The 1153433-nt window shown below is 39.1% G+C and overlaps 3 protein-coding genes and 1 pseudogene across 9 annotated transcripts; 3 read left to right on the forward strand and 1 right to left on the reverse strand.

The window, feature by feature from the left end:
• Window positions 1-170054: 170054 nt before the first annotated feature.
• LSAMP (limbic system associated membrane protein) lies at window positions 170055-810997 on the forward strand. Of its 6 annotated transcripts, none has more exons than XM_081086904.1 (9): window positions 170055-170722; window positions 502241-502473; window positions 581907-582032; window positions 764812-764946; window positions 775380-775500; window positions 775992-776140; window positions 783524-783559; window positions 802728-802760; window positions 808702-810997. In XM_081086904.1, exons 1-9 carry the CDS (start codon window positions 170568-170570, stop codon window positions 808797-808799), a joined length of 1086 nt encoding a protein of 361 aa, XP_080943030.1. In that variant the 5' UTR covers window positions 170055-170567; the 3' UTR covers window positions 808800-810997. The 6 variants fall into 6 exon arrangements, with proteins under 6 accessions (XP_080943030.1, XP_080943035.1, XP_080943031.1 ...); XM_081086909.1 differs by lacking the exon at window positions 802728-802760 and adding an exon at window positions 789376-789446 and having other exon boundaries at window positions 808702-808802; XM_081086905.1 differs by lacking the exon at window positions 802728-802760 and having other exon boundaries at window positions 808702-810923.
• LOC308516119 (selenoprotein K-like) lies at window positions 380737-381012 on the forward strand (annotated as a pseudogene). Its single transcript has one exon. The product of its transcript is annotated as a selenoprotein K-like (transcript).
• Window positions 810998-857836: 46839 nt separating the features above from the next.
• Window positions 857837-858268, forward strand: LOC308516538 (large ribosomal subunit protein eL21-like; the record flags this gene model as incomplete). The annotated part of the gene is made up of 1 exon (XM_081087554.1): window positions 857837-858268. One exon carries the CDS (start codon window positions 857837-857839, stop codon window positions 858266-858268), a length of 432 nt encoding a protein of 143 aa, XP_080943680.1.
• A 19526-nt stretch (window positions 858269-877794) lies between these two features.
• On the reverse strand, window positions 877795-979337 carry GAP43 (growth associated protein 43). Its single transcript, XM_081087099.1, has 3 exons — window positions 978885-979337; window positions 918263-918872; window positions 877795-878422 (listed from the first exon to the last, which is right to left on the reverse strand). Exons 1-3 carry the CDS (start codon window positions 978912-978914, stop codon window positions 878334-878336), a joined length of 729 nt encoding a protein of 242 aa, XP_080943225.1. The 5' UTR covers window positions 978915-979337; the 3' UTR covers window positions 877795-878333.
• Between the last annotated feature and the right edge of the window lie 174096 nt (window positions 979338-1153433).

Here is a 1153433-nt window from a genome sequence, read left to right on the forward strand (position 1 = left end):
GATGAGCACTTTTGCTTTTCTTACTCCTTTACCTTCCTTTGTGAACTGCTTTTTCAGGTATTGTGTTTATTTTGACAATGAGTGGCTTGGTTTTGTATTGTTTATTTGTGGAAGATTTTTATGTGTTTTTCTCAAAAAGTGCTGTTTTCACATATATATATATATATATATATATATATATATATATATATATATATATATATATTGCAAACATTTTTTCCCAGTGTGTAGTTTGCTTATTTCATTTCCTTAATGGAATCTTTTGATGAGCATAAATTTTTACTTTTGATGAAATCCAATTAATCATTTTCTTTTCAGATCAGTCCTTTGTGTCCTGCTTAATATATTTTGTAAAGCTATTCTCTATTTTCTTCTAGAAGTTTTACAATATTAGTTTTTACATTTAGGTTTATGATGTATTTCTAATTATTTTTTATATATAAAATGAAGCAGGGATGGAATAGTTTGTCTTTTTCATGTAGCGATTCATATGTTACAGAGACTTTTCTTTCTCAATTGTATTGGTTCAGTGGCTTAATTGAATATCAATTGACTGTATATGCCTTACAGTTTTAAAAGATTACTGGTTCCTATGTTGATAACATACCATGGAAGGTGCTAAAATGGAGGAAGCAAACTGTTAAAAGACTATTGAAATCATTCAACTGATGGACTTGGACAACATTAGCAGCAGATCTAATTTTGGACATGTTTTGACAGTAAACAAGGAAGATTTGTTACTAGATTAGATGTGGTTTATAAGGGAAGAGGAGACATCAGGCATGGCTCCAAATTGTCTGGCTTGAATGACTAGTAGAAAGATGGAGAGATAGAATTTCTATTTACTAAAATGAGAAATACTGTGAAAATAGCTTTGCATGACAAAGTCTGCAGATATACAGACATGCCTATCGATCGCCAAATGGAAATGTTCACAGATGTGAACAATTGTCATTAATTTTATTTTTGAGAAGCCATTTGTGATTTCTCAAGGGTATTTATGGGAATCTAAATCCCTATATCCAACTGTCTACTAGACATTTTTACCTGGGATGCACTCAAGACCTCTATGTTTAAAATTACATTTAACAACTCACCCTACCCTTGCTTTCTACAATTTTTTTAATGGCTGGATGATGTTCAAATTAAACAAAAACTTTGGAGTCCTTCCAGATGCTTTCCCCTCACTTACATTATATCTAAGTCTTATCATTTGCCAAGTCCTAGCAACCTGTATATTAAAAGTATACACAAAAGGTGACCTTTCATTTATATCTTCTTTATAGGTCTTGTATAAGCACTTTTGAGACCATATTGATAAATATTCTCACTAATTTCAACCCCCTTGTTTTTGCTTACTAAGATAATCTGGCTCCACTGAAGAATAGTAAATGCAGCACATGTTGGTTAGAAGTTTTGTTCTATCTCTTTCCACCTGTATTACTTCAGACAAATGAGGAACCATCTCTGTAAAATGAAGATAACATTGGCAATAACCTCAAAAAATTGTTGGGTAGATTAAATTTGTTAAAAAGTATAAAGTGCTTAGTTCTTGGAATAGGGCACTCAGAGTATGTTAGCTGTTAAGCTCATATTTTATTATTTCTAATCATGAAACATCATCACCCTACCCCCCACAACACCTCCACCCCCTTAAGCTCAGCTGTATCATTTCCCACTTGGAATACCTATTGCACTCTCTGCCTGTTTTCCCTGTGACCAAGTGGCAACTATGTTGGTGATCATTTTTCTCTAAAATGGGAACCTGTTCAATTTATCTACAACATAAAAATTATGCAATAACTCAAAATTTGCCTACATGATAAATTTAAATACACAGTGTGTGCCATTTATAATATTATCTTGCTATCCTTCTCTCTCCCCAGTCCCCAATTTATCCCTTTCTAGTCTTGACTCAAGAAAACATTTATTGATTTTATACATTTGTTTATGCATGAGCCTGTTTAGCTACTGGACTGCTCTCTCACTAAGGACAGATGAAGTATCTTTCCATCAATGGGACAACAACACGAAGCACAGTTTCTGACACATGATAGATGAGCCATGATATTTTTCAGTAAATAAAAGCTTATATAGATTGTCTGTAATTTTTAAGAGGCTGAAATGCAAGGCTAAAACATATTCTATTTTTTCTTCCAAAATCTTCTTTGAATACAACTTTTTCCATATTCTTAGACTAAGCAAACTTAGCCCACAGAAATAATTTGCCCATAATGCTAATTCATCCAGGACTGAAATAATTTGTTTTAAGGCAGATCAGAAATATAATTTTACTTATCTATAAAATAATTCTTTTTAGCCCAATTATCTCATGTCTAAACAATAGAGAGGGTTGGCATTTTAAGTGTCAGAAAAGAAAGCTGTCTTCCTCAGTGATCTTTGTAACCTTGCTAAGAATTCAAAATCTAGCAGGAAGATAGACATATAAACAAATGATCATCTTATATAATAAAAGCCTAATATGCTAAGTGTCCGGTCGTCTGGTCATCCATTAAACCAGTGGCTCTCAACCTTCCTAATGCTGTGACCCTTTAATACAGTTCCTCATGTTGTGGTGACCCCCAATTTCATTGTTACAAATTGAACATAATTAAAGTATAGTGATGAATTACAAAAAAAATATGTAATTATATATGTGTTTTCCGATGGTCTTAGGCGACCCCTGTGAAAGGGTGGTTCAACTCCCAAAGGGGTCGTGACCCACAGGTTGAGAACTGCTACATTAAACCAATAAAGCATAATATGCTAATGATATGCCAAGGCCACTCAACCACTCTCTATGGTGTGCACTGACCACCAGGTGACAGAAGCTCTGACCAGAAGGTTAGCTTGCTGCTGGTGTCGAGCTGATCAGGATTGACCAAGAGGGGCCAACCATGCCCTGGAGCCCTCCCACAGTCCTTCCCGAGCTGGCCAACCTCCTGCACCCCTCCCTGGTCCAATCATGCACCAGCAGGATCCCTTGGCATGGCCTGCACCCTCTCTCAATCCAGGACCCTTTGAGGGATGTCAGAGAGCTGGTTTCAGCCTGATCCCGCAGGCCAGGTCAAGGGACCGCACTGGTGCACGAATTCGTGTACTGGGCCTCTAGTCATACAATAAGAAAGAGAACAGACAATGTCATTAGGTTCTCATTGCCTAAAATAGTGCCTTGTAGAGAATAGGTATTTGCTAGGTGAATGTAAAGGAGGCTGATATAAACCTGACAATAATGAAGTTTAATAAATGGCCACTTTCACTTTCTCCTAATGTGTGAGAATTCAATGTGTATAAGCCGTGTGTGTGTGTGTGTGTGTGTGTGTGTGTGTGTGTGTGTATCATTAGGACTTCTACCAGGTCTTTCATAAAGGACCTTACTATCTTTATTGAGGGATTAGGGGATCTTCATGTTATACTAGTAATGTTTTGCTGAGTCTCTGTCTGGATTTGGGGGACAAAAGACTATGAAGAGAAAAAAAAAACTTTCTTTCATTGGTTTTGTTTTAGTATTCTCATAGATAACCACTACCATCTGTTCAAACTACACCAGCTTTAAGTACTAGACCCTGTCTTATGGCCTTTAATTCCATCTGTTTCACCTTCATGAAATTACTTTCCCTGCTCCTCATCTACCAAAATCATACTTGCCTCTTAATACCCAACTCAAAAGCTCCTTCTACCATGAAGTCTAGTAGATCTCACCCTCCTTCAACATCAACAGCACTGTCTTTTTGGTTCCATCCATAGCACTTGATACCAGCTGTTTTAAATTCCATAGTTTGAACACATATCGTATCTATTCCAATGTGGAGAACTCTCAGTAGTGCAAGAGGCATGCACTTTGAGTCATGCAGATTGTTGGCCCCAATCTTGGTTTGGGGAAGCTTATATAATTTACTTGAAACTCATTTTGGTCATCTGTAAAGTGGAGAGAATAACATACAGGAATAAATCAAATAGTATCTATAAAGATAACATTAAGATGCTCAATAACCCACACTATTCTACCATAGCTTTTTTGTATGACTGTAAACTTCTCGATTCTTCTTTTTCTTAAAGTCTAGAACAGTACAAAACAAAGTATTTGTATAACATTCTTTAATAAACTTATTTTTAGATTTACAGAAAAACTGTGAAGATAGTCCATAAAGTTCCCATTTGCCTTGCACTACATGTCCCATTTTGATTCCACTATACCTCTGTAGTGGTTTGAGAATTTTTAACCTGTACACCCAAGGGAAGCAACTTTATCAACTTTCAAAATTATGTAGATCAGCACCTTTCCCTCCACCCTCTTCAGTGAGGTTGTTTCATACATTTGTTATACAGTTAGATGTATCTTTTCACATTCTTTATTCCATCGGGGAGCCTCAACCTCATAAATGATTTTTAAAAATATGCATAGATAATGTTCACTTTTTTTTTTTGCTTTAAAGTTCTATGAGTTTTAACAAATTCATAGTATTATGTATCCACTGAACCACACAGAGTAAGTTCACTACCCTAAAAAAAAACGTTGTTTCATCTAATCACCACCCCCCCATCCCTGAATCCATGGAAACCACTGATTTTTTTTACTGTCTCTATAGTTTTGCCTTTTTCAGAATGTTATATAATTGGTATCAGACAAGCTTCTTTCACTTAGCAATATGCATTTAAGATTCACTCAGGTCTTTTCATTGTTTGATCACATTTCTTTATATTGCTGGATACTATCCCCTTGTGTGGCTATACCACAGTTAATTTATTCACTTACTGAACTAGCCTCTTGCTGCTTCTAGTTTTTGGCACATTCGTTTTTGATCAGTATAAGAATGGAGTATGGGATTGAATGAACAAAATAAGTCTTTAGCCTTAAAGATTTAGAAAAGGGAAAGAACCTAACCTATTTCTTTCATTTTAACCTCAGATTCTCTGATATCTCTTTCTACTTTACCAATCCCATGCTCACTTAATTGGGAATTTATTTCCAATTGCTTGTCACTGGGGAGTATAGCTTTTGAAGAAAAAAAAGAAGAATATGCAGAATTATTATATACTAGAGGCCCCGTGCACGAATTCGTGCACCAGTGGGGTCCCTCGTCCTGGCCTGTGGGATCGTGCCAAAACTGGCTCTCGGACATTCCCTGAGGGGTCCCAGATTGCAAGAGGGTTCAGGCCAGGCTGAGGAACCCTACTGGTGCATGATGGGGGCCAGGGAGGAACTCAGGAGGTTGGCCAGCTGGGGAGGGACCACAGGAGGACTCCAGGGCGTGTCTGGCCCATCTCGCGCAGTCCAGATCGGCCAGACCCCAGCAGCAAGCTAACCTACCAGTCAGAGCTTCTGCCCCCTGGTAATCAGTACACATCATAGTGAACAGTTGAGCTGCCTTAGCATATCATTAACATATTACACTTTGATTGGTTGAATGGGCAATCAGATGATTGGACACTTAGCATATTAGGTTTTTATTATATAGGACTAGAGGCCCAGTACACAAAAATTTGTGCACTCGGGGGGGTCCCTCAGCCCGGCCTGTGCCCTCTCACAGTCTGGAACCCCTCGGGGGATGACCATATGCTGGCTGAGGCCTGCTCCCCAGAAGATTGGGCCTAAGCTGGCAATCAGACATTACTCTGGCAGCCCAGCAGCCCTTGGGGGATGTCCACTTGCCAGCGGGGGGGCAGGCCTAAGCTGCAGTCGAACATCCTTAGCACGGCTGAGGAGGCAGGAGAGGCTCCCACCACCACTGCTGTACTGGCAGCCATCAGCCTTCCTTGTGGCTGAGCAGAGCACCTCCATGTGTGAGCTCACTGACCACCAGAGGGCAGCTCCTGCATTGAGCATCTGCCCCCTGGTGGTCAGTGTGTGTCATAGTGACCAGTCATTCCCATTCTTGCTGCTGTTAGGGTCAGTTTGCATATTATCCTTTTACTATATAGGATAGAGGCCTGGTGCACGGGAGGGGGCTGGCTGGTTTGCCCTGAATGGTGTCACGGATCAGGGTGGGGGTCCTGCTTGGGTGCCTGGACTGCCTGGATGAAGGGCCGATGGCTTTTTTAAGGCTGCCCGCACTCCCTTCAGGGTGGGGGTCCCCACTGGGGTGCCTGGCCAGCCTGGGTGAGGGGCTGATGGCTGTGTGCAGCTGGTCACACACCCTCAGGATGGGGGTTCCCACTGGGGTGCTTGGCCAGCCTGGATGAGGGGCTGAGGGCTGTTTTCAGGTGGGCCAAGCCTGCAACTGAAGCTCCTAGTCTCTCCTGTTTTTCTTTTTTTTTTTTCTTTTTTATTCTGGGATTTATTTACCTTCTGTAATTGAAACTTTGTTCCAGCTCCAGCTCCGAGGCCGGCTGGCTGAAAGCAAGTATCTAGGGTTTGTTTAGCTTCTATAATTGAAACATTGTTTCTTAGAGTGTAGCCTAGAGCTGGGCCGCGCAGGTGGGGAATGTTGGCTTCCTCCAACTCTGGGGCAACCAAGCCTCATGTTCGCTTCAGCTGCATGGCTGCCGGCTGCCATCTTGGCTGGCAGTTAATTTACATATCACCCTGATTAGCCAATGGGAAGCATAGTGGAGGTATGGTTAATTAACATGTTTGTCTATTATTAGATAGGACTAGAAGCCCGGTGCACAAAAATTTCTGCACTCGGGGAGGGGATCCCTCAGCCTGGCCTGTGCCCTCTCGCAGTCTGGGATCCCTTGGGGATGACCACTTGCAGGATTAGGCCTGCTCCCCGGGGTATTGGGCCTAAGATGGCAATCAGATATCCCTCTGGCAGCCCAGCAGCCCTCGGGGGATGTCCACTTGCCAGTGAAGAGCAGACCTAAGCTGCAGTCGGACATCCTTAGCGCTGCTGAGGAGGTGGGAGAGGCTCCCACCACCAGTGCTGTACTGCAGCCATCAGCCTGTCTTGTGGCTGAGCAGAGCTCCTCCATGTGGGAGCTCACTGACCACCAGAGGGCAGCTCCTGCATTGAACGTCTGCCCCCTGGTGGTCAGTGTGTGTCATAGTGACCAGTCATTCCCAGTCTTTCTGTTGTTAGGGTCAGTTTGCATATTACCCTTTTACTATATAGAAGAGAGGCCTGGTGCACGAGTGGGGGCTGGCTAGTTTGCCCTGAAGGGTGTCCCAGATCAGGGTTGGGGTCCTGCTTCGGTGCCTGGCCAGCCTGGATGATGGGCTGATGGCTGTTTTCAGGCTGGTCACACCCCCTTCAGGGTGGGCGCCCCCACTGGGGTGCCTGGCCAGCCTGGATGAGGGGCTTATGGCTGTTTGCAGCTGATCACACCCCCTTTAGGGTGGGGGTCCCCACTGGGGTGCCTGGCCAGTCTGGGTGAGGGGCTGAGGGCCGATTTCAGGCTGGTGGGTGACTGAAGCTCTCCTTTTTTTTCTTTTTCTTTTTTATTCTGAGATTTATTTACCTTCTATGGCTGTCACTGGAGCTGAGAGCCGTCTTTAGCTCTGAGGCCAGCTCCAGCTTGAGGCCTCGGCTGCTGAAAGTGGTATCTGGGTTTGTTTGTCTTCTACAATTGCAACATTGTTTCTTAGAGTGCAGCTCAGAGCCCAGAAGTGGCAGGCAGGGAATTTTGGCTTCCTCCATCGCCAGGGCAACCAAGCCTCCTGTTTTCTTCAGCTTTCTGGCTGCCACCCGCCATCTTGGTTGGCAGTTAATTTGCATATCGCCCTGATTAACCAATGGGAAGTGTGTTAGAGGTACGGTTAATTACCCTATTTGTCTTTTATTAGATTAGATAGCCTGAAACTAATCAGAAATCCAAGAACAAAGGAGGCTGCATTACCATAGTCTTTGCCCCAAAGAATGTATGGATAAAGACATAAAAGCAAAAACAAGCCAAACATGTAGCCATCACAAATAATTGCAAAATGATTTCAACTATTATATTCTTATTTAGGCGACATATAGTTCCCCATTTATGGGCCAAGACTTTAAGGTATAGAAGTTGATAGGTACAGAGAAGATAAAATACCTAGAGATGATAATTAGATGTAAGCATTTGTTTTTAACAGCAGGTTGATGGAAACTACATATGCTATACTATTTTTTTTTAATAGAATCTGTACTCAGGGAGCCTCAAAACCTCTCCAGATTGAAATGCAACATCCCTTACATCTTAGAAGCAGAATTTATTTGGGGCAGCATTTCAGAAGCAGGAAAGAAAACACGCCATCCTCACTGAAGCATGCCAATTCTAAGGCTGATTCACATTCCAAATTGAGTTGTTTTGCCTTTCTTAGCTTTCCCTTGAATCTGTTTCCAACCTATAATCTGTAGACAACTGTTCGCCCACATACCTGTGGTTAGGGCATTGTGAGACAGCTTTGCCTTTATTCTATATTAAATGTAAAAATTACTTTAATGCAGCACTGAGCTAAAAATGCTGTAGGCACTCCAGAAAATAAAAGCAGAAACTTCTAACTTAATGGTCCCGTAGAAGAAAAATCTCAGCTTCATTGTGTATCCTATGCACATCACAATGCACAGTTGACGTGAAGCTGAAAGGTAAATAAGATAAACCACTTTCATCCCAACACTTATTAAGAAGGATTAGAAAAATATATCAAGGGCAAACCAGTTCTTACTTTCCCCCCTGTTTTGCTCTTGTGTGTCTCTCTGGGCAGGGCGTTCTTAAGTCATATTTCTGAGATGAGCACAGAAGTAGGGCAGAGAAGATAATCAAGCTCAAATGTACAACCTAGTTGAATGTATCTTTTCAATCATAGAAACTATCAATCTAATTTTGCACTGAAATAGTTTAATATTTTTGTGTTTCTTTTAATTGTAGAAGGGTGTTTATTTAATCAATAGTTATTTCTCAAAAGTCCACTTTGGCCATGGAATGCTGATAAATTTTGAACAGACTCCAAAATTTCAAGGAGGTAGGTCAGATTTATTACCTACTTGGAGAAAATAGACTTCAACTCATAAGATATGAATAATAAAGCGGGATATGATTAAGTACCTGATAAGTGGTACAGACCAGTTGTTACCACGAAAGAAATACTTGTGGAATTGCATGAGAAAATTCCAGTATCTCCTGGGGCTATCAGCACAGTCAGAGTTCTATACGCACTCAGAAAAAGATAAGAGAGAGAACATCATGGAACCATAGTATTTAAGAAAGACATTTTTTTAAAAAAAGGCAACAAAACTAAGGTATTGATTAGTTTGTTTTCCTACATAACAAACCACGCCAAGACTTAATGATTTAAAACAACTAATTTATTTAGTTCATGATTTTGTGGATGCCTGGATAGTTTTAGTCCAGTCTTCCTGCTTCTGCTCATTTTCATGTGTCTGGGGTTTCTGGGCAGCTGTTGGTTTGGCTGATGGCTGGTAATTAAGGATGGCCTCATTCCATGCCTGGTGATTTTCCAATGTCAGCTAGAGTGGTCCTTCATCATGCTAGTTTAGGGTCATTAACTTGTTGTTCTCAGAGTTCCAAGTGCAGTAAGTGTGGGCAAGTTCTAGTGGGAAACCATTTTTTTTATTTGCCAAAAGAGTTTTTATTCTGTATTTGTAACCTTATTTTTATTGTTGATACTATTACAAATGTCTCCACCCCCCCCCCAAGCCCCTTTGTCCACCTCTACCCAGCCCTACCCACCTTCCCTCTGTTGTCTGTGTCTGTGGGTTATCGGTTAACCCCTAGAGTGCCCATGAGCGCGCTCCTCCCGTCTTTCACCAAAAGTGTCGGGAACTCTATCGCGCTCCTCCTGCAGTGTCACTATTAGATGCTAGTAGTTTACTCTTTATTGACAGATGGCACCTAAGTGCAGATTACTTATGATGCCGAATGTTTGTAGTTCTAAAATTGACCACTGGCATTTATCTGCCTAATTTTTTACAGGCACTATGATATTATAAAGTTTACTCAGATTTTGTAGCCCTAAAGCTTCGAAATGGCATCCAGTTCTAAGTCTGCTCTTATTAGTGATGATGATATTGCTAAATATGTCAATTTTTGCTGTGAAGATGACGATTTTGTGGAAGATATTGGAGAAGGGTGTCCCTCTATTTTAACAGTATATGTTTTTTTCAAAATTTTTTTACTAGTATTTTATAATACAATCAGCAAACAATATATGTCAAAGATGAAAACAAATGTAGTAAAGGTTTCCTTAAGTTTTTGAATATGAGCTTTATTTACTTGTGATTCATAATTTTTTTCCTAAACTGCTATAAAATCAGCAAAAATGCCTTGGCAATTTTAGCATAGTTCCTAGGATATTGGTTGGCACTCAAAGGGTTAATCATGTGTGTTCTTTGGCTAATCCCTTCACCTTCTTTCATCCAGTTCCCCCTCAACATACACACACACACAGCCATCAGTCTATTCTATGAATCCATGATTATTTTGCTCATTGTTTTATTTTATTCATTAAATTCCACATATAAGTGAGATCATATAGTACTTGTCTTTATCTGACTGGCTTATTTCACTTAGCATAATAATCTCCAGGTCCATCTATGCTACCACAAAAGGTTAAGATTGCATTCTTTTTTATGTCTGTGTAGCATTCCATTTTGTAAATGTACCACAGCTTTATTATCCACTTACCTATTGATGGGTACTTGGTCTTCTTCCAGACCTTGGCTATTATAATGCTACAGTGAACATAGGGGTGCATATATTCTTTCAAATTAGTGTTTTGAATTTTTTCAGATAAATTCCTAGAAGTGGAATTGTTGGCAGTTCCATTTTTAATTTTTTGAGGAAACTCCATACTGTTTTCCACAGTGACTGCACCAGTCTGCATTCCCAACAACAATACACAAGGGTTCCCTTTTCTCCACATTCTCACCAAGACTTGTTGTTTGTTGATTTATTGGTGGTAGCCATTCTGATAGGTGTGAGGTGATATCTCATTATGGTTTTAATTTGAATCTCTCTGATGATTAGTGACATTGAGCATTTTTTCATATGTCTCTTGACCATCTGTATGTCCTCTTTGAAAAAGTATCTATGCAGGTCCTTTGACCATTTCTTAATTGGATTGTTTGTCTTCCTGGTGTTAAGTTGTATAAGTTCTTTACATATTTTGGAAATTATCCCCATATCAGATGTATCATTGGCAAATATGCTCATTTTTATTTTTATTAACTTTATTGGGGTGACATCAGTTAATAAGAATATATAGGTTTCAAGCATAGACTTCTATGGTATATGATCTGTATATTGCATTGTGTGCCAAGCTCCAGAAATCAAATAATTTTCTATCATCATATATTTGGCTCCCTTTATCCTTTATTGCACCTCACCTTCCTTCTCTCTGGTAACCACTATACTGTTGTTTGTGTTTATGAGTTTCAATTTTATAACACACATATGAGTAAAACCATCTGGTTTTTAGCTTTTTATAAGTTATTTTGTTAAGTATAATATTCTAAAGGTCCATCCATATTGTCCCATATATTTTCTTATGGCTGGGTAGTATTCCATATTATATATGTATCACAACTCCATTATTCAATTATCTGTCAAAGGACACTTTGTCTTCATGTCTTGACCACCATGGATAATGCTGCAGTGCACATAGGGATGCATATATCTTTGCAAATCAATGTTTTCAAGTTATTTGAATAAATACCCAAAAGAGGGATTGCTGGGTCATATGGTGACTCTATTGTTAATTTTTTGAGGACCTGCCATACTGTTTTCCATAGTGGCTGTACCAGTATACATTCCTACCAGCAGTGAATGAGAGTTTATTTTTTTCCACAACTTCTCCAATATTTGTTATTACTTGTCCTGTTGATAACAGCCATTCTAACAGGTGGTATCTCGTTATAGCTTTCATTTGCATTTCCCTAATAGCTAGTAAAATTGAGCAACTATTCATATATCTGTTTGCCATTTGAAAAACCACTTTTAAAGTCTCCACTTGTCATATTGCCAAAGCCAGTCACAAGACAAAGTGAAGAAATAGATGCCACATTTTGACTGGAGAATGTAAAAATTCACATCACAAGGTAGTATTTACGTGAGGATTGAAAAAGTATGGCCAATTTATTAATATATTACAGTTATGAAGCAATAAGCAAAGATGTAGTTTTGGTGGAATAGGGTTCATGTTGAAATGAAATGAAAAAATATTGTTGGATGACCTCAAATGAACCACTGCAGGAATTTTGCCAATAGAAAGAAGAGATTATTAAATTATCATCTTAAGGACGGTTTGGAAGAAAGAGAATCTAGAGAAACATTCATGTTTGTGAAAGCAGCTAGCAATATTTGGTACCTAACAGGTGCTCACTATATGATTTCTATATCTTAATCAAAATCCAGATCTGAAGTAATAGGACATACACTGTAGTAAGCTATAAATGCAAAAGAGTGGCATATCTGCCCTGGCAGGTTTTTCTCAGTGGATAGAGCGTCGGCCTGGGGACTGAAAGGTCCCAGGCTCGATTCCGGTCAAGGGCATGTACCTTAGTTGTGGGCACATACCCAGTGGGGAGTGTACAGGAGGCAGTTGATCAATGTTTCTCTCTCATTGATGTTTCTAATTCTCTATCCCTCTCCCTTCCTCTTTGTAAAAAATCAATAAAATATATTTTTTTAAAAAAAGAGTGGCATATCTGAGATGTAATTTTGAATGAATTATTAGTATGCCTTGATTACTGATGGGTTTGGGGGTTAGGGGAGATAAGTAGAGGAAATAAAAAAGATAGCTTCAAGGTTTCAGTCCTTGGTGAGAGGAAGACTGGTAATGCCTTAACAGATACGAAGAAGGAAGGAAGAATTAACTTAAGTAAGGTTTTGTTTGGACACATTAAACTTTCATGGATAGCAACATATCTCATTGATTATGATCAGTGGAGCATTGGAAATATGGGTGTGAAGCTTGAATAAGAGTCAGGAATCTACACTAATAAAAGACAAACATGCAAATTGACCATACCTTTGCTATGCCTTAAGCCACAGCCACCAGCCAATCAGAGTGACAATATGCAAATTAACCCAACCAAGATGGCGGCCGGCAGCCACAGAGCTGAAGCGAGCAGGAGGCTTGGTTGCTCCAGTGATGGAGGAAGCCAAGATTCCCAGCCGGCTCTGAATTCCATGCAAAGCAACAAAGTTTCAATTATAGAAGGTAAATAAACCCCAGATACCTGCTTTCAGCTGGCCGAGGCCACGGAGCTGGAGTGAGCAGGAGGCCCGTCCTGGCCAGCAATGAGTTCCACTCCAGGCTACAAAGTTTCAATTATAGAAGGTAAATAAATCCCAGAGTAAAAAAAAAAAAAAAAGGAGAGGCTGGGAGCTTCATCACCAGGGGGGCTTGGTGAGCCTGAAAATGGCCCTCAGCCCCTCACCCAGACTGGCCAGGCACCCCAGTGGGGACCCCCCACCCTAAAGAGGGTGTGGCCAGCCTGAAAACAGCCATCAGCCCCTCACCCAGGCTGGCAAAACCTCCATGGGGTGAGGGTCCCCACTCAGGGGGGCTTGACCAGCCTGCAAACAGCCATCAGCCCCTCATCCAGGCTGGCCAGGCACCCAAGCAGGACCCCCACCCATGCACCAGGCCGCTATCCTATATAATAAAAGGGTAATATGCAAACTGACTCTAACAGCAGAACAACTTGGAATGACTGGTCACTATGACACACACTGACCACCAGGGGGCAGATGCTCAATGCAGGAGCTGCCCTCTGGTGGTCAGTGCGCTCCCACAGGGGGAGCTCTGCTCAGCCACAAGCCAGGCTAATGGCTGCCAGTACAATGGTGGTGGTGGGAGCCTCTCCCGCCTCCTCAGCAGCGCTAAGGATGTCTGACTGCAGCTTAGGCCTGCTCCCCGCTAGCAAGTGGACATCCCCTGAGGGCTCCTGGGCTGCCAGAGGAATGTCTGACTGCCAGCTTAGGCCCAATCCCCCAGGGAGCAGTCCTAAGCCAGAAGGTGGTCATCCCTGGAGGGGTCCCAGACTGCGAGAGGGCACAGGCCGGGCTGAGGGACCCCCCCACAACCGAGTGCACAAATTTTTGTGCACGGGGCCTCTAGTCCTACATAATAAAAGGCTAATATGCAAATTGTCCCCAGGAGTGGGAGTTCAACTGACCAGGAGTTAGATGTGTGCTGACCACCAGGGGGCAGCATGGAACATGGTGAGCAGCTGCAATGCAGCACTGGCAGTGGGTGGGAGTGGAGGTGCTGCCAGCCCTGATGGGCCCTGATGAGAGCGGGACCACAGTGGAATGGTAGAGCAAGTGAGTGGGCGGTACCAGGACAAGGCAGGTAAGAAGGGAGGCCCTGGCCTGCAGCCAGCAGCTGCTAGAGACCCTGCCCTTGCATGAATATGCGCACTGGGCCTCTAGTGTATAATTAAATAGAAATTATTGTCTATCGTCCACATAGAGATGATCTGGCAATATGATAATTGGATGAATTGCCTGAGACGGGGGTAGACAGATAGACATATATGGACATTAAAGAATGATCACTAGAGAATGAAACCAGAAAAGAATTTAAAAAAAAAAAAAAAAAAGAGCAGAGGACGAGTGATCAAAAGACTGGGGAGTGGGAGGTGGGGAATAAGGAAGGTTTTTAAAACAATTCCCTGAGTTTTTATCAGGAATATTAGAAAAGAGAAATTAGATGTTGTTTCATAGAAACAATAACGAACAAAAGTTAGCATAAGGCTGACAGCAATGCAGAGGAGCAGTCTATAAAGATAACTGAGGTGCAACTCTCAGTTGCAAATACCTCCCCTGGGTAAATGGGAAGATCTAATCTCTAAACTTTCTGGGTTTGGGTTCATCAGCCAGACTCACCATTAGAAACAGAGCAGTTGGACAATGAAGGTAAGAAGATTCTCTGACCTGGGCAGATACATGGGCAGAGTCAATATTTTTTTTCATTCATTTTGTTCTTCTCATTTCTGCTTTTGAAAATGATGCAAAGTTTGTTATTTCCCACTGTTGGATGTTTGTCCAGTGTTTGCTCAGCCACTCATTGATTATGAGATACAAAGTTGGTGGAAATAGACACCTCACCAGAGATCACTGGTTACTTTGTGGTCATTATTCATAGGATCCCCTAGAGTTGTGTAGCATAAAATGTCTGTAACCATTTGTGACGGCTTAGGGTGAAAAAGAAACACCTTTGCATGCTTTACACTCTCATGTGGAGGAAGACAGAAAGAAAAAAACACTGCAATTGCAAAATCCCAAAATATTTCATAGAAAGACCAAAGGAATCAGTGACCAGAGAGAACTGTGCAGGAGATTCTGAGACATTTTGTTTGGAGGACAGTGATTAGACAAGATCCTCTGAAATAGAGTCCCTGTTAGAGATAATGGCAAAAAACCAAAATTCCGGAGTGTATAGTTTGGATATTATCCCTATGTTGTATAGAAATTTGAGGGATAGGAATGTGTTCAGAAGAATTCAGAGTGAAAGGAAGCAGTTAGGGGATTCTTTCAGTTAGAATAATTCATTTTGCTTTTTATCTTAAGAATTATGTATATGTAAAACAGCATAAACTCCTTTGATCTGCTTGGCTAAGGTAAATATTCTGGGATAAAGAAAATCTATGTGATATTCCTTTCACATTTATTTTACAATTTATTTCTGGATTCCTAGGGACATTGCAAATTGAATACTTTTCACTTGAATCCTGATTTTTCAATTCTTGTAATATAAGAAAACTTACATACGTACATTGAATAAAACTCAACAGTTATTGAAAATGAATTTACAGGCATCAATGCCAAGCATGTTGTCCTAGTATATTATTTTTCTTATTCTTCTCTTTAAATTAAATGATGTAAGTTAAGACTGTCATAATCTTGTTGACTTGTTTAATTTGATAAGGAGAATTGTCAAATTGATATGAAGGAATTGATGGCTAATCAGTTTAATAGCAATCATTACTGAACATATTTATGGGAATCTAATTACTATACAGTAATGTCATGTCAAGTGTGAAAAAACATTAAAATATACTAGGATGTGTCAACAAGCAATGTCAGAAAGTGCAATGGACTATAAACCCATTAAACTTTTATATTTTTAAACACTTTACTTGGACAAATCATGAAACCTCAGTGATAACTTGCAAAATATTCAAATCAGTAATATTGCACATCCAAGCAAGCCATGACACATTCTTGGCCTGTTTGTACATTCACTATATTCAGCACAACTTACCATTGGGATGCTGTTATTGAGTTCAGATTTTAGCTTTTTTTCTGAAATTCCGGTGATGATCTTAGGCAGGTGGTGAAAACTACATTGTCTGTTTAAGCAATTCCATATAGATCTCGCCTATTTCCTCACAGTATTTTGTACTTTATAATTCAGCTTATTTTAGTGGATATGCTTGCCTTAGAAAATGGGAACATGATGTATGAGACAATGGGAAGCCAAATATTAATGTTAGTTCAGAGCTCTGTGGCGTGATTAGCATGGTCAGGAAAGATTGGGTCTGAGTTAGGAGATGAAATGGGGGCTTTGTGAGCAATGAGGGGAAGGAGAAAGTGCCTAAAAAATGTGAGAGGCATGTAAAGAGAATTATGCTTATTTCAGAGTTCTAAAATCATTTTAGAATCAGAGAAAACAAACAAATTGATGATAGGAAGTTAACACTTAATAACAGATGTTTTTACAGCTGCCAATTATATCCATCTTTCTCACTACATCTCAGACACAGACACATACACCTAACAGGAAATGAAAAAAAATTCTTCCACCCTTCTAGATTCTTCTGTCTGGTTTAAGAATTAAATTGGCATGAGACAGATTAACAGGAGGAAATCAAATTTAATTTTGTACCAATGGTGGTCTCATAGATATGGATCCTGAAGAAATGACAAAGCAGGTAGATTTCGTAATTTTTAGACAAAGAAAGAATAACTTTGTTAGGCTTGGATACTAATTAGTAAATAATCCAAGCAGAGTTTATTTACACAACCTGTCAGCCCTGAATTTCCTATGTCAGCTAATCAGGATGACACTTTACCTCCTGGTGCAGCAAGGCTTCCTTTCACAGGGGAGATTTATGTCCCACTTTCAGGAAGACAGAGAGCAAGGTCAGAGTGTCCTTCTTGCACAGCCAGTTTCTTAAGCACCTTTAATTCAAACTAATCAATATGCTAAAGTGGCATATTTTAGGATGGCAAATTTTGCTTCCCTTCAATCCAAACTTTGAGACTTCCCAAAGAAGTTGAGATGGTAGACTGTGACATCTCACTGAACCAGTCTCTTAGTCTGGATGATAGGTAAGTTCAGGTAAAAGGTTGTGTCTCACTTCAGAAGATGACAATGCTGGAGGGCTCACAAAGCTAGACCTATGATGCAAGCAATTGGGTATAAGGCATTTCTAGGAACACAAAAGAAAATCAATGATTAATGATTTTGATTTGAGCAAATTACAAGTCAGTTTCTGAGTTCTGAGGGTAGCCTGTGGAAAAGAGTTATAGATGTCAGGATCAAAGTATCCTCTGCACTTGGTCCCAGATGATGTTATCCGTGTTCAGAAAAACTCTGAGAGGCCCACACAAGAGACCCAAATTGTCTACACATGGAATGTTGATGTGATTTCTCTGAAGTTTATAGTAAGTCATCTAGCTTCAGTTTGCAGAGTGTCAGGAAAAAGGTCTGTTTTAGTTCTCAAAGATTTCAGATCAGAAGTGGGGGGAGAAAATTGGAAATATTAATTTGGAGAGTTGTATATGCACATGTACTTTCCATTCAAAGGCTTGGCAATAAAACCAGTGTTTCCAATTGGGTCCTGTTACAAGAAGAACATTCTCATTGAACTTCTGTAAATAGTGACAATATTGCCATGGAAATAAGAATACTGAGTTCCTAAATTCTGGAAGGATTAGGAAGGAAGAACAAGATAGATAAATGTCTCCATTCTGTTTACACATGTATAATTTACCAAATAGTTATAATAATAGTTAGCTTAAGAGGAAAGACTTTCTTATATCTGGAAATAAAAAAAAATAAAGAACCAGCAATATTTCAAATAAAAATTTATAAAGTTATAATCATCTTGATCAGTTCATTCAACCCTATGGTTTTAGTTTTTGTTAATCTTGATCTCTTTGCTAATGGTTTATGAATCTAGTTTTCTCTTGAGTTATTGTAAATTCTTATCCAGTCAGTGAAATGATCTGAAAGTTATCAGAAACCTATATTTCTCAGAAGTATTTTTTGAATTTCCTTGAAGATGAAGTATTTTTACATGAACATTTTTTTTTTTGCAAAGCATCACATTAAAACAATAAATCTTTCAATGACAAAAGACTTTAAAATACCCATTGTTAAAGATCTGATGAGAGTTCATTATAATGCAAATAACAGAAATTTGATTCTTTTGGGGATATACAACATTATAAAAATTAACTGGAACTTTGGTAATATTACATATCAGATTTTTGGAAATTGCATACAATTTCTGGATCACTATGTTAATAACATGCATGTATACAAATATAATGCAATTATTATTCCTCATTTAACAATGCTTTTCATTAATTTTAACATATCAAGGAATCCCAATTAGTTTAATATCTCTTTTTATAAGGAGAGAGAGCAAATCTTTGAGATACTTAGGGGCACTCTGGAAAATGTCAAAGTTAGTTTGAGGTTAAAAAGACTATGTAGGGTTTGATTTGGGGAAGTTTGTCAAAATATTAAAAGGTTTTAAAACACTTGGTCAGGTCGGATCATAGGTGATTGTGAAACAATACTTATTTATTTAATCATGGTGACTACTAGAAACTTCACAGGCAAATATTGAAGGATACATAGGTATAAAAAAAAAAAATCAAAGACCTGATGAAAGACAAAATTATTTTGGTAAAACACAAAATCTTTGCTTTCTCTGCAAACTATCCAAATGGCAAGGAAAACCCTTCATAATTTTATTAATAGTCCAAGATAGCTTTGTCTTTTAATGGAGAGAGAAAACCAAATTCTAATTTTGCAGCAACTTACTCTTGATATTGAAATTCATTCACTCAATTCAGTTCGTTCCAATCTTAGCCAGCTTGACTACACATTAATGTTTTTTCAAACTTCCCTTTTTTTCAAAACTGTTACAAGTATCTTTTTACATTCAGGTATTGTCATGTTTTTTCTCTGTCCTATTCTGCCTCTCTTTAGAATAAAATTACTTTGTTTTTCCTAAACAAAATGTATTTCTATTTCTTATACCCTCTTTTATTGAAAACTCACATCCTACTTATCTTGCATTCTTTATTTCTGGTAGCTTTAATCACATATATTAGTTAGAATTCTTAACCCTTAGAAACATTCATTTCTAGTGGAAACTCAGAAGTACTAGTATGCAATTGTGAACTGTCTGTTATATCAGTGTCCTTTAGATTAACATATTTATGAGTACATATAATTACTAAACTGTATGCTTCCTCTTGGTATCATTTTTCAGTGTTACACAAGACAAGTTTATTGACATACCCAAGTTTATTAACACATCCTCTCTAGTAAGAGGTCAAAAGTAAAAATAATACTTTTCTAGCAATTAGTGTTTCAGTGTTTTATCTTATTTGGAAATGATCCAGACATTTAATGAATTCCCATCATTTAATTTAACTGAACAAAATGTTAAGGGAGGAAGTTACCCAAGAGGTTTGGAAAATTATTTTTAAGTAGACATATTGTTGAAACAATCATTACTGAGAACTTTATTTAAAACTTTTTTGTCCCAACTACATCTATTAACTTGTTCCCAACAGCCAGTTCTAGATTAAATGCAAAGATTTCAATAGACATTAGACAACATCAGCCATCATCTTCAGTTATTTTTTGGACTGACAGATTTTGCAACAGAGACAAATGAGCTTATTTGACTAATATGCCCAGGTAGAATAAAAGTTATGTATCTGCATTATATTTCATTCAATTACTCTGAAGACATGCCTACAAACTTAAGCTACAGTTGATTTTTGGAAGTACATGAGGGTTAGGGGCACCAACCACCTGCACAGATGAAAATCCATATATAACTTCAATTGGCCCTCCACAAACAGGGATTCCCAACCACAGTTTGAAAATACAGCTGACCCTTGAACAATGCGGGTTTGAACTGTGTGGGTCCACTTAAACACAATTTTAAAAAATCTACATATAAGCAGAAATGCACAAATCAATCCTGCATTGTTCAAGGGTCAACTGTAGTTTTTATTCACCGAAAATTGTCCTAGATAACGTGAACTTGAAAATATTCCATTCATATGTGCTTATTTTAAGCTAATTAAAGATCTGTAACAAATTAATTTTTATAATATCATCTGGAGTTAGAAAAGTGACATAGCTGCAATGTATCTACATAGACATACATATGGAAAAACACAGAAATCTTATTTCTATTTTAAAACAATATAAAATTCACTAATTTATAAATAACAGTAGAAATAAATTAAGTTTATTCAAATAGCTAAAGCTTTTACTATTTATTGAAAAGACTTTTTAAGATTTGTATTTGTCCCTGGAAGTAATCTTAAGGAGGTCTACAGTTTGGACAAGGCATTTCTTTTAGCAGTTTGTATATTAAAAGAACCTCTTTCCATTTTTTTTCTTTAAGTCTCAGGCAATTGTGAGCTAGGGTGTTTGTATTTCAAAGACATGGAGAGATTTATATTTTCTCAGTGTTTTGTGGTACATCAGAAGAAGTCCAGTGTAATTATTATTTCAATTTTTCTTTTTTTAAGTTCAGGACAACTTATACTTCCAATGTTTTGATTTGTATAATATCTTCAAATGTCTGAAGGCACATAGGAAGTGGTCTGAGTAATTTTTAGTTACTTTCAGAGTCATGCTTTTATTTTTCTAAAGATTCAAGTTGCTAATCAAGAATTGTTGACTCTAACTCTTTTTTCTTCCTGCATTCCTGCAAGCTAGCTTCAAAAAATTGGGTAGCTGCAAAGTCCATTGCATAGGAAGGCCTGAAGCTGGCAAAGCCTGCTTAGACGGCCTAGCAAATCGAACGTTATTGTTCGTCCCTGGTGCTTTTGCTGAATTTATTTTCCGGCTTTTAGCATTTCCATGCGTAACTTTGAGCCTAGAGATTAGGCTGGAGTGGTTTGTGTAAATCTTAGAGGGAAAGAGGAGTTACAGCAGGCACCTGGGTGTTTAAGGGATTTCCTAGGAAAGATGGAGGAATTTCAGGGTTTAAGAGAATTGGCTGAGGAGGTGGAGCTGGGTTTTGACAGGGACAGGGGTTAGACCAGGGGCCCAGTGATCCTAAAGTAAGGGGCACAGAGTTGGGGATAAAGGGATGTCCAAAAGGGAGGAGAAGAGAGGTTTACATTAGATGTGAACTTTAATTTTGTTTGAAGTTTAATTTCTGAAAATTTAGGAAGGTTCCTAAGGGACTCCCTAAAAGCTAGCTGCTGTATTTCTTTGTATCCTTTTCAAAAATGGGTCTTTCTATGGGTACAATAAATGAATTATTTAGGATGAGAGCTCTCAAAAACTTTTTTTCAATTTAGAAGTTTTCCCAATTCAAAGAATCTATCCTCTGGCCATTGATGAATAGGATTGCCTTAATAGTAACTAAAGCCAAGAAGTGTTTTTTATGGCTTTAAGCATGGACACAAGAGGGATCCACAAAGAAAGTGAAACAACAACAAAAAGAGAGAAATCCTCAAAAGATCCAAAAGATTAACTCCCAATGTTAGTCTAAGAAAGCTAAGGCTTTCCTTGCACAGGTGGTGAGGGTGGTATAGTAGAAATGGTGTCTCCAGTTCCTCATGGGAAAGTGGGATGCCTCCAGCCACAAGCCTGCTGATCTGTGACACTGGGCAGTCAATACAGACATGGGGCATTGCCAGTACTAACAGAGCACTGAAAGCTGAGATGACAAAGGCTCCTTAGGGACTAGGATCCCTTATGACAGAGTTCCCTAGAGCTATCATAGCTGGACAGAGTACTACATGACTGTGTGTCTCAAACCCCAGACTAAATATTTGACTGGCTACCAATCTCCACCCCTGTAAGTGCATCTTCCAGATGGAGGAGACCAGAGAGAATATTCTCACTGGTCACAAAGCCAAGATCTCAGAACACAGAACAAAACAAAAGGAAAACCCTCATCTACTTTTTTTTTTTATTATTACTAGAGGCCCGACACACGAAATTCATGTGTGGGTATGGTCCCTAGGCCTGGCCTGAAATCAGGGCCAACTTCCCCGAGTGCCCACAGCCAGCCCTGCCTTTGCCGCCACCCACCCCCGGTTCCTCCTTCGCTTTCAGACGATTGGTGCCTGATGACCGGGGGAAGGGACCAAGAGGTTGGCCATTCTCGCCTGCTCGCCACGGGTTGCCCTCTGTGTGTGGGGTGACCAGTAGGCCAGGGGACTTGGCCTGGCCCTGCCCGCATACCCTGCCACCCACCCCGGTTCCCTGTTCACCATCGGGTAATCAGAGCCTGCTGACCAGGGAAAGGGACCGAGAGGTGGTTAGTGCGCCTCATAGTGACTGGTCAAGCGGTCGTTCTGGTCATTTCACTGTTAGGGTCAATTTGCATATTACCCTTTTATTATGTAGGACTAGAGGCCCGTTGCAGGAATATTCCTGCAAGATTAGGGCTTCCTGTGGCTGGAGCAAAGAGAGAAGGGAGCGAAACTCACTGAGGCGGGCTTCGCTCCTGCTTCAAGCCCCCGCAGCTGGTCTTGCCCTCCCGCTCCAAGCCGCTGCCCCTTATGCTCCCAGCCACAGTGGTTGGGCTTGCCCTCCCGATACCAGTCCCTGGGGCTGGGCTTGCCCTCCTGCACTCATCCCCTGCGGCTGGGCTTGCCATTCCAATCCCAGTGGCTTGGGCTGGGCTTGCCCTCCCGCTCCCAGCCACTGGAGCTGGGCTTGCCCTCCCGCTCCCAGCCACTGGAGCTGGGCTTGCCCTCCCACTCCCAGCCACTGGAGCTGGGCTTGCCCTCCCCCTCCCATCCACTTGAGCTGGGCTTGCCCTCCCACCCCCATCCACTGGAGCTGGGCTTGCCCTCCCCCTCCCATCCACTGGAGCTGGGCTTGCCCTCCCCCTCCCATCCACTGGAGCTGGGCTTGCCCTCCCCCTCCCATCCACTGGAGCTGGGCTTGCCCTCCCCCTCCCATCCACTGGAGCTGGGCTTGCCCTCCCCCTCCCATCCACTTGAGCTGGGCTTGCCCTCCCCCTCCCATCCACTGGAGCTGGGCTTGCCCTCCCCCTCCCATCCACTGGAGCTGGGCTTGCCCTCCCCCTCCCATCCACTGGGGCTGGGCTTGCCCTCCCCCTCCCATCCACTGGGGCTGGGCTTGCCCTCCCCCTCCCATCCACTGGGGCTGGGCTTGCCCTCCCATTCCCATCCACTGGAGCTGGGCTTGCCCTCCCCCTCCCATCCACTGGAGCTGGGCTTGCCCTCCCCCTCCCATCCACTGGGGCTGGGCTTGCCCTCCCCCTCCCATCCACTGGAGCTGGGCTTGCCCTCCCACTCCCAGCCACTGGAGCTGGGCTTGCCCTCCCCCTCCCATCCACTGGAGCTGGGCTTGCCCTCCCCCTCCCATCCACTGGAGCTGGGCTTGCCCTCCCCCTCCCATCCACTGGAGCTGGGCTTGCCCTCCCACTCCAATCCACTGGAGCTGGGCTTGCCCTCCCACCCCCATCCACTGGAGCTGGGCTTGCCCTCCCACTCCGAGCCTCTGGGGCTGGGCTTGCCCTCCCCCTCCCATCCACTGGAGCTGGGCTTGCCCTCCCCCTCCCATCCACTGGAGCTGGGCTTGCCCTCCCCCTTCCATCCACTGGAGCTGGGCTTGCCCTCCCACTCCCAGCCGCTGGGGCTGGGCTTGCCCTCCCCCTCCCATCCACTGGAGCTGGGCTTGCCCTCCCCCTCCCATCCACTGGAGCTGGGCTTGCCCTCCCGCTCCCATCCACTGGAGCTGGGCTTGCCCTCCCACTCCCATCCACTGGAGCTGGGCTTGCCCTCCCACCCCCATCCACTGGAGCTGGGCTTGCCCTCCCCCTCCCATCCACTGGAGCTGGGCTTGCCCTCCCCCTCCCATCCACTGGGGCTGGGCTTGCCCTCCCCCTCCCATCCACTGGGGCTGGGCTTGCCCTCCCCCTCCCATCCACTGGGGCTGGGCTTGCCCTCCCCCTCCCATCCACTGGAGCTGGGCTTGCCCTCCCACTCCCAGCCACTGGGGCTGGGCTTGCCCTCCCACTCCCAGCCACTGGAGCTGGGCTTGCCCTCCCCCTCCCATCCACTGGAGCTGGGCTTGCCCTCCCCCTCCCATCCACTGGAGCTGGGCTTGCCCTCCCCCTCCCATCCACTGGAGCTGGGCTTGCCCTCCCCCTCCCATCCACTGGAGCTGGGCTTGCCCTCCCCCTCCCATCCACTGGAGCTGGGCTTGCCCTCCCGCTCCCAGCCACTGCCCCTTCCTCTCCAAGCTGCTGCCCCTCTCGCTCCCAGCTGCTGCCCCTTCCCCTCCAAGCTGCTGCCCCTCCGGCTCACAGCGGCTGCGGCTCCGTTTCTGTCCTCGTGGCCTCTACTTGGCTCCCTTCTGTACCGCCTGGCCTCCATGTTGTCATCAGTCTTCACTCGCAGCTGGTATATGCAAATTAACCGCCGTCTTTTAGCTTCTATAATTGAAACATTGTATCTTTTGGAGCTGTTGCTTCAGGAGCTTAGAGGCCGGCAGCGGCAGGCAGGGAACGTTGGAGTCCTCCGTCACTGAAGCAAGCAAGCCTCCTATTCACTTTAAGCTGCCTGGCTGCCCCCTGCCATCTTAGCTGGCAGTTAATTTGCATATCGCCATGATTAGCCAATGGGAAGGGTAGCAGTCGTACGCTAATTACCGTGTTTCTCTTTTATTAGATAGGATAGAGGCCATGTGCATGAGTGGGGGGCCAGCCAGAGAGCCCTGATAGGGGCCCCAGATCAGGGCAGGGGTCCCTGCTGGGGATCGGGGCCTCCTGGGCAAGGGGCCATGGGCAGTTTGCAGGCCAACCATGCCCCCAATCAGGGTGGGTCCCCACTTGGGGGTCCCCACTTGGGGCAGGGGCCGGCCAGAGCGAAGGGCCATGGTCATTCTGGTCTCTGGTCATTCTGGTTGTTCCACCGTTTCGGTCATTGGGCTTTTATTATATAGGATTGTTTAAAGTATTACATATGTCTCCTTTTTCCCCCATTGACTCCTCCCTGGACAAGCCCCCACCACCCCAGTGTCCCTGTCCATGTGTCATGCTAATATGCATGCATGCCGGTCCTTTGGTTGATCTCTTACACTTCTCCCCCACCTTCCCGTGCCTTCCCTCTGAGGTTTAACAGGCCTTTTGTTGTTTCTGTCTCTGGATCTATTTTTGTTCATCAGTTTATGTTATTCATTATATTCCACAAATATAATGTGGTAATATCATGTGGTATTTGTCTTTCTCTGACTGGCTTATTTCGCTTAGCATAATGGTCTCCAGGTCCATTCATGCTGTTGCAATTGGTAAAAGTTCCTTTTTTTTATAGCAGCATAGTATTCCATTCTGTAGATGTATCACTGTGTTTTAATCCACTCACCTGCTGATGGGCACTTAGGCTTCCAAATCTTAGCTATTGTAAATTGTGCTGCTATGAACATATCATCTACTTTTTACATAAGGGATCTACAGCCAAGTTTGTCTAAAACAGTGGTTCTCACCTTGGCTGCACATTAGAATCACCTGGGAATCTTTTTAAAATCCTGATTTCTGGGCCTCATCCTCCGGAAATTCCGTTTCTTTGTTATGGGATAGGGCCACAACATTCGTGACAAAGAAACTGGTCTAAACAGAGGTCGATCTTGGTGAGAATCATTAACCCATCAGCCTGTGAGGCCAAATCGAGGGGCAGGCTATGCCTGCATTCTTACTCTATGATTTTTCCCCTATGAAAAGTAATTCAACACAGAGAGAAAGAAAAACAGTGCCTATCTCTGGGAGAAAAACATATCTGCAAAAACTGGAAGTTCTCATTTACCAAGTTTACCAGTTCCACAAATATTTTGTGCAGTTAATCTAAGTTTAGAAAGATATAAAAAAGAACTTCTTACCACTTTCACTTCCTCTGGACCCACATACAGAAATCAGGGATGCAGATGTCATAATAATCCTTACCTACCGCCAGTGTGTGTGTGTGTGTGTGTGTGTGTGTGTGTGTGTGTGTGTCTGAGATCCCAGGACCCCTTTCTCTGCAGCAGTCCCAACAGCAAGCAATTTGAAGCCAGCAAAGATCCAGCTGACAATACTAACTGCCAAGAGGAAAACAAATCTTTATTTAACACTTCTAGGTTCTTCTGACTGGTTTAAGAATTACATTATTAAATTAACATGAGACAGACCAACAGGAAAAAGTCAAGTTTCATTTCATATGTATGGAGGTCCCATAAATATGGGACTTAAAGAATGACCAAAGCAACAGCTTTGATACTTTGTAGACAAAGAAATAATAACTTTATTAGGCACAGGCAGTAATTAGTTAAAAATCCAAGCATAATTCGTTCACACAGCCTTCTGGGCCCCGAATTTCCTGTCTCTGGCAATAAGGATGACTCTTTACCTCCTGGTGAGCAAGGGTTCCTTTCACAGGGAGACTTATGCCCTGCTTTCAGGAAGACAGAAAGGAGGGTCAGAGCGTCCTCTTGCACAGGCTGTTTCTCAAGCACCTTCAATTTACAATAATCAGAATGCCAACATGGAAAATTTGGGAATTGCAAATTTTGTTTCCATACACACCCCACATGCTGTGAGCATGTTCACACTCAAAGACACACACACTCACAGATACACACACATCCTCTTTTATTTTGTGGAGAGAGACAATAACATAAGCATTATTGCTACCCTTATCTCTTCCCTACTTCTTTCCCTGAATGCTTCTGCTGAGCTTTTATTAAAAACTCCATTCCAAAAGCCAGGTCATCAGTTAGAAGGAAAAATATTATTCTGCTGTTAAATGAAATCCTTTGTCTCCAATTTGGAATCAAAGGTGAAATAGGAAATAAAAGCCATCTGGGTTGGCTTTTTTTTTTTTTTCCATTATTTTTTTCCCCCGACAGTCTCTGAAACTTATGGACAAGAGCTCTTGCATCTTGTGGACTTTTATTTCACATCTATTTGTTATTGGTTGGGTATCCTCTGTGTCCCCACATGTTGCTGGTGGAGGTGGGATTCTTGGGGTGCCGTGGGAATATGAATTTCCTGAGGCCCCCAGGTGATTAGGTATCGTGGAAAGTTTTATTGGTGGTGTAGCATTAAGGGAGTTCCCCTCCTAGGTCCCATCTCCCTCTGATCCGCCATGGAAAAAGTCCTATCTTGTCTTTAGCAGGACCCAGTTCCCACTCCATATCCAAGTTCAGTCTAGTCCAGCATCTGGCTAGCTTAGCTTGTGTTCCCAGCTGCAGTGTGTGAGGTCCGCATGACCCACGGCCACATGGCAGGCTAGCAAAGGTCATGGAGCAAGTGAGGGCAAGAAAGCAAGGGCAAAGCAAGAGGACCAAGAGAGCAAGAGTTTCTTTGTCTGGGGATTTGAACAAGGAGCTCATCCAATGAATCCTTCAGGACTTTGCACATTTGCAGTGGCTCCACCTCCTCTAGTCCATTTTCCCTTTCCTAGGTTAGACTGATAGACAAGCACCTTCTCTATGTCACCCCAACCTCACTGTGCATGCATTCATTTCCCACTTTGTTGGACCCCATTCCACAATGATCTTTTGGAAATGAGCTGGTGATCCCTGTGGGGTGTGTGAAACTGCAGCTACCAGATGAAGATGCCTAGATGACCATACTTATAATAGCTGCCCCCCCCTTTACTTTCTCCCCATTATTAGTGTGAATAACTAGCTAGTTAAAATGGTAACATATTCTTTTCATAGTTTCTATAATAGATATGATATTTCTGTATTTTCTCACCTTAATTAAAACAGTCCTTAGAAACTGGGAGGAGGAGTAAGGGAAAGGTAAACGAGTTAATTTTAGTCAGAGAATAAATTTAAAAAAAGAGACCAAGACTTGGCAAGGGAGGCAAAAATCAGAATGCCTGGGGCTGGGAAAGCCAGAAGGAAATAAATTACAAAGGTTTATAAGCCTTAGGCTAAAAGTACAGGAAATCTCTGATACAGGTTTTCTGGTTTTACGTCTTGGCTGCTTGAGAACAACCTCTTGATGGATTGATTGTTGTGACAATTGCACCCATAATACAAAGCTCTTCTTTCCCCAGTGTGAGCATGCTAGGGCCACGGGTTCACAAATGCTGGGGATTGCTGGCTCACAGTCAAAGTTAAATTCCCTTTTGCGCCTGAAGAATTAAAATGTACACCATCCCCACCTGTATACCCCTTTTGTTATTTTTGTTTTGTTTTGAGAAAAAATATACAATTGTGTATCTATGTGCTCATCTGGACTATCACCTAAGAGTTTAGCTTAGCATGTATTCCCTCAATGCTGAAACACTTCCAGATTTAGGCTTACTGTAGGGATGAGGACATATTTTTCAATTCTGTTAAACCACTTGAAAAAAGAAAAAGTCATACACAAAACAAATAAGGAAGAAAAAAACACAAGGAAGGAGTAGTGAGAGAGCAATCACACCAAGTTGGCAGTGGATGGTGTCTTGACATTTACAGTTACTGGACAAACACAAAAGTGATAATGTTTTATATCTACAGAATTTTCTTACATCAAGTATCTGCAATGGTATCCAAATTACTATTACTGCTAAAATATGGAATCGGATAAATGAAGAGAAAAGAAAAGAATTCTGCTAAGTACAAAGAAAATGTGTTCTGGAGACTGAAGGATATTCTAAGTAATATTTTTCCCACTATTTTATACATACAAAATGAAGAGCTAAAGCAGCTGGATATTGAAAGCAGTTGGTGAAAAAAAGCTCTGAATCATCCATGCTAACTCTGTAATAAACCAGATTCTCTAGAAAATCATTCTTTTCTTCCTTCTACTTTACCCTAAAGATGATCTGATTCTTGTGTTTTGTCCATTTAATAAGATAAACAGCTTATCGGAGGGAAACAAGCTGACCTTAAAATTTTAGGCTTGTTGAAAACAATCTCCGCTGAGAGGAGCTACTGCTATCTCTCAGACCACAAGTAGAACACGAAATCCATACGGCTCATTAAAATCCTAGACTTCTCTAGCCCCATCTATAATGATGATAAGTAGTAATCAATGTAATTGCAATGTATACTTAATGACTTCATATATCAACGCATGCACACATGTTGTTTAGTTTGGAAAGGTTGGAAATATTTCAAGATTTCAAGACTGTGCAGATGTCTAAAGATTTCAGAGTGCATCATGGTTTCTGTTACACAATGTAATTGAAATGGGTGATGATCTAGATAAGAGAGGAAGAGCTGCTATTGGAACTTTTCCCCCCATTGTGGGCTTTTTGGGCTTTAGCAGCCCAACACTATCAGCCCCCAATGTGATACCCAAAGATAGTGAACATAAGCCAGACCACTACCTAGTATTAACGCCCAGAGATGATACAACCAGCAAATGTTTCCTTCTGGGAGGCCTCTGAGAATCTCAATTACTCTTAATCAAGAGAGAAGTCAGTCAGGCTTGAAGTAAGGGGCTTGCATTTAAAATCAGCAGAGAGGGGAAAGGTGATGAACAGATGAAGTTTCTTGGCTTGTCAGGCCTGCTGAAAACTATTATTGTCAAACCTGCCTCTTCTCCTCCACTCCCCCGCCCCCCCTTCTCCTTTATGGTATTGCTAAGAATTACAATCAGATCCATTTTTCTTCATCTTCCTGCACGAGCATGAGGTTCCTTATTTATGTTCTTTAATGTTAATCCAATTAGTTATTTTTTTAGGACAGAATTATGGAGAAACTCCTGTATCTCTCCACATTCAGAATCGAAACCCTGGGGTTGCTTCACGGGGAAAAGAAAAGAAGGAATATCTACAGCTCTGTCTGCTGCCAAATAACTTAATGAGAAATTGCAGGCAACCACCTTTAATTGAGTTTCAGCTTGTTTCACATATAGAGGAGTCTAGTGGCCACAAGGGAATTATATACGAACACATGGTCCTTCATGGCTACGGAGGCCAGTGAAGTGGAGAAGAGAAGAGTATTCACAGAGATTTCTCCATGCCTCCTTAGAAGGGGTCAGAAACACTGGAGCTTGTTACCAGGATGCATTTGACAGTCCAGCTAGCCAAATGCTACTCATTCTTTAAACATAGCTCCCCTAGTGGTTGTAGTAAGAAAGTGTATAAACATTCTGAGTAAATAATTGCTCCCTTAGCTTCAAAGACCAGCTGTCCAGCTTCAACATATTTAGATATTTTTGGCCAAGTAGAGTTATTATAGATTATGTTCTGGGATTCTAAAAATATTTTATATTAACTATGGTAAATACACATAACATAGAATTAACCATTTTGAAGTATATAGTTCAGTATGTTAAATATGTTCACACTGGTGTGCAACAGCTCTCCAGAACTTCTTAATCTTCAAAACTGAAACCCTGGATCTGCTGAACAACACCCCCCCCCCCCTCCATTTCTCTCCCTCTCTCACACCCCTGACAGCTACCACTCTATTTTCTGTTTCTATGAATTGGACTAAGTTAGGTACCTCATAAAAGTTGCATCAAACAATATTTGTCTATGTTTTGTAGTTTTATTTAAGTAGTTGATAGGTTGTTAATACTAGATGAACATTAATTCCACAAAAAGGACTTATTCTGTTCTAGCAAATATAGGAAGCCCTAAGAAATAAGTTTCCACCATGGTGAAACATAAAATCTAGTGGCAGAAACTGATATTTGAACAGTGACTACAGTGCTATGTAATATGCACATAACAGAAATATGTGCATATAGTAATATTTCTTCAATTAGTAATCTTGTTTTGCCAAAATATTTTCACCATGTTTACAGATCAGAAATTTTCTTCTTGCATTTCTGTATTCTCACTATAGGTCTTATTCCCTGAAAACTAAAATAATTTTTAAATCCTTCTATTAAATGTCCAAGATTGTTTTTTATCCACACTTTGTGTATTGAATAATAGGATCTTAAGTCATGAGTATTGTTTGTTACTTTTAAAAAATATATATCTTTATTGATTTCAGAGAGGAAGGGAGAGGGAGAGATAGAAACATCAATGTTGAGAGAGAATCATTGATCGTCTGCCTCCTGCACATCCCCTACTGGGGATCAAGCCCGCAACCCTGGCATGTCCCCTTGACCAGGATCGAACCTGACCCCTCAGCCTGCAGGTTGATGCTCTATCCACCGAGCCAAATCACCTAGGGCTGTTTGTTACTTTTTATTCCCTCCTTTCTCTATGAACTCTGTAGTTTTCTATTATTTCTGACATTGTATGAGAAGTCTCCTTCATCCTTTTAAGATTTAATGCATTTTGCCAAGCAAAAGAAATTCTTCCCTACTCTGTGAGATGTAGAATATACTTTCTAGAAATCCACATTGTTGGTATTAAAAGCTGCTATTTGATTTTTTTTTTCTTTGAAACACCCATAATGTAATATTCAGTTTGACTATCTACATTCAAAAATATATTCCAAAACAATAATTTTAAAATGTAGAAAAAAATCTACTTACATCAATAATTGCTACTCAAGTTTTGAAAGCATAGAATTGAGAATCTTGAAGGTACCCTAAATATCATTGGCATCAATGCTCTCATTTTGAAAATAGGGAAAATAAGTCCTGGAAATAGAAAATGACTTGTCCAAGGTCAGAGTTGCTAAAGATACATTCCAGGTGTCTCTGACTCAACCATTTGTTCCAACATGAATTAACAGAGTGGGTAGCAAACGGATTTGATGAGTCTTGAGAGGCACAGTATCACTCTTAGATGAGTGCTCTGGGAAAATAATAAAACTCTCACTGAGTCTTTTCAATCCATATAAAGGCACTTCTACACATGACAGTGTTCATATCTTCCTCCTAATGTCTGCAATAAGAAACCTTTAATTTATTAGTGCCTATAAATATTCCTTAATGTGATGTGGCTCATGGGAAGTAGCTGCTTCTTCAATTGCTATAGAAAGAGACATATAATGTCTTTATTTTAAGTAATACAGATTTTTTTACCCCTATTGTCTAATGTCCTTTTTCTAAAACACTATGAATCTCCTTTACTCATTCATTAAATCATTAATTCATTCATTCTACAAAAGATCATTTTGCTCCTAATGCTTCCAAGACATTTTGTTTTGCACTGGGCATAAAATAGTAAGATAGACTTGATTTCTGCCTTCATACCTCTGCCTTCAGAACCGTCTAGCAAGATTATTATTTGTTGTTGTTTTTTCCACTTGTATTGTTTTTTCTAGGAGACCTTAGGAATACTTTGCTTTTAAATAAATATGGTGGTAGATGAATATACCTCAGGCTTTTCTCCTATTCCCATGCATAATTCGGACACCTCATGCAAGAAAACTTATATGATAGAGACTCTCAATGACACTGAAATGATGAATTCCTTGCCCATTCCCTAAAATTTTACATTGAAGCAAAGTTCTCTATCCTTAAAACTACAAGGGTGAATTTTGAGGGTCAACTCTTTGTTGTTGTTTTGTTTTTTTCTCCTTGTTCACTAGTGGAGTGCTTATTCATTCAATAATCCATAAACTAGTTGCACAGTCTGTAGATAGTAACATGTCTGTGTAATTAAATATTATGAATCCATAGCACCTAAAACAGTGCCTAGAACATAGTAAATGTCTTTTAAAATACTGTAGAATAAGTGAAAAGAAAAAGGAATGAATGAGCTTCAGGGAACTACTAATTGTGCAGTGGCTGATCATTTTTCTTCCTTATTTGTAGACCTGCCATTAACCTGAAAAGGATTAGTAATTAGCTCTAATTTGCATGAATGTAGCCACAGTTATATATAGCCTTGGTAAGGAACAAAAACGGTTTTATGGAGTCTTTCCTGCAATATCCAGTTATGTTTTACCCACATCCTTTACTCAGCCTCAATTTTGGAGGTGGTTGCCATCTGGAAGTCCTGACATGCGCCCCACCTGATGGAGCCCACCTGGTTGCATGGCAGGAACCTGATTTGGGGCTAAGGCAAGAATTAGCAAGGGGAGCTCTTCTAATATAGCTCCTCCCCACAGCCTAGTACAGGCGGCCAGTTTGTGCTTCATTTCTCTGCCTGGCTGATGAACTATTTTAGAAAAGATATGAGGCAGTGAATTAAAAAATGCATTAGATTTTTTTCATTTAGTAATTACTGCACTGCAGCAAACAGAGCTGGGTCTGAGTGAATGCTGACATCTAATTTTCAGGTTTTGAATTGCTCGGAGAAAAGCAGATCTCTCTGTTTTCGTCTACTAACTTTTCACTGAGGTAATTATGCAGAACAGAGCATGGTCCTGGGCAATGTTTAACTCAGGCAGGTCAGAACTAGACAGAAAATGGATCCTTGGTTCCAGGATAATTAAAGACCCATGATTTTGGAGAAGCAGTGACTGTGATGTCATTGAACAGACACACTCTTGCAGGGCATTGCATGCTTGAAAGTTGTGTGTTTTTTACTATTTCCGATCATTTATAAACTGTCATCACAATTTGGAAGCAAAGTATCTTTTCTCTGTCTCTTTGTCCCATTGTTGGGGGTGCAATTCTATCTACACGAGCAAGATTGTGCTTTATGGACATTCTGTTGATTTTCTTTATTTGCAAATGGATGTATGTATGCATGTATTACAATAGCTTGTATTCCTTGGGTCCCAAATGAACCAAGAAATTAGGGAAATGGAAATCTAAATGGAAAATAGCATAGAATCATGAAATCAAAATTTTAGGAGCATAAAGAACTTCGAAGATCATATTTTAAAGCATTTTCATACACAGAAAAGAGGTGAACTGAGAGTTTGAGGGAATAGTCCACATGATACTGCCATCAGTAGAGACATTAGCCACCCCATTCAAGGGCCTGCAGGGTCATTCTCATTTCAGATCAGCTGGTGACAATTTCAGGGATTCCTATGGCCAACCTCAAGTTTGATAATTTGCCAGAATGATTCTCAGAACTCAGGAAAGTGTTATACTGATGATTGCAGTTTTTTGTTTGTTTGGTAGCAAAATAATATAAACTAGAACTACCCAAAGGAAGAGATGCATAGGGATAAATATGGGAGGTTTCAAAATGTGAGCTTTCCATTATCCTCAGGGACATGTTATCCTCTTAGCATCAATACACAGCAATGCATGGAGTATTGCCAACCAGGGAAGTTCACCCACGCTCTGGTGTCTAAACTTTACTGAGTTTTAAAAACATAGGAATGATTATCGCCTATATGGTTGAACAAAGTCTTCAGTTGCCCACTCTGACACTCTGAGCACCAACCCTTTAATCACATGATTGGTCTTTCTGGAGTGGCTAACCCTTATCTTGGTCATCTTGCTAGCTTTAGCATGAATTTTCTAGGGACCCACCATGAGTCACCTTGTTAGCATAAATTATCAGGTGTGGTTGAAGGGCCTATCATGAATAACAAAGATACTCTTATCACTCAAGAAATTCCATGTGTTTAGAGGTTACCTCTCACATATATTAGAGGAAAGAACTGGATATCAGGAAAATATTTCCTAGATCCTTGTTCAGAATTATTTTTTTCCACTAACCAAAAGGCTTACTAAAACATGAAATCTACTGTATAGCAGCTGTCATAGTAAAATATCTTGAAAAATACCAAATTTATAAGGCAATGTAAGGGTGACTATTGATTTTAGACCTGAAGGCTTACTCTGCATATATGATCTTCTCCAGGTGAGGGTGGGAGCCTAATAAATCAGAACAAATCTGATACTAAAGAGAAAGGGGTTAAGGATGGAGAAAGAGAAGGTTCTATAGAAAGAAGAGGGGCTTTCTTCTTAGGGACTCAAGGGGAACAACTCAGCATTATTGTTTGGATGGAGATTAAACAAAAAGAGAGTGGTGGGGAAAATTAGAGAAAGCTATTGCTTTAATTACACTAGGAAGATATTGAGCACATGTAGTTGACCATAAAACTAAAAAGTAGCATATAGTCTGCTTATCTAATTATTAAGAATATAATCTACAAATATATTAGAGCTGAATAACTGGACAAAGATTTCAGAATTTAAAAATAGGTCACTAAGAACTTTCTTCATCTTGTGTTTTTATCTATGTAATATAGACAATAGGTACTCACAAAAATGCTTGCATAATACCAGGATATCTTTTGTCTTATTCACAAGTAGGTTATTATAGAAGCTTACATATCACATGCTAAATTTTATGTAATAAATAAAGGTAAATAAGAAAATATGCATGCATCTGCTTACTTTTACAAGAGAAATGTAGTAGTAAGCCAAATAACTAAATAAATTGTTTATATCTACAAAGCAAGGGAAAATGTTTATATATACAAAGAGAGAGAATGTGATACTGCTCTGACTATAAGTTTTGGTACAGTTTTGACTTTTGGAGTTTGTTAATGTTCTACAAATTCAAAAATAAAAATTAAATCAATAAAAGTAGAAACAAAAAAATGATAACTGGCTACAGCCAGAAACAAACTACCCCAGCCATCTTTTAAATGAAGAACATAATCACACTTAAAGGAAAAAACAAAGAACTAAACAAAATATTTTAATATAAGTATATACTTATTAAAATATAATTGATATTCAATAAAATTCATCAGCTTTAATATCTACACTATCTTTTTTATCTTTATTGCTGAAAGTATTACAGATGTCTCCTCTTCTTCTCCACTGACCCTCTCTCCATCCCACTCCTACCCCATCTCCACCCCCCGCCCCCAGGCCTTCACTGAACTATTATCTGTGCCCATGGGTTATGCATATATATAATAATAAAAGCATAATATGCTAATTAGACCAGACAGGCGAATGACCTTCTGGGCGTCATTCTGGACATCCACTGCAGCCGGGGTAAGGCAGAGGCGGTTAGGGGCAATCAGGCAGGCAGGCGAGCAGTTGGGGGTGATCAGGCAGGCAGGCAGGCAGACAGAGTGGTTAGAGGTGATCAGGTAGGGAGGGAGAGTGGTTAGGGGCAATCAGACAGGCAGGCAAGCAGTTAGGGGTGATCAAGCAGGAAGGCAGAGTGGTTTGGGGTGATCAGGCAGACAGGCAGAGTAGTTAGGGGTGATCAGGCAGGCAGGCAGGCGATTGGTTAGGAGCCAGCAGTCCCGGATTGCAAGAGGAATGTCTGACTGCCAGTTGAAACCAGCAGTCGAACATCCCCCGTAGGGTCCTGGATTGAGAGAGGGTGCAGGCCGGGCTGAGAGACCCCCCTTCTCCCATCCACGGATTTCATGCACTGGGCCTCTAGTATGCATATAAGTTCTTTGGGATAATCTACAGTTATCTTTTAAACACAGTTCCTTGAGGCAAAACTGTAAACAAATATTGAACTTTGTTTACCCTTTTGTTTGTTTGGTGGTTGTTTTTAGTAGTGGTGTGAGGTAACAATTCTGAAAGTACTTTGTGTTCATTGCAGGGCTGAACAAATGGGTAAATTCAGTCATGTTGGAGGAAGCCAAGGTTTTTACTGTGATAAAAGGGAATGTGGAAGAGAGAAGGCAAAGGTTAGGCTGGAGTTGGAGATACCAGTAGGAACACATATTTCCTATTTCCATGAAAAGTGTAAGAAGTAATGACACTGCAGGAATAATGAGCATATTTTAAACCTAGATATTGGTTTCTAAACTGAACCAGGACTAATTGAAGATATCACCGAATCCAGGGCTGAAGTAGGAAGGTATAAAATGAGCCCAGAACATCTTACTGTTTTGAAATTACTAAAAAAAAAGGGGGGGGGGTATTTTAAAAAGACAGAGGAGCCAGCTTGAAGGAACTATTATTTTATGTATCTGGGACAATTTCAGCACCCAAAATTAAGAAGCATAATGGATTAGAACAGAGTGAATAAAATAAGAATTCATGAATGGATACTTATATGTAATAGATAAGCAAACAATTGAATACATGGAAAATAAAGGAAAGCCTTTCTAACATGCCAACTGATAAATGTGGAGAAAATAGGGAATTTGGAAAAACACTGTTTTCAAACATGACAAAACAAATTGTTTTAGGCAAGAATCACCAATAGATAGTAAATGTAGGGAGAAAGTTTGGTGAGAAACAGAATATTTGCATATCACAAATTGTTTTCTCACAGATTGCTTATTCCTTTCAAAAGGAAAATAGTTACTATACACTGGAAAAATTAGACAGCACTTTGACAAAATTAACATCAAATGAGGGCAGATGGAAACAGCGCCTTTAGATATGATGCCCTAAGAAAGACACATCACTTATGTAGTACTGCATGAGGCATCTATTACCTGAATGGAATTTAGAGAAAATATAAGATGTGACAGCAAAATTCAATAAATAACTGTGAACTTCTAGTTCTTATACTGCTGGGGAAAATACTATAAAAGGTATAATTGGGGCATTAAAAATGGAATATAGACTGTAGATTAAATAAACATTGAATTATTGTTATATTCTATGAATTTGAGATATATGTGCAAATTTAATATACATATGACATATATTAACACTACATTACAGTTGACCCTTGGACAACACAGGGAGAAGATAACTCACCCCTCCCCTGTGCAGTCAAAAATTTGGCTGTAACTTTTACTCCTCTAAAGCTTATCTACAGTAGTCCCTGGTAGCTGTGGGATCCATTCCAGTATCACCCAGATCCCAAAATGTGTGGCTATGTAAGTCCCTTAAATGAAATATTGTAGAACAAAGCCTAAAGTTGGCCTCTACATCTGTGGATTCCCAACCACAAATCAAAATACTATTTTTCTTTTGTGGTGCTTGGATTTCTGGATGTGAATCTGGGTATAGGGAGGGCCAGCTATACATTTATGGGGGGAAAAATTCACGTATAAGTGAACCTGCACAGTTTAAACCCATGGTTTTAGAGTGTCAACTGTAATTAAATAGAGAGAGAAAAGATGGAAAAGTAGTAAAAATTGGTAAAACTGGGAAAGGGTATACAAAAGTTATCTATATTAACTTTTCAAACAGTTTTAAATTATTTTAAAATAATACTTTTAAAAAATAAAAGGCCTAAATTTGCAAGGAATGAATCCCTAAATTCTTGACTATGGCTTGGTAGAAAGGGAATTTCTTATTTCATTATCTCAAAGATCCCTTTTTAAATAAACCCCTTAAACATATTTCCTTTTTGGCATATAATCCAAGGGAGAGCACAAGTGGTCATGTGCACAAATTCTTCACAGGCCTGGGCAGATTCCTAGGTCATTTCTTCTTCCAGAGGCCCTTTCCTCTTTCAGTTCCAAGTTTTCACTCCATGTAAGCAACTACATGGCTCTCTCAGCCTCCAAGTGCCCCACCACCACCACCACCATGTAATAGGAATGCACTTTATATCGTGTATAGCTGTTGAGGACTAACAAACCTAACCCACCTCACATATGTGATGCCACCAGCAGCTAAGAGAACTTCAGTGAAATCCTTTGACTCTCCCACAATCTTTGAGAGGTAGATAGGAGCAAATGTCACCCACCTCATCAAACAAAAGAACGGATGTTTGATGTATCATATAAACCCAGGAAAGCCTTCTCTTCAGCAAAAAACAAAAACAAAACATTTCACCTATTTGACAACAATGTTTTGCTTTGAAATAACATTGTGAAGTTATAAGATAAAATAAAATTTGAAGTAAATAATTAAACATATAATTATCAAGCATCCATCTTAGGTCACCATCAATTGAATGCCCTATGGCACCTTTCAGAGACTTTGTGTGACCATATGATCTCCAAGTGTATGATGCTCGTATGTGTGTGTGTGTGTGTGTGTGTGTGTGTATTTTAATTTCCCTGCTAATTTAAGAAAGATGATGAGATTATCAACTAGATCATTGCTTTGGGTTTTGCAGGTTAGATGTTACTAAATGCTGCATAACTGTAGAGCCAAGAGGAACTTGAGACATTGCCACATTGGATAGGTTTTATTCCAACAGGATGTTTTTCACATGAAGATTACAGTCTTCCTTATTATTATTCTAGAGATCTAGGAAGCAGTGGGAACATGATAAAGGAAGGCAGTCATCACCAATTTCAATTGGTGTATTCAGTAATATCAAACTTCATTTTTTTCCAATATATCTCACTATCGGTCTCAAGCATTGTTTGCGCGAGTGTTTTGATTCTTCATTTTGTTCATAATTTCTTAATAATGTTGACTTTTTTTTCCTCTTTAAATTTCTTTTTATACCCTTTCTTTAGCCTGATTCAGCAGCCACACACTGCTTTCTTCTCAAATGCTTAGCAAATTCTTTGAGCCTCTGTATCTCCCTTTACTTTCCTGTGCATTTGCCTTTCCTCCTTCAAATTAAAGACTGAATCTTTACATTGGACCCTAAGGTCTAGTCTTTCTTCCTCAACCAACAATTACCAGGTATAACAAGAATTCTGTGATGGTGCAGTAACTTCAAGGTCTTTATTTCAAAAGTTGTTAAGAATAGTTATCTTTTAAAAATATATTTTATTGATTTTTTACAGAGAGAAAGGGAAAAGGAGAGTGAAAGGGAGAGGGAGTTAGAAACATCAATGAGAGAGAAACATCGATCAGCTGCTTCCTGCACACTCCCTACTAGGGATGTGCCCGCAACCAAAGTACATTCCCTTGACCGGAATCAAACCTGGGACCCTTCATTCCACAGGCTGATGCTCTATCCACTGAGCCAAACCAGTTAGGGCAAGAATAGTTATCTTGACACGGCATTAATATTATAGTCCTTAAACATGTCCCTCCATTTTATTGTAAATTCATTTATTTTGTGGCCAAAATTTTTATATTGAGATTTATTAAATATGTGACTATGGAAGTCATTTAATGGTGCTCAATTTTTAATTTCCTTTTTAAGAATATATTTTTATTCATTTCAGAGAAGAAGGGAGAGTGAGGGAGAGATAGAAACATCACTGATGAGAGAGGCTCATTGACTGGCTGCCTCCTGCATGCCCCCAACTGGGGATCAGGTCCACAACCCTGGCATGTGCCCTGAATGGGAATCAAACTGTGACCTTTCGGCTCATAGGTCGAAGCTCAACCCCTGGGCCACACCAGCAGGGTGCTAATATCTCTTTAATGAAATGCACTGCTTCCTAATTTGCAAGACACCTTCACATACAAGATGCCATTGGGTGATTACAGTTATTCTGTGAGCCAATAATACTTGCTCAAGTTCATTCAGCTTTAAATGGTCAAAGCTGATTTTAAAATAAATCCCTGAGCCTAAAGAGTGGGCACTTATTGGGAGGAAGGAGACATGGGAAAGCAGAAATAATGACCTAGAGGCCAATTAAGTGGTAAGGGAATTCAGTCTAGGGTCACCATTTTTTATAGATAATCTATAAAATAATGTCTCACGCATGAGTAATAAAATGGTCAATCCATTTTGTGTATTAATTAAATTGTCACTAATCTAATACCTTACATTCTGTTCGAAAAACCATGACAAAGATTCATAGCCAAATTGTGTTCCAAATTAGACTCACACACCACTCATTCAGTGATGCAGAGAATCTGCTATGTTCCATTTTAGACTTACTAGTCTGACATGCATCCAGTCCTAGGGGACAACATGGGCCCTCTTTAACAGATACACAATTGCATAAATACTTCACCCAGGAATGGAAGAAGGATCTACTGCCCACTTCAAATGGCACGGAGATCTGGGGTGGCATCAGCAGCATAAATGTATAATGAATGTGTTTCTGTGTAGTGCATGGAGTACTCTTAATAAGCCCTGTAAGTTGTTAAGCATTCAAGCTGGGATTTGGCTCATGCTCTGGAACACTCCTTCTCCGGCACAACTGTGTTCTCTCTCAGTATAGGAATAGGGCCAAGTGGACCAGAAGTAGCACTAAATAGACTGAAGGGAGAAACGTCTGCAACAGAGATATGTTCCTGCATATTGCACCTATGTTTTCTTCATTCTTATCACTCACCTTCAGACAGTATCTCTTTTATTCAAGACATGTGACTCTATATGACAGATACTATCCTTGACTGCCTCCTATGCCTTCAGGTCAATGCCAGACACAAAGGTTACTGACTTACAAAGGAAAGCTCATATTTTGCTCTGCCTCAGACTAAATACAGAACTGGAATGGCTCCTTGAGCTGCCTTTGTGTTTTTCTTAACCCGAGTTAATCTGAGGCACTGTACAATTGTTGAAGTCTGAAGTCAATCTTTGGTTTCTGCCTCTCTATTTCCTGTTTCTCTTGTTTAGCCTTTCTACTATTGTTTAGGATCTACACTGTGCAAGGCACAGTGAAGTAGGTTAAAGAAGACACCAAGAGTTATAAGACACTGCCCTTCTCTAAAGAAACTTCCATCACTGAAATAGCTAATGGGACTATTACTTCTGACATAAAAGTACCTAAGGAGGGCCAATTTATGATGGGGGGGGGGGGATTCTCCAAATTATATATAGCTGAGGGTCAACAAGCCTGCCTAGGAGAGATATGAGCACTCTCTAAATAAGGAAATGGCCATAATGCATGGCCTCTGGTGGTTTGTCTTTGCAAGAGCCACTGGGTGGACACATCATACTGACTATCCTTAGAGCATCACTCACTGTCTCTGGGGAAAGCACAGATACTCTAAATTAGGAATCATGACTTAACCCTAGCTTACAATAATTGCTCTCTAATATCTGTAGATAATTTGGATCACAAATGCTAGAAAATTCTAACAATAATGTGCTGTACCTCAGTTTTATTTATTTGAACATTTATGCATCCTGGCTCTCTAAACTGCTTCCCAGAATTCAATAATGTAGTTAACTTCTCCAATAACAAATAATGGCCCAAAAGTAAAGAAACTGAGAAATAGGGAGCATGTTTTTCAGCACAAGTTATAAATGAGCTGGACAGTCAATAGTGTTTTCTGTATTGCTCTAGTGAGCAGGGGTTCACATACAGAATAGGTCACAGTGTTGAAAAGTAAGAGCATAAAACCACCAAGACTCATAGAGGGTAAACTCCCAGGGCTCTAAATGAGAAGCTTGTTCTCCACCTGTTATACATGAACACACACGTGCATCTCTACCTAGATTTCAACCCTCTTATTGCAGGCTATCTTATATGCAACTTACATCTTACATTACCTGAAGGTTTAGAGCAGGCAAAATTCTCCACTGCTAGCATTGAATTCTGGGCTACATTCTCATGGCTTTTCCTCTTTGACCCAGGTGCAGTGTCTTATAAAAACAAAACAAAACAAAACAAAACAAAACAAAACAAAACAAAAACAAAAACTTCCTCTGGAATCAGAAAACTTGAGCTTTAGCCTTGACTTAGCTATTTCTTATTAGCTCTGTGTCATTTAAAACATTACTTATCCTCTCTGGTCCTTAGTTTTCTTTATTAAAAAAAAAAAAAAAAGAAGTTAACAATAGCTTGCAAATCCTATATAGTAAAGGGCTAATATGCAAATTGTCCCCACGGGCAGGAGTTCAACTGACTGGGAGTTAGATGTGTGCTGTCTACCAGGGGACGGCAAAGAACATGGCAGGCACTGGCAGTGTGGCACTGGCAGCAGGTGGCTGTAGAGGCACTGCCGACCCCGATGAGAGCAGGACTGTGGCGGGATGGTGGAGCAGGTGAGCGGGCAGCACCAGGCCAAGGTGGGTGCGAGTGGGGGCCCCGATCGCTCCACTGGTCACCCCACAGATCCGCCCTGATCACTGGCCAGGCCTAGGGACCCTACCTGTGTAAGGACTTCATGCACCGGGCCCTCTAGTATTAAATAAACAATTTGTAAGAGTGCAATGCATATCTGAAAACTACAACTCAAATGTTCATGTAATTTGGAATGCGTTTAAGTTGAATGGAATTTAGAGGCTGTTTTTCTGATTATGTTGGCTAATGTGGAAGCTGTCACATAGTGATTAGAGACTTGAGTGGTGCCCATACAAAGTAAGATAGGAAGAGAAGCCCATGTATCAGTTCCATGTGTTTAGCTGCAAATAACAAAAAATTGTGTAATGATTTTTAAAATAAGAGTTTGCTCTTCTCATAATCAAGAAGCCTAGATGTAGGAGACTATGGCTCTTAATTTAGTATCTATTTCATTGTTGCCAAGACCAAAGTATCTGTAATGTTCTTGGGATTTATTTTATGGTTGTAGGCTGATGGCCTCAATTTCTGATTTTGGGTTCTATTCAAGTCAGAAAGAAGAGTGGGAATATAACAGCCAGAAATATTCTCTTTCATCAATAAAGCAAAAGCCTTCCCAGGCACCACCAGAAAATACTCACTTCCGTGTCATTGACTAGAAGGAAGGTGTTTTAGCTACCTCTTAGTGCAAAGGGACTGCAAAGAGTAAGGTTTATCTAAGCACAATGACACTCTGGACCCAACTGGGGTCTTTTAGCAAGAAAGAGAGAGAGAAAGAAAATTGGACAGATGACTCACAAAATCTGTCAAAAATTAAACCTCAATGAAATAATTTAAAATTGAATTATTTTTCCCAATCAGGCACCAATATTTTCTTTACATTGAGACTTCAATCACCAACATCAGGTGTATGTGTGAAACATTTATATTTATCCAAATATGCCACTTCTCAAATATAATGACTGCATTTGGTGTTAAATTAACTTTTCTAATTAGTTACTCTAATTGGGGAACATTTAGCTTCTTGGAACAGAAACTATCCTATGTTTTTTCCTAATATGTTTGTAATCACAGAAATAAGCAAATAGCAAGAGCCAGATCAGCAAGACATTGACTTGTGCACAGATCTAAGTTTACCAATAGCAGCTAATTAGTAGTTGTATCTAGATAAATTATAAATGGTAATAACATGGCAAATTAGCAACTGTGACTTCCATGTAGGCAGTTGATCTTAGTTGCATCTGTAAATATGGCAAGAACCAGTATTGTGTTTCTTACATGTTTGAAGAGAAAGATCCATGCTAATGTGTATACATAAAAATGTTCTGCACATTTGATGATTGTAATATAGTTATGCCTTTTACATCTCAGAGCATTTACCCATGAGTTTGACAGTTTCTATGTGTATTCATAGAGGTAAATGCAATAGTATCCATGCGGTAGGTATACATGCAATGCTTGTGTGATAAGGATTCTGCTTTATTTATATTTCTTAAAAAATTATTTTGGGGAAGAGCTTGTATTCAAAGGAGAGGACAACTGGGATGGTGGTGGGGGTGTAGAGAGACATTTGGAACAGGAAAACCATCTACCTATATTTTCCAAAGATCTAGTCTGTAGTTCTTCAGTTCCATTCTTCATCAGTCTTCTACACAGGTATAGAATGATAGGAGTAACACTAAATGCAGCTTGAGCTTTGGAATTACAAAGAAGTTAGACTACAATATGCATACTTCTAGAGTTCTTGATAAGGAACATAGATATGCATGGCCCTACCCAAAATATTTAGGTATTCATTTATGAATATCTAAATACTATATGAAAATGGAGGAATCTCTTAGCAATTTCATTCTTAAAAAGGAAAAAAATGTTAAAATTTTATCAAAGCTGAAGGCATCTAATATTATAGCAACTTTAATTTTTCATCCAAATCATCAACACCAAAGCACCATCTGACTTGAGTTGGCCTAATATATTTTGATTGAAATCATATCCTCTATTGGATTCTGTGGAAAGCCCTTATTAGATTCCTTATAGAGTTCTGTAGAACATCATCAATCAGAAACCCATGGAATAACAGAATGGTTACTTTACAGTTTACTCCATGACTTTTTCCCTAAATTCAAATTGTAGGAAAGTGGAAGTACTAATTCACTTCTAAAAGTCCAGAGACCTTTAGAAGATCTGGAAAACTACAGCTCTCCTATAAGCTTAGTTGTCCCAAGAATCTGGCCAAGGCTACTTGATGGGTTTCTGTTCAGCACTGTTGATGCCCAGCCTGAATTGTCCCCATAATCAGCAAAGTGGAGCAATGACACAATAGACTCATTGGCATGCTAGTACTTACACCACTGCACTGCAAGCCACCAGAAGCTTGGAGGACAACACCAGACACATTCGCTGGGCAGCTGGAAAACTTTCAGCTAAATAAGATTATGAAGAGCATTATAAACTCTGGAGACTTTTCACCAGGGGAGTCTGTAAACAAAAGACCTCTTTGGTAGTGTCCATGTTCCCTAACATGAAAACAAGCAAACTGCTTCAATGCAAAACTGAAGAAAATGGAGGTTATACACTAATCTTCTATATTAATAAAAGGCCTGTGGTCATGATGCCATAACACGGGACGACCAAACAACTGGTCACCAGGCGGTCCAGAGACCAGAACACCGCGGCCCCAGCAGGGACATGCACCCTGATCGGGGGCATGTCTGGACTGCAAACTGCCGGTGCCCCAAGCCCAGGCTGGCCTCGCCCCCCAGTGGAGACCCGCACCCCAATTGGGGGCGTGTCTGGCCTGCAAACTGCTGGCACCCCAAGAAAAAAAGGAGAGGTTCAGAGCCTCAGTTGCCCGCCAGCCTGAAAACAGCCATCATCCCCTCACCCAGGCTGGCCAGGCACCCCAGTGGGGACCCCCACCCTGAAGCAACAAGATGGCAGCTAATTTGCATATGGAAGGCAGGCAGCAGCAGCAAGGCTGTCGTGGTCCAGGATGGATCTGTGACCCTGCTGGGCGGGGGCGGCAGCTCACACAGGGGCGGATCGGCTGGGGTTGGGCAGGGCAGGATGCCTGGCTTCCGCCCAGCCCCAGTCACTCTGGGCAGGTAGCAGCGCAGAGAGCCTCTGGACAGGGGAGGCAGGGCGGGGGAGGGCGGCCTGTACTCCCCACATGGTGGTGGTGACAGCTGCAGAGCCTGCAGGCTGAGCTGAAGTAGCGCCTGCAGGCCATCAGTGCCCAGGAGTGGCTGCGCAAGATCCGCCTCCTGGCCCAGAAGGTGCAAGATCGCAGGGACAGCCACTGTGGTGGGCCAGACTGACGTCCTCCTGGCCGCACAACGGGGGTTTGTGGATCTGCAAAGCCAGAGGCCTCGGTGTGCACATCGCCCCCCCCCCCCTAGCGTGCGCACATCCCCCAGCACACTGTCAACCTCCCGCGCCTGAAACAGTTGCAAAACAAGGCATGCACAAGTTCCTCCCGCCTCTCCACCACACTTCCATCAACCCAGCATGCCTAACACCCCCACAGGATGTGCACACATCCCCTCTGATGCGCTCACGTCCTTTGGAGAGTGTCTGGGTGTTCTGGGTGCTGAGGGTGGGCCCCTGTGAGATGACAGTGAGAGGGCGGAGTGGTGATGCCCTGTTCCCATGGAGGCCAGTGCAGCTACGAGATCACCTCTGGGGGGTTAATGCAGGTGCTGAGGCAGGAGCAGATGCAGACAGACACACCTGGTGGGCGCGGGTGGCCCTCTCTGAGGTGCCTTTGGTCAGTGTTCAAGATCAAGAACCCAGAGGCAGAGAGGAATTCCGTCCTCTCAGTGAAACAGTGGGATAGTCGGGGCGACTGTAGAGGAGGAATGTGCACTTTGGGTGCCAGCACCCATGAGCAAAGGCTGCCCTGACTGAGCCTCGCTTGCTTGGGGCCTAGCGCACTCTTGCCGGGCAGCGGGTGATAGGACGTGCTTTTCTGAATTAATGAGAGAAAACGTTGATTCTCCTGCTGCCCACGAAGGTGGAAAGTGAAGTGGGGAGACATGTGGGGAGTGAGCGAGGTTCCCTGTCTTGGGGGTTCCAAATCTGCTGTTGGTTTCCTTCACTGCTGACTACAGATATACAGGGTGTCCCCCAAAATGTATACACACTTTGAATACCTACTAATTCTAATGGTTTGAAGCATAAGAAAGAAACAACAATGGAGCTGTTATCTGTTAAAAGTGTGGGCACAAACAGGTAGTTGGACATTCCCTGAGGGGTCTCAGATTGGAGAGGGTGAAGGCCAGACTGAGGAGCCCACCCCCACCCCAGTGCACGAATTTCATGCACTGGGCTGCTAGAATATATATAAAAGCCTAAGCAGCCCTTACTACCAAATGACTGGAACGACCAGTTGACCAGTTGCTTTGACATGCACTCACCACCAGGGGGCAGGCACTCAATGCAGGAGCTACCCACTGGTGGTCAATGTGCTCCCACAGCCAACCTCCCACAGTCCTTCTCTCCAGCTGGCTGGCCAACCTCATGTGACCCCTCCCCACTCCACCAGCCAGCCAAATTCCTGCAGTCCCTCCCCCTGGGCCCTAATGGGGTTCTGGCTGGCCAACCTCCTGGGTTTTTCAACCTGGCCAGCTGGCCCCCCAATAGACCTCGATCGCCAGCCAGGCTGAGGGACCCCACCCATGCACAAATTCATGCACCGGGTCTCTAGTCTAATATAGGACATGATTTCAATATAGGACATGCCTAAGAGAAAACAGATACAAAGCATAGTTTCTATTTGAAATATGAAACCAGGATGAATGCTGGACAGTGGTAAATTGAATGACCATGACCAGTAAAATAAAATGTAATTTCTTTGCCTGTCAATCATCTCTTTCTTTGAGGAATAATCATGTTTTGTTTTCTTATAACTTAAATTAACCTTATAGACACAGCAGAAGGTATCTGACTCAGAACTCTCCAATTAGCACATCTCACCCCTATGCTGACCACAATGATTGTTTCAGGAGTGGCCATGTGATCCTACCTGATGACTCGGAGTCTTCACATTGCCATTTATAGACTATGGGGGTGAAAATGCTTCCCAGAACTTCATGTAACAAACTTTTTCTCTCTGTGGAAAGAAAATGTGTTTGAGAATGAAATCTGTGAAGAAAAAAAACAAAGCTGAGAGATGGAGGGAGGGAAAGAGGAATAAAAGGAAGTGGAGCTGCTGAGGGAGGGGGAGAGAGAGAGAGAGAGAGAGAGAGAGAGAGAGAGAGAGAGAGAGAGAGAGAGATCATTGGAGGAGATGGACCCAGCTGTAGTTGATCCTAGATCTACCTTTGGACTTTTATTGCCAATACTTTTTCTTTTTTCTTTTTCTTAAGCTAGTTTGAGTTGGTATTCTTTCATTTGAAGTTTTGAGTATAATGTGTAGGCAAATAAACAAATTTAAATTATAATGAATTCCAGAAACTAGCTTTCTTTTAAAAGGTTTTTAGAATACAGCCCAAATGTGATCATACAGCAAAACAAACCAGAAGCTGGTTTAGCGGTGGCCTGGCTGTGTTATCAGTGGGTTATGGAGTGTGGACCTCCTAATACCGTCCCACCTAGCTCTTTAAGTGATCTCATCACTATTATTCCAAGTCAGGCCTGCATCAGTCTTTACATCAGTAGCACCATGCTCTAAGAAACAGACAGGAAAACACTTTTCACAATGATTTGAACTCAGAGCATAGGATACTGGTAACACAGACTGAGGAATACTCAGCAGGATTGAGTAGCACTATGTTTGTAGCTAGAGGGTGGAATTAATTTTGCTAGAAATCCTGAAAATTGAAGTTACTATTATAAAAAAAAATCAATGAGCATGAGTTCAGTGCTCACAATATATATCCTGCACTAACATTTTGCAGTGCCTCTTGGTCTAAGGCAGGAAATGGCCCTTTGTTTATCTAAGAACTACAGTTTGGGGGGAGTAGAGTTTTGCTTAGGGGCCTAAAGTTTAATCTTATACTATTGCTTCTCTACCCACAACCATTTAACCATAAGCAACACCGGGTATAATGACTTATGTATAAACAGCATGAGATAAATGGGAACCTTGGATTGTGAATATAAAACAAAGCCTAAGGAAAAACAAATCTACTTAGTTGAAGAAAAGATGACTAGCAGTGATTATCTGTCAAAGCTTTTAACTAAAAAGCTCCAAGGCAAAAAGGAAAGGGACATTGCAGACCAGAGGATAAAATCGACTCCAGACCAGGTCGTTTTGCACCTAGCCAGTTCACATATAGTAGTCCACTGTTGTTGTTGTTGTTGTTTTTTTCCTCTTAATAAGAATGTTGTGGGGCTCATCTGGAGACCAGAGTCTTGTACACATTGGCTTTTTAACAGCTCCATGAGGGAATTGATCACAGATACTCTCTGGTTGTAACCTCAGAGCATGGGGTGGGCTTAGTTAAGTGCACTCACTGTCAATATTTCCCCTCCATACATAATGCAGAGCATACGCTCCAAATGCTAACCGGGTAATTTGGAGTTCAATATTTAGGAGAGTGAGAGAAGGAAAATCTCACATCATGCTTTATAACTGTTGTTGTTTAACACTTAGATCAAGAGCTTTACAGCAATTACAACTTTGGTGCATTTTACTTTTGCAGGAGTGGCTAGAGGTGATTTATTTCTATTAAAGTTTATTCTCCATGGAAAAGGTAGTAGATGTCAATGGCTAATGCATTAAAAAGTGTCATACTCTGCATGGTTGTTGTGAAGTTAGGGCTGATGGGAACTGAGAGTGCCTGTAGGTCCCTAAGCAGATCATATTGTCACGTTTTTATTTTTATTTTATTTTTATCACTAGAGGTCTGGTGCATGAAATTTGTGCACAGGTAGGGTCCCTAGGCCTGGTCAGTGATCAGGGCCGATCTGTGGGGTGACTGGCAGGGTGATTGGGGGCCCCTGCTGGCACCCGCCATAGGTCGCCTGGGACCTGCAGGCTGGGGGCAGCTCCTGCATTTAGTGTCTGCCTCTTGGTGGTCAGTGCACATCATAGCAACCGGTCATTCCACCAGGCATTTCTGCTGTTCGGTCTATTTGCATATTAGGCTTTTATTACCTAGACTAGAGGCCCGGTACACAAAAATTTGTGCACTCGGGGGGAAGGGTGGTCCCTCAGCCAGGCCTGTGCCCTCTCGCACTCTGGGACCCCTCAGGAGATAACGACCTGCTGGCTTAGGCCTGCTCCCGGGTGGCAGAGGGCAGGCCCAATCCTTAGGTGCAGCCCCTGGTCGGGCTCAGAGCAGGGCCGATTGGGGAGTTGGGGCGCCTTCCCCTGTCATGCACAGAGCAGGGCGATCGGGAGGTTTTGATGCCACCCTCAGTCACGCTCAGGGTAGGGCCAATTGGGGGGTTGGGGTACCATCCCCTGTCACACTCAAGGCAGGGTCAATGGGGAGGTTGCGGCGCCACCCCTTGTCATGCACAGAGCAGGGTCAATCAGGGGGTTGGGGCACTGCCCTCTGTCACTCACAGAGCAGGGCCAATCATGGGGGTTGGAGCTCCATACCCTGTCACGCACAGAGCAGGGCCCATCAGGGGGTTGGGGTGCCGCCCTCTATCACCCACAGAGCAGGGCCGAACAGGGGGTTGGGGTGCCGCCACTGTCACACTCAGGGCAGGGCCCATGGCGGGGGGGGAGGGGGCGGGTTGGGGTGCCACACCCTGTCACACGCAGAGCAGGGCCGATCAGGGGGTTGGGGCGCCGCACCCTGTCACACACAGAGCCGCAAGGTGATCAGGGGGTTGGGGAGCTCCCCCCTATCAGGCACAGAGCAGGGCTGATCAGGGGGTTGGGGTGCCTTCCCCTGTCACAAACAGAGCAGGGTGAATAGGGAGGTTGTGGCCCTGCCCCTGTCACACACAGAGCCACAGGGCGATCAGGGGGTTTGGGCGCTGCCCCCTGTCATGCTGATCCCAGTGCCGGGAGGCCTCGCAGCTCTGCTGATCCCGGTGCTGGGAGGCATATTACCCTTTTACTATATAGGGTAGAGGCCTGGTGCATAGGTGGGGCTGGCTGGTTTGCCCTGAAGGGTGTACTGGATCATGATGGGGGTCCCCACTGGGGTGCCTGGCCAGCCTGGATGAGGGGATGATGGCTGTTTGCAGCGGGTCACACACACTTCAGGGTGGGGGTCCCCACTGGGGTGCCTGGCCAGTCTGGGTGAGGGGCTGAGGGCTGTTTTCAGGCTGGCGGGTGACTGAAGTTCCCAACTGCTCCTTTTTTTCTTTTTTTCTTTTTTTATTCTGGGCCAGCTTTAGCTTTGAGGCTTGGCTTCAGCTCTTAGGCCTCCGCTGCTGAAAGTAGGTTTCTGGCCTTTGCTTACAATGTTGTGATCCTGCTGGCTGAAACCCGGCAGACTAAAGCAGGTTTCTGGGGTTTTGTTTAGCTTCTATATTTGTTACATAGTTGCTTAGAGTTGCAGCTCAGAGGCCTGCAGCGGCAGGCAGGGAACGTTGGAGTCCTCCGTCACTGAAGCAAGCAAGCCTCATGTTAGTTTCAAGCTGCCTGGCTGCTGGCCGCCATCTTGGCTGGCAGTTAATTTGCATATTGCCCTGATTAGCCAATGGGAAGGGTAGCGGTCGTATGCCAATTACCATGTTTCTCTTTCATTAGCTAGGACTAGAGGCACAGTGCATGAATTCGTGCACCAGTGGGGTCCCTCGGCCTGGCCTGCAGGATCGGGCCCAAGCCGGCAGTCCAACATCGCCTGAGGGGTCCCAGATTGTGAGAGGGTGCAGGCCAGGCAGAGGGACCCCACTGGTGCACTATTGGGGACAGAGAGTGATGCATGCAGGAGGTTGTCCAGTCAAGTAGGGACCACAGGAGGGCTCCAGGGCATGTCCAGCCCAACTCGTTCAGTCCCGACCCGCCAGACCCCTGCAGCAAGCTAACCTACTGGTTGGAGCGTCTGCCCCCTGATGGTCAGTGCATGTCACAGTGACCAGTCGACCAGTCAACTGTCTGCCCCCCTGGTGGTCAGTGCATGTCATAGCGAGTGGTTGAGTGTCCTTAGCATATTATTAGCATATTACACTTTGATTGGCTGAATGGCCGACCGGTTGACCGGACACTTAGCATATTATGCTTTTATTATATAGATAATTTATAAACACATATATTCTTTGCATGTATAGCAGAAAGGACTCAGAGTTTAGCAGGCTAGTTTGATAGCTATAATATATTCAACACTTCTCAGGAGATTGGGGGCTCAATTAGGAGATTATAACTGAAGTGAGTTTCATGAGTTAGGACATCACCTTATTGGTTCCCAGAGTCATTAAAACTTTGTCTGCCCTAGTTTTGAGGGTTCTTTCCAAAGGGAAGCTGGTGGTGCTATTGGTGAACCAGCATCATGCTTAGGGGGGCCCGTTTGTACTCCAGGGGCCCTTGTCTCTAGGGCAGCTCCCAGGAACCAGAAAGCCAGGGATTCAAGAGCAATAGGGTTATCTCAGCACAAAGGCCCAGAGGTGTGGAGAGGACTCATTCTTTGTTTAGAATAAATGTAATTTGACCTCTGCAGGACATTTTTCAGGACTTTATTTTGTCTAGTAATGCTCAATTAGTTTGAAATCTAACATTTAAAACAGCAATTGGGCTGGCTGGAGTGACTCAGTTGGTTGGGGTACGCCCTATGCATTGAAAGGTTGCTGGTTTGATTCCCAGTTGGGGCACATACTTACATACTTGCATTGTGGGTTAGATCCCCGTTCAGGGCACCTACGGGAGGCAAAAGATAGATGATTTTTTTCTCTCACCTCTCTCTCTCTCTCTCTCTCTCTCTCTCTCTCTCTCTCCCCCCCCCCCACCCCGGCCTACCCTCAGGTGAGGATTTAAAAAAAACAAAAAAACACAGCAGTTGGATAGTCCCAAAGATTTGGGTGTTTTGCAAACTCTATGAGTCAAGAATTATTCTGACATATTTCAGCCAATCTACTATTCTAGTTTCACAGAGGCTTTGCCACAATAAGCCAAGTATAACTGTAAATTCACTATTTAAAGCAGCTGTGAAGTATTCATTTCTCCATCTCCAACTTGTCCTTTTGAGGAGAGAGAGCATAGAGGAAAGAGTCTGGATGTGGGATTAGGAGTCAGAAACACTGAATTCAGTCCCTGTGAGTTCAGGCATCGGGTATAATGACCCATCACTTAGTTTTCTGAGTCTTAGTTTCCCTTTCTAATGAAAAATAAGAAAAGTTTGCATTTGATCTCATACTAAGTGTCAGGCACTGCAACGGTGAAATCTTCTGGCTTCATCTTATTTTGTCACAGCTTGTGAGGTAGGCATTGTCATTGTTCCTGCATTAATGAGGGGACAGAGAGGCAGAGGTTAGATTTGCTGTGTGAAATCACAAAGGTAGAAAGTGGTGCCACCAGGATTTAAACCCGGGAAAATTTGGCTCTAGAGACGTTTTTGCTAACCATTACACTCTAGTGCTGACACTACTAATTTCTTTACTAGGGTGGCCATAAGCATACAATTAAAAGTGTACCTGAAAGCATATTATAAACTGGAAGGTGATTCATAGATATACTAATATACCTTTGAAGTCAAATTTAAAAGTCTCATGCTTCCCACTCCTCATTGATCTGTGTTTCCCATCATGCCTGATCTCCTATTGCAGTGACTCACTCCAGATGTTTCTGCCTGCCCATTAATTCATTCCTGTCCCTGTCTCTGAGTTCTACTCCTCGTTGAAGCCAGCAAAGTGTTTTCTATGTTTAGTATATTAAAAGTCCATGATATAGTACATGTATTATTTTTCAGGTTAATATGAACTCCTATTTTTATAATGTCTGATAGCATCTCTCCAATACCTAAAAACAGTGTATTTTTAAAATTATATAACATGAAAAGCTTAAGCGGGGAGCTTCCCATGGAGAAGTTAATTCTGTGAGTCAAGACATCTCTGGGCCTGGCCAACAGGCCACTTGCATCTAAATTATCCAGATGTGTGATCAAAATTCAAACTCCCAAGCCCCACTTAGAGATTCTGATTCCGTTGCTTCAACAGAACCTTAGTTGAATCATGAATACATTATAGCTTGAGGCTCTTTGCTCTGGATTTAATTCTAGATCCCATTCTGTAAACTCTTCCAGATAGTGTTATATACTAGTAGGTATTTCATATGAGCAGCGTTAGGGCCAGTTTGCTCAGAAGAGTGTTGGCTATGAAGGATGAGTGTAATAACATCAATTGGAGAAAGGTTGTTTGCATCTTTCCTGAAGGAGTAGATTTGTGAAACATATAGAATGATCTGCTCATTAAAAAGCGTCTTTCCTCATGGAGAGACAAAGGACATTTTCATGTCTTGGTTTACATAACACCTTCCCTGGAATCAACTGGCAATGCAAACAAAGCCAGCTGCTCACTTAGCTGCAATTTTGTGGACTTTTTTTTTTTTTTTTTTGGACGTCTAGTTGATTCACTTGCAACTTTGTTTCAAATTATTTTTCTTTTCCCTGGAAAAATTTTCATAAATGTGCAGATATTTATTTTTAAAAGTCTGCTTTTCCCTTGTCCCTATGAGAGATGAGAGATGAAAGAAGCCTTCTTCTAGATCTGACCAAATTTCAAATGAGCAGGAGGAAAGGGCTCATTGGAGTAGTCTGTCTCTGACATGGTACTGACTTGTAACACAGGAGCTTTTCCTGTGACTGAAAGGACAGGGGGAAAAATCAACCATCCTAGGAACATTGGGGTCTACCTAACCATGCACGCTAAGCAGCCAGAAAAATCTCAAGTCTTTCATTTCAGAGGTGCTGGAAAACTTTCAAGTGCAAATGCCAGAAAGCTTGGGACCCCAGTTGAAAGAGAGAAGTATGTTTTGTTTGTTTGTTTGTTTCCCAAAAAAGAAGAGTGTCTTCTGAAATCAACACTTGTTCTTTTTTTTTTTTTTTTTTGAGTGTGTGTGTGTGGGAGGGTAGTTTCAATTTAGGGGTATTTGAAGCCAAGACAGAATATATGAAGTTGACTGTGACACGGGAAAGCACTCTCATTCCCCAGGGTCTGTCAGTCATCATATTCCATGCCCATTCTCTCCTGGCTGTAGAAATTGGCCCCAGGGTGCAGTATTTGACACAAAAAGCTTCAGTCTCAGAATATTCCTCTCAATCCAATTTTCCTTAAAATTGGTCTGGCTATTAAGTTAGAAGACAGCAAATATAACCTTAGTGAGGGAGATACATTCACAGGGACATCTGCCACTCAAAGCAGCCATGTTTCCATAGGCAAGTCTGTCGTCCATAAAGTGCTAAAATGTTTGCATCCACAGAAGAGCACAGGAAACAGCAACTTTTGGGGACTGTTTGGAGATGAGGTCATGAAATTCTCTGTACATTCCTTTGTTTGAACAAATTGGGCACTGCTCCCTGGGGACCCCATTCATAGAATTTTAAAGTTTTCACTGTTACAAGGGAAAGGGAATGATCTTGTGGTTCAGTGGCTACATTAGTAAATCATTTATTTACAGAGGCTTACTACAAAAAAACCCCTTAAACCACATAAAATATAAAGAGTGTGAAATGTTTCTCACCTTTTGGAAATTTGTGTGTAGACTTGATCCTCTGCTAATGGATGCACTTGGGCAGCTTTGGGGTTTTAGCAGCTCTTCCACCTTCTTGCGCGCACACACACACACACACACACACACACACGGAGGGACTGCTCTCCAGCGTGGCCAGTGTTCTGAGTGAAATCAGGAAGTCTTCAGGAACACATTTCCAATAGAAATCAGTTAGTAAAATGTAAATGTTCGCCAAATTTCTGAGAGTGACCTTAGGAATGGCTCTGGGAAAACAATTTTCCATGATCTGACAGAGGCCCTAGTCTTCTAAGTTCACCATTTAATTGCTAGTATGTTATTAGGATGTTTGCTATCTAATTTTTCTCCATTTGGGTTACAGAGGTATTTAAGATTGTATTACTCCAAAATATGCCGATGACATTTCATTGCATGGTTAGTGGGTTGTTTCCAAATTTTGCGCATGTAGGACCTGGTGTCGCTCTGTTAACCGTCCCTTAACACCAGGAATCGGTGGCAGGGCTCATATCTAAATGAGATTTCAGAAAGAACTTTTCATTCAACTAAGATTTAGGGGATATCTAAAGTATGTCAAGACCTAAATCAACAAAACTCCTCTTCTCATGGTGCTTGCATTCTAGTTGAAGGAGAAAGAAAATAATCAATTAAACTAACAAATGTTCAGTGTACCACAGGGTGATGTGGAGGAAAAATATATTGGGCATGAGAAGTAATGATGTGGAAGAGAGCGAGTAGGGCCATATTACTGTATTTCATCAAACCAAAGACATGAGCAATTGCAAATGTGCCCCTATATTTATCTAACTAAAAGGAAAACAAAAGCTTCCAGTTATAATAATAAGATGTCATCAATTGTAAGATGCATCCAGTTCTTAGAGATGTTAAAAATTTTAAAAGGGGGAATTTTAAATCAAAGCAATTGTTGGCATTATGGGTTGTCAGGAAATGCTTTGCTAAGAAACTGATATTTAAACAGAGACCCAAGGGAACAGAGGGTTGGAGATGTGTGGCTATTGGAGGAAGAGCATTTAAACAGAAAAACAGCAAGGGCAAAGGTCCTTTGAATGCACATGTTTAGGGAACAAGTAGGCTGTTGTGACGGGAGGGGTACAGGGAAGGAGTAGACCCGTTGGGCCTTCTAGGCCAACATAAGAAATTTAGATTTTTACTCTGAGTGAGAAGGGGGCCAGAGGAGGTTTTGAGCAGAGGAGAGATTCAATATGATTTAGGATGTCAAAGCATTACTCTGGTGGCTCTTCAATTGGTGGGGAATTAACCATAAAGTAGAAACGGTAAGAGCAGGTCACCAGTAGGAAGCTATTAAAATTATTCACACAAGAGAGGATGGTGGCTTTGACCAATTGGTAGAGTGCTGTAGTGAAGATGAGGAGTGGTCAGCTTCTTGGTGTATTTCAAAGTGATACTTCTTGGAAACAAGAAGCTGTATATAACCCAATTTTTTATAAAGACTATACTATTCTCTGGGGATGCTAATTATGTTTGTAATACAGTCGAGCTGGTATCTAAGGGCATTTCTTAGATAAAAAAGAAAAAAAAATGATGGCAAGTGTTAGGAAGGAGTGGAATTTATAAGCCAGAAGTTGTTTATATCCAGGCCCTTTGGTGGAGGAGCTCAGAGGGATTGCCCATCTGGTCATAGATACGAGTGTAAAAGAATGGATTAAGAGCAGAATTTCTCTGCAGAGTGAGAACAACCCTTGTGCCTAAGTAGTGAATGTACTGCAGAAACAAGGAACCAGTTGAAATTGAATGAGGAAAAGTCCTGGGAATCTCTGAACCAACATTTTTATCCAGCCAATTTGAATATCCCAGTCCACACTGTTTTATGAATTCTGTACATGGCAAATGAATCTTTTTATCTATTTTATGATGTATTTAAAGAGAGTGTTGGTTAGTATAATTTAAGCTTTTATTACTGAAAAGTAAAGGGTAATGGAATTTAAGTGAACAAATGTAATTTTGGGGTTTACGTACCTGGGCTTGAATGTCAGGCTGCAACCTCTTGTTTACCTGAACTTGGGAAATTATTTAACTTCTTTGAATTCACAGTGCCAACAGCTGAAAAATTAGTCTAATAATAATAATAATAATAATAATGCCTTCCTCATAAAATTGTTGAGAGGATTAAAGGAGATTACATAGTTTTGGCATCTAGCACAATTAGTGGCACATAGTAAGTTTTCAATAAATATCTATCGTCATTATTTGTACCGTAAAGGTATACGAATACAAAGAACATAATGTCCTGGAGACCAACACGGTGGCAGCAGTCATCCTCATGGTTGGAGGACCAAAGGCAATATTCTAACTCCAAAGGGAGCAGATGATGATGAACTCCCGAGATGGCTCTTTCCCTGCTTGGGTTTTCTTCCTCTTATCATACAATGACTTACTGGCTCTCCTTAACCTGGGGATCTCCCTTGAGTTCTGAAGCTCATTAGGATCTCAGTGTTAGCTGCTAAGAGTCACTGAATTAATTAGGTAAGCAAGTGTTAACCTAGAGAAATAATAGAATACCCGCTACTGAGCGGCCCTGTGGGGACTTCTGTGCTGGTCACCTAGGGATCATCCTTTGTTATAATTGTGCATAGTTGTTGGACATTTCAGAGCAGTCCTGCTGAATTAAGCTGTGGTAAATTTGTTGAACGAAAGTCTTTGAATTCAGTGGTGTCCCTCCTGTTCTGCCTTTGACTCCCTTTCTCCTTCTGTTTCCTGCCTGAAGCATCATCTAGTTCCTCTCTTGCCTCTCTCCCTTTCATTCCCCATCTGTCTGTCTCTCACTTTTCCCCATATTACTTTGTCTCCGTACCTTCCTGTGGCACCTTTCACCAGAGATCCTCAGAGCTCAGCACAGTTGTTACTTAGTAGGCTTTGTAGAGCATTCTATCATTGTTTTCGTCAAAGCACCAATTAACTCCCCGCTGCCCTTCACCAACCTGTAGCAAGCACCATGCTGTTTCTGGTTAGTTTAAGGCAGCAGGGAGCTAATTGTTCCTCTAGTCAGTATAGTGGTAAACCCTTTTTGTGATGCTTACAGGTTCACACCCTGCTCTTGAAAGAACCTATTTTTACTAACGTCCTGGCTGATTACCACCCTGCCTGTAATCCACTCTCATGGCAGGAAAGGTGCTGTCAAGGCAGCTTCAGGCAGAGCGGGATAATGCAGAGCTTTTGACACATTCCGTGTGAGCTCTGGCTTCCTTAAGTAATGGAGACAGTCTGCATCATTATTTTTAAGGAGAAAGATGTCACTGTGTGGCTGAGTTTGTGTTCACTAATGTGTAGATTTGGGAGGCCATCATTTTCTATTTTCCTCGCATGCATTGTCAAGAGATGGATAGAGCAGAGCGGACCCTGCCTCACATTCATGCTACAGGGCCTTGAAAAATGTAGGCATCTTACCAAGGCTACAATTTACAAACAGTGTGCTCGTACTCACCTAGGCGGTAGTTAACACTGCACGCATTGTGAATGTGTATTAGAAATATTCATGAGAAATGCGAAGTACAGGCACCACATAGTTCAAAAAAATCTCTGCAATACCTGTGGGGAAAAAAAACCTGCATGTTCTTGTTATTATGGAAGCAAGTATCCACAGTAAAAATGTTATCTTGTTCCACAAAGCCCAATTATTGATTAGCGCCTGTACAGCTGGCTCTACCTGTACAGCAAACATCCTATGATATTGCTGGCAATAAAAAAGAGAGATTTGCGTAACAGTACACAGTATACTGCGGATGTGCAATAAATATTAAGCTACTATTACCTCAGTAATTGAGAGATAAAAGAAAATACTGTAGAATTGATTTACTGACACTATTTATGAGTATGATGATTCTTTTAGATGAATCACAACACGCATGTACAATTCTTTTCCTTTTTTACCTGGCTCTCCTTTTCTTCTACCTCCTTATTCCCTTCACCCTCCTTCTAGCCAACCTTCACCTCGTTTTCTAACAGCTGTCTTTTTCCCTTGGTTCTTTAATATTTCTTGCATATTAAGTTATTTCAAATAGCTACTTCAGAATTGTCTTAATTATTTCTATTCAATTGCTTCAATTCTCTATCTCTCTCATATATATCTCCATCTCTAATCCACAGCCTGTGCTTTAGTGTAAGGTTTCATTTACTTTCATTCCTTGACCTCAGACTCTCCTACATACATTCATTCTGCATACAGCTTCCACACAATCTTTTCTTTCCCTTCCTATTCTCACCCTCCAGCATGCTTCCTGGATGCCTAATGAGTCACACTTTAGCTCCAAGCCCAGAATTGAAGACTCCCTGTCATCTGCCCACACCATTCTTTCCCACTGGCATCACTTGATACCCTTGCTTTTGGCCTACTCCTATTCCTGTTTCCTCACACCCCTCAGAGTGTGGCCTCTGTTCCTTCTGGTTGCTTTGGAACACTTGCAGGTTGTCCTGCCAGCACCCCACCAATGCTTGGGCTTCCCTTCCTTATGAGGGCTCAAAACTCTCACCTTCCTGGAGGTGTTTCTAGAGATTGTCATATATCTTCATATGTGTTCCTCTACTTTGCATTATTTTACTTTACTTATGTATCAACATCGATGGCAGCCAGCTTCCATTTGTTGCTTTTACAGCAGTATTTCTTAAGGAGTTTCATGCATCCATTTCTTTGTTCCTATTAAAGTATAAACTACAGCCCTTGCTGGTGTGGCTCTGTTGGTTGAACATCGTCCTGTGCACCCAAAGGTCTCCAATTTGATTCTCAGTCAGGGTACATGCCCGGCTGTGGGCTCCATCCCCAATAGGGGGCATGTAGAAGGCAGCCCATAGATATTTCTCTTTAACATTGATGTTTCTTTCTCTCTCTACCTCTCACTTCCTCTCTCTCTAAAATCAATTAAAAACATATTTCAAAAATTAAAGTATAAACTAGAGCTTATCACTTACCACATTTACAGAATAGTTTATTTGTTGTTATGCCTGGTATAGAATTATATACATAATGGCCACCAGATGAATGTTTCATAAGTAGTTTTTTATTGTTTCAAGTATTACATATGTCTCATTTTCCCCCCATCAATCCCTCTCTGGCCATTCCCACCCCCCAGGACAAACGCCCACTGGCCCAGTGTCTGTGTCCATTGGTTATGCTCATATGCATGTATACAAGTCCTTTGGTTGATCTATTACCACCCCCAAACCTCCTCTCCTTCCCTCTGAGGTTTGATAATTCCCTGTTTCTCTGTCTGTGGATCGATTTTGGTTCCTCAGTTTATGTTGTTCATTATATTGCACAAAGGAGTGAGATCATGTGAAATTTATCTTTCTCCGACTGGCTTATTTCACTTAGCATAATGCTCTCCAGGTCCATCCATGCTGTTGCAAAAGGTAAAAGTTCCTTCTTTTTTTTGTAGCAGCATAGTAGTATTTCATTGTGTAGATGTACCACCATTTTTTAATCCACTCATCAGCTGATGGGAACTTAGGCTGTTTCCAAATCTTAGCTATTATAAATTGTGCTGCTATGAACATAGGGGCACATATATCCTTTCTGATTACAGTTTCTATTTTCTTGGGATATATTCTTAGAAGGGGTCTTACTGGGTCAAATGGGAGTTCCAATCTTAACTTTTTGAGGAAACTCCATACTCTTCTCCACAGTGACTACACCAGTCTGCATTCCCACCAGCAGTGCATGAGGGTTCCTTTTTCCCCACAAACTCACCAGCACTTGTCCTTTGTTGATTTGTTGATGATAGCCATTCTGACAGGTGTGAGATGGTACCTCATTATCATTTTGATTTGCATCTCTCGGATGATTAGTTTCTTTGAGCATGTTTTCATGTGTATCTTGGCCTTCTGTATGTCTTCTTTTTCAAAGTGTCCATTTAGGTCCTTTGCCCATTTTTTTTTTAATTGGATTGTTTATCTTCCTTTTGTTAAGTTGTATGAGTTCCCTATAAATTTTGGAGATTAAACCCTTATTGGAGATAACTTTGGTAAATATGTTCTCCCATGTAGTGCGCTTTCTTGTTGTTTTGTTGATGGTTTCTTTTGCTATTTTCTCACGTTCTAATTCTATATTTCTTGTGTTGCTGTTCCTTTTTAAGTACATGTAAAAAAAAATCTCCCAACCTAGATTATAAACCCACTAAAATGATAGCTTTTAACTTTTTGTAAAATGCTACAGTCAATGAGTAATCGAAATTATCTTGACATACTCTCATAATGGAAAATTTAATTATTTTAAAAAATTATTTATTTGAAAAGGTTTATCTCTTTTTTGCTACTGCTACTGTAATTCATCTTGCTGTACTTCCCAATTTGTTTGCTATTAATGTTATCTTAAAGGAAAGTCACAAGCTTCTTGGGGGTAGGGTTTATTTCTATATCTGTGTCTTTATAGTGCACAAAACTGAAAAAGTTGAGCTGAAAAAGTAGTAGGTTCTAAGTCATAATTTGCTAATTGACCTTAAAAGAGACGAGACTCATGTAAAACACTTATTAGAGTAAAATCCTGGTGTGCAATAATTGCTAAAGGGTATTTGCTATTATATTTTGCCCTTAAACGCTATCATCCAGTCTCATAGTTTTCAATTTAACTCTAATCTTTGATGACTAGAATAATCAGATTCCACTTTGAAGCTTTTTTAATGAATGCATATTATAAAAATATAACAGTTCTAACAGTGTCTCATGCTTCCTTTTTTATACTCAGGTATTACTGATAGAGCCTGTTAATATAAACAGGTCCAAGATACTAGTTTATAAGATAACAAAAACGAGTAACAAGGTCAAATAAGTTATTCAGAGAATACACAGAATCTGCACCTATAAAGTGCAAGTGTAGCTAGTGTTTAAATTGTCACTGCAGTATTCTGAGCTCTTGACAAGAGGGTGTGTATAAATGGTCATTGGCATTTTTGAGATGATAGTTTTGGAGAGAGGTGCTTTGTTAGAGTTATCTTTGGAAAATTATAACTTGAACTTATGCACTCATGACAATCTACCCTCAGCCAGAATCCCTTCCTCCTCTCATAACCATCTCAAGCCTCCAACCTAGGCAAACTCTTATATTTCAAAACTCAACTCAGGTGACGATTTCCAATTCTCTGTCCATCCACTTTTACTTCTACCTCCATAAAATTAATCAGTTCTCAATGCTCCTTTCACACTCATTTTCCTACCATTGTATTTACTACCTGTGTTCTAATATATTTGTTTGCATACCCTTCTTCTTTTGGCTCAGTTACTTTATGAATTGGGCTTTGATAAGCATCTATCCCAGATTCCAAGCCTAGTTCTAGCACACTTTAATCATGCAAACATTTTCTGTTTGTTTAAGTTTGTTTACTGATTTTATCAAATTTAAAGTCATTAAATTTTTTTAGAGTTGTTCAGTGAGAAATTAAATAAAGAGTACCAAGATCATAAATTCAATATTGACCATAAAAACTCATAATAAATTTTAAAAGAAAATGAAAACATATAAAGCAAAGATCCTTAAATCAAGCATGTCTTCTGGAAGAGACATGTAGAACTCTCTAGTAATGAGCATTGATGGTCTTTGCAAAGACTTGATGCAAAACAGAAAAATCTTCAGCTCTGTTTTCTCACAGAAAGCTAGAAACTTAAAAGCAGAAGTCACAGAGGGCTGAACTAGCAGAGAGTGTCTGGGTAGGGAGCAGGAAAGAATATACTTTAGGATCAGGTGGACTTGGTTTCTAATTCCAGCCCAGCAACTTGTCATGTGATTTTACGCAATTAATATAGCCTTTCTTAGCCTCAGTTTCCTTTTGTGGAAAATGAAACCACCCTGTGAGGGCTGCTATGAGGCTATAATACCCCAGGTTTAAATGCTTGGCCCAAGTTACTGCTGAATAAATGTTAGCTATCACCATCATTAGAGTAAGTAAGATTCAGGTTTATTAGTGGAAGCAATGCAGTAACATGACCATTATCTTAGCCATTTAATTTAGCGAAATTCTTGAGGACTAAATCCATTGAACTTTGTTAAAAGATAATCACAGAGAAGGTGCTACAAGAAATGTTAGTACCAGATATTCCTATGCACACTTGATATTCATATACTTATATACTTCATTTTCTCACTGTGTGCCAATTTATTGTGTGTAATTTGTACTTTTAGAAACATAGTATTTTTAGTACAGAAAAATAATTGTCATGCACATTCACTCAATAGTACGAATAATAATGAACTGTTTTTGAAACAATATAGAATTTAAATGTTTTCAGTGTTGAGTTTTAAATAATCAAGTATTTCATAAGGTTTTAGATTCATAGTTCATTAAATATATTAAAATATTAAATTTCAGCAATACCAACTTTTCATTTCCAATGGATAAGCATGAAGAACTACTTCTATATGAACAGATACATAACTCGATCCAGTTCTGTATACATGATTAAAATTTGAACCCTCTGTCAAGATTTTGACCACTTTGAATGCCCCCTCTTTAAGTTGATAAGAATCCTGAATTGTGACCACAGCTTTAGAAAGCATTAAACTTAAGATAGGTTTTCATTCTTCCCTTTCCTTAACCTGTCTCCTAGAAAGCCTGTCTATATAAAAGCCTAAGCGACTGTCTCATCCAAAACAACTGAACAGGCTGTGTGGGGTGATGAGGCTGCCAGGGGGGCTAGTGAGGGATGACCAAATGACCAAATAGCAGGCTGCATGGGGCAACCAGGCTGGCGGGGGGGGGGGGCAGTTGGGAGCAACCAGGCTGGCGGGGGGGGGGGGGGCGGGCAGTTGGGGGTGATCAGGCCAGCAGGCAGAGGCAGTTAGGGGTGATCAGGCCAGCAGGGGGGCAGTTAGGAGCCAGAGGTCCAGGATTGTGAGAGGGATGTTGGACTGCTGGTTTAGGCCCGATCCCCAGGATCGAGCCTAAACCGGTAGTCGGACATCTCCCGTGGGGTCCTGGATTGGAGAGGGTGCAGGCTGGGCTGAGGGGACCCCCCGGCCCATGCACAAATTTTGTGTGCTGAGCCTATAGTAAAGATATAAGAATGGTGCTTTGAAAGTCCAAGAGTTTTAGCATATTGGGAAAATTGAATCTTTATTTTAACTTTTCATAACAAGGTTATTTTTAAGGCAGATACATGCAAAAAAAAAAAATGAAAGACCACCAACTTACACCATACACAAACATAAACTCAAAATGGATAAAGGACTTAAACATAAGATGGCAAACCATAAGAATCCTAGAAGAAGCCATAGGCAGCAAAATAGCAGACATGTTTCATACCAATACTGCTTGTAGGGTAATGGAAAATAAGGAGAAAAAAAATGGGACTACATCAAAATTAAAAGCTTCTGCACAGAGAAAGAAGCTATCAACAAAACAATAAGAAAGCCCACTGCATGGGAGAACATATTTGCCAATGCTATCTCTGATAAGAGTTTAATCTCCAAATTTATAGGGAACTCATACAACTTAACAAAAGGAAAGTAAGCAATCCAATAAAAAAAAGGGGGAGCAACAGACCTAAATAGACACTTTTTGAAAGAGGACATACAGAAGGCCAGGAGACACATAATCAACGGACACGTGCTGGTGAGGAAGCAGAGAAAAAGGAACCCTGCTGCACTGCTGGTGGGAATGCAGACTGGTGCAGCCATTGTGGAAAACAGTATTTAAATTCTTTCTCAAAAAATTAAAAATGGAACTCCCATTTGACCCAGTGATCCCACTTCTAGGAATATATCCGAAGAAACCAGAAACAACAATCAGGAAGAATATATGCACCTCTTTGTTCATAGCAGCACAATTTACCATAGCTGAGATTTGGAAAAAGCCTAAGTGCCCATCAGCGGATGAGTGGATTAGAAAACTGTGGTACATCTACACAATGGAATGCTACGCTGCTGTAAAAAAAGAAGGAACTCTTGCCATTTGCAACAGCATGGATGCAACTGGAGAGCATTATGCTAAGTGAAATAAGCCAGTCAGAGAAAGATAAATACCACATGATCTCACTCATTTGTGCATTATAATGAACAACATAACTGAGGAACCAAAATAGAACCAGAGTCATAGAAGCAGCGAACAGACTGTCAAACCTATGAGGTAAGGCAGGGGTGAGGAGGTAAGAGATCAACCAAAGGACTTGTATGCATGCATATGAGCAAAACCAATGGACACAGACGGGGGAGTGAGGGCATGTACTGAAGGGGTGGAGGGGGGAGGTGGCGGCCGGAGAGAGGTCAATGGGGAAAAAAGAAGACATATGTAATACTTTAAAATGGTATTGTAAAATGGTTTAATTAGCAATCCTATCAATAAGATCAAGGAATTAGCAACCTAACAAAAGCAAAAGCAAAATTCTTGCATCTTTCTTCATTTTACATTTCCACTAGAGCAAGAAGGTTGAACACTCCAAGCCTTATGTATGGAGATCTTCCTCCACACATGTGAGAATGAAATCTTACACTGTTCTCACTTTAGCCAGGCAATATTCTTTTGACATAAGGTTATTGCATGGGTGTTTCTTCATAGCAACCCTCTATTAAGGATTTTCCATTTTCAGAAAAATCGGAATGTAGCGTTTTAGTAACTTTCTAAAACTCATGGGAGAGAGAGCCACAGGAAGTTTCAGAAAGTAAATTGATACATTGTAAGTTTTCCAGTAGTTAGATAAGAGGTAAGTTTTAAAAAGTGAAGGAAATCTGTGCCCACATATAGTATAAGGATTAGGAAATATTTGAAAACTTAACCCACCCCCCTTAATAATGTACTCCTTTGTGGACACATGCATTTGTAGAGCCATTCATTTCTCTTCTTCATCCTCCCCCACCCTTTCTCTATTACAAAGGGTCTCCAAACAAAGTTTCCCCATAAAAACATGGCCTTGTCCCTCACACTCTTCCCCTGCTTATATACACACTGCCTTAGTTTGACAGCTAAATCAATTAATCATTACCAGGCTCCTCCTGGCACTGACACAGAAGCCCTTTCAGTTGGCAGAAGACAAAAAATACATAAAAAAGGGAAGAAATGTTTTACTAGAATAATACTTCACTTGCCTCCATTTATTAATAGAATAAACTAATAAGATTTCCAACTAACTAAAATTTTCCACTAGCGTAAAAACTATAAAACTTTCTTAAAATATTCAATACAGTACTGCCTTCTATTTCTATCTAATATAGTGCCCATGTTGAAAGAGTCCAAAGCAATTTAATGATATAAACAATGAACACTAACTATTCCTCATCCATCCTTTTCTATATAATCTTCGTTGCATATGACAGACTCTGTTGGGATTCAGAAATAGAAATAGCTCCTATGTTTCCTATTCTAGTTTTCTTAAGATCAATGCTGCTTCATGACTCACTTTGAAACTCACCAGAGACAATGTCCCTTTCTTAGGAGCAAAAAATAAATCCTCCCATGAGAAGTTATGAAGAACATCTACTAAGGTTCCAACTTTCTCCAATACCTAGGTGGATCTTGAAAGCCCCACATAGTTATAGGTACTGGGTAGTCTTGAGATGGATTTCATCTGCCAGAAATTTCCTGAATTAAAGGCCATGATGACAGACTGCCTTCATAATGGAAGAAGTTATAAATGGACAGATTCTTTTAGCGTGGGATTTGGGTGGGCCACCAGGTTCAATATGAACTGCTCTCAGATCCAGCAAGTAGTACATAGCAACTTTGATATTTCCCCCTAAATCAGCACTTAATGTGCATTTCTATATCCTTAATGGACCAAAATAGATATCAGCATTCTTATAATATATATCAGAGTTTTCATATTTCTTTACTTCTGAGGTAGCAGAGGTTTTAGGGATGAGGAAAAAACTGGGGCACTGCTTGCCTCATTTGATACTATTCCTGAATGCCATCACCATGGAAGCCCTTCTGATATTCTTACAGTTTGGAACTCCTGGGACTGACGCTTTGTATTTCTCTCCTTTGTCCTGAAGCAAAAACAGTCATATTCCATACAACTTTAGAGCGAAAATGCCCCTAACAAACAAAGTTTGCAATTGCATAGTTTGTATGTGTGTGATTTATTTTCCAAATTAGGTTAGAGGTGTCTCTAACAGTATGGAAAAGAAGGGTAGATAAAGATGCAATAAAAGTTAATTTAGAATGTTAATTAGACCTTCACTTAGGTCTAATGCTCATTTGGATGCTCTATTTAGGGTTAGTTTCTAGTTTTAAAGTATTTTTTTTTATCGAAGAACATAGAATGTAGTGCAAATATTACCTAAATCTCTGAATACTCAAAGTAAAACAACTAGAAAATCAGGCAACATTATTTATTGAAAAATGAAGATTTTGTTTTATCAGTTTGAATTCAGAACAAGAAAAACATTGATATTTTATAATTACACTCACAAAGTCAACACTTGGATTATAAACCTTAATTAAAGAATTTCATGTGATCATAAGATTCTGCTGCAGGAAATGTTGAAGTTATCAATTCTGTTCTTTATGGAAAGAAAAACTAAAATAGTCTCCTAAGGAGCTGCATGAGGGAAAAGTTCATCCCTCCACCCCCCTGTCAGGTAATCCAGTGAAGCTGAGATTGCACCTGCTTAGTCCTTAATTGCACCAGGATACTGGCTAAAATTGTGCTCCCTGCTGTGAGGCTTTCCAAACCATTTCTAAATTCTGTTCTTTCTCTTTCCTTGAAACCCACCTCCTGCCCTTTCTTTTGACTTGTCAAATAATGCGTGTTGATGAATACAAAGGAAATGCCTATGTAAGGATGTAGGGAAGGTGGTGACTAAGCTTTTTAATTCAATTTCTAATTTTTAAAAATATTTTTGGTGTGCCCTGGCTGGTTTTGCTTAGTGGTTAGAGTGTTAGCCCATAGACCAAAAGGTTGCAGGTTAGATTCCTGGTCAAACAAGGCCACTTACCTTATACCTCATTTGCAGATTTGATCCCATGACCCTGGTCAGGTGCCTGTGGGAGGCAAAAGATGGATGTCTCTCTCTTTCTCTCTCTCTCTCCCCCTCCTCCCTCCCATCCACTCTCTCTCTAAAAATCAATGGAAAAAATATCCTTGGGTGAAAATTTAAAATGATATATTTTTGGTGCAAACTCTTCCTTCTTAACCACATCTCTTTCTTTAGCTACAGAACTCTAGTGGATTTGAGCACAAGATTTCTATACATCACTGAAGCCCTCTACCAAAGTGTACAGGAAGGATGGTCCCAGACACTCTCTGACCACTGCGGAAAAGTTACAGTCTCTCAGGAATGCCATAGTATTTTCTGAAAATCCCCAAAATTTGAAAAGGAAAAATAAAATCCATTAAAGAATCACTGGGAGATGTTGACATTATTCTAGATAGATCTGCTGATAAATATGTGACATGTTTGAGAATTTCAGTTCACTGAAGTCATTATTTGCCTTATGTCTTAGATAAATGTACATGATTTATGTATTTGAGACATAAAAAACAAAACATCTCTCTTGTTTTTGCCTCAAAATTTTAATTTGGTTTGCACCCTACCTTTCCTCCTTTGGGTTTTTGTGCATTTCAGATATAAATATACATTTCAAATATAAATAGCAGAGAGATGTTTTAAAAACTAATTTATTTCATATCATTAGTTCATGAAATACTTCTGCAGTAGATCTATCTCTTTGATAACTTGTGATTAATTTTGTTCTACTCTACAATAATTTTAAAATATCCACAATACCGCTCTCAAAAATTATTATTTAATTTGAGTTGTTTTGACTTCATTTTTTACCCACTATGTCTAATCCACCCACAACTGCTGCCACTTCTTTGCCTATTCCATCCTTTTCATTTCTGCCTCCAGAAATGAACTCTTGCAATGGCTCCCAACCCCTTGTCTCTCTTTTCAATGTGGCCTTCAGTCTATCCCGCTCCCCACAGTTAAATGGCATTTAAAAAACACATTTCAATGATAATTCACCCATTCTTTAAGCTTTTCAGTAGACCCTTGTTTTGGTGGAATGCTTGGACCTGATATGTAAGACCCAAATTTATCTGACCACAGACTATTTTTCCAGTCATTCATTCTGTTATTTTCTCACATGAGTCCTCCTTCCATGACAGAGCACTTTACAAACCATCTACTGAACATTCAGTCCTTACCTCCTGCCTTTTGGAGTCTGCTCATGGTGTGCTCGGGGTTTGAATTCCTTGTCTTTTCCCCTTTCCTTGTAAATATGTGAGCCCCTCTTCCTCTTCCGTGAAGCCTGCTTTACCAGACTTCTCAAAGTCCCATAAACTCATGCCTTTATCATCCATACTGTCATTTGATTATTTTCTCTCTTGGATTATTACATATTTACCCTATGTACCATCTAAACTGAAAACTCCTCATCATCTCCATTTCCTTTGAATTCCCAAATCAACTAGCATAATCATGGGGGGCGGGCAATGGAGGGAATGCACAGATGAAAAGAGATTATTAGAAAAGATTTAGTAATGAGATACTGTTATTTACATTAAAACTGCATTTAAAGTTCAAAAAACTACATTTATTGTTTAGATGTAAAATACTAAAACAATACAGCAGCAGCATTAAAGGTAAGCATTTCGATCATTTGTAGTTGAAGGATAAATACGTTTATAATGGTTTATATCTGTACATTTTTGTTAAATATGACAATATTTAATAAATTGTAATACTATGTTTAAACTCTCCAAAGTCATACTCCAATAACTGCTTTCTATCATTTCTTTACTTGGTCCATTTCTGGACCATTTCAAGTATAATGGTAGTAAATTACTTTGGTCTGATTACTTTATGCCCTCCCATCCTTGGACTACTTTAGCCCTCATTCCCATTCTATTCTATTATACAGCTTGCAAGTCCTAGATCCTCTCTTGGTCTCCAAACCTATGTGAAGGTAAATATTTTTTTTTTTTGCCAGAGAAGACCAGAATGCATAAAAGTCACTTGTGCATTAATGTCTAGATTGGAAAAGAGAAAGGCTGGTATTTTAATCCTACCTGCACAGATATGATTAAAGAGTAATTTTCCAGGTTTACAATGGAGCATATGGTAGGAATGTATAATGGTACTGCCACAGTAGAATATGATTAAACATAGAATTACATATGGCTCAGTAATTCCAACCCTGGGATTCTAACCAAAATAATTGAAAATAAATATTTAAACAAAAAAACTTATACATGAATGCTTATAGCAGCACTATTTTCAGTATCCATCAATGGATGAATATATAAACAAGATGTCTTCTATTTATCCATACAATGAATATTATCCTATATTATGAGAGAGGTATGATAATTAGCCTGGATATGCTAATTAGTCATGACCAGTATGCAAATTGACCATCACTCCAACACAATTAATAAGAGAGGGATATGCTAATTAGCCATGGTCAGTATGGAAATTGACCATCACTCCAACACACAAGATGGCTGCCCTCATGTGGTCAAAGATGGCCACCCCCATGTGGTCACAAGATTGTCAGCAGGGATGGGCAGTTAGTTGGAACCAGGCCTGCAGGGGAGGGCAGTTAGGAGTGACCAGGCCTGCAGAGAAGGGCAGTTGTGGGCAACCGGGCCAGCAGGGTAGGGCCGTTGGCAGGGACCAGGCCTGCAGGGGAGGGCAGTTGGGGGCGACCAGACTGGCAGGGGAGGGCAGTTGGGGGTGATTGGGCCAATGGGGGAGGGCAGGGGGACAGTTAGGTGTCAATCGGGCTGGCAGGGGGGCGGTTAGGGCAGGGATGGGCAAACTTTTTGACTTGAGGGCCACAATGGGTTCTTAAACTGGACTGGAGGGCCAGAACAAAAGCATGGATGGAGTGTTTGTGTGAACTAATATAAATTCAAAGTAAACATCATTACATAAAAGGGTACGGTGTTTTTTGTTTTTTTTGTTTGTTTGTTTGTTTTATTCATTTCAAACGGGCTAGATCCAGCCCGCGGGCCGTAGTTTGCCCACAGCTGGGTTAGGGGGTGATCAGGCTGGCAGGCAGAAGTGGTTAGGGGCAATCAGGTAGGCAGGCAAGAGAGTGGTTGGGAGCTAGCAGTCCTGGATTATGAAAGGGATGTCCAACTGCCCTAAATGGGCAGTCAGACATTCCTAGAGGGGTCCCAGATTGGAGAAGGTGCAGGCTGGGCTGAGGGACACTCCCCACTCCAGTGCACAAATTTTGTGCACTGGGCCTCTAGTTAGTACATAAAAAAAAAAAAAAAACAATGAAATGCTGATTGACACATTTTACAGCATAAATGACCCTTTCAAACATGCAAAATGAGAAAAGCCAGGCACAAAATAACGTGTTATGTAATTCAATTTGTATGGAATATCAAGAATAGTCAGTACTATAGAGACAACAATTTGATTAGTAATTGCTTAATGTTGGGGCCAGTGCTACATAAGGGCACAGGGTTTATCTCAAAAATGTTCTAAGATTGGTGATGATTGCATGCATTTATGCATATACTAAAACCACTGAATTGTATATTTTAACCGGAAGGATTGTGTGATATATATTGTATATTATATGTATAGAACAATTTAAAAATTGAAGTTAGAACAAATTATTTTCTATTTAGATAAATGGCTATTTACATTGAGACATTTACTCATCAATAATGGTGTAAATTAAAAGACACATGCGCGCGCGCGCACACACACACACACACACACACACACACAAGCAAGTTTCAATACTGTCTCCTGACATCCTCATCCCATTGAAAAGGAAGTGGAGGAGCCCTCACCTTAACTGACATTAGGGTTATAGTTCCTATCTAGTCCAGGGCAGCACATGCTAATATTAAGAAAGCCAAGAATCCTCAGAGAGAAATCTTTGGACTGCAAGTCAGAGGAAAGACAGGAAGTCTGTAAGGTTGCAGGCAGGTAGAGCAGCATTAGCATGGTCCAGGTGTGCATCTATTCACCTCATATTTTACTGGAGAGAAACCGTCAGATCTACCCATTGTTATAGGGTTAGCAGAGTATAGTCTGATTTTGATTGCCAGGGGACAGCACTTGACTCTTAAGCAACCTAGTCACTTGGAGGTTGACCAGACGTTTAGAGGTGCTGCATGCTCAGGACTCTGAAGATTATGACACCCTAAGTAAAAAACGCTCTAACCCTTTAAAAACACATAGCTTTAGTGCCTAAATTTGAATTATTGCATTGCTTTTTATTCCAGCTGAAACTTCACTAGCTAGATTTATATCTAGCATTTATAGTTTTTATTTCACAGAATGACATAGTGATCAACTAAGAAAGTTACATTACACATGGTGTTTACTTAAGAAGATAAGGCCCCAGATTGGGCCAGTTTCAGGACCTATTGACCAAAGCATTGAAATATTGCCCCACACTTCTGGTTTCTGCCCCTGAATGATCACATTTGACCAGTGAGCAGGATGGTGTTCTACAAGTGTATTTCAGATGACCAGGAAAGATGCCATCAGTGATATCTGGGGATGCGACTATTGCCTGAACCTTTTTTCCTTTGATTCCATTCCCAAACATGAAAAATAAGGAAATTATAAATGTAAACACCACATGTCATTTGTGGCAAATCATTCCCACCCACCAGAAGAGACATTCTTCAAAAACACAAGTTCTCCACATTATGCTATTTTTAATTAAAGGATTTAGAAAAGGATGATACTTAAGAGTTCTAGATGCTGATTTATTTTGGTGTTTTCCCACTATTGTTTAATAAATAGAAGGGTTAGTAAAAAGGCCAATTAAGCTTAACTTTAGTAAAATATAGCCCACAAGTGAAACGACTTCCCTTCTCCTTCCACCCACCTAAGTCAGAGTAAAAATATTAGCACACTACAGGAGGCTTCTGGGTTAATACAAGAATCCCATATACCCTTTCCAATGTTAAAAGTAAATATTTTAATAATGCAACCAAAATATGTCATGTGAGTTTTAAACTAATGCTATATTATTTGTGATTCTGATAGCATCTATATATGTCTACATCTTCCAGATGAAAAATAGGGGCAAATATATACACAGCATAGTTGGTACCAACCACTGCCTTGCTCACAAATAGTTTCTATTAGAAAATTTTAAAAACCATATACACACATATGGTACAATTTTAAAAATCTTCCTCACCTCTAAGATTCCATGACTCTCTTTACTCTTGATATATTCAATATAATGCAAATGCAGAGCTGGCAGATGCTGGTCATTAGCCACAGTTTCCCAAATATACCCCTCCTGATACTTCTACATACTACACTATAGAATATTTTGTGTGTGTGTGCGCGCATGTTTCTTGGCAGTCATAGCATATGACAGTGCAAAAAGTGCTGATCTGACAAATGCCTTTATATTTCTCTTGGGCAATATTAAAAATAAAAGCAGATACGTGCCCACATACATGCTCCTTCAATTTTCTGTCTCCTTCTCCACACTCTGTGCACTATTGAGTGGTGTCTTTGATTAGAGTACATGAACCAGAAAAGAATAATGGGCTCTTGCTGAAGGGAGGAATAGCTCATTGATAACTCTTGGGTTGTTTGCTCACTTACCTGGAAATGGCTCAAAGTATCTCAGTATTAAAAGGAATGTTGGAATTTTTTCTTGTGCTTCCGTAGCTAGGAGTTAGAGAATATCAGGTTTCTATAATCATCATAAGTAAAACTGTTGGAGCTTGCCCAATGTTGAAGTTGAGATTAAATCAAGTCCCAGCATAATTATCCATGGTCAGCTCACTGAGAAATAGGCCACCGGGATGAGAGTTATATTGGATCTTTTATCATTTTACCCTTTTCTCATTGTTAGGTTTGGACATTTATATATCAGCCCATTCACTGCTGACTTTTTTCAGGAGTAAGTAAGCTGTTAGTGGTCTCTTATAAGAGAAATTTGTTATTCATTTTATCTTATCAAAGTTCCCCCTCCCACGCTAATCTCAAAGAGTGAATTAATTCTTCATTTCTATTCACTGTGAAAGGCAATATAACATTAAGCTGTGTTTTCACAAGAGAATAAAATCATTCTCTATGGGGGCAGTAGTAGGGCACTGTGCATCATTTTGTCCTATAAAAAGGAGTATGCTGGGCTCAGAAAAGGACAGAAACAGTTATGAATGGGCAACACTACCAGATTGGTCATGTAAACTAAGTCTTTATCATAAATAGAGTATTTTTCTAGGGTGAGGGGAATTATATGAGTACTTGAAGTGTATGTTTTTAATTTTCTGAACTTGGAGGTGAGAATTAAGCCTAGAAAATATCGGTGTAGATTATACTTGATATTTACAAAATAAACGTGCATGATTTGATATTGTGGGCAGTTCACCCAACACTTCTTTTTTTAAACTTCTTTATTAAGTTATTACATATGTGTCCTTATCCCCACATTACCCCCCACCACCCCCACTCATGCCCTCACCCCCTCCCCCGGTAGTCTGTGTCCATTGGTTAGGCTTATATGCATGCATACAAGTCCTTTGGTTGATCTCTCCCCTTTACCCCCACCCTCCCCTACCTTCCCTCTAAGGTTTGATGGTCTGATCAATGCTTCTCTGTTTCTGGATCTGTTTTTGTTCATCAGTTTATGTTGTTCATTATATTCCATAAATGAGTGTGATCATGTGATATTTATCTTCCTCTGACTGGCTTATTTCACTTAGCATAATGCTCTCCAGTTCCATCCATGATGTTGCAAATGGTAAGAACTCCTTCTTTACCACAGCATAGTATTCCATTGTGTAGATGTACCGCAGTTTTTTAATCCACTCATACTTACCTGGCAGGGGAGATACCATGATCACCCAACACTTCTTTCCCTCTCTGCCACACCTCCTATCAATAGTAATGTACACAGTCTAGCCATTGTGGCTCAGTTGGTTGAGCATTGACTAGGAAACTGGAGGCCATGGTTTGATTCTGGTCAGGACACATGCCTGGATTGCAGGCTTGATCCCCAGTGTGGGGCGTGCAGGAGGCAGCCAATCAGTGATTCTCTCTCATCATTGATGTTTCTATTTCCCTCTTTCTTCCTCTCTGAAATCAAAAAAATATATTTTAAAAAATAATGGACACAATAGAATGCTTAGATTATTAGTGTGCATTCTTGGATTGCAGACATTAATTTGGTGTCATTGACTCTGGGATCTAAATACCTTTGAGGTCAGAACCATAGATGTCCACTAAGTGGCCAACTCTTGGAGAGCAGGGAGCTTTCTTTGCCTTCCTATCATGCAGAACACAAATGAATTTAGTGAAATTAAATTGATTTAATGAAATTAAAGGGAATTTATGAGTTCTTTCATTTTCCTTCTTATACCTCCTTTTTCTTTCACCTCAGGGTGAAATTCAAATGTCATTTTGTGATGGAAATGTGACTGGATTATTATGTAAACTTCAATGGGTTACTTAGCTGGGAAGATGAAGTGTCAGCCATGTACACATTAGCTCAAAATAGCGGGTTATATTTCTAATAAGAAAGCCCCTAAAGCAGTGGTTCTCAACCTTCCTAATGCCGCGACCATTTAATACAGTTCCTCATGTTGTGGTGACCCCCAACCATAAAATTATTTTCGTTGCTACTTCATAACTGTAATTTTGCTACTGTTATGAATCATAATGTAAATATCTGATATTCAGGATGTATTTTCATTGTTACAAATTGAACATAGTGATTAATCACAAAAACAATATATAATTATATATGTGTTTTCCGATGGTCTTAGGCGACCCCTGTGAAAGGGTCGTTCGACCCCCAAAGGGGTTGGGACCCACAGGTTGAGAACCGCTGCCCTAAAGAGTAGAGCAAAAATATAATGATCTTAGGCTACTGCAGTGATGACTGAAGCAGCTGTCAGGCAAAGGGAATGGAGAGAGAAAGGGAAAATATGAAGGCCTTGGATGACCATTGATATAAAGCCTGGCTGCAAAGGGCACAGGGAAAACAGATGTGACCTACTTTTTAATTATTCTTTAGGTGGACATCCTTGGACTTAATTTTGGGAATATAGAAATTGGAATCTTTTATTATCAAGTTTTTTATGGTGAATATTGGGGTAAAAACAGAGAAAAACTATTTTATAGATGTATATATACACATGCATATATAGAGAACACACGCATGTAATATATAGAATTTATATACAAATGCATATGTAACGAGTGGTTCAAAAGATTTTTCTTTGAATAGGTAAGAATTTTACTAAAATGAATAATAATGTGAAAAGAAACAATTCTTGATTAGACAATGATTTTCTATAGAGAAACAAAGTAACTCACGATCAAAATCAGACATTTAAAGCCAGATACTCCATAAGCATAGCTAAATAAGCAAATCAACCAGTTAAACATTTTTTATTCTTGGAGTTTGGGGTTCTCAATAGACCTTGAGACTTTCACAGGAAAATAAAAGTCTTAGTTTTTAGTTTTGCTGCCAATTACTTGCCATTCTAACCTCAGAAGAAGAGCCCAAGCTTATTTCCACATTTTCATTAGAATCATATGTAGGAATATATCTGTTACATAAACATGTATCAAGTGCTTACTATGGGCAGGGAACTAAATGCTACACATAAGTTGCATACATTTTCTGCCCTCCAAAACCTCATAGTATTGGGAAGTAGATTTGTAAACACATATATAAAATAAGTAATAACAGTAAGCATATATGCCATGCTTGCTGTATGCCAGACCCTGTTCTATGCACTATCTATCTATCCTCATTTAATCCTCAGAGAAGAGTTATGGGGAAAGGCAGATCATCATATCATTTCACAGATATGAAATTTAGGCATAGAGAGATTAAGTTAATCTGTCCAAGGTCACATAACTATCAAATGGCAGTCAGAATTTGCATCTAGGCAGTTTAGCTCCTGAGTTTGTTACTTTAACCACAGTTCTATAATAGATAACACATTGATACAATGGGGATATAAATGAGGGAAGTTGTTGAGGGTAAGAAAAGGTGTCATAAAGAGAGCTTAATCAGAATTGATTCTTTGAAAATATGCAAGAACTAGAGGCCTGGTGCACAAAAATTTGTGCACTCAGGGGAGTGGTGTCCCTCAGCCTTGCCTGCACCCTCTCACAGCCCGGAACCTATTGAGGATGTCCACCTGTCAGCTTAGGCCTGCTTCCTAGGGGAGCAGGCCTAAGCTGGCAGTCAGACATCACTCTGGCAGCCCAGGAGCCCTCAGGAGATGTCCAACTGATGGCTTAGGCCTGGCCTGTAGCTGAGTGGAGGTCCCTCTGTGGGAGCACACTGACCACCAGGAGGCAGCTCCTGCATTGAGCATCTGCCCCCTGGTGGTCAGTGCACATCATAGCGACTGGTCAGTCCAGTCATTCTGCCACCATTAGAATCAATTTTCATATTACCCTTTTATTATATAGGATGAGTGTGGGGCATGGAGGACAAGAGTCAGGGATTTACTTTCATGGTAGACTCATTTTTGTTAATGACTTCTTGTGTTACTAAACAAGGTTTCTGTACAACAGATTTGGCTACTTCCATTCAATCAACTGCTTCAATTAAGAATAGGGGAAAAAATTGGTTTTCCTATTACACCACACTTCAATAAATTGAATAGTGTGATGAAGTGAGGAAATAGATAACCTGGTTGGTCAATTGCATAAGATGGGGAGAGGTAGGGCATCACTGACTTGATGTAATATAGAAGTGATAAGAAAACATCTACTTGATCTAGAGTATTTCAACTACCAGCCCACTTATGCATTGGTGTCATAGTATTTAAGGCAGCGGATGTTATCTGGAAGGAATAAGTCCTTTGATGGCTATGAACACCACATTGCCTTTACTAGTTCCCTAGCAGAGAGAAAGAAGCCTGAATTCTAGGCAGGTGAGGCAGACAGAAGACAAATAGGTTATGACTGGAAGAATTTGGAGAGATGAAGAAAACTAGGAAGAATGGCTCATGTCTCAGGGGCTGTATCAGTCTAAGATAGGCAGTGGTGCCCAGGGCAGAGGGAGCATGGTCAAGGGCAATACTGAAAGCTCATCTGTATAACCAAAGGTGGCACTCTAACACCCAGGAATATTTACCTTGGAAACACAGTTCCAGGGAGAAAGGGGTAACTTTTCCTTTCCTGTGAATGGGGAGCTGGGACATTCATCTACATCCTGAAGAGGTGAAATGGGGTGGAAACAAACAAATCGTTGGGAACAAATTTCATATTGAATGATTATATGTGTAGTACAGAGGTAAGAGACTGTTAGAGCTTAGAGATAATTCGATTTTATGAGTGGCAGGTTTGAAATCCAAGATTATTCTTGTAAGTTCAGTCATTCCTCCCAATTATGGCATAACTGGCACACCTTTGCAGTACTTGATGCAGGCATTATCCTGCAAATTCTGATAATCTTCCTAAGAACACAATGCACCTAGTAGGTGTCAACCTAAACAAAAGGAGGTAAACCGAGGGAAGCTCAAAAAAACCAGAATCAAATATTGAGTTTATTCTGTAATAGCAGAGGGATTGAAATTTGGGAAATGTATGCTGTAGTGAACTGCAGGTGAGTCTAATGTGGGTTTGGGTGGGCTGGGGAACGTTCTGACAGAGTCCAAGTGGTAAGCACATTGACTTGAGGATGGGGAGAGATTCTTAGTGGATGCTCATTGGTCAGGAGATATCTTGTGTTCTGTAAATAAGGCATTTAGTGGAAATCGGTTTCTTGGTTCTTAAATTCCATTCTTCTGAGGTGCTTGCATGAGATTCTTCATTTCCTGTCCTCCATTTCCATTTTAAATTGAAATTCACACAGGAACATGCTGACTCTGGTTAAAATAGGTGCCTCAATACTCCTCCTCTTTTCTATGAAGAATGATTTTTCCGTTTCATCGCTTTGCTTCTTCTCAAAGATATGCAGCTGGACCCAGAGGAGATATATGGCAAGGGTGCCAGGCTTTCGAAATAAATATAGAGGATGTCCAGTTAAATTTGAATCTAGGATAATGTTACACATTTTGGTAGAAGTACTAGGTGTACCGTTTAATAATGCGGATTTTGTAATCAAAGAAAACACGATAATTTCAAGAGAAACATCAAAAATGCTTTATTCAAAATAATATCCGTCGCTAGCTACACATGTCCCCAATCTTTCAGGTAATTTTTGGATACTGTCCCAATAGAACTTTTCTTGTTTTGAGGCAAACCATTCAGAGATCCAATTTTCCACTTCATACGTTTTGAAGTGCTGCTCAGAAAGTGCGTGTGCCATCCATCATAACAAGTGGTAATCTGAAGAAGTAAGGTCTGTGAATACAGCGGTGGGTTAATACTTCCCAGGAAAGATCTTTTAACGTATCTTTAACTGATTTTGAAGTGTGTGATGGTGCATTATTATGAAGGAAAATTCCTTTGTAGTGTGTTCTGGCACATTCTGGTCATTTCACGATCAAAGTGTGGTTCAAATTGGTTATTTGTTGCCAGTAGTGATCAGTATTAATGGTTTCACCTGGTTTTAGAACAGGGTATTAGAACAGTTTTTAAAGGACCCCTTGAATGCTACTTTGCCCAGATAGAGTCAATATTTATTGAGGCCCTTCAATTTGCAGGCATTCTACCACTCAGTTCATTAGAACAGGGTTTTAGAACAGGGTATTAATACCAGGGTATTAGAAATTACACCCACCATACCTTCCTGATCCCACCAAACACAGAGCATTGTCTTCTTTCCGAAGAGATTTGGCCTTGCAGTCAATGTTGATGGTGACCTGGGTCAACCCATGATTTTGTGCATTAGGGATTCTCAAAATAAATCCACTTTTCATCGCTAGTCACAATTCGATGCAAAAAAAAAAAAAAAAAAAAAAAAAGACTTTCTTTCCTGCCCTTGAGGCAACATTTTACTGAAGACTTTTCGGTTTTCCATTTGTCTTTCATTCAGCTGATGTGGAACCCATTTTCCTTCCTTTAAAATCTTTTCCATTGCTTGTAAATGATTGAAAATTGTTTGCTGAGGAACGTTGAATCTTTCTGCAAGTTGTTTTTGAGTTTGACATTCATCTTCATCCAATAATGCTTGTCATTGTGGGTCTTCACACTTTTTCGGTTGACCTGGACGTTCTTTGTCTTTCACGTTGAAATCATCACTTTTAAAGCGTTTAAATCAGTGTTCACAAGTGTCTTGAGAGGGAGCATTTCACCATAAGCTTCCTGAAGTATACAATAACTTTTTCTTAAAAATAAAGCAATGAATTAAAACTTCCCACAAATGCTCTTTTTTTGGCATGAAATTTGACATTCTTAAGCATAAAAATATCTATGATGTTAACACCTTCAGAAAATTTGAGATAGGAAGTTTGGAAGCTTGCTGTCAATACAACAAAATAGCATACATATCAAATTGCATATATATCAACATATATGTTACTCCATCTATTGAAAAAAATCCGCATTATTAACTGGTATACCTAGTATATCCCAAGTTGTACTTGGGATATATCTATACTAAAAATTATTTGTTAATTATCTAAAATTCATATGGAACTGTATGGCCCATATTTTACCTGGCAGCACTATGTGTAGCAGAATGGAAAGAACATAGGTCTTGGTAAGAGGAATTCAAATCCTAACTCTGCTACTTAAAAGATGTGTGCCTGTAAGTGATTTAGTTAGTCTCTCTGAGGCAGTTTCCTTCTTTTAACAGGGTTGGTGAGAAGATGAAATAAGATAATATATGAACTGAGTGGTAGAATGCCTGCAAATTGAAGGGCCTCAATAAATATTGACTCTATCTGGGCAAAGTAGCATTCAAGGGGTCCTTTAAAAACTGATAACAGTTATTGATGATGAAGTTTAACTTCTCAACTTCTGACAAGGTGTTGTTTTTTAGTTTTTTTGTTTTGTTTTTGTTTTTGTCTCGCTGCATGATTAGTATCTAACTTACATGTAAATTTCAATATATTTTTAATTTCTGAAGGACTTAGAGGGTAAACTTTGTATGTGAACTCTTTCAAAAAATCTAATTGAAAGTAATCAGCACTGAGGTTCTTTTCAAATTCATCCTCTAAAAATGTGCTCTTGCATGCCTGTTCGATTCCCAAAGCTCGATAGTCCCTGTGCCCATCACCACTTTCTTTTTCTGTCCGACTAGTGCATGTGAATACTGCAACTGCAATGCCCTGCCAGGGAGTTCTCAGGTTCTGCCTCTCTGTCTCTGGCCTGTGTCTCTTTGTCACTGTTTATTTCTCTTTCTCTCTTACACACACACACACACACACACACACACACACACACACACACACACTCACCTGTCTTTGCCTGGGAGAAAAGAGCCCATTTGTCCATCTCAAAGAGAATAGGGTAGGTGTTCTAGAGATTTTTAAAAAAATGTATTTTCTATTTAGAGAGGAAGAAGGAGGAAGAGAGATAACCCCCAAGAAAGTCAAACTATCTATTTATTTAGTTATGTGTTTGGGGTTGCGTTTTGCATTAATCGCCACCACACACAGGAGCTCTGCAATTTATTATTGGTGATAAGTGTGGACAGTAGCTATTATTTTCTCGCCCTGTTCTAAAATGTGGCATAGTGGGACATTTAGATTTATGGAACATGCATTATTCAAAACTCCAGGTCTGGGATGGCTCAGCAGGAAGAATCCAACTATTTCATAAGCTTTTCTCAAAATTCTTCCTCACTTGCTTTCCTCGTTTCCATACCAGGGTATTAGAAATTACTCAAAATGTAGACCTGGGAGAATTCATCATGGAAATTTGTCAGTACAGTATCTTTCACAAACAGGAACAAATAGGAAGCCCCTATTCTATAAAATCTACTGAAAAGCCCTTGAGGAACAATAGATTTTCATTGCAGTAATGAGATGAGCACCTAATTCTCTAAAATTCCTAGAGGTGTTAAAAGATCCAAATTTGAGTGTGCCAGGAGCTAGGAATTGTTTGTCATCAATCTTTTCTTTTCACTCAATATTCTAGAGTTTCAAAAATATGCAACATTCTTGAAATGAAGAAAAGCAAATTAGCAATCTGAGAGGAGTATACAATAAAAAAAAATCTTGGATAAAAATATTTAGAAGATAAGTGCATGTATAGTATCCTGTATATATTAACACTAATATATATATAATGTGAATGAATTTGCAAATATAAACAATTTGGAATTGTCCCAGTGCGATAGTGGTAATCATCATTGTATGTGTATAATTTTGTGAGAGGAGAGGCCCTATATATGTGAACTATGTATAATTAAAGATATTCAACTTGTTGGGAATAAGAAATCTGTCTGTAAATGACTCTGTACTAATAGTGTAAGCTCTCACAATGATGAGTTGGGAATCCCACCAATGGGAGAAGTCTGAAAATGGCATTTGATGCCATGGTAATCCACAAAGAATCAATAGGGTAATGTAATTCTTGGCTATAAACAATACAGAAAAATGGGAGATAGTATAGAGATATGCTTAGTAACCTGAGCTCAAGATAGCTGCTCTATAGTACTGAGCCTATTTGACAAGATTCCTCTAGCTTTCAAAAGGTTCGCTCTCTGCTTGACTTTCTTCAGATTTGTGAGACTATGAATTTCTTAAGGTCAGGAACCATATTTCACATTCTATGGCTCCTAAATACTTAATTTGTGCTATCATCCATGCTCATTATGTATGACAAATAACCATTCATAGACACCTAGTATATGTCAGCCACCAAGCTATATCTGCCTATCTAATGCTTATCTGTCTATCATCTATTTATCTATCTATCTATCTATCTATCTATCTATCTATCATCATCTATCTTTTTCTTTCACCAAGATCTTAGTGAATTCTTATAACACCTTGAAAAAGTTTTCTATTAATATCCCCACTTTTACAGATACTGAAAGTGTGGGAAAAAGTTTGGTTGCTGAATTCCTAATTAATTTCTCAATATTGAGATAAGAGTCAATGAGGCTTTGGTCCTCTGAAACCAGCAATTACCTGTGAGTTAATGCATGTTTTGTTACAATTCTTTCTGGGCCCAACCCAGCAGTGAAAGTACTACCTAATGGGTTCAGGCTGAATCCAAGTTCTGCCATGTGAACTGGACCCCTTCAGGCCGACTGCATAGTATTTAAAACCTGGGAACTAGACGGCTTAGGATTGAGATCCAGTTATGCCATTTACTAGAATATGACTTTGAGCAAGTTACTCAAATGGGAGTAGTGATGGTATGTATCTGAGTCATCATGGGTTTGCTGTAAGGATAGTGAATAGCTATGTAGTACTTAAAGCAGTGCCTGACTCACAGTGAGTTCTGTGTGTTAACTGTTTTAATACTTCAAAAATATATTCTCCACCCTGGACAGTTTTTCCCAGTAGTTAGAGCATTGGCCCAAGGACCAAAGGGTTGCAGGTTTGATTGCCAGCCAACTGCACATACCTCAGTTGCAAGTTAAATCCCTGGCCCTGGTCTGGGCACAAGCAGGAGGCAACCAATCGATGTGTCTCTCTTTACCCTCTTCCTTCCTTTCCATCTCTCTACAATATCAATGGGAATAATATCCTGGGGAGAGGATATATATATATATATATATATATATATATATATATATATATATATGTATTCCATGAGGAATAAGTAGGAACCTTTACACAAGTGCATGGGGGCACCCAGGGCTTGTAAATTGGGATGGACAGATAAGATATAACCTTGCTTTTCCACTCCAGGTCAGTTCAAAATTATCTAGGGAAACAGGAATGACAATTCAGGCCATTTGAATATCTTGTGATTCTAATTGGGGAGAATGAGGACATGCTATCAGTCAGTTATAAAACAGAATCCAAGGTGACCTCTAAAGTGACAATCTTCTGAAAAGAGCCTCTTCAGAGAGTGGTAATTTTGTCCTTTCTCAGCTTATCACATTGCAGAATATTCTGGTAACCGAAGCTAGAAACAGCTTCAAAATAGAACCCCTTTCTTTTTGTTCTTGTTTACTTGTTTGGTGTGTATGGTTGGGTGGTTTGGGATAAGATAGGACTGATAAAACTAAGATATGGTACACTACAGTAGTCAGCCCTTATCCTGGGAGGATACATTCCAAGACCCCCAGTGGATGCCTGAAACCAAGGATGGTATTGAACTCTATGGTTTTTTTCTATACATACATACCTGTGACAAAATTTAATTATAAATTAGGTGCAGCAAGAGATTAATTAATAATAAAATAGAACAAGTATAACAATATACTACAATAATAGTTATGTAAATGTTGTCACCCTCACTCAAAACACTATTTTACTATACTCATTCTTTTGCTGATGATGATGTGAGATAACACAATGTCACATGATAAGGCAAAGTGAGATGAATGACATAGGCTTTGTGGCCCAGTGTTAGGCTCCTATAAGAGTTACTTGAACACAAGCTCTACAATGCCACAAGAGTTGACCTGATAATCAAGACAGCTCTTAAGTGACTAATGAACAGATAGCCTACATGGTATGAATATGTTGGATGACTCACATACTGGGCAGGAAAGAATTGGATGATATGATATTTCATCATGCTACTCAGAAGGGCACACAATTTAAAATATGTATTGTTTATTTCTGGAATTTCCCATTTACTATTTTCTAGTGATGGTTGATCACAGGTAACTGGAACTGTGGAAAGTGAAACTGTGGATAAGGGGGGCTACTGTATCTTTTCCACTCAAATGTGTAGTGATTGGTTTAGTTTCTATATTTATTTTATTTACACTCACCTTTTTTTTTCATCCTTATTTCATTGTTTTATTATTGTTTGTTTACAACCTTCAGCTTACTAACAATTATTATGAGGCTTTAATAAAATGTATAAAAATAATTGCTACGGCTTTCTATTTAATCATGATTATTTACCTTCTTTTGAAAACCGTAGCTAATTAATGACCACATGCGTTCAATAGTTTTTATTTATTTATTTATTTATTTATTTATTTATTTATTTATCTTGTGAACCTATATTTGAGACATGTCTTTAGTTCTCTCTCATTATTTCTCTCTTTTCAATTAAAACTAGAAGGGGTATTTTAGAATGAAGAGTTGTAATACAACCCCTAGCAAGGTAAATAATTTAAAGAAATAATAATAACAACAACAGCTAGCATCTATTGTGTCTTTCCAATGTGTCTGTTATTTAGCTTGTTTTCTAAGCACTTTAAATATATCAAATCATTTAATACTCTCAACACCATTTACTGAAGCCCAGAAAGGCTGAGTAACTTGCTCCAGGTCTTTCAGTTAGTTACTGATAGAGCTGGGATTCAAATCCAGAGAGTCTGAATTTAGAGTCTAGGCTTTTAACCATTTGCAGACCCCAGCACTCAATTTATTTTTGTATGATGGAGTTGAGAGTATATTCTTCACATAGCTATCTTAGAGTAATATGAGAAAAATTATTATTTTTCCACTGTGGAGAAGTGGATCACTCAACACTATTCTAACTGTGTTGATAGATTATTGAGTCCCAGAGAAATGTTTCTATGATAAATTTTTAAGGGCTCTATTTATAATCATGTCAAAATTATAATAATTTTGCCATAACTGATTTTTTTCAATGAATAACACATGGTAAAGCCAAAATACTTGGACATTAATATAATTTTTATTATGGCTTCTCTTGGGTCTATGTAATTGTTAATCTTGGATTTATTTTTTTTTACTCCAATTCAGAAATGCCTATCAGGGTTTTCTGTATAAAGTAGGTACTCAAGAGTATTTTCAGGAATGAGTAAATTGCATAAATGACAGATAAATTATTGAACGTTTCCTGTGAATATATACAGGTTTAGAGTCTTACCCTCTGCTCCTTCAGACATTGAAATTGTTGTTGCAACATTGATTTTATCATGTGTATACATTTAGTTTAGCAAAATTAAAAAAATTCTTTGTAATTGATAGATGTAGATTCAAAGCCCATGGGTGCCAACTGGGTAACTGTAGATTATCAATCTCCATGAGACTCAGTTTTCTCATCTCCTCTTCATGAATGGTCACTGTAATTACTCTAAGCGGTTGCTGTAAGAATTAAGTGAAATAACCCATGTAAACTTCTCAATACATTACCCACACATAGTTGGCATGACATTAACACTATTTAAACTACTCTTGAGCAATAGTAATAATAACTGCTTTCAGATACTGTTGCTTAATCTTTTCCCTCATAGTAAATATACTCTTTTTTTTAAAAAAATTGAAAATGAAACTTTTAATACGTTCTTGAGAGTGGGTGTCCATTGGTACAGGCACACCTGAATTAGCTGGCACAGGCAATATTTATCCTTTGCATAAGAGTCCCTCCTCCAGTTCCTCACTGGCTGAGTACTATGGAGTTTGCATTTTATCCCCTATGTCGCCTAGGTCTTATTGTCTCCTATTGGGTTATTTAAAAAAAATGGGCTGAGACCTTTTCTAGTTGTCTCCACCTCCCTTTGTCTAGGGGAATCTTCCTGGGTAAATATACTCTAAAAAATAGATTTCTGTTAACTATATTTGCCCAATGTTAACCTTAAGTATTTTCTCTGATATGGCCTTCTGTTGATATATGCATCAGTTCATTGATCATAAGCTTCTTGTAGAAAATGCAGTTCTGGCCCTGACCAGTTTGGCTCAGTGGATAGAGCGACAGCCTACGGACTCAAGGGTCCCAGGTTCGATTCTAGTCAAGGGCATGTACCTTGGTTGCGGGCACATCCCCAGTGGGGAGTGTGCAGGAGGCAGCTGATCGATGTTCCTCTCTCATCGATGTTTCTAACTCTCTATCCCTCTTCCTTCCACTCTGTAAAAAAAATCAATAAAATACATTAAAAAAAAAAAAGAAAATGCAGTTCTGAGTGCCATTAGGTTTATAATGTATGTGTTTATTTTTGCTGATTAAGAGCCGAAAAATGGTAGAACACATATGCTATGTGGGAATATGTTTTCCTTGTTCCTATGGATTCCCATGAAATATCTGGTGCCATGAAAGATCTGTTCCCATTGAGCCCATGCTGTTTTTGTGAACCCCAGCCTTGCTCCTTTGAGGCTGAAGGGCTGACAGCCTCCTTCTAGTACTTGCATAGTGACACATAATGCATGCCCAACCTGCCAGTCTGAATGTGCATAGCTGACATTCTGGCATGTTCATGTGTGTACTCTAGCCAGTCCTCTAAATCCTGCAGGCACCTCTCAGCACAGCTATTGAGTAATCTGTGAAGAACTGTGAGTCAGAATTAGGTGGGCAAAAGCAAAAGGGGTATGGGGCAAAGGAGCAATCATCGGGGTCTTATTTCTGATATTTAGGCTTCAGATTTCAGGAAACTGCAAGACACACCTGGGTTCCAATGATGATTTTCCATTCCCAAATATATCACTAAAATATTTGGGTCAAAATAATCATAAAAATATGGAAACAGAGTTTGCAATGAATGGAGTGGAAGCAAGAATAGAATGTATGTTGGACTCCTATAATGGTCTGGATAATAAGCAAGGCATCTGTATATGCATTATCTCATTTAAATCTCACAACAGTACTGCAAGGCAGGTAGCGTTTGATGCATTTAGGATATGAAGATTCTGGCCCAAAGTTCATGTAGTTGAAATCCTCCCACCCCCAAATACTACCAATTCTAAAACCCACAAGTGTTTTAATGCAGAACACTGCTTCCACAGGACTTGTGTGGATAAGGGTGTGTGCCAACATTTAAGGATTTAATTTCTCTTTTGGGAAGGCCCAGTAAGAAACTATACATTTCTATTATATAGATGGTTCTAAGATCTCAGTAGAACGAGGTTACCATTACAGTCCTCAAGAAAAAGGGATTGATCTCTGAGTCATGATGAAAGAGAAAGGAAAGGGTTGAGCAGTGGATGGGGAAGAAATTGGGTCCACTTGACCGTGTATTGAAAATTCTCACCTTGAAGTTGTCCCAAGTCTGCCTGAATAACGAGGGCTGTCATGAAGGAGACTGATAAAGACTGAATGTCTGACACTGACAACAGTAACATTTCATCATTGGTAAAAATGTTCCACAAGGGGCTGATAATACACCCAGGCATCATGCATGACTTATTCACATAATGGCAGTGGCTCCCACTCAGAATAGCTTCAGAAGACAATGGAATGTGGGCTGGCAAAGCGTTTCTGCTCCATCAGCAAAGGCATCTTTGTCCAACAGAGAAGCTAACGAAATAGCACTACTTGAACCCTGTCTTTTTTGTGTGTCAAAAAGGTGGAAAGATGAAAGGTTAAGTCAAGATTTAATGGCCCCAGGTACTTTTATGTGAAATATGGAATTTAGTGGTTCTTCTATATATTGGTACATGAAATAGACTTTTTACAAAGGCAAGAAGATAAAGGTCATTTGGTGTTCTGGAACTGATTGTACAGTGGGGATCCACTTACATCTCAGGCCATGTGTAGTATCCTTTGAACATTAGCATAACCACCCATGGATTTCGTAGAGTTCAAGTATGCAATGTGATCGACATGTTACCAGAAGAGTTTGATTTACTTTAAACACTGTGTAAAAGTCACAAAGGAAGACAGTGGCTTAGCTTTATTTAATTTCTGAGTGCACCTAAATAATCAGACAGAGATTGGTTGGAAATGAAAATTGGTACAATCATTTTGAAAACCAGTTAAATATACTTACTAAAATTTAAAATGTGGTTTCTTTGGTTCAGCAATTCCTACTATACAACATATACACAGGAATAGTCATACAAGTACCCAAAGACATACCTAAAGATAGTCATTCCAGCATTCATCACAATGGCAAAAATTTGTAAACCATCTCAATAAGAGATGAATTAGATACATTTTGGAAGATACATATGTTAAACTATTAAACATTGGATAAAGAGTAAGATAGATCTGTGTTCAGGTAAAGACACATCTCTAAAACACAATCATGTAAACTATATACATGTAAAAATAGATATGTATTTATTTTATAATAAAAATATATATGTATTTATGGAAAACTAAAAAGTAAACAAAGGAAAAAGAGCAAAAACCCAGGCCTGGGAAAGCTTTAAAAGCTACTGGTTGTGACAGAAGTACATGGACAATACTGCGAAGGTCTCCAGTGTGTACTAAAGAAAACACCATAAAACTCAAAAGCACAGGTCAAAAATACCTACAATTTAGAGTTACTTGATATTTCCTAGTTCTCCCTAAATAATTCTGAGTGTCTTCATATTTCTCTGTCATTTTCCTATGTTTCTTACTGACTGGTGTTCATAACTGGCTCTTAAACGGACAGAGAACAAGCAGAAAAATTTCATATACAAATAGAGTAAAACTCAAAGTTACCAGAGGTTTTGATGTCTGTAGCCCAGATGTTGAGGGAGGAAAGGGTTGATGTCATTTCACATTTATAGATAAATTAAGAAGAATTGTGTTCTCAGTAATGTCTATGTATGAGCTGAGGGATGGCCAAGGTTGTTGAAAGAAATTTTAAGAATTAGTGAGAAGGCCCCTGGCTGGGTGGCTTAGGTGGTTGGAGTGTCAGCCAGTATACCAAAAGGCAGCAGGTTTGATTGCGGGTCAGACCACATACCTAGGTTGTGGGTTCCATCCCAAATTGGGGAGCATAGAGGAAGCAACTGATGGATGTTTCTCTTTCACATTGATGTTTCCCTCTCTCTTTCTTCCTCTCTTTCCAACATTAATAAAAAAACACATCTTTGGGTGGGGATTAAAAAAAAGAATTAGAAGAAATAAATATTTTGATTATTATTATTTTTAAGAGGTTAACTATAAAGAATTATCTGGTTAGAAACTGAAATTTGCTTGCATTTTTTATTATAAAAAATATATTTGGTTTCTAAAAATGAAAATGATGCCAGACCATTTTGGGAGAGTTTTTGCATAGATTATTTCTTGAGAGTATTGAACTTATTCAGAAAATTGTGAGTATATTTTAACTTAGCAGAAATTAATAGATAAAGAAAGATAATATTGATTCTGAATTCATATGGACAACTTGAGCTATAATATTTTTAATTTATTTTTAATATGTTTTATTGATTTTTACAGAAAGGAAGAGAGAGGGATAGAGAGTTAGAAACATCCATGAGAGAGAAACATCAATCAGCTGCCTCCTGCATACCCCCTATTGGGGATCGAGCCCACAGCCAAGGTGCATGCCCTTGACCAGAATTAAACCCAGGGCCCTTCAGTCCACAGGCTGACACTCTATCCACTGAGCCAAATTGGTTAGGGCTACATAATTTATTTTAAGTAAGTTGTACATATTTAAGATTTACAATTTCTTGGTTTTGGGCATATGTATACACTCACAAAACTATCACTAAAATCAAGATAAATGACATGCCTGTTTGAAATGTATTCCTCTCTTCACCCTCATCCTTAGGCAACCACTGATCTTCCTTCTACCAATATATATTAATTTGTATTTTTTAGAATCTTATCTGAATAGAGACACCCAACATGTAGTATTCTTTTTTGTCCAATGAACATAATGATTTTGAGATTCATTCATGTTTTTGTGTATATCAATAACTTCTTTGTTTTTATTGCTGAGTGGTATTTCATGTACAGATATAACCTGTTTATTTGGTCACCAATAGGTGGAAACTTGGGTTGATTCCAGTTTTAAGCTATTACAAACATAGCTGCTATGAACATTTCTGTATAAGGCTTTATGTGGACATATTTTTTTCATTTCTTTGGGGTAAAATACCTATGTGTTGAATGGAAGGATCATAAGGCAAGCAGATGTTTAACTTTTTTAGAAACTTTTAGAGCATTATTCAAAGTGGTTGTAGCATTTTACATTTCTACCACCAGCATATGAAAATCCCAGTTGTTCCACAACCAATTCAATAGTTGTGGAGTGGCATCTCATTGTGGTTTTAATTTGCATTTCTCTGATTACTAATGATGTTAAGCAAAATTTTAGGTTTTTAATGGACATGTTCAAACCTTTTGTCTACTATTTTGTGTATCTAATTATTAATGAATTGTAAAATTGCTTCATATATTCTATAAACTAGTTATTTGCCTGATATATTTTCTCCCAATCTTCTGCAGTTTGCATTTTCTTTCTTTTAATGGGATTTTTTAAAGGCTATAAGTTTCTAATTTCAATGAAGTCCAGTTTAACAAAATTTATTTTATGTCTTGTGCTTTTTGTGTCCTATGTAAGATATATTTAATTGCTCCAAGGTTATAAAGCTTATTGCTTTTGTTTCCATATAAAGGATTTATTGTTTTAGGTTTTACATTTAGGGTTATGATCCATTTCAAGTTAATTTTTATAGATGGTGTGAAGTAAGAATTAATGTTATTTTTTTATATAGATAGTTGTTCCATAAAAATTTGTTGAAAAAATGTTTTTTCCCCCTATTGAGTTTCTTTGGCATCTTTGTGAAAAATAATTTTATCATATATACATATCAGCCTACTTTGAGTTAATATTGCACTACTTCATATAAAATGAAGAAATTTCATCACCATAAAGAATAAATGTCCATCTCTCACCCTTGCTGTCTTTTATTTTATAGTAGTTATATCTTTTATATCTATATACATTGAAAACACTACCAATGTTATGATTTTTGTTTTGAGCAGTCATATGTATTTGAATAACATAAATTAAATATAATATTTTATTTCTTGTCACATACTTACCATTTCCGATGCTTTTCATTTGTTCCTCTCACATCATTTGCCTTCAGATTGAAAAACTTTCATTAGCATGTAAGTATTTTCATTGTACAAAATTTCAAAACGTTAAATTGACAGGTTTAAAAAATATTTTTTCAATATATTAATAAAGTTTTTTCTTCTAGCTTCTATTTGTTAAAAGTTTATTTGGCCCTGGCCAGTGTGGTTCAGTTGGTTGGGCACCATCCCTTGCACCAAAAGGTTTCCGGTTAGATTATTGTCAGGGCACATGCCTAGGTCATGGGTTCAATCCCTGGCAGGAGGCATGCATGAAGCAACAGATTAATGTTTCTGTATCACATCAATATTTTTCTTTCTTTCACTCTTTCTTCCTTTCTCTTTAAAAATTAATTTTTAAATACATCAATTTTGTTTATGTAATGTACCGTGTTAATTGATTTGCAGATATTGTACCAACCTTGCATTCCAGGACTAAATCCCCATTGATCATGGTGTATGATCTTTTTAATGTATTGCTGTATCTAATTTGCTAATATTTCAGTGAAAATTTTAGCATTTATGCTCATTAGGATATTGGCCTATAATTTTATTTTTTTGTAGTGTCTTTATCTGGGTTTGGAATTAGCTTCATAAAATGAGCTTGGGAGTTTTCCCTCCTCTTAAATTTTGTGGAAGAGTTTTAGAAGGATATGTGTTAGTTTATTTTTGAATGTTTGGTAAAATTCTCCTGTGAAACCATCAGTCCAGGACTTTTGTTTGTTGGAAGTTTGATATTACTGCTTCAATTTTATTAGTTGTAATCAGTCTGTTTAGATTTTCTGTTTCTTCTTGATTCAGTTTTGGGAGATTGTAGTTTGTAGGAATTTATCCATTTCTTTCAGATTATCTAATTTGTTGGGATATAGTTGTTCATAATATAAGTCAGTCAGAGAAAAATGAATGCCATATGATTTCATTTACATGTAGAATCTAAAGAGCAATATGAACAAACAAACACACAGAAACAAACTCAGAGATACAGAGAGTGAAATGATGCCTGCCAGAGGAGAGGGAGGTTAGGGGACTGGGTGAAAAAAGTAAAGGAATTGAGAAATACAGATTTATAGTTACAAAATAGTTATGTAGATATAAAATACAGCATAGGAAATATATTCAATAATATAATACCTATGTATGGTGTCAGGTAGATACTGGTACTATCAAGGGGAAATCTTTGCAAAGTATATGATTGTCTAATCACTATGATCTTTACCAGAAACTAATACAAAACAATATTAAATGTAAAATGTAATTGATTTTTTAAATTAATAAAATAAAAATTTAAAAAAACATTAAATCTGTGGTTACTGGAAATATTGTGCCTCTATAGATAATATGCAAATTGTCTTTAGTTACTTTTAAGATATTATTAGCTGCGATTTTCATCAGTTTAATTATGATGTGCCTAGACATGATTTTCTTTGATTTTCTTATGTGGGGTTAATGAGCTACCTGAACTTACAAATTTATGGCTTTCACAAGTTGGGAAGGCTTGGGCCATTATTAATTTAAAAAATACAATTGTACCCCAATTTCTTTGTACTCTTCTGACTCCAATTACATTTTTGACCTTTTGATAGTGTCCTACCAAGTTTTAAATCTCTGTTCATTGTTTAAAGCTATTTATCTTTCTGCCTATATTAATTTCTATTGATCTATTTTTAACTTCACTGACACTTCTTTTGACTGACACTCCTCTTGAGAATGTCAGATTTTTCTAGTAATTTACAATTTGAGTAATTTTTAATGTGGTGTGTAAAGTTGAGTCTTCTAATCTTCTAGAGAATGTTGAAGTTTTTGTTTTTGCAGCGATTTAAATGAAGACTATAAATTTGATTTTATTTTCAGTGAGATGCTGTTCATATTTCAGTTTAGTTATCTCAGTCTTTTCTATGTTGTATCATATTCCACCCATGTGTGGTTCATGGTCTAGGCTAAGATTTGTATGGGTTTCTGTACAGTATTTGAGGGTCCCCTTTTGCTATTCTAATCCTTCCAGTATTTTCCCCTTATCTCTAGCAGCTGCTCAGGTTCTTGCTGTGGTTTCTCTGGCACTTCTGGTTCCTTATCACACTGTTAATCATGCCCCTCTCCATATGAGACCTGTTCTTGAGGCAGTGCTATGGGGAAAAAACACCAAAAAAGAATGGAAAACTCATCCCATGCAGATGCCTTTCCAAAGTTTGTTTCTGTTTCTTGTTCACTTTCTGGCTGCTTTTGTGCAGCTTTTTTTTTTCTTTTTTTTTTTCTTCTAAAATAGATGGGGTTATTTTATTTTGTTTTATCAAATGTTTTTAGTGGTGATGACTGGGATCATGCATACCATCGTTAAATCTGTTTTACAATTCATTAGTTTGTGATACTGAGTATATTGCCTAACCTTTGCAACCCTTGATTTTATCACTTGTAAAATAGAGATAACAAATTCATCCTTTATGAGGATTAAAAGAGACAGTATTTATAACTACCTCACAGAGTCTGGCACATCATTTTCTTCTCCTTCTCCTTGAATATGAGGTCTATAAAAGGCTATTTCCTTGAGTTAAACTGAAATTCCTAATTGAATCTCTGGAGAGAGCTGAACTGCTTAGATCCCTTCCCAATTAGCCTTCACCTTTCTAAGTCAGGACTGGCATGGACTTTCTGAGGAAAACTGCTCTCTTCTGCACGAACATCCTTAATCTTGATTTTGCTATCTTTGTACTGAAAATAAGCAAGAAACAAAAAACAAATTAGACTTGCAAAGCATGTAAGGAACCATTTAGTTCAGTCCTCACAGAGGGAATTTTTAACTTGGTCAAAGTCACAAATTGATAGGTAGCTGTGGAGCTTAATTTCTCCGTCCAACTCCAACTCCTTTGCCCTTTTTGAAAACTGGTATTTATATACCATTTTGATATCTCAAAAGGAGGCCACTATTTTTACTCTAGGTCTAAAAATGTTAAGAGCTCTTTCTTAAATTTTATCCAGGGATCCCAGAAGCCAAACAAACGTGTCAAACTCAGGGTAAGTGTTCTGCTCAATGTGCATACACAAAAATGTAGCCAAAAAAAACCCTGAAAGTATGCCTAAAAACTGTTGTTTTAAAGTGTGTTGATTTCAGAATGTGTATTTTACTTCTGGAGACACAGTGAACACTCCTTGTATGGGGAGGACGTGGTTCTTTCCTACATGCCCAGAAGTAATACTGGTGAGTTCTATCAGCATAGTTCAGTGGTTGAGCATTGACCTATGAACCAAGAAGTCACAGTTCAATTCCCAGTCAGGGCACATGCCCAAGTTGTGGGCTGGATCTGGCCCCCAGTGTGAGGCACACAGGAGGTAGCTGATTAATGAGTCTCTCTCATCATTGATGTTTCCATCTCTCCCTTCCTCTCTCTTCCTCTCTGAAATCAATAAATATCCTATATAATAAAAAGCTAATATGAAAATTGACCTAACCGCAGAACAACCGGTCACTATGATGTGCACTGACCACCATGGGGCAGATGCTCAATGCAGGAGCTGCCCCCTGGTGGTCAGTGCACTCCCACAGGGGAGCACCACTCAGCCAGAAGCCCTGAGCTGGGCTCAGGGCTGGTGAGTGCAGCAGTGGTGGTAGGACCCTTTCCGCCTCCAGAGCAGTGCTAAGGACCCCTCTGGGGATGTCTGCTTGCCAAACATTCCCTGAGGGCGCAGGCTGGGCTGAGGGACACCCCTCCTCCCCCCAGTTCACGAATGTCATGCACTGGGCCTCTAGTATATTGTATTTTTTTAAAAAAAGTGACACTGGTGAGACAGAGTTACTTTTATTACAGTGCTGCACCATGGGCTGTACCATGGTTTGAGTTCTTGACATTACCAATCTTGGATCTCAGCAAAGACTCTAAATAAAGATTCTAAATGTAATGTTAGCTGAATGTATAATAGAGAGGTTTTTCCAAGTGTCACGTGAGAGACTTGTTAGGGAGAATGGTTTGTGGTGAGGCTGAGGGATCTGTGGTAGCTGTGTTTTCATTTTTGTGGAGACGAGTTCTTATATGTGCACCAGCCACACAGAAGTTGAAAGGGGGTTACCTATTAGTATTGTGGCAGGACCATATCATTTTGAACAGTCACAGGTAGCCCGGTTCAACCACAGGTAGTAAATATTCCTGCTTTAAATAATGCCTTTCCAAATTTTGGCCTGACAAAAATAACATCTGATGCTGTATACATAACAATGCAGGTCACATACCATTTTTCTAAAAATTCTAGGTCTGGTGCTACTCTTGTTATTCTTGTGTCTTTGTTTGTCATTCTCCCAGATAGTTTGTAAGCTACTTGAAGGTAGAAATCCTGAATTGTTCATCTTTGTATCCTCAGAGTATAATTTAATGCCTGGCAAAATCTAAGCTCTCATGTTTTTTTGAATGAATCTAAAGACTACAACTTAAGACAAATTAGCCAGCACTCCCTAGAGTAAGACTGGACTGTGGATATCTAATTTATTATTCATGTTTAAAATACCTACATAATTTTATATACTATCTGGTTACAAATATCAAGAAGGAAATAAAAGTAAGGCAACTTTTAGTAGTCTCCTTCTTGGAAGATATTGATAAGATTATACAGGTCTTTATAGATTTTATTTGATTGAATTATATCACTTCCTCTAGTCTCTTTAGGAGATAAAAGTAGTTACCATTTTTGTATTTTGCCAACCACTGTATCTGAGTGCCAGTAATGTTGCCTGACACTTAGTAGGTATTTAATATATAATTATTTAATTAATCACTGAGCTTCTTTTACTGGTTTATACCCAGTCTCATTCTAAAACTTAGACTGTGGACAGAGGATGATGTATAAAACAACATATTTGGTGACTTTGATCAGGTAATATCTGTCACCTATGATCATGATGGCTTCTCCCAATTGCATTTGAGGGTGGGAAAGAACATTCTTTAGTCCAGGTGCAGAAAGCTGAAAGCAAAGCTCCCTCCTGTTTATTCTGGATTCGCCATAATTTAGGATTAGGATTAGTCCATCTTTGGTCACTTAACTATCATTGCATTTTCAACTCAGTCCTCACCCACCTTTATCACTTTGGTTTTACTCCTCAGAGGTAGGCTGCTCATCAGCTACTGGGTTACAGTTTTGGATGGCATGCTGCTTCCAAGTCTCTTCATACATTTGGTGTTACATATTTTCCTTGTAAATTTATCTTTTAGAATACAATTTGTTAGCATAACCCCTGTCAAGGTAAGCAGCCTTTCCTTTTTTTTCTCCTGGAGGAAGAAAAGAAATAAGGAAAAGGATGACATGCTGACACATTGAATACTTAAGCCAGACACATCATTAATGAACCTGGACATTTTTGATCAGGAGTCTGATGGATCGTGCTAGAGCATTGTGTGTTTGCTGCCTTTGGACACAACTAGTTGTCACAACTCTAAGTATCTTCTATACATTTCTGGCAAGTAATTATGCTAACTTTTTATATACCACTGTTTCTTTGGCCATCCACTAATTATTCAGTAAAAATGAAAAACAAAATTCCAGAAAAATAAGAGTTAACAAAGAATTGAATGAAGTGAAAGGTTCAGGCAATGCTTAGACAACTGAAAATAAGCATATTGTGCCATAGTTAGTCTAGTTATTTAAATTATTTGACAGCTTGTTAAGGGGACCATAGTCTAGCTGTGATTAATTGTTGGGTTATCACTTGTTAATATGACATGATAAAAATAAAAATAATGAATTATTCTACCACAAATTAGTTATGTCATATAGTCATAGCAAAAACTTGCATTTGTAGGCTCAAAATGAAATATATTGCTGAATAAGGGTGACTAATCAGTAAAAACCTTCTGTGTGGAAAACTCAGCATTTCTCCACACCTACCTTCCTCTCAACTCTCCCTTTCCTATCAACCCTCCTTTTAACATATCTGAATGTGTGCTATCTTTGGTAGATACTAAAGCTGTCAGTTTCTTTGTGAATGATAAATACTATAGCTAAATGATAATGAAGAAACAACAGTTGCCTCTAATTTAGGTAAGGCAATATCATTATGGATCTTACAAAAGGATAAATTTAAAGAACATAGGTCACAGTTGGAGAGTAGGTGAACTATTAGAGAGGATTTTATTAATAATATGCAGCCACTGAAAACTCACTTTGTGCTAAACTCATTAATAAGCCCTCTTTATGCCATTTCTTCTTTAATCCTTACAATAATTTTGACATGAGAACTATAATTATGTATTCTTTACAAATGAGGGAATTGAGGCAGTGATTAGTTGCCACAGAATAAATGGTATAGTTAGAATTTTTACTCAGGCACTATATTCCAAACCAATAGTCTCAAAGACCCCTAATACATAGGTAGCCAGGTGAATGTGGCTCAGTACAAAATGAGAGAGGAGCAAGAACAACCTAAAATGCTTCAGAAACTGAGTGTATGGATAGAAAGATGTTGGGGTCCAACACTTTCAGAATTTCCAACATTATCAAAGAAAGAATTTCCCAGGAACCCAAAGACCATGAATATTGGATCAGGAATGGCTTAACTCTAGGCATCTAAGTCAGATATTCAAGAAAACCTTATAAACCAACTAAATAAAAATATAATACCTGTACCATCTTAGTTAGTGTCTTATGAATGATTTCCTAGATGTCTTAGCAATTTAATAATAGTTCCTTTATTGAGACCAGGCCTGTTAATTGCTCAACACTGACTTGTTTCTGAGTTGCAGACTCACTTCTAGTTTTGTTTAGTAAGAAAACTAGGAATCAGAGCTAGCCATCCAAACCATGCATACTGAACATGGAGCAGCATGCTTTTCATTAAATTTGCTCCAAAGACTGTTTTTATCTCAACTTTAATTTGTTCATATTGGTAAGAAAAGAACAACAAAAACAAAAAGTTTTCTTTTGCTACATAACCCAGGAAGCTGTAGAGATAAGGAAGAACATGATTTGTGGTTTTGTTTTTTGGTTGTTTTTTGGTTGTTGTTGTTGTTTTTAAATATATTTTATTGATTTTTTACAGAGAGGAAGGGAGAGGGATAGCGAGTTAGAAACATCGATGGGAGAGAAACATTGATCAGCTGCCTCCTGCACACCTCCTACTAGGGATGTGCTGACAACCAAGGTACATGCCCTTGACCAGAATCGAACCTGGGACCCCTCAGTCCGCAGGCCAATGCTCTATCCACCAAGCCAAACCGGTTAGGGCATGATTTGTGTTTTTGAATAGAAAAGTATTGATCAATGAGTAGAAACTATTTTCATATCAATGGATGGGAAAAATAGTTTAATTTATGTGTTGTGACTTTTACAGATATTTTATAGGAAAAAGAAAAGATTGAGAATTGCTAAATGTGCTTTTCTGGGGGGGATATTTGTAATGCATATCTGCCTATATAAAACCCTAATATGCAAATCAACCAAACAGTGGAACGACCAGCAGAACAATTGGTTGCTATGACACACACTGACCACCAGGGGACAGATGCTCAAAGCAAGAGCTGCCCCCAGCCCACAAGCCCTGACCTGCGGCAGCGGCAAGGGGTGGGGCTGGTGAGCAGGAGGTGCTGGTCACCCCACAAATTGGCCCTGATCACCGGCCAGTCCTAGGGACCCTACCCATGCATGAATTTCATGAACCAGGCCTCTAGTTTACATATAAACATTCTTAGAACTCCTTCAGTAAAGAAATCCTATCAATGTTGTTTAAACCTCTGTTTCCCAACCATATTTGACCCATAGAACCTATTTTTTTTAGAGAATACCTTTTAATATCTAATTGGTGAAATATTTCTATGGTTAATAACATCATTTTAGAGATGAAGAAATTAAGAGGTAATTTATTTTATTTTTTAATATTTATTGTTGAGAGTAGTAAGAGGTAATGATACAGATATAGATAGATATGGATGATATAGATATAGAAATAGAAATTTAGATATATAGATATAGATTATATAGATAGATATAGATATTAACATAGATGTAAATAAAATATTTATTGAATCCTCACCATGTACAGGCAGTTTTCTAGGTTCTTGGTAGTGACAAGGATCACAGCCATTATAGAGGCTGACATTTTCGGGTTATTTTTTTTGCCAGTATTGGCAGAACAGAACAACTTTATTGATAATCAAATAACTTAAGTCTGTGGCTTTCAGAGTCTTCCCAAGAATCAAACTGATATTTCAAAGTGATGAAAAACTGAAGGGAACATATGATATCTTTCAAATCCAAGACTAAAGATTTAATGAAGGCTATATCAGAATGAGATATGATTCAGATACCAAATTACATCTGTTGAGTCCAGCACAGCCTAATATATCACAGCCACATTTAATAAATATTTATCTTATTTTAATCGCCCTTTAGTGTGTTCAGTGTTTTCAGCTCTCTAAATGTTTCACTTCAATGTTTATTAGATAAGACTTCCATTTCTAAAGTAATCTATACATGCTTGTTTTATTTTTATAATTTGAATTTACTTCGCTCACTTCTGTAAGATTTAATTAAGGTTAACTTTAATCTCTAATTTTAAAATATAAATTCTTACATTTACACAATTAAATCATTATACATAATTTTGATATTGATATTCATTAGTGCAATATCAAATTGCAGACATGGCATTTATTATTGCTAGATTCAGAAGTTCTTAAAGATGAAGTGATTTTGTGGTAATTATGTCTCCCAATTAATATATATATATATATATATATATATATATATATATATCATTCAGAAAAAATATAATCAAGAGTGATATTTTCTTTATGCATTTGACATAATTCTCAGATTTTAATTAGTACATTGCAAATGAAAACACTACACAATTTCAAGGTATGTCATCTATCTAGGAATCTAAGTAAAGAGCATATTAAAGTTTGGGTTCTTAGGCACTTTTGAAATATAATCTGGTTGAGGATTTTATTGTTACTATATTGTAATAAAATGTGCTGGGTTTTCTTTATTTCTGGAGCACTGATTTGTGTTGGGAATATCTAGGAAATGAGTAGCTATTGTGAAGTGAAACCAGAGTACTGCAAATCATAGCCCAGAACAAATTCTGAATCAACTTCAGAGCGAGGCAGTTTCGAATAAGACTTAATAAATATGTGTTAAATAAGTGAATGAATGAATTGTTTAGCCAATGAATGCAGTAGAGAACCCTGGCACCTTTAATAACATTCTCCAGTCTTCCAGAATTGTGTTTACAAAGTTCAGAATTACAAATTTAGGATTCGGGATTCATTTGTTACTTGAACTGCTTGGTTCAGAGAAAAGTAGCTAATGATTTTGAGAGACACTTTGTTGTAACTACGGCCCAGAAAACAGGCATTTCCATTCCAGAAGCATTGCCTGAGAAGATCTCACAAATGCCATTTCATCCATTCAAGCATTGTTCTAAATGCTGTGAATAAAACAAACAAATTCCTGCCTTAAAGAGTTTATGGACTTTAAATAAAATGTCATGCAGTACAAAATTTATATGAATAAAAATAAAGTGGGATAAAGGGATAAGATGGAGAAGGGGCAACATATCTAAAATAAGATGTTCAGGAAAGGTCTTTTTGATAAGTTATATGAGTTACGATCTGAAGAAAGTAAAGAAGCAAATCATTTAAGATACCAGGGAAGTTTTCCAGAGGGGAAAATAATGGGACAAACTACTTTGAGACAGAAGGCAAAGACTAGCAAAGAGCTCCATGTGTCTGGGAGATAGTAAGTGAAAGAAAATTAATAGGGATGAGGTCAGAGAGAGGTAGCAAGAGGTGGATAATGTGGGATTCATCTGAAATGGGAAATCATTGGGTTGTTTTAAACACAATGTGAAGACCTGACATATTTTAAAAATATTATTCTCTTTGTTGAGTAGAGAACAGATCCTGGACTAATGACTCTGTTGTGAGAGGAGAGATGCCAGTTGGGATCATTACAACAATCCAGAAAAATAAGATAATGTATGGTATTTGTAAGACATGGTCAGTTTTGGGGATATATTTTAAGAGAAAAGACAACATGATCTATTGATGGGTTGAATGTAGGGTGTAAAAGAAAGATGGTGACAGTAGAATTACTCCATAGGTTTTAACATAAGCAACTAGAACAATGGAGTATTGTTTACTGAAAAAGAAAAGAAAAAAGAAGATTCAGGTTGAGTGGTGGCATGGTGGCAGGGTTTGAAATAAAAAGTTCTGTTTGAGATATAGTCCTTTTCAAATGCCTGTTAGACAACCATGTAGAAATATCAGTTGGGAAGCTATAAGATTATGGATAAAGAAAAAGGTGTTTTGTAGTGATGTGTATTTTAGATGTACTAGATAGCACTTAAAGCCTGAAGATCGATGAGATTGCCTGAGAATTAAAATAGAAGAACATAAATACAGAGAATAGACTGATGGTTGCCAGAGGGGAGAGGGGCTGGGGACTAGCTGAAAAATGTGAAGGGATTAGAAGTACAGATTAGTAGTTACCAAATAGTCATGGGGATAAAAAGTGCAGCATAGGAAATACAGTCAATAATATTGTAGTAACTATGTATGGCACCAGGTGGGTACTGAAAATATCAGGGGGATACTTTGTAAAGTATATGATTGTCTAACCACAATGCAGTACACCTGAAGCTAATCCTATATGATAAAGAGCTAATATGCTAATTAGACTGAAGAGCCAAACGACCTTCCAGATGACCTTCTGGATGAAGCTGGGGCTGCAAGGGCTGGCCAAGGCAGCTGGGGCTGCAAGGACCAAGCCCCTTGCACAAATTTTGTGTATCAGGCCTCTAGTATAAAATAATATTGAATGTAAACTCTAATTGAAAAATAATAATAAAAATCAAAGAGAGAAGTACTTCAAGACTAGGTCTTAGGTCATGAAGTAATTAGTATAACTTATATAATAAAAAGCTAATATGCAAATTGTCCCCTCAACTGGGAGTTTGGGAGCTCAACCAGGAGTTCCACCAGTGGGCGGGGCTAGCCAGTCAACTGATAGGAGGTGGGGCTGGGTGGCCAATCACATGTGGCCCCTCCCCCTGGCCAGCCCAGCCAGATCAGGACCCCCATCAGGGCAGGCTGGCAGGACCCCACCTGTGCACGAATTCATGCACCAGGCCTCTAGTGTATAATAATGAAATTTAATTAACATGAAATTATTAGAACTATAACAAAAGCAGTGAACACTAGAGAAACAAAATATAAACTTTTTTATTTTGAGAACCAAATCACAATCAATCCAGTGATATAATACTTTTTTCCCAAAGGAAGGCATTGGAATTAACTATCACCTTTCAAGGCCCGACTGAGCCAATTCGTCTATTACCTCTGTTTCCTTGGAACTCCTACCTATACAAGATCCTTCTAAATTTTCCCTTGCATTTTCATTCCAAGAAGTGTTAAGAACTTGAGAACACTGGGTCCAAAATTAAATATGAGGTAGCCCTTCACACAGCCTATCAGTCCTAGTTAAGACTGAGGAACATGGCCCTTGATTGAGCCTCCTCTTGAGTAGGTAAGAGACTTGACTGCTGCAGAGTCAAGGCTCCACAGCATCTTCTTCATAAGCAGGGAAAGCCTGCCTTTGGATACTTAAAAGGGAGAAACAAGTATTTGTCGTTTCTCCTCTGCTCCTGCAGGATAGGAGACTATGGAAATCACATAGAGCCCAAGGTATTAGTTCTAACTATACCTTGGCTTTACTAAAAAGAACACACAAAAAGTAAGCTGTCAGAATTGAGTTGACTATAGGGAAGACTGACTTGACAACAAGGGCTGTTACCAAGCTGAATTACATCATCATTTTCTAAAAATGTTAACAACTTTAAGAGGTTGTAAGCCTCCAGTTTTTTGTTGTTTTTTTTTTTTTCCTACAAGGCTTTCAAAATCACAAGTAATTCTATTCTAGCAGTGTTTTCGGTATAATTTGGATGGAAGGGAAGTGGCCATTCTAAATTAATATCTTCCAAGGTCTCATCTACTACATGATTTTATTATTTTGTTTCCTTGAGCAGTTTAACCTCATTTACCTTCGATGTGGCAGAAGCTTTTTCCCCTTTCATCATATTTTCCAGATGAATGCGCAACCATTAGAGAGACGCATGGTGTATAAGGAATAAGAATAAGGAGTGGAAAACAGAGCCAAGAAAGTACACAAGAGAATAAACCAGGCTAAACAAATAGATTTTGTTTTATGTTATGAAAATCAAACAGCTTTCTCTTTATCATAGTAGGTGAGGAGAATAGGGATCTCAGTGGGAAATTACATGTCCCCTTCTAAATCAAGACAGAATTAGCTATACTCATTTTTTACAGTATAAAAGGAAAATAAAGTTACAATTGCTAAGGTACTTAGGACCAAACTATACAAATGTTACACATTAAAACCTTGGAAGTATATTCAGAATGTAGTAGAATGTCTCACAGTGCATTATTGATGAGACAGCATGCTGCTCTATTTGATTGTGAGTCATAAAAGAATAGCGTAGTCAAAAACATATGTATTGTTGAGAAAATATTTCATTATGTGAGACGAATGGAAATGGCTAAACAAGTATTATTTTCCAGAAATTCAGATAGTTTGCACCTAAAATTTATGATATTTAGTGGCAAAAACACTTCACTGAGGCAGATTTCCATTGTTGCTCACCCTGGCAGTTTATGGTTTTATTGGTTAAAAGTAACGAGCTAGTTTAACCCTCTGTGTTTTTCTTCCTTTAAAGAAGATTCTTTTTGTCAGACTCTCTAAGAAGGTTTCTCTGCCCATTATTTATTGCATTCCTGTTCCTCTAAGAACTTACAAAGGACATATAAAAAAATCCTATGTGTGTTACACCTCATTCAATGTTATTGATAGATCATCCTGATGTACAATTGCCAATACCAACATTTTAGAATTTATGAAATGTACCAAGGAATTATATTCCTGTCCTACAACTAATAATTAACGTTAACTGACACAACATACTATCTTTTATTGCCGGGGTCCAACCCCAGCAGGTCCAGGGGTCCCCAAAGGTGTGGACGGAGTCGGCGAAGAAGGAATGACACGGAGATAGCGTTCAGTTGATCAGCAGCCTAGCCAGGATCTCTAGCCAGGATCTCCAGCTAAGTTCTGGTCTGGATCTCCAGAGAGGTTCTGCTTAGGATCTCCAGCCACGTTCTGTGTCCATGTTGTCTTGCTAGGTTCTCCAGCCAGGTTCTCCAGGTTCTCCAGCCAGGTTCTGTAGCCATGTTCCCTCGCTAGGTTCTCCAGCCAGGTTCTGTCCAGGTTCTCCAGCCAGGTTCAGTCACCAGGTTCTAGTCAGGTTCAGTCCAGGATCTTTTTCCATGTTCTCTCCAGCGAAGTTCTTCTGTCTGTAGGTTCTGTGTAGGTTCTGTCTGTGTAGGTTCTGTCTTCTTCTGTCTCCTGAGTTCTGTCTCTCTTCTCTCTGTCTCTCTTCTCTCTTCTCTCTCTCTCTCTCTCTCTCTCTCTCTCTCTCTCTCTCTCTCTCTCTCTCTCCTAAGTTCTGTCTGCTGTTGTCTTGTTTCAACTTTATTTATACCAGTTGATTCCAATCCTATCAATCTCTATTCCAAAGGTTAGGGCGTTTCTTATCTCCATTCCAGGGAGTAAAGATTATGTAGCTTAAGCATGATTGTTTGTAGTTGAAGTGATTAACTACCCGCCTGGCACTTAGTTAAGGAGTTTCATCCCCTCCCTGACTTCAGGGAAAAATTCCTACCTGGGGAAACAACCTTTCTAGGAGAGGCATCCCCTCCCTGACGTCAGGGAAAAATTCCTACCTGGGGAAACAACCTTTCTTGGAGAGGTGACCTTGGTTAAAACACACAGCGCTAAGGGGAGCAAACATATTAAGAACAGTATGCCATATATGCCAGGTCCTTTGAAACAGCAAGGATGGACCGGCTCCGGGCATTTTATCTTTTTCTCTGTGTATCTATAACATAGCCAGAAAGTATTCTGAACATAGAGTGGGGTTGTTTAAAGTCTTCAAAACAGATTAACTTTCTAGTTTCATCTTCATACTTTTGCATAAGCCCTGAACAATGAAATTGGAAACAGTAGCCTCTTGGAATCATCAAAGAATCATCATGTAGAGCAGGGGTAGGCAATGCCTGGCTTGCAGGCTGCATAAGGCCTTAGAAATCATTTGGTCTGGCCCTGTCAAGGATTTGGGGGTGAGTTAATTAAATGTTTGACCAAATATAGAAGGTTAATTTTTAAGTTGGTAATTTTGTATGTCCCATGAATGATGTTATAAATATCCAAATGGCCCTTTGCAGAAAAAGGTTCCCCACCCCTAATGTAGAGGCTGATTTTTGGACAACATTATGGGTGGAAGAGGAATAGTTTCAAAAAAGAAAAAAGTTTACCAGCCTCTTCCACCTTCCCTATCTACCTATCTATCTATCTATCTAGCATCATCTAGCTAGCTAGCTATCTCTAGGTATCATCGATTTATATATCTAGCTATCATCTACCTATATGTAAAGTGTAGTATGTACATAAGTTTGGAAAACCCCAAAATAGGCATTATATTTGGTACCAGGTCTCTAGCTGTAGGGGAACTGAATTTCTGCAAATTCCATCACAGGGAGGAGAGAAAAGGAGAGAGAGAGAGAGAGAGAGAGAGAGAGAGAGAGAGAGAGAGAGAGAAGAGTGGGGAGAATGTTAGGTAAAGAGATTATTTTAGTTTTTCTTCAGCATCCTTACTCCTTGGTAGGCCTCTGATACTAATATCAAAAATATGTCACATAACTCAGAGATGTAAAGCTCCTTAGAAGTCATGAAGAGGTTACATTTTACAGATGAAGAATCTACAGCCTGGACAGTTTAGGTGCTACCATCCATTAATGGCAGAGCCTGCACCTTTTGCTCACCTTTCCTGATCTTCAATCAATCACAGTACTTTCCCTCTACCCTTGCTTAAATCTAAAAGTTATTCCTCTATTAAGAGAAAGATAAGTAAAATGTAAATGACTATAAAATACAGAAATATTAAAAGGGAGGGAAATAGAAGGGCAAGAACATATACAGTTTAAAAGTTATCAAGTTTTGATTATTTTTTCTATATTTAATATTTTAACTCTTTTATGAAGAAAAGGAAGATGAAAAAAAGTAAGTTTGGTATAATTAATAAATTGAACTTATTTATCAACAGTTATAAGATATATTGCCTATCACAGAATATTTTGAAAACAAGTTGAAATTCCTTTGAAAAGTAATTGAAAAAGCCACTTAGTAAGCTAAGGTTAATGCAGTAATACCTATGACTTCATGATTACCGTCAGTGTGGGAGTCCTTCAACAACCACATGAAGATGGGGTAGTCTTCTCTGAATATTGAATACATGCTATTTACATTAACTTGCACCAAACAGAAAGTTTCCTGATCCTATGTAATGAAAAAATGTCCCGTTTTTCATCTACTAAAATCACCTTGTAGCCAAGGTTGAAATGCCTTCTGAAGTGCCCAACATAGTAATTGACATTTAGCCAGTCTTAAAATCATGACTATGGAATGACTTGACTTTTTTTATATAAAATAATAAGAATTTTCCTCCCCAGCTCCCATACTCTATTAGCATAGGAACCTCCAAAGAGCCAAACCCGTGTCTGCCTGTGGTTCCTTGTGGAGCAAATTCTTTCATAGCATTGTATACATCCTAATCAGGGATGGAACCTGCAATCTAAGTATGTGCCCTGATCAGAAATCGAATCCACAACTTTTGATGTATGAAATGACACTCCAATCAATTTAGCCACCCAGCACAGTCACTTTCTTTTTTAATGTCATACTTGGTTTTTCCTGATACAGCGATGTTTATCCTTTGCATAATTAATTATTTTATTGTTGTTGTTCTTGTTTTGTTTTGCTTAATAACTCAAGACACTTATCAACAGAGAAATGATGTCCTAAAATATACTACATAAAAGAGAGGTAGAAGATTCCTCCCATGTGTCTGATTTTCACTTCTTAATTCCATTTGAGTAGTAGACTGTTAGGATACAGTCCCACAGTTCTCATGGACTTTAGAAAAATGTTTCTCTTAATTGGTCTCTGGAGCTTTAACTTTCATTAACTATTAAATAAACTTTTTTTATTGGAAAGAGACCTAGAAACAAAGTGCAATATTGGCCCCTTCAATAATGTTAATCATGTTAACATCAAGCCCGTTCCAACTGGACCTGTCACTGGATAATCAGACACTAATGATGAGCTAAGGAATGATGTAGGCAAGTAGGAAAAAAATTACCTACATTAAATGTCTTGATGAATCTGGTATATGGCAAATGAAGTAGAAAAATCCATAGCAATAACTTGGGAGACACACAAATATCCCAAAGAGAGGATGATAAGCTCATTGCGGGCATTAAGTTATTGGTATTCTTTCTGATTCTCTTAGTAATGAACTAAGTTCACTTACTCAGTAAGAATGCAATAAATGCGAAGAGGGGACTGATGGGAATCCTGTAGGATTAAGTCTTTCTCAGTAGATGAACAATGAAAATTAAAATCGTTATTTCAAGTCCTATGTAAACGTTGTTGAACACTTCACCTATTCCCTTTCCATGACTTTGATTGTCTTGCCTGTTTAATTGTAAGAGAAAGTAAATAATCACTAACTTTTCTAGTCTTTAATGATTCGAAGTTGGGTAAATTGAGCAATTTTAAATTTGCCTTCATGTAGAATATGCCCTCTTAGGTATCCATTACAAAACAAGAAAAATATAACATAAAGGATGATAATATGAAATATATTTAAAATCATAATATACATCTACTAAAAAGTAAAAAGATAAACTTCTATTTAGTCACTGGTCTAACCTATTTCATTGTACTGTCAGATGAGTTACACTGTATACATTTCATTGACATCCACAGTTAGCAGTTCAGTAAAGTTTTAGTCACCCCATAGAAACATTCATTTTAAGGCATCTGCTCCCAAGTTCTTGCTTTTATAATCGAGAAATGAACACAGATATTTATTTTCTGGAGAGTCCCTCACTCAGTTTACTCCCAACTTTTACTTGAATTCTTAACAACTACCAGGTGTCAGACACTATGTCTTAGCCACAGTTGGGAATTACAAAGATCTGTTCATTCATCAATAAATGTTTAAGTATCTCTCATGTGTAATTTGCCAGGGTCAAATATGAGAAATGAAAGTCACTACTGTCAAGTAGCTTGTAAATCAAGTTGAAGAAAAACAAATGCACTAAGAAATGTGGCACACGGCAACATGGGACAAACATTATTCAAATGTTATAATCAACAAATCTCAAAAAAACCTGAGAGGGCAATCACCTCTAGCTGAAGGGAGTCCTAAAGGAAATGGCACTTAAGCTGTGTTGTAAAGAAAGTGAACAAATTGAACAGATATGGATGTGGGAAACAGAAATTGTCATTCAGGTTGAAGGAATGGTATGAGCAAAGAGATGGACGTGTAGAATGTAAGTGTGTATTAATAGAGCCGAATGTATTAAGAAAATGTGGCAAAGATGAAAGTGTATTAATGAGTCAGTCTGTATGTAGGAAAAGGGTAAGAGAGAAACTGAGAGAAGCATAAGGTAGGGCCAGATTACAGAGGACCTGGGATAGCAGGCTTAAGTGTGTGATCATCCAGGGGCAATGAAAGCTAATAGAAGATTTTTTGAGCAAGGGATTTAATTTCCTAGATTCATTTGGCAGCATTTGTTACCAGAGAAAGTAAGGGGGGATGAAATGCTGTGCAGAGGACTGGCTGACATGCTGACTAAGTAGTAACGAGCAAAGCTAAAAACCTCAGCAGCATAGAGGAGACAATTAGAGACAATTGCAAAATTATAGACAATATCAAAATAGAAGTTGGTTCAGGTGAGTGATCCCAAGAACCCTTATTTTATCCATTTTATATTCATTTATTTGTGCTATCATGTGTGAGGAGAGGTAGAGAAAATGTGGCAACAGAGCCCGTGAGATAAGAAAAAATGTATCCAATGATTGCAGGAAATTTTATACCTAGTTAAAAAATGTCTCACCAAAAATATTCAATTTTCTAATTTTTAAAAATCTTTTTGATATAATTTTTGCTGGATTTAATGTTGCCAGTTATATGCATATTTGTATATATAGAGATGCATATATATTTTAGATGCCCAGTGCACAAATTCATGCACCAGTGGGGTCCCTCGGCCTGGTCTGTGGGATCAGGCCGAAACTGGCTTTCCAACATCCCCCAAGAGGTCCCAGATTGTGAGAGGGTGCAGGCCAGGCCGAGGGGCCCCACTGGTGCACAATCGGAGCCAGGGAGGACACAGGAGGTTGGCCAGCCAGGGAAGGACTGTGGGAGTGCTCCAGGGCATGTCTGGCCCATCTTGCTCAGTCCCAGTTGGCCAGACCCCAGCAGCAAGATAACCTACCAGTTGGAGCGTCTGCCCCTGGTGGTGAGTGCACGTCATAGCAACTGGCCGACTAGTCAACTGTCTGTTACCTGGTGATCAGTGCACACCATAGAGACTGGTCGACCAGTCGACTATCTGCTCCCTGGTGGTCAGTGCACGTAATAGCGAGTAGTTGAGCAGCCTTAGCATATCATTAACATATTACACCTTGATTGACCCGATGACTGGACACTTTGCATATTAGGCTTTTATTATATATCCCCTATATAATAAAGAGGCAATATGCAAATTGACCATCACACCCTCACACAAGATGCCGCACCCATGTGGTCACAAGATGGCCACCCACATGTCACCACAAGATGGTCGCCACAAGATGTCCAGCAGGGGAGGGCAATTATGGACAATCAGGCCATCAGGGGAGGGCAGTTAGGGGTGACCAGGCCAGCAGGGGAGGGCAGTTGGGGGAGACTGGGCTGGCAGGGGAGGGCAGTTGGGAGCAATCAGGCTGGCAGGGGAGCAGTTAGGCATTGATCAGGCTGGCAGGGTAGTGATTAGGGGATGATCAGGCTGGCAGGCAGAACCAGTTAGGGGCAATCAGGCAGGCAGGCAGGCAAGCGCTGGGAGCCAGCAGTCCTGGATTGTGAGAGGGATGTCCGGCAGTTGGACATCCCCCAAGGGGTCCCAAATTGGAGAGGGTGCAGGCTGGGCTGAGGGATCCCCCGTATATGAATTTTGTGCACTGGGCCTCTAATATATATATATATATAGGTTATATGCATATATATGTACTAGAGGCCTGACGCATGAAATTCATGCAAGAGTAGGCCTTCCTTCTCCTGGATGCCAGCACCAGCTTCCCTCTAGCACCCAGGACCCAGGCTTTCCTGTGGCTACCAGCAGGCACCTGGGACCTGGGCTTCCCTCCGGCCCTGGCTTCATCCAGAAGGATGTCCAGTCTAATTAGCATATTACCCTTTTATTATTATAGATATGCACACATACTTGGGACTCTAATGAATTTGCTCGTGCTACTAAATTTTTTCTGTTTCTAAGTGTCTTTGTCAGTTTAGGCTGCTATAACAAAACAACATAGTCTAGGTGGCATATGAAAAGAGAAATTTATTTCTCACAATTCTGGAGGCTGGAGGTCCTCAATCAGGGTGCCAGTATGGGTGGGTTCTGGTGAAGGCTCCTTCTTGGTTGCAGACTGCTAACTTCTCCTTGTGTCCTCACATGACAGAAAGAGTTTCCTTGGACCCTTTTTATAAGGGTATTATTCTCATTCATGAGGTCTGCACCCTCAAAACCCAATTACCTCTAAAGACCCCACCTCCTAGTACTATCACATAGCAGATTGTGCTTTCAACATATACATTTGAGGGAGATGTGAGTCTATAGCAGTGTTGAAGGGGGGAAAAGTTTTTATTCTTGTGAACAACTGTGTTAATTCTACTGCATATTATGATCTTAGGGATTTGATTGTTGATTTAAATAGTGATGATTGAAAGTGTATAGCTAGATCTGTGTTTGTTACAGGAGTGTTAGACTTCATTAAGTAGCACCTAAATCAAGCATGTCAAACTCATAGCCCCTGGCCTGCATGTCTTGTTTATTTGGCCTGTGTTAGCCTTTGAGTTTGACATGCTTGACCTAAATCAACCTCAATTGTTTGTGATACATTAGTTCTTCAATGAAACTGGTACAGTTCTAGTTGAAGATTGTCTATAAATCACCAACTTTATAGTCTTAATCAGTCTCTCCATCTTCAAGACTTATCCCTCTTTCTCCCCTCTTCTTAAACCCCATCAGTTCATTTGTGGCACATCTTAATGCCTATTATAGAGAGAAAGTGTCAGTTTATGGTACCCAGGCTTTAACGGTGGAAAAATGGGGGTTGCTTCTTCTTCCCGGGGCCTTGTGCTCAGCAATGTCTTCTTTATCCATGACTTTCACCCTCTTTCAGAAGACTTCTCATTGTTTTCAGTAAGTTTTAGAAATGTTCAGACACCTGCTTTCCTTGATTCTTTGGGTACTTTCTGCCCAGATTAAATGTCCCTCCTTCTTATGGATAATACTATGCCTGACTTTTGATCCCTGTGTATATCCTAAATACTTCTTTTACTTAGAACTAAGGCTCCATTGTCATTTTCTGCTATTTTAAATGGACTAACTTCCTTTTTTGAGGGTAAGTCTGCCTCATATCATTTTACTTTATTCTCAACCCCATTCCAGTTACTAAGTTCCTAGCCAATGTAAGAATTTGACTCTTAAGAACTCTAGGCCCTCCAAAGAACTGAAAAGCCAGAACCACATTCTAAAATGTGGCAAGTGGAGTAATAACTGATCTCAATATTAAAGTTAATTGATTTGATATGCCTTTGTGATGAGGTAGCAGGGGGTGATTGCTCTTTTTCTTAGTTGATTTACCTAACTGCTGGTGGTGCTGGTCCTACTCTATTGGGTAGCCAGGGGAATATATCTCTGATTCTTTTATAAGAGCCCTGTGATCTTCATGATGGATCAACTTCCTTTCTTGAGGTTACATGTGCTTCACATCATCTTCCTTTATTCCCACCCCCTCCCCTGCTCCCATTACCGATTTTCTATACAGTGCAATAATAATTTGACTTCTAAGAATCATATATTAAAGCCACATGCATAACTAATGTGTGGTGCCTGCCCTCAAGATACTTATAATTTAGTGGGAGGAATCACTGTATATTTACAATTATTGGTTTAATATCTTTCTGACGATCATGTTTTAATGTACTATCTGAATAGCCCTTATATTCTTCTTCATTTGCAGAGAAGAAATGATTGACATTTTTTATCTAACTAATCATTAGCTCTTTCTTGGCTCAGGTTACCAGCTCCTAATACTTCTCATTCTCTTTGGTGAATCTGCCCTTAATTAGCCCTAGAAGTATGACTACCTAGCATCCTATAAAAATATATACAATTTCAAAATTATTTTATACCTAAACTCTAGGTCCTTGAGAAATAACAACAGCAATTTTTTTTTATGTAAAGAAAAGAAAGGTCATAAACCAAAGAATCCTGGCATTACCAACCAAACTTTAATATGCTTATATTTTAAAGTAATCACTAGTCACCTTTGAAGGAAGAGAGAACAAATGTAATAACATGAAGTTGAACCAATAATAAAAAGGCATTGATATTTCTAATAGTTTTAAAATATTGTTCCTTTTCTACTATAGTCAAAATGCTCAGCCCTAGCTGGTTTGGCTCAGTGGATAGAGCATCAGCCTGCGGACTGAAGGGTCCCAGGGAAGTCAAGGGCACATGCCCAAGCTGTGGGCTCGGTCCCCAGTGGGGGTTGTGCAGGAGGCAGCCCATCGATAATTCTCTCTCATCATTGATGTTTCTATCTCTCTCTCCCTTTCCCTTCCTCTCTGAAATCAATAAAAATTTATATATATATATATATATATATATATATTTCACTTATTGCCCATCAAAACAGCCTTAAAAATATGAAGTTTTATTTTTCATTTGTCATTTCTAACCCAGAGTTAAAAGTCCTTTGTTCTATCCTTTCAAGGACTGCTTTTATTTTCTGTTTTAATTTCAATATTGTATTTCCTTTCTAAACATATTATGAGAGGCCATAAGGCACCAACATCTTTTATGTAAATCAAGTAGAAATGTACAAAGTGTCTGTGTTTGGTTGGTTTTATTTTCAAAAGTTTACTCATATGTGCTCCCAGCTGCGAACAGTCTACACATGCAGATGCTTGAAACGTACGTAGTTCTTTGGCCCTGGCATCCCCACTCCAGTAGGCACGTTTGTTACCTTAGAATGCAGAGGCCAAGTGTCTCTATTTATGTTTAACAATGAGTTACCACAAGGTGGCATTCTCTCAGAACACAATATTGCTCCTGCACTTCAAAACTGCATTTTGAAGATTTGATATGTCTTAAGTTACAGTAAGGAATCAATGCAAACATTTGTTGTTTTTGTCGCTTTGGACATCTTACTGATTTTTTTTTCCACTTAAGTTCTTAGTACGCAGATACTTTAGTACGAGCATTTTATTATTATTTAGAGTTCACTCATTGGATTTAAAATTCCATAGATAAGCCCCTACCCCATATCCTATCCACAACTAATGTTTCTCTATGCTTAAAGTATTTTAAAGCTCTATTTTTTGATCCCAACACCTATAAAATAACTCTTAGATGATTTATCCACAAAATACATAATAAAGTATGGTGGTTAAGATCATGGTTTTGGGGAACAGACAGATTGGAGGAGAAGCTCACCACTACCCTCTATAACATATGTGACCTTAAGCAATTTATTTGACCTCTTGGTATTCTTCCTGGATAACACTGCCTCACATGTTTACTATTTATATCAATATAGATAATGCTTGTAGAACACTTAGTACAGGGCCTGCTACATGTTAGGTGCTCAATACATAATAAGTATGCTTATTAATTGCAGCCAGCATCATAGTCCCAAAATATGCTCCCCACAGCCCTCCTTACTACTTGAAATCTTTCCTTTATAATAACTCTTAGACTTAACACATTGCCTGTAGAGAAGCATTGACTACAATATCACTTAATTAGCATGGTTTAATTTGCCAAAAGAGCTGATTTTACCTCACTATCTAGCATGGCCACAAAGAAATGAAAAGCAGAGAAACATTTTGATAAAATGATGAGGTTGAAAGGATGTAGAAAGTCTACATCCTGGAGTGAGAATAGAACAGGACTTGGAGGCAGCATAGCAATTGAATTCTGGAAACCCAGCAAGACCAGGGTGACCTGGAGTGTAGACTTACTTTTCTTCCTATTTTCTATACTCTTTAACTCTCCTGAAATTCAAATAGTAGTGCCTAATCCAAACTACTTTCATATGAAACATAGGAAACCTGATATTTCTAACTTACAGTGACATTTACTCAATGTATTGATGACAATAATCACTTTGAATACATGTAAATATGTATACATTACTATGTTAATGTAAATATATATTATTTTCATTTTATAGATAAGTAAAGTTAGGGGATTACCTACCAAGTTCCCATAAGTAGTAAAATTTGTTTAACTAGGTCTTAAAATTAGAAATACTTAATTCAAATTCCAGCTCAGCCATGTACCTGCAATATAATCCAGGGACAGTGAAGGTGAGCTTCACTGATCTTTTACTGTAAAAAGTCAATTGCATATTTTCTCCCTTGCAGGGTTTTTATGAAACTGTGCATATGAAAGTATAAGATTGCATGTAGAAATATGTAGCACAGTGCATGACATATTGTGCTTGTTCAACCAATGCCAGATTCCATCTGTCTGATGCTAAATGCCATGTTCTTCTTGCTATCCCATGGGAAGATGCGCCATTATTGCATCATTTGTATTTTTAAGTGGAGAAAACAGTTGGTTCTCTTGCATCCTCACCCAAACACTAGCCTTTCCCTCTGTGGACCCATTCATCATCCTACTCTCATTTATTGATTATTTTGCTTGTTACCAAACTGGATTACATTTTTTCCCTTCAGCGTTTTTTTCTTTTTCCCCCAGTAAAAATACTTAGCATTTTTGCCCAGCCAGCATGGCTCAGTGGTTGAGTGTCAACCTATGAACCAGGAAGTCCTGGTTTGAGCAGATGCATAAGTTGTGGGCTCAAACCCCAGAGTGGGGCATGCAGAAGACAGGATAATCTCTCATCATTGATGTTTCTAACCCTCTCTCCCTCTTCCTCTCCTTGAAATCACTACAAATATATGAGCATGAAAAGATCCTGACTTTCAAAGTCTAGGTCTTCTAATCACTACCAGAATGTTTGGCTACTGTTATGCACTCTCTATACAAAGCTGGCCCTTCTTGCAAATGTCAGAAGAAATAGACAATCCCAATGAATGTCATGCTTTCTACATTTGTTAAGAAATATCACCCAACTAAAGGGGTGTATGTAATATGTATGGCATGTTACTTTACTAGCAGGTGCATAATTTCAATAGTTTAACACAATAGACATGCCTGGATGGGTATTAAGTTGAGCAGAAAAAATCTACCCTTAGTGGTCATGAAGGGACCAGGTCCTTCCATATTGCTCTGCTATCCCACAGAGCCTTGTCATAATAGATATCCAGCCATATAAATAGTAAAAAGCAATCATGTAGGAGACACACCCCATTTTATAATAGCCTTGGTTTGTCAGTGACCCATATAACATTTGCTCATATCAATTGGCAACACATAGAGAACTAGTTACAGACACACCTAGCTAGAAGGGGAGGTTCCTAGTTACAATCCTATTACTAGAGGAGAAAACAAAAGAATTCAGTGGACAGTGAAAGATCACTGCTACCATGGTCTTTTCAATTGTATTTTTCTTTACTCTAAAACAATAACTTCCTACTCCATTGATACTTATCTCATTCGGTTGAAGAATCCCTCAAGTGATAGTAATTTAAATGCTGTCTGTTTCTAAATGGATAACCTACTATTTGGGAGTGTATATGGCATTAGTTGTAGAAGGGGCAGGGGGTGATCTTTCTTAATGTAGTTTTAAATAACAGACTCAATATAGTGCAGTGCCAGCAAAGTAGTCAATTAAAGTCACATTATTAAAATAAAAATTAATGTTCTGTTGCTGAACTACTTGCCTGAATGCACCAATTAAAAGTTTTCTTATCTCCCGACCCCCTCTCAAATCTTTTTGGGAGAAACATGTACACACAAACAACTTTCAGACTAAATAACTTGAGTCTAAAGATGAATTTTTGTCCCTGAAATAATAAAATCTTACAATTGCCTATAGCATTTGAGTCATGTGTAACGTAAAAATAAATTAAAAACCACATAATACAATTATTTTATTAAAACAAGCATAGCATATATCTTTTTGAACTTTGAAATTTTAAAGCTTATTTAATGATATCTTCCTTCTCTTCCTCTCGCTTCTTAAAATGATTGGAGAAGTCATAGGAACAGATGGAAATTAGGGGTGTGTGTGGGGGGGGGGGGGAGGAAGCAGTCAGGATAATGACCATGGAAAACCTTAGCTTTAGCAAGGTGTAGCTTCTGATGTTAAATACGCCAGTTGTTTGTTTGTTTGTTTTTTTCCTCCTTCAAGTAGCCCATAGATCAGGAAAGACATCATTCTGTGCCCTAGTGACAAATACAAGACTTCCATGCTAGACGTGCTAGATAAAACTTGCATGTTCTGTTCAACAACTATCAAACCATTTCTTTTCTCCATTAACCCCTTATTAAAAGTCATTCTCTTATAAAAATAAATATGGGCCCTGGCTGGTTTGGCTCAGTGGATAGAGTGTCAGTCTGCAGACCGAAGGGTCCCAGGTTCGATTCTGGTCAAGGGCACATGCCGGCGTTGCAGGTTCGATCCCCAATATGGGGGTGCAGGAGGCAGCTGATCAATGATTCTCTTATCACTGATGTTTCTATCTCTCTACCTTCCTCTCTGAAATTATACACACACACACACACACACACACACACACACATACACACACACACATAAGTGGACTTAGGTGAAAAAAGCAAGTGTATCCAAGACTACAAACACAGCACATAAAGTGGTATACGCATCCCAGTGTCCGCACAGGAGACAAAGAGTATATAGGACATAGTTCTTCTAAAATCTCCTGGCTCAAGGCGGCGGGTGCAAAGGCTCTGGGCTGCACGGTGGCCTCCAGCCAGCACTATGCTGGCAGCCCGCCCCCTCCTGTGGCTTGCGGGCAGTACCAGTTCCCCAGGCCAGGGCACTCCAGAAGCCCTAGCCTTAGTGGGTCTTTTATAAAGATTTCTATCAGAATGACCCACCCTGTGAGTCTGGATGGGGCGGTGGAGTGCTTCCAGGGGACAGAAGGCGGTGTCCACCTCGCCCCTGCCACCCCCTGCATTCGGAACCAATCTGGAGGTGGCCGTCAGGGCTCCAAAGGGACTGAAGAGTGGCTGAGTGTCCCTGCTGCCTGACCTCCTAGTCCGACTGGAACCTGAGAAGGGGCAGCACCTCCACACACTGGTTGAAAAGCTAGCCCCCAGGTGGTCAGGGCTCCTGCTGCGGAGGAAGAACCGCTCAGGGCACTGCAGCCAGGAGAGGTGGGAGCAGAGGAAGTTCCTCGCAGCGCGCAGGCCCACGTGGGGCCTGAGGAAATCCCCGCGCAGCAGGGCCTGCTGGGGGCAGGGCTCTGCTTCTGAGCATCCTCTCACCGAAGCTCGCGGGTTCACGCGCTCCTGCCGCTCCGCATTGCCTGCTTCTCACAGTCCGTGTCCTTCATTTCTGGGTCTTGCCCACCAGCCTGAGTGAGTGCCCACATTCTGGAAGAGGGACAGCTTGAAGCGGATCCGCAGATGGGCCTTGTGTGCGTCCCAGAGCTTCACGTCCTTCTCGGGGTCTCAGACCTCCACCCACAGAATAAGGGCCAGCAGGCTGTTCGTGGGCTTGTCCCTGCCTGTAGAGCATGGGAATGAACTCCACAGTCAGGCGAAGGCCCGGCGACTTGAACATCTACCCAATGAAGCCCAGCGGGGAGAACTCCAGGACCATCCGGGCCGCTGAGGGCCGCTGGGAAGCGAGGATTTTCCTAGAACTCGGCATTGGCGCAAGCGCTGGCCTCCAGCTGCAGGTAATAGAGGCCTTTGGGCTGCACAGCCATCCTGCGGAAGCAGTAATCAAGGCTCCTTTGTCCTTTCCTACTATTTTAAATTTTTCTTTCCACTTTGTTTTACAGGCTATTTCATATCTAGGGTCCCTTGAGGTCACATAGATAAATGTGCTCTATCAGTCCCCATTCACCTCTTGAGAACGCTGTTGGTGTGGGTGTGATTTAGCATTCATTCATCTCAAGGCGGTTTGTTTCTCTAAGAAATATAGGACCTTGTGTATTATGCTATGTGAAAAAGCCAATCAAAGAAAGACAAATATCATACGATTTCACTCATGTGTGGAATCCAAAGAACAAAATAAAACAAAATTGAAACAGACTTATATAGAACAGACTGGTGGTTGCCAGAGGGGAGAGGGGTTGTGAGGCTGGGTAGAAAAGATGAAAGGATTAAGAAGTACAAATTGGTAGTCACAAAAATAGTCACAGGGATGTAAAATACAGCATAGGGACGACAGTGTAGAGACAATGATATTGTAAGAACTGTGTACAATGCCAGATGGCACTGGAAATATCAGGGCGGGAGACCACTTTGTAAAGTATATAATTGTCAAACCACTATGCTGTACACCTGAAACTAATACAAAAAGTATTAATGTAAACTCTCACTCAGTGGTTCTCAACCTTGGCTACACATTAGAATCACCTGGGAATCCTTTTAAAATCCTGATTTCTGGACCTCATCCTCCAGAAATTGTTTCTTTGTTTTGGGGTGGGGCCACAACATTAGTAACAAAGAAACAATTTCCAGAGGATGAGGCCCAGAAATCAGAATTTTAAAAAGATTCTCAGGTGATTCTAATGTGCAGCCACGGTTGAGAACCACTGCTCTAACAGGAAAAAAGAAAGAAATATAGGATCTTGTGAAGCAACAAGTTTTCCAGTTTAATCCAGTTTACATATCCCTATCTTCCTTGAACCAGTTATCTTTCAGTAAGTTAGCCTTTCATTCTAATGGAAAATTCTTCCAAGTTTATCTGTACAGCTTTGGATTCAGGTGAACATTGATTGTACCTCCACTATTGCATAGCAATGGGAATAACTATAGAGTTGCAAACTAGTCCTCACGTGTGTGCGTTTTCGCATGCATATTGATACATGCTTGTGAACTGCACCTAAATTAAATCTCTCTTGTTTTAAGGGAATCTAGGCCCTTCAAAAACACAAATGGCCAGAATGATAACTGAACTGTTTTTAAAATGTGGCAAGCTAAATCATAACTAATCTCAATTTCTAAATTAATCCCAATTGATTTAACTTTGTGATAGGGTAGCAGGGGTTAAAAAAGTACTTACTAATCTTTTTTTTAATGGAATATTCAGACAGCTAACAGGAATAGGCTTTTTTCATATCAGGGTTTAGGAAAAAATCAGTACCCTCGTAGGAAATTTTGTCTGGAAAGAGCCAATGTCATTATTCACAAACACAGGTGAAACATATACATGCACAACATGCATACAAATACACACATGAACACAAATACACCTGCATACAAAGGCACACCAGACATCCATACACTCCAATTAAAAAGAAAATGGAAAAGAAAATTAAACACAAGAAGAGGGATCTATGGGTAGTCTTGAGGCCACCATCTGAGCTACTTCAGTCTTCTAAACTTTTAAAATTGGGCAAATATCTGTTGGATGGTGGTTTTCAGTGAGGCTACAGTCCCTCATTCTATGAAACATGTGCATTTGTTGCAGAAGTGGTAAGCTCAAGAGCCATAAAGATTTGCATGGGTTTATGGCTTGAAATGCTTGCAAGACACCTAATTTAGGGAAAGACTTAATTGTCTTCAGAAACCCTACCCGTGGTCCTATGGTTAACCACTCATCTTACATGAAGACACACTCTCTGTCATCTCTGCAAAAGTAACATGCATCTGATCCTAATGAGTCTCAATTCATATTCTCTGTATCTGTTTCTTGATATGCTTATCAAGAGCAGGTTCCTTGACACTGGAAGGCATTTCGTGATGAAGTCCCCATCCAGCCATTTCAAGGAGCAACCTTCTTTGTTACAGAAAGCCACTAGGCCACTAGAAACCAGGAATGCTTTCTGGCCAGACTCCCTATACCACAGGACACTGCTCAGTCCCTAAACAAACTCACCCATTCCAGATGACTGTCACCAATAACATTCAGTTTCTCCATTTGACCATTTGTGAATAGTTAAATGATGCCTTTCTCAGGGGGTGGCTCAATTATTTAACTCAAAATTAATGAAATTACCTTGCGTTAACACAACTTATCCTTTCTAGTTAATGGACTTTAAAAAGAAAATATTCCAAGTGACGCTTTATTTTTTAATGTGGTTCCTACTGTAGATGAACAATAATTTTTTTTTTTAAGGCTGTATGAACAGATTGCCCTCCCAGTGGAAATGAACTCCAAAATATCAGGGAGAGAGATGACCTAGAATCTTGAAAAGCTGAAACATTCCCAAGAGGAGGCAGCCTCTTCGGTGTTTTTCTTCCCAACTTTGCATAGCTTCTCATCCCTGAGAAGTGCACAGTATTGAAATAGGTCAGCATGTGGAGAGATATTAAAGAGGTGTTATCTGCCCTCTGAGTCATGTCACTCAGTGCTTTATGTTCCCCTAGATTCTAGGGCCTAGAAAGTGAGGAAATGCAAGTGAGGAAACGCAAGACTTCATTAGAGCAAATGAGAGCCAAATTTACAAGCATGTTTTGACTCTCTTGTGATGGATTCTGCCTGGAGCTCAGATTCAGCTTGAGAGAATAACAGAAGATGGGGCTGGGGAATGGCAAGGGGGAATCAGCATGCACCCTCTATTTCAGATTGTTTGTTATTCACCTGTGCCTCAGATGTCTGTTTCTTCATTATACATAATAGTTGGGTAAGTGTTGCCTGGGATAAAAATCAAGCCTGAGTTATACAGGTACTGCTTTCGAAGAGTTGACAGGAAGGTACAAGGGGAAATGTTAATGTCCACATTTAATTTGGAAAACAAAACAAAACACACACAAAAGAATGGATGCTAGTTGTGGATATATCTGAGCTTCTGGCATTTTTACAAGGGCTTACAGTATCAGGCAGTGTTTATGAATCATCTTATGTAATTCTCACAAAAATCCAGTAAGATGAGTATATACTTGGTTCCATTTTGCAGATGAGGAAGCTGGAGTTAATGAGCTCAATCAAGGCTGCATACTTCCAGTATCCAGTCTCTTCAGACTTTTAGGTGTTTTGCACACAGTTGCCAGAGAATTTTCTTAATATTGCTTTGATCTGTATGTAACTCCTCATTGACTTTTGCAGTGATCTCCACTATGTACATAATAGAGCTCAGCGATAGATTTAAGACCCTAAAGTCAGAGCCCCACTCTGCTGTTTTATTGGCCTCTGCTCTTTTATAGGAACCAGCAGCTTTTGCCTTCTTCTCTTGCTACTTGACTTAAACGTTTCAGCCTTTGTTACCATTTTGCGAACTCCTTGATTTCTGTAATTCTTCCTGCCACAGGGAAGAAAGGTCATTCAGTGTGTCTGAGTCTCTGCCATGGCACCTGCCATTTGTTTGGATATTTTTTTACCAGGCTGTCTTTCTCCTTTGACATCCGTATCTGTACCAGCTGTCTAGAAGGCATCTTCTCAACCTGGCTGCCTATGTTAGTTTGCCAGGGCCACTGTAACGAAGTACCACAAACTGAGTGGCTTAAACAACAGAAATATGTTGTCTTGAGGTTCTAGAGGATAGAAGTCTGAGATCAAGATATCAGCAGTGTTGGTTCCTTGTAATGGCTGTGAGGAAGAATCTGTCCCATGCCTCTCCTCTAGCATCTGGTGCTTTGCTGCTAATCTTAAGCATGCATTAACTTGTAGAAGCTTCGCCTGGACCACTGCCTTCATCTTCACCAGGTGTTCTCCCTGTGTGCATGTCTGTTCTAAATCCCCCCTTTTATAAGGACATCAGTCATAATGAATTAGGGCCCACTGTAGTGACGTCATCTTAACTAATTACATCTGTAGTGACCTTATTCACAAATGAGGTCACATCAGAGATACTGAGGTTTAGGACTTCAATATGAATTTCAGGGATCACATTTCCACCCATAATACTGCCTACTATGGTGCCCTCTATTTACTTTGCAGCCACTGAGTCCTACAGTCTTTTTTTTAAAATCTCTTTATTTATTTTATTTTTTAAAAATATATTTTATTGATTTTTTACAGAGTGGGAGAGACATAGAGAGTTAGAAACATCAATGAGAGAGAAACATCGATCAGCTGCCTCCTGCACACTCCCTACTGGGGATGTGCCGCAACCAAGGTATGTGCCCTTGACCGGAATCGAACCTGGAACCTTTCAGTCCGCAGGCCAACGCTCTATCCACTGAGCCAAACCGGTTTCGGCTAAATCTCTATTTATTGATTTTAGAGAGAAAGGGAGGAAAACAATTTGTTGTTCCACTTAAAGGGATTCATTCGTTGATTCTTGTATGTGCCCTGACCGGAGATCAAACCTGCAACCTTGATGTATTGGGATATATGCCAGATGCTCTAACCAACTGAGCTACCTGGCCAGGTAGCTTACATTCTCTTACCTTTGTTTTTGTAGGCAGCATCTGGTAAACTCTGAATCATAGTAGGAATTGGGGAAATAAAAGCAGTTAGAAAATATCCTAGGGTTAGTAAATCTGATAGTCCTCATGCAAGAAACTGCTTTATAGCTCAGGACCTAGCAAGAAACGGAGAGAGAGAATTCCTAGTCATAGTATTTGGAAAGGGATATTTAAAAAAAATATTTTAAATGATGAACTTGACCCATGAAGCACTATGGCTATGTCTGCAAAGGCACAGTGTAATCATATAGAATGAAGTATGGCTGACTAGAAGAGCTGGAGCCAAGGAAAATGTCATTAAGTCCTTCCAAATGTCATTAAGACTGTTTTTTGGAACAAATCAGGTGGATTAAATGTTTCCTTCCGGCATCTGGAACAAAAGTGCAAAATAAAGCTTATTAGTGTCTCTTTGAGTTACCATGTAATTCTACAAACACATTGCTTTACCCACATAACCCATCATAGGGCATTTACAATAACATTAGGACTTCATATGGCTACAAGTTCGGCCTGCTAGAACAATGAGATATTTTTAGCTTTCATCAGATGTCAGTGTGACTGTGTTTTAAGAATCACCTTGTCCTTTTACATTTCAAACCACTTTTAAAGGTTAAAAAGAGAAAAACCTATTTTTGAACCAAGATTTAAAAATAAACATTTTAAAAGATTGTTTTGTAGTTTTATAGCTAAGTTGTACAAATCTGCTGTAATCCCTATTCCAAAAGGAAATTTATTCAGTATTTACTAGTAAGTAAAAAGAAAGAGAGTGGATATTTTAAAATGCCAAAGGAATAAAAAATGGAGGAGAAAATGAGAGCTTGTCTCCAAGGATTGGAAAGTAAAAGTCAAAGTTTGTAGGTAATTGGTAGAGAATGAGGACTTAGACTTTTAACTACTTTTAAAATTCTAACCTTTGCTATTTTATATCTTATCTCTGTTGTTTGCTATGGAACTACAACAATACCTAACATTTTTAGGAGAGCTGATTAAAGCCAATCCTCCATATACCTGTAGACAGACACTAAAATTGTTGTTCAGAAAACTAGGAATAATTAACTTGTTTTGAACTTGATATGCAAAGTCAAGTCTATAATTTGAGATAGCCAGTCAATACCAATTATTTAGACCCCACCAACACTATTTATTGCCACAAGTACTAGTTGTTTTAATCAGAGTTGCCCAATACTTTATGGCATTAAGCTGAAGGTGGCCCACAGTGCAGTTTGGGAGATTTTGACATTTGCTGTCAGAGATTTAAGGTGTCACTAATGACAGGGACATGAAAAGTTGGCAACACAGACAGAAATAGCCAGTGGCTTCTAAGCTTTTGTGTCAAAAGAAATCAGGCTAATAATATTGGAAAAAAATAATGGGTATAAGAAGCGGATTAGGAGAAAAGGGCAGGCACATAACATAAGTAGATAAGGACAGCATGGGACCACAACAAAGGGCAGAGGGAAGCTCCACAGGATGACACAGGAAAACTGACAGAGAGCATAGGGAGTCTCCATGTCAGGACAGGACAGATGTCTCAGAATGGTAGTGTGAGGCTTTATGGAAAGAATTCAGAAATTGTTATAATTTTTAAACTTTGTATACATTCAATTAATGATGAGAAGATTAAAGGACTGTTTATAATTACATTCAAGTAACTAAATGGTTATTTTTTAAGAAAAAAAAAATTAGTGCAATGTGTTGTATTTTTCCCAAGAGGCAAGGGGGCTCTTTACAGTTTAAAATGTGTATTTGAACCCTTCTTAATAGAATACAGCAGCTATTAAAAAATATTTCAATATCAGAAGAGGAGGAAAAAAAGGAGGAGAAATTCACAATTGGTAAAATGCCAAGAGGAAGATGAAGACAAGGAGATAAAAATTATCCAAAGCCAGGATTTAGTCAGGAAAGAAAGCCTTGTCCTTAAACAGTTTTTCATAACATTTTGCTACAACTTATTATTTAAAAATAATTGCCAATTTTTAAAGGTTGTTTGGGGCAGGTTTAATATATTTTCTAACAAATGTTGTGTGTGATATTTTCCACTAAGTACTTAAAAAAACAAGTTTTTTAACCTATATTTTCCTTAAGTTTTTCATCTATAAAGGGTAGGTGATAGTAGTAATAAACTCTTGGAGTAGGTTGATGAAATGAATTATTATCATAAGGGAGCTTCAAATGTAATAAATATTCCTTTAGGAACAGGTTTAGCTGTTACTATTTGTAACAATAATATAATCATGTCTTATATGATTTAAATAAGCTAAAAATATTGTCACCTTCTTCTAAATGGGATTATTGTGTGTATGTGTGTGTGTGTGTTATCATTATTCATATATTGTATTTTTGGAAGATTCAGTGAAAATATTTTAAACCTGTGTTTTAAAAATTTCATGTAATATCTTGTCTGAAAATTGTTTTCTGTAACCTTTTTTTTTTGAATTTTAAAGGCTCCTTTAGAATATAGTTCATGTTAAAGATAGTTTAAAAGGCCTCTGTAGAAATATAATACTAAGAGTAATATAAGGTATATACACCTATGTATGTACCTTATTTGAACACAAATGTATACATACACACACACACACACAAAATTCTACCAAATACTATTTAGTAGAATACCTCACAACAAAAAATATAGGGTATTTCTAACCTTTAAGTCTTTTTTTAATCTATACTTTTTAACTTTTTTTAAAAAAATTCTCACCCAAGGATATGTTTTTCATTGATTTTAGAGAGAGTGAGAGAGAAACATTGATGTGTGAGAAAGATCAGTTGTTTGCCTCCGCACATACTACCACCAGGGATTGAACGTGCAGCCTAGGTTTGTATTTCAACCAGAATCAAACCTACAGCCGAAACTGGTTTGGCTCAGTGGATAGAGCGTCGGCCTGCGGACTGAAGGGTCCCAGGTTCAATTCCTGTCAAGGGCATGTACCTGGGTTGCGGCACGTCCCCAGTGGGGGGTGTGCAGGAGGCGGCTGATCAATGTTTCTCTCTCGTCGATGTTTCTAACTCTCTATCTCTCTCCCTTCCTCTCTGTAAAAAATCAATAAAATATATATTAAAAAAAAAAAAAGAATCAAACCTGCAACCTTTTTGGTGTATTGGAAGTTGCTCCCACCAACCAAACCAAAGGGCCAGGGTTTAATCTTTTTAAAAAACTTCTCTTTGAGCCCTGCTGGTGGGGCTCACTTGGTTGAGTGACATCCTGAGCACTGCAGCAAGGTTTCCAGTTAGATTCCTGGGCAGGGCACATGCTTGAGTTTCGAGTTTCAACCCTGTCGGGCTGCATGCAGGAGGCAGCCAATTGATGTTTCTCTCTCACATTGATGTTTCTCTCTCTGTCTCTCCCTCTTCCTTCCTCTCTCTAAAATCAGTAAAATATATTAAAAATAACCTATTTAGCAGTATAGGGGAATATCCACTCTTTTGATTAGCAAAATCCATTATTTTTGTTGTGCCCAAACAATTTTGAGATAGTATTTTTGAGTCTGAGCCCTTCCAAGACAAGATATATGTGTTACTCATCCAGTATAGTCCCTGGATCATAGTATAGCACTAAATATATATGATTAAATAAATAAATGAATCAATCAATAAATCAATAAATGAATGCATGAATGAGAGAATGAAAGACAACATGTTAGAAACAGAAGAAAAGAAATAGACTAATGACCATACCTGTCCTTCCTTCCCCGCCAGGTTTTTTGTTTTGTTTTATTTTTTTGCTACTTAGGGAGATGCATTTTTAGAATACTGAGAAACTATCTTAAGCAAGAAAGATGTTAAACAGAATACTGAAGTGGTAGCTTAAATTTAGGCAGAAAGTAGGAGTACTTTGATACCTGAATCCAAGGGTCACTGTATAGCAAATCTAAGCACACACAGACCAAATTGAAAAGGTTGTTAGAGGACTTAATAAAGAACAATTTTTAAAATGTTTCTTATGCACGGCACTCTTCACTGCTGTATCTCAGCACCTAGACAGCATTTTGGATATATTATTTTAGCTTCAGTAAGTTTTTGTGTAATGAGTCCATGAATAAACTAATGATATTGGAAAAGTATTAAGAATGATGCATGCCGAAACCTGTTTGGCTCAGTGGAAAGAGCGTCGGCCTGCGGACTGAAAGGTCCCAGGTTCGATTCCGGTCAGGGGCGTGTACCTGGGTTGCGGGCATATCCCCAGTAGGAGATGTGCAGGAGGCAGCTGATCGATGTTTCTCTCTCATCGATGTTTCTAACTCTCTATCTCTCTCTCCCTTCCTCTCTGTAAAAAATCAATAAAATATATTTAAAAAAAAAAAAGAATGATGCATAAGGTTAAGGGGTTATGGGTATAGGCTGATGGAGAACAGGATTGATACAACTAAGTTTAAGACTGCACAGAAAGAAAGGAAATCTATTGGATGGATATGCAGGAAGACTGAAAAGCAGAGATGACAAATTCCAAGATAAAATGAGAAGTATGGGATCTTTGTGTAAAGATTTGGTAATGTTGAGTTTGGGTTTATTTTCTCTAATCAAAAAATGTTTAAGTAATTTGGGAGAAAGGCAAAACTCAAAAATCACAACAAAAGTAAGTTATGTATTATGTTTCTCTGCAGACCTCATAAAAGAGCAATTTACTCTTGTATATTCTCTAAATATTTACAAGAGAAAATGTTTTATGGGCATACAGATTTTAAATTCCTTCTCTGAATCTTAACTAATTCACATAAAAAAATAAGTTTCTACACTTAACTAAGAAGACCTTTCTACAGCTGGATCTTTTGGTTTGAAGATTTGAGTTCTGGGTTGGCCACTCTTTATCAAAATTAACATAATTGAAAAAAGCTATTAAAAAGGCAATCAGAGTTAAAATAAAGATAAGACTAGTCAGGTCTCAGTTACTCCAAAATCCAAAATTCCTGTCCAACCCTTAGCTTAATCTGAAAGAACTGGCTCAGTGGAAGTTCCATAAAATGGCCAGTAATGGCAGTATATTATGGTGAAGAAATTGGCGCTGTCTTCTTTCATGATGAACAATTTGCCACAAAATTTGCAGCTTTATAGTAAATAGATGATATTATTCTTAGCATATGTAATAAGAATAAAATCCAAGAATGATGTAGGACTTAAAAGGATGTTGGATAGATACATCCTTTTGTTTTGCAGATAAGTGTATTAAGGATAAATGTGTTACTCAAGGTCACAAAGCTATTTAAGGACAGACATGTGAATAAAACTCAGACTCCTCATTTCTTATGTTGCACATTTTAAATATATTATGTACTGAGAAAAAATAGTTGATTATGTTGACAGTAATAAGGTCTAAGTCTTTGAATAGCCAAAAAAGGTCATTTAGTGGATATCCTAATTTTATGAGGGCAGAGTTCATCACTATATCTCTAGTGAGGTGCACAGAATCTGGCACTTGGTAGGTGGTGTGTGTATATTTACATACAAAAAAAAGTGCACAGGTCCTAAGCATTCAATTTGGTGAATTGTACAATTGGTACACATATAACTATGTACAGAATACAAATATTCTGTATAGGTGTTCTTTGTTGGATACATGCATTAGGAAAGCTTTCTCAGTCTGTGGTTTGCCTATTCTTTTTCTTAATGATGTTATATACACTATTCCAGAAAATTCCCTTGTGCCACTTATGGTCAATCTTCCCTTTACTCTGCCTACCCATGGAGGTGACTGTGGAGAGCGGCTATAGTGATTGGACAGGTTCAAGCCTTGGACTAATGAGAGGGCACAGTCCTCTCATGGCAAAGCCACATGCAAGTCCCAGTTTGGAGGGCAAAGCCCTCCCAGCACAATTATAGCCAAAGGCTATAGATGTAAGCTTGAACCTACAGTCCAAACACATGGTCCCACGTGTCTGAGTGATGTGGGCTTGATAGAGTTCAGGCACATGTAATTGAGTAGATTAGAACATTGTTAACACCTTTATCACGCCCTTACTTTACCTCATGGAATTTGGCTATGAAATAAAGACTTGGCTTGCGGGCACTGTCGCTATCTCTCCATCAGAGAAGCAGTGTCCCACTGAAACCCAGCTTTCATTCTCTTGTCTGTCTTTTCTAAATCCTTCACCGCGTCCCCTTCAGGTTCATCCTTGGCCGTGCTGGCGCAGCACAGGTGACCACTCTTTGATATCTATCACCCATAGGTTAGTTTGTCTATTCTTAGAAGTTGTATATATAAAATAATTAAGTGAATGTATTTTTGTGGCTGGTTTCTTTTACTTATAATGTTTTTTGAAATTTAATTATCTTGTTGCCTAATATATATGAGTAGTTTTTATGTTATGGAGTAGTATTTTAGTACTTGACTATAACATATTTTATTTATTCATTCTCCCATTGATGGACACTTGTGTAATTATGAATATGAAAGTTGTTATGAACATTCTTTTACAACATTTTAGACATATTTAACACAGTTTTATGAACTTATTGGCCACTTGCATTTCTATTTTGTGAAGTATCTGTTCAAGTTAGTACCCATTTTATAGTTGGGTTGTTTGCTTTTTTGTTAATGTTTTATAGGAGTTTTCTATATAGCCTGGATATGAATTTTTTTGTCAAATATATGTATTATGAAAACTTTTATTCAATCTGTTTTTGCCTATTAATATTCTTACTAATATGTATTTTAATGAGATGTACATTTATTGATGAAGTTCTATTTTTTAAAGTCACTGATTTATAAAATCAGTTGAAAACATCTGTTTTTAAAATGGCTTAAAACACCTTTGATTATTTCTAAAGTTACAAATATATTATTTTTCTGTGCTTTACAAATTTAAGTCTAAAATTCATCTCTATTTAATATTTTATTTATGGAGTATAAGGGCTGAGGTACTCTAGCGCCATTTGTCAAAGTGACTTTTCTTTCTTCCAATGAATAAAGCTGGTGCCTTATCTGAAAGAGAGCTTCCAGAAGACTCCCTCCTTTGTGTCTTCCCCCTATCTTCTCATCAATCTATGTAATCTCAGATTCTGCCGGGCTTTTGGAATAGTGTTGTGTAGGGAAGTGTCAGCAAAGTGACCATAATCTCCTAAATCCTCAGTCTTCTTCATCAACCTCGCCCGCCTTCCATAGACTCTCCATTTCCTTCCAACCTTTCCTTCTGGACATGACTTAAAATCATCTCATGATTTAAAACACTTATTCTATTTTACTTACCCAGGTGATTTTCCTCCCCAAAGACAAATCATAGATGTATGGCAGGAATTTTTCAGTTCAGAACACATATCTGTTTTTCTCAGAAGAGAAAGTAAAAAATTTACCAGCTTAAATAACGTGGATGTTGTGTGTGCATCATTTTCAGTAACTATGGCACCACAGTCCCTGCTCCCTAATTAGGCCAACAACTAGCACTCTATTTGGGAGCTAATTTCTTTTCTTTCTCATGTTATATAAAGAAAAAAGTCCAACAACAGCTCCTTTTGAACTAAAAATCATTGTGCTGTAGTCTTAAGCCAATGAAAATTTTATTTTGGAAAGTTTGCATCAAATTTTCTAAGTTACACATGAAGGAAAGGCCATGAAAATGAAATATTTCTGACTTAGGTCTAAAAAAAATAAATCAACCTTTGGAATTCCCTTCATTCAAAAATCACTTTAAAAAGAACAACCCAAACTTTTTATGCCCTTGGATTCCCATAACAAACTAGTCATAAACTGTACTTGAAAGAATGTTAAAGTATATGAATAAACTTGCTGGTTGTATACTAGTGAATTCATAATACTAATTAGCCATCTCTTAGTTCTGCATATTATTAGCTAGGGATACACATAATATAAATAGTGGGCAATTCCACAGTAATGTTTATTTACTATCTGAGTATCTTACATTCTGGAAATCTATAATTCTTCAAATAAATAACAGAGCCACATAATAAAATTGAACTCCATGATGCATTGCATCCTTTTTCAAATTTCTGTTGAGAATAACTTAATAAATTTTATTTTAAAAGTTGGGAAAAAAATCAATTGACTTTAAAGTTTTATTGATTGATTTTAGAGGCGGGGAGAGAGAGAATAGAGAGAGAGAGAGAGAGAGAGAGAGAGAGAGAGAGAGAGAGAGAAACATGCATTTGTTGCTCCACTATTTATGTATACATTGGTTGATTCTTGTATGTGCCGTGACTGGGGATCCAACCCACAGCTCTGTTGTATTGGGACAACTCTAACCAATTGAACTACCCAGCCAGAGCAATATCAATTTTCTTTGTGACTTCTTTGATCCATGGGTTATTTACAAGTGGATTGTTAAATCAAAAATATTTTAGGATTTTTCTATCTAGCTTTTTATAAAATTAATTTCTAATTTGATACCATTGTGTTCAGAGACTATACATTATATGATTTAAATTCTTTAATATTTTGAGACATTTTTATGGCCTATTATGTAGTCTCTTTGGGTGAATGATTTAGGTGCATATACAGATACTGTATGGTTTTGTTGGGGTGGGATTACATACAGATGGTTGTTGGGTAATCTATCTATATAAAAGCCTAAGCAACCATTGCAACTGAACAGACAGCCGAACAGGCTACGTGGGGCGACAAGGCTGGCAGGGGGGTTAGTGAGGGGCAACCAAAGGACCTAGCAGCAGGCTGCAAGGGGTGACTAAGCCAGCATATGGGGGGCAGTTGGGGGTGATCAGGCTGGCAGGCAGATGTGGTTAGGGGTGATCAGGCTGGCTGGGGGCAGTTAGGGGCGATCAGGCAGGCAGGCAGGTGAGCAGTTAGGAGCCAGTGGTCCAGGATTATGAGAGGGATGTCCGACTGCCGGTTTAGGCCTGGTCTGGGCCTAAACCGGCAGTCGGACATCCCCCAAGGGGTCTTGGATTGGAGAGGGTGCAGGCTGGGCTGAGGGGACCCTCCACCCCCCATGCACGAATTTCGTGCACCGGGCCTCTAGTGCATATATAAAATCTCTGACCACATATATGGATTTGTTTACTTCTCCATTTAGTTTGTTAAATTTTAGCTCCTATATATTGAAATTCTGTTATTGGGTGCATACACATTTAGAATTATGACTTCCCTGATACTCAACTCCTTTTTAATTATGAAATGCTCCTCTATTTGTCTAGTAATATTTATTCCCTTGAAGTCAACCTAGTCTGATATTGAGATAGCTTTCCAATTTTCTAAACTTAGTATGTAAATGTTACATTTAACATAGCTAATTTTAAAAATAAAATTTCTTTATCTTAATGTTTAAGTGGCACATTTTTTATGCATTTACTTTCAACTTCTCTGTCTTTACACATAAAATCTCTAGAATTGTGTCTTTTTTCTATAACCTTTTATTTTTGACTTTTATGTGGAATGCTTAGTTTATTAATATTTAATATAATTGTTTATATAATTCTGTTTAAATATCCTGTCTTCGTATTTGGTTTTTATTTCAATTTTATTTGTCTGTTTTTCTTTCCTTCCTTTTTTTTTGAGATAAATTATATATTTTTGTATTTCATTTACTTTTTTTTAATATTTATTAGGTGTACTGGTTAATAATGTGTTTTTTGTAATCAAAGAAAACATGATAATTTCAAGAGAAACATAAAAGTGCTTTATTCAAAGTAATGTCCATCGCTAGCTACACATTTTCCCCATCTTTCAGGTAATTTGTGGATAACATTCCAATAGAACTTTTCTTGTTTTGAGGAAAACCATTCGGAGACCCAATTTTCCATGTCTTCATATGTATTGAAGTGCTGCTCAGAAAGTGTGTGTCCCATTGATCGGAACAAGTGGTAATCTGAAGAAGCAAGGTCTAGTGAATACTGCGGGTGGGTTAACAATTCCCAGGCAAGATCTTTTAATGTGCCTTGAACTGGTTTTGAAGTGTGTGGTGGTGTGTTATCATGAAGCAAAATTACTTTGCTGTGTCTTCTAACCCATTCTGGTCGTTTTACAATCAAAGTGTTGTTCAAATTGACCTGGACGTTCTTTGTCTTTCACATCGAAATCATCACTTTGAAAGCGTTTAAACCAGCGTTCACAAGTATTTTGAGATGGAGCATGCTCACCATAAGCGTCCCGAAGTACATGATAACTTTCAGCAGCACTTTTCTTCAAAATAATGAATTAAAACTTCCCGCAAATGCTCTTTTTTTTTGGCACGAAATTCGACATTTTTAAGCATAAAAGTATCTATGATGTTAACACCTTCATGAAATTTGACATATGAAGTTTTGAAGCTTGTTGTCAATACAACAAAATAGCATACATATCAAATTGCATATATATCAACATATGTGTAACTCCATCTATTGAAAAAAATCCTCATTATTAACCATTACACCTAATATATATAAATGTATATATATGATGTTTTTGTGTCATTATTTTAGTTGTTTATCTAGATCAATGTTGTCTAATATAACTTTCTTCATTAATGGGATTATTCTATATCTGCTTAATCTATTATTGTAGTTGTAGACATATGTAGAATTTGATATGTGGCTAGAAAAGCTAAAGAATTGAATCTTTAATTTTATTTATTTATTATTAATTTCTACCTAAATTTAAATACCAACATTTAGCTCATGGCTACCTATTGGGCAGTAGAGATTTAGAGATTACAATATGAATCATAGAGTCATTACAACCTACCTCCAAATAATATTATGCTATCTCACAAACGGTATACTTTTTTAGTCCTCTTCCTTTTAGGCATATTATTTCTTACATTTTAGTTTTACATATTCTATAACCCCCTCAATACATTCAACATATTGTTATTATTTTTATTTTAAATGTTCTATAGTTTTTTAAAAGAAATAACAGATAAATATAAATGTAGATATAGTATGAAAAATAATTTATAGTTTTCCAAATATTTTTTCATTTTACAGCTTTTATTCATTTCTGCAAATCTGGGGTTTTATTTGTATTATTTGTATTTGTTTTATTCATTTCTGAAGATCTGGGGTTTTATTGGTGTTCTTTCTCTTCAGCCTGAAGAACTTTTAACATGTACAGGGGTGCTGGAGGCAAATTCCTGTTCTTGTTACAGGACAGCCCCTGAATTTGAGAGGTGAAGGCTTTTCCCTTCTTCACTCTTGTGAGTCTCATAAGAAATATTTCAGATGAGTGACAGGAAGCAGTATTGTAGCAAAGCAAGTGAATTTATTAAGAAAGCAAGGCAAGCAAATTTATTAAGAATATACTTGTCATAAAACACACTAATCTGAAGACCCCATCTGGTAGAGGTTTAGAAGTTTTATTGAAGATTCTGGAATCTTCAATAGATTTTGTTTAATATAATATTCATGCCTCTGCTAAAATTCCCCATCTCTTCATTCATGTTGAATATTTTTTCTACTAGATCCTTTAGATATTTTATTACATGCATTTCATTTAAATTTTCTCACTGAGAATTATTTCTAACATTTGGACTTTTCTGTCTACAGGTTTCAAGGCTCCTTTACAGGATATCTTGGGCAATAGAGTAGATTTCAAGGCCCCCTTTTACTTTGTTGTGGCTTTCCCCAGAATCTCTGAGAACTTTTGACAATTTTTATCTTGGCAAGTCCCAAGACTGCTGACTAATTTGTTTACTGGATGAGATAAACCTCCCCTTTTTCCTCCTGTCCCCTTTCCTGTCTTAGCATCCCCAAAGTGATATTTGCCCTTGGATTTAGCTGGGGTCTTTGTTCTCTGTTTTCGCAGGCCCAGGTGATCTAAATTATGTATTCTCTGATTAGGGAGGAGAGGTATTAACCATTTTCTCTGAAGTGTCCTTGGTTGGGGAAGATAAGATCTTGAGATTCACAAGCTGGCTGCAAGCTGCCCAAACTGTTTGGCCTTGTTTAATCTTCTTGTCTCAGTTTCTCCTTCCACTTGCCCAGGAATTTTCCTAGCTTCTAACTTATCCTGCCACATTTTTATTCTCTGAAATGATTGTACATGCCCTGCCTTTTTAAAGGAGAGATGGGTAGCTAGCTAGCTAGCTAAATAGTGGGCTATTTTTAGCACTATATTATTGCTGTTTCCAAAAATATAGTGTCCAATTATTTTAGTTGGAAATCAGCCATTATGCATATAGTTGTTCCATTGCAGATAATATGGCTATGGCTATTTTTACAGACTACTTTAAAATATTTTATTTAAATTTGGTTTTCAGATATTTGACAATGAAAAAATTAGGTGTGTTTAGTTTGGTAGTACTCTGCAGGGTCTATATAATATCTTTTTTATTATTTTATATTTTTTATTGTCTAATGTTTTACATATGTCTCCTTTTCCCCAATTGACCCCCCCCCCCCCAACCATTCCCACCCCAGGCAAGCCCCCACCGCCCCAGTGTCTATGTCAATTGGTTATGCTACTATGTATGCATACAAGTCCTTTTGTTGCTCTCTAATCCCCCTCCCCTACCAGTTGTCTCTGGATCTATTCTTGTTCATCAGTTTATGTTGATCATTATATCCCACATATGAGTGAGATCGTGTGATATTTATCTTCCTCCAACTGGCTTATTTCATTTAGCATAATGCTTTCCAGTTCCATCCACGCTGTTGCAAATGGTAAAAGTTCCTTCTTTTTTATAGCAGAACAGTATTCCATTGTGTATATGTACCACAGTTTTTTAATCCACTCATAGGCTGTATCCAAATCTTAGCTATTGTAAATTGTGCTGCTATGAACATAGGGGTGCATATATCCTTTCTGATTGGTGTTTCTAATTTCTTGGGATATATTCCTAGCAGCAGGATCACTGGTCAAATGGGAGTTCCATTTTGAATTTTTTGAGGAAACTCCATACTGTCTTCCACAGTGGTTGTACCAGTTTGCATTCCCACCAGCAGTGCACGAGTGTTCCTTTTTCTCCACAACCTCGCCAGCACTGTCGTTTGTTGATTTGTTGATGATAGCCATTCTGACAGGTGTGAGATGGTACCTCATTGTTGTTTTGATTTACATCTCTTGGATGATTAGTGACTTTGACCATGTTTTCACATGTCTCTCGGCCTTCTGTATGTCCTCTTTCAAAAAGTGTCTATTTAGATCCTTTGCCCATTTTTTAATTGGATCGTTTATCTTCCTTTTGTTAAGTTGTATGAGTTCTCTGCAAATTCTGGAGATTAAACCCTTATCTGAAATAGTATTGGCAAATATGTCCTCCCATGCAGTGGGCCTTCTTGATGTTTTGTTGATGGTTTCTTTTGCTGTGCAGAAGCTTTTTATTTTGATGTAGTCCCATTTGTTTTTTTTCTCCTTGGTCTCCATTGCCCTAGGAGCTGTGTCCATAAAGATATTGCTACAACATATGCCTGCTGTTTTGCTGCCCATGGAGTCTTGAAGAATTTTTATGGATTCCCATCTTACATTTAAGTCCTTTAGCCATTTTGAGTTTGTTTTTGTGTATGGTGTAAGTTGGTGATCTAGTTTCATTTTTTTTTTTTTGCATGTATCTGACCAAATTTCCCAGCACCATTTCTTGAAGAGACTGTCTTGACTCCATTGTATGCTCTTGCATTCTTTGTCAAATATTAATTGAGCATAATGGCTTGGGTTGATTTCTGGGTTCTCTGTTCTGGTCCACTAGTCTGCTAGTATATGTCTGTTACTGTGCGTAACAGGCAGTTTTGAGAACAGTGGCTTGGTAATATAGCTTGATATCTGGTATTGTGATCCCTCCAATTTTGTTTTTCTTTCTCAGGATTGCTGTGGCTATTCGGGATCTTTTTTTTAATTCCAGATGAATTTTTGGAGAGTTTGTTCTAGATCTTTGAAATATGCTGTTGGTATTTCAATAGGGATTGCATTGAATCTGTAGATTGCTTTGGGTAATAAGGACATTTTAATGATGTTGATTCCACCAATCCATGAACATGGTATGTTCTTCCATTTGTTTATGTCTTCCTCTATCTCCTTTTTCAATGTCCTGTAGTTTTCTGATTACAGGTCTTTTATGTCCTTACTTAAGTTTATTCCTAGGCATCTTAATTTCTTTGATGCAATGGTAAATGGGATTTTTTGTTTGTTTGTTTCTCTTTCTGTGAGTTCATTATTGGTGTATTAAAAAGCCATAGATTTCTGGGTGTTAATTTTGTATCCTGCTACATTGCCAAATTCATTTATTGGGTATAGTAGCTATTTGATTGAGTCTTTGGGGTTTTTTTTATGTATAGTATCATGTCATCTGCAAATAAGGATAGTTTTACTTCTTCTTTTCCAATTTGGATGCCTTTTATTTCTTCTTCTTGTCTGATCGCTATGGTTAACACTTCCAGTACTATATCAAACAGGAGTGCCGAAAGTGGGCATCCCATCCTGTTCCTGTTCTTAGGGGAAATGAGTTTAGTTTTTGCCCATTGGGTATGATGTTGGCTGTAGGTTTGTCATATAAAGTTTTTATTATGCTGAGGTATGGTCCCTCTAGTCCCACTTTGCTCAGAGTTTTTCTCAAGAAAGGGTGTTGGATTTTGTTAATTCTTTGTCTGCATTGATTGATATGATTATGTGATTTTTCTCTCTGTTTGTTTATGTGATATATCACATTCATTGATTTGCAGATATTGTACCGTCCTTGCAATCCGGAATAAACCCCACTTGGTCATGGTGTATGATTTTTCTAATGTAATGCTGGATCCAGTTTGCTAGAATTTTGTTGAGGATTTTAGCATCTATGTTCATCAAGGATATTGGCCTGTAGTTCCCTTTTTTTTTGTGGTGTCTGGTTTTGGGATCAGGGTAATGCTGGCTTCATAGAAAGAACTTGGAAGTGTTGCTTCCTCTTGAATTTTTTGGAATAGTCTGTTGAGGATAGGTTTTAGTTCTTCTTTGAATGCTTGGTAGAACTCAACTGTAAAGCTGTCCGGACCAGGCCTTTTGTTTGCTGGAAGATTTTTTTATTGCAGCTTCAATTTCATCGGTAGTTATTGGCCTAGTCAGGTTTTTTTTATTCTTCCTCATTGAGTTTTGAGAGCTTTTATTTTTCTAAGATGTCCATTTTGTCTAGGTTGTCTATTTTGTTGGAATAGAGTTCACAGTATTTTTCATAATCCTTTGTATTTCTGTGGGATCAGTTGTTACTTCACCTCTCTCATTTCTGATTTTGTTTATTTGGGTCCTCTCTTTTTTATTCTTGGTGTGCCTGGCTAAAGGTTCATCAATCTTGTTTATCCTTTCAAAGAACCAGCTCTTGATTTTGTTGATCTTTTGTATTGTTTTTTGTTTGTTTGTTTGTTTGTTTTTTTGGTCTCTATGTCATTTATCTCCACTCTGATCTTTATTATTTCCTTCCTTCTGCTTATTCTGGGCTTTTCTTGTTGCTCTTTTTCTAACTCTTTGAGTTGTAGGATTAGATAATTTATTACCATTTTTTCTTGTTTTTTGAGGTAGGCCTGTGGACTTATGAACTTTCCTGTCAAGACTGCTTTCACTGTGTCCCATAGATTTTGGATTGTTGTGTTTTCATTGTCATTTGTTGCCATGATGCTATTTATTTCTTCTTTGATCTCTTTGGTAACCCAATCATTATTTAATAGCATGCTGTTTAGCCTCCAGATGTTTGACTTTTTTTATTGCTTTTATTGTAGTTGATTTTTAGTTTTATGCCATTGTGATCTGAGAAGATGCTTGATATGATTTCTGTCTTCTTCAATTTGAAGAGACTTTGCCTGTGTCCCAATATTTGGTCTATCTTTGGAAATGACCTATATGCACTTGAGAAGAATGTATATTCTGTGGCTTTGGGTGAAATGTTCTGAAGATATCAATTAATTCCATCTGATCTAGTGAGTCATTTAGGATTGATGTTTCTGTGCTGATTTTTTGTTTAGAGAGTTTGTCCAGTGGTGCTAGTGGGGTATTAAAGTTCCCTACTATGACTGTATTGCTGTCAATCTCTCCCTTGATATCCTCCAGAAGATTTTTTATGTACTTGGATGCTCCTGTATTGGGTGCATAGATGTTTACCAGAGTTATATCTTCTGGTTGAATTGCTCCCTTTAGTATTATGAAGTGGCCTTCCTTATCTCTGTTATGGCCTTCGCTTTGAGGTCTAATTTGTCAGATATAAGTATTGGATTTATTTTTTTATTTGCATTTGCCTGAAAAACCTTTTTCCATCCCTTCACCATCAGTCTGTGTGAGTCCTTTGTTGTGAGGTCGGTTTCCTGTAGACAGGAGATATATAGGTCATGTTTTCTTATCCACTCAGCTACCCTGTGTCTTTTGATTGGGGCATTTAATCCATTTACATTTAAAGTTATTGATAGGTACTCGTTGTCATTTTTATTATTTATGCCTGTGTTCCTTCTTCCCTCCCTATTTCTTCTTTTTACGGCAGACCCTTTAGAATTTCTTTCATTACTGATTTGGTGGTAATAAACTCCCTTAGTCCTTTTTTGTCTGTCAAGCTCCTGATTTCACCTTCAATTTTGATTGATAGCCTTCCTGGGTACAGTATTCTTGGATTCAGACCATTGCTTTGCATGACTTTGTATATTTCATTCTATTCCCTTCTGGCCTGATGTGTTTCTGTAGAAAAATCAGTCTATAGTCTGAGGGGAGATCCTTTGTATATAACTGTCTTTCTCTTTCTGGCAGCCTTTAAGATTCTTACTTTTTTGTTGGTGTTTGCCAATTTAATTATAATGTGTCTTGGTGTTGGTCTTTTGGAGTTTATCTTGTTTGGGACTCTGTGAGCTTCTTGGACTGGTGTGATTTTTTTCTTCCAGAATCAGGGAAGTTTTCTGTCAGTATTTCTTGAAACAGGTTTTCTATTCCCTGCTCAGTTTCCTCTCCTTCTGGGACCCCTATTATGAAGATATTGTTTCATTTTGTGTTGTCCCAAAGTTCCTTTAGGCTTTCCTCCTGTTTTTATTTTTTTTTTTTTTTAGATGCTTCTCTGCTTGGGGATTTTTTTCCTACCTTGTCTTCTAGCTCACTGATGTGGTCCTCTGCTTCTTCTATTCTACTGTTGATGCTTTGTATTGAGTTATTTATTGCAATGATATATATTTTTTTTTTTTCATTTCTTCTTGGTTCTTCATTTCCTCTTGGCTCTTACACATATTGTTAAATTTGTCTTCTAACCTTTTCAGAGTCCTTTGCTCTGAATTCTTTTTCTGACATATTGCTTGCCTCCATTTTGTTTACTTCCTTTCCTGGTGATTCCTCCTTTTCTTTCTTATGTGGGCTGTTTCTTTGTCTCCCCATGACCACTACTCTCAAAATGTCTGGTTATGTAGCTCTCTCTCTCCTGCACTGACTTTCTGTAGGTGATATCTGACCTTCCCATCCACAGATTGCCTCACCAGCTGTGTTTAATTTGCCAATTTCAAGTGGGTGTTTTTCGATTTAGGTGTTCCTTCTATTTGCTCTGTGAGAAGGCACAAGGCCCATCTGCATATTCGGCGCTGCTTTGTCTCCCTCTGGACAGACTTTTAAGGCACCCGTGGTCAGGGAAGCTGGAGTCCTGGTGCTCATGGGTTCGCAGATAAGACAGCTAGTCCCTGGGCGTTGTGGTTGTAGGGCCCCTGGAAGTATCCGAGGTCTCCCAGATTGAAGGCAAGGTTGGGATTCTGATCAAAGCTGGTCTCCTCTTCAAGATGACATGGCCTCTGCAGCAGAGCTGGCTGCTCCAGGAGAGATTTCAGTAGCAATTTAGGCTGCCCAGCCAGGGGACCCTAGTCCACCAATCCCAAACAGTCCTGTGGAATATAGCTGTCCCTCACTCACAAATACAGACACTCCCCACATGTCCATGCACTCTCCTTTCATTCTCTCACTCACACACTATCTTGCAGCCTGCCATCCCATCTGAAGCCATCTTGGATCTCTCTACATATAATATCTTAAACATATGTGTTAATGACTTTTAGTTATTTTGAATCATTTTCTACCATATTTCTTTTGTATTTTGTCATATTTATTTAAATGTTTTTTATATCCTATATTTTTTTTCTTTCTATACTCATGGTGGAGTTGACATTGGCCCACAGATCTCAAACACTTCACTATTATTTTTTCACTTTTATTTTTTGCTTCACTTTAGATGCCTTCTATTGACCTATCATTGAAGAAGATACTTATTCGTTTTCGATCCCAACTTGCTATTAAATCTATCTAAAGAACTCTGCTTTTATGATACTGCATTTTTTTCTAGAATCTTCAATAGATTTTATTTAGTATAATATTAATGCCTCTGCTAAAATTCCCCATCTCTTCATTCATGTTGAATATTTTTTCTACTACATCCTTTAGATATTTTATTACATGTATTTCATTTAAAGTTTCTCACTGATAATTAATTTTAGCATCTGGGCTCTTTTTGTGTCTGCTGCTTTTCATATCTCTTTCCCATCATTTACATTTTCTTGTCTCTTTGTCATGTAAATCTTATGAAACTAATTTGCATAAGAAAACAGAATAAATGGGTGTAAATAGTTTTTATTTGAAGAAAAGATCTAGGGTGGAGAGCTAAATAAATCTGATGTCTATATGAGATGTGTTTGGACTTCGTTGCAACATTGGGCTTGGGGTATGAGCATTAGTGAGATCTATAGATCTCTGTGCTTCTCAGCCCAAGTAAGCACTAGGTTGTGGTGTTCTCTTTGTTTTTTTGTTTGTTTTAAAGATATTTGCATTCATTTGAGAGAGATAGAGAGAGACAGAGAGAGAGAGAAAGAAGGAGAGGGAGAGAGAAACATCAATTGGCTGCCTCCAGCGTGCACCTCAACCAGGGATTGAACTCAAGAGGAAACCTAGCTTTGTGCTCTGAGAACTAGGACTTCTGGGTGCACAGGATGACACCCTATCAATTGAGCCACACCAGCCAGGCTCATACTAGCTTTTTAAAACACGAAGATTTCTCTGCTTATACAACCTGGCTTCCACCTCTTTTTGTTTCTGGGGAGTTTTCTCTACTCTTCTTCAGTCTCACCCAGACTTTTAAGCCTAGGAAGATTTCTCTCTTCCCAGAATGCCTTAGCACACACTCTCTCAGAACTCCTATCTGTCCTCAACTCTTAGAAGCTGAAATCCTGAGTTGAAATTGATCCCTCTCAGCATTTCTCTCCTGCCTTCAAGCATTTAGAAAACGGTCCATAAAAAGACCCAGGCTATTGGTGAGTGAATGCAGATTTATTCTGTGACTGCAGGCTCAGAATTCAAATCTTTCATGACAGCCTACACACAGGCCTTATAATTTTGTTCAAGATTCTGATGATTTTCTGTCTATGGGGATATTTTTATTTTCTGCTAGTCAGCCAGGGAGGAGAGCAGCTTTGTATATCTTTTCTCCTATGAAGTGTTCATCACTGGGATTTAGTTTATTTAAAGATTCTTTTCTGGGTCATAAGGCAGTTCCATTTTTAATTTTTTTGAGGAAATTCCATATTGCTTTTCACAGTGGCTCCACCAATTTGCATTCCCACCACAGTGCACAAGGGTTCTCTTTTCTTCACATCCTCACCAACCACCTGTTGTTTGTTGATTTATTGATGATAGCCATTCTGACAGGTATGAGGTGATACCTCATTGTGATTTCAATTTTTATTTCTCTAATGATAAGTGATGTTGAGCATCATTTCATATGTCTGTTGGCCATCTGCATGTCCTCTTTGGAGAAGTGTCTATTCAGGTCTTTGCCCATTTCTGAATTGGATTGTATGGTGTTTTGGACACTAATTTGAAAGAATACATGCAGCCCTATGTTCATTGTAGCAATGATTACAATAGCCAAGATTTGGAAGCAGCACAAGTGCCCATCAGTAGGTGAGTGGATAAAAATGATGTGATGCATTTACCCAATGGAATACTAGTTGGCCTTAAAAATGAAGAAAATCTTACCTTTAGTGACAGCATGAATGGACCTAGAAAGTATTATGTTAAGTAAAATAAGCTAGTCAGAGAAAGACATATGATTTCATTTATATGTGGAATCTAATGAACAAAATTAACTAACTAACAAAGTGGAGACAGACTCACGGATACAGAGAATAGACTGACAGCTGTCAGAGGGGAGGAGGTTGGGGACTGTATGAGAGGGGGGAAGGGATTAAACAAAGAACAAAAAAAGAAAGACTCATGGACACAGACAACAGTATGGTGATTGACAGAGGGAACGGGAAGCAAAGAGAGGAAAAGAAGGTAAAGAGGGGATAAATGATGATTGAAGGAAACTTGACATGGGGTGGTAAACACACAATACAATATACAGATAATGTATTATAAAACTGTATACCTTAAACCTGTATAATTTTACTTTTGTTGTTATTGTTAATCCTCACCCAAGAATATTTTTCCATTGATTTTTTTTAAGAGAGAGCGGAAGGGAGGGCAAGGGAAGAGAGAGAGAGAGATAGAGAGAGAGAGAGAAAGAAAGAGGACGGTGAGAGGGAAGAGAGAGAGAAACATCGATGTGAGAGAGACACATTGGTTGGTTGTCTCCCACATGCACCCTGATCAGGACCTGGGATTGAACCTGCAACCAGGTATGTATCCTTGACTGGGAATGGAACCCAAAACCCTTCCTTGCTCAAGCCAATGCTGTAACCAATAAGTGACACCAGCTGGGGCAAAACCTGTAAGTTTATAGGAAAATGTCACCCAATAAATTCAATAAATAATTTTTAAAAGGTTCTTTGCAATGTCATTGCTTTGATGGATTTGCTTGTAATGAGAGAGTTACACTCTTTTGCAACTTCCTACTTCATAACCAAAGGTGGGAGGATCACTGCATTTGTTGAAGGAGTGGAGAGAAGCAGGAAGGCATTCTCTCCCGTGTTAAGTTTTCAAATTCCAGGTGTGTTCCTAATTTGCTCCTTGCTATAATGTTGAAAAAGTTTCTTTTTTAACATCTCTGTTTCCTCAAATGTAAAAGGGGAACAATAATAATGTCTAAGTTTTAAATTTTTGTGAGGATTAAATGAGTTATAATATGTAAAGCACTTAGAATGGTGCCTAAAACATAGTTACAATTATGAATGCTTATTTTCATTTTTTATTTGGAATAGTTTTCTTCAGAAAGCATAGAGTTGTTAAAAAATCTCAGCAAGATAGAGAGAGGATCAAAATAATTACCCCAGACATTGTAGAGTGTAGAATTAAAAACCACTATCAATTATTAAAAGAAAAAGTATTTCCATAAATAGAATTAATCAACCTGAATAATTACTTTCAAGTTGTTGGTGAGTTAGGTCCTTCATCAGTGGAATTAGGTACTTAGTTGAGTGGGGGAGAAAATATACTGTTCTGTAAATGAAATAATTGAAGAGGTAATCAACCCCTTTGGCTTTGAGATATACACTATTATTACTGGTCTGTACATTTCCTGGAGTTGATGGCATTCCCTAATACAGGGCAATGCACAGCTGATACTGTTAATTTTCCCTTTTTTAAAAACACCCTGTACATATTTATCGAATACCTTTTACACATACTGTAGTTTGAGGATTACAGATTTAGTGTAAGACATTGCCCCAATCTCAGTGAGTTTGTACTTTTAGCTTTTTTATTAAATTTATTGGGGTGAAATTGGTTAATACAATTATATAGGTTTCAGGTGTACAATTTTATAATACATCATCTGTATATTGTATTGTGTGTTCACTACTCCAAGTCAAGTCTTCTCCATCACTATTAACCCTCTCTCTTTATCCTCTCCTATTGTCCCCCACTCTCCTTTCCCTCTGGTATATCACCATATAGTTGTCTGTGTCTATGATGGATTTTTTTTCTTAATATTTTTCACCTAGCCCTCTAACTCCCCTCCCCTCTGATAGCTGTCAGTCTATTCTCTGTATCTATGAGTCCCTTTCTATTTTGTTTGTTTGTTTATTAGATTCCATATATAAGTGAAATCATATGGTAATTGTCTTTCTCTGACTGGCTTATTTATGACACCCCAAACTGGCTGACTGTGCCTGGTTCGAGTCTTCTAAGATTTTCTATAAACAATAGAAATAGCTGCAGAAACCAGATGGAACATCATTATAGCCTCTAGTTTTCCCCCTTTTTATGTCTCTGTCTCTCAAAGTCTTTTCTTCTCTAAAGTCTTTTCATTTCCAAAGACTTTCTTCTTACTTGTTAATACTATTGTGACATCTTTCAAGTATCTTCCCATTTTTCCTCTCCTTCCTTGTCATATACCTCAAGCAAAAATAAATCATCATCAATCATCATCATCATCAATATAGTATTTGGAGAGATGAATGTTTGCTATTCTTCAATTAGTATATTTTCTTAGTAATAATTATTCAGGACTCCAAAACTACAGAAAAATATTAGATATGGAAAAAGGTCTTTAAAAATTATAGAAAAAAACAAACAAAAAACGTTTAAGGTGTACAATTTTATAATATATCATATAAGTTAGGCCGAGCCTGTCAAAATTGCAATCTGGAAAAACTGTGGCTCTGATCCAGGAATCCTTACAATCTGTGACATTTTCAGCTGTTTCTTAGGTCTTCCCAGGCTGTCTTGCATCTTTTTAACAATATGATCAACAGCAAGGTTAGTTTGTTAACCATTGTTGGGAATATTGAACCACCCAATTTTTCTCTCTCAGGCTCATTCTTCTCTAACACCCCCAAGCACATTTTATTCAGTCATACTCCTCACCACACCACTCCCACACTCACAGCTGAAAATAATGCAGTATTTCTATTCTGATGCCTTTTCAGGTTCTGTGATTGCTGGTTCAGGGAGGTATTTCTAGGTAAGGGGCTCTTCCAATATAAATAACGTATATGTAAGTCTGGCTTTGTTCCTAATGAGGGTGCCAAGAAACAAGTGTTTTAAGATACAGTGTGTACATTTTCTGAAGGAACAACTGAAAGTGGGGCAATCTTTATTCCCTCTCATCTGTCCCTCTGTACTTTGCGAGGCCAGGGACAGTCATCGGTCACAGGGTCTGCTCCACCCACCCACTGATGGATTGTTTCTTTTTGGCCTTGTTTTCGAGGTTGATAGTCTCTGAGATAGACAGGCAGGCAGCTGCAGAGGACAGGAGCACAGCTCTCAAATCCTTAGATAATTGCCAAAGGCAGCTGAGTTCAGGAGCGACACCTGTTAACGAGCTGCCAATTATTTATATACTTATAAATCACCTTTTAAACACTAACAAGCACTAATAAGCCTTGGCCGCTGGTTACCATGGTAACTAACCAGACCCCAAAGGGGAAGGCTACTGCTGACATATGGACTCTGGGTCAGTGGTCCAGTATCTCCTGGGACTGACATTTTTATTCCTGCACATGAAACTGTTCTGTCCAAGTACAACCTAAAATCACATGATAAAGGAGGCAGAGGGCATGATGAAATGCCTGCTTTTCCGGCTACAGCTCAGAGTGTCTAAAGGGAATAGAATTGTGCCCAACTCCCCACATGCCAGGGAACAAGCTACCCTAACTTGTTAAGTGGCAGTTCCTATGTACAGCCACGCAGCTGGTCTAGTGAGGCCACCTGCTATCATATATTTTATTCCTCAGAGCTTCCTGGGCCTCTAGGCTCACCAGCCTGAAGAGGTTTTCCTTATACATTGGGTTTGGTATTACAAATAGATAAGAAGATAAGCTACTTATGGGATGCTCAGTAATATGTAGTGAGATGCAAGGAATAGTTTCAGATGAAAAAGAACATATTTTTGCTCCCAGCAAACCGAAGGCATTTTCTCTCTTCTCTTAAAAGCACAGTGAGAAGGCAACCACCCGTGACCCAAACTCTTTTTATAGTGGAGAGAGAAAAAACACCTTCTGTCTTTAGCTGGTTTTCCAGACTAGATATAAGGAAGCTCTCACCACAAGTGGTATCGGGTATGAGATGATAGCTCAAAGAAGCTGATGGTTACAGGGCATTAGCAAGCGTAGACCTAATCAAACAATAGAGAAGTGTGATTGTAATCATTTTGTCATGACTGACCCAGAAATGGCTTTACAATGACTTCTAAAAGATACTAGTTTTCAATAGAAAATTGAATTGGTGATACCACAAAGAGGCTCCTTACCCTTCAGCAGGTGTTCAAATTGATATTGTTAACCTCCCAACTGCCTACTACAGGGAAGAGCGTGAGCTTTAGTTCAGGATTCATTAGTATCATTACCATTTATGTGTCTCCTCTCCGGTGGAGAACCAAGGAAATGGATGCAGCTCTTGGCAGATCTTCAGGTTTTGATGACAGTTATGCCAGTGGTGGGGTATATAGCACCTGCTACTTTATGGTCTTTTCTGGTCTCTGCATCTGTTAGATTATGAAAGGGGTAGATATCCAAAGGCTGCATCAGATTGATATATATATATATATATATATATATATATATATATATATATATTCCCATCTTTTATTTATTTTTAATCCTCACCTGAGTTTATGTGTTTTTTTAATTGATTTTTTTAAAGAGAGAGGATGAGAGAGAGAGAGGAGAGAGAGAGCACATTGATATAAGAGCGAAACATTGATATAAGGGAGAAGCATTGATTGGTTGCCCCCTCCCACCTGCCCAGTACACACCCCAACCAAGGATCAAACCCACAACCTTTTGGTGTATGGGACAATACTCCAACTAACTGAGCTGCCCAACCGGGGCTTCTATCTTGTATATACCTAACATTGGAGTTATGCATATGCCATTGCTAGGGAATTTGCTTTTTCTTGATACTGTTATTTTCAGTAGAGAGTGTCTACTTCATGTTTGGCTTCTACTAGTCCTTCTTTCTGTCTCCTGTGCTTGCTAGACTGAATAATTTAGATAGGCATGTAGAGTCTCCACAAAGGGACAAAGATATGGTCAAATCTTGGATAGTATATTACAGAGGGGTGTTCCCAAAATGAAATATTGTGGCATGAGTAGGGTGACTGTGTGGAAAAAAAATCAGTGGGAGGGAAAATGCAGTACTGATGAGGTCAAAAGAGGATCAGTTGTGTTGAAAACATTGTCAAAATTTAAAGGCTGCAACGAATGTCTAGATGAAAGAGCAATCAACTATGTGGATAGTGGGAAAAAGTATATGAAGGAATGTGTAACCTTTTGGTCTTGCTCCAGCCAGTTAGTAGTGAGGTTGGTAAGGTGAAGGACTAATTTGTAAGTGTATGCATGACTTATTTAATATGGCACTAAGTCATTAGAAATGTCAAGAGAAAGCACAATAATCTCCCATGCAGGTGGGAATTTAATACATTTCACCATCCAGTCCTTCTCTTCATTTGTAGTGGTCAAATGGAAAGAGCAAAGACTGGGAAACAGAACTCCAGCCCACTGGTGCTTCTAAATAGTTCTTAACCATTGCCAAGTCATTTCTCATTTCAGGGTCTTTGTTTTCATACTCCTATATTGCATTTTACTAGTATAAGGATATATCAGTTTATACCAATATAATGTATGTGTAAATCTGTGAAAACAGGATGTCTTTAAATACAATATTGTCAGTGTAGAAGATGATAATATAATAATAATAATAATAATAATAATAATAATAATCCCTCATGCCTTTTGGCAATGGACTATTATTCTCAGAATTGATGAGAAAAGGATATTTAATAAAATGCATACAGAAAACGAAAACAAGGCCACTCTTCACACATATATAAAATGCTGGAAGAAGAAAAGAAAATGGGTAGATTTTTTTAAAGGGAATAAGTAGATGCCAGCAGGATGGAAAGAGGAATTAGAAGATTTGGGTGTAGAAAAGATACTTAGCAGATGAAGACTCTGGAGACCTGGTTCTAATCCTGGCTCTGTCACTAGCTGAGTGATCTGAAAGAAGTTACTGAATCTCTCTCAGACTGGAATTTCTCACCCACTAACAGAAAGATCTTTTATCAAATGAAATTGAAAGTGGGAGTTCAGTATATAAAAGTAGCTTAAAGTTTTGCTTTTTTTAAAAAAATTAAATCTTTATTGTTCAGATTATTACAGTTGTTCCTCTTTTTTTCCCCCCAGAGGTCTCCACCCAGTTCCCACCCCACCCTCTGCCCTTACCCCTCCCACTGTCCTCATCCATAGGTGTATGATTTTTTTCCAGTCTCTTCCTGCACCCCCACACCCCTTTCCCCCCAAGAATTGTCAGTCCACTCCCTTTCCATGCCCCTGGTTCTATTATATTCACCAGTTTACTCTGTTCGTCATATTGTTTATTCACTTGATTTTTAGATTCACTTGTTGATAGATATGTGTTTGCTGTTCATAATTTTTATCTTTACCTTTTTTTTCTTTTGTTAAAATCTTTCTTGGCATTCTGTTTCCTCCCAATCTGCACTGTGGCCTTGGCCACCTGTTTAAAATTCCCGAGTTGGAGGATCATAGTTTGAAAACCAGGAAATGGATGGAATGTAATGGTCTTTCTAACAGTATCATTCTTGTTTTTGAGATTCAAAAACTAGAGTAACTTCAGTTATCATGAGAAGGGAATTAAAATAGATGTTTAAGATCAGCTCAAATGGAAAGGGTAGCTAGCTGAATGTTAACTGAGCTTATTGTTGACAGACCAAAAATAAATATCTAGATACAATAATAAAAGAAAGATGAACTCATGGGGAAGCAATGTTCCCCAAATCAATGTGATTCTAAGAAACATTTATATAAGTAGAGTAGAAAAAGGAACCATGAAAATACTCCAGGAAAATAACTTGGATCAGAAAACTGAACTCTCTACAATTCATTGATATCCAATGTAGTCTGATCAAGTTTGCAACTTGGAGGAGCAAAATGCCTCAATACATTCCTGCAAAAGGTTGTCAGGGACCTATCAAAACAAATTTTTGTTCATTCAGGCTCCTTTGTTCCATTATTTCCCCTTTTGCCCAATAATTCAGTGAAATTTCTTAGGTAAGGAAATGTCAAATGCAGTGGTCCACTCCTAACAAGAGGCAGCTGGACAGTCCAGGTTCATTCAGTCTTTTGCAACCATGAGTAAAGGAGGATTTAGGAAGTAGGAAGGGGGAGCCACCTGTCTTACTAATGAAGTCATCACTCTCTAGAGAAGATTTCTGCAAAATGCTAATATTAGCAGTGCTTTATACAAAAAAGTTTCCACAACCCTTTCCTCAGTTTCAAAATAGGATTGCTTTTGTTTGGGGTTTTGAAGCTTTTGGTAAATCCTAAACATTTTCATCTTTTCTTTAAGGCTAAAAATTCCATTTCCAATTTGAAATCTTACAGTGGCGTGTACATGCACTGCCAGATGGTCTATGGAGTTGAGAGAGGAAATGCAGAAATGGAACTGTGGGTGGGAAAATGCAGTTATACCATAGTCCTCTGACAGCACTTGTCTGAATATTGTTGATGTAGTAACAAGCCCTTGTGACTTTATATTAAAATAAATGTTTTATCTCAAAAGGAATTTTAAATATTCTGAATTTGAAAGTCTGTCAACACAAATATTTTAATGTTATAACAGCCACTTTTGCTGGTTTTCAGATCAGATGCTCTCATTAAGATTTATAAATCTGACATTTGGCTGAAATTTCACTTAATATGCCTAATGATCTTGGAAATTCAGCTTATTTAATGGCTAATATCTGAAGGATCAAGTGATAAGTAAGAGGAAATAACATTCTAAAAGTTTTGGTGCCTTTTTATCTAAGCCAGTGGTTTTCAACCTTCCTAATGCCGTGACCCTTTAATACAGTTCCTCATGTTGTGGTGACCCCCAACCACAAAATTATTTTTGTTGCTACTTCATAACTGTAATTTTGCTACTGTTATGAATTGTAATGTAAATATATGATATGCAGGATGTATTTAGGCATCCCCTGTGAAAGGGTTGTTCGACCCCCAAAAGGGTCGCGACCCACAGGTTGAGAACTGCTGATAAGCAGTTGAAGATCTCATTTCTAGCTTCTTCCCACTTTTTCTGCCCTCCCTTTTTTGTTTTTTGTCTCCCTTTGAGTTCCCTAAAAGTCCCTGTTAGTTTAAGTGGTGTGTGTGTGTGTGTGTGTGTGTGTGTGTGTGTGTGTGTGTTATGAAGAGGTGCATGTGAAGAAAATAATAGATACTGCCGTGGCCTATGTGGCTTAGTTGGTTGAGTGTCCTCCTGATCAATGTTTCTCTTTCACATCAATGTCTCTCTTTCTCTCTGTCTGTTTCTCTCTCTCTCTTCCTCTTCCTCCTTCCCACTCCCTTCCTCTCTAAAATAAATAATAATGATAATAATATAATAATAAATTTTAAAAAATAATAGGTGCTAGGCTTAGAGGTTTGGGGGAGAATATATGAGGAAGCATTTATATAATATTTTCCATCATTTTAAATTCTTTTTATGCCCAGAACTGAGCCAGACCCTGAGGTGAATAATTAGGATAAATGTGTGATATTATACCTCAAATATAGAAAGAAAATTATGTGTGTAGCACAAGTGGAGTGTGTGTGGTAAGTCTATTTATAGGTGCAGAGGAATTGTGGCCCTATGATCATATATGCTGTCCTCTAACATCATGACTCCATTCCTAGTTGGTTGCTGGTAAGAGTTAGTGCAAACCCTCTGCGATCCAACTACTGTGTGTTTCTCTAGATCTCCAGCTCATAGCCTTCTTCTAGACATACTAAACAGCTCGCAGTATCAGTTGAATAGAACAATGTATGACTTTATTCTCACTTATCCTTTTAAATTATTAAAAACAATTTAGCTCCAGCATTCCTTTAAACATAAAGCTTTTCTTGAAATCACTTACCCTGTTAAGAAATTTTGAGAACATGTAATTCATCTCACCTTTGTGCCTTCACTCTTCTTCTTGCAAATGTCTTATCCCAGCATCTCATTCTCTAGTGTGCTAATGTGTTAGTTTGGATGATATTTCCTGTTCCTCTAAACTATGAGATGGTATCAAGAATGTAGCAAGCCTGAACTTCTAGAAGGGGGCTGGCAGAGGATTAAGCTGCCTGAGGCTAAGTTAGTGTCACCAAAATGAATTTGTGGTGACATTCAAGGCTTAAAAAAAGTATAACTTTACAGAACTATTTTTCTAAGACCTTTGGGCAGATTTTAATTTGATCCAGCAACAATATCTGTGTGGCTCCAAACTTATGGGCATCTGCTAATTTTTCTAACTGCTTTAATCATGTTGGGGGCTCTGCTTTAGAATCTCTATAAATCTTTTCTTCTCACTAAGGCCTAAAGTCTTCAAATTATATACCAATTTTCAGAAAGGTCTTGAAGGATCACCTTATGGTCTCAGTTTAGCATTCCTATGTAATATTCCACCCTTTGTCTCACTTAATATATCGAAATACATAGGGGGATTTCTAGACTTCCCAGGAGTCAGTGACTTACAGAAACAATATTTGAAAATTCAATCTAAGGTCACATAAGCAAAAAGCAACTTGTGTATGTGTCTGCCTTATCCACTAGAGTGTGATATTCTTGAGAACAAGGACTTTATCTCAAAAAATTTCCCCAGCTCTTAGCATAATATTTGCCTCCTTCTTTTGTTCTTTTTGTCAAACGTAAATATTTACTGTTTTAATCTTCAAACACTCCTAATCAAGTATTCTTGGTAACTGGAAACTAAATCAGAAATTAAGGGAAAAAAATACAGAAGCAAATGCTAGGGTCACTGAAGGAAGAATGCAAAATGCAAAGTTGTAAGGAATTATGAATTTATTAGTTCATCTGGATACCGAATGGGCTGAGCCCCAAAATGGCACCAGCACCCAGAGATGGGAGTCAGAGATTTTTAAAGGATGCCAGGGAGGCTTTTTTTCTGGGCAGAGAATTCTCTGTGCAGGTCCAGATCCTGGGAATGTCCAGAGGGGAGAGGCAATGGTTTTAGCAAGTGGAATGTGGTGTAACAGAAAGGGAATGTCCATTGTGAAGTGGTCTAAAGGTGAGTTCCCAGGTGAGGGGTATAGATTCAATTATTTGATCAAACCTAGCAGTCTTCAGTATGCATATTAGATAATTTTAAAATTTTCAACTCCTTTTTTATGGTCCAGTGTAAAAAGTGAGGATGAAGGGGAAAAATGAGGTAGTCTTAAAAAGAGATTAAGGGGTGCAAATAATGGAAATTTTAGGAATGGATCCTAACTGAATATGAATCAGAACAGTAGGGAAGGTGGGAGGAAAAGTGGAAACAGAAAGAGGGAAAAGACAGAGATGTTACATGTTAAAAAATAATATAAAAAGGCAAACCCTATGTGAATGACCCCCGCCCAAACTTTCCCACCAAACTAAATATGTCATAGTTTAGACTGCAAGGTTTGGACATATAGCGTAGTTTAAATGACCTTCCACAATCTTTCATGAAAGACATAGCTGAACTCAATGGCTAGCCCTTCTTTGTCCTGTCCTCAAAGGTCTTATTCACATATTCCAAAATTGGAGCCTTCTCTGAATAATCAATGTATATTCTTACAGAAAGAGATATGATAGTTCCTATATTCCCCAGTGGCAAATCTTAAGAAAAGTGAACAGATCATTAACTGAAGCATCACCCACTTAAGAAATTTCAGATCATCTCTGATGACTTTAACAAAATAGCTCTAAATGGATGAGAAATGTTATCTTTACACAGGAAGACAGTAGATGGTTCCTATAGATCCTAAGAAGTTATTACTGTTTTTTGTTTGTTTCAGAATAAGACTTAATGGGGATGTAGGTACCAGTGCTGTTTTGTCTTTCAAGGAAGTGGTTCATTTCATCTAGGTTATTGAATTTGTGTCCATAGGCTGGTGTTGCTTCTGAAAAATAATACCTGGCCCACCCCCTCTATCTTACAAAGAACTTATTAAAGTAAGGTCCTTATGTACTTTGTAAACATTCCAGATGAATTAAAACAAAGGCAAGATGAAGCATAGAGTAAAGGCAAAATTCTTAGTTCCACTCTATACTCTGAGGGGTATGGTTTCACTCAACTGATTTAAATGAAATTGAGTCATTTCTGCAAACCCCTGTGAGCACTCATCACCATTAAGCACTGCACTAGGCACCATGCATTCAAAGGCAAATAGGCTATGGTTCCTATCCTTAAGAACTTCATGATGTCGTGATAATAGTTCATTACCAGCTCAGAGAAGTAGAAGTATTTGCAAAGAACTCTGATATATTTGACAATTGTGCTACCCAAATGACTCAAGTGCTCACAAGGAGGATAAAGCAGTGAGTACTGCATGAAATGGGCCAGGGAGAAGGAAGTGATGCTGTTTGAACTGGGTCTTGATTAAAGAGTAAGAATTTGCTGCATAAAGAAAAGTTGGAGGCAGGGAGGATGGGAAGAAGGTACGGTTAATTTCTCTGGAAAGAGACTAAGCAAAAGTATACACATACACATACCTGTGCACATAGCATGTATGGTTTGTTCCCCTATGCCTGTCAGAGTAGTTCAGATTTCTGAACTGAGAATAAGAAGTGCTTTTTCATCCTGGCATTGCTAGGATTTATTGTGTGATCTTGAGCAAGACCTCTAAAAAATCTCTGGATCTCAGTTATTCCATTGATACAATTAAGAAGCTAGACTGTATGATAGCTAGGTCTCCATCCAATGGGGCCGATGGAAATGAGAGACACAGTTAAGCCTGTTTGATCTAAAACTCATGATTTAGGGACTAAAATCATAGTTTATGAGATGCGATCTAAGCTAGCATATTTTTTATTTAATAAAGGAAAACATTTTAGACTCATTAATAGGAAAATAATTGCAAATTATGTATTTCTTTGCCATTTGCTAACAGAATTGTTAGGATATAAATTTGACATTTTTCTTTAAAAATTAATGACACCTTTCTTTTTCTAAATTTCAGATAAGAAAAGGCACTGCTAAAAGCACATTGACATACAGTACACTAAAATACTCTGTCTGGCTGGCTCTGCCTAGGGAAGTAGAGATGATAAAGAATAAGTGTCGTACATAGCCCCAAGTTCCAAGTGACAGCAAGATTTAATGACGGGAAATATGATGGAGATGTACCAAATCTTCCATTCATATCTGAATATCTGTAGGATTTGCATTTGTCAAGTATGAACACTTGAGCTCACAAACTACTTATAATACCAAAGATAGCACCAGGCACATTATCCTTCCTTCTGCAAACATCTCTCATAGAGTTGGAGCTCAAGTTTTCAATATGCAGTTCTCTGGTACGTCATTTGCCCCATCTGGAAGCACCACAAACAAAATTAAGAAGCAAACTTGAAATTTAAACTCTGCCAATTACATAGTTAAGTTGTAATTGAATTAATGAGTTATTGTATAAATTACTAACTGGTTAATAATAAGTCTTAATAAGTCACCAACTGTCCAGTTGTAGGTATATTTGTGGTAGACATATTTTTGCACATGTGTGTCTCTATGTGTTTGTATGGGGGTTGATAGTCTATATCTTTTCAAATTGCATTTATTTTTTTATTTTTTTAAAATATATTTTATTGATTTTTTACAGAGAGGAAGGGAGAGAGACAGAGAGTCAGAAACATCGATGAGAGAGAAACACCAATCAGCCGCCTCCTGCACATCTCCTACTAGGGATGTCCCCGCAACCCAGGTACATGCCCCTGACCGGAATCAAACCCGGGACCTTTCAGTCCGCAGGCCGACACTCTATCCACTGAGCCAAACCAGTTTCAGCTCAAATTGCATTTAAATGTTTCTTGGTTTTTAGCACTGAATAATATTCCAATATCTGGATATATCAGTTTATCAAGCCACCTGCTCAAGGACATTTTAGGTTGTTCTAATTTTTGACAATTATGAATAAAACTGCTACAAACATAAACAAAATAAATGTTTCTTGGTAAATGATAATTTAGTGCTGGTTATCAAAGTGATTTTTTTTTTCACTTGTAAAATGCTTGCATGATATCAGAATTTCAAACCATATTTGCAAATTGGAGTAACTACTGTGAAGTGGCATTTTAGGAAAGAGATTCCATTTCAGTTGTGTACTAGAAAAAAACAAACACATCAAACATGTATTTAAATCATTCCCTTCATAAAGGTCCATCATCTGCTAATGATGAAGTTAGTGCCTGTGATGTTAGAATTTCTCTTTGGAACATGGAAGTCCCATTATACATGTAGCAATCATCTCTCTATTCATCTGTTGATGAATCTATGGAATCATCTGTTGAATTAGTGGCAGGCCTAATGGGACTTTGGATAAGATGTAGGAGTGCATTTGGAGAGGAGACCACCCCCTTTTCCCCAGGGTGTTTATCATCTCATTGCATATATAAGGATGTCCTTTCTTTACCCTGAGTCCTAATTATTCTTTAATATTGATTAAAACCACTTAGTGATGAATATAGGCAGCGCTCTTCCTTCTATTTAAAGGTCATGAATGTCTATTATTGTTTTTATGTTTATTATCTTAATACCTGACATTTATAACATCTTTCTTCCAAAGAGCTTTCAGGAGTGCAATAAGGTGTCAAATAAAGACAAATGAATATGAAAGCACTTTGTGTTCTACAGATGAAAGGAGATTCATACTGGGCCTGCTGCTTTTCAGGAACACACTCCTTGATTCTTCCTTGTTTTCTTGTTCCAACATGGCAAACCCTACCCAAGGCGCAGTTCTTAGGTTCTGCTCAATCTCTCAGACACACACACACCCACACATACACCTACATTTCAACTCTCACCTTGACCCTGATGACTCCACAAACTTTATTTTACTACAGGTCCATATTTATAACTATCTTGTGTACATTTCTTCTTTAATATTTAAACAAATCTAACATTTCCAACATAAAGCTCATTATTTATTTATCAATAGAAAAACTATTTTATAACTTTATTTAATATTCCAAATGCATTTTGAAATGTACAGATTTTTTTAAAATGGCCTGGCCCCAGTTAGGAATAGATTAGCATAAGAAAAGGTATAAGAAGCTCAAGGGCAGAGGATTATGATGAATAATCAAATATAGTGAGCATAGCCTGAATATCTTGGACTCTGAGACTTTGAGGGTGAGATCTAGTGAGAACTAGGAAAAGCTAGTTAAGGGTTATATTAAGCAGAAATTTAGGGCAATCAAACTTCAGTAAGTAAAGTCCACTTCACCTCAGGTGTTGTGTTTATTATGTTCCAAAGTGTGTATCACATTTTTAGAGAGTGGACATTAGCAAATAATTAATGCTAATTTATTAATTAGTAATTAAAATATAAGCATCAATACTGAAAAGATCAGATGGTTTCTTTTTGAAATTTTAACTTTCTTAATTATGCACATCTGGGAAATTCATACAGATTGTGCTAATGCAGCCAAATTCATCAACAAACAATCTCTCCAGTAGCAGTAGCTAACCAAATGGCAAGGCGGATGCTTAGGAAGGATTAGTTACTCCCTCTCCCATTTCCCCAAACACTCTGCTCTGCTTTTTTAATTCTCTAATCTCTATCAGTAATTATCCACTCCTCAGAAACCCAAGGGGGATCACAAGACTCATCTTGCATATCTTTCTTTTATTCATTTCATATATTCAATCATCAATTGCATTTGACTCTTCCTTTGTATCTCTTATATACTTCTTTATCCTCACTGTGAGTTCATTATCTTTGAAGCCTGAGTTACTGAGACAATATCCTCACTCCATTTTATAAAGTGCCACACCGAATGTCACTTTCAAGAACTTGCACAAGAAAATAAAACACTCTTGTTTACTAGCATTAAGTTTAGATATCCCTTTTTGGTATTTTAAAATGCTTTATAATCCATGTCCATACTCTTCATCTATATAAGTTTTCTACTACTACCCAACATGTACCCTTTTGGTTTGGGGGCACTTTCTTCCCTGCCCAAGATGTTGCATACTAAGTCAGCATTTATCTCTCTTGTTGACCATTATAAACTTTACACTCATTCCCAACTGTTAGTATCCCAGATATCTTTAAGGTCTCCATCCCCTAGGCCTCTCCTCTCAGATGAATTCTCTTTTAAGTCACAGCTCAGCTACCATGTGGGTACTTGTACAGTTCATACTCATTGTCATTGCCCAACCATTTGCATCTCTTTCAAGGCTGTGCATTCTTTGTGAGCAGGGGTCTTTCCCTCGGCTCCTCTGTGACCTCAGTGCCTATGTGTCCTGACTGACACATAGAAGATTGAAGTGATCTCCACATACTTGCATTTCTCTGCATTTAAAGCTCTTTTCTCAAAATTTCAGACTTAATTGCATACTGGTTTTGAGTCATTCACTAATTTATTGATTTTCTTTTCCTAACAAGATTAAAATTCCTTATTACAGAGGAATATTTTTATAGAGACCATACTGAATGGTTCCCACAGATCTTACAGAGTAAGTACCCTCTTCCAAAGTAAGTGATCAGTAAATTTTTGTTATTTAATTAAATTAACAAATACTATTGCTAATAATATCACAAACCAAAATAATATAAATCAAATTGGTAGGAGTGGAAAACATTACAAATCATCACTTAATGCTGTTCCTTAATAGCAAGGTGGACACTTTTGTCTCGAGAAAAATCATCTTGCTCAGTCACCATATGTATTGAAATGGGCACCAGCATTAGATGGTCTCACATCAGCTGATGAATAAAAATGTCGTATTTTAGGAAATAATTGATCACATTGCAAGTTGTCCTTTGCTTCCTTATTTTTTTTTCCTTCTTATTGCCTACTAGAGGTCTGGCGTACAAAATTTGTGCACTTGCGGGGGAGGGGGATCTCTCAGCCTGGCCTATGCCCTCTTGCAGTCCGAGAGCTCTTGGGGGATGTCTGACTGATGGCTCAGGGCTTCTGGCTGAGCAGCACTCCCCCTGTGGGAGCACATTGAACACCAGGGGGCAGCTCCTGCATTGAGCATCTACCCCCTGGTGGTCAGTGTGCATCATAGCGACTGGTTTTTCTGCTGTTCAGTGGATTTGCTTATTAGCCTTTTATTATATAGGACTAGAGGCCCAATGCATAAAATTAATGCAAGGGGCTCAGCCCTCGCAGCTGCGGCTGCTTGCCTCGGCAGCTGCCTCGGCCCTTACAGCCCCGGCTTTGTCCAGAAGGTCATCCAAAGGATGTCCGGAAGGTCGTTTGGATGTCTGGTCTAATTAGCATATTACGCTTTTATTATTATAGATGTTGGCTCACACTTCCCTTGTTCACTTAGTGTTGTTACAATCCAAATCTTTGCACCTGGTTCTCATGTTCTCTATCCTTCTACCTCCACAAACTGACCTTATATCCAAGCTAGATATTTCCTAGATCAAAGCTCTACCTATAACCTATTTTTCCTGAATTAGTGAATAGTCCTCATATCTGGTCATTTTCATTGCTTTCAAACATCACAAAAAAGCTTGTAAAGTACTGATTCTATCCTAAAATCAATACTCTGTCATGCTTTTTGCAAGAGAAAAAGAGAACATCATTGAAGAAAAAGACTCCAATTTTGATTTTGCTATTGAAAATAATAACTGTGTAAAAGTTTTAACTGATAAATTATTGTTGGGAATATTTACTAAGTGTATTGGACATTGTCTATGTTTTGAGTTGTTAATTGTCTATATTTGTTTATGTGTGCATATATGTATTGTATAATATTTCACTATATTCTTATTTTTTACTGACCGATATGTATTTTCTGTACAAAAAGTTTTTTAGTAGGCACAATGCATTGAGTTGATGCATTGTCTTTCTTTTATGTAGCATAGACAAGTCTTAAAATTAGAGCATTTTAAGTTGAGTTTTCTTGTGTATGTGTGTCGGGGGAGGTTGGGTGGGAGGAGGTATGATTTAATGGGTTAAAATAATGTAGATTGTTTTTTTTTTTAATTTTAATTTTAGAAGTCTTAAAGTACTTTCAAAAATTTTGGCCCAAAGGTCTTTATCTCATGTCAGTAAGAAATAAAAGTTGCAAAAGGACTCTCATTTAAAAATACCATTTTTACATATTTTCCCTATTAGAAAATTACTGGGTTATACAACTCTTCTTGTATAATGTTCATTATCTCTTCAGAGGTTGGTATTTGCAAGTCACTCCCACATAAGTATAAATTATTTCAATCAGCTTTGTTTTTTTCTGCTAAAGAGAATGGGACTATCCATCATGAATGGAGATAACTGGAGAGTAGTATGTCAGGTGACTAGCCAGAGAGTTGTAGTAGACTGTCTATGGGGGCCATTAAGGAAGAAGAAAAGAGAGTGCCAGGCAGTCAGGAGGTGAGGAATTCCACTCCAGTTTTGCTGACACAATGTATAATACTCTGGCATCCCTGAAAATCATATCAAACCTTGCCTATGATTCTAGAGCTTCAGGTGATATAAGACCACAGCTATATTCAAACAGGAAATTGGGTGGTCTTTGCCTTATTATCTGTTTGTCCAACTGATATTTATTTATTTATTTATTTATTTATTTATTTATTTATTTATTTATTTATTTATTTATTACTTGCTTAAAAATTTAAACATAGCTATGGATTGTTTTGAAGCAATGTAGATTAGCCTTAGAGAAATAGGCATTTATTACTGGATATTTCTATTTGTACTATTACTCTGGCTTAAAAAATCCATGATACCTCATTGTGCAACCACCAGAGGGAGACAAGATCAGATTATATTTCTTCTTAGAACATAGTAGAATCAGTTAATTGCTATGTGCAAATATATTTTTAAAAACAAAATGAGGTTTGTATTATTGACTAATATGTCACTTGATCAATGCTATATATATATATATATATATATATATATATATATATATATATATATTGAAGTTTCAAAGAGATATGAGAGAAAGCAAAAGAAAACAGAAGGAAAACTATGGGAGAAAAATCTTGCTTCTGGGGCTTAGTTTATTGCAGAATTCAGAGAGAACATCCTCTGAAGATTGTCATATTCCTGTGACAGCTTCCTGAGCATGTCCATCTGGAGGTACAGGCTATTCGGGTACCAATTTAGGAACCAACCCAGAATTCTAAAAGTAGAATTTTCAAATTTTCTTTAAAACTAGCTTTTTAACTCTGCTTTTCCATTCCATCAGCCTGGTCTTTGAGAAAGAAAAAAAAATACATAGAGGACTGTTGTGCCCTTCCTGCTTCTTCAACTTTTATACACAGTTAATTGACAAGTCCCATCAGTCCCCCTGTGAAATTCCTCTAAGTCTTTGCCTCTTTTCTCGTTCCACTGTCATTGCGCTGTTGCCTGCCTTTGTCATCTCTTGCCTGTTCTATTTCAGAAGCATTGTAACTGGTCTTCCCTGACTTTGACTTGCCCCAGTTCATCTCCACTCCACTGCCAGTTAGTTATCTTTCTAAAACACAGGCCTGATTATGTCACTGGCTTACTAAAAACTTGTAAAAGCTCCCTTTTGCATTCAAAATAAAGCCAAACTCATTAATATGCTTGTCAAAACCCTCACTGCCCCCAACTTACAAAAAAACAGTCATTTTCCATTCTAACTTTTCCCCATCTCTACCCTCACATCCTTTTCCACAACTTACCTCCACTGCTAATATAAAGTCCCAGGAAGGAATTCATTTCTCATCATTATTAGAAAGCAGCGGTGTTCATAATCAACGATCTTTGTCCCTTTCTCATTATGTCACCAACTTTGTTAATCTTCTAATTAGTTTTGTTTTTCTTCAATTTTCTTCTAACCTTTGGTTTTTCATTGCCAAAAATAATCTCCCTAAGATGTCAGTATCTCACTTCACTATCTGAGGTACCCTCTGTGAGATGATCAGTGTGATTCTTCATGCAGGAATTTAGGATTCTCAATTATGCAGTCTCTCCTCCAACCTTCTCTCTCTCCAACCCACTGCTAGTCAGGTAAGTCTTCCTCCAGTTCCATTGTTTCAGGCTGGGTCTCATGGTTATGCTTTGCATCCTTTGCATAAGATGTTGCCTTTCTCCATTGTCCTTTTATATATCTTCTATTGGCTTCAAGAAACCTCTTTTTTTGATTACCTTTTCTAAACTACCTTTCTGTTTTGGTTCTGCTTCTTTCTAATTTAGTCCTCAATCACTCACTGACCCATCTTATTACCTGTCTCATGTGCGTTCATCTTACGCCTCCATCTTGTTTGTCAGCTCCTGTGTTCCTAAGAACAAGTACTCTGGATTTTATTATTTTGTAGTACTGCTCAGCAGCAGAGAGATTTGGGCATATGTGTTGATTAATTTTGGTACTGGTCTGTAATGAAGAGCAGGTTTGAAATTCCTGCCTCATAATTGTACAAAGATGATGTTTGGTCCCTCTTAAAGAGGGGCTTTGAATGACATATTCCTCATGAGATTTCATGAGGTCAGGGTATCAATTTTGTACCTTATTGTTTCCCCAGAGCTTAGTACGTGCCTGTCATATAATAGGTCTCAAAACTATTGATTATTTGAATGAATTGTTTTATATATGGCAACATGAGACACATTTTTAATCCTCTTTCTTTTATGTAGAGTAGACAATGCTCCTACATTCATGACTAAAAGAAAAGAAGGCTGAAAATAGGAAAGGAAGATACTTTTAAGCAGGCAAACTTCTGGACCCTTTGAGTAATACCAGGTGTACCGGTTAATAATGTGAATTTTTTTAATAGATGGAGTTACATATACTAATATATTGATATATATGCCATTTGATATGTATGCTATTTTGTTGTATTGACAGCAAGCTTCAAAACTTCATATGTCAAAATTCCTGAAGGTGTTAACATCATAGATATTTTTACGCTTAAAAATGTCAAATTTCATGCCAAAAAAGAGCATTTGTGAGAAGTTTTAATTCATTACTTTATTTTGAAGAAAAGTGCTGCTGAAAGTTATCGAATACTTCAGGAAGCTTATGGTGAACATGCTCCATCTCAAGATACTTGTGAACTCTGGTTTAAACACTTTAAAAGTGATGATTTCGATGTGAAAGACAATGTCCAGGTCAACCAAAAAAGTTTGAAGGCCAAATTTACAAGCATTATTAGATGAAGATGCATGTCAAACTCAAAAACAACTTGCAGAAAGATTAAACATTGCTCAGCAAAAAATTTTCTATCATTTACAAGCAATGGGAAAGATTTTAAAGTAAGGAAAAGGGGTTCCACATCAACTGAACAAAAGACAAATGGAAAACTGAAAAGTCATCAGTAAAATGTTGCTTCAACAGTACAAAAGAAAGACTTTTTTGCATTGAATTGTGACTAGTGATTAAAAGTGGATTTATTTTGAGAATCCCAAATGCACAAAATCATGGGTTGATCCAGGTCACCATTAACATCGACTACAAGTCCAAATTGCTTCAGAAAGAAGACAATACTCTGCGTTTGGTGGGATCAGGAAGGTGTGGTGTATTATGAGCTTCTAAAACCAGGTGAAACCTTTAATACTGATTGCTACAGCTACTGACAACAAATAATCAATTTGAACCACGCTTTGATCGTAAGACATGGCAAAGTAATTTTGCGTCATAATAACGCACCATCACACACTTCAAAACCAGTTGAAGACACGTTAAAAGATCTTGCTTGGGAAGTATTAACCCACCCACCATATTCACCAGACCTTGCTCCTTCAGATTACCACTTGTTCTGATCGATGGCACATGCACTTTCTGAGCATCACTTCAAAATGTACGAAGAAGTGGAAAATTGAGTCTCTGAATGGTTTGCCTCAAAACAAGGAAAGTTCTATTGGGACGGTATCCACAAAGTACCTGAAAGATGGGGAAATGTGTAGCTAGTAATGGACATTACTTTGAATAAAGCATTTTGATGTTTCTCTTGAAATTATTGTGTTTTCTTTGATTACAAAATCCTCATTATTAACCAGTACACCTGGTATAATGAGCTAACAATAGATTTATCCTGACACTCAATATTGTCAGTAAACCCTTGAGAAAACATATTAGTGTTATTTACATGATTTATAGCCACACGATATGTAAGTAGGCATTCTATTTAGATTTACCAGGATAGCTACTGCCTGCTAAATAAATATGTAAGAAAATATTTGGTAAATTCTAGCAATTAGTGTCTGCTCATCTTGTGAGAAACTTCTTAATATGTAACAAAGCACTTTCTTATAATTACATTTAATTAACATGTAATAAACATATTAAAGGATAAGTGAAGTTATATTTGAAGGGCACTTTATTTTTTTCTGACTATATGGTATAAATGGTGTTCTACTTGGCAATCTGTCAGCTTTAACTTGATGAGGGTTGACTTTCTACAAGGGAACACCAGTATTGAACTAATACAGTAAGAGAGAATGCTGGTATATGGAAAACACTGATCACTTGTGAGAGAGCATGGGTCTTTCCATCATAAACAAGTCTAGTTAACTCAATCATCTCTCCATTTCCATTGTTGCCTCCCCCTCTTCCAATCTAAGCCTGTTACTATGGAATGGCTAACATTTTCTTCTATTTGTCTTCTTGTTTCTACTATCATTCTACAATCTATTCTTCATGTGCTATTCAGAGCAATCTTTCTAAAATGTAAATCAGATTATCCCAATTCCTTTATTAAAGTATTTTACGTACCATTCAAGTCACTAGAATAAAATCTAAATTCCTTACTTCGGAATCTCTTCATTATGACCCCTCCCCAATTTCTAATTTCATCGGCTTTTTCCAACTACCTCCCACAACATACACACAAACTCCATTTTAGGGGTATTATTCTTGTTTAGATTCCTAGTGTATGACATACCTATTCCTGCTTCAAGGCTTTTGCACATGCTATTTCTTTGATCTGGAAAGGTCTTTTTACAGATATTTGCATGGCTGCCTTCTTAGATTTCAGAACGTATGTTTTCCTCACCACACTTCCAGTCCATTTTCTCTATATCATACACATTTTTGGCTATAACCTTTACTTTCCAAAGTAATCTTAATATTTATTTACTTGTTTTATGTCTATTTCTGCCTCAAGAATGTAAGTTCTAGCCTGGCCAGTGTGATTCAGTGATTGAGTGTCAACCTATGAACCAGGAAGTCACAAGTGGATTCCTGGTCAGGGCACATCCCCTAGTGATGGACTCAATCCCCAGTGGGGGTCCTGTAGGAGGCAACCAATCAATGATTATCTCTAATCCTTGATATTTCTATCTCTGCCTCTCCCTTCCTCTCTAAGATTAAAAAAAAAAGCCACAAAAACCTGTTTATTTGTTGTTGTTATTTTTTTTTAAGAATGTACAGTGTCTTGATTCACTACCATATCAATTAAAGTATATTGAGTGATCAACCTACATGGACATGTCAGTGTATGGAATTGTTTACTCGTCTCCACTCTTCCTCATTTCTCTTTGGCTATTTTTTTTTATGGTAGGAATTCAAGTCACTACAGCAACCATAAATAGAGGATATAGATATAATGACCTGATCACTTGCTTGTATTAACATCTTGCTGTAATGAAGATGCTATACCTCCATCTTTCCAGATGTTGCAATAGTCTACCCATATGTGAGGATTATAAAGCACAGCAACAATGTAGATGCAGCATTAGTTAGCAATGGCCATCTCCTTATACATGGTGGCAAAATTGGCAGTCTATAAAAGAGGAAGGTACAAGGGCTAATGAGTATGACGTTTAAGAAATAATAAGGTGTATATATGAGAAGAAGTCTTCAGCAGCTCAAGAATTAAAGAGCTTTTGAAAACTTGGACAGATCTAAGCACTGATACCTACCAAAACAGAATGAGTGAACAAAGAAACAGTAGACCAATATGATAACAATGAATCACAAAAGCATGAACTAAAAACAAACCATAAAAGAGCAATTTTAATTGTGCAGAACATAGATTGAGTGTTTTGCATTGCTGAGGGTTCTACAGTAAGGATTTGAACAATATTTAATTGACTTGTCACTGATAGATTTTGTTAGGCAGTGGGACACATGTGAATGAAGCTACTGTATTCAAAGGAGCCAAATTTCAAAGGAAATTCACGCAAAATAGTGCCATGCTTGTGCGCATAAACTGAGATACTTGAACATTGTTAAATTAGGATGAAATCATTGAGAATGTCATAGCAGGAATCCTGAAGAGAAGTATTAACAATTCTGTGTTTCTGGTTCATATGGAAATGCTAATACCACTTATGAAAGTAAAGTACGGGCTTGGCATTATTATGATTAAGACCTTACAACTATAGAGATGTAGAGGGGTATATTAATAATATTATAGACAAGTTTAGCATAAAATGTAAGCTGTGTAGCTAAATTAGCTGTATATTCCAGGCTGCATCTGGATTTCTTGTGAGCCTATTACCTTACAAAGCTAACAGGAGAATAAACCTTCCATGCTTCTTAGGGTGCTGAGACATTAGCCAGTCTTTGTTTTTTCCTGCAGCATTTGTCCCTGGAGAGTGCCCAAATCTTCTAAAGCCTCTTTTAGAATGGCAGTATGTTATTTTAAAGTAGTAGTTAAGATCATCTTACTTGGACAATGATGTCTGTTTCCCATGGCTAACAGCCATACTTGCCTCACAAATAACCTGAAAGTATGTTCATTTTTGCCAGCCCTCTTGGAAGAATGTCTATAGTGGTTTAAAGAAAAATAGCTTATATAAATTTCAGTAACTCACCTACTTGTTTCTTTCTCGATGTTTCTTAGGAAAGCAAACAGAGGAGTCAGTATTGGAGTGGTTTTGGGGGATGACCATTAGGATGAAATAAGTTACTCCATATATAGTGACTATTTAATTCACTAGAATTTATTAGATTCTATTAGAGGAAAGAAAACTAGGAAGGTTCCTTAAGGGACTGCAAATGGGAAGGGTCCTGGGAGGCATAAAGTTGAAGTGGAAGTCGCTATTACACCCACAAATAGATTTATTATTTTGGAAATGATGAGATAGCCATGTGAGTCACTTGGACAGTCAATCATTTCTCTATTCTTATATGTATTATAGAGTGTCCCCTCTGTGCCAACGGTTGGGTTTAAAAGTTATACGCAAAGTGCCACCTGGACGTAAATTATAAATATTAAATAATTAACTTACATAATAAACTTCATGATTTTGAAATTGTTCAGAAATCCAGTCTGAATTATGGAACAGTCTAAATTAGAGCATTTTAAAAATTTAGTCTTTTTTTGTGTGTCTTCCAGAGCACACAGTAAGTCAATTTAGTTTAATAAAAGTTGGCAGGAATTGGACTTTATTTATTGAAAGTATTAAAAAACTTTAATTACATTATTTGATTTTTTTAGACAGTATGTACTTATGATTTTATCCTCTTAGGAATGTTAGGCATGTCTATTACAATTCTGATTATAATCCTGATTAACTTAATACATCCTTTTCTCAGGATGATTGTACAGACAAGCTCCAGATCTGATTGCTTTGCTATACATTCCACATTCCCATTACTTTAGTATGAATTATTTTGTACCCTAGTATGTTAAACTTTATGCTTCATCCTAGGACCAGACAAGTCCTCCTGGAGACTTGAGATTACTGGTATACGCATTAGTCAACCACCATGCACAAATATCTCCTACAAATATTATGCTACCACCCCACCACACCTCCTCCTTGCCTGAAAAAACATCTTTCTCTCTCATTCAAAGCATAGTCCTCTGATACAAGAGGATACTCTTATTCTTGATATATCTGACCCATCCCTTCAGAGTCTCTACCGTTGGGGGTAGAAGGTCATGCCGTTCATCTAGCATCATTAATGGAAATACATGTTCCAGTAGCTCCAGTCCTTTGTGTCTTTTGTTTCTTCCTCCTGACATTGGAGAAACACCAACCTCCCAAAGAAGGTATTACATCTAAGCCTTTGTCTAAGCCAACCCTTCATCTCTCAACCTCAGAAGAAACCTATGGGTATTTTTCAAGCCTGTTGGCAGTGGTGGGTGGAGGTGGGTGCTCTTTTCCCTGCAATCTTGTCAGAGACTTATATAATTTGCATCTCCACTTGGAAGCTAATTTTCCCACTGAGATTGGGAACTACAGAATTTTTTTTTTTAATTCAGCTAACCACATAACCATTTTTTTTCTGTGGAAAAATCCATTCCAAGTTTTGACCATCTGAGTTAAAATTAGTGGTGAAACACCATTGGCATATTATCAGCCCCAATATAGAACAGCTCAGTTTATATAAATGTAATGTGTAGTACAGAGAAAAATGAACTCCATCAATCTTGAATTTTTGACAATTCTGTTCCTGATCCTTCAAATTCTTAAAAAAAAAAAAAGTATGTTTTCCTTTCTCCCCTCTCATAATCTAAAATAGTGTATCTGCCTTTCAAATTGATAAAATGTAGTAGATAAATACTTTGAATATTCTGTGGAGACAAGGCAGGTGTCAGCGTAGTAAGTGCCTCCGTATGGCTTGTATTCTAGAGGGCTTGAGAAGAATTCCTAAACATTTCAGATATCCTTGGCTAATCATTTGTGTGAATGGTGTGCATGTGTGTGTGTGTGTGTGTGTGTGTACTTGTATGTAATTGAATATTTAGGGAAAGATGTATAAGAAACTAGAAATATTTGTTGCTTCCAAACTGGAGAAATGGGTTGCCTAAAACAGTCATAGAAAAGATAATTACAGTTCACTCTATAGCATTTTGTACCACTTCATATTTTTGCATGATGTTGATGTCTTAACTATTCATATAAAATTTAAAAACAAAAGCAGAGGTCATTGGCTGGTCCATTTTGTACCCTCAGTGTCAATTCTGAGGGGGGTGTCTAATAAACACCTTGAGGCTCCCACAAGAGTGACTAATAGCTTTAGCCCCTGTGGCCTTATCACTTGGCTTGACTCTTGGAGTAGAAGGAATAACAAATGATGGGAAACTGCCTTTTACTGGAGTGCCCTATGCAGCCTTAATGTCACCCTGTAAATGACAAGCCTTTTGATACAAATTGCCTTCCTCACTTATGAACATTTCAAGAAGAAAGTGCCAGTAGGTACTTGGGTAGCCACAGCAGCATGAAGTTGAAACAATCATCCTTAATACTGTCCTTCCTGTGTGGGACTGCATGAGGGTTTCCTGGAGAGTGAGGTTGATTTAGGGATCAGGGATCAGCTGCTGAGGCTGGCCCGTGGAAAAGACAAACCAAGCATTCACACCCCAGACCACTCAATACCAGCATTGTCTCCAATCCATCTTTCATAAGGGGGCTCCAAGAGGGGGAGGGGATAAGGGAAGAAGAGAAAATAAACCTTTTTAATCCTGTGAGTGAGAAGGCAGGAGAGAGGCAAGGAGGAGCAAGCTATGAGCATGCAAAGTCAGTTGCCAGGAATGTTTAACTTGGAAATCAACTTTGGCTTTTAATTTTAGCCTCCGTTGTCAAGTTTATTCTCTGTTTTACATTCCTCATCCCATCTTTCAGCACAGGTCCCCCTCGACCCCCCATGCTTTCCTGCCCTTCTCTGTTTCACTCCCTTCCTCTGTCACGCTTTGCCTTCTCTTCTTCCCATCTTTTCCTCCTTTTCTCCCTCTCCCTCTCCTTTCCTGGACTCTTGCTCCCATTCTTTTATAGCCTGAGTCTCTCTCTCCTTGTCCCTTTCTCATGCACAGTATCTCCAAGCACCATTCCCTCTTCTTAAGGAAATCAGCCAGACCTCGAATGGAGCTGTTGTCCTGACAACCTAAAGGTGCATCAGGCTTTCATTGAGGCTGGCGCTGCTGAAGGGGGCAGTTGTGCGAAGCGAGGGGCCACGCCAAGGGGCGGGTGGTGGGAGTGACGTGGAGGGGCTGTTGAAATCGGTGGGGGTAAGGGGAGGTGCTGAGCCGAGAGAGGGAGGGACTGGAGAGAGAAACAGGAAAGGGAGGAGGGGGGAGAGAGGCTCTGGGCTGCTGCCGCTGCTGTGTGGGTTTCTTTACACTCCCTGCTGCCACCCGCCAGCCCGGGAAAGTGGGTTACAGAGGGAAGGAGCTCAACTCAGACAGACACTGGCAAAGGAGCATCCAGCCCCGAATAGACTGGAGAACACCCTCCGTTGGCAGCCTTCTCTTCATCTTTTTCTAGAGGGTTTTATATTTGTACTCTCCCTCTTTTGAAATTGTGTTCCTTTGACTTTCACCCCCTTTGCTTGGGTTTTATGAGTGCTTTGTTAAGTCTTAGAGGGAAAAGAGACTGAGCGAGGGAGAGGGACAGAGAGAGGCAAAGTGGAAAGGACCACAAACTGGCTGAGCCGTTCTGCCTTTGCTGTTGATGAAAGCCCTCCGTTGGTGAAGCCCCCTCGGCTCAGCAGCGCGCACACCCTCCAGAGTCCAGGACCCTCACCTCGCGTGGCCACCATGGTCGGCAGAGTTCAGCCTGATCGGAAACAGTTGCCGCTGGTCCTACTGAGATTGCTCTGCCTTCTTCCCACAGGACTGCCTGTTCGCAGCGTGGATTTTAATCGAGGCACGGACAACATCACCGTGAGGCAGGGGGACACGGCCATCCTCAGGTAGGGCTCTCGGGCAACTTTTCTACTGTGTGTGTGTGGTGTGTGTATGTGTATGTTGTTGTGTGCGTGCCCGTGTCTGTGTGATCTCCTTGAACTCCAGCTCCTCATGCTGCAGGCGTGTGTGTGTGTGTGTGTGTGTGTGCCTGTGTGTGTATGTCTTTCACTGACTGGCCGAGGTATCTGCCGACAAATTTCAAGGGAATTCCTTGGTCCCTACCAAGGACCAGGAGGGTTGGTTAAATGTTGTTTGGTTCTGAGGACCTTGTTTCTCTGACCAAGAAAAGGCTGGCTTCCCCTCTGGTGTTAATGACTTCTGGACAGTATTCTTGCTTTTGCAATTGCAGATGCTTTGCGCTTCAGAGTTTTGTTGGGGTTCCTTAATTGGAAAGAAGAGTTGTTGAATTATGGCTCTGAGAGAGTGGTACACAGTGCTGCATTCTCCATGGTGTGTGTGTGTGTGTGTGTGTGTGTGTGTGTGTGTGTGTGTGAATAAGCACATCAGGACTCCCCTCTGCCCAGCAGGAGTCCAATAGGAGACTTGATGTAAGCATCTTCTAATTGGCATTGAGGCAATAAATCAATCTTAGAACTTTGGTTAATTACTGAGCCTTTTCTGGAATGTGGATAGAAATCAACAAAAGAATAAAGAGAAGAACAAGAAGAAAATAATAGAACGTGCCAAATTGCAGATATTTAAGAATAGGAGTGTTAAGCACAGAGGTTAGGGGAGAATTAACCTGGCATGAAATTGATATTTCAAGTTGGTTACTGACCTCCAAGTCTTATCTCTGTGCAGCTCTACCAAACTCTGAAATATAACTTGGGATTGAAATTTGGAAAAGAAGAGTCCCAAGTCCTTAACAGTTTGACCCCTGTAAGGGACAGTGAGCTAGAGAAACTCGAATAGAACCTAACCAGAATTCTAGTTCTAAAAAGCTTCAAGCTTCTTTTCATGTATTTCTCTTCTTTCTAACCCCCTATACCTCCTGTACATACCCCTGGTCCTTTTTCCTAGCTTTCCTTGAATTTCCATCAGATTCTAATAAAAATTTTAGAAAAAGAAGAAAAAGAATGAAAAAAAAAAACAACTATTCTCCTTAGAGAGCCTTTAAAATCTCATTTCCTCCAAATAAAATGACCCAGTGTCAGTTTGTCTATCTAGCTAATGTTGCTTGTTGTGGCAACAAAAACCCCAGTATACAATAGCAAATAAACCTCTAATCTGTGTGCAAGGAGCTGATAGTGCATAAACCCTGGGGCATCAGGGAGCAGTTCTGTAGCAGAGCTGCCTACAGCAGCAAAGTTTTCTTTCCTTTTCTCAGAAATAAATTTGGTTGGCTGTCACAGTGTCCTGCTTTGGGATCTCTATCCTTGTTAGAGAGGAGTGTGTGTGTGTGTGTGTGTGTGTGTGTGTGTGTGTGTGTTGCTGCAGATGTAAAAACTCAGGAAATCCTAATGTGTAAGTACTCCTTCATTTCCTGAGCATTGGATGATTATGAATCCCAAAGATCCTACTCTCCAAAGCAGATTTTCTCTTCCAGCTCTCCAGCCTTGTAAACCTGCCTGCATGATTTATCCACATGGAGTAATAAGATTTATAGAGTAATTTATCTGTTTGCAGAGGGATTTGGACATGGTGCAGATAATGTTTTTCCAAACACATAAGCATGCTGTCTTCACGCTAGCTTTACACTCCCTGACATCATTAACCCTTTGCTAATAAAACAGTGTATAGAAATGTGTGCCATCCTAGAAATATTTTTTCACTGATTATAAGATTGAGTATGGGAAAAGTGAATACCCTGGATGTCTAAGTTTTTATTTAAATGTCCATGAACTTTGTGAGTTCTTCCTACATCAGCAACACCTATATCCTGAGCTATTGATAGCAAAGAATTAGATAAGCCTTGAAATGTTAATTCAGAAGGAAAAAAGAATTCTTATACTTCCATATACTGTATGCATAGAAGTCTGTGTCTATGAGAGCCAGTCTCACTACATACATATCTATATATAATATACACGTTGCTTTTGTGTGTCTACAGCTCAAAAGAAATGGAGGTTTTAAGCTGTACACTTTAGTAGACATTACAGTGTGAACTGGGGGAAGTGAGAAAAGAGAATAAATATAGAAGCGGTTATTCCCGAGAAAAGGGAAGATAGACTCACAGAGCATGCAAAGTAGGCACCTGTGAGAGTCCCTTGCTTCCCCAGACCTCTCACCTCATGTGCCCTCCTTTTTATTTCCCTTGCCTTGGACAAGGCTTTATTTCTGGGTTGGTGGAGCTTGATCAGAAGTAATGAGAGAGAGAGAGTTCCCTTTGTTTTTTTAGCTGACCTTCTTCTCAATCTCTTTAACTGAATCCAGTAAGCTTTGTGGGTCAGTTTCCTGGTGAAGAATGGTGCTCTTGCTTTCTGTTTACAAGTACACCCTGGGAAAGGCTTGCTTCTACTTTATTTGTGACATTTTACTGAGAGCATGCGCTTCCAGGGGAGGAGAGGAAGCAGAAATTGATTCATTGGAAGCCACAGTGGATGTTTGGCACTGTGAAAGTGAAGGGGGGAATCCTCCCTCAGTGAGTGTGTGGCTCTGAATAATCTGAAATGGCATCAGGAAGCCAGGGTGGTTGGTCATTCTGGTGGCCCAATGACAGAAGGTTGGCCAACCGTTTCCCTAAAACATTTAGCTTTACTACCTTATGTCCATGAAACGAATGTGTGGTTTGTTTTTTGTTTTTGTTTTTTTGGGTGTGTGTGTGTGTGTGTGTGTGTGTGTGTGTGTGTGTGTGTGTGAATTGATGCTCATTTTTATATAATTATGATATTTGATGTAAATATCCATCTTGCTAGGAAAATGCACACTAGTCTTGGGGTCTTGTTCTGTACCTTCTATCTTTTGGAGGGAAAACAAAAGAGTACAGAATGAAGGTAACAACACCAGATGGAAAGAGAGATACTCTCATGTATGTAAATTTAACCTTGTTGTTTCCCAGAGAAGATTGTAGAACTTTATTGGGTCCTTTATGAGATTATTTAAGAGCTGAAGGAAACCACAACACCATCCTTCATCTCAAAGGCAAAGAATCAAAGCAGTAGCACCTGGGGATACTTCCAAGGCCTTCTGAACCAGCATTTGTGTTTATATTTGTATGAGCAGTGAAGTATGTAATGCACTGATTCACAGGACTTCATTGGTGGGGAGTCTCAGGTATATTTTTTCAGAACAAAGCCCTCCTGACTCACTGCCACCCCCTATCAGTATAGGAGTCCATCAGTTACTGGATGAGATTCTACCACTAATCTTTCCAACCCTCTCTCCTTGCTCTCAGGCACCCATACAGATTCAGCTCCTGGTTTATCTTGGCAGGTTGAAACTATGTAGCTCTCTTGATAAAGGAAAAGTAGAAATAGATAATGCTCCAATCGAATCTTTAAAATTTAATTTTCAACAATCTCATACAGTATATTTTCAGTATCAACAGCATATATCTTTAAGATAATTATAAAATACTCGATCTCAATGTATTTGTTTTTAAGGTAACTTAGTCAAAATTATAAATGCATGTATATCTGAATATATAGCATAAGTACATTTATGGTAAAATGCAGGTGTTTTACACTATTGTGACGTTCAATATTTTGAATTTGAGGTATGGAAATTTTATTTATTTCACAATTCTGACTCTAGTTGATGTTTGTGGGATAGTATGATACTTCCTATGGTGATGACACTTTTCTCATTTAAATGTAAATGTACCTAATAAGTGTTAGCTGTAAGAAACTTAATATCTAAGTTTACGATAGTTAAATTTTTTAAGTTTTCAAAAATGTAGGTATTTTTCCCCTGCATGTTTCTAGGGGCAAAAGAAGAATCAACACAAAAGATGTGATTAATTGACCATAAAATGTAAACGTTTTATGCACATTTCAAGGGGAAAAAAGTGGTTTCCCTTCCATAAGTCTTCTGGAATGCCTACATTCACTAAGAAAGTGTCAACACTCAAACAAACTCCTGACGCGATATGTGGTTTTCTGTAACTTATAATTCTCTATGTGAAAACAAACTTTGTGGGCATGGGTCTATAGAGAGAACTTGGGACAATCATAAGGTTTTTTGTTTTTGTAACTACATCACTAAAGGTAATCAAAATATATTGGTTATAACTGATATTTCAAGACCCATCCATTGTCCATAAAATATTTTATTAAATATATTTGGTAAATAATGGAATATAGCATACTGTGTATTATCTAGGAATATGGCATATTATATACATGCTTTTAAAGGATGTTTAGGATGTTTATGTTCCTGTGAGTTATATCATTTGTTGTCACTTATGGCCTGAGGAACAAATGCAGGTTGTGATAATTTGTTTTTCTGTAAGTACAGAACACCTAAATACTAACACACACACACACACACACACACACACACACACACATACACATCACATATTAAGGTGATTTCTCTGTTTTATGTAATTTGACTTTGAATGAATTATTTGTAGAATTGTGGTGCAAACTATGAAAAGTGACGGACTCATCCACAAAATCAGTTGGTGAGGTTTCAACATTGTGTTTCTTTAATCTGGTTCTATATAATAGCAAACTCAGGCAAAAAAGAATTAGTGCATTTTGCTGTGGTCTCTCGGAGCTCCACGTAAAAATGTCTGTGACTCATCTGAAATGAGGTGGTCCAAATGTGTGCTGGTCCCCTCACTGTCATTACCTGAGCCTTAGAGAGCTCTTCCCTTCAGACCATTCCTGGGGGCTTACAACCATTTGCCCTGTTCTTTTCTGAGTGCCCTGCCTGTTAATTTGTAAGACTCAGAAGATGTGGACTCCATTTTGGATCTATCCTTGCATGCAACATGACTTTGAGCAAATTCCTTAGATGTTTTGAGCTTTTTAGTCTCTTTTATAAAGCACCTAAACTATCTATTTTAGTTACTCTATGGGGTTGTTTAAGGAAGCTGATAAGAAGTAAAGTAGGAAAGTTTAAGTATTAGTGGTTTTCCAACCATATGCAGCCAGTTGTTCAGACTTTAGGCACATATTTTTTTTTTTTTTTAAATCAGTGTTCTTCTTGAAGGTGTATCAAAGTTATTTGGAGTGCTTGTTAAAACAAATGTGACTTGGCTCCTATTTTCAGAGTTTCTGATTCTGTAGGTCTCTGGTAGGGCCTGAGATTTGCATTTCTAAGAAATTCTTAGATGCTGCTGATGCTGCAGGGCTGGACCTCTCAACTTGGGAACCTCTGACCCTGCTACTACAAGTATATTCTGCAGATGGGCATCTGAAGTATTTCATAGTCGCCTATTAAAATCCAAAACCTTGAGGTCTATCCAAGACCTAATAAATCAGAATCTACATTTAACAAGATCCCCAAATGAATCATAAGCACATTAAAGTTGGAGAAGTACGGCTTTAGACAGTTCACAACTATGTACATTACAGTCATCTGGGGACCTTAAAAACACTGAAGCCACACATTTTCTACTCTCAGGAATTCTGATTTAATTAGGTTAGGGCAGGGCCTGGGCATAGGTTTTTACAAAAATGATTCTGAGATGTTCACAATGTTGAGAACCACTGTGTTCTCATTGTTTGAGGAATAACAGTCCTTTGTGGGCCAGCATTTAATAGCCATGTAGTAAAAAATTGGAGTCATGTTATATGGCTTGAAATAGGTCAACAGCAAAGATGTAAAAATTCAGTTGGGAGAGAGAAAAGAGATTGTCATAGTTCTATTTTTTTACCACACGATCTCCTAACTACTTGTCATGGAAAATGGGGTGACATTATTTTAATACTAGTGGCCTGGTGCATGGATTCATGCACATTGAAAGGAAATTAGAAGAAAGATTCGTGTGGTCATTAAATTACTGCAGAAAATTACTTGTCAAAATAGTATATATAATATAGTATTATAAAATTAAAATACAAAATATTTTTATATCGCTATTTGTCCTTTCTCTATAATAGAAGTGTCAGAGATGAAAGAAAATAAGTAAAGTATATATGAAAATAATATATAAATTGATTAATAAATAAACAATATTCTGTTGATGACATCACTTTCTTTTGGCTTCAGAGGTATGTTGTGCCCATAGTTGGTCTTCAGATACATTCTGGTGTTGTGTGCAATTCGCACCAGTGAGAGCTTTATGTACATTGTGCATGCACGAGTCAATGTTTATTTTTAAATTGCCAGTGTGCGTCATATGTACTGGCCAGCCGGTTGATTGGTCGGTTGGTTGGACGGATGAACAGTTGGTTACTTAGCCTTTTATATACATAGATGGATCCAATGTAAGTAATATCTATTGAAATAACATTACATTTAATTTTTTCTCAAGTTGATTGTCTTGTGTTCTGTCTTTCATTTATATTAAGCAAGACACAAAACAGTTCTAGGTATTTTTAATGTGATCACAAGAAAACTATCTTCATTATTAACTTATGCAAACAGGCTTGTGTGCACTTCTGTTTTCATATATAATTTATAAGATAATAAATATTATAAACTATAATAACTAATATGTTTGTAGAATCCATCTCAGCTTTTACATGGTGATCAGTCTGTCACTGAAACTTAAAGACAAGTCTGTGTCATAGGTAAAAACTTTCACCAGCAGTACAGTATGTTCAGATGCTCAATAAATACACTGAAGACCAAGATCTAAATAACTTGAAATAATATGATCTATTAAATGAAAATAACTGGCAATTACTTGGCCTACTAATTAACCTACTTTATGATTAAATGAGATACTATATAGCCAAGTATTTTGTAAACTGTAAAATGCTATAAAATGTAAGCTCTTAATTAGATTATCATTATATTAGTAGTAGGGAATAACTTTTAGGAAATTAGAAATCTTTAAATAAAATGAGCTTTTAAATTTTATTTCTAGGGTCAAAATTGGTTCACTAGATGTTTATATCATTTAATTTCAAAACCTTGAAAGTCATACCTATCTTAGAATAGAGTTGAATTTTTTATCAGGAATACAGGGCAAGTGAAACCTTTTTATGGTAGGTATTCATCTGTAATCAAAGCATAATCTCAAGTTAATGAATGATTAACCTTCACACACACACATAAAAAAAAAAAAACAAACACACCAAAATATGGGCTTCAGATTTTGTTACTTACTCTGGGACAAACTTGAAGAAATTTATAGTAAGGAATGACATTGGGTATTACACAGTTCACCATTTCATTTGAAAGTGATGTAACTGAGAAGAGAAAAATGTAGTTGGTTGTCCAAAGATTTGGGTGACCATTTGAGAACTAGAATTAATATCTCCTAATTACCATTATGAACTCTGATATGATCTTCCTGGTTTTCATGCTATCCCATGATGAGCTGTTTTTAACCCAAAATGATGCTAAAAACTTCTCTCCCTCTCTTCTCTTCCTTATTTTCCCCTCCCTAATTCTCATTCCTCCCCATGATTCCCCTCCCCTTCTCTTATCTCCTCTCTGTTCTCTTTTCCTTTATCTCCCCTTCTCTTCCTCCTCCACCCTTCTTCCCACCTTCTCTCTTATCTCATGCCTTCTTCTCTCTTCTCTTTCTCATCCCAACAAATCAAAGCTGCACTTAACCTGTGGAGGACCATCTAGCTAGTGCAAGTCAAGAAGGAATTTTGCAGGAAATGCTTCACGTTTCACATATTTTCTATCTATATTAACCAAGTGGATTTTCTTTCCTTTACTTGCAGGCTCCATGTTATCATATTCTCAAAGCCATTCTTGGCAGAATCTATGCAACTTTGTCTTAAATTTTCTTTTTGCTTCTGGTATTCTGCCTATTACTCAGATTGTTATCTGAATTCTTAGCTTCCCCCCACCCCTCCGGTACTTTATTTGTGTTCCTAAATCTTACAGCCACCTTATTGTTACTTATGGCCTTCTGCCTGGGTAAGGCTCCTGCTACTTGTTCTTCTTACAGACCCTGATTTGGATGGCTGCAGGGAGATTGCAGTTCAGGTCTCTGACTTCAGTTGCAGACTAGTCTTTGCACAATCTCAGGGGTTACTCTACACCTGGTGGTCATTGTAGGTTATAGTGAAAATCCTTTGAGAAAGGTAGATTTTTCTCCCCTAATTTGCACAGAATTCACTTTAGGCTAACGGTGTCTTGTGGTGTTAAACTGGAAGGAACTGGACAGAGATCTAGACCCCTTTCCTGGAATGGTGGAGGGACTTTGTGATAAACCCTTCTGTAGGTACCTGGGGTTTTCTGGTGTGGCAGGCAGAACAAGTCTCCTGAAACTTTCTTAGCAGTTGAACGGTGGAGCCAAGGGAGATCCAATATGTTACAGCAAAAAAAGGACAGAGCACAGTAAGGGAAATAGCAGGTCGGCAACTCTCAGGGAACCCCACAGGGAGGCCTGTCAGATCTCAGTAGAGACTCAGGCACGAGGCTGAGGATTAGAGAAGGAGGAGAGTCCTTGGGACAAGGGCTGGCTTAACCAGGGCAGAACCTTCAGGAATAAGGGACTCATACCCCAGACATATTCTTAAAATAGGTAACTTAGTGAAGTATAAAGTGAATCTTGGTATCAAAACTGTTATCAACAAAGGGTGACACAGATATGAATCTCAGAGTACTAAGCTCCATCTTTTAAAACTCTTGCTGTGTACGTTCAGGATCATAAAACCTGGTCCAGCTAGGTAGGGAAAAGATGGAGGCAAAGGTCCAAAATGAAGTGAGAATTTGGCACTACCTGCTTCTCCCTGCTTTAGGTGCTTTACTGGATTACATACTTAGCCTACTTAGAACTTCCAAGATTCCATATAGTTAGCAGAACCATGGACCTGACTATCTCAGGCCTTTTGTGTTCTAATATTGATCTAGAAATGAGACCAGATCCTTCAAAGCTTCTCATCATCCACAACATAAAATCAAAGCTCCTTCTATAGGCTAATTCTTCATGACCTGCTACCTCATTGTGTTCACTAATTCAGAACCACTTACAGTTTCTGCTCATGAACATGTGAATGTTTGTACACAGTAGTGCTGGTTCTTACCTTTTTTTAAATATATATATATATATATATATATATATATATATATATATATATATATATTATTGATTTTTTTTTACAGAAAGGAATGGAAAGGGATAGAGATCTAGAAACATCGATGAGAGAGAAACATCAGTCAGCTGCCTCCTGCACACCCCCTACTGGGAATGTGCCAGCAGCCAAGGTACATGCCCTTGACTGGAATCGAACCTGGGACCCTTCAGTCCACAGGCCGATTCTCTATCCACTGAGCCAGACCAGTTAGTGATGGTTCTTACCTTTGTTCACGTTGTTCTCCCTGTGTGAAGCCTCCTTTCCTCCCTCACTAAATCCCCACCACTATACTTCTGTGCTAGGTACCTCCTTGCTGTTCCTTCCAGGTTCAAGGCTAGTTCTGGTAGTTCTAATGCTATTTCATCTAGGAAATCTTTTCTAATTCTCCCATACTGGGCTAAGTACTCTGTGTATTATTGCTGAATATATATATATATATATATATATATATATATATATATACACACTAGTGGCCCAGTGAACAAAATTTATGCACGAGGCAGGGGTTTCCCCAGTCCAGCCTGTACCCTCTCCAATCGGGGACCCGTTGGAGGATGACTGAGTGCCGGAAGATGTCTAAACTGGCAGTCAGACATCCCTCTGGTAATCTGGGACCACCGGCTCCTAACCGCTCAACTGCCTGCCTTCCTGATCGCCCCTAACTGCCTCTGTCTGCCTGCCTGATCACCCCTAATTACCTTCCCCTGCCGGCCTGATCTTGCCCCAAATTGCCCTCCCCTGCTGGCCTGGTTGCCCCAACTGCCCTCTTCTGCTGGCCAGATCTTGCCCCCAGCTGCCCTCTCCTGCTGGCCTGATCTCACCCCCAACTGTCCTCCCCTACTGGCCTGATCGCCCCTAACTGCCTCTGCCCCCATCACCATGGCTTTGTCTGAAAGGAAGTCGAACGTTTGGAAGATGGCTGGTGGACCATCTAATTAGCATATTACCCTTTTATTAGTATAGATAGATTATATAGGATAGGATTGGTTAAATGGTGGGAGGGGGGAACCCTTTTTGAACAGGAGGAGATGCTCGTGGCAGATAAAAATACATAATCCCTATATCTTGACTGATAGCCAGCCATATGCACTATACTGCCAAACTGTTCATTAAAAAAAATGAATCGCTTTCTTTCACCTTACACCAAACAGCTGTTGCCCTTAAAACCCCTTCTCAACCCCCACCTTAGGTTCTGCCTTTGCACTTCACCCAGATTCGGTTCTGAATGGTCAGTTTCTATGCCAGTCAGCATGAAAAGCTCTGCTTCTTAGGCAGCCATTGGCTCCTCACATTTCACCCAGATTTGCTTCTGATTGGTCAGTTTCTATGCCAGTCAGTATCTCCAGGCCTATCTCCAGGCCTGATCAGAGAGGTGGGGCTGATCAGCAGCCCCTGTGGAGACCTGTAGAGAAAGAGAGAGGCAAGGGCTGATCAACAGCTGCCACAGAGGCTATGGATCAGACCCTGCTTCTTTCTCCAGGCCTCTCCCTGGGCTTCATCCTCAGCCCCCTCAGCAGTCAGTGCTGGGTCACCATGGCAACCCAGTACTGACTGCAGGACTGACTTCTGGTAGGTCGAGCCTTTGGTCATTTTGGATGTTACAGACCCTGGGTTTTTATATATTAGAATAGTGAAAATAGTGAAATGATTATATATAGAGAGGTTTTATATATATCCTATATAATAAAGAGCTAATATGCAAATGGACATCATGCCCTCGTGCCCTCGCATCCTTGTGCCAGAACTGCTCAGGCACTCAACACTGGGGACAGAAGAATGGGGACTAGCCAGGCACAAATGAGCTCACAGGAGAGGAATGGGGACCAGCCAGGCTGCAGCCCGGGAGAGGGACAAGCCACCTGCCCTGCAGTCATGGGCACCAGTGCCTGTGCCTGTGCCTGTGGCCTGGGAGAGGGACAAGCTGCCTGCCCCATGGTCCCGGGTGCCTGTGGTTGTGGTCCAGGTGAAGCCGCCCGCTCTCAGTCCCCTGTGTTTGCGGCTGGCCTGGGCAAAGCTGGCCTGGGTTCTGGGTGCCTGCTGCCAGCCAGAGGGAGAGAAGTCTGGGTCCCAGGTGCCTACAACTGGTGGGAGGAGAGAATCCTGGGTCCTGGGTGCGGGTTGAGGTGGAGTCAGTTAGGGGCGATCAGGCCAGCAGGGGAGAGCGGTTGGGGATGATCAGCAGGCAGGCAAAGGTGGTTAGGGGCAATCAGGCATGCAGATAGAGGGTTTACGGACAATTAGGCATGCAGGCAGGTATGTGGTTAGGAGCCAGCAGTCCCAGATTGCGAGAAGCAGTCAGACATCCCCCGAGTGGTCCTGCATTGGAGTGGGTGCAGGCCAGGCTGAGGGGACCCGCCCCCCCCCCCCGTGCACTGGGCCTCTAATTTTATATATATATATATATATATATATATATATATATATATATATATTAGTGAAAATATTGCTACAATCAAGTTAATTAACACATCCATCACCTCAGATAGCTGCTTTTTTTTTTTTCTGTAAGTGGGTGAGAACACCCAAGATTCACTGTCCTAGCAAACTTCAAGTATATAAGACAACATAATTAACCATAGTCACCATGCTGTTCATTAGATCTCCAGAATTAGTCATTGTATAACTGAAAGTTTATATGCTATGACCACCATCTTCCCATTTCCACCCCCTTCAGTTCCTGGCAATTACCATTCTACTCTCTGTTTCTATGACTTCGACTTTTTTAGATTTCACATGTGAGATCATCAGTATTTCTTTCACTATTTAGCTTTTTTTTTTTCTTTTAGCATAATGCCTTCCAGGTTCATCCACATTGCTACAAATGACAGGGTTTTCTTATTTTTTATAGCTAAATATTATTCCATTGTGTTTCTGTGTAGGTAGGTAGGTAGATAGATAGAAATATAGATAGATAAATGGTAGATAGATAGATAGATAGATAGATAGACAGACAGATAGATAGATAGATAGATAGATAGATAGATGATAGATAGAAAGAAATATAGCTCACATTTTCTTTATCCATTTGTCCATCAGTGAATACTTGAGTTGTTTTCATATCTTGGCTATTGTGAATAACGCTACAAGGAACAGGAAATGAAGCTATCTCTTTGTGACACTGATTTTGTTTCCTTCAGATATATACCCTGAATTGGGAGAGGTGGATCATATACATACCTCAATTGAGTTTTTATTATACTTAAAAAAAATTATATCCATGCTTGTCTTACCTTAAATATACTATCAGTTCTTCAAAGGCAAGCAAGCATCTCATCTATTTACCTTTTCATCCCAGAATTTAGCTTAGTACTATAGGTGCTCAGATAAATGTTTGCTCACTGAATTGAACAGAGAGAGATAGTCATACGTAAATGAAGCGGACCAGAAATTGGCTTATAAAAGAGGAAACAAATTTGAAGACACAAGGATGAAGCAAGATATGTTAGCGGTGAAATCAGCCAGCACTGAAGTAATTATGGGTGTGTGGTTGAAGAAGGCAAAGTGGTAAAATCATAGATTGATTTTTTTTTTTTCCTGACCACTGGTGGTTGAGGGGGCTAGACCCACTTTCAACATTTTCATTTCAGCTACTCGTTACAAGCACGGATTTCCAGAGAATGAGAAAGGCAAGTGAAGGGATCTGAAAGTTTTTGTCATAGGTGCCCAAACAAAGTGTGCTCCATTCTCTGATTAGCTTTTGACAAAACTAGGAGTGACCCAGGGCACCTGAAGTGGGGCATGGCCAATGTCTGTGAAGGCTCAGCATCCCAGGTAGCTCAGCTGTGAGAGAAGGAAAGCACCTTTTAGGAGCTACAGAGGCTTTCTCCCTCTAGTGGTGGCTGTGAATTTCCAGGGGCTAAGTTAGGGATTTGGGAGTTCTGTCAAGTGTGGGATTGTTGTGCAACAAGTATATTTACTTACTAATCTGCTCTACTTTCTTGTGAAATAAATCAAGGTGCAGATTGCTTTCACTCATTTGACTTAAAATTATTATTTGTACTGACGAATGGAGCCTACCTGGGTCTTGCAGTATAGCACACATGAACCACTCCTGGAGAAATTCAAACTTGAATGTACAGTGGACTTTGTAAACTAACTCCCTAATCTCCTTCTGTATATCTTGCCATAATGCATCGGGCATTATTTATATGAGGTGATAGAAAAATCTTATAACTGAAGAAAAATGCCATCAGCTTCTCATACAATCATGCGAGACTTTTTATTCCATTGTAATTTTTTGATGATGCTTTTCTATATTGAATTTTAATACTTTGAAGTTATCTACAGTTAACAATATGCTTTCTAAAGTTGTGCTTTAATCATGCTACTATTTGCCACACTGTTGGGGACACAAGCTAAACATGAAAGTGATGCAGTTTCACACTAAGTCATGCATAGTCAAATGTCTACATGGGAAAACATTGAGACAATTAATTGGTTTTCTGATTTCTGATTTTTGTGTTGCTTCAGTTACAGCCCATTCTAGCACCTACATCAAGCTGATTTATTTTATGGGGTTTGAGTCACATATGGCTACCAATTTGTAGCTGATCTTTATCATGAGATAACAAAGGTTGCTGTAATCTTATGCATGTTCATAATGTAATTGTAAGAACATACTTTAAGATCAGCATTTTACTTTGCTGAATCATTAACTTAGCAGAAAAAATGGATTTTTCTTTGACTTCATGACCTCTATTCTTCTATATTTTTAGACTCTAATATGATAAACTAATATCTAGTATCATCACCATGACAAGGACTTCCTAAAGTCTCTATGATATCACTGGAGTAGGTAAGTTTCCACATTGAACATCAAGGGCTTTAGGCATTGGTTCCAACAAAACTATTAATGGAGTAAAACTGGGAATTATCTTCTACTCCTTCAACTCCAAAATGGGTATAATTCCTATTTACCTTTTAAACAAAGAGATGTTGGTCTGATGAAAAGACATTTTTGTGTACAGTTGTATACATCAAAAGAAATGCATGAAGTTATAAGTGGAATGATGATATGCTCTAATTGAAAAAAAAAACAAACACTCCTACATTATCTTATAAGGGTCAAGGTATAGAAACTTTTAAAATATTTTTTGCATTGATGTTTTGAACCTTGTATAGCAGTAAAATAGAACTTAAAATCCAGTTCTTCAAAAAATAAGACTAGGTACTTATGTAGAATCTGCTATATGTAAACAATTTATGTCATGAATATACATAATCTATATTGTATGGATGTGCTTGAACACAATATTTTAATATTAATTTCTCCTCCACATATTTATAATTATGTATCAAAGTGAAAGCATGTATGTCTGTTTTATATGTACATAGAAGTACATACATAAAATATGAATATCAATATAATTGTGAACTTGGGTCACAGCACACTTTATAGGAACCTAATTAATTTGATGCACCAATGATAGGAATGTTTATTGCAGAGAACCAAATTTTCGAGGTAACCAAGGATGTGGACAGATACAATGTATAAAAAGCATCACACAATGGCTTTCTTCATATGTCTTGATTAATATGTTTTATTTTTAATTAATCATTGTTGAAGTGCTAAAATAATTTTGTAAGACAGGTCAGACAGCGTTTCTTGTTTCTATTACATCTTGGCTCCAATGGAGCCCCTGAAGAGCAACATAAAATCTTCCAGCTTTTTTCATTTATTTGTAGTTTAGAATACACACTAATGCTATCTCATCTAAATTAGAAATATTTTTAAGCAGAGTAAACTTTTTGCATTTGGATCTCAATTCTAGACTGAATTTCTGTTTTCTTTCATCCTCAGATACCATGGGACCTAGTGCTTGTTAACAGGCATATTTAATCAAGATGAGAGACAGGCCACTGAAAGAGAAAAATATGAATTTTAATTAAATTTCAATTTGTTTATCAAATAAAGTGATCATAATTGTGCTTTTATACCTTTTTCAATACGTAAGATCTAAGGCATGTGAAGAAATTATTCGAGTAATAAGAACAGGTTCAGCTGTAAGATTCTTATCTGTCATCCCCAGGATACTGGAACTATTTGATAGCGTGATCTTAGAGATACTGTTGCTGACATTTGAAACCTTGTAGAAGACAGAGGCATTGCACAGTATTAGTGGCTTACAGTATCATCCTAGTTATGAATAAAAGGGGCAAACTCATACTTTATCAACAACAAGAACAAAAGCCTAAGTACTAGAACCTTTTGAAAAGTAAGGGATGATCACTAGGAGCCAACATGGGCTCTCTGGGAACAAATATAACATGGTAAATAGATTTCTTCAAAACAACCAAAATTTCACACTGGTACATCAGGGAAATGTCATGTACCCTGAGTATCTGTAGTTTGACTAGTTTCCCTTAATATACTTATTAACAGATTTTGGCTCCATAATGAGCTAGATTTTGTTTTTACTTGGTTGGATAATTAGGCCAAAGAAATAATGCTTGATAGTGGTGAAGCACTCTCTTAGTCTGTGTTTGGCCATGGTTAGTATTTGTATAAAAACTCAGGAGGCACAATTCCTACCATGTATGTGACACAAAGAAAAGAGGATTCTGTTTGTTGATAGAATTATAGGGTAAAAATGGATGAATCGATAGGGGCACAAATTGTAGCTCTCTCTCTCTCTATATATATATAAAAAAGAATGCTCTTTGTACTTCATAAGTATGTATGAAAAAAGAGAGAAAGCAAGCAAAAGCAAAGTAAACCAAAGAATATGGAGTGATTTATAATTTAAAGAGGACATGATTTAAATAAGCAAATCAGATTGAATTATTTTGAAAATGAACATTTAAATAGCATTATGGCATAATGGAAATAACAGGGCTTCTGAGCCAGGAGTCAGGGCTCAGAATACCACCTTTGCCAATTATCAGCTTTGTGAAAATGGGCCAATCACTTATCCCTGCTGGGCCTCAGATCCTTTATTTACAAAATGAATATGATGATAATATTTACCTTCTCACCTCAGGAGGTTATAATAAAATAAGAATATGTGTTTGTATGTGTGTATTTTATAAATATCATTGATATTCTGCGAGGTGGAATAGGTTTCCTTGCAAAGAAGTACATTTTTAGTCATTTTAGTAACCACTATTAGGAAATGTTATTTTAAAAACAACCTTTATGTAGTAGAAGGTTGAAATAAGTTTTCATATCTTTTCTACTAATAATAATCTATCATTCTCTGATATTCCAAATTTTCAATGTAGTTTACTTTTTGTTATGTATTTTTACATTTTTGCTGACATCCTATTATAAGTTTGCTATGAAGAATGTCATTCAGAAAGATGTTCTCTAATTATTTTTTTAGTGGGTGTTAATATTTATACCTCTATACTTTCTTTTCACTGGGGAATTTGCAAACATGTACAGAGATAGGGACTGTGTTTCTTAATATGGTCTGTTTAGGCCTTTCATCTTTCTATGCAGAACAATATAAAGACAAATATGTTCTCAGAAGGATACTTTTATACTTACCCACCTTCATAGAAATAGATAACATTGATTAGATCAAATGGTGATCTCATCTCATATCTCTAACTACTACCTCCATTACTTCAGCACACATGTTAATATAATTTTGCCTGAAATCCACCTTACAGTTCCAGGTCCCACTGATGTTCAACTCTAACTGACATCTTGTTGCTATCTGAATTTGAAATTTATGAAAACAAGATTTCTTATGTTAACCCTTAACTATTCACCTTATCTCAACCTCTTTGCAAATGGCTCAAATTGTTACCTTGCTTACTGTCTGAAATGAGTGAATCATGATGCTACCTCCAAATCCGTGCTTTCTGTTGTCTCCTTTTCTCCTCTGAGGCCTAGAACCTAGGCCTGACACCTTTCTGGCCCTGGCTCCCTCGGAGCCCTGACAGGACTCAGTCAACTCCCCAGCTCTTTGATGTAAGAACCTTCCCTCTGTTTGCTCCCACAGATTCATCAGAGATGATCTCCAGTAGAATGGGAGTGGTTAGCAGTGGCCTTGGACTTTGTCTGTAAATCTGTATTCCTAAGTTGAGGAATGCTTTGTTTATATAATTTGCTTACTTTTTATGTAACATGTCTTTTCCAGAAATAATGAAGCAAAATAATTTGAATGTCTGATTTTCTATTCTTACAATTCAGGGAACCTCTGCTGTCACTAAATATGAGGTCAGCAACATATGGCATCTATCAATGAATCTAGGCAAACCATATTTCCACCTCCTGCTGAAACTGATCTCTTTCACCAACTTCAGCATTTTTGCTTTCTTATTTTTTTTATGCATCTTATTTTATCTCTTTTTGTGAAATGATTTTAATTTACTTAAAAGTTCAACTGTTAAAATTTATAAAGAGCACAATTATCAGAGTATAAAACCAGTCTCTTTCCTGATGAGCTGACAGGTACTTAGCCAATTACCTTGTCATTGCCTTAGCAGTATTTATGGTGAAAAAAGCATTGTTGCCGAAACCGGTTTGGCTCGGTGGATAGAGCCTCGGCCTGCGGACTGAGGGGTCCCAGGATCGATTCCCGTCAAGGGCATGTACCTGAGTTGTGGGCACATCCCCAGTGGGAGATGTGCAGGAGGCAGCTGATCGATGTTTCTCTTTCATTGATTTTTCTAGCTCTCTATCTCTCTCCCTTCCTCTCTGTGAAAAATCAATAAAATATATTTAAAAAAAAAAAGCATTGTTGCACAGCTTTGTCTGTGGAACCAGGTGACTTACATACATAATGTGGCATTTTGGGTAATAGTTTTGAAAGAGCTCAAAAAGATCAAGCAAACAAAAGTGGGGATTTAAAGGGAGAAGTGAAAAGACAGAGACAGATTAGGAACAAACAGATAGGGAAGGCTTGGATGTCAGGCTTGGAGTAAAACACAGATAGCTCCATTCCAAAGTGAGTTATCTATGTGTAAAGCTGATAATATTCCCAAGAATGTTACAAATTCCTAATGGAAATCTGTGGATGCTAAAATTACAATGGAGCTTGTTAAAAGATAATGATGAGGAATCCTAGGAATTACCTAACAAAGTCCTAAATATGTCAGAGTTAATTCCATGTGGATAAAGTCTCCTTTTTCTTCAATCTTAGTCCCAAGAGACAAGGTTTAGGTAACCAGTCCCCAATTCTTTGTCTCTAGGGCAGCTACAAAATTATTACAAAAGTTCCAAACTTCTATGTGTACCTTAAGCATTGTGTGTATACATTATATCTCAAACAAAAATGAATTACTCTTTTATAAATATGTGTAGACTATTAAAATGAAAAATACATTAATTTTCTCTGAATTTATGTTAGTTTTTTTAGTGCTATTTTATCTTTTTTAATAAAGACTTCCTCAATTATGAGGAGGTAAGAAAATTTAATGATAAAAGAATTCTCTCATTTAGAAAGTTTGCAGACCATTCTAGATCAGGTAAGGGTAGGTCCAATTAAAATATAGGTAGGAAATGGTGATAAGAAGGCCAGAAGGGTAATAGACTGAGAGAGCCCTAAGTAAGTAAGTTAGACTATGATTGGAAATTCAGATGGGGAAAGATAAGGAACAAATATGAAAGGATATATGGAATAAAATAGACTTTTCAAAGTAAGATTAATTTAGTTGGTTAAATTGAGTTTGCAGGGCCATCAAGTGTTCAGATAGAGTTGCCTATTGACATGTGAATTGGAGGACCTGGTATTCAGAAAAAGATCTGAGTTCCTTAATAAACAACAAAAAAGCAGGATCATCACCTGCTTTCCTATTAGGGGATAGTTTAAGTTAGTTTACATAAAATTGCCAAGGGAAAGAGTATAACATGGATAGTGAGTATGTTTGACCCTGTGCTGGACACTCTATGGGGATAAAATAAATGTCCAAAAGAAGTAGATTTATAGTGAAACTTACACTTTGGGGCTCTTTACTCACATGGGTTACCCACTCCAAAGCTTTGTCTCTAATTTTTAATTTATCACTTTGTACTTTTTTTAAAGTAAGAATCCACACTGTGGAAATTTCAGCCCCCCACCCCAAAGAGATATCATACTTTTTCTAGTTCCTCAAGGAGCATGTATAAATGAAAAAAATAAGTAACAGTAAAAACAGTGATGATGATTAAGACAGCTTTTTAAAAATTGCTGAGGGCTGATGTGCTGCTATGGATATTTTAAACGAAAGAACTGAGTCTGAAGGGTTGTGGTGAGACTTGAATGGGAAAAGAGAGGAAAAAAATAGAAAGGCAGGCATTTCAGTAAAGAAGTGAGGGCACAATAAATAGAGTAAACTAATCCTAGGTTGTGTGCTACCAGAAAACCCCCAAGAGATCTTTGTTTTCAGACTTCCTGGCACACTTCTTTACCTCAAGGCAGATTAGCAATTATATTTACACCCCATGGCTCTGTAGACTACTTTGGCTCATCATTCTTTACCACCAGATACAGCCTTACTATGCTGTTGACAGCTCTATGTTGCTTCAAAGTTAGGAAATACAGTGATGAAGGCTCCAGGGCTCAGTGTGATAAGAGAAGACACAGGGAGATCACAGAACATATGTTCACATTTCAGATTTTGTTTCTCAATTGTACGACAGTGCTGTTACAATTATCATCATCATCATCATCATCATCTTGTTTTTCTTTTTCTTTATACTTGGTAAATTTAATGAGCTGTCTCTAAGTAATGGGACTTTATTCCCATTTCAATCACTCTATTACAAATCCTTATAAGTGCATGACTGACTTCAGTCTTTCCATGTATTGAGTTCTTACTTTATGCTATGCACTGGATTGAGCACTGATTGAACACTGAATAATATGGGGCTTACTGTCTAACCATCCATATTTCACCACTGTTTAGAAGCACAGCTTTCATCAGTTCCTTTCCTTGCTCAATAAACTCAAGGCTATGTCTCATCAGCCTCAATTTCAAAGCACCATCAGGCCCTACTGTATCTCTCTGTGATGCTTCCCCTGTCTTTTTCTCAGGAATATTTCCTGATACCTCAATGCACATATTTCACTTTTTTATATTAGCTAGAGGCCTGGTGCATGAAATTTGTGCCTGGGCGGAGGATGTCCCTCAGCCCAGCCTGCACCTTCTCCAATCTGGGACCCCTCAAGGGATGTCCGGCTGCCTAAACGAGCAGTTGGACATTCCTCTCACAATCCGGGACTGCTGGCTCCCAACCACTCGCCTACCTGCCTGCCTGATTGCCCCTAACCGCTTCTGCCTGCCAGCCTGATCACCCCCTAACCATTCCCCTGCCAGGCTGATCGATGCCTAACTGCTCCCCTGCCGGCCCAATTGCCCCTAACTGCCCTCCCCTGGCAGCCTGGTCACCCTCAACTGCCCTCCCTTGCCAGCCTAGTCACCCCTAATTGTCCTCCCCTGCAGGCCTGGTCACCCTCAACTGCCCTCCCCTGCAGGCCTGGTCCTCCCAACTGCCCTCCCCTGCAGGCCCGGTTCCCCCCAGCTGTCCTCCCCTGCAGGCCTGGGTCTCCCCCAACTACCCTTCCTTGTAGTCCTGGTCCCTCCCAACTGCCCTCCCCTGCTGTCCATCTTGTGTCCACATGGGGGCAGCCATCTTTGACCACATGGGGGTGGACATCTTGTGTTGGAATGATGGTCAATTTGCATACTACCTCTTTATTATATAGGATGTTTTATTTTCCATCAAGATGTGTGGTTTACACCCCCATCTACCTAAATTTTACTTAAGCCCTTCATCCTATAAGAAACTATTAATTGTTCCATCCTCAGTTTATTATTTTCTTTATTTATTTGTTTATTTTGAGACTTATACAAAATACCAACCAAGTTTAGTGTTTGTCTGCTAATGGTGTTGTGCTTTTTAGCTTTGTATCCTCAATTAGAATGCAAGCTGCCTAAATCATAGAATTAAGGAAGTTTGGAGACCACATGAGTATCTTGGTCTGAGTAATCTCTCCATCATTAATTATACTGAGATATTTATTCAAGTATACTGTATTTTCTGCATTTTGAAGAAGAGGAAATAAAGCTCTAGAAAAAAGTATAAATGAGTTTCCAGTGGTGAAACAACTAGTTATTAGCAGATGCTGTTCTAGTCATGCTACTTCCACAAAGCCTTGTCTTCTGTGCCCCACATGTTGCCTAGAACAGAGCTGGACAAGTAGCAGGTGCTCAGTAGTTTCTTTTATGGGTAGGTGCAGAGTGGGGTGTATTTGTTGCTGTGCTCCATTTGATGGATTATATATGGCCGAAGGTATGGAGTGACAGTAGGACATCTGTTTTCCCCTTGTCATAAGTGAAAAGGGGTGGTGAAACCTGTAGGGTCAATGAAAATACCAAATGTGAGCAATTCTTTTGAAATTATTTTCATGCCGATTGGGGGTGACAGTTGCATTACCATAGTTGATGATTTGGCAAAGCTTTTTTACTTAGACATATAGTGTCACCACCATATCGAAGTGCACAGCCCCCACAGTAGGCAATTTATGTGGCTTGGAAAACTCCACTCTGTTTTTCATTAGTGAGGTTGGCCCCTTGGGAATGGCATTTTCCAGAGTAATGCAAATAGCTCCTTTCCTACCAATAAAGCTGTGATTTACAGTATTTAATCTAGTTGAAAGGCAAAAAAAAAAAAAAAAAAAATAGAAGTCTGCATACAGGAGAAACGAAATTAGAGTTAAATGGCATACTCCTCAAAGTTTTCTTAATATGTAGAGTATTAACCTGGCACCCAGCTTTATTTGGTACATACAGAGCTCCGCCAATCAGAAGAATAGAACACTTGGCTTTCCAAGACTCTTATAGGGCATTTGACTCACTAGGTTCTGTGATTTTATTGGGCAAATAACATATTTAATCCACAATATCTCCTCTTTCGCCCTGTGTAAGACAGAGTCTCTAAGACTTAGACATATTCCTTATAATTTTTGCTCTGTCCTTTTCCAAGTTCCACTTTTCCCCACATACCGCTATACACTATATCATTCTGTGACCCCTACTTGATTATAAAACATTCAGCTTTCATTAGTAAGCGGTATCTCTCCCCTCTCCCCAGATAACTGCCCCTTGGAGAAAGTGGGGCTGTGGAAAATTATTAGTGTTTTGTCACTAGGTTAGAAATGCTGGGATGAAATTGAAATCTTTCCCCAATGAACTATAAACCTCTCTCTCTTGCTCAGCTTCAGAACTCGAGTGTGATTTAATGTTTATTCAGCACCAACAATGTACAGCCACTTCCCAAAAGCATTCTGTTTATCTAGCTCTCCAAAGTTCTAAAGACATGTCACATACTGTGCCTAATTAGTTCTTGCCAGACCCTAGTGAAGAAGGAAAGGAGGGCATGTGGATTATCCTCACCACATACCCTGGAAATAAAGCTCAGACTTTTAAACAAGGTAATTAAAGTCAGTGGCCACAGGACATGGATAGAACACGGATCCCTGATTTGTTCTGAACTAACCAATATAAAACAGTATTTTTTCCCCCTCTACTTTCCCTTTTAAATCCTCTATTTCTACCATCTGATTTAGATCCTACTTTATTCTCATCTTAAGTTTTTGAGAACACTGATTCTTTTTTATCTTGCTGTGTTCTACCCTTCTTGCAGTAGTATTGTTAACAGTCCATTCCCCTTTCCCTTTCTCCTTTCACTCACAATTGTGGAAGACATCACAAGAGGGAAATATGGTGAAGACATTAAGATGTGCTCCCTCCCTCCCTCCTAACTCCCTCCCTTCGTCCCCACCTCCCATCATTTCTGCTGCTGTGTTGTTCAGCGCAGGCCCTCTGCTGTCACTGAGGCTGTAGCTTCTTTGCTGAATCACTGCTTTGTATTCAGCCAGGGACCATAAGTATCCCCAGTGTGTTTATTTTTTTTTGGTTCCTGAGCAGAATGCTGGGTGCTTTTATTGTCCTTGTTCCTTCTGCAAAGGAGTTCAGGAGGTGGGAGACCAAGGGGGAGGAAAAGGGGGGAGGGGGAGGACTGCCAATAAAGCTTTCTCTATCCCCCAGAGGAATGTGCTCAAGCATCTTTAAGGTGGCTTCACTCAGTGTTCTACTCTCTGCTGCCCTTGCTCTTAATTGGATCTAGACTCAAATCACTTTGTTCATGGGATGGTTAAAGAAAAAGAGAGGTGGAAGTTGGCTGTGCTCTGTTCTGGCAACTAGTCCTTTCGGGATAAAAGTCTCAGATGCCTGATCTAGTGCAGGGATTCTGCTTTCCTGATCATGGGGAAGTAGCACTTCCCTTCTGCTGCCTTTTGTTTTCTTCTCAAAATGGAAGATTATTCTCCTAAAAAACATGTAAAACTAATTTGTTTAGAAAATATGGGGTCACCCATGTATTCAGCTATTTATTTATTCATATATTTGACAAATGACTTTTAAAAATGTCTTTGTGCCAGGTACTGTGCTAAGTTATGAGAATAAAATGGTAAATGAGGAAAATAAAGCACTGCCTACGTGGGGCTCACATTCCAGTTGAGAAGGAGGACATGAAACAAGTGTTTCAATACGTAAATGAGAGTTACAGCTTGTGTAGTGCTGCAATTGAAAACCAGCAGGTTGTACTAACAGAAACTATGAGTGGGGTACTTTAGGTAAAGTTTCCAGACAAGGACCCTCTGAAGAAGTGATATCGAAGCTGGAACATAAAAGCTGCTTATGCAGGTTTATCAGCACTATTTATTTATCTTTAGCAGTTTTAATGAGGTATAAGATGTAAAAATTAACCCATGTAAAATATCCAGAGTTCAAGGATTGTTAGTAAATGTACAGAGTTGTGCAACCGTCAACACAATCTAGTTTTAGAACATTTCCATCATTCCCAAACAATCCCTCAGCTTCATTTTAGTCAATTCCAGTTCCCACCCCAGACTCTGAGCAATCACCACTCTACTTTCTGTCTCTGTCTATTTGCTTTTCCTGGACATTTCATATAAATGGAATTATTCAATAGGTGGTCTTTTTACATCTGGCTTCTTTCACTTAGCAGCATGTTTCGAGGTTTATCTATATTGTAGCATATGTTAGTAGTTTGTTCTTTTTTATGACAGAATAGTATTTCATTTTATGGATATAATAAATATTATGTTTAATCATTCAACATTTAATGGACACTTTGGGGCTATTATCAGTGATGTTGCTATACATATTTCTGAACCATTCATTGTTTTAACATACATTTTTATTTATCTTCTGTAGGGACATACCTAGGATTGGAATTTTTAGATTATATGAAAAATTTATATTTAACTTCTAAATGATGCCACACTGTTTTTCAATGTAACCATACCATTTTATATTCTCACCAGCAATATATGATAGTTTCACTTTCCAATACTCTTGCCAACATTTATTGATGTTTGTCTTTTTCATTTAACAAAACATTTATTTACATTTCTCTTTTCAGGTATCCAGTAGTATCTTATTGTGGATTTAATTTGTACTTACCTAATACATAATGTTGAATATCTTCAAGTGTTTATCTGCCATTTGTATATATTTTAATAACATGTTATTTATATACTAGAGGCCCGGTGCATGAAATTCATGCACTGGGGGGTTGGGGGGGGTCCCTCAGCCCAGCCTGCCCCCTATCACAGTCCAGGAGCCCTCAGTGGATGTCCTACTGATGGCTTAGCCACAGTCTGGCAGCAGAGGCTCGGAGCAGGTGCCGTGTGTGTGTGTGTGTGTGTGTGTGTGTGAGTGTGTGTGTGTCCCCACAGGTGGCTGCCCCCAGCCATGCCACAGAGCCTCGGAGCAGGCGCCCTGTGTGTGTGTGTGTGTGTGTGTGTGTGTCCCTGCTGGGGCTTGTCCCCAGCCACGTTGGAGGCTCAGAGCAGGCACCTCGTGTGTGTGTCCACTGGGGATCTGCCCCCAGCCACACTGTGGAGGCTTGGAGCAGGCACCCCTCTGTGTTGATCTCTCAGAGTCTTGGCCGCGCCTGGATGTTGTTCTCTCCCTTGAGCAGTGGCCAGGGCAGGCTGGAAGCTTGGCTTCCTCCATCGCCAGGGGCAACCAAAGCCTTCAGCTCCGTGGCCACCGCCATCTTTGTTGAGTTAATTTGCATACTTGCCCTGATTGGCTGGTAGGTATAACGGAGTGACACCAATTTGCATGTTTCTCTTTTATTAGTGTAGATTTGGCCCCATTTTTTAATTAGAATGTCCATCTAATTATTGAATTGTAATAACTTTTTATATATTATGGATGCAAGTCTTTTTTTTTAAATATATTTTATTGATTTTTTACAGAGAGGAAGGGAGAGAGATAGAGAGTTAGAAACATCGATGAGAGAGGAACATCAATCAGCTGCCTCCTGCACATCTCCCACTGGGGATGTGCCCGCAACCCAGGTACATGCCCTTGACTGGAATCGAACCTGGGACCTTTCAGTCCGCAAGCCGACGCTCTATCCACCGAGCCAAATCGGTTTCGGCTGGATGCAAGTCTTTTATCATATATATGAGCTTACACATATTTTAATATAATTGATGGCTCATTTTTTTTATTCTGAGATATAAAAGTTTTTTTATTTTAATAAAGTTAAATTTATAAAGTTTGGCTCTTGAATTGTGCTTTTGGTTTTAAATCTAAGAACTTTTAGCCTAGCCTAAAGTTAAAAGGGTTTGTTTCAAGTTATTTTTCTAAAATGTTTATAGCTTTAGCTCTTATATTTAGGTCTGAGATTCACTTTTCATTCATTTCTGTGTGTGGTGTGAGGTGAATTCTAAATTAATTTTTAATGTGGATATATAATTGGTTCAGAACTATTGATTGAAAATAGTATCCTATCCATATAGAATTGACGTGGTACTTTTGCCAATCTATTTATTTTAAACTAGAGGCCCAGTGCACAAAATATGTGCACTGGTAGGACCTTAGCAGCTGGCAGTGGCTGGCCATGGTTGGCCAGGTACTCCCTCCTTTCTCCCGGTCCCCTGCCTCAGGCCAGGGCCTCCTTCCCTTCCCCTGTCCAGACACACCCCCTGATAGAACTCCTGGCAGAACTCCCAGTCGAGGGGACAATTTGCATACTATATTTTTATTATATAGGATTGCTTTTTTCAGGGAGGAATAATGGCCCAGGAAACTGAAATCTGCTGGTTTGTTCTTAGATAAGTCATTGCCGTAGGATACCTGAAATTTGTAGTCCTCCATCCCTGTTACTACCTATTTTTCTAAAGGATACACAAGATATGGTTATTTAGTTGAATATGTATTGTATTAGGCACAGAGGGACACAAGGACTTTTTCTTTCTCTTGAAAAGTTTTCAATGTAGGGGTGATATATATATATACCTTCCCATACCTATTAACAAGAGTAGGTACAGTGTTACTTTTAGATGTTATAAAGAGCAAAATGAAACTGTTAGAATTTTATGGCTGGTACATGAAAATTATTTTTGTAAAAGTCACTATGCTTGTTGTTTAGTAAAAGGTACTGTGGTTGTTTTAGTAGAAGGCATTATGGTTATTTAATTGTAATCCAAAGTTTAATATTTTAAATGACCAATACAAGTAGCTGAGTACTAAGAGTTATATTTATCTCCATGTTGGACAATAAGCAATGTGCCCTACCTTTTCTAGTCCAAACTGGCTCATTTTGTCTTTGTATTGTTTGCCTTCACCCTGTTCATTTATGTTCCCTTGTTTCCACTAGTCTGCCTTGCTCCTAGTGATGCCTGTTTTGGATTGCTTAATGATTAATGTTTTCTTTCTAAATAACTACCTTTGAGATCTTACTTGTCTTCATGCTTTGAATCTTGACCCAGCCTGCTCTACTTCACTCCTCTCCTATTTTCCTACTACCATTGTCTAGAACTAAAACCCAGATCACAATTTTTTTAGAAAATAAATTTAGATACTAAAACCAATACTACTTAAGACCTCATTAACTTATTCCCCAAACCTTCCATAAGTACAATAAACAATCCAATTTTTATAAGCTCCAAATAAAAGCAGTAAATGATTTATGGAATAAGCATTTAGGGAGTTTAAAAAGTGGAATCATTTGTATCTTGTATGGTCAAAGAAGGAATCAAAGATGTATGATAAGTGAAGATCCTTGAAGGATCATGAGATAAACTCTGTAGAGAGGTAGGGAGAATAGAAAGATAGGCAATTCCAAAAGTATAGTTTCATTTATCTATACATTTATTCATTCATTCATCACTAGATATAATGCTAGAGGAAAAGAATGTATAGGGTGCTTTCAGAGAATATTTATGTGTCATCTACACAGATTGGGAGACAAGTGGACATTGCTAGAAAAATGACATCAATATTGAATATTTTACATTTACGTAAGAGTTAACCAATAATGGTTAGAAGGAGGAAGGATATTTTTCAGGATAAGGAAATAATGTGTACAATGGCATAGACATTTAAAGGTGTATGGAGAATTCAGATAACTGAGAGTGGATTGGCATGGATAAAGCACAATATGAATGTGAGCATGAGCAAATGGGTACCATTGGGAGAGCTCCAGGTAATTTTAGAAAACGGTGAATGTCTGTTGGGCAGGTATAAAGATTGGATAGGTAATCAAGATAGATATATCTGGAAACATAGGATGGATCAGTTGTGAGTCACCTGGAATACAAGGTTTAGAAATCTGAGTTTAACTTTAATTCTTTCAGGTGAGGGAAATGATTTGGTAACTCACGTTGCGATAGTTGTGGTCTATGAGCTACTTTGAACGTGAGGAAAGGCTGGCAAAAGGGCCATCATCTAGAACCATTTTGCAGTACTTTGTGTTTACTAGAAAGTGATAAGCTTGAGTAGTGAGTGAAGTACTGAAATAAAAAAAAAGACAATATATTGAAGAAATTACCAACAAGCATCTGTGATTGGTTGACTGAATGTGGCATGGGCGAGTGAGGAGTCAAAGATATCATTGAAGTTTCAAGTTTTCAAAACGAAATTTTAAAAAGGGAGTGTTTTGGTGAGGAAAAGGCACTGAACTGGGTTTTTAGATTTGCAGAGTTTGGGAGACATTCAAATGCCTATGGAACATTTCTGCTAGCTCACTGAGATAAAGGACTAAATTTCATGAGTGAGATCAATGGTGAACTTTGGATTGGGAAGGTTTACATTGTAGTCAAAGGAATAGTAGTACTTTAAAATAAACATAAATGGCATAAAATGCATCTACTTTACTGTGGTCGTACAGGAAAAGGACCATGTGGAAATTCAGGTATCAGTGAGAGAGAATAAACACATTTATAAAACAAATGCTTCAAAGGTGGCACTTTTCAAGATTACATCAGTGATATGTCAAGAGAGTTTAGATTATTGAAACCATTGTGATTAGTCCCAAATGTGTTAACTCTGTCTCTGGGATTTAATATTTTCCTCTACAATGTACAAAAGTGCCACAGGTCATTTCTGTGACCCCCTCCAGCAGAAAACCCACAAGATCTACAGGACTTGGAAATCCACAAGACCTACAGGACGTGGGTCCTGGTCCTTAGAGACAAAGAGCAACACTTTGTTACTAATGGAATCTGAAAGAAATACGAAAGAACTGCACTGCCCTCTTGTCATCATTTTACTTATCATAATCAGGCCTGACAAGTGAAACAAAGAGACTCTTTCTCATAAAGCAATAGGAAACCAAGCCAGTTGATTAAAAATAAAACCAAACTCCAAAAGGCCAGATTATAAGCTAGACTCTTTTTTTCCCTTCCTTTCTCATCCTCTGGTCCTATTTCTGATTTGTGTTTTCTTGTCAGCATTTTCTCCAACGGATCGATTCCTCTTCAGCTAGCCCCAGTGATTTTAAGCAGAGAGGAACACACTCTTTTCAGGTGAGAGATAATCAAATTGAATATTACACAGCCCCTGAAGTGCAAGCAGCTGATAACAAGAGCCAAACTCAATATCCTGACAGATGTTGTCTAGGATTGATTAATTTCTGCTCTCACTCTGGTGTAGCCATCCTCCAGCATGGACAGCACAGCCCTTTGGCCCCATCCCAGATGCGTTTCCATGTGGCTGGGACTGGTTCAGAGGAACAACCCTGCTAACAGCACAATAAAATCCCTTCCTTTTGAGGAGGAGGAAATTAAACCTTAGCTTGCCTACCTCTGTTTTGCTGTTTTGAAATCCACTGTAGTGGAAGGCCAGATTCTGGGCTTCGTTTATGGAGCTCAGAGTAAAAGAATAAAGATATCTCTCCTCTTAGTTTTTTTTCTTAGCCAAATAATAATAATAATAATAATAATAATAATAATAAATAAATAATAGACCTTTGCCTCTTGAACTTCAAGAATTGAGGGATGTACATTTTTGTGGTAGAAAAAAATATGGGGGAGTTTAGAACAAATAGGATTTTAAAAGTAAAAATAGAAAAGCAAATAATTATAAGACTGTTTCCAAATTTAAGTAAGGGGAGAAAAAAGAGATTATTTCATTCTTTCACGTTTTGCCTTTTTTCCCTTCCCACTCTCTTCTGCCCTTTCTGGCTGCCGCTTCTCCCTTCCTTCTAAATCTCCTTCTTTGATTCTGTTTAACAACATGCATTATTTATTTTTAAGATACTCTCTAAATGCTAAGGACGAAAAAGTCTCTATCATCAAGGACATGCCTTAAATTAAGCAGGGGACCCAGGAGGTAAATAAATCATGAAATAGCAATGTGAAAAACCCATAGCAGAGTAGCATGCGCTATGGGAGCTGGAAGAAACCAGGAGTGCTGCATGTAAGAGCAGGCTTGTCTTGAGCTTTGAAGGGTGGCTACTCATTCAACAAAAGGGTAAGGACAGGGACATTCCAAAGAGAAGAAAGCATGTTTGGGAAGAGCATGGTGTACTAGTAACTGAGGTAGTGTGTCAGCTCTGTTCCAGCCCCACTAAGTATCAAAGCCAGCATACTCTGAAGCATGGTAGCAACCATGCTTATGTAAAAATTGCTAATTAGTATTTTAACCCTGCTGACTTGGCTTCTGTAATTACTTGCTTGATAAAATAATAAAAAAGTTATTTTGATTTTCTGAACTTATATAAGTTATCCCATTCGATCAAATACTCCATTGATTGTGGTTTGAATACCCCCATTGATAGTGATCTTACTGGTCTCTCGAAACACATTCCTCTGCACCTGGAGACCAGGACAGCACAATTACTCTAAATGGCCTCAGTGGCTCCAGATAATGTGTTTCCGTTGACTCAGTGGTCCCAAGACCCGAAACTATAATTAATCTTTGTAACTAACTTGCTCAATCTAAGCTTCTGTAACAAACTGCTTTTTGCAGACCAGGTTCCACATTCCAAACCTTGAGATGTAATCAATATTTTGTGATATTTTCCTTTATAAGTGTGATGTTTCGGCCAAAAAGGCACTACAAGATTTGGAGAGCAAATTGCCCCCTCGTAGTCCCGGATTTGAAATAAATGTGGATCCTTAATTCAACTTCTTGAGGCGTCCTTGTGTGATTCCTGGCGTACAGTCCAACAACTCTCCACCTTAAAAACTGCAGCAGGTTCACTGCCACATGACTTGATACATTTAGTCTCTTAACGCCACAGTGTTCTTGTCCCCAGTTTGATTCCATACCTCATTCTCTCTCCAAATGTAGCATCCCAAACTAGTGATCTAGTGTGCAGGATCTTCCAGCTCTGATCTGGGTGCTTCCCTAAAACCTCCTGTTTAGCAGTTACATTGCACTACAACTAAGTAAAAATCTTACTCCTTTCCTAGTCCTGGGACAAAACATGTGTAAGCACCTACTTAGGGAGGGGCCCTGCATGGTTTAGAGAGTAAACGGGTTAGGTGAAGTCCCTGGAGGAGTACAGGGAAGTGAGTTTGGAAACATAGTGAGGGCTAGCCCAGGATAGATGTTAAGAAGGAGAAGAGCTCAGAAATCTGCGGGGACTTGGTATAGAGTGCTTGGAGTAGAGGAGTTAAACAGAATAACCACAATTATGAGCTCCCTGAGACCTTTTCTGGTCCGGCTTGGGGATCCCAGCCTCAGCACAGTGCCTGGCACTGAGAAGTGCTCAATTAGTGCTTGTTGACTCAATTTATTTCAATAATTCTGACTGCAGGCAAATGGCCCAGAATCATTTCCCATACTACATTGGTTTTTACGGATCAAAGTAAAGTTTTAATCTATGGAAATAAAACCCAAGTATTCTAACGGTTTCTTTGAATTTATGTATGATTCCTGTGCTTAGAATTGCAAGAATATACAGTGAAACCTTTGTGAATGTCATTGCTTTAAGGAAAGTGTCTGAATTGGAATAAACATTTTATGTTAAAATTTACGAAAGTTGCAGAATACATTTGCCCCAGCCCTGCTCGTTTGTCTCCATCCCCCACTAGACCACCTGTCTCCCCTCTAGCTATTTCTCACTCTATCCTTTACCCAAAGCCTTGTTGTCATATTCCAGAGTCTTTCATTTGCATTCTTTGGAAGGGCCTATGTTAATTTGACATCAGCAGCATTACAATGCAGCATGAAGGGTAAGGCACTCTCAGTATTTATTATGATGCTTTGAGTTTACACTTCACCTGTGGGAAGTTTCAAATGCCCTCATCATGCCAGTCTTCAGTAATCATCTGTACACATAATTTGAGGGCATATCAGCTCTTTCTCCAAGATAGAAGAAGAACTGAAGACAACCTGGGCAATTCTTCCTGCCACAGTTCCAAAGAGAACAGTTCCCTGCCTTGATTATTTTGATATGTATATTGAAAAGCACCAAAAACCGTATTTGGATTACTTGCATTTATTATAGCAGATTTGACGCTGTCCTATGGCCCCTGTCAGGTTGGGCTGGTGTATCTATAGCTGTACGCCAGCAATATTGTGAAACAGGAAATACTTTACTCTGTCCAGCAACCATTTGGAGGCACACTTTTCTGTAAGTCTTTATTCTATCATTTATGACCTCAGGTGATCATTAGATGACCTCAAGCCACCTCTGTGAATCTCAGTTTCTTCATTTGTAAAGTAGTTGTAATAACTACGGTCAAATAAAAATGCATTTGGAATTAGATAGGGGGAGATTTTAATTAGAAAACAAGATTTTTGTAAGAGAGAGAACACTCTGATCTCAGAAATTTGCGAGTGTCTCAAAATCAAACAGAAAAAGGTTTTCTTTTATAGGGTCCTTTATGGGGACCAGAGAGAAGCAGAATCTTTGGAGGGAAAGCTGGACAAGCAAGGGGACATGACCATGAGGGTCTGACAGGAAAGTATCTCTTTGGTCAGCAGTTTCCGGGAGACACTGATCAGGAGGTATGGCTTATGTTTTTTGTTTGTTTATTTGTTTTTGGTATTTGCTTAGTCTTGGGGGTAAACTTGCTTCAGGGGCCTATAGCAAGGTGAGAAGCTTGACTAAAGTTTGATCAGAAAAAGACAAAGCAGAGGGTAAGCATTGGGCAGCTGAGAACGCTTGGTCACTACTCTTGAGGATTATTTTTTTGGAATTAAATGACAGTGTCTATGGTAAGAGTTGAGCCTAGTAATGGCAGCAGACCACAGAACGGAACTCACTGAAGTTCCATGAGCCAATAGGAAGAGTGAGTATTGAACAATGCTCACTTCATTTCTTTCTAGCATCTAAAGGCACTGTAAAGAGTCTAATCAGGCTTTACTGGGAATTAGATGAGTTTTAGCTGAAATATAATTCCCACTGAGATAAGAAGGACCCCAGGTTGAATGGTTGCTCCATCTGCTCCAAATAGTTATAAGATCTTTGAGGGTAGGCCCTTGCTTTTGATACGTGTCTGATGAATGAATGCATGCATGCATTAATTAATTAATGAATTGGCTGAAAGGTGCAAGCCAGGCAGCATTGTGATATGCTGAAGGAAGTGTGCAGTAAACCACAGGGGATTGAAATCCACTGTTCTGCCAGGTAGGTCATTTTGCTACTGAAGGAGTAGGGGGTATTATAGAGAAAGATAAAAATTCTATGGGTTTTTTTCTGTAATGAATACTTCTGCTACTTTTGCTTTCATTGTGCCTGTATCTAACAGTGATAGCAGTCCCCAGATGACCTATAAAATCCACTCTCCCAAAAACATACATTCCACAAAATGAAGATTGGCAAGATCATCTGACAATGTATAATGGTTTATTATTTTTTTTAAAAATTCCCTTTATTTTATTTCATTTTTTCCATCAGCATTTTTTCTCTCTAAAAATATAACGTACATTCCTTTATTGGACATTTTTTTTTTACCCTCGCCCCCTTCCCTACCGCCTTCCTTTACCATCTCCTTAAAATTGATTCTCAGAGACATGCATGTACTATAAAGGAACAAAAACACTAATTTCCAAAACCAGTTTCCTCAGGCTTTTTATTTTATTTTTTATTTTCTGTGAGATTAGCAAGTGACTTTTCAATTTCCTGTCCTTTCTACAGGCTGACTGGATCCACGGGTTTCTTAGTGAGGCCTTTTCTTCTTTCATTGGACTTTCTTTCTCTTGAATTTTCCTCTGTGTTCACTTACCCAGGATGCCCTGAACCACAGTTGATGTCTAAGAGTTTTTCTGTGGATACTTTGTACCAATAGTCTTCGGTGCAAAGTGGCCCCTCTGCTTGCTACATGAACATGGGAAGCAGGGGAGGGGAAAGTGCAAGACATTGGGTCTGATCCAATTCAAAGCACAACGACCTTTCTCATGGGGACTGAATTATTTGCTTCAAAGAAGGTCTAGTTTTTGAACAACCATATTAAACCTCTGCATCTTTTCTGGCAAGCAAGTAAGAGAGGAGACACGTCAACACATAGGGAGATCATTTGAATGTCTGGTATACATATTTTAAGGATTATATAGAATATCTGTAAAGAATCGGACACTGACTGATGCAGAGTAAATGAGGAAGTGTTATTTTTATTGTTGTTTTTAAATGTTATTTTATTAAGCATCAGTTTTCAGGATTTCCAAGGAAGTAATTTATTCTTTGGAAGTACCTAATCCTATATAATAAAAGGCTAATAGGTAAATCGACCTAATGGTGGAATGACCAGTCACTATGACACGCACTGACCACTAGGGGGCAGACCCTCAACACAGGTCTGCCCCCTGGTGGTCAGTATACTTCCACAGGCGGAGCACCGCTCAGCCAGAAGCCGGGCTCATGGCTGGTGAGCGCAGCAGTGGAGGTGGGAACCTCTCCCGCCTCCGTGGCAGTTGGACATCCCCCAAGGGCTCCTGGACTGCGAGAGGGCATGGGCTTAGGGACCCTCCCCCCAAGTGCATGAATTTCGTGCACTGGGCCTCTAGTGTATTATAAATGAAATTGGGAAATACGAATTTATGTATCGCTAACACTATACGATATATTTGTGTGAGTGTGTGTATGAGACTAAAAGTCTATTTTTATCTTTACAAAAAGCATGATTAATTTAAGATCATTGTATATTTTTTTTAATTAATAGCAATTATGAGATGGTCCTATGGTCACCAAAATCATTATTTCAAAGGGTAATAGATCCATCTTTTTTTCACTGTTGCATAGTATTCCATTGCATAAATGTACCTCATACCTCTTTTACCATTCATCTACTGATGGGAACTTGAGCTGTTTCCAGATCTTAGCTATTGTAAATTGTGCTTCTGTGAACATAGGGGTGCACACATTCTTTCTGATTGGTGTTTCAGGTTTCTTAGGTTATATACTTAGAACTGGGAAAACTGGGTCAAATGGCAGTCCAATTTTTAATGAAAACTTCATCCTGTTTCCCATTTTGGCTGCACCAGTGTTCATTCCCACCAGCAGTATACTAGGATTCTCTTTGCCCACATCCTCGCCAGCGCTTGTCATTTATTGATTTGTTGATAGTAGTCATTGTGATTGGTGTGAGGTGATCCCTCATTGTTATTTTAATTTGCATCTCTCTGATGATCAGTGACTTAGAGCATTGTTTCATGTCTCTTGGCCATCTGAATGTCCACTTTGGAGAATTGTCTATTTAGGTTCTTTGCCCATTTTTAAATTGGATTGTTTATCTTCCTTGTGTTAAGTTGTATGATTTTCTTACATATTTCGGATATTAACCCCTTATCGGATGTGTCATTGGCAATTATGTTCTCCCATACAATGGGCTCCCTTTTCATTTTGTTGATGGTTTATTTTGCTGCGCAGAAGCTTTTTATTTTGATGTAGTCTCATTTGTTTATTTTCTTTGTTTCCCTTGTGTTAGAAGATATATCAGCAAACATATTGCTATGAGAGATATCTGAGATTTTTCTGCTTGTGTTTTCTTCTAGGATTTTTATGTTTTCATAATTTATATTTAAGTCTTGTATCCATTTTGAGTTTATTCTGGTGTATGGTATAAGTTGGTGGTCTAGTTTCATTTGTTTGCATGTACCTGCCCAATTTTCCCAACACCATTTATTTATTGCATAAATGTTATACAGAAAGAATGGAAATTCAATTTGTGTTTTTATTCCTGTTAAAATACTGTTGTTGTTGTTTTTTATATAACAGGTTAAGAAATACTATAATACCATTATCTTTCATATGTAGCCTTTATAAATCTGTTCAATGGATTATATGAATAAGGTGAGGAGAAATAAAAGTAGAATTATGTTAAATTGTATGTCCTCTAAATAGATTACAAAAGTTTTATGCAATTAGTGATTTCTATAGATGCTACTAAACTAGGAACTTGCTGTCAGTGTTTGTTTAATTCTTGCTCAGTAGTAGATTATATTCTCATTAAAAACATGTTTCTCATTGAGACAAGTTCTTGGTTTCTCAAAACATTTCCTATTAAGGGGTAAGAGAGTTCAGCAAACTACCAGAGATGTAGAAACAGTCACCAGTAAAGGAAGTATTTGCAATGCCCTTGATGTGGGAGCCTGCAGCATTAGGATGTCTTGTCCCGAGAGAGTTCCAGGCAAGCAGAGCCAAGAGATTCCTCTGCGAAAGTGGATCTCTTTAACGGAATACAATCTACTGCCTTGCCTCCTTGTTCATTTCATGTTTTCATCTCCATTCTGGCTGCTGGGTAGTGTAATCATGTGAAAAATTGGGACTTCCAGCTATGTCCATCCAAGTCCTTCCATAGAAATAGCTCCAGGAGAAAAGATATAGTGGTAATGAGAGTTTCAGTGATATAACCTTACAGATAGCCACCTATGACACAGACAGATGGAGCTGCTGTAGGAAAAGGGGGACCAAGAAGGAAGGCCCTGTAATATAGAGAACGTCATAATAAAACATTTGCCACACATGCATGGAAGCACAAGTCAGACCACAGAAGGAAAGGCTTGAGAAAACCCCATCTCTCCTGGCAGGGTTACCCCGCTTATGGGGTGGGGAGTAAAGGGAGGAGAGCTGACCTGGATAGGGAGTCGGCACAGCATTCCCCTGATGGACCAGATGACAACCATTGTGCACTTGTCTGGTCACGTGCCATTTTGCTGTGACCTGAATTTTGCTCTGAACAGTCTTGGTCTGCAAAGCAGTGAAGGGGGGTTGTTTCAAAATAGGAGTTAGAAATAGAAAAAAGCAACGGATATTTGCACCAAAATCAGAACAAAAGTGACTAATTTGGTAAGTCTACAAAGATTTTACAAACCAGCAGACACTTTTCGAGGTGAATTCCAGCAGGTGATGGAGAAAGGTTGAACGAGCTTCTGTAACACTAATCCTTCTGCTCTGCATTGTCCTTCATCTTTGCCCAAGTCCATGGGAACATCATGGATTATATGTACGGAGACTGGAGGTCTTCGTATGACACCCCCTTATATGAGCTCCTCTCCACACTGCAACATTTTACTAAGCCTCCCTTGGTGGGGGCCTGGAGTCAAGGGTCTCACATAAACAATGGTTTTTCCTGTTTAATGCAACCGTCTATTAAGAGTGCTAGCAATCCTGTTACTTAGAGTTCTGTGGTTACTTTAGGTGCCGTGTGGAGATTTAGCAACAGAAGCCAAAGAAATTGCCTTAATGTAATGAAAATCGTGTCCCAAACATGAAAACTCAGGAATGAGTGGGAAGTGAGATTTGCCTGAGTTCCACTAAAGAGACTGCTTTTGAAAGAGGCCATTAAAAGAATCCAGGAGTCTTTACCCTGGCACCAGGCACAGTGAGAAACTCCCTGGCCGAGAAGGGAGAGTTAGTAATCTGAGCAGATACCTACTGGGAGAGCTGGCCTTAAACGCACCAATAACTATTACATTCAGTATAGTCTGTAAATAAAGTGTCTTTCTCCTTCTATTCAGCTCCTCCAAAGAATTTACAGCTCCTTAATTAGACACATGTCTGCTGTTTATTACCTTTTAAAAGGTCAAGCAGTTAATGTCCCACTGTTGAAAATTCCTAGTAATTAATAATTAACATAATAAGCACAGCTCCTCTACCTACCCCATCTTTGGTTGTCTCCCTGTATTTATACATTAGCTTGGAGTCATTAAATCCTGGCAGGAGAAGTGCCTCAGAGCTCTCCAATGGCATCCGAATAACAATGGACCTATCTCTCACCCTTCCAGTCTTTATTAGCGCTGTTTCTAAAGGATAGAATGGAAGGGGCTGATTCCACCTGTTGCCTTTACTTCTTAAGGTTACAAGGGCAGTTTCCTGTAGGTGTACATTGGAGCAGATGACTTTAACTTTCATTTTTAAAAGGGAGATGTGATGCGTGAAAACTACAGTCTCCCGCATACAAATCGTAGCATTGATTAAAAAAAAAATCTACATAAAGAGATGTTTCATCTCTCTGAGATGTTCCTCATCACTAAAGAGGAAGATCACCGAGGGCACTTTAAAGTGCCTTTGCACCATATTTGGCCTGAAAAACTATGCTTTGTCCACACCAGTCTTACATCGTGCCTGAGGTGTCCAGAGGGAATGTGCTTAAGCAAACAGCTGGTGGTTATGCTCATACTGCTCATACTGTGTCTGGTAACAATGCCAATGCTAATCTAAAGCTTTGTACTTAAAAGCCTCTGTCATCTAAGAAACTTGAAGAGCTTTGTACATGATAACTCATTAGCCCCCACCATCCCTCCTAGGTAACTACGGAGCAAACATGATCTTGGCTATACAGATAGGGAGACTGATGTGGAGGGAGGGCAAAATGCTTTTATCTATTTTTCACAATGACTCAGCAGCAGTCCTGGGAATAGAAAGTATGTCTCCTGACTGCAGTTCCTCTAGGTAGGCACTGGACCACATACTTAATGAGGAATTTTTCGTGGGAAACACTCCATTTACAACCAAAGCAAAGAAGGATTTACACTCTTATAGTCCTCGTGTCTGAGAATCAGTAAGCTAACTCACTTTTAACCTGCCAGTTGTTATGCTTTTCTGCAGTTATTATGCTCATGATGTGGTGGAAAGACCACTGACTTGGGAGTCAGATTCAGCCACTTAACTAGCTGGGAGACTTGATGCAATGTCTCTAACCTCTCTGAGCTCATAACTTGGAGAAAATGATTATCTATCACACATAGTGGTTACGAGGATTACACACCTATTTTTACTATGCCCATAGTCAAGATAATATGTTTCTCAATGTGGTGAACATAAATGTAAAGTTGGTACCAGTCAGTCAGGTGTGATTAGATTCCTCGGCAGGAAAACTCAATTTAATACTGCTTCTATCTAAAATGCCACGTATGGAAGGATGCTCAATATCCTTTCCCGTTCAGCTTTCATTTTTGGAAGTTACACACTGTAGATTTGTCCATTTCAAACACATTCTCTAGTTTAGTGAATTTCTCCCAAGGAAAAAAGCAAACATTCTTCCAGCACTTGAAGCACCAACAAATAGTATTGATAAAATGTCTCAATCATCCACTTATTAAGTTACACTAACTTTTTTTTTACCACTTTACATGTATAATACCTTTATAAATTGCATTTTCCAATTATAAACAATATATACTTATTATATGAAATGTAAATGACCCAGATATGTGTAAGAAAGGATGACATTAATCATATTTGGTGTGTGTTTCTTTAAGAGTTCTTCCAAGAAACATATTTCTTAAAGAGCCCATGCTTTGTCTCTAGTTAGTTTATAAAAAGTGTTATAACAAGAAGTTTGTGTGATGGTTACTGTTAAGGTTACCAAAGGAGGAACACACGAGGCCAAAATGGTAAAGAATTATGAATTTATTAGGTCATCTGGATACCAGATGGGCTGAGCGCCAAAATGATGTCAGCACCCAGAGATGGGAGTCAGGTTTTTAAAGGACTCTAGGCCAGCTTTTTCTGGGCAGAGAATTCTCCGTGCAGGTCTGGATTCTGGGAAAGTCCAGAGGGGAGAGATAATTGTCTTAGCAAGTGGAATGTGGTCTAAGCAAGTGGAATGTCCATTGTGAAATGGCCTAAGGGTCAGTTCCCAGGGGAAGAGGTATTGATTAAATTAACAGTTACCTCAAAGGCTACTCCTCAGTAAATTTACATCTGGCTCTGATGTTTACCTTTTTATCCACCATAGTTGATATAGTAGTATATTTTAATACTACACAAAATACAACAAAACTTGTTTAGGGTTTAATTGTGTTCTTAGATGCTCATGACTCTGCAGAGTGTCACTGGAATAGGTCCCCCTGCCTAATGATAGTCAGACCTGGAGTTAGAACACATGCCATCAGTGGCCACCAGGAAAGTTGGGTTTAGTAGGCACTGGCCTGTGGATTGCTTCTGTCATGCTCAATTTACAGATCCTATCCCACTGTTGTTCTCAGTGGTTAAGTGTCGACCCATGAACCAAGAGGTCACAAGATTGCTGCTTCCCGGTCCGGGCACATACATGCCTGGGTTGCAGGCTTGATCCCCAGTAGGGTGTGTGGAGGAGGCAGCTGACTGACGTTTCTCTCTCTCATTGATGTTTCTATCTTTTTATTCCTCTCCCTTGCTCTCTAAAATCACTAAAAAACATATTAAAAAAATGTACAAATCCTAGCATGAAGATTCATCATTTTACCTGACAGAGCAAATCAGGAATACAAATCATGCACCACAGTCATGAAGAGTGTTACCTGAACAATTAACAATATTCTGTGGTTGAACAAGCCCAGGGTTGCCTTCATAAGTCACCATTGGCTTTTGTGCAGATCCTCTGGCTAAATGCATGTCTTTCTCATAACTTAGGCATCCATTGCAAAAGCATGAAGATAGAGAATTTAATCTTGTTGTATCCTTCCTGAAAATCAAAACAAAACAACAAAACTAAGTGGCATTGAGTTCCTGAAAGGTGGATAATACCATTGAGAATAATAGTATTTAAGATTTAAAATAATCAGAATTTAGCCCTGACTGGTTTGGCTTAGTGGATAGAGCGTCGGCCTGTGGACACAAGGGCCCCAGGTTCGATTCCGGTCAAGGGTATGTACCTTGGTTGCGGGCACATCCCCAACAGGGGGTGTGCAGGAGGCAGCTGATCTATGTTTTTATCTCATTGATGTTTCTAACTCTCTCTTCCTCTCTGTAAAAAATCAATAAAATATATTTGAAAAAAATGAAATAATCAGAATTGAGATTTCACTAAGGGTCACCAGTTGCTGCATAGGTCTTTTAAATTTAACTTTAATTTCAATTTGTTTATATGTGTGCATCAAATAGCAAATCTATTTCTGCTTTGTTCCAAATGATCTTCCTTCAGTATCTGCTTCACATAGGTGTTTGATAGATGCATGGCTGGAAAGTCACATGCATAAATAATACACTGGTAGAGACAAGTAGATGGAAAATGAATAGAGAGAGAGATACATGAATGGATGATGAACTGGTGAGAATGTACTGTGTGTTCCCTTCACAGATATACTGGGCTATTTTTTATAAGCCTTCCTAAAGAACTTGAAATTTGAATTTTAAAAATCCAATTATTGAAGGTAGAAAATGAAATTTTCTCTATACTCTCACAAATGCTTTGAGAATCAAAGACAGGTGGCTTCAGTATTACTAAACAGAGCCATCACGTGTCTTTCTGTTTCTCTGTATTCTTTCCTCCCAATAATTTCTTCTACCTTTGTGTCCTCCTTTTTTACCTCTTGCTAGCCCTCATCTTTCTTTTTTTACATTTATATATTCAATTGCTCATTTTGCTAATATTTACTCTCAGTCTCCCTGTTTCTCTCTTTGTTTCCCCTATTATCAGTCAGAATATGACCAAACACTTATTTGAATTTTGTTTTTTACCATGGAAGTACAGAGTGGAAAGAGAACAGGAGAAGTAGGCCTTTAGAGAAGAAATATATGAGTGCTTTTCCAATTTCCCATTTTTCCTCTCTCTTGCAGTAATGAGCATTTTCTACCCAATTCCTAAAAGAAGAATGAGAAGAAGATGCATGGAAATGGGAAGTTAAAGTGGAATTATTTGATTTAAATATCAATACAAATTAGGAAAGGCAGGAAGCAAATGTATGTGAGCAGAGTAATAGAGTAGGCTCAGTGAGGCATAATCAAGAAAGAAATTGCCAAAAAGAGGATTCATAACAATACCATTTCTCTTGAAAGAGAGCTATGCCTCCAAGAATTTACAGCTAATAACTCTTTTATGCCATTTTTTGATTCAAGGTTATACTTTATATTTTCACCTTATATTTAGAGTGTGCTTTCCAAGGCATAGAGAGAGTTGGCTTTTTGGATGCATCTCTGTATGTTAATTTATTCTGCATTGGTATTTGTGGCCTGTATTGCTTAATGCAGTACATCCCCTGAGTCCTCCAAACCTCAAATAAATGATTATTCCAAGCAGGAAAGGATTTTGGATACTATGTTGTTTGTTGACCTTTCATTTTTTAGGCAGATGTACACTTCCAGATTTTAGCCGGGACTAAAAAAGAAATAGAAATTTAACTGCCATGAGAAAATTATGCCATTTGAATTTGCATCAAAATGAACATAATGAAAACCCAGAAATCTTATAACGTTTTTACTTGAGAGTCCAGATAATTTTCTAGGCTGAGACACCAACAATAAGCTCAGCTTTAATTGTTTCTAGTTTATGCAACTTCATGTATTTTTTTTCTTTGCTCCCCACTGTGGTTCACATAGGCAACCTTACCGAGACATCAGAGCCATGGGTTCTACTCCTTCATGTTTGATTGCTGACTGCATGATCTTGTGCACTTTTCAGCATCTGTGGATTCAGCATCTTCAGTGCAGGGGAGAAAAGGATTAACCTATACTACCACTAATGAGCCTTATAGATCTAAATATTTGAGACTCACTTTAAAATTATTTTATACTTAGCACGTTGTTGATTACAAAGCATGCTCATTTGAATGGAGTTGTTGACTTGTTCATTTGAAGTCAAGGTGCAGCACCACCTCTCCAATTATTCATCATATTGGGAACATTTCACATTGCTGATGCGTTCGTTAATATCAGTTTGTCACTCAACTAGAACATCTCAAAGAGCGGCATTTTTTACAACCCAGATAGGGGAGTCCCCACCACTGTCTGTCTTCCAGACAGTCCCCACCTATCTCCCACCCATATCAGGAAGATAAGTAAATGGCTCATCTTCCCCATACAAATAATTTAGTAGCTTGTCTGTCTAGAAGGTAATGGCATAGCATCTGCAATTTCTGCAGTTTTGATAGTGTAATATAATAGGATATAAGACACCCCCAAACTGAGACCCAGACAGCTCTGTTGTTAAGAGTGGCAAGTTATCCTGACCTACTACTCACAGAAATATTGTGGTCAGCCCCTCTCATCTATGCTAGTTCTTTGAATCTTTTTGCTTTGCCTACATCTAGGAAGTAAATATCTTATTATTTTTATTATGTAGCCCATAGATATTTCAATTTGAATAAATACTCTCTGCCTCTGAATGCCATGACTTGGAGCTCTTCATATTGCCATTTCCTATTGATTCATGTCTTTTCAATAAATTCCTGTTTGTTTTGCACAATGCTAACAAACCTGAAATACTGAATTGCAGTAGGACACCAATCTCAGATACTAGAACATTTAAAGGAGATAAACAGAATTGCCATTTGTTTGAAAGTGTATAAAGGACAAGAAGGAAATTTCTAGGAAACTATATGATTTTTATTTTTCTATAAATACTGAGCATAGCTTATGATATTTAACCCAACAAAGAAAATGTTCTCCCCTTCCTTGTAATCATATGATCTGTCCAAGGATGTCTGATAAGAAGGAAAAAAAGTATATTTTATTCAAATAAATTAGAGTATTTTGTGAGCTATAGAAATACAAAATAGTTGTGTTCACCATCATTATTATCAGCAGCGTTGTAATAATAATAAGACCATGCCTTCTTTTTTTTAAAAATATATTTTATTGATTTTTTACAGAGAGAAAGGGAGAGAGATAGAGAGTTAGAAACATCGATGAGAGAGAAACATCGATCAGCTGCCTCCTGCACATCTCCCACCGGGGATGTGCCCGCAACCCAGGTACATGCCCTTGACCGGAATCGAACCTGGGACCTTTCATTCCGCAGGCTGACGCTCTATCCACTGAGCCAAACCGGTTTCGGCCTTCTTTTTAATGTACAACTTATTTGCATTCATCCACCCATTACCCATGTATTCATCCATTAATTTTGCATATGTTCTCTGTGCATACACCCTGTAAAACACAATGCAAGGAACAAAGAACTGGTTTACAAAGATTATCTATTAAGCTAATTAGGTATAGTAATAGTTTGGCATATTTTTACTGTATTAGAAACTCCAACAGAGCAGGCATACATTAGTATTGTCTTTAACATTAAAAACAGAAGGAATTCCAGCTTTCACCATTAGATCATAAGAACTAGAGACTTACATTTAATTTTGTAAGACCCAAGTTTAAAACTTGCAATCAATATAATCATGGAACAAATAGACTATTCATATCATTCTTGCTATTAAAAATCCACAGGAACATTTCAAATGTTTCCATATATTTCTTTTTTATTTATTTAAACACGAATTAAAATTTTGGAGAAAAATACTTTCCTCTTATATCTCTTATCTTTAACATGTAAATTATTCTAAGCCAAACTTAATTTATGACACTTTTCATGTGGTTTATCAATCATGTTTGACAGACACTCACTGCATCAATCTGGAGAAAATGTGTAAAACAACAAATTCATATGTATTCAATCCATAAATTTTTGAGAGCATGAAGAATAATTTCAATTAGATTTTTAGCTGAATTTTATTAATGTGGACTTGGTTAATGCATGCTCTCCAAGTTGTAGATTGATTAGATTTGTACCAGGGGATCTTTTTTTTAATAGCCTTTGAAAAGAAACAGAATATTTCCCAGATTAATCTAACATCAGTGGTGGATATATGTGTTCAATAAACATGAATTGTAAAAGCAAACTCAGGGGTGCCTATCTGGGTGTCTAAATGCATTGATGGTGATTTTATGAAAGTAGAAATCCATTGTTCATTAATTCCAGCTCTGCAGAGTATTCTTTGCCCACCCCACTCCCAGGAGCACTGCCCACTGGCTCTGAGTGGCTGCCCTGACTCTGCTTTTGGTTTAGACTTCCTTTTTAAAGGAAAAGTTTGACTCCCCTTGTTAACTCAGCTGACTGCTCCTATTGTTATTGTTCATGCAATGATAGTTCTCCAGTCCTTATTTCTAGCTTTCCTGACAGCAGTTATTGTGATAAAAATGGTGTCTATCCTCATGGAGATTTCTTATTCGATGTTTTATGTTTCTAAAACCTTCCTAGGTTCCCATTCCTTAGATGAAATATCTCTCATCTCCCAAAGGAGCATCTTTACCTCTAGGAGCCTAGATGTTCCTCTTATAATTTCATAATAATTCACATATGCAGATAGTTAATACTTGTATGAATATTTGGAAGTAATAAAATTTTATAATGAAAATTTATCCATTGGTGTACATGTAAACAAATTATCGGTTACTTCTCATTTTTGTCTTACAAAGGAAACTCATTAGAGGCAGAGCATGAAGTGCTGGATTTTATTAATTTACCTGTTATTAATTATAGAAGTATTTATTATATTTTCATTGGGTAAGGGACATAGGAGTTACATAAAAAAGTTTTTTTAAAGGAGACACAATTTTCTCTTAGAATGATGAGTATATTTATGATATGAAAGAATAAAATCATAATTTGTAGTAATATGGAAAAGATGTTACATATATTAGGATAAGTGTAAGGAAAAATAGACACCTGACTTATTTGCTAACTTGGAAATATTTCCCATCCTTGGATAAGCAATTTAACCTGCATGGCTGCAGTCTAATTATGTATAAAATAAGGTATTTGAGCTACAATTCCTCTTGTATGCAACATTTTGCAGGTAACAGTAATCCAACTCTTAGTAGCTTAAGAAAAAAAAAATAATTGTCTCTAGGGATGTGAATGAAATGGTCTCAGGACACAATGGAATCTAAGGGTTTCTAACTTGTAAACACTCTCTGTTATTTTCTTTCCACTTGTTATTTCCACTTTTCTTGTTTTCTGGCTTCTTTCTTCAGTGCTGCTCATTGGCTTTTTCCACATATCAGAACACTGCAGGGTTGCTGGCAGCAGGGGGATATACCCATAATTAAAGTTACAACCATAAAGGAAAGGACATTTCCCATGCCAACACCATCTAGAAAATCTCTGGGAAGAAGGTTACCATTGATTACTGTTTATTGTCCAGAACACTGTCTGCAAGCCTCTTGTCCCAGCTAACTATTAAGAACACTCTCTTTTACTCTCAGAAGTCCAGTTTAGGCAATAAATTATTCAGTCACTCTACCTTAAAGGAGACTGATTGACCTGCTTTAGAATTTACTCCCTCTTTGCAATAATCACTGTGGAGTAATCAGAGGAATGAGATATAGTGATTGGTCATATCTGGATTATATCCTACTTATATCTTAACACTTAAGGCCAGAAACTTGGGCAATGTGATTGGCATTTTCTACTTGAGACACAGGTGGATGACAAGAGGGCAAGAGTGGTTTTCATCAGGGGAAAGTGTAAAGATTTACTGACTGTGTGGGTGAAACACCCATTTGACTACTATTTCATGACAGAGTGCAAGGTGAATGCAGAGAATGCTGGATAGTGGAATGATCAGCATTAGATGGGGTTTTATAACAACTAGTATTGTATAGTAGATTTATCTTTTAAAACTGCAGGTAATTATAGTGCACACTGTAAATAAATTAACTCAGTTATATAGGGAGGTTTTTTTGGGTATAGACACAGACATACTTATACATGTTCATTGCAACCTTAATTTGGTTTAATGTCCATGAATAGTAATCTATTACAAAACTAATTTAGGATCATGATTATGTTTCTATTTCTATAAGCTACTAAAAATGACTTTTTTGTTTAAACAAAGATATTAGGGGCTTTTTGGTTTGTATTTAAATATTTTTCTACTTCTAGTGATGGGGATATCAAGATAAGCTATTTTTAAGTTGAAGTGGTGTGAGTGGTACAGAGGTGTCAGTGCACACATTTTGCTTTTCCTAGCAGGCCTTTCCTCAGTCAGCAGTTCCAGAGGATGACAGTTTGCAGGAAGAGTCAAGATTTTTCGTAAATGAAAAGTGATTATTCATCAGAATAGAACTGCAAATAGTACATTAATGAGTGGATATGCTAATGTCTATTTGCTACTAGCCAAAATTTGGTTTTTAGCCCTAATAGGTGAAATCACAAATAAAAAAAGTAATTATCACTTTAAAATAACATCATATAAGATGTTTTCATAGTATATTTGGACTATGAGTCACTGATGTTCTCTATGATGAGGGAGTGAAGTGTATTATTGAAAAATGTCAGTGGTTGAATTTTAAATTTTGGTTTTCTATATTGGCCAGTAGAAACATGAAAAAAGATCCCTCATTGAGTAGCAAGTGGTTTAATTCCTTTCATTAAAAAATATGAACTCCTTAAAACATGCCAGGTGTAGTACTAGGCATGGAGGACATAAAAATAACACTAAGTCTCTGATCTCAAGGTCACAGTCTGCAGAGTGAAGAGACTTGTACAACTTAATAAATGTGCAATAATATATCTATCCGGTATTATATGGCAGAACATATGGAACCTTGATTTGGTCTGTTATCATGAATAGTGAATGAATAATTAGTATGAGCTACTGTGGGAATAGAGGAAGAGAAAACTAATTTTGCACAACGGAAGAGCCAGGAGCTGGTTAGTTAGGATTTGCAAAAGAAGATTACACATGAGCCCTAAAGGATTAGAAGAGATTATCAAGTTAGCAAAGAGGAGGAGGTTATAGGTTGTTATAAAGAAATCATTCCAGATGTAGAGCACAGTACAATAAGCTTTTACCTAATCAATATTTTCTGGATATTATATGGAAACTCTTATCGTGTGTCAAAGTACAGAGAATACTAAGTGACCACTGATTGTTTTTTTAAGCCAGTCCTTACGTTGCTCATGTCCCAGATGTCCTTCTGAAGGCCATGGTGGGCTCAGGAAAACATCAAGGACAATGCCAAATATTGACACATCTCCTGTGATGAACTAAGGCTACAGCAGAACTACAAACCTAGTGGTGGTGGCCTTCTCTTGGGGATCTATACTGAAATAGTTCTAAAGGGAGAGGGTACATGGGACACTATTTGCTTGTAGGTCTATCCCATGCACTTTGTACCTTTGCACTTAGGTGGCTACACCTGTAGGATCAAACCATTGTAGAGATTTAAAGAAAAGCAAGTAAATTATTTAAAAAGGAATAAAAAATGGATTTGCAAAACATATGTACTAGGCAGGGAGAAAATGGTGTCTAAAAGGAACAAGTTCAGAAGAGACTGAGAGTGGTGCTGATATTGGCAAGCCAGGCATAGAAGAGCACTTGACTTTTGGAATGTTTAAGGATGATGACAAATGTTGACACATCTCCAGTGGTAAACTAAGGCTGTTAGAGGAAAGGGAATTCTCATCAGAAGACTATATGCCAGCAATGCAAAGTAGGAACAACATAAATTAACCATCTCTATAGTATATGAGGGAAGCACGGAAATTCAAAAGCTCTTCTGCAATTTGTAAACGTATTAGCCTTACCTTAATCTTTAGCCTATAGATTTTCCTGAGTAGTTCAGAAAAAATGGAGCATAGAAAAAAAAATGTTTTAAGCCAGAATTCAGCCCTAATACTTTAATTATGCACCTTTTCATTGCTGTTTCATATCCTTTCTTCACTCCAGCCATCAAGGAACACATACACCTGCCACTCTAAATGCGCAGTTTCTGCTCTATCTTGCCAGTGCTTTCTGCATGCTAGTGAATGAGGCTGCGACAGAGTCTGGACATGAAATGCAATGAGACAGAATTGTTTCTCTCCATGATGCCACAGAGCACATGACTTCAATCTGCAGAGTCAATAGGGAAGACCCAAGCTCTGCAGATCCATCTCATCACTAGAAAACAGACAAAACCTGTTCTCTCACCAGTCCTCAACTGGAGTTTCACTGGATTGCCCATTGTAGTGCTGCTCATCTAAGTCTGTTTCTAACCACTCTGCCTCATGACCTTTTCTATCTTGTTCAGTGTTTTATACAGTGAGTTCCTGCCAATTTCATTTTTTTTTAACATCTTTTAAATCCATCCTCCTTCCTCTATCATCACATACTCACGCCTATGCTATTTTTGGTTTGTACCCTTGAAAGAGCCTTCAGCTATTTTCTATTCTCCACACCGCCCTCCAATCTATTATACATACTGTAGATAGGTCTGACTGAATGTGGATCCTACTTTAATTACATCTCATTGCTTTTCTTACATGATTTTAGTTGCTCACCACTATTCTTAGAATAAAATTGAAATTTCTTCCAAAGGCAAACAAACCTTTTGTAATTCAATCTACTTGAAATTCAACTACAATGACCTTCGTATGTATCTTTCAATGTGCCATTTTCTTTTCCACAGTTCTTTTTCCAAACCTTTTTCTCTTTAACCTCAACTCTTCTTTCAGCCTTTATCTAAGTTTGCATTTTCTGTGGGAATCCTTTTCTGACCCACCAGTAGGCTTGCGTAGGTAACCCTTGTATACTCAGCATTGTCTGCTGGATTTATTTCATTATGAGTCTCTTTCCAAAGATTGCCAGCTCTTTGAGAACAGAGACATTTCATTCATCTCCAGCTTCTAGTGCAGAGACTGGCACATAAAGTACTTAAAACCTGAATAGTCCTTTTATACTGAGATAATATTAAAGATGTTTAACTTCTAAACTGAAGACCTTTTCTATGACTCTAGCAATTACCAATTATTCTTCACTCTCCTTAAATATACATTTTAAAATGTCCTCCAAATGCATTAATTCTTTGAGTGATTGTCCCATGTAATCTAAGGTTTACATAGTCCAAGGGCCATCTCTTTTTTTTCCTTCATTAAAATAAACAAAAATTCTTAAAACACCGTGTCTTTCATGGAGTTTTATGCGATAAAGAGTCAATTCAGTAAAAGAGACAATGTCCATGGGCATCTTACAGCATCTTTCCTCTCATCCTCTCTTCCCTCCTCAATGAGCGTGTACTATCAACAGTAAGTCATTTTGTTACTTTTTTAAATTATATTTTTGGTCAGTGAACATCTATTGAGCAGATACTATGAACTAGGCAGTGTTATATTGATGATATAATTGTCAAGCTTAGGATTATAATGTTGTGTTATAAAGGCTAATTATATCTTTATTTTGTGTTTTAAGTTTATGGTTCACAGTTTTTTATTTGTTTTTCTGCATCAAGTTGTGAATTTTGGGATGACAGGTGTTATTTTATTTACCAGTCCTGTGTCTTCAAGTCCACTACTGGATATACAATGCTATGTGAAAGAGATAGCCAACTCTGTTCAAAGTTAACTAGTCACAGAGAAGACAGCATGAGAAAAAGTCACCAAATAGTGGATAAAGCACACAGGTTAATTACAGGGCTCATAAAAAATGTACAATGTGTGCCTAAGACCAGAAGAGTTTCAGGCCTTTCCTGGTGTTTAGTAGGTAACCAGTAGCTAAATTTGGCCTGCAGCTTACCACTCCTAGCCACGGTAGAACACATACAACTCTCCACGCCAGAGGAGAGATGTGCTTTTTTTGAGTAATGCCTTACTCTGAGATATTTTCCAAGAAATTTCTATTTTACACTGTCCTCATTTAATAAGAACTTAAGCATTTAACAGGAATATATTGCTGCCTGTTTATTCATTCATTCATGTATTCATCAAAATAATTATTGAGCACTCACTGCTTGACTGGTGATATTCTAGCAGCTGGCAATAGAGAAGTGAAAAAAAAAATGCGTACAGACCTGTCTATGTGTAGGAAGCTTATGTTCCATTGCGTGAAGACAGACAACAACAACAACAAAATAAGTAAATATCTCAGCATGTTAACTGGTTATCTGCACAATGGAGAACAAAATTTAAGAGGAAGGGAGTATCCAAAGGTGTTTTGCCAAAGGTGTATGTGGTGCAATTTACATAGAGAAAAGCACTCCAGGCTAAAGGAAGAGCAAGTGAAAAGGCTCTGGGGCAGTAACTCACCTGGAATATTCCAGGAATAGTAAGGAGGCTAGTGTGCTGGAGCAGATTGAGTGGTGGAAAGATAAGGAGATGCGGTCAAAGAGATAACAGAATGCCAGGTCTAAAAGGCTTTCTAGGTCATTGTTAAAACTTAAACATTTACCCTGTTAAAATTTTGACACTAACTCTGAAAGGTAAGGCCATTTTGGAAGATGAATGACATGATCTGACTTATGTTTTCAAAGTACCTCCTGGCTCCTATTTTGAGAATGGGTTGCATGTTGCAGGATGAAATCAAAGAGACCAATTTGTATTTTGTAATAGCATTGTAATAGGACAGAGATGATGATGGCTTGACAAAAGTGATAGCAATTGAAGTAGGAGTGATGGTATTTTGGATGTATTTTGAAGAGAGAAGTGAGATGATTCCGTGATGGATGAGACAGGGAGTGTGACAGAAAGATGAATCCAAGGTGTTTTGGCATGAACAACTGGAAGGATGGAGTTTCCAAAAATTGAGGTAGAAAAGCAATGTGATGAAGAGATTTTAGGGGGTAAAGATAGAGAAGTTTTTTTGACTATAATAAGTTTGATACTCCTATTAGACTCCCAAAGGGAGACGTTGAGTAAACAGATGTATAAATAAACATAGGATCCAGGGAGTGGTCCAGGATGGAGATCTGTTTTATACGATGGAGATATATGAGGTATTAAATATAGTAGCTGCACATGTTAGACACATGAAAGTAATTAACAGACCATGCAAAGCAGTAGTTATAGTATGTTTGCAAAGTCTAAAGTACCAAAATGAATGCTGGAGAAAATATGTGCAGTAACACCCAGAGAAGAAAGGGTCCTGAGGGAAGACAGGGAAGGGACAGGGAAGGGCTAGGGAAAGGGACAGAGAAGGGTCCCTAGAGAAGACGGGGTTTAAAGTGGTGCAGAGACATGTGTTGAATTTCAGTAATTTTAAAGGAGAGAGGTGTTCCAGACCCAGAATGGAAGGAGTGAGAACACCACAAACCTTTCAGACGCAGAGGAGAGTTCCCCACCGGTCTAGGGTTGCATGTATGGAAGTCACAGATTAGATGATAAAGGATAGAGTTGTGTAAAAACTGACATAAAGTTGATGTGGTGAACAGTATTCCTAGAAACTTTTGAGTTAGTGAATAGCATATATAATGCATTGCTTTTAGTAAATGAATCTGATGGCCACGTTGAATATATTTAGTTTTGCAAATCCAGCTTTAGTATTTTCTGCAAGATATGGCCCATCAAAACCCTGGAGACTAATCAATAAAGAAAAAAAAATCTAATTCCATAGCTTTGAAACAGACCTAACAAAGATATATAAATACTATTTATATGAAATTATGATCATGTTCCCATGTTCATACTTATGACCATTATCAATCGGATATATTAGTGCTCTGAATTTGGATAGTCTGAAACAGTATGTATCTATTGCTCTAGGCAGGCTATCTTTCAACCCTGTAAGAAAAGAGGCAAGTTTCCCCTGACTAATAAAAAACTACCCTACAGAAGGGAAAGGCAACAATAGGAACTAAAGAGGTTGAAATACGCTGAAACTCAAAACATGTTCGCCTTCCATGAAGTAGCTGCGCTTGCCCTGTTTGAGTCACACCTGAGTTTTCTAAGCAGACTGTCTAATCTGAGTCTTTCTCTGGCGAGAACACAGGGTGCAAGCCCCTTCAAAGAAGGGATTTGTGCTTGCTGGCAGCTCCCAGAGCTCTGTTCTGTCGGGTTGTTAAGATCTCTAGAGTGGCTTATGGGCTTTGTGTCATTTCTATCTGCACCCAGACAGCTGGACTTCATTTCATTTTATTTGCATTTAATAATAAGCTGCCTTTCCTTAGCTGTTAAATTGTGAATTATCAAACACTATCAAATGCTCCTTCCCATATTCCAACTACACTTACTTTGAAACAGACCCATTGGTAACATGCTGGTTCCAGAGAAAAGCTGGGCTTCATGCCCATGTATTTCAGGGTGGGAAATACTCTATTTCTTTTGGGGCCAAAATATGCCATTTCAGATCTAATGTGAACACTGGGAATAGCAGAGCAAGCTTTGTCATGGATTCATCTTTAATTATTAAAACAGGAGAGATCATTCATGACGCTATGAAGTTCTTATTTTATTTTCAGGAAAGGAAATGAACGTACAAGTCACTATATATGGAGGAGGGTAGATACTGAAGGCAAAAGAACAAAAAGCAAAATAATGATAGAAGGACTAGAACATAGTGATTGCAAAGGGGAAAAGAATTGTGGACATGAGAACAAAGGACAGAGATGTCCTGCCTGGTAGGAAGCTGGCACATAGCTCTCAATAATATTTGGAAGTAAGTGGATTTGAGATATTTTTGCTAAGTCATTTTCAGTTAATATAAATGCAACGGGGTGTTGGCAGCCACTGGGCTATGAGAGCTAATGATGAAGGAAGACATGAGGAGTGAGTGGGAAATATTTTACATATTAAAACTTGCTGAGGGATTATGTCTTCTTGCAATGTATTTAGGAGGAAAAACACATTATTTCAAAAATTGGGGAAGCTGAAATGGTGTGATGAGTTGTGAGGAAGAAAGAGTCACAACTAGAATAAAAAGTATCAAGGATCGAAGATCTCAGTGTGTGTGTGTGTGTGTGTGTGTGTGTGTGTGTGTGTGTGTGTGTGTTTCTGCCTAAAATTGTCCAGTTCTGGTATTAGAAAGTGAGCCTAATGAGGGGCTGGTCTGAGTCATGCTTTAGTGAGTCATAATTACAGCAGGCTGGCGTTGCTTACACCAGTCTGTGTGTGTGTGTGTGTTTGTGCGTGTGTAGGGGGGAGAGAGCAGGTGTGAGTTTCCAGGGGAGACTATTACTAAAGCTCCAGTTTATTGACAGAATTTGTCATGGGCCTAGGCCAGAAGGAGCAGACAGAGCACAGGATTTAGGTGCATGAATGGACTATGATTGTCATTCTCAATGCTATTATAATCATGGATGATATGACATATGTAAATTCTAATTATCATTCAGTTGTCTTTCATGCTTTGAGGAGTCTGAACCTTTTCTGGAGAAATAACCATAAGACAAAGAGTGAGAAAAAAAAAGTGAGTAGGAAGCCCTGGCCAGTGTGGCTTAGTTGGTTGGAGCATCGTCCTGTGCACCAAAAGGGGGTGGGTCTGGATATAGCAGTCGTAATCAGCTGTGGGAGTGCTTGCTGCTTGGGGCTAAAACCTCCATAATCTTCCCTTAGTAACTAAAGTGTTTATGTACCTAAAACCCTCTTTTTAATTATTTTAAATAACATTTTCACAGGATTAATAATAATTGTATTGACAGTCAATGTTTTCTAGGTTGAGAAGCCCACAGAATATCAACACAGATGATATGTTCACATCACATTAAAAGCTGGCACTATCATATCACTGGACATTTCATGGACATTCACCCTTGCTGGTCTGTTTTTCCCCTGATTATGTCATGAGAAGGACCTCCCTTGCTGAGTCTTTTCCTGTGACTCTACCATGTACTTGTAAAGCAAATGATCAAGCTTTAGCAGTACATTTGCTGGCTTTCGAGTAGTGCAATGTGAAGAGGAAGTTAAAATAAATAATAACTAAAGTGTTATCATCAGAGGGACAAAGAATGTAGAATCTGGATAAAGATACAGGCCTGTTTTAGAGACAGAAATCATGGTATTAAACAGGTATAAGTGATATGAAAGTGATTACAATGTGAATTTATCCAGAATCTCTGTAACCAAAGCAGGACCTTTTTGCCTCTCATTCTTTACTGTGGGACTGTATCTTTCCTGCTCTTTACACAACTCTCCACCACCCATTAGGACCTTTATCATCCCTTGCTTATCCTCCCACAGCTAGAAGTTGGCTAGCTTTTGGAATAGACACTAGAGAGCCTGTGTTTGCATTTTTTCCTGTATGCCATCTGTTCACAGAATGAATTACAGTTGCCTCCAGTTAAAAAGCAGATTGTCTTGGCCCAAGGTCAGAAGATAAGTCTCAGCACCCTGTTTGACTATTGAAAATCTCTTCCCCATCCCTTCAAGATGGAATGTAACATCTGCAGTTAGAACTTGTGTCCCTTGACTGGTTCCTCTGGCTATTGCTTCATAATCCTCTATTGGAAGTTCACTAAAGCACCTCTTCTTTTTCTGGTCTGGTCTCCTATTTCTTCATCTCAGTTTTATTCTATTAGGCTAATCTTAAAAAACAAACAAACAAATAAAAACAAGCCTGCTATCAGGATTGATTTATCTTTAAATGTGCCATGCTCAGAACTTTCAGAACTGTGGTCCCAATGAACATAGGGCTGGAGAAAAGAATATCCTAATATATAAAAACCCTGGGTCATAAGGACTGGTAACACCCAAGGCTCCACCAACCAGAAGTCAGCCCTGCAGTCAGTGCTGGGTTGTTAACTGCTTCTGCTGCAGGTGTGGTGCCCCAACACTCACTCCTGAGGGGGCTGCAAATCAGGGCTAGAGAGAGGCCTGAAGAGAGAAGCAGGGACTGATCTGTTGCCTCTGTGGCAGCTTTTGATCAGCACTTGCCTCTCTCTTTCTCTCCCAGTCTGGCCAGCAAAACAGCCAGGCCTCCATTTCTCTCTAGGCCTCCACCTGGGCTGCTGATCAGTCCCGCCTTTCTGATCAGGCCCCATTGATAGGCCCAAAGATGCTGACTGGCGTAGAAACTGACCAATCAGAACCAAATCTGGGTGAATGTAAGGAGCCAATGGCTGCCTAGGAGGCAGAGTTTTTGACACTGACTGGTGTAGAAACCAACCAATCAGAACCAAATTGGCCTACAGAGGAGGGCAGTTGGGGGAAAGATCAGGCCTGCAGGGGAGGGCAGTTGGGAGCAAGATCAGTCTGGCAGGGGAGGGCCATTGGGGGTGAGATCAGGCCAGCAGGAGAGGACAGTTGGGGGCGAGATCAGGCCGGCAGGGGAGGGCAGTTAGGGGCAATCAGGCTGGCAGGCAGAGGCAGTTAGGGGCAATCAGGCAGGCAGGCAGGTGAGCAGTTAGGAGCCAGTGGTTCCAGATTGCGAGAGGTATGTCCGACTGCCGGTTTAGGGCCGATCCCTATGGCAGTCGGAAATCCCCCAAGGGGTCCCAGATTGGAGAGGGTGCAGGTTGGGCTGAGGGACAGCCCCCCGAGTGCACACATTTTGTGCACTGGGCCACTAGTATATACATAAAACCCTAAGCAACCGGTCAACTGATCGACCGTTTGACCGGTTGCTATGACATGCACTCACCACCAGGGGGCAGACACTCAATGCAAGAGCTGTGAGCCCAGCTGCAGCAGCATAAGCCTCTCCTGTCTCTGGCAGCACTACCAAGCAGCAGCAGCAGCAGATGTAGCGAGGGTGGGATGAGCAGGAGCAGTGCCTGGCCTGGGCTCGGGCTCCTCCCTAGCCGCCTGCCGCTTCACACACTACTACATCCCTCGGGGGATGTCAGACTACCAGTTTTGGCCCTTCGGTAATCCAACATTCCCGAGGGGTCCTGGATTATGAGAGGGCGCAGGGCAGGCTGAGGTACCCCACCAGTGCATGAATCCATGCATGAAAATCCGTGCAATAGTAGGCCTTTCTTCCCCAAGATGCCGGCACTGACTTCTCTCCAGCACCCCAGACCTGGCCTGGTTTCCTGGTTTCCCTTGGGCCACCCGTAGGCACTGGGGTCCTGGGCTGGCTTCCCTCCAGCCGCCTGCAGGCACCCGGGACCCAGGCTGGCTTCCCTCTGGCCTGACTTCATCAGGAAGGACATCTGGTGTAATTAATATATTACCCTTTTAAATATATATATATATATATATATATATATATATATATATATATATATATATATATATATATATATATTCTATCTGATACTCTTCTCCAGAGCTTTCTGTTGGCACCTAGTAACATAATTTTCCATGTTTCAGAGCCCTTATTTTTATTTTTAACGATTTATAAAAGTAGAACAGTCCTATTGTTAGATCCAAACATTTATAGAATTATATGCTTTATGGGCAATAGGGATAGATGTAAAATGTCCATAGATGTGAAATGACAAGAGTAGGTGATTTTCAAAAGCCAAATGAAGAAAATATTCAGTATCAATTCCTTCACTTTTACCTTCAGGTGAATGCACTGGGAAGACTGTAGAGGGCTAGTGGACATGCAGACAGGCAGTGCAGATTATAACCTGATGATGGGTTAGGGTTACTGGAATGTCTGTCGAGGATCGCTGAATTCAGGAGGTAGGAAATGTATTCTCATGAAGATTTTTAAAAATCAGAACAGAACTTTCTGACTGAGTATAAGACCTAGTGGAGAATAGCCTGTCGGATATTTCTTTACTCCAAGGGCTATCTTAGCCACTATACAACACCCACTCTGTTATTAGCACTTTGCACTAGGGCATGAGGATGTTCTAACAGATCTGAATTATAAACCTGCCTCTACCACTTTACTAATCATGTTACCCTGGACCTCTCTGAGTTACTTTTCTTTCAAATGAGGAAAATAGTAAGAATTTAATAGTTTTGTAAAGGATTAAATTAAGATAGGTGATAGATAGATATAGATAGATAGATATAGAAAGATATATAGATAGATAGATGATAGATAGATGATAGATAGATGATAGATAGATAGATAGATAGATAGATAGATAGATAGATAGATAAAATATCGTAATTGCTACAGTTTCCAGCCTGGCTAAGAACTCAGTAATTGGTATCTATTTGTAGTAGTATTAGTATTAATATCAATGATTATAACATCAATGACTATAACTATTCCTTGCTTGTTTTCTTTAATTCACATTTCAAAAAGATTACTGTATAAGTACTTACTAAAATGATCCATCGCTAAGACTCTCTTATTATACAAAACACTTCCTATCATGGGCAAAACTGCGCCCCAAAGAAAACTCCTATATTGGTGACCTAATCAGTGTGACCTTATTTGAAATGAGGGTTGTTGTTTTTTTAAAGGTATAATAAAGTTAAAGTGTAGTCATAAGGGCAGTTACTAATCTAATATGGGTGTTATAAGCTGAGGAAATTTGGATACAGATATGTACAGAGGGAAGATGATGTGAAGACCCTGGGAGCAGATGGCTGTCTACAGGCCTAGGAGAGAGACCTAGAACAGACCCTTCCCTCATAGCCCTCAGAGGAACCAGCCCTGCAGGTACCTTGATCTCAGACTTGGAGACTCCAGTACTGGGAGAAAATAAATTTCTGTTGTTTAAGGCAACCAATCAGTAGTACATTGTTACAGCAGCTGTAACAAACGAATACACTCTCCCAGTTTCCAAGGCATCTGTTATTGTTTAAATAAGTTGTTCCATTCAGTGTCCCAAATAATAACTAGGCAGGGTAGATATTTAAAAAACAGACAGTCTACCATATTAAGTAAAGGCATCCCTATAACACGCAGGAAGATTGAGAGTCTCTTAACAGTCTTGAGAGACACAGCCTTAGATCCTTGTGAGTCCTTAAATGTATAAAGACAGTAGAGAATGGAATGCCCCACTGATGCAGCCTCTTGGACAGGACCAAGTTACATTTCAGATTTCTTGCACCTTTGAGAGTGCTCTAAAGGAGTGGGAACTATAAACAAATCCTTGAATGCCGAAGATCTACCTTACGTTACTGAAGCCAGTTTATGTGTATCCTACTATTTGGGACAAAGAAGTTATCTCATAGAATCACCAGGCTTTACCCCTTGCTAAGTATTAAAATGGATTTTAATCAACTTTCTCATGTAACAAATATGGAAACTGAATCCAGAAGATGGGGAATATTTTGACTGAAGTTTCACAGCTAATTTCAATTCTCCCTAATTTCAGTCTTCCTTTTTAGACTCTTAGAGAGAGAGTGAGAGAGTCATAGTAACACAGTATTTCCCCCTCCATTCTTTCTCTCTGGCTTTGTCTATTATTGTTCCTTCTTCTTGAGTTTCCTGTAAAAATAAAAAGAGATAGATTCTGACCCTGCCACTGAGTGGAGCTCAATCCAACCAGTCTTAGACACTGCTCAACTCCTAGCATCTCAGTAATTATTTTCACATATTCTGGATAGTGTTGTTTTGACACACAGGTTTTGAAAGTGGAGGGAAGGAAAGGGAGGGTTAAGGGAATTCTGCACATGCTGGACTTCTTTGAATTAGGAAAACATGATACTCATAAAATGGTGTGAGGTAAGTGTACTAGTACCTCCTAAAATATATGACTTAAAATTGAATGTGTTTTCTGTGTGGGTTGACAGGTGGTGATATGCAAGAAAAGGGGAAAAAATCACAAAACACCCCTCAATGTTACCTTTTCTCTGCTTAGGATTTTTAGATTCTTCACATGTACAGAGAACAATGTGCCATCTGTCATCAATATTGGGAATAATACAACTGATTTGTTAACTTCATTACTCTATTTATCCCACATCACCTGGGACTTCAGGTTAATGTACCTAAATATATATTTGAAATGCAGTAACTTCCAGCCCTCACTATGAATCATTCTCATCTCTGAGCTTAACACAAATAAACCAACACAGATGCCCAGCTACCACTTCTGGAAATTCTGAGTCATTTAGGCTGGAATGTGGACCATACATAAATATTTCTTTGAAATCTTACCAGGTGGTTCTAATGTACAGACTAGGGAGAGCAGCTTAACTGATTTCATAAACCAGGGCAACTGATGACTGATATGGATGAAATATGCCAGTAAGACTATTCCTCAGAATAAAGACAATGAAATGGGAAGCAACATCTTCCTGAGTGGAAACCTCAGATAGAAGCAGCCTAGGAAATACTCAGAGGAAGTCTGAAGAATGTCTGAAGCTGATGTGATTTTATGTTCTTCCAAAAATGTATGACAAGCCATTTTAATCTGAGGAAGCTGGTAGATTACTGTTATTGGTGTGAAGAGATGGACCAAATAATTCTCTAGCTCGATTTAATAAATTTCTTCCTAAGCAAGTGAAATGGATTTGTACTTCTGTAATTTAATAAAGTCCCTTTACATGGCTTGGTCTGGGGTTACTAGGTTTAGATCTCAGACGAAGGGAGGAAGTGCTAGTTAGAGTGCAGCTATTAGACACCAATGCACTAATGAGCCAACTATGGCATGTAATCAATATGTGAGAAATGGGCAATTCTCACTAATGTTCTGCTAACGTTCTCATAATGATTTGTCAAAGTACTAGAGTAATTATTGTCATGTAATTTGGTCCAAGTTCACTGGAATAATCCTGGCATTGGTGAATAAAAATACTCATTGCCAGTTTGTCACCAACTTTGGCTATATTTTTTTTACATAGAAATCCATTAGGTCATTTTCTATATACTTACATACTCTATTTTTCTTTCATTTTCTTGTTGTTGTGGTTTTTTCTAAGTTCCATGTTTCATCTTTTCTCCCTACTTTATTTATTTTTCTCTTTTTATTACAAAAAATAATGGATGGGAACTCAAGAGCCCTATGATCTAATCCTGGTTCTACTATAAAGGCAAGTCATTTCATCTCTCTGGTCTGTTTCTGTGAGTATTGGAATAAAGGAACTAGAAAAACATAATGTCCTTTCTGCTTTAAAAGATAGAATTCCAGATATCCCTTACAGGCCTGCTTTATGTTTTTGTCCATGGCATTATTTTTATCAAGTTTATTTATCACCATGATGACTCATTTTTGAGCCATGGTATCTACAAGCCATGGGGCATACATGGGTGCTTACTCATAATCCATGGCACAGGAGGTGTAGTTCACTTGCTATAGAAACTTAGAGAATGGAGGAGAAGATAGAGCTTTTAGATATGAAAACATACTTCCAAGCACAAAGCAAGGTGACACTGCCACCTTCAAACTTTCTCCTAGGGTAGTTATTCTAATGGAAGAATTTTTCATTAGTAATCTCTTAAATAATAAATTATCATAGCAATGCATTGGATCAGTATAGCATGCAGTAAAGAGCTTGATCTCTTCTCAGCTCAGTTTACAATATCCCTGTGAGATAGTTTGGGCAGATAATAATTATTTCTTCTTTGTTGATGGAAAGCAAGCAAGGGGGATTTAGTAGCATTTATAGACAGAGCAAATTTGCATTATGCATTTTCTTTCTTAAGCCATCTTTCCTACAAGATGTGTGTGTGTGTGTGTGTGTGTGTGTGTGCGCGCATTAACATTTAGCAAATGCAACTCAGCGTAGTAAGGCACCTTGCCTTTTCAACCTTGGAGTCAAATTGAGAAAGAGTACACCTTTTACTCTCAGAATAGACAAAATCCAGAACAAATAAATTTGGAAATTTTAGATTTTTTAGTTACAAATTCTTTTTTATTCTTTATTGCAACACTTTACAAATATAAAAAGGATTATTTTTCTTGAAGGTATACAAAAACAGGCCATGGGTCAGATTTTGCCCTTGGGCCATAGTTTGCCAACCTCTCCCTGCCTCAGAGTCATGTCCATGCTGTATGATGCTAAGCCACTTGGCCAGCAGGAACACTGATGTTCACATGCAGGTGCTCAAAACAAGGAACATTAACATATCATGATGCAATAAATTGACATGTGAGAGCCATCCTCTATGCTAGTCAACTTGATGACCATTGTAAACAAGACTCATTTCTTGGCAGGGAAACACTCCAATAAGCAACATGGAATCTTAAATAGCAGATTTTCAAATTCTGTCAAAATTTCATCAGAAATTTTTGCAGATAAAGGTTATTGCCCAGGTTATCTCTAGCTTATACAACTGATGTGATTTTGAAAAGCAATGCTGAAATTGAAAATTTGTGGACTAAATCTTTTTTCCCTTTATTTTCCCCCTCATATAACCAGTGGTCAATATTTTTCCCCTGGATATTACTAGTATTCCATTGTGTAAATGTACCACAACTGTTTTAATCCACTCATCTACTGATGGGCACTTGGGTTGTTTCCAGATCTTAGCTATCTATAATAATAAAAGCATAATATGCTAATTAGACCAGATGTCCTTCTGGATGACCTTCCGGACTAAGCTGGGGTTGTGAGGGAAGCCTGGGTCCCGGGTGCCTGCTGGTGGCGGGAGGGAAGCCAGGCTCTTGGGTGCCAGAGGGAAGCTGGTGCTGGCACCCAGGGGAAGGAAGATCTACTCTTTCATGAATTTCATGCATCGGGCCTCTAGTTGTAAATAACACTGCTATGAAAATAGGGGTGCATATATTCTTTCTGATTGCTATTTCGGTATTTTTAGGATATATTCCTACTTTGGTCTAAGGTCAAAGTCCTTGTTCTCTCCAAAGTGTTGTTATCACAAAAAGATAGTCCCCTATAAAGACTCCAAATGTACAGAGTTTTGCACATAGGAAAACCAGTGATTATAGAATGCTGAATCAGAAATTCTGGACATAGAAGGAATCTGCATGAAAACCACAGTTTATGACAATGCCTAACCTTCTGACCTGCATTCCCACATTTCGACGCAAGTAGCTGTCTTCCATTGTGATATTGCATCAAGTTATCCATATTTGACTATTGTCCTTACTTATAAAGATATATATAATCCCTTGTTAACCTGTTGACTACAAATCTTTTTCACTATTCTGATTGCTATGGCTTCTACCTCTGTACAGAGATTTTTTCTTCTGTACCCTCTGACTTTCTATTAAGGACTATTCTTAAATATCATTTCCAGTTGGGACACTGTTATTTCCATTCCACATGTTGACTTGATTCCAAGAGACTTTGATCTGAACAATTTTCTAAAACTCTAAGTCAAATCAGTTCTTTTCTGATTAGGACTTTTCAGTCTTCCCAAAACTTTTCAAATAAAACTCAGTTTTCAGCTTCATCCAATAAAGGCCACACATGATCTGTCCTTGTATAATTTCCAATGACATATACTCTCCTCTCCATGACTGAGATTAGCTGTACACTTTTGTTGCGATGTAAGCTCTGAATCTCTGAGTCTGGGTTCTTGTTTTTCTCACTTTCCCAGAGAGGTTACTTGGGCCACCTAATCACTTTCTAAACCAGTGGAATGCTTTAATTCTCAGCAAAACACTGAGAACATATACAGATGTATTCTTGGTTAAATCAATTAAAATGATTGTCTTTATTTATAATTACAATTACATTAAAATTTATAATCAATAATACAATTAAATTGTTCACTGATGGTTCTTTTATGTCTTTAAAATGTACGTTAAGTAATAGCATTTAGAATGTCTGCAGACAACTGCTCTTTGCAAAAAGAATTAGCTTGTTTACATCATGATAGAGCTCACTATTTTTTGGTCTAACGATCACAGATAATAAAAACAATAGACCAACCATAAGTTCTGTTACATGAGTTACTTCTACCACATATCCACTATGGGACCTTGACTAAAGTCAGTTTAATTTATCAATTTCAATTCATTCCCCTATAAGCTTAAATTGTTGCTATTTATCTTATAGCCATATATACCATACAGACTGTGGACAGGAAGCCAGAGTCAGGACAGAATATGGAGATACAGAATGGTTTCCTCTAGGCAATGGTGCCAGACAGGGGTACATTTTATCTCCATTTAATCTCTATGCAGGACATATATACAAAAAACTAGGCTAGACTACTTCAGGGAAGGAGGAATGAAAATTGGTGGAAGAAATACCAACTTAAGCTACGCAGGTGACACCATCTTACTAGTACAAAGTAGCAATGATTTGAAATGACTTCAGATAAAAGTGAATGAAGAAAGTGCTAAAGCAGGACTGCATTTAAATATGAAGCGGACAAAAATCATGACTACACAGACAATGAAGACATCAAAATTGTAAAAGATTTTGCTTACCTTGGTTCACTCATCAATTCAAATGGACACTATAGCTAAGAAATCAAAAGAAGGCTAAGACTTAGCAGCAGTGGAAAAATTAGGAAAGGTGTTCAAGAGCAAAGACGTGTCATTAGAGATTAAGGCTAAGATCATTTATACCCTCGTATCCCCAATTACCATGTGCCAATGTGAAAGTCAGAAAGTGAAGGAGGCTGATAGGAAAAAAAAAAATGATTCATTTAAAATATGGTGTTGGAGGAAAGCTCCATAGATACCCTGAACCACCAGAAAGACAAGCAAATGAGCCCTAGAGCAAATTAAGCCTAAAACATTATTGAAGGCAAAAATGACAAAACTGAAACTGTCCTATTTTGGGCACATCATGAGAAGGGAGGGTTCTTTGGAATAAACAATAATACTGGAAAAAATAGAAGGCAGCAGGAAAAGAGGAAGACCAAGTATGAGATGGTTTGATTCCAGAAAGGAAGCCATATAGTCAAGAGTCTACAGGAGCAGAGCAGAGATATGAAGACAGGATATCGCAGACATCTCTCATTCATAGGGTCACCAGGAGTCAGACGTGACTCAAGGACATTTAACACACACACCATACAGAATAGGAGAGGTGGTTTTCTATTGAAGGGATAGGGAGTTCTCATGTCAACATTAGTGCAATTTTTATAATTAGAACTGATATTTATTTTTGTAATTAGCTTAATTTCTGTTTACACCACTAGACTGTCGGTCTCTTGACATCAGGAATAGTATTTATCTTGTAAGACTATGAGTCCTCAGCATGCAATACAGTGTCCAAAACAAAAGACCATTAATAAAAATATATTGAGTTCAAAAATTGCTTATGTTCTTATGAAGATCAAATAAGATATGTGGGATAACCTTTTATGAATTCTAAAATAAATTACACTGTACAGTATTAAATTATTCTTTCCACTACTGTAAACTCTTCTCATTTTTTTCATATCCCAGAAGGAAGGCCATCACTAGGATCAGTGAGCTTTGGGAAAGTATTTTTCTGTGGAGGCTTCTATCTATGTGAATCTAAAAAGTCCTCCCCAAATTAGTGTGTCAGCACCATTCTGGTAGCCTAAGCTCTTATGATCCCTTAAAGAAATACTTAATCATACACCAGGAGCAATCAATGAACCAGGCCACCCACATGCCACTAGGCCTGGTCATGTTCTCAAGTTTACTTCATAGTCTTGAGCCTTGGAGCTCTCATTAAGGCATTTGGTTGATTCCACACAGAGTAGAGTGTCTAAAGTACTGTGAAGGTTTACTGTGGCTGGTGTTAGAGAGAGACATAGACATTTTGAGAAAGTACCCAAAGTTTAGGCCCCTCTAAGGGAACATGGACCAGGTCACAGCTCTGCTTTCTAAGGTTTGGGCTGGAAGAGCCATATTGACACCTGCAACATGTTATACTAGGAAATGTGCTAAACTGTGTTCCTGGCTTTAATTCTGCCTTCCAATTAACTGGTTATTTTCAAGCAGAGTATATTCTCTTTTTCTGTATTGGTTAAAGGGGACAGTAGTGTGTGTTTGTGTGATAGATATACATATTCTTTGTGAAGAAAAAAGAGTTCTGTGGAATTTAAATATTGTCAACAGACATGAATAAAATTAAAATAAAATAAGTGAATGGGCTATATCTTTGAAGAAAATGTGGGATATTGTCCATACATTTAATAGTGAGGTTTTGTGTGGTAGATGAAATAGTGTTTGAACTGGTAGGGTGAAGAAAGAAGATATAAAGGAAAGGTTTGAAACTGTCTTAGAAATAATACAAATATATAAGACAAATTCTGTTGATGGCTGTCTTAAAAGATGGCATTGAAGAGTTGTTTTATTTAATATCTATGGGAGATTATAGGCTATGGAAATGATGGACAATGATTGATTTGGCACTAAGTAATGGATTATATAAATATTTATAGGTTCTGTTGACCCCATGGGGGGTATCTTTGAAATGTGTTCTTATTCAGCTTCCTTTGTTTTGCCATTTGTAATAATACTTAATATGGAAATATCCAGATATAAAAATCAAAATACTGGTGTTAGTCAAATGTAAAAACTAAGGCATTTGGAGCTCTCATTAAGGCATTTGATCAGTGGTTCTCAACCTGTGGGTCGTGACCTCTTTAGCGGTTGAACGACCCTTTCACAGGGGTCACCTAAGACCATCCTGCATATCAGATATTTACATTACGATTCATAACAGTAGCAACATTACAGTTATGAAGTAGCAACGAAAATAATTCTATGGTTGGGTCACAACGTGAGGAACTGTATTTAAAAGGCCATAAGGGCCCTGACCAGTTTGGCTCAGTGGCTAGAGCATCGGCCTGTGGACTGAAGAGTCCCAGGTTCGATTCGGGTAAAGGGCATGTACCTTGGTTGCGGGCACATTCCCCAGGAGGGGGTGTGCAGGAGGCAGCTGATCGATGTTTCTCTCTCATTCATGTTTCTAACTCTCTATCCCTCTCCCTTCCTCTCTAAAAAAAAAATCAATAACATATATTTTAAAATAAATAAATAAAGGGGAATAAGGTTGAGAACCACTGCTTTGGTTGATCCCACACAGAGTAGAGGGTCTAAGGTACTGTGAAGGTTTACTGTGGCTGGTGTTAGAGAGAGACAGATATTTTGAGAAAGTACCCCAAGTTTGTCTTAGTTCTACTTAGTGAAAACTAAGTAAAACAAGCTTAAATACAGATTGACTGATAATACAGAAATGTCCTTTTTGGATCCACCCAAAGAACCATTACCAACAAAAATTAAACTATAGCTTTCATCAAGTATTTTTGAAATGAATAAAACTCCAATCCCACTATAATTTCCTAATGTAACAAGAGTTGCTGTTGTTCATGTTGTGTTTTATTTTTGAAACATCAGGTCAAGCTCTGGTGTACCCTGTGAAATTAAAATATTCTGTTATTGTAATAAGAAGGAACTTCTTTTTCATCACATATTTTATTCGAAATGAGAGAAATAAGGTTCTTGTATTTGAGAAATAGTAATTAGATGCAAGAATATCTCATCATCAGTGTTTAAAATTTATCCATCTAGTGCATGTTTTACCTTATTATGATTATATTTATCAGAATTCAAATATTATTCTTTATAAGGAAGTATAAGCTACGCAACATTTAATTGCAACAGCTTTCCGAGTGAAGGAGTGTGCTCCAAAGTTTGTTGGCAAGCATTATTCTAATTATTTTAAAGTTCTGAAGAGTAAATCCTGCTATATTAGCAGCAAAACTCCCTGAATATTAATGAACTTAGTATATTGTTGAGTCAAATAAAAATTATAAAAAGTAAATTATATTCATAGTAAAAATATACACAATAGTTGTTCTACAAAGAAAGTAGTCTGAGATGATAAGAAGTTCACATAAATGTCTACAGTTTGAAATATTTTTACTCAAAATGAGACTTTAGTGTATAGAAAAGTGTATTGCAATTTTAATCTTGAAAATGTTAGAGGATTCAGTGACTAAAGTAATATTCTGGAATGCTCTCAGAGTAAATTTGGTGATTATATTCATTTTCTTTTCAACACTTAATTTTAGGATGATCTTATGATCCTCAACTATAAAAGTTAAGACAAAGCCTCATAGAGAAGATATTGCCAATGAAATCTACCATTAAGCATTGTTGTTTTTATAAATAATAAAAATACGTGTGTACAAATAATGAAGATAAAAAGGAAAGATGCAACATTTATGTATATTATAAGAGTCACAGTATAAAATACAAATCAAATTCATTCATAGAAAACAAATCCTCATTAGTAGTAATTATCATGAGATAGTGGGACTAAGGGTTTTTATTTTCACTACTTTTATTTTTAGGTGTTTTGTGAATTTCCTAAAATTAATGAATTTATTTTCTTTAAAAAAACATCAATTTTTTAATAATGGAATTTATTTTTTTAAAAATTTTCAAATACTATCCAAATAACAAAGAGCAGCTCAAAATTGTTCAGTATAGAATGCGGTTTAGAATCCTCTTTCCCAACATTGACTGAAATACTGGTGCTTTCTTCTCTCAGTAACAATATAATGATCATAATCGAGATGACAGACAAAGAAGACAAGGTAACATATATTTGAAAAGCATAACATACATTTCTATGTGAAAAATAATTTTCACATAGATATCATCTATTTCTCATGATATGAGCTCTGTGAAGTAGATTACTTATTTAACAAAAAGAATCAGTACTTTTTTTTTTTTTTTTTTAGCTGGGCCCAAAGCAGGAGGATTATAGGAGCTAGTCAGCTGGTTGGGGAGGTATCTTGCATCTTGCATGAATATATTAATGACCATTTCCTCATTTTCAGAAGCTCCATTGGTAGCAATTTATACTCTGGGGTCCTAGAAGAGCTCAACTTTTGATATTTCAGTTTTGTCTAGAATCAATTGCATAGCCCAGAGAGAACTTGGTAGGCTGATTGGCACCAAAAACTCATCTGTAAATATACTTGTTGTCTTTAATGTGATTGCCAAGAATTTTATGATCATCCTCTGTTTTTAATTTTTTTTCTTGCTGAAATTCTGTACAATTCAGGTTAAAGAGTAAAATACAACCAGAAATCTAGTCGCTAAGGTGCAGATGAACAGAGTTTGGCTATTCTCTCTATAGCTGATTTGTTTGATGGCATGGGTTCAAACACTTAACCTCTTTGTACCTCAGTTCATCGCTAGCAAAATGAATTTAATGTTGTAATAATACTTGTCTAGCTTATTAAACCTCTTGGAAGGCCAGTGCTAAGTGTCAACTGGCATTATACCCACACATAACAAATGCCTACCAGTTTACTCAAAGCTTTTCATGAAAATAACATATCTTCAATATAAAACCAGCCTCTTATTTTATTTTATTACAACTTAATGTGGTTTTATTTAAAATGACTAGGGAACCATTGCTATCCTTAACAGAATAAAGAATTTTTATTGTAAGTGATTGTAAATGAATTCCATAGTTCAATTTCTATACTGCTGAACTGCCTCACCATATAACTTGAGCACTATATAGATGACACTTTCTTTCATATAACACATTAATGATGGAACATTGAACTAGACATTAAATGTAGGCCCCTGAAGAGGTCACTGTATAACATGTGAAAGTTCTCACTTGTATCACCAAACTATGGGTTTCGTAAGAGGTTTGCAGATACTGTCTTTGATCATATTGGTCTACTCCACCTTGAATATTCTTCTTTTATTTTTGTTTTGAGATTTTATTATTTACTTATTTATTTTATTGTTTAAAGTATTACAGATAGCAGTACATATGTCTCCTTTTCTTTTTCCCCCATTGACCTTCCTCCGGCTTCCCCTACGCCCCAGCACTTGCCCTCACCCCCGCCCCTCCAGTGTCTTATGTCCATTGGTTATGCTTATATGTATGCATATAAGTCCTTTGGTTGATCTCTTACCCCCTCAACCCTCCCCTGCCTTTCTGCTGTAGTTTGATAGTCTATTTGATGATTCTTTGCCTCTGTATCTATTTTTTTTATAAAGAATTTTATTCCAGACTTTTTAATGAAAGGATTGTTTGTAAAATGTCTTTGCCCATTAAATATTTTATCATTTTTCTATTAACTAACATATGACTCTGTATAACTGAAACTTCTGAAAATAGGGAAAAAAAAATCCCTTGCATCAAATAGTACTTGTTCTTGTTCAGGTATAATGATTAATTTCTCTTTTTTTTATTGTCTAAAGTTGTACATATGTCTTCTTTTTCCCCAGTTGACCCTCTCCCCCATCGCTTCCCTGCCCAGGCAAGCCCCCACTGCCCCAGTGTCTGTGTCCATTGGTTATGCTAATATGCATGCATATAAGCCTCTGTATCTATTTTGTTTGACATTTTATAATGTTCTTTATTGAATATCATTATCATTTTAATATATAAGAAACCAACCCAAAGTCAAGTACTTGATGAGACCTCAGTATTGACTATAGAATCTCACTTTAGAATCCTATATAATAAAAGCCTAATATGCTGTGTCCAATTGTCAGATCATCCGCTCACCAATCAAAGTGTAATATGCTAATGATATGCTTAAGGCCACTCAACTTCTCACTATGATGTGCACTGACCACCAGGGGGCAGACACTCAACACAGGAACTGCCCACTGTGGTCAGTGCACTCCCACAGGGGGAGCACCGCTCAGCCAGAAGCCAGGCTTAGGGCTGGCAGAGCACAGCATTGGTGGCGGGAGCCTCTCCCGCCTCCGTGGCAGTAGGTCATTCCCCTGAGGGCTCCTGGACTGCAAGAAGGTGCAGGCTGGGCTAAGGGACCCCCCGCCAGTGCACAAATTTTGTGCACTGGGCTTCTAGTATATGATAATTTAGATGCAGCCTATTTATCCAGACTATTGGTATCTTTTTTAAAATTATTATTAACTATGCAAAATTGTTCACAATTCTATTTAATAGAAGAAGTTGAGAAGTCTCAGAAGTTGTCTTCAATGTTTCTGAAAATATTTAGGGTGTTATTGGGGGAGGTATAGGGGAAATTGGTGTGGTTATATACTTCTGATAACTTTTGTTCCCAATTTTTAATTGTGGTAATATACTTAACATGAAATTTACCAACTTAAACATTTTTATATTTACAGTTGAGTGTATTCATGTTTGTGTACAACTATCACTGTCCATCTCCAGAACTCCTTTTATCTTGTAAAATTGAAAATGCATTATAATTAAATAATAACTCCCCATTCTTCATTTCCCCAGCTCCTGAAAACCACTATTCTTTATCCTGTCTCCATGATTTTTACTACTCTAAGTACTTAATATGAGTGGAATTATAGAATATTTGTCCTTTTGTAACTGGCTTATTTCATTTAACATAATGTCCTCAAGTTTCATCCATGTTTTAGGATATGTCCTTCCTTTATAAGGCTGAATAATATTACATTACATGTATGTATCACATTTTGCTTATTCATTCATTTGTCAGTGGATACGTAGGTTGCTTCCACATTTTAGCTATTATTATTAATGCTGCTATGAACATGAGTATGCAGTATCTCTTCAAGACCCTGTTTTTAATTTTGGGGGTATATACCCAGAAGTGGAATTATTGAATCATATGGTAATTCTATTTCTTAATTATTTTATTAAGTGCCATACCATTTCTAAAGCACCTACACCATTTTATATTCTATCAACACTGTGCAAGGGTTCCAATTTCTCCACATACTTTCCAACTCTTATTATTTTATGTTCTTTTGTTAGTAGTCATTCTAATGAGCATGAGGTGGTACCTAATTGTAGTTTTAATTTGCATTTCCATAATGATTAGTGATCTTGAGTGTATTTCCATGTGCTTATTGGTCATTTGTATGTCTTCTTTGGAGAAATATCTATTCAAGCCCTTTGCCCATTTTTGAATTGGTGGTTTATTCTGTTATTGTTATTGAGCTTTAGGAGTTCTCTACATATTCTGGATATTAATCTCTTAACAGATATTTGATTTGTAAATATTTTATCCCATTCTTTGGATTCCCCCCCCCCCAGCCTTGTTGAAATAAGTCTACCAAAAATTTGGTTGCCACCTCCAAAAAAAAAAAATGGGACGGGGAGAGAGAGAGAGAGAGAGAGAGAGAGAGAGAGAGAGAGAGAGAGAGAGAGAGAGAGACAGAGGAGAGAGATAGGAGATTTTGGATTGCTTTATTACCCTGTTGGTGCCTTTTGATGTATAAATTTTTCATGAAGTCAGTATGTCTGCTTTTTTGTTTGTTTTCCATATATGCTTGATGAATTGATCCTTTTGAACAATTTACTTTTAAAACAATTTACTCTTATTTTTCTAGTCATTATTTCACTTATCTCTATTTATTACTTACTTCTGATATTTTGGGTTTAGTTGGTTCTTCTTCTTAGTTAGGTTGTTGATTTGAGGTTTTTTTTTTAATGTAACCTTTTTATTAGATTTAAATTTATTCCTTAGTGTTGTTTTCACTGTGTCTTGTAAATTTTGTTATGTTTTGTTTTTATTTTCATTCATCTGTAAGTATTTTCTAACATTTCTTCTGATTTTTCTTTGAACCATTGACTCTTTTGACTGTTTAAGAGTGTGTTCTTTAATTTCCAAAAATTTGTGAATTTACCAGTTTTCCTTCTGTTATCCATTTCTAACTTCACCCTGGTTCCCTGTCCAGAGTAGACACTTATTTGATATCTATCTATTGAAACTTATTTTGCAGCCTAACATGTAGTCTTTCCTGAAAAAAAAAAAATCCCCTGTGTACTTGAAAAGAATGTGTATTTTCTTGTTGATAAGTGTTCCATTTATGATTGATATATCTGCTTTATAGGTTGTGTTGTTCAAGTTCTCTACTTCCTCACTTATCTTCTGCCTGGTTTTTGTACACACTATTGACAGAAAAGTATTGCAATCTCCAACTAATATTACAGAACTATCTATTTCCCCCTTTAATTCTTTCCATTTTTGCTTTATACATTTTGGTGGTCTGTTATTAGGCATATACATGTTTATAATTATTACATCATCTTGCTGTATTGAGTCTTTTATTAATATATAATGCCCTTCCCTTTGTTTTGTAACTTTTTTATTGAAAATCGATTGTCTGATATTAGTATAGCTACCTGCTCTCCTTTAGTTATAATTTGCATGAATATCCCTTTCTGTTCTTTTACTTTCAACCTATTTGTGTCTTTTGACCTAAAGCGAGTCTCTTGGAGACAGTATATAGGTGGATTATATTAACATATCCCACCAATCTCTGTCTTTTTATAGGATGGTATTTATAATTGTTGTATACAGTTTCTGTGCTAAGGATACACTTGAGGGCTAAACTTAAGTAGCCTTTAGGTCTTTTCTGAACCTACTTATTTCTGTGGGCAGGTACATTGATTCTCTAAATTTCCCCATATATGATGTTGTTTTATATATCTTATGTTCAATGCCTGGCTGCCCAAAGAGGAAAAAACAAAAAGGAAGGTGCCAACCCTTTAATTCCACTGGCATTTACTTTACACAAAGGGGAAGGAGCTTAAAATAATGGGAGGAGATGCAAGAACAATGACCACCACCTCTTTCTCTTAACATCTGTGATTAGAAGCAGTGGTCAGAGCACACATCTTCACTATTTGGAGGACAAGAGCCTTTTTATTTACCCTGGCTCCTGCAAACAATGTGCAAGCTACTCCAGGGACATGTTACACAGCTGCTTGTCTTAGGGTTGAGATGTTGAGGATGGGGAGCTACTACTGTGTTAAGAGCTAAAGTTGACTAAATTTAACTGTCTAACCTTGCCCTGGAAAGGCTTCAGCAGACACCAGAGTTCCAAATACGTACATTAGATAGATTCTGCCAGGGTGATTGTTGCCTAGCTGGGGGAAGACAGATTTCTGATTCTTCCTACTCCATCATCTTCCCAGAATTCTCGTAGTCTTCTGACAATTTTTACAATAAATATCTTCTCTTATTGAAACCTTAATTTTATAATTCTAGACTCCCCCCATTACTGCTGATGTCTTCTCTTTGCCTTGTGTTTCTTCCAAAACCTTTTCTATTCCCCAAAACACCACAACCACAAAATTATGTAAATAGAGTTTTTTAAACACTTGACATTACATTTTTCCCACTTTAATATACTTTTTTCATATTGACTTTAATAGTTCTATGTATTAGTTTGCTAGGTCTATTGTAACGAAATACCGTAGCTAGGTGGATTAATCAACTGAAAATTCTTTTCTCCCAGATCTGGAGGCTGGAAGTCTGTGAGTGAGATCAAGATGCTGGCAGGGTTGGGTTTTTCTGAGGCCTCTCTCCTTGGCTTACACATGGCTGCCTTCTTGCTGCCTCACCCCATCATTGTCCCTCTGGGTGCACATGTCCTGGTGTTTCTTCCTTATCTTATATAAGGACGGCAGTCATATTGGCTTATGGACCCACTCTAAAAGCTTTAATAGAATCACCTCTTTAAAACTTTATTCCAAAAGCAATTACACATATGAAAACATGTTTAAAGTCACTAATCATTCGAGAGATGCAAATCAAAATGATAATGAGGTACCATCTCACACCTGTCAGAATGGCTATCATCAACAAATCAACAAATGGCAGGTACTGGCAAGGATGTGGAGAAAAAGGAACCCTCATGCACTGCTGGTGGGAATGCATACTGGTGAAGCCACTGTGGAAAACGGTATGGAGTTTCCTCAAAAATTAAAAATGGAGCTCCCATTTGACCCAGTGATCCCACTTCTAGGAATATATCCCAAGAAGCCAGAAACACCAATCAGAAAGGATATATGCATTCCTATGTTCATAGCAGCACAATTTACAATAGCTAAGATTTGGAAATAACCTAAGTGCCCACCAGCAGATGAGTGGATTAAAAAACAGTGGTGCATCTACACAATGGAATACTACGCTGCTGTAAAAAAAGAGAGAACTCTCACTATTTGCAACAGCATGGATGGACCTGGAGAGCATTATGTTAAGCAAAATAAACCAGTTTGAGGAGAAAGATAAATATCATATGATCTTACTCATTTGTAGAATATAATGAACAACATAAACTGATGGACAAAAATAGATCCAGAGACATAAAAGCATCAAGCAGACTGTCCAACCTCAGAGGTAAGGCGGGGGTTGGTGGTGGTGGTTATGAGAACAACCAAAGGACTTGTATGCATGCATATAAGCATAACCCATGGACACAGACAGCATGGGGTGAGGGCATGTGCTGGGGGTTGGGAGTAGCCAGGGAAAGGCCAATGGGGGAAAAAGGAGACATATGTAATAGTTTAAACAATAAAGAATTTAAATTAATAAAAAGAAAAGAGTAAAAAAAACACACAAAAAAACAAAAACAAAAGCAGTTAGATTCTGAGGTACTGGTAGTTGGGACTCCAATGTATGGATTAAGAGTGTACACGATTCAACCTATGGATTTGGGGTGGACACAATTCAACCCATAATGATCTGTTTCCCCATGACCCCAGACTAACTTTATGTTCCTTATCTGGCCCTTTTCCTCCTGCTCTTTGCCAGTTCTGTGTGCCGCTTTATAAAACACCTTTTCATTCTAGAGCTGCTAGAGGCCGAGCCCACATTCTTATGTATTTTATTACTTCTTGGTCTCCCTCCCTTTGGGTAGACCTGCCAGGGAATACTGCCAGAAAGTTCCAGAAAGATGTCTCCCAGAATGTAAGAGCAATTCTCTCCTTGGAAAGAATGCTTCTATCAAATTGCTGCCAGGGTTGTAAATAACATTTTCCTCTGACTGCATCGTGTACATCACATTCAGCCTTTTATTAAAACGATTTGCTGCATCTGTCTGCCCCAACCTGCGGGCTGCGAGGTCTTTGTAGGCAGAAGCTATGGCTTGTTTATTGCTGTATTCCTCCCGCCCCTACCTGAAAACCTTCATCTCATAGGACCTGCCTCTTAACCTGCTTTCTTCTTTGTGCTCATGGAAAAGCTGCAAATTCCCTTACACAGCTAGTAAAATACTCTTCTTTAAAACTTCAGATAAACTTTAATACTTAAGCCTAAGCTTTGTTATTGACTTTGTTTTTAAACCCTACCTATGTGCTTCCAATTGTACACATTTCCTGGTACTTGTTTTAGGATGTTAATCTCATAGCTACCTAGGTTTTTTAAAAAATAAGCATTTTTTTTTTCTGATGCGGTAAATTTCTAGCTTATTGGCTATGAATTTGTTTTATCTTATAAAATGCTGTCTCTTTTTGAAATTTATGTAGGGAACATTTACAGCCAACACTAAGGGATTTTTTCATTTAAATAACATGTATACACATCTATAAACACACACATACACACGTGTATAGTTATATTTGTATGTATACACAAATGTATATATACATATGTATATACAATTATACACACATAAATATGTTTTCCAGAAATTGCCATTCTTACATTCTGACTTTTGTCTGTGATGATGGAGGCATTCATCAATCCTCTGAACATGAAGCCCCTCATTAATAGAAGTACTGACTTTTCACACATTCTGTCTAGGTGAAGCATTCAGTCACTAATTGTTCCTTCGCCATGCCATACTCATAGTATATGCTATCAAAGGTGCCCCATAAAATCATAAATATTGTTTTTCCTTTTGGTTTGAAGGAGCCTACTTGGCTAGCACCAGCTTTCTTCAAACTAGTTATCTTTTAGAGGAAGCTTAAACGTAGATTTAGAACGAAGCTTCTCCAAATACTATTCAGCTAACCTGGGCGTGTTTGTTTTTTTAAACAAATCTAAATTATTTTTCTTTCAATTGATCTCTTATCTAGTATCTGGATAATCACTGTCAGTTGTGGAGATTTGTCATAATTTCCCGCTCAGTCTTTTCCTGTATTTTACATATACATGTTCTGAGATAAAGGTGGGCTGCAGCAGTATTAACAAAAGTGTTAAAGTGGGGCTTACAGTAGAGTCAGCATGACTCCTGCCCCACTTTTGACAATCACCTTTTTTGGAGTTTTAAGTGCTAGGTTGCCTTGGGTCCCATTCCACTGTTGATTAGCATGGCATTAACCTGTTAGGGCACATTCTCCATCCCTCTGTACACCACTCCAGAAGAACACTGTGGCATCCCTCCGAGTCTTACCAGTGCCCTTCTCTAACTTTTAATTAAATGAGAAATATTATTACAGCATTTAAAAGAACCTATCAGGCAGCTAACATTCTCTGCCCACCTGCATCCACCAGAAGCAATTTTGCTCCCACTCGCTCACCTGCCATTCATGTCCTTAGGTTAAGAGAATTTTCATTTGTGCTTGCAGACCAGCACGTTCTGAGATGGCATACATTCAGAGTCCTTAGGCCTGGAAGGAATGTGTGGGGAAGCAGAGATAAGAGAAACAGTGAATAATTACTCTTGCTTATAAGCAGTAGATTTCATATGAAGTGAAAGGAAAGGAAAGGAAATGAATAAATGTAAGAAAGAGAAATACCCTGTTCAGAGATGAAAAAAATGTAGGTCAGAAAGAAGTACATTGGATAGGAAATGAGGAAATAAAAGGGATTCAAAAACATACAATATATTCAAGTTCATATGTCTTTGTAATGGATGGCTGCCTGATTTCTCGTTTCGCATTTTATGAAGTATTTAGCACACTCATACTCCATGCCCTGATCAAGAAATGGATCCATGACACTATTTTGAAGATGCTAGGGGTTGTGATTTATCTATTTTAAGGCTTCAGATACACACATGAAAAAAAAGAGAGGATCTTATTGGGCTATGTCCATATCTTTTACTCTTCTAAGGAAAGGATTCAATTATCTTAACATTAATCTGATCAATTGCTATTTAACAGGTTGTTGATGTCTACTGTGCCTATTAGAAGTATTTAGGTAAGGCATAGAGGAATAATTGTTTCAGGTATAAGATATTCCATCTGCCTTATTCCTAAAACTTAGTTGATTAAATCGATCCTCCCCTCTCCCTCTCCATTTATATTTTGTGAAGGGCTAGGCTCGTGGTTGACAAACTGCGGCTCGCGAGCCTCATGCGGTTCTTTGGCTCCTTAAGTGTGGCTCTTCCTAAGCCTTAGGAGTATGCTAATTAAGTTAATGACAGTGTACCTACCTATATAGTTTAAGCTTAAAAAATTTGGCTCTCAAAAGAAATTTCAATCGTTGTACTGTTGATATTTGGCTCTGTTGACTAATGAGTTTGCCGACCACTGGGCTAGGCAATGCTGATGACTGAAAATTGACTCAAGAATACAAGGTGCTGAGAGAGAGAGAGAGGAGAGAGAGAGAGAGAGAGAGAGAGAGAGAGAGAGAGAGAGAGAGAGAGAGAGAGAGAGAGAGAGAGAGACTCTCTATTCAAAAAATATTATGATATGGAAAAATAAAAAGGTTTTTGATTGGTACCTACAACTGTACCCTAATCTCAGCCATCATAATTAAGGATAAGCAGGGAGGATAACCCTTAAGAGCACAGAATTGATTTACCATTTCTGAATTCCCAGCCTTTAACACCAGTAGCTGCTCAGAAAGTGATTTATTAAATAAATAAATGAACACATGCATTGCTTCTTAGGCACTTCCTTCATGCCTTCTCAGGGACCATGTGCCTGGAATTCTTTGATGCTGTGAAGCTTTCTTCCGTTTTCCTTGACAATTTTTATTCACTCATGTAAAAATATGTGTGGGGATGATTCTGAATGACAGTTATGTTTGCAGACAAATATGAATGGCCATTTAAAGACATAAACAGTGATAAACAGTCTGAGTAGTCAGTGCCAAAAACTATCACTATGGGTAGAAAAATACACTGTTTCTCATTGCCTATCAATCCTGGTTATCACCTTCATGAAAAGTTGATGAGTCTTAGGAAGAGATGCTGTTGATAGAAGTAAGATACTGGCCTCAAGGAAATCTAGTCTCTCCAGACCTACTGCACTAGAAAGCCAAACAGGAAAAAGTTTACTTCTAGTAAAACTGCAGTTTATTGCACAGGATATTGTCTTGAAACTCCATTTTAGGATTAAACTGAAGGAGATTCTTCAGCTGTCTTCTCTGGTGTTTTACTTTCCTGTGTCCTGACTCTTCACAGTTCCACACAAAAATAACCTTTTTAGGGGCATAGATTATGCAACATTTACACAGTGTATGTACTTGGAGGCAGGTCAACCTGTTACACCTATTCTTTGTTACCAGTATAATGTGATTGATTTAGTGCAGAGTGATTCTACAGTGCTATGTTGAAGAGAAGCCAAGTCTATGCCTTTATTATTCTTGCCATTTGATGAGCTTCAGCATCTTGATCCTATTTGTTTGTATTACACCAAAAATTATATTCTTTCACCACTTGATTCAAGGAGAAATATTTACATATTGATGGATGGGTTAATTAATTGAAATATATTATACATATAGTATAATTATACCGCAGCTTAGAAAAGAGCTAAATTCAAAAGTAATACATATCATAGTTTCTGTTCTCAATAAGTTTAAAATATAATTTGGAATATAATATTTTAAAATAACTGCAATAAAAAGGCTCAAATAAGTCTAACTTCCTTTCAGAGAAGTTAGGATTTTCTTTGTTTAGTTTAGATTTTGTACATGGTGAAGATATCAAAGGAAGATAGGCAGATACTTAACTGAAACCCAAAGTTTTTAACTTGACTATTTATTTATGTCCTATAGAAACTCCAAATGCTCTGTGGTGGAGAAGGATAATTGCTAAATACATTATTCAAACCCATATTTGTTCTATTAACCATTCTTAGATTTTTATTTGTACCTATTACTATTTTTGCAAATGTTATTAAAACCAGTGGTACTTATCATTAAAATAAAATGTTTGAATATCTCACATTTTTATTTCATAGTACAAACTTTGACTCAGTAAACATTTTTTTGTATAGAAACAGGTGTGCATAAAGACAGAATGTTTTTCCTGTAATACATCATTCATATCAAACTTTAAAAAAAACATTCCAACTGGTGAATTTATTATTGTATTCTAATAATTAGCATATGTAATGGTTGTCTTTTTTTTAATTCTATGAGATGTCATTTGGCATAACAAAGCTTTTCTTCCTTGCAATGTGGGGAGGATCATAGGCTTCTTCTGTTCCATTCCCTCATGTGTTCCCTTGAAGTTATGATTAGTGCCTTGTTCCTAAGACATCTAGGCTATTGTCGCCCAACAACTCTCCTGTATTCCTATATCCTCACACATTAGCTCACTCATGAAGTCCAGGGAATGCCTACATTGAATGAAAGGGTTTGGCCTGGCAAAATCCCTTTTCCTTCATTCCTATAAAAACAAGTAGTTTCCTTTGGGAAACTGCCACTCCTGCATTCCACCTGGTGCTAGTTGGACTGTCAGCCAAGAAGGCTTCTCCACCTCGATTATTGGGACTAGGCTAACAGCTCTTCTCATCAGTTTGAATGTGGGGCACACTCATGTGAGGATGGAAGGACAGGAGACTCTCCAGGAATTCCTACCTCCAAGCTTGCTGAAACTCTCTAGTATTTTATTTTCTTAAGTCTGGCTTGTTCAACTCTTTCTTTGATTCTTTGTCTTACTTTATGAAGCCAATCTCTCCATTATTTTTCCCCCTCTGATGTTAGCCCCAGATGGAAATTTTCTGTTGCTTTCAATGAAGGGTATGAGCTGATATAAATTTGTTTTAGACTCTGTTTTCAGAATTTATTTATTATTTATTTATGTTATTAGCTTTGGAACAAGATAATTGGGCCCAATGGTTGTAAACCTTACCTAAAATCCATGCCACATATACATAAATTAGGCTTAAAACAAATCTTTCAGTTTGCAAACTTCACCATCTCTTTGAAAATTGTACACTCTATGTAAACGATTATGTTTATTATCTTGTAATGTACTGGTTGAATAATGGTTTCAAATCTCCTAGACCAGGGCTTCTGTGAATGACTTAGTTACCACTGTACATGGTTTTGGATTATCTACTTTAACTACACCCATTGTCAAGATTTGGGGTAATCTCAGCAAGATACTCGTTCTTTTTGTACTTGAAAAGGCTTTGATTCTATAAATTTTCAGGTGATTTCACAAAAGATTCATATTTGTTAAAGAGAATCTGGTAATTTACTTTTTATTTAATTTCTTTATTGATAAAGTTATTACATATGTGTCCTTATTCCCACATTACCCTCCATCCCCTCCACTCATGCCCTCACTCCCCTGTTGTCTGTGTCCATTGGTTAGGCCTATATGTTTGCATATAAGTCCGTTGGTTGATCTCTCCACCTAACTTCTTACTTTTCAGGGAAAATGTTGAAAATTATTACATTTAAGAAGCTATAATCATTTTTTCATTTTATTATATAGAGATAAATGAGTGAAATTTGCTTTATTTGATTCTAAAGTTATAGTTTCAACATTGATTCTAAAAGTTAATATTGAGGTAGTCAGACCTAGTGATCTTGTTTGGCAATTTGATGGAATTAAAAAATGTGAAGTATATTTTTATTGATTTTTAGAGAGAGAGGAAGTGTGAGAGAGAGAGAAACATTAATGTTAGAGTACAACATAACTTGGCTGCCTCCTGTAGCCCCCCTACCAGGCATCAAACCCACACCTCAGGCATGTGTGCTGACCAGGAATCAAACGTGCAACCTTTTTGTGCATAGGAAATGCCCAACCAACTGAGCCACACCAACCAGGTCCAATTTGATGATCTTGATCTAAGCTTAAGTAAGGGCCTACCTCTTGATTAGGTCCATCATTGTAAGAAACTGACTTTCTAAGAAAAACAATTTTAAAAGACCTTTTCAAATAGTATTTCATAGTCATCAGGAATGCTCATTTAAAAATTATCTTAATATGCAGAACAGACTATATGAATTATCTTGTTTTTCCTTTATTGCAGATATTATTCATATCTTAAAAGTCAGAATATATGTGCACATATAAATGTGGAAAACATATATGTGTTGAACACAAGTTATCTTTATGTAGTGGATTTCATTTTATAGAATCAATAGCGAGTAGAGTCAGCTAATTCTTTGAAAATATAAAAGATAATTACATATTATATAGAAGCAAATAACATCTATAGAGTAAGGCTGGAGAATTAGTCATGCCATTTGGATGTAAGTGTTGTGTGACTTTATACATTCAGTGTTCTCAATCCTTTTTTCCTCTAGGAAATATCACACACACACACACACACACACACACACACACACACACACGCACACCACTTTTTCTGCAACCATAGACATCCTTGATGGCTATCTCCATCTTCCCTATTGGAATTATAAAAGCACTGATGATGCCCACAGTGTTTAACTAGTCCTATTTCCTTTGAGAATACATAGGTATTAGACATATGTTTTGTGTCTCCTTTTGCAGATTCTAGGGCAACCTACAATAAAATACTGCATTTACATACAACATCCAATTTAGCTTTAAACTTGAAGAATCTCTTCAATCCCTCTGAGCTCTAAAATTTTTTATGATTATGTGATTCTAGGTATAGGGAAATATTTAAGCTTTCTCGTTTCCAAGGGAAAGCCACTGGAACTATGATTCTACAAATTCAACAAAGACTGATTCACAGGAAAACTTTTGGTAATTGGCAGAGCCATGATTCAAATCGTTGTGGAAACATTCAAGCCCGAGACAGCTAAGCCTGGTGGTAAAGGTATTTCTAAGAAGGTGGTATAAACAGGATTGCATCAAGAAAGTCTGCAGTTTGCATGGAAGCATCTAATCCCGGGAATGTCTGCTTTGGGTTTTGATCCAAGGAGAGTTTTAAAAAAGAATCAGAGATTTATGGCTGGAAGAGATAGGACAGTTACTGAAGTTCAGGATATGGGTATGGAGACAGAACAAGACTATTCTATTAGCTTAGATCCCTTTAAATGCTCCTTGATCAGTGTTAAATTTAAATACTGATATTTGAAGAATTCCAACTTCAAAGGTTAAAATAAAAGGTTGAGATGGTTCTAGCAGGGCCTGATAATAATCTTTTCAGCCAGATTCTATGAGTGATATTGTAGCTGTTATGTTCACAAAAAAATAAATCATTGAGTAGATTATTCAGTTGAGGCATTTTAGAAACTCTTTTACAATAATTTTCATGAACTCTCTTTTTATTAGATTCAACTGATTATTTCCTGAAGTGGCACTAATAATGTATAATCCAGTGTTTGTGTGAATGTGCTCATATCTATGAACTTTCAGGGGAATTACATAAATATGGACTATATGACTTTGTTACATAATATCCTGATACCTACACTTAAACACCTTTCCTCTTCTCCCATTTTTGTATTGTAACTTGGCTAGATAATAGCAGGAGATTTATACAATCTTAATTTTAGTCTAATTTTAAAGATTCATATATAACAACTCAATTAGAATTATGGGGTGTCCTATACATGCAGTGGGTTATCTGGGGGGCTGTGGAGGAGCCCAAATTAGGTGTAAAGACGTTCTCCCTGCCCTCAACTAAACTACAGTTCTGGTAAAGAAGTAAAATGTGTGATCATGAAGCAATTAAATAGCAAAATCAAGACAATTTATAATAAAGTGCTAAATTAAATATCAAGAATCATAATTATATGATTCAAACTGTAATTCTAATGGGCAGAACTAGCCAGAGTTAATTTATCATTTTGAATAATTCAGCAAGAGTAGAGGAATATAATTTATCTTTGTCTGAATTTTCTCAGTTAGGTCACCCAATCCTTATTATGACTGAGTCACATTCCCAGGAGTGTGGCATTATTAACCCTCACTCCCTTGTGGTTTGTCTACATCTCTGTTTCATGATCCTCATGTTTTTGCTTAGGTTGATCTACCTCCAGATCAACCAGAGGTAGAGCTAATCACTGCCATTTAGATGTATTTTGAAGGTAAGGGCAAGAAGAGAAAAATAAAGGTACAGAGCTGAGTTGAATGAGTTTTAGAAGGCAAACTATATTTTTATCTTTACCAGGTAGGATATGAAATTCCAAACCCTATAAAAAAGAAGCAGGCATTTCTTTGTACAAGGCAACTAATGACAATGGGATGAAACTAAGTGGCTATAAACTTATGATGAGATTTGAGTCATTCCACATTGGATCAAATAACCTATGTACATACTCTAAGACAGTGGTCGGCAAACTCATTAGTCAACAGAGCCAAATATCAACAGTACTTCTTTAAAACAGATTCGCCCAGGCCAAAAACTGACTTCTGTGCATGGGCCACGAAGTATCAATCGCACTGTATGCGCGCCCGCCCGTGGTATTTTGTGGAAGAGCCATACTCAAGGGGCCAAAGAGCCGCATGTGGCTCGCGAGCCACAGTTTGCCAACCATGGCTCTAAGAGATCCCAAGAAAGTTGTTTTACTGTGATATACAGCACACTAAAACAATTGATGCTTGTTAGAAATGGAATTTATATGAATTAAAAGAAATAAGTAATTGATATGTTTTATAATTAGTTACAAGAAAAATTTTAAAATGAAAGCATGTTTTAGAGATTAAAGAGCTAACTTTCAGTGATTTGAATGTTTTACTTTGAGGCAAACCACATTCTCTGAAGAGGGAGGTAAGGGAATTATTACTGCATCTTTTATCTAGCAGAATATTTTCATATTACAGATCAAAAATTCAAAGGCAGATTACTTAATGAGCCACCATTATTCTCAGAGCTGTCTCTGGCTGATACTGTAAACAGGACCCATTGGGCCTCTCCCCACTCCTGTCTGCACTCATGACTTCTAGGGTGCCCCTCAGTTTCTCTCTGAACTGCTCTCTGTGTGAGGCCCTTACTTTCCCACAGAAATGTTCCCATTCTAGTTGGCCCTGACTGGAAATCCCATGCTCTGGATCTGTCTTACCTTCTCCTTTCCCATCCCAGCCCTGTCATCATATACATCCCAGAACTCTATTCTCTTTAGACGCCTTGATAACCAACCCCACTCTGATGTTAAGTGCATATAAATGGAGTGATGTGTTTTATTAAAGGATCCCTTCTATTGACAACCTTAACTGTGGAAATGTCAGAGAAGTCAAGGTATTTCTAAGACAGGTGGAACTATCTCTTTCAATTTCTGGAGTAGGTGTCTGCCTTTCCTATTTGTACATATGGCCAAGTATGATTAAGCTTTTAGCTGGATTATAGAGCTAATGAAAAATCATGTCGCAATGAATGGAGAGTTTAGCTAAAATGACCTCTGACATTGTCACTGATATTTTTACACTCTGATACCTGAAAGAAGATGATATTTAGTTGTTGCTGCTATTGGTATATTTAAATAAGGAACTTATTGGTGTTTGTCCCTGAGAGGAAGTGAGATAATGCTTTTTGTTTGGCTTCTATTTAATACTATTTTTGAACAATTTTAAGAATTCCAAATTCCTTGTCAGGCAGAGCAGTCCTTTTGAAGGAAATGGTACAGGATAGCAATAATAGCTTTCACATCCTCAGCAGCAATCCAGATAAGCAGATAACAGAGCGGTTATGCTTTTATTTATTTAATTAGTACATCACTGCCATTTATTCACATGTAGTTTCCAATGGTAATGAGTAGAATATTCTTCTACTCATTGAAGTCTGTTTATTCCAAGCTGAAGCGCTCTGACTCTAGTCAGTTGAGAAAGGAAAGAGGTACATGTAATGTGAGAGGATGTATAGGTTACATATGTGCATATGCTGCCGACTCTGGACAATTCTTCAGGATGCTTTCCCGACACAGCAAGACACTCTCTGTGCAATCCCTGGCGAGGTGCGGAAGCCACTCTCCCTTTCTCAGTGATGCTGCTGAGGTGTCATTCTGTTTCTTCTCCCCTCACATGTTGAGCTTTTGATCATTTTCTTGTTTCACGGCACCTCCCCCAGAGGGTAGATTCTAGGGAAGAAACAAAAGGCAAAATTCAAACAAATCAATTGCATTGTGTGTAGGACCCAGCAGGTGTGCTGCCTTCACTGGCAATATTGCAGGTTTTTCTTACATTCTCCTCCCCCAAAACCACACTCCCCAAATCCCTCCTTCATTTGTGTGAACTGTTTCAACAGATGCTCAGGCAGTCTTCTGGGCCACAACAGGAGCCTTCTTTACAAAAAAGGATTGAGGGTGTTCTATAGGTACATCCACTGGAGATAAATTGGAATAGACTACAAAGTTGTGTGTTCTTCACCTGTATAGGCCTCAGTTACTTTACATGCCAAATCCTGGAGAGTTGAGTGATATGATACATTATATTTCTGCTTCACCTGTATTTATTGAGCACCTACCATGGGCTGTTCTAAGGAAATTGATTACTCTGATTTTGGACTATTTTGCATTTACCCATTTAATTTTCATTTTCTCTGATTTTCTTATTTGTTTTTATGTCAAAACTAACTTTTATACCAATAAAAAGTATGAAGAAGACATAAATAACCCCCCTTCTTATCTCTATCCCTTTTGAAGTAATTAAATTTAACACCTTTATATATTCTCTATTATATACTTCTTTGTGTTCATACAAAATATATAAACATATGCACCTGAAAACACATCTTTCCAAGAAAGCTGAAATATATGATCATCTACATATCTTAGACTTTCCTTTTCTACTTCTCTCACATAAATACTTCAAAGTCTACCTGCAAAAAAATCTCACATAAGTGATGGACAGCAATATTTTTCATTTTGTTTACTTCTTTATATCTATCACTCTGTCTCTCCTTCCTTCTCTAATTTGTTCCATTTCCTCACATTGCCACATTCCTCCATCCTCAGAACACAATATTTCTACTTCTACATGTCAATTTATAAAGAGGAGAAAAAAAGGTTACCTGAAATCCACGGTGTGTTGCTTGGGTTCCAGTGCGGATGGACCGTGGAGCAGTGGTCCTGTCCTCTTGGTTTTGACATTACTTGTCCTTTTAGTGCTGCACCACTTTTGTTCTTAAAGATGATTGTATGCATTATTTTTAAAATGGAGATTGTTACAATCCATGAATAAAAATAAACCTAAATATTTTATTGGGAGAGACGAGAGAGAGAGAGAGAGAGAGAGAGAGAGAGAGAGAGAGAGAGAGAGAGAAAGGGAAAGAGAAAGAGAAAAGAGAGGATGGCAGGGCTATCCTGTTATAAGTGATCAAATCCTTCATCCAGGGTTAGTGTCCTTTCTAAAGACAGGCATCGTTACTGCCTGACCATGCTAACCTGCCTATAAGTCTAAGGAGAGCCAGTATTTGTTTTCAGAAGCAATTATTTGATTGACCTACCAACTGTGAAAATGCTTCTTCAAGCTAGGGAAGAAGAGGCGAGTTCTGTATACAACAGCAAAAATGTGACCTTCGCTATCAAAGCTCATTTCATGGGGACTGAATAGAAGGAAGGATTGTTATTACTTATAACTGTTCTATGTTGTATGCATAGCTGTAAGCAAGATTAGAAAGTGTACTTGTCCTGTATTCTTCCAGTAATACTCTGTATTTTTCTTGCCATTTTAGAAAGTTGTTTTTCTGTGTTAATGTTTCATCATAAATAAGAGCATTACTTGGGTGTACAGTTTTTAAACTGTACATAAACGAGTCATTTTAATTAGTTTACTTATCAAGTCAAGAAAATGATTTTAGGGGCAGAGGGATTTGTTGTATAATTTAATGTTACTCAGTGAGTACATGAATATACATACTTAAAGGTATTGGGAGAGAGAAAGAGACACTTGTGGATATGTCAAGAGATCACTGTTTAGGGTATATGTAGAACCCCAACCAATACATAATAGGTACTTAAGGAGTATTTGTTGAATGAAATAGTAATTTCCAGGCTGACTTAAATACCTATATGACATATAGCAATACTTATAACCTCTCTGATCCTCGGTATCTTCTGCAAAAAGAAGGTGTCAAGCAATGTTCTGTATGGATCGTTTTATCTCTAAAATTCTACAAGTCATAATGATAATTAATAACAATGAAAATAACAATATGAATTAGCTCCAGAGTCCCAGAAACACTCAGGCAAACTATAGATAGTATTAAAACTCTAATAAGATTCAACCAATCCTTTAAAAATAAATAATCTATTCTGGTTTTAGGAGGGAAAACTCTTTGGGCATACATCTGCACATAAATTCAAAACTCTCAATAATAGGACATCTAACAATGCAAAGTAGCACCCATCTCCATGAAATGCTTATCTGTGGTCATATGGTATTTTTGTAATTAAAAGATAATTTTCTTTTTTCATAGGTTTTAACTGAGGTTCCAGAGTCTAACCCTTTTAGAATGTGTATTACTTTAAATAATTTACACTCAGACTTTTTGATTTGTAGAATACCTTCTGGTTTATTTTTTTGTTCCTATTCTTTTTTATTTCTTTTTTAAAATTTTTTTATTGATTAAGTTATTACATATGTGTCCTTATTTCCCACATTACCCCCATCCCCCCCACTCATGCCCTCACCACGCCCCCTGTTGTCTGTGTCCATTGGTTTCTTCCTTCCTCTCATTTCAAAATGATTCTTCCTTTAGATTATGCATGTGGCATACTATATTAATTTATTCACTAGCTATGACATTCATAGTAAAGGAATAATCTATAGGAAACAATCAATAGTTATTACCATCCCCATTCTGTTTTCTGCTCTGTTTGTTTGTTTGTTTTTTTGTTTTGTTTTGTTTTTGTCACATAATTATACCAGCTCCTCTGGGCTTAGTACCTGGACCAGCAGCTGACAGTACCATGATGAATTTCAGGTAACAATTTCTGGGTTTCATAGGCTAGGTATCTAAGTATTAACAAAACATTTTTTTTTTCTTTCTCAGATTAGTCAAAGGTAAAACAAACAAAAAAACAAACACTAAAGAACAAAACACAAAAAACAGAAGTTCTAAAAAGTAACACTATGTAGAAACTAGGGGAAAAATAAAAATATAAAATCTGAAATTATGGAAATTAATGAGATTGTGAACACAGTCTTACTACTAAATATAACTAAATATTTATCCCAGTTTGCCTGCTCCCTAGAGTCACTGGAGATATCCCATTTTAATTATTGTAATTCAAATAAGGTAGTTATTTCTCTGTTCATTTACAGGAAAGGGGAAAATTGTATACCCCAAGTCCTAACCCTTGGGATGGGTGCCTAGTTCCTCTCATTTCTCCAGGTGACCCCCTGCTCTGAGGGTCCACAGCCCTGCAGAATTACAATTTCTCCAATTTTACAATAATAAATTACCATGATGATAATCACAGCAATAGTATAAAAAGGTTGGTCTTGAGCATGTGGTTGATCTCTTACATAGCTCCATATTTCCTTTACAAACCAGTGGAATCAACCTTCTCCATGTTTTAAAGCACTGACTACTATTTGGTTTTAAATAACTTCCTCTCATCAAGCAGAGCAGGCGGATAGGTGGTAATCTCCATGAGAGCAGAAACCATGGCTATTACTTCTTTCATAGCACTTGGCACAGTGCCTAGCACAGAATTATGTGTCTGGTAGATATTTGTTAAACAAATAAAATATGTACATGCATGCATGTGCACACATACACACAGTTATTGCAATCTATTCACTCACAATCTGAGGGAACCAAAGCAACTTTTAAGAAATGTTTACAGTGAATGCTATGGAAATCAGAGGGGGGTCTAGATGAATTTAAGGAAACCAATGGATCTCTTTTTCATTGTTTCTCTGATAGAAACTTTAGAATTAGCCAGGCCTGTCTTTGAACCTTGTGTGCTAACCGGACTGTGTAAGTACATATCCTCTTAGTTTCTTCTTGTTTAACATCTGGATAATAGCACGCACCTTATATGATTGTTGTACGGATTAGATATAGTTCTGAGGTCCTGACATATTTTGTGTCTAGGCAAACAGTCATCATTTAATTGTTACGAAGTTGGCATGAGAATTATAGTTGGGGTATTCTGGGGTGGATTTTCTAGACGTTAGCATTAGTTGTGTTCAGATATGACAATTATAGGAGGTGGAATGGAAGGCAGAGATTTTTTTAGTAAGTATCATGTAGTTAACGTAGGTTTACGGGTAGAATTAAATCATCTCTGTTGAAGATTTTCATGAATTTGATTGCAAGTCCTCAATGAGCTGCAGTGTAGTATCCTATCAACCCCCACTCCACTTTGGCTATCAGTCAGTCATTCTTCATTGTCTTTAGATTTCTTGTCCCACAAGTCCTAAATGCGTAGAGAAATTCTGGGTTATTTACTTTTTCTTTTGCAATTTTAGTCTTTCTTTCACTCAAATATTTATGAATGTCTGCTGTCTGTATGTATGAAATCACAGCTGAGTCACACTGAAAGCACAAGTACAGTACTATGATCTAATACTTGGAGCCAATCCACATGGTACTACTACCTGGCATTGAGTGAGGCATGGTGGTACCACTACTCAAATGTGATCATAGGAGCCTGATAATTTTTGCTTGTTTTGGGTACCTACATGATGAGCTTGTCACTCTATAATTCAAATCTTTATATATTTTAAAATATTGCTTTTTGCAAAAGCGTTACCTTAAAATTATGGCAAGGAAAGAGTATGTAGCTTCTGTCTGACTCATAACAAGTGTTACTCTCACAGTGTCTCTACAGTGATGCTGTAATTGAAACTAGCCAGGTTTGTTTGAAGAAATCAGGTGACTGAGGAACCCCTACCTAGATGTATTTGAAACCAAAACAGACTCTGCAAGTTGGTTCATCCTACCTCTCTGTGCAGCTCATTCTGCATTTGGCTTTGGCGGTGTTGACCAGGCTGTGCCTCTTGAAAGCTGGAGAAATGTATGAGACGTGGTTAAAATAGTTCTTATGTTTGGTCACTAATAATGAACACAGAGAGTCTTGCTATCAGTAAATAAATGCGAGTGACCCGAATTTATCATAAAGACTGCCTGTGGGCAGCAGTACAGGCCATTTTATATCCAGCAAGGTGCATTTTACTGACCATGTTTGGTTAAACTGGCTGCCTCGGGTGACTATCTTGTTTCCATTACAGCACTTGTATGAGGAAATTACCTGAAACTTAAGAAGCTACTTTCTTTACTATTAGAATATCAATAACAAGTGGACCCTTGTGATTATTATATTGTTTTCACATCCCCATCCATCCCTTCAGGCCAGTCAGTGGCAAATTGAGGGTGGGTGTTTACTCTGCCTGCATTGCCTACTTTCAGGGTCACAAACCTGCTTCTCTCTCTAACTGAGGAACTCTTTAGTGACCCATGTTTCACTGTGTTTGCTCTACAGCAGATGTCTGACTCTTAAAGTTTCCCCTGAGCAAGATTTCCTGTCTTTCCAAATAGATCACAAGTAGGTGCAGGAAATTCACATTTTCTTCCCTTCCACTCCAGGGATCAGTGACGGATGGTTGTGGCAGTTTGGTTTGATTTTTTTTAGATTTCCCTTTTTTGTTTGCTAACCTTACATACTTCATCACTCATTTTGTTCCCAAATTGTGTCTCCCTGGCATTGTAAATACTTAACACATAATGGAACAACTTGTCATCTCTCACTTTCTCACATTTTCACTTTAGAAAGAATCCATCAATATTGACTCTTGAATCATGAAAATGATCCTACAGTTGCTGAATTATAGAGTCTTGGAATGTTAGCCCTGGAAGGGAGCTAGGTTATATTTCTCTTGCATCTATGTTTCCAACAGTGCATGCCCTGGCTCCTTGTAACTGCATGGAAATTTCCCCACACAGCTTCACGTTATAAAGCATGCTGTAGGCTCTTGTTGTTTGGGGTTTTAATGTAAAATTAAATAGACCCCATTCAATCTCTAAGACTATGTTGTATCTATTTTAGCTGCTCAGAATGGTATATGGGGCACTTTCAAATATTTATTTGCACTTGACACTTGAAAGCTTGGAGAATATTATTTGAAGGACACAGGGATGATCCATATCAAAACATGCTTCCCACCTACAGGACAGAGAGACTTCTTTGTGGGGAAAAAGATATCATCCCTTATGCATGAGAACTATATTAAACTGTTATCTTACAGAGAAGCATCTGGGTATAAGTTGGTTCAAATCCTCCATTTTTTCCTCTACTGTTTCACTTAAAGGGAGAAAAGTTCCTAGAGATGGATGGTCAAAAACAAGATTTGATGTGAGTTCTGGAAACAAGGGTGAGGAAACTAAATTATGACTGAAGAGCAGGGTAATCGTGATCAGTGTTAAGAAAGGCACTGACGCTACACAAAATTTAATTGTTCCCACTAACACCTCTCAACTGTTCAAGTTCCTCTACCCTGAGATTTAAGAAGAGTCTCTGTCCAATGTCTCCAATAACAACATGGCAAACTGAGAGGACTGCTATTAGGATAGCTGATGTCAGAAGGTGAGCCCCACCACTAACTATATACTAAGGCTACACCATCCATACCCTCTTAGATGTTTTTTTTTTTTTAATGGTGTTTTGATATTATTGACATTTATATAGCCCTTTCCCCTGAGGAAAATGAGACCTTTCAAATGCTGACTTAGTGCTGCCCCAGCTCTGTTTGTCATTGCTTATCCAGCCGATACATATTTTGCTTCTTTCACCTTTTCCCAAAAACACATCATTCCATTTCTTTAATCATCTCAGTGTTATTCTTTGTGCTCAGTCCAATTTCTCAACACATTTTAAATGTCGAGCGGCCTTATGCTATAGCTTAGCCATACCAAAGTCAAGGAAGTCATTTCTCTCTATTTTGCTCTGCCCTAACCTAATGGATCATTGTGCTCAGTTCAAAATAGCATTAGCCCCTTTGGCCATCATATCACACTGCAAACTGATATCTAATTTGTCCTCCATTATCAGCATCAGACTCCTTTAGTGTTACTTTTCCCTAGGTTTCTCCTGTTCATTGGATTATTTTACCCAAGATATATTTGTTTTCATATTTCTAAGCTGAATCACATTTTGTTATTTTTTACTCATATCACTGCCATCTTTGGGTTCATGTATATATCTTAGAGCTTCCATGGTACCTGCCATGCCACTTATCACCTGCAAGTTTCATTCATGAGCTATTTCTACTCTTTCCTTACTCAGGAGATTATTAACACAACAAAAATAATCCTTTTCCAGGTCATTTTTAAAGAGATTTATTAAGATCTGAGCTAAGAATACCCCAACAAGAAAAATACTCATTAGCACTATTTTTATACATAATAAAAATATTCATTCTGCTCCTTTCCGTGTTGAATTGTGTGAATTAATTGGGATAGTTTTCTTAACAAAAACTTTGAGAGTTTAATAATACATATTTTCATAGAGATAACATTTTACCTATGTATGATGTGAATAGTTAAAACAAAAATTGCTGTTGAAAGTGCTTAAATCTCATTATTTCAGTTACTTGAAGGCCATCTGGATCCCTAAAAGGATCATTTAGCTTCTCTTTCCTCCATATGCCACACAAGTAATCACATCAGTTTCTCCTCTTACAGGAGGACTGATAATGAGGTGTACAAAGCTTATCAGAAATATTTCCTTTTTATTAAATGCAAAGAGTAAAAAAATAACTTACAAATCATATTCCTAATTGTGGATATGTAGTATCACTTTTGGAGAGTCTAGACATGGAGAATTGAAAAGGGACGATGACTTGTCATAAGAATACCTAGGTTCTGGGGTTTACTGAGCAATAAGGACATTATTTTAATAGAGCCTTCTATCTGTATTTGCAGAGTCTTGTCTGTCTGCTGTGTGACAGATAAACATTGCTATTTTTAATATGAATATACAAGCAATGGTTAGTCACAAAATATTTTTCTTACATGAATACTACCATCATATGAGTGTCCGTGGTTGTTTATACATAAAAAAGTTATCACATTGGAAAATGATGGGCTCCTTGATTTGAAATAAATATTTCAAAAGTGTCTCAACTGTACAAGAAGTTTGTTAGGAAGGACCGATTTTGTAATCCTCTTTCCCACCATGAGATTTATTGCCATGACTCAGATGCATTCTGCTGATTTCCCTCAATCATAATGGGTAATTTTTTTTTTATCTCCACTGGGACATCTATGGATTTTTGATATTTAGTTACAACATGTCAATGATGAAAACAACAAAGGTAGTAGCAACAATTACTGTATTCTCACTGTATTACAGGCACTGTGCAGACACATTCCTGCACATCCCTCTTTTAATCTTTACCACAATCCTGATACATACCTTTCTATTCATTTTATATATTAGAAATCTGATCTTCTGGGAGCATGAGTAAATTATGTGAAGTCATACAGGTTTTATTTGAATGACAGGAATAATTGAATGACAAAGCCAGGACTATCAGATTCTACACTGAGTGGCCAGATTATTATGACCACCTGACATTTGTAGGCAAATTAACTATAATTTCGTGCTGAAGTTGCTAGAGGGCAAGACCATTATAAATAGGAAAGCAGGTTGTTTACCACGACAGTAGAAGTGATTTTTTTCTGAAGATATGGGTAAACAATGCGATTTAACAGCCTTTGAACATGGGAGATATATAAATTATATATATATATATATATATATATATATATATATATATATATATATATATATATATATATATACTGAGTGGCCAGATTATTATTACCACCTGACGTTTGTAGGCAAATTAGCTGTACACTGCATCGTATGGGATATGGAAGCCGAAAGCCTGTTCGAACACCTTTGCTGTCTGCAGTTACCAAGATAAAACATCTCCAATTCGCACAGGAACACAAGGATTGGACAGTTGAGCATTGGAAAAAAGTCATGTGGTCTGATGAATTATATTTCCAGTTTCATCATGCAGATGGTAGAGTGAGAATTTGGCGGAAACAGCATGAAAGCATGCACCCCACATGCATGAGTACAACCCTTCAAGCTGGTGGGGGCAGTGTTATGGTTTGAACATGTTTTTCAGGCATGACTTGGGGTCCTTTAAATTTGTGTGGGACAACGTCTAACTAGCACAACATGCCTAAGTATAGTTGCTGATCAAGTTCATCCTATCATGTTGATGGCGTATCCCAATGGAGATGGCTTCTTCTAACAAGACAATGTGCCATGCCATGGTGCTCGTATTGTGCAGGAGTGGTTTCAAGAACATGAGGGAGACTTTACCTTGCTTAGGTGGCCCCCACAATCACCAGATCTCAATCCAATTGAGCATTTGTGGGATGAAGTTAAAAGAGCCATCAGGCAGCTGGTTCCACAACCATCAAATCTCACAGAACTGGACAGTGCTATTCATCAGGCATGGTGTCAGATTCCTCTCATCACCTTTCAACATCTCGTGGAGTCAATGCCAAGAAGAATTGCCGCAGTATTGAAGTTAAAAGATGGCCCAACGAAGTACTTATGGGGTGGTCATAATAATCTGGCCACTCAGTGTATATCCCTTGCTTCTCCCACAATGCCTTGCATGATTTGTGGCCATGCTGCATATTCTACCCCACAACTTGGTCCTGTAAAACAACCCTGTCACTGTGCTCAAAACTCTATGGGTCAGTAATGTGGGCAAGGCCTGGTGAGAATAGCTTGTTTCTGCTTCATGGTAACTGAGACTTCAACTGGAAAGACCCAAAGCTGAGGTGACTCAGTAGCTTGGAGTGACTCAGCAATAATGATAGTCATATCTGGAGGCAGCTTCATACATTGATATGGACATTGATGCTGTTTCTCAGCTACAGCAATCAGCCAAATCACCTACAGTGATGCCTTCTTAGGAAACGTGGCAGCCAGAGACTTTCACTTGGTGGATCAAGGCTCTGAAGGCAAGAGTCTTAAGAAAATCAGGCAACTGTAGCTGGAGTGGCTCAATTATTTGGAGCATTGTCCTGTACTCTGAAAGGTCAGAGGTTCAATTTCCATTCAGGGAACATACCCAGGTTGTGAGTTCTATCCTGGTCGGAGTGCGTACAAGAGGCAACCAAATGCTCAATGTTTCTTTCTCACATTGATGTTCTCTCTCTCTCTCTCTCTCTCTCTCTCTCTCTCTCTCTCTCTCTCTCTCTCTCTCTCTCTCTCTCCTCTCTCCTCTCTCTCTCTCTTTCTTTTCCTTTCTCTCTAAAAACAATTTTAAAAATTAAAAAAAAATATCCTCAGGTGAATATTTAAAAAAGAAAACCAGGCAGAAGCTGTATCCTTTTTTAGTGTCACCTTCTGTATCCTCTGTTGGCCAGTTGTTCCCTAAATTAAGCCCAGGTTCAAGAGGAGGAGATATAAACCCCACTTCTCCATGGAAAAGTGACCATTTTCAGACATGTTTAAAACCTTTGTAATTCAGGTTTTGATATGTGTTCTTGAAGAACTCTGTCTTATGAACTTAATATGTGTTCTAGAAAAACTCATTCTCATGGCTTTGGTCTATTTGCTATGTTTCTCAACCATGGAAGCAAATCGCCATCATTGGGAAGCATGATAAACCTCTGAAGTTTCTCCACTCTGAAACAAAATCCCAGGGGGATGGGGAGGGTGGGGCTTGGTAATCTGTAGTATTCTCAAACTGCTGGTGATTCTTAGGCAGCCAGCCTAAACTAAGCACAAGTTTCCTTACACTGCTTTTGTAGGTGGAGATGGTCTCAGAAGCTTACAACCAGGTCCACTCTTGGTAGGGCTGTCACAGCCTGGTAAAATCCTTGTCATCCCCACCTCTTCTCCATGAAGCTTTCAAAAATACCACCTCTACATTTGCAAAAGGAATCCTGGGAGCTCCCTTCCCCACCTCATCAAGGATGGGTGACAAGACTTTAAGGAAACCTCTGCTGAAGCTATCACAGCAGGGGGCATACCAGTTTAGAGCTGTCAGTTGATAATCACTATGCTGTGAATGGTTGGGCTAGTAGCACCCAATGATTCGATTTGCATATTTATAACTTGATATGTGCACAGAAGTGCCACTTTGGGGTGCCACTCTAGCAGCTTCACACCCGTGAAAACATCTTCAAAGAGCCTCCACAGCTTCCTTCAGCACTTGTCTGAAGTTTAGAACCAGAGGGTGGCAGTCCACACATCCAGAGAAATGTCTGATACAATCTCTTAACTCTTTCTCCCCTTAGACACTGCATCTCTCAGCTGCATCAGCAACCAGGCCCCTCAGTGAGAATTCTTTCTCTTACATAAAAGAAAAAGAATACTTCTATTTTATTGCTTGGTTTCCAGTCTTCTGATTATCAGGAGTTTCACAAGCCTAATTTCCATGCATGCCGTGGCAGAGAAGGACCAGCTGGGGAGGATGAAGAGCACTGAGGAAAGAGTGCCTGGAGGAAGGACTTTCTGTAGCTTTGAGGCTGGAATGCACTGGGTAGCTATCTTGAGCAAGGGACAGGAAACTAAGGATATTGTCCTGGGATTGAACTCGAGAGACTATGATGAGAACATTGCTACACGTACCCACTGGGCAGGAAAGTCAGACTCAGCTTGCTAAGCTTACTGAGGACAGTCTTACGTCTCAGCCACTTCCTCACAGCTTCATCTGAAGAAGGCTAAAGAGATGATGACCAGTAAGGACTATGTTCCCCAAATCCTCCATAGAGGTCAGAGTCTTTGGAAAAAGTAAATAAAAGCCAATAGCGAAAGCCAATAAACGTTATATCGTGTATTTTGTAGGACTGGGATAAGGTTGTGGAGGACAGGAAGCAAATAAGCAACATGTTCAGTCCTCTTTTGTGATTTCAGACTGAGTCCAGTTATTTGTATTTTCAAAAGTGTATTTCTTGAACAGACTGTATCCCTTAGGGGTTTTATGAAAAATGATGTGTCTAGGACTGACCTTAGATCTACCGAATCAGCAACTTGGGGGATGAAACCTGGAAATCAGGATTCATAACAAGTTGCCCAGTGACTCAGATGCATACTCAAGTAAAAGAGGCATTCACCAAGATCCTGCCAATGCCAGTACTGGGGAAGCCAGGAAGAATGTTGCTGAAGTTCTCTATCAACATGCACCAGTTCTTTCTTTCTCCTTATCCCTCAAGGGGATCCATGGGCACTAGGAGAGTCTTTTGAAGTTTGATGGTGTTAAGTGGTTGACCTCTATGAAATAAAGTTTTCTTTAACATTAATTAGTCATTAGGTCAGCAAACATTCTGAAAAAAATAAAAAAGGCTACCTGCAATGCAGAATATAGTAAAAATGCCTCTATAGCTTTGAATAAAGCTTACAGATTATTTTTCTATATTGAATCCAATAAAATTGTTTGTCCAAATGGATACTAAGATTTCCCAGCAATGGAAGAGCCAGTAGAGGCTGTGTAAAATTCTAATCAATATAAAGATTAACTGTGTGATGTGTTTAATAAGTAAATAGCATACAAAGATCATGTGAGCTAACTGCCCCTTTGAACACATTTCTTGGAAGAGCGATGTAGAAAAACGAAATAGAAAGCAGTAATTTTTCATCACCTGATCTGTGCCAATCACTGTGTTAGATCATTGGCATTCAAAATTTATTTGTTTTAATGCAAGTAGTAAACTTTATATTTATATGCAATTATTTTAAATAAGTTTTAACCAGATTGTTATTGCTTATTTATTATGGATGACACTATTTGTTGCTTCACACACAGTGAAAGTAAATCACAGAAAATAAGATAGAAGTGACTGGAAAACCATGTTTTAGATATAATGGCATTTAACATTTAAAGTGAAATTAAGTGGTACATTTGTTCTGGCCCAATCTTTACCATTATATCATAAAGTCCACCCCATAATATTCAGGAAATGTATGAGCACCTGGTGTTGGCAGAATTACTGTTGAATGTTGAAAATTTGGACACTATTTTATTTGTGATTTTTTTGATAAATGAGGATGTTCATAAATAGCATCACTGAATTTTAGATTTAGCTAAAATAGTTACAGATTACATGAAGAAGCCAAAGTCTAAAAATCATATCTATTAAAATAATTCTTTTCCTGCTAACAATTTTTAGTCTTAGTCTTAAAAGAATAATCAAAAAATCAAAGAATTTCATAAAGCCAGAACAAACAACTATAGTTTTTTTTTTTTTGGTTTAACAATTTTCATAGAAAAAAAAACCCCACTAAACTAAATGTTAAAAGACATGTGTGGTGATTTCTCCACATATAGCTGATATATCTTAGGTGACTGTACTTTAGTTTCTTTAACCCTAAAATGGGGATCAAATTGGGATCAAGTTCATTTGGCTGTTGTAAGAACCAAACTAGAAAATGGACATTCAATGCTTAGCATAGAGCTTATTAAAGTTGGATACATTCTATTCTTACTGAAAACTGTTTTATAATTCATACTTTTTAGTAAGCCAAAAGTGCCTTACCCTGCACTACTCTATATTGGGTGACATTTTACTTTATTTGTAATTATGGAACCATTTGATGAAATGAAATGTTGCATTATTAAGATATGGAAATTTTAACTTATTTGCATTTATTTCTACACTAGAGGCCTGATGCACGAAATCTGTGCACTCGGGGGAGGGAGGCTTCTTCAGCTTGGCCTGTGCCCTCTCACAGTGTGGGAGCCCCGTGATTAATCACCCCAAAGAGGTAGGCCCTGCCCACCCATCTGGGGCTCCTTGATGGATTGCCCCAAAGAGGTAAGCCAGAGCCGGGGGTCCCGCCTCTGTGCCACATGGAGCTGCGGGATGCCTGGCCTTGCTGCACGGAGCCACGGGACCTACCTTTGCACCGTGCATGCAGCATCAAGCCCTCGCCCACCTGCGTGTGCACACAGTCCTGCCCACTCGCACACGCCCACTGTGCACGCAGCCTCCTGGTGATTGCTCATTGTGACGTGAGGGCGTCACGGCGTGAGGGTGTGATGACCACATAGGCTTTTATTAATAGGATATGTTAAGCTGTTGTCCTATACTGTAGAGCAAAGGAAGTTTACATTTCCATCTTAACTATTAATAATAGTATACTCTTAATTTTCTACAATAAGCATGTAAAATATATTAGTTTTTAAAAAATATATCTTAATCAGATAAAAACAGAACATCTTTGAAAAATTATAATGAGCTTATATTTATTGGCCATGTAAAATAGTATCATCACTTTTCCATTTTCTTTGGTATGTAAGTGTACAGATGGGTCTTTTTGTTGACAAGGTGGTAATGATGAAGACCCTATTTCTCTTTAGCTCTCCTCATTTGCTTTTAACCACCTTCATTTATTACTCCTGATTCCTTCATGTTCAGTATATTAAATGCAAATAGATGGTTCTGATTTTACATGATAATTCTAATAATTAATGATTATAGAAGCCAAAATATATTGCCCCTAATGTTAATCTCTGATGTGAGTTTTTCTATACATTCGGAATACAATGTGCTATTTACTGGTCACAGTAGGAACACAAATTCACCTCTTTACCTCTTCTCAATTGTATGCCTGTTAATTTAAGTCAGTGAAGAATTCTCAATCTAATTTTTCTTTAGCACTGTCAGACTTGCAGGAAACGTCTCTTAGGCCCAAAGAAGAGTAGTTGAAATTCATAATGGAAAGGGAGAGAAGGTGATGAAGGGAAATATTCTCGGCCTGGTACCTCTTTAGTGCCCAAGTGACTGTGGGAGATCACTTCCTTTGCATGATGCATCGCCACTCTTCCCTCTCTGCAGCTTTGGGAAGGAGGATGAGCACAGAGGAGCAGGACTGGGCCCTTAGGTTCTCAGCTAATGAGCATCAAGAGCACCATATTCAAAGCATTGGGAAGGAAAATGCGAGAGGAAGGGCGGTGAGGGAACTAGCACCTCAGAAATAAGGAACAGAACTGAGTGAGTAGCATACAGAGCGTGGTTGCACAGCTATTCCTCACGTGTCCAGACCTTTGTGATATTTCAGCACAAACAGGGTGAGTGCTGAACAGATATCCCCAATGAATATTACATAGATTTCAGCCTAATTCACTCTGCCTCTTAAATTTAAACAAAAAAAAAATCATTTTCAGCACTTTTTTTCTTTAACCGCTGCCACAGTCACACTCATTGCTAACTGGGTGTTAGGCAGTAGCCAGAGCATAATAAGCTGTTATTAGGGACTGACATTCTACCTGATCCTCAACTGCCTGATCAGTCAGGTGTGGGTCTAAATTTCAGTGCGCTCTTTATACACTACTTAGTTGAACAAATATTTACAAAGTGCTCTAGTATGCATTTCAAAGAATGCTGAAAGCTGAGGATATAGAAAATCAAATGGAGTTCTTGTCATGAATAACTTCAGCATCTAGTGGAAAGAAATAGCCACATTAACTTAAGCCTTGGTGTAAAAGATATTGTAGAACAGGGAATAGAGGAGCAACTAAGGCTGGAGCTTTCCAAGATAGAATCCTAGAGAAGGTAGTCTTTGGCATATGTCTAAATGAGGTGTTAAAAGAATATTCCTCATTTAGGATGAGCTAAAGTATAGAGTGAGAAACTGCTAGGGTGTTCCTCAAAAACAATGTTTTGTTCTTACTGGAAGGTAAAGTGCAGGAGCACAGGTGGGACATGTGGTGGGGAAGGTAGGCAACAGAACATGGAAGGACATGTAGGACCTTGTTACTCAGTGTTATTTACAGTCCTCCCCACTGACCTTGGCTGGAGCTTGTTGGAAATGTAACTCCTCTGGCCAGACCTACCCCATCAAAATCTGGGCTTTACAAGATCCCCAGGTGATTTGTTTGCACAATAAAGCTCAGAAAGCACTGGTGTAGTAGATATGAGCAGATGGAGGAAGACATAACTTGAAGCTGAAAGACCAGACATTTTTCTCAGCCAGTCTCTCTACTTTTTTTTCTTTTCCTCCCTCTACAATAATGGGCTCCTCAGACTAGCTTCAATTTGGGCCTTAAACTTCTGATTTCTGCTGCTTCATTTCAGTGACACCTACCCCCCTCCCCCCCGTTCCCACCCCCACACCATTGCAAACCTGGGCGTGGAAAGCCTTGGGTATGTGAGGGTAAAAGGAAGGTGGGGAGGATGCTATGGAAAATCTTGAAGGTTAATGTTAACAACTAATATTCTCTCACTGCATAATAGTTGTCAGTTTTTCACATACATGTTCTTCACATAAGCCATGTGAGATCATAATTAACTTCTTCATTTTGCAGTTGAAAATATTTGAGACAGCTAATGTCAATTGTTGAAAGTCACATGACTGAGGAAGAAGCAAAATCCAGACTAAATCAACTTTTCTGATGTGAATGAAGTTCAATGTTGCTTCCTCTTCTCTAAGTTGTCCTCTTAGCTCATGAAGCCCTGGCCTGGCTCATCCCTGTTTTTTGTTGTTGTTTTTTTCCCCTGCATTGTATTCTAGCATCATATTGGAATAGAGGCCCTAAGGACACTGAGAATCATGAGAGGCTCTGACCAGAGTTACACTAGAGCAGTGGTTCTCAACCTTCCTAATGCCGCGACCCTTTAATACAGTTCCTCATGTTGTGGTGACCCCCAATTTCATTGTTACAAATTGAACATAATTAAAGCATAGTGATTAATCACAAAAACAATATGTAATTATATATGTGTTTTCTGATGGTCTTAGGCGACCCCTGTGAAAGGGTCGTTCGACCCCCAAGGGGTCGGGACCCACAGGTTGAGAACCGCTGCACTAGAGGATGATTGTGCTCACCTGTTCAAGGGAATTGAACTTTAGTGAAATGTTAAAACAAATGTGATTCTTTCTACCCATATGCAGAACAGAGCCAGAAAAAAAATATTTAAATTAACTTTAAATTAATTCTACTTGAGAATAGGGATCAAATCCTGATTAAAGTAGCCTTGCTTTTTTTTTTTTTTCTCACTGCTCAAGAGTACAAAAGACCATGGCTTTAGGGTAAAACCACTCCATTGAATCATGGCCAGTTTAAGGTTTAGAACTCATTTAAATGACTGAATTGAAATGTCTACATAGATGATTTGATTGATTAAATTGAAATCCATCATTATATATATAGTGAAATTGGAAATACCGATTCTACTGAGAAGTGTCTGATAGTTCAAATGTAGATAGAGTAAAATTCTCCATTCCTCAACTATTCAAGCCTTTGATCATACATTGAAAATGAGGAAAAGGGGCCTGTGGGAAAAAAAAATCACGAATGTCTTTGGATATGCTTATGTTCTCTTTATTCTATTTTCTTTGAGGGCTTGGGGTCTTAAACCTCTCTTCGGTTGGTAGAGAGAAAGCAGAAAATTTTTATCATCAGAATAGAAGTGCTGCTCTGCTGTGGCAGTCCTCAAATAATACTTTGATCATCGAGGGCTCAAAATAGCTCTATATTCAGTTCTTTGGTACCTTCAGCTCAGAGGCAAATAGTGTTGCTTAAACCCTAAAACTCTGCCTCTGATCTGCATGTGAAGAGACTATAACTGATATAAACTTAGAGAGCAGACATCACAGAGAGGAAGGATAATATTGGAGAGTTGATGTTAAGAAAGTAGAAATATGGTTAAAACTTCTTTTTGTTACTATTGTATATTTGTTTTTCAGTTTTGGAAATTCTCCTATTTGAAATAAAATCTTGATTTATCTCAAGATTTGAGGGGACTCTATGCCTTCGATGAGACAAGGGCATTTGATTTTAAGGGAAATATGTGACTTTCCTTGCTTTTCCTGTCATTTATTTCATAAGCACAGGAGCACTAGTCAGACAAGGCATAAGAGTGTGACTCAAATAAGACTGGGTTAGAGCAGAAGGCAGCTGGAGGAGAAAAGTGGTGATTCCTTGTTAATATATATTTAAACTGGTTGGATTCTATGTTAACAGAGTCATCTGGGTTCAGATCTTTTAGAGATGGCCAAGAAACATCTTTAAAAAGTTGCCTTCTTGGACTATGACAGTAAGACAGGGGCTTATCAACACCTTGATAGCAGGAAAGGCTATGAAGGAGTGCAATAGAAGGGGTGTAAGGGGCCTTGGGGCCCGATCCAACCCTGGAAGGACTAAAATAAACATAATGAGTATGGCCTATGAAGAAGAAGAGGCACTTAAGAGGGAATGTAATTGACTATAAAATCTTAAATGCTGTAGGTAATGCCAAGGCACACTGGTTATCATGGGCCAGCTTAGAGAAGACAAGCTGCAGGAGAGAAACATGATTTCTCTCACCTCAAGTGAAAATACTATTCAGGGCTATGAGTATCAAACATAACTTGTAGCAAAAAGATGAATTCAAGGAAACCAAGAAAAGAACATCCAGGGGAAAACAAAGCCTTGTTTGTTGTAGTTCAGATGCCCAAGATCTCAGAATGACTAGACTATGACATTAGTGTTATTAATTAAAAAATAAGTTTTATTTATCATATACTATATAGAGCTTGCTACATAATCTAAAATTATCAAATTTGGGAAGTCTGAATCTTAAGTTAAAACTTAGGTGAATAATGTGTGGGCTACCTCTGTCTGCTTAATTTCAATGGCAAAACACATAGCTTAGAAAGACTTTTTATAGCCCAAATATTACAAGAGAGAATTAAACAGGACAAGCTGCTTCAACTCGGAGCTGAGAGAGTGGTGGTGAGAACCCCCTTGTCACAACTTTTGCAAATAAACACAATAAATCAGTTGAATCCTACACTTTGACTTTTGTGTGTAACAATTACAAAAATAGGGAGAGCCTTGGAATATCAGTTGTAGTATCACATTTTTAATTACTCTTGTTTATTCATTCATTTGTTGATTCATCAGTCATTCATATGTTTACTCATCTTATTAATAATAATTGTATGCCTACTGAAGGATCAGGGACTGTTTCTGATACTATTGTCACTACATAGACTCTATCCTTGCACTCATAGAGCTTATAGGCCGATAGAGAAAGACAGATGATTCGAAATGATAAAATTACTATGAAGGAAGAGAAGAAGATGGCATTACAGAGATTCATTCCTTAGATAAGGAGGATAGACTGTGTCATTGGGTGGTCTGGGAAGGCCTCTATGGGGTGTCATTTAAGTTGAGACCCATGATTAGAAGAAGCCAGGCTACATCAGCATTATACATTCACATAGCAGAGTATAAAGACTGTAACATTTCAGAATATGCATTTCAGGAACTAAAAAATAATTTTCTAATATGGTAAAGTTTTTCAATTTTTTAAGTTGAAGAAAATCTCTATCTATCTATCTACCTATCATTTATCTATTTGCCTAGCTCTAGCTCTAATTCTAGCTCTAGCTCTCTCAGAAGTGGAAATTTGAAACTCTTACACATGGGTCTGTGCAGGTCATATGTCTCTATCTTCTGGAGTTGAGATATTTCTTAAGCACAACAAAAGGCATGTCTAGACTCCTAGTCAGTCCCAGAGGAGTTGAAAGAATTGTCTTTAATTTTAATGCAGTGCTATGTGCATGGTTAGTTCTTCAATAAAAACTAGCTAATGTAAGGAATGGAATTTTGTTTAGTGATGGTAGTTGTTAAATATACACTTGTTGGTTAAAGAATAAAATTGAATTTAATGAGATCACATGCTGGTTTAATGATTATTTTTCAGACTCCAACATCCTTTGTTACACATTCCACAAGTAATTGCCATTCAGCTGCCTAAATCAGGTGTTAGGACATTGATGCTAAAGTGTAACCCTCAGTGGTGAGTGGTTCAAAGATGAGATTTGACTTAAAGTGACACCTCTGTCCCTATTCAAATGACACTTCCTATCTAATAATAGAGTAATATGCAAATTGACCATCACTCCAACACACAAGATGGCCACCCCCATGGACATAAGATGGCCACCACAAGATGGCCTGCAGGGAGGGCAGTTGTGGGAAATCAGGCCAGCAGAGGAGGGCAGTTGGGAGGGACCCAGGCTTGCCGGGGAGGGTAGTTAGGGGCGACCAGGCCAGCAGGGGAAGGCAGTTAAGGGCAATCGGGCCAGCAGAGGAGCAGTTAGGCGTCAATCAGGCTGGCAGGGGAGTAGTTAGGGGGTGATCAGGCTGGCAGGCAGAAGCGGTTAGGGGCAATCAGGCAGGCAGGCAGGCGAGTGGTTGGAAGCCAGCAGTCCTGGATTGTGAGAGAGATGTCTGATTGGAGAGGGTGCAGGCTGGGCTGAAGGACACAGCCCCTCCTCCTCCCCCCTCCCCACCATGCACAAATTTCATGCACCAGGCCTCTAGTAGGTAAATAAAAATATAAGGGAGAATGAACTTTTCATATAGGTTATTTTTTTTTCAATTAGATTGTAAATACATGAAGATTCAAGCCATTTATTTATGCCTCTTTAGAACTCTAGTTTTTAGGATGTTAACAAATGATAGATGCTAACTAATCTTGTGCAGTGACATGAAAAAAGGGTGGGCTTTAAAACCAGAAAAGCTGGTTTGAATCCTGGCTTTGCAGCTTGCCAGCTCTATGGGCCTGACCTGATTGATATGTTAACTGAGGCTCAGTTTTTCACCTATGGAATAAAGATCCTACTTTCAAGATGGACTTGGATATATATATATATATATATATATATATATATATATATATATATATATATATATATATATACTAATATTTAAAAACAAGAAGAAAAATAGGCAGACTGTGCCATTAAGTTCTGTGAGGGGAAGGAAGTCTGATGAAGCTGAGATAATGTTCCAATTGAGGCAGCTAAGTGGTCTCCATGCTCAGAAAGCATGATAGTATGTCCTAAGACTTTCTGAGGGCCACGATCAGTCTGCAGGTGAGTCTACATACCTGTTGGAGGAGTTAGCATCAAACTAAAAAGATGGTGGAATTGGACATTAGGTGGGAAATGATTCTGCTTGTCCAGGGACCTACAAATCTGAGACAAACAGCTCTGCCCTTTACTTGTGGTATAAATGGGGAAAGTTACCAAAGAGGAAAATAATTCATCTAGGTACAGAAATATCCAGGTCAGATGATCTGCAGATGGTAGAAAAAATAATGCTTTCTCTTCAGAGTTGGTTTATAATATTTCAATTAGGAATTTCCACCATGATGCTTACAATGAGCACAGGCCCCTCAGAAGGAAATTGTTTCATCCTGGCCTCTGCTGAGAAACTATATAATCACCAGATTTTGCCCTCCTGTCTCCTCCTCATCATCATGCTATTCTCAGTTTAACTCAACCACCATTCGTGGACTAAAGTGAGCATCTGCTAACTAGGAAAATTATACACACACACACACACACACACACACACACACACACACACACTGGCCTAAGGTATAGCCAATGTAAAGTGATAAAGTGGGCTTAAGAAATTTGCTCTGGGCTATGAATTGGGGGAGTTACTACAAAATTACAAAATGGCTTAGTTAACAAAGGAAATTGAAATGAAATCACACAGAGAGCCCATGAGTTAAGGTCATAAGAAGATGGAGTTGTAAGAAAACAAAACCTACAAAGTTGAAAAAAGGTGTGTGAAAATAAGGGAAAAGAATTCACAGTCCAGTCGCCATTAGGAAGAGAGGTGGAGATTTATAGAGAATAGCTGAGTCATATTTATGGTATATAGGTATTTACCAGTTTGTACTCTCTACAGCCTTGATTTGTTATAATTCCTGTTCTTACTGAGTTTTAAGGTTTCAGTCTTTTCTGGTTCACTGGAAAGAATATCTTTTCAGTATGACCCTATTATTTGTGATAAAAATACTCTATCAAAGTATCCAGTTAAAAACCTGTGTGAAGACTAAGCAGCAAATTTTCCTCGGCACATTCTCAATTTTAGATAGCCTGTCCCACTGTTCATGTACAACTAATAAAGTTGATTCTATTTGAGGTTTGAAAAATATGAATAGTGTACTCTTAGCTGGCCTAATCCAGTTTTCAGAGAAGAGGAGAGGGGAGAAAGAAGGGGGAAAAAAAGAAGGAAAGGAAGCAGAGAATGAGGGGACAAAAGTGGGAGGGAGCAAATAAAAGAAAAGAGACTAGAAGATGAAAAGATTGAAATATTTGGATGGGAAAAAATATAATCCAGTAAGTAGTTAGCATATTTCCCTAAGTGAGTTTTCAGTATAAGAAAGCTCATTCATCTATAATATAAAAAGCCTTTAAAGTTATCTGTCATCTAGCGAAAGAAATAAGACAGTTGATTTCAAAAATTTTTGCATGTGCAAATATTTAAGTCCTACATATTCTGAATAAGCAATATGCCTTCTAATATAACGTAACAAAAATAAACATGCTCAAATTGTGTTAAGATGGGATGATGTTTACATGTAACTTATATGCCAAAAATCTATCTTCTACTAATATGTAACTTATATACCAAAAACCTATCTACTGCTGAGCCTTCTTACAGAGCCCTAAAACATATTAATGTAAAATGTCTGGATGTCCTTGGTGGAGTTTGTATAAAGGAGGCAAGCATATTTCCATATAACAACTCAATGGAATGGTTATAGCCACTTCAATAATATAAAATAATAAAATTTATTTTTATATTGGGTCATAAAATTACAATACCAGAAGTGGCCAACAGTTTATCAGTTCTCAAAATGGCTAGTGTAGGATGCTACTGAGGAAGGTATAAAATCCCTGAAATGTGTCTAATTACCTGAAATCATACTGCCCAAGGGAAATACTCTCTTGATCCTTTCTGTTGATCAGTTTATGTTATAAACATATGGGTTGATAACACAACATTTTTTTTTGCTTCAGTAAATATTGTAACTGCAGATCTCTTTTATTGTCCTATAAATAGTATGTCTTCCCTTGAAATAGTATTGGATTTGCTATGTGTCTTCCTCAAATTATTTTCTAGTGTCATTATTTTACATATTAAGTGCACATCACTAAACCCTACATAGAATGAATAGATTTTGGAAAACAACTATAAAAATTACCTACGCATCAAAGCAGGTTAGCTTATTAAAAATAACTGGGACCAAATTCCAATTCCAAATTCTGTCTCACCACCGGCCCATCTTGTCTCAACTGGTTGGTTTTGAAGAAGGAAATATTTAGAAGCCATTTACTCTTTTCCCTTCAGGAGCTAAGAATGAGTGTGTGTGTGTGTGTGTGTGTGTGTGTGTGTGTGTGTGTGTGTGAGAGAGAGAGAGAGAGAGAGAGAGAGAGAGAGAGAGAGAGAGAGAGAGAGATCTAAAACATTAAAACCACCGTAAAAGAAAAAGTAGACTTAAATTTGAACCCAAGTTCCATCTCTTATTAGCTGTGCCATTGTAGCTAATAATCCTTCAATTCAGTGCCCTTGGCAGTAAAACACCAATAATTCATTGAGTTGTGTGAGTGGAAAGAGCCCCGGAAATCCCCCACATGGTACTTGACACATAGTAACCACCTAGTAAAGCTGAATTGCTAATAATGATCATGTCTGTTCTTTATGTAGTCACAGTGATTAAAACTGCTCCTGTAAATAGATTTCCTTTTTTAATGACTCCTTTGGAAAGAAAACCTCAAAAGGAAATCATTGAGAGAAGGAAGGGACAGGTTTGAGCCACGAAGCTCTGGCGTGAAAGCAAGTTGGAAAAAAAATGCACAACCCAGATGCCCTCACAATGATCCTGAAGGCAGGAGGAGAAAACACTGAAGGCAGATGGAGGAAAAAAATATTGAGAGTATGTTTATCCAAGTGTGGGATTCAGTTCCCTCTTTGCATATGATATGCCACTCGTGTGCTGGTACTGCCATTGTAATGAGGGCTGGGCATGGGGTGGCAAATGGGGAGAGGGAGAGAAATCCATCTGTTTTAATTTGAGATATAATTGACATATAACATTGTATTACTTTTAGACATACAACATAATATTTCGATATATGTATATATTACCAAGTGATAACCATAGTAATTTTAGTTCGTATTCAGCATCAAGAGGACAGTGGACAAATGAAGTAGAAAACAGGGTAGAGAGAGGCAGGTGAGAGTGAGGATAAAAGGCAGTTAAGCTTTGTCTTAATATTTGATTCCTGTCCTGTTCTCGGAATGATTTCTGAGCAACACATCCAGCTAGATGCCACTGCAGCCTCAGTGAACCTAGTATTTCTGGCTTGTGTCAACTGACAGGTTACTAACCTACTTGTAGAGAGGGGGGGAAGATTAACTGAAAGTACAGATTAATGCCTCACTCATGCTATGAATTATTGCTATTGTCTCCAAGGGCTGTGATATTGGAAACACAATGGAACTTTTCTTGTACCTTTATATGAAAGGCTGGTGTCTGACATCATCTGGGAAGAGTAGAAGTTGTGGGTTGCAAATATAACATATTGTTTTGCCGACATATGCAAATGTTTGGAAAGTCTTTCAAATTTAAAGGAGAACAACAACAACAAAACTCCACATAAATTGTAGTCAAAGAATAAAACAAACCATTGCTTGGTTTTCCATCTTCCTTAGGGAGCAGCTGCTGATTTCACTTTAATTTGACTGCTATTGCTTTGAGCTAAACTTTCCATTTTTATTAAAAAAAAAAAAAAAAAAACTTTGAGTCCTGAGGATTACAAGCTTCTGTGCTTTTGATTTTTAATAAAAAGCAAGCATTTACCTCTGAACAGTAGCAGCAAGAAAGGGAATTAACCCTGAGGCTGGTGAACTGACCTTTCGAGGGGTGCTGATCCAGGAGGAGACAAGGAGATTAACACACATTCCATTCCTTTCTTATGTACACACTTTCCAGCTAATACTCTTTAAAATATATATATTTAAATGGGGAAATTATTTATTTTTTAAATCTTTTTTCATTAATGCTTGTGTTTCATGAATTGGCTAGATGGATGCAGGTTCTTCTGAGTGCTATGCTGGCTTTCTGTACATAATACAAATGGTGATGGTGTCAATTTAAGGTATAGAATAGAAAGCGAAATTACATATCCATCTCTATACAGTCCTCTACTGAATGGGGAATCTGGAGTGATGCCTGACATAATGAAAATAATCACTCCAACACAGCTGACAAAATATTACTTGCAACTGGGAATATGTATACCCAAATAGCAGGGAAATCTCATTCTTTAATCTGTTCACTTATTTATAGAGGAAAGAAAGTAAAGTAAATGTAGTCTAATTTGCCCATGACTTTTTTGTAAAACAAGTTTATACCTGTGGTGTTAAATGAAGACCACAGCTTAAAGAAAAATGGTCTGTGATTCACCAATTCAGTGTAAAAATTACCATTTGCATTATTCCCCCACCTTCTCCCACTGTCGGTGCTTTATAACACTTCTAGAGGCCTGGTGGGTGGGGAATGAGTCTAGCCATCAGTCGGACATTCTTAGTGCAGCTGCGGAGGCAGGAGAGGCTACCACCACTTCAGCTGGGCTCGCCAGCCATGAGCCTGGCTTCTGGCTGAGCAGTGCTCCCCCTGTGGGAGTCCACTGACCACCAGGGGGCAGCTCCTGCATCGAGCATCTGCCCCCTGGTGATCAGTATGCGTCATAGAGACTGATCATTCTGCCCTTTGGTCTATTTGCATATTAGCCTTTTATGACTGTGGGATTGGGCCAAACAGGCTCTCCAACATCCCCCGAGGAGTCCCGGATTGCAAGATGGTGCAGGCCAGGTCAAGGGACCCCACTGGTACACGATCAGGGCCAGGGAGAGACACGGGAGGTTGGCCAGCTGGGCAACTGGCGGGAGGGCTCCAGGGCATGTCTGACCCATCTTGCTCGGTCTGGATGATCCGGACCCCAGCAGCAAGCTAACCTACCAGTTGGAGTGTCTGCCCCCTGGTGGTCAGTGCACATTATAGCAACTGGTCGACTGGTCGACTGCCCCCTGATGGTCAGTGCACATCATAGAGAGCAGTTGAGTGGCCTTAACAAATCATTAACATATTACGCTTTGATTGGTTGAATGGATGACCGGACACTTAGCATATAAGAGTTTGTGTAAGTAAAGGAACTCACCTATGTCTAGTATAGGATTAAAATTTGAGCCAGGAGCTTAGCCTTTCACTCCATTAGCTTTTTTCATTCTTCATTCTTCCTATTTCTTGTGGAAAGAGTGTCATCCTGATAGAATAAGGTTTGGAGTTCACATTTTTATTAGAAATTATTCATGGCTTTAATTCTTTCTGTCACATAGATCACTAGTCTTATAGCATTAAATTAACTCTATCATCCCCAAATGCTCTGTTCTCAGAGGAAATTTTTAAAGAAGTCTTTGTTAGAGTATCCAAATATAATGTACCTTGCATTGAGTTTTATTTTCATGATTTTTACCCTCATATGGGTATTGGCATTAATTTGATGTATACATTGGATGCTAATTGCATTATGTTTAAGTATTTTTGTTATTTAACTTTTATTATAATTTTAATTAATTAAAATTATAACCATGGGATAATAGAAACCCCTCTCAGATCTAATTAGACAACTAAAGATTATTTGTAAAGGTCAGGCTAGCAGTTGGCTGGGAAAAGCAGGAGGCTTACTGGGTAAAGAATGTCAGTGATGAGACAGAGCCTATGTAGAGTAAGAGAGTGTCAGCCTGGAAGAGCTTCTGAAATGGTCATGCCCAATCCCTTCCTTCTCCTGATGGGAAGACTAAGTGGATATTAGATTCTATGTGTACCTGTGAATTTTTATGAAATCTTTAGATGGATAATTTAATTTCTTAATATCTGGTTCATAAATCTATTATAAAAACCCCAACATTTCATTAGCATCATGTCAGTTGTCTGTATTAGGGACGCAAAGGGTTTGATGTAACTTTGCTGCCATCAGAGGTAAGAGTGAGTGTTTTATTATCAAGCTGAAAGAAGACATTTGCATTAACAGGTTAAAGGAAGAGAATTCTGTCTTCTTAAAATAAATGAATTCTTGATCCAATTGTTCACTTTCAAACCTCTTATCCTTCTGCTAATTAAAAACAAAATTGTGGACTCTATCTGCTGCCTTTATGCTGTCCTTTAACATCATGCAGACTAGACTGGGTTCTTTCTATTAGAACAGTACTCTTGAAATCACTCAAAACCCCTCTAGCCAAATTGAAATGACCTCTTCTCAACTTTCATCTTCACTGTGGTGTTAATTCTTATACTAACTACCTCATTTTTGAAGCATACTTTTTTTTTTTTTTTTTTGCCTGTCCATACTGCCCGGTCCAATTTTCTTTCAGCTCTCTTTTTATACATTCATTCAACAACCATTTATGATCATTTGCCAGGAGTTTTGCTAGACATGGAGGCTACAACCTAAAAACCATAATAAAGACAGAATCTTGTAACAAATATAAATTATGTGATACAGTATACAATCCTACTCACAAGTAATTTAAAATGATCAGTGGTTTTAGTCCAGCATCCTCTTGCTTCTCTAGGACTTATGATGGCTTTATGTTACTTGAGTTATCACATCTCAACTCTTTTTTTAAAAAAATATATTTTATTGATTTTTCAAAGAGAGGAAGGGAGAGGGATAGAAGAAACATCGATGAGAGAGAAATATTGATTAGCCGCCTCCTGCACACCCCCTACTGGGAATGTGCCTGCAACCAATGTACATGCCCTTGACCGGAATCAAACCTGGGACCCTTCAGTCTGCAGGCCGACGCTCTATCCCCTGAGCCAAACCAGTTAGGGCACATCTCAACTCTTTAACTTATGTTCAAGGCCCTGTATCGAGTTTACTTATTTTCACCTATTGGTCCTTATTTGTCACTGGATCTCACCACATAAACCATGGCCACTCTGGTCTCAGTGACTTTATTGAAGTTTCCCCCTCTATCTCAGATATCACACTAGATCTTCTTTGCAGGCAGTATTTTCTGTTTTCATTCCCCTCTCTCTAAAGACTTAGGTTCCTACTTGAATACACCAATTCCCCCACCCCTGAATGCTATTTTCAGTTTCTTAAGATGTAGTTGGAATTTCAAAATTTAGCTACTTATCATGCACCAAAGACAGTACATCAAGGACATAAATTCTGGAGTCAGCATTCATCATTTACCAATTTAGCGATGGCTCCATGCTTCTGGTTCAGCCGTGGGCAAACTACGGCCCACGGGCCGGATCCAGCCCGTTTGAAATGAATAAAACTGAAAAAAAATGACCATACCCTTTTATGTAATGATGTTTACTTTGAATTTATATTAGTTCACACAAACACTCCATCCATGCTTTTGTTCCGGCCCTCCGGTCCAGTTTAAGAACCCATTGTGGCCCTCGAGTCAAAAAGTTTGCCCACCCCTGTCTAGTTTCTCCTTGGTAAAAGGAGATACTAATACCCACCTCCTAGAGTTATGGAGATGATCAAATGAAGATATATATAGGTAGGTAGAATGATGATATATAGATACTGAAACATAGTAAACATTCAGCAAAATAGTAGATAGCATTACTTACTTTTGTAAATATATTTACTTTGGTAAGTAACTGTTATCTTAATATAGGTTTCATTTCTTTAAGCATACATTCTGAAAAGGTAGAGTTACTATATTTTATCTCTTCTGTAGCCAATGGAGAACTATCCATGGTGCTTGTCATATAATGGATACTAAATGGAAGCATAGCCTTTTCCCTTTGCACTCTATCTGCACCCCTATAGATTTCTTTCCTCTACTTATTAAAAATGTATGCCACATGCAGTTTAAAAGGCTACCTAGAAATAGTATACCCATAACTAGTATGAACCATAGGGCTTTGGACAAAAACAAGGTAGATGAGACTGGGTCCCTTTACATTGGGAGAAATATCTGATTCTTTGAAGAGGCTTTAGGAAGGAGTAGGCCTGAGAGTGGGTCTTGGAGGCTTGGTAAGTAGAATTTAGAGATGGAGATTAGGACATAGGTAAGATCATTCCAGATGGAGGGCCTGGAATGAGCAAAGTCTGGGGGCCAGAAACCCTGAAGACATATTTAGGGAACTTTCAAATAATTCTGTGTAGCTGGTGTAGCACAGTATCGGTGTGAAAATTGGGGTGAAATACTGAAATCAAGAGTCATTCTATCAAAGGGTGAATAACATTTTCATCTGATTTATATTGCTTAAATATCATTGTTTATTAGGTTAAACAAAAAATTAGAAATTGATATTACTTTCTGTTTTCTGGGAATTGTGAGATTTTTTTTAAAATGGAAAATTATTCATTCTTAGACCTTATATATATACATGTTTAAATAAGATGAGTTTCACTTTTTATAAATGTTGACAGCTCTCAAAACAGCAGTACTAATAATGGTCAAGCTAAGTTCTCAATACAGCAGCCCCAGAGGGCTTCCAGAAGCAGGCAGGGGAGCTCTGAGTAAGAAATGGCCCCTGGGCCTAACTTATCTGTTTTTGCCAGTTAAACCCAGAACTATTTTCTGGCATAGCCAGTTTCCATAGACACCATTATGAGTTTTGTTTTCCTTTTATTAAGGGAGGCTCATTTGACATTTTTCAGCATGGAAGGTGCTGGGCGGGAATTCTCTGAGGTCCCACAGCATTTTCTTTTTACCTTTATTTTAGCATTTTTCATACTGTAATATAAGTAACTGTTTATGCATTTGTCTTCCTCACCAGCCTATGAGTTCTATCAGGAGTTTCTTGAAGTATTGCCTTGTTTCAGGCATTGTTCTAAATGTTTTACATGAATAATTTATTCATTTTAATAACAATTCTCTGAGGTGGATACTATTATTAATTCAATTTTACAAATAGGGAACTTATGTATATAGAGCAGTGATTTTCAACTGGGTGCCATGGCACACTGGTGTGCCACAAGAATTTTTAAAACATGCAATATTTGACTATTTAGTCAGGGGTACTGACCTCTTTTCCCTTTGATTGTCAAATAAAAAAATGACAGCAACCCATCTGGTGTGAATGAATAGAAATTATACTTGTGTTTATTTTTTGTATATCAGCAATATATATATATATATATATATATATATATATATATATATATATATATATATTTATATATATATATATTGGTGTGCTGCAGAATTTTAGTAATTAGTTCATGGGAGCCATGAGAGGAAAAAAGGTTGAAAATCACTGATATAGAGGGTGAGGGTTAGAAAATTACTCATGTATAATTAGTAGATGTTGGAATCAATCTAATTCTAGCATCTGAACTCTTAAATATCACATCATATGAATATCTGTTGATTGAATATATGAATAAATAGAACAATGTATTATGCACATTTTGATAGAAAGAACATTGGATAAGGAACTAGTTTCAGGTCTGCTTCAAACTAGCTGGTGACCTTGGGTGATTATCTTAACTTCTCTGGGCCTCAGTTTTTCACTGGGTTATTGTGAGAATTAAGGTATGTGCTGTGCGTGAACAGGCTTAGCACAAGGTATGATACATTCTAAGTTTTTATAAATGCTAGTTTGTCTTTATTACCCTGCTTTGCCCTAAGAGACCTGTGAACCAACCTTGACTTTCTAAGGCACATGACATTCTGTCTCAATCTGCGACCAACCCCCACGTCCAGAAGGTGCTGCCCTCACTTGAACAAGGGAGAACATGGTCAGTGCCAGATGATTATTGACAGGGCAGAACTGGGTGAGGTTATTGCAGCTGCACTTCAGTGACCCATGATGGCAAGGAGCGTCACACAGGCCCCGTGTGCAGGCGCCGTGTGGTAATGCTGGGCGCAGCAATCTCAAGTCGCCCTGGATCTCTAATGTGAGTAACACATGCAATTATCTGGGCAGCAGGCTGAAATATCTCCACAGACAGCAAAGTTTCATCAGCAGAAAGGCACATTGTGTTTCATGTGACTTCAGCAGAGCACTGCCAAGTGTTATAAAGTTGTGGTGATTAATTGGAGGAAAAGTGAGAAAGTCATGAGATAACATGTTGTCCCCATGATCTGGCCTCAATGGGTTCAGCAACACTGGAGGTTCAGGTGTGCACCTGAGACTGTCAGAAAAACAAAGCAAAACAAAAAAAAACAACAACAAACACAATGTCAGTTTAACAACAGAGTCCTCACTAGAATATCTTTTCCTTCCAAAGAGTTCAGAATCTGTACTTTTGTTACTGAGTCCCTGATGTTGACCAAGACTATCCTCACTGCAAAAGGTGGGAAATCACATTTTGGAGACAATTTTGTTTGGTAACAATAACATGAGTGAAATGCATGTATTCTGTGAGTTAGGTGTGTGCCTACAGATCAAAAGACACACACACACGCACACACACACACACACACACACACACTTGCAAAGACACACATTGGGTTCTCTTTTTAGAGCACTTAAATAAAAAATTTTATTTTTCATTTATTATGGTATCATTGTGGTTTCTTTTATCTCTCCAACTGACCTCGGGTAGCTGCAAGGAATCCACTGGTATGTTTGAGCCCAGAGACCCATCCCTCTCTTTGTGAGGATTATAAGTAGCTGCTAAGCCTTGTCTGCTCTGGGGTGCGCAAGAAATGCTTGTGAGAATTGCAGATAGGTTAAATGGTGTAGCAAATGGAAGAAAAACACAAAAAAGGAAAAACAAAATGAATTATGAAAAAAAATGCAATGAGGAGAGAGAGGGAGCAAATAAAGGACTATGAGTGGAAAAGAAGGAAAGAGAAGGAGGTGAGCATTGTCAGGAGGCTTGTAAAGGCCACCAGCAGTCATTTTTGGTGCTATAGAATAGCTGACTGGATCTTAGAAATTAATGCTTGGATTTTATGCCATATCCTCTAGAGAGGTCAAATGAAAGTCCAGAGACCATCAGGGTTGCTGACCCAACATTTCAAAAAACTTTTTCAAAAAACTCTTCTCCCTTTATTGCCATCTGTACCCAACCCCTATGTAGACACATCCTTCAAGATCCGGTGCTTTTCTTTTTCTTTTTTTTAAATTCCTGCCTTTTTTGGAGCGGGGTTGGTGATGAGAGAGAAATGGGAATGTAGAGGGTGATTTAGTGTGATGAAGCAAAAGGGTTGTAAATACACAAACCTAGATCACTTTTTATCTGCTTATTGATGGAATGCCAAATGGAACTGAATCAAAAACATTATTGATTGATAGATTACATCTGTTGCTTCCCCTTTTCTGCATGGCTTGCTACTCTAGCTGAGATGAAAATTAAATGACTTGGCACCATTTACTCCTCACATAGGCATTAGTTGTTGCTCAGAGCCTTATTTCTTCCAGATTATTGAAATAGATTATTTCTTTTTTAGTTAAAAATCAAAGGTGTTTTTTAAGCAGTACTATTAATACTACTACTACCATTGCTGTTACTGCTAATACCACTATCTCTACTAGCACAACTACTAGTAATAGGTACCATATATAAAAACCCATACTGTCATGGTTTGCCTGCTTGGCACATCACCTTATTTATATTTTATAACAACCTTTGATGTATGTACAGTTACACAAGCAACTGGGGCTCACAGAAGTTTTGCAATTTGTTCAAGGTCATATGGTTACTGGTGGCAGAGCTGGAATTCAAACTTAGAAGTCTCTGGTTCTAAGTCATTGTACAGATCATTATGCAAGGAATAGGGTTGAAGCCAGAGACCGCATCCCGACCCCCAAAGGGAATATAATTAAGCCTGTTCTTTACTTTAAAATTTAGTGGATGAAAAGTCTATCAGTGTAACTGGCATTGAATATTCCAAATAGTAATTCTGAACTGATGCACCTGAATCACTTGGGGAATTTATTAAAAATATAGATTCCAAACTGCAACCAAGAAACTTTGGGTTATAACCAAGGAATCTATAATTTTAAATGAAAACAGCAACAACAACACACACACAAATTGAAAATCTTCATTGATTCCAAAGCCCAGCTAACTTTGAGAACAACTACTGTGTTATCCTCAATAGCCACGGTAATATATATATATCCCTTCTATGAGAGGGGTAACATAGATCCTACCTGAGGGAGTGGAAACTGGGGAAGGATGTTTGAGGTTGTTTAGCTGACTTTGCAATTTCCACGGTTATCTAAGTCTTAGATAGCATATCAAATTTCTAGAAAATAGTTGTCAGTAGCTTTAGATTTGCACTTACTAATTCTATAAATGATTATCCGTAACCCTTAATAGGTTGAATAGATCTTAGGTTTTAAAGGGCACTTGTACTGAGTACTTCACTACAATGATTTGATCTTCTAACCTTCCAGTTTACTGACTCTAGTAATCTAGTTATCATATGATTGAAAATAAAAAAAAAAATAATAATAATCATGTTAATTTATATTTTTCAACATTTTTGCTTAGACACTATTTGTATGTTTTTGGTCAAGTTACTTTACCTCTCTGGTCCCAAATTTCCCATGTAATGAGGGAGTTGGACTAAGTAAACTCAAAGTTGTGAAAATCCATGAAATTAAGATCTTGGGCCATCATCATCAATACTCAATTATCTTGAGACATTTTTTTTTTCTTTCCAATTGGGAAACTTCTTTATAATTCAGTAACTATAGAATCTCTACTTCAAAGGCCAGCTCTTGAATAAGTAGGATCTTGCTGGGCAGATTTCAAGCTTATGTCTGAAAAGCTGTATGTAAAGGGAGCCTAGAGGATTGACATAGTTCAGAGCATTTCTCGACTGGACAGCTGATGAGTGGGCAAAGGTTGTCTCTGCCTCTCTCCGTCAGCTTGTCACTTTAATGAATATCAGAATCACCCACATACCAAATTGGGACTCCAAGGACCTTATCTTGGCTAAGAGTGATTCCCTCCCAGAACCTGGCTGAGTTCTGAGAGAGCAGTTACAGTAGCTAAAAGTTTCACTCCCACTGCTATTGCTAGGACTTGCATTGCTGGAATTTTGTGATCTCTCTTGTCCTTGATTATAATATTGGTGAAAAACTGCCTAGAAAAGATAAAGATATTTTACATGATTTATAGTCTGAGCTTAAGATGCTCTTGACAGTATGTCTGAAGGAAAAGAAGGAATGGCTATTCCCAGCCAGGTTGAGATCTTTCCTTATCAGAAGGGTTAAAATAAATATTTCCCCCCTCTGTGCCTTCCAAGTGTTTCTCTGGTGGATAAAAGGGAAGATCTGTGTGTTGGACTGAGAGTTATGGGGAAGCACAGCCAGGGACTTTTCTCTCTGTCAGTGTGTAAGAAGTGTGAGTTTGGAGAAAAAGAGAAAGGAAGGACTTGTCGATCAGAAAGGGGGTTGTCCACAGAAAGGAGAGACACCAAAGCAAGGGGAGCCATGCCTGTCCAAACAGTATCCAAGGAAAGTTTTGGCTGGTGGACTCAGTATTCTAGCAATAAGGTCAGTTTTTCCTGTTGTCTACATTATTGGAACCAAATGCCAGTAAACATTTGTTTTGATTCTGTGCCTCCTAAACCAATTTGGATCGCAATGTTCATCTAATGGAAAAAAAGACGTTGCTCACACTGACAGTGCGTGGGAGTTTTCTCTCACATTATAAAATAATAAATTGTCATTCTTTTTTAAGTGTTCATTTGCCTAATGAGCAAGTCATCAGGCTAAATACAGTGACTGGTTAAGACTATGCTATTTAATATAGTAAGTAGCCACTATTCAGAAATAGCTATTTAAAGTTAATTAAAATTAAGTTAAATTAAAATTAAGTTCCTTAGTCATACAGAGCACATTTCAAATAATAAAAAGCCACATATGGTGAGTGGCTGCCATACTGAAGCAGTGCAGATTTTTAAGCAGTGCCATGATCACAGGCAGTTTTATTGGGCAGATCTGGCTTAGAAAGTAATTCTCAATTCCTTTGCCAGACCATCCTTGCTAAATCTGTAATAATACCTTCAGACCTAGCTGTGCCTCATTTTGTCAACCAGATAGGAATCATGTGGGCATTTTAATGTAATTGCTAATTAATGCTTTGTAAACAGAACAAGGAAGAATGTTTGTATATTTAAATATTAATGTGAATTGCAGTCCTCATTTTCAGTGTGTTCCATAGGAACTCTATTTAACAATTTTAATCTTCTCCATCTTTTCAACAACTTCTCTGTAAAATGAGGCAAAGGGAATGTTGAAAGGTTGTCCTTAATCTTGTCAAAGAATTATAGGCTCTTGCAAATTTGTAAAATATCTGATATTAAATGTCAACTTCTGAATAAGCAAAGCTTTACCAGCAAAGTAACTAATGATGATATCTTATATTTGTATGCTGCCTTTCTGAAATGCTCTCATATGCTTTCTCTGTTACTTAAAATAACCTTTCAAAGTGGATGGAGACAGGATGCATATTATCATCTGTATTTTACGTGTTCAAAGTGGTTAACTTATGTGTTCAAAGTCATATGGTTTGAGTGTCAGCAATAGAAACTGGGCTTTTAGTTCCTAAATTTATTTTTGTTTCTGTTTTACCACCTGTTCAATTCCCAGGACAAGTGTTTATTAGGAAAGGCAACAATAGCAGGAGAATAGAAATGTTGAGGATTTGGAGTCTTGAATGAAGGCAAATATTCCTCATTTTTCCTCCAGTTGAAAGAAGTACACCTGAGCCTTTGGAAATCACAGGGAAAGAAACTGCTGTCTTGTGTTTTCTTCTGCTATGCTTCACTCATGGAAAGCAGCATTAATGTATTCATTCATTTGTTCATTTATTCATCCAACATGGACTTAGCACTTCTCATATGCCAAGCACTTCGTAGGAGGTGGGGGTACCGAAAGAGCAAGACCTGTTCCTAATCTTGAGAGGCCCTCATTCTCATGGGGAAAGAGAAACACTGATTGCCATCCCGTGGTACAGATGCTATGACAGTTTGTTCTGACAGTGAAAAGGCAGGGGTGGTTAATTTTGTCATGAGAAAAGGCTTCATACTCTATGGAGGTTACCTGTGAGTTGGGCGTCAGAGGGAAAGTGGGAGCTAAGTAGAATAAAGAGCATGAGCAAAGATATGTTGATTTAAAACAAATATAAATAGTATTATTATGGTACTTGCTATGTTCCAGGCATTTTTATAAATACATTAAACATATCTTCATCCTATAACAGCACATTGAGATAGGTAGTGTTAACTGTATTTACAAATAAAGGAACTGAGACTCAGATAAGTGAAGTAATGTACTCTAGGTCACATATCTAATCAGGGTACTGTAAGGACGCCAGTGTATGCAGCCACATTCTTGCATTTGTGCTCTTAACCACATAGTGGTGATAATACTAAATAGTTAATTTTATAACCTGATTTTTCTTCCCTTTTATGGTATATCATAAGCAGTTTCCCAAGTCATTAAAATTCTCTATAAATGCTCTTTTAATAGTACAAGAACCCATCTTATTGATGTATTACAATTTGTTTAACTAGTCCTTTATTGTTGGACATTAAGTTGCCTCCAAGTTTTTACTATTTTGAATAACAATGCATGACCTGTTCTGTGAATCAGGCTTTTCTTCTCAGGCCCAGCCTAAGGGAAAAAGGCCCGTGAGATTTTCTTGGTACTGTCGCCAAGAGTAAGAGCAGTCCTTGAAGGCTAGAGCACATACTAAATGCACTCTATTTTGGATTATTTATTCCCTTTGGGAATTATCCCTCAGGTATTACACAAACCAGTTGGTTGCTTCTGAAGGCCTGGGTATTTCTAGGCCTCTGCTTCCCAGTTAGTATGTTCTAAAGGATTACAGATTAGATTTAATATTAACCTAAGAAAAAATATAATTAGGAAAGTAAATCAGCTTAAAATACAATTACAAACCCAAATAGAGGTAATCTTTGGATTATCTGCTCTTCCATATTATTTATCACATCACTCTGTCCACTTAAATAAGTGCTGGCAGTTTTTTATTGCTTTGCCCTAAGTCATACTTAGCAGAGAGAAATGTGCAATGTAATAATTTTTTTTCATCTTTTGGTAAAGATGTGTGAATTCCCCCCTCTCCCCTAAATGAATGCAGTTTAAGTTATTAAGCTTCACTAGACTATACGGATTACACATCTCTTTTTCCTTTTGGTGATGGCATCCATCTTTAGGAAGAAACCCAGAAATGCTGAGCAAAGAACATACCTCCTTCATTTCCAAAAAGGTTCATTTCCCACTTCTGCTTCAGATTGTCAATGAGCTTTCATTCAAAGGCTGCCCTGCAGGGAAGCTCATATACCCTATAATTTAAAGGGCCTCTGACGCCTCATGGGAAACTTGGTAAAACATTCTATTTAGAGGCATGCCTGCTGATAAGACATATATTTTTATAGTTATATCTCTTTACTGCGGGGACATAAAACCTGTTTTTACTCAAAATGTGCCTACTTTCAGAAAATGGAGCAAGAGAGTTGCAGAAAATAATGCTCTTGCTATTGTACATTATAACTTTTGTTTTATAGTTCTCTTCTCCAACTCATTTAATTTCCCTGCAGTTATGAGGTCTGGACAGAAGAATCTTCTGGACATTTCTTCCACAAAGCCTAGGCTATATACCCAGAAATATCGACTTTGAAAGATACTTCTGCAGCTCCCACTAACTTTTTACCAGTCAGGATGTCTTGAGTCCAAGTGCAACAGAATCATTCCTTCAATCCTTCATTTCTTTATTCCCATGGAAATAACTATACAATATACATTTCAGGAGTACTAGGTATGTGCTAGCTATTGTGCTACATGTTGCCAAGAACACACACATGAATAAAAGGTCCTGACCATGGCCTCCCCAACTCTCAGAAAATGACTTTCCTTGTAGATTTTTTTATCTGGGAACATTCTCAACTTCCTAACTTTAAACATTCTAATCTGACTATACCTTGATTCATCCCTCAACCATCAACCTCCAGTTGCAAAAGAGGGAGAAGGAAAGGTGTGGTGTGCCACCTTTGGTCTAAGGATAATGCCTTCACTTCACCGCCCTTCCCCTCTGGGTCAGGCTTCAAAGGCTCGAGGGCAAGGACTAAACCTACATTCACATACCATTGTTTCTTCAGGATCTGGCATAATTCTTGGTACGTGATAGTCTTTCAATAAATGCTGGTTGAATGGAATGGAATGAATGAATGAGTAAATAAATAAATAAATAAATAAATAAATAAGTTTCACTCAAAAGGAGCTAATGGCCTAATATGGAAGCTTACTCATGTGCTGGGCACATAATGCACACTCAAAATATTGACTGAAAAGCCCTGGCTGGTTTGGCTCAGTGGATAGACAGAAGGGTCCTGGGTTCAATTCCAGTCAAGGGCATATGCTTGGGTTGTGGGCTTGATCCCCAGTAGGGGGCATGCGGGAGGCAACTGATCAATGATTCTCTTATCATTGATGGTTCTATCTCTCTCTCTTCCTCTCCCTTCCTCTCTGAAATCAATAACAATCTATAAACAACAACAACAGAAAATATTGACTGAAGGAAAAAAAAAAGAATATGTTGTTTTAAAATACTAAAGAAATAAGTTCAATATGAGAGACAGAGAGATAATATTGTTAAGAAAATGTTCAGTTTCCCTCAAGCTGAGAGATGAGATAATTTTTTTTATTTGTTTTTACTTCAAACTATACCTACTTTCTCCTAGAAAACTATTTTTTTTCCGTTGCATTTACTAGGTGAGGTAATTTCATTTTTTAGTATCCTATTACAAAGTGGGTCTTATGAGGACACTTTTAGAATATATACAGAACTGTGATGAATATAAGTAATATAATTATTTTTTTTTGAAATTAAGAGGCATTTGTTTCATTGGGTTTTGACATCTGCACTTTCATATCAATGTTATATTTTTCTCTCCCAACCCTTCTTCTTCTCCTTTTTTTTTTTTTTTTCTGGGAACTGGTCCATACATTATTTCAACCTGAAGGAAATGAAGAATTGGAAGAAAATGGGAAATGAGACTATATTGTTTTTGAGACAGATTCTTTTTTATTTAAGGGCATCTTGGCTCAGGCTTTGGAGTTTTCTAGGACTTCTTTATCCAAGATGAAATGAGTTTTCACAAGGCAGACCATACAATGGCATGGTCCTAGATTTTAGAACTATAGATAGTTTAGAACTGTCTTTTTCTCTCACTTCTTTTCTTACCCCAAGTATTTTTTATTTTTTTTTATTTTTTATTGAACCATTTGTGTGAAAGATCTTGAACTGGAATAAAATCTGTCTGCTGTTACAATAAATACTGTGAGTATAATTGGGATATGTTATGAGGGAACTATAGTTTAGTTATGCACAAGGCTCTGCCAGCATCTATAATTCTTTGGCCCTACCATAGAAATAGGGAAGGACACTGGGGGCATAAGCAAAAGTAGGTTGTTCTATAGTTGATCTTTCACTAGAAGACAAATGATATTCCCCAAATATCAAATAAGTTGTAGATATCTGGTACCTTTTTGGTGACAAAAGCACCTAAGTCAAGCCATGGCCAGTGTGGCTAAGTTGCTTGGGCATCCTCTCATGCACTGAAGGTTGCCTGTTTGATTCCCACTCAGGGCATATGACCTGGTTGTGGGCTTAATCCCCAGTAGGGGGCGTACAGGAAGCAGCTGATTAATGTTCCTTTTTCTCATCGATTATTCTCTTTCTCTCTCCTCCACCCTCCTCTCTCTCTAAAATCAATAAAAAACATTTTTAAAAAACAACACCTGTTGAGTACTTTACCTCCTCTTCCTGATACCCCTCTATAACTCAGCTTGTGACTTTCTGCTGACTCTTCTCCAGGAGGAAATAATTTAGAAACAGAAAAATGACATTTTATTCTTTGCTTTCTATTATCTAACGTTCCCACTAATAACATCCTAACATAAATTTCTGTTCATTCTACTTCAGCATCATATTCATATCCCATTTAGGTATCATCAACACCAGTGCCTTAGATTAGGTCCTTGTCAGCAATCACCAGGGCTATTACTCAAAAGTTCCTAATGTTCTCCATACCCCAGACTTACACCAAAATTCATTTCCTCTAACTGCAGTTGAGAACTCTTTCTAAAACCTACCTCTGACCTCCTTATTCACCTTCTTAAAAGCCTTTGTTCTGTATTTATTTTGGATTATTACAAGAATATCATACTGACCCATGCTTCTCTGCCCAGTTTCCTTTCCCATCTCCACACTCTTCTCTCATACCCTGAACTTCAAAAATGTGGCTAACTTATTTCTTCAGGGACGCCATATTTCCCCTGTAGTTGCTTTAGTCTGTGATATTGTTTTCTTCATATCCTAATGTCCAAATGGCTTTCACCTGTTAAGAGAAATCTCCCTACTATAAACTTTCCTTTCAACCCTAGGTCCCACATCATTACTTACCCCTTCCTCTATCTACTCCTACATCTTATCTGTTTTTCTATGATTATAAGTATATTGGATTGAACTGTTTACCTGTCTGCTTCTTTGCAATTAATTCCTGATTCTTGAGGCAACGTTTGTCTCTTATTGGTCTGCAAGTGCTCAGGATATGGCACATACCAGTAGCTCAGTATATTTGTTGAACTACATAGAACATCCAACAGACCAGGCTGAGCTAGCATAGCCAATAAGAGAACATAGACATTATTAACCGTGGCCCAGTCAGTAAGGTAAAAATCACTTATGATCTGTTCATGATTATTTTGGGGAAGTTTCATCCCTATTTTGCCCCTTTATCTCACTCCTTTATAGGTATTACTCAGCCAGTCATTTACTGTCCCTTCACCCACCTTCAAGTCATGCCATCCCTTAAATTCCTCTGGCTGTTTTAACACTTCCATCAGTTCACACTTGCTTTTCACCATGATATAAGAGATAACCACCCAAATAGCACACTCCATGTAAAAGATTGCTCTGAGCATCCAGTCGTTAAATCTGTTGTGCTCTGGATACACTCGTGCCAGTCTACCATTACAGACTATTTGCTCGCAGGGTTAGTGACTGTAACGTTTTTGATTAACTTCTCAGTACACTTCGCAAGCACTTACTCTGGGCTATTTTCAGATCATGAAGATACCGTGAATCACTGAGATGTTGCTGGATATCTATTGACATAATTTTTACCAGTATGGAGTAATTCTGTGCTCCTGAAATTCAAGGAGAGTCAAATAGTTTTTATTTGTGTAGTTCTGTTCTATCTCAGACATAAATGGACATTAAATTACAGATTAAAAAATAAATAACTAAAAAGAAAAAATCCATTAGGAATTACTTATGTTATGCCTACATGTCAGAATTTGTGTATTTATAGACCCACATTTAATTCTTTGGTGTCAAGTTGGCCAGTTCTTTTAAAGTCTGCTTCTTAATTATTTTTAACTCGAAATAAGCAATACAGTGCATGACTTCCATTTATTTTCCAAACTTTAATGACATATGGCAATATTCTCAAAATCTCTATTTCTCCTAATTAAGTTCTCCAGAAGGCATGACTTCTATAGTGTGCTTAATTCAAGTCAGATACAACTTAACATTTCAGTTAGGATATACCCTCTTTCAAGAAGCCAAGCATTTGCATGAGATTGAGGAGGCTTCTCTAGTTGTTTCATTTCTCAGTGTTCATGGGCACACATTAATTCCAGAGTTCATGAAAGCAAAAGTAAAAATACACTCAGGATATATGTAATTTAGAACTTAGGACCACAGACAGCAACCAAATTTTCAAATACTTTAGAATTCTAGACTCTTTGAGAAAAATCGTGTGTTTATTGGGTATACTGACAAATATATGAATGACTCTCTTGTAGACTAGCCCTTCTCATCTTGTATATCTTTCCTAATGGAAACAGTGGAGACAGCTACTGCTGAACTGTCAGATTTCTCCCTGCAGTGATATCAGCTGTCCATCCAAACATTTATTTATCAAAATCTTTTTAAAAACTAGTTATTGATCACCTGTTTTTTATGCACAAAAGGCATGGAATTGCCTTAAAAACAAACCAGACCTGTAAGTTTGAGTGACCATTATGCTTTATCAAAGCAGACACATGGGAAAACATGAGATCCTTTCAGACTTATGCATCGAATACTATTTATAATTTTAGTGAATGTTATTTATTCAACAGTCCACAAAAAGCTATAGCATACTTCCTATGTATTGGGAACTACATTAAGCATTAACATTCTGTCCTTCATGTTTTAGAAAGTTAGCAGAATGGAGGTGGTCTTTACATAAATTGTGTATGCGAGGATTTTATAGAGGTGATTGCTATTATAAATAACTGTTGGACAAAGTTATTTTAGGGGTTTAGAAAGATAAAGGCTTGGCACTAATGGAAGGGGAGCAGATAAAATGAATGTACTTACAGAGGGATAGTGAATTATAGGGGGAAAAAGTTACTTACATACAATTTTCCTAAGGCTGTTCCAGGACTGCCTAATTGGGAATGTGCCACAATGAACAAACTGAACACATTATCTAGACTGCCACTGGAGATTTCCATAACAAGTAGACCCTTTCTACTGCATTATTGGGTCACAATTGTCAGTGCCTTCATTTCAGAACACTTCCTTCCTTTTTGACAGATTGCCTTGTCAAGAAGCCCTTGAACACAGCCTGTTACAAAAAATAGACCTGAGCTGAAGAATCTACCTATCCTTGCCCAGCAGAGCTGCTCTGAGGAGTGGAAATGTGGGTGCATTTTTACCCTGTCCCCACAGCCACAATCAACCATTTTTCTTTAGGAGGGTTTTTCACTGGGGAGGAGAGAACTGCCAACTAAGATCAAATTGCCAGCTCTATCATGACGCCTTTGTGTCAAGGAAATTCTTGCTTGCTATCTTTATAATTTCTAAAATTATAATTTTTTTACTTTCATTCAATTTTTAAAGATTTACTTTATAAAGCCTTAATTTTATGGTTTGGCAGGATAATATTTTTTACTATGAATATATTTATGAGGAATGAGGCCCAGTCATTTCTCCAGTGACTCATCCAATGAAATGCATAAACCTCAGGACATTATTGGAAGTACCTTTCAATCCCTTCAGGGTGGGCAGCTTTCTCAAAAAAACATTTTGAGAAAGAAGGATAGTCTTGGAAATCAACAGATGATTTACTTCTCTCTAGGATGAGAGAACATTAAAAAGAGTCCTCTATTCTGTTCCCATATCTGCATCACTAGATCATAAATGTTTGTTGACATCTCCCTCATTGGTTTTATTTTATTACTTTTTGTTTGTTTGTTTTTTGACCTCAGATACAGAGGTTGAGTTAATTTTCTCCTGAGTTCAATGTCATTTGTCACTAATGATCAGTTTGGTTATCAGAGAGTCACTTTCAGCTGCAACCTACAAGTAACTTTAGGGTTTATCCTTCAGCCTGGGCAAAATACTTTTAAGTCTCAAGCATATGGGTGTGATGGGTGTGGCTTTTCTTTTTTAAATCCTCACTGAGGAAATGTTCATTGATTTTAGAGAGAGAAAGGCATATATATATATATATATATATATATATATATATATAGAGAGAGAGAGAGAGAGAGAGAGAGAGAGAGAGATTTCCATATGAGAGAGAAACATCGATTGGTTGCCTTTTGTGTTCACCCCAACCATGGGATTGAACCTTGGCTGGGGCGGGTATGGCTTTTAATAACATATTTCCATTCCTGAATTTTCTTTTTCCCTTTAATTTCCAAATATTAAAATACTGATATAATTTCTTAAATATTTCAAAAGTATGCTCAATATATTAACTTTTGTCATTTCTGATTGAAAGCGTATTCTGAGACCTTAGGGTTAGTATTCAGGTATTAAAATATTATTATTATTATTATTATTATTATTATTATTATTATTTGTTTGTTTTAGTTAGGACAAACACAGATGACCTGAAAGTGTTCAGTCATTTCCCCAAAATGAGAATCCTGTTTCCAGGGGTTAGATGGGTCTTTCATCTTAATGAAAAATGCATGTAACCTATGTGATGAAATAAAAAGTAATGTCTCCCTTTAGACATGGCTTACCATTGCTACAAGTTTAAATGATTCTATGCATGATACAGATCAAGTCAATGGGAGAGCAGAGAATAAATTCCAAGACCCCCAAACTTGCCCAGAGCTTCCTCCCTGGGATTATATGATTTCCCATGTCCTATGAGCTCTAGGTTCAAACCTTTGGGAACTGTGGCTGAGCTGTCTCCACGATGGCTTTGTCTGAGCAAGGGGATGGATGACTGAGAGCTTCTGCATAGCTGGCCTGCCTTCTCTCTTCACCTCTCTGCTAAATGGATGTGATCAAAATGTGCCCGTCATGGGAGCCTAAATAATGGGGCTGCAGTTCCTTGTGAAGCTCAGTAATATTTACTGAGACCAACAGCTTCATTTTCCTGAGTCCCTGTTGCATTAATGGCTGGCTTTAGGCGGGGAGGTGAGAAGGGAGGGAGTGAAGAATTGCTGAGAGGGACTCAGGTGACGTGGTTAACAGATGGCCTTATTAGCGACACTTTCCCTAGGCCTAAGTGAAGCCTTTTTGTCTGAGTCGGCAAGAAGTGGGTCATTTTCCCGAGCTGTCAGGCTCCGCGCTTACTTGACTTGTGGCCGTAGTAGTGGAAAGCTGTGGGTTTCGCTGCTGGCTCTAGGTTTTCTGAGATATGTGAAGGGCCCTGACTCTCTAGCCTTCCCAGAACAGGCCAGGGCTTTCTACAGACCATTTGTTTCTTTCCTGAGGCATGGTCTGCTTCGAAACTCTGCATGCCTCATGCACAACAAGCCACAGTTGGGGATTTCTGAGTTGCTACCCCCAAAGCTGGGTCAAATTCTGAGCTGGCACAATGGTCCAGTGGTTCGAGATACCTGGAGGGCCAGGAAAATATTAAAGAGTCTCAAAACCATATGCACTCCAAGAAACATCTATACATAGAATTGAGAGCGAGCCTAACTCATATTTGTATTGCCATCATGTCTAATGTAGACATGTTATGGTGGGTAAATTTTAAATTTACTTATAATATTTATAAATTTGTAGGAATCATAAATATTATAAATAAATTTAAAGAATTACAAACAAATTCACCATGCACTTTCTCAATCAAATGGATATTAAAGGCATGACCATGGTCCTGTGTGGTTCTGCTCAGTCCTTTTATACTGCTTTCGTAATATTTCCTAAGAATTTGCTTTCTGTCAGTACTGTTTCTAGTATGTGACATGCTATCCCCTGTAGGGTCTATCTGTCACAGATTGTACATGTGACCTTTGAGCATGTCACTAATAATCCTTCCCCACTCACAGCTGCTGTTTTGGAAGAATTCAGTCATTGTGTTTCCACTTCTCCTACTCCACCAGTTCAAGACCTCATGGGTGGCCATTCCTTACAGATGTTGAAGGGGTAGAATACTTGGGTGGTCAAAATAAAAGGCAATCTCCAGTCTGTTACTTGGCAAGACTTTGTGTTCTGAGTCATTTGCATAAGGCTGAATTGCCCTTTTACTTCTGCCAGTTATTTTTTTTTAAAGTTTTGTTCCATTCTCTCCCCACTTCTGATATACCTTTTTTCCAAAGACTCTCAGTGATTGGCAGGTATGCAACATATGTAAGGGTAGACACTGCTCAGATTTGAAAACCTTTATGAAGGTAGGTTGTATTGTTTTGCTCCTTGTACCAGGAGTTTGTGTGGCACAGGATGGGAAACTCTAAATATACCAGGAAATAAATCAGTATCACTAGACAAGCTCCTGTGGATTCAAAAATTGCAAATGCTTAATTAAACCTGACTTAAAAAATAATTTTATCTCCAGCATGAAGAATAGAAAATAAAGTGAAACTGTACCTTGAAATTAGTTCTTATAACATATATAAGATACTTTAATTGATAAGGAAATTTTTTTATGGAGCTATTATTTTCCCCAAAGCCACAGATTCATGACCACATCTTTACAGATTGAGAAGAGAGCACTTACATACATTTTCTACTGAACAATCCTGCTTAGATTTCTTTGTGCCTTTCTGCTTTCCCTCTCACCCTCCCCTCTCTCGCTAGCAAACTCCAGAAATCAGAGAAGAGCCTCCTAGCTCCCAGGTTGTTTCACTGTGAGCACATATGTCTCTCAAACATATGCAGATGTGTTGCAGCCAGCAGATGCAAAGTGGATGATTTTAAGTCCATGGTTTATTTGCTAAAACTGGGCATAATTTGGGGCCAAAAATTAGAGAGGAGAACAGAAGGAGGGCCTTTCCCTTCTGTCCATGGATCTGCAGGGATTTCTCTTGGAACCAGAAGAGAAGAATCAGACAGACGGCTTCTTCAATTTCCAAGAGATGTAAGTCAATTGTTGCATTATATTTTAGGTATTTGTGCCTGCAACAAACACATAATGGATAGCTAGCTGGATTTATAGATAGATACCTAGATGGATGATAAATAGAAATGGAACATACGTTGAGGAATTGTATCACAGGATGCCTTTTGGGAGATTATTTGCCTGCCAGAGATGCCACACATAAAGAAGATAAAGGAGATAGAGCAATAACCAGTAAATCTATTAAGACTACAAAGTTGGATTCTGGAAGAAGAGAAAGGGTGGTAGTGGGAGGTATCACTGGAGAAGAACAATGAAGATAAAATTTGCAAACTTGAGCAAAACTGAAATACTATGTTTTTTCCCCCACCCATGAGCTCAAAGGCTAAACACTTTTTCTGAAAAGATAATATTCAGCCATTTTATTCGTATTATATATCAAGATATCAATCTACAGAAAAGTTAGTTGGCTTTTATCAGCTTGGTTAATGTGTCTTACAATAATCCTGTGGTTTTTATTCTTAACCTATTCAGAAAGACATTTCCCAGCATAACACTGAAAAGAATAAGGCAAAGGGATTAAAATGTACATGCTACATGACAGAACCAAACTTAGCATTAAATTTATCATCACCTATACAAGTAAAAGTTTTATTTTTTGGACCTCAAGAAATAACATAAAGGATTCATGTATCAAATACAGTTTTCTAAAAATTTATTAAACAGTATTTTCTTTAGCAGACATAATATTATTATCATACTAGTAGCCCAGTGCACAAAATTCATGCACATTAAAAGGGAATTAATTGCCCTAACTAGTTTGGCTCAGTGGATAGAGCATCGGCCTGCAGACTCAAGGGTCCCAGGTTTGATTCTGGTCAAGGGCATGTGCCCTGGTTACGGGCACATCCCCAGTGATGTGCAGGAGTGTGCAGGAGGCAGCTGATCTATGTTTATCTCTCTCATTCATGTTTCTAACTCTCTATCCCTCTCCCTTCCTCTCTGTAAAAAATCAATAAAATATATTTTTTTAAAAAGGGAATTAATTAGCAGAGATATTTTAATATTGCTATTTGCCCTTTCTCTATAATAGAAGTGTGAGAGGTGAAAGGAAATTAGTAAAATGTATATGAAAATAATATATAAATTTATTAATAAATAGTAACAAAAGGATATAACAACAACAGAGGCATGATATAAAAATGACAAAAACATGATATGAGAACAACAAAAACATGATATAAAAACAACAGTGATGCAAACAATGACTGATAAAGTGATTAAACTTATTCTAATATCTCCCTGTACACCACACTAAGAGTGAAAACACTTTCAGAGTGCTTGACTAATTTCCCTTGTGATGAAGTACTTAGAACTGTAACTATAACATCACATGCTCTTCAAACTCAAGAGAAAGCAACATATAACTGACCATGTGCAAAAATAGGTTCAGGTAGGAATATGCCTACTTTGTCTAGAGTTTGTCCTTGTGATTTATTAATAGTCATCACAAATGCTGGCATCACGGGAAACCATCATTGAATCAATTTAAATGGGAGGCCTATGTCAGATGGGGACAAATTAATTCTTGGAATCAGAACAACCTCTCCCTCTGCATATCCTGTTAATACTTCAGCTTCAATAATGTTAGGTCATAATCTTTTGATAATAAATCTGTTACCATTACAAAGACCCCATTTACTATTGAGATTTCTCAATAGCATGATGATTGCACCCACTTTCAATTTTAATTTATGACACAGCATTCCCAAAGGAGTAATCCTATTAAGAAATTCGATGGGAAAATTTTCCTTTTCAGCATCATCTGTGGAATCAATGGAATCATCACTCAATATGTGTGAAAATCTCCATTGAGTATATCCAAATTTTCTTCATTTAATTTTTGAACATGCTCATTTTTTGGACAAAGAATTGCATGTTTAGATATATTTTTAATATCTATAGCAGTGGTTCTCAACCTTGGCTGCACATTAGAATCACCTGGGAATCTTTTTAAAATCCTGATTCCTGGGCCTCATCCTCCAGAAATTGTTTCTTTGTTATGGGGTGGGGTCACAACATTAGCAACAAAGAAACAGAATTAAAACTTTATTGTGGGGAGCTGCTACAGTGTTTTGGACAGGTTCAAGCCTTGGACTGATGAGAGGGCACAGTCCTCTCATTGCCACGTGCAAGTCCCAGCTTGGAGGGCAGAGCCCTCCCAGCACAGTTATAGCCAACAGCTTTAGTTGTAAGCTTGAACCTATGGTCCGAACACGTGGCCCCATGTGCCTGAGTGATGTAGGCTTGGTAGAGTTCAGGTGCATGTAATTGAGTAGGATTGAAACCCAGAAGAATGTTGTAAACTTCTTGGTCACGCCCTTGCTTTGCCTCATAGCATCTGCTATGAAATAAAGGCATGGCTGTGGGCATGGTCGCTGTCTCTCAGAGAAGCAGTGTCCCACGGAGACCCAGCTTTCATTCTCTTGTCTGTCTTTTCTAAGCCTTTCAGCTGCCCCCACTCAGGTTCACCCTTGGCTGTGCTGGCATGGCATACTTCATAAAGAGATGCCTCCATGCTCCCAGGGCAGGTTCCTGCCTCAAACCCCGCCCTTACAGGAAATAGCTCTGGGAAACAGCTCAGGGGAGGGCTCAGCCATTGCCAAGACAACCTCTGCAGGACTGACTTCCTTCCTCTTTGTCACGGTTCTGGTGGTCGTGATGAACACCACCCATGGTTTTTATATAAGTAGATCATAATGAAACTAGGGGTTTCATTAGCCTTTATACCCAGGGCAAATTTCTTTGACTACAACAATGATGCTGAATCATAGGGAAGTTCAGTGGTATCTCTGAAATTGTAATGATTCTAATTAGAAGAATATTAACAATTGCTGCTTACCATCATAAGTTGAAAATACTGTAAGTCAAAAATGCATTAATGCACCTAACCTTTTACACATCACAGCTTACCTAGCCTACCTTACATGTGCTCAGAACACTTACATTATTGAGTTGTAACTCCATCATAAGTCAAGGAGCATCTGTAATTGACTTCTTCATCTTCTTCTCCCCAGAGGCAGGAGGCACAGATGGGGGTTTTGTAGACATCATGGGATGCTAAAACACAAAATACAATATCTGAAAAATGCTGGCACCCCAGTATACTGTAGAGCAGAGATTTTCAACCCTTTTTATCTCATGAAATACATAAACTAATTACTAAAATTCTGCTCCCACCAAAAAAAAAAATAGTTATAATATTGATTCATTCACATTAAATGGCTATTGTTGTGTTGGCTGTTGTCATTTTTTTTTTAAAATTTGACAATCTAAGAAAAAGGGGGTCAATACCTCTGACTGAATAGTCAGGTATAGCATGTTTTAAAATTTCGTGCAGCACATCGGTTGAAAATCGCTGCTGTAGAGTATATGTTGTTTACCCCCATGATCACATGGCTGACTGGGAGCTGTGAGTCCCTGCTGGTGCCCAACACACTAGAGATTTTAGTACCATACATCCAGCTAGTACTGGAAATTATCAAAATTCAAACTTTGAAGTACAGTTTCTATGAAAGGTGTATCACTTTTGTACCATCCTTGTAAAGTTGCAAAACCTTACGTTAAACCATCATAAGTCAGGGTCTGCCTGTAGTGTTCTTTGCCTCTGAGTTTTCTATCTATGTATCTCATCTCTCGTTTGCTCACTTCCAATTTGGATACAAGAATTCAGTCTCTTCACTGGGATCCACAAGAAACCCAGTCATAGCATTTTGTTTTGTTTGTAGTCTTTGCAGAAAATTGGGAAAGAGCATACTACACGGTGCTCAGAATCCTGTCATCTGTGTTGCTGTACTTTTTATCCCCACAGAACCAACAGATATGAGGGGGGAAATATATGAGGGTGTTCAGTTCAAGCCTGTTCCTTCTGGTTGTGTAATCTGGGGCTTGTCATTTAAATTCTCTGGACTGTTGTCATTTGAGTTTCTTATCTGTAAAATGAGGACCTTTTACTATTTTTCCAGGTTCTTTCATGGTGATAGATTTCAAGGGTCTCCAAGGATAAGGACTATGTCTTCACCTTCTTTGAATCCCCCGGGACACAAAGTCTAATGTAGAATCTGTGGGAATAGATTCTTAGAAGGCGTTTAAAGATTTCTTACAAAAAACAATCCTTATTTTGATGTAAGCCTAACGCCTAAAAAACTCTCTGGATGTGAAACGACCTCTCTTAGAGAAAGCAAACACTGCTGTTGTCAACACTGTAGTTCTGGGCTATTCTCATCAAATCCCTTTTAGTGTGGGGTGTTTGTGAGATTTTTTTTACAATAAAGTAGAGCCTTTATGGTTTATATAATTCATAAAATGTAGCAGATTGCCTTATTTAACACTTAAGAAGAACATCTTTACATGCAAAGTTCAGTAGACTATTAACTAAGGGAGTAGAGAGAAGCTGCAATATGTGTTCACTTCAGGATCCTTAGCAATTGATTAGCATGTGATTTGGCTAAAATAACCATGCTCATACTCATACTCACTCGGACTCATTGCTTTATGTGGCCAGAATGGTTCAGTGCATCCAGCAGACATATGCAGATATGAAGCTTGTAAACTCGGTGGGAATTAGTTCTTTATTCTGAACTAGCTTCTAATGTTCCATACAAATTTATGTGAACAAGTACATAGGTTTCCCAGCATGCTGTTCTAAAGGCACATACACACAAAAATGCTCCGGTTTGCATGTTAACCAAAGTTTGAAACTTTAGCAGTGTATTATGTTTCTTCCCATAATGTCTCATTAATCCATCTATTTTCATAGCAAAATACTCCTAGGATTTTCTTTTGGGGGGCTTAGGGGTAGCAATATGTAATCCTGCTTTGTTGCCCTTCTGAGTTCTAATCTAGTTAAGAATTAAAGCACAGAAAACAAGTATTTATTCTGATCTGATGAGATGGTGACTTTGTTACTACTGATAATGGCAAGTGGAGAATAAAGCTATAGAACTCTGATTAAGAGGACATGATAACACTTTGTGTCCACTCTCTCTCCAACCTACTTCATCCCTGGTGTTTAGAAAGTTTAACTCTACAGAATAGCCACACTTACCTAGAATGATAGCTTTATGCTTTTCAAGATGGAGAAAGAATCCCTATAACCTGCAACTTTTAATGAAGATTAGCTCCAACTGGTCAAGAAATGGGACCTTATGGATGTCACCTGGTTTCAATTAACTCAATCTTGGAGAGTCAGTAGGCCAAAGTACAGTGGGGCCTTGACTTACGAGTGTCCCGACTAACGAGTTTTTCGAGATACGAGCTGTCTCTCGGTCGATTTTTTGCTTTGAGTTGCGAGCTAAAATTTGGGTTACGAGCCAGCTTCAGATACCCCACCGCTAGTTGGCACAGCGAACATCACAGTGAACACCACAACATCAGCCGAGCATCATGTGTCTCACTCGTTCACAATTGATTTGACATACGAGTAATTTGAGTTAAGAGCTCCGTCACGGAACAAATTAAACTCATAAGTCAAGGCCCCACTGTATTACTGTAGTAGAAGTCTTTATATGTCCAAAACAGAAACCAAGGAAAAGAGGGTCCCCTCAGCAATACTTTTATTCAGAATAAAGAAATAATTCCCTAAGATTGGTTCAATAGCTTCAAATCAATTAATGTGTCGCACTATATAAACAAAAAGATAAAAACCATATGATTATATCAATAGATTCAGAGAAAAGCATTTGACAGAATAAAAAATTCCTTTCTTGTTAGCCAGACTTATGACTCCTTGAAAGACAGACAATTGTGTGATGTCAATTCCGGCCACTTTTTATTTTTCCCTCAACTATAAAAATATTATTTTGTGTCCTTTTTTTTTATCATCATCTTTCCTCTAGTATTCCATCATTTTTTGTGTGTTCTGCACAGGGGCATTCTTATACTCTCCTATGGCCTGGAGATAAAATCTGTCCTCTTAGTTTCTTGTTTTCTATACCCTTGCCAATAAGTTTTAATTGAGCTTTGGGAAAAGATTGCTGAAAAATTATGCAACAGCTACAGCTCCTTTGATCGGGCTGTTATCAGTATAAATACTGAACGTTCTATTGGTGACAAATTGAATTCTACACCCTTTGTTCCCCTCACACATGACTCCTCATGTTCAATCACTGCAAGCTTGAAAGTTAAGTGCCGGTTACTTATGCTATTTGATGTTAATAATGAAATGGCTGCCCCTATAATATTCCACATTGGGTATTATCCACAGAACATATAAATTAACCTTTGATTCATAACAGTTATTAATATTTAAATTTAAATGGCAATCTAAGCTTGTAACACTGTTGCTTTTAATACCTGAAGCACAATAGAAAACACAGATTACTATAATGCTGAATCTATATGAATAGTATTTAAAAATCACTACCGCTATGGTAACCAAAAAAAAAAAAAAAATCCTTATTCTTTATTTAAAGAGTCTGTTAAAGATTTTCCTTTTACTTCAGATTGATTTCCACACACTTTTATTAATTTCATGTGAAGTGACTTTTCTGAAATAGAAGTGATTATTTTGCTCATTATTTCTGAATGCGAGAATATTCAAATGCTTTTGTAGATTGTAGTAAGACTCAGCAATCAACATTTGAAATAATTATAGTAAAATCAGGATTCAAAATTGCATAGAAATATTGTTCCCTATAATATTGTACTTCTGGTTTATTTTATAAAATTCAACCAGTAACAGTTGATCATCATCATGTGAACAATCCACTATTCAGCAGTTCTCAACCTGTGGTTTGTGACCCCTTTAGTGGTCAAACGACCCTTTCACAGGGGTTGCCTAAGACCATCCTGCATATCAGATATTTACATTACGATTCATAACAGTAGCAACATTACAGTTATGAAGTAGCAATGAAAATAATTTTATGGTTGGGTCACAACATGAGGAACTGTATTTAAAGAGCCAGAAGGTTGAGAACCAGACTATATGGACTGAGTTTAGCCAGCCAGTATTCACTGTCAAGTGTTTGTGCTTCTGCTGGATTCTTACACAATAGCCTTTGTAGGGATGTGTGCAGGAAGTGTAGATTCAAGATAATGATGAAGATGTGATGATGATTCGTTCTATTATGCAGTCAATTATTCATTCATTCAACCCTTGAACTAGACAACTAAACAACCAATGAAGTAACCAATATCTACTGAGGACATTGTGCTTAGCACTGGTTTTATATTTTGTATCACCTAGGAGGAGAAAAAGTGAGATTTTATGCATGTGTGTATGTTCAGAATAGCACATGCATATAGCCAAAAACATTAAACTGCTGAACAGTCTTCTTCTTTAGCCCTCAAATCCCACTCTCCATTTTTCTGTTTTAATTATGTTGATTAGTTTCATATATCCCATATAATGCTTATAATTATGCTAATAGATTTATCAATTTTAGATAATATCTATTGACTTCATGTTATAGTAGATAATCATATTGCCATTCAACCATCCCCTAATTTTTCCAATCCAATATGATTATAAATGTGTTCATAATTCTCTTATGAACACTTCTGTATGAATTGTTTGTAGCCAGTTTTAAACATCCATTTTCACCCCAAGAACCATAGACAATATTTCTTAACTCTTATCTTATAAGTTGAGAACATTTGAATTTATGCCTGTCCCTCTAGGTTGCATCTCATCTTAAAAAAAAAGTATTTTAATGGAAATAGTAAATTATCACATATTTATATAGTCCTTCATAGTTGCAAAATGTTCAGGTTTGGAGGATAATCTTCAAGACTACTGATAGCCTCTATTGAGTCATCTGAAAGAGAAATCACCTTGGTGTCAGAACCAGTAACAAAGGACATCCAGAAGAGAGTTTGAGCTTTATAAGGAAAAAGCAAAAATATATAAAATGAACTCTCTTTGAAGAAAATGATGGTGGGTATAAGAGAGTGAGGGTGTAACAAATGAGGCCTTTGTGTGGATAGTCATTTTTGACAAATTGTTTTTTGTAAAGGTTGACAAGAGGGCTGGAGGGGTAACCCTTCCATAGGATATAGACAAAAAAATTTATTGTGAGCCTTTGGGTTATCAAACATTATATAATTCTGAGCTGTACCCTTACATGCACTTAGGTTCACTGTCTTGTAAATGGACACTTTCTAGAGAACAGAGAAACTATGGGAGCAAACCATTTAACCTTGTGAGCTTCAGTTATCTTCTCTGGAAAATGAAGGTGAGAAACAAGGTCATTTGTGAAGTCATTTTTTGGTGTTGGAATTTATGTTGTGGATCAAAAGTCAGGAGGTACACCTAGATGCACTGAGGTTGAGGAAAAGATCTAGTAATAATGTCTTACATTTGTAAACACACTACAAATTATAAATTCAAATGTCCCCCTTAACTTACTGATTTCTCAGGGAACCCTGGGAAATGCACTAGGTGCATTTAAACCAAGATCTCTCACTTAAATAATGACTGAGGGGAGATTAGTAAACCTGATTTTCTCTTTCCTAGAACTTTTTTTCTCATTTACTCTGAGATAGACAACACATAGACACACAAGGTCTTTAATCAATATTCATAATTTATTTCTATCACATAACACATTTTGTGTTCTGTAATCATCATTGGAGAAGTTATGGTTGATCTGATCTTCTTTTCATCCTTACATGCTGCTTTCACATAGTGAGACTCAGGATTAAAGATGAGTTGAATTGATGAGCCGACTATTAATATCTTGGAGAGATTAGGAGCTTTGTCGGTGTGATATTATTTCCTACTTACATTTAATTATAAAATGTACATTCCATCTAAACTGCAGACGTTAAATAAATAAAAGAAGTAGGGGAGATTATCAAAGATAAGTTTTAAATTAACTCAATGCTCTGCAGGTCAGGAAAGAAAATACCTTCTTCTGTACACCTTTTGTGAGGGTTGTCATTTTACATCGATGGTGTTTTCAGAGAGGTATGCTTCAAAAGAGGACAAAACTATAAGTCTTTCCAGAGTTTATTTATCCTTTTTATTTACTTTATAACCAGAATCTCTGTTACACAATTTACTTTGAAAAAGATGGCTGAGTGGTGACCTTAGAGTTGGGGAGATTGGTAAAGAGAGATAAAGAGAAAAAATCCAAAAAGTTGTTGCCTAGCAGATTGCTTCATAACAATGGGAGCTCTGCTAGGCACTTTCATGTGTGAGTCAAGGATGATTTTTCTCAAAAAAACTGTAGATAATGTGACTTCTGAAGTCTGTCTGGTCCCCAAGTAGTTGTGTCTATTTCACAACTAGGGAATTCTGCCTAAGTTCAGGTACCTAGACTGTCTGAATCATGGTGAGACCAGGAAGTTGCAGTGGGGCATGAGAAATAATTGGGTTTTGGGGGAGGCAAGAAGCAATGAAAGCTTGATTGTAGATTTATCCAAATGTGCCTGTGGATAAATCTCTATCCCTCAGTTCTAACCTAAGCCATTTCCTAAGCTACTGTTGGTTGTGGCAAACCAGTGAAGCCAACTGGTACTGCAAAGAAAACATCCATCATGGCATCATAAAATATGAGGAACAGAAAATGCTCCAGGTATCAGCTAGGCCAAAGCACTTATTTTACACATGAAGATATTGAGACCCATGGAGGTTAAATGTCTCGCCCAGGGTTAAATAGCTTGTTAGTACCATATCTGGGATTAGAGCCCAGCTCTAACGACTCCTAGGCCAGTGCTTTTGGTCAAACACAATATAGTCTGTCCATATGGCCAAACCATATGGCATAGCCTCAAAGACCTACTTCTGTCCCAGAAACTCTAAACTAATCATTTTTCTTTTTAATTCAGTTTTCAATTCTCCTACCCATATATGTTAACCCTGATTAGTAAGGCACAGGCTTATAATTTAGAGCATCTATGTACAGAAGAGTAGGCAGGTTAGATTAAAGTGGCAAAGAGGAATATGCCCAGCAAGGAGAATGACCTGAGAAAAGACATAAACATGAGAATTTGGCTGGTGTCCTTAGCAACTAGGGCAAAGAGTAACAGTTTCCTTTACACTGAAGTGGCACATATGTTTAGAGACATAGTTCAGGATATGTAGAGTCTTCAGTAACATGTCAGAATTTGGAAAGCATCCTGGGTACTATGAGAGATACTGGAGATTTTTTAAGAGAACAGTTGTTTGTCCTAACCGTTATTAATTAGTATAATTCAATAGCAGAAAGTAGGATTGATTATGTAAGGGAGAATTTAGAGGCATGAATACCAAATAGGAAAATATTTTTTGGTTTAAATTATTTTACATATATCTTGGGAAAGATGGGAGGAAACTCTTCAATGTACAGATTCCAATGTTTAATGTCCACTTATTCTTGATTGTGGTACAGCACAAATGGTGACATTTAATATTTCCCCTACATTGGTTTACTAAAAGGTAGTATACAGGGACATGCCATTTAAGAAACCTTCATATGCAATGTCTAAACCAAAATGTCAGTAATCCAGTTATTTAGCTTAAAAGTCGCTATAGGCTGCCTATACAGAAGTATTTTTTTTTTTTTTTAACTGAAAGAGGGCATTGTTTATCCAACCCCAAAGGTGCCATTCTAGAGTCCACGACATCAGTTGATACCAATTAACTCCATACAAGAGGAGTTCTATCTGTACTTCGTACAATCAGAGTAGTTGCCTCTGGTGTTTGTCCTAGGAAGTATGAGGGATGAACCAGGAGATAATGAAAAGAGAAGGTTGAAGAAATCCAAAGAGAGAGAAAAATGGGGCAAGTAATTAGTTCACACAGCTGCCTTGTACTATGATAGATTTCTAGTCTAGGTTTAGCTTCAGGCTACACATATTTACAATAAATCTTTCCTTAAGGTAGCCTGAGTGAGTCTCTGTTCTTTGCAGCCAACCCATAAGCATATTGATCTAATTTTTAATATTGTCAAGTTGATCACTTAAAACTTAATAACTGAGGTTTTGTTGGAGACAGTGGACTAAGATTTTTACTAGAATGTGCTACCAAGTAAGTACCAGTTGGTGAATTTGACTTACCATACAGGAAATTATCATTGACCTACTTTGGATCCAACAAAGTCATAGATCCATCTTTTGGATTTGCAGTTGGAAATGGCATATATAAAAGTAACAGAGTAAAAAAAGTTAGCGAAATTGATTGCAAAGTCAGTGGGTCTTCAATAGCCTTTGCTGCATCATTTGGCTATTGATTTCACTGAGCATTTCCCTGAGTGAGGTGTGACAAGCTAAGGTATCCTATATTAGTGGGTAATCCATTTTCCTGAAAAAAAAAAGTTTATTTTAAGTTAAATACAGGTAGGTAACCCTATTTAAACAGATTAACCAAGTTAAACATGTTTTGGGAAAGTGAGACTTTTCAGAGCATTTTATATGCTATTGTGCATTTTAAATATCTAAAAAAGATACATCGTACAGTGGTTTTCATATGTTTGATAATGAAAGCCCCTACTCACAGTTTCTTTAGAACTGTTTATTTATATCTCAGGGGAATACCAGTCTTAGTTTGTTCCTTTCTTTTATAAATTGACAAGTGTTCTTTTGTGTTAGGCCTTCTCTGATCACTTTAGATGCTATTGATTGCCTCTTTTATGCAATTTTATGAAACAGATAAACAAGTAGAAACTTGGGATTTAATGAGTTTGATTTCATCTCTAAGTGTGCACTGTATTTTATAGTAAATAATTTCAAGCCAACCTAATAAGCCCATGGGATGTAAGACTGGAAAAGCACAGGTCTCTTGACTATGTGTGAACTGGCTTAAGCATTTATAGAAAATTGAATTTAATTCCACTTCATTTATTCTCAAATGAATTAGTCTTCTGTTTGTTCATTTGTTTGTTTCTTCTTGGTCTTGATAGGTCTTAAATACTAGGGCAGTTAATTCAAGACCCTAGTTCTTATTTGAGGTCCTTTTATGAAAAATATTCTACCGGGTGATTTGGGAACAAAAGAAATTTCTCATTGCCTTATGCCAGGAAATGAATAGTGCTGTGCTGAAGACCCAAGAGACCAGAGTGGATCGAAAAAAAAAAAAATCAGCTAGTGCATGTTATGGGGAAGTTAGCAAATTGAAACTTCCAGTATTTTTAGGGCCTCATCACAAAAACCTTCGGACTTTGTGAGAGAGAGAACAACAAAATATAATGAAGTTTTCAATTGGCTATTTAAGGTTTAAAGAGTTAGAAATTACACAAGATTCACTCTACAGATCCCCAGTAAAGAATCAACAATGTGAAAGTAATCACAGGTGCACCAGCATACAAACATTTTAATCCACTGCCTGTAATGGTCCCAGTGACGGGGGGACACAGGCTAAATGGCAGTTTTGCCATTCCTCCAACAGCCATACTGTGTTGCCCATGTTTAAATGTGCCTCCTTTAACCTGTCTTTTCTTTGAGGAGTCCATGCAGAGAGGAAAGCAGAAACAACAGAAGATGGGAAAGGGTAGAAAAAATACGAATGGTGCTCAATAGTAGTTTTCACCCACTCGCAGAGGGCATTGTGTATCACTTCCCTACATGCCTTTGTTTGCATTTTTTTTCTTGCTCTTTTTTCCCATTCCCTCCACCTCATATAGACAATACCAAAACCTACCTTCTTCTCCTAAAATGAATATATCCTGTCCTATTTTACCTGGTCATTGTATCCTACATCATTTTCTCCTGCCTCTCCTCTGGGGAGGTAGCAGTGTCTCTTCCCTTTCAAGGTTAAAGTTATTAGAAATGAAGAGGAAATGTCACACATCCTGAATCTAAGCCAGCTGGTTTGGAATTGCATGAAGTCTGGGGCTCGTGCAGTGTTCTTAGCCAGGGAGACTGCCCATTCACACACATAGTTAAAGGCAAATGAGGAGCTGTATAAAAGTAGGCAGAGAAATATGCATTGCAAGGGTTAGTGATTGGAGTATGAAATGATCAGACTGGATGTGGGACTTTGGGACATGCTGGTGATATGAATGATCAAGTTAGATAAATGGCCATTGCTTTTGGCTTCCATCTTTTTCATCTGATAAGGAAGGAACATTTTAAAATGTCTCACCTTTCCAACATTCATTTTGCCAGGTTTATTTTTGTAATGGATTTTGCTTTCAAAGCCCTTAATATTTTAAATCTTTACTTTTTTTGTCTTTGGAACATGTTCCATGAATCAAGCTGCAGTAAGTGACAGGGCCAGATGCAATGCACACAAAAAGGAATAAGCATCTCACGGGCAGCCCCACTGCACAACATGCACAAGCGCACAGGTACCATATGAGAGCCACCGCCCACTTTGGCAGAGGGATTTGTGTGGATTGTAAAATTAAGACTGCATCTTGGGAAAGCATCTTCTCATATGACAGGGTCACCTTGTGAGAGCTATGCTAGTAAGTGAAAAAGTCAGAGAGCAGGGCTCAGCCGTTCTGACCTCACCTGCATAATGCCCACAACACCACGCCAATATTTTATCTGCAAAGATGAATTTGGGGCTCTCTGAATGTGATAACTTCCGCACTCGCTACTCTCATACATACACACTCACAGGCATGCACACATATCACCACGCCAAAAACAGTTAACGTATTTAAAATAAATTACATATACATATCTGAAACAGTATAAACTTCAACCAGTTCTGATTATATCTATAAGTGGCTATTATGAGGCAAGCAATGAGAGATGAGGGAATATTCCATCTTAAACTAGATGGCCATAGACAGAAAGGAAGGACATCATCACAGCTGGTGGTGACCGTATCTTTCTATAGACCTTTTAGGTCCTAGGTCCCTTTTGTTTTTGAACTTTAGGGATAAATAGACATGGAATAACAATAGGAAATGCTGAACAGGGGAGAGTCTCTAACATTCATACTGAACATTAACTTCTGTGCTGATCAAAACTGCTAGATGCTAAATACATTTTTTTTTAAATCCCTGATCCCTGGGATTTTGCATGGTACAGATGATTTATGTAACTTTTGGTCTAAATTGTTTAAAAAGTACTAGTCCTTATTGAAAAAATATGATACCAATTCCTCTGCTAATCAAGGGAAATGAGCCATAGTCAGATGAAAAGATAGACCAAAAATGGAAAGGATAAAAGTTAAGGGAGGGGCAGGGGTGAGTTAGAGAAAGATTAAAACCACAGAAGCTTCGTCTGAGAACACAAGCCTGAGAAAACAGCATCACTCTGAGCCTGAATCACTCTGAGAGCTGTGTCTTTCCGTCATATTTAATGCGATGTTATTAAAGACAAATCTGGAGTAGTGAACCTTCAGTGCTTTCTTTTAATTTATTTATATCTGCAGAAAGAAACCCTGTTAACCCCCACAGATAATGTATTCAACAGCGTGTAGCTGTGGCAAGGTTGTTTTCTCAAAATTTTATGGGATAAATTTAGTTCAACATTTGCACATATTTACACATGAGGTCTCCATTTCAAGGTCTTTGGCTTAAGTAAGAAAGTCATTCCCAAAGCAGGATGTCTGCCAGGGCTGCAGAGTACATTCCGTATGCATTGCAAAGCTCCTCTGGTTCCTAGGACTAGAAGAGGACACTGCGTCAAGTGCCCTCTTCTCTTGGAATTTCAAAGCATAGTCTACGACTGTGGCAAACCGTAGGGTGCTTTCTACGGTTTAGACCACTGGGTCACGTCTCAGACCTAGGCGGCCTCCTCTGAGTCTCTGTCCTTTTTGGAAGTCCTGGAGATGAAGCCTGCTTCCCTTTTCTCTTTCACAGAGCTCTGCCTCTTCTAGTTCTTTTCCCCAAAGGAACCTCCTTATCTCCCAAGTTCCCACTGATAGAATCCCACAACTGCCTTTTCCTCTTGTAAGGGTTTTCTTGCTAATATTTATAGGAAGAGAGTGAACATTTGCATTTACCTTCCATTGACATCTAATTAGCACCTATTATGCACCTGGCCTTGTCCTAGACATAAGAGATGCCATGGTGTGGAAGCAAAATTGCTGCTTTATGATTCTTACATTCTAGTGAGACAAGACAATACATACCATCATTTGATTTTTATATAAATTTTGGGAAGAAAACTGAAGGAATAGGGGATATTTGGAAAGTAATTCTATTTTTAAATATACAATCATCTCAGGAGCAGTTAATTACTGTAGAGCAGATACCTAGGAGAAGAGGGAACGAGCCATGCAAAACTCTGGAGGCAAAGCATTTCAGGGAGAGGAGCCGAATGGCATTGGACTGATGTGCTCAGCTGCCCTATGTGACTGACAGGATTGCCAGTGTATCTAGAGGAGGAAGAACAAAGCAAGGGCTGGTTTCGGGTGTGGATCACCTCCTGTAGAGCCATAGGTCAATAAGGAGTGGGATTTTATTCCCTGTGTGATTGGAAGGCATTGCAGGAGAGTGACATAAGATGACTGACATTTTAAAAGGTCACTTGGTACAACTAAAGGTCAGGAAATTGAAGGGAGTCCCCCCAAACCACTCAGATATTTGGGGCTAAGCCAACCCGAAAGCTCAAACATCAAACCAGCCCTATACAGCAATCCAGGATTTCTGTCTCAGCTTTGAGATCAAGACCTTTACTCTCATTGTCCCTTCTGGTATTTGTCCTTAAAAATAGCTAGATCATTCAGTTATTTGCTAAGCAAAGATACTTTACCATAGAGTGAGATATCTTGGGATATATACTTGTCCCTGTTTATTATATTATTATAGTTGTATCATGTTTACTTTCTTTGAATAGCATTGATGAGCAGAAAATATGAAATTCTAGATGGACTTGATTATTTTAGAAATAAAATATTTTAATATTAGATGAAATTGGCCATTTATGAGGATTTTGAAGTGTGCACAATGTCCTCTGCCTTCTTTGAATTGGGCATCCATGAGATGGAAGTGCTTTTATACAGCAGGGGGATAGCCTTGAGGGAATTCAGTTGGTGGTTTTCCTTCCTTCAGTACTAAAGTAGCAATGCACATGCTGAAGTCAAGAATGGAATACAAAAAAAGATCTCACCTGATGGTAAGAAATAAGATAAGCTGAATTCCTCAGAAATGATCCACAGCTTCTGTGATGTATTAGCCTTGGAGAAGATACAATTTAATTTTAAATTGTTGAACCAGAAACATGCAAATGCATTATTAGCAAACTGCATGCCTTCTAGGTCCTCTTGAATCCTAAGGAATATATATGTTCTCTTCTAGAAAAAAGTTATATAAAAAAAATAAAAGAATATTAAAACTATACTGCTAGCTTTACAAGGTTAATACATTTTACAATAAACCATGTGTGTGTGTGTGGGGGGGGGGGGAACAGAACTCTTAATTATAGGACCCAGGTAGTAAAATACTTCACATGAATGTGATAACGAAGAAGCAATTTCAGGAATGAAGGAGCAAAATCACCTTTACAATGCTGGAGCTCTAAAGTCAGACTTCCAATCACCTTTTCCACCTTTATTTTTGGAAGGCATAAATAATGAAAATGGTTTCTACCTGCTTTTCTCATTCTTCTAATCTTCTCTCCTGAGCACATGTAAAATCACAAATGTGTGTGTGCATGTGCATATGCATAACTATCTTGCATAAGTTTGGGCTATTCTAATGAGAAACAAAATAGAAACTAGGCAGGATTGAGGAGGGATGTATGGTTTTCCATAGGGTAGACTCCTCATGCCATCACAACCTCTATCTGAACCTTGAGAAAACTAGGCTCATGGGTTTCATTATAAACCATCTTTATTTTTTGATTCCAAATATCTCTTTAAAATGTATTCACTGGGATATTTCTCCCCTGCCCTTGACCAGATAATACCAAGCCCTAAGGTTACTTTAAGTACAAAGTCTAGATTTGATTTAAAAGTAAACTGATAAACTCTATTAGATATTCAATAATTTTATCTGTATTTGAAGGGAGAAGAGGGTACCTACCAGTGTTTCTTTTATTTTTTTCCTTCCCTCTCAGTAACTATTTGATTCTTGTTGTTGTTTTGTCTGGGACAGGGTCTTTGTGGGGAGAGAAGGGGTGAGAAAAACAGGAAACATGTCACCCTATCAGTACTATTATAAAACAATTTTACCTTCCCTAATCCTAGAAAATGTTTAAGCTCTTTCTCTAAAGTATTACCTTCAAGGATTTTTAGGAGACCCCATCCATCTCTGGAAAGTGCTCACCTGCAGATCTTTGGTCACACTAAATGAATCCCTTCTCCCAACGACGATGGGCTCCTTCTAAAGCCCTATTAATCAAATTATGTAACTTCAATTGATCTTTGCTTAATCCTGCTTTCCTCTACAGATTGCTCTATTGTAAAGGATCTACAAGGACTTAGCCTGGCTCTCTGCCATGTGGGGCATATGTCTAGTACACAGGAACCATCTTTGGGAATACTAGGGAGTGAAGATGATATAATAAACAACTTCATCTTAGCTCTACTTTCAGCCTATCTTTTGCCCTTCTGCGTGTTCAGGTATAAGTCAGAGACAAGTCCACTGTGACCCTTAACTGCCTATAAAGCTCTCAGAGTCTTGTTGAAGCTCTCTTGAGGTGACTGGGGAGCCATCAATCAATTGGGAACAGGGCTATTGCACAGCTTTTAAAAAAGAGAATCTCTTTTCATATCCCTTAGCTTTCAAGCCTTTTATGTGTGTATTTAATGTTTGTGAGAGTTTTAAAACTCTTCTAGCCTATTGTTTTTTCTACCATGGCTCTCTCCACCAAACTTCACATTGTAACATTCTCATGATCACGTATAGCATGTAGCAGATAGGAAATCATCCTTATTAATGATTCATTTATTGAGGATCCTTCCATATGTCCTTCCATATGTTTGAGTTTTATCAAAGTGTATAATTTGAAAATATTAATTTTATTTCACCCAACCTATCTAGATAGATAACCTGAATGTCCCTGGCTTTATCCACAGGCAGTTTGTCTCTGTCATAATGTAATAGCTCAAAAGACCTTTATGCCTTGTAATAACTGTCTTCCTTCGTCCCACCTCTACTGATAACTAAGGTCTTTGAATGTCCAGCATAAGCGAGAATGTGTTGTGAATTAGAGTCAGAAAACCTGAGCTTGAGCCATTTGCATTTCTCCACCCAACACTTATATGATTTTGTTGCCAGTAGTGCAAGATATCACTTCTCTGAATGTGGTTTATCATATTGATTAAATAATATGTTGACATTTAAGGACAATACAAGCTTAAACTATCCATGAAATGTAAATTCTTATAACTGCTACTGCTAATGTTATTACCACACTTACTACTACTACACTTTAAGTATGGGAGAGATAGCAGAGAGATGCACCCAGAAGTGGACAGGTGTCTGGAAAGGGCAGATTATTATGGAATATTGACAGGATCCTGGGGAGCCAAAAGCAGGATGAGGGCAACGAGCAGCTTCTTGGAAGAGAGGAAGTAGAAGAGAGTGTAAGAAGCATTGAAAAGGAAACAGGCAAGGAGTCCAAACAAAACATTTCCATGAGCTTGCTTCAGGTTTGTCTTACCTGGAAGAAATACATTGGCTTCAGTTGAGCTCTCAATGTCAACAGTAAAGTGGGTAGCAAATGTATGCTTCTCATATTTCCCTCCCAGGGATGTCATTGTGATTCCTGAGTTAATGAGAAATCTGATATAACATCCTTGCTTAGTAGCATTCCAGAGTACTTTTGTTGTTCAATGTTGTTTGCTTAGCATATAGTTAAAATCCACATGCCAGAAAAGGCAAGTTTCAGGAGACTGGAGGCATAATAGCCATGCACAGATTAAGGAGAATGGGCTGATACTACAGTTATGTATGATAGATGTAAGACATAACCCTATTCCTGCTATACAGCAGCCCATTACAGTAGTTATACTATGATTTCTTATTTCATAAAGAGATACTCATAAGGAAAGAACATATTAAGAGAAAAAAAGAATATTACAGAGATGGACTGGTGCTGAATAAATTACTTTTATGAAAAGCTTGTTTACCACTGGCTAAAAGAACAGATTTTTCCCCCCAAAATTCCCAAACTATGGGTTGTTTCCAGCAGCTGACTCTCCAAGATGTATTTTGGATATGACATGGCATTCTTGCCCTTGTAAAACTGGGGATGGAAAAAACCAGAGGCAACTAGCTTTGACCCTCACCTCTTGCCCCTTCCATCTGCATCTTATCTTCTGTCCTAGTTACATCAAACCAAATTATTACTATTTCAATTTGGCCCTGCCCAATACGAGCCCAGTCAATGGTCTAAGCACAGAAATCTATCAAAATTATCTTCACTTTTAGTAAAGAGTGAAGACATTTTTAAAAGAGCATCTTGATTTTCTTATAGAAGATAAGCAAAGCAAGGGCATGCACATAATCACTTAAATAGCATCCCTTTTCATAACAGCAGTGACCCTTCCTATTGGTAGTGTCAGGAGGTTAATTAGGAAGTCTGTTAATGTGAAAAGGATGTTTTTATTTCAGACACTTCGCTTAACATAAGCATAGCTAACATTTATTGATTAGTACTGAAAGATGACTTGCACAATGTGGAGATTACCCAGAAGCCACAGGAATTCAGTTAAATTCTGGAGAGAAATATAGTTGTGAGACTCTCAATGAAATCATCTTCCTTTCAAAAGACATAACTAGTGTCTTTCAATTTAACAGAACTTCTGTTCAACATGAAGATATAGGCCTTTGGATTGCATACATGCTAAAGATAATAATAATAGCATTTTGTTATTTGTGTAGCACCTTTTATTTTACAAAGTGGCTTCTTAGTCAAATTTATTTCTCCCAAGTGTCTCCTAAGGTAGTGTTATTATACATGTTTTTCAGATGGTGGTTTAATGTACTCAGTAACTGCCATGTGTGACTCTGGCCATCCTCGAGATAAAGTATGGCTCTTCTATATTTATCAGTTAGGATGCTGTCATTCTAGCCATCCTGTCATTCTTCCTCATCTAATTACAAAATAGGTAATTGTTATGAACACTAAGGAAATGGACTGACTCACCAACTAATAAACGCGTTTCTTGGCGAACGGTAAGATGTCAGCTCATGTGAAGCTTGAAAAATAGATTGTAAGTTTCCAAAGCTGTATAAACTCCCCTTCCCTGACTCTCTTTTACTCCACTTCTCTGCATCTTCAATGTCCTTCTTTTTTCCCTCTTTGAACCTCCTCAAAAATTTCCCCTACAGCCCTAACTGGTTTGGATCAGTGGATAGAGCGTCGGCCTGCAGACTGATGGGTCCCAGGTTCAATTCCGGTCAAGGGCATGTGCCTTGGTGGTGGGCACATCCCCGGTAGGGCGTGTGCAGGAGGCAGCTGATCTATGTTTCTCTCTCATTGATGTTTATAACTCTTTATCCCTCTCCCTTCCTCTCTGTAAAAATTCAATAAAATATTTTTAAAAAATTCCTCCACAAAGCCTATTCAGTCTGTCTTCCGGAACCTCTTTTCCTCCCTTGTCTCAGGGATCCTATAAATCTCAGGCCTGTATGGTTTTAGAGCTTATGGCTGCAGGGTTTTCTTTCATATTAATTCCAACATCTGAATTTTTTCCCCTCCCCTCTCCTCCCTTCCCTTTCCCTTCCCTTCCTTTCCCTTTTCCAGTCATTATCATTTGTGTGTTCAGTGTCTTCCAATTTCTTGACCATGGAATCATTTCTTTAAGTATTAGATGAGTATTTTGTTAGGAAAATAAAAATCATGCCTCCCTGTGGGAAAGAGAGGAGCTGCAGGACACAGACAGTCACCTAGAAAACGCTGCCAGTTAACCCCCTCCTGTAAGTGCTCACATTCTCAAAAGATGTTTATTTCCAAATCCATACAAGTTTGGTTAGAAACCCCAGTCCTTAAACATCATCCAACAGCATAGCATTTTAAAACTTCCTGGCCCACACCATGGCAATGGGTGCCAATCCTGGGTCTCATTTTCAGTCGACTGAATCCTGACCCACAGCCAAGCTACTGTAGGAAAGGAGAACAATACGGCACAAATAAATCGAAACGTCCAGTAACTGTGTCCTTGAAAATGCCCGTTTTTCCAATTCAGTGCATGAAAAAAGCAGAGGACTAGGGCTTCGGAAACTGGTCTAGGTCCCTCCAGGTCACCCATTGGTCATGTGACCCTGAGATGCTTCACTTCTCAGAGCCTCTATATCTTTAGCTCTAGAGTGAAAAAAAAAAAAATCTGTTATGCTTTTCTCACCCAGTTGTTATGGCAGAGAACTGATATGATTTAGCTAAAATATGAGAAAGTTAAAAAGTTGCCTCATGGTGATTGAATACTATTCTGTCTTTTTATTCTTTTGTCTTCCATGGTATGTGTTTCTGGTCACATTCCACATTCTCTTTTGTGTTAAGTAACAACAACAAAATCAATTTACAAGGATTATCAGTAATTGAAGTCACCTGTGTTTAGATTTTTAAAATATAAAGATTCCTTTATAAATTCCTGTATTGCAGGCTCCATATTTGGCCAAAATTCAGATTTCTGAATTATTGTTTTTCTAACCAGGAGGGGTCATAAATAATGGTAAATGTTTGCAATGTATTCCTGACATTTACCAGAACAGATGATATTGGATAAAAAGAATAAATGCAGCTACTCTATCATAGATTATGCAAAACCCATTTACAGCAGAGTTCAATAATCATTAGCTGGTGGAATTTGGGGAAATGAGTCTCTAGAAATGCTTACCATTTAGATGAAATTTTCATGTACTATATATAAAAAATTTCCAAAATTCAATGCAGATAATATATACTCAGAAGTCAGCAATATACAAGTAGTAATAGTATTATTGAATGTAGTTATATTTCTTCAATAATTACAAGAAATAAAATACAATAACCAAAAATATATATTTCTCTAGATATGCACATAATTCTTTTACTAATATGAAAAAGAATGTTATTTCTAAATGTTGAGCCTAGCACAAGCAGAAATCAGCACATGACACAAACACAATTACCAATGGGCTTCCTGCTCTCCCACACCTGGTTTTAGTCAGAGAACAGAGTTAAGCTAAAGAGGAGATATTGATAGAAGGAGAGAAGTATATTCTGGGAAGCAAAGAAAGCTAGCATCAGGGTGTCATCATTTTGGAAACACTGGGCTGGAATCAGGCCTTTTTGTGAGAAAGAAACCATCCTGCTTTAGACAGTGCTTATGTGTGGTTCTTTCTCATCTGGAAGGCAGACACCTTGTGACCCCTAATTTATGAAGGGGTGGCATGTGTGTGTTTGAGGACAACACAGGAGGCTTTCCCACTTGCTTAGGGTTTTCTCTGTAATTCCATTTCATAGGGACACATAAAATGTAATATAACTGTGAAATACAGGACACAACAATGGTGAGTGCATTCCTATGACAAATTTTGTTCAAGTAGCAAGGACCAGCAAAAAGAATCTTAATTAAAACTCTCCTACAATAAAAGCAAAAACCAGGTACAAAGACTTACTGACAGTTTTAGAATGAAGGCTCACACATTCTCTGAAGCACAGGCTAAATTGGGGTTTCCTTAGCTGTTCCTGGATGGTGAATGAAAGTGAGAAGAGCTGCCCATCTTGTTTTAGGCAAATTAATTAATACAAACGTATTAACAGGTGTAGCTGGCATGGTTCACTGGTTAGAACATTGGCCTGCACACCTCAGGGTCATGGGGTTCAATCCTTGGTCAAGGGCACATTAATTGGGTTGCAGATTCTATCCTTGGTGCCCATAGGGTCTCAAGCCAGAAGCAACCAATCAATGTTTCTCAATCTCTCTCTCTCTCTCTCTCTCTCTCTCTCTCTCTCTCTCTCTCTCCCTCCCTCCCTCCCTCCCTCCTTTCCTCCCCCCCTCCTTCCCCCCCTCCCTCCCTCCTTCCCTCCCTTCCTCCCCCTCCTTCCCTCCCTCCCTCCTTCCCTCCCTCCCTCGCTCCCCCCTCCTTTCCTCCCTTCTCCCCCCCTCTTCTTAACCCCCTCCACCTACCACCTTCTTCTCTTCCATTCTCTAAAACACAATAGAAAAGACATCCTTGGGTGAGGATTAACAAAACAACAACAATAGCAAATGGATTAATAAAGCATTCAATTTGGCAGATATATATTCTAATTCAATAAAGATTACTCTAATTCAATAAAAATCACTTATCAAAATTTATTCAACTAAAATCAGTTGAGCAACAGCCATGTGCTAGGCTTGGTGTTAGATGTTAAGTTAACTTGATGCATATCAAACATGGACATTGTCATTTGAGAGCTAATTTTGATATTTGTCCAACAACAACAACAATAAAAACAACAAACAAACAAATTGGTATAGCCACTATGGAAAACAGTATGGAGGTTCCTCAAAAAAAAAAATAAGAATAAAGTTACCATATGACCCAGCAACCCCTCTTCTGGTTGTCTACCCCAAAATTTTGAAAACAATTAGTCATAAAGATATAAGCATGCTTTCGTTCAGTGCGTAGTATTATTCATGGTGACCAAGACATGGAAGCTGCTGAAATATCCCTAGATAAATGATTGGATAAAGAAGATATGGCACATATATACAATGAAATGCTATTCAGCCATAAGAAAAGATAAAATACTATCATTTGTGACAACATGGATGGATCTTGAGACTATCATGCTAAGCAAAATAAGTCATACAGAAAAAGTCAAGAGCTATATGATTTAAGTCATATGTGGGATATAAAACTGAAAGCAACAAGTGAACAAACAATATAAACAAACAAAAACTCATAGGCATAGGCAAAAATATGGTGGTTATTGGAAGGAAAGGGAGGTACGGGGGAAGGGAAGTACTTAGGGGTAAAGGGGGTCAAGTGTATGGTGACAGAATATTTGACTTTGGGTGGGAGGCATACAATACAATATGCAGATGATATATCAAAGAATTGTACACTTGAAACATATATCATTTTATTAACCAATGTCACCTCAATAAAATTAATTTAAAAAGGAATCTTCTTTACTTTATTCATGGCCATAATTACATCACAATAGAAGCAACTCTTAGTTACCTCAAACCCAAGTACAGTTAAATCAGTAATTTAGAATTGACAAGAAGCATATGCATGTTCATGTCTCCCCAGAGACACTTTTCTTCATAGCTCCCTCTGCCTTATACATCCCTCCATTCCTCTTGTTTATTTCCCCAGCTGAATCCATGTTTCTGTTTAATTGCTTTGCAGATGACTATGATATCATGAATTGAGGATAATAACTTCAGGTGGAGAATAAGCAGTAAGAAAATCAGCTAATAGTTTCATTTAAATGTCCTCAGTAGTAAAGAGCAGGAAGAGGAACCCTAGACAATATATAATCTAGGAGCTGAATTATTTTCAAATGGGATACTTTTCAGAACTCCACAGAGTGACAATAGCTCTTAAATCACATGAAAGGAAAAGCTTATTTCAGTGTATGTATGACTTTTTTGCTCCCCAAAGCTAGAATTGCTCTGGTAATCAGTACTCAGAAGGGTTGTCCTGCTGGGACTAAATTATAAATAAGAGAAACGTTCAGTGCCCTCAAAGGATTTTACCTGTGGTAATAGGGCTTTCCATCTTTAATACACTACACTTTTATTATAGGATTATTGCTTTCAGCCCCTCTTCTAAATGTGTGGTTTTGTCAGCACAATATCTCATGGAGATAAATAACATTAAATAGGGTTACAGTGATTATTAAACATTGCAGTGATTTCTTATACATTGCAGTACGAATATCAGATATTTGTCCAGAAGATAGGGGAAGTATCTTATATTAAGCAACAAACATGATTTTTTTTTTTTTGGTATGATGAACATGAGAATAGTCTGAGTCCATAAATGACTTTAAATAGTTGGTATATTTATCCTGGGACATTTAGAAACCCTATACAAGGTGACTATTACAGCTCTGACATAAGTAGACATGAACAAGTACATATGATTACATTCTTTTTACAAGTATACAAAAATTGGCACAATGAGAACAAGTGGATTACTATATTCAAAGCAAATGTTGGCCAAGTATCAGGACAAAATGACCCTGGGATGTCTTGTATCTAGAGTGATACTGCATACTTACAAAGTTCAGTATATAATCTGAATCAATGAGTATTGGCTAATAATAGGCTACAGAAATATTAACCACACCAAATTTCCTACTGGAGTATCATCATTCAACTTTGTTTACAGATCAATTATTGTTTGATCTCTCCCTTATCAGAGGCCATGTTCTCTTGCATGCCCTTTGGTGATCAGTCAAGTGTACGGGCATGAATGATAAAGCAGGCTAAGTGCACAAAACTGCAAGCCCTACCATCACAACTGCCTTTTCTTTTTTCTTCTTTTTTAAATCTTTATTATTGAAAGTATTATATATGTCCCCCTTTTTTCCCCATTGACCTCTTCTAGTCCACCCCTGGTCCCCACCCTAAGCCTTCACCACCCTATTGTCAGTGTCCATGGGTTATACATATATGCATACAAGTTATTTGGTTGATCTCTGCATTTCCTTTCAATCCATCTAGCTCTATGTCGTCTGTTCCATGTGTGCTACCTTGTGGGTGGACAGCATCTGCCGCAACCATGACTGTGAACAGATGGAGAACATGAGGACACTGAAGTCCTGTTCATTTCAAAGTCCTTCCTTGGTGACCAGGGTGATTTGCCCATTCAATTACAAACACTGTTCTTGGCTGTCTCTCTCAGCAGGTTGTCTAAGTTGTTCTCAGTAAAAATTGCTCCACAGGGGCCAGCTCCATGTGTTTGGACTCATATTCTGTTCCTCATGAAATTTCTTTACAGAGTTCAGTCTTTAAGCGTTATATTGGGCCACAAAGACTATCTCTTAATAAAACTTTGTATAGGTGTTACTTTTTAACTCTTTATTAAACTACATTTACTTTCATCCTAACTCATAATCCTTAAGTTCTTTGTTGACTAACAATGCATAAAGTAACTTTTTTTTTAATTTCAAGTATAAATCTTTTTGATGACTTTAAAAGGTGTATTCAACCATAACAAAAGAGAAAAAGGTGAATGCATGTACTTTCTTTCTAATCCAAGTATTTACTAGTTATAAATAATGTGCTCTTCACACCACCTTCTCTCAAGATTACGTCCCAAACTATAGAGCAGTTAGTTAGTACATATAAAAAGAAATATTTCCCTGGAGATATCCATCTTTTATACTTCTAAGTAAAAGCTTCTTGAAGACATCAAATCAATTATCTCTAATATTAAAACTCAGCGCCTTCTACATCTGATTGCCTTTAAAATATATAGTCTTCGGAGTGTCTTTTATCTCTTTATGCATGCACTTGTATATAGTTCAAGTACTTAAAGTTTACATAATTTCAACTTTGTGCCTTTTCTCAATTTAGTTTTATTCAGTTGTGTTGAATGATCCTGCCATTTATTATAGCTTTCTCCTGTTTGTTCCTTACCGGAATAACATTAATTGGCATATAGATTCCAGATTGTAAGAATGAAAGTAGGAGTAAAAGATGTAAATATAGGGGAGGAGAGGGGGAAGAGTTGACTTGCTTATTATTGCTAGTTTTGTTTTAAACCTCTTAAGATTCAGACTTTGACATTTTATCCACAATCTCTTTCAGAAGTCTGGAAAAACTATTTTTTTTTTACCTTGATGATATTTCTGCATTAGTCTAAAAGTTTTTTGTTTTTTTTAAAAAAAGAGTTTTTTAAAAAAAAAAATAGAAAATGCTATGACATCCTGTATGATTTTTTCTATTGTTCTGCTTAATAAATAAATAATATTTATTTAACTTATAGACTCCCACCATTCATCTATAGACACACATTGGATTTTTCCAACCACCAAAAATAAGGTGTGTCAACATAGTTTCTTCAGGCTTGGATGGTACTACTTGATGCTATACCTTATAAATTACAGAAATAGACCTTATATGATCATGTTGGTAGCTGATGAATTAACTGATTTTTGCACATTTAATTTGTTAATACTGAGAAAAAAATATTGCAACATGCAAATAAATTTCATCTTTCTCTGCAAAAAGCTTTTGATTGGAAAATGATAAAAATAAATAAACAAAAAACCAACAAGCAAAAAACAAAAACTTTACCATTTTTTGTTTTACTGCTTCTTCAGTTTTTAACTTCATAGAAGGTATGGTTTTAAGTAGCTTGACAGATGAGGAAAGACTATTAGTTCAGTATCTAGTAAATACTCAGTAAATGTGTTTTAAATTGAGTACTAAAATTAAAGCACATAGATTGAGAATGCTTATTGCATGTAGATCAATATTTTAAGCATAAAAAGCATATTAATTTCCAGTTCTTATCGGTTCCTGATATTTATTTTTTTTTTCTATTAGCTAAATTCTAGTAATAGGAGCCCCAAGATAATAATGGGGGAAAAAAAAACCCACACACAGAAATTACACAATGCTAACATATTCCTATACAAACTACCTGTCTCCCAAATTCTAACACATGGACTAAGCATGGAACCTCTTGAAAAGGAAGTTTAAAGAGAGAAAATGCAAATTTAAAAAATAGTATACTAAATGTGAGACAGACCAGTCTGGAAGACTCTTCTGATGTGATTCATGGTGAAGAGTTGAAGTTTAGTGAGAAACAAAGAAAGTAGATAGAAAAAACAAAAAAACAAACAAACAACAACAACAAAGAAAACACCAAACAAATAGGAGTCAGAGGAGAATCATAAACTTGGAAGGAATCTTAGTCGTCATCTGGGGCTACTCTTCTAACCCATGATCAAAAACGTTTACAAACCCTGATAGGATGTCATCTAGACTCTTCTGGAGAGAGACTGAAACAGAAAGAATGCATTGAACGTATATGTAATGCAAAAGAAGGTCATAACTCCACATTCTGAAATAGATTTCTAGAAGAGAGCCATAATTCGTTTCTATCTGAGACTGAAATGGAAAACCCAAAAGTACTTTTGGAGTTAATATTTTCTATTTTATAGACAAGAGTGCCCAGTATCTGTCCTCAAATACATTTTAGATGAATATTCTACTTCTTTCACTTTCCTTTTTATATTAAGACTAGAGGCCCGGTGCACAAATTTGTGCATGGGTGGGGTCCCTTGGCCTGGCTGGTGATTGGGACTAATCAGGGCTGATCGAGACTGGCCAGCTGCGGGGAAGGACTGCATGAGGTTGAATGGCCAGGGGGAGGGACTGCTGGAGGTCGGTTGGCTGCCCAGATCAGGGCTGATCAGGGCCAGCCAGCTGGAGGGAGGGACTGCAGGATGTAGGCCGGCGCACTGACCACCAATGGGCAGATCCTGTGTTGAGTGTCTGCCCCTGGAGGTCACTGCATCATCATAGTGACTGTCAACTGGTGGTTCGGTTGACCAGTTGTAATGGTCACTTAGACTTTTATATATATAGACTAGGGACCCGGTGCACAAAATTCATGCACTGTGTGTGTGTGTGTGGGGGGTGGGGTGTCCCTCAGCCCAGCCTGCCCCCTCTCACATACTGGGAGCCCTCAGGCGTTGACCCCCATCACCCTCCAATCGCAGGATCGGCCCTTTTCCCAGGCCTGACGCCTCTGACAGAGGCGTCAGGCCTGGGCAGGGGACCCTCATTTCCCCCCATCACTGGTTCTGCCCCCAGCCCAGGCCTGATGGCTCTGGCCCAAGCGTCAGGCCTGGGCAGGGGACCCCCAGACCCCTCCAATTGCTGGCTCTGCCCCTTGCCCAGGCCTGATGCCTCGGCCAGAGGTGTAGACCCCCATCACCCTCCTATCGCCTGATCGGCCCCTTGTCCAGGCCTGACGCCTCTGCTAGTGGTGTCAGGCTTGGACAGGGAACCCCCATCTCCCCTTGATACTGGCTCTGACCCCCGCCCAGGCCTGAGGCCTCTGGCCCAGGAATCATGCCTGGGCAGGGGACCCCCATCTCCCTCTGATCGCTTGCTCCACCCCCCGCCCAAGCCTGATGCCTCTGACCCAGGCTTCAGGCCTGGGCAAGGGGACCATCATATCCCCCCAATCCCCAGCTCCGCCCCCCACCCAGGCCTGATGCCTCGGCCAGAGGAGTTGACCCTCATCACCCTCCGATCACCAATCACCGGATCGGCCCCTTGACCAGGCCTGAGGCCTCCGGCAGAGGTGTCAGGCCTGGGCAGGGGATCCCCAGCTCCCCGCGGTTGCCGGCTCTGCCCCTGCCCAGGCCTAATGCCTCTGGCCAAGGTGTTAGGCCTGGGAAGGGGACTCCCAGCTCCCCGCGATCTCCCGCTCTGCCCCTGCCCAGGCCTAACGCCTCTGGCCGAGGCATTAGGCCTGGGCAGGGGATCCCCAGCTCCCCATGATCTCCCACTCTGCCCCTGCCCAGGCCTAACGCCTCTGGCCAAAGCATTAGGCCTGGGCAGGGGACCCCAGCTCCCGGCGGTTGCAGGCTCCGCCCCTGCCCAGGCCTAAGGCCTCTGACCTAGGCGTCCGGCCCGGGCAGCGGGGACCCGCAGTGGCAGCGGGGGGTGCCTCTGCCCCTGCAGGACACCTCTGGCTGAGGCGTCCGGCTCTGGCAGCGGGGACCCGCAGCTGCAGCGGCCCCGCGATCGTGGGCTCCGCTTTAGGCCCAGGCAAGGGACCCCTAGCTCCCTGGACTGCCAGCTTCGACCGTGCCCAGCTCCCATCGCTGGCTCCACCCTTGCTTCCTGCTATCACTGGCCAGGGCGGCAAAGGCGCCTGATTCTCCGATCATGGCTGGGGGGCAGGGGGCCGCCTTTGCCCTGCCCCCCGGCTCTTAGCTCCCCACTGGGTTTCCAATCACTGTCAATGGCAGGGGGCTTCTTCCTGCTTTCCCTTTCGCCTCCCTGCATTGTGCCTACATATGCAAATTAGCCACCATCTTTGTTGGCAGTTAACTGCCATCTTAGTTGGCAGTTAATTTGCATATAGCCTTGATTAGCCAATGAAAAGGGTAGTGCCGTACGCCAATTACCATTTTTTTCTTTTATTAGTGTAGATGGGGTGGGTTTCTGTCTGTGACTGGTCAGAGGTTACCTAGCAGATTAATTTAGAAACCAGGATGATAATGGGAAATCACAAAGAGACCTTGTCCAGTGCTGTGTCAATGATAGAGTGAGGTAGAGATGGGAGTGATAGGGACAGCAGTTCCGCTGGTGTATCAGGTCACACATGAATTTCCATTTGATATACTATTATAGATAAGGTCTTTGGTCCTGCTTATCTTTTTCTGAAATTGTTAAGTGTTTTGATGACCTTTTGAGGAACAGTGAACAATTCTAAGTAGTGTTCAAACAATGAAGGACGATACTTATTAACATCAGAAGGACTCAGGAAATCCAAGGGAACCCATTAGCATGTCATAAAGCTCTAGAAATAATTTACTTGATTCTGAGAGGTAATTTATACTTAAAGCACTGCTTCCATGAACAAGTAAAGAAATTAAACAATAAAAAGTTACTTTTTATAACTAAGACTTTTAATTCAAATAGCAAGCCAACATTTCTGAATTTTTTCATGTCAGTAGACTTTTCTACCATTTATTTAGAACAGATATCTGTACACAGAGATGGCTTTTTTTGTATATGCCCTGCAGATGTGGAGGCCACAGTCATGCAGAAAATGATGGATTAGCCAGGAGATGAATACTTTTTCCTGTTGTCTTTGAATCAAAATAAAGAAAAAACAAAAAATACCATGGCCAATAGAAACATAAAACTTCAATGCAGTTCAAGGTCTTTGCTTCAAAATATAAAAACTCAAGACAAATTACATTAATTCTTCATCTAGAAAATTAATCTCCTCATTAGGCAGTTGGCCATCATATGACAAATTTGAGGAGGTGTAGTGAACTGCTACCTGCATAGCAATTATTAAACTTTTACCTTGGGAATAATCATTCAATGAGTACAATTAGACTATTCCAGATGATCTTTGTATCAAACAATAAGACTTACCTTTCCCAAAGAATGTCAATTCAAAGTCTTGGAGTTATATATTTTAGTTTTTTCTTTTCTTGTGTTATTTTTGCCTTTCTCTAAATAATCAATGCCTTCAGTTGTATGCTATAAGGGGACTCATGATAAGTCTATGCATGCACAAATACAGTGCTAGACAGAAAGATTATTGAGACACATATAGTTCCTGTATTTGTTTTTTGTTTTGAGCATGTTTGTTTGTGGCTCTATAATTCATAATGCATGTACATGAATAAGTAGTCAATGCTGTCAAAGAAAGAGAATGAAAGGGCTTCAATGACTCCTCTCATCCTTACAATCATTTCCTTTTTCATTCTGCTTCCTTTTCTGAAATAAAACTCTCTTTCATCACTGCTTTTATTTATTTATTTTTTTCACAACTGCATCCTATCCATGGTTTTTTTGGTGTTTTTTTTGTTTGTTTGTTTTTTTGGTGTGTTTTTTTGTTTGTTTTTTGGTTTTGTTGTTGTTGTTGTTGTTTTGCCTTTTAAATGCTCAATTCTGATAGAATTTGTAGGAAAATACTCCCAGATACTTTCTTCTCTCAGTTTCTAGCTGCCCACTCTGTACCAGAAAAGAGCCCAAGAATGAGTGCATATTACTGAATTACTCTTCCCTCAAAACAGCAATAAAAGTCCAGCTTCTTTTCTTTAGACTAAATGCAGCTTAGCTCATTAGCCCTCAACAAAGTATACTCTATGTTCTGTCCACAGGGCAGATTATACGTCTATGGCAGGGGTGGGCAAACTTTTTGACTCGAGGGCCACAGTGGGTTCTTAAACTGGACCAGAGGGCCGGAACAAAAGCATGGATGGAGTGTTTGTGTGAACTAATATAAATTCAAAGTAAACATCATTACATAAAAGGGTACAGTCTTTTTTTTTTTTTTTTTTTTTTTTTTTTTTTTTTTTTTTTTAGTTTTATTCATTTCAAACGGGCCGTAGTTTGCCCACGGCTGGTCTATGGTATAAAATGGAAGGTTTAAGTACAAATGTTTACATTTGTTTCCTACTGCTAGTAAATTAGACTGTTCCTTAGTAATAATTCTAGAACACCTTGCTCTAATTCTTTTCTAACATAATCCAGTTTTGGTTTCTTTTTGTTTTATTCTATCTGAAGAAATCTAAAATATGAAATTAACTGGGAGTAAGCAAATCTAGAGTATTTCAAGTTCTGGCAAACTTGGGAAAGACTTACCTTCTCTGAATCTGTTTTCTCTTCTGTAAAATAAGGAATAAAATTAAGTTAGGTATTACAGAGTAATTTGTAAACTGAACAACATTATGGTAGTAATTGCATATCTTGTTTGCATGCTATATCCTATCTGAAGGGCTAAATTCTGTTTTTCTTGACTTCAGTCTTGAGTTAATTTCCTTCTTAGCCATCAATTCTTTAGCTGGAACCATGGAACATCATTACATCATCCTATAACATTGTAGGGTTCTATCTATTTAAGGCTTTGAGGAATCACTCCTAAAATGGTAGTTATGAAATGAGTCTCTAGTATATACAATTTAACTCTCCAATTTTACATATGAAGTAACTAAAGTCTGGAGAAGTAAATAGGCTTTGTCACATTCTCACAGCTAGTGACTAAAACAGCCTGGGCTGCACTTTAAAATTTCCTGACTTTAAGTTACAGTTTGTCACTGCTTATTATACATAACTCTTCAAGTGGGTTGTTTGGATAGGTAAGGAAGGGCTGGGTTTAGCATGTGAAGTTGTTACTTAGCATCCTCTGTAAAGTGATGTTCTGTGTTAACAGCTCAAAAAGAATAAACAGGGAGCCCTCATAAAAGGCACAGCTGAAAGGTTTTGTGTAACCCTCCAGCATATGTCAAACATTAAAGCACCCTCAGTGACTCAAAGTTATACTGGGTCTAGCAATTACAGTGTCTATGTGCTTCCTGGAATGTATTACTGTACACCTAATTGAGAGCACTGTAACCAATGTTATATTTCACTAGAGGCCTGGTGCATGAAATTTGTGCACTGGAGGGGGTTATCCCTCAGCCCAGCCTGTGCCCTCTTCAATCTGGGACCCCGCTGGAGATATCCAACTGCCCGGTTTAGACCCGATCCCTGTGGGCCATCTTGTGATCACATCGGGACTAAACCGGGCAGTCGGACATCCCTCTCACAATCCGAGACTGCTGGCTCCCAACCGTTCGCCTGCCTGCCTGCCTGATTGCCCCTAACTGCTTCTGCCTGTCAGACAGATCACCCTGTAACCACACCCCTGTCAGCCTGATTGATGCCTAACTGCTCCCCTGCCAGCCTGATTGCCCACAACTGCCCTCTCCTGCTGGCCACCTTGAGGCGGCCATCTTGTGACCACATGGGGGCAACCACCTTGTGCGAGGGTATGATGGTCAGTTTGCATATTAACTCTTTATTATATAGGATGATTAGTACTTGTTGGCTGCTAAAGAGTGAATGCTGCTGTTGATGGCACCAGACCCATCTCTGGTATTCCCAAAGTCATTCTGACAAGCTCAACTGCTAAGACAATTGCAGTCGGGATCTCAAATGCAATAAAGAAGCTTTAGGAGTTCATCTCACCCTGAAAACTCAACCACAGACTACCTTGCTTGAGTTGTAGGGAGCAAAAGGATGTTAATTCTGTGGCCGTCGAGGAAAATGGGGTGCTAACGTAAAAGGGGATTGCCCTCACACTTAGTGACAGTCCTCTACTGTTCTATCACTCCCATTAAGGTGACAATTTTCATCACATCAAAGGCCTTGTATGACTAAAAGTGGCCTAGGTGACTAACTGACCAATAGCATTTTATTAGGACATTTCACACAAGACTCTGGCTGGAGGTGGGTCTTGATTTGTAAAACTCAATATAAAATTTTAAAAAAAGAATATAATTTGCAAGCAAATAAATTAGATATCAGGTTTTGTGGTGGGATGGTTTATTATTCAAATTTTAGAACTTAATGCTTTGAAAATGGTTCAATACTGAGATTCTTTAAATAGAGTGTCCCCATGGGAATGTATATGTACTTTCACTTATTAAAAATCTACTGAACACAGTTGATCAGGAAGCAACCCATTGTGCAGAGTAACGCATATGTGTACAATGTTGGGAAGTTTTCTTGGCTTAAACATTGAGAGAGGCAAACCTGTGCATACTTTCACAATTACAAATTCATTTGTGATCCTGACCAAGGGATCAAGCAAAGAACAATGCACTTAAAAAAGAAAAAAGAAAAAAGACACAAAAAACAGTTAATACCACTGGTCCTATAGTAATTATTAATAGTGCCTCCCTTCATTCTCAAAAGTGTCCTGGTTTGGATGATAAATTGTATGGTCATTTTATCAATAGGGTTACTGCACAATGTGGTAAGCTCAATGTTAGCTTCAATATAAAATGGCATTACACAAATAAGATTTAGCTAGGACTCAGAGCCTTGCCATTAGGACATTCATTCATTAGTTCATTATGTATTATTCAAACTTTAGCATATATTTATTGAGCACCGTGTGTCAGTAAATAGTTTTGAGCAATTTACTGAGCATTGTATGTAGGGTGCCAGAAATTCAAATGAGAATTATAGATGGGCAAAGTATATGATATGTGTGTTGTATATATCATTTAGTATGTAATAAGAGAGGTTGCATTTCACATAGTATAAATGAGGAAAATGGTTTGCAGAGGTTATTCTTGCTTATTCTTACACAACTCATATGTGGAAAGTTGAAATGTATGGACAGTCATTATTAAATTTTTTCACTTGTCGCTTCATCATTTTACCTATTAGGCCAAACTGAGAGATGCGTTAAAGAACCTTGAGCTTGGGATATAGGAGGGAATAGATAGTGGTGATGATGAGAGAGGCAGAGCACTCCTAAACATAGTAGCTTTCTGAGCTGCTAGGACCATTCATTGGGAGAGCTTGTCTAGGCCTTCCACGGAAATTGTGACCCATGTGGATACACCAATTGGGATAGCACAGTTCTCATGTCCACTGAATGATCTGCTATTACATAGATTCTTCCATTTTCTCAGACTGCCATTTGATTTACTGTTGTCTTCTTGCTCCTCACTGACATCAATGCTTATTCCATTTGTAATGGTTTTCTCTTTTTTTTTATTGCTTAAAGTATTACAAAGGGTATTACATATGTGTCCTTTTTTTTTCCCCCGCCCTTGACAATCCCCTGGCCTCCCCTACCTCCCAGTATCTTATGCCCATTGGTTATGCTTATATGCATGCATACAAGTCCTTTGGTTGATCTCTTACCCCCCTCCCTCCTACCCCCAAACCCTCCCCAGCCTTCTCGCTGCAGTTTGACAATCTGTTTGAGGCAGCTCTGCCTCTGTATCTATTATTGTTCAAAAGTTTATAATGGTCTCTATTATCCATGAATGAGTGAGATCATGTGGTATTTTTCCTTCATTGACTGGCTTATTTCACTTAGCATAATGCTCTCCAGTTCCATCCAAATGTTTTTCTTACAACCAGACAAAAGTGATTATGTGTACTCATTCTTGCCATTTTCCCTCTGTCCTAGAATCCTCCTCCTTTCCTTTCTATACACTTCTGTGCTTGCCTCTGACCTCGCCTCTTCATGAAGGGCCAGTCGTTTTAGGCTGTTTTGGGAGCCTTCTGGACTAATATAATAAAAACTGACAGAGGGCATACATACAAGTAGCGGATCAATAGTTAAGTTCCAATGTGCTCATCTTCAATTATCGGGTCCACTAGCAATAATAATGAAAGTTTTCTATTTATTGAACACCTTCTTCCATGTGCTCTGCAATGTGCAAACGCATTCCATAGTTTTCTATAAATAAAATCTTCAGATGTCTTTGACTTGTAGTTTCAGCTCAGGTGTTGTTTTCTCTGAGTGATTTTGTTGCCTGACCTTTCTGCCCTCTCCCAAAGTAAGCAGCATAATAAATTCCAGTCTCATCATCATTATCTGTCAACTGGAAATCCAGGGCTAGGTGAAAGGTAGACTAGGAAACCATGTCTTATCATGAAAGCATGCTGGATCTCTAATAGCTCATTAGCATACCATATACAAGCATCGTGCTTTTAATGAGTTACGTGGTGTGATAATTAAGTAGTATTTCTTTGCAGTTTCCTCTTATGTGGGAAAAAGGGGGAACAGAATAGGTTGACTAATGATGGAAAAGGGGTGTTAATGCTTAAGTACAAAGTTTTAAGTAATTATCATTCTGTAGACAAAACAGCTAGCAAACTCTCAAGGGAAGAAAATAAAATACTTCCCTTATGTTAAAAAAAAAAAAAAATCAAGAGAAAATAACCTCCCTCTCCCGATTCTTGTTGATAGTTATTTGAAAGAAAAACTTTCTACACATTTAAACCAAAAAATAAAAACATACATTGTCTTTGATTTTGGTGCAAGAACACAGCGTATAATACTAACCCAGTTCACAGGAAGAGGAGGATAAGTGCCAAAGTCATAAGCTGGCTGGAGAAACCTAGTAGGGCTGGATTGTTTAGCACAGGAACATTTTGGGAAGCCTCTATGGGAGCCCTAAAGAATGACCAAGATAGCTGCCTTGTTGAATATAATGCTTTCCTCTCACCTCTGTGAAAATGGTGCACCACTGGACTGTCTTTGGGCAGTTGTCATGTGAGGTAGATCCCTGTGGGGAGAAATTTCTCCTAAGAGCTTCATTATCCTGGAACAATTATGTAGATTCCTGTGGCCAGAGCAGCAGGATATATAAACCAAAACCATATTCTGGTAGAAAAAAAACTAGAGTTTCTTATAGGGAAACAGATGGTGGGGCAATGAGCGCTCTATATGTGAATTATCATATCATCAAAAGGACAGTTGTAAACTTGTTATGATATAAAGCACCAAATGCAATTCCACATTGAACCTAAATAGAAATGCATTCCTATAATCTTTTGGAAATCCTGTGTGCCTCAAACAAGTGCCAAACTCCCAATTAAAAATAATTTCCAACATGAACTTTAGCCTTTCTCTAGGTGACCCTTCCTTAGGAAGGGAAATTTGACAAGCTCTGGTGCTCTTGAGCATATACTTTTTCATGCCAAAGATGGTTTTCAGTCAAATGTGTGCAATATTATACGTCTGTTTAAAATGAGAGACTGATCTCTAACCAACCTCCTTCAACTGAAAATCAATACATATGAAAGCATCAATACACATGCAGTGCATAGACATTAGAAAACAGAAGTCAAATTACTAAGGATATTATCAAAGTCAAATATTACTCTAAAATGGAGACTTAGCCCTAACTGGTTTGGCTTAACGGATAGAGTGTTGGCCTGCGGACTGAAGGGTCCCAGGTTCGATTCCAGTCAAGGGCATGTACCTTGGTTGCAGACACATCCCCAGTAGGGGGTGTGCAGGAGGCAGCTGATTGATGTTTCTCTCTCATCAATGTTTATAACTCTCTATCCCTCTCCCTTCCTCTCTGTAAAAAAATCAATAAAATGTAATTTTAAAAAATAAAAATAAAATAAAATGGAGACTTAGAAAATAAGTGGATTTGAAATAGAAGAAATGATAAATTTAATACTATTTACCACCACCTTTTCTTCTCTAACTCTTCTTATCCCTCCCCTCTCTTGTTCTCTTGTTATTTTCAGCAAAACAAAAACACTGAACAATCTCCCTTTGAGCCTCCCAGTGAATCTGACCTGAGAAGAGGGGCTGTGCCATAATTCAGCTAGGCTGCACAAAAGCCAGGATTTGGTGAATGCCACCCCCTTCCAGTACATGGGAGATATCCCAACGCCATTTCATTGCCCAAACTTGGCAGCAGCCAATTCTAGATTACTCTCTACCTTGATCCAAAGTTAAGTCCAGATTAAAATGTAATCTGAAAGAACAGATGAAAAACTGTCTTATCTCTTCATCCCAGCAGAGTGAATTTTTAGGGTTATCCTATCTAATAAAAGACAAAAAGGGTAATTAATCATACCTCCGTTATGCTTCCCATTGGCTAATCAGCGAGATATGCAAATTAACTGCCAACAAAGATGGCGGCCAACAGCCACGCAGCTGAAGTGAGCAGGAGGTTTGCTTGCTCCCATGATGTGATGGAGGAAGCCAAGGTTCCCCACCTGCCATGGCCCAGCTCTGAGCTCCGAAAGCAACAGCTCCAAAAGCAACAAAATTTCAATTATGGAAGCTAAACAAACCGCAGATACCTGCTTTCAGCCAGCCCCGGTCTCAGAGCTGGAGCGAGCAGGATGGCAACAAAGTTTCAATTATAGAAGCCAAACAAACCCCAGATACCTGCTTTCAGCCAGCCGCGGCCTCAGAGCTGGGAGTGCCAGTGAAGGCAACAGAGTTTCAATTATAGAAGGTAAATAAATCTCAGAATAAAAAAGAAAAGAAAAAAAGGAGAGGCTGGGAGCTTCAGTCACAGACCAGCCTGAAAACGACCCTCAGCCCCTCACCCAGACTGGCCAGACACTCCAGTGGGGACCCCCACCCTAAAGGAGGTGTGGCCAGCCCAAAAACAGCCATCAGCCCCTCATCCAGGCTGGCCAGGCACCCCTGTGGGACCCCCACCCTGAAGGGGGTGTGACCAGCTGCATACAGCCATCAGCCCCTCATCCAGGCTGGCCAGACACCCAAGTGGGACCCCCACCCTGATCTGGGACACCCTTCAGGGCAAACCAGACAGCCCCCACCCATGCACCAGGCCTCTAGCCTATATAGTAAAAGGGTAATATGCAAACTGACCCTAACAGCAGAAAGACTGGGAATGACTGTTCACTATGATACACACTGACCACCAGAGGGCAGATGCTCAATGCAGGAGCTGCCCTCTGGTGGTCAGTGCACTCCCACATGGGGGAGCTCTGCTCAGCCACAAGCCAGGCTGATGGCTGCCAGTACAGCGGTGGTGGTGGGAGCCTCTCCTGCTTCCTCAGCAGCGCTAAGGATGTCCGACTGCAGCTTAGGTCTGCTCCCTGCTGGCAAATGGACATCCTCCAAGGGCTGCCAGAGGGATGTCTGATTGCCAGCTGAGGCCCAATCCCCCAGGGAGCAGGCCTAAGCCAGCAGATGGTCATCTCCCGAGGGGTCCCAGACTGCGAGAGGGCACAGGCCAGGCTGAGGGACACCCCCCCCACCCCCAAGTGCACAAATTTTTGTGCACCAGGCCTCTAGTATCAGATAAAAAGGAAGAGACCAGGAAAGTAGTAGAATATACTGAGAATCTCCCACTTTAATTTACTAAGCAAATATACCTAACTGGCATTCAGTATAACTAGCAGATGACTTAATAGTAAAAGGTGGTTTTTCCCTTTAATGAGACAGGCACAAGGTAACAACTAAGTGCAAGCTAATATGCAGGCATTTCTCTTTTTATTTTTTTTTTTTTCATTTCACCTATTCTGTAGATGTTACATGCACCAAACAGTGCCTGCCATCTATCTGAAGCCCATAGTGCACACCAGAGTTAGAAAGTAACTAGGTTCAAAAGTCTAGACTCCTAGGTAGGACCTTGAATATTTTGTTGAGTCAGAGATGCTTTTATGGGAGGATGCAAGGCGACTTGGATACAGAGTTAGGGAGGAAATTTATCAGTATTTGTATCTGTTTATTCCCTAAAACCTAGGAGCCTAAGAAGACAGAAATCTTCTCTTCACATCACAATGTCGTATGTATACCAGTAGTTTATGATTTCTACTTCCCTGATAGTTAAAATCAAATTTGAGATTCAATCTCACTAAGTCAAAGGCACAAAAATAGGTGGTAACTATTGATTCTGCTTACATAGTCAAAGGAAGAGATGCTGGAAGGTCTATACTTTAAGCATAGCAAGCCTTACACTTTAGTGAGACACACCTAAAATCTAAATGACAAATACAATATGAGTATTTATATCTCCTTTGGGTGAGAAAAATAGTAAGACAATAGTAAGGAAGAAGATCCATTCAACTCATTAGGGAAGTGATTTAGTATTTATTACATTTTCAAATGATTCTTCTCTTGTATACTAGTACATCAGCCACATAGGGTATTAAAGTGCTTGCTCAATCCTCTCTTAGTTTATTTAGGAAAAAGATGTGAATGCAGATATACACACTCAGATGGAGACTAGAAACACATTCTAGTGGCAAAGAGACTGAACAAAATCAGAGCATTTTGGAGAGGAAATTTCTAAGATCAGTACATTCTGGGAATGTGCTCACAGTTGGCTAAGAATTTTCTAAAGGACCAAGTCTTCAGAAAGACTGGGTATAGGACGCCATGCTCATTTCCTACATAGGAAATTGTTTCCTAACCAGGAAATGGTACAAACCACAGATCACTTCAAGCAAAGCAAAACTGGGGGGCGGGAGGTGGGGAGATGAAACTCAAAGCTCCCAGAAAGATTGAGCTAAAGTACAGGTATTCCATGAATAAGAGGGAATCAGATGACAGCTTTCTAAATAGCAAGATGATATGCTAATAATTCAATGTAAGGGGAAGGTAATAAAAATGCAAAAGAGCACTGGCTTCATATACAGACACAGGCTATCACAGTAGTGGAAATCTATAGCCTATAGCTCCTATTTATAAGGTAAGGTTGGACTCTATCAGGCAATCCCCTCTAAATCTGAGAGTCCAGGATCAGAAAGATACTGATAACTGGAAATGAAAGAAGAAATCAGCAACAATGATGATTAAAGAACTGTATGACATATGAAGACAGATTAGAATAAAATAGCTCTAGTTTCACTCTGATAACTGGAAAGGAATATGCATGATCACTATCTATAAGTGCTGTATCAGAAAATTGTAAACACTAAGGAAGAAAAGGATAATTTACAATATTGTGATAGTAAGGTGTATGTGGCTAAGGGTAATAGGATAGAATTACACTACACAAAACATAATTTGGAAGCTCTGGAAAATGCTTCAGAAAAGTTAATTGTGCACAAACTCTTTCGCATGCCCTGAATGTTCATCAGCTGCATCCTCCCCAAGGTGATGCTCTATCTCTGCCTACACTTCTGCCCGCATCCACAAACACTCCACAAGAAGCACTTTACTGAAAGCTGAATCTCCCGCAGGAAATGCCGCCTTGGACTTTGGGCCTGGGGCCCAGGTTCTCCCTCCTCAAGGCACAGATGCACACTAATTGGCTCCCATTTCTCTAAGCCTCACAAATGTTGACTTGGCTCAGGCCAGAGAAAATGAGAATCCAGGAGTTATGCTGCTGTAGCAATACAAATGTTCCGCTCCACCCACCCCCACGCTGGAGCCCCCCAGGTGTCTAAATGCGATTACTAATGACCCGGCAGATCATGCACTTCTCAGAATGGGTCCCATGACTTAAGCACTGAGAAATATTAGAAATTCTAATTTTTAATCCCACTCATTTTTATATAGTTTATAACATATTAAAGTGATTTATATTAGTAAAGCAGTTCATGAATACTATTTGAATATAAGTATGCATATTTGAGATCATGTGCTTTAAATAATTTTTCAAAAATCTGTATATTACTGGATAGGAGGGAGACTTCTAGAAGGTAAAGAGTCCTACCTCTAACTAGGGGTCTCAGTAAATATCAAATGAAGTAAAGTCTGCTTTTTAAGCCCTTCAGGAAGTTAAATATGCTATACAAATGTAAAAAAATAAAATGGCGGGGGGAGGGTGTCTTTGTTAAAAGGATTTGAAGGAAGGAAATTTTAGCATCTCTTTCTTTGGAGAAAAACAGTCAATCACCCAAGCACTTCTTCCTAAATACAAAATGAGGATTTGACCCTACTTATGAGGCAAATACTTAAACCTGGAAATGTATCCTCTCAAGCAACAACCCATACCTGGGAAATTGCTGATGGAAACTAAGGAGAAAAACTACAGAAAAATGAAAGTATTTTGAACTGAAGCGAGAGGAGAGAGCAAGTAGCAGTGATATTGGAGCGGCTAAGGCTAGTTGTTATGGTGGCAGGGAGCAAAGTATAAGAATCAAACACTTTTTTATATCTAAGGGTGTTTGTTGCCAACACAATTCTTCAGTCATTTACACACTCAAACAAAACAGATAAACTTGTTATTGCAAGTAAATTGACCACAGCATTATAATAAACCAATGCCACCAGCACCAAACTACACATAATTATGTAGGGCTTTCTGAATTAAAAAATTGTTTCATGCATAACGGTATCAGGGTATCAGATTGGCCTCTAGTTGTAAAAGATACAAAAGTAACCTATCAAAGTGGTATAAGCCTTAACACACATATAATTATGAGAAACAATGAACATAAGAAAAACCTTTTGTGACGTTTTCCAATTTTAGATTATATTGTAGACTGTCAGGACTGAAAATAATCCAGTCTAAATTCTTTATTTTACGTAAGCAAAATATAGCCATTGGATGCTATATAGTACCCATGGAGAAATATTAGAACATATAAACCATATTTTTATTTGAGTATTTTTAACTGCTACCTGTGGCCCAATGTGTCATGAATAAGCTAAAATAGATGCTTTCGAGTAAACACAATTGATTGGGTCATATGCATTGTTAGTAAGATAGCATTGGCATTTTAAGATTGACATGTTATTGAATAGCTAAATGTATGTTGTGAAAATTTATCAGCTAAATGCATAGAAACTGAACAATTTTGGAGAATTTTGAATTTCTGTTGTACCAATTACTAAAAATGTTGACAGCATTAGTGCACCAATAAACTGATATGCTTTAGAAACAACAACTACAACAACACCACAATCCTTGTGTAGGGTCAAGCCAAATTCAAACATCTACAGAATCAATGCAATAAGGACAGAATGACTATAGTGTGGAGTTTTTTAAAAAGCAAAATTTTTATTGATGCAAAATATTATTTTAATAGTTTTCAAGAGCGTTACATATAATCATATTTGCTAAGAAAGTACAAAGTTATGCATAAATGTCACTCTCTCTTTTCTATTGAGTAGACATTTGCATTATCATATACACAAAAATAGATCATTCCAGAAGGATATGCTCACCTGAAAATAGTAACTCTGTTTTACTGTTAGGCAATTGTGCTCACCTTCAGGAAGCAGAGCTAAGATATGACCTCCCTTCCTAAATTCTGTGCCTTGTTTGAGGAGCACATACTATGGAAACCACACCCTGGGCCTTGCCCACAAGTGCCTCTAATGTGGGACTTGGAAGCAGATGGCCCAAAGCATGGTTTCCCAGATATGAAGGACCAGGCAATAAGCGTTGGCTGTGCCTTAGTACAGCTGTTGAAAAAAGATAACATGGGGCTTGTTTCCTGCTGCTGAGGCCCAGTAATTAGTGCCACGCATAAAAAAAATTAATCATGTCAGGGTCTGACCCACCATATTCATCCTTTCTCTCCTTGCTCTTCCCTTGGAGTGAAGAAAAAGAGGGCAAGGAATGGATTGAATTATTCTACTTTAAGAGAAAGTGAGGTGATGAGGCACAGAAGAAAGATGAAAAGGGTACGGATCATGGGAGAAGTGGAAAATTTATATTGGAGATTCAGAGAGGATCTGATTTTTTGAATAGGCTTTCTACTCTTTACTTTTGACCTAGATATGTGGTATGTAATTATAGGTGAAGACATATTATATATTAATCATGCCATCATTGCACTGTCCTATTGCTCCCTCCAACCAATTCTTCAACTTTACTCAAGCTGCAAATTGCACTATCAAAAATTAAAGATGGAAAACACCTGTGAGATCACAGCTTGTCCCTCTTCCTGAGCAGTGTGGGGGAAACCAGTCTTTTCCTCCCTATTTTGTGAAAGTGATTTTCTATCTTCCCACACTGGTATGCACAAAGGTCTGCCCAAATGCTCCTGCCTTGCTGTTGGTTTTGCAGAGACAGATTTTAAACGCATCAGGGGAAGCAGCTTTTGCTAAATGTTTTATAACGTGTCAGGAAGCCTTTATCAAACATTTAATCCAAAACCTGGCTTTGAACCAGGGAGGCATACCATTCCGTAATTAATTTTTTTTACCTTCTTTTGCTAATCGCTGATAAAAAGCTTAATTCTATTAACAACTTGACTTGACAAATTGCACTGCTCAACGGAAGCGTTTAGAAATTAATTATGCATTTTATTGCATTAGATGGGATAAACAGGCAAGCGCCAGCAAGAAAAAGGAAAGTCAGGAAAGAAGGAAAATGGTCACAATATAAACAACCCACTGGTGTCTAACTATTTTCATTATGACTCAATGTGTCACCTAAAAAAATAAATAAATACACATAAACCTCTCAAACAGCACCTCCTGTTTCAGTATGGATTTGCCTCTAGGCTGTGTTAGAAATACAAATTTGTTTAATTTTTCTCATGGAAGCATACATTTCCCCCCCTAAAGCCCAAGCTGATTTAGATTCCTAGAGAGACTTCTTGTCTAATTGTCATGTAAGCTCAATCCTTTTCCTTCTTATATCTTCCAGCTTCTAGTTTTAGGAATCTCAGAGCATGGCCTTCAGGGATTTAACTAAGTGGCAAATTGTAATAGTTGGTGTAATATTGTGCTACCGGAGTATTAAAAACAAGGGGAGGAGAAAAAAGATTAAATTGTCTTCTACTTCACTTCTCTAGTTAAAGTTAAATGCTCAAGCGGTCAGAAGACCATATGCAATTTTTATGGTTCTCTGACTATAAATATACATGTTTCAAAGTGACTGGTAAAAAGAGACTTCTGACTCATAATCAGGCCGTCCTAGCATGTGGTCTTCTACACTGTGTCTGATCTAAACAAAGATCTTACCCTGTCGCAAACTCATCGATAAATTTACATGTCAGGCATCACATTTTCTCTCTCTAGTACTCTTGTACCTCTCTGGCCAAGCTTTCTTTTCTTAACTGATGTGCTGAAATATAATTACAATTTTAGTTTTTCTTTGAAAATATAGTGCTCTCAATTGTTCAGTTTTTTTTCATTGCAGTTCCATATTTGTCATATAAGTACAGAAGCATGTTATTGAAATACACATTACCACCAGTGATGATGGGTGGATAAAGAAGAGGAGTGCCTTGCCCCTAGAGCATTGGCCCACAAATTGAAGGGTCCGCAATTTGATCCCCTGTTAATGGCACATACAGTGGTTGCAGGCTCACTCTAGGGCCCTGGTCTGGTCTGGTCTGGTCATGGCACTGGTGGGAGGCAGCCAATTGATGTGTGTCTCTCACATCAATGTATCTCTTTCTGTCTCTCCTGCCTCCCTTCCACCCTTCTACTCTTTCTAAAAATCAATGGGAAAATATCCTCAGATAAGGATTTGCTGGGGTCCAACCCCAGTGGGTCCAGGGGTCCCCAAAGGTGTGGACGGAGTTGGCGAAGAAGGAATGACACAGAGACAGTGTTCAGTTGATCAGCAACCTAGCCAGGATCTCCAGCCAAGTTCTGGTCTCGAGGTTCTGTGTCCATGTTCTCTTGCTAGGTTCTCCAGCCAGGTTCTGTAGCCATGTTCCCTCACTAGGTTTTCCAGCCAGGTTCAGTCACCAGGTTCTAGTCAGGTTTTCTTGCCAATTTCTGTAGTCAGGTTCAGTCCAGGATCTTTTACCATGTTCTCTCCAGCGAAGTTCTTCTGTCTGTAGGTTCTGTGTAGGTTCTGTCTTCTTCCTTCTGTCTTCTTAGTTCTGTGTTCTAAGTTCTGTCTCTTGCTGTCTTGTTACATCTGTATTTATACCAGTTGATTCAATCCTATCAATCTCTATTACAAAGGTTAGGGCGTTTCTTGTCTCCATTCCAGGGAGTAAAGATTATGTAGTTTAAGCATGATTGTTCATAGTTAAAGTGATTAATTACCCGCCTGGCACTTAGTTAAGAGGTTTTATTCCCTCCCTAACTTCAGGGGAAAATCCCTACCTGGGGAAACAACCTTTCTCAGAGACCTTGGTTAAAACACATAGTGCCAAGAAGGTGAGCAAACATATTAAGAACAGTATGCCATATATGTCAGGTCCCTAGAAACAGCAAGGATGGACCGGCTCCTGGCAAGGATTAACAAAACAAAAAAAGAAAGGAAGGAGAACACAGAAGAAGAAGAAGAAGAAGAAGAAGAAGAAGAAGAAGAAGAAGAAGAAGAAGAAGAAGAAGAAGAAAAGGAGGAGAAGGAGGAGGAGGAAGAGGAGGAGGAGGAGGAAGAGGAGGAGCTGGACTATAAGAATCTAGACTAGGGCTATTTTGAAAAATGAAATGAAAATATAGAGAAAAATGTATTTTCACACAGAAGTACTGTGTAAGCAAAGACACATTAAGATCAAAGAAGAAATGAGAAAGGTGCTTTCTCAATGTCCAGCCTTAATAACTGAAGAGAGAGCCCCCATCCAGTCTGAAGAAATTTGAGAGTATATATCCTCTTAGAAATCTCTCTAGGGAAACAGAAAGGGGAAGTCTGTGAGAATGGAAAATAACCAGAGAAAAAAAGCGCATATCCTTGGCAAAAATATGAGTTTTTATTGAGGGAGGTTTGTAGAAAGATATATTATAGGAAAATTTGGGGATTCTGGGAAATAGTGCCAACCATTAGTTTCTTCCAAAAAGATTGAAAATAACAAGTCAAACCGTAAGAAATTGTAGCCAAAGGTTTATATACAGCCACAGGTTGGCTTTTTTTCTAGTCCTGGTGAAGTCAGTTTGAGTCCCAGAAAAATCAGGCTATGACATTACAGAAAGAAGGGGTTAATAGAGGCACTCGTTTTGTTAATCCATGAGAAGAAAAATGGAGGAAACCACTCTCACAGCTGCTTTACCATGACATATTGGGCTTCCTTCTCTTAACCTCTCTGTCTTTAGTAATCTGTTTTCTTCTCATTTTTTCTCTGGCCACATTATGTCATTGTCCTTTTCTGAAAAGCAAGTAGGCAGTGGTGAGAGAAATTCTATATTAATCTATTCGTTGCATGAATAAATACAAGAACTGTCAAATCCAGATTTTAGTTATGGACAGACTATTAATTGTAGAATGGATACAGAAACTTTTATCATCAACAGATAGTTTTTCTTTGTTTGTTTTTACCTCCTCTGTATTTGGATAGTACAGAGTTTGGGGATACTGAGAGATATACTATGGTCCCCATCTTTAGGGAATATTTCATGTATATTCAGGGTATATTAAAAGAGAAACTACTCTACAGGTTATCATAATAAATGTCCCCCATGAAAGATGTGCAGTCAGTATTACTTGACTTTAGAGAACGGAGGACCAGTGTGAAACTGTAGGGAAGGGAAGTGATGGAAAAGAAGCACATGGTATTTAGATTGGAAAGAACTAGATGGTCTGAAAAGGAATATGCACTTCATAAAATGTTATGATGATTGGGGAATGAGAATGATCTTACCAGGTTCCTTGAGAGAGAAGGGCTCTCACTTTGACCTTTACAGCATTGCCTCACACCACTCCACTCGGTTTTGCTGGCATTGCCCTCCACTCTTAAACTCAAACTTTGTTGGTTTTATTTATGTTTCTTCCTTGCTATTTTAAAACTTCTGAGTCTATTGAAGTGCAGCACCTGTCCATGTCCAATGTGAAAGAAGAAGTCAGAAGTGTTCATACTTGCAAAAGAAACCTACACAGGTCCTCCTTTAGACCAACTTCAGCTTTGTGAATAAGCAAGAGAGAATTATTAAGGTTTATTACACTTAAGGTTATGGAGGGCTCCTTTTCCCCCTCACCTCTACAGTTTTATTTTGGATTACTATGAATAGTCATCTGCAAAGATATGTAAAAGATAAAAGACAGATAGTAGTAATAAAAGCATGTTATATGTATGACACATATGCAATGTTCTAGAAAAAGTTGTTTCTCCAGGGAGTTGTGCAGATCTTTTAGAGAAGACCACAACAGAAACTCTTTGGGGATTGAATGTCACTAATAGAAAATACCACTTTCCATTTTCTGTGTTTACATGAATGACATCTTATTACTGCAAATCATGTTTATATGGCTGGTCCGTATGTGCAGATGGTGAAGGGTGTTTTATTTATGTATTTATTTAATTTACAAAATGCATCCATTTCTTAGACCTCTTTGCAATAGTAATACTTTATCAAGAACATTCCTAGCTCTCTCTGGAGGGAGAAAGAGGAAGGAAATGGTGAGGCCATGTGCTGTGCTCTATAGCTCTGATAATCCTTTAAATCTACAACAGCTCTGGAACTGCTGGTGGAGCTCAAGATAATAGTGGAAAAAAACTCTAGAGAGGGATAGACTTATTCAGTATTTAGGTGTTGTTGTTTTTTTTTAATATGGTCAGGACATTGTAGACCAAATAGGCCTTTCTCTTTGTTGACCAGGACTTGTGTCTCCAGTTCACTCAAGGCATCCCTTAATTCTTTTTTGTTTTTTTAAATTTTTTTTTTAAATATATTTTATTGATTTTTTACAGAGAGGAAGGGAGAGAGATAGAGAGTTAGAAACATCGATGAGAGAGAAACATCGATCAGCTGCCTCCTGCACATCTCCCACTGGGGATATGCCTGCAACCCAGGTACATGCCCTTGACCGGAATCGAACCCGGGACCCTTCAGTCCGCAGGCCAACGCTCTATCCACTGAGCCAAGCCGGTTTCGGCGGCATCCCTTAATTCTTAATGCTGGGTGTCATGCACTTGGTCTTCCTGGAGGCTGTTATAAAGCAGCAAAAAATCCCTAAGGCTAACTTTATGGTAGCATTTGTGAAGACAGCTGAAATCATGCTAATTACAGACATGGTAGTGTTGAATGCCCATTAAGGAGACATTTATTATAGTAAAAATTTCCTTGAATTTTTCACATTCATAATGCTAAAATATTTTCTTCTTAGAGGAAATTTCCATTATTTATAAACATGTTTAGCTATTGAGAAACAGAGCAACTCATGATTACAAGTGCCTGAAAAGATTTTCCAAATGAGCCACCTACCACCCCTACAGTGCCTTCAGATTCCCCCCACAAACTATTGAGGGAAGCGACATGGGAAAGAAAGCAACAATGATAAAATGCCTTCATGACTGCAAAGGGTCGGTAAAGGTCTTCATCTCACAGGTCACAGGCTACCCAAAGCCAGTTCTCTTATGCCTAACTTTAAATGGATGACTTGAAAAGTCTCATTTTAGCTGTATCAATTTCAGGAGGGTTTCTTCTTGGTGTGAGATTCCTGGTTTCTTTCTCTAACACATCAGAATTGTTCCCAGTGGTGGCAGAACACACTGCTAAGTGCCCTGCCCTCCTAAGTGTATACCATCCGTGTGGCCCTCACATATTGCCTCTGTGCTTGTAGACTGGGTGGGCATTTGTAGACACTTGGCACAGGGTTGGCTGTGTTCTCTGAGACCCCCAAAGCCCCCATGTGTTTAAGGACAATGCATGTTAATGTTCCAAGCCAGCAGCGGGAGGAGCAGGGATGCTATTAACAAGAGCTGACACAAGGAAAAAGACTGGCTTTTTGTCTTCCTTGTATGTTAAACAATTCATGAGGTTTGGGGTTGAGTGAGACATTTAATAAACATTGGCCTCTTGGGCTGCCTCCAGCTGGTGATTTGTCACTATTGGTCAAATGTATGAGAAGCACAATGCGTTTTTCAGCTTTGAGGACTTAAAGCTTAACAAATAATGCAATGATGTTTACCAACTATTTATATTTAAAGGTACAACATGACTTAAGTGATAAGCAGGAATTTTGGTATGTCTAAATGAAGTAAGGCTCCCGTAGGATGAGCTTAAGGTATTTGCAAACTGAAATATTTTATGGAATCTTAACACTGGAATTATTCTCAGATGTCATTCAGCCTAAGCTCCTGCCCCTTATAGGAATGTCTCCTGAGGAATGGATCAGCTATCTAGTCTTGTTTAAACAGTTCCCTTAAGGGTGCTGTCCTCTACAGTCTTCAGATAAAAGCAGAGACCTACCAGACTTGAACTGCCTTATCTCACCTGCTTCTATCTGTATTTGTGACCTCTCCTATGCTAATGAAACCACCTGCTTTCACTGTAATGAACCTTATGAGTAAACCATTTGCTGGGTGGCTTTGGCCTCCGTGATAGATTCCTGTTGAAAAGGTGTTGTTGGTATCAGGTGTTTGACGCCTCTGTCCCATCTCTGCCTTTTATACTACCAATGCCCTCCTCAAAAAATTAGCACTAAACTTTGTTGCTGAATTAGTAATTTTAGATTCTAGAGTTTATGAAATTTGAATGATTTCATGAGAGAAAATTTATAAGTCAAATTGATGCTCAAGTCAGATGTTTTAACCATAAATTAATAACTTGTTCCAGTATTTTATTGTTTCAGCTGATCTGTGCAAATGGCAGGAACATGTTTTATAAAAAGGAAAACTGTTGCCTGGGGACACATGTCCTCCCAAGGTGGTCCATGTCTTGGCAAGGAAGGGTCTGAACTTATGCCAACAAGATGAAGGTAGGCACATGTACAGCTAATCTCCTGTCTCTTGAGTGAATCCCACCTAAAGAATAAGCTGGTCATTCCTTCTCTGCTTGAATACTTCATCACAGCTTTAATATAGGCACATGGACATCAATGAGTTTACTTTCCCTTTTCTCATATGGGGTTATTTATTTTGCTTTTTTTCATCTCAACTCTGAACATCTGAGGGAGGTGTGTCTTTTTTGTTTTGTTTTTTTAAAAAAGCTGTCACAGTAGTGGTAATACTTTATGTTTAATTTCTATACAGCTATAGTTATTTTTTTAAATATTTTCTTCAGATCCATGACTTGAAAACAATTGGAAGTCAATGTGAAGGAGGAAAAAGGAAGCTCTCTAACAAGGGAAGAGCTACCAAGTGTGTAGTCAATAACAGGCTGCGTACTTTTAGAGCAGATAGAATATACCAGGAACTCCTGGTACTCTGTACTTAACATTGTGTTTTAGGCAGCAAAGATTTAATATCACTTGGAACAAGTATTTATAGGGAAATAATGCAATGATATCCCTGTTTAAATGAGATAAGGAGGAAATACCCATGCCTTTTATTGTCAAGCATGCTATTACTCATTTTATTGAATTTGATTCTGTATGGCACAAGTCATCATTTGGGGGCAATAAAAGGCATAGGACTTGGAAGGAGATCTGGATTTTTCTATGGCACTGCTATCAAATAGCTGAGTGGTCCTGGGAAAGTCAGTTATTTCTCTAGATCCCAGGCTCTTTGTTTATAAAACAGGGTTCATACTAATGTTCATCTTAGAGTCTGTGGGAGACTTAAATGAGATAGTGCACTTGGAAGCACTTTGTAAATTATGAATGTTCATTTTAACGGCAGGGGTTATTGACAATATGATGTTGTTGTTGGTAAAACTATAATAAGATGATAACAATAAATTTATGCCAAAGAGTAGTACTGGTCCATAACTTTGTGAAGTGTGATCTACAGGAGATTCCTAGAGCAATATTTTCTAAGACCACCCTGCTCCCCCCCGGGGGGGGGGATGTAGTGCCCAGAAGAGTAGATATTAAAGGATCTTCTACTAATTTCATCTAGAATTAGATGAAACATCTGAGAACTCCCAGGGTTAGGCAGAAAAGTGCTTTGTCATCCAGGCACCAAGGCAAAATATCAGCTAAAGGGACTAGATGATTGCTTAATCTTGAAACCAAGGGATATTATTTAGACATACCTTAGATTCATGCATTCCCTGATTCTGTTAATATTAAAAGTGTTATTAAACTTTAGTTCATTTTTAAATACTCTTCTGATGGGAGTTGAACAAATGTCAGCCTTTCAAACATAAGTCTATACAAACATCTGGATGTGCTCATGTCTACATACATACACAGGGACCTTTGGCCTAACTTCTTGCTCATGAAATTCCTATGAGGAATGAGCAGGGCAGGGCAGAGGAGAGCTAGTGGCAAAAAGTACCAATGTGGTTGGCCTGAACATAGAAGATAGCCCTGTCTCCTTCGCTTGAGTTTTTGCCAAGGCAAGGTAATGTTTAGCAGCGGTTCTCAACCTGTGGGTTGCGACCCCTTTGGTGGTAGAACCACCCTTTCACAGGGGTCACTTAAGACCATCCTGCATATCAGATATTTACATTATGATTCATAACAATAGCAACATTACAGTTATGAAGTAGCAATGAAAATAACTTTATGGTTGGGTCACAATATGAGGAACTGTATTTAAAAGGCCAGAAAGTTGAGAATCACTGGTTTATAGAATGGAGGGTATGGGCTAAATGGCTTACTCTGCCGCAGAGTTCTTGTCCACATATCACAGCTGATTAGAATGTCCCTTTCTCCACTTCTAGCTGTTAAAATCCCACTTATTCTTCAAGACCCTGAAGGATAAAATTCTATTTTCTTTCTGAAGCCATTTCTAACTTTTCCCAGAAGTTGAGCCCTCCTTCCAAGTGAATTACTTGGTTGTGCATCAATCTCTCCTTCTAATCTTTGAGCTTCTAGAGGTAGGACATCTGTCTGTTTTAAGTTTGTATCTCTAGAACCCAGTCCTTTACCTGACACAAAGTTTGGTAACTGTCACTACTCAGGTGATTAATGGTATCACTTTCAAAGAGAATGTCTTCCAGGGTCACCATCCTTTTTGTTATTCTCCTTGATTACTATACTCTGGGACTCAAACTCACCATGATCTGTAGGTCTCTGGGTGCACACATGCCATTTCACTATAGTTTAGGAAAGATAAGTAATTCATATCAAACACTCTCAAATGAGTCCATTTGGCCTGAGAAAGATTCCCATTTGTTGGTTTTTATTATCATTGCATGTTTATATAATGCATCTGTGCTTTATGTAGTCAAAAATTAGAGGCAGTCCTTAGTTACTAGAGTTTCTTCTTTCTAGATCCCATACTGGTTTCCAGGCTAAAATGCAGCTTGACATTCTTTCACGATTCTACCCACAGAAACATTTCTCCCCTGAGTGCACTTGTAAGCTTACCCTCGTCCCCAAGCTTCTTCCTTTCCACACTAAGAGTAAACACTTTGTTCTAACAATTCTTAAAAATTATTTCCAATTATTTCTATAATTTTATTTTTCTATGTCATATTTGTAGGATTTTCATTCTCTTTTTAAAATGTGTATATAAATTTAATATAGATAGATATAGATATAGATAGATGATATAGATATAGATATAGATAGATATATATTGATATAGATAGATTTTAGAGAGGAAGGGAGAGGGAGAGAGATGGAAACATCAGTGATGAGAGAGAATCATTGATTGGCTGCCTTTTGCACACCCCCTACTTGGGATCTAGCCCACAACCCGGGTATGTGCAACTTGACCAGAATCAAAACTGGGACCCTTCAGTCCGCAAGCTGACACTCTATCCATTGAGTCAAACCAGCCAGGACTTTTTTTTAAATCCTCACCTTAGGATATTTTTCCATAGATTTTTAGAGAGAGTAGAAGAGATAGGGAAAGACAGAGAGAAATGTTGATGTGAGACAAACACATCAATAGGGCATATTTTCATTCTCAAATCAGCAGAATACCTCTTCACATGTTAACTTTCTTAAATATTTATTCAACCTACTTATTAGTGTCTTAGAGCTTTTAGAGGTAGGACATTAATGCCAAATGACAATTTGCTTTATTCCCAAACCAAGAAACTGTGACGTACATATCTAAAAAGACCTGGAAAGTATAGAATACATATAAAAAGGTCATGGTCTGATAGAAAAAGGTAATGAATTTCCTGTCACTGATTGTGAACAAACAGAAGCCAGCTCAACAGAGAGGTAGGGAAATTATGGAAGCATTTAAATATTAGATAATGCCTACTCCCAGACTTATCATTCTCTCAATTTTCACAGCACTTAGTCAAGATCAGAGTTCCCGGACCTCACTTCTGTGTCTTACCTGAAAATGATATGTAAGCCCTGCATGAATTGTTAATACCACCAGTTCTATATGGTTTTCCCGCCTTATTTTCTAATATCTTTATCAGTGAGACAATGACCACAGTCACACAAAAAATTGAGATGAGGCTTGCTGATTTTAAAATGTTCTGAAATGAGCATCACCCCACCCTCACTCCCTCTCTACCAGGACAATTACAAAATAAGCAAGAATATGTCTGTCCTGTGGATGCTTTATTAGTTCTAGGTCTGCCTTCCCATCCCTGGTTCAAATGTACGCTTACTGCCTCTCCCTTTTTCTGTACTACCATAATGCATCCCTTTGGATGTGACGTCGGGGGACCACATACCCTCCCTTCACCTGCCCTGAGTTGCTTGTGGGGCTGAGAGAATGACGTACAGTTGGGTTGTTTATCACCGTGCTGAAAAATGGAAGGATGGCATCGCTACAGGAGCAGATGGCACTGCATACTTGGCATAATTTTCTCAGACAAACTAGGACTAGGGCTGAGAATACTGGCATTTGCCTTCTATAGTTATTCACATCAAAACATAACAATGAAAATAAGGTACTTTTGCAGAAAAAGTATGGAGGTTTTAAATTACATGCATGTCAGTGTCATAAGCGTTCATGGTGTTCATAAAACATGGTTGCACTCATAACACTTATTATGCAGCAAAATTTTGTATATAAGATTTTTTTGTACTTATCTTTCTATGTAGTTCTATAAATGAACGAGGACAGTGATATATCAGAAAAATAAGTTTAAGAGAGTAGAGTGTATTTGAAAAAATTATAACAAAAATTATGTTATAAAGAATAAGAATATGTTTTAAACTCTGGAAACTATAACAATGTCTGAGAGAAAATATGTGTGATGAAAGGGTCATTTATCTTTATTTTAGAAAATGAATTAAGATACTACTACTTATTAACTGGGTGATTTTAGTCAAACTTATTTTTTTTCCATTGGAAAAATGAAGAGTTTGGATAGGGTTGCTGTAAAGAAATAATATTGCAGAACACCTACCTTTTGGCCTACTTGTGTGGGGTCTTTTGTTTGTTTGTTTGTTTTTATTTTGTTTTGTTTAGTTTAAAGATCCATGGAGTGAAAGAAAAAAGAACACAATGAAATGGCTGCAGGATTTAGTATGTATTTTATTTCTGAAGTACATTCCACTTTTTCTTCCCTCTTTTCTTTCTCTCTTCCCTTAGAATCAGTATTTCTGGGCTTCCATTTTGATTTTATTTGAGAAAATAGACAACTCCCAAGAAAATGGCTATAGTCTCTCCTGTGTTTGAATTGACATATTTATGTATTCATTCATTCAGCAAACTCTGCTGCAGGCAGGTGCTAGGTTATAGGATACAGTGATGGTCAGGAAATATGCCCCATAGGAATTACAGCCCAGAAGAGGTATGTTGCCTCTATATATATGTTGTGAGATGTAGTAAGTGCTAAAATGAAACACAGGGAATGGAACCAATTTTACTAAGATGATATAGAGAAAAATATCACAAAAGAGGTGATACTGGGATTGAGTTTTAGAAGAAGTGTTATAATTTTCCAACGAAGAAAGGAAAAACACTTTATGTAGAGATAACCATATGTACTAGAACAAAGGGTCATGAGAAGGTCTGACATGTTTGGAGAAAAGAGATAAAGTGTATATCACTTGAATATACATTATAGATAAAAATGGTTGGAATCAAAAGCTATGAGAAAAATATGGATCAGATTTAGAAGTCTTTGTATTCGTATCTAAGACATTTGGATATTACCTTTTAAGCAATAAAAAAAAAGTAGAGATTTTTATGTGCAGAACCAAGTATCATGAGCACATTATTTGTTTTGTAATAGGATTTTGACAGTAATTTAGAGGATGTTTAGATAGAAACTGCAGGCTTCGCCATTTAGAAATAGTCCAGGAAAAATAAGGCTAATAATCTTAACTAAGAGAGACAGGGGAAAATATTTCTGAGGTAGGATCAACAAGATTTGGTTATCAATTGAATAGCTAATGGAATCAGGAAATCATTATTTATTTATTTAATAAATATTTATTGAACACCTAGTATGTATCAGCAATAATAATTAAAAAAAGACTGAGTCCTTGTTTTCTTGGAGCTTATTTTCTAATGGGGAGTCGATAGACAATACATGAATAAACAAATGAATAATATTATCCAAAGATGGAAATGCTCTGCAGATCATTAACACAGAATGCTGTGTCGGAGCAACAGGGCAGCTCTTTTAAGTTTGTTTCGATTAGCGAAGTCTCACTGAGGCAAAGAGGGGAATGACAGGAAAGAGCAAGACACACAGGGATTATTAAGAGGAAGGTATTCCAGGCATAAGAATGGATTTCGGGGAGAGAAAATGGCGGAGGTTTAGACAGACGTGTCGGTGCCTTGTCCCGGAGCAGATAAGGGCGGGCAGCTGAAACGGGTAGCATACAGCCCGAATAAGCAGAGGAGATTCAGCTGAGACAGTCTGCAGCCAGGAAAGACAGAGAAATCCTAGATAAAGGGAACGGTTAGAGGCTGAGGCTGAAACCTCACCAGGTGCGCCGGCACAGCCGCGGAGACCGTGCCATCTTGGGTGACTGTCGCCGGCATCCAGAGACCAGCTACTAACCCGGCAACAACGGCTCTCAAGCAGCGCGACTACGTGAACTCAGAGGAACTCGGCTTCTCCCCACAGAAAGCAGATCCAAGCGACAGCGGCCTCCTGATCTCCACACGCTCTGTCTGAGGAACAGCTGCTGTGGGTGAAGCCTCCCTCCACCAGCCAGAAGAGCCACAACAGCTGTGAACAGCACCCATCAGAAGACCCGCTAACAACAGAGGAGCAGCTGCTACCACAACCGCCCAAGGAGCAACCACAGCCCGAGGAGCCACTGCCACCTAGGGAGCAGCCACTGAACGACTCAATATCTATATACGTCAGTGAGATCAAACATGGGTAGACAAAGAAATCCCCAAAGGAAAGAAAAGGAGGACTCACCAGAAAAGCAGCTAAGTGATACAGAGGCATACAACATGACAGAAAAAGAATTCAGAATAAGGGTCCTAGAGTGCATACACCGGATGGAGGAAAAAATCGACAACTTATCCAAGAAGCAAGAAGAAACAGATGAAAAAATCGACAACTTAACTAAGACCCAAGAAGAAATGAAGTGCGATATAGCTGCAATAAAGAACACCATTGAAAGTATCAACAGTAGACTAGGAGAAGCGGAAGACCGAATTAGTGAATTATAAGACAGGGAAGCAAAACACACCCAAACTGTACTTCAGTTGGAGAAAAAAATTAAAAGACAGGAGGAGAGCCTAAGGGAGCTTTGGGACAACATGAAACGAAACAACATACGAATAATAGGGGTGCCAGAACAACAGAAAGAGGAACAAGGATTAGAAAACCTATTGGAAGAAATAATATCAGAAAACTTCCCTGAGGTGGGGAAGAAAAAAGTCACACAAGCCCAGAGAGTCCCAAGCAAGGTGAACCCGAAAAGACCCACACCAAGACACATCATAATTACCATGGCAAATGTTCAGGACAAAGAGAGAATCTTACAGGCTGCAAGAGAGAGACGGAAAGTTACATACAAGGGATCTCCCATTAGATTATCAAATGATTTCTCAACAGAAACACATCAGGCCAGAAAAGAATGGACGGAAATTTACAAAGTGATGCAAAGCAAAGGACTGAATCCAAGAATACTCTATCCAGCAAGGCTATCATTCAAAATTGAAGGGGAAATAAGAAGCTTCACAGACAAAAAAAGGCTAAGGGAGTTTATCACCACCAAGCCAGCAATGCAAGAAATGCTAAAGGGACTGGTGTAAAAAGAAGAAATAAAAATCCCAGAAAGAAAACAGCCACACACACAAAAAAAGAAATGGCTACAAACAAGTACCTTTCAATAATAACTTTAAATGTAAACGGGCTAAATGCTCCAACCAAAAGATATCGAGTGGCTGAATGGATAAAAAATCATGACCCATACATTTGCTGTCTACAAGAGACCCACCTCATTAGAAAGGACTCACACAGACTGAAAGTGAAGGGATGGAAAAATATCTTTCAGGCTAATGGAAAAGAAAAGAAAGCTGGGGTAGCAATACTTATATCGGACAAAATAGACCTCAAAGTGAAGGCCATAACAAGAGATACGGAAGGCCACTTCATAATACTAAAAGGATCAATACAACAAGAAGATATAACCCTGATAAACATATATGCACCCAATGCAGGAGCACCCAAATACATAAAAAATCTTCTGGAAGATATCAAAGGAGAGATCGACAACAATACAATCATAGTAGGGGACTTTAATACACCACTGTCATCACTGGATAAGTCCTCTAGACAAACAATCAGCAAAGATACAGCAATACTAAATGACTCACTAGATCAGATGGACTTAATAGACATCTTCAGAACACTTCACCCCAGTGCCACGGAATATACATTCTACTCAAGTGCTCATGACACATATTCAAAAATAGACCATATATTGGGTCACAAGCAAAGTATCCCCAAATTCAAGAAGATTGAAATCATAAAAAGCGTCTTCGCAGACCACGATGGCATAATATTAGAAATAAACTGCAATAAAAACAACCCAAAATACTCAAACACCTGGAAGCTGAATAGCATGCTATTAAATATTGATTGGGTTACCAATGAAATCAAAGAAGAAATTCAAAACATCCTGGAAACTAATGACAATGAAAACACAACAATCCAAAACCTATGGGACACAATGAACGCAGTCCTGAGAGGGAAGTTTATAGCTCTACAGGCCTATCTCAAAAAACAAGAAAAAATGGTAGTAAATCAGCTAACTCTACAACTCAAAGAATTAGAAAGAGAGCAACAAGAAAACCCCAGAGTGAGCAGAAGGAAGGAGATAATAAAGATTAGAGCAGAAATAAATAACATAGAGACCAAAAAAATAATACAGAAAATCAATGAAACCAAGAGCTGGTTCTTCGAAAGGATAAACAAGATTGACAAACCTCTAGCCAGACTCACCAAGAAGCAAAGAGAGAGGACCCAAATAAACAAAATCAGAAATGAAAGAGGTGAAATAACAACAGACCCCACAGAAATACAAATGATTGTTAAAAAATACTATGGACAGCTCTACTCCAGCAAACTAGACAACCTGGAGGAAATGGACAAATTCCTAGAAAAATACAACATTCCAAAACTCAATCAGGAAGAATCTAAAAATCTCAACAGGCCAATAACTATGGAAGAAATTGAAGCAGTCATCAAAAAGCTTCCAGCAAACAAAAGCCCAGGACCAGACGGCTTCACAGGGGAGTTTTACCAAACATTCAAGGAAGAACTAAAACCTATCCTCCTCAGACTACTACAAAAAATTCAAGAGGAAGGAACACTTCCAAGCTCATTCTATGAAGCCAGCATCACCCTAATACCAAAACCAGGTAAAGACAACACAATGAAAGAGAATTACAGGCCAATATCCCTCATGAACATAGATGCCAAAATCCTCAACAAAATCTTAGCAAATCGGATCCAGCAGTACATCAGAAAGATCATACATCATGACCAAGTAGGATTTATCCCAGGGATGCAAGGATGGTACAATATCCGCAAATCAATAAACGTGATACATCACATAAACAAATTGAAAGAAAAATACCACATGGTCATATCAATTGATGCAGAAAAAGCATTTGACAAAATTCAACACCCATTTTTGATAAAAACTCTCAGCAAGGTGGGAGTAGGAGGATCATACCTCAACATAATAAAAGCCATATATGACAGGCCCACAGCCAACATCATTCTCAATGGACAAAAACTTACACCATTTCCCCTAAGAACAGGAACAAGACAGGGATGCCCCCTCTCACCACTCCTGTTCAACATAGTACTGGAAGTGTTAGCCATTGCAATTCGGCAAGAAGAAGAAATAAAAGGCATCCAAATTGGAAAAGAGGAAGTAAAACTGTCCTTATTTGCAGACGACATGATATTATACATACAAAACCCTAGAGACTCCATCAAAAAGCTACTAGACTTAATACATGAATTTGGCAATGTAGCAGGATACAAAATTAACCCCAAGAAATCTGAGGCATTTCTATACACCAATAGTGAACTTTCAGAAAGAGAGATTATAAAAACAATCCCGTTTACCATCGCACCAAAAAAACTAAGCTACCTAGGAATAAACTTAACTAAAGAGGTAAAAGACCTCTACTCAGAAAACTACAGGACGTTGAAAAAAGATATAGAGGAAGACATAAACAGATGGAAGAACATACCGTGTTCATGGATTGGTAGAATCAACATCATTAAAATGTCCATACTACCCAAAGCAATCTATAAATTCAATGCACTTCCCATTAAAATACCAAAGGCATACTTCAGAGATCTAGAACGAACTCTCCAAAAATTCATCTGGAATAAAAAAAGACCCCGAATAGCTGCAGCAATCCTGAAAAAGAACAAAGTAGGTGGGATCTCAATACCAGATATCAAGTTGTATTACAAAGCCACTGTTCTCAAAACTGCCTGGTACTGGCACAAGAATAGGCATATAGATCAATGGAATAGAATAGAGAGCCCAGAAATCGGCCCGAACCAATATGCTCAATTAATATTTGACAAAGGAGGCAAGAACATACAATGGAGCCAAGATAGTCTCTTCAATAAATGGTGTTGGGAAAATTGGACAGATATATGCAAGAAAATGAAACTAGACCACCAACTTACACCATACACAAAAATAAACTCAAAATGGATAAAGGACTTAAATGTACGACAGGAAACCATAAAAATTCTAGAAGAATCCAAAGGCAACAAAATCTCAGACATATGCCGAAGCAATTTCTTCACTGATACAGCTCCTAGGGCACTTGAAACTAAAGAGAAAATGAACAAATGGGACTACATCAAAATAAAAAGCTTCTGCACAGCAAAAGAAACCATCAACAAAACAACGAGAAAACCCACTGTGTGGGAAAACATATTTGCCAATGTCATATCTGATAAGGGCCTAATCTCCAAAATCTATAGGGAACTCATACAACTTAACAAAAGGAAGATAAACAATCCAATCAAAAAATGGGCAAAGGACCTAAATAGACACCTTTCAAAAGAGGACATTCAGAAAGCCAAGAGACATATGAAAACATGCTCAAAGTCACTAATCATCCGAGAGATGCAAATCAAAACAACAATGAGGTACCATCTCACACCTGTCAGACTGGCTATCATCAACAAATCAGCAAACGACAAGTGCTGGAGAGGATGTGGAGAAAAAGGAACACTTGTGCACTGCTGGTGGGAATGCAGACTGGTGCAGCCACTATGGAAGACAGTATGGAGTTTCCTTAAAAAACTGAAAATGGAACTCCCATTTGACCCTGTGATCCCACTTCTAGGAATATATCCCAAGAAACCAGAACCACCAATCAGAAAAGATATATGCACCCCTATGTTCATAGCAGCACAATTCACCATAGCTAAGATCTGGAAACAGCCTAAGTGCCCATCAGTAGATGAATGGATTAGAAAACTGTGATACATCTACACGATGGAATACTATGCTGCTCTAAAAAGGAAGGAACTCTTACCATTTGCAACGTCATGGATGGAACTGGAGAACATTATGCTAAGTGAAATAAGCCAGTCAATGAAGGAAAACTACCACATGATCTCACTCATTCATGGATAATAGAGACCATTATAAACTTTTGAACAATAATAGATTCAGAGGCAGAGCTGCCTCAAACAGATTGTCAAACTGCAGTGGGAAGGCCGGGGAGGGTTGGGGGGCAGGAGGTAGGGGGGTAAGAGATCAACTAAAGGACTTGTATGCATGCGTATAAGCATAACCAATGGACATAAGACACTGGGGGATAGGGGAGGCTGGGGGACTGTCTAGGGCGGGGGGATAAAATGGACACATATGTAATACCCTGTGTAATACTTTAAGCAATAAAAAAATTTAAAAAAAAAAAAAAGAATGGATCTCTATTTTGGAATTTAAATTGATGAGAATAAAGGAAGCAGAGCATGTTTGGAAGGGCACATGACTTCATCGAGAACATGTTAGGTGTGACAACATGGATTTGCCTGGTAGGCAGCTGGAAATATATCTAGCTACACAATACAAGACTAGATCCATGTGCATTCATCTGGGAATAACCACATTTTAGAGGAAAATTGAAGCTATGATTGTGGTAAAAAAGGAGATAAAGTAAAACATTTAGAAGAAAAACACTAACTAATAGAAATAGTTGCCAGTTGTTGAGAGGACAAGACCTAAGTAAGGCCCAAGGCCACATGGACTCCAGGGGGACCGGACAGAGTGCTTCTCTTGTGACAGGGATTTAGTAAAGATGAATAAACCTATAGGTGTTAAAGGTGTAGGAAGGGAAACTGAGGAAAATGTCACCTAGAGAAGTTTATTCTGAATGTGTTTAGGAAATGGATGCTAAAGCAGAGTGGAAAACTTTAGGAACTCTACTATAGGATTGCATAAATGAACTGCCCGGGGACAAGTAAAGGATTTGCCAAGCAACATAATGTCCCACTGAAATTAGACAACCTGATTCTGCTGTTTCTGCTATTCACTAGATTTATAATTTAGAAATATACATTTCATAATTGTGAGTCTGCAGATTATACATTTCATAATTGTGAGTCTGCAGATAACTTATAATAGATTAAGTCTGGCCTTTAAATAAAAAATGCATGTCATAAATTTTATTTTTATCAACTTCTCCATATCTCTTTATTATATCCCTCTACGCATTTATTTTTGTAGCAGCATATGATTTCTGAAATAAATGAAGTTTGCAGCTGTACAGATATCCTATCTTTTCCTTGCCCTGATGTTCCCCAATTTGTATGGATGGATACAGTGGGGAAATTATGTCTATAAGCATATGAGTTTCTGAACCCTTAGTTTCCAAGATAGCTAGTTCAAAGCTAGAGCATGCATTGAGTAATTAAGACTTAGGGGACTTAGAAGCTTTCAAATATTTCAGGTTTAGGGTCTCTTATAAATATTTAAATACTGTTTTGACACAGGCATTGATTATTTGCTAACCTACAGGAGATAAAAAATTAAATAAAACAACAACACACACACGGAATAATCCATTTCCTAGATAGAGCTGGAGTATGCTAGCCTCAGGGTGATTGCTCTTCATACCCAGGCCATCGTGCACTGTTCTTCTCCGTCTTTGTAGCAGGAGGTTAACCTCCACAGGCTTTGTTTACAAGGCTCCCCTGCTAAACTGGGCTCTTGCTGGGCCCAGTCAGTGGAAGTTCTGGTGGAAAAGAGGAAGGCAGAAGAAAGGAAACAGCTGGAGTATTTCTCTCTCTTCTCCATCTGGTAACTTGGACAGCCCCTGCATTTCTTCTGTGACTCCAGATCCCCAGGACAGACCTGCATAGTTCCCATTATTGCCCCTAAGTTTAAGTGATAGCTTTTCCCCTGTCTGTACAACCAGAGGGAAGTAGTAGCTTTCTGATTGCTAATCTCCTTAGGGCCTAGTGTTCCTTGGTTGACTTCTCATCCTCTTCCATCATCTATTTGTCAAGTCCCTACATTAATTTCCTCTTTTTGTTAAATATTTATAGAGGATTGTGTGTTTTGCTTATGCCTTGACTAACACAACAAATTTAGAAGCTTACTTTAGGGTAAGAGATCCTGGTATTTTAATTCATATTAGACTTGCATTTAATAACTACTTGGAGGTTTTCTTCTCTAACTATGATACAAAAGAGAGTGAAAATGCTGGAAATATTCCTTAGATGCCACATATTAATAGGATTTTTTCATATTAAAATTCAAGTTAGATAGGTTGAGCATGTTTGGGTACAAAGATCAGTACACAAGGAAAGTGTATTTATAGCAGGAATGTGGAAACACAGCCTTGTAGTGACAAAAGAAGGAAGAGAAAAGTTATTTGGGAAAACATATTAGAAATGATAATGGGCCAGCCAAGAAAAAAAAAAATCTAAAAGGAAGAGGAAAAGTGGGAAACCAGGAGACCTAGGAAATAACGCAGTCTTTATAGAAGAAAAGAGATGAAGCTGACACAGATGCCCACCCTGACACTGCCCCCTTCTTTAGGATCACTGAGGATCACTGGGCATGCCTGGAGTATCCCAAAGCTTTTTAATTTCAGTTCCTGACCAGCCCTTTCCTTCCCCTACCATCAGCCTACTAATACTTTTGTAATAATTACCATTTTTGAAACTCTTTGGCAGTTAAAAATGTTCCTTTTAATAAGCTGATGAAAAGAGGCTGCTTATTAGCATAAGCCCTTTGCTGTTCAGCCCTCTTTCTAATTAAAAGCACTCATCTGTGGAAACCTCGATTTTTCCCTTCTCTCTGTGAAACAATTTTGGATATTTTTCCTTGGCAATTTGTTTTATTTTACTCTTATTTCCTTTGGTAGTTTTCTTCTCTTGTATTCCATAGCCATAGAAGCTATTGAGGAAAACAGCATGGAAGGGAATGTGCAGTCTGAGTAACTGAGAGAGGAATGAAACACACACCCATGTGGTTAAGTTGGGTCTAAAGAGAAAGTTCTACTTTTATGGTAGTTGTGTCAGATTACTACGATTACACATTACCAAAAATGACATGTAAAGGTGAAAGGTAATGAATCCAAATCTGTTGTTCTTTACAAAGGATCAGAACTCCAACATCAATAGATATGCCCTTGCACATGTCCCTTTTCTAATAGTGATAGTACTAAGAACACATATTTGGGAGCTTCCCCATGATCCTTCTAGAACATGGGGATATTCAGTGGATGACATTCACTGATCATAGTTGCACCCATCCCTCAGGAAGGCACCTTAAATATGTGACTAGAGATTAGAAAAACCATTAGACCCCAAATGGTGTGATTTGTGTCATATTTTTATGGGCAGATTTATAAAATAAAGAAAATTGTACACTAATAAATTGTCCCACTGTATGGGAGAATATATTTGGCAATGTACATCTGATAAAGGGTTAATATCCAAAATATATAAGGAAAATCATACAACCTAACAATAGGAAGACAACCCAATTAGAAAATGGGCAAAGGACCTAAATAGACACTTCTCCAAAATGGACATATAGAAGGCCAAAAGACATATGAAAAAAATGCTCAAAGTCACTGATCATCAGAGAGATGCAAATTAAAATGACAATGAGGTATCACTTCACACCTGTCAGAATGGTTACCATCAACAAATCAACAAATAAGTGCTGGTGAGGATGTGGAGTAAAGGGAACCCTAGTCCACTGCTGGTGGGTTTGCTGACTGCTGCAGCCATTATGGAAAACAACATGGTTTCCTCAAAAAATTAAAAATGGAATTGCCATTTGAACCAGTGATCCCACTTCTAGTAATATATCATAAGAAATCAGAAATAACTATCAGAAAGAATATATGCACCCCTATGTTCACAGCAGCACAATTACAATAGCTAAGATTTGAGAACAGCCCAAGTACCCATCATCAGATGAATGGTACATTTACACAATGGAATACTAAGCAATTGTAAAAAAAGAAAGAACTTTTACCATTTGTAGCTTTTACCATTTGCAACAACAGGACCTGGAGAGTATTATGCTAAGCAAAATAAGCCAGTCAGAGAAAGACAAGTACAGTGGGGCCTTGACTTACAAGTGTCCTGACTAACGAGTTTTTCGATACGAGCTGTCTCTTGGCCGATTTTTTGCTTTGAATTGCAAGCTAAAATTCGGGTTACGAGCCAGCTTCAGATACCCCACCACTAGTTGGCGCAGCGAACGTCACAGTGAACAACACAACATCAGCCCAGCATCACGTGTCTCACTTGTTCACTTTATGATTTTACATACGAGTAATTTGACTTATGAGCTCCGTCACGAAACGAATTAAACTCGTAAGTCAAGGTCCCACTGTATTATATGATCTCACTCATATGTGGAATCAAGTGAACAAAATAAATCCAGAGACATAGAAGCATGGAACAGACTTTGGAATCTCAGAGGGAAGGAGGGGATAGGTGGGTGGGTTGGTGGGAAGGGATAAATTTAGCAAGTTAATATGGATGTGTATAAGCCCCAAAGAACTTGTATGCATGTATGCATAAACCATGGACACAGACAACAGTGTGATGGATGCCTGGGGCAGGGGGCGGGGGACAGCTATAAGAGGTCAATGGGAGAAAAAGAGGATATATGTGATGCTTTCAACAATTAAGATTAAAAAAATAAAAATAAATTGTCTGCATAAAGAGTATATTAACAGAAAGGGTGGTTTGTATGAAGCCAAGAAAGTGAAAAATATGTGTGTCTGAAAGTTGTTTCAGGAATAGCAATTTCTATACGGATGACATAAGATTTCCTGTTCACTTGGCATGGCATATTATTTAATGCTTAACATTGTTTGTATTGTGAACCCTCTTGAGGATCTGATGTAACTGTTGCCTTTTCATTCCTCAACATTAAACATGTGCATATAAACACACTTTTCCCCCTCACAATGTCTTGGGTATCACAGATGCCTTAAAGCCCAAGAGCTCATGGACATCTGTTCAGTATACTTGATATAACCTATGTAACTGGTGTTGCTAGCTATATAGATTATGTTTCATTTGACTCTAATATCTTGCTCCTCAAATGAACTTGTAAGTTCAATTATCTATAGTGTTTTCTATAGGGGAGAGATTGTGCCAACCAGATCTAGCATAAATGTTTTGCTTTACTTGGCATATTTCTCAAAGAAAATTAATAATACAGCATTCTTACTTACTATACTTTTTTATTAAATCTTGCTACTGTGGATTGTCTCCCTGAATCTTCTAACTCTAGGCTAAGTTGCAAGGTTTTGCATTGATACTCAAAAACAGCAGATCCAGATTTAGTGATGTGATCCTCTCCTTAAGATTTTAAGAAAGGCTTATGAAATCATATGAGTCTTATAGGTCTATGGGAACTCTAAGAGACCCAGCCTCTCCATATCTTATAAATGGCAGTCATGAGACATATCATTTGTTTAATCAAGCTATTAATTTAATTATATAATTTGAGAATATTGTCTACATTATGATTTTTTTTAAACATGAAAAAATAATTTTGGCAAGTTAATATGGATGTGTATAAAATGATTCCAAAATTTACATGAAGAGGCAAAAAGAACACAACAGAATAGACAAGACATTATTGAAGGAGAAGAACAAATTTGGAGAGAACTGACACTGCTCAACTGCAAGACTTACTATAAAACTCTAGTAATCAAGACAGTATGATAGTGGCAAAATAATAGACAAATAGGTCAATGGGATAGAATAGAGAGCCCAGAAATAGACTCACATAAATACAGTCAATTGATCTTTGACTAAGGAGTAGAAACAATACAATGGAACAAAAATTATTCCTTCAACAAATGGTGCTGGAATAATTAGACATTCATATGCAAAATAATGAATCTATACATAGACCTTATACTCTACACAAAAATTAACTCAAAATGGATCATAGATCTTGAAGTCCAATGTGCTATCCATTGTGCCACAGAGCCTAAAATGGATCATAGATCTAAATGTAAAGTGCAAACTATAAAACCCCTAGACAGTAACATAGGAGAAAACTTAGGATATGGTGATATCTTTTTACACCAAATAAACAATCTATAATAGAAATAATTGATAAGCTGGTCTTTATTAAAATTAAAATCTTCTGCTCTACAAAAGGCAATACCAAGAGAATTATAAGCCACAGATTGGGAGAAAATGTTTACAAAAACCACATCTGGTAAATGATTCTTATTCTTATATACAGACAACTTTTAAAACTCTACAGTAAGAAAACAAACAACCTGATTTTAAAAATGGGCCAAAAACCTTAAAGGTACTTCAACAAAGCAGGTATAGAAATGGCAAATAAACACCTAAAGAAGTTTTATCATATGTCATCAAGAATATGCAAATTAAAATAACAATGAGATACCGCTACTCACCTATTAGAATGATCAAAATTTAGAACCCTAACAACACCAAATGCTTCAAAGAATGTAGAGCAATAGGACCTATTTTTATACATTGCTGTAGGAATGAAAAATAGTACAGCCATTTTGGAAGAGGGTTTAGTAGTTTCATACAGAATAAACATATGATTCATCTATTATGCTCCTTGGTATTTACCCAAAGGAGATGAAAACTCATGTCTACACAAAAACCTGCACACAGGTTTGTAATAGCTTTCTTCATAATTGTCAAAACTTGAGAGCAACCAAGATATCCTTTAGTAGGTGAATGGATGAATACAGTGCTGTACATACAAACAATAAAGTATTCTGTTGAGCTATCAAGCCATGAAAAGACATGAAATAACTTTAATGCATATTTCTAAGCCAATCTACCAGTAAAAAGGTGCATACTGTATGATTCCAACTCTATGACATTCTAGAAAAGGCAAAAATATGGAGATAGTAAAAAGATCAGTAGTTGTTAGAAGGGGATAGGGAGATGACTAGAGCACAGAGAATGTTTAGAGCAATGAAAACAGTCTGTGCAATATTATAATGATGAATATATGTAATTATACATTTAGACAAATGCATAGAAAGAATGATAAACATGAACCATAAGGTAAACTATGGGCTTTGGGTAATTATGATGTTTCAATGTAAGTTCATCCCTGGGGGAAAATGTACCATTCTGGTGAGTGATATTAATAGTGGAGGAGGCTGTGTATGTGTGGGGTGGGAGGGGGGCAGATATATGGAAAATATCTGTACTTCCCTCTCAATTTGTGTAGTAAACCTAAAACTGCTCTTAAAAATAAAGTTAAAAATGAAGAAATATTTATGATGCAATGCTAAGTGGCTTCTATATAACTAACTGTATATATATATATATATATATACATATATATATATATATATATATATATATATATATATATATATATATTGTGATCACAAAAATGAAATAAAGAAGGAAAGAGCAATAGCAGCTACAGTATGTTCAACTGAGGGACTCCAAATGTCAGAGTTTGTAGATCACAAGCTTGTTAATGCAAGGAAGCATGAGCTGTAACCTAACTGATTAAATCTAACCTAGAGAAGGGAGACCACACGTGGCTCTCCAAATGTATGAAAGATGGAAGTATGCTAATCCTGCATTGGTCCAATGGTCAGAACTAGAGTTAGTGAGTATAAGATATATGTGGATATGTGTGTGTGTGTGTGTGTGTGTGTGTGTGTGTGTGTGTGTAGAAAGATATCAGATTAATATCAGTATGACTTAAAGCAAGTAGATCATCCAGCTGAAGAATATTGAATCTTAAATGGTAAACTTTCTATCCCTGAAAGAGTTCAAGCAGAGATTAGATGACCATTAGACAAGAAGCCTGTTAAATGCATTCTAATAAGTATATTTTTAAGTAAATTTAAATCTATCCAGTCAGGTGGTTCAGTTGATTGGAGTGTCGTCCTGTACACCAAAAAGTTTGCAGGTTCAATTCTTGGTCAGGGCACATACCTAAATTGCAGATTCAATCCCCAGTCAGGGCATGTATGGGAGGGAATTGATAGATGTTTCTCTCTCACACCAATGTCTGTCTGTCTGTCTGTCTGTCTCTCTCTCTCTCTCTCTCTCTCTCTCTCTCTCTCTCTCTCTCTCTCGTTTCTTCTTCTTCTTCTTCTTCTTCTTCTTCTTCTTCTTCTTCTTCTTCTTCTTCTCCTTCTCCTTCTCCTTCTTCTTCCTCTCTCTCTAAAACCAATAAACATATCCTTGGGTGAGGATTAATTTTTTTTAAAGTTTAAATCTAAAGTGTATGATGCTTTTATGTAACTGTTATATACCTTATATTCCACCACCGATGGTAAGGTCTATTTTTTTTAATATTTTGATACCTATTGATTGCTTTGCAAATTAGTTTATGTTCTCTGCTTCAATAATATAAAAATTTTAAATCATTTGTTTAAGGTTACTGTCAATTTATTCAATGAATCAAACAGCACATTCCTTAATATAGTATCTTATATTAAATTTAATTAGGAATTTAAGAATAGGATTCCTGGCTTACAGTAGATCTAGATTTCACCAACTTTTGTCTTTTGTTTTTATAAGCATACATTCTGGATTATGTATTCTGGGATGTGTGGACCTCAAGCTATCATTCTAAAACATAGGGACCCAGGTAGTCACTTTGTTTTCTGTAGTTTAGTAAGTGCTCTTTATCAAGACAGAGACATACTGCTGTGTGTGTGCATGTGTGTTCCCACTTGGACATTCATTCAGCAGCATATCATGATTTGAACCCCAAGTCATCCACTTCCCTCTCCCGATTGGGGACTATACATATATTTCATAGTCCTGTGGTGAGGTCAGCAACCCTCACAGAAAAATATCTGGAATAGATTCCCTTTATTCTAGACTCAGACTACCACAGATAACATGACACAAATGCAAGTCTACTACTCATAGTTTCTAAAGCATAGCTATACCTAGCCACATGGGGAGAACTAAGCTGAATTCACTCTCACCTTGTGAATCATCAAAACCTTGTCAGTTGAGTTATGGTCATAGGATATAGTGTTGATGCATGGGGTGAGGGAGAAAAATAAAAGCACAAAACTCGATCTGTTTTTAAGACTGCAGGTAGTGCAGGTAGAGTGGTTTAGCATTGCTACTTCAAAAAAAAAAAAAAGATACCCATGTCATCATTTCATTTTTATATTGAGTACATTTTCTGCTGAAGTCAGCAAATACCAGACTAAATTTAGCATTTGGGATGCCTTGCTATCAGGTTTGCATTTCCTTAGCTAATTTTAGAGCGGAGGCAGGTAGACTAGAATCTCTTGGGCTGATTTTATTTGCCACAGGGAAGAGAGATTAGAAAACGGACATGACAATTTAGGGAAGGGACTCTAGTGCCATCCATTAAATGGGTTTTGTATAAAGGCATTAGACACAGGTACCTTCTTTCTCTTCTTCGTGTCCTTCCTCCCTGTATATCTTGTACCTGAGTTAGGGCCATGGAGCAAGTATTCCAGACAAGTGGACACAGAAAAAGCAATCTTGTTAGCCATGGTAGCATATATTAGTAACCCTCTGCAGAATTCAGGACAGATATTTAAGCAGATCACCATTATACAGGCATAATTAAAACATCAGAGTTTTTTCCCAAAAATTTCAGCTATTTTATGCTTCTGTTCTAAGATCTTAACCATTTTTTCAGAAATGTCAGGCAGGATAAATATAATGCTCCAATGACTAAAAGGGCTTGATTAGCTTAGTGAAAGACAAAAGGATCATGTTGTTTAGTGAATCTTTGAGGGAGCCAGTCCCTTGGTAGGAGAGAACCAGGAAGATCCAAGCCCCAGAAGGCCTGTGATCAATACTGGGACCCTTGCAGGGTTGATTACTCAGGTGGTATGGCAAAGGCATCATTCCTCTAGACCAGTGATGGCGAACCTTTTGAGCTCGGTGTGTCAGCATTTTGAAAAACCCTAACTTAACTCTGGTGCTGTGTCACATATAGAATTTTTTTGATATTTGCAACCATAGTAAAATAAAGACATATTTTTGGTATTTATTTTATATATTTAAATGCCATTTAACAAAGAAAACTCAACCAAAAAAATGAGTTCGCGTGTCACTTCTGACACGTGTGTCATAGGTTTGCCATCGCTGCTCTAGACAGAACTTCTTAAACTTGGGTGATTTTGTTCCCCAGAAACAGTTGGCCATGTCTAGAGATGGTTTTGGCTGTCACATCTTGATGGGGGGATGGGTAGACACTAATTGCATATAGTTAATAGAAGCCAGAGATCGTGTTAAGCATCCTACAATGCACAAGGCTGTCCCTCACAATAAAGTATTGCTCATCCCAAAATGTCAGCAGTGCCAAGGCTGAGAAACCCCGATCGGGGCATTTATTTGAACTGGCCTTTAAATGTCAGCCTCCTGATCCTCTGTGCCCCCACCAACTTTAAGACACACATGAGAGCTTGGTTTAATGTGTGGTCGAATTAAGCAGTGATGAAAGCACGTTTTCAGAGTTAAATAGCTTGAGTCTGAGTCCCAGGCAGTGTGTTGCATGACCTCTGGCCACTCACAATTCTCTCTGAACCTCAGCTTGTTTATATTTAAAATAGGGCTAGCAGCATCTCTAAGGTTTCTTATGAGAATTAAATGCTCATGTGAGTGTTTAGTAAATGATGGTGAAGATAATTGATGGGGATAGGAGTAGATATTCTGTAATTACAATAGCTCCACACTAATTGGGTCAGGAGACATGTATGAGGCCTGTGAACCTGGCTGTATGGTAGATGTTTCATTCCATACTTCATTACCTTGTATATAATGGGGAAATGTCCTGCACTCCTTTTTTCCTGCTTTGCTCATTTATCAACAATCATTAGCATTGTCACTGTAGAGTCTAAGCAAAACAAGAACAAAAACAAAGGTTGAAATGTATTAAATTGTTACTGATTTTAATTTTGCACTCTTCAACACACTGAACAGAATTGCACAATGAAGATAAAAGGATACTGTTTATAGGATTTATATGTTATCCCTGGTACTGATCTTAGATTCACCTTTGCTTTGTTTGAGGAATGGTATCCAGTGGTCGGCAAACTCATTAGTCAACAGAGCCAAATATCAACAGTACAACGATTGAAATTTCTTTTGAGAGCCAAATTTTTTAAACTTAAACTATATAGGTAGGTACATTGTTATTAACTTAATTAGGGTACTCCTAAGGCTTAGGAAGAGCCACACTCAAGGGGCCAAAGAGCTGCATGTGGCTTGCGAGCCGCAGTTTGCCGACCACGGGTATAGACAGTAGAGAGTAGATTTTAATAACATGTTACAATAGGACGAGGCCTGCATTCCAATTTAATTATACTCATACAGGCATGTTTTTGAGAAGGTAATCTTAGTGTCTTCAGTTTTATATTTCAGATTTTGAAATGGCTTATTTCAAAAGGCAAATGTTATTTTTGAAATAATATATATTGTGTACATTGTAGAGGCATAGCATTTTGGGAGTAGAAAATGACCTTAAAATGATGCTTTTTGCAATTATTCTGGTAACTTTGTGAAATAGCATATATAAAGTACCTTTTAAAAGTGAGTGGCACACAGTATATATTCAAATGTAATTTTCTTTTCTTTTCCTGATATACAACACTACTTTCACTATTACATAGAAAAAAACAAATATTTGGAGATTAAATTATTTAAGGCTTTGGGCAAAACCAATCTCTCTATCTCTGTATCTCTCTTTCTCCTCTCTCTTTCCCTCCCCAGCTTCCTTCCTTTCTCCTTTCATCTTTTCCTCTGTGAATCCATGCATGTGTATGTGTAAATTTTTAAAAGTTAATATAGGCACACTTTATTAGGAAAACCAGAAAGTGAATATCGGCCTTCTTGAGTATCAGTCCATTTTCTTTGCACTATATTAGCATTTCCCAAATCATATCTTTTAGAATATTTGTTCTGCAGAAAAATAATTGTATTACATTTATTTTTTTCAATTACAGTTGACATTCTATATTAGTTTACATTAGTTTCCGGCATACAGCATAATGGTTAGACATCTATATAATTTATGAAGTATTCCCCTGATCATTCAAGTACCCACCTGGCACTATACATAGTTGTTGCAATATTATTGACTGTATTCCCTATGCTGTTTCTTTTTACATCCCAATGACTATTTTGTTACTGTCAATTTGTACTTATTAATCCCTTAATTGTACTACATTTAAAAATATATGTTTATGTTCAAACAGTTTGGTGGATAGGATTTTAAGCCTTCAATATGTTTATATGGATTGTGAAATTTAAAAGAGCATATTATTATATAAAATATCTGAAACATGTCCCAAGGATCTAAAACACGCCCCACATATTCCATGAAGCATAATTCCAGGATGTGCATTACACTTCAGAATTGAAAGTGATGGAAAAAGGTCTTATAATAAATAGGAGTTTCAATATTCAATATCAAGAAATTCAAGTACTCATGCCCTCCAGTCAGGAGCAGAGAATTAAAAATTGGAATGTGGAAGAAAAGATACATTTCATTTTTCAGAAGAGGACTTGTTTTTGTTATAAGTAACACATTTAGAAAAAAATGTCTTCCTTTTCTAATAATGTACACTAAAAAGCAGTCAGCTCTGATGCTAATTTTATGGTTGAGTTTTAAACAATAAGTCATTTTCCTTTGGTGAAATGGATTTCTTATTTGATTGAATGAATGAATGAATGAATGAATGAAGTTTTGAAGCCTCAAAGCTGACTACAATGTCTTTCACCATGTATGTCCTTTTTTTTTTTTTTTATCCTCACCTGAGGTTATTTTTCCATTGATTTTTAGAGAGAGTGAAAGAGAGAGGAAAAGACAGAGAGAAATATCAATTTGAGAGAAACACATTGATTGGCTGCCTCCTTCATGTGGTCTGACCAGGGCCCGGGTGGGGGAGGAGCCGAGGTATGTGCCCTTGACCAGAATCAAACCCAAGGCCCTTTAATCCACAGACCCATGCTCTGTCCATTGAGCCAAACTGGCTAGCGCCACCATGTATGTCTTTTGCTAAATTTCACCTTTTTATCATCAGGCAGGATTTGGTCATCTCAAATTGTTCTCTGTGTATGCCCTTTCATTCTTTCTTATTTCTCCTAATATTCTTATCCCAAAAGAAGTTAAAATGAAAAATTGAAAGTGATGGAAAAAGGTCTTATAATAAGTAGGAGTTTATTTATTCTCCAATCCATGGGATCTATGATTAGACCATAAAAGACTAAGAAAAGCCCCTATCCATCAAGAAAAACAGAAGAAAACTGAACTATCACAGAAAGAGTGTGCACAGAGATAGTCTGTGTCCTTTGCAGCCAACTCCAAGATCCGTGATCTCACTGTATTTGTTTCTAACAGCCAAGCCTTAAAGTATTGGAGCCAATAGTTGTGCACATGCCAGCTGCCAGTCAGCAGTTCTTTGCTCGAACCAGATTGTAAGTTCAGCACTTCAAGTGGAGAGTCTACAAACCAGTCAGCAGGAGAATTCTGTGCTGTTCACAGAGCATGTTGCTATGCCTTCTGGAACTAGGAGGGGAGACTCAAATAAACCATGTGACCGTTACAAATTGAACTGCAAAGTGGAATTCATAGAGGTCACAGAATATCAATAACTTGCCTTAAACTAGTAGTAATTTACTATCATTTCTACTCTGGCCCATTTTCTTCACGCTGCTTCATTAGTTCAAGGTCCATTTTTTCTTGTGTCATCATAGAATCTAGTCTATCATTTCTTAATTAAAATGTGGCTGCACATTTTTTTTCTTGCAAGCCCCCATATATTTTAAAGGGCAGTTTCCTTTTCTACAAGATTCTAAGGAATGATGAAGGGAAACTGGAAAAACAATCAACTGTGTAATTTAGCTTTGTCAATGCCACACAACTTAGCTCATTGTCAGGCATAAAGGCAGGCAAGGAGTAGGGAGGGAAAAATAAATTTCCCTTGCTTATTAATTTCTTACTCCTGTAGTAAAAGGATGCTTCTAGTTGGTACAGGCCTCTCCCTAGTTTGAGTAGTTCAGCAGCTGCTCAGAAGCCCATCTGACATCCATCAAAGCCCAGCTAGGTTCATTTAACCTAATAGCTCTACTTTCTTGGTGTTTAAGGCCTGTGCTCATCTGAGATTCAGGACCTTCCTTGCCTCAGGCAGCAAATGTACCCTGTTGCTTAACAACAACAACAAAAATGCTTCTCAAACAGTCCCCTTTCTCAGGCTGAACTACTAGGAGCTAGGATTGATTTTCTTCCCTTAGAACTTGAGATGCTCTGCAGCCAAGCCAAAGCCTTTACAATGCATCTGGGAAGCTTCTGTGGGGCTCCACAGACTGTCAGCAGGCTTTCCATCTAGATATTGAATGGACCAAGTGAACCTTTTTCTCTAAACATCTTTGGTTGAAAGGACTTTTGTAAGTTGCCTTTGCACAAGTACAGATGGCTCACTAAGAGAATATCAACTCTGTTCTTTAATCTAAGGAATCTAATTTTACATTCCGTAATGTCTGAGAACAGACATTAGAGAAGTCATATGGTTGCATTTACAACCGTTTTCTTGAAAAGCTGTTACCTGGCAATGCTAGCGAAGTGGAGCGAAACATGGATGACTGTGGAATTTGGAGGACTATATTTAGAATTTCCAGGACATCATTTGATAGCTCTCCAGCATCTCCTCTTGTACTAATTCCAAAACCCATGTGGAGAACTGTTGGTTCAATGTGCGTTTCTCTAAATGTGCTTAGTTCACACACCATGACCAGGGTCTTAACTTTGAGAGATGAACCATATGATGATCCCCATCTATAAACTGTGGGGATATGTTTCTGGCTGAAAATGTAGCAAAGGTATCTCACAGATTCAAGGCCTTAAGGAGTAGAATGTCCAAGGTGTGACATTGTTAGAGTACAAAAGAAGCCTCCTAGAGTGCTAGATAAATTCCACAATTACTTACCTGCTGAATTTTTCCCCCACTCTTGGATGATGACCAAGATGATGAAAATTATATGTTCTGAGCTATGTTGAAAATCCTTTCATCAACTGTGTCCTTTTTTCTGCTCCTTTCTTTTGATTCATTCTCTCCATGAAGTCCTTACTCACTTCCATCTCAATGTGCCTTCCCTTTACATAGACTCTCATTTCACTCCGAGCGTCAGAGCCATTAGCCTTCAATTGTCCACTTATAACTGCTTTGTATAACTTAGCTTTCTTTCTTCTAGTGAATGTATTAATTCTTTGACATCAAGGGTTTTTCACTGTGTTTATAGCCCTTGAAGCCCTTGACATAATCCTAAGGTTCACACTTGGATTTCATTAAGCACATGTTTATTGATTAATTGATTGCTATTCCTTCATGAAGTGTAGGGCACTGTTGCATGCCACTAATGAAAAAGAAGCTCTGCCCTAGACTTACGGGGGATCCCTTTGTTGCTTATATACATGTCTGACTACTATGTTGTACACCTGAAACTAATATAATACTGAATGTCAAGTGCAATTGGAAAAAAATTAAAATGGAAAAAAAACAGAAGAATCTGTGACCCTCTGATAGAAATGGGAGGCTAAATTTAGAAAAATGAGTGGAAGATGAAGAACTTGGCTCTCACCAGGTTTGTGCTTTGGGGCGGGGAGAAGTCAGATTTTCTCACTCAAACACTGTTATGATCAGTGATTGAATTTGTCAGGACTTTGTCCCATAAAAAGAATCAGACTTTTTTACTGCATCAAGTGTTAAAAAAAAAAAAAAAAATCAGGCCTCAGATCTAATTAATAATTACATAAGAGCCAATTTCACAGCTCATTACTTCAAACAGGCCAATAGGAGGAATTTGAAAGGGGGGCTTAAACAAACATGGGCGTTCACGTTTGTAGTCCTCATGGCGACCCATCGCTAAATGGAAGAAACGTGAAACATTTTTGTGTTTCCTCACCAACTGATAGTTTTTGGCGCCATTAGTCCAGACTGTGACACAAAAGAAAAAGGATCAGGAGAACATTTAAAGCCCAACCCCCTTGGTTTGCTTCACTAATAAGGCTACAAACTTTTAGTCAGTTTCCTCCTCCTCTCAACCCTCCCTTTCTCCTTTCATTTTGTTTAACTGAAGGCAATTCATCTCGTTTTAATTAATTTTTACTTGCAGCATTATCATTCTGAGCATAAAGGCAAAAAGTTTTTCTTTTTAATTACAAAGCTAACAGCATTAATTACCAGTACAGTAAATGCATTGGCGCCTGCAAGCTGAGTGGGTTCCAAGGAGCTGAGGCAGCAATTGGTAAACTTCTCAACAGCTGGAAAAGGCTTAGTCACAAAGGAGAGACCTTTCAATGGCAAAAATCCGAAGGCTGTCTTCATGCTGATTGAGCCACTGTTTAATTGAAAGTGACAGAGCCTATGGACTAGGGGAAATGCTATTTTATTACAAGGAAACATTATTCATGGTGTCTCTCTGGACTTTTTGCTGGGTCTACTATCAAATGGGAACCTAAAAATCAAACAAATTTTGAAATAAATGAAAATAACCACAATGGCGTAACACTACAGTATGGATGAATATAATATCAAATGCCCTTTTTATACCACCCATTTACTTTTTGCTGCAAATTAAGAAACATTCTCATGATGTGCTAAAATGCCAAAACCCAATACCTAGTGCATGGCTGGACAGCACTGGCCAATATTTGCATATTAAACTGCTAAAGACAAACAAAAGTGTTCTTTCTATCCACAAGCTTGAAAGTCTCAATAAGTACACCACAACAGAGCCTTCCAAGGGTTTACCCTCTCGCAACTTATGGGCATTCTCATTTGCCAAACAAAATGTTAGAAAGAAATATCCCTACCACTCTGTAGATGGCTCATAGAACAAGCATGCCCCTATTTCTACCCCAACATTTTCTTAACCTGCTGCCAAAGGATTATAAACAATCCTACACCTCTATCATTATCTGCATACAGTTCAATAATTTGCTCCCAGATGATCTCCTACGTTTCTAGACATTTCTACATGCTTATTAAAAACCTTCCTTCCTCTTATAACTCCTTTTCCTTGTAATTCAGTAACCTCCTTTTTATCTCTCCATTATATTTTTTTAGTCAATAACTGATCATTGAAAACCTACCCGTACCACCTGTAAGATCTGAAATTATTTAGGGAAAAAGAGAATCAGGCCTAATAACTACTGAAGGCCTTATAGATCCCCTTATATCAGCCGTGGGCAAACTATGGCCTGCGGGCCGGATCCGGCCCGTTTGAAATGAATAAAACTAAAAAAAAAAAAAAAAAAAAAGACCGTACCCTTTTATGTAATGATGTTTACTTTGAATTTATATTAGTTCACACAAACACTCCATCCATGCTTTTGTTCCGGCCCTCTGGTCCAGTTTAAGAACCCATTGTGGCCCTCGAGTCAAAAAGTTTGCTCACCCCTGCCTTATACCTTCTTCAGAAACTACTAGAGACATAAACTCTCTTCTCTTTTGAGTTTTGCCATCCTTTTATCCAATGCATAAAATTTCAAATAAATATAAAATAATACATTTTATTTCCATTCATAATTTTATTATTGAAAGAGTAAAAATTAATTTCCTTCTATAGATATAAAATGTTTCATAATGATTTTATGTAGAAGTAGAATTTGTGGCCTCATGTATGAACTTAACCACAAATCATGAAAGACTTTCTATGGAGAAAGTGTGTTGTCAGTTCCAAATGACTGAATTATAAATGGAATTTTGGAATGTTTCCTTTGTATATTGGAAATTGCCTGTAATTATTGGTATCTAGGAGTGCAATTCAGTGTTATCCAACTAGCAAATTTATCTCTAGCCTATCAAAATTTATTATTTATTTTTTTAAATACAATGTGATTTATTTATAAATTAGAACAAATTAACAATGAACACTTTCAGAAGTTGAAAAAGGACACCAACAGTACTAAATACATAGCCTTTTAATTTTCTTTAAATTCGGAGTTTTAATTATACAAAGATGAGTAGTCAATTAGGTAACCTAAAAATATTTACTTATTAAACTATATTAATACTTTCAATTTGCCTGGGAGGAGGGGAACGAGGATCAAGATGGTCTACATCGAAAACAGACAAGTGTTGGACAGCAGGAGTCAGTCCCCATGCAGATTATCTTTGATAACAGATTTCTTCTGGGGAATAGCTGAGTTCGTGGTTTTGTTTTTCAAAATTCTGCTTCAGAAAGATATGAAAAAGAGAAGAGTCTACGGAAACTCATCTGATTCCAGATATGATGATGGAAGAGGGCCCCCAGGAAACCCTCCCAAAAGAATGGGTTGAATTAATCATCTGCGTGGCCCCAGTCCTCCTCCAATGCCTGGTGGATGAGGAAGGTAAATGTCTGCTCTAAGAAGCAGACAACTGGACATGCACATTCATAGTGGAAGGAAACCATCAAGCAGTGAAGGGCTGACCAGGATGGACAAGTAAATGAACGTGTATGTCTAAACAAGAATTACTCTGTGTCCTCACAGACAAATGAGGTCGTGTTGGGAATTCCCTCACAGGGATCTGGCATGACTGACATGCAATTCTATAAATGCACATGTTTGTCTCATTATCTTTTTGTATAGTTTATTCAAAATTTTAAATAAGCAGGAATTTCCAGTTAATTTTAGCTCTTTGGTATTGACATTGATTTGAATTTAGATTTCATTTGTAAATACTCTGAGGATATATTATAACTTCTAGATTTCCTTTGGTTTTTCTTAAATAAGTAAAATGAATTGTGTAAAATCTTGAGAATGTGAAAGACAAATGTTTCTGTTCATTTTTTCTCTCAGTATTTTCATTTGGTAGAAAAAGACTATAATCCCCCCAAGAAAACATTTTTAAAAGGAATTCTGGTGTCTTTTGATTGTGAAATTTCTATGAGAAAGCTTACAAACCATAATGGGAAAAAATTTAGAGGAAATTAAGTGCTGGATTTATTCAATTTTTAATAAAACATGACAGTTATTTGGATTTGAATTTGTCAAATATTTTACTACTTGTTAAATCCCACTGAATGTCTTGAACCCTAGAGCAAGGTGATAGAGCTGATATTTCCCAAGCAGCACCTCAGGTTATCATTTGAAAGAGCCTGTAGGAAATACTAGATGAGATAGTGAATAGGCTACCTGCTTATCCTAAAGACCCTAGCTTCCTTCATTGATTAATGCTAATCTTCTTTGGAAAATCTGTGCTAGTTTTCTTATTGTACCCACCTTTGCTTTACTTGACATGTTTTCTATATTGATAGCACTTAAAATTGACCTCCCTTATTTTGGCAAATTATTCTCACATTTAACAGGAACAAAGTAATTACAACTGATACCACAATAACATAATAATGGTGATGAAAATCACAATAATAGTAATAGCTATCATTTAATTGAGTACTTTCTGTATTAATAATTAATTTATTATCTTTATTTTACAAATAAAAAGGTGAGGCTCAGAGTGTTCAATGTTTTGACCAAAGTGACGTGATTAGTAGTGAAATCGGAACTAAAACCTAAGTCTATCTAATTAAAGAGTCTGAGCTGTAAATATTCTAGGGGTACTAGTGATGAAGTTATACATTTAAATGTGTCTCTTCCACACTTGATATACTTTAAGAATTGTTAATGGCCCAGCTGGCATGTCTCAGTGATTGAGAGTCAACCCATGAACCAGGAGGTCATGGTTCGATTCCCAGTCAGGGCACATACCCAGGTTTCAGGCTTGGGTATGCCAAAGGAAGCTCATCAACAGTTCTCTCTCATCACCAATGTTTCTATCTCTCTCTTCCTCTCTCTGAAATCAATTTTAAAAAAACACCTAAATCAAATGATAGTTAACGTATCACTTAGCCTTGGGAACATTGATTTCTCATCAATACTATCACAGGAGGTTCTATGAAAGGATGTTTTCTATAATACTGCGCCACCTCTTCAAGAGTTTAGATGAGTGTTGGAAAGACTGGAGCCTGCATACAATAAGGAGGATTTGAAAAACAACATTAAATTTGTAGAAACAGACAGGAATGATGTTCTTTTCCATTTGAAGGCAGGCTCTACTAATTCACACATTTCATATTTTGTCTCTATGGCCTGGCTTACATTACTTTTTTCCAAGATTGTACTTTTCATGTATAAATATGTATCAATGTGTTTAGATATCTATGTGATTAATATGAATTAGTAGAATGTTGAATGTTTTATCATTATTCTCCTTTGAACCAATACCAGCATGACTGAATTTTGGTAAGACTTAAAATCACAGCTGTTGCCAGGCTAAGCAAAATCATATGATTGAAAGTTATAATCTTTTAAAATGTGAACCAACTATCATTTCTGTTGTTTATATGTGAGGTGTCATCCATAAATTTCATAAAAAGGGTTACAGAGAAGAGAGAAGAAAAGAGGGAAGAAGGGGCAAGATAATAATAAGAGATATAAGAAAGATAGGAAAGATGAAGCAAAAATAGAGAAGAACAGAAGGGATAATTCTATTTTAAGAGGAAAATAGTTTGGAAATAAATAAATAAATAAACAAATAAATAAATAAATAAAATCAGTTAAGCAGGGTAAACCTAGACTTTGAATGCATGTTATACTACGACACTTAACAAATATTTATTAACCATTTGATATGTGCCTGGTGTATGGAATCAGGTAAAAAAAGTGAGGTTTTAACCCATAAATATTAGATAAATACATATTCTGACTAATGCTATGATGAAGACATGCATGGGAGGTAGTCCTTAGATTGGGTGGTTAGATAAGATGACTGGTTAAATTGAAACCAGAAAGATGAGAAGGGTCTACCTATGTGAAGAGAAGTTCAAGAGATGCTTTATATATATAATTGACAAGAATGGCATAGATAATACTGGGAAATGTTCACAATATAGCAGTCATTTCATGACTCCTAAGCAAGTGACTCTGTGATTATTTAGATACCTCACTATGAAGGGGTCGGTGTAGAGGAACTTGAAGCAGAATGGCAAACCCAAGGTTCACTCTCCAGAAGAACACCTTAAATTCCTTCATGCTAATGAAATAAATAATTAGGATAAAACACTAATGCATATTTCGGGGTGGGGGTAGTATATAAATTTGTTACAGAGTGGAGGGAGAAGAAAGTAAGGGCTACAAAATACTATTCAGTGCTGGTGTGTGGGGCATAGGATAGAAGGGAAATTTGAAGGGCCTGGTTTCTCAGATTCTTCTTCAGGAGAGGTTAAAAGAGCTAGTCTTCCTATAATAATAATGCCAGACATGTACTTTATAAAGCCCATCTGTGATATGTCTACATTACACACACACACACACACACACAAAGAACAACAACCCTGGAAGGGATTAAACCTTCTAACATATACTTTTGCAAGGATGTAGGCCATAAAAGGATGGCCCAGTGATCAAAAGCTAAGATCTATAGGCCAGAGGATCTTATCACTGTGAGACAGTTATGAGAACAGCTTCTGATGATAAAACAGGGTAAATGGACTGCTCTGTCCCTCCAGCAGTGGTCAGCAATAGGATAAGGGAGAACCAAGGAGTACCAAAAGAACATGTAATATGCTGGGATCACCTTCTAGTAGAAGTGAACTAAATGGCAATTTGTCAAACTTTGGTGTTATCTCTCTGGGATAGACAAACAACTATTTTCAGAAGCTGAGGAGACAGGCTCTTCTCTGAAGAGGGGACTTGATTATAAACCATGAGTGATTCTGGGCCAGGTGCCTAACATTCAGGAGAGTGGGATAAGGGTGTGTGGAGATTCATGGTTGTCGTTCTTCAGAGCAGCTTATGAAGTTTGGGAGGAGAATTAGAAAAACCCATCAATTGTTTACTGGTCAATTCATATATAAGTGAAATCATATGACATTTTTCTTTCTCTGTCTGACTTATTTCACTGAGCATAATGCCTTCTAGGTCCATCCATGTTGCAAATGGTAAGATTTTACTCTTTTCTTATTGCTGAGTAATATTCTATTGCACATATGTACCACATTTTCTTTATCCATTCACCTATTGATGGGGACTTAGTTTGCTTCCATATCTTGGCTGTTGCAAATAATGCTGTCATGAACATAGGGGAGTATCCTATATAATAAAGCGATAGTATGCAAATTGACCATCACTCCAACACACAAGATGGCTGCCCCCATGTGGTCAAAGGTGGCCACCCCCATGTGGACACAATATGGCCACCACAAGATGGCCAGCAGGGGAGGGAAGTTATGGGTGATCAGGCCTGCAGGGAAGTACAGTTGGGGGGGACCAAGGTCTGTAGGGGAGGGCAGTTGGGGGTGACCAGGCAAGAAGGGGAGGGCAGTTAGGGGTGACCAGCCTGGCAGGGGAGGGCAGTTAGGGGCAATCGGGCTGGCAGGGGTGCAGTTAGGCGTTGATCAGGCTGTCAGGGGAGTGGTTAGGGGGTGATCAGGCTGGCAAGAAGAAGTGGTTAGGGGCAATCAGGCAGGCAGGCAGGCAAGCGGTTGGGAGCCAGCAGTCCTGGATTGTCAGAAGGATGTCTGACTGCCCCTTTAGGCCTGATCCCGGCTAAATGGGAGTAAGATATCCCTTGAGGGGGTCCCAGATTGGAGAGGGTGCAGGCTGGTCTGAGGGACACACACATCCCCTCTGCACTGGGCCTCTAAGATTATATATATATATATATTTGGGTGTTTTTTTTTTTAATTAGTGTTTTGGATTTCTACAGATAAATACCCAGAAGTGGAATTGCTGAGTCATAAGGTAGTTTTATTTTTAATATTTTGAGAAAACTTCATAATGTTTTTCATAGTGGCTGCACCATTTTTCAATTGGGGGTCAATTGTATCCACTAAATAGTCCATATTCAAATTTTCCCTAAATGATTTCTAAATACCGTTTACAGCTGATTTGTTCAAATTACTATTGAAGTCCATTCATTGAGCTAAGTATTTAATTTATAAGCTGAGAAAATCTGTTTCTGATCAATAAATCAAAAGTACTATAGATTTAGTCATTTAACAAATATGAATTAATACTAAGCACTTCCTAGAGGCCAGACCTACTGTCCTAGTTGCTTGGTATATATATATATATATGGTGAACAGAATAGCCAGGGACTAACTTGGAAGGTCATTCTAGGGCTAGCCGGACTATCACAGGGCAACATGGTCTCACGAGTGTTGCTTTAAGCTGAATGGCTAGAGGACAGTGTCTATAGTGACAGATCAAAGGCTGCCTTTTCTTTTGTGCCTTTGACTTCTGTAAGGTAGACAGGCTTTTGCTTCCTTAGTTACATGTTTACAGGCACTTTTTAGACCAGAATGATTAATGAGGAGCTAGAAATTGAACAGGCTCTTCAGGTGATAAGGAACATTTTGAGCCCAGAAAAATATATCCTTTTTATCTGTTTGCCTTTTTTTAAAAAAACCAAATGTCTATTGTGTTATCTAGTTCTGGATTCTCTATCTTTTGTCATATTCCATTGGAATCTGTGAGTGAGTTGAAAAGTTATTAAAAGAAGAAAAGAAAGAAACTGAAAATGAGTGTATACCATTTTTGTTTTTTTAATATATTTCTTAAGGAGGGCCTATGCCGGGGTTCATGTCCCAGCATCAAGAAGGGTTCAGGAATCTGGAAAAGGCTGTGCGCAAATGACATAGAAATCCAGAGACTAATAAAGAGTCCGGAGATGAGTTGTAATTTTCAAATGCATTGGGGGTCAAAGGACCTTCAGCTAAAGGAACTGAAGAGTACCTCCTTCTCTAGGACCCTTGCTTTTATTAACACAATTTGTCCTAAGGCAAGGTGGAGATAATACACTTCAAAGGGTAAGGTTTCAAAGGGTACAGAAGCATTGTCAGTTTGGGGAATAGCCTACGGCTGTTCAGGTGTTTGGCCAGTAGGAGGCAATCACATGTAGATTAAGATGCCCTTTAACTGTCTGGCAGCCACAATCAGTTTCCTATTCAGGTTTGGGGAAATGCCTTTAGCCACTCCCAACAGGTGACTACATGTGTGACTCAACCCTGTTGAGTCCCCAAGTTTCATCAACCTTTTGATGAAACTCTTAAAATTATGACATGCTGGAATTGGTCTAAGGCAGGCCTAAGAAGTATGCTTCCTAATATTGCTCACCTGTTTCTTGGATGTATTATGCAAATGACTGAGTGCAGAAATCTTCACTAAACTGCTTAGCAATCCTTGGGTGAAGGGTCTAATTAAGGGAGCATTACTATTTTTATTATTTTCTGGGAATGGTTTAAAATAATTATGGTTGGATAATATGAATAGTGGTTCCTTGAAAGAGCTAACCCGGCAGCCTGGTAGGGAGGTTATGATCTTGGAGTCGTAAGCCTCGTTGAGTCATTAAGTAACAGAGAGCACAATCTAATTAAATTTGACATCCTCACAAGGGGGATCATACCCACAGGTAGTACTACAGCATGACACTTCAGGAAGAATTTTTATTTTTTAAAGAAAGTTCATTAAAAAGAGACTGAGGGGAAAAGTTTGAAAAAGAAAATTTATGAAATCAGCAAAGGAGCCACTTTAAAATATCCCCCTGGAGAAAGAATTAGACCTGTGAAAGCATCAGCAGTTTCCAAAGGGTTGTACAATCATCTGTGCAGTTGGTATGCAGGCAGGGTCAGACCTCAGGCAGCCGCATTGTGGGACTGGCATCACCGTGCACCTGAAGCAGTCTCGGTAGCTAAATGCTATCACATGCCCACCGTATCATTAGGGAATGTAGCCCCTTTCTTAATGTTAAACAAAAGTGCTGTAATATTTACATTAAATACCAAATCTTCCAGAGGATAATGTACAATAGCACCACTTTCATAAAACTTTAATTTTTACTTTTTCATGTTTCTTTCAAACCTCTGTTCATATGAACATGTATTTTACATGGCTGAGATACTAGTGCGCAAACCCATTTTGTGATTTGCTTTTTTATGTAACATGATAGGCTAACCATTTTCAGTAGCTTTCAATTCTTATATATTTCAGTGTTAAGTGGCTTCATAATATTTGACTGAATTTATATGCCACACTAGAAAATTCTATTTTTGGACATTTATATTGGTTCTAATTTTTCATTACTATAAATAAATTTCAATTAATTTTTTGACCCATTTGAACAGTTCAGGTCTAATGTAAATACTTAATAAATATTTGGTGAAGGGATGAATACAATTATGTTTGTCCTTTCTAGGCTAGTATTACCAGGAATGTCATTCTGTTTTTGGAATTTCTATTACTTATCCAACAAGTTGTATAATTTACAATGTCACCAAATTGTATGAATACCTTTTACTCTCAACCTCTCCAGTAGCTGTTATTTGTTAAACATTAAAAACAAATCTAGGCTAATAGTTTCTTTAGTTTGCATGCATTGCATTGTGTCTATTACACAAGAGAGTATTTTACCGTTTATGCAGTTTATGTATTTTGAATAGGGGATTTCTGTAGAAAAACCACAAAAGTCCATTCAAAAATGGGTGAGAAGATAAAAGATGAGACAAAAAAAGAGCAGTAGAGGTAAGGAAGATGTTAAATCCCTTCACAGAGCCCACCCCTGGCTTCTGTGAAATCATCTTTTCTTCCTTTCCCCATGCCCCAGTAGACACTGTTCACAGCACAATACTCAAATGTATTCCTGACACCCAACTTCACATCCACACTGAAAGTCCAACCAACATAATCAGAAAGGAAAATAATGAGGTTAATCCTTTTCCCATCTCACATTTAAACAGCTTGATATATAAATGTGTTTATGCTCTAAAGAGGATACTTAAAATTTTAAAACAAACTCCAAATAAATAGTTATTAAAAAGTAACGTCATCCATGGCAGGCAACTGTCAGCCCATGGGATGCAGCGCTATGGATATAAAAAAGTATCTAATTGTATTTTTGAAGTTATAAAATAGGCATAACATCAGATGCTGTGAGAGCTGGGAGAGGTCTTAGAGATTACACTCATTTTATGAATGAGGAACCACATCCAGAGAGAGACAAGGTTCCCAAATCACACAGCTTAGTGTTGGAGCCAGAGCTAGAATCCAGAGAGTTGTACAACCCCATCATTACAGATCTTTCTTCCAGAAAGAGAAGCAGCCGCCAATTCCAGTGATGGTAAGCCCATGGAGGTGAGACTGTCTCCTCAGACACAGTGCATAATAGATGCTTAATCATTATCTTTTGAATGAATTTTCACACTGTTAAACTGACCAATCAGACTTTTGAGGAAGAGCAACAGAAAAAGGTGAAGTCTGCCTGGCTCATGTGACCCAGTGGTTGAGTGTCGACCTGTGGACCAGGAGATCACAATTGGATTCCTGGTCAGGGCACATGTTCAGGTTTGAGGCAACCTATCAATGTTTCTCTCTCTTCATTGATGGTTCTATCTCTCTCTCCCTCTCCCTGCCTCTCTCTGTAATCAATAAAAACATTTTAAAAAAAGAAAAAAGCGTCAAATGTGCTTACTGTACCCCACCTACACTAACATACAAGGTGGGGCACACTAGGTTTGCAATGGTGAATACCCAAAACACAAAGTTTATTCTTGTATTATTATTGATTATTTTATTACTAGAGGCCTGGCTCACGAAATTTGTGTACGGGTAGGGTCCCTAGGCCCGGCCTGCAATCAGGGCTGATCTTCCCTGGCTGCTGACAGCCAGCTTTGCCCCCCGTCGCCACTGCCACAGGTTGCATTCTGTGTGTGGGACCACTGGTGAGGTGATTGGGGCCCCGGCGCTATCCATGTCCGCCACCACCCACCTGAGTCCCCAGTTCCCCTGTGGGCTGGGGGCAGCTCCTGTGTTGAGCGTCTGCCCCCTTGTGGTCATAGCCGACCAGTCATTTTGCTGTCCTGTCGATTTGCATATTACACTTTTATATATATACTAGAGGCCTGGTGCACAAAAATTTGTGCACTCAGGGGGGCGAGGGGGTCCCTCAGCCAGGCCTGTGCCCTCTCGCAGTCTGGGACCCCTCGGGAGATGACGACCTGCGGGCTTAGGCCTGCTCCCGGGTGGCAGAGAGCAGGCCCAATACCTAGGTGCAACCCCTGGTCGGGCTCAGAGCAGGGCCGATTGGGGAGTTGGGGCGCCACCCCCTGTCATGCACAGAGCAGGGCGGATCTGGAGGTTGCGATGCCACCCCTAGTCATGCTCAGGGTACGGCCGATTGGGGGGTTGGGGCACCGCCCCCGTCACACTCAAGGCAGGGTTGATAGGGAGGTTGGGGCGCCACTCCCTGTCACGCGCAGAGCAGGGCAGATCAGGGGTTTGGGGCGCTGCCCCTGTCACACACAGAGCAGGGCGGATCAGGGGGTTGGGGCACTGCCCCCTGTCATGCACAGAGCAGGGCCCATCAGGGGGGTTGGGGCTCTGTACCCTGATCAGGGGGTTGAGTAGCTCCCCACTGTCACTCACAGAGCAGGGCACTGCCCCCTGTCATGCACAGAGCAGGACCCATCAGGGGGGTTGGGGCACTGCCCCTTGTCACACACAGAGCAGGGCGGATCAGGGGGTTGGGGCGCCGCCCTCTATCACCCACAGAGCAGGGCCGATCAGGGGGTTGGGGCGTCGCCACTGTCACACTCAGGGCAGGGCTGATGGGGAGGTTATGGCTCTACCCCGTCACACACAGAGCAGGGCCCGTGGCGGGGGGGTGCGCTGCACCCTGGCACACACAGAGCAGGGCCGATCAGGGGGTTTGGGCGCTGCCCCCTGTCATGCTGATCCCGTTGACGGAAGGCCTCACAGCTCCGCTGATCCCGGTACCGGTGCCGGGAGGCATATTACCCTTTTACTATATAGAATAGAGGCCTGGTGCACAGGTGGACAGGTGGGGGCTGGCTGGTTTGCCCTGAAGGGTGTCCTGGATCAGGGTGGGGGTCCCGCTTGAGTGCCTGGCCAGCCTGGGTGAAGGGATGATGGCTGTTTGCATCTGGTCACACACCCTTTAGGGTGGGAGTCCCCACTGGGGTGCCTGGCCAGTATGGCTGAGGGGCTGAGGGCCGTTTTCAGGCTGATGGGTGACTGAAGCTCCCAACCGCTCCTTTTTTTCTTTTTTTTTTTCTTTTTTTATTCTGGGCCAGCTTTAGCTCTGAGGCCTCGGCTGCTGAAAACAGGTTTCTGGCCTTTGTTTACCGTCTGTATTTGATACAATGTTGCGGTCTCGCTGGCTAAAGCCCGGCTGAGTAATGCAGGTTTCTGGGGTTTTGTTTATCTTCTATATTTGCAATATAGTTGCTTAGAGTTGCAGCTGAGAGGCCGGCAAGTCAGGCGGGGAACCTTGGAGTCCTCCGTCACTGAAGCAAGCAAGCCTCCCTGTTCGCATCAGCTACCTGGCTGCCGGCCGCCATCTTGGCTGGCAGTTAATTTGCATATCACCCTGATTAGCCAATGGGAAGGGTAGCGGTCGTACACCAATTACCATATTTCTGTTTTATTAGTGTAGATATTTTTTTTTCCTTTTGAATAACTGTAAACCTACTTTTACCCCACTTTGTATAGTTGTTCACCAAATGTTACACAGTTGTTTTCAGATTGCTCTCTGCAAAGTTATGTGTCTCTTGGCATCTCTTCAGGGTCACAGTGGGGATGGAGGGAAATAGATAGCAGGGCCTCTATCAGTGCCTCAGTCAGCATAGCTCTGCTGATATCTGTTACATACAGCAAAAATCTGTGTAAGATATTGTGATCCTGAAGGTTCTGACTCTCTCTATCTCTCAAATGCATATAGCCCCCACCCCCACCCCATACAATTGCAAACAACTGATCTATGTTAGCTATCTCATTATACAGGCAAATGAGATGTTCAGACAGGTGGAATGGTTGAGTGGCTTCCCTAGCTGGTTCGAAGGTGAGGTGGGAGACTAGAGAGGGCTGTAATTTGGAATCCTGAGATTCTTGATCTCAAACCTGCCTCCATTAGTTTATCAGATTTGTTAAGTTGGGCAAGTTAATTAAATTGCTGAATGTCAATATCCTTGTTTATAAAATAGGGTCATCAAAACTCTTATACATGCTGTTTTAAGATAAAAGGAAGTAGTATATGTAAATAAGTAGTTTCAGTATTTTAAACAAATGTTTGTAGTATTTTTGTTTCCCCTTTTCTTTAGTCTCAGGGTCAAAACTGAAACTATGCTTCCTGAATCCCATTTAGTACTCCTTTGATCACAGAATGGCGGCTAATCCTGCTCATGTCAGAGTTTTTCTCCATCCTACTTGATTGCAGTGGATAAGTGACCCCCAAGTCCCTTATCTCATTCCTTGGTTCTAGTTTGATAAATACAAATCCTGAAACTCTTAAAGTTCTAATGCCAGAAAAGCCATAATGTCTGTTCATAACCTAGCAAATCCCAATGCCTGATAGAACAAAGATGGTGGTATCTCAAACTATCTACTTTCTTTTTTGTGAGGCAGCACAAAGTGTCTCCAATTCTCTCCTTTCCAATGACTGATAAATTATTCTCTATTACACATTTCCCCACATTGAGCTTCTGTTCCAACTGAGCCCCTTCTATTGTCATTGTCCCTCTTCCTTTGGTACTTTGTTCCTTTTAGAATGATCTTGTGTGTGTATTTGTATATGTGTGTGCATATATATTACACATAAAAATATATAGTATATGTCTGGCAGAAGGCTCAGTTGGTTGGAGCATCATGTCATGCACCAAAAGTTTGTGGGTTCAATTCCTGGTCATGGCAAATACCTCATTTGTGGGTTCTATCCCCAGTCAGGGTGCAACAGAAGGGAACCGATAGATGTTGTACATCGATGTTTCTCTCTCTCCCTCTCCACCCTCTTCTATTTTCATTAGAATCAATGAAAATATCCTCAGCTGAGGATTTAAAAAAAGCATATAGTATATGCATATATATGTAGAGATATACACACACACACATATATGCAAATAACAGGGAAAATGGCAAGATTTTATTAAAAGGTAATTCCTTTACTACTAGGGTTGGAGGGCAGAAGCATAAACTGTTACTGGTAAGAAATTTGAACCCATTCAAATTAAAGTTAAAAAGCTGAAGACTAATTACATGGTTTTAAAAATGAAAGTGGAAGGGAGAGAGATGCAGCCCATTTAGGAGAGAGGTGCCTGGTGGTGGGAGGTTATCAGTGAAATCCATGCAGTACTGCTGGGTACAGAGACCTCCGTGCTGCTGCGGTAAAAACCTGAAGCAAATTTTCCAAATATGTATCAAAATGTTGGCAAGTGGGGGATGATGATGGGAGAACGGAGATGCAGTGGTGGCAAGGAGAGTTTTAATTTAAACAGTACAATTGTGAGTGTATTTTCATAACAGATTACCAACAAAACCCCAATGCTGCTGTACCTTCTAAAACAGCTCATCAGATAAAGCCTGTTATCATCTGTTGTAGTCCAGAGGTAATAGGTTGACATTTGATCCATATTGTGTCCTTCTTGGATCAATTACATAGTTGGTCTGCATATTCTTTCTCCTGAATCGATGACATGTTGAAAAGTTGGACTTTCCAACATCTATGGGCTCTACTGCTCTTGGAAGGTGACTACATGGAAGGAAGGGTTCCCATTCCTCTTCTTCCTTACCTCCCCAATTCCCCACATGTACCTCCCACTCCTGAGTACCCAGACCACACAATCCACATGCCCTAGTCTTTCATACATTATCAGATTGCCCAGTAGCATCTTCAAATGCTGGAAGAGTTTCAGACTGGACATGCTTTGCACTAGTTTTCAAATGCGCTGTCCTTTCACCTGAACCTCTCTGGGAATAAACCCTATGAACTAAATGTTACTAGTCCCTGTCCTATGGCCTGGGAAGGGAGCCCCCCCATGGTTCTCAAAGTCCCCTCCAAACCCCCACCCAGCACATAGGCAGATGTAAACAGTGTGTTGCAGAGGCTGTATACAAAAGCACAGAATTAGAAATTACCTGATTTCAAACAGTAACCTAAACAAATTATTTAAACTTTTTAATCATGTTTTCTCATTTGTAATTGAAGATATTATCTTCATAAAGCTGTTATGTGAAATAAAAAAGCAAATATTATGTAAAACTAGAGGCCCGGTGCACGAAATTTGTGCACGGGGGGGGGGGGGGGCATCCTTCAGCCCTGCGCCCTTTTACAGTCTGGGAGACCTTGGGGCATATCTGACTGATGGCTTAGGTCTGCTCCCGCTGCCCCCTGGACCTAAGCCAGTAGTCCGAAATCCTTAGTGCTGCTGCGGAGGCAGGAGAACCTACTGCCACAGCTGCTGTGCTCGCCAGCCGTGAGCCCGGCTTCTGGCTGAGCGGTGCTCCCCCTCTGGGAGCGCACTGACCACCAGGGGGCAGGCCCTGCATTGAGCATCTGCCCCCTGGTGGTCAGTGCCCATCATAGTGACCAGTTGTTCCTCTGTTTGGTTGATTTGCATATTAACCTTTTATCATATAGGTTATTTAGCACAGTACTTGGCACGTGGCAGCTCTTTTGAAATAAGAGAATAGAAAACTATAATCTATGGCTTCTTCCCACTAGAATATAAACTCCTTAGGGCAGACACTGTGTCTTATTATCTATGCAGAAGATAGTAGACAATGAATTTGGAAGTAATGAATGAAGAATGTTGCGTTTAGGAACAAATCATAAAACAGGAGTTCAGAAGATTTAAAGAACTTTCCCAAAGTTACCCATTGTTAGAAGGACTGGAATTTGAGGCCAGATACATATTATTGTATGCTGCCAGGCAGTCTTCTAAAACATAAATGCTTTTTTCAAGTTTCTTTACTTTGTGAGGGTTAGATCTTACTTTTTCAAGCATAATTTGTTGAGCTCTACAGTCTTGGTGGCAAAAACAACCATAAATCCTTAGGACTTGATAGTAAAGTGTTTTGGCTCAATTACCTGCAGGAATTTATCTGTTTGGTGAAGGTGTGAGCTCATACCCCAACAGCCACCAGCAGTGAGGATTAATCTCCGGAGTCTTAATTAAAAGTCTTTGGGGGAATACAACTGCCTCAGGAAGTGCCAGAAATCACATTTGAAAACTTCCTGATTGTGATATTTCCAATGTCATATTGCAGATTCAAGAAAATTGGGTGTTTGAAATAAGCTTAGGATAAGAACAGCCTCACTTTAAGTGCTTATCTTAACCACCCAACCATCTGTTCTGCTCCCATCACAGTTCTGAACAGTACATAAGAACAAGCATTCTCCTCTCCCTGTCCCATTTTGCATCTGATCATGATCTATTTCCAAAGTAGTTTATTTCTCTCCTCTCCCCGTCAAGTAAAGCAGAAACTAGCTGCGAACGTTTCAACAGAATTGAATCTTCACCTCTTCCTAATACCTCCTCCCTAAATATCTTCTGTTTTAAACTCATAGTTATTTCAGTGACTTTTTTTTCAAATATTCACATCCAATTCATAACTATGCCAACTGATTCTTTTTCCCTGAACAGTTCTTTGTATCTCTTCCTTCCTCTTTACCTCATGCATTAGATTATTATAAAAATGTTATTTTTCTGTTTCCCTGCTTTTAGGTTCCCCCATGCCCATGCCATCTCAGACAAGATGTAAAAGTATTGAGTTTTCGATAATAAAGCAGGGCTACCAGGAAAACAAAACAAAAACCAAGAAGCTAATTTGATCCTCTGCTTTATTACAAGATGTGCATTGCCCAGAACAAGGACAGTGAATGCCCGCATCAGAGCATACCTAGGATGGTACATTCCGTTCCAGACACATTTAAAGAGCATGAGCACACTAGAGGAGACACATTACACTCTGATCCAGATGGCAGTGGGCCTAGAAGTCACGGGGGGTCACGGACAAGTTAAAAACCCCGAGGAAGAGTATTTGAAAATAGAGAGGCTAACGGAGACATGACAAACTATGACTTCAAGGTGTGTTACGTAGTACCAGGATTAAATTTACTTGCAAGGAGAAAACTTGGACCACTGATTGGAAACTAAGGATAAGAGGATTTCAGATCCACCTCAGGAAGAGTTTTCCCATGTTTTATCCATGTAAACAGGGATGATGCTGTGTGAGGTAGTGGCTTTCTTGTATCAGAAGCTGTTGCATGGCTACTTATTCCAGATTTTGCAGCATATTTTCATGGTAGAGAAGGGAGGTTGAGCACATAACCTCCTGGACTGTCTGAAATGCTTAATGACCTTGATTCTTCAATCATTTGTTATTCACCTTTTTTGTTTGTTTGTTCTGCTTCTTTTTTAAAACAGCTTTATTGAGGTGTGCTTTACATATAAAATCACCCAATGTAAGTGAACATTGGAAGTTTTCAGGACTTTATTCTTTTATAGAAGTTTTACGTTCACAGGAAAATTGACGGGAGAGTAAGGAGATTTCCCAGCTACCTTCTGCCCCTGTTCATGCAAGCCTTCTTCCCCCTTTATCAACACCCTCCTCTTCCCCATCAGAATGGTACCATTGTTATAACTGATGATCCTACACTGACACATCATAAACACCTGAAGTCTGTAGTCCACATTAGGATTCACCCCTGTTTTTGTACTTTATGTGCATTGGACAAATGTATAGTGACATCTATCATCATTATAGTATCATACAGAGTATTTTCTCTGCCTTAAAAATCCTTTGTGTTCTGTCTGCCCCTCCTACCCCACTAACTGCTGATCATTTTTTATTATCTCCATAGTTTTGTCTTTTCCAGAATATTATATCATTGGATTCATACAGTGTATGGCTTTTTCACATTGATTTCTTTCACTGTGTAGTGCTCATTTAAGGTCCCTCCATGTCTTTTCATGACTTGATAGCTCATTTCTTTTTAGCATTGAATAACATTCCACTGTCTAGACATACCCCGGGTTATATATCCATTCACCTACTGAAGGACAACTTGGTTATTTATCAATGTCTTAGTGAACACCTTTTGCTTTAGTCAACCAAGTTATTCTCAACTACCATGGTTTATCCTGGTCATGAACCATTGGATATACATACACTCTCCTGAGCAATCTATGCCCACCATCTCCCTCAAAGTCAACTCAAGGAGTTTTATCTAATTAATCTCACCTTTCTAATTGCTTGGCAGCTGAATTAGTGAGGGGTCAGACTGAGGGTCTATAAAAAATATACCGGGGTGTGAGGGAAACAGTAGCACAAATATATTAGAAGATCATTTCTCTCTCAGGTAACAGCTCAGAAATAGGCGGTCTTGCTCAGGGTGCCTTCACATCTTCAGTAAGTGCCCTCCATCTCTCTGACCCAGGCCGTTTCCTCCTTCTCACCTTCTTGCAGCAGCAGGGTCCTGGATATGTGCCAAGACATTTCATGCTCAGTAATTTAAAGAGCAAACTTGGAAGTGGCAAATATCACCTTCACTCACATTGCATTCACCAGAATTTTGTCTCATGGTTGCATCCAACTGTAAGGAAGGCTGAGTAATAGGGTCTCCCCTGAATAATCAGGGATGAGCTAAAACTCAAGTACAGATGAAAGGGAGAATGAATGTTGGAAACATCTCATAGTTGGCTAGAGCAACCCATCAGCAGTTACTTACTTGGTTGTTTTCTGCTTTATTTTTTTTTATGACAGTAAATTTTCCTTTTTTCAAAAACAAAACAAGTTGCCCTAGCTGTCTTGGCTCAGTGGATAGAGCGTCAGCCTGCGGATTGAAGGGTCCCAGGTTCGATTCTGGCCAAGAGCTCATGCCTGGGTTGCGGGCTCGATCCTCAGTAGTGAGTGAGCAGGAGGCAGCCGATCAATGATTCTCTCTCATCATTGATGTTTCTATCTCTCTCTCCTTCTCCCTTCCTCTCTGAAATCAATAAAGAAATATATATATATTTTTTAAAAAAACCTTATTTTGATGAATTCATATGCTTAAAATTTGTTCTAGCAATAATTTTAGCATTTTCTTTTTGAGTATGCAATCTCTATATTTTAATGCAAATGCCCCATAATGCTTTTTTTTAACAGATTTTTATTGATTTCAGAGAGGAAGGGAGAGGGAGGAAGAGATAGAAACATAAATGATTAGAGAAAATCATTGATCGACTGCCTCCTGAACGCCCTGTACTGGGGATTAAGCCTGAAACCCCGGGCATGTGCCCTGACTGGGAATTGAACTGTCACTTCCTGGTTCATAGGTCAATGCTTAACCACTGTGCTACACCAGCCAGGCTTCTAAAGGGATAGACAGTGAAGCTTCAGAATTGTTGAACGTAGTTTAAAAATAAACAAATTACAAAGTGATCCACTAAAAATATTCATATTGCTAAAACTCTCACTGATGAGACTTATATTAAAATCTTTACATTCCCACACAGGTTATACCATTAGTGCAGCAAAGCAGCAGAACTTGGTGCTTAGAGATACAAATAAGTCAGGTTGCCTGCTACATGCTGCTTCCTTCCCAGTGTATGCACACAGAGTGACACTCTCCCAGCTGATGAAGAGAGCAGCATGCTGTAAGGAAATAGTACTTACATGAACTTGCAAATCCAAAACCTGTTTTTATGATTTTTATAAGCTTCATATATTAGTTAGATGGTCATTAAGTGCTTAAATAAGAATTTATAATATCAAATCAACTTGGAAGGGTGTCTTTGAAGTTAATTTTCCTTCTGCAGGTACTTTGAAGTTTCATTTTGTCTCTAAACAAAATTCTCTAAATTAAATATCTGCCTTAATAGAGCAAATGGCAAAAGTGAAATTGCATGGTGAGTATGCTCTGAAGAATATCATTCTATATGGAGTATCATTCTCAATTACTTGCCTCTCAATACTCTTTAAAATTGGATTTTCCTTTTATTTTGATCTTTATCAGGAAACATTATAGCATTGCCATAAATGAAAAGAAACTTTCACCTTTAGCATCTTTAAAATTTAACTTTCTCATCACTCCTGAATTACTTTGCACCTAGAACTGAATGCTGTGCATCTTTCCAATTGGCTGATCATAAGCATTCTCTCAATTCAAACTTCCCTTTACTTGATATCACAGCACACATGGTTCATTATTTTCCAGAAGTACTAGACTGTGAATTTCCTCATGGCTGCTCAACAAATTTTGTCAAGCAATAAAATCCTGTGTCACTGGATTGGATGAGAGCCTTCTTTCTTAGCATTCTTTTCAGTCTTTATCACAATCAGAATCAAATTGTAACTTGACTTCTCTCATCTATTACATGTGAGGAAGCACAATCGGAATACTGACACGGGCTTTAACCCATAAAACCAAGGCTGTGATCTCTCTCCTGCTTATTTCTCACATTTTGTTTATGTCTGAAAATAAGGGCTGGTAGATAGCAGAATCCTCATTAACTAAGAAGTGATATGGGACTCTTTTCTCAAGATAAATTCTAGCCCCAAATTAATTGTCATTGTTTTGCCAGATTGACTCGTTCTTTTATGTCTGGGGCCCACATCTGGGACATCTAATAAGAAAATAATACCAGCATATTGTTGCCCACTACCATATTTAAGCTGTGACTAATGGATCGGGTTATCTTATCCTCTTTTAAATATGCTTTTGTTTATTTCAGAGAGAGGAAGGAAGAGGGAGAGAGAGATAGGAACATCAATGATGCGAGAGCTTCATTGACCGGCTGCCTCCTGCACACTCCCCAGTGGGGATTGAGCCCACAACCGGGGCATGTGGCACGACGGGGAATCAAATTGAAACCTCCTGTTCAAAGGTCAATACTCAACCACGGAGCAACACAGGCTGGGCACCTTATCCTCTTAGATTCCCAGGTTTATTTGAAATACCCTAAAAGCCTTTGGCTTTCTCATATTTCTGTGTTAGCCAACTATAAAGTCAATCTGCTTAATGCAACCTTGGTTATTGCTTTTTGATCATCTGTCTCTGACTTTTCATTCAGTCATTCACTTTTAGAAGCATTTTCTACTGCTGGTCTATGCTATGTATTTATGTTTTCAAACTGTCATCATCATCATAAATAAAACATGGGACACTAAAGCTAGGTACATATTATTTATTTCTAAACAGATTCCTATTAACTGAAGAATCAAAAATAAAATTTCAAAATCTATTTGTTCTGTTTGAGACTCTAGATTGAGGACTAAATACTAGCTCACTACTTTCACTACTTTCCTTTGGGTTTCACCTTAATTTTTTTAGTTTACCCAAATCAGAGCCTCTCCCCCGCCCCCCCAAAAAGAAGAATATATAAAAATATTGAAACCACAGTGTATGCAAAAGACACCTCAGTTTGAAACTTACTGGCTTAAATAATCACACATGAATGAAAAAATTTATGCATGGGGTGAAAAGTATAAATACACATCTAATAATAGAGTAGAATTTGGGGAGGACATTTCTATAAAATTGAGAAAAAAATTATAAACTCTTATGTACATTTATAATAAAAACATTTTCCAAATTGGGATTAAAGTAACTTTTTTACCTTATAAAAGAACTCTACTAAAAATATAGCTAAATGTTTAATGGTAAAATTACGTATTGCTTTGAAAATCAGTAATGATACAAAAAATGCTCTGTATCACAGTATCACATGGGAAGCTTCAGAGCCAAGTCAGCAAGACAAGAAAGAGAATAAAAGGCATGATGATTGGAGAGTGGAAAGCTATTATTATTTGTAGAAAATATGATTTCCTACATAAAACAAGCAGATTTATACACTATTAGAACTATGAAATAGTTTAGGAAAGTGGTTGGATATAAAATCAGTATACAAAAATCAATTGTGTTTATATACTTCAGCAACAAAAACACATGTCTATGTTTCTACTCCTCCATAATATTAGTGGTGCCTGTGTACAATGATTGGGGCGTGGATGCTTAACTTGCAAAGAGATGAGACTTCCAAGGCAAAAGGCAAAAGTTGCAGCATCCCATGGGAGTTTATTTTGGAGTAGGGAGTGTTTTGCAAAGCAGGAGTTACTGAAGCAAGTATTCAGTATGGTAGAACTGAGGCAAGGGAAGGAAAGGGTGGGAGCAGGTTAGTCTTGGCTGATATGATATGTAATAAAGAGATTGAAGCTGGGGCAAAAACAGAATAGCAAGTGTCAGAGAATTAATCAAAGACTGTAGGGGAGAAGGTGAGTTTATTAACTTGCCAGGCAGCACCAATGAGGTCATTCACTGTGTAATTCACTGAGGGGAAATGTCAGGGGTTTCTAAGTAATGGAAGGTGAGAATGCATGGTGTTTATGCTAATTGACCATGCAAAGCTAGCACCCTTGGTAGGATAGAATGAGTCCATTGGTCTCTACACAGTGGGCTAAGGAAACAGACTTCAGGTTTGGTCCAGTAAAGGTCTGGGGGTTGGGGGAAGGAGTCCTTCTGAGTTCATGCACTTCATCTGCTTCAGCTGGTTAAAGGAAGTGCAGTGAACTAGCATGCAGTTTCTCTATCTCCTGGGCAAGTGCCTTAGTAAACAGAACATTTTCCTTTTACAGAAGTAATGTGGAGTGACTGGATCAGGATCAGAAGCCATTCTAAGGGGTTCGTTAACCTGTAGGCAACTGGAAATCACTGAAGTGCTCCAATAACAGAATGGCACAGACTTCTTCTGCCCTGATGCTGGCAGTCATGCCAAGGGTCTTATGGGAATCACAGAGAGGAGTTGCCTATCTGACTCTTCCAAAAAAAAAAAATCAATTTTGTTTTTGGGAGAAAAAACAAAACACTGAAGAACAAAGATGGGGGAGGCGCGGTCCCTGCCTTTCCTAGAAGTGTTAGCGTTTTGAATGTTTGGGTGAGTAGTGTAGAGGCAAGGCTGTTTTAAATCAGTGCAGGCTGGAGCTTCCTGAGCTGGAGCCTCCTGAGCTTTCCTGGGCCTGGAGCGGGCTCTGCTGGGAATGCCAATTAACAGTCTGGGCACATGCGAGGAGCCAATGCATGCAAATGAAAAACAAACCTGAAGGTGGGATGGAGAGGCCCAGGGAGGGACAGAGAGCAGTTGAAACAACAAACCCACCCATCCAATGAATTCTTCTCTGCTCACGTTTTTAAACTGCACAGGCTTGGCTGAGCATGCACCTCACTTGTTAATCTCCTTTTTGCATCCCTGTTTTCGTGGCTGTCAGAACTCCACATTATGCAAATTTTGTGTAAGCAATTAAGGCAATAATGTTTCCCTTGAAGAGTTTGACAAGGTGGTGGGAGCTTGGGCTGAATTTTGCAGATGGGAGCTTGGGTGTTTACCTACAAATAGAAGAGGAACAAGAAAAGGGAAAACACTGCAACACCAGGCTTACCTGAGCTGCCCTGCTGGCTTTCCTGCTTTTCCTTGGTTGCTTTACAGGAAAACAAAAGGTCACTCATGGCAGGAGTCAGTGGTACATTTAGAACAAATGAACGCTTTTCACACGGCGTCGATTTAACCTGTTGAATTCACCTCCTCAGAAAGTCAAGGAATCAAACCTTTTGCAGGATTTTAAAGGGGACTGTGTGATTTCATGACTAATAATATTTAAAGCCACAGGGGCTGAGTCTCCTTTTGGGGGTCATGACTGATTATCTGGCAGCTTGAGAGAAACAAGGCCGGAAAGCTGGACTCTGTCTTCAATGAGTCAAATTGCGCAGTAGATGAGACTGTCACAGTTACCTTCCTCTGGAAAAGCTGCTGTCATTGGGAAACCAGCTATGATGCATCATATTTAATTAGAAATGGCACATTCCACCTTTTTATACTTAGGGGAACAATACCAGATGATGCTGTCCTCAACTTGAGCATGTGGTCGAAAACCCCCTCCTACAGCTTGCCAGAAATTGTTTTAAAAATAGTCTTTATTCTTAAAGTCCCATTTCATTACTGTGAATATTTTCCTCCTCCCGATAAAGTGTTTGGAGCTTCCTGAAATGTCAGAGTATCAGTTGAAAATGGAGCCCTCTCTCCTGCCTGGCATTTAGTATTAACTGTTGAATCTCTCAGTTGATCAACAAGTGGTTAGAAAATACATGCTATGCATTTTAGCAGTGTGTGTGTGTGTGTGTGTGTGTGTGTGTGTGTGTGTGTGTGTGTGTAAAAGAGAGAAACAGATGCAGCGGAAGAAGAGAGAGATGGAAAGTGAGACGGAACAATTGTAAAAATGTAAGGCATCTTCTATACTACTCTTGATTATTACCATATCCTTCTTGGTTCCTTATACATGCTTTTTCAGTTTCACTCACATGCAAATTTTTGTCGTTTTGTCAAGATTCCTCTTTCCAAAAAATATATAATCCTTGTCATTCAACATTAACATCTGTCTTTTACTTTCCCTTAATTCTCTAAATTTTTCTGAGTATAGTCACTGGTGGCTGGAACCATTTCCTTCCTTCCATATATCATCAAAGAATTGAATTCTGACCTCTGCTACCTGGAAACAAATTCTTCAAAAATATATAACCCCAAACATTCAATTAAATATTATTTGCCTAAGCTAATCAAGTCCTTCTTCTAATCTCACTCCATGTGATTGCTGTATAGCCTTTCACACTGTTAGCCTTCTTGAAACATTGACTTACCTTCAACCTAGCTTTCTGGTAATTTTCTGTGTCACTGTTCTTCATTCTATTTATTCATTCATTCACTCCCCCTCCTCTCCCCCCCATTTATTCTAGTAGACATGAATTAAACTTCTGCCCTGTACTAAGTACTCTGATATGTTCTGGGACTACAAAATTGTGAAGACACAGACCCAGCTTTAAGGAAACTTTATATCAATGCGGATAAAATAATGCAAAATGAGGTAACATCCAGCAAGTTAAGTGTAATGCTAGTGCAAATGTGCTATGACTGGAGGCAGAGAGAAAAACTTGGGTATCTGCTCAGGCTGAGCATCAGGAAAGAAAGGCATCCTCAAAGAAGGGACCGGTGAGCTGAGTTTTCCATTTTTAAGAACAAACTAACCATGCATTTTGTAAAAGTAGATGCTGCCCAAGCTTTCCTGCTCTTTTTACTTTCCACTCAGCTCCAGACTTTCTATAGCTTCAACCCTGGAAAAATACCAAAGATTCCACTAGCATGCATCTCAACACTAATTGTTATATTGAGCTTTTATTGTCTCACAGAAATTTCCACCAGGACTTCTAATTCCCTCATGGAGACTTGTATAAATTTTATTCTCTGAAGCATGAATCAGTTTATAGTAAAGCTGGTCATTCATGTCTGCCCGGTGGACTACATCTCCTCAGGGAAAAGGACTGGGTCTGTACTCATGCTTAGGAGATGCCTACCTGCCCATATGGAGAATGACACTATGGTTTCTCTAACTCTCAGTTTCCTAGTGTTCTTCTGAATAACTAGAAATTCTCATTATTAAGAATAATCTAAAATAGATGGCTTGATGTTGGAGTAGAGGAATTAAGATTGTACTGTGAGGAAAAGAGAACAATCCCCATGATTGGGTTACAGAATCTGCTGCCCTGCCCAGCAGTGAAATAGGGAAGGCTCTGGAGAGTTGGCACAGTGCTGGCAATCTTAATATGCTGAGTCCATGGAGTTGTAACTTATTCGATCTCGCTGAGTAAGGTGAGTTTGTATACTTCATACTAGATTGTGAACCATGATTGCCTGTCTCTGTAGTTAAAATAAAAATGATGCCTGCATCTTGAAGCAGCTGGCTCTATGTGAATATTTGGAGGTGAGACGCTTAGAAGGATAAGTGTCAAGAACAAAGTTATAAATTCCATGCCTTCAGTCTGCGTTCATGCAGCCCTTTTGCATTTCTCCCAAACCAATACTGGTCTTTTCCAGGATGGAGAGATGAGGGCATTGAGAGGTGGTTGATGGACCCCAGAGAGAGAGGAGGGTAGGAGGTAACCTTTTGTTTGAGAGTTGGCCAGAGAACCCTATTATCAGAGACTGCTGCTTAAAAGTGCTTGGTATTTGAAAGAGAGAGATTTTGAATGGTCTAGAGCAGTGATGGCGAACCTTTTGAGTTCGGCGTGTCAGCATTTTGAAAAACCCTAACTTAACTCTGGTGCCGAGTCACATATAGAATTTTTTTTATCTTTGCAACCATAGTAAAACAAAGATTTATATTTTTGATATTTATTTTATATATTTAAATGCCATTTAACAAAGAAAAATCAACCAAAAAAATGAGTTCACGTGTCACCTCTGACACGTGTGTCATAGGTTCGCCATCACTGGTCTAGAGTGGTTCTCAACCTTCTGGCCCTTTAAATACAGTTCCTCATGTTGTGACCCAACCATAAAATTATTTTCGTTGCTACTTCATAACTGTAATGCTGCTACTGTTATGAATCGTAATGTAAATATCTGATATGCAAGATGGTCTTAGGCAACCCCTATGAAAGGGTCGTTTGACTGCCAAAGGGGTCGCGACCCATAGGTTGAGAACCACTGGTCTAGACTCTCCCCTTAATTTATTGGATCTCTTAGGAGGTACAGGCAGCTTGGTCCCCAGGTAAAGAGAATAACAGAATTAAAGACAATGGCAGTGAAAGCCCAGACAGTAGAATGCATTCAGAAGTTAATCAGTGTGTTATAGGAGGGATATTGGCCAGAAAGGGTGTGGTAGTCCAAGAAGGAGGTGACTGAGAGAATGACTGGAGAGAGGATGATCTAAAGGAGAAGATTGCTGGGAAGGCGGAATGAGAGAAGGGACAGAAAAGTGAGACTGTAAAATAAAAAAGTGAAGGCATTAAGAAATGCAAATTGGTAGTTACAAAACCGTCATGAGATGTAAAGCACAGCATAGGGAATATAGTCAATGATGTTGTAATAGCCATATATGGTGCCAGGTGGGTACTAGATTTATAAGGGGGATCACTTAATAAATTATATAAGTGTTTAAACACTCTGCTCTACACCTGAAACTAATGTAAAATAATATTGAATATCAACTGTAATTGAGAAAACATTTTAAATCTAAAAAAAGTAAGGAAGAAAGTGCAATTCTCCCCCTTTAAAATTTTACCCAAGATAGGCACTGGCTTTGTATTTAAACTACACATGATAAGACAGATTTCTAAAAAGGCAAAATTCTTGCTATTTTTCATAAAATTCTACCCCACTCCCAATGTGATTTTCATAGATAATTGAAATTGTATCCTGACAATAACAGCTAAAATAAAGATCCCTGATAATGAACATGATGGCTTAGGTGGTATATTAGGAAAAATGAAACCAATACTATTACTAACTATGACCTATTTGAGACACAACTGAAATGTTTCCATCTGCCTCCTGGTAAATTTGCATGAAATAAATGGACTTAGTGGAATTATTGTCATTTCCATTCTTGTAAACAAATACTTATTGATAGTTGGACACTACATTAGGTTCTGTGGATGAGGAGATAAGACAGTATCATAATCAAATATTTACAGAGGACTTGCCAGAGCCAGAAATTATTCTAGTTGCTATAATAATATGGAGTCTACCACCACCATAACTGTGGATGAAATGTTGTCCCCTGAAATACCTCCTAGTAGTCTTAGTCAAAGCATATCAAAATTTAACTAAAGAACTATGGATATTAAAATTCAGCTGAAGATCACTGGTAGTTCTAGGAAGAATGGGGAGAAGATGGGGTAAAGGGTACGGACCATTATGTTTATGTCTGTTATTAAAAAAAGAAATGCCTTTACATTTTTGAAATGTGGACTTTGCTTCAACTATCTATTTGTGATTAGATCAATCATTTCTAATCACTAATAATGTTCTATTTTCCTTATGAGAGCAGTGGCTCTCAAAATTTAATGTACATAAAAATTGCTAAGTGTTTTGTTTCTTTTAAAAGAGATTTCTGGATCCCAACCACTAAATATGTTCAGTATACCTAGAGAGGGACTAGGAATAATCTAGCATGAGTAAGCAGCCTGAATGATTCTAATGTAATTGGTCTATGAAGAATAATTTTAAAAAGACTACTTACAGAGAAAGATCTTTCTTTGTAAAATTGTCTCCATTTTTTACTAAAATGCCTTTCTCCTGGAACACAGTTTAAAAAATGTATTCATTTATTTTGGGGCTTCCATCTTTACCAAAAATGAGTAAGTACCATTAGATGGTACACTACTGAAACTTTCTTCCTGCTATTTTGTTCTTTGTTTATGCTCCAGACAATAGTGATTACAAAAGGTTGCCCTCAGATGTTGATTCATTATCATGCCAATTTAGGAAACATTTAGCAAAACTGTTTAGAGATATAGTTGCATTGTATATACCTATTTAATTTCATTATATTTTTGCCATATTAATTAATGCTAATATGATAAATAACTTAATTGGAAATATTAAAACAGATTTTAGTACTAGAAAGTCTGATAAAAGGTGGTTGACTCAGTGAAGGAATAGTCAGAGAAACATAGATCACTCCTAGTTTTCAAATAAAGGAAATAAAATTAAAAAAAAAAAGTGTTACTTGGGTGATGACACTGTGAGAAGCCAGTCAGCAGGCATTAAAGCAACCCAGAGATTAGCATCAATTACAGAGACAATCGGAAGGATTAGGATAAGGAGAGCCCAGGGATTGGTCTCTGAGGAGATATAGCCACAGTCATAGATTGTGAGGGAGGCAGAGAAAAGGGGGGAGAAATGCCCTGGCTCCTGCCATGCCCCTATTTCTACTTTTCAGCCAGCCATTCTTACCTAATGAGTGGACTCAGTTGACAGGGGAGCCTGGGAAATGTGTGCAACAATCATCCCCACAGTGACCCAGAAGAGAAGGGGAATGATTGTTAAAAATAAAGTGAGACATACTAAATTTTAAGAATTTATTTGAGCAAAAATCTATTGGAATAGAGCAGGGGCAAGGTAGAAGTATTTAGAAGTGCTCTAACAGAGCTGGAGGAGGGGTAGAAGTACAGTAAGGGAATTGTTGATTGGCTATAGCTTAAAACCTAGTTTACTGATTGGTTGTCCTTAGGTTTTGGTTTCATAACCTGAGATATTTATAGGCTCAGATTTGGGTTTGCCACCAAACCACACTCTAATGCCATGGCTTTAGAGCCATCTTAGTCTAACAGCCTCCTTGTTTAACTAATTTAGCAGAGTAGTAGAGCCAAGAACCAGCAGAGAGGTGCATATTTCCCAAATTTACTCTAATTATTCCCCTAAACTTACTTTAATGCCCAGGTAGGGCAAATGCCTGGGCTGTGGGCTCCATCCCCAACTGGTGGCCTATAGGAGGCAGCCGATCAATGAGACTCTCTTATCATTGCTGTTTCTATCTCTCTTTCCTTCTCCCTTCCTATCTGAAATCAACAAGAATATATTAAAAACATAATTTTGTCTTAGATCGTCTTTATAAGCCCCTTTTTATATTGTACCAAACTTGAATCTTAAACGTGATTGAGTTGAACATAAGTCAAGGTGGAAAGGTGTGAGTGGGGGGTCATTTAAGAATGCCCCACTTCAGCACTGCAGTTTGATTCCTGGGAGTGTGGTTCTTGAGATGCACGGAAGTTGAAAAAGAAAGGGGTATGTGCCTTCCACTGCAGACATGGTTCCTAGACTGCTCTGTGCACTTCCTGTAAGGGTCTCACATGGTGGCCATGTGCATTTGGCCATCTTCAGCTCGATGTATCCTGATTTAGGCAAAATATCTTGCATCCATTTCTTAATGGCTACCATCACTTCTCACCCCGTACCTCTCTCACTTCTCCTACTTCTTCCTAGTGTAATGTGTCTTTTACTGGACTTCGGTCTTTCCTGTGGCAGGGGCTTGCTTTAATGGGTAAACTTTAGGAGTGGCCAGTTCTCATTGCAACTTGCATGCAGCTACAACGGGTTTTGAGCCCTCTATCTGAAACTCAGCATGACCTTGCTGTGAAAAACAAAAACCTGTGCTCCACTAAAACGGTCGACGGGGGTCAGCAAAGAGAAGACTGTGGAGCCAGTGATAGTGTGGCACTTAATTCCACTCCTGGAGTGTTGCATTGATTATTTTGCTGTTTTAGCCAGGGTTTTAATGTTTTGCTTTCATCGCTTTATTCTTCATTTTACCTTAGTGTTTTATTTAGCTGGATGAAATGGGCCAAAAGATAGGAAGGTTTAGGTGTACTTGTCTATGTTCTGGTGGCCAGGCTTTCGGGTCTTCTCCAGTTGTTTTTTCATATGAATTTGAGCAAGTTCCAATCCCAAAATGAAGTATATTGTTGCCAAATGGGATCAGCTTTTATGTAGCACAGTGTTTGGCTTGCAGTAAGCATTTTCTTTCTTTTATTTTTTTATAATATACCTGTTTTTACAAGGTTCATCAAGTCTTTGAAATGAGGGGCATTCATTGAAATCTGAGAATTCATCACATTATAATACAAATTATACCCAACTTTTCCAAAAACAAATGCTTTAATGAACTGCATCTCTGCCAGAAATGAATGATTCCAATCATCATGACTCACCTCTGTTGTGATAACTAACTCCATAGATGGATACTTTGATGAAGAGACCATCTGAGTTCAAATCATCTAATTACCTGTACAACAAAGAAAAATCGAGACGATCAGGAATCAATTCACCTTCTCTTATGGGAGATAAAAGACTGCCTTATAGTTCCTGGTCAACCTCTAACAAATCAAACAATTGTAAGCTCAGCACTTTGTACAATGTGGACATAGTGCCTATAGTTCATTATTTTAGTGAGGACTTAGTGATGCATGTGTGTGAAAGTGCTTTAGAAACACTAAAGCTTTATAAAAATAAAGGATATTAACATCCTCCTCACTTCTAATTGCACAGACACTACTTATCTACTGTGGACTTGTTCTATGTTCAATGGTTAGCATATCACTACAAAAGGTATCTAATTAAGTGGTAGTGGAAGCACCTCTGGTACCAGTGTAGTCCAATTACATTTGCCAGGTAAGAGAAATTAGACTGGACATATAATCTCTGGCTTGGAAAGTTCTCTGTTCATGAGCCAGCCTTTCAGAGCTGAAAAGGTTCTAGTAATCATCTATTCCAATGTCTTAATTGCTTCATAAGAAAAACCACTGAAAAACAGAGGAGAATAGCATTACACTAACCATGACCAAGGTTGTAGCAGAAATGATGGGCAGGATGCAGAAACTTGATCCATTTGTCTGTATTTGCTGACTCTCCCACTTCTCTAATTTTCTGCCTTGCCAGGTGCCCTTTATTGATAATATTTTCATATGCCTTCATATTTCTCCAACTCATTCTCTCTCATTCCATTCCCCCAGCATACTGGGAAATAAAGGAAAAGAGACTGAAATTTGGAAATCAAAAGACTTAGGCAGAGAGAAGGAAAAGGAAGGGAAGGTGAACTGGAGAAATTTAGGCAGCAGTGGAATGCAAAAAAACGAGGAGGAGGATGACTGGGCATAGGGGCAAGTGATTAAAAAGAAGCTGGAGTGCTAGGATTTAGAACTGATTGCTGATATGTCCTCATGTACTTGGTTTTATTTCATTTTCTTCCAACTCATGTTTACTCCCATGTCACCACCATAGTAAAAGGTGCTTCTCAAGCCACCTCTCACTGGTAGGAACAATCAGAAACTCTATTAAAGGCTTTGTTTGGCTCATGAATTATTATATTAATATCCAGTACAGTGGCATCTGTTCACATGGAATATGTCACTGGCTAATTACAGCAATGTCATGCAGGAATGTTGGGACAATGACACAGCCTAGAAAACAGATTCAGACCAGAGTAGCTAAACCAAGAAACCAGACTAACAGAGGAAATGAATCCCATTTCTCAAGCCAAGCTGCCGGGTTGACCCTGGGACTCGGTGAAGCTATTTGGGATCCAAAAGTTGAGTGGAATTCACAGGTTGCTCAAAATCATGTCTTCCCGAGGTTCTTAAGCTTCTTTAGACTGGGGACCAATTTAAGAATTCTAAGAAAAATGTGTAGTCATAAGAACTCACATGACTATTTCATTCAATATCAGGCATTCAAAGATTTCCTAAACCTGACTGTTGATTGTTTCTCAGAGTAGACCGGTTGGACCACTTTATCAGAATCTGTTAGGGTGTTTGCTTATTAAAATTTAGATTCTTGATTCTCATCCCAAACACATGAAAACATTCTCTGTGTATGGTGGCTAGGAATTCTCATTTTTAAAAAGTTGTGCAACTGATTCTTATGCAATCTAAAATTTGAGAACCTATGTTTTAAGTACATTGAAGCCAGATAAAAAACACCCACCTTAGAAAAATAAACTTGAGATAGCTCCACAAACTCAGCCATCTTGTTTCAACTTTCAACCGTGTTGCTATGTTGCCCATATATATTGAAGCTAGGAAGAACACTGCCCCTAGTAAGGGAAGAAGTTCTTGGTTCTTTCTTTTTTCTGCATTGAAGGTGCCAAAGATAAGAGGGCATCTAACTTAGCATGAGCCTCAGAATGCATATAAGGGTGCTTCCCCATTTCCTAGCACCATATGAAAGAGTAATCTAAGCTGTTAATTTCTGTTTACAAAATGTTATTATCCAATTTATACTAAAGCTCCACCCATAATGTTACCCTCCTTGTAACTTACCATTGTCCATGACACAAGCACTTTTCACTGTATCCTTCCAGCTGAGAAATATGAAGCCAATGTAGTAAAAAAAGTGAATGAGCCTGTCCTGTTTATTCCCATTAAAATGCAGGTACATGCTGTTTGTTTATCTCCCTCTGGGAACAAGCTGAGAAACTGTTAGTGTTGGGGAAAATAATAATAAAGAAAAGGTCTTAAGTGTTGACTCCACGTTTTCAGGGCTTGATAAGTCCTTCTGAGGATAGCACTCCATCACTTTTCTCAGCAGGGTATAATTACTCATAACTTGAAGGTTTTATCTCAGAGCTGCCTATAATAAAAAGGGGGGGAGAGGTAAATTTTTCACTCACTGGAAGTATAGATATTTAATTAAGTATCACATATAATTATTTCAGTCTCTTATTTGACAATTGCACAGCCTTGGACTTTGGGGTGGGGGTAGGGAGATCATCTAGTGGATTTATGAGGATTTATAAAGTAGGGATTTCTTAATACATTTTGTGTGTGTGTGTGTTGTGTGTGTGTGTGTGTTGTGTGTGTGTATGTGTTGTGTGTGTGTGTATGTGTGTGTGTGTGGTTGTGTGTGTGTGTGTGTGTTGTGTGTGCTTCTACTACTGCACCTGAGGCTCATTCTGGTGTCTGGCTTTTGAATATCACATTACTTGATACTCATTTATATTCTCTTTAAGAACCCTTCTTAGTAATTTTATTTTTCAATTACAGTTGACATACAATATTATATTAGTTTCTGGTGTACCATATACAGATTAGCCATTTATATAACTTACAGAGTGATCACCCTGATATGTCTAGTACCCATCTGACACCATGCAGTTATTACTACATTGATAGCATTCCCTATGCTATAGTTTACATCCCTGTGACTGCTTTTATAATTGGCAATTTGTACTTTATAATCCCTTCACCTCTTTTATCTAGTCCCCCAAACCCCCTCCCATCCAGCAACCGTCTATTCCTTCTCGGTATTTTTAAACTATGAAATAATTATTTTATCCTCTGTTCAGCTTCTTTATATTTTCTCTCCTATATAGTCCAATGTCTCTTATATTTAGTATTCATATGTGGTGTATCCTATATAATAAAAGCCTAATATGCTAATTGTTCAGTTATCTGTTCAACCAATCAAAACATAATATGCAAATAATATGCTAAGGCTGCTCAATCACTCACTATGACATTCACTGACTACCAGGGGGCAGACACTTGACCGGTTGACCTGTCACTATGACGTGCACTGACCACCAGGGGGCAGATGCTACAACTGATACTCCAACTGATAGGTTAGCTTGCTGCTGGGGTCTGGTCAATCAGGACTGAGAGAGATGGGCTGGACATGCCCTGGAGCCCTCCTGTGGGTCCTCCCTGGCTGGCCAACTTTCTGCATCCCTCCTGGGGCCCAAATTGTGCACCGGTGGGGTCCCTCAGCCTGGCTGGCACCCTCTTGCACAATCCAGGACCCCTCAGGGTGTGCCAGAGAGCCGGTTTTGGCCTGATGGCGTAATGACCAGTAATTATAACACATACTGACCACCAGGGGGCAGACTTTCAATGCAGGAGCTGCCCCCTCATGGTCAGTGCACTCCCATAGGGTGGGCACCACTCAGCCAGAAGCTGGGATCACAGCTGACAAGTGCAGCAGTGGTGGTGGGAGCCTCTCCCACCTCCAAAGCAGCACTAAGGATGTCTAACTGCCAGCTTAGTCCCATACTCTATGGGGAATAGGCCTAAGCCATCAGTCAGACATCCCCCAAGGGCTCCCAGACTGTGAGAAGGTGCAGGCCGGGCTGAGGGACCCCTCCGAGTGCACGAATTTTGTGCACTGGGCCTCTAGTCTAATATAACTACCACGGACAAAATGTAGAAAAGAGAAACTGGGGCTCTGCATTGATAAAACAAAAGTTGAGGGAATCACAGCTCTATCCAAGCTAATATAGGCCAATTTGAAACCTATACCAAATTACCTATAGGACTTTATTTGTCCCTTCTGGCCTGGACTCCAGCAGCTTTAGAAGTGTCCAGCACTGTAGTGACAGGGATGAAGCCCTGAGACTGCCCAATCTCTGCCAGAGATCTTCTCAGGAGCAAAGACGTTTTGGAGGTCTGAGAAGTAGGCTTTTTCTCTGGATTAGTGGCATTACCCAGACACCGATTTGTAGCGTTTGCTTATTTCCATGCTTCAATGCTCTCATCATGGTGAATTGAGAGGTTCTGCTGTGTCTGTTATGATATTCTTCATGATCCTCAAACTGTCATGGTCATTGTCACCTCAGGAATTGCACTGTTGTTTCTTCTGACTCTAGGGGAACTCTTCCCTTAGGGCATCATCTAGCTCTCTCGACTTCATTTTATGTTTCTTCTCTAATGTCACTTCCTCAGAGAGGACTTCCCTGACTACACATTAATTTGTATCCACTTTTTCTTCATAGCACATATCATGACATGAAACTGTAAGTTTGTCTGTTTATTAATGGTTTCTTTCATTAGACTATAAACTAGAAAATTAGTTTTTTTTTCTTCATTATTATGTCTCCAGGACCCAGAATAGATCTGACATGTAGTAGATACTTAGAAATGTGTTGGATTAATAAATAAATAAATAAATACATAAATAATTATTCAATAGCCATGAGATGAATACTGCAGCAACCTTTTACAATTCTGGAATATTTTTAACTTTAAATATAACAAGAACTATTTGTTCTACTGTGCCATCTGTAGTTATCAATCTGTAAAAGTATCTATTGAGTATATGTGAGTTCTGTCTGTTAGACTGGGAGCTTCTTGGAGGAAGGCATCATTTTGCATTTACTCTTGATTTCCCCATGCCTGGAATAGAATTGAAGTTCAATATATAAACATAGATGGACAGTATGAACTCCCCACACTCTCTGTTTTGCTTATTCCCCATCTCTCAGCAATGATTAGCAATAAGTATGTTAGAATGAAAAGGGTCTTTTGCATCTGGCAGGGCCAGCAAGAACTTGAGAGCCAATAAAGGGACTATAGTTTGCTCCACCAACATGCTGGAAAGAGACTACAAAGTCAGGAGATGGAGTGAATTTGGGCAGCTGCCCACATAAAGCAGCTGAAATCCCTGGGGTCTCAAGGCAAAGGGGAAACAGCCCTGTGGCTGAACAGATTAATGGCACCCATGGGAGCCCCAAGAAACATGCAAATGCCAAGAATTGCTAAATATATTTTAAGATATCATATTAGATCCCTAATCAATTTAGCTTCCAACGATAGTCTCAAAGCTAACTGTTCCTGGGTAGTCTGCCAGAAAAAGTCATGAGCCTACAGGAGGCCTTATTGAAGCAATGGATTGTCCACATCTGCCTTGTACATAGCTAGACCACTACATGAGACAAAGGACTCCACTAACAAGTATTCAAGATAGGGAGGGTGTTGAAAGACATGCAGCTATAATGTTGACAGCAAGGATCTACAACAGACTTGTAAAGAGCCTATTGTTTTTATGTGTTAGGATGGTTTGTTTAGAAAAATATGTACATAGGTAAGAGTATGCTTTATCTAACTATGAAAAAAAAAATTCCAGGTGTGATATACCTTTGGTGTGGATGAGGGGGGATTAAGGAGAAGCTGTGTGATTAGAAAGAAGGATGCTGAAAAAGTCAGAGGACGTTTCATAGCTTGATAACTTACTGTGTAATTACTACGGAGGAAGAGAATTCCTCTCAAGAGGGAAAGGAATGGGAAAAATACAAAGCTTTCATGTTCTGCTGAGTTCTCGATACTTTGAAAAATGCACAGCTGACATTTTGAGGCAATAGAAATATCACAGTAATTGAAAAAGAGTGAGGGGTAGGGACCAGGCAAAGAAGGAAGGAAATGCTTTTTTTTTTTTTTTTCTTTCTGGTTCTTAGAGAGTTCGTACTGAAAAGCACTTTAAAAGTCGGAAATCTAACCTCTACATTTTACTTCAACTTTCTGAGCCGGGTCTCCCATCTGTAATTTGCTCAAAGCTACAGGGATAGATATTGGTAGTTAGCGCTTGGATCCAGGAGGTCTTTGGTTTCCCCTTAAGCCAGTCCACCTTTGCACTATACTTCCCTAGTATCCAGCTAAACTAATGTGATACAACCTACATACCAAGTGCAATATGGAAAAAGTGTGAAGTAGGCCAAGGAATTGATGTAGATTTAGAAGGTGGGAGGGTTGAAGACATTTATAAGAACTATGGAAACCAGAAAGGTCAGGATAAGGCCATGATGCACCCTCTGTGGTACCTTTTATTATCCCATAGAACCTGATTGCTATTCCTGACACCTGACATCCAAAGTTGCCCTTCTCTTCTGCCCCCACCAAAAATACTCTCATAAATAGTGGGGCCTTTCTGCTATGCTAACCAGCTTTGTTCAAAGCCACAGATTTTAATATCTTCAGAGACATATTTAGCTGATGCAAATCCTGCTGGTCACATAGTTTTTCCAGACAATGGAATGGAGTCAAATATCAAGAAAGAGAAAGCAGGAGTAGAGATGGTAAATGAGATCTTCTGAGAGTAAAGAGAGAGGTGGTATGATATAAGAAACAAGAATGTGGAGAAAATGTATTGCAGTCCTGGAATTTCATTGGACTAATTGTGAGTCCTTGAAGCTCAATTTCCTCTTTCTAAAATGAGGGGACTTGTCCTGTGTCCTAATGGTGTCAATGTGATATAATTAAGTCTACTCAAGAAATAATCCTTATCTTGATTAGGTAAATAGGACTTGATTAATTTCACTCTGAATAACCACTGCTTCTGAAAATGTCTTAGAGGCTTCTACTGATTTGCCCAGCAATTCACCATTTTCTCCTAGCAGAAATGAAAATGTTCTAGTATCCCTCAAGATAGAGATCAAGTCAAGATCCAAACGCTTTGAAATATAAACCACTTCTATAGATGGTTATGGTTTGCCTTGCAAGAGGGATGCCATTGGTGGGACAAGATGATGAGGGGGAAAGGGGAAGGGAGAGTATAAAGGAGAGGTTCCTTTAAAACATCAATAAGACTTTATACATCTTTTCTGCCCTTTCATAAAGACTTCATCTGGCAGCCAGATTGCCTTAATGGTCTGCCTACAAAGGCCCACCCTGGCCTGACATAGCCAGCCACACACTCTCCATCTTTGCTTTGCTCCTTTGATGCTGTCACATGTCCTTCATTTTCTACATTTTATTCATTCTCTGCCTTTAAGCTACAAGGATAAAAGTGCCTGGCATGAAAAAAAATCAGCTTACATTTTTAAAGGGACAGACATTCCATGCAGCCTTTGATTCCCTTCTAGAAGAAAATCATTACTTTTCTTTAAAGAAGAAACTAGAGAGATTTTTCAGCTTCCTTTTTCTTCTTCCCACTCTTCACCCCAACTTTCCCATTTTTAGCAGTAAGAAACAACACCGGGTGTAGTGCAGGGAAGGCATTGTCTCCTAGGAAGCACTTATGCCACTATAGTGAATAAAAACGCCCGAACATTCATTTACTGCTAAACAATGACAAAAGATAATTAGAATGTTTCAAAGCACTGCACTATATTCAACATCTGTTAAACAATGGTTGAGACAGCTGTTTTTAAAACTAGGTGGTGTTGAGGAGGAAAGGTAACCAATTGAATATAATGCTTTTGCCTTTGGAATCTATAATAAGGGTATGTAAGAGAGGTCTAAAGCAGAAATAGAGTAAAAATCCCATAATACAAAGGAAACACTGTGTGATAGAGTTCCTATATGTGAAAATACTCACTTAAATAACAAAATGTAGCCATAAGGATACACTTTTGACTTTCTTTCCAAAGTAATGAGCATGACCTTAAAATATGGAGGGACACAGAAAATCTATAAGAAGGATAAGTAGCAATACTAAGGGATAAGAGTCAGCCAGATATGGAGTGTTGAATACATACATTGGGGGGGAAAGAAAATGATAAGTTTCCCAGATAGGATACATGACTACTTCTACAACAGGTGTTTAGAATTCAAATGAAAAGGAAATGTCTAGAGATAATCCTTAGACTCGAACAAGAACTGATGCAGGAGATGTGTCAATATATTACACACACACACACACACACACACACACACACACACACACACATTCTGGAGGGAGAGGAAAACATTGAAGAACTCTATCATCCAGCTAATAAACCCCAGAATATGCAATGGTGCCAAAATACGGGAATTTGAAAAAAAAATGTAAAAGGAAACTGCAAAGTAAAATAAACCACAAGAAACCTGGAAAAGTTTAAAATACCTCATAGGGAATTCAGAATAAATGTATTCTGAGGTTCAAAAAGACTAAGGGCTGGTAAAAGTAAAACAAAACTGCTCGAGTAACCAGCAAAGTCTCTTGTTGGAAGGAACAACAACAAAAAAAAGCATCTTTGGGAGGGAGGAAGGCAATTAAGAAGAACTGAAAAATCAACCAACCAGAGCAAGCCCCAAGCATGCAAGAAATCAACATAGGAGGATCCCATGAGAGGCACACAAAATGTAATACTAAAGATGTCTTTCAATCAGGCAGCTAAGTCTTTGTTGGGAACCTGCTTAAAGCTCAAGTAGTCCTGTCTTCCAAAGGACCGAATCCTTTAGGAAATTTGAATCATCATTTGGTGGTCAGTGTATGAATAGTGGGCCTGTGAGAAAAAGGGAAAATCTGAGGAACTCACTGAAATATTCACTCCCTGTATTTTATTGAGATTTGTTTGTCAATAAATCTCCAAACAGTGTTAATGTTCCATTCAGAATAATTAAATAAAATAATGACAAAATCACTGGCTCTTTTATTTCCATATTAGTCTTACTGGTAGCATGCATAATGGAAATAAGACTCAATAAATGCTTTCAAACCCTCCTTTGTTGAGAGAAAGGTACCACAGCTTCTATAAGTGGTAATAATGTATAACAAAACTATTAGGACTCCTCTAAATTTATTACATTTTAAAATAGCTTTTAATAATATTGATATTAGGAAAGTATTTTGTTCTTTTAATATAGAGTAAGATCTTAAAAATAGAAAATCAAACATAAAGATAACATACAAAAAAAAAATGGCTCAAGACTTCCAGGCAAGATGGTGGTATAGATAAATGCTATACTCTCTTTGTCCACAACCATATGAAAATTATATATAAACTACAAAAAAAATCATTCAGGACTGCCTGAAATCTGACTGAATGGAAGTCCTGCAGCTAGGGAATTAAAAGAGAAGCCACATTAAGACTAGTTAGGAGGCATGGAACTGCGGAATGGGCTGGTCCCACAACCACGTGTGGCAGATAAAAGTTGGGAGGAAAATCTCAGTAGCACAGGATCCCCTGAGGAGCAAGTGGTTCCAGCACCACACCAGGACCTCCATCCTAGGGTTGCAATGACAGGAAGAGAAGTCCCCATAACTTCTGGCTATAAAGGCCAGCGAGGGAGATGGAGGGCTCCTGGAGTCTCAGTTACACTTAAGTGGCCCACACATGACTTACTCAGCTAATTCTGTCTGCGCTCCAGCACTGGGGCAGCAGCTTGAAAGGCACCAGACATACGGGGGTGAACTGAACTGTCTGACATCAACATGAGAGCCGGAGGGGCAGCTGTTTGCCAGACAGAAGTGCTGGCAGAGGCCATTGTTCCTTTTCTGGGCCCTCCCCCTACAGAACTGCCATATGGGGAAGCCATATCAATCTGGCTCACACTGTTTGCCTGCCCTGGTGATTCCCTGAGGCCCAGCCCCTCCGAAATTTCAAGCCCACCCAAGCTGTTTCAAGCCTGGGGGTTAAGTCCATCCCATTAAAGTGCTAAGAGGAACCAAGGCTCAATTACAAAAGAATAATGTACACAGCCCATAAGAGAGGACCACCTAAAGTGTCCAGCTTGGGTTATCAGGAAGGCTGGGCCACTGGACCCTACAGGACACCTACTACATTGGGCCATGCTGCCAAACCTGGAAGACATAGCAGCTCTACCTAATACATAAAAACAAACACAGGGAGGCTGCCAAAATGGGAGACAAAGAAACATGCTTCAAATGAAAATAAATAAATAAATAAATAAACAAATAAATAAATAAATAAAAAATGAAAAAAAACTCAAAAAAATAAAAAGAGAACCAAGAAAAATATGGAGAACAGCAATCTACTGGTTGCAGAGTTCAAAACACTGGTTATAAGGATGATCAATGAACTTTGCAACTTCAACACCATAGAGAAAAAAACCCAGTCAGAAATTATAGGTACACTAACTGAAATGAGACAGTAGAATAGATGATGCCAATAATCAAATCAGTGATTTGGAATATAAAAAAGAAAAAAATACCCAATCAGAACAGCAAAAAGACAATTTTAGTCTAAATTTTCAAATTTATTCCTAAGGAAAGTTGATGCATAGATGGAACCTCAGAGTTTGGAGTTACTGTGGCAAGAAGGCTGACAGTCTAGTGTTTAAACAATGGCTGTCAGCCTTAGGAAATTGTGATGAGTAATAAAAATAATTTTTTGGCAAATGCTTTGTGAAAGTAAGGGGACAGAAAAATGACAAGTATATAGAAGTATGTTAATGTTTTTACTTTGCATCAGTCATACAGATGTCATTATACAATATTTGCAAGGGTTTTGATACTGTGAACCATGGGTATGAATAGGGAATGAGGTGAATTTGGGATTTCCTAAGTCATTGCAAACATAAACTTTCTCCGTAGATATGAAATCAAATATTTTAAACAATTTTTCAGTTGGAAACTCATTAGCAGTGTCCTTTTCAACATTGTCCTGTTGTATTTGAGGCTGACAACTGATGAACTATATATTGAATAGCATCTTTCACTTTGGATTAGAAATCTGTCCTCCACAACTCTAGTGAAGGGAAGAACCAAAGAAGGTTAAAAATAGTGACTCAAATAAGGGTGCTTGACTTGTTAGACAATGTTCCAATTTTTACAGATAAATTATAATTGGATGAAGTAGGCTAGCTAGGAAACATCTATATAAATGGCAGACTAAAGGTTTAAATAATTATTTGAAGTACAAAACACTCTGAAAATTATCTTGGACTGTTCTCAGCTGATTTTCAGCAGCACCTATGTCTGTCTTTTATTTGCGCAGACCTCTCAGTATTCTGGAAATCATAACCATGGCCTCACTTCACTCATCTTCATTGTACAGCCACCATTGGGGTAATAGCTGTTTAACAAACCACAAAACACCACATTGATACATTATTTTCTCTTCAAATCTTCAAGGAGACTTCTAGTAATAGCAATCATTGTAGCTATGCATTTTATTATGCTCTTGCTTTGACCTACTTATAGACCAGAGGCATGATTCAGGAATGAAAACATGATAACTTTCCAAGAATCAAAAAAAATTTGCCCGAAAAATGATTGTTCATCAAATCCAGTCACATCCATGTTTGCTCCTTCTCCTCCACTCTTCACCCATGAGGTCAAGTAAGTTATTACATCCTAAGGGAATTTTGTGACCATGTACTTTCTATATTAGTCAAACACAGTCTCATGTTATACCCTCAAAGTTCTTCACCCTCCTAGAAATATTCCCTATGGTGCAGTTTTTTCCTTAGCCCTGGCAGATATTTAACTAGTTTAGCATCATCTCTAATGCTTTCACTTTTTTTAATATATTTTATTGATTTTTTACAGAGAGGAAGGGAGAGGGATAGAGAGTTAGAAACATTGATGAGAGAGAAACATCGATCAGCTGCCTCCTGCACACCCCCTACTGGGGATGCGCTCGCAACCAAGGTACATGCCCTTGACCGGAATCAAACCCGGGACCCTTCAGTCTGCAGGCCGACGCTCTATCCACTGAGCCAAACTGGTCAGGGCTAATGCTTTCACTTTTAAGAGAAAATATGATAAGACAGAATTCTGGGACAACAAATCTAAATCTTCAAATCTCCAGATTCTGGTAATACACTCTCATGGCATCCTTTATTTTGTCTGTCTTTCTCTTATCATACTTTTAATCATGTGTTCATTTGAGCAGTTATTTGCATAAAGTCTGCTGCCCACCCTAAGTGCATTCTGAGTTTCATGACATGGCAGCAACTATGTCCATCTAATCCAGGGATTTGTCTCCAATACAAATGGTACCTGACACGTTCATTGTATATATTCTCGCCGATGTCCTGGGGACTAAGCATATGGCTATAATCTTAACAAATATTTGTCATGAAAAAATAAATGAATGACTGAAATGAACAAACACCTTGAGATCTGAGCCCCCGTTGTTTGTTCTAATGCTATTATAATTATGTGGCATGTACTTAGAACAAATGCTACTTCTTTGGCCCAGTGCAAGCATGCTATTAAAACATTCCCACCAAGAGACTGGGAGCTCAAAAGCATTTTATTATAGCAGCCATTGGTTAGATACTATTTTATTACATTTTTCTGACAGTAATGTCTTTGGGGACTATCAAGCATGTTCTCTGATCAATTGTCCCCTCTCTATCTACTGAAATTTATCTGCCAGTGTTCTGATATCGAGCATAGACAGGGTTTTCCCACAGGAGGTGTTTGAGGACAGAAGTTATGCACCTCAATGCTCTGTTTGCTGAACTGCGGAATTATGCGAGGAAGTGCCTGTATATGAAACTGCTTCCCGGAGATGTCAGCAAAGGGATTTGTGGTTTGTGGGAACTGAGGTTGCAGCATGAAGCAGCAGGAGCAGCAGGAAGGGCCTTGCTCTGTAAGCTCTTATTTTCAACCCGCTTGACTATATTCTTGGAGAAATTTAAACTACGATGCAATCATGGAGGTCGTTATTCAGGAAATGGGAGGAAGCCAGAGCTGTCAAGAAGCATTTTTTTTTAAGTTGGATAGCTGAGACCCTTAGAAAGGCACTGGATGCAACATCTTTTCATGGATTGTAAAATGATTAAAACTCAATTTGATGGAATCCCAAGGATCCAGGCCATTTCAGGAGAGGGAGGGTGGGGAAAAAAAAAAAAAAAGACAGTGAGGCCAGAGAGTACTTAAGGGAGCTTCAGGCAGAAGGCTATTATTAAGAAAGAACTCATAAATTTGTCCAAAAATGCCCCTTTAATAACTTTTATTTGTTTAATTTTTATACTTATATATTTTATTATCTATATTGGAGACTAAAATAGACAGTCAGGTGAGAAATGGGTTTGGGTCCTCTTGGGCTCCCAAGTGACAGGAATTTGTTTCTTTTTCATTGAGAGCCTTCTTAGGGGAGCAGAATTTCTATTACCTGCTCCTTCTTAGCATTCATAGTATGCGCCCCCTAATCCACCCTGCCATTTCTGCTCTACCACTTCCCTGGTTTAGGTAATAATGCCTACATTTGTAATCACCTTCTAACGGAACTGTCTGCTTTAAGTAGTTTCTTTATGCATACATGTGCAAGTGTGCATGCCCACTCACACACACATACACATGTGCACAGGATTATCAGAATAACTGCCCAGAAAAACAGATATTATTATGTATTCACCCTGCTTTCTGTGTTTCCTCATTTAAACCTAAACTCCACTCTCCTACTTTTAAGACTTACACTAATTTCACTCCAGTATCTCTGATAAAATGTAACAGGATATGCCATATATCCACAAGCCATGCTATGTACGCATTGTCCTCGCCATGTAATTTATAAATTCCCATAAGTCAGAGACAGCATTTCTTTGACTTCCTCTTTGCTATAATACTTAGGGTACAATTTTCACATAGTAGGTGCTCAATAGATACTTGCTGAATGAATGGGTGACTGCTTTCAATAATTTTGAGGGTTATCTCATCTAGGTCATGAGATAAGTCAGATGAAAATATCACCCCCTTTTTTTTCTCCCTCTGAAATGAATTTTTATAGAAACCTTCAAGAAGATATATTACACTTGTCATCCCTGGATAATTCTGAGGGAACTGTTTTTTGTCTTGTTTGTTGTTTTACCTTTTAATTAATGTTTTATTTACACTCACTCCTGATCTTGTTCACACCAGGGCATTTCACACTGTAAAAATGCACATAAAACCCTTTGGCTACACTGTGAAAACTTCCGGACCTGTTTTACATTTATTCAGTCTCAAGAGGGCTATCTCACACCTCCCTGGTGCAAGATTTCTTATGCAAAGTGTTCATACCCTCAGTAGGACATGAATTCCTATTAACTTCAATCAGAGCAAAGTGTCTCTCCTTTGAATCTGCACTAGCTTCTCTTGCAGGATCCAAGCACTCCTTATCCTGAATCTCTGAGACATAGTGCAATTCCGAAATGCCAGCCTTGGGAACTACTGTTCCTTCCTATCATCAGTGTTATATACAAAGCAACACAACTGCACAAACACTGCACTTCTTGAATCTTTCAGGGCAGTGGTTTTCCAACTGCTACCCGATGATTTCTAGCCTTCATAAAAGAATCCTCAAGATGTTTCCTCTGAGAACAGCTTCAGTGTTTGCCAACTTTGCTTTTATCTATTTTGTATAACTCGGATTCCAAGTAAGACTTTACTTTGGAAAACAGCATTCACCACAACAAAATGTCCAAAGCTTAGAAAAGGGTGAAGTTAACTATATTAGGGGATAAATACAAAGCTATGAAACCTGATACTAACTTCAAATGATTCTTCAAATATTAGAAGCTTTTTAACACCCTTTCTCATCTTTCTTAATGCCTATCCCATCTAAAAGTCGTTTATGGAGTCAAAATTTTATTGCCTTCTTTCATACCCACTTACCTCTCATAATATAGTTCAAGATTCTGTGTACTGAGTCCCTCTATGTGCCAGATATTAGATATGTTGCTAGTTATAACTAATTCAGACAACCAAACAAAAATTAGATATGGTTCCTACTATAGTCTGATTTTTGTGTCTCTCCAAAATTCATATGTTGAAATCCTAATTCACAAATATATGGTATTACTAGGTGGGGCCTTTGGGCGTAATTAGGTTATGAGGACAGAACCCTCATGGATGGGATCAGTGGCTTATAAAAGAGCCCCAAGACAGATCTCCTGTTTCTTCTGCAATGTGAGGCTACATGGCAAAGACCTAGAAGAGGGCCTTCACCTGACCTTGGTGGCACCCTGATCTAAGGCCTTCCACCTCCCAAACTGTGAGAACAAAATTCTGTTTATAAATTACCCAGTCCCTGGTATTTTGATATAGCAGCCTGAATCTGAACAGATTAAATGTTGCCAACCACATGTATCTTATTCTCTATTGGGCATAACATTTTTTATGTTTATCATTTCTGATTCTAAGGAAGAGCCTTGGGTTGATGGGTTAATTGCTTGTTGGTTGCATGATCCATCCTTTCATTAATTTGACAAGTAAGATCATGGCAGTGGTTACTTTGAGAGTGGGTGAGATCATGAAATGTTCTCACTGTTCTTAGGTATTAAAGTATTTGTCAATGATGCATTGCCTTCCAGTTGTAAACATAGACTGGTTGCTTCTATATTCATCCCATATTTAGCATTTCTCTTTCATTTTTCTCTTGCATATTTTTTCTTCACACTTATTATTATGTCTTCCTACCTTTTTTTTGAGGACAGAGATTATTTTTCATCCTTCTGTGAATTGCTCCATTTCCTACTGTTTCTAGTGCAATTATTTTCACATATAGGGCACTTAATAATATGTCTGAAAATACCATTTATTATATTTCTGCACTTCTGACTATACTGGTGAGGAAAATGATTGAAATACTGCAGGGTTCTTTTGAGCTACTTGCCATGTGCTATCAGGTGGAAAACTATTTTAGGGGGGATATTATGTCAATAATTTAAACATTAACTAAAGGGTTAAACTGGGTGACCTCAAAACTCCTTCCGCCTTTTTTGATTTTGTGTTATTGCACAAGGGTGCAATTTTATAAGCAGAAAAAAATAAGTTTGCCTTTAGGTGTTAGGCTTTCACATCCTTCAATTTGAGTTTTCATTGGATTTACTATAACCATTAACACAATGGTCTTTGCATTGTATTAAAGTACTAAGAAACTTGGCTCTGATTCTTAGCACAAAAATGCCTTCTTCATGAGCCATTTTGCAAAGATATCTGCTTATACCTATAGGATACCCACTTTGAAACTGTCTTTTTTTGTCAGAAAAAAAAGAAATATTCTAAAATGTATCCAAATGGGATTCTGTTTGAGTATGCTCATGATGCTACAGATGTGTTTTGTATTCCTATTCCTTGGACATATACCTCTCACACATACATTTAATGAATAGTTCTTGAGTGCTTCCTGACTTCTAGCACTGCTCTAGATGCTTTGGGAGAGTCAAAGAAATAAGATGGTTCGTATTTTTCCTTGCAAAGCATAATCTAATTGGAGAGACCTAAAAACAAACAAAAACAAAACAAAACAAAAAAACCCTAATGAATGATCATCTCATATATCTTAGGACAAGTTTGATATACTGTGAGAATGGATTTCCACCGAGGCTAAAAGATGGTTCAAGTGATAAATTTCCTTAATAAGCAAACATTCTTTGTTCTAGATATGTCCTTAGATTGATGGAGAGGATATATTTGAAGGTGGGAAGTAGAGGGGTAGCATAATTCAATGCAGAAAGGTGAGGTACAAAAGAATAAGGTCAGGTGATGGGAAATGGGTTGAGGCAAAGGCTAACACACATGGTCAAGTTCAAAGACAAGATTGGAGAAGAGAGTGGTGAATGGACAAGATAATGGATGATTCTGAAAGGATATTGGTAGAGTTTGCATGTGATATGATAGATAGCAGGGAGCCAATCTACATAATTTGGATTAACTGAATGTTGTATTTGAGATAGACTTAGAGCTCTATATAGAGGAAAAACAGAAAGATAAGAAAAAGGTTGGGCACAAAAATCTCCCCTATGATGTATGTAATAAAGTATTCTTTGTCACAGTTGTGGATATGAGATATGACTGGATTTGATGATCCATAATTTTATAGGCTAATTATTTGGGGCTTTTTAGTGAAGTTATCATGTTATCTTTACTGAATAATGCCTCTGGTCTATGAATAGGGCAAATGAGTGAGCATAGTAAAAGGCATAGATTTTATGATTGCTATTATTATAAAATGCCTTGAAGATCAAAGAGAGAATAATAATCTTAATGTGGTATTTTGTGGGCCAGTGCTAAGTTAAACAGCTGTTACTTTTTACCCTAAGGTATCTGCATACTGGAGATGGGTGAAGTGATACCCAAGAATATGGTTTATAGAATATTTAGGAATTAGTTCTAATAAAAGGCACTGTATAAATGCAAGGTGTCATCACCAATAGTCATAGCAGTGTTGGTTGTTATTGTTGTCTTGGGAAGTTTATAAGAACTAATTGCAATGGTAACTCATACCTCAGCCATAAAGTATGACATACTCTCTTGAGTGATAATATTAACTGTGTCTAAAGGCAGCTAAACAGTCCTTGGAAATAAATGACACTGCTTTGATTTTTACCTGTGACAATGCAAAAATCTGGCATTTCCTGATTTGGCAAAGTTCTGAGTCTGGAAATTAAAATGTCAGAGTTGAAAAGTATGAGAATGTGAGGACCAAAAACTGTTTAATCAAAGTGCTAGATACTTTTCAAAAGGGATAGGAAATAGATTGTTCAATAACAATGTAACTGTGTGAGATGCATCTTTGGAACAAGGAAAGATAGAAGAGGATGAAAGCAAGAGAAACTGGAGATTGCTTCTCCAGTGGTTAAAAAAGAGAAAATGTTTCTCCCTCTTTCTCTTTTCCATCTATTAGGTCAGACAGACATCAGCTGTTAAATAAACTCTATTTTTACCTTCCATCAAAAATAAAAACACTTACCTTCAAAATTATGTTGTAATCTAAATTTCTGAGTTTTTAACATATTGGATGAAATATCAAAAACATACATATCATACAAATTGATGGAAAGGGAGAGGGAAGAAAGAAGAGATATAGAGATAGAGGGAATTTTCCATCTTTAAGTTTAAACAGTTTCTATAATGAAAGTGGCAACAGAAGGTGATAGCAAATAGTTTACATATCTTTGAACTGCTCAATTATTAGTTGATATTTGGCACTGGACTATAAACTCTAGAGTTAATATTAATGTTTTTCTAATGGATCTTTATTATCTATAAGTCGATCCGTGTTTATCCATTTAATTAACAACCCAAAAAGGCTCTAGTATATATATCATGATTTGTTAATCCAAGGTTTGGGAGAAGCAAATTAAACAAATGCAGTGGGATTTACCCAAATATGAGCTTCCTCTGCTTAACTAGTTCAGGGCAGCTAACCTGGCCACTTTTAATGAACATAAAATTATGCACATTGTAATAATTAAATGTTGAGATTTTTGAGAATTTAATAGATAGCGATATTGACAATTTACTTGACTCTTTGCGTCTTATTTGAAAAGATATTACTCTTTTCTCTCCTTTCAATAATTTATTTTCCAATAGTCATTGTAGGAGTAGAGACTTTGTTCTGTTTCATATCATGAAGGGTATGGAGGGAGCAACACTTCACTCAGCAATGCCAATAGAAGTAAACTGATCCTCATTTTTAGATTATTGAACAAAGCTTGAATCATGACACACAACATCAATAACACTAATGATTCTGGAAGCAGGCATTCTTGAGAGAATTTGAGAGCAGCTAAGTATTTACATTTCTATCCCATATCCTCTCTACACTATTGCTACCATCTTCCATGGGAGTTTACAAATGCTCTTAAACCTGGGTTTGAAGTTGCCTTTTATCCTCACTGCATTTTCTGCTCTTTATCACACAATTAAAAAAAGTATCAGTTGTTTGGAAAGCCCCAGTAACAAATTATAGATGTATCTGGTTCTTACCTCTAGCAGAAGTGTATTCTTACCTCTAGCGGAAGTCAGAGATACTGATAGTTAGGTTAAAAGAACTGAAGAGCTTTCAATAAAATTTGAAAGTAAAACCTTAAAACAATGAAATTTCTAAGTATACAGTTTTATGGTTCACCTACTCTTCCTGGTGAAATGTTAACCCTTTAACCCTTTTTGCATCAAGTTATGGAAGACTGTGAACCAACAGCCAGTTACAATGTCTGCATTATCTGAGGTCAAATCTTCTTTATTCACCAACCTATATAGCTAGACACAGTTGACCCTTGAACAGTGTAGGGGATAAGGGTACTGACCAATGTCCAGTTGAAAATCCACGTATAACTTTTGACTTCTCCAAAATTTATCCCTAGTTGTTCATTTCTATGTGCTAGTAACTGGTTTTATCACCCCCACCCCCATGAATACCAAAATTTGATGCTGATCAAGTGTCTTGTATAAAATGGAGTGGAACAATGCATACAACTGGCACTCTGCACCCACAGATTCCAAACCGTGGATGGAAATTACTGTTTTCTATCCTCAGTTGAATCCATAGATTCAAAACCTGGGAATACAGAGAGCTGACTGTATATTTACTTTTAAATAACTGTGTACAAGTAGTTTCAACCCTTGCTTTTCAAGGGTCAACTGTATTTGCCCAGTACCTGACAGGATGTAGAAAATTAATTAATACTTATTGAATAAATTTTGGAGGGGGACGGGGTAATACGACTTCTGTCTTTATTGTGTCGGTGGTTACATGAATATGTGCATTTTTCAAAATTAATGGAACTGGACACAAAATGAATGTATTTTCTTATATGTAAATGTTTTGAATGGAAATATGCTCATCTTATAAAGGATCTATGCATATCCATTCATTCTCTCTTCTTTCTCCAACTGCTCCATGTACTCCTACCTCCCATAGTACCCTTTTGTTGTCACCTTACCTTACTAAGGCCCATGGTCTGTGGTTACTTAGAGGACAGGGGGGTTCAGAGGTTCTGGAAGGATTTGGATCCTTTGGGTTCAGAGATACTAGAACAGACTTATAATAACTCAAGACTAGTTTGAAGTCCTGTTTCAGTGATATCATGGGTGACAAGTAGTTATACAAATATATTTTTAACAAAATAGTTGCTAAAAAATGTTCCACCCGGCCAGCATGGCTCGGTGGCTGAGCGTCAACCTATGAATCAGAGGTCACAGTTTGATTCCAGGTCAGGGCACATGCCCACATTGCAGGCTTGTCCCCCATGCTGCTAGGCATTCAGGAAGCAGCCAATTAATGATCCTCTGTCATCATTGATGTTTCTATCTCTCTCTCTCCCTCTCCCTTCCTCTTTGAAATCAATAAAAATATATATTTTTTAAATGTTCCATGTTCAAAATAATAGGTAAAAAATAAAACCATCAGGTAGGGCACACCTGTATTTCAGTCAATATATTTTTATTTGGGGAGAAAGGTAATGTGGTGATGTTACTAAAAGAGTAGAAGGAGGAGTAAGAGTATTAGTCCATTGAGTGTGGGGGTCAGACTTGGTTGCCTACTTAATATAACTCAATTTTGTTAAAGTTTCTGTTCTCCCACATGATTAAAAAAGTGACTTTCAAGCTAATAAAATCTGATTATTCTAAACCAATACTAGTTTTTCATTTCTATTCTCATTGATTGATTTAGAATTAAAAATAGCAAACACTCATTAAACATTTATTATATATCATGCACTATTCTAAGTGTTCGCTTTGTATTAGCCCATGTACTCATCAAAACAATTCAGTGAGGAAGGTAGTATTGGCATCCTCGTTTTATAAATAAGGAATCTCTGGTACAGAAAGACAAAGCAACTGCCCAGCTTTGGGACTGAGTCATAGCTATGTACCTCTTCAACTCAAGCCACCTTATACCAGTTCTCATGTTTTTATTTTGAACAAAACCCAATTCTGGCCCATTTGGAAGAGAAGCAGGCTCTGCAAGCTTAATATGTGATAAGAAATTTGTTGGAAATTTCTTGCACCTGGGAATTGAACCAATAGAGGGAGGAGGGACTTATAGGAAGCAAAGTTAGCAATTTGACATACCTCCTTAGAGCCTGCCCCACATGCACTTCTAGTTATGTGAGAAAATAAACATCCTCATAGCCTAAACCCTATCTCAGGAGTGTCTCTTTTTTTATAGCCCAAAGCATCAAAGTAGTTATTAATGTACTGAATGCTAATCCCATTCTTGCCATATAGCAAGTGTGTTACATATATTATCTTATGTAACCCTCACAATCTAAAATAGGTTTTATTATACTCCTATCCAGACTGAGGGTTAAAGAGATTGCCCCCCCCCCACTATCATTTAGCAAGTAAATGGCAGAGGCCAGTATACTGGATGCCAAAGCCATGTTCTTAACACCCTACCCCACTGTCTTCCCCAATCGTAAATATTATTTCACAATAAAATCTTGTTATCTAATGCATGTTGTACAACGCAGATTTTTCCTTTTACAATGGGAAAGTACCTATATTCATATCTATATATCTATAACCATATCTATATGTAAAGTCTGTTAAATTAGTCAAAGAGCATTCACATAGCAAGTACATTATACTATCTTTTGCCACTAATAAATTAGATTTCATTTTAAATATTGGTCACCTCTGATTGGCTTATACAACAAGTTAGGGCAATTCATATCTAAAATTTTGACATTTTTGTTGGTTTTAAATCAGGTTGAAAAAAATTCCAAATTGAATTTTACTTAGTTATGTTTATTCACATGACTTGTTTTAAATATATACATGCTTGTAATTGTGTTAACTTATCGAAGAGGAACTTGAACAAATTTTAGGCATCTTAAAAATCTAAAAATTATGGTAAAGCACACAGACAAACACAAGAAATAGGTTAAAGATGATCAGAAGAGCTGACCATATCTATGACCTTCATTTCTCATAGATGAACTTTAAGCCCACCAATTATCCGTAGCGGTGGGTTTTGGCTAAGAAAATCGCCAGTGCCTACCCTTGGTGTTTACAGCCTGTAACAAAAGATGCAAGCTTTACCCAAACGCACACCTATTTATTTTAAAAATGTACTAAATGGCAGGCACTAAAAATAGATGAGCCTCGTTTCACCAGATCCACTGACAGTTATCAACAGCACGAGTGGGAGGAAAATAAATTAGATTTTTAAGACCTTTTCAGCTGAGATCATCAAAGAATGAAACGAATTTAAAGAAATACAGCTATCATTCAGGGGGATGTGCTTTTAAAATGAAGAACACGTTTATAACAATAAGTTTAACATCTCTAGGGCCTTCCTCCTAAGCAGTGATGACTTTCTCTGCAGTGAGTGGAGAGTGTTCTGTTGGCATTGCTGTGCCCAGACTTCCTGCAAGCACTCAGGGCTGTGTTGCTCACTGCGACATCTTTCCTAAGGGAGGCAGAGGAAGAGGGTGTCAGTTGGAAGAGAAGCAGGCTCTGCAAGCTTAATGATGGGAAACGCTCAGCCCCCGTGGTCAGCCCTGCATAAGCTTCTCTCTCTCTCTCTCTCTCTCTCTCTCTCTCTCTCTCTCTCTCTCTCTCTCTTTCTTTTTGATTGGGATATAAACTGGAAAATAGAAAAGGGTCTTAAAAAACTACTATTCTATTACTAGATTCACTATAGAGAGTTTAGAGGGAAAAGCAATTTATATTTGGGGATTTCTTGCCCTTTTTGTTTTTCTATAAGCCTTTCTCCAACTTGTTAAGTGTAGAGAGTAAAACTATTTGATCCACAAATTGTTTTAAAATATATTTTATTGATTTTTTTTTTTTTTTTTTTTTTTTTACAGATAGGAAGGGAGAGGGATAGAGAGTTAGAAACATCGATGAGAGAGAAACATCGATCAGCTGCCTCCTGCACACCCCCTACTGGGGATGTGCACACAACCAAGGTACATGCCCTTGACCGGAATCGAACTTGTGACCCTTCAGTCTGCAGGCGTATGCTCTATCCACTGAGCCAAACAGGTTGGGGCCACAAATCATGGTTACATCACCATCTCGCATTTATTTATTTAAAAAAAAGTTCTCTCATTTTGATGTATGCACATATGTGCTTTATGTTTTTTTATTATTTATTTACCACAAGTAAAGTTCAGGAATTGTTATCTTTCTTTTAAAGTTTTTTTTTACTGTTTCACTTCATTACTGCTGTGTATGTGCTCCATGTGAGTGACATAGGTGCTTATGTAGGTGGGTTCTGCCTTAACAGCAAAAATCGCGTTATATCGTGCTGTAGGAATGGATTTCCGACGTAACCCGAGGAGGACCTACTGTAAAACGAATTATACTGTGCTTTTTTGTAATTAAGAAACTGAACTTACAAATATCTTATGTAATCCATAATGGCTCCTTGTTTTCCCCTAAGCATTAACCACTAAGGCCGAAATCTTAGGCATCCGGGGGGGGGGGGGATGTGCCGGCCATGGAGGCTGTGCTGCCCCTTCAGCTCACACTGCAGGGCAGGTGGGCACAACCTGCATAGCCAGGAGTGTTCCAGTCAATCTTGTCAGCACTCGCTAAGTTAAATGCTCAGAAATCAGATATATGCAGAGGAGAAGCAAAAGAAAATGCCTCCCTCCACATTACTTGTGGGGGACATTCTTCGAGCTTGTAAACATCAATATAATCTCATTACATTTTTATATCCTATTTATAGGATGAACTTTTATCAAAGGTCTGCTTGGCAGTCACAGTGAAACGGTGGATTGATTAAAACAGAACTGACAATAAAATGAGGTGTGATTTTTTTTCTCTTATTTCAAAAGGTAGATTAATGTTCTTTGATATTTGGCAGATGCAGCCATATTTCTGCCACCCATCATGGCACAGAGAGAGCTCCACTCCAGGAATGTCCTCTCCTATAACCTGCCAGACCCCTTCAGTCAATAAAGAAATAGAATTTCTCAGGGTGTCATCCCCCAAACAAACATAGTAGTGATGGGATGGTGGGGTCTGTTGTATTCCACAGAAAAAGTAACACCTTAAACAAGTTCTTTACATCCAGAAATATATCTTAAAACACTTTTAAAAATTATATTTTTATATTGATTTCAGAGAGGAAGAGAGAGGTAGAGAGAGATAGAAACCAGTGATAAGAGAGAAGCATTGATTGTCTGCCTCTTGCACATCTCCCACTGGGGATAGAGTCCACAACCCAGGCATGTGCCCTGACCAGGAGTCAAACTGTGACCTCCTGGTTTATAGGTCAATGATCAACCACTGAGCCAGGCTGGTTGGGCTATCTTAAAACACTTTTAAAAATACTTTAAGATGAGCCATCACTGCACTTGTCCTAGGTACATGGGATCAACCTTCTGAGTTTCATGGAATAAAATTGCCATTCCTTCTTTGATCTGTCCCTTCCCTAGGTCCCCTTACTTTTTTAAATATATTTTTTATTGATTTCAGAGAGGAAGAGAGAGATGGAAACATCAATGATGTGAGCCAATAACCCAGGCATGTGCTCTTGACCGGAATCGAACCTGGGACCCTTTGGTCCACAGGCTGACACTCTATCCACTGAGTCAAACCAACTAGGGCAGGTTCCCTTACTTTTATCTCCTGCTTTGTAATTGCTCATTTCCTCTCATCACTCCTTGCCCCATTACCCAGAGTTTCTTCTTCTGATGGCTATGCCTCTTGTTTCTATTCTGCCTTTAGTCTTCACACAATAGCTCTGTATATGGGATGAGGGTCTAGGACTGTTGAGAACAATGTATCTCTGATGGTGCAGGAGCAGGGACAGTATCTGCCTTGGCTATTGCTTATATCTCCTGCTTAAATCATTTACACAGTGAGGAGCAGGCATTGGATGGATAGATGGATGGCTGAATAGAAGGATAGATGGGTGGATGCATGGAAAGTTGGATGGATGGACAGACATAAAGACCAGGGATAAAAGCTATATATGCTTCATGACATCCTGACGTCTTTCTTTCTCATTTCAGTTCATCTGTATATTTCAATTCACACACACACACACACACACACTTGGCCTTTTGGTGTTATTATTGTTTAATTGGGCTGAGTTCTTATGATAAAGAACTTGGCATTTTTGCAGCATAGAAGCAAGGGTTGGGGTGATAGCAAATGAGATCTATGAAGTTGAATAGAGCTAGCCTATTCTGTGTATGTTGCTCTCATAATTAAAAATAACCTACCTGGACTGCCGTTAAATTGACAAGGCACAGATAGAGTCCCAGTTTTCCTGAATTATCAATTATCACCTCCTTTTTAGTGGATTTCTGGAAAAATAATTTTATCGTGTGATGTCATCACAAAATGGCCACCACAAGATGGCCACATAAACAGTGGAGGCAGGGCCCGGTGGATGCTCCATGTGTCGAGGCCTGGGGGTCCTGTGTCTCTGTGCAGCATGGGGGAGGCTGGTCCCGGCATCTCCGCCACCTCACGTGGAGGAGGCGGGTCCTGGCAGAGGAGGTGGGTTGTGGCAAAGGAGGGCAGTTGGGGGTGATCAGGCCAGCAAAGGAGGGCACTTGGGGGAGCAGTTAGGTGTCAGTCAGGCTGGCAGGGGAGCGGTTAGGGGGCAATCAGGCTGACAAGCAGAAGCGGTTAGGGGTAATCAGGAAGGCAGGCAGGCAAGCAGGCAAGTTGTTAGGATCCAGTCATCCCGGATTGTGAGAGGGATGTCTGACTGCCAGTTTAGGCCGAATACCAGCAGTTCCCTGAGGGGTCCCATATTGGAGAGGGTGCAGGCCGGGCTGAGGGACACCCCCCTCCCCCCCATCCCCCCATGCATGAATTTCATACACCGGGCCTCTAATTATATATATATATATATATATATATATATATATATATATATATATATATATATATAATTTGTGTACACACACATAACACACAACCTTTGGTTGAGTTTTTGATTAATTCAGTTTTAATCTATCTACCCGCTTTGCTTTTTTTCTCTTTTTTTATCCTTCAATTGCTTCACTGGGCAGGGGGTCTGGAGGGCAAGCATATTCATTATGTTGCCAGCAAACAAAATAGGAATTGCACTGCAGGGGATAAAATTAAATTTACAGCATTCCCTTGTACATGTCATAAACTATTGAATTAACACAAGAGGAAAAAGCTACAATGATGGGGCACAACTGCAGTGCGAGCTGGGCTCTGGCCGAGGAGAGGTCACCACTGGGGACTGCAGATAAGCCAGGTCTAGGCCTCTGAGACCAGCTCCTGTCCCCAGACAAAGGGCAAAGGGAGGTAGACATGATCTATAAGATGAGTGTACAGAATCTCAACTGAGGACCATCCCTGCTCAGATATAGTAACTTTATGTCTGGACAAAGTAATTGATATTGGGAGGGTAGATTCAGTAAATGTTTACATCTACTATTCCTAGTACATTAGAGTACATGAGTTTTTTTAAACATTACAAATGAGGAGTTGGGCTCAGAGAGGCATAGTTGATGAAGGCCACCCATTCATAAGTGTTAGTCAGAATTAGTTCCCTTTGCCGATACCTCAGTACTAGTTAGGGGCAGCTGCTTCAAGTTCCCCTACACAGCCATATGCCTGGCAGTTATACTGTTCCCTGGCATCATCCATCCTTTCCCCTATTTTCTGGCCAGAATCAGTTTCTAGGGAAGGTTCTCCCAAGAACCAGGCAACCTCAATAAGCTGCACAGGTCATGGCATATTGTCAACACCAACCCATTAACAAGACATGTGCACTGCCAATCACAGAATTTCTAAAAACAGTTGTCAAAGACCAATTATTACCAGCCACATGGAGATGTCTAAGATTTTAGTTAGGAGAGCAATAATTAGTCATAGACTAACATTAGAATTCATTTTTACATGCCAAAATGCTAATGTAAATGTGCAGAAAGAACCTTTGTCTATAGGGGTAAAGGAGGCAAAGCCATTAATGTGTGTTTTTTGTTTTGTTTTGTGTTTTGTTTTGTTTTTTTGGTTTTTGTCTGCCCTATTTTACTTTTATTTTATTTTATTTTCTGCTTGGGGATGCATAATTTTGACACAATTATATACTCTCATTCCAGCATCCAAATCTACTATGGCCCATCTATTTAGTTCGTGCATGTATTTGTGTGTGTGCAGTTGTTAGCTTTTCTATCTAAATGCTTCTCAGCAAAGTTCAATAAAGATAAGGTTTCACATCCCTGCTAAGCCTGGCATAGGAATCCAACTAATTTTTGAAGGAGAGTCCACTGTATCATCTCTGTTTGATGCATGAATATTATACCCTGATGCTCATTGATTTAGAATATTTATTGGCACTAATCCCATTCATGAAATAGCTTGTTTCTCAATTTCTTCTGATATGATTTTCTTGGCAGTCAGCATTCTTACTGTTTGCTTAACAAGGAGAGGTCTATGTATTTGGTGAGCTTCTTAAGCCCATAGTGTAGCCATTTTTAACACCTAATCAAGGCTTATGTGCCTTACCTAATCAGCCACATGCAAAATTGTCATGAAGGAAACTGGTGGAATTGCCTCATGGTCCAACAACATACCCACTGCATGCTCTTCAGTCATTTTAAGTGCAAATAAATGCAGATAACCACAGATGGTTCATTTAGTTCACCCAATGAATATGGCATTACTCGCTATTTACAGACTGAGATACGAATAAAAATGTTGGCTCTGGTAATACTGATAATGTAAAGTCATACTGTTATATGCACTCATGGGTTGAATGGAAACATCCTGCAGAAAATGTTATTTCATGCCACTCTTATTGAGATATAGACAGTCTTGCTTCCTCATAGTGCAAAAGAAAACTGCACACTCCTTGTCTCAAAACAAAATACTAGTATATTATAAAGCTGAACTCTTAGATACGGCAGTATCTAGCCACATGTGGCTATTTAATTTTGAAATAATTAAAATGAAGTGAAATTTGGTTCCTTATCTACACTACCTACTCTTTAAGGATTTAACAACCACATATGTCTAGTGACTACCTCACTGAATAGCTCATATAGAATATTTCTATCATTGCAGAAAGTTCTATTGGAGAACTCTGTAAAATATTATTTCCTCTAAATGTGGTCTTTCCAATTGTTCCTTCTTATTAAAAACTCAAATTTTGGGCCCCACTCAAGACCTTCTCAATCAGAATCATTGAGATATGACCCTCAAATCTGCATGTTAACACACTTCTCAAATGTTTTCTATCTGTGCTGAAGTTTCAGAATGCTTCATCATACATACTCACATCAATTACACATTCACATACTAATCACTAAAATGTTGCCAAATATATTTTATTTAAAATAGTCTCCCTTGCCTGTTTCTATTTTATCTTTACTCTTTTTTTTATTGAGATATGTTCTTCCAATGTATTTTTGGGTCATAAAGTAATTCCCATCAGGAGTGTAATTACTAAATGGTTTGGTTGAAGTGACTAGCCAGAGTATTTATCTCTTCTCTTTGTCAATGACTGCATTAACAAACATAACTGGAATATAAAGTACAGAACAGAGGAGCACCTGAAGAAACTAAAAGGTCTCATTGAAAATCTCATACATCAAAGCTCTTCAAATCTTCAATGATGGCTTCCTCCTTTTATAGGTTTTGTTTATTATCACAAGAAATTATAAAGAAGAATAGGGCTCTTAGGAGTGAAGGGACTCTTAGAAATCACCGTCCTCATCCTGCTTAAATTATGTCTATATCACATAATGACCACCTAGCCCTGGGATCCTACACTTTGCCTCATCATAAGAATCACTTGCCTTGGGTCTTGGGTAGCTTAGTAAGTTCTCCAAGTGATTTTGATAATCTGGCAGGTTTGGAAACCAGTAATCTGGGCTATGATTGATCCCCTCCAGTGGTCCATGTTCACCCTCCTTCTTGAGCCTGCTACCCATCATCACAGAGTCCTTAGATTACTCTTTCTTAGAAAGAGTTGAACTTGTCTTTGAAGCATCTACCCACTGACCCCAGTGCTACTTTTAAATTCTATAGAGGATGTGCCTAATTCTACACCTAATACTCCTTTCGCAAAATACACTTTTCCACTTGATGCTACCAATCACATAACTTTAGAGCTTTCTTTTCTTCTGGTTACATCCTGATAACTTTGTGTAATCATTCTGTTTTAACTATTAGTCTTGTGTCACCTCATCATAGTGGTCTCTCTCTTCCAAAAGATTTCCAGTTTGCTATCCTTTTGAAACGTAACACTCCAAACTATTTTTTCTATAAGTAAAGCCTGACTTAATTTATAATATTTATAGCCATGTCCCCATCATATCATACTTCCTGCCTACTGAAACCCTGGCATGCTTTATGGGCACTGCTGTTCATCTGGTCACTTCTCCCAAACCTCAAACATGTGTTTTGCTAATCTCAGCACTGGTTTATACACACATACACACACACACACACACGTACAGATAAATACATTCAAATGTATATGTGTATATATATATATATATATATATATATATATATATATATATATATACTAGAAGCCGGGTGCACAAAAATTTGTGCACTTGGGGGGGAGGGCGGGTCCCTCAGCCTGGCCTGTGCCCTCTCGCAGTCTGGGATCCCTCGGGAGATAACGACCTGCTGGCTTAGGCCTGCTTCCAGGTGGCAGAGGGCAGGCCTAATCCCTAGGTGCAGCCCCTGGTCAGGCTCAGAGTGGGCCGATTGGGGAATTGGGGCGCCACCCCTGTCATGCACAGAGCAGGGCCAATCAAGGGGTTGGGGCACTGCCCCCTGTCATGCACAGAGCAGGGCCCATTAGGGGGTTGGGGAGCTCCCCCGTCACTCACAGAGCAGGGCCCATCAGGGGGTTGAGGAGCTCCCCCCTGTCACTCGTAGAGTAGGGCCGATAGGGGAGTTGGGGCACCGCCCCTTGTCACACACAGAGCAGTGCCAATCAGGGGGTTGGGGCGCCGCCCTCTATCACCCACAGAGCAGGGCCCATCAGAGGGTTGGGGCGCCACCACTGTCACACTCAGAGCAGGGCTGATGGGGAGGTTATGGCTCTACCCCATCACACACAGAGCAGGGCCCGTGGGGTGGAGGGGTTGGGGCACCACACCCTGTCACACACAGAGCCGCAGGGTGATCAGGGGGTTGGGGAGTTCCTGACATCAGGCACAGAGCAGGGCCGATCAGGGGGTTGGGGCGCCTTCCCCTGTCAGGAACAGAGCAGGGCTGATAGGGTGGTTGTGGCCCCACCCCCTGTCACACACAGAGCCGCAGGGTGATCAGGGGGTTTGGGCGCTGCCCCCTGTCACGCTGATCCCTGTGCTGGGAGGCCTCTCAGCTCCGCTGATCCTGGTGCTGGGAGGCATATTACCCTTTTACTATATAGAATAGAGGCCTGGTGCATGGGTGGGGGCTGGCTGGTTTGCCCTGAAGGGTGTCCTGGATCATGGTGGGGGGCCCACTGGGGTGCCTCGCCAGCCTGGGTGAGGGGATGATGGCTGTTTGCAGCTGGTCACACACCCTTCAGGGTGGGGGTCCCCACTGGGGTGCCTGGCCAGTCTGGGTGAGGGGCTGAGGGCTGTTTTCAGGCTGGCGGGTGACGGAAGCTCCCAACCGCTCCTTTTTTTCTCTTTTTTTTATTCTGTGCAAGCTTTAGCTCTGAGGCTCCAGCTCTTAGGCCTCGGCTGCTGAAAGCAGGTATCTGGTTTCTTTCGGTTCTATAATTGAAACAATGTATAACTCCAGCTCTGAGATCCCGGCTCACTGAAAGCAGGTTTCTGGGGTTTTGTTTAGCTTCTATATTTGTTACGATGTTTCAAACTGCAGGCTCAGAGGCCCGGCAAAGCAGGCGGGGAACGTTGGTTTCCTCCGTCACTGAAGCAAGCAAGCCTCATGTTAGTTTCAAGCTGCCTGGCTGCTGGCCGCCATCTTGGCTGGCAGTTAATTTGCATAACACCCTGATTAGCCAATGGGAAGGGTAGTGGTCGTACGCTAATTACCATGTTTCTCTTTTATTAGATAGGATATATATATATATATATATATATATATATATATATATAGAGAGAGAGAGAGAGAGAGAGAGAGAGAGACATGTCAATAATCAATATTAAATATATTAATACATTTTCAGATAAGGATAGCCAACATTCCTTTCTCCAACCCCAACTCAAATCACCAGGGCCTTTTGTGTCATAGTTCATTCTTTTATTCAACTTTTAGGATTTCAGCAATAATATCTGTTCCTTCCTGTGATAGTTAGTACAAACTGATCTGATCAGTTCTAATACAAGTTGTTCCTAGAGGCCTCTTTTCCATTCTTTCATTTTCTTTCCTGCAGTGTTGGATTATAGGTTTGCCAACCTCTGCCTGGGAACTCTGAGTGAGACCTAAAGAAAACTGGAATTTTCACCCAGATCCTAAATCACCGTTATTAAGTCCAAAGAGCACATCCTGTACAGGAAAATCACAGCAGCATATGGGCAGCCCTCTGCAATTCATGTGTTATCCATCGCATTACAGAGCCCTGCCACATGTTCCTGAAGCAGCCAGGGAAGAACTTGGCTCAGTGCTGGTTGAGGAGGGCCTCTTAATCTGTTTTATAGCAAACAGTTTTGCAATTACTGTGGGCATCACGGACCCAGCTGATATTTTAGTTTTGTTCTGACAAGCCTATAGCAAATACATATATGACACAAATATAGTCCACTGAAATTAATAGGAAAATAAACTAGAAAAATGGAGAAAGGGTTTATTGGTTGTTGGTTATAAACAGAGAAGAAAAGCATTTCAGCTCTCCCCCTTTGAAGAGCTTTTCTTTGGGCTAATGTATATATGTATACATATATGTTTGTATGTTTCAAATGCATACTATATGTTTCAAATGTATATACATTTTAGTTTCACACACAGGCACCCCTATGCTCATCAAATATTTATCAAGTACTTCCTGTAAGTCAGGCAACATGCTATGCATTATGAAGGTAAAGGGTGATTAAAAATAGACCTCAGTGCCTGCTCTCATGAGAGAATCCAGTGAATGAGAACAGACATTAATCAAACAGTCTCAGAGCTAAATGTACAATTATAACTACCATAATGCTTCATAGAAGTGTGCAGTGTAATGAGTCTCCAGGGGGAGTTTTTGTCTTAGTCGATTGATAAAGGAAGGCATTCCTGATGAGGTGACAGTTGAGCTGAAATCTGAGGCAGTGGCCTGCAAACATTTTTCATACAATATATTTCAAATATGCATTTATTATGTGTAAATAACTTATCTGTATTCCTGCCTACAGTTATTTTAATCTTTTTAAAACATACTTTACCTTTACCTTTAGGTAAAAAATAAATAGAAATAAAAATAATATTTATTATTAATTTTTATTCCTAGTTTCCAAAGGACAGTCTTGCATTCTTCATAGGGTGTACGCATCCTACTGTGGAGACCTCTTTGAGGATATTGATAAGCCGACTAAGCAAAATGAGTAGGAATGAAGGAAGAGTATGTATCAAGGCCCTGAAAAAGAAGAGAGTAAGATATGTTCGAAGAGCTGAAAGGAGCCCAGTATGAGTAGAAGAGAGAGGGTACAGTTAGGAGACACTCAAAAAGATCTTTTGTTCCAGACCAGGCAGTGCATTGTGAAACCAAGTCTTAGATCATTAACCTATGACCAATGGTAAGATTAATTGGCAGGTGAGAAGAGTCCAGTTGAGTTTTAAAAAGACCATTTTAACTAATTGTGGAGAATGGATTTTACCAGAGCATATTAAACCTTGAGCAACTGATTTTGTCAGTAAATGTGTTGCTTAAGATAAATCAAAGTTTATGAGAATACTCTTTGTGATCCAAGCTTTGTTATTAAAAATGCCTTTCTAAATTAGTCAAGGTACATAACGTACAAAGTGGCATAACAAATATAATTGAATCTTTGGCCTTGCAGTTCCTCAAGGTGGACCAGTGGTATATTTGTGACTGATAATTATGACAGTGTTCATAATTATCATCATTCTGAATCAGATTTCTTTTGGCATATTGTTTTAGTGTCTGAAAATATATAATAGAGCAGCAAATTGGTGTTTTCCTTGCAATAACTGTTAATTCTCACAACCACACTATGCGGTACATAGGCGCAAGAAAACCATTAGGCTGCTTATGTTATAGATTATTATTATAAGTGATACCATAATACATGAGCTAATTTGGGAGACTTGCCATTTTTTTAATAAGCGAAAACAAATTTAGAATGCTTCATTTGCTAGAGCTCTGTATGATTTTGATGCTCTAAAGACAAAGATTTGACAAGACAAAAGTATAAAATTTATTTTAGTTTTTCTTTCTCTTACTTACAGAGCAGTCTATCAGATCTTGTTAGCTAAGGTAATAAATGAGTAGTTGCTAACTACTGTAAATGTGATTACTTAGACTAGGTTGTAGTTAAAGGCAGAGTGTTAAAACTACTCTTAAGGAAATCTCACAGGATTGAAATAAGAGATTTCTAGGTCAAGTGCCCCTTTGCCTCAGGAACTGGTTCTGAGCCTCAGGCAAGAGCTGAGTGATAGAAAATCTAATTATGCCATGCCAATTCTCCTCTTAATAATATGAGAGCTTACTCAAAGCTTTTATGAATTTGTAACCACATTATGGTTACCAGCCTATACAACTCCCTATTATACCGAATTAAATTCACTATTAGTTTTATGTACCATCATCATTCTATGGAAAAATTAAAAAAAGTTATACACACTGCTTTTGTCATTGAATTTTTGCTACACTGAAGTTGGATAAATGGACTGGAGTCCATTTAGTAAAATGGGACAATTTGAGTGTTTCAAATTGATCTTATTCTTTCTCTTTGATCAATAGAATCATGATTGGAAAATGTGTGTGGCCTCTTCAGTACCAAAGCTATTTTTTTCATCCTTGTTGAGTTCATCTGCCTAGTCAATTACTGAGGAGATGGCCAAGTTTTATGTCATCTTTTCTTAGGAAAACACTAGCCCTCCAGATCTGAGCCGCTAAATATGGAATTACTCTCGTTTTCCTAGAGTCCAGATGAGTCATTAGCTAAGTAATTCAGGTATAGTCTGAGAAACTCCTTGGAATTATAAAGTGGTCTGGGGAGGCCAAAAGATAGCAGGTGCTTCAACTTTGGAGGAACTTGAGCAAAGCATGAAATCAAACTCAAAAGAACTTTGCAAAGGTACATATAATTTTTCTAAACATTCAAAATTTTTGAGAGGAGAATATATTTTTTCACTTTAAACTTTTTTCTGAATATTTGTGTATACTTAATGTAGATCTTTTTTTTAAATATAAAAGATAGCTTTTAAAAATATCTATAATATCATGGAAAGGTAAACACTGATAATATTTTTGTAAATTTACTTCCAATCATTTTTTAAGCATTGATTTATTTATAGAGCTAAGACTATGCTCAGCAGTTCATGCTTCTAAGCATATAAGTGAAAAAAATGAGTGAGATGGACTACAGAGACAGGATTTTAGTCCACACTCTTCTAATAATATCCTTATAACTTTAAATAACTTGTGTGTGTGCATATTTATAATGAATTTTATTTCAGGTCTTATTTTCCTATTTTGCTAAATAAATAAATTAGACTTGATGATCTCTGCATCTCCTGCAGGTTCCACCTCACATAATCTTCTGCAATTTCAGTTACCACCATTAGAATTTAATCTATATCAGGATATTGACCACATGATTTCTCCCCCTGTGTATCCAGATGTCTAAAACAGTGAGCCCAGCATATAGATGTTGCTTGTTCAATATTTACTGATCGATGGATTATTGCAATAAAGGACCTAAGTGGGGGTGAAATCAATAGCCTACGTTATACAAGCTCCATTTAGTACAACTGAGGCACAGTAGAACAAAGTGTTTGCCCCAGTGCAATGTCATGGTTAAGAGGGCAGACTCTGAAGGTGGCTTGCCTGGATGTGCACACCAGTCCCTCTGTTAACGAGCTATGACCTTCTTTGCATTCTTTAGCTTAAAGCTATTGGTTAAATCTTAGAATATGGGTAACAACTGCAGATAAATTTTAAAGTGATTATAGGAATCAATGAATTTATTCATGGACAGAACTTAGAAGGTTGCTTGGCACATGGTAAGCCCTCAATAAGTGTTTGCTACTGGTCATGGAGTGTATCACAATGAGGTAAGCCCAAAGAATGTCCTGGCATTTAAAAATTTTACAACATAACTTTTGCACCAAGAACTTGTGTCAGACCTGATCTAGGGCAGGAACTAAACAAGTTTGGTGAGGAAGAACTAAGTCCAAGGATTTTCTTAGAATAGAGCTAAAAGATAAGTAGGTCAGAGGTCAGGGGCAGAGAGGTCAGAAAAAGGAAAGAGGCAAACACTGAACAGAATTATAAGTAAATTCTTATTTCTTTGTTCCCCAATTAGTTGCTGCTCTTATTATGGTTAGTGTCATTTATGGATGCTTCACTTAAAAAGGAACAATTTTCTCCATGGGTCTAGCAACAAGAGATTAGCAGAGTGTGTGGAGTGGAAAGGTAGGTGAAGGGAATTCTGTAGACTGAATTATAATGAAGAAATTAAGACAATTCAGGGACTTGCTCCTTTTCAGTAGAGCTGACCAAGTTCCTAGTGCTGGGGCTCCTTGAACAAGTCCTGGAATATGCCTGATAGTGTGTCCACTCTGAAGTTCAATACTAAAGGCATATTTTCCTATCACTTCCCCATCACCATACTCCCTCAACTTTAAGTATCTTAAGGGAAGAGACCAAACTGATACACAGAAGAAGCATAATACATATTTTGTGAAAATAAGAAAGTCTTCAAAGAGGGAGCGAAAAACTGGCTTCTTTACTGAGTTACTAGAGGCCTGGTGCACGAAATTCATGCACTCAGGGGAGGGGGGTCCCTTAGCCCGAATTGCGAGAGGGTGCAGGCAAGTCCAAGGGTCCCCACTGGTGCATGATAGGGGCCAGGGAGGGACACAGGAGGTTGGCCAGCCAGGGAAGGACTGCGGGAGGACTCCAGGGCATGTCTGGCCCATCTCGCTCAGTCCCGATTGGCCAGACCCCAGCAGCAAGCTAACGTTCCAGTCACAGCCTCTGCCCCCTGGTGGTCAGTGCATGTTGTAGTGCCTGGTTGACTGGTCAAATGTCTGCCCCCTACTGGTCAGTGCACAACATAGAGCGGTTGAGTGGCCTTAGCATATCATTAGCATATTACACTTTGATTGGTTGAATGGCCGACTGGAAGACCAGACTTAGCATATTAGGCTTTTATTATATAAGATAGTGAATTTTATGTGCTTCCTATTCACACCAGTTTCCCTCAGGTCTCTAGGCCTCTGAATAAATTGTTATCTTTGCTTGCAATACCCATTCCTACTGCTTTTAGTGGGTTAAATCCTACACATCCTTAAAAACTCAGTTGACATATTACTATTCCCAGGAAATCCTTTCTTATTATGTCCACCTCAGCTCAGGCTCAGATAAATAAATGTCCTCCTTTGTAACCCAGTAGCACTGTATGCATATTTTTGTTTATTGCAACATTAGTAAATTCCACTGTTACTTTTTTGTCTTTTTAATTAAATTGTAAGATTTTTGATGCCAATGACTTTGCATTTTGGCTTGGTATCCTCAAGCCTGACCTTTACTCAATGTAAAAAAAGGATTTTGAAATTATAGAGTTTAAAATGGGCTGTGCAATAGGTAAGCACTAGTTAAGGGTGGAAAACAGTCTGTGCTGATGTTCCCTCCCCAATCTGAGACTTTGTGGAATGACTCATCCAAACCCCTCAAGTGGATCTAGTAGGACACTACCTGGAAATATGTTATTATATAAATGGCAATTCTTTTACGTATTTTGCAATTTAGATTTTTACTTATTCAGCAGGCTTCTCTGCATTCCAAATTAGTAGTTATTATATCATAACATCCCCAAATTTTCCCTATATCTTAAAACTTGCTTCTAACACTTTGGGTCAAATTAAAACTGCTTGTTCCCTCTGTTAGTGCATTTTCCAGCCCTTTAGGTAGATAGCTCTCTTTTCAGCACATCCTTAATAATTCTGACTTCTATTAACTATTGATCTCTTATCATCAAACTCCTTGCTTGGCCCTTAGCCCCATGCAGTCTTCGGCCTTTTTTCTCCATCTCTAGCTTTTCTTTAAACAGTCTTTTTTATTGATAATAGAAACACCATTTCCCTTGTTCTTTCTGCTACCATGTACTTGATATTTAAATTATTTCACCTAAAGCCTCCATTTACAGTAAAAAAAGACATCACAACCATCCTGCTAAAAAGTAGTTCCATATGCTTGAGACTTTTAAATGGTTCTTTAAACCAAATGTCTAAGTATATTTAAATCCACAAGTGCAGACATTAGACTCAATTATCTAACAATAGCTAGAGTCCAGTATAGGAGAGAAGAATTTGCTACTTTATGAGTTAGAGATCTATTTATATGTTCAGAATTTATAAAACAATTTGTTGACTTAAACTCTAGGGCTTGACTTCTTGTATTACTTTAATTATAAGTGCTGGCTAAACTTAGGGCCCTGCTGTGTAAAGCATGTGTGTGAAATTCTAACACACTCATGAGGTCAGAGAATTGTAATCTGCTCATTAAAACACACCAAATGTCTTTAATGAAATCCTTATATTTTCAAATCAGCTGTGCACATTCAACATTTTCAGTCATCTGATAAGTGAACATGTGAATCACAATCAAAGTTATAAATGTAGCCCAGCCAGCATGGCTCAGTGGTTGAATGTCAACCTATGAACCAGGAGGTTGCGGTTATATTGCTGATCAGGGCACATGCCCAGATTGCAGGCTCAATCCCCAGTGTGGGGTGTGCTGGAGGCAGTCAATCAATGATTCTCTTTCATCATTGATGTTTCTATCTCTCTCTACCTCTCTCTTCCTCTCTGAAATAAACAAAAATAGTTATTACTTTTTCATACATACCCTGAGTAATATTCAGTGCTCTAGATACTTGCTGTTTCAACAATATATATGTTTTTGGTAGTGTTGTGGATAAACAAGGGGTTTTCATCTATACATCAGCTGCTGACGTCACTATGTATATAAGAAATACTTCCAGTCACTCAGAGAGCTCTCCTTTTTAAAAAACGATATTTAAGAGCTCCATCAAAAAAAGAAGTGCATCACCATCCCGACAAAGGCTCCTTTCCTGAGATCTTGCAGAGTAATAGCACATATTCCGATAAACGAACCATTGAATGCTGTGTAATAGCAACAGCTGGCACCTCTCAGATAATGCTGAGCTGCCCAGCCCCCACAGATGAGAAAATGGGCAACGACTAAGTCAAATTTTCATAGATGCACAGTCTGCTGAATACCCATCGAAAGAGAGCAAAATGTGCATTAAACCTCGCTGACAAATGCTCAAGGTTCAATCTCTCAAACAGTTTTGCAGACCAACAAAAACAGGAGTGAAAGGGATTATCTCCATCCTCAAATTTTCAACATGGTCAAAGGGACTGTAAAATCCTTCTGGTGAGCAAGCCAGTTTAATGGTCGGGAACAAATGCGTCTTTAGTCACAGGTCAAGCCTTTAGGATTTGCTGTAATTTCCTGTTAGGTACAGCAAAGGCAGTACACAACCTCCTCTCCTGCCCTACCCTGCTTTCCAGACTCTTTGCCATTCTGTTTTCTCTTCCTCTTTTCTTTCTCTTTCTTCCAGCACAAATCTAACTGTGCTGCAGGGTTTCCCAGAATCTGTACTTTGAGGGTACGAGAGCCATATTGTGATCCATTCACCACAATTCCACACATGTACCCACTCTCCAGCGAAGTAACTATGTACTGGAACTGCTAATTATAAACATAATTGGTGACTAGGGGTAGGTTTTGAACAGAGTGCTAACTACAGCTCATTAGGGGCTGAATAGATGAGCTTATTCAATCGCTTGCTCTGTGGCTGTGCCTCAGCATAGCAGTGGGCCTCCTATTATTACTAGCTTTTCATAGCCTGTGCCATTTTCAATGTTTGCATCTGTGATTGCAAATAACAGAGTAGGTGCTATTGTCCAAAATCAGTTGTTTGCTATATATATACACTACTATAAGCAAACTACTGACATTCTTTTGAAACATACCTGGGACTATTATCCAATATCAATTTCACATTTATTCTGAGTCTGGAATAGGCCTCTTTCTGTTTACCAATCACATGCTAATTACTCTGGCAGATGCATCTTAGAAGGCAAGTACATTTAGTCTCTGAGATTACATGGAACAAAGATGTTGGATGGCTTATTATTATCTCCTGGTGTGGTTAACTCACTAGGACTTTTATATCCATGAATTTCTATATCCATAAATTTCTCACATGGCTAGAAACTGCCTTGATCTCATTAGAGGTTCACTATCTACTTCTTGAACACTGGTTTGTGCCCCTAAACAACTCAATTTCTTTGCAATTGGGTATGACTATAAAGGTAATATGACCAATATTTTTTTTATGTTGCAGTAATATATAAGGGTTTTGCTTCAAAATATAGTGAGACAAAGTAAATTTATTGCATTGCTCCTCGCTGTACTGACTTGAGCTCTTTATAATAATCATAATCCAGAGAAGGTGAGCAAGGAACACGTGTGTGACATTATGTAAGTATTAATCCAGGTCTGCAAAGTGATTCCCTGTTCCATTTAAAAGGACATTGGCTAAATGCTGGATTTGTGTAAATAAATACTGAATCAAACACAATTCCTTATTCTTTGTTGTTGTTGCTGCTGTTTTTAACTAGCTCTGAGGGTATAAATGCAAATTGGACACCATCCCTCATGAGTAGAAACAGCATTATTTTTTGTATAAAAAATATCAAGGATTACATGATGAAGATGATGAAGAAAAAAAAATACCAAAAGAAAAAAATGCCACAAATATCTAAGAATAGTGTTTGAAACTCTTAAAATTAGAACTAGGGAAACTGGGGAAATGCCTAAAGATAAAAAGTTATATATTCATTTCATTCAATTTAAGGGAAAGAATAAATAACAGGTAGGTTCAGACAAAGAGGAAAGAATAGAACCACTTTTTTCCTATTTTGAAATTGTCATTTGTGTAATGGAGAAAGATTTCAAACTAAAAAAGATAAGCTCAAAACACATAGAAATAATGAGAGCATTTAACTAACTTTAGTTCAGTTGTCCTTGGCCAGATGAAATATACTTCAGTGACTGCTAATAAAACTATGAAACTGATTTGAGATTTTTGAAAAATCAAAGATAATGTACCAGAAGACTAGAGATGAGAAAATGGAGCCCCAATTCTTAAAAATCAGAAAAGGAGGTCCCAAACCATATACTATAGGGCTTGTTACCAATTCTTAAAGACAATTATAGGCAAATTATTAGCTTAATTGTAAGAACAGAAGGTGGGGTGGCATAGGTAGATATGAGCTAGGATAGGGTCACTAAAAACCAGGTTATGTCAAACTGAACTTGTGTTTTTCTGACCATCTTGAAAAACTGTTGATTAGAAGAATGAGTATATGTAGCATAGATGAATGATACCAAAACACTGGCAAATATATACCATGATGCCACTGGTAACAGAATGGAGAGAAAAAGAATAAAATCTTAATAAAGCTGAATTCACCTAGTGGGAATTTCTTAATGTATGTTGTAAGGATCAATGTTTCTGTCAATGAATCATATGAGGATATAAATCACAGAGATTGGGTGTGGCACAAGAATGTAGACAAACATAATGTGCTGCACAGTAAACCTGAAATTTTAAAGTTTTTAGGAATCTACACTAATAAAAGACAAAGATGCTAATTGACCCTACCTCCACTATGCCCTAAGCCACGTCCACCAGCCAATCAGAGAGGCGATATGCAAATTAACCCAACCAAAATGGCGGCCAGCAGCCACGGAGCTGGAGCAAGCAGGAGGCTTGGTTGCCCAGGCGATGGAGGAAGCCAAGCTTCCCGCCTTTCATGAGCCGGCTGTGGCCTCCGCTCATGGCAACAAAGTTTCAATTATAGAAGACAAATAAATCTCAGATACCTGCTTCCAGCCAGCCTCCACTGGGAGCTTGGGTGGCTGAGGGTTGTGGCCAACCTGAAAACTGCCATCAACCATTCACCTAGACTGGCCAGGCACCCCAGCAGGACCCCACACACCCTGTAGGGGCTGTGGCCAGCCTGCAAACAGCCATCAGCTATTCACCCAGGCTGGCCAGGCACCCCAGCAGGGATTGCCACCTTGAAGGAGATGTGACCAGCCTACAAACAGCCATCAGCTATTCACCCAGGCTGGCCACACCCTCATGGGGTGAGGGTCCCTGCTGGGGGGCTTGGCCAGTCTGCAAACAGCCATCAGCCCCTCACCCAGGCTGGCCAGGCACTCCTTTATAAGAAAAGGGTAATATACAAATTGACCCTAACAGCAGAACAACTTGAAATGACTGGTCACTATGACACACACTGACCACCAGGGGGCAGATGCTCAATGCAGGAGCTGCCTCCTGGTAGTCAGTGCATTCCCACAGGGGGAGCTCTGCTCAGCCACAAGCCAGTACAGCAGTGGTGGTGAGAGCCTCTCCCACCTCAGCAGTGCTAAGGATGCCCAACTGCAGCTTAGGCCTGCTCCCCGTTGGCAAGTGGACATCCCCCGAGGGTTCCCGGACTGTCAGAGGGATGTCTGACTGCCAGCTTAGGCCCAATCCCCCAGTGAGGGGGCCTAAGCCAGCAGGTGGACATCCTCCAAGGGGTCCCAGACTGCACGAGGGCACAGGCCTGGCTGAGGGGACCCCCCCCCCCCGAGTGCACAAATTTTTGTGCACCGGGCCTCTAGTTAAAAATAATGATACAAATCTCAAAAAAAAAATAAGGCTCTACGAATATATGTAAATTTAATATTTGGGTATCTGTAAAAACTTTGGCCATCAAAACATCACTGCAATTTTAATTCAAATCAATACTGTGAGAAAGTTATATAAAAAATAAAGGGCAATACAGGTGCCATTAGAATTATACATACATGTCTTGACCAGGAAACATACCAGAATCTTCAGTTTGGTAAGACCCTGAACAGTTATCTTGCTCAAAAATGTTTATGGTTCATATAAATTCCTTCAACAACATTTTAATAAGTTGTGTTTCAGTCTTTTCCATACCATCATAATAGAGCATTCTTTTCTTATGTAGTTAAAACTGTCATAAATGTGTTCTTTTGGACACAAATAATTTGCCTGTAACTTTTACCAAGTAGATATCATTCTCTTCACTTGAATTACACCAAAAAGTCCTCATCCATATTGTTTCCAACAGCTCTTTAGGTAACTGAAAATCCCTTTGTTTTTTCTTTTTTTCCCTTCCAGTATAATATATATCATGTCAATATCTCCTCTTTTGTTAATATTGCCATCTATGTATACAACATATCGTTACTGTTCCAATTGATGTGCTAGTATTGGTAATAGAAAGAAAAATAAGACTTTTCTCTGCACTCAAAGAGGCATGTTGTTTAAAAGAGAACAACATATTATTGACTCATTGGGATTTTGTCAACTAAGATCTCTATGGCCCCTTTTGTTTCTGTAAATAATAGCAGCTGCTGAGCCATGTCTCACCTGTTCTATTCATGCAAATACTAGTTCAGTTTCAAGCCCACTGAAGATGACATGCTTCATGATCTAGTAATATTAATGCTTCTTATAGTTTATAAATTCAAGGCAACCAGGACCAGATACAACTCCTACTTTTAAGGTCACAAGTCTAGTGGTAGATGAAGGTTTATAAAACAAGAATCACATTACAAAGTTATATGCTTTGAAGCGGATATGTTGTGAATACTACAGGAACACAAAAGAAAGAGCAGAAAATAATTTGCTGTTTACCATTTCAGTGAAAAAGATTTATTGAAAATTGCCCATGTGGCACTTGAGACTTCTGTTTTGAAGTCAGTTGGCATATGAGTTTTTATTTTTGAAGAACTGGAGCTATTTCCTAGAGGAGACTTGAAGCAGATATGAAAGCTATCTTTTAGGTAATTGAAGGGCTAGTGGATGCACACCCACATGCACATATTTGGTTGTGGTTTTCTGAAGAACCCTGAATAATATAAAATGACAATTCTAACATAGGTCTAATAAGAATTTCAGAAAAAGAGAGTATATAAAATGGGAAGAAGAAATATTCAAGGGATAATGGAAAAGAAAGTCTTAAGGATTTAAAAGCAAAAGACCCAAGCAAAATAAATAAAAGTGAATTTGCACAAAGCTACCTTGTAGTGGACCCAAGGAACACCAAAAGAAACAAATCTTAAAAGCAACCAAACAAAATAAGACAGAATAGTAAAAAAAAAGTCAGTTTAGTTAAGCAGACTTCTTTCTCATCAGCAACAGAATACATAAGAAGGCAATGGAATTTTTTTAAAAAAAGGCAATGGAGTATTTTCTTCAATTGTAGCAAAAGAAAATGATTATTTTTCTACAATTCTATACCCAATTATACTATCATACATGAAATTAATTAAATTGGGTATGTATATTTGTGTGTGCATATATAAGTGCATAAATATATTTTTTAAAAAACTATGAACACATCTAGAAAGATTGAAAACAAATAATAAGGGGAAAAGGCAAATTCAAATGTTTAAAAAGAAGTATGATGTAGTAATAGTAATACATTACAAAATCTTTTTTTTACCAACAGAATAAAATAAACTGGGACTATTATGTGGACAAATAAAAGTTTTAAATTATATTCAGATAACTTTGGCCAAATTACCCAAAAACATTAACAAATATAAACATAGTGGGGAAGTTAATATACTCTCATTCAAACCTGTAGATGAAAAAGACCAATAAAATAAAAGTGATGGTATGATGGTATAGAGAATTTGAACAACACAATTAAGGAGCTTAAATATGAGCATTTATAGAGTCCTGTACAGAGCAATTGGAGAATATATATTTTTTTCAAGCACGAATGAGTCATTTTTAAAACTGCCCTCATAAGAAATCACAAAAAGAACTCTGATTACAATACAATAACTTCCCCCACTTTCCAACCTTCTATGCTGAGAAACTAAAAAACACACTTTAAAAAACATGTTGTAACAAACTTTTATTCAAAGCACAGAAATCATCAGACTATCACAATGCTGCATAGATAGTGGTGTACAAGCTCCCTGATGCTTAGTGCCTTCTTCCCAACTAAAACCCCTGTTGTCAAGTTATCACATAGAAAATGGTGGAGGAATTACTTCTTCACTAAGACTGTAAAAATGGCCAGACCCGTCCAGGTGCCTGCCAGCCCAGCAGCAGCTACTCACTCTCTCAGTAGTCCTGCAGGTCCAATCACTGGAGAACAGGCAAGGCACTGAAGGACCAGCAAAGCTGGCACAATCCTGACAGCACCCCAGCCTCCTGGAAGTTGGCCTCAGCACCAAGGCTGCTTCCTCTCCAAGCTCTGCAAGGAAGAAAGGATATAAAAGTAGCCTCCAAGTAGCTTCGGACAACCGGTGCAAACATCAGCAGGAAGGATCTGGATCCCTGGCCTGCAAGGGTGTCCCACCGCCTGCCCAGAGAGCTGATCATGTCCCACTCCCCGACGCGACTCGTGCACAAATTTGTGTGCAGGGCCTCTGGTTTTACTCTATTCCCTTTATGTTATTTCCCAAAGATGAAAATTTAGAATGTAAGGATTACTAGAAGGAAATAGTAAGTAAATTACCTCATAGAATATATCCTGATCAGTACTTATTTTATCAGACAAAACACTAAATTAATTCACTTTAAAAATTATAACCACACCATTATGCTTAAGTAAAATAGTCAATACATTTTTACATGCTACATTACATGTATATAAGAAAAAATGACTTGTTTTCAATCCTTGCACCTCCAGTAAAAAAAAAAAAAATGTTATAATTAATGGAAATTTGAAAAATAATTTTCATGGTAAAACTAGAAATTTAACTTTATAGACATAAAAATAATTTCTTAATACTCAAAATAGCCATTTTAAATAAATAAGACATTGCTAAATTTTTAAAATTACTTTTCAAAAACAAAGACAATATATTTGCAAGGAATTCATAGCTGGAAACACTGTTCATTAAAAAAACAAAAACATGGTTACCCTAAGAACTCTTAAAATTGCCAGTACTTTCAGAGGCCTCCAACAATCCATGACAGAGAAACTTTTAGGCTCTAGCCTTTTACAGTTACCTACATTAAAAAGTTTTGATCTAAACATTATTTTGGTTTTCTCTAATATACTGGTAACAGGTCACAACCAAGACATCTGATCTGAATGTGATGGACTATAAGCAAATGTTGCATGAGTAAAAAACACATGTCTAAATAAGGAAATGTGTCAGAGCATAAAATATAGTGGAAAATCCTGAATATTTAGAACTTCATGACAATAAAGACATTATATACTAAATGTGTTAAGATGCAGCTAAAATAAGCTTAGATGGAAATTTTGGTATATATCATAAATAAATACAATTTAAAGAAGTAAGATTGAAAATTAATGAGCTAAATATTTGGTTATAAAAGTAAGAAAGGAGGAACTAACTTAACCCAAAGAAAATGGAGGGAAATATGTAAAGAACAAGGCAAAAAACTTATGAATTTATAGGGAAATCAGAGAGAAGGGGAACAAATTCAAAAGCTTATTCTTTTGACAAGGCTAATAAAATCTATTCACTGCTTGAAAGAGTATAAAAGACAAGGCAGAAAAATCAGTTATGGGTGTAAAAGGGGACAATTAAAATATAGTTGAAAGTGTAAAATAATAAGAGCAAATAACTTTATGTTAATATGTTTGAAGACTTAGATAAAATAGACATTTTTAGAAAAAAAATATGACAACACTAATTCAATAGGAAATGAAAAATTAGTCTCTTACAACTTTTTTCACCATTGTATTCAGTGTGGTGGTGATGAGGACTATATTATTTCCCAGGAGAATAGCTAAAATGATGAGGGGACTTTAAATCATATCATAAAGGTCATGAGCTGTCTTCAAATATTTGAAGAGATAACATGCAAAAGAAGAGTTAAATATTTGTATTCTGCTCCACAAAGTAGGAACTGAGACCAAAATATGAAAATCATAGATGAACAGATAGTCTCTATGTTAAATTAAAACTTCTATTAATTGGATCTGTCAGAACATGGAATGGGTTATTGCTGGTGATTATGCCTCTTTGTATTTGGAGGATACACAAAAAGACTGGTGGCCACTTAGTGAGAATGTGGCAGAGGGGACAAAAGCATCACATGAAAGGCTGAACAAGATGCACTTTTAGGTTTAATTTTATGGACTTAAAAACTGTGTCTACTTTCCAGGTTCATGGAACATGCTGAGGAAATGGTGCTCATTTGTGATTTGTCCTAGGCAAAAGTAAAATAAACATCTACACATTCTGAAATTAACTATTTTTTTAACGTTTGGGATGAATGTACTAAGTTTCTGTAGTCATTACTGTCCATGTTAGGAGTATTAAAATCCCAAAGAACTCCTTTAGTTGTAACCAACCAACTCACCTGCTACTGTAGTAGTGAGAGGGATTTGCCTTGCAAAGGGAATCCAAGTTTTAGTAGTGGATGGTGTGGTGCAAGAACAAGGAAACCATTCTCTAGCTGCCGCAAATATTGGTGGCTTATGATTCTTATCGGATTCCCTCCCCTGAAATTACATTCAACCAAAGACAGCTACTTTCCCAAGTCCCACCCTCTCCCAGAATACAGTCCAAGTTCAATGACAGGTTGATAAGGAGCATTAAGATTCCCTTCCCTGAGGCTATACAACTCTGAAAGGCCATTGCAGTTCCAGAGCTTCTGCAAAGGATTTTTTTCCTAGGAACTTGACTTAAAATACAAGGTGATTCCTTAGGTCTTCAGTGTCCTTTTTTATGCAATGTAGACTAGGCCGACCTATAAGATCACATGAGGACTCCTATGTGATACCTATGTTGCTACAGGCATTCAGCAGTGTTAAGGAGTCATTCTGTTTCCTGACTTGTTCTATATTTTAACTTGGGACTTAACTTTGGGGAAGTAGTAATGAGAAAAGGAGGTTGTAGAAGCAATAATGAGAATAGGAGGGTATAATGAAAATGGAGAGGAATGGGAAGGTGAAATAGAATGCTGAGTGTGCTACTTCTCCCAGCTATAATTATAATTGCACTTTTACAAAACTAATTTACACCTTTCTGAAGTATCCTTATCTCCATTTCTGTTCACCCTTCTCCCAATCCCCTTCTATGCAACTCTTTTTTTTTAAATTTTTAAAAAATTAAATGTTTTATGTATTGGGGTGACATTGGTTAATAAAAGTATATAGGTTTCAAGTGTACAATTATATAATATATAATCTGTAATTAAATTATGTGTTCACTACCCAAATCAAGTCTATTTATGGCACCATTTATTCCCCTTTTACCCTCCTCTACCTTCCTCCACCCCACTTCCCCTTTGGTAACCACCATACTGTTGTCCATGTCTATGAGGTCTTTTGGGGATTTTTTGCTTAGTCCATTCACCTTTTTCAACCAGCCCCCAATACCCCTCCCCTCTGACAGCTTTCAGTCTGTTTTCTGTCTCTATGAGTCTATTTTATTTTGTGATTTCATATAAGTGAAATCATGTGGTACTTGTCTTTCTCTGACTGTTTTATTTCACTCAGCATAATACTGTCCATGTCCATCCATGCTGTCTCAAAAGGTATCTTTTATGGCTGAGTAATATTCCATTGTGTAAATGTACCACAGCTTTTTTTTTATCTACTCATCTACTGGTGGGCACTTGGGCTGCTATTCATCTCTTCAACCTTCCTAAAAATAGAGATAGTAGACAGCACTTGAATGGTGTGTAATGGGGAAAACACGGTTTATAATCAGAGGTTTTAAATATATATTACAGCTCTGACACTTACTTCAAATAAATTTTAATATCAAATATATAGTTTTAAATAAACTATAGATAGAATTTCAGTCACTTTGTCAGATAATGTATTTGATAAGTTTTAGTAGAAATGAATGGAACGGGAAGCTATCAACTCTAACCGCTTGGTCAATAGCATGCTCTTTAGTGGTTCTCAACCTTCTGGCCCTTTAAATACAGTTCCTCATGTTGTGACCCAACCATAAAATTATTTTCGTTGCTACTTCATAACTGTAACGTTTCTACTGTTATGAATTGTAATGTAAATATCTGATATGCAGGGTGGTCTTAGGCAACCCCTGTGAAAGGGTCATTCGACTGCCAAAGGGGTCATGACCCACAGGTTGAGAACTGCTGCTCTAGATAATAGGGAGAGCTTATTGCTTGAGGTAGTTCCCCTTGGTTTTATTTTTATGACTCTTCTATTCATGCCAACATAAATCCTTTTAGTTATTAAGTACCAAGCCTATGGAGAAAACCACTGATCATTTTCCCTTCTCCTTCTTATTTTTTCCTACTCCCTAGAAATCTGACTTTCCCACTTTATTTGGGTTAGTTTAAACATTCCCCTTCTATAGTTTCACTTTTTACAAAAAAATGATGACCATTTCAGCAAATGAATCCCAAATACTCATGTTATCTCTATTAGTCAATGTAAGCCCTTGAGCAGATATCTTTTGAAAAAAATTATATGAATGTTTATTTTGATGCGAATCAATTACTACCTATTACCTTAAAGTCTCAATGCTGTTGTGTTTTGTTGCCATCTTATGACAAATATGAATTATATTTACTACCCTTTCTAATTCAATTTAGCTGATCCTGATCTTCAGAGGGGTTGCTGAAAATTAGCTTTTAAAACTGCTTATGCACATTTCTTTTCTAACATGGCCTAGTCATTCTGGCCTATTCAGCACAGATTAACCCCACCACTGTCACTTGGGTGTGTGATCTCCTCACATTTAATTAATTATAATTAAGAAAAGAAATTCAGTTGTGTTTGATTTATGTGTTGATCGAGCATTGTTATGTGCACAGAAACATTCCTGGTTCAATACCCAGTCAGGGCACATGCCCAGGTTGTGTGTTCGATCCTCGGATAAAGCATATACGAAAGGCAACCCATCAATGTTCTCTCTCTCTCTCTCTCTCTCTCTCTCTCTCTCTCTCTCTCTCTCTCTCTCAGCTGAAGATTCAAAAAACAAAACACACACACACACACACAGCCATGTCATTGTTCACTCACTTGTCTATTACAATGTGGTCCCATTTGCAAATGAGGTCTGGATGCTAGAGTCTAGATTCAAAGATTAATTTTAGAAACACTGTCACCTGGTGGTATATTAGAATTATTGCACTTGGCTTCTCAATTTTTTTTTTTTTTAATGCCCATGTCTACAGAAAAAATGAATCAACCTCTGAAAAACTAAACAGCACATCTGAATTTACCAAATGTAGTTCAGAAAGAGAACTGGGCAGACCTTTGCTGTAACTCTTTACTATTCTAAGAGCAAAGACCATTTCTCATTCTAAGAAGTCCAAGGAGTGTTCGGTGATCCTTTGTGTCTCCTCTCCCGGGTCTTTCATCACCTGTATTTATAACTTGTAGAAACTTGGACTAATAAGACCATCTCTCTTCTATTGTGGCCCTTTGCTAGTTGGTGAAAAGTAGGGCATATATTCTATAAGAACCAAAGACAAGATAATATAATCCAATCGGTGACTCTGTCTGCAGATACAATGCTCCCCAGATGGAAATGAGTCATTAAATGCCTGACCTAGAGAGCACTGTGCTAAGCAAAATAAGCCAGTCATAGAAAGACAAGTATCAAGTGGTTTTACTTATATGTGGAATCTAATGACCAAAATAAACTGACAAAGAAAATAGAAACAGACTCATAGACAGAGAAAGCCCACTCTTGCCTTCTAGGAAGTGTCTGCTGCACTCTTATATAACCCAAGTGTGGGTAGGGCAATAATCATCGGTCTGGTTGAATAAATACTTGTGTCATTTTTTTTTACACCTGTTCCAGTCCTTTGCCAAAGCTGAATGATCCAGCAAGGTATTAAAAGTATTGATATATTAGGTGTGTGAAAGAAATGGGTGTGCTTTTTTTAATAGTTTGCCCCATGTCACTAATGTGGGTCTTGCCACCTTGTAGCCTCACAAATCAATATTCAAATTCAATGACAAACTTTTTCAAAAACATAACTCAAGATGCTTTAGTGCTGCTTAAGACAAGGACCTTGCCTGTGTAAGGCAATCAAGCACTGATATTGACTCTCTAGGACATTTTTAAGGCTATTTATATCACAATAAAGGCACTTTATTAACCTCATCAATCAGGAGTGAAAATTCCACCCTGGAATCAGCTCTGCCTGATCCTGTGGAAGAGGGAAGGGTGAGAAATTATAGGCTGCATTATCTTCAATCTTATTTGAAACTCTCTAATTAAAACAATGGACGAGCACTGTTTATTGCTTATAAAATAAATGAAGGAGGCACCGCTAATGTAATAATGAAAGTTTAAGCTTCTGGTTGTTTTTCCCCTACTTGACAGAGTTGGTGGTCAGCCAGCCGAGCGCTTCCTGGTTTCCACAGTTAGAGACACAATGCATCTGTCATTTGACCAAGATGAATGTACTGACCATGCAGTAGGGCTGCACCCAGCTTGTGCCACAGGCCTAGACTAGTGGTTCCTATCATCTGTGATTTGGCAAGCCATACTGCCTGTCACTGGGTCAGGGAAATGCTATCCCATAGTAGCAAACAGTTCAGGCTCAGGAGTCAGACAAGATTGGGTTCAATTTTCATCTGACATACTGGAGCTGAATTTTTCTCTACTGAGAAATAAGGGATGTTGTGAATTAACATAGATAATGCTCTGTGCATAGTAAACATTCAGTAAATGCTCTCTATTAACAATATTAGTTTTGACAGGTTCTCCCTTCTAGTTGGGTATCTAGCACTCATAGGAAAATATACAGTTGCAGCTGGTGTGGTTCAGTTGTTGAGCATCGACCCATAAACCAGGAGGTCACGGTTCCATTTCTGGTCAGGGCACATGGCTAGGTTGCAGGTTTGATCCACAATAGGGGGCATGTAGGAGGCAGCAGATCAATGGTTCTCTCTCATCATTGATGTTTCTCTCTCCCTCTCTCTGAAAATTGATAAAAACATATTTTTACAAAAAATAAAAGTGTTTTTTTCAAAAGGAAGATAAACAATCCAATCAAAAAATGGGCAAAGGACCTAAATAGACACCTTTCAAAAGAGGACATTCAGAAAGCTAAGAGACATATGAAAACATGCTCAAAGTCACTAATCATCCGAGAGATGCAAATCAAAACAACAATGAGGTACCATCTCACACCTGTCAGACTAGCTATCATCAACAAATCAACAAACGACAAGTGCTGGAGAGGATGTGGAGAAAAAGGAACACTTGTGCACTGCTGGTGGGAATGCAGACTGGTGCAGACACTATGGAAGACAGTATGGAGTTTCCTTAAAAAACTGAAAATGGAACTCCCATTTGACCCTGTGATCCCACTTCTAGGAATATATCCCAAGAAACCAGAAACACCAATCAGAAAGGATATATGCACCCCTATGTTCATAGCAGCACAATTCACCATAGCTAAGATCTGGAAACAGCCTAAGTGCCCATCAGTAGATGAATGGATTAGAAAACTGTGGTACATCTACACGATGGAATACTATGCTGCTCTAAAAAGGAAGGAACTCTTACCATTTGCAACGGCATGGATGGAACTGGAGAGCATTATGCTAAGTGAAATAAGCCAGTCAATGAAGGAAAAATACCAAATGATCTCACTCATTCATGGATAATAGAGACCATTATAAACCTTTGAATAATAATAGACACAGAGGCAGAGCTGCCTCAAACAGATTGTCAAACTGCAGCGGGAAGGCCGGGGAGGGTTGGGGGGCAGGAGGTAGGGGGGTAAGAGATCAACTAAAGGACTTGAATGCATGCATATAAGCATAACCAATGGACATAAGACACTGGGGGATAGGGGAGGCTAGGGGACTGTCTAGGGCGGGGGGATAAAATGGACACATGTGTAATACCCTTTGTAATACTTTAAGCAATAAATAAATAAATAAAAATAAAAGTGTTTTTTAAAGTATGGTGGATGGTGATGTTTGTGAGATTAAGACCAACATTTTAGTGTCAGACAGAGTTAGATTTGAACCCAGGTTCTGCTACTTATGAGCTGTGAATTCTTGTGTAGTAAATGTATTGTCTCTGAATTTTCATTCCCTAAGCTATAAATGGTTATGAACACAATAATGCCAAACCCTCAAAGTCATTGGGAAAACCGATGGAAAATGTATATTGGTAATATATGTTGAATGGTTTCTACATGTCTATAGTGCCTCACACACCATAAATATTCCATCATTAACATTTTTATGTGATTAATGAGAGCCTGAGAAATTTTTAGAAAGAACTATCTATGTGCATACTGAGAGAATTATTAATTTCATAGATTTTATACATTTACTTACCAAATACTTACTGATTACTTTTTATAGCTAGACAGTGGGATTACAGAGGAGAACAAGCTGGGAAAATCTCTGTTCATGGATTTCATAATCTAGATGGGAGGAAGTTGGACTCATACCTTATAAAGTAGCTAACACACAGGGCGATGTGAAAGAGAGTGATTTGGGTTAAAGTAGATTATTGGTCAGCACAGATTCTTCTGAAATGATACAATTTAAACTAGGAAAGAATGCAAATATGGGAAGGGAGGATGAACACATTTTAAGTAGCACTAAAGCTTATTGAGTTATGTTTTTGAAAAAGTTTGTCATTGAATTTGAATATTAATTTGTGAGACTATAAGGTGGCAAGACCCACCACTAGTGACAGAACAAACTATTAAAAAAAGAGAACTGCAAGTTCAAGAGCTCTGAGGCAGGAATAAGCTGATCAGAAAGGTGAGCTGTCTGGAATATGATGAGCAGGGGGTGGATTATCAGAGTATGAGGTCGAGAGTTAGAGACAAGATCGTGTAAAGGCTTTGTAGATGATGGAGTTTGGTATGGTAAGTGTTCTAAAAAGGCACCAGACAATATTTAGAGCTGGTGAGAATGGTCTGCTTTCCCTTTTTAAAGGTAATCTGCCTGCTGGGAAGACAGATGGTGGTAGCTTATCCTAGCATTACAGAAATGTGAAGTAGGGGGGAGGCAGTGGAGATGAAAGGAAGGAAAATATATATGGAGTATATTTGGGGAGTAGGATTGCTGATGAATTTCATGAAGGAGAATTTTTTTTTATAAAAGGAATCAAGGGTAGCTTGAAAAGAGTTTTTTCTACAAAAATGTGTGTCATTTTTTTTAAAAATCTTTTAATCAGCTTGGACCAAATCTACCCCAGTATTTTATTCAAGGGAGAGTTCTAGATTATTCAAGTCATATTTTGGCTCATTCTAAAGTGTGATGCTTCCTATCTAACTTTTCCAAAAACCTTAATGAGACTAAGGAAATTTTAATAGAAAAAAAAGACTTAGGAATGCCCTAATTGGAAAAGAGAGCCCACCTTGGATACCATGTGTTGAATTTTACTGTGTGCTAGACTCTGTATGCTGGACTTATTTAAATTATATAATTTAGTTTATTCAACAATACACTAAATAGTCTTATGTGAACTATAAACTGCATTACAATAGAATTTTGAGTATTTTAATCAAAGTATATTATTAGCCCCTAGAATAATGCCAAACCAGATGCTAAATAACTGCATTAAATTAGGTAGGTATGACTATTCTCAATTTAAATGTGGAAACTGAGACCCACTGAGTTTAAGCCAGATGCTGAAATTCTCATAGGTTGTGCAACTGAGCCAGAATTTGAATTCATTAAGCATTTGACCGCAGTTCGCTGAACAAGAAGGCAAATGCTAATCTTCAAAAGCTCCATTCTGAGGATTCCTGTTATGAAAATGTCTGGGCCTCATTCAAACCCAGAAAAGTCTGGCTATGTCAAGTCACTTTGGTCTAGTGATCTGAGGAATGATTATGATCAGGATCTCATTCTCTTTGTCAAACTCTGCTCTATACTCAGTTATATCAACATGGAGGTGGTAGAGGAGGTACTGAGAAGAAACAGAAGTAGATTGATAGAAGGAGGAGCAGGTTCTCTTAGGTAAACATTACGGGATAATTCAAGACACTGTATTTAAGGAGCTATATATCCTAAAGTCAACATGAACTACAAAATAATTCACTGAATTATACCAAGTCATTAGTTATTAACTGATCGAAATGTTTTTGTTATTATTTCAGTTAAAGGGAAATAAAAATACTAAGCTATTGTAAGAGATAAGGGGATGAACTAAGGGGAGAAGGGAGAAATGAAGAAAAGGGGACATGGGTAGAAAAACAAAATGAGATAATAATGCCTTTGGATATTTTTTCTTTTAAAATTTTGGGGACTTTTCTGTCATTAGTTTATGAGAAACACATGTACTAGAAAATTATGCTCTTCATCCGAGTCCTTACAGCCCCTATTTTACAAAGGAAATGCGAACAACTGTGTGCCATTACAAGTAATCCATCAGGTGTGAAGAGCAAATCGGAGGCAGCCGGACATTTCAGATTCTCTTCAAGCCAATTCTTATTGCCAAGTGGTGCTGGTTGAGGCTTATCTCAGTTGCTGAGTGTTCTGTGGGGAACGATATGTGCTACCAGGTTAAAGAGGTTTGTCTTTCAAGGACTTAAGGGACATTAATTCTAAGGCATTTGTACTATTTTCTTCATTGGATTGCTCTATCAGTAACTTGCTGTTCAGCTGCAAAGGATTAGAACAGTGGTTCTTGATGGAGGAGCAACTGTTGTTCAAGGGGATCCTTGGACTTGAAAATTTGAGAGCCATTGGTTTAGGCTGTTTTTGTCTACCTGTTCCACATTGTTATTTATAGGCTAGGTTTATCATTCAAGACTCTTTTGATTAAAAAAAAAAAAACAGAATACCTGACTTAAACTCGCTAAGCGTTGAGGGAATTTATTGATTCACATAAGTAAGGAACACAGTGGGAGCTAGCTGCAAGTGTCAGTTGACCAACCTCTCTGTGCCTTGCTTTATTGCTTCCTTGTTTACCTTATTCCTGGACAGGCTGTCTTTTCAGGGTAGGAGGATGGCCATTGCAACTCCAGACCTTGTATCCTCTGGGTTTTAAATCCCTTAGAATGAGCAAGCCTCTCTCTCCCAAAAGCCAATAAAAATCCCAAACCACTTTATTCCATTTTACTGGCTGTGATTGGGTCATATCTCTGTCTCTTGACCAATAATAGATACATTGCTTGTCTCATCCCTGGGCACTATCTCTGCAGTCATCAAGTGGGTATCAATCAACTTACAAAGACAGAGAGATGAAAGTAGGTGCCCCTCAAAGGATCCTTAGTAAAATGAATGAAGCCTGAGTGGTTAAAGAGCAATATGTGTTCATTTTAGAGCAAGAATGAGTGAAAGAAGTGGAAAGATTTGGTGAGGAAAGATAAGAATGATGGAGAAGAGGAAAGAAGGGGGAAAGAAGGTATCTACATAGATATGATCTGCACTTAGATATATGTTTAGAATTCCTAAATAGATAAGATTTTTTTCTTTATATGGAAGAACCTGTGACTTTATATAAAAAACTATACTTTCTATATTTTATTTAAAAACTTATAGTAACAAAATGCTTAAAAAGTGGGACAGTGAGAATAAGAATAAATTATTTTTTTAGTTTCATCATCATTAAAAGATGCTCCTATTCAAATTATATTTCCAACATGGTCAATGACATATAGAAAAAAAAATACAAGAATCTCTTGCCCTAACTCTGAGGCCTTATCTTTAAAATGGCACCATTTATAGTCCATGTGTTAGTATTGAATAATCATTTTTTTTCCAGTCAGGCATCAGATGACTGAGCTACGTTTTAAAGAACAAAGCAGCTCATATAAGAATTTTTGGCCGAAACCGGTTTGGCTCAGTGGATAGAGTGTTGGCCTGAGGACTGAAGGGTCCCTGGTTCGATTCTGGTCAAGGGCATGTACCAGGGTTGTGGGCACATCCCCAGTAGGAGATGCGCAGGAGGCAGCTGATCGATGTTTCTCTCTCATCGATGTTTCTAACTCTCTATCTCTCTCCCTTTCTCTCTGTAAAAAATTAATAAAAATATATTTTAAAAAAAGAATTTTTGCTACCTATATTTATACCTACACAGTTGAGATTAGTCAACTCTAGCTTTCTAACCTTATGCTAATAACCTTGGTTTTTATATATAAAATCACCTACCAGATCATAGGAATGTTGATCAGCCAAATTACCTGCCAAGGAATTTTCTGTAATACAAACCAACAGTTATGTAAGTAAGGGATACGGGTAATAAGCGGGCAAGAACAGTGGCAGATATATGAAGTAAAAGGAAAGAGAAAGCCAGCTAGACAGGGCAGCCATGAGATGGACTAAAAAGCTTGTGTTTTTTTTTGTTGTTGTTGTTTGTTTGTTTTTGGCACAATTACTCAAAATGTTTTTCTCTTTATAATATTGTCCTTGAAACTAGTGGGAGTGTTCCCTGGGAGCTTTGCCACAAGCTATTGTGTATGCTTGGGAAAGTTTGTCATCTTTATGTTTGGACTCTGAGATAAAAGAATATTTGGACTGCTATTTTTGGAGTTGGTGTCCAGAATGCAGTGGATATTGAAAGTGAGATTGGAAACCCAATTGCTTTAATCGCCCTCCAGATAAACACACAGACTGTAGAGTCTGGTGCATCTCTGAGGTTTCACTTTCCACTGGGCTGACCTCCAGAAAGATACAGCACATCACAGCAGGGCTGGATGTGTCCCCCCAAGGCTTTGCAGGCAGAACAAGTACAATTTCCATGGAAACCTTGCATATGCTCATGTGTGCACATCCCCACCTGGCATCCATCCTCCCTGTGACCAAGCCAAATGAGGCAATTTGTGCTATGGCCACCGGAAGCAGGGCTTGCTTCATTAACCCCACACCATGCTAGCAGGATTATAGGGAAAGGGTGTTGGTTTCCTTTAGGGAATGCGATTTTTTTTTTGTTGGGCCCTTGCCAAAGGTCACACTGACAATGTTTTGAGACAAGCTGGGCCATATTCTCCACATAACTTCTATGTGTTTTATGGCCAGAGTTCCTTTTGGTAAATAAAATCTAATATAGCAAAGACCTACTTACCTTGGGAGAGGAGGATGCTATTTACCCAATGTAGGAAATTGGCAGTGTGTTATCAGAGGGTATTTTCTGAACAAATGTTTAGCCTGAACCTCTCCTATTTGTCTTTTTCAGCCTGAGCATATTCTGTGGAGCGCAATGCAGTTCCACTCTTATGTTCATGATTTACCCAGAGCTTTGGCACAAGCTGTTGTGTATGCAAAAGGAAGTTCATCATTTCTAATTATACTGTGTACCTAGTCTATTATTTGACACTCCTCTGTGGTGGCAGATCAATTTTATCAACATTCCCTATTGCCAAATATCAAGGTCCTGTGGATTCACATTTTGTTAAGTTTTTTTAAGGAATATCATGGAGGCAATATAAATATAGTGACACAGTATTACACATTCTCACTTTACCATGTCCATCTATGAACCTACCACATCCAATCTATTTGTGATTTTATACTTTTCAGTAGCCTGAATATTTGTTTTTGACAAATACCCAGGAATGTTGTCACATTGCTGAAAGGATTTTAGTTAGCTCAGGTGACATATGAAAGGCATTGCACAAAAATTTTAGTGACATGTTGTTTTAATGTTCTTTTTCTCTGCAGGAAAGTGAGAATTAAAAATTGTCCTTTTTTTCTGCATTGTATTCTTATTCTAATTCTTAATCTTATTTGAAGAATCACATTGTCTGGATGCTTTCTCTAAGATTTCTAACTAAACAGTGCAGGAATATCTCTTCCAATTATTGTGATGGACCAACCTCCCATGTAGTAACAATGGTCAGTTAAGTGATATTGATCCTTGACATACTGAAATAGTTTTCCAATGTGCAGTCCGAATAGGTGGCAGCACAGCTGTGTCCACTATATCACATGACATAGACCACAATGCAATTATGAAAGCAAAGGGTGTGGAATTCAAGGGTCCATAACATGAACAAATCCAGTTAACCTTTCACCCATGGACATGATGAGAATGTGTGTGCCCACCAAAGCATCGAGGGGAGAAACTGCCCTACCTGTTTCCAAGAACATCATTTTGTGGAGAAATGTTTGGCTTTTGGAGTCAGAAACTCAGGTACTTACTTGGTCCAAGTTTTCTGACTATCTTTGTTGTTTTCTTAGGAGAAATAAGTGAAGAAATGTTTATAAAAAGGGTCTGATTGATCGTGGTTGTTCAGTATATGATTATCCTTACACTTTGCTTGTTCTGGTTAGGGCAACAATTATATCTTCATCCCTGGAATCTCCCAAACTTAGGACATTGCTTGAAACAGAAAACATTTTATAAATGTTTATTAAGTAAATGCATTAATGCATGAATGTTAAAAATGTGAAATGCACACCTGGCCAGTGTGGCTCAAGTGGTGAACATCAACTATGAACCAGGAGGTCACAGTTCAATTCCCAGTCAGGGCACATGCCCAGGTTGCTGGCTCAATCCCCAGTGTGGGGCATGCAGGAAGCAGCCAATCAATGATTCTCTCTCATCATTGATGTTTCTATCTCTCTCTTCCTCTCTTTTCCTCTCTGAATTATATAATACATATATAAAATTGTGAATTACAGACAATCACTCCAGAGATTCAAATTAAAAAAAATTACAGCAAGCCAATAAAAGTATTCCAAGGGCTTGGACCATTTTGTTTGATCCAATTATGAGAATAAAGATAGGACTAAGTTTTGAGGAACTTATTGAACAATTGACAGCAATGCTTTGAAAGCTTCTGTTAGAGATGCTAAACAGTGTGATGTATCAAGTTGATCTTTAAAAATTGTTGTTTTAAAGGAAATGTATGTTGCTTAAAATTAATATTCCTAATGAGTAGAAAGCAGAAATACAGAACTGTCTCATTTTTAGTATATCTCCATGATAAAATCAAGGGATTTCACTGCTATTTGCCTCATGAGCCAATGTCTGTAACAAAAAACATCCACAAACACTGAAAAGAAAACATTTGCCTACTCTACTTCTAGCCTTTCTTACGACACCAATTCCCACATCAAGAGAAGGTATATTAAAAGGAACTTTCTCAACTTTTATTTTTAAGTGTGAGTATTTTTGTACTTGTGGATTTATACATCTTCTGAAAATGACTTAAGACTTGCAAATGTACTCTGCTGGTATTAATCTGAACAAGTGTTTCTCTTCTTTTTCTGCCTTTTCTTTCATTTCACTCAAAGTGCTTGTGCTGCAATAAAAAAAGAACATAGTTGCATACTACTATTTCTACATGACTAAGGTGGAATCTAGGGATGCAAAAGGAATGGAAAGGATATATCTGCACCTTTGTCCAAGATACATATGTGCCACTTGGATATGATTACCGATATCAACAGAAAATTGTTTAAACTGACCAGCCACTATATAATTTAACATATAAACCAAACTCATTTGGTATCCTAATTAATTAAACTTTTATATGGCAAATTAAATAATAAAAGCCTATGTATTTTGCATTTTATTACTGGACAGTTCCTAGCAAATCCTGGAGATACCTACTATATTTGAGTTATTCTCTGTAAATAAATCACATTAACTGAATCCAGACATCTGAGAAATTTATGAAATGATTAAGATCTAAACCAGCAGTTCTCATTCTAGCTAGATTTCTATTTCACAGAATGCTTTAAATTCCCCCAGAACAAGAAAGATCTAGACAAACCTCATGTGTAAGTAGTAGAATTTATTGGCACACTTTCCCCATCTCCCCAGCTAGATTCTTAACCCCTTAAGAAATAGATAAAAATTCTATTTTTATCCTCAAACACACAGCCTAGTGCTCTCACTCTGGGCTTTGATGTTTAACAAACATAAATGAAGGGCATATCCATGGTATTATATTGTATCATTTATTAGATCTTGAATACACCATGAAATTTGGCAGAGGGATTGGTATTCTTTGGACATGTCTCATTGATAATGCTCTTGAGAGGGACTTGTCTTCTGGATTTCTGCCTCTATATACCCGTAAACTTCACCACTTACATTGAGGCAGCTAGGGTGAGTCATAACTCATACCAATTCAACTGACATTCAAGTTGAGTTTACACATTGTCAGAAAAAATGCAGTCAGACGTCCAGGTGTGTTAGCTGCATTTTTGAGCTTCCCTGTTTTTGTCATGATTTTTCTTTTCACATGGACAAAAGCTTAGAAGTTTTGAGTTGATATATTCAAAGTCCAAAGTCATAGTTATCTCAATTTCCCAATTTTCTCACTCCCCAAAAAACAAAAACTTCTTTTTATCCTTGGGGTCTGTAGAAGAATCCTGCCTGCAATTGGATATGAAATGCTGTCGCATGGAGGAAAGACTCAGAGTCCAGATGCTATTATCCACATTTCCCCCACAGCTATATATTTCGAAGTGTTTGAAGGAATATTATTTACCACTAGAGGCCCAGTGCACAAAATTTGAGCACTGGTAGGGTCCCTAGCAGCTGCCAGCCAGGTACTTCCTCCCTTTCCCCTATGGGCCCCACCCCCTGGTTGAACTCCTGGACAAATTCCCGGTTGAGAGGACAATTTGCATACTATGCTTTTATTATATAGTATGAAAGAGCAATGAGCCCAGGCATAACCACAGCTCCTAATCTCTAACCTTTAGTGTCTTTTCTCTTTTCATTACTAATTTTCAATAATTGGCAGTTGTCATTCTTGCCAGAGAAAATACCAGCAAAATTTTTTTGTTTTCATTTTTCTTCATTATTTGTTGAACTGTGCTAGTTTATAAAGCCCATTATGAATAGTGGTTTTAAGGAGAGTTCAGAAAAATCTCCTAGGAGCTATCCCAGCTAAATACTGTTCCATTTCATTGTTTTTCCAACTGAAATAGAGCAGCAAATAAATGCAATCAATCTGTGGGGAACCAATTCCTTTTGAGGGCAGGACAATCGAGTTGAGGAAAGTTAAAGAAGAAGGTTGTGGAGGGTGTTGGAAAAGCAGATAAGAGGGTCAAGGCAGTGAAGGAGGATGAATGAAGGAGAGAATGCCACTATATACCACCAGGAAAGAAGAATATTAAGAATGGAACATAGACACCGAGGAAAGCTAAAGGAACAGAGGAAAAAAATAGGAGGCAAAAATCAACAACAACACTGTGATGAATCATTAACAACTTTGAAATGGAGAGAAGTAGAAAAAGGAAAAGTGAACAGAATATTCCAAAAGGTGGTATCTCCTGGTTATTGTTGGAGGGAAATAGACACAGAAACAGATGAAGTCTTCTTTTGTTCTCTTAAGAATGTCATTGTATGATATTTCAGAGCTGGCTTTAGATATGGAAATGAGTTTGTCATTGTCTTGCTTCCTATAACAGAGACCATTCTCTGCTTTCAAGTGGGAAAGACATAGCAGAGTAGATTGGACACTATACACAATGGGCGCACTCCAGGCTAAGCAAGAGGTCCCTGGAAAATAAATGACTTTGAAGTGCTTCAGGGACCATTTTCTTTTTCTAAAGTCTCCCTTTAGAACCCCAAATCTCTGGTCCTTCCATACCCTGCTATCTAATTTGCTCCCCACCCCTCAGATTAACAAATGCCAGTCTGGTTCTGTTTGTTTGTTTGTTTGTTTGTTTGGTGTGCAATATTTGGAGTAGAGTTTTCAAATGAAAACAATAACCCATTTCATATGTACAATGAATATTTTTGTAAAACTTTCAAGTATTTATGACTCAAATTGAATTACCTTCCTTCAGTATGTGTGTGACCATCTCCATGCCTACAGCAGTGTGAAAACGCTATAAACAAGTTCACTTCTTTAAATGGCTCCTTAACTCCACAGTCTGCAATTTTAAAGTTGAATGGAGGGAATTTACTCTCTTCTTTTTTTCCTCACAGTTTAACATTTTCATTTTATGTTTTTAAATCTCTCTTGGCCAAAAACTTGTTCACAACTATAATTATAAATATGGTTGGTGGTGAATCAGTCCCTAAAATGTTTTCAAAGTTATTTACATTTTAATTGCCTTAAAATGCTTAAATGCTAAGGATATATATATTTAGATTTAGTTTTTCCCAAATGATTTAATTCAAGTAAACTTTTCAAGATTTGAGACAAAGACCTCACCCTGAATGACTTCACAAAGACTTAATTGGTTTAAGACAAGAACATTTGGTATAACTTTGTAGAAACTCAGAAGGCCTCAGGGCCCCCAGATAAGTTTTTATGAGTGAGACACAATGATGTCTTTGGTTTTCTAGGGTATGGGAGTGGTAGGTCTTCTATTCAAATGGCAAAGTTGCAGTAGATAAAGATTTACAATTGTCCTGGGCCTGTCTCCATTCCAGTGACTCAGTTACTTCTCATCTTTGCACACCAATGGGCAATGCTGAGTGTTCCCATTGTTCTTTCTCAATGAGTTCTTCTTTCACCAAACACATGAAAATAATTTCACATTTTTTTGCTTTTATGCCTAGCATTTTAGTGATATAAGGTGATAAGGGAGTGTTTGCTCAAAACTTGTATTCTTATCATTCCTGAGTACATACATCTTTTTCTCCAAATCACCATTTGGTGGTAAGGAAGGTGTGTGGCCCATTGTTCCAGAGTTACAGTACTACAATTCCTTGGTGAACAGAGCTTTTCTCTAAATATAACTTATATTATCTGGAACTCAATTACTTAGGTAGGGCATCTCAAAATTTATGGAATTTTCATACAGCATTATACCCCAAAGATGGGTTGGGTAAGCCTGACTAATGTCTGTTATGCTAGCAGATACTGATTTTTTTCTTTAGTTTAGTATTCTGGATACACATTCATTTAAGATAAAAACATCATTGAAGAGAGCACTTTTGATTCACAATAGTTACAATGAAAGAGGTAAAGGAAAGAGTGTAGCAAATAAAGCAGAATGGCTTTTGTTCTTCAAGTGTCATGATAAATCAATAATTGTTATTAATTTTCAACTTTCTTCCACATCAAAATATTTCCCATGTGGTATAGCTTTCCCTATTGTTAGAATGTCATCAAAGTTGAAAAGCCTAGACTCTCTTTGCTATTTCTTCTGACATGAGTTGCCAGAAATAGAAATTTTTCGTTTGTTTTTAATTTCTTTATTGATTAAGTTATTACATCCCCACATTACCCCCATCCCTCCCACTCATGCCCTCACCCCCTGGTGTCTGTGCCCATTGGTTAGGCCTATATGCTTGCATATAGGTCCTTCGGTTGATCTCTCGCCCTTACCCCCACTCTCCCCTACCTTCCTTCTGAGGTTTGACAGTTTGATTGATGCTTCTCTGTCTATGGAGAGAAATAGAAATTATGTATAGAATATATGCAGAGGATAAACTTGAACTCTGAGGAAAAACTGCTTTGGTTGTGGCTTATCACTGGAGGTGCCAGGGGCCATTTTCCTAAAGCTCCTATTAAACACAAACACCGGTGTCCAAATGAGAAGAGAGCTCACACTACCTTTAGTTATATCTATTTATACATGGGCAGAAGAGACCTCATCAAACACTACTAATATACTGTTCTTTTCCTGTTGGTTTTACCATGAGAACTGCTTGGGAAAAAATATATATATATACATATATAAATTTTAAAAAGCTATTTTGATTTCTCCAGTTTGGAAAGTAATTCAGGAAAAGTTAATCTTTCCTCTGTGTCTCTGTAGTTTATATGATCACTTAGGCATCTTTTATCAAAATAGAGTTATTTGTTCAGAAGTCTCAAACCCACTAGATGTAACCTAAGGGACAGGGACATCTCCTCCATGCCTCCAATGGTTACCATAGTTCAGTGACTATCCAGTTACATGTGATACTAGAAGTGAATGTGGGATTGGTGAAGGGAAAGAATTTATGAACTTTCTTCAATTAAATTTGAGGTTGAGGTTTACAGTGGTTAAGTGACAGGTTTTAAGAATGTGTTGAATTGTAGATATATATAATTCATTCATTTGTCTTTTGTTCACTCATTTGTTCAGTGCATAGTTACAGAGCACCCACACAACTTTCTAAATCATGGAAATATACAAAGAAGTGGTCGTGTAGGCTGTGTATATTGGAGATGAAAAAAAAGTAAAAACCTACGTAAAAATTAACAACAAAAGATAATAAATATTGAAGTGTGATAAGTATGACATAGTATTTATCATATAGAGATATAAAGAGCGCACCTGGATGTCTACCTCAGACCAGGGGGTCAGGAAAGACCTCTCTGAAAAGGAAACATCTAGAATAAATTCTAAAAAAACAGAATAAGAGCCAGCTGCATAAAAATCAGAAGAGCATTCTTGAGAAAATAAATGAAAACTGCCTATTTACCCACCACCATGGAATTGATCATAATTAACATTTTGATATATATATATATCAAAATGCGTTTGTGTGTGAGTTTCTTTTTCTGCATATGTGTGTATGTATAAATGGACTTTACTATAGAGTATGTTTGCTTTATTCATTCAGCAGTATATTGTGAATATTTTACCAGCCCACTACATTTATTTCTACAATTTACATTTTAATGACAGTGTGGAATTCAACTAAATTCAACTAATATTATTTAATCAGCTTCTCCTATTATTTCCACACTTATCTTTTCTCCAATGTTTGGATACCTTGATTTTTTTTTTTAAATATAGTTTTTATTGATTTTTTACAGAGAGAAAGGGAGAGAGATAGAGAGTTAGAAACATCGATGAGAGAGAAACATCGATCAGCTGCCTCCTGCACACTCCCCACTGGGGATGTGCCCGCAACCCAGGTACATGCCCCTGACCGGAATCGAACCTGGGACCTTTCAGTCCGCAGGCCGATGCTCTATCCACTGAGCCAAACCGGTCTCGGCTGGATACCTTGATTTTTATTTTTGTACAGTGAGGTCTCTGAGATGGGAGTATCAATAATGAAATAATGAAGAGTTCAGGCACAGCAGCCAGTCTGCCTGAGTTTTGACTGGCTATGCCATTTATGAGGATGCCATATTTCAGTTATTAATTTAGGAAAATAACTTATCCTATCAGTTTTGTCATCTCTAAAATGGGCTTAGTAATAATACTCACATTACAGTGTTGCTGGTAGGTTTCATTGAGATAATACTTATAATGTGTACAGAGGAAGTGTTGACACCACCTGAGCATCTCACTACATGTGAGCAACCATTTTTGGTTCTACAGAATTTTCTGAAGAAGGAAATATATATGCCAACCAAACATTGTCTGTTATTATTCTAACTGTGGGAGAAGTTTGTGATTTATTTTTAAAATTTTGTAAGAAAGTTTAGATAAAGTCAAAATTGTGTGTCCAGATACCTCCCCAGAACTGACTCAACAATAGACAAGTTTCCATGACCTATGAAGTCTATGGCTGTGTTTATTGGGAAGGTTAGAAAAGTTGCAAACTTATTGCTACGCTCAATAGATAGATAAAGTACTTATATTTTACTCACTGAGGTCTCAATGCTAAGCAAGAATACATTTCAGCTTTTAGGTTAAGGTCTTACTGTGGGCAACTATTACTAGGTGATAAGGTCTGCCAAAAGGCCAGGTAATGAGAAAAGGACACACAAATGAAATGTGATTGGGATTAAAATAATTGAAGGTGTTGTGACCTTCATGACTTTAGGTCATCACATTGCCCCTGGCCTGAGTGTTCTTAACCTAAGGTTCCCATAATAGGCTTCATGGTGTGTGACATCCATCTGAAATTGTTGATATTCTGTAATAAGAAGGTCACTTGATGAGCATAGAATTAATGTAAAGAGAGTTAGCAGGAATAACTGAATGAAGAGAACCTGATGATTCCGTCAAATTGTATTTATTCGTTTGTTTATTCATTTGTTTGTTTTTTACTCAGGGCCTGAGAAAAACTTCAAATGGTCTGTCATATTCTTAAAACCCAGAGTCCAAACCAAAACTTTGCATGAGTCGATATTTGGAGTTTTTCTAAGTAGAAGTTAAATAGACTTAATTGTGTGTGTATGTGTGTATGTGTGTGTATTTTCATTCTACCAGGAACTTTATTCCAACAGATAGCTATAAGATTGTTATCTGTGAAGAAATGGTTGGGACTAATATTATGCAATACCTTATATCTTATACCAAACTGATTTAAGATGACTTAACTATGCATGCAAGTAATATTTATTAAAAGAGGCAAAGAAATGAAGGCAAAGGGAAAATGACCAAAAAAAAGATGAATACAGCAAATGTTGAGGTTAGTACACAGAATATGCACAAAAATTATATGCACACATGACAGGGTTATCATAAATATGGCTCTGGCAGTTAGCTCCAAATGGAGATAGATGGATGATAGATAGATAGATAGATAGATAGATAGATAGATAGATAGATAGATAATAGATAGATATAGAGATAGATAGATAGATGATTGATAGATAAATATAGAGATAGATAGATAGATAGATAGATAGATAGATAGATAGATACATAGAGATAGATATAGCTGGCACTCTCACGTTACATCCAACATTTTTACTCAGCTGGTAGGTTGACTTGAGCTCCTAGTTCTTCCTTTCCCCAGCACAACTCAACTTGTTGCTATCTAAATTATGATTTTGACAAAAATTGTTATGCAAATAGTACCTCTACAATAGAAATAAGATGAGAAATCACATTTTAACATTTTGTCTAAAATATTTTTATTGATTTTTAAATAGGAAGGGAGACAGGGAGAGAGAAACCTCAACGTGAGAGTGTAACACCCATCAGCTGCCACCTGCAAAACCCCCAATGGTGACTGAGCCCACAACCCTGGGAATTGAACCAGAAACCCCTCAGTCCACAGGATGATGTGAAATGGCATTTTTAATGCCAGAATATGTAGTGGTATATATCCATCCGTAAGCATTCTGGCTATTCAAGTGTGTGGTCCTTCGACCAGCAGAGACTCAGACTTGCTGAATCAGAATCTGCATTCTAAAAGATCCCCAGCATACTTGTATACACATCGAAGTTTGAAAAGCAAGATCTTATGATCAAAAATTCCATTTTAAATATTGACAATAACAAATTTCGTAAGTGGTGAGGAGTGGGATTTTAGTGTAATGTAAAACAAAAATTAACTTGGATTTAGATTTGTATTTTAGTCCTGACTCTGCTTCCTATTTTCATTTATTCAAGAATCAATTAGTACTTACCTCCTCCTCTTCATCAGGCATGTGTGTAGGTGATGGGGACACAAAGATAAGTAAGACAGAGCCTCTGTGAATCTGGGTGAATCTGCGAAAAGGTGGTAGATTGAGCACATCCAATTTTGTTCTCCCCCAAACTCTACTAAACCTGCTCTACAGGGATTTTTCCCCTCTAAAGTCAAATGTACTAGGGAAGAAGGAGAGAACAAGACAGGAGAGCACAGCCAAAGCAATTATGCAAGCTGGAAGGCAGTTGGATGAGTGAAACTGTTTAAGCAAACATGAAAATGCTGACACCTAAGCCAATAACGAGGAGGGCTGAGAACCGAACCAATTCTTCCCACTAAATCCCCAGAGCATCCAGGAATTGGCAGCACCATATACCACTGGAAATAGGGGGAAGATCAAGGTGGAGATGGAGGGGCAACTAAAATAAGCAAAATTATTTGAATGATATTTTAAAATGAGTTAAATTCCTAGATCTCTTTCTTTGTTCATGTCCCTGGCTGACTCTCCTTCACTAAACTAAGCAAAATAATTTAGATTCATTCTCTGGAGAAAGTAAAACAGGATCTCTGGACTGGGGAAAACCAGATACAGTTGAAGGTTGGGTATATGATATTTTTGTATTAAATATGAAATCCAGTCCTAATTCTCCACTGAGACTCCAGAATAATGGCAGCCAGATTTTACCTTCTGTGCAGAATATTGTAACTAACTCAAAAGGAAAGATCTAAAAAAAAGTCATCACGTAAAAAATCTGAATCCATAATGATATAAATAAATGATTGATTAAGTAAAAAAATGTGGGAAGAAACAAATCTTCTGTGCAGAAGTGTTCCAAATAATCTAGGTAGATATTGTTCCTTCCAGGAGGTGGAGGTGGAGCATAATTATTTACTCCTTGAGTGTGGGCTGCTCATAGTGTTTTCCTTCCAAAGAGGACAATATGCAAAGGAAGAAATAAAAAAATAAATAAAAAAAAAAGAATACACCTGCCAAACTCTTCCCGAGCCAGGTGATCAAGGTCAATGTGGTTAAGTCAAGATCAAGAGTGACAAGTCATGTTGATAGCATGTAGTCTTCCTAATCTGAGGTGTTAAAAATGGCACTATACCCCTGTGGTGTCCTCCCCAAAACGCATAAACCCCATTTAATTATGAGAAGAATACCAGACAAATTCTTATAGAGGGATCTTCAACAAAATGTCTCAATACTGTCAAAATAATCAAAAGCAAAATCAAGGCAGAGAAATGTTACAGCCGAGAGGAGCCTGAAGAGTCATGTCAATCAATGTGGTATCCTGGCTATGAACTCAGAGGAGAAGAAAGACAGGCAAAAGCTACGGGAATGTGATCCTGGAAGAGAATATGGACATTAGGCAAAAACTAAAGCAGTTTAATTTAGTTAATAACAATGTATCAATATTAGACCATTAATTATGACAAATGTGCCATACTAATGTAATATTTTAATAATAAGGAGGAGTTGGTGTGGATTTTATGAGAAGTTTATACTGATTTTGCAATGGTTCTATACATTTAAAATTGTTCTAACAAATAAAACTTATTTTAAAAGTAATAACACCCCTGTGACTATTTCGTAACTACTAATTTGGACTTCTTAATCACTTCACCTTTTTTCACCCAGTCTCCCAACCCCCTCTCCTCTGGCAACCATGAAACTAATACAAAATAATTTTGAATGTAAATTATAATTGAAAAATAAAATAATAAATAGTGGGGAAGGGATAGGCTGTGTTGCTCCTCTAAGAAAACTTATAGTAAAGTTTCCAGTCAAGGAATCCCACCCAGACCATCAGAATATCTCATCACCATTTTTAAACTCATTATACCAGTTGCATTTATTTAACTTACCAGTATTTTAGACATCACCTTTCCGGTGATGTCTGTTTTGATTATACATTGCTAAATGAAAAAAAAAATACCCAAATCTTAGTGGCTTAAAATAACAACCACTTTGTTATATTTCAACATCCAGGAATTTGAACAGGGATTGAGGAGGTGATTCGTTTTTCTATGCGGTGTTGACTCGGGTTGCTTTATGCAATTCTGCCCAAAATTGGATTGCAGGGTCCAGGTGGGTTTCACTCACTTTCTGGCACCTTTAAAGGATGACTGGAAGGCTGGACTTGGCTAGATATGTAGGCCAGATACCTGCCTGTACATGGACTACCCAGCATGGAAGCCTCATGAGAGTCACACTTTTAACATGGCTGGAGAGTCTTCCAAGACTCACTTATATTTTATTCCATATTTTAAATATTAATAGCAAATGAAGTTTACCAGATACCTAAGGAATGCCCCTATCATCAAAGAGAGAAACCAAAAGAAACAAATAGATAAAGTCAACTTGAAGAAAAGAGAGAGGATTTGAACAGGAAAAAAAATTAAATATTAATATTCTTAGATAAGAGAAGATATTGCACCTCAATATAAGAACTCTTGAAATGTTAAAACATGATGATAGAAATGAAAAACTCAATAGATGTATTGACATTAAACACTGAGAAAATCTGTCAGAAAGGTTGAAAATAGAAGAAAAAATAAAAGATTATGCTACAGGACCAGTCCAGAAGACCTACCATCCAAATAAAGTAATTACATAAAAAGAAAGCAGGGGAATATGAAGGGAAGAAATCACCAACAGAAGAGTTTAATAAAAAATTTCTGAAGAATGTGTGTTTTCAGGTCAAAATGCTTAGAAGTGCAATGGAAGGAAGTAGATCCACCCCACAAGGTACTTTGCCTTGAACTTACAGAACACTGCACACAAAGAAGAACCAGGAAGCCCTGGCCTGTTGGCTCAGTTGGTTGGAGTGTCGTCACATAAACCAAAAGGTTGTGGGTTCTATTTCCAGTCCAGGCACATACCTAGATTTCAGATTCCATTCAAGGCCATTCGATGTTTTTCCTCTCTCTCCCTTCCTCTCTCTAAAAATATATTCTCCAGTGAGGAGAGAGAGAGAGAGAGAGAGAGAGAGAGAGAGAGAGAGAGAGAGAGAGAGAGAGAGAGAGAGAGAGAGAGAACAATAAGCATCCAAGTAGGAAAATAAACAGAAAAGAAAGTCACATTCAAAGGATCAGTTATCAAAGGGATTTGGACTTCTCAATAGCAAAACTGGGATATAGAATTCAATGGGAAATATCTTCAAAATTATGGAGGAAAATAATTTCCAATCTAGAGCTCTTCACTGAAAAAAAGTTGGTACTTTTTACATTCACATTTGATTGATAGACATAAAATTTATAAAATGATGAATACATGTCACACATATTAATCAAGAAGTTACTGCAGGATATGTTCCACCAAAATGAGTAAATAGATGAAAAGAATGCTATGGGACTAGAGCAAATAGAAGACTGAACTTGGGACAGAGGCAAAGAGAGCTAACAGATATAGAAAGCAAATGGTTTAGAATGAACTAAATGACATTCCCCACACCACCATTTATTGACTAAGTTCCCTAAGTAATGTAACTGACCTATCTGTGACTCACTTTCCCCTTCTGTACAATGGGGATAATCAGAATACTTGCCCCTCACATGAATTGCTGTGAGATGTAAATCTAATATCACATAAATATATCTGAACAGTGCCTAGCGCAAAGTAGGTGCTCAATAAGCATCGTCCTTTACTATTTATGCCGTGGCCTTCATGGCAGGGTTCAGGATCTGAAGGAGGGTCAGACGCAAAAATGAAAATGCTACACAAGAAATATTAATTTAGAAGGTATTGGGGGCCAGGTGGAGCCTCTTTCTTGAAGAGACACACCGACTTCTGGCCTGGTCTGCCTTTTATTTACTTGACTACACATTTGCCCTTTAGCAATACATACAGGCATATCAAAGGTAAATTTGGGCCCTAACCGGTTTGGCTCAGTGGATAGAGCATTGGCCTGTGGACTAAGGGTCCCAGGTTCGATTCCGGTCAAGGGCATGTACCTTGGTTGCAGGGCACATCCCCAGTGGGGAGTGTGCAGGAGGCAGCTGATTGATGTTTCTCTCTCATCCATGTTTCTAACTCTCTATCCCTCTCCCTTTCTCTCTGTAAAAAATCAATAAAATTATATTTTAGAAAAATAAAATTAATAAAAAGGTAAATTTGGTAAACAATAAAAAGATGATCAGATTAGGGAATTGCCTTGAGCCACCACTATCTCAACAGGAACAATCAGTGCTTAGCGTCAGCCCTGCTAATGCCCAAGGTCCATCACCCTTCTGCGTTCCTTGGTGCACTCTCATGACAGTATCGGCAAGCAGTGGCTTCCTACAATTTATTATTAAGGCCCCTTCCAACTTTGCTCCTTATTCAGTCTTTACTAAAAGTAAGGTAAGTGTATATATACCCTGGCCAGGTGTCTCAGTTGGCTGGAGTGCTATCTCATACACCAAAAGGTTTCAGGTTTGATCCTGGTCAGGTACATATGGGAGGCAAAGGATCAAGGTTTCTCTCTCTCTTCCTTCCTCTCTCTATAACATCATTAGAAGCATATCCTCATGGGAGAATTTTTAAAAATTAACATAAATGTATTGGCTTATTTTTTTAAAAAAATAAGCCTCCAAGTGCAAGCCACATTGTTTCCATTGCCTAAGTTCATAAACTCTGAGCTAAACTAAAGATTTTATTTAAAGTGTTTCCCAAAACCTTCAAAACCTACAAACAATTATCACAAGATGAAAAATAAAAAAGTTCCCTCCACTTCATAAAATACTATTGAAAGCATCTGCATTTGCAAGTTATCTTATATACTAAAAGTGGTGATACTCAGCTGTTAACCCAGTGGGGTAAAATAAAGGAAAACAGAATAAAAAGGAGGGACTCTGCATCCTGTTAACACAATGACTAAACTGAATAGACAAAGAATGCCAAATTCCTAACTTTATGATGCTCACCCAGGAATGATCCAAAGTGTAGGCAGACCATTGCATTCTAACATCTACCTAATGGGTTCCCTTTCAGTATTTTCAGTGTGTGTCTAATGTGATGGTATCCCAAGATTATAGATGTTGAGAGTGTTTTATAAAAGCAGAATTACTATTTCCTTTAAATATAAAGTATAAAATGTGGTACTACTGCTTTCTTAAGTGTCTAATTTTATTACATCTTAGGGTTATATTATATTCAGAGATCTCTGGTTTTCTAATAGTGGTCACTAAGCCAGTAGAAAAAAAAAAGTGCATTTCTGGAATTCATATATTTTGTGAAATAAGGAATAATATAATGAGCAGCCTCACAACCAAATAGAAATAAAGCCTTCCTTTCTAACTTCGTCTGCCATCCCATGCACTGTCCGGGATTGCTCTGGGCACTGCTCCCAGCACACGTTTCTAAAGGGTAACCCAGCTCAGAGAGCCCTGTGACACATGTGAAAAACGAAGGCCCCAGACTGTTACAGAAATATTATTTGCAGCATTGCAATAAGAAGGAAGCGAGCCATGGTTTCACAGGGGCAGAGAGTCATCCTGGCCTAATGGAAGTCATGCAGAAGAACAGAGATGAATCTGACCTCACATTCTATCAGAGCATCGGGGCCTCTGCAGTTAGCCATTTCCTGGAACACGAAATCGGGAGGAGGGGGTGGGGGGCAGGCGGTGTTAATCATTCTTGCTTCCCAGGAATGCAGAGTTTATTCCATGTGGTCTTCTTTATTATTTTTCTTCCCATTTAGAAAGTCAACTCAGCAAATTACACCTCAGTCGCTGTTTTTGTCCAAGTGGACATTCCTGAGATCCTCCTCATTATTCCTTGTGTCTTGCAATCATTGACCTACTTGATTCAGAAAAGAATATGTCTCACATTCCATCCTTCCTCATTCTATTTTGTGACTAGTAAATATAATGGCAATAACAGTGATAACAACAGTGACAGTATCAACAATAATTTGTAGCAGTTACAAATTATTTCTCATGTGCCAGACACTATTCTAAGGGCTTTTTGCATATAATGATTTACTAAGTCCAAAAACAATCCAATAGAGGAGGTATGGAGACTTAAGAGATGTGAAGTAATTTCCGAAGGTATTATAGCTGATGTGTTGGAGCTGAGATTTTTAACCTCCTCAGACCACTTTTGCTCATTATGCTACACTGACTTTGGACTTTCACATCACACAGTAACACATACACTAGGCACACACATCCCTAGGCACACACAGTCCAGTGTCATTAGGGAGGCCTAGGACTCAGTTACAATCCTGAGAGTGGTAGTGAGTAGCTGCTCACCTCACTCCCCAACCTAAGTTTAACTTTACTGAGAAGGGTGAGTTAACATTATGCGACCCTCATGCATGTTGTACTACAGAGGCAATAGTGCGGTTGTCCCAGGAGTTCTATTTTAAGGGAACACCTTCAAGAGCTAATTGGTAAGTAGGTCAGAGAGAAGTTATATTATTCAATGATTACCATGTACTATTTGTCTAAGGCAATCATTTTTAAGCCTCACCGGAGAATATGTTTTATTGACTAGTGAGAGAGAAAGAGAGAGAGAGAGAGACATCCATGTGAGAGATAAAGTGATTGATTGCCTCCCATACCCATCCTGACCAGGGATTAAACCCACAAACTAGGTAAGGGCCCTGACAGGGAATTGAACCCACAAATTTTGGTGTACCAGATGATGCTCTAACCAACTGAGTCACTGGGCCTGGCCAGGGCTACAATCATTTTTAAAAGTAGAATCCAACATTATATATGTACTAGGGGCCCAGTGCATGAAATTCGTGCACTGAGGGGGCAGTCCCTCAGCCCAGCCTGCCCCCTCTCACATACTGGGAGCCCGCAGGGGATGTCCTACTAATGGCTTAGGCCTGCTCCCTGCTCCCCTTTGGGAGTGGGCCTAAGCCACAGTCTGGCCTCCCTTTTGTGGGAGGCAACTGAGCTGATCAGGGGAAGGCACCAGCCCCATCACCCCGCTGCTGCAGCCACTGCCAGTCACCGCAGCCACCACGGTGTTTTCATCAACATGGACTCCAGTCCCTTCACCATGAAAAAATGGCAACTTTCTTTAGGCATTTTCAAGATGTGTCTTTCATACTTTCATGGGATATGACATTTCTTTCTTCCTTTCTTTCTTTCGGCTTTCTTTCTTTCTTTCTTCTTTCTTTCTTTCTTTCTTTCTTTCTTTCATCCTCACCTGAGGATATGTTTCCATTGATTTTTAGAGAATGTGGAAGAGAAAGGGAAAGACAGAGAGAAACATCAAAGTGAGAGGAACACTTTAATCGGTTGCCTCCCTCATGAGCCCTGGTCTTGGCCCTGGCCAGGGAGGAACCTGCAACCTAGGTAAATGCCCTTGGTCAGAATTGAACCCAGACCCTGCGGTCGGCAGGCTGAGGCATTATCCACTGAGACAAACCGTCTAGGGCAGGATATGACATTTCTTAGCCCTCCAGCATCAGACCTTAGTTTTTTTGTGTGTGTTTTTTCTCCAGGAGTGTGGTGGAAAAACCCAAGATAACTTTTTGGATTCTTATTACCCAAGTTACTAAGAATATTACCAGTGGCATACAGGGAGCTAAGCCAATGAGCGGTCAGAAAAGGTGTTTCCTCTGTAGTTCACACTGATTGCCAGCTCGGCCCGTGCCCAGGTCTAAAGCCTCTGGCCAAGGCTTTAGGCCTGGGCAGGTGACCCCCAGACTCTTTGATTGCTGGCTCCGCCCCTGCCTAGGCCCCGAGGCTTTAGGCCTGGGCAGGGGCCCCCAGCTCCCTCCGAACACCGGCTCTGCCCCTGCAGCTCTGGCCGAGGCTTTAGGCTTGGGCAGGGGCCCCTTCAGCTCCAATCAGCCTGCCCAGGAGCCCCCTGGCTCAGGCCCTTCCTACGCTGCTCAGGGCCCACACGGGGCCTACCTCAAAGTGACCTGGGTGCCGATGATGTTCCCGGGACCCAGGCCGCTGGGCGCCTATGTATGCAAATTAACCACCTCTTTGTTGGGTTAATTTGCATACTCATTCGACTGGCTGGTGGGTGTAGCGGAGTGACACCAATTTGCATGTTTCTCTTTTATTAGTGTATAAATATATAAATCATCAGCCCAATATGATTCTAATTAAACATAACTGTGACTGAATCACTTTAAATATAAATCACTAGATATAAGTCTTATCCCTATTCTGATTGATTTTATTCATCTGTACTTTTCTATGTTATCTGAAGTTTTGGTGCAGAACAGGTGTTATTTGTTCATCAGAAAACCCACAATGAAATGTTTCTGAATTTCTAAACTTCTCTACCCTACATTTCTTATTGCTCCTTCAAGTTTGCTGTTTTACAGGGGGTGGGAGGTGGTGGATTTGAACGACAAGAGAGAAAGCATGACTTAACATGTCTGAACACAAAAACTCTTGTTGCTTGCTTCTTTATCTCCTACTTAAAACAAGTCATATAGACTCTTGGATTTCATTTGGCATTTCATATACACTCCTTTATCTGGTTCTGTAATAGCTGCTCTGTATCAGCTCTTTCTTTCTCTCTGCTCTTTCTCACTCTCTCACATTCGCTGACATTGAGTGTGTATCCCTTCTTTATTTCTACTTCACACACTCTCTCTCATGTTTATTGTTGTAGATACATTTCTGATTTACTTCCTCTGCCTGAATACATTTTTTAAAAAGGCATCTGAACACTGGAATCTCAGAACCTTTAATTCACTAGTACTTAGAAAAATATTTCAGAATCTTCGCAGAGAGTCCAATAATTATCAGGGATATGGATATGCACTGAAACTCAAATTTAAATTGTCAAAGGCTAAAGTCATGCGAGTAAAAGGTAAAAATAAATCACTTGAATCAATTATTAGTTATCTAATAGATTTAAATTTTTTGTTATTAAAATGGCCTCGTGTTGGGTAAAAGGGAAATATAAACATAGATATTGGCAAAGATATTGTGGGGTGGGTTGGCCCAGGCCTTCGAAAGAAGATTCCCTGGAGAGAGCATGGTTAACTTCCCTGATGTTTTTCATTTCAAACTCTTTCCTGCCTTCCTTCTCTAACTACTAACAATTCCCAGGACCCCGCAGACCTGCCATACAGATTCCACCAGATCTGGTCGTTCTAATTACAAACTTCCTAGGCTAGTTACAATGTTTCTAAAAACCTTAAAGATCATTAGCTCTATGGGTCAAAAATCCCATCTATGAAAACACTAAAGGGTTGAGCAGGGGTTGTTACATTTAATTATTAAATGAATGACTGTTTTTCAGATTGTGAACCATTCTAACTCCTAGATCTTGCATTACTTTTCTTATCATAGTTAGTTGGAAACTTACTCCTCTGGGTTCCAAAGAAAGATATACTAGCTGTTTTAGAACAGTTAGTCAAGCTGAATTCTGTTCTCTCCCACCCTGCCCTTCATCACACACTTGAGCCTTCTGTTAAGGTACATATCTTTGCATACGCTCTGTCACTAAAAGACAGATTGGTTTTGATGAGTTGTGGTCTCGGGATCCACATTTCTAAGGGGAATCCTGGTCTTGAGCTCCCTTGTGAAAGCATCTGTGGAGCTTCAGTTTCTCTGTCACTCAGCATTCCAGTTGGAATGCAACTTTCTGTTTTGTTATCCAGCTAGGAACACTTATTCCTGCAGGAAAGTAGGCCTCACCACAGCACATGGCTTCTGTCCAAGTGAATCCCACTGAGTAATGATCTTTCACACACTGGAGGAGAAGCTGTCTTCTGTTATCTAAACCCTTCTATTCATCTCCCTAACTCTGCCTCTGAAAATTTAGTGCTAGTTAGCAGAAGCAGAGTGCCTTTCACATGCTGCCAACTTGTTGCTGGAGTCCTCTTGATTTTGCACCAACATCCATTACAGCCGCCTCAACCTCTCTGAAAGCATATTTTAAGACAGCCAGCCAATATATCTCTTCTATTAGAAAAACTCTTATCAGGAGAGCAGTGAAAAGACAGTGAATGCCATTACCCAAGTAATTGACAAATTAGCAGAAATAATGAAACCGAGTAGAAACAAATAGGCTTGCAATTCTGTGCAAACAAGATACTAAACAAATTTTCATAACCTATGTATAAAAATTAGTGTTAAAGGAGGGACAAGGAAGGAAAATCAAAACAACAGACTACTAAGATCATAAGCTGTATGACTGTAAAAATCTACTTTTACATAGGGGATTGTAGGTCCAAGCTTCAACGTGGAAAGATTTTGAAGTAATTTACCATATGATTCTAAATAAACTCTTTGAACACTCTAATTGCATTGATAAAAATAAAGAATTAACTCCTATCACAGTGCAAATTCATGAACCCACAAGTATTAGGAGTTGCCTTCTGTTAGACACCAACCAAAGGAAATAAAACTTCTTATTGATCAAAGGAAGACATTTACTACCTGTGCTACCATTTCTCATTGGCAGTGGCTGCTTAGCTGTGTAGCCATCCACAGCCAACTGTCCTACCATCTGTCCAGAACTGTTTCTATTCAGAGGGATTTGCCTGGCAGTAGTGGACTGCACGGGAAGCTGGGAGGTCTTTGTGGCAGTTAGTTCTATCACATTATGCTTTTATTGCCATTGGAACAGTCTCAAATGATTGGCCAACCACACTTGTTTCTTCATCCCATCCCGTGTATCATTAGCTGTGGCAAAACATTTTTCCTAGGCAAATTGAAAAATACCTTTTCCTTTAGCCAAAAGCCCTAGAAATGCCTTCAGTTGGCTGTTTCACACCTAGTCAAACTTTCAAAAGCCTTTTAGCAAGTAGTCGGCTCTTCTAAGTTTGTGCCTGCTGATGCTCAGGCACATTTCCTGCCCTAATTCTAACTGTGGAGTCTGCTGAGAAAGCAGCTGGAACCAGGTAACACAAACACATGGCTTTTCTAATGCTATGCTTCCGCTGTGGCTGTGTTTCCCAAGGATGGAAAGTAAAAGTGCTTTTGTTTAGTCAAGAATGATTCTGGTCCATAATATATTCTTATTAGCTTTTCATCTGACATGGCGAAGAAATGGGACAGCTATAAGGTCTTTTGTGGAGATTGTGGTGTGATCTCACACCTGGAACCTCCTGCTGGCAAGGTAGGATAAACAGGTTTAGTACTTTAGAGTGACAAAGAGTTAATTGCATTTTCCTACTTTAGAGAAATTTGCAGTAGTTCACCTGTGGATGGTCTGCTGAGGATCACACTGTAGCAAACATTATTTTTCTACAATATCTTTGTCCTGTGCAACCTCATAGCTGACCTATGCTGTTTAAAAATGAGGGATTTTAGCAACAGCAATATAGAAAGGGTTAATAGCTTATGTAAGGTTGTTAATCTCTTCTAATCTTCCTTGTAAAATAATATTACATTTCCCACATGATGGACCAGTGAGCTTTGTGGAAGAACAAAAGATACAGACCTGGTTTGCTTTTGTTGTTGGGTTGTTAATTTTTGCTAGCATTGCCTGAGGCAGATTTGCCTCTAACATCAGCCTCTCAGAAACTCACTTTGGAAAACGTTTTCTACTTATTTGTTGCCTGAGGCTAACAGGCTGAGCTGTTTTGCATTGAATATGTATCTTTTGATCTTGCTTTATTTTCCTCCTGCCATTTTGTTGCTGCTAAGGACTAATGATTAGGAGAAATCTGTAAGTGAAAACTGCCAAAGGGTTTGGAAATGATCAGATTGGAGTCACTGGCTGTGCCCACACTGAGTTCTCTTGGGGCCACAGATGCCCTGTGTAGATCTCAGTGAGTAGGAACAAAATCAGTGTAGGCTCACTTAGCGAAAGCATCTACATCATAAACCATACATCCTTTGCCCTCTTGTGATCGAATTCTCTTCTCTATGGACAGATTTTCTCAAGTTCCTATTTGGTTTACCTCCGTCACAGTAATCTGTGTTATATAGAGGTAGAGTGGTCCATAGAAAGTCTGCATTTATAGTTACGTTCATTGTTAGAGAAAACTTTTTTATTGAATACCGCAGGATTTTCATGCACTTAAATCATTTCTGCACTGACATACTTAGAACAGGAAAATCAGGGACTCTGACTTAATTTTATAATCTAGCAGAGGCATACTTGTAATGAGAAGCATCATGTTGCATGGCACTAGGTCTTATCCAGATAGGAGAATGTTTGTAGAAATTAAGGGATCCACATTACATGAGAGTAAAAGGAAAAGACATAAATTAGCAGTTTTCTTAAAGTGATTCATGTTCTCAATACAGACTGTGACAAAAAAAAAGAGATGGAATGAGAAGTGACACAGAAATATGAATAAAAGTATGATTTATACCATGTCTATTAGATCACAATATTCTAGTCTCAAGACAGAATAAATGTGGTGATTGATACAGTAAATAAATGGAATATTCTGCTTCTGAATAAGGCCATTTACATCATTATTCTTAATATTCAAATATAAGAATATACCATTAAGAAATAAAATTCAGCCCAGTCGATGTGGCTCAGTGGTTGTGCATTGACCCATGAACCAATAGATTGCTAGTTCAGTTCTTGGTCAGGGCACATGCTGGGGTTGCAAGCTTGATCCTCACTAGGGGGCAGCCGATCAATGATGTTTCTCATTGATGCTTCTATTTCTCCATCCCTCTCCCTTCCTCTCGTTCTAAAAATAAATAAATAAATAAATAAATAAATAAATAAATAAAATCAATAAAAACATAAAAAAAGAAACAAAATTTAACTGATTAAATAGAAAGATCAAATTTGCTTTATTCAACTACTCATGAGTTGGGCAGCATCCCATCAGGTACGATGTCTAGAAACTTTACAAAACGAAAAGTTTTTTATAGGCAAAGAAGGACAAGGGCAAATAAATTGTAGATTGCCTCATCTTTTTGGGGGTGTTGGAAGAGGTCTATCAAGTAGATTACTTCACTATTACTGATCAGGGAATTCCAGATTGACTGGGTTTAGGTTATATTCCTGGGAGAGATGGTACCCCAATTAGGTTAGGAATTAAGTCAGGGTTTGGTGACATGAATTAGCACAAGTGACTCCATTTTAGGCCTACTTTGTTAACAATACCATGATGAACTATAACAGTTACTTCATTTAGCAAAGTTCTTTTGAAGAACACTGTGACTGAAGGTAACAATAGGAACTTTAGAAAACCTACCCAAAGAGGGAAAGAAAGAACAAGACATATGCCCTAACTGGTTTTGATCAATGGATAGAGCATCGGCCTGCGGACTGAAAGATCCCAGGTTCGATTCCAGTCAAGGGTATGTACCTTGGTTGCGGGCACATCCCCAGTGGGAGGTGTGCAGAAGGCAGCTGATCGATATTTCTCTCTCTCATCAATGTTTCTAACTCTCTATCCCTCTCCCTTCATCTCTGTAAAAAATCAATAAAATATATTTTAAAAAGAGAACAAGACATAAGAAGCAACAATATGTTATTATCCATCTGACGGAGATAAGCTCAACTATAAATATTAAAAATATTTTCTTTCATGCTTATCCTTCCCTCATTCTGTATTTTTGGGAAGTTTTGCTTTGCCATGATTACTGATTTGGACACTGTTATTCAGAATGAGGAAATTGCATCTTATAATATTAGAGAAAAGAAATGTGGAACAAACTTACCAGTAGTAAAGACTGAACAAGTCTTATTCAAATAACCATAGTGCCCATATAGACTAGGATGTTTAGTGAGAAAATTGGTTATGACTTAGTCATAGACCCTCCATTAACTCATAGACAATAGGGTATGTTGTTGAAGGTGGTTAGTCCTCAATGTGAAACCACTGGGAATTGTGAGATTCTTCTACCATCACTATTATATTAGAAAAGAGACATATTTAAGAATGAGAAATGAGAAAGATCTTACTATGTTCATTCATCTATCAAACAGTTACTGAGTTTTTTATGTATCAGGTTCTTTGTGAGGCAATAGAGATGCAAATATTGAGAAGACATGGCTGTACTTCATTCTTAAATAATGATGAGAGGCAGAAAAACAAAGAATTAAAATCTAACACAAGCAGGGAACAACTTGGGAAATTGGAGAATGTGCTTCACAAGGGAGGGCACATCTGAGATTGGTTTTGTATAGGAGCTTGCCAAAGCAAAAGGTTGCAAAAGGTACTTTGAGTAACAGGAAAACAAGAATGAGATAGATTGGAATCTGAATAAAAGAATACGATTCATGGCAGAGAATCTTAAAGGTCTTAGTTTTAAGGTCTTAACTGTAAGAGGTCTTGACCTCTTGCAATGAAGGCAAACTAGATCCAAAGCCCTTTTAATTAGTTAATTTATTATTTTTCAAAATATATTTTCATTGATTTCAGAGCGAAAGGGAGAGGGAGAGAGATAGAAGCATCAATGATGAGACAGAATCTATGATTGGCTACCTCCTGCAGACACCCTACTGAGGATCTAGCTTGTAATCTGGGCATATTCCCTGACTGGGAATCCAACCATGACCTCCTGGTTCATAGGTCAATGCTCAACCACTGAGCCACACAAGCTGGGCCTGAGCCCTTTTGAAATCTAGCCCTAGCAGGCAGTCTTATTACCTATTATTTACTCACTAAACAATTCAGAGAAGTAGGAGAACAAGTTCAAAACAATGCTTTATTAATCTCTCCTTAGATTTAGCTCTTTCCCTATCTCTGCCTATTTAATTCATTTAACAGTCATAATTTGAGGTGCTGAGAGAGTATATGCCTCTCCTGTAATACAATATCAAAGTTAGAGTGCCCCAGGAAACACAGAGGGTGGCGAAGTGGAGTACAAATTCTCTCAAACTAAAGAGATTGTACATTTGAATTATAAGGGTCTTCCTAGAACGGAGTATGACCTTCACCTTAAAGCATATGCAACTCCCTTTTTAACTCAACCTGGCTGTGAAATTTCAGAGTTAAATTATGTAGTGGATGTAGTAGTACAAGAGGTGATGATGGCCTTTGACTTTCTCTCTCTCCCAAATCCTGACACCAGTTACTCCTTATCATCTCCATTACTCCCCTGCCCCCTGCCAGGGTCTGCGCTTTATGTAAATTATGGATTATATCTACAGTGTCATTCTCCAGTTTGAGTATGCGAGTTCCTTACAAGAGCGCACCCAGATGGGCTCTCTCTCCAAACTCATCAGCTCTTGAGGCGTTCATGCCCATTCTCTCAGTAACTTCCGAAGCTCCATTTTATCATCTGATTCCAAGTCCTACTCATGACCTGATTGTTGATCTGTTCAAGAACTATAGTCTTCAAAGAAATGTTTATATGAGGAAATAAAGTGACCGGGAGAAAATGAAGGAAAAAAACACAACACTAGGTTGTCACATATGTGTGAAGGCCCCTTACACCAATGCCCTTTGGGAGAAAGCAGTGGAGGAAAAGATAGCTTTGAGTATAAGAAACATAGGAGGTGAGGTGAGGTGGAAAGTGAGTAACGAAAAAACAAACATGGACATCATAAAAATTACTATGATTATAATTCTTCATGTGAGAAGTGTCCTTGTGATTCATAAGCATTTGTCAGTGATATATTGGTTTCTTGTCAGCTGGAGGAAGGGACTGCTACATTTCCTTTGCCTAAGATAGATCTGTTTGATATGTGCTCCTTCAATTTGCAGCTACCAGAGTCCCCGATTTCATATTTGTCTCTACAAAGTACATTAAAAATTGAAGACTCTTTTACTCTTTATATTTATCTGCCTGTATTTCTTTTACCTCTGCCTCTTGCTGTGAAGGCAAACTAGACTGCAGAGCCCTTTTCTAAAGGTAGTCCTGATAGACAATCTGATTACCTATTATTTACTTAGTTACTATATATTAACTCTGTTGTTTCATACATGCTATATCTATTAATTGTCATGTATAGAGGGCATAATTTGATCCACATTGTATCTAAATGCTCCAATGATAACAATTTACATAATGTTGTTTATAATAAGACTAGTAAGTAAGGGGTTGGGTTTTCAAGTGAAACTTATAGAAAGAATCCTGACTTTATAACCATGCCTCATACAAAAAGAATGCTTATCCTAAGTGTATTATAATTGATTTCTCCTTACTTCTGGAATAAGATAAAGAGTAAACCCTACATGATATAGAGCATATTTTCTTTCCTTCTAGGACTTAGCATATTTTTTATATTTACTTTGTAATGACTCAGGAGGTAACAACATTTTCTTTATATAGCTATGGAGTTGTTTTTTATTGCAAAGGAAGTGAAATGTTTAAATAGAAATTTGAGGCACGATTCCAAGATTATTTTTACTTTTTCAAAGGTAAAACTCAAGGCAATTCCCCACCCCCCCACCATTGTAAATGAAAGAGATTTTTCACACAGAACAGTGACTCATAACAAGAATAATAATAAAAAAAAGGCAAGATTTAAAATTGTTTCTCATCCTCCTCCACTGAGTGGGGAGTAAGGAGAGAACCCGTAGTTCAAAGGAGAGGGAAGGGTTATAGTTTCTTGCTACTACAGAGAGAGTGTAATTGCCTCTCACACATTGAGGAGGAGAAGGACTAAACATATTATTGCAACATGAAGGTCCACAAAGCATAGAGCATGCCTCATTTAATCAAGGAGGAACCCCAATTCTGCCAAGCATATCTCAGCAGATCCCAAAATACAGCATGGACCAGCTGTTGTGGGCTGCCCCAAAGAGAGATCCTGATGTGTGTTCTAACTGGATCTGATTAAAAGTGGTGAGGCATTTCAGGTCTGGGCTGCTTATGCACAGGTATGCCAAAGCCCTTTAAAAATGCTCCAGAGATGGCATCAGAGCCTCAATTTACATGGCTGCACTAGCATCACACTGCCTCATTCTGCTTTTGATGTAATGTTCATGGGCTTTAGGGGACCAGTTGCTGACCAGATGCAAGAAAACATAGGGCCCTAAATTGAGGTTTCACTGGAGGTGCCTACTAATAAGAGAGGAATTGGAATAAACAACAAAATCTAGAGATTGCCGGATTTAGCCACCAAAATGGGATTTCTACAGAATGATTGTCCATGACTCAAATTATTAAAAGTGACCAGCACAAAAATTTATTAGACTCTTTGAAGCTCACTGGGTGCTCTACATTTAATCCATTTAATAATCACAATCATTAAATAAGGTAATTATTATTCCTGTTTTGCTAAGGAAAAACAGGGAAGCTCTTTAGTAATAGTGGACCATTTATGGCTAGGCGCTGCTCTATATGTTTAAAATTAACCCACTTAGACATTACAACATTGAAGTAGATACTGTTGTAGTCTTTATTTTACAGATGAGGAAACCTAGGTACAGAGAGGTCAAGCAAGATCATAGAATGATCATGTGACGGAGGTAGAAAACAGCCCAAACTGTCTCAGCCTGAACCCTTTACCACCCCACCATGCTGCCTTCTTTGCTAGGTAACTTGCCCAAAGCTACAAAACCACGGAGCCTGTGATTCTTCCACCTCATCACTGACAAGAGAATGGGGATCTTGAGTTAAGGTGTAATTTAAAAGATGCTGATTTATTTTTCTAAAGTGAACAAGACTCTTGGAAAGACCTCAGGAAAGCTATTTCCAAGCATTTGTAAATGTTCCTGGGATTGATCCTAACTCTAGCTATGACTGAGATAGAAATCAAGTTTTCCCTGGATCTCAGCCTCAACTCTGCACTCTTTTTATAATTTCTTTCTTCCTTTTTTTCATTTATTTCTTCTATGTAAATGTAGAGATGATACAGTTGATGTGATGACAAGTGAAGCACAGAGTGTCCTAGAATTGACGGTTTGTCCAGGCATGTTCAACTCTTAAATTTGGTGGTTCTGTTTCTCCTATTCTTACCCTTCACCTCATCTATACCATCTGCATGGAATATATGTTTATGCTTCCTCAAGAAATTGAACCTGAAAATACAGCAATGTATATATCATATATCTATATATGTAAAAATTCACATATGATTGGGCATGGGGCTACCTAGTGATATTAAGAGACAAAAAGCATATTTAGGGAGGCCTTTCCATTGTTCCAGGGCTCGCACAGCCTGACTTGGCTGTACTGTTTACCGCTATGGATTCTTTCTTGCTCTTATAGGTGATACACTATTCTCATAAGTAGTACCCAATCACAGAGAGGGTGTTTTGTCAATATGTCATGCACAAATAACTAATTTAAGGAAATATATAATTGATCAGAAGTCTGGGTAATAATACATTCAGTAGGTGTCATTATACTCTCTAAAGAGATAAACTTTTAGAATGACTTAGAGAAATCACTATTTCTTTTATAATCATTTCTGTATATGAATATTTTCTTCTTGTCTATAATACTCTACCAGAAGAAAATTTGAGCATTAGCATATATACTTGTTTTACATCTTGTGAAATGTTTCCATGTACATCACCTCCTTTTATTCATAGAACTACCATAAAAGTGGTTCTAAGAGGTTGGGGCAAGTATCATTAGCCTCATTTTACTGGTGAAAAAACTAAGATACAGAAAGGTTAAATGAATTACCTGTGTTTCACTAGGAAATATACTGAAAGCCAGAACCAAAATAATCCTCAGGAACTAAACAGTGTGTCTTTTACCGTAATACTCCATCAGCAGTGTTCAGATTCCTGAATCACTGTGGCCAGTGATAGAGTCATGCACATCTGGTGCCTGTGGTTCATTACCTCCATGTTCTAACCCTCTCTTGAACTTCCATCACTACTTCATGTGTGTGTATAAACACACGTGCATGCAGGCTCTTGTACATGAATGTGTGTGAAGCAGATACAGTGAGAGGATATGATCCTACCATATACTAGTTGTAGATACTGTCATGGTGTTAATTGGACCAAAATTCAGAATCTAGAAAAATATACCATCATCAAACTAAGATCTGTTTCTGGTTCAAGAGGATGAGACAAAGAGAGCAGGCAGGGTTCAAAGCCAGAAGTCAAGTGTGGAAAGAGGAAGAGACAGGAGCAAGGCAGATAGAGAGCCAAAGCTTTTTTTTTTTTTTTTTTTTTTAAATATATTTTATTGATTTTTTACAGAGAGGAAGGGAGAGGGATAGAGAGTTAGAAACATTGATGAGAGAGATCGATCAGTTGCCTTCTGCACACCCCCCAGTTGGGATGTGCCCGCAACCCAGGTACATGCCCCTGACCGGAATCGAACCTGGGACCCTTCAGTCCACAGGCCAACGCTCTATCCACTGAGCCAAACCGGTTCGGCCCAAAGCTTTTTGTTGCAGACAAGACTTGACAGGTGGCCTGAGGTCAAGTAGAGAATCGCCACAATTCTTTTATTTTCTACTGAATTTAATCTTAGAACATGGTAACAAAGCAGAGATGATCTAAAATGATTAATTCAAAATTCCTTAAATTTGGTTTTTAACTGATTTGTTATTTTTTAAAAAAATATGTTTGCATATGTGTTGTTGGAATTCATTTACTTAAAATAATATGATAAATCAGACTACAGACTTCTGACTCAGGAGAATCTGGGATATTTCCATGATGCTTTATTTCATCCTCTGCTTAGAACTTTTTCTGATTCCATACTTTAATGCTGGGAATTGCTTCCCAGAACAAGTATATTTCCTTCTAGAGTAATGAATTGATTTACTAGGGTGTTTGTACCTTAAAGTTACAAAGCAAACAATATAAAAATAAATGGCCAACACATTCTTGAAGACTTTCTTCCCATCTACATCTTGAATTATTCCACATCTTATAAAAGAGGGAGAATCACAAATGTGAAAAAAAATAAACTTATAACCAGAACATCACTATGTCATGAACTTATATATTCAGGGGGTTTGGTGGCAATTTAGTTCTCTGTACATTAAGAAGCATGTGCCTATGAGAAAAGACTGCTGCTCTGTAGTTGTTTGTCCCATGTTCCTGGACATTTAAACAAAGTCTAACTCAGGATTTTTCAACTTTGACCCTGTCAGCATTTTAGATGGAATATGTCTTTGTTGCGTGGGGGGCGGGGGGAAAGGGGAGGTTGTCCTTTACATTGTAGGATGTTTACAGTATCCTTGATCTCCACCCACTAGATGCTAGTAGCAACCTCCCCCCTCCAGTTGTCATAATCCAATAATGTCTCCAGTATTGTCAGATATCATCTGGAAGCACAAATTGCCCCCACTTGATAGCCATTCATCTAACTGTTCTTTCTTAATTTAAGAACAAATCTTGTCCTCGCCAGTTTGGCTCAGTGGATAGAGCATCGGGCTGCAAACCAAAGGGTCCCAGGTTCAAGTTTGGCCAAGGGCACATACCCAGATTGCAGGCTAGATCTCCAGTGCGGGGGGGGGGGGGTGCAGGAGGCAGCCAATCAATGATTCTCTCTCATCATTGGTGTTTCTATCTCTCTCTCCCTCTCCCTTCCTCTCTGAAATCTACAAAAATATATTTTTTAAAAAAGAAACAAATCTCCCTATCTGGCCAGTTCCACTTTCCTCAGTCCTTACATTTAAAAAATTACGAGGGTAGATAATTACTGAGAGCTTAAATAAAATATAATTTGTTATCAATGTTATTATGTACTCTTGAGAAATAGTAGAAAGTTTAAGTTTGGATAAATTATAAATTGGTATGTTCTTGGTAACCAATAATGCTTGTTAAAAAATGAAGATGTTTCTGGTAGCAATGAACAGGCTTAATATCTAGTAGATGTGTATCACTTACATCATGGATATACTGTCAGTAAATATGCTATTGAGCAATCAATAATTTGTACAAGTGGAATTTAGCATTTCATTTCTGCTTCCAATTAGATTCATTGTTTTGGAAACATAATCCCCAGACTTATACAGTAAAAGTGGAATTATTAGTGTACCTGTTTGTATAAGGTACATAATATACTTGGTGTAAAATGTTCACAGAGATCCAATGCTTGAGATTTTTATGGGTGTATTGATATTTTGTGACAGTTTTGTGAACTTAGATATACTGAACAGGGAAGATAGAAGTTTGTTTGCTTGCCTTTCTGGTTATTTTTTAAGCTGGTTTTTATAATATTATTGATTCATAATTATGATAAGTAACCCACCTGATATTTTTGCTTTCAAGGTTAAAATGGGCCATCCACTAAATGTTCATCTAGTGCTTTATGCTTCTTTTTGTTGTTTATCACATACAATATAGATTATTTAATTCCCAGGGGTGATTTTCTATCATATTGGAGTCAGTGCATTTTTTCTCTTTTGCTTTAATTTTAATACCACACTCAATAATTCTCTTTAAATGCCCCTTTGTATCTGATCATTTTATTTATTTCTTAAGAAAACTTAAAATAGTTATCCATCTATTCTGTGCCTATTAGATAATCCTATATAATAAAGAGGCAATATGCAAATTAACCCTTACACCCTCACAAGATGGCTGCCTATGACCAGGCCAGCAGGGTTGTTAGTGAGGGATGACCAAACGACTGAACAGCAGGCTGTGTGGGGTGACCAGGCCAGCAGGGGTGTTAGTGAGGGATAACCAAACAACTGAAAAGCAGGCTGCATGGGGCGACCAGGCCAGTGGGGGGGCCATGAGGGGCAACCAGGCCAGCAGGGGGTCAGTGGGAGTGACCAAGTCAGCAGGGGGGGATGCAGTTTGGGGTGACCAGGCTGGCAGAGGGGGGCAGTTGGGGGCAACTAGGCTGGCAGGGGGGGCAGTAAGGGGTGACCAGGCCAGTGGTGGGGCAGTTAGGAGCAACCAGGCCAGCAGGAAGGGGTCAGTTGTGGGTGACCTGGCTGGCAGTGGTGGGTTGTTAGGGATGACCAGGCCGGCGGGGGAGCAGTTAGGGGTGATCAGGCTGGCAGGGGGGCACAGTTTGGGCAACCAGGCAGGCAGGCAGGTGAGTGATTAGGAGCCAGCAGTCCAGGATTCTGAGAGGGATGTCTGACTGTGAGTTTAGGCCTGATCCCCGGGATCGGGCCTAAACCTGTAGTCAGACATCCCCTGAGGGGTCCTGGATTGGAGAGGGTGAAGGCTGGGCTGAGGGGACCACCCCCCCCCCCCGCCACCTGTGCACAAATTTTGTGTACTGGGCCTCTAGTTAACAAATATTTGAAAATTGACTTAATAGCAATTTGTTTTATTAAATTCAGTTTATTTATTCCACATTTCAGTGAGTACTTACTGTGTACATTAAGCATGTCAAACTTAAAGGCTAACATGGGCCAAATAAACAAGGCATGCGGCCTGCAGGCTGCAAGTTTGACATGTTTGGTGTACATGATGGGTTTATGCTGCTAGGCACTGTTAGGGCTACATAGGTGAATTCCAAGAGGCTCACTGTCACTAATAATTTCATAAGGAAAGATTAATACAAATAGCCTAATGTAATGTGGATTGTAATGAGGTCATAAGAAAAAGCCAAGTAAAAGGATGGGATCCTGATGAGAGAAGATTTCCTGGAGAGGTGGCACTCTGTGCTATGCCCATGTCTTCAGCCGCCTGCCAGAACTCCCACCTAGAGTGGAGGGATGGCCTTTGTCCCTCTCCTCTTGGCAGCAATACCTGCTCTCTTTAGGGTGCTATCCTTTCTAAATCCTGGAATGAGTTGCAACATTTTGAGCTCCTGGAAAAAACGTTCTATTAAAACCAAACAACACATAGCATTGACATGTTTTTAAAATATATCTCTTTACACTTTTCCTGATTTAGTGAAGGGTGATTTTGAAGATAAAGTCATTAGTTACCCAGTTGTTGTTTTTTGTTGTTGTTGTTGTTTCAAATATATTTTTATTGATTTCATAGAGGAAGGGAGAGGGAGAGAGAGAACATCAATGATGAGAGAAAATCATTGATCAGCTGCCTCCTGCATGACCCCTCCTGGGGATCCAGCCCACAACCCAGGCATGTGCCCTGACCAGGAATTGAACCATGACCTCCTGGCTTATAAGTTGACGCTCAACCACTGAGCTACGCAAGCCGGCCTAGGTACCCAGTTTTGAAGTAGATTGTCTGGCACTAGAGCAACATCGAGTGCAGGATAATATATTATTACTGTATCATGATGGCATAGCATGAGAATTTTCATTTGCTCTACAGGTATGCCAAATGCACAGTTGAGCCAACTCATCTCCTGATGCAAGCTCATGATGCTTATCAGCCAGTCAGTGCATGCTGGGAACCTGGGTCTGCATTAATCAGCATTTCCTCATTTCTAAATAGCCATGCATTCTGTGCCTACCCTGTGTTACTGGTTATTTTTATTTAACAAACAAAGTCTGCAAACTGAGACTATTATGTTGACTCTTACCATATTTTTTCTTACATCCACTTCTTATGGTTTAAAAAAGTTGCTACCTTATATCAAGAGTCTAAAATTAATTAGTTCTGAAATTGAAATAAACACATTCATTTGCTTATTTTTCAGTATGAAAGTTTAAGTCAATTTTAGAAAGATGATTTTCTAGTTTATAGTCAATGCATTTACTTTGGAACTATTGATTATTAAAAAAAAAGAACCCTTAAATATCTGGAAAAGTGGTTTTCTTTTAAGAAATACTACATTGTGCTCTGGTGCTTGGAGTTGGCTATTTATATTTAATTAGTAAAAAGAATGAATGTATGTATAAATGTTTGAATTCTAATACACCTTTCACTTATTTCAATGTAAAAGATAAATTAAAAAATTAAATATGAATGAAACACAATGTAAAAATAAGATGTTATGTAGATTGTCATAGCAAAATTCCCATATAATATATTGTTTCAAGAAGATGCATTTTTATGGGTCTGGCAATTTTGCTGAAATAGTCAATTACTCCTTTAGGTACGATAGATCTGTCTCCTCTCAGAGAATAATTTGGAGTAATTATATGTATGGTAATTTCAACTTTTCCATGGACAAAAATTGCTAAAATATCCAAAGGACCCTAAAGACCTGATTTAGATACTCTATCTTGTGCTGATAAGAAAATTCACCCAATTCATTTGTGGATGCTATAGAGCTCAGGTTGGGGTGAAATATATAGGGTGGGACAAAAGTAAGTTTACAGTTGTTTGTCTGGAAAATAATAAAATAAGTAATAAGTAATAATGCAAGAATAAACTCTGTGTTTCTGGTACTCACAACGGTAAACCTATTTTTGTACCTATAAGTCTTGTGTCTACATTGTGATACTGTTAATTCACACGACAGGCATTTGCCAAATTTTACTCTTTACACCAGATTAGTTTTGGGAGATACCTTAATGAATTAGGCAAAATCTCAGTCTTTATTTGACTGATGGGCCAATTTTGTGTATAATGCATTATATGGTATCTTTTTATCCAAAATGAACATATTAGGACCATGTGCTGGCCTAAACAGCATTCAAAGTCCATCTCTATGATATCTGCTTGCTTCTGTATTGAGCTGTGTAGATGAGAAAAGTAGAAGGAGAAATGTGATAGAAAATTTAAAACACATTTATAGAGGTACATTTCTATTCTTCTCAGTCAAAAGTAAAAACACAGTAACTCTGCATGAACAACTTCACTTATGATCTAGAAGACAGCAAACAGCTTGTTAATTAACTAAAAAATGATTCTAAGTTGAGACGTGCTGCAAACATCAACAAGGACAGAGAAATGATGCCATAAAAGGAAAGAAGAGAAAAAGTAAAATTGAGTCTGGAAAGAAGCAGCAAGTATCCATGAAGTTAGCTCTGCACTCACTCTTTCAGAAGTGTTAATTATCAAATGTATCTAATTAATCCCAGTAATATCTGTATGGTAGAGAAACACATATTGAGTAATGGAGATACTAAATGATACCTTCATTTGCCTGTCGTTAGGAAAATAAATAGATTGAGAAGAAAAGAAAGACCTGCATATCAAGGCACCCAACTAATTAAATAAGATAATCATGCTAAATAAAATACATAATTCAACAAAAATTAATGGGGCAAGGAGATCTGCACAATAGGAATTTTTAAAAGACTCAGCCTTTCTCCTTATGAAAGATACAAATCAGCCTCTGTATCCCTTCTGTGGACAGCCTGTGGGTAGGACATCAATTTCCTGTCTATGCATGGGTGTAGAATCTCTATGCCTGGCTGTCATGACCTGAGAGGAAACCTGGGTTTGACATAGTTTGGAAAATATAAGGGAATATGGTGTTTTGGTTGTTTTGCTGTCATATTCCTGGCTCCTTCCGTCCATCCCTCAAGCCCCAGAGTGCTGAGCAGCTGGCTTTGCAGCTGTAAGAAAGTCTGGGACAATCTTCCTATGGGGTACACATAAATCTTGCCAAAGTGAAACAGAGAAAACTTTCTGCTTGTTTTTTTGTCTGTGTTTTTTTTTTTCATTTCCAGGTTCTTGATATAACTGAAAAAACTGTATCATGTAAAGTATTTTCCCCTTCTTCAGTGGTCTGTGTTCTTTGCCCTTTTCTTTCAAGTTTCAGGGAGAGACTTTTAGGTTTCTAAAATAATAATTTAAATAAACATTTTTCTTTCATCATCCTTGCAATAGAAACTGTAAAATTGGTTTCTTCACCTCCCACAAAAGAGTGAATTCATACTAACGGGCTCAGAAATGCTGGTAGCAAGCTGTCTTGCCAGCTACAACCTGCTGCCCTCAGCAGCTGGAACCATACTTAGGCAAGATGATGCTAGTTAACTCTGATGACCTTGACCCAACACCTAGCTACCTACTTGGACTTGCTCACACATGCCTCACTCCTGAGAGTAGGCATTCCAAACTCATACAGATCAAATGCAAACTCTGAAATCTGGTCTAATTCCTACCATGGTGGGGCATAACTTAAATATACCATCACACAAGAAAATAGCTATGAAAGAATAAGTACAACTCAAAACGGGAAATGTGCCACATTATCAATCATCTGATTCTCAAAATTACTTAAACAGATGGAGTTCTGTGTGAATGACCTTTTCCTAGATAAGAAGATAATCCAGTGGGAAATCAATACCCATTTAACTTTGCCTGCATTACTCATACTCGGATTGTTTATTGCTGAATTGAGTCTAATGTAATGATATCTATCCATTGAATGGTAATTAGATCTTCAAGAAGAACTAGTGATGATATTTAAGACTCTAAGAAAGAACATGGCAATGGTTCATCCTGCATTAAATATTTTTCTTGACTGGTCTTGTTGAGTCTAATTGTGTGAAGAATGAATGCAGATGCAGGCATGGCTAAAGCTCTAATGTTGTTATTCTGCTCTGCCAGGTGCATTGTAGAAGACAAGAACTCAAAAGTGGCCTGGCTGAACCGTTCTGGCATCATTTTTGCTGGGCATGACAAGTGGTCTCTGGACCCCCGGGTGGAGCTGGAGAAACGTCATTCTCTGGAATACAGTCTTCGAATCCAGAAGGTGGATGTCTATGATGAGGGTTCCTACACTTGCTCGGTTCAGACACAGCATGAGCCCAAGACCTCCCAAGTTTACTTGATTGTGCAAGGTAAGAAAATGATAGGATAGGTGAGGTGGGGGGCACTGCATAATCATGATGTACAAAATACTTGCATAATACTTTCTAAAAATAAAAAAGGAAGACTTTAAAATGTATTATGGCACTTAAGTATCTGTTTTTTCTCTAAAAGAATAGACTTATAATAATGAGAAGACTAAGGAGAATATAGAGTTGAGTCTTGCCCCTATGAGCCAGTACCCTTGGTGAGAATCTTTTCTCCCAGCCCTCAGTGTGAAAATACACAGCAAAGGCTACAGCCATTGGAATAAGATGAAACAGGAACACAAGAACACACACATGCTTAGAACCATGTGAAATCCACTTTTTCATGCTGTTGAGCACTGCAAACTTTGCTGAAGGTTTGATTTTTACCTGTCCCCAGCCTAAATGATATCCCTAACTATCTGCTTTCATGATAGCAAATGTTGTTTGGAAAAATAAAAGTTTCCAGAGGCCTTGGCATCCTCTCCGCTGGCCAGCTTTCTGTGTAGTTTGTGTCTCCATCTAATGGCAAGTTATTTATGAGCAAATCCAGCGACAAGGATCTGCAAAGTCATTGAGGAAAATCTGCTTCTAGATTGGGGTTTCCAAGGACACATCTGAGTCATGGTTTTATAGGACGAAAACCCTAAATGGCATACACATGCTCCCAAACTATAGCTCTCTAGGGTCCTGTTCCCCATAACTGCAGAATGAGAACAAAGCTGATCAGCTGCACAATTTTATTGCAAGCGAAGTCAAACCACCAGCAACTTCAATCTATCTAACAAGATCTAAACACTAACAAATATCAGGGCTGTGTTCATGTATTCTTGATTTACAATTTTATGTAAATTTAATGCAAATTAGGCATGGCCCTCAGGGCTCCTGTCAAGATTCCAATGCAGTCAGTGGTGTGGCAAAGTTTGACTGTAGCTTCTATTAATGTGTATGGAATTGATTACTGCAGCATTTAAATTATTGCTCTTCCAACTACTCTGATTAATAGGTTGAAACTGGAATAAAATACATCAGAGGCTCCCTGGTACAGGGGTGGTTTAGTCATGTGACCTCCATCTTGGTCCATTTGCAATGGCTGACAGCTTCATTTTATTGCTTTTAAAAGGCATGTCTACTGACTTGCAAAGTTCCTTTCACAATCAAAGCAGATAATACTTTCCATTTAGTTTAATAGAAAGTACTTGAGGTACAATAATAAGAGACAGCAGGGCTTGGATCTCAGGCAGCCCATTAAAAATTTTTAAATATAACTAGAGAATTGTAAATATGTAAATTTACCATTTCCCTCATAAACACACTCTCTCTCTATGACACATGCACACAGACACACACACACACACACACATATGCACGCAAGCATACACATGCATACTTCAAACCAAAGTTCTACCACATTGAATAGCAGACAAAGGGGAGGTAACTAGTTTATTTAAGGTCCATTAGAAATACTAGATGCCTGGTGCATGAAATTCATGCATGGGGGCGATCCCCTCAGCCCAGCCTGCACCCTCTCCAATCTGGGACCCCTCGGGGGATGTCCAACTGCTGGTTTAGGCCCAGTCCTGGGGATCAGGCCTAAACCAGAAGTCGGACATCCCTCTCACAATCTGGGACCACTGGGTCCTAACTGCCAGCCTGGTCGCCCCCAACTGCCCACCCCTGTTGACCTGGTCGCCCCTCACTGCCCCCCTCTGCTGGCTTGGTTGCCCCTAACTGCACCCCCTGCTGGCCTGGTCACCCCACACAGCCTGCTGTTCAGTCATTTGGTTGTCCCTTCCTAACCTCCCTGCCAGCCTGCTCACCCCACACAGCCTGCTGTTCGGTTGTTACTATGAGTGCATCCTGACCAATTTGCATGTTACCCTTTTATTAGTATAGATTGCTACGCAATCAATATCAATACCTTTACAGGTATGAATATCTGTACTTTAAATGTCATTGGAAAGCCACTAGAGGCCACACTAGAAATTTTATATTGCCTTATACTGAATAAAATTGGACAATCTAATTATATCACTTGGTTTGTAAATAAGGAAACAGAAGTTCATTAAATGTAGGTTACTTGTTCAAGATCACACAGAGAATTCAGAAGTACATTGGAGCCAAACCAACCTAGAATCAAATCTGAAGCACTTTCTACTAAATATATATTTTTAAAATTTATTTCAGAGAGGAAGGGAGAGGGAAAGAGAGATAGAAACATCAATGATGAGAGAGAATCATTGATCAGCTGCCTCCTGCACACCCCTCCCCCCCTGGAGATTGAGCCTTCAACCTGGCATGTGCTCTTGACCAGAATTGAACCCAGGACCCTTCAGTGCACAGGCCGATGCTCTATTCACTGAGCAAAACCAGCTAGGGCTGAAGCACTTTCTACTAGAATGAAAACTTTTGTTATGCTAAGTGAAATAACTCAGAGTTTGATAAACAAAATAGATCCAGAGACATAGAAACATGAAATAGACTGTTGAATCTCAGAGGGAAGGCAGGGGTGAGTGGGTGGGAAGAGATCAACCAAAGAACTTGTATGCATATATGCATAACACATGGACACAAACAATAGGGTGGTGAAGGCCTAGGGTGAGGTGTGGGGAGGGGTAGAAGAGATCAATAGCGGGGAAAGGGGGATATATGTAATACTTTAAACAATAAAGATTTTAAAAAAAGAAAAAAAATTTGGAACCCAAAACTAAAAAGAGAAAATTTTTATTATTACTTCTAGAACTACCACATTTATATTTAAGTCTGAGCTCTTAGTGCCAAATGTTCAATGGTCTTTCCTTTATTTCTGATTCAACTATTCACTTTTAACCCAGAGGGTTAGAGCTAGAACTAGATTAGATTATACTGCACACATCTCCATGCCATGTCAGCACATGTGAAATTAACTTAAATTTCACTTAATATTAAAGGAAGGAGATGAACCTACTAAGTGCCAAGTACCATATATTCCTTGTTTCATCCTATCTAATAAAAGAGAAACACGGTAATTGGCGTACAACCGCTACCCTTCCCATTGGTTAACCAGGGCAATATGCAAATTAAATGCCAGCCAAGATGGCGGCCGGCAGCCAGGCAGCTTGAAACTAACATGAGGCTTGCTTGCTTCAGTGATGGAGGACTCCAATGTTCCCCACCTGCTGCTGCACGCCTCTGACCTACAACTCTAAGCAACTATGTAACAAATATAGAAGCTAAACAAAACCCCAGAAACCTGCTATAGTCTGCCAGGCTTCAGCCAGCAGGATCGCAACATTGTAAACAAAGGCCAGAAACCACTTTCAGCAGCGGAGGCCTAAGAGCTGGAGCCAAGCCTCAAAGCTAAAGCTGGCCCAGAATAAAAAAGAAAAAAAAAGAAAAAAAAGGAGTGGTTGGGAGCTTCTGTCACCCACCAGCCTGAAAACAGCCCTCAGCCCCTCACCCAGACTGGCCAGGCACCCCCAGTGGGGACCCCCACCCTGAAGGGTGTGTGACCAGCTGCAAACAGCCATCATCCCCTCACCCAGGCTGGCCAGGCACCTCAGTGGGGACCCCCACCCTGAAGGGTGTGTGACCAGCTGCAAACAGCCATCATCCCCTCACCCAGCCTGGCCAGGCACCCCAGTGGAGATCCCCACCCTGATCCAGCAGACCCTACCGGGCAAACCAGCCAGCCCCACCCATGCACCAGTCCTCTATCCTATATACTAAAAGGGTAATATACCTCCCAGCACCGGGATCAGCAGAGCCACGAGGCCTCCCTGCACCGGGATCAGCGTGACAGGGGCCAGCGCCCAAACCCCCAGATCACCCTGTGGCTCTGTGTGTGACAAGGGGCGGGGCCACAACCTCCCTATCCATCCTGTTCTGTTTGTGACAGGGGACAACGCCCCAACCCCCTGATCGCCCTGTGGCTCTGTGTGTGACAGGGTGTGGCGCCCCAACCCCCTAATCGGCTCTGCTCTGTGTGTGACAGGGTGCAGCGCCCCAACCCCCCCACCCCCCAACAGGCCCTGCTGTGTGTGTGATGAGGTAGAGCCATAACCTCCCCATCGGCCCTGCCCTGAGTGTGAGAGTGGTGGCGCCCCAACCCCCTGATCGGCCCTGCTCTGTGGGTGATAGAGGGTGGTGCCCCAAACCCCTGATGGGCCCTGCTCTGTGCGTGACAGGGGGCAGCACCCCAACCCCCTGATTGGCCCTGCTCTGTGTGTGACAGGGTACAGAGCCCCAACCCCCCTGATAGACCCTGCTCTGTGAGTGACAGCGGGCAGTGCCCCAACCCCCTGATTGGCCCTGCTCTGTGCATGACAGGGGGTGGCGCCGCAACCTCTCCATTGACCCTGCCTTGAGTGTGACAGGGGATGGTGCCCCAACCCTCCAATCGGCCCTACCCTGAGCGTGACTGAGGGTGGCATCGCAACCTCCCAATCCGCCCTGCTCTGTGCATGACAGGGGGCGGCACCCCAACTCCCCAATTGGCCCTGCTCTGAGCCCGACCAGGGGCTGCACCTAGGGATTGGGCCTGCCCTCTGCCACCTGGGAGCAGGCCTAAGCCATCAGGTCGTTATCTCCCAAGGGGTCCGAGACTGTGAGGTGGCACAGGCCGGGCTGAAGGACCCCCCTCCCCCTTGAGTGCACAAATTTTTGTGCACCAGGCCTCTAGTTTAATTATAATATTACTAGAGACCCAGTGTATAAAAATTTGTGCACTCAGTTCAGGGGGGGCTGAGGGGGCCCCTCAGCCCAGCCTGTGCCCTCTCACACTCTGGGATCCCTGGAGGGATATCCACCTGCCAGCTTAGGCCTGCTCCCCTGGGGATGGGGCCTAAGATGGCAGTCAGACATCCCTCTGGCAGCCTGGGAGCCCTCGGGGGATATCCGTGGGGAGCGGGCATAAGCTTATAGTCAGACATCCTTTGGGCTGCCACGGAGGCAGGAGAGGCTCCTGCCACCACAGCTGCGTTGGCCAGCTATGAACTGGCTTCTGGTTGAGCAGCGCTCCCTCTGTGGAAGTGCACCCACCACCAGGGGGCAGCTCCTGCATTGAGAATCTGCTCCCTGGTGGTCAGTGCACATCATAGTAACCAGTTGTTTCTGGTAGTTCCGCCATTAGGGTCAATTTGCATTTTACCCTTTTATTATATAGGATTATAACTTTATTATAAACTAGAAGCCTGTTGCACAAAGATTCGTGCAATAGGCCTTCCTTCCCCTGGCTGCCGGCACTGGTTTTCCTTTGGCACCCAGGACCCAGGCCTTTGGTCCAGCCACAGCGGAGAAGCCAAGCCTCTTCAGTCTTCAGTCTTCAGTCTTCACTCTTCAGTCTTCAGTCTTCACTCCAGCTGGAGCCTTCAGTCTTTGTTCCAGGCCTGCATATGAAAATTAACCACCATCTTTGTTGGGTTAATTTGTATAGTCGCTCTGATTGGCTAGTGGGCGTAGCAGAGTGACACCAATTTGCATGTTTCTCTTTTATTAGTGTAGATATGCAAAAACTTAAAGTTCATGGATAATTAGGAGCTTGCAAAAGGCTCCCTGTTGGCTGGAAACAGGGTTTTAAACCCATATCTGACTCAACATGTTATTGAATTTTAGTCTTAACCATATTTCTTTGAAAGAGAAAATTATCAACAAAGCCTGTACTTATAAGGGAGATGAAGAAAGAATTGTCTCTTCCTTGAGCCTGAGTCATGAAAGGTGATTTTTTTGGACATTTATTTGGCTGTTGATCTTTAGCACAAGATGACTGAACCTCTTCCCCCTAGGACACTCATCTTTGTGATTATGTGAGGTATTCCATCCCTATACACTATTCATGCTGCTTCGTAATCCCTGCTTCAACTTTTCATGTTTCTACCACTTCAAATATTCTGCTCCTAGGTCTGGCTGACCTGTCTTTCCTCCTATCCCACAGCACCCTCCTTCAGAATATGTTTCTTTTTAGTTTTTCAAACTTGCTTACCTTCAACTTAACTGATTATTAAGTAAACTAGAGGCCCAGTGCATGAAATACATACACTCAGTGGGGTCCACCAGCCCGGCCTGAGCCCTCTTGCAGTCTGGGAGCCCTCAGGGGATGTCCAGCTGACAGCTTAGGCCAACTCCCCACAATCAGACTTCCTTCGGGCTGACACGGAGGCAGGAGAGGCTCCCACCACCACCACTATGCTCTCCACCCGTGACCCTGGCTTCTGGCTGAGCGATACTCCCCTTGTGGGAGTGCACTGATCATCAGGGGGCAGCTCCTGCATTGAGTGTCTGCCCCCTGGTGGTCAGTGCATGCCATAGTGACTGGTCATTCTGCCGTTTGGTTGATTTGCATATTAGCTTTTTATTATATAGGCTACTGTATTATTTTTCTCTGCCAACCCTTTGAGGCTAGTGATATGTCATGATGCTATGACATATCACTAAAGAATAGCAATTTAAAAGTAGGCTTTTCATTCGTGCTGCCTAGTTTGAATCTCAACTTTCCTTCTTGCTACTTAAATAAATATGGGGGTAAACCATTTAATTTCTCTAAGGCTTAGTTTTGTCATATGTAAAATACAGGTACAGTTAAAATTTTAAATCCTCTGAATTTATTGTAAGGATTAAATTGGATGATCTGTGTAAGTCCCTAGCTCAGTGTCTGGAGCTCATGTGTTCTCAGCCAATAGACGATGATGATGATGATGATGATGATGATGATGATGATGATGATGATGGATGATGACAACTATGATGATGTTGTTGCTGCTGCTACAGTACCTCTCATAAGGCTCACTTTGACCCTGGGGGTGCTGCCCACTGTCTAAGCCGCTGCCCTTGCCTGTTACCCTTATGGTAGGCTCTTTCAGCTTTTATATTGTATCACTCCAATCTTTTTTTTATTTGTCCTTTTTCTTAGCATCCAGTCTTTAGCTTTACTTCTTTAGGATTCTAAAGACTTATTAGACAAGCATAACTTCTAAGTTCTTAGCTACATTTATTAAGGATGTTTGAGGAGAAAATGTTATCTTTTTTTTTCCTTTTTTATTAAATTTATTGGGGTAACATTGGTTAATAAAATTACATAGGTTTCAGGTGTACAATTCTATCATATATTGTCAGTATATTGTAGTGTGTGTTCACCACGTCAAGTCAAGCCTCCTTCCATAACCATTTATCCCCCATTTACACCATGCTACCTCTCCTCAATTCCCTTCTCCCTGGTAATCACCATATTGGTGTCTTTTAGATTGGTGGGACCTCTCCAAGAATTTATGATTAAGTACTTTGGAGGTGATGCTTGAGAACTAATATTTCTAATTAGTTCCCAGGTGATGCCATGCTATTGGTACAGGGATCACACTTTGAGATTCAGTGCTTTAATAAAAGAATTGTGCACCTTCAAAACATCTGGAAAATAATCCTGCATAATTTCATTTGGTTTTAGACAGTGCTACACCCAAAAATACTTCTAAAATTAATCTTTTGGGGCATGGGACAGAAAACAGGTAGATGGATAACTACTTTATTTTTCTTACTAACATCTTAAGGCTTCCAAGTCTGCTTACTTACCTAGCCTAGTCCTGTGGAAAGAAAATCTCCTCTCTTTCCAAACGGTTCATTTTCAAGTATCAAAGCTATAAAAAAAAATTAATTGTTGAGACATAAGAACTGCTCTAGACTTCAAAATCTTCATAAATTTTTAAGTGGTATTTGTAATCCCTCAGATTTCTCCTGTATTCTATTTCCCCTGGTGCATTCTTTTTTTTTCCTTTTATATGTATTCCCATGATGTTAGTGACTATTCAACATCTCGAATATTTTATCTCTTATTTCAGTGATTAATTTTCACAAATAAATTAAATTTTATCAGTTCATGAGGGTCATTACATGTAAAAATATGCTGTATTGAAATAAATAACTGCATGGTCTGCTAAACTTAATCTTTAGCTACATGACATCTTCACACACCTCCTTCATATGAAAATATACATATCAATAATGACTTTGGGATCACTTGTGATCATTGGTATTAAATGTTGCATCAGTGGAAGCCAAGACTTTTCAAATATACATATGCATTTGAGATAGTAAATTGTGAGACCCATTTATAAAGCCATATATTTGGGCTCCTATGTAATCTTCTTTATAGATTCTAAGATCAAAGATTAAGAAAACATCACCATTAACTTCAATAAATAAAAAAGTACATTCCATTAATAATGCCAATTTCTTACCCTGCTATGATTTCCTGGTTTTTCTGATTCCACAGTGGCTGCACCAATCTTAAATCCTACCAGTGGTGCAAAAGTGTTACCTTTCCTCCACATCCTCACCAACACTTGTTGTTTGTTGATTTATTTTTTAACATGATTTTATTGATTTCAGAGAGGAAGGGAGAGGTAGAGAGAGATAGAAACATCAATGAAGTATAGTGATAAAACAACCCAACCTGTGCCAGGACCCCTCAGGGAGGGTTTCTGAGTGAGATGTGGCCACTACAGGGCACAGGGTACATAAAAAAATGGCATCTAAGTGGAGAGGCAGTCATGAAGGTTAACACATTTGGCTACATTTAAGGTAATTGAGAGAGATAGTAAATATATTGAGGGTAATAATAACCAGTTTCTTACTGTTAGATAAGTATAAATATGGAAAGGGAGTAAGCTAAAATGAACCCTGTGTTTTTCACTAGTGGATTAAAATTGAAGTTATTAGTGTTTATTCATGAATTTTAATAGAAGATAGATATATAGGTAGGTAGATAGATGTAAGTATGTGTCTATATTTTCTAATCATTCCCATTGAGATGGGCTTGGAATACTTACACCTTAGTAGCAATGAGCATACCTAGCATACAGATGTTGATTTAAAATGTTTTTGTTGATTAATTTTATTTTATTATTTTTTAAACATATTTTTATTGATTTCAGAAAGGAAGGGAGAGGAAGAGAGAGAGAGAGAAACATCAATGATGAAAGAGAATCACTGATCAGCTGCCTCCTGCATGCCCCCCACTGGGGATCAAGCCTACAACCCAGGCATGTGCCCTTGACCGTGACCCTTTATTCCGCAGGCCGACGTTCTATCCACTGAGCCAAGCCGGTTAGGGATTGCTGGTTAATTTTATAGAAAGAGATAGACAGATAGGCATCAATTTGTTGTTCCACTTATTTATCCATTCATTAGTTGATTCTTGTATGTGCCCTGACCAAGGACTGAACCCACAACCTTGGCATATCAGGACAATGTTCTAGCCAACTGAGCTACCCATCCAGGGCCTGATGTTGCTATTAAAATATCACTCTTCACTAAAAGGAACAAGCCTAACTCAGAGAAACAGATGATTCCAGGGCTGGGCAAGGAAGAAACAACATGAGTTTGGAGCATCTGTTGTATCAGAAAGTAAAGAAGTCCTCAAAGAAAAATAAGGCATTCTAAAAGTATATAGAAGCCAGCTTGAAAGGGATTTCTACTGTCCAATTCTGGGACAAGTAGTGTATAAAAATGTGTAAAAGCAATGTAGTACAACACTGGGATAATTTAAGCAATAATAATTAAAAATGAGAGTGTAACTCTTTTTCATAGTAGAATGCGAGCTAATCAAAGTAGAAGTAATGATGGAATTTGAAAATTATCATCTAGCAACCATTGCAGAAATAATTAATTAAGGCAAGAAACATAAATGGATTATAAAACTAGTTTGTAAAAGTAAAATAGGGACTGAATTTTTTACATCTCAAAGTAGCTCTCTACAAACTATATATTAAGTAGCAAGGGAAAAATTTAAAAAGTACAAAAGTGAAGAAATCTAGCTGACACCACTCAAAGTTATCACTGCAAGTAATGGGACAAATTGGCCTCATGTACCAAATGATAGGATGCAATGAGCAGAATACAGCATCACTTCTGTAATATGTCTATCAAAACCTGAGTCTAATCATAAGAAGACATTGGATACATCAAAATGGTGGGACATTCTATAGAAAGACTGGCCTGTTAATCTTCATAAAAGTCAAGGTCATGAAAGTCAGGAGAGACTGAGGAGCTGCCTCAGATCGAAGGAGACTAGGAGACTTGGTAACTGGGTAAAGTATGTAATCATACATGGGGCCATTTTCTAGAAAATACATTATTGCGACAATTGACAAAATTTTAATGGAGTCTCAGGTAAAGAGTATATGGGAGTTCTTGTATTATTCTTGCTTTTTTTTCTCTCTGTGAATCTGAAATAATTTCAGAACAAAAATAAAACATCTACACTAATAAAAGAGAAGCATGTAAATTGGTGTTACTCCGCTACGCCCACCAGCCAATCAGAGTGACTATGCAAATTAACCCAACAAAGATGGCAGTTAATATGCATACGTAGGCGTGGAGCCAAGACTGAAGGCTCCGGCCAGAGTGAAGACTGAAGACTGAAGACTGAAGAGGTTTGGCTTCTCCGCTGTGGCCAGACCAAAGGCCTGGGTCCCGGGTGCCGGAGGAATACTGGTGCTGGCAGCCAGGGAAAGGAAGGCGTATTGTGCAAATCTTCATGCAACGGGCTTCTAGTATATAATAATACTTAAAATAGATATTAGGGTTAAGTACTAGTGTGAATCAAATACAAAATTATATTAAATATTAAATAAAGCATGATCAAACAAGATATTTTCAAGCATAATCCATTATAAAGAAATGTTTGAATAAAATATATTACATCAAAAAGTTAAAGGGGAAAAATCATAAATCCCTATAACCAACAAAAATACCTATGATATCATTAAACCAACCTCTATTTTTATTTATTACTCATCAATTTAGTGAACTAAATATAGAGGATATCTTTCTTAACATGAAAAAAAAAATGTGGATAATTTCAACAGAAATACAGCAAAATAGGAATAGGCATGGATACTAACAATATTTTTTTCTTATTTAACATTATTCTGGAAGTTTTAATCAATTAATGGGACAATAAAAAGAGAAGAAAATCAATACAGAAAATAGGAGTAAAATTTTTCAAAGTGCCTATTGCCAATTTACAAAATGAACCATAGAAATAGCAGACATACGGAAAACTATTAAAATCTTACTAATAATCAAGGAAAGGCAAAGTAAAACAGCATTAAATTGTTATTTTTAAAACCAATAATACTGGGAAAGGGTTAACAAAATGTGGCTAGCCCACATTGGCACGTCAGTAGGAAAACTAACACTTTCATATCTCCCTGTGGAGAGTGTAAATTAGTGAAAACTTTGTTATGGTCATATAGGGATGTCTATCAAAGTTTTAAAATAGATTTGTATCATTTGACCCAGTAATTCCACTTCCATGAATGTGTAGAAAGAAAATCCTTTGAAATGCAAATAGTTTTTTGTATAAAGTGGTCATCACAGAATTATGTATAAAGAAAACTATGAAAAACACCCTAAATATGTAGAATAAGGAATGAGGAATTAAACTAATTTCATTAGAAGAAATACCATTATGATGGACATTAGATTGGCTGCCCAGCATTCAAACCTCTTCCCTATGTTGAGGAACTTCTCCCCTTTTAGGATTGTTGGGTTGTAGACATTACCAAACAGTGTCAAAGCTGAAATAAAATTCAGACACCCTCCAAGTTAGAAATTGGACATGAGATGCAGGCCTTGAAACCTACACCTGCTGCAAACTCAGGATTATTAATAGACATTTGATACAAGAAACTTGGGACTAACAAGAATCTGTTCACGTATTGGTGGCACCAGTAACAGTGAGTTTATAGGGGAGGGCTTATATCACTGATGTTTCACCTGTCAAAGTTTGTTCACATACCAATGACATTAAAACTTAGTTACACAGTTTGTTTTTAAATCACTTTATCAGTTCTCTTTATTTTATACATTTATATATGTATAGTCAAATTTATTCATTTTTCTTTATGCTTTTTAAACTAATTTTTATTTTAAGAAAGCCTTCCTCACTTTGTTGAGGTTCATATTTATTGACAGTTCTAGCCGTTTCCTTTGTTTTCTACTTCTAAATCTCTTAGAGAGCTGGTATTAATTTTAATGAGTGGCTGTTCAGTAAAAATATAATTTTATTTTTTTCTTAATTAATTATTTATAACCATCTGTTGAATAATTATACTTTTTCATAAAAGAAAATAAAGCAAAAGGGATATAGTTGTGGCAAAAGAGGAAATAAACTTAAAATTTCCAGCTCAAATGATTACTAACCTTAAAAAGCTCTTATATATTAATAACTAAAGGCCCAGTGCACGAAAGTCCTGCATGGGTAGGATCCCTAGGCCTGGCCTGTGATCAGTGCCAATTGGGGCCTTCTGGCTGCCAGCCAGGGCCTCCCTTTGTTCCGTGCCACTCCCTGGTAGTCAGTGCAAATCATAGCAAGCAATCTAACTCTTGGTCAAATTCCCGAGGGGACACTTTGCAAATTAGCCTTTTATATATATAGGTAGATGAGAGAAATATGAGCACTAATAAAGTTTGGTAAGTTCTCCAGTTATCTGAAGAAATATATCAAATCAATAGTTTATAATAAACACATAAGATATACTATAAAATGGCCATTCACAAAACTTCAAAAATATAAACTCAATTAAGAATGATTTAAATAAGCAATGTGGAGAAGCTGAGTGAATAAGTTGATATCACTTTACCTGGGAGAATAAAATAAAAGGTTGTTGTTGTTTTGTCAGTTTGGTGGTCTTTGTTGTCTTAATAGAATGGGGATATTTAATTCTTGAATGGCAACACAAATAATGTAAAATAAATGTTTCCCAAAGTGCACAGAATATTTGGTATGTCTCTAAAACTTATTAATGTTTAGACCAAGGGCCATGTTGGTGGTGGTGAAAGCTGTGCCATCTTCTGTTGAGATTCACCAGCACTCATTCCCCCTCATATGATGTTTGACATGATACTGGTTTTGTAGGGTTCCCAGAGATGTGAGTGGCAGTAAGGTCTTTTTCCACACAAGGCAGCCAGAGATGTTTTTTGTTTCTTCTAACTAAAAACTCTAAGTTATACAACTAAGCAACAATTAACTATCATGCTTTATAAAACATTTTATTACATGATAAAAATATTCACACTATATAGTTAAATGAAGTGGCAGCTTACAAAACAGTATAATCTATAAACTCAATTGTGTAAACTATTACAAATAGGCACTCAAATCATATGCACTCATGGTAAAAAAAGATAGAGTGAAGTAGATCAAAATAGTTTTTACAATAGTTTTGTAAATATCGTTTTATAGATTTTTTAAAAAAGTCATTTTGTAGGTTAAAGTGCGTGTGTGTGTGTGTGTGTGTGTAAAATGACTGGATAAAAGCTTCAAAAATGTTAAAATAATAAACATATGGTTATTGAGAGGACAGAGCCAGAAATATTTTTGAGAGCAAATATGGGACCTTCTACCTCCATTTTATTTATTTTTCCTCATCAACCCTTGATCATTCCCTCACCCATTTGTTTTTCTATATATTTTTTATCATGGTGGAAGCAAATTTATGAAATAATTTATTACTAAAATGATAAAGCCTTAATTTCATATACTATGCAAGTATATATTCTTTCTAAAATAAATATGATAAGTTAATGCTACACACACACACTACAAAGTTTAGGGAGGAGGAACCAAGACATTTTCTGTAAGTAGGACCTTGTCAATCTCAAATCAATTAAAACTATAGAATAAACAATTTTCTGCATAAGATTTCTAAGTCTCATACTGATTTCAAAACGACGACAAAACAAACAACAACAAAAACAACCCTTCTGTTATTTCTTAGATGCTGCTATAAACACATACTATATTTATTTGTCTATCTACCCAAGCTGGAGCCCCTAGTCTGACATTTTAGTGGCCTCCTTACTGGCACCCTAAATTCAAGTCCATCTGATCTGATCTTGTATGACCTCCCTAGTCCCTAGCCATGAACAACTTTGATAATTATTTTTCTCCTCTTATCTAAAGGTTTATAGGAAATGGGATATCATAACATGTTATTGAGTACCCTACAAAGTTTTGCTAGCCTCAGCTGCGTCCTCATGCTTTCTGGGAATCTCTCCATTCATCATTGGCTGATTTTCAACCCAGCTGCCTAAACTAGCTTTCCCTGGCCTTTTCTTTATTCTGTGTTTACAACCTTCCATTGTCCCTCCCTTTCTACAGAGCCAGTCTTTTCATGCCAATCTCTTCGATTTCTCTTTAGTCACACTACTAATAATTCCCTTTTTTCTTAAAACCCCTTCCTTCCTTATTTCCTGAAATTATGGCCCATCTTAGTGTTCTTTCTGCCTCTCAGTCTATGTCAACTTTGAATCCTTTGGTTGTATGATCTTACTTCTGTATGTTTTGCCAGAGCTGCCCTTGCTTCTTTTCATGTTTTGTCTACCGATGATCTCATCTTTAATGTTACTTCTATGTAGTTTGATTCCAAGTCTACATTGCCAGTTTTGCCTTTTATTATTTTAGTGAGGGCAGCGGTAGGGAGGAATCCTAGTCCAGAAATACCTTGCAAGCGTTTCTTTCTATACACCAGACACTTTATGTTTAATATGCTCAAGTCAAAATTATTCATTTCCTCTAAAGTATCTCCTCCTCTCCCTTCTGATATCTTTATTTCTGAAAATGGTGTAGTTGATCTTTCTGAAAACAGGATTATTTCTAACATCTCCATCCCCAGCTTCCTCTGCCATTCAATCAGTCACACATTTTTGTGAATAATACTTTCTTATATTCTCTAATTTAGGCCCTTGCTATCTCTTTCTCATATTTTCCCTTGCTTCCACATTTCTATATTCTAAACTGCCTTGAATATCACTTGCAGATATTTGTAAAATATAGCTCTGATATTAACATTTTCTGTCTCAAAAACTGTCAAGTTCTGTTTTTCTTTTTTCCAGCATAATGCTCCAAACTAACTTTTCCATATGTGCATACCCTATCCTGGCTAATCAAATTCTTCCACCAAATTATGAAGGTAGAGCTAGCCAGGCATTGAATGTGAGAAAGAGGATTTCAGGCAGAATTAGGGGGAGGGGGTGGCCAACAAGCTGGAACATGGTGAGCCAGGAATGACGGGAAGCAAGAGGATGCTGCAAAGGGACCCAGAGCCTTGTAGGTAATGTTAGGATTTTATTTTGCCTCGCTTTTGGGGAGATGCATTTGAGTATTCCATGTGTCACTGGAATCAGTTGAAGGTTTCAAGCAGGGGAGGAACAAGTCCCCATTGAGGTTTTTAAAAAATCACCTTGCACACTCTGTGTAGAGTGTTTTTTCTCTCCGATGGCTTGTTTGATCTTACCATCCACACACAAGCTCTCTCCCCTCTAACTGGCAGCATTTTGTGTCTTTCTGAGCACATATCACCTTTCACTTTATAACCTGTCCATTGAATACACATCTTCTCTTCTCCACTCATAAAAGCTCCCAGCATGCACAGACTGTGCCTTGTTTCTCTTGGACACTACACACAACTTCAGAAAATAGAAAGCTCAGAAAACACTTGATAATGGATTAATAGCCTTAACTTTCTAACAGTAACATCTAGGTTTACAGTAGAAGGTGGAGTCTGTTGACTGTTGATGAAAATCTTAGTCTTTTTCATTGTGGTTACTTATCACCCCACCTTGGCATGGAAGGAACAGATCTTTGTAATTATCTGTACCCTGTTCCCTCTGTCTTTGAAACAGCAATAAATCTCATCAACTACTTTATTAGGATGTAATGAACATCATCCAAAAAATAATTATTGAGTACTTTAAATTTTCCAAAGAACCATGTCAGTTTTCTCATATGGTATTTGCTACAATGAGAAACCAGGAAAGCTGATAATAAACTTATTATTTTCTACCAAATATCCAGACAATAGAACTGTACAGCTCTTACAACAAAAATAAGAGCACTTTAGATGGTTGCAAGGCTGAAAAGGAGCAGTAGATATAACTTTCCTGAATGCTGATTGGTTGCTGAGCAGATAATGATTTATGGTACATTTTAAGTTACTCTTTGAGATGAAATAGTTTATGGAGGGGGAAATGGGATTGTTCTTTAATATCCTGAAGCATCTGAAAACCTATGCAACTTTCATTGATCTGCTTTCTGCTGGATAAAACTGCTATTTAAAATCAATGACATATTTACTTCTCTCAGAATGCCTCTATGGTTATAAACCATTCTTTGTTGTTTGTTGAGAAGTAAATTTCTTATTCACTCTTCCATTAAACTGGAGTTTCCATAGATTTTGGGGGTATCATTGGTTTGTCAATATTCACTCTATCTTTCATCCTTCTCCTCATCTGACTTCCACTTCATAATCAGTTGGGATAACTTGAGGGTCTAGAATTTTCTGGGCTCATATACCTCAATAATCTTCAGAAAAAGAAAAAGAGTCAATGAACCAACTACCAAACTGCACATTGCCCATCACCCATATCCCAGTAGAATATCCCCTAAATTTTTTTTAATAAAGATAAACAAAAATATCAGCTGATGTTTTTATTTTGTTTGGTTTGGTGGGGGATGAAGAGGGCTGCATTTTTTTTTAAATGGCAAGGTACAGAAAAGTACATGTCCAGAGGATAATAAAATCCTTATCCAACTAACTCAGGTGAAAAATTATACTAGGCTATTTCATAGCCCTAAAAAGAAGAGTTCTTTAACTGAATTAAAAGAGGGAGAAAGCCTGTTCAAGAATGCAGCCTGGCCAAATGGCCCATGATTGATGGGGCAGCAACAACCAGGGGGTATTTACTGATTCACCAATGCCAAGTCCTTAGAGTGATTTTGCTGCCTGTGACAGCTGGCATTCTCTATTGGAAGGCTGTATCTGTATACATGTGTGATTTGCATATTTATATATCTCGACTGCTGTCTGAGGTCTGAATTTCACAACAGTGTATATAAGCTGTGCACAGTCTTAATGCTTGAGTGCCAGTGGCATGAGATGGTAGAATTGGTTTGGGTAAAATTATAATTTTAGTATTATGTTTTGCAGGTTAGCTGGTAATAGCACATTTTTGTTCATCTTTCTCTTCATCAGCTCCAGTAATTTTTTGAAGTATCTCTCTGCATGGGCTACCATTTAAAGCAGACATATTATGTGCTCTCTAGGAGGCTACAAACTCAGATATTAAGGCATCATATATAGATAGAAAGGAAGATATTAAAGGAATATATTTAGTCAATTTGAAGCCCAAAGAGGGAATTATGAGATTCGAACATTAGAGGGGGTTACTGATGCTTTTTCCTAAGTTGGAGAGGACTTAAGCAGGTAAGAAGTGCTCAACAGGGCAGATACATGAACTCATCTAAGGTTTTTCTTTCTAAACAGTAAATTCACAGGGTTCTTAGAATAGGTGGCATTTCCACAGGTCTTTGAAAGATCAGATATAGAATGCTTGCTGAGAAGGAAAACAATGGAGGGGAGGGCTTTTGAGGAAAAAAATACAAAGGCTTGAAGGAAACAGGAGTTAGATAAAACATGCCATGGATATGTGAAAATGAATGATCTCAGGGACACAGAGAGGGATAGGTGATTAGGAAGAGATATATTAGGGTAGGAATCTGTAATAATAAAAGCATAATATGCTAATTAGACCAGACAGCCGAACAGCAGAACAACCGACCATCGACCGACCTTCCAGACGACCTTCTGGCAGCCAAAAGGAAGCTCGGGTCCCGGGTACCAGAGGAAAGTCGGTGCCAGCAACAGGGAGAAGGAAGGCTTACTCTTGCACGAATTTCATGCATTGAGCATCTAGTGTCATATAAAACATTTTAAGGTAGTTGATGAGAATTTTAGACTTTGCACCATGTGAGACTGAAATTTCTTAAGGTCATAGAAACAATATTAAGAGAAATATATGGTTTGCTTTACAATTAAAAAAAATAAGAAAGTTTCTTAAGGTCTAAAGGTGTTAATTTGTTAAAAATGATGAACAGCATCTTCAATGTGAGCAAAGATATGAGAAGTAGGATGCTTTGAAGGTAGTTTCTGGAAAACAGTACTAGTGTCAGGAAGGGGGTATTTAGAATTCAATTCTAATGGAAGGAGATAGGAAAATTTTTTTAACGAATGAAGACTGTACAGCCCAGCTTGTATTGCTCAGTGGTTTAGCATCAACCTGTGAACCAGGAGGTCATGGTTTGATTCCCAGTTAGGTTGCTGGCTTGATCTCCAGTGTGGGGTGTGCAGGAGGCAGCTTATCAAAGATTCACTCTCATTATTGATGTTTCTATCTCTTCTTCTCCCTTCCTCTCTGAAATCAATAAAAATATTTTTTTAAAAACTGTAAATATCTGGCATAAATATTCAAATTTTATCATAAAAACAATTAAGAGTTTAAAAGTGAACCTGTTTTCTTCTATCATATTTCCACCAGAGAATCATGGAATGTTATGGTAATGCGATAAGTCCCACTTTGAAGAACCCACTCTATGTACCAGACACTCAAATTCACTATCTATAATCTTCTCTCAAAGCCTCTAGAGCAGCAGTTCTCAACCTGTGGGTCGTGACCCCTTTGGGGGTCGAACAACCCTTTCACAGGGGTCGCCTAAATACATCCTGCATATCAGATATTTACATTACGATTCATAGCAGTAGCAAAATTACAGTTATGAAGTAGCAATGAAAATAATTTTATGGTTGGGGGTCACCACAACATGAGAAACTGTATTAAAGGGTCACGGCATTAGGAAGGTTGAGAACCACTGCTCTAGAGTGAATATTTTGACTCCTCTTACAAACAAGATAATGAAAACAGAAAAAATTAAGTAACTCACCCGATTTCACACAACTAATATGTAGTAGTGTCATAATTCAAACTCTGGTCAGTCTGATTTCAAAAGTCATTTTTGTTTATTTGTGTGTTTGCTTATTTTTCTAACACACTGTTTCCTTGAGCACAGAGAAGGCATATAAACAAAAAATAGCAATCCATTCCCTTGGGAGTATTTAATTTGAGTTGGCAAGGAGATAGCCATCTGGAGATGTTGCTTAGATAAAGTACTTGCTCCGATGGTTTTTTGCATACCTGTGAAATGTGTGGTATTAGGTACTACACATTAGATAGTCTCATGGAAGGAATGGAGTGGATGAATAATTTGATTATGATAAAAAATAGTTCATGCTAACAGTGATGCAAGTAAGGGTGAGCCACATGGCTAGTCTGTATTTATTCCCAGTATTACCTACGAGTACAGTACAGGTCACTGGAACTTAATTTTGATGGCCTGCATAGTGACAGCAAGTAACAATTTTCACAAATATTGACTAAATGTAGGAAAAAAACTAAATATGTAATTCTGAAAAAAAACTGAAGATGCAGTGCCTTTGACATGTTACTATCTTGTGGAATAGATATCATAAGTGCTATATAAATCTCCTGTTTTGAATCATCATTAACTATCTTCTTACTTGACTTGGCATGGACATAATTTGAACCTACTTTCTGCATGCTAGTCATATAGTCCAAGTGAACAGCTATTCGCAGAATGCTTTGAAAGCTTACTCAGGAACTCCAAAGTGAATAATATCCACCTGTCTACAGGGTTCATTTCTTCTTATTGGAAATGTCATTTTAAAAATAACTAGAGGCCTGGTGCATGAAATTCGTGCATGGGTGCAGTCCCTAGGCCTGGCCGGCAATTGAAGTGCAAGCGTCTGGCATGGAAGGGCAGGTCCCAGCTGACCTCTGGGCCCTGGGCAGCACCTGGGCTCCTGGCCCCCCATGTGGCCTCCTCTGCCTGAGTCATGGCGCCTGAGTCCCCACATGGAGATGCAGTGAGCATGGCCAGACGCCGCAGGCCGGGGCACAGCGTGGGCCTCTGGGCCGCCCAGTGGTGCCGCATGGAAGCCGGGCAGGCAGCACGGTCTCTCCCAGCGGGCCTCACAGACCGGCTGCTGCGCGAGCCCACGGAGAGCCCAATCAGTCCCTGCGGCTGTGGCCCAACTCACCCGGAAGCCCATTGGGGCCGGCAGTACCTTCACTGCTGCCCGCTGCCAGCACCTCGTCACCAACACCCACCATGTTCTGTGCTGCCCCCTGGTGATCAGCATATATCATAGTGAGTGGTCAGACTCATGGTTGAACTCCCAGTCAAGGGGACAATTTGCATATTAGGGTTTTATTATATAGTATATCTGAAAAAAAGGCTGCTACTGAATCCTGTTCTTTCTTATACATCAGGTAAATGTTTATCTGAAAACCAGTTCATACATGGGGAAAATTTTAAAATATTTTATATTATTATTATTACTACTACTATATTGAAACTGGCATTTAGAATATTTGGCTAAGGACCTGCCAAAATCCCAGGCTTAGCCATAAAGATTTAGTACATAGTGGCTTAAGAGCACTTGTTTTAAGGTAATAATATATGAATTATATTTGTCTGACTCATTTACTAGCTGTGTGATTAGAATGCATATTACATTATCTTTTGTGCTTTAGTTTACTTTTTGTGTAAAAAGAGAATGTAATATTAACACTCTTATACATGTTTGTGTATGAGTGTGTGCATTTGTAGACATTAGGAGAAGTTGTAATCCGAAGCCTTTACCACATTACCTGACAAATAATAGGTGCTCAATTAATATTATGCATTGTTAGTTATTTCTATTTTTTATCTCTTTTAAAAACATGTTAGCCACACTGGGCTATTATTTACAGTTTTTTCACATTAAAATTATTTAAATAAATCATCAGCTTGGATTTCCATCAGGAAAAAAAGGTACAAATTTGCTTTTTGTGTTTCTGAATGTTTTACGTTTCTTTGTATGGGAAATGCCAAATGCTTATGACATGGAAGAGAAAGTTATCCTTCTAAATTATTAATGATGTTTGTAAATTACCAAATTACTGATTTTTTCGTTAGAACCCTGTTCTTCTAAGACCAAACCCTAAAAAAAGGAAATATGACTATAATTTATTGATTTACTACTCTAGATCAGCATTTATTTGTCATGTTACCTAGAATTTGGCCAGCGTAAAGCAAAGAAAATAATTATAGATTAAAGAATGCTTCAAAATATGCGGGAACAATTCAGAAGTTTTGAGGGAAAAATGGCTTACAAGAAACAATAGTTTTGATAAAATGCTAGGCCTTCTAAAGAAAAAAATTTTGTTTGTTTTTTTGCTTGTTTTTTGTTTTTTTGTTTTGGCATTAGGCACCTAGTGAAAGTCTATATCAAAATTTATCTTCATTATTTTTTTTCATAAACTGACAAAATTTAAAACGTTTCATTTCCTAATAGATCTTTGATTTTTCATTCATGTTTTTAATGTAATATTGGGCTTTCATGGAGCAGGATACACAATTATTCTATCTTTCCCACAGGATTGATGAGTCAGTTCTTTAGAAACATGTTCTAAATTGAGTTGCCTTTGACAATGGAAAGAATAATCTTATTTTCTCATTTTTTTTAAAAAGTGGCTTAGACTGGGTTTTGTGTGTTTTGCTTCTTCAGTGAGTTCCAACAGCATAATTGGTAAAGAATCACAAGAATTTGTACTGCGTGCAATTCAGAAAGAATACGAGAAACTGTGTCGCAATTTCAATTGTAAAATGCTTAATTAAGTTTGTCAAGTCCAAAGATCAGGACACAATAACCTAATATCCTGATTTGGTGTTTAAATTAGACAAACTTATTTTGAGCCCACAGTAATTATGTGTACACACACACACAGACACACACACACGCGCTCACATACACAAGCATGTACAGATAAGGAGTAATAATAAATAACTGAATTAATTTATAAATAACTAGAGGCCCAGTGCATGACATTTGTGCACTGGGGATGGGAGGGTCCCCTCACCCTGACCTGTTCCCTCTTGCAGTCCAGGACCCCTCGGGGGTGTCCGCCTGCTGTGGAGGTGGGAGAAGCTCCGCCACCACTGCTGTGCTCACTGAGCCTGGCTTCTGGCTGAGAAGTGCTTCCTCATGGGAGTGCACTGACCACCAGGGGGCAGCTCCTGCATTGAGTGTCTGCCCCCAGGTAGTCAGTGAGTGTCATAGCAACCAGATCATTCAGCCATTTGGTCGATTTGCATATTAGTCTTTTATTATATCGGATAAGAGTTGGTTATAAATTCAAATAAATTTTATCCTTCAAAATAATCCACACTCTATTTAAATGTTTTACTTTTCTATTCTTTAAATACTGTACTGTTTTTCCCTTTTAGAGAACTTTTTATTTACTGATATGTTTATGAACAATAGGAAAATAATTTTTACTACTGTATGAATGTTTGTTTTATTTTGTTTCTTTACAGAACACAGTACTATATTATCCAGCTCAATTATTTATATTACACACTTTCATTATTAATATTGGGATTCAGTCTTGGTGAATAAATATTTGTTGGCTTACTACCAAAATATCAACATCTTAGAAGTGAATTCCAAAAATAATTTTTCAAAATAATTAGAACAATAATTACATTATCAAAGTAAGCATAAATATTTTTCTAAATAAATTTTCTGCAATGTTTATAACTGTTATACTTTTATTTACTTTAAAATAAAAATAGTTTTGTTAACATAAACATACTAGATATGTCTGTATAAACTCAAACATACATATACATTAATTATACCCACATATCATGATAGAATAAATTCCATTTTGTGCACTTTGTATTTTAAAAAACATAATATTACTTATGCTGTTCTAGTATCTTATTAAATTAGATGAGAGAAATGAGAATAGTGGCTGTCAATTGAACAATAAGACTAATCCTGATTATGTACACTCTGACCTCTTCATATCTCTTCTTAGGCTAAATAGAAAAATAATAGGGGTGTTTTTGTTGCTTGAGAATTCTTCTCTACCAGTGGCACAAAGTAAACAAATATGTCTAAGATGGGATTTTTCAATTTAATTCAAGCCATTCATCAGGAAAGGATATGTTTGAGAGGCATAACTAATAGAGTAATCTACAGATTCCAAAGGTTAAGGGATAAATGACAGTTAAAAGTAGAAGCCTTCAGTAGTAGCAGAACTGGTTGTGTTACATGTCAAGACTTTAATGTAAAAGTGGGAATTGTAACTAACGTGAGATACCCTATGCAGAGTGGAGTTGCTGGATCTGGTCTCTATATTAAAAGCTAGGAGCCAAGAAAGAGCTGTCACTATGAAATGTGAGTCTGGAGTAATCCCACCTCCCTGTCCAAGGACCCAGAATAGAACTTCTCTTCATAACACCCAGTTCTGAGGTGAGAAGTCTAATGCCTTCACAATTCTTTCTTTCTTTCTTTCTAGAAATAATTAAAAATGAATAGATATCGGGCTTAGAATTGCCTCATTTTATACATTGTTCACTCCAGTGTACACACAAGAATACATTTATGACCAATGATTATCATAAATACCTTGAAAAAACATTTATGAGAATACCCCATAAGGGTACATCTTCAACTTAGGGCTTCTTAATTCAGGTGATAATTCCATTTAATATTAATTCACAGATTTAAAATGTACAAAGCTTAAGAGAATATTTGATGCTATAAAATATAGTGTAGAAGCCCCATATATCTGTGGCCATCTATAAGGGAAGGATAGGAGAGTTGAGGTCCATCCCTCCATTCCAAGGGAAAGAAACACAAGTTCTGCCTAAGCATAGCAGAGAAGAACTGAAAAAAGCCCTCTTCACTCCAGGTTTTATATTCAGATGAATGCATGCAATGTAATAAAATACTGTGAGGCAATATAAGCAAGAAAATAGAATTTATCATTAAGAGATAATATAGTTCATAGAAACAAAAGCAGAGATGACCCAAATAATGGATATATCAAAAAAAGGACTTCATTACTTTATAAAGTAATTTATTACTTTAATTACGTTATAAATATGTGAAAGCATTCAGTGAGAAAGACAAAAACATACCTGAAGAGATGAAGAATTTCAACAGAGAAATGAAACCTATTTTAAAAAACGACCCAAAGAGAAATATAAGAGATGGAAAACACATCAGGGCAAATAATTATTTTGATGACCTTATCAGCAGACTGGATATAAGAGAGAAAGAGATTAGTTAACAATAACAATGATCATATGAATTATCTAAAATGAACATGTACAGCAAATAAAGAATTGAAAAACATGAACAAAGCATCTTAGTTCTGTGAGACTATGAAATGGTAAAATCCCAGAATAGAAAGAAAGAGAGAAGAAGGTAGAAGCAATATTGGAAGTAAGGATAAAGAAGAATTTTTTGAAATCAGTGACACACAAAAACCTTGGATCCAAGAAATCTAAAATTATTTAGAGATAAGATAGGTAGATAGATGTAGATGCAAACACATACAAATATATGTGTATATATTCTATCTAATAAAAGAGTAATATGCAAATTAACCATCACTCTGTGACAAAGAGGGTGGCACCCATAGCCAATAAGGAGGGAATATGCAAATTGAGGGTCACTCTGTGACAAAGATGGAAGAGGACCTGTGGGCAGTGCTCAGGCTCAGAGGTGCAGAGTGGCCGGGGCGGGGCGGGACACCTGCCTTCGTCGCAGACCAGTGGGCAGCGCATGGAATTGGGGGAGGGTGAACTTTCGAGGTGGAGCACTATTTGTGTTACAGTAGCTCCCTGTGGGTAGAGTTCCAGGGACTCTTGCAGGCACCCCAGTAGTTGGCTCACAAGCCTTTTCCTACCAACACCCAACATTGATGCTCTGGGCCTGTGGGCAGCACGCGCTGAGAGCCTCTGGGCCGCAGAGAGCCTCTGGGCGGGGGAGGCGGGCCTGTGGAGGGTGGCCTGTACTCCTCACATGGCAGTGGCGACAGCCGTGAGCATGCCAAGTGGAGCCTGCAGGCCATCAGTGATGAGGAGTGTCTGCGCAAGTCCCGCCTCCTGGCCCAGAGGTGCGCAATCACAGGTACAGCCACTGTGGTGGGCCAGACTGACGTCCTCCTGGCCGTGTCACGTGGGTTTGTGAATCTGCACCGCTGCAGGCCTCCAGTGTGTGCATCCTCTCTTCCCCCACTGGTGTGTGAACATCCCCCAGTACGTTGTCACCCATGCATGCCTGCAACAGTCCCGGACCATGGTGTGCACAAGTTCCCCTCCACCCCTCTGCCACACTTCCATCAACCTCAGCATGCCTACGCCCCCCGCAGGATATGCGCACGTCCCCTCCAGCATGCTCACATCCTTTGGAGAATGTCTGGGTGTTCTGGGTGCTGGGGGTGGGCACCTGTGAGATGACAGTGAGAGGGCGGAGTGGTGATGCCCTGTTCCCGAGGAGGCCAGTGCAGCGACAAGATCACCTCTTTGGGGCTAATGCAGGTGCTGAGGCGGGAGCAGGTGCAGACAGACACACCTGGTGGGCACGGGTAGCCCTCGTTGAGGTGCCTTCAGTCAGCATTCAAGATTGGGAACCCAGAGGAGGCGAGGAGTTCTGTCCTCTCAGTGAAATGGTGGGATAGTCGGGCGACTTCAGAGGAGGAATGTGCACTTTGGGTGCCGGCACCTGTGAGTGAAGGCTGCCCTGACAGCCTTGCTCGCTTGGGGCCTAGTGCACTCCTGCTGGGTAGCGGGTGAGAGGACGTGCTTTTCTGAGTTAATGAGAGAAAACATTGATTCTCCTGCTGCCCGTGAAAGTGGAAAGTGGAGTGGGGAGACATGCGGGGAGTGAGCGAGGTTCCCTGTCTGGGGGTTCCAAATCCACTGTTGTTTCCTTTCACTGCTGACTAGAGATATAGAGGGTGTCCCCTAAAAATGTATACACACTTTGAATACCTACTAATTCCAATGGGTTTAAGCATGAAAAGAAAGAAACAATAATGGAGCTGTCATCTGTTAAAAGTGCAGACACATACGGGCAGTCGGACATTCCCCAAGGGGTCCCAGACTGGAGAGGGTGCAGGCCGGACTGAGGGCTCCCCTCCTCCCCTCCCGTGCATGAATTTAGTGCAACTCTATATATACTAGAGGCCAGGTGCACGGAATTCATGCAAGGGGCTCGGCCTCCGCCCACCACAACCCCCACCTGCAGTGGCTTCATCCAGATAAAAGGATGTCTGGAAGGACATCTGGTCTAATTAGCATATTACACTTTTATTATTATAGATAATTTGCCTGATATGGTGTATACATTAAAGAGTCAGCTATTAGTATTATCACTATTACTTGTTGTTATTGCTCTCTGAAAGAGAAAAGTAGAAACAGGATTTCCCTATATCTTGGCCATAGAAAAATAAATGAGATTGAATCATTTGAATTTTGGGGAAGAACTATAAATGTATTAATAGTATGCTATATCTCAACTAATCCCTTATCTCAACATTTCTTGCTCTTATATTTCTAATTCTAACATAGTTTTGTGGTTCACACACTACTCTTGTTATTGTCTGAATAATCTTTTATTCATTAGTTCATTAAGTGGCATCATATGCAAAGCATGTTGGAAGCTTTTATGAAAATTTTAATAGGGAAAACAGGTGTAATGAAGATGATTTTATTTTATCACAGTATTTTTACATATTTTCTTTGTAATTTTGTAAGTTCATGAATATATTTTTCTTATAAAATTTTTAAACAAAACACTTAAACTAGAAGCTCCTTTCACCACAATTGCCAGTCTTTCTCCTCAGAAGGAACTAATGTCATCAATTTGGGGGCAGTGTTCTTATTTCACAGAGTTACATTACATATAAAGAAGAACAAATAAAATAAGTTATAGAAAGAAGAATAACATCCTTGAACTCTTTTTGCTATACATACATATTGCCTAAAGATTAGTAAGGGTTAATATTTTCAATAAGCATTTGTTTGGCATCTTCTATGTGCCCTCTAGATGCTGGATATAGAATAGTGAATATAAATGATTAAAACAAAACAAACAAACAAAAAACTCTCCTCTCATGGTACTTAGATTGCAGAAAAGGAGTTGGTCAATCATATGCAAAGCAAGAAAAAGGACAGTGTGTCTGATGGTGAGAATGCTGCAGAGAAAAATAATGCAAGACGATAAGGGGTGTAGGAGGAGGTGTGTGTTGGGAGGGTGTTTGCGATTTTCAGTCGTGTGACCTCTCAGTGATATTTGAGCTGCTTAAGGTGATATTTGAGCAAAGATCTGAAGGAAATGAAGGAATAATGAAGTACTTACCACCACCACACAGCTCTGCCTGTCACCACCTAGATTGGGCTGCATCACACAAGTACCATGTCCGCACGTGGAGGAAAATTTAAGACCTGGCCACCACAGGTTGTTCCCTCAACCACCTGAGGAAAAGAGACTTAAGTGGTTTACTATAGTTAACTGTAGCATTTTCATTTTAAATCATATTCTATTTAGTAAATTATGCACAGTTCCCTTTCCTATGTGACATGCTAGGAAGAGCATGGGCTTTCGAGCAAAGAGACCTGTCTTCAAGCCCTGACTCTGCTCATTACTAGTTATGTACTTAATGCAGCGGAGCTTTTGTGTATTCATTTGCAAAGTAGAAATATTAATATTAAAACATTTTGGCAGAACATAATAAGCATTAAGTGAAATATGATAAAGTATGCTAAGTGTCTGGAGCCTCTCCTTGTCCCTGACTGTATTCTCTATAGTTCTATTTCTTTACAACTTGAGACTGAATGGCCTCATGTCTTCTATATACAGTAGTTTCCCATTATTGGTGGGGAATGAGTTCCATGATCTCCAGTGAATGCCTTGAACCTCAAATTGTACCCAACCCTGTATATGCTATTTTTGTTTACTATACATACATATACTTTATGGCGTCCCTTTGGTATATCCAAATTGCCAGCATTACTACTCTTGCACTTTGGGGTAATTGTTAAGTAAAATAAGGGTTACTCAAACACAAGCACTTTGTTATTGCAACAGTCGAGCTAATAAACAAGGTGACTACTGAGTGACTAACAAGCAGGTGACATATACAGTGGATGCACTGGACAGAGGGATGATTCACATCTGGGTGGGAGGGAATGGGATGGCACAAGATTTTATAACGCTACCCAGAATGTCACACAATTTAAAACTAATAAATTTGGAATTTTCTATTTAATATTTTCAAATTGCAGTTGACTGTGGGTTACTGAAACTGCAGGGAAAAAAGCCATGGATGGGGGAGGAGGGTGAAACTGTATTCATGTCTACTAGAAAGTCAAATATTATATGGTTGATATTTATTATTTTTTATTTTTTCATATAGTCTAGTGCTTTGGATATTAAAGGCATTATTTTTTTGTGAAATGAATAGTTTAAAAGAAATCTCTACTTTTTAGAGATCACATCTCTCAGATTTTGAAAACAACCTATTCATTAGTGCCTGAGTTTTCTTAGCTATTAAAACTTCACTGAGTATTTGCATTATTCTCTTTAAAGAAGCTTGATGTATTTGTGTGTTTTTCTAACTTTGTACTTCTATTTGAGAGGAAGAAAAAGAGAAGAATTCAGAATCCACATTTATTTTGCTGCCTTCAAATTCTGCTAGTAAAGAAGTATATTGTTAGAAGGCTTTGGCAAGAGTGAAGTGCAGTTGGAAAAGAAGGGGAAGTGTTGAAAGCAGAGGGGAAGGCCCAGAGGCTGGTGTTGCTCAGGGGTTGAGTGTCTACCTATGAACCAGGAAGTCACAGTTTGATTATAGTCAGGGCACAAGCTGGGTTGTAGGTTCAATCTCCAGTAGGGAGCCTATAAGAGAAAGACAATCAATCAGTGATTCTCATCATTGATGTTTCTATCTCTCTCCTTCTCCCTGCCTCTCTGAAATCAATAAAAAAGAAAGGAGGAAGGAAGGAAGAAAGGAAGGGAGGAAGGAAGGAAGGAAGGAAGGAAGGAAGGAAGGAAGGAAGGAAAGAAGGAAGGAAGGAAGGAAGGAAGGGAGGAAGGGAGGGAGGGAGGGAGGGAGGGAGGGAGGGAGGGAGGGAGGGAGGGAGGAAGGAAGGGAGGAAGGAAGGAAGGAAGGAAGAAAGGGGGAGCCCTAACTGGTTTGGCTCAGTGGATAGAGCGTAGGCCTGTGGACTGAAAGGTCTCAGGTTTGATTCTGGTCAAGTGCATGTACCTTGATTGCGGGCACATCCCCAGCAGGAGGTGTGCAGGAGGCAGCTGATTGATGTTTCTAACTCTCTGTCCCTCTCCTTTCCTCTCTGTAAAAATATCTATAAAAATATATTAAAAAAAAAAAAGAAAGGAAGGAAGGAAGCTAGCTAAGTGGAAGGAGGATAAGAGAGAAGGGAAGAGAAGAGAGACAGAGAACAACCCAAGAAAGCCTTTGTATTTTCCAAGTCCCCCATAGCAAGTAATTACTGGCAGCATTTTCTGCCTCAAGGCATTGCTATGTAACATAAACCTGTGCTCAGCCAGGAATGCTGGACTGAGGGAGAACTCCAAGTAGTTGTGACAACCCAGCCATTTCTCCAGCAGGAGGCCTGCATACTCAATTGGATCAGTGAGGGCTCCTTTCTACCCTCCCTGGTGATTCACAAAAGCCCTCACATGCCAGAGCAAGAGGCACTCATCAGAGAGGGTTCCTGTGATTTTCCTTCCTCTAAAACTGAGATGCAGCCAAGTCCATCAGTGGAAATCCAGTCACCTAATTAAGAAACCTCATTTACATCTGTCTGTTTGACTACTTGTGTGCACATAACCTCTAGGTTATCACAGCTGAGATTTGAATGAAAACTCCTTTGTTAGAAGACACCAGCTTAGCCTATTGATTCCTCTGGTGGAACTGTGCTGTGCCTTTCCCCAGGTGAACTATGAGGTTTGATGTAGGAAACACTGGAGAAAGAAATGAGAAAGGAGAATAAAGGTGATAATTATTTCATCACCAAAATTCTCAGGAGCTAGATGTCTTTTCCCACAACACTTCTACATAGGTAAACAAAATGCTAAGGGGGATCTAAAGTAAACAGAGTTAAAGGAACACATCTTTTCCTAGTTGGGTTCTGCTGTTGTTGTTTTGATATCTTTTTTTAGTCCCTTCAAAAATGAGTGACTGGAAAGGGTTGGGTAAGGCAAAAGGCTAGTGCTTATTCTGACACCTTATTCTACAGGACATTAAACATGCTTTAATAAAAATAATTTATCACTCTATTTCACCAAAGAAGTAAAATAAGTTTTTAGGGTGAAACCTAAATCATTTGAAACTTCAACTAGCCAGGTGCTAAATGAGATATGTTCTTGTGCAGACAGAAAATTTAACCACTGCACACACCATTTGGAGCTTTGCAACTATAGTTATATTTAAGCTCATATCTATACTTAGCTAGATGGGAAACATGTCATAGCCCTTCATATAATACAGGTATCTGTCATTCTGTCCAGGACAGAGTGGACAGAATGACAGTATTTGTTGGTAATGATAGAAATAAAACAGATAAACAAAAGGCCTCTTAACTAGTTTATGAACATCATCCATCGTGTTTAGTTCCTTTCCTCATGGCTAAGAGGCTGAAGACTTGTATGTGTCTTAGAAACATGTAAGTGATTAATCTTTATTGTCACAGTGATATAAATTGAGTTTGTCCTTTCTCTATTCCTTAAATGTTCTGAATCTGAATATCTAAAATACTAATTTGAATTCTCAGACTGTTATCTTTTATAACTTTTAAATGCCGTACTTCACAAAAGTAAAGGTTGTGAGTATTCAAATATGACCCACAGTCTTGGATTAAGTAAAAGCAATTATAGAAGATGGTTACTTACTATGACTAGGGTACTGCAATTCTGATAGAAAAATTAATTTGGAGATTAACTTCAAACAGTGTGTAAAAGCAATAGGGATTTAGGGATCACCAGACCCAATGGTTTTTAACTTTTTCCCTCTGGATTTTAGCCACAGAAAGCAGTTGAAAGCATATATTCAAGCTTAGTAGATAAAAGATAATGTTCAGAGCTCCTCTGGGTAACAGATCAGGGTGGAAGAGTATGGGACCCCTACTTTGTTGCCCTTTCCTGCATTCCACCTTCAGTGTGTCCCATAAAACATCCTGGGACCATCAGGGTCTAGTATGAAAGCCACTGCTCCAGCCCCCTTATTTTATAAGGCAGGAAACTAATGAAAGAGCTAGCTTATGGCAGAATTAAAACTAGAACCTAGACCTACCTAATTCACTTCCAAAATGGAGCTGCCTTTATTCCTTTTTTTTTATTTTAAAAGTAAAACCTATTCACTATAAATAATTTAGCTAAGTTTGTCCCTTCTAATTCCCAATAGTATGTGTTTCCCACTATACCATGCCACCCCGTTATAGCTTCCCTAGAATGCCATTCATTTTCAAATGCCTATGTGAACATGTGACACAGAAGGCATAGGTTTATCACATATATACAGTACGCCATTTTCCCCAAAACATATTTATTTTGCCAAATCAATTCTGTTTTATTTAATTCAGCTCATGTCTGTGTATATACATATATTTGTATTATATACTGGTATAGGTATTTGTTTATATGTGTGTGTACATGTTCAAAACACAGCCATAGTCTTTTAATTTTTGAGAGTGAATAAATCAGTGGCAAAATCTCATATTATAATAAGTTAAGTGGAAAGGAGAAAGTATGGATCATGTAACTGGAAAACATAGGGGTGGTTTAATTTCAGGCATGGTTGGATTCAGAAGTTAAAATGATGTCATTTATCTCTATACCTCTTGGCTATGATTCTTCTACCTTAACCCTATTTTCAGTTAGGGTTTTTACTTACAATGGGAAAGGTGACCCTGAAGGAAAATAAGTCAATCTCTCTGAATCGCTCTCTGTCTTTATCTCTAGTTTTTTTTCTCTCTCTTTTTCTCTCTCTATCTCCCCCATCCTTCCCTCTCTTTCTCCAGCCATTTCAGCCTATGAAAAGAAAGACTGTGGTTGGCACTATTTCAGTCACATGCTCAATCATTAACCAACCACTCTTTCTAAAGGAGAACAGTCCTCTGATTGGCTAGCTTGGGTTAGATGACCAGTGCTTATATCAGTGGAACTTGAGTGAGAGGACTGGTGCTGTAGTAGTTGTATGACAGCCCCACCAGGCGACTACAAATTCTTTAAAGGAAAGATGCTAGGCAAGTAAAAAGTAAAAGGCAACTCTACTTGAAAATCAAGCACATTTGCATTTATAGCTAAAAATTCCAAAATATGCTTTTCCAGGCTGAAGTTGCTTCTCCTATTATCTAGTAACTGGTTGACTGATTTGACTTTCTTACCTGTTTCATGTTTGCTTTATTGCTAAAAAGTGCCAATGAGCAAAGCCATGTCCAAAGTGAGGTTTGCTAGTGGTTATGCAGCATTCACAATAAAACAGTCAGCCTGTCGATGGATCTTGACATTCAGTGAGAAATCTGTGTAGAAGAGGTCTCAGCAGCGGTTGCAGCTAGAGTCAGGCTTTGGTTTGAATGATATGTGCTAACTTTATAAAGGTTGCACCTAGAATTCTGTGTGGCTCAATGTAATTATGCATTCATTTGCATTGCACATCAGGCTATCTCTCTAGCATTCACTTTATAAATGTTGTATTTGGCATATTGCTAAGTACATAGTAGGTACACACAAAATATTTGTTTAGTGAATCCTCAAATTAGTGACTAAAAGTTTTTCAGGGGATGGTGAATCTAGATCCCTAACGCATTGGCGGGGATTTGTTTCTCAGTTACCTTTCCTCCCACAACAGAAAAGAAAGGTCTGTTATAAGCATGTGTGCTCTCTGGCAGATGAGGAGACATTGATAGAGCAAAGAAAATATAGAAAGTAGAGGCAAGGGGAACTGGAATCACTTCTTGAGAGTTGCCTCTTTGAACTTGAAGATAACTTTGTATTAAAAAAATAAATGTATGCCCAGAAAGTTAATTAAACTAGTCTTCCTCTAAGACTATTTGTGTCTGAGTAATATTATTATATAGTATGTTATACTCTCTACCTTCTATTAATAAGTACAATTATGATATATCTGGGTTATATATATATATATATATATATATATATATATATATAATATATATACAATATATATATATATATATATATATATACATATATATATATATATATATATATATATATATTGTAATTGTACTTATTATTAGGTATGTCAGTTTGGTGTTGGAATTATATTTTTAGTTACGGGTTATATTTCTACCTGAACTGGTTAGCTCTGTACCATATTGTTGTTACATAAAAATCCCATTCTCTAGTTTAAACTCTTTCTTATGAAAGAATGCATGCCAGAGATGAAAATAAGTAAATAAAATCAGTATCCAAATGAGGATTGAAAGTTTAGTATTTTTATTTATAATTATGGAATTAGGAATATTATTTTATATAAGGCAAGTCTGCAGGCTTAATGCAGTTGCTGTCCCAATAGCCCGATTAAATCAAAATAGCTAAGGAGAGGTGGGGGGGTGGTGGGTGGGAGGTGGAGAGGTGGGGGAAGGCTCTTTTCCATCTTTTGTTTACTTATAACCTTAGACTCCAATTGCAGACTCTTTGGAAATAGTGATGATATAAGAACAGGCATAATTCCAGAACCTACATGGAATTTGCAACCTTAGCTCAAAAAAAAAAAAAAAATCCTCTCTTGACATGTAGACTAAGCAGATTTGCTGTATAAGTGATTTTAAAAGGAAGCATATGGAATTCACTGACATTTTTCTCTAATAACTCTCTACTCCCTTCACACACATTCGAAGAATGGCAAGTATGACTGATCCTGGAATAGGTCCCAGGGTGAGCCAGTGCTGAGAAACATGGTCTGCAGTGAGCTCCAGAGAGTGCCATCCCTTTGCATAAGGATATGTGTGAAGACACTGCCAAACACAGACATTTTCATACTTTTGTGTGAGGTAGATCAGTATTTATGAAAGGTTGGGGAGACCTTACCCTTCAATTTTGACTTCTAGAAAATGCTTGTCATCATCATTCTAAATAGACTCCTCAAATCATCATGTTTATCTCTGACCATTCAACTAGCAAACAAGGTAAGTGAACACAATTTCTAAACCTCTCTTATGGCCCTAATAACAAGTCACTGTACTTATTTCCAGGTTATGCTTGTCCATTATTATATTTAGGCCACTTGTTATCATCTCTGTATCCCCTATATAGTATGGTGCATGACAATTAGTAGATGCTCATTGAATGATAGTAACCTACATTAGTTTTGAACTTTATTGAAAAGGACTTTCAGGTATATTATCTCTTTTCACCCTACAACATCGCCATAGTATATCTAGAGCCAATAATTTTTTTAAATATATTTTATTGATTTTTTACAGAGAGGAAGGGAGAGGGATAGAGAGTTAGAAACATCGATGAGAGAGAAACATCGATCAGCTGCCTCCTGCACATCTCCTATTGGGGATGTGCCCGCAACCCAGGTACATGCCCTTGACCGGAATCGAACCTGGAACCTTTCAGTCCGCAGGCCGATGCTCTATCCACTGAGCCAAACCAGTTTCGGCCCAATAATTTTTTAATACTTGAGTAACACAGGAAACTTTAATACTTGAGTAACAGGAAACTTTAAACATGTTAATGTTCATTGGTTTTGTCCTGATCTTACAGCAAATCAGGGACAATTATGGTGTTTCCCTGAATCCCAGGCAAGGAATCTTTGTACTAAATTATTACATCATCTATTCTCATATCCCATAATATGTTTTCATATACCTGGAGCATGGGAACTTTAATAGAGAACAGGGGGTGGAGGGGGGGGGGGGATCCTAAACTTTTGAAGCCTCGAGCCCTGGAAAGGAACAGCCCAAACACAGGACACTTTTGTTCTGTGATTTTGCAACAGGACAGGGTCACATCATAGTCAATGTGAATATAAATGTCAGACTCTTTGTTGCTGAATATTTAGGCAGAGACAGAAGAATGATCTCAGTTTTCCAAATGTTCAATTCACTATTTCTCCAAAAATTAATTTTCTAATTTTTCTTGACACTAAGTGAATGTAATCTTTTGTATTCTTGTTAAATCTTTATTCAGTGTCACTCAGAAGTATTAATTCAAAGGAGTTTAAATAAGTAGGTGGGGTGGCAGAGTTCTAATTGAAGTGCTTTCCTCCTGGGCTATTTTGATGCACCTATGAGAAACTGACTAAAATCTAGGACATGTCTTTAGAAGCCAATGCTTAGAGCATCACGCTCCACCCTCTCCTTTTATGCTTTGTACTCAGAGCAAAGTGTTCCTATGAAGACAGAAAAATGCCTCCACTCCAAAGATGCTCACATCCTAATCCTGGAACCTGTGATATGTTATCTTAGGTAGAAAAAAAGGACTTTGTGATAAGGTTAAGTTAAGGATTTTGACATTAGATTATCCTGGATTACCCAGATCAGCCCAAAGTAATCACAAGAGTCCTATATGGGTCAGAGGAGGAGACCTTATGTTGAAAGCAGAGTATGAGTCAGAGAGAGATTTGACTGTGCTAAGATGCCAGCATTGAAGATGGAGGGGCCCAGGGGCCCAGAATTGGGCAGCTTCTAGAATTGAGAAAAGGCAAGGAACAGATTCTACCCCTGAGCCTCCATAAGGACCACAACCTTGCCACTGCCTTGATTTTAGCTCTAAAGACCCATTTTGGACTTCTAACCTTTAAAACTATAATCCTAATATATAAAGAGCCAGGGTTCATCATGACCTAAACAGCCAGATGGACAACCAAACAGCAGACTAGGGTCCCGGCCAACACCGCGGGAGTCAGTCCTGGGTCCCGGCCGCCCATGGTGTGGTGGCAAGAGGGAGCTGTGGGAATGGAGCCATGCTGCCATTGGACTGGCCTCTGGGTCCCTACCCCTGGCCCACACACTCCAGGAACCAGAGCCATGCTGCAATCAGACTGGTCTCTTGCACCCCCACCCCTCAGGCCCACAGGCCTGGGGAACCAGAGCCATGCTGTGATGGGACTGGATCCTACCCGAGGGGTCCTGGATTGTGAGAGCGGGCAGGCTGGGCTGAGAGACCCCCCGAGTGCATGAATTTTTGTGCACCAGGTCTCTAGTATAGTATACTTATGCTGCTTTAAGCTGCTGATTCTGTGGTAATTTGTTAGAGCAGCGATAGAAAACTAGTGCAGTGTAAAAAAATGAAGCATGAAGTGTATAGGACTGAAAGATGAGCAAATTTACCAATTGTCTCTAATCTAAAACCCTCCAATCCACCTCCTTATTCCAGCTGCCTTTCAAAAACACAATAGGAGAGGGTGGGGGGGGGTAAGAGATCAACTAAAGGACTTGTATGCATGCATGTAAGTATAACCAATGGACACAGACACTAGGGGGGTGAGGGCACGTGCTGGGGGGTGGGGGCGGGGAGGCCAGGGAGATGTCAATGGGGGGGAAAGGAGACATATGTACTACTATTTTTAATACTTTAAACAATAAAAAAAGAGAGAAAAGAAACAAAAAGCGATAAACAAACAAAAAACTAAAACAAAAATCAAAAAACACTAGAGCCTGCTACTCTTCTATGCAAAACACTTGAATGACCTACTGAATAAAGTATCACACTTTAGCCTGGCATTCATGTTTCCCATGAATTTCTAATAACCTTGCATTCCAACCATTTCTCTTGTTACATTTACTTACATTCACACTTTCAGTCATATATAAAAACCTCTTAATCCCTGAAAAACATAAACTTCACCACCTTTGAACCTTTCACACAAAGTGTTCCCCAACCTAGAATTTCCTCTTCACCCCTTCAGTATCATATTTCTATTCATCTTGAATGCTATGTCCTTAAAGAGACTTTTCCAGCATCTGTAAATGATCTCTCCTTCCTCAAAATGCTTTTAGTTTGGTTTTATTTCACAGTGTCATCCATTTCATTGTGCTATGTTTGTCTGCATGCCTGTCTCCTCTGAATTGTAAAAACACTGAGGATAGAGGGGGAAAAATCATGAGTAAATTGCCTATTTTTCCCAAAAAATACCTTGAGCTAGGAGCTCATAACTATAACCCAATTGAATTGAACATCTGGCCTTTCCAGTCAGGGCTACAGAGCTAGGACTGGGATTGATAGTTCTCATAGATAATATAGATATTGGCACTTGAACTGGTGAATTAGAAATGTTTACTTCTGGCCACAGAGCAGCAGATAATGGGCAGTGCCACAAGCTTCAGGGTGCATGCCCCCCTTTTCTCTCTACTAACTCAGAATCAGGCCGACTTATGAATAGAGATACTTTCCCCTGACCTTATTTCCAGACTTTTCACTCTATGTTCCACTCTGCTTCCTGTAATGACACCAAGTTTTGCTTCAGAACTGGTTGATTCCCCAGGTTAGAGAGACCAAAGAGCATGGACAATCCAATCCCATCCAGCTAAGCAATGGGATGTGTAATAGGTTCAGGAAACACACGAGTACCTTGAATGACATCACACAGACTTGTTTGTGACCAGGATGCATGAGCATGGGCCCTCTCTGAAAGCAGTGTCCTGGGTAATGGAGCCCAAGTGCCTGGGAACTACTAGCTAGCAAGCAGGTGCGTATTTCCTTTTTTATGGGAGGTTAAACATTTTAGCTCTTCTGCAAAATGTCTTGCCGTGTTGCCCTGTCATCCTTTAACATTGAACTTTTTTGGCCTCACTGGCACAGTGTCCACCTGCAAGGAACCTAGAGGCATAAAGCCAGCCAGGACTTTTCTGTACAAGATATTGGGAAGAAGCAATCTATACTAATAAAAGGGTAATATGCTAATTAGACCAGGAGACCTTCCGGACAAAGCCATGGTGGTGGGGCCGAGGCAGAGGCAGTTAGGGGCAATCAGACCATGAGGGGAGGGCAGTTTGGGGTGATCAGACTGGCAAGGGGGGCAGTTAGGGGTGAGCAGGCTGGCAGGCAGAGTGATTAGGGGCAATCAAGCAGGCAGGCAGGTGAGCGGTTAGGAGCCAGTGGTCCTGGATTGCGAGAGGGATGTCTGACTGCCGGTTCCTAAACTGGCAGTCAGACATCCCCCAAGGGGTCCCAGATTGGAGAGGGTGCAGGCCGGGCTGAGTGACATCCCCCCCACCCCGCATGAATTTTGTTCACTGGGCCACTAGTTCTTATAATAAATTTATACAGAAAATTTAAATGCCATATGGTTCTTCACATAATTTACTGTGAAAGCTACAACTCAGGTTTTGTGGAACAAGAGGGAAATAAAACAAAAGCCACATGTAATGTTTCTCTATTTTCCTCTAACTTTTTAATTAGGATGTGTGTGTGTGTTCTCTCAATCTCTCTCTCTCTCTCTCTCTCTCTCTCTCTCTCTCTCTCTCTCTCTCTCTTCTCTCTCTACCCTCCTTCCTTCCTCTACTTTTTCTTCTTGCTTTTGTATCCTTCTTCCTCTCCTTTTTCTTTATTGCTGGCTTTATGCACAGAGGATTTTGTCCACTATCATAAGCTATCAATGAAGGAATTCTGTGAAGCATTCATTGTCAACCCAGTCCACCGTCCTGAAGTACTTGGCTCACTAACCAGTCTGGAGTGCCAATTCTTGAGTTCTTGAGTTCATGGCCCTCCTCCTTACCACTCCCCTTTCTTCTTTTAAATCCCCATTTCCTCTATTTTCTTTATTTCACTTTACATCTCAGCACTTTTCATGTTTGTTCTGTGCTTTGTGTAAATAGGTGCAAGGCAGTTCTGAAGCAGTTGGTGGTAGGATGGCAGCTGTTTCTCTTGTACTCCCCGGGGAGCAATTTGACTCCATTGGGAGAGGAAAATTGAATGCCCCTCTTCCCAGCCCCCTGCACCATTTCAGCGACTTGCTACTGCTGGCAGCTCTGACATGGATGGGGCCTCCATCACATTCTGCGTGGGCACCCAGACTAGAAGTGACATCCCCATGACTCTGCTGGCAGTCAGAGCTGGTCATGAAGTCCTTGCTCACCACGCTGTGAAGAGGCTGAGGTTCTTTGCTGAAGGCCAGTGGGAAAGAAAGCAAGGATAGTGGCTTTGGGGAGAGATTGTCCTTTGAATTTCCATTTCTTCCTCCAAGTAAAGATTGTTGGAGTTGGAAGGTGATCCTCATTTGTGGGTGAAAGTAAAAAGATTCTCAAGCAAAATTTAATCATTGGAAGGGGAGACTGCTAATGCCTGTCCCAGCAAGTTCTGCGTTTCAAAGGGAGATTTGTGCTGCAAGAAGCAGCTTTTGGAAGTCATCTCAGGAGAACATCCTCTTTTTTTGCCTCACTAATCATCCCTTTTGTGCTGTCTGGGTCCAGTGACAAGTCACATGGAACCTCCAGGAAAGCTATTTTAAACCCTCGTTTTTCGTGCCAAATGTATAGGAGGCTAAAACCTGACAGGGGAGGTCACCAGCATTCACCTTGTTGCCTCTGGGCCGGCCTTAATGATTCACAGCCTTTAGCTGTGCCAGGTGCCCAAAGCCCTTTCACTTTTTGTCGTTACTGTTGTTATTGTAGATTCCATACGTCTGGAGGGGAAAATTAGGCTCCCAAATATGTCCCTCACTGCCACTGCCACACCGCCACCAGGTTTATACTGGAGGCAGTCCTGGAAGAAGATTCCATTATACAACCATTGCAAATAGTTTGTGCTACTTGATTACTTAACTGGTCTCTGGAACTTCCAGAGGTCTTGTCTGGAGACATGTTGTAATTCTGGACTCCAGTGTGCCTGCACTGTGGCCTCCTAAGGCACAATTTACCTTCCACAAGATGTCACTGATTCCATTGCTGATACAAATGAATTTTATGGCTGGTGGAAAGAAAGTAGGCATTTCCTAGCAACTCATATTTTGGTTCTTTTCCACAAGAAATCATTTAGGAGTAACTGGGACATATTCCCTTGGCCTAGGGAGAGCAGAGCTGACTCCAAAGCTTTTATTTTGTTATTGAGACCTTGGCCGGGAAGCGTGCTTCAGTGGGTGAATGTGAGTCACATTATAATGGCCAGTATCTGGCATAGGAAATTCATCTGGTTTCTTGGTACTTTTTTTCTTTCATTCTTTTTTTTTTTTTTACACTAAACTGCCCATTTTGACCCTGTCGACCCTGTACCTGTAACTTAGTAGAAGCTCCCCTTCCCCCCAGTTTCCCCCAGGACCATATTCAGGTTTCAGAATAAAGGTAAATCTGAGTAATTAGGCTTTATCAGTCAGGGTCCCTGTGGGAAACAGATGGCACACACTCAAATTGGATAATTTCAAAGGAGTTTAATAAGGAATATATTTTTAATGGTTGGCCAAGAGGCAGGGTTAAGAAAATCACAAGGGATAGTGTAGTGCCCGGGGTCTGAAGAGGATGGGGTAATAAGAGGGAGCAGTTGCTAAAAGCCAGAAAATGAGAGCCTCTAACAAGAGTGGGGAGGCAGAGTGGGAGACTGCAGTGCCCGAGCCAAGCAATAAACCCATAAATGCCTATTCCACATTCTACCTGTCCTTCAAATCTCAGCAGTTTTCCTCATTGGCCCATCCCAACTGGAAGCCAGAGGCAAGAATGCCATTGACATAATTCATGTGGTCAGCCTTCCAGGACCCAGAGCAGAGGGAAGCTGGGATAGAAGGTAATGTGTAAATTGAATATTTCCAGCAAAAAGAATAATTCCTGAGTTACATGGACCCCTTTCTTTTCTTTAAAGAGACACAGTCTTGCCAGGCCAGCATTGCTCAGTGGTTTAGAATCAATCTATGAACTAGGAGGTCATGGTTCGATTCCCGGTTAGGGCACATGCCCAGGTTGTGGGCTTGATCCCCAGTGAGGGGAGTGTAGGAGGTAGCACATCAATGATTCTCTCTCATCATTGATGTTTCTGTCTGTCTGTCTCTCTCTCCCTTTCTCTCTGAAATCAATAAAAATATATTTTAAAAATAAAATAAATAGACCCCTGTTTATTATTAGTTAAGTCTACCTTGCCATCTGTTTTGACTCAGCATTAAATATTGATGAAAATATAAATGCAATATAATTTAAAGTGAAAACACTGGTATTTTTATCTAGTTTCTGAAGGCCCATTATTGCTATTAAAAATATGTTTTTGCATCCAGAATTATCCTTCTTTAGAAGAAAATGATTAATTGATCCAAGAAGATACAATTTGGTTAATGTATGAGGCAGCTAGAGGCCCCTTATATGCAATCAGCAAAAGGGGGGAAAATGGAGGCTTTATGAGTAGTCAGTGAAGGTGGTTATGTAAGTAATCACCTTTTTATGACCTCTACTGCAACTACTCTACAGCCACAGAACTAAAGACAGAGTTCAAAGGTACATACCTTTTACTTGGGAGAGGGTGGAAAAGAGAGGTGGCAGATGCCACCAACACCCTGCTATAAATTACTGGAATGTTTCAAATACTTTCTTTCCTGGCTAATAGTTGGGGGAAGAATGGAACACGGAAGGATGTAGAGAAGATGAACTGCCTACTCCTTGGTTTTGCTTCAGGCTGGCCCTGAATCAAGCTTCACTGTCCATAAATTCTACTAACAGCCATTTATGTAGCCAAAAACTGCTCCCAAATTACTAACACTGATGGCTTCTGATTCTGTTTGGCAGAAAGCAGAGATAGCCAAGCCTGATCAATCCCATTAAAGCTAGGACAGATGGACAGCCCTGGCTTCAAGCTCCAGCAGGACATTGCGGTCCTCTATAATGCAGACACTGTATTTATCGTCTCTTAATCACTGTCTGAGAGTGAACCAAGAGAAGGTTCTGTGCTCCACGGAATTTCTATAGTATCAGCTCCCATAGACTTACATCAGTGAACCTCACCCATCCATTTCTGACTGCCTTTTACCTCTTTTTTCAGCTGTGTCCTGCCCTCTTTAATTTGAACTCCTGTGTCTTCCTCGCATTATGCTTTATTTTGTCTCACATCATAATGGAGAAAAGAAACAGAAAGTCGTTGCATAGTAAGAGGAGTCCTGGCCTTGAAACCAGAACATCTGTTTGATTTGGGGATCGCAGCTGTGGATCTGTGACTTGGATGAGTGATATCATTTCATTAAACCTCGTTCCTCACCTTTTAAATGGGGATGATGATCCCTTATCTAAAGTAACATGAAAGGACTTGACATAGTGCCCAATATATAATAAGTGCTAAATAAATACTTTCATTTTATTCCCCCCTCTCCTAATATTCAAATAGTGTGGAAGCAAAAGAAGCTCACAGGAAAGACTATCCTATATAATAAAGAGGTAATATGCAAATTAACCCTCACACCCTCACAAGAGGGCTGCCTATGACCAGGTCAGCAGGGGGGTTAGTGAGGGATGACCAAACGACTGAACAGCAGGCTGTGTGGGGCGACCAGGCTGGTGGGGGTGGGATTAGTGAGGAACGACCAAACGACTGAACAGCAATCTGTGTGGGGCAACCAGTCCAGTGGGCAGGGGGGCGGGGGGAGTTGGGGGCAACCAGGCCGGCAGGGGGGGCAGTTAGGGGCTATCAGTCAGGCAGGCAGGTAAGCGATTAGGAGCCAGCAGTCCAGGATTGTGAGAGGGATGTCCAACTACTGGTTTAGGCCCAATCCCTGCCTGCAGTCAGACATCCCCCAAGGGGTCCTGGATTGGAGAGGATGCAGGCTGGGCTGAGGGGACCCCTCCGCATGCATGAATTTAGTGCACTGGGCCTCTAGTATAGTATATAAAAGGCTAATATGCTAAGTGTCCCTCCTACCAGTCGCTATGACATACACTGTCCACCAGGGGGCAGATGCTCAATGCAGGAGATGCTGTGATGCACACTGGACATTTACAAAGAAATGGCACCACAGACCTGGCACTGACAAAACAACACTTGGCTTCCCCCAAGTGGAACACAGGCCTTGCCACCACCCAGAGCGACAGCCCACCAAATCACAGCTGACAGCTCCCTGAGACCCCATGGCGCAAAATGCAGCCCACAGCCCAACCCAGCCCAGCAACAGTGGCTGTGGGCGCTAGGTAATGATGTCACATAGTGACGCCCATCTTCCTCTCCCTAGCAACTAGCCTCCTTGGAGTTTCTTCAGCCCAGGAACACAACTTGCTTTATAGCCAGGTGGAAACATTTTACACTTTAATCAAATGTTTGTGAAGCGTTTTCCCATGCCTCATCTCATTTGATCCTCACAGAAGTCCTGGAGCAGGTAGATAGGAGACTCAGTAGAATCCTATTTTGTTTTCATTAGCTGGAAAATGGAGATTTAGCAAGTTTAGAAACTTGACCCAACTGAAAAGAAGTAAGAAATGGTGGAAATTGAAAATGACTTCAGGTTTTCTCTCTGCACAGAATATAGTCAAAAACTGCTGCAGTTAAATATGTTACCCTTTGTTCTCCCTGTGTGATCTACAATAATAATCTGCTCCATGTTGCTATTTACTCCTGTTTTTGCTGACAATTACCTGAAAGAGAGGTTGCGGTGCTTCACTGGGCTAGAAAAAAGTTTAGCTAAATCAGAAAGCAGGAATAATTAAGCCAATATATATATATATGGCTCTTGCTGGCACCAATCGCATGCATGTTTCTATCTATCATTGTCGATCATGAATTTGGTTGACACTTCTATTGTAGAGAAAGGGTGAATAGCAATATTAAAATATTTCTTCTATTTAATTTCCTTTCAATGTGCACAAATTCGTGCACCAGGCCTCTAGTTGTATTTATATTTGTTTGATCTATTTGATCTACTCACAATATAGGTTGTGACTCTATTGATTAATTCCTCTGATGGACAGTCCATAGCTGAGTCATAATATTCAGAGACATGCTCTTATGGGCACTTTATTCATTACTTTTTGTTACTCCACTTTAATGTATTATGTTTCAAGGTCTCAGATATGCTTCACCATAACTGAGTCCTCAGAACTGTTACTGAACAAAATACTTCCTCCTTGGTGGTAGATTGGTGACAATCCAGGACATTATGTTTGGTGACTTCTTATTTCCTGTCTTATGTAAGTTATGTAAGTGTGTACACATGACAATGTTTTTCAAGATGGATACACTTGTTAGTTTTACCAAGTAAAAGATACCTGGCCATTCAGAAGTCCCATCATCAATAGTCTTCTCTAACATTGAATCATGGCACCATCTGCTACTGAGACAGTTATATGTAGTGGTGAAGTTGATTCATAAATTCATACCTTTGACAGGTATTTATTAAGGGCCTGCCATATACCAAGCACTGTGCCAGATTTTGGAAATTCAAAGGTGACTCATACTATAGTCCTCCCATCAAGAGCTACATACATGTGAATTCCAAGTAGAGCAGTTGAGGAGAAGGAAGACTAGAAATGCAAACATAAACTGTAATGGGTGATAAAATGTATGAAAACATGAGCAAGGTCCAGTTGGCACACAGAGAGGAAAGACTCTTTCCCTAGAATCTGAGAGAGGTTTCACTGTGGAGAGGATGTGGGGCAGAGCTTTGAAGGACATGCCAGAGCAGCCATGGGCAAACTACGGCCCGCGGGCCAAATCTGGCCCGTTTGAAATGAATAAAACTAAAAAAAAAAAAAGACCGTACCCTTTTATGTAATGATGTTTACTTTGAATTTATATTAGTTCACACAAACACTCCATCCATGCTTTTGTTCCGGCCCTCCGGTCCAGTTTAAGAACCCATTGTGGCCCTCGAGTCAAAAAGTTTGCCCACCCCTGTGCCAGAGTATAAGGTAGTCAAGAATAACGAAAGAGACACAGGTGTGGAATTGGCTGGGGCATTTAGAAAATAGCAAAGAGTCTGTTTTAAAATAGAGTAAGGGAGCCCTAACCGGTTTGGCTCAGTGGATAGAGTGTCAGCCTGCGGACTGAAGGGTCCCAGGTTCAATTTTGGTCAAGGGCATGTACCTTGGTTGTGGGCACATCCCCAGTAGGGGGTGTGCAGGAAGCAGCTGATCGATGTTTCTCTTTCATCGATGTTTCTAACTCTCTATCACTCTCCCTTTCTCTCTGTAAAAAATCAATAAAATAGAGTAAGGGAGAACATAGATAGAAATCTGGGGAGGTGAATGATCAGTTGACACCAAAAATATGATGGGTTTTGGACACTTTGCAGACTAGGTAAGTAAGGATTTTCAAAGTGGAGTGAAGTGATGAGAACATATGCTGTAAAAGATGCTGGGAGCAGTAAGAGAAAGATTGAATCTGTATCACCAATGGAGATATTTGCCTGTATGTAGAATTTTTCAGTTTTGGCTTGAGATGCAGTCTTTTCTTCCTTCAGCTTATTTGCAGTGCATAGTGTGCTGCTTCTGAAAAAGGATCACAAATTTTTAAATGTATTCACTGGGAGAGTAGTCGGAAGTATAGACCAGCTCATGGAGGATTTCCTTGAGGGCATCAGATTTTTTTGACTTGCTCAACTGCAAAACATGTCCCAAAGGATGGGAATTGCATTCTGGCATCAGTTAAATATCTGAAAACAGCTGCACAAAAGAGAATAAATAAAACAGTACTTATCTTCCAGCCCTTTGCAATGGGAGATGATTTGGACACCTCTGACCTCACCAGCATTTTATCACCTGTCTGACTGCTGTGTGCCTGAGCCTTGGAATCCTCCCTGCATGCTAATGTCTGAAATACAAGAACAAATGAAACAGAAGGGGCATGGGCAATGCATGCCTTTTTTCCTTGTGTGTTTTGGCTTCTGTTGATATCTGGATCACCTTTTTTTGCCCTTGGAAGTTCCAAAAACACATTATCTGGGGAAACACAAGAAAGGATGAGACTATTATGCATGACTGCCATGGCTTTCCAGCCATTACCGTTTCCTTTCAGGGCTGCTGCAGCAGAAGTATCTGACGTTGCTGGGGTGCTGGCAAACTATCTGTTGTCATTCCTCCGTCTGCTCCAGTCTCCTAAACCAGGGCCTTTGAGCCCTGCTCCCCATCTAATCTGTGCCTCCCTACCTAACGACATCCACTAATGTGTGCTAACAGATGTCTGAGGGAAAATTAGCTGTGGTGTCCAAATCAATTAGACTGGAGCTGCTGTGCAGGAACAATTGCTCTGTAGGCTGTGCAAGCTGTATTTTTCTTTCCTTTTCTTTTTTTCAAAGGTGAAGTCCTGTAGCCCAAGCTGGGCTTCCCTGTTCCATATTCCCCACTTCCAGGAAGTCTACCCCAGTGCTTAATGGGTTCTGATGGGACCACCAGATGGTGATGCCTCTACCAGGTGCAGGCTCCCAGCAACCAAGTTAAGGACAGGAGTGCTGCATCCACTGCAAAGGCAACGCAGCCCAAAATAAGAGTCATGTTAGCTTCAAAATTAGAGTCTTGTTTTGTCTTTTAAATTCTCAGAAATGTTATGTTAATGGAGTCACCTTATATGAGTCTCTAGGTCTACACAAAGACTGAAAACTCTATGAACGGAAATTGCTTAAATAGCAAAACACACCTACTTTAGCCTATCCAAAGGGATTTTCCATATCCTAATACAAGAGTCAAATCATCAAAAGCATGAGAGCTTCTCATCTGAAGTGAGGCCAGCCTAGAGCTGGTAGGCTGTGGGACTTTGGAGAGCCCTAAACTTGAGCCTGGGTTTTTACCTGTGAGAGTGAAGTCATTTACTTTTCAGCATGGTTTATCTCTCTGAGCTTCAGGTTAATTATGTGTAAAGTAGGTATAATATCTACATATCAAGAAGAATCTGCTAATTAAGTGAACTGCATTTAGAACAAGGCTTGCTATTATAGTACATGCTCAATAAATGATAGCCATGTAATCAATCTTTCCATTCTGCTTTTCAGAAACACTTGGGCATTCAACTTGTGGAAGATGCCAATCTTTTATTTCTTTTTATCACCACCACAAATAAGCTTTTTTATCTGTTTGTGGTTTTATACATTTTTTACCCTATTATCATCATCTCTCAGATTTGCCATCTCTTCCCAAAATATGATCACCGAACCACTACCACTACTCCCTTTACTTTCTACTTGTTTCCTGCCAATGTCCTCTTCAATGACAGTCACTGTGATTGTCTGGGAACTTTTGTGTTAATAAAGTGGACCTTTGTTCCCAAAATGTGATCAAAGTTCATAAAAAAATTAATACAGATTGGTGTCAGATGAGTGCTGGACTGATAGGGGTGATCACTAGGTAACTTATATAAATGTCTGCTTACTATGTTTTACACCTGACACTAGTGTAATATTTTATGTCAACTCTAATTGAAAAATAAATAAATAAATATATTTTTTAAAATTTTTTTTTAAAATATTAAGACTGAAATACTAAAGAAAATAAAGGGCGAAATTTGGAAGCAGTTGTAGAAAGTACTTAAGTTTTCTCTCTTATTTATGTGACCACATTTGGAGTTGCACCTTGATTAGGCTAGAAGATTCTGTAGCAAAATTAATAACAGTTTTTTCAGTTTCTTATAAGCCTTTAATCCCACACCACTTATTTATGTATCCTATTATAAAGCTAAGGACCTTGGTGAGGCCCGTCTCCAGCAAGCCACATAAATGGAATGAGCCCATTTCCAAGAACTGCTGACATTTACTATAAAGCTTTTTCAGAAATGACAGCCTGTTTTATTGTTTGTTTGTGTGTTTTCCCTCCCATCCTAGAAATGTAATTACTATGTACCCCCATAGGCACCTACCTTTCAGGGGCAACTCCTACTGCTACGGGGCAACAGAGCAATGTTGCCTGAGCCCCAGGCTCACCTCTTCTCCTACAGGCACAGGTTATGTTCTCATTACCCTCCCTCAGGGCTTTCTGGGTCTTGCCAGCCAGGGTTGTGAGAGCTGAGGGTTCTCTGGTGTGAGTAACCTCCTGATCAGACACTGGTGGGGTTTGCTTTAGCTTCACAGGAATTGCTTGCTTAGTTTTTGGATTAGGTTCTTACATTTTTTAAAAAAGTACCATTATATTTCTACTTTAGATTGCTATCTGTGGCTTGGAAATAGAGACCATCAGACTCCCCATTTCAGCCTGTCCCCCTCTTGTGCATGAAGCAGTTCCCCATGAACACACAAACATCACACTTAGCTCTGTCAGATCGGCTTCACGGCCACATTTATCAAACTTATCCCAGAGTCCCTTGCAGAAGCGAATATTAATAGGGTTCATTTAAAACCAAGAGTGTTACTAATGCTTTTTTCTATGTGCTAAATGGGAGGAAACAAGAATTACACAAACAAAAAAAATGGTAGGGTTGTTAGAATAGTTAATAAGGCGAGGTGAAATCTTTGGGCAAGGGGAAATAATGCTGAGCTTTCAGAAATCTTGATACATCAATTTACATATTATTATTCCCATTGCTTTGCATCCGGAAAGCAGAGCAGCATTTCGCAGTACACAACACACTGCCAGGTAATCAACCCTGAGCATTTCCCCCCCAAGTACATTCTGCCTGTCTATGTATCTAAAGCATTCTTACTTGGTCATACCTGAATTAAAAGAGGCATAAAGTTACCTCTGCCAGAACTTGGTAAGGGAGGTAAAGTAGAGGAACCTTTGAAACCATAAGTGCAAAGACATTAAGAATGGATGCTTTCCATTTCCTCTCTGAGTGTACAGAGCCATTGGCACACAGGCCAGGTGTTATTGGCAGGTCTGCTTTGCATAGCAGCAAGCTAACATAGTAGTGTTCTTGGTAAGTTTTGTTGGATAGCATTTCACACTGTGATGCTGCTTCAGTGCCAGAAATACCATTTTGTTGCCTTGTGCTGAGGTGACATCTGCTCTGAGTTAGGTAGGTAGCAGCACCACTCATCCCTCAAGCAGCGTAGATAATCAGAAGCAACCTTTTCACATCTATCGGTATGAAAATGACGTTAATGATTGTGTGTTAGTCTGCCAAATTCCTCATGGTTCATATGCTACATGGAAGAAGGTAAACAGAATGTTTGCCTTAGAACCTACTGCAAGCACCTACATAGAAGGTTTTTAATTGCTAAGGTTGGGGTTATTTTTTAAAAGGATGCAGTAACCACAGATGAGTGTTTAAAAAGTAAAACATAATAGCAATAGATGAAAGCACCCTTTATTACTTTTTAATTAATTGAAGCAGCATCTTAAGCTATGAAATGATATGTTTTATGGAGCTGTTTAAGAGCCTGATTCCATTGTTAATTTTACTCTTGAACCAGAGACACGAGTATTTTGATTTTTGGGTCAGGCCCTCTATTGTGGGAACTGACCTTGTCTTTGAGAAAGATGGGTCATGCCATCTTCATTTACTAGTAGCCTAGTCATTCATTCCCTTCCCTACTCTATCCAGCACAACCCTCTGGACCAGAGATTCTCAACCAGGGCTGGTTGTGCCTTCAGGGACATTTGGCAATGTCTGAAGACATTTTTGGTTGTCATAACTGACAGGGAAGCATGGAGGGTAAGGATGGGAAGCTACTGATATATAATGGATAGTGGCCAGGGGTGTTGTTTGACATGCTTTAAATACAAGGACAACACACACACACACACACACACACACACACACACACACACACACACCGAGTTATTCAGACCATAATGTCAGTAGTGCCAAAGCTGAGAAACCCTGTGCTAGTAAGATGTGTAGAAAAATGTAAAATTTACAAACAGATCAAGGATTATCTGAGAAAAAGAAACACTGGATCATCACCCTCCTGGAGCTTCCAGCAGGGGAACGTAAGCTACTTTTACAACTCTATGTAGCACAGTTTCCTCATCCCTAAAATAGAAATATTAATGATATCTATCTTCCAGAGTAGTTAAGAGGATTCAATGAATTCTTATGTATAAAAAACTTGGCAAGTATTAGGTATTGTCATTGTATCCCTTCACATCTTCTCAGAATGGGAACACGAGTATAGTTAATCCTAAACTTGATAGTTACACATTTTTCAGAACAGTGGGTGAATTTTCAGGCAGTGAAGGTCCTGTTTATCATGTAACATTGCCCATAAACTTAATGTGCAATCAATGTCAATCGATCTAAGTAAATTGTGGACATATGTACATATGTTAGTTCTACGGTAGCAGTGGGCAGAGGCCTATGGCAAAGAAACACAAATAATATAGTGTACTTCAAGCATAAATTAATGCTTCAAGTATTCAAGTATCCTATCTAATAATAGACAAAGATTGAAATTGACCATACCTTCGCTACGCCTCTCATTGGCTAATCAGCGAGATATGCAAATTAACCACCAACAAAGATGGTGGTTAATTTGCATACGTAGGCGCGAAGCAGTGGAGCGAAGACTGAAGGCAGCTCTGGCCAGAGCAGCAAGGGCTTTGAAGGCGGCTCCGGCTGGAGCGGCACTGGTTTTCCTCCGGCACCCGGGACCCAGGCCTATTGCACGAATCCTTTCATGCAACAGGCCTCTAGTAATAACCATAAAAAATGATCCCATGTTAAAAAAGTTTTCAAAACAGGTTGCTATATGGAATGATGTTGTACTGCATTTGGAAGTCAAGGTTAACTTTTGTATACTTTTGTTTACTTTTGTGGCACTCAAAACATATTCATGACTTTGTTTCCTTCTTACTGAATTAAAGTGATATCTAATACTAGAGGCCTAATGTATGAAATTCTTGCAAGAGTAGGCTTTCCTTCCCTCTGGCCGGCACCAGCTTCCCTCTGGCACGGGGGACCGGGGCTTCCCTCAAAGCCTGGCTCTGTCCGGAAGATCGTCAGGTCTAATTAGCATATTATGCTTTTATTATTATAGATGATATTAAAATAAAATGATATCTCAGGAGCAGTATCTCCTGAGATATTGAGAGTGTCAAGAAGTTTTTTGTTTTTTGTTGGTATCATGCATTAGCTTCTACTGCCATTTCTCCTGCTTCCTTCTTTATGGTACATATCTCTATGGCATTATCAAGGCCATTTGAAAAGTGAAACATCTAAGTTTGTCCCTCAACCTCCACAATAGGAAGAGGCAGAAGAAGGCACACCCTGGGAGACACTCATTATTTAGTCATTCATTTGCAAATGAACTGAATGTTGAATAGGTATCCTGTTCTTTTGCCTAAACTCAGAGGCCTTTGATTTCACAGAGTGGAGAGACAGATTTGAGACAGAAGTATTTCATGGATTTTCTGTTAAACCTGGGACAACCATATTTAATAAATTGATATTCATTGCCAGGCAACTATGTAATTCAGAAGTCAGTTATTTGCTATATGCTCTTCTTTTAATTGTTGCCCAGGGTCTATATGCCATCTTGTTGACCAGAATAGGCTTTAAAATCATGTAACCTAGATTACTCCATAAACTTCTCTAAAACGACATTCTCTCTCATGGAAGATGAAAATGATCTTCTCATGGAAGATCATGCTGGGTGTGATCTCGTCCATTTCTACCAAAGGTGTTCAAAAGAGGAATTAGTAAGAAATGTAATCATGATGGCAACATAGAGGTGAAAAACCAACCAATATAATAGGAATGGTGGGTATAAACATAAACAAGGGTTAATATGTGTGTCATGTACATTTCAGCATTACATTGCTTTTATGTAACGAGAAAATGATTTTTTGTCCAGATGGGCTGTACCCAGAAAGCAATAATTTCTCCTTGCTTACCTGAGGTGGGGAGTTGGAAATTTTCATTTCCTTCTTATCTTTATTCAGTGAAGACAGATTGCTTTCATCAGCTTCTCTATTCTAAATTCTTCTCCTCTAACCTGTGTCTCTTAAGTCCCATCCTGGAAGTAGAAAGAAAGGCTTTGACTTCTCTGCTATCTGTTGAAATGCTGGAGTGAGGTCAGAGTCACAGTGTTTTGCCAGAGTCCTCCTCCCCTCAGTTTGTGTTTATCCAGGTAGGACAAAACCATCCCTACACAACACACATTTGCTTTCTCTTTGGGTGTGTTATTCCACTGTGCAAGTGTTCCATTTTCTTCTTTTTAATTCCACTCCCATTAAGCAGAGAAGAGATCAGGACATTTTTTTTTCCCCAAAGAAGAACCAGGATGAAGAGTGTCTGTTACCTGGAGCCTAGGGACTGGAAATGAGGCAGAGCTTTGGCAATACTATAAGTTGAGGGCAAAAGGGAGAACTTTGAAAGGTGAACCTTAGAGACGCAAGCTGGTCATTGAAAACTAAATTGCCAACTTGCCTCCAGTGAACAAATGCACCTGCCATTCGTATTGCAGCCAATTTGCTGTTTCTACTTTTATCTCTCTCATGCAGCAGGCTCCAAACTCTCAAAGGTTTCCCTGTGCCTCTTTTTGTAATGCCCCAAACAGCCGGACTGTTAGATAGAGGCTTCTGAGTATGCATTTAATTCCCACTTTCTCTCCCACTCACTGCATTAAAATAAATTGAGACAATAATATTCATAAGAAAAGTAAAGTTCTAAGGAGCAACAGCTCTTCCTCCAAACCCTAATGGTACTGGAAAGTGTCCAGCTTTTCAGGATGGGCATGGCATGTACATGAAATACATGCACTGGATCCTCGCCACCAAGGGAAAGATGCTCTGTGCTGTGAAGACATGCGTAGATATGAAGCAATGCTTTTATTCCCATTCCAATAGGGAATAATAGCTTCTGCAGAAAGACTTCCTTTGAGGGATGACATTTTTTGCAAGCAAGGTCTCAGCCCCAGAACATTTTTTACTGTGTGCAGAATTATGTTTGATAATGAGTGATCTTCAGATGACTATTTTTAATTACCTAAACAGGAGGGAGAAACACCTTCTTTCCATAAAAAGAATTCAGAATGACAAATGTAGATTTGCTTATTTGAAAACATCCAGTTCAATCATTTCTAAAAGATTTAATTATTTCAACATGTATTGTTGAGCATTCACAATAGCTTACATTTCTCAACCCCAAAAGATGCTTCCAGTTACAGACTTCCAATTCTCTATGCCTGTGGTTCTCCAAAGACACCTCTATACATTTAAATATAGGCTATTTCAAACCCTGGCAGGAAAGAAAGAAAGAACTTGGACTGCATCAAATGATTTTCCCCTCTCATAAAAACCTCAAGTAAATGTTATGCAAAATATTCTAATGCTGCCTTAAGGGTAGTATTTTAATTGCATTAAAGAGAAATTATTCAATTGTGGTTTCCCAACCAACTGTAACTCTTACCTGATATAAGGAAAAATTTCAGTTATTTATTTGTGATATAGAGAAAATGACAAGCATTTAGGCAACATTTCTATTCTGGTGCCCACTCTTGACTTTCTGACTCTCACTTCTATCTTACTTTAAACTTACCAAATGAAATTGCCTTCAAGTAAAAGTGGTGTACACCTCAGAAGAGTAGCTACGCTTGGACTCCTCTGAAAGCAAAGACGTTAGAAATAGAAAGTATTCAGTGTATCACACCGTTGAAGAAATAAATATTATGTAGATGTAGATGCTTTAGCCTGCTCTTCAGAGACATCACAGAATAAAGTAAATAGAAGCTACTGGTCAGTGTTAGCTCCCAAAGGATATTTCCAGATAATTTTTCTGTGCTTTATTCAGTCAGTCAGTCAGTCAGTCCCTCTGTATTTAAAATATGTATATTTTAATCTACCACCCCTAACATTTCAATCAGGTGGCATTAACATATTCTGATATAAACAACATTTATTATAAGCATTTACTGTATACCAGGTATCTGGTTAAGTTTTTCACATGCATTAGTTATCTCATTTTATACTTAAAATCCTATGAGATAGGGTACATTTCTCATTCTGAGGATGAGAAAACCGAGTCAAAGAAAGACTAAACACTTTCCTGAGATTTCGCAGCTAGTAAGTTGAGGAACCAGCATTAGAACTTTACCTGGCCTTAGAGCCAAGTGTCTAGCCACTAAATTATACTCTACAAATATATATTAAAAGAGATGGTCCTACCCTTCCTTGTATGTCTTCAAACATTTCTGAGTTTTTCCTTTGGTCAGCACTTAGGTTATCACACTCACGCCTTTGACATTAGACTTTTGACCTCTTACATTCATAGGCACAGGAATGTATTAATCATAGTAGAGGGAAGCATTGGCCCACTTAAGGAGCAGTCCTTTTGATTGACTTCTAAAGCCATCTTAATAAATAAGTTTATAACATTGAGGTTGGATAGAACCTTTTAATATAGGCTATTGTTGACATATACACAAACTATAAAGGTTAATCTCTTAGTCACTAATTAGTATTTATAACATGTGGTAAGCCAAGTATAATTACAAAGTCATGGGACATATTCTGCAGCCCACATAAAAGTCAGTCATGCTAGCATACAATCCTGACTTAATATTATCTTTTTCTTACTGCTTTCTGAAAAGATATTACTTAAAGTATTTCAGCATGTATACCCAATATATTTTCCCTAAATTATTTAGTTAATCCTTGTATCCATCCTGGAATTTTAAAAATTGGTATTTAAAAAAAAATTATTATATTTAGAGATGACTACACTGAGGTATAAAGCGATTTTTGTGGTCTGAAGGAGCCCTACTGGGAGTGAGAGGAAGTGTGGGGCTCGAAATCTAGGTCTCCTTGAAGCCTTGTATTTAGTGAGTGGGGTTCCTCTTAGATAACTGTGTTTATTTATGTGGGTCAGATCCTATTTTCTATTCAGAGTCACACATATTTAGTATGTGTCCCTCACTAGTATCCTGATATTCTCCCTGGCTGGCCATAAAAATCATTCTGTATTAGAAATACATTCAGTGAAATTCTTTTATGGTTTTCTTATGAAGAACTAATTGTGTAATAATAAAGCCTGCAGACTGCCAACTATCGAATCATTTCACTATGGGAAAGCTGAGGACATACTCAACCCATGTTAGAAACCTTACTTGTTCCAATAAAGTATGATTTTGTATTTAGTAAGGAAAGCTAATACAGAGGTCTCTGAGTCCTTGCATTGATTATATAACACAGCTCCTGAGGCATTGTCCTCCTTCTCTAGCTGGCGGAAGAAAAAAACAAAACAAAACTCTGCAGGTACAAAAGATACCAAGACAGAGGGAAAGCCAAAAATATAACCCAGGACTCAAGTAGTTCCAGGCAGTGTGCTACTTACTAGCAAGCATATGCAAATGGAGAGAAATCTGGTTCTAGTTTCTGGAGGTCAAAATAATCATTTTTAGTACAATATTTTCTCAGGCAATTTCTAGAAATATATGCTACTATTTCATTATTTCTGTTGTTGTGAAGAGAGGTTGTGACTCTTGTGCTCAAGGATGCCATTTTGCTAATGCAAATACTATTCCTTTGCACTATCTTTGCTTAGATTTTATACAAAAATTGTTTTCACACTATGTCTCTTATAGAGAATTGTGAAATTGAAACTTGAGAATGGCAAATTTCTAGGATATATAGAGGTCTGGGGTCCAGAAGCAGGCTCTTCTAGGTTCTTAACACCAGAGATTTATAATCTGAGGTAGGTGGGCAGATAGGTGGCACAGACAAAAGCAAGGCACAGCATTAGGCAGAGATATCCATTTCTGCCTGTGCACTGTGGCTTTGATACTACAGAGCAGATAGGTTCCTACACTTCTTACAGGCGATGACCAAAGCAAGGCAGGAGACTACAATTGGTCAGAAAATAGAAAAGAAATGGATGAGTAGACAAGAAGATTAATTTTGTAGTCATGAGCAATGGCCAATCAAGGCTTTATTGAATGAAGGAAAAGAGGGTTTTCATTCAAAAGTCATAATTATGAAAGATGAAGGAACTTGAGAGAACATCATATCTATTTTCCAACTTTAAGTCAGTACACTTCTAAATAAAGGTTGTATAGTTTGCTCTTCTTAATGATGTGTTTTGATCAGAGTAATTAGGTTAGCTGCCACAGTAGATCTTATGGAACCCTCATGGCTTGTTTTTTTGCTTATGAAGTTCAATCCAGGTCAGGCAGGCCCCTGCTACATAGCAGCTAGGCCAACTGGATGACATATCCCCATAGTTTTGGTGACACAGTAGGAAAGAGCTGGAGTGACAGACTGGCCTTTTTATTAAGGGCCAGGCCTGGATATGGCTTATCTCACTTTCCTCAACATTTTATTGGCCAGAGCTCTATAACATGGCCCCGAACTAACCACAGGAGGTTGGGGAATGTAGTGAAGCTCCTAAGTCCTTGGTGAGTACTAACAGCCACCCCTTCCCCCTAAAGGACATCATAGATAATGAATTGGGAATAGGGTTCTAAAGAGCTTGGACCCTCACAGATACACACACATCCATCCCTGGAAGAAGCAGACAGACTAGAGATGAGGTCCATGGTGCCCTGACAGCATACAGACACAGCTGATATAAGAAATGTCTGGGCAGACAGCTCGTTTGGAAGCCAAGGATTAAATGTGAATGTGTTTGTCTTTGGCTTTTCATTGTGATGTGGGGAATGTGCAGCATTTGAAATATTTTAATGAATGATATTAAAAAGAAGAGGATAACACTGCATGGGGAAATACACACACCCATGTAAAATGTCTCTCATTTTCCTTATTGCCTTTTCCTTTCCTTGACTAATTGACTAATCGTTCTTGTTTTACTGAAGAGATTTGAAGTTCCCTTCATTATAGTGTAAGTGAAATGTTCCTACTACTCCCATTAGGACCTATAAACGAAGGTGTACTTTGAGTGGAACAGTTTAGCATCTGATTGAATAAGAGAGAAATGTGATAAAGTTTGTAATGTTTTAATGTGCAGATGCTAGATTTAGGTATCAGACATAACCAGAGCATATAACATTTACACACATGAATGTCCTAATCCCAAATGATGCTATCAACTAGCAGCATAGTGGATTTCTGTTTGCTTGATAATTTTTCTTTCTTACAGTGTTTTAAGACACCTCTAAAAACATTTATAATAATTTACTGCACTTTGTAATTAGATTTAGTGATCAGAATCTTGCTCACTTGTATAGCTGTTTTCCTTTAAATGAATGGCACCAGCTGGCTTATAGCTGAAACCTGATCTGACTCCCAAAGCTATTGGAGGGGCCAGCATAAGGCAAAACCTAATGCATTGTGGTGCTTCCTGGTGTTTTACATTCTTTTCTATTTCTTTGGGAAATATATACATTCGAGAAATTTTTCTTTTAAACTTAAAACTTAGCTAGTCTGGGCATATATATAATTTACAAGAAATGGAAAGAGGCTGGTGTTACCTTCTCTCATACAGTCTCTGAACATTAGAGGGAAGACAAATAGCTAAAAATTTGTAGTTTGGACCCCCTCGGGCTATTTTACCATCAAGAGATATGCAATGGCTGCATAATTAATGGAAGAAAGTATTTAGCAAAGGCTAAGAGAACAAAGTAATCACAAGTGGCCCTGAGTATTCATTGTTTCCATGTAATTTTACACATGGTGTTGAAGATTCAATTAAGTTATTTTTTCACTCCCTTAACATGCAGTTAATGAGAAGCCACAGCAGGCTGGGCACTGTGCTTTCCTGCTGGTGTGACTCATGGAAATCAAAGATCCTTAATGGTTTGTCTCTCAGGGCAGGCCATTTTCCAGATAAGTTAAAGATACTTGTCTAAGGCCAGAGGGAGGTGGATGGAGTCATTGACAAAAGGCATGCTAACCCTTTCCCAGTGGATTGAAATGGAGAGATTGGGCTGAGAGTCAAGAATACTTCTGGTAGCCAACAGGCCTGTTTCTCAGTCCATCTGGAGCTCTTTGGAACCGATAAAAACACACGAATCCTCTCACTGTTACAGTGCGCGTCTCTGTCTTGTGTGGTCTGCAGCTCATTTGAAGCAAAGCAGCCATCACATCAACTGCTTTCAGTCAGTTGAATGCTGGTAGATGAGAGGACTAACTGGCCAATGTGCGTCCAATTTCATGACCACTTCTTCCCCATTTCTGCTCCGTAACCTACCTGTGTACTTGCAAAGGACATAGGATAGACAGAGATGATGGGAGATTCTTGCTTTCCTTCTCTAATGCTCATACTTTCCATATAGAATCTCAAATGCATATCCATAGTCTTCTGGCCTAGGCCCTGTGGACAAGCTACTACCCTGCTGGCTAACAGAGCAATAATTACCAAATACAGTGGGGCCTTGACTTACGAGTTTAATTCGTTCTGAGACCAAGCTCATTAAGGAGCTCGTTAAGGAGCTCATTAACTCAAATTACTCTATCAACTCAATGCAAAAAATTGGCCGAGAGACAGCTGGTATCTCAAAAAACTCGTTAGTCGGGACACTCGTAAGTCAAGGCCCCACTGTACAGAGCTGATGCAGAGCCCAGCACAAATCCTGCCTGTTCCTCTAGTGCAGTGGTTCTCAACCTTCCTAAAGCCGCGACCCTTTAATACAGTTCCTCATGTTGAGGTGACCCCCAATTTCATTGTTACAAATTGAACATAAATAAAGCATAGTGATTAATCACAAAAACAATATGTAATTATATATGTGTTTTCCGGTGGTCTTAGGCGACCCCTGTGAACCCCATGCCGTTTGATTTTCTCGATATGATCTCAGAGTTCCACTGGTACTTAAAACCATCCCTTGTTGGAAGGCTGGGTCAGTGGACACATCATGCTGTATAAACATAAGCACTGTGAGATGGAGACATAGTCACAGAGGGTCATGCTGCCTCAGAAATCATTCGCCTGAGTGCTCCGGCCTCACAGCATGTTACCAGGAGACTGCCTTTTCTGAGACTTGATCAGCTCTCCTAAACACAGGTGTTGTGCATGTTTATGTGTGAGACAGGGAGCCAGGTGGGGGGAGTTTTTGATAGGCACCGTTTGTTTCCTAAGGACATAGAGGTTTGAATAAAACATCACGGCAGGGTGCAGAAGCAAGAGAAGAGAAATCTTTGACATTTTCTCCATAACATGCCCACGGCTCTGAACAAACAGGTGGAACCGAGGTGCCTTCATGTCTAACTTCACATTTAGCTCAAGATTAATGAGAGACTCACCTCATTCCGGTTTCATTTGTGGAAGCAAGGAAAGCAAGGACGGAACACTCCTTCTCACCACCATCACCATGTCCCCCTTTTTTAGTTTTTAAAAGAGGGGAGAGAGAGAGAGAAGAGAAATTTCATTTTGAGTTGGCCAAACTGAGGAAGAGAAAACATAATAAAGGCAGTACATAAGGCCTGTGAGGATGGCTCTAGTTTCCACTGTAAAATTATTCAAGATTTTCAAGTTACAGATGTAAATATTATCAGCATTATTTAAAAATTCCTTCAAAACCAGAAAGCCAAACACTTAGCCATACAACATTAATTGAACTGAATAATGCAGAGAAAACTAACTTCAGTAAATGAAATTTCTAGAGCTTCTACACAATCAGTGGTATTTCCATCATTGTACTCAGTACAACTACCCACCTACACTTTCATATCTCTCATTGCACCCTGATTATCTTGGTAGCCATTCAATTCGACCAACAAGGTAGCATCTCACATCTTAGTGGTAGATAATCTAGTCTGTGAAGTAGCAAGGTCTTCCTGGATCTTCTTGACACAATGAGAAGAGCTAGTCACTTTCCAGGTTTGTTACCTCATTATTGTGCTTTGGTTATCCAAGCAGCCATTGATGGGAGATGGTGGTAATAATACTTGTCCAAGCCATCACACAAGAATAGGGTATGGATTAAATAAAACAGGGAATATAACTGTGTTTTATAAATTGTATAATGCTATACTACCTACAATATTACTAATTATCTTTATTATTTTTCTTATTTCTCCTTTTCTAATTGCTTGTGTCTTCTTCATCCTATATAATAAAAGCCTAATATGCTAAGTGTTCAGTTGTCCAGTCGACCATTCAACCAATCAAAGCGTAATATGCTAATGATATGCTAAGGCTGCTCAATCGCTTGCTATGATGTGCACTGACCACCAGGGAGCAGGCACTCCAACCAGTAGGTTAGCTTGCTGCTGGGGTCTGGCTGATCCAGACTGAGCAAGAGGGGCCAGACACACCCTGGAGCCCTCCCGCAGTCCCTCCCTGGCTGGCCAACCTCCTGTGTCCCTCCCCTGCCCTGATTGTGCACCAGTGGGATCCCTCAGCCTGGCCTGCACCCACGCAATCTGGGACCCCTAGGGGGATGTCAGAGAGCCAGTTTCGGCCCGATCCCGCAGACCAGACTGAGGGACCCCACTGGTGCACAAATTTGTGCATCAGGCCTCTAGTTATATAATATTCATTTGCCCCTCCAACAGAGGTCAAGCAAAAATAAAATGGAGATATAACCCATATTTATCAACTCTAGCTTTTGTTTTTTATGCTTTCCCTTCTCCCATCCCCCCAACCCCCCACACACATGCTGCCCACCTATTTACCTCTCTGGAAATTTCAAACCTACTTAAAATTGCAGAAAGTATTCTATTCTTCTGTGACATTTAATACTTGCAATAATTACTGTGTGCTCTATTGTATATAATTTTTGAAAAATTGTAATTTGCACGAATGTATTAATTCACAATGGTGACTCTATTTGTTTAGAGAGAAATAATGTGAATGTTCCACATTCTGTTTGTAATGGTCATGGGTAAGCTTTGAATGGGGGCAATGCAAAAGAGAAATTCTAAAAACCTTCTGTCAATCCTATGCTTTGTCTGAATATTCTATCTTCTGGGCCCTTGAGCGATGACAGGAAACAACTTTTATTATTTTCATTGTATTCTAGGCATGCTTTAGTTCACCCTGGTTGGTTTCTATTAGAATCTACCTCCTTCCCTACATGTAAAGGACACAATATGCCTTCAGCAGCTAAAAAAAAGAAATCAAATTTAGGCTAGTAATGTGGGCAGGAAATCATTAAGTTTAGGAATTCTTACAAGCACTTTAGTTATCTACATATTTCTGATTCCAAAAATGCAATGAAGAAATGAGATGAGCAGTAAGCCATTTTGAAAATGTTAGAGTAAGTATTCTTATTATATTCATGATAACCTCTTACTGGCACTTGTGCTGAAAGAATAAAAACTGGCTGATCTAGGTCATAATTGTCATTGTTTTATCCCCACCTAACCTGTAACTATGCCTAGCACAGTGCCTTTTCGTGTTATAAGTGCTCAGCAAATGTGGTCAGTTTGTATTATTCTTAAGCATAATAGACAACAGATTGATTTCTGAAACCTTTATACTTCTATTTTCTACTCACTTACAGCCCCTCTTTCTTCTGATTTAAAATCCTCTCTGCTTTTGATATAGGGAGTTGTTTGTAAGATTTTCTTTATATATATATATGCCTAAGTGACCATTACGACCAAATGGCAAGAACGACCAAATGACCGGTCAACTGGATGCTATGATGCACATTGAACACCAGGGGGCAAGCGCTCAATGCAGGAGCTGTGCAGGAGCTGCCCCCTGGTGGTCAGTGCACTCCCACAGCCAACCTTCCGTGGCCCTGGTGGGGTGGGGGGGCAGCGGCAGGCCAAACTCCCATAGTTCCTCCCCCTGGCTGGGCAGCCCCCAGGTTAGACCTTGATTGCCAGTCAGGCCGAGGGACCCCACAGTGCATGAACTCGTACACTGGGCCTCTAGTCTATAACAATAAAAGTGTAATATGCTAATCAGACCAACAGCCAAATGACCTTCCAGACGTCCTTCTGGATGACCTTCTGGACAAAGCCGGGGTGCTGCGAGGGCCGAGCCCCTTGCATGAATTTTGTGCATCGGACCTCTAGTAGCTAAATAATTCATTAAGGAGGTACAAGCAATGTTTACCCCACATTTAATTATTTTTTTAAAGAAAGCTAATGGAACACAGGAAAAAAAAATACCTTGGTTGCCCATAAAGCATTTTAAGAGTATGTCCTGGTTTTGGGTTAAATCTACAGGCTATACATGGAGTAGGAGTGGGGTTTTAGTTGATGCCAGCAACATAGCCTAAGTTTTCATCTGTTCTGAGAATTATACCAAACAATTGTCTATAACATGGAAAAGTGTCTTTTTCAGTACAAAGGGGAAAATATAAGCTCATCTGTTCTCTGATAAACTCTCAGGGTGCCACTTCTCAGACTTTGGAATTCACCCAGGTGCTCTTTGCCACCTACCCTAGGTAGCCTGATAATTTTGAGCCTCCCTCTGCTCCATACCCCTATTTCTGCCAAATAATAAAACCACCTGGTCTGCTTACACTGTATCTAAAGGCTATTCTGTGAGGACCAGAAATGAGGAAGCTATTTTGCCTAGGAAAAGGGAAGATAGCAGATTCATTCCTTTCACCTATTGATTAGGTCAGCTTCTGGATGCTCTCCCAGATTAGCAAAAATAAATATCCAAGCAGCTGAAATAAGAGTCTGGGAATATGAGATTCTGGAGAAGCTGCTGACTTGCTGAGTAACTGCTGCCTCAGTGAGCAGAGTCAGGATAGTTCCATTTGCTCTTATTTAGTAAAGCAATGACCCGTGCATGGGAACAGCCATTTGATTTCCCGCAGAGTAGACTTATTGCTGAAGCAGCAATAATGGACGCTTTTAGCTGGTCATGAATGCAAATGTCTGAATAACTTGTCCCTTTTCTAAACCAGCCCACACACTTGGATTCCAAGGTAATTTTGAACATTTAACAAATACAGAAAAATTCTAATTTAAAATACTTTCTTTGTAGATAGTTCAGGAGACTCAACCAGATGCAGATATTCCTGCCACACCTACTAGTATATCACCACATGTACATATTCACCACTGGGTGGTGTATAAATGAGCTCATAGCCCTTTTGTCTCATGGCTACTGCACTTGAGTTATTTAGTCTGACCCAAATTAACTTTCCCTTTTGATGGTGGCTACTGTCTGGATGCATCTCTAGGGTTAGTTTTGGTGTAAATATGACGTCCTAGGACAGTGCTAGGAACTCATGACAAGTTGGGAATATGATAATGTAGGGCTCAAAGGCTAAGAAGAGTATGTCTTATCCATCTAATCCCTTTGGACAATGCAGTAAAATGTCAGCTACCTCTCAGAGGACTATGGTGATTGAGGCTTCAGGCGCTATCTTAGTTACATGTACCATTTACAAACTGCTCCTGTTGAGTAAAAGAGGATGGCTTTTTCTTAACTGCACATTGTTTTAACATATCATTTTCATGAGCTCCATCTCTCTAATTTCTTTGACATCACCACTCACATGGCATTGCTTTGCTTCATACATGCATTTTATCTTTTCCTCTAAATTGTTAACATATTATTCCTCTTTCCTTGCATTACTTTTTTTTATCATTTAATGCATGCATCAATGCAGCATCTCTAACCACTCCTGACAGAGAAATTGAGTAACTGGTACTTATAATGAGTTTCTCCCACCCTCCGTTTCATCTGACACTTAAAGGATCTATAGTTTCCATATTTTCCCTACTCGCCCATAAAATGTGTGTCTGTAGGGAATCATGTTCCTGCAGAGTACTCCTTTCCAAATACCTACTTCAGAGGCAGGTGGTTCTTGCTTTGTAAAAGGATCCTAATAGAAGTGGAAACTAGTAATAGTGGAAAAGAAATCACCACTGCTGGTTGTGTCCTTCTACTGCAATATCTAAGGCTTCAGAGATTCAAATTACACACACAAAACACCAGGAAACATCTGTTACCTACAAGAACAACAACTAAAAGGGACCCCCTTTGACTGAGACTTACATTTCACATTATGTAATGACGACAGAATTTCATTTGGAGAGCTTTTTCTTGGGATCCCAAGAGTTACGCTTCTAAAATTTTTTGATGAAACTTATCGTTGTACACACACATCTTTGTGTCACTTTTATTATAGGTATAAAATGTCTAGACATTGACTAAAGGGCTGAACATATTGGCATAGCTCTGCCCATTAGCAGATAAGAACTCAGTATATAACTTTGGGATGATTTATTGTTAATGCCACTGTTAAGGATTAATTATGAATTATAATAATTACCTACACTTTTTGGCAATAAGAATGTCCTTAAGAATATAACTAGAATTCCATTTGCCATATAAATGCTTTAACTATTTTATCATGTTATTCTAGGAGGGGTTAAGCCAACACTGTTTTTAGCATGTAATAAATAATGCACTTGTAGAACTTATAGTTTACAGGTAAGTTCACATGCATTACCTTACTTGGCCCAAATAATAATCCTGTAATATTGCCTAAGAATCAACTTTGCACATTATTTCCAATTACCAGATGAGGAAATTAAGACTCAAAGATATTAAAATAATTTGTCATTAATCTATTCATTTATTCACTCAAAATTTGCTAAACAGCTACAAAGTGTCTTATGGTATGGGTTCAAAAGCAAATATTAGAGAATATGTGGTTCCCTTGTGAGCTAGTGGTAGGGTGGGATCAAAGCCCCTGGCTCTCAATCTAGCACACTGTGTTACATTTTCTAATCCTGTCACTCATTGGGGAAACTACCGCAAAATGCAGCACAACATGTTTCCGTGGCATTTTCAAAAGCAAAATGCCAGGCTGGATGGATGTTTGATGTTTCACAAGATAGCATTTATGTGTTACAGTATATTTTTTTACTCTTATTGTTGAATTCTTGGATCATGCTTCTTAAAGTCAAGTGCTGCTCAAGAAACACCCTGTAGATTTCTGAACCCAGCTAGACTCACCATACTATTCCGTACAATCTACTATATATGCAACAGGATAGGGCTTAAGCTTCTCTACCCAGACCAAAGAAAGGTTAGCGATTAGGAAGTTGATAGTGTTGTGCTTTGAACAACCCCACTATCAACATATACAAAGGAATATATTTGCCTTGTCCCAACTTTAAATGAACAAGGAAGGCCAATTTGTTGCTAATTTATACCATTGGGAATGGCATTTGGAAGTAAATGCAAGTAATAACAGCTAATTATTTAACGTTAGGGAAATAAGCCAGCTGACTCCTTTTCTCCCCTACTCTGGAGCTAATATTTTTCTTCTGTAGTCTGGTTAGTTAGGAGCCAAGGATGAAGACATTAAAACAATCACAGCTAGAATTAGACAGTCTGCAAAACTACGATTATTTTTAAAGCAATGTGTACTAACAGATAAGAACCAAAGCTAAACATAAAACTAGGTTGGTTTTGTGAAAACCCAAAGCAGCTACAGGAGTTAAGTAAGGAGAGATGAAAAAAATTACCTCTATGAAAGGCCCCTTTTCAAATTTTTCCCTTATGAGTGCTTTCCAATTTGCAACAATTAGGATTCCTTGGTTTAAACAGCAGAAATTGGGTATTTTGATGTATTAAGGGAATAACATGGAATAGCTGATTGGAAGAATATGGAGTAGCTCACAGAATCCAAAGAAAAGCAGAAAAATCTTGCCTTGGAAAGCCCGGAAGTCATGCATCTCTATGAATGCAGGTTGCAGACACTAGTGAAAACTAATGGTTCTTTTATTGCTGCTCTTTTATGATCCATATTAGCTAACCATTGCTGCTGAAGAAACCACTCCAAAAGTAAGAGGCATAAACAATAGTTATTCTTTATTCCTCACAAACATGCAAGTCAGCAGAGCCAGGCTGGACTTCACTGCAGGTGACTGTTGCTGGGGTTGTCAGATACATTGAATGAAAAATAGAATACCAGTTAAAAATGAATTTTAGATAACAAATATTTTAGTATAAGTATACCCCATGCAATATTTGGAACTTGTACTAATGAAAAGCATTTGTTGTTGATCTGAAATTCATATTTAACTGGGTACTCTGTATTTTATCTGGCAATACTACTTGCCATCTTCCATCCTCCTTCTCTTGGAACCAACAGGCTCAGTTGGGCATGTTCTTCTCATGGTGATGGCAGAGACACAAGATAAAGTGAGTTTAATTGTGCCAACTCTTTTCAAAACCCTTCTTGTATTCCCTATGCTGATATCCCTGTCCATAACATGGCACAGGGGTAGAAAACTGTGTGCCACCCACTATAGGAAGGAATGGGCATGGCAAAGGATGTGAATACAGGGAAGAGTGGGAAATTGGGGCCATTAATACAGTCTACCACAGGTTGAATCAGTGTTAAGATCTCTTGAGCCATTCCTTATAAAAAGCAAGGTCAAGGGAGGGAGAGGTTGAATGGTCCAGTTTATGGCATACTCCCCATCCTTGGTTTAGGGAAAACAGGTCGCTTGATTGACAGTCCCAACAAACCAATGGCAGTAGGTGAGAGGTGGTTTCCACAAAGGAAAAATAGGGTGTCTTACCAGAAGAAGGTGTGGATTTGGACAGGTAAAAAATTTCACTCGTATCTCTGACTTTGCCTTCAATTCCACTTTTGGTCATGCATAAGAGATGTTAGTCTTATATAAGAGAAAAAGGAATGATTGAAACATAGAGAACTATCAAAAGAGGTACAGGCATGTGGAGTAAGACTCCCTCCACGTTCTGCGTGGAGTAGGGTTCGGTATCTGAAAGAGGAGCCACACAACAAATGAGAGAAAAAGACACGAGATAATTTTGCAATATTGCGGGACCAGGCGGCAAGTCCCAAAGGACTTCCTCCGTGCTCAGGCCTCACCAAGCTTTTATTGATCTGGGATGTACCCATAGCATAGCCCTTAGGCAGGTGACCCCCTAGTAACAAGCAGACTAGCCCATCAGGAAGGATTTAGATAATAATAAATGGGGGAGTAGTTTCAGCTACCACTGTCTGGACAAACAGAGGTGGCGCCTAGCTCCGACCTTTGCTAGGGCTTCAAAGGCACCCAGCCTTGGGGCGGGGTGGGGGGGGGGGGTTCTCTGTCTACGCTTATCAGATAGTGAAGGCAATAAACAGTTTCCCACATCTCCCCCTTATTTTTTCCTTAAAAAACCAGAAATAAACATATAAGAACAAAAAATGTTTAAGTCCCAAAATCAATGTCCAACAGTTCTGAGTCCAAGTTTCAATGTCCGACAGTTCATGTGTACATGCCAGCAATGAAATGCTGGTTCTGGATGGTGGACAAATGCAGGTCCGGTCCTCTCTGGTTTGGTCCTGGGCACCCTGCAGCGCCGCAAAGCTGCTGACTGCTAGCATGGCAAGGCGTCTTCACCATCTCCATCTCTGAACTGTCTCTCCTATCTTTGTGGCTGGAGCAATCTGGTCAGTTTCTCTCCGGGATCCCTTGTTGCAGGAATCCACATGGTCTTGGAGCTGTTCTCTGAAAATATACAAACATATTCTCGACCAAAGGTTAATAAAGGAAATTTTACTTGGGGAATCCTTTTTATTTTTGCCCAAATGATTTTCCTTTGGCTTATTTTGACACCACATATGTTTTTCATGGGTGTCTTGCTGTTAGCATTACAAAATGAAAAAAAAAAATTTTCTAGATGTAATTTAGTTACAGGATATTTTCCCTTACATGGTATTTTTCCACTATCCCCCTTTTTTGATTTAATTAGGAGGCTTATGGAAAATTTTTAATGCAGTCTAGATAACTTTAAATTTTTATTTTTTCTGCACAAAAATATGACTGCTTTAGGTTCATTGCATGTTAAGCAATTTTACCATGAAATGAAAATTTTGGTTAATACTATATGAATAATTGCTTATTTCAAGTTAGCCAAATTTAATTAATTTGAAAACTTGGCAACTATTTTACTCTCAAATTTAATATTCTAACAATGATCTTAATTTACACTGTAAATATTAATTGAAAGGATCACTTTACGTCCTTGAGGAGGCTTAAGCATTCCTGTTGTTAGGCTAGATTTAAATTTAGAGTCTGTTAAACTAAGCCTTCGTTTTTCTGGGTACCATTTTCAGCTGGACCAAGTCTCTTCTGTTATTTGGTTCCTGATCTGGGCTGGGCATGGGAAGCAAGAAGCAGCCATGGGGACAGGAGACCTTCCTCAGAAGGGGCGAGTGTTCAAGCCCCTGCACCATTGGGGGGTTGAGGATCTGTGCCCCACCTCTGTTGAACCCCAAGTTTTCTCCTACTGGCCCCCGGCTGTGCCTGTCTTAGGTTGCCCCACCCTGTGGGGTCTTACCCATCTTTGACTACCAACCATCTCTGGGCCAAGTAGGGTGATGTGAGGTTCAGTTCTGTCTCCTTGTTAACCTATGTCCCTCTGGCCTCCATGGCCCAGCAACTGCCTTTGGATCCCCTCGCCTGCTGGCGGGTCCCCGGCATTGATCATAGGGAACCCAAGTTTCTTCTCCAGAGAGGGCCCAGCTTACGCCATTGGGCAAGAGACAGATCCATGGTACCAGCTTTTCATGATCCCAGCTTGAACGGAGAGCTCAGGTAACAGCTGTAGGCAATTGGATTCCTCTTGGCAAAAAAAAAGTCAAGATAGGTCAATACAGAATGCTTAAGTGCTTTCCCCAGGAGGCCCTCCACACAGTGGAAAGGAATAAATCCCTTCATGTAAAACATTCAAATTCATTTGTAAATTTGTTTGGGATAAATGCACAATATACTGTTGTAAAGCATCAAAAATTATTAATGAAACTTGTAGAATAATACCATGTAAGAATATTCTTTGCTCTAGGTCATGACAACTTAATTTTAAACTGGCTGTCTCAAGGTTTGGAATAAGGAACCTAGTTTGAAAAAAAAAAAGAAGAAATTTACAGAAGCAGAGACAGTATGCTATCTAAATTACAGTTTTGGATGAACACATTATCTAGAGTCCTTGGTGACCTAGGTTAAACTTAGGCATGTTATCTAAATTATAGTTTTGGGTCTAGAACCCTTGAGTGACCTGGGTTAAACTTAGGCACTTAGGCAGTTTTGGGTCTCCAGAACACTGAGTTGACATGCTAACTGGAGCCCTCTGAACTTGGGATAGCTGTGCTTTCCTTCCCAGGTAAAGGAAAAATGTGCCTTCTAAGACATATGAAACTTATAGTTTTTACCTGAATTGTTACCATACTTCACTTTACCATGCCCCAGGTGGTTTCTGGGCTGTTCCTTTTATTCTGACACCAATGTAGCTCCATAGGTGTCTTTCCATTAGCATCACAAGTGAAAAAATTTAGAGTAATTAAAGCTGGGTGCAGCCTACATGTAGGTGATTTCTGCATCATCCCCCTTTTTTATTTTTCAAGTTGGGATTTTTAAAAGCTGATGAGACTCTGAAGCCTCTTTTAATACAGCAACCAATTGATCAGCATGTGCATTTCCCTTAGTTAATGGGCTAGGTAATATGCTGTGAGCCCTGATGTGGGTGATATAAAAAGGGTATTTTCTCTGCTGCACAATCTGTTGAACTTGCTTAAATAGTAAGAATAAACTTTGGTCACTAAGCCATTTCAACCAGGCAGTTTCAATTCTACTTACTAGGCCCGAAGCATAAGAGGAATCAGAAATTATGTTAACAGGCTGTTGGAAATCTTGCAATACAGCTTTAATAGCTTTTAATTCAATTCTTTGCATAGAAGTATGACTGGTCAATATGACTCGGTCAGAATTTATAGCATGATAGGCAGCTTTCCCATTTGATGACCCATCCGTAAAAACAGTTAAAGCTCCAGGAAATGGTTCCTGCCTAGTGTTTTTTGGTATAATGATGGAGGTCTTATATAAAAATTGTAGTAGTTTATATTTTAATAGGTGACAGCTAAGTTCCCCTGAATATCCACTTAGCCCAATTTGCCAATTTTAAGTCAGTTTGAAATAACATTTATTCTTTTAACTTTACTTGTCCTAAGTTATGGATAGTAAATGACATTAAATTTCTGGTATTAGTCTTTGGGTAAATTTACATAAACTTTGTTTAAGGAGGCAAAACACAAATTATTTAATTTAGCTTATGAGGCCCAATATATTGATTTTTAATTTTACTTAGACATCTGAAGGAAACCTCTTTTTATTTCCTTCCAGACAGCTTTCTTTCTCACACAAGCAACAAATGTAAGGAACATGGTTGCCTTTTGAGATTTTATTTTATTTTATTTTTTAAAAAATATATTTTATTGATTTTTTACAGAGAGGAAGGGAGAGAGATAGAGAGTTAGAAACATTGATGAGAGAGAAACATCGATCAGCTGTCTCCTGCACATCTCTCACTGGGGATGTGCCCGCAACCCAGGTACATGCCCTTGACCGGAATCGAACCTGGGATCTTTCAGTCCGCAAGCCGACGCTCTATCCACTGAGCCAAACTGGTTTCGGCTGCCTTTTGAGATTTTAACAAATACTGTCACAAAGCTATGTATTTCAAGTGATTTTTCATTTATGGTGACTAATTATTATCAGATTTAGTATTTTAACAGCAAATCATTAGATTATTCTGTAAATATTAGTGGAAGATATTTCAAAATATTAAAATTTCTCCTTTTTATTAAATTAAAAATAATGTTTTTAAACAGCGTTCCCTTTCAGCTTATTTGCATATACAGAGGGATCATGGGAAGCCTTTAGTAACTTTTTAGAAGATTTTTACTTTACTAGGATTTAATTGCTTACAAAGATTAGTAAATTTAGTAAAGCTTTATGTCTGATACACGAGGTGCAAATGCTGCACTACTTCCAGCCTAATTTAAAATGCAGTAGTGAGGAGCTTTTGTTATATCAAATTACATCTTAAAATTTCACTGCTTTATTTTAATAAATATTAAACAAAATAACTTGTTTTGCCCTTTCTCAGAGGCAAAAACTTAAAATATATTCATTAATTTTTATTTGATAAAGCTTTCCATGTGATTTCAAGTGTATTAAATTTAGCTAATTTAAAAAATCCTTTAAAAAGAGAGAATAAACTTTTGAAAACATTTCAAGGCCCGTGAAATTTCTCAAAGTCATTCCTTGGTTATAGTTTTGAAATCCAACTTGAAAGACCATCAAATATATATATATATATATATATATATATATATATATATATATGTATATATATATATGATTTAAAAATTATATACTTATTATAATTATTAAGAGATATCAATTAAATTTAAACTGGTTTTTGTATTAAAAATTTCAGTTGAGGTAATAAAATTAATCCTCTTTTTTAATCAGATCAGTAAGCAACATATTTTGAATTCTAATTATTTCAGAGAAAACAAAAATTATTTTCTCAAAAATAATTTTATTTTTTTTTTTTACTTTTAAGGCATTTAGCTATCATAATTATACAATTTTTCCCAATTCAATCTGAATCTTAAACTCTTAGCTTGCAAGTCAAATCTTCAGCATTTCTCAATCAGTAACATTTTTAAGAATAAACTTCAAAAATGCAAGACATAATCAACCAACAGATTTAATACTGTCCTCTAGATTTTGTAGGAGGCATACTCAGATCAACATTTCAGTATTATAAATCTCAATACTTTTAGATGATTTGAACTTAAAAGTTTTATGCTGAAACCGGTTTGGCTCAGTGGATGGAGCGTCGGCCTGCGGACTGAAGGGTCCCGGGTTCGATTCTGGTCAAGGGCATGTACCTTGGTTGCGGGCACATCCCCAGTGGGAGATGTGCAGGAGGCAGCTGATCGATGTTTCTCTCTCATCGATGTTTCTAACTCTCTATCTCTCTCCCTTTCTCTCTGTAAAAAATCAATAAAATTTATTAAAAAAAAAAAAAGTTTTAAGTTTCCAGCCAATAAGCCTGGCATAGCTGCTAAATTTCAAAATGGTCACAATTTTCCTCCTGGGGAAGTCAAGAAGCAAAACCATAGCTATTCACATGTAAACTTGACTATCAACTTCCTGGTGTTACTTGCCTCAGGGCGGGAAATTTCAAAAGAGTACTTTAAATTGCCTTGGGAAACCAGCCTGCATTTCTTTCTCAGGTTTATCTCTGCCATTTTTAAGGCTAAAACAGTCTCGGGTTTTTATTCTGTACACAGCAAAAGGTCAAGTTCAGCTCAAAACTATGTGCACTCGTTTTTAAACTGGCCTTTTCCCTTTACATGTGCACAGAAATCCCGGATGCATTTATAAATTTGTAAAAGCTTTTCAATTACAAGAAGGACTTTAATTTTAGAATACTTGGGGAGGGGGCATCCATATTGGATCGCCAGGTGTTCCCTTCTTCCCTTCCCCCACATCCTGCTTTGGGGGAAGTTTCAGCAAATGACTCAGATGGCGTATTTTTCCCAAAGTCATGCTTAATTGAAAAAGACATTTTAAGTTTTTCCCTATTTCGCTTTCTAAAGCAATGGCTAGCACCCAAGGTTATCCTAGCCAAAGTTTGGTTGTCATAAGATGTTCTCCGGTAATTTTTAAATAAAACATTAAGTAATCTCATTGTGGGAGAGCTTATAGCTCTGCCTTTTCTTGCCACCTTTGAATCTCTCCACACCAGAGGTGGATTCGGTAGTGGGATTTCATTTCTTATTACAGATTTTAGATTCCAAACACAAATTAAGATATTAATTTGAACAAGAAACCACATTGAGGTGACCATGGCACTCTTTTTTTTCAGCCTGATTTAAGAGTACCTTTTAATATTCCAATTTCTTTATAAGTTGGCCTTTTTGCACAGGTGATTCTATTAACGGATAATTAAACATTTCAGGATTAGGACATGGAGGTGGAGGGAGCCATGAAGGCCATACCTCCCATTTTTTTTTTCTGCTCCTCTTAAGGAGCGAAGGGTGCAAGGGGGAGGAGATCCATCCTCCTTGACCTCTCCTAAAGCCTCTAGGAAATGAAATGCCGTGTTCCACAAGGGGAAACAATTTTTCTCAAGTTCTGATTAACTTTTTGGCAAACTTTTAAGATCTAATGTACCTTTTTCAAGAAACCAAGGGTTATGTTCTATAATAACATGCAAAAACTATAAGATATTACCTTCTAAAATTTTAACTCCTTAAGCATGCAAATCAAAAGTCTATAATAAATTTTCTTACTTTTTTAAAAGCCAAATATACCTTTTTAAAGCCGAATCTACTTTTTTAAAGCCAAATCCTGTCCCGTTTGTTAGCCTGGTTAAGAAAACGTTCCCAGTATACTTACAGACCCGGGCTTCTGTAGTTGATCCTGGGCATTGCGTGAGGTAGAATTCCCCTCACCTTTTTTCGGTGAGTTTTCCACACCTTTTCGGTGAAAACTTCCTTTTCTCACTCCAGCGAGGCCTGCACTTCCAGATTACCCGTCGGGCGCCAGATGTCGAGTAAGACTCCCTCCACGTTCTGCGTGGAGTAGGGTTCGGTATCTGAAAGAGGAGCCGCACAACAAATGAGAGAAAAAGACACGAGATAATTTTGCAATATTGCGGGACCAGGCGGCAAGTCCCAAAGGACTTCCTCTGTGCTCAGGCCTCACCAAGCTTTTATTGATCTGGGATGCACCCATAGCATAGCCCTTAGGCAGGTGACCCCCTAGTAACAAGCAGACTAGCCCATCAGGAAGGATTTAGATAATAATAAATGGGGGAGTATTTTCAGCTACCACTGTCTGGACAAACAGAGGTGGTTCCTAGATCCGACCTTTGCTAGGGCTTCAAAGGCACCCAGCCTTGGGGCGGGGTGGGGGGGGGGTTCTCTGTCTACGCTTATCAGATAGTGAAGGCAATAAACCGTTTCCCACACAGGCACCTCTGGGTCTGCAAATGCCAGGACAGATCCTGGAGATTTGCTATAGATAGAGGGTATGGATATTACAACAACAAAAAAGTGAGGAGGGACAATAAAATCATGGGTAGCAGAGCTAGATTATGTCATAATCCTACTTAATGCTGGTTCATTTATGTGTCCAAGTACACCTGGATGTTAGCATTATTTTTGAAACTGCCATTCCACTTGTACTGAATAGAAAAAGCATGCATTTCTTTAACACATAACTTATGTGTATTTCAATAGGTGTGTATTTCACACAGTAGGTGTGTGTTTCAGTAGGTGAAAGAATATCACCTATTAGTTCAGAATTTGAACTATTAGGTGTGGCATTTTCATTTTACAATGTTTTTAACAATGGGAAAACCTGAGAATATCCTGGAATAATGAATTTTGCTAGTGTTCTGAAAGATGGATATATAAATGATGTCTTTTACTCAACATTTTAGGAGGTGTTCATATAATAAACAGTTAAATTTGGAACTGGGAATACATACTAATAATGTGGTGTCCAATAGATTAGTGACATACTTTAAAATATTTTGATAAAATTAATTTGCATGCTAAGTATGGTTTACCTTTGCATGTTTCCCAAAAATATCACCCTGGTCAATTTGGTACCACTATATAGGGTATTTCTGAAAACCAAAATGATGTATATATTTTATAATATTTCACATTTGGTATTGGGGAAATTGACTAAAAAATAATTGGAGTGGAAAACTTGGCTGTAGCTCACACCATAAATAAATCCTAGATTGTTTAAAGAGTTCAGTATAAAAAATGAAACAAACCATTAAAAGCAAAGAAGAAATAGATGTAAATATTTAACTGATCTTATGTTAGGAAAGAAACTAGTATGCACAGAAGCAATAGAAAAAATCATAAAAAATATTAACAAAGTAATAGAAAACTTCTGTAAAAGAAAAATCATTGTGAAGTTAAGAATTAGGAATACGTTGTGGAGATTGCAAATACCATGACAGCAGAAGGTTAATTCCTTATGACATAAGGAACTCTTATTAATCCAAACAAATTAAGGAGATTACTGAAACTGAATAGGCTGGAAGAGATAAAGTAAATGGTCCATGGCAATACATTTGGGAAAAAGTGATCAGTCACACTAGTATCCAGTGAATAAAAAGTGTTAGGCAATATTCCAGAAATTAAAACAAAAAGAACAACCATAACCAAACAAACATAAAAAACAGAGTTCTGTGATAACCCAAGAATTAAGAATTGAACATACATAAATCAGTATTGCAGTGATTTTGATAAATGACTTATAATTGCTGGTACAAATAAGATTATCATATTGAACACTATTTTCTAAGTGGTCATTCTTATTGAGCATTAAAATAAAGCATAATATACTATTTGGAACCACTTTTGCAAGATCTTGACCTACAATTAAGTTTGGGAAATCTATAAACCTGTTGTAGTCCTGGCTTTGGCATTTCTTAGCTATGTGATTTTTACTCATTTTGCCCCCTGTGTCTACATCTATAAAACGGCAGTAATAATAACAATACCTTTTACTTCCCAGAGTCTGTGTAAAGATTTTACTAGGTATAGAATAAAACCTCTGAATTGCTACTTTAGTGTTATATTATCAGTGATGGTGTAAATGTAAACACCATGAAGTACTACAGGCAACTAGTAAGGAACTATGAATCCACTTAACTAAAAATGTTTATGTATGACTCCTCATAGGAAAAATTTAAAAAAACCCTGAAAAATCTGTAATTGAGGAAACTGGACACCAAGTTTGTCTTGCTTTGTATGTTCCTAAAATCCAAACATTTCTCTGCCCCATGGTTAATTGTTAGTGAAATACATTTATAGTGAAATACATAACTAAAAGGTAGCTAAAGAAATATTTATAAAAACTGTCAGTGTTTTATTGGTTCAAAATAAAAGCTTTCTCTTTTCTGACAAAAATTCAGTGTGATAACTTCCTTTAGCTCAGAAAAGAGTTTGGAGGAAAACTTTATTGTGTGTGTGTTGTTTTTTTGTGTAGTGTTTTGGTGTGTTTAGGTTGTTGTTTTTCCCCCCAAATACTGTGAGTACCATGATCCAAGTACTCTGTAAGATTCAGTGGTCAAGGAAACAAAGGCCCTCCTGTCTGCCTGTTTCAGTTTAGTGACAAGCACAGGTAAATAATCCAGCAATTAAGATTCATTACTGTGGTGGAGAAAAAAAAACAGGGCACAGTGTTGAGAACCAGGAGGGTACTTCAATCAATGTGGAGTCAGAAGGGGATGGAGGAGGTGGGAATGACAGGACAATCTTCCTGGAAAAGTGAGCAAATAAACTGACAAGCTGAAACCTGAAGGAGGAAAGGGGCTAACCACATGAAGAGTTGAAAGAAGGATATTCCATATATATATAAAAAAAGAATGTTGCATGCCTGGAAGAAAATGATTATAGTATAGGAACCAAAGTTGTTTGATCTGACTGGATGATGCAATGCAAAGTGATTAGGAAGTAAGGCTGGAGAGAGAAGCAGGGGCCAATAGTGAATGACCTATTAAGATATATTAAGAAATTTGGATTTTCTCTTCAGGGCAATAAGATTAATCAGGGGATACTATACTCACATTTGCAATTTAGGAAAAAAATTCTGATTGTTGTGTGGTACATGAATGACAATGAGCTTTAGGAGACGAAGGCTAGAGGCAAAGAAACTAGTTATAATGCTCTTGCAGAAATTCAGGGAAGAAATGTTGATGGCTGGAAAAGCTAGTGGAAATAGGGAGAGAAAGTAATGAATGAATCTGAAAATTCATTAGTCACAGAACTGGGGATCCATTTTATATGGGACAGTAAAGGAGAGAGAGCTGTCAAGATAGAGAAGCTTCTCTTTTTGCTTGGGCAACTGTTTGCAGGATGACACCATTTAATGGTAGAGTAAACACCAAGATAACAAGTGGGAAGGAAGATGATGAGTACTATGTTGAATCTTGGGTATCTGTGAGGCATAAATGGAGATGCAGAAGAGTCAAAGAGAAAACTAGGTACAAAGTTCATGAGAAAAATCTGGGCTGTGAATACTGATTTAGGAATTATCAACAGCATGGCTTACACTTCTGAAGCTAGAAAGTAGATGAGATGACTCACAGTGAATGATAGCAAGAAAAAGACAGCAAACAAACCCTCAAGAATATAGATATTTAAGGAATAGGACAAGATAAGCTCCAGAGTTAAACTGGCAGGACTGGCCAGAGGACTAAGTGAAAAAGCAGCTGAGTTTGGTTACCTAGAAACTAAGAAAAGTAAAGAATGGAAGAAAGAGTTTGTGGTCAACAAAATAATCTACTTTAGAGAAAAATAAGATAATAACACATATTGTTCACTGGACCTATAAACAATATGGTTTGAACAAATTGGTGAGCTTCCTGAAAGCACTTTCTTTGGAGGTCAGTGAGGGAATCCAGATTGCACTGAAGGTTGGAGATAAACAGGAGATGAAGATGTTGTATAGAACAATTCCTTCAAGAAACTTGGAGAAAGAGAGAGGTTGAAAGTTGGTAGGAGGGCAACATGGGATTTGCAGAGGGACTTTTTCTAGAGAAAAAGAACTACATGGATTATAAATATTAGGGGAAGAAGCTAGTACAAAGTACAGTAAAGTAGGAAGATAAATAATGGAGTGAAACCCATTGATAGTAACCCCGAGGAAGATGTGATACAATGTCAACATGATTATATTTCTTAACTATTCAACACAATCACTTTTTGTACCTTCAGTATCTAAGATCCGGGACCTGAGTATATTGTCCTTAACTAAAAGAAATAATATAGTTTGGTGGCCAAAACATAGCCTTGCAGTCAGCTGTTCTAGATTTTATTCCTGATTTTCTTACTACTTGTATATGTACCATTGAGCATATCTCAACTTGCATACCATGCAAAATTAAAGTTATTGGTATATATTCCTCTCATAAAAGAGAGGTAATGTAAGTACATTGCATCATAGGCATTAACTCTGTGAGAGCTTGATCATTGAAGATTTTTTCTGTTCTATAAATTTGAGTGTGTGTGTTTTTTTTAATATATTTTATTGATTTTTTACAGAGAGGAAGGGAGAGAGATAGAGAGTTAGAAACATCGATGAGAGAGAAACATCGATCAGCTTCCTCCTGCACATCTCCTACTGGGGATGTGCCCACAACCCAGGTACATGCCCTTGACCGGAATTGAACCTGGGACCTTTCAGTCCGCAAGCCGACGCTCTATCCACTGAGCCAAACCGGTTCCGGCTTGAGTGTTTTTATATTAGGGATATATAGCCTCCCCCTCCTCAACTCCACTTTTTTAAATATCAGAACACAGTTTTATTTCCTCTATGCTGTGTCCCTTATAATTCAAAATTAGCTACAACCTGACTGATATGAGCACTTGTAATTACTGTATAGATTCCTATTATTGAGAAAGGCACCTAGAATGATTAAGTTCTGTTCTATCATAGCTTTATATTTTATTGGTGCTTTTTGTTTGTTTGTTTGTTTGTTTGTTTGTTTGCTTGCTTTTAGAGAGGTTCTGAAACCTGGCTTACTCAGTTGGGAATTAGAAACTTCCAATATTAAATGGCAGAACAGTTGGACATTCAGGAGCTATGAGTTCTAAGCCCAACCATAGTTCTTGATGGGATCACCCTCAACAAGCCATTATTCCTCTCTTGTGTCCTGTTCTGTTCTTTCCTATAAAAAGTGTATAACCTTTCAGGTCCTCATTATAAAAGTGTGGAAGAGTATATTGCAAGTCAACATATTGGGGTTAGGGGATGTTTTCTTAAAGGGGAACTGGAAAGTTATAAATAGAAATTACTAAATAATGAAAATCAACTACATTCTATTTCTGTCATTGGGTTTGGTTTGGAAACACTGGTTTCTACCCAGAAGCCATATAGGATGTCACTGTGTGAGGAGTGTTACGATGAGAGCTCTCTACTCAGTTCCTCCTTGTGACACTCTGATCTGGTCAGTTGCCCAAGTCCCATCAGTGTCTCCTCACAGGAATCTGTGGGGATTATATGTTTATCAGACAGCTGCCTCTACAAGCAGAAAGTGTTCCTGTTTTATTTGTCACCACACAGAGTTCCTAATAGACAGGAAAATAAAGAAAAAGTAAGATTCTTGAACTCCTCCCTGCTGTTCTCAACACATACTTTCTCAGGGACAGCATAAGCCACTAAGAGTAAAAAAAAAGGAAAATCACAGTCAAACCATAAACTCTGCTATTTGTAGTCAGTGTATAACCTCTGTGAAGAAATTTGGGAGTAATTCACTTTCCACTCCAGCCTACCAATGTGAGATCTAATGTGGCTGCCCTGAACACTAATGAAGGAGTCAGACGGCAGTACCACTAGCCCTTGGGGACTCATTTCTCACATCACCAAAAAGTAATTGTCGTCATTTGCAGCCATCTGGTAGCCTGGATTGTGAAGATGAAGTTTCATTCAAGTAGTGCTTAAAAGTGTGGGCCCTGGAGTCTGCCTAGAGTCAAATCAGTTTTCTGTTTCTCACCTAGCCCCCTCTATACCTCACTTTCTCACCTATAAGTAAAATTCTATGAATAGTAAGTAATGCAAGTTAGCTGTTATTAAATTGTTGGTAGTAGTGGTGATGATAGTTTTTAGGAGTAATAGTATTTTTTTGGTAATATCTACCTATCTGTGACATAGGCCTTATTAATTCAATTTTAATTATCTGGCAGGCACACACCAAGATGCTATTTAGAGACTTTCTGTTGTAGTGATTAACTAGTTGTTTCCTTATGGGGCTAGATTATAAGTATCCAGGTTTTACTATATCTTAATAACACAATTATGAAATCTTATACTAAATAATACCCTTTTCCCTGACATTTCAAGAGAGATTAGATTATATTCCTCTTTATAGATAAGAAAATGTAAGTAACAGTAATAAGAAAATTTATTCTTAATATGTATAAATGTCCACAATCTCTAATAGCCAAAAAAGTAATTCTAATCAGAAAAAAGCTGAGTCATTTTCATTGTACTTCCTATAGCACTTGGCCATAGTGGAAAGAATCTCACCTTATAGTAAGACTCATGCTTCTTATTTGCTCATGAAGTCTCTAGGAGGTCCTAAAACACTCTGGCTTCCTAACTCCCAAATTATGAGGCCTAAAGTTATGAGTACTTAGCTCATATTTGCCACTTCCAGTTGCATGGACCAATGCTGCAAATCTGCTTTTACTGACGTAGTTACACATTCCATTTGCTTTTGTCTTTACAGTTCCACCAAAGATCTCCAACATCTCCTCGGATGTCACTGTGAATGAGGGCAGCAATGTGACCCTGGTCTGCATGGCCAATGGCCGTCCTGAACCTGTTATCACCTGGAGACACCTTACACCAACTGGTAAGCAACCCTCCAGTCTCCAAAATGCCACACACTATTTAAGAGAGCCCCACACTTCTGAGATTCCAGTGGATCTGAAAGGCAAGCATGTATCTTGTTATTATGACACTAATAGAATTGTGACATAGAAGTTATTTAGGGTCCTCCCTGGTATGGGTCCATCTCTATAAAGTCTTCAACCATGGTACAAATGTATATATTTTATTTTATTTTCAATAGAACACTCCCCCAGGGCAACAAATGTAGAAGCATTAAATGTCTTAAATTACTTCATATTATGTTTAAAATGTATCCCAGTTTGGTGTTTGAGTGTCTTGGGGCAAATGTGTTGTATGGATTACATTTACATACTTCTTTCTATAAAGGTAGGGATCAATTAGTCTTATGAAATGTCATTTCTTTTAGCAGATAGCTCCCAACTATTAACTGACTTATATCTGATAGTCTCTTAAAGTTTCTTTATAAAAATTATCTAGAGATTAATTTAAAACATTTTTTATTTTGGAATGAACACCATAAAAAAGTTGTTGTGCAAAGCTAGACATACAAGGAAAGCTATCCTGAGGTATTTTAAAAGGCCAGGATAGTAATTGGTTATAGCATCTTAAAAAACAAACAAATAAACAACAAAAAAAACTCTGTATTTTGTAGTGTGAGAATATTGGCCTCCATTTTATGTTAGCTCTCAAATTAATGTATCAAGTGAAGTTTGAACCAATCTATGGAACAGTCTTTTATTTGAGCAGCTATTCTTACTAGAGGCTTCTACTTTCTTGAGATAAATATTACTCAGTACCCATCCTCATTGTTAATGGATGCAACTTGTCATTTATTTATAATATATAAGAACAATAAATGAGGTACTTATTTGGTAGATCAAGCTCATTTCCTCTCGGACCCATTTTATATCCTCACATGGGAAAAATGCATATGGAGGGTAATTTTAAGTGTGAACCTCTGGGTATCATACACCTTTCCCCTGGATTAAATTAAACCACCAGAGCACATTCTACTTGGATAGAATTATATCATCCCCCAACCTTACACCACCTACCTCTGTCCCAAGTAGAACTGCTTTTACTGAATGAAAATTTGCTATAGAAGCTACCAGCCCCCATTTAAAGGTGTCATAAAAGATCTCCTCTAAAACTGTGGCTTTTGTGGTAAAGTTTTTGAGAGATTGTTAATTTTATTACATAGTTTCCATTTCAAGGACCCTTTAAGGAAATTGCTATTTATTTTCATTATTTCTAGTGTTGTTTTTCTAAGCAATACCTTGTTCTTCTATAAATGAACCCAGTGAATTTTTATAAATGATCATGAATCCTTCATTGTATTAACTATTACCAAAGATAGAGCCAAATTTATGGCCCATTTATAAAAGAATATAGGAAATTCTATGTAAAGTACAAGTTAACAATATGAATTTTAAGCAAACTATATGAGATTTTATGGCATCAAATCCTTGCTTTCTTCTTGTTTTCTTACCATTATTTTAATATTGTCTCACTTATAACTAATTTAAATGTATATATACTATATTCTTTATAATCTCTTAATTTCTGTGAAAAAAAGTTGTAAAGAAAAGAAGGAAGATAGATTATATTCAATTGATAATCAAGGAATGAACTACATTAATAAAACTATTTTATTTCTTTAGGTGCACTATTGCCTAGTAAATGTTTTTTCTCAGGAAAAAAATACTATTAGTGACCTGAATCTAAAGATATATTCTTTTTTTATCCCTTGTTTTCAGAAAAATAGTTAGTTAGAGCCAGAGTTTTAAGCTTGGTCTAGAAGTTTAGATTTTCATGGCTAAATCTGGTAAACTTATATATATATATATATATATATATATATATATATATATATATATATATAAAGATATATATATATATATATAAAGATATATATATATATATAAAGATATATATATATATAAAGATATATATATATATATATATATATATATATATATACACACACACACACACACACACACACACACACAAATTAATGTATCAAGTGAAGTTTGAACCAATCTATGGAACAGTCTTTTATTTAAGCAGCTATTCTTACTAGAGGCTTCTACTTTCTTGAGAAAAATATTACTAAGTACCTATCCTCATTGTTAATGGATGCAACTTGTCATTTATTTATAATATATAAGAACAATAAATGAGGTATTTATTTGGTAAATCAAGCTCATTTCCTCTCAGACCCATTTTGTATCCTCACATGGGAAAAATACATATGGAGGGTAATTTGAAATATATTTCAAATTTTATATATATATATATATATATATATATATATATATATATATATATATAGTAAATATATATATCCTATCTAATAAAAGAGAAAAATGGTAATTGGCGGATGACCGCTACCCTTCCCATTGCCTAATCAGGGCGATATGCAAATTAACTAGCAGCCAAGATGGCAGCCGGCAGCCAGGCAGCTTGAAACTAACATGAGGCTTGCTTGCTTCAGTGACAGAGGAGTCCTACGTTCCCTGCCTGCCGCTGCAGGCCTCTGAGCCTGCAGTTTGAAACATAGTTACAAAAATAGAAGCTAAACAAAACCCCAGAAACCAGCTTTCAGCTAGCCGGGATCTCAGAGCTGGAGTTGATACAGAGTTTTGATTGTAGAACCTAAACAAACCAGATACCTGCTTTCAGGAGCAGAGGCCTAAGATCTGGAGCCTCAGAGCTAAAGCTGGCTCAGAATAAAAAAAGAAAAAGAAAAAAAGGAGCAGTTGGGAGCTTCAGTCCCAGCCTGAAAAGAGCCTTCAGCCCCTCACCCAGACTGGCCAGGCACCCCAGTGGGGACCCCCACCCTGAAGGGTGTGTGACCAGCTGCAAACAGCCCTCAGTCCCTCACCCAGGCTGGCCAGGCACCCCACTGGGGACCCCCACCCTGATTCAGGACACCCTTCAGGGCAAACCAGACGGCCTCCACCCATGCACCAGGCCTCTACCCTATATAGTAAAAGGGTAATATGCCTCCCAGCACCGGGATCAGCGGAACCGCGAGGTCTTCCGGCACCAGGATCAGTGTGACAGGGAGCAGCGCCCAAACCCCCTGATCACCCTGTGGCTCTGTGTGTGACAGTGGCGGCGCCCCAACCCCCTGATCCGCCCTGCTCTGTGCGTGACGGGGGAGCTCCCCAACCCCCTGATTGGCCCTGCTCTGTGGGTGATAGGGGGCAGCGCCCCAACCCCCTGATTGGCCCTGCTCTGTGCATGACAGGGGGTGGCACCGCAACCTCCCCATCGACCCTGCCTTGAGTGTGACAGGGGCGGTGCCCCAACCCCCCAATCGGCCCTACCCTGAGAGTGACTGAGGGTGGCATCGCAACCTCCCAATCCGCCCTGCTCTGTGCATGACAGGGGGCGGCGCCCTAACTCCCCAATTGGCCCTGCTCTGAGCCCGACCAGGGGCTGCACCTAGGGATTGGGCCTGCCCTCTGCCACCTGGGAGCAGGCCTAAGCCAGCAGGTCATTATCTCCTGAGGGGTCCCAGACTTTGAGAGGGCACAGGCCGGGCTGAGGGACCCCCCCTCCCCCCCGAGTGCACAAAGTTTTGTGCACCGGGCCTCTAGTATACTAATAAAAGAGAAACATGCAAATTGATGTCACTCCACTATGCCCACCAGCCAATCAGAATGAGTATGCAAATTAACCCAACAAACATGGAGGTTAATTTGCATATGCAGGCAAAGAGCGAAGACTGAAGACTGAAGATGACTGAAGACTGGAGAGACTTGCCTTCTCCTCTGTGGCCAGAGTGAAGGCCTGGGTCCCAGGTGCCGGAGGAAAACTGGTGCCGGCAGCCAGGGGAAGGAAGGCCTATTGCAGGAATCGCTTTGTGCAACAGGCCTCTAGTCTGTATATATTGATTTTTTTAGAAAGAGAGAAAGAGAGTGGGATAGAGAGATAGAAACATGGATGAGAGAGAAACATCAATTAGCTGCCTTCTGAACGCCCCCACTGGGGATTGAGCCCACAACCCAGACATATGCCCTGACCCAGAATGGAACCATGACCTCTTGGTTTGTGGTTTGAAGCTCAACCACTGAGTCACACTGGCTGGGGTCTAGTAAACTTTTTAATGATAATGAACATGTGATTTGAACTCTGAATAACCTGGTTATCCATGATGTTTCAAGTCAACAAAGGCCATAGGTAGGCCAGATATTCCACAGTAAAGGCAGCATCTAGATACACTCAGAGAACCCTCAAAATCAGCTAGAAAAACAGGTGTCTTCACAGGGGTTTCCAATAGGCAGACCAGGGGGAGCAAACTACATCTCTGGGGCCAAATTCAGCCTGCTCCACTTTTGTACAGCCTGCAAGCTAAGAATGGTATTTAAATGGTTAGGAAACATTTCAAAAGAAGAATTTTATTTTTGTTGTGAAAAAAATATATGACATTGCCCATGAATAAAGTTTTATGGAAACACAGCCATGCTCACTCATTTATATATTGTTTATCACTGCCTTTGCTCTAAAATAGCAGAGTTGAATAGTTGAAACAAAGGTGGTTTAGCCCCAAAACCTAAAATATTCTCTATCTGACCTTTTATAGTGTGGTTTACAGACAGACTCCTGTTCAAGGCTACGTCGTAGAGGATAGGACGAGGATTTCTGCACTCATCCCTAATGCTATAGGGCTTTGGAGATATCATCCATTTAGTTCTTAAGGACATCTCAAGGGAAAGAACTTTATTCTTCTATAATACTCTATCTAGGTCCTCTCTGTGGGTCAAATTCTATTCTGGCGCATGCAAAACTAACTCCTGCTGCATTCACAGACTCAATGGCAAACTCCAGTTCTCCCTTACAATGGTATTAATTCCCCAGCCCACGCTTTCATCTTTCACATCTGACCTAAATAAGCATCTATCTGATCATAATCATATTCCTGGTGACAGGAGAGAGAATTTGCCTTTACTGTCCTATAAAGGAAACTAAGATTTATTTTTTCATCTTTGTTTTTTGTGGGTTATTTTCCCTTTTTTTCCAAAAATTGAAAATAGGATGATCCTTTTCAGCCTATATTGCAAAAGCCTTTCTTGTAGACACCCAAAGAAGAGGCTGTGCTCCCTGTGTGACAGCAAAGCTACCTGCAACCCGTGGCCTTGTGAGAAAAAAACCCCAGCTAGCTTTGTTCAATTATTAATTGTGCCTTCAACAGTACAGAGTGTGACTGCCTGGCAGAGGAAACGTACCTGTAATTAGCTCGACCCCACAGGGACACTAAGCCCTGAAAGGGGGAAGATTCCATGCAGGGTTCACAAGGACCTGATTACCCGTCATTTGATGACATGGAGGGAGGAAGGGAAGAGAGTGCAAGGTATATTTTTATGAGTGGGAGGATATTCTTACCTCTTACTTCAGATTTATTTATTTTTAATTTTAGGTTGGGCCATTTTATTTCTTATTCTTTTGACACCTGAAATTTCTCTTTCAAGTATACCGCTAATGGTTTTAAAGCAGGATATTAGAAGAACTGTGAATCTTTCATACATATAAAATCAAAACATATACCTGACTGAGATGGAGCAAAAGAGATTGATGCATTCTGTGGTTGTCTTTCCTGTATTTCTGATGTCTTCATTTTTTTTCTCCTCTTATTCTGTGTAGTCAAAATGATATGCCATGTATGTGGTGGTTAAATATGACCTATTTTCTCCCTTAATTAAGTTAGGCTTTCATAATCCTGTAACTCCTTTAGGGCAATTGCACTGTAAAATGTATTTTCTATAGAGTGTTTGATCTCCCTTCTGTGAACCATGCTACTCTCATCTCTCTTAACTTTGTTTCTAAATCTTTCTTCTCACACTCCAGAGGAAGTCTCTTTCTCAAGTGTGCCTCGTGTGGTGTCAAGATTGTTCAGGGTTACAGGAAGTTTTTATACATTTAATTTCTATAAAGTTTTTTACAGCCTCAGTAGCTTTCTATACCTGAAGAAGGAAAAAAACAAACAAACAAACAAACAAACAAACAAACAAAAACACACATTGACCATTCAGGCTGAGAACAACTTAATCAGTGCTATACAATTCTCTGTCCAAGCCAAAAGCCAGACATATTTTGTATTTTGGTGGAATGGGTGGAAAAACATTGTGCTGGGGGGAGCCCAGGGGACTCTGGAGAATCTGAAATCCCATTTTCTCATTGGATGTTGGGTTTTAATCATTTGGCTGGACATTTCCTCTTAATTCATTTCTAAGTTTGAATCCTGACAGTGCTCTTAAACTCCATTAATGCTTTAACTCCATCAGTCTTATTTCTAATTTTTTAACTCACCCAATTATTATTATTTCCAGCCTAGACTCTGTCCTCAAGGCTTAGGAAAAATATATAACGTTAAACTATTTAAATTCCAGAAGTACATGTTAAAAGTAACTATCATCTGTTCTTTTTAGTTAGCATATTAGAATAGATAGGACTTCACGCTTCACACAGAGAGTATATGTTCTACCAATTTAAGTTTCCGGAAATTCTTTCTCTGAGACTTTTTCTTATATGGACCTTCCAGAAGGTTCTGTGGGTCAATCTTGGTAGTATAAGGATGTGGAAGAATCAAACCTGGGCACTTTGCAGGTAAAGGTTCTTGACTATGTGGTAACAATATAAATGAGAGTAATGGTGCAACTTGTTCTATTCGTTGTTTTAATTTATTCCTTGCATTTTTATTTTTAATAATTCCATTTTTCTTTACAAACAGCAGAAAATAATTGCTCCTTTCTTTTCATTGTCTTACTTGTATATTGTTTCTTAAATAGCTCATCTGCCAATACAGAATTATATCCAAATTAGCTTTGATCTCTATTTCATAATTTGTTCGTTGGGCAAGAAATATTTATGGAATGCTCACTCTGTAAAAGGACAAAATGAAGAGCATGACAGGCATGGTCCCTGCACAAATGGAGCTTATAGTTCAATGAGAAGGCAGAACATTAAATTAATAATTGCATGAATAACCCTTTAATTAGATTTATATAGTACAAAGGAAAATTATAGCATTCAATAAAGCCATAAAACAGGGCCATATAGTAAAACCTGCAAGGCCAGCAAAGCTCCCCTGAGAGGAACTTATGCTGAGACCTCAAGGATGGATGGACCTGGCCAAGAAAATAGAAAGATAAGAGTGTCCCAGGCAAAAAAAACAACAACAACAAAAACATATAATAATGCATTTAAGAATCTAGGGAGCATCTTTATGTGAAACCATGATGTCAACGTTTAATTATGCTACCTTTGTTAATGTTTAAATCTCTTTTTTGCATACATTATTTTTATTTTACTTTTTAATATTCCTGTTTTCTTTTCAAAGAAAAATAAAACTCTTGCTATACATTTTTTCAGTATCTTATATGCTGGTTATAAATATACAGTGCTGAATATATCAGTATATATACTTTACCAGTATATCAGGCATATAGACAGTTGTTTGTGTGTATGAATATATTAAGTTTAGGTCAGAAACCTATTCTTTCCCCACACAGATGATTTCAAAATAGCCTAATAAAGTCAACACAAACTCTTTTTCAGTAACCTTTTCATGAAAACAAATGGGTAACTTAGAAAACAAAGACTACAGAATTTGACTACATGATTACTGGCATCCAAACCTTAAAAACCCTAGACAAGACTCCCAATAACTAGCACTGTCAACCTGTAAGCCATGGGAGGATCTCCACAACCAGCTGTGCTGGCCATTCTGAGGAGTATTGAACAAATGTCCTAGCACCATGTCAGCACCTCATTTTTACCCTACCCACATCTCTCATCAAACCGCCAGAATACTCTTTCAAAGAGAAATTAATCACCCTAGACATGGCCTTGGGTGCTCCAGGACATTGTGGAAGCTTGGGTAGGGGAGGGAGAATAGTTTAATCATAAACTTTGTACATGATCTAATAGAGCATAAAAGTCCACATCAAATATTTTTTATTGATTAAGTTGTTACATATGTGTACCTATCCCCATGTTACCTCCTATCCCCCCAACTCATGCCCTCACCCCCCTGTTTTCTGTGTCCATTGGTTAGGCCTATATGCTTACATATAAGTCCTTTGGTTGATCTCTTCCCCTCACCCCCACCCTCCCTTACCTTCCCTCTGAGGTTTGATACTTCAAATATTTTTGCCATTATTCCAAATAGTATGTATTTTCTCATTTAAAATAGGTCTAAACATAGAATTTTTATCAATGGTTATCATGAGAATGAAAAGAGAATATGTAAGCAAAGTTCTTAGTTTAGTATTAGATATTATTGCTATTCTTATTTTATTATTTAATTATATTTACCCATACATTAGCTTCCTATAATGATAATTTGGGGGGAGACTAATAATTAGATTGAAAACAACCTTAATGCCATCTTTATCCAGGTCTATCCTCCATTTCAATACAACAACCTGGGATATTTTTAAAATGTTCTTATCAAGATAACATTTACCATTTTATTTCTTACATTGCATCACATCTCAACAAACCCACTTGAGGTGTACCTTTTTCAAAAAGGGCATCACAACAGTGTCGTGTTAGAGAGAGATTTTCTAAAGTAGCTCATTCATGTATCCAAGCTTCTCCTGGGGGACAGTTTATACTGAGTCTGGCTATGTAACAGCAAATATTAATTGTAGGTATATAGAACCTACAGGTTGTAAATCATAGCACCTTTTTTTAAAACAAAATTGATGTTTTAACACCAGAAAAATGACCGACGATTTTCATGATTAAGCCACTGAACAGTAACAGTGGGGTGACATAATAAAAACAAAACAAAAAGAAAGCAGTAAGTATAGTTTTTTGGAGCTGCATATTAAAAAGATCAAGTAACTGTGAAATTATTGCAATGGGCAGATATTAACACAATGCAAGTCATTAAGATGAGTGCAAGGTTGATTTATTTAGGAGCCAACAAACCACTGTAGAAGTAGAGACAGTAGACTCACAGTGTATTGATTTGGCTTACTCATACAAGAAAAAGCCAGGATAGGTTACCTTATGGACCCCCTACAGTGGGATCTTGACTGTGAATGTCAGCTTAGTCTATCCTAAGAATCCTCATGAGAAGTCAGCATAGATCTGACTGAGGTTCCTGATAAGGAGAGAAATCCTAGCTCCCACGAATCAAGACATTAACTGAGGGTGTTTGGGAGCAAAGGGACTAGAGGGTAAACTCCAAGAGATGCTCAGAGAACAAAATAAAAATTGTCTAAGCTAGAAAATTGAAAGCAAGACTGGACTCTTTTCTTCCTTTTTTTTTCTCCAAGAGTGATTCATTTGACTTATTGTCTTGATTCTACCTCCTTAGTAGTTACCAATTCATTCTCTTTTCCAAAAATTGTCATTGTCAAAATGAAGATAAACCAACATTTTCTCTCACCTGTATTTCAACAGTTATTCAATTGGACCCTTGCTATTAGATATTTCCCCCTACTACAAAAGCACTATTTCTAAATATTAAAATGGTCAAGTTGATTTTTCTGTTTAATTTCCCAACTCCTTAATGCTTTTAGGGTAAAGTTTCAACTACTGAGCATTAAAGCCCTTCATTCAACTTATTCTACTAAACCCCTAACCATTCAACTTTATGCAGTCGATAGATTATAGTAATTATATTTCAAAATTATGCATTGTCCACTTTCTTTTTAGCCTTTACACATTTGAAATATGTTTTCTTATCCCTCTATGTCATCATTTGCCAGTATAACTTTCTCTTGCAAGACTTTTGACACTTCCTCCAGGAAGCCATATCATAGAACTAATAAAATTGCATTTTAATTATGTGTAACATAGATTATAGGCTCTATAAAAAGACTGATAAGGTTTTGAAAATTTCAAAAAAGTTCTCTGTCTACGTCCTGTTAAAATCTTTCACTTGTGTTGTACTGATGTGCTGAGTCACTTCTGACTTGCATCATCCATTAGGCTATAGAGCAGCGGTTCTCTACCTGTGGGCCGCGACCCCTTTGGCGGTCGAACGACCCTTTCACAGGGGTCGCCTAAGACCATCCTGCATATCAGATATTTACATTACGATTCATAACAGTAGCAACATTTCAGTTATGAAGTAGCAACAAAAATAATTTTATGGTTGGGTCACAACATGAGGAACTGTATTTAAAGGGCCAGAAGGCTGAGAACCACTGCTATAGAGAATGCTCTGAAATCCTCAGTCTTGACTCAGATTCTCTGTAGGAGTAAAGCCTCCCAATGAGTCAAATGACCAGTCAGGTGAGCAGAATGGTGACTATGTAAGCACAGGAGGGCAAGCAGCTTTAAAGGCGTGATTTTCAACTGTATTGTGCTGGAAAGTCATCTAGAATCTTGTTAAAATGCAAATTCTGTACCCTATTTTGCCCATGTCCAGAAGCCAGGCTCACGCTGGCAAGTGTAGTAGTGGTGGCAGGAGAGGCTAAGGATGTCTGACTGTTATTTTTACCAAGCACAACAATGGGAGCACTTGAGATTCTTTCTGTGTAATAATAAGTCAATAGGGAATTTTTTGATGACCTGCTGAAAGAGAGAGTGCGGGGGTAGAAGGGAAAGAGAGATGCCTAAAACCATTTGACATATAAATGCACTATCACATTTCTATGGTTAGACTCTCTGTCACTTTAGATGAAGAGGTTTAGAAGTAACAACTGCACAGAAATTTCCACTTTGTCTTTTTTCATCTACAGTCTAATAATGTTGGAAGCTAACATATCACTTAAAATGTGCAAACATTTCTGAAATCTTTATCCTTCTCTAGACATATTCATTTTCAAGTCTCCCAGTAGACGGAGGCTGCAATTAATTCTAATAAAATGGAGCAAACTCAATAGGTAACTCAACTGGGGTCACACTGCCCACAAAAGACATGCCTATTAAATTGCCCCATGTCACTTAAACATTTGTGAGAAGCAGGATACTTTGCAAAATGTACCTTGCCATTTCTTTTATGTGTCATCACCTGCCTTCATTTTATGAATCAACTCAGGTGTTTTTCTCAAGTTGGTCAACAATTCAGAAGCCCAGAAGAAATGTGAAGTTAGATGATTCTTCAATGTGTCTGCGTTGACTAATATGTTAAAATCTGATGAATGGAAGAAAAAAGAAAGAGAAAACTTTAATAATTCACTTGGCAAATATCAATGCAAATCAGATCTAATTCTTCAAGGTATTCTAGTAATAAAAACTGAAATGTCAGTCTCTGAATGATATCAGTCTTTTTTATTTATTTTTACTTTTTGGCCTGGTCACTGAGGCTTTATGCTATTCTGGTTGTGGAAAGACAGAGCCAGCTCAGGGAGTAAGGGATTTGAAAGGTGGACAGGAAAATGTTACTGAAAGTTAGCCTTTATGTGGAAATCCAGGAGATATTTTGCATCTTGAAAAATTCCTACCACCCAAAAAGTTACTAAATAAAGCATGGAAAAGTTGCTTCAAATTGCAACAAAATATAAATTACAGAATTTCACCTTAAAAGGAAAGTCATCCGGAATAGAACATGTGACATTGAGGATTTGGATGTCTGTAGGTTATGGTCAATTAGTCTGGAAACAAAGGTGGGCAATTCTCTGGATAACTCTGGAATTTGGACAGCTCAGGTTAGGAGCCATCTGGAAGAATGCAGGTGGATTTCCCTTGTTCCCTAAAGAAAGAAGAGGTAGACACTTTTATATTTTAGCAAAGTAATTAATTGTGATAACTCTGCTGGCTGCACTTGCAATGACTTCTATAAGCCTGAATATTTAATAATAATTAAATCAGCCCACTTTTTAAAAACCTGTCCCTATAGTATAGTGGTCAGCTTGGGCTGCCATATCGAACTACCATGGACTGGGGACTTAAACAACAGACATTTATTTTCTCACAACTCTGCATGCTAGACATCCATCATACAGATGTGGCATGGTCAGGTTCTGGTGAGGGCTTTCTTCCTGGCTTGTATCTCACCGTGTGTTCACCTGAACTCTTCTTTGTGTGCACAGAAAGGGAAAGCAAGCAAACTCCCTGGGCTTTCTCCTTACAAGGCACTGGTCCAGCAGTCGGCAAACCGTGGCTCGTGAGCCACATGCGACTCTTTGGCCCCTTGAGTGTGGCTCTTCCACAAAATACCACATGCAGGCGCGCACGTACAGTGTCATTGAAACGTCGTGGCCCATGCGCAGAAGTCAGTTTTCAGCCTGGGTGACTCTGTTTTGAAGAAGTGGCATTAGAAGAAGTGGGGGGTGTCGGTCGGTCGGGCGACGGGAGACGCGGAGCAGGCAGGCCGTGGGATACTCAGAGCGGGGTACAATGTTTTGAGGTACATTCGCTGAGGTCGACCCCTTCCAACTCTCCTATCCACACTCGTCTATCTGAAACAAGTATACAAGACGAGTGTGGATGGGAGAGTTGGAAGGGGTCAACCTCAGCGAACGTACCTCAGTCACATTGAGGACGTTTTTAGCAAAGCCCAGCTTAGGAGTACCCTAATTAAGTTAATAACAATGTACCTACCTACATAGTTTAAATTTAAAAAATTTGGCTCTCAAAAGAAATTTCAATCATTGTACTGTTGATATTTGGCTCTGTTGACTAATGAGTTTGCTGACCACTACACTAGTCACACCATGAGTATTGCGCCCCCATGACCTCATCTAAAACTAATTACCTCCCAAAGGCCTGTCTCCACATACCAACACATTGAGGGTTAGGGCTGGAACATAGAAATTTCAGGAGTGGGGGAGGGGGCACAATTCAGTCCATAGCCTATAGTATCTGGTCTCAAGACTCCAAGCTCATTGGTCTTGTGAGTTCCTGGGTCACAGACCTGCAATAGCTCTGTTCTCACACTTCGTTAGGATTGGATACATCCTGCAGAGAAATCCTCTTTTAAGGTCAGTCATAGTCCAGAGGCCAAATAGGAACAGCATTGCCACTCTGTTGCTTGTTCCTCTCCCTGAGTCTGAATGTGCTCTCCGTGGGGGAAACCTCAGGCATCCTCTCCATAATGCCAAAGGACCAGTAGGAGACCCAAAGCATGTCCCATTCTGTTAGTCCAGGCCGAAGGAATAATTGGTTTTATGTGTGTGTGAGTAGCTATAACTGTCTGTCCTTGAAAGTTCTGTTACGGGTAGTTGCTGGAGGAGACAATTCCCAGGAATATTTAAGTACTCTGAGGTCTCCACAGCAGGCTGACTCAGCTGCTGGGTGTCAAGTCAGAGTGCATCGGAGCCTCTGCTGACGCTAGTGTGCAATGTGGCTAAGCCTTTGAGAGTGGAAAGGTCTGTTTCTTGTGGTTCTGCCAAGGAAGTGTCTGGCAGCAGCAGGAACCCATAATCTCATTCCATTGTGCTGCATAAGGGTGGGTGATTGGAGGAGGTATGAAGGCTGCTACCATGGACAGCCTGTAAGCACTGCATCATGCTTGCAGTCCTAAATGTAGCTAGGCTAAGAGTTGTTTTAGCAGATCCAGAATATCCATTTTTTATCTTAGCTACTCAAGGTGGTATCCTTTTGGATTCAAATAGATCTTAGTATCCACTGAAATATCAAGATAGGGAGCTGGTGTCCTTTCTTTGGGGCTTCTATCTTATATGAGAGAGTTCCATGAGATTTTAGACCACAAAAATTATTATTCAGGCCTTTTCTCCCCACTTGTACGTTACGGTTACTATTACTACTACTGCGTCACTAGTAACAAATTCACTAGCATCAACTACTGTTGTTAATGATGAAATGCCTACTCCATGCCAGTCATGTCCAAGGTATTTGGCATTTGTAATTGCCAATTTTTATAAGAGCTATTAGCCAATCATCGACGAACAGTTCCATGAATTTTCAGAATTCCTTCCCAGCCCAAACCCAGAGCTCTATGGGAAATCACTTCTGAATTAAGAACTGGGTTTTAGACCATTACCCAGGGGTATTTCTGGCTTAACCGGGGACAGCAGAATCTACCAGGTATTAATAGGGTTTCTGTATAACTTTATCTCCTTGTTGGCCTTTCAAAGGAAACCAATTAAACATAAAAAAGCAATATAAAGATTATATGTATATAATACATATTAATGTATATAAACCAATTAAACATACAAAAAGTAATATAAAGATTATATGTATATATTGACACGTAAATCTCAGTTGGTATCCATAAGAAACTAAGGTACAATACTGCCTTCCTGAGACCCAGTAATACTGACAAGTCACACAGTTCTTTGTAGTAATGTTTGTCAAACTTTCTTGGAATATGTACCATCAAAATATATCTATGTATTAGTTTTCTACCTTATTGTAATAAGCCACAGCAAATTATCACAAGCATAGTGGCTTAAAACAACAGAAATGTATTTTCTCACTGTTCTGGAGGTCAGAGATCCAGACCTGAGGTGTCAGCAGGGTCACATCCCTCCAAAGGCTTTAGGGTGAGATCCTTCCTGGTCTCTTCCAGCGTCTGGTGGCTCCAGGTGTTTCTTGGCCTGTGACTGCATAACTCCAATCTCTGCCTGGGTCCTCGCATGGCCTTCTTCTGTTTCTCTGTATCTGGGTGTCTCAAATCTGTTTTCTTTATCTTAACAAGTTACCAGTCATTGGTTTGGGTTTCACTCTAAATCCAGGATGATCTCATCTCAAGATCCTTAAGTTAAGTACTCTGAAAAGATCATTTTCCCAAATAAGGTCACATTCACTGGTTCTGGGGTTAAGATTTGGACATATTATTTTGGGGGTAACCACTATTCAACACACTCCAATCTGCTTTGCAAGGGAAAAAATAGAAAGTAATGAAATTTGAGTGGAACAACCCAAATGACTTTTGAAAGGAAAACCTGGGAAGCTCCAAGTATTATCATATTCAAATCAAATGTAATTAGATCTTACCTTTATTACCTATTAAGTAATCTGAGAAGAGATTTTATATGCTTCACAATTCCCTGAATTTACCTAGACAGACAAATATCTTTATAGAAAAAAAAAACAAAAAAAAAAAACAGACCAAATAAGCATTGTTGCTGAGAGGATTTAATTAGGAAATAGGCTAACCTAGATTTGAATTTTTAGATATGATTTGCTAACTGTGACTATGGCAAAATGACTTTGTTCAGCCATATAATGACCTACAAAATGGGGCAATTATGTGACTTTCTCATTATTGTTGTGGGAATCAATGAGATAATGTTCATGAGACTCTTCCCACAGTACCTGACCTATTAAGCTCTCAATAAACATAATTGCTGTTGCTATTGTTCCATTAAAATTTCTAATGAGAAAAGGTGTTGTCTATGTGCAATGCACCAATCCGCAAGTGGCCATGCTCATACAAAAAGAAAACACAAAAGCAAAACAAAATAAACAACAGCTAACAATGATACTTTTTCATCTTTCCTTCACCCTGGTGCTTTGCAGTCAGGGAGTTTTTCTATGTCTTAAGTGGGCTTGAACACAGAGAAATGATGGATCTTGTTCCTTCAAACGTTGCTTAAAATAGATGTGTTAGGTGTCCTATTTAAAACCTAATGGTTTTGCAAATGACAGGGCTTATGAAACACTAAAATTTCAGATTAAAAAGAAATATCCAACATAACCCAGAGGCAAGCAGCCAAAGTGAGTTTTGGCAAAAGGGCAGCAGCGAGGACGTTTGTCCATAGCTGGAAAACAGAAGATGAGTCTGGCACAACCGTTGTGAACTTTCTTCCTGTCTGAACATTTCGTCCACACAGCTGTAACCTCCTGTGACCCTTGGCTAGTGTCTCCCATAACCTTATTCTCTGGGTGCACTGAGATTTTTTTTTTCTCCAAGGGATGCTTTCCTGTTCCGCTTTCAATGCACAGAGGGATGTAGGATACATGGCGCAGCTGGGCAGGCAGCCAAACTGCACATTCAAAAGGCCTGTCACATGGCATCCAAACTTTCTTTCAGCCTGGCTTTCTGCCCCCTCGTTTCTCTTTCTTAATCTCCTCTTGTGTTCTCCACTGTCTGGCACCAGGAAAATAGTCTCCATCATTTTCTTTCTTCCTTGTAAGCTCCAGTTCCAAGTTGTTCTAATCTGTAAGTCAAAACTTCAAGAAACAGAAATCTAAGCAACTCTCTTCTTTGGGGCATCAGTGCCAGTGGGTCACACATGGTGCAGTGGGCAATTTCCAGCTTTGCCCCTTTGTTGCTAAATTTGACTCCTTAGTCAAATATTAGTAGAGGTTCTGTTTGGATTTGCTTCCTTCAATATTATGAACTTTGGTAATTTTCACTTCAGAATCACCCTATCCATAATATATGGAAAGGGGCTATTGCTTCCAAAACTTTGAAGCCAAAGAGAAAAGACAGAGAAGAACATTGTAATGAATGAGTTATTGGTAAGGGGTGGGGGTGTAACATAAAGATGGAGGATGGGACAACAAGCCAAGGCCTACAGGCAGTTTTTAAAAGTTGGACAAGGCATTAAACCTCCAGAAGGAACACTGCTCTGCTGGCACTTTGATTTTAAGCCCCATGAGACCATTTGGGACTTCTCACCCCAGAACTGTAAGTGGCTTATTGTAAGCCACTAGGTTTTTGGCAATTTGTTATAGCAGTAGCAGGAAATGAATATAAGGGGTGACATAGCCAGATATTCAGTTATGTAAAATTGGCTTGAATTTTTTGGTGGGGAAATAGATAATGAACATATGTCTGTCCAAAATAACTTGTTTGGGCATAATGGGGAATTAAGATGGTCTGATAATCAATGATTTCATCACATATTTTATTACTGACGATTGATATTCAAAGAACTGTTGGAGAACAGAAACCCCCACTAGTAGTGACATTTACATCATTTACTATGATATAGTGTCTAGATTATGTCTGTTAAACCACAACTTTTGGGATGCTGCATAATTGTTTCAGAATTAAAATTTACTCATTTTGGATATTTGCCTTGAAATTTCCTACAGAATGATAGAATGAGAGGCAAAAATGAAATTGCATGGCTACTATTAAGTACAACATTTAAAATTCTGATACAAAAAAAAATGTTAATACCAGACCTCGCTGTCAATGATCTCTGCTAGAAATGACAGTGGCCTCTGCTAGTTAAGCAGTGGTTTGGTTTTAGCCTCATTTGCTGAGCATGTGGGATGTCCTAGATATCTGGTGTTATGAACCTACTATACAGATACATCACATTTTTTCCCAGTACTTGTTAAAATGTAAGTTACTTGAAGGAAGAACCCATAGCTACTTTTCTTACTCCATCTCTCCACATTATAACTAATTATACTTTGTAGAGGAGGACCATTTGTGCAGCATGAATAAATAAGTTAATGCTGAATTCCTTAAGTAGCAGTAGCTGACATTGGTACAGCACTCAGCACACACAGTGCTTCCCACCAGTGCTCAGTTGACCTCCCAGTCACAGGGAGAAGTGACTCTTGATTGCACAGCGTGGGGTGGAATCCTGGCTCTACCACCCCCATCTGGGGGCTGTGGAGGAAATTTTCTTTTCCTCCTCCAACCTCAGTTTCCTTACTTGTCTCATCAGGTCATTGTGAAGATTAAGTGAGGTGGTACCTACAATGTGCTCTCCCATACAGCCTGGCACTTACTAAGGAGTCTATAAAGCATAGGTTGCTGCTATTCTCCATTGGTGGGGGTTGGGGGGTGAAGTCTAGTGGCATAAAATGACTTACCCAAAGTCTTTAATGGAAAATAGAAAAACTAGCTCAAATTCTGCTCTTTTCCATCTATACTGTGTAAATCTCTCTTCTTTGTTTTCTCTTCCTGGCACACATGTACACACACACACACACACACACACACACACACACACACACACACCCCTGCATCACTGCCCAGCTTCAGTTGCTGGGGAGAAGCACGGGGAACTCCACATGTCCCTGTTGGGAACATGCTAATGGCAGATGACAGCTGTGCAATGACAGAAGCTGTGTGCTTCCGGGGCCAGTCCCCTACAGAGAGGAGCAGCTTCACATTAAGCCCTAAAAGGTGCTCAGCTTTGTCTTTCCCATGTGATCCCGTGGCCATCTCCCTGCCACCAGCCACTGTGCTCATATAGCTGGTTTATCTGTCCTTTATAAACCCACTAACTCCAGGAAATCAGAAACCCCCCTTGGCAGAGATTTCACCAAATCACTTCCAGGCTTGAAGGAGGCAGGGCTGCCCTCACACTCCCAAGGCACAGAGCTAGAGATCAGTTTCTTGTCAAATAAAAGGCAGCCTTGAGGATTCGAATCACTTTTCTCACCCTTCTTTCTCCTGCAGCTCATTCTGCAAAGCAGGCTCTCTAATTTATGATATGATGGGGCCCACATATTGGGATAAGCACAGCATATTAGCTCGGCAGGAGCTGCCAAAAAGGACAGTAGCTTTTTTGTGCTTTAGGTTTTGAGCAGAAGAGAATTTGACAAATGGCCCATTTCCCCAGGGGATGAGAAAGAGGCAAGTCTGGCTAGTCAGAGAGAAGGATGATAAAGACAAGGGGAACACAGACTGATATTCAGTTTTCCAAAATCTCTCTTTACATGAAGGGAAAAGAAACGTGGTTCAAGTTGCAAATCCTGCTGCTTGTGATCGGAATATTCTTGTCACTGAATATACAGCCGCACAGCTCCCTGAGCAGAGGCTGATCTCAAACCTTCCTTGTCATTGCCCACACCCCAGTCCTGGCATCACTTTTCAAGGGATTTGTTTTGTATTTGCAGTGTTAACACTCTGAGCAGGGAAAAGATGCCAACCCTGTGAGCAACAGCAACACAGTTTGGTAATTGGTTTTTAAACGCTTTTTTGCTTTAAATTGATACCGTAGGTCTTGCGTTCTTCCCTGGAGGAATTTCAATCTTTCATTTTTTTGAAGAGTGACTTTTCTTTGTCCTATGAAAATTAAGAGACAAACTTTCAGTTTCTGGCTAAGGAAGGACTCCTATAGGAGAGACATATTATTCCACCAAGCAGGCTGCTAGAGAGGACCTGGAACCAGGGAGGGAGATCAGAGAATTGGGTTCCATTTCTGATGGCCCTTGACTGTCTTTGTGACCTTGACAGACCACTCTTTTTCTTGAACCATATCTTTTTATTTATAAATAAAATTATAATCTAGCCTAGAGCTAGTTTCTCAAGTGTTTACACACACAGCAATGACCTAGGGGGCCTTATGAAAATGCAGATTATGTTTGGCATGTCTGAGGTAGGGCCATAGAATGAATGATACCTCTACACTCGCAGGTGAAGACCATGTAGCTGGTCCATGGCTCCCATTTTTAGTAGCAAGGGTCAAGAATATTGTTTTTTCTGCTTTAACCGGTTTGGCTCAGTGGATAGAGCGTTGGCCTGCGGACTGAAGGGTCCCAGGTTCGATTCTGGTCAAGGGCATGTACCTTGGTTGTGGGCACATCCCCAGTGGGGGGTGTGCAGGAGGAGGCAGCTGATCGATGTTTCTCTCACGTTGATGTTTCTAACTCTCTATCCCTCTCCCTTCCTCTCTGTAAAAAAATCAATAAAATATATTTTAAAGAATATTGTTTTTCCAAGTCTGGTTTACTGACCACCCAAAGTCTTGCCAGGGCTCCTTATAATACACTGTCTCAATCCAAAGTCTTCTCACCATCTTTGCTGCTAACCACTATTTCAATCCCATCATCTCTGCTGAACAATGTCTATAGTCCCAATTTCCCTTTCCTACCCTCTCTATTCCCCACCCAGACATCAGAGTTCCCTTTTAGAAACATAAGCCAGATCTTATCAGTCCCCTGACCCCAATTAATACCCTCCAGTGACTTCAGAGTCTTTTGGAATAAGACCCAGGGATTATTATGGCCCTTTGTGATTTAGCCACTTTACTTGATCACTCCCATCTCCTACCATTCTCCATCCCCCACTAGCTTTACCCTAGTAGTTCTCAATTAGGGTTATTTTTTTATCCCCCAAGAGACATTTGGCAATGGCTGGAGACATTTTTGGTTGTCACAACTAGGTGAATATAACTAGCTGGTAGGCAGAGGTCAGGGATACTATTAAAATCCTATAGTGCACAAGAAAGTCATAAAGAATAAAAATTTATTTAGCTCAAAATATTAATGGTTCTACTGTTAAGAAACCCTCCTCTAGCTACTGGGACCTGTTTTCTTTTATTCAAGATCACTAAGCTTCTTCTGACCCTAGGGCCTTTGCAGTTGTTTTACAACCTGTGACTCAGGTATGTACACACACACACACACACACACACACACACACACACACTTCTTTTCATCTATGAAGCCTTAGTTCAAATACTAGTGAAAGATGTTCCCAATCCTAAGGAAAGCTGTTTCCAATCACCTTAGCTCAGATAGCACACACTCTGCTACATTTTACCATTGTGCTATTTTATTTTCTTGCCCCACTGTCATTGTTTGAAAGTTTATTATGTGCTTATTTATAAGATAGTTTTATCTGTGTTACCACAGTAGAATATAAGTCCCATGACAGTGCTCACTTTATCTTATTCAGTGCCAGATCATTGGTGATACTCCTGAACCCTAGATGGATGTCCAGGACATATTTATTACTCAAAACTCTATGTTGAATTAATTAACAAATGAATGAGCACACAACAAAATATACTTAGGTATTTATTTTTTAAATATAGAATTCTAAGCTCCACTCCAGATTTAACACAACACAATCTCTTGGGTTTGGGGTCCAGGAATCTACACTCTACACACTGTGGAGGATGAGTTCTCCTGGGCTAGATAGTAACAACTCACTGACTCCTATGGTTCATATGAGGCCCTCAATCCCCAGCCTGCACATGGATTTTGCCAGCAGACCTACTTCTCTTCTGTCCTGCTGGGAAAAGACCAGGAATCCTGTCTTTAGTTTTATTTCTGTGTGTGAGGAATGGGGAGGAAGATCCAGAGCATGGCTCTGACCAGAAACCCAATGTATTTTACCTTAAAGTTGAATAGATCTGGTTTATTTCCCTTTGAAAGTTGAAGGGAGCCAGAGGGGAAATTTCCTGAGAAAATTGTAATAAAGGATAAGCAAAAACAATATGAATTTAACCTTATTATTAATAAATAATAATTAGTTATTATTATTAAACTAATAATGAGTTTCATGAGGACTTTAAACAATTAGTGGGACATTTTTGCCCACAGCTATACCAGTGACTGTGAGATCACAGTCAACCAAAAATCTTATGAGTGATTTCGCACACAAGCCTAATGAGCCATCTATATCCTAGCTTGAATTTACATTGTTTTTTTAATGTGAGAAAAAGACTTTATATTTATCCTGTTATATGCAATCTTAGTAGGTTTGTTTTATTGTTGAGGTATTATAATAGGCAATGATCTTGAAATTCTTGTTACAAAAATCTAAACAAAACATCAATTTCCTGAATATCTCCTTTGAAATAAAAGATTATGGGGAATCATCAGCATAAGTCAGTTCAGAAGTATACTCACTCTTGTAGACTATTCTATCAACAAATTATTTCTAACATGTAGTAAAGTCAATGTTTGATCATTATTATTACTGTTACTCTGTGTTGTAGCTATTTTAATCAGTTTAAGTGGTTATAATCAGTAAATTTTGATTATCTTGTTCTTTTCTGGGCCTCTCAAATTGACATCAGTCCTTTAATTAATTCTTTGGGAAAAGTTTTTAATCAGTTATGAAACCATTTTACCATAACCCAGTTCACATATCCCATGTTGCTTACAAAAATAGGTTCTGACAGATTCTTTGCTTAAATGTTATTATATTCTGCTATATTCCTTTAGTTGGTTGTTTGGTAAATCGTAATCAGTGGAACTCAGATATTTATTCAGTCTAGAGTTCTGATTATGTCTCAAACTAAGCTTTCTCTGATGATAACTCATATGTCCCCAGAGACAAATTACTGATGCTTCCTGGAAAATGTATAATATACAGGTTTCCTACCAGATCCTAATAAATGCCAATTCATTTTATGGGAAAATTAGATCTTGAGAATAAGTCATTGGTGATCAACTGTAAAGTTTATTGATTTTCTCAGTTTTGCATTGAATGACTCTTCTGCCCTCTTAGTAATATGTAAGGTCAAGGGAACTACAATATATATCTTTCTACTTTATTACTTTCTTCTTACCACCATAAACCTAATACAACTTTGGTCATTAAATAGATGATTGAAAAAATAGTCTGAATCTCTTCTTAAAACTAACCACCTTCTGAATATTCTCTGGAATGTATGTAGTTCCTTTAATTCACTAACAAAAACATAAAACCAATAATTAAGTAATTTGGTATTTCTTAATCAGAGAAGTCCCTAATGGTCTGCAATCAACACTAATAAAAGACAAACATGCAAATTAACCGTACCTTTGCTATGCCTTAAGCCATGCCCAGCAGCAAATCAGAGTGACTATATGCAAATTAACCCAACCAAGATGGCGGCCAGCAGCCACAGAGCTGGAGCAAGCAGGCGGATTGCTGCCCCAATGATGGAGGAAGCCAAGCTGCTGCGGCGGCTCTGAGCTCCACTCAAAGCAACAAAGTTTCAATTATAGAAGGTAAATAAAATCCCAGAATAAAAAAAAGAAAAGAAAAAAAGGAGAGGCTGGGAACTTCCATCACCGGAGGGCCTTGGCCAGCCTGAAAACAGCCCTCAGCCCCTCACCCAGACTGGCCAGGCACTGGAGTTGGGACCCCCCCACCCTAAAGGGGGTGTGGCCAGCCTGAAAACAGCCATCAGCCCCTCACCCAGGCTGTCCAGGCACCCCAGGAGGACCCCCACCGTGATCCGGGACACCCTTCAGGGAAAAACCAGCCGGGCCCCACCTGTGTACCAAGCCTCTATCCCATATAATAAAAGGGTAATATGCAAATTGACCCTAACAGCAGAATGCCTGGGAATGACTGGTCACTCTGACATACACTGACCACCAGGGGCAGAAGCTCAATGCAGGAGCTGTCCCCTGGTGGTCAGTGCACTCCCACAGGGGGAGCTCTTCTCAGCCACAAGCCAGGCTGATGGCTGCCAGCACAGCGGTGGTGGTGGGAGCCTCTCTTGCCTCCTCAGCAGCACTAAGGATGTCCGACTGCAGCTTAGGTCTGCTCCCTGCTGGTAAGTGGACATCCCCTGAGGGCTGCCAGGCTGCCAGAGGGATGTCTGACTGCTAGCTTGGGCCCGATCCCCCAGGGAGCAGGCCTAAGCCAGCAAGTGGACATCCTTTGAGGGGTCCCAGACTGCAAGAGGGCACAGGCAGGGCTAAGGGACCCCCCCCATCAAGTGCACAAATTTTTGTGCACCAGGCCTCTAGTATGAAATAATTATCATTATCATCAACAACAAATATTCGATGAGTAGCCTGTATTACGTGCCATTCAGTTAGCTAGGTTCTGAATGCTATGGAGAAGAAGGTACTAATTTAAATGAAAGAAACAAGGGTCCCCTTGTCTGGGATCAGCACTGGCCTCCACCATGAATGGGCACTTTTAGATGAAGATATAACAAGCTCTGGAAGAGACAAGCTATTGATCATGTGTACCCTTAATTATCTGGCTATTGTCCGTAATAATGGTGACATCACACAGGCTTCTTTCCTTATTTTAAAAAGAGTTTATGGAAAAGCCTTTTAATGAATTATATATGAGAAAAGTGGAGAAGCTTAAACCAGCAAGAACAATGATGGTAGGTATGAAAGAAAAGTCACTAGGAATGCTTTGTATAAACCTTTATGAACATCAGGCAATGCATAGGCATCTACATTCTCACTTACATCTACATCTCACTTGGTATATCTTTTTCAGAGAGAGATAAGGGGAATGATTTTTCTAGTAGCTTTACTCAGTGGTATCACCTGATTTGCAAAGATTTAATAGCTAAAGTTGACTAATTCCCTTTGGGACTACAGATTTAAGCAAAAAGAAGTGTGGGGGCACCTCTGTTCAAAATTTATTTTAAATTATTGTATAACACTTCAACAGCAAAATTCAGTCTTAATGACTACATTGACGTGTTTTCTCTTATCCTTAAAAATCGCAATACTTTCCACTACCAGTATGTAGGGATCACTTACTTTGTGCTAAAATAAAGCTGCTTTTCAGCAGTTAAACATGGCCATGCTAATGATTAGCCAACAGCAAAATACATCAGTTATAGACAAGAACTAAAAAATATATATATGAAAAGAAAGTAAGCCTTTGGAAAAAGTCACAGAATTCTGACATTTTATAAAATGACCCACTTCCCAAGTTGGGTTATCAAATAAAGTTGCATTTTGGATAATAGGGCTGTTTTGATCATGACTAGAGCTCTCTTCTTGCCTATAGTGAGTGAGATCATCTTTTCTCATCTTTAGACTCACTCCTCACAAATCCCCAGACAGTAAACTCGGATAATGTCATCCTGGTTCCTCCCTTTTGCCCTGAAACTAACTGCTTGTTTTCTGAATATGCCACCATGAAGAGCAGGAGTTCTGGGAAGCTAATGTCACTTTGACATCCAGGAAGCCATTCTCCTGATTGCTCTAGGCACTGCTGCAGTGTTGAGTTGCCATTGGTCATTTCCAAAGGCCAGACTCAAATCACACAGGTGCAAAGGGTGGGGATCGCAGCCAAAGTTTATTTGTCCCAACTCCCACCATATGGAAGCTCAAGGATTTGAATTACTAATTTTTAGACTTTTAAAGTATAGCTCAACCTGGAAAAATTCTCTGCATTATTTCTAAGAGAATGCACTTCTAGAACCCATCAACACCATCCTTTTCATGTATGAATTGCCTTTGTTGAGACAAATCAACATTCACATCTTGATTAATTTATTTTTTAGCTATAAAAATATTGCATGCCAATAAGAAAAGGGAAAGGAAGAGGAGAAATATGATTATTTTATATTTTGCTTAATTTTTTACATTCATTTTTTTTTACATACCACCATTGCAGAAGTGTCACAATTTTTAGGGCAAAAGAAAGAAAATGTATATTCATCTCTATAATTAAAGTTTGTTTCTTTAAGAACACAGGAAAAAGAATCATGAAAATAAAAAGATCAAATTATCATAAAGTGTCATGAATTGGAAAACTTTCAAGAGACAAGTTATTAACAAATTTTAAAAGAGGAATAGTTTACATATTCATTACATGTTAATGAGATTATTGAACCTGTGTAATATAGTCAGAAATTTAGAGGAATTGATTCCTTTATGGAATACTAAATTACTTATGTCTTCTAGATGCACTACACATCAAAAGAAAACATGCCCATAGGTAGCACAGCAGTTGGAATGAAAAACAAATAATGAATTTTTCCTAACATTGTCAAACCTATCAAAGGATGTGTTGGATTTTATAGTGGAGCTGAGTTCAGGCTTATGTCTTTGTTTATAACCTTGTCTCATAAATCTCTGTTTTATAAACATTGACTTAAAATAGTAAGAATATAATCCTATGTGGTATGTAGGAGAAATGTAAAATTATATCCTGCTTACAGGGTGAAATGGTGAGGTAAGTGTAAGCTTTGAAGACAGATATCTGCATGCTGTATCATGCTTAGAAACCTGAAAACAGGGGCTGGAGAAATTTCCACCATTCATACAACCAGTATCAACCAGGTAGAGAAGAAAAAGATAAGCAGAAAAGAGGGCTCTACCAAGTTCTCAATATCTGTGACTGAAGAGGCAGAGCACCCTGAGGGAGGGTGATGATTGTTATTTTCACACACAGCATTAATTTGGGCAGCAGATAAATGTATGATGAGTCATGTCAAAGCAACTTCCTCATTGTCCATCTTAAGACAGCTTTGATTTCTTTTAAATTTATTTGCATCTATTCCCTTGTTACCCTTTAGTCATCTCTATAACTATGCCAATATCACATGATAGACCTTCACAAAGGAAGAAAGGCCATCAGTACACAAAACAAATGCATTTTTTTGAAAAATTTTCTATGAAGAAACATTTTCCAAAATACAATTTTAATATGTATTTGCATTATATGAGAAGACTCTTCTCTGAAGTTTCAAATGACCAGATCTACTCAGTGGTATAACCTGATTTGCACGCTGACTTTAACCCTGATATTAGAGGAAGGAGGGTGACTTTGCTGGGAGGCCAAATATGTATCTTCAAAACTATAAAGCAGAAAGACCAGCAGCCACTGCAGCAAAAGAAGAAGAAGAAAATATTTTTTACCTAGAGAGAGTTACAATTCTGTGAGTCATCACTACATCACCCTCCCCCACCTTCTGACCCTCATTATCTACATGCCATTGCAAATGTGGGCGCAGGCAGCCATTTTGATTGGTTCACACTAGGCTGTTGCTGGTGCAAAGTTGAATCTGGGACCTAAAGATATCTAAACTGGGAAAAACAACCAAAAGTATCATTCTTCAGCTAACATACTTCATAAAGAAGTCCTAACAAAATTGTACACGCTGCACATTTTCTCCTCAAATTATCCTGATGACAAATAAAATCACTTAGTTCCTGCAGCCATGCTATCCACCCATCCCCTTTAAAAAGAAGAAACTGGACTACTTGTGTTTAAAAAAATAAAATCTAGTACCATATGCAAGAACAAATATGGGTCAGGAAAAAGAGAGAGTTCTAGATCATCTGTCTCATCCTACAGCATGGCACTACCTTATTCCTGCCATCCGAGCTTACAATGATATTGCTGGGCATGGGCCAACATTAGCACGTTTAGTTACCTACAGTGCAATCCTATGACATGCCTTTCAGAGTTGCAGCCTGTTTTTAAATGGCACTTTCTTCCTGTTTAGTTACTACTTTTACTTTACCCATAAAGGAAGACTGGGTTAGACATTGGCTAGAAGCCAAATTTTTCCTATTCCCAGATAGATAAAGATATTTGAGGATGTTAACATTTCTCTAGTTCCTTGATAATTACAATGAAGACATAAGATTATTCTGGGTCAAATATATATATATATATATATATATATATATATATATATATATATATATAATTTTTGGAGTTCTATAAGTTATTACTATTCCTATTTTACAGATGAGAATACTGAAGATTAGAGCATTAAAAATAATTAAGATCTAGTCAATGACATAGATGGTACTTGAACCCACATCTTATGCTCAAACCACTATTTGGTGAATTATAATCTTGGCAAAGCTTTACAAACTCTAATCTCCCTTCATTTGTATAGTCATGCTATACAAACACAAAAGACTGTATTTTTTTTACCTTCTTTTTTATGAAGGAAGTAAATGTACTCAAATATTTATTTTCAAAATACTTGAGGCAATGGAGTCATAGGCAGAAGAAAAAAAGAAAAGGAAAACCATTTTATAAATGCATTTAGATAAAATGCTGTGATGTTTTTACCTATAATATGTAATCTACTGGTAATTTGCCTTATATGGCTTCCCTCAAAATGTGATCCAAGGCTACTTAAGTCAAAATCCCCAGGGTGCTTGTTAAATGGAATTTCCTGGGGCCACCCAAGACAAAAAATAAGACCCTCTGCAGACAAGCTCCAGGAATCTACATTTACAGCATACTCTCCTGGCGGTCCTTCTGCCCACTACAGGTGGAGCACAAATGCCCTAAGATCTTGTGTTGTTTCTCATCATGTTAGTAGGGCAAGGAACTGGCGAATGCCGCTGATGATAGGAAAATGGTAAGTTTGAGGTGCACACAGCTTGTGAATTCCCCAGTATTAGTCAATGACAGTGACATAACTTGTTTTGGAAGGTCTGGTGCGTTATGAGCAGCCAATTAGAATTACAATATATTTGGAATTCCTGAGGATGTAAAAGCTGATTGGTGTATTCAGACTGTTATAATGGATGACTAAGAAGAGAATAAACATCTTGGGGGAAACTTTTCTCACGTGGTGACCTTGTTTGCAAGCCAGCATGCCTACTACTAGGTCAAAGAGTTTATTTAAAATAAATGAGCATTTTACCAAAGGTTTTGCAGCCTGTGCTAATCAGAAGCTGCCTGTCAAGTTGAAGTAGCATCAGGAGGCTCAGAATAAGGGCTCTTGGGCCTTAAATGGTTTCTACCAAATACCAAACCTATTATCATGATTAGCTGTTATAGTCCTCTAAACAGCAAAGTGATTAAATTAGTCATTATGAAACCCTAAAGATGCATACTTATGACAAATAAGACTCAAGTGCAAGGAGATTTCTATTTCACTGACTGGATTACATCTCATGGAGGAATCAATGTAGGAATGTTTTTAAAACCACTGTCAGCTGTGGGGAAGCTGTTTAGAAATTGGAGTATCTTGATCTTTATGCATTTACTTTTTTATTTTTTAAATACATTTTTATTGATTTTAGAGAGGAAGGGAGAGGGAGAGAGAGATAGAAACATCAATGATGAGAGAATCATCGATCACCTGCCTTCTGCATGCCCCCCTACTGGGGATCAAGCCTGCAACTTGAGCATGTGCCCTGACCAGGAATTGAACTGTGACCTCCTGGTTCATAGGTCGACACTCAAACACTGAAGTCTACCAGCTGGGTCACGCAAAATTCTTTTGGGCATCATCTCAACACACTTGATTTAAAAGCCTCTCCAGATTTTAATGCTGATCCTAAATGTCCATTATTTGCAACAACTTCTCTCCATTTGCATTAAAGCCATAAATTATACACGGAATACTCTTCTTGGTCACTTTGTTAAATATCAGATATTGCTAACAGAATCTTGGATTTATTCTGAGTCACTCTTACAAACTCCAAGCCAAGTCCTCAGCTTAGATTTGATCCAATTATCATTTTAATAATAATAATCATGACTAAAAGCCAGAACAACAAAATAAGTTGGCTCTATCTAATCTATTCTACATTTAAGAATTAAGGGAAATAACCTGTAAAAAAATACATTGCCAAAATGAGGTTCCCTCCTAGAAATAGGCATACTATAAAGGACCAATATGCCTGGGCCACTAACAATAAGGATATACCAGGCTGCATCCAGAAATTCCAGCACACAGTCAAAGGTTTTTTTCTTTAGCACCACAGAGATGACAGATCATATATGAATTTAATCATTGATATAATACTTTTTAATAATACTATTATAGTGTCCAGTATCAAGCTTTGTCATTACTACAAACTAAAAATACTACTTACTGAATAGTGATATTTATCACAGTACCAATAACTTTTTGGGAAGAAGCTCCCTCAAGGATGTTGTATGAGGTATGATGCAAACTATAATTGAGATGGTTGATGTTTCTTTGAAACAGGAAATCACCAGGAATTTAGCCAGAATTTGTTTTCTCTATTTATATTGTACACGAAGTAAACTATTTACTCTTTTCCTTTTCTTCTCTCCCTATGGCTTTTTTTTTTCTTTCTTCAGTTCTATTTACCACATAACGAACTGTACTCTCATTCTCAGAACAACTAATTTAGTGTGAAAATTGAGTGCTCTTTAAAGAGTGAATTGTCAGTGTTTGATATCACTGTGCCCCTCTCATTGAAAGAAATAGTATGGCTTTATTTGAGAGAAGGGAAAGCATTAAGAGAAAGGGAATCAAGTTTCCTGAAGGGTGAAACAGTTCTAATTGTTTTTAAATACATTTTTAAATTGTCACAACAACATAGAAAAAAGAACAAAATAGATGATGTTTATGAAAATAAGCAAGAGCATCTGGATGACATTTTTAGTAACTCAACTATAAGAACCTTTATCAACTCAGAGGTTACAAAATATTAGCTATCTTGATAATCAAAAGTATTGTTTTTTCTAGTATCAATGAAGAAAATTTTAAAAATGTATAAAAAGGTCAATGTGTTTAAATGTGTAGTTCTCCAATTTTTAACATCATGCCCTTTGTAAAAGGTTCATGCTAAATCTACCCACAATTACTTATTATCAAGAATGCCTTACCCTAGGCCCATTTTATTCTCAGCTTTGGTAGCCAGTGTTTAACTTGTCCCAGAAACAAGCTTGGAAATTCACTCATTGTTGCCTTGCTATTACTTTTTTAGCTCTGCTTCTTGTTCCCATGGGCATGTGGAATCAAATTAAATGCTCTATAGAGAGAATTAACCAGGGAGTACTTCTGTTCCTTTCCCGTTCCCATCTTCTCACCCCACAGACATGAATCTCCGAATCTCTATGGGACAGAGACTTGCAACCAGGGGAGCAATGGGCAGCAGCAGCTAATCTTTTGCTAACTCCCTGAAGAGTCAGAGAAAAGGAGGCCAGGGAGCTGACAGTAGCCCCACCTTAGCTCACTTCTTTAACATATCATTTCTAGAGAGACAAAGCTTCCCCACCTAGGCTCTCTCCTATTGCTTCTTCTATTCTAGACCCTTCTGTGTTTCACTGTTCCCAGCTTTAAAAAACATACTCTGAAAATTTTAAAAATAAAGAGAATTAACTACATCATTTTAAGTGAAATAGAAACACTAAATGAAAACAAGTAATTCATATAATATGTGGGGACACTCGAAGAAACAATTTTATGTGGTTTTGTTATTAAAATGAAGGTATAAAGAAGTTACCCATTGAAGCAGTTTACATATATCTGCTTTCCTTCTAGATATAAAGCTTTTGGATAAGATAGATATTCTCATATTTGTTGAGGAGAAGGGGGGATGTAGGCATTATCAAAATAGAAAGTGTTGCAGTTAGAGAGTGATTAGAGAGGATATAAGTATTTGGCTTTAGAAGAATCACAGGCATACAATATCATATAGCCTTTATATACACCAAAGCTTAGGAGGAAGGTAGAGGTTCTGGCCTGTGGGAAGAATTAAGTTTGAAGATTTTTATGTATACAGTGATAGGGGAGCCATTCCATTCAATTATTTATATAAAAAGAAGTTTCATATTCAAGCATTTTCTTCTGGTTGCAAAATATACATGTATTAAAGGTCTCATATGCAAAGAATTATTTTTAGGTGTGGAGCAGAACTTATGTATATAGATAAAATAGTTCTTGAGACATAGTCGTATGATAGCATAAACATGAATTCAAAAATCATTCAAGAAACCTTTCTGTAAATGAAATATTATGAAACTATATTCTATCTGATGAATGTTTTCGAAACTTTGAAGATATTGATCTTAATAATATTACTTATTTAGTAGATATTTTTATTACTCTTATGTGGGCTAGAGAAAAAAAAGGAAGGGAATCTAAATGCCAGGATAATTAATCCTAGCTGACACTCTATTTCCTGAATTCTTAGTGGTTTAACACAGGAAACTATATTCCTTTATCACATTACAATCCAATGGCATTATTCTTCTCTACTGTTTAGCTCTGACACCTAAAAGCATAGCCTCTATGTTATTTTGAAGGGGGGGAATGGAAGAGGATAGGGAAACCACTAACTCATAATTACCTCAACACAAAAGACAGACACTTCCCTTCCACTCAATTCATTGGCCAAAACTCATTCTTGTGACCCTCCCTAATGACTGAAGGCTCAGAAATATGGTGTTGACCTTTAACAAATAGCCAAATATTTCTCCAGAAAAATGGGTTTATTTGGGAACAACAAAAATTTTCAATTTGTGACATGTGCTCTAGTAGCAAACCATGCTCAAGTCAAGAGAAACAAAGTAGAGGAATGCTCTTTTATGGGGTTGGGCAGGGCTGTTGTAAACATAGTCTATTGGAGGAAACAAAGTTCAAAGTATAGTGAATTTTCATTGGCTGAGTTATTGCAGTCTTCATTGGCTGAGCTGTTACTGGGCAAGAAGGAATCTTTTCTTGAGATAGTAGCAAAGTATTACTCCCTATGGGAGACACAAGGAACATCTCTTCCTGTTGGGGTCAGTAGTGTGCTTTGAGTGAAATGTGTGGGTGAGTTTTTACTTCTAGTCACTCCATTTTAAATGAGGATTCTGTTTATTAATTTTTATACTGCTCTCATTTGTGCCCAGGAAGTAGAAATGAAATGAGATACAGTAAATACAAAAATTTTCTCTGCTGTAATTGGCCCTTCCAGTTTCCACACATACTTCTATTTTCACACAAAATACCATCACCCCCTCCCAGGTTCTGCATGCACCTCAAATTTCACAGACTTACCCATGAGGTCCAGATAGTGGACCTCCCAGTCCAACAAATGAGGAAATTGAAAGATAAGTTGTCTGTCGTCTCACCTTTCTCATCACACATACACCTAATATTCAATCTGCTTACTCTGTAAGCATATAGTTTACCTCATAAGTTAACATAGTTAAGGTGACAGTGTTACCAAATATTTTACCGCTTCATTTAATAGAGCATAAGTCTAGTCCTTAACTGGCCACCAAAATTTCAGTTAGGTCATCAATTAACCGCTAAGCCAATATCACATCTTATTATATTTTTTGTTACAGCAACACTGCTCCTGGTGCGGATGTTTTTAATTAACTATAATACTCAAATAACTACTACTACTACCACTACTACTCACACACACACACACACACACACACACACACACACACACGCCAAAAAAACAAAACAAAACAAAAAACACCTCACACCCTAAATTACCCTGAATGTTTCTTATTTTCAGGCTCTCTTATAACCAATCTACTCCCCTACAGTGACCAGAATTTTCTCTGCAAAATACATGTTTGAGCATGTTAGTGAAAGCTCTTTGGCTCCAGTGCCTTCAGAACAAAATGAATTTCCTTACTGTTGCTCACGAGACCCTTTATATTTCAACCTTAGTCTATATATCTACCTTCATCTCCAACTACTCTCCATACATACTTGGTACTCTAACCACATGACTGCTTACTATCTTATATAAATATAATAAGAACTTTTACTCTTCTGTGCATTGTATATGCCAATCATCTTACCTAAGATTACCTGCCTTTCCCTACAACCTGTATAGATCCTAGTTGCTCCTTCATGTTTGTGCTATCATTGCAATGTATGTGAACCTATACTGTAGCATGCTTTGCAATGGTTTATCTCCTTGTCTCCTGAACTTTTAGTATTTCATCCTCAAAGGAACTGCACTGGAAATGACTTCCATTATCATAGAGGCTTTATCAATCTTACTTCTTAACATACTGGAGTCCAAGTAGTAATCATATAATAAATATTTATTGATTGTATAAGTGAATATATGAATGAATTGACAGGGATCATTCTGACTTACTATCAAGCTAAGCTCCCTAATCTCCTTGTACCAATAGTGAACCTCAGTAAATGTTTAACAATTCTAAAATGAATGAAAATGACCGAATCTTCTAATTGTACCTGTTCTCCCTGGATGATCCAATTTATTTACATCTCCATTAATACTCTATGCCTTCCAAAAATGTAACTGTAGTCCAGACCCCTACCATGAGTTTTATTTCCATATGCCAAACTCTTTGATAAAAGTCTCCATTTATCATTTCCAAAATAAAATTAAATTCAAAACTAAATTAATCATGTTTCCCACTCATAATCATTTTTACTCTTGAATTCCTTTTCTTTGTTAGTGGCACCACCATTCACCCAAGCCAGAAGCCTGAGTGTCATCCCAGGCTCTTCCTATTTTCCTGTTCTGCATACCCAATTTGTCACTAAATTTCTGACTTAAATAGCTCTAGGATCATTTTTATTTCTCTACCTGTTTTCTAGCTTCTTATCATGCCTGTGTAGGATACCACAAAAGCCCCCTAACTGGTTTCTCTCCCTACTGTCTGACATGCCTACCTCCCTACTACTATAAAATAATTATTCTGCAACATAAATTAGCCACATGCCATTTCTGTGTGAACACTATCAGTAGTTCCCCATTGCCGTCATGTTAACATTACTACTATTGTGCTGCACAGAGATTGCTCTGTGGTTCACCCTTGCCTATCTGGAGACACATCCCTTGCCTGCCCTCCTTTCTGTATGACCCAAACATGGGGAGCCATACCTAACTAACCTAATAACTTACAGTCCCTAGAAGATACCATCCTCTTGTGTATTCTGCTCTTCCCTCCACATAGCCTTCTCTGACTAAATGTTAACTACTTATCCTGGAAAACCCTCCTTATACCCAGCCCTCTCTGTCAATATGTGTTGACTCAATGAATGTTATCAGAAATCCTAACACTGAAGAGCACAAAACCTACAACCAGAAAGCAGTTTGTAATTTAGCCATTAATTAATGTACGCTGCTAAATATCATCTGAGATGCAGGGATCCTCCATAATGTTCAAGATGAGCCATCCATTTTCTTTTTTGTGTCTCAGAAAGTCAGGTTTTTATTTAGGGTTTGGGGTTGTTTGTTTTTTTGCTTGTATTTGGGTTTTGGCAGGGCTGGCAGTAAGAAAAAGATATTGAAAAGTTTGGTTTTTCATAGCTTCATTTTTAAATAGAATCTCCAGTGACCTCTCTGACAAACTATTCATACTTTGCCTTATGCTAGATATTTAAAAAAAAAATGCCTTCGTGGGCAGTGATTGGTTAAGACAGAGAAAAGAGATAAGGATTCACCCACGGGAGGAGGCTGAAACAGGCAAAGACAGTGACAGGTAGATAAACAGAAAAGGAGGAAGCGGTTAAAAATAAAATATCTCAGGTACCTGAGAAGCCCTGGCTGAGACAGTGAAGGAGATAAAAAGAGAAAGAGGGAAAATACAGTCTGAACTTCTGGTAATTGGAGAGGCTGGAGGAATGGGGGCTGGAGGCTCGGAGAGGGAAGAAGAGCACAGAGAAAATGTACAGTCCTGGGGAAGAGGAACTTAGGGAGAGGCTGAGAAAACTGAGAAATAACTCAGAGTATAGACAATGAGAACTTGAGACACTAAGAACCTCTTCGGTCTCACTTCTCAGTTGTCTTATTAACTTCTATACCAGAAAAATTATGGGTAATTTAAAGAATTTTTCCTCCTTTCATTTAAAATAAACAAACACTTAAATAAGGAACCCTCTGTCTTATAAGACAAAATTCAAAATCAGGGTGAATGTGCCATAGGCATCCAGATTATTTGGAAGCTCAGTTCCTAAAATAGGAAGTTAGAGAACTTGGCAAATGTCTCTCCTGAATAAGAATCATATGTCATCGTCATACTGTCTGCATTTCCTGCAATTGCTTCTCATCCCTGCCTTTCTGTCTATAAATGTTTTCTTCTTTATGCACAGTTCATCCTAGTACATCCACCAGGTGAATAAAGGTGTTATTGCCTCTCATTCACCAATGACCATTGATGAAAGTCTTAGATTGTCTCAGTTCTATCCATTCTCAATCTGCAGAATGGATTCACAGTTGTAGCTGCTTTATTCTATAGCCCCTCTCTCCTTCAAAGATGAATAAAATGTGAATGTATTATGTTTCTAAATTGCCTTTTCCGAAGGAAAAAATATTTATCAGGAGCTTACAAGTGGTTAAGATGGTACACTTTGGACCTCCAATTCACACTTTTCTATCATTAGTGACATTTTTGTGTTAGACATCCAATCACATGTAGATGGGCTTCTTTAGATATCTCTGTGAAGTTATCCTTGTATGACTGACTGTTCAGAGAAAAGTGCCATAAAAAAGAACAATGTAATTTTCATAACTGTAGCTTTACTTTGGAGATTGAGAGAAAACAAGGACTCTTGGTTAGAATTCCAATGTGCAGCTGTGGAGGACGTTTATTAAATAATGCTCTCAGAAATCAAGTCTGCATGAGAACATGGGACAATATTGACTAAAGTACAAAACAGTTCAGCAAGTGACCTTCATGCTTCTGAGCAACTAGCCAATCTGAATTCATGACAAGAAGATACCATCCAATCAGTATTCATTTCATATGATTAATGGCCAGCTGATGTCAGAAAATGGATGGCCCAGTCAGCATGGCTGAGTGGTTGAGTGTTGACCTATGAACCAGGAGGTCACAGGTTTGATTCTCAGTTGGGGCACATGCCCAGGTTGCAGGCTTGATCCCTAGTGTGGGACTTTCAGGAGGGAGCTGATCAATGATTCTCTCTCATCATTGATGTTCCTATCTCTCTCTACCTCTCCTTTCTCTCTGAAATCAATAAAAACATATTTTTTAAAAGGAAAAGAAAAAGAAAATGGATGGAAGTCAGCATTGTAAAATAATGGATCAGAGTTCAATTCTACAAAGCTGCAGGGTTAACAGGCTTGGAAAATGGTTTTTGCAGCTTTAGAAAATACACAAGTTTTTTGTTTGTTAGTTTTGTTTTTAGGAGATATTACTATCAACAGTAGGAAAGAATATAAACCCAAAACAAATGAATGGAAAAGAATTTATAGAACAATGCCTGTTGCTTTCTATTTATTGCAAAAGGCTCAGCTTTAGATAAATTTCTAATGACTTATGAGAAAGAATATTGCTAGAAAGCTGTAGCATGTGTTAATTTCTGAATATATTTCTAAGAACTTAGAACAGAATATTTTAGTCCTATACTAATTTTCCTTCTGGTTGATCAGAAGCTCAATTCTTTTTTTTTTCCCCAAATGTTTTCTATGATGAAGCAATTTTTTATGGAACAAGTTTCATTTCACACCAGGAATACCATGCCATTTTTGGGATATAGTTTATAGAGTTCAAATGGGAAGAGAACTCAGCCTGGGACACTGGCATTATGACCCAAGGTTAAAAAAAAACACCACAAAACACTAGGAGGTACTCCCCAAAGCTCTGGTTACCACGCGTGAAATAACAATTCACTTCTGTTTTCTTCTACTGAAACTGACATTGTAAGTAACAAAATGTAGTGAGGTTTCAAAGAAAGGAAAATGACCTTTAAATTTTCTGAAGCATAAAGGCCACTTCATGCAATAAAGAGCAGCAAGAGATACGTGGCCTTAGAGGTGAGTGAGATGATTCAGATTAAGGGATAAAAGGAGGACACAGCTGGGACCTTGGGGCTTGTCCTTTCTGAAGTCATAAGGACCAAGGTCTCCTTTAGATGGAAGACACAGGTGGATGAACCTCAAAAGACTCGGTACAGATAATAACCAAAGGTCTCCATAATTATTCAAAGTAATCTAAGAGTTTTAAAATGGGTCAGCCAACATGCTGTATTCCAGTATTTTCATTATGCTTTTATAAAACCAGGATTGAAGGGAATATATGTGAAAATTAATGTGGAAATGTTTCCTACAGTATAATACTCTCAAAGTAAAAATTAAGACATTTTTTCTACACAGAAAGAAACACAAACTTCCATCTGAGAGATTACTATAAGGCTTATTTTTCTTTGATATAGGAAAAAATAACTTGAGAAAGTGCAAAGAATTATCTATTCAGAAGTTCAGAGAACTGTGAAAATTTTCCAAATTATAAAACGATTTCTGCAACTAAAGTCAATAGGAGAAAATAGTTACAATCTATTTTTTAGTACTGTTATGCAATTCCAAATGATAATGAATTTATAGTTTAAATGAAATGACCATTTCTTTTTTTTTAAATATATTTTTATTGATTTTTCACAGAGAGGAAGGGAGAGAGATAGAGTTAGAAACATCAATGAGAGAGAAACATCGATCAGCTGCCTCCTGCACATCCCCCACTGGGGATGTGCCCGCAACCCAGGTACATGCCCTTGACCGGAATCGAACCCGGGACCTCTCAGTCCGCAGGCTGATGCTCTATCCACCGAGCCAAACCGGTTTCGGCGAAATGACCATTTCTTAAGGGGGAAATTAATTGGCAAAGGATTAATAGTCTGAAAACTTAAGAATATTTTTCTACATATCAAACCCCCTCCCAATTCTAGAATAAACTCTAGGAGTAAACAGGGTGTCATATATTTTGTATGACAAGTTTATCTTAAATTAAGGGTCAGTGTATTGCAGGTACTAAATCTTACTGAAGTTAAAATACAAGTTGGTTTTAGAACCAATAAATACATTAATTTAACTTAATAAAATATGTAAGAAAAATAGTAAACAAAGATGCTAATGATGAAAGGGTATCATAAGCCTCACTAAAGGCACTTGAATCTCTTCAAAGCCTATTGGTACTTAGAATTATTTATCAAAAAGATAGTAAATACCTGTTGTATGGAGAGATTAACATCTGAACTAATTGAGAATACACCATGGTTAGAAGGAATAATCTCTGTCCCTTCTTTATCTATGTAGAGGTGAGAAATCTGTTGTACTGTGATCAAAATTATTATTCATGGAATCACAGTACTTAAAGGAACTTTATTGTTTATGCTATTGGATATTTTAGGAATAGAGATTTATTAATCTCCTTTGGAAGCTCACTCCAAGATTATATCAAGAAACAATGTTCTAAACCTCCAATCAGGATAATAGCCACTATCTAATTTTTGTTCATATTCCCAGGCCCAAAGGTATTTATAAAGAAAATCATAGAGCCATCAATTCCATGCTTTCTAAAATCAACTGACTCCTTGCTGCTACTAGGAATGCTTATATCTAACTCTTTCTGCATATCTCATATACATTCCATAATGGATATGACAAGAGCTTTTCATTCTTTTCAGGTTTATAAATTCTACAATATTCCTGGCTGCTTCTCACTTCCTTCTGCTAGATTTCATCCAGCATTTTCATTTTTTTTCCTCTTCAAATTATCCCTTCTAAAACAAATACTAGTATACAGTAAACATTTTCTAGGATTGATGGATGAGGTCCAGTATGACCAACTACCCAACTATTTTGTTTTTTCTCTGTCCATCTGTGTGCTCTTTTTTCCTGTCTCCTAAATATTCTGTTTCTTTAACCCTGGTGTATCGATCTTATTTTGCCTTTTCAGTATCTCTCTATGTATTCTTAACTCTCTGCCTTAGATGCATGGCTCAGTATTAACTTTTTTTTCCCTATTTTACAGTGTCACCCTCTCTACCAATAAACAAATTTCTTCTTTTGGGCCATATTTATCAAAACAGTAGACTTTGTTTCCTTAGTCACCTTTTTTACTTTTAGTTGAATTTGGCAATCACCAGTTTCTAACTAATTGCAAAATCAAGTGGTCTTGGCATGATCTCAATTCTCTGTGTTTCATGATAGCCCTCTACAGGCCACTTGTAGGCTCTATTTCTTTTCTTGCTTTTCTTCTTATCCTTCTTTTTCTTTCTTTTTCCTTTCTGATGACTCCTCTTTTTTCTTCACTGACTCTTTTTCATATTTTTCATCTATGAAATGGGATGCAATTTGGTTTTTTTTGTTTTGTTTTGTTTTGTTTTGTTTACCTTATATGAGTTCTTCAAAGGATAGAATTTATTTACCAAGTAGAAATACTATTAATAATATTCCAGTGTGGTTCAGTGATTGAGCATCAACCTATAAACCAATAGGTCATGGTATGATTCCTGGTCAGGGCTCATGCCGGGGTTGCAGACTCAATCACTAGTAGGAGGCATGCACGAGGCAGCTGATCAATGATTCTCTCTCATCATTGATGTTTCTATTTCTCTCTCCCTCTCCCTTCCTCTCTGAAATCAAGAAAAAGATATAAAATAATGATAATAATAGTGGATTTTGAGTTTATTTCCTCACAATTTGTTACTATAATAAAAGGAGTAAAATGTCTTGCTTAGCACCATTGCTTTTCAAAATTTCATAATAAACTATTGGTAAGTCATTTTTTTTTATATGATGGGAATATTACTGGATTAGAATGTAAAAGACTTTGGTGATTTAGCCTCACTGACTATGAGTTTCCTTATCTGTAAATGAGGATTAAAATCACTGCCACCTTCATTGTTGTGATAATCAAATGACAGATTGTACATAAAAGCACCTTGTAAATGTGAAAGCACTGTTTTGATCCATCCTATATTCTTACTGAGAGCCAATGTTAAATATATCCACATATTATCCAAGTGGTCTTTGACTTTTTTCATTTATAGGAGACATAGTTTTTGCCTCTGCTATGGGAAAAAAATTACTATAACTTTTTTGCCTTCCAACCCCCAGAGCTTTGTCCTTGGGGATTTCACCTTCCATGACTACTCAAAAATAATAGCTATTGAGTGTGTCATAACATCTACCAATTTCTTAAATAACCTAGGGTGAATTTAATTCATTCTGCTCCTCAAGGATATGAAAACATCTTCTATTTTAGTTTGTCACACATTCCTTCATTTATAACTGGAACTTGCTCCAGTCAACTATTCATATTTAAACTTGAAAGAGAGATGAAGGGAGAGAGGCAGGAAGAGAGTGAAAAAAAAAGAGGGGGAAAGAGAAAGAGGGAGAGGGAGAGAGACAAAAGAAACTACAGAACTTATTAATGATAACATGAAAGAGAGTGGAAAATTAAAGTTTCTTATAAGGTTTCAAACTGTAGTGACTGGGTTTATTAGTTAGGATTCTCCAGAAAAACAAAAACAAGGAACTGGATTCATATAAGGGTGTTGCTCCCACAGTTATGGAAGCTGAGAAATATCATGTACTTCTAGCCTGAATCTAAAGGCCTGAGAACCAAGAAAGCTGATGGTGTAAATTTCCATCTGAGTAAAGGAGAAGGGTGATGTCCCACCTTAGGCAGGCCAAATTCCCTCTTACTCCACCTTTCTCTTCTACTGAGGTCTTCAATTAATAGGATGAGGCCCATCTACATTAGAGAGGATGACCTCCTTCACTAGGTCTACCAATTCAAATGTTAATCTCACCCAGAAACATCCTTATGGACACACCCAGAATAATGTTTGACCAAAAGTCTGGCACCCCTGTTTCCTAGTCAAGTTGACACATATAATTAACCATCACACTGAGAGAAATGGTGAAATAAAGAACCCAGAAGAAAAGTTGCTTTGGAAAGAAGGGACTATTGGTACATGCTGTTTGAGTTTCATGTAGACAGACATGTGAAGAAGGCTATATAGATGGTAGGCTAGGACTCAGAAAAAAAGATAAGGATTAGAAATGTAGACTTGTGATTAATTTACATAAAAGGCATTAGTCAAGAATTTTTAAGAAATCAATAACCTTGTCTGGATGATGATCAAGAAAAAGTCAACAGTCTGGTGGTTTACACATCTCTATGGTTAGAAAAGTTGGAGGATAACTTGGTAGAGACAGAAGCACAGAGACCAAGAGAATGGTTTTTATTCTTGAGTAAGGCATCTTTATTCACTGTCTCTATATCATCACTTCCTTTCTCTCTTACTTTCTTGAAGTTTCATTAATCAAATTCCTCATTTCATAGATTGACTGAAGTTGGTTTCTCAGAAAATATCATATTCTTAGTCCCTTTGCTTTCTCCTTTTGTCTTCTAAATGCAATAATCCCCCAAAGGCCTCTTTAGTCCTCTGCTTCAGTCATCTTTGTAAATCAGAAAAATGAAAAAGTATATAGTAACCTCTTTCAAAACCTATATTTACAACAAACTGGCTAAAAAGCCACCTGGATGTCTCCCATGTTTATATCCCAAGCACAAAGTATCCTAAACAGAACCCACAGTATTCCAATAAAATATTTCTAATGACTTAGGGATAATCCAAGATGCCCAGGTTGTAAATCTCAAAAACAACATGGATTTGTTTCTCTATCTAGCCCCTTACTGTCCCCCATTTCCAACATCAAATCCTATCAATTCTACCTACAGAACGTCCTCCAAATTGTTGATGTAAGAACATCCATATCTGTAGAGAAATTTTGTAAGAGTTGATTACCCTGTGAGGTTCTTTCCATAGAACCTCCTTTTTTCATTAATAAATTTTATACCTTTTGTATTATTACTGTCACCAACACCATTCTAATTCAATACCTATTTGTTATTTAAGAATGGTATTAACCTTCCACATTTTTGCCTCTAATCTGTCCTTGCTCCAAATTAATCTTTCTAAAGTACAATTTAAAGCATGCCATTTCACTACTCCAAAATGTTTAATTGCTTTTTATTACCCATTGAATGAAATTCAAACTCCTTAAAATAATATTTTATACCATCCACCATCTGGTGATATTTCAAATTTCTAGACTTAGCTTCCATTTCTTCCTTTCAGAGATTCATGGCTGCATTCAAACTATATGTTCTTTGCCTGTCTCTTTCTGCCTCTTTGTTCATTCTGTTATTGCCAGTAATATCCTTTCTACTCACCCATCTCTGTGAAGCTTTTGATTGCTCCAGTAGAAAGTAATGTATAATACAAAATGTATTGGGCTTTATGGTAAGTAGATTATATACATTATCATGCAAATTCTCCCTATAACTCTATCACATATTTACTGTTTTCTAAATTTACCAATGAATAAACTGGTGTTTATGTGGATTTTAAAAATTAGCTCAAAATAACATAACATAACTCAGCATTCCATATTTGACTGACCTTAAAGTCAGTGCTTTTAACCTTAATCCAAATATTTTTAGAAGTCATAATAATAAGTGAAATGTTTTAATAATGACATATTAAATGCTTATACTGTATATTCTTAGCCTGGTTTATCAAAGTATAATTTACATATAATATTCACCCTTTTTAGTGTATAGTTCTATTAATTTGGCATTTTACCTTTATTTTTCCAAAGTTTTCTTTTAGAATCAAGTGATTTACTTTTGCAGTTTTCCTTAGTAGTTTAATTTCATTTCAACATCTTTTGGCTTTCCTTTTACCCTATATTTATTTGGAAATGATGAGTGTTGTCCACATTGTTTCTAGTAACTTTCCAAACTGGTTTTTATGAACTAGAAGAATTTGATCATAGAATGAGAAGCTAAGTATGTAATTATAACCAGAAATCATAGTTGTTGGTTGTTTTCTTTTCCCATTAGAGCTTACTTATTAGGGTCCTAAACCTAAAGAAATGTGTATTCTTGAAAATAATTTTCTTCATCTTTATCTAATGAATGTACAGAATTGGTAGGATTTATATTATTATATAGCCACAACAAACTAAGAAAATTTGCCATCTCAAATGATAAGTCAGTGCAATTCAGATTGAAATCATAGGGGGAAATGTAAGTATGAAGTTCATTTTTTTTCAAATGCTGCATTCCGGCTAAACTTGTATAAATAATTGATCTATCTATTTATTAATTCAATAAGAATTTATTGATAACCTTCTATGTGAAACATTATCAAACTTTATCTTATGCAGGCTACCATATAATAGGTATTCTAATTGCCTAATTTAAATGTAGTATGCAAAGGAAATCCCAGGATGATAATGACTTTGACAAAAGTTAATGGCTAAATTAAAGTGTTGGAGTCACCAAAAGAGAATTTTTGAAAATTTTCATTTTTTATTAACTTTTAGAAAAAGCTAAGAAGAGAATATCTTGCATGTTATTCATGATCAGCAGCAATTAAATAATAATTAGGAAAACACGAGTTGATGCTGAGAATGGTTTTAAAGTTTAAGTAGTATTAGGTCAGTCAGTGCATTAGAAATAAGAGGACCAGATTTCATATGAAAGCAACAGTCCTTTTACTAATGTGAAGGAAAATGAGCAAGTATTCCCCCTTAGGGCCTTTGAAGATAAGATAAAGCCCTTTTAAAGAGGTTTATTATGGAGTGACATCAGAAGAATGGTGGTGTGAGAGATCCCCTTCAAGTCTGAACAATTTGAACAGCTATAATTCAACAAAGGATTCCCTGCTCAATGCACAAACACGTCTGAGAGATCCGCTTATTGAAACATCTAAAGGTGGACAAGCTGGAGCAAACAGGGGAGGCAAGTAGGGAGAAGAGCTCAAAGAAGCCATAAACACAGTGCTATAGCCTGGAGCTCACCGCAGGGCTCAGCCCAGAAAGGGGAGGAATCGGGTTGTCACTAAGATTCCCTTCAGCTGGGAAGAGCAAAGGGGTTTAGTAAGCATTCCTGCGGGAGTGGGCAGTAAAAGCCGAGGCTGAGCCCAGTGACCTGGGCCAGGACGATGCACAGAGTGTGGCATGGTTGTCTGGCAATCATTACAGACAGAAACAAAGCTATGGAACCTGGCTGCCTTCTCTTAACCTCCCAGAGCTTGCCTCCGCTTACCCTTTGTGTCGGCTTGCTGAGCATGTTGTCCTCAAGCCTGAGAACTGGTACTACAGAAATATTTTTTCCCTGAATGAAGGGCACACACTGTGACTGAACCCAGGGTTGGGTGGAGGCAGAGGAGGCATTCTGCAGAGATCTTCTGGTTGCTATTGTAAGGAAGACAAAGCAACAAAGGAAATGGCAAGGTTCCCCAGCTCACTCCACATCCACAAATCAAGGTTATAGTACTGCTGATGCCTGGGATTTGGAGCCCCATCACCCACTGTGTTCCCTGTGGTATTAGTCCCTTGGGACTGGAACAACCAGATCACAGGGGTGGTGGCCACCTTCCCAGGGAACACAGGCCATTTTCTACCACCACAAGAAGATCTGAAAGCCAGAGAAGTGCAAGAGAGCTTAAAGAAAACTTGTGATTTAGCGCCACCTACTGGAAAACAATAGAAACATTTCTCATCAATCTACTAGAAAAGTGCCACTCATAACATTAGATGCCTAGACAGAGAAGACTCCATCAAATACCAAGAATAACCAAGGTAACAAGGCAGCTTAGAAAGTAAATGCAAAGTAAACTAAAACTAAAATACATAAAAATATAAGACTTAAATGACAGAGAATTCAAGATTGCAACACTGAAAAAAATCAATAAGATGCAAGAAAACACTGGCAATTTAATGAACTCAGAACTCAAATCAATGAACAAAATGAGTACTTTACCAAAAATATTTAAACTTTTAAAAATAAACAAATAGAAATTCTGGAGATGAAGAACTCAAGAAAAGAGATCAACAATTAATTATCAAGCATAGGAAATAGAGCTGACCAGAAGGAGGAAAGAATTAGTGATATTGAAGATATAAATCTGAAAAATATGCAGAAAGGAGAAGAGAGAGATTTGAGCATATTTTTTTAAATGAAAGAACTCTTTTAGAACTATCTACCTCCAACAGAAAGAGCAATATAAGAATAATAGGCATACCAAAAGAAGAAGAGGGGGAGAAAGGAATTAAGAGTCTCTTCAAACAAATGGTTGACAAGAACTTTCCTAGTCTATGGAAAGAGCTAGATCCTTGAATCCTAGAAGCAAACAGGATATCTAACTACCTCAGTCCTTTTGGCCTTCTCCAAGGCACATTATATTAAAACTGTCAAAAATTTCCTGGCAGGAGTGGCTCAGTGGTTGAACATCAACCTATGAACCAAAAGGGCACTGGTTCAATTCCCAGATAGAACAATCCCAGGAGGAGGCATGTAGGAGACAACTGATCAATGTTTCTATCTCTCTATCCATCTCCCCTCCCCTCTTTCTAAAATCAATCAAAACATTTTTTTTAAAAAAAAGAGATTCATGTTTAACATTAAGGAGAATAAAACCTTTAAATAAACAGTCAAAATTCATGACAAAGGAAGAATTCTGAAAGCAAACAGGGAAAGGAAGAAAGTAACCTATAAAGGAAAGCCCATTAGATTGTCATCAGACTTCTCAGCAGAAACTCAACAAACCAGAAGAGAGTGGAACCAAATATTCAAACTATTGAAAGAGAGAAATTACCAGCCAAGAATAATATATCCAGAAAAGTTATCCTTTAGAAATGAAGGAAAAATAAAGACCTTTCCAGACATACAGAAGCTGGGGGAATTTATCGCCAAAAGACCTTATTGCAGGATATACTCAAGGGGTTATTCTACCTGAAACAGAGAACAAACGGTCACAAAACTACAAGTAAGATCACCAACAAACTTGCAGCATAAATGGGGATAACTTGTGACCAAAAAAACCCCTAAGTGATAGGGGATAAGGGTCTGAATTTGCAAAGGAGGATGGAGATCAGACCCATTCAAAAGAAAAAGGACTACTGTATATATGAAACTTTATTTTTCATAAACTTAATGCTAACACACACAAAAAAACCACCAAAAACTGAGACACATAACTTACAAAAAGAGGAAAAAAGTATGGAATACCACCAAACAAAAACAATAGACAGAAACACAAAGGAAAATAACCAGTGGAGGCACAGAACTACCAGAAAACAAGATAAAATGTTTATGGGACATCCTTATAACATCAATAATTACCCTAGATGTGAATGGACTGAATTCACCAATGAAAAGGCATAGAGTAGCAGATTGGATAAAAAATAAAACTTAACTATATGCTGCCATCAGGAGACATAGTTAAGTTGCAAAGACAAAGTTAGACTCAAAGTGAAAAGGTGAGAAATGATTCTCCAAGCAAATAGCTTCCACAGAAAAGCAGGTGTAGCTATACTTATATCTAACAAAATAGATTTTAAGATACCAAAGGTAACAAGAGACAAAGATGGACATTTTAAAATGATAACTGGGATACTACATCAAGAAGACATAACACCTCTCAATGTACATGCACCCAATCCCAATCAGGGAACACTGAACTATGTAAAGCAACTACCAATAGAACTACGGGAAGAAACTGACAAAAACACAATCATCGTAGGGAGTCTACTCCATCGACAGCTCAAGATAGATCATCCAAACAGAAAATCAATAAAGAAATATTGGCCTTAAATGACACATTAGGCCAAATGGACATAATTGACATTTACAGTCTTTCATCCCAGGCCATCAGATTATACATTTTTGTCCAGTGCACATGGAACATTTTCAAGGATAGTCCATATGTTGGGTCACAAAACTAGTACCAACAAATTTAAGAAGATTGAAATCATACCAAGCATATTCTCTGATTATAATGCTTTGAATTAGAAATCAACTACTAAAAGAAAGTTTAAAAAACACACAAATATGTGGAAACTAAACAACATACTTCTAAAAAATGACTGCATCAAAAAAGAAATAAAAGATGAGATGAAAAGATATAGAGACAAATAAGCATGGCAATACAACATATCAAAACTTCTAGGATGCAGTGAAAGCCATTGTAAGTTTATATAATTACAGGCCTATCTCAAGAAACAAGAAAATTTTCAAATAAACAACCTGATATAACATCTTAAGAACTTGAAAAATAAGTGTAAATGAAGCCCAAAGTCAGCAGAATAGAGGAAATAAAAATTAGAACAGAATTGAATAAAATAGAGAACAAAAAGACTATATAAAAAAATAATACAACAAAGAACTGGTTCCTTGAAAAGGATAATAAAATTGACAAACCCCTGGCTAGACACACTAAGGGGAAAAAAGGAAGACTCTTATAACTAAAATAGAAGTTACCACAGACATCATAGAAATACAAAGGATCGTACTGTAATACCATGAAACACTATATGCCACCAAATTCAATAACCTAGAAAAATAGATAAACTCCTAGAAATGTATAACCTTTCTAGACTGAGTCATGAAGAATTGGAAAAATCTAAATAGACTGATAAACACTGAGGAAGTTGAATCAAACATCAAAAACCTCTTACAAATAAAAGTCTAGGACCAGATGGCTTCAGTAGAGAATTCTACCAAACATTCAAAGGAGATTTACTACCTATGCTTCTCAAACTCTCCAAGAAAAATTGAAGAAGAGGCAGTACTTTCTCACAGATTTTATAAAGTCAACATGCCCCTGATACCAAAACCAGGCAAGTATAACACAATAAAAGAAAACCCAAGACCAATATCTCTGATGAATACAGATGCAAAAAATCCTAAATAAAATACTAGCAAATAGAATACAACAATACACTAAGAAAATAATACATCACAATGAAGTGAGTTTCATTCTAAGGGCACAAAAATGGTTCAACATATGCAATTCAATTTTGTAAATTTGACATAAATAAGTAACCTATTACTGTCCCCATGATTAACACTGCTGTAAATTATTTTGCTGATCAGTTTTTGAAAATTTGATGTTTCTTGCCTGCCTTCTTAAGAAAATGTGATATGTAAACAAATATATAATTTCCAAGGAAACACATACAACTTGATCAATGTAATACACCACATTAATAAAACACAGGATAAAAATCATATGATCTTATCAATAAGTACAGAAAGGCATTTGATAATATACATTATCAATTTATGATTAAAATACTCAATAAAATAGGTATAGAAGAAAAGTACCTCAACATAATAAAGGCCCTCCGTTGATGTCATACTCAAAAGGTGAAACACCGAAAGCTTTTTCTTTAAAACTGGGAACAAGACAAGGATGTCCACTCTCACCACTCTTATTCAACAGAGTCCTGGAAGTCCTAGCCAGAGCAATCAGGCAAGAGAAAGAAATAAAAGGCATCCAAATTGGGAATGAAGTAAAAGTGTCACTTTTTGCAGATGACATGATTCTTTATATAGAAAACCTTGAAGACTCCACCAAAAAACTATTAGGAACAATAAAAAATACAGTGAAGTTGAAGGATATAAAATTAATGTACAAGAATCTACTGCATTCCTATATAGTAATAATGAAATTTCAGGAAAATAAATGAAAAATAAAAAGCAAACAAAAAAAATAATTTTGCAATTGCAACACAAATACTAAAATACCTAAGAATAAACTTAACAAAGAAAGTGAAGGATCTATATACTGAAAACTACAACTCATTATTAAAAGAGACTGAAAAAGACACAATGAAATGGGAACATATTTCATGTTCATGGATTGGAAGAATCAACATAGTTAAAATGGCTGTATTACCCAAAGTAATATAAAGATTTAATGTGATCCCCATCAAAATATCAATGACATTCTTAAATAGGACTAAAAAATCATCAAATTTGTATGGAGAACTACAAAAGACCCCAAATAGCCAAAGTTATTCTCAGAAAGAAAAAAAAAAAAAAACATGAAGCTGGAGGCATCACACTACCTGACTTTAAATTATACTACAGAGTAATGATAATCAAAAAAAAAACATGGTATTGGCAGGAAAACAGACACACAGACAAATGGAACAGAATTGAGAGCCCAGAAATAAACCACATGTGTATGCGCAAATACTTTTTAAGATTGATTTTAGAGAGAGATAAAGGGAAAGAGAGTGAGAGAAACATCAATGTGAGAGAAATACATCTATGGATTGCCTACCATTCATGCCCCAACCTGGGGTTAATTCCACAACTTAGGCAAATGCCATGATTGGGATTCAAACCTGCAACCTTCCAGTGCAAGGGTCAATGCTCTAGTCAACAGAGACACAGCAGCCAGGGCTATGGGCAAATAATTTTTGACAAAGGAGCCAAAAACATACAAAGGAGAAAAGAAAGTCTCTTCAATAAATGGTGCTGGGAAAATAGGAAAGCCACATGCAAAAGAATGAAACTAGACTTCAGTTTGTCTTCACATACAAAAATTAATTCAAATGGATCAAAGACCTAAATACAAGATCTGAAAAAATAAGTTACGTAGAAGAAAACATAAGTATTAACCTTATTGACCTTGGCTTAGAGAAGATTTTATGAATTCTACCTCAAAAGCAAGGGAAGTAAAGGCAAAAAGAAATGAATGGGACTATATCAAACTAAAAAGCTTTTGCATAGCAAAAGACTCTGCCAACAAAACAAATAGTCAAGCAACCAAATGGGAGAAGATATTTGTAAAAACAGCTCCCACAAGGGGTTAATATCCAAAATATATAAAGAACAGATACAACTCAACACAAAATAAACAATCCAGTTAAAAAATGGACATGCCATCTTGGCCACTGACATGCCATCCAGGCTGAGGAAGACCCGGAAACATGGGGACCATGGCCGCATCAGCAAGTTCAGTTAAGTGCCTGCGAAGCCAAGGTAATGCTAGTGGCTTGCACATCACAGGATCAACTTCGACAATATCATCCAGGTTACTTTGGGAAAGTTGGTATGAAGCATTACCACTTAAAGAGGAACCAGAGCTTCTACCTAACTGTCGACCTTGGTAAACTGTGGACCTTGGTCAGTGAGCAGATGTGGGCAAATGCTGCCAAAAACAAGACTGGAGCTGCTCCTATCATTCATTATGGGGAAGGGAAAGCTCTGAACGCAGCCTGTCATTGTGAAGGCCAAGTTCTTCAGCAGAAGATTTGAGGAGAAGATTAAGGGTGTTGGCAGGGCCTGCATCCTGGTAGCTTGAAGCCACATGGAGGGAAGTTCATTAAATATTCACAAGTGATTTTTTTTTCTTCTGGTCTGATTGTAGATTCCTTGGCACCTCTATTAACCTACCTGTGCCGCACAAACTTGCCTAACAGGTTTTAGGAGTTTAGGGTGTCAGGGCTGGGTTCTTCCGCCAACTCCCCTGAGAAAGAAAGTATGCAAGAGATAGCACCAACTCTTATAGGTCCTGGTTCATTACCTGACTTGAACTTTTCATTTATAAAGTTAGAATGATACCTGTTGGTGACACATATGTGTGTGTACATATAAATAAAAAAATAGTTGAAAGGCCAAAAAAAAAGTGAGCAGAGGACCTGAACAGACACTTTGCCCAAGAAGACATACAAATGGCCATCAGATATATGAAAAGGTGCTCAACTTCACTAGCTATCAGGGAAATGCAAATCAAAACTATAATGAAATACCAGCTCACATCTGTTAGAATGCTATTATCAAGACAAGTAATAACAAATGTTGGAGAGGTTGGTGAGAAAAAGGAACCCTCATTCACTGCTAGTGGGAATGTAAACTGGTATAGGCACTAGCGAAGCCACTATGGAAAACAGTATGGAGGTTCCTCAAAAAAATAAGAATAGAATTGCCATATGACCCAGCAATCCCTCTCCTGGATATCTACCAGAAAAATTTGAAAACATTCACAAAGTTATATGCATCTCTAATTTCATTGCAGCATTATTTATGGTGGCCAAACATGGAGACAACCAAAGGTGACTGTATAAATATGTGGTACATATATACAATGGAACATTACTCAGCCACAGAAAGAAGATGAAACACTGCCATTTGTGACAACATAGATAGACCTTAAGAATATTATGCTAAGCAAAATAAGTCATCAGAAAAAGCTAAGAATCATTTGAGTTCACTCACATGTAGGATGTAACACTGAAAGTCATAGATACAGACAATAATATGGTGATTATCAGAGGGTAGGGTTTGGGGAGTAGTAAAGGGTAAAGGTTACCAAATATATGGTGATAAAAGATGCCTTGATTTTGGGTGGTAGACACACAATGGAGTATACTGATTGTGTATCATAGAAATGTACACTTGAAACCTATATAATCTTATTAACCAATGTCACCCCAATAAATTTAATTTAGAAGAATAAATTCAAGCAAAGTAGAAAAAATAAAGAACTTTACTATGAAGTTCTAAACAATAGTTTTGCCTGCCATTACAGTCTAAATATGTCATTGTCCTAGTTTAGAAAATCATATGGGTTTTGAACTCTTGGTTTATTTTGAAATTTTGTATAAAACAAACAAAAACATATAGAGGTATATTTATCATAATACATTTTTCATCAACATTGTATAGGCAAGATTTTGAATTTTTAAAATGAAGAGTAAGAAACTTATTCTGCAGCCCTTTCCTGACTTCATGCTCCCTGCTCCAGAGCTTCCCCTTCAGGGCATAATCCATAGGATTCATTCTCATGCCTCAGAATTATCTGAGGATACCCTTGGATTTTCTGGCCCTGGCAGGCCATGGAGAGGTTGGATGAACTTTCCCCATTATGCCTCCTTCCTCTCTCCCATTTTCAACTCTCATAACATCATTACAATAAAAAGGGGTTAAATGGTGATTGCTATAAAAACCCCATCATATATATAGATAACAGGTCTTATGACAACACATATATAACAAAATTCAGAAGAGGAAGGGTTTTGTCATATACTCCACCTGCTGAAACCAGCAGAACCAAAATTATCTCTTTTAATAAGTAGGTAAATATCCTATTTTTAAAGAATTTTTGCGAGTACCAAGTGTCATATTCCCACCCTAACAATCTGAGTTTTAACACCCCAAATAAGTTTCTATGTATATCTGTGATATATACATTCAAATGCACAGCTAAAATATTCAAATATACATAAGTCAAAGCAAGAACTTCTTTGTTCTGATATAAAAGTACCTCATTAACGCAGATGTTTAAGATAGCCCCAAATACAATGATGTCCAAGGGCATGAAAGGGCACTTATTTCTTTAGACTAATAAATGGATTCATGCAAATTAGTGTGTGAACTTGAAGATGATTTTATGACAAATTGATTGGTACACACATGCTGCCAAAGGGAAATCACCAGCTAGGCAGTATTTATTATTATTATTAATTTTCATTGCTATAATTACTGGCAAAACCATGAGACCATAAAACTTTCTGAATGGAAGTCTTGCGAGGGAAAAACAATCTACCCTAGTGTTTGCTCTGTGGACTTGAAATTACTTTTCAACCTTTTCTTCTTATTTATCCAACTCATTTCAAAAGATGAAACACCTATTTCAAGGTGAGACAGAGGCTTCTTGGAGAAAAAAAATAAATTATTTAGGATAGTCTTATCATTTTCTGTTCATTCTCCTGATCCTTTCTTTTCTTCTGCCAGTTTCCCTTGTTTTAATTTGTCTTACTCATTTCTATCCTTTCACCCTCAGTGCTTCTTTTCTCGTGGTGTCTCATCTTCCAACCTCTCAGAAGAATTGTCAATAATCAATCACACATTTACTATTTGATTCATTTTTGTTACTCCTTTAAAACATACCTATGAAAAATGCTTCAGAGAAGCCATGGTACCCTTACTGTAACTGAAGGGATGACAGTAAAAACATACATATTTGAGGGCTTCAGAGAAGCAGTATGATGGTTGAAAGGACACATTTTGGAAACAGATATGTTGTATTTGAACCCAGGCATTGCCATTTACTAGCTATGACAAAGCTAGTTCATTTATTCACTACTCTGAGCCAATCTTACAAAGGAGTAATCATATCTAGCTTACTGGATGATTGAGATCGTGATATGAAGCATCTAATAAAATGTCAAGAATATAAAAGGCTTCATACAAAGCAGAAATATCAAGATAGCGGTGAAGGTGGTAGCAAGGTGGAGACAGTCTTGATGGTGGTGATTAGACATGAGCTTCAGTCTCTTTGCCAGAAGGGGTAGGCAGCTTCATCCATTTGGATTGCATGTCCTTGATTATTATTTGTGCATTTAAAAGCAGAGAAAGGAGTGCTCTGCTATAGTGGTTGTACTTAAGCCTAAGTGTTATGGTCAGACTTGAATCTCGTCATGTCCCCAGAGATAGATTTACTTTACTCAGACACCTTTTTGTACATGCTTCCCAGTGTACACAAGAATGTGATCCTTCAAACATATATTTAGAAAAATAAATTGCTGAACTGTAGGACATGCCTATATTTAACCTTATGAGATAATTGAGATAATCCCAAAGCTTTTCCTAATGAGGTTGTATTGGTTAGGATTTGGTTAAGTGTTGTGAGTAATAAAAAATCCAGAATCACAGTGGCTTAAACCCATGCATTTTTAAATTGATTTTGGGAGAGATGAGAGAGAGAGAGAGAGAGAGAGAGAGAGAGAGAGAGAGAGAGAGAGAGAGAGAGAGAGAGATTTGTTGTTCCACTTATTTATGCATTCATTGATTACTTCTTGTATCTCCATATCAGGAGATCAAACCCACAGCCTTGGCATATTGGGACAATGCTCTAACCAACTGAACAAACTGGCCAGGGCTAAACCCATGCGTTTTTATCTTAAGTTCAAGAACTCTGGAGTTGGCCAGTGCAGACATGGTAAGGCACTCCACAGTGTCAAAGACCCAGGCTCCTTCAATTGTAGAGGTCACCTCATATGAATAATTTTTATCCATAAGATCAACCAAGGGTTCAAAATTATTTCTGAAGACCCAATCAGGGTTCCACACTTTGGATGGCAGGTAGAAGACAGCCCCTTTCTCAAGGATGCACTCAGCACTTTTACTTGTATCCCCTTGGTCAGAACTTAAATGGCCATATCTGGGTTCAAGGAAAAATGGGAAATTAACTCTTTCTCCCAGTTGGCCATGGATCCAGCTAAAAATAGAGTTCCTATTACTGAGAAAGACAAATATTTGGGGATAACTTGCAGCCTCTACCACAGTGGTTGTACTAATTTACAAACCACCTGTAGACTAAGAGAGTTTTTGTTTCTCTACACACCTGTCACAATTAAAATTGCCAGACCTTTTATAGTTGGTAAAAATAGATGTTAACTATTACACCATTTAAAAAATTGTGTCTGAAAACACTAAAGTTTTATCATTTTATATTTCTATTAGCCATTTGGATTTTCTTATCTATGAATTAATTGCCTGTCCGTACCTTTTCCCTTTTCTGTTTATCTTATTGATTTTATGAGTTTTGTATTTATTCTGAATAATAACCTTTCATCAGTTATATAAATTGCAAATTGCAAAAACAGAAAACTATTGTCAGTGTCTTAGCTTTTTATTTCTTCCCAATGTTTGCTAAAAAGGAAGTTTTTTTAGTTTAGACCCAAACATTTTTAGGGGCTTTCAAATTCACCCTCACATTATAACTTGCCACCCCTGCAGGAAAAAAAAATTAGTATTTTAGGGCAATTTTCAAAGGAATCTCTAATTTTTAGCAATAGTGGTATCATTAGAACAAGTATATGGATTCACAAAGCGACTGATTTCAAGCAAGCAGCCATTGGATGAATTGTACATCTATGCACCCCCAATCACATTATTTAATACCTGCACTTATACATTATTTCTAGACTGCTTGTTTCATGAGCCATAGGGATCTATGGCCTCACACAACCAAGTTTTTCAAAACTTTTTAAGATGGAAAATAATACATTTAAGAAAAAAATATTTAAATACATAAATAAACTACGCCCTTCTCTCATCATATCACTCAGTAGCAAGTCAGTCCCTGGTTAATGTATTACTTGTAATTTATTGCAAATTTATTAAACCTTAGTAGCTCAGAAACCTCATAGCTTATGGATGATCCTTTAATTAGTGGAATTAAAGGATGATACTGTTTCCGTTGATTAATTGGCACATGTGGAGACTGGATGCCCTCTGAGGCCTTTCATTTGCATATTAAGTTACCACATATCAATGTGCTGAAACGCAAAGGGCCTGGAGCTCCATCCACCCATGTGAACACAAAGTCCTGTGGATCTAATTAAAGCACTCTGCTCTTCCCATTTCCACTTTCTACCCACTTTGGCACAGTTTTCCAAGGAGTAACCTACAAGTTACAAAAAAGGACTAAACCATTCATATACATGCAATTTTCCATTTTTAAATTATTTTTACATATATCATCCCATTTAACTCTCTCAAAAGCCCTCTTGAGGACATACAACTTTATTTCCATTTTATAAATAGATAGTGAGATTGGTAGGCCTCCCGATTTACAAGATAGTAATTGATTGAGCTGGGACTGACATCTGTACCTTCTTTCTCCAAGGTCAGAGCTATCTTCACTATGCCATGTTGGGCCATTAGGGAATTATCTCAAATTGTATAATAAAAGACGTGAAGAAAATGTTACTCTTCCAGTACTGGTCACATTCTGTACACAGTACCATTATACTCCTGGCTTTTAGGGAAAAGGAAAGGTTAAATGGAATTAGTAAAAAGAGAGTTTAAGCAAACTAAGGGGGAAATGGTGTTCAATAAGAGCCAGTATGCAGGGAAAATAGCTTCTATATTCTTCACCTTGCTCTTTCATTGCAATGTTAATTCAGATGACATACATTCAAGCATGTTGTTGGGCAAATGGATCATTTAGGTCTCTTCGATGCTTTTCTGTGGTTTTAAAAAACAAACATAGCACATCATAATACTGGGTCAAAGAAATGTGCAGGCACGTGTCACACAAGTAAAGGAGTTATTTTAGACAACAGATGGTTCCAATTGCCAAAAGCTATGCAGCCATCTTCTGGGCACCTGTCACAAAGCATATTATCTTAGCTGGGTAGAAGCAAGCGAGTATATTTGGAAGGATTTTATAAAGGTGCTGAAGGACCCTCTTGGTATAAATGCCTATTGTTGTTGCCAGTGTTATTTAAGAACATCAGGAGGGAGGCATTTCAAAATAGAAGTTCAGCTTCTATTCCCAGAAGCCCTTCTAAACCCAGCACTGCTGTGCTCTTTAAGCAATCTGTGAAACTGGCCTCCAGGAAGGGAGTGAGGGAAAAGGCTGAGCTTCCCCACATGGTATTGTTTGCTAGCTCAGAGAATTGGTTGGAGGGCTGATTCTCTGTTTCCTTGCTTCTCATCTGGTCCTATTGCCAGAGGTGAGGCCCCTTCCTTGGGAGTATGGAGGCAAAGCTAGACCAACTCCCCCAGTAGTGATAACACTGTATGAATACGCTTCCAGCCAGACTTGTCTGAGAGGGACAAAGAAAACTTGTGCTTTTTCTTTTTCTTTTTTTTTTTAATGTTTCTCATTGTGAATTCTAAAGGAAGCCCCTAACCTGAAGCTATAGCCCTATCCTGGGAAGAGGTGGGTCTCTGACCGCTGAGAGATGCATGGAGAGAAACTGGCATAGTCTCCAGTTTCTCCATAAGGTAAAATTGTGTGAAGGTGCCCAGGCTGCTGTGAGTTAGTGCTTCCTCTATCATCTTCCACAGCCTGTTCTGATAGTAGGAGTTTGAAGACAACGCCTCTGCATAGAAATGACAATATGAGATCTTAAGAGAAAAACCCTGTTGCTTAATGGCCTATATCTAGCTTTTCTCCACCACTGCTCCTCTCTCAGCTTCCCTCTAAAACAGCACTTGCCTCTTGGTGATGCCAGCTCCCTCACCTCGTTAAGCTGCTGCTGCAAAGGAGACCTGGGGATTGATGGCAGACAGGCTTAATGTGGCTCGCACGGAGCAGTCAAGTTTGGCGTGTGGGAGGCTGCTGGGAAAATATTCCCGCGGGCTCAGGCACACCAGCTGATTGAAGTTGCTAGGAACTGACAGCTAATAGGGGTGCTTTCTTTGATAGCTATTTCATTTTGGGTCCAGCTGGATTTAAAAAAAAAAATTCTCCATGGGAAAAATTTTTAATGATTTCTTTCTGTTTGTTTGGCTTTTACTAACCTTTGATTCTAGGGTATTCCAGAGGCATTATCTTAGCAGGCATCATATTGTCTGATTAAAACCTCGATTGATGCCTGTTTAGGTCCTTCCTGCAGATAGTGAATATGCCAGGCGCCAGCGTGTAGCTGGAAAGCAATGCCACCCACATGCATTAGATTCCATTAAAGTGACTGAAAGCTTGCGGGTGTTGGAGAATACCAGAGGAAAAGCTGGCTGAAATGCACCTGCTGAAAAATTAAATGCTGATTTGGGGAGCCTAAAGGATCCCAACATGTAGCATTTTACTTTGGAAAAACAGAGAGTAGAACTGGAATTTCAGGGGAGTACCAGGCCCCAGCCTACTCTCCCTGCATTTGGACCCGTAAAGAAAATTCACCTTTTGGAATTCAGCTAGAATATAAAATGCCAACGTTTGCTAGGCCTACCGTAATGAAGTGCCATGGACTGAGTTTATTGTTTAAATTTCTTTAACAATAGAAGGTTCTTGTCTCACAGTTATGGAGGTTTGCAGTCTCAGATCAAGGTGTCGGCAAGACTAGTTCGTTGAGGGCTGTGAGGGAAGGATAGGTTCCAGGCCTCTCTCCTTGGCTTGCAGACAGCCATCTGCTCTCTGTGTCTTCACACTGTCTTCCCTCTGCATGTTCTGTGTCCAAATAACCTCATTTTAGGACACCAACCATATTGGATTAAGGGCCATCACAATTATTTTAACTTAATTACTTCTTAAAAGACCGAATTTCCAAATACAGTCATAGTCTGAGATGCTGGGTGTTAGTACTTCAGCATGAATTTTCTGGGGTGTGGGAGTGGAGGTGGATAGTATGGAACATGAGACAATTCAGTCTGTAACGGTGAGGGACACAAATATTCATTTTGGAATTGGGTATGTTCAGCCAATCAGCATGGCCTAGACCCTGAAACACCATCCCCATGTAGAATCTCTTTCTATTCCTGTTGCCACCAAAGTGTTTCATGTTCTCTCTTTCTATGAGTGGGGGACTTATCATTCATGGTCAGATCATTGGAGTCCCATGGCATTCTGCACAAACTCCAAACTAGATTAAGACAATGAATTCAAAGTAGCCCTGGCTAGTTTGGTTCAGTGGTTAGAGGATTGGCTTACAGACTGAAGCGTCTTGGGTTCAATTCCAGTCAAGGGCATGTACCTTGGTTGTAGGTTCAATCCTCAGCCAGGGGTCGAGGCACTTGTGGGAGACAGCCAATCAGTGGGTCTCTCTCACACTGATGTTCTCTCTCTCCCCCTTCCTGTTTCCCTTCCATTCTCTGTAAAAAATCAATAGAAAAAAATATCCTCAGGTGAGGATTTAAATAAATAAATAAATAAAGCAAAAGTAATAGTAATAGCAATAATCCTATCTAATAATATGATGCAAATTGACCGTACCTTCACTATGCCCACCATTGGCTAATCAGAGCAATATGCAAATTAACCACCAACAAAGATGGTGGCTAATTTGCATACGTAGGCACCAAGTGACGGAGCGAAGCCCGCTGGTCCCGGGCAGGAGCAGCAAGCGAAGCCCGCCACACCTGTCCCGCCCGACGAAGAGCGAAGGCCTGGGTTCCGGGCGCCGGAGGAAAACCAGTGCCAGCAGCCAGGGGAAGGGGGCCCCGAGGGGCCCCAGATTGCGAGAGGGCACAGGCCGGGCTGAGGGACCCACCCGAGTGCACAAATTTTTGTGCACTGGGCCTCTAGTAAAATTATAATCACAGTTGCCTTTTAGTTAGTGTTTAATACCAAATGCCTCCATGTATTCTCTTTTAGGTCTTATTACAAAGGTCTGAGGTAGACACAATTATTACCCCAATAGAGGCCCAGTGCACAACATTCGTGCACTCGTGGGGGTTCCTCAGCCCAGCCTGCACCCTCTCGGAGTCCGGGAGCCCTCGGGGGATGTTCGACTGACAGCTTAGGCCCGCTCCCCTAAGCCGGCAGTCAGACATCCTTAGTGCTGATGCAGAGGCAGGAGAGGCTCCCGCCACCACCGCTGCACTCGCCAGCTGTGAGCCCAGCTCAGGGCTTCTGGCTGAGCAGCAGTCCCCTTGTGGGAGCACACTGACCACCAGGGGGCAGCTCCTGCATTGAGCATCTTCCCCCTGGTGGTCAGTGTGTGTCATAGCGACAGGTCATTCTGCCATTTGGTCAATTTGCAGGTTAGCCTTTTATTATATAAGAATATTTAGATGTGGTAACTAGGGTACAGGGAGGCTAAGCAGCTGGATCAAGTTCAAAGGTTAGTTAGATGGAAAGCTATATTCTGCCTAAAACCAGTGCCCATGCTCTTAACTACTATACTACATTATATGGAACCAAATATTTCCTAAGTCAGACTTTTAAGGCTGTCTTTTAATGATAAAATCTTATTTTTCCAACCAATCTCTGATACTGCTCTCTATTATATGGCACCAACATACAAGATATAAGTTGAGGAGAGGGATAAAGAACACTACCCAGGCTGTCGCCCCATTTCCTCTTTTTGGAGTGTCCACCAGATTGAAAACAACAGCCATGAATCATGCCTAACGTCCCTGCACTTTTGGACTCTCTGCCTTATACCCTGTCTCATCTGTTCTGATTTCCTTCTCCTCCCTACAAGCCTTATATTGCTATTTCCTGCTCAAGAATTTGGGCCTAAAATCCATAATGATTTGCCCAATGAATTGTATGAAGTCCCTGGACTAGTTTATTAGTGGCATTTAGTTATAGTGATAAAGAAAAAGCTAGGCCTATATAAACATAGAATATTGTAGATTATTGTTAAGGAGAATGGAAATATCTAGATCAGGAGACAATTCTGGAACATGTGCTTAAATGCAGAATGTGGTTTGCTGACAAAGGAGAGGAAACAACAATTATGAGGCACCCCTCCAGGTGTAACACTGAGTTCTCAACGTGGGCCTTATCATTTATTCCCAAACATGGCCTATGGGGAGCTTTACACACCTCCTGGTCTCACTTCCACCAGCTTCCCCTGACAATAGGAATGCCCAGAAATGTATCACATTCAAAGGGAAAAGTTGTATCATTTAGAGACAAAAATAAGAAAAGCTCTTAACGCTTCACTTGCTGAATCCTCTGCAGAAAAACAGCCTTTGCAGCCACCCGTCTGCAGGAACACATCCTGCTATGGAATATTATCTTCTCATCCTCTCCGCCATATGTTCAGACAATCTGTGTTTCACGGTCTATATTAATGCACTGAGTCAGAGGCAGTGGGGTTCACTGGGCTAAGCACAGCCTGGAAAATTAAGGGGTGTGAGTTCTAATTCCGTCCTAATTCCCTCCAGCTTGTTGGCTGACCTTCAGGGAAGTTACATCAACCTCGTGTTGCCCTCCATTTCCTCCTCACTTATCACACATGACTTACAATAGCTGAGCAAATTGAAGAGAAATACTAACAATGCCAGCAGAGAATTTCACAAACATCTTTGAAGCTTTTAAATGCCCATCATTTGGAAATACTGTTCTGAACCTATTACAGATTCTTTAAAAAATGATCTCTACCTTTTAATCATGTGTACTATAGTTGGAAAATAAAACATATTTTAAGATTTGTTAAAATCAATATCTAAATACTTAGTCATTTTCCCTCTAAAATTTCAAGTTATATTAAGAAGACATTAAGAAAGACATTGCAGCCCTAGGCGGTTTGACTCAGTGGATAGAGCCTGTGGACTGAAGGGTCCCAGGTTCAATTCCTGTCAAAGGCACATGCCTTGGTTGTGGGTTCAATCCCCAGTGGAGAGCCTGAAGGAGGCAGCTGATCAATGATTCTCTCTCATCATTGATGGGAACTGTGAGGTTTAGGAGGCATGTTTTTGGAAGCTCTCTTGCATAAGAGAGCCACACGTCTCCCAGAAAAAGATACAAATTTGTCTTACTCTAAACACTAAAACTACAAGGATAGTACCAGGGCTTTGAGATGGAAGCAAAGAGACCATTAAATTCATCGAAACTATACCACAAAGGCATTTGAGGCAGGCATGGAAAATACAAATTCCTCAGCTCTTTTGTCCAGGCATAAGAACTCACAGTAGTGACATAGTTGTCATATATTGGCAAGAAAACTCGTAAATTATTGTCCCCAATGTCCCTTTAAGGGCCAGGTGGTTCCATCCAGTTGCCACAGTGTATTGGGATTTAGGTCTTCCCAAAGAAGAGATGAAAAGTAAAAAGTACCCGGCTGGTGTGGCTCAATGGTTGTGCATTGACCTACGAACCAGGAGGTCATGGTCTGACTCTGATTTGGGTACATACCCGGGGTTGTGGGCTTGATCTCCAGTAGGGGGCGTGCAGGAGGCAGCCGATCAAATGAGTCTCTCTCATCAATGATGTAACTCTCTCTCCCTCTCCTGTCCTCTCTAAACTAAAAAATACATTTAATAAAAAGTAAATATATTGGTAATGGGAATTCAAGATAGTCAGGATTATCTTGGGGCCAGGATAGAATTGGTAAGGTATTGCTAAATGTTAGATTAGTCTATACTTAGACAAAGTGCTCGGGGTAAAAGTTTTCTAAACAAATAGGCTCTGTTTTCCAATATAAGCCATGTGTGCAGTGGTTGTAGCCACTGTAGTGAGGAGCCAACTCCTGTGTCTGTCATAAGGAGTTTCCTGCTTATCTGATATGCATACTGACCCCTTATGGGCACTAGATTTCTTAAAATACAAATACCATACTTTCCATATTTATTATGAGTACTCTTAACTTACATAAATTATTCACTTTATTTGAGTTAAATTTCTATAAGATATTCACAAAGAGGAACAGAGGTAGCATCAGGGTATGCTCACACAAAATTGGACAAATGTAATTGTTTAAGGTATTAATTTTGACCATAAATGGTTATTGAGGATAAATTTGGACTTGGATTCTCAAAAACAAACACACAAGCAAACAAACAAACAAAAAATCCAATAAAAGTGGACTTTCAAATTCAAGACTAATGGCATCTGAAAAATTTTGGACTGACTTCTTCAGGAAGAATTCCCATTTGGGGCTGAAAGGAAGGGTATCTTAAACCTAAGAAACCTTTGAACATCCCTAATGTGCTAGAGTTAAATGTCAACTGATATATTTTATTGGGAAGTGGTTAAAGTATTGTAAAGCTTTTAACTGTAAGTCCCCAACTTTCCCTTTTCCTTATTGCCTTGTGGATTTCTTCTTTCTTGGAAACAAGCTGACAGGAATCTAAATCCAAATCTTCAGTGAATTATTTTCTACATGATAAGTCTCTACTTATCTCCACTTGTCTCCACTTTCAAGAGATATATCTTTAGAACATAAGTATCTTCTACCAAAAAGTAGGTCTCATCTAAGAACAGATGTGGGCAACAAACTGGATGTCATGAGTCAATTGAAAATAGTAACTTTAATGGGGTAGATATTCCACAGTGTCAATCTGGCAAGTCAAAATATTTCTTCCTTGTGTATTCAGGTTATTTGGAAATGACTACTTGGGCTATAATAGAAGCTTCTCTCTTTCATGATTGTTTTTCCAGAAAGAGACAATCACTGATTCTTAGGTAGGAGGCCTGCTAGATGAGATCTGGCATGCAGAACTCTGTGAGCAAATTCAGGCCCCAACACCTGATCTCAGGTACCCCAGTACTTTGCCCAGTCTCCCCCTTCAGTCAGATTTTAAATTTTCTACTTTAGCTTCATGGAAATAATAATCATGGAAGAGGTCATAAACTCTTTCATAAAGTTGTTACAGAGGGTAGTATGTCTCTAGGTGAGGTTCTAGACATGGAAATGTATCATGGTAGCCTACATTTGAACTGGGTTACACCCTGGTGACCATGATGACATTTAAGTTTTTCTCCTTGATAGTAGCTTGACTTTTCTAATAAAACTCTGGGTGGGGGAAAGATCTGATACTGGCATAGTGAGAGCTGTGGGGTTATTAATGCACAGGACCTCACTCCTTTCACCTATACAAATAGCTAAGTGCGGGGGATCACTGACCTTCCCAGGATCAAAAACATTCATTTTGGAGATCTGTTCTGGAGGTAGCTCCAGAGTCACATAGGTCCCCTTACCAGCCAAGCAGGTGAGATGCAGGTGTCATAATGCAGCAATTAGGAAGTCTTTTATTTGCTGTTGTTCAAACAAAGTACCTGGCTATTCTGACTTCTGCCTCAGACCTCCACTTAGATAGCATTTCCTCCAAAATGTTTTTATCTAATAATACACACAGACAGAGCTACCTGCTGGCTTAGCACCATCCCCGCCCCCCCACCCCCCATCAGCAGTTACTACAATGACTTGTTTAAATATCTGTCCTCTATACCCAACTATAAGCTCTCTGGGGGCGAGTATCCTACTGATTTTGTTGACTGTTGTACCCTTTGCACTAAGGACAGTGTCTGGCATGTACTAGACTAGATGCTTAATAAATATCTGTAAATGAATGGTTTGAAGGAATGAATGAAGTTTGATATCACCTCTATTTTCATGGGATGTGAACAAGGTCTGCTGAGATATTTTGTAAAGAAGTTATTAGGACTAAATTAAGAGCATGGGTTCTGGAGAAACATAAAAAACAGTCAAAGAAATCCTATTCAGGATGCAAGCATCGACCATGAGGTCAATGTACCACGATATAAGAGAAAATATCAGAAACATTGGGAAGCAAACTGGTTGAAGCAAAGTCAAGAACAAAAGGCCTAGCCTAAATTACCAAGGATTACATGGACCCACAGGGTCAGGAGCCAGGAGGCACCAATCTGGAAACAGGATATGGTGGATTTAGGAGGAAATAATTATCAAGCTACTTTAAAAAATTGATCCAGCATCTTCCTCTTTGATCAGAGACTATCAAAAAGGTAGCATCTAATAAATGCTGAGCTCTGAAAAGAGAATGCCTTTTCTCTGTCAGCCATCTTAAAATCACATGTTTGGTTAAGAACACATTGCCACCCTAGCCGGTTTGGCTCAGAGGATAGAGCATCAGCCTGGGGAATGAAGGGTCCTGGGTTTGATTCGGGTCAAGGGTACATGCCTGAGTTGTGGTCTGATTCCCAGGGGGCGTGCAGGAGGCAGCCAATCAGTGGTTCTCTCTCATTATTGATGTTTCTATCGCTCTCTTCCTCTCTGAAATCAATAAAAATGTATTTAAAAACACACACACACATTGCCCTTTCATCCTAGTCTATATTTGGCCCCGATATTGAAAGAGCTTGGCTTTAGTACTGCTGAGTGATCTATCTCGGTGCTGCGGCTGATGAATCCAAGAACAATGCATCAGATTCTTGCATTCTTATCAGTCCTCTTTCTCTCTGCATTTGTGAGGTGCTTTCCAACTTCCCTGGCCCCTTACTAAAAAAGTAACTTGGTTACTTTTGCACAAGGATACTACCATGGGAAGGAAGAACTTGTTTTTTTCTTGTTCCCCATGGTAATTTCCTGTGGTTGTATATCTGGAGGAGCAGACAGGTCAATTTCATCCCATCAATAGGAGCTCACAGAGCTAAGTACATGAAAACCCAAGGGTGGAGAAGTGGAGGCAGGGCACTTCAGGGCACTGTCATTCAATAAAATCTTGTCTATGTACTATGATTTATTACTTAGGAGGATAAGATGGATATATTTAGGAATTCACATAATTTCAACTCATTTTTATATCATATTGATTTTCTTTATTCTGTTAACATGGTAAATTTCATTGATTAATTTTAAAGTTAAACTAACTTTGTGTTTCTGAGAAAAAACATCTAGCTTTGTTTGAAATGTTATCTATGATATTATATATGATTTTGATGAGCTAATACTTTATTTCTGCATCTACATTTACAAGATAAAATCTGCTTATTATTTTCCTTTCTTGCAGTTCCTTGTCAAGCTTTGTTATCAAGTTATAATGACTTTAAAGAAAATTATTTTGGAAATATTTTCCCCTTTTTTTTTATTCTCTGAAAGTTTTTTCTTTCGCTTTTTCCCCCTGCTTAAGTGTTTGCAAGGGTTCATCAATGAAGGGCCTGCAGTTCATTCTGTGGGAAGATTTTAATTATGCATTAGGTTTCTTCAGTAGCTATTGGGCTATTTAGAATTTTTTATTCTTCTTTTGCCAATTCTTGGAAATGGTTTTTCAAGAGATACATTATTTTCATCCAGAGTTTCAAATATATTGGCACTGAGTTGTTTACATGTAAATATATATATATATATATATATATATATATATATATATATTTAATTTATCTTTATTGTTCAAAGCATTACAAATGCCTCTTCCCTTCCATTGACCCCCTAAATTTCATATTTCTTAATGCCTACAAATTCTGTAGTATTCTACACCTTTTTGTTCCTGATATTCAGAAGTTTTGGTGGTTTTCTTTTTGATAATACTTTTACATGGGTTTATCAATTTTATTAGTCTTTTTAAAGAACTTATATTGAGCTATGTTTATTTTCTTTTTTATTTTTACAAATATTTATTGTTGAAAGTATTACATATGCCCCCTGTTTGTCCCCATTGACCTCTTCTAGCCTGCCCCCACCCTCTGCTTCAGCACTCTATTGTCTGTGTCATGGGTTATGCATATATGCCTGTAAGTTCTTTGGATGATCTCTTCCCACCCACCCAACCTTCCCTGCCTTCCTTCTGAGATTCTGCAGTCTGCTCTATGCTTCTATGTCTGTGGATCTATTTTGTTCATCAGTTTATTTTATTCATTAGATTTCACATATGAGTGAGATCATGTGATACTTGTCTTTCTCTGAGTGGCTTATTTCACTTAGCATAATATTTCCAGGTCCCTCTATGCTGTCTCAAAGGATAAGAGATCCTTCTTTTTTAGTGCTGCATAGTATTTCATGGTGTAAATGGAATACTATGCAGCAGTATTTTATCCACTCATCTTCTGATGGGCATTTGGGCTGTCTCCAGATCTTAGCCACTGCAAATTGTGCTGCTATGAACATAAGGGTGCATACACTCTTTCTGATTTGGTGTTTCAGATTTCTTAGGATATATTCCTAAAAGTGGGATTACTGAGTCAAATGGAAGTTCCATATTTAACAAATCAACAAATGACAAGTGCTGGCGAGGATGTGGAGAAATGGGAAATCTAGTACCTGCTGGTGGGAATGCAGACTGGTCAGCCATTATGGAAAATAGCATGGAGTTTCCTCAAAAGTTTACTTTCTTTATATTATACTAGAGGCCAGGTGCACGACATTCATGCACTGGGGTGGGGGAAAATCCCCTTAGCCCGGCCTACATCCTTTCACAGTCCGGAAGCCCTTGGGGGATGTACAACTGACAACTTAGGCCTGCTTCACCAAGTGAGCAGGCCTAAGCTGCAGTCAGACATCCTTAGCGCTGCCGTGGAGGCAAGCTGCTGTGCTTGCCAGCTGTCAGCCCAGCTTGTGGCTGAGAAGCACTCCCCCTGGTGCACTGACCACCAGGAGGCAGCTCCTGCATTGAGTGTCTGCCCCCTGGTGGTCAGTGCATGTCATAGTGACTGGTCGTTCTGCTGTTTGGTCGATTTGCATATTACCCTTTTATTATATAGGATTTGCCCTTGTTTTACTAATTTTTACCTTTCATTATTTCTTTCCTTTATTTGGGTTTTATTTGCCATTCACTTCATAGTTTCTTGAAATAGATTATTATACCATTTCTGGCTTTTTAAATTTTTCAAATATACATAAATATATAAATGTACTTCCAACTATACCCCTCAAGTTTTGACATGTCTTATTTTTATTGTTATACTTTTTAAAATATTTTAAGTTTCCATTGTAATTTTTTTGTAGTAAGGCTTATTTAGAAAGGTGTTGCTTAATTTGAGATATTTAGTTTTTATCTAGTTACTTTTTTATGATTGATTCTTAGCTTAATTTTACTGTGGTCAGAAAACATACTCTCTGAAAGTTTCTAATCCTTAGAAAGTTATTCAGGATAACTGGCTCAGGATGTGGTAAATTTTGGTAAATGTACCAGGCACAGGAAAAAAAAGACACATCTTATGCTGTGGTTGTGTGGAGTGTTTTATATAGATTAGTCAGATTACTATTAAATTAAGCTTTTCAAATCTTCCATATACTTATTTATTTTGTCTTTTTATTTTATTAGCTACTGTAAAATATGTGTTGAATATTCTATTTTGTGGATTTTTCTATTTCTCCCTTTGTTTCTGACAATTTTTGCTTTATATATTTTAGACAATGCATTTAGGTGTATTCAAATTTAGGATCATCTATATTCTGCTTATTAGTTATTATTATGAAATGTCTTTCTTATCTTCAATAGTAACCCCTGACTTAGTTTTATTTTGTTTTATTTTTTAATTCTTGTATAGCTACATTAACTTTATTTTATTTAATGTTTGCATGGTATGCTTTTTTTTAACTTTCAAAGTTTTGTGTTTTTATATTTAAGATGTACTTTTTTGATTCCGCATATCATTTGATAGCTAGTCTGACAACGTATCTTTTAATTACAATATTTCATGTATTTATATTTAAGATAATTATTTGACATTTTATACCATTATATTATTAGTTTTCTCTTTGCCTCATCTATTTTTCTCCATTTATACTTTCATTTAAATTCATCATGTATTTTAAAAATTATTCCATATTTGTAAGTTTGTTCATTATATACTTTTAAAAATTATTATTTAATGGTTACCATGAAGATTGCAACTTGCATACTTGACTTATTAGTTTACTTTAAATTAATATTTTTACCACTTCCAAGATGAAACAACCCTTCAAATCCATTTATTCACCTCCCACTTTTATTTTATAGCATATTTTAGTGCAACATATATCTTAAAATAGTGTGAGATGCTATTATTGTTTTGAAATGTAGATATTCAGTTTTCCAGACCACACATTTTTTTCTTTAGGGTGCTCTTTATTTATTCTGCATTACTGTGCTTCTATGTGCAATCATTTGCATTCTGTTTGAAGAATGTGTGTGTGTGTGTGTGTGTGTGTGTGTGTGTGTAATATTTAGTGTAGTTTTCCTGCTAATAAATATTCTGTGCTTCGTTTTTTGAAACCGTGCTTTTGCATTAAGTTTTTAATGAATTATTTAACTGGTACAGAATTCTAGACAGATAGATATTTTTCTTTAACATTTTAAAGATGCCATTCCATTGTCTTCTGCTTCCATACTTTCTGTTTAGAATTCATCTGTCAGTCTTATTGTTGTTGCTCTGAAGGTAATGTGTCTTCCCTTACCAGGTGTTTCTAAACTTTCTATTTTCCTTTGATTTTCAGTAGTTAATAGCATGACATGCCTAGGTGTGGTCTTCTTGAGTATACCCTTCTTTCTGTTTATTGCTCTTTTTGAATGTATAGTTTGATGTATTTTATTAGTTTGGGAAATTTCTTGGTAAATATCTCTTTAAATGTTGATTCTGTCCTATTTTCCCTTCCTCCTCTGCTTCTAGAATTCTAGTTACACTTATTATAAGCCTTCTATCATGTTTTGTATATCTTGTATACCCATTGCTGTATTTACTTTCATTTAAAAAATTATCTATGGTTAAATCTGGATCAATCTGTATTTTTATGTCCTTGCATTGTTATATCTATCTTTTGAATATTGGTTCAAATTTTGAGATTTCTAGTATATTTTTATTTAGATATTTTATTTCTTTGTTAAAGTTATCCAAATGTCCTCTATTCTTGGACATATTACTTATATGGTGTTAAAGTCTGCATCTGATTGCATCAATACCTGGATCACCTGTGGATGTTTTTTGTTTGCTTTGTTTTGTTTTTTCGCTGGAGGTTTTTGGTTTTTTTTGGTATATATTTTCTCCTAGTCTCTAGTCATTGAATCCTATTTCTGTGCATGTCTGATAATGTTTTAAATTGTATTAAATAATATTAGAGACCCAGAGTGATGCTGTCTTCTTCCATGAGGATTTGTTAGAGTGTGGGCAGATTAACTTGATTCAGTCAAAGCTGGTCTATTTCATGTTTGTTACTACACTTGCTGCATAGTCTTTCAAAGATCTCATCTGGAAGCATGTGGGCTGTTTAACAGGGCTCCTTAGCAAGTTTAAATTCAATTTTCATTGCTTAGTATTATGAGAATGACAAAATCTCTGCTTAGATGTTTTAGCCTCTTAGCAGATCTTGTTTTTTTTTTACTCATTTCTGTCCTATTGACATCTTGCCCTGTGCTTATACATCTTGAAAGTGGACATATAGGGAAAATTTCTTGCAGATCCCAGGATTGTACCCTTTCACATCCTAGCTGCTTTGGTAGCACTATGTATGTATGTATGTATGTATGTATGTATGTATATATGTATGTATATGTATATGTATGTATCACCCCAAGTTCAGAGACTAATGCTTTCTCCTTCCTTTGCCCCATACTTTGAATGAACAAATATTCCAAATCCCCTCCCCCCCCAAAATAGCTTCAAATATGTGCCTTACCTCAATGGCTGCCCTCCTTTCTGGGCTCGTGTTCCCTCTTCCCCCCAAATCCAGCTGTCTAGATTGCTTTCTGATCATTTGAAAAGTTTTGTTGTTGTTTTTTAAAGCCAATATTTATATTTTTTCTCAACATAAGAGTTAATGTAATTGCAATTACTTTGTCATATCTAGAAAAGGGAAGTCTCATGACATTAATTTTTACATTGACTATGATGCTTTGTTCAATCAATATGTATTAAATATATAAGAAGAGTTTTCAGAGACTATTCTATTTAAGAGTTTGACTTTAAAACAGATTCTCCTTCTGACTCTTATTGTATTTAAAACTTCAGAAGAGTACACTGACATTGTCTTAACAAAAAGATTTAACTGAACTGAATAGGTGATGTCAATAACAACTCGAAAGCAAAATTTGCTCTTGATGATCCATCTGTGAATAAATGAGGGGTGTCTACTTCAGCAAAGTTTCTGTGACAGTTAAGACTCATTAAATTGAAAGTCTTAAAAAAGTGGTTAAGTAATTTTATTTCTTAAAGATGAGGTTTGATTTCTTCTGAAGTTCCAGTTACATTGCAAGGAAAAAGGTCTTGGACTCTAGGACCAGAACAATCGATAGCAAGATATTTGAAAAGCCACCGGTCCTGTTCATGTCAGCAAGACATTGTAAAAAGAATATTGCGCTGGCATGAAAGCAACATGAATCACAGTTCAGTGGTTCTGAAGCTTCAAAGTTGTGTGACATTTGGTAAGTACTTTCTCCTGCCTCTCACCCTGTACCCCTCACAATATCTGAAGCCTGGTAGAGCCCAAGTTATATTACAACCTTCAGTCCTCCACATGGAGACACAGACCCAGGCCCCCATATGTGAATACTTAATAGAATAGGTCCTTCGTCTGAGTCCTGATCCAGGTTAATCCTAGAAATGTTTTTAGAAAATTGCATTTTATAGATATTTATTGAATACCCACTATATAGTGAATATCTGATTAAGTCTTTTGGGGATATATGAGAGCCAGAATTTGGGAGTTTACAGTTCAATAGCCAAGTACACAAGGAAAAATAAGGTAAGAGCCATAACAGGTATAAGGAAGCTGCTTCCAAGTATACAAAAAAATCCAAAATGAAGCCCATATCTGGTTAGAGGGGTGTAGAGAAGAGGAAAAGAAAATAAGGATAGAGTTCATGAAGAAGGTGATATTTAAGATCAGCACTGAGGAAATATATAGAATTTTGATAGGTAAATATAGGGGAAGAAGGAAATGCAGATATGGGAACTATTCAGATAGCACAGTGATCTGGGCAAGTGCAGAGAGAAGGAACATGGATGGACCCAGTAGACTAGAGAGAGGCACTATGTTATACATTATAGAGGTTTAAAGGTTCTGGCTGTGGAGTCAGAGAGTCTTGGGTTCAAATTCTGGGTCTGCCTCATATAAGATATGTGACCTTGAACAATTCCCTAACTCTGGGTCTCACTTTCCTGATTTGTGAATAATGATATTTTCTTAAGATGTGAATAATGACAGTAACATAAAGAGCTATTGCAATTATTAACAAAGATAATTTATAAAGTATTTGCCACATAAGCCTTCCTTAAATGATAGCTAGGATTACTTCAGGATCAGCAGAACAAGGTACACTGGGGTCTCAGAGCCTTTGAAACCCATCCTATTTATTTCCATCAGGAGTAATTAAAGATGAGAGGGTGGAGTTGCAAGAGCTGAAACTTAGTTGACAGAGTCCTCTTTAAAGTTTCAAATTGACAGTCACCCAGGGGTTCAGAGTGAAACATGGGGCTGAATTTCAAATAGGTGAAACTGCCATGTTATTGATAACAATGCGTGTATACAAAGAGATTGTCTTTAATAGCCCAGGGTCGATATGTCCTTACTTTCAATGAGAGCTAATACCTCACCTTCAGTCCTTCATCTCTTCAGCAGCAGCGCCGGCAAGGACATTCCCACTGAGAAGAGTTTAGCACAAACTAAATGCCTCAGCCAGCAGCAGCTTCCTTTCCCGAGCGCCCCTGGCAAGAGTGCGCTGTCAGAAATGTATCATTCCCACCAACCATCATCCTCATTAAGTTCTGCGGGAAAACTTCATTAATGACTGTTTTTAATGCTGCACTGGAAATCTGTGCATTTGTTTATATATCATTTTCTTCTTAAGAAATCCCTAGATTTTGAGTCATCAACTTCTTGGAACTTGTTCCTAAATAAGCCTGTTATAAGGAGATGCATTCTCCCTCAGCAGGAGAGAGAAGTAGTTACAGGCAGTTTGGGGATTTCCCCAAAGGCTTATTTGAGGTCTGGAGCAGACATTCTTGGCAAAGTGGGATCCTCTAAGAATTACCCACAACCCAGATCCTGTCGAAGGCTCACAGGAGGGCAGATGAAGAGCAGGCAGCTCTGTATCTCCTTATGCACAGTTCAGTTCCAGTCTTAGATTAGACCTGCTTCATCATTTAAGTGAGAACAGCTTAATCAGGGTATGGCAGCTGTCTATTAAGGACAATCTCAGAGGGGGCTGAGGAAGAAAATCCCAGGGAGTTACAGCAGACAGCTGCCTGTCATGTGCTCAAGCTCTAACTGATTTCAGGGGGTAATAGTCTAACAATAGGAGCAGAGCAGCAAGGAGCCAGCATCCAACTTCTTCCTTGTGGGTGGACACCTCAATTAGGTAAAAATGTGGTTCATTTTCACTTCCTAGTGAAAGAGAGAGGAACTGCCAGCTCCCAACCACCCTCGAAGTGTGTGTGTGCAGCTGGTCTAGAGGAAGAGTCAACCCAGATGATGAGAGAGAAGTCAGAGCCTAATCAAGAAAGAATGGGAATAAACCCATAACCTCAGACTTGGCCCAGCAGACCTCCCCTCAACTCTATTCTTCCCTGTACTCTCTGGCATGCATCCAGCACTCCTGTCTCACTGGCTTACCTGCTGCATCACAGGTGGAACCTTCTTCCAGGTGTTTTTATTTTTCACAACTTGCTCCATTACTGAAATGCATTTCTCCTTCACATAAATGCTCACCTTTCAGATTTCATTTCAAATGAATTCATCTCTTGAACCTTACAACTGAAAATGATCTTTTCCTCCTCTGAGCTCTCTTTAACTTATGTTGTTCATCCGTGCAATTCACTGAGTTATTTTTATTGCATTGTATTGTGCATATTTGAGTCTTTACTCATCTCCTTGCACTAGACTATAAATCAATCTGTGAAAGCACTAATGTTGACAACTGTATGCAAGGAGACTGTTAAAGCCATGGATGCTAGTATGGTTTTTATTTTCACCTTTAATATAAACCCAAGAGTTCAAGATAGGTCTTTATCCAAAGTTTCCAAATTGTGGTCTACAGATCACTTGCATGAAAATTTACTGGAGAGCTTTAAAAATATTCATTCTTAGGCTTCAACACAGACCTACTGAATCAAAATCTCTGGAGAAGGGGGAACCTGGAAATATGCATTTAGCAAGTACATCAAGAGCTTCTAGTGTGCACTAAAACTTGAGACCACGGAATCATCATGTTTGGGGTTATAAGATGAAGTAGAAACAAAAGATGTAAGGAAACAAAACATTGCTGTTCAAATTTGATTAAAAGAGAGTGGGAACTTTTCAGAATGTTGCACTCTCTTAACATACATATTCTCTTCTGCATGGTTGATTCTTTAGTAATGTGAGATAATTACCAGTTTATATAGGAGAAACAGACTCAATCGGCATGGCCTACCTTTGGCTGAGTTTTTATAAGTAGACCTTTTTGCTCCTCACATACCAGTAGAATTATGACCCTTTGTGATGGGAAATATTTACACTTTCATAAGGAAGACAAGTTTTCATATAGAGGAGAAAATAAGAAAGACACACACTTGAAGCCAGACAATATTTATGATGGAACTCAAAAGAGACAGTAAATTTGTTTGCAAAACTATTACTTGTTTTCTTTCCTATCCTTCCATTTATGTCTTTGGTTAATATGAATGTACCATTTCTTCCTTTATCAACTAGCCAGATTACTGGCTCTCTTTTGCAATATATTCATTTTAGAAGAATTTATTAAATAAATATCAAGCCATTATATAACTAATAGGGAAAATGTGATAGGAAAACAATTTTTATAAATAAATAAGACATTATCCTTCAGGGAGCAATCTGGTATATGAAATGAGCATGATGCCAAATCCAGAAATGAGGCCAATGCCCACTTGTTTTGTTCTATTTTAGGTTACATATTTCTCCCCTCAATTTTTTTTAAAAAATTGATTAAGGTATTACATATGTGTCCTTATCCCCCATTGCCCCCCCCCCCACCCTCACACTCATACCCTCACCCCCCTGGTGTCTGTGTCCATTGGTTATGCTTATATGCATGCACATAAGTCCTTTGGTTGATACCCCCTCCCTCCCCTACCTTCTCTCTGAGGTCTGATGGTCTGATCAATGCTTCTCTGTCTCTGGATCTGTTTTTGTTCATCAGTTTATGTTGTTTATTATATTCCACAAATTAGTGATATTTATCTTTCTCTGACTGACTTATTTCGCTTATCATAATGCTCTCCAGGTCCATCCATGCTGCTGCAAATGGTAGGAGTTCCATTATGTAGATGTACCACAGGTTTTTAATTCACTCATCTGCTGATAAGCACTTAGGCTGTTTCCAAATCTTAACTATTGTAAATTTGCTGCTATAAGCATAGGGGTTCATATAACCTTTCTGACTGGTGTTTCTAGTTTCTTGGGATATGTTCCTAGAAGGGAATTATTGGGTCAAATGGAAGTTCCATTTTTAGTTATTTGAGGAAACTCCATACTGTTCTCCACAGTGACTGAACCAGTCTGCATTCTCACCAGCAGTACAGGAGGGTTCCTTTTTCTCCACATCCTCTCCAACACTTGTCACTTGTTGATTTATTGATGATAGCCTTTCTGGCAGGTGTGAGATGGTACCTCATTGTCATTTTGATTTGCATCTCTCAGATGATTAGTGACTTTGAGCATGTTTTCATATGTCTCTTACCCTCACTTTTTATTTTGTCTTCTTAAGATGGGGAAACTTAGACTGAGGCTTCACTGAAACTTATATCTCAATGTTAAACTTATTTTACTATTTGTGAGAACCCCACTTTTCATCAGTGGGACATCTCTATTCACATACAACAAGCTAATCTTATGACAGATAGCAAGTCATTTTGTGACCTCCAAAACTTGTTTTGAAGGTCAAAGGGCATTTCCTTCATTATTTTGCTTCTGTGTAGACCAAAAATCATAGGCCCAGAATGTGATACTCAATGAAGCAGCTAGAATAATAATTATCAAGTTCTATCTATAATAATAAAAGCATAATATGCTAATTAGACCGAACATTCTTCCCGACATCCTTTTGGATGAAGCCAGGGCTCCAAGGGAAGCTCGGGTCCTGGGTGCATGCCGGTTGGAGGGAAGCCTGGGTCCCAAGTGCCAGAGAGAAGCCAGTGCAGGCAGCCGGGGGAAGGAAGGCCCACTCTTGCACGAATTTCGTACATTGGGCCTCTAGTATTGTTATAAGAAATTATTATTTACTTAATACCTGCTGTCCTAGTACTTGGAACTCAAAGAAAAATTAGGCAAAGTTCTGAAATGGATTAATTCAGTGTCTCATAAGGAAGATATTCACAGAAACCAAAAAAATACATTTACATTTGAATGGATTTTTTTACAAATATTTGTTTTGGTAGCCTTATATCACTGCAATTATTCATATACTGAAAATCACTATTAATCCTTCTATATTGCTATTTAAGGAGATGTGTCTAGACAATGAAATTTTTGTGTGTTAAATGTCTTCTTTTGTCCCTGCATTTTATATGTTTCCTAAAAACTTCTATAATTCAAAACTCACATTATTCAGGACTAAATCTACTAAAGATGGATTGATATTTTGTTTAGCTACAGTGATGCCTCAATGTTATAAGAGCCTAAACATAGTTTATATTTTATTCAATATAACATCTATGATAAAATGTTATGACTTTCTAATAAAGATTTTGGGAGATAATTATTACAAAAAGAAACTGATATAATAGAAATTTAAATGGTTAGTTATTGGAAAAGTCCATTCAAATACAGAAATCATAAAAAAATATAATCTATAAACATTTCAATATTTCAATGTACATAAAATCATATTAGCATATCCTTATCTCTTGATTTAATATTATGGTAATCTTTGTGAATATAGTTCTGCTCAATAGAGTTCAATGTTTTTTCTCTCATAAACCACACCCATAATAAATTGTCTTCAGATTCCTATATTAGCTTCTTTTAAGTGAAATGAAAACCTAGACCTTTGTGTAGTAATCTGAGTGCAGGATTTTTACTGAATGAAAGTTGCTTTCATTCTTTTACAATTGTCTTGCCCACATCCAATTTAGTACTACTTTTTAAGCATTTTTCCTTTAATAACTATTTCCAATGTATTGTTTAGAGTTTAATAAAAACCTTTTCTTTAACATATTTCAGCAGTCTGCACAATATTAAACTAAATTACTTAATAACAGTTACTAGTACAACGGTGAGAAACAGATTTGGTAATAAACATAACTAATGCCTAAGTAAGCATACAGTTTAAATGTGAAGGAAGTAGGTAAACATACAGTATTAGCCAATACCACTCAGCATGCCTTGATCATCCCTTTTCACAGAAGAATAGAAGGTTAAGTAAGGCAGATGTGGGAAAGTAAAGGCTGGTTTAGAAATCAAGCACTGTGTTTTAAAATTTGTATTTAATGCAAGACTTTTTTATGGCACCATAGTTTATTTTTTTCAATTACAATTCACATAAAATTTTATTGCATTAAGCTATATTCCCTATTCATTGGGCCTAAAATTCTAGAAGCCTACACCACATACTGCTGTTACTGATTTGGTAGATAAAGTGGTAGATTCTTCTCAAAGAAAATTTTAATAGGAAAAAATGTAAGAAGGAGGTAGATAGATAAGGTACACAGTTAAATTATGCTTTGTGATATAAAAATATATTAAAGATGAATATTATTTTAATAGTGTTTTAGTATAATTCATGAGCATATGGAAGAGATACAATGTGGAAAAAGTTAAAATTAATTAAAATGTATGAATATAGTTTATATACTTAACTAAATGACAGTGACTATTAATTTCAGCTTTATCTAAGACTGAGTTTGCTCAGATCTAGTTTGCATATTTCCTTATATTTTCTTACTAGTGTAAGAAGCCCCTAATTTAACTAACTTTAGTGTGGCAACTCCACTACATGCTCTGTTCTATGCATTTCTTCTAAAACCATGCCCAGAATGTTGTAGGACCTTAATCTAATATATTTGAATTAATGAATTGAATAAATTGACTTTGGACATGCCTTTTTCCCTGGCTTAGAAATCTCCTCCAGGGTCCCAAAGTCTAGTTTTTTTAGATTGCTTCTTTCACTCGTTACCTGGAAGTTTCACTTTTCCTCCCTGACTCTGGAAATAGTGATAAGTCTTTGTCAACGCCCTTAAAGGCTAGGATAAAATGACCTTCTATCATCACTTTGAATTCTACATCAAGGCTAAAATCAAAAGGAAGCTATCAAACATATCATCTGTTGTTGTTTGGACCACTGGCCTCCATGAGGAAAATATTGCTTTGGTAATAATATTGTCACTGTCTCAAACAAACTAAACATTTAAAACACATTTGAGTTGAAACCGGTTTGGCTCAGTGGATAGAGCGTCAGCCTTCGGACTGAAAGGTCCCAGGTTCGATTCCGGTCAAGGGCATGTACCTGGGTTGCGGGCATATCCCCAGTAGGAGATGTGCAGGAGGCAGCTGATCAATGTTTCTCTCTCATCGATGTTTCTAACTCTCTATCTCTCTCCCTTCCTCTCTGTAAAAAATCAATAAAATATATTAAAAAACAAAACAAAAAAAACACACAAAAAAAACCCCACATTTGAATAGAGAGAACAAAACCATTTTTTACACTTAATGATTTCCTTTCAATATATGTAAAGGACATTCCTTAATGACCGATGTTTATGTAAGAGGAAGAGTTGATCATCTAATGTGACAGGTATTGTGTGACACATGATAGAGTTGTCACTGAAATAAGGAACCCATGTAGGATCAAGCAATTTGTCCAGAGTTCCTCAAGTATCATATGGCTTATCCAGAATTCTCTTTTCATGACCCCTCACATTTTTTGTGTTTTCAAAATGTATTACTGAATAGGGAGCACCCAACTAAGAAAAGCAAGATGTACCCAAATTGCAGGATTCCTTTTGTTCTGATTCTGAAGTGCAGATAGCAACAACTCAAATCTGTGTCCATGCTGGTCTTAACTTGCAGTTTAAATCTATAGAATCTTTGGCAGGAACCACTCTTGTGACTCAAGTAAAGATATGCATGACATCTAGTCTCTTAGCTATCCTAGTTACCAATAAATACTGATCTCTAAAACAACCCTGAGATATTTAATGTAGCAAAACACTGAAGGACACTGGAAGTGTTGTAAGAAAGTGTGGTCTTTTCAGACTTCCAGTTCAATTTGCTTGTTGAGAGAAGTTCGGATGTGACTTATAGAGAAGGTTAAAGACCTTGCCTGGTGAGTGTTCAGTAAATGTTAACTGAACTGAATTGAATTGAGACCCAAGTTCAAATCCAATTTAATACCAAAATAGTGAAGGTTTGTTCAGATCACAAAGTCACAACTGATAACATTGCCTGGGACAGGAATTATAGCATGTGTGGTGGGAAGAAAAGAAGACTGACAGGACACCTCGAATTACGTTTCAGGTTCTGAAGGAGTGCTATTTACAGCCAAGAAGTGTCATGACACTTTGCTACCTTTTACAGATACTAAAACATGTTGCTGCTTCTTGAACTTGTCATGATGTGAAAAATCCTTGTCTCTTCCTTTCCTACTCCCCAAAGATATCCCCCCAACCTGACACTTTGAGATGGGAGTCTCTTCTCACTAAAATACAGCAGGTGCACAGCTATATCTCAAAATCAGAAAGAAACAAAGTTGCAACTACCTAACCAACTCCCAGTAAAGCAAGCCTTTTGGAATCATGTCCAAGGAAGTAGAGATGAAGAAATAATTGGGTAGAAAACAGCAAAGCCACCTGTCTTATTCTGTCTGGACCGCTATAACAAATAACTATAGTCCCAGTGGCTTGTAAACAATAATTACTTCTCACAGTGTAGAGGCCGAGAATTCCAAGATCAAGGCTCTGGTAGATTCAGTGCCTGATGAAAACCTACTTCCTACTTTTCACTGCAACCTCCCATGGCAGAAGGGGCATTGGAATTCTCTTGGACCTCTTTGATAAGGGTACTAATCACATTAATTAGGGTGGATTCATAACCTAATCACCTCCTAAAGATCCCATCTTCAAATACCATCACCTTGGGGTTTAGCATATGAATGAGGACCAGGGGTGTGAGGGGGAACACAAACATTCAGACCTCAGCACTACCTATGCCCAGTGGACTTTTATTCTGCCTGGACCAATAGTATAAGTATAGCACACACACACTGTCCACTGCCTTCCTATAAAACAGTGATTCTCAACCTTCCTAATGCTATGACCCTTTAATACAGCTCCTCATGTTGTGATAACCCCCAACCATAAAATTATTTTCGTTGCTGCTTCTTAACTGTAATTTTGCTACTGTTATGAATCATAATGTAAATACCTGATATGCAGGATATATTTTCATTGTTACAAATTGAACATAATTAAAGCATAGTAATTAATCACAAAAACAATATGTCATTATATATGTGTTTTCCAATGGTCTTAGGCAACCCCTGTGAAAGGGTCATTCAACCCCCAAAGGGGTCGCGACCCACAGGTTGAGAACCACTGCCATAAAGGCAAGATTGCAGTTTGCCATTTATTGTCTGTGGTTCTTTCCACTTGACTTTCTCAAGAGGCTCTATATCCCACATTATGTTCTCAGAGCCTCTCATGCCTCGAATCGCATGCCTTGATTCATCATCCTCGAATCAAGACTTTTCTCTCATCTGAAATTGGGCATGGTACAAAATTGCATGTTGGATGAACTTTACTTTCTCTGTTCTCTCTCTCTCTCTCTCTCTCTCTCTCTCTCTCTCTCTCTCTCTCTCTCTCTTTCTCTCTCTTCCCATTTCCCATGATACAACAAAAGAGACTATCAAGTTTCTGGTAAAATGATTATGGCTTAGAAGACTACTATAAATATTCTTATTAATTAAACCAAAAGAAAATCCATGTTCACATAAAAAATATGCTTTCATATTTTATTTATTAAATTGCCCCTTTCTTCTATTTTATTTTTCTAGATTATATTTAACACTAGAGGTCTGGTGCACAAAATTCGTGCATGGGTAGGGTCCCTAGGCCTGGCCAATGATCAGGGCCTATCTGTGGGGCGACCGGCGACCGGTGGGGCAATCAGGGAGGCCCCGCTGGCACCCACCATGGCCGGTCTGGTGCTGACTGCTCACCAGCCCTGCCCCCCACCACTGGTCACCTCCCTCTGCGGGGCAACCAGCGGGGGTAACCGGGGGGGAGGGGAGGCACCTGCTAGCACCCGCCTTGGCTGACCTGGGGCCTGAGTGCTGGGGGCAGCTCCTGCATTGAGCATCTGCCCTGTGGTGGTCAGTGCATGTCATAGCGACTGCTTGTTCCACCAGTCATTCTGCCATTCAGTCAATTTGCATTTTAGGCTTTTATTATATAGGATTCCAGAAACTGTAATTCTCTTAATTTTTCCCATTGGTGAATTTTCTGTATTTGGTCTCACCCATGTCTTACGTTTATTTCTAAATAATTCAGTGCTCAGTTCATAAAACATTTTTCTTAAAGCTTGAACAATTTTCTAATCCTACCCATTATACATATATAATGTATTCAAACCCTTCCTGAAATACAGCTAGAGCAAGGAAGGGAGGACATAGCACACCTTCTTGTTGGAATCTAAGAGATTAGCAAGTCCGTAATCTTTATTTTTAGAAAATGGTGTAGAGGCCCATGCAAGCCAATCAATTTGCCCCAGGCTGCAGAACAGTTCAGTAATAAACACCCAGGGTCATTATCTACACAAGTCCTCTATGTATTGAGCCAGAGCCAGGTATAAGTAATCTGTGAAGAAAGAAAACTAAATTGTCTGACTCAATGGCAAAACACATACTCTATCTACTCAAATCATTAGTTCATCAAGTGCTGCTATCTAACAAAATACAGCACCCAATTTCTCATGGTCCAGAGGTTCAAATAAAACATGGCATATTTATATTTTACATAAGACTTTTATTTAGTTCAATAATACTTTAAAAACACAGTAGAAACTATGCATTTAAGGAAATTGTTTTGGTGTACTATTTTAGAGTGAATAAATTCAAGCTTTTTAAGTCTAAAGCCATATCCAAAAGACATTGAGAGAATTATGCTTTTCATTTAAAAAATTTCTCTTTAACTTAGCTAGTTCCTCATGCTGCTACTCCATCTCTCTCCTTTCCTCTCAGTGCCATCATCATGAAAAGAATGTATTACATTTATTGTCTTTGCTTCCTTGGCCATATTAATTCTATTTGCTGACTTCTGTCCCAAACACTCTACTATTTTCTTCCCAGAAAGTTACAAACAACCTCATTAATGGCAGTGCAACTTTTCATACGGTTGACTCTCTTGTACTTGTCCCTATCCCATAACACTTTATCAGGATTCTACTAACTCTTTAGATGGCTGCTCATTCCCTTGTCACCTGAATATGGAGATACTTCTCATTTTTCTATAATTGATCTTCTTTCTCTATACACTCTTCCAGGGCTGTTCTTATGCCTATATAGACCAGAGGTTAAAAGCAGGCTGTTCTGAGCTTCAGACCTGAATTTCCTTGCCTTCTGATCCTTTTATTTGGATGTCTTATAGATGCCTTGATTTTAACATGGCCAATAAATCTTCCTTTTCATGACAACTAGTTTCTCTTAATGTTAATAATTCTTTCTCTACTCATCTGGTATTATCTTGAGTCTTTCTCCTTTGTTCCCTGCATTTATTCATTCACAAAGCTTGGTGATCTTCTCTTTGTAATATTTTTCAACCCAATCCATCCTTTTCATTTGGTAACTATCATTACCACTTACTGGAGCAAAAGCTATAATGTTCCAACCGGTCTTTTCTACCTTTAGTCTCTTGAACTCCAAACCATTCAAAATTACCTTTTGCAGAGTCAAATTTTCTAACACTCTGCTCCTCTGCTGCTGTTACTACATTATGAACAACCCTCAGTAGTTCCCCTTTGCCATCCTGGTGGAGTCCAAGCAAAACTTGGTATGGATGGCCATGACAGAGCCTCCCCATACTGGTTGAGACTTGGAACACTCCCTTTTGTGATCCTGTGCTCCAGCTCTCCTTGACTGCTAGCTCTCACTTTGTTCACTACCACCCTCCCCCCGGAATCATTTTCAGTTAAAGGAATGCTGAAGGACTAGTTCAGTTTCAGCACCTTCTTCTGACAGCCATGTCACTTCTATCTAATTACACATGTTTGCTATTTAGCATAGAAAGTCACCTCTTTGTTTGAATAGAATTGTCTCTTACATTTAATATGTGCTCCTTAGCCATTACTCTTTTTAATTCAGTGACTTGCATATCATAGTAATCAGAAAACATTTTAATTGGATATCATGACTTTATTTATCTCTAGTAAATAAAGTCATGATATAGATAAGATTTTTTTAAATGACTACCAGGTTAGAAAAGAGTACGGTTAAAACAGAGTACCTAGAGATGACCTACAGAACCATTTTATGTGTTATAATTTTTTTCAAATTGACCACTATGATTTTTCTAATATTTAAGTTGTGCTATATGTTGTACTATAGTTGCAGAACAAGATCGAGGTAATCAGTTTTTAGGCTTTAACTTTAGCAATGAACAGTCTCCTCCCTCTAGCCATAATTGACTAGTGATTCTGAAACCTACCCTGATATCTTATCACACATCTGAGCTTTTGCACATATTTTTCTCATTGCCTGCAGTCCTTTATCCCCCAAAACTTTTATTGTAAAAAAAAAAAAATGTATCCATTCAGGCCCAGCTCAAATTACAATCTCTCTATGAAAATTTCCCCTGACAGTCTATTAGAATTGCATAGAATTTTAAGAGTGCAGGAACTGTAGCTGGAAGACCCTGGCTCAAATTCTGTTTCTTCTATTTCATTGGTGATTTAAGGTAGTACAGAGTTTCATTATCTATGATAGTATCTTCCTCATAAGTCATTGTTAGGTTTAAAATAACACCACAGATTTTATTTATTCTACTAGAGGCCCGGTGCACAAAAATTTGTGCGCTCTGGGGTGAGGGTGGGGTCCCTCAGCCAGGCCTGTGCCCTCTTGCAGGCTGGGACCCCTCAGGAGATAACGACCTGCTGGCTTAGGCCTAGTCCCGGGTGGCAGAGAGCAGGTCCAATCCCTAGGTGCAGCCCCTGGTCGGGCTCAGAGCAGGGCCGATTGGGGAGTTGGGGCACCGCCCCGTGTCATGCACAGAGCAGGGAGGATCGGGAGGTTGTGATGCCACCCTCAGTCACGCTCAGGGTAGGGCCGATTGGGGGGTTGGGGCACTGCCCCCTGTCACACTGAAGGCAGGGTCGATGGGGAGGTTGTGGCTCCACCCCCTGTCATGCACAGAGCAGGGCCAATCAGGGGGTTGGGGCGCTGCCCCCTGTCACTCACAGAGCAGGGCCCATCAGGGGGTTGAGGAGCTCCCCCCTGTCACTCACAGAGTAGGGCCAATAGGGGAGTTGGGGCACCACCCCTGTCACACACAGAGCAGGGCAGATCAGGGGGTTGGGGCGCCGCACCCTGTCACACTCAGAGCAGGGCCGATGGGGAGGTTATGGCTCTACTCTGGCACACACAGAGCAGGGCCCGTGGGGGGGGGGGGGGTGGGCGTTGGGGCACCGAACCCTGTCACACACAGAGCCGCAGGGTGATCAGGGGGTTTGGGCACTGCCCCTAGTCATGCTGATCCCAGTGCTGGGAGACATATTACCCTTTTACTATATAGGATAGAGGCCTGGTGCACGGGTGGGGGCTGGCTGGTTTGCCCCGAAGTGTGTCCTGGATCAGGGTGGGGGTCCCCACTGGGGTGCCTGGCCAGCCTGAGTGAGGGGCTGATGGCTGTTTGCAGCTGGTCACACACCCTTCAGGGTGGGGGTTCCCACTGGGGTGCATGGCCAGTCTGGGTGAGGGGCTGAGGGCTGTTTTCAGGCTTGTGGGTGACTGAAGCTCCCAACCACTCCTTTTTTCTTTTCTTTTTTAATTCTGGGCCAGCTTTAGCTCTGAGGCTTGGCTGCTGAAAGCAGTTATCTGGTTTGTTTGGGTTCTATAATTGAAACACTGTTTCAACTCCAGCTCTGAGATCCCGGCTGGCTGAAAGCAGGTTTCTGGGGTTTTGTTTAGCTTCTATATTTGTAACAATGTTTCAAACTGCAAGCTCAGAGGCCGGCAGCGGCAGGCGGTGAACGTTGGAGTCCTCCATCACTGAAGCAAGCAAGCCTCATGTTCGCTTCAAGCTGCCTGGCTACCAGCCGCCATCTTGGCTGGCAGTTAAATTGCATATAGCCCTGATTAGCCAATGGGAAGGGTAGTGGAGGTACGGCTAATTACCATGTTTCTCTTTTATTAGATAGGATTTCATTATTGTTTTATACCTTAATGTTACCAAAGCATTTTCTTTGTACCTCTCTCATGGTACAGTAATTTTCACATCCTTCCACATATTGTCTTTCTATAACTTAATTTCACATGTGTCTCAACCATTATATTATAAACTCTTTGAGTCCACAACTTGGTCTGTTTTGCACCGACCACATTGCCCATCTCAGTGCTAAGTATATAATGCTTACTGTGTCTTAGGGTGTGAGCTCATAAATTTTGGAGAAAAAACTGGTTTAAAAATTCCACTTTTCTACTAATTAGCACTCTAATTGAGGCAAGTTACTCAACATTTTTGAGACTCAGTTTCTCCTTTGGTAATCTTGGAGTAAAAAATAGTTTCTACCTATTGTGATTACTGTAAGTAAGGTAATGATGACTGATATAGGAATATGTAGGATGAGCTAAGTGCTCAAAAGAATAACTATATGTTAGATAGTCCATTAATCTGTTTTGAAACCAATTCAAGTATTTGCATAGGAGAATCTTTTCCACCGTTTTAAAGGGGATCATGGCAAGGAGAAAGGAGAAAGGTGGGGGCAGGGAGTATGCTCTCAACAGGACCTTCTCTGGTCCAAAAGTTCATTTGTACCTGCAGTCTTACCCTGTGCCTCAGAGCATAAGAATCCCTTTGATCCAACCCCCTGATACTTGATTTTATTCTTCCCTTTATGAAACAATCTCATTAGAGAAATCGTGCTGCTGAGAAAGCAGGTCACTCAGCTTGGGGCAGGCAAAGAAAGTCTTGCTTGGCTTAGTCATGACCTCCATGAAAAGTGAAGTGTTCATGAGGGGCCATGGGATTTGCAGTGTGCCATGGCCACGGTTTTCACCAGCAGCTGCTGGGAGTGTGGGCAGAAGGAAGAGTCATGAAGGGCCAGAGCGAACTGCTGCTGTGGGTGTTAGCATCAGTTCTTCCCTCCTGGTTAGTAATGAGGTCTCTCCCCATCTGGTGGGAAATTCCGGATGGAAGAAGGAAGCAGGGTGCTGCCAAAGGTGATACCAGCAGTGATATATTTAGAATAAGCATCCAATTGGGTTGCTCCTCATCTGCAGTCAACATTGACCTTATCACATTTTTCTCTAAGAACAGAAGTGTTCACTAAAGCACCTAGGACTCACAGATATAAGACTGTTTCTTTTCAACCAATTTATATATTTTTGTCTTGTCTTTACAAAATGTAATAGCAAAAAATAAATAAAATTAAGGTTTTCAGGTTCACATCTTCATCCCATGTATTAGGACATGGAAGACCAGATGACTTCCCCAAACAAGCCAAGAAAAGCCCTACAGTATTAGGATGTTGAGGGGGAGAAACTTCCAAAGGCAGAGGTCACTGTCAATCTCCTTTTATCTCTCAAAGTAGAAAATGGAAAGGTCAGCACCTAGGCCACCAATGAGCTATTTTTCTGTACTTTAAAGCCATTCAAACAAAAATATTCACAAAGGTTCATTAGATCGTGGGCTGTTCAATGATACAAAGTTAAGAAGTAAATATAAGTGCTAGTATCATTTGAGTGAGTTGGAGTGGGTTTTCTTTCTTCATATCTCTCCTTTTACTTACTGTAGACTGGGTTTCCCACTCTAACTGTCCTACCTAAGCAAACTTTTCTTCTTTCTCTAGTTGCAAATTAGCCACATAATAGAGCCTTATTGTTACTCTTTAATCTCCCAGAATGCCTCCTAGAGCAGTGGTTCTCGACCTTGGCTGCACATTAGAATCACCTGGGAATCTTTTTAAAATCCTGATTTCTGGGCTTCTCCTCCGGAAATTCTGTTTCTTTGTTACTAATGTTGTGGCCCCACCCCATAACAAAGAAACAGAATTTCCAGAGGATGAGGCCCAGAAATCAGGATTTTAAAAAGATTCCCAGGTGATTCTAATGTGCAGCCAAGGTTGAGAACCACTGTCCTAGAGGAAGTGCTCAAATAATAAAAGTAAAAACAAAACATCTAATCTTCTGCCTGATCTGTAATAGGCAGATTATTTGGTGTTAATTATTTTCTTTTCTCTGTAGACCCACAAGGTTAAAAGGCTATATTTGGACTCTCAAAAATAAATCTGTAATTTTGACTGAATGAAGTTTCTTCTTAATTCAACATGCATCAGGCCCAACTGAAAAATGGACACAGCTGGTGTTGGAGTCACACCCCAGGCCACTAATTATGTAATTAATCACATAACTAACCCCTTTCTTCATTTTAAATTCTGTACTCTTAGACCCCAAAACTACGCTAGACCTATCTTTTGTCTTATTCAATAAAGGCTCGAGCAACTATATAGATCTGGCATCTAACCATTTAATTTATTGTGTGTACCTACTATGTGTCAAGCATTGACCCTTCCAGGAATGCTGGTGTTTTAAAGATGACCACTGAAACTAACTTAATCAAAATAGACTGAAATTAAGAGTAAATTTCAAGGAACACAGGGCCAGGAGTAGAAGGAATCTTAGCGCTTTCTAGTTATCTTGAAGTTTGCTACTTTTACTGCTGAGTGGTATCTTTGCTACCAAATTGAAGAAAAGAGCCCTATATATCTCAGGAGGACCATTTTTCTGCTTTCTTGACAGTTTTTTGTAAAACAAATTCAGACTTTCATGGCACTTTTTAGTAGGAAAGGAATGTATTATCCACCTAGTCAACAGGTGAAATTTAAGATTATATACTGGCTGATGGCTAAGCTTCTGCAGAACACTGAATTATTTGACTCCCTGCCAAGATATCTTATAAACTATGCTAGAGGCCTAGAGCATGAATTTGTGCACAGGTGGGGTCCTGAGGGGGCAGTACAGGATGCGATCGGCCCTCTGGGCAGGTGGATGCCCTTTGCAGGCCGGGGATCCAGATCCATCCAGCTGACATTTGCTCTGGTTGTTGGGAGCCACATGGCACCTGCCTTTATATCCTTTCTTCCTTCCAGAGTGTCTAGGGAGGGGAAGTGGCTGTGGTGCCTGAGGCCGACTTCCAGGAGGCCAGTGGTGCTGTGGGGATCATGCCAGAGGTACTGGTCCATCAGTGCCTGGCCTGTTCTGTGGAGAATGGACCTGCAGGACTACTGAGGGAGGGAGTGGCTGCCACCAGACTGGTGGGCCTCTGGAATGGGTTGCTCAGCTGAACGTCTGCCCCCTGGTGGTCAGTGCATGTCATAGTGACCGTTTGTTCCAGTCATTCTGGTCGTTCAGTTTCTTAGGCTTTTATATATATACTAGAAGCCTGTTGCAGGAGGATTCCTGCAAGAATAGGGCTTCCTCGGGCCAATCACGCCACCAAGCCCCTCTGCCCAGGGCCTCAGACGGGCGTCCCGCCAGCCCAGGGCTTCACACGGGTGTCCTGGCTGGGCGCAGGGCTTAGGCAGCGCATTCACTCCACCAAGCCCCTCCGCCCAAGGCCGCAGATGGGGGTCCCGGCTGGGGGTGGGGCTTAGGTGGCACACGGGGGCCCGGATGGCGGCTCGTGCAGGCCCGCCCTGCCTGCAGTATGCAAATTAGCCACCATCTTTGTTGGCGGTTAATTTGCATATTCCACTGATTAGCCAATGTGAGGCGTAGGGAAGGTACGGTCAATTACCCTGTTTGTCTATTATTAGATAGGATATAGATATATATATATGGTATTAACAGTTCTGTGTGCTTTCCCTACCTGCTCAATAGATCTAGAAATTTTTCTCTTCAGAGCCACCAGCAAGAAACTAATAGAAAGGATTCTTCATATTCACACCCATTTTACTTCTGTACAGAATATATATACAACTTGAACAAATACCACCTATTTGAGGATTGAGGCCTGAGGTTTGAGATAATATCATAAGTAGAGTCTCATGTGAACCCAGATTTATTGCTTTCACAAATTCTCATAGACCCTTCATGCCTCTCCTCCTGACTTTTCCTCTTTTCCTTTATAGGATTAATGTTTTTTTTTTTTTTATTCTGTTTTGTTTTGTGTTTTTTTTTTGTTACAAGTTATATGTCTCCTACTCTCCATTTCTGAGTTAATCAATTACCTTTATTCCTCCAATTGGGGCACTAGAAGATTAAGATGCCTTCCTGGTGGGTCTAGGGAAACCTCTTTATCTAGTTATATTCAGGGTCCACATTAATCAGTCACAGACTTCCATGGAATATTATCAAAGCTCAGAGATAAACTAACTAGCTTTATTCAACTTCCTATAGTGCACAGACACAGGTATCCTAAAACCTGCACAATAAATCATAAGTCAAATAGGGAACATTAGCATCCCAACATTCATGGAACTAGTCTTCTCCCATATAAATCTTTACTTCTGTATTCCTCTCTCTACCCTTAATATCACAAATAAAAATTTCTTAATATTCCCACAGGATTCTCATTTTTTTCTCCATTTCCTCTTACTGGCTTAAGACCTGAGATCCATGGTTACAGAGTGTAATTTCTTCATGCTGGGGTCTAGTTTCCTGATTAGACTCATGTTATTTTTCTCTCACCCTTCTCCTGTATGCTACCTACTCAAGAGCACTCATTTCAATCCCTTTTTCTAATACCACCCCCCACCCCCCACCAAACATTCAGGTAAACTCTGTCTTTTGAGCCAGGGGTCATCTCACTTGGATATAATTCAATAAATTCTGTAAAACAACTCCAGCAATTCATAATATTCATTAAATATTTTAAAGTCAGCTCCTTATCTTCCCCCAAATCCCTGACTTCCATTAAGCAAGTGAAGCTATCACATTTCTCACATTTACATGTTAGCAAAGGAAATGTGGTGTAAGCCTTTTTCATAGCCTATGATATGTGGACAGGGGACATTGTTATCAGTGTGTTCTCTTCATATCTGTATTGTGAGCTACTTAGGACTGTCTTCTTTTGTTTTTGCCAATTTCAAGAGCTCAGTGAGGTGTTTTATACTGGAGGTGTTAAGTAAGGGCTTTTTGAATAAATTAATTATTGAACAAAAGAAGCAAATATGAATGCAAGGTGGAATCTAAAGTCAAAAGGACCAGGGATTCCCAAGTTCTTTCATTGGAATAAGAACTGTTTAGTATCCTTTCCTGGATTTTGTGTAATATATTATTCATGCATTAATTTTATGAATCAATAAATAATTATTGAGTAGGTAGCACATGCCAGGTACTTTTCTGCTCATGGGGAATACAATTTCAAACAAAACAAAAACTCTTTACTGCCTGCCCTCATAAGCACTCTAGTGTGAAGAGGTGTTGTGGGAAGGCAGATAATCAATTAGACATAATAAATACAATGTTAAAGCATATAATCAAATAGTATGAACATGGAACAATAAAAAACATGGAGCAGGATAATGGTCTCAGGAGTATGTACAGAAGACAAGGTTGCTGTTGTAAACACAGTTGTCAAGTCAGACACACTGAGAAGGTGAAATATGAGCAAAGACTTGAAACAGGGGAGAGAAGGAGGCCAGTAGCCTTCCAGAGGAAGACCTTTTGAGGAAGAGTACAGCCAAAACCCTGGGGTAGGGGCATGCCTGGTGTGTTTGAAGAAAAGCAGGAAGGCCAGTGGCTGAAGTAAAGTAAGCAAAGGCAGGAGTAGCATGGGAGGGAAGAGAGGAGGAGAGGTAGTTAAAGGCCCGAGGAACGAATATCCCTTTCTTTAGGAATGAAATAATGTATGACCATGGTGAGGTAAGGTGGGGTAGCCCTCTTGTGGGAAAGAAGACTTCTGGGCTTTCCGGGAGTGGATGGTCCTGCAGCAAACTGCTGTTTATGAGAGGCAGATAGAAGGAGAAAGGCATAGAAAGCAGGTTGCAAATGTTCACACAGATATCTCAATGCACATCTGTTATTTCAGAATGTGGTGAATATTTCAACAAGTCAGCTGTCATAGCCAGCTTCCCAGCAAGCTGTTTCACTCCAGTGCTCTCTAGTTCTTTCTTAGTTCTGCTGCCTTTTATGCCAGCTCTCTCCTCTTCTTCTTCAATATCCCCTGTCTAATATTTGTTGCTGGGAAGAAACTTCCATATGATGCATGTTTTTCCCCAAAGTACCCTCTAAAACAGTGGTTGGCCAACCTCTGCTTGAACATCTTCTCCATAAAGGGGGGTGCCATTTAATCCAACAATCAAATTGTTAACCAATCAATAATCACTTATCCATACATTTATCAATTCATTAATTTAATAAATATTTGTTGAATATGTGTTGTTACCCAGGCTTTCTTCTAAAAAATGTATGTACAGCAGGGAATAAGACAAAGTCACTACCCTTGTGGAACATATATGCCAGCGGCAAAGAGACCAATAACAGACAAACAGAATTTTAAGTAAGCAGTAAGTGTAAAGAAGAGAAAGAAGACAAGGCAATAAGAAGTAATGGGAGATAGGCCTATTTTAGATCTGAGTAAGGGAGCAAAACTTTTAGGAGCCTTAAGAACAATGTCTTAGCCTGCTGGTGTTGATCAATGGTTGCACATCAATCCATGAACCAGGAGGTCACAGTTTGATTCCCAGTCAGGGCACATGCCCAGGTTGTGGGCTTGATCCCTAGTTGGGGGTGTGTGAGAAGCAATCAATGCTGTGTTCAGTATTGATGTGTCTATTCCTCTCTCCCTCTTCCTCTCTATGATATCAATAAAAACATATACTTTTAAAAAGAGAATAATGTCCTAGGCAGAGAGAACAGCAAGTGCTATTCAGAGTCAAGGTCCAGAGTCAAGATATTAATATGGTCTTAGTATGTGCCAGGACTTGTATTTCATAGTAGGATCATGGTTCTTGATTCCTAACTACATCAGCACCCCTATGGAACAGCAGTTCAGGACTCCAGAGGAACATACACCTATAAGACTTCCTAAATGCAAATCTCTTAGTATACATATTTTTTCAAAAGGCTCCACTAGATATTCTACCAGGTTTGAGAACCCGCAGTGAACACAGCAAAAGTTTTCTCTGTCCTCATGGCACTGTGTAGGTGAGCTCTCAATGCTGGAGGCTTGTTTATGTATATGTTCTTTCAAAACCTATTATCCTGTGACTTCCTATTTTTTTACCTTAAGTCATCTGGGACTACAATGAAGTTCAATTTCACTTGCATATGGCAGTCCTTCAGGTATTTGAAAACAGCACTCTTTATTATTATTATTAAATATGTAGAAGGGAGGGAGGAAGGGCAGAGATCAAACCTTCAACGCAGGTACATGCCCTTGACCTGGAATGGAACCCATGAACCTTTGGTGCATGGACAATGCTCTAAGCACTGAGCCACACTGGTTAAGACATGAAAACAGTGCTTTTTATAATGAGTTCCATTGATCCCTCTGTGTGAGAGATGTCAGATCCTTTACCATCCCAGTCACCCTCATCTAGACATGCTCCAAATGCACACATTCTTTTCTAAGTGCAGTACCCTGCCCAGAAGGAACACAGCATTGCTTATGATCACACAGGCAGCATCTGCTCTTTTCAAGGCACTTGTTTTCCCCATTTCCTCATACACCTCACACAATACTCAACACACTCCCTTGCAAGGTTTTCTTTTTAATGCACTCTAGTATGTATTGTGATTCTTCTCTGTTATTTTCTTTGTATCCTATGTACTTAATATTTATGTTATTTAGTTCTCTTTCATCTTTTTGCCCTTTAGACCTAAAGTTCTCCTCAAATTGCATGGTTAAATTATTCTTTTTTGGCTTATAAAATTCCTCCCATTGATTTAGCCTCTTCTCTACCTGTTTTCCTACACTGTGCATATCAGCATCTTCTACCCAGTCATAAATAATATTATTCAGAAAAATGCTGATTGACCCAATTAACTGGAATGCTAGATTACACAATCAGTGACATTCCACTTTTAGAATAAAAAGGGAAGTTTTAAATAAAGGAGATAATAATTGAGAGTTTAATTAAGAACTTTCAAGGTTTGTTTCAGGGTCAGTTCATAGTAGCTATAATCCAAAATGTTTTCAGTGTCTTTGATCCATATTGTTGTACAGGTTGCAATTATCAAAACAAATCTAGTATTTTTTATGATCCTTAATACTTACCAAGGCAAGTGGGCCTTTCCCTAATGTTTGTGAGTCCTATAGCAAAAGTGTGAATGTAGGCCTATACCCTAGTGTGTGTGTGTGTGTGTGTGTGTGTGTGTGTGTGTGTGTGTGTGTGTGTTAAACCTACAAATCAAGTTTTTAAAGAAATTCTATCCACTCATTTATAAAATTATTTTGAAATAGCATGAAAACCAAGTTTGAATGGAAATTCCTGACTACCTCAGAATACCAGGATGTGGTGGTGTTGAGAGCTGAATCCTACATCCTGGGTCATAGCCCATCCCTCTTCTCTTTTCACACTTGGCTTTGTCTCAGAGCACATGCAGTTTTCTGAACACATGTGTAGACATCCTTGTCCCTATGTTAAAGCTTCATAAACTTTTCCCATAAATAGTTACCTTTGTCCACCCCCTAGGCCTAGGAATATACACACCCGGGCCCACCTCCAAAGAATGGAGTGGAATGCAGAGCCTGAGAGCCAAGTAGGAGCTATTTGCTAGGTGGGCAGAGACTTGGGATTCTCATAAACCTAGGGCATGGTCTAGATGATTTTGGAGTAAATACTGATTGTGACAGGGACTGTTCTATTGGTACCATGAATTCTTTTTTCATGGGGTAGATAGTGGCAAGAGACAGGCCAGAACAGGGCCAGCTTAAGTGTAGGACCTGCATCAAGGGATTCCCTAGCCTGGATCTCAGTGAAGTATAGTATTAACAGGAAAGAAGTTACAAAATAATATTGTCCTACTTCATCAGCCTGGGTAATATTCAGTGAAATAGTCTTTCAAAATCCCCTTCTATCCAAACCTGAAAAGAGCAATGTCTTCACTCTTCCTAAAAGGCTAAGTGGCTTTAGATAATTTGCTTCTCCTGTCCAGTAAATAAGAGGTCAATGTTTTAGAAATCTGTATAGTTCCATTTAGTTTCAACATTGTCTCCACCATTCTTATTCATTCACTTATCTAGGACCATAAAGAACAAGTCCATTGACATTTCATTTTGCCGGACTTTTTTAATCAAGACCAAAAAAATCAAATTAGGAAGAAACAAAAACTTTTATTATCTCTTGCTAATGTGAAATTGAATTAGATTCCTAGGTATTCAGAGAAAGCAGCATGGTTACCCTATGCAATTCAATGGCTAAACATTTAATAAGCACTCATGTGGGTCACCTTGCTTGGTACTAGACAGAAAAGAGAGAAGACAAGTGCCAGCAATAGAAACACAGATCATTTTGGGTAGTTCCTGAAGAAGGTGGAGACAGATAATGCGGAAACCTATTATAACACAATGTGATATGGGTTCAAATAAAAAGTGGAAAAAAAGTACTATGATTATTTTAGAAGGGGAAGGTTTTCTATGGCGATTCATAATGAACATGGCATTTGGACTTCTAAAAACTGAGTAGGACTTCACTGAGTGGAAAAGGAAGGAAAGGCCTTTCAGGTGGAGGAAACAGTATAAGACATGGAAGCATGCTGTGTTCAGGAAATAGTACAAATTTTCACTAAAGTAGAAGAAGATGGCTGGTCTAATACTAACAGCCAATGAGAGACATTGACCATATGCTATACAACAAAATATGTGTCTAGCACTTCACTTAGATTATCTCAATTAAAACCTATAGAAGAGTGACATCAGGAAGATATCACTCTTGGAATAAGAAGTCCCAGTCCTTGTTGCTCCACATAAGTAACAATTTAACAATGATATGTGGACCAAAATACTTCTATGAGAATTCCATAACCCATTTAAGAAGCTTCAGTACCCCAGGTGTGCACAAAGCCAAGAGCACTTTCGTTGAGACAAGAAGAGCAGTTTCGCTTTATCTGCACCAGCCCTTCCCTCAAGCTGATACAGCTTATTACAAGGAGAGAATGCATCACCTCACAACTTCTCTCTCAATGAAATAATAACTAGTGTGTGTATCCAGTGTTCCAGCTTTTTGATCAAGGAACTGGCTTCTAGTTTTGTTCATTGCTGTTGTTGGGTTTTTTTGTTTGTTTTTTTTGTTTTTTGTTTTTTGTTTTTACATGGAGTGTTGATGGAACAGACATAGTTTTGAAATAACCAAGGGAGGAAAGAACATAATAAATCTTCAGAAATTGTCCCTAAAGAAATGGAAATATGTTAATCACCTGGAAAATAATTCAAAATAACAACCATAAAGTTGCTCTACTAGGTCAAGAAAACAATGTGTGGAGTTGATAAGAATATCAACAAAAAGGTAGGAAATATTAAAAAGAAACAAACAGAATTTTTGGAGCTGAAGAATAACTGAACTGAGAGATTAACTAGAGGGGTTCAAGAGCATACTTGATCAAGCAGAAGAAAGAATCAGCAAATTTAAAGATTGCTCATTTAAATTATCCAATCAGAGGAATGAAAAGGGGGAAAAAAAAAAGAATGAATGAATGAAGAGAGCCTAAGAGACTTATAGTATACCAAAAACAGACCAATATATGCATTATGGGATTTCAGAAGTAGAAGAAAAGAAAAAAAAGCAGAAATCTTACTTAAAGAAATAATGACTGAGCCTGGCCAGTGTTGCTCAGTGGTTGAGTGCCAACATATAAACCAAAAGGTCACAAATTTGATTCCTGGTCAGGGCACACGCTCAGGTTGCAGACTTGATGTCCAGTAGGGGCATACAATAGGCAAGTGATTGATGTTTCTCTCTTATCAATATTTCTATCTCTCTATTCCTCTCCCTTCCTCTCTCTAAAAATCAATTAAAAAAAAACAAAAACAAATGCAAAACATTAGCTTGGTGGTTGAGTATCAACCTATGAACTAGGAGGTCACTGTTCAATTCCTGATCAGGGCACATGCCCCGGTTTGGGGCTTGGTCCCCAGTAGGGAGCATGCAGGAGGCAGCAAATCAATGATTCTCTCTCATCACTGATGTTTCCATCTCTTTCCATCTCTCTTCTTCTCTGAAATCAATAAAAATATATTTTAAAAAAAACATTTTTAAATAGGTAATAATGACTGAAAATGCCCCAAATCTGAGGAAGGAAATGGCCATCCAGATTCAAGCAGACTTTACCCAGGAGGACATTACCTACTCTCTGTATATTAGAGGCCCGGAGCATGAAATTCATGCACGAGTGGGTCCCCTCGGCCCAGTCTGCACCCTCTCTCCAATCTGGCACTCCTCAGGGTACATCTGACTGCTGGTTTAGTCCTGTTCCCTGGGACAGCCCTCTCACAATCCGGAACCCCTGGCTCCCAACTGCTCACCTGCCTGCCTGCCTGATCTCCCCTAACTCCCTAACTGCTCCCCCTGCCAGCTTGATCACCCCTAACCACCCCTGCCTGCCGGCCTGATGACCTCTAACTGCCCCCCCCACGGCCTGGTCTCCCCTTACTGCCCCCCACTGGCCTGGTTACCCCTTACTGCCCCTCTGCCAGCCTGGTCACCCCATGCAGCCTGCTGTTCAGTCGTTTGGTTGTCCCTTACTAACCCCGCTGCCAGCCTGGTCACCCCATGCAGCCTGCTGTTCAGTCGTTTGGTTGTCCCTTACTAACCCCACTGCCAGCCTGGTTGCTTCATGCAGCCTGCTGTTCAGTCGTTTGGTCATCCCTCACTAACCCCCCCTGCCAGCCTTGTTGCCCCACACACCCTGCTGTTTGGTGGTCAGTCCTGTTGTTCCAGTTGAGACAGCCCCTGGCTTTTTATATATTAGGATATATCAAGGTACATTACATTCAAATTGCCAAAAGAGAGAATTTTGAAAGAAACAAAAGAAAAGCAACTGGTCATATACAAGGGTAATAACATAAGATTACAAGCAATTTCTCAACATAAACCTTGCAGGCCAAAGAAGAACAGAATAATGTGTTTAAAGTATTGAAAGAAAAAAAATGTTAACTAAGAATACTATGTCTGGAAAAACTACCTTTCAAAAAAAAATTAAGGTGAAATAAAGACTCTCCCAGAAAAACAAAACCTAATGAAATTCTTCACTACTAAACTTATCTTATAATAAATGCTAAAGGGAGTTCTTCAAGTTGAAATGTAAGGATGCTAAACAGGAACATAAAAGTATGTGAAAGTATAAAGTTGGCTGGTAAAGGTAAATATATGGATAAATACAGAATATTGTAAGACTGTCATGGTGATTCATAATTACTTTTACTTCTGGTATAGAAGTTAAAAGGTAAAAGTATAAAAGACAACTATAACTATAAAAAGTTAATGGATATGCAATTCAAAAGATGCAATTTGTGATACAATAATACAAGGTTTATGTGGAGTAAGAGAAGCAAAAATATAGAGGATTTATTTGTAATTAAAGTTAAGTTGTTATCATCTAAAACAAATTGTTATAACTGCAAGATGTTTTATGTAAGCCCCATGGTAATCACAAAGAAAATACCTATAGAAGATACACAATAGAAAATGATAAAGGAATTAAAGCATATCACTACCAAAAAAAAAAATCAATGATTATCAGAGAATAAGCAATAGACTAAAAGGGGGACAATAAAGCTACAAGACAGATAAAAAGCAATTTTAAAAATGGCAAAAGTAAGTTATTTGCTATCAATAATTATTTTAAACGTAAATGTATTAAACACTGATCCAAACTCACAGAGTGGCTGAATGTTTAAAAAAGCAACATCCAACTAAGTGCTAGCTATTAGAGACTCACTTTAGATTTAAGGATACACATATGCTGAAAGTGATAGGATGGAAAGACATATTTTTTTTTGTAAATAAATGGCAACCAAAAGAGAGCAGGGGTAGCTATACTTATATTTAACAAAATAAACTTTAAGTTAGAAACTGTCAAAAGAGACAAAGAAGAGCATCATGTTATGAGAAAAGTTAATTCACCAGGAAGATATCATTATAAACACATAAGCATCCAACATCAGAGCAACCATATATATGAAGCAAACAGTGATAAACCTGAATGGAGAAATAGACAGAAGCACAATAAGAGAAGAGGATAACAATTCCCCCCTTTCAATAATGGATAAAACATCCAGATAAATGGGGAAACAGAAGAATTGAATGACATTACAGATCAAATGACCTAATAGACACATAGACACATACAGAATATTTCACCCACAGAAGCAGAATGCACATTCTCATGTGCACAAGGAAAATTCTCCAGGATAGATCACATGTTAAATCACAAAACAAAACAACAGGTTTTTTTTAATTGAATTTATTGTGGTGACATTGGTTAATCCTATATAATAAAGAGGTAATATGCAAATTAACCCACACACCCTCACCAGAAGGCTGCCTACAACCAGGCTGTTGTATTTTGTCAAATTATTTTTCTGCATCGATCGATATGATTATGGATTTTTGTCTCTCAGTTTGTTTATGTGATGTATCACATTTATTGACTTGAGGATATTGTACCATCCTTGCATCCCCGGAATAAATCCCACTTGGTCATGGTGTATGATCTTTGTAATGTAATGCTGAATCCGATTTGCTAGAATTTTGTTGAGGATTTTAACTTCTATGTTCATTAAGGATATTGGCCTGTAGTTCCCTTTTTTTGTGGTGTCTTTATATGGTTTTTGGATTAGGGTAATGCTGGCTTCATAGAAAGAAAGAGGTTGGCAGTGTTCCTTCCTCTTGAATTTTTTGGAATAGTCTGAGGAGGATAGGTTTTAGTTCTTTGAATGCTTGGTAGAATTCTCTGTAAAGCTGTCTGGACCAGGGCATCTGTTTGCTGGAAGATTTTTTATCACTGCTTCAATTTCTTCAGTAGTTATTGGCCTATTCAGGTTGTGTTTTTTTTTTTTTTAATTCTTTCTCATTGAGTTTTGGGAGCTTTCATTTTTCTAAGAAGATGTCCATTTCATCTAAGTTGTCCATTTTGTTGGAATAGAGTTGTTCATAGTATTTTTCATAATTCTTTGTATTTCTGTGGGATTGGTTGTTACTTCACCTCTTTCATTTCTGATTTTCTTTATTTGGGTCCTCTCTCTTTGCTTCTTGGTGAGCCTGGCTAGAGGTTCATCAATCTTGTTTATCCTTTCAAAGAACCAACTCTTGGTTTTGTTGATCTTTTGTATTGTTTGTTTGTTTTTTTTTTTTTTTTTTTTGGTCTCTATGTTGTTTATCTCCGCTCTGATCTTTATTATTTCCTTCCTTCTGCTTACAATGGGCTTTTCTAGTTGCTCTCTTTCTAACTCTTTGGGATGTAGGGTTAGATAATTTATTACCATTTTTTTCTTGTTTTTTGAGATAGGCCTGTAGAGCTATGAACTTCCCTCTCAAGACTGCTTTCACTGTGTCCCATAGATTTTGGATTGTTGTGTTTTCATTGTCATTTGTTGCCAGGATGCTTTTTATTTCTTCTTGGATCTCTTTGGTAACCAAATCATTGTTTAATAGCATGCTATTTAACTTCCAGTTTTTTTAATTTTTTTCATTGTTTTTATTGTAGTTGATTTCTAATTTTATGCCATTGTGATCTGAGAAGATGCTTGATATGATTTCTGTCCTCTTAAATTTGAAGAGAGTTTTCCTGTGTCCTAATATGTGGCCTATCTTTGAAAATTTCTCGTGTGCACTGGAGAAAAATGTATATTCTGTAGCTTTGATGTGAAATATTCTGAAGATGTCAATTAAGTCCATCTGATCTAGTGAGTCATTTAGGATTGTTGTTTCTTTGCCGATTTTTTGTTTAGAGGATTTATCTAGTGGTGTCAGTGGAGTATTAAAGTCCCCTACTATGATTATATTGCTATTGATCTCTCCCTTGATATCTTCCAGAAGTTGTTTTATGTATTTGGGTGCTCCTGTATTGGGTGCATATATGTTTACCAAAGTTATATCTTCAGCAATTCTTGTTGAATTGCTCCCTTTAGTATTATGTAGTGACCTTCCTTATCTTTTGTTATGGCCTTTACTTTGAGGTCTCATTTGTCAGATATAAGTATTGCTATCCCAGCTTATTTTTATTTTCATTCTCCTGAAAAACCTTTTTCCATCCCTTCACCATCAGTCTGTGTGAGTCCTTTGTTCTGAGGTGGGTTTCTGGTAGATAGCAGATACATGGGTCATGTTTTCTTATCCACTCAGCTACCCTATGTCTTTTGATTAGGACATTTAAGCCATTTACATTTACAGTTATTATTGATAGGTACTTGCTTGTCGCCATTTTTATTCTTTATGCCTGTATTTTTTCTTCCCTTCCTATTTCTTCTTTTTACAGCAGACCCTTTAGCATTTCTAGCATTGCTGGTTTGGTGGTAATAAACTCCCTTAGTTCTTTTATGTCTGTGAAGCTCCTGATTTCACCCTCAATTTCAATTGATAGCCTTGCAGGTACAGTATTCTTGGATTCAGACCCTTCTTTGCATGACTTTGTATATTTCATTCCATTCCCTTATGGCCTGATGTGTTTCTGTTGAGAAATCAGTCTATAGTCTGATGGGAGATCCTTTGTAGGTAACTGTCTGTCTCTTTCTGGCAGCCTTTAAGATTCTTACTTTGTTGTCGGTGTTTGCCAATTTAATTATAATGTGTCTTGGTGTTGGTCTTTTGGAGTTTATCTTGTTTGGGACTCTGTGAGCTTCTTGGACTGGTGTGATTTTTTCTTCTGATAGGGAAGTTTTCTGTCAACATTTCTTCAAATAGGTTTTGTATGCCTTGCTCAGTTTCCTCTCCTTCTGGTAACCCTATTATGAAGATGTTGTTTCATTTTATGTTGTCCCAAAGTTCCCTTAGACTCTCCTCCTGTTTTTAATATTTTTTTTTCTAGATGTTGCTCTGCTTGTGTATTTTTTCCTACTTTGTCTTCTGGCTCATTGATGTGGTCCTCTGCTTCTTCTAGTCTACTGTTGATGCTTTCTATTGTGTTCTTTATTGCAGTGATGTCATTTTTCATTTCTTCTTCATTTCCTCTTGGTTCTTACACTTATTGTTGAATTTGTCTTCCATCCTTTTCAGCATCCTTATGACCATCACTCTGAATTCTTTCTCTGACAAAATGCTTGCCTCCATGTTGTTTACTTCCTTTTCCAGTGATTCCTCCATTTCTTTCGTATGTGGGCTATTTCTTTGTCTCCCCATGATCGCTTCCCTCAGGGTATCTGGTCATGTAGCTCTCTCTTTCCTGCCTGTACTTAAAGGCACAAAATACAACACACCAAGACACAACACACAGGGTATCAAACACAAATGTATTCATTATACCAGTAACCCCGAATAAAGGTGACCACCAGAGAAAAGAGAATTAGGGTAGAGAAAAGAGTCCAAAAATGATATTGAGAAAAGGAAAAAATGTAAGAGAGAAAATAAAGAGAAGAAAAAATAAGGGGTGGGGGGAATGTATATCAGGAGAAAACTCCAAAAAAACCAACAACTAATCTCAAAAATGAAAACAACAAACACCCAGAGATGAAGGCAAACAACAAACAACTAATCCAATAAATGCAAAGAACAAACACCCAGATGAATCTGAGGAGGCAGAGCTCTCTCTAGGCCAGTGGTTCTCAACCTTGGCTGCACATTAGAATCACCTGGGAATCTTTTTAAAATTCTGATTTCTGGGCCTCATCCTCTGGAAATTCTGTTTCTTTGTTACTAATGTTGTGGCCCCACCCCATAACAAAGAAACAGAATTTCCGGAGGATGAGGCCCAGAAATCAGGATTTTAAAAAGATTCCCAGGTGATTCTAATGTGCAGCCAAGGTTGAGAACCACTGCTCTAGGAGATCTCTGACCTTTCCATCCATGGATTGCCTCACCAGCTGTGTTTAATTTGCCAATTCCGGGTGGATGTTATTTGACTCAGCTGTTCCTTCTATCTACTCTGTGAGAAGGCACAGGACCCATCTGCATATTTGAGATCTCCGGGTTGAAGGTAAGGCTAGACTTCCGATCACAGCTGCTCTCCCCTTCAAGATGGCATGGTCTCTGCCACAGAGCCGGCTGCTCTGGGAGAGATTTCAGCAGTAGTAGAGCCTGGTCCACCAGTCCCCAACAGTCCTTAGAATATAGCTGTCCCTCACTCACAAATACAGACACTCCCAGCATGTCCAAGCACTCTCCTTTAGCTCTCTCACTCACACACTTTTTATAGCCTGTTGTCTCATCAGCCACTATCTTGGATCTCCTTTCAGGGGGGAAGCTTTGAACACTCTTCTCTGGAGGAAAGAAAATAGACATTAGGTGTGTGTCCCCTGAAGTCCTCACCACATCAATTAAGTGATATGGTGAGGACTTCAGGAAAAAGCAGATGGAGCTATTGTCTTGAAATGCTCTATGGCTTATAGAAGCCCAAGCAGAGTTACTTTGGGACCAATGATGTTAATTTTTCCTATTCATGAACATGGTATATGCTTCCACTTATTTGTATCTTCTTCAATTTTTTCAGTGACTTATAGCTTTCTGAGTACAGGTCTTTTACATTCTTGGTTAAATTTATTCCTAGGTATTTTATTTTTTGATGCAATTTCTTAGTTTTCCTTTCTGGTAGTTCATTGTTGGTGTATAAAAATGCTACTGATTTCTGGATGTTTATTTTGTATGCTGCTACTTACTGAATTCATGTATTAGTTTTCATAGTTTTTTGGTGAAACCTTTACAGCATCATGTCATATGCAATTCTTAACAAATTTAAGAATCCTGAACTAAATAGCAAAAAATAATCAAACAAGCCAAAATAATCCAATTGAAAATAGACATATCACCAAAGGAGACATAAAATGGACAAAAGATATATGAAAGATACTCAACATCATTGATTGGCAATGCAATTAAAATCAAAACCACAATGAGGTATCACCTCATAACCTACTAGGCTGGCTGCTATAAATAAAACAAATCCGAAAATTACAAGTGTTACAGAGAATATGGAGAAATTAGAATCCTTCTGCACTGTTGGTAGTAATGCAAAATGGTTTAGTCAGTATGGAAAATAGTATGACTGTTTCTCAAAAAGTTAAACAAAAAATTACCATATGATCCAGTAATCCTCTTTCTGAGTATTTACCCAAAAGTATTGAAATCAAGGTCTCTAAGAGATATTTGCACTTCTGTGTTTCTTGCAGCAATATTTACAGTAGACAAGAGGTATAAACCACCTAAATGTTCATTGATGGATGAATGGATAAAAAAAATGATATACACATACAATGGAATATTATTTAGCCATAACAAAGAAGGAAATCCTGTTATATGCTATTATGAGAACACTAGGGGCCCGGTGCACGAAATTCGTGCACTGGGTGTGTGTGGGGGGGAGAGTGTCCCTCAGCCCAGCCTGCCCCTCTCACATACTGGGAGCCCTCAGGCGTTGACCCCCATCACCCTCCAATCACCTGATCTGCCCCTTGCCCAGGCCTGATGCCTCCGCCAGAGGTGTCAGGCTGGGACAGGGGACCCCCATCTCCCCCCGATCACTGGCTCTGGCTCCCGCCCAGGCCTGAGGCCTCTGGCCCAGGAATCATGCCTGGGCAGAGGACCCCCATCTCCCTCTGATCGCTTGCTCCATCCCCACCCAAGCCTGACGCCTCTGACCCAGGCTTCAGGCCTGGGCAAGGGGACCATCATATCCCCCCAATCCCTGGCTCCGCCCCCCACCCAGGCCTGATGCCTCAGCCAGAGGAGTTGACCCTCAGCACCCTCCGATCATCAATCACCGGATCGGCCCCTTGACCAGGCCTGAGGCCTCCGGCAGAGGTGTCAGGCCTGGGCAGGGGACCCCCAGCTCCCCGCGGTTGCAGGCTCCGCCCCTGCCTAGGCCTAACACCTCTGGCCTAGGCGTCTGGCCCAGGCAGCGGGGACCTGCAGTGGCAGCGGGGGGGCGCCGTGATCGTGGGCTTCGCTTTAGGCCCAGGCAAGGGACCCCTAGCTCCTGGGACTGCCAGCTTCGACCGTGCCCAGCTCCCATCGCTGGCTCCACCCCTACTTCCTGCTATCACTGGCCAGGGCGGCAAAGGCGCCTGATTCTCCGATCATGGCTGGGGGGCAGGGCAAAGGCGGCGCCAGGGCCACCTTTGCCCTGCCCCCAGCTCTTAGCTCCTGCCTGGGTTTCCGATCATTGTCAGTGGCAGGGGGCTTCTTCCTGCTTTCCTTTTCGCCTCCCTGCATTGTGCCTACATATGCAAATTAGCCGCCATCTTGTTGGCAGTTAACTGCCAATCTTAGTTGGCAGTTAACTGCCAATCTTAGTTGGCAGTTAACTGCCAATCTTAGTTGGCAGTTAATTTGCATATAGCCCTGATTAGCCAATGAAAACGGTATCGCCGTACGCCGATTACCATTTTTCTCTTTTATTAGTGTAGATTATATTAAGTGAAATAAGCCACTCACAAAGTGATAAATACTACATGACTCCACTTATATAAGGCATCTAAAATAGTCAAATCCAGAAACAGAAAGTAGAAAAATTGTTACCAGGGGCTGCATGAAGGAAGAAATAGGGATTAGCTGCTTAATGAGTATAGAGTTTAGTCATGCAAGATGAAAATGTTCTAGAGATCTGCTATATAACAGTGTCCTTATAGTAAATAACACACTATACTTAAAAATTTAAGAAGGTAGATCTCATATTATATGTTCTTTACCACAATAGTTTAAAAAAGAATTACAATGACTCTACAAATAAATATTACTTCTGAGACTTAGGCCAAATTTTGCAGACTTCTGAGGCTTAGGCCAAATTTTCAGCCTCACAGCTAGCAAGTGATAAAGTTGCAATATAAATGCCTTTAATCTCTAGTATGCTTTAGATCACTATGCTATTCTCTTCTCTTTCCCTAAAATGATTTTAAGGAAATATGTTATAAAACATCTTATATATATTTCTAGGAAGTTTGCATTTTTCAAGATGCAAGATTAGATAGATAAAGTTAGATAGATAGATGATAGATAGATAGATAGATAGATAGATAGATAGATAGATAGATATGTTATTGGTGGAAGTGGTATTCTTGGGGTGACACTAAGGAAAAGAATTTCCTGAGTCCCCCACAGGAGGATGAGGTTTCATAGAAAACTTTATTGATGATGTAAAATTAAGGGGGTTCTCCTGCAAGATCCTGTTTCTGTCTGTCTCGCCATGGAACAAGTACAGTATTGTCTTCAGCAGAGCCAGATTTAAGGCCACTGCCCGGAGTTTCTGTTCCATATTATAGTTCAGTCCAGTATATCATCTGGCTATCTTAGTTTGTGTTTCTAGCTGTAGTCCATTGTACATAGGGTTTGCATAGCCATGAGCCATGCAGCTGCCACATGGCTATGGAGGTGAGTGCAAGGGCAAGGGCAAGCCACAGAGCAAGGGAGCACGAGGAGAGATAACTCTTTGTTTGGGTATTTTAACTTTCCAAACTTTGCATGCTTGCAGTGGCTTCACCCTCCTTGCCAATCTCTGGTTTCCAAGAATAGATGCACAGGTAAGGATCTTTTCTATGTCACCCCAACTTTACTGCACAAGTGCCCATCTACCCCTTTGTTTGATTCTTCCCCACAGTGATCTGCAGGGAATGGAGCAATGATTCTCTGGGAGCATGAAGCTGTAGTGTCTTAGTGACCATGTTTATAATGTCTGGTCTCGCCTTTGCTCTATTTCTATTATTAATATTAATTATGACAATAATGAATAGACAGATAACTAGATAGATAGATAGATAGATAGATAGATAGATAGATAGATAGTAAATAGATAGATAGATGTAGGTTCCATTATATCTTGAATTAGGACACATTGTACATAAATATGTATGTGAGACTTCCTTTCAGGGATAAATTATTATAATATGCTTATTTTTTTGTAACTCCAGATTTGACCACTCCAGAAAACCCATCAATGTAAATCTACTAGTATATCAGAGCCTACTTCATGCATTATGGGGTTTCTATAGAAATTGATCAATTAGAAAAAATTAAAATCTATTTTATACCATTTTCAGATGCAGGAAAGAAAGAAGTAAACAAAAAATGCCAATTATTCACATCTTAGACACCCCATTCACACTTATTCAGAGATATACACTATATATAATCCAACTATATACACACAAAAAAACAAAAAAACTCTAGGATTCACACACACACACACACACACACACACACTTCACATGCATACATAACCTCCAGAATTGAAGTGGAAAACAGTGTTGGCCAGCAGAACTCTGCCCTGCTATAAAACAGTTATACCCTTCTTTCTCAGCTGGTCTGGTTGAGCTACTTTACATGTATTTTTGAGTCAAGTAAAAACAAGAAAGGTCACCTGCAACTTTTCCCTCAGGGCTAAACAAACCCAGGTGTATAAAACAGAACTCTGAATGGATCATGTTGGCATTTAATTTCTAGATTCAGGAAGCTAAATATAGCATGTCCTATTGACAACCTAGCATCCAGCAGGACAGTGGGGTCTGCAGTGTGGGGAGGGTAGGAGGGGCAGAATTTGCCAAGTGCTGTGTGGTCTGTCCTACAGGGAGTAAGGAAGCATCAACTCTTCTAGAGCAGATAATTCACCTCTCTTCACCTAGCCTGCCTGGAAGACAGGGTAGATTGTGTTAAGATGATGAGATTAAATAAGATAATGCATGTAAGGAGTTTAGCACAATGGTTGGCATATAGAAAGCACCAAATGATTGGTAGTTTTTATCTAATCTGGTCAAATGTAACTCATTCTAAACTCCTTTCAAAGCAGTTAAGGGTACCCCCCATCACTTTGAGCTATAAGAACCATGGAAATAGGGACAAAATACTGTCTTTTCAGATCTTGTCCCTAATCTAAAAATGAAGCCATCTGGGGATTTACTCAGCAAAGCAGCCATTGAGAGCAGCAGTTCATCATCACCCAGCCAAAGCCACAGGCAGGGCCAGAATAATTGAGCTGACTGTGGTGCCATTGCTGTCTTTCATCACAGCTGTGCCAGCAGGAGACTGATGTAGATAGGAAATTTGACCAGAGACAAAATTAAAAGCCTCCCCCACCACACCTCAAACCTTAGCAGGCTATCTCAAGAGGTTATCATGATCTCGGAAAGTGTTGTTTAAATGATTAAATCTGGATTTGTTTTTACTGAAGGAACACTTAATGCCATACCAGATAGCACCATTCATTTCTCAGCTTCCGGAAATATCTTTGAGCATTCACTGGGTGATTTTTTTTTTTTACCATGGTCAGGGAGAATAATCCCTAACCTTTGTATCGCTTGGAATTATGTGATTTTATCTAGGACCTATGCCAGTAATCTTTCTACATGAGACTTCACCAATAAACCTGGGGTCTTAATGGCACCTGAAGAATAAAACCTCTTCTTTGTCCCTTGCTAAAAGTCAATGACCACTGCCCTGAAGGATCAGGGAACTGGAGAGGTCAGCAGATAGAAGTGGTAGTTGACCCTGAATGCTGCCCACAGCCACACCATTGGCCCTGGATGCAGAACTTATTGAACAGTGCTTGCTTTTTGAAGACTGCCTCAAATTGGAGCAGGAGATGCTCTTAGGAAATAATAATGTATAATTAAAAACTCTCTGATGAACAGAGATAATTTTTACATTCAGAGAAGTTGCTGAGGCAGCAGGTTTTCAGTCAGTGTATTTGCAAGGTTAATGTACTGCACTTAATAAAGTAAATAAAGTGTTTTATAACTTTTTAGGAAAATGGTAAAAATGAAAAAAAAAGTGAAGAAAATTCCATTCCATTTGGAATATTTGAAAGACATCAAATGAACCCTTCTTCCTACTGGGGATACGATTCTTATCCAAGGGAAACTTTCAGACATCTAGTAGTAATGAACTTGAAAAGGTATTCAATAACTTAAAAAAGAACTTGAAAAAAAGATGTGCCGATCACAAAAAGAGAGAGAATTATGTAGAAAGAGGATGAATTGAATAAATGGATGAGAGAATATGAAAAATATACAGTGAGTTTTATGGATTGTGTGAAACAAAGAGACACATGGATCATGCAGTTTTTGAGGATGGAAAAGTGTAAAGGGAAATGTGTTTTAGAAGTATCAGGAAGGAAGAGGGGGTGCTAATAAAAATACTTTGGGAGCTACCTCTGGAAAAATGATAAAGAAGAAATCAATGAAAGACTAGTTCTATTGCTGAGAGGTTCTATGATCCCTGGATGGAAGCATTTTATTTCAGAAGGCAGCAATAATACATGAGCAAAGGCAAGTAATAAATAATCAGTTAAAGTGGTGGAACCAAAGGGTTGGTTGCAAGTTAGAAGTATGGAAGCAGGTATCCAGGGATTGCCCAAGGCTATTGAGCATTTTTTAATGTCCTAGTTCAACACTCACCTTAATATTTTATTTTTTCTTTAAGTTTCCCAACCCAGAAAATATCTGAAACCACATCCACAGTAAGTTACTATGCGCCTTGGGAAGCAATCATTTCCTTCTTCCCAGCTGCAAGCCTGAGGCAAGTTTTGGGAAATCATTAGCAGAGGCCCTAGTTCTTCTACTGGGGTTTTTGCAGAACTACCAGTCTCTAAGTTAGAGTTTTTAATAATATACATGTTGGGAATCTCATTCATAGAAAAGTGTAGCTACCCTTTATAAGGAAAATATTACCACTTTGTTTTCAGCCCACTTTTTTCTATCCTTATTCTCCTTAGGTCTCTGAAAATATAAAGGCATACATGTTATGTGAATAGTGCGTGCTCTGATGACAGACAGACAGACTTAGCTGTAGTTTCTCACCTTGGGCAAGTGACTTATAATCTCAGAGCTTTAATTTTCTCATCTGCAATATGAAAATCATATTTATTTCACTATATTGTTGTCATGAGAAATAAATGAAATAACATTCATTCATTTCCCCATCCTAGAAATATTTTTAAGCTCTTGCTATCAACTAGAATGCCTGGAAAGTTGGATTTTAAGTGAAAGAATGAATGAAATTAGTGTAAGAGAATGAAAGTTGCTAAGAGAATAGATCTTAAATTTTCTCTCCATAACAAAACAACAAAATGGTAATGATGTGAGGTGAAAGGATGCATTAACTAACTTTATTGTGGTAAACATTTCACATTATATATGTATATCAAATTATCACAATGCACACATTAAAGTTATTCAGTGTTGTATGTCAATTATCTCTCCCTAAAGTTGGAGGGGAGAAGAACACATGCAAAAAATAATTAATGTAAGAGAAGGTAAAGGAGACTACCGCTAAACACTATAGAGATTTTTCCTAGTTTGATACATCTCATACAATATTATGACTGAATGTTCTTTATGATCCTGATCTGAGCTGTACAGAACAATTAAGATCTGTTAGGTATTGGGGATTTAGACTTGAGGGGAAAAGGTGATATTTGACAGACATGTTATAGAAAGTTAAATTTCTCCTTGTATATTGTATATTTCAGATGTTTTGGCTTTTATATTCCATTGTGTAAACATTTGTTTACTTCATCTCTTGGCTACTGAATTTCATTCTAAATCCCTCATCGTGCACACCCTAGCTGATTAAGCAGTGGGCTTTGAAAAGAAGAGGCAAGTGGGAGGCAACCCCTAAGCATCTCTGTGGCCTCCTGTATCTGTTTGCATCTATTTCTTTGTTGGATGATTGGTGTTGGACCTTAAGCTTTAATATTTAACATTTCAGCTGTGTGTCACTCATCTATAAAGTAAAAAAGAAAAATCTCTTTCATGCACTCTACCAAATGAGAATGACTGAAAACAGGGTAGTCTTTCCAAGACATTTCTGGTGCCATATATGTTTACCACCCTTTCTACAGTTAGCATAATATTTTAGGGGTTGTATCTAGAAAAAGATATTATCATCCCCAGATCCCCAAACCCAACATTTAAAAGCTGCAACAAGGTAAACTCAGGAGTGTTATATACAGTGATGGAGAAGAAAAAGCTGGAAGAAACCAACATCAACCACAACTATTAATTAGCTGGGTGATTTAAGTCATCTTGTATCACCCTCTAAAATTCTTATTCCTTATCTATAAAATAAGGGAATAGTTGACCTAGTTGATCTCAAAGGTCTTTTGCAGCAGGAAAATTCTGAAGTCAGCAAAACCTCTTACAAGGAGGCATGCAGACACTGGAGAAACCCCGTCTCATTTTTCCACTTCTAAATTTATCACTTCAGAGTTCAATGAGACCTTGCCAATGCAAGGGAGCTGAGTTAGCCATATTTAATACATGGGAGTTTTCTCAGCCAGGTTATGAATGCCAAACTTTCACTCAGGTGTTTGGTCACCGTGGAAGAAAACCAAAGGGAATGGAATGGTGTTGCAAATCCTGGGTGTCCCAATTCCAGCTTAATTTACATAACAGCAAGGAGAGGGTAGAGGACATTCCTTTTCAGACAGTTTCTATATCACAGCAAGATGCCAGCCTCCTGGCTCTCTGGTAAATAAAAGAAATAAACTTCACTCACTTTCCGCATCCCTCCTCCACTCCACCCCTTTCAAGGTGATTGTTCACTCAGCCCCCTTTGGAGTCCAACCCAGGATACAGGCCTTTCAAGTATAAAAATGTACTTCCCAGTTCCAACTTCCCAGCAGTGCAGACAAATCCTAAGAGGTTAGTAAGAATGAAGAAGCTTCTAAAATCTATATGCCTGAGAGTACTTCGTGTCCCATTCTTCCTGGCACCATAGGTCAGTTTTTGTGTGATGTGCAGCCAAAAAGGACAAATCTCCAGGCAGCAATGAGCAGGTCTGTCCATAGAGAGATGCTTATCTCTCTGGTTTTTCTAGCTCTTAGAGATAATAGAAATATAATATGAGAGAGCAAAGAAAAGAAGCTGCCTGTCTAGTTTTCCTCCAGATTTAGATTGCGTTAAAGAAAAAAATATCCAGACACTTGATAAAATGTTAAGGAGGCCTTTACTCAGAATTACTGTGAGAGATGTAGAGACTATTTCAACAAGGGAGAGAGATCAAGCTCAACTCCTAAGATAAGAAGAACAAGGTGGGATTTATAGCCAAGAACCAGGTTGAGGCAGGGGAAGGTAGGGGGTGGTTAGCAGATTTAAATTAAAAGGAGACATCAAGGGTTAAGAGGGATTTTTGCTAATCTAACAGGGTTTTTGCTAAAGACAGGTCTCAAGAGTGGGTTAGTGGGGATTAAGGAATTTTATCAGATATTGATGGTAATCAGGGTAGGAGGATTCTCTCTGAATTGACTTAGCAAGATTCTTGCTAACACTGGGATCTGCAGTCCCAGAAAGAACAGAGGCCAAGGTTGAAGCCTAGCTGAGAATATGGCTTAGAAGAGTCTGACTGAAATTTGGACAAAAAGAGAGCAACAACGATTATCCTTTTGACCAAACTGTGAAAGCTCTTCTGAGCTCCTTTTATGACGAGGCTCAGACTTCTGGAAGACTTCCATGTTCATTTCTGCATTGTCCAATTTTAGCAGGAATCCTACCAAATCAGTTTAGCCAGAATCCCCCACCATTGATATCTGATCAACTTTGATAGATCAGGCTGCTCATTCTCCTCCATCCCCAGGTGATGTGTGACATCCAGGCCTGCCTTCAATAAGAATCCTGTTAGGTGGTCTAGCCGGAATCGCCCTTTCCTCTTAGTAATTTTCTATCCACTGGTCCCCACCCTGCTCCTTGGCTATAAATTTCTACTTTTTTTGTTGTATTCAGAGTTGTGCCCAATCTCTCTCCTTCACTGCAAAACCCCACGGCAGTGGCTGCTACCTCTGTATCAATAGTCTTGAATAAAGTTGACCTGCCTTTCTTTAATAAGTGTAATTAATAATTGTTTTCCTTAACAAGAGTCTTTGTCAATTCTCTGAATCTTCTATGTCTTTGGGGCCCTTCGTTTTTTTTTGTTTGTTTGTTTGTTTGTTTGTTTAACCACAGTGTTATATTTGTGGAGCTGCCACAGTCACAGTGATCTTATGAAACTAATTGGTTTAAGGGTCTTCTGTCTCTTTACTTTCTTTCTTTTAAAATGTTTAATTATGCTTTTGGATTAGTGGAGTTCAGTTCTCGGGACATTTTTTTCTCAAGGCCCATAGGGGGTTTACACATGATTGTGGCTCAGTGTGACATAGATGGATTTTAGCTTTTACTCTACGCCAGACACAATGCTAGGAGACATAAATGAAGAAGGCACAGGTCCTGTCCTCATGGAAAAACTGATGTTTTGTGTCAGAGCTCACATATAGGATGCATTATTCTCCTTTCTCTTCCATTTCCATGTCAAAGAGAGATTCCTCATCAATGAAAAGGGGAGTTTTCTTCCCCCCCCCCCCTTTAGATGATACTCAGACCCAACTTCAGAAGAGCTCTGTTGAAGAAAGGCCTTTCCAGGGCAATTTTTTAAAAACCTAAAACACCTGTGTACCCTTCAACTGTCTGACAGTCCTTGCCTTAGGGAGGCTGAAGGCCAAAGGACACTGGCTGCTGCCAGAATAAGCACCCAACACAAGTCTCTGTCCCTGGGGGCTTTCAATAAATATTTGTAGACTGACAGAAACCTACAAGTTAGTAAGGATGTGGATTTGTCATGCAGCTAGGAGAGCTGGAGGTGTCAATACAACCAATTGAGTGGGATAGAAACCAAGTTGCTATAAGTCTAGAGCAGTGGTTCTCAACCTGTGGGTCACGACCCCTTTGGCAGTCAAATGACCCTTTCATAGGCGTCGCATAAGACCATCCTGCATATCAGATATTTACATTACGATTCATAACAGTAGCAACATTACAGTTATGAAGTAGCAACGAAAATAATTTTATGTTGGGTCACAACATGAGGAATTGTATTTAAAGGGCCAGAAGGTTGAGAACCACTGGTCTAGAGGAATGTGAAGTCAGAGAAACATAAAAATGATATCAATTAAATTTTCTCCCTTAGAGGCCAATAAGTGGGCAGATTACACAACTGATAAATAACAGTTTTTCTTTCTCTCTTTTTTTATAAATTTATTTTTATTTCAGAGAGGAAGAGAGAAGGAGAGAGAGAGAGAAACATCAATGATGAGAGAGAATCATTGATCGGCTGCCTCCTGCATGCCCCACATGGGGGATCGAGCCCACAGCCTGGGCATATGCCCTTGGCCGGAATCAAACCTGGGACCCTTCAGTCCACAGGCCAAAACTCTATTCACTGAGCAAAACCAGTCAGGGCTTTCTTTCTCTTTTTTATCATCAACATAAAATTCCAGTAATTTATTGAAACATCTGTTTTCCCTACAGCTTTGTGCTATGAACTTTGAAGAGCATATTGAAATAATACAGTTTGCCTGCAGTAATAAATATGACGTATTTTCTAGACCATCAAGTTTTACTCAAAAATCAAATTGGGAAAATCCACTTCCAGAAAGATGAGGTAGACATATTTATTTCTATTCTTGCAGGAAAACACAATTACAAAACCCTGCATCCATATAAATGAAAGCCTAAGCAACTGAACGACCGAATGACTGAATGACCCATGGACCAGTCGACTGGTCGCTATGATGCACACTGACCACCAGAGGGCAGATGTTCAACGCAGGAGCTGCCCCCTGGCAGTCGGTGCGCTCCTACAGCCAATATCCTGCAGCCGCCAACCTCCCACAGTTTCTCTCCCCAGCCGATTGGCCTGATCAGGACTGTGTAAGACAGCCCCGATGGTCCTGATCACATGTCAGGCTAAGGGACCCCACTTATGCACAAATTTGTGCACTGGGCTTCTAGTATTGCATATAAAACAAACATAGAAGACTCAAAAAGTTGGAGAGAAGAGGCAAACTAGGTCAGGATTTCAGGACGTGAGAAAAACACCATTTTTTGTTTGTTTTTGTCCTCTTTTTTTTTAAAAAAAAATTATTGTTTAAAGTATTACATAAGTCTCCTTTTCCCCCCATTGACATTGACCTCTCCCTGGCTACTCCCCCCCTCCCCCCCCCCAAGCACATGCCTGGTTTTGGTTTTTTTGCTTGTTTGTTTGTTTTATATATCCCAGACTTGGAGTTGCAGAAGCTGGCAGCCTGGAAATGTAATGGACATAGACAAAAGAAACCCCAACAAAAGTTTGCTCTCTCTAACTAAAAGACCAAGAAAGGGCAGAATAGCAAGACAGAAAACTTTTAGACAATATCTGCTCTACACTCGCCCAATGCCACAGAAAATAACTGGCTTCAATCCCACTTATCCCAGTAGAGGTGAAGTATGGAGCCTAGACTTCACATTTGTGTGGCTCTAATGAGGTGTCACAATGTCTCTGCCAGCATGGTGTCTGAGAAAGCCAAGTAGGGTGCTGAGCTTTTCATCTCCAGTGGCCAGTAATGAGTCCTCAGCCTATTCCCTGTATGTCAGTGGAGTCCAAATGAAGACTTCCACACCTACCCAGCAGTGATGAGCCCACCCACCTCCACAACCGAGTTAGTCTCAGACAGATGGAACAAAGGGTACTATAGCAGTTGGTGATCAACAGGCAAAAAGAATATCATCAACCTGAGTTTAACACACATGTACAAACATTGACTCAATATGGATCACAGGCTTAAATGTAAACTATAAAATTTAAAAAAATCTTCATGATTTGGGGGCTAGGCAAAGTGTTCTTAGACTTGGCCCCAAAACCATCACCTATAAAAAGAAAAGAAAAATAAAAAAAAATGGACTTGATGAGAATTAAACACTGATACTCTGCAGAAGACCCTGTGAAAAGGATGAAAAGACTTCATAGAAAGTAGGAGGAACTGCTTATTTGATAAAGGACTGAAATCTAGAATACATACAGGACTCTCAATACTCAACAGCAAAAAACACACAAATAACCAAAAACAAAAGAAAAAAGAAAAGAAAAGAAACTCAATTAAAAAATGGACAAATAAATGAACAGGCATTTCAATAGAGGTTATATAGATGGCAAAAATGCCTGAAAAGAAGGCATTAGGGAAATGCAAATTAAAGCCACAATGAGTTATCACTTCACAGCTAAAATAAAAAATACTGTGTCACCAAATGATATAGAGAATGTGGATATACTGAATTGCTCATGCATTGCAGGTGGGAATGTAAAATAGCATAGCCACTCTGGAAAAAAATCTTGGCATTTTCTTAAGAAGTTAAACATACAGGTACTATATACTCTAGTGATTGTACTCCTGGGCATTTATCTCAAAGAAATATAAAGTTGTGTTCATACAAAAACCTGTACTCAGATGGTTATAGCGGCTTTATTTGTCATAGCGCCTAATCAGAAAGAACCCAGATGCCCTTCAATGGGTAAATGAACTGTGGTATATCCATTCCATGGAATACGACTTGGCAGTAAAAAGGAATTAATTTCTGATACATGCAGCAACCTGGATGACTCTTCAATGACTTACACTGAGTAAAACAAGTCAATACCAAAAGTTATGTACTCTATAATTCCATTTTTACAACATTCTTAGAATAACAAGGTTATAGAAACAAAGAACATATTAGTGGTTTCCAAGGCCAAGAACAGGGTGGGACAGAAAGGCGTATCATGGCTATAAAAGAGCAATGTGAGGGTTCCTTGTGATGATGGAAACGTTCTACATCTTAAGTGTATCAATGTCAATATTCTCATTGTGATATTGTCCCACAGTTTACCACTGGGAGAAACTAGAGAGAACATTCACAGGGATTTATGTGTTATTTCTTACAATCACATGTGAATTTATTTAACCTCAAAACCATTTAATTTCAAAAATCAAGAGGGAGGGTGGAAAAGTTACAGGAGGTATTGCTTACATTAAAACACACATATATATATATATATATATATATATATATATATATATATATGGTAAAATGCAAATTTTACCTGAATTTTTAATAAAATGTGGGATATCAAAGATATTTCCCATTTGTAATGGACTTTGGAAACTGTATTGCAGACCTCCTAGGAACAAGAATGTGAACTACTGTGTTGTACTTGGGTAGAAAGCCTTGAGGAGTGCTGAGAGGGAAAAAGGGGGAGTTTAGAGAAATACCTGGATTCTACTTTTTATTAGGCAGGGATTTTAAATATTTTATGTAGTTTCTCTGAGCTTCTGTCTCCTCCTCTGTAAACTGGAATATATATATATATATATATATAATATATATATATATATATAATTTTCTTTTTACTTTTCCCCCAGGGTTATTATAAGGATTGAATGAAAGAAAAAATGTATCTGTAACCTAAAAGTATTTTTATTATTAATAGAAACACTGATATGAGCACATTGTTTCAAGGATTTAGATATGTCTTACAAAGAAAAAACTAACCTAAACTCCTCATTTAAGTATATATATTTTGATTAGCCTCTTTCTATTTTCCATCCAAAATTGATGAAATACAGATGATATCACTTTAGCTATTTAGAACATTTTAAGTTTTATCCTTGTGTCACCATCTTCCAAAATGCAAATAGAGGGAAACTTTCAACCTATTGGACTAATACTGCCCATTCTAAGAAATGATGCATTTCTTGATATTTTTTTAAGTTAGAAAATAAAAATCTAATATTGAGCCAATATCTAAGAATCAGAGATTTTTAAGCCAAGGTGTATTTACAGGGGTGGAGTGGGGGGGGAGGGGGAGGGGAGATAGGAACCTCATATTGCTGCTAAAGAAATAACAAGTATTAATGGTAAGCTATGTGAATGACTGAACCAAGGGAACAAAAATAAACACCTGCCGAGCATTTGTCACTTGAATCATTCACTTGGAGATCTTTCAACTCAAGCACTTTACTTGACTCTTGACTGAGGGCAGGAGGGAGTTGGTGCTTGGGGCAAGATTGGTCATCTAGGTAAGTTGACAGGAAGACAGAGGAGCTGTAAGTGGAGAAGACTTCAGGATCGAAGCAGGAAAAGCTCTGATGGAGATGGAGATTTATTTCCTGCAAATTCCACGTCTAAAATGACTTAAAAATAATGCTCTTTGCACTATACAAGATATCATATTAATAGCAATCAGTAATGATCCTACTTCTTGCCCTTTTACTTTTACATTCTGCTTTTGTATATTTATATTGTATAAATTTCAGGGACTATATATCTGAAAAATCATACTTGCTATGAGCAACTTCAAAATCAGGCTTATGGAGGCCCTGAATAGGAGTCCATCTGGTCATTCACCTTGTTAAATACCACGGTAGGTTCCTGTGTTTGGGATTTTGCAAATCTGGCCATCTGCTATGTTTTATTTTAAGCCTTAGAGATAGGCAGATTATAACAGAGATTTCATGTTCATAAGATAAGAGAGGGTGAAGTAAACAACTGCATATGCTTGGTACAGCATAATTTGCAAGGTATGAAGTGAACTAAAAGCACTCAATTGGGTGTGTGGTGGTAGGTTTTTTTGTTTGTTTGTTTGCTTTTAATTTTGTTTTATTGCTTAAAATATTACAAGGAGTAGTACATAGGTCTCCTTTTTATTTTCCCCCTTGACCTTCCCCTGGTGGTAGGTTTTTAATAAGGTGATGTTTGACCTATAAAAATATAAAGCAAGTTTGTTTTGTTTGTTTTTATCTTTCCCTTTGATTAAACACCAGGATTTTATATGCTGGTCACAAATATCCCCATGAGTTAAGTGTAGGTCACTAGCACTCTTTTAACATTCAAAATTCATCTACAGGCAGTTAGATGACAGTCTAATTCATCTACAGTCAGGAGTGACAGGAGAAAAGGCTACGTTGTCTGATTGGGAACTTCCCAGCAAGTGGAGTGGTGATCTTCAGGATAAGAAGGCTTTGATCAACCCCCAAGTGGTGTCACATCTTACTTACCTGGTGCATATGCCTTTTATCCCCCAGAAAAATGCTTCAGATATAAATTTATGATTTTGCTTTGATTACAAAGCAAATCATTTCATTGAAAAACCTTTTACCATTGAGTTTACATGATACTCACCACTAGTTCCCAATTCTGTGAGAAATACCTTTTGCTATTTTCTTGTTCCTAAGTGAATTTTCTTCCACGTGGAGTCAGACAGATCTGACGGGGGAAGTGTATGTAGACTGCAGTGAGCTTGAGGGAGAGAAGAAAGTCAGAAGATGGATAAGAGGATCAGGAATGAAAACTGAAGCCAATGTCAGAAACTTGACAGGAACTGGATCCAACTTTCTATTTGGAAGCAAGCAAGACTGGAGGGTGACTATCGCCCATAGCGTTAGGTGTGTTGGAGTTGTTTAACAGTGCAGGACTGAGAGGGGAAACCAACCCACCGGAGCAGTTTTTGAAGAAAAGGGCGTTTGTTTTTCTTTTCAAACTATTCTGAATTGGTGCTAACATTAAATTGTTAGGATTATTGTCTACCTCTTTACTTGGGTGGAACCTGACTAAAAATTCCCAAAACCCCAAGAGTTACTTTCCTCATTCTTGGAACTCAACCTAGCAAAGATCTCATTAACCTCATGTAATTCAGTTTAATTTATGATGCCTCATTATCTCTGAGCTCTCTTGGAAAACCATGTCTAAAATAACAAACAGGACTTAACATGCAATGAGCACCTGCTGTGTGCTCAAACTATGCCAAAGTCTTATACATAGTGATTTATTGAAAGCCTTCAGCAAACAAAACTGTTGGCTTTACTTTACAGGTGAATAAATTAAGGCTTTGACGATAGAGGTAACTTGCCCCTGGATATACAGGTAGAGGAGAAAGAAATGGGATTCCAAAGTGAATGCTTCTGCTCTCTCTGCCCTGTTGCCTCCCTTCTGGATGACAGAGCTGTGAACGGCCTGATCTTTTGAAGTTCACTCTGCAGATAGTTGCTTGTTGCAGAGCTATGATAACAATTAATACTAAAGTTGGTCTCATAGCAATACCTACACCCAGGCAACATCAGATTCATTTAAGTCATTTGCTCTCCAGAGCAATATGATTTTCCCCAAGACTTATATGCAAAAACAATAAAAGAAAATGAAGGGGAAATCAAGTATAATCTCAGAACCATGCTTAATAACTGCTGGTCTCAGATAGATGAAGTGGAATACATAAGAGGAACATCACTAAGTTACCTCTGCTCTCCCAAAGACAAAGTGACACATGTTATAAATGGCAGAACTCCAACAATGAATGCACTTCTGGCATAACACTGGAGGAATGAGGCACAGAACGAAATTCCCCGGGCTGGTGAACTCATCAGCTCTTTCTCCCTTTGACACTGGCAAAGGCCTATAATCTGAATGGGAGCTTTCATTGTTTTCTGTGAGATTCCAGTACTGTTTCCAGGGTCCAGTGGTCAGATGAACAGGCTGAATGCCATGAGTGGTGTTTGTTGTTTCCAGTTTTGCCATCGCCTCATGAGCTGGGAATTCTGGGTCTCACTGTCCTAATCCCACCTCCCCAGCTTTGTCTAAACAGAATGCCAAATATTTTTTCCTTACAAATATTCTACAGGATTTTGACTTCCTGATACCCTTGAATGGGAGAGGCTGTTGAGGGTCAGCCAGAATGAAACCCCCTCTTGCATTGGGAACTGCCTGTGCAGCTGAGACCAATGCACATGTTGGCATGGGTTCTGCGGGGTTCTCATGCTGGGCCTCTAACATATTGTAAATATGCGACTTCTCTATGTAGGGCTGTATTTCTGTAGCACATGTTCCTAACTATGCCCCATACAGCTGCACAGCCTGTGACTTTAATAACTCTCAAAGCCTTTTCCTGGTTTTATGTTACTGATTCAATAGAAAAAGAACAATTTATATTAAAGGCCAAATATTAAAAATTCTAGGGTGGACTCCTGGGTATCTATTTCAGAATTTAATTGAAATCAGTGTAATGTTGTTCACAGATGAAGAACCGAGCAGGTATATTTTAGAGGCTGATGATGATAGCTCTGTATTGTGAAATGAAACCCAGCAGGGAGGAAAGTAAAACATTGATTTTTTTTTTCAGGATGCCATGTGTCTGTGCACCAAATAATGCTTCCCAATATCATCAGTATCTCATATTAGAGCAACTGTGAGCTTCCTGTTTTTTTGAAGTACCCAGGAGAGAAAGATGATGCTTTTATTGTCTCCCCATATCGCAAACTTTTGAAAAACTTTTCATAGCTAATAAAGACAGATCTCAACCTACAAATGGGTTGTGTTCTAAAAGTACATTTCTTGTTGTTCTCTTTCCCTGGAATGCATTTTTCCACAGAAATAAGATTTTACTTAATGATGAAGTTACCAGATAAGCTATCCAAAAAAAAAAAGCATGTATCCATCATATGTCCATACCCACCATGTGCCGATCCCTGAAGACCCACAAATAAATTCTTTCAGGGAATTCATATTATCGTGAGAAAGAAAAAATGATAGTAAGCAGAGTTCAATATGGCAGGAAGATAAGTTATGTAGAAGTGCTCGGAGGGAGCAACTAAATCTAGTTTAGAAAGACAAGGATGTGAAGTTAGAGAGTGTGTGCGTGTAGCAGTAGAAAAGTGCAAATGCATGGCATCTTTGGAAAAGTGCAACAGTGACACTTGGGGAATGATGAGTGATGAGGTTGGGAAGACAGGCAAGAGATGGGATGGATGAGGAGACAGGATTCAAGAGGAAGGAGCTGTGGCGGTTTATCTTGGTGGCAATGAGGGACCACTGAAAAGAGTGTCCCAAAAAGACTGGCAGGACCAGGTTTGCATTTTAGAAAAATCACATTGGGAGTGAAGGGTAGATCTGAAAGAAGTGAAAGACACAGATTAAGAAATACTTTGAGAGTTTTTCTAGTCTAATAGTCACTATTAAAGTATTTCCTGTGTTTACATATATGCAGGAGTAGTAAGGTAAATTTGGATTGATTTTGTTTTTTTCTTAAATGTATTGAGTAGAACTTTCCTTTTGAGCCTGGTGTTTTCTTTGCCACAAGATTTAAAACTACCAGTTAAATTTCTAAAATGTTTTTGAAACCATATATATTTTCTATTTCTTCTTGAATCAGATTTGCTAATTATATTATTTTAGGAATTTTTCATCTAAATTTTTATTGATTTTTTACAGAGAGGAAGGGAGAGGGATAGAGAGTTAGAAACATCAATGAGAGAGAAGCATCCATCAGCTGCCTCCTGCACACTCCCTACTGGGGATGTGCCTGCAACCAAGGTACATGCCCTTGACCGGAATCGGACCTGGGACTCTTCAGTCCCCAGGCCAACGCTCTATCCAGTGAGCCAAACAGGCCAGGGCTCATCTAAATTTTTAAAAGCACTTGACATGAATTGTTCTAACTCTCCAGTGAATAGTTTGGAAAACATGTATAATAGTTCATTACTTTTTAATTTATACTGACATCCAATTTTTTATTAGCATCTGTATTTATATCTACTTTTTAAAAATTGATTTTAGAGAGAGAGAGGAAAGGAGGAAAGGATAGAAAGAGAGATTTGATGTTCCACTTATTTATCCATTCATTGGTTGATTCTTGTATGTGCCCTGATCTGGGATCAAACCCACAACCTTGATGTATTGAGACCATGCTTTAACTAATTGAGCTACCTGGTCAGAGTTCATATGCAGTTTTCTATTTCTAATACTTATTTGATTCTTGACAGAGCCTTGATAATTTTTAATCTTTTTAAAGAATAAGCTTTTAGTTTTGTTGATCTTTTCTATTGCTTATGTCCTGTTATTTCCTATTGCAGTAATTTTGGCTCTTATCTGTATTTTTCATTTTCTTCCTACTTTCTGTGAGTTTATTATGTTGTTCTTTTTGTAACTTCCAAAACTACGTGCTGAGCTCATTAATCTTCAGTGTTTATTTCTTTAGAACATAAACACTTAATATTATAGGTTACCCTCTAAGGACTGCTTTAACTGAAAACCACAGGGGTTTGTTTGTGATATTTTTATTATTGTTCACTCTTATTTTATTATGACTTGCACTGTTGCCCTTGAGTCATTTAGAATTTCAAGCAGGTTTTTTAAGTTAAATTCTGTTACTGATTTTTTTTAAATTTAATTGCATTTTGACAAGAGATTATGATCTGTAGATAGTGGCCCTGTTTATTGAGATTTGCTCTTTTTATTTCTGAATGTGATCATTGTTTGTAAAAGATCCATATGTATTTAAAATTCTTATTCTCCACTTATTAGGAATAATATTGTACTTATGCCCAGGAATTAATTTTAGTTTCCTCTATGAGATAAGGTAATGTGTTGAACTAAGGCCATGATAATGGAGAAAGGAAGACGATATATTAGAGGCATATTTATAAGACTTTAATTGGTAATTAATTGGATGGTAATATTATGGAAATTGAAAATCCAGGATAATTCTGACTTAGACTATTGAATGGATTTAGATGCTATAATTGAGATGGGAAATATAGGAAGCTAAGCTGGTTCATGGGAATGGGATGAAAAGTTGAGTTTGAATGTTGCTTTTGAAATGCTGGTGTGACCTCCAAGTTAATATGTGTAGACGATAGTTGGAAATAGGTATCTGTAGTTCAACAGAGAGACCTGACCTTGAAACACTATTTTTGGAGGCATCCATATCAAAGGGGGTAATCGCAGCCCAGGTAAAGCAAATAAAATGAGAAGAGAAGGGAGCCAAGGATACACTTTGAAATGTAGAAACATTTATTATTGTACATATGCCTTCCTCACATGCCTTTCTATCTAGTATGTTGCTGCTTAACTGGCCAGTGTTGCTCTTGGCTGCCATTGCTGACAGTTTAAACCCGGATCTCAGATCCAGAATATTTCTAATGGCAGAGCCTCCAAAGATTTGTCCAAGCAGCTAACAGCAGTGAATGCCGCTGTGAACATGCTCCTGCTGCTTTAGTTTCTCTTACTAGGCTTGTACAGAGGAGTCTGACTCTCATGACTAAGTCAAGTTGAAGACAGAGGGTTGGTAAGAATATATGTGGGTGGAAGAAATATAAACTTTTTGTTAAATTGAGAGGGAAGAAGTAAAAATCTCAGCAAATAAATAAGAAATAGCTGAACATTTTCACCTCTGGGATCTATAGCCATAAACCAAAATCAGCTGTTTCCATCTTGATGTAGAATCCACTGTATTAGTGCCATGGGCCCAGGAAGGCACCTCACAAGAGATGAACATTTTTTTTTTATTATTTCATGATTGTTATTTCACTTTCAGCTCTTCCCTTGTTGCTAAAGACAAAGGTCAGGAATCAAATCAATGGGGCAGCCAGCTTCTCTCCATTTGGTTCTAAACATACTCATTTATCCTTCCATCTTATCACCATGCAGAAAATTAGCACAGATAGATGATCCTCAGATCCCTGGTCTTTGAGCTTTAGGGTCAGAGTCTATGGGAAATGTTGGCTCTGATACCAAATAACAATTGCAGCTTAGATGAAGCTCTTATTCTTGTCCTGCTTCAGTTTCCTCATCTGTAGAATATGGACTTAGAAAGTAGCACCTCCAACCTCACAACTCACACTGAAATCCGCTAATCCGTTGAGTTTACAGAATACTGGTAATGACACAGATATCCTAAGAGTAAATAGCCCAGTGCAATTCTACCTCCCAATTATTTATTATGCTTAGAGCACCACTGTGAGGAAGTAGAGGATTATAATATATAGAAGTCCTTCATCTGCTTTCTGCCTTTTACATTTTAAGAAAGTAGGACATTCCTAATGGTCATCAGGAGGGCCATGTTTTAATTTGGAAACTGGGTCTGTGCCTCTGAAATAAATTAGATGTAAATAAATATAGACTCCACTGCCACTTTTTCAGAATTCTGATGTGGACAGTAAGCGCAATTTAAAGTGAAGCCAGGTGCCATGTCCCCTTCTCTGGATGTTTAAGATTGTTGCTGACAGTACAAAGTTGATTTTTGGACTATGTATAGAGATAGATACCAAATCATTCTAATCAACAGAATAAAAGAGTATCACATCTAGATTTCATGGCAATTTGACAAACGGGATTTAGTGAATGTGCAGGATTGAGTTATGAAATAGTTCAGTCTATACCTTTTTCTGAATACTCATTGTGTTCCAAGGACATGGTTTAAAAATAGGCAGCAGGCAGTTATGCATGCAAGGGAAATCATAGCTCTCCTAATAATAACTTTTTTAAGTACCTCCCTCTTATTTGCCAAGGAAGGTAGACTCGGTGATTTATAGGAACTGTGAGTGCTCTGCTGTGCCTCTTCTTTCCAAAATAAGGCATCCTTCCTTTATGTAAGTCTTTCTGGAGTGTTTCCTAGGAAGGCAGAGCTCTTTGAAACAAACAGGTGTTAACGTAAATCTGATGCAAATAAGAACTCCTGCTGTCACAGTGACACATGCTTTGTACCTATATAAATGCATTTCTCAGAAAGCTCTCACAGTTGAGAAAAACTGTTTGAAAGAAAGCCAAGCTCGCTAAAAATGTTATTCTTTTGTACCCTGAATACCTCTGCCTCTGCCTCAGATTGGCTGCTTTAGTTATGTGTGTGTGTGTGTGTGTGTGTGTGTGTGTGTGTGACATATTTAAATGAGGCTTCTTTTCTTCCTTTCCATGATTTCAGCACAAATCTCTCCCTTGGGTTCTAGATCCTGGAGTAATTTGTCTCCCTACATATGTTAACAGAATTACAGATGTCCCCAATTTTCGCCTTTGCTCCCTCCACCCAGCCCCTGCCTCACCCCAGGCCATCACCACACTATTGTCTGTGTCCATGAACTATGCACTATATTGTAGTGACATTTGAGATGCTCTTGGATGTGTGCATTGATCATGAGTTCAAATGACCATTACCCAGCAGTACCTTAGCTTCTGCAGCCCACACTCAATGTGCATTCAGTGACCAAAGAGAACATCACATATACTAGTTCCTCTCTTGCTTTGCTCAAGCTTTCTTTACATCTGTTTAGTGGGGTGGTCACCACTGCAGATTTCCTACCACCATCAAACAAGGAGGCATTGTGTTCTCTATGTCTTGATCTTTCTACTAAGTGAGGTCTGCCTTGCTCAGGCCCAGCAAAGGAAAATTGACCACTGGATGGTAATTAGGTGAATCTTAATCTAATTATATCTTGTTAAGCTCAAGGAACTCTCTTTTGAGTTCCTGAATGTATATATATATATATATCAACCTGCAGACTGTAAGACACATTTAGAGATTTCTATATTGGTAGTGAAGATGTCTGAGATGCAACCTAGGTAGCTTGTTCAGACTTCAATGAAACCCACTTTCTTGGCTCTTCTGGGAATTCAGTTCTCTCCAAAAAAATCTTTAAAAGCCCAAGTTAAAAAGAAAAATCCATAGGTGGCCCCAAGAATAGAATTTCCCAAAGTGTGCCTCATGGGGTGACTTGCTAAACACTTTGGAAAACAGCTCCATGGTCAAGTAAATTTGGGGAACACACTAACTTTGTCTTTCAGAAATTCACAACATACATTAGCATATTAAATGTTTTAGGATCCCCTATAGTTAAAAATAATCCGTTAATTTTTTTTTTTCTTAACCCAGTGTTTTCTAAACGTATTTTGCCATAGAAACTACTTTTTGCACAGCATTTATCAACATCTCAAATTTGGGGCAATGCTGCCCCAGCATATCCCACGAGCTCACACTCAGCCCTGATTCCTGAATGTAAGTCCTTAAGCCGGTGGTCTTTCTTGAGTTTATGGAAACCACTAGGACGTATTTGGGAGGGACCAGAGACTTGGATCTGGAGTGAGAATATAGACTAGAAGGCTGAGATGCTCATAGCTGGACAGTCACAAACTGCTCCTGCATGAAATGGCACATTGCCTACCCAGCATGGCTTCCTGACATTGTTCCTCTTCTAAGCCAAATGTGTTCTTCCAATTTAATTAACATAAGAAATTGGAGGTGGGAAAACCAGTGATTTTTGCCAATAACAAGTGGGAAAACCACTTCTAAAACTATTCTAGCAGGCAGTGAGTCTGTGCTCATTTTTCCATTTTAAAGAAAGTCCAGACGCTCTTTAAGCCTGTTCTATTTTTAACAAAACACTATTAAACTGTCACATATCCTTCTTTCTGCTTTTCTCTCCACTGCTGCTGATGGTGACCACGATATTTCTATGGGAATAAAAGCTGTGTCTTTTATATTCAACTGACATATCTACTTCCCTGATATTATTATTTTGCATTTCTATAGACGTTATCTTTCCAAAAGCCTTTATAGTCATTCATTAGTTATTCCTCACAGCCTCCCTATTAAGTAGAACACTATGATTTACTGCTTTCACCATTCATTCTTCTCAACTCAGTCCCCCTCCCCTCTTCTCTTCAAGGAGGGAAGAGAGAGGTAAATAACTCAAGGCCTACTGTGTGTCAAGCTTTTTTATCCTATAATCACCACAGTCCTCAAAGGGTAATGTGATTTCTCGATAGGATTTAGTAAGATTCGTGCTGCTCTGGCCTCCTCCTTCCCAGTTTGCTTAGTAAGATTCATGCTGCTCTGGCCTCCTCCCTCCCAGTTTGCTGTAGAGAAAAGTATATGTGACAATAACACTGGCCAAATGAGAGGACACATTTTTGACTTTATTAATAGCTGGACAAGCATGTGAGGAATACTCTACACTCATGCCTCCCTACCGCACCCCCGATAGACCAACCCTACCCAGTTCAAGGTTTCTCTGGTAAGAGGTAACAGTGGGAAGCTTAGGCTAGGCATGATAAGTGAGGCTTCTTATTCCCTCCCCATCCTAAAAGTCTAAATCTGCATTTACCCAAGCAGTGGCAGAGCAAGGAGTAGGAATAGAAGCAGACATGGAGGTCCCTGCACAGCATTGCTGGGGATGTGATTGCAGGGAGTACAAGAGGTCCCCCATGCAAGACACAGAAGTGCCAAGTGGAAGTTTGAAACTCATTTTCAAGTCATAAAAACTCTACAATTGTACATCATGATCATAAAGGACAGAGGTTCTCTTCCATCAAATTAGAAAGTCCTTCCATTGAGGCTAATGAGGTGTGGATCACATGGAAAAATAGTGGATGCTGCATCTTATATGACCACTGTAGAAAAATGAGAAGAGCAGCAGAAATATCCCTCACTTTCCCAAAGGTGGTATTAATTATCAAAACCAAGGCACAAGGTGACTATATGAATAGTACAAGGTCATATAAGCTAGTGAGTGGCAGACCAGATGATCTCTCCATACACTGTATCTGACGGGGCAAGATGGCCCCAGTGCCCACTGTCTCTTGGATTCTGAACCACCTGCATTCCAGCCACTGACCCCATCTTTTTCTACCACCATGATAATTCTTCTCAGGCACCACTGTGTATATCCAGAAGGGATAGAACAGTGCTCATGTTCTAACCACACCTACCTGGACTAGCTAGCAGTCAATTTGAATAGAATATCCAAGTGGCAACTATTTTAGAAGTTTATGGTCCTCTTTTAGCTATCAATGCACTTTCTTCATAGGATACCCCATTAGGACCTTAATATGAGGCTCCTTAAATTCCATGCAGTCCTAATAATAAATTTAATGCCTTGCTATCTAATTTTTAAACTTAGGAGATAAGGAGAAACAAATTCAAGGGAGAAAGAATTTAGGAAAAATTAGAAAAGAACAAGAGTAACAGTTAATAATCTGACCAAGAGAAGACATTAAAACAACAAAAGCAGACATGAAAATTTAAAACTCACAGCAGAATAGGGACAGTTAAAAGGCTAAAAACCCAGTAGATCCTTCAATGAATTTTAAAGATATAAAATTCTATTATAATAATAGATGTTCATAATTATAATTCTGGCTCTTCAGGGAAAGAAGTTGAATTAATCGCAGTGTTTTTTGTTTAAAATGGCAGAAATATATGTGTGACACATTTAAGAGAGATTTCCATCCAAAGAATTTCAAATGTAAAATGTCTTGCTGCTTAAAGACAGAACCCCTCAGTTACTAAGAAACAAACAAACAAAAAAATTGGCTTTCCAGAACAAATCCTTTCCAAAGAGTCTTGGATAAATATGGTCTTACAGAAATACTTTTATTCTGCCAGGAATAAATACACTGAAAGGGAATTACAAATTTGTCACATGTCCTTATTGTATATCAAACACAGGCACCCCTCCTCATACTACTTCCACCCACCTGCTCCTCCCAGGTTCCACAGATCCATTCAAAGAAACACATCCCCCTCCTGATGCACGCCCATGAAAGGGGTTTTATATTTTTAAATGATTTCTTGCTTTTCTGAAATTCAAATGTAGCCAAGTGCCCTATATTTTTATTTGCTAAATCTGGAAACTGCACTCAGAAAGTTGATGATCAGCCAATTTGTGTAACCAGTGGGGTTTCTGCTGAGACACTCCCTATACCTGGAACTTGCTAGGAGCCATCTGACTCCATTTCCCTGCCCTCTTGATGGATATTTCGTCTCTCAAAGAAGAGTTCTGACCAACAGCATTGAAATGATACACCTCTGAAGTTCTTAGGGATGATCCTACCCAGCCTCTCTAGGACCTTGTAAATCACAGTAAGAGATTGGACAGTTCTGATGCCAAGAGCTGTGGCTTGTGAAAGAGAAAAAAAAAGAATCACAGAACAATCATCAGGTAGTTCAACGACAAAAGCCTATGTGTGCCTGATGATTCTGGTGACTGTCCTTGGAAAGGAATGAATGCACATTTGTAAAGGCCAACAATAAACAGCTCTTCCTCTCTCTTTTTGATACATTTGCCTGAATTTGGCAAGGTGTATTAACCCTTAATTTGCCCTCCTTTTCATTCTCTCTCTCTCTTTTTATTCATCTGCATTTGATTCTCTTGAGAATAATGAAAGGAAATCAAAGCGCCTTTGTGAGTTTTGACAGCCAAGTGCAAACAGATTGATTAAAAACATGGTGTTTCTTTTTAAAATTTAAATAGAGGAGAGGTTTGTGGGTAATATGCATAATATGTGTTCACTGGTAACAACAAGCTAGTCTTGAGAAAAGGGAGAAAATATGGAAGCACCATCAGTGTTGTTCTGCTTTTAAGCACGAGATTGATTTAAAATTTTTCCTGTGTCAGTTTCATTACTGGCAAATGAATCCTTCTTTCAGTAGCTTGAGACTTTTTCCTGAACTCCTTATAGAAAAAATATCTATCAGTAGTTTTCATTTTTTAATGAACAGTGAATTAAATCTGAATGCTGAGTTAGTATTCCTAATGCAGATGGTAGTTCTAAATAAGATGGTCTGCCAGAGAAACCCCTTATTTTTACCTTACTGTGTTCTCCCCCTCATCCCAGCAAGAAAATGTAGGTGGTGAGGAAATTGTATGGGTTTGCTAGATGAATTCAGAGATCTGGGCAAGAGTGGCCTCAGTGAAATAGGGGAGTGCATAACAGACCTTCGTCCAATTATGAGAAAGACAGATGTCTAAGTTGTTGGGCTAGGGCTGGTACAATAAAGAGGTATCCATAAATACTTCTTTAATTCAGACTATGTTGTAGAATGGGGCTGTCCAAATTGAGTAAGAAAGAAAAACAGGGCAAAGAGGGAATAGGAAAGCAGAAAAGAAGGCCTGACCTACAGCGTAGGAGGAGTCAGAATGTGGAAGGGGGTTTGAAGGGATGACAACCTGCCTGGTAGGAGACAGCTGTTTGACTGGAGCACACAGCTGTAGAATATCTATGGGCATCTGGGTCTGTGAGGCCTGAAATATGCATAATTTGTTAGTCCTCTTAAAAAAAGAATACAATTGGGTATAAAAATCAATTTTTGTTTAAAATAAAAATAGAAGTTGTAATAAATTATAAACTTTAAAACTGGTGCATACCATAAACATAACAAAATCAAGAAAATATAATTTTATGAATTAACTTCCTGATATGCATTTAATAATTTTATCCCTGCTTTATTTTGGTTGTATATATTTTGATTGTTTTTTTATAGGAATACAGTTTTGTAATAATTTCTATAGATTACATAGAAGGATGATTTAATTTTTTCTCTACTATGGGTGATCAAAGTTGGTATTCTAGTATGGATAATTTAAAAAGTTCTTTTGAGTTTCACAACTATTATTGGCAATGTCATTGAAATGTTTAAAGATGTTGTCAATTTGGGGAAAAGGAAACCTCTATTGAGATTCTTTTATGTATGAGCTTTTAAAAAGGGGAATATGTAATACTTTCAATAATAAAAATTTTTTAAAAAGAAGGACATTTCAAGTTTTCTTGTTCAATGACTACTCTTAAATATTCTTTGAGTTGACAACAGTCTTCAACCAGTGCGTTGTCAGTATTCTCATCTTTGAAGCAAACTAAGAGTTTTATTGTATCCTTGTTGACTTTAGTGTTTTGTGTAAAGTTGGCAAGAAATTTATTTATTTCTTGATTCAGTGATTTTACATATAATTTCCCATACCTCTGTGCCAAATATTTGCAGAAATGTGACAGATAACTCTACTTCCTTAAAAAAGGAATGCTGATAAATGCCATTTTACACAGTTTACATAAAAATAATATATAATATGTAATTATATACATAGTATTTAAAATTATATATGCTGTATTATTAAATACAGTCCTGAAAGGAAGGCTATTCATCTTGATGGCAGAATCCACTGCTTATAATTTTTCTAATATTTTATGCAAGTCCTGGAGGACCGCTGTACGGATTTGTGCACCAATGTGGTCCCTCGGCTTGGCCTGTGGGGATTGGGCCAAAACCGGCTCTCTGACATCCCCTGTGGGGTCCCAGATTGTGAGAGGGCACAGACCAGGCCTGGGGACCCCACTGGTACACAACTGGGGCCAGGGAGGGACCACAGGGCGGCTCCAGGGAATGTCTGGCCCGTTTTGCCCAATCCCGATCAGCCGGACCCCAGCAGCAAGCTAACCTACTGGTCAGAGCATCTGCCCCCTGGCAGTGCACATCATAGCAACTGGTCAAACAGTTGAACGAATGGTTGGGCACTTAGCATATTAGGCTTTTATTATATAGGATGTACATACTGAAAAATGCCCATATCATATTGTATGGCTCACTGAACTTTCATGAATGTACTTTCATTAAATAGGTATTCAGGTCAAGAAATAGAACACTATTTGCACCCCATGAAACCCACACTTTTTCCTTCTTCCAGTCACAACCTCCTGCAATAGTAGTCACTATGTGCCTGCTTTTGTACTTTCCATAAATGGAATGACTGTATTACCATTTGTGTATGTGTTTTGTTTCTTTCCTTCAGTGGGTTTTTGACATGCCCGTAGCTTAGATAGTTTATTCTTTGTGTGTGTGTAAAATACATTTTTATTGATTTCAGAGAAGAATGGAAAGGGAAAGAGAGAAAAAGATCAATGATGAGAATCTTTGATCAGCTGCCTCCTGCATGCCCCTACAGGGAATTAAGCCTGAAACCAGGCATGTTCCCTGACTGGGAATCAAACCATGACCTTCTCGATCATAGATTGATGCTCAACCACTGAGCCACACTGGCTGGGCACAATTTAATTATTTTATTTTTTTTTATTATTTTTTTTTATTTTTTTTATTGCTTAAAGTATTACAAAGGGTATTACATATGTGTCCATTTACAATTTAATTATTTTAGATCTGATTTAAAGTATTGACATTTCAAAAATGTATGAAAATAGCTTAAAATGATCAAACTCATATTTCTACAAGCTATACTCATAATTATAACTCTTACTAACAAAGAACATCAAGTTTTCTTTCAGTAAAATGGAACGCTCTTTTAGGTTTTTGAGTTTCTCCAAAAATCTTGCCATGCATTTCCCAAATCCTGTTATTAACATATGGACTGGGAAGATTGATAATCCCTAAATTGTTCTTATGTAGGTGCTGGGAGCCTGGTGAGCACATACATTTATATTAAGCAAATGAATGAATAAAGCAAAAGTCCAGTTAATCTACCAAGATTTTTAAAGATCTGGACCTCAGGAGGTCTTTGAATTCTGCTAATGCATTCAGGACACCAAATGTTACCCCATTAGGAGAAATCATTGTCTTTGGTTTTCATAAGGCACATCATTAAGAAATGTCTGACGCTCGAGGTGATAATTAGGCACACACAGTAGATATTTAACAACTCTCACAACAATCCTAAGAGTCGGATGGCCTTTGCCACATGTCGCTGATAGAAAACTTAAGCCCAGAGAGGGCAAAGGAGCTATTGGGGCTCCTCAGCGAAAGGTGACTGAGCCTGTGTCCATCCATCTCTGCGTCTCCACCCCATGCTGTCCTAAAGCCTGGGCTCCTTTTGCAGGCTAGGCTATCCCCCTCCATTATAATTTTATAAGTCTTCAAGAAGTACCTTGTTATTTAAGTCTCAAAATGATGGATTTTAGAATAAATGTTTTACCATATCAAAACCAAGCCCCCCCCCCCCCCCCGGTGTTATGGGCCCCTGTAGCCTCTTCACAAAACAATGAGGCAGACCTACTGTTCCAGGCCCTTCCTTGTGCTTCCATATCCCAGCTGCAGGATGAATCTGTGTGCAGGCTCCCTGTAAACAGAAGAAAACTGCCCTTTCATTTGGACAGTGCCTAAGAACTAGTGATTTTTTGTGATGGGGTTTTTATGATTTTGGTCTGGTGAATGAATAAATTTGAAGGCTTAGAGGATTTGGCTCTTCTTAGGTCTTGTTCTAAAAGATGGTTTATTCTTATGCTGTAGAGTTTTTCAATTGCATAGAGCACAATTTTTAAAATTTGTTCTAGTATTGATGGACATTGGGCAGTTTTTAATTTGGGACTAGAAATATATATATAAATAGTGCTACTGGGAACATTATCACATAGCATCATTTAATAAACATATGAGTTCATTTCTGTTGGTTGTGTTTTTAGGAGTGGGGTTACCAGATCCTTGGGTAAGCATATATTCTACCTTAGTAGATTCTGCCAAATAGTTTTTACAAGTGGCTGAACCACTCTGCTTAAACTTTACAACTCTGATGTTTAGAAGAATTTTCCATTGATTAGCTTCTTCTGGTTTTGAACATTTCAAACTTTATCCTCCACTACTCATGTAATTCTGGCACGGATATATGTTTCAACCTTTGTCACTGCAATACTGAGAGAGATAAAGCAATGGTATGTAGGTATAATCCTACACTAGGGTGCTAATAATAACCCATCTATTCACATGTTAACTGTGAAACTAATAAACATATCCGATTCAACTTTATGCAGCACCAACTCAATTTCTACTTAGCAGGATTCCCAAACTAAAGCCACTACAATGCCACCAAGAACTAAAAGTGTGGTGGTGGAGATGAGGGTGAGAGAGGCAACTGTCGTATCCCATGATGATTAAATGCCTAATTTTTGCAAATTTTACAAAACATCTGACCAAATTGAACAAACAGCAAAAGCTTCTTCCAGGGGATTGGAAAGTGGCCTTGACAAGTGAGGGGTCCTGAAACTTAATCTCAGGGGCATTCAGCTCATGTGTCAGGGATAGCTGGCTATATGGCTCTGCTGATCTTGGCTGAGATCACTCATATGTTGTGGGGATCAACTGATCTAAGAAAGCTTTGACTGGGATGACTTGTGATGCTTCAGTCCTTCTCATGTCTCTCATTTTTCATCAGGTCAGCCAGGCATAGCTCATTTTAAACTTCAGTTTATATCATGCTTATTAATATCACAATGCTCAAAGCAAGTCCTATGGCTGAGTCAGAAGTGGGAGAGGCCTATAAAATTCCATAGCAATGAGAGTAGATAAATGTAAGGGGGAAGATTGGGGCCATTCTTACCACCATTCCATGAAAATTATGTATCCAGTAAATCCCCCTCTGGTCCTGGCCTTTCCTCCACACATAACTGGCAGTATCTTTAGAAATATCTTCAGGAGTAATCTAAGGTTAGGTGAGAAAAGTATTCAGAGGGCACACCGGTGGAATAATTTGTATCACAATGGAAACACCTTTCCTCCTCCAAAAAGTCTTCCTTCATTTTAACTGAGTTTCTTACAAACTCTTTGCACATCAAGGCATGCCTGGAAAATGATGACATCTTTAGAGCATACTGGACAGAGCTGCTCATGATGAGGGACAAAATGAGTGGACCCTCTGAGAGCTAAGCGGCTCAATATCTTTACACACACAAAACCAATTCCTGTCACATCTGTGAGACCCAGACCACTAGTTGGGAAGATCTGCATTAGAGGGTGGAGGCTTCTCAGGCATTCACCCCTAGATACTCATCCCTTTGGTGTGAGACTCTCCATATGGAAGCACCTTTGGGGAGACAACACAAAAACCTCATCAGTCGTTTACACCTGAGTACATGAAGGCTTAATCGCCACACGTTTTACTGAGATTTTATGTTTTGTTTTTTTTGTTGTTATTTTGTTTTCTGGGAAAAAGAAATGATAGATGTGAAAGGCTTTCACAGTAAAGAACAGGAGATGTGCCTTGGAAAGAAACAGTGGAAAGGAAGAGAGAGGGCTTAGAAAGCAAAAATACCCTCATGATTTGGGATAAGTTTATTCTGCCTCTTCTACCTGTGACCATATGTTACCAGTGCCTGGAAGGTGAGGAGTTTCCTCATGCCAAACTAGTAATGTACCCTGGAAGAGACATCTAGCCTGGACTATGAGTGCCATATTGTTTTACAACGTTTAAATATAGTGGGAAAGCAAATAATTCTTTTTTGGATTATCAGGTAGACTTATATGGCTATTAATTTGTAATGTCACTAATAATTTTAGCTGGTTGAAGCTCTAATACCCTCTCTACAAGTTCAGGAAATTATTTTCAAACTGTCCCAGAGAGAGCATATATTAACACTTTCTGTGCTGAGCCTGTCTATAGAGATATAGATGCTTTTGAAATTTAGGAATTCAGGTAGAATCTTACTTTAAGCAACTTAAAGAAAATCAAAATTACTGTATTCAATCCAAGTCTCATTAAAATGGAAATTTACTGCTACAGAGTAGGAAGAGATAGATGTGCTGTTTATTGAGTTTTTTATTTGTTTACATAAAACAAGTGTTAGCTATGAACTGTGTCTGCAAACAATAACAAATGGGAGAGATGCAAAGGGGGATGTTCTTTCCAGATCTGAGGGAGTACCTAAAATTATCTTCCACTGTAACTACATTTAAATGCAATATAAGATGGTCTTAAAATGATTTGTATGTTTCTCACATTGTTTAGTAGTCATGGAGGCATGGTCAAATTTTCTATCATAGTGTGCAATTTTTAGGATTATGTCTTAGGCAATAACCAGGAAGAGATGCCTAAACAGGATTATTAGTATTATATTGTTTACAGAGAGTTCAGATATAATAAGGAAGTAAATTATTATTGTAGCGTTATCATATAGACTTATAGAATATTACTTTCTAAGGCCAATGCCAATTTTCAACCTCTTGCTTCACTATCTACAGCCATTTCATTGATACTCTAATGCCATCTCCTTCATTTATGAGTTACACCTAATCAGGGACAAACCAGAGCTGGAAACCAGGCCTTCTGAGATTTAATTTAATGATATGTTTGTATTAGAAATATAAGATTTTTTTGTACTTGGATCTATGCCCAGACTATATCGTTTGACTCCCTCCAAAGTTACAAGACCTTATCAAAATGTAAACCCAGTTTGAACACCAGAATCCAAGTTTCATTTCTCTCTCTCTCTCTCTCTCTCTCTCTCTCTCTCTCTCTCTCTCTCCTACCAGCATGTAGAATTCTGAAGTTCTACCAATGCAACATATGGCATTGAGGGTATTTAGATTATACAGATATTCAACCTCAGATTTTATACTTAATTTTAAATGAGTAGTGTTTTCATTAAGCAAAAGGACAGCTAACAGCATTTCATTTTTTAATGCAAACAGCCTTATGCATCTTCATGCTTTGACTTTTAATTCCAGTTTTCTGTACCTGGAGGACCCTGAGAAAACTCAACTAGAATGCCTGTTAAGAGCACTTTAGGGAGAGAGAGAGACCATTCAGAGTCTCAACAGAGGACGTTCCTATTTTGTTGCCCTTCTTTTCCCTCTGTGTTTATTCTCTCTGTGTGGTGGAGGCAGAGCTGAGCCCGGAGACATTGGTACTCAGATGGCAGAGATGGGGTGGCTCTCTCTTCTTCTGAATTCACTTTTTGCAGTGATAGACTTAGAATAGACAAGATTTCCATTCTAAATTATCTCAACAATTATATTTAGCCACATAATTGACTTTTTCCTTTTCTGAATGAACCAACTTCTGAACAGTCTGAGACAAGGGTAGTCAAGGGGGAAGGGAGTATGGAGAACTAGAAGTCTGTTCAACCTATGCATTCATTTTCTGAATTTCTTAAAACATCAAAAAGAAAAGTTCTGAGCTTCAAGAGAGCAAACAACATGGAAGTCTGGTTCTCAAGGAGAGAGGGTTTCAGTGGAATGGTGGGCCACGGAATGGAAGGGACTAGGGTCACTTTGAGTACATTTCCTGCTTCTCTGTACATGCATTGGCAGGATAGTTGGCTTGAGAGAGAAAACGGGGAGACGGAACTCTGAAAAACAGAGGAATGATTTATACCAAAAGCACTGAGGATAATGTAGGGTCAGATGCTGTGTAGAGTAGCAGAGAGGTGCTAAAGAGATAATTAACAGCTATAATCTAAATAAAAACTGGAATTAAAAACTTTGTAACAGATGGGACTAGAAGCTACAAAAAAGGCCTGCGGCGGCAATAGGAAGGTAACATGAATGTATTAGGAGAAGCAGAGGAGTAGCTCTTAGTACAGCTAAGTTGATGGCAAGGTAATTGGTAATTAAGAGCTTTTACTTCTTTTAAGTCTTGCAATGTATGGTATTTCATGGTTTATAAGAAAAGGTAAAATAATGATTGTTATGTTGCTTTCTAAATCAACAGAATCATGTGTATAAATAGCCATATGTACATCACCACAAATACATGTATTTTCAGTGAGAATATGAAAGGGCAAAATGTTCCTTTTATTCATCAAACCTGATCTAAATCTAATCAAATGACAAGATAAATGTCACTGTATTGTCCTAAGAAAGTGATTATTGTTTAGCCAATGATTGCTTTAGGTCAGTAGTCGGCAAACTCATTAGTCAACAGAGCCAAATATCAACAGTACAACGATTGAAATTTCTTTAGAGAGCCAAATTTTTTAAACTTAAACTATATAGCTAGGTACATTGTTATTAACTTAATTAGGGTACTCCTAAGGCTTAGGAAGAGCCACACTCAAGGGGCCAAAGCAGCCGTGGGCAAACTACGGCCCGCTGGCCGGATCCGGCCCGTTTGAAATGAATAAAACTATTGAAAAAAAAGACCGTGCCCTTTTATGTAATGATGTTTACTTTGAATTTATAGTAGTTCATACAAACACTCCATCCATGCTTTTTTTCCGGCCCTCCGGTCCAGTTTAAGAACCCATTGTGGCCCTCGAGTCAAAAAGTTTGCCCACCCCTGGGCCAAAGAGCCGCATGTGGCTCATGAGCCACAGTTTGCTGACCATGGCTAGGTGTTTCAGACTTAATACAGTACTTATATCAATCAGTTCTTGCCACAATATTGCTGTGTGACAAATCATCTCGGAGTACCACACAGTATCAATTACGCAGAGCAAGGACTCTTTATAATTATGTTCTTTATAAGTATCAGTAATAACAATTTGGTACTCACTATTAAATTATTAACAGGATTGACTGTATATTTTCCTATTGACACTTCTCAATCTAAATATAGGAGTATAGTGTTTCTTTAACCTGGCAAACTGAACAATAATCATTGTCTGATTTCTAATCTGCCATTCTGGTTTTCTCTGAATTTTGTACAGTCAGCTTACAAACCATGAGTATTTATGGCCCTTCATCTCAGATAAAACTTAACAATAATGAAGATCAGTCAGTATCTTTGCCTTACCACATCCCCTTTATCATCAGATGGCTGCAGCTGTAAGCAAAGAGGATACCTGAAGAATTCTGACCCATGGGGTCTTGAGACCTCAGGTTTTTCCCCTTGTAAAGTGAAGACCCTTGAGACATGAGAGATGTGGCTTCCCTTGCTGTCCATGAAATAAATCAAGATGTGAGATTCAGTGGAAAGGGAGTATTACCTGATAAATATCAATCAACACTTCATTCTGAGGTTTCTGAGCGTGATTAAGTTCACGGAAGCAAGGTGAGGCAGACCCTAGTTCACCTGCAATTCACAAAGCAGAGTGTGATTTACTGATCTCCCTGAAGTTAACTACTCTAAATTTTTACATATTTCCCACCCACTCTCTCCTTTGTTATTTAAAACTAGAGGCCCGATGCACAAAATCTATGCAAAAGTAGGCCTGCCTTACCCTGGCTGCTGGCACCTGCTTCCCTCTGGCACCTGGGACCTGGGCTCCCCTCACAGCTCAGGCTTCATCTGGAAGGACGTCCAGAAGGACATTCAGTCTAATTAGCATATTACACTTTTATTATTATAGATATTGTGGATATGTATAGATACCAAATGCTGGCTGAATTTATAACTCATTAAATGACAAACAAGATGGTCTCAGCTTTTGCCCATGGCATTGAAAAATGCAACAGATTTTATCCCTGCTTCCAAAATCAACTGCAATTCGGAGGAATGGGTTAAATATATTTGAAATATTTATATTCATACATGAATTAATTTAATTTAACTATCCTACTTAGTGAAGAAAAACAAAAGAGCAATATTTGAGTTAAATGAAATTATTAAATGATAGTTAACTTGTTAAAACATTTTATTCATTTTATCAAGAACAGTGAAGTGGGTCTTCATAAATTCAGAGATTTTTTGCTATTTATTAAACTAGAATCTATCTTTACTTTGATTTATAGTCTAAGATAAAAATCAGCAAGCTGTTCTTGTTTCTGATGCTTGTATATAATATATGGATATAATAAAATTATACAAATAATATCTATAATAGAAAAGAGAAAGGCAGATCTCACATAGTCACCCCTCTAATCATAATCATCTCTACCATAAAATATTTAATATTAGAAAGTATTAATAGCCACTTAAAAACTAATGGAATTTTCAGAAAGTTTTACAAAATAATTATTTGGGTTCTTATGAAAGCAATTTCTATTTATGTAGTTTATTACTTTGCCTTGTTTTAAGGTCAAGATGGTTCAAAGAAAACCTGTTATCGTGTTATCAAGAATGTATAAAAGTCCTTGTATGTTAATTATTGCTGACATGGGCATGGCATTTGTGTTAGGCCTCTGTCATGGGAGCCTGGTTTTTAAAAAATGAGTTAAGTGGAGCGTGTTTGTCCAAGGAAACATTATTGCTGAACTCTGTTTACATAGGCAGCAATGAAACATTTAACAATTTGAACAAAAAAGTTGACTATCTAAAGATGGTTTCCAGTTTCCAAAATACACAAGAAAAGGCAACACATTGTTTACCTGTAAATAGCATCCCATCCTCAGAGACAACTACTTCATTTCACTGTGGGTCACAAGTGAAGTGGGTTTGTGGAGATGAAGCTTTAGCCTATTCAGCCAGCCCCATTTACCTGCTTTGTTTCTGACAGCCACTCAAAAGAGGATTAGAACTAGATTAGCTAGAAACACTAAAGGTCAGAACTGGAAGTAGCATAACAATTTGGTTAGGGAAAATCTAGGAACAGAATGCCACTAGTATTCCAAGTCAGAGGAAAGAAAATGCAGAGTTTAGAGTTGGAATTTTTAACCTTCATTTACTTGGATATAGCATATTTCTACTCCATAACCATATTTGGCTGTTCTAATTTCAAATGGTGCATGTTGCCATCTATATCGCTGCTTCTCTAGTGTGGTCCATGCACCAGTCCCATTGGGTAAACTATTAACAGTCCACAGTGAGATAAATGTAGAAATTGAGAGTAAATGTTTAGATAGGCACACTTACCTGGTAAAGAAGCAAAAAGTTTACAGACAGCATTTTGAATAGTAGTGATGATTAGCATGTAATTTAAGAAAAACTCTATATAGCAATAGATGTGAGAAGATTTAAATTTTAATTGGAGCAATTGCCAACTACTCATTTCACCTTTATGGTCTCAGTTACCTCAAATGTAAAATGGGGACTTAAATCTCTAAGGGCTCTTCCATAATTAACATTCTATGATTCTATGGAATATACTTTTGACTTTGAACCTATTTTTATAATGCTTTGCCTTAACTTCCCTTCATTTATCCTTATTAACCTCTAATATTGAAGTCTATAGGAGATCAAAAAATATCATATCATAAACAGCAAATATCTGAATTATCAACATTTTGCCTAGTGTTTGTTCAAATAAGAGTACCGGTGCACAAAATTTGTGCACTTTGGGGGGAGGGGGTCGCTCAGCCCAGCCTGCACCCTCTCACAGTCCAGGAGCCCTCAGGAAACAGGCCTTAGCCATCAGTCAGACATCTTTAGTGCTGCCGTGGAGGTGGGAGAGACTCCCACTACCACCGCTGTGCTCACCAGTCGTGAGCCTGGCTTCAGGGTGAGCAGTGCTCCCCCTGTGGAAGTGCACTGACCACCAGGGGAAAGCTCCTGAGTTGATTGTCTGCCCCCTGGTGGTCAGTGCATATCATAGTGACTGGTCAACCAGTTGGCCCGGTCTTCGGTCATAACTGTCACTTAGGCTTTATATATATATATATATATATATATATATATATATATATATATATATATATATATATATATATACTAGAGGCCCGGTGCACAAAAATTAGTGCACTCAGGGTGCAGGGGGTGGGGTCCTTCAGCCCAGCCTGTGCCCTCTCACAGTCTGGGAACCCTAGGGAGATAACGCCCTGCTGGCTTAGGCCTGCTCCCGGGTGGCAGAGGGCAGGCCCAATCCCTAGGTGCAGCCCCTGGTCGGGCTCAGAGCAGGGCCGATTGGGGAGTTGGGGCACCGCCCCCTGTCATGCACAGAGCAGGGCGGATTGGGAGGTTGTGATGCCACCCTCAGTCACTCTCAGGGTAGGGCCGATTGGGGGGTTGGGGCACCGGCCCCTGTCACACTCAAGGCAGGGTCTATGGGGAGGTTGCGGCACCACCCCCTGTCACTCACAGAGCAGGGCCCATCAGGGGGGTTGGGGCTCTGTACCCTGTCACGCACAGAGCAGGGTCGATCAGGGGGTTGGGGCGCTGCCCCCTGTCACGCACAGAGCAGGGCCCATCAGGGGGTTGAGGAGCTCCCCCCTGTCACTCACAGAGCAGGGCCCATCAGGGGGGTTGGGGCTCTGTACCCTGTCACGCACAGAGCCGCAGGGTGATCAGGGGGTTGGGAAATTCCCCCCTATCAGGCACAGAGCAGGGCCATCAGGGGGTTTGGGCGCTGGCCCCTGTCACACTGATCCTGGTGCTGGGAGGCCTCACAGCTCAGCTGATCCCGGTGCTGGGAGGCATATTACCCTTTTACTATATAGGATAGAGGCCTGGTGCACAGGTGGGGGTCAGCTGGTTTGCCCTGAAGGGTGTCCTGGATCAGGGTGGGGGTCCCCACTGGGGTGCCTGGCCAATCTGGGTTAGGGGCTGAGGACTCTTTTCAGGCTGGTGAGTGACTGAAGCTCCCCATCTGTCCTTTTTTTCTTTTTTTTTTTTATTCTGGGCCAGCTTTAGCTCTGGCTCCAGCTCTGAGGCCTCTGCTGCTGAAAGCAGGTATCTGGTTTGTTTGGGTTCTATAATCGAAACTCTGTATCAACTCCAGCTCTGAGATCCCGGCAAGCTGAAAGCAGGTTTCAAGCTGAAAGCAGGTTTCTGGGGTTTTGTTTAGCTTCTATATTTGTTACAATGTTTCAAACTGCAAGCTCAGAGGCCAGCAAGGCAGGTGGGGAACGTTGGAGTCCTCCGTCACTGAAGCAAGCAAGCCTCCTGTTAGTTTCAAGCTGCCTGGCTGCTGGCTACCATCTTGGCTGGCAGTTAATTTGCATATCACCCTTTTTAGCCAATGGGAAGGGTAGCGGTTGTATGCTAATTACCATGTTTCTCTTTTATTAGGTAGGATATATATATATATATATATATATATATATAGAGAGAGAGAGAGAGAGAGAGAGAGAGAGAGAGAGAGAGAGAAAGAGAGAGAGAGAGAGATTCCATAAAAATAAGGAAGGAAGAGGCATTCACCCTACTATTCACATTCAATAGTAATTTCTTCATACTCTTTTAAATAGTTCCTCTGCTGAGAAATGCCAAAAGGAGAAGACTTAGTATTCATGCTCTCAAAGGAAAAATCTATCCCAAAGACTGAAAGAAACCAGTCCTTCCTTAAAATATTTGGATGCATGGAGCCCTGTTACAGATGTGAAACTCCAAAGTTCCCCTTGATTGAGTGCTTTAAGAACTCAATTGCTCAATTTCTCGTGGCTGGGGAACAATATGGGATGGCAGGGCAACCTTGGCTTCAAGCCTTCTGGCATCCTGGTACTGCTACATATTCTGGCAGCTTCCACTTGCACAATTGAGTCATCATTCGAACTTCAGCCTTGCTTTTCTAAATTCTTTCTAATATTCTGTTTGATAAAGAGTATTTAAATGAGATAAAGGAGCATCTTGTATTATATGACAAATTGTTGCCCCCCTCCCTAAAGTTTACCTTCTAAACTTGACCTCTGCTGGTTACAGCATGGTTCCTTTATAAATCTAAGCTTGATGGTATCATGGCTATAGCTGATATTAAATCTCTCTTCTTTAACCCACCCTTAGTCTTCTCTTGGTTGACAGCCTTACCTCCCCTCTAATCTTCTAGACCTTGTTAGAGAACTGAAAACCATGGGATTGTAATGTATAGAAGGGAACTGATATCATCTTGCCCAACCACTTTATCTCATAATCATAATGGACCTTGGATCTCTGCTCATTCCACTGTCCTTTCCACTATGCCACATTTACAACTCTTAAAATTGTTGAATAGAAGGCAGGTTCTGTTGTATATAAATCTCTCCCCAAAAAGAATAAAACACTAGAGAACAGGAGTAGACACATGCAAATTCTGCTTTATTTTTTTCAGAACACTGAGTAGGTGTTAAATTTAAGTACTTGCTGAATTGAGTTTGCATCATTCGTACAGCTCCTCCATCTCACTAGTTTTTACCCTTCTCTTCTGTAAATATCCTCAATTTTTGTATTTGGATGATAAAGATTTTCAGTTCAACTTAGCATGTTTAATACACTTTCTTTTGTGTGAGTATTGCTTAGTATTTTGTACATACTAGTGTTAAATGGCTTTTTTTTTTTGGAATTTGCCTATCTTATATGTACAGGCACCTCTGTAGCCTTTGAGGAGTGCGTTCTTACCCTCGGCATCTAAAGGAATAACTCTTTTGTTTATATTTGGTGTACTCACAATACACTTGTGTTTCCTATAATCATTCATGCTTGTTCTTTTTTTAGATGTTGCTGATTTCTGGGTTTATCTTCTTACTGAATATATGTGTCTGTTAGAAATAAATGCTCCTCCGTTTAAGCATTTATTTTTTCTAAGCTCAGTCGTATTTTAGGTGCTTTCTGTTCATATTTGTAAATGTGTTGGCATCCCGAGCATTGTTTTCTGTTCTCTGATATTTGCAATATCTTTAAATCTAGTGCCATTTGTAAGTTCTCCATAATCATTCTTGTATACAGTAATGAACCTTAGAGTACCCCACTAAAGAGATCACTGGAACTAGATCTCTAGTCAGTCATAATAAATCTTTACTTGTTGAAAGGCCAATAGCATTACTTACAGATTGAATTTGAGTCAAAATAGAATCTTTAATATCCATTTCATATTTATTGAAACTCAACTATATGAGTTGTCCTATGTTGACTTTTATTACTTGCTTATAATTCTGTCTACCATAGAGCTATCAAAAATGATGTCCACCATTTGTTCTTCTCGAGATATTATTGCTTACCTGTCATCTTTATGTTTAAGATTGTTCTCTATGAACATCTGTTCCTTTTGAAAACTGCTTCAGTCAGCTTCCAAAATCATTCTTTTTACTTATTATGAAGATTAACTCCACTCACCCATTATTACTACATCTTTTGGATATACATAGACCTCTCTTTTGTCCTCATACCTTTGCAAAAAATCAAATTCAATCACTGTGATACCCAACTATCAAGTCAGTTGTAGGCATCATATACTCAAAGTTGCTGATTTGTGAATGTCCAAATTTTCCAACTACTCCATTTTCTGCTTTTAGGAGCTGTTGTTTGTTTTTTGTTCTTGTTGTTGTTTTTGCAGAAACTTAATTATATTTTAATCACACACAGTAATTGTTTTCTTATTAAAATAAAATTTAAGAAATTAGTTGGATCTCTCAGCCATTTGCACTTATCATTAATGTCATGTCCCCTCATTTAATTTTTTGCTTGATTCACTCAGTGATATTCTCCCTCCTCATATACCCTCATGAAGTTTTAAAAATACTTCTTTTGACTTTAATTATTTGTGTCAACCATGACTCATTTGTTTGGTAGAATTCTTTTTTTCCCCACTTCTAAGTTATAATACCCTACATTGCTTTATGTAAATGGTGGCTTAATGATGAAGAAATAGAGTATAGCTAAGGTGACTACCCCTTACTAGATTCAGATCCAGGAACTCTATAGTACAGAGCCTCAGATGTAGGCCTGGTGCTAGTTCAGGGACCGAATAAGCTACATTTGGACCTGATTTTTATTTTATTATATGTTATTTTTCTTTAATTTGAGGGAAATGTGATAGTTTTTAATTTAAATTCGTTATTGTTTGAAGTATTACATAAGTCTCCCTTTTCCTCCATTGACCACTCCCCAGCTATTCCCAACACCAGCACATGCCCTCCCCCACACCCCCCCAAGTGTCTGTATCCATTGTTAATGCTCATATGCATCCATACAAGTCGTTTGGTTGATCTCTTACTCTCCCCTCCCCTGCCTTCCCTTGTAGGTTGGACAGTCTGTTCAACGCTTCTATGATTCTGGCTCTATTTTTGTTCATCAGTTTATGTTGTACATTATATTCCACAAATTAGTGAGATCATGTGATGTTCATCTTACTCTGATTGGCTTATTTCACTTAGCATAATGCTCTCCAAGTCCATCCATGCTGTTGCAAATGATAAAAGTTCCTTCTTTTTTATGTCAGTGTAGCATTCCATTGTGTAGATGTACCACAGGTTTTTAATCCACTCATCTGCTGATGGGCACTTGGGCTGTTTCCAAATCTTAGCTATTGTAAATTGTGCTGCTATGAACATAGGGGTGCATATATCCTTTCTGATTGGCATTTCTGATTTCTTGGGATATATTTCTAGAAGTAGGATTACTGGATCAGATGGGAGTTCCATTTTTAATTTGTTGAGGAAACTCCATACTGTTTTCCACAGTGGCTGCACCATCTGCATTCCCACCAGCAGTTCATGAGAGTTCCTTTTTCTCCACATCCTCGCCAGTACTTGTCATTTGTTGATTTGTTGATGATAGTCATTCTGACAGGTGTGAGATGATACCTCATTGTCATTTTGATTTGCATCTCTTGGATGATTAGTGACTTTGAGCGTGTTTTCATATGTCTCTTGGCCTTCCCTATGTCCTCTTTCATAAGGGGTCTATTTAGGTACTTTGCCCATTTTTTATTGGATTGTTTATCTTCCTTTTGCTAAGTTGTATGAGTTCCCTGTAAATTTTGGAGATTAAACCCTTATGGGAGATAACATTGGTAAATACGATCTCTTATGCAGTGGGCTTTCTTGTTGTTTTGTTGATGGTTTCTTTTGCTGTGCAGAAGCTTTTTATTTTATGTAGCCCCATTTGTTTGTTTTCTCTGTAGTTTCCATTGTCCTAGGAGCTGTATCTGTAAAGATATTGCTATGACATATGTCTGCGATCTTGCTGCCTGTAGATTCTTCTAAGATTTTTATGGTTTCCCATCTTACATTTCAGTCCTTTGTCCATTTTGAGTTTATTTTGTGTATGGTGTAAGTTGGTGGTCTAGTTTCATTTTTTTTCACAAGTATCTGTCCAATTTCCCCAACACCATTTATTGAAGAGACTGACTTAACTTCATTGTATGCTCTTGCCTCCTTTGTCAAATATTAATTGAGCATAATGGCTTGGGTTCATTTCTGGGTTCTCTGTTCTGTTCCATTGGTCTATATGTCTGTTCTTGTGCCAGTACTAGGCAGTTTTGAGAACAGTGGCTTTGTAATACAGCTTGGTATCTGGTATTGTGATCGCTCCAACTTTGTTCTTCTTTCTCAGGATTGCTGTGGCTACTCAGGGTCTTTTTTAAATTTCATATGAATTTTTGGAGAGTTTGTTTTAGGTCTGTGAAATATGCCATTGGTATTTTAATGGGAATTGTGTTGAATCTATTGATTGCTTTGGGTAGTATGGACATTTTAATGACGTTAATTCTACCAATCCATGAACACAATATATTCTTACATTTGTTGATGTCTTCCTTTATCTCTTTTTTCAATGTCCTTAGTTTTCCAAGTACAGGTCTTTTACCTCATTAGTTAAGTTTATTCCTAAGTATCTTAAATTTTTTGATGCAATGGTAAATGTGATTATTTTTTCTTAGTTTCTCTTCCTGTGAGTTCATGATTGGTGTATCAAAAAGCCATAGATTTCTGGGTATGAATGATGTATCCTGCTTAATTGCCAGATTCATTTATTAAGTGTAGTAGTTTTATGACAGAGTCTTTAGGGTTTTCTATGTACAATATCTTATCATCTGCAAATAATGACAGTTTTACTTCGTTGTGTTTTTTTTTTTTTTCCAATTTGGATGCCTTTCATTTTTTTATTCTTGTCTAATTGCTATGGCTAGCACTTCCAATACTATGTCAAATAAGAGTGGTGAAAGTGGGCATCCCTGTCTTTTTCCTGTTCTTAGGGGAAATGGTTTCAGGTTTTGCCCATTGAGGGTGATGTTGGCTGTAGGTTTGTCATATAAAGCTTTTATTACCCCTCTATTCCCACTTTGCTGAAAGTTTTTATCGGGAAAGGGTGTTGAATTTTGTCATATGCTTTTTCTGCATCAATTGATATGATTATGTGTTTTTGTCTCTCAATTTGTTTATGTGATGTATAACATTTATTGATTTGTGGATATTGTACCATCCTTGCATCCCTGGAATAAATCCCACTTGGTATGATCTTTCTAATGTAATGCTGGAACCAATTTGCTAGAATTTTGTTGAGGATTTTTGCAACTATGTTCATCAGGGATATTGGCTTGTAAATCTCTTTCTTTGTAGTGTCTTTATCTGGTTTTGGGATTAGGGTAATGCTAGCTTCGTAGAACGAGCTTGGAAGTGTGCCTTCCCTTTTAATTTTTTGGAATAGTCTGAGGAAGATAGGTTTTAGTTCTTTGAATGTTTGATAAAAACTCTCCTGTAAAGCTTTCTGGTGTCCAGGGCTTTTGTTTGCTGGAAGTTTTTTTTTTATTATTATTGTTTCAATTTAATTATTAGTTATTGGCCTACTCAGGTTTTTTTATTCTTTCTGATTGAGTTTTGGAAGCTTGTATTTTTCTAGGAATATGTCCATTTCATCTAGGTTGTCGAGTTTGTTGGAGTAGAGTCCTTTGTAGTATGTTTTTATAATTGTTTGTATTTCTGTGGGATCAGTTGTTACTTCACCTCTTTCATTTCTGATTTTGTTTATTTAGGTCCTCTCTCATTGTTTCTTGGTGAGCCTGACTAGTGGTTCACTAATGTTGTTTATCCTTTCAAAGAATCATCTCTTGGTTTTATTGATCTTTTGAATTGTTTTTTTGTCTCTATCTCATTTATTTCTGCTCTGATCTTTATTTTTCCTTCCTTCTGCTTACTCTGGGCTTTTCTTATTGCTCTCTTTCTAATTCTTTAAGTTGTAGTGTTAGATAATTTGTTATCATTTTTTCTTGTTTTTTGAGGTAGGCCTGTAGAGCTATGAACTTCCCTCTCAGGCCTGCTTTCACTGTGTCCCATAGATTTTGGATTGTTGTGTTTTCATTGTGAATGAAATTCATGCACTTGGGCTGGAGGGTCCTTCAGCCCTGCCTGCACCCTTTCGCAGGGCAGGAGTCCTTGCACATCCTTAGAGGTGCCATGGAGGCAGGAGGGGCTCCTGCTACCATCATGCACTCGCCAGCCATGAGCCCAGCTTCTGTCTGAGCAGCGCTCCCCCTCTGGGAGTGCACTGACCATCAGGGGGCAGCTCCTGCATTGAGCGTCTGACCCCTAGTGGTCAGTGCACATTATAGAGACTGGTTGTTCCACTGTCAGGCTGAAACTGGCCCTCTAACATCCCCCGAGGGGTCCCGGATTGTGAGAGGGTGCAGACCAGGCCGAGGGACCCCACTGGTGCACAATTGGGGTCGGGGAGGGATGCAGGAGGTTGGCCAGCCTGGGAGGGACTGGAGGAGGGCTCCAGGGTGTGTCCGGCCCATCTCACTCAGTCCGGATTGGCCAGACCCTAGCATCAAGCTTACCTACTGGTTGGAGCATCTGCCCTCTGGTAGTCAGTGCATGTCATAGCAACTGGTTGAACAGTTGACTATCTACCTCCTCGTGGTCAGTGCATGTCCAGCATGTCCAGCGAGCAGTTGAGTAGCCTTAGCATATCATTAGCATATTACGCTTTGATTGGTTGTACAGACAACCAGACACTTAGCATATTAGGCTTTTATTATATAGGATTGCCCAGTAAAGCAATACTTTCTTTATATTAATATAATATGTGTGAATTCAAATACCAAAGTAGTGTAATTTTGTGATTTTTACATTTTATGAAAGGATTAACAATAATGGTTTTTAGAGCATAGTCCCCTATGCCATTTCAAGTATGACTCTATTTCTACAGAGACTTTATTGCATGACTTTTTAGGAGCATAGCTCTTGAATAAAGTAAGGTATATAAGAATGTATATATTCAGAGAAATAAGAAATTGTAAAAAAGAAAATCATTTACTGGACCAGCAATTATTAAACCGGAAGATGTTGGGAGAATTCCAGAAAAGAAATAATCCTGAAGCACTTGCAGGGAAGGGACAATGTCTTATTCAGATTTTCAGCCCTAGTACTTGGCACAAAGAAGGCGATTATCTTAGGTCAAGTTTCTCAGACACAGGGCCTGAGGCAGTGATTTAGGAGTATATGATTTATTGAGAAGTATTCCTCAGGAAAAACCTATAAGCAGGAGAGAAGTGGGATAAGAAAGGGAAAAGGGCCAAAAATAATAATGCCTCAAGGATACTCTTGCCTTGTTCTGGTCCCTGGTGAGGCTCTGGATTGTAAATAGCACTGCAGCATTGTCCCACCTGAGACAGAAGGGCTCGGCTTTCTAAATCCTGAATCATTCCATTATTAATTACTTGGGAGCAGCTGACTTGTAACCCAGAAATTTCTGGGTATCTTATCTTCTATCCACCAAAAATTCTCCAGAGGAAGCCACAAGTATAAGCTGCTAACCATAGTTCTCATAGCAGCTGGGAGAGATGTGCACCCTCTGGAAAGGAAATCTAAACTGGATACTAAAGCATTGCCTGCAGTAATCAATAAATATTTTATTGGGTGAGTGAAAAGATGAGTCTGGCCCAATCTAACTCTGAACCACCTTCACGTTTTATAGGATTTGGATATTTCCCAATTGTTCTTTATGGCCATGAATCTTACTCAGCGTACTGCACATGTCCCATCTGCTTAATCACTGTCACTTTAGAACCCACATTTAAGTAGCAAATGAATATAAACAACTACCAAGTCCATGAACACAAGCAGTTGAGAAGCAGTAAAAGAATATTTGCTCTTAATATTGGCGGGGTAAAGCAACCAGATTTATAGGCAGCTGTATGGGGAAATCATAAACAAGGTGAGCAGAAGACATACTAGCAGAACACATTAAAGCAAGGCCCCAGGCAATGCAGAATGCTTCAATAAACCTGGCAAAAAGAATCATTGTAAATGCAGGATAGGCAAGTGACACCCAAATATGGATTGTGCATTCAAAACAGGCCTATTGTAGGACTTCAAATGGTAGAAGGCACAAGGGTGACAACTTAACTTATTGATGCTAGGGAAGTTTTCAAGGCTGACAAAGAGCAATGGTTATGTGTTAATTCTGTACCTGAGCACAGGTTTACAGCCACTGTTAGCAGTGACATCTGTGAATGAAAATGGTAAAACTACTAAAATGTTGCTTGTTCAAGTACAACGTTAATAACTTTGGGTGTAAGGATAATACAGTTTCCCTGGAAATGGCACATAAAGCACTGTGTATATTATTTTAACACAGAAGATTTCAAATATTTAAGCTTCAACATAACCATGATTTTTAAAATCTGATTTTCTAACTCATTAAAAAATAGTCTCCATTTGCTACTAAGTGATTCCATAAATTTTACTCATAATCATTAGATTTTCCCAGTAATTTAGAAGTTTTGGCAAGTAAACAGAATTTCAGTGTGGCCCTTGATTTTTGTAGAGACTCTAAGGTTTTCAAGAGGAAAAGTCAGTTATCAAGTATTTATCTCTGTTAGTGTCCTTTGGTGGTAAGCAACAAAAACTGACCTGACATAGGGAAAAACAGAATTTACTAGGAATAAATTCTGGGCATAAATCATATACTTGAAGAATAAGTTGAACAGTGCGCCCTTGGTAAGGCAAAAATAAGGCAACTCTTAAGCGGGAGATGTTTGGGGACTTTCTCTGTAACACGCTGCTTAAGAAACTCCTCTCATTCCGAGACTCTCACATTTCCAGGAGAGAGTTTTATTAGTCCAACTTTAAGTTGTATTTCCCCTTGGGTCAGTCAGCCTGTCCAGAGACTAATGTCACAGAAATAGTCACCAGAGAAATCACTGGTAACCAGGAAGCCATCCCAGCTTATGTTGGCTTAAGTATTAGAGTTTGTCTCTGGAATGCCTGTGGTCATCAGTATGTTCAAATCCATGCATGCTTTTAAATTTGTTTTTATCTATGTGTTTATTTAATGGGTCTTAATGTTTACACTTAATTAAAATTGTTTTTTAAATGTGGGATTAAATAAATTTAAATTCACAAATACCAAGCTTCTATTTTTGGCTCACATTTTAAAGTCACATTAAGTGTTTTGATCTGTGATACAGGGGTTGCCATAAAAACTTTTTAAATGAAAGATAAGGAAAGAAAGACTGTATTTGTGCCTCATATGCCATGGCTCTTAGTTTTACCCAGGCTTCATTTTTGAAAAGCTGGCCTCTTTCTTAATGAGATGTCATTAGTTCTCATCTACATATTGGCTTAGCTAATCAGCCAGTTTTCAATTGTTCAGTTCTTGCTGTCTAGTCTTAAAATTGTCACTAAAAATGTCAACCCCATGCTGAGGGAAACATGGCATAGGCACCAAGACATATTTGTTGAAAGGAAGAATGAAGGAATGACTACATCTCCTCTTTCTACCTTCTAATGTCAGCTTTTTAAATTTATTATTAACAATATAAACTAGTGAATACAAGCTCTTAAGAGACATATAAAATCCAGTTTTGTTAGTTTTTTTTTTTTTTCTACCTAATAGTAATGTAATGAGGGCGGAATTTGAAGTTTTTTAAGCAGTATAAAGTTTGAGCTTTATCTTTGAGTTTCATTTACTCATTTGTGGTACTCTAAGCATCCAATGGCTTGGGTAATTTGAAATTGACAATTTCCATTAATTTTGTTCAATGTACACATTGTGGACCTATGTCATAGGCAGCAGAAAAGGGTAAAATTGTGCATCTTCACAATAAATCTGAACCCATTTTTCTGCTTGGCTGGACTTGTACTTCTTGGATCATAAAATTTGCCCTCTGTAGGCTCAAGAAATGGTAATAATGGTGCAAACTTGACTGAACTTGCAGCTCCAAAGACATGAGAATGATTACTTAGGGCCTATCATAAATTCACTGTCATGTAATTTTCATCAACATTTTGAGATATGGGCACTGCAGATTTGGAGTAATGTATTCAACTTGTAGATGGTGCAAATACCAAGGTTTCAGAAGCATCAGTCTCTGCTACTCAATTTGACTCCATAACTCACCAAATGTAATTGGACTCACCAAATCCTTTTTAACTGCCACATATTTACATCGATTCCCAAGTAATTCTCATTGGTGACATGTACCATCATTGTTACTATTATTACACATCCATTATACACTAGCATGTCCTCAAAGTACCAAGCAAATCTTTTATTGGTTAACTAGAGGCCAGGTGCACAAAATTTATGCAAGGGGCTCAGCCCTCGCAGCCACAGCAGCTTGCCTCAACCCTCGCAGTCCCGGCTTCTTCCAGAAAGTCGTCCAGAAGATTGTTCAGCTGTCTGGTCTAATTAGCATATTACGCTTTTATTATTATAGATGATGTCTGATGCATGTGTTCTTTTGACTCTCCCTGGCTTGTCACTCTTTATAACCAGGACAAAAATGCTTCATCATTGTTATATTCAATACAAAATTGGATCCCATGACCAATGGTATTAGGCTTGGTGCAAAGTGCCCTTGGTCACCTTCCCCTTTCCCCTTTCATTCTGAGACACACCACTTTTCTGAGTGGACACTCATGAAGAGTCTTACATAATTGTGAGATTCTTTCTTCTAAGTCATCTCTCCATGACCATGTGGATGTTGAGAATCATCATTTTAGTACATCAGCATTGGCAGTCATACACCTCATATATGTGTAGTATAACAAGTGTACCTCTAGGTAAGTTTCAGGGGAATGGAGCTCATTGGCCAGATGGTGCATATCCTACCCCATTGAGTTTGAAAGTCCGAACTGTGGTCCAAAAACACCTCTGTTTCAGCACTTATTTATCTACTGGAGGCCCAATGCACAAAATTCATCCAAGGGGCTTGGCCCTCGCAGCCGCGTCTTCATCCAGAAGTTCGTCCAGAGGGACGTCCAGCTTTCCGGTCTAATTAGCATATTATGTTTTTATTATTATAGATGTTATTAACATTTGTTTGCTTAGCTATCTCTCCAGTAGTCTGTGATATGCCTAAGAGTGGGAACCAAATTATGTTTACTTTAGCAACCCCTTCCCCCAAATAAATAGCACAATGCCTGGTAATAGTTACTGATGGTTCAACTGACCAAAGGATTCCCTTGCTGAAATGGAATCCTTAGCCACAAAGTCACACATTTGTGCCAGAAAAGTGAAAATAAAACTTCAGATTGGGAGAAAGGAGAAGGATGTGTTAAAAATTGTCTTCCCTCTGCTGCCAGTTGGAAAGTGATGCCTTTTATGGAACAAAACACTACACTCTGCGCTGTGTTCTTGATGAGATCTGCCCATAATACTGATAAGATCTTGGCTACATTGTCATTCCTTTCTTATTTTTTGTAGACATTCCATTTATGTATAAATGTTTGAAAAAGAAAAACACTACTCATTTCGAAATGTTATGTCTGTGAATAAAATATGTACATGTATTTGAGGCTCGGTTTGACACTACAACAGTATATTTAAGATAAACTATTTATCTTCCACAAACACATTTCACTGTTTTAACACATCCATTTGTTTCTGGAAGGAAGGCAGGAGCAGGAGGGTGGGAGGCAGGGAGGGAGGGAAGGTGGCAGGAAGGAGCGGGAAACAGGAAGCTTTATGTTGTGAAATTTCAGCTTTTCTCTTGATGGCAAAATCCTAACTGGAATATGGTTTTGTTATCCCAGATGTCAGTTCACAAATCATGAATTAAGCAGCTCAAGCCAAGTGGCACCTAGCAATAAAACTGGCATTTCTCAAAATATTGGCAGATCAAGCAAGCAACTGTTGATTTTAAATGTTTAATGAGCAATATGTTGCTTATTCTGGTAATATTGTTGTGTTTGCCTAACCTTTCTCAGACTGCCTCCTTGTGCTTTATCCCTGGAAAGCTTCCAAAAAGGAAAGGATGAGTTAGGGAGGGAAGACAGTGTGGACAGAATGAGGAAGAACTGTAAGAAGAAAGGGCTAATTAAAATTTCTCTCCTGATAGCAGGGAGCCATCCATGTCTTCTCAGAATCATAACTCGGGGACTTATAGGGTGTTATGGAATCCCAGCATGTTGTTCTTCACATGTTTATGGACACAGTGGAGGAAAAAAGAAGAAAGGGATAAAAAGAGGTTGCAAGAGAGACAGGTAAAGCTTTTAGGGGATGATTGAAATGAGGAACACAGGATAACTAACAGAAGTCGTGGGTGAGATCTTAAGCATAGGATCATGATGACAGAAATGTGGGTGAAGCCAGGCTGCACACCTTTGTGATACAGGATTCTTGGTCCAGAGAATGAACCTGTGGCAGGACTGCAACAGGCATCAAGTCAATGGCGCAAAGGGATAAGACAGAAATCAATAGTAGCTTCAGATTCTGTGGCAGAAAGCGCTTGGCTCCTTGGTCCCCTTGGAGTACAACACATGCTCATTCGTTAGCAGTGTGGGTATACTATCTGCTGGAGATTAAACCTTCATCAAGGTAAAGTTAACAAGCACTACACAAACTCTGGGTGTCATTTGTTGCCTCAGAAAACAGTTGGCTTTCTTTTTCAGAACTATTCCTTTTGGTGAAAGTGAGTGAGGAACTAAAGGCATTACTGAGCAATACTGAAGGCATTATCTGCAGATAATTTATGCAAAAGATCTGGATCAGTGGGAGTGTTAAAAGTGGAAATAACTACATGACTGATTAGCATTGAAAACCAGCCATAGAGACAAATCTCCTGAACAGACCACTCATTATAGTTTAGAACAGAAAGAAATTCCTTGATGCTCTAAGAACTAAAATGAAAGGGGGGGGGTGGTGAGGAAGGGGGAATCAATCCCATTTGTGAAAGTTAGGGGAGGATTTGTCTTTTGTAAATAAACCATCAGCCTGATGTTATGATATTTACAAAATTAGGGATATTGTTCTTAAACTTCAGAAGAGAAACACTGTTGTGTAACACTTATCCAGGGTCACATTTTGTAAAGTGATTTCAAAATTCATGCATATTTGCACTCTTTCAATGTTTGTGCTCCTGTAGAGAGGAACTGTGACATTCCTTAATGTCCTCATAATGCCTATTTTAGGTACTGAGTTCAAGAACCCTGGGGATGATGTTAATGAAGTCCAAACAACAAGGATAGTCTCCATAATCTAGGGAGTTTCGCTTTGTCCTTCAACCATGCTCTTCAACATGGGTAGTGACCCCTCAAATTATATTCAATCATACCAGCAATGGCTTGTCAAGGAAAAATTATGTCAGATCCATCATTAAAAAGTCATCATTTATTGAGAATCTACTATGTGACAGGCATAGTGCATATGGATATTTAGGATAGTATTATACTAGTAATTATCCTGTACCTTCTGGTAATGGGTTTCTATTTATAGAGACATGACTACAATGCAATTTTGGTAACCTACCACATTTGTTAAAATGAAAGACAGCAACTGGTTATAAAACCCCTACTCTCATCTCTCACTCAATGAAGTATTTCAACACAAAAATGAGTAAGGTTATGAAGAACATCTTATTTGGAAAGTGAAGATAAAGAATACAATTGGAACAAATAAATTCAAATGATAGATTAAGGTTGCTTCCTCTGGCAGAGAGAAAAAGGATAACATCTCTTCTGAAAGAAAAACATTTGGGAGAGGATCTCTAGAATAATTTGTGATTTGGACTGAAAGTAGACAGTTTGTGTTACATTTCAATCACTAACTTCTAATCTATCTTTTGAAGTTGTGATTAAAAATAAAAGGAGTAATATTCTCTCAGTACGGGTTGTGAGAATTACCTGAAATAACAAAGGTGTGTGTAAAAAGCCTTAAATAAATGATAGTTATTTCTAGTAAAGTTTTCTGTTTCATTTGAGGAGGCTTTTCATTTTTTTTTTTATTGTGTGTGTGTGTGTTTTAAGCACTTACTATGTTCTGTGAGCTCCTTACTTGGTAATAAAATGCTTATCCTTTCAATCTCAACTTAAGTGGCTTTTTCTTAGATGATTTTTCTCAACTATCCTAACCAGGTGAAATCTCTCTTGCATAGGTTTTCTTTCATTCCAGATATCTTGCCTTCTTCACACTGAATAGGGTTCTAACTGAGACTTAATCAAATAAACACACACATATACATACACACTGGAAACAGTGAGTTTCATGAAAGTGAAAATGAGCTGGTTTTATGCACTTCTATGTGTGTTTTATTCACAAGCACCTAGCACAGTGTTTTGTGTGTAGTAGGCACTCAATAATATATTTAGTTGAATGTATAAATAAATGTAGAAGTCAATGAATGGGTGTGTGTATACATAGGCCTGGAGAACTAACCTCATGAATGGCATAGTCTACTTGAGGAGGCAGATTTGTACATGTGATGTCAGTGCAACCTGATCTAGGGCACCATAACTGTATGAACACCATTATTTTAAAGTATAAGGAAGCCAAAAAGAAATGGGGATTTGGAATAGGGATATTTCAAGCAGGGATTGAGAGGAGAAGGGGGTGAGAGAAGGGGAGGTTCTGAGAAAGACTTCAAGGGGCTGTCATTTAGACTGGTTCTTAAAAGTTGAGTAGTAAGGACACATATGTAATAACTTAATCAATAAAGAAATTCTAAAAAAAAGTTGAGGAGAAAAAGCCCAGGCAGAGAGGAGAGGAAATGTCTTTCTGGAGAAAGAGGGACAGCATGGGTTATTTGCATTAATTTGTACAATGAAATCTAAAAGCTCCAACTCCATTATGTCAAACAAAACAAACTAATATTTTACAATATTCAGAGGCAATATTCAGGGCTTGATTGGATTTAAATACCCAATGAAACTGGGAAAGGTCCCCAAATGGAGGACTAAACCTGTAAGATGGCAGAAGCTGAGTATAAACTATTTCCAAGTGTATGGGGGCTCTGATATCCTGCAAATGACTAGTACTCTGCTCTTTGAGGTCTGCCCCTTCATGGGCAGTCTCCTGTGTGGAAGGTTGAATCCTGGGATGGTCTGCGCAGGGGCCAAAGAAGGGATAAGCTGAAGGCTTGCCAGCAGCCTCAGACAAGAGTTCTGTGAAATGTACTTGCATGCATTTACCTACAAATATATAGTGCTTGAATATATTGCCTCTTTTAAGCTTAATAATCATCCTTTAAGGTTATTAAGAAAGATGGTGCAATATCTATTTTATAGATGAAGAAAGTGAATTTTGGAGATATTTACTTAATTACTTGCCCAAAGTTAATGACAAAACTATAAACTCAGGTTTCCTAAATTCAGTTTTAAGGTTATGTTACACTACATAATCTTGCTTATTTTATAAAACAATAAAATAAAATAAAATATAAAATAAAATAAGAGGAATGACCAGAAAAATCAAGTGTCAATGTTAAAATAAATTTTCTGACTCCCTTGTACGAACAAAGTTTAACCTAATTATCAGTTATCTCATTTTTTAATCCTTATTTTTTCATTTTATTTTCTTTTTCTTAATTTATCTTTATTGTTGAAAGTATTACATATGTCCTCTTTTTCCCCCATTGACCCTCTCCACCCTGCAACTACCCCTTCTATCTCAAGAAATACATCTCTCTTTAGTCTAATACCTTTTCTTTATTTCTGAAATAGAATTTCTGGTCTAGTTTAAAAAGCATGGACTTCAGAACTAGACAGAGCTGAATTCAAATTCTGATTCTGCCTCTTATTAGCTTTATAATCTTGAAAAACTAATTCATATTTCTGCACCTCGCCCACATCTATTAATTGTAATGGCATATGTATGATTACATCTCATAATCTCATAATGTCATATTTTTTTAAATTAAACAAAGAAATATGTGTGTAATTGCTTAGCACATGTGCCTGGTTCACAATACACTCTCAATAAATACTTATTCAGTGAACCAGTATTGGCTCCCAACTCCTTCCCTCTCTTTGTGGTCTTAAGCTCATTTAATAACTATGAGCTTTAGTTTCCTCATCTGTAAGTATAATAAAACTTATATTACCTAGTTTTCAATAAATTTAAATAATGTAATTCATGTTAGAGTTCTTAACATATAGTTATCACTCAGTAAATGCTGCCAACCTTCCTCACTCTTTTCTTACTTTCATTCTGTACACGATTGAAACTTTTCTTCCATTCTTCCATCCTCAAGAATCTCAATACTGTTTTCTTTCCCACCTCCTATTATTGTCCTTCCCCGGCACTCATCTCTCCTCTTTCACAGACTCTACTTCCTATTTTCTCCTGCACTCCCCTCTATAGTTTCTCCTTAATGCCCAATGCCTTTCTTCTTCCTTTTGCCAACTTTTCAAGAGCTGGAATAGAAACCAGCCAGAGTGGCTGATGGAAAAAGCCCATCTGTCCTGAGGATTCTTCAGGCACTGAAGGATAATGATATAGATATCTTTGATTTTGGAGAATGGAGACAACAAAATGTATTGAACAGTAGAGATCCTCTTGATTCCTCACCTTCTCTATTTGTGCACACACACACACACACACACACACACAAGAATTAAACATGGGATCACTTCTTCACTCATTCTTATGGAAAATGTTATCTTTGTATTTCTATTTAATTCCTCTTCACTCATTTCTAATACTTTAGAAATAACAGTACGTAAATCAATAGAAATCTAAGAAGAAATCAACAAAGGACATAAAAAGGGACATACTGAGATATAAATGACAACTAGATATGAACATTTCACTACTTTTAGAGCCAGCATTTCTTCACTATACCAGCCAGGCTGTACAATTGTTCTAAGCCACTTGTAACTCTCTCTTCTTCCCCACAAGGCCCTCTGCTACATGGTATAGGGATGTTTCAGAGGCCAGCTGCGATCACTTTATGTCCTGAGTCAAAAGGATTGATGGTGTCTGCCATACTTTTTCTAGCTTATATAATGCAGATGCAGATGCTATTCTTGCTCCGTACATTCACATAAATGTTTAATTCTTCCTAGTTACGCTTCAACAGTACTCCCAGGAAAGTCGGGCAATAGGGCACCCGCAGGTGAGATATATAGAGAAAAATTTAAGGCAGCAAGAAGTTGGAGACACATTATCTATCTATATCTATCTATCTATCTATCTATCTATCTATCTATCTATCTATCTATCATCTATCTATCTACCTATCATCTACCTATCTATCTATCTATCATCTATCTATCTATCTATCTATCTATCTATCTATCTATCTTTCTACACACACAAACATACATACTACTTACCCATTGGTTTTTGGGGGGTGGAAGTGTTCTTTGTTCACTGGAATGATTTCAATAGGGGTACCTGTCTTTTCCCCTTTTTTTATTTTTGCGTTACACTGCTAATATTTTCTCCTTTCCATGTCTCTGCCTTTCCAGAGACCTGCTAAGGCCTTTGGAATCTCTGATTGTATGGCTGATTTCCCAGGGCTGCACCTTTCTCAGGATGATTGTTTTCTGATTCCCTGTAGCCATTTTTTCTCTGTCCCTGCTGCATAGACTTAATCTTAGTCTTGAACCTTGACTGGGGGCAAGGAGCACAACTTGAAAGGGGGAAGGGATGAATATCTCTGTGTTTCAGGATCTAAACCATGTGGTCATTATAGGCTGTCAGTCCCTATGAGAATGTCATGCCATTTCTTCTATGGACCATCAATTTAAAGAACTCCCAGGCAGCATAAAATGAGCAAGAGGTTTATTGTGAATTTGGAATAATAGGACTCTCTGAGGGGAAAACTTTTTCAGCTCTTAGTTTCATCATTTGAAAGCTCTGTGACTTTTTCTCCCATCTTGGTTTTTTGTTTGTTTGTTTGTTTGTTTTTGTTTTTGTTTTTTGGTGTTTGTGTATGATTTCAGATCATGGCTTTGCTCTGCTGTGAAAACCAAAATACTGTGCACCTTGCAGGTTTGTGATCACCATCTCTCCAGCAGGCAAAAGAATTGCCTGGGGCTTTTTCAGCTTTTTCAGAAAAAAAAAAAAGCAAGTATAAGGCTGTTGGTCTGATTCTAACTTTTATTTCATTTCTCCTGGGAGCAACACCACTGAAATCTCTTCCCTAGAATATCTCAGGATGCAGGTTTAAATCGTTCACTTTATTTCTACAGCCAGAGCTTCTAAAGATTTCTTTACACTGTTGCTATTTCGTTGAAGCCAGGGAAAAGGAACCAGTGAGTCAGGCTTTGTGAAGCTTTTGCAGTGAAAATGTGCATCTGAATCCCCACTGGAGTGTTATAATGCAGATTCCCGGGGCTCACGGCAGACCTACTGGACTGGAACTTCTGGAGTTGAGCCTAAGAATATTCCTTTTTACAGAGTTCCCAAGGTGACTTTTCCTAGTTTGGGAATTGCTGCTTTAGAGTGATATTTAAGATGACCTAAAACATGCAAGTGGACTCGGAGGCATTGATTCCCCCATTTAAAAAAGGGGAAACACAGCAGCCCAATGAAAAATGCAGTTCTCCCTAGTTACTTTGTTTCTTCATACTAGGGATTACCAAACGTCTCCCATAAAGGACCAGATAAAGAGTCAATACTTTTAAGTTGCAACTGAACTCTGCAGTTCTGGCTGATAGCAGCCTACACATTAATACATGGGGAATGGCTGTGTCCCAACTAGACTTTACTTATGGATACTGAAATTTAAATTTATTGTGGTTTCTGTGTGTACAAAATATTGCACTTGTTTTATTTTTTTTAATCATTTAAAAATGAGAAAAACAAAACAAAAACAGGAAAACCTGGCATCAGGCCAAATTTGGCTTAGGGGCCATAATTTTCCAACTTCCTCTTTGTACCTCTATTGCTTCCAACTTAAATTTGGCAAAGAATAAACCACAGTCTCAGGAACTGTTTAATTTTTTAAATAACAATTTTGTTTATCAATAAAATTATATAACCCAACAATAAAAAGACTTTTGTTCAGGAAAGTTTTGTGTGTCAAACCTCCAATCTTGCATTTTACAAGTGGTTCACCAGAAGTAGAGCTGGTTATTCAGAGGAGGTAAAAACTCTTGCTGGCAGTTGTGGCAGAAAGAGAAAGAGGCTAAAATGAAAATCAGATTTAATGAGTGCCTAATGTGGGCACTGTTCATCATATTCAAAAGTAGGGAGATAGAACATCCATAAGTAATGAATATCAATAGTACAAGCAAATGTAAGTCATTATTGATGGATTATTATCAATATAATGGTTTCCTAAATAGTTGCATCTCTTTTACTTTTCAATATTATCTTATTATGCTTTGTTGTATACCCCCAGCTTGGTGCTGGACATGTAACAGTTGTCAAAATAAATTATCTACTTTGCTTTCTATTCTCAGCAGCAGGTACTCATCAAGTAGAGATTAATAACGGGACAGCCATCCTGCTTATATTTGTAGACAGTCTCTCTCTCTCTCTCTCTCTCTCTCTCTCTCTCTCTCTCTCTCTCCCCCCTTGCCCCCCGCTGCCCATCACAAAGTAAAAGCATCCAGTTTTATGAAGAACTCAAGGATATCAAACAATTTCCTGATGATATATTTGGCTTTTCAATATGGTTATCAATTCTGGACAATTGGCAATTGATTTATGCAACAGCCACAGCCACAATCTATACCATCCCTTGACTTTATTTGATTTTAGTTTTCCCTTGAACATAATTACATTGATTTACCCTTTGGAAACTATTTCAGTGGTTTTCAAACTATCTGCCAAGGAACATTTGTGTTCCAGAAACTGACCTTAGTGGTTCTGATGCTAAAATAAAATATTGGCATTCTTTTCATTATCTGTTAGAAAATAAATATTACTAACTAGAATTTTATTGATTGAAGCTTATCCCATAAAAAGTTCTTAAATTTCTTAGTATCTAAAACTGTTTTCCCTGAATTAAAATATAACAGTCCAATACAGGATAATCACAAGATCATCATGTAATCAAATATTTTGCCTCTTGTATTTAGATTTATTGTTAGACAAAGAGCATTATCATTTTCAGGTGCTCTGCTACCTGAACGATGTTGAGAACCTATGTCTTGGGTTGTAATTTGAAAATGTTATTAGTGTCTTTTCCAGAAAATAGAGTTTAAGTGTATATGATTTTGAATAAATTTAATGAAATTATTTTTAAACTTTCTTTACCCTAACTTCATTTTAAATATATGTGTCTCTAGTGAAAAATATATTTTCGCTACTTTAAGAAATAAGTCCACATTTCTGCTAGCCCAAATTCAGTCACTTACCTTTCTACAAACATAGTTTCTTCTAAATACCTCTTATCCTTCCTTCGCTTTAAGAATTCTTATTGATGGAGAAAGGAATAGATTTCTCAATGGCTAAGGCTTTGATCGGCAAAGGGGTGGTCAAGCATCTGATCGCTTTGGCATTGCATCACTTTTTTTTATTAATATCATCCAACCAAGCCTAGGTTTAAGTAGCTCCACAACAGCCCATGCAGTTTGTATGTAGCCAGCATCCTCCTTTCCCATGCCAATGCCAATAGCTCTTGTCCATGATAGCACTTGACATCTCTCTAGGTAGATTCTCAATTATAAGAGTTAAACATAATTGCACAACTTTTTAATTATTCCTGAGAAGAGAATGCCTTGATAACATGCCCAAGCCTAAACCTAGAGCTCTTAAACCACCTAAAACTATAGCAGGGCTGGGAATATTGGTTTTTAAAAAATCATGTTTTGGACCCTCTGATCTTTTAAAGAAGACTAAAGGTTATCATTATAATGTCAGGAATGACCACTCCAGACTTTTGTGACTGACACTTTTCTATACCCTTTGCAATCATATGCTTATCTATTCACTTATTCTCGGATGTGTAGAATGATAGGTGACCGCTTTTTATCATGGTTATTTTATGTCATATCCAAATGAAGTATTTTTGTGACTAGGCTTAGTCTTAACCAACCAAAACAAACCCCTGCCTTCCCTGTTTGCCAACAAGGCTGATTGCCTTGCTAGAGCTACCTATGAGTCTACTCCGGGCTGTTACAGTTCTGGTAGCATTTTATTCCTGCTCTTATTCCTCCCTTTGGTCTGGTTTCCTCGATTTCTTCCCATGATTTCCCTGTGCCCCACTCTATTACCTTCTTGTTTGCTGCGGGACCTCCCCTTCACACATCTTCCTGTGGTCTCCTCTGACCCTGAACACTGCAGATCAGGCAGTGTTGCATGGAAACCACTGTTAAGTTTGCCTTCAGGTGATACCATCTGTCCAAATGGGGTGATCTGAGTGGCTTAATTCTTTTACCTTGAAATTTCAAGGGTTTTTTTTAGACCAGGACCTGAAATTGCATCAGCCTATGTTATGTTGAGATATTGATACAATCAGGGTTAGCTTTCTGGAAACCAACAATATTTTAGAATAGTACACAAGAAAGGAACAGCTGAGGATATTTAAAAATCTAATAATTTATTGAAGATATTCCAAGACCTCTTGTTCAGAACTTACCCAATTATCTTCTGAAACACTAGATATTACTGTTCTCATCGAGATATGGATCAACAAGTTTAAATGCCTAGCATGACCTCAGATGGACCCAAAGACTTTTAGTGTGTTTCATACCTATTCCAAGGCAGACTTATTTATATATCACAGGCCATGACCTTTTTCATCTATATCTACAACTAATTTCACATCAAGACTTAGGTATTAGTGAGAATGATTTTCTGTCTCAGTGTTTACTACCAACTTCTCAGTGACCTCAAACATTTAGACACACTAAGCCAGAGTTTTGTAAAATGTGCTTTCTGAACTTGTGACCTCCTCTTCTATTCTAGTACTTTCAGTTCCCCAGAACCTATTCCCACAGGTAACTATCCTGATTGTCTGCAGGCTGACAAGTCCTTAGGTGTTCATTGAGAATTGAGACATTAGCTTATAAAAGGTATAACCACTTGCATTAATATTTGCATTGCAAAAGAAGTCTTAATGGGGAAATAATTAAGCTTTAAAGTTTGATATCTTTGAGGCAATTTATCCTGCCTGAAAACCTGTCAAATCTCACCACAGAGGCAGCCCCTGCTTGGCATCACCTTATCTGCCTTCACCTCATGTTGGCCACATGTACTTTCAATGTAACTCTGCAACCAGACTACTGAAGTGTAGAGTCGGATGTTTGGAATCCTATGTAACATGATCCCCCCATATTAAATCTTTCATCTGTTTCAAATTAATTTACTTGTAAATGATCTTCCAATATTTGAGAAGGTCAGAAGCCATCCATCTGCCCTTCTCCAAGCTTACAGACAGCTTATCCACTGACCCACAGTGCTTCTGTAACAAAATTCATGCATAGTGGAGGTAGGCATGGCAATTTGTATTTCCTTGTCCAACTTTGGACGTAAATGATCTATTCTTGGTGATTTTTACAATCTGGAAATCTAACAACCATGTCAGGTAAAACACAGTGAGCTGCGGGAAGAGGAAAGTAAAGGATAGCAGATAGTTGGGACTTGGGATCCAGGCTTTGTGTAGAGGTCTAGGCAGACCAGCAGGCAGTCGGCATTGGCTTTTGTCAGGAACCAACTGTCTAGAATGGGTAGGCAAGATGGAGATTAGTCCCAGGAATAGAGCTAAGATTTTTTAAAATATGGTATAATGGTTTAAAACTCTAGAGTCAGACCTATACCTTGGCTTTGTTATTTATCTGTATGATATTGAGAAAGTTCCTTAACTTGGCTACACTTAAGTAGCTTCATTTGTAAAAAGAAAGGAATACATCTATACAGCATATGAAAACAGTCTGTGACACAAAGTGATACCAACAAATGGAGGCTGAATTGTTAGCTCAGGAATGGGAATCGAGTATGGAGTTCACTGCAGAATGTTGATTCTTATCATGATAATTTAACTTTTCTTCTAATTCTTCCATGACCTAAAAACAGGATTGATCCCCTATCCCAAGCCAATGTTATATCTATCAGCCAGGGTTAATTGAAGTCTTCTGAGAGAAGAAAAGGGATGTGCATCTGGATCTAAGACTATTTAATATCAGATGGATGGTTCCCAAATGTAGGTATGCCCAAGCATCACCTGGGAGCTTTCTAAACTCCTGGGACTCAGTAATTTCATGAAAAGGATCAGGGATCTGCACTTGTAATAAGCTCCCAAAGACATCCTTATATAGGTGACACTTTGAGAAACACTGGAATAGATGCTGACAGGAACCTGAGATAAGCTGATCACCATATCTGAGCACAATATTTGCATACTTTTTCTAAAGTGAAAACAAAGAGGGAAATTAATTCACATAGTTGTTGTTTTTTACTTGGGAAAATAATAGTACGAATTTAAATATCCATCTGAGGAGACTTTATTTTCTGCAAATATCTGAGGCATAGAATTTATTTATGAAGGATATTGAGTAATGTAGTTTGAAGTTTATGAAATACAAGAGAGGCCCAGTGCACAAAAATGTGTGCACTTGGGGGTGGGGGGGGGGCTCATCCTGGCCTGTGCCCTCTCGCAGTCTGGGACCCCTCGGGGGATAACCACCTGCTGGCTTAGGCCCGCACCATGGGGGATGGAGCCTAAGCTGGCAGTCAGACATCCCTCTGGCAGCCCGTGAGCCCTCGGGGGATGTCCACTTGCCAGCGGGGAGCAGGCCTAAGCTGCAGTCAGACATCCTTAGCACTGCTGAGAAGGCGGGAGAGGCTCCCACTACCACCGCTGTACTGGAAGGCGTCAGCCTGGCTTGTGGCTGAGCAGAGCTCCCCATGTGGGAGCGCACTGACCACCAGGGGGCAGCTCCTGCATTGAGCATCTACCCCCTGGTGGTCAGTGTGTGTCATAGTGACCAGTGATTCCCAGTCATTCTGCTGTTAGGATCAATTTTCATATTACTCTTTTATTATATAGAAGTGCCTGGCCAGACTGGGTGAGGGACTGATGGCTGTTTGCAGGCTGGCCACAGCCCCTTCAGGGTGGGGGTCCCTGCTGGGGTGCCTGGTCAGCCTGGGTGAGGGGCTGATGGCTGTTTGCAGGCTGGCCACAGCCCCTTCAGGATGGGGCATCCTCCTTGGGGTGCCTGGCCAGCCTGGTGAGTAGCTGATGTCTGTTTGCAGGCTGGCCACAGCCCCTTCAGTGTGGGGGTCCCCACTCAGGTGCCTGGCCATCCTGGGTGAGGGGCTGAGGGTAGTTTGCAGGCTGGCCACAGCCCCTTCAGGGTGGGGGGTCCTGCTGGGGTGCCTGGCCAGTCTGGGTGAGGGGCTGAGAGCCATTTTCAGGCTGGCTAAGCCCCCTAGCGGGAACCCTCACCCCATGAGGGTGTGGCCATCCTGGGTGAGGGGCTGATGGCTGTTTGAAGGCTGGCCACAGCCCCCAACCACCAAAGGTCCCAGTGGAGGCTGGCTGGAAGCAGGCATCTGGGATTTATTTGTCTTCTATAATTGAAACTTTGTTGCCATGAGCGGAGGCTACAGCCAGCTCTCTGCAGGCGGGAAGCTTGGCTTCCTCCATTGCCCAGGCAACCAAGCCTCCTGCTTGCTCCAGCTCCGTGGCTGCCGGCCGCCATCTTGGGTGGGTTAATTTGCATATAGTCACTCTGATTGGCTGGTGGGCATGGCTTGGGGCATTGCAAAGGTACAGTCAATTAGCATCTTTGTCTTTTATTAGTGTGGATAGAAAATTACTAGTGTAGATTCGTGTTCAAAGGGGTAATTTTTGTAGTCTTTATACAAAAGCCTGTGGTCTCACTTCAGCAAAGCCATTTCTAAGACATGCACAAATAATTATGGTCCAAGTGGCTTGCTCTAAATATGTGATCCTTGGATGGACTCCAGAGACTCTTAACCCTTTGCAGTCCAATTTTATTTTTGGAATTCAAACAGTCTGGTCCAAATTAATTGACGAGATTGAATGTTGAACTGGTTTGCGGTGTCGACCTCAGCCTCGATGTTGGACCTGCTCCTAGCACCTGGTCTGTTGAGTCAGTCTCCACGTTGGACTGAAAAGGGTTAAATAAATGGATAGTAGCGTACTGAGTAGATATGCTGTCTTAATCAGTTTGGGTTGCTATAACAAAGTCCCATAGACTGGTGACTTAAACAACAAACACTTATTTCTCACAGTTCTGGAAACTGAGAAGTGTGAGGTAAAGGCACCTGCAGATTCCTGTATGGTGAGAGCCTGCTTCCTGATTCATAGATGGCCATGTTTCCCCTATGTCCCACCTGGAAAAAGGGGTGAGAGAGGGTTCTCTGGGGTCTCTTAAATATATTTTTATTGATTTTTGGAGAGAGAGGAAGGGAGAGAGAGAGAAAGAGAGAGAGAGAGAACCATCCATCAGCTGCCTCCTGCATACCCCCTACTGAGGGTGGAGGCTGCAACCCAACCATGTGCCCTGACTCAGAATCGAACCAGCGACTTCTCAGTGCATGGGTCTATACTGAACCAACTGAGCCACACCAGCAAGGGCTCTGGGGTTTCTTTTGTAAGGGCACTACTGCCATTCATGAGGGCTCTGCTCTCATGACCTCATCATTTCTCAAAGACCCCATCTTCTATTATTATCACATTGGGGTAGGTTTTCAACATATGAATTTGGTGAAACACAAACATTCAGTTCATAACAACATGCCTTATAATCATCAAATGTCTTAAACAAGCACTTGACAATCCTAGGTTGAAATCCATTAGCAATTGAATCCCTGGACAGTTATTCCGTGTGATTGCAGTGAGATCCTTACTTGGTAGGTACGGGATGTGATGGGGCAGAGTGTGTAGGCAGACTGACCAGCTGCCTAGAACAAGACAAAACAGCTTCAACACAGGGCTGGGAGTTGTCTGATATAAACAGATGATTGAGTACATTGAAGTGCTTGTTTGAGATACAAAGTTCTGTGCTATATAATGTGGGAGAAATACTGAGCCTGATATTTTTGTATGACAGGTATTAGTTATCACCTGATCTCTTGATATAGACCCTATTACTTGTATACTCTTAGGGAAAAATTTTGTAGTTTTTGCCTGTTACGCTGTGGGTGGCGTAAGCCACTAGCAAACTTAGAAGTTCCCTGTAAGAAAGGAAGATAAGCTGAGTGTTGAAGGGGCTAATGGAGTATAACAGGAAAAACAAACTAAGACAGATGATGAATTCTTTCTTTTTTTTTAAAATATATTTTATTGATTTTTTTACAGAGAGGAAGTGATAGGGATAGAGAGTTAGAAACACCAATGAGAGAGAAACATTGATCAGCTGCCTCCTGCACACTCCCTACTGGGGATGTGCCCACAACCAAGGTACATGCTCTTGACTGGAATTGAACCTGGGACCCTTGAGTGTGCAGGCCGATGCTCTGTCCGCTGAGCCAAACCTGTTAGGGCAGATGATGAATTCTTTCTATGCACATCTCAGGTCTCCTCCTCTTTCCTGGAGGACTCATAGTTCATATCATTAAAGAAACTCAAGTTGGGATCATTTTTAGAATATGCAGATGCAAAGGGCTATGACAATAGTAGGGCACAGATTTCTGGATAATGGTGTGTATCAAGGCTAGTAGACTATTAATCAGTGATAGAAACTCAGCATGGAGACTTCAGCCTTGGAGGAAGGGAGATACTGACAACTGGGTGATGAATCAAGTTCATGATGCAGCCCAATTTTAGCTGCATCTGGGGACCAGAGTGCAATCTGAGTGCCAGTGATAAGAACTGAAGAGCATTCAAGCAAACCAGTGCCAAAGGCTGGAGAGTTGGAAGAGAAAAGGCAACTGAGTATGCATATAGATACCTCCACCTCCAGGATCAGCACTCTTATGTCCAGACCCCTCTCAACAGGCTCAAGTCTCACTGCTTCAGGGCTGAGTGGGCTGAGCCTGTAGGTCACAATTCTTTAATGGCCACATTTGAACACTACAGGAGGTAGGGTAAAAGAGACAATGCCCACATACAGTCATTAAAACTCCATATTATCCAGCCAATTAGAGAATTTTTATGATTTTATATAATGTCAACTTCCTTGCTACTATTCCTCCTGTCATTACGTTTTTGGTGTCTTATTTCTCTATTAATTCTTCTTTCCTTATGCCAGAAATAGAAACATCTCTGAGATTTTCTTATTCATTATGAGAAACCTGCCCTGAGGATACAGCCACAAGGCTGGGTATGTCTTTCCCCTGTACTGAAAGTATTAAATCCAATTTCATTTTTAAAAAACTTCTAATATAAAATATATGATCTGAGTCAAAAATTCAAGCAGTATAGGAAAGCATAAAATGAAGGAAAATTCCCTGACCACACACTTCTGACACTCTGATTCCATAATTCAGAAGCATGACTGTTACTAATATTGTCCAATATATATCAAGTGTGTTAAAAAGCATAGATACGAATATGTGCCTTTATGTGTGTACACAACTTTCAAACACAAAGGAGATTATAGAATATGTGCATTTATTGTAAACACACACAAATGCACATATTCTATACATAGTATTATATATATATATATAGTATTGTATAATCAATATAAATTTTTATGACTAGTTCTCATTACATTACATGAATTAATTTTTAAGTGAATACATTGTATAAAAAGTATGACACATAGTTAACACTTGATAAGTGCTAAGTATAACAAAGCTAAATATTTTAAGACAATCATTTTCTTGCTTGGCTTTATACTTTTTCAACTATATAGCATTCCTGGAAAATAAAGATTAGTTTTACTTGTCTATAATTTTCAGATGATGAAATTTATACTTTATCCACATTTAACCCCAGTTTCTTAGCAACTCCATTTATACTTTATTTATTCTGTTTTATTTACTTCACAAACTTTATGTTTAGGAGATTGCCCATGTTGCCACTTTTAGCGGCCACCCATTCATTTTCTTTCTTCATGGTGTTCTATTCAATCAATGTGTAACCATTTATTTACCCTGACACAATGTGGGTGTTTCTGATGCTTCTGTGAGCATCACAGCACACATTCTCAGCTTTAGTAGATATTGTCAAACTCTCTCCCAAAATGGTTGGACCAGCCTACTGACTGAAAAATCAACTTTTTAAGGATTTTGACTATTTTGTCATGTATATTGTAAGTACATTTTTCATCTTGTCACTTATGTATTGACTTTGGGGATGAAGATTTTCTACTGTGGAAAAATTTTTACTTTTTATATAGTCAAACCAATCTATTTTTTTTAATGCTCCTATGTTTCATGACTTTCTTAGAAAGATATTCCCTTTTGCAATATTATCAAACTGTTTTATTTTCTTTTAGTACTTTTACAGTTTAAATTTTAATTTGAAATCATTTGATCCTTCTAAATTTGTTTTAGTGAATAAAGTAAGGGTTTGATTTTAAAAAGATAGGATAGCCCATTATTTCCACACCATTTTAGCTACAATAAAAAAAAAAAAAAGATAATTCAATAGGTAGCTAATTAGAGAACTGGCATGTAAAACTGTTTTTTTCCTAAATATGACAAGTTAAATAAATGAGGCATGTGGCCTGCCGGCCGCCAGTTTAACATGCTTATAAAAGGACCCTATTCATTAAAAATAAGAAAATATAAAATATGTTAGAATAAGCTTACTGCATATTCTCAGGAATTAGGAAAAAAATAAACAATTGATGGATGAATAATGGACACCTAAATGTAATATCTTACTCTTGGATAGAAGGAATCAAGATTGTAAAGCTAAATCTCTCTAAATTAATCTCTAAATCCAATATAAACCTGGTCAAAGGACCAGATATTTGTTTTTGTTTGATTCAGAAGATAATTCTAAAGTTCATCTGGAAAAAAAAAAATGGAACCAATCAGAAAAATGCTGAAAAATAACTATTCATATCCTTAATTTAAAACTATTAAAAAAGCTAATGTAATTAAAATCATAAGAGACTGGTCCAGGAATAAACAAAATCAAGAAACAAACCAAGTTGTAAATAGGATTAGAATTTAAAATCATTGAGGAAATATGATTAATAGTTTTAAATAGAAACTATTAGACAAAGTTCAAGTGTAATTCCCAAGTCCTTTAATCCATTTTGCTCTCACAGGAAAGAAGGCAAGGCCCTCTAGAGCCGTTTAACTGCACTTATCCCTGATGAGAATGCAACTTTTATAAGATATAGGAGTAATATCTGTTCCTACTCCCTCTGTTTCTTGTATTTCCTGTTCAAATTATTGGCTGCCACAAATTGATATTTGTCAAATTACTGTTTATAATGGGACTCAGAAGCCATGTTCTACTGTTCAGATCAGTCGATTTATTTATTTTTTTTTAAATATATTTTATTGATTTTTTACAGAGAGGAAGGGAGAGAGATAGAGAGTTAGAAACATCGATGAGAGAGAAACATCGATCAGCTGCCTCCTGCACATCCCCCACTGGGGAAGTGCCCACAACCCAGGTACATGCCCTTGACCGGAATCGAACCCGGGACCCTTCAGTCCGCAGGCTGACGCTCTATCCACTGAGCCAAACCGGTTTCGGCAGATCAGTCGATTTAAATGTATATTTTAAGTATTAGGTTTTTTTACATTAAAAAATTATATATTGAATTATTAATCTTATTTGACATTTGGAGATACCTCAACTCTATGCCCTTTACCCCCTAATTGGCTAATTTATTCTTCTTGTCTATAATTTCTTTAGTCTATAAAGACCTCAGAAAATAAATGAATAATTAAGAAAATAAAAAGTAAAAAAAAAAAAAGTAGTTTTATTCTTCATTTATATTCAGTTGTTTAAAAGGAATCTCCACTTGAATGCCCTTGAAGCATTCAAAGTCGACAGATATAAAAACTCATTTTATTACCTCCAGCACCACCCCCATAAAAATACCATCCAGCCCACAAATCAGTCAAACCAAGAACTTCGGGGTACCCCTTTCCCTCACTTGCCAATTTAATTCGAGAGGATTTGTGAAAGAAGTCCCCCTCCCCCAATCAGGCTAAGACAGTTTTGTGGGCTTCCTTCATTTTAAACTAAACCTCTGTGGTGGCCCTTTCCCCCTGCCTTTGTTTTTATTTAAAAAGAAATAGAGGAAACATCCTCATGGGGTGCTTTTTAAATGAAGTGACTTGTCAAGGCAGAGACTGTGGCAGTAATCTGAAAGGCAGTAAATTTAGCGACCCTCACTTGTACTGACAGCCTGTCATGCTCTTGAAACATAAATAGCAGTGGAGACAAATCGCTGCTGTTTTCCTATTACGCTTTGGCCCACTGGCCTTGCAGCCTTCCAGGGGCGTGTAGCCCAGCCCGGGAGAGGACTGACTTCTAGAGCAGACATGAGCTCGTTCTGGTCTCTCCCACTCCCCCCGGATGTGTACTCCCAACACTGCCGCTGGGACCTTCACTCCCACTGACATCCGTCTGCTTCACAGAAAGCCCACAACACCCAGGGCCAGGATGGAGGGGTGCTGGTATACAGAGGGCCGCCATCCAAACTGAGAGTTGATGGTGGTGACTGATTCATTCATTTGGGTCTAAGAACAAGAAGCAAGTTGTTGGACTCCTTCCTATTACTATATGTGTTGATCCCTGAGCAACAGAAGGCTGCCCACCTTCTGTTAAATGGGAACATTCTAAGACTATCACTTTAGCTCATGCTCAAACCATTTCCTTTTCTGGCCTCCCCTCCGCCCCCCACCTTACTCCCACTTTTCTCTTCATTACTTATTTATTGACTTTAAGCGAGAACAGTTGTCTAAATTGGACGGAACAGCTCCTTCAGCAGTGAGTCTAGCGAAGAAGTGAGGCTGGGATTTGGGGGTGAGTCCAAATAAGGTCACTGCAGCATCTGAGCCTGGAAGGAAAGGGCTAAGGGCAAGACGGGGTTATCACCTGCTTTGTTTTAATTACCTCTAAAGGCTACTGTGGCAGCCACAAAACTGTACCAGCCAATCCTTCCACGGTGCAATCGCCCTGCTGAGCTTAACACATTCGCTTACAAAATGTCAATTGATTTATATGACTTTTGAAAACAGCAACCGCTGGTCTCATACCCCTTGATATTTAATCCTCAGCCAAGGCAGAATGGCTAATGACAGGTGGTGGAATACCCCTATGGTTCTGACAACAATGGTGAAAGATCCTGGTTGCTGCTCTCTCAGACTAGTGATTCTTTGTTCTGCCCTACCCCCTTCTTAGGAAATAGTCTAGAAAATATAATCAACAGCTGCAGAAGTTTTCACTTCTATTGTATTACAAAGGAGTCTTCTAGGTATTTCTTTTTACACTTTTAACTCTTGGCCTCTTCTTCCCCACACCCCTGAGGTAATAAAAATGAAGAGAGACAGTGAGCCCTTGCCCTGTGACATCATGCTACATCACACAAGTGTTCTGCAGTCCCTACTACCATGTTTGAATGACCATCAGTGCATATATTAAACAGTTAATCCATATTTAACCCCAGTTTCTTAGCAACTCCGTATTTCTGAGTGCCTATCAAATGTGCTCCCCAGGATGTTCTAAGAAAAACTGATACCAACCACATCAAGAGTCAAGCTCATTATCTCCACTCGAAAATAAACACTCCTTTCTAATTGCCTTAGAAGTACCAACAGCATTCAAACCCAGAAAGACACTAGCTTTAAACCTACACACTGCATTTAGAATAGATTTCTGCATACCCAAGAAAACTCAAGTGTACTACAGGAGACCCCGGGGTGGTGAGGGTCCTAGTGGGGGGCGCACACTCCCTCTGCTTTCACAGACATTGTGCCTCTTTCCCATTGAGCCCAGGCTCTACCTCAGAGTCCCTCTCAGCATCATGCCCTAGGCAGCCACTGTCTGTTGCTCAGGACTGATGAGGACTATTGGACATCCTTGAAGAACCATCTTCACTTTCACAGCAAGTCACAGGATGGCGTATCACAGTACATGTTAGGTCTCAGTGCCAATAAATTCTCACCCAGAGTCTCTGGTGTTGATACAGAAAGGACTTTAAACAAATAGAATTTCCATGGGATTCCCTGCTTATACATGTTGACTCCAGAAAAGGAAGGCAGGAAGGGAGGGAGGAGAGAGGGAAGGATGTTATACAAGATGTCAATTTTACTCAGTACTTTGTGGATGCTGAAAGGTTTCACTGTACCATTATTGAGATGCAAAGGTACTGAACACAGCAAATTCAGTCTTCACACCACCTCTCCCACCCTAGAGTATGTCCCACTGTCCCCTCACTGCTTATCTCTCCTGTGCAGGGAGCTCTATTTCAGGCTGGCATTCCAGCCTGCCACACCCTCTCACAACTAGGCAACTCTGATTCTCTCTCCTGGTGATTTTCAACTTCCTGAAAACTCACTTCTCCCAGGAAGTCTTTCCTAATATAAGTCCACTCTACACTGCTCCTGTAGCTCCTTTGCTGGCTGCTGGCATTTATGTGTATCAATGCTTTATATTGTTGTTTCCCAGGGGTGGCTCTGTAAATAAGTGGGTGGGACTAAACTTTTAAATACCAACTGTTTTTTCGCTTATTGCTTTATTTGATTTTCTCAGTAAAGAATTTAAGTGAAGAGTACAAACTTCAAAGCTGATGGCTGTCTATAACTGAGCTGCTTTGCTTTGGAAATGCCCCAACTGTCCTGTTCTTGACTTCCCGGTATACTCAGGAACAGAAATCGAGCAGATTCTGAGGGCTAAGAGCTCAGCCAACTCTAGTACCTCCTGGCATTCTAATGGTGAAAATCGTCACGCCTCCTTAGGATCATGGGCTTCAAAAGTTCACGGACCTCATTCAAACCTCTGCTCTCCCTTAGTAACATTATCAACGTGGGCACATTCCTTAAGGGCCTACTTTAAAAGGGGTTCCTGTGTTTCTTTGTCTTTAAGCAATCTTAACAGTACTGTGAATTAAATAAGGAAATATTCAAGTCACCCAGCACAGTGCCTAGACCATGTTTATTTAAGTGGTAACTCATTCAACAGTCATTCTGCAATATTTATGGAACATACCAGCATCCAACATTGTGCTGCACAATGGGGTACAGTGATGAGCAAAACCAGATGTGGCCCCTACAATGGAATGATAGCTATTATCAATATAATTGCTCTTCAGAGAACCAAACACAGGGGGTCCTGTTTTCCAGCCTAGCATTTGGAGGGGCAGAACAGTTTCTAAATACTGACACCAAGTAAGTGGTAACGGTTAGATGTTACTAACAAAATGCCATGGCCCACGACTGGAAAGGATGTGTGGATGGCAGCCTCCAGTGGGTTTCTGAGCTCAAACTCTGTCAGGTTGCTTATTTTTGTATGTGGAAGGAAAAATGCAATAATGAATTGAATCTCTTTGGATGCCAGGAAAATAATGCCAGGGCGTCCTTCATTTGGCCCATGCTTATTCGTAGAGCCAAAGCCATTTGTGGATCTTTCCTGGCACTGTGCTTGCCTCCGGTTTCTTGGTACTAACTCCACCCTTTGGGGCTGCAGAAGGCATGGGGCCAGTTTTTACACCCTGTTGTGTCTTACTATTTGATCAGGAAGCAGATCTACAGCAGAGTAACCTACCCCTTCTCTTCCACGTAGCTCGCATATCTTAATAGTCAAATGACTCTTTCTTTAGAGAACTTCCTTTTTTCATTTTTATTCTTCTCTTTCTTAAATTCATCTACATTATGTCACTTCTTTGCCCCCCAACCCCTTCCATTCTCTTCATTCTTTGCTCTTCTCTGTGTCTCCCAATTTCCTATGATTGCTGCTTTTGGCAATTGTGCCTGTCCTCAACACCTGCCTTCTTTCAATCATGAATCAGTTCACTCTTCATGCTTCCCTTGATGGGTGATGAGAGGTAGCAATAAAGAGTGGATTCAGCCTTTGGTCAGAAACATTATCAAACTCTAAAGCAGTGGTTCCCAATGTGGAGCACACATCTCACAGGAGGGGCAATTTGATTTTTAAGGGGAGTAATTTGAGAACGATTTATTAACAGTGAATTTTTTGCAGTTTTTTATGGTTCTAGGGGACCTCATATATAGCATATAAATATACATTGTGACATATTTATGCATTTCAGTTCTCTATTTTGAAACTTTATTTGCTATTTTTTGTATCACTTCATATTATTATTAACAATTTCTTAGTGATTTCTTCCTCAGTACTTCAACTGTACTTTTGTTCTTTTATTTTTTTCTTTGATGGATGCCATGTTCTTTGGAAGCTTATTAGATCAAGTTAATGGCCCTTTGGATGTTCTCCATGTGAATAGGAGTTCGTTTTTTTTTAATAATAAGAACTATATGTCAAAGGTTGAGGGCATCAGGATTTTAGAGATGCTTAGATGGGGCATGGCTAAAAAAAGGTTGGGAACCACTGCTCTATCTAAAGGATCTCTCAGGTGGGATGTGAAGCTGAGAAACAAAATCTTCAAAGGATTTGGAAAGACATAGCAGGAAATATAAAAACCCATTGCAGGCATTTTTTTTCTAGGTTTATTTTCTTTCTCTCTAGCTTCATTTTTTTGTTTTATTTTGTTTTTAGTATGTTTGTGTAGAATGTAAAGTGCAAAAAAAAAAAAAATAAGAAGAAGAAGAAGTAGGGAAATAATAAAAACAGGAACAGTTGAGTATGTCCTTAGGGGGGGAAATGTGAAATGTACTGTAAGAACAGAAACTTGTTATAGCATTTGAAGCTAGCACAGGCAACTTCAAATGACATAACTGATTCACAATCTTCTTTTCTTTTTAGAGACAGAAGTTTATAGATTGCTTCTATCCTCCCTTTTCACTCCCCTTTCAACCACAGACCCACACAAACACACACATGCACACACATACACAATCTGCAAAACAAGTTCCACTTGTTTGCTTTTCATTAATCTGTATGTGTTTGTGTTTATAACTATTGTGTTTACAGCCACTACTTGTAAATACTCAAATTCAGGTGAGTAAAGGGAATGTCAACCCCATTTCAAACACACACATTTTCCTTTCAGTGAAAAAATGATCTACAGAGATATATATATTTATAAGACTCTTCTCAGAATATTAAAAAAAAAGATTCATCAGTTTTCTAACATATAACAATCTTTGGGATTCTAGCTTTTCAAAGTCGTAAAACACTCAAATTTCACAAGTTTCCTATATTTCATTTGTTGTATCTCAAATAAAAGAAAAGAACAGCAAATACCATAATTATTATTGAGGTAGTAAGCTCTTAATTTTTTTTTTAAATAAAGGACTGGCTGTCATGTCCTGGGGAATTTTCAAAAATAGGTCTGCTCTATTTAGTGAGCAAATATTTGGGTGCTAGTGAATTTGTATGTTGTTTCCTAAAAGATAGAATGGAAGGTTATATGCAAATAAATAGCTGTGTGTGTGTCTGTGTGTGTGTGAATGTGTGTGTGTGTAGTGTATGTGTGTATGTGTGGAGAGAGAGAGAGAGAGAGAGAGAGAGAGAGAGAGAGAGAGAGAGAAGAGAAGAGAAGGGAAGGGAAGGGAAGGGAAGGGAAGGGAAGGGAAGGGAAGGGAAGGGAAGGGAAGGCAAGGGAAGGGAAGGGAAGGGAAGGGAAGGGAAGGGAAGGGAAGGGAAGGGAAGGGAAGAAGATAAGAGAAGATGGAAGGGGAGAGGAAGAGAAAGGACAGAGAACAGGAGAAAGTGAGAAAGGGAAGTGCCATGGAATTTCATTTTATTGATATTTTTATAGAGAGAGGATGAGAGCTGGAGAGAACATCGATATGAGATAAAAACATTGATCTACTGCCTCCTGCATGCCCCCCACCAGGAATAGAGCCTACAACCCTGGCATGTGCCCTGACTGGGGATCTAAAAGGCAACCTTTCAGTGCAGGGACAATGCCCAACCAACTGAGCCACACCAGCCAGGGCAAAATGTATTTAGTTGTAAGTAGCTGCTTGCTTACAAACTCCTGCTTGACCTTGGAAATCTAAACAAACCAACATTTTGGCTGTGATCTCTACAAGTTTCACTGAAGCAGGGTCAGTACTCTGACGGCACTGGCTTGGAAGGCAGCACCTGGCATACTCTAATTGGAGTATTCCTGGCTGATTTCCTCTGTGTCAGGAAAGCTCAGAAGAGAACAGTTTCCTCTTGCCATTAGCTCTATGACAAAATATTAAAAGAATATGTACAAGTAAACAGTGACTAAAGAGATAAGCATGTTATGCACAGGAGCTTGAAAGGTGCATACACCGAGGGGGACGAGGGGTTATTGAGCCTGGTAACTGCATCTTGCCAGGAGACACAAAAGCACATTAAGCAAAGGGGGATTTAAACTAAACACTGATCCCAGAATAAATATAACACTCGGCGATGTGAGCAAGCTTGTGGAAATAGGTTGAGATGTTTAAAACAGCAGAATATTGAAATTTGCATTTCAAGTAAACATTTATACAAGGGCAGAAAATAATAGGAACAAGAGAAGAGCCCAGGTTGTAGCCACAGGGCTTCATTCCACAGAGAACTGAACCACAGGTTAAGGCCTGAGAGCCTTCTTAAGGCTGAGCGAGTGAAAGGAAATGGTGACAGGACACTTGGGTTAAGAGCAGCTGGTCAGAGTGAACTGAAAAAATGCAAAAAAAAAAAAAAAAAGGTGTTTCCCATACAGGCAGACACTTTTGGAGCAAAGGGTGAGGAACAAGAGAATCTGAGTGCATTTTAGAATTTTGTGACTCAAGACTAACACAACACATTCTATGCCTTGAAACAAGCAATTGCAGTTGCTCAGATGAAAGAAATGGCATTGTTCTGTTTCCACCAGGGGCTCTGTTGTTGTCTCTGCACCTTTTTCTGAAATAATAACTGCACACAGCAGATACATCCTCAGGACATGACCAGAGGTGCCCCGCCCAGCCTTGTAGAGCAGAGTACCAAGCACATCCGTCCTTCCCAGTAAAAGAGTATTCTTATTAGGATCATTAAAAGGGAGTGAAGGGGGGAGGGAGGGGATAGGGAAGAGATTAACCAAAGAATGTATATGCATATATGCATAACTCATGGACACAGACAATAGTGTGGTGAAGAAGGGTGGGAGGAGTTGGGGGGAAAGAGGGACATCTGTAATACTTTCAACAATAATGATAAGTTAAAAAATAAAAAAAACTAGCAATGGAGGGGGGGGAAAGGGGAGTGGAATTATACACAGCTTCTCTTACAGAACTACTTAGCCACTTTTTAACACTTAGCTCTGTTCTCTTAAGCTATAAGATGTCTTGAACCTGACTCTAGTTTTTGTTTGTGTTTCGACATGTATGGAGTAACTAATCCTGTCAAACCTTGGGCTGGTTCATGGGACTTCAAAAGTAAAGCACGGTTCCTGAGCAATTTACAATGTGGTTCTCTGGCTTTTCAACAACAGCAAAGCTCCCATTTCCTCTCAAATCACAGTGGATTAATGAGAAATTCTCAAGTGAAATAGGAGCGACAATATGTTGTGGTCAAAGTCCCCTGTGGATGCAAGTGAAAACATCTAGCATGAGGTGCTAGGAAGTACCGTATTTTTCTGTGTATAAGGTGCCCCCACTTTTCCAATACAAAATTAAGAAATCATGCCCTAACTGGTTTGGCTCAGTGGATAGAGCTTCGGCCTACGGACTGAAGGGTCCAGGTTCGATTCCCGTCAAGGGCATGTCCCTTGGTTGCGGGCACATCCCCAGTAGAGGGTGTGCAGAAGGCAGCTGATCGATGTTTCTAACTCTCTATTCCTCTCCCTTCCTCTCTGTAAAAAATCAATAAAATATATTTTAAAAAAAGAAATCAATATTTTAAACATTTTGAGTTTTTCTCTTAAGGCCTTCTTCTTTTTGGCATCTTAAGGAGTTGTTCTTCCTGTTTTCTCCACTGTCTGGTCATCCACTCAGTGGCAGGAGGTCCAAATTGTCTCTCTGCAGCTCTATTCCCATGCTCTTTTGCATAGCTGATTACATTCAGTTTGAATTTTGCAGAGTAAGACAATCACTTACCAGTATTTATCTCTTTATTTTTTTGACATCTTTATGGGCTCAGAACACTCCAGTCCCTGTTGCATCTGTGCACTCTCCTCTTCCACCTCCACCTCCAATTATGGCATCAGCTGACATCAGTAACAATAAGGCTCATGATTGGAGGAAGCCTGTTTGACAAGGTATGGGCAGCTGTGCAGGGGCATAGCTCCCCCCTCAGCTGACTTCCTTGTATAAGATGCCAGTCAATTTTCAATCTAACAATTTTAGGAAAAAAATAGCATATTATACACACACAAAAATGCAGTACAAGAGTTTCAACTAGAGGATGCAAGGGATAAAGGCAGAATGAAAAGAAGGAGGGCTCAAAGATGTTATTTAATAGTTTACATTTTCATCAGGCTAGTTTCTCTTTCCTCCATTTGAGTTGTACTTTGAGACTCCTCACTCTACTGAAACAGCTATGTATGTTGTGTGCTTGTGGTGGAGGCAGCTAGAGAGTGGATGAGTTATCACGGGAGAAGTAAAAATGATCTTCCTACTTTATGGGTGGGGCATTTAAGGGAAAACTCCCCCTTTATCCTTAGATAGGAATGGAGAAAATTCTTAGAGATGTGGGTTTGAAAAAGCCATCCTGTAAGAATCTGTTCTATTATCTGCTTATCAGGAAGAAATGAAATTATTAATACATTGACATAGAAGAATCCCAGGTCCAAAACCAAATAAATATTGTTTTATTTTCTCTAGTTCACCATAATGTTCACTCTTATGGTGCTGTCTTCCCAAACTGGTAGGGCCTTAGGTGGTACTGCTGCTAAAATTATATTTTTCTCTCCTGGAACTGGTCTATATCAGACATTCAAAATGCAAGTTTGGGACCTATAACTTACCATTTCTAGGTATTTTATAGGAGTTGGGAAGAATTCAGTGTTGTTAGCCATTTCTAAGATGACCATACTTGTTCTCTTTTTCTTTTACTCACATCTGTACCCACTTCGGAATAAGGTTGATGGGTGTAAGAAAGAAATCCTAAAACATTCTGAAATCGTATTTAACTCTTTTTTATTTCAATACATCATTATCCTCAAAATCAGTAATCATGTCTTACTGTCAATTTCCCCTCTGCACTACAGTTTTTAATGAGCTTACAACTTTTTGGCCTCAACAGTCAGAGCTGCCATGGGTCTTCAGAGTATTTATGTTTACTTTTATTTTTATTTTTTACAATATATTGATTTCAGAGAGGAAGAGAAAGGGAGATAGAGAAACATCAATGATGAGAAAGAATCATTGATTGGCTGCCTCCTACACACCCTCTACTAGGGACTGATCCTGCAACCCAAGCATGTGACCTGACCCGGAACCTTGACCTCCTAGTCATGCTCAGCCACTGAGCCACACCAACTGGGCATTTATGTTTAGCTAGAAGAGTCTTAGTCTCAGCTAGTTGACATGACTCTCAGTCCATAGATACAAAAATCCTGTCCATCTAATCCAATATAGTGGACTATTACCCTTCCAGAGGTTTCTGTTTCCATTTTTACCATATTCCACTTCTGTGACCTATGAAGTCAGGTCTGACTACTTGCTTGAATATGGAGAAAAGAAAAGGGGAAACAAACATAAGGGAAGGGAAAAAAGCCTTTTATAAATAACTAGAGGCCCAATGCATGAAATTTGTTCAAGGGGCTCAGCCCTTGCACCCCAGCTGCCTCACAGCCCTGCGGCCCAACCCCTGCCCACTGGTCAATCTGGAAGGTCCTTTTAGAAGGTCATTCTGCCATCCAGTCTAATTACCATATTAGCACTTTATTATATAGGATATGTAGCTATATACTTATAAATGTATTCTAAAACACTTTTTATTAGAAGTGTGTGCTAGATAATATTTAGGACTTCAGAACATAATCCTATCTAATAAAAGACAAAAAGGGTAATTAACCATACATCCACTACGCTTCCCATTGGCTAATCAGGGCAATATGCAAACTAACTGCCAACAAAGATGGCGGCCGGCAGCCATGCAGCTAAAGCGAACATGAGGCTTGCTTGCTCCAGTGATGGAGGAAGCCAAGGTTCCCCGCCTTCCCCGGCCTGGCTCTGAGCCCAAAAGCAACAATGTTTCAATTATAGAAGCTAAACAAACCCCAGACACCTGCTTTCAGCTGGCCACAGGCTCAGAGCTGGGAGCGCCAGTGATGGCAACAGTGTTTCAATTATAGAAGGTAAATAAATCCCAGAATAAAAAAGAAAAAGAAAAAAGGAGAGGCTGGGAGCTTCAGTCGCCCGCCAGCCTGAAAACGGCCCTCAACCCCTCACCCAGACTGGCCAGGCACCCCATTAGGGACCCCCACCCTGAAGGGGGTGTGACCAGCTGCAAACCGCCATCATCCCCTCACCCAGGCTGGCCAGGCACCCAAACGGAACCCCCACCCTGATCCAGGACACCCTTCAGGGCAAACCAGCCAGCCCCCACTGAAAGGGAGATAGAGAAACATCAATGATGTTCAGGGCACCAGGCCTCTATCCTATATAGTAAAAGGGTAATATGCAAACTGACCCTAACAGCAGAAAGACTGGGAATGACTGGTCATGACTGGTCACTATGACACACACTGACCACCAGGGGGCAGACGCTCAATGCAGGAGCTTCCCTCTGGTGGTCAGTGCGCTCCCACATGGGGGAGCTCTGCTCAGCCACAAGCCAGGCTGATGGCTGCCAGTACAGTGGTGGTGGGAGCCTCTCCTGCCTCCTCAGCAGCACTAAGGATGTCTGACTGCAGCTCAGGTCTGCTCCCCACTGGCAAGTGGACATCCCCCGAGGGCTGCCGGGCTGCCAGAGGGATGTCTGATTGCCATCTTAGGCCCAATCCCCCGGGGAGCAGGCCTAAGCCAGCAGATGGTCATCCCCGGAGGGGTCCCAGACTGTGAGAGGGCACAGGCCAGGCTGAGGGACTCCCCCCCGCCCCGAGTGCTCAAATTTTTGTGCACCGGGCCTCTAGTTTTATATAACCATTGCCTTTTTTTTTTTATTAATGAGATTACAAAGTTCCCTCAAAGCTAGTAATAGAGACATTGACAGAAGACTTAAGTTTGGAGTGTTCCCGGCAGTTGTGTTATAGACTGTTATCAAAGAGGCTGTGTGTTCTATGGGGAGCCTACTTAACAGGCTTAGTTGACATATTTAGACAATGGATTTGTCTCTGTGCTGTCTGGTATGTTGATATGGCCATCAGGGAATTTCCAGAAAAGGGAAACAGCTTGTGGCATTTGAGCAGAGCTATTAATTGCTACCATTTAGTTTAGGATGACCGGAACGGCAGAACTATGTTCTTTAGACTCTCCCAGCTGCTCTATTGTAACCCAAGCAGCAGTGGAGTTTTGCAACTTGGGGGTGAGTGGGCTTAATTTAGCTAGATTTGAAGTCCATGGTCCTTTCTGGCCAAGCTCTCCCTGCTCAACCTCTTTTCTACTTTACCTTCTCTGTTCCCTTTTCCTTTTCTTCCCCCTCCACCTCTTCATTATTTATCTCCTCAATCCCTTCATGAAGGGAATTAAACAAGCCTGTCAATCCCAACTATTTAAGCCAGTGGTACTGAAAATGCACCATCAGCAGCACATTCTCATGGATCTGGCCCATGGCCTGGAAGTCTTAGTGACTGATGGAGTTTCACACTGAACAAGGAAACCATAACTGCAAAATAGGGTTCTGTACGTGACCTTTGTGAACAGAATTCTACATACACTGGGGAGAAGAGTGGCAGTTTCTCAAAAAAAAAGCCATGTTTCCTTCTAACACAACCTTGGTTGAAAAAGCTCATTGCAGTGTGGTGTGATCGATGATGTCAGCCCTTTACAACTTGTGCACACCTCCCCTCAACTCCCACTTTGTTCTAAGCCCTGAACCAATGACTGAGGGATGTGAATATATAATCCAGCTTCTAGCCTCTTGGTCAGGATGCCTTGGAAGTGGGACATGTGCTATCCCCAGAGCTCCCCAAGGGATGGAGCCAGCAGGCCTTCTGTGAACTTGGCATTACACCATAGCTTGGCTTCTTTCTTTCCAGGTCCCATCTTCCCACTTCCCCACCAGTTTTCCTGAGAAGACTTCCTCTTTAATAACTCCCACATGGCTTTTTGTCTTGGAATCTGCTTCTGTGGAGTTGACCTCAGACAAAGCACATTGTCAGATGATTGAAAAGCCATGTAGATTATTTGCTTCTAAAGAAAAAAAAAAAGGCAATCTGCTGCATATGTTAAACTTTAAAAACCAATCATACAAACTTCTGTTTTTCAGGAAGAGAATTTGAAGGAGAAGAAGAATATCTGGAGATCCTCGGCATCACCAGGGAGCAGTCAGGCAAATATGAGTGCAAAGCAGCCAATGAGGTCTCCTCGGCGGATGTCAAACAAGTCAAGGTCACTGTGAACTGTGAGTATGGCAGCAGGTGCTGTGTGCCCAGGGCCCTCCACCTGACATGAGCTCCAAACATCCCATTAGCAAAAGAACATTGCATTTCAAGCAGATGTTCCTCTGGTCAGGGATGCACATTTATACATTCGACACATCCAAGGGCAGGACTTGGCCTTTGAATTTGATAAATCAACTTGACCAACTCTAAATATAACCCATAATACATTTAACAATACACTCTGCCTTTTACTCAGACTATAGAATTAAGAAAACATGATCAGAGAGCACTAGCATTTCTGGCAATCACTATTTGAGTCTTTGTGGAGACCAAGGTCAGACCACTTTGGAAAAAAGCAACAATTCATATTGGCTTTAAGTGGAACTTTTACCTTAATGCATTGTTTGTCAGAGGGGATAACCCAAGATCATATTTTATCCTCTGCTATTTAACTAATTGGCCTTGGGAACAAATTCAAGCCACTGTGGTCAGAAACCATGTATCCCTGAGGGCTAAGATACATGATAAGTTAATTTTGGTTACCTATTTGTTGCAAAGTATGAGATTACTTTGGGCATTAGAAAGAAAGATTTCTCAAAGATGCATAGGTAAGTGGGCATATTTTGAACTTCTCAGATGAAAGAATCCTTAGATGTAGTTCAAAAGATTGGGGGAGGGGTGGTTCCATATGACATGTGCCACCTAAAAAAAAAAAAATGAATAAAGAGAATTTGTTTACCCTTTTCAGTGAGAAGTGATTTTTCACATCATTCAAATTCATTTTCACATCACACAATTGTGACTAGTGACAGAGACGAAGAGGCGTCCCGACAGTTCTTTCCTTCTCTGTATTTAATACACAGAAATATACAAATATTTCCTACATACACAGAAATATACACATATGCACAAATAACACACAGAGGCACACAGACACAAAGACACAGATACAAACAACCCCTATTTGAAAGTATGCTTTAGGCTGATAACTTTTTGTTATCCTAAATCCTCCATGCCTTTACCTGTGTGCCAGTGAGTCTATATAAATTCCTGGGGAGGGTAGATATAATTTATTCCACGTTAGAGTTTCAGACACTGAAGCCCAAAGACATAAAATGGCCTTTCCTAGGTGACATGAGCAGCAGGCAGAAGAAAGGGACACAGACCAAGTCTGATTCTAAAGCTCATGCTCTCAGGAAAAAGGGGAGGAGAAGGAGGAGTTTTCAATTCTTATTACCTACAATGTGCAGCACTGGATGGAGGGATTTCCATTTGTCATTTAATATTCACAGTAAACTCATGAGATAAATATTATTGGTTTGACTTTAAAATTTGGAAACGGAGGCATAGATTGCTGAGGAAACTTGCCTAAGGCGAGCCAGCCACGCCAGGCTGCACTGTACCCAGGGGCCTTCCTCCAGCCTTGCAGCCTTCTGCACCGCATGCCTAGAATCCAGTAGCTGCAGCTCCACCAGAGACATCGATGGCACTCATTTCCAAGAAGCAAGGGGCTGCATTTGATGAGGTCTGAAGTGCTTTTATCCCTGAGCTGTCTGCAATTTTTTTTTTTTTTTTTTTTAGTAATAGAGTTTTGAAATGTCAGTATTCCTATTCTTTTCCAGCACTGGGAGTGTTTCAAAGACACATTAATGATCGCAATGTCATAAAATGCTTTAGGACCTTTTTTTCCACATGAAAGACACTTTCTCTGGGTGTTTATACAAGTTGTAATTAGGTTAGTTAGCTTCTTTTATGTACACACAGCTATTCCATCATCTTCCACCTCTTCTCTGACTTTTGGAGTTAAGATTTTATTTTCTCTTAATTGACCTTCATCTTAATTAGATTTCTGAAAGTCCAATCATGGAGTACATAGAAAATATTTATGCTTCCATTGTGTGGAACATCAAAGTGGTCTGCATTACAGATGGTTCCCCAGATCAAAGCCAGCCGCCCGGGCCCTTTTATTATTGGTGCAATTAGTCTGACATTGGTCCTTTTTGACTGTCCCCAAAGTGTAGCTTAGGAGAGAAGAAAATACTGCTAATTTTCAAGAAAAGGCTTTTATGAAAATGTGAGCTTTTGCTAGTGATGAGTGAACCATAGAAGATTATGGACAGAACCTAGAGATTTAAAAAAAAAAAAAACCTCTTAATGAAAATCTAGTATAATGAGCTTAGTCAGACATACAGTAAATGTTTACTGAATGAGTACGTGGGAACTCACAGGTACACTCTGCCCTCTTAACATTTCTCCAAATTTTGCCAATGATGTTAGTTACAAATCAGGAAGTATATTCAAATTTCAGTTTCCTTTGGAATCATCTTTTTACCAACATTTCATAAGCTGTTTTTAAAAAAGAAGAAGCCTTACCCTTTGCAAGAGCTTGGATGGACCTGGAGATCATTACGCTAAGTGAAATAAGCCAGTCAGAGAAAGACAAATACTATATGATTTCACTCATATGTGGAATCTAATGAACAAATAAATTTTGAAAAAAATAGAAACAGATTCATAGATAGAGAACAGACTGACTGCTGTCAGAGGGGAGAAGGGTTGCAGGGCTAGGTGAAAAGGGTGAAGAGATTAAGCAAAGAAAAAAACCTCATAGACACAGACAACAGTTTGGTGACTATCACAGGGAAAGGGGAGTGAGAGGAGGTAGAAGAGAGTGTAGAAGGGGGTAAAAATAATGATGGAAGGAGAATTGACTTGGTTATTGAACACACAATACAATATACAGAGAATTGTATACCTGAAACCTATATAATTTTATTAACCAATGTCAACCCAATAAATTCAATAAAACTTTTAAAAAATAAATGGGGACAGGGAGGTAGCATTTGTAAGTGTTTATAATACATTATAACAACTAGCCACTGTTCCTCTTGACCTGCTCACACAACTTGTTCTACTTTAATGTAATCATATTAAAAAGATGAAGTCTCCACATTAAATTACCTCACCAGGTCTGTCTAGCAAAACTTGTGGTACTGAGAAAGGTCTAGTATCAACTTTGTCACTCCATCCAAACTTGCCTACTATGAAAACTCCCCATTATTTAAACTGACCCCTCTTCCTTTTCAAAACACAGGGTTTAGAATTAGGTCAGGAGATCAGGATGGCTCAGATGATTCATGGCTGAATAGATTATTGTAATGAAATGGGTCTTGAGTACCAATATATATATAAAAAAAAAAAATCCCAGTGCTGGTAATTATCTCCTACCAGCATTTTATTGATTCTTTTACTCAGTGGCTAACAGGTATTTGTTGCAGGGCACTGAGAAGCTAGAGCAGTAAACAGGAGAGACCAAACAGTTTCTCCTGTTTACAGTAGCTCACCAGCTGGATTCTGCAATTGCTCCTTCTTTACTTCCCTTAATACTGCTCACGGTTGGTCTGTGGCATTGCACATAGCCATTTGACACACAAAATCTAGTTTCTAAATGGCAGGAGGTCCTGGAGTTTACAGAAGCTAAATTATTGACCTGAAATCTCTTCAACTAAATAAGCTTAGTAAAATTTTGTACAACAGGCAGGACTTCTGGTTTCCTGTATCTTACTTACAGGATAGCTACTAATTTCTTCCAGACACCAGCCCTAGGGACAGCGGTCCTCTCCTTACAGGTCCCATGTGTAATCCATCAATTTTAGTTCTCACAGTGCAATAAAAGCAGATCCACTTGTGGGTCTGTCTCATCCTAGTGCCCCATACACTGAGGATAATATCTAGTGCAGAGTAAATGTCTAATACATACAGACTATTAATTTTATTCCTACCCTGGACTCTTCCTATTCCTGGAGAAATTCTTCTCAAAAGCTACCCAAGGAAGTCTTCCCCTCACCCAATGGCCAGATAATATTCCCACCTCCTGCCTTCCCATAGCTATCTCTCCCAGTAGGTGCACATTGTCACTCTTTATGACTGCTTTTCTCGGCTTGTGTCCCTTTGAACTCAGCTCTACTGCCACCCTGGTGTCCAGGGATGACCAATCCAACACAGTTGCTGGGAGGTATGAGACACTGACATTTCTGAAGCTCCCCTTACATTTTTTCAGAGGAGCAAGCTTTGCTTTTGTTGTTGTGAGATAGAATATATATATATTATCACAACAATCCTTACCTCCTTTCAGAGAGGAAGGGAGAGGGAGAGAGAGATAGAAACATCTGATAAGAGAGAATCATTGATTGGCTGCCTCCTGCACATCCCACACTGGGAATCAAGCCTGCAACCTGGGCATGTGCCCTGACCAGGAATCATTCTGTGACCTCCTGGTTCACAAGTCAATGCTCAACCATTGACTCCTTACATTTGAGAGCCCACTATTTTAGAAGAAGCAGAGGTTACTACTATTGAATACACAGTTGGAACTGGAGACATCTGTTGTCTCCCGATAATATATATATATATATATATATATATATATATATATATATATATATACATTTTAACTGGACTTTTTAGTGCATTGATTAAAAAATCACCTGATGAGGAAATTTTAGGAAAATAATCCCTTAGTATATATCCAACTGGCTACCTTCTCTAGTTTCACCTACCCATTCCCCATGCCAACTTTTAGTTTATTCTTATATTTGGTACAGTGTCAGTAAAACACATTCTAGTGCTTCTGATCTATTATGGGATCTTCAGAGGAAATATTCTGTAGGAATCCAGAGTTACTGTAATTTTTGGCCATAACTTTGCAATGTGAACAAGAACCTAAGTTTATGAGTACCTTGAGAGTTCTAAGACTATGCTAAAGATTTTGTATGAATCACTGTAATCATCACAGTGACAGTGACCACCTAAGTGGGAGGCATATTGGGCTGGAGCCTGCCCCAACAAGGAGGAATATTTATGTTATCATTGACATTGTTCAGTGTTGCTGATAGATGATGATTTAAAAAACAAACCACACAGACTACTTTTAGTCACTTTCGTTATTGTTTCTAAATTCTCTACAGACAATGTCTGTCTTATTGCCTGCATTCTTTGCCCCCACCCCATTGGCCCACTTCTGCACACTAACCCTGGGTGATAATCAAATCATCCCCATTGCAGGAGGACAAAGACAAAGCAGAATATGTAAGCATTTTCTGCCACAAAACCAAAGAACTTGTGAGTGGTAGAGTTGGGAGTGTAACCCAGGTCTAATTCTAAAGTCCTCTTTTCTTCCATGACACCATGTGCTAATGGTAATCAATAAATGTAATCACTTCAGGCATTAAACATGCTCTCCTATACATACATTTTTTTTAACTTTCACATCAAACCTGAAAGATAGGTAGGCAGGTATCATCATTTAAATTAATAGGTTAGGGGCTCCAGGACATCAGCATGTCACCTCTGGGAGGTGACAACCTAAGTGGTACAGGCAGAAATTGAGCCCACGTCTCCTGATTCCTAATGTGAGTTTATTTCCATGATGTCACTGCATATTGTACCATTTTTTTGTTATCTGTAAGAGCAGAATAATGTAACATTTACCCTTTAAGCTACCAGCATGCTCCTCTAAATGGTATTTTTCATTAGCAGGAATTCATTTTCTCTAAAGGAATTCATTCAAACGGAAGCACAGAGAGGTTCAGAGTGTGGGCTTCAGAAAGATGGGTTAAAATCTAGACTCACTCAAATGCTGGCTATGTGACAAATTACTACCCTCTGTAGGTCTGTCTTCTCATTTATAAAATGGGTTAATAATCCTTACCTCCTAATGGCTACTACTTGGATGAAAGAATATAAAGCCTAGCAGAGAACTGACATATGGTAAATAGTTATAAATTGGATTCCTCATTAAGAATTTCATTACGTACACGATTATTCCTAATATTAGGAAGAGTAAAGGAAAGCTATTCTGTTTGCTAGGCCACTGTCATTGTTATCCTGTTCATTCTAATTGCAAGAGTCTCGTTATTGGTGATATAAGAAGAAAGCCCTTATTAATATTTTCAGAACCCAGAATTTTGAAGTAATAAAAATTGGAAGAGTCCTTTGACAATTGTAAGCTATTCCAAAGTCATATAACAAATAACAATGGACCTCCGTGCAACATTTTTATTAAGTCACATTTTTATTATGACTGTATTTTGAGCAAGGACATCTATTTTTTAACTACAATAGGCATGCCACAATATGATTTGTAACAATTTTTCTTAGCCTCATCTATATAGAATTCGTCACAAATGAATTTTGAAATGTTCACTCCAATAAACCATGAACAAATAGATCTGCAGCATTGTGTCATTTGAGAAATATTGGCAACAATGAGCTCTTCATACATTTGTCTTTACCTGGGAACTTAGCCTAGTATGAGAAACTCCCTAGATTTTCAATGAGAGAAGCAAGTGTTTGGCCTTTGTCATTGACTGGTGTCATTCTGTCCCAAGATTAATATGATTAATACTATTCGACCCCAATTTACTTCCACCTTTCCCATGCTGGCATTTCTGAGGAGTTAATAAATAGCTTACTACTTACCTGTTTTGGTTCTGAACACATTGAGAAATAAGTAAAGAAGTAGTAGGGGAGGCCCATTGGCCCCCTTTTTTAGAGATCAAGGTTATTAGAGGTAGTAGCTTGTGTGGCTGACTTACCTCCCCCAAAGTATGGTAGGGCTGGACTAGGGCAGGCTTGCCCACATGAGAGTGGGAAGGAGAGAGGCCCAGTAAGACTTTAGTGTTGAGAAGCAGAAGAGAACCTCTGATCTCTGCCAGAAACTTGGTCCCAAAAGGAAGAAGGGGAAGAGCTGAGCCAAATAAATCTACTTTGCTCCTCCCCAAATTTTCAATCAGAAAAGCCATATCTTCCCCCAAGGTCCCAGAGCAAGGAGGTACACTAAATAAGCCCATGCCACACAGAAGGAAACACCCAAAGCAAAGAAGAATTCTCCCATGAAACTCATACCTGAGACCTGTATTCCTGGTCTTCTAGTGGAGGGACTGGAAGGCATCTACCATGGCATTATTATATTGAGGTGCTACAGCTGTGAGTGCCAAACGTGGAAGTGATGAATGTGTAGTCTGGCCCAGGTTTAGGGATGTTTGAGCAAAGTGGTAATTATCATTAAGGATTTGTCAGTTATAACCACGTGGCTCCAGGAACTCACAAACGGGTTAAAACTCATTTCACAATTTGAGCAACTGAACAAGGCAATAGACTCATGAGCAAGATTATTTCTCAAGCGAACATGATGCAGACTGTGGAGTTATTGGCAACTTAAGAACCTAATACAGTTGACCCTTGAACAGTGTGGGGTTAGGGGTGCCAGCCCTTGAACAGTCAAAAATCCATCTATAACTTTTGACTCCTCCAAAACTTAACTACTAATAGCCTACTGTTGACCAGAAGTCTTACTGATAATATAGTCAACATATGTTTTGTATGTTGCATGTATTATATAATATATTCTTACGATAAAGGAAGCTAAAGAAAAGAAAATGTTAAACCATTTCTAGTATTTATTTTAAAAAACACACACGTATAAGTGGAACCACACTGTTGAAACTTGTGTTGCTCAAGAGTCAACTAACTGTACAGTGAAGAGGTGAGGACAGGAAAATAATATTCATTCAGTGTATTATTGCTGATCATTTATTTCTCTTCTTACGTAGCTTATCTCACTTCCCTTTTATCTATGTTAACTTTGACACACCTCCTTCTTTCCCTCACCCTTCACATCTAATCTTAGCAATTCTGAAGCTTCCTACTTCTCAATCTCAAATCTGTCCATCTCCTTCCATCCCCATTATCACAAACCAAGTGCAGGTATTCTTTGGAATCCTTCAGTAATCTCCATTGCCTCTGGTTCCAATATTTCATCGATGAGAAAATTGAAGCAATGTGAGTCTAGAGAAGGTACTAAGCTCTCTAATTAGGAAGTACTAGTAAAATGAGGGAAAGAGCCTAGATTTGAGCTCAGGTTTATCAAACTTTAAATACAAGTGTTTCAACTCTATTGGGTGTCCCATCCCTACAAATACCTCCTCTCCCAAAACCACTACACCCTGTTATTACATTATTCTTTGAACTAATGTGCCCCAATGTACTATGTAACAAATCATAGAATGAAAAAAATTTAAATGGAACCCATTGGTGCTCATTTTAAACTACCCCTTGTTTTAAACAATAAGAAAGAAATGGCTCAAACTGGAGCAGAATCTTGCCCAGGCCACAGTTCTGGTTGAGAGAAGAATCAAAATCAGTCCTTGTGTTTCCCATTTCTAACTACTAATCCTGACTCCTAACCCATGGAATGGATAAATGAGCTATAATTTTGAATGTTAGCAATTTAAGGGTTAAATGACTTTGGGGTATGAAAATACATTTGGGTCATAATGATACAAACTGCCAATTTGTAAAGAATGAGCAGTTTTACTAGATCTGGGGTATTTTTTAACTAGCTGGAAGGATGCTATCGATCATTAGAGTGTGGTTCCCTCATTACATTGGTAATAAAACCAAGACTCAGAAAGTTAAAGTGTGTGATGGGAAGTCCACAGAAGCAAGGTGAAATTAAATTCCAGAAATCCTAGTTTCCAACCCAGGGTTCTTTCCACTCATCATGTTGTCTTTTTGTGCCTATACAAAAATGAGCAGATAATTCTAAAGCAACAAAAGCAGCAACCATCACCCACTCTGAGACATCCATTTACGCACAGGCTGATGTGCTTATCCAAATGTTCTCTAACTTCTCGTCTCTGACAATGATTTAAGATACCCAAGCTTATGTGAAAATGAAATGGAGAGAAAACTCCAGACTCGCTGGATGCTTTTGTACACATCTTTTCTAACTAAGATCAGAGTCTTCTCCAGGCATAAAACTGAAAAAAAAAATAGTATATGAATATGAAGAAAAAAACACAGAAATAAGTGAGCTGAACCAGGCACTGAAGAGATTTAAGTGAATTTTATGTACTAGAGATCACTTTCCTATTATCCTTAAATAAGCTCTTTCCTCTGAAAAGTCTAAACAGATAGTTTGGGTCTCTTTGTTCCATGCACATGCGGCCAGGTTGCCATTTTTGGACAAATAGGTTTTGGACAAAAAAAAATCATATTTTCCTTAAAGGTCTAGAACCTCCACAAACACAGAATTATCAAGCCAGGAACTCACATCTGCTATTCTAACTCTGCCATGTGGACTTGTAAACACTTGTTCACCCTCTGTAGGATTGTTTGAAAGAATCACTCATAGAGAATGGACTGATGGTTGCCAGAGGGGAGGGGGTTAGGGAACTGAGTGAAAAGGGTGAGGGAATTGAAAAGTACAGATTGGTAATTACAAAATAGTCATGGGGATGTAAAGTACAGCACAAAAATATAGTCAATAATATTGTAATAACTATGTATGATGCCAGGTGGGTACTAGAAATATCAGGGGGAACATTTTGTGAAGTATATGATTGTCTAACCACTATGTTGTAAACCTGAAACGAATACAAAATAATGATTTTTTAAGTGGTACTGCCCTGGTCAGGTAGCTCAGGTGGTTAGAGTGTCCTACCAACAAGCCAAGGGTTCGGGTTGTATCCCTGGTCAGGACACATGCGAGAATCACCCAATGAATGCATAAATAAGTGGAACAACAAAGTGACTCATTTCTCTCTCTCAAATCACTAAATTTAAAAAAAAAATAATTTTTGTAGTAATGGATAAAGGAAAATAAATAAATATATGTTTATTTTTTTAAAAAAAAGAATATGGCAAATCAGAATGTCAGATGTGTTTTGTTACAGTTGTGTAGGCCAGTTCTAAGCAGACAGAATCCAGCGCACAGCTGCCAGAGAGAGGAGAAGGTTGACTCCAGGATAGACATCAAATTGCACCTTCCCACATCAAAGAAAAATTTACCTGGGTCATAGCAATAAGGGAAGATAGGAGAGAAAGAGGGTTAAGTAATCATCTAATACTTAACTGTTTGTTTTTCTGAATTCCTGAAAAAATATTAGGCTAAGCTTGGGTTGGGAGAACTTTAGCTCTGTATTATTTTCATCAGACTGCTTACTATCATCGCAAACTGTAACAATCACAATGATGATGATGAAAACGAAAAATGCTCAAAGTATACATAAAAATCCAAAGTCCTTTAGTATCACCACTTAGTTTATGAAAAGAAAAAAAAAATAGGTCAATATTACAATCTATGGTTGAAGTAATTGATGGTGTATTAGGGGAAGGAAAAAGGAATCCTAGATCCTATTTCCATAAAACCCTGTTAAGTGTCCCATTTAAGTAAACACATCTGTGGCTTCATTAATCATCTCTTATTTTCATTTAGTTTTCTAGTGATCAGTCCCATTCAGCTGATCACATAATTCATGTAAATGGTACTCTAAGACTCTTTCTTTTCTGCACCTCTCCAATCAGATTCTCCTTTCTAATTCCTTCTTGCATGGAAATTCTGGAGTGCCCTCCGATCATCATGTAAACTCTGTACCTGTCCTTCCCACAGATCCTCCCACTATCACGGAATCCAAGAACAACGAAGCCCCCACAGGGCGACAAGCTTCACTCAAATGTGAGGCCTCCGCGGTGCCTGCCCCTGACTTTGAGTGGTACCGGGATGACACCAGGTATGTATGTGCCAAACCTGCTGTGCCCCGACTGCTCTGATAGGTGGTCCTAAGGGCACCAGAAGCCCTAATGACAAAAACATGCCCAACTGTAATTCCCTAGCCTCTACTCTCAGACTCTTTCTTTTCAAAATCTCTTTATCAAGTGCTTTCAGGACTGTAATTCTTAAGCTGAAGCTGCAAAGGCACTCACTCGCGTTATAGGCAGAGAGTGAGGCAGGTGGCCCAGTGGGTAGTTTCCACCTGCATGTCTTTCTTGCTTATAGCAGAAACCAAGGCCCAATGAAACTCATCCATCCTGAGTCTTCTCTGTGGATGGAAATTGATTCAGATAATGTGGAATTGCACAATTAAAATGAGGGCATGACAGGGAACAAGAACTTTAACCACTTTCTTTCTCTTCTTTACCTCCAATATAGTGATGAAAAAGGAATTACTAAGCTAAATCTTCATCAGTGTTTCTTTTTACTTTTCTGTTTTTGAACTCTTAGGATAAACAGTGCCAATGGCCTTGAGATTAAGAGCACGGAGGGCCAGTCCTCCCTGACAGTGACCAACGTCACTGAGGAGCACTATGGCAACTATACCTGCGTGGCTGCCAACAAGCTGGGGGTGACCAATGCCAGCCTAGTCCTTTTCAGTAAGTATGCCAGCACAGGCCAAATCTGGGAGCACCTGGCTGGTTGAATTATCCCATGGGAAGCTTGAAAATCATGTCTTTTATCTATAAAGAAACATGTATTAAAAAAATCATACTATCGTCACTGAAACAAACAAAAGAAAAGGTTCTCAATACCTCTGCATAAGACAAATTTACAAGTGGAACAACTTCTCGCTCTATTCCCTGGCTTACTTTGGATAGCTGCCTTGTTTTTGTTTGCTTGTTTGTTTGGTGTTTGTTCAGAGAACAAGTATATTTTTGGTGATTGTCTCTTTAAAGAGTGGAGGTGATGTAACACCCTAGAAAATAGATGAAAGTATAAAAATGGCAGTGATGAAAGTGATTAATTGATTAATATGAAGTGAGGATGGATTAGGTGCTGGAAGAAGAGAGAGACTGGAAAAAGAAAGTGTATTATTAACAACACAAGGAAAAGTGGAATTAATGATTAAAACAATATAAAATCTAAAGGAAGAAGCATGGTTGCTGACAGGTTCCCATATGACAGCAGGAAACATTGCTTATATGCTGTATTTTTTAGAAGACAGATGGAATGGTAAGAGAGAGGGGCATTTATGAAAACTTAAGAAGAGCCTAAAGGCGGACTAAGGAGGGATCAGTCATGATACATTAGTGATGTTAGTAGGAGAGCGCACCTTGGGGCCTTGCTCTGTTAGGTATCTGACCCTTGCCCTGTTGGCTAGTGGCTCTGAGCATAGAAGCAAATGCTCCCTGAAAAACAGAAGTAAGAAGAGATTATGGAAGATGATAACATTTGGAATAAGGAAATGTTTATCAAAACAAGTAAAACAAACAAAAATGTTAGCATAGGCTAGTACAGAAAGTTTATTTGGACTAAAGGAGAAAATCCAAATAATTAACTATTTTTATTTTGGAATAACAAGCCACTAGAAGATTTTTTTCTACACAGGTTCTACTGGAAAACCTAGAGATACTGTGGCCAGGAGAGATGTCTCCATCTTACTTTATAGAGTTTAGAGGAGATGTGAAGAAAAAAAAGGGGGATTTTTAGGAGAAAATTCAATTTCAGTGAGAGTTCTCTTGAAATGAAGTATTAAAGTCATTTTAAAATGGCTCAAAATCCAACTCATAAGAAAAAAACACTACAAACTATTCTCATTCATAACTTCCATTGATTGCAGTCTGTAAGAGTTGGAGGGATATGGATATGCGAAAGCTGCGTCAATATGAAGTTTAGAAGTCATACCCCTGTTTACTTGTCTCCAAAGACCAAACATCGGTGTTCTTCACTTCAGATATAGACATCAATATCTCAAGACACTTGAGAAGACATTTGTTAAGAAATGTAGTTACCTGTTTCTGACTTTAGGAATTCCATAAATAGGAGGGAAAACAGCCTCAATGATGAATTCTTGGGTGACCCGATTAAATAGAATAACATATACTTAACAGATTTAATAGGGATTAGAAAAGAGAAAATTGAATTAGAGAAAGTGAGCTACTATAACTTTGCATTAAAGTATATTTTCTTCCTATCCCTCCCAGAAGTGTACTAATGACATGTTTCAATTAATAAATGCAATGATAGCTATAGACAAGAGAGGGAGGGGATGGAGGAAGGAAGGATGGCATACTTGAGGAAGATGAAGAGAGCATGGAGTGGATCAAAGATAATGGAGATATTGCTAATCTGCTGGTGGTGATGATAAGTAATCTCGAGCCCCATAATGACATCACCCTGTTCACAAAAATTCACTTAATGGACTTTTAAATTAAGCAAAATTAGGAACTACCCAGTAAAATGTCAAGAATCCTGCATAATTTCTATTTGTAAACTGAGAGTCAAAAAATTGGACAAGTGTGTCATAATCATATTGTCCTTGATGATTTCATGGCAGTCACCCTCAATTACCTTTGTGAGAAGTGCACAGTGGTGTGATAAAGGATGTACTACCTTCCAGGGGGCCCACACTGCCCGATAGAACAGCCCGCACAGGCACTAGCTCTGAATATAGCACTACGTAGAGGCAGCAGGGGCATCAGCACTGGGTTTTGCATTGATTTCCCACCTTATGGGAAAGTTAGGAGGTGTAATACAGAATAATAGAATTTAAAAAGTTCATTAGGCTTTAAGGTGAAAAGAAACTATTTAGTTTGCCAAAAATCAGTGATTTCTTGGACCCAAAGCCTAAGTATCAACATTTTAAAGGAGAAGCTCTACTTCTTATGTAGCAGGAATGATACTTCTACCATGCCCACCCCACCACCACATAGGGGAGAGAGAGAGAGAGAGAGAGAGAGAGAGAGAGAGAGAGAGAGAGAGAGAGAAGAAGAAGAAGAAGAAGAAGAAGAAGAAGAAGAAGAAGAAGAAGAAGAAGAAGGAGAAGGAGAAGGAGAAGGAGAAGGAGAAGGAGAAGGAGAAGGAGAAGGAGAAGGAGAAGGAGAAGGAGAAGGAGAAGGAGAAGGAGAAGGAGAAGGAGAAGGAGAAGGAGAAGGAGAAAGGAGAGGGGAGGGGAGGGGAGGGGAGGGGAGGGGAGGAGAGGAGAGGAGAGGAGGAGAGGGGAAGGCAGAAGAGAGGAGGGGAGAGGAGAGGAGAGGAGAGGAGGGAAGGGAAGGGGAGGGGAGGAGAGGAGAGGGGAGGGGAGAGGAAAGGGATGGGGGAGGGGAGGGGAGGGAAGGGGAGGGGAGGTACCCGGAAAGGAGGTGGGAAAGAGGAAGGAAAGAAAAGGGAAAAAGAAAAAGTGCATCTGTAAACAGACTGCCCATCACTTAGATTCAAAGTAGGTAGAGGGATTTAAGGGGAAGAAGGAAGAAACTGTTGGTGGTCCTTTTCTGCATAACAGGGTCAGGAGGGGAAAGATGCTTGGGAGGGGCAGCTGGGGCTGGGGCTGGCCACCCTGACAGAGAGCACAGTGTGGGCAGTGGGGTGCTCTGCTGACCCAGCAGTCCAGAGCAGATGAGGCAGCTGGTGCGCTATTGCCAGCCAGAGGCAGCAGCAGGTAGAAATCATAGCCAGAGCCCCTGTAGAGTTCACAATTATCCATCTTCATTGGTGCATCAGCACATTTTCAGTGTCCACCCCAGTGACCTGTACTGACTTTTTACACAGTGTCAATTTGCGGTCACTGATCCACCATATACATACATATTCTTTTTCACTCTGTATACAAATATTGCTCTCGAGAGGGGTCAAAATAGTGGAATGATAGGGCAAGAATACATTGCATTCATTGGAACTTTTTCCTAAGCCCATGAAGGCATTTCTTTTTCATGTGTCTTGTTCTCCACACATTCTAGCTTTCTATTTGTCAAGGAGTCATACTTCCTCAGTCTATAGATCCAAGTAATGCCTTTATATAGTTTCCTTCATCCTGGGCAAAGCATTCCATTATGTAATTTTTCTGAACACATTAATCCATTGGTACAATGTGTATGGGCAAGGATTCAGCTCCTCAGGCTTTTTCAGACGGGGAAATGTGCATCACCTGGGTGAAGACTTGGACTTCTGACAATGCCATGAGTAGTTCCATTGTCATCATGTGCAGTGTGATAGATTCCATATTTCCGCAATGATGACTGTGATGCACCCAAAAAGGAACCCAATCTTGTCTCATTGCTTACATTAGGTTACTTTCAAAGAAACAGATAGGAAGGAAGAATACTTATTTTAATGTCATTACTGATTATCAAGTGAGTGCGTACAAGGTACTCTGCACATGTGAGAAACACTTAACATACATGATTTCATTTGATCATCAGCATAACCCTATTAGGTACTCATATTTCCCCACTATACAAAGAGGTTAATTAACTAAGTACAATCAAGTAAGGCTGCTGGGATTTAAATTCATGAAATCGGTTTCCAGAGTCCAGGCTTAGAGCAGAGGTGGGGAACCTTTTCTTCTGCCACGGGCCATTTGGATATTTATAACATCATCGGAGGGCCACACAAAATTACCAACTTAAAAATTAGCCTGCTCTATTTGCTCAAACATTTAATTAACTCACCCCTAATGCCTTGGCTGGGCCACACCAAATGATTTCTTGGGCCGGATGTTCCCCACCCCTGCTCTAGACCAACACATTATCTACACTTGTGTCTGTGAGGAAATGTTAGGAGGTGTATCTTGTGTTGTTTGGAGGCGAGGAGACTTCTTATTTCTTTCTCCATTTTTCACTTAACAAGGTCTTTCCACTACTAGTATATTCCTTCCCACCCAGAAGCACTACTTCTGTGACATTCCATTCCCATTAACTCCCACCAGCCTGGATCCATAGGTTAGACCACTGGCTTTTCTTTGGCACATTAAGATTCCAAACTGGTATTTCATAAGCCTCATGGTCAGCATCTGACCCTTGAAGGGAATAGTCCCACATATTAAAGAAGGACAGTCACTGATCAATGTGTGGACTGGTGAGGTACTTTACTACAAAGTTTGAGGCTATTGAGTACGAAAGAATAAAAGTACAAAGAAATCTCCACTGGGCCATACCACACCAGTGTGTAGGCGGTTTTTAAATATCCTTTTTAAATGTTAAAAGATTATTAACTTGGAAACCTACACTTGATTAAATCTCAAGTACTACCTTAGCAACCCAGCCCTGGAGAAAGCCTTCAAATTGAGGGCCTCCCCCGCTTCTTCAGAAATCATTTTAAGTTATTATACTAGGGGCCCAGAGTTTAAATATACACCATTTGATGATGTTAGTTAAGATGTGGCAAAGCTTCTTAGCCAACTACCCTGGATGCCACGTAATAAAACAGTTTGAGCAGCTATTTGAACAATACTCACATGTCATTTGAAAGACTGGTTGTAAACTACTTAATATGGCTCTCTGTGGATACAATAGAAAATACATGGAAAACTAGTTTTAGTTTCAAAAATAGGCATTGAATATGCTGTCTTCTAGAAAGACCATTGAACATCTGCAATTCCCATTGGAAATTAAAGGAAAATCATATCAGAGTTAATAAATTACTTCTCTCTCTATATATGCGACCCTCAACCCCAGCTTTTGTCATTTAGATGCTTTTAATTCAGAGGGTTTTCTTGTGAAGTGAGAGTGCCCATGTAACTGTTTCTCATGGTGCCCCAGCAGAATCAGCCAATAATACCCCACACCTTCATTTAGAAGACAAAAAACTGAAGCTCAGAGTTAAGGGAGTTAATAAGAGTTACACAATATGATACTGGGGTCAAACTTAGAGTTCTGTTCTTAAAGCCTCCCAATCAGTTGCTAAGCTAGTTTGACCTCCTCAAGTACAGGCACACCTCGGAGACACTGTGTGTTCCTTCCAGTCACTGCAATAAAGCAAGTATTGCAATAAAGTGAGATGTAATCTTTTTGATGGTGGAGGATCTTGCCTTCAATTTGTGAAAACACACCATCTGTGGAATGCAACAAAGTGAGGTGAAATAAAATGAACTATGCATGTATTATTAGCCAAAAAGACAAAGCACATAGCACCAAGGTTCCTGCCCTACCCTACTTTTGAATAACACAAATTGGAAAAAAATTTCATTTTATAAGTGGCATTTACTTCACTTTACAGGAGTCCACAAACCCTGGAATAAACTATAAAATACAACAGAATGATGGTAGAAGCGTAAGGATAAAAAGTTGAGATGATATGCATCTGAGGAATGATAAGTCCATAGGATGAAATTAAGAGAATGAGAATAACTGATGGGCATCATAGGACTAAGATGATGATAAGAGGGTGGAGCTAAGATGAAAGTAACAAGCTGGGAGACAGTTGAAAAGGCTATGAAAGGAGGGTGGGTGAGATGGTTTAGCAATACAAATGGTCTTGTGGGAATGAGGGCAGAGTGCAGCTACCCAGCTGTGAACAGTGTGATGAGAAAATATTAAGCTGAGTTATTTAAACACTCTGAATAATAACAGTAATAATAAAAATAAAATACAGTAGAGAGAATATAATATGGGACAGTGGTCTCCAACTGCTGCATAAACTGCTGAAAGCAGTTTAGCTATTTATTTTCAAAGCTGGAAACATAACACCAAATAACCAGTGGAGGTTTAAACCATTTTTCTACTTGACACTTGTGTAACTAAGACACAATTGTTCACTGCACTGTTACTGACCTGCTCCATCTTAATGCACTTAGAAAACTTTGGCATTTAGGCTACAACTTTTAGCTAAGCTAGAAAAAAAAAAAAGCCCACTCTGCAAGGAGACCAGGTTTTCTGCATCCAGATGTACTTAGTGCCAAAATTCCAGGCAAAATCTACTCTTTCTAAGCTCATGGTACAAAGTGGCAGGGAGATCAAATTTGAATATGTGTACATATATATGGTTTTCTCTCTATGGTTTGGATTTTTGTTGATTTTTATTTATCATTGGTCTTTATTTAACCATGCTGATAGGAGGATTGTAGAAAAGTGTGCGCTGATTATGTTATACTGCAGGGTTTGGGGTAGCAAAGAATGCCTCCTATATTATCCTTAATGCACCATTCTGCCTCCCTGAAAGATCCTCAGAGGAGGATTTAGAGTTAAACCTGGGGTTTTGATGAGATAACTAGAGGATACCTTCATGCCTGCACTCTGTAGCATCTACAATTTGTGTTCAGTAGCTTAGGGATGGGACTGTGAGGGTAAACATAAACTAAGACTCAAGTGTTCAAAAGAAAAGCACTTCTTATTACTCAACTGGATATATCATCAAACAATTTTGATTGGTTGATCAAATTTTAGGTGAGATTGTATTACTGCAAGAGGATGGGATTAAGGAAAAGACTAAAAATAAAAGTATATCATGCCAAGAAACATATTACCTTGGCATTACTATTGCACTGATATCAGTAATCTGGAAATAAAAACCTGAGGGAGAAGTTGAATTTGTATTTCCCAAAATAAATTTTCCAGATGCTTGGCTAAAGCTGATATGAGCTATAGTGCTCAGGGAGAGGAAAGGCATCCTTAGCCACCATAGTTCCATCAGTTATGAGTTCAAGAAACCAGAACCAGGATCAAAATTCATAACCTGAACTTGATCACTAGTGATTTAAACACCCTCAACCCTAATCCTCCAAAACATCTATAATTTTGGTAGTGGTTTTTCCAGGGAAGGGTAGGGTCCTGTGTGTAGGGTTATCAGAATGGGATGTTGTGTCCTGCTCTTGCTAACTTTTTTGAAAAGGCTTTGGATTTTAAGTGTTACTAGTAGCTCTCTGATACTTTAGTGTTGGTAGAAAGATTATATCTCCCAAACACTTTATGGGAGATATAATCCTACTGGCATGGAAATTCATCTGTTTTATAAATTCATCTGTCTGAGTATCTAAATATGAATAAGATATATAGATATATCTATATATAAACTATCCATGATGATTACTATTTTTTCCCCTTCAGAGCGTGTTTTACCCACAATCCCCTACCCCATTCAAGGTCAGTATGATTTTTATCACTGTAGCTCTGTCACTGGGTCATTCTCCATCATCTATAATGTGCAAAAAAAGGGGGAAACACATTCACAAAAGTAACATACAATTGAAATCGTTTTTTTTTAAATCTACAAAAGAAAGCCAATAAGTTGCCCCACACCAGTCGATAAGCATGCCATAGATTTGTCACCTGACTAAACTTCAGGCTAGTCAGTAGTTGGGAAAATGATACTAAACTCAGAAAGCAATCTTTTCTTCAATTATTGGAAATTATAAACTTACATAATTGGAACACAGCCAATTAAATTCTGTAGCTCATAAAAGTATGAATCCTCTAACTGACCACCCTCATATTTAGAGGCTTATAAAATCCAAAACTGAAGTATTACTTGTAAAAATGAATTATCTACTGCCTAAGGTTGAACTCAAATAGATTACAAGAACATTGATTTTTCTTTAAATAGTGGCCTATTTGGGGGCTTTTCCTTTTCAACATAACCATTTTAGAAAACACAAATGAAAAAAAAAATAAGGTAGTCATTTTGTATTCCTTTTCATAAAAGTCTCTACACACTCAAATTAAATTTTGCCTCCTACATCACATTTAAATGCAAGTTGCAGCCCAACCTTCTAGCTTAAGGCTGTTTAAAGGCAAATTGGCAAATGAAATTAAAACAATACAAAAAAATCTGAAATGAAACCAACCTACCATTGAAATTAAATTCCTGAAAAGTGATTTGCAAATAACACTCAAAGACCTGAGAAAAAAATGGAAAGTAGGCCATGCAGGGGGCTAATGTGGAAAAAATAAATCCAATTAAACAAGATTATCATATACACTCTAAGGAAATGTGCTCAGAATTAAAGGTAGAAAGCTGCTGTTTTATTAGTTTGAAGACAGATCATGTTTCATTAACACTTGTCCAAACTAAAAAATAGGTCAGAATTGGGTGTAGATATTCAGTGTCAATAATACATTCATAGATATGTGAACTTAATTATATTTGAAATGAGGATTGCAAGGTTTAAAGGATCAATTAAACAGCTTAGTAAAAGTTATTCTTACATTTTAAGAAGTGTTCAAACTATTTTTAGAAGAATGCTGTTGAATAAAATCCTCCCCCAAAACATTAATGAAATCCATTTCTTGTGCCAATTACTAAAAGTAAGACTGCTAAAATGTGATTGTTGTTTAGACTTGACATCAAACTTACAGTGTTCATGGAAAATATCGCATTTTGAATTCCTGACATGCCACAATTATTTTAAGACTTTCATCATTTAGTGTTGCAGACTTTGACACCGTTTTATCATGTTGCCATCTTGCAAGTATCTTGACATGACAAACACACATATACACATTTGTCCCAATGGATAGCATTTTCAAAGAGGTTCAGCTCCATCCAAGATGATCTTTGCACAGTGTCAATGTGACTCTAGGTGTCTTTTGTGAGAGCAGTTCTGCAGCTATGAACTCAAATATTTTATCTGATCATGCTTTATGATATATGTAATATTGAACAAATAAAGCCAGACATGATTCACAAAGGACAGCTGTTGGATATTGAAAAACAGTCTGGATTAAGGATTGAGATGTGGGATTTTATTGAATTTGATATTTTCCTACAAACTGAATTGTTGATTGGAGAATGACCCTAGTTTGATTTTACATTGTAGATACAATGTAGATAGCTTCTGTAGATCCATTAGTTTTAGAGAATATAGTTTATCTTACTAATACTTTGAGCTTCTGCTGGTGGAAATTGAAAAGCTGTTCATGGAGACTGGGGATAGTTGGTGTGAGAGTTTGGGAAGAAAAGATAGTGCCCTCTTAAGTTCCCTATTTCTTACAAGGACTTGATTTTTCTAGAGATCAAATCCCTTTTCTCCTTGTCTTTCCATTCAAGATGGCAACTCATGTGAAATGTAGTTCCCAATGGAAAGAAAAAAAAAAACTATTTTAGAGGACCCTTCATTTTTTTATAGTATCATTTAAGTACAGAAATATCTAGGAAAGCATGCCAGTCTTGCTGTGATCATAGTTATGACACTAGACACCTTCATTTAATTAAATATGTCATCATCTATGTGGAATCCTACATTTCAGCCCTAAGTGTTAAAAAGTCTATCAGCCATTGGTTGATGCAAATGGCCTGAAGGATTTTGAACCAATTAATTTGCTTAAGGTGTTTTGACAGTAGGAGAAAGTCCCAAAGGTCCTTTGCTGTCCTCCCATTATAAGAAAGAGAACTTTTCCTCTTACTTCCCAGTAACAGAAATGCATGTATATTTTCAGGGGCTTCACTGTTCCTATCTCCCAGTGGAGGGTGTCCCCTCCCACTCCCACTCTATGAGGCTCATCAGGCTGACTGGAGATAAGCAGCAGTCACAGCAGGGATGCAGTCCTAAACCCGTCAAGCTGTGATTAAACAAAAACAAGGCTCAATAAATCAAATGTATGTCCCCTGGGTTTCCTTCATCATATCGCTTGATTTTCTGCAGTGATAATGATAATACTGGAATTACACCAAAGGATAATTTGTATTGTCTGTGGCCAATCAGAAATTTTTCAAATGTCCTTTTCTATTCAGCAAAAAAAAAAAAAAACAAAAAAATCAGTGTGCTTCCCTGCTCTTAATTTACAATATATATATATATATATATATATATATATATATATATATATATATATATATTATATTATATATGCTAAATCCTTGATCTGTTCCTGATAGGTGTTTTTCTCATTAATTTTAATTTAGGTGTATTTATTCTGAAATGAGTTCTGAATGGCATATATTTGCATAACTACTCCGGAATATATCACTGCAGAAACTCCACTGAATAGTCAAATGAGGAAGGAGTCTACTCCAACCCTCCTTGCAGGGAAGGAACTCCTCTCACTTTCTTGGGCTCAAGTCATTTCCTGAGGCTTCTGAATACTTGCCCATCACGATGAAAGCACACCTAGAGATGCTCTCATATTTAGGAGGACTGCAGGTTCAAAACGAGGTGAGCAACCCGCCTCAGACAGTTGAAGGGACATGAAAGAAAAGGACAAGGACAAACACCATCATCTTATTCTTATCGCCCTCAAGTGAAGGATTCCCTTGAGTGTGGGGCTCTCTGGGCTCAATCAGCCCATCCTTCCCTGTCACTGCAACTTAAGAAATGTAATGACCCTGGAATATCTCACTTGTCTGTCTCCCATCTGATTATTTATCCCAAGTGAACAGCCTTTTCATTCACTAACCACCCGTGCCAAGTGGGTTTGGGAAATGTTGAGATTATCTTCCAGGTTCAGGCATTGACTCTGGGTTTGTTCACAGCTACTTGCCATTCAGTTCCTGTTTTTCCATTGATAAAACACATTGCACATGGCTGGGTTTGCATGATTAATACAGCTGTCTAAAGCTTTCTCTGAAAACAAAACCAGCCCCCTCCCACCCCCGCAAAAAAAAAAAAAAATTGAAGTTCTAAAAAAACTAATATCTGATCCACAAACCAGGCTTGCAAAAATCTGAACTCTGCCTGGGATGCTTCCTCCTGAGAGAGACCCCTGTTGTTGTGGGCAGGCCTGGCGTCAGAACAGCCAGATTCCATCTACAAAAGGAGGAGGGGATACTCTTGCCCTCACCTGGCACTCCTGGGAATGGGTTCTCAAAATCAGACTGCGTGGGATGGGAAGACAGCTGGAAGAAAATCCTGAAAATATCCCATGCTGTGAAGATGACTGTATAATTCCTACAGCTTTATTTATATTCTGTAGGATATTATCCTAGGTTATCAAAGAGAACATGCCTCTTTTCAGCTCCTTATATTAATAGCACATTCACCTTGTCTAATAATGATATTAATTATAGCTAACATAGTGGGCTTCTCATGTGGCAATGGAGTTCTAAGCCTTCTTGCATGTATTAACTCAACTAATGCCCACAATCCTAAGAAACTAACATGCACCTTTCCCCACATTTCTTAAGCATCATAGTATAACCAAATTCCAGTTTACCCAACACAGCACCCAGTCACATATGTAAATCTGTCGTACATTTTAAATAAACATTACCTTTGCATTTATGTTCATTAGATATATATCTGTCTAATGAATTTAAAAATTTTGTCTAATACTTTATGTATTACAATGTCTCTAATCCACAATACTCAGTTACCTTAATATTCACACACTTTACAAGTCCATTTCCAAACAGAATGTATCACACAGAGATTTATATGAAAGCATTCATCTTTAAAAAACATGAGCAGAGCTCTCTGGCATCGGCACATCTAATTTCACACCCTTATTCAGGCTGATTTACATACAAACCTCTATTAATCATGAATAATTACTAGCATTGTTCTCTTTAATTCAGTTTTTCCAACTGTGAAATGGGAAAGAAATTATATTTTCCATGCCTACTAGCTCAAAGCAATGTTTTAAATAATATATTAAAGAGAGCTTTCAAGTTCCTAGAAAGAAAGCATATTGGATTTAAAATAATCATATTCAGATACACACATGTCTCATGATATTTAAAAGGACTGGTATTTAGAGATGTACTTGTAGCATATTGTCTGAATATTAACCAGATATAAGTTCAGTGTGGCTTCATTATAGTTTGACCTGTTACAGATTCTAGGAATATCTGAAATACCCACAGTGCTAACAAGTTTAGAATTATCCCAAGGCCAAATAAAAAAATTATTATTCATCAATAGCATAATACTACACTTAAGTGGACCTGCAAGTTGCACAGTTTCCTGTTGTATGGCACACACATCTCACACACACACACACACACACACACACACACACACACACTCATACACTTTCATTGGATGTCCATCAGGCACATTACCACCTATTCGACTAATTTAAAGTCATCAATTTAAAGAATCTTCTCTTTTTTCTGGTCAAAGATATAAAACATGTTTTAGAAAAGGTTTCAGTATATATATATATATATATATATATATATATATATATATTACTCCTTTGCCACTAGCTGGTGCAAACATGGGCCTTGTTTTTACTAATAGAACTTTGGCAGCCATGTCAACACAAATTCACAGCAAAATCATGGACCTTGATTAATACACATGATGGTGATTAAGAGTTAACTTTATTACCCTGACTCTTTTACTGAGAGCAGGTCTGACTTCCTCCTGATTTTTGTTATTGGTCGAGAACCAAGTGGGAGAGTCGTGCCAATACTTCACCTGAAATCAATACTTCACCAGCCAATCCAGTGATTTAGACCCAACTGTAATAGGCATTTGTCTTTGTTGAATCCATTTCTGTGTCTCTCTTCTCACCTCTTTATCCTTCTTTCTGCTTTGTTTCCTAAACAGTTCTTGTTCTCTCCCTGTTAAAATTTACTAGCAAGAATAAATCTGAAATACACTTACACTATTGTTTCAATGTCCAACAATAGCTTGGAAGTGTTATCTCTCTAAGAACTTACATTAGCTTCAAGCTAAATAGCTAAAAATCCTACAGCATCAATTTAAAAGTAGGAGAATTTTTACGCTTGGAACTCTTTCCTAATGCCTTTCACTGTTTCCCTAACCTGGGTCGGCCTTCGCCAGTCAGCCTTTCCTAGTGATCTTTCTGTTCTGTGGATGGCTGTGCTATTTACATTTCTAGTGCCAACTGGGATTTGAAAATGAATATATTTTTGAAAATCCAAGCTCACACTAAATTTTAATTTGATGGAAATATTTCTCTTCTATGAGCTTTATAGGGGGAAAATCTCTCAAAGTAACAATTACATTTGGGGATTAAGTTTAAGTAATTGACAGTCTTGTCTTTTTAATTAAAAGGAATAATGCTGCCTAAGAAGAGCTCAATGTGATTTGCAGCAGAAAAAAATGTTGGCATGCTGCGCCGAAGGGTGAGAAGACCAGGATCTTGAATGGACAGAAAAAGCTGATGCAAGCCCCTCTAGACTTTAGAGTGCAGCCCCATTAGAACTTGCCTTGGTGTTTGCATCAGTAAGCCATTTAGCAATAGGGCAACAGTCTATTGTGAGGGGCATTGGTGGGTATAGCCAGGAAGGAGGTCCTTTCTGTGAGAGCTTTGCTCTAGGCTCAGAGACACTGTGTGGAGCAGGAGTCCTTAAAGGAAGTGGGACTAGTTAGAGTCAAAAAGAAAAAAAATAGCACATAGTCTTCCAAGAATTATGTCATCAACACAGCCTCAGCCCCTGATAAATGTCATATCATAGCCGCCAAAAGTATAAACTTAAATTTTAGTCTTCCCCTTGGTTTTCTTTTCTTTTTCTTTTTTCATTTGAAATTCTTATTCCTGGTTTGTATTTCTTGATTTTCTTTTTCTCCACATTGTCCACCATATTCACCTTGCATTTACATGGACACCTTTTCTTTGACATTCTAAAAAAACAAAAACAAACAAACAAAAAACAACCAAGGAAAAGCTTTGGTAGTATTAGTATTTACATCTAAACACTGGTTGTCAGTCATGCAGGCACCTCAAAGCCATTATCCCCTTTGTCTGGAGGAAACATCTGCTTCTGAAGAGGCAAGACACAAATTAACCTTAGTAACAACTTGCCTGTGCACTCACTCTGTCCTCACAATAGTCTTTTGTCATCACAAGTCATTTGTCGGTATTAAATTAAAGGAATCTTTGCACGGGGGGAAATCAGCTTAAGTGGGTCCCACCTTACATCTCCCCTATATACCGCTGTGAAGAAACACACCTGCCAGGTAAGAACACAGCAGGACATGTGCATTTGGAATTCCAATTTAAGGTGCTTATATGGATCCAGATGTATGATGGGAGAAAGCAGACCACTCACTAGGACTCCACTAAGAGCTTACATACTTGTCAGCTCACGTACACCATGAATCAGTGGGTGCAGGGAGACTTTACAAGTCATTTGTCAGGCTTTCTAATTGGACCATGGAGAGCCAAGCACCGCCATAGTTTACTGTGCTGTTTTGCTTATCACTGTGCTGATTGTCAAAGAAAGCACTTACCCCTTCTCTGGAACACATGTGTATATTTTAACACCGCTAACAGGGTATCTTTACTGTAAATCATAGCTGTCCATCCTGTCCTATTCCTCATAGCACAGATTCTCACTTAACCACTCACCTTCTAAAGCTTGCCATTTCAATATGACTTTTTCACCAGCCTAAGAGGACATTGTATGGGGGCAACCACAGCATCTTGTGGTTTAAAAAAACAGCAGCCCTAGCTGGTTTGGCTCATTGGATGGAGTGCCAGCCTGAGGACTAAAGGGTACCAGGTTTGATTCTGGCCAAGGGCACATGCCCGGGTTGCGGGCTCGATCCCCAGTGTGGGGCGTGCAAGAGGCAATCAATTAATGATTCTCTCTCATCATTGATGTTTCTCTCTATCCCTTTCCCTTCCTCTCTAAAATCAATGAAAACAAAACAAAATGAACTTTAAAAAAAAACAGCAGTAGAAGGTAACTGTGCCTTGGCCACGTGTCCATTCTGTGTGCCATCCCATCCTCTTTGGTCCACACAGCACCAAGCATTCCCAGCCATGTTCTATGTCAGAAAGTATACATATGGATTTTGTATGACTTGAAGCAGGGGATGTTTGGAGGACAGAAACAGCTTAAACAAAAGAAACCAAGCAGTTGCTTGCACGTCTCTTTGTTGACTAGCAAGTTAGAGAGTAACTTGAAAGATTTGCTCTGGAGTTCCAGAACTCAGGTAAGTTCATCATCGGAAACTGCTCAGTGCTGCAGAGCTGAAAAAGACGGAATAATCTTGGAGGTTGGTCTTCCCTAGAGCAGTGGTTGGCAAACTCATTAGTCAACAGAGCCAAATATCAACAGTACAATGATTGAAATTTCTTTTGAGAGCCACATTTTTTAAACTTAAACTATATAGGTAGGTACATTGTTATTAACTTAATTAGGGTACTCCTAAGCTGGCCTTCGCTAAAAACGTCCTCAATCTGATTGAGGTACGTTTGCTGAGGTCAACCCCTTTCAACTCTCCCATCCACACTCGTCTTGTATACTTGTTTCATCTATCTCCTTTCCGAAAACCGACTTCTGTGCATGGGCCACAAAATTTCAATCGCACTGTACGTGTGCGCCCACACGTGGATTTTGTGGAAGAGCCACACTCAAGGGGCCAAAGAGCTGCATGTGGCTTGCGAGCCACAGTTTGCTGACCACTGCCCTAGAGGATCAACCCTTCTGCTCTCAGTCATTTAGTTCATAGCAGGACTTCTTTTCTGCATTTAGGTGTACTCTCCACTTGCTTTTGCTTTGTAGAGTTTCTTTTAGAGTTTACATTTTCTTTTCCTTATGACATCTAATCATTAGGAACACAAGAAAGAGTCTTCATTCTTGATGGGCAGTGAAAAACTAGTTTCTGACCCAGGTTAAGTTTATTTGATAATGACAATATTTTGATTACACCATTCATTCACTTAAAAACAAACAAGCAAACAAACGAAACCACCAAAACACAAAACTATCCTAGTACTTTCTATGGCCAAGCTCAGAGCTGGGTCTTGGAGGACTGTGGCAAATGAGCTAGACACAGCCTCTGTGCTAATAGAGCTTACAGGTGGGCAGCAGGTGGTGAACTAAGCAATCACAAAATGCTTGGCTAAATTTACAACACCTTTGTGATGTTTGGAGCTCACAGAACAGGGGCACCTTAGAGAGCCTAGATGGGTCAGAAGGCTTGCAAGTGAAAGTGAAATTTAAAAGGTAGAAGAAGAGAAGGGAAAGTGGAGCCGAACATTCTAGTACATACAAAGGTCTAAAATCCAAAGGGAGACGAACAATATTAAGTCTAATTAATTTTAGAAATCTGAAAAACAAAACATACTTTTTGCCCTAAGAATTTATTACTTCTCTTCATGTGTATCTGGCCTGTTTAAAAAAGAAAAAAGGCAAGCCAAAGGAGTTAAAGGGCATCGGCATTTCCACCCTCTGTTACTCTTAGGACAAGAAAGACCACCTGTTCAGACATGTACCAGTGCTCACACTGTGTGGCAGGGGGCACTATCCAGGGTAAGTTTTCTGGGTACTGAGAGCCCACAATCTGGCAGAATCTCTAGAGAGAACTTCCAGCCTTTCAATATGGAGGCTGAATGGTAGGTTTTTATTTTATTTTATGGGGATGACCCAGTTGTAAGGAGCCTTCAGTGTTTCCCAGGAGCTGCCCCAGAACCTGGCTGTAACATTATGTTCGGAGTCATAGATAAACCACCGAGGCCTCCTGGCGCTCGATGGGGGTCCACAGGAGACCCGCCTTTACCCAGTCTGCACTATGGTGGTTAGTGCCATGTATGCAAGTCCCAGGGTAACTAGGCACATCCCACCATTTTTAATCCCATGTCTTGTTATTTCCAAGAGCCTTAAAACCCCAGGAAATCTCATAAATTCACTTGTTATCTCTGCATTCAAATTCCATAGGCCAGTTACCTTGTTTCATGGTACTTGAATGTTCTTTTATTTTGAAATATACAAAATAAAAATACATTTTAAATGGATTAAAGATAGCGTTGAATCCCTTGGAATGTAAATCTAACATGTATTTTAAAACCAATTTGAAGATCACATATAAGCTCCTTCCTCAGAGAAATAGAAAAAGGAAGAAAAGCAGGAAGGATGAGCATCTCTAGAGACCTACCCAAACCTATGCCTTTAATCCTTGTTAGCGAGTAAAATGAATGAAGTCATGAAAGGCTGTAAAATGTATGTTTTTAAACGCAGAGAACATAATCTACATTGCAGCAACAACTGAGAAGACTTGAGGCTGGGAGGTAATTCTTAATCTCTTTGAATTTGGAGATGACTGGTCATCAATTCCAACAAGGGGTAGAAGGCCAGGATAGTACCCACAGATGTAATGGGTATATTCTGGGCACGAGGGCAAAACTTGTTTCTTTAAGACAGAAACTATATATCTGACCCTAAATCTTACCTGACACTTGATTCAAATGAGTTTACTTCTGGAGTTTATCTAACCTTACACAGATTTTAGGTGAAATGGCCCAGGGAAACCACTTTATTAAACTTTGCCTCAAGCATTCTCTAACATTCTAATTCATTGATTATTAAAAATTAAACCTCTAGCCGAAACCGGTTTGGCTCAGTGGATAGAGCATCGGCCTGTGGACTGAAAGGGCCCGGGTTCGATACCGGTCAAGGGCATGTGGCTGGGTTGCAGGCACATCCCCGGTGGGGGGTGTGCAGGAGGCAGCTGATCGGTGTTTCTCTCTCATCGATGTTTCTAACTCTCTCTCTCTCTCTCTCTCTCTCTCTCTCTTTCTCTCTCTCTCTCTCTCCCTTCCTCTCTGTAAAAAACCAATAAAATATATTTTAAAAAAATAAAATAAAAGTTAAACCTCTAAAGCTAAATGAGAAGCCTGCAGGATCTAAGAAAGCTGACTTGGGTAAGAGACTTGGTGAAGCCCTCTTTTTATGTTGGTGAGACTGTACGTTCTGGGACAGTACATCTTGCCACTGAGCAAAGCCCAGGCTATTAAAGTCAAACCATGCACCTCTCCTTTCTCTACAGGGAACTTGCATTAAGCCTACAGTTAGAAGGACCTCATAAACCCATATGATACATTTTTTATTGCATCCTATTTCATGCTGTTAGGACTTTGTTTGTTACAAAAATTATACCTCACCTACTGTAGCTTCTCTTTGGTTTTACTATATGATACCAGCCAACTAAAAACTTAGGGGTGGGGGGTGGTGTTCGGCAGGGGTGGTGGGGAGAAATTCAGTCTTCTTGTAATGTCCACCCAATGCCAAATAATCAGAAACTGATTATTAACTTCCCCCAGAGATAGAGGGTATTTTTAATGCCTTGATTTGTCTTTATAAATAGTTTTCTATTCTAATAATAAGTGTTATGCATTTCCATTATGGGAGAGCTTGAAAATTTATGAAACTATTAAAAAATTTATGAAAAATACAGATCATACATAATAAGCTCCTTCCTCAGAGATAACACCATTGATGTGATATAAACAAATGCTTTGTCTGAATGTGGGAGCTGCCAGTGTCTATATAACATTCAAGTGAAAACACCTAGACTGTCCTCTATTCTCTGCCCTCTCTCGGCCGGGCATGTTTCTGTGACTTGCTCAATGTCATGGCTGAGGCTGGCGCAGCAGCTGCTTTTCTGCCTGGGCTAGGGCTCTCCTCTCAGTGAAACGCCCACTCACAGCCTCCTGCCTGGTCCAGGGCTCTCCTCTCAGTGAAACGCCCACTCACAGCCTCCTGCCTGGTCCAGGGCTCTCCTCTCAGTGAAACGCCCACTCACAGCCTCCTGCCTGGTCCAGGGCTCTCCTCTCAGTGAAACGCCCACTCACAGCCTCCTGCCTGGTCCAGGGCTCCCCCCTCAGTGACAGGCACATTCTCAGCAATTCCAGGTCCTAAATCAAACCTGACTTACTTTTTCAGGAGATTTCTTTAGATTTACAAGAGATTTGCCTTGTGTCACCTGCAGGATTTACAGTTAGAATCCTCCTTTCAGATGTGGGAGCTCCTACATCCTCTCTCTGAATTGATGTATTAACATTTTTCCTTTTGTAAATTTGTCTTTTTTTAATTAAATGATTTTTTACTTAATTTTTTTCTAATTCTCTTCAGTATAGGACATTTGGTTTATAGAGGGTTTGCCCACTTATAATGAGAATAAGGAGTGAGACTCAAATATTTTACCTACATTATATAAGGAGAAATTATGTCAGCATTAGTTTGGGTTTGGATTTATTCATTCATTCATTCAACAAGGAGATATCATTATATGTCCAAGGTGGCCAATATCCTGGTCAATCATTTTTGTCCCTGACACACCCCAAAATAGCATCAAACATCTGAAGCCAACTGTAATACAGAAAGCCCGTATAAGTATTTGAAAGTAAAGTGTAACTAGATTTTGACCCAAATCTAGCTAAGGGAGGCCAACTTCATTTCTCAACATTGATGACATGCTAAGGCTTCTTCATTTTCCAAACCAAATTGATAAATTTTCTTAGTAGTTAGGACAATGGTTCATCAATGAACACACACACGCAGGAATAACCTTAATTTTGAGGTTTAGAGCCATTTCTTTATTTTGGCTCTTTCTCCCTGAGCTAGACCTAGACTGATTGCTGTGATTCTCAGAGCACATGACTCTAGAAATATTAGGCATTAGGGTTTCTACAACATGAATATAATGCATGGGAGAAAATTAAAAACTAACAATCTAAACAGAAATCACAGGCATATCCTTTTCTATGTCAAAATAAAAATAATAATAATACAAGTAAATAGAAACTGCTAATCCCTAAAGTCTCTGAATACAGTGGAGAAACCTTTGAGAAAGAAATTAATAACTTGCAAAGTGTGGCTTTGAAAACTGAATTAATAAAAATGTCCCTGCCCTAGCTGGTTTGGCTCAGTGAATAGGGCGTCAGCCTGCAGACTGAAGGCTCCCAGGTTCGATTTAGGTCAAGGGCATGTACCTTGGTTGCGGGCACATCCCCACTAGGGGGTGTGCAAGAGACAGCTGATCGATGTTTCCCTCTCATTGATGTTTCTGACTCTCTATCCCTCTCCCTTCCTCTCTGTAAAAAAAAAAATCAATAAAATATATTTTTTTAAAATGTCCCCATTTTAACCACTATAATAATAAAGGTGTTTTTTTGTTTGTTTGTTTGTTTTTGTTTTGTTTTTTTCCCAAATCTTGGCAAAAAAAAAAATGAGTCAGAGCACAAAAACTAAAAATTCCGTGGAGGATCTTCACAAATGTTACGCTTCAGGTCCTCGACAGTGGTGAGGGCGGAAGCAATAGCAATGGTATCTTCACCTTTGTTTCTTTGATTGAATTTCATGATTTTAAACCCCCGCCCCCCACTCTTTCCAGGCAACTGGAGTATACAATCCCTATTGAATATGGACCTTCCCTCTCTCCTGAATAAGCACTCTTGCTAATTCTTGCCCAGAAAAAAAAAAAGTGCCATTAATTATTTTAGTTCTCTAATATGTCATTTTGAAAGCCTGTTTAGGAGACTGGCCTTCTAGAAAGAGTTGTGCCTTACACAGCAGAAGGGAGAACGTTTCCTTGTTCAAATGGCTGTGGGAGGTAAAAAAAAAAAAAAAAAAAAAAAAAAAAAATCTGCTTATGTTCAAGTATACACCCTGGAATTAGAAAAACTATGCAAACAATAAGAACCCCCACACTCTGAATATCCTACATGTGGGCAAGAATGAATGCATATAAGCAGAGGACTGGAAGGAAGCTATCAAGAGTCAAAGCACTGAAAAATCAATTATTCTTTTTATGGGATTGCTGTGCCCTCATCTCCTCTCCCAGATAGAATGCAATGCAGGCAAATGCCAAAATTGTTCATAAACATGGATATGAAAATTTTCTCAGGTAATAAGGGAGTTATCAAACTATAAATTCTAGAGTTACTAAGGAAGCCTCTCTTATCTTCACAATACTCACTTTCATTGAGAGAGAGAGAGAGAGAGAGAGAGAGAGAGAGAGAAGTATTGGAGGGAAGGGAAGGAATAAATCTTCTAGCCTCTGAACAAAAAATAAGCTTGGATTTTTATTTTCTAAGGTTTAGAATTCAGTTAGCCATGAGAATATTCTTAAATAAAGCTCAACCCTCCAGAAAATGTTCTACCTGCCAGGATTTGGAGACTGATGAAAGGGCCTCCTAGCCCCATATGACTCTTCAAATGGCTGAACCTTAGGATTAAGGCATGGTGGTTCCAAAAGGAGAATAGAATCTTCCCCTGCCTAGAATCAGCTAGGGCAGCATTTGAGGCTTTAATTGATTGATTCATTGATTCATTATTCACTCATGCACTCTGGATATTTATTCAGCAAATCTATTGGACACTTACTCTGTGCTAGAGAAATACTGAGCTGAGGCTACAGTAGTGAACCAGAAGACATCATCTGTGCCCATGAGAAAGGCTAAATCAGCACTTTTTAATGTTGTAGGTTTGTCTAACATGGATGGATATAGACTCTCCAAAAATCAAAAGTAAAAAAAAAAAGTTAGCATAAATAAATTTGTGAAGGCATTTCCCTTTTCTCGTGTTGATTCTTTCCCCATTGCCTCCTTGTACCCTCTCATCACAAGGTAATATCTAGGCACATGCTAATTCCAGAGAATTCTAGAACTTTCTCTGTACTAGACTCCCCCAAAGTTTTATCCATTGTATAGCTACAGTAGATTTATCTTTTTATTTTATTATTTGGACCTGCACTGCCACACTTACTTGTTAAATGTGTTTCCTAAAGCAAGATAGATATGTAGAGAGATGTTTTCCTGAAAGGCATACATATTATATGTTTTAGGTATGGTCTAATGAGTATGTCCAAGGAATGCCTACAGAAATAATATCCCTGACAAGGCTGTTTTTCTCAAGAACTTTGCACTAGAAAAAGAATAGTAATTTTTAGTTGTTAAGGATCAAAAGAAATTTTTTTTCTTGTCTATAAGAATAGGAAAGACTCCCTTTTGGAAAGTAACATTTTGGTCCTGCCCTGACTGAAAAAAAAGAAATGTTGCTTTTATTTTTCCAACTATTGCCACCTGGTGGACATGGGAGATTCTTTTAGACAGTGGCTAGGACTATGTTTTAGTATGTACACAAGATGGCAGCACACAACCAGATTTTCAAAGAGCCAGACACAGAAAAGAAATCAGTTCCACAGCTACTGGTGTGCAGCTAGCCCTTCTTATGGAGGCAGTTAAGGCATTCCTCTGTGAGGAAAAAATTGTTACATGATTAAACACCTTTTTCTTAGCAAAACAGAAAGTGGGCATATGTGTGACAAACCGAAGAAAAAAAAATCAAGATTTTGCTCCTCAAAAGAATAATGTTCTATTCCAACAGAATATGATAAATAGAAAAGAATAGTACCAAATAAGCTCTCCACCCTCTTTTCCTAAAGACAAATGGAATTCCAAAGATTAATATCATTAGAATTTCACAAACCTGTTCATTCATTGCAATAAGGAGGACTTCCTAAAATTTAAGTGGTAAGCTAATTTGCTTATTGAAGATTTTCAAGCAAATGCATATTTTGCATGATTTTATAATATTTTATTTATATAGTGTAATATTTACAATACTTTAAAATCCTTCTTTTAATGATCTCTTTTTAATTGATTAGAGATCAATTAAAAGATCTGGTTAGGCCACAGAGACTCACACCCAAGCCTGTGCCAGTGACTGGTTAACCCCTGTACATTTCTGAACAAAATGCTGCCTGACCAGTCTGCTTCGCTATCACTTCAGTGTGTTAGCTTCTCTCAATGTTTTGTTCATCTATACTGTTGCAGTAGATTTTTCAATTTTTTTTAAATTCTCTTTTTCCACCAAACTTTCACTGATATTTCTCTGTAGAAGGTATTTTACCACAAATCTGACAACCCTCATTTATTGAGCACCTACTGTGTGTCTGGCAGCCTTCTGAGTATAGTATGATAATTTATATAATTGACAAAACAAATTTATAAGGAGCATGTTGATTAAACGTATTTTACAGATGATGATACGAAGGCAAAGAGAGGTTAAGTGATTTTTTTTTCTAGCTTAAGCAAAGCCATTGGTCTTCCTATCAGCCCAGGTTTCTGAACAACTGCTTGCAATCATTCCATGTGGACCAGGGGAATCCAAGTGTTCTTTACATAAAGATGGTACCATCAGGAATTAGGCTTCTTTGGGTGAAAAGCACCACTCTGTGACCTTGAGAGGTTCTTACAAATTCTAAGGAACAATAAACTAAAAGGCTTACCCCAAGAAAGAAGGGAAGTTGTGCTTTGCATAAGAGCCAAACTCTTCCCAGTCAATTCTGAATCATTTCAATGTGCCAGTCATAACCCTAGAGTTGTTAGGACTATAGATATAGCCTTGATTTCAGAAAAATACTAGGATGTATTGAGGAATAATGGACAGCATCCTGGCTGGAGAAATGGAAACTTGAATTATAGTCTCAGCTCTGCCTCAGGCTGTGTGACATTGGGTAACTGATTCGCCTCTCTGGGCCACATATTATGATGAGCATATTTTCTATAGTGCCTTTTCAACAATTTTTAAGGCAATATGTGGATTTCAGGAAAAGTTGTCAGAGCAGGTATTGTGGAAATAAACAACAAGTGGTGGTGTGTTTAATATACAATTGGAACATCAGTGGGGAAATGATCAGTGAGGTCAAAAGGTGGAGATTGGTGTTTCATATCTTGATGGAACCTGGCTCCATATCTGTGGTGAGAGTGACCTCAGTTACAGGCTTCTTCTCAGAAAGTAACAGAATTCTCCCTCCATCCTCTGTATGGGCATTCATGCAGAAGACTTCCAATACTTCTGCAGGTAATGGACTAGCTCTTTGAGGACTAAGGGCAGGTGCTGATGATCGAGCATCTTCAGAAGAGCATCTGGAGGTCCAACAGGAATGGTGATACAATGGGGCATTCACACTGGGCCTCCACATCCACCCCGCATCTGACCAGTTTAGGGGAACTGTCCTCGTGTGTAGTCACAGCTTGCTCTTATGAATAGTCTGGCTGACACTAGTTTTACTAATGCTGAATTACAGCCAAACATTTTCAAGACTTCAGACACTAGGACAATTGTGCTCTTCTTATAGCCATGTGACTTTCTTTGGATAGACAAATGAAAAATCCATGAGGGAGTGGATTCATCAATGGCACTGAACCTCAGAAACTCTGCACACCTCCTTCTGAGGACCTGACCCATTTGTGCTAAGTCAGAGAATAAAGACTTCAGCTATTCAGGTTCTCTGTTGCTTTAACAGTCTCAGATCCTCTGTTAGGAGGGTGCTTGGCATATTTATTTTTCTCAGATTTCAGTGATTCCAGATCTACTCTTGTGACCCAGTGAGCATTCGGAGTGCCTTCCTGCACTGGCTGTGCTCCAACAGGGAACGTAACAGACACAGCCCCTGCTTCCACAGCACCCACAGTCCCGTAGTGAAGACAAGGGTTAATCAGAACTTCAGACGCATGTACTTGAAATTAAAACTGAGATGAGTGTTACGAAGGAGAGCAGAAATACAGGGAGTTTATTTTACCAAGGAGACTATCTTCCCTCTGGAAGTTATAACTGAATTCTGAAGGATGAGTGAAATTTCTAGTAGAAATATTATTGGGCCATTGGCCCTAGGACAGAGAAATTAAGGCAGGCTCGTGGTCTGGATTGCAGAGATGAACAATGATGAGGCTGGAGAGGAGAGGGGGCAGAGGCACAGGTGCCCTGCTAAGAACTTGGGTGTTTATCCTAGAAGTTTCAAACAGGACAATGAGTTCACTAGATGTCCAATTCAAATACTCTCTTTGTCTTCAGAATCTAATAATGTACTTCCTTAGAGAAAGTATATTATTCAGGGACACAAGGCGATGCCTTGGTCTTCAAGAAGAAAAAGAAATCATATTCTGCAGCCTTGGTTTAGGTTTCTGTATTTGACCAACCATTCAGTTGGTCCTCAGCTTCAGAGTGGTATCCTATGGAAAGTTTTCATATAGGCGTCTACAGATCTCAAAGTACTATGGTTTAGTTGATAAGGCAACTTAAAAGGAAATACAAGTATTTGACCTATTTTAGATTCAACAATTCTGGGATTTATTTATACATTCAACAAATATGTATTGAATACCTACTGCATGCCAGGCTCTAATTTAGGCACTATCAATACAATGGTTGACAAAATTATATCTAATAAAGAGGGAATATGCTAATTGACCTTCACACCATCACAAAGATGGCGGCACCCACAGCCAATAAGGAGGGAATATGCTAATTGTCTGCCACACCCTCAAAGACAGCAGCCCCCAGTTCCTTCAGCCCCATCGGGGCGGCAGGTACATGGAAAGGCCGGGCCTGCCCCCAGGCTTGTGCTGCCAGCAATGGCAGCAGCAGAAGTCGGATGGGGGCATTGCCTTCCCCTGACCACCAGGTTGCTTCCTGCCCCTGAGGGCTCCCAGACTGTGAGAGGGAGCAGTCCAGGATGAGGGACCGCCCCCTCCAGTGCATGAATTTTCATGCACCGGGCCTCTAGGGTGTATATACAAAAGAATTCATGCACGGTGCAGGACGGAGGGGGGATGGGGGCCCCTTAGCCCAGCCTGCACACTCTTGCAATCTGGGATCACTGGCTCCTAACCATTTGCCTTCCTGATCACCCCTAACCACTCTGCCTGCCCACCTCATTGCCCCTATTCGCCTCTGCCTGCCTGCCTCATTTCCCCTAACTGCTCACCTGCCTGCCTGATCACCCCTAACCACTCTGCCTGCCTGCCTGATTGCCCCAACCACTTGTTTGCCTGCCTGATCACCCTCTGCCTTGGCCTCTGCTGCTGATGCTTCATTCAGAAGGATGTCCAGCATGACGTCCAGAAGGCCATTCGGCTGGTTGGTCTAATTAGCATATTACACTTTCATTATTATAGATGCTATTGTTGCCCTCTAAAGTATCTAAGGGAGGAGATAAACTCTCTACCACAACTAAGTAAATGTATAAGATGATGCCAAGTAGTGCTAAGTGCTATTAATATTAATAAGTCAGAGTAAAAGAATAGAAAGTAACAGGGTATCGGTTTTTGACAAAGTGATGGGAGAAGTCCTTCCTGAACTGGTAACTAAAACAGTTTAGCAGAAATCTAAATGAAGTGACCGAGTGAGCCATCCAGAGATCTGGGGAAAGAGCATCTCAAGCAGATGACCCAGCACGTACAAAAGCTTTAAAGTTGGAACGCATTTAGCATTTTGGGTGAAAAGAAAGAGTGGAGCCAACCAGGGGCAAAATGGTAGGATGGTGTTGGGATCCAGACACATTCTATCATTTCACTAAATTGCAGTCAAGAGTTCATCTTCATGCCATACTCAGAGTGCTTGCACTTGTCTACACATATACTAACATGTGACATCAAGTATTTGTAGTTACAAATTGATTTTGCCACCTCCAAATGCACATTTGTTCCAACCAACCAATCTCTTTCCACATACCTTTCTTTCCATCTCTATCAATATGTGATTCTACTAGAATGCTTTTCCACCCTTCCTCTCATTCTCCTTTAAGTGGAGAGTACCAGGCTACTTTTGTGCTTATTCTCAATTGGTAAAAATTTTTACCTGTTTTTGTTTTGCTAAATGTTTCTTTTTTAGAAATTGGCACGACCATGCACTTCAAGCAAAAAGGTATGGTTCTTATTTCTAATTACCTTCTACATGTTAAAATTAAAATTTCACAGCAGTGTGTTAGGGTCTTATATACTGAAGTTTATTTCATCTCAACTGTTTGTGAAAATAATTTCCATAACACATTTGCCACTATTTATTCCAAAATTGTAAACTTTCTCTTTCACAAAAAGCCTCTACTACCCATGTCTACTCTATTGCTTTAGTTATTCACTTTTGAATGTCTGGAACTGAGCAACTTATCCCCCTCCCACTTTCCTCATCTTAAGTGCCCATGGTTGATTCTTGCAGAGTCATACATTTTGGAAATGTTCACTGCCCAATTACATAGAACTGACTTTACTGTTACTTGTTGGCTATTCAAGTGGATATATTTCTAAGGAAAATAGAGTAGGGTCTCCTAAAACAAAAGACTTTAGAATTTAATACTCCCTCCTACCTCAGCATTCTCCCAGGTCTTCATCCACCCTCACTCTGCTGTAGTACACCAGGGTTGCTGGGATCTCCTAGGAATTGCCCTCCAACTGCCCCATGTACTTCCATCAGCCATGTGGCACGTCATTCACATACTTTTCCCTACAACAACAATGCACTCAGGTTAAAGCTTCAATAACTAGACCCTAAAATGCAAACAATTACCAATTACCTCTTTACAAGTCCAAAAGAAATCTCCAGACCAGAACCACAGAGGAATCTTTGTGGCCAGATACCACCCTCCTTAAGTCCTTGTGGCCACCCACTTGGATTGGTAGTTGTCTCCTGTGAAGATGTCTTCTTCTCTGAACCTCAAAGGAGATGAGACAACCAAGATCATTATCAATAGTGAGAATGATTCTTGTGGGATTGAGACCCCACCAGTGACCAAGAACCACAGAGATTATGGACACGTTCTTGCTTATTCAGGAAAGGGCCAGCATTTTGTTTATATCAGCTCTAGCTAGTCCCCACAGAAGGCAGCAGGGAAGAGGCAACCAGAAATATATACATAGATCTAATATCATTTGGGGCAAGAAGATCTAAGCTACTGCCCTCTTCAGCCCTTCTCTCCCCAGTGCCATGATTATCAATTATAGTTGAATCTTAAGTAGTGAAACATAGGATACCTCAGGGCTTTGGTGTGGATATAAAAATAAGGAACAGGGTGTGTGTGCGCGTGTGTGTGTGTGTGTGTGTATGTGTGTGTGTTTCTCCAGAAACCATTGAGATAAATTCCAAGTGTCACCCAAAGGAATTCTAAGTATTGGCCTAAAATTTCAGAATTTTGCATGGCAAAATATTTGATGCTATTTTGATGGAAAAGATGTGATAATTCCAACTTTACTGTGAAACCCTACCCAAAACTCACTTTGTAGAGAGGGGAGATAATGCATAAAGAATTATGTAGGAGGAGCCCACATTTAATTCTAAGACACAGGGCTCAAGGAAAACATCAATGTATCTCCTGTTCTACTCTCAATTTATTCAGCCAGAGGAAGCTGAACTGGCTGAATATAGACAGCAGATGGCGCCAAAGTCAATCTTTTCAGGCTTCCCTTAATTAAACATGGCTTCCCAGGCTTCTAAGTGTCTATCTGGATAATATTTAAGAGAGAATTGGGAGATTATTTTTTTCTCTCACTTAAGTGTTAACTATGTTGTTTAAGTTTTTATCTTATTTTCAGTCACTCAGTCAACCCTTAGTAATCATAAGGAGTAATTCAAACTTAAACTTGTCTGGCCTTCCCTCTTTTCTTGTATGGCTGAACTATGTACAGGAATAAAATTATGATTGACCTCGATGGCTTAGAGGATGAAAGGCTTGCCCAACAATCACTGAGGGTGTGACTAATGATTATATTGAATACATCTAGCCCCCTGTCTTTGACATGAGCCCTCAATATCCAGGAGATCAACAGAAATATCTTGTCCAAATTTGAATCACAAAGTTGCACTAAGAGTGTGCTCTCTAAAGCAGGTGTTGAAAAATCACCTGTCCTTACTTTGGGATTTTACTGAAAGACTGATCAATTGGCTCAGCATCCTGCATCAGGTTTGTAGTATATACACTTTACCAAACAATACTCACATTCCTCAATTTCAGGATGCTGTATCATTCTTGCCCTGAGTCACACATTCCCTTTTTAAGCATTATGATGGCAAAGTGTAATCTAGCATTCACCTTGACACATTCTCATTTATCATCCTGTCCTGGGGTTGAGAACCTAGACCTGGTGAGTTGACTCAAGACTTTCAATCTTCCTGCAGCTAAATTTTGCCCCTTTGGGTCAAACATTGAAAGCCTTGACCCAATTCACAAACTAACCCTTGGATTCAGGGGTATTTTGTGCCTTTCTGTAATCTGGATAGCTATAGTTAATAGCAATAATGATTCTGCTACCATTTGTTGAATATCTACTAGATACCACACATGTAAGCATGTGCATACACATATACATACACACATATAAAATATGACTGAAGATCAAGATATGGTATTTGTCTGTTATGTGATAAGCGTGTAGCAATTTTTGGATTGTGGTTCTATTTGCCCATCTATTCTTAAGGCTAATTCATGTTTGCAGACTCTTGCTTTCATTCTATCTGTCTGTATGGGAAAATACTTGCTAAGCCTGGCCATCTGGTGTGGGAAATAAGTTTCACCATTTGCATTTCCTCAAATAAGCAGAAACTTCATAACTATGAACTAAAACATAATTAATGATTTAGCTGATTATTTTCCTCAAAATGGCCATTAACTGAAGTACTCTCCTACACAGTCATATATATACATATCTATAATTGCATGCCCCTTGTGATGATTCCCCAACTGTCTCCCATTTACCTTTGCATTTTTCAAGCCTATTTACTTACTCTCAAAACCAATTGTGAAAAGAGCAAGTCATATAAGTGCATCAAATAGCTATATGAGAGCACTTAAAAAATAGTAACTGACAGATCTACAGAATTCACTTCAACTATGTTATAATTTTATTAAGGATAAAATTAAAGATTATTAATAGTCATATACTTGGATTCCCTATATGTAACATAGAATATCATGTGAAAGTGATAGTTTATTCTCAATTATGTGTATGAAAACACCAATAACACCAGTGTATATCATATGTATATATATATGAATATGCATATAACATATATTCTTCTTAGTACCTATGTATGTACATGATTAGCAAAATGTTATATTAAACATGTTTATCTAGGTTCAAATATGTCTATATTTCAATGATGGAATTTCTGCTTTCTCAAACATTTACTGCCCTTCAAAAAAATGGCAAGACTAGGCTTCTTAGACTTCCCAGGTACCTTCAACTCCAAGATGCCTTATGATAATCTAGTCTGTACCAGCACTAAAAATAAAGTTAAGGAAATAGGCAGGATTAGAGTCTTTCTGGAAACCTTCTGTTTCACAGCATCCCTATCTCAAATCTGTTTAACCAGGAATGACATAAGTTTGTGTGTAGTCTTTCTCTGCTTCACTGACACACTAATTCAAACAAATGTGCCACTGAGTTCATGCTACCTACAGCATATAGAGGAACTAAAATGCCCGTCAGGACAGAAGCCCTGGGAGCTGCCATTAAGAAAGCTTAAAGATACCACAGGGCCAAAGATAGGGAGGAGACAGGTAGAGGGTGAGTAAGGCTCAGAACACTTGGATTTTAATCACAACTCCTAATCAGGTGCATCATGCAGGAAACATGATCTTCTTGAACCTTAACTCCTCATGAAAGTCATGAACCTGAAGGTAGCTAAAGTGCCTTTATATTAATATGATCCTATAGCCATTCAGAAAATTAAAATATTGATTGATTGAATATTTAAAATTTTAATCTGCAGTTTCATATCTTTACATATAATAAAGCTCATTTTATACTATAACTTTGTTATTCAAAGTTTGTATATATTCATATTTTACAGTAATATTTTTAATGCTTAGAAGATGCCATTCTAGTCTAAATATTCTATTGAAATCACTTTTTAAAAAAAGATAATGGATGTCTTCATGTTGATTTGTTTGTTCTGGCTATTGTTTTAAGCAAAGACAAATTTCATTTGCCAAATGTTGGCCCAGAGACTCATTGGCATCCCTTCGCTTGATAACTTGTGTAGTGGTGACAGGCAAAGACTGGAGCCAGCTGCCTGGGTGAAAACCCCAGCTTACTAGCTGTGCAAACTTATGCAATAGGTTTCATCTCTCTCTGCCTCTGTTATCTCGCTGTAAAACTGGGCTCATTGAGTACCTGCCTCACAGCATGGTAGTGTGCTTGTATTTGTAAAGCATTTATAACAGTACCTTGCAGTAAGAGCTACCTAATTATCTAATGGTTTTTTTGTTTGTTTGTTTGTTTTAATATATTTTATTGATTTTTTTACAGAGAGGAAGGGAGAGAGATAGAGAGTTAGAAACATCGATGAGAGAGAAACATCGATCAGCTGCCTCTTGCACATCTCCTACTGGGGATGTGCCCGCAACCCAAGTACATGCCCTTGACCGGAATCGAACCCGCGTCCTTTCAGTCTGCAGGCCGACGCTCTATCCACTGAGCCAAACTGGTTTCGGCCTAATGGTTTTGTTTGGTTGTTGTTACTGTTATAATTTAATATATATATATATATATATATATATATATATATATATATATATATAAATGTTTTTTATTTCAACACTTTCCCTATAATTTTACCTCTAATCTGGTATGTTTATTGACAATTTTGACAACATTCACATACCAGAGATACTTCATTGCACTTGAACCATCATAAGTTTAAACACACACTCACATATACACTCATTCACACAGATTCGTTTGCGTATGTGCCCTCAAAACTTCAAAGTGACCCATAATTATAGTCATACCAATCTCTCTTTTGAATGTCATCATCTAAACATACAGTCTTCAATCCCAAAGTCTTGGTTGTGAAAAATACTAGTATTTTCTTTTTTAAACGATCTTTACAAAAGAACCATACAAAAGGAGAGAGTGGGCAAGCAAAGCATAGGAGACAAGCTCTTCAGAGCAACATTTTCTGCCCCAATCCTCCTCATTCTGTCAACACATACCTTGCTTCTCCTCTTTCCTTTCCAATCCAATCTCCCTCTTGGATCTATAGCCACACTTACACACCCCAATCCTGTCCACCTGGGGAAAACCAGTCACATAGACTGTCACTCCAGGTTGAATTCTGGGCAACTTCAAGCTTAGTCTTTTTTTTGGTTTGGACCTGCCTCTTTAACCTCCCTAAGTCGTGTTTGTTTGTTGTTTTCTGTTGTTGTTGTTGTCTTTACTTTTGTTTTTTAAACTGTCAAAGTTAGAGTTTGGACCAGGTGATCCCCTTCTGCCTCTTAAAATTCTACAATGAGTTGACTTATTTTCCACCTTGAAGCTCAAGTGTCACCAGTCATAAATATTACTTGGAAAGAGCTCTCCTCCCTGTAACCAATAAATAATTACAGCTTCCCCCATGAGAAACAAGAGGGTCACAGATTGGTTCCATGTTTTATTGATGGAGATGCTGTGATAAATCAGCTGGAGGAGCCCGTGTCTGGCTGCAGAAGGACCCTCACCAATGGTTGGAATCTAAATGAGTGCTGGCTTTGGCTGCCATGCCGAGTGGAGCATGCAAGAGGAGGCTGGGTGAGGAGGGGCCTGCCACGCCCTCAGACACGCCAGGGACAGCTAGTTTAGGGCATTCTCTGATGAGAGCATTTTGTATCTAGAGATGTTTGAACCAATGATAATTCCTAAGATATTTACAGTTCAAGAAGAAGGATTAAGGAAGGAATGTGAGACCTTGTTGAGCTGTGCATACGCACACTGACTTGGAGGCACTGGAGCCTACCAGACCTGCCTCACCTCTGACAGGGCAGCAGTCAGCTCTAACACAGAGTGGGCCAGATGTAACCATTCTCTTTTTTCTCCCTCTCTCCTTTGCTCTGCAGGACCTGGGTCGGCGAAAGGAATAAATGGATCCATCAGTCTGGCCGTACCACTGTGGCTGCTGGCAGCATCTCTGCTCTGCCTTCTCAGCAAATGTTAATAGAATAAAAATTTTAAAATAATTTAAAAAAAACACACAAAATATGCGTCACACAGGATACAGAGAGAGAGAGAGTGAGATGGGGGGAGACTGTTTATTTCACAACTTTGTGTGTTTATAAATAAAGGGGGAAGTAAGAAAAAGGAAGAAGACAATACAACATTTAAAACAATTCTCAAGTCCATCAATAACCATTTGAGTATGATTCAGGGTGGGAAAAGTTCTATTAGGCTATGTGTATGTCTAAGCAGATATATGCTGTGTGAAGACCCATCATGCTAAGGACATCCAGGAGTAAAACTAGGACAAGTGAAGAAGTACCAGATGGATATTAACTCCCCCACACACTTGATCCTTCCGTCATCTTTTTTCATCGTGAGGGGAAAAGAAACAAGGTCTTGCCTTTGTGTGTATATTGCCATCAACTTTTTCCTGTTTTCATTTGAGCTGACTTGTAACCATTTGAGACTATCAGTGGAATCCAAGCGGAGTCCTGTGTTGAGCCTTTCTCTGGCTTTCTGCCTCCACTATCACCAACTTTTAAGAGCATCTCCTCCCACTCCAGTGTGTTCTATCTCCCCACATTCATCCCAGATACCCCCTTTTTTATCTCCACCCCCCACACACTTCTCTTCACTCCCACCACCCTGAGCACTAGTCATGCCGCCAACGCTAGGAAGTGCCATTTTAATTTTCTCTGCTGTGCGTGCGTGCTCGCGTCTCTCGCTCTCACGTGGGTGTACATGTGTGTGCGTGTGTGTGTCTCTCTCAAGCATGCCAAGGGAATGGTCCATGTGTACATAGACTTCGTGCTGTAGATACTGTCCTGCATTTGTAATTGTGAGACGCAGCTGTGACACGTTGCTGGGGGCAGAGTGGGGAAGGAGGCCAGGAGCAGGGCCCTTCCCCATCCATGGCTGTCACCCAACATTGGTGTGTGTTCACACCATGCTATGCCCCTCCTAAGGGCAGAACCTCATCTTTCTCCTAGTCCAATCATCAGAACCCAGTCAGGAGTCACTCAGAATATCACTGTCAATGAAAGTGCCTACTAGTGATGGGGTGAGCAAACAGTAGAGAAAATCGGTGATGTGGATGAGGCGACCTAGGAGAAAAGGTTTCTGATTTCACTCTTGTTCCATGAATCTGAGGGATTCATAGGTTTGCTGGCTTGTTGCGGGCTGGGTCCTGCTCTGCTGCAGGGTGAGCAGCATGTGCTGAGTAAATCCCCAGATGCAGGAAGGTCTCCCAGTGTTAACTCCCAATGGAAGAGGAGGAGCCATGTGGAGATCCTAAGCAACCCTGTTTTGCTCCCTCCCTAATTTTCAAATAACACTGCATTCGCCCATAGATTCCTCTGAGCAGAGATTGTTTCCTATTTCAGACAGGATACGTGAGAGTGAGTGAAGCAGGGAAAGTGAGCAGGGGCTCAGATCCTTACTCGAATTGTAGAGATGCTGACAGAACTCAATACAATGCATTGACCATAACAAAAAGGAATCAACTCCTGTGCTCCTTTGCAGACTTTTGTCCTGGTTTTCTAGGCTAAGACTTTATTTGGTTGCCTACATTATCTCTCTCCTGTTCCACTGTTGGTGTCTGCAGCAACATTGGTCATAGTAGTCCATCTTTATCCTAGGCCAGGCCACTAGGAATGAAATTATATTCCAATTTCCCTGCTCACGTTTCGCTTCTAGTCTCCTGAAAAAGATGCAGTGGGGAATATGCTGTTTAAGGCCACATCTACAAGCATCATCTTGTCATTAACACTGAAATGAGAGTTAGTGTCTTAACCAAAAGAGCCGGGAAGCTTTTAATAATTTACACAGAAATTGTATGATTAACACAAAGCTTGGCATCATCACAACATCAGAAGGATTTTCTTAGGAAAGGCCTTGCAGAGAGCTGGCTCTATGTGTGTAGATAGCTTTGTCAGGAAACCAACCCTATAGGAGACATTGGAAGTGACTGAGTTTATAAAAGGACAGAGGATTATTATTGAGGTCATAATTGACAGTATTTTAGCAGAGCCAGATATGGTACCTCACCAGTTTTTGAAACCTGAAAAATAGCTGCCATGTGATATAAAACAGGAAACTTCAGAACTGCAAATCAATAAAGGAAGTGAGGAAGAAAGGAAAGGAGAGAAGGAAGAAGGAAGGAAAGAAGGAAGGAAGGAAGGAAGGAAGGAAGGAAGGAAGGAAGGAAGGAAGGAAGGAAAATTTCTCTTGATAGATTTTATTAATTGAAGGCTTTTTGTGATAAGTCTATGAACATAACAATTGCCTTGATAGGCAGTATTTTTCATCTCTTCTGAGAGATTTTATTCTATTTTAGAAGTTTTTCACCAGCCTCCTTTTATGATTTTGCAGTTTAGACATGAAATTGAAGAACAGATTGGGCTTAGGAATCTGTGAGAGTGTTTGTGGCAAGTCCTGCTGTAGTACAGGTAACTACTAAAATACAGGGAGGTTGCCATGTTCCTATGCAGCATCAACTAACTGACAATCAGAGGTTTCTCTACAGTTTGGTCTTCTTAGTACAGGATTAAAAGTTTATCATCCTTGACAAATGTTCCCCATATATATGAAGAGCCAGCCATATCCTTAAATGGAAGCTTCAAAGAAGTACATGCTAATTTAAAGATATATAAGAAGTGAAGAGTAACAGGACTTAATTCAGTTTAGTGTCAGTTTCAGGGACAGATCCCAGTGGCATGTCACAGATTTTAATCATACACCTAGATTTCTTTTCGTCCCCACCCTATCATAAAGACAAGGTCTTGGTTTTATGGAAGGAGATATGCCATTGAAAGGAATGTCTTTGCCATGTTGGCACCATTTGTTCCTGAGTTTTAATATGAACCATATATTAAACATAATTAAACATATACTGGATATTGTAGTGTTGCATATATTTCTGGCAAGAGCTGGGGATTTAAAAAATTCATCCTGGCTCCTGTTTCAGAGTAAACAGTGACCCCAGAAATCTCATAGGTATGAGAATGTCTCTAAGCAATGTGAAGAATGCAGAATACAGATTGGAGAAAAATCAGAAAAAAACAGGTAGGAGCCATCAGACTGTCACCATGAAATTGAGTTTGAACATGGGACTTTTGAAATTTAGTTCATCAGCTTATCATATTGCTATATAAATCCCCTCAAGAATCTTGTCCATTGGTAATCAAAGCTTAAACCCTAAACTAAAAATAACCAACTTGTTAGTATCAGTACTCTGAGAGGAGTGAAGTGCATCAATTAATCTGAATGGCTAATAGATTTAATGTTCTTTGTATGCAAAATGCACCTCACCGTTCATAAAACAAAATCCTTAGACTTGATTTCCTGTTAAAAAAGCAGAAATACCCTTGATCCAGGGCACTTCCTGAAGAATGAGAACTAATCCTAGGTTTTACAACTGCAGAAATACATCCTCTGGACAATTGTTCATCAAAAGGTTTTTGTCTTACTTGTTTTGCCACATAATATCCCTCTACCCTAAAAGAACTGAGGCTGATGGGAAAGTCATTGAGTTTTCTGTTGGAAAGAATCGTCCCATTGACCTTTGCCTTCTCTTCCAAGTCAGACAGACTTCACCCTTGTCATGGGCATTTTTAAAAACTACATATTCAGACAACCGGGGCTATTCATAGAGACCTTGTAAAAGTACTCGTGATTTTCATGTTCTTGGAGGACAGAAACAAAAATCTGTTTCTCCTCCAAAAATGGATTTACCTCCTTTGCACACAAAAACTAAACTCCTCAGCATGAAATTGTATCTGAGTTATCACCTACTGAGTTGTTAGCTTATAAACAACTCCAGAGTCACAGTTTCCATCCCCAGATTGGTTGTGGTTTGACTGTTTCTATTGGCTTGTCTCCCAGAATTTCTATTTTGTTTTTTGCAGGCCTTGAATTATTTGTGGAAAAATAATATATGTGTGTATGTATTGTTTTTAATCTTATCTTTACAGATGCTATATTTACAATTGTATGTGTATTAGAAGACTCTAGAACAATGGTTTAAACTTAAAAGGAAGAAAAGTACTGAATTTGGTTAAAAAAAAGAGCTATGATTCATTTAGAAAGACATGGAGCCCCATTTTTTTCAATTTATTATTTTTTGTTTCAAAGCAATTTGCTTACGAACCATGTTCCATGGGATTAACCATGGCCTTATTTTTCTCTTCATAACCTTTTACCTTAGATATAGTCTAGGTTCTTAATAACTATCATTTTTATAGAAATAAAAGTATAATACAATTACCTGACCCATAAAAAGTACTATTATTTTGGGACAAATGTTAAATATATCATAAAATAGTGAGATAAGAGCCTAAATTCAGAAATGCAAATCAGTTTAGAAAACCTCCTTCTTTCTTAAGTATTTAAAATATTTCTCCTCCAAAGACTGCTTTTGCCCCAGTGATGTAAATTCTCCACCGTGGTTGGCATAATATCTGTAAATGTCTCCCTAAAATGCAAAATGAAGTTTACATTTATGTGCATACTAGTGAAAGAGAGGCAAACCATTCTCATTTGTATGTAGCTCTGCTGTCAAATGTGGCCGACTGAAATTTAAGAAAGAATTTTTCACCCAGCAATGCCTGTTACTTTCCTCCTGGCCGGGAAGCTGATGTTAACATTAGGTTTAGGTTTGATATTACACCAGTGCAAATGTTTGTGGATATTATGGAAAACTTATTTTAAAATCTTGATTTCCTTTCAGCATATTTACATCCTGTGTGCTGATTAATAAATTAGGCACCAATCATGTGTAAATCAATGTAAATCACTAGTTTATGTACATAATAAAAACTATGTAAACTTCAGTTTTCAGGCAGGGCTCAAGTTCAGTTAAACCTATGAATCTTAGAAAAGAAAAAATAAATAAAAATAAATTAAAACCAAAGCATTTCACAAGTCAGAATGGGAAGGAGTATGACTAATGGCCCACACTCAAGGTTGCCCCAGCAAAGGAAGCAGACCCACAGGAACTGTTAGGGATTCATATCCTGCTCATGTCACAGGAAGCCACCTCTTTGTTTCTTCAGGACCAAAGTGGAGTTTCTCCCAACTGTTTCCACAGTTTTCTCACCTGACTCCAAAGCAAGGGAAATGATGAGATAGGGAGGAAGGAGTTTTAAGAGCTCATATGTATCTGATGCATCAACTCCCAAATGTTTTCTTGATACTTCTTACTTACCACCTAAGACATCTTACTGAAAGAGCTCCGAGGAAGTCCCCTACACCTTGATGCAGAAAATATTACTCTGTTTTTATTTTCCATCCATCCAAATGAAAGCTTCTTGTCATCTAAATCCTAAAAAATTGTGGAATATAAGAAGTAGGCTGGAACTTTGGAAACTATCTTGCTAAATCATGCTAGGAAATAACTACTTTTACTTAATCCAGTAGACTTATATTTCTACATATCTGTTCTGAATATTGCAAATGAGGACAAAATCATTTTAATTGGGCGTATCTCTCTCAGACACATTCTCTTGGAGTTTTTTGAAATATCTGATATGTTTAACAGACATATAGACTTTTTCTAAATTCTAAACAACTGATTCATAAAGAGTCATAGGAGAGATGACTTCAAGGACCACATGAGTTTTCTAAAAGGACTATTATAAAAAGAAATTTAAGTCAAATGAATAACATGCTTAAAATACACTCCTTGACTCAAGATGCATGGCAACTCTAAAGTGAAGTGGAAAGTGTACTGGGTTGGGAGTCAGGAGAATTGGGTTCTAGCCCTGAATCTGACCACAAACAAGCTATGTGACCCTAAGCAAGTCATTTAACCTTCCTGACTCTTGGTTTTCTCTTCCTGAAAGTGAGGAATTTTCATGGCATCCCTAGAACCTCTTTCAACTCTAAGCTCTCTGATTCTAAATAAGAATGTGATGCTTTTGTTAGTGCTGTGCCCAGCGAATCATTCCAAGCAGCTATTTGTCATCTCTAGTTTGATCTGTGGACTATCTTCTCTTCTCAGAACCATCATTCCAACAGCTCCATTTCTAAAGCTAAATCTTCCTAGAATATAGATAGGATCCCTGGCCTGGTTCTGTAATTCTCTTCTGATCAAAACTTCTTAGCAATGTTGAAAAGGGACATATTCAGACTAAACTGAAGGCACTGAAATAGCTAGAGATGTTTCCTTATTTATCATAAAATCTAACTGTTGAATTATATTGTAATAACCTTTCATAGGAAGGAAAACAACCAGATTGTGTATTGTGCACGTCACAAGTGAGGAAGTTGTGCGTAGGGAAGGAAACATCAGTTTTCTCTCATCCTGGGCCAAGTGCCTCCCTGTGGTCAATGTATGTCCTTGAAAATACTTTGCTTGTGCTGATGACAGTAAGCATGTGGTTCAAAAGGCAGTTCTGTGAGAAACGGGCAAGATAATATATTTTGTTTGGGAAGGAATTTTGTACGGCATAAGTTTCCCTGAACTTGAATTATAGGCTATGAGGTCAAGCAAGTAGATGGAAAGAAAACAAACCTCATTTTCAGAAAGTGCAAGTTGATACCATCTAAAGAAAAGTTAAACATAAACACTTTTTAGGAGGTTACAGAGCTGAATATTTGAGAGTTGTTGTGAAGGCCAAAAAGTGAAATTAAGTTCTCTGAGAAGAGGGTAAGCAGAAAGGATGGTTTCTTCCGTGGTGAATGAAGAATTACTTACTTGTGCCATGTTCTGGGTGGGTTGAGCAAAGACCCACTTGTCTTGACCCCTCAAAGTATAGCTCCACACCATCCTAGAGGCTCAATTCAGCATCTGTCCAATGGAAGCTTTCTATGCATTGCCTAAGAGAACAGAAAGAATAAGAGTCTTCTGTACACTGAAGAGGAGGGATTACACAAAACTTCCAGCATCACTATCACTGTATGTAGCTAAGGGAACACCATTACTTAGGTACTTCCAGAGCTCTCCTTGAGTGCGGGGATGGCCTGCCCTCAGGACAGCTCCCCATTGCCATGGGCATTTCAGAGGTGCCTCTCTCTGAGTGGTGCTCCTCCATCTGCTCCTGCAGCTGCATTCTTCTCTGCACAAGCCCTCTCTATGTAAAGCCAGGCACAGAGTTCAAATCTGCTTCTTGCAAATGAAAACACCTGGAACTGCTAGCTTCCTGGCACGTGGAAGTAATTCTAAGCTACCTGGGGCCTTTTTGAACCCACTTCCTCAAGTCTTTGCTCTTCACCAGAGAATATCAGTGGTTCATCCTGGTGAATGATGGCCAAGCTCTGCCACCCAAGTATTTACTGGGAGTGGGGGAAGGTGGAAGGCAGGAAATAACAGGGGGAGAGAAGCATGGGAGAAAACCTCCAACTCCCTCCCGCCACCCCCAGTGCTTCACCCCTTCCTCCTCACTGCTGTACTGAATGGTGTATAAATCCTGCTCTTGGTTAGAATTCTCCTTATTAACAGTGTTATATACATATAAATATATATAAATATATAAATATATTCCTTTTTTCAGCCCTGTAGACATAAACAGATCTTTCCTTGATATAAACACATGGCCATTTTTCTGTTGTTTGTTGTGTTTCTTTTGGTTGTTCAAGGTTTTTAATTTTTGTTTATTGGGTGGGTTTCCCCTCCCCTGGATACTAGCTCTGTGAAGGAACATAAAAAGCGCAGTGTGTGTAAAAAAAAATTAAAATTAAAAAAAGCTTTTTTCTTTACTTTTTCAATGTATTTAAATTCTGTTTCTCTCTTCTGTTACTTTACATGTATGAATGCTCTGCTCTTCTGTGATCTTAAAACAAAATGAAATAAACATGAAAAGGAGATGTGTCTTCATTGGCCTGAGTCAGTGATCTGTGGTTGACTGCACTACTTCTTAGAAGTTTTCATGAATAAGACTGGGAATGGAGCTGAGGATAACGGAAATCATGTGAGCAAAGGGTGGCTGGAATACTGCAGACTCACTCAAAAGCTCTCTATCAATGTCCCTTTTCTCTCACAGAAGGGAATGTGGTATTTACAACAATTGTCTTCATCTAAACAAAGAGATTATATGGAAGTTTTTCTTTTTCTCCCTTAAAAGATCATAAGAAATAAGCACAAATTACCATAGGGAGGCCACAAATAAAGAATAAAGTTCTTGAATTTTAGAATTTAAGACATACCAAAAAAACATTAGGGAGCATACTCTTTCTTTAAGTCTCCATTAGAGGTTATCTTTAAGGGTTACTTTACATAGGATCCTACCTGATAGTACTAGCTTCCAAATCCACCTGTTTTTTTCTACTTACGAAAAAAACAGTTTGTTTTCTATTCTTGCTGAGAGCTATTACCTTCTTCACAAAATGTTTCCAGACTCTGCATAGAATCCCTATACCACTGTACAAGACAAACAGATGACAAGAGAAGACAAGAAATAAGCAATCCGCAATCTAAAGAGGTCAGGTTGACCAATCGTGTATCAGAAGTGATTGAGAGGGTCTAAAGTTTGAATACTAGGAGCCAAACTAGGTCAGAAAGGGAGAGGGTGGGGAAGTGAGCCTTCATGACCAGCCCTAGTAATCAACAGTGTCTCAGAAGCAAAACCCCTGGTCTCCTCAGATTTAAAGAGACAGCATTGAGAACCCCCAATCTCCCCAAATTCGAATTTTATATAGAACTCATTCTTCTTCAATGAGTTCGTCAAACCCAAGGTTAAAGACTGAGTGCTCGCCTTGGCTGGGGTTCTCAGTAGTTAGAGCATCAGCCCAAGCACCAAAGTGCCTCAGGTTCAATTCCAGATCAAGGGCATTGCCTGAGTTGTAGGTTCAATCCCAGCCTCGGTTGGGGTGAGTGTGAGAGGCAACCAATTAATGTGTCTCTCTCACATTGATGCTTCTCTCTCTCTCTCTCTCTCTCTCTCTCTCTCTCTCTCTCTCTCTCTCTCTCTCCCCCTTCCACTTTATTAAAAATAAATGGCAAAAATATCCTTGGGTAAGGATTTTTTTTTTTTTTTTTTTTTTTACAAAAGAGAACCAGTGCTCATATAGGACAGCCCTCACATCAAACACTACTAATTCAGGGTCCTCAAGCCACCCTCATTTATTATTTAACTAGAGGCCTGGTGCACAAAAATTTGTGCACTCAGGGGGGAGGGGAGGTCCCTCAGCCCGGCCTGTGCCCTCTCACAGTCTGGGACCGCTCGGGAGTTAACAACCTGCTGGCTTAGGCCTGCCCCCGGGTGGCAGAGGGGAGGCCCAATCCCTAGGTGCAGCCCCTGGTCAGGCTCAGAGCAGGGCTGATTGGGGAGTTGGGGCACCGACCCCTGTCATGCACAGAGCAGGGCGGATTGGGAGGTTGCGATGCCACCCTCAGTCACGCTCAGGGTAGGGCCGATTGGGGGGTTGGGGCACCGGCCCCTGTCACACTCAAGGCAGGGTCAATGGGGAGGTTGCGGTGCCACCCCCTGTCACACACAGAGCTGCAGGGCAATCAGGGGCTTTGGGCGCTGCCCCCTGTCACGCTGATCCCAGTGCCGGAAGACCTCGCGGCTCCACTGATCCCGGTGCTGAGAGGCATATTACCTTTTTACTATATAGGATAGAGGCCTGGTGCACAGGTGGGGGCCGGCTGGTTTGCCCTGAAGGGTGTCCTGGATCAGGGTGGGGGTCCTGCTTGGGTGCCTGGCCAGCCTGGATGAGGGGATGATGGCTGTTTGCAGCCGGTCACACCCCTTCAGGGTGGGGGTCCCCACTGGGGGGCCTGGCCAGCTTAGGTGAGGGGCTGAGGGCCGTTTTCAGGCTGGTGGGTGACTGAAGCTCCCAACCGCTCCTTTTTTTCTTTTTTTTTAATTCTGGGCCAGCTTTAGCTCTTAGGCTTGGCTCCAGCTCTTAGGCCTCGGCTGCTGAAAGCAGGTATCTGGTTTGTTTGGGTTCTATAATCGAAACACTGTTTCAACTCCAGCTCTGAGATCCCGGCTGGCTGAAAGCAGGTTTCTGGGGTTTTTTTTAGCTTCTATATTTGTAACAATGTTTCAAACTGCAAGCTCAGAGGCCGGCAGCAGCAGGCAGGGAACCTTGGCTTCCTCCGTCACTGAAGCAAGCAAGCCTCATGTTTGCTTCAAGCTGCCTGGCTGCCGGCCGCCATCTTGGCTGGAAGTTAATTTGCATATCACCCTGATTAGCCAATGGGAAGGGTAGCAGAGTGACACCAATTTGCATGTTTCTCTTTTATTAGTGTAGATAATTTCTAGAATGACTTGCAAAACTCAGGGAAAGTGTTGTACTTATGATTAAAATTTTACTATAGCAAAAGGATGCAGATCAGCACCAGCCAAAGGGAGAGACACATAGTGCTAAGTCTGAGAATCCCCAATGTGAAGTTTCCACTGCCTTCTCCCTGTGGAATTAGGACACATTACGCTCCCAACAAACTGATGTGTGACAGAACGCAGAATGTCTCCCAGGCTTTGGTGCCTGGAGTTTATATTGGAGTTTCAATACATAGGCAAGATTGATTGAATCATTGGTTTCACAGTTGAACTCAATCTTCAGTCTCCCTCCCATGCCAGGAGTTCAAGCTGGTATCACTATCACATGACTCAAAGCTCTGCTACTTTAACCAAGTGGCTGGTCTTTCTGATGTGGCCAATCTCATACTGAGTCATCTCCTTAACATGTAACTATCTATGGACCCACCACCAGTCACTTCATTAGAATCCACTGTGAGCTGTGGTCCAAGTGGAACCAACATGAACAACAAAGAAACTCCTACTACAGATGCTCTTCCAGTTGTGATGGGGTTACCACTGGATAAACCCATCCCATCATAAATTGAAAATATCGTGAGTCAAAAATGTCTTTTAATACACCTAACCTACCGAACATCATAGCTTAGCCTAGCGGTCGGCAAACTACAGGTCGCGATCCACATGCAGCTCTTTGGCCCCTTGAGTGTGGCTCTTCCTAAGCCTTAGGAGTACCCTAATTAAGTTAATAACAATGTACCTACCTATATAGTTTAAGTTTAAAAAATTTGGCTCTCAAAAGAAATTTCAATCGTTGTACTGTTGATATTTGGCTCTGTTGACTAATGAATTTGCCGACCACTGGCCTACGCTATGCAAACATGTCAGAACACTTACATTGGCCTACAGTTGGATGATTATCTTGAGTATCATCTCAAGAATAATTGTTTTTCTTTCCTCACCAAAAGCAGGAAAAAAAAAAAAAAGCAGGAGACACAGATGGGTGTTTTATAGACAGGATGGGTTGCAAAAACACAAAACATAATATCTGAAAAATGTAACACTGTGCACTGTAGAATACCGTTTGTTTTCCCTCATGACCGTGTGGCTAAGTGGGAGCTGTGGCTCACTGCCACTGCCCAGAATCACGAGAGAGTACTGTAATGCATGTTTCTAACCCAGGAAAAGATTCAAATTTGAAGTACGGTTTCTACTGAATGCATATCACTTTCTCAAAATCTTAAATTGAACTATCCTAAGTGGGGGAATGGCTGTACTGGAAATTTTCAAGGACCTAGAGGTTACCTCCCAGGGACAAAGGTTAGCCAAAGTCTTTATTATATATCCCTTGTTGTCAGTCTTATAAAAAATCACCTGGAGTCTCTAATAGCATTGTCCCCAGCTGGCTTGAGATTTTATTTTCTTTAAGCCACAGAAGCTTCAGGGTTTGAAAGTTGACACCACATTGAGGCTTTGTCATCATTGGTGCCTCAGAAGAAATTCCTCCTAGTATACCCCCCTTTTTTCTATGTCTATCTATTTAAAAGTATGTCCAAAAACAGCATATGAGAGCTAGGAAGAAGGTGAGTCAGTGATTCTAATTTCTAATGGAAAGAGCCAGGTTTTTTCATCCTCGTGATCTTCATAAACATGTTCCCCAGGTCCGGCCAACCTCTCCCAACTTAGCTCTTCCCCAGCCCAGACCAGCTACAGTGCCCTGAACAGAGTTAGCCAGGCCTGAAAAATTATGTAGCCCTTCCCAGTAAGAAATGAGTCAAGAGGTGGCATGAGTCATACCCAATAATACATATGGGCTGTCCCAAGACACAGAAATTCCTCTAGACTACCCTCTACCCCACCTTCACTCACCTGGCAGCCACATTCTAAGACCTGGAGACCCTGTCTCAGGGGGTGACTAGTGATACAATATGGAAAGATACAGAACTTGCCCTCTGTATCTGTTCATCCTTTGATTTACAAACTCCGCCTGCTAGTGAAAAAATTCCAAACCAAGTTTATTTAAAAAAAATATGAAATATGGTGTATTATGGAAATAAGACAATTGTATGAGAAGCTGGGAAGTAAGGATCTGCAAAGGGAACTGGAAGATCAGCCCTGCTGAAGCACTGCTGTCTCAGATGGACAACTAGGAATTTACAGGAGAATATGGGGCTCGAGGCGCATCCAGCTGGAGCAGGGTAGCATGGGAGAGCTGTGGAGAAGTTAACGGAAGGCTCTTGCCTCTGCTCTGTTGGTCAACTTGAGGTTGCTGTAGGTTGGTCAGCAACGCAGACATTGGTAAAAAGAGCTGGACACAGATCAAGGTAAGAGAAAAGCAAGACACAATTAATTATCTGTCTGTCTCTCATGGCATCTAACCATTATGATCCTCAGACAGTATGACTGCTGCTTCACTTTCAATTTCCCAACCTTGTGTAAATTCCATTTTTGGCCAATGTTAACCAGGAACCATACAAGGAAGGACTCTGGGATACATGGTTCCAGCTTAGCCCATTGATCACAGAACGAAACTACCACAGGCTTTAACCTCCTCTTACATATTGTGTACTTTAATTACAGATTTCTTTTTTATCTGTATGGGCATGCACACATACACACACATAGAATGATCCTGAACTCTATGAGCATAGGGAATTTTATCTGTCTTATACACCTCAATGTCTAGATCAATGCTCAAAATATAGTAAATACAGGGTGGGGCAAAAGTAGGTTTACAGTTGTTTCATGTGAAAAATCCTATATAATAAAAGGCTAAAATGCAAATCGAACAGCAGAACGACTGATTGCTATGACACGCACTGACCATCAGGGGGCAGATGCTCAATGCAGGAACTGCACCCTGGTGGTCAGTGCGCTCCCACAGGGGGTGTGCCACTCAGCTAGAAGCTGGGCTCACAGCTGGCAAGCGCAGCAGCAGTGGCGGGAACCTCCGCGGCAGCACTAAGGATGTCTGACTGACAGCTTAGGTCCACTCGCCACAGAGAATGGGCCTAAGCCATCAGTCAGACATCCCCCAAGGGTTCCCGGTCTGTGAGAGGGCGCAGGCCAGGCTGAGGGACTTCCCTCCCCGCACCCCCCCCCCGGCCCCCGAGTGCACGAATTTCGTGTACCGGGCCTCTAGCAGTACAATAATAAATAATCATACAAGAATAAACTGTGTTTTGTGTACTTACAACTGTATTCTACAAATAATCATTGGTTGAATTTTTTATTGCTACCCAGGTATGTGCCCAAATTTGCAGTTGTTTTAATTTGCTAAATGTAAATGTCTTATTCCTCCAAAAGTGATTGAATGATAGGCTTCAATATGTGATGCTTTGCACAGGTAAGGAGATTCTTGGAAACAGATGTGCCTGCAGGATCTTAGGGAATTTCTAATGTTAAAATATAAGGCCACTAGACAGTCTAATAGTAGACATATTTTGGAGTAGGACTTATGTCTGTTAAAAGTCAGCCAGCAATGAAGAAAATATGACTATAGAAACATATAAGATGAGGAAGTGTGACCCACTTAGACAATAGAAATTGTGGTTTTTACAAGACATTTAACCAAATGAATTCCCACAACCTTAATACCTGATGCTGAAAACATGCATCTCCACAGATTAATTCTGCTTTCCCATGGGTAAATCTGACAAACGAGTTCATTTATATTAGCCCTTCCATCTCTTATACTCTGAACTACCTGTAAACTTCCCAGAGCTTATAGACAGAAATAAGACCACTGTTGATATCAACCTGGACTTCTCAAAGGAGAGTGTCACACTAGCTGGACAGCATCTTATGAACTGGCAAACACTCAGGTCTCCAGTGAAGATGCAGTGACTTGCTCAGTTTCTTGGAATTGACCACTTCTTCACTTCTGGAACCTAGGTTTTGTCAGACATAAATTAATGATCCTGACCCAAATCAGGCTTCTTGTTATTCTGGAAGGACCCCAATAACCCAATTCTCCTCACATCCTAAAGAAATATTGAGAAGACACCTGTCAGAATGCCTACCATCAACAAATCAACAAATGACAAGTGCTGGTGAGGATGTGGAGAAAAGGGAGCCCAGTACACTGCTGGTGGGAATGCAGACTGGTGCAGCCATTATGGGAAACAGTCTGAAGTTTCCTCAAAAAATTAAATATGGTACTGCCATTTGACCAAGTGATCCCACTTCTAGGAATATAGCCTAAGAAACCCAAAGCACCAATCAGAAAGAAGGTATGCACCCCTATGTTCATAGCAGCACAGTTTACAATAGCTAAAGATCTGGAAACAAACCAAGTGCCCATCAGTAGATGAGTGAGTAAAAAAGTTCTGGTACATTTATCAGTATACCATAGAGTACTAGGCAGCAGTAAAAAAAAAAAAAAAAAAAAAAAAAAAAAAAAAAAAAGAAGAAGAAGAAGACTCTCTTTGAGACAGCATAGGAATCTGGAGAGTATTATGCTAAGTGAAATAAGTCAAACAGAGAAAGTTAAGTATCACATGATCACACTCATATGTGGGATCTAAGTAACAAATGAACTGATGAACAGAGTGGATCCAGAGAGATGGAAGCATGGAACAGAGTGTGGAATCTCAGAGGGAAGGTAGGTGGGAGGTAATCAACCAGACCTTGCTTGTATGCATAACCCATGGACACAGACAATAGGGTACTGAAGACCTGGAGCCAGGGGGTGGGTGGGGGTTGGGGGTAGGCTAGAGAGGGTCAATGGGGGTAAAGGGGGAACATATGTAATACTTTCAACAATAAAAACTTATTTTTAAAAAAAGGGAAAAATATTGAGAAGGAACAAGAGATGAAAACACAGGAGAGTGAGTTACTTTCTGAGTATAGTTAGTGTTAACACAGGCCTGCAGTCCACTATGAACAGAAGTCATATTGGCTTTCCCAGTGAGTCCCTCTTTCTGACTCTTGCCTATACACACCAGACTATAACTGGAAAAAACTGAACTTTATTTTTCCTCTTTAAAGCACCTTAATTCGGCAATAGGCTCCTCACCTTCCCAAAGTCCTTTTGAAAATAAGAACTAATACAGCAGAGATTAAAACAAAAAAGTCCTGGTGGATACAGTCACTGTGTTCATTAACATGTTAAGTGGTTATTTTTAATGGTACATTTAACTAAAGCAAACGTATCTGTGGGAAAAGAATGTGGCCATTAAAGCCGGCGTCTGTTGAACAAACTGAGGCTCCACATTCAGCGAAGCAGGATCATAACACCAAGAACATGACGTGCTAACAGCAGACTCATTAGCATTAATTGCTGCATTTAGTCCCACTTAAAACCGCCTGTATATATCACACTTGCAAAATACATTAGCCTTTTTGAAATAAATACACCCTAAAATATGATCACATAAATAACAATGGAACTAAGTCAAGATCCACCTGTGTGATGTGATGAGAAAAAAGGAGAGCTAATGATATCAGTAGCTAGGCAATCTGACCATAGAAAACTACTATTAGATGGCAGGGTGCAAAATTCAGCCTAAAAGCGGGGCTCATGCAGAAGGGTGTGGCAGCTGCCAATGAAAGGTTACTTTTCAAGACAACAATTTGCTCAGCCTGAGTAGTGGGCAAACCGGAGAGGTGTGAATACACAGATGCCAATTACTGTGCTGTGCTATGGGCTCATTCATTTGGTTTGTTCATTCATAAATCTTCCTGAGGAGAGGTAGTGTAGGCCAGGCACCAGGCTTAATCATTCACTTGCTCCCTGAGGGCAAGCTCCCATCCTCAGTCTGCTGGAGTTTAAGTCTGGCTGCAAAAACAGACATTTTGCAAAGATTTATGTATAAATCAATCCTTTTATGATGCAAGTTAGGTATTTTAATGGCCCTTTCAAGGTCCTGCCATTGGACCAAACTACTATGCAAGCCTACAGCTGGGCCCAGGTGGGACTGAGGTCATTAAAAGATGGGGCTGTGACTAGGCTTTATGAATGAAAGAGGCAGCTTTTCGGAACCCTTTACCATGTAGTATGTCCCAATTCCTCCTTTGCCTTTTAAATTTCAGCAAAACCTTGATATAACAGACTCATTCAGGCAAGGGGGTATCTGTTAAAACTGAAAGTCCACTATAAAATAAAGTAGGTTTTCCAATTGCATATGTTAAAAAATTGACAAATTAGTTTACTTATTTTTACTTAAGTAGACACATTTGTGCAATTAAAATTAAGTATGTATGAAAAATTTAATTTCACAGAAAAGTTTTCTGTATGTACCACTGTAATTTAAAATTAATACTGAATAGATCTAGTAAATGTCTTCATTCACCAGGCACCGCCAGGAAACAGATGCACACAGCTGGGGCGTGGCTTATTGCATGTGGGAACATCAACTGGCAAGTGTTAAAACTGCTGCAGAAAGTCATGCCGCAGATCAACAGAACCAATTACCAGGCAACGCAGTGTGATCACGTGCTAATCATTCACCAAACATTGTTTACAAGCAGTGACTCTTGGATTTAAACGTGTAGACTATAGTTGTAGATATGTAATATTTATTTATGTCTGCAAAATTACTAGCGTTTTTTCCAACATATGGCCTATTTGCTAAAATTTGTCAAAGATAGCAAATTACTAATGAGAAAATATAACCTGTTAATTTAATTATAAGCAAATCTTGGTTGAAAGCCTTTTAAAATTAACATGTTATTAATTTTCACATATGACATGTGGACAGGAAATGTAATCCATTAAATCTGAAGTCCATTAAATTGAGGTCCGAGACATGGAGGGTTTACTGTACTATATATGGAAACAGCACATATCATTTCACAGAACCATATTACGTAGTTACCCTAGGGCACCAGATAGTAATAGTAAATGCAGTACTAATCAGTGGCAAAACACTATCAGTCTGTGTTTCGTGGGTATAGAAAATGAGCCCCAGAAAATTAACTGCTTGGCTCAAGGCCATACAGCTAGTTGGACAGTGGGGCCCCAGCACCGGACCTCTAGGCCTTCTGGGTCTAACAATAGTATGGCTTCCACTACAGCAGTGGTTCTCAACCTCTGGCCCTTTAAAACAGTTCCTCATGTTGTGACCCCAACCATAAAATTGTTTTTGTTGATACTTCATAACTGTAATGTTGCTACTGTTATGAATCATAATGTAAATATCTGATATGCAGGATGGTCTTAGGCCACCCCTGTGGAAGGGTTGTTTGACCACCAAAGGGGTCGTGACCCACAGGTTGAGAACCGCTGCCCTACAGACTCTCTCCCTATGGAATCTGGAAGAGGACTCCCAGTTGCCCATTTCAGTAGCCCACGTGAATATGCTTGAAGAGGGTTATGGGCTACACTGTGTCCCCTCAAATTCATAGTTGAAGCTTGAACTCTCCATTATGCCTTAGAATTTCACTGTTTGTAGATAAGGACTTTAAAGAGGTAATTAAGGTTAAATGAAGTCATAAGGTTGGGGCCCTAATCCAATCAGACTCATCTATATATATAAAATCCTAATACGAAAATAGATCGAATGGTGGGACAACCGAACAACCATACAGCTAGTTGCTATGACATGCGCTGACCACCAGGGGGGTGCACGCAGAACATGGCAGGCATCAGCAGAGGCGGCAGAGCATGGCCATGGTGGGATGGTGGAGCAGGTGAGCGGGGGCGCCAGACCAAGGCAGAGCACTGGTTGCTGTCATCGGGGAGAGCCTCTGGTAGTTATTGAAAATTCTTTTGCTCCCACGTACTGTGGTTCTGCCCAGTGCTTGCACCTGCTGCCAGCATTGGCCCCGCACCTTGTGCTGGCCCCAATTGCTTGGTGCTGTCAGTGGGTTCAAGTGGCGACTACCAACCCTTATCGTCCCTCAGGGCTTCTCCTCCTCCCCCTGCTCCTGAGGGGCGATAGGGGCCAGCAGCTGCCTCTCGCACCCACTGCCGATGCCAGCCCCGCTCACACTCGCAGCTGGCACTGGAGCCACTGCTCACACCCGCTGCTGGCACCCAGCGCCGGTCCTCATCACCCCTGAGGGCTTATCTACTCCCCCCTGCTCCTGAGGGGTGATCGGAGCAGCAACCGCTGCTTGCACCCACTGACAGCGCAGGCCCTGCTCACACCCACTGCTGGTGCCAGCCCCAGTAGCTTCATGCCAACAGTGGATGTGAGTGGGGGCTGGCGCCATCAGCGTGTGGGAGTGGCGGTGGCAGGAGTGGGGTTGTTGGCAGAGAGGGGACTGGGGGATGCTGTGGGAGGGGTTGGACGGGGGCTTGGAGGTGGGGCCCAGACTTGCCCCTGTGCCCACCGCAGCCTCATGGCCCACAGTTCCTTTCAAGGTGCACGAATTCGTGCATTGGGCCCCTAGTATCTTCATAAGAAGAGGAGATACCAGGGATGCATGTAAACAGAGAAGAGGCCATGTGAGGACACAGCAAGAAGGTGGCCATCTGCAAGCTCAGGAGAGCGGCCTTGGGAGAAAGCAGCCCTACTGGCAGCATGATCTTGGACTTCCAGGCTCCAGAACTTTGAGGAAATAAATTTCTGTTGATTAAGCCACCATGTCTGTAGTATTTTGTTATGGTAGTCTCAGCAGACGAATACAGAGAACAAGTTCATTGGTCTATTAGAAAGGTTTTGCTAAATGTCCTTGCTAGTCAATCCTGGGGTGACAGTTACTATAGGGACATGCATTTTTGTTCTTATTCCAAATCGGAAGTCAAACTGCTGAGACCTATAAATGCTAAATCTTGTGTGTGGGGAAAGAAATATTAGTAGTGTGTGTGTGTGTGTGTGTGTGTGTGTGTGTGTGTGTGTGTTTATGAAAAAATTAGATGTGTTTGTGTTTGAGAGAGAGGGAGTTAATGTATGTACTGTGAGATTTCATACACATATACAAATATATATACATATATGCATAGCACTGAATTTTTATCAATTTCTATCAATAGAAAATATAGTTAGTGTGGTTCCTACCCCCACTCCATCACAGGAAAAGCCACAGATTCATCTGAATTCTTTGCGATGAGCTTTTTAAGGCACAGCAGCTGAGCATGGAGCTGAGTGGCACTCCTTGACCCCTACTGTAGGCCAGTCTTGACACCACTTCAATCAAAAACAATTAAAGCCTGAGTTCCTTGGCAGATACCGTGATGGAGGAACATAAAAAATATGCACTAAACAGATTTAACAGCAAGATATATGAAAGGAGTAAAAAGAAAGCTAAGGAAATAAAATATCAATGTTTGCATGTTAGAGGAATAATTGTGCAATTAATTCATGATTTGAAGCTACAATGTTGAGCATTGTCCTGCCTTAGGTCTGAGGAGCATCTTCTGACTTTGCAAGGTCCACATATATGAACACTTTTGAACTGCATAATAACTTATTGAGACAAGAATAATATAGCTCTCTACATTTGACATTAACCATGTTACTGAAAGCTTTTGTAATTTGAGGGCCCAAACTATTTTTTCCTTCCTAACCCATTAACCACAATGAGAAATGGTTTACTAGTATCACCAAGCTGCATCCCTGGAATATCCCCGGCATGTCCCAGAATAAGGGTCAAGCACCAAGCATGGCCACTCCGCAGAGCGCTCCCTCTGAATGAATGACTCTTGATATTGCATCCCCTTCATTCAGTTTGCAATGGGATAGGCAACCACTCCTCATGTGGCAAAATAAGTGTATTGACGAAACATTTTCCTGAAACCATTTGTTGTGGTAAATGAGCTTGGGCATTACTGCCCACACCCATATGCATTGATTTATCTCCTGCCAAAACAGTTGTTATCTTCCTGTCCAGGCTTTCTAAATGGGACCCGCATCCCCCAAATCTGGAACAGGATTGGGGAATGTTGGCAAAATAATAACTGAGACTTGAGAAATGGAAAATCTCTTTCAACCTTTTCGCTGTTTGTGTGTACCCAGTCATAGCTAGCACAGACCTTGCAAAATCTGGCTCCTTCTTTTGTTCTTGGGAAGGTGAAAGGGATTAGATCGGGAGTTGCGGATGTGATTCAAAAGGACCCATTTTTGAGGCTGTTTGTTGCTGTTGGGCTTTGTTTTGTTTCTTGATGAGTGGGTGGCAGAAGTCTTTGTGAGAGTATTTGTTACATACATTTGAATTCCGAGCAGCTACTGGTCTATTTCCCAAAGGACAAGCTAGCCCGTAGAGGTCAGTGGAGAGAGAGCGCCAGCGAACAACCTGGATCAGATAACAAAAGCAGATGCGGCTGATGGCGGCTGGGCAAGGCGGGAGTTAATAAACCCACACGCACCCGGGCTCTGTCAGTCACAGGGAATGTATGGCATAATTGTTTCTGCTTCTAATGCTCTAGTGATGTGGGAGACATGAGAATATTAAAATAAGACAGAAAAATGGAAACTCATTTCTAGCAGCTGCCAAACAAATAGGATGCAAAACAGGGGAGAGGTATATTAAAATGTTCACAAGGTTCACTTCACCAAAATGAAACTGTGCCTCTCAGGGATATCAAATCCTCCCCCTCTCTTTCAAGCACGGGTCCCCTCCCATTTCCCATCAAACTGTTGCTCCCTGCCTTCTTTCCGAATTCCCGAATTCTTTGCTGTCACTCTATTCCCTCATCACTGTCTCTTTTCCTTTTTGTTTCTTAATTTTCTTCATGTTCCTATTCCTTTCTCTCCTCTCCATTATCCTGTCACAAACATGTCTTATAGTGTCTCTCTCTCTCTTCTCTCTCTCTCTCTCTCTCTCTCTCTCTCTCTCTCTCTCTCTCTCTCTCACACACACACACACACACACACACACACACACACACACACACACACTCCTCATTTATTATTAATTAACCTGGGAAGCACATTTCCTAAACCCAGCAGTTGACTGAAGCTGTAAAAATGCTCCCCTGAAAAACACCCAGAAGTGACGCTGGGAGGGTTGCGGGTGGGCGGTGGGTCGGGCGCTGCTGCGATGCTCGCAGCCGCCACGAGGGGGCAGAGGCACGCGCCGGCGGGCGAGCCACACCGTCCTGCACACCCTGGAGCGCTTGGGAGGGGGCTGGAAGGCTGCTCACGCGTGTCACCCATCACCGCCGCTGACAGCCGCCTAAGGATTCTGCCCGCGTCCCAGGCTGTACGGCGGGGCGCAGCGAATAAGCAAGCGATTCCTGATGAGTGCGGGAGGGGTGAATTCCGCCTCGGGCTAGTACAGATATTTCTTCCAGAAACAAAGGAGTGATTCATGCTGCCTGTGATTAGGGAAGGGAAAGGGGCAAAGCAGAGCGAGCCCACTGGGTCTCGCAGCCTCGCGTCCCCCAGGGGTTCCGGCTGGCTGCCTCAGTCTTGGCCCCTAGGTCAGCGCGTCCTGGCCCCCCCGCGGGCCCTCCCCCTCATCTCCCTCCCCTGTCGCCAGGTCAGGAGAAATCTAAGGGGCAGCGTTGTTTGGCCTCTCCGGGGACAGTGCAGGAGCCGGCCCGCAGTGCATATGTTAGGGGAGAAGATGGATTTGCAGTCCAGAAGGGCGGCCAGGCCAGCCTCCCTCCGCTGCGGGTGCGGCTGTGAGTAGTGACAGTTTGGTGAACTGGGCGGCAGGTGGCAGTAACGCTGTCAACCTGCAGCCTCCAGGAGGCCGGACTTGGAGCTCTGCCATGTGTATGTCTCAGCCAGCCCCCTGCTCCGACCCCCAACACACAGGATCTCTCTCTCTCTCTCTCTCTCTCTCTCTCTCTCTCTCTCTCTCTCTCACACACACACACACACACACACACACACACACACACACACACGGTCCTGGTCCTGGTGTCCTGCTGCGATTTTCATCCTTTTAACATATTCCAAAATAGGGTGGAGAGGATAGTAGCATTAACAATAATAATAATGTACATTTACTGAGCCCTATGTGCTAGGTATACAATGTTTTTATTTTAATGTAAAATAATAATAATAACAAGATGTCAAAATAATGTTGGTCAAGAAGTTAACAGCATCTAATTTCTTTGGTTTCTGGTTGAGAGCATAAAATACATTTTTTTTCCTTCCAAGAAGGTAGCTAGGTTTGGATCTCGCCACTTCCAGAGGAGCAGGAAGCTGTATTCATTTATTTAATTTTTGGAAAGCTGGGGTTATTTGGCCACCTTTGGGCAGGACTCAGCCTCCAGACTGTTTTTCTCAACAATGTATTGTGTTTAATGGGAATTTTCATGTAACTGTACAGATTTACAGCTTCCCTGGAACAAGTGAAATGTTGGGAGACTGGACCTAAATGACACCCATCCTGGGAGCTGAGGAGCTGTTCCTGCTATTCGCAGGGGCAAGTTTGCCACAGTCCCCACCCCAACCTGTTGTCTCACACTCAACGTTTTCACCTGCATGGCCTTTGGAGGCATCTGAGCATGGGATTCCTGGTGTATTAGGGACTCGTGGAGATGAGAACCAAACTATCAGAGAGGAAGGAGGCCCCATGGATTGAAAAGGAAGGAAATGGCTGATCCAGAGGTTCTCAACTTGTGGGTCGCGACCCCTTTGGCGGTCGAAAGACTCTTTCACAGGGGTCGCCTAAGACCATCCTGCATATCAGATATTTACATTATGATTCATAACAGTAGCAACATTTCAGTTATGAAGTAGCAACGAAAATAATTTTATGGTTGGGTCACAACATGAAGATCTGTATTTAAAGGGCCAGAAGGTTGAGAACCACTGAGCTGATCTGAGGAAGGACTTGCATAGAGGAGCCTGGGAAGAACAACTTGATAAATGCTGTCACCTGTACTCTGTTTCCTCACAGTGCCCCAGAGGTACCCGAACCTTGGGAGAGAATAGTGCTGTGATGCCTGGGGCCTCAGGTATAGGAGCTGTGGTGAAGGTCCAATGATCTTTTGTGATGGCAATGGGGGGGGGGGGGGCGGGGAATCAGGAGCAAAGCTCCCCGCCTTGAATAGGCCATGAGGGCTAGATCAAGGAGACACAGGGATCACCTACCAGAAACCTCTTTAGGAATGCTCTTGGGATATTTGTATGATCCCAAGGGAGGTGGAAGAGACCCCCTAAAGTGATCAAGGTACGTTTTCCTGACAATCCTGATATGTGAGAGCTGAGCCATCATTCAGTTTGTCCAGAGCAGTGATGGTGAACCTTTTGAGCTCTGCGTGTCAGCATTTTGAAAAACCCTAACTCTGGTGCTGTGTCACATTTAGAAATTTTTTGATATTTGCAACCATAGTAAAACAAAGTCTTATATTTTTGATATTTATTTTATATATTTAAATACCATTTAACAAAGAAAAATCAACCAAAAAAATGAGTTTGCATGTCAACTCTGACACGCGTGTCATAGGTTCGCCATCACTGGTCTAGACGAAAAAAGAAATGTAATTTTTTCAGCATCCAAATATTTGTAACACTAACATTTACAGAGGGCATCTTATGCTAAATTCTTCTAATAACCCATCGAAGTGGATATCCTTGTTATCCCTGCTTAAAGCTGAGGAAAATAAGACTAAGAAGCTTAGATAAAATGCTCACAATCATACAAATGGTAGATGGGGCAGCCAAGGCTCAAATGCAAGTGTGTGTGTGTCTCTAGCGCAGGGGTCGGCAAACTCTTCTGGTAAAGGGCCAAATAGTAATTACATTTTAGGCTTTGTGGGCAATGCGTTCTGTTGCAACTACTCAGTTCTGTGTTATTGCACAAAACAGTATGTAAATGCATGAACATATCTATGTCCCAATAATTCTTTATTAATGGGCATTGAAATATAAACTTCTTGTAATTTTTTCTTGTCACAAAATGTTACTTTTAATTTTTTCAACAGTTAAAAAAGGTAAGAGTCATTCTTAGTTTAACTTGCAAGCTGTGCAAAAACGGACAGAGGTAAGAAGAAACACAAAAAAAACAGAACAGTTGGTGGACCAGGTTTGGTTTGTGGGCTACAGTTTGTCAAGTTCTGCTCTGGTATCTACAACAAGCATGTCAAACTCTTGGCCCACAAGCCGCGAGTTTGGCATGATTGATCTGCAATAATCTGTATACTTGGTAGGCACTCCCTGCCTCTAGACCTAAACTAGCCAGTCACAGTAGAGAAAAAGTCAAAGACATTTTGCCACTCACACTTCAACAAGCATTTAAAAACTGTCCATTCCCTAAAGAAGTAGCTCTTCAACCTCTAGCCACCATTACATCAAGGTTATATTCCATGAGGGAGTGTGATATATTAGAAAGAGCAGTGGGCTTGACATAAGAAAAGCTGGTTTCAAATTCCAAGCTGTGTGATTTTGAGCAAATGACCTAGGTTGTCAGAGGTGCACTGACTTCATTTATCAATCACAATGCTTGCCTCAAAGGTTAACTATGGGCATTAGGTCAGGCCATGCACATAAAATATACAGCAAGACAGGTAACTTCATAATTTGGGGAGCCTAAACTTTATTCAATTTAGAGGATCTTATTTTAAGAAAAGGAATATAACATTTTTATTAAAGAACCATTTGCGAAAAATATTTATTTAGAATGAGAAAAAAATCTCAACAAATAATAGGAGGCTTGGAGGTTCAGGTTGTTTTCTTCTGAGATTTCTTCAACCGACTCACCAAAAATGCTCATATGCAAACTTGTCCTGATTATAATTTGGCTCCCCCCCCCCATCAAGAACATGCTAGAATCCCCAGAAAATCACATTCATAGGGGTCCATGAAAATGGGAGGCCCTAAAGCTTAGTGGCACAGTGTGGCAGTTGCAATGGGAAGATAGTAACACATAGGGGGACTGATAAAAAAATAACTATATTAAACATAATGGGAGCTAAGTTTCTCGTTGTCAGAGAAGGAAGGTGGAAATGTTGAAAACAGAATGAACTCTATAGTGTTGGGATGGAATCTGAGGTATCGGTGTAAACTCAAAATGCTCACTATAGACAAATACAAACAGAGCCGAGAGATGACAGACAAATGATAGATAAATGGAGATGTAAGTGTATGCACATGAATGTGTGTGATCACACATGTAATCCTAGCCCTATCCTCCAAGAGCAGCAACACCCCAAAAATAAGGTACTCACTCAGTTTCCAGAACTTGCTTTCTAAGCACCATTCCCCAATACTGGGTCCTTGGAGAAATGGCTGATTCCAGGGCTAGGGAGAAAATGTATACAATTAACCTGGAATGTTTGATTAAGTCAAAAGTTTTTTAAAGAAGGCTCAAAGAATGAGAGGAACATATGAAAAGAATACAAAAGGCAGCTTGAAAGAGATATTGGCCAAATCTGGGATAACTTGAACATTAAAATAAATCATGAGAGCAACAGATTATAAATCATTAAATAAAATAGCTTAGTCCACCTTATATAATAAATGAATGAATAAGTTGAAAGTTTAATGAGGAAGGGGATTCATAGTTTTAGAGTAATCCTCACCTCACCACACACACACACACACACACACACACACACACAGGGAGTACTCATTAATTACAAAGGGAAAAGAGGAACTATGCAGTGGAGAAGGCTGAAAGACACTATGATCAAGTGATCAAAGAGAACATCATCAGAAATGGGGCAAATCAAAATCATGGGCCATGTGACAGGATGCAGTGAAAGGAGCACAGCGTCACTCACCTCTGTAATATGTGTCATCACAAGGAAACGTAGATAAGCTCAAATTGAGGGGCATTCTACAAAATAGTTGGCCTATACTCTTCAGAACTGTGAAGGCCAGGAGTCAGGGAAGACTGAGGCACTATTCCAGGTTGAAGGAGACTTAAAGAGACATGACCGCTAAAAGCAGCTATCTTCTGAACTAAATCCTGTTGCTATAAAAACCATTATTGGGATAATTGGTGAAAGTTGAGTGGAATTTGGAAATAAGATGGGAGTGAAGTATCAGTATTAATTCCTGATTTTAATGATTATAGTGTGGTTATGTAGAAGGCATTTAAAAAGATACACAACAGTTTGGCTAGTGTTGCTCAGTGGTTGAGGGTCGACCTGTGAACCAGGAGGTCTCAGTTCAATTCCTGGTCTGGGCACATGCAGGGTTGTGGGCTGCATGTGTGGGGCATGCAGGAGGCAGTCAATCAATGATTCTTTCTCATCATTGATGTTTCTATTTCTCTCTCCCTCTTCCTTCCTCTCTGAAATCAATAAATAAAGTATATATTTTTTTTAAAAAAGATACACAATAAAGGGCTCATGGATGATGAAGCATTGTGTTGATCACTTAGTCTCAAATGACTTAGTGAAAAAATATCTTTGTACTAAACTCTCAGATTTTATGAAAACTTAAAATTGTTTTAAAATTGAAAATGCATATTAAACATAAAAATAAAAGTAATAGTTTCATGAGATCAGGAATGGTATTGTGTATTTCTTTTGAATCCCTCATAGAAATTCATAGATCTGGGCATACTGTGGGAATTTAATAAACACTATTGAATGGAAACTTATTCAATGAAGTAGGCAATGGGACATTATTTAAAGAGTCAGACTACCACAAAGATTGCCTCAATTATATTTTAAGGATGAAGAAAGCATTCATACAGGTCATACCATCTCTACTATGCATGCACCCATACACAAAAATTTGATGTTGAAGGCAAATAAAATGTACAACAAAATTAATGTATCTGTATTTAATAATAAAAAATTTTCCTTAGAAATCAGTCTTAGAAATACTAAAAAGTAAAAGGAATATTAAAAAGTATAATTATTTCAATCTATAAAAAAGGAAGCCTAACCATAGAGTAAAAGAGATGAGATCTGATATATAAATCAAAATGGTGGTGTAAAAAAATTAATACTCTTATGTACTGTATAGCAACCCTAGTTTTGCAACACCATATTGCTTATTTGTAAGTTACGGTTCCATTGGAGAAGCAGAACCACTGTAGAAAGTACTAACTTAACTATCAGTGCCCTTCTCTTCTTTCCATGCCCTCCAAGCTCTCTACTCTCCATTCCCTCCTAACCACTGAGCATCATCCTTGAGTCCTCTTTGATCTTCATCCTCACCCATTCAACATTTGATGACAATCTACATACAGGATGTGGCAAAAGTGGGTTTATAGTTGCTCATATGGGGGGAAATGAACAAATAAATAATAAATGTAAGAATAAACTATGTTTTGTGTACTCACCATGGTAAACCTATTTTTGCCCCACCCTGTATATTGGGCATTGTAATACTTGTGGAGACCTATATGATACATTCCAGGGCAGGAGGTATGCATTATCTAATGGAGTCTTTACGAGGAACAGATACCCACTTTTCTGGTTCCCCGTTCAAAAACTTCAGTTTTCACAAGGATCCCAAGGAACTCACCCTGTGGTAATTATGGACTTGCTGTTTCAAACTTTCCGGTTCAAAGTTAAACACATAAATAAATTACCATAATCCAGTCTGTCTCCTAGCGTCTCATATCAAATAAATATTTAAATAAAGGGGTGAGTGGTTTGAAAGCTTAATGTGCTGAATAACATAATGGGCTATGGGACCGGATCCTTATGAGGAAGTTAGAGTCAGAATTGGCCACTGGCCCAAAATGGAAACTGTTCATCTTCCTGTAGATATAATATTACCATAATGCCCATTCATTGAGACCTCAATATCAGCGGGCTCCAAACTGTACATCATGAACACAATCTAGAAAAAAAATAATTTGAGCATGTGTCCTCACACATTTATATTTATTTCTAAAGTATGCCTTATGTTTCTGTGCTAATGTGATATATACAATTAAAAACATACACGGATAATAAATCTTTAAAAAGATGAAATAAAAATATAAAATAGAAATTCTGATGTTGTCATTTTGCACTGTTACATCAGCTCATGTTACACCCATGCCCTAATTTTGAGACCACTGATTACATAAATAGACCAATTTATTTTTAAATATTTTAACAGATAGAAAGGTTGGTTGTACATGTTACAAAATGAGAAAATACACATGCAAATATTCCTGAGTTTTGGTCTGACCAAGGAAAAGAGAATGAGGGGGGGAAAATAGTGAATGCCATCTTCTCCCAAAACACCCCTATTATCCACCCACTTAATACAGGGGATAAGTACAGCAAAGAGGTAAGATGAGCGAAGACTGCAACAAATTCCCTCAGATACAAGGCACTCTCTCTTTACATTACTAGACAATGAGAAGGGGGTCCAGATGAACAAATGGGATAAGGACTGGGTGAAGATAAAAATGTGTATTAGTTAGAACTGAGACTACTCCCTCTGCTTTGGGGCTTAAATGAAGCTGCTAAGCATGGGATCTGACTTACAGCAAACACCTGGGTAACATGACTTGGCAGTGTGGGGTAACACGCTCTATGAGGCTAACTTTCACTAAGATGAGACAGATGATGGAAAGGAGCCAGCAGGTGATTATCTCTCCTCTTCCCTCCAAGAGACCATTCTGGATTAGTTTGGACCAGCCTGCCCTGTCTAGAAGACATCCTGCATAACCAAGCAATAGGCTGTTTTTTAAGACATGTAGCTAGCTCAGTAACACACCACATTTGGAGTGATGCTCTGGTCACATTTGGGACCTCCCTCACTTCTACCTTTTATGCTGAAGTGTCATACCTAAGGTCTGCATTGTGTCCCCACACCTCTAGCCACGCTTTTTGGGCCAAAGGACACAGAGGATTCCAAGGCCATTTAAGAAGAGCTGGGTCAAGTTCCTCTCCTGGGATTTGGGGCTTGGTAAATTCAAGTGAATGATATGGATTTGTTGGTGCTGAGTTGTTCATTCTGAGGGCTGGAGTGGCTGCTTTGGGCCATGATGGCAAAACCTCTCTAGAGAGAAGGAAATAGCAGACACAAAGTGAGAGAGAGGTATAGATGGCAGGGCGGGAGAGAGAGAGAGAGAGAGAGAGAGAGAGAGAGAGAGAGAGAGAGAGAGAGAAAGACTGCCTTTGTTTCTCTGCAATTCCCAGATATATTTCCAACAAATCCCAGCTCTTCTTCATTTTTCATATTTAAATTATGGGAGTCCTTTCTGTATCCCTACATCCTTACATCCTTTTCTGGTACCAAATGTACATGGTTATCTATTCCCTCCAACAAACAATCTCCTACTAAAGAGGTAAGATGAGTGAAGACTGCAACAAATTCCCTCAGATACAAGGCACTCTCTCTTTACATTACTAGACAATGAAATTGGACATTGTAATATTTGTTGGGACCTATATGATACATTGAGCATTGCTACACAGCATCTATCACAAGCTTAGTGAGAGAGCAGGCGGAGCCGGAAGGTTTGCAGCACATCCGTTTCTTCAGATACTGTAAAAATATGCCTCTGGATTAAATCTAGACAGCAGAGACCTGCTAACTGGATGGATTTTGTGTTGCCAAAATAAATAAAAAATAGGCCTATTTCTTGCAGAGAAAAACTGCTTTGCCAAGATCTTATAGTCTTAGAATTTATATAAATGGATGCTAGAAAGCTTAGAATATGAATGCATTTATGCATTAGTTTTATTTCTGATTCTAATTTAGGTCCTGACCTGCTGTTTAACCTTTTTCTTTTTCATTTCCTTCTAATTAATGTTATCTTGATGTATGGCATGTATCCTTAAAACTATCTTAAATCCATTTTAGAGTAATGCAGATGTAAAATAAGTATCCCCAATACTGATAACTCTGGAAGCAAAAATTGTGTCATTATTTATAATAATGCACTTGAAAATTAGAATTGCTAAACTTACACAAATTGTTAACCAGTTTTTAACCTATCTAAGACAAGCGTTCTAAGGTAACAAGTCTAGTGAATTGGTTAAGTTTCAAAATTGTATATTTCTGTATGTGGGAGCTAGCAAAGTCATCACAGAGTAAGCTCAAAGAGAATATCAAGAATCTACTGACAATCCATCATAGTTTGTCTTTCATTGATCTGACATTTTAACATCAGTCTGGGACTCTCTTCTAAAGCATAGTGGCATTCAGTAATATAAAGAAAGCAATGTAAAATTATTTTTTTATCAACATGTTATGTCTACAAAGCTACTTTCGCTAATAGAATTGAGTGAATGTAGGAAGCTCTGACCCTTTTATATTTCTCCCCAATGTGTAAGGGAGGGAGCAAGATGACCTTTCTGTATGGTCTCTAAATTCACAGCAGAACCAAGCTTTCTATAGTTCCTGTCAATGGATTCACACTCCTTCCTGCTTTTCCAATTTTCTTCTGTAAAAATTTCTCCTCTTTTCTGGCTACTACTATCTTCAAATTATTTAAATTCATAGTACAAGGAGACGCTGTTCCTGGTCTCTAGCTTTAGTGCCGCCTACTCGTGGCAGACTGTGCAGTGAAGGGATGCAGTCCTGACAGCTAATCCTGTATTGTGGGTCTGACTAAAGAACAAACCCTGCTGTCCCTTTAATGCAGCCATGTCCAAATCTGAGTCTGTCAGTCTTTCTGGTAAACCAACTCCATTCCCTCTCTTCTGTTTTCATCAGAGACAATGTGGGTGGTGGCTTCTGGTTAATAAGCTCATGGATCCTCATTAGTAGAAGCAGCTCAGATTGTGGGTATGATTTCATGAGAGGAAGAAAGTGGCCTCATGGGATAGTTGTTTTTAAAGGTTTTTTAATTTTTATTTTTCTACTATAATGATAACAATAATTATTATTAGAGAGAGCAGAAGAGAGAGGGAGAGAGAAACATTGATTCAAGAGTAGTACATTGATTGGGTGCCTCCTGAATGCCCCCTATCAGGGATCAAGCTGCAACTGGACATGTGCACTGACCAGGAATCAAACCAGCAACCTTTCAGTGCACAGGACGATGCCCAAACAACAGAGCCACACCGGCCAGGGCATGGGATAGGTTTTTGAAAACCACTAAGCTATGACCTTTGAAGTTTTCTATATACAACCACATACCAACTCACAGAATCACAAAGTTCCATGAATGAGAGGAACTTTAAAGGCTATTTAATGCTCTTTTACAGGTAAGGATATAGACTCTAAGAAGGTTGATTCCATACTCTCCTCCCAATCACAATTTATTGAAAACAAGTATATGAGGCACATGGAAAAAGATCCTGGCCCATGTGATTTAGTGGTTAGAGTGCTCGCCTGCAGATCTGAGGGTTGAGGTTACGATTCCTGGTGAAGGGCAGGTACTGGGGTTGCAGGTTTGATCCCCACCTGGGTTGGGATGCCTGCAGGAGGCAACCATTCAATGTGTCTCTCTCACATAGATGTTTCTCTCTCTCTCTCTCTCTCTCTCTCTCTCTCTCTCTCTCTCTCCCTTACCTCCCTCCCTTCCACTCTCTCTAAAAAGCAATAGAAAAAATAAAAATCCTCTTCGGGTGAGGATTAAAAAAAATAAATCCAAACTCTTTAGTAGAGCATTTAAGGCATGGATGATCTATGCCCTATATCTTTAAAAGCCCCATTTCTCACTTTCTCTCCACATACAGCCTATACATCAGTCCCACCAAAGGCAACATCGTTATTCAGACTTCCAAGCCTTTGCTCATTCTAATTCTTTAGCTAGGAACACTCTTCCCCTTATTTCTGCTTATTAAAATCTAGCTTCTGATTCAGATAAAGTGCTTTCTTTTCTACAAATATGTCCTTGATTCCCAATAAGATTATTCTGATAAGGGGACATATTGAATGGTAGTTAACAGCACGTCCTTTGTTGAGAGGAAACAAGATATTTGCATAGTCTCAAAGTATATCACCCAAGATATTTATCAACTACAAAGGAAAAATAGTAATTTTATGGTAGAGATATCTAGCAGACACTACCTTAACCAGTTCACGAAATTAACATCACCAGTGATAAGATACTGACACGAGGTATCCCCTGAAATGATACACTGAGGACACAACATCACTTCTGTGATATTAATGCTCAAAATGCATACCCTCCATCTGATTGTGAGAAAACACCAGACAGGTCAAAATTGAGAGGTGTTTTACAAAGCAACTGTGCAGTACTCTTCAAATGCATCAAGCTCATGAAAGAAGTCCCAAATCTGCAATGATCTGGTATAGACTGGGTGAGACTAAGGAGACACAACTAAGAGCAATATGTGATCCTGGATTCAACCCCGGGCTAGAAAAAGGATGTTAGGGTAAAAATTGATGAAATTCTAATAAAATCTGTAGTTCAGTTAATATTGTACCAACATTTATGTCCTGATTTTTTATAAGTGCACTATGGTTATGCAAGATGTTAACATTAGAGTAAGCCAAGTGAAAGGAATATGGGAACTTTGTCCTATTTTTGCATCTTTTCTGTAAGTCTAAAATAATTTGTAAATGAAAAGATTTTTTAAAACATTTTAAGAAAAAAAAAAAGCTCCTCCCCTGGAACCAGTCTGCCTAGATCCAAGTCCTGCTTTACCATTTTTAGTTTTATAGCCTTGAGCAAGCTGTATATAGAAGAGTCCTATGTTCATTCTGTGTCTCGATTTCCTCATCCTTAAAACAGGTAAAAATAATATTTACCTCATGAAGATTAAATGAGTTATAACATCTTAGTGCCTTAAGGCAGTGCCTGACACTTCGTTAGCTCAGTAAGCATTGGTTAGTTTGATAATTTTTCCTATATATTTCTGTCTTTCTCCTTGCTTCCATAGTACTTCCTGTCTTTAACAGATCATTGAACACACAATTGTCTTATATAGCAGACTATTCTTATATTTTGGAGACAAGCTTACCCGAGTTCAGATTTGTGCTTTAACATGAGTTTAAGCAAGTGACATATAAAAATGGGTATTAATATAATGTCCATATGGCTTTGTGACAGTAAGTGGCATAATGTATAAAAAGTGTTTAGCAAAGCCCAGTGTCTCAGATAAATCATTCAATACATGTTAGCTGTGTTTCTATTTTTTCTCTTTCCAGTAAACTGTAGATACATCTTATTCATCTTGGTAAACCCCACTCACTCTAGAATCCTCACTTCCAATACACACACAGAAGAACACCATACACATATCATATGAATAAGAGAGAGAGAGAGAGAGAGAGAGAGAGAGAGAGAGAGAGAGAGAGAGACTAGCACAACACTAGGCATATAGTACATGCTAAATTAGTGCTCTTAAATGAATAGGTATACTAAAAGCTGTATTTACTCCCTAATTCTACACTTGATTTTTTGGAATGTGGCCCACATATACCACTGAAAGAAGCTGAATTAGGCTGATCAGACAAACTCTTCCAGTAATCTATAATATAGAAACAGATATATTGGATGGAGTAACTCCAGAAGCTAGATCTGGAGTATGCTGTTACTCAGAGATTGAGAACACCTTTTCAGAACAGTGATTATAGTCATAAGTGGAACTGAGAAAAGCCAGTCTGCAGGGAATGGAAGACTGCTGTAGAGTGAGAGACTGTATCTCCAAAAAGAAAGGAAAAAGGGGGAGAGAGGGGGAGAGAGAGAGAGAGGCAGAGAGTGAGTATAGCTTTTTTTGGCCCCTGATGAGTCTGTAGTTCTTGCTACACACCCATGTGAGGCCTGGCTGCACATCCTGCCTTTGGAAAGACATAGGGAAATGTAATGAAATCCAATACAATTTCCCCTTTTGCTTAAATGAATTTGAGTGAACTTCAATCCTTTCTAACATAATATCCCAGACTAAGATAAAAGCAAGACTAATAGCTTTCCCTATATACCCAGCTTTCAGTTAAGTATGAAGATGCATTTATTTATTTCTAGACCTGTTTCACCTTTACTTCATTGTAGGAGGATCATAAAGTATTTCAATAAAAATCATATAAGATTGACAAATTCCAATTTTAAAATGTCACAGTAAGTGCTTTTATATCCACATATGCATCAGGGCTCCAAGTAATCCAGTCCTACATAGAGTAGTAATCAAAGGAACCATAAATCTTAATCTACAAACCTTGAAAAATGTAGATTTGCATTGTGGGTTTTCATATAGGGCCCAGCGGAGGGTTTTTATATAAATTGGGATGCTTTTGACAGAAACAAATTTCTCCTTAAAAAATATGCTATGTTAACAGTCAGAAACCAAGACTAACTCAGGCATGCCTAGATATATGGTCATCCTAGTGTTATGCTATTCTTCTCAAATATTCTATTTAGTCATTGTCTCCTTTTTTCCCAAATTCTAAACTCTCAGCAGTCTCTAAACATGGCTCCCTATTTCCCCAACCCAGTTGTCTGTCCCCATTCTGTTCCTTTCATCCTCTTTCTCTGTCCCCTACACTTTGCTACCCTTCTCCCTGGGAGAAGTCCTCACAGAGATGTGTACTCTCACCTGTCCCAAGCCAGTCTGGGAGGCCTGGAGGACACAGTTATTCCATGCACACTTTTTCTGTTGCTCTTGAGGAGAAAGGCAGTTGGGACCCTTGATACATTTAGTTTTTCTGGATGATTTCTAAAGAAATATATAGTGAATAGAATTCTCAACTTCATTGCATTTACCTTCCACTTAATAGTTACACCTCTCTTCAAAGAGCAGTATCATATTTGTTTGTATCCCTCAAGAGTCTTAGATCAAATGTCATATCTTCAATGAACCTTTTCTTGACTACACTTCCACTAGCAAATAACACATTTCGTTTACTGCATTGTTTAAAAAAACTATCTGAATTTTTTTTTTAATTTAATGTTTTACCTGCTTATTCCCTGTCTCTCTCCACTAAAATGTAAACTCCATGAAGGCAGGGATCTTGCCTACTTTGTTCTCCTCCCAGCACTTAGAGCAGTGGCCCATGCTTTCCCCGGTCCTTTATCCCAATCCTTAAAAGAGGAGAAAGGACTTATGCTCTTGGTCTTACCCAGTTTCCACAGAATTCCTTCAGTCCATCAACATGGTTCATGATTGGCCATGGGGACTCAGAGGAAGCTCATCTCTCCACCTACAAGGGAAGATCTGAACAGTGGGTCTGCAATCAAATCTTTCGATAGGCCTTGTTTCCTAGCATCTGGAGTCAAGAGAAATATGAATTGAGACTATGTTCATGACCCCCTCAGGTCTTCTTCATGGGTGAAGAGTGAGCCTCAGAAACATGTTCTTCCATACTCCACAAATACAGAACTTTGTCACCTCTGGGATTAATCTCACCAGGCCCTTTATATTTGTGACAACAAGAACCTTCCAGACATCTAAGTCACCTCTCATCTCTTGCACACTAATCTATATAAGGCTCCGTAAACTACCTATTCAGTCCCCTCTTCCCCCAATTACCACCTATATTAGCAAGATTGAGAGAGAGAGAGAGAGAGAGAGAGAGAGAGAGAGAGAGAGAGAGAATGGCTCATACAATTATGGAGGTTGGCAAGTCCAAAATCTGCTGCATAGGCCCAGGCCTATGAACTGATGAAGTCTAAAGGCAATGGCACTGATGAAGTCTACAGGCAATCAGCTGGATGATCTCCAATTGTTCAGAAAATCCAGTCTTTTTGTTCTGTTTAGGCCTTCAGCTGATTAGATGATGCCCACTCCTACTATTGAGGGCAGTCAGTTCACTGATTTAAAGTGTTAATATCATCCAAAAATACCCTTCAAATTGACACTGAGTCCTCTAAAATTCATGGTTATTATTAGCAAAAGTTGCCTTACGATCAACCTCTCCTATGAATGTCCCCCTCACCTTTTCCTCTGATGTAAACCTTACTCTCTTAAGGATTCTGCTTCCCCTGTTGCACTTTCAGGTGGGGAATGGTTTTCTCCCTCAAAGCTGGCGCTACTGAGCCTAGAGTTTGCACAGATGTTCCCCATTGCCACTCTCACACCATTCCCCCTTCCTTCTCCCTGAAGTTCCCTCAACTTTGAATCTCATGACATTAGGTTATATTCCTCATTACTTTTTAAAAATGTATCTTTATTGTTGAAAGAATTACAGATGTCCCTCTTTTTTTTTCCACATTGACCCCTTCCTTCCTACTCCTGTCCCCTCCCCAGGACTTCACCTGTTATTGGGTTATGTATATATGTATATAATATCTTTGGTTGATCTCTCTTCCTACCCCCCCTTCCCTCTGAGAATCCTCATTCTGTTGCAGGCTTCCATGTCTTTGGATCTATTTTGTTTGTCAGATTGTTTTCCTCATTAGATTCCACATATAAGTGAGATCATGTGATACTTATCTTTCTCTGATTGGCTTATTTCACTTAGCATAATACTCTCCAGGTCCCTCCATGCTGTCTCAAAGGTTAAGAGATCCTTCTTTTTTTCAGCTGCATAATATTCCATTGTGTAAATGTGCCACAGCTTTTTATCCATTCATCTACTAATGGGCACTTGGGCTGTTTCCAGATCTTAAGTATTGTAAATAATTCTGTTATGAACATAGGGGTGCATATATTCTTTCTGATTGGTGTCTTAGACTTATTAGGATATATTCCTAGAAGTGGAATCACTGGGTCAAATCGCAGCTCCATTTTTAATTTTTGAGGAAACTCCGCACTGTTTTCCATAGTGGCTATACCAGTCTGCATTCTCACCAGCAGTATACTAAGGTTCCTTTTCTCCACATCCTCACAAACACTTATCATTTGTTGATTTGTTGATGGAAGCAATCTGACAGGTGTGAGGTGATACCTCATTGTCATTTTAATTTGAATCTCTCTGATGATTAGTGATGTTGAGCATTTTTTAATATGTCTCTTGGCCATTTGTATGTCCTATTTGGAGAAGTGTCTATTCAGGTCTTCTGCCAATTTTTTGATTGGATTGTTTGTCTTCCTTTTGAGTTGTATAAGAACTTTATATATTTTGGAAATTAACAGCTTATCAGATATATCATTGGCAAATATGTTCACTCATACAATAGGTTCCCTTTTCATTTTGGTGCTGGTTATCTCCCATAACTTGTTATATCTACCAACACCTAAGCCTCATTTCTCGATTATTTGTATTTTTGGCTCACTGTAATTCTTTCAAATAATATTATTGCTTTTGGCTATTAAAGACACCAGCAGCACCTCATGACTCAAATCGTAATATAGCTCCGATGTATCCTCTGGAGAAACGCTGGTTCACGAGACAACCCAGGATAACAGTGACACCACAATTAGTGTGCTGCCTACATGAGAAAGCGCAGTGGGTCTCTGTGATCCGTTGTAATTAACTAGTTGTTAATAACAGGAAAGGAGGAGAAACTAAGATGGCAGCATAGATAAACACCGGGAAATTGCTGCTTCCCGCAACAATTGATAAATGCATCAAAAACACAAGGTGGACATCATCCAGAACTACAGGGGGGCTGGCTGAGTGTAAATTCTACAACTAGAAGGAAAGAAAAGCACACTGAGAGCCAAGGAGCTGCGGAGGTGGAGTGCAGAGGTACGGGGGCTCACGCGCGCGGAAAGGGGCTGGCACCTGAGGGCGCGGCTGTCTTTTTGAATCCTGAGGGAGACACAAGCTCCCAACGGCTCTGAAATCCGGTTCCGGGAAGTCTCTGGGAACCCAGGACTCATACGGGAAGAAACTGGACTGTCTGGCAGCGGGCGAGCTTGAGAGCGGCTTTCCCTCAGAGGTGCTTGCAACCATTGCCGGACACTGGGACTCCCGACTCCTTAGGGCAGGGCTGAGGCTCCGCCATAGCTGCTCTCTCCGCCCTTTGATTCCTTGAGACCCCGCCCAGGCTGAGGCAGAGGCTTTTGCATATGAATGCCCTGGCCATTTGCAACCTGTAATTACCTAACAAACTGCAGCTGGGCAAGACAGACCTAGAACTTCCAAGAGAAGGCCCAAGGCCCCACAGCTGCTTGCATTGCTTCACAGCTGAGCCTCATCAGGGCACCTCCAAACTCCAAAAAAGGAAGGGGAATCTGCAGTTCTCTTCATAGCTCCTGCTGTGTAACCTCAGGCAGAGGCTAAATTAGCACCTCCTTAGATCCAAGAGCCAGTGTACCCAGTGGTCAGAGGGGGACCATCCAGATTACAACTCCTCAGATCCATAAGGGACACACTCAGGGTGCAGTCTCAGTGAGCACCAAAGCCCCACTGAAGCAAGTCTTGTCCCAGAAGGGTGTCTCCAGCACAGAAGTTCTCCCAGTGCAGACACAGCTGATTCTCACTGCCAATTGGCCTGGAGGTCAATTCCTCCCAGTGATCCTACAACAACCAAGGCATAGCTACAACAAGACTGTGCACAAAGCCCACAAGGGGGTGCACCAAGAGTCTCCACCTCAGGTAACTGGGGAGGCTGAGCCACTGGGCCCTACAGGACACCTAGCACAGAAAGCCACTCTATCAACACAGAGAAGCAGCCAAAATGTGGAGACAAAGAAACAGGTCACAAATGGCAGAAATGGAGGAAAGCAAACGACTGGATATAGAGTTCAAGGCCACGTTTATAAGGTTTTTCAAGAATTTTATGGAAACCGCCGATAAATTTAATGAGTCCCTCAATAAGTATAGTGAGACCATGGAGGACATGAAAAAGGACCAACTAGAAATTAAGCATACACTGACTGAAATAAAGAATAACCTACAGAGATCCAACAGCAGACAAGAGGATCCCAAGAATCAAGTCAAAGATTTGAAATACAAAGAAACAAAAAATACCCAACTGAAAAAGAAAAAAGAAAAGAGATTCCAAAAATATGAAGGTAGTGTAAGGAGCCTCTGGGACAACTTCAAGCGTACCAACATCAGAATTACAGGGGTACCAGAAGAAGAGAGAGGGCAAGATATTGAAAACCTATTTGAAGAAATAATGACAGAAAACTTCCCCTACCTGGTGAAAGAAATAGACTTACAAGTCCAGGAAGCGCAGAGAACCCCAAACAAAAGGAATCCAAAGATGACCACACCAAGACACATCATCATTAAAATGCCAAGAGCAAAAGACAAAGAGAGAATCTTAAAAGCAGCAAGAGAAAGACAGTCAATTACCTACAAGGGAGTACCCATACGACTGTCAGCTGATTTCTCAACAGAAACCATGCAGGCCAGAAGAGAGTGGCAAGAAATATTCAAAGTGATGAATAGCAAGAACCTACAACCAAGATTACTTTATCCAGCAAAGCTATCATTCAGAATAGAAGGTCAGATAAAGAGCTTCACGGATAAGAAAAAGCTAAAGGAGTTCATCTCCACCAAACCAGCATTATATGAAATGCTGAAAGGTATTCTTTAAGAAGAGGAAGAAGAAAAAGGAACTCTTACCATTTGCCTCAGCATGGATGGAACTGGAGAGCGGATAAATACCACATGATCTCACTCATTTGTGGAATATAATGAACAACATAAACTGATGAACAAGGACTGATCCAGAGACGGAGAGGCATGGACTGTCGGGCTTTGGAGGGAGGGTAGGGGAGGGTGGGGGTAAGGGGGAAAGATCAACCAAAGGACTTACATGCAGGCATATAGGCCTAACCAATGGACATGGACAACGGGGGGGGGGGGGTGAGGGCATGAGCGGGGGGGGGGGGTAGAGGGCAATGTGGGGACAAGGACACATATGTAATATCTTAATCAATAAAAATATATTTAAAAAAATAATAATATTATTGCTTTTATTCTTCGTAATTTCTATATTCACTTACATGATCCTTCCAATACCTTCACTTCTCAGTTTTTTTAAGCTCCTTCTCTCTAGATAGCTTGTTCTTCCCCAACCTCAATCACTTACTCCCACATTATCTTTCATTATCAATAACTGAAGAGAATCTATTTGCCTCTGATGCTCTAATCATCATTTCCCAAATTTCTGGCTCATTCCTTCTAGTACCCCAATCTATACAATATGTTGACTCAAAGACCATCTCCAAACTTTCGCTGTTACTGTTTTCTGCCCCCTTGATATCCTCATTTCTCTTCTTACCTAGCTAAGTTCTTTAGTCAGACATTAAAATCACTGTCTTAACTCTCTACATTTTTGCTTTCATACATGCTTAATAGCTAAATTCTATGTTGGAATCTAACTCTTTGCTTACTCCAAACTGCACCTATACCATTGAACATAATTGGAGGAAAATGCACAGCTATACTAACTTCAAATTTATGATCTTGAATCCCAGGTGGGCACTTACTTCTGCAGGCAATCAAATGATGATTCATTTTGCTCTTCCAGTCTCCTGCACAACTATTCAGATTTTTCCTCTCTAACTTCCAACATCTATTTACCCTTTCTTACTCTCAACTAAAGACTTGTTTCATATTCTCCTGAGAAAGTAGAAACATTCAGCAGAGAATATCCAACACTCCCACTACATGATCACATACTAGAGGACCGGTACATGAAATTACTGCATGGGTAAGGTCCATAGGCCTGGCTGGTGATCAGGGCCAATCAGGTCCCCACCTCCCCGCCTCCCTGCCTCCTCCTTCCCTTGCTTCCTCAGCACCCCGCCACCACCACCGGTTGCCCGCCATGTTCCACACCATCCCCTGGTGGTCAGCGCATATCATAGCAAACGATTGAACTCCCAGTCTCCCAGTTGAACTCCCAAGGGGACAATTTACATATTAGCCTTTTATTATAGAGGATAGATACACCCATCTACCAGCTTCTGTACCATATACACTACTTCCCTTCCTGTTACAATGGATGTCATTCCCATACTCTTATCCAAAGTCAATTTCTCAATTTGTGGATTAGATTATATTCACAAATATTTTCTCTCTGCTCAATTGTTCCCATAGGCTTATAAAGATGCTGCTCCTACTCCTGTATCTCTCAGTTCAAATTCCCAGAAGAAAAGGATAAATGGTTGAGCATGGGTTGACTGTCCAGCTATGGCAAGAGAGCAAAAAGAAATCTGGTTTCCAGAACACTGGAGAAAAAAAGTTATTTAGATGTCACTAACATGTGCATTTCATGACTATTTTTCAGAAATAATTTGGTTATAACAGACATTGAAAATTTCAGAACAGGATGATTAGGGGAAAGCAGAAAGGGGAACTCGGGCAAAGAGGAGGGTCTGGCAGGTACCACAAGACTAGAGAGGCAAGTTTCCAAGTTCAAGAAGTCAGGGAGAAGTATTCAGGAATGATATTTCAACTCTAGACTAATCAGCAAGAACAAGTGGTGGAATCATATCAGAAATCTTTAACATGATTATTACAGAACTAGAGGCTTAGTGCACAAAATTTGTGCAGGGAGGGAGAGGTTGTCCCTCAGCCCAGCCTGCACCCTCTCCAATCTGGGACCTCTCAGGGGATGTCTGACTGCCTGTTTAGGCTCGATCCCTGTGGGATAGGGCCTAAACAGGTAGTCGGACATCCCTCTCACAATTTGAGACTGTTGCCTCCTAACCATTCGCCTGCCTGCTGCCTGATTGCCCCTAACCGTTTCTGCCTGCCAACCTGATGGCACCCTAACTGCTCCCCTGCCAGCCTGTTCAATGTCTAACTGCTCCCCTGCCAGCCAGATTGCCCTCAATTGCCCTCTCCTGCTGGCCTGATGGCTCCCAACTGCCCTCCCATGCCAGCCTGATCTCATCCCCAACTGCCCTCCTCTGCTGGCCATCTTGTGGCGGCCATCTTGTGACGATGTGGGGGTGGTCATCTTATGATGACGTGAGGGCATCGCATGAGGGCTTGAGGGCCACATAGGCTGTTATTAGTATAGATTAAAGACTTGTTTGAGAGAGAAAGATAACAATAATACTTGGATTAACAAATGTATAAGTGATTTTTAAAAGTAAGTTGTAAATATAGTGAATCTTAGAATCATAATAATTTGATTATATTTGTTTGTAATAAAATGAGACTTCTTCAATTGAGGCCTCTGATGAAGGAGAGATTTCTATAACCATCAGCTTCAAAACTGGTCCATGCTATACTGCAACACTGGCAGGACAAATCAGGGCCACACACTTGAAGTACATAGCTCAGCAGACTTCTCTAAAACACAATCTAAGAGAGAAAGAAAGAAAGAAAGAGAGAAAGAAAGAAAGAAAGAAAGAAAGAAAGAAAGAAAGAAAGAAAGAAAGGATTCTGTAGCACAAAACAAGATTCCTAAAAATAGAAGGAAAATGAGTTTCAGCTTGAATCAATACTGACTAAATCATTTGGGGAAAATATCCAAAGCACCATATATCCAATAAGCATAACTACCTGGAGCAACAATGATAACAAGCGAGACTGTGAGGTGAGCACAGGCAGCGAGCGTAGTGTGACTTGATAGCCAAAGTGGCCAGTGTGGGCTACAGGCTGCATAACACAGGAGGCGAGGGGACAGGGTGGCCCTTCCAACCGCCCCAGGGACACTGTACCTGGGAGAGTGTGCTTCACTCCAGAGCCATAGCACCAATAAGATGAGGCCATCGCATTGCACCACTAAAATAATTTAAAAACCAGGGTTAGAGGCAAGGCATTGGCCAAATGGGGACAGAAGATTTAGTTCAATGTCCTCAAACATCTCTTAATTTACTAAATTGGTTTGTCCCTAAATATGAGTGAGAGAAGGTTTTTTGTTTTTTTCTTCTTCCTCTTCTTCTTCTTCTTCTTCTTCTTCTTCTTCTCCTCCTCCTCCTCCTCCTCCTCCTCCTCCTCCTCCTCCTCCTCCTCCTTCTTCTTCTTCTTCCTCCTCTTCTTCTTCTTCTTCTTCTTCTTCTTCTTCTTCTTCTTCTTCTTCTTCTTCTCCTCCTCCTCCTCCTCCTCCTCCTCCTCCTCCTCCTCCTCCTCCTCCTCCTCCTCCTTCTTCTTCTTCTTCTTCTTCTTCTTCTTCTTCTTCTTCTTCTTCTGAAACAAAACAGAAGATTGTCCAGGTTTTTCTCTCCTGAGCAATTTATGTAGAGATTCAATAGGTCAGAAGTCAATTCCTGAAATTCTCTCGGCACTTTCAGATGGCAGAATTGCCGAAAGCTGCTTTGTCTTTCAGAGGAGGGCAATTATTAAAGTGGGGATAAAAGAAATGGCACTGGAGTGAATACTGAAGAATGCAAGAAAATGAAAGTTGAGGGCCTTTATGACAGATAGTATGAGAAATGGCAAGATGTATTTTGGCCTGGCAAGAAGGCTGATCTGGCTGTCCCTAAGGGACATTTATTAGTCAGACTATTTAGTTACAAGAAACAGAAATTCACTCAAATCTAAATGAATGGGGATTTATTCTAAGAGCTTGAGTACTTCATGGAACCCAAGGGCAGGCTGACCAGCTAAGCCTCATATTTGTGTAGAATTAAGGGCAGGTATGCCTTCAATAATTAAGGCATCTACTATCAATCTTTCTCTGTCTTTCTGGGCCTCTAGTTTTTGCTATTTTCTGGATTTTGATTCTATTTATTGGTTTCTCTCTTTAGAGTGTTTCTTTTACCTAGCTCTCAGCATTGTAGGTTCCAAACAGCTGTGGTGAAATGATAGCCACACACTCTGGCACATTAAACAGTCAACTGAGCTGTTGAGTCCCAAATCTAAATTCCTTGGACAGAGGATGTGATTGGTCTAACTGGTCAGTTGTCTACCCCTACACTGGTCATCTGTGGACAAATGGGTGGGACCACAGGGCTACTCAGGAATATCTGATAAAGTGAATTCTTCAAAGACCTTTTACAGGAGGTGGAAAATAATGGACAAAAAAGGTTAAAAAATAAAAGGTAACTTTTTCATTGAGGGCTTTAAATACTGGGGGGAAGGGCTTTTATTTTTATATGGTAAATAATTTAATCCATTTATTTAAGCCCACAATTTAAGCAATTTAAGCAAAAGAGAGCTGAACAAAGGATTGCTATTATAAGATTACTCTAGCAGCAGGAGAAATTGAAGAGTGCAATAATGTAAGACTCACAGCTCAGAATAAGGATGGCAATAACCTTCACTTGGCATAATAAGATTTTAAGCTGGGTGACCACAGTGAGAAGAAAAAAATGAAAAGAAGGATTTGGGAGAATCCTGATAGAATTTGTTACTCCCCACTTGTAGGAATCAAGGTAATGTATATGAATCAATGTTGAGAACTGAAAAAGACTATAAATGTCCCCATAAATGTGTCCAAAAATAAAGAATGAGAAGTATGATGATCATATGTTGACAGTAGACATGCATGTGAAGGAAATCCGAGGGATAAAATCTGACACAAACTATTGGAAAAGCAGGTCTCAAGTTGAGGACTATAGGCTGAAGATAAGGATGACGGACAATCCTCCTGGACTTAAATCATTATGAAAGGGAAAGGGGGAGGGCTTCCTATAACAACAGCGGTAGAGAACACAGGAGTGTAACATTGTTTTCACCTATTTATAAAATAGTTATAACAAAGAGACTCATTCTTCTTTCTATTCCAAAAGAGTATAGGATATCTTTCCTGGCCTAATCATAAGAATTCAGTAAAGATCAGTCTTGCAAGCCTTGAAGTGAGTCCTCTCCCACACACAAAAGAAGATGAATGGGCATGACCTCACATAGCCGCTTTTCCTGGTCCTTTGCTACATTTTTGATTGAGCAATTTCCCTATTGCCAGATGATTATGCATGGCAGACTGATTCAGAGGCCATTGTCTGTTTTGAAATGAACCCCTAGAGTGCACTAATGGGATTTTATGCCGTTAATGCTGAACTGAGTGGGATGAGAAATCACTTTTCTGATCTGTCTGTTCCTTCGTCTCAGAGCTCACTGAAAGTACAAGCGACTATGGAAAGAAAAAGAATTCACTGAGATCCTGGCCCTTCCACCATCCTCCTAAGCCCCAGCAGTGAATTAGGATGACCTCACCTCCCCCATCCTTTCATCTTTCCTGGTTTACTTCAAGACAGCTGTCATCAGCTCCAACCTGTCAGGGTGGATAAGTCATCTCTTATCCTCTCTATAGCCCACCTCATCCAGAATAAAAAGCCTGGTGCTGTGGGGACAATTTACACCAGGGACAATCACCTTTGTAGATCAGGCCCTGTACTCAATTACTTTCCCAAGTCTTTCCTTTGCTGATTTTCCTTCTCTGGTCCTAACTCCTTGAGAAATCTACTGGTTTTATGCCCTGTGGGCAAGGAGGGAAGATAGGTTGAGCCACAACTGAGCTGTTTATGCTTCTTTTGCCTTAATTATCAGGTAAATACCTGCCCCCCCACCCCCTCCTCCCCTCCCCTCCCTACCCCTAGCCCCCCCCCACCCCCCCAACACACACACACACACACACACACACACACACACATTTTATTCAACAAGAACAAAACCCATGAAGCTCACAGCTGGGTCTGGATGCCCCTCCTTCCCTGCAGGACAGCTTTTCAGTTATTAATTTCCAACCCAGACTGAAACCTGTTGTTCCCTCTTTTCTTGCTTAGAGCCAGTTTGCTTTCAAAGTGTCGACATTAACCAAATTCCTTTGCAACTAAACAATCCCATTGTTCAGCATGTTTCTTACAAATTGGTTTTATCTCTATCACCTTTCCCTCCTGCTGTGGGAGAGGGAGGAGGGGAGAAGAGTGAGGAGGTGGGTCTGCAATGAAGATAAGTAACCTGTTAGGATCAGAGAGGAGTGGGGAACTGCAATGCCAGAGGAGTCAGACCTGTGAGAGTTTCTGAAAGTAGCAGCAAAGAGATTGGGGCAGTGCTAGGACCTGAAAAATCAAGGGCAAATAGAGCAAATCTCTATTACTGTTTTTAGTAGACCTCCTGCCCCACTCACACAAGAGCCTTCTCTCTTCCTCAGTTCTCAGTCCCTGCCTCTAACCTCCAGTCCAACCAAGCTAAACAAAATGGTGAGCATTCACTTCACCCTTTCTCTTATGTCTAGAGGAAGTGAGGGTGTAGGGCAAGCATGTAAAACTCAAAGACTAACATGGTCCAAATAAACAAGGTTTAAATTTATGTGGGCCACAAAGAAACAAAAGCTTCAATTTTTATAGAAACGTAGGTTTATTTTGATAGAGACATGCTAGATATAAAGGGCAGAAATAAATGAGTAATCATTAACATAAAATAATAGAATATTTAAATAAAAATTAATATTTTTTCTTGAACATTAACTTACCAGACACTGAATAACTGCACAAATTAATAAGTGTAACGCAAATAAACCTATTTTTCTTGTTCTCGGAAAGTGAAATCTTTCCTGTTGCACACACCAAACAAGTCAGTGCAAGACTAAAGACGTGGCAATCAGCTGCTAAAATATTCACTGCTAGTATTAGTGGGGAGAAATGATGCGCCTACATGCAAGGCATATAAGGGAAATGAATGCAACATAATTATAGTAATCAGTCATTAGCGAACATTGTAGTTATTAATAATTATGTATAACAGGATATTGTAAAACTTAAGTTACAAAATTTTTATTAAAATGTTTCTTTCATACTGTTATATTGGCTGGGCCGCAAAAATATTTGTTGTGGGCTGCATGCAGCCCACAGGCCACAAGTTAGAACTCACTTTAGATGTAATATGGCTCCAGCAGCAAAGATGTCTGGGAAATGTTGGATTCTCTGTTTAACTCTCCGTAGCCTCGGGCTTGACTGACTACCCAGACAACCAGTAAGGCTGCCCAAAGATAAAAAGTCATGCCCCAAGGAAGTAGTTTAATAAGTGTGGTAACTCCCTGACATTACCTGTTAACTTAGAAATGCATTATTTTTTCTGGTGGACTATGGGACTATCCACTATATGGTTTTATTATGATCCCCCTATAGAAAGGAATCCTGTCCAGGGGAGGGGTGTGGATTTTTCCAGGCTGGCCACCACTGGGAGAAGCTGCTTTGCTCTTGTATGTAATTTTATCCTATTAAAGGTCTGATGAATTTGAATAAAGCTATGCGTCAGTCTTGGGAATGGATCCTGAATTTAGACTTTTGGGGCTTTCCCCCAGCAGAGGGGCTCAGAGCTAACCTCTACAAGGAGTTTCATTTGATTCTAGAAACAACTGAGATGTAAACATTGTTATTACCAATTCACAGATAAGAAAACTAAAGCTAAAAGAAAGCAACTTGGCCACGGTCACACAAATATGAAAGAAGTTTAAAAATCCAAGCATTGTGTGACTCACCCTTTCTACTATGCTATGATTTCAAGCTTCTGAAATTAACAAAATTTTATATGTAAAAGTTGAAAAGCTGTATATAGTTAAATACTTTTAACCACATAATATAACAAATGTTAATTTATGGAGAGCTTTAATTATAGAATGTATACATGTAGTTTTCTGAATTTTGTAAAATAACTAGAGGCCCAATGCACAAAATTCAGGCAAGAGGTTCAGCCCTCCCAGCCCTGGCTTTGTCCGGAAGGATGTCCGGAAAGTCATTTGGCTGTCTGGTCTAATTCTTATGCTTTTATTATTATAGATAGCACTAATTAAGCACTCAATGTATAGGCAATGATCCATGTTCAAGAGGAATTTGAAATATCACTAATATTAAAACAACTATATTATAGGTAAAAAGTTGTTTGATAAATTGAGATAAGAATTAGAAATAAAAATTATCTCCCTCCTTTATATGTTTTACCATAGCCAGAGTATATGGTATAACAGAGGTATTATATTTTGTGCCTAAGGGAAATTGAATTTAGGAATATGCACTGCCACGGAGTGCAAATGAAACCTGGACTCAGAAATAATAGTCTCATAAAACATAAAACTAAGTATGTGTGCTAAGCACCACCTGGAAGTGGACCTTACCGCCTCAGTGGATTAAGGCCCTGCAGCCACACGCAGGAGCTTTCTCCTGTCTTCACCAGGAAAGTGCGTCTTCCTGCCTGCTTTTCCCTTCCTCTGGACGACTGCTCCCCTGACTTGGCTGCCGGATGGCCCTGTGTCTGTGGTAAACAGGCGAATAGAAACAAGACGCCTCACTCAGTGCCATGCCCCTGTAGAAAAACCTGTGGGAGGCATATGAATACCTGGTGATTGAGATGGTTCCGGGCACATTCAGATGGTTCTGTGGCAGCATGGTGCAATCTGTGAACACTTCGATAAACATTTCACTCTTGGAGAGTGTGTAGGCAGTCGGATGAAAATTTTCATGCTATGAAAAAATATGTGAGTGCTGTGGCCTCCGCCTCTACCCCATTCAACTACCTCTCCATCATGCTATGAGAAATGATGGGGAAATTTGTGTATATATACTAGTTTATGTATGTATATGTGTGTATATATAGGTATGCATATATGTATAAATACATGTCTATATATATATATAAATATACAGTTATACCTAAAAAAATGAAGGAAAAAGAAAAAGACTTTTATATTCTAAAATAGACAGAGGCTTTAAAATAAATTTTTCAAATGATGAGTTCTGGACTTGACCTGAACGCAGAGCAGGCTAACCCACTGGACATGTCTGTAGATTGAAATACTCTGCTTTTTCTGATAAATGTCGGAGGGCAAGTAATTCATTTCAGAAAACTAGCTTGAAACTTTAGTCATCCTATAAAACACCTGTCACCAGCACCATCCCCTCAAATGCTCTACATTGAATCATATTGACCCTAAACCTCAGGAAGGATGACATCTAGGTATATAGCAGGCAGTTTATGCAATAAGACTGTAACTCAGGAGAGATTGCTAACCTCAAGATACATTTTTTGAATTCATTGGCACACAGGAAGTAGGGGAAGCAAGAGGAGGAGGAGATTGCCTAGGGAGGATGTGCAGGCTGGGAAGAGATGAGAATTGAGGACAAAATCTAGAAACATTAGCATTAAGGAACAGATGAAGGAAAAGAAGCCTTGAAGAAGACTGAAAATGATCTTTCAGAGATGGAAATCAGGAGAGGCCAAGAAGAGAGGGTGTTTTAAGAGAGTGTACTGGGTAGAGATCAAGGATTTTTTTTTTATTCTTCTGAATAATTAATAGAGAAAGCATCTTAGTGAAAATGCCAAGGAAGGTACTAATATTTTTTGAATACCCACTGTGTACCAGGCACTGAGCTAACCATTGTGCATGTGTTGGAACATGAAAATGTTCCTTGAATGTGGGTTTTTATGGATAAATATTCAAGATTTAATACATTTTTAGCCTTTCGGCCAGAACCGCCATCTTCCAGTAATTCGCCAAAATGACTAACACAAAGGGAAAGAGGAGAGGCACCCGCTATATGTTCTCTAGGCCTTTTAGAAAATGTGGAGTTGTTCCTTTGGCCACATACATGCGAATCTACAATAAAGGTGATATTGTGGACATCAAAGGAATGGGCACTGTTCAAAAAGGAATGCCCCACAAGTGTTACCAGGGCAAAACTGGAAGAGTCTACAATGTCACTCAGCATGCAGTGGACATTATTGTGAACAAGCAAGTTAAGGGCAAGATTCTTGCCAAGAGAATTAATGTACATATTGAGCATATTAAGCACTCTAAGAGCCAAGATAGCTTCCTGAAATGTGTGAAGGAAAATGATCAGAAAAGGAAGGAAGCCAAAGGGAAAGGTACCTGGGTTCCACTGAAGTGTCAGCCTGCTCCACTTTGTGGGAACCAATGGAAAGGAGCCTGAGCTGCTGGAACCCATTTCCTATGAATTCATGGCATGATAAGTGGGAAAAAATAAAAAAGACTTCTGTGCTGATAAAAATGATTCTCTTAATTGAGTAGAAGTGTGGCATCCCTTCTAAAATAAAAAGAAATATTTAATACATTTTTAAATATGTGAAGCTTTAAGTACATTTTCTGAGAAATAATGAATTCTAATTTTGTCACTGCCAGAAGCTTGCACAATGGCCTGGAACAAATCACTATCTGTCTGGGATTTTGTTTTCTTATCCATAAAATAAAATAGAGGATTTGGAAATATCTCTCAGTTTCTACATTTACTGATTTCTGGTAAATGTCATTACATTGCTACATTCAGCAATATGGTCTAGTGGTTAATGAGTCCATCAGCCAAAGATCCAATCCTGACTCCACTGCATTTATTTGCTTATTTGTTGAGAACCATACGGAGATATTTGAACTTTTTTGTGCTTTAGTTTCTTCATGAATAAACTACAGTTAATAATAATAGCTCTTATCATCCAAAGCAATTATAAGAATTAAATAAGCTAATGCTTACAAAGACCTTGCCATAGACCTAGGGCACAGTACGTACTCAGCAATTGTTTTGTATTTGTTGGTGGTTATATTATCATAATGATCTCAGATAAGATGATTATGAGCATTGACATCTTTAAATTCCTATTACACAACCAGGACTCAGCAGAAAAGAACTAGTCCAGTAGAAGAGCTGTTTCAGACTGTGCTTGGTTGAGTAATTAAAATCATAGTTTTAAAAGCATAAGTAACAGCTAATGAATTGGCAAAAGTTTTAACCATCAACTTTTGTGTCATGTTCTTTCTCCTCTTATCCTTGTTTATGTTGAGAAATTAATCTCAAGTAATAAGGAGCGGGATGGAGTGCATCACACCAACACACTGCATTAGTGATAGTGCTGACAATTTAATCAAGGTATCTATTCATGATGATGTTTGTAAAGTTGGACCATTGTCAACCTAGATTAAGATCACTCAAGGCCATGGCAGGATCACTCTTTGTTTAATCAAACTAAGATTTTTCATCCAATGTATGCTCCAGTCACAGTTATTGACAGTAAGTTTCATATTAAGCACCTGTACTTTGAAAAACAAATTCCCCTAAATAAGTACATATTTTTAATATTCATTATTTATATTTACATATATTCAGTGCCAAATCATCCAAACTTGTGGTTGATTTGATGCTAGTAATTTAAGAAGGGTAGGGCCAGATTTCGGTCCCATGATTTCTTCCATTCTAAACCGATCCTATATAATAAAAGGATAATATGCAAATTGTCCCCTCGGGAGTTCAACCAGGAGACCAGGAGTTCAATCGCTCACTATGATGCGTGCTGACCGCCAGGGGGCGGCATGGAACATGGTGGGCAACCAGGGGTGGCAGCAGGGTGCTGCGGGAGCAAGGGAAGGAGGAGACTGGGAGGCAGGAAGTTAGGAAATCTGATCAGCCCTGATCACTGGCCAGGCCTAGGGACCCTACCCTTGCACAAATTTTGTGCACTGGGCCTCTAGTATTAGTATATAGACAGGCTGCTGATAAATTATGTCAACTGAGCCACAAGGCTTCCTGAAGAGTAGGTAATTTGGACCATCACAGGGAATCTCAATGACCACACCACAGACACCTGTTGTTTGATTTAATTTTATATTTCCCTTCATTTTACTGGAAATGGTGCTGCACTGCAAAATTTAGAGCTGTGGTTTGCAAACTTGACTGCACATTAGAACCAGCTAGGGGTGTTTCAAAAATCCCAATGTCCAAGCCATACCATATACCAGTTAAACTAGATTTCCTGTGGATTGGACTCAAACTCAATAGTTCCTAAGGCTCCCCAGTTGATTCCAATTTGCAGTCAAGCTTTAGATTTAGAACCAGGGCCTTGGAACCTTGCCATCCAACCTTGCCAAAATCTGATTCATAAATTTTTATGTTAAAGGTATGTGTTTGTCAAATATTGCAGTTTTATCTGCAAAGTTTTTCCTTCCTAATTTAATGAAAAGATACAGTATTTTTTTTTCATTTGAAGGTCTATGTTCTATGATCCTAGCTAGCTAGAGATGAGTTTATGCAGTGTGGTGTGTGCTTTGGCTTAGATCATTGGCTCTTATCGGTAATTAAGAATTGCCTCAGGAGCTTGTGAAATATGCAAGTTCCAGGTCCCTTTACCCATAATTTTTGATTTAAGCCTGAAAAAAAAAAAAAGTCCCAGATATGTGCATTTTACAATGTCCCAGTCCAGTTGTGGGGTTGGGAACATTATAAAGTTAACAGAAATCTGGGCTCCACCCCTGGGTCCTCTGGTCTAGAGAATAGAGGTAAAGTTTAATATAGCAGTCAGCTCTTGCTTCATAACAAATCCTCCCAAAACTTAATGACTTGTAACAATTTATTGTTGCTCAGAAGTCTTTGGGTGCTTCTAGTCTCAGTTGGCTTTAATCAGTCATCTAGGGTCCTCTAGGTATTGGCTTTGCTGAAGTTGGCTGGATTCCCTCACATGTTGGGGGCTGGCTGGCTGTTGGCAGTCTGTTGCTTGGTTTAGGACGGCCTTGGTTCTTCCCATGTTTCTCTTATATCCCTCTAGCAGGCTAGCCCAGGCTTATTCATGGCAAAGGAAGTAGAGCAATAAAGAAAGCAAAAGCCTACAAAACACACCATCTCCTCTGCCACACTCTATTGGCCAAAGCAAGTAAAAGTTCAGTCCCGATTGGGAAACAGATTCCACGTCTTAAGGGGAGGAGCTCCAAAGTCATATTACAAAGGACATGGACACAAGAAGAGGTCAAAGACTGCAGCCATTTTTGCAATAGACTGACCACACCCATGCATCCATTTCTTTAACATTTTAGCATGTTTTATTTCCTGTACTTGTCAGGGTAATTGATGCAGTATGTATTATTAGCTACATTTTAATGCTGCGGATATCCCAGAGGATGATAAAACAGTTGCGAATGATGAGTAGGGACAGACCTCAGGTACAATTTTCAGATATGTATTTTAACTTACATGAGCAACAGAAGATGAATTCATTATCAGTTTGGCAGTGAGAGTGTATTAAAGTGTAAATGTGCTGCTTTTGTGAGATGGAGGTATTTTATGAAAGAAGTTGGCACCCCAGTTCTGATTTATTTTATCAGATTTTGACGCAGTGGGGCATATGCCGCTGATGCCTAATGCTTCTATTCAGCTCCATCTCAGGCCTTCGAGATGGGAAACTGAAGGATTATATTCATTTGACCTTTGGGGAGAAATTGCTTGGTGATCTAGTAATTGAGGTTGCAAGGATGACTATCAAACCTTTATCCCTGGTGGAATGATTGTGTAATATCATTTTGTGATTTAAAGCCTCTGCAAGAAAAGTTAACTTTTGTAAAGGGAAAAAAATACATAGCAATGAGAAACAGGAACACTGCTTTGGGCCCTGCACCAGCCCCATTTAACCTGCTGTGTCATTTCTCATCTTGCTTTTCTTATCTGTAGTTAAAGCCGGAGTCCTTCGCCTCCTTACAGAACCAAGGGGGAAAGCTCTATTTTCATATGGCCAGGCAGATGTGCCTAGTCAGCATATCAAGGCAAGTGAGCCAAATAGTTTCTAAGATAAAATAAGACCTAATGCCAGGTTTTGCTTTTTTACCTGAGGAGGTGTGTTATAGGAGAATGGTGTAAAATACTTTAATGCTCTTTTATACTTATTTGACATCTCTTACACAATTGATTCTGTAGCAATTCAACTTTGGTTTCTTATTGGGGAGTGAATTTACTTTATTTCTGACTTCACTGAGATACCAACAGGGCACTGTATATTTGGGGGGCTTGGGTCAGAGGTCATAGGTGGTAGGCCTGATCCCAGGCTTTATTTCCTACCAGACTGAGAGATCCTTAGGATAGTACAGCATATACCTTCTTCATCTTGTAGCTTAGTCAGGTGCCTGACAGTGAGAAGTATCATAGGATTGTGGATCAAAGATTAGGATCTGAAAACAGATTTCCTACACAGGATACATCTGAGTATATGGGAGAAATGTTAGGGGATGTGTCTTTTGTAGTATGGAAATGGACTTTCTGAGTTTCATTTCTGTTTGTGCCATGTGCTGAGTGACCTTGGGCAAGTTACTTAACTGCTCTGTGCCTTTGTGCTCACCTGTAAATGGTAATAAAAATAATGTCTACTTCTTAATATTGTGAAGATTAAGTGTGGCAAATATATAAAATACTTAGATAAGGGCCTAGAACATAATTAATACTTAATAAATTAGTTCTCATTGCTTAATAAATATATGTTCAGTGAATAGAAAGAGATGTTATATTAATATCATATAATCTGACTATAGATTATGTGAAGTGGAAGAATTTCTAAGGGAAAGGAGGACAATTTTTAGAACTTAAAGAAACAGAATTAATAAATAATATATGTATTAATAATCTACTTTCTAGACACTGTTTTTCTACCTTGCCTGTTTATTGTATCTCTAAGTTTTATCTAGCTTTTCCTTTGCACACATAAATACAGTTCCCTAGTTCCTTCCCATAGGCATTCCTCTATTTAACATGATTTATAGTCTGATTACATAATATTTAGATAAGCTTACAATGATCAATTATTATGGTTTTTATTTAATGTATGCTCTTAATTTATTTTGACCTATTCATTTAATTGGGATTATGCATAGATCCCCCAAGCTTAAAATGAGAGTATTTATATTTTGCCTGAAAAACATTTTTGTTGTTTACTTTTAAAGATGATATTAAGTGTATGAAGTCTCAAACTACCATTAGCAAGAGAGGCAGAAAAAGGAAGAAGGCTTGGACTTTGGTATTAGAGAGGGGTTCAAATCTCAGCTCTTCTAAGAGAGGCTTGAAGTTATCTAATTTCCCTGAGCCTCAATCTCCTCGTTAAAAGAGAAGTGTAATTACTGGACAAGATTGTTATGGTGCCTGGCACACAATAGGTACTCTGTGAAGAATAGCTGTTAAAAGAGCTAAACTTGGCTCTGGAAAGGGTTTCATGGTGGGTAGATAGGCAGTAGCTGTTAAATGAAGGCACACAATACACACACAATATGTATATGTGTATACAGGTGCTCACTCCCAGCTCCAGGAAGGGAAAGAAAGTGCTCATTCCCCCAGGGAGCCAGCCAGCCTTCCCCAGATGTGTGTATGTGTGTGTGTGTGTGTGTGTGTGTGTGTGTGTGTTTTCCTGGTTTACTCCAGTAAACCAGGATGAAAATCAAGGAGGGGCCCTGCTATACTATGTGATTGCATGTTACCCTTCTGATTGAGAGGGGCCAATGAATGACAGTAGACAAAGAAGCTGGGTGGGTGGGTCTGAAAGTGGAAAAGGGGCCCAATGGCAGCAATGTGAAGATGCTCTTTGAGAAGTGTGAGGTCGTGTCATGCTTATTTTATTTGCTGATCCTCCACCAAGCCTTCCACGGAGGGCAATGTCTCATTATTCTTTTGAGCCTTGGTAGACTCTTATCTAGGGGAGAGGGCAGACACAGGGAGAGAAGGGGCTTGGCCAAACCCCTTTCCCCAGAATGTGACATTTCTACTCTCCCTCCCTTTTAGATCTGGGGAAGGCTGCCTGGCTCCCTGAGGGAATGAGCACTTTCTTTCCCCTCCTGGAGCTGGGAGTGAGCACCTGTCACACACCAACACATCTCTTCCTGCACAGCTTCTTCTCCTTCAGCTCCTCCAGGTCTCTCCCCTAATGGAGGAGAAGGTGAGCATAAAAGGAACTGCTAAAGGCCCATGAATATTTCAAATGGAAAAGCCAAGAGACTCCATTAAACCCTGTATAGTCTGCTGTAAATGGAGAAAGAAGCTGAATAATGAAATGAGCAGAGATACTAAAGCGATATCAGAGCAAACCAAGCAGATACAAAATAAAACGCTTCTCACCAAGACAAAATCCCCATTTCCTCTGTAGCCTGCAATCTTGGCCAATTCTTTGTAGACCTCTGACATCCTTGTGCCTATCACCACAAAAAGGCAGAGAAGACCACATAACCCAATGGTTAAGAACAAGCTTTTCTAGTCCAAGAATCCTGGTTGGACTTTGGTTTCTCAGATTGACCATGGAAGGGAAGATTTTTGTCTTTTTTTAATGTTTCCACTTTAATATGCTAAATGAGCCAACTTAATGCGGGGAGAAATGAAAAAAGTATAAGTATAGAATATTAATATATATTTAGAGGATTCTGGATTTATGCTCTGCTGATTCTCTTAACTATTCAACCTGCTCACACCAATCAGAACAAGTTCTATTCTTTCCCCAGGGGTCAGCATTATAAATGTTATCACTAGCAGAATATCTAGCTATCCTTTATTTTACTTATGATAAAGTATGAAATTAGGATGAAGCAATTAGAAATAATCTGGAAATTTTGTCAGGGACACATAATTCAACTTACTATTACTTTGTGTAACTTGAAAATGCTCTCAGGTAGGTTTTATCCATGTTAAGGAAGATTTAGCCGGCATGATGCCAAAGGCATGGAAGGAGGTGCCATTTTGAAGGTGGCATTATATTTACTGAAGTTTTCTAAGCAAATCTATTTTAAGTGAATATAAAGTAGTTTTAATAAACCTAAAAGATGGCCTCTAAATTAGATTGGAAGGTTCTCCAGTATGAGACTGGGGCAAGAAGAGCATCAATTCTGAATCTACATAGAAAATGAGAGAAAAAAAAGGTCCTTTCTAATACATTAAAAGAAGATTTATGGAGTAACTGATGACCGGGGGCTCCCTGATAGGACATTGACAATCTGGAAAGTGGACAACTTGGAAATTGGCAAGGATATCTATAATAATAAAAGCGTAATATGCTAATTAGACCGGATGTCCTTCCAGATGACTTTCCAGATGAAATCAAGGCTGTGAGGGAAGGCCAGGCCCCAGGTGCCAGAGGGAAGCTGGTGCTGGCAGCTGGGGGAAGGAAGGCCTACTCTTGTATGAATTTCGTGCATTAGGCCTCTAATATTATATATATCCTAAATTCCTAAAATGTGGATTTTTCATATGTTAATGTTTCTAAAATGAGATTTATCATCAACAATATATATACCTAATGTGATAATGTTCCCTTATATAAATATTTTTTTTTCCAAAAAGAAGCTATTATTTAGAACTATTTTATTTAGAACTATTTTATTGGTTAACATCTTTTGGCCAGTGTTTAATTGGGTCACTTTTTCTTCTTATTATTGAGTTGTAAAAGTTCTTTGATATATTCTGGATATAACTACTTATTAAATTATATATGTGTATTCAAAATACATTAAAGAATTCTTATAACTCAATAATAAGAGTATATACCTGCATGTAATATATAACATATTTTCTATTTATACTGTCCTTAAAGGACCAGAAGTTACCCTGGCTGGTTTGGCTAGTGGATAGAGTGTTGGCCTGAGGACTCAAGGGTCCCAGGTTCGATTCCAGTCAAGGGCATGTATCTTGGTTGCGGGCACATACCCAGTGTGGGGTGTGCAGGAGGCAGCTGACCAATGTTTCTCTCTCATTGATGTTTCCAGCTCTCTATCCCTCTCCCTTTCTCTCTGTAGAAAATCAATAAAATATATTTTTTAAAAAAGACCAGAAGTTGATGAACCAGGAGATCACAATTCTATTTCCAGTCAGGGCATATGCCTGGTTACAGCTCGATTCCCCAGTGTGGGGCATGCAGGAGGCAGCTGATCAATGATTCTCTCTCATCATTGATGTTTCTATCTCTCTCTCCCTCTCCCTTCCTCTCAGAAATAAATAAAAATATATTTTGAAAAACTTACGCCCTCTACAAAAAAGATCAGAAATTTTAATGACATCCATTTTATCAATTTTTTATAAAGTATGTTTTTGTGTTCCATATAAGAAACTTTTGCCTATAGCAAGATTATAAAAATTTTCTTCTATATTTTTAGAGTTTTAGCTTTTACATTTTAATCTATGATGTAGTTTGAGTTAATTTGGTATATGATTTGATGTAAGAGTTGAGATTTATTTTATTCCATACAGATATCCATTGTTCTTATGTTTTTATTGAAACAACTATCTTATCCCCGTTGATTACCTTGGCTCTTTATAAAAAATCAGTTGAACATATAACTGTGGGTCTGTTTCCAAACTCTCTATTTTGTTCCTTTGACATATGGCAATGCTATATTGTCTTGATTACTTTAGCTACACAGTATATTTTAAAATCAGGTAGCAAAACATGTTGCATATTGGTCTTCTGAATTTCCAAATAAATTTCAAATTCAGCTTGTCAATTTTTCCTAAAAAAAACCTGCCTGGGATTTTGATCGTTAATCATCATTGAAAAGCAACTTAAAAGCACAGGATGTCTCTGCATACCCATTAAAATGGCTAAAATTATAAAGACTGACAATATCAGGTGTTGGTGAGGGAGGCTTTACAGCAAGTGGAACTCTGCTACTGATTAAAATGAGAAATAGTATAACTGCTTTAGAACAGTTAGTGATCTTCTTCAAAAATTAAATATTCACTCACTACATAATCCAGCAATGTTATTCTCAGTTATTTGCCCAAGAGAAATACAAACATGTTAACACAAAAACTTATATATAAATGTTAATAGCAATTTAATTCACAATAACCTTAAACTGGAAACAACCCAAATATCTAATACTCCCTCTGTCCCATAATAATAGTAGCAAGTGAATATTTAAACGGGAATTATTGGCGAATGCAGCTGTAAGTTATGTTGTAGCGCAAAATTGCGAAGCCTTCAATCAAAATCAATGTTTCATGACATCTGTCATTTGTTTTGACACATCTTTCAATTTTTAGGTTAATCTAATTATTGCGAATTGTAACTATTTTTTCTAATTTCATCCACTGATCGAAATCAATTGTTTTATTTCAGTTGAATATCAACCCATTGTAAAAGTAAGATGAAAAAAAAGAAGGGTTTTCAAGCAAAGATCGAGTTGCGATTGTCCAGTTCTTGATGCATCAAAAGAAAAAGGAAAAGTTGCAGAAAGGTGCAATTACATTAGCTGCAAAACAATTTAAGTGCAGCAGAATGACCATATCAAGAATTTGGAAACGTGCTTCCGAAAATAATTTTCAAGGAGAATCTTATGCTAATGTTGATTCTTTGAAAAAACAAATCTGTGGATGTAAATGCGAAGATTATGGAGAAAAACTTGAAAAACTTAGGCATATTCCTCTTAGCAGAAGAAGCACCATATTAGCCTTTGATAATATTTCTCCCAAAATACTGGATAATACGTTTCTGTCACTTCAACAAGTTATTCTGGAAGCAATGAAGAACGATGGCTCCAATAATTTTAAGCTCACACATATAGGGAAAGCAAAGCTTCGCAGCCAAGGGATCCTACCTACAAGTTTAAAATGCAGTAATGAAATTATTGAAAAATACAGAAACTATCTGAACACTCAAAATAAAAATTAGGAGTACCATTTTTAATTTATTGTTTAATTTAATCTAGTTTTTTGATAATAAATGTGGCGTTCTATATTTATTTTCTTTTGCTACTATTATTATGGGACAAATTACATGCATCAACTCCTACTATTATTATGGGACAGAGAGAGAAACAGTGAGTGAATAAGCAAATTATAGCATATCTAGACAATATAACCATATTCAGCAATAGAAAGGCATGAACCACTGGTACATTAAACAACATGAATAAGTCTCAAAAATAAACTTCTTGAAAGAAACCACGCACGAAAAGGTATATATCTATATCTATATCTATATCTATATCTATATCTATATCTATATCTATATATATCTATATATATCTATATATATATATATATATATATATATATATATATATATATATATACACACATATATACACACTCTCACACAACCCTAAGCAACCAGGTGACTATTTGACTGGTCTACCGTTTGGTTGCTATGATGCTCACTGACCACCAGAGGGCAGGCACAATAGGGCCAGGATGAGCAGGAGCAGCATGGCACCTGGCTCAAGCTCGGCTCCTCCCTGGCTGCCTGCTGCTTTGCACACTACTACATCCCTCAGGGAATGTTGCACTGCTCATTTTGGCTGATACCCGCAGCGGGGGGATCAGGCTGAAACCAGCAGTCCAACATCCCCTGAGGGGTCCCAAATTGTGAGAGGGCACAAACCAGGCTGAGGGAACCCACCAGTGCATGAATCCATGCACCAGGCCTCTAGTATATCATATGATCTGTTTATATGAAAATCTGGAAAAGACAATTAAAATATAATGATTGCAAGAGGACCAATGATTGCAGGGAGTCAAGGTAGGTTTGGAAATGGGCTGGGAAAGAGCAAAAAAAAAAAACACACCACAACTTTTTGGGGAAATAGAAATATTCTATATCTTGATTATGATGAGGGTTACACAGGTGTATAGACTTGACAAAGCTTATTGAACAGTACTGTTAAAAACATATGCGGCAGCGCTAAGGAGCAGCAAGCTGAGTGATAAGGAGCAGCGAGCAGGTGGGCGGTAAAGAGCGAGGGGTCCCAGACTGTGAGAGGGATGTCCGCCTGCTGGCAGACATCCCCCAGGGGGTCCTGAACTGCATGAGGGTGCAGGCTGGGCTGAGGGATACCCCCACCCCCCTGCAGTGCACAAATTTCATGCATTGGGCCTCTAGTATATCAATAAAGTAGATTTTATATTTAATATAATTGACTCCTATTTCTTCCAGGGGAGATCTTTGGTGTTGGCTAATCATCTGTATTTTACATGATACCCCGGAAAAATTTCTACTTCCTAATTCCTTTGGAAAATATCCAGGATAGACACATGTGACAACTGATTCTGTGGGTATTACAGCTATTTAGGTGAAGCTCCAGTGTTTTTGTTTTTATTTTGTTTTCAATTCTTTAATTTTTTTATCTCATTTTCTACTTCTTATCAAAATACACACATACATATATTAAATTCATATACATAAGTATATATTGTTTTCTTACTCTAGGCAACAAAGCATTCTAATTTTTATTTAAATAAACACCCACTCTATTGTAATATAACAGTAATATACTCAGAGTAAATATTTTTAAATATTTGTTCAACATGGTTTGCTAATAGGAATGGATTCGTGTTGATTAAGATGTATAATTACTTTCATACCATATGCTGTTCTGATGTAAAATAAGGTTCCATTTTTGAAGGAGTCACCTAAGATTTTAAGATTAAATCCTATCCACTGTCTTGTTCATCTAAGCATAAGATATGTTTTATGACTTCTACTCAGAGCTTGGGATGGGGACAGTGTCATCGGCATCATTGAATCTCACTTCCAACCTCAGCTATATATTATGCTTTCCTCCTCTGTAGACATAATGGTATTATTTCTCATCATTTTCACTTTGTGCACTAAATCTTGGAAATATCTGATTAACCTGTGGGGGCAAAATGATGTTATATATATTGGACAACAAATCACCATGCTTATCACAGATACTCTAAAAATGTCCAGGGTCCAGGAAACTAGGACCAACTGGGTGAAACCATCACCCAAGAGGTTATTTATGTGTAGGGGTTACGAGGGCTGGCACTGCATAGAGGAACTAAAATGTCAGGGATCTTTTAAGTTGTACATGGCAAATGACAATTTAAATAAGCTTATGCAAAAAAAGAAAAGGGGTATTAACACACATAATTGAAAAGTCCAAGAACAGTACTTGCTTCAGGAATTGTAGAACTAGAAGACCAAACAATGTTATCAGGACTCTATCTCTTTCCATTTCTTGGGCAGGCTCTCTCCACTTGGTAAGAAAACAGCCATTATCTGTGGAAGACTTGCATTCACTTGTCTAGAAATCCTACTAGGAAGAAAATTTTATCCTGTCAGCTTTGGTAGAAAATCCTAGGGGAGGACTTGGCTTTAATCACATGCCCATGCTTAAGGCAATCACTACAGCCAGAAGATGTGATGGTCTGATTGGCCAGGCCTGGTTCTTATATCCATTCTATGTTGAGCATGAGAGGAAAAGATTCTGAGTCAGCTCCATTCAAACTTAATGGAATAGGTTCAACATAGAAAAGAGGTTGTCTGTTACTAGAGAAATGTAAGATGCTGCTGAAGGGCAAGAACAATGGATGTCTATTGCTAGGTAACGTTACAGAACAGTGACTCATGGATAAATACTATAGTAGAAGGAACCACTTTTAAAAATGAGTGCTAGATTCAAGGAGCAATTAAAAGACTTAAAGTACAATTTGAATTGTAATTTGGAGAGACATTAATTTGCTATTTTGAGATCATGCTCAATAGTAGGCAGTATCTTAAGAGCTAGAGACAGAAGCAAAATAGGGAAAGTTCTTGCCTTTATGAAGCTTATGTTCTAGTGATAGAAGACATGCAAATAAAATAATTGAGTAAAAGATATACTGGTAGTATTTTAAATAGAGACAAGTCTTATCTCTACTTGAAGTACTTTCACAGGGAACGGTGATAGGAAATATGGAGTGAGCTGGTCATGGGAGGCTTTGATGAGAAGGTGACATTAATCAAAGAACTGAAAGAGCCGTGTGCATATCTGGAAGGAGAGCATTTCAAGCAGAGAGAACCACGAGACCAAAGGTGGTAACGAAGTCTTAGAGATCCACTCGGGCAAAGTCAGGACTAGGGCAAGCAGGGACTATGAGGAGGCCACGTGACTGGAATCTTTCAGCTGTCATTTAGTGGTTGACTCAAAACTTGTCAGACTCATGTGGATAATTGCTGCCCCAAGTTCACCATCAGGTATATCAAAGCTCTCAGGAAAATACTTCTCTTTGTTGAGCATGAGAGGAAAAGATTTGTTGGATGAGTTGAAACTGATGCTGCTGTGGGAAGTGTGCAAAGCCAAAGGAAAAGAAAAGGAAGTAGATACTGATAGGCTAGAATTAAAGTCCATTCATTCATTATTTCATTCATCCATTCATGCATTCATTTATTTAACATCTGTCTGTAATATTCAGACACCAAGGAAACAGAGTACAAAACAAAGCAGGGCAAAAATCCCATGCCTAAGCACTTTGCTGTCTAGCAGGAGTTGTCTGCACAGACAGGATGGGCAACATCCAGGGGAGGAAGGCAGGAGTCATAGGTACAGGTTGGCAGGTGAGAAAGTCATAGGTACAGGCGGCACTGCAGGGCACTGTTGATGACCGCCCATGCTGAGGCAAAGGCTGCCTTTCTCTCCCCAGGTGGAGGGGATGCTTAGAGACCTCACTGACCCTTGCAGTTGTAGTACCCGGGACACAGGTGGTGCTCCTCCACATCCCCCATGGCTTAATGAACACTCCAGGGTCTCCAGGTTCTTCCCTTACCCTATTTGCTAAAGAAAGAAGCGGGAAGGACTATGTAGAGAAACAAAGAAAGACAGAAAGAAATGTTCCTCCTTTGGTTTCTATGCTGAATCTCTTTCCCAACATGGTGGAAGAGAAATTTTAAGCAGCATAATTTTTCCTCCCATGCTTTGAAAAATTTACAAGAGAGAGCAATAAATTCTTTTTACTCAGTGTATAAAATGAAATATCCATCTTCTTAAATACTGTATAAACATAAATTTGCATTTAGGATGAGTTAATAAATGAGCACTCAATTCTCACAACATTTAGTAATAATTACAGTCTATAAGAGGCCCTAGTTGATAAGCTTTGTCAAGAACATGAGCTGTTGTTTTATTTTTTAACTAGAGGCCTGGTGCACGAAATTTGTGCACTTGTGGGGGGGTCCCTCAGCCTGGCCTGCACCCTCTCACAGTTCGGGAACCCTCAGGGGATGTTTGACTGCCGCAGAGGAGGGAGAGGCTCCCACCACTGCGCTGCACTCGCCAGTTGTGAGCCCGGTTTCTGGCTGAGCAGCACTCCCCCTGTGGGAGCACACTGACCACCAGGGGGCAGCTTCTGCATTGAGCGTCTGCCCTCTGATGGTCAGTGCACATCATAGCAACCAGTCGTTCTGTGGTTTGGTGGATTTGCATATTAACCTTTTATTATATAGGATATATTTTTATTAATTTCAGAGAGGAAGGGGAAGAGAGAGAAACATCAATGATGAGAGAATCATTGATCAGCTGCCACTTGTACACCCCACATTAGGATCAAGCCCTAAACCTGAACATGTGCCCTGACCTGGAACCAAGCTGTGACCTCCTGGTTCATAGGTCAATGCTCAACCACTGAGCCACTCTGTGGGCACAAACATGAGTTTTCAAATGACACAAATCTAGTTTTGTAAGCATACTCTTCCCAGGCAATCACTGCAGTGGGAGATGGTGAAAGCCTACCAGGCATTGCAAACTGATGATTTGTTTTGGCAGGCCCAGTGGTATTTTTGTTTGATTTTTAATTTATTTTCAGAGTGTTTAGGTAGGTCATGAATTCTTCAGCTCACCAAAAACCTGACCAGCTTGGGACCAGTCCATGTTTTATATATGCAGCTATTTCATAGTCTATACCTTCTTTAGAAAGCAAGGAAACTTCTTAAGCTAATTATATTAGCTTTCTAGGAATATAAGACATTTAATTCCCCAGTCCTCATGGGCCAACCCATGCTCAAGCCTCACAGTTCCTGGATAATCACTAAGACCTCCTATAATCATTGGAAAATTGTCTAGAAAACAAGGACCCTAGCATTCCCTTTGGGAGTCTCAGGTAAAAAGTAGAGTGAGGCACTAGAGTCCAGGGGTGGGCAAACTTTTTGACTCAAGGGCCACAATGGGTTCTTAAACTGGACCGGAGGGCCAGAACAAAAGCATGGATGGAGTGTTTGTGTGAACTAATATAAATTCAAAGTAAACATCATTACATAAAAGGGTACGGTCTTTTTTTTCAATAGTTTTATTCATTTCAAACAGGCCGGATCCGGCCAGTGGGTTGTAGTTTGCCCACGCTGCACTAGACTCAAGGGCAAAATTGAAGATCACATCAAAACAATAGTAAACAAAGTAATATTTCAATGCAATATTTTAAAAATCAAAATTAATGCAAAAGTATCTAGAATAAGCAAAATATGAAAATGTCAATTAAAGACAGGTTGCTATTTGCTTGTTTCACCACCCTGCATTATTGCACAATGGTATCTGTCCTTTCCATTCAACCCTCAGTTCCCTGACCCAGCAAGGCAATGAAGCCCAGGTCCCCAGCTGGTAGGTTTATGAAGGCTGACAACAGCATGCCAACAAATTGGGCAATGTGGACCTTTCTATGTAGCCATACTTTTTATTGTAGAGCTTTTATTAATCTTTCTACTTGATTCAAAAAATTGGATATTGCCAAGACCGGTTTGGCTAGGTGGATAGAGCATCGGCCTGCGGACTGAAAGGTCCCAGGTTCGATTCCGGTCAAGGGCATCTACCTTGGTTGCGGGCACATCCCCGGCGGGAGGTGTGCAGGAGGCAGCTGGTCGATGTTTCTCTCTCATCGATGTTTCTAACTCTCTATCTCTCTCCCTTCTTCTCTGTAAAAAATCAATAAAAAATATATATATTTAAAAAAAAAAAGTTGGATATTTTAGTAAGTGTATATAGCATTGCATGTTTTTCCTTTTGTCTCAGGCTTTAATAAGGCACCCGGAAGCAATGAGAATCTTGAATTGTACAGTCCTTTGTCTCCATTTTGTCAATCTATTTAAAAATACCTGCAATGTGTTAAGCAGTTTTCAACATCATATATAAAGCATGGTCCCATTGATGTCTTAAATATACATATCTATATATGCATATGAGTATAGATAATTAGATAGTGGATAATATACCAGAAGAGAGGGAGACAAACAGGCAGACAGACTATGTAAAGCTATATCTCTAAATGTTAAAATGCTCAAATCTGGGTATAAACTGTGAAATGATTTTATCTTCTTTATTTCTTATATTTTCTGCCTTTCCAATAGTATAATTTGGGTGGTTAAACAATAGAATTATTTTAAGATTCTTATGACTATCCCATGTGCTCTCATAGCCTGATTATGTGTGACGCAGGGTTAACCAGGAACATGTTTTTTCTATGGAGGCATCTCACTTCATCAAACATGTACTTAGTAAGGTACCATCTGTGATACTAAATATGCTGTAATTACCAACAATGACACGTACCTGTAAAGAAAAAAAAAAATCAGGTAATCAATTTGCTGGAAAATGTGCATTCAAAATGTCCTTGCCACTTTAATAGAATTCTCCAAGAGAATTTAATGACTCATCATTCTCATACCTATAATCTTGTCTTAATTCACAGTGACTGAATTTCTTTCCAAGAAGAAAGAACAAAAGCAAAATTATATAGGAGAAATATGTAACTAAAAGAGGTGGTGGGTGTGGGTGCAGGCCTTGCCTACACAACAGGCAGGCATGAGTTTTAATCTCTTAAGGGAAAAAAAATGAGTTTTGTTTTTTGTTGTTTGTTTTTTGAAATAAAAAAGCCTACATTTCTATGCTCATTAGCTAACATTTAGCTAGAAGCATCACCAATCATTAAATTAATTTTATAACCAGCTTAGCAGAAGCTGTTTCCATGACAACAGACAATGTATGAGAAGGTTAAAAAAAGTTAATGGAATTTGTAGTGATCTTAATAATGCTTTATGGAAATCATTCATTAATTTGATTTTCCTATTGCTCAGGCTTCCATGACAACTGCAGAACTGGTTGATATTGGGAATAATGCATTTTGAGAGCTCCAAAGTGTTTTTGCCCTAGAGGATTGAGACAGAGATTTGGTAATCCCTCCCGCTCTCCCTTTTGAGGTGAATATGGGAAGGGATCGCTGTAAAAGACCCTCAGATTACCTCAGACTGACCAAGGAAAGTCAGCCTTCAGAAGGTTTGGTCAGAGCAGCAGGCACAGTGTATCCTTACTTTCTTCTGGAATCCACATCAATAAATTTGCTCATGAATTAAATGTTATGTGGAAAAAAAAAGAGGAATCATGCTGCTTCCAAGGTTTCTGAACTAAGCCACAGGGTAGCTGATCGTGAAAAAGACTGAAGGATGAGCAATGGGTAGAGTATGGAAATAAAGGATTCTATTTTAGAAATACCTTCATCTTCAAAAAACTCAAATTGTCTTACATCATGGTTGAACATTTTAAGCCCAAATAATACAGCTCAGTCAAGAGACTATTTCATGAATACGTGGCCATGGTGTTTTGTCAATTGAATATTGGGTCTGGTACCCAGAATGTGATCTTATTATCATTTGAAAGAACTACTTACCAATGTTGAGGGCTTTCTTAAACCTATTCTCAATCTAGTTTTTATTTTTTTGAAAGTAAATCAGATGTAGATATTTCATAATCAACAAATTGTGTTGCTTTCTGAACAGATTTGGACTCTGTTTTTGTATTTTGGAAGATCTGTTTTCCAGGATCACCTGATTTTGTGTGTGTTGCGAACAAGTTTGAATCACATTTCTCTGTGTCAATGTGAGGGTTGCAATTATACTTGGCATGTCTTTTAAAATTATTATGAGCCTCCCTGAGCTGTCTTCCCCACCTTTAAAATTCTATTAAAGAGCCAAGACTTTATCAAACAAAGCTATGCATAAGTAAAAAACAACACCCGAACGCTGACAAAATTAGTAAGCTCTAAACAATTAATATTAACATAGACTTAAAAATCATATGTTACTGTTTTCAGTATGACTATGGATTCAGTGGAATTTAGAATTAAATTTTGAAGGAGAAGTTAAACTGTTCCAAGTCATAGAAATGTTACTTACAAGAATAAATTTGGGGAAGATATTAAATGATTTATGCTACCATAAAAACTTAGGGAGAAAATAGAATTCCTAATCCAATATATTGCCAATATGGCTGCACTCCATTGATGACCTTTTCTAAAACCTTATCTCACATCTGATGACATCCTACTCAGATAACAACTGAGTCCCAGGCACTTGCTTCAAAGTCTTCTTTGGAAATCATACCAAGACAGAACAAATTTTAAAATCTTAAATTATTTTGTTATATTATTGATGCTTTCTGATCTTTTTTTCTTTATGGTTGCTTCTCTCAATGAAAATTCTACTTAATGTCAGTGACAAGGATTGATCCCTTAATCTAGGGAGGACTGATCCTTCAAGTGACACTAGCTTTCTTCAAAGCATTAACCAGACATCAGCTCCACACAGAGCTGAGTAGAGTTACCAAGGTGTAGGTTGTACCTCCTAAGATCACTTATTTACATGATCTTTATTATTTGAAGGTTTTGAAACAATTTTCCTTGTTAGAAAATTACATGTGCAGATGAGTGTAGGAAGCTTAAGGGGATCCATTGTCCATGCTTGTCCATGGGAGGGAACTCAGGATCAGACAGTGAATGACTTGTTAGGAATTTGCACCAGGATTGAATTGATTTAGGAAATTTAGAGAGAAAAAAGAACAGCATCAGCTATTTCAAGATTTAGGGACATAGCTGTTTCTCATGGGAACTATTTACCTTCTAATAGAGGGTATGTAGAAAACAGGAACTGGAAGGAAATTTGAAGAGTATGGATATGCTAAAAGAACACCATTTCTTTATATACTACCACCACCCACAAGAACAATGATAATAACTAGTCAAGAATCTGACAGTTGCCTTGTGTGGGCATAAGGCCAACAGAAGTCAATTAGCAGGAACATATAGAATGGGCTGTGTGAACACTTGGGTTAAAATAAATAATCTAAACAAACTCTTGGAGGTTTCTAAGAGTAGTGCATGCCTCTATATTTAACTTGTTAAAATCTATAATAACCTGCCATTGGGGACTTCTCCTGGAGGATGAAAACACCCTGTGGTGACTGTAGTAAAAGTCTTAGTAAGGGACCATCTGTGACACTAAATACGCTGTAATTACCAACAATGACACATACCTGTAAATTATACCCCTTCTTCCCAAATTTGTATATTGAAATCCTAACTTCTAATACCTCTGAATATGACCTTATTTTGAGATAGGGTTTTGACAGAGGTAATAAAGTTAAGATGAGGTCATTGCAGTGGAACCTAATCATATTTGACTGATGTCCTTACAAAAATGGTAATTTAGACATAGAAATAGCCATAGAAAATTAACAGAGGTAAAGAGAAGATGACCATTTATATGCCAAAGACAGAGGCCTGGAACAGATCCTACCCTCATGGCCCTCAGAAGAAGCCAATACTACCAACACCTTGATTTTAGAATTCAACCTTCCAGAACAATGAGAAAATACTCTGTTGCTTAAGCCGCTCGGTCTGTGGCACTTTGATACAGCAGCCTAGCGAACTAATACGGCCCCAACCATCCCATTGAGGACCAAAGCCATTGGTTCTGGCCAGAGCCTTAAGCTTCATTGTCTTTTCTTTGTCAGGGTTGCCAGTATAAGAATGGGAGACTAGAAAGAAGATAAAATGTAAGATCCCAGTTAGAGGGTGTGTCAAGCCAACTAATGATAAGGTGGAACAGAAATACAGAGCCATTGGAGTTTGATTACTCTCATGGTTTATTAATATTCAGATTGAAAAAGGAGCCTTAGAGCCGCAAGTAACGCTAATTGGCACATTTGCTTTATTTATTTATTTTCAAAACAAATTGGGTTTTTAAATTTTTTTCTTTTTGTTCATTCCATCACATTGAAAAGGAGGAAAAGAAAAATGGTTTTGAATTCACTCGATATTTTGGACTCCTCAGATGAACGGAACATTGCACACACACTTGGAACAGAGAGAGATAGAGAGGAAAGTGGACTCCCACAGGGCCACACGCACCAATTCAAAAAACTTGGATACAGTGCAAGAATTTCCCAAAATGATTGGATCATCATTACCAAAAACTCGCCATAACAACACCAAGAAACAAAAAATGTTTAAGCCACACTGTTTGACTTGGGATCTTTCCTGCTTATTTTTTTTTTTAAATGTTTGCCACATAGAGAGAAAGAGGGCTAGTGGGTGGGAGAGGACGGACTCACAGACGTGAGCAGGACAGGAAGGGCAACTTCAGAGTGGTGCTGAGAAGAGGGTGGGGAGAGACAGGGTCCAGGAGAGGGGAGGGCGGGGACGTGGAAAGCCATTTCTTAAGAGTTCAGGCATGTTCTTGGTCCGCCTCGAGTTCTTCTCCTTTACCCTCATCCTGCCGGGCACTTTCCTTAGGTTTGGTTTCATCTGCAGCTTCTGAGGAAGAAAACAAGATGGGAGGGGTAGGGAGGGGGAGAAGAGTTAGTATTTTTTCTCATCTGTTCACATGATAGTGCAATGCATTTTTTTTCATACCATTTCACAAGTGCTTTACGATGAAAGGAGATTGCTGTCTTAGTAATATAATTTCCAAGCTCAGGAGAGTTACTTCCAGAAGGTTGTTCAGTGACACATATGAAGAGCTCAGGAGCTATGATATTGGGAGCAAGGAGCCCACACAGAAATTACCATTGTCTTTAATCTCTCAGCCTTACAATCAAAGTATCCATGTATAGGCTCTTAACATTGGGAATCAACAATAATCTTGTATATTTTTCATTAGTGTCAGACTAATTGTGACAAGTACTTTATGTGGATCATTGAACAGTCATCCCCACTCTCTCATCCCTTATTTCTAGTATTATAAAAGCTGGAAAATGAAATACTTGTCCAGCCCCTTAAAGCTAAAGCTGTCAAAGCACACTTGCCTTATGAATAAGTGTATTCAATGGGGATTTTTGGAGTGTTTGTAGAAGACTTTACGCTATTTCCTAATTGCAGTCATTTTAGTAAGACTACTACTACTCATAAATATTTTTAAAGGCCAAAACCTTCCAAAATGACCATTATTAACCATTAAAGACACAACATACCAATCATATTTTCCAGCAAAATTTTTTCTATGAGACTAACTAAATTCTGATCATCATAATACTTTATGTACCAGCAGCATTCCTCATGGATTACAGAAATTTAGTATGCTAATGAATCATTTAATGTTCTGCCAAAAGAAAGTTTCCAGATTTATTTTAGCGAGGGCCTTCTATAGCAATTTGAAATATTTTTATAGAATTTAGTTAGCTCCCAGCCTTGCCCAATGTATTTAGTGCCCTCTTCAAATTACAAAAGAATAGAATATTGATTTGAACTGTTTAGAAGAATTAACTGTAGGAGCAAAATAATACTTCAAAACTCTCTTCCTAAAATAAAATCTTAGGAGCTAGTATGTATGATTTGAGGGAGATTAAAACATTCAAAATAAAAGGTGGATATAGGTTGGGTAAGGTGAGAAGAATTATATATTTGTGGAATTAAGGGAACAGAATTCAAAAGAGGAAAACAAAATAACAAAAATTTAGGTAACCCTGAGAAGCAGTCATACTTTCTGTCCCCCATTGGTGGGCAATCAGGTTAAATCCCCCCCCAATTTCTCCACTTTCTATTGATATTTTTGCCTGGGCCTAGGGGAAAAGGTGACACTTGACATGCATTTGTTAATTGAAGTCGCTACTATTTTCTATTAAAAGAGCTTCAATATCTACATATTCTCTCCTCAAATGCTTCAAAGTATTTGAAACATAATTATTTATTTATTCAATACATTTGTTTCAAGCACCTGTAATGTGCCAAGTATTTTTATAAGTATTGAGACGAAGCAGTGAAGAAACAATAAATATCCTTGCTCTTGTTTAAGCCTTTTATAATAAACTTTTAACAAACAATGAAATCTATAATCATAATATGTCAACAGTGAGAAGGACCTTTAAGATCATTCATCAGTAATTAAACCATAACTCTTCAAGGTCAATAACAATATCTATTTTGCTCAACTTTGAACAACTAGCTCCTAACCCCTGCCTAGAGCAGGGAATGCCCTCAATTAATATTTATTGAATGCAAGAATGAATGGACATCCTTATTTCATAGATGAGGAAACTAAAGTCCAGGAAAAGGAAGAGATTTTCCTTAAATCATAAGATTTTCTCATGACCAGGTTTTCCCATTGTATCAGGTTGCCATACTCAACCAGAGGGGTTTCAGCTCAAATCCGTTTTATCAATTCAGCACTGGAAACTAAGTACCTAGGGTTCACGGGTTTTGAGTGACCTACAAAACTTCCATGATTAAAAACAAATTGTTGTTCCAAAATCTATATAATAAAGAGCCAGGGTCATAATGACCGAAGGCTTGACCAGACCAGAAGTCAGTGCTGGGTTGCCTAGGGGGTCTAAACTGGCAGTCAGACATTCCCCAAGAGGCCCCCAATTGGAGTGGGTGCAGGTTGGGCTGAGAGAACCCCCCCCCCACCCCCGTGCATGAATTTTGTGCACTGGGCCTCTAGTGTAAAATAAAAGTCATATAATTAAAACTGATAAAGTTCAGTTAGATGACCACAAAAGGTAACATGTCAGTCAGTTAGCTGGGATTCAAGTCAGCTGAACACACACAATAATATATACATATTTTATATGAGATGAGAGTGATTTTATACTTGTTTTATGTTATTGAATATTAAACAAAGGGGTTATTTTTGTATTAGATTAAGGGACAACTAGTTAGTAAAAATAGAATGTGTCAAATCAGTGGATTCAATGAAATTCTTATAGACCACAGGGAATTATGGGGAGAAGAAAATCTAAAATAACAATGTTTTATAACCACAAAAGTGAGGTAAGGTAAGAACTCATACCAATATTTCTTTAAAAAAGTAAACCTACATGCAAATGAAGATAAAAGGCAATCAGATGTGAACCATATGCCTGCTCTAGTTAGAGCCACTTAAATGAGAGACCTGCATATGAGTTTGATAAAGGTTTGAACCTCAGACAAAGGGAAATTTATTGAGAACAGAACCTGAGTTATAGATAAACAGGTCCATTTGAGCCTGAATGTCAGCAAGAACTTCTGGGGATTGCTAAATTGCTCTTTCTTTCACTGATGCTGACTCTAGACAAGTCGTTGTAGTTAATAAATCATGTTGACCATATGGTTGTATATCTATATTTTCTTACCTGTTCTATCCAGCAGCCTCTCTGCCTAGAAAGAATCATGACTTATGACTTCCCTGGCCCCTAAAGCACTTAATTATAGCTAACATATTTGACCCTGACTCTATGCTCAGAACATTCTACGTATTTCATTCTATGTCATTTATTTACTAGTAATTCTCACAGGTACCTTTATCATCCAATGTTATAGGTGGGAAACTGAGGCACAGTAAGATGAAGTAACTTACCTAAGACCACACTGTTTATGAATGGCAGCAAGGAATTCTAACCTAGGACAAAGCCATCTAGGCAGCTTCTACTTAAGATTGCTCTTTCTGCCTTTAACTTTGCCCAAGAAGAGTGGGTGTTCACAGAGTGGGAGCTAGAGTAGGGAGTCCACAGGTATGTAAGCCTGGAGCCTATAAACTCTAAAAACAGATCTTGGTAAAAGCTGCTCAGAATGGAGGGAAGAATCCTGATTAGTTTTGTCTATCCTATATAATAAAGCGGTCATATGCAAATTGACCATCACTCCAACACACAAGATGGCTGCCTCCATGTGGTCAAAGATGGCCGCCCCCCTGTGGACACAAGATGGCAGGCAGGGGGTTCAGTTGTGGGCGATCAGACCTGCAAGGAAGGGCAGTTGGGAGCAATCAGGCCAGCAGGAGAGAGCAGCTGGGAGCGATCAGGCCAGCAGGGGAGAGCAGTTAGGGGTGACCAGGCCAGCAAGGGAGGGAAGTTAAGGGTGACCAGGCCTGCAGGGGAGAACAGTTAGGGGTGACCAGGCAGGCAGGGGAGCAGTTAGGCGTCTATCAGGCTGACAGGCAGAAGCAGTTAGGGGCAATCAGGCAGGCAGGCAGGTGAGTGGTTGGGAGCCAGCAGTCCCAGGTTGTGAGAGGGATGTCCGACTGCCCCAAGGGGTTCCAGATTGGAGAGGGTGCAGGCTGGGCTGAGGGACACACACCCCCGGGCACAAATTTGATGCACCGGGCCTCTAGTCTATATAATAAAAGCCTAAGCTACCATACGGCAGAATGACCAGTTCCTATGATGAGCACTGATCATCAGGGGGCAGACACTCAATGCAGGAGCTGCCCCCTGGTGGTCAGTGTGCTCCCACAGGGATAGCACCACTCAGCCAGAAGCCGGGCTTATGACTGGCAAATGCAGCAGAGGTGGCAGGAGCGCTAAGGAACAGTCGGCCTAGTGGTAAGGAGCAGCAAGCAGGTGGGCAGTAAGGAGTGAGGGGTCCTAGACTGTGAGAGGGCGCAGGCTGGATTGAGGGACACCACCCTCCAGTGCACGAATTTCATGCACCAGGCCTCTAATATAATATAAAATCTTGTCTTAGTACTTTCTGGTGTTAATTGCATAATTTTTAAATGCTAGGAATTAGTTAATATGTACAGTAATCTTTAGCATTTTGTGCAAAAACTATGATCATCATGATGAGTGTCAAAGATAGATGAATGGCTGAGGCCAGTTGGTCACTCCAATTATCATGACCCAATTAGGTTAATTAATCACATTTCCCATCTAGAGGATCAGCCTCCCACTGAAATAGTCATTGCTTAAGAAGAGGCTGTAGAAGCTAAAAATTACATGACATTTTTAGTACCGAGTGACATAGGACAAGTGAGTGAAAGAACAAGGTCTGAAGCTGGAAAATAAGGAAAACCTGCAATTGCTGCTATGACAGCTGAAATCCATCAAGTTCAAGAGTAGAAAACGCTTTTTGTTTTTCAGTTTAGCTCTGAATAAACTTTTGCTTATATTAAACATAAAAACCTCATGCTAATGAAGTTCAATTAGATGTTTATCTAATAATGATATTGTAATTTTGGTTAAGACATTACATGAAAAGAGCAAGATTAAATTAATCACAGGATCTATCTATCTATCTATCTATCTATCTATCTATCTATCTATCATCTATCTATCATCTATCATCTATCTATCTACCTACCTACCTATTTATCATCTTAGGTGGCCAGTGAATTTATCCTCTATAAGAGTCATTAATATTCTATCTAGTGATGGCTTCTCTCCACAATTCTTCACCAGGGGAAATCAACCCTCAAATCCAGCTTTATTATGAGAAGGAGTATGTCAAAGAAAAAACAAATGATGATGCATTTTAGTGGTTTGGTCTAAAAGGGGTGAAAAAGTTGTTCTGTTTTTTTAACAAAATTGACAGTTTTGATAATGCTTATATTAAATAGTATTTAAATTCTCAAAAATTACTGTCTGTCAGTTTTTACAGACCATGTTAGAATCTGGTAAAGAGCTATAAACTTCTCCAGCCTTGACATTTTAACCCTGACAAAAACATTACTTTTTCCAGGCTCAAAGACCTCTTAGAAATCACCATGTTCTCTAGCAGTCTCCATGTATTTGATCATTTTCTGTGTTAACTTCAAAAGAGAGAGTGCACATCATACACAGTAAAGCCATATCTTCTTAATGTCTTAGAGTTGAAGGATGCTTCAAAAGAGAAGAAAAAGGTGTAAATTTACTCATTTATTCATTTGGTGAAAGGTCCTAGGCCATAGTTACTATGTGCCATGCACTGTTCTAAGCACTGAAAACACAGCAGCGGTGATGCAGCAATGAAAACGCCAAGCAGTGATCTCGACCTTCTTAGAATTTATATGCTAGTAATTACTGGCATGTGTATTGCTTGTTGGAGAAGGAGGCATAAAAGAAAACAGTAGCTAGGTAAGAAGTCAGCACAAAGAGGTATACTTTCTCCTGGGATTTGCAAAGTTGAGTATCTTGAATGAATCTCATAAGTTTTGAAATAGGAAAAAGCCTAGTAGGTTTCACAGTCTGGATTCACAATAACCATTTCTAAAGAAATGCCAAGATCACGTTTAGATGCCAATAAAGATGGAAGTCATTTCTATGCCCCTTGGAAACTGTGTGGTGGTAGCCTTGAAAGAGTAAGAGGATCCATGGAAGCCTTCACAGTGGTCCTGGAAAAATGCACACCAAACTGGCTCTCTGATCTTTGCTGAAATAGATTCTGTAAACTGCTCTTGCCTTTATGCATTCCATTCATTTCCTCGAAAGGGTGAGAATAGCACGTCTGCACATTCTGTTGGTGAACAAATACCAGGAGCATATGCAGCAGCGGCTGCTTGCGCGTCAGCCAGGCAGCCGGCTGCAATGCTGCTGAAGGGATGGCGGTGTTCCCAGCTGCCATCGCCTACACTGAGCTCTAATGGCCCTGTTTACTGGCTCTGGTCCAGGCCCCTCCGCAGCCCTACATTACTGAAATTAGGTTGAGTGGATTTCCGAGTAAAACATTACCTCTTGGGACCTGCCCAGCTCTCCCCAGCCTTGTCAACATTGATTAAATAGAAGCTGCTATCATCTTGGGGCCATGCCCACAATTACTCTACCAGTCACCACTGGGCTGGGGTGTTTGCTTCATTTCCTTTTTTTTTTAATTTTCATCTTTCTTGAGTATTAAGTATCATCATCTCAAAGTCTCAACGGAAAGCGATAAAAGAACATTTTGCAGCTAACTCACATATGTCCCTCTTTTTACTTACATGGTCTTCCTCTTGAGCTGTGTACCAGATGTCGATCTGGAACCTGATCATGGCTTCTGGTGGTTACTGGATCCACATTTTATGCTTTTCATAATCATATTTTACATTTCAAGTTCCTTTGAAAGCACTGAACCAGTGTACACTATTTTGATGTCAACAGAATGGTGCAAATATCACCTATGCCCCCTCCTTGCTCTCTGTGCCTTTGAAAGAGAGTATAACCCTATTGCTTACAATTCTATTCACTTTAGGATTTCAAAGAAGAACAAAGCAGAACTTAACCAAGAAGAAGACTCAGAGGCAACATGGCAGGATACCTGAAACACACTCCTTCTCTCAGAAGTTGAGGCCTAGGGTCAAGCTGATTTATGTTCTAGCCTTGACTGTGCAACCAATTAGTCATGTGACCTTTCCTTTCTTTGCCTCAGTTTTCTAATCTACGAAAAAATATGAATAGTAATGCCCACCCCACCTTATTGCAGGTTGTTTGGAGGTAAAAAAAAAAAAAAGGTATTTGAAAGGACTTTATAAATTTAAAGTACAGTATGTAAATACGTCAAGATTTTAATCCAACCTGTGGGATTTGGGTAAAAACAAACAAAAAAAAAACCCAAAACAATGCCTATCAAGTTTAACATTTTTATCCCAGGAAGAAAAATAGTAATCCTGACCCCAAAACCCCCAAAATCTTCTTTCCCAGATAAATGACTAAGACAATTTCTCCCCTAGAATGTTCCTGTAAAGTCTCTAACTCTAATTAGAAAATAAGAATACAGTGATTTATTAATTAAATAGAGCTGCTCAATTATAGAATCTAGGATTTTTAACAGATAGAACAAAAGTTAGTGTTCTTTTTCTGAAAGGAGAAAAGACCCAGAGATTTTAAAAAGTTAAAACAAAACTTAAAGGAAATACAGTTTGATCTTGAAAACTTCTTAAACATTCTCTATATAAAATGTCTACCAAGCCATCAAAAATTAGATGTTTGACCTTCTTTCCCCATTAGATAAGAGAGCTGGTTCTAGAGCCAGAATATATGCATTTAAATTCTTTCTCTGCAGACTGGTACAGCCACTGTAGAAAACAGTATGGAGTTTCCTCAAAAAATTAAAAATAACCCTAACCGGTTTGGCTCAGTGGATAGAGCGTTGGCCTGTGGACTGAGGGGTCCCGGGTTCGATTCCAGTCAAGGGCATGTACCTTGGTTGTGGGCACATACCGAGTGGGGAGTGTTCAGGAGGCAGCTGATCGATGTTTCTCTCTCATCAGTGTTTCTAACTCTCTATCCCTCTCCTTTCCTCTCTGTAAAAAATTAAGAAAATATATATTTTTTAAAAAATTAAAAATAGAACTGTCTTTTGATCCAGTGATTTCCTTCTGGCAATATATCCAGAGAAACCTGAACCACTAATTCAAAATAATATATTCACCCTTATGTTCATTGGAGTGTAATTTGCAATAGCCAATATCTGGAAATAGCCCAAGTGCCCATGGATAGATGAGTGGATAAAAAAGCTGTGGTACATTTGCACAATGGAATACTATGCAGGTATAACAAAGAAGGATCTCTTACCCTTTGCAACAGCATGGAAGGTCCTGGAGAGTATTATACTAAGTGAAATAAGCCAGTCAGAGAAAGATAAGTATCACATGATCTCACTTATATATGGAATCTAATGAACAAAATAAACTGATGAACAGAATAGAAATAGAGGCATGGATGCATGGAACAGACTGACAGCTGTCTGTTATATATAATATATTTTATATGTATTTATATTTATAAATATAAATTGTATGTGTGTGTGTGTATATATATATATATATAATGTATAGACACAGACAACAGTTATGGTGATAGCCAGAGGGGAAAAGGGTGAGGAGGAGTTGGAGGTGGACAAAGTGGGGAAAAGGAGGACAGAAAGAGACTTTGCTTGAGGAGATGGGTGCACAATGCAGTGTGAAGATGATGTTTTATTGACTTGTATAATTGTATTGTTTTGCGAACCAATGCTACCCCAATAAATGAAATAAATAAATAAAAATTCTATCTTTGACATTTACCATGATTTTGATTAAGGTATTTAACCTCTTATTGCCTCATTTTCCTTTTCTGTAATTTATCTGTAATTGGTTCTAATATTGGTACCTGCCTCCTGGGCTTTTTATGATATTAAATGTGTTAATTATTTAAAGTACTTAATAATGAACGGTGTGTTTCAATAAGTGCTCAATAAGTGTCAACTATTATTACATGACTTAAAGGGAACTAACATTGGTTTAATTTTTACTATGTGCCAATCATTGTTCTAAGGGGTTTCACACATAAGTATTCAATATACATCTTGCCTGCTTCCCCATTTCTTTATCAGTAAAGTGGGAATAATAACATTTACCTCATAGATTTGTGAAGAGTGTTAAATGAGAGAATAAAGAACTTAATACAGTGCCACTACTTGCTCAGCTATGTGCCTAATGAATGAATTATGTTCTTCCTCTCTCCACATTTATGCTCATTCAATCTTAGCCCACAATCAAGAGGAAAGTTTCTTCAAATATCCAAAGAAAGAGAAAGAAGAGTTTGTGCCTTATGAAATTTCTGCTTGTAGAATGAAAATGAAATTAAAAACTCTAAAAAAAGGCTTTGATGTCAAGGGTCAGGGTTCAGAAATGACTGTGAGGGTAAAGATGGGCATCGATCAAACTTGAAGGGCATGATTTTGTGATGTAAGAATCAAGGCTGCTAAACAGGAATGTCTCAAAAGGCAATCACCTATGATACTGCCTCTATTGAGAACAGAACAATTTCTCTATTTCATACCTGGAGAATAGGAGGCAATTGATTTTAAAAGGAAACAACTTATCCTCAGCCTTAGCTCTATATGAGGATAAATTCTGTAGCAAAACATTTTGTAGCAAAAATTTACCACACTGAATGAGCAAGAACCAAATTGTCCTCTATCCCTGACTATGTAGTAAATTTTGTATCTGGCAGGCAAATTATAGAAGATGACAAATCTCCAGGTTTATGAAATCTATCTAAGAAAAATTCCCTTACTCAATAATTATCAAATTCAAAACTTGAAAAAGACCTAAAATTTCTTGTCCCTTAACCTTATGGAAAATAATCAAATACAGTGAAAGTTTTCAATTTCATGATGAGATAGACCTTTTCATTTCCAAAAAGCTTTGCAGTTATCTGCGGACAGGGCATGTGTTGGGGGAGACATTGGCGTTCTGATGGGGTAATTCTTTCTACCTATGCACAACTCTTTCTCTTTTCTGGGCCTTCTGAAGCAAGGAACTACAGCAGAATTTAAAGAATAAAGAGAAAACAAATGGAGTAGGAAGGAACCATTCTCTTAAAAGAAATCCAGGCACAGAAATACCCTACTTTTGGGGAATCTAATAAAAACATGATCCCTCCCCGACCCCACTCCTAGTATGATCTCTAATTTCTACTGCTGCATTTAGGAGGAAATTAGTAACTTTTAAAAAAATCAGAACTTAGGTATTTGATGTTAATTATTTAGATCCATACTTAGAAGATGAGGAAAAATCAAATTGTCATCATCATAATTAGCTAGTTATTAATCTTAATAATAGGAACAGAGCAAAGTGGCAGCGGGGGGTGGTGGTGGGGCAAACATTATAAGCATGGTCATCTGAGCAGCTTCACCAGGAAGCTACAACTTCACACACCCCAAGGAACCCTGGGTCCATTCCCAGTGATCTGGGGGAAGGACTCAAACAAAGGGGGAGATGGACACACGGGCAGTGAAGTCTGGGTGAGGTAGGGAAGGTACTTGTCTGTCAGTCTAGCTAGCCTGAGGCAAAGGATCATTGGCTAGGAGGGTGAAGCCATGCAAGCATGTGAGTTCTTCAAGGATTAATTGGTTAAGCTACTGGTTACAATCCCCAAACAAAAAGCTTCCTCTCTCTTAAGCAGCTGCATAGACCATGGCCATGCAGACCCCACACACAATGGACTGCAGCTGGGAACATGAGCTAAGCTAGCCAGATGCTGGACTGTATTGGACTGTGCTTTAATGGGGAACAGAGACTCTTGGCAGTGCCCATAATTCTAGCCCTGCTGAAGCAAGACTGGACTTTTTCCATGGCAGAATAGACAGAAATGGGACATTGGACACCCAGGAGTTTAATTTCATGGAAATAAAGATCACTCATCCTCCTGTTCAAATCTCACTAAATTCCTTTCCTTATGACATCACAAAAACTCCACTTCCACTGGTAATGGCTGGGGTACAGAGGGCACCCCATCTATAACAAAACAGGCTAATCATGTTTCTTTGTCATTTGTCATTGAATTTATTCTTAGTTTTTATTCCTAGCACCTTTTCACATTTATTGAAACCGGCTGCTTAAGCATCATACTAGCTGTTTAAGCATCATACTAGCCAACATACATCATTTTGTTTGTTTTTCCTTAGGTATCTCTATTACTCTCATTGTTTTCAATATTGTTTTCAACAATGAGCCACCCTAGGTCTTATCTAGTGATCAGTTACAAAAGCATAGTCATTTGTGTCTGTCAGACCTTGAAAAAGTTAATGAACAATCTGGGTTATACTGGTTTACATTTTAAAATTCAACTATTTATAATGTTTTAACATATAATGAATGAGTTAATATGCCTTTTTACAAAGTTTTCATTTTTAATATTTGTCTTTAAAAGCAAAAGCAGATCTAGGTATTTCAAATTCCACAATCTGATATGGTGTGATTAAATTACTTCTCTGACTCCAGGGTTAAAATACAGAAATCAAAACTAGACATAATTCTAACTCCATAAGAGTCACTCCAATAGCCATGCAGCTACCTAAAAACTTTTCCTGTGTATGAATAACTATTGCTTGGGCAACATTTAAATTTTAAAATAAAAGCACTAAGTCTGTGAGTTATATTCAGCTCAGGCATTGCTATGACTCACCATGATGTGTTTGATTGTATTTGCAATACACCAGACAATTATTTATCTTTGTTGTTTAATTTTCCCTTATGGCTGTATCTACACAGCACAAAGAAAACTAAAGACTTGGCAGTTGTCTTGCTAATTTTATCAATGCAAATAGATAAACCACACAATTCAGGACAAAAATGTAAAATCTGTATACATTGTCACAGAGTCGGCTTGTAATTGTTTGTAAAAGTACAGAATAGTGGATGCTGAAGGGGATCTTAGAGATCATCTGATCTCAGCCGCTCATTCCCTCTGAAGATGGAGCGTTTCTGTGACTTGTCCGAAGTCACACAGCTAATTACAATTCAGCAAATCCTCCCATCATACTATAACATCTCTCACAACTTTGGGGGATGAGTGGATTCTATTACTTGATTTTAATGTACCTGTCTCTCCAGTAGTCCTAAATATACTATATACATCTTCCTCCCCCCTTTTCCTCTTTACTATCCTCCTCCCCTTTTCCCTCTCTCACTTCTCTCTCTACTTCCTTCCTCCCTCCTTCCATTTATTTTCTCTGCTGTGAAAAAGAAGGTAAGATCAGTATAATTTTGCTATAACGGCTACACGAAGTAATTTTATTATTTTTTAAAAATTAATTTTGAGAGAGAGAAACATTGATCTGTTGCCTCCTGCACATGGCCTGACTGGAGATCAAATCTGCAACCTGGTTATGTGCCCTGACCAGGAATCGAACCCACCACCCTATGGTGTACAGGAACCAACTGAGCCACATCGGCCAGGGTCAGAAATAATGTTAGATAGTCCGGTGGCTTGCAGAACCACAGGGCGGAGGATTATTGTTGTATCAAACTTCAACATATTAAGTACAGATTGTGAGAAATGAAGTGGATATTTCATGCAGAGAGGAAAATAAATGGGGACTTCTAAAACTATAATTTAGATGGAATAGTCACCATTGCTTTGGGAATGCTTTATAAAGTGAATGACTAAAGAGTTATTAGGTAATGAACGTCCAGAATTATTGATAATTACTACAAATACTGTCATATCTAGGAAGCTATAAGAGATCATGATCAGGTTGTGAAGAAGAGGAAATAAAAGTGCATGCCATTCCCCCATCTACCACTCCCTCCACTTCCCAATGAAAGCAGAGTGTTAAAATACCAACTGAGAAGGTTTAACTCAATTTTGAAATTAATTTTAAAAAACATTATTGTAACAAAAAAAGCCCTAGAGAAGGTGTTTGTGCTCTATGCTTGCACGTAGATAAATAAATGCAATCTCCATCTCTTACTGTGAGAATTCATTTTGCACTCATTGTGAGTTTTGGCTTCCTGGGGCCTGTCAAATTGTGGCACTGCCTGTGAGTGAAAAATTGTTTTTAGAATCAATAGCACTTACTGGAATACAACCAGAACTATATAAAAAAAATAATATTTTTATTTGTATTAATTTTTCTCTTTTTAGTCAAAGATGCCAAAGCTCTTTACTTATATTTAGTGGCAAAGAATGTAATAGCTTTGGCTATTTGGGGACATTGGGACAATAAGCAGTTAAAGAATAAAGACTTGCCTGGCTGCTGTGGCTCAGTGGTTGAGCATCATCTCAAGAACTAAGAGGTCACTAGTTTGATTCCTGGTCAGGGCACATGCCTGAGTTTCGGGCTTGATCTCCAGTAGGAGGCATGCAGGAGGCAGCCTACCAAGGATGTTTCTCTCTCATGGATGTTTCTATCTCTTTCTCCCTCTCACTTCCTCTAAACATCAATAGAAAACATAGTTTTTTAAAAAAAGATAAGCTGGTAAGTCTTAGCTTATCTGAGATAGAACTCAGGAATCAAATACGTCTCCCCATCATAAAATATTGAAGAATCATTCCATTATCTCCTTTCTCCACCCATTTTTGTTTTTTGCATCTTCTTAAAATATTCCTTTTTTTCTTAATTTCAGCGATAACTATGTCCTGGATATTTTTCTTCTATTTTCTAGCTTTTATTTTTCCATTCTGTTTCTAGATTTTAGTCCCTGTACCCTAACATGTCCACAAACTAAGATTCAATTATAAATTCTCTTTGTAGACTCTGCATCAGAAAACTGATTTGCTCTAGTGACTTAAACACTGAACCCATCATCAGGTAACCAGCAAATTTTTATCATCACTGCCATATTGTTAATCCCCATACATCCCTGTAAACGTATTATTTCCTTTATCAAAAAACTTTACTCTTTCCTGACTTCATATATATTAAATTCCAATATTTCTCCACATCCTTGACTCTACTCCCGACTCTAATCTTATATCTCAGTCTGTACTGGACATCACCTCACTGCAAATGATCACTGATTAGCCTTATCATTCTCTCCTTGGTCCAAGTTTAAAATTCTCTCTCTCCATATGCACCTATCTATATCTTTTGGTTCTTCTTTTTAAATGATAGATCTCTACTTGAGGCCATGAAATGGCAAGAAAAAATAATTGTACTGATGAAAATCATGCCAGACTCAAAGGCAATAGAAACTAACCATACTACTACTTTGAAACCAGCAGTACGCAATGGAAGGAAGTGCAAGTGGGTAAAGATAACACAATACCTGAAGTACATGTTTAAGGAAAATAGTCAAATAGGAGGTCAACAGCAGGGGAAGTCAAGTGTTAGAGGCTAGAGGAACATAGGACTAGAAAGAGACCAATACAGATAGACCATGGACATGTCAGGGAATCTTACAGCCAGCAATAGGGGCTCCAATCATGGGAGTAAGAACAAGATTCCTGTCTCTAAGAGTATGATGATAATAAGGCAGGACCTTAGTCTCAGAGAGACCAGAGTACAAATGAAATGAATGAGACAGAGACTTAGATAAAGCAAACCAAGCAGAAGTCTAGTTAGTGGAACTGTTTAAAGTAAAAGACCAATTACTGGTATTTAGGTACAAGTAGACTTGATGCTGAGCCAATTGTGTGTAGGGCCCTTTAAATTTCTCCACCCTAGGAATGAGAATGACATCAATTTCAGAGCCAAGCATAGAATTCAATCTGAAAGAGGAACTGTGAATGATCTGATCAGTGGTGCTTTCAGGGATAGATGGCAATATCAGACTAGAATTTCAGGGGGTGGTGGAGACACTAAAGTCTGAACCAATGCAGTCATATCTTAATAAATCTTTCTGTTTCCAAGGTAGCCCTCTTGAAGACTTCTCTGTCATGGATAGTGGCAGCTAAAATAGTCATTTAAAGCCAACAGACGATAATGTGAAAAGGGAGAGGAGATGGTTGCTGTCCCAACAAATTATCTGATACAACTGAGTCATTTAAATGAAAGTGTACTAAAAACATTTTTTGTCATGATCTCACTATAAATTCCCTTGGACCTGCTCCCTTGTCAGCTGTCTGTTTGGCCCACACGTCTTTGCCATCACTGCTGACTCAGGTCAGAGAAGTCCAGAAGAGGAGCACAATGGCTTTTAAGCTCTTCCAGGGGCCTAGGCCATCTTGTCTAATTGTTGAGACCAAAAATAAGAAAATACTATAGAAAAAATTAATTAAAAGTTAATTTTGTTTTTTAAGTTAGATTTTCATGAGATCTTGGAAGGAGAATTAATTAAAGGAGATGTAGTAATAAATTTGGGGATAAAGATAGTATTGAAAATATTCAGAAGTTGTAGTGGAAAATAAGAAAAAGGTATTTTACTGAAGTTAACTTGAGTATAGATTATAATAGGATGAAAATCTACAAAGTGTCAACACTTTCTAGCCAAAGACTATGAGGAACACACCCGTAGTTGAATGCAGTGGAGTTTGTTGACATGTTGCAGGGAGAACACACACTGTGGGGAACCATAAGGTATTGCAGTTTCAGGGGGTTAGAAAGGACTATTTGGGCATGTGCTAGGAGATTTGGATTCAAGTAGGTAGAGCTTTGCTCTGGATTTAATGCTGTCATGAAGCAGGGGTCATTTTATGACTGTAAACCTCAACAAATATTATCTGAAAGGAAGGAGGATTGAGGCAAGTATCATCATCATCCATATTAGGCAGGTTTGGGAAATACTTGGACATTTTATTGTGTAGACCATGGCCATATCTAGGCTGTGCTCAGACATGATTATGGTGGTTTGTTTGTCTTGAACCATCATACAAAGTCTGATGTTGGTGTTCTGTGAAACTGTTTGTGTTAACAGGAGAACTAAGGCCTATCTGTGAGCACCAGGCCAGCTCCTGGCTGTCAGGGCCTTCTTTTCTCTTTCTCAGGAGAAATAAGGGAGATTCAAGTTGACTTTCCATATCTGACGTGCCATCATTAAGACCTTCGTTGCATCTGCCTGTGTCCCACTCTGAAGTTTTCCATCCAGTAATAATAATGGACATGTGATTCCCTGGAGCATCATAAAATAGAAATGACATTGATTGCACAGAGACAGCAAAAAGATTCCACCTCAACCAGCACCATCAGCTGAAGCTCTATCCTGCAATGCTTTTACTGGCTCTTAAAGATGCTCATGGCTCCCAAGGGACTAGTGGCACTGTTTTCTAATTTAAAATATCTTAATTAAATAAAATCCTTCATGAGGAAGACAGAGCGGGCCAGATTGGGGTCTGTCACCTCAGTTGTTTTCTCATTTCATTGATATGACAAGACAGCATGTTTGGGCTTTTCTGCCTCTCTCTTCCCCTCCTCCCTTTAATGGCCTGTCAAAAGGAAATTCCATCCTGTGCTGGCATTAATGCCTGCTGTAAATAAAGAGGAAATGGAGGGAAAAAGGAGGAGGAAAGAGAGGGTGTGTGTGGTAGAAGCTAGCTTTGCAGCTCAATTGTAAGGCATCTCTCAGTGTCTAGACACCAGCTGCCTGGTAACCATGGGAACCCACTAACTTTGGCTGATGGGCTGAGGAGTAATGACTCTCAGGAGATCTGGGTGGGAGCATGGTGGTGGGGGCAGAGGACAAAAGGTTGGGAGAGATGGCACAGTGAGTATTAGAGCATTATGGGGAAGGGCAAAGACAAATCAAAACTCTCTTTGTGAAAGGGCGGCATTAACGTTGTTACTATTTTTTCTTATGCACATTACACACGTGGTGACAAGGCACAAACCTGCTGTACTCTGCAGGTGTCAGGACACAGGTTGCTGAAGATGAATAGCAGAGCTGGAATGATTATATTCCCATCAACCTCCTGCCAGTGCCAAATAACATCCTCAGTAAACCAAAGCTTTCCACAGTAAACAGACAGGATCAACAATTATCTGAAGTCTCTGGCGTAGGAAATTCCGGTCCCTAAGATTGCTGTCACTTTTACAAGCACTCAGCAATGAAGATTAATCACAGCTCTTTATACCTACAGTGTCCTGCCTTCCTGCTGCTCCCATTTTTCCTTGTCAGGCAAGGGTTGGGCTGCTGTTAAATAAAGAAGGATGGTGGTGGGAATGGTGAGGAAATGAGTAAGAAATGAAGAGTTACCAGTTCAGGGCCTCAATCATACAAACATATTTTGTTCTCTTATTCAAATATAGATTTCTATCATCAGAGGTTTCCAATCATGGATTTTGCAGTTTGACAGTTGCTTACGGTCACCTGTCCCCTTCCCATCACACATTCCTTTTGATTGTGATTTTTAGGTAGCACTGGCACCCCTACCCTACCCCTCTCACCACTAATGGTGTGCCAATTTCCACCCCTCCCCACATCTCTCCACCCCATTTCCTTGACTAAGTACTATCACATACAAACATACCCCCCATGGACCTCCAGGCTCTTTGGTAATGCCCAAGTTGGTCTACAGCTTTAGAGACTAGATTTATTGTCTGTCTCAATGTTTAAACTTACCCACCACAGTTAGGATCTAATAGAAGACCTGCTGGTTTTACTGGAGTTATCTGGGTCACAAAACTGTTTTTTAATTGTGCAAAGCTAACAAATGATACAAATCCTTGGACTCTGATAAAAGCCAACAAAGCTGCCTGAATATAGATATATACAGAATGGAGCAAAAGTTTGTTTACAGTTGTTTGTACGGAATAAATACAATAATTAATAGATAATAACACAAGAATAAACTCTGTGTTTTGCTTCTTCACAACTGTAAACCTACTTTTTTATTCTGTTTTATTCAATAGTTCCTCTGAAGAAAATGCTCCTATGTGAAAAAGTGTTGCAGTCATATTGAACTAAAATCAACATGTAAGCAAATTCAACATACTAAAAAAGGGCTACTAATAGGTAAATTCTCATTTAACTATAATTTATGATAAGTGGAACATTTTAATGCACCAGAGACTATTAGACATTACAGCTTGCATAACTTTGATTTGATGATTTAACATGAAAGAAAGGCAACTTGTTTTTGCCATCTATTTCCAGTCAGTGCAGAATCCCCAGTGGTTTTGAATTGCTGAAATGTTCTCTGCTTTAGAGATGAATCTTTTGCATGGGGAGATGAAACCGATTTCCTCCCTATGACCTGGTTCCCTGCAGGGAGTGACTGAGAAGCTCTGAGACTAGGACAAGAATCTGGTCCTCAGGTGCCAGTGACACAGCCCATTTATAGTCACTGTCAAGTTGCCAACATCTTCTGGTCATTAGGAGGCACAGTGTAACTTGTGAGAATTCTATGAGTCACCAAAGAATTTTCAGGGGCAAAGGAAGATGGGGGAACATCTGTCCAGGTGGCAGAGGGTATGAGGTGTAAGCCAATGAAATGTGGGGGTGATTTGGGGTCACTGTTTCCACCTATGCATTGACCATAAGAATTGACTCAGCTACTCTGACTAAAGAGCTATTTTCTTCATCACTTGCTGAATCAACTATGTCTATTGAGTATTCACTATCTACTCTACCTATTTGCAGGGAATACAGCAGTGTATAAAACAATAATAAGACTAAGAACAGCCTGTTCTTGTGGAGTATATATTGTACTATAATAAAAAAATTAAAATATATAGCATGTTAGGTGGTGGTAAGAGCTACAAAAACACTATTAGAAAGGAGAATGGAGAGTGCCAGGATGAGGGTATAATGACAGTATTAAACAGAAAGCCTCCTTGAGAGGGGACATGTGGACAGAGAGCTGAAGGTTAGAGAGGGAACTCTATGAGCATCTAGAGGAGAGAGGTTTCTAGGTGGAGGAAATACTAAGTGCAATTGTGAAAATACTTGATTGTTGGAGTTGTAGCAAGGAAATCAATCTTGCTATCATGGCACTAGAAAGGGACAGTAAAGAAAGATGACATCTGAGTGGTGATCTGGTGGGGAGGATGTTATTCATGGAGGAATTGGACCGTTTTAAGGAACTGGCTTTTATCCAAGTGAAATAGGTGCTGGAGAGAAAGTGATATGTGCTCAGATTTTACATATATTTTGAAGGTGGAGGAAACAAGATTGCCTGACAGATTTAATGTTGTTAAAGAAAAATGAGTCAGGGATAATTCCAAGATATATAACCTGAGCCTCAGGAGAAAACAGACTTGTCATTTTCTGATATTGTGAAAACTTGAGAAGGAGCAGGTTCAAGGAGCAGAGACAAGAGTCTGGTTTTTAAAATCTTCCATTGGAGGTGTCCATTAGATATACAAGTTGAAGTGTAGAGTAAGCAGCTGTTTAAAATGGGAAGAGAGGTCTGAGCTACAGATGGAAAATTGGGATTTATTAGGTTGTAGACAGTACGTGATGCCATGAGCTGGAAGAGATCACCAAGGGAGTAAATATAAATGGAGAAGAGAGAAGAGGAGCTACAAGATGAAGCCATGTGGGTACTCCAACATAGAAACCAGGAGATGAAGAAGTAAAGCAAAGGAAACTGAATAGCCACTGTATTAGGAGCAAAATCAGGAATAATTAATATTCTGGATGAGCAGTAGCAAAAGTATTTCAGAGGGAAGAGAGTGATCAACAATCTAATGCTATTGATAGGTCAAAGAAAATGAGGCCTCTGACTTGACCATTGGATTTTAGCAACATGGAGATCACTTCCAGCTTCGGCAAAAGTTATTTTAGTGTAGGGTGGGAGGGTAGGTGTGAGTTTTATGGATTCAAGAGAAAATAGAAATGTTAATTGGAGACAGTGAGCATAGACAACTCTGGTTAAGATTACGAACTCGGTAGCTAGACTGCTTGAGTGTGAATCTGGAGCCCTCCAATTCCCAAATGTGAGATATTGGGAAAGTTATGTAACTTCCCTGAGCCTTGATTTCTCCAACTATAAAATGGGGACATAGTATATACCTCACCGGGTTATTGTAAAATATGATATTTATAAAATGCTTAAATGATATGCTCAGTAAGTGTTAACTAAAACAGTCTTTATTATCACTTCTCTTAATCCTTAAAAAGATAAAGCCTCTGTGAAGAAGTTCTATTATCAGTTCTGGAGACTAAAATAATAAAAACTGTTGTTTGAGCAACTATGATGAAAATGCTGCCAACCTTGACCTACTCTCAAATATCTTTATGACAGATTTGGATTGAACCACCTCTGGGGAGAGTCATGTTTCATTTTCCACATCGTGTGAGGTCCTGGTGTAATAAAAACACAGTCTAGTGATCCAGAGTACTTAATGAATTTAAGGTTTTCCACACACTAATATTCTTTAACTCTGAAAGTGCCGGGAGCCGGTCCATCCTTGCTGTTTCCAGCGACCCGGCATATATGGCATACTGTTCTTAATATGTTTGCTCACCTTCTTGGCACTATGTGTTTTAACCAAGGTCTCCTCTCTGAGAAAGGTTGTTTCCCCAGGTAGGGATTTTCCCCTGAAGTTAGGGAGGGAATAAAACCTCTTAACTAAGTGCCAGGCGGGTAATTAATCACTTTAACTATGAACAATCATACTTAAGCTACATAATCTTTACTCCCTGGAATGGAGATAAGAAACACCCTAACCTTTGGAATAGAGATTGATAGGATTGGAATCAACTGGTATAAATACAGATGTAACAAGACAGAACTAAGAAGACAAAACTTAGAAGACAGAACCTACACAGAACCTAGAGACAGAAGAACTTCGCTGGAGAGAACATGGCAAAAGATCCTGGACTGAACCTGACTACAGAAATTGGCAAGAGAACCTGACTAGAACCTGGTGACTGAATCTGGCTTGAGAACCTGGACAGAACCTGGCTGGAGAACCTGGAGAACCTAGCAAGAGAACATGGACACAGAACCTGGCTGGAGATCCTAAGCAGAACCTCTCTGGAGATCCAGACCAGAACTTCGCTGGAGATCCTGGCTAGAGATCCTGGCTAGGCTGCTGATCAACTGAACACTGTCTCCGTGTCATTCCTTCTTTTGCCGACTCCATCCACACCTTTGGGGACCCCTGGACCCGCTGGGGTTGGACCCCGGCATATGGCGCCCGAACAGGGACATGAACCCTGGACCCTCAGATAATGGCAAAAGATCCTGGACAGAAATTGGCCACAGAACCTAGAGACAGAACCTAGCGACAGAACCTGGCTACAGAACCTGGATAGAACCTGGCTACAGAACTTGGCTGGAGAACCTAGACAGAACCTGGCTGAAGAACCCGGCTACAGAACCTGGTGACCAAACCTGGCTGGAGAACCTAGCGAGAGAACATGGCTGCAGAACCTGGCTGGAGATCCTAGACAGAACTTGGCTGGAGAACTGGCTACAGAACCTGGCTGGAGACCCTGACAAGAGAACCCGGCTATGATGATCACCTGAACGCTGCCTCTGTGTCATTCCTTCTTCACCGACTCCGTCCACACCTTTGGGGACCCCTGGACCTGTTGGGGTTGGACCCCAACATGAAAGACCGTCCCCAAAAGATTTTTTTTCTGATCCCATTAGCTTTAGTGGTGTTCACATAAAGTACTTTGAAATGTATAAATTCAAAGTGTGAAGGCATTGATATTTCTATGCAACAAAACAGTTCATCTGGCATTCTGTCAAACAGACATCTTTGTCAACGAACACTTCTGCAATACAATAAAAATTGACATTTGTGTAATGGTCTTGAAGCATTTTATGATTATGATTACTATACTTCTAATATTGTGTATATTTTATTACATCCCAATTGGAAATTCAATGATAACATAGATGGTAATAATTGAAACACTTCATTAAAACAGTAACAAGAATATTCCACTTCCCAATCACATTGGAGAATACAGACTTTACTGTAAATGTGTTGCTCCTCTTTTTATCTTGAGGACATCCAAGTTAAATGATAGGAGAACAACAAAAATAGTTACATAGAGAAAGCAGAAATGAGGTGCTGATATAGTCACACTCACTAGCCATGTGGCCTAAGATAAGTTGTTTAAGTTCTCTTGCTTCTACTTCCTCACCTGTGAAAAAGAGACAATGATACCCCTCGTCAGAGGGTCATTGTGAGTTTTAAACAAGAAACTCAATGCAGAGAATTTAGCAGAGAGCCTGGTAGAAGACAAGTAAATGTTATACACATTGTTATCATTGGTATTATTGCTGCTATTGCATTTATTCTATGGTGAGGACCTAATAAGAGAACACTAGACCAAAGACTGAGTAATTCAAAGCTATCAAATATGCATTAGGTTGGCCTCATGTGTTAATTAAGGCTTGAGTTAATATAGAAATTTGGATTCACCATTGTTTTTGTGAGGAAGTCTCAATTAATTATAGGAGCTCAATAAACATACATGGCATGTGGTATACTGTTATGGATTTATTCCAGATAGATGGCCTTTGGGGTGGGGCTGGAGAAAACAGTCTCTGCTTTCATGACTAGTTCTCCTGCAACAGCAGCCACAGCCGCTATCGGCTTCCAGAGACATTCACACAGCTTCCTAAATGACTGCACCCTCCCCAAGTGACAGGGGGACAAATGGCTGTATAATCTCACCACACCTCTCCCCTTCCCATCTCCTCCACCCTCCCACCGCCCAGCAGGCACGTGCCTGCAATGAGCTGCCTGCCTCGCTGGGATCCTGGGCCCCATTAATAAGCCCTGCCAGGCTGATAATTGGGGATTTGTGGAGCCTGCAGTCTTTCAATAAGCCAGGTTGTTATGGAAACCAGAGGCAGACCTCCATGTCTATAGTATTGATCCTAAAAAAATAAATAAATAAAATAAAAGTGGGCATTGGAAAGGATCATGTCAATCCATCCTCTCCACTTCCCCCATCATTTTATTTTAGAAGCTCACCTCCAATTTGCACACATGAGAATTCACAACTCTTCTCTGTCTTGGTTTTCCCACTCAGCACTTCCTTACTCCTTTCTTAATTACAGCTGAATGATTTTTCACCTCCAGCAAAGAAAATGAGTTGAGCAGGGCACTATAGGAACACCAGAGTAGACACTCGAAATCTAATTTAATACCATGGCATTAATTCTGATTACTTACACCAAGAATTTAGCAATGAGTATCAATGTGTTTTCCCCACCATTAAAATAACAATAACGGAACAGGATTAAAAAAAAAAGGCTTCAGAGTCTCTTACCAGCCTCTCAAGAGGTATTGTTCTATAGCAAGATGGCCACCACCCATGATGAGTCACGGTTTTGTGTTCAATGAAAGGAGTGTCCTGCTTTCAAACTGACAGAGTAAAGGGGACAGTTTTCTTGGAATGCTTTAAAAATTTAAGTGACAGCGCCGTCCTTACAATAAAAATCCGATTACTCCATCTGGTTGATAAAGCCAGGCATGATGGCAGAGCATCCCTGGCCTGGAGGCTTGTAAACAGCACTAAATGATTCCAGCCTAGAGGCTGCTGTGGGCCCAGAAACACAGGACTCAGCCCCTGCACTGCAGACCAGGACACCATTGTTTCCTGCAAAACTTCCCATCTCTTTCCAGTAGAGGGCACCAGTGTAATTCCATTCCCAGCTGTGGAGCCTGGGTGGAAGGCTAAATCAGGAAGAAATGACTCCAGGCAAGTGATAGGAGTGGTGACAGGGAAGAAACAACCTATTGTGATTGAGTTCTACTTTTAAGCTTTCCTGAAATTAATTTTTATTTTCCAGTTCTTCCAAAATGACTAAAAACTGAGCCACAATATTGTTTATTGAAGCTGCTTTATTGAATAATCTAATACTATTGTTAGTCTTTGAGCTGAATTAGTAAATGTGGATTGTGCTGTGTGTACTCCTTGTAGAGACAACAGACTCATTCTTGGAGCAAGAATAATGTAATTAAGTAAGAACTTCAACCTACCTCTATTCACTACTGTACTAAGAGTGAAGTCTCTGATCACGTCAAGGCTTTTAGTAAGAGAATCTAGGATATCCTACCTTCCCCACACTAACACCTGTTACTAGGGCCAGTATTCTCACCAACACTCCAATGTGATGCTCATTGCCTTCCTTTGGACCTTACCTCCATCTGTCTGAATTCCTTCTCTGCAGTTATAGACTACAGCTTGCAAGGAGGCATGCACTTACATTGTTCCTTACTTGACTGGTCCTGGATTTTTTTTTAAGACCTTTGTTTTTTTTTTTTCCTCAACTAGATTGTAATTTCCAGGACCTCAGATAGTCACTTTTATACTTCTATATCCTTCACAGTGCCTAGTGCAGAATGAAAATAATATATACTAATAAATTAATTAATTGGGTGGCAGTTGTTGGGACATTTGGGTTTTAACTCCTCTACTCTGATAGTAACTCCTTGTGCAACTATGGACAGAACATGCAACCTGAACCCCTGAGTATGTCTCATCTTTTCATTAAAACCCACACCTACACAAGCTCTCCTAGAAATTATTTGAGTACAGTGGAGCTTAGTCTATTTGTGTCATGATCCCAGTTGAGTATCTGATGAAATACAAGGACATGAGAATGTCATCCATATATACACACAGCATAACACATTGCAAAAGATTTTAGGTACTAAGGACCCCCCTGAAGCCCACTCAGTGCCCAGGTCTAGGTGATTTTTAAGTTTTTTTTTAGGTTTGAAACTGTAAGATGGAACCACGATAGGACAGTTGATAGCTGATATGTACCTAGAAAGAGTGTATTAGCTGCCTCCCTTAGGGGACCCCCACATTTTCTACTGAATCCTTAGATCGCAGTTTCTGAGGGACCAATTACCTGGAGCCTGAATTAATCCTACCATCACTACCTGGTAGCCTTGGCTGACTTCCAGACTCAATCATTACTGATCATGTAAGAACTTGGTAATCTTGCTGAACTACAAGGTAAGCCAAATAGCATAGTCTCTATCTCCCAGAAGAGACTGTATATCATTATGTCTTTCCTGATGGCCATAAAGCACATCCTATCTGCACATTAATTTCCTTTATAAAATGTTTCCCAAGAGCTTCAGTTGAAAGGAACAAGAAGCAAGGGTGACTTTCTATTAGGCACTTACTATGTGTTCAATAAAACACAACAGTAGGCACTTTACATGTGACCTAGTTAATCCTAACCAACCACCACCAAGTTCAGCAATAAGCATATTATGTTATGACAAAACTGAGAGAATAGAGCTGGTTAAAGAGTGGACCTCTGATTCAAACAAAGGCAGGTTCAGTTCCAACACCTGCGATGCTTCCTTGCACTGCAGGCCTCCAAGGAAGAGTGTTAGCTAAATCGATGGCTGCTGTAATTCTCTGTCTATGGTTGCAGTATCCATAAGTAATGTGCTTTTCTTTTATGCTCTTTGAAATACTTCACTTTGGACCACCAAAATTTTAGAAAAACAAAAAGGTTCTCTTTATTTACTGGATGAAAGATTCTCTTCCACTATTTTACCTATGGCAAAGTGACAGACTGTCCTTGCTTTCACTATCTCTAATTTGAAGATCTGCCCAGAGGATCTCCATATCGGGAGAGGACTACTTACTTCAGGTTATCAGAAGAAAAGTAAAAGCAAAATGATGTTCATTGAGAACCTACGCTGTACCTGGTTATTTAAATAGGTTACATTATTAAATTCTGACAACAGTTGTTTGAAGGTAGCATTATTATTTTCATATTATGAATGAAGATCTTGGGGGCTCAGCAGATTATAAAAGCCATACAGGGAGAAGCCTGACATTGAACTCGAGGACTGTCCAGTTTCAATACTACTTCTATATGAGGTGTTCTAAGTGAAAAGAAAAAAAAAAAAGCTTCTGAACTGTGCCTTGAATTCATAACATATCTGCATTAAAACAGACCTACATTTAAACTCCTGGGATAATGAAGCTTAACTTTTCTTTCAACTTTTCCTTTTCTGCCTGGAAGCAAGCAGAGGCAGTCTCATCTCTTGGTTTGTGGAGGCAGCACTGACTGGGGATTATGCTGCCGAGGGCTCTAACAATAGTGAGCCTGGTGTGTGTGTGCGGGGGGGGGGGGGGGGGGGGAGGGGTCTCTCCTTGGGGAGCTGGGACCCATCTGCCACTTGGACCTGCTCAGAGACAGAAAATCTATTTGCCAGGAGCCCTTTGGAGCCTGCTATTTGTGAAGTTAAGAACGGAGAGTGCTAGAGATGGAAGACACCTAATAAACCATATCCTTGTACCAGAGAGGGAGGTAAATTTGTCCTGCCCGTGCCACACAGTCTGTCAGCAGCAGAGCTGCAGGGAACCACTTGGTGCCCAGCTCAGTGCCTTTCCTCTGCTCTGCACTGGTCCCCAAAGTCCTGCTTCACCTATGCTTTCTCCTCTAACTCCCTTCTGTTTCTCTCCTACCTTCTTGTCTTTCTCTACTTCCTTCCTTATTCTTTCTGCCTCCTCTACTACTTCCATTTCTGATCCCCTTTTACTTTTCATCTCCCTCTATTTTCTCCCATTTTCTTCCCCATTCTTTTTTCTTCCTACTCCCCCTTTCCTCTTCCTTCATTGAAGAGTCCTCACCCACATCCCACCTGATCCTCGCTGGGGGCCCAAACTTCTTTTCACGCTCTGTCCAGTTTTCCTTTTGGGCCAAACATCCACATCTAGACTCAGAGTGTCTGGGTGCCAGGATGATGTTGTGAAGCAGGTCCCGGAGAAGAGGTTGCTAATCTGTAAAGCCTAGGAGAGTGAGGCTGTACGCAATAAAAGTGAATAGTTGCCTGAAAAATTCTTAGCTCCTTTAATGGGCTTTAAATTGGAAAAAAATAAATAAAATGATTCTTTCCCTTTATCCAACTGCTTATGAAGAAAAATCTCCCCATAAGTGAGATTCGTATTATTAGTCAATTAGCGGACGTTCACTGAGGTCTATCTGTGTGATGGGCTCCATTCTGAGCACTGTGCATGCTCGCTGGGCGAAAGGATACCAAGCCTCTACTTATATATAAAAAAAAGTTGTTAACCTTTAGAGAGAGAAGAAGGAAGAGAGAGAGAGGGAGAGAGAGAGAGACATTGATGGGTTGCCTTCTGTGTGCCCCCTACTGGGGATGAAGCCTGAAACCTGGGAATGTGCTGTGAGCAGGAATCTAACCAGGAACCTCTCTCAGTGCATGGGATAATGTTCAAACAACAGAGCCACACTGGCCAGGGCCCAAGCCCCTGCTTTTAAGGAATGGAAAATCTAGTAAGAAATAAATAAGTTGCCCTAACCGGTTTGGCTCAGTGGATAGAGCGTCAGCCTGCGGACTCAAGGGTCCCAGGTTTGATTCCGGTCAAGGGCATGTACCTTGGTTGCGGGCACATCCCCAGTAGGGAGTATGCAGGAGGCAGCTGATCGATGTTTTCTCTCTCATCGATGTTTCTAACTCTCTATCCCTCTCCTTTCCTCTCTGTAAAAAAAAAAATCAATAAAATATATTTAAAAAAAAAAGAAATAAATAAGTTATTTTAGAGAGATAAATACAGTCATTTTAGGCACTGAGAGTGATATAAATAAAAGAAACATGTCAAACTGATTGGGTTGGGAGGGGTGGTGCAGTTCTGCGTAAATGGTCAGGGAAATCTTCTGTGAGCAAGTGACATCCAAACGGAGATCTAAGTGTTAAGAGGCAGTTGTGGGACAATCAAAGGAGAAAGCAAATGCAAAGGCCCTAAGGTAGGAACAAGCTGAGTGTGTTCCAGAGTCTTAAAGAAAGAGTATGGCTAGAGAAGAGTAAAGAAGGTCAGAGCAGAAGGACATAGGCTCAGAGAGATAAGCAGAAGTCAGATCAGGTGCAGCCTTGTGGCCATGGTAATAATTCAGAATTCATTAGTGATCAAAAATAAGCATTAGGAGGTTTAATGTAGGGTATTTATTTGGAGAGACATGACTGTGTAGCTTTTCGTGAGTGGTCTTCAGAGTAGTCGATTAGAAATTAAAAGAATTAGTGGCAGCCTCTCAAACCCTAAGCCTAAGATTACAGTGAGATTATTGGATCTACTCCTTTTACCCCAGTGGGCCGCTTCACATGATGTTCATCATTCAAGTGACATTTTGGATGCTAATATCTGGAGTTAAGGAAGACCTGGCCCCATTGCCCAAGGGGGTTTTCCTTTCAGGCATCCTTTAGTCAGGAACAAACAGCTTTTACCCACTGGGGCTGAGGAATGGGAGAAAGAAAGAGGACAGTTTTTGGAATTCTTGAGACAGATTTTGGGCTTTAACATTCTAGAAGTCTTATTTTTGTGGATATTTCAAAGTTACATTGATAGAATTGCTTAAGTGGTATCTCATCAGAGAGAATGTTTTGTTTATTCAATTGTGTTGCAAATTGGAGTCGAACTAAACAAAATTATAGCATTATTAGTGCTTCTTTTTCCTAATAACTCAGAAGTCATAGATGTAGTAATTTTACTTAGCTTTGATTAGTAACCCCAAATGAGTCACTTAACTTCCATTTACTTATAATTTGTTGTACTCTAAGAAAATTCTTTGAATTTGGATAATTCCTATAATATTACTAGGAGGATTATCTGTTTGAAAAGAATAAACAATTCAAGCTAAGTATACAGTGCACACCTGAATGAAAATATGTGTTCTGAATTATCTTCAGTTAAGTTTTAATTATGCCAAAATTCAAGGACTTTTGATAATGGCCATAACTTACTTTAAAAAATTACTTAAGGACAGTAATTTTCAATTATTATTCATTAAAATGTCAAAGTTTTACCAAGATTTAGAAATAGTCATGGAGGGAACAGAGGACTGTGTGAGTGTGGAGGACCATATCTCAGCCAGCCTGGCCTCTGCAAACAACCCAATACCCATAAGCCACTTCTGAGGCACCTGGAATGCCAGGGCTCCAAGGAACATAATTCAAAATTCACTGACTTGGAGGTTTAAAACAAGGCTTTAGGAAATAAAATTTCCTTGGTATCCTACATAATAAAAGCCTAATATGCAAATCAACTGAATGGCAGAACGACTGGTGGAATGACTGGTGACTATAATGTGCACTAACCACCAGCAGACAGATGCTCAATGCAGGAGCTGCCCTCAGCCTGCAGGCCCCAGGCCAGCCAAGGTGGTGCGAAGGGGGGGCCCTCAATCGCCCTGCTGGTTGCCCCACAGATTGGCCCTGATCGCCAGCCAGGCCTAGAGACCCTACTCATGCACAAATTTTGTGCACTGGGCCTCTAGTTATAGTTATAAAATATTTTCATAAAATAAATTTTGCATGGCTTTAATATTGTATGGAACCAAAATAAAATAGAACATTGTTTAATGGACCTAACACCATGGTTAGCAGTTACTCAGACCACTATCTGTGACTAAACAACTGGACTATAATATGGGGAGAGGGGGATTTGTCAACCTTTGAAATGATACACATAATCTACTTTAATCAATATGACTTCAGTGAGTTTTCCATACTCACTCTGATGACCAGCTGCAGTGAGTGCAAGGAACAGATTTGGACCTGACAGTATTTGCTGGCCATGTGTAGAAAGTCATTAACACAAAAATTGCTTACATTTTCTTTTCAAACTGTACTTCACAGCCCAGAGTAATTCCATTTAGAGGGGGAGATAGAAACAGAGTAGAGGGAGCTCTGGGCCTCTCTAATCATCTCCATTTTCCCCTGCCATTCTCAACCAGATCAGCTTTCTTTTGGAAATTAGTATATATAACAGGGTGGGCAAAGGTAGGTTAAATTACTAGCCATCATTACCTAGAAGATAAACCATAAGTAAGGATACAAAATAATAGCAACAATAATGATAAGCTAAGTAATACTGTAATTAATAAATAATAATACAAGAATAAACTTTCACATAGTCACAACCGTAAACCTACTCTTGCCCATCCCTGTTCATATATTTGAAAGTCACTTTTTGAATAAATGTACCCAGGTTGAGAATTATAAAAACTTTTTATCCCACCCTCTCTGAATTCACTGTTTCTTGATGCTCCTCCTAGAATCAAAAGCATCATTCTTGCTGAAAGTAATTAGGATAAAAGAGTCAGCCCTTCCTCTACATTAGAGGTTTAAAAAGTCAGCCATGCTCACAATTCAATCCAACCCTGAATTCATCTCTGAAAAAATGAAAAAGCCTCCTTGAAAAGATGCAGCTCAGATCACACTTTTAAGTACAATATATTCATCCCTTTAGGGGAAATTATTTTCCTAATTGAATAGCAGGTACAATTCCAAATTTTACCCTTTTCTTTAACTTTTAATAAATGTCCAATGCATAATAGAAATCACTCCACATGTTAAAACTAGTTCTCAAGGTTTCACATGCATATGTCTATAAGTGAATGCGTGTAATAGATAGATAGTTTTGTACTTCCATACTGATATATTGTTTAGGAGCTGATAATTACTGTTCCAGTATTTTAGTTACCAAAAGTAAAGTTCATTAGATTATTACACTACATTGATTTGGGGTATGATGAGCTGTCTCCCATTAGCTACTGAGCACAGTTATCTGTGTGTTCATTGACAACTCACTGGTAGTGTGAAATCAGCCATGGGAATATTTATGCCATAAATATTGACAAACACTATAAATCAGGGCTTTTTAAGTTTTAGGGTTTTTTTGTGGATTTTTTTTTTCGGGGGGGAGAGCCAATTTACCAACACACCATTACAGATATCTGATAAAACCATCTATACTAATAAAAGAGTAATACGCTAATTAGACTGGATATCTTCCGGACATCCTTCCAGACAAAGCCATGGTGGCGGGGGCCAAGACAGAGGTGGTTAGGGGCAATCAAGCTGGCAGGGGAGAGTAGTTAGGGGGTGATCAGGCCGGCAGTGGAGGGCAGTTAGGGGGTGATCAGGCTGGCAGGGGAGATCAGTTAGGGGGTGATCAGGCTGGCAGGGTAGCAGTTAGGGGCATAGGGCCGGCAGGCAGAGGTGGTTAGGAGTGATCAGATAGGCAGGCAGGCGAGCAATTAGGAGCCAGTGGTCCTGGATTGAGAGAGGGATGTCTGACTGCCAGTTTAGGCCCTATCCTTGTGGGATCGGGCCTAAAATGGCAGTCAGACATCCCCTGAAGGGTTGGACATTCCCTGAGAGGTCCCAGATTGGAGAGGGTGCAGGCCAGGCTGAGGGACCCCCTCACCCCCTGTGCACAAATTTCGTGCACAGGGCTTCTAGTCAATCATAATGGTTTATTTTTTTTTTATATTGTAACATATATCCATGTTCAATCATCATGCACCTCAGTGCAGATGGCCAGACAATTACTAAAATGAGTACAGGGAGAGACTAGGGGAGAGAAATATTATTCTATACTACCTAAAATACGATAAATGTTCATCCTAACTCATATTTCAAGCTAACCCTGGGATAGAAACTCCTGATGTGATAAACATGCAACCAGAGTCACAGCCTAAACTTGAACATGAAAAACAATTTCTTCATTTGTTGATTGCTACTCTTGCAAAAATTTGTTTCATTGGCATATTAGGAAAATAGAGAAGAGTTTCTCCTCATAGAAATTCAAAAGCAATATGTAATTTGACAACTGCACCAACCTTGTATCCAGACCATAATCAATGTCCTACAGATACAGTGGTACATCTTTTATTATTATCATTATTTGTTGTTCCATTTATTTATGCAGTCATTGGTTGATTCTTGTATGTGCCTTGACCAGGGATTGAACCTGCAACTCTGGCACATCAGGATGATGCTCCAACCAACCGAGCTACCAGGCCAAGGCCACAGTGGTTCATCTTAACTGCCTGCTTTTCTGCTGGGGTGAAAAGCATAAATGTTAATTAGAAAGCGGCAGGGTTTTGCTTCATTTTTTACTTTCTGTTTTTTCTTTTTTAAAAAAAAATATTGGCAAGAAAAGGATACTGACTTGTATCTTCCAATGAAAGCCAGTTTTTCCTATCAAGCTATTATAGTTAAATCATCCATATTAAAGAAGAAGGTAAAAGGGAAATGGAAATCTTTCACTGCTGCTCTTCTTTCTAAAAGGATCTGATTATAACACGGGGGAGAATGCTGTAGCCACATTGCTGAACTCTGGCTTTCTTAGCCCTTACATTGGACTGGAGACAGTTTCACAAAGTGGGGCCCTGTCTATCTTTTTATCAAATACATGATAAGTTGCTTCAATTTATAGTTTATATGTGGGGGGAAAACCTGTTCAACCTCCCACCACAATGTCCTCTATGGTCTGTAGTCTGAACGACTCACAAACTGTACACAAATTATGTTTCTACCACTGTGGGAAAGGAGAACAGGCAACAGAAACAGGAAAGCCTATTTTCTGGTCTCTGTCCCAACACCGTTGGTCTGGAAACATATTAACAATTCATCCTATAGTGGGGCACAGCAGGTTCGGGAGACTCTTACAACCTTGTAGGATTACTTAAACATGTCAGATGAGGAAAAAGAGCCAAGGAACCTGGCAGATCCTTCCTTCCCTGGGTGTATCTGTCACACACTGGCAAGAGCCACACACACAGGTCATTCATGGAGCTGGAATGAAATTAATCACCTGCTTTCAGAAGGGAGCAGCTTTGCTTTCCTCTAGTTTTCAATATGTTTCTCAACATAATGCAAAATGCTCACATTGGTCTATGAAGCTCTAAGTGGCTGGAAATCTGGCTACCTCAAGCATGACAAATACCCCTGAGCAACCACAGCACTTTCCAGTGAGCTTCTGTACTCAGCTTCTGAAATAGCAAAAAGGTGGACAGCAGCAAAATTTTCTGTTTGAGCAAGTGTCTGCCTCACCTCATCACTTCAGAATCTGCAATTAAAGGTAAAAGGTGTCATAACATTGGCATTGTTGAGATTCTTTGTCCAGCATTTAACTCAAAGAACTCAAGCGATTTGCCTGTCCAAAGTCTAAAGGCTAGAATCTACTACTCTCTTGGACTTTCTCTACTGTAATAACATTTGTTCATTTTTTCTTAACTCATTTATCAGATATTTACTATCTCCAATTTCCCACTCATTGCTATAGGTGTAAGGATTCAACAATAAACAAAATATAGCATGGAGCTACTTTTTTGACTGAAGGTTAATTTTCAATGGCTGCTGCTGAATTGTGATGAATTGTTATTTGTATGTTAATTTGAATTTTTTTTATTTTAGTAAAAGATATTCCTGTTCATTAGATACATCTTGTCCTTTAAGACTCAGTTCAGGTAACCCCTACACCAAAAATTCTTCCTGTACCATTTTCCATTAATTAGCCTAAGAAAGATTTTAATTTTCAGATACTGTAAATTTCATCATAGATAACTTTAGTCTCAACTTCTAATGCCCCCCATCTCACTGTAGATTTACACACAAAGCTGGCCTGAAATCATCATCAGAATCTGAATAAGAGCCCAAGTCTCTTAATTTTAGGTGATGTTTAGTCTTTTACGCTGAAATTACAGAGCATTTGCATTATAAGCATCCTATAAGATGTTGGGTCTATTAAAAGCATGATACTATTCATTATCCTTATGAAAACAATTTATGGGCAATTCTTTTTAGGAAGCCCAGAAGTAAATTATTTGCTTACAGAGCCAAGTTTCTTTGCTGTCAGATCAATGACTGGCTAAAGCTTTTTTAAAGAAGGAAGGGATTTAAATTTTCTTGATTATATGAATTGGTTTGAGGTTCAACATCTAACTCAGTCATTTTTTTATGGCACAAAATTTATACATGACTAAGAGAGCTGGCAAAACTTACACATCCTTTCAAACCTTCCTCTCCTCCTATGCATGCTGTAAACCATATAATCTTGGGAGGTCTTCAAGGGCTCAGGTCTTGTAGCTTTAAACAGCATCATTGGCTTCCTTCTTGCCTTCCTTTTATGTATGGTTATAGAAAGCTTTTCATTGTTTATTTAATGAAGCCATCATTACCTGAACAAAATAAAAGTGATGACCACTCAATGCTTTTAGTCCATTAGATTGAGTGCTCTGCTTTCTCCCCATGTTTAGCCAAATGGACTGACTGTGTAACACTTGCTACTCTTGGTTCTTTCTCCTCCTCCTTTAGTCCTTGTGGGATTGTGTGTGTGTACATGTGTGTGGAGTGGAGAGAAAAAAAATTTGATGAGTATGCATTAGTATCTGAAACACATTCTGCATTTTAAGAAATATTGTTTGATTTTTCAGTTCTAAATATAGTTTTCTCACTTTAAAAATGGAGGAGTCACTTATACGTCTTCCTGTTTACTTTCTTCTTTATAAGATAACTAGAGGCGCAGTGCACAAAATTCGTGCATGGGGTGGGGGGTGGAAGTGTGTGTCCCTCAGCCCAGTCTGCACCCTCTCCAATCTGGGATCCCTCAAAGGATGTCCAACTCACAATCCAGGAATGCTGGCTCCCAACCACTCGCCTGCCTGCCTGCCTGCCTGCCTGATTGCCTCTAACCGCTTCTGCCTGACAGCCCGATCAACCCCTAGCCACTCCCCTGCCAGCCAGATTGATGCCTAACTGCTCTCCTGCCAGCCCAATCACCCCCAACTGCCCTCCTCTGCGGGCCCGGTCACCCCTAACTGCCCTCCTCTTCTGGCCTGATCGCCCCCAACTGACCTCCCTTTAAGGCCTGGTCCCTCCCAACTGCCCTCCCCTGCTGGCCTGATCACCCACGACTGCCCTCCCCTGCCAGCCATCTTGTGGTGGCCATCTTTGACCACATGGGGACGGCCATCTTGTGTGTTGGAGTGTTGGTCAATTTGCAGATTACTCTTTCATTAGATAGGATAGTAGTTATTTAATATGAGCTTTGAAAGAAATGGATCAAAGGCCCCATGAAATGATTTCTTGACTCTAAAATACATCTCCTCTAAGCTTTTGTCTCCTCAGCATTTCTTAATTTAGACAGTGATTGCTCTTAATCTGCCCTACTAAGTTCATGATATCATTTTAGTTATAAATATAAAGGTGTCAGGGTCCTTTGCAAATGTACTTGCAAAGAAGGGAGGAGGGATATGAAAAAGAATTTTACAAGATAATAATTCCTTTAAGCCAAATTTAGGGTAGGTATCACCTCAAATACATGAAATTACTTTCAACAGATTGATATCTAAAAATTTCAATTTTTAGTTATCCCAACATATTTAATAGAGTCAATAGTACTCTTCTGAAGAACCATGAATTTCCACTGATCTCTACAGCTTGCTTAGGCCTAACAAAAGAGTACCTGAAGGATTTCCAGACTAACAACCCATGACTCAGAACTTGTTTAATAGTCTCAATCATTTTGGGGTGATGGGGCTTTGAGGGCATTATGACCAGGAACTATGTTTAGATACTGCAAATGTGAGTCTTTAGTATCCAATTTATATATGAGGGAATGTTCTCAGAACACATGTTGGGGTTCTTAGACAACTCTTGTCTTTACTTCTTCCAGAATAGTACTTGTGGTTTCATAATTCAATGACTGCCTCTGTACTCAGGTTGTCAAGGTTTAGCTCCTGGTTCAGCTACTTGCTAGCTATTGACAATGATTAGAAGCCACCATCTCTCTAAACCTCAGATCCCTCATCTGTGAAAAGTGATGGGGAAATTATAGTACTTATACCATAGAGTGGTTATGATGATTAAACGTGATAATCCCCACGTAGCACTTAGCACAGGGCCTGCCACTTAATAAATGCTCATTAAGGACCACCAATTATAGAAACATTGTATTTCAACCTTGAAAAAAACTTTAAAATAAAACTATTCTAGTCCCTCTTCTTGAAGATGAGACAACTGAGGACCAGACAGAAGCAGTGACTTACCTAAGATCCCACAGCTGGGTGGAAATATCAAGGTCTCCTTATTCTAGTCCAAGGTTTCTTTCCTCTGCATTATCTTACTGTGCATGCAGGACAGAGAATGCCTGAGGAAAGACCTGACTTATACCTCCCAACAATAATAAAAAATATCACAACTGATAAGATAAACTTCAAGAATTGAGATGAAAACACAACACCTTAAAAGAGAGGTAAAGAACTGCAGGGCTGAAGTTAAGGAGAAGGTTTGGAGGTCTACCAACTTGACCCTTGTTTTGTTTGACTGCGCTTGTGGGCACAATACCCATTTCATTTGCCCGTATTCTCAGAATGTAAAAATAGAAAGGAAAATATTATCAAAGGCACTGAATTATTGTCAAGAAAAGCCAATAAAAATGATTACTCTAGCAATATAACAGTGTGCCATAAAAGCCTAATAATCAACAGTATTTAAGCTCCATGCCACTGAGCATCTGACAGAGTGCCCATGTTTTATAGACAGCATTTATGGACTTTTCACAATCCAAATTTTTGCTCTTTATGAGTGGCTTATAAATTTGGGAAGTGGTTAAAACCACATTTCAAATCAAAACCGCCTATGAGGCACCCTGCCAAAGAAGTGTAAATATCTTTGGGAAAGCTAATATCTAACACAGAGCTCGGTAGAAGATGATCTAGCTTTTGGAGAGATAAAAAAATTATCATTGGTTACCTTGGCCTTAGAAAAACATTATTCTGGGGAACATAAAGAATTTCCCCAAATACAGAAATATGGGCTGAATATTTCACTTTCTTACAAATAATTGTCATTCCAGAAACTATACATTTGGCATTCATTCTTTTGGCTATTAATTTAGCTATAGAGACACACATTATGTAGAAATTTGTATAGCATGTATCAAACTGCAAGAAGCACCATCTCATTCCTATTATGTCCCACAGTGCCTTGGCATAAAGAAGCACTCCATACCTATTTGCAGGATGTAATTGAGTTGAAATTATTATTGTAAACATTTTCAACATCACTCCTTGAACTTTATCCCAACCCCACTACCAAATGAGAACTCTTAAGATCAGCCCTATCTTACTTATCTTTATGACCCCGGAGCCCTAGCACAGTAAAAAGTTAATATACATGGGAGAAAAAAAGGAAGGAAGAAGGGGAGAGAGAAAGAGAAGGATGAAGGGAAGGAGGAAGGAAGCAAACAAGGAAGGAAAAAGAGAGGTAGGAACACACTAAGTTAATTTTTCTATTCAGATAATGGCAAATACCATCATTATTAATGATCCCAATTAGAAAGAGGTAATAAAAAAAAGAAAGGGGTAAAGAGATCATGAAAATAAAATACAACCAAGATCAACACAGAAAATCTAGGATAACTTGGGTTATACTTCCTACCAATATCAGTCAAGTACCCCCTGGTAGCCACCCAGTCAGCATCTCTGATTTCTGGCCACTGAGCTGTGTTATCTTGGTAATACTATGGCACTGAATATGCCACAGCAGAAATTTTAGAATTTTCTACTGGAGAAAGTCAATAGGTTACCACGGGTAGAAGAAACATAACAGAATTCCTTCGCTGAGAGCCCAATGGGCACACTGTGCTGTTCAGGAGATACCAATGACATAATCACTGAAGGCGGCTTGCTGGTTATCTCCTCATGCTGCAGGAGGGCAGTGTCCCAGAGGAGCCTTGAACACTCCTCCTCCTACTAAGGAATAATCATCAGGAACACACTGAAACCTTATGGTCATAAGCATGTTGAGAAATGGGCAGGCAGAGTGCCAAAGCAAAGAGAGGGAGATATAGTTGAAGGATTAAAAGAAACCCAACTCCAAAGGTCCTAATGTAAATGGCATCCACCTGTAACAAGCCCATAAATAATTTTTAAAGGGGGTAAAATAAACTACATATTTATAATTTATAAAGCATTTCTTTATATATTAAAGCAGTGATCAGATTTGGTGTAAAAGTTTTGATCAAATTATTGTCTTGAATTCTCTCTTTTGACTTGTTTTGCCCCAACCCCATTCACTTTCTCAGATTATCTCTCTACACCCCTCCAGGCAACCCAAAGTAGGCATCCATTTCCAAACAGGAGAGGCCAATTGGAAATATTGTTATTTTAACCTGGAATGGAAAACAATCCAATGGAAGATAGAAGAAAATGATGTGCAGGGCCCCTGGGAATTTGGGTTCGAGATGCTGTGATAGATCTCCTTGTCACCTCCAGTTTCTGTGACTCCATGAAACTCAGCACATCTGGGCAATTTGTGCTTGTCACATACAGCAGGCAAGACTAATAGATACACCAGTCCAAAAAAAACTACAGGCAGCATTTCAGGATCCAACCCAGAGGACACTACTTAGCTGCAGCTCCGAAACAATAATAAATTTGCCTTTTAATTACCCTCAAGTTGAACTTTACCTACACCTTCAATTACTTTTCAATGCACATAATAAAATCAGACCAACTGAGATATTCTTCAGCCAGAACTTATAAAATTTAGGGCAGAAGATGATTTCTATTTGCTTTTTACTGACCAGACATACTTTTAATCAAATATACGTGTAGATTAAGCAAGGTTGCAGGAAGATTATATGAATGAGTGAACAAATGATCTATAATTTAAGTCTAGTCCCTTCTCATTTATTCAATATCTGACATTTATTGAGCATGCACTACATAAAATACTTTACTAATTCATTTGGATTATCATAACTTGAAAAAAATAATACATGTAAATGTTCTTAAGATATATTATATTTTAGACTTTTCATTGATCCAAGCAGTCATTCTATTAATTCACATCATGATCATATACCTAAAAATCACATCATGTCTTTCTGTCTATGCTCACAATTTTAGAAATCCCTGTTTAAAAATATGGTCTGAGATATGTCAAATATTTTCTATGTTTTAAAAGCATGATTAATTTCTAAAATGTTTGAAAATACGTAATAAGTAGTCTGTCATATGCAAAATGATTTCCAGCCATCATAACTGAGGCTAAAGTCTTCAACTTAAAGAAAAGTAGTTAACAGTGGTTTGTTTTTCTGCGTAAACTAAAACCAACACCATATTCTTTACCACATGCCTTTCCTTGTCCAGGAAAAAAGAAAATCCTCTTCTTCTTAACCCCAAAGTCTGGCCCCTGGGGCAGGTATGTATTTAGAATAAATATTTAAAATGAATCACTGATAGAAAGAGGCATGCGATATAATAACAATGATAATATAATCTGGCTTCTTCCAGAATTTTGGGGCAAGATAAAAGAGGCAGAACTGAAAATATTTGACTAATCATCTGCCATCTTCCAGGATCTAATTTGGAGGGATGGGAATAAAGGCAATAATTTCCAATAATTACTTTTTCAATCTAACGGGCAGATGCCAAACATTTCCCAGAGCATTCTCATGGAGCAGTGTGGGCACAGTGTGGGCCAGTCCAAGTTTGGGTCCTTAGACACATCATGGGTTCAGTCCATGAAGTTCTAAAGGAATAAACCCAATTTTTTAAACTGGTACAGAAACAACTTAACCTGTAAGGTCCTTGGGGCTGAAAGGTGTTAATGGGTCATACTTGGCTGAAGAAAGACCATGGAGGCTGTTGGCTTCCTTCAGCACTGTGGGTGGGCGGGGTGAGGGACAGGTCTTAGTCCCCAGGGGTGAAGGTCTGCTAAATTTATCTTGTTTTGGAAATGCTCTATTTCCATTCCGCACAGTCTCTTTGGCAATAACGGTGAAAACACTCCAATATTCAAGTAAGAGCTTCAAACCAAAGCAAATCCAGAACCTGTTTGTAATCACAGTCAAGCCTCAATTATTTATGCATATGGCAGAAAGTAGCATCTTCTATAATAAAATGATAATTGATGTTTAACTTCACAACATGTTCTATATTGGGGTTTTTTTTCTTTTGTTTTTGGCAACATTAATAGACTTACTTTCCTAATTAGTTTGACCCCGATTACTGTTATAATTAGCATTCTCCGAGCATACACACACTATTCATCAATTGATGGTGGGGAGAATGCCCAGTCACATATTGTGGGATAAGGGAAAGGTGGTCTGAGATTATGTTTTTGCTGCCGGCAATTCAGAAACTAGATCATCTGAATCAATAAGGAGTTGGCTGTTCTCATACCAGGCACTTCTTAAAGCCAAATAATCACATTAGTTAATTCCTGTCCATAAAAAATACGTGGCCTCAGTAATTACTTATTAAACTAAGTCTATCTTGCACATAGAATATATATTTTTTTAAACTAAGATTACCTAGCTTTCCTGTTTATGCCAATCCTATTAATAAGGTAATTGCCACATCTTCCTAGTCCTGGCTGCTACCTGCCAGAGTTCTCCTTCAGACTTGGAGATATTTGGGAATATAAGTGGCCAGAGTTAGTTCTTAGTCCCGCCTCTTTGGGGACTTAAGCATAGCTTTCCTTAATTTTTTGAAAACACCTTCTAGAGACATTCCCCTCTCCCTTGATGGCCCAGGTGGCCTGGCTTTCCGAAAGGCCCCGGTGGCTACCCACCCGTGGCCTCTGACCCTCCCAGTAGCTCACCTATCTTGTCCTCGGCTTGGCTGCCCTCCGAGGCCTCCGTGGGAGGCTGGGTTGTTGCCTTGGTGGCAGCATCCTCTGCAGCAGGGGTGGTGGCAGCAGCAGCAGTGACAGCAGCAGGCACATCGGCTTGTTTAGGCTCCTCCTTGGCTGGGGCGTCTTCCGCCTTGGAGGACGGCGAGTTGTCAGTGGAAGCTTTAGCGGCACTTTCTGTCTCAGCAGAGCCGGCCTTCTCCTCTGAGGGGGCTGGAGCCTGGGGGGCTGCCTGCTCTGCTGCAGCATCAGAGGCGCCCTCCCCCTTCTTCTCCTCGGAGGGAGCTTCTCCTGCTTTACCGGCCTCCTCAGGCTTGGGGCCAGTGGCCGGGGCCGCTTCAGTGGTAGTGGGACCTTCTCCCTCCTTCTTCTCAGCGCCATCAGCAACAGCGGCGTCATCCTTCTTCTCATTCATTTCGGCCTCAGCAGCTTGAGCATCGCCCTTCTTCTCTCCTTTGAGCTTTTTCCTTGTTATGTGTCCACGGAAGCTAGCCTGAATTTTGGTCGCGGCCTTATGAGCTTTATCTTCTGGTTTGATGCCATCTTGTTCGATCTTTTGGTCCTCATCATTTTTTTCAACCTTTTAGGAGAAAAGGGTGGGGAAAGGGAGAGATGAATTGATGCTTTTTCCCTTCAGATCATAGCATTTAACAAATATTTATTGAACGATTTGTACTGTGCCAAGCACAGACATCAACAATACTGTGGAAATTCAAACTAAGCCTCCTCTCTCTTCATGGTGGAGAATTGAGTAGAAAACACATTATTTTATGGGAAAACACATCCTTTTGGCCTTGCAGAACCACTGGCATGGATTTATATGTGCTTCCTTCCCCAGCTCCCTGTCTCTGCATTGCCAAACTTCAACCAGCCATTCCATGGATGTACCTTGGCTACTCAGATCACATCCACTCTAGGTTTTAATCAAAGCGCTCTGACAGATATTTCTTTTTCAGAGTTGCTGAGAGGAACTCTGTGCAAAACTTCACATTTAAAAATATTATGGAAAACTCTGTGTGTATTGTCCACCCGCCTCCCCAGGATTTCAAGTCTGGTCAAGAAATCAATAGATTCAGGGCAAACAGTATGGTAGAGGTTTAGACAACAAATTCTATCAGGGTTTTGTACAACTGCAAAGGAGTTCAGGGCTTTGGGGCTTTTGCTTAAAATGTTATAATTCAGAATGCTGGTCACACAATGATGTCTACTTTCCCCTGTGTGTGGTCCAACATTAGTAGTCAACACACCAGATCTCCACAATTTGAAGACAGAAAGTGGCCGTTATTCTTGTTTTTTTAAAAAAAATGAGAATGAAAAACACCGTTTCCACTTTTGAAAAAGTGGTATATATTCACCAAATCACAATTTCTTATTCCCAAAGCAATTTAAACCTAAAATTAGTTTTATGTTATTACTGATAGAACCATTCTAGTACTAAAAGCAAGAGACTAAAATACACATTTTTTATCATTTGATACAACATTTACAGCATAGTATGCTGCATATAACTTTTTTCCACAAGGAAATTAAATCAGAGGATAGGCATAGAAGGTATATTCATGGAAAGAAATACACAGTATGGGCAAGTACCCAAATTCCATATAGCTCCATTGCTCACCATGGTGCCCCAATGTGGTTGCTTATAGTCTCCGTGCATTCCTTCCTTTAACTCTGGAGCACTGGGAAAATACAACAGTGAACAATGCAGCAACTTTCCTTAAAAAAAACAATAATAGCTCTAGCTGGTTTGTCTCAGTGGATTAAGTGGACGAACAGGTCTCAGGTTTGATTCTGGTCAAGGGCAAATGCCTGGGTTGCGGGCTCAATCCCCAGTGGGAGAGCATGTAGGAGGCAGCTGATCAGTGATTCTCTCTCATCATTGATGTTTCTATCTCTCTCTCCCTTCCTCTCTGAAATCAATAAAGATACATTTAAAATAATAATAGTAAAAGAGTGCTGCCCTAGCCAGTTCTGCTCAGTTGTTAGAGCACTGGCCTATAGACTGAAGGGTCTCAGATTTGATTCTGGTCAAGGACATGTACCTCAGTTGCAGGCTCAATTCCCAGCCTGGTTGGGGTAGGTGCGGGAGGCAACAAAATGATGTCTTTCTCATATTCATGTTTCTCTCTTTCTCTCTCTCTCTCTCTCCCCTTCTGTTCATTTTCTCTAAAGATCAATGGAAAAAATATCCTTGGGTGTGGATTAACAACAACAAAAAGAGTGCTTATTATGTACTGAGTCATGTGGTTGGCTTCAATCTTGACTTTGGCCTGACCGTGGCCTTTGCTCTAGTTTAGGAGTAAGCTACAGCAGGCCAACACAGTGGTATGTTTTCCACCTGTCATACCAGCTCTGCCCCAGTGACCTAGAACCAGCTAATCAGGTTGTAGGCCTGTCTGACATAATTTGGACAAACATATGAGCCTGTTGTTAGGTAAGTTCATCAATGTGCAGTGGATATACAAAAGTATTTTTGAAAAGCAATATATGACAGTAAAAGCAGGACTGACAATTTTTTCAGTAAAATCCAAGAAAACTACTTCTTCCTCAGATAACTGTGTGTATATCCACACAAAGAAAGAAGGACTAAATGAAAAGCACTTTGTACAGGCCTGGCCTGCTCCCTCCTCCAGGGACCATGATGCTGCACTGCTCAGTTCTCTGATGCACTACTGCCTTTCCACTCTCCTGCTGCTCCTGAAGACTCCTACTGGGACACACGGCACAATCTGGGGCACGGGAGCAGCTGTCCCTGCCAGGCGCTCTCTGCTCAGAGATGGAAGCATAACCCTGTTAAATTAACAGTTGTGAATGGAGCATGGAGCCGAGATGCTGTTAATTTATTTTACTCTATCTTGAGTTTTCTGAATGAGGCACCATCATATATGACAGGACATCTGCACTTGGGCATTGATGCCAAGTGATTCTTTAATACAAAAGCTGCTCCTTGGGAAGTAGACAAACCAATTATCTCAGAGAGGGCAGGTGTGCAGAAAAGACCCTCTAGTGATTCAAGAAAGCTATAATTTTAGAGCCCTCCCCCTTTTTTTTAGAACATAAATCGAAGGAGATGAAATTCTTGAAAAGCTGGAAAGCAATAAAATAAGGAAGCTGGGAATCTGCATGATATAAAGAAAGAAACTTTACATGGATAAAGGAAGAGCTCTACTCAATCCTTCTGTTCCCACCTCAATTTTTCTGATCATCTGCCACTTTGCCTTTCCAAATGATTAGTGTTTAAGCTTTTATACACAGCCTCCATGTTGAAATTATTATTTAGAAAGGCACAGAGTAGACTTGGGTGCCAAGATTGTGGGACCAGTTTCACCTGAACAATCCAGGAGTCTAAGAAACACAAGAAATAAGGGGTAGGCAGGAATGAAGAGAATTATGAAAGATTGAGTTAGAAGTGAGAGGTGAAGATTATTCTGTAAAAGGTAGGTGTCCAGATGGGTTGATACACCCAAAGAGGTGCTCAAAGTCCTCCATGGGCATGTAGCTCTAACTGGAGGAACAGGCGGGACCATTTGATGTCATTAGAGATTTAGGGAAACTGGATTTTAGAGATTGGTTGGAAAAAGACAACTATCACAAATATTTTAGATAGAGGGAGACAGGGATAGAAAGAGAAGGGGGAAGGAAGGGAAGAGAAGGAAAGGAAAAACAAAAGAGGAGAGGAGAGAGGACAGAAGGACGAGGGAAATGGAGGGAATAAATCAGCCTATGAGATCAGACTTAAGTGATTGAACAGAGGCATCAAGAAACAAAAATATTTTAAATAAAAACTCAGTCATAAGCTAGACAGTGCCAGATTGTGTGTGTGTGTCTTTTTAAAAAATATGTAATTGATTCTATTAATATAGCTTCAACTAGAGGTTATTTTCTTGTTTAATTCTTTTCACAGTACTAGAAGTAGTTGGACTGAGAGCGTATTTTGTAGAGAGATGAAGGAAGAAGAGAACCTTCCCTAAAGCTAGCTGTGGGGACAACCCCAAGATGTCAGGCCAAATTGACTTTTCTCAAAAAGAAACAGAAACCCTGGCAGGTGTGGCTCAGTTGCCCTGTGCACCAAAATGTTGCTGGTTTGATTCCTGGTCAGGGCCCATGCCAGGTTGTGGGCACATGCCTGTAGGGGGCGTGCAGGAGGCAGCTGATAGATGTTTCACTCTCATATTGACGTTTCCCTCTCTCTCTTCTTCCTTCTTCTCTCTCTAAAAAAATCAATAAAAACATATTTTTAGCAAAAGAAACAGAAGACTGTATCTAAGACAAAGGGCTTTTGAGCCCAGGGAAACCAGACATCAGTCAGTACATTTAGCGTAGCCCTTTCAGTTTCTAAAAACAAACAAACAGCCATCCTGGTCCTGAAAAGTTACCTGCCTCAATTCAAAGTGAGTGAGTGGCTCAACTGGTATTTGAACTCAGGTCCTCTCCTCTCCCATCCAACCCAAGTCCAATTTTATTGCTTCAGTGACCTGGAATAGCTTGGTCTTTCTGGTAGCAGACAATCCATAAAGCACCCTTGTAAAATTCTCATTTATCTACTTATTTAACAATACTGAGTGCCTGTACAAGGCACTATAGACACTCTACTGAGATGAATAGAGTATCTACCACACAGGACACAGGATTCTTTTTTAAATGTTATTTGTTAAAATAAGTCCATAGTGCTTTAACGATCAATAATTTACCAGGAATTCACAGCAGACACCTGATTTTCTAACCATTTTGTGGAGTAAGGCATCTAATCAAATAAAAGAGAAACATGCAAATTGACCTAACCTTTGCTACACGCAAGCCACGCCCACCAGCAAATCAGAGTGCAAATTAACCCAACCAAGATGGCGGCCGGCAGCCACGGAGCTGGAGCAAGCAGGAGGCTTAGTTGCCCCAGCAATGGAGGAAGCCAAGCTTCCTGCCTGCCCTGGCTGGCTGTGGCCTCCACTAAAGGCAAGACAGTTTCAATGATAGAAGACAAATAAATCCCAGATACCTGCTTCCAGCCAGCCTCCACTGGGAACTTGGATGATTGGGGGCTGTGGCCAGCCTGCAAACAGCTATCAGCCCCTCACCCAGACTGGCCAGGCATCCCAGCAGGACCCCCCACCTGAAGGGGCTATGGCCAGCCTGCAAACAGCCATCAGCCACTCACGCAGTAGGGCCCCCCACCACGAAGGGGATGTGGCCAGCCTGAAAACGGCCCTCAGCTCCTCACCCAGGCTGGCCAGGCACCCCAGCGGGTTCCCCCCCACCCACACTGAAGGGGCTGTGTCCAGCCTCCAAAGAGCCATCAGCCCCTCACCCAGGCTGGCCAGGCACCCCAGTGGGGACCCCCACCCTGAAGGGGCTGTGGCCAGCCTGCAAACAGCCATCAGCCGCTCACCCAGGCTGGCCAGGCACCCCAGGGGGGACCCTTAACCTGAAGGGGCTGTGGCCAGCCTGCAAACAGCCATCAGCCACTCACCCAGGCTGGCCAGGCACCCCAGCGGGACCCCCACCCTGATCTGGGACACCATTCAGGGTAAACCAGCCAGCCCCTACCCATGCACCAGGCTTCTATCCTATATAATAAAAGGGTAATATGCAAATTGACCCTAACAGCAGAACGACTGAGAATGACTGGTCACTATGACACACACTCAATGCAGGAGCTGCCCCCTGATGGTCAGTGCATTCCCACAGGAGGAGCCCTGCTCAGTCACAGCCAGGCGGATGGCTGCCAGTACAGCGGTTGTGGTGGGAGCCTCTCCTGCCTCCTCAGCAGCACTAAGGATATCCAACTGCAGCTTAGGCCTGCTCCCCGCTGGCAAGTGGACATCCCCTGAAGGCTGCTGGGCTGCCAGAGGGATTTCTGACTGCCAGCTTAGGCCCTAATTTCCTGGGGAGCGAGTCTAAGCCAGCAGGTGGTTATCCCCCGAGGAGTCCCAGACTCAAGAGGACACAGGCCAGGCTGAGGGACTCCCCCCCTGCCGAGTGCACAAATTTTTGTGCACCGGGTCTCTAGTCCTATATAATAAAAGCCTAATATGCAAATTATACATCTTATATAATAAAAACCTAATATGCAGGTGGTCATTCGACCCGCAGTTCGACTGGGAGACTGGGAGTTTGATCACTTGCTATGATGTGTGCTGACTACCAGAGGGCAGCGCAGAACATGGCAGGCAATGTGGCACCAACAGTGGGTGGCAGTGGAGGCGCTGCCAGCCCCAATGGGCCCTGATGAGAGCGGAACTGTGATGGAATGGTGGAGCAGGTAAGCAGGCGATACCAAGCCAAGGTGGGTGCGAGCGGGGGCCTGATTGCCCAGCCAATTGCCCCACAAACAGTGACCAGTGGTGGTGGGTAGGGCCGCTGCCAGGCTCCCAGGTGCTGAAGGAGCCGGGTTGGGGGCTCAGCCCTGATCCATCACCCACAAACAGCGACCAGCAGTGGGCAGTCCTGATCACCCAATCAGGGCCAGGCCCCGGGCTGGGACAGGAAACTGAGGATGGGTAGCGGTGACCAACCTTCTGCGGTTGCCCGGGTTGGGAGGCTGCGACCTCTCACCAGCTACTTGGGGGCAGGGGTAATGAGGACGGAGGTGTGGTGAGAATGTGGGATATCCACTGAGCTCACTCTCACTCTCCCTGCTACTCTCTCCCAGGATTCCAGGGGTCAAGTGCCAGGAAGCCCCCATGCTCAGGTGCCAGGTGCCCCTGAAGAGCCCACCCTGCACCCACACAGCCTCTTCCAAGTGAGCCAGATCACAGCTGCCAGGACTGCAGGAGTCAGTCGGGCTCCCCATGGCTTCGCACAGGAGCTGGTCTGCAAGGCCAGCTGGTAGAAACCGCACTGCCAGTCTGCTTCCATGCAGCACTGCCGGGCGGCCCAGAGGCCCATGCTGTGCCCCAGCCTGCGGTGTCCAGCCCGCTCACCGCATCTTCATGTGGGGACTCGGGTGCTGTGACTCAGGCGAAGGGGGCTCGTGGGGACCCAGGTGCTGCCCAGGGCCCAGAGGTCGGCAGGGACCTGCTCTTCCATGCCAGATGTTCACACTTCGATCACTGGCCAGGCCTAGGGACTGCATCTATACACGAATTTCATGCACCAGGCCTCTAGTATAGAATAAACATGTGAGTTATAGATAGAGAAGGTCCATAAAAAGAGTATAGTGGTATTTAGTGGTTAAAGAGTCAGTTCATAAGTCTCATTAAAATAGGTGGGGTTTTTTTTTGTTTTGTTTTGTGTTTTTTGTTTGCTTTTTTTTGTACTCAGCCTTGCTACAAATAAGCTTTGTGCTGAGCTCTGATGTCTTCTGAGGGAATTTAAAAATTATTTTGTTTTTACATGTAATTGTTGCTGAATGTGAATTCACTGAGAAGGATATTCCAGTGCAGTGTATTACATGTAGGAAGAGTACCATTATGAGTTGTAATAACTTATTCAGGAATTTTCATTGTTGTAGCTTAGTATTTTTACTGACCAATATATTTGGGAGCTCCATAATTTTTGAAGTATTAGAGAAAACCATAATATCTGAAATCTTTACTTTTCAACCAAGACTAAAATCTTGGGTGAATGTTGGTCTAAAGAAGATGAAAGGTATCATTACACTCATTTGTTGAGACTTAGTCAAATTTCTACATTCTTTAGATGAAAGGGCAATATTTTCATTAATATTTAAGAATTACAGCCCTAACCAGTTTGGCTCAGTGGATAGAGCATTGGCCTGCAGACTGAAAGATCCCAGGTTTGATTCCAGTCAAGGGCATGTACCTTGGTTGTGGGCACATCCTCAGTAGGAGGTGTGCAGGAGGCAGCTGATCCATGTTTCTCTCTCATCGATGTTTCTAACTCTCTATCCCTATCCCTTCCTCTCTGTAAAAAATCAATAAAATATATTTAAAAAAAGAATTACAGATAAGAAAGCAAAAAAAAAGTAGTTATTTAATATCCAACATTGTTACTCTGGTTAATAGTTTCTTTTCTCTCTGGGGGAAGGAGAAGTGGACAATTTAGGATTTATTCTAAGATGTCCAAACATTTGCATTCTTTATGTTACAAAAGAAATTTGGGCAAAAATCCATGAAAGCCTGACTTTTAGAACTAAAATAACATCATCCATTTAACTGGGACACCTCAATTCATTTAACGTTTTCCAATTATCATAGGAATGCCTCAACCTTCAGAGCATGAAAAACTTGGCCCTGTATCTACTGCTGCCAGCTATAAATACTACTTTTATAATACCTCAAAGTTTCTCTTAAGCAGGATTGAATTTTAAATGCTTTATAAAGTCATTGATGTAATACCAATTATTCTAATAATATATTTAGAAAACCAAAATATTTTCAACTTGATTGAACAAAAGATATTTCTGAGAAGCAAAATTAAAGGGAAATAAATATTCTAAGCAAAGTTTTCTTTAGCACACTATAGTTTACATGCCTATGAGAATCTTATTAACCCATAGAAAACCAGAATAAAGTGTTGAAGGATATATATAAAATCTGGCAGATATTTACTTACGACTCATTCTATTTTTAATTAATAATTTATTGAGGTGGCACACACATAAGAAAATTTCACTCTTTTTTTAAGCTTAGTTGATTTTAAGCATAGTTGATAGTACATACTTTAGGGGAAATATCCAGATAGTAAAGAAATTCACAGTGGAGTTTCTGTGCTTTCTTTGATCCCAGTCAAAGATCAGAAATCAGTGAAATGCTCTTATGGGGGAGGGAAAGGAGGATAGGCCAGTCTCCTCCAGTTATGCAGATAAATTGCCTGCAGGTTTCTGGGCAGTTATAGGGAAGAAGGTGTTATTTAAAACACCTAAATACCTAGGGTTCCCTCAATAGTCAATCCTGTTGAAATATCTATGGTGTGAGGGATTGGGGAGCAGGATGCAGGTAGAAACAATGAAACTATTGTGATTTTGCCAAGAAATATCATCACTTTTTGAAACCCCTGGTTTTCAGTCCAGTGAAAAGTCTTTTTTTAGTTCCTGGGCAGGTGAGAGCACAAATATATGATAACTAAGCAATTCTCCAGGGGAATGTGAGACATCAAGAGTGATCTTTCAAATCCTGGCGGAGTAGTAGTAAGGGAACTTGCTTTTTCCCTTCAATTGAAGGGTGCAGTGTACTGCTGCAGCTCCAGAGTTATAATAAGTAGACAATAAATGCCAATTGATTGACTCACTACATAAGAAAACCAAATATCCTATATTGGATATTGGAATAGTAATGTTACCTTTCAGATAATAGCTGGTGATCAAGATATAGGTCTTCAGCTCAATTCCATATATTATTTATTTAACATGTACAGCCCACCTGCTTCCAAAAGAATATGAAGTGGCATGTTCAACACAGTATGAGGTAATACTGGAGAACTCAGTGTCCAATAAAAAGAGTTATTTTTTTCTTTTATTTTATTTTGTATATTTGTAATTCTATTTGTCCCACAAAGACAGATAGAGAAGAGGCAAAGGGCACATTAAATTAGTGCCTTCTAACAGACAAGCATACTAAAGACTTTGTCTATTTTGTTTAAAGCCAAATCTCCAGTTTATAAAATAGCATCTGATACATAGAAGATGCTCATTAATATTTGTTGAATAAATCTAAATTTAAACATCTCAGTGCCACTTCAGAAAGACGATGATAGGCAAAGAAGAGCACCTAACTAAGACAAGTATGTTTTCCCAACACGTAACTGAGTAACTGACTTCATATGGTGAGGTTGAACACAAAAACCAATTATGAAAATGAATGTGCAAGGGTCAGACAAGGAGAGAAGTCACAAAACTATAGAAATGACATTATAATGAAAGTAATTTTAAAAGCTCCTGGAAATGTCAATAAGTCTAAGATAAAAAATTGACATTCATTTTATCTATGGATTGCCTACAGTCATATCAATCAAATTATTTTTAAATATATATTTCTGCTTTTCCATTAGTAAAACAGTGAAAATATTCATGGGAGATTATTGAAGATGCTCCCCTTCTCTCTTTTTATACTTATCTGTATAATGAGCCTCAGGATCTAAAGTTGTAGGGTGGGATGACTAGTCCTTGGTCATTTAAGGAAGGAAGGCCCCATTTCTTAAACTGGGACCGGGAGGAGCCCAGGTTTGAGATGAGGCACATACTTATGTTGGTTGATCTATCATGGCACATGCTGAACTGAATAATTTGCCTAAACTCTTCCAGAAAAACCCTTGGTATGGCAGACAAAGGTGTAAGTAAACTGACTGAATCAAGGTCAAAGTCACTGATGCCCAAGTAAATACCTGCTGAGAGTCAGCTCTGGGAGGAAGGCCTCCACTCTTGAGCAGCAGGAGTAGAGCCTTTGATAAGCATTGCCTATTCACTATCTCTACCAGTGTTCACTATCTCTACCAGTGTTCACTACCTCTATTAGTGTTCACTACCTCTACAAGTGTTCACTATCTCTATAAGTGTTCATTACCTTTACAAGTATTTACTACCTCTACAATTGGCATGCTCAAAGAAGGGAAAGGTGGGCAGACACTACACCCTGTTCTTGGAGAGAGGTGTCTGTGCCTATAGAGACCACTAACAGACAAGTGTCAGCATACTAAAGACAGCATACCACAGCTAGGAACAAAAAGGGAGGGACTCCCCCATCAAGCCACTGAAAAGGCTGAAATCACACACCAGGACATAAGAGGGACTGCGAGACTTCTGCTAACAACTGGAGAAAAAGGGAGAACAGCAGGCAGCCAATGCATCTGGGAAAAGACAGAAAAGCATCTTAGTAACAGACAGCCCCTTGTATCACTATCACAGGTGAATTCTTCTCAGATGAGAGTTCACAAGAGTGAAGCACAGCCTGAGCTACTGGAGAAGGTACTGAGAGCCCAGGGAACCTGGCAGAGAACTGTCTTCCTTCCAAGTAAGGCACTGCAAAATGACTCCTGTTAGACACTCAGGAATACAGGACAAGGTAAGTGCTTATTTAAAAATTACTCTATTGTTCCTACTATACCAAAAAGTGATTAATTCATTTTTTAATTAGATTTATTTCACAAATTACATTCTAAGTCAGTAGTACTTGGTAAGTTTTGTTCCATGAATAAGTGAATGAGAAAGACCTTTCTCATCCACTCTGATATGTATCTTTCCCCCAAAACTGTCACTTTTGGTCTACTTACCTTGATTTTCCTTCTTTGTGCTTAGAATCACTGACATCTATTTTAATTTCATTATTAACTGAAACTTGCCTTGGAATATACATTTTCTGAGAGCAGGACCTTTTCAATTTTGTACAATCCTCAAAGTCTTGGTAGTTAAAGTAGTGTTGGCACATGACTGTTGCTCCAAAATATTTATTTGTAGTTAAGTGACTACAAGTCACACTATGTGAGTGATCAGAGAGCACATCAGCGGGCAGCACTAGCTCACTGGCTGTGTATCTTTGCTTTGCTCTGGGAACTAATGCTTGGGGGCTTCATCAAGCCACTCTTTTGCAGTCAGATTCCTCTACCCTTTACATTTATGGCTGTACAGCATATACAGTTAGTATGTCAAACAGTCCGCATCAGAACCATGTGAGGAACACAGCACAATTGAAACAGCTGAGCAAACATAAAGGGGTCCAGCTTCTAAATGCCAGAGCCCACTCTCAATCCTACTCCCCATCCAGTGCTTTTTAAAATTGAATGTGGGAAGCCAATATTCCCTGGTGCATAAGAACATAGGCTGCAGAATTATAGGTGTGTAGGCTTGAATCTTGATTCTGCCACTTAATTATCAACTCTTGATCTTGGGCAAGTCAGCTTTGGTTTTCTTATATGTAAGATCGGAAATATAGGGCTATCTCATTGGGGTGCTTTAAGGGTTAAATGAGTTAATGTATATAAAGTTCTTAACAGAGTCCTTGACATATTGTACATACTCAAAAAGGAGTAGCTGCTACTGTTTTTCTCATCATAATCATTCCCATCATCATGAGTAATTTCATCTCAGAGTAATTTCTATATTATCATGACAATAAGTCAAGGCATGTTAATAAGATACATAGCAAAGGAGGTTTGGTTGTGAGATGTATTCATCTCCATGATTGCTGGTATCCCCACCCAGGGAGGACAGAGTCCAGTTCCTTAACTCTACAGTACTAGTAAGCTATCTATCCTCAAAGAAATAAGCAGGAAACAGTCCAAAATGTGCCACAATACTCAATCCAGTTATTTCCTATCCTTGGGAAGGAGGCAGATCTGTTTGCATTGTCCAATCCCACTCCTGTACCTCCTAACACACACTAATTCTATCTTTATTCATTCCTAAACCTCCATGTGGTTCAGCATCTTGATGATAGAAATACACTTAAACTAGAAGTCTATTCATTCTCAGAGTATATACCCCTCACCTGACAACCCCTCATTACCCAAAAAATCTCATTTAGCTCTTATTTCATATATCTGTGCCACTGACCTAGCCGTATCCCTTACAGATCCAGGAAAACAATTGCTTGTGCAGGTTTTAAGATGTAGTCTATTTACTCATGTTTACTAAAAGCTCTGGATGCAGCTGCCAGACATTTCGTGGGGGATTAGCTTAGGAGCATCTGGTCCTGAGGAGAGAGAAGCATCATGATTTGGGAGATCCAGCTCTACCAATGCAGCCCCATTGGATAGTTAGTAAAGCTCTTCTGAATGTCATTGTACCTAATATCTAGTGAGGGTCATAATATGCCATCAGAGGTCATGTCATTATAAAGCCTAGTTGAATGGAAAAGAACTTGGAAATACCATTTGCAAAAAAAAAAAAAAAAAGACAGCAGCTTGAATTTTTATATTACAGGTTTTAAAGTACTCTCAACTTCATAAAATTTTTCCTCAAGAAATTACAATAAAATAGGCTAAGCATATGTGTGCTATCCCCTTTATAAAATAAAAAAGCAGATTGATGGAAAGCCCCCCAATGATAGAATGGGCCTTAAACATAGGCCTCCAATCGCCTACATTTTAAAATATCAGAGAATTCAACCTGAGAATTCAACATGTAACACTCAGAAAGTGTCATTGAATAAATAGCAATGCTAATATCAGCAGCAAGGCTATTTGAAGCACGTTTCAGTCAACAGAATTGGTCTACATTTCAGATCTTATGACAGAGGTGGCTCCAGAATTTCTATGTGGGAGGGCCAGAGGCAGGAACATGTTTGGAGGGGGAGCTAGGAGATTTTTCTTGAAGCTGCACTTGCAGAGCAAACATACTGCTCTTTCCAGTGTGCTTGTTTATATGATGTAGCATAGCCGGTGGGATGATTTGCAGGGACACTGCTATCTATCAACGTTAAGTTGCACATACCTTAATGTACTATCAATCACTAGGTACGTGACTGCCCATTTACAATAGTACTTGAAAAAAATCTTAAAAAAAGTACAAGAATGTTTTCTCTGATTCTAGGAGATATGTTGTATTCTTCCATGTGTGAAAAAAAATTGAATTATTTTGTTGTAGGGTAAGGCAGGTGCTGGGTAAAAGACACACAGTTTGAGGACAGACTCCCATTTTAACTGAATTCTTATCCCCAAGCTGCTAACCACTTTAAAGGCAAATACACAAGACACCAGAAAACTCTGTAAATTATAACCGAGTCTAAATTTGCTCATGATGTTATTGTCCTATTCATTCTTCCTTTCTTGCTTCTCCTTTGATTTTGACATCCAGTTTTCTCTTGGTCATCAGTCATTGACACTGACACATGATTACACGTTCCCTGGTCTGGCTTTGGGATCAAATGATTTGAGTTCAAATCCTGGCTCAGCTGCTGCTTAAATGTACAATCTGAGGTAAACTACTTAATTTCTTTAGATTTCAGTTTCTTCATCCCTCATATTGTAATACTAATGCCTACTATGCAGAACTTTCTTGATGATGAAAAAATAGTATTGGTAAAGTGCTTCATGTGGGCGGGCAGGGAGAGGTCAAGGGGGGGAAAAGGAGACATGAAAGAATTTTGTAGGACTTACATACTTTATAAAAATAATAAATGCTCTCTCTCCAAAATAAAAAAAAAATTCTTTAAAGGTAAATACTATAAAATACATTCAGATATTTGGAGAAAATAATATTAATAATCTTAAAAAACTATTACTATATAGTAGTATGTGCAAATACTCTTCTAAGTACATTATTCTGTTATTTTTGAATATATTTTTTATTGATTCAGAGAGGAAAGGAGAGGGAAAGAGAGATAGAAACATCAGTGATGAGAGAGAATCATTGACCAGCTGCCTCCTGCACACCCCTCCACTGAGAATCGAGCCTGCAACCCGGGCATGTGCCTCCGACCAGAATTGAATGTAGGACCCTTCAGTCTGCAGTTGGATGCTTTATCCACTGAGCCAAACCAACCAGGGCAATTATTATGTTCTTTATGTATACACACAAGTATATATTTATTAAATATATTACATATATATTTTTAAATGTATTTTATTGATTTTTTACAGAGAGGAAGGGAGAGGGATAGAGAGTTAGAAACATCAATGAGAGAGAAACATCGATCAGCTGCCTCCTGCACACTCCCTACTGGGGATGTGCCCGCAACCAAGGTACATGCCCTTAACCACACATGGGAATCACACATGGGACCCTTCAGTCCCCAGGCCAACGCTCTATCCACTGAGCCAAACCGGTTAGGGCAATATATTACATATATTAACTAATTTAGTTCTGACAAGGCTGTGTAATGGGTACTGTTTTCAAACTTTAGAATAAGGGACTAATTAATAGCTGACAAAGGTGGTAGGGGGTGTGCAGGGAACACCTAGACAAAGATTCTCCTTTTACCAAAAGTCTGAAATTCTTCCTTGGAGCATTAGTCCTTTATTCTAAAGTTTAAAAACAGACACAATCAATTTAAATCTATTTTCCAGATGAAGGGACTGAGGTGCGGGGACATTAAGTAACTTGCTCAAAATCACACAGCTAGTAAGTGGCTGAGCCAGATTTGAACTCAAAATACTTGTACAAGTTGCACGTGAGATAAAATCACCCTAGGAAGGGAGGGCCCCTCTATTCTGCAGGTTTCCCCTCAAGGCTCCCAGACAAGGTGAAAAGTAGACTAGAGAGTGGAAAAATCCAGAGCCAGACTTTGTTGTGGCCCGTGCCAGCCAATGGTGGGCTAGTTCTGAGTGCCTAAAGGACCAGGCTTCAGACCTGTCACTGAAATTTCATCCTCCCCTTTTCAAAATCTCTGTCCAATAGAAAAGTACGAACAAAATTTCAAAGCAAGGGCTGTGCTATCATGACCTCATCCCCCAGGTGATGCCATGACTCATTTTCCTTGTGAAGGTTTTGACAGGGAGGAGTCACACTTGAGATGTTGAGAACAGTTTAGAGACCAGGTTTCCTATTAATTCTGAAAGTAGGCGAGAGAAAATATCAGAGAGCAGAGAAAGCAATACTGAAGGAAGTGGGAGGAATGGGTCAGGAATTATGGCTATTTAATTAAATGGGAAAAGCCAATGAATAAATTAGAGTCACCCTCATCTACATTCTCATCAGAAGGAAGGGATTGAGCAAGTGGTAAAGAGCAGGCTCTGTCATTTATTCCTGTGTCTGAGAATTTAAATCCAGCCAGAGTTCCTGAAATGCCTTTTCCATGAACCAACTATTTTTGTTATTTTCCTGACAATGAGGTGAGGCAGACAGAGAAATCCATCTAGAACTATTCCACGAACACCATACTTCTTGCTCGGCTTATATTCTCAAAAAGTGTCATACTATCATACTACTCATCCACATAGCTCACTGGAAAAGCTTGGGGACAGTGGAACCAGCCCACCTTCCACTTTGTGGTTCGGCAGAGAGGAACTGCACCCTCTGTTGCCCTCAAAAAGAAAAACTACCTTTTTCTAATCTGTTTTTAAAACTTGGCAGGCAAATTCTACAACTTCTGAATCAGTCCATATAAACCTGCCATCCAGTGATTTATTATAACCTAATCTTTGAGCCAGAATATTAAGCTGAATTGAGTCTGATTCTGAGGTCCTGAGATCAATGAAAATTACTTTCTTTCTTCTTGATGCATAGACAGCTATGAGTTGTGCCACAGTGATGTTGCATGACCCAGAGACACAGAGCACCAAGTCTGTGCATGGCACTGGGAAACTGCAGGAAATGAGGATCTTTTGTGTCATCACAGGAAGATTTGAGTTCAAGACTTCCAAGAAGGTAGGGTGATGTAACCACTCTTCCCACAATTCTGCTTGACTCACCAGAAGTCGATGATGCTCCCTATCCCTGTGTCAGCTCAGGACTAGACCCAAGATTCAAAATAAAAGATTCCCAGGGCAATCCAAAAACCACCTTTCTCTGCAGTATGGGTAACTCAACAGCTCCAGGCTAGAATAATTCCCTAGTTTTAAAAGTCCAATCGAAGCCCAGTGAGCTTAACAAAATGAAACTGCCTGATACCTGTGCAGCCTCTGTGGGTGTACAGCAGTCCAGCTCTGCCATGGTATAGAAGCACCCAGAAGCATACCATAGAAGATTTAAAGCACTGTGTAGAATCAAGGTAATAATGGGGGTGGCTGGCAATGGTGGTAGCAGGTGTGCAGGGAACACCTAGTCCTAGACAAAGATTCTCCTTTTACCAAAAGTCTGAAATTCCTTCTTAGAGCATTAGTCCCTTATTCTAAGGTTTAAACCAGATCATTTTTAGACACCCACCTAAGGAGAATATACCTGGGCTTAGAGGGTTGGAACTTTCACTTTCACGTTTGACCTCTTGGAAGGAGAGAGGGGCTAGAGGTTGAATCAAATACCAATGGCTAATAATTTAATCAATCACTCCTATGTAATAAAGCCTTCATAAAATCCCAAAAGGACAGGGTTTGAAGAGCTTCTATTTGGTGAACAAGTGGGGATGCAGGCAGAGTGGCGGGCTCAGAGAGGGTATGGAAGCTCCTCCCCTCAATTCCCATGCCTGGCCCTATGCAGCTCTTTCATCTGGCTATTTCTGAGTTATATATATACTAGAGGCCCGGTGCACAAAAATTTGTGCACTGGCGGGGGGGGGGGGGTATTCCTCAGCCCCACTTGTGCCTTCTCATAGTCTGGGACACCTCAGGAAATAACGACCTCCTGGCTTAGGCCTGCTCCTGGGTGGCAGAGGGCAGGCCCAATCCCTAGGTGCCTGTCCCTGGTCAAGCTCAGAGCAGGGCCGATTGGGGAGTTGGGGTGCCGCCCCCTGTCATGCACAGAGCAGGGCGGATCGGGAGGTTGAGATGCCACCCTCAGTCACGCTCAGGGTAGGGCTGATTTGGGGGCTGGGGTGCCGCCCCCTGTCACACTCAAGGCAGGGTCGATGGGGAGGATGGGGCGCCACCCCCTGTCACCCACAGAGCAGGGCAGATCAGGGGGTTGTGGCACCACCCGTGTCACATACAGAGCCAGCCGATCAGGGGGTTGGGGTGCTGCCCCCTGTCACGCACAGAGCAGGGTCCATCAGGGGGGTTGGGGCTCCATACACTGTCACACACAGAGCAGGGTCGATCAAGGGGTTGGGGAGCTCTTCCCTGTCACCCACAGAGCAGGGCGGATCGGGAGGTTGAGATGCCACCCTCAGTCACGCTCAGGGTAGGGCCAATTGGGGGGTGGGGGCGCCACCCCCTGTCACACTCAAGGCAGGGCCGATGGGGAGGTTGCGGCTCCACCCTGTCACACACAGAGCAGGGCAGATCAGGGGGTTGGGGAGCTCCCCCGTATCAGGCACAGAGCAGGGCTGATCAGGGGGTTGGGGCACCTTCCCCTGTCATGAACAGAGCAGGGCGGATAGGGAGGTTGTGACCCCGCCCTCTGTCACACACAGAGCCACAGGGCGATCAGGGGGTTTGGGCTCTGCCCCCTGTCACGCTGCTCCAGGGGCCAGGAGGCCTTGCTGCTCAGCTGATCACGGTGCTGGGAGGCCTCGTGACAACACTTGACACAGGGGCAGTGAGGCCTCACTGCTCCGCTGATCCTGGTGCTTGAAGGCCTCATGGCTCCGCTGATCCTGGTGCTGGTGCTGGGAGTCCGCGCGGCTCTGGTGAATCTGGTACAGGGAGGCTTCGCTGCTTCACTGATCCCAGTGCTGTAGGCCTCGTGGCTACACTGATCCCAGTGCCGGGAGGCCTCACAGCTCTGCTGATCCCGGTGCCAGGAGGCCTTGCGGCTCCGCTGATCCCGGGTTCAGGAGGCCTTGAGGCTCCACTGATCCCAGTGCTGGGAGGCATATTACCCTTTTACTATATAGGATAGAGGCCTGGTGCACGTGTGGGGGCCGGCTAGTTTGCCCTGAAGGGTGTCCTGGATCAGGCTGGGGTCCTGCTTAGGTGCCTGGCTAGCCTGGATGAGGGGATGATGGCTGTTTGCAGCTGGTCACAGCCCTTTCAGGGTGGGGGTCCCCACTGGGGTGCCTGGCCAGTCTGGGTGAGGGGCTGAGGGCCATTTTCAGGCTGGCGGGTGACTGAAGCTCCCAACCTCTCCTTTTTCCCTTGTTTTTTTATTCTTGGATTTATTTACCTTCTATGGCTGTCACTGGAGCTGAGAGCTGGCTTTAGCTCAGACCTCGGCTGCTGAAAGCAGGTTTCTGGACTTTGTTTACCTTCTGTATTTGAAACTTGTTGTGACTCCAGCTCTGAGATCCCAGCTGACTGAAAGCAGGTTTCTGGGGTTTTGTTTAGCTTCTATATTTGTAACAATGTTTCTTAGAGAGCAGCTCAGAACCCAGCAGTGGAAGGTGGGGAACCTGGCTTCCTCCGTCACTGGAGCAAGCAAGCCTCCATGTTCGTGTCAGCTGCCTGGCTGCCGGCCGCCATCTTGGTTGGCAGTTAATTTTCATATTTCGCTGATTAGCCAATGGGAAGGGTAGCAAAGTTACGGCTAATTACCATGTTTCTCTTTTATTAGATAGGAGGATATATATATTTATAATAAACCAGTAATCTAGTGAGTAAACAGATTAGTTCTATGAGCCTCTCTAGCAAATTAACTGGACCCAAGAAGTGAGTTTTGAGAACCTCTGATTTACAGCCAGTCAGTCAGAAATATAGGACTTGCAATTGGCATCGTGAGTTGGAGGGGGTCATGGGAACCTCCAATTTGTGACTGGTTATCAGAAGCAAAGAGACTTGCTGAGCCCCAGCTGAAAGGCCACCCCTATGAGCTAAGCAACATGCCAGCTGCATTCCCTGAAGGCGAGAGGCTGCAGCTGTGAGGCCCCTTGTGTGAGAAAGAAAAGAGACTTTTTTTAACCATCAGATTTGAGCAAGTTGCTTATGTGTGAAAGGTTTCTGTGGAATCAAGTTAAATGGTGCTAACTCACTAGACAAAAGATCATACCCTCCAGCTCAAGATACCCATCTCTAGGGACTATTTCTAACAGTCTCAGGTCTGGGTGAGGACAGCCAGTGAAAGACATCCAGATTAGCTGAGGGAGCACAATGACCTGGTAACAGGAGGAAGCAAGGAAAAAAAAAAAAAAAGGCTCTAAATCCCCAGTGAGAAAGAACAAGCAAAGAGGAAAGATGATGCTCACAATTTTTGCTGCACAGAATATGGAGCAGCAGCAGCTGTACAGCCAAGAGCTGGGTGACAATGCGCTGTAACCTTGCCCCAGATCTACTCACCAGGAGCTGCATTTTAATAAATCTTTTTCACATCACAATGTGAAATGTACTGACCTATAACACTTGTCCTGGTAAATCCATAGTTCCTCTTGAATGTCTCTCTAAACGAAAATTCAGAGAAATAAGAGCCAGCAGGTAAAGCAGCGAAAGCCCTCGGTTAGAAACCAGAGACCAGGGCTGTACATCTGACAGTTTCAACCTGACTACAACCTTACGCAAGTCTCTTCACTTCTCTAGGCCCCAGTTACTGTATCTGGGCATTGAGGGAGTTCACAAGGAGATTTAAGATGCAAACATTCAAACTACCGAAGTCCTAATTGTATGCAAATTTCAGTTCTATATGTTTTGTTTTCCAATTTCCCTAAAAAAGAAAGCATCAGAGAAATGACTGTGATCTAATCCTGTTCTGGCATGGACAGCCCTGAACCCCCAACACTTTAGCCTCTACTGTCACTAATCTTCTAAAATTAATTATATACATTGAACATGAGATTCAGGTCTTTCTAAAATGTGCCACTCCCCAGAGAAGATCACCAATCTGATCTAGCACAGAATTTGTCCCAGAATTTGCCTGTTGGCCAGCCTCAACCTCTCATGTGCTCAGAGTCCTGAATGCACAGTGCAGGATGACATCTCTCACATGCTTCCTTGGACTAGCAAATGACCCATCTCAACAGGAAAGAAGACACCACCTTCCTTTAGGCACTTAATTCCAACCCTCTCAGCATGCAGAAACACACCATTCATCAGTCAGCAAAAAACTGCGCCTTCCCCACCTTCCCCAAAGCCTTCACAGGAGAGAATGAAGCATTCTAAAGGAATGCTGTGCCTCACAATTTTTTAAGCCAAATCGTCAGTCTGTGAGAAAAATCTGAATGAAATCTACTGTCCTAGTTGGAGGAAAAAACCAAGACTGCTAAAAATAAGTAAATAAGATGTGCAAATCACTCATCCTCTGCCACAGTTGCTTTCAACCTATTTAAGTAAAAAAAAAGAGGCCGGAACACAGGGAGAGGAAGCTCTAACTCCCACCAGCTTCCTACCCTCAGCACTTGCCTCACTGCAGCTCCTTCATTCTCCCAGGTGTCTTCGAAGTCACCCCACCCATCCCAGGGCTGGGGACTATTAAGTAGTTCAATGCCTGACACCTGGGCTCTCTCCTCTTCCTTTCAGCTTTCCTCTCACGTGGACCTGAGGTCATTTTACAGCTGGAAACAAAGTCCATCACAGGGTAAGTGTTCAATACATACTGTTAAAATAAATTTCTAGGCCGCTCCTCCCCAGGGATGCCATGTCAGCAAACCAAAACTTAAATAATTTTTATGTCCTTGTAAGTGCTCCATTTGATCAGAAATGCAGTATATCCACTCACAGTCCCCAAGTGCCAAGCCAACTTTGGGCTCTACACCTACTTCCTTGTTTTTATGGACAAAAAAAGAAGCCACATACTAAACCTAACAAGCTCCCGTCGGCCTTACAAACACAGAGACTGCGAGTAACATAGGATGCTTTGAACACAAAATTCCTAACTAAAAACAGCTCTTGGTGGTAGTCATGTCCCAAGCCGGTAGCTTCCTTGACAAAGGTCAGTCTTTAAGTGAGCCAGTCTGTTGTCTTTTTGCATATAAGATAACATATCCCTGGAATGTCAGAGTAATCTTTTCCAGACCCTTCAGGGCACAAGTTCTGGCACCAGAGCATGGGACCACAGAACCCCTCATCATTATCTTATCTCCGGAATATCATCTCTAGGTGCTGTAAATGTCAACTATCCTGTACCCACCCACATAAAAGCAGTATGTGCCTCTCCATTTTGCTTTATAGCCACTCCCGGAGATTTCCCTACTTTGCTTTCTCCTGCCCCCATAATCTACTACTAATGGATTTCATGCAACTCTCCTTACATCTCATCGTTTTATTCTAATATATAAAATAAGGTGCAAATCTGCCATCCTCGGAGCATCTTCTCAATCCTTACAGATTTTGCTTCCGGGCAATTGTTGTCAGTTCGGTTAGAATAAACACATAAAAATATCTTTATAGGTTTGGATGATTCTTTCCTTGACATTTCCTTTTTTTTTTTTCTAAATATGTTTTTATTGATTTTTTAGAGACAGATGAGAGATAGAGAGAGAGAGAGAGAGAGAGAGAGAGAGAGAGAGAGAGGCATTAATTGGCTGCCTCCTGCACACCCCCTACCTGAGATCAGCCCACAATCCTGGCATGTGCCCAACCAAATAGAACTGACTACCTCTAGGGGTGCAAGGGGCCAGGCACAACCAACTGAGCCACACCGGCCAGGGCTGTATTTCCTATTGTTTATCTTATAATAACTTCCTGCCTTTCACCCATTTTGCAGTTCCCTGGACCCTTGGGAATGGAGACTGCCACTCATGAAGTGTTAGATAAAGTTTGTTTGAATCACCTCAAATGTCTCTTCAATCATTTTTTTAAAAAATAATACTACTGAATGAATGAATATGCACGGGTACCATGTGTTTACAGACTAAGAGAAATCTCACACCAAGTCTAAATTTGGCCACGCTTACAATAAACCATCTCACTTCTTCCCACCTGCTCAATTTACCTACCCCGCCCCCACAAAGAAACTTATTTGCAAAGGTCTCTGGAGCCTGAAGGTTATCCTGGGAATGACAAAGCTCACATGAAGAAGACTAGACATTTTTTTTTCTTTTTTCTAATAATGAGGAATCACTGTCCCAGGGCTCCGACCTTAGTTTTTTCATCTCTGCTCTATTCTAATGACAAGGTATTTCTGTTTACACAGGGAGAGAAAGCTCCAACTCCCATGGACTTCCAATAGGCCCAGTTTTCCCTCCCCTTCCTCCCCCACCCGCTGGGTACCCTTGAAAGGAGAGGAGGCTGTCCCAGGAAGCAGGCGGGAGGTGCTGGCCCACCAGGGCCAGCGAGGGGCTGAGGAGGGAGGCCTGATGGCCCCCACTGCTTCCACATCAAGGCCCGGCCTGGCCACTGAAAGAGGCCATTATCTCCCATAAAAGAGTCTGTGGAGTTTCCTAAAGATTATAGGAAACTCCGCACTGTGCTGGGGAAGCAAGAGGCAGCTCCCGAGATTTGGGGGGCGTTGGAGGGGGAGCTGCGTTAGTGGCTCTCGGAGCTGCAGGCAGAGGCCACGCCCCGCCCTGGGTCCCAGCCACGCCCTGCGGCCCTCGCGGTCCCCCTGGTCCCCAGAGGCCACGCCCCGCCCGACACCCAGCAGCCGGGCCCCAGCCCGGACCTGGGGGCGCAGGGAGCGGCTGGCTGGTGGCAGCAGTGGAGAAACAAAGGGATGAGGTCACCCTGAAGAGAGACCAGGGGGAACGCCTGGAGGAGGCCGAGAAGGAGTGGAGGAGAGAGGCTGTGGGACGGAAACCCGCTCTAAATGCAGGGGGAGGGTGCGGGCAGACAAAGGCTGAGGGAGAACCAGGGAAGGGAGCCCAAGCAGACAGCTGCTGCGCTGGGAGAGAAGCAGTGGGCGGAGACACCTGGCTGAACCAGCCCTGCTTAGGAAAAATGAAAGTTCGCTTAAAGCCCCTCCCCTGCTCCCCATCATGTTCCACACACGCCCACCATTTGGGTCGGTACTTTGAATTACACAGTTTTAAAAATAGATATATGCGGTGGCCTAAGGGTGTCCCTGAATCTGAAGCAGTATGTCCTGTCGTTCGTTGGTATGTATTACGTTTATATAATTATTTTCCTATAAATTGTCCATAGCTTTTCTAACGTCAGAGCTGTCCATTGCCCCAAACAAGGTTAAATGTTAGTCTCTGGTATGGTGGGGTGACAAACAATACCACCTAAAATGCATATGATACCAGAAGTGGTGGGGGTAATACCTCTACTTTTTGGTTAATCATGTTAATACCAGTCATCTAGACAAGACAAACATTTTATAGGTAAGAGGCCATTGACTAGGACATTTTTATTTGAGAGAGACTGAGGGCAGGATTCTGAAAGACCAGGAAGTAGAGTGCAGAGGCCTGGGAGGTGTGAGCAGGTCCCTAGAGAAAACTACTGGGCCTGTCTTTTGGTTCTGTCCCGGCTGACATTGAGGCAAGTCACCAAAGGAACAAACCTGTACCTCATTACTTAAGAAGAATGTTTACTAGCGTACTAGGGCCACTCTTGTGACTGGTTAGCCCCCTGTCCGACTGTAATGTAAGTTCACTGAGGGCAGGGACTTTGTCCCATTGGCCATTTCAACATCAGTTCCTAGCATAGGTCATGGAACATAGTGGGGACTCAATTAATATTTGTGGAGTAAATGAATGAATTGCCAAGTGATACATATATTTTCCCCTCTTTCCTATAAACTGACCAGTTCCCAAGAGGCCTTGGGCTAATTTTGCCATCTGGTGGTAAATATGGGTAATTGACAAAAACTCTTATCCAGTGTTCCTTTCTTCTGCTTGGAAGTGGACATATAAGCACCCAATACGTTTTTTTCCTCATCTCTCCTACACTTCCACTTCAGCACATCATCTGCCCACATAAACCACTCATTTCCTCTTTAATCCTTTACCTCTCTCCCTGTTTTATCCCTGCCCTGATTTCGAACATCCTTACCCACCCCTCCTTTCCAACTTTTGCCCACTCACCATTGGAAATTTCCTTTTGATCTATTCCTCTTTTCATTTATTCCATTATGACCCAAAGGGACCTAATAAACAGAAGTTTTTCTATAATTTCCATTCTCACTAGTATTGTATGGGGTCAGCATATGTAACACCTGATCAGAAAAGGGAAATTGCGTGCACTCACGTGTGTGTGTGTGTGTGTGTGTGTGCATGCTTGTGCATGAGTATTTTTTTTTTCAAATGAAGTTATATATAAAGAGCTGGTTCTATTGCTCTCTAATATCCCATAACATTACTGCTTCCTTCTAAGTTTCCATTGCAAATGTACAGAAAGTCAGCTATCTGTTGAATCAACCTAAATTTTATAGATAAGTCCAGAAATCTTAAGACTATTTTACATTATTTCTATGGGGAAAGCATTTTAAGTTTCAAGTGTAGCAACTGTATTTTTGAAATACAGTTCATTTGTAACTAGGAAATTGCTTGCTTTTCCAAGAAGCTGTTTTCTAAAAGGCTATTCCACTAACACTGGGAAATGAGGAAGGACACATAAGGTTTCTATTATTACAAAAATGAGGTTTAGAGTAGGTTAAATGATTTTTTTCCCCCAGCAAAAATTTGGACTAGCTGAAAAAGTGCTCTTTCATCTAGATTAGTAGTTTCCATACCTCAGCACATATATTTACTACCAGGGGTGCTGGTGTAAGTCATATTCATGGACTCACCTCCTACGAGAATGACTGCAAGAGTTTGGTGCAGAGCGGTAGAGCACTGAAAATGCGCTTTAGTGATACTCTAGTGAGCGTGGGCCACAATGAGGCCTGGGCCACACCCCTGTTTGGAAATATCTTCCTTGATTTTATTGGAAATGTCTACATCAAACAACAAAATTTTCTATTTCTAGCCCATTGCCTCCTGATTTTAGAGAACTTGGTGCTATCCCACATATATGACCTAAATTTTATATTTCAGCATGCATAGACTCACTGAACAAAGTCATGAGCCTTAGAAGAGATCATCAAACCAGGTCATTTCATAGTCATGGAAGTGAGGCCTAGACAGTGAGGCCATCAGTGATAGAGCTGGGGTTAGCCTTCATCTCCTCCTGTGTTTGTTTTCCTTTGAGTTCTCTGGCCACAGATAATGGAAGGCTGAATCTGGGACAAAGTAGATAGTTGAATTGGACTATTAGCATCAAAAGGCATGCTTTGGCCTAAGGCAATTGGAAGGTTTCTTTATTATCCTTCCATTCTGGCCTGAAAGATCCAGATTAGCAGACTAAATTTTTCTTCTGTTACATTTCAATCATAGAGATGTGGTTTGGTGATGATGGGTAGTTTGTTTGGAATCATGAAAGCAAGAGAAGCATAGCCTGAAAAAAGAAGATTATGCTTTTCTGCCCCAGAAGCAGAATTCCCAAGTTAGGCATAATGTCATTGCATATTGTAGTATGCAATGTAAATGCAAATTAACTTCCAATGTTTTATCCCATTTATTAAGTTATACGATACACATTGGTCTTCTGCACAGTTTGGTGCATGTAAAGGTTCAGATAGCCCCGATCCAGGAGAAATTGTATCCTTATGGTACACTGGATCGCTGTATAACATTCGCACACACTATTTGACATAGTATAAGAGGACAAGAGAATTCATCCAGAGAGGAGGTAGTGAAGTTTATTGTGATATTCAATTTGAGATAACAGACCTATCAAGTTATTTGAAGACAATAAACTTACCTCATTTGGTTAGTGTTGTTTTTGTTTTAATTTAGGGATAATACTGATTTCCACATATTCACTTAAATATACATCCTGAGGGAAAGCAAGCAATTTTAATACAATAAATGCATTAGTAGAAATGATTTCACCAAATACTTCTCATTATATCCAAGGCAACATATGCTTTTAAAGTAAGGAACCTTTGAATTCTAGCTTTCAGGAAAGGACCTGGAGCTGCCTGATCCCTGCCAGACCATGCAGTGGTCAGTTTAAGAATCATTTTCTAGGAGCCCCTGGACTTTCCTGCTAAGTGGCCTGCTGAACTTCCATATTCTTTCAATGTGAGCACGTTCAGCTATAGACACAAAAGAGACCCTGGCACAGAATGTTACAGCTGCACTGCACTGTGTACATTTCTGGAAAATGGACTTGGTATTATCTTCCCCCCAAGAAGCCACCAATTTACACATCTGTTCTTTGCAGCAATGGATATAATTACCATGATGCTGTTTGTAGGCACATGACCCTCTGAAGGGGCACTGGTTAAACATCTGTAAACAGGGATAAACATCATATTGTATCTCTTTCTCAAGCAATTTGAACAATTTTTTCCTGGATGGAAAAACAAAAACATCTTTTGTCCAGGCAATGTTCAGCAGGATATGTCTTTGTAAGACTGTGACTGTGTGAGATTGCTTTTGCCCCTAGGAAGGCAGATTTTACTGAAGCACTCTTTTGACTCGGGACAGGAGTGTTTAGATAAAATAGGGCTTTTAAAAAAGACTGTGAGAGAGGTGTGTTGAACTTGTAATGGATTTGCTCACCATTTCCTCAGATCTTCCTGGGAAGAGGTGGGTCCTTCAGTAAAGAGACTTTGTATTTCCTAAGTCTCTTTCTCCAGAGAAGAACTTTTCAGATAAATCCTTTGAATTTGCTCTTGTATCCACTATAGGCAGATAATTGAGCAAGTATGTGACTAGCTTAAGGTGATATTAAACCAAATATAATAGTCAATATTTGAATCATTTAGTACTTTGCTCTGAACCACCAATTCTGTTACACACATACAGTGACCAACTGTAAATTAAACTGAAAGCAATGGAGTAATTGAAATATAGAATATTTTGCACCAGAGAAGAAAACTTCAAACCAATGAAAGTCAATTGAGCTGATTTCTCAATGGAGTCTGCAATAAGATAATGACAGAATTATCTTATTGCAGAAGCAATACTCACATATACAGTTGATTTGAGGTGGAGGAAGGCATGGACAGAAGAGAAATACAGAGTAATATTTCCTTCCTATTATTGTTCCATATATTTTTGAAAATATTCTTTAGGACTAATTTTTACATATCAAAGATTAAATATCTGAAAAATAAGAAAGAAATCCATTTTTCATAGGAAAATCCATTAAACAGGGAAAATATGTTATTTTTAATAAAACAGCAATATTTTCATTTGGATGGAATTACCCAAATTCTAGGTTAAACAAAGTTGGGGTTTCAGAGATAAGATCTGGAGGAAGCAGGTCACATATCTCAAAACAAGGGGTTTGAAAAATGAAATTGGAATACAGTTTGTCCCCATGTACAAAAATTAATTCAAAATGGATCAAAGACCTAAATATAAAACAGGGAATAATAAGTTACATAGAAGAAAATAGAGGTACCAAACTTATGGACCTCGGTCAGAGAGGACATTTCATGAACTTGACCCCAAAGGCAAGGGAAGTAAAGGTAAAAATAAATGAATGAGACTATAGCAAACTAAAAAACTTTTGCACAACCAAAGAAACTGACAACAAAACAAAGAGGCAGCCAACCAGATGGGAGATTATATTTGCAAACAGTAGTTTCAACAAAGATTTAATTTCCAAAATATATAAAGAACTCATAAAACTCAATACTAAACAAACAAACAACCCAATCAAAAAGTGAACAGAGGACCTGAAAATACACCTCTCCCAAGAAGACATACATACAGCCAATAGATATATGAAAAGATGTTCAACCTCACTGTCAATCAGGGAAATGCAAATCAAAACTACAATGAGATACCACCTCACACCTGTTAGATTGGCCATTGTCAACAAGACAGGCAATAACAAGTGTTGAAGGGGTTGTGGGAAAAAAGGGAAATTCACTGCTGTTAGTAATGTAGACTGGTACAACCACTGTGGAAAGTAGTCTGGCGATTCCTCAAAAAATTAAGAATAGAGCTACCTTACAAATCAGCAATCCCTCTCCTAGGTATATACCCCAAAACTCAAAATCATGTATTCACAAAGATATATGCCCCGCTATGTTCATTGCAGCATTAGTCACAGTGGCCAAGACATGGAAACAAGCAAAGTGTCCTGTGATAGAGGACTGGATAAAGAAGGTGTGGTACATATACACAACAGAAAACTATTCAGCCATAAGAAAGGATGAAATAGCACCGTTTGCAACAACATGGATGGACCTTGAGAATATTATGCTAAGTGAAATAAGTCAGTCAGAAAAAGTTAAGAACCATATGATTTCACTCATATGTGGGACATAAAACTGAAACTCGTGAACATAAACAGCAGTGTGATGGTTGCCAGAGGGAAGGAAGTCTGGGGCGGGGGATTGGAGGGGCAAGCAGGAGAAGATTTGATTCTGGGTGGTGGATACATGGTGTAATATACAGATCTTGTAACATAAAAACCCACACCTGAAACCAATATGTCAATGTTGACCAATGTCACCCCAATCAATTTAATTATAAAACAATACCAACAACAACAACAACAACAACAACACACACACACACACACACACACACACACCCCAAAATAAAACAAAACTAAACTAAAGGATTTGAACTAGATGGGTAAGTCCCTCCCAGCTCATTAATTCTCATAATCTGTAAACCTAGTCCTGAAAGAAGCATGTTAGTACAGAAATATAAACTGGAGAGCCACTTATGAAAAGGCCATAGTTGAAACTATGAAGGTGGATAAGATTTCTGATGAAGAAAATGAAGACATGAAAGGTCTTTCTAGAGGATATCTAAATTTAGAAGGAAAAGGAGAAAGCTGATGTAGTGAAATCCAGCTCAGACAAGCAAAGTAAGAATTGAAAGGGCCAAATAGGAGCCCAGAGAAAAAAGAATCATTCCCAAGCAGGGTGTCCAGCGGAGTCCAATGCAGTCAATATGTTAAGTGAAGACTGAGAAAGGGTCTTTGGAAATGAAAATTAAGAGACCACCAGGGACCTCAGAGGGAACAATTTTAGAACAGGGGAGGGGGAGTTCGGGAAGGACAGTTTACATGTTTAAGAAAAGCACAAGCCAGATAAAAATGGGGGAAATTACTATATTATTCTGAGTACATTGGCAAATTGGCAGAAGGAAAATGAGAAACTAAAACCTGCTATTTCTGTGTTGTAAATAAAATGGAATGCAGAGAGAGGAGAGAAAAATATAGAATTTACATATGAAATAAGTTTAGGATATGTTTATTCTTGATGACATGGTCCAATTCAATGTTGTGGCATTTAATGTTGACTCTTTCTCACCCTAGATAAGCAATTGTCAACCTTTTTCATCTCGTGAAATACAAAAACTAATTAATAAAATTCTGCAGCACTCCAAAAAACGTGTTATATATTTTTCCCACTCTGACAAAAAAAAGAAATAATTTTGATTCATTCACATCGGGCAGCTATTGTTGTTTTGGCTGTTGTCATTTTTTTATTTGACAATCTAAGGGAAAAGAGTTTGGTACCCCTGACTAAATAGCCAGGGATTGCATGTTTTAAAAATTCTTGCGGCACACCAGTTGAAAGTTGCTGCCCTAGATGGCTGGTAGTGAATTGTTTTTTTTTTTTTTTTTTCCAAACAGAATATCTCAATTAACCAACCAAACAAACTAAAACTAATGAGATAATTTTCAAACACCAAGTCAAACTTTCCAAACAAAATAAAACAACAGCTCTTTTGTCTAGTGTGTGTGTGTGTGTGTGTGTGTGAGAGAGAGAGAGAGAGAGAGAGAGAGAGAGAGAGAGAGAGAGAGAAAGAGAGAGAGACCTCCCTTAGCAGGAAACTCATAATGCTACAATGCACAGAACTTCACCTCTAGTGCCTCTGCTTCCCTATAGTGGGCCTGCTGGCAAATGGGTCCCAAATAACAAAAAAAAATGCCCATGAGGAAAAGTTGGACTGTGTATTTTTTTATATACTTTGTCTTCCCTTTTACTCTTTACAAGAAGTAAAATTAGATTAAGGAACAGGGCTTTTTAATATACAATAATATATCAAAGTTAAGCTAGAGAAGGGGTCAGGGTTAGCAAGTAAGCATATTTTCATCTTATACACATGCAGCTTTTAAAGCTCTAGGAACCAAATATCTGAAGCTGTTAATGGTGACCCTTTAGGCCAGTGGTCGGCAAACTGCAACTTGAGTGTGGCTCTTCCACAAAATACCAGCTCTTCCACAAAATACCAACTTCTGCACATGGGCCACGAAGTTCCAATTGCACTGTACGTGCGCGCACGCATGTGGTATTTTGTGGAAGAGCCACACTCAAGGGGGCAAAAAGCCGCATGTGGCTCGCAAGACACAGTTTGCCGACCACGGCTTTAGGCTAGAACTGTGGTCGGCAAACTGCGGCTCATGAGCCACATGCGGCTCTTTGACCCCTTGAGTGTGGCTCTTATGAAGCCTTAGGAGTACCCTAATTAAGTTAATAACAATGTACCTACCTATATAGTTTAAGTTTAAAAAATTTGGCTCTCAAAAGAAATTTCAATCGTTGTACTGTTGATATTTGGCTCTGTTGACTAATGAGTTTGCCGGCCACTGGGCTAGAACATGGGCCATGCACAGAACTGTAAAGATCTAATGTCACACCTCAAGTCTGTGATGGAACTGGGTCGGGGAGGAGAAAAGACAAAGGGATAGAAAATGGGATATGAGGAAAGAGAAAAGTAAAGGGAGCCCAGGAAAGAAGGGGAGTCTCTGATGCCACTGCCTAAAATAAACTCTTAATGGAGTGAAAGGAAATTCAGTGGAAAAAAATAAATGGTCTATAATAGACTCTATATCATCCTCTAAACTTCATGTGTGTACATAATCAGTACTGAGGTTTTCATAAAAATGATTTCCTGGGTATCCTGGGCCTAACCAAGAGCTCATGACAGTGTAGGCTGGATGAGTTTCATTGTTTCCCATGGAAACACACCTAGGGAAGCGAACACTGAGGGATGAGAGGATTTCAGTGAACACAGGACGAGAGACATCATAGCTTCTTGTTTGTTTCCTCAGTTAGTGTTTCCAAGGTGGCTTCACTTTCCAGTAAGGTGCAGGCTTCTGAATTTTCATGCATAAGAAGTATCTGAAGAGCTTGTAAATGAAGTCTGTCCTCCAAGAAGCCCTCATTTCAAAAAGCTTCTCCAGGTGATATGAAGTCTGGTGACCCATAAACCGCTTGGGGACATGTTCCTTAACTCACTCTTGTTTAGTAAACTCCCCTGAAAATTTTCGTTTTCTCTTTTCTACTCTGATCATAGTGCTAATCATAGTGCTTCACAGTGAGAGAGAGAAAAAAAGGAGGTGGAGGAGTCGGAATTTTGATGGGATTCCCATCCCAATCTAACAAACCTCTCACCCTCTCTTCTTTTTCCTTTCCATGTCAAAGTAATATCATTTATTCACAAGAAATACTCTTGAAACTAAGATTTTGAATCCCGTTATTTATGTTACATTTATTTCCTCCGTTAGCCTATCAGCGCAGTCTCCCTTTCTGCGTTCCTCCCTTTGCTTTGACACAGGTCTCTCCCTAGCTGGAAAAGTACATCCTTGTACTTGAGTCTCATGTGTCTTCCTCTGTTCAGTGCCAAATTTCTCGAATGTGTTGTCTCTGCCAATTGTGCTTCTTCCACCTCAGTCCCCTTCTATGCCCTTACAATCTGGCTTTCATTCTCCCCACTCTGTTAAATTGCCCACTTGGAGACTATCAACGGCCCTCTGTTATTCAATGGTCTATTTCCCATTCTCATCCTTCTTGATTTAATAGTTTTGTCCATTCTATTTTGGAGCTTCTCCTTACGGACTTCTCTTATTCTATATGCTAGTTCTTTTGCTCACTCATTATTCTGTTTCTTTAATGAAGTATCTTCTGCCATTGAAGGGATAGTAAGCCCTTCCCTCAGCTCTTCTCTTTCTAACTCTCTTGAAGATATAAACTTTGAATCACACCTTTGAGTTATTGGCACCTATCTCCTCTTCCTCTACTCCTGAATCTTCAATTAGGCATTTGTTTCTGGATGCCTCATTCATACTGACCACACTGCAAATAAAAACCATTGTCTTCCTTATGAAATCAGCTCTTCATTTCAAGTTAATCAGTGCTGCCAGTAGTATTTCCACTCTCCTGTCTAAGCTGAAAATTATATTCTATTTCTCTACTCATCACAGGAAAACTTAGGGGGCCTGGCCTGCCTTATAGGGTTCAGTGGGTTTAAAATGGAGTGATGGAGTTCAATGCCATAAATGGTGCCTGAGGGTAGAGAAGAGAGCAGGACTGATAGTCCAGTGGGCAGGAGATCCAAACCTCAGAGCCCAAGAAGAAATGCTTGATAGGGTCCATCTGAAGGGGACAGAAGAAATAAGGGTGGAATATAGAGCTAGCAATCCAAGAACTAGAGAGATGAAAATGAAAAGCAAATAGGTCTGCAGAAAGGTAGGGAGTTACTACTAAAGGACAGCTTCTATGATTTGCCTTATCATACTGCCTATACTTCTGTCACATGGGCAGACAAATAGGAAGGGCATAGACCACATGTACTGACAGAGACTTCTTTGTGGCCACAGGCACTGAAAATGGTTCAGTTTTCTCAAAAGTTCTGCAATTAGTTTTAAATTTCAATTCCAAGGGTGGGGAACATTTTTTTCTGCTAAGGGTCATTTAAAAATTATCAACTTAAAAAGTAGCCTGCTATATTTGGTCAAATATTTAACTAAATCACACCTAATGCTTTGGTAGGGCCAGAGCAAATAATTTCTTGGGCCTTATCTGGCCGGCGGGTTGGATGTTCTCCACTCCTTTCTAGTCCAATGTTTCATTTTTTCATTCAATCTTTTTAAACAACCTCCAATCCCCAATTTTCCCTATGCGATCTTGCATGTTTATGTACCCTAAATATTTATCATATAATACGTTCAACCGAAAGCTACTAAAAGCACGAATTTCTTACCAAAGCAGTCCAAATTATTTGGCTGGGCTTTGTTACACACCTCTTTTCCCCCTAATTTTTACCATCAAACACTTTTCTCTTTTTTTAGGAGAAACAAAGTCTCCACAAACATCCCACTTAGCTGGAATACCATCTCTTCTCCCTCATTCTGAACATTCTCCTACTTTTTCCACCCTTAAAGCCTTCAGTTTTGCCCACCTCCTCCAAGGAGCCCTTTCTGATCTCTCACAGGTCCTGTAGCCTTTAATTACAGACTCCTTGTTTGTTATTTTTATGAGTGGCATTCCTTTATTCTTCAGTTTGTACATATTTCTTAATCATCAGTCTTCTTTTGCTTCCTGGATGGTGGGGTTTACATTCCCCTACCCTGTCACAATATGTCCTGTAATACCTATCACAGCTCCATACAGAGGTTCAGGAAATACAAGTTGGTTGACTAGTTTCCTGGAAATATATATATATATTTAAACAACCTCCAATTGTTTAAATATATATATATATATATATATATATATATATATATATATATATATATAGTGAGGTTGTTTAAATATATATATATATATATATATATATATATATATATATATATATGTAGTGAGGAGGTAGTTTCTGACACATAATATGGAACCAAATTGCAAATGATTCTCAATGGAGAGGTGTCATGTGGTTGGGGTCTTTCCTGATTATATCTTCTCTATAAGAAATGGCCATCTACTAATTTAGGGCACTGCAAGTATTTCTGAAAGCTCATGTTTAATCAAGATACCTGTTGAGCTTTTCTTCCCTTATCTTGCATTATTTCTACTATTTTCTATTTCTTCTGAATAATTTGAGGGTTCTCTCTCTCTCTCTCTCTCTCTCTCTCTCTCTCTCTCTCCCCGCCCCCCCTTTCATTGGGGAGATTCCTTTCTGAATCTCCACCTATGGCAACCTGCGTCCTTGCTACATCATTAAGGCACAGTGCACAAAGCATGAACACTAAAATCTTGAAATCTTCTCCTTTGACTTCTATCCTTGACCAAAAGGCACAGGTAATTAAGCTTTTCTTGACTCCAAAAAGTAGGAAATAAAGAGGGAAGGAAAGAAGGAAGGAAGGAAGAAAAAAATAAAGGAAGGAAGGGAGGAAAGAAGAAAGGAAGGCAAGCCCAGCACAGTAATAATTGGTTGTATAAGCAAAGCAAACCTGGGAGATGACAGCTTTGGAAGTTTCCACTGTGCATATATAAACAGTTGGCATAAGCAGAGATGCTTGCAGGAATAATCTTTATAGGTCACAAATGTTGGACAGATTGGTGGCCTAGGCCAGACAATCTGTTTATCTAAGGCTGACTTACCCTTGGCCCTGAGTTTCTGGACCCTGACAATGAATCTGAGATCATGATTTAAGAATATTCTTATTACGAGGCGCAATCTAATATGCTTTGGTTTTAGTTTTTAAATTTTAAAAGCTAGTCCAATGATTAACTTTTAAAAGTATTTTTTTTATATATTTTTAGATTTCAGAGAGGAAAGAAGAGGGGTTTAATTGTTTAAAATTATTATTAAACTGAAGTTCTGATAAATTACAATTGACCAGTATATTAGACCCAAATTATAAATCTGTAAAATCCCATAGTTTGGTTTTACATCTCAAATTATTTTTCATTTTGTGGGAGCTTTTGATGCCTTAATTTTGGCCAAGGCCAATGCTGAAAAGCCTCAAGAAATGTTTTTCTTGATTTATTCCTTAGCATTACAAATGTAGAAATTTCATTTTAACACCTTATATTTATTCCAAAGCTTGATTTTGATTTTTTCTATGCAAATAAAACTAAACTGAATTAATAACAAATTCAGAAAGAAGAATAAGGGTTCTGAAATATGTTAAGAAGTTTTTGGAATATTTTTTGTGACGACAAGAGACTAATATTCATTGGGTTACAGATATCCAAATTTATTATTTAGCTCCCATCTCTGGATGAAAATGGAGAATTGTCAAGTACAGTGAAGTCTGACTAGACCAAGACAAGAAGACAAAGGTGAAAGAGTTCAGTAAATTAACTGTTCAAAGCTGTAGGATTCTACTTTGATCTCTCGGCATCTGATTTTTTGAATGAGAGATAAGCAAAGTTTTGCTTGGGCCTCTCTTCCCTTTTATACGAGACTAACCTGCTTTTTTTAAATTTAAAGATTGTGTAAATAAATACCAACAACACACAAAATGTTGGAGATACTCCAGAAAAATCTGAACCCTGACTTAACAAGGATGTCATGAAAGGAAATTAATGAATCTTATAGAGGAGACGACCTTATCTTATTCATATAATTGGTCTAGATCCTTTAGTTTATAGTAGGCACTCAATAAATATTTCTTGATGAATGAGTGAATAACATAGACAAGGTGACTTCTAAAATCTCTTTTAACTCTATGATACTATGAACATGATAGGTGATCTGTTGATAAATCAAAATTCAGTCATGTGCTACATAATGATGTTTCAGTCAAAGGCTGACCACATATATGATGGTGGTCCCATAAGATTTTAATGGAGCTGAAAAATCCCTATTGCCTGGTAACATCATAGCTGTTATAACATCACTGCACAACACATTAGTCACATGTTTGTGGTGATGTTGGTGTAAACAAACCTGCTGCAGTGAAAGTCACTTAGAAGCATAGCACATACAATAATGTACAGCTCATAATACTTGATAGCAATAATAAACAACGATTTTACTGGTTTATTTAGTTACTATGCCATTAATCATTATTTTTGTGTATTTTTCCTATAGATACAAAATAAAGTTTTCTGTAAAACAGTATAACCTGTTATGCTGGCAGCAGCCTCATATATCTCCTGTCTATCTTGACTTTTGATTGCATCATTTTCCCTTGTGCTTGATTTAATCTTATGTTGTTTTGTGCTATACAGGCTTGTCGCCTAGGAGCAATAGGCTGTGACACAGCCCAGGTGTGTAGGCTGTACCATCAACGTTTATGTAAGTATACTCTACGATGTTCCCACAAGGTCAAAATCGCCTAGCAACATATTTCTTAGAATGTATCCCCATCACACCTTTGAAATCAGTATGATGAGATTAATGGCAACTTGACCCTAAGCAGCACATGATTGTAATACAGAGGCCAGTCATATGTGTACCTTAAAGATGTGTTTCTCTGGGGAAAGATACAAAACTAAATAATAGCTTCCTTCTTTAGGTTCCCTCCCTCAACATGACTGTCGGATGGATCCAGACGTCCTGAAAATGCCCTAGGCAGCTCACTTCTTTCTGGAATAAAGCCTCTAATGAGGGTCGGCTCCAAGAATGCCAGGGGGTGGGTAGGCTTTGGTTTCAGATCAGGTTATAACCACAGAATCCAGTGTCTGGTATTGTGCCATTATGCATTTTAATATTCAATTCCCACAAATGAAATTTTCTCTTAGAATGTCTCAGAATGTCTTTAAAAGCTTTATTTTTTTAAAAAAAAAAATCTCTAAGATACTGATGCTGAGAAAAGGCATACACAGAATACCAGTTACAACCACAATCATGCGGAATCATGACTCATTCAGTAACCAGAGAGATTTTTCTTTTTTTCTTGCAAGGTAAATCTTTTCTAAAAGATCTTGTTATATTTATCTCGGAATGTTTTTGCCATGTTGACTCTTTGAAGATTAACCTGAAATGCAAATAGGATGCACGATGGATGGTCTATCTTATTCAGTGTTTAGAATACCTCATGGTGTGTGACTTATTGCTACAGGTTTGTTATTCTTTCTCAACCAGTGTTCGAACTCCTCCCACTCTGACCCATCCATCACCCTGATAGTCCTGTCCAAAGACTATCAGGTAAAATACAACAATCAGTCAAAGCCAGATGGTGTCAGTAGCAAAAGCAAGCATTTTCCCCTCACAGTGCCTGCAATAAATAAATAAATAATATAGTCACATTTGACAATTTAATGAATGTAAATTTACCACAGCAGGAAATTCCTCCCCAAATATTTAACAATTAAAACATAAAGGGAGAAATAAATAAGCATTCTGTAGTGGTAGGCAGGACCAAACTTCTCTTTTATTTATCTTAGGAAATCCACTGTCTCACCTATCTTAGGCTGATAGAGGTGAGGAGAAATACATGTAATGCTACTGGTCAAGATTAAGGGAAGGAAAGCAAGAATGACATGGAGGAAGGTGGAATGGATGTATTAGCTATGGCACATATTTAGCTTATTGCTCTTATTGTATCTGAGCAGACTTTAAATTCATTCATGCAAGAAATAGTTATTGAGCATCCAACATGTGCAGGCACTTTACTAGGTACCAGGAATTATCAGTAACTGAAAGAGTCAGGAAGCCCTAATGAAGTCTGCATGCTGCTGGTGTGAGCAGTAATTATAATAAATACCTATCTTGGTGGATATAAATAAAGACTAGAGAGAAAGCTGAAAGAGAATAAAAAGGGACAGAAAGGGAGTGTAAGGTGGGGTGCTGCTTTATACAGGGCGATGAGAGAAAGCCTCCTTGATGAAATCTACAGCAGAGAGATTTGAGCAGAGCCCTGAGGAAGTATGGAAACAAGTCCCGAGAACAGGTGCAAACAAAATATTTCAGGCAGAATATACAATAAATGAAAAAAGCCCCGAGGCTGTTGCAACAATCCAGGTGGAAAACCTTAGTAGCTCTGGCCTGATTTCTTGAGTATGGGGTTCTATCAGTTGGATGCTTACGTCCAAGAAATGAAAACTGGACTGATATCAGAGCTCACATTATTGATGGGAAGGCTGGAGAATGAGGCTCAGAAAATAGGCCAGAACAAAGGAAAGCAAGCTAAACTCAGAAAAAACAGCCACGATGAGACCACTATCTTATTAGGACATTAGTCTGTGGACACCACAGCCACCAGACCCTATGCTCTCACCACTGCAGATAATTTAAACCATCTTTGCATCATTGCTTGAAGGTTCACAGTGGCTGAGTCTTGATCATAAGAGGCTCATATTCCAGTTGCCTGGAAGTGATGGGCCTCTTCCCTTCTAAGTATAAGGCAGGCTCAGATTTCTATTCCTATTTTACTGGCCACATCTATAAGATAAGCTAATTATAACTCATATTATACTTGAAGAACCGATATAGATTAGCCCTAAGGAGCATTTAATGTTATTAAACCTCAGACATTAAGTGCTTTACTGTATGCCAGGCATAGTTCTAAGTAGTTGACATACACAAACACATTTAATCTTTAAAATTGCTTTGGCATTTGGTACTTAAGTTTTAATACCTACAAATGTTCTCTTATTCACAAGATTTACCCTCTGGTCTTTCAAGACAGGTTGGATAGTCACATCTACATGAATAAAAAGAACACTAGTGTATTCCTATAATAGGAAACATCCTTGAAGAATTAGGAAAATACACCTGAGATTGATAAAATTCTCTAGAAGTACATTCTAGAATAGATTTCTAAATAGTCAAACATGGGTCTACCATACTATACTGTGAGCTACTTGAGGGTAGAGAGTGTTCCTTTAAAAATTATTCCTATATTTTCAGTATTTGGCGTAATTTCCGACTCAGTAGATGATGAATAAATGTTCATTAAATAAATAAATGACCTTTATATAACATTTAAGGAGCATATTGTCTCCAGATGAAAAAGATTAATTGAAGAATGAGTCAAAGGGTAAAAAACAGAATAATAACTTCTAGTCTTTCTTTGTAAAAGAACCCTGTCCACTGATGAACCATATAAGTATTCATTTCACAAATTTAGAATACTTAGGGATATGTACATCCAGAAATTGAGTACATGACCCCTCTGAAAGACCAATACAGGAGGATCCGTTCAACCTGTCTGGAGGGAAAGATCTTAAGCACAAAACTTCCCAACATTTGTACCATGAAGGACTGGATGTAAGTCGGTGTTTCCAAAACTCTGCTCCCTAGTCTTCATCAAAAGGGCTTTGAGGAAGAGAGGACAGGGCTGGCAGACAACTGTTTTAACCACACAGCAAATTTTACTTGTTACATGCATTTGGATTTTGAGAAATATCTGGGACAAAAGTTTCGGTGGCTAAAAAGAAGTCTGAAAAAACTAGGTGATCTCTAAGATGGCCTTAGCTCTACTAATCAATGATAATTATCACCATCAGGCATATGGTAAAAGAGGATGAAAGCTTTTCCCTGGGAGACTAAAAAATAACGTAACTTAAACTGTACACTAAGGATGTGCAAGCATTATATAGTAGTGCCTTGTGAAATCTAAAAAAGGGGAACTCAGGCATAAAAATTAAGCAGTGGGTAGGGAATAGAAAATGACAATGCATATAAGTATAAAACATAAAAATCCATACACATACACACAATGTGAGGGAGAAGGAATTACTAGGGAGGTTACTATAGTGATCACAGTATGAATCCAGATGGGGAATGAGAAAAATGTCTGAAATGATTTTGTAAAGAAGGTGATTTTTTCAACAAAATTTTAAAAACTTTTATTGAATTTATTGGGGTGACATTAATACATATAAATTTCAAGTGTACAGTTCTATAAGACATCACCTGTAGTATATGTTCACCACCCCATCAAGTCTCCTTCCACCACTATTTATCACCCCTTTCTCTCTTCTACCTGTCTCTACTCTCCTCCCCTTTCCCTCTGGTAATCACCTTACTGTTGTCTGTGTCCATGAGTTTTTTTATTTTCTTAATCACTTCACCTTTTTCACTCAGACCCCCATCCCTCCTCCTCCCTGAACAGCTGTCAGTCTGTTCTCTGTATCTACATCTGTTTCTATTTTGTTTGTTTATTTTGTTCATTAGATTTCATATATAAGTGAAATCATATGGTATTTGTCTTTCTCTGACTGGCTTAATATAATAACTCTCCAGGACCATCTATGCTGTTGAAAAGAGGACTTCCTTCTTTTTTATTGCTGAGTAGTATTCCATTGTGTAAATGACCGCAGCATTTTTACCTATTCATCCACTGATGGGCACTTGGGTTGCTCCCAAATTTCGACTACTGTAAATAATGATGCATCAATATAATTTTTGAAGGCAGGACATGATTTGGCAAAATGGAAGTAAAAGAGTTTCAGGTGGAGATAATAGCACTTAATATGAGGTGGCAATAAAAGCTAGTATGTATGGAGAGTGCCTAGAACAGTGGTTCTCAACCTTGGCTGTACTTTAGAATCACCTGGGAATTTTTTAAAATCCTGATTTCTGGGCCTCATCCTCCAGAAATTCTGTTTCTTTGATATGGGGTGGGGCCACAACATTAGTAACAAAGAAACAGAATTTCCAGAGGATGAGGCCCAGAAATCAGGATTTTAAAAAGATTCCCACGTGATTCTAATGTGCAGCCAAGGTTGAGAACCACTGGCCTAGAACAGTGGTCGGCAAACTGCGGCCCCTTGAGTGTGGCTCTTCCACAAAATACCACGTGTAGGCGCGCATGTACAGTGCGACTGAAACTTCGTGGCCACACTCAAGGGGCCAAAGAGCCGCATGTGGCTTGCAAGCCACAGTTTGCTGACCACTGGCCTAGAAGATTTTGTTATCCCCTAGTCTAGTCTATTCTCTGATCTTCTTGTATCATATAGGCCTGACCTGTTGGACTAGAATACAAAAAATAAAAAAAAATTAAGTTCCGGTCTCAGTTCCAGAGAATATGGCTGAAATTTGGTTTAATCAGGAAAACCCACATTTGTTGGCTATTCCTGGAGTATGATGAGATTAATGGCAACTTAAACTTTGCAGTGACCTGACATTGCAGTGTCTCTGGGTATATATCAACTGGGAAATCGAGTCTTGGTGTGAAAATGGTTTTCCACTTTTTAAAGGGTTCTTTTGAAAAAACAGCCAATAGAGAAGTCTGTGGAAAGTGGAAGTAAAGGAATATATGGCTAGATCAGTGGAAAGAAAAATAAATTCTTCTCTAGAAATGATTCCAAAGGTTGCAGCCATGTCTGGTGGGCCTTTCAAAGTTCTACTATATGCCACCAAACCAACCTCTCCAATGTGGAGTATTTGCTTCTCAGCAACCCAAACTACTCATGCATCTTTTCCACCTCCCACATTACTGAAATAAAAAATGTATAACTGAGAAAAGTGACTCATTTCTTCCCCAGCTGAAGTCTGCTTTATGTTGCCTTCCTTATGGCTCATCCATTCCCTAAACAGGAAAATTGCATTCTTTAGGTGCTTCCCAAATTTGATTTAGAGTGAACATTACCCCTGCCTATAAATGAGAGGTGTTTCCAAAATTTTCTTTGCAAGTTAGCAGTTTGAAACTTAGACTACCATTTCCTGAAGAAATGAATCTATAGAAGTGCTTGAGTTTACCATCCATACAAACAAACAAACAAACAAAAAGCATATTTAATCTCTATGTTGTTTGGCTTAAGTTCAGAGACCTAGCTACCTAATGACCATGAACCATTCTCCTCCCTTCTTGATTCATATATATATATATGAAGGAAATAGACTACTTTGAAGAATATTTCTCCATCTTCAGAATTCCAAGGGGGAGCCCCATTCCTTCTCAGCTACACTACTCAGAAGAGTCGTGGTTTTGTGTGTAAGTTAGGTGTTAAGTTATGATTACCTGGCCATTTGTTTCTTCATTCCCCTGAAGGGAAATCTACTAGTATCTTTTTTGTTTGTTTGTTTATCATTTGGGAATAGGTACAACAACATCAGACAGATAGATTCTTTCATAACATGTATACTGGGAGCAGGAAAAACAACAACAATTAAACATCATAGTGTATAAATTTTCTAACTAGAAATTAAAGAGTGTGAAAGGAGAGAGAATGTGTGTACATGCAGCTACAAGCCATATCATTGACAAAGAGGTAGGATATGAAGCCTCACCATTATTCCTGTGGGATCAGCACCAGAAGACACAGCTTTCAATGTTAAGAAAGGGCTAAATGTTTAGCACCGGGCTTAGGAGGCAAATTAATGGTTTAAGAAAACTATAGCTATATATTTTAAACTGCTACTCATTCTTAGCCCAGATCATAAAAAGTTATTTGTGTTAAATATGGCTATGTTTTTGTTCCTATTAAAGTATCTTTCTATAAAACGGTGACTGTTATTTATTGAAATAACCAGCTGGCACTACTTGGGTGAAAACCAAGTGTGCGTGGCCTTCGCTCTGTGTGAGATATCTCGTAGGCGCCCAATTATAAACCGTGCCAGAGTGGGCAGGTTCCATGATTGATCAGTGAGAACTGAGAAACCTTTGCACAAATTTTGCCATCACATACTACTCAGCAGACACTGATATTTGTTCATTTGTTTATGCTCTGTTTACTCAGCTCCTATTTAATGGGATCCTATTATGTGCAAAGCATTGAACTAGAGCTATACATAAGCAATAAATGAAACTTGATTTCTTTCCTAATGGAGCTCCTAGAATAGCAAAACAGACAGATGTGTAAATGAATACTTATAATGCAGTCTGTTGAATGTTGTAGTAAAGGCATGTACTAGATAAGGAAGCCACAAAGGAAAGGATGATGGTATCTGACTGGAGGATCAGGGAGTCTCCATAAAGAGGAGAACAACTTCAACCACATTGTGGAAATAAATTGAAAATGTGTGACTTAGAAAATGAGAGAAAGGAGGACATCCCAGACAAAAGGAACAGTGTTTGGAAAGGGAGAAACGATGAAAAAACATGGGTTATTCCATGAAATTATACAATTTCAATGGTGTGTGTGATGTGAAGAGGGTGGATTCTGAAGTTTTAAGAGATAGGCAGGGACCAGAAAATTAACAAGTAACATTCTTCTTTAAAAAGTCAGATTGAGAGCAATTCTAAAAGAAAATAAAAGAAGTGGGGTGATGTATTAGATAGTGATTTGGATACCAAACAGATGGATTTGTCACAGAAGGCCTTTCAAAGAATCAGGGAAAGAGCTTTCTGGGTAAAGGAAATAACACATGCAAAATATTTGAAGAAGGAATGTGTATGGTATGTTTTAAAAACTGAAAGGAGGTCAACAAACTTGGTGATCAAGATGAGTATAGTTATAAGAAGCCAACAAAGAGGCCAGGCTTGAATCAAGTAGGATTTTACAGGCCATGCTCTAATGAATTTGGTTTTGGTTCTAAGTGAAGTGAGAGCTATTTAAAGTTTTTAAGTGGGGAAGATACATGATTTGACAGACACTTTAAAAAACATTCTGAATACTGAGGGGAGAATAGTTTAAGGAGTGAGGGTAAAAGAAGGCAGATTAGAAAAGAAGGCTATTGCATTAGTCTCCATGAGAGACAACTGAGTTAGAGATGACAGTGGAAATGGAGAAAAGCGAACAGAGTGAAGACATAATTGATTGAGGTAGTGAGGGAAAAGAAAGAATGAAAAAAAAAAAAGTTTTGTTTGTTTTTACTTATAGAAACTGGAAAAAGTAGAATCTATATATGTATATAGATAGATATAGATATAGATATAGATATAGATGATATAGATATAGATATCTATATCTAGGCCTAAGCGACAGTTCGACTGTTCAACTGTTTGACCAACCAACCAGTAGCTATGATGCACACTGGCCACCAGCGGGATCAATGCAGGAGCTGCTGAGCTGCAATGACTTGGCAACTGTGGTTCTAGTGTGACATACCCGGAACCAGAGAGGTGGTAGCCCAATTCCGGGGTGCATCACCCAAGAACCGCCCTCTCGCAATCTGGGACCCCTCAGGGGATGTCAGAGAGCTGGTTTTGGCTGGATCCCCACAGACCAGGCTTAGGGATCCCATGGTTGCATGACTCCATGCACTGAGCCTCTAGTCTAATGACAAAAGGAAAATACTGTGGAATGAATCAAGGTTCCATTTCCATTTGGATGACTGAATGAAAAAGGGAACGGGATTTGGGAACAAGAGATGACTTATTTTTAAGATATGTTGAGGTTGGGGGTCTTGAGTGTCATCAGAAAAAAAAGATTTCCATTAGACAGTTATATAAAAAGCTTTAGACCCCAGTAATTATGAAGCCTAGAGAATCTGAGACCCATAGTCCTGCTGAGAAAATAGATTACATTATCCATGGAGCTTCTGTAGAGAAAGAACATACAAGAGTAAGGACAAAAGCCTGGGTAACAACTTTTCAGAGATTGGTAAAGAAAAAGGAGCCAAGAAGAAAAGACAAACAAACAGATAAGAACAATGTTCAGCCGAAACCGGTTTGGCTCAGTGGATAGAGCGTCAGCCTGCGGACTGAAAGGTCCCGGGTTCGATTCCGGTCAAGGGCATGTACCTGGGTTGCGGGCACATCCCCAGTAGGAGATGTGCAGGAGGCAGCTGATCGATGTTTCTCTCTCATCGATATTTCTAACTCTCTATCTCTCTCTCTTCCTCTCTGTAAAAAAATCAATAAAATATATTAAAAAAAAAGAACAATGTTCAACCAAAGATATAGGAGAGAATAAAACTGCAAAAATAGATGTTTATGGATGCCAAGAAAGTAAAGGGATTCAAGAAAGGAGGCATGTGTCATGGTTTCAGATGTCCCAGAAATGTCATCACTTTACTTGTCTTTCTAAGAGTTTATAGAGCCTCCTATTTGTCTTGTATACCCCAATAGAGACTAATGCAGCGCTCTCTCAGGATAGATATCAATCAATCAACATATGTTTCTTGAGTCAGGCACTGAACTCAATACCTTACCGTCAAAGGGTTTGCAAACTAGTTGAGGGAAAATTAGGTACATACAAATACAAAAGGATAATCAAGTAAAGCTTTGCTTCGTGAATGCCAAAGAAACTGAACAGGTAATATATGCTACTGAAGAACTAAGAGAAATATGGTAGTCAGGAAAGCATTCACAAAGGAGAGAACTCTTTATTCTGGCCTCAGGGGTTGGATGAGATTGAATGAGGCAGAAAGGAGACTTTCCAAGTAGTGGAAATGACAATGGAGAAAGATACAAGGAAACTAACACTCAAATTTATGCTAAGACTGTCTGGGACAGAATGCCACAGTAGAGGAGCTTTGCTATAGAACAGTGGTTCTCAAACTTCCTAATGCCGCGGCCCTTTAGTACAGTTCCTCATGTTGTGGTGACCCCCAATTTCATTGTTACAAATTGAACATAATTAAAGCATAGTGATTAATCACAAAACAATATATAATTATATATATGTTTTCCAATGGTCTTAGGTGACCCCTATGAAAGGGTCGTTTGACCCCCCAAAGGAGTCCCGACTCACAGGTTGAGAACCACTGCTATAGAACATGTTATTTTATAAGTTGGAAAGCTTTAGAGAAAACTCAGTTCAATTCTTTTGTTTATATAGGTAGGAATGGCAAGCCAGAGTCATTAAATTTGTTTAAATTTATAAGCCTAGTCAATGGCAGAGCCAGTAGGAGGTAAGGCAAGAATAGGAAATTGGTATCAGATTCAAAGAAGCCTGGGAAAACAATCATAAATAAATACAATTAACCCTATAAACACCAAAAAGCAATTGTAATTTTGAGGAGAAGGGAAGTGCAATGTAAGATTAACCAACAGGCAGTGTGTAAAGGTGATGCCTAAAGCAGGGAATTTGGGTGGCTATCCAGTCTCTTTCTCCTGGGGTTTTTCATCTGACAACAACAGCAAAGATTTGAGTGACTTTTTTCTTCATTTTCACAAGAATGGCATGTATCTAGTACTAGTCTGGTCTAGATGCAGAAGAAAGAGGTTAATTCATTGGTTTTAGGGCCTTAGGATGTTAGGGCTTGGTTTTCTTCTAGGATGCTGGTTTAAGAAAGGTTGGTAGAAGAAGTAAAGGATGGATGTGAATGACATTGCAAATAGAATTTAGTAACTGATAGGATAGCAGGCATGGCTCTCATATAGGAAGAAAGAGTAATCAGTTATTCTAAGTAATGAGCTGGTAACTGGGAATGTGCTGGTATCAAAAAAGTATGTGCCCTAACCAGTTGGGCTCAGTGGATAGAGCGTCAGCCTGGGGACTCAAGGGCCGGGTTCGATTACAGTCAAGGGCATGTACCTTGGTTGCGGGCACATCCCCAGTGGGGGTGTGCAAGAGGCAGCTGATCGATGTTTCTCTCTCATGAATGTTTCTAACTCTCTATCCCCCTCCCTTCCTCTCTGTAAAAAATCAATAAAATATATTAAAATATATATATATATAGTCAAAAGTACGGGTCTCAGAGGTATAATCTAGGGAGAAAATAATTAGTTTATCATGATACTATCTGAGGTGACATCAAAGAAAAGAAGAAAAAATAATATTTTAATAGCTGTAAATCTTAAATTATGAGGAAGTTAATTTTTCTATGGGTTTTCCTTTGGTTCTTATAGCTTGGTTCTTTATGGATGGAATTTTACAATATACCCAAGTTTGATAAAAGTAATAATTTTGGTAAGATATACTTAATAAATATTAGTCTGTTCATGAGACAATCAATTTCCATGATACTAAAATGATAATATAGGAGAATTATAGAGGTCTGGAGGAAAATGCTTAATCACCGAAATATAGTCTAACATAAAATAGAACAATACCTGTGATGACAAAATTAACATTGTTTTTTTTAACTAAGAATGACTAGATTTTCCTATTTAAGTGAGGATAAAAACTGGCCCTAAATATGCTTAAAAGTATAATTTATTATACTAGTTTCCCAATCTTGTTGGATTCTTCCCTGAATACTCTTGTTCTTGGGCTTATTGTACCTTCCAGATCTTTAGAAGTGAAGTCTGAGCCATCTGTGGTCATTAATATTCCCAAGACAATTTTCACTAGAGGATTATGGCCCAATTCCAAATTGAGTAATTCTATTTTATAACTCTTCCTCCCTTTTCAATTATAATCTCCATTTCCTCCTTTGTACTGGCTTTACCCCAAAGATGTCAAGTATGAAGTTGAAGATGGAAGAAAGAATATGCAGGAAACTAGGTCTTGTTGATGTTTTCTATACAGCTCTTTAGTTAACTGTCCATCAGTATGGAGTACAAATATGGCTGAGTTATCCAAAGTTATTCCTTGTATCTTTCAATGAAAGGCAATCAAAGACATGGGGAACACTGAATTTAGATTAGCATGAAAGATGTTCAAATGAATACTAAATACCAACCCAATTTCTCCAAAGTAGCGTTCTCAGGTGATAGAGAAAACAGAATCATCTTCTCTTTCACAGGGGTAAACAATTGCTAGAGGGCAAGGGCGAGATTCTAAAGATCTTACACTTCAGGAAAAAATACATTTTGAGTAAACCAAACCCTCAAATAAGATTTAACTAAAGAAAGGGCCAATACTTTTTATTTATTTATTTTTTAAATATATTTTATTGATTTTTCACAGAGAGGAAGGGAGAGGGATAGAGAGTTAGAAACATCGATGAGAGAGAAACATCAATCAGCTGCCTCCTGCACACCTCCTACTGGGGATGTGCCCGCAACCAAGGTACATGCCCTTGGCCGGAATCGAACCTGGGACCTTTCAGTCCGCAGGCTGACATTCTATCTACTGAGCAAAACCAGTTAGGGCAGGGCCAATACTTTTTAAATGAGATAATACCATTCTCCTTCCTTTTAAAAATCTCAGAAGTTTTAAGAAAGATTAATCCAATAAAACAGGAAGAAAAACTTCCAAATGCCTGGGCCTTTGAAGATGAAGTGAAAGAAGTTTATGATGGATCACTTGTGAAGTCTCAACTATTCCCTTACATCACTCATTTAAAATACTATTTTTTCATTGATTTAAAGAGAAAGAATTTTGAAATGCAATGGCCACTCCTAATGTACTTAATGCCTCTTTCTCCTCTCCTATTAGAACCCTGAGAGAGTAAAGAACTGAAGTGGATTATCTTCAATACAACATGTTCTTAGAAATCTAACTGCAAGTTAATTGTTTAGAAACTGAGAATTTTCTCTTTAAAGAAATTCTGCCTTGATTTTTTCATTATTATTATTATTATTATTATTATTATTATTATTGCAAGTAATAGAGACAATTGCCTCTACTAGAGTTTGAGTACAACTGTGGAATGCATCTTTTGGAATAACTGTTAAGGATCTAATCTGATGATTAATTTTACTTCTGAGTTTATCAAGCAGGTAAATTGGTTTAGAATTAAAGCAAGTAGGGCTGAGAAGAGGATTTGCATTCTAACAGCTCCTAGTCTAGTCTAGTTCCTAGGTTAGTTGTGCTAAGAGATTCTGAAGTCATTTAGAAAAGCAGCCAGTTATTGAGTTCAATTAACCTTTGGAGATAATTTTTTTAACTTTTTGTTCTTTGCCTCATCTAATTCCTTTATAGATTTATAATGGGAGATATTTAGGTCTTTCAAAAAATTTTTTGAATGATTATTGGAACTGGGATTACAGATAATGGATGAAAGGCTAATTACCAAAATTCTATTTGTAGAGCAAACTGGTGGATATAGAGACAACAGCTCAAGATTTTAAAAGTGCCAATTTGCTAAAAATAGATAAATATCATGATTATTGATGGACTTAATTCAATTACATTCAAAATGAGATGATTAATATCAAAGAGTAGCATTTCTCTGATATAAATCCAAGGGAGATGTTTTATATCTATTATTGCCCAATTCTTTCACAGAAACAGATCCTGCACACTAAAAAATAGAGGAAAGCTCTACTGTGCCAAATTAGCAAGAATATTTGGTAGCTAATATTTCTCTTAGACAAGTGGTACCTGCCTACCTGCCAGAGTTCAGCCTCTGAAAGACAGTGAAAAACCTGTACCTGTCAACTCTAGATGTGGAGATTTGCCCTAACCTTTCTTTTTTAGGTATAAAAGCCCATCAGATCAGTAATCTGTGTAGATACTACTTCTTTTTAGAGAGCCCTACCAATAATAAAATGCAATACAAGCACAAATGAAAACTACCAAAGGGAAAAATTAGTGGTCTACCACATTTGAGGTAAGTCCATCCTGATCTGGGTAGCTACCCTATTATGGACATATAAGTATATTTTCAGGAGAAACTTTCTCACCCATATTATTCTCTCACTAGATTGGGTAAGGCCTTTCAGAAATTTTGTCTAAACCGTGTGACCTGGCCCTTCCTCTAGTCAGAGATGGTTGGTCCATTGGTAACAAGCTGACCTGAAAAGGACCAATCAGATTCATTCATTTTCGTTATTTTGCTCATATTCTCTCTCTCTCTCTCTCTCTCTCTCTCTCTCTCTCTCTCTCTCTCTCTCCATTTAGAATTTTGAAGAATTTGAATTAAGAAACAGAGAAGCTAGGGTTATTAGTAACTGGTCCCTTTAAAGGCAGGGCTCCAGAAAGAAAGTATATGAATTCCTGTTGTTGAGGTTCCCAGTTCTACTCTGGTTCCCCTAAGTTTGGCTATGCAACTTTCAAATTTCTGAGATATCTAGGTTTTTTTTTTTTTTTCAGTAGATCCCTTATATATACCATTAAAGTTTGTTTCTGTTACTTGTATTCCATTAAAGACAAATAATAGAAGCATACATGAGTGTGTGTACAGATGAGACAGAGAGAGATGGCATGAGAGACAGAGAGAGTAAGAGACAGAAACAGATGGCTAGAGTGAAGGATTAAAAGGGATACCAATAGCCAACCATAGACATAATAAAAGAAATAACTATTTCCCTCTAGATACTAGTTTATTTCCAAATTTCTAGGCAACATATCTTTCTGTTAAATTAAATATAAGCTCCCTATATAAAAGTGTTTTTCAAAATATGCAGGATATTAATTGTTCTATTTTAAACTTTTGGTTTCTAGGAAAAACAAAATCTCTTAGACAAACTTGATCCAATTATTATACTTAAAATATTTTCAAATATTATCCACATATAAGAAATAAGATTCTTTAGTTTGCAATAACTCCATTGCTTATATGAAAATTTGATAAATTTTGTATTATTAAATTGGTCACTTAACCCAATCAACCAGGAATACAGGCGAACTGAAATGTCCTTTGTAGAGATGCTGAGAGCTTCAAAAATTATTTATGGCATTTAGAGTTGAGGTGGAAAAGGCTCAGGATTGTATATCACTTCTGATCAAGATTAATTTCTGATACTGAGGAACCCTAAAGTTGTATAAAAATGGTGTTCAGGTGATAATCTTTGAACTTCCCTCAACCAGGCTTCATCCCATTTTCAGTCTCCTACCCAGTCCCACAATCCTTCTCTACTCTTCTGCCTGACTGGTCACTCATGTGATGGATGTGAGCACAGCATGCCTGGTAATATTAGTGCTGAGAACCCAATTTAGAAGTGAGGTGGAGAAGCAGCCAACTTAGCAAATGGAGCAGAGAAGTATAGATATGAATAAAAAGACTAAAACAGAAAAAGTTAAAATAAATATTGTGATTTTTTTCTAATTTGAACTGATCCTCGGGGTCTGCCATCCATCTGACTAATATTTACTCTGTAGTTAATAGGAGAGAAAGAGTGAGAATGGAAGATATATATCTCTATATCTCTATATCTATCATCTCTATCTATAATCTATCTATATTCCATACAGGAGTAAGGTTGCTACTTTGCAAAGAAATATGAATACTTTAGGTTTCAATATGTGGAATTCCTCAATTAATAATATTCTATATTTGAAAAATATATTGCTTATAAAACACTTATTTTTATAACTTTATTTGAACCTCAAACCAGTCTAGTAGAAAAGAGAAGTCAGGGTTGGAGTGTTCTTTTTATGTGTCCACTACATAGATGAATAAACTAGGGCTCAGAAAGATTAAGTTACTTACCCAAGGTCACACGACAAGCAATTGGCATAGCCAGGTCTAGAACCCAGGGAAAGGGTTTATTCCACTACAAAGACATGAAACAGGACATTAAACAAACAACATTTAAGAAAAGAAGATCTGTAAATAATTAAGGTTAGGAAATCTGGAGGGTCAGACTCCCATACTACAATGTAAACTCACAGCAAGTGTACTACTCTCATCTAAGCAGAAAGGAGAGGGAAGTGTAAATTTGTCCACAACTACCTGTGAGAAGGACTGATAGAGTTGAATGTACATTTACACAAAGTCAGCTCTGAATAAGTACATAAGAATGGTCTTCTGACCCAAACATTTCCCATAATGGTCCATCATGATAACCTTTTCCTTCATACTTTTATTTCTTCAGTAAATATTTTTTGTTGAGAAGTTAATATGTGCCAGACACAGCTTAAGATGCCTATTTTGTCTAAAATACCTCTTTAGAATGTTGGAAGGGACACACTTTTTCTGAAAATTTTTCTTTTCATAGCCTTACCCATTAAACATTAGTAATCAATAAGGAAAACTGTACTTGGACCTGAGAGGAGGAGAAAAAAATAGAAAAACTTCAAGAAAGAGATAGAAAGAGATTGAGCGTAATGGCCCAGATAAAGAATAAGAGTGTGGAGATACTACTCAACTTTAGCAGTGGAAGACAAATTTCACCTATAAATCATTTTGTCTTATTCTCTTCTCAAGGCCATGACAATTCAGTCAAAGAAAAATATGCCTCCTGGAGTCTGGCAAGAAGTATTTTCATGGAAAGTTGTGGTTGCAGTTTGCCTCATGTTGGCCGCAATATGCCTACTTCAGAATCCAAATCTTTCAGTCTATTCAAACCTAAGAAAGATAAAGTTGATCTGGTTCTCCCTCCTTTTACATGACATATGAAGAACCACTTACTATTCAACCCCCTTTTACTCCCATGAAAGGTTTCTCTTTGAGGAATATTATTATGTGGATACCTCAGTGAAAAGGTAAGAAACCCAATGAAAATAAAATTAATTCTTAAACACAGGTCCCTGAGCACAGATCAACATATTTTGAACTTTATATGATCAATGAAATAAGTCAACTAAGAGTAACAAAAGATCGAGTCAAAGTTTATTTGGAAAAGTTGTGGAGTAAAGCAATAACAGTAAGTACTTGAGTCAAAAAGGAAGGGCATGAAAAGCTTCAAGACTATAGTAAATCATGTATCTTTCTCGGGACTCTGCTAATCTCAGAGGGCAGGACTATATGCTGGTTAGTGGGGAGTAGGACATCAATGGGAGGCTTTCAGATAGTACCAGTTATGGTAATTTGGAGAAACATAGTATTAATAGGCTCATTTTATGCCTGCTCTCATTAAAAAATAATGGTTATCATCCTACTGGTTAATATCAAGAATCAATGATATCAGCTCCACTTCAAAATTTGATGTCAGTGAATTACAAAAATATACTAGTGATTCCATCCATTTAGATGGGCCACAACTTATGGAAAGTCTATAAACCTGGTTCCATATTCATTTAGCAAACAGATCACCTACAATTGAAACTGATTACTGTATTTCGCAAGTCTTGTGGTAGGCACTGAAGATAGAAAAAAAATTAACCTTATACCTTTCCCCTTAAACAATTCATTGTATGGACACAAATGTGTAAAAAAAGAAAAAAGGAAGAAAGAAAAAGAAACAAATAAAAATGTTATATAGTGCAACAAGTGACATAATAGTGATATTATAAAATACTAGAGGCCCAGTGCATGAAATTCATGCATAGGGGGTGTCCCTCAGCCCGGCCTATGCCCTCTTGCAATATGGGACCCCTTGGGAAGGGTCCCTAGGTCTGGCCGGCGACCAGGGCCTATCAGGGCTTTCCTTCCCCCAGCTGTCAGCAGCTGGCCCACCCCCACCACTGCCACTGCTTGCCATCTGTGCTGTGCTGCCCCTCCCCTGCCATCAGTCGCCTCCCTCTGCAAGTGACAGGCGTGGGGTGCGATCACTTGGCTGGCCTGGGCCTCCCTCTGTGGGACAATTGTGGAGCAATTGGTTGCTGACCAATTATATCGCACCCACCTTGGCTGACCTGGCACCAGTGTGTGTCATAGTGTGGTCATCCTGAAGGTTGTCTGGATGGTGGTTCTGCTGTTCAGTCTATTTGTATATTACACTTTTATTATTATAGATAACACTAGAGGCCCGGTGCACAAAAATTTGTGCACTCGGGGAGGAGGGGGAGTACCTCAGCCCAGCCTGTGCCCTCTCGCAGTCTGGGACCCCTCGGGAGATAACGACCTCCTAGCTTAGGCCTGCTCCGGAGTGGCAGAGGGCAGGCCCAATCCCTAGGTGCAGCCCCTGGTAGGGCTCAGAGCAGGGCGGATTGGGAGGTTGTGATGCCACCCTCAGTCACACTCAGGGTAGGGCCGATTGGGGGGTTGGGGCACCGCCCCCTGTCACACTCAAGGCAGGGTCAATGGGGAGGCTGTGGCGCCACCCCCTGTCATGCACAGAGCAGGGCCAATCAGGGGGTTGGGGCGCTGCCCCCTGTCACTCACAGAGCAGGGCCGATCAGGGGGTTGGGGAGCTCCCCTCTATCACAAACAGAGCAGGGTCAATCAGGGAGTTGGGGCGCTGCCACTCTCACACTCAGGGCAGGGCCGATGGGGAGGTTATGGCTCTACCCCGTCACACACAGAGCAGGGCCCGTGGGGTGGGGGGGTTGGGGAGCCACACCCTGTCACACACAGAGCCGCAGGGTGATCAGGGGGTTGGGGAGCTCCCCCCCATCAGGCACAGAGCAGGGCCAATCAGGGGGTTGGGGCGCCTTACCCTGTCATGAACAGAGTAGGGTGGATAGGGAGGTTGTGGCCCCATCCCCTGTCACACACAGAGCCGCAGGGCGATCAGGGGGTTTGGGCGCTGCCCCCTGTCATGTTGATCCCGGTGCCGGGAGGCCTCGCGGCTCTGCTGATCCTGGTTCTGGGAGGCATATTACCCTTTTACTATATAGAATAGAGGCCTGGTGCATGGGTGGGGGCCAGCTGGTTTGCCCTGAAGGGTGTCCTGGATCAGGGTGGGGGTCCCCACTGGGGTGCCTGGCCAGCCTGGATGAGGGGATGATGGCTGTTTGCAACTGGTCACACACCCTTCAGGGTGGGGGTCCCCACTGGGGTGCCTGGCCAGTCTGGGTGAGGGGCTGAGGGCTGTTTTCAGGCTGGACTGAAGCTCCCAACTGCTCCTTTTTTTCTTTTTCTTTTTTTTTTTATTCTGGGCCAGCTTTAGCTCTGAGGCTTGGCTCCAGCTCTGAGGCCTCTGTTGCTGAAAACAGGTATCTAGTTTGTTTCGGTTCTATAATTGAAACTCTGTATCAACTCCAGCTCTGAGATCCCAGCTCTCTGAAAGCTGGTTTCTGGGGTTTTGTTTAGCTTCTATATTTGTTACAATGTTTTTTAAACTGCAGGCTCAGAGGCCGGCAAGGCAGGTGGGGAACATTGGTTTCCTCCATCACTGAAGCAAGCAAGCCTCATGTTCAGTTTAAGCTGCCTGGTTGCCGGCTGCCATCTTGGCTGGCAGTTAATTTGCATATCGCCCTGATTAGCCAATGGGAAGGGCAGCGGTCGTATGCCAATTACCATGTTTCTCTTTTATTAGATAGGATAGTCACAAAAAAGGTAGGAAGAAACTTAACTTAGGATGGTCAAGAATGGCTTCAAAGAGCCATTCTTAGAGGAAAAATGTAAATTTTCTAGGTTGAGAAGGAGTGTAATGTGAGCAAAGAGTACAGTATGAGCAAAGACACCAAGGTCTGAAAACTGTGTTGCATCATAAGATGAGAAAATAGGGTGTTTAAAGACAGCATTGGAAAGGTAGGCAAGTCTGGATCATGTCATCCATGCTGAGCAGTTTTTATTTTTGCTTCCAGTTAAGCGGGGACATTAGAGAATTTTAAGGAGGAATATCATATGACCAGATTTGTGTTAGGTAAAGAAAGTACAGTGTTATGTGTAAGGAGAATTGAAGGATGTCAAGATGGAGGTAAGGGGTCTATGTGAGAAGCTATTGCCTTTGTCTAGAGAAGATAATGAAAATCTGAATCAGGATATTTTTAGTGGAATTGAAAAGCAGAGGATGGTTACAAAATTTTATTGATAAGAATCTAAGGATTTAGTAGCTGAATGTGGGAATTAAAAAAAAAAAAAAAAAAAAAAAAAAAAGAACTATGTTCAGGATTACTCCCGGTCCCTAGAGCTTACAGGGGTGGGCAAACTTTTTGACTCGAGGGCCACAATGGGTTCTTAAACTGGACCGGAGGGCCGGAACAAAAGCATGGATGGAGTGTTTGTGTGAACTAATATAAATTCAAAGTAAACATCATTACATAGAAGGGTACGGTCTTTTATTTCAATAGTTTTATTCATTTCAAACGGGCCGGATCCAGCCCGCGGGCCGTAGTTTGCCCACGGCTGGCTTAGAAGCTGGCTAGCGGTGGGCATTTGGAGGAAGGCTAAGTGGAAGACTGAGTATGGCTTTGTACATAACAATGTGGTTATTCTTAAATATTTAAATAGAGGACCAGGAGCTTAGGAGAGGTATCCAGTATACAGATTTGAATTCACACAGGTCGTTAAAACTCCGACATGAATGAGATCACCTAGAATTGGTGTGTAAAGTGAGAAGAGAAATGGATCAGAATCATGAACCTGGAGATAATCTATATTTGGGGGAGAAGAGAATGAACAAAGAGCAAAGCATATGAGATGGACCTATCTGAGCAGGAGGAAAATGAGGAGAGTTGTCATGGGGGTCAAATGAGAGAGAGTTTCAGGAAGGATAGCCAACAACACAAAATGTCAAAGAGACAGCAAATAAGACATAAATTGAAGTTAGTGGATGTGGTGTCTTTTTCAGAACATGTTTCAATGGGATTATGGAAACAGAAACCTTATGAAAGTAGATGGAATAGTGAGTGGGGAGTGATGAAGTGGAGAAAGTGAGTATGGGGAGACTTTTTAGGAACTTTGTTCTAACAGGTGGGTGAGACAGAACACTGTAGAGATGGGACAGGAGAGTCAGGAAACAGTCCTTTAAGACAGAATAAACATGAGGATAGTGATAGGCTGTGGGGAAAGGAGTTGATATAATACAAGATAAAATCTTAACAGAGAGTAGGACATGATGGAATGAGATTCTGGAGAAAAAATAGGAGGAACAAGAGTACAAGCAGAGAAAGCAACTGTGACCAGAAACAACTCCTGAACAGAAAAAAGCAGCATAGTAGACACTGGACAATCTTGAAAAATTGGCAGTTTTAAGCCAAGGCTCACATTGCAAAACTTGGACAGAAATTTTTGTTTACATTTGTATTGATCATTGTTTTCACATTAATTTTGTGTAATGCTACAAAAGCCCTTTAAGGCAAGCAGAGTGGGATTTTTGCTTGTTTGCTTTGGATTTGTTTTTTTAGTCTCCATCTTACAGGAGGAAACTGAAACCCAAGATTATGTGATTCATTCAAGATCATAGAATCAGTATATTGCATAGACTAAGGACTCTCTACCCAGTGCTCTTCCCAGTACCTCAGAGAATGTTATGAAGACTTCACTGCAACGGTGCAGAGGCAACCAGACCACACTTCTGAAATTCAGAAGAGAGAATCCCTGCCCACAATCATTTCTTTGATTGACAATAGGCATGCTTGGTTACCTGAAGTCTCTATGACAGTTAATAGGGACATCAATGCTATATCTTCTTTTGAGATGATCTGGGCATGTGCACCCTTTGAAATGTTCCTTTAATATTAGAGGATGATTTTAGATTCTTCTTACTTTATCAGTATGAACAAGGAAAATATTTAGTAAATACACATGTCCTACTATTGCCTGAAAGGACCCCTCCCCCTTTCTTATGGGGCCAAGTAAAACTGAAGTATGTGGAATTATCAGCCCCAGGCATATCACTGACAATTTCATTAGGAACGAGGCAAGAGGGACCCCTTGCCACTCTTCCTCTCAGTGAATAGGAGCACTGCCCTTTAGCATAAAACATGAAAGGAGGTTTCCATAGTTTTGCCAGCTCAGCAAGAGAAAACATTAACCCTGCATATTCTTATCCCAGTTGTCTCAGCATGGATGGGGAGGGAGGGGCCAGAATTACAGACTGTCAGCATGAGAGAGCAGAGCTCATTGTGTATGGGTTAAAAGGAATTAGAGCCACCAGATATGAACACATTGAATTTCTAAGGTTCTCTGCAAGTTCAGATAATTTGGCAGAAAAAGAAATCCCTTTAAATGATTTCTTTTTTCTGTTTATGTTTGGAAATGTGTGGTAGAACTCAGTATTTTCAAAAATGAACAGCTTCAATTGTATTAAGTAGAGTGTCTCCACTTAATTAATTCACTTAGTCCCTGGGTGACACTGGGTGTGGCTCGGCGAGATTTAGGAGAAATCCAATTTATAACTAGGAGGAACCTAATTTATAACTGGGAGGAAGCTTCTGCACCAGGCAGCAAGGCGGCATCCTTCCACACCTTTCCAACACTGCAAGGGAAAGACGAGGTTGGAATTCTAAACTACAGATCACACGCTCTAAGGACTATCTGTTGTATGAGGGAAAAGGCAGATGTTGGTGGGGTTGAAGGGGCTACTTGCTTGCATTGGTATTCTTTACACTTCAATTAAAGTCCTTAGTTTTAAACAAAGGAAACACCTCACAAATTTCTTGCTTTGTGGACTTAGATCCTATCTTGCAAGTTTTTCATCATCTGCAATATGCACGGTAATTAAGCTGTTTAAAGTTAATCCCAAGATATTTGGAAATCATAACCAATAATATCTCAGGAATTCTTTCCTTTTATCCCTCCATTGCCCACTTCTTTATCATCGTCTCATCCCCATGCCACTGCCATTCTCTTCTTCTTGCTTTAATAATCTATAGTGGTGGGTAATTAATGGCCAATAAGGATCATTTATGCTTTCGTCTCACCCATTGGCAATGTATTACAACTCAGAAATCCAAGACTGCTTTTTATGCTGCTCAAGTGGAAGAGGAAGGAAGTGCAATCTCTCCAGCCCCCTCCCATGTTTCTGCTGGATTTTATGGGTGTGGCAGAGTTTAGACCTTTGCAGATTTTTGCCCTTGTTTTATTCCCTGTTAAGGGCCAGGAAGACTAGATGCCAGAATGAAGATAAACACAATCAGATCCTGCCATGAGTGATACAGGATCATTACACCCACAAGCAGGAAACCGATGTGAGACAAGTACTCACACATAAATGCCAGTCAGTGTAGTACGGAGCCCACGCCCTAAATACATCATTTCCTTCAGTCTGATTTAATTCTATCCTACATACTGACTTATGTGAATGATACACAACAGTGGTAAACAGGGAATAGGGCCATTTCACAGAGAAGTACACATTTATACAATAGGACAATTTCTATACCTTTTATTTTCTCTCATGCATATAAATTATGCTAAAATGCATTCAGGCATGTGGAAGCTACACAGAGTACATGCATGACTATCGTACATGAAGTGTGCAGATGCTATGCACATTTAGTGCAAATTTCTACAACTCCCAAACACAAAATTTCAGCTTCATTACTTTGCACATCCAATGAACACTTGGGGTTGTCACTGAGAGAGAACCCTAGGGAAGGCAACTGTCCCCTTTTGGGGAAGGGAATTCCATTAGCCTCAATTCCCTTTCTAAAAATCATGCTTGGTTTCCTTTGTCAAAGGGGGGTGTAAATATACTTGGGTGTGTCTACAGAAAGTGGCAAAAAGTTGTAAAGCAACATATTTTCTTTTCAAAATTAAAGCTTTCTTAAGTGAATAGCATTGGCTTCCTTTGGTCTCCGCCTTTCTAAATTTTATTTCCCCAGCTCACCAGTGGGGCAACCTCAGGATGTTTCCTTGACAGTGTGCTTAACCCAGCCACCTGTATCCACTGCATTTATGTGTTAGAATGAACACAAGAAGAAGAAGCGTCCTGATTTGGAAAATAAGCAATAGAAGCACAGGTCTCTAGAACCATAAAACAGTTTGGGGAAGTCCGGCATGTAAGATTCTCATGCTCTTCCCCAAACACCCCTACACAACCCACCAAACCACACACAAAACCCCAGGTGCCGGTTACTTTATTTATGTATGTATGCATGTATGTATGTATGCATGCCTGCATGCTATGCCTCTCCATCCACTGCTCTGATATTCTGCTTCTGTCTCCCTTCCCCTTCCTCTTCCTTCTCCTTCATCCTCACTCCCCGCCCCTCCTTTCAGGGCGCTGGCTAAATGTTCTAATCTGGAAGGCTGTTTCTTCTCCCCCCCGCCTCCCCCCCACCCCCTTCCGATTCAGCGAGTGTATTACAAATTGCCCAGTATCCAATACCTGCACAGGAATAATGCCCAATTCCTATCTCTTGCACTCCACCCCTAAGGCAATCAATCTGCAAAAGGCTTCTTTAACCAAGACTGCCATCCCCTTCCTCCGGGCACGCGCGCTAGCGCGCGCGCGCACAGGCACACCCTCACCCATATCCCACACCCATTTTTCTCTTTAACCTTCGCCAAAATCACTCAAACGTGTTCCAATAAATGTTTGAAAGCTTCATTTGGCGAATGCCAGGGCACTGTCGGTTCCCGCCAAACACCATACTCTTCATTCCTCCCTACCCTCACTCCAAGTTTCTAAAATGTCTTTGAAGAAATAAGTGAGCAATTTGAAATGGAAGAAAAACCTGGGCAGTGGGGGAGGGAGCGTGGGGACTCGGATTCTTGCTAATCTTGTGTGTGTCCCTCTTCCGGATGAAAATGAGTCACCAAATGCTTATTATCCAGAATGTTAGCCTGACTCTGGTCACTGACAACCCCAGGAAAAATGCAAGGGAAAGGGAGAAAAGACCTGATTTCCAACAGGTAATACTGGGCTCATCTTTCCCATCCCCTCGGAGCTCAAAGCTCCTAGGGGCGTGGTCCACCCTCTCCTTGGACAGCTGGCGGGTGCACAGTCGCTATGGATTTTCCCCTTCCACGCGGCCGGTTTCTCCCCCAGCCCCAGTTGCCTTCAGATTCTTTTTTTGAAAAAAAGAAAAAAAAAGAAAAAAAAGAGGAGCATCACCCAAATCAGTTTCATTCATTGACAAATAAATAAATAAAGCCTTCATATGTTCTTCCATTAATACCTGCGCCCATTTGAGGCTCAGGCATGTAGGAAATAAGGCTTCTCCCGCAGCACATGTGAGAAAATTGTACCACAGAACAAGCTATACTCATTACTAAATATTATTCTTTCAACCAGCTTTTCGCTAAGAATATAAAGGGCTGCTTCCCCATCTTCTAGGTAAAACCTACATCTTTCTCCGAGATCCGTTTCTACCTCCACACCCGCAAAACCAGACCTGAAATGCTGAACATTAACTAATAGCCGAATAAATAAATAAATAAATCGTATTTCTAGCCAAACAGGCGTATTTTTCCTATCATCATCTAAATTAGTAGCAGCAACCCCAAACCAGAGCATGAGAAACAGAATAGAATAAAAGCTGGGATGCAACCGTCAGTTACCATAGGCTAAGGAAACGCGAGCACCATGGCCAGAGCAGAAGCAGTTAAAATATTTTCCCTGCCTTTACAGGGAAATACTGTACTCTGGTAATTTCACAACAGCAAGAAGTAAAAATCTTTAGCTCTACCTGTTTGGTTCTTCTCATACAGCACAGCATGGTTGTATCGTCCCTTGCCTTCTTCCTGCCTTCTCTCCTTTCCTCCTCTCTCTTTCTTACTCCCCCCCTCTCCACCTCTTTTCTGCTCGCTTGCTCACTCGCTCTCTCGCGCTAGCGCGCTCTCTCTCCCTCCCTCCCTCTCTCTCCCTCACACACACCAGGGCAGTTAGCAGCAACTGTAAGGTCCACAGCTATTGCTCATCGCACATGCTCTCTCCTCTCTCTTCTCTCTCTTCTCTCTCTCTCTCTCTCTCTCTCTCTCTCTCTCTCTCTCTCTCTCCTCTCTTTCTTTCTCTCTCTCCTTTTTTTCCTCTCTTCCCCTTACCATTTACTCTTTCTTTTTCTTTCCTCTCTCCATCTCTTTCTCAGAATTGTTCTCTAGCTTTCAATGACTAATCTCTTCCCCAGCCCCCACCCCCATTCTAGACAGTCACCCCCTCCCAGTCCCCTGCCAGCCTCATGAATATTTAAACATCTCCAATCTGGACCCAATTACCCACCGACTTTCTCGCTGCATTGAGAGAGTGGGTGGGGTGGGGGCAGAGAAGTATATCCCAGCCGGTTCAGGAGATTGGATGGGATGTGTTTTACATGGAAGAGGGGCTTGAGGAATGCTTGTATTGCTTCACTAACTCTGTTCTTTTCCCAATATCATAAAAGCAAAGAACAGCTATTCTGAATGAGTAGTCAGACTTATACAACACGTTATATCTGCTATTTAGGTTTTATGCAGTTAATAATTGTGAGGGTTAAGTTCTTTCAAAAAATAAAATAACATGTAAATATTACACATTGTGTGTATACTGTACTCATTATTCACATAACCTAAAATAAATGCATACATGTAAGCTGAGATATGCACAAACATATCTCATTTTGCTTCAATATTCTTGAAAAAATCCACGAATATATTGCATTTTAAACATTCTAAGCACTTGAGTTTAGAAATAACTAATATTGCCCTAGCTGGTTTGGCTCAGTGGATAGAGCATCAGCCTGTGGATGAAAGGGTCCCCTGTTCAATTCAGATCAGTTGCACATGCCTGGGCTGTGGGCTTGATCCCCAGTGGGGGGGTATGTGGGGGGGTAGCCGATCAATGATTCTCTCTCATTATTGATGTTTCTATCTCTCTCTCCCACTTCTTTCCTCTCTGAAATCAATAAAAATATTTATTTTTTAAAAAGTATAAATAATATAATTTTTAGGTATATAGTACTGTGCAATTTTGGGACTGTTACTGAACCTCTCTGCACCTCATTTTCTAATCTCTAAAATAGGGATAATAATGCCAACCTATTATTAGCAAAGAACAAATAACAAATGTATGCAAAGCACAATGAAGCCATTCTTAATACATAGTAGATTTACCTCACAGACTGTTCTTTTCTGAAATTTAGGTGACATTTCCAAAGACTATCTCAAAGAACTTTTCATACTATTTCTTGTTGTTCATTAGTGATGCTAAGCATTCCCAATTAAACAGCTCATATTCTTTCAGCTCCTAGACATGAGCCTAGTTAATAGGTGTTAACCAGACAGTTATTATCATATAAAGTATCAGGATCACCGAGTTTAATATATGCAAAATGTGTTTTGACAAAATTCGAGGTACACCCATCTCAGAAGGGACTCTCTCAGAGAGATAGATACTCAGGGGTTGATGGTTATAAATTGTCCCCAGAGGTCTTCCTGAGCCTCACCTGCTGCAGATCCAGCCTTACTTGGCTTTTCATTCCTCTCAATTTGCTTCTTAGCTTTCATATGTTATGATTAAAATATAGAGTTAGGCCCTGGACAGATGGATGGCTCAGTTGGTTGGAGCTTCATCCCTTAGACCCGTGGTTGGCAAACCATGGCTTGCAAGCCACATGCGGCTCTTTGGCCCCTTCAGTGTGGCTCTTACACAAAATACCACGTGCAGGTGTGTGCGTACAGTGCGATTGGAACTTCATGGCCCATGCGCAGAAGCCGGTATTTTGTGGAAATGCCGGTATTTTGTGGAAGAGCCACACTGAGGGGGCCAAAGAGCCACATGTGGCTAGTGAGCCGTGGTTTGCCGAGCCGTGGTTTGCCAAGCTGCAGTTTGCCAACCACTGCCTTAGACCAAAAGATTTCAAATTCCATCCCCAGTTGGGGGTGAAGGGCTGTTCTGGAGGCAACCGATTGATGTTTCTCCCTCACATGTCTGTCTGTCTGTCTCTCTCTCTCTCTCTCTCTCTCTCTCTCTCTCTCTCTCTCTAGCAAAATAGTCAATAAAAACATATCCTAAGGTGAGGATTAAAAATAAATAAATAAATAAATAAATAAATAAATAAATAAATAAATAAATAAAGTATAAAGTTAGGTTCTGAGTTTAATATTTTTTAATGTTGTAATGAGCCCAGCCAGAGCCAAGCTTTCAAAAATAGCTTTCTATGGGTATAAGTGATAGAAGAGGGTATATAATATAAGAAATGTCTTCACCAGAGGCATTTTGTTTATGGATTAGGATCACCCTACCTAGCCTGCTCGGGGCTAGAGTGTGATAAAGGAAGGAAGCAGAGGAGGTGAGAAGAATTGCTTTTTCTGGTGTTTAAACAGACTCATAGATACAATCATTATGTGGTCCAGTATAAGGCAGCTAGCAGAAGCCCACATAGTAGGCCATAGAAAGATGCCAACTCCTTGCCCTTTCAATGCACTCCCCTCAGCCTGCTATTTATAGCTTCTTTTCCTTTTTATTTATTGGAAGAAAATTTGGAACGTAAGTGGCATAATGAAATCAAACAGAGTCTAGTACTCAAAACTAGTCATAGGCCTGGATGAATTTTAAGATGACATATGTTAAGCCACAACACTTGGCATCAGTTTTTTCAGTAGTTCACATGCAATATTTCATCTAATACTATAAATGAGGTCATTACAATCACTAATCCATTTTTATGGAGATTCTAAAGCTAAGTAAATTAAGTACCTAGACTAGGTCCCACAGATAATAAGAGTTATGATTCCAAAACCCTGTTAGCTACTAAAATGCATTGCTACTCAATGGATCTCTATACCTCATTACTTCTGGTCCTTAGGAAATTAGACTATGTAGTGGACGTTTTGTGTTGAAATGAAGTTAGCATTCTCAAAGGTCCACCTATTAGGCTCAGCCCTTACCTCAAGGGCAATGGGGAACAAGCTGATATCATCATCTAGTAGCAAGTCCTCCATGTGTTTCTGACCAAATATCAGTGACTTCAATCACCCTCAGAAGCCTCAGTATTTAAAACCTGGCCCATCTTGGATGCCTTCCTCTGGACATTTTACATTCGGTCTATGAGCCTCTGAAAATTACTTCCCAGAAGGGAACTCAGTATTTCAAATTCAGGCCAGTGTGGCTCACTTGGTAAGAGTGTGGTTCTGTGCACTGAAGGGTCCTGGGTTCAATTCCAAGTCAAAGTACATACCCAGGTTGCAGGATGTAACCAATCAATGTTTCTTTCTCCTCTCTCTCTCCCCCCGCCCCTACCCTTAGCCTCTCTCTAGAATCAATGAAGAACATATCCTCAGGTGAGGATTTAAAAAAACAATATTCCAGCCCTAGCTGATTTGGCTCAATGGATAAAGCGTCAGCCCATAGACTGAAGGGTCCTGGGTTTGATTCTGGTCAAGGGTAAGTACCTCAGTTGCAGGCTTAATCCCTGGTCTTGTCGTATGCGGGAGGCAACCTATCAATGTGTCTCTCTCACATTGATGTTTCTCTCTCTGTGTCTGTCTCCCTCCCTTCCACTTTCTCTAAAAAATATATCAATGGAAAAATATCATGGGCTGAGGATAATAAAAAAACAACAAACAAACAAAGAATTCCAAATTTAATTTGAACAATATGGAATCAAATCCAATACTACCCCCTCCTGCTTCAGCAATGGAAGTTATGGGATGATAGAGGAATGAGGAAGAGAAAAGCACACACTGATGTGAATAACCAGTGTTGTTTTGATCCCTATCAATAAACCCACTAGTCCATATAGCCAATCCCAGAAAATGCCTAGGTTTATATAATTTTAGATTAGCACATTAACTCGTTAAACTATCAGGAAATTTCCCAACTATAGGTTAGATAATAACATCATTTTAAAAGAAGGTGAAGAGTGGTGAGGCCAGATCCCAGTTCTATTCTCATATCTTTCTTAATTTCATAGAAAAATGATGTTGTTTCTATAATAAACCCAACAGTCACTGGGCTTGACTACAGGCTCTGTCAGATAGTCTGCCATTTTATGGCTAGCACTTGAGAGAAGCGTGTCAGCAATTGAGGTAGAAAATACATTTTGTCTTTTTACTCCCCCTTCCAGGAGTTTATTTTTTTAACTTTCAGTCTTAACCTTTTACCTGCGGTATTGGTGTACTAGTGCTACCATTACAAAATAACACAGACTGTGGGGTTTAGATAGCAGACATTTATTTTCTCACAGTTCTGGAGGTTGGAAGACCAAGGTCAAGGCTGGCTACCTCTGAGGTCCACAAGGGAAAGATCTATTCCAGAGCCCTCTCCTTGCCCTACAGCCCCCCTCTCACTGCCTCTGCATAGGGTGGTCCCTCTGTGCCTGTGCACCCTGGTGTCTTTCTGTGTCTGAATTGCCTTATTTAAAGACATTAGTCCAATTATATTGAACCCCACCCATATGACATCATTTAACCTTAATTACACCTTTAAAGGACCTATCTACAAATACAGTCACATTCTGAGGTACTGGGATTAGGGCTTCAACATATGATTTTGTGTGTGTGTGTGGGGGGGGGGGACACAATTCAGTCCACAAAACCAGCATTCTTTATCAGTATTTTCTGACTTTATTCATTTATTCAACATTTTCTATGTTGCAAAAACATCTTACCCTTAAAGAGGTACACACACATATATGAAAAACAAAACAAATGCTGTTTTAACAAAACAGGATTTGATGCCAAATCTATGTTATAAGAATTCAGAATAGGAAAGAAATCACTGTGGGCCAGGAAAGGTTTTTATTTCATGATTAGGATTTGAGCAGGTGGAGAAAGCACAAGGAGTTTTAGAGGAGGGAAAGGCATCACATTAGAAAAGGCAAAGTGCACAAGTAATCTGCACAACCAGGGGACTATTGGTGTGCAGAAGAGGGAAGCTGTAAAGGAGAGCTGAGAGAACCTTGGAAGGGGAGGCTATACACCCAGACTAAGAAGGACCTGAAGGGTCAGGATATTAATGGCTTAGGAAGGCCACAAGAAATTTCCACAAACTTAAAATGACAAATTTATTCTCTCATATTTCTCTAAGTCTGAAATCAAAGCGTTGGCAGGATTAGTTCCTTCTGGAGGCTATGAGGGAGACTCCATTCCATACCTTTCTGCTAGCTTCTAGTGACTGTGGGCAGTCCCTGCCTTTCCTTGGTTTGTAGATGCATCACTCCAATTTTCCTCCATCTCAGATGGCCTTCCCCTCTTTTTATTAGAACACCTGTCATTGAATCTAGAGCCCACTCTAAATCCAGGATGATCTTATCTCCAGATCCTTAATTTACATGTATCTGTAAAGACCCTTTTCTCAAGTAAGGTCACATACACAGGTTCTAGAGGTTAGGACTTGGATATAGCTTTTTTAGGAACACAAGACATCACTATAGGGCCGTGGTCGGCAAACTGCGGCTTGAGAGCCACATGCGGCTCTTTGGCCCCTTGAGTGTGGCTCTTCTTACACCTTAGAAGTACCCTAATTAAGTTAATAACAATGTACTTACCTATATAGTTTAAGTTTAAAAAATTTGGCTCTCAAAAGAAATTTCAATTGTTGTGCTGTTGATATTTGGCTCTGTTGACTAATGAGTTTGCCGACCACTGCTATAGGGGATCAGACATCGGTTTGTGAGGATGAATATTTTAGGGAATGCCTATGTGATGTTGTATAGTATGGAATAGAGAGAAAGATATAAGGGGGCCCAGTGGAGAAACATAAAATCACTCTAATGCCTAAATCAGGGAGAGAAGGTGGAAGAGAATGTGGACTATCACTTGTTGAGTGCCTAGCATGTATCATGTATGACCTATTTTATGATTTACATATTCTGTCTCATTTACCTCACAGAGAATATTCAGGGGGGAGAGAAAAAGGGACGAACCAAAAATGGTTTGGAGACTGAACTTGGGAAGCTTGGAGAATGAGATTACAAAATTCAGATGTGAGGAGATCCCAAAAGGGACCTGGTATTGTGAGGAAGGTTTGATAGTGTTCATTTTATGGAAGTGCCAAAATGTTCAAGTGCAACACAAGACAGATTGTGAGAGAGAAGACTCTGAAGTTGTCTGAGCCTGCCCAAGTCTTTCAGACAGGCATGGCTGCACCTGTGGTATGATGTCACCATATTAATTAGGCCGACCGTATTTCAGTATGGCCTCACTGCCAGAATTCATCCTGTTTCCCGCAGGCAGACAAGGGTCTGAAGCCAACACCGGATGATTTTTAGGACCCTCTAAATCTCCATCTCTTTTTCCAGTCTTGCCTCAACTCCTTTCGGAATTTCTCCTTCCAGCACACCCTGGAGGCCATCTGAAACTCCAAGTGGCCAACATTCCAGAACAAGGAAATCCCAGGGAAGGAACCATGTGCTGGTAGAGGAAGGGAAGATGAAAAGCATGAAGCCCACAAAGTAAGACTCAACTTGCCATCAGCTCTCCAGCAAGTTTGTGATTGCCTGAGTGAGGAGCTCTGGAGCTTAAGCTCAATCAGCTTCTTGGGAAATTTTCTTTCGGTTTTTAGTATTAAGTTCAGAGCCATTAAGTCTTGAATAAATAATTGTTAAAGAAGAATAGGAGGGTGGGAGAAAGAGAGAGAAGAAGGGGAAAAGGGTGGGAGGAAGACTGAACTAAATTTCAAACATTGATTTTCCAGATGCCCAATTGTTTCAATCTGTAATTGTTATTTTGTTCTACATAGACATGGCTATGTTTCTCATCATTCCCACTCACATACTCAAGTTGTCCCATTCTAAACTACTTTCTGGAATGCACATGGCTTGGAGAAATGACAAAACATAACCTTCCTGGTAGGCTCTGAACATGAAGCTCCCACTTGGACTCCATTAAATGCTAACTGCTACCATGAGGAGGAATTAGGGAGGTATCCTTCTTCAAAGATGATTTCCCTAAACTCATAACATTTTTTCTTCTCTCATGTCTTATGCCACCTCTTTTACTATTTTCTACAGACTGAGCAGTATTGGGAGGTTTTCTATACTATACAATTTATAGTTGGATAATGAAAGAAATTTCAGATATACTAGTATAGCTTTATATTACATGTCATGTTGGCTTGAAGCATTAATAGATTTTACTTAAATGTTATTGATTTCAACCTTCATTTTAAGAGGGCAGCTCATCCTGTCATTCAATCCTTTGGGTTATTTTTCCTTGTTCCCTTTCCCCTCACCATGATTTCATCAAGTCTAGAATTGAGCTTTTGTGCTTAACAGCCTTGGTCCTTTAATGTCTAACATCCAAGCCTATTCTTCTTTACATTAAAATTCTTCACAGTGGAGCCATCAAAACACACATAGGGTGTCTAATGTACTCTGCAGAATTTTCTTGAACGGACTTCCTCATTCTCTGTCCTTAAGGCTCTGGGATATACACATATTCCCAATAAACCTCATCAGATTTCTTTTAAATCCCTTCTAGTACCTATAAAATCCTCCAGAATTCCTCTGCTATTTATTTAAATTTCTATTTCCCAGTTCTCTATTCCTTCCTTCATCTTAAAATGTCAAACTTCTCTAAAATTCAACAAAAAATTACACCATTCAGACCTCTCAAGATTCTTTGTTGATTAAAATACCCCTCTCTGGCAAAATTAGCATGTAATAATTCTACTGTACATCAATTCACACCATAGCCTCCCTAATCCCCATATAAATTTTAAGTACTACATGGTGATATTATGTTAGTTTATATAATTTTTAATATATATTTTTTATTGATTTCAGAAAGGAAAGGAGATGAAGAGTGAGATAGAAACAACCATGATGAGAGAGAATCATTGATTGACTATCTCCTGCATGCCTCCTATCAGGGATACAGTCCACAACCCAGGCATGTGCCCTAAACAGGAATTGAACTGAGACCTCCTGGTTCATAGGTCAGCACTCAACCACATAACCACACTGGCCAGGAAGTTTATATATTTTTAATCCATTATTTTACACTGTACAGAATTATGAAGACTGGAGCTCAAAAGTGTTATCATGTCTATCTCCCAGCCACTAACGAATGACTTCAAAGTTCTGTTTACTTTTTTAAGTTGAGGGAATCTCTCATTAAGGTTTTGTCATCCTCATTTCTAATAGCTGATGTATTAGGAGTCTCTATCCCTCACATTAGCAAATTATCTTCTGGGCCTTCATCACTGTGGATGTGTTTAATGGTCTGAAGAACAATGAGGATATGAGCTCCCTCTTAATAAGTCTTCAAATAATCAGCCTCACAGAAATTGGTCTGCATGCCTTCAGTCATGCACATTGCATACCCTTAACTTCAAAGACTCCAGGAGGCTGGATGATAACTATAAGGTCATCTGGCCCATCTCCCCATTTTATGTTACAACATTTTAAACTATCTTGCGCTTGAAGGAAAGCATGTTACTTCCAAAACTTTTCATTTTTGACTTTGGCAACTGTTAAGACATTCTTTCGAAGAGCAGAGATAATAAATAAAAAAGCAGGATGTGATACATTTTGAGTATCTATTATCTCTGTTTTAATGTAATTTATTTAATTTTGTTTCTATTGTTTAACTTTTAATAATGGCTGTGTTTAACAACTGGCTTGAAAAATTCCTGAAAAGTTAACCATTAGTTTGCTAAAGCTCATACAGCCATATCTAGCATACCACTTACTTACTCCAACTAAAATTTTGAAACCTTTATGTGTGATCCTGCTAAACTAAGTACCCTCCACACCTTCCTCAAGTCATTTAATTCTATTATTAAATATTTTTTATATTTTTATATAGATAAAATATTGTATTGGATTCTTATTTCTTTTCACCTTGTCAAATTCAACCATTCATTCCACCCTGTCAGTAACTCTTTAGATCCTGTCATCCAACATTTCTGTCATCTTTATTCCTTCTGGCTTCCTGTCATCCACACATTTGAAGAGCAAGCCTTACATATCTCTATCCACGACACCGAATTTTTAAAAAACGTCTGGCAGCACAGGGCCAAGGACAGAATCCTTGGCCATGCAAATAGAATCCTTCCTGCACACAAGCATCAAACCATTAATCAGCATTGATTCAATGAGATATTCGTCTATCGAATTGCCTTTGATTCCAGTCCAAATTTCTCCACCTTGTCCATAAGATTCGAGAGAGATTATTTATGAAGTGCATGACTGAAGTCCAGAAACCCTCACTCTCTTTCTTCTCATGTCAGAAAAAAATGACATTCCCCCTATGCAAAGCTGATCACTTTCCTCAGGATTCATCAATTATGCCTCCTCACTTTTGTCTATTTAATCTACCTCTTCTTCTACCTCCACCCTCCTAGAATTTAAACTGTATATAAGGAGTGCCCGAAAATTTTTGTTTCTCCAGTTTGCTTTTTTTCCCATTTGAAATATTGCATATTTGAATTGTTTCCACTTTCCTTGGGCTTACAGTTCTATCTTTCCCCTATCCTCAGTGTAGCAAATACCATGAACTTGTTCTCACTTACAGAGTAGAGGTATCCAGGCAGAGGCTTCATTCATTTGCTGCTTTGCCACCTTCAAACTTATCTGCACTTGAACCTGGCAAAGTGGAGGTGGTAATTTCCCCTGCATATTTGGAATAACATATGTTTGTAATTCCTCAGAAACCTTCTTCCTCCTCTTCCTTCTCTTATATCATCACTGTCTTTCTCTTCTTTCATTTTTTTCATAAATAAAATATTCTCCTTCAACCTAGTCTGCATCTTATTGTGTCCCTCTGGCAACCATCTTCACTTCTTCACCTCCTCTTCAATTCTCAGTTTTTGGAAATTTGCATTTTGCGTTCACCAATTCATTGGTTTGAATTAGATCACCAGAAACCTCATAGTTGCCTACATGAGCACTCTCTCTCCTCTCTTTCTGAAACAACACACACACACACACACACACACACACACACACACACACACACACACACCCCTTCATTTCTTACCTTATAAATCTTCTCTGCAGTTTCATGACTAACCACTTCTGATTTTGTTCTTGAATTTCCTTTTATCTTTGTTTCAAGGACACCTCATTCTCCTAATTTTCTTTCTCCATCTCTGGGTGCCTTCTCTTTCTTAAGTGTCAGATTATCTCCCTTAGTCACCACTTGCCTGGGCATTCTCAGCGCTGCCCACAGCTTCAATCACCACCACATTATTCTGCATGACTCTCAATTCTGTCTTTTCAGCCCAGACCTTGTTGGAATCCTGTTTCAAATACAGATCTCTATATGTGTGATTCACTCTCCCAAAATGAACATCTTATCTTCCCCCTGCATCTTCTCATCAAAATATGTACCTCCTCCTGTAATCATTATTCCCTATTAGAAGACTGCCACTTATTCCCTCATCCAGCCCAAAAATGTGCTGGAAACCTCTTTCTTCTTCTTTACCCAGACTCAGTGATCCATAAAACCCTTTATATTTCAATATTTTAGGTTCTCATTTCTTGTCTGATTTTTGTGTGATAGGTTTCTAATTACTTCCCTGCCTATAGTCTCTCACTTCCTTAATCTCTCCTCTACCCCCAGCCTGAGTCATCATTCTAACACAACCCTACAGAACACAGACCTTCTCTACCTAACATCCCAGAGCAACTCCAGCTAACTGCAGGAAAAAATCCAAATGCCTTGCCGTCACACTGCCTACCTACTTCTCCAATGATATCACTAAACACCGAATTCATTGCATTCCCCAAAGAGGTCTATGCTTTATTTCTCTACTAGGGGCCTGGTACATAAAGATTCGTGAAGATTCATGAAGATTCTCGGGGGGGGGGGGCAGGAGAGGGGGAGTGGAGGGGACGTCCCTCAGCCCAACCTGCACCCTCTCCAATCTGGGAGCCCTCAGGGGAGCCCTCTCCAATCCGGGAGTTTCTGTCTGTCTTTGCAATCATATGAGCAAATTGTCTGAGACCGCCAACCCAGTTTGGTTTGTTGTTCGCAGAATAATAGAGGCATTTTTTTTTCTTTGCTCCATTGGTGGAGATTTCCTGGAAGTTTTAGGATATCTTCCCTTTAATTTTTCCTAGACACTCTGATTTTACTTATGTCTCTCACTTTTGCTTTCCCTCCATCCCCAACCGCAACAGTAACCTGCTCCAGGCTCACTTTGCTCTACTGTCTCGGAGATCCATCTGCCACCAGAACTATGATTCCCAGCATTCCTGGTGCTCCCTGTGCCCTGGGCTTCCACTTATGGTCCTGGGGCTGCCACCAAAACTACTATTCCCAGAATTCCTGGTGCTCCCCATGCTCTGGGTTATCCCTGACCGAGGGAGCCATGTCCCCCCAAGCTGCTGGCTCTTCCACTCTGCTCTGTGTATGCAAATTAACCGCCATCTTTGTTGGGTTAATTTGCATACTCACTCCTCATTGGCTTGTGGGCGTGGTTTGAGCATAGTGGAGGGGCAGTTAATTTGCATGTTTCTTTTTTATTATATAGGACTAGTGGCCCAGTGCACGAAATTCGTGCACGGGAGGAGGTGTCCCTCAGCCCAAACTGCACCCTCTCCAATCTCGGACCCTTTGGGGGATGTCGACTGCTGGTTTAGGCCTGATCCCAGGATGTCCGACTGCCGGGATTGGGCCTAAACCGGCAGTTGGACATCCCTTTCACAATCCTGGACCGCTGTCTCCTAACCACTCACCTGCATGCCTGCCTGATTGCCCCTAAGTGCTTCAGCCTGCCAGCCTGATCACCCCCTAACAGCTCCCCTGCTGGCCTGATTGATGCGTAACTACTCCCCTGCCGGCCTGATCATCCCCAACTGCCCTCCCCTGCTGGCCAGATCACCCCCAAGGCTTTTATTAGTATAGATATGACCCCTCATAGAAAATTTCACTAACCCTGCTTTACAACAAGGGATTGACGATTGAATCATTGGGGCCAGGCACCAAGATTTCCTTTCTTTGAATAGTGGAAGGAATAATTATCTTGTCTTTAAATTGCCCTGAACATCAAATGAGATAATGACTTAGAAAAGCATAAAAGCACCATATAAAGACAACTGTCTTTTTCATATACTGAAAAGACAATAAAGTGGTAAAATGAAAAACACTATTTTTATTCTCCCCCTTCCTTCCTTTACAGCCTTTATTTAAACTTTGAAATTTAGAAAAATTTCACTTCTATTTTCATTTCTTTACATTCAATATTATTTTGTATTAGTTTCAGGTTTATTAGTTACAGAATAGTGGTGAGGCAATCATATACTTTACAAAGTGTTCCCTGATATTTCCAGTACCCACCTGGCTTCATACCATCATTACAACACTGTTGACTGTATTCCCTATTTAAGTGACAATAGGTTTACAGGTTCCTTCCAATCTTTCTTTTGTGTTGCCCGCCCTTCCTTTTCTTTCTCACTCCTTCCCTCATTTTCTTTATATAGGATCTCAATTGGCCCGCAAAGCTCAGTGAAGGCACTGGGACACGCTTAACACATTTTACCGACCAGGAAACTGGGGCCAATTCCAGTTGGCTGTGGAACTGGACTCCTCGCGCAGGAGCCCTCACAGCCGGCTCTCCGCCTTTCCTAAGGGAAAGCCGCAGGGCAACCAGAACAAACCTCTCCGTGAGGCTTCCAAGCCTCATTCTCCAGCACCTCTTCATCATGGATGCTCCACTTTCTTTCCTCTCCCCCGCCCCCACCCCATTCTTTACTGCCCCCCCATTCTGGGAAGCAGGTGGTAGGCTTGGACTCACTGTGCAGGTGTGCACCCCCGTGGGGCGGGGCAAGAACTGGGGGCGGGGCGGCGCAGGCTTGTTTTTGGGCCAAGGCGGGAGCAGGAGTCCTGGCCTCTCAAGTGTGCAGGGTGCAGCGAGGCCCGGTCAGCGCCGGGAGCTTCACCAAACCGCCGCAGTGGGGTGCCCAGCAGTGGGGCGCTCCTCCACTGAGGTGGCGCTGCTCCTCCACCCCCTACCTCAGGGCTGCGAGTCTGCGTCCCTCCGCCCGGGGGTCCTTCCACGCCTGCAGTCATCGCCTCTTGTTTCCGCCTATTGGGGACAATACAGAACCTCACTCTCCCCAGGCGAGGCAGATCCCCGCCCACCAGCACCCTGCCCAGGCCTGAGCCCCCTCCAGTGCACCCCACCTTGGGCTGCCTGCCTCCTGTCCAGCCGCTTCCCCCAGGCCATGGCGCTTGCCCAGGATCGCACATCAGGCGGAGGCCTGTCCCTGTGCCTGCAGACCCCATGGCCGTGGCTCCTGGCAGCCGCTTTGCCAAAGGTTCCTCTACCTTCAGGCTCTCTCCTCAGACCCCCGGGATCTTGGATCCCGAGGCCCAGCCCTTCCGTGGCTCCCTGCAGCCCCGCTCTACTCAGCTCTCCCGCCACCCACCTATCAGGAAGCTGCCAGGAGCCTTGCTGCAGGAGTGTGGTTCTGGGGCAGGGGCTGGGGGTGTGGGGAGCAGCTCCAGTAAAGTTTAGTAAACCCCAGGCCCCCAGCCCCTCCTTGAGCAGAGCCCAGGGCAGGCTGAGGGCCTGGGTCCAAACACTGCAGCTGCGGAGGCCCCGCAGCCCTGGGCCCCACACTGGGGTCCCTGCTGGGGGCATGGTTTAGGCATCTTGTTCCGGCCACCAAGCCACCTGACGCCCAGGGTGCACACAAGGGGCTTGGTGGTCTGCTGGCGAGAGAGGGTCGGGGACGTCCACCCGCTCTCACAGGTTGGGGGTGTGACTGAGGGCAGACGCAGCAGCTGCCCTGCCAGCCCCCGTCTGCAGGCTGGAGAGCCGGTTGGAGTCTTGGCCAGTGGGGGACAGCTATGGTCACGCCCCGCCAGCCCTGGGTTGGGTCCCCTGCCATCCAGGTCACAGATAGCAGGCCTGGATGGCGGAGGGGCAGGCAGGATGGTGCTGTCCCATCCTGCCTGCAGTACGCAAATTAGCTGCCATCTTAGTTGGCCATTAATTTGCATATCGCTCTGATTAGCCAATGGGAAGGGTAGCGGTCATACGCCGATTACCATGTTTCTCTTTTATTATGTAGGATGCCTGTACTCACACTCACTTCAATTCACAGAAAAAATTTCCCTCAGTGTTTAGTGATGAAATTCTCACTCTTCTAACTAATAACTAACATAAATTCTCCTCTGTGACCATGGCCACACTCTTCATGCCACCATTTCTTATGTTGTGATTCTTTCTGTACAGATGCCAGTCAAGCACTTATCAGACACTTATTTCCATCATTATATGGAAATTAAGAAACTAGCAAATATCTTAAAAGAAGGAATTTTATTTTATTTTATCTTTGCATCGCCAGTTTTTAGCACATGGCTTAGCACATCCTAGGTAACTCAGTATATGAATATCTTTTTCTTATTTAATATTTTACACTTCAATCAAAGAAAGAAATATAAAAGCTAGCATGACTTATTCTCAATAAATTAATGTTGGATTTTGGGGATCAGTACTTTTTTCATCTTAATTCTCAAACCAGAACTTCAATATTCAACTCTAGATACGTGTACCAATATTAAACTTATTAGTTCACTAGACAAACTTTTTCTTCTCATTTTAATTTTTGACAACATAAATACATTTTTTTAAAATACAACTCTTCTGCCCCAGAAATGATACTATAGACCTAATTCTGTTATTTACATAAGAGTCATCACTGTTGGGTAAAAGCTTTTGAAGTGTACGTATATGTGTGATGATACAAAACCAAGGACAAAAGGGATGTATCAGGAAGGTTTTAGAGCTTTAAGTAACTAATTAAACTCAATGATGATTTAAAAAAATAAGTCATTTGTATCCTATAACAAGAAGAATGGCCGAAACCGGTTTGGCTCAGTGGATAGAGGGTCGGCCTGCGGACTGAAGGGTCCCGGGTTCGATTCCAGTCAAGGGCATGTACCTGGGTTGCGGGCACATCTCCAGTAGGAGATGTGCAGGAGGCAGCTGGTCGATGTTTCTCTCTCATCAATGTTTCTGACTCTCTATCTCTCTCCCTTCCTCTCTGTAAAAAATCAATAAAATATGCCGAAACCGGTTTGGCTCAGTGGATAGAGCGTCGGCCTGCGGACTGAAAGGTCCCAGGTTCGATTCCGGTCAAGGGCATGTACCTGGGTTGTGGGCACATCCCCAGTGGGAGATGTGCAGGAGGCAGCTGACCGATGTTTCTCTCTCATCGATGTTTCTAACTTTCTATCTCTCTCCCTTCCTCTCTGTGAAAAATCAATAAAATATATTTAAAAAAATAAAGAAAGAAAGAAAAGTCAAATATTTAATTTAAAAAAAAAATCAATAAAATATAAAAAAAAAAAAGAAGAATGGTGGTAGGTGATTACATTCATTCATTCCTGGAGAGAATCATTAGGGACCTAGGCTCTTCCTTCCTCTCTGCTGTCTTTCACTGTTTTGTTTGTTCATTTATTTATTTATTTTATTAAATTCTATTTGTGTTGCCTCTGGTGGTAAAATGGCTGCTGCAGCTCCAGGTATTATGGATACTTCCAGGCAGCTACTAGGAGGGGGAAGAGGCAGCATTAATATCTGTCTCTTTTATAACAAAGTAACAGCTTTACCAGAATCCTCTGGGCAAATTTTGCTCTATGTCATATTGGACAGAACTGAATTTAATGATCATACTGGACAGCAGGGAGCTTGGAAAAGTAAGTACCTTACTTGTTAAAAAAGTAAATAAAAAACACCTCCATAGTAAAAGAAAAGTAAGAGAGAAAGGGGTTGAACACTAACCCCTGTCTGCCTTAAGGGATGAAATTAGGTGTCTGATCACTGCTCTATTGTTTCCCAGTCTGTGTTGGTTTCTATCTTACATTGTGTCATTGCTTTCTTAGTTTAAAAATTTTACTGAACATGTCTCTAGATAGTTTGGACAATGTTTCTGCTGCCGTTCCCACCTGCACAGCATCTGTTTTGAATAATTTTTCTCCCCTGATATAGTCATTGGCATTTTTGTAGGTAAAAATATTTCTACTCATCTTTCTAACCTCTTTAGGCTCATTTATATTTTTTTGTCTTTACCAGTGCTGATAAATATTTAATATAATTAACTTTCAAATTACACTCGTGTTCTGCTAACTCCCTTTTCCAGATCATGAATATAATACTAAATGGAACCAAATCAGAATGTATAATATTGAACTTTGAGTCATCACCCACTGTATATATGCTCACTTTATAATTTCTTCACATTTGTAAACCAAATCCTAAGCCTTTCCATAAAGAAGATCAGAACTTAAATGAGCTTCCAGTATCAAGTGCTCCAGCACCCTTCATTGGTGCATTTAACTGAGACTGAAAAAGTCAAAATGATTAATGTTTGTGACAATGCTAGAAACTCTAGTTTTCTGGTCCCTAGGTTGGTGTTTTCTCCACTAGGCTGAGGTTTGAGAGGATTTACATGAGAAACATGTTAAATATCAAAAACATCAGGCTCAGGGAGCAGAAGTCAAGGAGATGGACTATAGCGCTAGTCCCAGCACCAGCAAGGACAAAGCCCAGCCAGTAATCATGGAGCAAGCTCAGTCATGATTCAAGCAATCTTGGGCACAAAGTCCAATGTGGTCAGACAGGGCACAGCAGTGGGTGAGCCCTTGGGAGCCAGGCAGGTGGCTGTCATGATTCTGGGAGTTGTACCCATATGTTGCAGAATCCCTGCCAGAAGTCTGTGTTTGGGCAAGAGTCCAGTTCCTGGAGTGGAGAGCTGACAGGTGCCAAGGGGGTTCCAGGCCCTGGCCAGATGTACTGCAGTTCAGAGTGGGCTCTGGTCACAGGGAGCAGACAACTGTCTCTGGATGGATGACTGTTTTGCAAACCAAGGAGGAGGAAGTTAGGCAGAAGTAAGATAACATGGCCAGGACCAATATTAGAGGTAGTTCCATGGCATGAGCTACCTAGGAATCCAGGGTTTACTCTGAAACTCTATCTGAGGAGCAGTTGAAGGATACTTGTAAGGCATGAACAAAACCAAACAACTACAGTTGAATTTTCAGGCCTTAGGTCTAGGAGTCAGGATTTAATTCAAGGTCTCACTAACCTCAGGCAATATTGGCTCACAGGGTGGGAGAGAGCAAAACCTCTAGTGTCTGCAGCAATGGTGAATGCAGGCAGGAGATCAGAGCATGACACCCTGCAGTTGCTGGCACCCAATTTACACTTAATGTTTGACCTAAAATTACATCTGGGTGGGGATAGAAGGCATGTTAGGATCCACAAACCTTAATTTGATAAATTCCATAGGAAAAGTTTATCTTGCAACTTTTCAAAAAAAGCATTTCAGTAGTAGGTGGTGTTCATGAATTCATTATCTACAATATGTTTACAGATTTGCATGTCTTAATATAGTTACGTTATTGGTTTGTGTTAATTTTAGATCTTCTTCAGTAGTGTCTTAGTTCTGAGAGAGAGAGAATGGAAACAGCTTTAAGGACAGTATATGGATTATAAGAGAATATCAATTAGAGTTGGAGAGAATGCATGGGGGTCAGGTTTCTGCACAGTCAATGCAATTGGGTCATTAAGGTGACCAAGATCACCAGACCATGAAGCACTTGGTCCCATCATTTCATCCATCTTAATGACCAAATCCAACCAACTGCACAATGATACAATCAATTGCTTAGTAACTATCCATTATGATGGCAGAAAGCAAAACAAAACAAATGGGCAATGTTTTGATCAGTTCGGTAAAGCTGCACAGACAAGGTTGCCAGGCATATGCTGGCTATTGGTGTTTATGCCTTTTGTGGTCCAGATGCATTTCCTCCACCCTGATTACTTAGGAATACTCCACTCCCCAACCTCTTGCTCCTTGCCATTGCTTTATTTTCTTCTGTTTATCTTGTTAGTGACAGATTTTTAAAGCAGTTGATACTTTATTTTTTGAGTCATCATTCATTTTATATCCCTGCTTTTTATTATGCCTTATTAGAAGACCCATTTTTCTGCTACATTTATATGTCTGCCAATTTGCCTTACTTCTCTTTGAAAGTATTAACTCAGGCAGAACACTAGTATAAAGTATATTTTACATAAACAAAAAATATGTAATAGATGCATGTGCTTTTGTAAACACTTATTTAGGTATATATTTAGTTTATATATATCCATGTTTGTGTAATTTTAGATTAGCTATAATTCACATCCAAATATTTAGACTATCTATTCTAGATACATCATGTTCATATCTTGCAAATATATTGATCTATTGTTTCTCTCTGTGGTTATCCTTAACTGTATATCTAGCTTTAATTTTCCCATCTTTCTAGAGTGGTCAGGTTCTACTAAATTTTAGCATTGTTTTGTACTTCTTAGCTTTTCTAGGCTGGAACTAAGCAATACTTCACCAAGCAGAATTTAAATATTTAGAAATCTAATAGTTGTGTTTTTTTGTGAGTGCATTTGGGAAAAAAAGGCTAAAACTTTTTTCTTTACTTATTTCTTTAATGAAATGATCAGAATTTACTAAATGCCTTGGTACATTAGGTATTGAAAATAATTTTATAAAACCTTTATTTCCTGAAAGAATACTTTCAATTAAAGACAACGTTTTACATTAAAAAAAAATATAGCTTTAGAAAGGTGAGCGGAGGGCAGGGAATCAGAATCATCTTTGTTTTCCAGAAATTCTTTCAATAATCTATAAGTTTTGAGATATTTGTATGTGTATATATGCATGTGTGTATATTTTGTGTGCATGCACATGAGTGCATGTGTGTGGATGTGTGCTGCTTTTTCTTGGCAGTTATCATAGTTAACTGGTAGTGGTGGGGGACTTAGTACAATAACTGGATTACAGTACAGTGTGCTTGTGCCTTAGGCTCCACTACAGGAACAGATGGTAGTTGAGGTCAGATGAGGTCAGGTCTAACCAATTGAATCAGGGAACTGATTATAAGGATTAATAGTGGGCAGGTGAGGGCGTAATAGGGGTTAGGATAAGCAGCTGCTATTGGGGGTACTTGAAGTCACAGAGACAAAGTTCCAAGCAAGGCAGTCTGGTGGGTGGGTGGGCTCTGGGTATGTAAGGAAGGGAGCACTTCAGACAGAAACTAGCCATGGTCTGGGCAGCTCCCCTAACATAGCTCTACAGTCCAGAAAGGCCTTTTATTTTCAAAGTCTCAGACTCCTGAGGTTGTCTCTTCTCTACAGTAAAAGAAAGCATAATTGATTCCAACCTTTGTCCCATGTATAGACTTCATCTTATTCTTAGTCTGTGTGAACCCAATCATCTCCATAACCTAAAGAGCCCTCAACCTCCAGGTCAGACAGAAATACCAGGTGGCAGGTGCTGGAGTGTAGGTGAGCAGTGAGCAGGGAGATACTGAGCTGCTCCGAATCTGATGTTTATAGGCTGTGTGTGTGTGTGTGTGTGTGTGTGTGTGTCTGGACTGATATAAAAAAAAAACTCATTTGGAGGAACTCAAGGAATGTTTAGGAGACCAAAAGTCCCCAGTGACAAGAACAAAAAGCAACTAATTTTCAACTTTGTTTCTTTCACTTCTCACTCCTGTTTTCATTAGGAGTGAGAAGTGAAAGAAACAACCTCAAGATTGTTGAAAGCTCATTCCGGGTAGTTCCATGGCATGAGCTACCAGGAAATCCAGGGCTCACTCTGAAACTCTAGTGCTTGGGTCTGAGAGGCAGTGAAGGATACTTGTAAGGCATGAACAAAACCAAACAACTACAGTTGAATTTTCAGGCCTCAGGTCTAGTCCTTTTGCGCAGGGTCTTGGGGGAAATGAAGGATCTCTGAAGCTCTGAAATGGGTGATCCTGTTCATGGCTGTCAACTGTCAACTGTCAGAGAAGTTGGAAAATGAACTACCCAAAAGAGTCATGGAAATGTTGAAACAAAGCTTGGCTTTCTCATATTTGAATTTTCTTCTCTTTGACTGGAAGGGGTTTTGTTTAACTAAAACCTCAGCTCATGAGGGAGATTTAAAAGGAGCACATAATTTTGTGGGTGGCCGTGAAACGAGATGGGACTTGGGGTTAATCGGTCACTATCTGGATTTGACTCCAGACATGGCAAACAAGCCTTTGGGGAGTCACTTCTCACACAGTCCCTCCTCCTCACCAAGAGAGGGCCAGTGCAATCAGGGGACACAGCCTTTCTAGGCCTGAATTCCTCGACGCCGATTTACTGTTGTGTCTTATCACTCACGTCACAATAATGAATTGTTAGAAAAGTCGATACTTTTAGTTGATAGAGAACCAGTTGAAATATTATTGATAGAATTTTAGTTTTAGGAAAAATTGGTTTGATTTGTATTTTTATTACTATTAGGTATGTGAGCTTTGGGTGAGTCACTTAACTTTTGAGTCTAGTTTTCTCACAAAATGAGCATATTAGGCTTACCGATTTCTGAGTTTCCAGCTAGTCCTAGAGTTCTGTAGTTCTACATAGCTGAATTTTTATCATGCTGTTGCCAGGGAATATGACTAACACTTTTAAAGCTACTAATTTTATGCTAAGCTTTAAAGTCCATTAATTATTATCTTCAGAAAATATTATTTGACCTACAGCATGTTCAAATCAATTTAATAAACTTACTTTATAACAAGGGAAGAAAAAAAGAAAAGAAAAGAAATGCCACTTTTTCTCTGCCCTGAACTGAGCTATTCAGAGATGTCAAAGACTCTGAAAGATTTGACAATCTGAGGAAGGGTAAATTTTACTCATTATAAATGGGTGATCCATCTTTTGGGGAATCCATCTCTCTGAGTAGATTGACCCAGGTTAAGGGCCTTTATACTTTCTGCCATACAGCATGTTGTCCATCTTCCTGGAAAAACCTGGACTGTATGGAGAGCTTGTGGTGGAAGTGTCAGATAGGACTGATGTGGCTTTGATCAAATAGGACTCAAGGATCAGCTGCAGAGTTTAAAAAGTGGCTACTATTGCTTCCTCTAACAGCTATAAGAGTTGAAGATTTTATGAAGCTCATACTCATTAACTGCTTGGGAAAATACTCTATTAAACTTGTATATATCTCATTGTTGTGGTAAGTTTAGAAGAAGAAAAAGGAATGAGGGGATATGGTATACTAAGAAATTTATTGCATTTGGTCTTTGCCCCCAGTTTCTGGCACAGAAGTCCTAAAACCCCTGGAATTCTTTAAGTGATATACCATATAGTTGTGTGTTTTATTATTCACAATGAGCCAATTTTGATCACATATGAGTTTTTGCTAGTGAGGTGTCTTGGGTGGGGCTCTTAGCTACCAGTTGCCTCAGAATGAAGGCTGGTCACCAGAGAGCCTAAAATTGTGATGAGAAGGTGGCAACTTTCAGTCCCACCCCCAAACTTGGAAAGAGAAGTAGCATTGGAGATTGGGTCATAAAAACTCTTGAAGGCTGAGGTTTGAAGAGTTTCTGGGTTGGTGAACACGTCCACTTGCTGGGGGGATGGTGTACCCAGAGGGGGCACAGGCGCTCTGTGCCCTTGCTCCGCACGCCTTGATGTATGCATCTTCTCCATTGACTCTTCTGATTTTTGTCCTTTATAATACATTGCTAAACATAAGTATTTTCCTGAGTTTTATCAGGCATTCTAACAAATTATTGAACCCAAGATGTGAGTCATGGGAACCCAAATTTATTGCTGGTTAGTTAGTAGTACTGGTGGTCCAGGACTAGTGTCTGAAGTGTGGGCAGTCTTGTGAGACTGAGCCCTTAACCTGTGACGTCTAGATTAACTCTTGATAGTTAATGTCATAATTGAAGGGAATTGTTGGACACCAACAAAATGGAGAATTGACTGGTATCAGAAAAAACACTCCAGAGAGGAACGTTAGTTTGAAGGTTATTGCAGAATTCAATCAGTCAAGTCAAGTTTTTTTTTTTTTAAATAGTAAAATAAGCACAAGGATTTTTGTTTTGTTTTGTGTTGTGTGTTTTTTGTTTTTAATATTGATGCAACCATTTATTATTATTATTATTACTGATTTCAGAGAGGAAAGAAGAGAGAAACATCAATGATGAGAGAGAATCACTGACTGGCTGCCTCCTGCACGCCCCACACTGGGGATCGAGCCCACAACCCGGGCATGTGTCTCTGACCAGAATCGAACCCAGGACCTTTCAGTCCACAGGCAGATGCTCTATCCACTAAGCCAAACTGGCTAGGGCACAAGGTTTTTGTTCTATTGGTATCATAGATCTTTCCACACTAAAACTTAAAAAAAACTTCTACCTTATTAGAGATTAAAAAATGTGCAATTTAAGGAAAATACTTAGTATATGATACATTAGTTTAAGCAGTCTAATATAATTTTTCCAGTAATTAAGTTTAATTTCTATTTATCACTCACAAAAAGCCAAAATATCAGAAGAATGCATTTATTCTTTATCATTTACAAAATGATAAAAGTAGGAGCTACTTGATCAATATTAAATTATAGAGCATAAGAAAAAGAGCAGTTTCCATATTATAGCCCAACTCTTCACCCTTCGGTCTGCCAACTTTTTTAAGAGAGGGTTGGATTTCTAAGAAAAGACAAGGACACAATCTGTATTAGTTATGATTCATTGATGCTGTAAGTAATAGAAACCTGAAAATAGTGGCATAAACAGAGAAGGGATTCATTTTTCTCATATAAAAAGTAGGCAGTCCAAGGCTGATTTGACCATTGAGAGGCATTCTTCTGGCCATAGGCTCATTCTATCTTCCAGCCTTTTGTGGTTATAAGATAATAGTTACAATTATACAAATCACACCCATGTTCCAGGCAGGAGAATGAGTGAAATACAAAAGAAGAGGGCAAAAGGAAGCAAAAAGCCAGTTTTCTTTTCATGAATACCCTACCAGTGATTTCTACTTATATTTCATTGGCCAGAACTGAATCACGTGGTGATATAGATTGAATATATCTCCTCAAAATTCATATATTGAAAATCCAATGCCAATGTAATGGTATGAAGACGTGGAGCCTTTGAAAAGTGACTAGGTCATGAGGACAGAGCCCTCATCCATGGACTTATTAGCTTTACAAAAGAGGCCAGAGAAAGCTCCTTTGCCCTTCTGCCAGGTGATGTTACCGCGAGAAGGCACCTTCTGTGAGCCAGAAACCAGGCTCTCACATTGATTTGAGGATTTCCCATCCTCTAGAACTGTGAGAGATAAATTTTTGTTGTGTATAAGCCACCCTCATGGCATTTTGGTATAGCAGCCTGAGGGGCTGACCATGATATGACCACTTCTTGCTGAAGGTAGTCTGGAGTCATTAGCAGTTTAGCTGAGCATATTGTATACTTAATAAAATCATAGTTTGAAGACACAGATTAAGGAAAAATGAATGTTGTGTTGACAACTAGCATTGATGCTTTCACTAATTGTAATATAAATAGTGACCAGCTACAAAACAAAAATGACTTAATAGCTTCTTAACCAAAAAAAAAAAAAAAAAAAAAGCCAAGGTTTAAACATTACTCTTGAGTATAATATACACTCCTCAGGAAACCTGTCGTCTTTTCTCTATTCTTCTCACTTAAAAAAAAAAATCAGATCTCTGTACATCGTATCTTCCTCTCTAGGCACTTTGTCCTCTCTTCTCTCATTTCCTCCATTCTTGCTGTAACAACACTTAACACATAGTACACATTTGCACTTTTCTCTAGTTTCATAGGCAAAACACACATTTCATTAATCCACTGCTACATAATAGATCACTGATGAAGTTAGTGGCTTAAAACTGGGGTCAGCAAAATTTTTGTAAAGGCTGTAGGGTAAACATTTTAGCATTAGGGGCCATATGGGCTCTGCCATTGTAATGAAAAAGCAGCCATACATGATATGTAAGCAGCTGGGCATGACAATGTCTCAGTGAAACTTTATTTACAAACAGGTGGTAGGCCAAATGTGGTCTGTAGACTGTATTTGTCATTTTTTGGCTTGAAACAGCAGTGAGTTGATTGCCTCAGCAGGGCAGTTTTGTTTTTCCTCATGGTGTCACTGAGGTCACCAGTGTGGCTGTATTTAGCTGATAGTTCAACTGGAGATGAAACATCCAAAATGGCTTCTCATACTTTAGGGCCTTTCCCCACACAGCTTCTCATGGTTCAGTAGTCTAGTCTAAGTTCTTTTACAGCTTGGAATGTGGCTTCCAAGAGGAAGTGTTTATTAAACCTTTGCTTGCACCATTTTTCTAAAATCTCATTGGCCAACACAAGTTGCAAGGCCAATCCCAGTGGCAATGTGGGAGAGGTCTACACAGGGGTGTGGATACCCAGAAACATGGATTAATGGGGGCTACCAAGGTAAGAGAAAACCAGTCTGCCTCCTGACCCTCAGTGATTCATGCCTCTCCTACATTCAAAATATACTTCCCTCTTTCTCAGGACTCACATAATTACACCCCATTTCAGCATCATTCAGGCTTGGTGTATAGCATCTTGCCATACAAATCAGTTTCAGGAGCAGATGAGGTTCCTTGGGTGTGATTCCTCAGGTTAAGAGAGCTATGAACTGAAAAAAGTTATCTGCCCCACACATCTAATGTTCAACGGTGAAAACAAGAAAGGATAACCTCAGGAGACAAAAATCTCAGCAGGGGAAGGAGACAGAGGGTGTATAGTTATTTCGGTATAGCAATTCTGCAATCCAGACACATGTCACTGGGAAAAAGAGAATGTTTGTTGTGCTCTTTGGGAATGGTTCCTTAACCCATTGTTCTCTTCCACTCTTTGATTTTTCTGAGTTCTTGGCTCCACTTTCTGAGATGGCTGTCCTCTCTATAAATAATGGCTTATTCTTGCAGATGAGTATACTTTCAGACTAATTCCTGCCAATGGTAAGTTGTTGGCTCAGAGACCTCTTTTCGTTTTGACTTACCCTTCTCAATCCAAGTTGATACAACTCCTTTAAAAATGCTGTGTGCCCCACCAGTGTTGCTCAGTTGGTTAAGCACTGTCCCATGTACCATGAGGTTGTAGGCTTGATCCCTGGTCAGGGTACATGCCCTGGTTGTGGGCTCAATCCCCAGTAGGGAGCATGCAGGAGGCAGCCGATCAATGGTTTCTGTTGTTGTTGATGTTTTTATCTCTCTCTCCCTCTCCCTTTCTCTCTCTGAAATCAATAAAAACATATTTTAAAAAATGCTATGGACTTTCTAGATATAAAATTTAAAATCTATTCCATTTGGCAAAAGCTCACACCCACAAGTATCATGACATAGGTCTCTTCCTAGTTTGGGATGAGAATAAATGTGTTGTGGTCAAATTCCCTTAAGATTCTAGGATGCGATTTTGTCTAGGTGAGAGGATCTATGAAAATTGACTTAAATCTTTCAGAGGTCTAAACAAAGGATCAAACAGCTGCAACTTTAATTTGATATTTACTCTGAGGCCCCATTTTATTGATCTTTATCTCTGACAAAACTTCTTACTTTAAAAAGTTTTACCTGCTGGAGGGATTGAAAATGAGAAAGTTATATTGTCTAACCCCAAAAGTCCTGAATTGGAAATATTTTCTCTAAATTCGGATTGAAAATTGAGCAGTACTTTCTTTAGCTGCTCTCTGTTTCTCTTGCAATATCCTATATAATAAAATGCTAATATGCAAATAGACTGAATGGGGAACAACCGATCAACCGGTCACTGTGACGTGTGCTGACCACCAGGGGGCACATGTGGAACATGGTGGGCATTGGAAGCAGGCGCCAGAGTGTGGAACAAGGCAGGTGTCAGCCACCGTGGGATGGTGGAGCAGGTGAGCAAGGGTGCCAGACCAGGGTGGGGCACCTATCGCTCTCATTGGGGCAAGCCTCTGGTGGTTACTGAAAATTCTTTATTCCTGTGTGCTGCGGTCCCACCCAGTACTCGCACCTGCTGCTGACACCAGCCCCTCTCGCACTGGCGGCCAATCGCTCAGTTCCATCAGCAGGTTCAAGCGGCAGCTGCCGGCCCCAATCGACCCTCAAAGCTTCTCCACCTCCTCCTGCTCCTGAGGGGCAACTGAGACCAGCAGACACTGCTCACACCCGCTGCCAGTGATGGCCCCATGTGTACCCACTGCCAGTGCCAAAGACGCCTCTTGCACCCCCTGCCAGCGCCCAGCACCAGTCCCAATCACTGGGCACCGTCAGTGGGTGCGAGCGCTGACTGCCGGCCAAGATTGACCCTCAGGGCTTCTCCACCTCCCCCTGCTCCAGAGGGTTGATTGGGGCAGCAGCCTCTGTTCGCACTTGCTGAGGGTGCCGGCCCCACTCACACCCGCAGCTGGTGCTGGCCCCAATCGCTCCATGCTGTCAGCAGATGTGAGTGGGCCGGTGCTGTCAGCACGTGGGTGGGAGCAGTGGCAGTGGGAGCAGGGTTGCAGGCAGGCAGGGGACTGGGGGCCGTGGTGGGAGGGGCCCAGCAGGGGCATGGAGGATGGGCTGAGACCCACCCCTGTGCCCACTGCAGTCTCACGGCCCACAGTTTCTTTCAAGGTCCACGAATTCATGCACTGTGTCCCTAGTTGTACTATAAGTTGCTTAAAGCACCAATTGACACATTCAGTATTCTGCCTGGAAATCTCTTTTGATAAATTCTCAACTTTACTAGGTATCTAATTGTTCTATCTTCTTAGTTACCACAAGTGACAACTTTATTCATTCTTCTACCAATATCCCCTTTTCTTCAGCCTTTAATAGAAATGTTGGTGTTCTTCCAGCCTTCACTCACAAGCTCCTCACTTTTCAGGCTTCCATCTTCCATCCAGTCCCAAATCCTGTATTAATCATGTTTTTTTTTTAAATTTATTTTCTGAACTTTATGGTGACTTGACATTTTAGGGCCTCACTGATCCAAAAGAGACTGCCCCTTCCAGGGCTAGCTAATTCCTAAAGATAGCAAATGACTACTCTGCAGGTACACCATTCATATACAAAGCAACCAATCTAGAGCCAATACCCCCAATTACCTTTAACAAGTGCTTACATATCACTCACTACCCTAGTCACCCCAGGGCCAGTTATCACACAACTCAAGACAGTCTCTATACCCCAAAGCCTGCTGACATTATTAAATAATCCTAAACCTGGTTGGCCTGATTGCCTGCCTTGCCCATTCCTTCCCCTGGAAACCACAATAAAGTCTCTTGTCCATGCTTTGCCCTCACTCCTGTTTCTTGACAGAACTTGGTGCTTCCCCATGTGACCCTACATAATGTAGCATGTCTCTTCTAGAGATTACGAAGGAACAAACTACCTTTTTAATGGCAGTCATCTTCTGATCTCTTGGCCTCACCATACCTGAATAAAAACAAAATCCTAGGTATATTTTAAAACAATCCAATGACACATGTGTTTTGGTTTTTGTTACAGCAGCAACCAACTTCTAAGTACCAATTTTTATGTTAATTATGTGTTGCTACATAACAGTCATCCCCAAACCCAGTGGCTTAAAACATCAATGATCTTTATGTCTTATAATTCTGTGGGTTGACTGGCTCAATAGATTCTGCTCCATGTGGTGGAGCTGAGGTCATTCAAGTAGGTGCATTCAGCTGGGAGCTCATATGGGGATGGAATGTCTAATAATTCCCTCTAATAATTATTAGACATTTCCTCATTCTTTATAAAATGGTAGCTGGCTTCTAAAAGTGAACATTTCAAAAGGCAATCTCCAATGTGCAAATATTTATATATAAACATCTGTTTGAGTCATGCTTGCTGATATCTCAGTGGCCAAACCATCAGCTAGCTCATACTCTACCCAAGAGCTTAATACCAAAAGGAATGGGTCCTCTGGGGCCACCAATGGAACAGTGATAATTACCACAACATTATGATAATGTCATTGCAAGTTTCTTTTTTATAAAATTTAATTTAATTTTATTGTTTAAGATAATACAAATAGTAGTATATATGTCTCTCTTTTTTTTCCCATTGACCTCCCCCTGGCCTCCCCTACCCCCGACACTTGCCCTTGTCCCCTCGCCCCCAGTCTTGCGTCTGTTGGTTGTGCTTATATGTGTGCATACAAGTCCTTCGGTTGATCTCTTACCCCCTGCAAGTTTCTTTTTACTCTGGGCAAGAGCTCATGGTGTATAGCAGAACATGTATGCATGTTGTGATGTGGTGGAGACAAGGGACTACAAAACATGATGTAGACAAGCCAATCCTGATGGATTTGATTTTTCACTACTTAACTAGCCCTGTTGACATTTTAGAAGACACAAACTTTCTTTTTCTTAGAACAAATCTTAATTTAGGATTAAATGGTATTACACTGCCAGTAACCCCATCTCTATTAAAGAGGCCTACTGTGGCTCGCTCTCTTTGGGACTATCAGATTTTCTTTCTACTTGAAAAAAAAAAGTTTTTCTTACTGCTGTCATTGTTCCTGTTCCTTTTTCTACATAGATTCATTTGGTTACATCGACATTCTGAGAAGAAATAGTCCTCAGCAATTATACACATGAAAACTATTTGCTCTTGCTTGTTTCCTGTTTTGCTATTTTGTAAAATCTGTTACTTGTGAATAGTTACTTGATTACAGAAATAACTTACTTAAGCCTAGAATTGCTACAAAGACTTAGACAATTCAGGTCATCTATAACAGTCTGAATCATTGAGATTAAAGGGGGATATTCAAGCTATGATCTGACTACCAAATATCTCTACATTTGGGAATATCTTCTGGCTTTTAAATTACATAGAGAAAGCTAAACTGATAGCTGTTTTGTTAGGAGTTTGAAAAATAGTAAGGCCTCTGTCCATCAAACCACTCATTCCAGACGGCATCCTGAATCGGGCCTCTCCTAAATATAATCCTATCTAATAAAAGAGAAACATGGTAATTGGTGTACGACCACTACCCTTCCCATTGGCTAATCAGGGTGATATGCAAATTAACTGCCAGCCAAGATGGCGGCCAGCAGCCAGGCAGCTTAAACTGAACATGAGACTTGCTTGCTTCAGTGATGGAGGACTCCAACGTTCCCCGCCTGCCTTGCCGGCCTCTGAGCCTGCAGTTTGAACATTGTAACAAATATAGAAGCTAAACAAAACCCCAGAAACCTGCTTTCAGCTAGCCTGGATCTCAGAGCTGGAGTTGATACAAAGTTTCGATTATAGAACCTAAACAAACCAGATACCTATTTTCAGCAACAGAGGCCTCAGAGCTGGAGCCAAGCCTCAGAGCTAAACTGGCCCAGAATAAAAAAGAAAAAAAGAAAAAAGGAGCAGTTGGGAGCTTCAGTCCCAGCCTGAAAACAGCCCTCAGCCCCTCACCCAGACTGACCAGGCACCCCAGTGGGGACCCCCACCCTGATGGGTGTGTGACCAGCTGCAAGCAGCCATCATCCCCTTATCCAGGCTGGCCAGGCACCCCAGTGGGGACCCCACCCTGATCCAGGACACCCTTCAGGGCAAACCAGCCAGCCCCCACCCATGCACCAGGCCTCTATTCTATATAGTAAAAAGGTAATATGCCTCCCAGCACTGGGATCAGCGTGACAGGGGGCAGCGCCCAAACCCCCTGATTGCCCTGCAGCTCTGTGTGTGACAGGGTGCGGTGCCCCAACCCCCCCACCCCACAGGCCCTGCTCTGTGTGTGATAGGGTAGAGCTATAACCTCCTCATCGGCCCTGCCTTGAGTGTGACAGTGGCGGCGCCCCAACCCCCTGATCGGCCCTGCTCTGTGGGTGATAGAGGGCGGTGCCCCAACCCCCTGATGGGCCCTGCTCTGTGCGTTACAGGGGGCAGCACCCCAAACCCCTGATTGGCCCTGCTCTGTGCGTGACAGGGGGTGGCGCCGCAACCTCCCCATCAACCCTGCCTTGAGTGTGACAGGGGGCGGTGGCCCAACCCCCCAATCGGCCCTACTCTGAGCATGACTGAGGGTGGCATCTCAACCTCCCAATCTGCCCTGCTCTGTGCATGACAGGGGGTGGCGCCCCAACTTCCCAATCGGCCCTGCTCTGAGCCTGACCAGGAGCTGCACCTAGGGATTGGGCCAGCCCTCTGCCACCCGGGAGCTGGCCTAAGCCAGCAGGTTGTTATCTCCCGAGGGGTCCCAGACTGCGAGAGGGCACAGGCTGGGCTGAGGGACTGCCTCCCCACCTCCCCGAGTGCACAAATGTTTGTGCACCGGGTCTCTAGTTCTATATAATAAAAGCCTAATATGCAAATTGATCACCCTGGAGTTAGACCGGGTGTTCAACTGCTCACTATGAAGTGCACTGACCACCAGGGGCCGGCGTGGAACATGGTGGGTGTCAGCGATGTGGTGCTGGCAGCAGGGTGGCAGTTTAGGTGCTGCTGCTCCGATGGGCCCCAAAGAAAGCGGGACCACGGCAGGATGGTGGATTAGGTGAATGAGTGGTGCCAAGCCAAGGTGGGTATGAGCAGGGGCCTGATCATACTGCCGATTGCCTCACAGACAGTGACCAGCAGCTGGAAGGCCCTGATTGGGGCCGGGCCCTGGGCTGGGACAGGGAACTGGGGATGGGTGGCAGCGACCAACCTCCCATGGTACTTGGGAAGGGGAGGGGGGGTTGTGAGCTCTCGCTGGCTGTCTGGGGGCAGGGGTGATGGGGATGGAGGTGTGGTGAGAATGTGGGGTGTCCACCAAGCTCACTCTCACTCTCCCTATTACCCTACCCTGGGTCGCCAGGGCTCGTGTGCCAAGGAAGTCCCTTGTACTCAAGTGCCAGCCACCCACGAGGATCCTGCCCCAAATCTGCACGACCACTTCCCGGTGAGGCAGGCCACAGCCGCCCAACTGCAGGGGCCAGTCTGCGAGGCCAGCCAAGAGAAAGCACACTGCCTGCCCGGCTTCTGTGCAGCCCACACTGCACCCTGGCCCACGGCATCCAGCTGTGCTCAGTGCATCTCCATGTGGGTGCCATGACTCAGGAGGATGGGGGCACCTGGGAGCCTGGGGGCCCAGGTGCTTCCCAGGGCCCAGAGGTCAGCTGGAACCTGCTTTCCATGCCAGATGCTCATACTTCAATCGCTGGCCAGGCCTAGGAACTGCATCTGTGCAAGAATTTCATGCACCAGGCTTCTAGTTACTACTATACTCTGTACATTAACCTCTGCTTACACATTCTAGTTCTGAGACACTGCTTCTTTTGTATCCTAGGCATATTAGATAACCTCTGCCTTGCAGTCCTCTGCAGGTTTTTCAAAGCAGAATCTATCTATACTATTCATGAAAAGTACGTGAAGTGCTATTTTAAAATGTAGATCCCTGGGCCTTGCTTGAGATCTGCTACATCAGTTTCTCAGTTTGAATCCAGGGCTCTGTATTTTTGCTTCATATACTCTTAAGTTCAAGAATCACTGCTGTAAAAGGGTAAACAAAAACTAGAATGTGGGACCCAATCTGAATTAAGTAATATTCATGTTTGGTCTCCGAGAGGAGGGGTAAGATCTGTCTTGGGCAACATTCAGAACTGAGATTTGTCTTTGGGAACCTTCTCATCTCAGCTTCCTAGCATTCTTCAATAATTCAACAGTAATTGTCATTTGTTCAGCTGACGTTATGAGCTAAGCATTAGGCCTCACAAAATCCTATGGTATAAGTAATAGCATCATCCTCTCATTTTGTGTGTGAAGACATTAAGGGTTATTGTGGTAATGGAATTTGTCCAGACCAGGGGCTAAGAAAGGGTAGAGCTAGAATTTGAGCTCACATGTCTAATCACTTTGCAGAGAAACTGATTCACATCACTGATGCTAGGGACGTTAGGCTTCAGATACTAGCGTCCTGCACCTGCCTCTGGCTTTCCCCTTTTTTCAGAACCATCGGTGCCAGCACCCTCCAAAATCACCTTTTGTTTCTTTTTAAATCAACTTTCCAGTTTCCTTTTTGTGGATATTTCTTCCAATTCTTTGCACCAAAAAATGAAAAGTTTATGGCCAGTGATCTTCCTAACCCAGCCATCTGTGGAATGTTTGTTATTAGGTAAAAATGTGCTGTTTTTTATTATACCAGTAGCCAATATCTTCCAGAAAAAAAGATGAGTAGCAAAGATATTACTGCAGGAACTCTTTATTTTTCATAAATGTTTCCACTAGAGGATCTGTTTCCCATCTAGGTTTTGGTTGCTCTTTGGGCCCCAGCACCTAGAAGAGTGCCTGGTGCACCATTAGTCTCTAAATGTTCACTGAATAAATGAATCAACCAACTGCATTTACTTTGATGGCTCTCATTGAAAACTTGGAAGGTGCCATAGCTCAGATCTGGGTTAAAATTTCCAGAAGGGAAAGTTAATAGGTCAACCCCTGTCCTGTGCCTTGACCTGGTTAAGCAGCATAGCTGTAGCTGTGTCCCAATGTGTGGCCCAGAAATGGGAATTTCAAGTGTTTCACTAGGAATATTTGGCCAAATGCTGATGGGTGTCTGTAGATATTAAAGCTAAGCTACATACTTTCTGATAGCCTATATATTAATTCTTCCTCTCATTAAACAAGTATTTATTGAGTACCTATGATGCACAAACATAGTTCTATGAATCTAGTCAGTGGAGATAAAGTCATCAGCAAAATTATCAAAATTTCTAGTCCTTATAGAGTTTATTGTGTTCTGTTTAGGGGAGGAGTAATTGGTGAAAAGAAAACAAAGACCATGGCTAGGTCAGTTTAACAGAAGAGAACAGGCAAAAACAAGCACTCAGATCAACGTTAAAGGCATATGCATTGAGGAGGGAAGAGAGACCAACTGAACATGACACATGAGAAAGCTGCACTGTGCATGGCCTTCTCTGCACAGGGCTATAGCTCTAAGAACAACTACATTAAGGATGGGCTTACATGTGGGGGGAAATGATGCCAAGAGTGATGTTACCATAGTGATACTCTGGTTGCTCCCCTTCTCTCTTCCTACTTTCTATTCCTTTGGACGCTGCATTTCCACACCAGAAATGACAGAGTAGAAAGGATGTTTCCTGCTCACTATGAAGCATGTACTGCAGGATCTGCTGTTTTGAATGCCACAGGGACCCTATGTTGGTCATTAGGGCTGAGATGGAAAGAGTGACAGGCAGAGAAAAAGGCTGCACCTACCTACTTTGGGCTGGTGGGCAGCATGAGGAGGCATTGCCAGGAAGGACCCTGTGCTCCCCCCTGCTCACTCTCCTGACCCAGCCCTGTCTGTGGCCTAGACCACAATGACACAGGGAGGTTCTTATATCTTAGAGCAACGGTTCTCAACCAGTGGGTAGTAATCCCTTTGGTGGTCAAACGACCCTTTCACAGGGGTCGCCTAAGACCATCCTGCATATCAGATATTTACATTACGATTCATAACAGTTGCAACATTACTCGGTCACCAGTGTCAGCCTTAATCATGGCACCTTGAAGCAGCTTTTTTTGCTGCAGCATTTTATTTTGCCAATGTCCTCACCCAAATGACAGAACTTGTAGTTATATAATCAGAAAATTTGTGGGATAGTATTATTTTGACATCATCTAGAAAATTCTCTTAATTAGGCTTTTCTTTCTAAAATGTGCATTTGATTTCAATTTCCGAAGTAAACTAATAACATTAAACCATGTTTTCTTCTTTACTTCTTGGATTGTAAATTTAGTTCTTACTCATTGAACTTTGCTCATTTAACTCTCTCTCTCTCTCTCTCTCTCTCTCTCTCTCTCTCTCTCTCACACACACACACACACACACACACACACACACACACACACACACTTGATGCCGGGCTGTCCTGTGATGGATGGCAGATAGGCCTGTCCAGTTCCATGACTTGATGGGTCTGACAGACCCCAAGTCTCAGTGGCCAGTCCAGATGCAAGGTCATATCATCAGGCATTCTATACTTGACCTTACACTATAACATGTAATATTAAAAAATAATGCTATGAGCCAAGCTAGTTAATTAGCTGGGTTTTTAAAATTTCTTCTTTATTCTGTTCTTTTTCTTTTTCCTGGTGAAATTCTGGGGACTGGGCTTTTTAAGGGCATGTGGTTGTCAATTACTGTGCTTGCTTCCTTTGAAGTTTCTGAATGATACCCTTATACCTGCCAATAAGGTGGTTGTAATGGAAAAAAAAAAAAAAAAAAAGGAGAACTGGGAACACATGTTGTGACCCAACCATATGTGTCTGTATGGTAGCCTAAGACAGAGGTTCTCAACCCAAAAATAATTTTATGGTTGGGTCACAACATGAGGAACCATGTTTAAAGGGCCAGAAGGTTGAGAACCACTGTCTTAGGGCCTACCAGGTTTCCCTTTTTTGAGATTTTAAATGTGTTTATTTGAGCAACCTCAAACAGGATCAGGCTAGTCTCTCTTCCCTCGTCTAATACATATGCCTCTGATGCTAGTCTATGTGTGAGTTTCTGTGTTTGCCCATTCTTAACTAAACTATTGGTATTATTGCCTAGCTGGTGTGGCTCAGTGGTTGAATGTTGACCCATGAGCCAAGAGGTCACTGGTTGTATCCCCACTCAGGGCACATGCCTGGGTTTTAGGCTCGATCCCTAGTAGGGGGCATGCAGGAGGCAGCCGATCCATGATGTTTCTCTCTCATTGATGTTTCTATATCTCTATCCCTCTTCCTTCCTCTCTGTCTAAAAATCAATAAAAACATTTTTAAAATATTGGTATTATTTTATTATTTGCCATAACAACAACAACATGCATAGGCTACATATTAATATGAGAACAGATACCTTTCTGAGGGGCAATAGTCATTAAAAATCTACTCTCACCTATTCTTTATATCAGAACTGACTTTGTAGAATGGATCTGAGGGGGCTTCTCAGTGGACAAATACCATATGATTTCACTCACATGGGGAATTTAATAAACAAAATAAACTAACAAGCAAAATAGAGATAGACTCATTGATAGAGAGCAGGCAGACAGCTCTGCTGAAGGGAGGGTGATGGGAATGGGTAAAAAGATTGAGCAAAACAGAAAAAAAAAGAGAAAACGAACTCATGGACATGGACAACAGTGTGGTGATTTTAAAAAGAAAGAAAGAAAGAAGTACTACACCTCTTATTTCTTCATGAGACAGGATCTAATAACCCAACAGGAATGCCATCAGAATAGACAAAATCCCCTTCCACCCATACTATACAATGGAAGATCTTCTGGGTGTCTTACTATATCACTAGCACTGCTAATACTAGTCAGGGATGGGGTTCATGGCCCCCAAAATATCATTTTTCTTCCTTCCAGAAAACATCTGCCTATACTCCTGCCTCAAAGGCTGGTACATTTTTTATCAGTGTCTGCCTCACTCTTTATTTCCTCCTAAATGCAAATACTCAAGGGAGAGTTAAATTACTAAGTTCCTAAGACATGTGTGTGAATTAATTTCTCAGGAAGGTAACAGGAGAACTGCCAAGGTAGGTAAAGGTGTATATGGGGCACAGAGGTGGGGATTGGGAGAAAGAGAAAGAAAAGGGGAGCAAAAATGAGCATGCATGCCTACATTTACCACACACAGAGCCACACCCATACACATGCACATACAGCCTGAGATCACCAAAGCCAAACTTCTTCTCTCTTCTTGCTGGCGGCATCCCCAGGGTGTGCCAATTCAGCAGTAAGTTCTATGGGTAAGTGCTCCAGCCCTGAAGTTGGACAACGTGGGTACTAATCCCGACTTTATTTCTACTAGTATGTGTCTGTATGGTAGCCTACAAGTTACTAAGTTACTACATTTCTCTGAGCCTTAATTTCCTTTTCTATAAAAAAGGGAGGGGGTAATAATGCCTACTTCTTATGAGTGTTGTGGGGATAACATGCGATGATATATGTTGAATGATTGACACAGTATCAAAGGGCAGCGAGCTTCAAGGTAGGTTTGGGCGGACTCCCAGCTTGTACAAGGGAAGTCGGGGAAACTCAAGTCACTCTCCTCACTCCGGTGTCTATTCCTCTGGAAGGAATTAGGAAGTGGGGGCACAGGCGGGGCAGGTTAGCTCGGGTAATGTGTTTTTGCTGGTCATGCTCAGGTAATGTGATTTTGCTAACCTGGTGAAACTGCAAAGATTCCTCTTCCAAACCTGTCAGCACTTATCTCATTGCACAGGGATCGTCATCTCAACCTAGTGCTTCTCCAGGCAGCACATGATTCCCCATGGTTGTCAGTTCCTTTTGGGAACAGGAGGGAATGTTACAGGTGAGAATGGAGGAGCCCTGTGTAGGGGAAGCTTTCTTCGTGCCAGCCAGGCTCCATCAGAGCCAGAAGCAGATAGAAAAGCCCATTCTAACAGTCGGCCTCCCGTCCATGCTTGCCTTCTTCCTGCGTCCGCACAATCCACAGGCATATGCATGATTCCTCTGAGGATCTGTTTGCAAATATCATCTCACCTTTTGCTCCCAGGTGCAGACTTTTGCCAAGAAGTAGTTGAGAGCAAAAGCAGCCTTCTAATTCATCTTTATAAACAAAAGCCAACATCCTCAGAATCAGCTGCCATCTTCCCAGCTTGTCCTTGCTTGAGCCTCAACTGTGCCCCTGGCTGACCTTTTTCACTGACCTAAGGCTGGTATACTTTTTATCAGTGTCTGCCTCACTCTTTATTTCCTCCGGGGCTGTGAGGAGGCTGTGCGGGCAGCTCCCTTGGGCTTCTGAGCAGAAAGAGAGCAGTTGAAGCAATCATTCCTCATCTTGTTACCAAGAGCTAATAGATTAATCAGTGCAAGCCTTGAATATTAGTTTGAAATTAGCTTGGTTAAATACTCAGGGCTGGAGTGTGCATGCTTGTGCATATCTGAGGCAAAGGGATTTAGTGAGCCTCCTGAGAAATGCTCTTTTCCCCAAGACTTACACCTTCTCCACGAACCCCAATTCTCCCTCTCTCCCGGTGAGGTGCAGCACTTTAACCCAATACTGACCTCACTTGTGCAATTAATGACTGTAAACCTCAAGCCTAAACCTGGGCTTTATTAGGAGTGTGAGCAAGATTTGCTCCTACCCAGCTATAGACAATGGTCAGGCATCCATTTGGACTTCTTCCATAATAACTGATAGCTGATTGGAAGAACGATTATGCAGGCTCTCTTGAATCAGGTCTCCTGAGCCTGAAGTCTTTCTGGGGCACCTACCCTTGTGCAACTAATGACTGTAAACCTCAGTTTCTTCCTCAGTGAAATGTTGATGGTAGTTTCTCCCTCAGAGGGCTGGGGAAGGGTTAACTGCGGTGATGAATATAAAGTGGCAGCACAATGCCGGACACATAATGAGTACTTAATAAATGTCAGATGCTATTAATAATTCTCTACATTTTTATAGCACTTAATATTTTAAAAGTGCTTTTACATAGTTTCACATGATTCTCCTAATTAACTCACCAGGTATAAGATGCAACGCGTGTACTATTATCCTCATTTTTACAATTAGAAAATGGAGTTTGTAAATGATTAAGTGTCATAGTTGTAATGAATGAGAACCCATTCTAGCCGCTTGTCCCCTTTCCAACAGCCCCAGCTGCTTTAAGAAACCAGACCAAGAAACATTTTCTATTTGCATCAGAAAAAGCAGAAGACTTGAATTGCAACATGTGCTGCTTATCAAATAACCTTTCTGAGTCTGTTTATTGCATCTGTGGTATTGGAGGGCTCCTTCCAGGCTGTAAATCTGTGATCTTTGGCTGTCCCTTAACAATGGGCTGGATGCAGAGATGTGCAACAAGGAGGGATGGCCTCGCTGCTCACCGGCCCTCACCTCTACCACTCCCATGACCCTTAGAATATATTGCCTGTATTGTAGCTACTTCTGTGAATATATTGCCTCCCAAGTTGAGCTGAGCCCCAGGAGTACAGAAGAACTGTTTAAATTGTGTTTTCCATGGAACAATTAGCACAATACTCCCTACATAGTCCGTACTCAGTCACTACTTGTGGATAGAAGCTTTTGTAATTTTGAGTTCCCTAATTCAGGCCTAATTAATGTCTGTGTCAAGGTCAGTCTCAATACCTTATCAAGTACAGTATTTTAATATTCTTATGAGTCTAGATATTCAATAAGAAAACTGCAGTTTTAAATGGTTTTCCCAAAAAGGGTAGGAGGGGAACACATTTCTATAATCTTATATATTTTTTCTTTTGGAGCCACTTGCTTCAAAATTCCCAGATAATTAATAATCATTAATTATCAGGAAGAACCAAAAGGAAAGTCTTTCTTATATATCCATATTGGTCATTCAAAATCTTAGTTAAGAATGGATATGACCCTGAGAGATGTACTCTAAAGGGAAATATGTGTACCAGACATTTACTAGACATCAATGGCATCTCCACCCCATCCCCCCATTTTATGGATTTGGATTCCAAAACAAATCATTTTCCAACTTTCTCATAAATCAGGTAACTTTCTCTTAGTTAATGATGGTATCTTTATATAGGTCCATGGACTATGATCATGAATAACTGAGGGCCTAGACCAGTGGTCGGCAAACAGCGGCTCGCGAGTCACATGCGGCTCTTTGGCCCCTTGAGTGTGGCTCTTCCACAAAATACCGACTTCTGCACATGGGCCACAAAGTTTCAATAGCACTGTACATGCACGCCCACACGTGGTATTTTGTGGAAGAGCCACACTCAAGGGGCCAAAGAGCCGCATGTGGCTCGCAAGCCACAGTTTGCCTACCACTGGCCCTAGACCATAGTACATGCTACAGTCAACTTTATCTTTCCTGCAAAGTTAAACTTTATTGTGAGAGCATAACTGAACAGTGAACTAACCAGAAAAAAACTATATAATAAAATAATAGTTTAAAAAAATTAACCAGAAGAGAGTAGTACAAAAAATGATTGACTACTTGGAGCAGTGGTTCTCAGCCTTCCTAATGCTGCGACCCTTTAATACAGTTCCTCATGTTGTGGTGACCCCCAACCATAAAATTATTTTTGTTGCTACTTCATAACTGTAATTTTGCTACTGTTATCAATTTTAATGTAAATATCTGATATGCAGGATGTATTTTCAGGGGTCACGATCCACAGGTTGAGAACCACTGACTTGGAGGAATACAAGTGTGTATATGTTAAAGAAATATAGTTTCATGATATAACAAGATATCAATGTATAACTCTTAATTGTTACCAATGCATGCTTAATTTAATTCTGGTTCTCTCTTGGGAAGATTGTAAAGCAATTTATTCAGAACTTTTTATTAGAGACACAAACATTCTAGAATTCACATTCTTCTTTTCAGTGTATTGTCTTATCATCAAATGCCCTCACAGGGAACTTTACCCCATTTCGCTTGTCAATTATACTATCTATCATTTCAGCTGTTCTGCTTACTTTTAACTTCAAAATGCTTACTATTTATTGTTAATTTCAAAAATAAGTAATACAAATAGTCATACATATAAGAAGACTTCAAGGTCTTATATAAAATCCTTTTCCCTAGCATATTGTTTTTTCTAACAACTTACTTTTACATAAGAACCTCTTTTGAAATCTAGGGCTGAACAACTTACACATAAGTTTACTTGTTTATTACATTTTTTATTACAAATTTCTAGGTTTGCCTCTATCAAAGACCCATTAACACAAATGCTTCAAAATTTACATTTTTTAAAATGCATTCAAACAGATTAAAATAGATTTAAAATTTTTAAAACATTATTTTGAAATAATTTAAAATTTACAGAAGAGTTCCAAGAATATTAAAAAATAACTCCTGTATTTCCTTAATCCAATATCAATTGTTCACACTTTGACACATATGCTTTATCTCCCTTTCTCCATATGTTATATATTATAACCCCAAACATTTAAAAATATATTGTGAAAATCATGCCTCTTTACTCTTAAATATTTCAATTTTTCTTAAGAACAGGGCATACACTTACATTACTGTAGTTCAATTATTTAATTGAGCACATTTAATATTCACATAGTACTATTACCTAATATAAGTTTCATTATCAAATTTTACCAATTATCCCAATAATGTGCATTATGGCAATCTCCCCCACCCCATGTCCAATTTATTTATTTATTTCCAAAGATTTTTTAAAATTGATTTTTAGAGAGAGAGGAAATGAGAGGGAGAGAAAGACATCGATTGGTTGCCTCCTGCATGCTCCCTCCCAGGGACTGAGCCCACAACCTGGGCACATGCCTGATGAGGAATTGAACTTGCAGTCTTTTAGTGCCCGGGGTGATGCCCAACAATGTGGCTCAGTAGGTTGAGCATCAATTTAGAATCCAATCCAAGAAAACATGTTTCATTTAGTTGTTATGTTTTTTTTAGTTTTCTTTTTATCTGGGACAGTTTCTCAAACTTTCATTGTCTTTCTTGACATTGACATTTTTAAAATAGTACAGACCTTACATGCACACCTCTGTTCACTGAAGCATTATTTATAATAGCTAAGATATGGAAGCAACCTAGATGTCCATCACTGCAGCGACTGACAAGCAGGCCGTGCTGGGTTCTGCCTGCGGGCCACACTTGCCTGCTCCTGGGTCACGTGGCAATGGCCAAGCAGGCCTTGCTGGGAGCTGCCTCCTACCTGCTGTCAGTCTCTGTGGAGGCAATGAGGTTAATTTGTATACTCACTCCTGATTGGCTGGTGAGCGTAGTGGAGGGATGGTCAATTTACATGTTTCTCTTTTATTATATAGGATATTTGGCATACAATGCTATATTAGTTTCAGGTGTACAACCTAGTGTTTTGACATTTATATATCTTACAATGTGATCACCACACTGAATCTAATAATTATGACTGAGTAAAAAAGAAGTGGTATATACACAAAATGGAATATTATTCAGCAGTAAAAAATAATGAAACCCTGCCATTTGCAACAACATGGATGAGCCTTGAGAGTATTCTACTAAGTGAAATAAGCCAGACAAAGACAAATATTTCATTTCACTTATATGTGGAATTAAATAAAACAAAACACTAACAAATAAAATAAAATAAAAACAGAGTCATAGAAGCAAAGAACAAATTGATGATTGCCAGAAGGAAAGGTAGTGGAGGGATAGGTGAAAGAGCTGAAGAGAAATATAGTCAACTAGAGGCCCGGTGCAGGAATTTGTGCACCGGTGGGGTCCCTTGGCATAGCCTGCAGGGATCAGGCTGAAACCAGCAGTCCAACACCATTTGTCACCCCTGCCTGCCACTCGTGCTCATCCTGGCCCTCAGTAGGCTTGCTGCTGCTCTGCTGTGGTCTCCAGGCTGTGGCAGCCAGCCATGAGCCCTATGTCTGGTGCCCATCAGTCAGCTATGGGAATGCACTGACCACCAGGGAGCAGATCCTGCATTGAGTGTCTGCCCCCTGGTGGCCAGTGCACATCATAGCAACTGGTTAACCAGTCATTCAGTCACTTAGGCATATATATATATATATATATATATATATATATATATATATATATATTAGAGGCCCCGTGCACAAAAATTTGTGCACTCAGGGGGGTCCCTCATCCCGGCCTGTGCCTTCTTTCAGTCTGGGACTCCTTGGGGAATGTCCACCTGCTGGCTTAGGCCCGCTCCCCGAGGGAACGAGCCTAAGCTTTCAGTCAGACATTCCTCTGGCAGCCCAGGAGCCCTCGGGGGATGTCTACTTGCCAGCGGGGACCAGGCCTAAGCTGCAGTCAGACATCCTTAGCGCTGCTGAGGAGGCGGGAGAGGCTCCCGCCATCACTGCTGTGCTGACAGCCATCAGCCTGGCTTGTGGCTGAGCAGAGCTCCCCTGTGGGAGTGCACTGAACACCAGTAGGCAGCTCCTACATTGAGCGTCTGTCCCCTGGTGGTCAGTGTGTGTCATAGTGATCAGTCATTCCCAGTCATCTGCTTTTAGGGTCAATTTGCATATTACCCTTTTATTATATGCCTGGTGCATGTGTGGGGGCTGGCTGGTTTTCCCTGAAGGGTGTCCCGGATCAGGGTGGGGGTCCTACTGGGGTGCCTGGCCAGCCTGGGTGAGGGGCTGATGACTGTTTGAAGGCTGGCCACAGCCCCCAGCCACCCAAGCTCCCAGTGGAGGCTGGCTGGAAGCAGGTATCTGGCATTTATTTATCTACTTATATAAAAACCATGGGTGGTGTTCATCATGACCAGGGTCTGGCTGGTGACCAACCGGAAGAAAGTCAGTCCTACAGGGGTTGTCTTGGCAACAGCTGTGCCCTCCCCCGAGCTGTTTCTGGTGAGGGCTGGGTTTGAGGCAGGAACCTGCCCTGGGAGTGTGGAGGCAGATCTTTCTAAAGTGTGCCACGTGCCAGCATGGCCAGGGGTGAACCTGAGTGGGGGTGGCTGAATGGCTTAGAAAAGACAGACAAGAGAATTAAAGCCAGGTCTCAGTGGGATGCTGCTTCTCTGAGAGACAGCAACCATGCCCACAGCCATGCCTTTATCTTATAGCAGATGCTACGAGGCAAAGTAAGGGCATGACCAAGATGTTTACAACATTCTCCTGGGTTTCAATCCTACTCAACTACATGCATCTGAACTCTATCAAGCCTACATCACTCAGGCACGTGGGGCCATGTGTTCAGACCATAGGTTCAAGCTTACAACTACAGCTATTGGCTATAATTGTGCTGGGAGGGCCCTGCCCTCCAAGCTTGAACTTGCACGTGGCAATGAGAGGACTGTGCCCTCTCATCAGTATAAGGTTTGAACCTGTCCAAAACACTGTAGCGGCTCCCCACAATAAAGTTTTAATTCTGTTTCTTTGTTACTGATGTTGTGGCCCCACCCCATAACAAAGAAACAATTTCTGAAGGATGAGGCCCAGGAATCAGGATTTAAAAAAGATTCCCAGGTGATTCTAATGTGCAGCCAAGGTTGAGAACCACTGCTACAGATAATATTAAAAATATATCTAATGTGCAATTCTTTATCCCAAAAATGAGCACGTTCAAAAATTAAATGAAGAAATTTTGGATATACTCGATGGAGATTTCCAAACATATTTGAGTAATGATTCCATTGATTCCAGAGATGATGCTGAAAAGGAAAATTTTGCCATCGAATTTCTTTCTTTTTTTTTTTTTTTTTTAAATATATTTTATTGATTTTTTACAGAGAGGAAGGGAGAGAGATAGAGAGTTAGAAACATCGATGAGAGAGAAACATCGATCAGCTGCCTCCTGCACATCTCCTACTGGGGATGTGCCCGCAACCCATGTACATGCCCTTGACCGGAATCGAACCTGGGACCCTTCAGTCCGCAGGCCGACGCTCTATCCACTGAGCCAAACCGGTTTCGGCGAATTTCTTAATAGTATTACTCCTTCGGGAATGCCGTGTCATAAATTAAAATTGAAAGTGGGTGCAATCATCATGCTATTGAGAAATCTCAATAGTAAATGGGGTCTTTGTAATGGTGCCAGATTTATTATCAAAAGATTATGACCTAACATTATCGAAGCTGAAGTATTAACAGGATCTTCAGAGGGAGAGGCTGTTGTGATTCCAAGAATTAAATTGTCCCCATCTGACAATGGCCTCCCATTTAAATTGATTTGACGATGGTTTCCTGTGATACCAGCATTTGTGATGACTATCAATAAATCATAAGGTCAAACTCTAGACAAAGTAGGCATATTCCTACCTGAACTCATTTTTGCACATGGTCAGTTATATGTTTCTTTCTCTTGAGTTTGAAGAGCATATGATGTTACAGTTAAAGTTCTAAGTACTTCATCACAAGGGAAATTAGTCAAGAACTCCGAAAATGTTCTCACTCTTAATTTGGTATACAGGGAGATATTAGAATAAGTTTAATCACTTTATCAGTCATTGTTTGCATCACTGTTGTTTTTATATGTTTCCATTGTTTTCATAGCATGTTTTTGTCATTTTTATATCATGCCTCTGTTGTTGTTATATCCTTTTGTTACTGTTTATTTATTAATAAATTTATATATTATTTTCATATACATTTTACTAATTTCCTTTCATCTCTTACACTTCTATTATAGAGAAAGGGCAAATAGCAATATTAAAATATCTCCCCTAATTAATTCCCTTTTTCAAAAAAAATATAGCCAAAACCGGTTTGGCTCAGTGGATAGAGCGTCGGCCTGCGGACTGAAAGGTCCCAGGTTCGATTCTGGTCAAGGGCATGTACCTGGCTTGTGGGCACATCCCTGGTGGGAGGTGTGCGGGAGGCAGCTGATCGATGTCTCTCTCTCATCGATGTTTCTAACTCTCTATCTCTCTCCCTTTCTCTCTGTAAAAAAATCAATAAAATATATTTAAAATATATATATATATATATATATATATATATATATATATATATATAATTTATTGATTTTTTTACAGAGAGGAAGGGAGAGGGATAGAGTTAGAATCATCGATGAGAGAGAAACATTGATCAGCTGCCTCCTGCACACTCCCCACTGGGGATGTGCCCACAACCAAGGTACATGCCCTTGACCGGAATTGAACCTACGACCCTTGAGTCCACAAGCCGATGCTCTATCCACTGAGCCAAAACAGTTAGGGCAATTAATTCCCTTTTAATGTGCACAAATTTCATGCACCAGGCTACAAGTCTTCTATAATTGAAACTTTGTTGCCTTTAGCAGAGGCCACACCCGGCCAGGGCAGGTGGGAAGCTTGGCTTCCTCCATCGCCAGGGCAACCAAGCCTCCTGCTTGCTCTAGCTCATGGCTGCTGGCCGCCATCTCGGTTGGGTTAATTTGCATATAGTTGCTCTGATTGGCTGGTGGGCGTGGCTTGGGGTTGTAGCAAAGGTAAAGTCAATTTTCATGTTTCTATTTTATTAGATTAGATAGATAATATTTGATGGCTTTCCATGGTGACAGATAATTACTAGATTCAGTGTGGTGATCACATTGTAAGATATATAAATGTCAGAACACTAGGTTGTACACCTGAAACTAATATAGCATTGTATGCCAACTATCCTATATAATAAAAGAGAAACATGTAAATTGACCATCCCTCCACTACGCTCACCAGCCAATCAGGAGTGAGTATACAAATTAACCTCATTGCCTCCATGGAGACTGACAGCAGGTTGGAGGCAGCTCCCAGCATGGCCTACTTGGCCATTGCCATGGGGACCCGGGAGCAGGGAAGTGCAGCCCACAGGCAGCACCCAGCACAGCCTGCTTGGCAGTCACTGCAGTGTGAAGCAGGCAGGCCCTGCAGAGAGCAGAGACTCATGAGGAGCGGGCCTAAGCCATCAGTAGGACATCCCTTGAGGGCTCCCAGATTGGAGAGGGTGTAGGTCAGGCTGAGGGACACACACGCCTGCCCGTGCATTAATTTTGTGCACCGGGCCTCTAGTATTTTAATAATAAAAAATGACTACAGACCAAGAGTTTATGCTGTGTCCTTCCATGTGCACCTTTTCAGTAGGTGCATGATCTCAGGCTCTCTTATTGTTGGTGATAATAGCTTTGATCACTTGGTTGAGGTGCTCTGTGTCAGGTGTCTCCATTGTAAGGTTATAATTTTCTCCTTTGTGTTGATAAGAAATATGTGGAGAGATACTTTGAAACTATATAAATACACTGTTTCTCATTAAACTTCCACCAATCTTGATAGCATCCCATGTTGATTCTTACCTGATTGTTATGGATGACTGCAAAATGGTGATTTTTAAATCCCATCATTTATTATGTAATGTTCTATTGAAAAAGAGCTTCCCTTTCTTCCCTTTACTTACTTACTTATTTATTTATTTATTTATTTATTTATTTATTTATTTATTATGAATATGAACTCATGGGTTCTTATTTTATTCAGTGGGTTTTAATACATTACTGTAATTATCACTTCAAAGTACAATTCATCACAGATTTGATCAGATGAGACCTTTTTATTCATTTGATATGTCTTCACTATTTTTTGATCATTTCTTTATTTTTTAGCATAGCCACATGTTCTAAACTCATCTTGGATTTTCTCTGCCCCATTACTGGGATCGACAGTAGTTCGTTTTGTGGAAGTACTAAGAATCCAAAACATAGAAATACAAATAGATTTTATAACACAGGCTTTAAAAGATATTTAGTGTTGTTGTTGTTTTTTCTGTTATGTCTAAAGTGGCAGTTTGAGCAAAGCAAACTGTATTCACAAAGTAAAATAGTGCACAACCTATACTGGCTGACTAGTGTTAAATAACTTAACAAGAATGAAAAATACTATGTATTTCTTCTGTTTTAAGATTCCAAGATGAGCCATAGTTTTAATAACTTCTTGGAGGGTGGAAGGTGGGTAAATAATTCTATATTAATTATTCACATTGATTAAAAGGCATCTACTAATTTAAATAACATCAAGATATGAAAAAAAAATTTGCATCTTAGAATCAAGAAAGCATGCTATTTGTTTTAAAGAAGAGCCTATCATTATGGCTTCATGCAGAATCATTCAAATGATTTAGGGAAAGGTTTAAATAATATTACAAATTGCTTTGCTTATATTACTTCTCTCTCTCTTGTTTCCTTTACTAAACATTCTTTTATTTTTACTAGGTTGCAATAAAAGTATAGGGGGATAGGTCAAATGAATCTATTTTTAACAGATACATGAAAACTGACAAGAGGTCACAGCCAGATCTTCTATTCCTCAATGATTAAGCTTAAAAAAGATATATTATCACTATAAATATGTTGATTTGTTCCACATTTTCTTATATGTTTAAATTTTAATAGGTCTATTATGTCATCTCAATGAATCAGAGAACTGAATGTATTTTATAATAGGAACAAGAATAGTTTATGTATGGATGCTTTCATGGTTAATAAACACTTGGCAAAGGCAATCTCATCAAGGATAGCAATATACTAACTGATTAGGGGAACCTGCTGGGGGTCTGACTGCCAGGGTGCAAGTCCTGTCTCTGCTACTTACTAGCTTTGTACCCTTAGTAAATTACTTAACTTTTCTTGGTCTCAGTTTTCTAATTTGCCAAAGGGAGATAAAAGTAGCACCTACCTCAAAAAGTCATTGTGAGAATGAAATGAGAGAATTCAGAGAAAGTACATAGATAAATGCTTGGTACCTCATAAAATGCTCAATGAATATTAGCTAATAAAAAACATTTACTAAGTCAAAGACAGGGGTCAGCCTCATTCTAGTATCTCAAATGAATACATTTTCTTTATACACCCCTCATAAAACAGTATTTTTTACCTATTTAGGAACCTAAGTGGATTTGATAAGAAGGATCTTCTTAAATTCTAATTCAAGAATCTACACTAATAAAAGAGATACATGGTAATTGGCGTACGACCGCTACCCTTCCTATTGGCTAATCAGTGAGATATGCAAATTAACTGACAGCCAAGATGGCGGCCGGCAGCCAGGCAGCTTGAAACTAACATGAGGCTTGCTTGCTTCAGTGACAGAGGACTCCAAAGTTCCCCGCCTGCAGCTGCAGACCTCTGAGCTGGCAGTTTGAAACATAGTAACAAAAATAGAAGCTAAACAAAATGCCAGAAACCAGCTTTCAGCTAGCCGGGATCTCAGACATGGAGTTGATACAGAGTTTCAATTGTAGAACACAAACAAACCAGATACCTGCTTTCAGGAGCGGAGGCCTAAGAGCTGGAGCCTCAGAGCTAAAGCTGGCTCAGAATAAAAAAAGAAAAAGAAAAAAAGGAGCAGTTGGGAGCTTCAGTCCCAGCCTGAAAACAGCCCTCAGCCCCTCACCCAGACTGGCCAGGCACCCCAGTGGGGACCCCCACCCTGATGGGTGTGTGACCAGCTGCAAACAGCCATCATCCCCTCATCCAGGCTGGCCAGGCACCCCAGTGGGGACCCCACCCTGATCCGGGACACCCTTCAGGGCAAACCAGCCGGCCCCACCCATGCACCAGGCCTCTACCCTATATAGTAAAAGGGTAATATGCCTCCCAGCACTGGGATCAGCAGAGCCGTGAGGCTTCCTGGCACCGGGATCAGCGTGACAAGGGACAGCACCCAAACCCCCTGATCGCCCTGCAGCTCTGTGTGTGACAGGGGGCGGGGCCACAACCTCCCTATCCACCCTGCTCTGTTTCTGACAGGGGAAGGCGCCCCAACCCCCTGATTGGCCCTGCTCTGACCTGATAGGGAGGAGTTCCCCAACCCCCTGATCGCCCTGCGGCTCTGTGTGTGACAGGGTGCGGCGCCCCAACCCCCCCACCCCACTGGCCCTGCTCTGTGTGTGACGGGGTAGAGCCATAACCTCCCCATCAGCCCTGCCCTGAGTGTGACAGTGGTGGCGCCCCAACCCCCTGATCGGCCCTGCTCTGTGGGTGATAGAGGGCGGCGCCCCAACCCCCCCACCCCACTGGCCCTGCCCTGTGGGTGATAGAGGGCAGCGCCCCAACCCCCTGATGGGCCCTGCTCTGTGTGTGACAGGGGGCGGTGCCCCAACTCCCCTATTGCCCCTGCTCTGTGAGTGACAGGGGAGCTCCTCAACCCCCTGATGGGCCCTGATCTGTGTGTGACAGGGGGCAGTGCCCCAACCCCTGATTGGCCCTGCTCTGTGTGTGACAGGGGGTGGTGCCACAACCTCCCCATGGACCCTGCCTTGAGTGTGACAGGGGGCGGTGGCCCAACCCCCCAATCAGCCCTACCCTGAGCGTGACTGAGCGTGGCATTGCAACCTCCCAATCCTCCCTGCTCTGTGCATGACAGGGGGCGGCGCCCCAACTTCCCAATTGGCCCTGCTCTGAGCCCGACCAGGGGCTGCACCTAGGGATTAGGCCTGCCCTCTGCCACCCGGGAGCAGGCCTAAGCCAGCAGGTCATTATCTCCTGAGGGGTCCCAGACTGTGAGAGGGCACAGGCTGGACTGAGGGACCTCCCCCTCCCCCCGAGTGCACAAATTTTTGTGCACCGGGCCTCTAGTCCTATATAATAAAGAGCTAATATTCTAATTAGACCGAACAGCAGAACAACTGTCCAGACGACCTTCTGGATGAAGCCGGGCTGCGAGGGTGGAGAGCCTTGCACAAATTTTGTGCATCAGGCCTCTAGTATTAGATAAGAAGCTACACTACAAGTCAACCCATCCAGTTCCCTGTGCTGCCTTTGTTATCTAGCTCTTTATTTGACCCACTGGCAAAGGTAATAATTGCTTAACCCATTCTCTTTTTCTCATCTACTACTTTCCCATCTATAGGAAAACCATGGTTCATGTGAGCTATTTGTTCAAAAGACCCAACAAAAATGTTTTAGCCCTGCCAAAACCGGTTTGGCTCAGTGGATAGAGCGTCGGCCTGCGGACTGAAAGGTCCCAGGTTCGATTCCGGTCAAGGGCATGTACCTGGCTTGCGGGCACATCCCCAGTGGGAAATGTGCAGGAGGCAGCTGATCGATGTTTCTCTCTCATCGATGTTTCTAACTCTATCTCTCTCCCTTCCTCTCTGTAAAAAAACAATAAAATATATTAAAAAAAAAAGAAAAAAATATTCTAGCCCCAAATAAACAGAAGAAAGGAGAAAAGAGCAGCCCCCAGCAGATTGGAACAGCCCTCTCTCTCAGGTTGTGCCAGCTCCCGGATGACTCACTCTCTATCACAATGCTGGGCACAAGTGTCCCCCAGAGTACTTATCCTGGGACAATACCACACAGATGATTAATGTTTTAAAGAAAAAAAGACACCCTTTGTCTTCCATAAATAAGGGATTCACCATTTCCCTTTGAATCCTTTATTGGACTTTCTAATGAAAGGGATTAGCATCTTTATTTGAGAGTAGCTGGCTGTGATCTGTGTTGTTTCTGCAGGACTGGGCCAGATTGTTTGCATCTTAAAGGAATCCTGGGGAAGCTCTACTCCTTTCTAGGTTTCTTTTCTTGTTACTTGAGGGTTCCAGAGAACTGAGGTCAAGGATGGCCCATTAGAGCACAGAGAGAGAAAGCTGGCACTCCATTGCCTATTTAAGAGTAATTACGTCACCCACTCTGGCTGGGCTCCAACAGTGTTGTGTGAAGCTGTGGATGAAGCAGTATGCCCAATGAGACTGTCCCAGGTTGCCTGCCATTTGCACAGCTCTTGTCCTGTGAAGTTTTAGCATCTACACTACTAACTCTTGGAAAAATCTCCTAAGCTCTTGCTAAATTAGTTTGTCTGAAGTTTCCATCTAACTAAAAGCTGAAAAAGAAAGGAGGCTTTTACTTGGAAAATATTAAAGCATGTGAGGACATGTGAGGACATGTATGGATGCATGTGAGGACACGTATGGATGACTTTATGTATGGATAACAGCATGGAACATAGTTGACTAGGGGTTTCACTACAATGTGGCTTAAGCAAATGACATTTGAACAGAAAATGTAATTACATGATCATCATAAGAAGTAATTTGCAACAAGTAACTCTTCAAGAAGGCCCGTTTTCACCTTCCCCTGCAGAAGCTGCAGGTGTTTGTTCAAGGGGAACAAACCCACAAAGAGTGAAAAACACCTTTTAAAATGTAGGAAGCCAACTGTGTTGACTGCTCCTGCTCAGGCAGCTCTTCCACTGCATTAACTTTGTGGGGAGGAACACACTTTCCCCACCCTCAGGTACTTCTGGCTGGTCTAATAATCAAATAGACATGAGAGGGATTAACAAAAGAGAACAACCAAATTTCATACATACATATGTATGGGAGAGTCGGAGACCACACCAGCACAAGAGGTTCAGAGATAGGAAGAGAAATAGGTATATAAGACACCCTGAGCTATGGATGAGGTACTAAGCCTTGGGGCTTCAAAGGATCATTGCAGGATTATAAGAAGAGCAGATGCATAATAAATAGGTTTGTCCTGCCCTATAGATAGGTCAAAAGAGGTTATCTCTGATAATCTCTTATAATAGGTAGGCCCCTAACTCAAGTTTTTCTAGGTACTTAAGGGAGGGGCAGAAGTTTCTCTTGAGCCAGGGCTAGAACAATCTGCATACCACAGAGGCACAACTTGGGGTGGTTCATTTTGAGCCCCCATATCATCCTCCGCTCTTCCCCTACCACCACACCCAAGTCTCACTAAAGGTAGACTCAGAAATATCTCAAGTTCCCATTTTCTGTCTTGCTTTGGATGGAAACTTAATGCTTTCTAGAAGCTGGATGTATGACTGCATTGTCCCTTATAGCTACCAGTCTAGTGACAATAATCCGTTGTCTGACCTTTTCTATCAGCATATATAGCCCCAGCTCTGGGGCTTTTCATGGCTATTCCTGGTCTACAATTTTGTCCTTGAGGTCAGTGGTTTATCAAAGACCTAATTCAGCAGCATTTCTGCCTCTGGCTCTTTAATTAGCTTCCCAGCAGCTTTTCTTACAAGTCTTTCTGGATCATTTTAGAAGGGGCATGTTCTGTATATAAAGCTCCCTTCTCATAAGGAGGTATAGCTTAAAGCCTGCCTTCCTCACCTTATTACATAGGCTATTAAGGCCTCTGATTAAGAAAACATGCTACTAGAAGGATCAAGGATGAAATAACTTCTTTCTTCATGCCTTCATTTATTCAACAGATGTTATCTGAACACATATTATATTCAGTACACTAAAAAACTACAATGATGACTGTCTCAGAGGACTTCCAGTCCAGAGCAATGGTTCTTAAACTTCATTGTGTATAAGGATCTCCTGGGGAGCTTATTAACAACCAGATACCAAGCCCCATAACTCAGAAATTATGATTTAATTGGTATAGAGTAGGGCCTAAGAATCTTAATTTTAAAAAGCATCTCTACCCCCTTCAGAGAACTGATACAGGGACACTATTATTGTTATTAGCCTTGGGAAGATTTGCATTTTCATTGGTATCAGAACTTTAGAAAAAGAGATAAAACTTATTAAGAATAACAGCAAGCAAATGGATAAAGAGTGTGTGTGTGTGTGTGTGTGTGTGTGTGTGTGTGTGTGTTGGGGGATTCCATAAATTTTCTTGTCTGAAAGAATACCTCTGGCTTTTGAATAAAGTTATTTATTCAGTTAAACTCTATTGTGCATATGCTATGTGAGTTATATATCAATAAATTAAACACACATACACACATACATACAATTGTATTGTGCACTCTTCTCCATGCAGGACACTGAGATAGGTGCAGAGAATACCAAGATAAAGAAAGCACAGTTTCTGTTCCTGGCGTGTGAATGAGAGCTAATCAGAGTTTAGTTTAGTGACTAACTCACCATCTAACATATCCCTAGAGTAGATTTCACCTCTTGAAGGAGAACATACTTATATGAGTCAGTGTCAAGAATGGTACACAAGGTTCCCTTCTTTGAATCATCTGATAGTCCTTCTAGCACCGTGAGACCCAAAGATAATTTCTTTCCCAATGCACATTTTTTTCCTGGTCCAGCCTGATTTCAAGTTGTTGCCTGTCAAGAATGCCCTTAATAAGAGATTGCGAAGTGGTAATTATGGAAATGGATATGATGCAGAATAGACAATTAAGATGTAATTTCTATATTTGCTATGCATTCAAGGAGGAAGAGTGGCATGAAAAGTGAAGGAAAGTAAATTTCCTGTCACTTTAGATTTGGAACTTTGTCCAATGCAAGTTCTCTATTATTGCAGTATTCTAGAAATCTTCAGATAACACATTCCTCTTGCCAGTGTCAATCTACTTCTATGGGTGTTTTGATCCCTTCAGGGCTTAGAAATGCTGAAGTGTGGATAGTAGTTCTACATCAAGCATTTCAAACTCGCAGCCCACAATGAATATTTTTGTGGCCCAGCCAATACAATTGTATGTAAGAAACGTTTTAATAAAAATTTCATAACTTAATTTTTATAATATCCTGTTATACATAATTATTAATAACGAGGTACAATGTTCACTTATGACTGATTACTATAATCATGTTGCATTCATTTCCCTTACGTGCGTTATGCACAGGTGCACCATTTCTCTCCACTAATACTAGCAGCAAATATTTTAGCAGCCGATTTCCATGTCATTAGTTTTGGACTGACTTGTTTGGTGTGTGCAACAGAAAATATTTCTCTTTTGGAGAACAAGAAAAATAAGTTTATTTATGTTTCACTTATTAATTTGTGCAGTTATTTAGTGTCTGGTAAGTTAATGTTCAAGAAAAAATATTAATCTTTATTAAAATGTTCTATCATTTTATGTTAATGATTACTCATTTATTTCAGCCCTTTGTATTCAACATGTCTCTATTGAAATAAATCTACGTTTCTATGAAAATTGAAGCTTTTGTTTTTTTGTGGTCCACATAAACTTAAACCTTGTTTATTTGGCCTGTGTTAGACTTTGAGTTTGACATGCTTGTTCTACATCTATTGCTTGACTTTTTTTTAAAGAGAAAAACAATGTTAATTTCCAAGGAAAAACCAAAGGGAAAATAGTTTGGATAAAGCAGTTGAGCCAGCAAATATTGCTTTTAGGCCAGATATCATTCTCACTCCAATAAACTGAAACTTAAAAAAAAAGAAGAAGAAAGAAAAATATAGACCCTTAAAGATAATTCTTTGGCTCAGTGAATGTATTTTTCAACAGAAATGGACAGGCCCTGTGATATGGTAGAAGTCCTGAGCCAGGAGTTAAGAAACATGTGTTCTCATCCTGGTCCCCATTGGTCTCTGTGACCTCAGACAAGTTTTATAACACTTCTGGCCTCCAACTCATTTAAAAAATAAAACTGTATGATAGTTAAGGCCTCTTGCATCAGACACACCATTAGTTTACGAAGTGTGAGCATGTAACTTCACAGGTCATGACTTCTGGATTATGGAGAGAGTTTTCTTCCCAAGTTTCATCAAAGCAATAGACATACAGTTGTTATAGAATTTTGGACCCATCTTTTTAACTCTGGATCTTGCCTTTTCAATCCCTGAACCAAAAAGACTACTGGCATACTGTTTCTTCAACCCACCCCTTGTGTCTGGTGGTTTACAAATCAATTTTGCCTATGTTTTTATTTAGTCATTATCACCACCATCTGAGGTAAGTATTATTTTTCCATTTTACAATTTGAAATAAAAGGGCTTAATGAAGTGAAATACTCAATATTCCAGAGATGATATGTGGCAAAACTTAGACTTATACTCAAATATTTTGATTTTTTATGTCAGTTCTATTATGCTATGTCTTTGTGGTAATCCTGACTAACATGGAAAAAGCTAAGAAGTTTTGGTGAAAATGTTGTCAATTAATATATTTCTGTCATCTGCCACCTGAGGCCCTGCCCACACCTGTACCAATTAAACAGATTAGCTGCTACACATCTATGTGAGATACTGACCACTAGAGACATTACTAACTTTGATAATGCCACCTAGTCAGATCATAGATAATTATTCTGTCCTTTTCTATCCCCTACTAGTTAGTACACAATTGCCATTTGGGCATTACCCAGGCCAGAAACTCCAGTAATCTTTGACTTATTTCCTACTATCTCTCATATCTACCAAGTCACTAAATAGTACGCATTCTTCCTTGGAAATGTCTTACATCCATCTCCACCACCCTATACCCACCACCATTTCTTATGGTCAGCTTATGTTATTTGATCTCCCTGGAAAACTCTGTCAGTACTAGCTCATTTAAAATACACCACAAGTTTTCTTTCAGAGTTAGATATTTTAATGTGTGGTTTCTTTGCTTAAAAACCTTTAATCCATTACCCTCTCTTTGAAAAAATTTAATAAATTCAGACCCTGTAGTATGTCATTAATATCCTTATCTAATCTCTTTCTCAACTTAACCACTTTGGGTCCCCAACATTAACTTTGCTCTTGTGCTCCCAGGTCACCAAAGGAGAGCAGATATAGAATGAAAAGAGAAAAAATTATATGATCCAATTATAGAATCATCCACGTTATAATGTCAGTTGGAAAAAGGGAAGCCAGCCAATGAGATGAAGATGGAACAATCTTAGAGGTAAGAGGTCCAGGATTAGTTAGGCAAAGATGTGGAGGGAGTTTTGTAGATAAGTTCTGAGCATAGCTGAGAAGTTCTTGATAACATAACAGGAGCTTCCGAGAGAATCAGAGGAGAATGGGTGAGGAAAAGGAGGGCTGACCTGCATGGGAACATCAAAGCGTACAGCTCAGTGGATCTCCTGGGAAGAAAAGGAATAAAAGAAATGCGACTGAATCTCATTTTACCACCAAAAGCTGGTTGTATTCTGACTAATAAGATTCTTTCCTTAAAAATATATTTTATTGATTTTTTACAGAGAGGAATAGAGAGTTAGAAACATCAATGAGAGAGAAACATCAATCAGTTGCCTCCTGCACACCCCCCACTGGGGATGTGCCCGCAACCAAGGTACATGCCCTTCACAGGAATCGAACCCAGGACCCTTCAATCCGTAGGCCAACACTCTATCCACTGAGCCAAACCGGTGCTAGCATGAATAAGATTCTTATACGTTAATCACCCTCAACTGGTGATTGGTTCATTCAGTAAGTACTTCCTGTGTGCTTAATGTGAGAAATTCAGCTAAGCAATGGTGATCCAGAAGGTAATAAGGAAAGCGAATTTTTTTTTTTTAATTCCAGTCTTTGTCCTTAAAAGCCTATAACCCCATGGTTTAAAAAGGCAAGTAAATAATCATAAACTAGTGTAAATAAAACAGTGATGAAGGTACATACAGGAAATTGTGTGGTAGACAGAACCCTGAGAAATCCAATAAGTTTTCTTCTTATGGAAAATTACAGGGGGCTAATTTTGGATGCCTTTGCCTTAATTCAACTTCTGGGTTTAAAAAAAATTCACTCTCTCACATGTCATAAATATTAGAGTTCCTAGGTTTGAATGTGTGAATTACAATAACCTAATTACCCCAATTATAATAGTTCTAAACCACACCTGCCATGTGGTGGGACATTAGTCCCACTTACCTCATCTAGCCCTCCTCAGGTAGTGTCAGGGCTCCTCTGTCTGTCGGAGCTTTTGCCTTCCCCCAGTCATTGTACTCCAGATTCACTGATCTCCACCCCACCTAATGATCACTGATTGCACTTCTGTTTATCCCCTCCTCTTATTCTGGGACTTCTGACTTCTCCAGTGAATTTTGTAACCATTCTACTAGCCTTGGGTTGCGATGGGGATGAGACCAGAGGTTGTCCTCCTCTACTGAAAATATGGAATACACCCTTTCCTTTAATTCCCACAGCCTAGTTAAGTCCAGGCTTGGCCTTTCAATAGGACTTTGCTGAGATTCTTGGTTGGCAGAAGGGAGTCACAATCAATAGAGTTACCTTCAACTGCTTCCAGATGTGGCTGCTCTCAGAGCACAGTCACAAGTTCCTTATATTGTTCCCTGACTAGCTATATGGCACCCTGCCTCCTTCCAAGCCATTCTCTGAGGCAGACCTTGACAGAACTCCATCATCAGGAATCTGCTGAAGTCTACAGTCCTAGAATTTTAATGCCAATAACCATAGGCCCAGAGAGAAGAAGTTGTATGTTGGTGAGATGTTAAATCCTACTTTCCAAAACTTCATTACCTATCCAGAGGTCAGTGACTTACCAGGATGATTGTCAATAGGAATAACCACTTCCTATAAATGAAATACCACCTTCTACCCACCAGGGTATGACCCTATTTTCAGGTCTCTGCACAGCAACATTTCAGTAAGGATTATAATGATAATAATAACAAATGTTTATGTTGTGCTAAGTTGTAGGTACTGTTCTAAGTACTTACATTATAAATTCATCTAAACTTCAAGACAGTCTCATGAGGTGTGTATAATTATGTACCCCGTTTTATAGATGAGGAAATTGAAGTACAGAATATTACAGTAGTTTGTCGAAGATCACATAGCTATTAAATGGCAGAGATGGTATTTGAGTCCAAACCATCTGGTTCCAGAGCCTATGCTGCTACCCAGTACTTCATATAGGTTTATGTCCAAGAGAAGTACATTGCTTAAACTCTGAGTCATTCAGAATTTTTAAATTGAGATTTAATTCACATACCCTATAATTCACTCAATTGAAGTGCGTGGTTCAGTGGTTTTTAATATATTCTCTGTAGTGCACAACCATCACCACAATCTAATTCTAGAACATTTCATCACCCCCCAAAATCTCATATCCATTAGCAGTAATTTTTCATTTCTGCTTCCCTCCCCCTGCACTCCCTGACAACCACTATCTCTACTCTGTCTCCATAGATTTGTTCATTCCAACATATCACGTAAATGAAAACATAAGGCTTATTTCACTCAGCATCATGTTTTCAAGTTCATCCATGTTGCAGTGTATATCAGAAATTCATTTTTTTAACATGAGATATGCACAATTTTATTAAGATCACCATTAACAATGAACATCTGTAGTTGATTTTTATGAAAAGGACTACTGGCTCTAAACCCCAATTAAGCCAAACATTACCCCCTAATAGAATCTCATTCTTTAATAAATAGACCTGTCTTTAAAATTCTACACTATTATTCTTGTATTTTTGAAAAATTCATTATTTTTATTGCCAAATTATATTTCATTGATTGGCTGTACCACATTTTGTTTATTCATTTTCAGATGATAAACACCTGAATTATTTCCATTTTTAGCTTACTATGAATAATGCAGCTATGAAAATTCATGTATATGATTTCATGTGACCATGTTTGTGTTTTTTTGTTGCCATATGTTTTAATTTGGAATTACTGGTAACTCTTTTTATCAGTTTTAGATTATTCAAAATTAGGTCATCAAGAGTACAGTCTAGATAGAATTCCCACTGGTTTACTATAATTGATCTCCTCAAAGTTTTTATTTTGAGAAGGAAAAATAAAACCTGAAGTTCTTCTTAGGCCATTGGACTCAGATCAATGACTGGAGGATCCAAGAACACACCCATACACACTTACATAGACACATATTCACCAGAAATATGAGCAAGAATTTAAAGGCACAATGTAATCTAAATTCTTATCCTATACTAGAGGCCCAGTGCACAAAAATTTGTACACTGGGGGGAGGAGGGGTCCCTCAGCCTGGCCTGTGCTGCTTGCAGTCTGGGACCACTCGGGAGATGACGACCTGCTGGCTTAGGCCTGCTTCTGGGTGGCAGAGGGCAGGTCCAATCCCTAGGAGCAGTCCCTGGTCAGGATCAGAGCAGGGCTGATTGGGGAGTTGGGGCACCACCCCCTGTCATGCATAGAGCAGGGCGGATCCGGAGGTTGCGATGCCACCCTCAGTCACGCTCAGGGTAGGGCCGATAGGGGGGTTGGGGTACCGCCCCCGTCACACTCAAGGCAGGGTCGATGGGGAGGTTGCGGCACCACCCCCTGTCACGCACAGAGTAGGGCTAATCAGGGGGTTGGGGCGCTGCCCCCTGTCACGCACAGAGCAGGGCCGATCAGGTGGTTGAGGAGTTCCCCCCTGTCACTCACAGAGTAGGGCCGATAGGGGAGTTGGGGCACCGCCCCCTGTCACACACAGAGCAGGGCGGATCAAGGGGTTGGGGTGCCGCCACTGTCACACTCAGGGCAGGGCCGATGGGGAGGTTATGGCTCTACCCCATCACACACAGAGCAGGGCCTGTGGGGTGGGGGTTTGGGCGCTGCCCTCTATCATCCACAGAGCAGGGCCAATCAGGGGGTTGGGGCGCTGCTCCCTGTCACACACAGAGCAGGGCCGATCAGGGGGTTGGGGTGCTGCACCCTGTCACACTCAGGGCAGGGCCGATGGGGAGGTTATGGCTCTACCCCATCACACACAGAGCAGGGCCAGTGGGGTGGGGGTTTGGGCGCTGCCCTCTATCATCCACAGAGCAGGGCCAATCAGGGGGTTGGGGCGCTGCTCCCTGTCACACACAGAGCAGGGCCGATCAGGGGGTTGGGGTGCTGCACCCTGTCACACACAGAGCTGCAGGGCAATCAGGGGGTTGGGGAGCTCCCCCCTATCAGGCACAGAGCAGGGCCGATCAGGGGGTTTGGGCGCTGCCCCCTGTCACGCTGATTCCGGTGCTGGGAGGCATATTACCCTTTTACTATATAGGATAGAGGCCTGGTGCACGGGTGGGTGCCAGCTGGTTTGCCCTGAAGGGGTGTCCTGGATCAGGGTGGGGGTCCCCACTGGGGTGCCTGGCCAGCCTGGGTGAGGGGATGATGGCTGTTTGCAGCTGGTCACACACCCTTCAGGGTGGGGGTCCCCACTTGGGTGCCTGGCCAGTCTGGGTGAGGGGCTGAGGGCTGTTTTCAGGCTGGGGGTGACTGAAGCTCCCAACCGCTCCTTTTTTTCTTTTCTTTTCTTTTTTTATTCTGGGCCAGCTTTAGCTTTGAAGCTTGGCTCCAGCTCTTAGGCCACCGCTGCTGAAAGCAGGTTTTTGGCCCTTGTTTACCTTCTGTATTTGAAACAATGTTGCGATCCTGCTGGCTGAAGCCTGGTGGACTAAAGCAGGTTTCTGGGGTTTTGTTTAGCTTCTATATTTGTAACATAGTTGCCTAGAGTTGCAGCTCAGAGGCCTGCAGTGGCAGGCGGGGAACGTTGGAGTCCTCCGTCACTGAAGCAAGCAAGCCTCATGTTAGTTTCAAACTGCCTGGCTGCTGGCCGCGATCCTGGCTGGCAGTGATCTTGGCTGGCAGTTAATTTGCATATCACCCTGATTAGCCAATGGGAAGGGTAGTGGTCGTACGCCTATTACCATGTTTCTCTTTTATTAGGTTAGGATAATAAAGAGCTAATATGCAAATGGTTGTCACACCCTCATGCCATCACTCCATGACGGCTCAGACATTCAACACTGGAGAGAGAGGAATAGGGACCAGCCAGGCACAAATGAGCTTGTGAGAGAGAAATTGGGACCATCTAAGCTGCAGCCCGGGAGAAGGACAAGCCGCCCACACCATGGTCCTGGGCACCAGTGGCTGCTTCTGCACCTGTGGCCCAGGAGAGAGACAAGCCGCCTGCCCCATGGTCCCAGGTGCCAGCAGCTGCACATGTGGCCCGGCCGGGGAGAGGGACAAGCCACCTGCCCTGCGGTCCCGGGTGTCTGCGGCTGTGGCCTGGGCAAAGCTGCCCGCCCACAGTCCCCTGCGGCTGTGGCTGGCCTGGGCAAAGCCGGCCTGGGTCCTGGATGTCTGTGGCCAGCCAGAGGGAGGGAAGCCCAGGTCTCGGGTGCCTGAAAATGACCAGAGGAGGGAAGCCTGGGTCCCAGGTGCAGGGCGAAGCAGAGGTGGTTAGGGGCGATTAGGCCAGCAAGGGAGAAGTTAGGGGTGATCAGGCAGGCAGGCAGGCAGGCAAGTGGTTAGGAACCAGCAGTCCTGGATTGCGAGAGGCAGTTGGACATCCCCCAAGAGGTCGCAGATTGAACAGGGTGCAGGCTGGGCTGAAGGACCCTCCCTCCATGCATGAATTTCGTGCACCAGCCTCTAGTAGAGAAAATAAATATCCTTACCCTCATCCCAGCCTAACCTGCACCAGACTCACACGATAATTCACATCACCAAATCGAACCCATGGTTTCTTTTCTCAATGACAATACCTGCTTCCTTCACAGAATTTTTTTTTTTTTTTTTTTTAAGAACAACACATAGATTCTTTGCATTTCTGTAACTGCAGAGTTATTTGGCTGGCTTTTGTAGAGGAAGGGGCCAGTTTTTCTTGAAGAACCAATTCTCTTCCTCTTATAAGACAGAAAATTACTTCAACTCTTAATTCTATCAAAGTTTAGAACAAAAATCATAGCTTTATTTTTCAGCTTCAACATAATGTCAAAATGCTAAAATGCGCAAAGTTTGCTGAATGAGCTTAACGTCAAATGTTAATACCCCAAAGGACTAAAATGCACTGAAAGAATTAAATAAAATATTGGCATATATAAAAACATTACCAAAAATGTCACAATTTCACATGTGATTAAACTTTTCCAGGTACCCAAACCACTTTCCAGAATATGTATTAGAGACAGAGGAAGGGAAAAGGAGAGAAAGAGAAACAGGGATGTGAGAGTGAAACCTCAATAAACTGCTCTGCACACCCCCTACTGGGAATCAAGCCCACAAACTGGGCATGTGCCTTGACCAAGAATGGCACAGCAACCTCCTGGCCCACAGAATGACACCCAACCAACTAAGCCACACAGGCTAGGGCTCCAGCTTTTTGTTCCACTACATCCCATCAGGGATTTTTGCCTTTCAGACCATGTCCTATCCTTTACTTTCCTTCAGCTTCTTTCACAGAGTCCCTTCCACACAGGACATGCTCACCCAGCCTTTTGAAGTGCAAAATCAATGGAAAAAATAGACTCTCTCAGTCCCTCTGAGCTGTGCCCATGCCCTCCTGCAGGATTAAGTCAGGTTTCTCTCCTCACAGCCATCTGCACAAGGCCCACCTTGGCTCCCTACAATTCTTGTTAACAAGCATATCTTCCCCAGAGACTTTCCTTTGGGTTGAAAAATATCAGTTTAAACATACAGTGGACCTTTAAGGTAGTATTTTACCCAGAGGAAGAGAAAATCCTGGAGAAAAAGTATATAAAAAGTTCCCTCAAGGCAATAATTTCTAAATACAGGCTGTCCATTTTTGACATGTGATCCAAAGCTGCAGCCTCAAATTTCTTCTGATCTTGTTGATTTATCTGAATTTAGCTCTTCCAGCAAGTTTTGGGCTGGCATCTGTCTTGAGCTGCTAACTCTTCTTTCCTTCTTTTCAGTCGGGTGACTGATGCATCCAGTCTCCCCTGTCACCCACTGCTGGTTGTGCCCATTTCTATCCCCTTGTAGAACCATCACTGCTTGTTTGGTCTGTTCACTATCCCATGGATTCTGCATTCTTTTCTTGGTTCAGATATCCTGCTATTTATCTGAACCTCAACGCTCTCCTGTTGCTGCTGGTGCCAGCATGACCTAGGACTTTTACCCGTATTTTATCAAGTATCTGACCTTTGCTCTGCATGAAAAGACACTTGGCAAAGCCAAATTTCATTGTATTTCCTTTTCATTTAAAAAATCCATATAGGAGGGAAAGAGAGAGAGAGGGAGAGAGAGAGAGGGAGAGAGAGAGAGAAGAGAGAGAACTTGGAGGCATCATTTTAAAATGATGATTTAAAAAATTGTCAGTGAATCTGTAATGAATCATCATTTGATTAAAAAGATAGAGCTTCTCTAAATCTAGCATAACTTAATTTCGCTGAATTAAGTAAATTCAAATGCTATATTTAAAAGGGAAATATCCAAAGAAGGCTAAAGGAAGAATATTAATAAACTGACTGATTTTGAAGACATTAGCAAGCCCAGTTGCACATGTAAGGGAGAGTCAGAGGTCCTATCAGACAAAGAATTGGAAATGAGACATTTGCTCCATTTTGTTCAACATAACTGCTCAATCCAGATCCTAAACTTAATGATGAATTTGGGTTCCACAAGTAGTTTGATTAGTCATGTATGTTTGTCATCATAAAATATAATAGTTAAGGTTTCTTTATGTGCCAAGAACTGTGTTTAAAGCTTTACATGCATTTCCTGATTTAATCCAAGAATAGCATTATTATGTAGATACTAGAGGCACTGTGCACAAAATTCATGCGGGGGGGGGGTCCCTCAGCTCAGCCTGCACCCTCTCCAATCCAGGACCCCTTGGGGGATGTCTGAGTGCCTCTTACAGTCCAGGACTGCTGGCTCCTAACTGCTCGCCTGCCTGCCTGCCTGATCGCCCCTAACCACCTCTGCCTGCCTGATTGCCCCTAACCACCTCTGCCTCACCCCACACTCCAGGATTCGCTCCTCTGGCTGGTTGCAGGCACCTGGGATATGGGCTTCCCTCCCTCTGGCCGGCTGCAGGCACCCAGGACCCAGGCCTGCTTTGTCTGGGCTGGCCGCAGCCACAGGGGACTGTGGGCAGGTGGCTTTCCCCGGGCCGCAGCCACAGGCACCCGGGACCACAGGGCGGGTAGCTTATCCCTCTCCCAGGCCACAGCTGGAGGCACTGGTGCCCAGGGCCACAGGGCAGGCGGCTTGTCCCTCTCCTGGACCGCAGCCTGGCTGGTCCCCATTCCTCTCTCCATTGTTGAGTGTCTGAGCCTTTATGGCATGATGGCATGAGGACATGACAACCATTTGCATATTAGCTCTTTATTATATAGGATTATTATTGTTATTATTATTATGATAATGACAATTTTAGGGATATAAATGCTGATTCCTAGATAAATTAATTACCTCCCTCAACATTACACAGTGGTTAAAAGCTAGATTAGGGACTCCAATGCAGATGACCTGACTCCGAAGCCAGTGCAATTAACTGCTAAGTGCATCAGTAGAGAATTCTTGATCGTCCTTTCCTTTTAGTCTTCATATTCCTACACTATGTGTTCTGCCTTAACATGAAGAAAAACTATGGTGTTGATTCATTTGGGCTGTGCTCCTTATATCAACAAAGGGGATGAAAGTTTAGGCCAGTGAGCATGTTCTTTAAAAATAATACAGTACAGAAATGCCTTTTCCCAAGATATTTATTCCTTATCACCTGGACTGACTACCAGCACTGGGAGGACAAAAAACAAGTTACTGGCACAGTTTTCCAAACTTCATAAGAAACTCAGCCCTAAGCAACAATCAATAATGTAGGCCATGAAAATTTTAAGATCTTTAAATAACATTTCCTAGTATGCTTCATAATAACTACACACTGATTGGTATACAAGTTCACTAAGTATGTTTGTTATATATTTAGTGTATTTTTCTTAAATTTAATAGCCCATAGTATGTATTCTCTTTCCTTTGATAGTTTATGACCAATATTCTTGTCCACCTGACTTCATCTTTTCTTTTCCTATTTCTTCTTTATATAATCTCTTAGACATATGTCTCTTAGACATCACCCACACTGACTATGTTGTTTCAGCATTCTTTTCCTCTACATACTCTTAATGTTAAGCACATTTTCTTTTTTATTGGGTCTATTCTCAACATAAATTCAGCAGTTGATTGGATTTAGTTATTTAAAGAAAAAATCAATTCCATTCTAAACTCTATTTTCTAATGGAACTAAACTGTAATTTCCTCCTCCATTTTCTCTGCTCACCTGTTGCAATAACATTATAGTTTTGTTAACTTGGTCTCCCTCTGTCTATCATGTTTACATAAAACTTTTATTCACCCATCTGTGAATGTTTAGGCCAGCCTATCTTGGTAGTTAGTCCATCTATATCCCAGCTGTCTTATCCATCGACGACTGCAATAGCCATGTCTGTCTGTCCCTCCAGCCATCTTTTTTAAAATTGACTTTATTGGGGGTGACATTGGTTAATAAAATTACATAGGTTTCAGGTGTACACGTTTATAATACATCCTTCTAGCCTCTTATATGCTTTCCCTAAGTGGTGTTCCCATCCCAGCTGACCTTTTTTTCTCTAGTTGCTCCCTCCCCCTAGCTTCCCAGAATATTGACAGATGATATCCATTTACAGTCCCTCCATGCTTTCTCTGCAGATCACATGCATGATTTGTTTCAGAACATTTAAGGGATGGAGAGTGGCCGCTGGATGTGACTGCCCATAGAGGACCATATGCCTGACATAAATCCAGAGGAAAAGGTCCTGACCCTCAATCCCTTACCCCTTTCTCTCAGACTTTATATTAACACAGAACAATTTTTTTCCATCTACTACTCTGACACTGCATTGATGTATACAATTATGTGAAACGCCTACATTTCAAGACTCAGGATTAAGTTTTATGTGCCAAAAGATAAGCTATTTTAAAAAGCTGATAGTCATGCCAAAAATTATATTGTAAAGCCTGTTTTCTATTAAGTTGTTCTCTCTGTGTAATGCATACAGTAGGGCTGAAATGAAAAGATTTGGTAAAGTTCAGTGTCCATCATAGGTTCTACCAGTGGTTTGCAACCTGCCCACACCAGTATCTCCTGGGAGACAGTGGATTTCAGCTGCTGCATCACCAACCTGTTGCCAAGGAAACAGGAGAGGACAAAAAAAAATCCCTCAATGACATTCAATTTCAAGGCAGTCAAGACACCCATGAAAGGAATTTCAACAATCCTATGAAGGAAGCTGAAATAGGCTTCTAATTATAAATTCTAAGCCATCTCCTCTTACACTAGGTCATGCTGTCTGCTTAGATCTCAGTCTTTTAGTCATTCTCTGTTTACCAAGGCATATATTCCAGATGTCAGAATAGCAAGAGTGCTTCCCTGCAGGGAGGAGGAGGCAAGGGGAGGAAAGAGAGCAAAAGAGAGAGAAGCTAGATATAAAAATGGGTAATAGTGAAGTGGTTAAAACACACTTCTAAGGTGAGTGAAATAATAAGTCCTAACCCAATAGATCTGGCATAAATTTCAGTCTAAATTTGTCATATTTTTAAATGCATTTATACGTGTATTTGTGTCAGAGCAGCTTAAGAAATTATATGCACATGCATATGTTAGAAAATATGAAATTTGGTATTTTATTTTACATTTAGGTACAAAATATGCAAGGCAGGACTTCTGAGTAACTGCTTTGCATGAGAGTTTTTCTCCCTCAATATACACAAAGCAGTGTATTTAATTAATCAGTTTCATTAGTGCTTATTTCTTTTAAGTATGTGAAGATTTAGCTATAATATTGTTTGGGAACACATAACTAATCACATTTAGAGTATAGACATATGTAGCATAGATCTTTGTGAGGATCTTGATGAGTCTGTCATCAGATTACAAATTCCCCAAAGACAGCGGCTGATTCTCATTGTTTAATTTCATGACTGGAAGAATATAAGTTAATATATATATTTCATTAATATATATATTTTTAATGAAATTAATCTTATGATACTTCTCACCCCATCCCACTTGCACTCGTACTCCTGGAAAGTACTTTAAAAACTTTACATAATTTCAGAAAGTCATGGTCCAATAGCACTCTGGGCTTACCATAATGGCAGAGTCTGGCTAACTAGTTGTCATATGATTCCTCTGTTCCTGAGCATAGAACATAACTACATTTCCCAGCTTCCCTTGCAGTAAGTATGGCAATTTGATTGAGTTATGGCCAGTGGAATATGAGCAAAATTGATGTGTGTGCCCCTTCCAACTGTCTAGTCTGCTGGTAACCACTTGACTAGAAGAGACTGTAGCCTAGGAGAAGGAAGGAGCCTGCCCCTGAACCATCTCTTGGAGAAGAATTCACACAATGATCAGTCATTCATTTCAGACTTTATGTGAATGAGAAGTGTTTACTGTATTTACTAGTAAATCATCATGCACTTTTTAAAAATTACAGCAGCTGGAATTAGTTTAATTATATATTTCTCTTATTGGCTTTATCACATTGTATTATAATTGTCTGTCTCTCTCATTTGAGATTTCTTAAATAGAATTTACATTTTATTCTCTTATAATGCAAATTTTTCAAAGGTATTTAAAATTTTTTTCCCACCATGGGCATATTACAGTGACTGACACACAGTAGGAGACCAAATTTGCTCTATGAATTAGTAAATGAAGATGGTGTTATTATTTAGTCATTCACCTGTTCAATTTATAGAGCACCTGTCATAAATATAATTTCGCTCTAATGCCCCATAAAGAAAGAATAGAGAAAGAATGGAGCGAATTTAATTATGCTTAGACTTTTAGTTTTTTTTCTTTTGTGCACAAATGGTAATGGGCAAAGGGAGGAGGAGCGATACTGCTCCATAGGCCTCTCTACCTTCATTCATGGCATGCGTGACCTTTACATGACAGATTTGATTTTTATGAGAGGTTTCATTATACAGAATGAAAAGGGGTGAAGAAAAGGGTGTTGAAAGTGAATGGAGGCTTCAGTGAAAGTGGGCACCGAGCACAACGGAATAAAAACTTATAACCTACCTAAAGCCACTAAGGGGGAACACATATGTGTGCCTACATTATGGGTAGTTCTATATGGCTGAATAATCTACCTTTCATTTGGACTTATTTCTTATGTGGTACTGTGCTAGGTTTTTCATGCATTGTCCATAATCTTTACAATGATTCCTAAAATGTAGATACTATTATCTTATTTTACTGACCAGGAAGTTAAAAGCTCAAAGAGAATAGGTGAATTATCTGATGATTTTAACTCATCCTTCTGGTTTCAGAAATGTACTTAAGGAGAATTTGTGAAAGAATATTTCAAAACAGAATTACCTCGGAAAGTTCACAGCTTAGGGTTGTTGTAGGTATTTTGTGAAACTTTATAAACAGTCATACCAGAAAGACACATTGTCTTGATTTCCGACCTCTATGAAAGGTAGCCATGCTGGATGTGCAAAATTTCTTAGGCATGGCATGGATGTATGAGGGACACTGCCTGGGGATCATCATATGCTTACTGAAACAAACAGAAATAAAATTATTTGTTCTCTTTCCTTTGAAGGAAGTGAGGACCTTGATAGCATTACCACATTATAACATGGGCAAGGTATTGGGAAGCAAAACCTCAGGTCTTCTGACCTTGAAACCTCTGACTTTCCACTAGACTGGCCCTTTCTAATACTGAAGTTGTGGTTCAGACATCTTCAGGGCACCTGGATAAATAGGGGCTATTGGCCCTTTTATTTCCTTTGGTTGATCTTTTAAACTATAATCTGGGTATAAGTATCTCAGTTTACTAATAGATCTAAGCATATATATCTTATTAAAAAACTTGATGGCTCCCACATTTCCAAATCTAGCTTTCTTATTTTCTTTTTTTTTCTCTAAACCATCCATTTAAAAAATGCTTCCTTCTTGAAGTCTACCATGAATATCCCTGGTATTTTTCAACAGTCATCCAGGTTTCATCTTGAAACCTAATCCAAATAGTTCTTAAACATTATGCTTTTCCTTTTCTAATTGCAAAACCATTCATAATTTACCTCAGATAATTTATTATATTTGTATTATTCCCAAGCTGTTTTGCATATGTAAATCTTGTTGGCTTATTAGAATACTAGAGTCCTGGTACACAGATTCATGCACCAGTGGGGTCTCTTGGCCTGGCCTGCACCCTCTCACAATCTGGGACCCCTCAGGGGATGTCAAACTGCTAGTTTTGGCCCAATCCCCACAGGCTAGGCCAAGGGACCCCACTGGTGCACGAATCCATGCACCGGGCCTCTAGTATGCATATAAGATCTATGGTTAATCTCTTCCTATCCTTCCCCCCCTCCTTCCCTCTGAGATTCATCAGTTTGTTCCAAGTTTCCATGCCTGTTCATTGAGTATCTGTCCCCTGATGGTCAGTGCACGTAATAGCTACCAGTCAAATGTTCGAAAGGTCACTTAGGCTTTTATATATATGGATAAGAGCTAGGAATGTGTCTTGCCACTGTATGTAAACTCTTTGAGGGTGGGACCTCCACCTTTATAAATTCTTATAGTTTCTATAGTACTTACATATGTACTAATTGCTTATAAATATTGGGCCAAATGAAATACAGTTTCTTTTGCAGTCCTGCATTACCTGGTATAGTGCTGAGACCATAGCAAAGTATCCATGTAACTGAAAATCCTTATACATACAGTGACAGTCTGAATTATTTAGAGATGTGTCTCTAGCTCCTAGCACAGGGAATGCCCTATACAAGGTACAAGAATACATGTTGAATAAATGAGTGACTGTTATTAATATTTATTTCATTATTTCCATGTATTCCTCTTTCATTCTTCCCCAACTACAAAGGAAATCACATAGATAAAAGCTTCTCAAATTCTGGTGTGCATATGAATTACCTGGATATCCCATTTAAACGTAGGTTCTGTTTCACTAGATCTGTGATTGGACCTTTAAGATTAAATGTGGGTGGGGTATCTCTAACTGGATTCCAAGTGATGTCTAGGTAGTCTACATATTATATTTTTAGATTAAATTTTCTTTAGTTTACAGATTACATTTTCAGCATCATGCTCATAAAAGGTGAAGAGCTTCCACATTTGTATTGAACCTTACCACTGAACATTAGCACATGTCTTTCATAAAATAAGTTTTAAAATCCTTAATCTATAGACTCTAGGTAAAGAGGTCCTATGCACCAAAATGAGTATTGTACAGTTAATAACACAACACCACCAATATCCAGTCATCCAGATCTGCTAAATAAGCATTGATCAAATCTAATTCTTTTTCAGCATTAAGTCTGATGAGAGATTCTGCTATTTAAAGATCAAACAAATGGTGTTGCCAGAAAGTGTTTGTGTATGACAAAGAGCAATAACTTCAATGTCAGGAGGAATTGTTTAGGAAGATTGTAAATTGGAATAAAGATTTTTGGCAATTGGAAAATAATTTTTAAAAACCCCAAAACTTTTCAGTGCTGTGTGAGAATTGAGATATTTATTTGTAGTTGAATTATCTTCATACTATTACAAAAGAATGTAAAATTAACTGAGTTGAATTGAAGTCTTCAGGCCAAAGAGAATTTGAATGTAATGTTTATCTATAATTATGCTATAGAATAGATAGCATTTAAAAATACACCTTGTTTTTCTCATACTTTATCTCTTGTGGAAACATCTATTACCCATCATATCCAGTATTTAGAAAAGTATATTAGCTGTCATTTGACCACCTCATGTTTTTTCATAAAATAATCTTTTGCAGTTAGGGTCATAGTTATACTCTAAATATTTTAAAATGCTAATTGGCAAGCTCTGTGCTATGCAATCCATGGTAAGGTAGATAATAATAGGTTTTACTGATAATTAAGCAGTGTTGTGCTCTAATCAAAAGTCTAAGGGCTTAATTCAGTCATGAAAGAAACTGATTTTTCATTTGTCGTTATTGCAGTAGATGCCATAGCAATCATCATTATTGCTGCTATTCTTTAGAAAGGCATCCATCTTAGAAGCCCTGAGTACATTTGCAGAATACATAATCAAATTTACTCTACCCGTTTGCACACATCATAGAGCATGTTGTATCTATTCAGGTAATGCTTTGATACTGAACCTCATGCATGCAACTTTATACTATGTCTAAGATGTAAATGCACCATGACCATGACTGAACAGAGCTTAGTGGGTAGTTGAGTAGAATAGATTTTTCTCTTACTCTAACTCTGCCCCTAATCTTTTTTCTGGTCTTGATCTTCCCAAAATTCACTTTCTCATTAATGATTCTTGAGATATGAGCAGAGGAATTATAGAGAAGTAACAAAGAGAGTGTTGGATCTCAGGAGAAGTGTTGCCAAAAAAGAAAAAAAAAATATTTTAATGCAAGAGGTAGAGAAACTAAGGGTCAAAGATAGGAAAATCTTGCCCTTTAGGGGGAAGAAAGAAGCCTGGATTAGAAGAAGAAATAAAGCCTGTCTTAGTATGCCTCAAAAATTTCAAAACAGATTTAGATCTGTAGGAAAAACAAACACAGAATGGCAGTTTTCATTCTCTTCTACCCAGTTTAATCTTCAAAACAAGTTCTTTGGAGATTTTAGTACTTGGATTACTTCATTATCCTCCACACTATTCCTATTGTAATTCTTGACAAATTTAATATCCACATAGACACTCCTCCTAACTCCCTCTTATCAGTTTCTTGACTAACCCCTTTTTTTCTCACCTTCTCTCACCACTCTTGAGTCTGTATTGCCCTCTTACACAGATTGAAGCCCATACATAGTCCATCATTAGGAGACATAAACTTACATGTATCTACAATTCTTTTGCCTTTCTCATTTTTTGTCATGAGAGCAGTTTAATAAAATTGCATTTCTGGTTAATTCTAACTCTCCATCTCTACTACTCATCTGTGCTCCTAAAGCAGAATGCGACTGGAGAAAAACATAAAATGCTTGCTCAATGCCCTTAGGACATCTGTAAAACTGCCCCTATTTTCCCGCTCCTTTCACTCTCACTCTCCAACATGGTTATTTCTTCTCTTCCTAAAACCATCTCTCCCATCCTCAATCTCATCTCATGACCTTGCTTCCCAGTTTATTGAAAAAATGAAAGTAATCAGAAGAGAATTTCAACAAGCATCTACACCCTGTTTAATCAACCTACTAAAAATTGTGCCCATACACTCCCCCTTTCTTTTTGTTACTATGATCCATGTTCCCAAGGTTAACCTTCTATTTTACATTAGCTTCAGCATTTTTTTCCTCTTGATATTATATTATTGCCACTAGCTTACAAAAATTATCTTCTTCTTCCCATCTTAAAAAATAAACAAACAGAAACTCAACAACATGATTCTTGGCCCAACTTTCCTCTCTAGCTACCACCTTTTAAAATGTATTCCAGGCAGGTTTTGTCCCACCTTTGCATAGAAGTCACTCTTATTAAGATTGTCAGTGATTTCCTTATTATTTGACTTCCTCCTTGAAACACCTTTTTTATTTTTTTTTCATTTGGTTAGAACACCATAATTTTCTAGTATGCTTCTAATCTTACAGGCCACATATTCTCAGCTTCCTTTGCTTTTATCTCACAACACCAAACTCTTAAATTTTGAGAGCCTCCAAGCTCAGGTCTTGAACTTCATTTTTCCATCTATTCTCATTCCCCTGCTGGTAATTTCATCTAGTCTCCTGACTTTAAATGTCATCTCTATACTGATGATTCCCGAAGTCCAATCTCCAGGTTGGACCTCTCCTCTGAAACCCAGACTTTTATATCTATTTGCTTACTTGATATCTCCACTTGGATATTTGGTAGGCATTTCAAATGTAACATATCCAAAACCCAAATCCTAGTCATTTTCCCCAAACTTAAGTATTTCATCTGAATACATAACAACACCATCCTTCCACCTGTTCAGATCAAATCCTTAGATTCATCCATGATTCCTCTTCTTTTCACCCCACAACTAATTTATTAGCAAATCCCTTTGACTCTAACTTTGTAATATATTCAGAATCTGACCCTTTCTCACCACTTCGTACTCTGGCCTATGCCCATTGATTTCATGTGGATTACCGCAATAGTGTTTTAACTTCAACTTCCCTGCTTCAGCTTTTTATCAACTGTGGCCTATTCTTTGCACAATACTATATAATAAAGAGGTAATATGCAAATTAACCCTCACACCCTCACAAGATGGCTGCCTATGACTAGGCTGGCAAGGGATTAGTGAGGGACAACCAAACAACTGAACAAGCAGGCTGCATGTGGCAACCAGGCTGGCGGGGGGGTGGGGGGTGGCATGAGGGGCAACCAGGCTGGCAAGGGGGGCAATTGGGGGTGACCAGGCCAGAGATGGGGACAGTTGGGGGAGATTAGGCTGGCAGGGGGGGCAGTAAGGGGTGACTAGGCTGGCAGGTGGGGCAGTTAGTGGCAATCAGGCCAGCACACAGAGGCAGTGAGGGGCGATCAGGCTGGCGGCCGGTGCGGGAGTAGTTAGGGGAGACCAGGAAGGCAGGCAGATGAGCGCTTAGGAGCCAGTGATCCAGGATTGTGAGAGGGATGTCCGACTGCCAGTTTAGGTCTGACCCCCTGAGGGGTCCGGATTGGAGAGGGTGCAGGCTGGGCTGAGGGGAACCCCCCTGCATGAATTTTGTGCACTGGGCCTCTAGTATCCAAATAATTATAAAATATAACTCAGATCATGTCAATCTGCTCATAACCTTTCAAGTGCTTCTTATCTTACTCTAAATTAAAAACAAAAGACTTTTCACTGGCTACAAGGTCCTTTGGTACCTCTTTGACATTATTACTATTCTCCCCCATTGTTTTACTCAATAATCCTTGAACATTCCAGCCAACCCCACCTGTGTGCATTTGTATTCTTTGTTTCCTTGGCCTGTAATAGTATTTCCTCTAGATATCAACATGGTTTACTTCTCCCCCTCCCTTTGCTTTATTTTTCATGTTACCTTTTTAGATTTCTCCAGACCCCATTCAAGTTTCAGCCTCTGACCTCCCCATTTTCCTCTCCTGCTTAATTTTTTCATAGTATTTATTATTATCTGATACTATTTATTATTATTTATTTTGTTTATAATCTCACTAGAATGCATTCCACAAGGGCTGAAAAAATTGCTATTTATTTATTATTGCATGCCCAGGACTAACATTCCAGGTCCCTATAAGTATTTACTTGATAATAGATGAATGAAGCATAATACAATTTTGGTTATTTATTTATTTATTTATTTATTTATTTATTTATTTATATTGCCTTCTAAAGCACAGGTTTTAATGAGAAAGATGCAAAAGCACCAAAATATATTGGTCTTTGCTCCCATTTACCTACTTTTAAGTTTTTGGAAAGTTTAAACACCAGTCCAGAGAGATGAAAGCATCAACCAACCAAAGTTCTGGTCTCTAATCTATTCAGTGTAGAGAAATCCCAAAGTGAGCACAGAGCTGGACACAGCCATGGAAGAGCTGAATATGAGCATGTTGGTGCAAAGAGTGGGCCTTCAAATTTTTATCTCCATGCATCTGAGTTCCTTCCAGGCCTTTCTTTCCATGGAAACTAAAATCCCAGGCTTTGTATGATATCATTCTATTTAATCTAATAGCCTGGAGTCCCTGAAACTTACAGTGAGGGCTTGCAGAACACTCAAGAGACAAGTAATGCCAATGGACATACCTCTGGCCAAGTGGTACAATTTTGAGTATTGAATCCTCATTGTCTGTCTTTGGCATCAAGCTCTAGGTATCTTCAGGAGACATAGCTAGCAAGAGCAGGTTTTTATAATTCTCCAACATCATGTGCCTGGTCAAGACCCTCTGAGCTGGGTTCAGGTATTCCCATTTTTCTTGAGAGAATTCAATGTCGACATCCTTGAATATCAATCATCCCTGAGAAAAAGCCATTGCTGAACTCTCTTTCTTTTCCTTCCTCCTTTTCTGGGCTTTTTCCTCAGGCAGCAATTCTTTAGAAATCATTGCTTTGTAGTGTGACCTTCACTTTGATCTCTCACCTTTTGAGTCCATCTGGTGTTTTAATTTGTGAGGAGGATATAGTATAAGAAAAAATGTTAACCCCAAATGCTTTTTCAAGAAGATTTTGAAGTTATTAATCTAGCACAACACTACCCTTTCCAAATTAAATAGGGGAATATTTGTGGTTATCCAGCTATTTTAATTGCCCACAATGTGTCCAAGTAACCCAGCATTTCTAATCTCTCACTTCAATAACTAGAATGGATTTAGGATAACTGGATTCAGTGTGACAACTCTGGGTAACTATTCCACTACTCAATGATAAACTATTAGAAAAAAATCCTTTATTTAAAGATAGAAACCAGTGGAAAATGGGGTTCAATATGAAAATTCACTTTTCTGTCAGCTATAAGGAATTAATCAATTCTATGTTATGAAATGCACACAGCAATAACTCAAAACACAAATATGGTTAGTTTTTCAGGATAAGAAACACCTATGTGCTCAACATCTTTTTGAATCTCACTTTATTTTACATAAATCTTAGAACAAAATATTCACATTGCCTTTTATGTAAAAATAATACATGGATAATTTGGGATTAGACATATCAGGAATTTAGTAGTCTATTCTTCCTTCTAGGGTATTTTTATGTTTTTTGATGATTTTAGTACTATTTCTGGAGAAAAAGTTGTGTTTCCTATTAAAGGAGTTTTACATAATAACCATCAGGTAGGAGAGATTTTTGGTTGGTGATATTTTCAGTGAGAGCTTTTTTTCTTGTCTGTATACATGGCAAGAGTAATAGTAAAAAAAAAAAATGAGTCAGATTGCACTAATTATTTGCTTAAAATAATACAATTACTTCCTAGAATAAAACATTTTCCACCCCCCCCCCCCAAGGACTTCAAAATCCTGTATCATCTAGCTCCTGTACTTCTCTTCAAACTAATCTCACATACTCTCTCCTATATTAATTTTCATCCAGTCACAATGGTCAGCAAAATTTTTCCACTTCAAAACCTTAGCTCATGCTATTCATTTGACTGGATGGTCTTTCGGTGAAGAATCCTGCAAGGCTGTTCCTTTGCATCATTCTGCTTCTGCCCAAGTGTCACTTCCTCAGTGAGCCCACCCTGATCTTCCTGCCTAGTATTAGGTCTCATATTTTCATTCTCATCTCTTTGCTTCATTTATGGAAATTGTCACAATCATATCCTTATTTTTTTTTAAATATATTTTATTGACTTTTTACAGAGAGGAAGGGAGAGAGATAGAGAGTTAGAAACATCGATGAGAGAAAAACATCGATCAGCTGCCTCCTGCACATCTCCTACCGGGGATACGCCCGCAACCCAGGTACATGCCCTTGACCGGAATCGAACCTGGGACCTTTCAGTCCGCAGGCCGACGCTCTATCCACTGAGCCAAACCGGTTTCGGCATATATCCTTATTTTTATTCATTTTCTTCTTTACTTACTTTTTGTCTGCCTTCTCCACCAGATTATAATCTCCATGAGGGAAGAAAACATGTCCTTCTTAAGTATTCTTGAATTTCCACCTCCTGGAGTGGTTCTTGAAAAATAGTAAATGCCCAACAAATATTTATTAAGTGAATAAATTAATTATTGTGACAAGATGTAAAGATAGTCATTCACACATTAATAATAGTTGAAGGCTTAACAGGCAGTGAGATCAGACACACAAAAAGCATGTGGATCAAGGGGAGGACTGTGAACACAACGCTGTACAAGTAGAATCCTAATATTTATGGAGCAGACAGACGGGAAAAGGCCTGCTAAAGAGGGAGAAGAAGTAATCAGTGACTTAAAAAAGAGAGAGAGCCCTAGCTGGTTTGGCTCAGTTGATAGAGCATCAGCCTATGGACTGAAGGGTCCCAGATTCTATTCCGGTTGTGGGCTCAATCCCCAGTAGGGGGCGTGCAGGAGGCAGCTGATCTATGATTCTCATCCTTGATGTTTCTAACTCCCTCTTCCTTCCTTTCTGAAATCAATAAAAATATATGAGAGAGAGAGAGAGAGAGAGAGAGAGAGAGAGAGAGAGAGAGAGAGAGAGACTGTTAGAAAAGAAGGGGACAGGTAATACATGCCATATGCTCTGTTGGGTCCCTGGTACCCAGCACACTGCCTAGTGTTTACCAGTAGTAGGCACTCAAAAAGTGTTCTTCTATGAGATGAAAGAATAAGGATAATTGGTTTTACAGTATCAAATGTTCTGAGGAAATAAAGAAAGTAAGGCTTTAGTAATTAAGAGGATATTGGCCACCTTAACAAGAACATTCAGTTTCTAACATATTATGTAATTAATTTATTCAATATGTTTTTCCTATTTTTTGTCTCCTCTGTGAGAATGTACACTCCATGAAGTCAGGAAATCTATTTTTATTCACTGATGTATCCCAAGCTACTAGAATAATTCCTGAACCAAACCAAGGAGGTAAGCATTGAAATTTTTTAAAGCCTTGGTTTACATTAAAAAAAATGGTGTGTTTTTTGAATGCTTAATTCTTTAGTGAGCCAAAAGAATAAGATCATTACTATATTACCAAATCATTTGGACATTAGGTTTTCTAAGACTTTTGCACAACCATCCCCACAGATTTATGATGAGATCTGTAGATAGGTTTAAATGTCAGCAAGCATTATTTATTGTTAAGTCTGCTCAATGGAAGTCAGTCTTTTAAATCTCTCATGCAACAACAATAGCAAAGACCAGAGGGCTGGATTTTGTCTTTATCATCATGGCACATACCCCTTCCTGCTCACTGAAGCTACTGTAGAGAATATGTCACTCCAAGAGAGAGATTCTTTTAAAGTCCAGAGAACCTGAACTTTTCTGCAGATCAAGGCTTCACTCCCTGAGAAAAATCTGCAAATACCTTTGTAATCAATGGGACTAGTGTCATAACTGACAGGTTATGGCAAAATATAATTTACTTATTTCTATAAACTAGATTCTGACCCCAAAGGCTCTTGCTTTTTTCTTCCTTCATTTTTCTCAAGCTTTCCTGAGAAACAGATCTATTTTTATTTCCTGAAATCAGCTTTTTCATGTTTTTGGTGGTTGGCCTCTTGTAGTTATTCTGAACATATTTTTCACTTGGTCTTCTTATTAAGTCTAAAAATGAACAGTTTTAAATTGTCTCATGGTTATATGTTTTTTAATATTGTGGAAATTGCTCTATACCAACTGGACTAAAGTGGTTTGGGATAGTAAAGGGGAAGGAAGGTAAGTGGATGGTGTGAGAAAATAGTGAGTAAAGTAATTTGGAGAAGAGAATGTATGGAAAATTTAGGGAACAGTTTGGAGGGAGAAATAAATAAATACCTGTGTGGATATACGTATATGGAGGTTGAAAAATTTAAGACTAAGAATTTATAAATCTGATTTTTTAATAACAGGTGTGTGTCATGTATTTAGATGTCAAAAAACTATCACTACAAATGGCATGAAAGACAAAAGGATTGCAATATCAGAACATCAATTTATCAAGATGTCGAGTAGAGGAGGTATATGTTCTGAGGACTTGTCATTGATTGGTCAGCTGCCATTTCCATGGCAATCCATGTATAGCTCAGACATTTTTTTTTCCTCTCCTATCCTCCACTACCTTCATTAAATCACAAAGAACACAAGATTAATGAACAGACATACTTGGCAAATGTAATGAGGTACTGTAGCCACTGAAGTTGTGGCTGATTATTAAAACTGCAGAATAGTTACAGTCTACTACATCATACCCCCAAACACTGACAAAGCAACAAAGAAACCTTATATTTTTGTCTTAAAGTTGGGAAAAAATGTCTTTTATCTAGGTAGTTTCTTGAACATACCACATAGGTTTAGGAAAATAATGATGTGTGCTTTAAAATGGAAAGAATTATTCCAGCCGTAGCTGGTTTTGCTCAGTGCATAGAGTGTGGCCCATAGACTGAAAGGTCCCAGGTTTGATTTCAGTCAAGGACATGTACCTTGGTGACAGACTTGATCCTGGTCCATATGTGTCTCTCTCACATAGATGTTTCTCTCTGCTCCTTCCCCTCCCTTCCACTCTCTCTAACAATCAATGGGAAAGTATCCTCAGGTAAGGATTAACAAAAACAAAGAGTAATTCTGCTAGTTTTTTAATGTCTTTTTTACATATATGTTTGAATTTTGTATGTAAAATGAGCACATTTATCTACATTATGCTTCTCATCTGCACAGGTTTTGTTTGTTTTAACTAAAACTAGTCTTCTGTACTGTAAATGTAAAAAGTAATAACACTTCCCCTCAGAAACTAAAACCAGGAAGGTATTTTTATTCCAGATAGTTTGTTGCTACTGTTCCCTTCTCTAAATGCCAACAAAATTTCTGAGTCCTCATTGTAGTGGAATCTGCTGTTGGAGTAGAATTGACCATCTGCTTTCTATTCACTCTGCTTTGGATAACAGTACCTGGTTTGTCTTTGGAGGAATTGTGTCCCCATTCTAAGGTCAAGTACATGGATGTAGTTAGTTCCACTCTCAGCTCCAGAGCTGGGTGGGAGGTTAGGTCAGGTCTGGCCAATAAGGGTCTTACAACCTTATGATGATTGGATTAAAGTTGAGAGTCGGGCCAAGGCCAACCCCGAGTCAGATCTAAATAGAGTTAATCTGAAACTTTTGCCTCTGCAACCAGGGAAGAGGCAAGATCCTGTGAACTTCATCTGGGAGGATGTGAATCTGGAAGAGCTAGAAGGTGAGATAGAGCACCTGCCTGGAAATGAAGCCACTGAGGAGAGAAGAGGGAGAGAGAGAGAGAGAGAGAGAGAGAGAACTGTAAAATAGGAATCATACTAGAACTTTTCTTATTGAATGCTGTAAGAGATCAATGAATTTGTAATATAAAGTACTTAAACTGTGCCTGGACTGTGTTCAATAATTGTTGGTTTTAATTAGTTTTCTGTCACTTGTAACTAAAAAAATCTCTATCTCTATCTTGATCTCTATAGCTAATCTATACATATATATCTGTGAAGTCTCAAAAGTAGTATACAGTAACCTAGAATTTGTACTTTTAAAGAAGCTATTCTACTTATAGACATATATAGAAAATATGAAAGGTGTTGGCATGCAAATACTATCATGTGTTATTTATAATTCAAAAAAATTCAAGCATCTGATTTGTCCAAAAAAACCAAGAAAGGTTAAATACCTTAAGGCCAATTCATGTAGTCATATATTTATGATGTTATTAGCATGATGTCCATTACGTATTTTCAATGCATTGGTTTATGATGTTATGTTAAATAAAAGAAAAATCCAGCATATATAGCATGTATTTACAGTATATGTACATCCAATCTGACTTCAAGTGCATTAAATCATTATACAGAAAGAAGAGTGAGGGAAAGACAAAGACATCAGTAGCTGTTTTCATTGAATCTTGGTTCTATGAATGACTTTAAGTTTTTCACTTTTGTATATTTTATAAATTGTATGTAATAAGCAATTAATATTTTAAATACTATTTTATCTGTACTTATAGAACTTTACATATGATAAAATAGATTTGATATTGTTTTATACATATACTTAGAAAAGGGAATTCAGAAAAATAAAGAACCTTATAGATGTTTTCTAATTCTATAATTGCATTTTCATAGACTTTATAGGAAGTTAAGGCTGAGAAGTTGTAAGTTACTCAATATTTGACAGTATTTGGCAGATATTTTAAGACTCAAAAGACACGGATGTGAATCATATTTCAGTTTTTCATTTCTATCATAACACATTTTTTTCCATATGCACCAAAGAGTGGATGCACAAATCTAAATTTGCATCTGGTTTCCATAGTAACTGCTTTTCAGCTTTTAACATTAGGCACCACCTGTTGTTCTATGGACAAATCATCAAATATCATCACAGATTATAGAGAGGAAAATAGGTATAGATACCTGTCTACAAATAACACTTCCCTAATGTACTATTTCTCACTGGTATTTAGTCATACATGATCATATACATAAAATAACCTTCCTACCATGTCTGCACTTACAACAGCTATATTTCCTGAATTTAAAAATATGAAATCTATACTTTCATACACTCTTATGGCAATATGAAGCTCACAGCCAGGCATAATATGACATTGTATGCTGAAATATACAACTATGCCATGTATTTTATGTGATGATGGAAGATTCTGAAAATTGCAACATAGTTATGACTCACATAAGCTCTCTGGTTTTCTACATTTGCACAAGAATATACACACAGAGTCACACTTCTAAATATATCAAGTTATTTTAGAAATTGTGCAAACCCTTTTCCTCTGATTCATTTTTAGGCTTTCTTACTTGCAAACAAACCAGCTGTTGGGGAAGACATAGGGATTTTCCTTAATTAAAGTGATTTCTCATCACTCTGATTTAAAGACCCTAAATACTGATAGCAAGAGTCTCCCTCCCAGGCAAGACTTCCTTTCCATTGAACAAAAGAATGTTCAGAAACTAGCTGACTTAGGTTTGATCATCTCTTGGATTTATGTGACTAAACCCTTAAGCTAGGTAAGAAAAGACTCAAATGCAGTTTAAAAATATGATCATCTATTTAAAATGGTTTATAGAATATATTGGGAGAGAATGTGGCTCACAGGCTAGAATGATTCATTGAAACAGGAGCATTTTGGTTAGTCAAGAGTATGTGTACTATTTACTTATCTGCCTGTTTGCTGTTCAACATCTAGCACTTCCTGTCAGGAGTTACCCAGCCTCCTGTCAGCCCAGCATCTGTGTCAGGTTCCTGAGCGGTGAATCAAGTTCTGTCCATCAATCTCAACAACTGGGGCCCAAGTTGCTTTTGTAAAAAGGCTCTGCTGGGCCTTTCTCTCCTACTCGTCTTTTCTTCATCATGAGGCAGTGGAAAGAGGTTTAGCTTTGAAGGATAACAGGCCTAGTTAGAACCCCAGTTCCACATGCATTAGCCATGGGACCTTCTGAGCCTCAGGCCTCTCTACAGAGGTAGTAACACCCATCTCACATTGCAAAGTAAGAACGAAATGTAGTAAAGCCAATATGACTAAGCATGCTACTTAGTAGAAACTCACAAATTTTATTTCCCTGATTCTTCCCTACTTCTAAGGTTTGCCAGGATCCTCAGTTGGAGGTTAGAGTGATTGCCTCCTGGCAGCACTCAGAAACCCAGGGCTCCTCCCTCCCACACAGCTGCCCCTGACCCTTGTCCTTAGCTCCACTTTCTTACTAACCACAGGAGTAGCTGCAGTGGCAGAAGGAGCGACCCCATAGTTTCAAGGAAATGAAAAGCATTTCCTCCTCACAAATAATTATGATCTGCTGGTCCAAAACCATGGGAAAGCAGGATATAACTTCCAGATCCCTGAAAGAAGCAATCAAATGGGATTAAAGGAGATGGTATCTGCAAAGTGCTCTGCAGAGAGCCAAACACACAGTAAATTCTCAATAAATGTTATTTATTCTCATAAATTATTGTTTAAATGAGTGGCTAAACAAGTCAGTGAGGGCTCCACTGGATGTTTAGTTGAACAATAACCAATGAACTGATAATGGTGATGACCATGAACATGAAACCAATTTCTGGTTAAATAGGAGTTTGCAGAGATGACCTTTCAGATAAAACATAAAGGGTATGATATCTCGCTTCTCTTAAGATAGAGTTCTAGGTAAAATTAAGTTGGGACATAAACCACAATACAGACATTAATTTCACTCTCAGCTGAAGTCAGCACAGAATGACTTTCCAAAATCTTTCACCTTTGATGTTACAGGTGTTATTCTGGGACATTATAATCTCTAATGTGAACAAGAGCGAGTGATAAAGTTGTTCTGAACTTTTCATGATAGCTGCAAACTCTGGTGATGTTACCATTAAAATAGGAAAAGAAATAGATTAAAGAGAAAATGTTATATTGCTGGTCTGAAAGCTAAAAGATGAAAGTTGTTCATTCCACTCCCAAATCTTCCCACTGCCATCTGAAGGAATATAGGTGATGAGTAAAATGTCTTGGAACAATAACATTTTAGAGGCCAAAAAACATCATAAAAATCATCTAGGTCAGAGACCCTTAACTTCAAGTTCATGAAATAAGTTTGGGGTGGGGATAGGGGATCTGTGAGCCATCTGAAATTGTGTGTGTGTGTGTGTGTGTGTGTGTGTGTGTATGCTTTCTGGCATGCTGGAAAGCTGGAGGTGGAAAATGGGCATTGATTTTAATTTCTCTCTAGATAAGGATGTGGCTCAGCTGATGCATGTGACTCAAGAATAAAGGACCGGCTATTTGTAAACATGTCTCTGATTGGAAGCTCATGGACTGTTAGTGTAAATTCCTCCATGGTGAAAAAAGTCCCACACATAAAAAGGAATTGACACAGCAAGCATTCCTGTCTTGGATCAGATAAGATCCTAATGTGCTCAAATAGTGTCATCAGCTCCCTATTAGGTGCATAGGCCCAAGAGAAAGGACACGGGGTCAAATGCAGTTGCTCCTACTCTGTGTGACACATCACTTCCCCAAAATTTTGTAATTTTGGGTAAAATAAAATAGAAAGCCAATTGAGCTTTGTAGAGGATGTCTGCATGTGTGTGGCCACTTCTTGCTAATCTATAATACTGCAAAAGGCATGATTCTGAGGAGATTATCTGTGCCTTTTATCAGATTCTCAAAGGGTCCTTGATCCAAAAGGCTTAAGAACCACCTAGCCAGATGAATAAAATAATTTTATAGACATGGGAAGTGAAGTCTTTGAGAAGTTAGGAGATCTGCCCATGGACAGTTAGAAACACCACAACTAGGAAACAGTTCTATCCATGCCCAGTTCATCTCTTTTGCCACTAAACCCTAGTAGAAACGATGTACTTTAGGGACTGTTTCAATAAATTCAGGCTATTATAATGAATATCTAGGCTAATCAACAAATATTTACTTCTCTCAGTTCTGGAGACTGGAATTATGAGATCATGGTACCAGCATATTTAGGTTCCTGGTGAAGTTGCCTTTCCTAGTTGACAGGTATTCATGTTTACTTGTATCCTCACATGGCAGAGAAAAATCTTTCTTGTATTTCTTATTAGGGTTAGGGTTAGGGTTCGCTCTCATGACCTAATAACCTCCCAAAGGCCCCACCTTCTAATATCATTGCTATAAGGGTTAGGATTTTAGTATAGAAATTTTTTTTTTTTTGGGGGGGGGGCACAAACATTCAGTCAATAGCAAGAGCCTCGGAGATGCTCAGGTGAGTTAATGACAGCATCACACCACTCTAAATAATCAGGTGCCAGAAGTAATTCTATGAGTGTATCTCTTTTTCCTCATAATCTTGGTTTCAGAGAGAACGTAATAAACCAGGGCAACCAGATAGCTAGACAACAGGATCAAGGCAGTAAATGACTATAAGCATAAAAACCAACATTTGTTGCTATCAACAAGATACTTTCCCAAAAAAAACCATTGCTCCATACACAATGGAAGAAGCAGCCAGAGTAGCTTATGTATCTCAATTTGGTTTTAGCTGCATATGGAATGGCCTCAGTGGTCAAACCTCTTCTGATGGTTTTGTGCCTCCCTCTCCAACTACCTTTTTCATTTTTATCTCTAATAACATTGCTTCCTGCTTCCGTGAGACCACTTCTAGGAAAATCCCAGAGAAGGCCACTTATCACACCGATAGAACCATTTCACTAAAGCAGCATCTCAACCCAATGGTCCTTTTGGGTTTCTCCTTCTCATTTTCTGCCTTTGGTCTTGGTTCCCCCATATATGTTTTCCTCCTCTAATATCACCACCTTTTTTTGTTTGGGTCTATCCTTTTTCTTCACAATTTAATGAACATCTAACTAGGGTACTCAAGCACATAATTTGATCAAGAACTTCTGCTAATCATCAACATGGCTACAAAAAGGGCTTTCTGGGATATAAGACTATAATATCTGCTATTCTAAAATCAAACTAATGGACCATTTCATGTATTACAAAGTAACATCAAGACATTTATAAAAAAGAAAACAACACCTGGCAATTCTCTATGAAATCAAATTCCAGCAGGCAAAGTCTTCTGAACATTGTCAACTTCCCCTTAATAACCCATCACATTAGTAACAGCATAATGTTCACTGAGTACTTGCTGTAAGCCAAGCATTGTGCAAAGTTCTTTAAGTGCATTTTATCATTTAAACTAGAGGCCCAGTGCACTAAATTCGTGCACTGGGGGTGTCCCTTAGCCCAGCCTGAGCCCTTTCACAGCCCGGGTCCACTCGCTCCTTACTGCCCACCTCCTCACTGCTCCTCACTGCTTGGCTCGCTGCCGTGGAGGCAGGAGAGGCTCCTGCCACCGCTGCTGTGCTCGCCAGCCATGAGCCTGGCTTCTGACTGAGCAGCGCCCCCCTGTGGGAGCACACTGACCACCAGGGGGCAGCTCCTGCTTTGAGCGTTTGTTCCCTGGTGGTCAGTGTGCATCATAGCGACCGGTTGTTTTGGTCATTCCACTGTAATAGCTGCTTAAGCTTTTATTATATAGATATTACATCCATTTTACAGTTGTAGAAACTGGTTCAGAAAATGTAAGTAGGTAGTAAGGGGTAGAGCCAAATTCTAGTCCAGACCAGTCTGCCTTCATGGCCAATTAAACTACTATGCATACATTTAAAACCCTTAAAACATACATATTAACAGTTTTTGTTTTAACCACTTCTTAAACTCCATGCTATTACTATAGGACTCTGTGTCTGTGTGCCTCTCATTAAAGGAATACTTTCAAATTTAATAATGTAATACATCTAGGTTAGCATTTGGTGAGTGAGTCCACATTTATTTTATCACACCAGGAGATCCAAAATCTAATTAGTAGGAGTCCCCCCCCCCCAAAAAAAAAAGAAAAAAAAGAAAAAGGAGATGATGAGGAACAAAGAAACAATACAATAACATTTCTCTAGCACCGGGAAGACATGACTTTCAAGCCCACTGAATCCTCAACACAATAATTGAAAAAAAGATGCTCCCATTATGGAAATTTAAACATTAGGACTAAAAACAAAATCCTTAAAGCTTGCAGAGAGTAAAACAGGTCACATAGGAACGAATAGCCTAGACTTCTTAGATCCTGGAAGATAATAGATACCTATCTTCAAAGTTTTGAGTGAAACATGTTGACTTTCCATTTTTCACCAAGCCAAACTAGGCTTCCAGTACAGGGATAATGAAAGCTTTTTTCATGAAGCTACAACAGGCTGTACTTCAGGAAAATGGGAGATAAAACTAAGAATGAGAAAGACATGGAATCCAGGAGACAGGGATGCAATAGTGAAGAGCCAAAGGCAATCTGTAGGGTAACAGGGAAGGGAAGGCCCAGGATGGTAGTTTTGCAGCAGAGAACTAAGTCTGATTAGAGTAGGAAAATAGAGGACTCTAGAAGGCAAATCATCAGAAAAAAAGAGAATTTCTGGCATATCTGGCAGGTTTGAACATGTGGAAAACTAGAGAATGTGAGAAGACTTAACGAGAGAAACTTGTAGCATTATAAAAAATACTAGAAGTCCGGTGCACAAAATTCGTGCATGGGGATGGTGTCCCTCAGCCTGGGCTGTACCCTCTCCAATCTGGGATCCCTCGGGGGATGTCCGACTGCCAGTTTAGGCCCGATCCTTGACCTAAACTGGCAGTCGGACATCCCTCTCACAATCCAGGACCACTGGCTCCTAACCGCTCACCTGCCTGCCTGCCTGATTGCCCACTAACTGCTCCCCCACCAGCCTGATCACCCACAACTGCCCTCTCCTGCTATGACCCACCTCCTCTGCCAGGACCCGCCTCCCCCATGCGAGGCAGCAAGAGACACTGGGACCAGCCTCCTTTGTGGCACGCAGAGCTGCAGGACCCCCAACCTCACCGCACAGAGCGGCTGCCGGGCCCTGCCTCCATTGTGTGCACAGTCATCTTGTGGTGGCCATCTTGTGGCGGCCATCTTGTGATGATATCATGCACAAGGACTACCTAGGTTTTTATTAGTATAGATAGGAGGCACTTGCTAGCTCCAGAAAAACAAAAGGTTCTATAAGGATGAAAATGTGATGACAGTTCACTACTTACTTCAACAATGAGACATACTCATATAGTTATAATAATAAAAACACTAAATATGGATTTAATTAAAATAAAATTAAGAAGTGTGCAAGATCTGAATGATAAAGCAAAGTAACTTCATTAACAGCATAAAAGAAGGTTTGAGTAAAGGAGAGGTATGTATGTGCATATGCACTTTGATAAATATATTAGGTTTTATGATGATGAAAAATTTCCCAAATTCACACACACACACATGCACACACACACACACACACACACACACACTTGGCACCTGCTCTGAGCTTCTGACACAGTTGGGGGCAGACCCCTGGCGGATACACAGAAACACACATGGGGCACTTGCTCTAAGCCTCCATGGCACGACTGAGGGCAGGCCCCCAGTGAACACACACACACACACACACACACACACACACACACACAGGGTGCCTGCTCTGAGCCTCCACGGCCAGACTGTGTCTTAGGCTCGCTCCCCACAGGGAGCAGGCCTAAGCCATCAATAGGACATCCCCTGAGGGCTCCCAGACTGTGAGAGGGGGTAGGCTGGGCTAAGGGACTCCCACCCCCCAGTGTACGAATTTCATGCATAAGGCCTCTCTAAATATATATATATATATATATATATATATATATATATATATATATCTTACATGTATATGTATATCTCAATATAAATTATCCCTGAACATTGATAACATTAGATCCTCCAATGAAGAAAATAGATAGATGGATATAGATGGATAGCTAGGTGACAAGTGTGAGATAAAGACATTTTCTTGTATATCCTTATGTGGTTCTTGAATTTTGAACGATGTAGCCATAATGCTATAAATAAATCAGAAGCTTTTAAATATTAATATAGATCAGTCAGTATATGATTGACTTCTCATAATTAGTTTTGAGATTGTCTGAGTTGGTAATTTTTTAATATCCAAGCTCAATGTTGCCAGTATGATGCATTCCCTGGCACAACTGTCAAGAAGAATTCATATGTCTCCTTCTCTAGTACTTTTAAAATCATTCTGTTATAGAATTTACCACATTGTATTATAGTTAGCTATGTATATTTCTGTGTCACCTATGGGGTAGAGATGGATAGATATTCATAGATGCATTTATTCATTCACTCATTAACTAACTCGTAGACAAGGTGTTTATTCAACCCTTTATCTTTTGTGCCTAGCCTGGCAACTGACATATAAGAATTCAATGCACTGTTTTTTTAATAGATGCATGAATAAATGAATAAAGTGAATTTGGAAATTCATCATAGGATTCAGGATGATAGCTTCTTAAAATCAGTATTGTCCATAATCTAGAAGACAATATATTTTTTTTTATCTCAAAGGTTGAGCTGCAATCATGTTGAATATACATCCCAAGTATTCTATGAAGAAAACTCTTAATTTATCTGCAGAAACAAAGGGAATTCTAAAGTTCCTTCAAATACTATTTTATAAACTTCCTTCCAAATATCAATTCTATCAAACAAAATACTTACATAAGAAATCAAAATGTAAAATGTTTCATAATTACATCTGCATCACATGGGTAAAATCTGTCCCCCAACAACCCTGAGATGTAGGAGATTTTGCTAGAGATAAGCAGCTAAAGACAGCATGAGCAAATGATTCATGCCAAGTTGTACAACATGTCAGTAGCACAATTGGATTTCACCCAAACAAATCTATGCTCTCAGGTCATTATTTCAACCATTTCCTCTCACAAATTAAAAATCATATTTAATATGAAGGTGAAGAGGTCATAGATACACATTGGAAAACTGACCCAAACCATTAAGAGGGGTATGATATTAGAAGAAGGGAGTTGAGTTCTTGCTGGGGATTGATCACCTGAGTATTTTGTTTAAAACATATAATTGTAGGTGGTGTTTCAAAGAACTTAGATCTATGACAAAATATTTGTCAAAACAGACTTTCTAAGGATGTCAAATGGTCTCACAGCTCCCTTTGCATGCCCCTCTCTTAGCTACTGTATCTTACTATATTTTAACAGATTTATACTTTCTTTCCCGCCTGCTCCCCACCCCAGCTCCTTATGACTGCTTCCTAAGAAGAAGCTGTATCATCATTTTAATTCCCAGGGCTTAGCCTAGTGCTAGGCATGTGATCATACTTAATAAATGTGCAGAATAGTGGTTCTATTCTTGGCTATGCCCCTGTGCAGCAGTTTCAACTAACATGTGTACCAATAAAGCAAATTTCAACTTATTCTTCTAAAAAATGAGTGGGCCACTAGGTGACGTTTTAACTTAAAAAACAAACAAACATTTTTTAAAATATATTTTTATTAATTTCAGAGAGGACGGGAGAGGAAGAGAGAGATGGAAACATCAATGTTGAGAAGGAATCATTGATTGCCTGCATCCTGCTCACCCCTTATGGGGACTGAGTCCACAACCTGGGCATGTATCCTTGACTGGAATTGAACCCGGGACCCTTGAGTCCATAGGCTGATGCTCTATACACGAGCCAAACCGGCTAGGGACATTTTAACACTTTAAGTTCTAAAGTATATGATTTTATGTTAAGTGTGAGGGAGGTAGGGTGATGACAGACAAAACAAAGACATAAAAATAACATACAACAGAATCAAAGCCTTACCATGTTCCTGAATTCATGCTAAGAAAGGTCTTTATAATTATTTTTCTCATTTAATCCTCAATCATCCCTAGGATCTAGAAACTGTTTCTATCTCCATGTAATGCACAGAGAAACTGACATTCAGATTGGTGAGTAACTTGGACAAGAGTCTGACAAAAGAGTTTGTATGTTTCAATCAAAACTCAATTTGGACTCTACATAATCACAGTCCAAAAAAGATGGCTGTGTTTAACCTGACAATGGAGATTTAGCCCATGGTATGTAAGTACTAATGATAGATTAATAGTGTGATTTATATCTTATGAGGAAATCTAATTTGTGTAACCATATAATATCCTTCCCTTTTTCCTGGACTTTGGAAGGATATAAATATTTAATCTTCTAGTTCTTTTCACCAGACTCACTGCCTGCTGAGAGATGAGTGACTCTGGGCTTAATCAGCAGCTCTAAGTAGATCTCAAGTCAGGATGGATGAGTTCAATAGAATTCTGTCTATTAATACACAAGTTTTACTTAAAATTACCAGGAGTGTTTGGCACAACACAGTTTTCCTAGACTTTATTTGTTACTAAACTTTATGTAAATCATCACAGCATTTATGGGTTCTCCCATTCCAACAACCCATTGCTATTGAGAGAGCTACCTAACTTAGGTGCTATAAAAGATACCAAAAAGGCCATGATCTCTGCCATCAGTAAACTTACCTCCTGCAATGGCTTGCACATGTGTGTGCATGCAACACATGCACAATGATTGAACAGGGAGATCATTCTAAAAAATGGCAGTGCCGGAATACAAACACAGATCTCTATGTGGCTGAAGTGTGAACTCTTAGCATCTACTGTGTAACAGCCTCCCAGTTGACACGTTTCTTGCTATCAAAGACTGGATTATGTTATTTGTACTAAGGGTTATATTGCCATATACAGAACTAAGTAAGTGCTGCTGATGGTGATATGGAATAGAGTCAAATGAAACAAAGGTATTAAAGAGAATATTCCTGAATGTGATGCACTGAGAAGAACACAGCATCATGTCTGTGGTATTTTGGCAAAGAAGTATGACCGGAGACCAATCCTGAGAAAACATCAGGGAGACCCAGACTCTTAAGACGAGTGGTGTCCAATAGCACTTTCTGCAATGTCAGAAATGTCCTATATCTGAGCTGTCAATTTAGTAGCCAGGAGCCTCATGTGGCTATTGAACACTGGAAATGGTTAGTATGACTGGGGAGTAAAATTATTATCTTTTTTATTTTAATTAATTTAAATTTAAATAACCACATATGGCTGGTGGCCACTATAATAAACAGTCCAGCTACAGACCTCCACTGCCAGTTGAAAACATTAAAGATGGAAAGAATGACAAACTGTTCACAGATTGAAAGACACTAAAGAGACACGACAACTAAATGCAATGAGTTCCTGAATGCCATCCTGGACCAGAAGGCAAAAGAGTCATTGTTGAAAAGCTTGCTAAAAAAAAGAATAGTCTTTGCTTCAGACAGAAGTGTGTATCATTATTGATTTCCTGACTCAAAGGCTTGCACAATGGTCATGTAGGAGAATAACTCTGTTTTTGGCAAGTTATAGTATTTAGGGGTGATGGAAATACTGTTTTCAGCTTGCTTTCAAATGGTTAAAAAATACTAAAGAGTGGAAACATTATAAATATAAGTGTGTATATACATATATGTGAATAATATAAATGTACAGATACATATAGAGAAAACATAAAGGAGGGAGGGAGGAAGAAATAAGAGATGGGGCAAGTGGATGCATCAGCTGTAAAGATGATTGGAGACATCCTGCTCTTTGAGGAAAAGAAGGAAACACATGGCTTTAGGGAGGAGTCCAGGGAGCCTGACACAGGTGACATCATTAGGGAATTTCTACTGAGCCTCAGGTATTTCTGAATCTTCATTGCCCTGTGGAACGTTTTCATGATGTTCTGCATGATCATGCAATTTGGCTCCTGAGTTCCAGATATGGAACCAGTGACACACCTTCCAAGATGCCAAGGCTCCCTGTGTTCCTGACAACTTAAAGAATGTTTTTGACTGGGAAACTGGTGATCTTCCTAGAAAGCCCAAGTTTGTGGTGGGTGAAAAAAATGTTCACCAAGATACATTTGGATTAAACAATGATTAGGTTACCAAAGAGATCAAAGAAGAAATTAAAAACATCCTGGAAATGAATGACAATGAAAACACAATCCAAAATCTATGGGACACAGGGAAAGCAGTCTTGAGAGGGAAGTTTATAGTTCTACAGGCCTACCTTAAAATACAAGAAAAAAATGGTAACAAATCATCTAACTCTACAACTTAAAGAATTAGAAAGAGAGCAACAAGAAAGCCCAGAGTGGGCAGAAGGAAGGAGAATAATAAAGATCAGAGTAGAAATATATGACATAGAGACCAAAAAAAAAAAAAATACAAAACATCAATGAAACCAAGAGCTGATTCTTTGAAAGGATAAACAAGATTGATGAACTTCTAGCCAGGCTCACCAAGAAGCAAAGAGAGAGGATCCAAATAAACAAAATCAGAAATGAAAGAAGTGAAATAACAGCAGATCCCACAGAAATACAAAGGATTATTTAAAAAAATACTATGAACAACTCTAAAAAACTAGACAACCTAGAGGAAATGGACATATTCCTAGAAAAACACTATCTTCCAAAACTCAATCAGGAAGAATCTAAAAATATCAATAAGCCGATAACTAGGGAGGAAATGGAAGCAGTCAACAAAAAGCTTCCAGCAAACAAAAGCCCAGCGCCAGATGGCTTCACAGGGGAGTTTTACCAAACACGCAAAGAAAAACTAAAACCTATCCTCCTCAGACTATTCCAAAAAATTCAAGAGGAAGGAACACTTCCAAGCTCATTCTATGAAGCCAGCATCACCCTAATACCAAAACCAGATAAAGACAACACAAAGAAAGAGAATTTCAAGCAAATATCCCTCATGAATATAGATGCCAAAATCAACAAAATTCTTGCAAATTGTATCCAGCATTGCATTAGAAAGATCATACACCATGACCAAGTAGGATTTATCCTGAGGATGCAAGGATGGTACAATATCTGCAAATCAATAAATACAATACATCACATAAACAAATTGAGAGATAAAAATCACATAATCATATCAATTGATGCAGAAAAAGCATTTGATAAAATCCAACACCCATTTTTGATAAAAACCCTCAGCAAAGTGGGAATAGAAGGATCATACCTCAACATAATAAATGTCTTATATGACAAACCTACAGCCAACATCATACTCAATGGGCAAAAACTAAACTTGTTTCCCCTAAGAACGGGAACAAGACAGGGATGCCCACTTTCACCACTCCTGTTCAACATAGTACTGGAAGTTCTAGCCAGAGCAATTAGACAAGAAAAAGAAATAAAAGGTATCCAAATTAAAAAAGAAGACGTAAATCTGTCATTATTCGCGGATGACATGATCCTGTACATAGAAAACCCTAAAGACTCCATCAAAAAATTATTAGACTTAATAAATGAATTCAGCAATGTAGCGGATACAAAATTAATGCCAAGAAATCTATGGTATTTTTATACACCAATAGTGAATTTACAGAAAGAGAGATTAAAAAAAAATCCCATTTACCATTGCACCAAAAAAATTAAGATACCTAGGGATAAACTTAACTAAGGAGGTAAAAGACGTGTACTCAGAAAACTACAGGACATTGAAAAAAGAGATAAAGGAAGACATAAACAGATGGAAGAACATACCATGTTCATGGATTTGTAGAATCAACATCATTAAAATGTCTATACTGCCCAAAGCAATCTACAGATTCAAAGCAATCCCCATTAAAATACCAACAGCATATTTCACAGACCTAGAATGAACTCTCCAAAAATTCATCTGGAAAAAAAAAAAAGACCCCAATTAGCTGCAGCAATCCTGAAAAAGGACAAAGTAGGAGAGATCTCGATACCAGATATCAAACTGTATTACAAAGCTGCTGTGCTCAAAACTGCTATTACTGGCACAAGGAAAGACATACAGACCAATGGAATAGAATAGAGAACCCAGAAATCAACCCAAACCACTATGCTCAATTAATATTTGACAAAGGAGGCAAGAGAGTACAATGGAGCTAAGAGAGTTTCTTCAATGAATGGTTTTAGGGAAATTGGACAGATACATGCAAAAAAAGAAAAAAGAAAAAGAAAAAAAGAAACTAGACCACTAACTTACACCATACACAAAAATAAACTCAAAATGGATAAAGGACATAAACATAAGATAGGAAACCATAAAAATCTTAGAGGAATCCACAGGCAGCAAAATCTCAGACATATGCCAAAGCAATATCTTCACAGATACAGCTCCTAGGGCAATGGAAACTAAAGAGGAAATAAACAAATAGGACTACATCAAAATAGAAAAGCTTCTGCACAGCAAAAGAAATCATCAACAAAACAACAAGAAAACCCACTGCATAAGAGAACAGTTTTGCCAATGTTATCTCTGATAAGGGTTTAATCTCCAACATTTACAGGGAACTCATGCAACTTAACAAAAGGAAGATAAACAACCCAATCAAAAAATGGGCAATGAACCTCAATAGATACTTTTCTAAACAGAATATAAGGAAGGCCAAGAGACATATGAAAACATGCTCAAAGTCACTAATCATCCAAGAGATGCAAATCAAAATGACAATGAGGTACCATCTCACACCTGCCAGAATGGCTATCATCAACAAATCAACAAATGACAAATGCTGGCGAAGATGTGGAGAATAAGGAACCCTGGTGCACTGCTGGTGGGAATGCAGACTGGTGAACCCTGGTGCACTGCTGGTGGGAATGCCACTATGAAGAACAGTATGGCGTTTCCTCAAAAAACTAAAAATGGAACTCCCAGTGATCCCACTTCTAGGAATATATCCCAAGAAACTAGAAACACCAATCAGAAAGGCTCTATGCACCCCTATGTTGATAACAGCACAATTTACAATAGCTAAGATTTGGAAACAGTCTAAGTGCCCATCAGCAAATGAGTAGATTAAAAAACTGGTACATCCACACAATGGAATACTACACTGCAGTACAAAGGAGGAACTCCTACCATTTGCAACAGCATGGATGGTCCTGGAGAGCATTATGCTAAGCAAAATAAGTCAGTCAGAGAAAGATAAATATCACATGCTCTCACTCATTTGTGGAATATAATGAACAACATAAACTGATGAACAAAAACAGATCCAGAGACAGAGAAGCATCAATCAGATGCACAAACCTCAGAGGGAAGGTTGGGATGAGGGTCGGGGTAAGGGGGAGAGATTAAACAAAGAACTGGTATGCATGCATATAAGTATAACCAATGGACACAGACATCAGGGCGGGGGGTGAGGGCATGAGCAGGGAGAGAGGCAATGGGGGGATAAGGACACATATGTAATAGCTTAATCAATAAAGAAAGAAAAAGAAAGATACATTTGGTTACCTGGCCATGTCACTGTTGTTTTTTTAACAATATTTTCATTTGGTCTCAGGAGGGTTTATGTAAGGGGCTGTGATAACATTGCATTCCTTACAGAAAAGAGAACATGTCTGGATAGTTTTATCAGATTGAATTCCCTCTTCCACTAAGCTTTCAGTAGAAACACATTTATATTGGCTATTTCTTGGTTTATTTTTTAATAACCACCCCTTTGGGTTTGAATTACACATTTTTAGAAATCATTTCTTTCCAGGGATCTGAAACAGAGAGGTTGGCTTTTAGTTTGATGCAACCTCTTTATTAGACTCGGTGAATAACAAAAAAACAAAAAGAAAAGAAAAAAAGAAAGAAAGAAAGAAAGAAAGAAAGAAAGAAAGAAAGAAAGAAAGAAAGAAAGAAAAAGAGAGATGGAGAAAATATAGTGAAATGTTAACAGTGAGAAATCTGAGTAAGGGGAAGGTGGCTGTTCTTTGAACTGTTCTTTAAGTTTAAAATATGTCAAATAATTTAAAGAATAATTAACAATAATAATACTATGGGTGTTTGTTTTATATGTCTTTAATCAACAATATTCATTCATGAAGCAATCATTCATTAAGTATCTAGTTGTGCAAAGCACTTTAAGGAATACCCAAGTGAATAAGGTACTTCTTTGCCCTTAGGTACTACGTAATCCATGAGAGGTGATAAAACATATTAATATCTACTACACGATACAATGTGAAAAATATTAGAAGTGCAATAACTACAAAATAAATTTATATTACATAGAAAGAAAGCTTATTTGGAAGATTATAAAATCTTTGTCTAAGGATGGGAAATTTTTTTAAGAGTAAAAATGGTGTAAGAGGAAATTCCCGTTAGTGAAAATAGAAGAAACTTTAGAAGCTTAAGTCAAAATTAGTGGTAAAGCTTAAATCCTTTCTATAGCAACCTCACAGGTAGTCTTGCATCCTTGAATAAACTTGAAGACATATAGACAGAGAAATCATGACCCTGTCTGAGGCAGCTTGTTCTGTCATTAGATAGATTAAGCCCTTAGATAATTTTTTTTATCCTAAACTAATATATATATTATATATATAATATATATATATAAGATATATATATATATATCTTCCACTCTGACCTCGTTGGTCCTACTTCTTCCCTTTGGACCTAAAAACAACAAGTCTGACCTCCCCTGTATGACAGTTGTCTGTATATTTTTAAACAACTAAATTTTCTTTTCTCCAAACTATTATCATAAATCCCCACTTAAAAAATCCCTTCATGATCTCAGTCACAGTTCAGATTTGTCTCTTTCTTAAAGTGTATTGAGCCTAAATGAACCCAACCTTTTTCATGTCATTGGATTAGTAGCAAGACTGGTGGGATCATTGGTTCCTGCTTTTAAGACATGCAAGCATATGGGCCTAACCAGTGGACACAGAGAACAGAGGGGTGAGGGCATGAGTGGGGGAGGGGGGATGTGGTGGAGTAATGTGGGGATAAGGACACATATGTAATAACTTAATCAATAAAGAAATTTTAAAAAAGATATATCTTTCCAGTAATGGACCCTAAACATAGTTGCTTTGGGGTAATGCCACAGCATGCTGAGCACTTACATTGAGCTTACAGATAACTAAAAGATATCCTGCTAGGCTATTTCCTATGTTACTGCTGGGTACTTGTAGACACAAGTGTGGACCTTCCTTTTTATCAGTATTATGTGGATTTTCTTAGAGTCCAGCAATCACTCTAGTTTATGGAGATCCTTTTGGGTCCTGACTTGACGTGCAAAATATTCTATATCCTTCCCAGTTCATATAATTTTAATTGTAATGAGATTAATTGCTTTGTGATTATGATTAAAATTTAATTGTAATAATTGCTGTAAAATAAATTATAAAATGTTTTATGTAAGAGATACATATGAGAGATAGTAAAATACAGAGTTGTAAAAAAAGGCTGAAAAGATAGTGGAGAGAAAGAGATAGACCATGTTGAAGAGAGAATCATAAGCTAAGTAATTGGTAAAACATAGGCGATCAGGAATTTTACCCATCTATCAAAAGTGATTGCTCCAGAGAGAGGCACAGGAATAATTACACCTGACTCCTAAGGCCCTTAATAACAAGAGCTATTTTTCATGATCCACTTGATGAGATATTGGAACATGCCATCCAAGCTTGGTATGCTTGAGCTATTTATAAATAAGGTCTTAAATCTGCTGCCTAAATTTTTCAATAATTCCTCCATCACCTGCACAGAATCCATGGTATGGCAGACAATAATCTCTACATCTGGCCGAGGCATTAATATCTTGCCACCCTTCTCTGCATGGAGAAATCAAATGTAGATACACTAAACTCCAAAAATAAGAAGTGACTTGCAGTTCCCAGAACAGATCAAGCTCTATTTGCCTCCACACCTTTGCACATGTTGTTCCCTCTGCCTGGTACTCTTCCTTCCTTCACTTGATAAAGCCTTGGCTCAAGGTTTAGTTAAGTTGCTATTTAGTTTCAAATGATTGATGTTTTCTTTTTTCAATATCCATGTGTTTGCCATGTCTATCTATTTTGCACCTACGTTTGCCAGAGAATTTCTTATATTATGATTACCTCTTTGTCTCTCTAAGGTCCTGAAGAGAGGCTAACAGAGTGTCTGGTATATAGTAGATGCTCAATCAGTGTGTGTGGAAAGGAAGAAAAGGAAGAAAAAAGGAAGAGAGGGGGAAGAGGGGAAAGGAGGGAAGGAGATATTTATACTATTAGTCTGAAATCAGGTTATTTTATTGGTTGAGACTCTTGGTTGTCAGTATGAGCCACCAAATGTGAAGGGGCAATACAGGAGTGTCTCTCAGAGAACCCAGGAAAGGGAGGGAGCCAGATCCCTGGAAGGTCTGAAACCAGAAACTGCAAAGGCATCAGAATACTTTTATTCTCTTTTTCAAGATCATCTGCTTTGTTCTCCTTTCTGGCTGCAGAATAACTTTTTACATTCCCTACATAGCTTCTATTTACATCTGAGACTTTTAGCTGTATGTCCTGCCTAGCTCATAATCCCTCTATTCAATCCCAAATGTGGGGAAGAAGTATGTTTGACCCAGGTTGCATCAGGCATCACTCATAGTCTAATCAGTTAAGATCAGGAAAGGAGTATATAGCATGGTGAAAATATAGCTGCTCAGGGATGGTCTACAGGTAGGTAAATGCATTCTCAGGGAAGGGGGAGAGGCTCCAGGGCTGAGTGGACACCCAAACATTGTCTATTATAGGAGGACAAATTTGCCAAAGAATGCAGCAAATTGTTGTTGCCAGTCCAGGAGCTTTGGTTTACAACCTAGGATACTATAAAAAGGAATTATTTGAAGGTTTTATGGTAAAAGAGCAACAAAAGTTGTGGGGTTTTTTCCAACCATGGTTGGTCTAGGACAGGCCTAACTGAGCATCTACTCTGTAACCCAGATTACTATGAATTATGGGTGGATAAGTACAGAGTACAAATGTGTGTGCAAGAGGAGCATCTTGGAGTAAAACTTCATAATTAATCACTTGAAATCTGCATTTTATGCCCACTGATTATTTGCTGTGCATTTCCCCTAATGTTTTATATTACAAAAGACCCAACTAATTTTTTCTGGAGTATATTCAAAGAACAGCGAGCAATCGATTTTACTGGAGCATATAGGATGCAGAGGCAGCAGAAGACTATAAAAGTTTCCAAGTTCGGCCAGAGAACTAGGATAAGAATCTTTAGCTTACTTGAAAGAAATTTGGAAGTGTTGACAATTGTTGATTGCATGATTAGAAATACATTTTAAAATAGCTATGACACTGGTATAAAGAATGAAGGGAGCCTGGCTGGTGTGGCTTAGTGGTTGAGTATCAACCTATGAACCCATGTCTGGGTTGTAGGCTCCCCAGTGTAGATCCCCAGTGTAGATCCGGGGCATGCAGGAGGCAGCTGATCCTCTCTCATCATTGAAGTTTCTCTCTCTCTCTCCCTCTCCCTTCCTCTTTGAAGTCAATAAAAAGTCAATAAAAAATATATATATATTTTTTAAAGAATGAAGTGAATTGGAAAGTTCTGAGTTGTATTTGGGCAGAAAATGACAAAATTATGCAACTACATGGTAGCAGAAGAAATAGAAGTAAAGGGATATTTGTGGTATATATTCTATTTGAGTCAGGGTACATTTAAAATTTTATGAAAATTATGGCCCTTTCCCCCATAAATTAGATGGTTCACAGATTTCCTAAAGCCTAATCATGACCGTACATGAGAACCTCTAGATCAGAGAGACATTGAACGGAAGTAAAAGAGCAGATAGAACTTTGAAACGTTGGATGTGGAGGTGAGGGAGCTTCTGTCAAAGATGACATGGCAGTTTCAAACCTAGATGACGAGAAACAGAGTGCTGCCATAAACAGAAATGGAGAAGAAACTGGAAGTCAAGTTGGATTTTCCATAAGGGGAGGTGTGGAGAACACCATGCATCTGGCTTTAAACACTTTGCCTCTGAGATTCTTGGGGAACAGCCATGTGGACTTGGGGTGTACAACTACATTTTTGAGAATAGAATCTTTCCCAGGTATTTGATTTAACTCACTGAATGATCACTCAAACCCCAGGAGAAAGCTTTTCTTTTTTTTAAAAATTTTACACATGAAGTACTGATCAAGGTCACACAGTTCATTAGACAGCAGAGTGAGACTTAGACTCCAAGTGTGTCGGACTGCACACCTGTGTGCCCTTACTGTGCCATGGTGTCTCGCTGCAGGCGGCTATCAAGACCAAGCTAGAGTTTTTAATTGTCATTCTAGTCAGTGGCAAACAGTTTAGAGTTGAATTGTTCCGTTAATGTTTTGTATTTGGGGGGGAGGGGCCTTTGGTTTCCACATGGAGGTTATAAATTCTTTAATAGAGTGGCATCATAAATTCCTCTTGCCTCCTTCTACAGCACTTCATGCAGTCTGGACCCAGAAGAAACCTCACTGAAAACTTAGATGATTAATGATTCTGATCCCAGGTAATTATTGCATAGCATCTTAATGTTGAGGTTGCAATCCTCATGAATCATTCATTTGGAGGCCTCCCTCTTGGGTAAACTGGAAGTATAACAGGAAGGGAAGATGGAATATGTAGAAACAGTAGCAGAACAACCAGTTTCATTCTCCAACCTTTCCAACTCCCAGTCTCTGAACCTTTTTCCCTTTCTCTATCCCAGTGTCATTAACAGAAATATGAGCAGTACCTGGTTGTGCCTGCTGAGGCTGGCGGCATCCCTATGCGACATTGTCAGCGATCCCAACACAGATCTTCCCCATTCATTTCTGCAAGATTCATTAAGTATCCCAGCCATGACTTAGAGGCATTGTGACATTTGGCTAACTCAAGTCTGCTAACCTAATACCTCTGTTCAGAAGTGACTGGTGACTGCTATCTGAGATGAGGAATTAGAGAAGTAATTTGCAGAGATCATCAGACACACAAGAGAATTATTGAGGCCTGACCATGCTTTTCTAGAAATAAAAGCAATTTAAAATTGTCAGTTGGACACCGTCCCCACCCCCCAAGGTTTCCTAAAGACTATAATGTTACCCTAGTAATAGCTACCATTTAATTGTCTTATCTATTTGGGGAGATTTCTAGGTGCTTTAAGTATGTTGATTTATTTAATACCAAACCTAGTTTCCTAAGAAAAATGAGTCTCTAGGTTACTTTCAAGTCTGTGCAATGAAGCTTAGAGGGAAGAAAGGAGGTAGAGCAGAGACAACCTATGTGGATTAGAGATAGAGCTGCTCAAAAGTCCCTGGATAATTTACACATCCCTGAAAATTTTATTTTTATGGTGACCCAGGGACCCTATTAACATCACACATAACTAGAACTATACATATCTTGTTTACTAGTATATCTCTAGTGACTAAAATATAGTGGATGCTCAAAACTATCTGTTGAGTGGAAAAATAAAATAAAACATTGAATAAATGATTCCAGGTAAGGTCTTCTTCATATATAGAAAACATGGGTGGTATCCCAAACTACAGATCTGAGCAGTAAAGGAAAGCAACCTTTGCCCAATTATGCTATTTATCTTTCACATCGCTTGTATTCCATCACTAGACAGTGTCTGTTTTATTTATTTTTTTAAAATATATTTTATTGATTTTTTACAGAGAGGAAGGGAGAGGGATAGAGAGTTAGAAACATCAATGAGACAGAAACATTGATCAGCTGCCTCCTGCACATGTCCTACTGGGGATGTGCCCGCAACCAAGGTACATGCCCCTGACAGGAATCGAACCCGGGACCCTTCAGTCTGCAGGCTGGTGCTCTATCCACTGAGCCAAATCGGTGCTGGCGACAGTGTCTGTTTTTAAACAGTAAATGTCTCTCTAATACTTAAGGCATATTAGGCTCTTGGCAATCATGTAGAACAGGGGTGGGGAATGTCGAACCCTCGGGCCATATAAGGCCCGAGAAATCATTTGGTCTGGCCCTGCCATGGCATTAGGGGTGAGTTTATTAAACATTTGACCAAATATACCAGGCTAATTTTTAAGTTGGTAATTCTGTATGGCCTGCGAATGATGTTATAAACATCCAAATGGCAGAAAAAAGGTTCCCCACCCTTGATGTAGAACTTGGAGAGAATCTGGTTATCAAATTCCTTTCTGCCCAGACTGCTAACTGAGGCATGAGTACTGTCAGAAAGCTGAAGGGGAAAAGAGTAGAAAGGCCTATGACTCTATGATTCCAAGAAGATTCAGGGACAGGTTCTCTGCCTTCTATTGTTATTCACTAAAGTAGGGCCCCAAACTGTAGCTAGTCTTGGGATAATCTAAAACCACAGAGGCCATGAGTGGGCCCTCAAGAAGTAAAGCTGAAAGCATAACCCTAAGCTGTTCCACTGATGAGGAATCTCAGGGCAGGAATTGTTGAGCCAAAAGGAGCTCCTGCCAAGAGCATCTGTCACAGTAGCGGAGAGGAAGAAGCCACTGGGAGTTCACTGAGACAAGATGGACTGGAGACATTTTATACCAGAGATAACCATCCTCTCCCAACCTAGCAAACTGGAGAAAATTAGAGATGATTGATCAACTGCAAGTCTCCTCTCCAATAAAAGATTGACAATTGCCTGCTGAATCAGTTAATGAGGCCAAAGAAAGGAAAATCATATTTACCATGGTTTCCTTGCAACTCTAGTCATATTCCAATATCTTTAGTGGGTGGCAAGAAGTAGGCTGAGGCTACAAATGCCTAAAGCAGAGAATGCTAACTGTTCACCAAATTTTCATTTTCTTCTTGCCCTTGGCCCATAGATAGACTAAATTTCTTAGCCTATTTTGCATTAGTTCTCACAAACAGAACACGAAAAGAAGGAATATGTGCTGGTTCAGGGCCAAGGCATTAAAAGAAGCAGATGTGCTTCTTCCATGCTCTGTCCCCCTACTGTATTCAGCCAAATGGAGATGGCAAAGCCCTAGAGGATGGCAGAGCCATGACACTGAAGAAGACTTGGTTCCTGAATTGCCACATGGAGACCGCCAGGTGCTGACAAGTAATACTGACCTTAAACACCTTTCAGGTTGGCTGTTGAAGAAATAAGAAGTAAGCTTTTGTTGTGTGGAGCCATTATGCAATTTGGATGTTTGTTACAGCATCCTAGCTCATCTTAATTAATATATGACCCACGTATATTAAAACACATCCCTAGATAACAAAAGATGACTGAGCAAATTTCAAGAAGAAGATCGGACCCCTTGGTGAGGAAGGCCCAGCTTTTGTGATTCCGTTAAACAAGATCATGAATGCTATGGAAGGGAATCATCATCAGGAAAGAGAAGTTTTTTAAAGTAATACCCCCTCTTCCCAAGAGTGACATAGAGACCTCTTGCTGGTGTCATTATGGTACTAGGAGTAAGTACAATGAAGGAAACACTCAGGGTAAGGTAAGAACATATAACAGGAGTGATGAAATATACTAAAGCATAAGTGTTCAAGAAGAAACTGAACACTGTAAGTCTGCAAACATGAAATTCAGTCCTAAGAGTTTAAATGGAAAGCAAAAACATGGGGAGCTTTAGTATAGTCAAGCTTAATCTACTTGCTCACCTCGCTGCTTCTAGCTTCTTGATCATATGGTAGGGAAGAAGCTATTACAACCTAAAATTAATTGCTAACTGCATATCAACATCCAGTCCATTAATACATGTTAGGTACCGGGGTCAAATTCCTTTAAACTGCCAAACTGATCACATGTTACCTGTAAAACCTAGAAGGTAATGTGCCTTAGAGATTTGGAACATGATACAAATGACTGCGCTTCTAGGAATTACTAAAGTTATCATAACAAAAATATTTTAATATTATCTGAGGAGTTGATTTCAACTTGGAATTTTCAGAATCATAATAACTCCTCATAAGTATGATTGGAGAGGGAGATTAATTAGCTATTGTCAGAATTTTAGAAAGCCCTAATAGAATCCATATATTTACTGGAGGGCATTGACAATTTAAAAACCTTATCTTTGCCCTAACCAGCTTTCTCAGTGGGTAGAGCATTGGCCTGCAGACTAAAGGGTCTTAGGTTTGATTCCGGTCAAGGGCACATGCCTAGGTTGGAGGCTCAATCCCCAGTGAGGAGCATGCAGCCAATCAATTATTATCTCTTATTATTGATGTTATTTCTCTCTCCCTCTCCTTCCTCTCTGAAATCAATAAAAATATATTTAAAAAAACTTATCTTGTTTGATTTGACTTGAAATGTATAGTCTAGCATGACAGCAAATGCTTACTATCATGTATTGATCAGAAACTCTGATTACCCATTTTAGATGTCTTAAATTAAAATATACTAGAAAAATGTTAAGCACTGTTAGACTAAGTCTTTTAAAACATGGAGCCTGTTATTAAAAGAAGAATAACAAAGGAGATTTTTGTTGACAAAAAGTTTAACCTGAGTCAAAAGTCAAGATAGAATTGAGGCATTCAGCCTTCTCTTTAGATCCAAAGAAATAAAGGAATGTCATTAGCAGAGACTACACTGAACACCTATTTCTACTCATCTCTGAAACAGAGATAATAGCTTCCTGGACTTCTGTCTTTTTTAATCAGCATTCTAAGAAATTTGGTAAGAAAGCCTAAATAAAGTATAGATATCATGAAGCAAGAAGGAAAGGTGACAAGAAGAGAGGAAGAGATGTGGCAAAAAGGGAACCCTAGTACACTGCTGGTGGGAATGCAGACCGGTGCAGCCTCTGTGGAAAACAGTGTGGTTTCCTCAAAAAATTTAAAATGGAACTGCCATTTGACCCAGTGATCCCACTTCTAGGAATAAATCCTAAGAAACCCAAAACACCAATCAGGAAGAATATATGCACCTCTATGTTCATAGCATCACTATTTACTATAGCTATCGTCTGGAAACAGCCCAAGTGCCCATCAGTAAATGAGTGGATAAAAAATCTGTAGTACATTTACATAATGGAATACCATCCAGCTGTAAAACAGAAGGATCTCTTACCCTTTGAGACAGCATGAAGGGACATGGAGAGTATTATGTTAAGTGAAATAAGCTGGTCAAAGAAAGACAAATATCACATGATCTCACTCACATGACGAATCTAAAGAACAAAATAAATTGGCCAACAAAATAGGTCCAGAGACATGAAAACATGAAACACACTGACAGGTCTCAGAGGAAAGGGGGTGTACAAGGGTGGGAAGAGATAAATCAAAGAATTTATATGCATATATGCATAGCACAGGAACACAGATAATAGCATGGTGAAGGCCTGACGTGGGGTGGGAGCCAGGTGGAGGGGGGAAAATGGGGGACATCTGTAATTCTTTCAACAATAAAAATAAATTTAAAAAGGGAAAATATAAATATAAATAATATAAATGTAAATGTAAATGTAAATGTAAATAATATAAATATAAATATAAATAATATAAATAAATATAAATAAATATAAATATAAATATAAATATAAATATAAATATAAATATAAATATAAATATAAATATAAATATAAATATAAATATAAATATAAATATAAATATAAATATAAATATAAATCCTATATAATAAAAGGGTAATATGCAAATTGACCCTAACAGCAGAATAACTGAGAATCACTGGTCACTATTACACACACTGACCACCAGGGGCAGACGCTCAATGCAGAAGCTGCCCCCTGGTGGTCAGTGCACTCCCACAGAGGGAGTTCTGCTCAGCAACAAGCCAGGCTGATGGCTGCCAGCACAGTGGTGGTGACGGGAGCCTCTCCTGCCTCCTCAGCAGTGCTGAGGATGTCCAACTGCAGTTTAGGCCTGCTCCCCGCTGGCAAGTAGACATCCCCTGAGGGCTCCCGGGCTGCCAAAGGGATATCTAACTGCCAGCTTAGACCCGATCCCCTGGGGAGCGGGCCTAAGCCAGCAGGTGGACCCCCGAGGGGTCCCAGACTGCGAGAGAGCACAGGCCGGGCTGAGGGACACCCCCGAGTGCACAAATTTTTGCGCACCAGGCCTCTAGTGTATATATATATATATATATATATATATATATATATATATATCCTTCTGTAATAATAAGAGACAGAATTGTAGGTGTGCTGTGGAATAAACAAAGATGATCCAAATGAAAACATATAGGCAATTTATTCAGAGTGTGATTCAACCACCATCACTTACATTTGGCAAAGACTCAAAGTCAGGTGGGGACTTGGAAAACTGTATAGAGAAAAAAGGTGGGGGGAGACTTTGGGTGTGCTCTGATTGGAGGTTGTTGGCATAGAGAAGCTGGAAGCAGACTAACTAGAAGGGGGATGACCTATATGATTGGTCTTCAGAGCATCTTTGGCTTTCTTGTTGGCCCTGAATTGGAATCAGGGGGTGAGGAACAAAAATTAGGGAAGTTGACAGTCAATGAACAGATCCTGAACTTTCTGGACTGATTGCTTCAGAAATTGAAGCTTAGCTTCATGTGCTGGTTGCTGCAGAGGTTGTAGATCAGAGAATTGTATGATCCTTTCTAATCTCTCTCCTTGACACACATTCATCCTGGAACCCAGTATTAGGCCAGGGATTTCACTTTTTCTCCACTTTCCCTGTTTTTTGTTTGTTTGTTTCTTTGTTTGCCACCCGCCTTTTAAATGCAATTCCCGCAGCCTGGCTAGTCCTATACCTTCACTTATTAATGAAACATTATCTTCACATCAATGGCAGCTTAAGCACCATTGCCAGTCATTATATTTTCTTGGATAACACTTGTTTCAACTAATTTTACTTTTCTTTATATTCGTGCTGCATTTAGAATTTGTACCACATCATTAAACACTTAATCATAAAATGTTTTAAATTGATTTTCATTAATTTGTGCATGTTAATCTTATCTCCCCAGCCAGATGATAAATTTGAAGGCTGGTATCATCACTTATACTTTCTCTTGTATTTCACAATACTTGGCAGTGCTGAGTCCTTGTAGCAAATGCTCAGTAGATGTGAACTGAATATTTTCTATACCCTCTATTCAATTGAAGGGATAAAAGGAAACAGACTCATCATTTTATCCATCACCATGCCAGGTGCTGATTTCAACCTCAATCACCCCAATTATGGAAGATTTTGTGCAGTAAAGTTCTGGGACCCAGAAGAAGGGCTTCTTTCCCATCAAGTCAAAGGAGGAAAGAAGACTCTAGTGATTTTTTTTTCAACTTCTAAGCCTCGTATAGCAGTGAACCTTCTGAAAAATTCATGAGATACATATTGAGTTTTTCAGCAAGAAGAATGCATGGTCCTACCGATCAGAAGAAAATAAAAGTCAAATGGCTCCCTGAACATGTGGTAGAAGAAATGGAAATTCATGTGAAAAGCTGTAGGAGTATGTACATTTTTCTAATGAGAATTCTCTACATATTTTTGAGAGAACTTCAAATAAATTAAGAATAGCAGCTGGAGTAGAATCAAAGAGGAGAAGTTGTGAATCTCTTTTTAATTTAAAACCAAAACAGGGATAGACTAGTATATATATATATATATATATCCTATATAATAAAAGGGTAATATGCAAATTGACCCTAACAGCAGAACAACTGAGAATCACTGGTCACTATGACACACACTGACCACCAGGGGCAGACACTCAATGCAGGAGCTGCCCCCTGGTGGTCAGTGTGCTCCCACTGGGGGAGCTCTGCTCAGCCACAAGCCATGCTGAGGGCTGCCAGCACAGCGGTGGTGGTGGGAGCCTCTCCCACCTCCTCAGTAGCACTAAGGATGTCTGACTGAAGCTAGGCCTGCTCCCTGATGGCAAGTGGACATCCCCCGAGGGCTCCCGGGCTGCCAGAGGGATGTCTGACTGCCAGCTTAGGCCCAATCCCCCGGGTAGTGGGCCTAAGCCAGCAGGTAATCATCCCCTGAGGAGTCCCAGACTGCGAGAGGGCACAGGCCGGACTGAGGGACCCTCCCGAGTGTACAAATTTTTGTGTACCGGGCCTCTAGTATGTATGTATGTATACATATATATATGTACTAGAGGCCCAGTGCACAAAATTCTGTGCATGGGGGGGGGTCCCTCAGCCCAGCCTGCACCCTCTTCAATCCGGGACCCCTTGGGGGATGACCCTCTCACAATCTGGGACCGCTAGCTCCTAACCACTCACCTGCCTGCCTGCCTGATCGCCCCTAACCACCTCTGCCTTGGCCCCCGCCACCATGGCTTTGTCTGGAAAGATGTCTGGAAGATGTCCAGTCTATCCAGTCTAATTAGCATATTACCCTTTTATTGGTATATATGTACACTATATATTTGGTGTATGAACAATCCAGCTACATGTCTATGCATAAGAGGTTATTCACTGATGCAGCTCTTTTTATCTAGTGGTGAACCAGTGGTGTGCTCATGTTGCTTATACCAGCTTCTTAGAGCCAATTGTTCAATTTTCAGAAATTTTGCTCACCAGTTAAATCACTGATAGCTTGAAATCAACTGGGTCAGAAATACACCATGGAAATTAACAAAGGCTATAAATCAGTGCTCCTCCCACCCCTCCCCAGCACACTGGTGGCAAAAGAATAGGGTTATCCATCTTCCTTTCCAGAGAGCACCATCAGGAAAGTGGGGGTTGACCTGACAAATCCCACATTTTCTAACTTCCATGAGGGGTCCCCTAGAGTCAGAAATATGCAATGTTAGATTTGAATGAAGCCTTTTGGAGAAACTGAAGTCCAAAAATGAGAAGTGACCTGATCAGGCAGGAAGTCTGAAGAAACATCCAGTTTTCTTGTCCTTACTCATTACTTTCTGGAAATGAATGCATTGTCTGATTATTCAGAATGGTATATTTTCCTCCCTCCTTCCTCTCACATCAAGGAAAACTCCTGCTGGTCAGGCCCGATCACTCTCTTGTGTTAGAGCCCAGCTCATAAAATGCTATTAAGTGAATTACTGATGACCTAATTCCCAGCTGTAGGACACGTTCCATTAGAGGCAGGCTGGCTGCCAAGTAGTGTCAGCGATGACTGGATGGCAGGAGTGATGGAAACCATCCTGCCTTGGAGGGCTGAGCCTCAGAGAGTGGTGAGAGAAGATACTCCTATCCCCTGACATCAGTCCTCCGTCTTATTCTTGGAACTGTATTCATCAGCTTCAAAGAGAATTTTCTTGAAATAATAAGATCACTATTGCAGAAGCAACTAAAGGTAGTGCTACATCTATCATAAATATCTAGAACCATCAGCAGATTTAACCACAGTCATCCCTAGCACCAATTTGCAAAGTTGTGTTGTGTGTGTGTGTTTGCTAACTACATTATTATTTCTTCCTTGTCATCTTTATTGTCATACTGTCCACTCTCACTTCTATGCTTCATTGTCTTGAAAGACAATGAGTTCCTGGTTGGCGATATTGTGGATAAGAGAAGGAACAATATGGTCTATTTATTTTTAATTTACCTCACTGCTCCATAAATAAGAATTGGGTAAGTACTTGTGGGGGGAAATATCTTAAATCAAAATTAGACAAGTCCCATGTGAGTCTTATAGCTGATGTTTACTTCTCTCAGAATTTGTACAAAGGTTAAATAGATAAAGCACTATATAAGCTGTAAAGAAAAAATATAAATGTAAAAAATTTATTAGGAGTTCAAGGAAAAACGAACAAATATTGAAATGTCAAAGGAACTTTGGATTCAGTGAGCTTCAAGTGTGAAAAATGATGAAGCAAAACTAACACTGGACCAGGAGGAAACCTGAGTGTTGATGGCTGCATCTGTAATCAGCTCTGATGCTAGACAGGTCACTCATCTCCTCCTGGATCCTGCTTTCTCATCTGTGAAATGAAGAAGTAGACTGGATGCTCACCAGATCCTTTCTATCTTTGAAATTTCTATCTTTAAATCACAAGGAGAGTAAACTGTAGATCCTAACCTGTTCACTAAGTGCTTAAGACACCCTGTTCTATTTAGTTTTTCTCCCTTTTGTTTCTTCACTTCCTTTTTCCTCTCCATCTTTTCATTATTTATGACTCATTTCTCCTTTATGATTTTATTTTGTCCGTATTGCTTCCAGCTATTAGTGGTGACAAGTGGGCACTCCTTAAACTACCAAACTCATATCTAGGCACTGTCGTGCCATACTGATGACCACTACAAAAATATACTCTATACAAGCATTTGATTGTTTTTGGATGAATGAGGTGCCCATGTGTCCATGGGTGTTTATTTGAAGTTAAGAAACCAGAGAGTTTTACTCAGTTATTCAGAAGCTTGACAAATATGGCCTCAAAGGAAGTAAACTAAGAGTCAAAGATCCTGCAGTGAACCATGTGACAGAGAATGAAAAAAATAATAAATAATGAAAATAAGTAGACTCTTGGCATTCTGTGCTTTTAAAGTTGTTGTTTTCATCTAATAATTGCTAAAATTCTGCTATATTGCCAAAACTCTGGGGAGATGTTTTTATTATAGGTGTGTTCCTTAACCAACTGAGAGTAGGACCTAGAAAACAAACCCTTAGTAACCAATATCTTAATGACAGAGAAGATATGACTAGCTTGAGCACATATGGCTTTTTTTTTTCTCTCCTTTCTAAGAAATAATTGCTTTCCTTTAATCCCATTATCTCTTGATATCTCCCATCCAAAGGCTTGAAGCCAAGAATTAACCTTTGACTTCCATGCCCTTTAATTTATTCCTGAATTTGTCTTACCTTTGTAATGAAAATTAGAAGGCTTATTATTGAAAAACATGCATTAAACTCAGACCACATGTGATAAGTATTTCAAAAATTTCTTCATCATTTGCAATGCTGTTACTCATCTCTTCACTTTTGCATACCACGACTCTGCAAAGAAGTTCCGATGGGCACAAATACCTCCTGCATTTCAGTCCTGCCTCAAATAGAAACATTTCTTGATATCCTTCGTGCTCACATAGTTCTTACTCGGCCTGAACCCATGTACTTTTTTAAAGCATTCTTTCTCACAATTCTAGTCTCTGGGTATATTTAAGAATGAAACCATAAAAATTTGAATCTCTAATACCAACATATTGTGGTTTAGTGAGTAGTAAAAATGGAATGGAGGCCAAAGTAGGACCAATATGCAGTCCCCTATCAATCACAGCAATAGAATAGTCATCAGAAAGAAAAAAAAATAGCTTTCTATGTCACTTGACAATTTTACGGAATTGGCATCTTATAACAGGCAATTTGTAAAACTTATTTTTCTATTATATTCCCTCAGAAGTTTTCCCTATACTTCTTTCTTCTGTGTCTATTATAAAAAGGCTAGATCTCAGATGTATCTAATATAAACAATTTTATTTAATTTTTAAAAAATTTTATTGATTAATTTTATTTTTTATTATTTTAATTATTTTTTGTCTTTATTGATTAAGGTATTACATATGTGTCCTTAAACTGTTCTTTCTGTTCTGTATTAGAATTAATTCCACCTTCCTTGGACCTATCCATGGTACTTATTAACTGCTGTCTGGCACTATTGGTCATTTCTGACTCTATCTGCCATCCCAATCAGAGTGCATGCCCCTTGAAGGCAAAGACCATCTCATTCATTTTGCACACATTTGGCTCATAGTAGACCTCAGAAGGTGTGTATTAAATTGAATTGGTTTCTTTTTGTAAGACCAGCAGGCACTCTGATAGCTTAAAATGGCTTTTTCTTTTTTGAAACATTTCCCTTTACGGTGCAAACTGCACGTGACCCATGGTTATCTAGGGCAGTAAGTAATGTTCAAGTGATTATAGCAGAAAGCTGAGATTCCACCAGTGCCCTGGGAGTTGCAGCCAGAGATCAGCAAAACCACCTGCTTAATATTTTAAAGATGCACACGGTCCTTTCTTAGGCTTTCTGCCATCAATCCCCTCCGAGGATTCATCATTCAGAGACATTTAACATTCAATAGGTCAGACCCTTATTCAAGCTGACATCATCTGAACTCTTGTGCAATTCAATCTTCCCATATATTCTGCCCAGCTATCACCTCCTCCTCCTCTCCAACCTTTTGCTAGGAATTCAGCCACCAAATAGCAGCTAATCCAGAGCCCAAAGCTTTGTAGGGAGAGGAAGGGTGGAGAATGAGAAATACATATGTGGCCCCTCCTCCATCAGCAGGGAATCCTTAAGACTTTATCAGTGGTTCTCAACCAGTGGGTCGCGACCCCTTTGGGGGGTTGAACGACCCTTTCACAGGGGTCACCTAAGACCATTGGAAAACATATATAATTACATATCGTTTTTGTGATTAATCACTATGCTTTAATTATGTTCAATTTGTAACAGTGAAATTGGGGGTCACCATAACATGAGGAACTGTTATTAAAGGGTTGCAGCATTAGGAAGGTTGAGAACCACTGCTTTAGACTCTGGGAAAGTGAAAACGCTCCCTTGCTTCTTGGAAATGAAACTGTGTATCATTATCAGCCAGGAACTCCCCACAAGGATAGGGGGCTCCCAGTTTCCTGAGTAGTTCTGGCCCTTACAACCTGAAATCAAACATGAATCTTTAAAAGATATTTCTTAAACAGCCCTCTGTCCCTTGCTGCCTATTGTCTATTAGATTTCTCCTATGAGCAGGAGGTGACTGAGTAATGACATTTTTAGATTCCCTTGTTTGAGTTCTTGAACACCAGCAGGCCCTCCCCCCAATTTCCCTCATTTAAATACAAATGTTCAGGTTTAGATTTCCCCTGGTTTGAGAGCAGCCTAGGACTTCAAGTAGGGTCTCCATGGAAACCAGGAGGCCAGAGTGGTTTCCTGCAGCTCCAGTACCCGGTGAGGTTAGAGGCTTGGCAGGGTCAGGGAAGCTGCAAAAACACCACCACTATATTAACATGAAACTGGTGAGAAATAAAGTAGATTCAGGCTGAGAGGCTGTAAGATGAGGTGGAAACAGAAGGAGTTAAGAGACAATATTTTCTCTCAACTTTGATTTCAGCATAGAAACCTTCAGAGGAGAAACAGTACAAGAAATCCCAGGATCCTCCCACTGGTCAATTTCCCCTATACCCAACAGAGGTCAGCCTAAAGTGGAGATTATTTAGGGGAGTCAGGTTCTGTATTTAGTTAAATTGCAGCAGCTACCACATCCTATTCAAGTAAAACACTTTCCTGAAATCCCTTAAAACAAGTAAGAGAGGCAACACCAGTGCATTCCTCCAGTCTGTCTGTGATAACATTTTAATTAGCTGGTTATTAATTATAATAAAGGACAAAGGAAAAGCCAGACATTGTAGGCATGTTCCTTGCATCCAAACACTGGGGGAGGTGTTCAATAAAGGAAAGCTAGACACATGCCCAATAAAGTTGGGATGACATCGGGAAGATACTTATCTGTCAATCATAGTTGGGGACAGAGATGGTTGGCCAGAATGGGCATAGCCACTGCAAACACTCAAAATTTGGGATATGTAATCCCCTGAATGAAGAAGTTCACACTCTTGGAACACTTGGTTCATGGCTCACACTTGGCTTCCTGGCATTCTCCTGTGTGGCCCATAGCCATGTGAACCCATACACACACAGTGGACTAATGGACTGCACCTAGCTTGTTGCTATGTTGGACCCTGCTCCAACATGGAATGGAAATTCTGGACACCAGCTTTTATTTTAGCTCTTATTGAAACTCCAGCTACACTTCTTCTATGACTGGAACAAGAGAAATGGGACTTGAGAAATCCAGGATGTAATTCCATGAAAATATTGCATCCTCTTGGGTGAGTCTGAGAAAATTCCTTTTCTCAGAACATCACAAGGACCTTACTCCCACTGGCAATGGGGGAAGATAAGATAACATTTGTCTCTGGTAACATCTGGACATTCTACATATGATACTGTTATGGGTGGAAGTGGAATTCCACAAGGAAAGGGATTTCCTGAGGCCCCCACAGGAAGAAGGAGTTTCATGGAAAGCTTAATGTAAAATTAAGGGGGTTCTCCTCCAAGGTCCCATCTCTGTCTGTCTCGCCATAAAAGAAATATAACCTTGTCTTCAGCAGAGCCAGAATAAAAGCCATTGCCCATGTTTCTGCTCCATAGTAAGTTAAATCCAGTCCAAATCTGGCTAGTTTAGCTTGGGTTCCCAGCTACAGTCTATTACCACTTAAGGTCACATGGCTATGGAGAGCAAACGGGAGAATGAATGGGCAAGTGTGGCTCACAGAGCAAGAGAGAGCATGGGTGAGGACAAGAAAACTCTGGGGATTTTAACCAGGATCTACCCACATTCCCATGTTCATAGCAAAGCCAGCAGAAGTATCACTCCCACCTCAGTTGTCACACCTCCTTCTCTGGCTTTGACCTTTCTGCCTCCTTTTTTAACCCTTGTGATAACACTGGGCCCACCTAGCTAATCCAGGATAATCTCTCCATCTCGAGATCCTTAATTTAAGATTCACAAAGTCCCTTTTGCTATTTAAGGTAATTCACAAGTCTGGGGCATTAGGAGGTGAATATTTTGAGGGAGAGGCATTATTTGGCTTACCAAAAACGGCATGTCTTTATTATCTTAAAAATGATGAGTCATGTTTAAGCTTTGCCCTTCCTAAATTGTCACCCAATTTGTCTCTTTGCTGTAACAGCCAAGGTTTTGTTTTTTTATAAAAACCAGTCCATACTTGCTATCTATTGCCTCACCTACCATTTACTTAGCTCTCCACTACAATTGACTTCTGTTCCCTTTATGACACAAAAAACTGTCCTGTCCAAGATCAAAATTACCTTCAATTGCTGATTTCATCTGACATTTAACAGTTTGTTCTTAACTCTATTTGTCAGCAGTCTTTGACTTTGTTGAACATTTTCTTTTTCATAAAACTGTCTTTCTTGGATTCTAAGGCAATACTCCTTTTTTTTCCCTTACATTTTTTACTTCCTCTACTCAGTTCTTTTTGCATTCATCATCTGCCTGTCTTCCAACACTAGTATTTTCTGGAATCTTGCTATTCAAAATGTGGTCTGCATACAGCTACTTAGAAATGATGACTATCAGGCCCACCCCAGATCTACTGAATCAAAACATATATTTTAACAAGTGACCTATATACACACTAAAGCTTGAGCAACCCAATTTAGAATGTTGTATTTAATCCTTTAGTATATTCCTGGAAAATTTGACCTACTACATTATCTCTAACCACAAGGCCCAAATTTGTAGCATAAACTCTATTATTCTCTGTGTATAGAGCTATCACACATCTTTCTCTAGATATTCTGCAGGCACTTCAAACTTGTCCCATTCAAGACTGATTCATCATCTCCAACCCACCATGTTCCTGTTTGGGTAAACAACTTCACCCAAGTACCAAAGCCAGATGATAAAAATCAAAAACAGAAAAAACCCTTTTCTATCCTCAACCCTACCTTCACAGTCATATTATCATGTGAATTCTCAGAAATATATTCTCACATCTCTAACTCCAAGGACTGATGTATGTCATGAACATGTCACCTATGACCTCTTAACTTGTCACCCTGTCTACAAACATACCAGAGCACCTGGATAACCACCACTCCCAATGTTTGAAAGGTTTCTGAAACACACACATGCACACAGAGGACTTGATCAAAGTAGTCTTTGGTTTTAAAAGCTCCCTGTCATATGCAGAATAATGTCCCAACTCTTTAGTATGGGGCCAAAAGCCCCCTTGATTTGACCTCTGACTCTTTCTTGTCTCTTTCTCACCAGCAGCTCTTCTGCACATGTATTATGCACTGTATGTACCATTGTAGCACATAGCTTTATACATTTTTAGCTTGTGTAATCTCTGCTGCTTGCATACTTTCCCCAACATTTTGCAGCTGATAAATGCTTACTGTCTTCCAAAACTGAGCTGAGACACCATATCTTTTCCCTGGGCTCCAATCTCTCCTTACCCCCAGCAAAGCAGGGTTATTTGTTCTTTTATACATACCTACACTTCTTTATACATGCACACACTTCTCTGCTGATTATAACACCTATCACGATGTTTAGAAACTGAAACTACCTGTCTATATCAAAAGCTCCCTAAGATAGTAATTTATAAAATTATTTCACTCTATATCCTTACCACATAGCATGGTCCTTAGCACATAATAACCAATCAATAAATGTTTTATGAATTAATGAATCAAATAGTTAGTTGATCAACCTATTGAACAGCAGCCCCCCAGCCCCCATGTCTCAGGTTACAGGGGCATAAAAATGGGGATCCCTGGACACACTCAGCCTACTCAATATTCACCGATTTGAATTAGAAAGCATCTTCAAGGCAATGCTTTTATGGGTGCCTGGATACCCAAATAAATGCCAAGGTAGATAATGATACCTCCTCTAGTTTTTAGATTTTCTCCTAAATTTGCTGCAAGACTGAAAGACTTGCATATAAATCTGATTGCTGCAACATGATTATAGTTCAGTTGCTTGATTAACATGTTAAAATGTTTCAAATGTAAGAATGGGGCTGATTTATAGTTACATATTTTTAAGGAGTTAGTGCAGGGGTCCTCAAACTTTTTAAACAGGGGGCCAGTTCACTGTCCCTCAGACCGTTGGAGGGCCGGACTATAGTTTAAAAAAAAAACTATGAACAAATTCCTATGCACACTGCACATATCTTATTTTGAAGTAAAAAAACAAAACGGAAACAAATACCATATTTGTATTTGCATGTGGCCCGCGGGCCGTAGTTTGAGGAATCCTGAGTTAGTGGGTTTCTTATGTTTAGGCATCCTGGCCTGGTCATACTCAGTAGAAATGGGCTGCTTGCTGCATAAATAAAGAGGCCCATCTCTTTGACTCTCTCTGGAGCAGGGCTATACCCCTAGTTCATGAGGCTACCACAGTATCTGCTGAGACTTGCTAAGAAAGGTATTCTTCTTCCAATGGCTGGACCAGGATGGCCTTGGTGTCTGTGGGGAGCTTTAAGCTGCCATGGCAACTCCCAGTCTTTTCTCTACTTTCTGTGTGTGCTAGTCTACCAGGAGAGGTGGGAAGCTGCAACTTTTCTCCTTCCCTCTCCCTCGCCCTCTTCTTTTCCACTGGCTCTAGGATGGACAGAGGTTAGCACTAAATCCTGCTGGTGGTTTTCTGTACCTTGTAAGACTTCGTGCAAGTCCTACTGATAGAAACATCAGATTCTAGTTCTATCTCTGGAACTACATTGTTAACTTTTAAATCAGAACAACACACAGTCCTAGCCAGGGCTATTCTATTCTTCATAAAGTCAAAATGCAGGGTGGGAGGAGAGAAGGGTTGGCTAAGAAGAGAAACTAACTGGGGGGAAAATCAGATATGAGTATGTGCTGACAGGTATGCATAATCTCTTTCAATTTAGAATTGGTGGAGTTGTAGAAAATCCTATAAGTGTCCTCAAACATGCCTGCACATTAGAACACATAGCAAGGGATTTTAGAGACACAGATGCCCCAGACTGAACTAGAACCAAACAGGTTGACCCTCTGTGGTCAACACCAAGGGAAACATAGCAGAAAAGGAAAGTAAGGTGTAAGAATGACATTCTTTGTGGAATAATAATTAAATCAAGAACTTCTTATAGGAGCAAGAACTTCTGATAGGAAAGTGAAGTAGGATGTCAGGGCAGAGAAAATAGAAATGAGTGATTGCACCAATATGGTAAAATCAAGGGCTAAGAAACTACAAGTAAAATAAAAGTAGATGAGGCCCCCAAATTACGTTGGACTATAAATATTGGTTAATACATACCCCTAGCCCAGTCCTTTGGCTTAGTGGTCTCATTCTGTCTTTTGAATTGGTTGTGCCTCTCTGGATTCTGCAGAATTTTTAATTGTATAATATCATTTACTGTTTTTGAATTATAATTTGCCTATTTACATCTTTAAATCCCAAAGGCCTAGTATTTTCTTACAAAGAATAGGCACTCAAAAAATGTTGAAGAAGGTACTCAAGAACTAATATTTATGGTGCTATACATGATAGTGCGGTCAGGGCTAGAGGACTAGAGGGTCAGGACTAGAGGGTCAAAAACATTCACTACCTGAAGGACAAAGCCACAGGTAGAGATGAGATGCCTCCATACACTCTTAATAAAATGAATTCATCCACTTCTGGGAGATAGCAACAAGATTTGGATTGCTATTTTGAAGACATGAAGTCAATGTTGACTTTCAGTAGTAATTAGAGGTATACATGGGTTGATAATTCTATAATAAATAACATATAATTGTTTCACCAGCTTTCAATTTATTTGATCATTCAACAAACCTTTTATAAGAGCAAGGAACTACACTAAACAATCAGGAATACAATGATAATTGCATTTGTGTGTGTTGTAGATGCATTGTTTTACAATTTTTTTTTAAATAAAGAGTCATCCTACACACACACACACACACACACACACACACACACACACATGGAAACTTACAGATATTAATTTATGATAAACTCTATATTATCATTTAAATTGTAATCATACGGGAAGTGGTACAAGTCAAACATTCTAAAGGGTCCAAGATTTTGCTCAGCTTGCAAGCTTAAAAAGTTGGCCTGCCATAGTGTTATGGATGCCGGCAGAAGACATGAGACTCCTGGATCAGAGACAAAGGGTTTTATTATAGCACAGCAGGTAGAATGAGATGTCTGTGCTAGTTCCCTGTGTTTTCTAACCCCCCCGAGGGTGACACATGCTGTGCAGTGACACAGTTGGTTTTTGTCACAGCTGAGGAACCTGAGCATAGGAAACTCCATTTTTTTATGGTGGATCTCAAACAAACCCAACCAATATTTACTCTGAAGACATTACCTTTATTATACTGGACAGAAAACAAACTTGCCCTTTTCTCTAGGGAAAAAGCACCATCTCTATTTTCAAAGGCTGTTTGCTATACACACCCTTGGAAAGATAGTCTAGAACAAAATGTTGTCAGTGCTTTAGCTTACAACATGTGCAGGAACATGTGCAGGAACACAGGCTTCATGGGGAACTGTCTCCCAATACTGCAATGGTACAAGTTAGTGTTAATATGGATACATAACCAGGAGGGCGATAAAACGGAGTAAGCTGACCAAAGCAGATACCAAAAAATAAAATTAACACAGCTAGGATAAGAAATCCTAGGTCTAATTAAAAGCAGAGGCTAGAGAAAAGCAGGCGGAAAGATTGGCATGTGCTTGAGTCATGGAGAGAGAAGAAAAAGGGTTTGAGTGAGAAATACAGAATCTAAGAAGCCTCTTAGGAAATATAGAGGTCATCGGAAAGAGCATGCTCAGGTTGCAGTGCCAGCTTAAAGGAATCACGCTCCTTCCAAAATCATGTTGCTAAGAAACAGTACCTAGCAAATCTGTGAGTAAAATAAGGTAAAGATAAAAAAGAAAAGCCAAGTTGATTTCTATTGCTATTACAAAGATAAACACTAAAGTACCACACTCTACCTGTAGTGTAATTACTTACAGTAGATGGGGGTGGTGGATGTTCACCACTGCACCAGTTTTTTGGAGAAATTTCAAGCCAGTTGCTTTTAATCTTACCCAGCTTGAGTATTTAGGCTTTTCCCCCTCTACCTCATCATAATTCTTCCATTTCAGGGGCTAATGAGTGTGCTAGGCTGTTAAAAGGGTGAGGGGATTGTTATGTGAAGGTAATTATTGAACAGTAACAATAAACAACAAGCACCCCTTATAGGGGTTTAACCCAATAAATTTTATCTTTTATTCACAAAATTCATTCCTCATGTTCCTGATCAGAGAGTATATTAGTCAGCTTTGCTGCATCCACAAAATTCCCAAAATTTTAGTCACTTACAACAGGCTACATTTTATATTAGTGGCTGCAGATGCTGTGTCTCTGCTTGATTTCATTTGCCTCTGCTCCATGTTTCTTATCCCTGGACCTAGGCTAAGGAATAATCGTCAGTATGGGATGTACCACTTTCATGGCAGGAAACAGAAGCTAAAGAACCGGAAGAGTCTCATGGTGCCTCCTAAAGCTTCTGAAAGGTGGTAGCCTACATCACATTTGCTCACATTTCTTTACCTCAACCATATCACACAGCTGATCTTAACAGCAATAGGTGGGAATCCTACAAGGAAGTGAATGCATTTGTGAACAATAATGTAACTTATGATGAGTCATTTTCTTGGGAATTTTTTTTTTTTTCCAAACTGAAACTTGGGGATCTTTCCTCCATTGGGCAGCACCATTATCTAGGGTACCTTCGAGTTGGAGAGAAAAGTAGCTGACAGGAAACTTGCTAAAAAAGCAATAGTCAAGAAGTGTGCATATGGGGGAAGGGAGGTTTTTAATCCAAAAGCAAGTTCAAGAAAATACATCAAGAAAGGGAAGAGGCTGAAACCGGTTTGGCTCAGTGGATAGAGCGTCGGCCTGCGGACTGAAAGGTCCCAGGTTCGATTTCAGTCAAGGGCATGTACCTTGGTTGCGGGCACATCCCCAGTAGGAGATGTGCAGGAGGCGGCTGATTGATGTTTCTCTCTCATCGATGTTTCTAACTCTCTATCTCTCTCCCTTCCTCTCTGTGGAAAATCAATAAAATATATTTTTTTTAAAAAAAGGGAAGAGGTATAGGTCATAGTCATGGCTTAGCAACTGCTGACCCTGACCATGGTGCTCTGTTGACTGGGTCATTCAGGACACTCAAAAGACTCTCTCTGGCTATCAGACAGGGAAGAGGCACCAACAATTTGTTCTTCTGTCCCCAACAGTTCACTGGCTGCCCCAGGCAATGATGAGTAGACAGAACCCCTTTTCCTCTGTCCCAGTCAAATGGCAGGCAAGTCGGTGGGTTGCTGAAGCTCAGCATTCTGGTTCCTGCAACTGCTTGGGCATAGACATCTATTTCTTCACTCTGTAATTATAAGTAGTTCTGCTCTTAAATGAACTTTTCTTTTTATATTTATTATGTGGCCTCAGTGTCACAGGGGCAGTAGAAAATTAAGGAAATGCAGTGAGCCAGGGGGTCATCTTTGCTGAAGAAAGAACTTCCTTTCTAAGTTTGGGTAGAGGCAACAGAAAGTCAGACTGTGAGTAAGTAGAGGGCAGAATGCATGAGGGGGAGTCATCATTCAGGAGAGGTTATGCTTGCCCTAGCCTGGAGCACTGCGTTCTAATGTATCACTTGGATAAATAAGAAGCCTGTGCAGCTAGAGTAAGATTCAAATATGCAATAGGACCTTGAGGAAATACTTTGCTCACCAGCATCTCAGTTTTATATCCCCCAGTGTCTATCCAATTCCAGTTTCCCATGACTTCACTCCAGATACACAGAGAGCCATTATTTGTCTAATTATTTGTTTAGAAGCCTCACATCAACTACCCAGCTTTAAATTGAGAGCTCAAAGCTGCTTGAATTGCCCCACTAGTCTACTAGTTAAGTCACAGATATTCCAGAAACTCAGGGGAAGGCTACATGCATGTGGACCTGGAACTTTAAGAGAAATTACATGTGTGCATCAATGAGGAAAGAATGCCCCAGCTAAAGGCATTGCTTATCATGTCCCCTCAATTCTGTATGCATTTCTTCCCAAAATCACTCTGTCCATTCCTTGGCTGTTTAAATGTCATTACTATTCTAGCCACAAGTAAGTTTTTGACATTCTGAATGAACAGTTTGCTTGCATGCCCCAAAGGGGAGGGGACATGTCAAGAGGGTGCTCCTGAGAGTGACAGGGAACATGGGAGGACATAGTGTGTGAGACTGTTTGAGTCATGATTATGAAAAGTTTAGAGGCAGCAGCTGTATCTCTACTGTAAGGAATAAACTCCCAAACCCCAGTGGCTTCATGAAATGACTGGTGGGGAAGGAAGGGTTGAGTTTGGTAGGCCACCTTATGAGTAGATCATATAAGGACCCCGCCCTATCTAGTTTGGGGGCCCTCCCCCTTTCAGAGGCTCAGATTCTTCTCCATTCAGGCTACAAATGAGAAAAGAAACAGTGGATTATGAGCTGGGCTTAGAAAATGGCCTCAATCACTTCTGACCATTCCATTGGCTAGAACTCGCCACCACCCCCCCTCCCCCCACCTAACTGGAAATGGGGGAAGGTTGGGCAATCTAATCTAGCTGAGTGATCAGAAAGATCAGGACAGGAATGTAGTAAACCACCTGTCAAGTTTTGCAATAAACTAGTCCTAAAATTAAGAATGCAGTTAAAGCCTCTTTACTTTGGATCCTCAGTGCTCGCAAATTATTGACAAACACATCATTTCCCTGTTCTTCTGGGTGATGATGCTCTTGCCCAAGAAGCCACTGCAGTGCCCAGAATGCTAATGGCAGGCCTCTCTCCCACCCTTTTACTCCTCACCCCCATCCTACATAGTAAAGACATTGCTGGCGGCAGTGAAGTGTTGCTTAGGGTGCTGGTGGGGTTAGTAAGTAATGGGTTATAAAATATTGCTTGGGACACTGAATTTATACTTTTATCACTGTCCACTTTTTCAGATTTCTCCACAACCACAGCATTCTAGAACTAATTTCTTCCTGTTTTTTTTTTTCCAGTCTACAGCCTGAGCTTATTTTAAATTCTAATGCCCACCCTTAGGGCTTCCTGACACTTATTCTATGGGCAAGACAGCATGCCAACTGGAGGATATAAAATTATTTTAAAAATAGCATTTCTGTCCCCACCCATAACTTTTAGAAGAATAGGTATAGGGATATTCTTGGATGGAATAAAATTGGTGCCTATTCCTTGCCCCCAGCTTCCCCTTCATTTTTAATTGCTTCCTTCCTCCCACTGTTTTCCAGACTATCTGAATTGTATCAGTCCCAGGCATATGGGAATGTGAGTACCCCGATGGCTATTGTCAGCCAGGAAATAACCACCGTTCAAACACTAATGATCATATTTGACGTGACATAAATGGATGTGAATATTAAGTTTGAACCATCTTGGCACCATCTCAGATTTAAAAAACAGACATGAGAACAGATAGCTTTGCTATTTTCTCTGATTCTGACATATTCACATTTCACTACATGAGTGAACACCACCATCCACCCACTCACCAGGCGTTCACTTTATATATAGCTATAGATACTCAATGCAAGACCAAGCAAAAAAAGGATTCATGTAACAGAATTTGTGGGAGGATTTTTGAAGATAGCAAGGGATAAAATTTTTATATTTAATTTTTGTCTTGTCTTGATTCTACAAAATGCTCTTATTAAGGCACTACATATCCATGTACTTGAGCTTCTTGGTTATTCAGTCATTAACTTGTGCATTCAATATTGATTGTGTATGCCCTGAATACCTGGGACTATGCTAGGTTCTGGGAATTCAGAGTGGAATGTTATAGTTCTTGCATAAGTCTCATGGCTGCTATTGTAAAAGTAAATAATAGTAACTGTTATATCTGGGAAAGAAAGGGATGTGAGAAAAGGCTTTATTGCCTTGGATGATGGTCCTTCAAAGATAAGGTATTACCCAGCTGGAAGACTTTATCTTTCATACCTTTGTACTGAGTACTCACCATGTGCCAGCCACTGTTTGGGGAACTACAGATGTGATAAGGGCTAAGATTTCAGAGATTGTTAGGGTTTATATTTTATAAGACCTTATACACCATGCATGGAGTTGGCCTTCATGTCTGAAGTTTTTGTGAATAGGGAGTCACAGACTTGGGTTCTCAGAACTGCTTTCTTACTCACTGCCATGACAGGGAACACAAAAAAGATTACGTAGGGTTCTTCACTTCATACAATGAGATATTTAGGGACCTTTTCATATGGACAAGGTCATTTGGTTCTATTTGTGTTCTCACCCTGAACATATTCCACATTTCAATCATAATGAGAGAAAATATTACTCTTGGCTTAAAGTTTCATTCTCCATTTCTTTGCACTCCTTGGGTATTGGGAAGTCCCTGAAATCAGAGCTCTTGGAGCTCAATTCGAGGGTTCTTGGGGATTCAATCCCTAGAAAAAAAGGTAAGATGTCCCAGAATGTGCCTTGGATTCTCTGTAAGCAGCTAAGCACAGTATGGGAACAGGAAGAAAAAAAAAAAAAAAACACATGGAAGGCCCTCAAGGTTTTATGCTTCCAAGAATGAGGGCCTAGCATTTAAACAGGCTACACTTGGTTCCAATTTACAGTGAGACTCCCTGCTTACTTTCAAATTCTGGCTACACCTCACTGATTCCAACCACTGACTACCCACCCTCTCATTTCAAAAAATTCTGACCTAACAGTCACTTAATTCTGATTTCAGTAAGATTACTCTTTAGGACGTTTTGTTTTGTTTTATGTTTTTTGACAGAACCTGCCTCAGATTTGTTTGTAAAAACAGCAGCAGCCTAGGGGTCCCACCAATCCTTTGGTCCTCACATTGGCAGACAGAGGCCTCCACTGTGCAGCTTTCATGGGTGCATGGGAACCTTCGGGAGCCGGAGCTTGAGCCTGAGCTGTAGCTGCAGCCTGAGGCCTGCTTTGAATCTTGGCCTTGGACTTTGGCCAGCAGAGCCTGAGACCCTTGGCAATGTGGGCATGAGCATGTTTCCCAAGCTTGGGATGAGTGATGTAGGCAAGTTGACTGAGCTTGTGATGGCCATCCTTTGGGGTCTTGGGCTTGAACTCCTTGGGCTTTCTGAGGGTCTTGATAGCCTTGGCATATGCTCGCATGGCCTTGGCATTGTTGGCCTGCATCTTCTCCAGGTCCTTCTTGTGATTCTTGGCAAAGTATATGTTCCTTAGGAACTTAGGGAAAACCCCCTTAAGGAAGTCATATCTTTGTGATCGGGGTTTCTTGATGCTGTTCTGTGGCTTTTTGGGGACTGGTTGTATGAGGTGTGGTTCTTGGACTTGGCCATATCTTCACCAAGGCCTGTGGCACCTGGGATTAGAAGAGCCAGGACACATGTTTTCCATGGAACAATTTAAATACAGTGGTCTCTTATGACCCTCTAGAAAAGCCCACTTCCTCCTCCCCTCCTCCAAATCAGAGACCCCAGATAATCCTGGGAGAAATCTAAGCTCAAAGCCTGGCCTGGACATCTTCCAAAGTTGTCCAGAAAAGGATGCTTGTGCCCCTTCTCCCCCTCCCCACAGACATGGGACCTAGATTACCTACCTTATTACAGCTCCACTGCGGGTGTGGTGGACCATGCCAGTGAGAACAGGCTGAGCAAGTTCCCTCTTAGTGGGATATTGGCATCCCTTGCCTCAACAGCTGTCTGATAACCTGTAGCCAAATACTCCAGCAGCTGACTCCCAGGAAACTATTGAGGATTTCAGCTATTGTTGTAACAACATTTTTCATCCATACCAGCTTCTTTGTACTCCTTGGGTATTGGGAAGTCCCTGAAATCAGACTGTGTATGAGCGGGTGAAGCAAAACTTTCTTCAGCAGTAGCCACATTTCTTCTTCACCCCCACACCCTCACCAATGTTTATGTTCATTAGATTTGGGGAGAGTATTCAGTTTTTGGTAGGCTGAGTTTAAAATGTAAAGTTCACTGAGTAACTCCAGTCTGTATGACTCTCAGGTGGACCTAATTAACATCTCTTACATTTTAAAGTTCCATTGGCTAGTGTTCTCTGAACCAAGCCTTCAGCATCAGGGTATATGCAGACCCCCTCTTGCTAACTTTACAGGCATTCAGGAGGGTGACTTGCCCAGCTCTCCAGTTTCTCATCTTGTCCAAAGACTCGCTCAACAATGTTTAGGCATTATGAAAAAAGATTGAAGTATTCATTGATTTGGAGATGCTGATAACCTCAACATAGGGCGGGGGCGAAAGCCTTGACAACCCATTTGCCTTCAACATTTCCTGGGCATTGCATCACAGGTGGTGAAATTAGCGAGTAAGTTCAAACCCATGTATTCAGTTGAGTCTTGGGTAATTACTGATTCAGAATCTTGTACTGAATGAGTACTAAATGCCTTTGACATTGTATCTGATTATTTAGTGATCAACTGAGTGGAATGTTATGGGAAGGAACAAGAAATCCTACTGGCTAATCTAAGAGTGCAGGCATGAAAGTTTACCTTCCCATCTGCTGCCTCTGGCACTCACAGCTACACTGGCATTCAGGAAATGCAAGCAGGTGCAAGAAAGGTGGGAAATGGAAGCTCTAGAAAAGGAAGAAAAAGAAAGGAAGCTATCCTTAACCAATTTGTTCAGTGGATAGAGCATTGGCCTATGGACTGAAGGGTCCCAGGTTCAATTCCATCAGGGCAAATGTCAGACTGTGGGCTCGATCCCCATAGGGGGTGTGCAGGAAGCAGCCAAACAATGATTCTCTCTCATCATTGATGTTTCTATCTCTTTCACTCTCTCCATTCCTCTCTGAAATCAATAAACACATATTTTTTTAAAAAAGGTATTTTTTTCTAAACAATCATGACATGTGCAAATAATGAATACTCCCCCAAAGAAATATATATTTGTGTTCACCAAGTTCCTACCTCAATCCCAGAACTAGAGGAGGCAAGTGTATGGAAATTTTAGAATAACATTTTTATGCTTGTTTCTAGCCATTAATAATTCAGAATTTTTGAGGTCTAATCTTGGAACACTATACTATGAGATAAAGGAAATCTGTTCTAAATGATTACAGGTTGGCCATTCACATTTGGTCTCAATTTTATATTAAGAATTTAAATAATCCTATATAATAAAGAGTGATTATGCAAATTCCCACAGTGGAGGCGGGGGTGGGGGGGTGTTCCATAACACAAGATGTCTGCGCCCATAGTGGAGGCCAAGTTCCCCTAACGAGCTTTAATGAACAATCAGCAAGGACCTGAGGCTGCACACCCCCTCCCTGTGGGGCTTGATGGGAGCCCTGAGGCTGTTCCCCTCCATCCAGCACTGGACCAGGGGACCTGAGGCTACACCCCCCTGCCCAGTGGGGCTTGACAAGGGTGGGGCCTGCCGGGTCTGGATCTCACCCAATGGGGGTGGGACCATCTGGGTCTGGGTCTCGTGCGATTTTGAGGTGCTGTGGGTGGGAGGGGACTTCTCTCTGGGTACCACGGCATGCCCCAGACTCTGACAGGAGGAAGATTTTCATATACATTTTACTAATTTTGTTTCATCTCTTGACACTTCTATTATAGAGAAAAGGCAAATAGCAATATTAAAATATTTCCTCTAATTAATCCCCTTTCAATGTGCACAAATTTTGTGCACCAGGCCACTAGTACTATATAATAAAGAGGTAATATGCAAATTGAACCTCACTCTGTCACACCGTCACAAGATGGCTGTGCCCACAGCAGAGGCAGGATTACCAAAATGAGCCATAACGAGTGATCAGAAGGGACCTGAGGCTGCATGGTGCCAGGCTGGGGTGGGGGACCTGAGGCTGCACCCCCTGTCTGGCAGGGCTTTACGGGGGACCTCAAACCATGCCCTATGCCCAGCGGGTCTTGATGGGGGACCTCAGGCCATGCACTCCGCCCCGACACCAGGTTGGGGGACCTGAGGGTGCACTGGGAGACCTGAGGCTGCTCCCTCTACCTGGCGGGGCTTGACAGGGTGGGGCTGGCCAGGTCTGGATCTCGCCCAATTGGGGTGGGGCTGGCCAGGTCTGGGTCTTGTGCAATTTCAAGGTGCATGAGGGTGGGCAGGGACTTGACTCTGGGTCCCGTGGCGCGCCCCAGACTCTGACAGGAGGGAGATTTTCATATACATTTTACTAATTTTCTTTCATCTCTGACACTTATATTATAGAGAAAGGGCAAATAGCAATATTAAAATATTTCCTCTAATTAATTATCTTTTAATGTTCGTGAATTTCATGCACCGGGCCATTAGTAATAATAATATACAAAAATACCAGAATGTTTGAATCACTACCACACTCCTGAAAATCTTACTGCAGGCTAGACTACATAGTTAGTTTTTCTATGGTAATTATTGAAGTTTGTCCAATTTAATAGCATCAGGAAAGGAAAAAAAACTAATGCATTGATTATAAAAAGAGCATATGTCTGATTATTAAATTTAGAACCACTTGACTTTTGTCACTTTCTTTCTAATTATTACCTCTCTGGGTCTAATTTTCTCACCCCATTTTATATTTCAAGGGATGAACTAGACAATCTCTAATATTCATTCCATACTTAAAATCATATAGTATAGATATTTTGAAGGATAAATTTTAATACAAAGAAGTGAAATGTTGTAGGTGTAGGATAAAAGTGGATTCACAAAGGAATTATTTATAGAACAAAGTAGAGAGGAGAACATGGTTGTGACTAGAGATGTGGCTTGCAATGTTCATAAGATAGACTTAGTAATTAAATAATGCACAATTGTAACTTATTTGATTTAATTATAGTTTCAACCCTCAGATTCCCTTGCAATAAAGTAAAATAGTCCTGTCATGCCCATTATAATAGAACTAGAGGCCCGATGCATGAAATTCTTGCAAGGGGCTCTGCTCTCGCAGCCTTGGCCAGCTCTCGCAGCCCCTTGCAGACTCAGCTGGCCCTCACAGGCCCTCACAGCCTTGGCCAGCCCTCACATCTCCAGCTTCATACAGAAGGCATTCCAGACGGTCATCCGGAAGGATGTCTGGATGGTTGTTCTGCTGTTCGGTCTAATTAGCATATTAGCTCTTTATTATATAGGATACTAGTAGCCTGGTGCACGAAATTCATGCACATTAAAAGGGAAATTTAATTCCCTTTAATTCCCTAACCGGGTTGGCTCAGTGGATAGAGCATCAGCCTGTGGACTCAAGGGTCCCAGGTTTGATCCCAGTAAAGGGCATGTACCTTGGTTGCAGGCACATCCCCAGTGGGAAGTGTGCAGGAGGCAGCTGATCAATGTTTCTCTCTCATCGATGTTTCTAACTCTCGATCCCTCTTCCTTTCTCTCTATAAAAAATCAATAAAATATATTTTTTTAAAAAGAGAATTAATTAGTGGAGATATTTTAATATTGCTATGCCCTTTCTCTATAATAGAAGTGTGAGAGATGAAAGAAAATTAGTAAAATGTATATGAAAATAATATATAAATTTATTAATAAATAAACAGTAACAAAAGGATATAACAACAACAGAGGCATGATATAAAAATGACAAAAACATGATATGAAAACAACAGAAACAAATCAATTCTTGGGATCAGAACAACCTCTCCCTCTGTAGATCCTGTTAATACTTCAGCTTTGATAATGTTAGGTCGTAATCTTTTGATAATAAATCTGGTACCATTACAAAGACCCCATTTACTACTAAGATTTCTCAATAGCATATGATTGCACCCACTTCCAATTTTAATTTATGACACAGCATTCTCAAAGAAGTAATACTATTAAGAAATTCAATGGCAAAATTTTCCTTTTCAGCATCATCTGTTGAATCAATGGAATCATCACTCAAAAATATGTGTGAAAATCTCCATCAAGTATATCCAAAATTTCTTCATTTAATTTTTGAACGTGCTCATTTTTTGGAAAAAGAATTTCATATTTAGATATATTTTTAATATTATCTATAGATATACTGTTTCCAAAGGTAGCTTCAATAATAAATCCATTACAAATCATTTCACAGGGGATTTCAATAATATCCATTCCTAAATGAAAACTGCTATCAAGTTTGCCATCTCCAAGTTTTACTAACTATTCACTATAAACAGAATCCTCTGATCTCATATTTGTTTTAAGAGACAATTTATTGAAACATCCCCAAACATTACAGTACTTTAAACTCGTTTGTACTATGGCCGATCCCATAGCATGTGGCACAATACTGAGACATTGTCGAATATCCTCTCCAAGAAGGAGAACTTTCCCACAAAATACAACATTCAAATTCATAATTTCTCTTAGTAATCTGTCTATGGTGTTTATAGCAGTGGTTCTCAACCTGTGGGTCGCGACCCCCTTGGTGGTTCATAGGGGTCACCTAAGGCCATCCTGCATATCAGATATTTACATTATGATTCATAACAGTAGCAACATTACAGTTATGAAGTAGCAACGAAAATAATTTTATGGTTGGGTCACAACATGAGGAACTGTATTTAAAGGGCCAGAAGGTTGAGAAACACTGGTTTATAGCATGACTGGTGCCATGATGCATTCATCAATAATGAGAAGTTGGGCCTTTTTAATAGTTTTAGCAACTTCACAGTTTATATTGAGTCTAGAAATTGAAGTTTCATTTAATGGAATGGGTCATTTATAATGGGAATGAAAGGTTCTTCCACTGAGAAGTAAATTTGCAGCAATTCCTGTAGACGCTGTGGGTAAAACAGTACTACTACAACCTCTAATATAATGTATTAAAACTTTATTGTGGGGAGCTGCTACAGTGTTTTGGACAGATTCAAGCCTTGGACTAATGAGAGGGCACAGTCCTCTCATTGCCATGTGCAAGTCCCAGCTTGGAGGGCAGGGCCCTCCCAGCACAATTATAGCCAACAGCTATAGTTGTAAGCTTGAACCTATGGTACAAACACATGGCCCCATGTGCCTGAGTCATGTAGGCTTGATAGAGTTCAGGTGCATGTAGTTGAGTAGGATTGAAACCCAGGAGAATGTTATAAACATCTTGGGCATGCCCTTACTTTACCTTGTGGCATCTGCTATAAAATAAAGACATGGCTGTGGGCATGGTCGCTGTCTCTCAGAGAAGCAGCGTCCCACTGAGACCCAGATTTCATTCTCTTGTCTGTCTTTTCTAAGCCTTTCAGCTGCCCCCACTCAGGTTCACCCTTGGCTGTGCTGGCGTGGCACACTTTAAAAAGATAATACTTCCTAGCTCCGAGGGCAGGTTCCTGCCTCAAACCCTGCCCCTTCAGGAAACAGCTCTGGGAAACAGCTGGGGGGAAGGTGCAGCCATTTCCAAGACAACCCCTGCAGGACTGACTTCTTTCCACTTGGTCGTGGTTCTGGCCGTGATGTTACACCCAGAGTTTTTATATAAGTAGATGTCATACTGCAGGAAACAATACAAGATAGTGATATCTGGAGAGATACAAAAGGGAAAGAGACCTTGAGTCCCAGTGTCAAATTCTTTTGAGGATAAATGAACATAGTACAAAAAATACTGGCAACAGAAATTTACTCCAAAAATCAGAGAATTTTCTTTTTGGCAGGGTAAATTGAAAAAGAAGAGGAGAAAGACAGAAGGAGAAGCTGTTTCATCAATTAATTAGAAAAAGAGAGCAAAGAGATGGAAAGATTCTGAACTCAAAACCCTTGACTCTGGAACCAATATCCTTTTCACCCCACCATTAATATCACTAACATTTCATAGCCTCATTGGTAATCACTTGCTACAGTATAGTACTTTAAAACTTAGATTCAACCTACAATCCACACAAAAATAGAAAATTTCAACTGAAATCTTCTTTTTTTGCCCACTTTTCCTATATTAGTTACATTTTCCTACCTTTTCTTGTCACATGAACCAAAAGACTTTACACCTGAGTCTCATGTTATTCTTAACAATGCATAAGTTCTGATCTAACATACTGAAATATGTATAGTATCTCAAAGAGTGCCCTATATAAGAGATGTCATAAAACCACCTAAATTAAGAGAAAGCTGAGTTATCAAAATGGATGTTCTGAGATTTACATTCTCTAATGTATATGTCACTCTATGGGATAGATTAGGTGGCTTCCTCTGAAAAGAATACATGGTTTAATGAATTATTTTGGCAACTGATAACATATATACTCTCTTGAGTCATCCTTTTAGTAATTTCTTCAACTGATTTAAATCTTTTTAGTTAAATATCACATGTTTATAATCTCACTTCCCACATATAAGTCTTTGAGAGTAAAGACTACTTTTTTTTTTAAATATATTTTATTGATTTTTTACAGAGAGAAAGGGGGAAGGATAGAGAGTTAGAAACAATGATGAGAGAGAAACATTGGGGATGTGCCCACAACCAAGGTACATGCCCTTGACCGGAATCAAACCTGGGACCTTTCAGTCCGCAGGCCAATGCTCTATCCTCTGAGCCAAACCGGCTAGGGCAAGACTACTTCTTATACTTATTTGTATTGCACAAGATTTCTAGCATAACAGGTGTTCAATTACCATATGAGTGCTTGGATTGGCTGACCTATAATTTACCTAACAACACAGAAATTTGGAATTTATTACTTTGGTTATTCCTTACTTTGATTTTTTAAGTTTATTATTAAGTCTGAATATCAAATTCCTCTAATTGTTTTTGTTGTTCTTAATCATAACTCCAGAATATTTTTTCCATTGATTTTTAGAAAGAGTGGAAGGGAAGGAGAAAGGAGAGGAAAAGTGAGCGAGAAAAACATTTATGTGAGAGAGACACATTGGTTGCCTCCTGTATGTGCCCTGACCAGGGTCAGGGTTGGTACCTGCAACCCAGGTACATGCCCTTGATCAGGGATCGAACCTGTGACTCTTTGGTGCAAGGGCCGATGCTCTAACCCTTGAGACACACCAACTAGGGCCTTGTAATTGTTTTAATGAACAGTTTCATTCTTTTTTAAAAGGATATGTTTTTATTGGTTTTTAGGGAGAAAGGGAGAGGGATAGAGATAGAAATATTGGTGAGACATTGATTGACTGCCTCCTGCATGCCCCCAACTGGGGATCGAGCCCAAAACCCAGGCATGTGCCTGACTGGGAATAAAAACAGTGACTTCTTGGTTAAAGGGTTGATGCTCAAATACTGAGCCATACCAGCTGAGCCTGAACAGTTTCTAATGAACATTTCCTATTTGTATGCCAACAGACAATAGTAAAGGCCTGCCTTATCAAAATGTTTAGCAAACATTGCCCTGGCTGGTTTGGCTCAGCTGATAGAGTGTTGATCTGCGGACTCAAGGGTCCCAGGTTTGATTTCGGTCAAGGGCATGTACCTTGGTTGTGGGCACATCCCCAGTGGGGAGTGTGTAGGAGGCAGCTGATCAATGTTTCTCTCTCATCAATGTTTCTAACTCTCTATCCCTCTCCCTTCCTTTCTGTAAAAAAATCAATAAAAAATATTTTTTAAAAATGTTTAGCAAACATGTTTTTGCAGACATTGTTACTATAAACCTAAATCCATGTGATTAAATTAATATTATAAAAACAATCCTAAGTTAACTATTTTTACTAAAATGTAGATAATTAATTTGACCTGAAGCCCAAAGTGTTATAACACAAATGATAAACAAGATGTTTATTAAACTTTTAATATAAGCCAATAATTTTCAAAAGTATTTGAGAGTAATAGGAACTTTTCAAAATGTAATTTATACAAATACCTCAAATAAAATAGATAATACATGTTATTAATGTAAAATTATGTAATTTAATATAAAATCATAATATCAGATTTATAACAACTTATCAATTCCATTAGTGAAAACAAACTTTTTATAAACACAAACCATTTAAATTAGTAACTATAAAATCTTAGTTTGAGAATAGATTTTATTTTTATAATTTGTTTTAGTATGTGCTAGCAGTAAAAAATATGATTCACAAAACTAAGAAATAACAAAGAACAAAGAACAATCTAAAAAAAACACACTTCATTTTCATCAGGATATTTCTCAATTAAATCCATCCAGAAACTTGAATGTAGATAAATGGAAGACCTTTAGTACAGAGGTAAAATCATTAAAATATCCAAATAATAGAATTATCCTAAAATGATTTGAGTGATTAGTCATTCTTAATAATCATAATATTATAATAATTCAAAGGAACATTTGCTATAATGTGTGGCATGCAATGGACTAATCATTGAGCAGAGCCCAATCAAATGTGATTGAATTGGATTGCCCAAATCAATAATGATTGAATCAAAAATTATTGTCTCATAGGCAGGGAAAATCACTGTATTTCATGGAACAAAAGTCATTTACTGCTGGAGAGGAGAAAGTGCTGTTGTGCACCTAAAAGGTAAGCACAATAAGAAAGCTCAAACAAGAACAAGCACATGACATGCTCTGTCTGACCTTTTCTAAAGGGCTTTACAACATTCCCTTCTCTGGTTTCTGCTGAGTATAATGGACATAACTGTTTTGTGGGCACTCCAATATATAAACCAAGGATTTCTCAACAAATAGAAATTCCATTAAAAAATTATTGCATGCTACTATTTATAATGGCTAAAGAAATTGAAAGGGCATTACAAATTCTAATTTTTGGCAGAAGAATAAATAGGCAGAAGAATGTATTGTATGCCCATCATTAATCTTTTAAAATTTTAGGTATTGTATAAAGTTTTCTGTTTTCAAAAAATCCCACATGGCTGTGGTAGATATGAAAGTACACAGTTGCTTCATATGTTTTCTAACCAAGTACTTACATTAATAATAGGTTTTCTAAAACACATCTGCTTTTTAAAATTCATTATTTCTTACTATACCTTATATCTTATATTATCTCATGAGTTCCAATACCCATTTATAATAAAAACTCTCAATAAACTAGCAATAGAGGGGAACTTCCTCAGTTTGGTAAAGAATACCTACAAAAAAAAGAGATGACATCATATCTAATGGTAAAAAACTCAAAACTTTCCTACTAGGATCAGAAACAAGGCAAGGATATTCTTTCAACACACTTTTCAACATTGTACTAGAAGTCCTAACTAGTACGATAAAACAGCAAAAGAAAATATAAGGTATATAGATTGAGAAGAAAGAAATAAAACTGTCTTTGTTCACACTATTGTCTATGTGGAAAATATGAAAGAATTACTTTTTAACCCCCTCCTCCCCCGGAACCAATAAGCAATTAAAGCAAGGCTGCAGGATATAGGGTTAATATACAAAAGTCCATCACTTTCCTATATACCAGCAATGAACAAATGGAATTTTTAATTGAGAAAACAATCTATTTATTTTAGCACTTTCTTTACAAAATGAAATACTTAGGTATAAATCTAACAGAATATATGTAAGATCCGTATGAGGAAAATTCCAAAACTTTATATGAACAAAATCAAAGAACTAAATAAGTGGAGAGATATTTCATGTTCATGAAACACTCAATATTGTCAAGATGTCAGTTCTCTCCAATTTGTTTATAGAGTCAATGCAATCCCAAACAAAATCTCAGCAAGTTATTTTGTGACTGTCAAGAAACTGAGTGTAAAGTTTATATAAAGATGCAAAAGACCCAGAATAGCCAATACAATATTGAAAGAGAAGAACAAAGTTGGAAGACTGACACTACTTGACTTCAAAATATACTAAAAAGCTACAGTAATCAAGACAGTGTGGTATTGGTGAAAGAATAGACAAGTAAATCAACGAAACAGAATAGAGAGCCTAGGAATTGATACATGAACACATAGTCAACTGATGTTTGACAAAGGAGAAAAGGCAATACAATGAAGAAATATAGTCTTTCAACAAATGGTATTGGAATACTGGCCATCCTAATGGGAAAAAAAAGAATCTAAACACAGATCTTGTACACTTTATAAAAATTAGCTCAAAAGAGATCATAGACCTAAATGTAAAATACAAAACTATAAAACTCTCACTCATTGTTTGTGAGAGTGCAAAATGGTAGAGCTATTTTGGAAGATAGTTTGGCAGTTTCTTGCAGAGGAGACTTAAATGGCTTTTATAAGTGAAAGAATCCAACCTGACAGAACTATGTGCTGTATGATGACAACTATATGATATTTTGGAAAAAGAAAACTATGTAGACAATAAAAGGAGCAGTGGTTTCAAAGATTAGATGGAAGAAAAGGATGACCAGGCAGAATTTTAGGGCAGTGAAACTATTCTATACTAGAGGCCTGATGCACAAAATTCGTGCAAGAATAAGCCCTCACAGCCTTGCAGCCCCTCAGCCCCGCCCCGCACCCACTGGTCATTCTGAAATGGTCGTTCCACCATCAGTTTAATTAGCATATTAGCTCTTTATTATATAGGATGATACTGTAATGGTAAATACGTCTATATACTAGTATATATAAAAGCCAAGCAGCTGGAACAATCGTAATGACCAGTTGCTATGACATGCATTGTGGCCAGCCCTACCCCAAATCTTCCCCCACCCTGATTGGGGTCGGGGCTGGCAGCCAACCTCCCATAGCCCCTACCCACAGCCAGCCTGGCCTAGCCCTGATCAGGGCAGGGCAGCTGGACCCCACCTGTGAATGAATTTGTGCACTGAGCCTCTAGTATAATTATAAATTTATCAAAACCCATAGAATGTACAATACCAAAAGTGAACCTTAATGGAAACTATGGATTCTGGGTGACAATGATATGTCAATGTAGGTTCATCAAAGATAACACACCATTCTGGTTAGGGAAATAGATAATGAGGAAGGTTATGCATGTGGGGACAGGGAATAAGTGGAAATCTCTGGACCTGGACCTTCTGTTTAATACTGCTGTGAACCTCAAATTGATCTAACAAGTCTATTTAAAAACAGTTCTTATTCCCTTAAAAAAATAGTCATTAGTTGTGACTCCTGGCTCCTCTGGGTATAGAAGTGTAAGTATGTTTGTTATGTGTGTGAGTGTGTGTATTTGTGTGTGCAGTGTGGTTGCATATAAAAGGTGTTACTTTATTGACATTCTTGTAATCTGTCCTCGGTTTCATCTGTCTGTGATCATTTAGTGTCGGCTTCTCTCATCAGATGCTTTGTGAAATGCTCAGATACTCCTCTTTTAAATTGCTTGGAATGTTCACCTGAAGTTCATTTTATAAGTGCATCTCCCCAAGCTGGTTACATTATTCCTCTACCAGCCCCACACCTGTTTACTGAGGCCTCTGAGTCCTTCTAGACAACTATCTCAAGCTGCATCTAAGACAACCCCAAGCAAGAGCTTCTAGAGCAGTGATTCTCAACCTTGGCTGCACATTAGAATCACCCAGGAATCTTTAAAATCCTGATTTCTGGGCCTCATCCTCTGGAAATTCTGTTTCTTTGTTATGGGGTGGGTCCACAACATTAGTAACAAAGAAACAGAATTTCCGGAGCATGAGGCCCAGAAATCAGGATTTTAAAAAAGATTCCCAGGTGATTCTAATGTGCAGACAAGGTTGAGAACCACTGTTCTAGAGAGTCCACACCAGGTTCATGGGGAAAATTTGCAGACTTTACCCCACCAAACTCTAGGCATGCAGACCGTCCCTGCTACCTCTCTTTGTGCTCCTTATGAGAGCCAGCAGCTCCAGACACAGCCACCTGCTCAATCCTCAAGAATGAGTTTCTGTGCCTCAAACAATAGGAAGGTTATTTAAGCTTTGTGATTGGTCCTGTTGAAGTCCCTCACACCTATAACATGAGGACAAAGCCCCACACTGCCCTCCACTTTGAGCAGGGTAAAGGTGGTAAATTCACAGGATTTGATTTGAACATCTCTCTGGGGAAAACCTTTCTCAAATTCCCAACTTCCCTTCCCTAGTCTTCTGTGCTCCTTTATTAGTTAAGGGTAAGTGATCAGCCAAATGTCATAAAACCAGTATTTTCAAGTCTCCTTTGAAAACCTTGCTAAGGTGGTTCATCACCTCACTTTGGACTATGAATTTAGAATTCGCCACCTTCTTTTTGGCTCTGACCTTTTGAGGGCCCAGTCTAAACAATGAGCTTTAAATAAATTCATCTAACATATTGCTATATATAAAGATCTTTTCTATAATGATTTCCAAACCTATAAGAAATAAATAACATTTTGCATACTCATGTGTCTGTACAAGTGAAGCAGGAGTATAGCATGCACCGAACAGATGTGCTTGAGTCTTGCATGGCTTTTAAATGAGTTCTGTAGGCATGTACTGGAGGGACGTCCAGGTGTGAATTTTTTAAAAAATAACATGGAACTAGAGTTCTTTTAATCTGTGACATGTTACATTAAGATTAAATATACTAGTATACAAAGTGGTTACAGGAAAAGTTTTATTCTGAGAATGGCACAAAACCCAGCTCAACTGACAAAATGAATAATGGGTGTGGTCTTTACTAAATTGATGTCTAGAATATGTTTGAGTGTAGTATCATTTACTATAAGATTGCAGTTTTAGAGTTAATAATACATTTAAAATAGGAATTAAAATCAGACATTTGTAAAACAAGTACAGAAGGGAAAAGATAATGGCTCTTGGTTATTTTTATTTAACTATTATTTTTAACCTTCTGCTAAGCTCTTTTGTGCTTTTCTATTATCAGCATAAATAAAGAATATTAACTAGGTATGATACAGTCTACTATCTTTAAAAGTTGAGGTCTCTGATGTGTGGGTAAATTAATAGCCAAATGTTGACATAAAAAGAGGAAACTAGCCCTGGCCAGGTAGCTCACTTGGTTAGAGCATCACCCCAATACTCCAAGGTTGCAGGTTCAATCCCCAGTCAGAGCACATACAAGAATCAACCAATAAATGTATAAACAAGTGGAATAACAAATTCATGTATCTCTCTCTCTCTCTCACACACACACACACACACACACACACACACACACACACACATACTCTCTCTCTCTCTCTCTTTCTCTCTCTCTTTCTCGTTTCTTCTTACTCTCTAGAATCAATAAACAAATTTTTAAAAAGAAGAAGTTCTCCATTTTGGGATTGTGATTTGCCTGTTTGAAAATATGCCTAACCCTACTATTATCTCTAAGTCCCATGGAATTCAGAAATATTTACAAAGGCTCCAAATGGCAGGTAGATGAAACACAGCTGAACCATTTTAAAGATGGCTCATCAAAGGAAGAGGAGTAGAGATGGGAAGAACGTTGAAAAAAGCCTTCCCTCCAAACATCTATTCTAGACTCAGACCATCAATTACTATTTCACTTAGATTAAAAATGTAGAAATCCAGGAATTGTTAAATCCTTTCAAAAATAATTTCACATGAATTAGTTTGAGTAACTACATAAATGAATTGAACTGCATTCTGAATCTTGGTGTTAGTCGTAATTAACTCTGAAAGGGAGGGGTCACTCGGAGCTTTAGGCATTAGCAGAGGATGGCAGAGGACCTGGGTGGGATATCCAAATGGGGATTCTGTAAGAGCTGAAAATTATGCAAAGGTTCTGAGGAACTGAAGAGGAATCAGCAAAAAGAGAGGTAGAAGAGATGCACAAAAATTTATATTTTAAGACCCTTATTAAGCTTCTGAAAGGTGTTTGACATGCTCTAGAATTCCAATGACCCCCAGTTACCCAGACTAGAGTAGAAGACTGGGATTTAAGCCTCTCCTTCTCCTTTCTCTTCAACAGCCTAGTGTCTGTCCCTTCGGTGCTCAATCTTTTGCAAATCTGGGTAAGACAAAGGAAGAAAAAAGGGGAGGTGCTGATAGGCATGTGTACCTGCCAGAGGTTAGACATCCGTCTCCTTTTTACCTCACTCCCCCTCAGCAACTGCTCTCACTGGTTATTTTGGCTCATTGGTATATTCCTGATTTACTATTCACTATATTTTGCTGGAAGAATTTTCCTCAAATGGCTACTAAATCTTTACACTTTCCAAAATGTTATACCCTTACTACACTGGATTAGAGAGGAGAAAACAACTTATTCAGAATGATGGATCAACAGGCACATGTTATATTCCTTGAGAAAACTTAGCAGCCATTTATTCTTCCAGCCTAGGAGTTCTCTCTCCTGCCTTCTTCCTACTAGAGAAAATAGGACTTAGCTTCACTAAGATTTGCAGCCATCATGAGACTAGAACTATGATGGGTTTTTGGCAATTGTAGAGGGCTAGTATGAACTGTGACATTAGCTTCCTTCAAGGCTGATTATAGCCTCCCTGCCCCTGCCAACATATACCCATAAATCACAACTTTTTCTCAAGCTTTCATCTATTCAATTATATAAGCAGCCTTGAAAACAAATTAACATGCTGATTTAGCAGGGATATAGAAGAAATCAAGTATGAAAAAATGTTTTAAATCTACAGAAAGATGTGCAAATGTGTATCTGTGTGTATGTGGTGGTGGTGATGAGGATGGTGTTGTGTGTATGTCTGTTGCTTTTTTTTTTTCATTTAACATGGGAACATTAAGGGAATAGAGAAAAGTAAATTTGATTCCTGGGAAAGAAAGTAGTTCTGCAAATACGAGTGAAGCAAATGCAAATTTGATAGGCCAAATGGATTTTTTCCCCAGTTAATGATTTTCAAAGATCATAAAAAGGCTGATGTAGCATTTTTATCATTTGAGCTCCTTTATTCAAACACAAAATGTAGGATAAAATTATTGAAAGATGCTCAATTCCACATTGCCACCTTAAAAGAATGGAAATGGCAGAAGGTATGTTATTGATTGTATTGATTGTCCATGTATATTATTTATTAAGAAGAGCTTAAGCAAAAGTAGAAAGCTAGTGGGTGGGTTGGGGGTGAGAAGCAGAAGAGCCTGTCATGCTTTGAGTGCCTACAGTGTACCCGTTACTGCACTGGCATTTTGCATGAGTAATATTCATTATCCTAGAAATAGTAGGCTGATAACGAGCATTAATGATTCCATAAACTATGTACTGGCAATAACAATCTAAATGTGACATTATACATGAAAGCCTTTATGACTGACTTTTAACATCCAGGGCAGCTCCTGTGTGGCTAATTAACACCTGAGGTCATTCTGACATAGAGGGGGCAAGCACCTTTTCTCAGCTCATCGGAACCATCCTAGGTCATATATGCTCTCTCACACCACACATTATTGCAAGAACACATAATTTCCACCTTTGAAACCTTTACATTTATTTAAGTTCAACAAGGTAATAATGCTTCTCACAAAGGTAGCCAATCCTACACCTATTTCAGTCTTACTCCTGTACTTTCTATTAGTTAGGTGCAATTTCTACTGTCCTTTTAATATGTGATATTAGATATCAGATTAAGAATGTAATCACTGAGCTTAAAGTCTGGCTAGGACAGCAGAACTTATGTTAGGATATTGAATATAGGGGAGCATTCTCAAAGGGATGAAAAACGGCAAATCCTTGTGAAAGCTGAATATGGGGGCGGGGGAAGGAATGCATGAAGTATAATCAGATAGTTTAATCAGGGAGAAGCCTTTAACCTGACAAACTAGGATTATTTTCCCAATGGGAAAGTGCGACACAATATAGTATTTCAATTGTGTTGTAGAGATATGTGAGAAATTGCATTTCAACTTGATGAAGTAATGGGTGGACACAGAAATGTGAAGAATTATAAGAATAAGGCAAGACTCCCCTTTAGTCTCTTATTGGCAACATGGCCTTTCACTTTTTCCATGTCAGTTCATGCAAAATATTAAAAAACAAAACACACCAAGAATGAGATTTGGAGATGCAGCTAATACTAATCATAGTACTGGGAGCTGACAGCGCTAGTATAATATAAAGGGATGTATACAGTGTAAAGATGAGGAAAAAATCCAACATTAAAAAATACAGTCACAGTGCAGGTGAGAGAGAAGAAATGCAATCATCCTAAATATGTTAATTTGGTAGCTATACCAGGAAGGTTTTATTTTATTATTTTATTATTATATTATATATTATTTTATTTTATATTTTTTGCTTAGACTTTAGAGAAGATGGTAGGGGGAGTTGAAAAAATATCTCTGAATGATGGCATCTTAGAGTCAGGAGGGACTAGGAAGAATTAGTCTCCTAAGGCATGGCACAGAAATGCAGGCATTGCTTCTCCAGGAGCTCTAATAAATGGCCAGCTACTGCCTGGGCACTTGCAGAGACTGTCACATGGTTGTAGTTATTAGAAATATCTTCCACAAACCAAGTTACAATATTTCTTCTTCTCACTTCCCACTATTAATCTTTATTCTGTCTTCTGGAGCTACACAGAATAATCACAATCCTTCTTTTCCAGGGGAAAAACCCAAACAACCTTGTCAAAAGTCAGGGCAAAATAGCAACGTGATGGGACTGTTAGTTATGAGAAAGTAATTTCTCAGGTAGATCTAAATTTGAAAGGGAGAAGTAGGAAAGATGCTCTGATGGAAGGAGGGGAAGCTGAAGGCTGAACCAATTTCCAAATGAAGAGAAATTACAATAAAACACAAAAAACCAATTGGTACACTTGTAAATATAACTTGGAAGAAAGAGATTGTTGATAACATGAACAATGTGGAAAAAAGAAAAAAATGTACTTATAATCCAGTTGGAGAGATAAGAAAATATGTAATAAGCATAATGGTTATAATGCATGGAAGCTAAGATCAAGCTATGGTCATCATTGCTATTAAATCATTATTTGTATGGTAAGTATTCTGATTTTAGTTTGGAGTATAAGAAGGTACTCTCAACTGCATTCAAGCTTCATTCTGCAGGGGGAGAAGGGGGAAGAAATTAGACAGAAGTATCCGCAGCTCCAGGAGAAGGATAAACCAGTGTGGTGGACAGACACTAGGGTAGCCCCCATGATCTCCACCTCCCAGTCCTTATGCCTTTTTGTAGTCCCATATCTATGAGTGTAGATGGGACCAGTGATTTGCTTCTAACCAATAGAAAATAGCAAAGGTAATGGATGAACATAATCATATTACCTAACATTGTTATGCTGGCCTTGCTAAAAGACTGTCTTTACTTTGGTGGATTTAAAGAAACAAGCTGTCATGTTGCAAAATATGTATGGAGAGAGCCATGCAGCTGGAATGTGAGGGTATACTCCAGCTGACAGCCAGCCAGGCACTGAGACCCTTAGTCCAGCAGCCCACAAGCAACTGAATTCTGCCTGCAACTATATGCATAAGGAAGTAGAACTTTCTCTAGTTAAGTCTCAGACAAGACCACAGCGCAGCTGACACTTTGCTATTTTGCAGAGGACCAGCTGAGTCGTATCTGGATGCCTGACGCACAGAATCTGCAAGATTAGAAACCTGTTGATTTTAGCAGCTAATTTTTTTGTAATATTGTCACATAGCAATGAGTAAATAGTACAGCCAGCTCAACACTTTTCAAGTGAAGAAGTCATAGGAAGAGTAAATAACCATGGGTAACTAGACTATGACTTTCTCAAAGAGACAGTTGTACTCTGGACTAGACTTATCTAGACTTTTACAGGAGCTTTTAGATTTTTTTTTTACTGTTGATATCAAGGATATAATTAATGAATGTATATCTTTGTGCTTATTTAGCATATAGAATTTACTACTTACAAAAGTTCCCTCTGAATATAGGGAGATATAATGGACAATTTTGGATAGTTCTCCAACAGAACAGAAATACTGACACAAAGATCTGTTCAAGACGGCAGTGTAGATAAATGCATACTCGCATCCTCCCACAATCACATCCAAGTTATAACTAAACTACAGAACAACCATCATTCAGAACCACCAGAAATCTGACTGAATGGAAGTCCTACATCTAGGGAATTAAAGAAGAAGCCACATTGAGACTGGTAGAGGGGCGGAGATGCAGAATGATCTAGTCCCATACCCATGTGTGGCGGATAAAAATTGGGAGGGATATCTCAGCTGCAGGTCCCCCATGAGGAGTGAGAGGTCCCAGCCCCACACCTGACCACCCAGCCAAGGGTTCCAGTGCCAGGAAGAGAATTCCCGTAACTTCTGGCTGTAAAAGCAGCAGGGATTGAAGCTGAGGGAGATGGGGGGGAGGAGGGTGTTCCTGGAGTCCCAGGCATTTTTCTTAAAGGGCCAGTGCATGAACTTACTTGGACTCACTTTCTCCGAACTCCAGCGCTGGGGCAGCAACTCGAAAGGCACCAGAGACATAAGAGGAGGAACTGAATTGTCCAGTATCAGGGCAAATTGTGGGGGGCAGCTTTCTCCTAGACAGAAGTGATGGTAGAGGCCATTATTCCTTTGATAAGCCCTACCCTCACAGAGTCAGCAGGCTAGCATTGTATCTGAGACTCCATCAACCTGGTAATTCCCTGAGGACCCTCCCAACCCAACTTTTGGGCCCATCCAAACTGTTTCCAGTGGCTTTTCTATACAAATGGCCTGTCTTGGTTTATGCTTCAGGTTATCCTAAAATCTCTCAAACAAGTAGCATCTGGCCTCAGAGTACTCTGTACCTCTTGCTAAGTGGCCCCAGGCCTGACACTAACAGCAGCTGGCTTTGGTTCACAGGTTGGCCTTGCCTGGGTACCTCTAAACCCAGCACAAGTAGCAGTCATGTGCAGATTGCTCTGTAGCTCATGCCAGATGGCCCTGGAGAGAACATAAAGGCAGCTAATCCCGGCTTGCACCTCCAAGACAAATTTTTCTAGCTGCATTCCTCTTACTAGAGCATTAGACCTAATGATTTCTAAGATCCTTCCTAAAATGCTGAGAAATTTTAGGTAAAATTCAGAATATATTAATTAATTTGATTATCAATGTGGCATGTGGTACATTGATGAATTAAAACATCCCTATATAGTTTCTATGACTAAATATTTATTTAGTATGTATTTGTACCCTTTAGAAAAGAGATTGGTGCCCTAACCAATTTGGCTCAGTGGATAGAGCCTGCGGACTGAAGGATCCTGGTCAAGGGCACATGCCCAGGTTGTGGGCTCGATCTCCAGTAGGAGGTGTGCAGGAGGGAGCCAATCAATGATTCTCTCTCATCATTAATGCTACTCTCTCTCCCGCTCTGAAATCAATAGAGATATATTTTTTTTTTGGGGGGGGGAGATATTGGCAAACATAGATTTTCGGCTTTGTGGGCTTAACAGTCTCTGACACAACTGTTCAACCCTGCTGGTGTAGTAGGAATATAGCCTTAGAAAAGACATAAGGAAATAATGTGATTGTGTTTCAATAAAACTTTATTTACAAATAATAGGTGGCAGGCTGGAGTTGACCGGCAGGCCATAGTTTGCCAACTTCTATTCTGAAGGCAAAATCTATGTTAAGATGAGAATACATTTTTGGAGACACAAGTGCTAACTCAGTCAGCACTAACCATTAGCAGTGGTAAAATGTGGTAACTTGCTTTCTGAATGTCAAATTCCTTCATGCAGCAGCTTGTCCAATGATATCACTAAGACTCCGAAGTCAGACTCTAAAATGCACTCATTCCTTCCACTTAAAAAGAAACCTTATAGATCCCAAAAGAAGGTAAAATTTTATTTCAAAAATTTGCTTTGAACTTTGAAAACAAAACAAGAAAATGTATTTCAAACTCTGAAACGACTACTCTAAACTGCCGAAGAGCTAGACCTAATTTGAAAGGGCAATGACATGAAAACATGCTTATTTTGGTGCCCTTACTCAGGCAAAGAACAGTGTGTAAGTGAAAAGGGCAACAGATCGCCAACCAGCACATTCAATTCAGAATGTAAAGAGCATTTGTCAGGCCTTCTTTTCCACTTACTACTCTGCTTACACTCCCTTTCTCTTAGTTCTTTTTGCTGTTCTGGGAGCATAGAAGATGCTCACTGAACACATACCCTTCTTCTCTCTTTTCCTTTCTTCCTTATTTTCCTTAATTCTCCCTGTTCATTTCTACCTTCTTTTTCATAACCTGTCACTCCACATTTAATGCTTTCCCCTCTCCTTTTTTCATCTCATTTGCCCTTATCTGTATGTCTCTTCTCATTTCTTTAACTTTCAGGTTGCAGCATGAAACAAATACTATATTTCTAATCAATTTCTTTCAATTACTGACTAAATTGCCTGCACTCTGCTTCGAATTTTCTTGTTTTGAGGTTTTAGATTGTCATTGTTTTTAAATGACAAGTTTATTTTTAGACATCACCAGTATTCTTTCTGCTGGGTAGATAAGGAAATTAGCACTCTTACATTTCTTCTTATCATCTCTCCCACCATCTTCTAATTATGTTTCTTCAGGTGATATTATTCTTACATTGTCAATGTATATGAAACTTAATGCTGTTTTACTGCCTTAATTCCAAAATTATTTAATCTTAATTTTATATTAAAATGATGACAATTCTCTACCAGTCCTTTTATCTGTCTGCCCGCCCCCCTCGTTGCTGAATTATTAATGTTGCTTAGCCATAATTCACTGTCAATACATTTTCTTCAAGAAAGGTTCATAGGTGCTACATTTCCTGAGTGTATGTATAAAAGAAGTTTTCGCTACACATATTTTTCCCAGATTTTATTTATCAAATTCTACTGTTCTTTAGTTTGTCTTTTACTTGTATCAAAATTACATTTTTAATTATCTCCTCCTCTGCCAGCTTGGTCAAGGGTCAACTTGTTTTGGGTCAGCCAAGTTAGTTTTTGTTTGTCCATTTGTTTTCTGTTCCTCTGTATTTTTTATTGTTATTCTTCTTCTGTTGTTATTGTTGTTGACATTATTACAGATGCCCCCCATCTCCTCCACCCTCTTTGTTTACCTCTACCCAGACCCAGTACTCTCCTCCCTCTGGTCATAACCACATTGTTGTCTGTGTCCATGGGTAAGCATATATGTTCTTTGGCTATTCTCTTCACCTTCTTTTGTCCAGAACCAACCTCCACACCCCTACCCCCCAACCTCCTCTCTGACATCTGTCAGTGTGTACCATGGATCCATGACTCTGGTTCTATTTTGTTCATCATTTTATTTTGTTCATTAGATTTTACAAACAAATGAGATCCTATGGTATTTGTCTTTCTCTGACTGGCTTGTTTTGCTTAGCATTATAATTTCCAGGTCCATCCATGCTGTCTCAAAGGGTAAGAGTTACTTTCTTTTTATAGCCACCACATAGTATTTCATTGTCTGCATTACCACAGCTTTTTTTATCCACTCATCTGCCCACTGGTACTTGGGCTGTTTCCAGATCTTGGTTATTGTAAATAATGCTGCTATGAACATAGGGGTGTGTATATTATTTCTGACTAGAGGCCCGGTGCACAAAATTATGCACTGTGATCTGGGCTGATCTTCTCTGGCTGCCAGCAGCCAGCCCCGCCCCCTCTGTGTGTGGGGTGACTGGTGGGGCTATTGGGGCCCTGGCTCCACCCACATCAGCCACCACCCACCCCTGGTTCCCCATCTGGTGATTGGAGCCTGCTGGCCAGGGGGAGGGACCAAGAGGTTGGCCATTCTTGCCCACTCACTGGCCCCACTCTGTGAGTGGGGCAACCAGTGGGATGATTGGGGCCCCTGCGGATGTGCAGGTACCCATCCCTGGTTCCCCATTCCCCATCAGGTTATCAGAGCCTGCTGGCCAGTCAGAGAGACCAAGAGGTTGGCTGGTAGGCCCCAATCAGGCAATCAGGGCCTGCGGGCTAGGGGAAGCTCCTGCGTTGAGCATCTGCCCCCTGGTGGTCAGTGAGCACCATACCTGACCAGTCTATTTGCATATTATGCTTATATATAGAGAGAGAGAGAGACTAGAGGCCCAGTGCCCAAAATTCATGAATGGGTGGGAGCACCCTCAGCTTGGCCTGTACCCTCTCACAATCCGGAACCCCTCAGGGGATGTCCGACTGCTAGTTTAGGCCCGATCCCACACAGAATTAGGCCTAAACCAGCAGTCAGACATCCCTCTCACAATCTGGGACCACTGGCTCCTAACTACTCACCTGCCTGCCTGCCTGATCACCTCTAACCACTCACCTGCCTGCCTGATCACCCCTAACCACTCTTCCTCCCTGCCTGATTGCCCCTAACCACCTCTGCCTCAGCCCCTGCCATGACGGCTTCATCTGGAAGGACATCCAGAATGACGTCCAGAAGTTCTTTCGGCTGTCCGGTCTAATTAGCATATTGTACTTTTATTATTATAGATTAGTGTTTCAGTATTCTTAGAATATATTCCCAGAAGTGGAATCACTGGGTCAAAAGATAGTTACATGTTTAATTTTTTTTAGGAAACTCCATACTGTTTTCCGCAGTGGCTGCACCAATCTGCATTCCCACCAGCAATGTACTAGGGTTCCCTTTTCTCACAGTCTCACCAGCACTTGTTTGTTGATTTATTGATGGTAGTCATTCTAGTAGGTGTGAGGTGGTATCTCATTGTGGTTTTAATTTGCATCTCTCTGATAATTTACATCTCTCTGATAAGTGACACTGAGGATTTTTTCATATGTCTCTTGGCCATTTGTATGTTATCTTTGGAGAAGTGTGTATTCAGGTCCTTTGCCCAATTTTTAATTGGATTGTTTGTCTTTCTGGTGTTGAGTTGCATAAGTTCTTCATATATATTTTGGAAATTAATCCCTTATTAGATGTAACATTGGCAAATATTTTCTCCCCATACAGTGGGTTGTCTTTTCATTCTGTTGATGTGCAGAAGCTTTTTAGTTTGCTGAGCAGAAGCTCTTTAGTTTGACGTAGTCTCATTTGTTTATTTTTCCCTTTGTTTTCCTTGTCTAAGGAGATATATTGGCAAAAATACTGTCATTAGAAATGTCTGACATTGTTCTGCCTATATCTTTTCCTAGGATTTTTATGGTTTTATAACTTACATTTAAGTATTTTATCCATTTTGAGTTTATTCTTGTGTATTGGTGTAAGTTGGTGGTCATGTTTTTACATGTACCTGTCCAATTTTCCCAGCACCATTTATTGAAGAGACTGTCTTTACTCCATTGTATGCTATTGCCTTCTTTGTCAAATATTAATTGACCATAGAGGTATAGGTTGATTTCTAGGCTCTCTGTTATGTTCCATTGATCTACCTGCCTGTTTCTATGCCTGTACGAGGTTGTTTGATTAAAATGGCCTTTTGGTATTGTTTGATATTCAGTATTGTGACCCCTCCAACTTTGTTCTTTTTTCTCAAGATTGCTGAAGGGTCATTTTAGTTCCATACAAATTTTGAAATATTTTTTCTAGATATGTGAAATATGCCATTAGCATTTTAATGGGGATTCTGCTTCAAATTTTAAAGTAAATGCTGATGTTAACATACACATATAATGTTAATTTTTATTGTTATATTGTTCTTTAGAGACAAAGCAATAAAATGTAATTATTTTATGTGCAGGACATTTCTCTGTTATGTTCTTGTTCCTTCCTGTGGTTCCTCCCATCACACAGTATCTTGGCTATTACAAGGAGCACCTTGACCTATGAGTCTGTTGCTGACCTTTCAAAAGATCAATACATCTCTACATTAGCCTTTTTTTATTCTTTGAAGTGAATGGAAACTGATGCCAAACTTTCTCTCTGCAAGCATAAGCAATTTTGGAAGCTGAGAGGAAAGGAACAGTTCAGTGTTAAATTTCCGCAATTAAACAACCTGCCACCTTGGCACAGGACTCTGAGAAAATATATCATGCCTCTGAGAGATTCTTTTCTAACATCATTATCTACTGCAGCCACACAGCATCCAAATTCCCCTCCCTTAGGAGAGTCCAGGCCCCTTACCATGGCTGGGGCTCTATCATATTACACCATTTCTTATCTCACAATCTATTTCTGGGCTCATTTACATGCATGCAAAAGTGGGTTTCTGTCCCCCTGGAGAGCTAGCAGGCACCCTGCGGTCTGATTCCTCTTGTCCCTGAACATTAGACACTTCATTGCCAATGGAAAATCACCAGAGAAATCATGTAATTGACAGTCTTGGAAATCTCACCTTTTTCTCAGTCGATTAGGATGGTATTTTTTTTTCTTCCTACTGTCAGCAAAGAAATATGACATTAAGGAAAATGTAAAGTTAATGCCTGTGGAAGGGCAACTTAGAAATAGGGACTTCTGCAGTTCAGTTTTCAGTAGTAAAAAGACACACTCCTACTGACTTCTCTCCCACCAAAGATTATAGAAGCTCATTTATAGAAGCTGCAGCAAGTGTTGCTGGAAAGTGAAATCCTCTTAGATGAGTCTCAATTTTCTGTTGTCTTTTATTACAAAATAAGGGTTGTGTTATATTAGAACACTTAAATTTCTCTTTTTAGGGTCAAACCACTCAAGCTAGATAACTTTAATTGCCTTTTATTCCTGCCTATGTATTCCCTACAGTCTGTTCCTTCTCTTTCACCTTCTTAAATTCTTTTTCAAGTGTTACCAATGATATCCATATAATCAAGTCCAACCTCTCTTCAGTGTTCATCCTCCTGACCTCTTTATAGCTTTTGCCACTGCTGAGCACCTGCTTTTTCTTTCTTGCTTTTCTCTTGACTTCCATGACATTGTACTCCATTGTTCTCCAAACTTGATGAATGATTCTTTTTTGTCTTCTTTAATGGCTCTTTTCTCTCCTCCCATGACCAAACTGTTGGTTTCTACCAAAGCTATGATCCCAGTCTTTATTCTTCATCTACACTTATTCCTTCTTCATAGCTTCAGTGACCATTCCTCTATATAGACCCCAATCATCAATCCTAATACCACTCATTGAAACTACAATATTGTAACTGAAACTGCCTATGAAATATATTTACTTGGATAACCAGCCAATAACATCTTAAGTTCACCTTAATTTCAACGTGCTCAAAGTTTACCTACTCATTTTTCTCTTCTCTCCCTTCACTTGGGTATATTTTATATTTCCACCAAATACCATTCCCCCAACCAACTTACATAACAATTTTGGCTGACTTCAATGCATACTTCAAACTGCCACATTAGCATAAGAACTTCTATAATACTTCAGTTCTGCTGCATTAAATTCAAAGTCCTGTGTGTGTGGTATTCATGGTTTTCCACACATGGCATTGATTTGTCTAATTTTGGTTTCCACAAGTCTCCATATTGATGGTCAAGAAAGTCTCTTCATTATAAATATGCTTCTTTACCAATCCCCATACTAATTCTACCTCTTCAGGTCTTGCTCTTCTTTCTAGGTGAAATTACTTTGCCTAGTCTACGTATCTACTGACTGATTCTACCTTCTCATGAGACAGACAGTTGTATGATAACCAAGTATCACCAGTAAGAATTATTGGTTTAAAGAGAGGTTCTATCCCAATAATTAATAATTCAGCCTTGATAGTCAGAGTACTGTTTGAAGCATAACTCACTTGTGATGTGACCTTGAGCAAGTTACTTAACATTTCTCCACTCCTGTTTCCTCATTTATAAAATGGAAGTAACATACTACCTATCACATAGTAAAGTTGGGAGGAATACTTGAAATAATGCATGTGAACTAATTAGTATGGGGCCTACCCCTTAATAAATACTCAATATAGTTAGCCATTATCATTATAAAATGTATGTGTCTTTGCCTTGCTAAACCAAATTTCATAATTTGTTTAACAGATCAATTCTATGTGGGAATGAATATAACAATAACCATTAATTAAAGACTGAAAATGTACCAATGTTGGATATTAATAAGTTGCTGAAGACTTGAAGGACACACATAGGTGCAGGATGGAAGGCAGATGATGGTACTATGAGGGCAGGCCCACTCTCTATTTTGTCTATCATTGTATCTAAGGTAGAGAACAGTGAAGAGAAAATGGTTAGTTCTTCATATATACCTGTTGAATGAACTACACAAAATTCCAAAATTTGGAATTTGAATCTAAGACAATGAATTTCTCAAGTTAAGGTTTCCAATTTGTAAGTTTATGCTAAGCTAAGGAGACCCTTTGAGAAACTGGTCTAGATCTCTTCCTCATTGTGGATTACAAAGACCTCCTCCCAGTGGGTGACTAAAAGGATATGAGTAAATCATTATTTACTAGCTTGAAGAAATTCTCCTTAAAATAGTCCAGCAGTAATGCTTTATAAATGATTACTTGTTTCAAGTAATTCCTTAGGAAAGGCCATGAGGCAACCACAGAAAAAATATTAGGAAATATCTTATATATAATAAAACTTACCAATTGAACTATCTCTCTCACATCAATGTGTGTTTTTTCTCTCTCTAGCTCTAAAGATCAATGGAGAAAATATCCTTGGGTGAGGATTAATTAAAAATGAGAGAGAGAGAGAGAGAGAGAGAGAGAGAGAGAGAGAGAGAGAGAGAAATGGTTTCTCCCCTCAAGAAGGATTAGTCAATTTTTCACTTTCATTGTTTTTATACTGGGATTAACAAACATTTCAAAACTTAATCACAAGGAGGTGATTTTATACAACTTGTCCATCAAAATATCTACAACAGCAAAATTAAGATAATAATATATCCACATTGATTTTCTAATTATATGCAGGCAATGTGTATTTCATAGGCATATAAGGAGATCTGGTCTCTAGGTAAAAGTGTGAAATAAAACAAATTTCCTTGGCACTCTCCACATTTATTTCTGTGTCTTTCCCCCACATCTTAAAGTTAACTACTTTTCCTCCTATCGCACTCTTAGAAACAGTTCTCAGTCTGACAAAAATAAAAGCCCACTCAATGGAGTGCCACACACAGGGTCACCTTCTTTCAAAGTTTTTCAGGGTCAAAGATCACATTTCTTTTTCTCCCTCCTATTCTTTCTTTGTTTACACCTTACATACCCTGGATAGCTGAACAAAAAAGTGATCTATTATGATAAAAACTATGCTTACTTGGTATGAATGACTGAACTCTTCAGTATTCTCAGAGATGCATCTGCTTTTAAAATATGAACTAGTTAACACACTTGAATTTCTGATTTTTTGAGCTGTCAGATTCATAGATTTGGGCATTTTATGTAAGTCCTCAATTGACTTCTCAAAACTTAATTACAAGGAGGTTCATCAGTTCTCATTCACATTATTATGCTTTCAAGGGCAAGCAGATAGCAACACTAATTGTATTCAAACAGAGTCATTGTACTTATCCATTTAGTGATGGGTAGTCACTATCATTAAGCCAACCCTCCCACTGTCACTACCAGGATAAGGTATTAAATGTCATCCAATTTTGTTGGTTCAGTCTCTCCCATATTTCTGTTTGAAGAGAATTTTTCTAAGTACTATTATACGTAATTATTTTTTAAAAAATAAGAAATGGTCTCTGGCCAGTGTGGTTCGCTGATAGAGTATCAGCCAGTGCACCAAAGCTTGCAGGTTTGATTCCAGTAAAGGGCACATACCTGGGTTGCAGGGTCCTTCCTGGACCCTGATGGGGCATGTGTGGGAGGCAACCAACCAGTGTATCTCATATCGATGTGTGTGTGTGTGTGTGTGTGTGTGTGTGTGTGTGTTTTCTCCCTCTCTTCCATTCTCTCTAAAGATCAATGGAGAAAATATCCTAGGGTGAGTGCAGATTTCATTCTTGGCTACTGCAGAAGGGTCTTCCCCCTCTGGTGGAGAATATAGCTACAGGCTGCTTTAGGCTCATCTCAAGAGGATGGTTTCTCTATCTCTAGTTCAGTGTATAAAATCTGTAGAGATACTGTCAGAACTTCAGGGTTAGGTCCATTTTTCAAGCACGTGTCTCTCAGTATGTTGTGCATCTCTTTGTTGGAGCACTTGCCCACAGGTGGCTGAAAGCAGCTTGGCCTGCCCACACAGATTTCTAGAAGTGTCTGGAAATCTATATCAATGACTGGCAGGTGTAGAAATATACTCTAGTACCTTTACTCAAAAGTGAGGCATAACCCTACAGTTTTTCAGAACTTTCCTCTGAGACTGAGCCAAAGGTGCCTGTGTAGAAAAGAGTTAACAGACCAGGGCTGAAACTGGTACCTTTAAAAGTGATCAATTACAAGGTTGGCCCTTGGTGGCATCTGGGAACTTGGAGAGTAGGATGGTTTTCACCATTTCCTGATGAGAGTGGCTGTACCTAAACTGTTTGTACCAACAATGTGGTCCATGCTGAAAACCTATTGTCTTTCTAGGAGCTTAGGACTTTGGTACATGCTAGGCAGAAGGTACCTATATGACCAGCCCCCAATAAAAGCCTTGAGCCCTGACCTTCTAATAAACTCTTTTGATTGGCAACATCTCATATGTGTTGTCACAACTCATTTACTGAAGAAATTTAGTGTCCCTGTGTGACTCCACTGGAAGAGGACTCTAGAAAGCTTATGCCTGGTTTCCTCTGAACCTCACTCTATACACCCCCCCTTATTTTTTGTTCATTTTGTTTCACTGTAATAAAGCATAGCTGTGAGCACTATTATATACTGAGTTCTGCGAATCTTCCTAGAAAATCATTAATCCTGTGAGTGGTCTTGAGGAACCAAGATGTATTTTCCTGCATAGGATCCTGCTGCCTTGCTTGGTGCTACCTCCTTCCCAGTACCACCTCCCTCCTCTCCAAGTTTCCTCAAGAGTTTTCTTAGACTATTTCTTAAAAAGTCACTTTCACAGTAGTCTTCAACACAGGATCTACTTCTTGGGATCCTAATCTAAGACAGATTCTGATTATTTCAAGCCTAAGTAATGACTATAATAGGAGGTGGGGGGTGTTTGTTCTTACTGTTCAAATCTTGGTCATGTGTTCCTGTCTGTACCAAGAAGAAAAGGGCCTTTCACCAGGTGTAGGAGGAAAGGAGAGTAGGTACTAGACAGACACAAATAATGGCTAACCCACAGATATTATGGCCTTTTCCTAGATCTAAAGACTTATATAGTAACATAATGTGATATTCTTGAGGGACTATTCTCATCTGAAAATACCTTTCTCTCCTTTATTGTCCCTTTTTCACAAAGCAAGATTTCTTTACTTCACAAGAGCTACAATATCTACAACAGGAAAAAAATCAAAGACTTGTTGAAATGAAGATGTTTGTGGTTTTCTAAACCTTTCTCATAGCTAAGTGACTTGCATCCTACAGACCAGCTTTTCAGCACCTAACTCAAGTCTCTGCCTTGGGAAAATGAAAAAAATTACTTTTTATCACAAAATGTCAATGGAAACTCTGAGCGTTAAATCTATAAAATCCAAAGTTCCATCATGAATTTATTGATCTTTTTAAAATAATACTAACTAGGTAGAGTGTCACACCTGACCCAGGCATCCCATATCCATAAGCATTTTCTCAATAGGTGTTTCTTATCTTTCAAAAATCTATTTCTGGAACATATTTTTGATTGTTAGTATTATTTTTTCTTAAGATTTCTTTTAACCAATTTTTAAAGAGTATCTATGTATATAAAAGACTAATATGCAAACTGTTCCCTCGGGAGTTCAACTGGGAGACTGGGAGTTTGATCACTTGTTATGATGTGCACTAACCACCAGGGGTGACACAGAATGAAGGCCGTGGCCGGCAGCTGGAAGGCCCTGATTGCTAGCCAGGCCTAGGGACCTTACCCTGGCATGAATTTCGTGCACCAGGCCTCTAGTATCATTATAAAAGAAATACATTCATTTTAAAAAAAATTTTTAAATGCAGATATGTGCAAAATGAAAGTAAAAGTCATTCATAGTCCTGCCTACAAGAGGTAAGCATTGTGGCTTTTAAATGAATATATATGTATTTGCTTACCAAAAAAGAGGCTCATCTAACTAACACCATCCTGTCATTCAATTTTTTACTAAAAATATGTCACAAGCATCATCCTAGGTTATAAAACTGCTCAGAAATCTACCTCACTTTTTTATATGGCATATAGTATTTCATGTTATGACTATCACCATTTATTTAACTACTAGGGGCCCAGTGCATGAAATTCGTGCACTGGGTGTGTGTGTAGGGGGGAGAGTGTCCCTCAGCCCAGCCTGCCCCCTCTCACATACTGGGAGCCCTCAGGCGTTGACCCCCATCACCCTCCGATCGCCTGATCGGCCCCTTGCCCAGGCCTGACGCCTCCGCCAGAGGTGTCAGGCTTGGACAGGGGACTCCCATCTCCCCCCGATCACTGGCTCTGGCCCCAGCCCAGGCCTGAGGCCTCTGGCCCAGGAATCATGCCTGGGCAGGGGACCCCCATCTCCCTCTGATCTCTTGCTTCACCCCCCTCCCAAGCCTGACGCCTCTGACCCAGGCTTCAGGCCTGGGCAAGGGGACCATCATATCCCCCCAATCCCCGGCTCCGCCCCCCACCCAGGCCTGATGCCTCAGCCAGAGGAGTTGACCCTCATCACCCTCCGATCACCAATCACCGGATCGACCCCTTGACCAGGCCTGAGGCCTCCGGCAGAGGTGACAGGCCTGGGCAGGGGACCCCCATCTCCCTCTGATCGCTTGCTCCACCCCCCGCCCAAGCCTGACGCCTCTGACCCAGGCTTCAGGCCTGAGCAAGGGGACCATCATATCCCCCCAATCCCCGGCTCCGCCCCCCACCCAGGCCTGATGCCTCAGCCAGAGGAGTTGACCCTCATCACCCTCCGATCACCAATCACCGGATCGGCCCCTTGACCAGGCCTGAGGCCTCCGGCAGAGGTGTCAGGCCTGGGCAGGGGACCCCCAGCTCCCTGCAGTTGCAGGCTCCGCCCTTGCCCAGGCCTAACGCCTCTGGCCTAGGCGTCCGGCCCAGGCAGCGGGGACCTGCAGTGGCAGCGGCGCCGCGATCGTGGGCTTCGCTTTAGGCCCAGGCAAGGGACCCCTAGCTCCTGGAACTGCCAGCTTCGACCGTGCCCAGCTCCCATCGCTGGCTCCACCCCTCCTTCCTGCTATCACTGGCCAGGGCGACAAAGGCGCCTGATTCTCTGATCATGGCTGGGGGGCAGGGCAAAGGCGGCCCCAGGGCCGCCTTTGCCCTGCCCCCCAGCTCTTGGCTCCCCCCTGGTTTTCTGATCACTGTCAGTGGCAGGGGGCTTCTTCCTGCTTTCCCTTTCGACTCCCTGCATTGTGCCTACATATGCAAATTAGCCGCCATCTTGTTGGCAGTTAACTGCCAATCTTAGTTGGCAGTTAACTGCCAATCTTAGTTGGCAGTTAATTTGCATATAGCCCTGATTAGCCAATGAAAAAGGTATCGCCGTACGCCAATTACCATTTTTCTCTTTTATTAGTGTAGATTTCTATATTAATAGTGGCATTTAGGTTACTTCCAGTTTTCCACTACCCAAACAATTATGCAGTAAAATATCACAGCACCTATTTATTTAAGAATTGTGGTAGTGTTACTGTAGGATAAACTCCTACAGTAATTGGCTGTAGGATGATTGGCCGACTCAAAATATATGTAAATTTACATTTTTTAAAATAATTTCAAAATTGGTGCAAAAGAGTCTAGACCCATCTAAGCCCTTCACTATTGCACAAAAGTACCAATTTCTGTACCTTCACCAAAATCAAGTATTTTAAATCTCTAGAAACTTTTCCAACATAATAAGAAAAGTATCTTATACTTTTAATTTGCATATTTTGATAAGTAGTGACTTTGAATATCTTTTCAGCTGTCTGTTGGTCATTTATATGTCTACCTCAATATATTATCTTTTCACAAAATTTTCCTATTTTAAAATTAATCACTTTTTCTCTCATAGTAGTACTTTATACATTTTGTATTTTAACCCTTTATAGGTCATATAAACTACAATATTTTTCCTATTTTCATTTGTTCTTTATTGTGATGTAAAGTTTTTTATTGCAGACTCTAAAATGCTTCTGTTATTCAATTTGTTCATTTTACTCATATTGTTTTTCACTTTATTATCATGTTAATAAGGGTCTTTCCCACCTCCATATTACAAAAATATTTTCCTGTATTTATAACAAAACTAGTATAATGCATGCATCTTTCTCTTTGCATCACTTTATTTCTACTTTGAGCTTCACCTTTAAAATGTGTCCCTTATCATCAAATCTCACTTAATCATCACTTAGTCTTGCTAAGTACATTTCTTTCCTTTCATCTTTGCTCAAAGCCAATCCTCCATTCTCATAAATTCCTTATCTGAATTGCACCCAATTTACCTAATTGGTTCTTCTCTATCCATCTAAGGCTTGAGGGAGTAAGCATGCTTTTTCAAGTGCAGATTCATTACTTACATGCAGAAGATGAGTTTTGCCCTTTTCACATAATGTTTTCCTTTCCAACTAAATTAATGGGGACCATGTTTCTTGTCCTATCACACAAAAATTCCAATTTGCACTCATGTATCTATGTTGCCCTTCTAATGAATCAAGTATGCCCCAAATTGAAGCACTCTCCCCTGTCTCTACTTTTGTCCTCACCTCAATTGGGTTCCCCCTGTTGGCTTCCTTATTGGTATTAATAGCATCTACTTACTAGATACATTCATTTCCTAGAGCTGCCATAACAAAGAACTAAAAACTTGATGGCTTAAACAGAAATGTATTATCTCACAGGCTAGGAGTCCAAAACCAATGTGCCAACAGAGTCAGTTTCTTCTGACGGCTCTGGGGGAGAAGTCTGTCCCATGCCTCTCTCCTAGCTTCTGGTGAGTTGCTGAAGATCTTTGGCATTCCTTGGCTTATGGAATCATCACCCCTATCTGTGCCTTCATCTTCATATGGTGTTCACCTTGTGAGTAGTCTGTGTCCAAACTTCCCCTTTCTCATGATAATACCAATCATATTGCTTAGGGACCTTTATCTTAACCAGTTACATTTATAACAACCTTATTTCCAGAAAGGTCACATTCTAAGGTATTACAATAGATTTCAATATGTAAATTATGGTTGGGGTTTTAACCTATAGCACATAGGTTTAAAGCTCAAAAGCATTTTTGTCATTACGCTTCTATCCATCCACCCCTTGGCAATATCAGATCATCCCTCAAGTCCTATACAATGTCCCATTATCATTCTTACCTTTTTAGCAAATAGTTCAGGTTCTCATTACCCATTCTTGAACTAGTTTATACTAGTTTAGCCTCCTAATTTCCACTTCTCAGTTTATCCTACTTTATGGAAATATATTGATCCTCTTAACTTAAAGCTGGTAAATTTTCAGTAACTTTTCATAATCTATAAAATAAAATGTAGCCGGAATCGGTTTGGCTCAGTGGATAGAGCGTCGGCCTGCAGACTGAAAGGTCCCAGGTTCGATTCCGGTCAAGGGCATGTACCTGGGTTGTGGGCACATCCCCAGTGGGAAATGCGCAGGAGGCAGCTGATTGATGTTTCTCTCTCATTGATGTTTCTAACTCTCTATCTCTCTCCCTTCCTCTCTGTAAAAAATCAATAAAATATATAAAAAAAATAAAAAAAAATGTAAATAGCTTCACAGACATTAATTCTTAGCCTTGTCTGCCCTAAAAGCAAAACCTGAGATAAGAATGGAATCCATGTACCTGCATTTTGGAAGAGATCATGAAAAACATAACTGTGGTCTGAGAAGAGTGAAGCCAGAAAGAAGGAAATGCTAATTCAAGCATGTGTTACTGAGCAGGTTAATATTATGGGCAACTGTAGTTTGATCCAATTTTCTTGGGGACTGCCTGAGGAAACACGCAGAAATTCCCAACTGACAGGTAAAAAAGGAGATATTTATCTGCAAACTCTCAATCCTCCATCCCCTACTGATCAAAAATTGCCCTATACACTGTGTTGGGCTGAGTAGGTTCTGCAGGCAGCACCATGAGGCATAGGAGCCCCAGATCAGGAAGTAAGAGATAGGTGGAAGAGCCAACTTGAGGTGCTATCAGGTTATTCCTTTGGGCAGCTGGTTCCTGGAGCAATGTCTCTAGTATGTATATAGGGAGGCCAGCATGATATGAGGTAGAGCATTAGGGGTTTTAAATACTAGTGGAAAGAAATGCAGGCTTTGTCTTGAAATCAGAGTTATGTATCTCTAAAACTCCTATTTATAATCTCTACAGGGAGACCTCAGATGAAATAGTCCTTTCTAGCATAGAAAAAAGATGGCCAGTTTCCTGGGGCAAATTTTGAAAGCTTTGTTTGCCACTGCCAACGATGAACATATGGAGTTCATGTCATTGATGTTGGTGAGGTCTTTATAAGAAATAGAGAAACCATGTTCTTTATAAGAATGAGACAAGGAAGAGATGTGGGTAATTAGATGAGAAAAGATGATTTGTTCTCTTTTGGGAAATGTTGAGTTAGAAATGCCACAGGGCAGTTCAGATGGCAATGTTCATCAGACAGTGAGGAATTAGAGTTTAGGAGCTTAGGTAAGGTCTGGCACTGAAAACTAGAAAGCCATCTGTAAATATTTCTTAATAAAAAAATTTCATTGACATTATTAATGGGAGAGAGAGAGAGAGAGAGAGAGAGAGAGAGAGAGAGAGAGAGAGAATAAGCCAAATAAAATAATTTAAGTAACATTTGTATTTTTAGTTTGGAAAGATGAAATATCAGAGAATGAGTCATAAGATAGATGAAATAATTAGGGGAATCAAAAGAGGTTGCTCACAGAAGTCAAGAAAAAAGAGAATTTTAAGGAGGAGGAAGAGCTGCAAAGAGGCTAAAAGAACTGAGTGTAAATAAGTCTGCAGTTGTGGGCTGTCTGTGCTGGTAAACCAAGGGGATTGTTGGAGTAAATATCTAGCTGCTTGCATAAGACATGTGTTGAATGCCTGCCAAGTACTCAGTCCTGTGCTACTCCACAGTTCATGTGTCCTTTCAAGAATCTTTTATTATATTTGGGAATATAACATATCAAATAACAACACAATAAAATTATGTCTTCTTACATTTTAGGGATTGAGAGAGTTGTATAGTATCCATTGTATAAAAGTTCCATAATTTTTTAAGGAAACTTTTTATCTTAAGGTATTTGGAGAGTAAAATGCAATTGTTAAAGAAAATAATACAGTGAGATCCTGTGTGCCTTTTATCCAATCTTCCTCAATGCTAATAATAATTATCCAATCTCCCCCAATGCTAATAAAGCTATAGTACAATGTCACAACCAGAATATTGACATTAATACAGTCAATATAAAGAAAATTCCCATTCCTGAGTAGAAATAAAAAAAAAATTTTAATGGAAAGGATTTACCACAACTTGTTTAACCATTCACCATTTGGGTAATTTACAGTTTTGTTCAGTATAGGTAAAGCTACAATAAACATTAGCATACAGGTTTTTATATGAACACTAGGGGCCCAGTGCATGAATTCGTGTACCTTGAAGGGAACTGTGGGCCGCGAGGCTGCGATGGGCACAGGGACAGGCCTCAGTCCATCCTCCATGACTCTGCCCAGCCCCTCCCACCGCAGCCTCTGGTCCCCTGTCTGCAGGCAACCCTGCTCTAGCTGCCGCAGCTCCCACACACTGACGGTGCTGGCCCTGCTCACACCCACTGATGGCAGGGAGCAATTGGGGCCAGTGCCATCAGCGGGTGCCAGCGGAGCTGGTACCTTCAGTGGGTGCAAGTGGCGGCTGCTGCCCCAATTGCCCCTTAAAAGCAGAGGGAGGTGGAGAAGCCCTCAGTGGCGTTTGGAGCTGGCAGCGGCTGCTTGCACCCACTGATGACACCGAGCAATCAGGCCTGGCACCAAGTGCCAGCAGCAGGTGCGAGTGGCATCTCCAGTGCTGGTGCAGGTGTGAGTGAGGCCAGCGCCAGCAGTGGGTGCGAGCGGTGGCTCTAGCATTGGCAGTGGGTGCGACCGGGGCCGGTACTGGCAGCGGGTGTGAGTGGCAGCTCCAGTGCTAGCGGTGGGTGTGAGCAGGGTTGGTGCTAGCAGTGAGTGCAAGCAGCGGCTCTGGTGCTGGCAGCAGGTGCGTGCACTGGGCCGGACAGCAGCACGCGGGAGCAAAGAATTTTCAGTAACCATCAGAGGCTCAACCCGATGACAGCGACCAACACCCTGCCTTGGTCTGGCACCCCTGCTCACCTGCTCCTCCATCCCACTGTGGCCAATGCCTGCCATGTTTTGTGCACACCCCTAATGGTCAGCGCATGTCATAGTGACTGGTTGTTCAGTTGTTTGGTTGTTCTGCTGTTCAGTCTATTTGCATATTAGCCTTTTATTATATAGGATGCTTTCATTTCTCTGGGATAAATGCCCAAGTTCACAATTACTGGTCACCTGGCAGTTGTATGTTTAGTTTTTAAAGAAATCGCCAAACTGAGTGGGCTGTACCATTTTATATTCTCACCAGCAATGTATGAGGGATTCCAGTTTTTCATATCCTTGCTAGCATTTGGTTTTACCACCATCTTTTACTGTAGCCATTCTAATAGATATGTAGTGATACCTCACTGTGGCTTCAATTTGCATTTTCATAATTTCTAATGATGTTAAACATGCTTATTTTTTATCTAAAATCTTGACTGAAATGACTTTTCATGTCTTTTGCCCACATTCTAATTGAACTGTTTACTTTTAGATTGTTGGATTTTGAGAGTTTTTTATATATTCCAGATACCACATGTGGATGTGAGATTTGCAATATTTTCTTCCACTTTGTAGTATGTCTTCTCATACACTTAACAGAGTCTTCTGTAGATCAAAAGGTTTTCATTTTGACGAAGTACAATTTATTGATTTTTTGCCTTTTAGGGTTATGCTTTGGTGTCAAGTATAAGAACTCTGATTAGCCCTAGATCCTGAAGATTTTCTTGTATATTTACTTCTGAAGGTGTTACGTGTTTGTATTTAACATTTAAGTCGATGATGCATTTTGAGTTATTTTTTATAAGGTATGAGGCTTACATTAAGATTTTCCCCCAGGTTGTTCTAGCACATTTATTGAAAAGGCCATGCTTTCCTACTTTGAATTTTTTCACACTCTTGTAAAAAATTTGGTGGGTGTATTTTTGTAGGTATATTTCTAGTTTTTCTATTCTATCCATTTATCCAGGTATCTATATAGCCACCAATACCACACTGTCATGATTACTATAGCTATATAGTAAGTCTTGAAATTGAGGAGGCTGATTTCTCTTGCTTTCTTCTTTTTTACCCATTCTATTTTCCATGTATATTTTTAAATAATCTTCTCTACCTATACACAAAGTGTAATTGGGGTTTTAATAAAAATCCTGTATATCATCTTGGGAAGAATTGACATCTTTATTAAATTGAGTCTTCCAATCCATGAGCATAATATATTTATTCATCAGTGTAATGAAGTTTTTCATCATACAAGTCCTGTTCATGTTTTCATAGATTTGCAACTAAACTTGTTTTATTTTATCTGAAAATTTTATCAGTTTTTGAGCAATTACAAATGATATTTCTTGAAAACATTTAAAAAAAATAAAACAGCATTTTTAATAGGTGAGTTGGAGGGCAAGCTGGTTAAGGGAGTATTTTCACATTTCAATTCATATGCTTATGCATTGCTTGAAGTTTTGGAAACAAGAATATAATTGAATATTAGTTTAGCAATTAAAAATTATATTTCTAAATGTAATTGTTTTCTAATCTAAAACACACAGAATAAGTTTTTAAAATAGTAAATAATCATTATTATTCTATATTCTTTTTTTCAGTGTTTTCTAATTTTATATCTAATAAGCAATTCCTGATAAATTTGGAAAATTTGTTGAGTTGTACCTAAACTTGGTTTATTTTATCAACTAATTCAATGAATCAACATCATGCTGGAGTCTTAAAGGGGTACAGAAGGAGTAGACCTCAGATATGTAAAGAACTTGAACATTGTCATTTCCATCCTTACAACATAAAAAAAGCTTAAAAAATTAAAATTAGGGAGTTTTCTTGGGAAGGCCCATCAAAGTCACAGTGCAACTGTCACCCTGAAATCTGGAAAGACAGGCAAATATAGAAAATAACAGCCAATATCATCCTACTTGAAATAAGAGCCACTGAAGCCAGTAGGGCAGTGGTTCTCAACCTGTGGGTCGCAACCCCTTTGGCGGTCGAATGACCCTTTCACAGGGGTCGCCTAAGACCATCTTGCATATCAGATATTTACATTACGATTCATAACAGTAGCAACATTATAGTTATGAAGTAGCAACGAAAATAATTTTATGGTTGGGTCACAACATGAGGAACTATATTTAAAGGGCCAGAAGGTTGAGAACCACTGAAGTAGGGATACTTAAATAGTAATTTTTATAAATTTCTGGAAGCTAAGAGAGGACTATTCTGAGTGAGAAACTCTTGGAAGCTATAGTATTGGGGGTGGAGGCATACTTTAATGAGTTTGTACCTCCAGGAACACCAGTAGATGCTCATGGAGGAGACAAGAAGAAGGAAAACAGTCACTTCATTTCTCTGGCAAGGGGAAGGGAAAAGTGACCATTTGTAAAGAAGCCCAGAGCATTCTCCATAACAGAGATCTGCTCTCCAATGATATGGTTCATCCAGAGCCATATTTTAGGTGAGAGAGGGACATTTTACCAACCCCAACTGCTTCTACCTTTTTTGTCTTATGTAAAGGCTGGGTGGGGAAGTGAGAAGGAAGAAAACTAAGCCAAAGACAAACAGAAGAAAAGAAATAATAAAAATTAGAGCATAATTCAATGAAATTGAAAATAGAAAAACAATAGACAAAATCAACACAATAAAAACTAGTTCTTTGAATTGATAAACCTCTAGTTCAGCTAACCAGGAATAAAAAGACATAAGACACAAATTATTAGTATCAGAAATAAAAAAGTGTTTAATTATTACTGACCAATTGATATTAAAAGGATAATAAAGGAATACTATGAACAACTTTATAATCACACATTTGAAAATTTAGATGAAATGAACCAATTCCTTGAAAGATACAAACAATGAAAGTCAACAAAGAAGAGATAGGTAATCCAAGCTGGCCTACATCTACTAAAGATATTAAATCAGTAACCTTCCAAAACAGAAAGCACCAGGCCCAGGTGGCTTCATCAGTGAATTCTACCAAGTGCTGATGAAAGAAGAAATTATACAACACATTCTAGAAATTAGAGGCAGAAATTCAAAGCACTTCCTATTTCATTCTATGAGGCCAGCATGACCCTAATACTCAAACCAGATAAAGACATAAGCAGAATGGAAAACTACAGACCAACGTAGATGCAAAAATCCTCAACAAAATATTAGCAAATCAAATCCAACAATGTAGACAAATAATTTAAAAGCACAGCCAAAAGGAATTTCCTCTGGGTGTGCAACACTGGTTCAGCACTTGGAAATCAGTTAATGTAATCCGCCACATCAACATGCTAAAGAAGGAAAAAACACATGATCAAAACAATTGATAAAGAAAAGCATTTGATAAAATCCAATATCTATTCATTATTATAATTCTCAGTAAACTAAGAATAAAGAGAAAGTTCCTCTACTTGATAAAGAATATCTACCAAGCCCCTGGCAGAGTATCTCAGTTAGTTAAAGTGGTGGTTTGAATCCCAATCAGGGCATATACCCAAGTTGTGGATTCAATCCTGGTAGGGGTGCATTGTAGGTGGGAGGCAACAAAACAATGTTTCTCTATCTATCTATCTATCTATCTATCTATCTATCTATCTATCTCTCTATCTATCTCTATCTATCTCTATATCTCACTCTCCCTCCCTTCCTCCACACCTTTCTCTGAGATCAAATTTTTTTAAAAGCATATTTACTAAAACCTACAGGTACTATCATACTTAATGGTGAGAAATTAAGGGCTTTCTTTCTGATTGAGAAAAGGCAAGAATGCCCCCCCTCACCATTCCTATGCAGCATCATACTGGATATTCTAGCCAGTCCAATAAGATAAAGAAAGGGAGGGTCATATATAGATTGTAAAGAAAAAAAGCAAAATGTCATTCCCAGATGACATGTTTACCTATGTAGAAAATACCAAAGAGTTGAAAGAAAAAACCTGAAACTAATAATTGTAGCAAGGTCTTAAGAAAAAAAGTATATTCTACAAAAGTCAATAGTGAGGTTTTATATATATATATATATATATATATATATATATATATATGCAGTGAACAACTATAATTTGAAAAAAACAACACATAATACCATTTCAAATAGCAAAAGATATTGAAATTCTTACTTATAAATCTAATGAAATGTGTGCAGGATCTCTATATGGGAAACTACAGAATTCTGATGAAAGAAATCAAAGATATAAATAGAGAGATATTCCATGTTTATGAATTGTAAGATTTGATATTATTAAATGTCAATTCTTCCTAACTCTATGTATTCACTATAATACTAATAAAAATCCCAACAAGCTATTTTGTAAATATCTATAAAGTGATTCTAAAGTTTATTTAAAAAGACAAAAGACCCAGAATAGCCAGCACAATCCTGAAGAATAAAAATGGGAAACTGACAACATTCAACTTCAAGACATTAAAAAGCTATAGAAATCAAGATACTGTAGTATCACTGAAAAAATAGGCACATTGATAAATGAATCAGAATAGAGAGCCCAGAAATAAAGCCCCACACATAGTCAATTAATCTTTGAAAAAAGTAGAAAGGCAATTTAATTCACATAGATAATCTATTCAATAAATGGTGCACAACTGCATGTACATTTGCAAAAATAACATTAGTTTAGACACAGATCTTATTCTCTTATATCAAATTAACATAGAGTTGATTGTACACTTAAGTGCAAAATTCAGAACTATAAAACTTCTAGAAGAAAAGTAACAGAAAATCTGGATGACCTTGAGTTTGATGATGAGTTTTTGATACAACAAAAGCATGATCCGTTAAAGAAAAAAAAATCAGTATGTTAGACTTAATTGAAATTTAAAACATCTGCTTATGAAAGACATTTTAAAGAGAATAAGACAAACCACAGACTGGTAGCAAATGTTTTTAAAAGATATATCTGATAAAGGACAAATCCAAAATGTACGAAGTACTCTTAAAGCATTAAGAAAACAAACAACCTGATTTTAAAATGCACCAAAGACCTTAATAGACACTTCTTCAAAGAGTTATACATATGACAAATAAACAGATGAAAATATCCTCCACATCATATGTCATCAGGGTAATGCAAATTAAAACAACAATGAGATACCATTACACACCTATGAGAATGGCTAAAATCCAAACCATGGACAACACCAAGTACTGGTGAGGGCTTGGAGCAATAGAAGCTCTCATTCTGGATGGTGGGAATGCAAAATGTTCAGTTACTTTGGAAGACAGTTTGCCAGTTTCTTACAAAGCTAAATGGAATCTTACCAGATGACCCAGCAATTGTATTTCTGGATATTTACCCTAATTTGAAAATTTATGTTTGCACAAAAGCTTGCATGTAAATGTTTGTAGTAGCTTTATTCATAACAAGCCCCATACCAGAAGTAATCAAGATCTCCTTCAATAGGTGAATAAACAAACAAACTGTGGTATAATCATAAAATGGGATATTATTCAGCAATAAAAAATGAGCCATCAAGCCAAAAAATATGGGGAGACCTTACATGTATATGGCTAAGTGAAAAGAGCAATCTGAAAAAGCTACACATAATTTCAGCTACATTATATAATGGAAGAAGCAAAACTATAGAGACACAAAAACATCAGTGGGTGGAGGAAAGAAAAAGGGTTGAAAAGGTGAAGATTAGGGTGGTGGTGGTGGTGGTGGTGGTGGTGGTGGTGGTGTGTGTGTGTGTGTGTGTGTGTGTTTATGGCAGCAAAACTATGCTTTATGATATTAGGCATTATGTTTTTTTTCCAAAACCTATAAAATTTACAGCACAAAGAGTGACCATTAACTTATGAAAATTAAAAAAAAAAAAACTATAAGGGCAGGAGATCTCAGAAGGAATGGAGATTGTGCCTAGTGGATCTAACTAGGATAAAGGTACATATGAAAGGCACTTACTGAAAGGGGTGGGTGCAAGGTGCTGACCTATGCAACTTTGGAAATGAGTAGCATCTATAAGACCAGAGGCAAAAAGTACCTGCACATAAGCAATATATGTTAGTTGATAAAGTTGTGCCCCATGGGAGTATGGGTTAACAATTCTGAAATCCCTTTGCATATCTACTAGAATTGAGCAATTAAGTAGTTGGTGAGAACCAGGTTTCTCACTGATGGAGTGGAAGTGTACAGATAAACAATAGGATGGGTCTAGATTGATCATTGTGGCAATGAATTAGAATTGGAGACAGCAGTATAAATTCACGTTTAGCTTAATATAGATATAAATGGTTATATATATAAATATTTATAGATACATTCATATATTTCTTGGCTCTGTCAGTGACTCAAAACAGGATGTTAAAATTACATTTGGGTCAGGCCAGTGTTGCTCAGTGGTTGAGTATCAACCCATGAACCAGAAGGTCACAATTTGATTCCCTGTCAGGACACATGCCTGGGTTACAGGCTTGATCCCCAGTAGGGGGTATGTAGGAGGTAGCTGATTGATGATTCTCTGTCATCATTGATGTTTCTATCTCTCTCTCTGAAATCAATAATAAAAATAATAATAATAATAAATATAATTACATTTGGTTAAAGCACAGATTTGGAGTTAAACAGAGCTGAGTTTCAAACCTGGCTCCACTATCCACAACCTGTGACCTGAGGGAGTTCCTTCACTTATTTGAACCCCACTGTTCTCTTCTATAAATTGGGGACAATAGTTTCTTTCTCAGTTTTCTTTTAAAATTTAAATTAGAAAATACACATATATCTTAATTTCTGGCACATAGTAAACCCCAATAAATGTCAGATATTATTATCTATAATAATAAAAGCATACTATATAATAAAAGGCTAATATGCAAATCGACTGAACTGCAGAACGACTGGTCACTATGACGTGCACTGACCACCAGGGGGCAGACGCTCAACGCAGGCGCTGCCCCCTGGTGGTCAGTGCTCTCCCACAGGGGGAGCACTGCTCAGCCAGAAGCCCTGTGGCAGCACTAAGCATGTCCGACTGCCAGCTTAGGCCCGCTCCCCAGACTGTGAGAGGGTGCAGGCTGTGCTGAGGGACCACCCAGAGTGCACAAATTTCGTGCACCGGGCCTCTAGTAATATGATAATTAGATGGAATGAAGCCAGGGCTGCAGCCGTGGATCGAGGCTGCAAAGGAGGAATCCAGGAAGCTGCTGTGGCTGTGAAGGCCTACTCTTGCATGAATTTCGTGCATCGGGCCTCTAGTTTTAAAATAATAATCAACAAGGCACTTCATTAATGATTTAAAATAGTATTCATTATTTTGCACCATGCCTTTTCATAAGTGAATATAAATAACCTTCTTGTAAAAGGCATGGGTGAAGACACTTGTACATCTTATAAGCCTCACTTGGCAAGTTCTGAATTTCTATATCTTTAGCCAGTATTCTTGGATGGCCTCCTTTTCAGTTCATCTTTATGATAAATAAAGGAACACAGCACTATTCTCTCCCATCTCATCCTGAAACTGAGGCTGCTGCTACCTCACTGTGTGGCAGGAAGTGCTATTAATTAAGGAAAGGTTAAATGCACATTGATTCCAAAAATATAGGGTGATAATTCAAGTCCAAACTTGTTTTCAAATGCAGCACCTTAGAAATAATGAGACCATGAATGGTGTGAATGAAAGGAGACATAGCATCAGATGATCCCCACAGTCATTGCCATTTTTACATTCATGGAAAGACCAGGTTTCCAGAACCTATGACAATACTAGCTAATCAATAAGCAGAGGACCTTTGGGACCAGGTGTTTATATAAGCACCTCCATCATTCCCTCCCCACCCCTTGCCCCCTTTGCCCCTCCACACACACACACCTTTTTCTTGAGCATTTGAAATTCAGTCTATTCATCAAACAGTCTGAAGATTTTTTTCCATATAAAGCAGTGACAAAGTTTGCATGAGCATTATTGGAAATAAATATTTTATATTTTTAGGTTTAGACTACCAGCCATTTGGTAATCTCATAAATTTGTGAACAAGTAGCTACATGGGTGCTGTTTCCAGAATCCAGACAGATTAGATACAATGAAAGACTAATCCATTTGTTAACCAAAGAAAAGGAGAACAGATAAAGAAATAGAGGGAAAAAAAAGTAGAAACTTAAGAGATAATTATCTTTAAAGAGGCAATTTAAAAGATATAACAAAAATAGGAGTATATAACAGAAGGCTTGACATTGCCTGAGTGCATGGATGCTTATGTGTTGTGCTTGAGACAAAATACCAAAGAGAAAAAATAGCAAAAGAAGAGAGCACGTGTGAGGGGCAGTACATTTTTTAAATTGAAGCAATACATTATACCTGAAATCTCCCCAGAGACCTGTAAATAGGAAGCTGAAAGCATTTCCTTCTATTTATTTTATAAGTACAATAAACTTTATCAGCTTTTAGTATTGGAAACGTGCAATATTTATAGGCTGCTTACTTTCGATGCTATTCGGGAGATAGTATCAGGAGGCTAATGAAAAAGAAAATTGGGGTGGGGTTAGGGGCCTTTTTTTCTCCTCTCCAACAATCAAGATTTTTCATAAAGATTTATCATGTTGCTTCCTGGTCCATTCACCAGAGCCAACATGAGGTGCTCTGTCTAGCCTGTGATACAATTGGGTTGGCCACAGGCACACCACTTCCTGGCTCTACAGAAGGTCATTACAAATAGACTACTTGCACCAACACAATAATAATTGTTCTCTAGGCCTCCCATGAGGAGACATTAATAGAAAATAAAAAGAAGACTTGAGATGACTCTGCACCACGTGGCCAGATCAATAAAGAATGGTTCTTTGTAAAGTCACTATCAAACAGGAGTCTTCAACCACGTGTCAATGCCAACAGTTGATGTGGTGCTCTGGACATTAAGAGCAGACAAGTTTAGACTTAGACGTAAAGAACAGTTCGTCCAGGACTTAAATCTCTTTGTATCATACAAATTTCAAGTTGTGGACCAAGGGTCATAAAGTTAAAACCTAAGCACTCTCAAATAACCTTTACAAAAGTATGCCCAGTATCATTACACTTCTGGTGGGACAAAAATGTTCTTGCCAGGTACCATGTATTTATGTGGCCTTAAAAGACTTCCCAAACATAAGGAGATGCATGGATAGTGCCTGCTGTCACCTCTCAATCTTATAGATGTTTGTACCATATCACTCAGCTGTTTTTACCTTTACATTCATTGGCACTGTCTTGTTATTGTCATTGAGTTAGCAAAATTGCTCACAATTTTGTCTTAAGCTGTTTCTAAATCTATCTTAATGTACCTATTGCTCATATTTTGATAAAGGTCCATGTTTAATAAATTAGAAATTCAGGACAAATAAACTAATTTTAACATTTTATATAACTGCCAGGAATTTATAAAAAGAATTCAAAACCAACACTTTAAAATCTCAAATCCTTTGAAAGTCTGCTTTGAAGACAATTAAAATTAATACTAAAATTTTAAAAAAAAGTTAAACATAAAAATAAAGAGAAGAAACTTGTGTCAGAGCAAGTAATAAATATGTTCTATGAATTGAGTCTGGAGACAATTGCAGAGGGAAGTTTAGACAGAAACTAGACTGGACATTATTATGAAGACATCTGGCAAGGGTACCAAGTACCAAAAGCCTACAGCCGGTCAACAGTCAGTTCTGGTCAGTTCATCAGGGACAAATACTGCACATGGGAATTATGTAATAAGTCACTGTATTTAATGCCCAGATCTCTTTAGAGTTTTCCAAGTCTCACTACCCAGAGTAGAGTCAGAGTATACTGTCAGCCAGAATAATAGTTCCTGAGATCCTGGATGACAAGGCCAAAGTATTTTGCAGTTACTCTCAGATAATGCACCCTAGAACTACAAGGAGAAATATATTAAATGAAGTTTGTCTTGATTATGTTTTATTTTTTTGTTGCTTTTTTATTTTATCTTGAATGGATAACTGCACATATCCCACAGTGAAAGAGAGTAGAAGATAATATTATGTCTCCACCCCGCCAGTTCCATTGTAAGACACGGTTCCAAATCTCTGGTCCATTCCAGAGCCCCCAAACTTCCAGAAATTAGGATCTGTGCTGGAATTTGGATCAGCTCTTTCAGAGGTTACTGATGGAGGTGGGTGAATCCTATTTAAGCCTTTGCAGGTTCCAATCCATCCTAGGAAACTAACAGAGTTTGATTTCATTCAAATTCCCCCTAAAATGAATGCTTCAGGTGGACAGGGGGTTGGATGCTTTGTTCAGTATGCTTCATGTCCACTGTTTCACACTCAATACATATTTATTAAATAAATTAATGAACTTTCTTGGAGTTTATAAGAAGATGTAATTATGTCTCAGGTTTCCTGGGAATTGTGAGAAGGCCTGGGGGCCAGTGGGGATGGCTGGGTTGGGAAGGGAATGTTGGCAGGTACAGCACTATTTAATAGGTCAGCTGCATTATTAAAAATACTCTAACAATAGTACAGGTCCTTGGAAGTAATAAATTATACACACTTATTACATTATTAAATTTGGTCCATATTACATCTTTGTTCTTTCTTTTCGATTATCTCTAGGCCAAAGAACGAGAGGCTAAAATTTTGCAGGTAAGAAATAACAGGATATGAAAATCAGTTCTCCATTCTTTGAAATTTAGCAAATATCAGAAGATCTAAACAATAGAAATGGTTTCAATGAAGCATCTTTTTGCGAGTTTGACCAAGCTTTCCCTCTAAAGAATTTTTTTAACCATTGTTAGAGACCACTTTTATGTAATAAAATTACAGCAGGCTGAGTCAAATACAAACAAAATTAATTCAGCCAAATGACACTAACACAGTTGTATAACTGAACAGAGAAAATGGTCTGCTGTTTGGGGCTGGTTTTCCTAATATAACCATTATCATAAAGCCCTTAGCCATTTCATCTATGTGATGGGCTGTTTCTATTGAAATGGCAGCTATTAGCTGAATTCTTCTCAATGTTACCTGGTGGCTGCTCTCACCTGAGAGGTTGTAGTGTTTTTCTTTTCACTTAGGAACAGATGTGCTATTCCAATGAGAATCTTTGATCATCCATATACCATATGTGGGGAATATTAAAGCAACCTCGGAACAGCCTTTGTGACTTGAAATATACTAGCCCATAGTAATCTAGCTGAGTGACACAAAAACACAATAGTAAACCATCAATAATCACAAGCTTGGGGCACATCTTACTTTAAGCAGAAACTGTACCTTCCAGAAATTTGCTCTTTCTAGCATAATGTGACTCCTGAGGGTCCCATACCACTGGTGCTACCGCAGTGGAAATGAACTGTCAGGAAACTGACACAGTGTGCTCTCCTGTGTCAGTTTCAAATATTATGCAACAAACTTGGAATTCCTGGAAGTCTAAATGCCTTCTTGTCATATTTGTGCCCTTATCACTGAAGGTCTATACATATAAATTTGTTTATAAAAATTATATAAATTACAAGTATGTATAATAAGGTTACGGCTTTATAACCTTCATAATCATCATTGCATTACATTAAACTTGAATGTTAATTGATGATTTAATTTTAAAACATTAAATTATATTAAAAACTTATCTATATCTATCTATATTTCTATTTACCTGGTCAAAGTATGAGCGTTAATGTATAAATATAAATCTGTTTGAGTCCACAGAGTTTAGATGATAACTGTAGTCAAATATCCAGCAAAAGAAAAAACAGATAAAGAATGAGTTCCAATATGAACAGTGTTTAATTGAAATGAGGTTTATTAACTGAATAAAACTGATAAATTTAGTGATAATGTTAAACACTTGGTTATTTGATGCCAAATAGCAATTTAGGAGTACTTAGCGATTTATCTAAATTTTTCCTAATAACTTAAAATTTTTATCTCTTAATAAAACATTTTACTTCCTGACTACATATTAGCATTTTAATAGTCATGGCTATTGCATACAAGATTGAAGAACCCAAGATAACCATAGCTTTGAGGCCAACATGGAGTCAGAGGAATTTTATCAGCAGGGTGGGTGTCTGCTTAGGCTTGTTCTGCTTACATCGTGGGACTGGTGCAGTTTCCCAGTCAGAGCTTCCAAGCCATATGTGACTCTAGAGTCTAGGCCATAAAACTTGTAGTGTTTCAAGCATTCTCATTTCAACCTCGGGAAATTACATTAGATGAGATCCTATGATGGACTTCATAGTCTGAGGCCATTTCAACTGAGAGAAATTGTAAATGTACCAGTAGCTCCCAAACCACATTCTGAAAGGAACTTGCCCCAGAGCCAACTGTGTCTGACTCAGTCCATTTTATTAAGTAAAATGTTCCTTTCATCTACAATTGATTAAATAAGAAACCAAACAGCTGTACCCTTCTTGGGCCAAGATAAGGTGCCATATTTCTTTATACTCAATCTCCACAGTTCCAGGAAATCACTTCACCTAATCATTGATTCTATCTATTCTCATCAGCATTTTTTTAAAATGTTGGTTAGAAGAGCCAACCTAACTTTCTCAATTACTCTAAGAATCATTTGCCATATTCCCTAGCAGAAGAAATGAAAGATGTGTTTTAGAAGCCAGTGAGTAGGTCACAAAGACTCTGGGAGTCATCGTCGTTTTTTATTAATTATTCGTGAAATAGCAGCTACTTAATGTAGGAATAGACTTAGAAAAAGGCATAGATCTTAGTCAAGAAGCTAATGACCTATGTCAGACAGACAGAGCAATTTAGTCATAAAATACATCTGCAAAAAGGTGGATCTTAAACTCAGGTTGGAGTGGTGCCTTGGATTCTTTTTAATTTTGAAGGGATGTGGAGGAAAAACTTCAATGACGGAGAATCAGTGAAGCTATTCACCAAGCAAATGAGAAATTTAGCTATCCAGAAGGCTCAGGAACTCTTTTATAATTTTATTCATTTATTTGATTCACAAAATTTAACACATCTTGCACAAGGATGTGCCGATGATACAATATCTCCCTACCCTGCCCCAGAATATACACATTATATATTAATTCTTCATTTGGAAGCCAGTTCTTATACCTATTAAAGTATAGGGTACATAGTATATGCTCAGTAAATGCTTGTTGAATGAATAAATAAATGAAAATTTAGTTCTTTCAAGGATAATATGTACCATGGAAGACATGATAAGTCCTGAACATTTTTTTTTTTAATGTGGCAAAGGGAGAGACCTGAGCAAGCAGAGTTCAATAAACTGAGCCCCAGCCAGGCATAGTGAGGATATGTTGCTCTAGGCCTTAAAATTTAATTTCTCCTGTCATATTTTGAAGATATTTCAATAAAAATGCAAACTGCTTCTCAGTGATTAAATTGACAATGGCTTTGAATTTTTTATAAAGTTGGGATTGGACATGAAACAGTCATTTTATTTGTATCATACATATGAAAATTAATTTGCATTTTGCAATGTTTCTTAGTTTAAAGATGATATCGAGATATCTGTATAGCTTCAGAAATGTTTCCACATTTTCATAATTCAATAAGAACAGGACTGTATATAATTTACACCTGGGTAGATTATGAGCAACATGAGCCAGATTAAAGATTAGTGGGAAGATGGACAGCCAAGACAAAAGAGGAGGCCACCAAAAAGAAAAAATGAGACAAAGCTGAAAATAGCATTTTCTATCCTCTCCGTAGTTCTCTATGCTTGATATGCATGTAGAAATTGAGCTTAAGTCTAAATTGTAAGGTTAGCTCCGTTCTGATATTCTACACGGCCAGATCCCCATGTACTCATTGAATGTCAACATTAGCCATACTTCATTTGTTTTCTGGGGTAAACTCACAAATTAAGCTCTAGAGGTACAATTGTCTGTACTTTTATTCCTAGCCTTGGAATGTAACAGAAAGAATAAACAGCCTAAGGAATCCACAGCTTGATTAGGTATAAAGACAAGGGCACAATGACAACTAATACACCAGGGCCTCAGTGGTGGGAAACAAGGTAAAATTGAAGTGATTTCTCTGGGAAACTTATTGATGAGCAAGTGTGTTGGTAACTCATTTTGTCTATTTCCTACAATGTCATTTTTCTGAACTCTGGACTTGAACCCTGAATATGTCTTCCACTCCATCTCCAACTGATTTGGTGAATGATGCAGGAAGCTGATTTGTGAAAATCCATCTGTATTTTAATGGTATGTCAATGGAATCTTGACTTATTGAGATACCAGATTCAGGTTTCTCTGCAACAGGATTCTGACTAGAAATAACATTGTAACCATAGAAACTCCTATTCAATGAATGGTCTTAGGAGAAACAACATCACAATACTATTCAAAAAAGAAGAAAAGCAGGGAGAATTTCCTGACAAATTTGAAATAGAGGAGGATGTTTCTCAACATAAAAGCACTGTTACATTCTTAGATAGGAGGGTTCAGATTATTTTCTAACTCTTACAACAAGTAAACATCTTTCTACTGTTCCTTCAGTCAGCAAATATTTTTGGAATGCTAACCACATCCCGAGCACTGTTCTAGGCACTGCAATAAACAAAGCAGACCAAGTGGTAGATGCAAAGAAGAATAACACAAGGAGATAGAGTATTATGATATTTCAAGAGGGTACTACTTATTAAAGGGTAACCAAGAAAGACCACATAAAGGTCACATTTAAGCTGATGCCTGAAGAAAGTAAGAAAACAAACAAAGCAGATTTCTCATTCTGGCTGAAGAGAACAGTAGGTGTAAAGGCTCTGCA

This window comes from Myotis nattereri (assembly GCF_964212035.1).
Source record: "Myotis nattereri genome assembly, chromosome: 3".
NCBI lineage: Eukaryota > Metazoa > Chordata > Mammalia > Chiroptera > Vespertilionidae > Myotis > Myotis nattereri.

What these genes read in the sequence shown, in the direction of transcription:
- LSAMP (XM_081086904.1), top strand. Translation starts at nt 170,568, where the DNA reads ATGGTCGGCAGAGTTCAGCCTGATCGGAAACAGTTGCCGCTGGTCCTA. An exon ending in AGTTTACTTGATTGTGCAAG is followed by an intron (nt 502,474 to 581,906) that starts GTAAGAAAATGA and finishes TTGTCTTTACAG; the next exon opens with TTCCACCAAAGATCTCCAAC. An exon ending in AGTCAAGGTCACTGTGAACT is followed by an intron (nt 764,947 to 775,379) that starts GTGAGTATGGCA and finishes TCCTTCCCACAG; the next exon opens with ATCCTCCCACTATCACGGAA.
- GAP43 (XM_081087099.1), bottom strand. Translation starts at nt 978,914, where the DNA reads ATGCTGTGCTGTATGAGAAGAACCAAACAG. An exon ending in GTATGAGAAGAACCAAACAG is followed by an intron (nt 918,873 to 978,884) that starts GTAGAGCTAAAG and finishes TTCTCCTAAAAG; the next exon opens with GTTGAAAAAAATGATGAGGA. An exon ending in CCAAGCCGAGGACAAGATAG is followed by an intron (nt 878,423 to 918,262) that starts GTGAGCTACTGG and finishes TTTCTTCCTCAG; the next exon opens with AAGCTGCAGATGAAACCAAA.